General features: G+C 45.3%; 5 protein-coding genes and 1 long non-coding RNA gene across 6 annotated transcripts; 3 read left to right on the top strand and 3 right to left on the bottom strand.

The window, feature by feature from the left end:
• Positions 1 to 11,379: 11,379 nt before the first annotated feature.
• LOC149442417 (DENN domain-containing protein 1B-like) lies at positions 11,380 to 131,948 on the bottom strand. Its single transcript, XM_089656132.1, has 22 exons — positions 131,269 to 131,948; positions 112,533 to 112,597; positions 97,036 to 97,079; positions 95,820 to 95,869; positions 93,310 to 93,426; positions 89,303 to 89,372; positions 86,381 to 86,461; positions 83,317 to 83,370; positions 80,404 to 80,514; positions 79,939 to 80,039; positions 75,757 to 75,802; positions 73,440 to 73,541; positions 67,224 to 67,349; positions 64,095 to 64,196; positions 60,751 to 60,838; positions 54,213 to 54,253; positions 48,782 to 48,853; positions 43,331 to 43,387; positions 39,187 to 39,294; positions 21,559 to 21,617; positions 13,172 to 13,373; positions 11,380 to 12,506 (listed from the first exon to the last, which is right to left on the bottom strand). Exons 1-22 carry the CDS (start codon positions 131,283 to 131,285, stop codon positions 11,553 to 11,555), a joined length of 2,667 nt encoding a protein of 888 aa, XP_089512258.1. The 5' UTR covers positions 131,286 to 131,948; the 3' UTR covers positions 11,380 to 11,552.
• A 21,458-nt stretch (positions 131,949 to 153,406) lies between these two features.
• TUBB4A (tubulin beta 4A class IVa) lies at positions 153,407 to 180,380 on the bottom strand. Its single transcript, XM_089656131.1, has 4 exons — positions 180,228 to 180,380; positions 162,939 to 163,047; positions 157,407 to 157,517; positions 153,407 to 155,793 (listed from the first exon to the last, which is right to left on the bottom strand). Exons 1-4 carry the CDS (start codon positions 180,282 to 180,284, stop codon positions 154,736 to 154,738), a joined length of 1,335 nt encoding a protein of 444 aa, XP_089512257.1. The 5' UTR covers positions 180,285 to 180,380; the 3' UTR covers positions 153,407 to 154,735.
• A 113,061-nt stretch (positions 180,381 to 293,441) lies between these two features.
• LOC149442413 (A.superbus venom factor 1-like) lies at positions 293,442 to 770,430 on the top strand. Its single transcript, XM_089656130.1, has 44 exons — positions 293,442 to 293,580; positions 295,247 to 295,406; positions 315,535 to 315,745; positions 339,505 to 339,673; positions 342,421 to 342,491; positions 357,694 to 357,785; positions 369,735 to 369,817; positions 411,542 to 411,629; positions 436,685 to 436,787; positions 450,346 to 450,466; positions 483,171 to 483,286; positions 491,978 to 492,124; positions 510,849 to 511,046; positions 513,220 to 513,411; positions 516,483 to 516,644; positions 523,099 to 523,228; positions 532,496 to 532,576; positions 545,044 to 545,277; positions 564,699 to 564,932; positions 572,997 to 573,026; positions 586,358 to 586,535; positions 602,605 to 602,690; positions 607,071 to 607,210; positions 616,457 to 616,663; positions 622,917 to 622,983; positions 628,466 to 628,552; positions 630,160 to 630,363; positions 637,886 to 637,961; positions 641,676 to 641,835; positions 649,289 to 649,384; positions 649,663 to 649,813; positions 654,858 to 655,021; positions 671,642 to 671,800; positions 678,072 to 678,131; positions 680,568 to 680,652; positions 681,141 to 681,189; positions 682,952 to 683,039; positions 683,447 to 683,536; positions 719,458 to 719,563; positions 723,278 to 723,367; positions 725,592 to 725,675; positions 725,791 to 725,874; positions 728,006 to 728,141; positions 769,881 to 770,430. Exons 2-44 carry the CDS (start codon positions 295,342 to 295,344, stop codon positions 770,020 to 770,022), a joined length of 5,316 nt encoding a protein of 1,771 aa, XP_089512256.1. The 5' UTR covers positions 293,442 to 293,580; positions 295,247 to 295,341; the 3' UTR covers positions 770,023 to 770,430.
• LOC149442414 (uncharacterized) lies at positions 371,832 to 538,953 on the bottom strand. Its single transcript, XR_016307194.1, has 3 exons — positions 538,829 to 538,953; positions 516,356 to 516,528; positions 371,832 to 372,191 (listed from the first exon to the last, which is right to left on the bottom strand). It is a non-coding gene; the product is annotated as an uncharacterized LOC149442414 (long non-coding RNA).
• LOC149442415 (uncharacterized) lies at positions 429,126 to 431,770 on the top strand. The gene is made up of 2 exons (XM_089656125.1): positions 429,126 to 429,869; positions 431,651 to 431,770. Exons 1-2 carry the CDS (start codon positions 429,126 to 429,128, stop codon positions 431,768 to 431,770), a joined length of 864 nt encoding a protein of 287 aa, XP_089512251.1.
• Positions 770,431 to 862,846: 92,416 nt separating the features above from the next.
• Positions 862,847 to 1,072,392, top strand: LOC149442412 (A.superbus venom factor 1-like). Its single transcript, XM_089656128.1, has 42 exons — positions 862,847 to 862,887; positions 863,529 to 863,739; positions 875,160 to 875,322; positions 878,048 to 878,118; positions 880,860 to 880,951; positions 890,247 to 890,329; positions 903,677 to 903,764; positions 904,259 to 904,361; positions 916,399 to 916,519; positions 920,929 to 921,044; positions 927,646 to 927,792; positions 931,012 to 931,209; positions 932,917 to 933,108; positions 936,159 to 936,320; positions 937,558 to 937,687; positions 941,305 to 941,323; positions 943,059 to 943,114; positions 970,769 to 970,966; positions 981,862 to 981,991; positions 991,093 to 991,178; positions 995,666 to 995,805; positions 1,008,790 to 1,008,996; positions 1,011,222 to 1,011,282; positions 1,018,409 to 1,018,495; positions 1,020,351 to 1,020,554; positions 1,022,030 to 1,022,105; positions 1,027,826 to 1,027,985; positions 1,031,620 to 1,031,721; positions 1,032,001 to 1,032,151; positions 1,034,925 to 1,035,088; positions 1,036,495 to 1,036,653; positions 1,038,971 to 1,039,030; positions 1,042,219 to 1,042,309; positions 1,042,808 to 1,042,856; positions 1,054,328 to 1,054,415; positions 1,054,826 to 1,054,915; positions 1,058,214 to 1,058,319; positions 1,062,983 to 1,063,072; positions 1,066,726 to 1,066,809; positions 1,066,925 to 1,067,008; positions 1,069,167 to 1,069,302; positions 1,072,158 to 1,072,392. The coding sequence occupies exons 1-42, from the start codon at positions 862,847 to 862,849 to the stop codon at positions 1,072,297 to 1,072,299; spliced, it is 4,938 nt and encodes a 1,645-aa protein (XP_089512254.1). The 3' UTR covers positions 1,072,300 to 1,072,392.
• The last annotated feature ends 360 nt before the right edge of the window (positions 1,072,393 to 1,072,752 follow it).

Below are 1,072,752 nucleotides of genomic sequence, written 5' to 3'. Positions count from 1 at the left end.
TTTAAAATTGTGGACAATTTCAAGGCACCCTCTACAATTATGGACAGTCTTAAGGCACCCTCTACAATTATGGACAGTCTCAAGGCACCCCATTCTAAAATGTAAAAAAACTTCTAATAGTTTTACATAACTCGGCAACATCCACACGCATAGCACACCCAACGTTAGAGGTGATTTATTCTTCCAAAGAAAATTATTCTTTTGCAAACTGGTACTGACTAGTATTCCATTGTTTCTCTTCTCCCACAGTTTCTATCTCTTACTCAGCTAATGTGACCCTCCTGCTGATAAAGAAGGGGCAAACAAAAAAGACTGTGCAGGCAACCAACATCCTCCTTATCAACTAATGATGTAATCAGGGGCGGACTGACCATTTGGAAACTCAGGCACTGCCCGAGGGCCCAGGGTCAGTAAGGGGCCCCATGAGATGCCCCTGGTACCTTTCATAGGCTTTTTTGTTTGCGGTTTGAGTGTGGGCGAGGACACTGGGGCCCCATGATCCCCTATTGTCCAGGGGCCCCATGATCCCCTATTGCCTGGGGGCCCCATGAGTTGTCTGTCCGCCCCTGGATGTAATTGGTTGTTAGGATGCCAGCAGGTTGTAAAAGTGCGCAATGAAAACCTACGGCTTTGTGTAACTAAGGCAGGCTGGATCCATCTGCTGGCTTGTAAACTATTTTTGGGCAGTTTTTGAGCACTTTGCCAAGGCACCCCTGAAAAAGCCTGAAGGCACCCCAGGGTGCCTGGGCACCCTGGTTGAGAAAGGCTGTTCTATAGTACCGGGGTCAGTAGGGGGCCCCATGAGATGCCCCTGGTACCTTTTTCATAAGCTTTTTTGAATTTGGGCAAGGACACAGGGGCCCCATGATCCCCTATTGCCCGGGGGCCCCATGAGTTGTCAGTCCGCCCCTGAGTAACAGGTACATATTTGGGTAGATAAAGACATCTGTTCTTCAAGTTCTCAAAAAACAAACACTCCATTACACTTCTAACAAAAGGCAATAGCAATGTGGAGATCCTGTGCTGTGTCCATACAGGAAAGTGTAGCAAAAAAAACTGAACCTGCCATTAGAGCCTGTTCACACCACATGCAGCCCAGTGCGTTTTTTTTTTTTTCTTTCTGCATCAAAAACACAAACACAGTAGATTGCATGGATTCCAATGGCAAAGTTCTTACCATTGCAGCATGTTCCAGTACAGTAAAAAAAAAAAGTAGAACATGTTACATTTTTTCTGCAAGGAACTGTACCGGAATGTGGCAAAATGCATCATATCACACAAAAGAAAATCACTGAAACACATTACACATAAAAGAATAAAATGTGAAAAAAAAAGGAACAAAATGCACCAGTTTGCATAAAGAATGCACTTGCAGAAATGCATCCAAAACGCATCCGAACTGTGTTTCTATGGTGTGTACTGCACCTGAAAGTGACAGTCATTTGAGAGAAAAAAGAAAAGCAAGCACGCTTGTTTGACTAGATCAGCTCTTACCCCCGGTTCACATCTGTGCGGGTGGTGCCGCTGTGGATCCACACAAAAATCCATGCAGCCAGAGAATTGCAGACCCGCGGGCGGTGCCATTAGTTCTAATGGCACGCCGCCCGCACTGGGAAACGCAACCGTACTGGGAACCGAGGTACCCGTGCGGGCTGCGTTTTCCAAAGTAGTGCAGAGACTTCTTCCCTGTGTGTCATGGGCACGGCAGTCCATTCAAATGATTGGGCTCTCGTGCCCGAGCAAAATGCGGCCCGCATGGCCGCATAGGTGTGAACCGGGGGTTACACCCACTATGAACCAAAGCAATTTTGACATTTCTTCTATAGTACAGTAACACATATATCATCTTTTTTATTTTTTTTTTGCTGTCTTAAAAAAAATATTTTTATATGCAATCCATAGACAGACATGTAACATAACTAAAAAAAATATCTATTTTGATCAGTGTTCATTTAAAAAGTGTTACTGTAGATACAAAGTGTAACTTTATTCTATAATTTGTCCTGTTTAAACTGACGATTCTAGTACAACGCATTGCAAAGTCATCTACAGAATAAATAAAGCCTTTTTTGAATGTTGCTCTTTTTTAATGCAACATCTAAAAATATAAATTTGATGCAACATCTAAAAATATAAATTTGATGCAACATCTAAAAATTTAAATTTGATGCAACATCTAAAAATTTAAATTTGATGCAACATCTAAAAATTTAAATTTGATTGTATACTTTTTTTTTTTTGTGATTATTTTTATAACAAACATGTTTTACTTACTTGCTCTGTGTAATGGTTTTGTTCATGGCAGCCCTGATCCTCCTCTTCTGGGGTCCCCCACCAGTGCTCTTGGCTTTTCCACTCCCCCACCATAGCAAGCCGCTTTCTATGGGGGCACTCTTGCAATGTTCGCTCCCAAGCCGGCTCTGTGTGTCCATAGACTCTTCTGTACAAACGACAGGCTGGTTGTACAGAAATCGAGCTGCTGATCCAGCTGAATTTTGATCCATCTATGGCAAGCTTTAGAAAGGGTCATATAAATGTCTGGGCTCTTCCATAGAAGAAAATGGGAGAGCAACGTAATAGTCAGCCCAGGACCTGCCACCCTGAAATTGTATGGGTCTGCGTCTGACCCCTGCACTGCATGGAGCCTCTGCTTTTCTCTTCTACGGGCCCATGTTTCCTGTCATTCCTTTCAGTTTAAAGGATAAGTTCATCTTTCTGAACATTACACCCATATTATGGATGTAACATGTTCAGCAACCTCCCACTGAAGTTCTGATCCACCACCCCTTATTAATACAGTGGGTGGGGGATCCTCTCCTTGTCACAATAGAGGCCTCTAGAAGAAGCAAGCAGCTCTGAGTGCATAGTCTGATAGCCTGACACTGGTCCCAATCCTCTCCTCCGGTGACGTCACCTCCACCCGTGCGTTCCACGCTGGTTCCAGTGCACTTCCTGATGTACACAGGGCGCCCCCGCTCCATTCATCCATCTTCTAGCCTGGATAACAGCGGCGGACCCTGCTAAAGAAGTGAGCTAAGGACCTACTATCTGATAAGTCTGACATTTTAGCCATCTTCTGAGTGGTTTTACCTGCTTTTTAATAAACCATCTTATACACATACTGCACTTAGCTGGCGCCTCCTGTTCTTCCCTTACTGTACTTACAGCGGAGTTCCACCCAAAAGGGGAAGTTCTGCTTTAAAGATTGGTCTGACACTCCCCATTAAGGATTGGCACCTTTGGGGAGTGGGTACCCAAAATTGACAGGTACCCACTCTCACTTCTGCTGCAATCGCCTAGGTGATTGGAAGCGGAAGTTGTCCTTCCCTCCCTCCCCATAGTCTTCTGGGTCGCTTTAAAGATTGGTCCCCCGCTCCCCATTAAGGATTGGCACCTTTGGTACCCAAAATTGACAGGTACCAGCTCCCACTTCCGCTGCGCTCGCCTAGGCGATCAGAAGCGGAAGTTGTCCTCCTACCTTCCCTCCCCGTAGTCTTCTGGGACACGTGACAGGTCCCAGAAGACAACGGGGCCATTCACAAAGTGCAGCGCTTCTCGCACATGTGCAGTGGGTACCCGGCTGTGAAGCCACAAGCTGTCACAGCCGGATGCCCACACTGATGCCGGTGCCTGGAACACAGGACGGCCGGTGAAACGGGCTGCGGGGAGGACATCGTAGGACAGGTAAGTGGTTGTTTTTTTTAAAAGTCAGCAGCTACAGTTTTTGCAGCTGCTGACTTTTTTTTTTTTTTTACAGAGTGAGTGGAACTCCGCTTTAAGCTTAGGCTTGCAGGGGGATTCACGGGTGTTTTGTACAAGAAGTTCCATTTCAGTCAATTTAGACTCAGCTGTTGCATAAACAAAGCTGCTTCTCCTGATTTGGCAGCCACGTGTGTGCGTGGGCACATATGGCCATCATATTGGGAGCAGTGGCTTTGTCGGCCTCTCAATTGCCATGAATAGGACCGCCTGCATGGGGTTCCATGGAACACCTATACATCCCCGTGTGGGCAAATGCCAGCCTCACCTGGGCATACGCCTAAGTACACTTGTGTGAACGAGGCCTTAAAGATGATGGTCTTCTAAATCAGTGCTTCTCAACCTTTCTTCAGTCAAGGCACCCTTTAACCACTTCCAGACCGGACACTATTACCCCCTTCCTGACCAGGTCAATTTTCAGCTTTCAGCGCTATCACACTTTGAATGACAATTGCGCGGTCATGCAACACTGTACCCATATGAATTTTTTACCATTTTTTTGAGACAGATAAAGCTTTATTTTGGTGGTATTTATTCACCACTGGGATTTTTTTTTTTCCTATGTAAATGAAAATGTCCAAAAATTTTTTTAAAAGTGTTTTTTTTATAAAATTTTGCAAATAAATAATATTTCATCATAAATCTTGGCCAAAATGTATTCCGTTATCTTTTTATTAAAAAAAATCCAAATTAGCTTATAACCAAAAATTATCATTTTAAAATATTTTCTTTTACATTTTTATTTTTTTTGTATATTTTATTATTTTTTTTTTTTTACATACAGTCACCCTAGCAGTACAGTGTCACCATGGTGACACTGTACTACTTGTGGGGGGTGATGAAGATTTTTTTTTTTTTTTTTTTAACACTGATTGCTTTTACACCCATATAGGATGTAAAAGCAATCATTTCTTTCTCTCTGTCTGCATTCTTCCTGTCATTGAGAAGTACTGAGTGAGCTGTGATTGATCACAGCTTGTCACATGGTACAAGGCTGTTGTGAATAGCCTTGTACCATGTGACCTCTGTGATCATTCACAGATTTTACACGTAGTAAGCAATGATGTCACAAGTGACATCTTGCTTACTACTTTGCATGTGATCACTGATTGGCCAATCAGTGATCACATGATCGGGACCTCGTACAGAGGTCTCGCCCGACGATCGGTGTTTCACTGTGTCCAGGGGACACAGCGGGCACCGGATCGTGGTGCTGCGCGCTCCCAGGGAGCGCGCACAAGCAGGGTGTGGGGAGGCCGTTTATAAACGACCACCCGACCCTGCAGTGCCACCGTCCGGCCGTTTATATACAACGGCCGGTCGGGAAGTGGTTAAAATTATGGACAGTCCTGAGACACCCCATTCTAAAATGTGAAAAACCATTCCAAATGTTTTATATAACTCTGCAACATCCGCACATGTAGGACACCCAACATCAGAGGGGATTTATTCTTCCAAAGCAAATATACTCTTGCACATTGGTACTGACTAGTATTCCAATGTTTCTCTTCTCCCGTAGTTTTTCTCCATCACTGAGCTAATGTGACCCCAGCACTGATGGAGAGGGGTGGGGGAGGGTCAAACTAGGATGCTGTGCAGGCAGCTGACATCCTCATGAACTGACGTCATTGCTTGTCAAGACACCTGTGGCTGGAAGGTCATAATGGTGCAAGATGAAAACCTGTGGCTTTGTGTAACTAAAAGGCAGGCTTCTTCCACCCTCTGGCTTGTATACAAGTTTTGAGCAATTTTTAGACATTTTGCCAAGGCACCTCTGAAGAAACCTTAAGGCACCCCAGGGTGCCTGGGCACCCTGGTTGAGAAAGGCTGATCTAAATTGTAGTTTACTTCTTAGCTGTGTCCACACATGTCTACAATGATTTCTCAATTTGTCATTTGTTACAATTTACAGTCCGATCACTGGGCTAGAGGAGACTGAGGAAATGCTTTCTACTGCCTGCAGCAGACTGACAGCATCATCTCAGCATAGGCAATGTCGCATGGTTGGAGCTCTAGAAGTGGTTTTATGATATATGGTGAAGTAAAAAACAAGTTTACTGTTGTATACTGTAATTTGTCAAGAATTTCTTTTACAGTAAAGTCCCAGACATGGTCCTTTATAGTGCAGGCAGCTGTCCTCTATCCAGATCTAAGTGGGGAATTGTATAGGCTGAGCCAGTATTATGAGAATATAGCCCATTGACCCACTAGGAGCTGAAGACAGTTGAATGCCCTTCATACTATAGTTTCAAGTGGCCTAATGGGGTTCTCCTGTTGATACCAAAATATCTTCCTTACCGCCATTATTTGCAGCTTCCAGCGATGCCTCTCCCATACTGAAACTACTACCCATAACTACTACTGTCCATACCCTTTATTCTTGAGTGCCTTCGCTGATCCACGTTTTTTCCATTCTATGAATTTGACTCCTCCTAGACCTTTATCTTCTCTTTTTTTTTTACTTGCCAACTCTACTCTCTGATCAGATTGATGCCTAACTTGTTTTATACAGATTTTTAACTGTAAGGTCAATAAATTCAACCATTTGTAATATTGCTTCGTATGATTTTATTTTGTGTTGTTTATTCAGTAAAAACCTGAGTTCAAAATATTAATGCTGTTGGGACTGCTTAAAAGATTGGGCTTGAAGAGGACCAGCCGTGTTTGGACTTATGAAAGAATTTGAATGATCCGTCTTAAACTGTAATTGTGCATATTAACCTCTTGCTGCCCATGTAATGCATTTGTGAGGTAGCAGAGATGGTGGTCTTGGTCTTTAACCACTTCCAGTCCGGACACTTTTACCCCCCTTCCTGACCAGGGCAATTTTCAGCTTTCAGCGCTATCACACTTTGAATGACAATTGCGCGGTCATGCAACACTGTACCCAAATGAATTTTTTACCATTTTTTTGAGACAGATAAAGCTTTATTTTGGTGGTATTTATTCACCGCTGGGATTTTTATTTTTTTTGCTATATAAATGAAAGTCCAAAAATTTTGAAAAAGTGTTTTTTTTTTATAAAATTTTGCAAATAAATAATATTTCATCATAAATCTTTGCCAAAATTTATTCCGTTATCTTTTTAGTAAAAAAAAAAAAAATCCAAATTAGTTTATAACCAAAAATTATAATTTTTAAACATTTTTTTACATTTTTATTTAATTTTTATATATATATATATATATATATATATATATATATATATATTTTTTTACATACTGTCATCCTAGCAGTACAGTGTCACCATGGTGACACTGTACTACTTGTGGGGGGTGATGAAGATTTTTTTTTTTTTTTTTACACGGATTGCTATTACACCCATAGAGGCTGTAAAAGCAATCATTTCTCTTTCTCTCTGTGTGCATTCTTGCACTCATTGAGAAGTACTGAGTGAGCTGTGATTGGTCACAGCTTGTCACATGGTACAAGGCTGTTGTGAATAGCCTTGTACCAGGTGACCTCTGTGATCATTCACAGATTTCACACGTAGTAAGCAATGATGACACAAGTGACATCTTGCTTACTACTTTGCATGTGATCACTGATTGGCCAATCAGTGATCACATGATTGGGACCTCGTACAGAGGTCCCGTCCGACGATCGGTGTTTCACTGTGTCCGGAGGACACAGCGGGCACCGGATCGCGGTGCTGCCCGCTCCGAGGGAGCGCGCACAAGCAGGGTGCAGGGAGGCTGTTTATAAACGGCCACCCGACCCTGCACTGCCATCGTCCGGCCGTTTATATGCAACGGCCGGTCGGGAAGTGGTTAATGCCCACAAGCTGTACATATGTGTCTGTGGGCTGCAGAGATTTCTGTTCTCCAAGCGCAGAGATCGAGCTGTCACAGACAGCTCCTGGTCGCTAGTAATGATCGGGAGCTGATGGGTCCTGATCATGTGACCACTGTGACAGCCATCCACTGCGGTCATGTGATCAGGCAGACCTTCCCACCCCTTGGGTGTAATAGCCTAAGTAAAAGGACACCAGGGTTGGGCAGGAAGAGGTTAATATATGAAAGATTTACAGTATATTGGCAGATTTACAGTGAGAAAAGATGAGTAGGGAGAAAAATGAACTGGATGGACTTTTTTCTTTCTTCAGCCAGACTAACTATGTAACATATAAAGGAAAGAAAGAACCCCAAGTACTGTACACCATCAGGACCTGACAGTCACTATGGTAGAAGCAGCCTTAACCCGGTTCCTTCCTCTTAAGTCAATAGGCTAGCATAATAGTCAGGCAGATATTGGATTTCATTCACTCTTCTATTCTCAAATGGCTTTTTTAAATAAAGGAACCCTCGAAATAATTATTTTGGGGAACTTTTCTGACTCACTGTATATTAGTGTGGTCGGTGAGTTGTAAATATAAATACCTACGTGGCAGTCCTAGCATATATGACAACCAGAACAGATCATTTTTTAACCCTCCCCCACCCTTCCCTGCTCTATAAGAAAAGATTGATATTATATTTCATGTACACATTACCCTCCTTATGTGTAATATACACTGCTAAAAAAAAAATCAAAGGAACGCTTTGAAAACACACCAGATCTCAATGGGGAAAAATTTAATGCTGGATCTCTATACTGACATGGACGGGTAATTTGTTAGGAACGAAGGATGCCCCATCGTTTGATGGAAATGAAAATTATCAACCTACAGAGGACTGAATTCAAAGACACCCCGAAAATCAAAGTGAAAACATGATGCAGCAGGCTTGCTGAAATTTCATTGCAACAACTCAAAATGGTCCTCAGTAGTTTGTATGGCCCCCATGTGCTTGTATGCATGCCTGACAATGTTGGGGCATGCTCCTAATGAGACAATGGATGGTGTCCTGGGGTATTTCTGCCCAGATCTGGCTCAGGGCATCACTGAGCTGCTAGACAGTCTGAGGTGCAACCTGGTGGCGTTGGATGGACCGAAACATAATATCCCAGAGGTGTTCTATTGGATTTAGATCAGGCGAGTGTGGGGGCCATTCAATGGTATCAATTCCTTCATCCTCCAGGAACTGCCTGCATACTCTCACCACACGAGGCCGGGCATTGTCATGCACCAGGAGGAACCCAGGACCCACTGCACCAGAATAGGGTCTGACAATGGGTCCAAGGATTTCATCCCAATACCTAATGGTAGTCAGGGTGCCATTGTCTAGCCTGTAAAGATCTGTGCATCCCTCCATGGAGATACCTCCCCAGACCATCACTGACCCACCACCAAAACAGTCATGATGAACGATGTTACAGGCAGCATAACATTCTCCACGGCTTCTCCAGACCCTTTCACGTCTGTCACATGTGCTTTCGCAGGACGCCAATGGCAGATCTGGTGTTCAATGGCAAATGACAATTGAGCTCTATAGTGCCAAGCAGTGAGCACAGGGCCCACTAGAGGACATCGGGCCCTCAGGCCACCCTCATGAAGTCTGTTTCTGATTGTTTGGTCAGAGACATTCACACCAGTGGCCTGCTGGCGGTCATTTTGTAGGGCTCTGGCAGTGCTCATCCTGTTCCTCCTTGTACAAAGGAGCAGATACCGGTCCTGCTGATGGGTTAAGGACCTTCTACAGCCCTGTCCAGCTTTCCTAGAGTAACTGCCTGTCTCCTGGAATCTCCTCCATGCTCTTGAGACTGTGCTGGGAGACACAACAAACCTTCTGGGCAATGGCACGTATTGATGTGCCATCCTGGAGGAGTTGGACTGCCTGTGCAACCTCTGTAGGGTCCAGGTATCGCCTCATGCTACCATTTGTAACACTGACCCTAGCCAAATGCAAAACTAGTGCAAAACAGTCAGAAAAGATGAGTATGGAAAGAAATGTCAGTGGCCTCCACCTGTAAAACCATTCCTGTTTTTGGGGTTGACTCGTTGCCCATCTAGTGCACCAGTTGTTAATTTCATTAACACCAAAGCAACTGAAACTGATTAACAACCCCCTCTGCTACTTAACTGACCAGATCAATATCCCAGGAGTTTAATTGACTTGATGCTAGACTCTGATTACAAAGTGTTCCTATAATTTATTTGAGCAGTATATATCAAGAAGTTATAATATTAGAAGACCACTAGGGGGGGGTATAGCTGCCTGAGAGAATATGTAAATTAGGAATAGTAGATATTATTGGATATTGGTTGTCGGGATGTATTGTTTTTATATATCGAATATTATGAGATTAATGTAATGAGCACTCCGTGATTGTGGATGGATGAAAACATGAGATCGCATTGTAATAATGGATGTGAGAACGTCACTTCATTTATGTAAAAAAACCCAATAGTTAAGATGGCGGCAGATGTCCTGATGTAAGGGCAGAAGTTCATCTTTTTAAAGCCGGTCAGTTGCTTCTGAAGCCTACATCCTATTAGGAAGTCGAATGGTGATGAAACGTGTCAAAAGTGACATCAGACACAAGCCAGAAACACAGTGGTGGCCATTTTGGAAAAGGTTTTCATTGATCGTTGTTAATGTAAGCACAATCAAGAAGGTAATTAAAGTTTTATACATAATGCTGCACTATGGTCTTTACATTTTAATTTGATATACCGGATGTTGAGGAAAACGTGGAATAGTTACATAGTTAGCCTGGCTAAAAAAGACAAAAGACCATCCAGTTCAACCAGTAAAAAAAAAAAAAAAAAAAGTTATAATCCTACACCCACAGTTGATCCAGAGGAAGACAAAAAAACCCAGCAAAGTATGATCCAATTTGCTCCTGCAGGGGAACAAATTCCTTCCTGATCCCCAGAGAGGCAATCGGATATTCCCTGGATCAACTTCTAGACGAAGGGAGAACATCATGGAGGCATTGTCTGTGCGGATTTAAGATCTGTGTTTGGGAAGGCGCATGCTCTGAAGGGGAGGTGAATTCTGTACTCAAACCCACATTCCAATGGGAGATTTTGTATGCAATTTTGGTTCTTATAAGATGTTTATGCTCACCCCTTTGTCATCAAGAGCAGTTTCGCTCTGGACACATTGTTGTGGTGACTCTTTCTTTTTGTACTTTAAAACATCTGTATCACTATGTTCACCACAATTTTGCCTAATGTTTGGTAGCAAATATAGCATATATGGAAAGAACGTTTGCTAGAAAAAGCCATTTTTTAATTGACTATTGTTCTATTCATTGTATGCGTACCATTCAATTACAGAGCACATTCTCAGGCCTCTTTCCTTTTTCTTCTGTAATTTGCACCACTGATTAATTAATTTATTTATTTCAGGTACTTATATAGCGCCGTCAATTTACGCAGCGCTTTACATATATATTGTACATCCACATCAGTCCCTAACCCTCAAGGGGTGTACAATCTAAGGTCCCTAACTCACATTCATACATATACATACTAGGGCCAATTAACCTAACAACATGTCTTTGGAGTGTGGGAGGAAACCCATGCAGACACAGGGAGAACATGCAAACTCCAGGCAGGTGGTGCCGTGGTTGGGATTCAAACCAACGACCCTAGTGCTGCTAGGCGGAAGTGCTATCCATTTAGCCACTGTGCTGCCTGTATTTGACTTTCTTTGTGAAAAACTTTTAAATATTATTGCAAAGAAAATGTTGTCAAATGGGTGTGGGAACAGAAAATGACTCATTTTACCAGCATTGTTTTAAAATATCAGCATGGCCAATGCAGCACATACTAAACTTTTATTTACAGTTAACATGCATTAAATTAACAAAATTGCTTCTTATGTGTAATATAGTTAGGCTATATGTGGTGTGTAAGTCACTAGGGCAGTACATCATGTATGTCGTATTACCAAAGCATACAAGCTTTACTGTAAAGAGTCCCCCTCAAACTTTTTCTTTAGTTCAGAGACTTTGGGCAGAGGTGATGCCTTCAACTCTGAGGACACTGAAGAGAAGGTAATTTCTTGTTTCATATCACTCATATGACTTTTAGGAGATACTGGCGTTAAGCCATCATGTGCCCGAGCAAGGGGTATGGTGGTATCAGATATTGGGCTTTTGGGTATTTCTAATTTGGGTGTACTCTGGGTCCTAAGAAACACAGGACCAACACGATGGATTGAACTGTTTGGTTTTGGGCTGCTGTACATCTGAGATTTAGGTCTTGGTGTATTAAATGAGCGAAAGTTGGGTATGACTTTATCTACTTGTTCGGAGTCTTTCTTAGTCCCTGTCCAGACCATTCTGGGGTCCAGAGTTCCAACCTGAAAATGAGAGATCACCGATCTGACACAGGGCCCACTCGGGAGTCGTGGAGGGTCACTGGAAGCTTTTCTCACCAGTGTATCCTCCTGAGGCACCAATGGCAAAACAGTCTTCTGTTTTTCAATTTCTTCTTTCTGGTTAGGATAAGTTTCAAACTCTGGGGATGGCAGAATTATTTTGAGCTCCCTTGTGACTGAAGAAGTCTGAGAAATGACTTTGGGAGCAGCAGCTACCACCTCTGAAGATGACACAGATTTTTCTGTGATGGAAAAAGAGACATCAGGCTTCTGGGAAGTTACATCTCCAGATGATGATGAAGAGATGTCCTCTTTGGTCTCTAAAGAGCTGTCTGGAGTAGTTGATATAGTATCTGATATTGCTACATCCATAATCGGTGAAGCATAATCTGAGGCATTTGATATGTTGTCTGGAGTAGACAAATTGTCCTCTGGAAATTCCAAGTCGTCTCCAGTTCCTTCATCAACTTCTGGCAGGTACCAAAGGTCTGAATGTCTTGGCTGGCTCAAGCTGAGCCGCAGATCCTCTTCACTAGACTGGTAATAGAAAAGGGAGAAGTCAGCAATTATAAATCAGTATGTATGTGATTATGTATCAGTATGTTAGTAAACCGCTGGCTCAATGCATGGGTTGACTGCAAATTTTGTCCAGGGGCTACCAGCAAGTCTACTTACCCAATCCTCTGCTCCAGCGGCAAACTGTGCTCCCCATGAACCAGCAGTGGCATGTTCCTGATTTTAGGATATAGTTCTAGCATGATAGTCCCTTTGCTCCCTTCCTAAAAATTTCAGGACTGCAAAATGTTTTTCCATAATAGCTGAAAATCTTTTTTTTCTGGTCACTTGTTTCGGCTGACTTACAAAAGCAGAAAAGGAGCAAAAAATGTAAATTTTGTCATGCAAACTAATCAAGTTTCAGCTTTCACTTCCGTCCCCCTTTAAAAATGAAAGCATGTAATCTGATTGGTTGCTTGCTTTCAATCTTTGTGTATTTATATGTTTATAGGTTAGGTGGGAGGGTTAAATAGTTACATAATTACATAGTTAGTCTGGCTGAAAAAAGACAAAAGTCCATCCAGTTCAACCATAGAAAAAAAAAAGTTATCCTACACCCACAGTTGATCCAGAGGATGGAAAAAAAACCCCAGCAAAGCACGATCCAATTTGCTCCTGCTGGGAAAAAATCTCTTTGTGATACTCACCTGTCCAAAGTACTGACTGTCATCCAGGCTAAAGCAGTCCAGGCTGTGAGCCCCATACAATGCACGCTCCCCTCCAGGTGCTCTTGTGTTCAGGGTTTCAAATATTTCATTAAGAAGATCCATGCTGTCATCAAGAAGAGGAAAATCATTCTCTTCTGCAGGCCCCGAGTCCCCTTCTTCACTTGTACCATCTTCACCATATCTGACACAGCACAAAAAATTACGTCACTACAGGTGTAAAAAGACTCTGAACAGAACTAACATGCATTCAAATATTAAGAGGGCTGGGTTACCATAATAAGATATTACAGGGTAATAAGACACTCGGGAGCCGGGTTACCGTAATAAGATATTACAGAGGAATAAGACACTCGGGAGCCGGGTTACCATAATAAGATATTACAGGGTAATAAGACACTCGGGAGCCGGGTTACCGTAATAAGATATTACAGGGGGAATAAGACACTCGGGAGCCGGGTTACCGTAATAAGATATTACAGGGGAATAAGACACTCGGGAGCCGGGTTACTGTAATAAGATATTACAGGGGGAATAAGACACTCGGGAGCCGGGTTACTGTAATAAGATATTACAGGGGGAATAAGACACTCGGGAGCCGGGTTACTGTAATAAGATATTACAGGGGAATAAGACACTCGGGAGCCGGGTTACCGTAATAAGATATTACAGGGGAATAAGTCACTCGGGAGCCGGGTTACCGTAATAAGATATTACAGGGTAATAAGACACTCGGGAGCCGGGTTACCGTAATAAGATATTACAGGGGAATAAGACACTCAGGAGCCGGGTTACTGTAATAAGATATTACAGGGGGAATAAGACACTCGGGAGCCGGGTTACCATAATAAGATATTACAGGGGAATAAGACACTCGGGAGCCGGGTTACTGTAATAAGATATTACAGGGGGAATAAGACACTCGGGAGCCGGGTTACTGTAATAAGATATTACAGGGGAATAAGACACTCGGGAGCCGGGTTACCGTAATAAGATATTACAGGGTAATAAGACACTCGGGAGCCGGGTTACCGTAATAAGATATTACAGGGTAATAAGACACTCGGGAGGCGGGTTACCGTAATAAGATATTACAGGGGAATAAGACACTCGGGAGCCGGGTTACCGTAATAAGATATTACAGGGGAATAAGACACTCGGGAGCCGGGTTACCGTAATAAGATATTACAGGGGGAATAAGACACTCGGGAGCCGGGTTACCGTAATAAGATATTACAGGGGGAATAAGACACTCGGGAGCCGGGTTACCGTAATAAGATATTACAGGGGAATAAGACACTCGGGAGCCGGGTTATAGTAATAAGATATTACAGGGGTAATAAGACACTCGGGAGCCGGGTTACCGTAATAAGATATTACAGGGGTAATAAGACACTCGGGAGCCGGGTTACTGTAATAAGATATTACAGGGGAATAAGACACTCGGGAGCCGGGTTACCGTAATAAGATATTACAGGGGGATAAGACACTCGGGAGGCGGGTTACCGTAATAAGATATTACAGGGGAATAAGACACTCGGGAGCCGGGTTACCGTAATAAGATATTACAGGGGGAATAAGACACTCGGGAGCCGGGTTACCGTAATAAGATATTACAGGGTAATAAGACACTCGGGAGCCGGGTTACCGTAATAAGATATTACATGGTAATAAGACACTCGGAAGCCGGGTTACCGTAATAAGATATTACAGGGGGAATAAGACACTCGGGAGCCGGGTTACCGTAATAAGATATTACAGGGGGAATAAGACATTCGGGAGCCGGGTTACCGTAATAAGATATTACAGGGGAATAAGACACTCGGGAGCCGGGTTACCGTAATAAGATATTACAGGGGGATAAGACACTCGGGAGGCGGGTTACCGTAATAAGATATTACAGGGGAATAAGACACTCGGGAGCCGGGTTACCGTAATAAGATATTACAGGGGGAATAAGACACTCGGGAGCCGGGTTACCGTAATAAGATATTACAGGGTAATAAGACACTCGGGAGCCGGGTTACTGTAATAAGATATTACATGGTAATAAGACACTCGGAAGCCGGGTTACCGTAATAAGATATTACAGGGCAATAAGACACTCGGGAGCCGGGTTACCGTAATAAGATATTACAGGGGAATAAGACACTCGGGAGCCGGGTTACCGTAATAAGATATTACAGGGGTAATAAGACACTCGGGAGCCGGGTTAATGTAATAAGATATTACGGGGGAATAAGACACTTGGGAGCCGGGTTACCGTAATAAGATATTACGGGGGTAATAAGACACTCAGGAGCCGGGATACCGTAATAAGATATTACAGGGTAATAAGACACTCGGGAGCCGGGTTACCGTAATAAGATATTACAAGGGTAATAAGACACTCGGGAGCCGGGTTACCGTAATACGATATTGCAGGGGAATAAGACACTCGGGAGCCGGGTTACCGTAATAAGATATTACAGGGGCAATAAGACACTCGGGAGCCGGGTTACCGTAATAAGATATTACAGGGGGAATAAGACACTCGGGAGCCGGGTTACCGTAATAAGATATTACAGGGGATAAGACACTCGGGAGGCGGGTTACCGTAATAAGATATTACAGGGGAATAAGACACTCGGGAGGCGGGTTACCGTAATAAGATATTACAGGGGAATAAGACACTCGGGAGCCGGGTTACCGTAATAAGATATTACAGGGGGAATAAGACACTCGGGAGCCGGGTTACCGTAATAAGATATTACAGGGGAATAAGACACTCGGGAGCCGGGTTACCGTAATAAGATATTACAGGGGTAATAAGACACTCGGGAGCCGGGTTACCGTAATAAGATATTACGGGGTAATAAGACACTCGGGAGCCGGGTTACCGTAATAAGATATTACGGGGTAATAAGACACTCGGGAGCCGGGTTACCGTAATAAGATATTACGGGGGAATAAGACACTCGGGAGCCGGGTTACCGTAATAAGATATTACAGGGGTAATAAGACACTCAGGAGCCGGGATACCGTAATAAGATATTACAGGGGGAATAAGACACTCGGGAGCCGGGTTACCGTAATAAGATATTACAAGGGTAATAAGACACTCGGGAGCCGGGTTACCGTAATACGATATTGCAGGGGAATAAGACACTCGGGAGCCGGGTTACCGTAATAAGATATTACAGGGGGAATAAGACACTCGGGAGCCGGGTTACCGTAATAAGATATTACAGGGGGAATAAGACACTCGGGAGCCGGGTTACCGTAATAAGATATTACAGGGGGAATAAGACACTCGGGAGGCGGGTTACCGTAATAAGATATTACAGGGTAATAAGACACTCAGGAGCCGGGTTACCGTAATAAGATATTACAGGGTAATAAGACACTCGGGAGCCGGGTTACCGTAATAAGATATTACGGGGGGAATAAGACACTCGGGAGCCGGGATACCGTAATAAGATATTACAGGGGGAATAAGACACTCGGGAGCCGGGTTACCGTAATAAGATATTACAGGGTAATAAGACACTCGGGAGCCGGGTTACCGTAATAAGATATTACAAGGGTAATAAGACACTCGGGAGCCGGGTTACCGTAATACGATATTGCAGGGGAATAAGACACTCGGGAGCCGGGTTACCGTAATAAGATATTACAGGGGAATAAGACACTCGGGAGCCGGGTTACCGTAATAAGATATTACAGGGCAATAAGACACTCGGGAGCCGGGTTACCGTAATAAGATATTACAGGGGAATAAGACACTCGGGAGCCGGGTTACCGTAATAAGATATTACGGGGAATAAGACACTCGGGAGCCGGGTTACTGTAATAAGATATTACAGGGGTAATAAGACACTCGGGAGCCGGGTTACTGTAATAAGATATTACAGGGGTAATAAGACACTCGGGAGGCGGGTTACCGTAATAAGATATTACAGGGTAATAAGACACTCGGGAGCCGGGTTACCGTAATAAGATATTACAGGGGGAATAAGACACTCGGGAGCCGGGTTACCGTAATAAGATATTACAGGGGAATAAGACACTCGGGAGCCGGGTTACCGTAATAAGATATTACGGGGGGAATAAGACACTCGGGAGCCGGGTTACCGTAATAAGATATTACAGGGTAATAAGACACTCGGGAGCCGGGTTACCGTAATAAGATATTACAGGGTAATAAGACACTCGGGAGCCGGGTTACTGTAATAAGATATTACAGGGTAATAAGACACTCAGGAGCCGGGTTACCGTAATAAGATATTACAGGGGGAATAAGACACTCATGAGCCGGGTTACTGTAATAAGATATTACAGGGGTAATAAGACACTCGGGAGCCGGGTTACTGTAATAAGATATTACAGGGGAATAAGACACTCGGGAGCCGGGTTACTGTAATAAGATATTATGGGGTAATAAGACACTCGGGAGCCGGGTTACTGTAATAAGATATTACAGGGTAATAAGACACTCGGGAGCCGGGTTACTGTAATAAGATATTACGGGGGAATAAGACACTCGGGAGCCGGGTTACCGTAATAAGATATTACAGGGGGAATAAGACACTCGGGAGCCGGGTTACCGTAATAAGATATTACAGGGGAATAAGACACTCGGGAGCCGGGTTACCGTAATAAGATATTACAGGGGGAATAAGACACTCGGGAGCCGGGTTACCGTAATAAGATATTACAGGGGAATAAGACACTCGGGAGCCGGGTTACCGTAATAAGATATTACAGGGGTAATAAGACACTCGGGAGCCGGGTTACCGTAATAAGATATTACGGGGTAATAAGACACTCGGGAGCCGGGTTACCGTAATAAGATATTACGGGGTAATAAGACACTCGGGAGCCGGGTTACCGTAATAAGATATTACGGGGGAATAAGACACTCGGGAGCCGGGTTACCGTAATAAGATATTACAGGGGTAATAAGACACTCAGGAGCCGGGATACCGTAATAAGATATTACAGGGGGAATAAGACACTCGGGAGCCGGGTTACCGTAATAAGATATTACAAGGGTAATAAGACACTCGGGAGCCGGGTTACCGTAATACGATATTGCAGGGGAATAAGACACTCGGGAGCCGGGTTACCGTAATAAGATATTACAGGGGGAATAAGACACTCGGGAGCCGGGTTACCGTAATAAGATATTACAGGGGGAATAAGACACTCGGGAGCCGGGTTACCGTAATAAGATATTACAGGGGGAATAAGACACTCGGGAGGCGGGTTACTGTAATAAGATATTACAGGGTAATAAGACACTCAGGAGCCGGGTTACCGTAATAAGATATTACAGGGTAATAAGACACTCGGGAGCCGGGTTACCGTAATAAGATATTACGGGGGGAATAAGACACTCGGGAGCCGGGATACCGTAATAAGATATTACAGGGGGAATAAGACACTCGGGAGCCGGGTTACCGTAATAAGATATTACAGGGTAATAAGACACTCGGGAGCCGGGTTACCGTAATAAGATATTACAAGGGTAATAAGACACTCGGGAGCCGGGTTACCGTAATACGATATTGCAGGGGAATAAGACACTCGGGAGCCGGGTTACCGTAATACGATATTGCAGGGGAATAAGACACTCGGGAGCCGGGTTACCGTAATAAGATATTACAGGGCAATAAGACACTCGGGAGCCGGGTTACTGTAATAAGATATTACAGGGGAATAAGACACTCGGGAGCCGGGTTACCGTAATAAGATATTACAGGGTAATAAGACACTCGGGAGCCGGGTTACCGTAATAAGATATTACGGGGAATAAGACACTCGGGAGCCGGGTTACTGTAATAAGATATTACAGGGGTAATAAGACACTCGGGAGCCGGGTTACTGTAATAAGATATTACAGGGGTAATAAGACACTCGGGAGGCGGGTTACCGTAATAAGATATTACAGGGTAATAAGACACTCGGGAGCCGGGTTACCGTAATAAGATATTACAGGGGGAATAAGACACTCGGGAGCCGGGTTACCGTAATAAGATATTACAGGGGAATAAGACACTCGGGAGCCGGGTTACCGTAATAAGATATTACGGGGGGAATAAGACACTCGGGAGCCGGGTTACCGTAATAAGATATTACAGGGTAATAAGACACTCGGGAGCCGGGTTACCGTAATAAGATATTACAGGGTAATAAGACACTCGGGAGCCGGGTTACTGTAATAAGATATTACAGGGTAATAAGACACTCAGGAGCCGGGTTACCGTAATAAGATATTACAGGGGGAATAAGACACTCATGAGCCGGGTTACTGTAATAAGATATTACAGGGGTAATAAGACACTCGGGAGCCGGGTTACTGTAATAAGATATTACAGGGGAATAAGACACTCGGGAGCCGGGTTACTGTAATAAGATATTATGGGGTAATAAGACACTCGGGAGCCGGGTTACTGTAATAAGATATTACGGGGGGAATAAGACACTCGGGCTGGGTAGGGACACACCGATACTGGGTATTTTCACAAATACTCATACACGTGAAAATGCTCCTGATACCCAAACCGATATTTTGTGGTGCAATTTACATCAATACATAATGTATGGATACAAATTGCACTGTAAAGAATAGCATGCGACTTGAAGAGGAATGTGATTCCTGAATAGGAATGTAATTACTGTCCAAATCGCTTGCAGTTTCCCCACTGCTCTTGTGTGAACTGAGGCTTGTCATAGCCTGAGTTCACACAGGAGCAGTGCAGGAAACCTCCTTGCACCAATCCCATGGTGAGTGACTGAGGGTTGGAAAGAAGGGCATGTGGGGATGTATACACTGGTGTCAGCTATCAGGAGTCACGCTGCTGACCAGTCAGAAGCTGTCTAGCTCGTACTGTCTTTCCTGCATTGAGAGGAGAGAAAGCCGCGGGGTTCTGAAATCCAAGATGGAGCCCACAAGCAAACTAAACTGGAGCCTTTCCCCTGCAGTGCCTCTTAATGACAGAAAAGCAGTCTGAGAACTGCATTGAGAAGCACAGTGTTACTTGAATTGTATTCCAGGAGTTGCTTGTCTTCAGCTGAGAGAACTGTAAAGTCTTAATATTTTGTTAAGGTCTTTATGTTATATAGTTTGAATATCATGTCATAGATATATTATTTATCATTTTAAAAGAAATACATTCCACAATTCATTTTTTTCCTTTTTTCTTTTTGTTCAATTTTTCCAGAAAGATCCCCCAAAAAATGGCTTTGGAAAAAGAGCCTTCATTGGGTGTATTGCACAGATGTACTGACTTTATTCTTTATTTTGCCCTGACATACATTTTTTTTTAATGTATAGAAAGTTGAAGCATACATTTGCTTATGCTTGCATGAGGACTGGGGTGCTGTCATGGTAATCCTTGTCATCATGATGTTTAAGGCCCCATGTACACGGGACACTTCTGAAAAATGGAAACTGACTGCTGGAAAATATAGGTTAAAAAATGTCTGTTTAGCCGCGTTTGCATACCACGTTTATGCGCGTTTGCATTTAGAAGCAGTTTTAAAGATAAGCACAGGAGAACCTCCCAAATGCTCAGAATGCACTGTAAAGTGGTAAATTATTAACTATTTCAGACTGTTTCAGAGAAATACAGAGAGTAGAAGCAGAGACAGCAGTACCTGTTGAAATTAGCTTAGGTGTGAGTTGCTCATTAACATTTCTTTTGTTTCCAAGGGTGGGAAAGGTGTCTGGTGGAGGAGTCATTAAGGCCTCCTGGCAGGAGGTCTTCATTGGGAATTTGAGGTGTGAATGGTCATTAACATATCTTTTGTTTCCAAGGGTGGGAGAGGTGTCTGGTGGAGGGAGTCATTAAGGTCACCTAGCAGGGGGTCTTCATTGGGAATTTGAGGTGTGAATGGTAATTTACATATCTTTTGTTTCCAAGTGTGGGAGAGGTCTGAGGTGTGAATTGGTCATTACAATGTGTGACAAGCTTGGTAGGAACATCCTGTGTTCAGTGTTTTGTCCATTTGAGTACCTTGAAAACGCTTTGCATGCATTTTTCATGATAAAAAAAGGCTCTGGAAGAGTTAAAAAAAATTTCAACCGCAAATGCTTATAAATGCGATTTGCCATGTTTACAAGCATTTTGCGTTTGAAATGCTGATAAAATCGACTGCTGAACACAAATTTTCTGCGTTCAAAAAAACAACTGTAAACTCAAATGCCTGTAAACGACTGTAAATGAATATGTGTACATGGACACATAGGAAAACATTAGGGAGAGGTCAGGGGCTGCTGAAAAAAACGCTGAACAGATCCTAAACGTGCGTTTATCAGCTGCAGTGTACATGAGCCCTAAGTTGCATTCATTTCTGGTATTGGGCTGTTTGTTAATGTCACTCACCTCTGACACTCCCAAGGGTCACTCTCTGAATATTTCTTCCCCGGTCTCCTGGGACGGGACTGTAAAGACAATCAGGACGTTTTACATGTATGCACTTGTGTCATTATTTACAAAGCAATCACCTCTGAATTGTACTTGTTCCATGACATTATAGACTAGAGGGATACTCCGTCACCCTGTTGAGATTACAGAGATTGGACATGGAATCAACTGCACTTTTGCATGGTGACTGTGAACTCCAACTGAAACATTTAGAAGTTCGATGTGTCCTGCCCTACTCCCATGTATTTGGTATGTGTTGTACAGTATTGAACTGCAGCAGGTTGTTATTGTTCTTTAGTATGGTGGAACCTACTGGTGGTTTTGGGCCGCTACAATTTGTTTACTATGTGATTTCTGTCCTCCCCTCCTGTTTAGTGCTAGTAAGTTTAGTCCTAACCAAACCCTTCCCATTTCTTTCATGTTCCTTCAGTCAGTGTTAATTATTTATGGAGACAGAGCTCAGGAAAGCCATTGTCTGCTTGTGCTGCAAAAGGCTAGAAAAGCATCCTCAATTAGCTGAAGCTGAATTATTTGGACAGACTGGGTTTAAGTTGGTATGTCAATGCATAAAGCGCCATTTCAAAAAGAACATGATGTATGCATCCTAAAAGATTAAATAAATGATTTGATTTGCTTTGAATTGATTTGCATTTATTTTTGTAAAATTTTGTATTTTTCTATTTATTTTTAACATTATTTGTTCTATGTTATCGATTATATTCATAATTAGAGATGAGCGAAGAAATGAAAAATTCGATTCGACTGATTCGGCGAATTCGTGGACAATATTCGATTCGAGTCGAATAAATTCGCTGTGAATTTAACTTAAAAAAGGGTGTTTCTAGGCTTCAGAGAGACTTAATATTAGTGCAGAACACTGTACCTTTAATTTAAATGCCCTTGGAGTCTGCTGGGGAAGAGAAATAATACTGTCTGTCAGTATGACATGCAGATGAGTGCCGTCGATCTTAGAATCACTGCACACTTCACTCCTTTGGCCAGTCACGGGGCCAAAACCAGTGTTTGGAGCCACAGTGTGGCGGTGGAGGCAGCAGCAATGGGAGGCCATACAGCAACCTATGACAAAATGGAAACCAGCAGGAGCGTGAGGAGACCTGAAAGTGGCACATGGCAGAGTGGGAGCAATGGGAGGCGGTACAGGGACCCAGGTCACACTGTGGGCCCAGCAGCAGCGTGACCAGGCGGTACGGGGGCCCATGGCCGATATGGGGCTTGGTGGCACCTATGGAAGGCCTGTAATCTGCCAGCAACCTATGACAAAATGGACAACCGCAGGAGTGTGAGGAGATTTCAAAGTGGCACATGGCAGAGTGGAAGCAATGGGAGGCCGTACAGGGACCCAGGTCACACTGTGGGACCAGCATCAGCGTGAACAGGCGGTACGGGGGCCCATGGCCGATTTGACCTCATTCATCCCATAGTCCTGCCGACTCACGAATAGCGTGGCCTCCTCAAAGGGCCTGAGCAAGCGCAGGTGTCACACATGAGCTGACAATGGCTGACATCTAAGTTACACAGGGAGTACCTTTATCCGCTTTTAACATCAGGAAATCTGTGATGGCCTTTAGCTGTTCGTAAAGGCGGTCTAACATATGTAGGGTTGAATTACACCTTGTTGCAACGTCACAGCATGAGGAGTCGGTACGGGGGCCCATGGCAGATTACATGTCTGGCAGCAGCAATGGGAGGCCCGTAATCTGCCAGCACCCTATGTCAAAAAATTTAACACACCAGCAGTGTGAAGAGACCTGAAAGTGGCACATGGCAGCAGAGTGTGGCGATGGAGACAGCAGCAATGGGAGGCCGTACAGGGACCCATGAGAGACTCTAGACTTGGCAGCAGCATGAGGAGGCGGTATATAGGGGCCCATGGCAGATTAGGGGCCTGGCAGCAGCTATGTGAGGCCCGTAATCTGCCTGCACCCTATGTCAAAAAATTTAACACACCAGCAGTGTGAAGAGACCTGAAAGTGGCACATGGCAGCAGAGTGTGGCGATGGAGACAGCAGCAATGGGAGGCCGTACAGGGACCCATGAGAGACTCTGGACTTGGCAGCAGCATGAGGAGGCGGTATATAGGGGCCCATGGCAGATTAGGGGCCTGGCAGCAGCTATGTGAGGCCCGTAATCTGCCTGCACCCTATGTCAAAAAATTAAACACACCAGCAGTGTGAAGAGACCTGAAAGTGGCACATGGCAGCAGAGTGTGGCGATGGAGACAGCAGCAATGGGAGGCCGTACAGGGACCCATGAGAGACTCTAGACTTGGCAGCAGCATGAGGAGGCGGTATATAGGGGCCCATGGCAGATTAGGGGCCTGGCAGCAGCTATGTGAGGCCCGTAATCTGCCTGCACCCTATGTCAAAAAATTAAACACACCAGCAGTGTGAAGAGACCTGAAAGTGGCACATGGCAGCAGAGTGTGGCGATGGAGACAGCAGCAATGGGAGGCCGTACAGGGACCCATGAGAGACTCTAGACTTGGCAGCAGCATGAGGAGGCGGTATATAGGGGCCCATGGCAGATTAGGGGCCTGGCAGCAGCTATGTGAGGCCCGTAATCTGCCTGCACCCTATGTCAAAAAATTTAACACACCAGCAGTGTGAAGAGACCTGAAAGTGGCACATGGCAGCAGAGTGTGGCGATGGAGACAGCAGCAATGGGAGGCCGTACAGGGACCCATGAGAGACTCTAGACTTGGCAGCAGCATGAGGAGGCGGTATATAGGGGCCCATGGCAGATTAGGGGCCTGGCAGCAGCTATGTGAGGCCCGTAATCTGCCTGCACCCTATGTCAAAAAATTTAACACACCAGCAGTGTGAAGAGACCTGAAAGTGGCACATGGCAGCAGAGTGTGGCGATGGAGACAGCAGCAATGGGAGGCCGTACAGGGACCCATGAGAGACTCTGGACTTGGCAGCAGCATGAGGAGGCGGTATATAGGGGCCCATGGCAGATTAGGGGCCTGGCAGCAGCTATGTGAGGCCCGTAATCTGCCTGCACCCTATGTCAAAAAATTTAACACACCAGCAGTGTGAAGAGACCTGAAAGTGGCACATGGCAGCAGAGTGTGGCGATGGAGACAGCAGCAATGGGAGGCCGTACAGGGACCCATGAGAGACTCTAGACTTGGCAGCAGCATGAGGAGGCGGTATATAGGGGCCCATGGCAGATTAGGGGCCTGGCAGCAGCTATGTGAGGCCCGTAATCTGCCTGCACCCTATGTCAAAAAATTTAACACACCAGCAGTGTGAAGAGACCTGAAAGTGGCACATGGCAGCAGAGTGTGGCGATGGAGACAGCAGCAATGGGAGGCCGTACAGGGACCCATGAGAGACTCTAGACTTGGCAGCAGCATGAGGAGGCGGTATATAGGGGCCCATGGCAGATTAGGGGCCTGGCAGCAGCTATGTGAGGCCCGTAATCTGCCTGCACCCTATGTCAAAAAATTTAACACACCAGCAGTGTGAAGAGACCTGAAAGTGGCACATGGCAGCAGAGTGTGGCGATGGAGACAGCAGCAATGGGAGGCCGTACAGGGACCCATGAGAGACTCTGGACTTGGCAGCAGCATGAGGAGGCGGTATATAGGGGCCCATGGCAGATTAGGGGCCTGGCAGCAGCTATGTGAGGCCCGTAATCTGCCTGCACCCTATGTCAAAAAATTAAACACACCAGCAGTGTGAAGAGACCTGAAAGTGGCACATGGCAGCAGAGTGTGGCGATGGAGACAGCAGCAATGGGAGGCCGTACAGGGACCCATGAGAGACTCTAGACTTGGCAGCAGCATGAGGAGGCGGTATATAGGGGCCCATGGCAGATTAGGGGCCTGGCAGCAGCTATGTGAGGCCCGTAATCTGCCTGCACCCTATGTCAAAAAATTAAACACACCAGCAGTGTGAAGAGACCTGAAAGTGGCACATGGCAGCAGAGTGTGGCGATGGAGACAGCAGCAATGGGAGGCCGTACAGGGACCCATGAGAGACTCTAGACTTGGCAGCAGCATGAGGAGGCGGTATATAGGGGCCCATGGCAGATTAGGGGCCTGGCAGCAGCTATGTGAGGCCCGTAATCTGCCTGCACCCTATGTCAAAAAATTTAACACACCAGCAGTGTGAAGAGACCTGAAAGTGGCACATGGCAGCAGAGTGTGGCGATGGAGACAGCAGCAATGGGAGGCCGTACAGGGACCCATGAGAGACTCTAGACTTGGCAGCAGCATGAGGAGGCGGTATATAGGGGCCCATGGCAGATTAGGGGCCTGGCAGCAGCTATGTGAGGCCCGTAATCTGCCTGCACCCTATGTCAAAAAATTTAACACACCAGCAGTGTGAAGAGACCTGAAAGTGGCACATGGCAGCAGAGTGTGGCGATGGAGACAGCAGCAATGGGAGGCCGTACAGGGACCCATGAGAGACTCTGGACTTGGCAGCAGCATGAGGAGGCGGTATATAGGGGCCCATGGCAGATTAGGGGCCTGGCAGCAGCTATGTGAGGCCCGTAATCTGCCTGCACCCTATGTCAAAAAATTAAACACACCAGCAGTGTGAAGAGACCTGAAAGTGGCACATGGCAGCAGAGTGTGGCGATGGAGACAGCAGCAATGGGAGGCCGTACAGGGACCCATGAGAGACTCTAGACTTGGCAGCAGCATGAGGAGGCGGTATATAGGGGCCCATGGCAGATTAGGGGCCTGGCAGCAGCTATGTGAGGCCCGTAATCTGCCTGCACCCTATGTCAAAAAATTTAACACACCAGCAGTGTGAAGAGACCTGAAAGTGGCACATGGCAGCAGAGTGTGGCGATGGAGACAGCAGCAATGGGAGGCCGTACAGGGACCCATGAGAGACTCTGGACTTGGCAGCAGCATGAGGAGGCGGTATATAGGGGCCCATGGCAGATTAGGGGCCTGGCAGCAGCTATGTGAGGCCCGTAATCTGCCTGCACCCTATGTCAAAAAATTAAACACACCAGCAGTGTGAAGAGACCTGAAAGTGGCACATGGCAGAGTGTGGCGATGGAGACAGCAGCAATGGGAGGCCGTACAGGGACCCATGACAGACTCTAGACTTGGCAGCAGCATGAGGAGGCGGTATATAGGGGCCCATGGCAGATTAGGGGCCTGGCAGCAGCTATGTGAGGCCCGTAATCTGCCTGCACCCTATGTCAAAAAATTTAACACACCAGCAGTGTGAAGAGACCTGAAAGTGGCACATGGCAGCAGAGTGTGGCGATGGAGACAGCAGCAATGGGAGGCCGTACAGGGACCCATGAGAGACTCTGGACCTGGCAGCAGCATGAGGAAGCGGTATATAGGGGCCTATGGCAGATTAGGGGCCTGGCAGCAGCTATAGGAGGCCCATAATCTGCCAGCACCCTATGTCAAAAAATTCAACACACCAGCAGTGTGTGAGGAGACCTCAAAGTGGCACATGTTTGAGGCATGATTCATGGCGGATTTAGTCAGTTGTGTCAGGAACTGGTGGTTTGAAATCCAGACTAATCCACGCCTGATTCATTTTCACAAACGTGAGTCTCTCCACACTTTGGGTGGACAGTCGTGTCCTCCGCGGAGTTACAATACCTCCTGCCGCACTAAACACGCGCTCCGATGCCACGCTACTGGCCGGGCATGACAGCCTTTCAAGGGCAAATTCAGCTAGTTGGGGCCAAAGGTCAAGTTTCGTTGCCCAGTAGTCAAGGGGATTGTCTACCTCGGTTGGCAGGGTGCTGTCCAAGTAGGCCCAAGCCTGTTGTTTGAGCTCCTGCTCCAGGTCCACCTGATGCTGCTGCTGCTGCTGCGGCTGGTTAGTAGTTTCCTCACTGCGCTGGTGAAGAAAGCTACTCATCATCGACTGCAGACTGAGGCAGCCACTGCTGGTGGAGCTGCCACTGCTCCTACCACCCCACCCCTCCCCTGCTGCCATGCCAGCGGAACGCGAGCGCACAGGGCCCACAGTGTCTGAGGATGGACGTTGGCGCACAAAGGCAGAGACCAACTGACTACATAGGTGGTTTTTATAGTACGTAATTTTGGCCTCCCTCTCAGCAGGTGTGAAAAAGGCCACCATTTTGGACCGGTAGCGAGGGTCCAACAAGGTGGACAGCCAAAAGTCATCCCTCTGTCTGATGGTTATTATTCGGCTGTCGCTACGCAAGCAACCGAGCATGCTATGGGCCATTTGTGCCAAGGAATGCGAGGGACTCCCTGCCTCCATCTCCACAGCATACTGCCACGGTGCGTCTGGGTCCTCTGTCTCCTCCTCCTCCTCCTCTACCAGATGCTCCTGCTCCTCCACTCCTGTCCGCTGAGTGGAAAAACCACCCATTTCACTCAATAATTCCTGAGCACAAATGTCCTCCTCTACCTCCTCCTCTTCTTCCTGTCCTGCCCCCACAGGGGTCATGTGGCGTTGACATCTGTGCGCCACGTCTACCGCACCCTGACCAGCCATTGTTAACAGCATTTGTTCCAGGACGTGCAACAGAGGAATGACGTCGTTCATCCCATAGTCCTGCCGACTCACGAATAGCGTGGCCTCCTCAAAGGGCCTGAGCAAGCGGCAGGTGTCACGCATGAGCTGCCAATGGCTGACATCTAAGTTACACAGGGGAGTACCTTTATCCGCTTGTAACATCAGGAAATCGGTGATGGCCTTTCGCTGCTCGTAAAGGCGGTCTAACATGTGTAGGGTTGAATTCCACCTTGTTGCAACGTCGCAGATCAGGCGATGCTGTGGAATTCCGTTCTGCCGCTGCAGCTCAATGAGGGTGTTCTTTGCGGTGTAGGAATGGCTGAAATGCATGCACAGTTTACGTGACATTTTAAGGATGTCTTGCAGTGGGATGGTGGATTTTAGGAACCGCTTGACAACCAGATTGAACACGTGAGCCATGCATGGCGCATGGCACAACCTTCCTTGACGCAGAGCAGACACCATGTTCTTTCCGTTGTCAGTCAACATGGTTCCGATTTTTAGTTTGCGCGGAGACAGCCATCTGTCGATTTCTCTGTTCATTACACTCAGCAGTTCCTCCCCTGTGTGACTACGTTCGCCAAGGCATACCAGGTGCAGCACAGCGTGACACCGTTGCGCCCTGCACATGTGATATGCCGGTCGGGTAATGGGACTTGGCACGGGGGTGGCGGCTGAGGACACGGCGGAAAAAGAGGTGGTAGAGGCGGACATGCTTGCTGGACCAAGGACGTGCAAACGTGGAGGCAAAAGCGTCGTGACCTGTCCAAGTTGCTGGTGCGGCTGTGCCGGCACCACGTTCACCCAGTGGGCCGTAAATGACATGTACTGTCCCTGACCGTAGTTACAGCTCCACACGTCGGCGCTGCCGTGCACTTTGGCAGAGACCGACATGCTCAAAGACTGGCCCACCATCTCTTCTACATGTGAATGCAGGGCTGGCACTGCCTTTTGGGCAAAGAAATGACGGCTTGGCACTCTCCACCGCGGCGCGGCACAAGCCATCATTTCTCGGAAAGGTGCTGAGTCCACCAGTTGGAAAGGGAGGGACTGCAGCACCAGCAACTTGGACAGGAGGACGTTCAGCTTTTGCACCGTCGGGTGCGTGCTCGCAAACTGTTGTCTCTTGGATACGGATTCCAAGAAAGACTGTTGACGGAATCCGAGAAGAGGAGTAGCAGGAGAAGGAGCATCTGAACGAGCGGAAGATGCCAATGAGCGACAACTCCCCTCAGCAGAGGTGTTGGAGCCTTGACTGGCTGATAGAGGGCGATTGACGACGTCGGGTGACGGAGCAAGTAACGGAGCGGGTGATGGAGCGGGGGCTGGGGCAGGCAGAACCGCCGTATGTTTATCACGGTTTTCCCAGGCCACCGAATGGTGACGCTGCATATGCTGACGCAACGCTGTAGTCCCAACATGGGCCCCCTGGCCACGCTTGCATTTCTGGCCACATAGTCGACATACGGCTACGTTTACTTCCTCGGGCGGCTTGAGGAAAAATTGCCACACCACCGAGTAGGAAACTTTGCCCCCGCTACTCTTCACTGGCTGACTGCTACTTCCTCCGTGCGCACCGGCACCACTACTGGCCGTGGTGGTAGGCTGCAGTGGAGCTGGTGCTCTACTCCGTGGACGTTTGGCTCCACTGACACTGATGCGACCCTGCTGCTGTCTCCTGGGCAACCCACCGACTGTTTTGCTCGCTGCCAAGCTGCCACCCTCTTCTCCTGATGATGCGGAAGAAATTGCCTGATGACGACGAGGCTGCCAAGTGCGATCAACCTCCTCATCATCAAGTAGGGTCTCCGCCTCACTACTAGCCCCCTCGGCTGCGTCTGGGTCAGGAGACAGACCTGTCTCTAGACCGGCTACCGAGCCACTCTCCTCGCCAGTACTTGTTCGCTTGGCTGCTGAAAAGGCCGATGTCTCCCCCCGTTCCTGACCGCCCTCTGTTAGCTCTTCCTCACTGTACAGTGGGGCTGAGCCCACAGCATGCGATACTTCGCTTGGTGAGGGAACAGCAAAGGACAGGGGCAGGTAGAGGACACGTGATTTCAGTGGGCTTGGTCCCGGGCCATGCCAACTAACGGTTGTGTCTGACGTACCCACCGACCGTTGGCTGTAGGTGTCAGAGGTGACCTGGGAAGAGGAAGACGACCGAGCCAACCAATCAATGACGGCAGGGTTGTCGGTGGAGACACGACCGCTGGATGACACCGGGAGCACTGGCCTCTGGCTGCGAATACTGCTGCCTCGACCCCTTCCTCTGCTGCCACGTCTGCTCGCTCCTAAAACATTGCCTCCTCTGCCACTCCTCTGCATGTTGTCTGACATACTATTTAATTCAACGATTAGGTGTCCCTGAGTAACAATTCTCTGGCACTCAGTAACAATTCTGTCTGTCCCTGAGTAACAATTCTCTGGCACTCAGTAACAATTCTGTCTGTCCCTGAGTATGAATTCTGTGGCCCTGAGTAACAATTCTGTGTCTGTGCGAGTAACAATTCTGTGTCTGTGCAAGTAACAATTTTGTGTCTGTGCGAGTAACAATTCTCTGGCACTCAGTAACAATTCTGTCTGTCCCTGAGTAACAATTCTCTGGCACTCAGTAACAATTCTGTCTGTCCCTGAGTATGAATTCTGTGGCCCTGAGTAACAATTCTGTGTCTGTGCGAGTAACAATTCTGTGTCTGTGCAAGTAACAATTTTGTGTCTGTGCGAGTAACAATTCTCTGGCACTCAGTAACAATTCTGTCTGTCCCTGAGTAACAATTCTCTGGCACTCAGTAACAATTCTGTCTGTCCCTGAGTAACAATTCTCTGGCACTCAGTAACAATTCTGTCTGTCCCTGAGTAACAATTCTCTGGCACTCAGTAACAATTCTGTCTGTCCCTGAGTAACAATTCTCTGGCACTCAGTAACAATTCTGTCTGTCCCTGAGTAACAATTCTCTGGCACTCAGTAACAATTCTGTGTCTGTGCGAGTAACAATTCTGTGTCTGTGCAAGTAACAATTTTGTGTCTGTGCGAGTAACAATTCTCTGGCACTCAGTAACAATTCTGTCTGTCCCTGAGTAACAATTCTCTGGCACTCAGTAACAATTCTGTCTGTCCCTGAGTAACAATTCTCTGGCACTCAGTAACAATTCTGTCTGTCCCTGAGTAACAATTCTCTGGCACTCAGTAACAATTCTGTCTGTCCCTGAGTATGAATTCTGTGGCCCTGAGTAACAATTCTGTGTCTGTGCGAGTAACAATTCTGTGTCTGTGCAAGTAACAATTTTGTGTCTGTGCGAGTAACAATTCTCTGGCACTCAGTAACAATTCTGTCTGTCCCTGAGTAACAATTCTCTGGCACTCAGTAACAATTCTGTCTGTCCCTGAGTAACAATTCTCTGGCACTCAGTAACAATTCTGTCTGTCCCTGAGTATGAATTCTGTGGCCCTGAGTAACAATTCTGTGTCTGTGCGAGTAACAATTCTGTGTCTGTGCAAGTAACAATTTTGTGTCTGTGCGAGTAACAATTCTCTGGCACTCAGTAACAATTCTGTCTGTCCCTGAGTAACAATTCTCTGGCACTCAGTAACAATTCTGTCTGTCCCTGAGTATGAATTCTGTGGCCCTGAGTAACAATTCTGTGTCTGTGCGAGTAACAATTCTGTGTCTGTGCAAGTAACAATTTTGTGTCTGTGCGAGTAACAATTCTCTGGCACTCAGTAACAATTCTGTCTGTCCCTGAGTAACAATTCTCTGGCACTCAGTAACAATTCTGTCTGTCCCTGAGTAACAATTCTCTGGCACTCAGTAACAATTCTGTCTGTCCCTGAGTAACAATTCTCTGGCACTCAGTAACAATTCTGTCTGTCCCTGAGTAACAATTCTCTGGCACTCAGTAACAATTCTGTCTGTCCCTGAGTAACAATTCTCTGGCACTCAGTAACAATTCTGTGTCTGTGCGAGTAACAATTCTGTGTCTGTGCAAGTAACAATTTTGTGTCTGTGCGAGTAACAATTCTCTGGCACTCAGTAACAATTCTGTCTGTCCCTGAGTAACAATTCTCTGGCACTCAGTAACAATTCTGTCTGTCCCTGAGTAACAATTCTCTGGCACTCAGTAACAATTCTGTCTGTCCCTGAGTAACAATTCTCTGGCACTCAGTAACAATTCTGTCTGTCCCTGAGTATGAATTCTGTGGCCCTGAGTAACAATTCTGTGTCTGTGCGAGTAACAATTCTGTGTCTGTGCAAGTAACAATTTTGTGTCTGTGCGAGTAACAATTCTCTGGCACTCAGTAACAATTCTGTCTGTCCCTGAGTAACAATTCTCTGGCACTCAGTAACAATTCTGTCTGTCCCTAAGTAACAATTCTCTGGCACTCAGTAACAATTCTGTCTGTCCCTGAGTATGAATTCTGTGGCCCTGAGTAACAATTCTGTGTCTGTGCGAGTAACAATTCTGTGTCTGTGCAAGTAACAATTTTGTGTCTGTGCGAGTAACAATTCTCTGGCACTCAGTAACAATTCTGTCTGTCCCTGAGTAACAATTCTCTGGCACTCAGTAACAATTCTGTCTGTCCCTGAGTAACAATTCTCTGGCACTCAGTAACAATTCTGTCTATCCCTGAGTATGAATTCTGTGGCCCTGAGTAACAATTCTGTGTCTGTGCGAGTAACAATTCTGTGTCTGTGCAAGTAACAATTTTGTGTCTGTGCGAGTAACAATTCTCTGGCACTCAGTAACAATTCTGTCTGTCCCTGAGTAACAATTCTCTGGCACTCAGTAACAATTCTGTCTGTCCCTGAGTAACAATTCTCTGGCACTCAGTAACAATTCTGTCTGTCCCTGAGTAACAATTCTCTGGCACTCAGTAACAATTCTGTCTGTCCCTGAGTAACAATTCTCTGGCACTCAGTAACAATTCTGTCTGTCCCTGAGTATGAATTCTGTGGCCCTGAGTAACAATTCTGTGTCTGTGCGAGTAACAATTCTGTGTCTGTGCAAGTAACAATTTTGTGTCTGTGCGAGTAACAATTCTCTGGCACTCAGTAACAATTCTGTCTGTCCCTGAGTAACAATTCTCTGGCACTCAGTAACAATTCTGTCTGTCCCTGAGTAACAATTCTCTGGCACTCAGTAACAATTCTGTCTGTCCCTGAGTATGAATTCTGTGGCCCTGAGTAACAATTCTGTGTCTGTGCGAGTAACAATTCTGTGTCTGTGCAAGTAACAATTTTGTGTCTGTGCGAGTAACAATTCTCTGGCACTCAGTAACAATTCTGTCTGTCCCTGAGTAACAATTCTCTGGCACTCAGTAACAATTCTGTCTGTCCCTGAGTAACAATTCTCTGGCACTCAGTAACAATTCTGTCTGTCCCTGAGTAACAATTCTCTGGCACTCAGTAACAATTCTGTCTGTCCCTGAGTAACAATTCTCTGGCACTCAGTAACAATTCTGTCTGTCCCTGAGTAACAATTCTGTCTGTCCCTGAGAATGAATTCTGTGGCCCTGAGTAAGAATTCTCTGGCACTCAGTAACAATTCTGTCTGTCCCTGAGTAACAATTCTCTGGCACTCAGTAACAATTCTGTCTGTCCCTGAGTAAAAATTCTGTGGCCCTAATAACGTTTCTGTGGCCCTAAGTAACAATTCTCTGGCACTGAGTAACAATTCTGTCTGTCCCTGAGTATGAATTCTGTGGCCCTAACTAGCGTTTCTTTGTCCCTAAATAACGATTCTGTGGCCCTCATTAACAAGTCTGTGTCCCTGAGTAATGGTTCTCTGTCCCTAAGTAACTTCTCTCTGTCCCCAATTCTCGTTTCTGTGGCCCTAACTCTGTCCCTGTCCCTAGTACAGAGCGGTCTGCCTCTGTTCAATGACTGCAGGCAAATGAAGATTTCCAAAATGGCCGCTATATATACCTCGACCATTACACAGTGCTGGCTGGCTGGCTGCTGATTGGCTGATGCGATCACATGTCGTTGAGGAATGCATTATGGGGCAGCGCGCCTTGTCTGCGCGCCTTCCCCGACATCCCCGCTCCGTCGCCGCACATGTCAGCCGCCATTTTCGGAAAAATTTCGATTCGCGCGTCCGAATTAGGCTGTTTTTCGGATTCGGCACGAATCGAAATTTTTCCGATATTCGACTCGAATTCCACTTCGGATACTTCGATTCGCTCATCTCTATTCATAATATACAGTTGTGCTCAAAGGTTTGCACACCCTGGCAGAAATTGTGAAATTTTGGCATTGATATTGAAAATATGACTGATCATGCCACAAAATGCTCTTTTATTGAAGGATGATGATCATATGAAGCCATTTATTTTCAAATAGTTGTTTGGCTTTTTAAATGATAATGATAACAGAAATCACCCAAATGGCCTGGATCAGAAGTCTCCGCCCCCCGGATCAGAAGTTTCCCTCCCCTGGAATGTTTGGCCTTGGTACAGACACACAAGGTGACACACACGGGTTAAAATGCCAATTAGAGGTTAATGTCCCACATCTGTGGCTTTTTAAATTTCAATTAGTGTCAGTGTATAAATAGTCAATGAGTTTGTTAGCTCTTACATGGAAGCACTGACTAGGCTTGATACTGAGCCATGGGGAGCAGAAAAGAACTGTCAAAAGTCCTGCATAACAAGGTAATGGAACTTTATAAAGATGGACATAAAAAGATGTCCAAAGCCTTGAATATGCCAGTCATCACTTCCACTAAGAAGTAGAAAATTCAGGGACCTCTTGATACCAAGCCAAGTACTGGTACAGGTAGACCAAGAAAGATTGCAGCCACAACTGACAGAAGAATTGCTTGGGATACAAAGGAAAACACATAGGTAACTACAAGAAAAATACAGGCTGCTCTGGAAAAAGACAGTTTGCTTGTTTTGAAGGAGCACAATATGATGACACTTGAACAAAAATGAGCTGCCAGAAAGAAGCCTTTACTGCAGCAATGACACAAATTTCACAATTTCTGCCAGGGTATGCAAACTTTTGAGCACAACTGTATATATAAAAAAGTCTACACACCCCTGTTAAAATGTCAGGTTTCTGTGATGTAAAAAAATGAGACCAAGATAAATCATTTCAGAACTTTTTCCACCTATAAACTGTACAACTCAGTTGAACAACAAACTAAAATCTTTTAGGTTGAGGGAAGTAAAAATAAAAATCTAAAATAATATGGTTGCATAAGTGTGCACACCCTTAAACTAATACTTTGTTGAAGCGTCTTTTGATGTGATTCCAGCACTCAGTGTTTTTGGTTATGAGTCTATCAGCATGGCACATCTTGACTTGGCAATATTTTCCCGCTCTTCCTTGCAAAAAAAAAACTCCAAATCTGTCATATTGTGAGGGCATCTCCTGTGCACAGCCCTCTTCAGATCACCCCACAGATGTTCGATCGGATTCAGGTCTGGGCTCTGGCTGGGCCATTCCAAAACTTTCATCTTCTTCTGGTGAAGCCATTCCTTTGTTGATTTGGATGTATGCTTTGGGTCGTTGTCATGCTGAAAGATGAAGTTCCTCTTCATGTTCAGCTTTCTAGCAGAAACCTTAAGGTTTTGTTCCAATATTGACTGGTATTTGGAACTGTTCATAATTCCCTCTACCTTGACTAAGGCCCCAGTTCCAGCTGAAGAAAAACAGCCCCAATCATGATGCTGCCACCACCATGCTTCACGGTGGGTATGGTGTTCTTTTGGTGATGGGCAGTGTTGCTTTATTACCAAACATATCTTTTGGAATTATGGGCAAAAAGTTCAGCCTTGGTTTCATCAGACCATAACACATTTTCCCACATGCTTTTGGGAGACTTCAGATGTGTTTTTGCAAAATTTAGCCGGGCTTGGATGTTTTTCTTCTTAAGAAAAGGCTTCCGTCTTGCCACTCTACCCCATAGCCCAGACATATGAAGAATGTGGGAGATTGTTGTCACATGCACCACACAGCCAGTACTTGCCAGATATTCCTGCAGCTCCTTTAATGTTGCTGTAGGCCACTTGGCAGCCTCCCAGAGCAGTTTTCTTCTCATCTTTTCATCAATTTTGGAGGGACATCCAGTTCTTGGTAATGTCACTGTTATGCCATATTTTGTCCACTTGATGACGGTCTTCACTGTGTTCCATGGTATGTCTAATGCCTTGGAAATTGTTTTGTACCCTGACTTATAACTTTGAATAATGAGATCCCTCTGATGCTTTGGAAGCTCTCTGTGGACCATGGCTTTTGCTGTAGGATGTGACTAAGAAAATGTCAGGAAAGACCTACTGGAACAGATGAACTTTATTTGGGGTTAATCAGAGGCACTTTACATGATGGCAGGTGTGACTCCTATTTAACATGATTGTAAATGTGATTGCTTAATTCCCCAGTTATAAGAGGGTGTGCACACTTATGCAACCACATTATTTCAGTTTTTTATGTTTACTTCTCCCCCTAAAGATTTCAGTTTGTTTTTCAACTGAGTTGTACAGTTTATAGGTCACATTAAAGGTGGAAAAAGTTGTGAAATTATTTATCTTTGTCTCATTTTTTTACATCACAGAAACCTAACGTTTTAACAGGGGTGTGTAGACTTTTTATATCCACTGTATATATACACTGCTCAAAAAAATTTAAGGAACACATTGAAAACACATCAGATCTCAATGGGGAAAAATCTCCTGCTGGATCTCTATATTGACATGGATGGATAATGTGTTAGGAACGTAAGGATGCCCCATCGTTTGATGGAAATTAAAATGATCGACCTACAGAGGACTGAATTCAAAGACACCCCGAAAATCAAACTGAACAAATTATGCAGCAGGCGAGTCCATTTTGCTGAAATTTCATTGCAGCAACTCAGAATGGTCCTCAGTAGTTTGTATGGCCCCCACGTGCTTGTATGCATGTCTGCCAACGTCGGGACATGCTCCTAATGAGACGACGGATGGCGTCTTGGGGGATTTCCACCTCTCCCCTGTCAGTGTTCCTTGGCGATTGTCGGGTGCCAGCGGGGAAACCCCACGCATGCCCCCTACAAAATCACATGTATATATTGGTTATATAGTGGATCGGTCATGTCATCCAGCAATGCACATCCACTCTAATCACAATTAAAAACTCCTGCCGACACAATCCATTCCCCATGGCTAGATGCCTAGCGGCTAGATACGGCGAATGACAGCTGAGTATAAAAAAAGGCATGGGGTCTCCCTGGTGATGTCATTGACCAAATACATCATTGACCATTATTGGTCAATGATATCACAGGGATTCCCCTTGGCAAGCTACCACCCCCCCCCCCCTTCCATGTTGAGGGCACGTGGCTTCATATGGTTCAAAAGGGGAAGGGAAATGCTGTTTCCCCTCCCCCTCCCTTTTCTGGCCTGTCATGCTTGGATAGGGGTCTGCTGTGGAATTTTGGGGGTAACCCCACACTTTTTTTATTCTTGATTTTTGTGTGGTGTTCCCTTTTAAAAACCTTTACCGGACTCAAAGATTTTCCCCACGTTCCCCAGACCAGTGCCTCTCCATGCCATTTGATGATCCCTTGCCTATTAGCCTAGAAAATGGCCATTACTGTTTTTTTAACATTTGGCTCCGATTGACTTCAGTAGGGTTTGGATTCAGCATCTGAAGTCTAGTCTTGTTCTCTGAACCAGCCTCAGGCTGAACCAAGGTACGGCCCATCCCCAATCCTTATGTATACAATAGAAGACATTACTTTTCTCAATAAAACTGGAATTTCTTTGAGTGTTCAGTGGGAGGATCTGCTCCCATTATAACCACAAGGGCTGAGCTCATCACTTGGTCCGAACCAAACACTGTTCATACATTGATGCGAACGTGACAGCTTTTGGCTGCTAATGGTAGCTAAGGAAGCAGAGGATGCTTGGACCAGCCATGTCCTTACCAACCACTGACATCACCCAGCCCATTCACTTATATGGCTGGGAATCCTTGGCCATGTAAGCAAATGGGCGGAGAATGGAGCAGGTTACATCATTCCCCAGATTTCGCCACTTGATTGGTGGAAGTCAGTCTGGAAAAGTGGGAATTCCTAGTCAGACTACATTTGCATGCAGACCACCCTACGTAACACCCTTAAAGCGGAGCTCCACCCAAAAGGGGAAGTTCCGTTTTAAGGACTGCTTCCCCGCTCCCCATTAAGGATTGGCACCTTTGGGGGGCGGGGGGGCGCGGGTACCCGAATTTGACAGGTACCCGCTCCCACTTTCGGTCCAATTGCCTCGGCGATCGGAAGCGGAAGGTGTCCTCCCTCCCTCCCTGTAGTCTTTTGGGACACGTGACCGGTCCCAGAAGACTACAGGACCATTCAGAAAGCATGAAGCGCAGAGCTACTCGCGCATGTGCAGTGGGTACCTGGCTGTGAAGCCACAAGCTGTCACAGCCGGGTGCACACACTGAAGAATACAGGACGGCCGGTGAAACGGGCTGCGGGGGACACACCACGGGACCGAGGGACAGGTAAGTGGTTGTTTTTTAAAAGTCAGCAGCTACAGTTTTTGCAGCTGCTGACCAGGGGCGGACTGACCATTTGGAAACTCGGGCACTGCCCGAGGGCCCGGGGTCAGAAGGGGGCCCCATGAGATGCCCCTGGTACCTTTTTCATAGGCTTTTTTGAGTTTGGCCAAGGACACAGGGGCCCCATGATCCCCTATTGCCCGGGGGCCCCATGAGTTGTCAGTCGGACCCTGCTGCTGACTTTTATTTTTTGACAGCGTGAGTGGAACTCTGCTTTAATGCTGATACTCCATGATTGAATTAACTGAAATACAGTGAGCCAGGAACAGTCGGGCTGGTGAAGAAAGAGCTAAATGTTGTTGGATGTCCTCCAACCAGGAAATGAGGCGGGCTCTATCTGACTTGCTGCAGCTTCTAATGCACACTGTGAAAATCTCATAGTGTGCAGTGAATTCAGAGTAACCAATTTCAGCCTGTACAACTGTGCAAGGGTCAAGGTCAACTTTAAATATCTTTTCCTGAAATGTTCAATCAGTGAATAGAAAGAAATGCATTAAGAGGGCTATCAAATCTCAAACATATCAAGACTTTTTTTTTTTTTTAACCTGTCCAAAGTGCTGTGTGATTGGCAGCCGGTGTTGCAGTCTGTCATGGTTTTCAGTTGGAGATCCATCGGCTTTGAAGGAGCCCATACGTTGGATCTGGCGTTGGTCCTGTGGGATACAGATCATATAACTGTCAGACTAAACATGGCTGCAAGGTTGGGGCTCATGCACATGACCATGATAAATACTGATCATCTATGCGGGATCTTTCTGGCAGATAGTTACACAAAGATCCTGTGTACAGGTGCATGAATTGGTGCGTAAAGTGCTTCTGCATATGTCAGTGTATAGTTAAAGCCCAGCTCCACCCAAAAGAGGGAATTCGGCTTTAAGTCTTCGCTCCCCCATAAGGATTGGCACCCTTGGGGAGCAGCAAGGTTCCCGAATTTGACAGGTACCCGCTCCCACATTAACCTAGGCCAGGGGTGGGCAACTGTGGCCCTCCAACTGTTGTAGAACTACAAGTCCCATGAGGCATTGCAAAACTGACAGTTACAAGCATGACTCCCAAAGACAGAGGCGTGATAGGACTTGTAGTTCACCAACAGCAAGCTGTCACAGCCGGGTGCCCACACTGAAGATGGCGGTGTGAGGACACCGCAGGATCAGGGGACAGACAGTTTTTGTAGTTGCTGACTTTTATTTCTTTAGAATGTTGACTGGAGTCCAGTGGTGGACTGACCTTTTGGAAACTCGGGCACTGCCCAAGGGCCTGGGGTCAGTAGGGGGCCCCATGAGATGCCCCTGGTACATTTTTCATAGGCTTTTTTGAGTTTGGGCAAGGACACAGGGGCCCCACGATCCACTATTGCCCGGGGGGCCCCATGAGTTGTCAGTCCGCCCCTGGACTGGACCTCCGCTTTAAGTATACATCTGTACAGCATATAGGAGAGTAAAATTCCATTGCATTAAATGTATGCGGGTCACTTTTAATAAAGGTCCCGATTCCTTATCAAATGTGACAATTACAGTATTAAAAAGAGGCGCACTGTCAGCTTCAGGCAGCAGTGACATGCGGGTTAGAGAGGTTATTTGATGTGAATAAACCTCCACCCTGCTCCTGATCACTATGATTGGCAGTCATAGTGATCACATGACTGGAAACCACACTGATTGGTTCCCCAATGCTAAGGGAAACCCTTAGCTGTTGTTTTCCAATGCAGTCTGAGAACTACTGCTTGCTCCTAGTTCTTATCTGGAATGTCAATTCTCACCAGGTCCTGATTTATATTTCCTGCCCCCCCCCCCAGAAATCTGTTTTGTTGCTGCCCCCACCTAGCTCAGTTGATTGGCAAACTTTAGTATTTATTTATTTATTTTAGGTCCTTATCAGGGGCGGACTGACAACTCATGGGGCCCCCAGGCAATAGGGAATCATGGGGCCCCTGTGTCCTTGCCCAAACTCAAAAAAGCCTATGAAAAAGGTACCAGGGGCATCTCATGGGGCCCCCTACTGACCTCGGGCCCTCGGGCAGTGCCTGAGTTTCCAAATGGTCAGTCCGCCCCTGGTCCTTATATAGCGCCATCAGTTTATGCAGCACTTTACATATATATATATTGTACATTCAGTCCCTAACCCTCAAGGGGTGTACAATCTAAGGTCCCTAACTCACATCATACATACACATACTAGGGCCAATTTAGACAGGAGCCAATTAACCTACCAGCATGTCTTTGGAGTGTGGGAGGAAACTGGAGTACCCGCAGGAAACCCACGCAGACACAGGGAGAACATGCAAACTCCAGGCAGGTGGTGCTGTGGTTGGAATTAGAGCCAACAACCCTAGTACTGCCAGGCGGAAGTGCTAACCATTTAGCCACTGTGCTGCCCCACATAGTATTTCACTATCAAAGACAGACAATATACGCACAAGAGGCTTGCCATGATTGGTGGTGGAGAGGCTGAAAAAGCCTTCTTGCCAGCATGGCATCAATGCATCTAGGAATCAGCTACTAGGAAAATAGGCATTTGTTCACCTAATTTGCAGTCAGTTCAGTTGCACATATAACGACCCAGACACAGTGAACTGCAGGCATACAGTATAGCACAACTATGACCGTGCCGAACAACACACATACCATGCAGAACAAAACAAGGATGATGGTACTGGCAGGCAGGCTGGCATTCTTAAACAGAAGGAATGTATTACAGGCAATAACATGCTCTGTGGTTGTCTGAGTGCTTCTCTTGGCAGTCTTAGGCCACAGCCTGTGTTGGCTTTGCAGAAATCCAGTCCTGATTCTCAAGAATGTACGTAGCTGTATATACTATATTGCTGAAAGTATTGGTCGGCCGGCCTTTACACGCACATGAACTTGAATGGCTCCCCAGTCTTAGTCTTCAATATTGAGTTGGCCCAATCTTTGCAGCTATAACAGCTTCAACTCTTCTGGGAAGGCCGTCCACAAGGTTTAGGAGGGTGTCTATGGGAAGGTTTGACCATTCTTCCAGAAGAACATTTGTGAGGTCAGGCACTGATGTCGGGGGAGGAGGCCTGGCTCACAGTCTCCACTCTAATTCATCCCAAAGGTGTTCTATGGGGTTGAGGTCAGGTCTCTGTGCAGGCCAGTCAAGTTCCTCCACCCCAAACTCACTCATCCATGTCTTTATGGACTTTGCTTTGTACACTGGTGCGCAGTCATGTTGGAACAGGAAGGGGCCATCCCCAAACTCTTCCCACAAAGTTGGGAGCATGAAATTGTCCAAAATGTCTTGGAATGCTGACGCCGTAAGAGTTCCCTTCAATGGAACTAAGGGGCCAAGTCCAACCCCTGAAAAACAACCCCACACCATAATCCCCCCTCCACCAAACTTTACACTTGGCACAATGCAGTCAGGCAAGTACCGTTCTCCTGGCAACCGCCAAATCCAGACACGTCTATCGGATTGCCAGACAAAGAAGCGTGATTGGTCACTCCAGAGAACACGCCTCCAATGCTCTAGAGTTCAGTGACTACTCTCTTGCTTTCCACCTGCTAAGATCTTGGCCTGGATCTGACTATGCTTTTGCCTGATGAAATCAGCAATAAAGGTCTGCACACCACTAAAAAAGCGGAACTAAACTGCATCTGAACACCACAAGCCCACAACAAAAAAAAAATCATTTTTAACCTTCCTAGCGGTATGATTAGGTCAGTGTTTCTGTGCTCAAAGCGGTACATTTTTTTGCATGGAAATGTCATTTTTTTTATTGTAGGCCTGTAATCCTTAGCAATAACTCACTGAAATCTGTCCAAACAAGAGTCTAGTAAACATCCCGGGTATGATAAAATATGAAACATGAAATTATAATATAATAAATAATCATAAAAATAATAATATAATAATAATAAATTTAATTCAATAATGTCATCAAACCAAAAACACTGAAATTTGAAATAGAGCGCCAAGTTCGCACATCGCTGAGCAAAAGTCGCAGAATCGTTTTCAGTGTCTGATGATGAATTTCCCCCACGAATCTTTATCACTCAATTCTGCAGGGGGGACACCGTGGGAGCGAAGGACAAGGTAAGTGCTGGAGCAGGGGCGGACTGAAAACTCATGGGGCCCCCTGGGCAATAGATCATGGGGCCCCTGAGTCCTTGCCCAAACTCAAAGAAGCCTATGAAAAAGGTACCAGGGGCATCTCACGGGGCCCCCTACTGACCCCGGGCCCTCGGGCAGTGCCCAAGTTTCCAAACAGTCAGTCCGCCCCTGGTACCACCACGCTAGCATCCCTTTTATACCTGTAAAATGAAAAGTCCCGGTTTGACTTGAACGCCCCTCGTATTACAGTTTTTTACCAGAACAGTATTAAAGGGGAAATATTACACCTGTTTTACACCTGTTCTAGTAACAACTATTTAAAAGTACATTTCCTGTAAATTTGGAGGGATTTCCACTCACTTTCTGTTTTGTTACCAGGAGAGGAAACCTCCCCAAAAGGACATTGACAGCAAACAAAAAAAAACTGAGTCATTAAAAGGTTTAACAGGCTTCTGTATGCTTTTACTGCCAGAGGAGAGGGTTCTAATGACCTTGCTGTGAAAAGTAATAATCATAACGTGCAGAATTGTCCAAATCAAAAAAGGGGACACCCAAGAGTTGAAAGGCATAGGGACCTTCAAGGCCTGGTCACTGATTAACTGACCTCTGAATTCTTACCTTGTGTTTAATGCGTCTCTTCATTTCCTGCAGACTGGTCTTGGCTTGACCCTTTGCCTAGAATGAAATCATACCAAATATAACACCCATCCAAAAACACACCAAAACCAAGCAAAATAAAGAGAGGGAGTGTAGGTGCCCCCTCTAGGCCATCGAAATTCTGGCAAGAACATACAGTATTAGGACAAATGTGCACTCACTAACTCGCTTCTTGGAAACCAAGTCTGTCCAAAAAATAGTGTAGTTAGAAGGTTTGAAGTAAGCACCCACTTTTCCCCTTCTTCCCCACAACTACCCTGGTTATTTCCAGTTCCATTTCATACTAATATAAAGGAGTGCAGATACGACTTTCCACACATGTGGTGGAGAAAACCAATCTCACCAAGCCAGGGTCATTTGTTGAGTATCAGTAGTTTTCAGTATATTTAAAGTGTTACTAAACCCAGGACCCTGCATTCACTATATCTGGTCTCCCCGGACCCTGCATTCACTATATCTGGTCTCCCCGGACCCTGCATTCACTATATCTGGTCTCCCCGGACCCTGCATTCACTATATCTGGTCTCCCCGGACCCTGCATTCACTATATCCGGTCTTCCCAGACCCTGCATTCACTATATCTGGTCTCCCCGGACCCTGCATTCACTATATCTGATCTCCCCGGACCCTGCATTCACTATATCTGGTCTCCTAGGACCCTGCATTCACTATATCTAGTCTCCCACAGTACACAAAACATGGAAATGCAATTATTTTAGTAAATATAAACTGCTAAATACCTTTTTTTGTCAGCAGTATATAGCAGTATGGTGATTCATATCAGTGTTCAGCTGATCACTGGTTAAAGTTTGGGAGTTTTCATTCTGCCCTGACTGTCCTTTGAGGCTGCCTGACCCTGACCCTCTGTCTGGACAGTGCTGATTGTTTCTGTGCTGATCACATGCACCTTTCCAAAGAAACAAAACCTCTCTAGCCAGCCATACACACTAAACTGAGCATGTGCAGAGTGCCTCCTAGAGCTCTGTACTATCAGCAGATGGATTGGGGACAGTAGAAGAGGAGGCTCAGAGAAGACAGAATCAAACAGCCTTTTTACACAATGTGGAGTTTAGCCCCTTAGGTTCTACAGTGAGTATAACAAGCATGCTGTCCTGCATATACAGACTGATTTTACTGTTGTGGGTTTAGTAATACTTTAATTGTACAACATTTATGTCATACTGTCACTGGCTATGATTCACAGATTTTTGTTCCTGGGTTCCTAGATCCCCATCCCCAGCAGATTTCCCATTTATCATATTGGTTTTTGGAGGTGGAGCAGCAGAATGGAAACTGAAACACCCACAGCAATGGCAAGGCACCTCTTGCAGTGGTACAGTATACAGTAGGTTCTCACAAGCTGGAGTTGAAGGACTTTGTTATGTGGTTTGTATTGGTATTCAAAAATTACTTTATATATTATCTCTGAATTCATTCTCCTTTAAGAAAGACCAAGATGACCCTAAAGAAATGTTTCCATTACATAATGATGAAGCTGTTGTGTGTTCTGTAATATACTGTTGTAGCCAGGGCCGTCTTAATGGCATCATGGACCCCTAAGGCAAAGTAATGCACTGGGACCCCTACCAGCCTGCCCCAATGTTTGCACCTACTCTCAGGAATTAAAGTATAAATCGTTCATAGAATTAAACATACAGTATATTTATTAGTACTTTCAATAAAATCAAATTTAACAATAAGAAAACATGCCATAAATCAAAGACTAATCAACACAAAGGTCACAGTACAGGGGGTAGGCAGGAAGGCACAGTACAGCAGAGACAGGAGGGGGCCACAGTACAGGGGATAGGCAGGGGGGCCACAGTACAGCAGAGACAGGAGGGCACAGTACAGGGGATAGGCAGGGGGGCCACAGTACAGGGGATAGGCAGGAGGGCACAGTACAGGGGATAGGCAGGAAGGCACAGTACAGCAGAGACAGGAGGGGGGCCACAGTACAGGGGATAGGCAGGGGGGCCACAGTACAGCAGAGACAGGAGGGCACAGTACAGGGGGGTAGGCAGGAGGTCCTAGTACAGGGGAGAGGCAGGAGGGTACAGTACAGGGGCGAAGCAGGAGGGGGGCCACAGTACAGCAGAGACAGGAGAGCACAGTACAGGGGATAGGCAGGAGGTTACAGTACAGGGGCGAGGCAGGAGGGGGGCCACATTACAGCAGAGACAGGAGGGCACAGTACAGGGGATAGGCAGGGGGCCACAGTACAGCAGAGACAGAAGGGCACAGTACAGGGGGTAGGCAGGAGGTCACAGTACAGGGGAGAGGCAGGAGGAGGGCCACAGTACAGCAGAGACAGGAGGGCACAGTACAGGGGGTAGGCAGGAGGTCACAGTACAGGGGATAGGCAGGGGGGCCACAGTACAGCTGAGACAGGAGGGCACAGTACAGGGGGTAGGCAAGGGGGCACAGTACAGCAAAGACAGGAGAGCACAGTACAGGAGGTAGGCAGGAGGGCACAGTACAGGGGAGAGGCAGGAGGAGGGCCACAGTACAGCAGGGACAGGAGGGCACAGTACAGGGGGTAGGCAGGAGGTCACAGTACAGGGGATAGGCAGGGGGGCCACAGTACAGCTGAGACAGGAGGGCACAGTACAGGGGGTAGGCAGGAGGGCACAGTACAGGGGATAGGCAGGGGGGGCACTGTACAGGGGGTTGGCAGGAGGGCACAGTACAGGGGATAGGCAGGGGGGGCACAGTACAGGGGTAGGCAGGAGGGCACAGTACAGCAGAGACAGGAGGGAACAGTACAGGAGGTAGGCAGGAGGGCACAGTACAGCAGAGACAGGAGGGAACAGTACAGGAGGTAGGCAGGGGACAACAGGGCACAGTACAGGGGGGAGATGTCATTTCAATTGTAGATTTAGCCCAGTGACAGGCTGCGGCTGTCCCCATAGCCCAGGTTCCGGGACGCTGCCTGGGACTTGGCCATTGGGACAGCTTAGTAAAAACCATGACTGTCCTGGCAAATCCGGGACAGTTAGCAAGTATGATGAAATGCAAGGGTATCATTGGGCCACCATGCACCCGGGCCCATGCATTAAGATAGCCCTGGTTGTAGCATGAGCTGTGTGACGGCAGCAGTACGGACAACATCTACTGCTGGAATTATTAATGTCAGGCCGAGTAATTCTCAGACATTCAGGAGAAGCCTTGTAGTTTTATCGATGAGTACAAGGCTTTCTCTGATTGGTTGAAGTGGAAATAGTGATGTCATTCATCTGCCTCTCCTCCTCAACCAATCAGAGGGAGCCTTGTATTCATTGATAAAAATACAAGGGTTCACTTGAATGGCTGAGAAGCGCTCAACACAAGCCTTTTTTTTTTTTAATTCCGACAACAGATGGGAAGTCACTTTTACTCAGGGGCGGACTGACCATTTGGAAACTCGGGCACTGCCCGAGGGCCCGGGGTCAGTAGGGGGCCCCATGAGATGCCTCTGGTACCTTTTTCATAGGCTTTTTTTTAGTTTGGGCAAGGACACAGGGGCCCCATGATCCCCTACTGCCCGGGGGCCCCATGAGTTGTCAGTCCGCCCCTGCTTTTACTACTGCTGGGATACAGCGCTGCTTACTGTATCTAGCTGATGCTACTACAATATATTACAAGGCACACAATGGCCTCATTGTTATGTAATGGAAATAATTAATTTTGGCCAGCTTGGCCCAAATGAACTATTTAAAGTGATAGGAAAGCTTGATTTCTACTTTAGTTTCAAGATTATTATGACAAATGTTGTTGAACAGAGCAGGATGGTGTAAAATATGGTCAAATATGCTAGGTATGCTATAATATTTAAACATTCTACAATTTGCTGATGTCACTAGTGTTCCATGAACTGTAGGTATAATTATTTTTAGCCAGGGTTTCTCGAGATCTGAAAACATTTTAAGGGTTCCTTCATGTTAGAAAGGTTGTGAAAGAATGTATTAGATAGTATGTGATGTATTGCTGTTGAGTAGAGACTCTCTGTCTTCAGTAAGCATGCATGGCAAGGAAACCTCCGGCTGACAACATTTTACACAAATGCGTAATAAGATGACGCATCTGGTGAGTGCGTAATCTTAACATATTCCTGGCACTTCACCGAGTATCGTTTAAGTATTTGAAGCACTTGTTATAAGATCATTCTTGGATGGATCTTCACTATTAGCACTTTATGGACATTGATATACTATTGAACTTGATATTTTAGCACTTTATGTGCTCACGACCTTCACTATATTAGCACACTATTATGGATATGATCTTTCAGCACAATATTTGCACTTTGTCACCTTATATCTGAATATTATTTATTTTGCACGTAATTTATCTGATCATATTGCATTGGATTATTTGGTTTCTACATATCTGAAGCGCTGCACCCATTTGTATTTTATGTGCCTGGAGGTTGTTTTTGGTTACCTTTTTGGTGCATCAGCTGATTTTGGTTTTAGCGCTCACTTTTCTGCCTTGATTTTATGGCAAGGAAACCTGTTTACTGGCAGTCTGCAAAGTGTTATTGGTTCTATTAGAAAATCTTTAAAGTGAAATTACCACCCCTGCCTGAAAACAAATGCCATAGGACACCCATTATTATCTTTGGTACCCAGAAAAATCTCTTTAGAACTCCCCCCCCTGAAACTGGTGGCAAAGCATAGCTAGGTCTATCTACATACTTCTATCTGAGACCAAAGCCAATATTGTTGGGAATGCAACAGCATGTACCATAATGTACTGTATATAGTATTTCTGTGTTAATATCACTTGACCAGTAGATGGCACTGTACACTAAAGGTTACTAGTTGTGCATATGTGTAAGACTTGTTGGTTCTATGTCTTCTCTCATCTCTATCTTCAGGAAGTAATATGTCTGCTACCACTGTTATACATTGCTGAAATGTGCTCTGTGTGTTTGTAACTTAAGCCACACAAGTAAAGTCAGACGTCTGCCTCATCACTACCAGTGTCTTCTCTAACACATAACCAACAAATATTAGGATCAGGTTGCATTGAGGTAGAGGAAATAATAAACGTATTTCTGCTGCTTAGTGTGAATATCATTTCTGCATTCCCGACTGTAAGAGAGTCCTTGAAAACTCTGCCATCTCCCTAAGAGTTGTCACCCAGACTTGGAGAAGACCCAAACTCTACAACACTTGCAAACTGCTCTGTGACATGAGCCAGAGAGGCTTTTCTGACCAAGAGAGGTGATAGGAGGCATCATAGCATACTGTATCTGCTGTTAGCCAGGACTTTGAATTTAAACATTTCAAATGGATGACAGATTCACTTTTACACACTGTGAATTGTTTTGGAAAAGGTTATTGGTGTTCTCTATTCAGAAAAGGCCAACTGTTCCCGTACAACGTCCAGGACTGACATGAACCCCAAATAAATCGTGAAGGTCCTTACATATCGTAGCATGTTCCTGACAGTAGGATGTGTTCTGTTCTTCATATTAATGATCAACGTTCCTCCTCCTTTCTGGGTGACAGAAACAAAGATTTGAGACAGATACATTAATACATATATATTTTAGATGATTGTTTAGAGACTAATAAAAGGTTGCAGAATGTCTGATATCTGAATTTTGATTATACTGTATATTGACTATTGAAATAGCACATAGTAAGTCAAAATTTAGCCATTCTTTGGACAAATTATGAATGGATGGGCTGTGTTCTCATGAAGTGTCAGAGATGTCACTGGTCTGTAATGAATGAACAGATTGTGTTCTCATGAATATGAAGGTCTCAGAGATGTCACTGGTCTGTAGTGAATGGAAGGATTGTGTTCCCATGAATATGAAGATCTCAGTGATGTCACTGGTCTGTAATGAATGGACGGGCTGTGTTCTCATGAATATGAAGGTCTCAGTGATGTCACTGGTCTGTAATGAATGGACGGGCTGTGTTCTCATGAATATGAAGGTCTCGGTGATGTCACGGTCTCTAGTGAATGGATAGGCTGTGTTCTCATGAATATGAAGGGTCTCAGTGATGTCACTGGTCTCTAGTGAATGGACAGGCTGCGCTCTCATGAATACGAAGGGTCTCGGCGATATCACAGGTCTCTAGTAAATGGGCGGGCTGCGTTTTCATGAATATAAAGGTCGCAGTGATATCACTGGTCTCTAATAAATGGACAGGCTGTGTTCTCATGAATATGAAGGGTCTCGGCGATATCACTGGTCTCTAGTGAATGGGTGGCCTGTGTTCACATGAATATGAAGGGTCTCTGTGATATCAATGGTCTCTAGTGAATGGACGGGCTGTGTTCTCATGAATATGAAGGTCTCAGTGATGTCTCTTCTCTCTTGTAAATAGACAGGCTGTGTTCTTATGAATATGAAGGGTCTTGGTGAAATCCCTGGTCTCTAGTGAATGGACGGGCTGTGTTCTCATGAATATGAAGGTCTCAGTGATGTCACTGGTCTCTAGTGAATGGACGGGCTGCGTTCTCATGAATATGAAGGTCTCAGTGAAGTCACTGGTCTCTAGTGAATGGACGGGCTGTGTTCTCATGAATATGAAGGTCTCAGTGATGTCACTGGTCTCTAGTGAATGGACGGGCTGCGTTCTCATGAATATGAAGGGTCTCAGTGATGTCACTGGTCTCTAGTGAATGGGCAGGTTGTGTTCTCATAAATGTAAGTCTCCATGAGCTCACTAGTAAAACGAATGATGTACTGTGTTTATGTAAGTAAAGCATATGTTCAACAATTTGAAAGCTTAATTTAAGCAGTTTGCTAGACTGCGGGCTAAATACTGGGAAAACCTGCAGTATTAAAGTATAGAAACTAAGTGGAATTTGTTATGGGTCTATTTAATTACTGCCCTTCCAGTCAGGAATCTGGCAGCATCTGGTAGTATATGATCAGGGGCGGACTGACAACTCATGGGGCCCCCGGGCAATAGGGGATCATGGGGCCCCTGTGTCTTTGCCCAAACTCAAAAAAGCCTATGAAAAAGGTACCAGGGGCATCTCATGGGGCCCCCTACTGACCCCGGGCCCTCAGGCAGTGCCTGAGTTTCCAAATGGTCATTCTGCCCTTGTATATGATAATAAACCAAAGTAGCAGATAAGAGTAGAAATAATTGCTACCAATGTAGTAATTACTGTATTTTTCACTCCATAAGTCACACTTTTTTCCCCCCAAAAACGGGGGGAAAATGTCAGTGCGTCTTATGGAGCGAATATGGAGCGGCCGGTCCGGTATTTCCACCGCCGCCGTGTCAGAATACTGGGCCGGCCGCTCAGCTCTGCAGCAAGACCTTACCTGTTCCTCGGTCCATCGCTGCACAGTCTTCCCGCCTTCTTTAGTGTGGGCTCTCGGCTTGACAGCCGGGTGCCCAGTGCGCATGCGCGAGTAGCGCTGCACTTTGTGAATGGTATGGCGTTTTCTGGGACACATGACAGGTCACAAAGCGCAGCACTTCTCGTGCATGCGCACTGGGCACCGGGGCTGTCAGGCGGGTGCCCACACTAAAGGGAGGACAACTCCACGGAAGTGGGAGCGGGTACCTGTCAAATTCAGGTACCCGCTCCCCCTCCCTCCCCAAAGGTCAGCAGTCATCCCCTGCACTGTCCGCAGTCTCTGGTCATCCCCTGCACTGTCCGCAGTCTCTGGTCATCCCCTGCACTGTCCGCAGTCTCTGGTCATCTCCTGTACTGTCCGCAGTCTCTGCTCATCCCCTGCACTGTCCGCAGTCTCTGCTCATCCCCTGCACTGTCTGCAGTCTCTGCTCATCCCCTGCACTGTCCGCAGTCTCTGCTCATCCCCTGCACTGTCCGCAGTCTCTGGTCATCCCCTGCACTGTCCGCAGTCTCTGCTCATCCCCTGCACTGTCTGCAGTCGCTGCTCATCCCCTGCACTGTCCGCAGTCTCTGGTCATCCCCTGCACTGTCCGCAGTCTCTGGTCATCCCCTGTACTATGTCCGCAGTCTCTGGTCATCTCCTGTAGTATGTCCGCAGTCTCTGGTCATCTCCTGTACTGTGTCCGCAGTCTCTGGTCATCCCCTGTACTATGTCCGCAGTCTCTGGTCATCCCCTGCACTGTCCGCAGTCTCTTGGTCATCCCCTGTGCTATGTCTGCAGTCCATTGGTTCAGAATATTTTTTATCTTGTTTTCTGCCTCTAAAACCTAGGTGCGTCTTATGGAGTGAAAAATACGGTAGATATAAAATCCACCAAAGCTTTACAACAATTTGTCTGTATCCATCCTGCTTTGGATATCATACTTTAGGCACAATTCACAAAGCACTTTTCTTCTTGCTTGGCTGGTATTTTATTGATGCCATACTTTACATATTTTTTTAGGGCCCCTTCACAGCATTGTGCGACATCATGGTACATTACCGCACATTTGTTAGGTGGTATGCTTTACATTAATATGCGATACGTTAAAGCAGCCATCTCATTTTGGTAACATGCAGCAAAACACGCATTCTACTGTTCTTTACCACAACAAATAGGTGTGAAGTTGGCCCGAATGTTCATTTCACAAAGGTGCTTAATATACTGTATATCATGCTTTTTTGTTCAGTGTGAAAGTCAGCTCATGGACTAACATACACTAGCTTCAATCTCATGAGAACTGTGAGTTTCAATGTGCTGTCTATGGAAGAGAACAGGAAACTTAGCTGTTAAAGGTGGTGATTAACTAACACTTTGAGATAAAATAATTAATTTTGGATTTAGTGATACCCTGTGAGAGCCGCTGGTTTTGTGTCCTCCTATTTTCCTGCACAGCCAGTCAACACACATTTTCCAACTCCCGTTCAGGATCAGTAGCCAGTCCATGGGCTTGTTTTTGTTGTTTTATTTAGGGGTAAACAACTGGGATAGAGTCTAGGGGTATATGGGATGCCCAACTTGACTTGAAACCAATACTCTGAGGACAAAAATGTAGGATCCTGGACTTTCTGCTCCCTCCTGAGTGGCAACAGTCTCTTCACAGATCAGTAACACAGTCTTTGTAAGGAGCACATGGTCCCCCCCTAAATGAACCTCTTCAAATCCCCAGCTAGAACTACCCATCCAACTGGCTGTTTTTTGAAAAGTATCCCAAAGCAAGAGATCCCGAAACAGGCTTGAAGCACTGTTCCAGGGAGAACTGGTTAAATATAGCACCTAGCAGCCCTCTCTCCTGTAGGAGTGTAGAGGTACTCACACTGTCCTTGTGCCCTGCAGATTTGGATGAACTGCTTTCAGGCTTTTGCTGCGCTGCTTTCCTTCCAGGATACACAGGCTATCCTTCCTTGGTGAACAGTAAGGCAGTGGCGCTCCCTCTGTCTGCTTCCTTCCAACCTCCAGCCTGGAGCAGGAGCGGACTGACCATTTGGAAACTCGAGCACTGCCCGAGGGCCCGAGGCAGTAGGGGGCCCCATGAGATGCCCCTGGTACCTTTTTCATAGGCTTTTTTGAGCTTGGGTAAGGACACAGGGGCCCCATGATCCCCTATTGTCCCGGGGCCCCATGAGTTGTCAGTCCACCCCTGGCCTGGAGGCAGAGCCCCCCTCCTCCAGGGGCCCCCTTTTAGGCTAACAGCAAGACTCCACAGTACTCCATCTTCCACCCAACTTCCCTGCTGGCCAGGCTCGCTCATATTTATGGGCCAGTCTACCACACTGCCAGGCCTTCTTCCTGGGATTGGTCAAGCTCCCATGAATATGCAGATCAGCTCCTCCTGGCCTCCACCTACTGGTTTCTAGAAATTTCTGCAAGCTTCTAGAGCAGGGGGAGGTAAAATAGGACTGACCTGTGGAGCCTTCTAGCCAGACCTGAAGTAAACCCTCTGACTCACACCCAGGCTTCTAGCAAGCCTCTAACTACACTTACAAACTATGTACACTAGAGGGCTCTACATGGGTATAGAAGGCAAAGTTTAAATAAACCCTCTCACAAGGAAAATAATAAAAATTTCACACCTTAGCAAAATGGAGCACTTTACATTCTTAGGAGCAAGGTATCTACACATCTCATTTTCCATCACAAATCCAAAATCATAGAGTTCACTCCTCAGTTAAGGATATTAGGTTGAGCCAAACATCATTTCTTGGACCAACAGGACATCCAAAATCACTGATTTATATAGCATAGCACACATTAATATAATAAAGCCAGCTGTTTCAGGCTTGGTGACCATCATTAGTGCAGTGTATGGACATCATGGGGTGGATTTACTAAAGGCAAATAGACTGTATGCTTTGGAAGTGTGCACTCTGCAAGAGCATTTGCTCCAGAGCTTAGCAAATGAGATGAAGCTTCACTTTGCAAAGAATACCCAATCACGTGCAAGGAAATTTTAAAAAATGCATTTTTGCTTGTACATGACTGGATGGTGGAGGTCAGTAAAGTTTTCCCTCATTTACTAAGCATTGGAACAACTGCCCTTTTAGAGTGCAGCTTGCATGGTCTATCTGCTTTTAGTTGATCCACACTCATGATTTCTATGAAATGGGGAGCAGTGGAGCAAGAAAGTATAACCAGAGCTATTATGGTTGATGTAGGCTAAAGGAACAGCTGAGGGCAAATGTAATATTTTAGGAGAAAATGATCATAACATAAAAGAAGAGTTACATAAAGAAGAAGAAGCTGTGGGGTGACTTCCCAATCTGGTGGCCTCACTCTTGGAGCACTGTAGGAAGCCTTCAGTGAAGCGTATACAGGATGTCTAAGCACATGAGCTGGAGATGCTCTGGACACACAGCAATGTTGATGAACCTATGCTGAAGGTATTTTATTTGGAGTGCTTGTTGGAAATTCATAAGGACAAGCCCTTCTGGCATCGTACTAGACCCAAAATGCACTGTTATAATGGTCTCATGAATCTTACTTTACCTTGAGGTTTTCTAGCCACAGCTGGTAAGAACGGGAGGCCCCTGTGGAAAAACAGAAGATCTTTCACATAATCTAATAATCTACAGAGACTGATCAAAGGGAACTTTGGTATTTATGAAACTCAAGCAGCATAAAAAACAAAACCTACCAAACAAACCATACATGGCCAAAACATAAGGAGGAAATGTTTTATTTGCATATTTTGATTATTATAGTTCTGCGTCTTTTTGTTGTCAGACACATAAGAAGTACAAGGTTCAAACTCCAAGCGGTACTTATAACTCTGACAATTTGGGCCGCATGATGCTTCCTGGATTGTCCAAGTTATGTTGTCACAAGGACTTTTAGCCCGGGTTCACACTGATGCGGTGCGGAATTCTCACCGGTTTCTGTGCGAATTCTACACAGCATCACAATCGCACCCCGTTCATGCAAACCGCTGCGGGTGTGTATGTTAAGTTAACAACACCCCGAAATCGGTCCAAAAAACGCGATGCGATGTGCAGAATCAGATCGCATAGGTGTGAATACCCATGCGATCCAATTCTAGTGCGGACTAAAAAAAGGGTCCTGCACATTTTTGGTGCGGATGCGGTGTGATTTGAGCCACACAGAATTTGCATGTCATTTGCGCAGGAATATGGTGCCGTTTCTGTGTGAATCAAATGCGATAAGCTGACCACACAAGTGTGAACCCAGGCTGACACTCAGATCTTCTTCTACAAAGCACATCCATTGGTTCTTACCAGGGGCGGACTGACAACTCATGGGGCCCCCGGGCAATAGGGGATCATGGAGCCCATGTGTCCTTGCCCAAACTCAAAAAAGCCTATGAAAAAGGTACCAGGTAAAAGGAATCTCATGGGGCCCCCTACTGACCCCGGGCCCTTGGGCTGTGCCCGAGTTTCCAAATGGTCAGTCCGCCCCTGGTTCTTACCATTCCCTACAGCAAATGGCCGTGAATTTAATTGGGTAAAACCTTTGGACAAACTGTATGAGGGAACATCAGTCCTTTACTATATTATCAATTCATGTACATGTGATGGACTCCTGAGACCCCAACTGGGTGTCTCTGCCATGAAGCTGCTTCCCAAACTCTGGAGCACGAGGTAAGTGACTATAGCTCTAGCTATTCCAAATAACTAGACAACACCAGTTTTAGGAGCAAACAAGAAGAACTACTTTATTGTAGAAACACACTGATTTTTACAGAAAACCATCAGATAAGAGCTAATCACATTCTCATAGACAATTCCTTCTCCAGACAGTCTGGCTCCTGGATTACTTGAAAATACAAATAGGCCTACTTCACACTGGCATTGAAAGCAGGCATGTGAGGGACGTTTTTAACCCCTTCACGCTGGCGCCTCCCGCCCCTTTAAGAGTTTCAGAAGGCGGGAGGTTTAGGGTCATGTGACCGCCGTGATGTGCCATCACGGCGGTCACATGATCGGGAAAGGTCCCGATCGAAAGAGGAGATCAGGACCTTTCCGTGAGTACCAGACACATGTGCTGGGAGCGCGCAGGGCGCGCGCTCTCGGCACATACAGTTGCAAGAAAAAGTATGTGAACCCCTTGGGATTACGTGGAGTTTTGCATGGATTGGGCATAAAATGTGCTCTGAACGTCATCTAAGTCACAACAATAGAAGAACACAGTCTGCTGAACATAATACTACACAAACATTAGATGTTGCCATGGTTTAATTGCACATAACATGTAAACATTCACAGTGCAGGGAGGAAAAAGTATGTGAGGCCCTAGCTTAATGACTTCTCCCAGAGCTAATTGGAGCCAGGAGTGAGCCAACCTTGACTCCAATCAGTGTGATGATATTGGATGTGTTGCTGACAGCAGTCCTGCCCTTAAAAAACACACACCTGTTTTGGGTTTACTGGTTTCAAGAAGCACTGTCTGATGTGAACCATGCCTCGCAGAAAAGAGCTCTCAGAAGACCTACGATCCAGAATTGTTGACTTGCATGAAGCTGGAAAGGGTTACAAAAGTATCTCCAAAAGCCTTGATGTTCATGTGTCCACGGTAAGACAGACTGTCTATAAATGGAGAAAGTTTAGCACTGTTGCTACTCTCCCTAGGCGTGGTCGTCCTATAAAAATGACTGCAAGAGCACAGCGCAGAATGCTGCATGAGGTACGGAAGAATCCCAGAGTGTCAGCTAAAGACCTACAGAAATCTCTGGCACATGCTAACATTTTTGTTGACACGTCTACAATAAGGAAAACATTAAACAAGAATGGAGTACATGGAAGGACACCACGGAGGAAGCCATTGCTGTCCAAAAAGAATATTGCAGCACGTTTGAAGTTTGCAAAAGAGCAGCTGGATGTTCCACAGCACTACTGGCAAAATATACTGTGGACAGATGAAACCAAGATTGAGTTGTTTGGGAAGAACACACAACACTATGTGTGGAGAAAAAAAGGCACAGCACACCAACATCAAAACCTCATCCCCACTGTAAAACATGGCGGAGGGAGCATCATGGTTTGGGGCTGCTTTGCTGCCTCAGGGCCTGGACGGATTGTTGTCATTGATGGGAAAATGAATTCCAGAGTTTATCAAGACATTTTGCAGGAAAACGTACGACCATCTGTCCGCCAACTGAAGCTCCGCAGAGGATGGGTGATGCAACAGGACAATGACCCAAAGCATACAAGTAATTCAACAAAACAATGGCTGCAACAGCACAGAATACGCCTTCTGGAGTGGCCCAGTCAGAGTCCTGACCTCAACCCGATTGAAATGCTGTGGCATGACCATAAGAGAGCGATTCACACCAGACATCCCAAGAATATTGCTACACTGAAACAGTTTTGTGAAGAGGAGTGGTCCAAAATGACTCCAGATCGTTGTGCAGGTCTGATCTGCAACTACAGGAAACGTTTGGTTGAGGTTATTGCTGCCAAAGGAGGGTCAACCAGTTATAAAGTCCAAAGGTTCACATACCTTTTCCTCCCTGCACTGTGAATGTTTACATGTTATGTGCAATTAAACCATGGCAACATCTAATGTTTGTGTAGTATTATGTTCAGCAGACTGTGTTCTTCTATTGTTGTGACTTAGATGACGTTCAGAGCACATTTTATGCCCAATTCATGCAAAACTCCACGTAATCCCAAGGGGTTCACATACTTTTTCTTGCAACTGTATGTCCTTCTTTAATAGAACGCAAATGTGTGGCCGCTCGGCATCTAGGCCCAGATGCCGGGAGGCCACACATTTGTGTTCAGCCGGCGTGAAGAGGTTAATGCTCTTCAAATGCCTATGCACATGATACTATGGGCAGTGTTGTTCAGATTATCAAAACATGAAGCATTAGCATAGCATTGCTTCAAAATGTATGCCTCATGTTGAGTCTGGAGGAGTTTGAAGCCTTTCAACGCCTTTCATTCCAGTTTATGGTGATGTTCCCCAAACACACTGGCAGGCGTTTTCAGTGCAGTTGCAGCATGGTAATAACATTACAGTCAGGGGGCCCGAGGGCCCCAGGGTCAGTAGGGGGCCCCATGAGATGCCCCTGGTACCTTTTTCATAGGCTTTTTTGAGTTTGGGCAAGGACACAGGGGCCCCATGATCCCCTATTCCCCGGGGGCCCCATGAGTTGTCAGTCCACCCCTGATTACATTTTTTTATAGGCATTTGTGGTTAGGTTTAAACACTTAAAAATGCATCAAAACTGCACATAGGGAGCTTGGGGAGCACTTTTAACACTTGTAAAATGCCAGCCTAATGCCAATCTTAACCATTTGATGCCCGGCCTATGGCCAAATGGCGTCCGTAAAAATGTATTAGCTTTCCGGGAGGCCGCCATATGGCGTCCTCCCGCATATGCGCAGTTCGTGCACTTGCAGAGTCGCGCAGCGGCGCGATCTGTCACCGGCCGTGTACCTCGGACACGGCTGATGACAGATCTGAGTACCGGCCCCCGTTGCCGGTACCTTGTGACCTGCTGTGACCAATCACAGCAGGTCACATGACAGTTGTATACAATGGATGGCTTCATTCATGCCATCCATTGTATACTAGTGTCTAGCTGTGAATGGTCACAGCTAATCACATGCACATGTCATGTGATTAGCTGTGGCCAAATCACAGCTAAGCACAAAAAAAAAACAAAAAACCCTGAATGAATCGATGTCATTCAGCTAAATGCTTGCTTATAGCAAAGTAATACTTTGCTATAAGCAAATTGTGTAAAAAAAAAAACAACAAATACTGATCACTTCCCCAAAGTAGTACAATGTTACTATGGTAACATTGTACTACTTTGGACATAGTGAAATATGAAAAAAAAATCTTAAAAAAAAAACCAAACTGTAATAAAAAATTAAAAAAAAAATAAAAATATATATATATATTTTTTTTTCACACTGTCACCAGTCAGTGTCCCTGATCACCGCCATGCCAGTTATATGATGACGCTGTACTGCACTGGTGACAATATGTGAAAAGAAATTGTGAAAATAATTTTTTTTATTTTTTCATTTTCCAAAAAATTATGACAAAAAAAATCAAACTTCAAAAAACTCGCAATGCCTCTTGTGAAGTACGTCAGACTGTCTACTTTGCAAAAAGGGGTCATTTGGGGGATATCGGTACTGTTCTGACATTTGGGGGATATCTGTACTGTTCTGACATTTGGGGGATATCTGTACTATTCTGACATTTGGGGGATATCTGTACTGTTCTGACATTTGGGGGATATCTGTCCTGTCCTGACATTTGGAGGATATCTGTACTGTTCTGACATTCTTGGACCTCAAGAAATTAGATTGGCTGTCAGTACTTCAGGATTGATCAATATTCAGATCTATCCCATAGTTTGTGAACTCTATAACTTTCCTACAAAGTAAAAAATACATCCTAATTTGGGTTATTTTCACCAAAGACATGTAGCAGAATACATGGGCAGTGTGAGAGCGCTGAAACCTGAAAAATGGCCTGGGCAGGAAGGTGTAAAATTGCCCGGTATTGAATTGGTTAAAGCTCATTAACACCTGTCTAATGCCCATACTAATGCTATAGGAGTGTTTTTAAAAGTTAGAAATTTAGTCAAGTGTGAACAAATCCTAGAGTTCTCTTCTGGGCAATGGCTCTCCTGCAGCCCCAAGTCTGTGACAGTACATATTTCAAATTGGAGAAAGAGGTTTGTGTCTTCTGAGTACTCTTTCAAGCATTACTGAGTGTAGTCTGAAAGATAAGCAGGATTTTGTGCGATTCCTATATATTGGTTTTGTACATATTTCCTTTATTTAATACAGTCAGGCCTAAAAATAAAATGTTTCTTCTTTTGTTTAGCAGGTAGTGGCATGAAATATTGCATATAAGTAGACTGTCTTTTCAGTTAAACCAGCAGGTGGCGCACTAGGTCCCATTTCATGTTTACCTGTCTATTCATAGCTGTTCTGTTTGAAAAAAGCCTGTTGGTTTCAAACCTCGATAGGGCAAGCTGAAATTTGCACACACTGCTGATTTTCTCACTCTACCTATTACTCCCTATATAGGCAGCTGTAACAATGGAGTGGCCATCAGGCAGGCTGATTAGTGGAAGGGTCCCTCCAGTTACTACTTATAGACGTCGATCATGTCCGTTAAGCCACACCCCTGACATTGTCAATTGGATGACGAAACCCGTTTAAGAAAAAAGGGTGGAGCTTCAGCGTGTGACACATTCTTTTGGAGGGACGGCGGCCATTTTCTTAGTTGGAAACCTAATACAAATGCTGGTAACCAGGGCGGACTGACCATTAAAGCACTCGGGCACTGCCCGAGTGCCCAGGGTCAGTAGGGGGCCCCATGAGATGCCCCTGGTACCTTTCAGAGGCTTTTTTATGTGTGGTTTGAGTGTGGGCAACGACATAGGGGCCCCATGATCCCCTATTGCCCGGAGGCCCCATGAGTTGTCAGTCCTCCCCTGTTGGTAACCATCCATAACAATGCATGAGTAACTTGAAATTAAACAGGGTGAATTTATTTCTCAAATATTACACTATGAGTGTTTTTTTCTTCTATCCCTTACCTAAATGTTGGACAAGAGTACTCTTTTAGGACCTACTTATGATTCTTAAAGGGGAAGATTGATAATAACCTGGATGAGGACTGCTGATTCCAAGATTCATATTCTCATCTCCTATTGGAGTTGCCTATATTGACCGGTATTATTCGGTCAGAAGGTCTTTGTGTTGGGGCTGAACCATTTGGGTGTCCTGGTGATGGTGGACCGTTGGAATATTATTGGGACTTTATGAATTGGGACTTTTTATGTTTTATTGGCATTATGCGTTTCTGATTTATTAATGGAGTGACCATGACTGGATTTCCATTTTTATGCACAATACGCACTTTTGTACATATCAGTTGGTGCAGGGGATTTCGCAGGAATCAGAACCACCTGCCTACTATCCCCTTTTAGCAATGGAGTTAACAATATCTGATTGGTGGCTACAATTCTTCTGTACAGACACTCTAATTAGGGAAGACGTCACAGTACACAAATCATCACCAATGGGCTCAGTACCTGATAGTCCACATTTGGTGACTTCTTGCTCGAATACATCTGTGAATTCATCACCGGAATTCAGCTTCTCCAACCGACTGTCAATGAACTGGAAGGCAAAATGTACGTTAACTGATGTCTTTATAAATAATAAAGTCTGTTCTCCCGAAGCCAATCATTAATAGATTAAAATATAATAACACATTTTGCTCTGCCCCTGGCGGTTGTCTCTAATGAGCTCTCTGGAACTAGATAACAGCAAATTAGGCTGAATGTCTGGCAATGCTCGGTGCCCTGGGAGCGGTGTCTACTGTCAATATCTGTTAGGGGTTTCCATAGATCTCAGCCAAGCTTACAGCTAGGGAACTCTATTAGGTGATCACCGTATCTTTGTAAGAAGTTACTATATACTGTAAATCTCAGCCTCGTAATACCGATATATTTCATCTGCCATTAAAGGAAAATAACGCATTTCCATTGTAAATGCCAAAATAAGTCAGTAATTCTGCCAGAACTGATTTCCTAGTAGGGATTGAATTTGCAGAAATTGGTTTTGCCATGAAACCCCCAATTTCTCTTTTGGCCAAAAGTTTATGAAAAGTATTTAGTTTTAAATTTTGCCATATGGAGTGCTAAGATAAAATTTGCTTCATTTAAAAATGCCAAGTGGTCACCCTATCAGCATTGACACGGTGATTACATTTGATGATCACAATACTAGAGTTAGTATTAGGGCTAGTGTTAGCAATTAGGGTTAGTCTGGCCATAGATTTCTCCATCCGCACAAACAAGATGGATGGAGAAATCCCTACCGCCGGGACATTATATTCTGACAACGGGATCCATGCTGTCTACATAAAGTGATCAGCAGCTGTAGCTGATTTCCTGAAGCCATTGATCAGCTTCCAATTTATCAGTTTGACAGAAGTCGCTCTACAATCAACTTTTGTCAGTGAGGGACAACCACACATTGATCGAAATTCGGCCAGTCCCAGCTGAACCAGCTGAGTTTCGATCCGTCTATGGCCAGCTTTAGGCATCATCTATCCCTCAGTATCCAAAAACAAAGTGTATTCCAAGGGACTTTAAATAAGGCACAACACATAAAAGTGATAACATGAATATTATACATGATTGGAGGTTTAGTGTTCCATATATACAGATCTCATCAAATAAATTTCAATCAAGAGCAATGTTTGGCTGATTCATAAAAAACAAGACATAAAATGTATATTTATACACTCATTTTACTTAGTAATGATTACTCATATTTTTCACAGATAAAGTGATACCTGCTGTGGGTGTTACTATGGATTATTCTATGGACATATATTTCATCAGTTTTCAGTCTGTTCTTCACCTGCCACTCTTGGTTCATGCAGGTCACAATACCACAGCTCCTGGGCAGGGGCGGACTGACCATTTGGAAACTTGGGCACTGCCCGAGGGCCCGGGGTCAGTAGGGGGCCCCATGAGATGCCCCTGGTACCTTTTTCATAGGCTTTTTTGAGTTTGGGCAAGGACACAGGGACCCCATGATCCCCTGTTGCCCGGGGTCCCCATGAGTTGTCAGTCCACCCCTGCTCCTGGGACATACACCCCCGAGGACCCTATCTCTGTGGTGCTGTTATATTATCTTTCAGCTGTTCTATATGGGCTTTGTATCTGCTCCTGAGTAAGTGAACTGAGATCCATGAAACGCGTCGAGCTTTTAGATGCAATAAAATCATGTATTACTAGCTGGTCCATATATTTATATACAAGTAAAATATTATCATGGATTAATTTATTACATTTTATGGCTATGTCTTGTTTTATATCAATCAGCTCAATATTGCTCTTAATTGGATTTTATTTTATGAGATCTGTATATATAGAAACATAAATCTGAAATCATGTATACTGTAATAATCATGTGATCACTTTGATTGAGCCTCATTTAACGTTCCATGCATTATGCTTTGTTTTTGGATATATGGATTTATGGATGGAGGTGCACCACTTCTTACGGTGCCCCAGATCACAATCTTGTTTTTATATATATATATATATATATATATATATATATATATATATATAAAATCAGTGGCGGACTGACAACTCATGGGGCTCCCGGGCTATAGGGGATTATGGGGCCCCTGTGTCCTTGCTCAAACTCAAAAAAGCCTATGAAAAGGTACCAGGGGCATCTCATGGGGCCCCCTACTGACCCCAGGCCCTCGGGCAGTGCCCGAGTTTCCAAATGGTCAGTCCGCCCCTGTATATATATATATACATGGGCAGCACAGTGGCTAAATGGTTAGCACTTCCACCTGGCAGTACTGGGGTCATTGGTTGAAATCCCAACCACGGCATTACCTGCCTGGAGTTTGCATGTTCTTCCTGTGCCTGCGTGGGTTTTCTCTGGGCACTCCGGCTTCTTCCCACACTCCAAAGACATGCTGGTAGGTGAATTGGCTCCTGTCTAAATTGTCCCTAGTATGTGTATGTATGAATGTAAGTTAAGGACCTTAGATTGTACACCCCTTGAGGGTTAGGGACCTTAGATTGTACGCCCCTTGAGGGTTAGGGACTGATGTGAATGTACAATATATATGTAAAGTGCTGCGTACATTGATGGCGCTATATAAGTACCTGTTATAATAATTATATATATATATATCCCTCAGCATCTAATGCCTTGTTCACTCACAGCCAACAGGGGGCATTGTTTGGCACAGAACAGGTCCAAGATAGCTCAAAGGAGCTTCCTTAGTCTTCATGGGTATTTTAAGTAATTTGTACACTTAAAAACAGACAAAAAACACTTGACTTTTTTCTATTCCCCGATGACCCCAACACATCTTGAACAAAGGATGAGATTTGCCAAAATGTCCAGATTTTTCAACAAAATTCCCCAAGAGAAAAACTTTCAATATAGCTTCTCCCAACTGCTTGGTTGCCATCTACCGTTCACACCAACAGCAAACGTATACATGAATGAACTCACAGGGGTATGTGTGCAACACTGAACTATTTACCATGAAGAGCGGGACTTTTCTGAGGCCACAGAAACTTCTCCAAAAGCCCCATTTGCCTGAAATTTGCCTGAACTCTAAGGCTGCTCTAATCCCTCACAGTTACTCCTATTACATGAAATATATGGATGATTCATAAACCAGACCCCAGAATTAAAAATATTTTGGCAGGAAAACCAGATTCACATAAATGTACTCGTACATTGGTTGTATCAGCACAGGCAGGTATGCAATGGTATAGGAAAGTAAAATAAACTACGAGTAGATGATAAATAAAAATGGTGTATTTCTCAGCAAGATATAATGGAAAAAAACCGACCCTCCCTCCACCAAAGCCAGTGATCAGACCTGTGAGAAGAGCTGGAGGTGGACAGCATTCTGCAGGAAGGATCTCATGGAGCTGCCCTTGTGGTTGAGGAAAGTCTCCTGGCAGAAAGAGATTGGCTCCCCCTGTACAAATACAATAAACAGATTGCTGATTTAGCACTGGATATTTTTTCACACTGATTTAAGCCAGCCAAGCCTGCAGTCTAATGCTTGTGATAGCACGTGTAACAAATGCTCAAGCTCATTGTCTGTTTCTTCTGCTCTGCTGTTTGGATCCCCCTGTTTATGACCTCGGATTTGTGGATTTCCACAAAATTGGCAACTTGCAATAGTGGTCAAATGAGCGCTTGTTAACCACTTCACAACCATGCTATAGCCAAATGAACGTGTCCCCCCGTGTACCCCAGCGGCGTGCACCCAATGCTCTCCTTGATCGCTGTCCTACAGACACAGCTAATCACATGGATAGGTAAATGGCCAATCACAGCGGCCTTTTACGATGTGATCAGCTGTGTCCAATGACACAGCAGATCACCAAGTAAATACAGTTGCCGGTTACCGGCAGCACTTTCCTCACACTGTCACAGCGTGAGGAAAGTACTGCCAATAACTGGCAAATGTAACAGAGCAGATTGGCACTGATCATCAGGGTACTGATGATCAGTGCCCTGATGATCAGTGTCCAGCAATGCCAACCATCAGTGTCACACATCAGTGCTGCCCTGCAGTGCCACTCGGCAGTTGCACCCAGCAGTGCTGCCCATCAGTACCCAGCAGTGCCACCAGTCAGTGCTGTCAGTCAGTGCCACCCGTCAGTGTCTCCCATCAGAGCCACCTATCATTGCTGATCAGTGCCACCTATCAGTGCCCATCATTGCTTCATATTAGTGCAGCATCATCAGTGCCTCCTCATCAATGCCCACCAGTGCCACCTCATCAGTGCTGTCTATCCATGCCACCTCATAAGTGCCCATCAGTGCTGCCTATCAGTGCAGCCTCATCAATGCACATCAGTGAAGGAGAAAAATTACCTGTTTACAAAATTTTATAACAGAAACAAAGAAAAACTTTTTTTTTTTCAAATTTTGTGCTTTTTTTTGTTTATTGTGCAAAAAAACACATAATAGAAATTAAATACCACCAAAAAAAAGCACTATTTGTGTGAAGAAAATTATAAAAGTTTCATATATGTACAGTGTTGCATGACCGCGCAATTGTCATTCAACGTGTGAGAGCGCTGAAAGCTGAAAATTGGCCTGGGCACGAAGGGGGTAAAAGTGCCTGGTAGGCAAGTGGTTAAACTGGTGTCAACCGCTGTGCAACTCCGATCTGGCCCCGATACAGGCAGGTCCCCAATGCACTGTGATGGCCTGATAAAGAAGCATGCATGCTCCGTTTGCGTGCCAGGCCTACTGCTGCTGTACTTGGAGCTGACGTCACTCTTGCCTGCCCCCTGTTGATCCATGCTGGCCAGCAATTGCTGTGAGCCACCAGCACAGCCAAGGACAGTGCAATGGAGACCTGCCAGGGTGGTCATGAGTGACACCAGCTCCAGGTATAGCAGCAGGCATGGAACGCGTTCGGAGCATTGGAGACCTGCCTGCAGCGGGACCAGATCGGAGTTGCACAGTGGTTGACACCAGTTTAACAAACACTCATTTGACTACTATTGTGAGTTGCCAATTTTGTGGAAATAAATTATTTGTTTTATTGCTGCACTTAGATGGCGCTGCTTCTCTTCTTTTTATGGTTCCCACAGAGTCTGTCCTAGCTCTTTTTGACTCTGTTGCCACTGAATCAAGCTTTGTTGGATTATCCCTTAACCACCCTTGGACTAGAAGGCCTTTACTTGTGCGGGTTTATTTACTAGCCATCAAATAACACATCTGGTCTTTTTCCTCTTGGTGCACCAAACATCTCTCTTGTTCGAGGACCAGTAGACCTGCTTTCCTTATGATAAAGGGGGCTGCTAAAAGTGAAGAAGCACAGCTATAGTGCCTGAGCACCTGCATTAGGGGTAAGTGCTGGTTCACATATATGCAGATTGGATGCGGTTCGAACTGTGACATGTGAAAAAACATTGCTTCCTTTGGTGCCTCTTCACATATGTCCAGTGCACTGCCGGTGCGGATTCGGTGCAGTTTGAAAAAGAGTCTTGTACGATTTCTGAGCAGTGCCTTCAGGTTCAGGTGTGGATTACAGGCTATTGACTTCTATGGGAACCATTTCTAAACCACATGTGTGTGAACAGGATAAAGTTCTGACCAGGGGCGGACTGACAACTCATGGGGCCCCCGGGCAATAGGGGATCATGGGGCCCCTGTGTCCTTGCCCAAACTCAAAAAAGCCTATGAAAAAGGTACCAGGGGCATCTCATGGGGCCCCCTACTGACCCCAGGCCCTCGGGCATTGCCCAAGTTTCCAAATGGTCAGTCTGCCCCTGGTTCTGACCTTATCCTGTCCTGAACCTGATGTAAACCTGACATGAACCGCTAAACATCTATTTTATCAATTAGCTTCAATCCGCACCGCACATGTGTGAATTGGCTCTAAACATGACACTTCTAGAATATAACAAGAATCAAACCTGCACTGAATCCAGTGTCTAAACTTTATACCGTTTTTGTTATGCTTAAAAACAGACTAAAAGCTCCAGGATTTCTTGTTCATGCAATATTATGAGATTCACTGGGGAGCGCTGGATTTTACTATGCTTTTATTATGTTACCATATTTTGCACTATGCTTTGACTACACTAACCATAACCGGAAAGGTTTCTTCACAGTAAGAGCTGTGAAAATGTGGAATAGACTCCTCAAGAGTTGGTTCTGGCCAGCTCAGTGGATTGCTGTAGGAAAGTCCTGGATTCTTTCTTAGATACACAGAATATAACATTTATAGGTAAAGTTGATCCAGGGAATATCCGATTGTCTCTCGGGGGATCAGGAAGGATTTTTTTCCCCTGCAGGAGCAAATTAGATCATGCTTTGCTGGGTTTATTTTTTACTTTCCTCTGGATCAACTTTTGGTATAGGATTATAACGTTTTTTTTTAATGGTTGAACTAGATGGACTTTTTTCAGCCAGACTAACTCTGTAACTATGTACCCATGAAGATGAAAAAAGTGAAGGAAGCCTATGTCAAACATACCAGGTTGTAGAGGAGGGCTTCTCTATAGCTGCCAAACAGCAGAGCCTGGGCTCGGAGGAATGCCCGTGACACCCCATCACCCATAAAGGACGAGTGTTTAGTCAGTTGCAACTTCAGCAGAGAGACCTGAGGAGGAAAAGAGAGATTCTGGGGGATTAGGGTTAGAACATAGGAGGCCCCCCTTTATATAAAAATTGAAGGGGCACTTGTAGTTTTACAGCAAACAATATACAGCAGAGAAAAATGTGGATCAGGAACAGGGCTGTGGATAAGGGGGTGCCACCAGTCCTCCTGTACGGGGCCCAGGCCAGCAGAGGGGCCCAGGCTGGGTGAATCAGATATGGGAAGGGAGGGTGATTGGTACCGTGTGTGGGGGGCAATTACTGGAACCGATCCCCTATATGGCTGTCTCTACAGCAGCTGAAAGCTGTCTTTTTTTCCTCTCCCACCTGCTTTCAGCTGCTTCAGAGAGAGCCGCACAGGGGATCGGTTCCAGTAATTCCCCCCCCCTTTCCACCCGCTGCACCCATCACCTTCCATGTGCACCATACATTTCGCTCTGCTGCCTGTGCCCCCACCCCTGCAGTGCTGCTGGCTTCCCTCCTCTCTTACCCACCGGGAGCTGCAGCACACAATAGGATCCTTCAGGATGGAGAGTAGGCGAAGCATCCAGTGAAAATGTAACATTTAACAGCCCCTTCCTTTCCTGAATGGACACAATGAGTGATCGGTACCAAACACTCAGTGCGTTCATTCATATCTGAAGCATAGTAAACTGTGGTTTTTTTTTTAGGGGGGCCTGTCATATTGGCTGTGTGGGGCCCCATGGTTTTTAACTGCAACCCTGATCAGGAAGTGAGACAAACGCCTTGTTTTTTTGAGTCAAAAACATTTTAGGATGGTTGTGTACTTACTGGCAGTGGCGTCCCAAATCAGGTGCGGGGGGTGCGGCCCGCACCGGGTGACACCGGCAGCACGGGGTGACACCGGACCCGCTCCACGAAAAGGTAAGTTGTAAAGCAAGCCGACGATCCCCAGAGGATGGATCCGATCCAACTTACCTTTTCGTGGAGTGGGTCCGGTGTCACCCCATATAGGTTGCATACCGACGATCCCCGCAGGATGGATGGGATCTGCGGATTGGGGAGCATAATGGATCGGACTCTGATCCATTATGCTCCCCAATCTGCAAATCTGAACCATCCTGCGGGGATCGTCGGAGGGGGTGTTACCACACCGGGTGACACCAACCCTAGGGACGCCTCTGCTTACTGGGTATAAACATTCAAGCAATATACAATTTTGGGGTGAGCCAACGATGGAGAAGGGTTTGAGTGCTCTGTTTTTTTTAATTTTTGCTAGGAAATGGTGAACCCAGGTTTTTTTTTTCTGATCTGTGTCCCCTTCGAGAGATTTTCCTTCACTCCCTGTCTTATAAACACAGCAGCTAGAAGAAATCTCTCCAATGAGATGTGGTTCCTCTGTTAGACAGAAAGATTTTTACTCTACTCCAGTACTGGGGTAACTCTAAAATTGATGATTTTCCCCAACCTTTAGTCCTAGTGAGAGCCGACACAAATACACCAGTCAGGCTTATGTCATTATACAGTCATGGCCGAAATTGTTGGCACCCTTGATATTTTTCCTGAAAATCAAGTATTTCACACAAAAAAGGTATTGCATTAACACATGTTTTGCTATACACATGTTTATTCCCTTTGTATGTATTGGAACAAATATAAAACAGAGGCAGAAAAGCAAATATGACATAATGTCACACAAAACCCCAAAAATGGGCTGGACAAAAGTATTGGCACCCTTAACTTAATATTTGGTTGCACACCCTTTGGAAAACATAACTGAAATCAGTCGCTTCCTATAACCATCAATAAGCTTCTGACACCTCTCACCCGGAATTTTGGACCACTCTTCCTTTGCAAACAGCTCCAGGTCTCTCTTATTGGAAGGACACCTTTTCCCAACAGCAATTTTAAGATCTCTCCACAGGTGTTCAATGGGATTTAGATCTGGGCTCATTGCTGGCCACTTCAGAACTCTCCAGCGCTTCTTTGCCATCCATTTCTGAGTGCTTTTTGACGTATGTTTGGGGTCATTGTCCTGCTGGAAGACCCAGGATCTTGGACGCAAACCCAGCTTTCTGACACTGGGCCCTACAGTGCGACCCAAAATCCTTTGGTAATCCTCAGATTTCATGATGCCTTGCACACAGTCAAGGCACCCAGTGCCAGAGGCAGCAAAACAACCCCAAAACATCATTGAACCTCCACCATATTTTACCGTAGGTACTGTGTTTTGTTCTTTGTAGGCCTCATTCCGTTTTCGGTAAACAGTAGAATGATGTGCTTTACCGAAAAGCTCTATCTTGGTCTCATCTGTCCACAAGACGTTTTCCCAGAAGGCTTTTGGCTTACTCAAGTACATTTTGGCAAACTGTAGTCTTGCTTTTTTATGTCTCTGTGTCAGCAGTGGGGTCCTCCTGGGTCTCCTGCCATAGCGTTTCATTTCATTTAAATGTCGACGGATAGTTCGCGCTGACACTGATGCTCCCTGAGCCTGCAGGACAGCTTGAATGTCTTTGGAACATGTTTGGGGCTGCTTATCCACCATCCGGACTATTCTGCGTTGCAATCTTTCATCAATTTTCCTCATCCGTCCACGACCAGGGAGATTAGCTACAGTGCCATGGGTTGCAAACTTCTTGATAATGTTGCGCACTGTGGACAAAGGCAAATCTAGTTCTCTGGAGATGGACTTGTAACCTTGAGATTGTTGATATTTTGCCACAATTTTGGTTCTCAGGTCCTCAGACAGTTCTCGTCTCCTCTTTCTGTTGTCCATGCTTAGTGTGGCACAGACAGACACACAATGCAAAGGTTAAGTGAACGTCTCTCCTTTTTATCTGCTTTCAGGTGTGATTTCTATATTGCCCACACCTGTTACTTGCCCCAGGTGAGTTTACAGGAGCATCACATGCTTGTAACATTCTTATTTATCCGCAGTTGTGAAAGGGTGCCAATACTTTTGTCCAGCCCATTTTTGGAGGTTTGTGTGACATTATGTCGAATTTGCTTTCTTTCCTCCCTTTTTTTGTTTTGTCCCAATACACACAAAGGGAATAAACATGTGTATAGCAAAACATGTGTTAATGCAATACGTTTCGTGAGAAATACATGATTTCCTGGAGAAATATCAAGGGTGCCAACAATTTCGGCCATGACTGTAACTGTCCTGCTGTTGGTCAATTTTACACTGCTTTATGACCTGCAGTCTCCTAGTTCTTGTAGTAAAACACCTTGCTATGTGTCGTTAGTACATTTTGGCCTAGTCTTGTTCAATAACTGTGTTGTTGCTGTCCAGTTTTACATTACTGTACTGTAGGTTAGGGACCTTAGATTATACGCCCCTTTAGGGTTAGGGACTGATGTGAATGTACATTATATATATATATGTAAATCTCTGCGTAAATTGATGGCGCTATATAAGTACCTGAAATTAATAAAAATACAATAAATAAATGAGAGTTAGATAGAAACTGGCCAGTGGGAGAATAGTTTTGCATTAGCGAGAACAGGGGACAACCTCAGCGAATTGCCAACCAGATACTATCTACAAATCAAACCAGACTTCTTGCTGCTTGACAAAAAAAAAAAGCATGTGTTGCTTCCTGTAAAACTGAGATCTGATTCACTTAAAGTGGTTGTAAACCTCAGCCAATTAAATCTAAACAGTGCACGCTATCTGTAGTGTTTACCTGTGTCTCTCCAAAGCCCTAAGGCCCCTTGTACACAGGACACTTCTGAACGATGGAAACTGACTGTTGGAAGACGTATGTTAAAAAACGTCTGTTTAGCCGCGTTTGCATAATGCGTTTATGCGCGTTTGCGTTTAGAAGCGTTTTTTAAAGATAAGCACAGGAGAACCTCCCAAATGACCAGAATGCACTGAAAAGTGGTAAATTATTAACTATTTCAGACTGTTTCAGAGAAAAACAGAGAGTAGAAGCAGAGACAGAAGTATGTGTTGACATTAGCTAGGTGTGAGTTGCTCATAAACATTTCTTTTGTTTCCAAGGTTGGTAAAGGTGTCTGGTGGGGGGAGTCATTAAGGTCACCTGGCAGGGGGTCTTCATGAGGAATTTGAGGTGTGAATGGTCATTAACATATCTTTTGTTTCTAAGGGTGGGAGAGGTCTGAGGTGTGAATTGGTCATTACAATGTGTGACAAGCTTGGTAGGAACATCCTGTGTTCAGTGTTTTGTCCATCTGAGTACCTTAAAAACTCTTTGTATGTATTTTTCATGATGAAAAAAGGCTCTCGCATCGGAACTGGAAGAGTTATAAACATTTTTCAAACACAAACGCTTATAAATGCGATTTGCTGTGTTTATCCGTGTTTAAAAGCATTTTGCAGTTGAAACGCTGATAACATTGACTGCTGAACGCAAGTTTTCTGCATTAAATAAAACGACTGTAAACTCAAATGCCTGCAAACAACTGTAAACAAAGATGTGTACACAGACACATAGGAAAACGTTAGGGAGAGTTCAGGAGCTGCTGAAAAAAACGCAGAACAGCTCCTAAATGTGAGTTTATCAGCTGCAGTGTCAGGGGCGGACTGACAACTCATGGGGCCCCCGTGCAATAGGGAATCATGGGGCCCCTGTGTCCTTGCCCAAACTCAAAAAAGCCTATGAAAAAGGTACCAGGGGCATCTCATGGGGCCCTCTATTGACCCTGGGCCCTCGGGCAGTGCCCGAGTTTCCAAATGGTCAGTCCACCCCTGTGCAGTGTACATGAGCACTAAGTGTCGCTTCTGTCTGGTGGTTCTTCGTTCCTCTGTTATCAGCATGAGTCAATTCTGAGAAGTTTTCCTGACACATGGGATAAATTTGTGTCGGGGGGGAGGGGTGGGGGGAGAGAGAGCTCAGAAGAGAGCTTGTCTATTCAGAACACAGCTCATGTATGCTGTGTTGAGGGGGGGTGCATCCCTTTCCTCCTATCAGCTCTAACTGCAGCTCCCTGCCCCCTCCTCTGTGATACTGCAAAATGCAGAAGGATTTTACCTAAACTCAGCACTTTTAGCAGTTGCGTTTATTGAAATCGTACAAAAGTATAAACAATCCAACATACATAAGAACAATCAAGCTTATGGCATTCAGTAGAAATACAATACACGATATTCCAATGCTAACAATCATACAGATTCAACCGGTCATCCTGAATCAGGTCGGAAAAGACATACATATTACAATATAGATGGCCCATACCCGCCAAATAAGAGTTAGGAAAAAGATCGCAGGGCGTGAACTGGAGCGTAAAAAGAAAAGAACGGAGAAGAAAAGAAGGGGGAAAAAAAATCAGCACTTTTAAAGGGATGTACTTATAACTTATGTAGGAGGATTTGTTTCACCTCTGAGGCTATTCACTTTACTGGGTATATGAGAAGGTTTATAACCACTTTAACTGAGATTAATTAGATTGGGAGATTGCTGCTATATGTAAGCCAAGCAAATTGTTAATAAAAATAAAAAAAAACTACAGGCAAATATGCCCTGACAGAGTATGCTGTCGTTGAGGCTGTCCAGGAAATTGTACTGTTCTGTCCCACATGGAAGAAAAATATATTTGAAATATATTTTAAACATATTCTTCCCAAATATATTGACATATATTTGAAATGCTATAATTTTGGCCATATTCAATATATTTCAAAAAATCTCTCTCTCTGTATATATATGGTTTTTTTAAAATATATTGAATATTGCCAAAATTTTAGCATTTCAAATATATGTCAATATATACATATATATATATATATATATATATATATATATATATATACTGTATATTGAAATGTGTTCTTATTACAAAATATATAAAAAATATTTTTAAAAAGACATTTCAAATATACTGTATGTCTTGAAAAATACAAATCTACATTATTGGAATGCATTTACAAATATATGTAAAAATATGTTAAAATGACTTTTTATATGTTAAAAAAAATCTGAAGAATATATTTAAAAAAAATATTTTTTAAAAATGTATTCTTCAGATTTTTTTTAACATATAAAAACAGTTTGGCGGTGAGATCAGTGGGATAAGCGAGTCTTAACTGCTTTCTTTTTGGGGAGGACAGCGTTTTCAACTTTTAAACATATCACAATAATTGTTTTAAATGAATTTCTGTTCCTACCACATGTGGAGGCAGACTGTCCAGGTCTTGGAATGGCGTCTCTAGATAGTTTGTGTCCATATTAAATATGACTACATCTTCCAAAACTCCAACATTGACTTGCTGTAGAGGAAAGACAGATCAGGAAATATACAAATTGGAAGGCTAGTTCACCAAATTAAAAATATATCTGCTTGTTGTATCACCCACACACTGCCTAAAAGCTCTTGAACTGCCCAGCTGCCAGAAACAATAGGAACAACTCTGTCTCTACCTAATGGAGGGGCATTTTCTTGGTAGTGTATGAAAACTATATTTTCAATTGCACAGTTACCAAGGGTGTTGGGAAGGGGGTCTCACTTCATGAGTGAATCACAGGTGTAAGATGGCCTTACGCGATTTAACCCACCAGCTTCCACCTATACCTGAATTAACAGTGTGAAACAGGGGCGGACTAACAACTCATGGAGCCCCCGGGCAATAAGGGATCATGGAGCCCCTGTGTCCTTGCCCACACTCAAACCACACCCAAAAAAGCCTATGAAAGGTGCATGGAGCATTTCATATGGCCCCCTATTGACCCTGGGCCCTCGGGCAGTGCCCAAGTTCCGGAATGGTCAGTCTGCCCCTGGTGTGAAATGGTTCTTTCATCGGGGATGTCATATAACACACCCAAGTGTGTCACACTGAAGAGCAGACGTGCCAGATCTGATATTTCAATGTATGCTAGATAATGGAGAGTTAGCCCACTTGACACTTTCTTCTGTTCAGCAATGCCTCAAACCATATGGCACAGACCTTCAAACATGACTAAACGGTGGTGCCATAAAGTCCTTAGCAGAAAATAGCTACCACGACCAGAGCAAATCCAGATTATAGAATTTACTGAACTCCCATATCTGCAGAACAAATACACCACTGTGTGTGTCCTGCTGATATTGGACTTAGTAAATTCTATCATCTGCATTTGCTCTGGGCATGGTGGGTATTTTCTTCTATGGACTTTATAGCACCACCGTTTAGCCATGCACCTACCCTCAAAGAGGGGTTATAGGAAAGTCTGTGCCGTATGGTTTGAGGGATTTCTGAATAGAAGAAAGTGTCAAGTGGGCTAACTCTCCATTATCTAGCAAAAACTGAAATACCAGATTTTGCAGGACTGCTCTTCAGTGCGACACACTTGGGATAATAAACTCTCAGGTAGACAGGATAATAGTCGAGTATTATGGATGGGAGAGCTCACTGTTGGAAAACACAGCAAGTCAGAGGCTGATTAACTACTCAACCAGGCTCCACGTATGACTAAAATATCTCTTTTGGCTGAACTGGCCCCTTTATTTTTACATTTATTTAACAAATACCAATTCCCAGTTAACAGTTTTGACATGAAGGCAACTTAGACCCGCTATAAATACATGTGATCATAAATGAACAATATTCATAAATCATATAACACAAAGTCCCAAACGTATAACTGTGATAGACTAGAGCGTGGTGACGCAATTACGTATGGACGGCAGCCATCTTTGGACTCCTTATGCAAACACCCTGACTGTGGGTTATACAGTTCATGCCTGGTGGGTCTATGACTCAATTTTAATGTGTGAGTAGGTCTTTGGCATTTGTGTATGGTATAATAAATACTCTACTACACTATGGTGGATTTTTCTCTGATTCCCTGTTTATGAGCCATTGGGAGAGTGGAGGAGTTTTGTAAAGGTGCCTTACCTGTGTAATGGTTGATTAACCATGGGCTGTGTGGAAGCTGATCCTGTGTCCATCCAGAGAGTGAGATTCATCCCACCTGGGACTATATGGTGATTTGTTATGCCTTATGACTCCTTGAGGGTCAGAGATTGGAGGTAAACGTGCATGCTAGACGGTGACAGATGGTTTGATGCACTTGAGCACGTATTAATTTTCACGGTCGAAGATTGATTCATCACAGTTATACGTTTGGGACTTTGTGCTATATGATTTATGAATATTGTTCATTTATGATCACATGTATTTATATTTGGTTAATATTTGTTCCACTTAAATCACCTATCACTTATATTTAGTCACATTCTTGATGGCATGTTTTTGGGATACACATTAGGTGCACCACTGTACACCTATATATTCATTCATATAATTTATGTATTCACCTATTTAATATTGAATCCTGTATTGATTTTTTATGTCAAGTATCACATGGTATTAGCGCTACACCACCATATCTACTTATGTTTCATCTATTCTAGTCTAGTTAGGTGTCAGCAGCTTCTTCATTTTTATGTCTTTGGCAGCGCATGAGTCCACCCCCCTTTATTTATTCCAACTTAGACCCACTGACCTCCATCAGACTGCTGTGTACACCGATCAGATAAGGCATCGGTGCTCTAAGAAAGAACAAGAGACATGTGGTTAGTATATTATGAGACTTTGACGGACAAAACACGGGAACTCGTATTGTTAAAGAGGAACTTCAGTCCTTTAATTCTACTTTCAGCCAGACTTTGGGGGTCTCATGCTTACAGCACCCCTGCAGGTGATAAATGGTATTGCAGCTTAACTTAAAGTGGGGAAAAAAATCAAATAAAAATCATTTCACGCTTTACCCACCATTCTATCATTTTGGGTTAATATTAGAGACGTGTTCTCACGTCATCACTTTTAAAGCAGGCTAAATCTTATCAATTCTGCTGTAATGTCTGTTCCATAGGCTCCTTTAGAAAAGGCCACACACTCATAAGTTGCCAAACTTTCACTAAAGTGACTTTCAGGGAAAATCACATTTTTTGCTGTGCTGATCACCAAACAAGAGAAAAGAGAGATGATTCATGTTTCCTGAACTATAGTGAGTCTTTGGACTCCTCTCAATATCCTCCTGTTAGGGATCCGGGTGTGACCAGATATGTGTGGACTGACACCGGGAAGTAGCAGGCTTCAGGAACACAGGCGTAGTCAGGGCTGGATAGGTGTAATGGTCAGGCGGGCCGTAAGGTACTGTCAGGCACCGCCCGGCGGGATCTCTAGTGACCCACAGAACAGGATTCCCCAGGGCGCGGAGTCTAAGCCTCAGTCTGCCTTTTCACCAGAGCCCCTGATGGTGGGGATGGACTTGGCGCAGGACTGAGACCAGGTTGTGGCCCCTGAGTGCACCCAACTGTGGTAGAGGGGTCCGCCGAGGGTATGTACCGGGGGAAAGCCTGATGTGAAGGGGCTGGCAGGTTTGGACAGTAGTGACTGGATCCGTGCGGGATGGATGGATCGTCTGGGTAGCGTCAGGCGTAGTCAGGCAGGCCAGGTCAGAAACGTGCGGGCAGCAAAGTACCAGAGGAGCAGGCAGAGAATAGTCAGGGTCACAAGCCGGGTTCAGTAACTCACGGGCAGCGCGGTACAGAGGATCAGGCAGAAGGATGGTCAGGCAAGCCAGGGGTTCAACAGGAGACAGTCAGCAGAGGTCAGGATCAAAGCACGGTCAGCAACTAGGCAGATAGGCAGGAACACAGGGTACAGGGGCTCATGGGAAACATACACCAAGGCCCTGATCACAGGCCTGGTCCTGCTTAAATACACCTCCTGCAATCAGCTTCAGCTGATGGCTGACTGTAGGAGTGAGTTTCTGGTTGCTGAGAGCACCCGCTGGCCAGCCCTGGTACTACAGCCCACATGGCAGGTGAGTCCCACCACCAGTGGTGAATCCATTCCTGACACCTCCACACTTTCCTGTTACGATTCTCTTCTTGATTTGGCAACAGAGGTCCAGAGTTAGCTAGAAGAGGCAACCAAAATAATGAAAAATGTATCACAATCTGTACATTTTGAGGCTTGTTGCTGCCCCTACCAACCCAGCTGCCGTAGGCATCGACATAAAAACAGCCCTGGGTGTCATCACCACCACTGAATTATCATTCCCTGCCTGAGAAGATTTCCGATCCATTGGTCATATCAGAGGACATCAGAAGCCTCTACAAGTACAAGAATACCATATTTCTAATTGCTTATTGCTGACACTGCTTTTACTATAGCCTGGCCATGGTTAGCCTCAGCTGTAGACCCACTAATGTATAAAATTCAAAATACTAACCACAACTTACAAAGCCATCCACAACACTGCCCCAAGCTACACCAACCTCATCCACAGATACCACCCCAATTACCCGCTCCGCTCCTCCCATGATAGTCTCCTCTCTAGCTCCCTCATCACCTCCTCCCACGCTCGCCTCCAGGACTTCTCCAGAGCCTCTCCCATCCTCTGGAACTCCCTACCACAGCATGTCCGGTCAGCCCCCACCCTGTCTGCCTTTAGGCGATCTTTGAAAACTCAGTTCTTCAGGGAAGCCTACCCCACCTCCACCTAAGAACTGTACTTGAGCCACCTCCATCAGATTATCCCCCGCAGTTATCACCTTTTGTATTACCTCCCCCTTCCTTTAGATTGTAAGCTCCACGAGCGGGGCCCTCCGATTCCTTCTGTACAGAAATGTATTGTAATTGTACTGTCCCCCTTACATTGTAAAGCGCTGAGCAAACTGTTGGCGCTATATAAATCCTGTATAATAATAATATAATAATGCTACTGCATGGAGAGTTTTAAAATGAAACTGGTCATCTGTCAACACTGGCATATGTGAAGAGTCAGTAGGAGGATTTCTAGGTTGTTGGGAGGTGCTCCAGGCTGGCTTATGTGTGCTCCACAATACATAGGCATCGTCACTATTCTGGATTTAACAAAGTTAGTTTTATGTGTTAGGGTTGATCCTCAGTTTCTGTCCAGGTAGCAATTAGGAAATTCTATCCCAACACTTGCAGGTAACAGCTTTCAAAGCTGCTGCCTCCTGCTGTCTTAGTGCTGCTTTCCTGAACTTCCAGTCTTCACAGGAAAGTGTTAACAGTGGACAGTTCAGTCTCAAGCCAATCTGTTGGCTTGGAGAAGGAAGGAGCAGGGAAGTGCCTTGCCATCATAGGCTATAGAGGTGTGTGTTTCTATTGATGTACACAGTGTAGGGAGACATGCATGCAAGGGTGGCTCCATAGGATGCTGCACGTTAACCACTTCAAGTCCGGACACTTCCACCCCTTTCCTGTCCAGGCCAATTTTCAGCTTTCAGCGCTATTACACTTTGAATGACAATTGCGCGGTCATGCAACACTGTACCCATATCAATTTTTTTGCATTTTTTTGAGACAGATAAAACTTTATTTTGGTTTTTTATTATTGGGATTTTTATTTTTTTGCTATATAAATGAAAAAGTCCAAACATTTAAAAATAAAAAGGGTTTTTCTTATAAAATTTTGCAAATAAATAATCTTTCTTCATAAATCTTCGCCAAAATTTATTCAGCTATCTTTTTAGTAAAAAAAAATAACCCAAATTAGTTTATAACCAAAACTTTTAATTTTTCAAAATAATTTTTTACTTTTTTTAATATTATTATTTATGTTTTTTTTTTAACATACTGTCACCCTAGCAGTACAGTGTCACCATAGTGACAATGTACTACTTGTGGGGGGTGATGACGATTTTCTTTTCTTTTTTTACACTGATTGCTTTTGCACCCATAAAGGCTGTAAAATCAATCATTTCTCCTTCTCTTTGGCTGCATTCCTGCAGCCATTGAGAAATAATGTGAGAGCTGTGATTGGTCACAGCTTGTCATATGGTACAAGGCTGTTGTGAATAGCCTTGTACCATGTGACCTCTATGATCATTCACAGATTTCACTAGTAGTATGCAATGATGTCAGAAGTGACATCTTGCTTACTAATATTTATGTGACCACTGATTGGCCAATCAGTGATCGCATGATCGGGACCTCGCGCGTACAGGCAGAGAATGCGGGGGCCGTTTATAAATGGCGACCTGCTTCGGCACTGCTCCCGTCAAGCTGTTTATGCACATGGACCGGAAGTGGTTAAAGGAGCCATCCTGAAAAAGGTAACCTGGGGCAGAGGTCATGGCACCAGCTTAAAGTGGAGCTCCACCCAAAAGGGGAAGAGACTGCTCCCCCGTACCCGAAATTGACAGGTACCCGCTCCCACTTCCAATCCAATCGCCTAGGCGATCGGAAGTGGAAGCTGTCCTCCCTCCCTGTAGTCTTTTGGGACATGTGACAGGTCCTAGAAGACTACAGGACCATTCATGAAGTGTAGTGCTACTCACGCATGGGCAGTGGATACCTGGCTGTGAAGCTGCAAGCTGTTACAGCCGGGTGCCAACACTGAAGATGCCGGCCTCCTGGAATACAGGACAGCTGGTGAAAAGGGCGGCGGGGAGGACACCACGGGACCGAGGGACAGGTAAGTGGCTGTTTTTTAAAAGTCAACAGCTACAGTTTTTGTAGCTGCTGACTTTTATTTTTTGACAGCGCGAGCGGAACTCCGCTTTAAACTGGAACATAGGCATGGAATAAAATATAAAGAAGCTGTATACTCAGTAAGTGATTAAATCAGCTGCTGGAAGTGCTTAATATCACTTTAATCATAACCATAGACAGACGGATGGACAGTATGACAGACAGAATGACTGACCCGCAGTAGTCCAGTAGATGTGGAGGTAGTGTAGGAATATAGATGTGCTGCCAGTACATGGGATACAGGAGGGCTGCAGAGGCATGGACACAGGCAGTCAGCTGTCAGAGAGAGAGGAACACACAGATTAAAGTAGATCATTGGATGGATTTTTCATTTTACACACAATTTGGCCTTTTCAGGGTAAGTCTATTTGGCCATAAATCCAGAGAAGTCACCATAGGCAGGGGCGGACTGACCATTTTGGAACTCGGGCACTGCCCAAGGGCTTGGGGTCAGTAGGGGGCCCCATGAGATGCCCCTGGTACCTTTCATAGGCTTTTTGGGGTGTGGTTTGAGTGTGGGCGAGGACACAGGGGCCCCATGATCCCCTATTGCCCGGGGGCCCCATCAGTTGTCAGTCCGCCCCTGACCATAGATGTCAACAGTGTGAGGAATTAGGGGGAAGGAGCGTGCAATACTTACTGTACTAAGTTTACTAGATGTAATCAGGATCCTCCGCTCACATAAAAGGCTGGAGTATAACTGCAACATTGTGTCCACCTGGACTGCAACAAGGAATTCTGTGAGATTTCTCTGATAGATGACAATAAATCAAAGATGAAAGAAAAGTTTGTTAGTATTCCTTAAGAGACAAAAAGCAAAACATAAGTAAAATGACTTCATAAAATCGTTGAGATATTGCAAACATTTGTGTGCCATACAAGACTCCTGTCTTACACCTGGAGCTGGTGGGGGGGAAGGTGAGTCACAGTCAAGGGCGGACTGAGCATTTGAAAAATCGGGCACTGCCCGAGGGCCGGGGGTCAGTAGTGGGCCCCATGAGATGCCCCTGGTACCTTTTTAATAGGCTTTTTTGAGTTTGGGCAAGGACACAGGGGCCCCATGATCCCCTATTGCCCGGGGGCCCCATGAGTTGTCAGTCAGTCCCGGGTCACAGTTTTATTGCCTGTGACCCACCCACCTTAACCTAACATGACTGGTTGGCAGCGAGGTGCAAACAAAAATGGTAACACAGCAAAAATTAAACCCCATGTCACGACATTTGGTGGGCAGCAAACGCAATCCTATTCAAGTGAATGGGGCCTTACAAATGCCTTACAACTGTAGGTAAGTTCCGTGGTCCTTCAAGGGTTCTAAACAGATGGTAAGGAATTGACATGTTGCCTCCGAGCCGCTTGGCAACTGCCCTCTGAAAAGTTATAAACTGTAAATTGTTTTTTGGAGAGGTGGTGACCATCACTGCAAGTGTAAACGAGCCCTTAAAATGACCTTGTGCCCAGACTATGCACAGCTAAATATTTACATGTTCTGGGCAAGCAATAAAATCACCTTGAAACAAGCCCTTATTCATCTCTGTAGCTATAGGCATTGTGGAAAAATTCATCTTTAACAATTACACCACAAGCATTGAAACCTTAACTCTTCCCGTAATATTTTCTATTGCACCAAAATCTTGGCAGCCTGCCCGCCCTCTAATGTAAACACACAGCAGGTTTTGCTACACAGTTAGTAACGGACAGGCAGAAACCTGTCTTTGCCGTGATCTTTGAGGATCTTCAAGAATTAATTACTTCCTAGTACAGCTTTTTGCAACCTGTGTACCCCAGTGGAACCCATACAATAATTTCCAGGTTTTGAGGAACCCTTGCTAAAAATCAATTCATCAGGGGTCAATAGGAAAAGTGCCCCATATGTTGGTGGTCAGTAGAAAGAATGCCTGCCCTACAGTGGTGGTTAGAATGCTGTTAAAGACAGTAAAAAAATATATTTGATGTCCTGGCTTTGCCAAGTGGTGTTGGCCCTGGAACTATGTAGGCACCATCAAATGGTGATTTATCAGTCACAACTCAAGGAACCCCTAACAAACTCTTGAGGAACCACAAAATTCCACAGTACCCTGGTTGAGAATGGCTGTTCTAGTACAAGCAGTTAGAGAGGTCAGTAAGGTTTCCTTGAGCAACCAGTGACATGACCCCAGCCTCACAGATGCCCCCTAGAAAACCTATCCAAAGTGTGAAAGAACATGAAGAAGGACGCCGCTGAGAGCGAACCCAAGGATTCAACAATGAGTGACAGTGTTGGCCTCAGCCCCTGCTCTGGCCATGTCCTTTAATGCATTTTGCTCTGCCCACCAGGGCTTGTAAGGACTACCTTCTGACCACATGTTAGAGGACGTAGTCATAGTGGGGTCTGAGGTCATCGCTGACACTCATTGGTGAATCCATGGGGTCGGTCTGAGTGGCATCCTTCTTCGTATGCTTTCACGCTTTGGATTGGTGCCAGCACACCGACTCACGAGTAGTGGCGGGGTTACTCTGTTTGATCCGACCTTGAGCCATGCTGAAGGTTCTCACTCCCATGGAAAACCTATGTCACCAGCTCCAGGGAAATCTCGCCTGATCTCACACATGTACTGTACAAGATCTGGCATGACTTACCTTTCAATAACATGCCATCCAGCTCTCATGCAGAACATACGCCGAAAATGATGTGGCTGCTTTCGAAGAATAACAGGCCTCACTTTTGTATGGTACATGCACAAGATCCGGTGGCAAGGCCACCAATAACAAAAAAGTGATCCAGCCCTGAGAACTGGGAAGAATAAAAACTGTGTGTTTTTTTTTTTAAATGATGCAGGAATGGGGCACAGGCAGTTACGGATTAAGCTCTATAAAGGCCCCTAGGCAGTCGAAACCTTAGGGCCCCCCTGACAGCTTTCTGGAGGTTTCTCATGAGCATGCTCTAGTGGGAAAACATTGAACTAAGTAGCGTGCATGTTGGCAACTAGATGAAGACGACCATCGCTACTCTATATTACACGTACGTAGGTTGCACCAAACTTTTATATAAACTGATAGCTGAAAGAAGAGGAGCTTTTCAGTACTTTAACTTTGTATTGGATACATTACATAAATACAATATTTTCTCCATACAGTCTTTAATGTAAAATTTTCATTTCTTTGAGTTTATTTTTTTTCTATCTTCTGTAATAAATTTAAGAAGGCTTGATTGTAATTTTCTTTCAACATCAAATCAATATTATTTCAATCCAATTGTCGAGGGGCCTTAAACAACGTGGGGCCTACAGACCGGTGCCTACTCTGCCTATTTGGTAATCCGGCATTGGGCTTTGGGAGAACATAGCCACTGAGAAAGGCAAACTATGACAACAGAGGGGCAATAACATATGTAAGTTTACTCATTCGCCAAATTTCTTGAAGATAGCGTTGGCATCTTTAAAAGGAGGACAGGGTTCGCATTAAGAGTATGTAAATACTTTGTCTCCGTAGTCTGGGCACGGGTGAACTTGTCAATTGTGTGAAACTGAAAAGTCAGAATTTTTTCTGAATTAAGCTTTTTAGGCTGGTGACTCACATTTTCTGGAATAGATGGCAGTTTTGCAGGGTCCGGAACCACAAAATAGGAAAACTGTGAAAAAACAAGGTATCAAGGTTTCAATATCAATCACTAGTCATAGTCAACCTGAGAACTGAAAGCAACTATATTGGTAAATTATAGGGATTTAAAGTAGAAGTCCGGTCAAATCCTAACTATACTTAAACCTGCTCCCACCCCTATTCTAACTACCCTGTGAAAAGAAAAATGTCTACACTTCCCTTTTCTGAAGGCGCTCCAGTCCGGTCACATGATCTGTCCAGCGGCGACTTCAGTGGAAAGAGAGTTTACTGAAAATGGCTGCAATGCCTATGTGGTGAATTCACCCATAGGCTTACTATGGGGCATCCATTGTCGGCTGTTCCTCCTCTACATTGAAGGTGGTGCTGGAAGCAGATCAGGTGACTGGACCAGAGTGCTCTTAGCATAGGTAAGTATAGACATCTTTACCAGGGGCGGACTGACCATTTGGAAACTCAGGCACTGCCCAAGGGCCTGGGGTCAGTAGGGGGCCCCATGAGTTGCCCCTGGTACCTTTTTCATAGGCTTTTTTGAGTTTGGGCAAGGACACAGGGGCCCCATGATCCCCTATTGCCTGGGGGCCCCATGAGTTGTCAGTCCACCCCTGATCTTTACTTTATAGGGTAGTTAGTACAGGCTTAGAATGGGGGTGGGAGCAGGTTTAAGTATACTTAAGATTTGACTGAACTTCCACCTTAAAGTCAAGTTAGATCATTTGTTTATATATAGGAACCATGATAGTTCTCTCCTTCCAGATGCTCTGTCTCTGGTGGAAACTGCAGAGGGACTCTACAGAGGGATGTGAAAAAAAGGGGGGGGGAGGGTGTTCAATGCTCTAACTTATTCACTTGTAAGTGTAATATTTAGTCTGAGCTATTGAGCTCTGTTAACACCATCATTTTTTTCACATACATTAAAAATAGGGAGAGGGGGTGGCACAACCTACAAACAAAAGTAAGTGACGTGTACCAGTGATACACTTTTAGTGCATTTTAAAACAATACACATTTTAATATAATATAGTGTTTTCACATGCTTCCTGTTGCATATTTTTATGATGTACTCTATAGACAGATTTCTAGATGTACCTCTAGTTTTCAGTTCAATAAATAGTGATATGTTAGGTGCAAGCCACCTAAAGAGAGCACTGTTTTCAATGGACTGTTATGGGTCTATATAGACTTATAGATTAGGTTTATAAAACCTTAAAGTAGGACCATGAGAATATTAAGAAAATATGCTGCAGCACTTCATTATTATTATTATACAGTATTTATAAAGCGCTGATAGTTCGCTCAGCGCTGTACATTACAAAGGGGGACAGAACATGTGACAGAACAATACCAATACAATGCAAAACATGAGGGGATCGAGGGCCCTGCTCTTTCGAGCTTACAATCTAGGAGGGAGGGGATGGTGGCACAGGAGGAGATAGCTGTGGGGGATGGAGTGGTAGGAAGAGTGGAGGAGGTCGGCAAGTTAGCAGGGGGTGGGGTAGGCTTCCCTGAAGAGATGGGTTTTCAGGGTGCGCCTAAAGGAGAGGAGAGTAGGTGATAGTCTGATGGGTTGGGGCAGGGAGTTCCAGAGGATGGGTGACACCCTGGAGAAGTCCTGGAGGCAGGCATGAGAGGAGGAGACCAGGGAAGTAGAGAGAAGGAGGTCTTGTGAGGAGCGGAGTGTGTGTGCTGGGCGGTACTTGGATATTAGGTCAGTGATGTAGTTCGGGGCAGTATGGTGGACAGCTTTGTACGTCAGTGTTAGGATTTTGAATTTGATCCGTTGCGCAATCGGAAGCCAGTGGAGGGATTGGCAGAGGAGGGTGGAGGAAACGGAGCGGTTGGTAAGGTGAATGAGTCTGGCTGCCGTATTCAGGATTGACTGAAGCGGGGATAGCCAGCAGTGAGGCAGGCCAGTGAGGAGGGAGTTGTAGTAGTGGAGTCGTGATATGATGAGAGAGTGGATGAGCTGTTTAGTGGTTTCTGGGGTTAGGAACGTGCGTATTTTGGCGATGTTGCGGAGGTGGAGTCTGCACGAGCTTGTTAAAGATTGGACATGGGGCTGGAAGGATAGGTTGGAGTCCAGAATGACACCAAGTACTCTGGCCTGCGGGGCGGGTTTGATGGTGGCGTTGTTGGACATGATGGAGAAGTCAGTGGGGGGTGGTGTCCGGGCTGGGGGGAAGACAAGAAACTCGGTCTTGGAGAGGTTCAGTTTAAGGAAGTGGAGCGACATCCAGTCAGATATGTCGCTCAGTAGGTGTGTGATACGGGCAGAGACTGAGGGGGTGAGGTGGGGGGTTGGGAGATAGATTTGTGTGTCGTCGGCATATAGGTGGTAGTTGAAGCTGTGAGAGTGTATGAGTTGGCCAAGGGAGGAGGTGTAGATAGAGAAGAGAAGGGGCCCGAGGACGGAGCCATTATACGTACATCTGCCCCTACAGTTTTCTCATAGCCTTCCTGCAAAGTTCCACAAAGACATGTTGATCCTGCCAGTGAAGTGCACCTAATGGAGCTTTCCGTGATGGTGTGTCAATGATGCTCCACTGCTTCTGAATTCAGAGCACAGTTGTCACTCTCATGTAGGCTGAGCAGGGTGGGAATGAAAAATGTTGCAGAAGGTGTGGATTTACCAATTGCCAATTAGCACCTGACCACACCTAGCCCACTCACTGGTTTCTGAATTTGCAGCAATGTTTCTGTTGCTGAATCCGTCCCACTGTGAGCTGCAGTGTCTTGGAGGGGGAGCAGGTGAGACACAAATGTAGGAAGATTTGCCTCTGTCAGAAGAGGTAAAGGAAGATTTTTGTTTACTTTATGAAGGTTGTGCATTACATAGTAACTAGATTTGGTACTTTTTTGACTGTCAAACAAGAGTCTTTCAATGTATTCTAACACAAAAGTAAGATTAAAATATTATTAATATCGATTTGTTTGAAAGTTTTCAATATTAGTAGAGTTATGTATTTAAAATGGCTAGAACAGCCAAGCCCTGCCCTTTTTTTAAATAATTGTAAAAAGCTCACCATTTCTAGGTTCAGAGTCTTGTCCACGTCCGGCACTGGGTGATCATACAGAGTCTGCAGAATGTCAGTAATTTCGTTGAACTATCAGGGAGAAGATAAGAAATTGGTTAAATATAATAGTAAAAAAGACAGGGCTAGATGAAAGGAAAAGTATGGCCAAAGCTTTTTTGGCTCTTCTTCTCCGGATGGTCACAGCAGGAAATTAGTCACAGACCCGGTCCGGGCTCTGAAAAGTTTCCGGCCATATGGTCGGGATCCACCTAGAAGCCTGGACTGGCAGCTGGTCCAGCCTCTCAAAGAGTCACTAGGAGACAGTATACAGAGCAGCTGCAGGGACTGGTCACAACGCCGTAGGGAACCTGCTGGAGCAGAGGCGGACTGTCAACTCATGGGGCCCCCGGGCAATAGGGGATCATGGGGCCCCTGTGTCCTTGCCCAAACTCAAAAAAGCCTATGAAAAAGGTACCAGGGGCATCTCATGGGGCCCCCTACTGACCCCGGGCCCTCGGGCAGTGCCCGAGTTTCCAAATGGTCAGTCTGCCCCTGTGCTGGAGTGAGGATTAATGTAAGTATTATCTCTTTAAAGCGGTAGTAACCCGCATAAAAAAAAAATTTGAAAAAAACCCCTGCAAGGTAAAGGCATAATGTGCTAGTATGCATTGCATACTAGCACATTATGAAGGACTTACCTTAGAACAAAACCCTCCAGTGGAGTGCTGTCAAGGCTCCCCGGGGCTTACATCTTTACCCGATCTTTCTTCAGGGTTCACGACCTCTGGCTGGCTGACTGGCCGAGCCGCGATGACGTCACTCCTTTGCATGTGCGAGGGAGTCCCGAACCACGGCACAGTGCTCTGAAGGAACGGCACGGTTATGCCCTTCCTTCAGACCGCATGCGCTGAATATCAAAAAGGGCTAATATCTCCTAAATGGTTCACGTTTAGGAGATAATAGTTTTACCTACAGGTAAGCTTTATTATAAGACGAGTTTACTACGACTTTTCATCTTCTGCCCTTAGACTAAACTAGCATTTAACCCTTGCAGTGTGGTGGACCTACTGCTAGGTGGGGTTTTTTTTTTTATTTTCCTGGAGTTGGGCTTTCATATTAGCCATTCAAAATACCCTGTGAACGTCCAAATCCAACTTCAGATAAAGTAGGGAAGAGATGGAATTTATGCTAGGTTTTTTTCTGTATGTCTGTATGTGACTCCCACTTGGGAGATTTCCTCCTTTTTCCTCTGTGATATCAGGACAAGAAATGAGGATGAAATTAAACTAAGTCACAGATAGCTCTTTTTATTGTGTTGTACAGATTTTCATAGCTTCCTGTTCTACTCGTCTCCTGTCATTGGGGGAAATCTGCTTTTTTGGGGACACAGATAATGATAAACAACCACCCCCTTCCTCTCCCTTGAAGTAAAGATGTAAGGATGGTACTTTCCCTGCCTACGGGTGCTCTTTAATAGACCTGTGGGAGGCTGGCAAAAAAAAAGTGCCAGTTACGTAGGTTAGCTGCCATGGATCTGCTCGGCAGCACTCTGGGACTCCAAATCCCAGTGTATGTTTGGTAAATAACATCACAAACTTTTTCCTCCATATGTGCCTCACTACTGGCTCATTACTGTGATGGAAACCATTACTAGCCAATAATAACGTGCATCTGCCAAACTAAAAATGTGCAGCACCTTCCTAGTATAGGATTCTAGGTAAATTATTTTTTGGCTCCTTTTGTAGCCAGGAGAGCAGTAATTGTTTCCCTTGAGATTTGTGTCCAGAAAGCGGCTAGAAGGTTGATAGATAGTCTGAGGCACCGAAGAGCTAGGTTACTTCTCCTAAGGAGGGTTCCAGAACCTGAGGAGCTGTTGTCCTTAGACAACCCATAAACTGTGCAGCTTTTTTTAGAGTCTTTAGCGATGTCAGGGCTGAGGGCCTAGATGGATTTGCTTAGAAGCTGATTGCAGGACCCCACCACAGGGGATATAGTCTGGAGAAGGACTGTGTCACTCATTGGACTGTGTCCAGACGAAGATGGCAGCTGTCTTGGGGACTTGTGAGTACAGACCTTAAAGTGATCCTTGTGACTGTGCAGTGTTCTTTAGTTGTGCACAGGCACAAGGTTACCAGATGCCAATGAAATTGTGCCTCATGGTCATCAGCTGTAAGGTCTTAGCCTGTTCAGGAAGTTACTCCATGGTCTTCAGCTCTCGAGGTGTAGACTGTCCTACATTCATGTTTACTCAAGGAGAATATTGTCTTCTAATTGCTATGTGCTAATCATTTTGGAGTATCCCATGCCCTAACCCTTTGCCTGTTGATGTCTGTCAGCAATAAATTTTAAAAAAACATCCTCTAGACCAGCCTTTCTCAACCTTTTCAATGCAGAGGAACCCTTGACATAACTTTCCGGTCTCAGGGGTCCCCTGCTAAAAATGACTTTATCTACAATTCATGATACATTAGTGTGATAGAGGTAAGAATGCTCCTTATACTTGTGATCTTTGGGAAGAATTACCCCCTTACAGATAACTAAAAAGATCAATGGTGTCAGGCGGAACTTACCTGAGAGGCAAAAATTGCTCATAGCTCAAGGAACCCCTGGCAACCTCTGGAGGAACCCTAAGGTTCCATGGAACCCTGGTTGAGAAACTGCCCTAGACTGTGTTACTGGAGCTGGTGTGAATAGACTGGATCTTGAAGTGGTGGGCAGCCTCTGAACTTTTGGGGAAAAAACAGTTATTACTAGCGGCCCCGTTGTGGGTAGTGGTACACTATTGCATCACCAAGCTCTAATGAAGTTTAATGTTGTGAAATGGGATTTTAGGGAAAAGAAAACCCGTGATGTCATGGTTTGGGATTATTAAAGGAAAAGATAATAAAATGAAGGAAAGGACAAGAGGTGTAGAAAGGATGGATATATTACCTGGTCCTTTACTAGGTGCTCTGCGATATTGTTGAGTAGTTTGTAGAAAAGCTCAAACCATGGCAAACAGCTGAAAAGTAAGAGAAAAAGAAGAACTGAATATCCACACCACATGTATTAAATGCACTCAAACATGCTGTGGTTCTATATCTATCTGCGACCTGATAGCACTGTAGGATGATGTGAGTATCTCAAGCAAAGTGCTTAAAGCCCACTTAAAGCTAGGTTTACAGGTATGTGGATATGGGAATGCATGTAAATCGCACACGTTCTTGCACCTGTGGGCAAAACGCGTGGCTCTTTAGCAGACACATAGGGGTACCATTAATTCTTAGTGGCCCTGTGACGAACCATCCCTTTGTGTTCACATTTTGCCCTTTCTGTTCCTTGTTAGGTGGTCTTCCCATTCTCCCCTTTTTAAAACTGTATATGTTTAGCAGCTGTAATGTAGACAGGCATTCTACACTGTTTAGGGTAATGGGGACTTGTAGTCTTTCACTTCTCTAGAGTTCATACTGTATTGTTGTTTTATAGGGCTTTGTTGTGGGTGGGGAAAACCCAGTGCCAGACTGTCTGGTGGGGGTGAAGCTGTATATACTGAGCTGTGTTCAATAAAGATTGATTCATTTCACCCTACACGAAGTTCCGACTCATGGTGTGGGATATCAGGGAAGGATTGTCTTTGAGCTCTAATACCCGCCTTGGCAGAGCGCTGGAAGACTTGCCAGAAAAGGGGATCATTGGCTGAGATGCATCGCTCCGCACAAGGAAGCCCAGGCAGAACGGTTCCGCCACAAGTCCCACCATGCGTCTCAAAGTGTAGTGCATTTTTGGGTGCATAAATCCACATGGTGATTTTGAAAAGATGCTAGGACCTTTTTCCTGCATTTCCTGCAGGTACAGAAGTCCTTTCAAATGAATAGGCCGCTGTGCCTGTGCAAACATGGCATGCAGCAAATGCTTATATGTGAGTCTAGCCTAAAGCCCGACTCCGGGAACTCCGACTCCTTCTTAAAATGCAGGAAAAGCCAAAATATTCCCTTGCATAGGGATGCCCCCACACTCTAAAAGTACATGCTTGTTTAGGTCTAGGGTTCCCTTTTCTCCACTCTCCCTGCATACTACGTTCCCCTATGCTCCTGCGGTGAACTGTGTCTCTGAGTCCTCACAGCCAATGTAAGGCTATGTGCTCTGTATCAGTCTTGATGACATCAGAGGCATTGACAGCCAAAGGATAGGGGAAAACAGGTTGTGGAAACTGATCTTGCTGGACAGAATAGCTGACAGGAACGGAGGAATCAGGTAAGTAAAACTGCTTTTCCCAGAATATCTCTCTCACTGAAATCCTGTCTGAACAGCAAGGAGGCTGTGTGGGGGGAAAGGGAGGTAAGTGGATCTCTATATTTAATTAAAGTAGCTTCCACTTCCCTGTATCAGGGAATGGCTGCTGCAGGGGAGAGAAGGGAGTGCTGAGAACTGAAGGGTCATGGCAGCAATTCTAAGTATTGGTTGTAAGCCGGAAAAGGAACTAATGAGCACTGCCAAAAAGTGTTTTCAACAGAGCAGCTAACAATAGACAGGTAAACACATGAGAAGAAGAGTGTTCCATCTGTTGTTTGGGTAAGTGAATATCAAATACTGTATATGTAATTTTATTATTTCATATTATCTTTATCAAGATAAAACATGCACAATTTGAACTGTCTATGTTTTCAATACAATTACTTTGAACTTGCTGAGAGAAAGGAGTGTGGTTTGGGTATCGCCATAACCGTGCAAGTCTGAGGGTTTGAAGCAGATGATGGTGGCTGTGGTTCTTCCAGTATCCAAAAGTCTTCTCAACAGACAACTCTGCTTGTTAGTTGGCCACACCTGAATGCATGGATCCTGCAGGGATGAACTGAAAGGAATAGGCCCCAAAAAGTATGGTCTATTATCCCTCTTCTCAACTATCAACAATTGGTAAGGATTCACCAAAAGAAAGCGCTACTCTAAACTTGCTTTGTGGCCCTGGCCCAAGCAACCCTCCTCCACTCGACACACCACAGTACTACATCCAAAAAAGGCCACACACTGATCACAGCACTCAACATAAAAAAGGTATACCACCCAATTCGCTCATCGAGAGTTCCTGTCGGTAGCCAGGCTTCCTGACACATTTTGCCCTGATTGGGCTTAGTCATAGAGATCTCTGTCTTAGGCATGCACATGCGGTTCAGGCTTGAGGGTCTTTTTACAATGATTTTTAGCAAAGAGTGCCCATTTTTAATCAAGAAAACATGCAAAAAATGCACGGTATGTGCATTTTTGTTTGTTTTTCACACATTTTTTAAGCACTCCCATTGTTTATTTGGATCAAAGTGCTTCACTCTGCCCCAAGAGGAGTTCCTATACATTTTCAAATGATGAACTTCAAGTGACACTATGCTAAGGAATAAAGTTGTAGGAGGCCTTGCAAATGGCACCAAAGAGTACAAGTCTCTATCCAGCTTCTTCTTGTTAGAACAACAGCCCTCCTGCTTGAGGTTTTAACCCTCCACCAGGGGCGGACTGACCATTTGGAAACTCGGGCACTGCCCAGGGGTCCGGGGTCAGTAGGGGGCCCCATGAGATGCCCCTGGTACCTTTTTCATAGGCTTTTTTGAGTTGGGGAAGGACACAGGGGTCCCATAATCCCCTATTGCCCGGGGGCCCCATGAGTTGTCAGTCCTCCCCTGCCCTCTACCATCTTGTGCCCCTCCTCATGTCAGAAGCCTCCTTATGACATTCCCAGCCATTGACCTGTATATCCTAAGGAAGCAATGTCCACACAAAAAGTTAATATTGCTGCACTTTACGTGTAGTACTTTAACCACCTCAATACCGGGCACTTTTACTCCCTTCCTGCCCAGACCAATTTACAGCTTTCAGTGCTCTCACACTTTGAATGACAATTACTCAGACATGCTACATTGTACCCAAATTTTCATGGTGTTTAATCACCACTGGGTTTTTTATTTTTTGTCCAGTGGACACAGCCACACTGGGAGCATTCAGCTGCGCGGCCACCCTACCGAGTGCGTGCCCATGTTCTCAGGGACGTACAGGTACATCCACCCAGACCAGTGCTTGCCCCATCCAGTCATTTAAGTGCAGTGGCCGGGTGGGAAGCGGTTAAAAAGGCATTAGAGTCAATCACATATAGTGGAAAAACCGCAGCAATCACATGTGGATGCAGCACAAAATACATTTTAGTAAGCCATCTTCCCTACTCAGCCTCTCTCTTCCCGGGGTCATTAGTACTCACTCAGAAGGTCCTTGTTTGCCTTAGACTGTGTGTTTCTTGCTCTGTGCTCCTTACAGGTAGTCTTTCTAAGACAGGATCACTGCAGTCACCTCTGGTCTGGGTACATTTCTCCCAGGCTCTCCAGGGGAATAGTCTCACTCTAGTGAACACATGGCCTGGCCCAAAAGGCCTCCTCCACCAAAAGAGTCAGATCTACAGCTAGCCCTTCTAGGTGCAGGTCTAACTCTTCCTGCCCTCCAGCCCTATCCAGGGCCTTCCCTAGTGGACTATATCTGCCTGATGGTGGAGTCTCCGGCTTCCATGCCCCAACTGCACTAGGGCTTCCCAGCCTGGATTATGTAGGCCCTGACTCACTCATTACATCACTAGAGATGGGCTCTAGCTTAAAACGGACCTAGCACCTGATGACACAGGCACCTATGAATATGATGGAAATTCTAGTGCTGAGCACTGAGATGTTTCAAATGACACTTAAAATTGCTCATGTGTGAAAGACACGTAAATGAAAATACATGATTTTTAAGTGTCATATTTCCATTTTACTTGCTTAAAAAAAAATTAAACTCTTACCATAATAAACAAAGAAAGAAAAAACATATGTAACATCAGTATTCATTCCCTTTAATTGTAACCTATGTAGCAAGGTCCAACCTAAGTAAGGAAAATTGATACAAAGGGATTTAGACCATTTGGAATCTAAGTTTCCAGAGCAGCAACTCACCTGAGGATACATGTACAGCTCTTCGCCTCTACAGACATACGACAAAAACCAAACCGCTGGTAGCCCTGGAGGTCGGTCAGTGTAAAGCTGAAGTGCTGAACGGAAGAGTTCTGCCATCTAGATTATGGTGGCGTTGTGGTGAGGGAGACAAAAATGAAAAACAGTAAAGAAGAACAGGCAACAAGGGCAATAAATGGGAAAACAGAAACTGAGCGGGGTATTACAAACAGCTAACTGATTATGCCTTTTTCGATGCGTACATTGGTAAATTTAACACAAATTCCTTTTTAGAACCAATGTAAATAGTTAAACCAACCACATCATTCTTGTACTATTCCCTACTACACTGGGAGAATGAATTAAGCATCTTATTGGCTGACTTGAACAGAACAGACATTCCTGTTAACAACAGATCAATTGCCATGTATCTGAGGTTGCATTTGCAAATGCATTGGTTTTGGTAGGACTGTTTTACACCAACTCACTGTGAAAAATTCCCCTATGCTGCACTGAAAGCATGTTGAATATACTTTGTTTTTTTAACTCTATCGAATAAAATCCTCAACATAAAATGCATTGATGCATGTCAGTGCACTGCAACGCCCTGTGTTATGTTAGCAAATAAATCTTTCTTTCTAGCATAAATCCAGAATAACGGTGTTCATGAACATTAAATGGCAATTTCCCACTTTTGCCATTTTTAGCAAAAATACCTGGGTGAAAGCTGTAGACAGTCCCACCTCACTGTTCTCTGGGCAGTTTGTGATTAGTCATGTTAGAAAAAATTCTTCAATCTCCATTAATCCTCCTGACATAAACTGCTGCCCACACAGTCTATCTACAGCAACTTTTTTACCCCAAAGGAACCCTTGAAAGAATTTTCAGGTCACATGGAAATCCTGTAAAACCAAGTAATAGGTGGTGTGACAGTGTGGCGATATGTCACGATGTTGAAAGGTTATTTAACCCAGGATTCTCAACGCAGGTTGAGGGGCTCCAGGGTAAGTGTTTGATACAGAGGAAAGTGGCTTTTCACTTTCCTCGTTTGTTTGTAAGGTCCCTTTTGGGACCTGGAGCCTGGAGATTTCAAAGCGATTTGGGAGGGATGAAATCTCCAATCCTGGGACCAGGTTTTGGGAATGGCCAGGAGACTGATTGCACAGGTGTGTGCAGGCCTTTTCATTGAGGCCTAACCATGGTTCTGGGCTCCACCCCGGCAGACGGAGTCAGGAGGGCTCCACCCCGGAAGACAGGAGTCAGGAGGGCTCCACCCCGGAAGACAGGAGTCAGGAGGGCTCCACCCCGGCAGACAGGAGTCAGTAGGGCTCCACCCCGGCAGACAGGAGTCAGTAGGGCTCCACCCCAGAAGACAGGAGTCAGGAGGGCTCCACCAAGGAGAGGTGGAAGCCAGACTAGTTGTGTGCTAGTGGCCAGCTGTGTGCGAGAGCCATAATTTGGGAAGTGTCTGCAGGCGACAGACATCAAACTGAGTACAAGCCAGGAGGCTGAATCTTTGTTGTTTTTGCTTGATGGTGGATACCCCTGCGTGGGAAGCTTTATGTTACGGGACGTTCTTTTAAATAAAATTGGGCAAAAAGGCCCTTAAAAAGAAGCGAGTTGCTGTGTGCTTTTGAAAGGAAAAGCTCCACCACTGGAAGCGAGTTCCCACAGTGGTCAGTGGGAAGAAGGCCAGTTACACTGGAAGTATGTAAGAAGAATGCCTCCCTTGGAGTGGTGGTCAGAATGCCACCCTTGCAGACAGCCAAAAATATCTCTGATGTCATGACTCTGGCTGTGCCAGGTGATGTTGGTCCTGGAACTATGTAGGCATCATCAGATGGGAGATCAATCAGCCGCAGCTTAAGGAACTTTTAGCAACATCTGGAGGAACCCTGGATGAGAACGGGTGGTCTACATGGAGTGAAGCTGCACTTTCCCTTCCTTCTCCATAACATAAATAGCAATGTTAATGCAACTCAAATGGTTCTATCCAAGACTAAAGCTAGTACAGCAAACATCATGAGTTGGGTGGTTGCCTGTCTGAACGTTCTCTAATGCCAATGGCCAGCTTTGGACAGTTTGTTTCTCAGATATTTTATTAGACGGTGCTGACATTTCCACGATCAAGAGACCAAACAACTGCATAGACACCATCAGTTCATGTTCATAAGTTTCCAAAATGCCTCTTTCCTGTCAAATTTACAGGTCATTGACATAATAATGTTAAGATGGTTCTAGTTAGCCCCCCACCCCAAACTTCTCCCCAGGCCTTGTAAAATTTCATTCAGTATGTTTTGTCCAAAGTGAAAAGTTTTATTGTTGCTAGGAAGAAAGTATGACGACAAAATCTGAGCATTGAGCAACTGGAAGATGGAGCAGGCAAAAGAAAAGAACAATGAAAATATATACTATTTACACATTTTATTATGTCTGAGATTTACAAAAACTGGTTGTAAATATCAGAGGTTTGAGCTTTGAATGATATGAGAATCGGATGGTAGATTTTTTACCTTTTCACATCAAAAGGGAAGCAAAACTTTGTAAGCGTTGTTACTGAGTCCTAGAAAAAAATAAAATGTGGTAGATATATATGGAATGGGACAGTGGTGTATACAGTACATTATAACACAATATGCCCAAATAACTTTGCCTTGAATATCATAAAATTTCAGAGCCCTGGATGAAACTCTGATGATCATAGGACCACCATATGAACACCATCTAAATCCAACTCCCAAGAGTTTCAAGAAGTCTCACTTCACAGGGTCCTGTTTTTGATACCGTTCTGGTTACTTAGTAGATGGGAGACAGCATGAGTTTTCAGCATGAGTTCAGTCAGTTGACAGTGTACTAGTCCTAATGGAACCAGGGGCGGACTGACCATTTGGGGAGTCGAGCACTGCCCGAGGGCCTGTGGTCAGAAGGGGGCCCCATGAGATGCCCCTGGTACCTTTTTATTTTTTTCATAGGCTTTTTTGGGTGTGGTTTGAGTATGGGCAAGGACACGGGGGGCCCCATGATCCCCCTATTGCCCGGGGGCCCCATGAGTCGTCAGTCCGCCCCTGAATGGAACCCTTCATACTGGACTCTGTGACAGCCAGCATTGCAAAAATAGTGTCTACTCAAAACTGTGCAGAATGTATACATGTAATGATAGTACCCTTCTAGCACAGGATGCTAGATAAATTTAGTTTTTGGCTCCTCCTGCAATCAGGGGAGTAATGATTGTTTGTTCTGGTCTGTTCAGGGTTTCACAGGCTAGAAGTTTGATTGCTACCATCTGCCTCGGGAAGAAGCTTCAGAGCTTAGGGCAGGAAATTAACAGGAGCCTCTCACTGGTTTTCCTTCCTTGGACCACTCTTCTTCAGTCCTGACCACTTCAGACCAGGAACATCCCTCAAGAGCTGCAGTTTTGGAGTTGCTCTGACTCAGTCATTTAACTATCAATATGACCCTTGTCAGTATAGGATCCCCTCCTACACGTTGGTCTTCTTAGCCAAAAGTTATGACAATGAAAAGACAGTTATATAGCCAGGGGCGGACTGACAACTCATGGGGCCCCCGGGCAATAGGGGATCATGGGGCCCCTGTGTCCTTGCCCAAACTCAATAAAGCCTATGAAAAAGGTACCAGGGGCATCTCATGGGGCCCCCTACTGACCCCAGGCCCTCGGGCAGTGCCCTAGTTTCCAAATGGTCAGTCCGCCCCTGTATAGCATATTCTTACCTGGTCATCAAAAACATCAGGAAATTGTCTTTTAAGCTCTGGATCTGAAAGACAGAAAGAAATATTTGTAGACCAGAAACATTCCAAATACTTGCAGTTTAAATTAACACTTACTAAAAATATAATGCAAGGATTGTAGCATGCCTTTTTGCTAATTCCTGCCTGCTTCTGACCTGGAGAAAATAGATCCACACCTTTCTTATGAACTGCATAAATAAAGCCCAAATGGTGGTGTCTGCATAGAAGATGAGTGCAGAGCTTGTTAATTGGAGTAGCAAACCATCTCCATCTGGAAACCCTGAGGTTGAGATGAGGACCCCCAGCAGTGATAGGAGACCTTTACTGAGACTTCAGAGTATATTTTTAGTAGAAAAATTCTTACGCAGTCTTAAGAGCTTTTTAATGCCATTATACGTAATACACAAAATTACACTTTTAGAAGCTCAGAATAATCTGGAGACAGTAAATCATTTTGTTTGGATTTGAAATTTGTCAGAACTGAAAATGATTGATGGAAAAAAGAAAGTTTGAATGAACAAGAGAGTGATATGGAAAGCCTGGGGTGAGCTACTATAATTATCGTAATTATATGCATTCTTCATCAGGCATGTTGTTTCTCGCAGACCCCCTGGGATGCAACAGTAATGGATGACTTACTACAATGAATCATTGCTCTGACTCACAGACACGGATTTACACACACTAGATAGGGGTGGTGGGGACCAGTTGGGCTCAGGAGCTCTAGGGCTGAAGAGGGCTGTGGGGTGCTGGAGGAGGATGGAGGCACAGCAGGGAGTTTGTGAGATGTGGAGAGGGCAGTATAGGCGTTGGAGGCATTGAAGGATCCTTGTGGGCACTGGGAAACTCTAGTGCTGAGGTAGTGGAGGGGGTTCAAAAGCCCTGGAGAGGAGTTGTGGGCACTGGTGAGAGCTGGAGAATACCGCAAATGGTTAGCAGCTACTGCAGAGAACTGTGGAGGGTGCTAGGGGCACTGCAGGAGGTTTGGGAGATATGGACTGGGCAGTATATCAGGCTGTTAAAGGAGTTGGAGGCATTAAAGGATGCTTTGGGGCACTAAGAAACCCTATCACTGAGGTGGGATGGGGGGCAATAGAGGGGGTTTAAAGGCACTGGATGGGGCTTGTGGGCACTGGTAGGAGCTGGAGAGCACTGCAAAGGGTAGGCAGCTACTGCAGAGAACTGTGGCGGGTGCTAGGGGCACTGCAGGAGGTTTGGGAGATATGGAGTGGGCAGTGTAGCAGGCTGTTAAAGGAGATGGAGGAATTAAAAGATGCTTTGGGGCGCTAAGGAACCCTATCACTGAGGTGGGATGGGGGGGAATGGAGGGGGTTTAAAGGCACTGGATGGGACTTGTGGGCACTGGTAGGAGCTGGAAAGCACTGCAAAGGGTAGGCAGCTACTGCAGAGAGCTGTGAAGGGGGCTGTGGGCACTGAAGGGGGCTGTGTGCAAAGTTCTACAGAGATGTTTTCCCAGGCCCCCTTGAATTTACTTTTAAGACCTCCTCTCCAAACGGAAGGGCAGTTTTGTTTCCATACTCAGCAGGTGCTTGTTCTGATACTTGCATCAGGCAGGAATTTCCAGTGCCTTCACATAATGTCCTCTCAAGTGGTGCACAGCTTACCAGCACACGGCAACCAATAATAATCTGTGTACCGTCTTAAATCCCTGGCCCCCTTTGCTGCCCCCCAGAAACAATGGCATCCTAGGCTTTATATATAGCTTATTTGACCTAGGAGCATATGTGACCCTGCTAATGTATTTACTTGTCTGTGTAAATTTCATCTTGAGCTACTGGGCTGAGTAAACAACAGGCTGTTCTCAACATATGAAGCAAAGGAGATACTGGCAAATGGGAAAAGGGGTCCGATAGCTCCACCAGCTGCCACAAAAGGAGAACTCAAAATAACAACATGCAATGTTTCCTATTCACCTGACTGAATAAAGAAATAAATTATGTATAAATAACTATACATTCCCCTGAAAGACTATACGATTCATATCTATAATATAAAATATATCTATCCTGTTAATGCAATACATAGCGCCTGCTGATAGGCAGAGAGTGCTAACCTCTCTCTCTCGATATATATACATATGCACTCATACGGGGGCAGACTGACAACTCATGGGGCCCCCGGGTTATAGGGGATCATGGGGCCCCTGTGTCCTTGCCCAAACTCAAAAAGCCTATGAAAAAAGTACCAGGGGCATCTCATGGGGCCCCCTACTGACCCCAGGTCCTCGGGCAGTGCCTGAGTTTCCAAATGGTCAGTCCACCCCTGTATACATACATACATACATACAGTATACAAAATGAATAAAATAAACTAAGAGTGTGCTGCATCAAGTGAGTGGGGTACACTCTTGTAGCTGCAACCAATGGCCACATGTCTCTTTCTGTCATTCTAGGACAGGGGTCTCCAAACTTTGACCCTCCAGCTGTTGAAGTACTACTAGTCCCATCATACATCTGGGAATCTTGCCTGTGGCTGTCAGAGTCTTGCAAGGCCTCATGGGACTTGCAGTTCCTCAACACCTGGAGGGCCATAGTTTGGAGACCCCTGTTCTAGGGAGACATCTGAACATTTAGTCAGCCTAGACCCAGAGAAAATTCAATGAACACAAGACACTCCCTTGGTTGGAATACTGATTTTATCTAAGACGCTGTTCAGCAAAAACTCTGACGCCTGGTTCACATATCTGCATTTGTTTATGCGTTTTGCAGCAACACATTACATGCCATTAAACATTATTTCCCATGGATCACGTTCACATCTGTGCTGTTTTTGCAGGCGCGCTTTTTAGAAAGGGTCAGGGACTTCTTTTTGCTTTTTTTTGACACTAGACTGCAATGGAACCACATCTAAAATGCAAGTGCTGTGTTTTGCGTGCGTTTTGGTTGCATTTTAGACGCGTTTTTGATGTGTTTTACATTTTTAACATGTTTCACTACTAACACCTCCCCTTGTCAACTGAAAAACTTGACCAAAAAAACATCAAAGTCAAAACGCTGCAAAAACGCATTAAAAGCGCGTGTAAAAAAAACGCAAAAACACAGCAGAAACAGATCAAATGCAGCTGCATAGGTGTGAACCTAGGGCAGTGATGGCGAACCTTTTTGAGCCCGAGTGCCCAAACTGCAACCCAAAACCAACTTATTTCTTTCAAAGTGCCAACACTGCAATGAAACCTGAATATCAAGCTTTTGGTTTAGAAAAAACAACTCGTACAGTAGTGCAAACTAATTAACAGTACAGGGATGACCAGAGACTGCGGACACAGTACAGGGATGACCAGAGACTGCAGACACAGTACAGGGATGACCAGAGACTGCAGACACAGTACAGGGATGACCAGAGACTGCAGACACAGTACAGGGATGACCAGAGACTGCAGACACAGTACAGGGATGACCAGAGACTGCGGACACAGTACAGGGATGACCAGAGACTGCGGACACAGTACAGGGATGCCCAGAGACTGCGGACACAGTACAGGAGATGACCAGAGACTGCGGACACAGTACAGGGATGACCAGAGACTGCGGACACAGTACAGGAGATGACCAGAGACTGCAGACACAGTACAGGAGATGACCAGAGACTGCGGACAGTACAGGGATGACCAGAGACTGCGGACAGCACAGGGATGACCAGAGACTGCGGACACAGTACAGGGATGACCAGAGACTGCGGACAGTACAAGGATTACCAGAGACTGCGGACACAGTACAGGAGATGACCAGAGACTGCGGACAGTACAAGGATTACCAGAGACTGCGGACACAGTACAGGAGATGACCAGAGACTGCGGACAGTACAAGGATTACCAGAGACTGCGGACACAGTACAGGAGATGACCAGAGACTGCGGACACAGTACAGGAGATGACCAGAGACTGCGGACACAGTACAGGAGATGACCAGAGACTGCGGACACAGTACAGGGATGACCAGAGACTGCGGACACAGTACAGGAGATGACCAGAGACTGCGGACAGCACAGGGATGACCAGAGACTGCGGACAGCACAGGGATGACCAGAAACTGCGGACACAGTACAGGGATGACCAGAGACTGCGGACAGTACAGGGATGACCAGAGACTGCGGACAGTACAGGGATGACCAGAGACTGCGGACAGTACAGGGATGACCAGAGACTGCGGACAGTACAGGGATGACCAGAGACTGCGGACAGTACAGGGATGACCAGAGACTGCGGACACAGTACAGGGATGACCAGAGACTGCGGACACAGTACAGGGATGACCAGAGACTGCGGACAGTACAGGGATGACCAGAGACTGCGGACAGTACAGGAGATGACCAGAGACTGCGGACAGTACAGGGATGACCAGAGACTGCGGACACAGTACAGGGATGACCAGAGACTGCGGACACAGTACAGGGATGACCAGAGACTGCGGACAGTACAGGAGATGACCAGAGACTGCGGACAGTACAGGGGATGACCAGAGACTGCAGACACAGTACAGGGATGACCAGAGACTGCAGACACAGTACAGGGATGACCAGAGACTGCAGACACAGTACAGGGATGACCAGAGACTGCAGACACAGTACAGGGATGACCAGAGACTGCAGACACAGTACAGGGATGACCAGAGACTGCAGACACAGTACAGGGATGACCAGAGACTGCAGACACAGTACAGGGATGACCAGAGACTGCGGACAGTACAGGGATGACCAGAGACTGCGGACACAGTACAGGAGATGACCAGAGACTGCGGACACAGTACAGGGATGACCAGAGACTGCGGACAGTACAGGGATGACCAGAGACTGCGGACAGTACAGGGATGACCAGAGACTGCGGACACAGTACAGGAGATGACCAGAGACTGCGGACACAGTACAGGGATGACCAGAGACTACGGACACAGTACAGGAGATGACCAGAGACTGCGGACAGCACAGGGATGACCAGAGACTGCGGACAGCACAGGGATGACCAGAGACTGCGGACACAGTACAGGGATGACCAGAGACTGCGGACACAGTACAGGGATGACCAGAGACTGCGGACAGCACAGGGATGACCAGAGACTGCGGACAGCACAGGGATGACCAGAGACTGCGGACAGTACGAGATGACCAGAGACTGCGGACAGTACAGGAGATGACCAGAGACTGCGGACAGTACAGGGATGACCAGAGACTGCGGACAGCACAGGAGATGACCAGAGACTGCGGACACAGTACAGGGATGACCAGAGACTGCGGACAGCACAGGGATGACCAGAGACTGCGGACAGCACAGGGATGACCAGAGACTGCGGACAGTACAGGAGATGACCAGAGACTGCGGAAAGTACAGGGATGACCAGAGACTGCGGACAGCACAGGGATGACCAGAGACTGCGGACAGTACAGAGATGACTGCTGACCTTTGGGGAGGGAGGGGGAGCGGGTACCTGAATTTGACAGGTACCCGCTCTTACTTCCGCAGAGTTTTTTTTTTTATCTTACCTGTTCCTCTATCCAGCCGCGCGCTGTCTTCCCGGCTTCTGTAGTGTGGGCGCTCGTCGGACAGCCGGATGCCCAGTGCGCATGCGCGAGAAGCGCTGCGCTTTGTGATTGGTCCGGCGGCTTCTGGGATCTGTCATGTGTCCCAGGTACCGCCTTACCATTCACAAGGAGCACTGCTTCTTGTGCATGCGCACTTGGGACCTGGCTGTCACGCACACTACAGCCGGGAAGACAGCGCGCCGCTGGATTCTCCTGGCGTGCCCACAGATAAGGCTCGGCGTGCCGGCTGTGGCACGCGTGCCACGGGTTCGCCATCACTGACCTAGGGTGATTGCCTAGTCTGAAATACAGACAACCTCCAGCAGGGGGAGTCTGCAAATATATATGAAATAACATTATAAAAATATGACCTTTCAAGCAAGCGAAACATTTTCTTTACTAAAATATGTTATGATGTAGTTTCCCTACGGGGCAGGGAGAGCGTGCAGTATAATAAATGGAGTAAAGTACTTCCTCTTATCTAATCTGTCTCTAAATATTACAGTACACAATGACACACACAGTGCAGGAAGCCTATGTATGGCCCGGTGGAGGCTTATGTCAATATCAACATTGACTTTGCTCATCCATCTTTAAGATTCAGTTCCTGGAACAGGCGTGATTCGGCACAAGCGATATCGCCTTCGGCCTCCTTCAACACGTCATCAGACTTTCTGTTCTCTTTGGTCAGCAGGATTCGTGTCGGCATTTTTGCTTCCAGCAAACATGATTGGCCCCTCCCAATACAGTATGAGTGCTACTGGAACAGGGGATTATGACAGTGAAAGCAGGTATTTATTCTTGGCTTAAAGTATACAGTGGAAAAAAAATATATGTAAAAATAATCAAATAGCAATATAGGTGACATATAAATTGTGACATCAAAAAATGAACTTGACCAATAGGTGAATGCAAAAAATGTATACAAAAAAAACAAAGCAATTAATGGCGGAAAATGGACACAAAATAAGTCCTAAAAAATCACAACACAAGTCTAAAAAACACAGTCCCAAAACACAGTGTGTGAATCTTCAGCACAAAAAACGTGTAGAATTCAGTGACCAAACAAAGGGGCAATCCTTCACCACCTAGCATGCGCGCTCATCTTCAAACTGCGACCCTCAAGGGGTCAAAAAGAGCAAATGCAAGTAGATGATCCTCAGCCGGATGGATCTCAATGGTGAAACACACAAAGGCTCCTCTCCATGGCATCCAATATATTTAAAATATACAGTATTTAATGTTTTTTTCTAATATAAATGTAGCTCTGCCACCTCTGGAGCCAGGGGCGGACTGACAACTCATGGGGCCCCCAGGCAATAGGAGATCATGGGTCCCCTGTGTCCTTGCCCACACTCAAACCACACCCAAAAAAGCCTATGAAAGGTACCAGAGATATCTCATGGGGCCCCCTACTGAGCCCGGACCCTCAGGCAATGCCCGAGTGCCCAAATGGTCAGTCCGCCCCTGTTTGTTTCCCATCTTTTCCCTCTGTGTAGCAGCAGTCAGGCAACAGCAATTTTAGCTCCTTTGGCTCAAATAAACAGTCAAGAGATTTGTCTTTTTTTTCACATTTAGTGCTCATGTACACTGCAGCTGATAAACTCACGTTTCGGAGCTGTTCTGCGTTTTTTTCAGCAGCCCCTGAACTCTCCCTAATGTTTTCCTATGTGTTCATGTACACATCTTCGTTTACAGGCAGTTGAGTTTACAGTAATTTTTTTGAATGCAGAAAACTTGCGTTCAGGAGTAGATTTTATCAGCGTTTCAAACGCCAAACGCTTGTAAATGCGGCTAACCGCATTTCTAAGCGTTTGAATTTTTTTTTTTAACTCTTCCATTTCCAGATGCTGTCCAGAGCCTTTTTTCATCACAAAAAATGCATGCAAAGCGTTTTCCCGGTACTCAAATGGACCCGGTACACCAGACTTTGAGGTTTCACATGAAAGAAAATATGTTAGACGCTGCTGCAATAATTTCTGCACAGAAATGAGCCGGAACACATCCAAACACCACAAAAAAAAAAAAGACAGCTAAGCTCAACACATATTGCTCTCTCTGCTTCTGCTCTATTTCTTTAAAAATGTCTGAAATAGTTAATTTTTTACTGTTTTCAGTGCATTCTGGGCATTTTGGAAGGTCTCCTGAGGTTATCGTTAAAAAAACGCTTCTAAACACAAATGCTCATAAACGTGCGTAAATGCGGATAAACACGGTATGCAAACACGGCTAAAGAGACTTTTTTTAACCTACGGTTTCCAGCAGTCAGTTTCCATCGTTCAGAAGTGTCCCGTGTACATGGGGCCTTATTGCAGAGGAACTTGGATGGGGCTTAAGGAGGCTGTAGGATACTCCAGAACCCTTTGTACCCATGTCTCAGAACAGTCCCCTGACCAGTAGGACATACAGTGGACAGCACTGGGACACCATAAGCAATGCTCCAGGCCAGACAAGACTTAATACCAGGAGCGGACTGACAACTCATGGGGCCCCCGGGCAATAGGGGATCATGGGGCCCCTGTGTCCTTGCCCAAGCTCAAAAAAGCCTATGAAAAAGGTAGCAGGGGCATCTCATGGGGCCCCCTACTGACCCCGGGCCCTCGGGCAGCGCCCGAGTTTCCAAATGGTCAGTCCGCCCCTGCTTAATATTAATGCTCCAGGGGGGTTAACAGCAGCAACAGTCACTAGGACCCCCCTCTCAGACACATGTAAATCCCATCAAGAAGGGAGATAATCTTTTGGTCAAGCTGACGCGTTGCGAAGGGGGGTCCCTTCTTCCTCAGAGTGTTGGATTTGTGTCTACTGTACTCTATAGTATCCCTGGGACTTGGATGTCTCCCTCCAGACTAAGGTAGACAGTCTCCTCAGTGAGCCTCCTGACTGGATCCTCAGTGAAGCCCCTCTTTTAGTTCTGTAGGAATGTGCAGCAGAATAGGACACCCAGCTATGAATAGCTGTGACCTCGTTGAGGCTAGCAGAATCTTCAGCTTAACTGCCAGGAAAGGCAGCAGCTTTTCTGGCAGGGAACCTCTCCTCCTGGGGAAGAACATTGCTCTCCTAGGCTCCAGACTATTTATGCCCTCTCCTGCCACCATCTGGGAACCTTCCCCTAGGGATAAAATCTAGCAGATCGCCATTGACATAGCACAGCTCTGCCTTGTTTACATAGGCAGAGCTGTATTCTGTCAGTCTCCTCGGCGATCAACAGGTGCCGGCGCTCATCCATTGTCTGGCTTCGATTGATTGACTTCTGATGTGTCCAGTCACAGCAGAAGCAGCGCTCCAGTGGCAGGCGTGTTCCTCCCAATGGCAGAAGTGCAAAATCACATTTATATACGTGATTTTGCATAGAATGTTTGCCCTGTAACAGTAAATCTGCTATAAGGCGGACAGCAAGTGGTTAAATCCCCTTTTCCTCCCCATTCTGATGCTCGGTTTGAACTTAAGCAAGTCATCTTCACCACGTCTAGATGCCTAAATGCATTATGTTGCTGCCATTAACAATTTGTGTTACCAAGCAATTGAACAGGTGTACCTAATAAAGTAGCCGGTGAGAGTACATAAGTACTTCCATTAAGTTTTAATTTTCAAATCTCTGCCTGGAGCTTAGCTTTAAATTGAACCTGTCCTTGAAATGTAATCCAACAGTTTCTGATAGCATTATCACATCACATTCTCATTATTATCTTTCCTATCATGAATAAGTAACTATTACTCCCTTCCTCATGTCCTCACAAACATAAGTCTGTAGTCACTGGAAAAGGCAAACCAGGAATTGGGGGAGAGTAACTGGGCTGTGTGGAGACCAGGGGCGGACTGACCATTTGGAAACTCGGGCACTGCCTGAGGGCCCGGGGTCAGTAGGGGGCCCCATGAGATGCCCCTGTCACGGATTGCCACCCTCAACCTGCAACAATCGCACGACCACGACCAACAATACGTCATGCCCACAGCGTCAGACCCCAGACCTTCTCACCAAACTCGTGACCGAAGGACTGGCCAATCTAAAACCGCGATGTGACGTGCGTAACAAGGCCACACCCAGCTGCACCCTACACAGCGATTTTCCAGCTAATGGACTACAATCGTTGCCTGTAGCCTGAATGCGCTTGTTACTGGGTCGGGTTAATTACGCAACTAACCCTTTCACACTGCCACCACCTTCTTTTGTACAGACAAAAAGGAAACTCTCTTTATTCAATATACACTGTAATGGTTGAAAAGTCGCCTGTCCAATACGGTCACCGCAGGCCGATTGGGCAGAGGATTAAACAAACACAGTAGCGTCTCTTCAAAAGGCAGGAATTCGTAAATTGCAATTAAGCGCTTTAGAAACAGTTTAACACTTTCAGAAAGAAAGATTTATTACTAAAAGAGTCAAACAGGTGCAATAAAATATTTACAAAAAAAATGTAACTAAGATATATATTTATATATAAAAAGAAAACAGCACAGCACAGCAAAGAGATAACAGGAAGAAGTTAAAAAGGTTAAGTTACGTGCCATGTTAAGCCTTAAGGTAAGCAGATCCAAGTTGCAGAGCGAAGGGTCTTTGATCTCCTGCTGTTACGACGTTAAATTTGGGAGATGTCTTTTAGCTAACCTCAGGCCTACAGCCTGTGTTTTAAAAAGTCCCCCAGCAGGGGGGGTGGCTCTAAGTAACTGGCCAATCTCTGTTTAGGGAGGGATGTTGGGCGGACTCTGAATTAAAACCAACAGCTTCATAATCCATGATATGAAACATAAATGACAACTGGATCTTTTAAAAATGTTATCCGCTTTGTGCTTCTGGGGAATGCCTTGAACTCTTGAGAAGGCCCTGTTATCTTTTCCCGAGGTGCGAAGTTACACAGGTTTTGGGACAGAGAGTCTGCTGTCTCTATGGGGGGGCTTTGTAGTGCTGGGACCCCTGCTGCTCCAGCCTGCCAGCAACTTTTAACACTTACACATCTGTCCCTGTGCCTCTCAGGAAGGGAGGGGGTATAGAATGAAGGATTGAGGGAGAAATGTATGCACTTATCAAATTGGATGTGCCTTGACAAAATGGTGGCACTGCGTCCATATCTGAGTGCAAGATTGCTACAGCCCCTGGTACCTTTTTCATAGGCTTTTTTGAGTTTGGGCAAGGACACAGGAACCCCATGATCCCCTATTGCCCAGGGGCCTCATGAGTTGTCAGTCCGCCCCTGGTGGAGACACAAGCCTAAGAGGGGACATCGAGAAGTATCACTTCCCAGAAGGTCCCCAAGGGGAAAGTGGAAGCTAGGGTCATGGAGTAGCAGAAGACTGTGGACATATGGAGAGAGCGCAGAGGCAGAGGTGACTCCAGATACAGGGAAAGCCAAATATTCCAAGGATTTAGGAGGAACAAGACTCTAAATGCCTGCATTTTCAATGGAAGCGAGAACCCTAACATGGCCCGAGAGTCTAAGAAGTTTTTCCAGAGCACCCTGCATGGAATGATGGTTTGCTACAGGCCGGCTCCAAGGTTGTGGCCCTCTGACTCACCCAAGCAGGCATGGGTAGTCAGTAGAGAGTCTCTAGGATCACAGGTGTATTGGAGATACAGGAATACAAGGCAGAGTCTCTGAATGCACTGGGGTGCTTGGATCACAGTGATACAGCAGAGTCACTGGGAACACAGGGTTGCTGGAATCACAAGAACCCTAGTAGACTCTTTCAGAGAATTGGTGTCCTGCGATTGCAGAGTTGCAGGAAAGTCTCTAGGATCACTGGAACACAGGAATACTTAGAACACACTGGAGCACTGAAAGCACACATGGATTACACAGGATTCCCAAGCAGGTATTCAGGAATGCTAGAAGTCATGGAAGTGGTTAAGGGTCACAGAGGTTCACTGGACTACACAAAAACAGAGACTTAGTAAAGCATCAGGAAACACAGGGTGCTTGACAGCTTGTGTCGTGATGCTTTCTTTGCTCGAATGCTAAGCAACATGCATGCTAGCCCTTTAAGACATTGCCTGGCTGTGGATTGTCTTTGGCTCTGGTAGCCTCTGATTGGGTGCATGCAGGCGGCATGTGGTGTCTCCTCTTCCTCCACAGACCATTGGTGTCTCCTCTTCCTCCACAGACCATTGGTGTCTCCTCTTCCTCCACAGACCATTGGTGTCTCCTTTCCCTCCACAGAAAATATTGTAAGTGCACTTTTCTCCCTGCACAGAACTTGGTGTCTCCTCTCCCTGCACAAAAGTTGGTGTCTTCTCTATCTGCACAGAAAGTTGGTGTCTTCTCTATCTGCACAGAAAGTTGGTGTCTTCTCTATCTGCACAGAAAGTTGGTGTCTTCTCTATCTGCACAGAAAATTGGTGTCTGGTCTCCCTGCACAGAAAATTGGTGTCTGGCCTCCCTGCAAAGAAAGTTAGTGTCTCCACTACCTGCACAGAAAGTTGGTGTCTCCTCTCCCTGCACAGAAAGTTGGCGTCTCCTCTCCCTGCACAGAAAGTTGGCGTCTCCTCTCCCTGCACAGAAAGTTGGCGTCTCCTCTCCCTGCACAGAAAATTTTTGTCTCCTTTACCTGCACAGAAAATTGGTGTCTCCTTTTCCTGCACAGAAAGTTGGTGTCTCCTCTCCCTGCACAGAAAGTTGGTGTCTCCTCTACCTGCAAAGAAAACTGGTGTCTCCTCTCCCTGCACAGAAAGTTGGCGTCTCCTCTCCCTGCACCGACAATTGGTGTCTCCTCTCCCTGCACAGAAAGTTGGTGTCTCCTCTACCTGCACAGAAAACTGGTGTCTCCTCTACCTGCACAGAACATTGGTGTCTTCTCTCCCTACACAGAAAATTGGTGTCTCCTCTCCCTGCACAGAAAATTGGTGTCTCCTCTCCCTACACAGAAAATTGTTGTTTCCTCTCTCTACACAGAAAATTGGTGTCTCCTCTACCTGCACAGAAAATTGGTGTCTCCTCTACCTGCACAGAAAACTGGTGTCTCCTCTCCCTGCACAGATAATTGGTGTCTCCTCTCCCTGCTCAGATAATTGGTGTCTCCTCTCCCTGCACAGATAATTGGTGTCTCCTCTCTCTGCACAGAACATTGGTGTCCCCTCTCCCTGCACAGAACATTGGTGTCTCCTCTCCCTGCACAGAACATTGCTGTCTCCTCTCCCTGCACAGAACATTGCTGTCTCCTCTCCCTGCAAAGAACATTGGTGTCCCCTCTCCGTGCACAGAACATTGGTGTCTCCTCTCCCTGCACAGAACATTGGTGTCTCCTCTCCCTGCACAGAGCATTGGTGGTGTCTCCTCTCCCTGCACAGAACATTGGTGTCTCCTCTCCCTGCACAGAACATTGGTGTCTCCTCTCCCTGCACAGAACATTGGTGTCCCCTCTCCCTGCACAGAACATTGGTGTCTCCTCTCCCTGCACAGAACATTGGTGTCTCCTCTCCCTGCACAGAACATTGGTGTCTCCTCTCCCTGCACAGAACATTGGTGTCTCCTCTCCCTGCACAGAACATTGGTGGCTTCTCTCTCCTCTCTTCTTTAGGTGTGTCAAGGTGTTGTTGGGCATTTTGTAAAAAGGCTTTTTGTTTGCCATTGGTGTAGCAAAAGCTTCTTTCTGGCAACTCGACCGTGCACCTAATTTTTGTTCAAGTATTATTGTATTGTGCTCCTTGAAACAACCACACCTTATTTTTCCAGAGCAGGCTGTATTTCTCCTGAGGTTGGCTGTCCGTTTTCCTTGTATCCCAAACAATTCTTCTGGCAGTTGTGGCTGCAAACTTTTTTGGTCTACCTGACCTTGCCTTGGTATCAAGAGATCCCTGAATGATCCACTTCTTAATAAGTGATTGAACAGTACTGATTGGCATATTCAAGGCTGTGGATATCTTTTTATGTCCTTTTCCATCTTTATAAAATTCCAATACCTTGTTGCACAGGTCTTTTGACAGTTCTTATCTGCTCCCCACAGCTCAGTATCTAGCCTGCTCAGTGCATCCATGTGAGATGTAACAAACTCATTGACTAGTTGTGTGTCTGTACCAAGGCCAAACATTCCAGGGAATGTAAACTTTTGATCTGGCCCATTTGGGTGATTTATGTTATCATTATGTTTTAAAAGAAGCCAAACTACTATGTAATAATAAATGGCTTTATATGATCACTATCCTTAAATAAAAGACAGTTTTTTGGCATGATTGGTCATATATTCACTATTAATGTCAAAATGTGACGATTTCTGCCAGGGGGTGCAAACTTTTGAGCACAACTATAAGTGCATTATTCACATGCTCAAATTGAAGTCTTTAGGGACCAAAAACACAGTATTCAGCCCCAAAGAAGCTCATGTACTTTTTTGAGCTTTTGGATAGAAGCTTTAAGCCACATAGCCAGGGCTGTTGTTAGAAACCATGGGGCCCCATACAGCCAACTTTGCAGGGGCCCCACCAAACACCCCCCCCCCCAGTTTACTAGTTGCGAATGAACACAGTGAGTGATCAATACCGACATATTTACCGAACCCTTTCTCCACTCTCCATCATGAAGGATCCTATTGCATGCTTGCAGCTGCTGGTGTTGAGGAGAAGGAAGCTGGAAGCACTGCAGGGGTGGGGGCACACAGTGGGGCCTGGGCAGCAGGAAAAACATATAGTGCACTGGGATGGTGATGGGTGTGGCGGGGGGGGGGGGGGGCAATTACTGGAAACAATTCCCTGTATGGTTGTTTCAGCAGCAGATGGAGAGGAGAAGACAACTTTCAGCTGCTGCAGAGAGAGCCATACAGAGGATTGGTTCCAGTAATTGCCCCACCCTCCCGGGCCACATCTGATTCATCTGATTCACCCCTGCGGGCCTGGGCCTCATACAGAAGGACTGGTGGTACCACCCTATATACGGCCCTGGACATAGCACTTGGGTATTGAACAGGAACCAGAAGATACAATGGAAATCTTCATGTTGAGCTCTTCTAGAAAAGCGTTTCACTTTGATATACTGATATACACTTTGTTTCAGCTAAAGGAAGAATGATTCTGACTCTTTACTTATTTGTGAAATGTTGTTATGCTGGTGTTATTGCAGTGCAGGGCCCCCGGGGTACCCAGGGCCGTCTTTAATAATGATTGGACCTTGGGCAAATGTTTTTCTTGACACTCCCCCCCATGCAATTTTGCTCTTTACCTGCTCTGAGACAAACAATAAATAGGAACCAGTCTCAATCAGTTTACTGCAGCAGATCAGGCAGCAATTGCAACTGATTGCTGGAGATTACAGCATATCAGTACTGCTCACTGACTGGTGGCTAAAGGTTACAGCACACACTATGACTCACTGATTGGTTGATAGAGGTTACTGCACATCATTATCACTCACTGATTGGTTGCTAGAGGTTACTGCACATCATTATCACTCACTGATTGGTTGCTAGAGGTTACTGCACATCATTATCACTCACTGATTGGTTGCTAAAGGTTACTGTACATCCATACCACTCACTGATTGGTTGCTAGAGGTTACTGCACATCATTATCACTCACTGATTGGTTGCTAGAGGTTACTGCACATCATTATCACTCACTGATTGGTTGCTAGAGGTTACTGCACATCATTATCACTCACTGATTGGTTGCTAGAGGTTACTGCACATCATTATCACTCACTGGTTGCTAGAGGTTACTGTACATCCATACCACTCACTGATTGGTTGCTAGAGGTTACTGCACATCATTATCACTCACTGATTGGTTGCTAGAGGTTACTGCACATCATTATCACTCACTGATTGGTTGCTAGAGGTTCCTGCACATCATTATCACTCACTGATTGGTTGCTATAGGTTACTGTGCATCATTACCACTTACTTATCAGTTGCTAAAGGTTACAGCACATTATTTCAGCTCACTGATTGGTTGCTAGTGGTTACAGCACATCATTATCATCAATGATTGTATAGGAAGGTAATTAAAGAGAGGGGTAACAAATTACCTTTATCAGAATTTATGGGGCACAGAACCTCAAAAAATCCTTCAAAGATCCGTTCTGGGTTCTCCCTGCAATGAAGATACAAAGTGTGTGATAAACATTTCCTTAATTTGGTAGAACAGCAAAAAGAGTAGCAAAGAGTGATATTAGCCAAAATATTGATCTTTTATTAATGTTACTAGTCTGCATGAATAAAATTCTTGACATGTCACAATATACAGTATGTAATATATTTAGTACATCAAATATGTCTAAGTCAAGGACAGGTAGCAGTAGAACCAGTGAGTTAGACTTTAAAGGGCAAATCCACTGTTAGGGGAAAGAAAATAGGCAAAAAAAAATATTCTACATATATATAGTACAGGGTGAGCACAAATGCGGCCCTCGATTTCCAACAGATATAGAATTGAAATCAAGGAGTGTTTTTGTGCTCACCCTGTATATACAATTGCTATGCAAGTCATACTGTAATTGAATGTAAATATCAATCTGCAGCGCTGCCATTTTCTGTACAATTCATTGCAATATGGTTACCTGGAGGCGTTCTGTACATAGGTAGCGTATGGAGCGCATCCAGAAATGTCATTTCCTGCATGTATGATTGGCTTACTGATTTTCCCAGACATCTGGATTAAGATATATCTTACTTTTCGCTCCATAAGATGTACTTTTTTCCCCCCAAAATATGGGGGGAAATGTCTGTGCGTCTTATGGAGCGAATATAGAGCGGCTGGCCCGGTATTCCCCCCGTCACCACCGCCGTAATAAAATACCAGGCTGGCCGCTTCTACTGTGCAGAAGAACCTGTTCCTCGGTCCTACCTGTTCCTCGATCCAGGGGTGTCCTGCTTTCACCGGCCGTCTTCTCTCCCTGGCGCCGGCATCTTCAGTGTGTGCACCCGGCTGTGACAGCTTGCGAGAAGTGCTGCGCTTTGTGAATGGCCCCGTAGTCTTGTGGGACCTGTCACGTGTCCCAGAATACTACGGGGAGGGAGGGTAGGAAGACAACTCCGCGGAAGTGGGAGAGGGTACCTGTCAAATTTGGGTACCCGCCCGCCCCTCCCCAAAGGTCCACAGTCTCTGGTCATCTCCTGTACTATGTCCGCAGTCTCTGCTCATCCCCTGTACTATGTCCGCAGTCTCTGTTCATCTCCTGTACTGTCCGCAGTCTCTGGTCATCTCCTGTACTGTGTCCGCAGTCTCTGGTCATCTCCTGTACTATGTCCGCAGTCTCTGGTCATCTCCTGTACTGTGTCCGCAGTCTCTGGTCATCTCCTGTACTATGTCCACAGCCTCTAGTGTTCTCCTGTAGTATGTCCGCAGTCTCTGGTCATCTCCTGTACTGTGTCTGCAGTCTCTGGTCATCTCCTGTACTATGTTCGCAGTCTCTGGTCATCTCCTGTACTGTGTTTACAGTCTCTGGTCATCTCCTGTACTATGTTCGCAGTCTCTGGTCATCTCCTGTACTGTGTCTACAGTCTCTGGTCATCTCCTGTACTATGTTCGCAGTCTCTGGTCATCTCCTGTACTATGTCCGCAGTCTCTGGTCATCTCCTGCACTGTGTCTGCAGTCTCTGGTCATCTCCTGTACTATGTTCGCAGTCTCTGGTCATCTCCTGTACTGTGTCTGCAGTCTCTGGTCATCTCCTGTACTGTGTCCACAGTCTCTGGTCATCTCCTGTACTGTGTCCGCAGTCTCTGATCATCTCCTGTACTATGTCCCCAGTCTCTGGTCATCTCCTGTACTGTGTCTGCAGTCTCTGATCATCTCCTGTACTGTGTCTGCAGTCTCTGGTCATCTCCTGTACTATGTCCCCAGTCTCTGGTCATCCCCTGTACTGTGTCTGCAGTCTCTGGTCATCTCCTGTACTGTGTCCCCAGTCTCTGGTCATCCCCTGTACTGTGTCTGCAGTCTCTGATCATCTCCTGTACTATGTCCGCAGTCTCTGGTCATCTCCTGTACTGTGTCTGCAGTCTCTGGTCATCTCCTGTACTGTGTCCCCAGTCTCTGGTCATCCCCTGTACTGTGTCCACAGTCTCGGGTCATCCCCTGTACTGTTTTGGCAGTCTCTGGTCATCTCCTGTACTATGTCCGCAGTCTCTGGTCATCTCCTGTACTATGTCTGCAGTCTCTGGTCATTTCCTGTACTGTGTCTGCAGTCCATTGGGTCAGAATTTTTTTTTTCTTGTTTTCCTCCTCTAACATCTAGGTGCGTCTTATGGTCAGGTGTGTCTTATGGAACGAAAAATAAGGTAAGTCAGATTTTAGGCATCCCTGCAACAGGAATTTAATTGTTGGTGAGATACTCCTAAAGGGTTAATCTCTAAAGGGATGCAGACCCTGCCACTATTCTGATTAGAACACTACAGATGTATCAGCTAAGTAATAGTGATACATTCACCCCTAGTCTCCCCCATTCAGATTCACTCTGCACACAAACAGCTTTTTCTTCAAAGTAAATACAGGTAGGAAACTGCAACATAGTTTGTTTCAATCCCTGCAATGTACATATATGGTGGGAATGTCCCAAAATACAAGATGATAGTACAACAAATATCAGAAATAGTGGGAGATAGTGTAAGAATAGACCCATGTGTGTGTTTATTTCATGGTATTGATCTCACAGTGAAATAATATAAGAACAGGATTGTATTTGATTTAATTAATGCAGCAAAAGGATTGATCCCTACAATTTGTAAGGCCCAGGAATCACCTAAAGTCAAAGACTGGATAAAGAGGGTAGAATATATTTATAGGAAAGAAGAGCTATACCATAGTGGAGAAGATAAAGTGGAGAAATTAATGAAAAAGTGGAAAAGGCGGTGTGAATTTAGGACTACACGGAGATTCGCTGAATTGATGGAATAAGAGGGAAAAGGGAATGCGGAGAGGGTGGAATGGGGTGAATAGAGGGTGTTTTAAGTAGTGAAGAGTGAGCATTAGTGTAATAAGAAGAGAATGGGAAGGGGAGTATGGGGGATGGGGGGTGGGAGGGAGTGGGAGGGGAAAGTAAATGAAATTTGTTATGATTATTAATCTGTGTTAGTATTGTATTGTTTTTTGTATAATGTGTTTAACAACAATAAAAACATTCTAAAAAAAAAAACAAGAATCCCTGCAATGTACATAGATCTCCCAGAGGGGAATGTTTTTCTCAACATAAGTGAAGTTACTGTAAAGAATGTATAAAAATAGATACCGCTCAAAAACAAAGTTCATACAGTATTATATAAAAGGTGAAACTCAAAAAAATTAGAATATGGTGCAAAAGTTCATTTATTTCAGTAATGCAACTTAAAAGGTGTAACTAATATATGAGATAGACTCATTACATGCAAAGCAAGATAGTTCAAGTCGTGATTTGTCATCATTGTGATGATTATGGCTTACAGCTCATGAAAACCCCAAATCCACAATCTCAGAAAATGAGAATATTGTGAAAAGGTGCAATATTCTCGGCTCAAAGTGTCCCACTCTAATCAGCTAATTAAGCCATAACACCTGCAAAGGGGTCCTGAGCCTTTAAATGGTCTCTCAGGCTGGTTCAGTAGGAATCACAATCATTGGAAAGACTGCTGACCTGACAGTTGTGCTGAAAACCATCATTGACACCCTCCATAAGGAGGGAAAGCCTCAAAAGGTAATTGCAAAAGAAGTTGGATGTTCCCAAAGTGCTGTATCAAAGCACATTAATAGAAAGTTATGTGGAAGGGAAAAGTGTGGAAGAAAAAGGTGCACAAGCAGCAGGGATGACCGCAGCCTGGAGAAGATTGTCAGGAAAAGGCCATTCAAAAGTGTTGGGGACTTTCACAAGGAGTGGACTGAGGCTGGAGTCAGTGCATCAATAGCCACCACACACAGACGGATCCTGGACATGGGCTTCAAATGTCGTATTCCTCTTGTCAAGCTGCTCCTGAACAACAAACAACGTCAGAATCATCTTATCTGGGCTAAAGAAAAACAGACCTGGTCTGTTGCTCAGTGGTCCAAAGTCCTCTTTTCTGATGAGAGCAACTTTTGCATCTCATTTAGAAACCAAGGACCCAGAGTATGGAGGAAGAATGGAGAGGCACAAGGACCCCGAGTATGGAGGAAGAATGGAGAGGCCCAAGGACCCCGAGTATGGAGGAAGAATGGAGAGGCACACACTGCAAGATGCTTGAAGTCCAGTGTGAAGTTTCCACAGTCTGTGTTGATTTGGGGAGCCATGTCATCTGCTGGTGTTGGTCCACTGTGCTTCATTACGTCCAGGGTCAACGCAGCCATCTACCTGGAGATTGTGGAGCACTTCATTCTTCCTTCCACAGACGAGCTTTATGGGGATGCTGACTTCATTTTCCAGCAGGACTTGGCACCTGCCCACACTGCCAAAAGCACCAAAACCTGGTTCAATGACCGTGGAATTACTGTGCTTGATTGGCCAGCAAACTCGCCTGACCTGAACCCCAGAGAATCTATGGGGCATTGCCAAGAGAAAGATGAGAGACATGAGACCGAACAATGCAGAAGAGCTGAAGGCCGCTATTGAAGCATCCTGGTCTTCCATAACACCTCAGCAGTGCCACAGGATGATAGCCTCCATGCCACGCCGCATTGAGGCAGTAATTGCTGCAAAAGGGGCCCAAACCAAGTACTGAGTACATATGCATGCTTATACTTTTCAGAGGTCCGATATTGTTCTATGTACAATCCTTGTTTTATTGATTGCATGTAATATTCTAATTTTCTGAGATTGTGGATTTGGGGATTTCATGAGCTGTAAGCCATAATCATCACAATGATGACAAATCACGGCTTGAACTATCTTGCTTTGCCTGTAATAAATGAAAAAGTCCAAAAGTTTTGAAAAAAAGTGTTTTTCTTATAAAATTTTGCAAATAAATTTTCTTTCTTCATAAATCTTGGCCAAAATGCATTCAGTTATCTTTTTAGTAAAAAAAAAATAACCCAAATTAGTTTATAACCAAAAATTATAATTTTTCAAAAACTTTTTTTACATTTTTATTTTATTTTTTTATATTATTACTTATGTTTTGTTTTTTTTTAACATACTGTCACCCTAGCAGTACAGTGTCACCATAGTGACACTGTACTACTTGTGGGGGGTGATGAATTTTTTTTTTTTTTTTTACATTGATTGCTTTTATACCCATAAAGGCCAAAAAAGCAATCATTTCTCCTTCTCTCTGGCTGCATTCTTACAGCCATTGAGAAATACTGTGTGAGCTGTGATTGGTCACAGCTTGTCACATGGTACAAGGCTGTTGTGAATAGCCTTATATACGTGTGATCTCTGTGATCATTCACAGATTTCACTAGTAGTAAGCAATGATGTCAGTGACATCTTGCTTACTCCTATTCAAGTGATCACTGATTGGTCAATCAATGATCATATGATCGGGACCTCACACAGAGGTCCCGTACAGCAATCGGACTGCGACTGGAGGACAAAGCGGGCACCGGATCGTGGTGCCGCCGGCTTCCAGGGAGAGTGCACAGTCCAAAATAGCGGGAACGGCAACCTGCCCATGCACTGCCACCGTCCGGCCGTTTATATACATGGGCCGGACGGAAAGTGGTTAAACACCTCAAATGCACCCGCCCCTATTGCATTGTGGAATATATTCATCATAAGTACAACAAAGCTGGTGCCCAATGTGGGGATGGGGTTAATAGAATGCAGAAAAGTCACATAAGTGATCCCTGTAGGTGGAAACAGTGAGTGAAAGAGAACTGCTGCAATTCCTGTGAAAGAGTCCAGAGTGCAGACAGCTTGTTGGCAAAGGGGAACAGAAAAAGAAAATAATAAAGACAGTCTATGGTGTGGTGCTGTGAAGGAGATATGACAAACTAACCCTTATCAATCTAGGGATGTCACACCTACAAATGGAGATGGAGAGCGTACAAGATGTAATCAGACGATCTCTAACTCAGTCAGTGAGCTGATTGGGACCTGCCGGTTTAGCAAAGCCTCAGAAGAAAGGATGGTCGAAGGCAAAACCCATCGCCATTACATGAGGATAGTTAATGAGGTGCTGGATGAACTAGTGGAGACCAAGAATATAGGGACTGTCATAGAATTTCTACAGGAGACTAGGAAATTAATCTCTGAGTTACAGAAAAAGAAATAACGCTGAGGCACCAAGCGATAGTGACAAAGATTCCCAGAATGAACAATTAGAATCTTTAAAAAAGACAGTATTACATTATGGAGGAAAAATTCCAAGAAGCAGCTAAGATGATGGAGGAGCAGATTAACCATTTGCCCTCCAGCGGATTTACCCCCCTTCCTGACCAGGCCATTTTTTGCGTTACGGCGCTATGTTACTGTAACTGACAATTGCGCGGTTATGCAACACTGCACCCAAATTAAATAACGCTGAGGCACCAAGCGATAGTGACAAAGATTCCCAGAATGAACAATTAGAATCTTTAAAAAAGACAGTATTACATTATGGAGGAAAAATTCCAAGAAGCAGCTAAGATGATGGAGGAGCAGATTAACCATTTGCCCTCCAGCGGATTTACCCCCCTTCCTGACCAGGCCATTTTTTGCGTTACGGCGCTATGTTACTGTAACTGACAATTGCGCGGTTATGCAACACTGCACCCAAATTAAATTCACGTCCTTTTTTTCCCATGAATAGAGATTTCTTTTGATAGTATTTGATCGCCTGTGCCTTTTTTATTTTTTGCGCTATAAAAAAAAAGACCGACAATTTTGAGAAAAAAACAATATTTTTGGCTTTTTGCTATTAAACATGTTCAGTAAAAAAATTTAAAAAATCAATATTCGTTATAAATTTAGGCCAGAATATATTCTGCTCCATGTCTTTGCTAAAAAAAAACCTCAATATGTGTAAATTAATTGGTTTACGTGAAAGTTATAGCGTTTACAAATGGAGGTATATATACTGGGATTTTTTTTTACTAGTAATGTAGCAGGACTGCGGCGGGCATTCTGACACTGGGGGGGAACTGACTTGGTGTCGCTGACATCCCCAGTGACACCAATATAGTGATCAGTGCTAATAAAAAGCACTGACACTGTACTAATGGAACTGGGCAAGAAGGGGTTAACATGTGAGGTGATCAAAGGGTTAACAGTGTGCTGTGTGCTGTTTTACTAGGGGCTGTGTGTTTGTGCTTCACTGTAAGCATACTGCTTTGCAAAGCAGTGTGCATGAGCTAACAGGGAGGAGAACTGTTTAGTTTACATACAGTTCTCCCCACCATTTCATTCTTGATTGTAATCCAATTTCAAGGATTCAAGACATGCTTTACAGTTCAGGAGGAAGTTCATGGTTCTCTGTGCTGGACCAGGGAAAAGCATATCATCAAGGGTTTGTGGAAGAAGCCAGTCAACCATTAATGGCCTTTATCACACCTTGGGGTTTGTATGAATGGATCTGAATACCCTTTGGCCTTAGCTCTGCACCTGCTGAATTCCAATGCAATATGGAATTGTGTTTAGCTGGCTTGAGTAATGACATCTGCCTGCTTTACCCAGATGACAATTTGGTCCATAGCAAATCATTCCATGACCACGTAGAACACGTACGGTTAGTACTTCAATTCTATCAACAACATGGAGTCAAACTAACAGCCAGAAAATGTGAGCTTTTTTAGGACAGTCAGATTCTTGGACAAAATTGTGTCGAAAGACGGTCATTCTATGGATCCAGCTGAGATTACACCTGTACTTGCATTGAGAGATAAATGACCGGGGACGGTTGGAGAACCCAGGAGATTATTGGGGTTTCTCTCCCACTACCGCCCCTACATACAAAAATACAAAACTTCTCCAGAATTGCAAAGCCTCTCTACGACTTACTGTCAGTAGACTCAAAATCTACTCTGACTTTGGCACCTGCCAACCAAAACCAAAAGACAAAGAAACCCAGATCAAAATTGAAGGGTCAACTTCCCTCCCATCATCCCTTAGATTGGACTAACCACCATCAGGAAGTACTGAGTCAGCTTATTGAAGTATTAACTCATCCTCCAGTCATGGGTTATTCAGACTATTCTAAGTCATGTTTACTTCACTGTGATGCCTCGCAAGAAGGACTAAGTGCTGTATTAAATCAAGAACAGGAGGGGAGATGAAGGGTAATTGCTTATGGATCTAGAACACTTACTCCTGCTGAGAAGAATTACCACATGCACTCAGGAAAACTAGAGTTTCTAGCAATGAAATGGGCAATTTGTGACAGATTTTGAGATTACCTATATTACAGTCTGTCATTCGTGGTACACACTGACAATAACCCTCTAACTTACATCCTTACAACAGCCAAGTTGAATGCAACAGGTCATAGATGGGTTGAAGAACTGGCCGACTTTAACTTTACCATCAAGTACCGTCCTGGGAAAAGAAATGTTGATGTAGATCTACTCTCTCATATGCCCTTGAGCCCTGAACAGTACATGCAACAATGTTCACAAGAAGTAGACTTTAAGACCATCAGTAGCATAATCCAAGCCATTCAGTACACCAGGAGGAAAGAATACCTTGGTTGTGCCCGATGACATTTGCCAACGCAACCTCAAAAACAGATCATGGTGCATTAAAAAAGTAGCTCAGATTCCCAAAGAGACAAGAACAGCACAAAAGGAAGACCTGGAGATTGGAAAAGTATGGAAGTACAAAAGTCAAAACAGGTTTCCATCAAAGCATGAATGTCAAGGTGAACCCTCTGATATCTCCATACTCATGAGGCAGTGGACCAAACTTTACCTCGACAATGATGGAATTTTAAGACGAAAAACATCAACCGGCTTCCAGCTAGTGTTGCCCAAGATGTACCATCACTTAATATTTAAAGATTTACATGAAGAGATGGGACATCTGGGAGTTGAAAGGACTGTAAATCTAATCAGAGATAGATTCTTTTGGCCACGTATGCAAAGCAACACTGAGCATTACATCACTCAACAGTGTACTTGTTTGAAGGATAAATGCCCAAATAAGCCAGTTCGAGCTCCATTGAATAGTATTGTAACAACCTATCCTTTTGAAATGGCTTCCATGACTTTCTGCACCTTGAAGCATGTAAAGGTGGATATGAGTATATCTTAGTGGTAATAGACCATTTTACAAGATTTGCTTAGGCATATGCAACCAAGAACAAGTCAGCAAAAACGGTTGCAGATAAATTGTTCAATGATTTTGTCTTGAAATTTGAATTTCCTACCAGAATTCACCATGATATGGGTAAAGAGTTTGAAAATCAAGGATGCAAGGAGCAAGCATGCAAGGATGATTCAGCAGGAGGAGGAGACAGGAGTGCCAGTGGGGGACCCAAAAAGAGGAGGATCGGGGCTGCTCTGTGCAAAATCATTACACAGAGCAGGTATCACATGTTTGTTGTTTTAAAGAAAAATAAATGAATGTTCAGTATCACTTTAAGCATCGGTTTTAGTCACCTCATCTGCAGAGCACTGACATCAATGTGCTTTTATTGAGATGATTAATGACAAGTGGTCACATTTCACTGTAAAAGAGACTTTAATCACCCATGTAGTTGATTTTTAGTACCACAGTGGAACTAGTAAAATAGTTAGCGGTTATTATATAGCCATTAATTGCTACACAGATAGAATTAATGACTCCTTTTGGTGTCAGCTACATACTATATATAGCTTCATATGATGTCAACTACGTAAATGGCTCCATACAGTGGCAGCTACATAAAGTGCCTTGAAAAAGTATTCATATCCCTTTACATTTTCCACATTTTGTCATGTTACAACCAAAAACGTAAATGTATTTAATTGAGATTTTATGTGATAGACCAACACAAAGTGGCACATAAATGTGAAGTGGAAAGAAAATGATAAATGGTTTTCACAATTTTATTTAAAAATAAATATCTGAAAAGTGTAGGGTGCATTTGTATTCAGCCCCCTGTACTCTGATACCCCTAACTAAAATCTAGTGGAACCAATTGCCTTCAGAAGTCACCTAATTAGTAAATAGAGTCCACCTGTGTGTAATTTAATCTCAGTATAAATACAGCCGTTCTGTGAAGCCCTCAGAGGTTTGTTAGAGAACATTAGTGAGCAAACAGCATCATGAAGGCCAGGGAACACACCAGACAGGTAAGGGATAAAGTTGTGGAGAAGTTTAAAGCAGGGTTAGGCTATAAAAAAAATATCCCAAGCTTTGAACATCTCACGGAGCACTGTTCAATCCAACATCTGAAAATGGAAAGAGTATGGCACAATTGCAAACCTACCAAGACATGGCCGTCCACCTAAACTGACAGGCTGGGCAAGGAGAGCATTAATCAGAGAAGCAGCCAAGAGGAGCTGCAGAGATCCACATCTCAGGTGGGAGAATCTGTCCACAGGACAAATATTAGTCATGCACTCCACAAATCTGACCTTTATGGAAAAATTAGTTAAACCCATAAGTGTTTTTTTTTACAGCTACTATTCTTTTATACTGGCTTTTGAGATTTACAAATGCAGCAATTTAGAAATTGGATGGATGGTATAGCACTGTGAAACACTTTTTGAAATATAAAAAGTGTATTTTATATACAACTGTATAGACCAGACCAAAATGAGGGACAAATGAGGAGAAAAGAGGGGCAGAGGGACTTTGTTCCATATCAGGGACAGTCTCTTGAAATCAGGGACATTTGGGAGGTATTGGGATGGTGACAGTGTCAATACTTGGCCAACCAATAGGCAATTGTGACAATACATGAAGAGTACAAAAGTGCTGGAAACCACCAGAACCCAGTGTGTCTCTGCCTAACCCTTTATCAATTACATCTACTCCAGGCACTGCCAGTAGTTTTCATCTCCTCCTGGTCACACATGTCCTTTTAGTGTCTACAGGTAGGAGCTGGAGGAGGAGAGATCATAGACTATGCTTCCTTCTGATTCTCTCTTCCATCTTTTGTTTTGCCTCTTGTTTGATTGGAGTAAGCATGGTGATGTCACCACTCCAAAAATCTAATAATATTACATGGGCAATCATGGGAATGCATGGGCAATAATTATTCAATTGTGACAATGCATGAAGAGCAATAAAATTTTGGAAAAGCCATTATAACCAAGTGTGCTTCCACCTACTTTTTTCTAAATGACATCTACCCTAGGCATTGATAGCAGTTTTCATCTCCCTCTGGTCACACATGTCCTTTTAGTGGTTGGTAGGTAGGTAGAAATTGGAAAAGGAGAGAGCACAAGATATGCCTCCATACAGGTTCTCTCTTCCTCCTGCAGTGTTACTTCTTGCGTCACTGGAGTAGGAATAATGATGTCACATTATAGGTAGGTAGGTAGGTAGGTAGGTAGGAATTGGAGAAGGAGAGAGCACAGGATATGCCTCCATACAGGTTCTCTCTTCCTCCTGCAGTGTTACCTCTTGCGTCACTGGAGTAGGAATAATGATGTCACATTGTAGGTAGGTAGGTAGGTAGGTAGGTAGGAAATGGAGAAGGAGAGAGCACAGGATATGCCTCCATACAGGTTCTCTCTTCCTCCTGCAATGTTACCTCTTGCGTCACTGGTGTAGGAATAATGACGTCACATCACAATAATCTAATCCAGTCTTTTTCAACCTTTTCAACACAGAGGAACCCTTACAATAACTTTCCAATCTCAAGGAACCCCTGCTAAAAATTACTGCATCTATTATAACTCATGATAAGATGGTCATTGGGAAGAATGCTCCTTAGAATTTTGGTCATTGGGAAGAAATACCCCCTTACAGATAGCTAAAAAGATCAATGATGTCAGTAGGAACTTATCTGAGTGGTAAAAATTGCTCATTGCTCAAGGAACCCCGGCAACATCTGCAGGAACCGTAGGGTTCCATGGAACCCTGGTTGAGAAACCCTGATCAGTGGGCCAAATTGAGAGGACTCCCAGAGGCCCAGACACTTTGTAATCAAAGTCTCCAGGTCAGGTCTGGGTAGTTCCCAGCTATGAGTACACACCTAGATGATGCAGATAGGTCTTATTATGCTGTGGACACAGGTAGTCATTGCTAACAGCGGCCACCATCCACATACACTTTGATAACAAGTCAAACAAACTGAAAACTAATATGGATCAGGGCTTCTACTTTCATAGTTTGACCCAATATAGATTGTGAGCCTGTATACCATTTTCAAGACAGTCATCTGAGAATGAGCTGATGTTATTCCTTGTAGTAATTTCTTGTACTATTCTACCTGTTGTAAAACTCATCTTGGTCCTCTTAATTTCATGACCCAGCTAGTCACTGACTCTGAACAGGTCCCAAATACCTATCCTGTATTCTTTTAGCAGGTTAGGACTACTAATGGTAACTTGATACCAGAAACAAGTGTTTGCCTCCCAGTCCACCTTCTTCAGAGTATAAGGGTATCCATTGCACACATTCAAGTGTGCTGTATGTGAAACATTCCATCTGCAGCTGGACTACTCTTCTGAAAGGGGTCCCTGGACCCAGCATCAGGGCCAGATATAGTCTGTCTGATTTGGGGGTGCAGTGAAAAATATCAGAGGGGCAGAGGATGCGAGGTCAACAGAGTCAGTAGAGAAATGTACAGGGGATTAACAGGGCGGAGGATAGGGTCAGCAGTTTGTAGGGCAGTGTACAGAGCAGGGGCGGACTGACCATTTGGAACTCAGGCACTGCCCGAGGGCCCGGGGTCAGTAGGGGGCCCCATGAGATGCCCCTGGTACCTTTTTCATAGGCTTTTTTGAGTTTGGGCAAGGACACAGGGGCCCCATGATCCCCTATTGCCCGGGGGCCCCATGAGTAGTCAGTCTGCCCCTGGTACAGAGGCCATTAGTTTGTAGAGCAGTGTACGAGGGTTAGCATGGCAGAGGACAGGGATCAACAGGACAGAGGACAGGGGTTAGCAGGGCAGGGTACAGGGGTTAGCATGGCAGAAAACAGTGGTCAGCAAGGTTGAGGACAGGGTCACTGCTGGCAGGGCACTTAAGACATCTCCTCCTCCCCACGCAGCACATAGCTAAGATCGGTATCCCTCCACACAGTGTGTAGCTGGCTACTGCAGCTGCCAATCCAATCAGGAAATTCCACAGGTCAGAACTGCAACATAGCAGCCAGCTACACATTGTGCAGATCGATGCTGTGTCTGTTAGGGAATCTCAGCTATGTGTTATGTGGGGAGGAGATCTGTTGAGTCCCTTGTGTGCAGTGAGGGCAGTGCTGGGACAAGGTCCTCCAGCACTCAAAGTGCGCTTTCACCTTCCATCATCCCCCCAAAAAACAGCACTAATCAACACGCTCACCCCCTAAGCAAGCCAAACTCTACCCAACCAAAAATTCAAAAAATCTGCATCCTCACAGTCCAAATCATCCTCCCATCACAAATCTTTGCCCCCCAATCCCACCTTCCAGCTCAAATCCCCCTCCCCCAATACCCCACAAATCTTCCATGCCCCCCAAAAAAATCAAACTCCCCCCCCCCAAATTCCCTCTCCTAGTACAAATTCTCTCCCCAAAATCCCCTCAAGTACAAATCCCCTCCCCCCATTCCCCACTCCAAGTGTAAATCCTCTCTTCAAATCTCCCCTTCTAGCACAAATCCTCCCCCCAAATCCCCCCACTTAGTACAAATCCCCCCTCAATCCCCCCTCCTAGTACAATTCCCCCATCCTCCCAAATCCCCATTGCCAGCAAAATTGCATACAAATTACCCTTCCCAGTACAAATCCCCCCACTCGCACAAATGCCCGCTATTTCCCCCCTAGAACTAATCCTCCAGAATTCCCTCCTCCTAGCAGTAATCCTCCTCCCTAATTTCCACCTCTAACACAAATAGTCCCCAATCGTGCCTCCTAAAACATCCCCCCAATTACCCATCCCAGTACAAACAGCCTCCCACCACCCCTCCTCCACAAGCTCCCCCTCCCCCAATCTTACATGTGGGAACTAAAGAGCAGTGAAGAGATGTAGATTCTTTGTGATCTCCCTCCTCCCATCATAACAGCGCTCCTCCATACAGAAGGTTCAAGCCATGTACCATCGGATCTAAGAGCAATCTTGTGTAACCTTCTGTATGGAGGATCGCTGTTATGACAGGAGGAGGGAGATCACAGTCTGCACCTCCTCCCCGCTCTCTAATGGCAAAGAAACATCCGCTGGCCACACGTCAAGTAAAAATACCTTTATTAGAAAATAAAATTCTTCCACAAACACATAATGAGGAACACAGTACTTCGTCTAACACGTTTCATGCTCCATCAGCGCTTAGTCATAGCTCAAAGAACATTGTCAAATACGGGTATATATACATACATAGAGAATGAACAAAACACACCACTGATTGAGAAAACCTGAGATGTACCATCGAATCTAAGAACAATCCTGTGCAACCTTCTGTATGGAAAATTGCTGTTATGACAGGAGGAGGGACATCACAGAGAAGCCCAGATCTCCTCCCCGCTCTCTCCCTGTCAGAGATCCGGGTGTGACCAGAAATGTGTGGACTGACACAGGGAAGTAGCAGGCTTCAGGAACACAGGCGTAGTCAGGGCTGGAGAGGTGGAATGGTCAGGTGGGCCGTAAGGTACTGTCAGGCACCACCTGGCGGGATCTCTACTGACCCACAGAACAGGATTCCCCAGGGCGCGGAGTCTAAGCCCCAGTCTGCCTTTTCACCAGAGCCCCTGATGGTGGGGATGGACTTGGCGTAGGACTGAGACCAGGTCGCGGCCACTGAGTGCACCCAACTGTGGTAGAGGGGTCCGCCGGGAGAAAGCCTGATGTGAAGGGACTGGCAGGTTTGGACAGTAGTGACTGGATCCGTGCGGGATGGATGGATCGTCTGGGTAGCGTCAGGCGTAGTCAGGCAGGCCAGGTCAGCAACGTGCGGGCAGTGAGGTACCGGAGGAGCAGGCAGAGAATAGTCAGGGTCACAAGCCGGGTTCACTAACTCATGGGCAACGCGGTACAGAGGATCAGGCAGAAAGATGGTCAGGCAAGCCAGGGGTTCAACAGGAGATGGTCAGCAGAGGTCAGGATCAAAGCAGGGTCAGCAGCTAGGCAGGAACACAGGATACCAGGTACAGGGGCTCATGGGAAACATCACCAAGGCCCTGACTGCAGGTCTGGCCATTCCTTAAATACACCTCCTGCAATCAGCCCCAGGTGTTGGCTGACTGCAGGAGTGAGCTTCTGGCTGCTGAGAGCACCCACTGGTCAGCCCTGGTACTGCAGCCCACACGGCAGGTGAGTCCCACCACCAGTGCTGAGTCCATTCCTGACACTCCCTCTCTCTGCCGCTTTTCCTGTCTGACTGTTCACTTCACTGCAGTCGTCTCTGAGTGAAGAGATGGTGGGGGGGGGGGGGAGCTCAGTGGTCATAGTCACAATGTACATGGGGGAAGGGGCACCCAGCTTGGGGGGGAACAACTGAAATCTGGGGGTCACAGCCCACCCTACCACCATTCAGCATGCTTCCAGTAAAGTCTGAACACCCATTCTGCATACTTGTGGTAGGTTAGAGTTGCCAGGTGTTTAGCCAGGAGTAAAATTAGAGTCTGAAAATTGAAGCGCCACATCAAAGTAATGGAATCCAAAAGGAGGATTTATTTCCAATGTATAATAATTGCTATAGCCAATGCGTTTCTAGAACCACATATTGTCCTCTTCATCAGAGTGTATTGCGTGTACCTGGCAATGTTCAGAGGCTGTTTTTTTTCACCAGCTGCTGAATATTGTCAAGGACACGCAATACACCCAGATGTATCCATCTACACCTCCTCCCTTGGCAAACTAATACACTCCCACGGCTTCAATTATCACCTCTATGCCGACGACACACAAATTTACCTCTCCACCCCACACCTCACCCCTCACTCTCCGCCCGCATCGCCCACCTCCTGAACGACATATCAGACTGGATGTCGCTCCATTTCCTCAAATTAAACCTGTCCAAAACCGAGCTCCTGATCTTCCCCCCATCCCGCACCCTCCCCCCATCCTCTCCATCACTACTAACAACGCCACCATCAATCCCACCCCACATGCCAAAGTCCTGGGTGTCACCCTAGACTCAAACCTTCCCTTCCAACCTCAAGTCCAGTTACTATCAAGGTCATGCAGGCTCCACCTCCGCAACATCTCCAAGATACGTACATTCCTCACCCCAGACACTACTAAACAACTCGTACACTCCCTCATCATCTCACGCCTGGACTACTGCAACTCCCTTCTCACCGGCCTACCCAAACAAACGCTATCCCCACTCCAGTCTATCTCGAACTCAGCGGCTAGACTCATCCACCTCATCAACTGCTCCACATCCGCCACCCCCTCTGCCAATCCCTTCACTGGCTCCCGATTGCCCAGCGCATCAAATTCAAACTGCTAACTCTGACCTACAAAGCCATTCACAACGCCGCCCCAAACTACATAACCGACCTGACACCCAAATACTACCCTACCCATGCCCTCCGCTCCTCACAGGACCTCCCACTCTCTAGCTCCCTGGTCTCCTCCTCCCATGCCCGATTGCAGGACTTCTCCAGGACTTCCCCCATCCTCTGGAACTCCCTACCCCAATCCATCAGACTGTCACCTACCCTCCTCACCTTCAGGCGCACCCTGAAAACCCACCTCTTCAGGGAAGCCTACCCCACCCTCACCTAACAACCGATCTACTCCACTCCTCCCACCACTCCATCCCCTACAGCCATTTCCTCCTGTACCACTTTCCCCTCCCTCCTAGATTGTAAGCTCGAAAGACCAGGGCCCTCAGACCCCTCGTGTATTGTATTGTTACTGTCTTGTCTCATGTTCTGTCCCCCTCGCTATTGTACAGCGCTGAGCAAACCCTTTGGCGCTATATAAATACTGTATAATATTAATGTATGGGGTGATGTGTGGTCGCAGAAACACATTGGCTGTAGCACCTATTATATGTTTGGAAACAATCCTCTTTTTGAACCAAATACTTTGGTGCAGTGCTTCAATTTTCAGACATGAATATTATTCATGAGAGAAGCCCACTTATCATCAGGATGTCCTAATGGGACACCACCAGTAGATTTTTGCCAAATATATAATTGGAACTAAAATATACTGTATCTCTCTTGGGCTCTAGTGCTATCAATCTACCTGTAGGCAGGTTGCCTACTGTAAGCTAGTTAGTATGGCTACCCTAGTAATGGGGAAGAGGTTAATGTCTTTTACCGCTGTTCCTGGTCTAAATTTGTGGGCTTTTTGGGTCCGTCCAACCGATCCTATATTGATAATAAAAGGGATAGGGGTCTGGATCCGAGAGCTTGGTCGAGCCTTGAGTTCCATAGAGCTGCTGCTTGAGAAGAACACGCTGACTCATCGGGACACCAACATCTGGGATTTTACCACTATAGACTTTGCCCATATGGATTCTACCTGTGCAGGTATGCTGGGGCAGTTACACCTAGAGTCAGATTTAGTTAGGGAAATTACATTATGCTCCTGTTGAAATTGTCATGCCATGTTTACAGTAAAGCCTTGAACAATTGTCTTGCCTGGTCTGAAGTTATTCAAATGGCTTTATGAATATAATCGGCACCCTACACGTCATCTACAGCTTGAGGTATGAAGACAACTCTGCAAGAGTTGACGTGGTACAGAGTTAAAGCAAGTAGTTACCAAGGGTAACCAGCACAAGCAGCCTATTGTGAAGCATGGTACCTGTGTCAGGCAAGGCGTACTCCAGTAGCGAGGGGCATATACCCCAGTGGTCAGTCCGCAACAGGAGCAGATCAGCATCACGGAGGCCCTCAGAATGACTGTCAGGTATGGGAGAGAGTAAGAAGACAAAGTGTATGTATGAGGTCCTTGCTAGGTGCACAGTGGGACCTCATTCTCTCACTGGGAATGAGGTCACAGATACACTGGATGAGTGGAGTGAGCATAGGCTCAGCATGTCCCTCCTAAATGCAATAGTTACAGACAAGGTGTTCATTGACACAGGACCAGAGAGTTAACTGGTCTATTCACTCAGTGTACACAATGTACGGCTCATCTCTAAGTTGGAGGACTGCTTTAAGGTTGAATTTCCCTGACACTGGCCCCTGTCTTGTCCCGGGGCATTGATGAGCACGACACAGATAGGGTACCTCATGGTACAGGGCGAGTGACCCCGTGCACAGTGCCTAGTGTTGTCCAGAACCTGGTGGGTTTAGTCACTTGGAACAGTCAACATCCACCAGCCCACATACCATTTAAAGGTGTTTAGCCAGGAAGAAGATGAAAGCCCAGAAACCTGCCTATGGCAGTAATTGCAACTGTCATATCACTATCCTTGCATTTTAAAAAACAGCCCCAGACGATGTGTGAGGTCAGCCCGCGAGGAACCAATTCTGTCTAAGAAACACTGAAACTGTGTTGAGTCATACAGTTCTATCGGTATTATAATATTTATATTTTGCACAGTGCCTGCAGCCTCTTGTCACTTGATACGAATGTTGTGCAACCTTCCTCTGAAACTGCATGAGCAAGTGAGGCTACGCTGACCTCAAAGAGAGGAGGACATCCCATCAACCACACAGGCTTAACAAATAATAATGCCTGCAATGTGTCCAATTCAAATGCTGAGATTAAATATGCTGTGTTCACTGAGTGACTTTAAATGTAAAGTTTTCCTGACTTTCAAAACATATGAAGATGATGGAAGATATAATAGACAGGAAGAGGTAGGAGAAAGTAAAAAAGGAGACCTCAAAGAGTGAACAATTGCACAATAAAATAAAACTGCAATTTTCTTACTTGATACGGGACCCCATGTTGGCGGTGTAAGATTTCCTGAAGAGTGTGACCTCTGACTCTCAGAGCTGTCTTGCCATCGTCCTTGAGCCTGGTCTTGTCCTTGTGTTCCTGGTAGGCCTCCTGTCTTCTTCTGGACCTCTGTCATTGGAGAGACCCAAGGGTCCTGTCTGACAGTCCAGGTCTGCAGATCAGAGTGTCTGACAAGCAGTGATGGTGAGCTTAGCTACTAAGGTTTCCTGTGTGGTTTTTTGAGAGGAAGTTGACTTATGAAGCACAACATTAAAATTGTGAATACTTAAAAACTGTACCGACCTACGCAAAGCACTGACTGAAAAGTTGCATGTTATACCTTCTAAAATATATGCTTGAAATGCGATTGGCTTCCTGAAGATGGTCTTCCTGCAATATAATTCTATAGGGACTACATACATTATAACAGACAGTACATACTATATGTGGGACATAGGACTCCTCCCTTGATTTCTCAATAGGCATCAACTCAAGATCTTCTTAGCTTTCTTCTTCCTCTGTGAAAAGCCACAAATAATGATCTTCTCCTATAAGTCCTGTATATGTAAGCAAAAAGCTATATAGGCAGAGGTATAGGGCAGCCAAATATTAGCTTTTCACAGCCATAGTTGCAGACATTAGTATATAATTGAGAGTGATTACCCTCAGGCATCTACGCTTGCAGCCAGTCATTCCCTATACATGAATGGTGGTATTGTGTGACTGTTCGTGCCTCGTCCAGGGTGAGTGAGGGAAGTACCAACTTAGCAGGGGGAAAAAGCAATCAAATGTTTTCTAAGGCCTCATGTACACTGCCGCTCCTAAGCTCACGTTTAGAAGCTTTGGTGTTTTTTACCAAAGCCCCTGAACACAAATCAATAAAAGCTTATGTGTCCATGCATGCTAGGCCTTAACCAGAGTTTAGGAGTAGCAGAGTTCAGGGCAGCTAAATGTTCCTCTCCTGACTGAGAATCACATTCAGGAGAGGAGTGTTTTGACGGGAAAATTCCAAACATGGCAAAAATGTGCGTTAACGCTCAGTATGTTTAATATTTGGGCATTTTACATTTCAATGGCCAATTAAATGAATAAACGCCCAAACACTAATTGTTTCTTCTGGCCAATGAAATGAATAAACACCCAAACACTAATTATTTATTGTGGCCAGTGAAATTAATAAACGCCCACACACTAATTATTTATTCTGGCCAATGAAATGAATAAACGCCCAAACACTAATTGTTTCTTCTGGCCAATGAAATTAATAAATGCCCAAACAATAATTATTTATTGTGGCCAATGAAATGAATAAACGCCCAAACACTAATTATTTATTGTGGCCAATGAAATGAATAAACGCCCACACACTAATTATTTATTGTGGCCAATGAAATGAATAAACGCCCAAACACTAATTGTTTCTTCTGGCCAATTAAATGAATAAACGCCCAAACACTAATTGTTTCTTCTGGCCAATGAAATGAATAAACGCCCAAACACTAATTATTTATTGTGGCCAATGAAATGAATAAACGCCCAAACACTAATTGTTTCTTCTGGCCAATTAAATGAATAAACGCCCAAACACTAATTATTTCTTCTGGCCAATTAAATGAATAAACGCCCAAACACTAATTGTTTCTTCTGGCCAATGAAATGAATAAACGCCCAAACACTAATTATTTATTGTGGCCAATGAAATGAATAAACGCCGACACACTAATTATTTATTGTGGCCAATGAAATGAATAAACGCCCAAAAACTAATTATTTATTGTGGCCAATGAAATGAATAAACGCCCAAAGACTAATTATTTATCCTGGCCAATGAAATGAATAAACGCCAAAACACTAATTATTTATTGTGGCCAATGAAATGAATAAACGCCGACACACTAATTATTTATTGTGGCCAATGAAATGAATAAACGCCCAAACACTAATTATTTATTGTGGCCAATGAAATGAATAAACGCCCAAACACTAATTATTTATCGTGGCCAATGAAATGAATAAACGCCCAAACACTAATTATTTATCGTGGCCAATGAAATGAATAAACGCCCACACACTAATTATTTATCGTGGCCAATGAAATGAATAAACGCCCAAACACTAATTATTTATTGTGGCCAATGAAATGAATAAACGCCCAAACACTAATTATTTATTGTGGCCAATGAAATGAATAAACCCCCAAACACTAATTTATTGTGGCCAATGAAATGAATAAACGCCAAAACACTAATTATTTATTGTGGCCAATGAAATGAATAAACGCCCAAACACTAATTATTTATTGTGGCCATTGAAATGAATAGACGCCCAAATACTAATTATTTATTGTGGCCAATGAAATGAATAAACGCCCAAACACTAATTATTTATTCTGGCCAATGAAATGAATAAACACCCAAACACTAATTATTTATTCTGGCCAATGAAATGAATAAACACCCAAACACTAATTATTTATTGTGGCCAATGAAATGAATAAACGCCCAAACACTAATTATTTATTGTGGCCAATGAAATGAAAAAACGCCCAAACAGTAATTATTTATTGTGGCCAATGAAATGAATAAAAGCCGACACACTAATTATTTATTGTGGCCAATGAAATGAATAAACGCCCAAACACTAATTATTTATTGTGGCCAATGAAATGAATAAACGCCCAAACACTAATTATTTATCGTGGCCAATGAAATGAATAAACGCCCAAACACTAATTATTTATCGTGGCCAATGAAATGAATAAACGCCCACACACTAATTATTTATCTTGGCCAATGAAATGAATAAACGCCCAAACACTAATTATTTATTCTGGCCAATGAAATGAATAAACACCCAAACACTAATTATTTATTGTGGCCAATGAAATGAATAAACGCCCAAACACTAATTATTTATTGTGGCCAATGAAATGAATAAACACCCACACACTAATTATTTATTGTGGCCATTGAAATGAATAGACGCCCAAATACTAATTATTTATTCTGGCCAATGAAATGAATAAACGCCAAAACACTAATTATTTATCTTGGCCAATGAAATGAATAAACGCCCAAACACTAATTATTTATTCTGGCCAATGAAATGAATAAACACCCAAACACTAATTATTTATTCTGGCCAATGAAATGAATAAACACCCAAACACTAATTATTTATTGTGGCCAATGAAATGAATAAACGCCCAAACACTAATTATTTATTGTGGCCAATGAAATGAAAAAACGCCCAAACAGTAATTATTTATTGTGGCCAATGAAATGAATAAACGCCCAAACACTAATTATTTATTGTGGCCAATGAAATGAATAAACGCCCAAACACTAATTATTTATTGTGGCCAATGAAATGAAAAAAGGCCCAAACACTAATTATTTATTGTGGCCAGTGAAATGAAAAAACGCCCAAACACTAATTATTTCTTCTGGCCAATGAAATAAATAAACGCCAAACCGTTAAAAATTGTGATGCCAGTTAAATAGAACGTATAAAACAAAAAGCAGTGCTAAAAATCAATACATGATCGACATAAACTTATGTAAAATAAAGTGTAACCAATAATTCATATATATATATGTACAACAACAAAGAATAGTTCCAAAAAATTCTTCCAGTTGTGATCTCTTTTCCCCAAAGGAAATCCAGTCCACAACGTGAACGTTCCAGTTGTGGTTTCTGCCTCTTTAGTGCCAACTGATGTGCCAAATAGTATCAAAGACTTTGGCCCCTCCACCTCAATGCGAAAGGGCCTCTTACCAGACCAGATGGACCATAAAACTATAAATGGTCATAATACCCTAGGCATATACACGATATTGCCAGAAGCATTGGGCCCGCCCTCCATTGGATTAAGGTGTTCCAATCACCTCCATGGACACAGGTGTATAAAATCATCACCTAGGCATGCAGACTGCTTCTACAAACATTTGTGAAAGAATAGGTCGCTCTCAGGAGCTCAGTGACTCCCAGCGTGGTCCCATGATAGGTTGCCACCTGTGCAATAAATCCATCCGTGACATTTCCTGGCTACTAAATATTCCACGCTCAACTGTTAGTGGGATTATAACAAAGTGGAAGCAACTGGGAGCAACAGCAACCCAGCCACCAAGTGGTAGGCCACGTAAAATGACAGCGTGGGGTCAGCGCATGATGAAGCGCACAGAGCGCAGAAGTCACCAACTGTCTGCAGAGTCAATAGCTATTAGGCTGTAATAAAAATCTCTACTGACAGGTTCACAACTAGTGATGAGCCGAACACCCCCCCCTGTTCGGTTCGTGGCGGAACATTCAAACCTAATGAAAGTTCAGCCGTGAACTTTGAACTTAATGCAAGTCTATGGGACTCAAACTTGTAAATTCAAAAGTGCCCATTTAGTTCTGATAGGAAGTTTAGGAGGGCCCCCACAGTATAATAGTTTTTTTTAAAAAGTGCGTGGGGTTCCCCTTAAAAACCATACAAGGCCCTTTAGGCATGGTAGGACTTTAAAGGGAACCCCACCCCAAAACAATGGGGGAAAAAAAGCATGGGGTCCCCCCTAAAATTCCTACCAGATCTTTGATCGAAACAAGAAAGAGGGAGGACAAGCGAGCCCCCTCCCCAAACTGTACCAGGCCACATACCCTCAACTTGGGGGGTGCTTTGGGGTAGGGGGAGCCTCTTCCCCACAACCCTGGGCTGTGGCTATGGGGGTCTGCGGGGGGGGGGGTGACTTATCGGAAACTGGAAGGCCACTTTAACAAGAGAGCCCTCAGATCCCACCTGCCTGCTTCGTGAGTATGTGGTGCATAGTACCCCTACCCAGGGGCGGACTGATAACTCATGGGGCCCCCGGGCAATAGGGGATCATGGGGCCCCTGTGTCCTTGCCCAAACTCAAAAAAGCCTATGAAAAAGGTACCAGGGGCATCTCATGGGGCCCCCTACTGACCCGGGGCCCTAGGGCAGTGCCCGAGTTTCCAAATGGTCAGTCCGCCCCTGCCCCTGCCCCTACCCATTCACAAAAAAAGTGAAAAATGAAAATAAAATCACAACAGTGTTTGACAAGTCCTTTATTATAAAAAAAAAAGGCAAAAAAATGGTTCCAACATTGTAATCCTTCATCAATCACGACGTCCAGCGTTGTCACGAGGAAACCTACTCATCGAAATTTGAAAAAAAACCCTGATGCCCGTTGCCTCGTCCGCACCCGCCGAGCATTTGGCACTATCTGACATTTGTGAGTCTGATGTAAACAACTGGGCGGAGCTAGGGGTGACATCGCTAGTTCCGCCCAATTGTGCTGCGATTTGCCAAAGCATCGCACCTGACCTATGGTCAGGTGCATTGCTTTGGCCAACCACAATGTACTGTCAGAGCGCAGTGGATTGTGGAGCGGGGGGGTGCTCAGCCCACTGAACTCCATAACGGCTGATGTTCAAGTCGAGCTTACATTCAACTCGTACATCAAGGACATCACTATTCACAACCAGGGGTGGACTGACAACTCATGGGGCCCCCGGGCAATAGGGGATCATGGGGCCCCTGTGTCCATGCCCAAACTCAAAAAAGCCTATGAAAAAGGTACCAGGGGCATCTCATGGGGCCCCCTACTGACTCTGGACCCTCGGGCAGTGCCCGAGTTTCCAAATGGTCAGTCCGCCCCTGTTCACAACCAATCTCAACGTTGTATTTCACCATTAGTAGGTTTCCTGAGGATGGCGGGATCCTGTCATTCCCAGTTGCATCCTCCGAGTTGTGCTGTGATCACACATGGTCCTTCACTTGGGGTCCCGGCTTGCAGCTGTCTCGCTGGGAATGTTCACAGCCTGTCTGGCTGACTCAGGCTCTTCAGGAATGTCCTGTCACAGCAGCCCAGGAAAGGGCAAATGTTTCAGCAGCTTGGGCAACGGTCATAAATACACACTCTATCGTTATCATAGAATGAATAGTAAGTATTGAGAGCCATGGGAACACCAACCACCATTCTAAGATGACTCCCAACTGTCACTTTTTATCTGTCATTTTCCCATTTTATTCTAGGATTCATATATATGGATCTATATTAATAGATATGCTATTTAAAGAGACCCATTCTTTCCCTGCGGTAGCATGAGGCAGTAGCTGTAAAGCTATGAAGGCAGGTTCCTGCACATATCCTTTCCCACTGACTTTAGCACCTTGGGAACCCCTGAACCCAGGACACCCCGATACATTTATCTTTACCATTGCCAAGAATGCCAAGCACTGGCCCACTTCTTGCTGCTTCATTGCTGGGGGGAATTTTACTAAAACTGCAGCAGCCAGAATCTGGAACAGCTTTGCATAGTAAATATATCAGCCTCTAAACTCAGCTTGTTTAACCCCTTCACGCCTGAGGGTAAAACAAATCTAAATGCCTAAGCACAATTTTGCAACGTTGACATGCGTCAGTAAAACCGTCCATATCATCACAACTACTTTGCGCATCCGGGTGAATTATATTATATTTTCAGGATAAATTGGGCTTTCATTTGGTGGTAAATGGTAATGGATATCTCCTGATTTGTTTTTTATTATCAAAGGAAAACTGGCCCAAAATAGTAAAAAACTATTTTTTTTTTAAATTTAGCTGTGTGTTTCTTGTTACTACCATAACCTACCACCAAAGAACAACCCAAAATAAATTTTCCAGCTCTTGACGATCGCAGCGATACCATATATGTGTATGTTATTTGTTGTTTGTACCCGTAGTACAGCCCAGAAACAATAGTGCACATTTTGCTTTTTATTTGTTTTTTTTTTTACCTAAAACACACTGACACTGATACCAAATTTAAAAAAAAAAATCTTGACCATTGACCCTGACCTTTTGACCTTGACCTTTGACCCTGACCTTGACCCAAACACTTACCCTGGCACTATTACCCTGGTATTTTTCTTTATTTTTTATTTTATTTTTATTATATTTATCTATGTATCTTTTTTCCCCTCTATGCCAGGAGTTAGAGAGATACCATGTATCTCTCTTCTCCATTCATAGAGAGAAAAGAAAAAACAAGGGGGCCAGGCTGTACAGTGACTGATCACTGTGATAGCCAATCAGAGGCTATCACATCGATCATGTGACCCGCAATCAGGAGTCCCGGGTCCAAATCGTTAGAATGGGATCCAGGGCTCTCGGTGACACCCCGGTCTTTGTGCTGGCAGCGCGTCGTGTACTGTACTTGACTGTACTCAGCGGGAGCCATCAGCAAGTTCCGGCCAATGATTCACAGATGAGACTTGCTGGTCGGCTGTGTCCAATCACAGCCCAGAGCTCCGTGTTAACAATCAACACTAGGCTCTGTACAGAGCGAAGAATCTCTGTGTTTCTCATCCCTGCAAAGCAGAGATGAGAAACTTATAAATATCTTAGTAAAACTAGCACACTTTACGCACATTACCCATAGATAAGCACACATTTAACCCCTTGATTTCCTTAGATGTTATCCCCTTCCTAGCCAGTTTCATTAACCCCTTCCTAGCCAGTGTCAGTACAGTGACAGTGTATAGTATTATCACTGATTACTGTATTAATGTCACTGGTGATGTCAGTGGCAATTAGTCAGCTCCCCCCCAGCATCAGTTAGTGTCAGATTGCCCTCTGCACTATTGCAGTCCCACTGATCACTGCCATTAGTAGTATAAACAAAAAGAATAAAATAAAAATCCCAGTATATATACCATAGTTTGTAGGAGCTATAACTTTCACGCAAACCAATCAATATACACTTATTGGGATTTTTTTTTGTCAAAGACATGTAGCAGAATACATTTTGGCCAAAATGTATGAAGAAATTAGATTTTTTTATTTTATTTTATTGGATATGTTTTTTAGAGCATTTTCAGTCTTTTTTTGTTTATATCACAAAAACCCAGTGGTGATCAAATCCCACAAAAAGGAAGCTCTATGTGCGTGAAAAAAATTATTTGGTTTGGGTACAGCATTGCATGACCACGCAATTACCAGTTAAAGTAGTGTTATAGCAAAAAATGGTCTGGTCATGAAGGAGATAAAATCTTCTGGAGCTAGATGTTTATTGGATGCCATGCAGAACTGCTGCAGATTCGGGCTGCTCCAGTCTTAGTGAATTCCCCCCCAATGAGGTTGTCCATTATTTGTAAAATCGATAGGGAGTTGTGGAATGGGTTGAGCCAATGCTAGACTTGCTCTACAAAAGTTGACCTTGGCATGTCCTAACGAATTGTTCCCAGTAACCATTACACTAACATTGTGGGAGCTAGAGAGGATGATATGCAAATGTTTTATCAAAAGTCAGTAGCTTACTAGCTGGGAACATTAACAAAAATTCAAAACATTAACAATCACATATAAAGCCATTTATAACTCTGCCCCAAATTACATCACCAATCTTGTCTCCAATTATCACCCAAACCATCCTCTCCGCTCCTCCCACGACCTCCTGTTCTCTAGCTCCCTTGTCTCTTCCTCCCATGCTCATCTCCAAGACTTCTCCAGAGCTTCCCCTATCCTCTGGAACTCTTTACCCCAATTTATCAGACTATCGCCTACCCTGCTCACTTAGGCGATCTCTGAAACCCTATCTCTTCAGGGAAGCCTATCCTGCCCTCAGCTAATAACGGAATCTTCTATTCCTCCTACAGTTATTACCTTTTGTACCACTAGCCCCTCCCTCTTAGATTGTAAGCTCCAAGGAGCAGGGCCATCCTAACCCTCTTGTATTGAACTGTATTGTTGCTGTACTGTCTCCCGTTATATTGTAAAGTGCTGAGCAAGCTGTTGGCGCTATTTAGATCCTGTATAATAATAATAACAAAAGTAAAAATTTGCATATCACCATCTCCATCCCAAAGCCCTCCCTGAGTTTGACAACATATGGCTGCCACCCCGCATAGTTCCGAAACACATGACAGGAAGGACAGAGTAGTTTCACATTGCCTGTGCTATACTGCATGGGGTAAGATGATGGCGCCCAAAGGAATAACCTGGTCATGGGGAACAGACAACTATTTGTTGAGTGATTATGCACCAGTGGAATATCTTTAATTTCATTCATTCCTAGTTGGTAGCAGTTTTAGCATGCATTTTTAAAGAGAAAGGTTGCTTTAAAAGTGCTTAGAAATGGTTTTCTTGCTCCTTCACCAAGGCTAAATTATTGTTTTAGTTGTAATAATCAAATAGAGAACATTAATAATCTATATCAGGGGTGTCCAACCGGTGGCCCAAGATGGCTATGAATGCAGCCCAACACAAAACCGTAAATTGTAAAAATGTTTTTTGAAATTTTTTGTAAAAATGAGTTTACACTTTGTGAACACATGTGACTCGAGGAAAATCTGACAGTGTCTCTGTACTGGACTTTTATAAGTTTTATCTTCCCAAAGATAAATATCCCACTCTTCACATTCACACCTTAATTCATGTCTCCATTTTCAGCAGCACCTATATTTGCGAGCAACTACTTTCAAGAATGAAGCACACGAAGGGCAAATTTAGAACCAAAATATCTGATGAGCACCTTGAGAATTGAGAATTGCTACTACATCCATCGAACCAGATACTGATGCATTCGTTTATTATTTTTATTAATATTATACAGGATTTATGGCGCCAACAGTTTGCTCAGCGCTTTACAATATAACGGGAGACAATACAGCAACAATACAGTTCAATACAAGAGGGATAGGAGGGCCCTGATCCTGGGAGCTTACAATCTATCAAAAACAGTGTCAAATATCACACTAGTTTAATGTTGCCCTCTTTTACAAACAAAATGAAGTTTTATTACCCAGATAGGTACATTATCTATCTGATCGTTAACTTGTGATATGACCAACTATTTCTGCTCATCAGCTGTCCTTATTGTTAGTGTATTTTATGTGCGGCCCAAGAAAATTCTTTTTCCAATGTGGCCCAGGAAAGACAAAAGGTTGAACACCTCTGATCTATCATTCTAATTTATTGTTTCACCTACTGGGCAGAGGTATTAACTAGCCTTCTCTGCCCAAAGGTCAGTCATTCAGGAACCTCTAGCTGAGCCTCCAGAGAAAGCTCACACTCCAGTTACTAAAGCAATAGGTAATCAGCTTTCCTATAAATTCTATATGCAATGCAGTCATATGTTGGCAGCCTCAGGGAGGGCTTGAAGATGGAGATGATGATATGGAAATTACAGCTTTTTTTCAACAGTTCAAAGCAAGAATGCAACTGACTTTTGACAAAATGTTAAAATCTGCCCAACATTAACAGCACTGCTTAAACTACACATTTGGGGAAAGAAGGTAGGTAAGTAACACAGCTAATGAAGAAGATTATAAGGATGTCATGTAAGTGTAAACGGAAATAGCATTAAGAAAACCCACCACTACAATAACCACCTGCATAGTGTCTAGTTCCAGGAGCCACAACAGATCAATGATCTTGATATTCCTGGCCCTGATACAAGGATGCTGGTCTCGTTCTACCTCAATTCATCAGTGCAAGCTTCACGTATACAAATGTATTTCATGCTCACAGTATAGAATATCAGGTCAGGCATTTGGGCTTTCACCCAGATTAGCCCTAGTATGTACACTTTATGGCCAAACATAAGCTTTCTGGACATCCCATTACATAACCATGGTCCATGAATTGTCAACTCTCCCCGAGATCCAAAGCACACTGACAATGCGACTACTGCCACCACATTCTTTTATAAAAGGAGGGTAGAGTTGTCCATTCCTTTGAATTATTGGCTCTTTGACCCAGCTGACCAGAGTCAATGTACTGAATTATAGGTTGTTCCTTATTCAGGGCAGCAAACCTGCAAACCTTTTGGAAGGTAGTTCACTAGTCTCAAACCACTGAAGATTCAAACTGAACCTCATCCCTAGCATTTAATAGGTTTGAGGTCAAGGCTCTGGAAGCAATTTGAGATCTTCCACACCATGTATTTTGAATTTGTATCGGGTTAACCCTCATCCTTAGTATTCAGTAAATACACATTTATATAAACCAATGTAAAGGTGCTGTTAAAGTGCAAAAAGGTGACTATAAATAATGAGTATAGTCCATAACGTGGTCAAAACCCAAGAGAGTCTTCAAAGAACTCCAATGCCTGGATTCGTGGATGAGGTGATAAAGGTATAAAGATTGCGCACTCACCAGATACGCAATCCAAATGCGCATTCAAAACAGATAATCCTAGGGTCCTCATACGGATCTGGTCAGATCTGGTCACAAAAGCCCCTCGTCACTTGATAGTGTTGCCACACACAGAAGAAAAAAGGCCGCTCTGCAGACGTAAAAGGCTCCCACCGGAGCCCAAAGAACAAAAGGAGGCCAAATAGTGTGATACCTTATTGGCAAGGGGTATTTATTCCCAAAAAAACACAATACAAGCAGGGGCAGGAAAGATACTGACCATACAAAGATTTAGCAAATGGCCGCCGGGGCCCTCGTGGCGCCGGTCGGCGTGACGTCACACCGCTGTAGCCGCTCACTGACGCGTTTCGTGCGAAAGCACGTAGTCATAGGGGGTTAGCTTACCCCCTATGACTACATGCTTTCGCACGAAACGCGTCAGTGAGCGGCTACAGCGGTGTGACGTCACGCCGACCGGCGCCACGAGGGCCCCGGCGGCCATTTGCTAAATCTTTGTATGGTCAGTATCTTTCCTGCCCCTGCTTGTATTGTGTTTTTTTGGGAATAAATACCCCTTGCCAATAAGGTATCACACTATTTGGCCTCCTTTTGTTCTTTGGGCTCCGGTGGGAGCCTTTTACGTCTGCAGAGCGGCCTTTTTTCTTCTGTGTGTGGCAACACTATCAAGTGACGAGGGGCTTTTGTGACCAGATCTGACCAGATCCGTATGAGGACCCTAGGATTATCTGTTTTGAATGCGCATTTGGATTGCGTATCTGGTGAGTGCGCAATCTTTATACCTTTATCACCTCATCCACGAATCCAGGCATTGGAGTTCTTTGAAGACTCTCTTGGGTTTTGACCACGTTATGGACTATACTCATTATTTATAGTCACCTTTTTGCACTTTAACAGCACCTTTACATTGGTTTATATAAATGTGTATTTATTTAGTTAGCGCTGCATCTCCCCCTTTTTATGTATTCTGATTATTTTGAAGGTTCATACGGTACCTTTTTTGGTGTTCAGCTGCTATTGTCTCATTTTCATTTATTCATTTATTGATTTTATAATCTATTTTAAGCGCTCACTTGCCCTGAGATTTAGTATTCAGTAAGTTTGAGGTCAAGGCTCTTGAGACCACTCCAGTTCTTCTACACCAAACCATGTATTTTGGGTTTGTCTTGGGCTGAACCTCATCCTTAGTGTTCAGTAGGTTTGAGGTTAAGACCATTCCAGTTTTCCCACACCAAACCATGTATTTTGGGTTTGACTTGGGCTGAACCTCATCCTTAGTGTTCAGCATGTTTGAGGTCAAGGTTCTGAAGGTCACTCTAGTCTTCCACACCAAACCATGTATTTTGGGCTTGTCTTTGTGAATAGGGGTACAGTCATGTTAGAACAGACATTGGCCTTCCCCAAATTGTTGCCAGAAGGTTGAAAGTGAATTTTGATAATTGCCTTTTTATGCTGTATTATTAGCAAGACTTTTCACTCGATAATGTACTTTTGGCGATAGAGGTGTAATGGGCAGGTGTTAAACATTTGGACAGACATATACAATAGTGCATCTTTATGGTAGGGCCAATCGATTCTGAACTCATCCCAGGAATGTAAATAATACAATATTCAAGCATGATGGTGTTAAATTATATAAAAATCAGTAATTTAAATAATCTGCAAGTACACATTTCTCAACTTTAAAACCCGCCATAGATGGTTTGAATCTTGATGAATTCAGCAGGAACCGGACAAGATTTGAACCATCTATGGGCAGGCTGCACCCAGTCGATTGTTGTAGGATTTGGTGACCACCAGCAATTATTGCTAGCAGCTATAGCACACAATAGCCCTGCAGGATGGATTCCCCCATCAATACGGACTGTGTTGATGTTGAAATTAAACTATTTCCTTTCCTGCAATCTGTGGTTGTAGGAAAGAAAAATCACTTCGGTTTCATTCACACTTGAGCATTTTTGTAGCTTGAAGCTCAAAGCTACAAATACACTCAAACTTAAAGAATCAATTGTTCTCTATGGTGCCTGTCCACACACCATACAGAACAATTGTTTTTTGTCTTTTTTTGTAGTTAGAGTGTTTTTGTAGCTTTGAGCTACAAAACATTCAAGTGTAAATGCAGCCTAAATGCGGTTCAGTGCCACTACTTCGCAGAAGACTCAGTTACCACCAAAGTCTGTTGAGTGAAATTGGCACACATTTCCTAGCTCTCTATGACTCATTCACCACTGCAAGGCGGGCAACTGCTTTCAGCTGTCCTGACTACTTTTCAGGCTACATCACTCTTAACCCTTATGAGCTCATACAAGTTACTGGCGGTGGGGAGAACTGAAAATATTTGCTGAGACAATAGAACTTGGATGTGGGCCATAAGTCAGCTTCTATGAGGACCATTTCATGTAGGTATTATTTGTCATCATGCACACTGGGCTTAAAAAACACTTCTTCTACAAGAGTTTTGTGTTTTGCCTGTAGAAGTAGATCAATTGTATCCTATGTGTCCATGCACAGGATGTTTAGAGGCATATTTTAACCTCAGTGTTTAGAAGCAATTAAAAAACCTTTGGAGAAGCTTCTAGAAGTTTGTGGGCAGAGGTGGGGAGGGGCTGTTCTGCATATTTACTGGCATCTGACCAATCTCAGGCAGGAGGCCTGGCAGTGTGGAAGACCAGCCCATAAATATGACAGAGCCTGGCCAGCAGGGGAGTCAGGTTGAAGAAGGAATGCCGAGAGGTGCTGCTGTGTAGCCTGGGAGGGGGCCCTGGAGAAAGGGGGTCTTGCCTCCAGACTGGAGGAGGAAAGAGAACCGAAGAAGGGAGCTCCACTGCCCTGCAGTCCACTGGAGAAGGACAGTCTGCAAAGCTTGGAGAGGAACCAGTTCAGCTACAGAGGCCTGAAAGCAGTTCCATCCACAGGTGTAGGACACGGACAGTGTGAGTACCTCCACATGCCCAGGGAAAAGTCTGCTGGATACAAGTTTTGGCAAGTCTTCAGGAGACAGTGCATAAAACAAATAAAGGAGAGCCCCCAACACTGTGGAAATCAATAGTCACAAGCCCTGGAACAGTTAAAATTCACTTTAATGTTGGTTTAAAAAGCATGACATGAAAGAGTGTCCAGATTGATACATCACCAAGCCAGTGGAGAAGAGAAATATATAGTCCCAGAAGCTGGAGGATGACATGTGATCCTGGACCCAACAGTAGATTGCTCAGCCCAGGAGCCTCAGGATAGTGGGAAGGGTGTATGGATGGGAGCCGCTGGGATCGCTAAGATGGCTCACCCGCCAGAAGTCACGAGTCCCAGATCTGGTTATGCATCTGTTCCCACATCCGCAACCACCCACAGCCAAATTGCATTGCTCTTATAAGACGTGTGGGGCTGCCATTCATTCTGAATGGCACTCCCATGCATCTCAGCCTGTACCGCAATTGCTGGTGCTTAAACCAAATGGTCAAAAAGGCCATGCAGTTTCCTTACGGCTGTTTAAAATGGTACAGTTTCCTTATGGCTTCTTAAAAAAGTGAGCGGGAAACATGGGCACAGCAGCCCATTCAAATGAGTGGGATGCCATGCCTGAGCAAGTGTGAACCAAGCCTTAAAAAACTTAAGATCTTGTGTCTTACTCCAGCAGTACAGTACAGGACACACGATCTTTAGTCTTTAACCCTGGGTTGTCCAAAATCAGTCCAACTGAGTGGTGGAAAACACAGCACACAAATACCAGCAGGCCCACATAACAAAAGGGGCAAAGAAGGGCTCAGAAGATTTAGAGAGCAACCTTTAGCACCTTATGTCCAAAACTGGTGTCGGCTGAGGCTTGAGCATCCACTTGGTAAAACTTGTATGTGTGAATAGAAGATAACAGCCTTGCAAATGTGAGAAACAGATGCCTGAAGCTGAAAATCCCACTAAGCACTATCATATCTGGTAGAATGTGATGTAACAGGAAGTGGGGAACCCTTTCAGTCCAAATAATAGCCTGTCTAATCCACCTAGCAATGTAGGAGCAAGAAACAAGGGGTTCCCTATGAGAATCATTGGAAAGTACAAATAGGAAATTTGATTGCCTAAAAGAGGTTGTAGCCAAGATCCAGACTCTCACAACACATACCACATCAAGACTCAAGACAGTAGAGAGAAAGCTCCTTGGGATGTTTCAGAGCAAGGAGGAAAATACAAATATCCTGGTTGAGGTGGAAGGGAGAAACCTTCAAGAGAACATAGGCTTTTGAGCTCAAAACAATTTATGAAACGTATCCATATGTAAAAAGGTAAGGCCCTTTACAGGTTAAGGCTGCTAACTCTGAGCAGATGTGATTGCAAAGAAAAAGAAAACTTTACAAGCGAGGTTCGATAAGAACTTTTCAAGAGGTCAACGTTTTAGCCTTTCCAGGGGGTTCAGGATGACTAAGTCCAAAAGGGCCCTGCCCCCAAAGGACTGTGTTTCAGCAGCCATGCTGTTAAAGCCAGTGACTAAGAAGCAGAATGGAACATAGGCCTTTGGGACAAAAAAATCAGATGATCCAAAAAGTCCCATGGAGTGTCTACCAGGAAAAGTACCACATCTTCCTGGGCTAATTTAGTGCAATGAGGTTCACCAGAATATATTCCATCTCAATCTTGCTTAGCAGGCACGGGAACATTTGGAGGGGCAGAAAGGCATAGATCAGGTGGAAGTGAGCATCCACTGCAAAGGCTCAAAGAGAGCTCTTTCCCCACATATACACTGATGACTGAGAAAGTGCACTTGGCAAATTTCCAATGCCTGGGACATGGACTTCAGATAGAGCCAGAATATGAAGTTCTGCTCAAGAGTGGTGAAGTCTGATTATTTTGAGCAATGCAGCTTCATATACCTCCTTGAAAATTGGAGCAGGCCGCAGTCATTGTGTAGTCTGACTGGATGCTCCTTGGGTGTTCTTACAATATTGGAGTCTCACGTTGAAGAGAAAACAGAATCCCTCTTAACTGAATGTTGATGGGAAGTCTAGTCTCCTACAACAGTCAAGTCCCCTGCACTGAGATGGCATTTTGAATTTCTTCAACAGGCTGGCAACCATTGTGAGAACCTTCCACATCAGAGGAGGAAAGGGCTTCCCTGACTTCAGCACTGTTTTAGCATTCCACCATGCTAGGAAGAATCTGGTCTTGTGGATCAATTTGTGTGTCCAATGCTGCCAGAATGTTGCGTTGCAACAGTCGGGAGTGAACCTAGATCTCTGTGAAGTTGATTTACTAAAACTGGAGAGTGCAAAACCTGGTGCAGCTGTGCATGGTAGCCAATTATCTTCTAACGTCAGCTTGTTTAATTACAGTTTGGCAATAAAACCTGGAAGCTGGCTGGTTTCTATTCAGAGCTTCACCAGATTTTTACTATCAGTTTTACTAAAGAACTCTTTGTGTGACTTAATTAATAACCTGCCCTCTGCTCTAACTGTATTAATTACTCCTGACCACACCTCTGCTTTCTCTGTGACTTGTTTCTGAGATCTGCATTTCATACTCCTAACCTGACCTCAGGGGCGGACTGACAACTCATGGGACCCCTGGGCAATAGGGGATCATGGGGCCCCTTTGTCCTTGCGCAAACTCAAAAAAGCGCATCTCATGGGGCCCCCTACTGACCTCAGGTCCTCGGGCAGTGCCCGAGTTTCCAAATGGTCAGTCCGCCCCTGCTTGACCTCTATTTTCTCTGCTGACTACTTAAGCAAGCTATTGCCGATGCGAGTTTCTTTCCTGCAGCCATGGGTTGTAGGAAAGAAAGATCATTCTATTCCCCCATCAACACAGTCAGTGTTGATGGGAATCCCTCCTGCAGCACTATTGTGTTCTGCTGGCTGGGCAGAACACAAGGGTTACTGCTTGTGGCTGTAGCCGCTGACAGTGATCCCATGCAAAAAATTCAATAGGCTGGTTGTGCTAAAGTTGATTGACAGATCTACTTCAGTACAACCAGCCTGCCCATAGATGGATCAAATTTCAGCCAGTTCCTGAAGAACCCAAAATTCAATCCATCTACTGTATGTCCGACTGTACTGCTGACATAAGCTCTGTATTACTTACACCTGACCCTCCCACATTTAATTGCAGTTTGGCCACACCCACAATTCATATCTTGCCACATCAGCCTCTGCTTGTGGTGCCCATGACATTTTGTATTTATACCTTGAATGTCTGCTTTGTTCCAAAAGTCTGTGACCAATTGGTTTAGGTCATGTTAAAAATGTGGGCATAATTTTGTAGATGTGGCTACAATTGGGGGAGCAATTTTGTGGGCGTGGTTTAAAAATGGGTATAGTTTGAAGTGTGGACTTTTAATTTTTGGTAACCTTATAGTAGACATACTTGCTTTTCAACCTTTTTCTCTTCCATCCTGTGACACGGTTCTCTTCTCTCCAATGGTGGGCAGTATTTGCTCCTGTACTGAATGCTTCTCATGCAATTATGCGCAAACATCATTCATTGTGCAGAACTATTAACCGAGCGTAGCATAATTATTACTCTACATTAGTCACAGTAGCTTTAAAGGCTGAACTTCATGAAGGTCACCAAATACAAAAACGGGTTTTTCCAAGATACTTGTAAATCTTTGCAGCCAATTATGTGATCCAGACCCCCTTGCCAAATGGCACAATTAAATACTTTACCAGTACAGCTTGGTCAAGAATGCCCCCCAATCTGCCGACTGCCCACTGAAAGAGCCAGACATACACTGCTCCTCAGTACAGCTGGTCCCTAATGCTGGCCTTTCCTTTTCTTGGACGAGGACTAGAGGAGGCTGATATCAATACAAATTCAGGCACTTATTTGTTGCATTTAAAAGTGTGTAATGATTTATTAACTGATTTTTTTTTTTTTATTTAAATCTGCTCCAGCACCAGGAATTTTGATGGCAGCTAAGAATGGAAGCAATGCAGAGGTGGTCAGGGGAAGAGGCATTATCTTTTCAAAGGAAAGCCATACCAACATAATTACACAGACTTCTAATAATGGCCTCTTTGTCTGAAAAACGCTCCTCAAACAAATTAAAAAGAACACTTTTTAATCAGAGTAAAGAATCAACTAAATTAAACTCCTGGGATATTGATCTGGTCAGGTAAGTAGCAGAGGGGGTTGTTAATCAGTTTCAGCTGATTTGGTGTTAATGAAAATAACAACAGGTGCTCTAGGTGGGTAACAATGATATGACCCCCAAAACAGGAATGGTTTTACAGGTGGCGGCCCTGACAATTCTGTCCCTACTCATCTTTTCTGACTGTTTTTCACTAGTTTTGCATTTGGCTAGGATCAGTGTCACTACTGGTAGCATGAGGCGATTCCTGGACTCTACAGAGGTTGCACAGGCAGTCCAACTTTTCCAGGATGGCACATCAATACGTGCCATTGCCAAGTTTGCTGTGTCTTCCACTACAGTCTCAAGAGCATGGAGGAGATTCCAAGATACAGGCGGTTACTCTAGGAGAGCTGGACAGGGCCGTAGAAGGTCCTTAACCCAGCAGCAGGACCAGTCTCTGCTCCTTTGTGCAAGGAGGACCAGGATGAGCACTGCCAGAGCCCTACAAAATTACCTCCAGCAGGCAACTGGTGTGAAGGTCTCTGCCTAATCAGAAAGACTTCAAGAGGGTGGCCTGAGAGCCCAATGTCCTCTAATGGGGCCCATGCTTACTGCCCAGCACAACAAAGCTCAATTGCCATAACCATTTTGGTGGTGGGTGAGTGATGGTTTGGGGAGGCATATCCATGGAGGGACACACAGACCTCTACAGGCTACACAATGGCACCCTGACTGCCATTAGGTATTGGGATGAAATCCTTGGATCAGTTGTCAGATCCTACGCTGGTGCAGTGGGTCCTGGATTCCTCCTGGTGCATGACAATACCCAGCCTCATGTGGCAAGAGAATGCAGGCAGTTCCTGGAGGATGAAGAAATTGATACCATTGAATGGCCCCCACACTCATCTGACCTAAATCCAATAGAATACCTCTGGGAGCTCAGTGATGCCCCGGTCCAGATCTGGGCGGAAATAGCCCAGGACACCATCCGTTGTCTCATTGGGAGCATGCCCCGACGTGGTCAGGCATGCATACAAGCACGTGGGGGCCATACAAAACCATTGAGTACCATTTTCAGTTGCTGCAAGGAAATTTCAGCAAAAAGGACTCACCTGCTGCATGATTTGTTTTTTTAGGGTGTGTTTGACTTCAGTCCTCTGTAGGTTGATATTTTTCATTACAATCAAACGATGGGGCATCCTTACATTCCTAACACATCACCCCATCCATATCAGTATAGACATCCAGCATTATTTCCCCCATTGAGATCTGATGTGTTTTCAAAGTATGCCTTTAATTTGTTTAAGCAATGTACTTACTGCACTGCCATCTCAATAGTGTTAGGATATGGATGAAGACCAGCATTTTGGTCTTCATTTGCAGCACAGTTCAGGTCCCTGAATCAAACATCTTGAGTCAATTCAAGCCAACTAAGCAACTAGCAGTTGACAGTAGGTTAACTAGTTCTCCACCAGGCCAATTCTGCCATTTTTTTCCCCCCCTACACGTAAAAATCTATATTTTTTGCTAGAATATTACATAGAACCCTTATCTTTACCAACTACCCCAAATAGCTAAAGCAAAAGGGTTTCAGTATAACTTACCAGTTTATACATCCACCACAATGGCAGCTACTTGGAATGTGTTCCTTCATGTGTCAGTCCATACAACACTTGTATTTAAGTTTGTAGCAGGACTTGTACTGTATTTCTTTGGTTCTTGGCAGGAGGTTCTGACTCTGCACCTCTCCCTTATATGCTCTGCAAATTCTGTACAGAACCTCATCCCTCAAGTCACACTCAAGGGTTGGGTGGATGGCACTGGTCCAACTGCTATCTACAGCACTTAGATTACAGCTACTTATCTTTCCTGCAGTGGTACAGCCACGAAACAAAAAACTCTACACTGAGAATTATTCAGTGTATCATTTTAGTGTTAACTGCACATGCCATGGCTATTCCGTAACACAAATCAATCGGAACAATATGCTGACTTGTGCTTTCCATGTCTCCAACTCCAGGCAGGCACAAGGCATGTATGTATACCAAGTATTTCCCCATGTAAAAGGTCCATGTGTAAGGTCAGAGCAAAATATACATTTATCTCTTTTGTAAATTTTAGCTATGGCAAACTTCTCAAAAACTTTAGGACTGGTTCACACCAAATACAGTCCAGTATGTTTTTTTTCCGCATCAAAAATGCATGAACAGTATTTTCAATGTATTCCAATGGCACCAAATCACACCTGTGCAGTCAAGTAAAAACACATCTGGGGGGCATTTCTGTGGTGTGAACTAATCCGCAGAGGTCTAGTCGGCTTAAAGTGGTTCTAAAGGATATTTACCTTCATGCAGTCTATGCAATGAAGGTGAAATATTCAGTCTGCATCTCCCCACCTATCCAGATCTTGACCCTGTGATGTGTATGAGATCAGCAGCTCGCCCAGGTCCCTCACTCATTGGCTGAGACTCAGCAGCAGGAACTGTCAATCACAGCCAGTGAGTAGGAAGCAGGGGTGGGGGCCAAGCCAGTCTGTGGCTTAGGGCTCGTTTAAATTTGCTTCAAAACGCAGCATTGGGCACTTTTTCTTCTTTTTAAAAAGCACTCTGTCAATCAAAGCACCCATCACTTCATAAAATGTTATGTCTACAGTCCTATTTACACATTGCACTTGCTTTGATTCAAAATTATATCCCCATTTGCTTTTTTTCATGCTTCAAAAGCATCTCTAAAGCCTCAAACCGAAATCTATGCCAAAGCTCGCTAACAGCACCTGTCACTTTTGAGAGGCTTTTATTCAGCTTTAGCTTCTTTGTTTTGAGGTATTGCAGGTATGAGATAGCCCAGGATGCAATGGGAAACCAACATCAGAAAGATGTCATCAGCAGTCACTCGTGGTTCAGGTTTATATATTCTGGGAGTGTCTGGTGCAGACGTCACATCTGGTGTGCAGCAAAGATCAGTAGGAAGGTGAGCGGGTGGAAGACCGCGTTCAACATGGAACAAAAGCTGAGCAGGGACCAAGAAAGAGGACTGAGTAGCAGAGCTGGGGGACTGGATTAGGAGAAACTAGCAGATATCATAAGTGGTGTGCAGCATGGGAACAATATAGCAGGAGGTGAGCAGGGACCAGAGAGGAGGATCAGCTGAGTTGGAGGTTACTACTGAGCTGAGGATCAGCTGAATGATGGTACCAATGAGCTGGTGATCTGCTGAACAGGGGTACTACTGGGCCCCTTTAAAACAAATCAAAAAAAAAATCAACAGGATACTTGCCAAGCTTCATTAAAAGTTCAAAAAGCCATCACAAAGCATCAATAAACCATGTTGAAGTAGTAGGTACTTTAACCCCTTGGCGCTGGCGCCTCCTGGCCCTTTAAGGGTTTCAGAAGCTGGGAGGTGGGGCAGGGTTTTAGGGTCATGTGACCGCCATGATTCACCACCATATGATTGGGAAAGGTCCCGATTGAAAGAGGAGATCAGGACCTTTCTGTGAGTACTGCACATGTGTGCTGGGAGCATGCAGGGTGCACGCTCTCATTACATAGGTTTTTCTTAATTGCACGCAAATGTGCAGCTGCTCAGCGTCAAGGCCCAGATGCTGGGAGGCCACACATTTGCGTGCGGTCTGCACCAAGGTTAAAGTGTGTTGAAGTCAAAGCAAGTGTAAATGAGCCCTTATGGACACAGAGGTGGTTCAGGAGTAAGCATGCACAAGTGCCCCATAGCAAGCAGCTTGCTCTGGGGGCACACAACACGTGACAGGATTGGGCTTATCAGCAATCCCTACAAATCAACGGCTCTCACTAATTTTAAAGTATTTATGGCTGCTCTACCTAGCTCCCCTTTTCAAACTTCACACCACCCTCCCTGTTATTAAAAAAAAAAAAAAAAAAAAAAAAAGAAGAAGAAAGAAGAGGAAAGACACGGAATAGTTTTCGCACAGGGCCTTTATTCAGTAGTGTGTAGACATGACAGCTCTGCCAAGGGATAAGTGCTTTCATCCTGTGCAATAGGTCCAATGAACTGGGCAACGGATTCACAATATCACATTTATTTACTCACTTAAACCATATAGACAAAATAAAATGCAGCAGGAGACACGGTGTATATGCATTAAGGAGTCTGGAGGACTCTTGAACCTCTAGGAATGGATCCTACAAAAGAGCATGTTACCTTTCGCACCAGTTTACAGTGAGTGCACAAAATAGTAACAAGTACCCACCAATAGCGGTGGGAAAGTCGTTTAAGCGCCAGTGTTTCAAATAAAAAACCCAAAAAACAAAAAGTGGGAGGAGCTGAAGGAGACCAGATCTGAGGTTAAGGGAGGCTCGTCATGCACAAGATGGGGCAGTGACATACAATAATATAGTGTTGGCGCAGTAACATGACAAGGGGAGGCAGAAAGCACTGTAAATACTTACCGCCCTGAATCTACTGGTTGGGCCAGCACTTGGGAACTGAGAATATCAAAAGCTGTTGGCATTGAGAAGAGCAGGCAACTGAGCCTCGGGGTGGGACGTGATAAAAATTAACGCTTGGCAATTTAAGAGGCAATGAACTTACAATGGAAAGACCAAATTGCCCATTGGGGTACACAGCTTATTTTATTCCATTTCAGTAGGCCCCCCAATACTGAAAGTACAATCTAGGTTATCAATTAGAAGACTGGGAAGATGTTCTAGCCTGTTGTATTGACAAAACAGTCAATTCCATCCAAAATACCAAGGACAGTCTATGCAGAGGACGAGCCAATGACCATCAAGAACTCCGATGGAGTTAAGTGGCATTCCTAGCACTAAATACAATTTACTTTGACATCTAGAACACAAACCCTTTACAGAAGGCAGGCCTCCTCTGCTCAAGCAGAAAGAGACCTCTTGTAAACTTCACATGCTATGTCACAAAACAAGAGTCATAATGGCCTGGTCTATCCTTCAGAACCAGTGCAACCGCAACCACAAGAAAAACAGGACAATCACCAGAAACATTTTTAGAATCCTATGAAGAGTGTCTAGTGCCAAGGACTTCCAAATTAGCGCTCCTTCCTATTAGGTTTAGATGGGGAGTCAACCATGAGGGTTATAGATGGGGAGTCAACCATGAGGGTTATAAGTTCAGCTCCATGTTTTTCATGAGCAGTCACCGATTCAGAGGCTCTGCCGTTTCTCACAGTGGGGAAGGGGGCCTGCTGCTTGGTGAGGACTTTTATGGCAGGATGGTGGGGGGATAAATCTTTGTGTGTGGGTCAGTGAGTAAACCTATGCAGCTTCTTCCTCAGCCTCCTCTTCAAACTCTCCCTCTTCTGCTGTGGCATCCTGGTACTGCTGGTATTCTGAGACCAAATCATTCATGTTGCTCTCAGCTTCTGTGAACTCCATCTCATCCATGCCTTCTCCAGTGTACCAGTGCAAGAAGGCCTTGCGACGGAACATGGCAGTGAACTGCTCAGAGATGCGTTTGAATAGCTCTTGGATGGCTGTGCTGTTGCCAATGAAGGTGGCTGCCATTTTCAGACCACGTGGTGGGATGTCGCAGACTGCTGTCTTCACATTGTTGGGGATCCATTCTACAAAGTAGCTGCTGTTTTTGTTTTGAACATTCAGCATCTGCTCATCCACCTCCTTCATGGACATGCGTCCTCTGAAGACAGCTGCCACCGTTAAGTAACGTCCGTGTCTTGGGTCGCAGGCGGCCATCATGTTTTTGGAGTCGAACATTTGCTGGGTGAGCTCTGGTACTGTGAGGGAACGATACTGCTGGCTTCCACGGCTAGTTAAAGGAGCAAATCCTGGCATGAAGAAGTGAAGACGTGGGAAGGGGACCATGTTGACAGCTAGTTTTCGGAGATCAGCATTGAGCTGGCCTGGGAAGCGCAGACAGGTGGTGACACCGCTCATGGTAGCACTGACCAAGTGATTAAGATCACCATATGTAGGGGTGGTCAACTTGAGTGTACGGAAGCAGATATCATACAGAGCTTCATTGTCTATACAGTAGGTCTCATCTGTGTTTTCTACAAGTTGGTGGACAGAGAGTGTGGCATTGTAAGGTTCTACCACTGTGTCAGATACTTTGGGGGAGGGTACAACACTGAAGGTGTTCATGATTCGGTCTGGGTATTCTTCTCTGATCTTGCTGATAAGGAGGGTCCCCATGCCAGATCCAGTTCCACCACCTAGGGAATGAGTAAGCTGAAAACCTTGCAGACAGTCACAGCTTTCAGATTCCTTCCTCACTACGTCCATTACAGAGTCCACCAACTCTGCTCCCTCTGTGTAGTGTCCTTTGGCCCAGTTATTGCCAGCACCACTTTGTCCTGCAAGAGAAGACCCAAGCTATGGTTACATCCCAGACAAATATTGCAGATGGATTTGAAACAGATTAAGGGCTCTTTCAAAGAGACAGCTAGGAGGTAGTAAAAACAGGCGACTGAGCCATGGTTTTACAGCCCCCTGGCCACCCACCTGATTAGTAACATTAGTCAGACACAACTGCAGCCTTTTTAACTCCGGGTGCAGAGTTTGACAGGCAGCACCTCATTCAGCTCATCAGGAGTCTAATCACATCCACTGATGAAGTCAGTCCCACCTCCTTACTGCTAAACATGTTTAGCTGTTCATGTGTGTTTTGTTGTTTTTTTTTTTAATGATATTAGTCCAATTCAGCACCATTTTATTGAAATGGAGTTTCCTCAATAAATTAAACTGTATGGGTTAGGTTGGTCATCAAGTTCACCATTTTATTATTTGGAGTATTTCATCTAGGTTATTGACATGTAGTTATTTACATCATGTTCTGCTGTTCATTATTTTCTTGTATACTAGCCCTAAGGAAGATGGAGGCACTTCCCCTGAAACACCTTGGCTTCACCTGATGCTCTTAAACAGTAAACATTTTGAACAGGTCCAAAAGTGTCATGAACTTTTGTATTGGGCACTCAAGCCCCTGACAACTCATGGGCCCCCCGGGCAATAGGGGATCATGGGCCCCTGTGTCCTTGCCCAAACTGAAAAAAGCCTATGAAAAAGGTACTAGGGGCATCTCATGGGGCCCCCTACTGACCCCAGGCCCTTGGGCAGTGCCCAAGTTTCCAAATGGTCAGTCCGCCCCTGACTCAAGTAATCACCCCAGAGAGTTTAGGCGGCACCACCTACCAAACTCGCTTATGGAGTTCAATGCACCACAACCCCGATGCTCGGCTCATTCGGCGGCTCCGCAATGGAAAAACAGGAGATGTGGATATGCTACTAAAAAAGGCTTAGAATTGTTTTTGAAATATTTTTTTTTTTTTTTATTTAAATGACCTGGCATGGGCTTTAATGAACAATCTGTTCAGGTTTTTTTTTTTTTTTTTTTTTTAGGCCAGGTTCACACTAGAGCGTGGTGCAGGAAACGCGATCTGTGTGCGATTCTCACCCCACGTTCAAAAAACGCACTTCAGTGGGCATCAATAAGTTGACACCCCAAATGCAGGTCACAAGTACAGTTCATTGGGCTACATAGTAAAAAAGTAGTGCATGCACCACTTTTGGTGCGATGCAGTGTGATTTAAGCCCATTCAAAAGGAATGGGCTCAGATCGCAATGCGCTGCAGATGCTAGTGCGATTCATAGTGTGAACCGGGACTTCATAAAAGGGGCTGTTGAAAACTTCATACCATTCTTATTTTCAGCTTACCAGAAATATAAAAATCTGTTTAAATAAGCTCTAACAAGCAGGGCCCTCCGATTCCTCCTGTATTAAGCTGTATTGTATTTGTACTGTCTGCCCTTATGTAAAGCTCTGCGTAAACTGTTGCCACTTTATAAATCCTGACTGATGCGAATGTACAATATATATGTAGGGCGCTGAATAAATTGACGGATCTATACAAGTACCTATAATATAATTAATCCTGCATTATTATAATAAAAAAGAAAAACAAATTACCAAAAACAAAGTTGTCTGGCCTGAAGATCTGTCCAAATGGTCCGGAACGGACGGAGTCCATGGTGCCAGGCTCCAAGTCCACAAGGACAGCTCTGGGTACATACTTGCCACCTAAAAGAAAAAGTAATATAGAAAGTCTAAAATAAACATGTTTTAGATGGTGAGAAAATTACAAAAAAAAAAAAAAAAAAAAAAGTCAGATTTCTGTCTCCACTGGGGGGAAAAAACCCCCCAAAAAGACAAACAAAATTCCCTTCACGTCATAGCCATCATTAAGCTTTTAGCTGGCCACTCTGCCAATAATAGTAATAAATACTGGGTTTCTCAGTCACCTGGCAAGAGCAGTGAGGACAATACAGAAAGCACAGCATTTTGGGCTCATGTACACTGCAGCTGATAAACTGACGTTCAGGCAGGAGCTGTTCAGCGGTTTTTTCAGCAGCCCCTGAACTCTCCCTAATGTTTTCCTATGTGTCCATGTACACATCTTCGTTTACAGGCAGTTGAGTTTACAGTCGTTTTTTTGAACGCACCAAACTTCTAGGAGTAGATTTTACCGGCGCTTCAAAATGCCAAATGCTTGTAAACGTAGTTCACCGTGTTTAGAAGCCTTTTTTAACTGTTCCATATCCAGATGCTGTCCAGAGCCTTCTTTCATCATCAGAAATGCATGCAAAGCATTTTCCATGTATTCAAATGGACCCGGTACACCAGCGCAGTCAGTTCCAGGTTTGGCGAGAAGGAAAAACAATGGCAGAATGTGCCGCATTATGCTCATGATGGGATCCATAGTGAATACATCCAAAAAAAAAAAAAAAAAAAAAAAAAAAAAGACAGGTCATCCCAACACATACTGCTCTCCATTTCTCTCAAAATGTCTGAAATAGTTAATTTTTTTACTGTTTGAGTGCATTCTGGGCATTTGGGAAGGTCTCCTGAGGTTATCTTTAAAAACGATTCTAAAACGTAAATGCACATAAACGCAGTATGCAAACGCAGCTGAACTGACGTTTTTTAACCTACGTTTTCCAGCAGTCAGTTTCCATTGTTCAGAAGAGTTTCCCAAATGCCCCGTGTACATGAGCCCTTAGAGCAGTGCTTCTCAACCTTCCTAATGCCGTGACCCTTTAATACAGTTCCTCATGTTGTGGTGACCCCCAACCATAAAATTATTTACCCAGTAATTATAATTCATGAGTGTCGTTTTACCTCCAATACTGCTGCTTTCTACACAGCAGCTACTTTCTACACAGCAGCTACTTTCTACACAGCAGCTACTTTCTACACAGCAGCTACTTTCTACACAGCAGCTACTTTCTACACAGCAGCTACTTTCTACACAGCAGCTACTTTCTACACAGCAGCTACTTTCTACACAGCAGCTACTTTCTACACAGCAGCTACTTTCTACACAGCAGCTACTTTCTACACAGCAGCTACTTTCTACACAGCAGCTACTTTCTACACAGCAGCTACTTTCTACACAGCAGCTACTTTCTACACAGCAGCTACTTTCTACACAGCAGCTACTTTCTACACAGCAGCTACTTTCTACACAGCAGCTACTTTCTACACAGCAGCTACTTTCTACACAGCAGCTACTTTCTACACAGCAGCTACTTTCTACACAGCAGCTACTTTCTACACAGCAGCTACTTTCTACACAGCAGCTACTTTCTACACAGCAGCTACTTTCTACACATCGGAAATGTGTTTTCTGATGGTCTTAGGGGACCCCTGTGAAAGGGTCTTTCGACCCCCAAAGGGGGTCGCGACCCACAGGTTGAGAACCACTGCCTTAGAGTGTCACAATGGTACCACTGTTGCCTGACTCGTTTAGACATGTCCCATACAGACCGCCTACAAAGGGGGGAAATTACGCACTGAATTCAGGAGCAGTGCAGCATTGTCACCCCCACCATTCCAGAAAGTTGCCTTGGATGGACTTCACTGGCAAGATTCACAGATATTAGTTTCAGGAATTTAAGGGGACTCTGGGAAATCCAAATACAGATAGACTTCTAATCAACACTTGGTAAAAAGCGAGGCCATAGTTCATTCACACCTGCAAATGCACCCCCAGTGGGGGTTCCTGTGATCTGAGAGGCAGCCCCATTGATAGCAATAGGAGGATTCCAGCTCCCGCAGCTAACCACAGCAGCTTGCATGTGATCTCTTTCATGCAGCGACCATTTGCCAGTGATCAGTCCATAAATGTTTTGCCATGCAGAGTATGTAGTATGAGAGTCCATGACCGCAAGCCATCAAATATCTATCCAGAGACGCAGAACCTTGTACCGCTTTGCTGCTGGTATATCTAAATGCGTGTTTAAAAAGAAAGCCATGTGCCAACTACTACAGAATGTATATCATAACTGAACTCTTTATATAAATAAATCTATCCCAATCGAAACTTATATAAAATACAAACATGTCCAAAATTAAATGAATGTCCCAAAAAATTAATCAAAAAAAGTCCCAAAAAACAAATGTCCCATAAATAAAAAAACATTTTTTTTTTATATTTATGGGACATTTATGTTTTTTTGGGACATTCATTTAATTTTGGACATTTTCGTATTTTGTACAAGTTTAGATTGAGATTTATATAAAGAAGAGTTCAGCTATTATATACGTTTACTTTCAAGGGTGAAAGTTTTACTTTTCTTTTTGGGATAGGTAGTTTTGTGGCAGTTAGGAGCTTGCAAAGATATTCATTATTTACTACAGAATGTAGTCAAAGCCCACCTGACCTTTCAGTTTAACTGCTGTCCCGCCGCCCTACAGCAGATATACTGCTACAGGGAGGCAGGAGTGCGCAAAATCACACGCACACGCGCGATTTTGCATTTACAGGTAGGAGGTGCACATGCACCCTACCCGTGCTGCCATTCGCACCCGTCAATAACTGGGTCCCGGCCGGTGATTACCCACCGGCGACAGGTGATTACCGTGCATCTCCGACGGCAAGGCGGAGTGTTTTGTTTACAAACAGTCGTCCTCCCTGACAGCTTGGGCACACTGCTCTGGGTCAGGGCAGTGTGCTTACAGTGACGCACAGACACTGCCCTCCAGTAAAACACTCCCTGCACAGTTAACCCTTAGTTCGCCCCTCATGTTAACCCATTCCTGCCCAGTGCCATTAGTACATTGTGAGTGCTTTTTTATTTTAGCACTGATCACTATATTGGTGTCATTGGGGATGTCAGTGACACCAAGTCAGACCCCCCAGTATCAGAATGTCTGCTGCAGTCCTGCTATAAGTCGCTGATTGCCACCATTACCAGTAAAAAATAAAAAAAAAAATAATCCAGTATCAGGGGCGGACTGACAACTCATGGGGCCCCCAGACAATAGGGGATCATGGGGCCCCTGTGTCCTTGCCCAAACTCAAAAAAGCCTATGGGAAGAAAAAAAAAAAAAAAAAAGAAATGTACCAGAGGCATCTCATGGGGCCCCCTACTGACCCTGGGCCATTGGGCAGTGCCCGAGTTTCCAAATGGTCAGTCCGCCCCTGTCCAGTATCTATACTGCCATTTGTAATCGCTATACAACTTTCACATAAACCAATTTACACGTATTGGGATTTTTTTATTTTTTATTTGTTTTTAGCAAAGACATGTCGCAGAATACATTTTGGCCTAAATTTATTTTAAATCTTGTTACTGGACAGGTTTAATAGCAAAAAGCCACACATTGTTTTTTTTCCTCAAAACAGTCAGTATTTTTGCAAAAAAAAAAAACCCCAGACAAAACAAACACAGGTGATCAAATACCACTGAAAGAAAGCTCAATTCATGGGGAAAAGAAAAACAAAACAAAAAAAAACAAAACAAAAAATGTAAATTTAATTTGAGTGCAGTGTTGCATGACCGCACAATTGTCAAAGTAACGCAGTGCCGTAACGCAAAAAAATGGCCTGGTCAGGAGGGGGGGGGAATCCTCTGGAGGGAAAGTGGTTAAATCATTTAAATACATCCCAGGTGCATCAAAACAAAACAAAAAAAAAAAAAAAAAAAAAAAAAAAAAAAAAAAACACAAAAAGGTCTTCTTGTGGCCACAGCCCGATTAGAAAAGCCTGTCCCCACCAGCACGTTTTAGTAAAAAAGCCTTGTGCTTTGTATGGAAGCAGCAGTCTCTCTGCAGCAGTCTGATGTGCCCCCTGCTGAGTCAGACCTCTACCTCTGCAATTGAAAATGGGCTTTAATGTGTTGCAGTGTATGAGTATTGTGGTTATGAGAGTTTGAATGTCATTTAAAAATGAATGGCACCACAGTGCACCCATGCACATAACACGTATTACTCTTCACTACCATAATGTACTTGTGTGAATGACCCTTTATAAAGAAGCCACAGCCCTAGAAGAAAAGCCTTCCCCCTTGTATCATGTTTCGGAGAAGCAGTGGCCTCTCTGCAGAGGTCCTATGTACCCCCTTGCTGAGCCAGAGCTCTATAATCAGCAGGGAGCATGAGCTTTGCTGACTGCAGAGTTAGAGTTCTGATCTCTAACTCAGAAACTCAGCAGGGGGTGTTAGGGCTCATGTACACTGCAGCTGATGAACTCACGTTTAGGAGCTGTTCAGCGGTTTTTTTTCAGCAGCCCCTGAACTCACCCTAATGTTTTCCTATGCGTCCATGTACACATCTTCGTTTACAGTAGTTTGAGATTACAGTCATTTTTCGAACGCAGAAAACTTGCGTTCAGTCGATTTTATCAGCGTTTCAAACGCAAAATGCTTGTAAACGCGTTTATAAGCATTTTCGTTTGATTTTCTCTTTAACTCTTCCAGTTCCCGATGCTGTCCAGAGCCTTTTCCCATCATGAAAAATGCATGCAAAGAGTTTTCAAGGTACTCAGATGGACAAAACACTGAACACAGGATGTTCCTACCAAGCTTGTCACACATTGTAATGACCAATTCACACCTAAGACCTCTCCCACCCTTGGAAACAAAAGATACGTTAATGACCATTCACACCTCAAATTCCTCATGAAGACCCCCTGCTAGGTGACCTTAATGACTCCCTCCACCAGACACCTTTCCCACCCTTGGAAACAAAAGAAATGTTAATGAGAAACTCACACCTAAACTAATCTCAACGCATACTGCTGTCTCTGCTTCTACTCTCTGTATTTCTCTGAAACAGTCTGAAAGTTAATAATTTACCACTTTGCAGTGCATTTGGGAGGTTCTCCTGTGCTTATCTTTAAAAAAATGCTTCTAAAAACAGAAATGCACATAAACGTGGTATGCAAACACAGCTAAACAGAATTTTTTTAACCTACATTTTCCAGCAGTCAGTTTCCATCGTTCAGAAGTGTCCCGTGTACATGGGGCCTTAGACTGCTGCAAAGAGACCACCGCTTCTACTCAGAGCAAACGGGTTCCTCTCTACAGCATGCCGGCAGGGACAGGTTTTTCTGTGACTGCTTTCTAAAGAAAGCTGAACTTTAACATACCAGGCTTGGAAAACACCAAACAATCTCCTCTACCATAATTTCACCAAACTCCTCCAGACCACAAGGCATACCTGAGGCTTCATTGTAGTAGACATTAATTCTTTCCAGCTGCAAGTCACTATCCCCATGGTAGGTTCCTGTGGGGTCGATACCATGCTCATCACTGATCACTTCCCAAAACTGTAAAAGGGAAAGAAGAGAATTTAGAGGATAACTTTATTTCATAGCAGAAGACAGTGTACATTCTATGGTCATAAATCTTCAAGAACGGCACACAATCTGTTGGATCAGGATTCGCCTATATGCCTCGGATGTGGCCCAACATCAAGCTCGGCTACTATTATGTATTATGTGGACCAGCCAGGGCTGTAAGAGATTAAACTGTTCTGTCCAGGGGCGGACTGACCATTTGGAAACTCTGGCACTGCCTGAGGGCCCGGGGTCAGTAGGGGGCCCCTTGAGATGCCCCTGGTACCTTTTGAGTTTGGGCAAGGACACAGGGGCCCCATGATCCCCTATTGCCCAGGGGCCCCATGAGTGGTCAGTCCGCCCCTGATTCTGTCACAATAGCCATAGCAGCTGGGTATATGAAAAGAAATTTATACCATTTTCATCCATGCATTATGTTCAGGAATAAAAATCGAATGCATTTTAATCATGGATATGAAATACTGGGTACAATTATTTCCGATTTTGCTTAGGTAGCTAGGAGGCAAGTACAAGTCTGACATGCCATGGTTTCAGACAACTGGGTCACGGCTTTGGTATAAATTTAGACAAACAGAAGGATCTCAAAATTACACACGTTGGACCCCCCTTCTATATTCCAGGAATAAGCACTCTTGCATACTTACATTGGTCCAGCTTGGCACCACTGCAATGATAGTCGCTATCTTCTGGGTCCTACTTGGGTCTGTGTGATTGCCTTCCCTTCTGCACGCTGACTGGGGATGCACCACTGCCATTCACAGAATGTCTGGTATTATTTTTATTGAGGTTTCCTCCGGGTACTCCAGATTCCTCCCACACTCCAAAGACATGCTGGTAGGTGAATTGGCTCCTGTCTAAATTGGCCCTAGTATGTGTATGTATGAATGTGAGTTAGGGACCTTAGATTGTACGCCCCTTGAGGGTTAGGGACTGATGTGAATGTACTATATATATGTAAAGTGCTGTGTAAATTGACGCTATACAAGTACCTGAAATAAATAAAATAGTGAATACAAAGCATTCTCTGATTGAATGAGGGGTGGCGACGTCATGATTGCCACCTTGTCCAATCTGAGGCAGCCTTGTATTCATTGAAAAACAAATAAAAAATAAAATAAAAAAGGCATTCTATAACTACAAGGCATTCTCAGATTGGACAAGATGGTAATTATCACCCCCCCCCCCTCCTCTGCCTCATCCAATCAAAGAATGCCTTGTATTCACTGAAAATACTCCAAGACATTCTGTGAATGGCAGTGGTGCATCCCCAGTCAGTGTGCAGAAGGGGAGACACTCACACAGACCCAAGTAGGACCCAGAAGATTGTGGCCATCATTGCAGTGGTGCAAAGCTGGATCAATGTACCTATGCAAGAGCGATTATTCCTGGAGTTCAACTTTAATATGGGGAGCTCTCATGATAGAAAATTACAAAGCACTCTGAATGGCAGTGGTGCCCCCTGTGGTTAGCAGGCAGAGGGAAGATCACAGAGATCACTGTAGCAATGATTATTATAGTGATTGCCATCTTCACTAGTGGCCCCTCCAGTATGCAACAAGCATACATCGTAGGCCAAGCTGAACCAACGTAAGCATGGAGCAAAAATCATACCTGGAGTTTATCCTTGAAGGTTCGTTCACATTTCACGATTTGGAATCGTGGGCAGAATCTCCACGATTCCAAAGTGTGGAAAACTGTGCAAAATGAGTGTTCAGGTGCCATTTGGAATAAATGGTACCCAAACACGCATTTTGCACAGTTCACATTCAGTTTGCATATTCTGAACGTGGTGCGATTTTGCAGGGATTGTCATGCGACAGAATCGTGCCGTAATCGCGGCACAACACAGCCTCAAAACCATGTGAAGCTTGTTGCAAGAAAACAAAAAAACAAACACCCGGAGCAGGAGCTTGTTTTGGGTGACAAACGTGCATAGGGCAGCCCACTGAAGTGGATAGTGGACACGGATCTGCGTGTAAATCACCCACACAAAATCTTGAGTGGGAACGTGAAGTGTGAATGGGGCCTTCGTGATCACACCTTTATGTACACACTTTCTATCCCTACACCAGGGGCAGACTGACAACTCATGGGGCCCCCAGGCAATACGGGATCATGGGGCCCCAGTACCAGGGGCATCACATGGGGCCCTCTACTGACCCCGGGCCCCCGAGTTTCCAAATGGTCAGTCCGCCCCTGGTCCTTATATAGCGCCATCAGTTTATGCAGCACTTTACATATATATTGTACATTCACATCAGTCCCTAACCCTCAAGGGGTGTACAATCTAAGGTCCCCAACTCACATTCACATACTAGGGCCAATTTAGACAGGAGCCAGTTAACCTCCCAGCATGTCTTTGGAGTGTGGGAGGAAACTGGAGTACCCAGAGGAAACCCACGCAGGTACAGGGAGAACATGCAAACTCCAGGAAGGTGGTGCTGTGGTTGGGATTAGAGCCAACAACCCTAGTGCTGCCAGGCGGAAGTGCTAACCATTTAGGTACCAGGGGCATTTCATGGGGGCCCCTACTGACCCCAGGCCCTCGGGCAGTGCCCGAGTGCTCAACTGGTCAGTCTGCCCCTGCCCTACACCAACATCTTTGGGCTTCTGGGGCCAACAACACTATATACACAATCATGTCTTGTTGCCAAGACTGTTGCAGAGACAAAGCAGTGTTCTGTAAAAAGCATTGCTAGAAAAATTAATTGGGTGAAAAGAAAAACCAAAATGTGCATTTTAAATAACTCTTCCTCCACGGCTCCATCCCCTATCTGGGGTCTGGTCTACGCAGCCAAAGTGCATTCTTTTGTACAGTTCTTCCATTGCTGGTAAAGGCTTCATCCCCCATCAGGAGTCCAGTCCACACAGCCAACGTGCAGGAAGCCTCTGCAGGGCTCAATCCATTCAGCCATGTAATGGAAAGCGACGGGTGGGGGCCCAGTACAAGCTGCGCAAACATTCTTCAAGGCAGTCAGGCGCAGAGGGCTGCCATGTGAAGAAAAGGCATAAATAGTTCGTGAACCACCAACTGATCACAGAACATGCGGACCTCCATAAACAGGCTGAAGACACCAGGAACCGAGTGCTTGACCACAAACAGCCATGCATAATCCTCCCAGCATCCAATCAGAATGATTGTTGCAAAGTCCCTGGTTTTCTTTTTAGCAATATAACCATATACTGCAGGGAAATGGTTGATTATATCAGTAAAGTGATGAAACAAAACTGGCCAGACACAGCGGTGGTGTCACAAGATGTTGGCAGATGCCAGCTGCTTGTTAGAATTCCACTCCAGTATACTCTGACAACATCATAGCTGGGGGCAGATTCAGAATGGAAACGTTGACTTTGCTCAAAGCCAATTCTCAGGCGCATTCGTTAACCGCTTCCCTACTACAGGGTGGAAGGGGCGTGCACAAATCACATATATACACACGTGATTTTGCATTGCCAGGTGGGGGGGGGCGCACGCAAGCCACGCGCATGCCCTACCCGCGCCATTCGCAGCTGTCAATCGCCGGGTCCCAGCCGGTGATTACCCACTGGCGCCCAGTGATTACCGAGCATCTCCGACGGGGAGGAGGACTGCTTTGTTTACCAACAGTCCTCCCTGTAGGCTCGGGTACACTGCTCAGTGTGATTACAGTGAAGCACACTGACACCCCCTAGTAAAACACTCCCAGTACACAGTTAACCCTTTGATCACCCCTCATGTTAACCCCTTCCTGTCCAGTGCTCTTTCAGCACTGATCACTGTATTGGTGTCACTGAGGATGTCAGTGACAGCAAGTCAGCTCCCCCCCAGTGTTAGAATGCCCGCTGCAGTCCTGCAATAAGTTGCTGATTGCCAATATTATTAGTAAAAAAATTCCAGTATTTATACCGCCATTTGTAAACGTTATAAAAAAACTTTGCTAAAAAAAACCCAAAAAAATCCCAATGTGTAAATTAGTAAAGACATGTCGCCGGATACTTTTTGGCCTAAATTTGATTTTAATTTTTTTCTGGACATGGTTAATAGCAAAATGTCAAATGTTTTGTCAAAATTGTCGGTCTTTTTTGTTGGGGGGCGGGGGTGCGTTAAAACAAAAAAACCCACAGGCAATCAAATACTACCAAAAGAAAGCTCGATCGTGGGAAAAAAAAAACAAAAGGACGTAAAAATAATTTGGGTGCAGCGTTGCATGACAAACGCAGCGTCGCAGCGAAAAAAAAATGGCCTGGTCAGGAGGGGGACGGGGAGGATATCTTTGGAGGAAAAGTGGTTAATACATCCATCCCATGGTGCACTGCAGCTACCTGCATATATTGGGATGTGGAGGGTGTGTAAAGCCTAGATCTTGCTCAGATAGCATACTTGCCACCACTTTTAGGGGCTCCAAGAAGTATGGGAGTGGAACTAGGAACCAATATATGCGACTATTCAGTACTGCTGCCCACAACTGCCATTTGTAGAATATTACCTAATGGCAGGTATATTTTTAATAAGACAACCAGGTAATGTGAACTGAAGGAGAGAGCTGCATCAATGACCAAGTATGGTAGAGAAGTAGGCGCCTCTGATCAAGCACATCAACAGGCGTGGCTGGAGCAGCGGCTGAGGCCATCTTACATACACCAGACTCCAGGAATCGGTCAGAGCGGCGTCTATTTCTCTACTGTACTTGGTCATCGGAAGGACAGCCAGGTACCCACACTGCATATTGGGATGTGGAAGGTGTGTCCAAGTCTAGATCTGGTTTAAAGTTAAGATGGCATAGTGCTTGTCACCATGTTTAGAGACTCCAAGGAAGCATGGGAGTTGAACAACTAGGGGCCAATACATGCTTACATTTAGTACTGCTGCCCAATACGGCCAGTTATATGGTATTACCTGATAGCAGGTACCTTCCAACAGGACAACTTGGTTTCCTGCACTGCATATTGGGATGAAAGTGTACCTGAGCTTGGAACTGACTCAAAGCTAAGATTTAAGGGCTCCAAAGAAGGATGGGAATGGAACCACTAGGGGCCATAATATGCTATTATTTAGTACTGCTGCTCAATACTGCCATTTGTATGGTATTACCCTATAGAAGGTACTGCTTAACAGACAAGGCACACACGCTGCATATTGGGATGTGGAAGGTGCATCTAAACCTGGATTTGGCTCAACGTTAAGACGGCATAGTGCTTGCCAACATGTTTAGGGACTCCAAAGAAGCATGGGAGTTGAAAAACAACAAGGGGCCAATATAGGCTCACATTTAGTACTGCTGCCCAATACTTCAATTTGTATGGTATTACCCAACAGCAGGTACCTCAACTGGACAACTTGGTGTAGGATATTGTAATTTTATATATATATATATATATATATATATATATATATATATATATATATATACACACACACACACACACACACACACACACACACACACACACACACACACACACACACACACACACACATATATACTGTATGTGGTTTATTCTCAATGTTATTAAGTAGGCCAGCATAGGACTGAGCTAGATGTGGGCCGCCTGGAGAAAGGGCCGCCTGGAGAAAGGGCCGCCTGGAGAAAGGGCCGCCTGGAGAAAGGGCCGCCTGGAGAAAGGGCCGCCTGGAGAAAGGGCCGCCTGGAGAAAGGGCCGCCTGGAGAAAGGGCCGCCTGGAGAAAGGGCCGCCTGGAGAAAGGGCCGCCTGGAGAAAGGGCCGCCTGGAGAAAGGGCCGCCTGGAGAAAGGGCCGCCTGGAGAAAGGGCCGCCTGGAGAAAGGGCCGCCTGGAGAAAGGGCCGCCTGGAGAAAGGGCCGCCTGGAGAAAGGGCCGCCCTTTGAAGGTTTCTGATGATTGCCGGAACACTCTAGGTGTCCTGTCATCTACCTTGTCTGTACCTCTGTTGTATGAGCTGTCGCTGAGCTGATTAAATGCATCTCTCTGGAAAAGAACTATTGCACTAGTTGCTGCAGGAAAAGTACATTTATAAATATATAAATCGTCATCCTCCTCCAATAGAAGACAACACTTGGCTCCCACACTACATATTGGGAGGAAGGTGTGCCTGAGCTTGGAACTGGCTCAAAGTGAAGATTTAGGGGCTCCATGAAAGTGGAACAACTAGGGCCCAATATGTGCTACCATTTTGTACTGCTGTTTCTTTGGTATTACTCAAAGACCAGAAGGTTTGTACCTCAACCTCCCTCGGTCCACTTTGATGGACAATCAGATGTAGCCAGCATAATATTTTACACATTACTTCAACCTGATGGAGATTGAGCCAAAGTAAAAAAGCAACATTTTTTACTGAAGTGGTATTGTATGCTGAATGCCGAAATGAACAGCTACCATCTTTTATTCCACACATCAGCTCCTTGTACTAGAAACCACAGAACTTTACATAAGGAACTGGCATTTAAAGTGTAAGCAGACATTTTGTAGATGGATCTTTTGTAGTGCAACCAGCCAAGGAACCTCAGTTGCCTTTATCCAGTCATGTCCATTACTGGGGGGAGAAGACAGAGGACTCTTGTGCAATGGCATGAGAAGAAAACCCAGTGACAGAACACAGGAAATAAATCCCGATCCCCGAGGGAGGATGTTTAGATGTCTGAAAAACACATTCCTGAAATGACATCAAGCTGCCTCCCAGAAAGACACTCAAGCCACATTCTAATATAGAGCCCAAGTCGTGTTCATCGTAGTTGAATCTACGACACTCAGTCCTTTTTCCAGCATCAGCCATCCCATCCCCCAACCAGTGCTAAAGGAGCCATCAAGCACTGACTGGATGTGGGTGTAGACGCTGCTGTACACAGCCATTATCTCTGTATAATAAAGCTATGCAACAGACCTGAAAATATTTGCGTTGAGGCTTGAGCGTGACATCCTGGTCATTCAACGACAGAACAAGGAGGGCGGCGTTTTTGGAGAGCCAATTATACTGTCATTTGCAAACAGCTCACATCTGTTTTTAAAGGATGATAAACCCATAAACAGCTGAAGGGCTCTGTCAGTCAGACCTCACCCCGGATGACAGATTAAGGTCCACCAGCTGTGCTGGATTTTCACAGCTATTGTCCCCCGATACAGAGGATCATGAATGATCAATAGTGTTGGATTCCATACAGATGTCCAATGTCTACACTAAGCTTGAAGGCCATTTTATGAATAGCATTGTAAAATGGAGGTTCCCATGGCAACAATTTAAATCCCAGTGATCTTTTTTCCCTGTACATGTTAGATTAGTTGCTATAGAAACCGCCCCATTTTCACAATCTACCTTCAAATAGTCATTGCTCACTATAACCTCCTAGATCGTAAGCTCCAAGGATCAGGCCCTCTTAACCCTCTTGTATTGAACTGTATTGTAAAGTGCTGAGCAACCTGTTGGCCCTATATAAATCCTGTATAATAATAATAACCAACTGACCTAATCAAAGCCAAGAGCAGTGCGCAAAACTGCAGAAACCCAGCTTATAATTTTACAATGTCAGTGATTGCTACAGGTTAGGTTACACCATTACGCTTTACTAGGCTTTGCTAAACTACTAAGGGATCCATAAAGTCCTCCTCGCTACATGAAGGAAATGTTTCATGGGAGAAGCATGGATGTTGCCTTTGCCAACTAATACAAATATTGGCTGCCATGCTGACCCTCTTGCTTCAGCAAGTCAAGTCACTTTACCAAGATGGAGATAAGGACTTTGGACTTGACCCGGATTTTCGATAGTTGCTTCAGGCCAGTGGCTCACAGTACTGAAGGGGTTCAGATAACAGACATGTAGCATTTTGAAGGCAGCACTGGAAGCACACCATCATTTCTGAGGAAAGGTTTACCTCGAAGCAATTTCTGAACTGACTCCAATCTTGTGATCATACACAAAGTCAAGTTACCAGGAAAAAAAAAAACAAAAAACAAAAAAAAAAAAACACAATACTGAATTTGTCTGTAGGATATAAGCATGTCAAGTGACAGCCATTAAATATAATAAAGAGATTGTTTAGGAGTAGGTGTTGAATACTATGGACTGGTTCTAGTTTTGCCACCTGAGGCAGGAACTGTCATGAATGCTATAGGCTGTGCCGCAGTCTAAGCAGTCTCCAAACTGCGGCCCTTAGCTTGCTTTTATTTGGCCCTTGTTCCTCCCACTGACACCAAACGACGGGGCACCATTCCTCCCACTCACACCAAACGACGGGGCACCATTCCTCCCACTCACACCAAACGACGGGGCACCATTCCTCCCACTCACACCAAACGACGGGGCACCATTCCTCCCACTCACACCAAACGACGGGGCACCATTCCTCCCACTCACACCAAACGACGGGGCACTATTATTCCCACTGACACCAAACGACGGGGCACTATTATTCCCACTGACACCAATGATGGGGCACAATTATTCCCACTGACTACAGGCTTCATACAATTTTTTTTTACTCCCACTGACTACCAAGCCTGAGGCATTGTCTACTCCCACTGACATGAGGCATTTTCCATTCTCACCGACCATAATCTGGCCCCAAGGTCTGAAGGACAGTAAACCGGCCCTTTGATTAGAAAGTTGGAGACCCCTGGTCTACACCATTATTCATTTTGCCTTAGCCAACCACATCCTATTACAATCCTAGTGCAGAATGAAGGAATATCTGTAGGCATCAGGTCAGATACTTTCAGTTTTGAAGCACATTTGTAAAGTCTGGAGAACCTTGTAAAAAGGCACCTAAAAAGGCATATCCAGCAAATCTTTATCTTTGGATCTTGGGCAGGTCAATGAAACCTGAATTAGGTTCTCCTATTTGGGTGTGAGATGTGCCCTCATTTTCCGCCCACTGATGTGTCAACATGCACTGACGTATCCTCGGTCCTCCAGGGAGCTATTCATTAAAAGAGAAGAATGGGCTTCTACTAACATCTGATGTCCAATGACTGCTGTCAAAGTAAGCAAAGATTTCAGAATCATCAGAGAGCTACATGCCCATGTCATGGCAACCTGAAATCTCAGTATAGAGATGCGGCTACTCTGTGGCTCTGGTTGGTTATCACCAAAGCTCAAATAAACAGAGAAGGCCACATAATAAAGTACCTCAAGGATATTACACTATGTGGCCTTCTCTGTTTATTTGAGCTTTGGTGATAACCAACCAGAGCCACAGAGTAGCCGCATCTATCCGAGTGCCAGGCAGCAGGAGCCACATGACCAGATCTGATCAGACCTAATGTGATGACACCTAGAGGTCCAGTGATTTGATATACAAATGCGCACAAAGATTGCGTATCTGGTGAGTGCGCAATCTTTTACATCTTTATCACCTGGTTGTTCCAATCATTGGACGTCTGAGGATCATCCTGGATCTTAAGAGCACCCCTTCTTTGGACTATTATTTTTACACCTTTTTGTCACTTTATAGCCACCACCTAGTGGCTTTATTCTATTTGCACAAAGTCACTATTTACCATTTGTATTTTATTAGTGTCTGTCATTTTATATAGCGCTGCACCTCCCCCCCCTTATTTTGAAGACCTTCCTTTCTTGATCAGGGTTCCGTGGAACGCTAAGGTTCCTCAAGAGGTTGCTAGGGCAATGCAATGCTTCAGCAATGAGCAATTCCTGCCTCTCAGAAATTGTTACCATTGACACAAATGATACTATTAATTTTCTGTAAGGGAGGCAGTTTTTCCACAATATAAGGGGTAGTCAACCCTCTGACAATCATGCAATGAGCTGTGGACATAGCAAATATTGGCAGGGTTCCCCAAGACCTGAATGATGCGTCAAGAGTTCCTCTGTGTTTAAAATGTTAAAAAAGGCTGCTCTAGAGCTTCCATTCTTCTGCTTTTGATGCATTAGACCAGCCATTCTCAACCAGGGCTTCATGGAATCCTGGGGTTCCTCTGTAGGTTGACAGATTCCCTGAGTGGTGACTGAATGTTCACCTTTTTTGATGATGCCTTCATAGTTCCAGGGCCAACACCATTTGCTGGCAGTCAGAAACATGACACTATCTCTTTAGCTGTCTTTGAGGGAGGCATTATTTCTACTGACCACCAATATAAGGGGCATTTCTCCTTACTGATCCCAGATGACTTCGTTTTAGTAAAGATTCCATGAGACCTGAAAATTTTAGGGATTCCTCTTGGGTCAAAAGTTTGAGAAATGCTGCATTAGACCTTCCATTTTTCTATAAAACACAAGTCCCAGCTACCACTGCGTGTACAGCGTACGGACTAATAATGTCGATACCAGCCTTTTTCAACCTTTTCAACACAGAGGAACCCTTGAAATAACTTTCCGATCTGAGAGATCCCCTGCTAAAAATTATATCTATGACTCATGATACATTAGTGTGATGGCCAGTGAGAAGAATGCTCCTTAAACTTGTGGGAAGAATTAACACCTTACAGAGGTAAAAAGGTCAGTGGTGTAAGTGGGAACTTGCCTGAGGGGCAGAAATAGCTTATTGCTCAAGGAACCCCTAGCAACCTGTGAAGGAACCTTAAAGTTCCATGGAACCCTGGCCTATTCATTCTGAATGCCGGTTGTACATTGGTGGCCAGTGGGAAAGAATGCTCCCGACATATTGAAAAAGATCATTGGTGTCAGTTGTAACAATTTCCAAAAGGGAAGCCCCAATGCTACAAATGCAAGATAAATATATGCCAGTGTTGGCCTTGTGGTCATTGGGAAGAATTACCACCTTACAGATAGCCAGAAAGGTCAGTGGTGTAAGTGGGAACTTACCTGAGCAGCAGAAATAGCTTATTGCTCAAGGAACCCCTAGCAACCTGTGAAGGAACCTTAAAGTTCCATGGAACCCTGGCCTATTCATTCTAAATGCCAGTTGTACATTGGTTTCCAGTGGTAAAGAATGCTCTCCTGACATATCTAAAAAGACCATTGGTATCAGTGGTAACAATTTCCGAAAGGGAAGCCCCAATGCTACAGATGCAAGTTCCTTAAAGTTCCAATGAACCCTGGCCTATTCATTCTGAATGCTGGTTGTACATTGGTGGCCAGTAGGAAAGAATGCTCCCCTGACATCTCTAAAAAGATTATTGGTATCAGTAGTAATTTCCGAGAGGGAAGCCCCAATGCTACAAATGCAAGTTCCTTAAAGTTCCATGGAACCCTGGCCTATTCATTCTGAATGCTGGTTGTACATTGGTGGCCAGTGGGAAAGAACGCTTCCCTGACATCTAAAAAGACCATTGGTATCAGTAGTAACAATTTCCGAGAGGGAAGCCCCAATGCAAGATAAATATGTCAGTGTTGGCAGAGCATCCACCACTCATCAGCATCATTCCAGTTGGTATGCATGATTTGGAAGACCACACCACCATCTTGTAAGTTGCTTCTTTCACATACTGTATGTGCGTAGGAGTATATATATAGCTTTCACTCAGACAGAAGCAGTTTAGTAGCTCCACGCCTGCCTTGTCATTCTGCAGTGACACAGGTCCAACTCATTCCTGCTCCGTGTGCGTCACCTGACACCGGTGCGGCCAGATCCGGCTGTAGAGGGCGGGGGTGTGCCGGGTGAGGCCGTCCCGTGTGCAGAGATGTATGATTAAGCACACGTCTGCTGCATCATAAAACTTCCCTCTTCCTGTGCTATTAAAGAGCAAGGCCAGCCCAGATTTAAAGGGCATAAAAAAAAACAAAAGCCGCAGCCCTTCTTTCTGCCACGGCACCGCGCCAGGACCCCGTCGCCCTTCATCAACCCGACTACACGGCTCTGTATAAATAAAAGGCTTTTCTGTTTTTGATTCCTCGTTGATTCCACATCTGACATTTCAGTGAATGGACAATAGCAGTGTCTAGAGCGAGGCAGACGGCACCTACCACACCCAGCTGCATTGCTGAGAGAAGAGGCGTCATCGCATTGCTGTATGCGGCCAGGCACAGCCCCCCTCTTACTGGGAACAAGGACAGAGCCATGTCTGTGCTATGGGGAGGGGGGGGGGGGCACGACACACTGAATTCACACCGCAGTACAGGAGCCTGCCTTCGTCATCAACCATCATAGCTCCAGCTAGAGCAAAGATCACCCCCGTGTAATCCTAGGCTGCAGATCGAAGCTCAATCATGGCTGTGCAGAGCAGGCTATACATGGGGACAGCATTAATAGAACTCAGACCAATACCCAATACACGCCCAGACCTCGGTATAGAAGATCGATGAGACGAGTTATCGATTCCTTCAAATATTAACAACCACTACAGAGGGGAGGGGTAACCTACATTACGGGGAAGGAGACACCAACGCCTAGCCTGCTATTAATACAGATAAATGGCCGACTACTAGAGTCATAAATGAACAATAAATGGGCAGCAGAATGCTGGATTACAAATCCCTGCGGGGGGAGGGGGAGCATCATGGAAGACACGCAACACCGCACTACAGGCACGCAGGGAAATGAGAATATCATCCTCGGCTACATAGCGCCAACCTATTCCATGGTGCTGTACAGAGAATCCTAACAAACCTTGCTACAGCACCAACATATTCCGTGGTGTTGTACACAGAACCCTAACCGACCTTGCTACAGCACCAACATATTCCGTGGTGTTGTACACAGGACACTAACCCCCCCCCCCCCCTTGCTACAGCACCAACATATTCCGTGGTGTTGTACACAGAAAACTAACTCACCTCTATATTGCACAGCGCTATATAAAGAACACTAACCCATACTCCTATAGCACCAACATATTCCCTGGTGTGGTATAGAGAACACTAACCTATGCTCCTATAGCACCAACATATTCCATGGCGCTGTACAAAAAACTAACCCATATTCCTATACCATCAACATATTCCCTGGTGTAGTATAGAGAACACAAACCTATACTCCTATAGTACCAACATATTCTATGGCGCTGTATAAAGAACACTAACCTATGCTCCTATAGCACCAACATATTCCATGGCGCTGTATAAAGAACACTAACCTATGCTCCTATAGCACCAACATATTCCATGGCGCTGTACAAAAAACACTAACCCATACTCCTATAGCATCAACATATTCCCTGGTGTGGTATAGAGAACACTAACCTATGCTCCTATAGCACCAACATATTCCATGGCGCTGTATAAAGAACACTAACCTATGCTCCTATAGCACCAACATATTCCATGGCGCTGTATAAAGAACACTAACCTATGCTCCTATAGCACCAACATATTCCATAGCGCAGTATAACACCAACCTATACTCCCATAGCACCAACATACTCCATGGCACTGTATAAAGACCGCTAGACCACACTCCTATAGCACCATATTCCCTGGTGTGCTATAAAGCACACTAATCTACACTCCTATAGCACCAACATATTCCATGGTGCTGTACAGAGAACACTATCCCACACTCCTACTGGTTTATATGTGGGACGCAATTTTCCAAACCAAATGCCATGGCCCCAGCACGCTAGACTTACTGTATACGACACAAGATGTACATACAGCCATGTACACGATGCAAATCTAATGGTGGCCACACATGGAATGATTATATAGACCAGGGGTCTCCAAACTTTCCAAACAAAGGGCCAGTGTACGGTCCTGTAGACTTCAGGGGGGGCGAATTGTGGCCAGCGGGGGTAGAAAAAGTCTCAGGGCCAACATCAGTAAGAGTAAACGGTCGCAGGTGTGCTGTTCAGTTGCATAGTGCCTGCGGTCAGTAGGAGGAGGAGTGCCCCATCATTGCTATCACTGGAAGGAATATTGGCCCACCATTGATGTTAGTGGATGGAATAGGACCCCATCATTGCCATCACTGGAAGGAATATTGGCCCACCATTGAGGTTAGAGGATGGAATAGTGCCCCATCACTGCTATCCCTGGAAGGAATATTGGCCCACCATTGATGTTAGTGGATGGAATAATGCCCCATCATTGATATTAGTGGAAGGAATATTGGCCCACCATTGATGCTAGTGGATGGAATAGGGCCCCATCATTGATATTAGTGGAAGGAATATTGGCCCACCATTGATGTTAGTGGATGGAATAGGGCCCCATCATTGATGTTAGTGGAAGGAATATTGGCCCACCATTGATGTTAGTGGATGGAATAGGGCCCCATCATTGCGATCACTGGAAGGAATATTGGCCCACCATTGATGTTAGTGGATGGAATAGGGCCCCATCATTGCTATCACTGGAAGGAATCATGGCCCACCATTGAGGTTAGAGGATGGAATATTGGCCCACCATTGATGCTAGTGGATGGAATAGGGCCCCATCATTGCCATTACTGGAAGGAATATTGGCCCACCATTGAGGTTAGAGGATGGAATAGTGCCCCATCACTGCTATCCCTGGAAGGAATATTGGCCCACCATTGATGTTAGTGGATGGAATAATGCCCCATCATTGATATTAGTGGAAGGAATATTGGCCCACCATTGATGTTAGTGGATGGAATAGGGCCCCATCATTGATATTAGTGGAAGGAATATTGGCCCACCATTGATGTTAGTGGATGGAATAGGGCCCCATCATTGATATTAGTGGAAGGAATATTGGCCCACCATTGATGTTAGTGGATGGAATAGGGCCCCATCATTGATATTAGTGGAAGGAATATTGGCCCACCATTGATGTTAGTGGATGGAATAATGCCCCATCATTGATATTAGTGGAAGGAATATTGGCCCACCATTGATGTTAGTGGATGGAATAGGGCCCCATCATTGATATTAGTGGAAGGAATATTGGCCCACCATTGATATTAGTGGATGGAATAGGGCCCCATCATTGCTATCACTGGAAGGAATATTGGCCCACCATTGATGTTAGTGGATGGAATAGGGCCCCTTCATTGCTATCACTGGAAGGAATACTGGCCCACCATTGAGGTTAGAGGATGGAATATTGGCCCACCATTGATGCTAGTGGATGGAATAGGGCCCCATCATTGCCATCCCTGGAAGGAATATTGGCCCACCACTGAGGTTAGAGGGTGGAATAGGGCCCCATCATTGATATTCGTGGGAAGTGTCTCACTGCTGGTGTCGGGTGAGTTATGCCCCACTTTTGGTGTCAGGAACAGTGCCCCAAGGGCTGGATTTAGGCTAGCAAAGGGCCGCATCCGGCCCTCGGGCCACAGTTTGGAGACCACTGATATTGATGAACACATCGATCGATCTACTGCGTGGGAGAAAAATTCAACCGGAAGATACTTTGATGCACTATATACATCCATCAACTTTCCTATCATTGGATTGTCCATCCAGGCCGATAGGAATCCTTTTCAATTAAATCGATTGGCTTTGCTCAAAAATTCATTGACGACGCAGTATTTGTCTTTTTGATATTAAAAAGATTCGATCACATTCCGTATAGAAAATTTGATGGGATTGCTACTTGTATGGCCACCACAGGAATGTACATTACAGAAATCTAAGGGTGGCCATAAACCCAATGATCTGATCGAAGGATTCTTGACAGCATCAGACAATTTGATCAAATGAGTGAATTCTCGAAGAATCCGTGTTTCATTGATCAATTTAGACCAAAACTCACCAATTTCACTATTATATCATAGAAAAATAGACATGATTGGAAAATGTATGGCACAGCGAACGTTTTGAACCACTCAGCATTCCAATCATCTACAAACGCATTCCATGAATGGCCACCATCAGAATATGAAAGACAACCATGTACACAATAGAAAGCCGTCATTAAACACGACTATCTATATAAAGGTGGTAGATGTTATACGATTGATCGATTTACTGCCCGATCTGAAAGACGATCAAAAATCCCTCAATGTACCATACACTTCATGATCATATCATTCAATCATAAGACTGAATTTTCCATCCAGAAAGATCACAATAATTCCCGTTGAAATCAATTTGATGGAACAGTATGCCTGTTGGATAATTTAAAGGTCTGATCATATCGTCCAATTCTGTAAAGAATCAATCGATCAGATCGTTACGTGTGTGACCATTACAGTCAACCAGGTACATATTAATATCCGCTTATAAAACACAACCATGTCTTGATAAGAATCGAATATTTTTAAACTGCCATCTAATGATGGCCATTCACGGTACAATATAACCTGTACGATCGATCTCCAAGTGGATATTAACCACCTGAAACAAAAACGACATGGCCGAGCAATGAGCCTCCGAAAGCGACAGTTCCAATCGATCAGCATTAGCGGAAAAAAGAAAAAAATCGTACGAGATCGATCGATATTTTTCACACCCATACGTGTATATCGTGTTAAATTGGCCCTTTACGATCTTTTTTTTCTGCCACAACTGACAGGGAAGGTTTCCATCAACCTGTGTATTTACTGTAGCAGAAAAAAAAAAATAAAAAAAATTGTACATGGTTAATCAGTGGGGTTTTTTCATGCCATTAAATGCAGATAGTGGTCAATCGGTCCTATACAAATCGATTTTTTTTTTTATACTACAACTGGAGTGTCTACTGACCTGTTTATTGGCTGTTGCGAGAAGAAAAAAAAAAAATCCAGTTGTACCCGGTTGATCGATGACATCTTTCCACACCCTTATACGTGGATGGCGTACAATCGGCCCCTTAAAAATCAATAGCAGCCCCAAATCTATTTTTTTTTCTACCACAACTGATAGGGACGGTTTCCATCGACCCAAATCTATTGGCAGCGGCAGAAAAAAAAAACAAAAACCGCAACAATCATCTAGAGTCAATTGGTGGCACTTTATTCCCACCCTTGTGAATCATTTATGACTGATCTACATACAAGGTAGTGAATAAAACCAGATCCTCCCTAGACGATCATTTTCCTTCCTACCGCTGTCGATCGATTTGGGTTGATTGAAACCATTACTTGTCAATTTGTCTCGCCCCATCGATTGCTCACTTTTATTACACCATGTATGGTCACCATATTTTATTCTGATCATCCCCATATTACATCCACTGGGATCTATAGAATAATCAATACATTGCATCAGAAGATCCCTCTATCAGAATCGATCTATTGGTGATCATATAGAATTCTTTACAGAGCTGCAGTACTTGTGCCCAGCCGTAGGGGGCGCAGCCAGTGACAGCTGTAACCTCTATCGGCAATGAAGCGATACAATGTATCCAGGATTCCCCCCATTAGGAAGTACAGGACAGCCCATCCCCCTCCTCCGCTCACCTTGGCCCCGATCTGGTTGCCGCACTGGCCTGCCTGCAGGTGCACGATCTCCCTCATGATGCCGCTGTGCCTGGTTCCCAAATTATGAGCTTTCAACGCCGAGTCAGGAACCTTCTGAGCGCTCCGCCCTGCCGCCCTGGGCTTATATATGACATGACGTCACCGCAGCCCAAACACCGCCTCCGGGAGGCGGGGAGAAAGAAAGGTGTGGAGGGTGCCGTTTCCGCCATCTTTCAAAAGGGCTGGAGAAGCCGGGAAGTCCATCTTAGTTGAGGGTGGGAAGTAGGGCACGGCGGCCATTTTGCTTTGTGTCACTCCAAGGAAGAGTGGGGCTAACGTAGCTGACAGTTCATAGGAATCTGTTGCTTTCCTGTCAATATTAAAATAGAATTAACCCCTTGCCCTCCAGAGGATTCCCCCCCCCTTCCTGACCAGGCCACTTTTTGCATTACAGCACTGCGTTTTTTTAACTGACAATTGCACAGTCATGCAACGCTGCACCCAAATTAAATTGACCTTCCTTTTTCCCCACAAATTGAGCTTTCTTTGGTGGTATTTGGTTGCCTGTGCGGTTTTTATTTTTTGTGCTATAAAAAAAAGACAATTTTGAGACAAAATTTTTTTTTTTACTTTTTGCTATTAATCTGTTCACGCCTAAGGGTAAAACAAAGCCTTGTCCCTGACATCCTTGGACACCTCTTTGGTCTTTGCCATGGTGGAGAGTTTGGAATCTGATGGTTTGATTGCTCCTGTGGACAGGTGTCTGTTATACAGGTAACAAAATGAGATTAGCAGCACTCCCTTTAACCACCTCCCGCCCGCCATATAGTAATATGATGGGCGCAAGGTGGCTCTCTCGTTCTGGGAGGACGTCATATGACACCCTCCCATTCTAACTGCGCGTGTGTGGCTCAGGGAGTGCGCAGCGAACACAGCGGATCACCGATCATGGAAAGAGCCGAAGATGTCGGCTCGGTCATGTGATCAGCTGTGTCCAATCACAGCTGATCACATGTAAACAGGGAAATGCCAGTTATCGGCATTTCTCTCCTCACGAGCTGTCACACTGACAGAGGAGAGGAGAGCCGGTAATCGGCATTCCTTGGAGGGGACATGTACACTGATCATCAGGGCACTGATGATCAGTGTAGCCCCAGCAGTGCCACCTGTCAGCAGGGGCGGACTGACCATTTGGAAACTCGGGCACTGCCCGAGGGCCCGGGGTCAGTAGGGGGCCCCATCAGATGCCCCTGGTACCTTTTTCATAGGCTTTTTTGAGTTTGGGCAAGGACACAGGGGCCCCATGATCCCCTATTGCCCAGGGGACCCATGAGTTGTCAGTCCGCCCCTGCCTGTCAGTGCTCATCAGTGCCTTATGTCAGTGCTCATCAGTGCCTCGTGCCAGTGCCCATCAGTGCCACATCAATGCCACATATCAGTGCCTACCAGTGCACATCAATGCCACATATCAGTGCCCATCTGAGCTTCCCTTCAGTGCCACCTATCAATGCCAATCAGTGCCACCTATCAGTGCTGCCAATCAGTGCCACATATCAGTGCCAGTCAGTGCCGCCTATTAGTGCCAGTCAGTGCCGCCTATCAGTGCCGCCTATCAGTGCCATGTATCAGTGCTGCCTTTGTGTGCCCATCAGTGATGCCTGTCAATGCCCATCAGTGCCACCTACCAGTGCCTCCTCATCAGTGCCACCTATCAGTGTCTCCTCATCAGTGCCACCTATCAGTGTCCATCAGTGCAGCCTCATTAGTGCACATCAGTGAAGGAGAAAAATCACTTACGGTATTTAAAAAATTTTATAACAGAAACTAAGAAAAAACATTTTTGTTTCAAAATTTTCTGTGGTTTTTGGTTTGTTTAAGAAAAAATAAAAAACCCTGAGGTGATTAAATACCACCAAAATAAAGCCCTGTCACAAAAAAATGATAAAAATTTCATATGGGTACAGTGTTGCAAGACCGCACAATTGTCATTCAAAGTGCAACAGCACTGAAAGCTAGAAATTGGTCTGGACAGGAAGGGGGTAGAAGTGCCCTGTAGGCGAGGGGTTAACAGACGGCTTCTAATCTCAGCTTTTTACCTGTATGAAAGTCACCTGGTAGCCAGAAATCCTGCTGAATGATAGGGAATCAGATACTTATTTCCCTCATGAACATGCAAATCAGTCATCATTTGGTAGACATGCATTTCTGCTGAATTTTTTGTTGCTATCCTGTCTCTCAGTGTTACAATACACCGAACATTCGATTTTTAGACCGATCATTTCTTTGCGAGTGGGCAAACATTCAAAATCAGCCGGGGAGCAAATACACATTTCCATCACTGTAAATCCCTAAGCACAATTTTGCAACGTTGACATGTGTTAGTAATACCGTACATATCATCACAACTACTTTGTACATCCGGGTGGATTATACTGCGTTTTTTTCAGGACAAATTGGGCTTTCATTTGGTGGTAAATGGTAATGGATACTTCCTGATTTATTTTTTATCATCAATGGAAAACTGACCCAAAATAGTAAAAAAAAAAAAATCTTTTTTTATTTAGCTGTGTGTTTCTTGATCCTACCATAACCTACCACCAAAGAACAACCCAAAATAAATTCTCCAGCTCTTGACGATCACAGCAATATTCTATATGTGTATGTTATTTGTTGTTTGTACCCAGAGTACAGCCCAGAAACAATAGTGCGCATTTTGTTTTTTTTTGTTTTTTTTTACCTAAACACACTGACACCAATTTGTTTTTAAATCCTAACCTTTGACCTTGACCTTGACCCAAACACTTACCCTGGCACTGAACTAGATCAAACCTTGATCTAGGAATTTTTTCTTTATTTTTACAAACATTTTTTTTTCCTCTATCCCAGGAGTTAGAGAAAGGGGCTTATCTGCCACGAGGCAAGCAAGGCACCTGTCTTGGGCGGCATTTTTCAGGGGGGCGGCACCGCCCCCAGGCAGAAAGGACCAGTGCTGTCTTGTATGTGATCTGGCAGGGGGGGGGGCGGGCTCGGCTGTGGTCGGGAGGGGGGGAGGCTCAGCTGTGGTCGGGAGGGGGGGCAGGCTCGTGTGTGCTCGGGCGGGCATGGCTGTGTTCGGGAAGGGGGGGTGGACTCGTTTGTGCTCAGACAAGGCGGCATTCTCATGTGTGCTCGGACGGGGCGTGGCTCGGCTGTGTTCGGGCGGGGGGGGGGTGGTTTGCCACGCCACTGCCCTGTGTTGTCACTGTCAGCTCTAGTGGGGGCGGGGAAAGCACGTGATTGGTTGCTAGGACATCTGTGGTCCTAACAACCAATCAGTTGCTTGCCCCGCCCCCACTATTCGGAGGAGAAGGAGGGCGGCAAGGACAGGGGGGAGAAAAATGACCTGTTTTCAAAATTTTATAATAGAAACAAAGAAAACCTTTTTTTTTCAAATTTTTTGCATTTTTTTGTTTCTAGCGCAAAAATAAAAACACCCAGTGGCAAGTACATACCACCAAAAGAAAGCTCTATTTGTATGAAAAAAATGATAAAAATTTCATATGGGTACTATGTTGCATGACTGCGCAATTGTCATTCAAAGTGTGACAGCACTGAAAGCTGAAAATTGGCCTGGACAGGAAGGGGGTATCGGTGCCCGATAGCCAAGTGGTTAAAAAAAAAATCGTAAATGTATTGAAAACCAATTAATCTGTTCGTATTACGAAAAAAAATCGTAAACCGAGGCATTATTTTCAATGGATTTTCATTCGTAAACCAAAAATTACGTTAACCGAGGCATTCAGGAGAGACATAACAAATACGTTGTTGTGTTTGTTTTAGTGAATTGACTTTATTGATTGCTCTCCTTTTTTTTTTTTGCGGTATTTATCTCACATTTGATATTTTACTTTCATGAACTGACTCTTCTTATCTCATGCGATATTTCAAACAAATAAACAACAAAAAAAATACATATATCGCATGTGATATCAGTTAGTGAATCGAGTCCTTTGTCTGATCTCGCCTTACAGAAGTATTTCATTTATAAAATGGAGGGTTACTTAGCAACCAGCAACTGTGAGGACAATAAACACCTTGGTAAGGAGTATATAATGTACACCAAAGTGTATAGAGTGCAGCACTCAGGACTATGTAAGGCACAACATAATATATAAAGCTTTGCAGTCAGGTCCAAGTAACTTACAATGTAGGACAGAGTGTAGAGGTCCTGGCATACAGAATGTACATCACAGCATATAGACTGCAGGGATCAGAGCTATGTAATGAACATTGTAGCATATAGAGTGCAGGGGTCAGAACTATGTAATGTACATCACAGCATATAGAGTGCAGGGGTCAGAACTATGTAATGAACACCATAGCATATAGAGTGCAGGGGTCAGAACTATGTAATGAACATCGTAGCATATAGAGTGCAGGGGTCAGGACTATGTAATGAACATCGTAGCATATAGACTGCAGGGGTCAGGACTATGTAATGAACATCGTAGCATATAGACTGCAGGGGTCAGAACTATGTAATGAACATCGTAGCATATAGAGTGCAGGGGTCAGGACTATGTAATGAACACCGTAGCATATAGAGTGCAGGGGTCAGAACTATGTAATGAACATCGTAGCATATAGACTGCAGGGGTCAGAACTATGTAATGAACATCGTAGCATATAGAGTGCAGGGGTCAGAGCTATGTAATGAACATCGTAGCATATAGAGTGCAGGGGTCAGAACTATGTAATGTACATCACAGCATATAGAGTGCAGGGGTCAGAACTATGTAATGAACACCATAGCATATAGAGTGCAGGGGTCAGAACTATGTAATGAACATCGTAGCATATAGAGTGCAGGGGTCAGGACTATGTAATGAACATCGTAGCATATAGACTGCAGGGGTCAGAACTATGTAATGAACATCGTAGCATATAGAGTGCAGGGGTCAGGACTATGTAATGAACATCGTAGCATATAGACTGCAGGGGTCAGAACTATGTAATGAACATCGTAGCATATAGACTGCAGGGGTCAGAACTATGTAATGAACATCGTAGCATATAGAGTGCAGGGGTCAGGACTATGTAATGAACATCGTAGCATATAGACTGCAGGGGTCAGAGCTATGTAATGAACATCGCAGCATATAGAGTGCAGGGGTCAGAACTATGTAATGAACATCGTAGCATATAGAGTGCAGGGGTCAGAGCTATGTAATGAACATCGTAGCATATAGACTGCAGGGGTCAGAGCTATGTAATGAACATCGTAGCATATAGACTGCAGGGGTCAGAACTATGTAATGAACACCGTAGCATATAGAGTGCAGGGGTCAGAACTATGTAATGAACACCGTAGCATATAGAGTGCAGGGGTCAGAACTATGTAATGAACACCGTAGCATATAGAGTGCAGGGGTCAGGACTATGTAATGAACATCGTAGCATACAGACTGCAGGGGTCAGAACTATGTAATGAACATCGTAGCATATAGACTGCAGGGGTCAGAGCTATGTAATGAACATCGTAGCATATAGAGTGCAGGGGTCAGAGCTATGTAATGAACATCGTAGCATATAGAGTGCAGGGGTCAGGACTATGTAATGAACATCGTAGCATATAGACTGCAGGGGTCAGAACCATGTAATGAACATCGTAGCATATAGAGTGCAGGGGTCAGAACTATGTAATGAACATCATAGCATATAGAGTGCAGGGGTCAGAGCTATGTAATGAACATCATAGCATATAGAGTGCAGGGGTCAGAACTATGTAATGAACATCATAGCATATAGAGTGCATGGGTCAGAACTATGTAATGAACATCATAGCATATAGAGTGCAGGGGTCAGAACTATGTAATGAACATCATAGCATATAGAGTGCAGGGGTCAGAACTACAGTATGTAATGCACAACATAGCATATAGAGTGCAAAGGCTGGAACTATAATGTACATCATAGCATATAGAGTGCAGGGCTCAGGACTATTAAATGTACAACATAGCATATAGAGTGCAGGGGCAGGATTGTAATGTACAACATAGCACACAGAGTGCAGGGGTCAGGAGCATGTAATGTTCAACATAGTATATAGAGTGCAGGGATCAGAGCTATGTAATGGACAACATACTATAGCATATTGAGTGCAGGGGTCAGGACTATGTAATATACAACATAGCATATAGAGTATAGGGATCAGAGCTATGTAATGTACACAAAAAAAAATACAACATAGCTTATGGAGTGCAGAGGTTGAGACCATAATGTACAATATAGCATATAGAGTGCAGGGGTCAGAGCTATGTAATGTTCAGGGGCGGACTGACCATTTGGAAACTCGGGCACTGCCCGAGGGCCTGGGGTCAGTAGGGGGCCCCATAAGATGCCCCTGGTTCCTTTTTCATAGGCTTTTTTGAGTTTGGGCAAGGACACAGGGACCCCATGATTCCCTTTTGCCCGGGGGCCCCATGAGTTGTCAGTCCGCCCCTGGTAATGTTCAATGCAGCATATAGTGTACAAGGATCAGAGCTATATATTGTATGTACAGCATAGCATATACTGTAGAGTATAGAGGTCAGGACTATGTAATGTACACCATATAAAATATAAATTGCAGGGATCAGGGGGATTTAAAGTGCAGGGGTCAGAACTACGTAGAGTATAAGGTGCAGGGGTTAGGACTATACTGTGCAATGCAATTGCACAGCACAGCTTGTAGAGTAGACCACATCAGTGAGGAGCAAGTGTCCTCCTTTGTTGGTGGTCATTGTGATGGGTACTACTTCACACCAGCCATGCTTGCCTCCCTCATTAATTACCATCAGGATCCCCATGACCACTACTACTACAGTACAAGTGCATTTCCCCAAATTCATAGTCAACATAGCACAATGACAGCCCTATCCCTGCTTACTCACAACCTGCACCACCTATCAGCAGTGTGATGGCATTCAAAAATGTAGAGACAGGAGGAGCCTCCATGACACAATTCTTTGTTTTCATGCTTGTACGACTCCAAAGTCGCACAACTTTGGATGGGTGCAACCTGGATGTGACTTGTCCCTCTGCCAAGCAGACCTACTGTTGCATGTAAAACATTCAGATATGACTTTCATGTAACTTTTGAGGGTTAACATTGAAGTCTATGGTCCTCAAGTTGCATGAAATTCAGATCAAATTAGTGCATGAACTACTTGGATGTCGCAACTTTAACTGCACATACTGTATATGAATGGTTAATATTGGAAAACATGGGGTACAACCAGGGGCGGACTGACAACCCATGGGGCCCCCGGGCAATAGGGGATCATGGGGCCCCTGTGTCCTTGCCCAAACTCAAAAAAGCCTATGAAAAAGGTACCAGGGGCACTGGTACTACTGACCCCGGGCCCTTGGGCAGTGCCCGAATTTTCAAATGGTCAGTCCGCCCCTGGGTACAACATTTCATGCAACTTTGATGTGCAAATTTGTGTGAATGGGGTCTTGCCCTCTTTATGCAGATCCAGCACAGCAGTACCCCTGTAAGAAACAGACCCAGGGGCGGACTGACAACTCATGGGGCTCCCGGGCAATAAGGGATCATGGGGCCCCTGTGTCCTTGCCCACACTCAAAAAAGCCTATGAAAAAGGTACCAGGGGCATCTCATGGGGCCCCCTACTGTCCCTGGGCCCTCGGGCAGTGCCCGAGTTTCCAAATGGTCAGTCCGCCCCTGAACAGACCCCTTAAAACCTGACTGGTCAGTCTAGCTGCATTCCCAGATAAGGTCTGCTATGTATTTTGGGGGGAACCCTACAATGTTTATGCGGTTTCCCCTTAAAATCAATACTAGACTCCAAGAAGGTCTGGTGTGCTTTTTGGGGATCCCCACACTGTTTTTTTCTTGCCAAGATGTCACCCTATTGGTGTGTCACTTCACAAGCAGGTTTGTGGCTTTCTTCAAGCATGTTATGGGAAATTTGTATTTTTATTGTTTCACTTTTAGCTTTTCTTAATGAGCTTCTCCCTGCTAAATGGTATTTTTAAAAACATTATTTCATTGGTACATGTCCCCCTCGTGGTGCCCAGATCCCCATGCCTTTGGCAATCCCTTGCCTATTAGCTTTGGAAATGGAGAGAACAGATTTTCAAGATGTGACTTCAATAGGGTTTACTCTTGCCCTCCTGAGGATTTACCCCCCTTCCAGGCCATTTTTTGTGATACAGCGCTGCACTACTTTATCTAACAATTGCGCGGTCATGCAACACAGCACCCAAATGAAATTTATGTCCTTTTTTTCAACAAATAGAGCTTTCTTTTAGTGGTATTTGATTGCCTCTGCGGTTTTTATTTTTTTGTGCTACAAACAAAAAATTATCGACAATTTGAGAAAAAAAAAACAGTATTTGTGATTTTTTGCTATTAAACATATCCAGTAAAGAAAGATTAAAAAAACAAATTTCGTCATAAATTTAGGCCAAAATGTATTCTGCAACATGTCTTTGCTAAAAAAAAAAATCCCAACACATGTAAATTAATTGGTTTACGTGAAATTTATAGCGTCTACAAATGACGATATAGATATTGGAACTTTCATTTATTTATATTTTTATACTAGTAATGGCAGCGATCAGCGACTTATAGCGGGACTGTGGCGGGCATTCTGACACTGGGGAGGGGGAACTGACTTGGTGCCACTGACATCCTCAGTGACACCAATACAGTGATCAGTGCTAATAAAAAGCACTGACACTGTACTAATGACACTGGGCAGGAAGGGGTTAACATGTGGGGTGATCAAAGGGTTAACTGTGTGCGGTGCTGTGTGTGTGCTTTAGACCCCTTTCACACGGGCGTTCCATATGTCCGTTTTTCTTCTTTCTGTTTACGGATGAAAAACGGACCCCCATGTATTTCTATGGACTAGTGTATGTAAACGGATGAACATCTTTTTACATCCATTAATGTCCGCATCCGTTAACAGTGGGGTGCTAGTAGTGGGGGGAGGGGGGGTTGGTTGGGATTTGTGCTAAAGGGGGGGGGGGGGGAGGGAATTTGTGCTAGGAGAAGGATTGGGGTAAATGTGCTAGTAGTGTGTGTGGGGGGGTTTGGTTGGGATTTGTGCTAAAGGGGGGGGGGGAATTTGTGCTAGGAGAAGGATTGGGGTAAATGTGCTAGTAGTAGGAGGGGGGTTTGGTTTGGGGTTTGTGATAAATGGGGGAGGGGGGGATTTGGGTAAGATGGGAGGATTTTTAGGCTGGGAAGGGCAATTTGTAGGAGTTTTAGGGGAACTTGTCCTAGGTGTAGGGATTGAAGGAAGATGATTGTTGCTGGGAGGGAGGATTTGGGGGGATTTGTGCTAGGAGAGGAGATGGGGTGGGTGTTTGTGCTAGAAGAGGGGAGTGGGGTGAGGAATTACTGTTAGGAGATTGAAATGGGGGGGGGGAGATTGTGCTAGGAGAAGGAATGGGGGGAAAAGTTGCTTGGAATAGAAGGGGGATCGCACATGTCCCTATTTAAATTGAAGAAAAAGAGAGATGGAAAAAAAAGAACTCGAATGCATAAAAAACGCACTGGAACGTGCCAAAAACGCACATGCGAAAATGCATCCGAAACGCATCTGGACTAGATTTCTATAGTGTGAACTGACCCTGATGCAGGGGCGGACTGACCATTTGGAAACTCGGGCACTGCCCGAGGGCCCAGGGTCAGTAGGGGGCCCCATGAGATGCCCCTGGTACCTTTTTCATAGGCTTTTTTGAGTTTGGGCAAGGACACAGGGGCCCCATGATCCCCTATTGCCCAGGGGCCCCATGAGTTGTCAGTCTGCCCCTGCTTGAAATCAGTTTTGCGGGTTATAGTACAAGACAAAAGTGTCTGGACTCGTTGGAAAGCTTGGATTTTCTCGCCATCGTTCCCAGTACAGAGCAATTGACCGATTCTGATATCATTGTCCTTTTTCATCTACATTTTTGGATTGGAATGAGATTGGATATTGGGGATTTTACCATCTGTGTTGCATCGAACACCCATTTTAGAGCGATCGGTGAAAATGATCGAATGGTTAATGATCTGTGAAATGAATGCGTTCACACACAGCTGAGTCACCTCTGTAATCAGCATCCCATATACCGCTCTCTGGCGGTTTCATACATTAAAAATTCATCGCTTCTACTTACTGACAGACTGCTGCTTGCAGCCTTGCACCAGATCTTTCCAGTTCTTACCTACAGCTCATCATCAGACACAGCTTCCCCCGGGGAGATCCCTGGACCTGCTCCAGCCTGCAGACCTCCATAGGACAGCTGGGTCACTGCAGGTGCTGCTGCTTACCTGTCTGGCTAGGCTTCCCCCACATTCCCAAGGCCTGGTTCACGCCAATGCGTTTTTTTAGTGCTTTTTGCAGAAACGCACGGCAGTCCATTGAACATGGTTTCCTATGGGACACGTCCCCAATGTATGCTTTTTTGAGCCACTACGTTTTTGGAAAGGGTCAGGGCAGGGGCAGACTGACAATTCATGGGGCCCCTCGGGCAATAGGGGATCATGGGGCCCCTGTGTCCTTGCCCAAACTCAAAAAAGCCTATGAAAAAGGTACCAGGGGCATCTCATGGGGCCCCTACTGACCCCGGGTCCTCGGGCAGTGCCCGAGTTTCCAAATGGTCAGTCCGCCCCTGGGTCAGGGAGTTTTTTAAAACGCAAAAAGCTGCAGTTTTTGCTACAATAGAGTTCAATGGAGAAGCTGCAGAAATGCAAAGTAGTGCGTTATTGCCACATTTTGCATTTTTATTCTGCCCAGCAAAAAAAAAATTTCTATTTTAACCTGTCTAGCGGTCTGATTATGTCCATATTTCTGTGCTCAAAGCGGTACTTTTTTGCATGTAAATATTTCGTTTTTTTATTGCAGGCCTGTAATTCTTAGGAATAACTCACTGAAATCTGTCCGAACAAGAGTCTAGTAAACATCCCGGGTATGATAAAATTTGAAACATGAAATCGTAAATTATAATATAATAAATAATCATAAAAAATAATAATATATTAATAATAAATTTAATTCAATAATGTAATCAAACCAAAAACACTGAAATGTGAAATATAGCGCCAAGTTCGCACATCACTGAGCAAAGTCGCAAAATTGTTTTCAGTGTCGCAGGGAACGGAACCCGGAAGACAGATGGCAGCATCGGCCAGAGGAGATGGCCGGGGACGCTGCAGGGGGGACATCGTGGGAGCGAAGGACAAGGTAAGTGCTGGAGGGATCCCGGAGCAACGCTGCAAGGTATTCCCGAGTGTAGCTCGGGGTTACCGCATGTGATGCTGAAACTTTACCCCGAGCTACACTCGGGAATACCGCCGGGGGGTTAACAAAAAAAAAAAATCTGAGAAAACCCCTTGCTCTAGGGGGCCAGAGAAACTCTGAGCTTCCTTATCAGCTCTGCTGTCAGTAGGTGGGCCCCTCTCTCCATCTGGGCCCCCTCTCAGGCTCTTGCCTTCAGCCTCAAATCTTCTTCTATGTCTTCCACCTGATCTCTCCCCTGTAGCTGAGCAGGCTCACTTACTTTCAAGGGTTGTCCTGGCCCCTTACCAAGCCTCCTGTTAGGGAATGGCCAGGATCCCTCAAGAGTACAAGCCAGCCACTCCTCAGATCAACCCTCTGTCCTCTAGACCTTCTTCCAAAGCTTTAGAGCAGGGGGAAATTCCAGAGGGGCTGGCCTGCACAGCCTTTCAGCCTTGACCACAATTTGATCTCCTGACCATTGCTACTCAGCCCTCCTCTCTAACAATCAGAACTCCAGCTCACCCTAGCTAACTAGGAGCATGCTACATATACAAAATCTTGAAAATGCCATCAGTACTGTTTAATCAGTTATTAAAAAGTGGAGAATTCAGGGATCTCTTGATACCGAGTCAAGTACAGGTAGACCAAGAAAGATTGCTGCCACAACTGCCAGAAGAATTGTTCAAGGGACAAAGAAAAACCCACAGGTAACCTCAGGAGAAATAAAGGTTACTCTGGAAAAAGACAGTGTGGTTGTTTCAAGGAGCACAATACAACGATATTTGAACAAAAATGAGCTGCATGGTGGAGTTGCCAGAAAGAAGCTTTTACAGCACCAATGCCACAAAAGAGCCCGGTTACAATATGCCCAACGCCTTGACATGCCTCACAGCTTCTGGCACACTGTAATCTGGAGTGACAAGACCAAAATAGAGCTTTATGGTCACAACCAGAAGCACTATGTTTGGAGAAGAGTAAATGACCACTGTCACCACTGTGAAGCATGGTGGTAGATCACTGATGTTTTTGGGGGTGTGAGATCTAAAGGCACAGGGAATGTTTTGCAAATTTATGTCATCTGCCCGCCCTTCCACCCAATGGGAAAAGGGGTGGGCAGGAGAGGCGGCTGCCCTAGGCGCAATAGTTTACTGTAGGGATTGGGGCATCTTCCTTCTGTTACAAGGCTGACAGGAGTAGTGACAGAGACAGTGATTTTGACAAACAAGTCACTGCTGGGCATAAGATCCCCTAAGCTTGCACATAAAGAATGGGGTGGGGTATGTGCAGTTTGGCATCTCTGCCCTGGGCACTGGATGACCTTGTCCCAGCACTGCTTCTACCTCAGCCAATCAGAGGAAGCCTTGTGTTCATTCATTCACCACTTGCAATAGGATGTACCGGTTGTGACAAGCGTGGCGTCAGACCCCTGCCCTCCTCACCAAACTCGTGACCGAAGGACTAGCCAATCTAAAACCGCGATGTCACGTGCGAAACAATGCCACGCCGAGCTGCACCCTGTACACCGATTTTCCAGCTAATGGACCACAACCTGTGTACTTGCAGCCTGAGCGCGATTGTTACTGGGTCAGGTTAATTACGCAATTAACCCTTCACACTGCCACCACCTCCTTTTTGTACAGAGAAAGAGGAAACTCGGCAATATCAGCAATAACACTAGGATGGTTGAAATAATCATCTGTATACCACTGTCACCGCAGGCAGGTTATACAGAGGGTTAAACACACATAGTAGCGCTCTTCAGCGGCAGGAATTCGTAAGTTGCATTAAAGAACTTTAGAAACAGTTCAACACTTTCAGAAAGTAAGATTTATTACTAAAAGGTCAAAAGGGTGCAAAAAAAATATTTACAGAAAAAAGATGTAGCCAATAGATATATACATATACAGAGAGCAATAACACAGCAAAGAGATAACAGAAAGGAATGTAGAGGGCAAAAGTACTTGCCAGTCCACCTTGGTTTAAGCAGCTAGGAGGAGTTGTCATTCTGCTCTAGGAGGCTGTATAACCCCTGACCTCTGTCTGGGCAGTGGTGATTGGCCCTGTATTGATCACATGCACCCTCCCAAGAAAAAAAACTCTCTAGCAATACACACCAAACTAAGCATGTGCTGAGTGACACAAATATGCCATATCAGGAGATAAGGGGGGACACTAGAAGAAGGAGAGGATCAGAGAAGACAGGATCAAACAGCATTTTTACACAATGCAGAGGATTAACCCCTTAGGTTCCACAGTGAGTATAACAAGCATGCTTTACTGCATATACAGACTGATTTTACTGTTGTGGGGTTAGTAACACTTTAAGTGGTCATACCAGGATCATGGCTGCATTTTCTGTTGCCGATGCTCTTATTTGTTAGGCTACGTTCACACTAGCCTTGTGGGATTCACACTGGCTAAAATTTTAGTTATTAGAGTGCTACGGCTCTGTACAGCTATCATTTTATTCTGGGATTTGATAGACAAATCCATAGAGCCCATTCTGGAGGATGGCTGAGGTGCTGCAGATAACCCAGGGGAATGGGATCTCTCTGACCAGATCAGGCTGTACACATCCTTAAGGGGACCTCCGGCTGACAACATTATATACAAATGCGTATTATGATTACGCATCTGGTGAGTGCGTAATCTTAACATATCCCTCGCACTTCACCAAATAATCATTAGAGTATACAAAGCAGTTATTAAAAGATCATTCTTGGATGGATCTTCACAATTAGAACTTCACGGACATTGTTCTTGTTATTTTATTTATTTCAGGTGCTTATATAGCGCCGTCAATTTATGCAGCGCTTTACATACATATTGTACATTCACATCAGTCCCTAACCCTCAATAGGTGTACAATCTAAGGTCCCTAACTCACATTCATACATACACATACTAGGGCCAATTTAGACAGGAGCCAATTCACCTACCAGCATGTCTTTGGAGTGTGGGAGAAAACCGGAGTACCCGGAGGAAACCCACGCAGGCACAGGGAGAACATGCAAACTCCAGGCAGGTGGTGCCGTGGTTGGGATTCGAATCGACGACCTTAGTACTGCCAGTTGGAAGTGCTAACCATATTATAGCACTATCATGTGCTCATGATTATCACTTTATTAGCACTTTATAGTGGGTTTGATCTAAATAGCACAGTACTTGCACTTTGCCACTTTATGTTTGAATATTTATGATCATTTATTTTTTGCACAAACGTTTATTCATATATTTATTACGTATGATTATATTGCATTGGAATATTTTGTCTTCATATATTTTAGTGCTGCACCTATATATATCATAATCATTTACCTATCCACGTTTTTTTTTTTGGATGCGTTGGACGTTTTTGCACATGGACTTTATGTCGCATTTATGATTTTTTTTTAGTCACGTTATTTATTTCTTCATTGTGTTATTGTATTTTTTACGGTGAACAGTAATACATTCATTTGGTTTCACTGTGCGTTTGTATCACCATTTTCTGTTTTATATTAGTTGCACTCTATATATGTTTGCCACATTTATTTATGGTATTTATATGGTCACTTATTAGTCGGTTTATGTCACATGGCCTTTTGATGCACATTGTGTCATGACCTTTTAGTCGCATGGTCACATTTTTTGGCCTCACTGTACGTTGTTATTGTCATTCTTCTGTGATAAGTGGTTTGTCCACTTATTAAGCACTTCATTTTGTATTTTTCACATTTTCTCCACATTCTCATTTATGTTGTGACGGACTCATATGTCCCACTATTACCGTGATTTAGTTAATATTTTATTTCTCCCTGATCATTTCCGTGCGTTTTGCCCACGGTCACGATTTATTGTCTGTTACACCTTTTGGTCCTCATTTTGGACCTTTATTATTTCACTTTTCCCTTCACTCCCATATTCCTTCCATTTACTGATTATGTTATGGTGTATTATCTATTGTCTTCTCATCTCATTATTTGTTTTGGAATGTCTGTGGCATTATTGTGATTAGCGCAACATCAATTTTCTGTTAATCATTATTTCTCCAGAGCTCATGTTTAACTCAGAACTGGTAACCTGTAAAGGCTTTTAAAGTGTCTCCTATGTAGATTTTTTAGGAACCAGAGATTGTGGCCATTTCACAGACATGTGAAATGTTAAATCTTGACATTAGGTAGCCATTGCAGAGAGTGAACTGCTATACAGAACTGATACAATGTTGCAGAGAAGAAACTCCATTGTATTCCAGATTTAACAGAGAGAAACCCTTTGGGGCCCTATCACACAGCATTCTGATCAGGTCCATAAAAGGTAAAAGATCTCCTTATGCTCTCGCCAGATTCATCTGATAATCAGACGTTGTATACAAATAAATCCTCCTCTCCTCTTCTGTCTATTCTTCTGCTTGTGCTCCCAAAACCAAACCCCCCCCCCCCCCCGACAAATATAGTGTAGTACGTTCTTAGCTATTTAAATAAATCATATGCATAATGTGCTCACTTTATCAATTGTAGTGTTAGTGTAATTATAGTGTGCTCCAAAATGACTATATAATTCTCCAGGAATAATGTGTAATCATCACCATAGTTACATAGTTAGTCTGGCTGAAAAAAGACAAAAGTCCATCTAATTCAACCATAGAAAAAAAAGTTATAATCCTATACCCACAGTTGATCCAGAGGAAGGCAAAAAACCCAGCAAAGCACGATCCAATTTGCTCCTGCTGGGGAAAAAATTCCTTCCTGATCCCCCGAGAGGCAATCGGATATTCCCTGGATCAACTTTATCTATAAATGTTAGTATCCAGTTATATTCTGTGTATCTAAGAAAGAATGCAGGACTTTTTTGAAGTAATCCACTTAGCTGGCCAGAACCAACTCTTGAGGGAGTCTATTCCACATTTTCACAGCTCTTACTGTGAAGAAACCTTTCCATGTTTGGAGATTAAATATCTTTTCCTCCTAATGTAAAGAGTGCCCCTTGTCCTCTGTGATGACCTCAGGGTAAATAACTCTACACCGAGTTCACTATATGAACCACTGATGTATTTATACATGGAGACCATATCCCCCCTTATGTATTATACATTGAGATCATATCCCCCCTTATGTATTATACATGGAGATCATATCCCCCCTTATGTATTATACAAGGAGATCATATCCCCCCTTATGTATTATACATGGTGATCATATCCCCCTTATGTATTATACATGGAGATCATATCCTCCCTTATGTATTATACATTGAGATCATATCCCCCCTTATGTATTATACATGGTGATCATATCCCCCCTTATGTATTATACATGGAGATCATATCCCCCCTTATGTATTATACATGGAGATCATATCCTCCCTTATGTATTATACATTGAGATCATATCCCCCCTTATGTATTATACATGGTGATCATATCCCCCCTTATGTATTATACATGGAGATCATATCCCCCCTTATGTATTATACATGGAGATCATATCCCCCCCCTTATGTATTATACATGGAGATCATATCCCCCCTTATGTATTATACATGGAGATCATATCCCCCCCCTTATGTATTATACATGGAGATCAAATCCCCGCTTATGTATTATACATGGAGATCATATCCCCCCTTATGTATTATACATGGAGATCATATCCCCCTTATGTATTATACATGGAGATCATATCCCCCCCTTATGTATTATACATGGAGATCATATCCCCCTTATGTATTTATACATGGAGATCATATCCTCCTTATGTATTATACATGGTGATCATACCCCCCCTTATGTATTATACATGGAGATCATATCCCCCCTTATGTATTATACATGGTGATCACATCCCCCCTTATGTATTATACATGGTGATCATATCCCCCTTATGTATTATACATGGAGATCATATCCCCCCCTTATGTATTATACATGGAGATCATATCCCCCTTATGTATTATACATGATGATCATATCCCCCCTTATGTATTATACATGGAGATCATATCCCCCTTATGTATTATACATGGAGATCATATCCCCCCCTTATGTATTATACATGGAGATCATATCCCCCCCCTTATGTATAATACATGGAGATCATATCCTCCTTATGTATTATACATGGAGATCATATCCCCCCTTATGTATTATACATGGAGATCATATCCCCCCTTAGGTATTATACATGGAGATCATATCCCCCCTTATGTATTATACACGGAGATCATATCCCCCCTTATGTATTATACATGGTGATCACATCCCCCCTTATGTATTATACATGGTGATCATATCCCCCTTATGTATTATACATGGAGATCATATCCCCCCCTTATGTATTATACATGGAGATTATATCCCCCTTATGTATTATACATGATGATCATATCCCCCCTTATGTATTATACATGGAGATCATATCCCCCCTTATGTATTATACATGGAGATCATATCCCCCCCTTATGTATTATACATGGAGATCATATCCCCCCCCTTATGTATTATACATGGAGATCATATCCCCCCTTATATATTATACATGGAGATCATATCCCCCTTATGTATTATACATGGAGATCATATCCCCCTTATGTATTATACATGGAGATCATATCCCCCCTTGTGTATTATACATGGAGATTATATCCCCCTTATGTATTATACATGGTGATCATATCCCCCCTTGTGTATTATACATGGTGATCATATCCCCCCTTATGTATTATACATGGAGATCATATCCCCCCCTTATGTATTATACATGGAGATCATATCCCCCTTATGTATTATACATGGAGATCATATCCCCCCTTATGTATTATACATGGAGATCATATCCCCCCCTTATGTATTATACATGGAGATTATATCCCCCCTTATGTATTATACATAGAGATCATATCCCCCCTTATGTATTATACATGGTGATCATATCCCCCCTTATGTATTATACATGGTGATCATATCCCCCTTATGTATTTATACATGGTGATCATATCCCCCTTATGTATTATACATGGAGATCATATCCCCCCTTATGTATTATACATGGAGATCATATCCCCCCTTATGTATTATACATGGACATCATATCCCCCCTTATGTATTATACATGGAGATCATATCCCCCCTTATGTATTATACATGGTGATCATATCCCCCCTTATGTATTATACATGGAGATCATATCCCCCCCCCTTATGTATTATACATGGAGATCATATCCCCGCTTATGTATTATACATGGAGATCATATCCCCCCTTATGTATTATACATGGAGATCATATCCCCCCTTATGTATTATACATGGAGATCATATCCCCCCCTTATGTATTATACATGGAGATCATATCCCCCCCCCTTATGTATAATACATGGAGATCATATCCCCCTTATGTATTCTACATGGTGTTCATATCCCCCCTTATGTATTATACATGGAGATCATATCCCCCCTTATGTATTATACATGGAGATCATATCCCCCTTATGTATTATACATGGAGATCATATCCCCCCTTATGTATTATACATGGAGATCATATCCCCCTTATGTATTATACATGGCGATCATATCCCCCCTTAGGTATTATACATGGAGATCATATCCCCCCTTATGTATTATACATGGAGATCATATCCCCCCTTATGTATTATACATGGAGATCATATCCCCCCTTATGTATTATACATGGAGATCATATCCTCCTTAGGTATTATACATGGAGATCATATCCTCCTTAGGTATTATACATGGAGATCATATCCCCCCTTAGGTATTATACATGGAGATCATATCCCCCCTTAGGTATTATACATGGAGATCATATCCCCCTTATGTATTATACATGGAGATCATATCCCCCCTTAGGTATTATACATGGAGATCATATCCTCCTTAGGTATTATACCCTGCTCAGGATCGTCACAATGTATCAGTACACCATCCAATAAAAAAGCATGAGCAAATGAATGCTGCAACTCCTGCGCTGGACGATGAGCTCCACAATGTCAGTAACTCCACATGGAGTACTTTTTGGGAATGCAATCCTTGCTGCCCTCAACGGACCAGGGGAATCCAAAGGAACTGTGTGCAATGAAACAAACAGGAGGCACACGGGCCTAGTGCATTACCTTCTAAAAATGGGATTTATTGAACAAAAAGTATATACTAACAAAAGAATAAAATCAAAGGCACATCACAAAAAAGACAGCATGGTCCAATCTCCCTAGATGGTGGCTGTTGGGGAATGGCTGACGCATTTCAATGCAGAACCTCTTCCTCGGAGCCAAGTCTACACAGCCTGTGTCCTCTCTTACATGAGCTGTTAATGTGTGTGTGTGTGAGATGGGTGGGTTGGATGATACTGGAACCCACCCATGGGCGGGAACAGCAGACCACCTGATGACGGAGATGGTAAAACCTACAAATACTATAAAGCACAATATGGTAATATGCATATAAGTTAATTAAGGCATAGTGCAATGTAACAAACCATTAAAATAGAATAAATATAATAAAATAGAATAGAATAGGATACCATAAAGGATCACAAATCACATGGATTACCATAACTAACCTGCTCACATGATGCTCTGTGACATACTATATAATGCGATGTAGAGTATCAGTACACCATCCACCTTAGTGAACCACACCACCACTAGTGCTCCTCAAATCCCCTCCAGGTCATGCACCTTACCCTCTATGAACTAGATATATGCCTTCTTATAACTCCCTGTTGGATCTCCAGTATCACCTCTTGTCTATCTCTCGTGAGCCTCCTCCCGACATATGTGGTTAACCACTTGCCCTCTAGAGGGTTCCCCCCCCCCCCCCCTCCTGGCCAGGCCATTTTTTCACGATACGGCGCTACGTTACTTTAACTGACAATTGCACAGTCATTCAATGCTGCACCCAAATTAAATTCATGTCCTTTTTTCCCACAAATGAAGGTTTCTTTTGGTGGTATTTGATCGCCTGTGCGGTTTTTATTTTTCACGCTATAAAAAAAAAAACCCAACAATTTTAGGAAAAAAACAACATTTTTGACATTTTGCTAGTAAAAAATGGAAAAAAAATCAAATTTCTTCATAAATTTAGGCTAAAATGTATTCTGCTACTTGTCTTTGCTAAAAAAAAATCCCAATACGTGTAAATTAGTTGGTTTCGCGTGAAAGTTATAGCGTTTACAAATGGTGGTATAGATACTGGAATTTTTAAAGACATTTTTATACTAAAAATGGCAGTGATGAGCGAATTGTTGCGGGACTACGGGACTGCGGCAGCATTCTGACACTTGAGGGGGACTGACTAACTGCCACTGACATCCCCAGTGACACTAAAACAGTGATCAGTGCTAATAAAAAGCACTGACACTGTAAAAATGACACTGGGCAGGAAGGGGTTAATATCTGGGGTGACCAAAGGGTTAACTGTGTGCTGTTTTATTGTGTGTGTGTTTTACTGTGTAAGCACACTGCTTTGTATTGCTGGGCTATGCAGAGCCATACAAAGCAGTGTGCAGGAGCTGACAGGGGAGAGATCTGTATTGTTTACATACAGACCTCTCCCCCATCAGTGATGCTCGGCGATCGCCGGGTCCTGGTGATCGACAGCTGAGGCCACCAATGGCGGAAATACCAAATCATGTATATATATGTGATTTTGCACGGCCCTGCCACCCTGTAGCAGTATTTCTGCTATAGGGCGGCGGGAAAGCAGTTAAAAACAGAATTCCATAGTGCAGCCGTATAGATAAAATGCACTTTATTCAATGAACTATGCTTACATGGGTTCTGGTAATAGAACTCCTTCCCTTAACCTCCCTAGCGGTCTGATTACATTTTTTTGCATGGAAATATGTATTTTTTTTTTTTGTAGGCCTGTAATTTTTTGGAATAACTCACTGAAATCTGTCCGAACAAGAGTCTAGTAAACATCCCGGGTATAATAAAACTTGAAACACGAAATCATAAATTATAATTTACACTAAATACACTAAAATCTGATAGAATTACATTCCTGTATCAAACCATTTCACATACATTTTGTCCTGAGTGCTTTGTCCTGTCCCCTGCCAGCATTCTAAATGCTACTAAAACGCTATTAACAGTGTTTTTATCCAGCGTTTTTTGAGGTTAAAAAAAAGCGCTAGTGTTCATGGAGCCTCAACCACAACACTCAGGTCAGTGTGAAGGCAACCTTACAGATAGCCAACGCTGAACGATGGTGTTCTGTTGGTGCAGCAGGGGATCCATTCTGTATGGCAGTTCACTCTCTGCAATATTTGATTCATTACACTCATGCAGTCCTCCTGCACACGGGACATTTTTACAGCGGCTGTTTTTGGCTTTTGACGTTTTTTCTACAGCCAGTAAACCCCCCGGCATGTTATCCTACGTGTCTATCCCCGGCGTGTTATCCTACGTGTCCATCACCGACATGTTATCCTGTGTGTCCATCCCCGGCATGTTATCCTACGTGTCCATCACCGACATGTTATCCTGTGTGTCCATCCCCGGCATGTTATCCTACGTGTCCATCCCCGGCGTGTTATCCTACGTGTCCATCACCGACATGTTATCCTGTGTGTCCATCCCCGGCATGTTATCCTACGTATCCATCCCCGGCATGTTATCCTACGTATCCATCCCCGGCATGTTATCCTACGTGTCCATCCCCGGCGTGTTATCCTACGTGTCCATCCCCGGCGTGTTATCCTATGTGTCCATCCCCGGCGTGTTATCCTATGTGTCCATCCCCGGCGTGTTATCCTATGTGTCCATCCCCGGCGTGTTATCCTATGTGTCCATCCCCGGCATTTTATCCTACGTGTCCATCCCCGGCGTGTTATCCTATGTGTCCATCCCCGGCGTGTTATCCTATGTGTCCATCCCCGGCATTTTATCCTACGTGTCCATCCACGGCGTGTTATCCTACGTGTCCATCCCCGGCGTGTTATCCTATGTGTCCATCCCCGGCATTTTATCCTACGTGTCCATCCACGGCGTGTTATCCTACGTGTCCATCCCCGGCGTGTTATCCTACGTGTCCATCCCCGGCGTGTTATCCTACGCGTCCATCCCCGGCATGTTCTCCTACGTGTCCATCCCCGGCATTTTCTCCTGTGTATCCATCCCCGGCATGTTATCCTGTGTGTTCATCCCCGGCATGTTATCCTGTGTGTCCATCACCGACATGTTATCCTGTGTGTCCATCACCGACATGTTATCCTGTGTGTCCATCACCGACATGTTATCCTGTGTGTCCATCACCGACATGTTATCCTGTGTGTTCATCCCCGGCATGTTATCCTATGTGTCCATCCCCAGCATGTTATCCTACGTGTCCATCCCCGGCATGTTATCCTATGTGTCCATCCCCGGCATGTTATCCTATGTGTCCGTCCCCGGCATGTTATCCTATGTGTCCATCCCCGGCATGTTATCCTGTGTGTCCATCCCCGGCATGTTATCCTATGTGTCCGTCCCCGGCATGTTATCCTATGTGTCCGTCCCCGGCATGTTATCCTATGTGTCCATCCCCGGCATGTTATCCTATGTGTCCATCCCCGGCATGTTATCCTATGTGTCCATCACCGACATGTTATCCTGTGTGTTCATCCCCGGCATGTTATCCTATGTGTCCATCCCCGGCATGTTATCCTGTGTGTCCATCCCCGGCATGTTATCCTACGTGTCCATCTCCAGCATGTTATCCTATGTGTCCATCCCCAGCATGTTATCCTATGTGTCCATCCCCGGCATGTTATCCTACGTGTCCATCCCCGGCATGTTATCCTATGTGTCCATCCCCGGCATGTTATCCTATGTGTCCATCCCCGGCATGTTATCCTATGTGTCCATCCCCGGCATGTTATCCTATGTGTCCGTCCCCGGCATGTTATCCTATGTGTCCGTCCCCGGCATGTTATCCTATGTGTCCATCCCTGGCATGTTATCCTATGTGTCCATCCCCGGCATGTTATCCTATGTGTCCATCCCTGGCATGTTATCCTATGTGTCCGTCCCCGGCATGTTATCCTATGTGTCCATCCCCGGCATGTTATCCTGTGTGTCCATCCCCGGCATGTTATCCTATGTGTCCATCCCCGGCATGTTATCCTATGTGTCCATCCCCGGCATGTTATCCTATGTGTCCGTCCCCGGCATGTTATCCTATGTGTCCATCCCCGGCATGTTATCCTATGTGTCCATCCCTGGCATGTTATCCTATGTGTCCATCCCCGGCATGTTATCCTATGTGTCCATCCCCGGCATGTTATCCTATGTGTCCATCCCTGGCATGTTATCCTATGTGTCCGTCCCCGGCATGTTATCCTATGTGTCCATCCCCGGCATGTTATCCTGTGTCCATCCCCGGCATGTTATCCTGTGTCCATCCCCGGCATGTGATCCTATGTGTCCATACACACAGACTGTAATCAACGTTTTTTGGCTGGAAAAAACCCAGAACTAGTGGGCTTCTAGAGGAGTTTTTTAGCTGTAAAAACACTCTAACGCTAAAAAAATAGAAAAAACGCAGTAAAACGCAAATGCAAAAAAAGTCCTCATGCACACGGGACATTATGATATCGTTGGTAACATTAGCTGCGTAAAGTCACTTTAGAAATGTGAGTTTTCAACTTTTTTTAGCATTTTTGCATTAGCATTTAGTGGCGTTTTGCCACATTTAGCTGTGTAATACTGGGTAATAAAACCTTCCAAAAACACTGATTTGTGGCAGTTTACCGCGATTTACTGCGTTTTGCAGCATTTTTCAGCGTTAGAGTGTTTGTACAGCTAAAAAAATCCTCTAGAAACCCACTAGCCCTGTTTTTTTTTTCCAGCCAAAAATTGTCCCTGACAAAAAACGATTCCAGCCTATGTGTGTATGGACACATAGGATAACATGCTGGGGGGTTTACTGGCTGTAGAAAAAAACGTCAAAAGCCAAGCCACTGTAAAACCTTCCCTGTGCGGGAGGACTCACACTTGATACCATGTTCAACAGCTCCATCTAGTGATCATATTGCAGAATACTGTCAGTGGTGAGCACAGGAATCTCCATCCATTCAGCAAAATTCTATTATTTCCTCTTCTGACTGAATGCTCCTAGGCAACCCATAGATTATTATTATTATTCTTATTATACAGGATTTATATGGCGCCAACAGTTTGCGCAGCGCTTTACAAAATGAAGGTAGAAATTACAGTTAATTTATTTTATTTTTTTCTTTCAGCCAGCAAGTTTAACAAACAAACAAAAAAAAGACTTGATTCCCCCATTCACACACTCGATGTGTATCGAGGAATCCTCCCATTGTGCCTTTGTATTCTGACCGTGGCTGTAGCTGGTGGTGCTGATTGGCAAACATCCAGCAGGGCAGTTGTACAGAAGTCAGTCAATAGATCAACATGTGTACAACCAGGGTTCCCATACATGGAGTGAAATTCGGCCAGTCCCTACTGTACTGGCGAATTTTGATTCATGCATGGCCAACTTTAGCCTATAGTGTTAAAGTGTTACTAAACCCAGGACCCTGCATTCACTATATCTGGTCTCCTTGGACCCTGCATTCACTATATCTGGTCTCCTTGGACCCTGCATTCACTATATCTGGTCTCCTTGGACCCTGCATTCACTATATCTGGTCTCCTTGGACCCTGCATTCACTATATCCGGTCTCCTTGGACCCTGCATTCACTATATCCGGTCTCCCCGGACCCTGCATTCACTATATCCGGTCTCCCCGGACCCTGCATTCACTATATCCGGTCTCCTTGGACCCTGCATTCACTATATCTGGTCTCCTTGGACACTGCATTCACTATATCTGGTATCCTTGGACCCTGCATTCACTATATCTGGTATCCTTGGACCCTGCATTCACTATATCTGGTCTCCTTGGACCCTGCATTCACTATATCCGGTCTCCCCGGACCCTGCATTCACTATATCTGGTCTCCCCGGACCCTGCATTCCTAAATCTGGTCTCCCCGGACCCTGCATTTCCAAATCTGGTCTCCCTGGACCCTGTAGTCACTATATCTGGTCTCCCAGGACCCTGCAGTCACTATATCTGGTCTCCCCAGACCCTGCATTCACTATATCTGGTCTCCCCGGATCCTGCATTCACTATATCTGGTCTCCCTGGACCCTGCATTCACTATATCTGGTCTCCCAGGACCCTGCATTCACTATATCTGGTCTCCCCAGGGCCCTGCATTCACTATATCTGGTCTCCCCGGACCCTGCATTCACTATATCTGGTCTCCCAGGACCCTGCATTCACTATATCTGGTCTCCCAGGACCCTGCATTCACTATATCTGGTCTCCCCAGGACCCTGCATTCACTATATCTGGTCTCCCACAGTACACAGAACATGGAAATGCAATTATTTTAGTAAATACAAACTGCTAAATACCTTTTCTCATCAGCATATATAGCAGACATGTGACGTCTATCAGTGTCCAGCAGAGTACTAGTTAAAGCTTGTAGGAGGAGATTTCATTCTGTTCTGACTGTCCTATGAGACTGCATAACACATGGCCTGCTGTCTGCACAGTGCTGATTGGCATTGTGTTGATCACATGCACCCTCCCAAAGAAAAAAAAACTATCTAGCAATACACTCTAAACTGAGCATGTGCAGAGTGACTCCTAGAGCTCTGTACTATCAGCAGATGGATTGGTTACAGTAGAAGAAGGGGAGGATCAGAGAAGACAGGATCAAACAGCCTTTTTACACAATGCAGAGGATTAACCCCTTAGCTTCCACAGTGAGTGTAACAAGCATGCTGTACTGCATATACAGACTGATTTTACTGTTGTGGGTTTAGTAACACTTTAAGCTTTTTTATATATTGGTTGAATGTTCTTTGCCACTTCTAATCAAATGTTTTAAAGGCTTTTTCCTTTTAGGATTGACTGTTAGGGAATGCTACTTTTACTCCACCAAAGGCAAACGGAATCTGGCATTTGACATATCACAAACATGGATATTACTTGTGAATTTTCGCACAAATAAAACATTAGCACAGAATATTTTTTTCAAAGCAGACCCCTTACTATCGTGATCCACAGGTCAGCTGGGTTGCATGCCTGACTTTTACTAAGCAATGCAGGTGTTACTGACTATCTGGCTATGCTCAAGCTTTGGGGTGGTGGATGGATGAAATATCTGATACAAAGGAATGAGAAAACTATGGGCAGCAAACACCCCTTGATTTCTTCCCGTCCTGCAGATTCCAAATATCCAATAATTCTACCATTAGTTATCGCATAATTGCCAATAGGAATGAGCTCCCAGTTACATCTCAACACGTTTGGGACAAATGTTTGTTTGTTCAGATTAGTCCATTTGGCAGGAGCCAAACTTCACATATACAGTAGTAGTAGGCTTTTTTTTTGATAATCAATAATCAAAAAAATTAATTGTGAAACAGAGCAGCTGAACACAAAAACCCTGATACTAGGCAATCCAGAATAATACATAAAGTGCAGCGCCTAAAAGTGACAAATAATCATAAAGAAACAGTGAAAATTGTATCAAAAAATATAGTCCATCCAAAATTGAAAGAAAAGTCTCAGAGGTTGTGATGAAACAAAAGAAATCCAAGGACAGTTGTGTCACCAACCATTACTTCAGAACAGGGGCGGACTGACCATTTGGAAACTCGGGCGCTCCCCGAGGGCCCGGGGTCAGTAGGGGGTCCCATCAGATGCCCCTGGTACCTTTTTCATAGGCTTTTTTTAGTTTGGGCAAGGACACAGGGGCCCCATGATCCCCTATTACCCGGGGGCCCCATGAGTTGTCAGTCCACCCCTGCTTCAGAAGGCTTACCAGAAAGGCATGACCCCCTGGTATAGTTAATGGCCAACTGTGCTTTGTTTAAACAATCCAGAAAGCTGGACATTGGAATCCTCCTTCAGATCTCTAAATGAGCAGATAAAGATCTTCCAAACAATGGACCTAGAGAGACCCTTGAAAATTGATAGCCCCAGATAAAATGTGATAGGAGGGAGTGAAGATTTATGCAGGCCATGGACAGGTCGAAAATCGGCCGATTTGCGCACCGTTTGTGGGTTAATTGGTCAGCCATTTTTTGGGGTTTTTGCACATTTTTTTTATCGGGCATGTTGGAAAATTTGCGGCCGACTTTGAAGATCGGCCGAATTTCCCGGCAATGATGGGCAAATTGGCCGATCGTTTTACCGATAAAAAATCTGCGCATGAGTCGTGACTTGCAAGAAGAAGAAAAAGAATAAGAAGAATAAAAATTCCTGTCCGCTATTATATTTTATCTGAAAAAGTCTTGCGGTTGCAACAAATGTATTAATTTGTATCCAAATAAAAACATTGTAATCCAAATAATTTGTTGCAACCGCAAGACTCCTCCTCCTCTTCTTCATTTTCTTCTTCTCATTGCATGGCGTGCTCCCCTGTCTCTGCAAGGAACAGAATTTATGGGGTTAATGCCAGCCATAGACGAAAATCGGGCAATTTGTTTAAAGTTGGTGGTAACGTCGGCCGATCGAATGACCGATTTTTCATTTTTTTTTTTAAATGTTCAACCTGTCTATGGCCTGCTTAACTGTTCTGTATTCAGCTTGGTGTGGACTTATTCCAACTCACACTTTTTAAAGCAAAGCTGTTGAGCTGCAAAATCTTTCTGAATTGTCCCAAGCCTTGAACTCTTCTATCTCTGCCACTGTCTACAGCAAAGCGACCAGGAGAGCCAACAGCCAGCAGTAATCACAACTCATTTTTTTATTTTTGATTATTGATTATTATCTATTGTGGTTTTTAGTAAGCTCAGGCTTATATATACAATATATATATATATATATATATATATATATATATTTGTTTTTGTATTTGATACACAATTCCTGCAGTTGATTCGTTTCATTTCACATATTTACTTTTCACCATGGATGTTTTTGATTATCGGATTCAGAGCCAATTAGATATGGGAGGGGTTTTTGATGGCACAAATGAATCTAAGGATAATTTGGTCGGTTATTTTTTGAGGCCTAAAATCCTCATGATAACCGAAATACACAGAAGATGGGACATAGCTTATCTAGAAAAATATGTCCAGGACAAAATGGTCTCTAGGAGCTTGCGATGGGAGGTTAGCCCTCAGAAGGAGGATAATGAACTAGAGCAGGGGTGGGCAACTGTGGCCTTCCAGCTGTTGTAGAACTACAAGTCCCATAAGGCATTGCAAAACTGACAGTTACAAGCATGACTCCCAAAGGCAGAGGCATGATGGGACTTGTAGTTCACCAGCAGCTGGAGGGCCACAGTTGCCCACCCCTGAACTAGAGGAATGGTTTACATTTTTTAATGAAGCAGGTGTGAGTTTTCTTGGTTTTTTGATTACCGAGAAACAACACAAACTTTTAAAATTGGATGAGGAGATCAGCATTATTAAAACTAAGTTGATTCCCCTCAAAGATGACATATGAAACAATCTGAAAACTACTTTGATAAAGGAGGAATCTGACCAAAGGGCAAAAAAGAAAAAGAAATATAATAGTGACTATAAGGATAATGTTGTTTTTAAGTGACAGTTGGATAGACTTGATAACCCATGTGATGCTAATGGGGTTAGAGCCCCAATAACCAATAGGGGCCACAGTATAACCCCAATGGCTTCCACCCCCCAAGTTGGAGGCTGGCAGAATAGAGGGGGATTCCATCAACCCCTTCCTGGGAATTATAACCTTGACAGTGGTTATCAATATTCACCCCATAGGGAATATCGATCTGGAGGTAGGGGTGGTATTAATAAACACCAACCTGGAATTAATCATGGGAAAACCCATTTTCAACATAATTATACCCCAAGGAACGAGGGAAATTGGCCACACCCCCCTAAAAATAGAGGTTGGGGGAACACCAACTCACAAAGAAATATACCCACACAGAAGTATAATGTAGGGACATCCAATCGATTTACTCCTTTGGCAGATGATAGGAGGTGTATGGAGCAGAGGGTTATAAGAAATCATCCATTATCCTCACCGGGTAACTTTAGACAACAGAGGAATTCAGTTAGGGATGTTGGTAATCAAAATCAGGGTTTTCATTGGGCCACACCATCAGGACAAAAGAGAAGCATAGACACAAGAGAGGGACCAGAAGGAGGAGGCATTTACACCCCAAAAAGGAGGATGTAAACGGTAGTGGTATCGTTAACCTTAGTGGTAAAGCAATAACCAAAGAGGAGAATACCCTGGAAAGGGGCCTAAAATTTGCCCCACCTCGAAATTTAAATAAGTTTCAAACCTTTATTGATGTCCAGAAATACATACACAAACTTAATATTAAAAGATATCTAACTACTAATCCAGTTAGGAGTCTTGTGTCTCTTCACAGTTTGTTCAATCTAACTTGGCAAATCCTTCATTGTTCAACCCCCAGGTAACATACCCTCTAACATTTCGTTTTTTTCGAGACCTAGTCCTCAAAGATCTTGAGACAGTATGATTTAAGAATGTCAAACTGAGTAAAGACATTAGTTTGGGAATGGAAAAACTCTGCACAAGGAAAGATATAGACAGGGGCGGACTGACTGGGTCAGTAGGGGGCCCCATGAGATGCTCCTGGTACCTTTCAAGGGCTTTTTTGGGTGTGTTTTGAGTGTGGGCGAGGACACAGGGGCCCCATGATCCCCTATTGCCCAAAGGCCCCATGAGTTGTCAGTCTGCCCCTGGATATAGTTATTCGTCCCGCTGATAAAGGTGGTGCGATTGTTATCCTGGACAAAACTGCGTATGATAATGAGTAGGCCAGATTGTAATTGGATGAGGACACCTATATGGGTCTTAGGGGTAACCCTGTATTACAATATAAAAAAGAGCTTAGAGTCATAGTTGAGAGGGGATATAAGGATGGTATTTTGTATATATATATAAAAAAAAAGATTTAATTATACCTTCTGCTCCCAGGTTACCTGTAATATATTGTTTACCAAAAATACATAAAAGCATGGATAACCCTCCAGGTAGGCCTATGGCCATCAAAGAGGTATAGTCTTGACTCATGAGTTCAGTTCAGATTCAGTTCATTTCCTTGATTTAACTATATCTATAGTTAATGGTAGTCTTACCACTTCTACCTTTTTTAAAAAAACAGACAATCGATTTGGTACAGCTTTTTTCACCACTTTTTCAAGCCAACATTATGTTGTTAGGAACATCATTCGTAAACACTGGTCAGTTCTAAAGAATGACCGTATTTTGGGTCCCATCTTACCGGAACGTTCATCTATCATCTTTAATCTTTAGGGGTGCAGGGAATCTTAGGAATAAAGTGGCACCAAATGTGATGGATCCACCCTTCAGACCTATGTTTTTTGCCAATTTAGAGGACTATCACCTTTGTAGGTTAACTCGTTTAGGGGTAGGAAAGTAACTGAATTTACTGGTACATTGACAGGCACAACATATAAAATGTGATTGTTTATATCATGTACCACCAGACATGTGGTTTATATGTTGAAATGCCCATGTAGTTTAGAATATGTGGGGAGTATGACACGTGCTCTCCATGTTCGTTTAAGCGAACATATTGCCAACATAAAGAAGGGTTTCAAGGAGCACAGTGTATCCAAACCTTATGCCCTGAAACATAACAGCAACCCCGAAGGTACCACCTTTATTGCTCTAGAGAAATACATTCCAGATTGGCGAGGGAGTAATGCAAAAAGAACTCTCTCTAAAGCCGAGACCAGTTGGATTTATCGGCTTAAGAGCTACTTGCCGTGGGGTCTAAACATCGAGTGGGATATCACGCACAGGCCTAGTGCATTACAATAAAAAATGTTTAATAAGAAATAAAATAGGTGTTGTACTCACAAGCGACAATAAAGTCAAGGCACATCATAAAAGAACAGCTGGGTCAACACCGCGCTGAGTAACAGTCCGCAATGGGGAGTGTAGACATCCAATAGGCTGACGCATTTCAAGGACCTGAGTGGCTCTGAGGAAGAGGCAAGTCCTCGAAACGCGTGGTAATGCACTAGGCTTGTGCGTCCTCTGTTTGTTCTTTCCTCATTCAGTATATTTGGATTCCCCCGGTCCATTTGAGGGCAGCAAGGTGTGCATGTTCCAGGACATTCTTAATGTGGTTGTAGCCTGAAGCGAGTCCATCCCCAAGCGCAGGAGCATTTGTGTTTGCTGGTTCATTGAGTGGGATATCAACTGCTTTATTAATAACAGTTAACTATACATATATGGTAAAAAAAAAAATTCTGTGTATGTTTGATCCTTTAGTCACAGAGGATTATTTTCCAATATAAATAGGGGTCATTTTTATTGTTGATTTTTTGATCTTCCTCAATTTATATAATTTTTATTTTTTTTGTAAATTTTTTTAATTTCTATTTTGTTATATTTTAACTAGAGATGAGCGAATCGAAGCATCCGAAGTGGAATTCGAGTCGAATATCGGAAAAATTTCGATTCGTGCCGAATCCGAAAAACAGCCTAATTCGGACGCGCGAATCGAAATTTTTCCGAAAATGGCGGCTGACATGTGCGGCGACGGAGCGGGGATGTCGGGGAAGGCGCGCAGACAAGGCGCGCTGCCCCATAATGCATTCCTCAACGACATGTGATCGCATCAGCCAATCAGCAGCCAGCCAGCCAGCACTGTGTAATGGTCGAGGTATATATAGCGGCCATTTTGGAAATCTTCATTTGCCTGCAGTCATTGAACAGAGGCAGACCGCTCTGTACTAGGGACAGGGACAGAGTTAGGGCCACAGAAACGAGAATTGGGGACAGAGAGAAGTTACTTAGGGACAGAGAACCATTACTCAGGGACACAGACTTGTTAATGAGGGCCACAGAATCGTTATTTAGGGACAAAGAAACGCTAGTTAGGGCCACAGAATTCATACTCAGGGACAGACAGAATTGTTACTCAGTGCCAGAGAATTGTTACTTAGGGCCACAGAAACGTTATTAGGGCCACAGAATTTTTACTCAGGGACAGACAGAATTGTTACTGAGTGCCAGAGAATTGTTACTCAGGGACAGACAGAATTGTTACTGAGTGCCAGAGAATTCTTAGGGCCACAGAATTCATTCTCAGGGACAGACAGAATTGTTACTCAGGGACAGACAGAATTGTTACTGAGTGCCAGAGAATTGTTACTCAGGGACAGACAGAATTGTTACTGAGTGCCAGAGAATTGTTACTCAGGGACAGACAGAATTGTTACTGAGTGCCAGAGAATTGTTACTCAGGGACAGACAGAATTGTTACTGAGTGCCAGAGAATTGTTACTCAGGGACAGACAGAATTGTTACTGAGTGCCAGAGAATTGTTACTCGCACAGACACAAAATTGTTACTTGCACAGACACAGAATTGTTACTCGCACAGACACAGAATTGTTACTCAGGGCCACAGAATTCATACTCAGGGATAGACAGAATTGTTACTGAGTGCCAGAGAATTGTTACTCAGGGACAGACAGAATTGTTACTGAGTGCCAGAGAATTGTTACTCAGGGACAGACAGAATTGTTACTGAGTGCCAGAGAATTGTTACTCGCACAGACACAAAATTGTTACTTGCACAGACACAGAATTGTTACTCGCACAGACACAGAATTGTTACTCAGGGCCACAGAATTCATACTCAGGGACAGACAGAATTGTTACTGAGTGCCAGAGAATTGTTACTCAGGGACAGACAGAATTGTTACTGAGTGCCAGAGAATTGTTACTCAGGGACAGACAGAATTGTTACTGAGTGCCAGAGAATTGTTACTCGCACAGACACAAAATTGTTACTTGCACAGACACAGAATTGTTACTCGCACAGACACAGAATTGTTACTCAGGGCCACAGAATTCATACTCAGGGACAGACAGAATTGTTACTGAGTGCCAGAGAATTGTTACTCAGGGACAGACAGAATTGTTACTGAGTGCCAGAGAATTGTTACTCAGGGACAGACAGAATTGTTACTGAGTGCCAGAGAATTGTTACTCAGGGACAGACAGAATTGTTACTGAGTGCCAGAGAATTGTTACTCAGGGACAGACAGAATTGTTACTGAGTGCCAGAGAATTGTTACTCGCACAGACACAAAATTGTTACTTGCACAGACACAGAATTGTTACTCGCACAGACACAGAATTGTTACTCAGGGCCACAGAATTCATACTCAGGGATAGACAGAATTGTTACTGAGTGCCAGAGAATTGTTACTCAGGGACAGACAGAATTGTTACTGAGTGCCAGAGAATTGTTACTCAGGGACAGACAGAATTGTTACTGAGTGCCAGAGAATTGTTACTCGCACAGACACAAAATTGTTACTTGCACAGACACAGAATTGTTACTCGCACAGACACAGAATTGTTACTCAGGGCCACAGAATTCATACTCAGGGACAGACAGAATTGTTACTGAGTGCCAGAGAATTGTTACTCAGGGACAGACAGAATTGTTACTGAGTGCCAGAGAATTGTTACTCAGGGACAGACAGAATTGTTACTGAGTGCCAGAGATTTGTTACTCGCACAGACACAAAATTGTTACTTGCACAGACACAGAATTGTTACTCGCACAGACACAGAATTGTTACTCAGGGCCACAGAATTCATACTCAGGGACAGACAGAATTGTTACTGAGTGCCAGAGAATTGTTACTCAGGGACAGACAGAATTGTTACTGAGTGCCAGAGAATTGTTACTCAGGGACAGACAGAATTGTTACTGAGTGCCAGAGAATTGTTACTCAGGGACAGACAGAATTGTTACTGAGTGCCAGAGAATTGTTACTCAGGGACAGACAGAATTGTTACTGAGTGCCAGAGAATTGTTACTCGCACAGACACAAAATTGTTACTTGCACAGACACAGAATTGTTACTCGCACAGACACAGAATTGTTACTCAGGGCCACAGAATTCATACTCAGGGATAGACAGAATTGTTACTGAGTGCCAGAGAATTGTTACTCAGGGACAGACAGAATTGTTACTGAGTGCCAGAGAATTGTTACTCAGGGACAGACAGAATTGTTACTGAGTGCCAGAGAATTGTTACTCGCACAGACACAAAATTGTTACTTGCACAGACACAGAATTGTTACTCGCACAGACACAGAATTGTTACTCAGGGCCACAGAATTCATACTCAGGGATAGACAGAATTGTTACTGAGTGCCAGAGAATTGTTACTCAGGGACAGACAGAATTGTTACTGAGTGCCAGAGAATTGTTACTCAGGGACAGACAGAATTGTTACTGAGTGCCAGAGAATTGTTACTCGCACAGACACAAAATTGTTACTTGCACAGACACAGAATTGTTACTCGCACAGACACAGAATTGTTACTCAGGGCCACAGAATTCATACTCAGGGACAGACAGAATTGTTACTGAGTGCCAGAGAATTGTTACTCAGGGACAGACAGAATTGTTACTGAGTGCCAGAGAATTGTTACTCGCACAGACACAAAATTGTTACTTGCACAGACACAGAATTGTTACTCGCACAGACACAGAATTGTTACTCAGGGCCACAGAATTCATACTCAGGGACAGACAGAATTGTTACTGAGTGCCAGAGAATTGTTACTCAGGGACAGACAGAATTGTTACTGAGTGCCAGAGAATTGTTACTCAGGGACAGACAGAATTGTTACTGAGTGCCAGAGATTTGTTACTCGCACAGACACAAAATTGTTACTTGCACAGACACAGAATTGTTACTCGCACAGACACAGAATTGTTACTCAGGGCCACAGAATTCATACTCAGGGACAGACAGAATTGTTACTGAGTGCCAGAGAATTGTTACTCAGGGACAGACAGAATTGTTACTGAGTGCCAGAGAATTGTTACTCAGGGACAGACAGAATTGTTACTGAGTGCCAGAGATTTGTTACTCGCACAGACACAAAATTGTTACTTGCACAGACACAGAATTGTTACTCGCACAGACACAGAATTGTTACTCAGGGCCACAGAATTCATACTCAGGGACAGACAGAATTGTTACTGAGTGCCAGAGAATTGTTACTCAGGGACAGACAGAATTGTTACTGAGTGCCAGAGAATTGTTACTCGCACAGACACAAAATTGTTACTTGCACAGACACAGAATTGTTACTCGCACAGACACAGAATTGTTACTCAGGGCCACAGAATTCATACTCAGGGACAGACAGAATTGTTACTGAGTGCCAGAGAATTGTTACTCAGGGACAGACAGAATTGTTACTGAGTGCCAGAGAATTGTTACTCAGGGACAGACAGAATTGTTACTGAGTGCCAGAGATTTGTTACTCGCACAGACACAAAATTGTTACTTGCACAGACACAGAATTGTTACTCGCACAGACACAGAATTGTTACTCAGGGCCACAGAATTCATACTCAGGGACAGACAGAATTGTTACTGAGTGCCAGAGAATTGTTACTCAGGGACACCTAATCGTTGAATTAAATAGTATGTCAGACAACATGCAGAGGAGTGGCAGAGGAGGCAATGTTTTAGGAGCGAGCAGACGTGGCAGCAGAGGAAGGGGTCGAGGCAGCAGTATTCGCAGCCAGAGGCCAGTGCTCCCGGTGTCATCCAGCGGTCGTGTCTCCACCGACAACCCTGCCGTCATTGATTGGTTGGCTCGGTCGTCTTCCTCTTCCCAGGTCACCTCTGACACCTACAGCCAACGGTCGGTGGGTACGTCAGACACAACCGTTAGTTGGCATGGCCCGGGACCAAGCCCACTGAAATCACGTGTCCTCTACCTGCCCCTGTCCTTTGCTGTTCCCTCACCAAGCGAAGTATCGCATGCTGTGGGCTCAGCCCCACTGTACAGTGAGGAAGAGCTAACAGAGGGCGGTCAGGAACGGGGGGAGACATCGGCCTTTTCAGCAGCCAAGCGAACAAGTACTGGCGAGGAGAGTGGCTCGGTAGCCGGTCTAGAGACAGGTCTGTCTCCTGACCCAGACGCAGCCGAGGGGGCTAGTAGTGAGGCGGAGACCCTACTTGATGATGAGGAGGTTGATCGCACTTGGCAGCCTCGTCGTCATCAGGCAATTTCTTCCGCATCATCAGGAGAAGAGGGTGGCAGCTTGGCAGCGAGCAAAACAGTCGGTGGGTTGCCCAGGAGACAGCAGCAGGGTCGCATCAGTGTCAGTGGAGCCAAACGTCCACGGAGTAGAGCACCAGCTCCACTGCAGCCTACCACCACGGCCAGTAGTGGTGCCGTTGCGCACGGAGGAAGTAGCAGTCAGCCAGTGAAGAGTAGCGGGGGCAAAGTTTCCTACTCGGTGGTGTGGCAATTTTTCCTCAAGCCGCCCGAGGAAGTAAACGTAGCCGTATGTCGACTATGTGGCCAGAAATGCAAGCGTGGCCAGGGGGCCCATGTTGGGACTACAGCGTTGCGTCAGCATATGCAGCGTCACCATTCGGTGGCCTGGGAAAACCGTGATAAACATACGGCGGTTCTGCCTGCCCCAGCCCCCGCTCCATCACCCGCTCCGTTACTTGCTCCGTCACCCGACGTCGTCAATCGCCCTCTATCAGCCAGTCAAGGCTCCAACACCTCTGCTGAGGGGAGTTGTCGCTCATTGGCATCTTCCGCTCGTTCAGATGCTCCTTCTCCTGCTACTCCTCTTCTCGGATTCCGTCAACAGTCTTTCTTGGAATCCGTATCCAAGAGACAACAGTTTGCGAGCACGCACCCGACGGTGCAAAAGCTGAACGTCCTCCTGTCCAAGTTGCTGGTGCTGCAGTCCCTCCCTTTCCAACTGGTGGACTCAGCACCTTTCCGAGAAATGATGGCTTGTGCCGCGCCGCGGTGGAGAGTGCCAAGCCGTCATTTCTTTGCCCAAAAGGCAGTGCCAGCCCTGCATTCACATGTAGAAGAGATGGTGGGCCAGTCTTTGAGCATGTCGGTCTCTGCCAAAGTGCACGGCAGCGCCGACGTGTGGAGCTGTAACTACGGTCAGGGACAGTACATGTCATTTACGGCCCACTGGGTGAACGTGGTGCCGGCACAGCCGCACCAGCAACTTGGACAGGTCACGACGCTTTTGCCTCCACGTTTGCACGTCCTTGGTCCAGCAAGCATGTCCGCCTCTACCACCTCTTTTTCCGCCGTGTCCTCAGCCGCCACCCCCGTGCCAAGTCCCATTACCCGACCGGCATATCACATGTGCAGGGCGCAACGGTGTCACGCTGTGCTGCACCTGGTATGCCTTGGCGAACGTAGTCACACAGGGGAGGAACTGCTGAGTGTAATGAACAGAGAAATCGACAGATGGCTGTCTCCGCGCAAACTAAAAATCGGAACCATGTTGACTGACAACGGAAAGAACATGGTGTCTGCTCTGCGTCAAGGAAGGTTGTGCCATGCGCCATGCATGGCTCACGTGTTCAATCTGGTTGTCAAGCGGTTCCTAAAATCCACCATCCCACTGCAAGACATCCTTAAAATGTCACGTAAACTGTGCATGCATTTCAGCCATTCCTACACCGCAAAGAACACCCTCATTGAGCTGCAGCGGCAGAACGGAATTCCACAGCATCGCCTGATCTGCGACGTTGCAACAAGGTGGAATTCAACCCTACACATGTTAGACCGCCTTTACGAGCAGCGAAAGGCCATCACCGATTTCCTGATGTTACAAGCGGATAAAGGTACTCCCCTGTGTAACTTAGATGTCAGCCATTGGCAGCTCATGCGTGACACCTGCCGCTTGCTCAGGCCCTTTGAGGAGGCCACGCTATTCGTGAGTCGGCAGGACTATGGGATGAACGACGTCATTCCTCTGTTGCACGTCCTGGAACAAATGCTGTTAACAATGGCTGGTCAGGGTGCGGTAGACGTGGCGCACAGATCTCAACGCCACATGACCCCTGTGGGGGCAGGACAGGAAGAAGAGGAGGAGGTAGAGGAGGACATTTGTGCTCAGGAATTATTGAGTGAAATGGGTGGTTTTTCCACTCAGCGGACAGGAGTGGAGGAGCAGGAGCATCTGGTAGAGGAGGAGGAGGAGACAGAGGACCCAGACGCACCGTGGCAGTATGCTGTGGAGATGGAGGCAGGGAGTCCCTCGCATTCCTTGGCACAAATGGCCCATAGCATGCTCGGTTGCTTGCGTAGCGACAGCCGAATAATAACCATCAGACAGAGGGATGACTTTTGGCTGTCCACCTTGTTGGACCCTCGCTACCGGTCCAAAATGGTGGCCTTTTTCACACCTGCTGAGAGGGAGGCCAAAATTACGTACTATAAAAACCACCTATGTAGTCAGTTGGTCTCTGCCTTTGTGCGCCAACGTCCATCCTCAGACACTGTGGGCCCTGTGCGCTCGCGTTCCGCTGGCATGGCAGCAGGGGAGGGGTGGGGTGGTAGGAGCAGTGGCAGCTCCACCAGCAGCGGCTGCCTCAGTCTGCAGTCGATGATGAGTAGCTTTCTTCACCAGCGCAGTGAGGAAACTACTAACCAGCCGCAGCAGCAGCAGCAGCATCAGGTGGACCTGGAGCAGGAGCTCAAACAACAGGCTTGGGCCTACTTGGACAGCACCCTGCCAACCGAGGTAGACAATCCCCTTGACTACTGGGCAACGAAACTTGACCTTTGGCCCCAACTAGCTGAATTTGCCCTTGAAAGGCTGTCATGCCCGGCCAGTAGCGTGGCATCGGAGCGCGTGTTTAGTGCGGCAGGAGGTATTGTAACTCCGCGGAGGACACGACTGTCCACCCAAAGTGTGGAGAGACTCACGTTTGTGAAAATGAATCAGGCGTGGATTAGTCTGGATTTCAAACCACCAGTTCCTGACACAACTGACTAAATCCGCCATGAATCATGCCTCAAACATGTGCCACTTTCAGGTCTCCTCACACTGCTGGTGTGTTTAATTTTTTGACATAGGGTGCTGGCAGATTACGGGCCTCCTATAGCTGCTGCCAGGCCCCTAATCTGCCATAGGCCCCTATATACCGCCTCCTCATGCTGCTGCCAAGTCCAGAGTCTGTCATGGGTCCCTGTATGGCCTCCCATTGCTGCTGTCTCCATCGCCACACTCTGCTGCCATGTGCCACTTTCAGGTCTCTTCACACTGCTGGTGTGTTAAATTTTTTGACATAGGGTGCAGGCAGATTACGGGCCTCACATAGCTGCTGCCAGGCCCCTAATCTGCCATGGGCCCCTATATACCGCCTCCTCATGCTGCTGCCAAGTCTAGAGTCTGTCATGGGTCCCTGTACGGCCTCCCATTGCTGCTGTCTCCATCGCCACACTCTGCTGCCATGTGCCACTTTCAGGTCTCTTCACACTGCTGGTGTGTTAAATTTTTTGACATAGGGTGCAGGCAGATTACGGGCCTCACATAGCTGCTGCCAGGCCCCTAATCTGCCATGGGCCCCTATATACCGCCTCCTCATGCTGCTGCCAAGTCCAGAGTCTCTCATGGGTCCCTGTACGGCCTCCCATTGCTGCTGTCTCCATCGCCACACTCTGCTGCCATGTGCCACTTTCAGGTCTCTTCACACTGCTGGTGTGTTAAATTTTTTGACATAGGGTGCAGGCAGATTACGGGCCTCACATAGCTGCTGCCAGGCCCCTAATCTGCCATGGGCCCCTATATACCGCCTCCTCATGCTGCTGCCAAGTCCAGAGTCTGTCATGGGTCCCTGTATGGCCTCCCATTGCTGCTGTCTCCATCGCCACACTCTGCTGCCATGTGCCACTTTCAGGTCTCTTCACACTGCTGGTGTGTTAAATTTTTTGACATAGGGTGCAGGCAGATTACGGGCCTCACATAGCTGCTGCCAGGCCCCTAATCTGCCATGGGCCCCTATATACCGCCTCCTCATGCTGCTGCCAAGTCCAGAGTCTGTCATGGGTCCCTGTATGGCCTCCCATTGCTGCTGTCTCCATCGCCACACTCTGCTGCCATGTGCCACTTTCAGGTCTCTTCACACTGCTGGTGTGTTAAATTTTTTGACATAGGGTGCAGGCAGATTACGGGCCTCACATAGCTGCTGCCAGGCCCCTAATCTGCCATGGGCCCCTATATACCGCCTCCTCATGCTGCTGCCAAGTCCAGAGTCTCTCATGGGTCCCTGTACGGCCTCCCATTGCTGCTGTCTCCATCGCCACACTCTGCTGCCATGTGCCACTTTCAGGTCTCTTCACACTGCTGGTGTGTTAAATTTTTTGACATAGGGTGCAGGCAGATTACGGGCCTCACATAGCTGCTGCCAGGCCCCTAATCTGCCATGGGCCCCTATATACCGCCTCCTCATGCTGCTGCCAAGTCCAGAGTCTGTCATGGGTCCCTGTATGGCCTCCCATTGCTGCTGTCTCCATCGCCACACTCTGCTGCCATGTGCCACTTTCAGGTCTCTTCACACTGCTGGTGTGTTAAATTTTTTGACATAGGGTGCAGGCAGATTACGGGCCTCACATAGCTGCTGCCAGGCCCCTAATCTGCCATGGGCCCCTATATACCGCCTCCTCATGCTGCTGCCAAGTCCAGAGTCTCTCATGGGTCCCTGTACGGCCTCCCATTGCTGCTGTCTCCATCGCCACACTCTGCTGCCATGTGCCACTTTCAGGTCTCTTCACACTGCTGGTGTGTTAAATTTTTTGACATAGGGTGCAGGCAGATTACGGGCCTCACATAGCTGCTGCCAGGCCCCTAATCTGCCATGGGCCCCTATATACCGCCTCCTCATGCTGCTGCCAAGTCCAGAGTCTGTCATGGGTCCCTGTATGGCCTCCCATTGCTGCTGTCTCCATCGCCACACTCTGCTGCCATGTGCCACTTTCAGGTCTCTTCACACTGCTGGTGTGTTAAATTTTTTGACATAGGGTGCAGGCAGATTACGGGCCTCACATAGCTGCTGCCAGGCCCCTAATCTGCCATGGGCCCCTATATACCGCCTCCTCATGCTGCTGCCAAGTCTAGAGTCTGTCATGGGTCCCTGTACGGCCTCCCATTGCTGCTGTCTCCATCGCCACACTCTGCTGCCATGTGCCACTTTCAGGTCTCCTCACACTGCTGGTGTGTAGAATTTTTTGACATAGGGTGCTGGCAGATTATGGGCCTCCTATAGCTGCTGCCAGGCCCCTAATCTGCCATAGGCCCCTATATACCGCCTCCTCATGCTGCTGCCAGGTCCAGAGTCTCTCATGGGTCCCTGTACGGCCTCCCATTGCTGCTGTCTCCATCGCCACACTCTGCCATGTGCCACTTTCAGGTCTCCTCACACACTGCTGGTGTGTAGAATTTTTTGACATAGGGTGCTGGCAGATTATGGGCCTCCTATAGCTGCTGCCAGGCCCCTAATCTGCCATAGGCCCCTATATACCGCTTCCTCATGCTGCTGCCAGGTCCAGAGTCTCTCATGGGTCCCTGTACGGCCTCCCATTGCTGCTGTCTCCATCGCCACACTCTGCCATGTGCCACTTTCAGGTCTCCTCACACACTGCTGGTGTGTTACATTTTTTGACATAGGGTGCTGGCAGATTATGGGCCTCCTATAGCTGCTGCCAGGCCCCTAATCTGCCATAGGCCCCTATATACCGCCTCCTCATGCTGCTGCCAGGTCCAGAGTCTCTCATGGGTCCCTGTACGGCCTCCCATTGCTGCTGTCTCCATCGCCACACTCTGCCATGTGCCACTTTCAGGTCTCCTCACACACTGCTGGTGTGTAGAATTTTTTGACATAGGGTGCTGGCAGATTATGGGCCTCCTATAGCTGCTGCCAGGCCCCTAATCTGCCATAGGCCCCTATATACCGCTTCCTCATGCTGCTGCCAGGTCCAGAGTCTCTCATGGGTCCCTGTACGGCCTCCCATTGCTGCTGTCTCCATCGCCACACTCTGCCATGTGCCACTTTCAGGTCTCCTCACACACTGCTGGTGTGTTACATTTTTTGACATAGGGTGCAGGCAGATTACGGGCCTCACATAGCTGCTGCCAGGCCCCTAATCTGCCATGGGCCCCTATATACCGCCTCCTCATGCTGCTGCCAAGTCCAGAGTCTGTCATGGGTCCCTGTATGGCCTCCCATTGCTGCTGTCTCCATCGCCACACTCTGCTGCCATGTGCCACTTTCAGGTCTCTTCACACTGCTGGTGTGTTAAATTTTTTGACATAGGGTGCAGGCAGATTACGGGCCTCACATAGCTGCTGCCAGGCCCCTAATCTGCCATGGGCCCCTATATACCGCCTCCTCATGCTGCTGCCAAGTCTAGAGTCTGTCATGGGTCCCTGTACGGCCTCCCATTGCTGCTGTCTCCATCGCCACACTCTGCTGCCATGTGCCACTTTCAGGTCTCCTCACACTGCTGGTGTGTAGAATTTTTTGACATAGGGTGCAGGCAGATTACGGGCCTCACATAGCTGCTGCCAGGCCCCTAATCTGCCATGGGCCCCTATATACCGCCTCCTCATGCTGCTGCCAAGTCTAGAGTCTGTCATGGGTCCCTGTACGGCCTCCCATTGCTGCTGTCTCCATCGCCACACTCTGCTGCCATGTGCCACTTTCAGGTCTCCTCACACTGCTGGTGTGTAGAATTTTTTGACATAGGGTGCTGGCAGATTATGGGCCTCCTATAGCTGCTGCCAGGCCCCTAATCTGCCATAGGCCCCTATATACCGCCTCCTCATGCTGCTGCCAGGTCCAGAGTCTCTCATGGGTCCCTGTACGGCCTCCCATTGCTGCTGTCTCCATCGCCACACTCTGCCATGTGCCACTTTCAGGTCTCCTCACACACTGCTGGTGTGTAGAATTTTTTGACATAGGGTGCTGGCAGATTATGGGCCTCCTATAGCTGCTGCCAGGCCCCTAATCTGCCATAGGCCCCTATATACCGCTTCCTCATGCTGCTGCCAGGTCCAGAGTCTCTCATGGGTCCCTGTACGGCCTCCCATTGCTGCTGTCTCCATCGCCACACTCTGCCATGTGCCACTTTCAGGTCTCCTCACACACTGCTGGTGTGTTACATTTTTTGACATAGGGTGCAGGCAGATTACGGGCCTCACATAGCTGCTGCCAGGCCCCTAATCTGCCATGGGCCCCTATATACCGCCTCCTCATGCTGCTGCCAAGTCCAGAGTCTGTCATGGGTCCCTGTATGGCCTCCCATTGCTGCTGTCTCCATCGCCACACTCTGCTGCCATGTGCCACTTTCAGGTCTCTTCACACTGCTGGTGTGTTAAATTTTTTGACATAGGGTGCAGGCAGATTACGGGCCTCACATAGCTGCTGCCAGGCCCCTAATCTGCCATGGGCCCCTATATACCGCCTCCTCATGCTGCTGCCAAGTCCAGAGTCTCTCATGGGTCCCTGTACGGCCTCCCATTGCTGCTGTCTCCATCGCCACACTCTGCTGCCATGTGCCACTTTCAGGTCTCTTCACACTGCTGGTGTGTTAAATTTTTTGACATAGGGTGCAGGCAGATTACGGGCCTCACATAGCTGCTGCCAGGCCCCTAATCTGCCATGGGCCCCTATATACCGCCTCCTCATGCTGCTGCCAAGTCTAGAGTCTCTCATGGGTCCCTGTACGGCCTCCCATTGCTGCTGTCTCCATCGCCACACTCTGCTGCCATGTGCCACTTTCAGGTCTCTTCACACTGCTGGTGTGTTAAATTTTTTGACATAGGGTGCAGGCAGATTACGGGCCTCACATAGCTGCTGCCAGGCCCCTAATCTGCCATGGGCCCCTATATACCGCCTCCTCATGCTGCTGCCAAGTCCAGAGTCTGTCATGGGTCCCTGTATGGCCTCCCATTGCTGCTGTCTCCATCGCCACACTCTGCTGCCATGTGCCACTTTCAGGTCTCTTCACACTGCTGGTGTGTTAAATTTTTTGACATAGGGTGCAGGCAGATTACGGGCCTCACATAGCTGCTGCCAGGCCCCTAATCTGCCATGGGCCCCTATATACCGCCTCCTCATGCTGCTGCCAAGTCCAGAGTCTGTCATGGGTCCCTGTATGGCCTCCCATTGCTGCTGTCTCCATCGCCACACTCTGCTGCCATGTGCCACTTTCAGGTCTCTTCACACTGCTGGTGTGTTAAATTTTTTGACATAGGGTGCAGGCAGATTACGGGCCTCACATAGCTGCTGCCAGGCCCCTAATCTGCCATGGGCCCCTATATACCGCCTCCTCATGCTGCTGCCAAGTCCAGAGTCTCTCATGGGTCCCTGTATGGCCTCCCATTGCTGCTGTCTCCATCGCCACACTCTGCTGCCATGTGCCACTTTCAGGTCTCTTCACACTGCTGGTGTGTTAAATTTTTTGACATAGGGTGCAGGCAGATTACGGGCCTCACATAGCTGCTGCCAGGCCCCTAATCTGCCATGGGCCCCTATATACCGCCTCCTCATGCTGCTGCCAAGTCTAGAGTCTGTCATGGGTCCCTGTACGGCCTCCCATTGCTGCTGTCTCCATCGCCACACTCTGCTGCCATGTGCCACTTTCAGGTCTCCTCACACTGCTGGTGTGTAGAATTTTTTGACATAGGGTGCTGGCAGATTATGGGCCTCCTATAGCTGCTGCCAGGCCCCTAATCTGCCATAGGCCCCTATATACCGCTTCCTCATGCTGCTGCCAGGTCCAGAGTCTCTCATGGGTCCCTGTACGGCCTCCCATTGCTGCTGTCTCCATCGCCACACTCTGCCATGTGCCACTTTCAGGTCTCCTCACACACTGCTGGTGTGTTACATTTTTTGACATAGGGTGCAGGCAGATTACGGGCCTCACATAGCTGCTGCCAGGCCCCTAATCTGCCATGGGCCCCTATATACCGCCTCCTCATGCTGCTGCCAAGTCCAGAGTCTGTCATGGGTCCCTGTATGGCCTCCCATTGCTGCTGTCTCCATCGCCACACTCTGCTGCCATGTGCCACTTTCAGGTCTCTTCACACTGCTGGTGTGTTAAATTTTTTGACATAGGGTGCAGGCAGATTACGGGCCTCACATAGCTGCTGCCAGGCCCCTAATCTGCCATGGGCCCCTATATACCGCCTCCTCATGCTGCTGCCAAGTCCAGAGTCTCTCATGGGTCCCTGTACGGCCTCCCATTGCTGCTGTCTCCATCGCCACACTCTGCTGCCATGTGCCACTTTCAGGTCTCTTCACACTGCTGGTGTGTTAAATTTTTTGACATAGGGTGCAGGCAGATTACGGGCCTCACATAGCTGCTGCCAGACATGTAATCTGCCATGGGCCCCCGTACCGACTCCTCATGCTGTGACGTTGCAACAAGGTGGAATTCAACCCTACATATGTTAGACCGCCTTTACGAACAGCTAAAGGCCATCACAGATTTCCTGATGTTAAAAGCGGATAAAGGTACTCCCTGTGTAACTTAGATGTCAGCCATTGGCAGCTCATGTGTGACACCTGCGCTTGCTCAGGCCCTTTGAGGAGGCCACGCTATTCGTGAGTCGGCAGGACTATGGGATGAATGAGGTCAAATCGGCCATGGGCCCCCGTACCGCCTGTTCACGCTGATGCTGGTCCCACAGTGTGACCTGGGTCCCTGTACGGCCTTCCATTGCTTCCACTCTGCCATGTGCCACTTTGAAATCTCCTCACACTCCTGCGGTTGTCCATTTTGTCATAGGTTGCTGGCAGATTACAGGCCTTCCATAGGTGCCACCAAGCCCCATATCGGCCATGGGCCCCCGTACCGCCTGGTCACGCTGCTGCTGGGCCCATAGTGTGACCTGGGTCCCTGTACCGCCTCCCATTGCTCCCACTCTGCCATGTGCCACTTTCAGGTCTCCTCACGCTCCTGCTGGTTTCCATTTTGTCATAGGTTGCTGTATGGCCTCCCATTGCTGCTGCCTCCACCGCCACACTGTGGCTCCAAACACTGGTTTTGGCCCCGTGACTGGCCAAAGGAGTGAAGTGTGCAGTGATTCTAAGATCGACGGCACTCATCTGCATGTCATACTGACAGACAGTATTATTTCTCTTCCCCAGCAGACTCCAAGGGCATTTAAATTAAAGGTACAGTGTTCTGCACTAATATTAAGTCTCTCTGAAGCCTAGAAACACCCTTTTTTAAGTTAAATTCACAGCGAATTTATTCGACTCGAATCGAATATTGTCCACGAATTCGCCGAATCAGTCGAATCGAATTTTTCATTTCTTCGCTCATCTCTAATTTTAACATTGTAATTTCTATAAGAACATTAGATGGCGTTCTAGTAGTCAGCTTCAGTAGGCTGGTTTATTGATTGATATACTTTTCAATGGATTTTGATTGTTACCATAGGGTGGAGTGTTCCATTTTTGCACACCTTTGGTGGATTAATATAAAACTTTATAATTCTTGGACTGCCATCTGATCTTTTAGTACTAGATGGCGATGTTCCAGGTTGATCAGAGCCTGGTTACTTTGCAGGTGTATTTCCTGCTTCATTTGCCAAGTGTGGCCAATCAAATGTGATCCTCTGGGGCTTCAGGTCCTATATGAAGAGCCTGGTTAGGCGTGTGGGCATGTCCCTGATGATGTTACCTTTGTCGAAACGTGTAGGGAGGAGCCTTGCAAACACGCTACTGCACATGCGCAAACGGGCGGCGGCCATTTTGGAAACAGAAAATTTTGAAATTTTTTTGCCATTCAATGCCTAATGATGTTTGCTTACATGTGAGTGCAACCATGCTGTCAGCAAGCGCGACGGCACATGAATCTTCACATGCGCAGAACGCCAATGCGCCCTAATCCACTGGCGCTAGGACCTGGGCGGCGGCCGCGTATGACACCAATGATGGCGCAGGGTGCCCTATTTAAACCAGCCCTGCACAGACAGTAGTTGCCGTATGGTCTAATTATCCTGTGTTCCTGTTCTTGTGTATCTGCTGATTGACTTGTTGCCGACCCTGCTTGATCCTGACCTCTGCTGACTGTCTCCTGCTCTGACTTCTCTCCTGGATATTCCTATTGATCTGAACTCCTGTTACCGAACCCGGCGAGTGACCTGACTACTCTTTGCCTGCAGCCTTGTACTACGCTGACCCCACTGTTACCAAATGGCCCATCTGACCACGCTGACTTCTCTGCCATCCATCCATCCTGCACGGATTTGGTCATCACTGCTCAGGCCTTCCGCCTCTTCATGTCAGGCTCTCTACCTGTATATACCTCTGGCGGATCCCTCTACCACAGGCGGGTGTACTCAGGGGTCACGACCTGGTCACTGTCTGCTCCAAGTCCATCCCCACCATCAGGGGCCCTGGTGAACAAGCAGACTGTGACTTAGACCCTGTGCTCTGGGGAATCCTGTCCTGTGGACTGCTAGAGGTACCGCCAGGTGGTGCTTGACATATCCTTTAATAAATGTTGTAATTATGGTTAAAAAAAAAAAGAGGAGTGATTACTGCTGGCTGCTGGATCTCCTGGTCACAGTGGCAGAGATACAAGAGTTCAAGTCTTGGAACAATTCTGAAAGATTTTGCAGCTCAACAGCTTTGCTTTAAAAAGTGTGTTCTGGAATAAGTCCACACCAAGCTGAACACAACATAGTAAATCTTCACTCCATTGTTTGGAAGATCTGCTCTTTAGGAGATCTGAAGGATTCGAGTGTCCGGCTTTCTGGATTCTGGATTATTTAAACAAAGCACGATTAACCACTCTAAGCCTGAGCTAATAAAAACCACAATAGATAATCAATAATCAAAAATCCAAAAAATGAGTTGTGATTACTGCTGCCTGCTGGATCTCCTGGTCGCTTTGCTGTATACAGTGGCAGAGATACAATAGTTCAAGTTTTGGAAAATTCCGAAAAATTTTGCAGCTCAACAGCTTTGCTTTAAAAAGTGTGTTCTGGAATAATGCGGGCCGTTGATGGGATGAAAAACGACTGAAAATCGCCTGGAAAAAAAAAATTGGCCGATTTTCGGATCGTTAGTGCGGCAATTGGTCGGCCGTTTTTCGTGATTTTTGCCCTTTTGGATTATCGGTCCTGCTGGAAAATAATCGGGCAAATTTGTTGTTCTGCCGATTTTCGCGGAAATGATGTACAAATCTGCCGACCTTTTTCCGATATTTAAAAATGCGCATGAGCAGTGACATGAACGAAGAAGAAAAAGAAGAAAAGGAAAATAATAGAATATGAATGAGAAGAAGAAATAGAATATGAAGAAGAAAAAGAAGAAATAGAATATGAAGGAGAAGTAGAAAAGAAGAAATAGAATATGAAGCAGAACTATCAACTATCAATGACTGTTGAGGCAAAGTCATGAATGTTGGAAGACGAGTTGCTGCTAAGCACTATCATGTGTTCCAATACTGAACGAAGCCAAACATTTCAAGCAAAAGGGCTGGGATTCCTTACTCATCTCTAACTTTTCAATAATGGTGGAACCCTCTAATGTATGTCACTCATACAAAAGTGCCATATTTACTGACTAGCAGTCTCTACAATATTGAATCCCCTCCTGTGGCTATTTGCAAGCCAAATAAAATGCCAGTCATATATAAGCATATGGGCGGCACAGTGGCTAAGTGGTTAGCATGTCTGCCTTGCAGTAAATGGGTCATGGGTTTGATTCTTGACCATGGTGCCACCTGCAGGGAGTTTGCATGTTCTTACTGCACTTGCGCGTGTTTCCTCCAGGTACTCCAGTTTCCTCCCACATGCTGGTAGGTGAATTGGCTCCTGTCTAAATTGTCCCTAGTATGTGTATGTATGAATGTGAGTTAGGGACCTTAGATTGTACACCCCTTGAGGGTTAGGGACTGATGTGAATGTACAATATATAGGTAAAGCACTGCATAAAATTGATGGTGCTATATAAGTACCTGAAATAAATAAAAAAAAAATAAAGAATCCACTATAAGGCCAGTGACAATACAATTCTGATCTTCAGATCATTAAAGAAGATAGGGACACAATATCCTATTGTGCGATACAAATTATTAGTCACAAAATCTCAGAAAATGCCAAAGTGTTTAGGGTGTGCAGATTTATCCTACTTAACTTTTGTTTATGGAAACATGACTGAAATGTTTATTATTATAGTTACTTCTATAGCGCAGTCAATTTATACAGTGCTTTACATATGGCTTAGTGGTTAGCACATCTGCCTTGCATTAAATGGGTCATGGGTTTGATTCCTGACCATGGCGCCTCCTGCATGGAGTTTTCATGTTCTCCCTGTGCCTGTGTGGGTTTCCTCGGGTACTCCAGTTTCCTCCCACACTCCAAAGACATGCTGGTAGGTGAATTGGCTCCTGTCTAAATTGGCCCCAGTATGTGTTTGTATGAATGTGAGTTAGGGACCTTATTATTGCAGCACAGTGGCTAAATGGTTAGCACTTCCGCCTGGCAGTACTAGGGTTGTCAGTTTGAATCCCAACCATGGCACCTCCTGCCTTGAGTTTGCATGTTCTCCCTGTGCCTGCGTGGGTTTCCTCTGGGTGCTCCGGTTTCCTCCCACACTCCAAAGACATGCTGCTAGGTTAATTGGCTTCTGTCTAAATTGTCCCTAGTATGCATCTGGTGAGTGCGTAATCTTAACATATCCCTGAATGTAAGTTAGGGACCATAGATTGTACACCCCTTGAGGGTTAGGGACTGATGTGAATGTACAATATATATGTAAAGCGTGGCATAAATTGATGGCACTATATATGTACCTGTAATAAAGAAAAAAATAACTTGATATTATAGCACTATCATGTGCTCACAATTAGCACTTATAGTGGGTTTGATCTAAATAGCACAGTACTTGCACTTTGCCACTTTATGTTTGAATATTTATGATCATTTATTTTTTGCACAAACTTTTATTCATATATGTATTACGTATGATCATATTGCATTGGAATATTTTGTCTTCATATATTTTAGCGCTTCACCTTCAGTATATATATCATAATCATTTACCTATCCATGTTGTTTTTTTTTTTTTTGATGCGTTGGACATTTTTGCACATGGACTTTATGTCACATTTATGATTTTATTTTTAGTCACATGTTATTTATTTCTTCATTGTGTTATTGTATTTTACGGTGCACAGTAATACATTCATTTGGTTTCAGTGTGTGTGTCTCCACCTGCCTGGAGTTTGTATGTTCTCCCTGTGCGGGTTTCCTCCCAGTACTCCAGTTTCTTCCCACACTCCAAAGACATGCTGGTAGGTTAATTGGCTCCTGTCTAAATTGTCCCTAGTATGTGTATGTATGAATGTGAGTTAGGGACCTTAGATTGTACACCCCTTGAGGGTTAGGGACTGATGTGAATGTACAATATATATGTAAAATGCTGCATAAATGGATGGTGCTATATAAGTACCTGAAATAAATAAATAAAAATAATAAGCAAGTGATATGTGTTTCACCTGTAATAGCCCTCTGAAAAATGATAATATTACATTAAAAAATATAACTTATGAGGGACAATGGAAACCCCTCCTGTAGATATTGGTACTAACAATTATTCATATTGTAAGAGTACCCTAAAAAATACTTCAAAAAGTGCAACAATTTTACCGAAAGAAATACAACTAAAGTGCAATAGTGGTGGTAAGCTCCAAATTACTTGGGGATTTGGGGAGAAGAGTGAGTCAGACATGACAACCTGTCATTAATTTGTTCAATACACTAAAACTCCAAGCAAGAAATCTGATCCTACTTAGCCCAATTACTCCACCTCAACAAATCAAGCTAAGTCGGAAGAGATGACATTTCAGGTGTTGCTTGGATTCTTAACCCCTTGCCTACCGAGCACTTATACCCCCTTCGTGCCCAGGCCAATTTTCAGCTTTCAGCGCTGTCGCACTTTGAATGACAGTTGCGCGGTCATGCAACGCTGTACCCAAATTAAATTTTTATCATCTTTTTTCACACAAATAGAGCTTTCTTTTGGTGGTATGTACTCATCTCTTGGTGTTTTCATTTTTTGCCCTATAAACAAAAAAAGAGCGAAAATTTGGAAAAAAAAAAGTTTTTCTTTGTTTCTATTATAAAATTTTGCAAACAGGTAATTTTTCTCTTTCACTGATGTGTGTTGATGAGGCTGCACTGATAGGCAGCACTGACAGGCACTGATAGGCAGCACTGATGGGCACTAATGAAGTGGCACTGATATGCAACAATGATGGGCACTGATAGGCGGCACTGATGGGCACTGATAGACAGCACTGATAGGCAGCATTGATTGGCGGCACTGATGAGCTGGCACCGATATGCAACAATGATGGGCACTGATAGGTGGTAATGATGGGCACTGGTAGGCGGCATTGATGGGTGACACTCACTAACGGCACTGATTGGCGGCACTGCTGGGTACTGATGGGTGGAACTGCTGGGTAGCACTGGTGGGTGGCACTGTTGGGCACCGGTGGGTGGCACTGCTGGGCACAGGTGGGTGGCACTGCTGGGTAGCACTGGTGGGTGGCACTGCTATGCACTGGTGGGTGGCACTGCTGGGCACTCATGGGCGGCACTGGTGGGTGGCACTGCTGGGCACTGATCATCAGGACACTGATCATCAGTGCCCTGATGATCGGTGCCGATCCGTCCTCTGACAATTGCCGGATCTTGGTTATAAGTGAATTGGAGTAATGATGCCAGTTCTGACACCCATAGTGTTGGCCAAGCATGTTTGACCTTCCCTTTGTGTGGCTCAAACCTTGAGGTGAGCGGCATGATTGGGAGGTGATGGGTCACTGTAGTGGAGCACATCATTTCTTTTATATTGAGCATGCATGATATACTGTATGCATGTCACTAAACACCAAACACATTGGATATTCTGGGACTTTATCAGAGTTGAGCATTTTGCCGTTGGTCATATTAGTTTTATGTATACTGTATGTGTTTACATGCGTTGAATGTTTTTGTGTCTGGGAGAAGATATGAAGTTTCGATGGGGATTCTGATTTGGAACGCTCAGGAGATGTAAGCTAGTTTGTGATTTTGAGCACGTTATTCATCTCATCACCTAGTTCACCAATTCTGTTTGGTGTAGTTACATGCTTTTCTTTGTCTTCTGAAATTTTTTTAAAGAAAATGTGGCTTGGAAAATACACATTTATGTGTTGTGACAGTTTTTAACACTGATTTCTCTGGGGATTGAGCTTCTTCATATCACGCATATGCTTCTTGAGATTCTCAAGGATGCGGCACACCCTGCTTCCCACTGCATTTATGGCCATCGTGATCTCCTCCCACAGATGATCCTTTTCTGCCTTACCGCTGTGGGAGGACCTGGGCCCCAAGATTCACTCAGCTTGATCTATATAAGCGATCACCAGGACCCAGGTCTCAGCGTGAGAGAAGGGTGGAAACCTGGGCCCTGACCTTCTGCCTCCCCTTGATGTCCATTCTCCGGGGCTAGAAGGGGAGGCAGTGGGCTCAGGTGAGGTCCTCGCCTCAGCTTCCACCTCTTCTCTGGAGGAAACAGATTATCAGAACCACAAGCAGTACCACTCCCTCAACATCCAAGTTATATGTGATGCCAGACAGCGTATCATGAGTGTTCAGATGGGTTTTCCGGGGTCGTGCCACGATGCATTCATCCTCCAGCTGACGGGCCTTTATGACAAGTTTGAGAGTGGCCAAATGCCAGCTGGTTGGGTTATTGGTAAACTATTGTGTTTGTGGCCCAAAAATGAACTATAATGTGGCATGCATGTTACAGAATTTGAGATATGCCCAGGCCCTGGGGTTGCATGCCCACTGTGCTTGGCTGTCCCAGCAATCACATTATCATAAAGTTAACCTTTGCATGCATACATCCAGCACTTTCCATGCCCCACTGGGGACTGTGTTGGTAGCGCTGTCTCACCCCTGCAAAATGTTTACATAAGGCCACATACAGTGAGGAACAGAAGTATTTGAACACCTTGCGATTTTGCAAGTTCTCCCACTTAGAAATTGTCTTGCACTGCTGAACATTTGAACACCTGAGAAAATCAGTGTTAATATTTGGTACAGAAGCCTTTGTTTGCAATTACAGAGGTCAGACGTTTCCTGTAGTTCTTGACCAGGTTTGCACTGCAACAGGGATTTTGGCCCACTCCTCCACACAGATCTCCTCTAGATCTGTCAGGTTTCGGGGCTGTCGCTGAGCAACACAGAGTTTCAGCTCCCTCCAAAGATGTTCTATTGGATTTAGGTCTGGAGACTGGCTAGGCCACTCCAGAACCTTGATATGCTTCTTACGGAGCCACTGCTTGGTTATCCTGGCTGTGTGCTTCGGGTCGTTGTCATGTTGGAAGACCCAGCCACAACCCTTTTTCAATGCTCTGACTGAGGGAAGGAGGTTGTTGCTCAAAATCTCACAATAAATGGCCCCATTCATCCTCTCCTTAATACAGTGCAGTCGTCCTGTCCTCTTCGCAGAAAAGCACCCCCAAAGCATGATGTTACCACCCCCATGCTTCACAGTAGGGATGGTGTTCTTGGGATGCAACTCATCCTTCTTTTTCCTCCAAACATGATGAGTGAAGTTTAGACCAAAAAGTTCTACTTTGGTCTCATCTGACCACGTGACTTTCTTCCATGCCTCCTCTGGATCATCCAGATGGTCATTGGAAAACTTCGGACGGGCCTGGACATGTGATGACTTGAGCAGGGGAACCTTCCGTGCAATGCATGATTTGAAACCATGACGGCGTAGTGTTCTACCGACATTGACCTTTGAAACTGTGGTCCCAGCTCTCTTCATGTCATTGACCAGCTCCTCCCTTGTAGTTCTCGGCTGATTCCTCACCTTTCTTATCATCAGTGATACCCCACGAGGTGAGATCTTGCATGGAGCCCCAGTCCGAGGGAGACTGACAGTCGTCTTTAGCCTCTTCCATTTTCTAACAATTGCTCCAACAGTTGATCTATTTTCACCAAGCTGCTTGGCAATTGCCCCATAGCTCTTTCCTGCCTTGTGGAGGTCCACAATTTTGTCTCTGGTGTCTTTTGACAGCTCTTTCGTCTTGCCCATGGTAGTAGTTGGCGTCTGACTGACTGTGGGGTGGACAGGTGTCTTTAAAGAGCTCATACAGGTGCTACTAAGTTAGATTAATGAGTGGAGTAGAGGTGGACTTTTTAAGGCACAGTAACAGGTCTTTGAGAGCCAGAATTCTTGCTGTTTCTCAGGTGTTCAAATACTTTTCAGCAGTGCAAGACAAATAAATTCTTTAAAAATCATACAATGTGATTTCCTGAATTTTTTTTTAATTCTGTCTCTCAGAGTGGGAATGCACCTACAATGTGAATTTCAGACCCCTCCATGATTTCTAAGTGGGAGAACTTGCAAAATCGCAGGGTGTTCAAATACTTCTGTTCTTCACTGTAGATGTGGACTCTAGGCCCTAAAACAAATACAAGAGGACGCATATATGCCCCACATCAGCAGATAATGGTGAAAAGAGATAATTAAGGTCCATTTATTCCAACACTAACTTAATACCCTAAAGTGCTTTTACATTCACATCGGACAAAAGCTGGTCATTGTAACACACATGAAGACTAAGGAAATCAGTTGTGTCTAGGTAGAAAAAACCATTAGAAATAAATTTTGGGGCAAACTTCTAGACGTGATCACATTCCCTCTTTTGTCTGCTGCTTAAGAGGAAAGAGAAAATGTATTACAATGATCTTCCCAGCAACTGGCTTAGCGAGGAAAGAGATGTGGGAGGCTTAATTATTTCACTCAGCAGGAAACCAGTTTATGAAGCAATTTATGTGCACCCTGGTTAGCAACAGGACAAAATAGCAATCCGCTTCTGTGCCCCAGCCTGTCCACTTTTTCCACCCTAACTGTAGAGGCTGACTATAGCCAGCTACAAGCATGGTGTACAGCAAGCTGTCAAGGCTTGGCACCCTCCACACCAGCAGGACATAACAGTAATTAAGATGTTATTCCCCTGTCACCACTGAATTGCATGAATGAGTCAATTTCCATGTCTTGAATACCTGGTGTCAGAGATGAAGAATGTCTAACGCCTGGCCTGGTTTAGTGCCACAAACAGACATGCATATAACCAGACTAGTGCAATTACTTGACCACATTTTTTTGTTTTTTTTTCACAGGGGATGCCAATTATCTGCAGCTGATGTGGCTGATGGCTCCAATCAGGTACCCCCAGAGCCAGGCCGAATGGACTTATAATAAGGCATTGCAGAAAAGCAGATTTATTTTGGAGACCACCATTGGTCTTCTAAAGTCATGCTTGTTATGCTTGGCCAGGTCTGGGGGTGAGCTACTATACTCTATACTGGAATCTTCCAGTATCATCCTTGCCTGTTACCTACTCCATAACATATGTCTAGCGAGGGATGATTACTGGGAGATGACAGAGGAGAGGGGTTGCCACTAGAACTGACCTGATTGCCCGATACTTTACATGTACATATTCTAACATATATCCCAAATCAGTAGAAGAGCTCAGTGGATATCAGCATCAGCCACCAGGGGGTTTATCCCAATTATCAGACAGCAACGGGCAGGAAACGATGAGAACCTTCAAAGGGCCGGGGCTCCCATAATAAATTACACTTTTTTTTTTTTTATAACGTGTAATTTACACGAAACGTGTCAGGGAGGTGCCCCCAACTACTATACTATACCACACCGCATGGCTTGTGTAGGACGGCCGGCGGCCATCTTTGAATTTTAATGCTGTAAGTGTGTTTTTGTTTTTAACTGCTATATCCATCAATAAAAACTTACTACACTATCAAAGCTTCTTGACTGGGGCTCTTTTTATTATGGGAGCCCCAGCCCTTTGCAGGTTCTCATCGTTTCCTGCCCATTGCTGTCTGATGATTGGGATGATCCCCCTGGTGGCTGATGCTGATATCCACTGAGCTCTTCTACTGATTTGGGATACATGACATCTAGTGGCGAGATTTAAGATGACGACAACCGTCCAGTGTCTCATATCCAGAGTACCAGGAGTAGGTCTTAAATACTCCATGCATAATCACCTTATGTATCCGGTTAGTGCAATCTACAGTCAGTCTCACCACCACATGAGTCACGATTATTCTGCCTTATCATCTTTTGACGCATCACAGAAGTCACGTTTATCCTGCATAACTCTTTATGAACTTTTATTTATTCATTTGTCGTATTTCGAACTTTATATATGTCATATATTTGGATTTTCATTCTGGCAATAAGCGCTGCATTTTATTGACTGTTTCTCATTTCAAGAGGTTTTAGAGGTTTAAGTCTCATGCTAGCGGCTATCCTTCCCTTCTTATTGACATCTAGCGCTTGCTTTTATGGGTTTCTTATATTCTAACATACTGTAGGTATACATGAAATTTGTTGTGCTGGAAATAAATAGGGGCTTGTTTTTGGGTTTGCAAATTGTTATCTTAAAATAGGTACTATCTTGTCGGTCCCTATAATTAGCTAGTATATCCGAGCTCTGCCAATATTAATGGTAGTAACAGAATACAATATTAAAAAGAAGAATAAACACAAGGATCAACAAATCAAGGTCTTATTTATTTATAAAAAAAGTAAAACACTTCATTACTGAGCATATAAAACTAAGAGAAAGATTAGATGTTATGTACGTTCGTCCTTTGAGTTAAGTATCTGGTTGGTCTATGGATAGAAAAGGATAAGATGGTATGGCTGCCAATGACATTGATACCACTCACAAACAACACACATTCAATGCTCGGGAACTGACCCATATTGTTATCTGGCCAAGAAGTTATCATCCGAAAATTATAAGGGGCGTTATTTCCAAACCCCAATAAGCACTGTGCTACCCTGAACCCTCCAGAAAGCATGTAATTGACTCCACCAGGGGGCCCCTCTATATTGCCCTGATTCTTCTTGATCCAGAGTAGCATCACAGCCCACATCTGGACGCCTTTTGATGTTAGAAGTCAGGAAATCTGCCACTTTACACATTCACACAACTAGGAGGTCTGGGCTCCTGCTCCTTTACCTTCAAAAATCACAGGGGGGCCTATGTGAGAACATCCTTTGGGAGATGACTTCCCATTTGCGACCCCTTGTAGCAAATACCCTGCTGTGTCAACTGATTTTCTTGGTGCTTTGCAATATAGATAGAAACTTTGAGGGCTCTCCCTCAGATGGACACAGATGTAAGAAATATCTGACAGGTATGGTTGCCATTTTATCCAGTGTGTAGTCCACATGACAACAAGTTGGCCATTAAATGAATAACTGATGTGGCTTTTTGCAAGAGAGTGGAGAGGGAGTAGAACAGCTGGAAGTTTTTGCTGTTGTCTGTGCCACCCGTAGATTTATGAAGAAAAAAGAACGTCTGCTATGTATCTAACTGTTTTTATTTATTTCAGCCAATTAACATCTTGGGTGGAAAGGCATGGCACGTACACTGGGAAGACTGTTGTGATGAGCTGTCTCGCGTCACAGGTGGGTTTTGCAAAGTGATCTTTAAGATTTTTTTAATTAAAAATAACAGACATGTAAGACTTACCTGCTCTGCGCAGTATCCTTCATTTTGTTGCTCCCCCGCCAGCATTCCCTGGCCCCCTCTCCTGTCAAGTGCCCCCACAACAAGCACCTTGTTCTGGTGTGACCCCAAGAAGACTCACTCATGAGCAGGGGCGGACTGACCATTTGGAAACCTGGGCACTGCCTGTACCAAGAAGTAATTGTCATGATGAAATGAGAATTATTCTTTGTTCTGAGTTTACAGGAGTGGTCCTCCTTGCGTTTCAAGCTGGGAGAAAGCCACCTTCATGTCCTCCATTTGCCTTCATTTGTGGAAAATGGATATTTTGAGGCAACAGGCAAGAGCTGGCATCAAGGACCTACATAAACACCCTGGTATGCCAGAGGTGGTTTGGAAGTAGCACAGCAACATTTCCATCCCTCTCCTCTATGCTGCTGTTGGGGGTGTATAATTGTTTCTCGTTCCTGAACAAACTTGAAATGGATATTGGAGTCCCCATATTTTTCTGATGTGGTTGAGCCATGTGCTGGCAAAGATCAGAGCCTTGTTTGGGGTTTGTAAGTATTTGTGAGCTTGGAGACTCCCTCAAAATCGTGTCTTCAAATCAGGTCCTGTATCTGCCTGTGATTTGTTGAATAAAGACAATTTTTGCTGCTAAAAAGTGTCATGTCACCTCTTGATTTTAGTTCTGAGACTTAAGATGGCCATATACTATGAAATCTGGATGTTCAGAACTCAGTGCAATTTCCTTAACATGTACCTAAAGTCTGTAATAGAAGGACCTGCCTGAACAATGCATTAATTTAGAATGGGCCAGGCCCATACAGTACATAATTGAGGTTTGCTATGAAGGAACTTTCACCTTTGGATACCTGAGCTCATTTGCTTTGCGTAAACATACTTCTGGCCATTGCAACATATTGACTAATGCAGCTCAACATAGCTCATGCATAAATAAAAGTGTACCTTGTCCATAGAATAGCCACTGGGAGGTCCTATCTGGACACACAGATCTGGCCTATGCATAATTGGGTACATTGGGGAAAATGAGAACTAGGGATGCTTTATAATACTAAGGGGTTAGTTCATGCTTGCTTCAGGGTAAACCTTACTAATTAGTGTATTTGCAGTAGAAAATGTGTCTGATTACTATCAGGGGCGGACTGACAACTCATGGGGCCTCCGGGCAATAGGGGATCATGGGGCCCCTGTGTCCTTGCCCAAACTCAAAAAAACCTATGAAAAAGGTACCAGGGGCATCTCATGAGGCCCCCTACTGACCCTGGGCCCTTGGGCAGTGCCCGAGTTTCCAAATGGTCAGTCCACCCCTGATTACTATATACATTGAGGTACATAGGAGATGTTCACGTATCACAAATCTACTAAGCGACATATCAGCATGGATGTCACAACACTATCTTAAACTCAATCTTTCAAAAACTGAGCTTGTAATATTTCCTCCTCCCCGATCCCCCACTCATGACTTTACCATTAAGATCAACAGCACAGCCATTAGTCCTTCCCCTCATGCCAGGGTGCTAGGCGTAATCCTAGACTCTGACCTCTCCTTTGGGGCCCCACATCCACTCACTGGCTAAATCCTTCCGCCTCAGCCTCCAGAACATTTCCAAAATCTGCCCCTTCCTGACCAATGACACCACAAAACAACATATCCACGCCTTGGTTATATCCCGCCTCGATTACTGCAACTCCCTCCTCACTGGCCTACTGTTACACAGGCTATACCCCCCCTTCAGTCTATTATGAATGCTGCTGCTAGACTCATACACCTTACCAACTGACCAGCGACTGCTGCCCCTCTCTGCCAATCCCTTCACTGGCTTCCACTAACCCAGTGTTTCTCAACTCCAGTCCTCATGGACCCCCAACAGGTCATGTTTTCAGGATTTCCCTCAGATGAAACAGCTGTGGTAATTACTAAGGCAGTGAAACTGATCAAATCACCTGTGCAAAATAATGGAAATCCTGAAAACATGACCTGTTGGGGGTCCATGAGGACTGGAGTTGAGAAACACTGCACTAACCCAACGTATAAAATTCAAAATACCAACCACAGCTTACAAAGCCATCCACAACACTGCCCCTAGCTACATCACCAACCTCATCCACAGATACCACCCAAATCGCCCACTCCACTCCTCCCATGATATCCTCCTCTCTAGCTCCCTCATCACCTCCTCCCACGCTCTCCTCCAGGACTTCTGCAGACCCTCTCCCATCCTCTGGAACTCCCTACCACAGCATGTCCGGTCAGCCCCCACCCTGTCTGCCATTAGGTGATCTTTGAAAACTCACTTCTTCAGGGAAGCCTACCCCACCTCCACCTAAGAAATGTACTTGAATCACCTCCACCCGTTCATCCCTCCACAGCTATCACCTCCCCCTTCCGTTAGATTGTAAGCTCCACGAGCCGGCCCTCCTATTCCTTCTGTACTGAAATGTATTGTAATTGTACTGTCTCCCTTATATTGTAAAGTGCTGAGCAAACTGTTGGCACCATATAAATCCTGTATTATAATAATAATAATAATAATAATGTTCAAGGTATTCCATAGAAGAAGTTATTGTTATTCCTAACTGTACATGTGGCACAGACACAAGCATACACCAGTCAGCTCTTCTACTCCTTCTATACTTTTTTAGTCTGTAGCCAAAATGAGTTTACAATCTAAGGCCACAAATTTACTAGACCCAATTAACCTACCAGCATGTCATTGGAGTGTTGGCAGAAACACACATGCACAGAGAAAGCATGCAAACTCCAGGTGATGCCATCACTGGGGGTTAGAACCCATGACCCAAGTACTGTAAGCCACGAGTGCTAACCACTAAGGCACTGTAACGGACAAAGCTTGAGCTAGAATTACTACAATAGTAATATGGTTAAAGAATGAAGATATCAAATTATATTTTAATAATAGATTTAGACATTAAAATAATTTTATATATAATTTTGAAGATGTTTGACATTAGAAAATAATATGTATGACTTTGTAACATTCATTAGGAAATAGATTAGTGTGGCGAACAGTTTTTATTAAAAAAGGAATGAAAATTTATAGCGGCAACTGTGATAACTCACGCACACATACGCATAATTAAAAGGCATTAAAACAAGCACACCTGCAAAATTTCTGTTCCTGCATCCAGATAAACGTGAACGGGACAAAGCCCATGCTTGTGCTCCACCTAGGCACCATATCCAGCATTGCTCCTGCAAACGCAACTATTCTGATTTGACATTTACTAAGAGAAATCCATCTACCGATGATGCTTTTCCGTTTGCCACTGCAAGGTCTTACCTGATTTAATTGGATGCGGTTGAATATTTAGTGTCTGCTTCTGCACCTTATTCTTAGTAAATCAGGGCCTTTGTGTCTGATCAGAGCTCTCTTTTCTGGGGTCTCTCTGGGTCATGTGCTCAGCTGAGGGCCTTGGAGGAACTTGAACTTAAAGAAATTTGCTGGAAGACACTGCCTGTGAAGCTTAGCTAGAATATGGAACCCTTTCACTGAAGAATAGTGAAGGAAAGCAGTTTGGGAAGCTGTTTCTGGACATTGTATGTAGGTCCTTGCCTAGACCTCCAGGATTGCTTCTGCTTTGAGGGTTAAATGCCAGAGATTGCTACAAGGACTGTGACTGCTCTTACAGAGTCACAGATCATCTGGCTTTGCTTTCGGCAATACTTAAGGATGCTACTGAAGGACTTTGCTTGAGAATCTGTCCTCTAATACCTGTATGTGTTTTGGAGTCTTCTATACTCTCGGCCCTCTACCCACCTTTGTTCACGTACTTCAATAAATCTTCAAAAATACTCCCCTATAATAGGCCTGAATTTGTCTGTGTGCCCTGTAACTGGTACCAGGGAGACCTGGGTTATTTCCAGCTGCCATTTGCGTTAAGCGCTATACCAGCTTTGGCTGTCTGACTAATTTGTGGGAGGACAGTGGATGGCTTGTTAACAGCATGTGACATACACTATATTGCCAAAGGTATTGGGCCAGCCCCCCAAATCATTGTATTTAGGTGTTCCAATCACCTCCATGGCCACAGGTGCATACAATCATCCCCTAGGCATGCAGACTGCTTCTACAAACATTTGTGAAAGAATGGGTCACTCTCAGGAGCTCAGTGAATTCAAGAGTGGTACCATGATAGGTTGTCACCTGTGCAATAAGTCCATCCATGAAACTTCCTTGGTACTAAATATTCCACGGTCAACTATTTGTGGTATTATAAAAAAGTGGAAACAACTAGCAACAACAGCAACTCAGCCAAACAGTAGTAGGCCACGTAAAATGACAGAGCGGGGTCATTGCAAGCTAAAGCGCTCAGTGTGCAGAATTCACCAACTGTCTGCAGAGTCAATAGCTAAAGACCTTCAAACTTCATATGGCCCTCAGATTAGCACAACAGTGCATAGAGAGCTTTATGGAATGGGTTTCCATGGCCGAGCAGCAGCATCCAAGCCTTACATCACCAAGTGTAATGCAAAGCATCAGATGCAGTGGTGAAAAGCACGTCGCCACTGGACTCTAGAACAGTGGAGGCGTGTTCTCTGAAATGATGAATCACGCTTCTCTGTCTGGCAATCCGATGGACGTGTCTGGTGGCTGCCAGGAGAACAGTACTTGCCTGACTGCATTGTGCCAAGTATAAAGTTTGGTGGAGGGGGGATTATGGTGTGGAGTTGTTTTTCACTGGTTGGGCTTGGCCATTTAGTTCCAGTGAAGGGAACTCTTAAGGCGTCAGCATACCAAGACATTTTGGACAATTTCATGCTCCCAACTTTGTGGGAAGTTTAGGGATGGCCCCTTCCTGTTCCAACATGACTGCACACCAGCGCACAAAGCAAGGTCCATAAAGACGTGGATGAGCGAGTTTGGGGTGGAGGAACTTGAGTGGCTTGCAGAGTCCTGACCTCAAACCGACAGAACACCTTTGGGATGAATTAGAGCGGAGACTGTGAGCATCAGTGCCTGGCCGCACAAATGCACTTCTTGAAGAATGGTCAAAATTTCCCAGACACACTCCTAAACCTTGTGGATGGCCTTCCCAGAGGAGTTGAAGCTGTTATAGCTGCAAAGGGTGGGCCAACTCAATATTGAACCCTACGGACCAAGTCTGGGATGCCATTAAAGTTCATGTGCGTATAAAGGTAGGCACCGCAATACTTTTGGCAATATAGTGTATTTACTCTAAGGCAGCCTTTCTCAATCAGGGTTCTGTGGAATCCTAGGGTTCATCCAGAGGTTGCTAAGGAATCCTTGAGCTGTAGCTGATTGACTTCCCATTTAATGGTACCTGCATAGTTCCAGGGCAGGTGCCACTAGGCAGAGTCATCAACATGATAGGTATCTAAGGGTGGCAATCTCACCATTATTCTAAGGGCACATTCTTTCCACTGACCTCCAATATAAGAGGAAATTTTGCCATTGAAATCCAATGAGCTGGTATTAGTAAGGGTTCCATAGGAAATGAAAATTGCTTTAGGGGGTTCCTCTGGAATGAAAAGGTCGAAAAAGTCTGCATTAACGGATAACACAAATGCACATTACTATATTTATTCTCCATTCAGCTAGTAGAAACAGATCCTCCTCCTTTCATTGGAACTCTGTCACATAACACCAGAGACACTCACCAAGTCTCCATCAGGTTACTTCAGTAATAGAAGTATAGAAAAGTGAGGGCAGAAAAAGACTGAGTGGTCCATCGAGTCCGACTGTGTTTTTTTTTTTTGGGGGGGTTTTGTTTTTGTTTTTTTTGTTGCTTTTTGGGGGGGGGGTGTTAACTTTTTTGTCTGAGTGTAAATCTATGCTTGTGCCACGCATGTTTGAATCCATTTACTGTTGACTGTCCCACTACCTCTGCTGGAAGTTTATTCCAAGCATCAACTACTCTTTCAGTAACACAGTACTTTCTGAGATTAGTTTTGAACTTTCCTCCAGTAAGTTTAGGGTCATGTCCCCGAGTTCTTGAATTTGATTTCATGTTGAAAATACTGCCCTCCTGAACCTTATTCACCCCCTTGATGTATTTAAAGGTTTCAATGTCTCTCCTTTTCCTTCTTTCCTCCAGACTGTACATATTAAGTTCCTGAAGTCGCTCTTCATATGCTTTATGCCCCAGACCTTTCACCATTTTTGTTACCTGTCTCTGGACTCGTTATAGCTCATCAATATCTTTTTGTAAGTGAGGTCTCCAGAACTGGACAGAGAATTCTAAATGAGGTCTAACTAAAGATCTATATAGGGAAATAAGGATCTCCTTCCTCCTGCTGGTGACCCCTCTCATGATGCATCCTAGAATTCTATTTGTTTTCCCCACTGCCTGGCCAAACTGCTTCTTTTGCAATCATCTGAAATAAGTACCCCCAAATAATTTTCCCCTGAAGTGTTGGCCAAAAATGTACCCCCAATGTTGTACTCTCCCAAGGGATTCTTTTTCTCTAGGTGCATTATTTTACATTTAGAAATGTTGAACTGCAATTTCCACTTTTTTGACCAATCTCCCAGCAATGCCAAATCATGTTCCATGTTACAGACACTTCCAGGGATATCAATCCTATTACACACCTTTATGTCATCAACAAAAAGACATACCTTACCCAACAAACCTTTAGTTATATTACTTACATACAAATTAATGCATTGCTGGGAACAAAGAGTATGAGCAAATCAAAGAACCCCAAACCAATTAGATTTCCATTCACAGAAATCATTTTAATGTAAATCTTCCCCTACCTCTTGTAAGTGCTGTAGCTAATAGCAGGACTACCCACGACCAGTTCTTTAGTATGAAACTATTAACAAGCTTCCAGAAAAACACTGAATGCAATGCTGGGGCTTCTTTGGCATGGTAATGCAAAAACTATAATGGTAATCTGCAATATTTCATAGTAACTGTTTATATCTCTGGCCAGGTCTTCCCATAGGTGTTGCTTTTAAACTAGTGTGGAATTCGTGCTTGCAAAATATCCCTGTATGTCTAGGATCTTTGCCAAAAAACCTTTGGTACCATGCCTATCAGTATGTACAGAATACCTAGATGGAATACTGTACACACAAACTGAGATGAGAGTGTACTATTGCACTATTAGGAAAGACCAAATCAACCTTCTTGTCATCTTGTTTGACAAAAGTAAATAAGTGATGCTCGTTACTACTATTTGTTCCAATTTTCAGCTATGCAAGCATTTTTGTAACTTTGGAGGACCTTCCCATAATCTTTTGCACACTCTCTGCCCCTGGAAACAGCTTGCCTGTCTTATGCACTCGCCATTCAGCATGAGGTTCATAACAACACCTCACTATTGTTTTTTAAGACTTGTCCAAAAACTATTAGTAACATTACCTTGTTTGGCAGAGAAACTGTTTTGATACGGGGGCTGCTTAGCTCAGAGATGGTGAGCATTTTTTTTTAAAGTGAGTCCACGTCAGTTAGAACTGTATTTAAGGGCAGACCACTTTTATTCAAAAGGAAAAACAAAGTTCACAAGCTGGGTGCCCACACATGGGTTCTTCTCCAGCAGATACAAAAAAATCAAAAATGCTAGCCTACCTGGCTGCACAAAAGGAGCGCCTCTGCTATTCTCACTAGTTTCACAGACCACCATCCCAGATCTCGTCTCCTGAGCTATCCTCAGATCTGGCTGATAAAGATCCTGCATACTTGTGCAATCACACAGGTGGCAAGCATCTAGCAAAATCTGGAAATAGGTGCAGTACTACCTTCTTAGGAGTCACCGTATTTCGGGTCCCTTCTATAGTTCTGCACAGCCAGGCAACATACATTTTCTTCAGACCTTGCACACTGGAGACAGTACACAGTCATTAAGCTTGTTTTTTTAATTTTTTTTATTAAGGGGTATTGAACTTGGATAGGGTTAATGAGGGGTGTATGGGATACAGAAAAGGAACTGTGAACTTGAGGACAAACTCCTTAGCAACTATGTACCACACATGAAAAGTCTTTTCTTGGAGAGCTCTCCAGCCCTCCTGGTGTACCACCTCAGACCCCTGATGAAATCTTCTCTTCACCCAGCTGCCTGAGGGAATCCCTGAGATAGGGGACCCAGAAGCTGCCACTTTAATGAAGCAGTCCCAGATGAGGTGCTAGTTGGGTTCTCCACCTGACAATGCTCTCCCCTTATATGGCCCATGGGGTGTAGGATTACTCACTCAGTCCTCTCCTGTGGGCTTGATGGGTTGGTAGCTGCCTTCAGGTCTTAAGCTGGGCTGGCTCCTTCTCTGCCCCACAGGTGGTACTCTCTCAAAGGACGGTGCAGCTGAGAGATCCTCCTTTCCTGCTCCTGCCTGCAGGTAGGCCCCTCCCTGGGCCCCCTCCCAGGTTACACCCTCCAGCCTTCTTACTCCATTTTCCACCCGACACTGACCACTTCCTGGTCAGGCTCTCTCATACTTAAGGGCTGTCAAGACCCCATGCCAAGCCTCCTGCTTGGGCTTTGTGTCAAAGAATCCATTGAGTATGCAGATCAGTTCCTCCTCACCCTCACCCCCAGCCACTGCCTTCTAAAAACTTCTTAAGATATTAGAAGAAGGGGAGCTATCAGAGAACTGACTTGCAGAGCCCTCAGACCAGACCTCAAGTTACCTGGCTGACTTATCCCAGGTTGCTGTCCAGCCTCTAACTAAAAAAACCTAGATAGCTTCCCCTGGTGTACTAGAAGGGTGGACCAAGCAAGAAAATATCTACTAGGAATTTTATGGTTGAATATTGAATAACAAACAGGCTTGTACAGTGGGCTTCCCGGATAAGGAGCCGTGCTGGTAACATAAGGTGCAAGGATGCGCCAATGCAGAAGAACGGAGACAGGAAGGTCCTTCTCCAAACTAGGACGTTTCCAGATCCTACACAACCAATCCTAAACTGACCCTTCACCGGAACCTTGCTCCACACTAATCCTACCTCTGCCAACCCTATGGGTCTCTATCCCTATCTCACACTGCAGGGTCCACCATAATGGCACAACAGTGACTTTATATAACCATTCTGTTTGAAAGACGGCTGAAAAAATCTTGAGGGAACTCTTTACCATATCAGGCAAGAGCTCTCCCAAAATGGCACCTGGAGTCTATGGCCGATGAAACATGCCCCTGACAGAACAAAAGAAAATAACTTCCGCTGCAAAACATTAATAGAACTAAGGGCAGGTACAGGTATCTAATGGTGAAATGTGAGAACTACACCAAAATCTCACTAGAGAGAAACAATAGTAGACTAACACTTTACTATGTTTTGGAGCTGCAGTGCTGGAATTCCAGTTATCAGAGCCATTTTCCCCCTTCTGTGATTTCCTGGCTTTGGGAAATACTGCACCCACCTCCAGGACCGGTGTTAGACTATTTTGCGCCCTAGGCAAGACCAGCTACTTGTGCCCCCCCCCCAAAATAAAATATATAAATAAAAATTAATAAAATAAATTATATTAAATAAAAAAAACTAGTAGAAAGTATTAATCCACAAAACAGGAAACTGCTAAATTTCTTCTAATTTGCAAAAATAAGTGCCGTAAGATTCCACCAGCTCTAATATTAAAGACAAAATCAGTGTCACAGACGGACTGTATCTGTGGCTGGCAGTGGCAGGGTAACAGTTGCAGTGAGTGGAGGATGATGGATCCACACTTTGACAGATCCCAGGCTGGAATTTCCCAGCAATGGGGAGGGGGGGGGGCAAGATAAAACACTGTGACAGCAGGCAGCCCAGCCCAAATACACACACAGAAAACACCTGAACTGAGCGATCCTACACAGTGACAGATCCAATACAACACACCACCAACACTGACACAGCAGCAGGCACTAGAAGAGTAGGCTTTGGGATCATGATGATGTCATCACTCACTGACACATTGCACATGTGCTGGATGGCCGGCCGGATTACACTCACACTCACACAGACATGAGACATCAGAGTCAGACATAATCTTCCCCCACAGGTGCAGCTCCACCTCCATTGATGAATGGGAAGAGAAGGGCTGGAACTCCACAGTGATCATCAGCTGCCAGCCGGCTTGCAGTAAGGGACTGAATCTGAGAGGAACACTGGAGAGAGAGCAGCAGCTTAGCTGCTAAACTGGCCCCAGACACTCGGCATCTTCCTCTGTGTCATGTTTCACATGACTGTCATATTGACTGTCGTATGCCTTTAAATGTTTTGTCTCTGCTCCTCCCTTTCCTTTAGTTTAGCTACTGTTGCATAGATAGCCCTCCCCCTTCCCAGAGATGCATTGCAGTAAGCCTCATAGCATGGAGCAGGAAACAGCATGTTCTTTTGACCTATGAAATTTTATTGTAAGATTCTCTCAGTTTATGGAATAAACTTCACAAGATCTACCAGATGTCATTCTCATTGAGTCACTGACTGTGGACCCCAACTGAGGTTGAAGTTATCGCTATCTCATCACAACTGTAAGTTACAGAGATCACACTATCAATGCTTAGATTGGACACACAGAACAGTCAAAAGAACAGTTAAATGCTTCATCCTGGCTAATCAAAGGGTCAGTGAACTGTCTTCATAAGAATCCTTGCTAACTAGATGAGATATTACATGGACACTGGATATAACAGCTATAGAGAGTGCAGCCACCTCTACACAAGTCTGTACATGTCTCCAAGTATATCCCAGCATAACACTCATCATTGTCAGGACAAATTATTGATGTGAATGTTTTACAACTGCAAGTTTATACACTGCATGTTTACACATTACTACACAACTCTTGTCTGAACTTATAAGAAAGAAAAAGAAAACCTTTCCGCAATTATTGCATTAAAACCTGAACTCAGCCACAGAAGAAATTATACATTTCTCTGTAAGCTTTCTATCAACCCCTCTCCTTGCTAACATGATGTTTCAGGAAAGTATTATACAGTCTGGGGAAACTAATACACAACCACAATCAGAGCTTCATCCAGAGGACTTAAACCCTGAATTAGATAAAAGAGAGAAACGCTTAAGAAATGGAAAGTGCAAGAAAATCTTAATGCTAACAAGTCAGAATTGCTGTTTAATATTAATAACCTATGGTCTAATACTGTTAAATGCATGTCTGCTCTCTCCCAACAATCTCATGAGCCATTACAATTAGAGGGCGCTATCCAGCAATTGAATGTTGCTTATGAGAATTATCAAAAACTGTGTGTTAAATATATTATTCTGTTAAAGCGGTACCACACTCAAGGGTCATTGGAAGAATTAAGGAGTTTTGAGGAGCTCAATCTTGAAAGAGACAATTTAATGGTGCAAACAAAGACAAAGGCAGAGGTGAGAATAACACAGCTCCATGAATCCAGATCTTATCGCTGTGCATCTACTAGACACTCCTCAAGATCTTCCAAATCCATACAGTCAAGGTCTTCTACACTCAGTAAACAACTAATAAAAGCCCCTGCTGATGCTGAAGCTTCTAAAATTCAGGCAGCTTTCGCCCAAAAGAAAGCAGAAATGGAGGCTCAGGCTGCATAAATGGAGGCTCAGGCTGCATAAATGGAGGCTCAGGCTGCATAAATGGAGGCTCAGACTGCAGAAATGGAGGCTCAGGCCGCACAGAAAGAAGCTGAAGCCACACACCAAAAGACAGAAATCGAAGTTTTGGAAAAACAATGTGAGCATGCCACAGCCATGGCAAGGTTAAGGGTCTTAGAACAAGCCGCTAGTGAAAACGAAAGAGACAACAGTTCCAGTCACTCAGTTGTATCTTATGTCTCAGATTCTTTACACACCTCTCCAGAACATCAAGCCAAAGTACTCAAAGTCTCTTCTCTGCACATACTGTACCTCAAGACCATTTGCCGTTATATCTAGAGATGAGCGAATCGAACTCGGCGAAGTGGAATTCGTTTCGAATATTAGGAAAATTTCGATTCGCGCCGAATCCGAAAATTAGCAGACTTCAGGTGCGCGAATCGAAATTTTTCCTAAAATGGCGGCGACATGTGCGGCGACGGAGCGGGGATGTCTGGGAAGGCGCGCAGACAAGGCGCGCTGACCCATAATGCATTCATTCATGACATGTAATCGCATTAGCCAATCAGCAGCCAGCCAGCCAGCACTGTGTAATGGTCGAGCTATAAATGGCGGCCATTTTAGAATTCTCCATTTGCCTCCAGTCATTCAACAGAGGCAGACCTTGCTGTATGCAGGGAGAGAGTTAGGGACACAGAAACGTTACTTAGGGACAGAGAAACGTTAGTTAGGGACACAGAAACGTTACTTAGGGCCACAGAAACGTTAGTTAGGGACACAGAAATGTTACTTAGGGCCACAGAAACGTTACTTAGGGACACAGAAACGTTACTTAGGGACACAGAAACGTTACTTAGGGCCACAGAATCGTTACTTAGGGCCACAGAATCGTTACTTAGGGCCACAGAAACGTTACTTAGGGCCACAGAAACGTTACTTAGGGCCACAGAATCATTACTTAGGGCCACAGAAACGTTACTTAGGGCCACAGAATTGTTACTTAGGGACAGACACAGAATTGTTACTGAGGGACACAGAATTGTTACTGAGGGCCACAGAACCTTTACTTAGGGCCACAGAATCGTTACTTAGGGCCACAGAAACGTTACTTAGGGCCACAGAATTGTTACTTAGGGACAGACACAGAATTGTTACTTAGGGCCACAGAAACGTTACCTAGGGCCACAGAAACGTTACTTAGGGCCACAGAATCGTTACTTAGGGCCACAGAAACGTTACTTAGGGCCACAGAATTGTTACTTAGGGACAGACACAGAATTGTTACTGAGGGACACAGAATTGTTACTGAGGGCCACAGATCCGTTACTTAGGGCCACAGAATCGTTACTTAGGGCCACAGAAACGTTACTTAGGGTCACAGAATTGTTACTTAGGGACAGACACAGAATTGTTACTGAGGGACACAGAATTGTTACTGAGGGCCACAGAACCGTTACTTAGGGCCACAGAACCGTTACTTAGGGCCACAGAAACGTTACTTAGGGACACAGAATTGTTACTCAGGGACAGACACAGAATTGTTACTGAGGGACACAGAATTGTTACTGAGGGCCACAGAACCGTTACTTAGGGCCACAGAAACGTTACTTAGGGACACAGAATTGTTACTCAGGGACAGACACAGAATTGTTACTGAGGGATACAGAATTGTTACTGAGGGACACAGAACCGTTACTTAGGGCCACAGAAACGTTACTTAGGGCCACAAAAACGTTACTTAGGGCCACAGAAACGTTACTTAGGGCTACAGAAACGTTACTTAGGGCCACAGAATCGTTACTTAGGGCAACAGAAACGTTACTTAGGGCCACAGAAACGTTACTTAGGGACAGACACAGAATTGTTACTGAGGGACACAGATTTGTTACTGAGGGCCACAGAACCGTTACTTAGGGCCACAGAAACGTTACTTAGGGACACAGAATTGTTACTCAGGGACAGACACAGAATTGTTACTTAGGGACACAGAATTGTTACTCAGGGACAGACACAGAATTGTTACTGAGGGATACAGAATTGTTACTGAGGGACACAGAACCGTTACTTAGGGCCACAGAAACGTTACTTAGGGACACAGAATTGTTACTCAGGGACAGACACAGAATTGTTACTGAGGGACACAGAACCGTTACTTAGGGCCACAGAAACGTTACTTAGGGCCACAGAAACGTTACTTAGGGCTACAGAAACGTTACTTAGGGCCACAGAATCGTTACTTAGGGCCACAGAAACGTTACTTAGGGCCACAGAAACGTTACTTAGGGCCACAGAATTGTTACTTAGGGACAGACACAGAATTGTTACTGAGGGACACAGATTTGTTACTGAGGGCCAAAGAACCGTTACTTAGGGCCACAGAAACGTTACTTAGGGACACAGAATTGTTACTCAGGGACAGACACAGAATTGTTACTTAGGGACACAGAATTGTTACTCAGGGACAGACACAGAATTGTTACTGAGGGATACAGAATTGTTACTGAGGGACACAGAACCGTTACTTAGGGCCACAGAAACGTTACTTAGGGCCACAGAATCGTTACTTAGGGCCACAGAAACGTTACTTAGGGCCACAGAAACGTTACTTAGGGCCACAGAATTGTTACTTAGGGACAGACACAGAATTGTTACTGAGGGACACAGATTTGTTACTGAGGGCCACAGAACCGTTATTTAGGGCCACAGAAACGTTACTTAGGGACACAGAATTGTTACTCAGGGACAGACACAGAATTGTTACTTAGGGACACAGAATTGTTACTCAGGGACAGACACAGAATTGTTACTGAGGGATACAGAATTGTTACTGAGGGACACAGAACCGTTACTTAGGGCCACAGAAACGTTACTTAGGGACACAGAATTGTTACTCAGGGACAGACACAGAATTGTTATTGAGGGATACAGAATTGTTACTGAGGGACACAGAACCGTTACTTAGGGCCACAGAAACGTTACTTAGGGCCACAGAAACGTTACTTAGGGCCACAGAAACGTTACTTAGGGCTACAGAAACGTTACTTAGGGCCACAGAATCGTTACTTAGGGCCACAGAAACGTTACTTAGGGCCACAGAAACGTTACTTAGGGCCACAGAATTGTTACTTAGGGACAGACACAGAATTGTTACTGAGGGACACAGATTTGTTACTGAGGGCCACAGAACCGTTACTTAGGGCCACAGAAACGTTACTTAGGGACACAGAATTGTTACTCAGGGACAGACACAGAATTGTTACTTAGGGACACAGAATTGTTACTCAGGGACAGACACAGAATTGTTACTGAGGGATACAGAATTGTTACTGAGGGACACAGAACCGTTACTTAGGGCCACAGAAACGTTACTTAGGGCCACATAAACGTTACTTAGGGCTACAGAAACGTTACTTAGGGCCACAGAATCGTTACTTAGGGCCACAGAAACGTTACTTAGGGCCACAGAAACGTTACTTAGGGCCACAGAATTGTTACTTAGGGACAGACACAGAATTGTTACTCAGGGACAGACACAGAATTGTTACTGAGGGACACAGAATTGTTACTGAGGGACACAGAACCGTTACTTAGGGCCACAGAACCGTTACTTAGGGCCACAGAAACGTTACTTAGGGACACAGAATTGTTACTCAGGGACAGACACAGAATTGTTACTCAGGGACAGACACAGAATTGTTACTGAGGGACACAGAATTGTTACTGAGGGACACAGAATTGTTACTCAGGGACACAGAATTGTTACTCAGGGACAGACACAGAATTGTTACTCAGGGACACAGAATTGTTACTCAGGGACACAGAATCGTTGAATTAAAGAGTATGTCAGACAACATGCAGAGGAGTGGCAGAGGAGGCAATGTTTTAGGAGCGAGCAGACGTGGCAGCAGAGGAAGGGGTCGAGGCAGCACTAGTCGCAGCCAGAGGCCAGTGCTCCCGGTGTCATCCAGCGGTCGTGTCTCCACCGACAACCCTGCCGTCATCGATTGGTTGGCTCGGTCATCTTCCTCTTCCCAGGTCACCTCTGACACCTACAGCCAACGGTCGGTGGGTACGTCAGACACAACCGTTAGTTGGCATGGCCCGGGAGCAAGCCCACTGAAATCACGTGTCCTCTACCTGCCCCTGTCCTTTGGTGTTCCCTCACCAAGCGAAGTATCGCATGCTGTGGGCTCAGCCCCACTGTACAGTGAGGAAGAGCTAACAGAGGGCGGTCAGGAACGGGGGGAGACATCCGCCTCTTCAGCAGCCAGGCGAAGAAGTAGTGGCGAGGAGAGTGGCTCGGTAGCCGGTCTAGAGACAGGTCTGTCTCCTGACCCACACGCAGCCGAGGGGGCTAGTAGTGAGGCGGAGACCCTAATTGAAGATGATGAGGCTGATCGCACTTGGCAGCCTCGTCGTCATCAGGCTATTGCTTCCGCATCATCAGGAGAAGAGGGTGGCAGCTTGGCAGCGAGCAAAACAGTCGGTGGGTTGCCCAGGAGGCAGCAGGGTTGCAGCAGTGTCAGTGGAGGCAAACGGCCACGGAGTAGAGCACCAGCTCCACTGCAGCCTACCACCACGGCCAGTAGTGGTGCCGGTGTGCACGGAGGAAGTAGCAGTCAGCCAGTGAGGAGTATCGGGGGCAAAGTTTCCTACTCGGCGGTGTGGCAATTTTTCGTCAAGCCGCCCGAGGAAGTAAACGTAGCCGTATGTCGACTATGTGGCCAGAAAGTGAAGCGTGGCCAGGGGGCCCATGTTGGGACTACAGCGTTGCGTCAGCATATGCAGCGTCGCCATTTGGTGGCCTGGGAAAACCGTGATAAAGATACGGCGGTTCTGCCTGCCCCAGCCCCCGCTCCATCACCCGCTCCGTTACTTGCTCCGTCACCCGACGTCAATCGCCCTCTATCAGCCAGTCAAGGCTCCAACACCTCTGCTGAGGGGAGTTGTCTCTCTTTGCCATCTTCCGCTCGTTCAGATGCTCCTTCTCCTGCTACTCCTCTTCACGGATTCCGTCAGCAGTCTTTCTTGGAATCCGTTTCCAAGAGACAACAGTTTGCGAGCACGCACCCGACGGTGCAAAAGCTGAACGTCCTCCTGTCCAAGTTGCTGGTGCTGCAGTCCCTCCCTTTCCAAGTGGTGGACTCAGCACCTTTCCGAGAAATGATGGCTTGTGCCGCGCCGCGGTGGAGAGTGCCAAGCCGTCATTTCTTCGCCAAAAAGGCAGTGCCAGCCCTGCATTCACATGTAGAAGAGATGGTGGGCCAGTCTTTGAGCATGTCGGTCTCTGCCAAAGTGCACGGCAGCGCCGACGTGTGGAGCTGTAACTACGGTCAGGGACAGTACATGTCATTTACGGCCCACTGGGTGAACGTGGTGCCGGCACAGCCGCACCAGCAACTTGGACAGGTCACGCCGCTTTTGCCTCCACGTTTGCACGTCCTTGGTCCACAAAAGATGTCCGCCTCTACCACCTATTCTTCCTTCGTGTCCTCAGCCGCCACCCCCGTGCCAAGTCCCATTACCCGACTGGCATATCACATGTGCAGGGCGCAACGGTGTCACGCTGTGCTGCACCTGGTATGCCTTGGCGAACATAGTCACACAGGGGAGGAACTTCTGAGTGTAATGAACAGAGAAATCGACAGATGGCTGTCTCCGCGCAAACTGAAAATCGGAACCATGTTGACCGACAACGGAAAGAACATGGTGTCTGCTCTGCGTCAAGGAAGGTTGTGCCATGCGCCATGCATGGCTCACGTGTTCAATCTGGTTGTCAAGCGGTTCCTAAAATCCACCATCCCACTGCAAGACACCCTTAAAATGTCACGTAAACTTTGCATGCATTTCAGCCATTCCTACACCGCAAAGCACACCCTCCTTGAGCTGCAGCGGCAGAACGGAATTCCACAGCATCGCCTGATCTGCGACGTTGCAACAAGGTGGAATTCAACCCTACACATGTTAGACCGCCTTTACGAACAGCGAAAGGCCATCACTGATTTCCTGATGTTACAAGCGGATAAAGGTACTCCCCTGTGTAACTTCGATGTCAGCCATTGGCAGCTCATGCGTGACACCTGCCGCTTGCTCAGGCCCTTTGAGGAGGCCACGCTATTCGTGAGTCGGCAGGACTATGGGATGAACGACGTCATTCCTCTGTTGCACGTCCTGGAACAAATGCTGTTAACAATGGCTGGTCAGGGTGCGGTAGACGTGGCGCACAGATCTCAACGCCACATGACCCCTGTGGGGGCAGGACAGGAAGAAGAGGAGGAGGTAGAGGAGGACATTTGTGCTCAGGAATTATTGAGTGAAATGGGAGGTTTTTCCACTCAGCGGACAGGAGTGGAGGAGCAGGAGCATCTGGTAGAGGAGGAGGAGGAGGAGACAGAGGACCCAGACGCACCGTGGCAGTATGCTGTGGAGATGGAGGCAGGGAGTCCCTCGCATTCCTTGGCACAAATGGCCCATAGCATGCTCGGTTGCTTGCGTAGCGACAGCCGAATAATAACCATCAGACAGAGGGATGACTTTTGGCTGTCCACCTTGTTGGACCCTCGCTACCGTTCAAAAATGGTGGCCTTTTTCACACCTGCTGAGAGGGAGGCCAAAATAACGTACTATAAAAACCACCTATGTAGTCATTTGGTCTCTGCCTTTGTGCGCCAACGTCCATCCTCAGACACTGTGGGCCCTGTGCGCTCGCGTTCCGCTGCCATGGCAGCAGGGGAGGGGTGGGGTGGTAGGAGCAGTGGCAGCTCCACCAGCAGCGGCTGCCTCAGTCTGCAGTCGATGATGAGTAGCTTTCTTCACCAGCGCAGTGAGGAAACTACTAACCAGCCGCAGCAGCAGCAGCATCAGGTGGACCTGGAGCAGGACCTCAAACAACAGGCTTGGGCCTACTTGGACAGCACCCTGCCAACCGAGGTAGACAATCCCCTTGACTACTGGGCAACGAAACTTGACCTTTGGCCCCAACTAGCTGAATTTGCCCTTGAAAGGCTGTCATGCCCGGCCAGTAGCGTGGCATCTGAGCGCGTGTTTAGTGCGGCAGGAGGTACTGTAACTCCGCGGAGGACACGACTGTCCACCCAAAGTGTGGAGAGACTCACGTTTGTGAAAATGAATCAGGCGTGGATTAGTCTGGATTTCAAACCACCAGTTCCTGACACAACTGACTAAATCCGCCATGAATCATGCCCCAAACATGTGCCACTTTCAGGTCTCCTCACACTGCTGGTGTGTTCCATTTTTTGTCATAGGGTGCTGGCAGATTAGGGGCCTCCCATAGCTGCTGCCAGGCCCCTAATCTGCCATGGGCCCCTGTACCGCCTCCTCATGCTGCTGCCAGGTCCAGAGTCTCTCATGGGTCCCTGTACGGCCTCCCATTGCTGCTGTCTCCATCGCCACACTCTGCCATGTGCCACTTTCAGGTCTCCTCACACACTGCTGGTGTGTTCCATTTTTTGTCATAGGGTGCTGGCAGATTACGGGCCTCCCATAGCTGCTGCCAGGCCCCTAATCTGCCATGGGCCCCTGTACCGCCTCCTCATGCTGCTGCCAGGTCCAGAGTCTCTCATGGGTCCCTGTACGGCCTCCCATTGCTGCTGTCTCCATCGCCACACTCTGCCATGTGCCACTTTCAGGTCCCCTCACACACTGCTGGTGTGTTCCATTTTTTGTCATAGGGTGCTGGCAGATTACGGGCCTCCCATAGCTGCTGCCAGTCCCCTAATCTGCCATGGGCCCCTGTACTGCCTCCTCATGCTGCTGCCAGGTCCACAGTGTCTCATGCCATGGGCCACTTTCAGGTCTCCTCACACTGCTGGTGTGTTCCATTTTTTGTCATAGGGTGCTGGCAGATTACGGGCCTCCCATAGCTGCTGCCAGGCCCCTAATCTGCCATGGGCCCCTGTACCGCCTCCTCATGCTGCTGCCAGGTCCAGAGTCTCTCATGGGTCCCTGTACGGCCTCCCATTGCTGCTGTCTCCATCGCCACACTCTGCCATGTGCCACTTTCAGGTCTCCTCACACACTGCTGGTGTGTTCCATTTTTTGTCATAGGGTGCTGGCAGATTACGGGCCTCCCATAGCTGCTGCCAGGCCCCTAATCTGCCATGGGCCCCTGTACCGCCTCCTCATGCTGCTGCCAGGTCCAGAGTCTCTCATGGGTCCCTGTACGGCCTCCCATTGCTGCTGTCTCCATCGCCACACTCTGCCATGTGCCACTTTCAGGTCTCCTCACACACTGCTGGTGTGTTCCATTTTTTGTCATAGGGTGCTGGCAGATTACGGGCCTCCCATAGCTGCTGCCAGGCCCCTAATCTGCCATGGGCCCCTGTACCGCCTCCTCATGCTTCTGCCAGGTCCAGAGTCTCTCATGGGTCCCTGTACGGCCTCCCATTGCTGCTGTCTCCATCGCCACACTCTGCCATGTGCCACTTTCAGGTCCCCTCACACACTGCTGGTGTGTTCCATTTTTTGTCATAGGGTGCTGGCAGATTACGGGCCTCCCATAGCTGCTGCCAGTCCCCTAATCTGCCATGGGCCCCTGTACTGCCTCCTCATGCTGCTGCCAGGTCCACAGTGTCTCATGCCATGGGCCACTTTCAGGTCTCCTCACACTGCTGGTGTGTTCCATTTTTTGTCATAGGGTGCTGGCAGATTACGGGCCTCCCATAGCTGCTGCCAGGCCCCTAATCTGCCATGGGCCCCTGTACCGCCTCCTCATGCTGCTGCCAGGTCCAGAGTCTCTCATGGGTCCCTGTACGGCCTCCCATTGCTGCTGTCTCCATCGCCACACTCTGCCATGTGCCACTTTCAGGTCTCCTCACACACTGCTGGTGTGTTCCATTTTTTGTCATAGGGTGCTGGCAGATTACGGGCCTCCCATAGCTGCTGCCAGGCCCCTAATCTGCCATGGGCCCCTGTACCGCCTCCTCATGCTGCTGCCAGGTCCACAGTGTCTCATGGGTCCCTGTACGGCCTCCCATTGCTGCTGTCTCCATCGCCACACTCTGCCATGTTCCACTTTCAGGTCTCCTCACACTGCTGGTGTGTTCCATTTTTTGTCATACGGTGCTGGCAGATTACGGGCCTCCCATAGCTGCTGCCAGGCCCCTAATCTGCCATGGGCCCCTGTACCGCCTCCTCATGCTGCTGCCAGGTCCAGAGTCTCTCATGGGTCCCTGTACGGCCTCCCATTGCTGCTGTCTCCATCGCCACACTCTGCCATGTGCCACTTTCAGGTCTCCTCACACTGCTGGTGTGTTCCATTTTTTGTCATACGGTGCTGGCAGATTACGGGCCTCCCATAGCTGCTGCCAGGCCCCTAATCTGCCATGGGCCCCTGTACCGCCTCCTCATGCTGCTGCCAGGTCCAGAGTCTCTCATGGGTCCCTGTACGGCCTCCCATTGCTGCTGTCTCCATCGCCACACTCTGCCATGTGCCACTTTCAGGTCTCCTCACACACTGCTGGTGTGTTCCATTTTTTGTCATAGGGTGCTGGCAGATTACGGGCCTCCCATAGCTGCTGCCTGGCCCCTAATCTGCCATGGGCCCCTGTACCGCCTCCTCATGCTGCTGCCAGGTCCAGAGTCTCTCATGGGTCCCTGTACGGCCTCCCATTGCTGCTGTCTCCATCGCCACACTCTGCCATGTGCCACTTTCAGGTCTCCTCACACACTGCTGGTGTGTTCCATTTTTTGTCATAGGGTGCTGGCAGATTACGGGCCTCCCATAGCTGCTGCCTGGCCCCTAATCTGCCATGGGCCCCTGTACCGCCTTCTCATGCTGCTGCCAGGTCCAGAGTCTCTCATGGGTCCCTGTACGGCCTCCCATTGCTGCTGTCTCCATCGCCACACTCTGCCATGTGCCACTTTCAGGTCTCCTCACACACTGCTGGTGTGTTCCATTTTTTGTCATAGGGTGCTGGCAGATTACGGGCCTCCCATAGCTGCTGCCAGGCCCCTAATCTGCCATGGGCCCCTGTACCGCCTCCTCATGCTGCTGCCAGGTCCACAGTGTCTCATGGGTCCCTGTACGGCCTCCCATTGCTGCTGTCTCCATCGCCACACTCTGCCATGGGCCACTTTCAGGTCTCCTCACACTGCTGGTGTGTTCCATTTTTTGTCATAGGGTGCTGGCAGATTACGGGCCTCCCAAAGCTGCTGCCAGGCCCCTAATCTGCCATGGGCCCCTGTACCGCCTCCTCATGCTGCTGCCAGGTCCAGAGTCTCTCATGGGTCCCTGTACGGCCTCCCATTGCTGCTGTCTCCATCGCCACACTCTGCCATGTTCCACTTTCAGGTCTCCTCACACACTGCTGGTGTGTTCCATTTTTTGTCATAGGGTGCTGGCAGATTATGGGCCTCCCATAGCTGCTGCCAGGCCCCTAATCTGCCATGGGCCCCTGTACCGCCTCCTCATGCTGCTGCCAGGTCCAGAGTCTCTCATGGGTCCCTGTACGGCCTCCCATTGCTGCTGTCTCCATCGCCACACTCTGCCATGTGCCACTTTCAGGTCTCCTCACACACTGCTGGTGTGTTCCATTTTTTGTCATAGGGTGCTGGCAGATTACGGGCCTCCCATAGCTGCTGCCAGGCCCCTAATCTGGCATGGGCCCCTGTACCGCCTCCTCATGCTGCTGCCAGGTCCACAGTGTCTCATGCCATGTGCCACTTTCAGGTCTCCTCACACTGCTGGTGTGTTCCATTTTTTGTCATAGGGTGCTGGCAGATTACGGGCCTCCCATAGCTGCTGCCAGGCCCCTAATCTGCCATGGGCCCCTGTACCGCCTCCTCATGCTGCTGCCAGGTCCAGAGTCTCTCATGGGTCCCTGTACGGCCTCCCATTGCTGCTGTCTCCATCGCCACACTCTGCCATGTGCCACTTTCAGGTCTCCTCACACACTGCTGGTGTGTTCCATTTTTTGTCATAGGGTGCTGGCAGATTACGGGCCTCCCATAGCTGCTGCCAGGCCCCTAATCTGCCATGGGCCCCTGTACCGCCTCCTCATGCTGCTGCCAGGTCCAGAGTCTCTCATGGGTCCCTGTACGGCCTCCCATTGCTGCTGTCTCCATCGCCACACTCTGCCATGTGCCACTTTCAGGTCTCCTCACACACTGCTGGTGTGTTCCATTTTTTGTCATAGGGTGCTGGCAGATTACGGGCCTCCCATAGCTGCTGCCAGGCCCCTAATCTGCCATGGGCCCCTGTACCGCCTCCTCATGCTGCTGCCAGGTCCACAGTGTCTCATGGGTCCCTGTACGGCCTCCCATTGCTGCTGTCTACATCGCCACACTCTGCCATGTGCCACTTTCAGGTCTCCTCACACTGCTGGTGTGTTCCATTTTTTGTCATAGGGTGCTGGCAGATTACGGGCCTCCCATAGCTGCTGCCAGGCCCCTAATCTGCCATGGGCCCCTGTACCGCCTCCTCATGCTGCTGCCAGGTCCAGAGTCTCTCATGGGTCCCTGTACGGCCTCCCATTGCTGCTGTCTCCATCGCCACACTCTGCCATGTGCCACTTTCAGGTCTCCTCACACACTGCTGGTGTGTTCCATTTTTTGTCATAGGGTGCTGGCAGATTACGGGCCTCCCATAGCTGCTGCCAGGCCCCTAATCTGCCATGGGCCCCTGTACCGCCTCCTCATGCTGCTGCCAGGTCCAGAGTCTCTCATGGGTCCCTGTACGGCCTCCCATTGCTGCTGTCTCCATCGCCACACTCTGCCATGTGCCACTTTCAGGTCTCCTCACACACTGCTGGTGTGTTCCATTTTTTGTCATAGGGTGCTGGCAGATTACGGGCCTCCCATAGCTGCTGCCAGGCCCCTAATCTGCCATGGGCCCCTGTACCGCCTCCTCATGCTGCTGCCAGGTCCACAGTGTCTCATGGGTCCCTGTACGGCCTCCAATTGCTGCTGTCTCCATCGCCACACTCTGCCATGTGCCACTTTCAGGTCTCCTCACACACTGCTGGTGTGTTCCATTTTTTGTCATAGGGTGCTGGCAGATTACGGGCCTCCCATAGCTGCTGCCAGGCCCCTAATCTGCCATGGGCCCCTGTACCGCCTCCTCATGCTGCTGCCAGGTCCAGAGTCTCTCATGGGTCCCTGTACGGCCTCCCATTGCTGCTGTCTCCATCGCCACACTCTGCCATGTGCCACTTTCAGGTCTCCTCACACACTGCTGGTGTGTTCCATTTTTTGTCATAGGGTGCTGGCAGATTACGGGCCTCCCATAGCTGCTGCCAGGCCCCTAATCTGCCATGGGCCCCTGTACCGACTCCTCATGCTGCTGCCAGGTCCAGAGTCTCTCATGGGTCCCTGTACGGCCTCCCATTGCTGCTGTCTCCATCGCCAAACTCTGCCATGTGCCACTTTCAGGTCTCCTCACACACTGCTGGTGTGTTCCATTTTTTGTCATAGGGTGCTGGCAGATTACGGGCCTCCCAAAGCTGCTGCCAGGCCCCTAATCTGCCATGGTCCCCTGTACCGCCTCCTCATGCTGCTGCCAGGTCCAGAGTCTCTCATGGGTCCCTGTACGGCCTCCAATTGCTGCTGTCTCCATCGCCACACTCTGCCATGTGCCACTTTCAGGTCTCCTCACACACTGCTGGTGTGTTCCATTTTTTGTCATAGGGTGCTGGCAGATTACGGGCCTCCCATAGCTGCTGCCAGGCCCCTAATCTGCCATGGGCCCCTGTACCGCCTCCTCATGCTGCTGCCAGGTCCACAGTGTCTCATGGGTCCCTGCACGGCCTCCCATTGCTGCTGTCTCCATCGCCACACTCTGCCATGTGCCACTTTCAGGTCTCCTCACACTGCTGGTGTGTTCCATTTTTTGTCATAGGGTGCTGGCAGATTACGGGCCTCCCATAGCTGCTGCCAGGCCCCTAATCTGCCATGGGCCCCTGTACCGCCTCCTCATGCTGCTGCCAGGTCCAGAGTCTCTCATGGGTCCCTCTACGGCCTCCCATTGCTGCTGTCTCCATCGCCACACTCTGCCATGTTCCACTTTCAGGTCTCCTCACACACTGCTGGTGTGTTCCATTTTTTGTCATAGGGTGCTGGCAGATTACGGGCCTCCAATAGCTGCTGCCAGGCCCCTAATCTGCCATGGGCCCCTGTACCGCCTCCTCATGCTGCTGCCAGGTCCACAGTGTCTCATGCCATGTGCCACTTTCAGGTCTCCTCACACTGCTGGTGTGTTCCATTTTTTGTCATAGGGTGCTGGCAGATTACGGGCCTCCCATAGCTGCTGCCAGGCCCCTAATCTGCCATGGGCCCCTGTACCGCCTCCTCATGCTGCTGCCAGGTCCAGAGTCTCTCATGGGTCCCTGTACGGCCTCCCATTGCTGCTGTCTCCATCGCCACACTCTGCCATGTGCCACTTTAAGGTCTCCTCACACACTGCTGGTGTGTTCCATTTTTTGTCATAGGGTGCTGGCAGATTACGGGCCTCCCATAGCTGCTGCCAGGCCCCTAATCTGCCATGGGCCCCTGTACCGCCTCCTCATGCTGCTGCCAGGTCCACAGTGTCTCATGCCATGTGCCACTTTCAGGTCTACTCACACTGCTGGTGTGTTCCATTTTTTGTCATAGGGTGCTGGCAGATTACGGGCCTCCCATAGCTGCTGCCAGGCCCCTAATCTGCCATGGGCCCCTGTACCGCCTCCTCATGCTGCTGCCAGGTCCAGAGTCTCTCATGGGTCCCTGTACGGCCTCCCATTGCTGCTGCCAGGAGGCAGCAGGGTCGCAGCAGTGTCAGTGGAGGCAAACGGCCACGGAGTAGAGCACCAGCTCCACTGCAGCCTACCACCACGGCCAGTAGTGGTGCCGGTGTGCATGGAGGAAGTAGCAGTCAGCCAGTGAGGAGTAGCGGGGGCAAAGTTTCCTACTCGGCGGTGTGGCAATTTTTCGTCAAGCCGCCCGAGGAAGTAAACGTAGCCGTATGTCGACTATGTGGCCAGAAAGTCAAGTGTGGCCAGGGGGCCCATGTTGGGAGTACAGCATTGCGTCAGCATATGCAGCGTCGCCATTTGGTGGCCTGGGAAAACCGTGATAAAGATACGGCGGTTCTGCCTGCCCCAGCCCAGGGTTCCATTTTGTCATAGGGTGCTGGCAGATTACGGGCCTCCCATTGCTGCTGCCAGGCCTTAATCTGCCATGGGCCCCTGTACTGCCTCCTCATGCTGCTGCCAGGTCCACAGTGTCTCATGGGTCCCTGTACGGCCTCCCATTGCTGCTGTCTCCATCGCCACACTCTGCCATGTGCCACTTTCAGGTCTCCTCACACTGCTCGTGTGTTCCATTTTTTGTCATAGGGTGCTGGCAGATTACGGGCCTCCCATTGCTGCTGCCAGGCCCGTAATCTGCCATGGGCCCCAGTACCGCCTCCTCATGCTGCTGCCAGGTCCACAGTCTCTCATGGGTCCCTGTACGGCCTCCCATTGCTGCTGTCTCCATCGCCACACTCTGCCATGTGCCACTTTCAGGTCTCCTCACACTGCTGGTGTGTTCCATTTTTTGTCATAGGGTGCTGGCAGATTACGGGCCTCCCATAGCTGCTGCCAGGCCCCTAATCTGCCATGGGCCCCTGTACCGCCTCCTCATGCTGCTGCCAGGTCCAGAGTCTCTCATGGGTCCCTGTACGGCCTCCCATTGCTGCTGTCTCCATCGCCACACTCTGCCATGTGCCACTTTCAGGTCTCCTCACACACTGCTGGTGTGTTCCATTTTTTGTCATAGGGTGCTGGCAGATTACGGGCCTCCCATTGCTGCTGCCAGGCCCGTAATCTGCCATGGGCCCCCGTACCGACTCCTCATGCTGCTGCCAGGCCCGTAATCTGTCATGGGCCCCTGTTGTCGCTTGTTGGCATATTCCGCTCGTTCAGATGCTCCTTCTCCTGCTACTCCTCTTCACGGATTCCGTCAGCAGTCTTTCTTGGAATCCGTTTCCAAGAGACAACAGTTTGCGAGCACGCACCCGACGGTGCAGAAGCTGAACGTCCTCCTGTCCAAGTTGCTGCTGCCAGGCTCGTAATCTGTCATGCGTCCCTGTACCGCCTCCTCATGCTGCTGCCAGGTCAAGAGTGTGTCATGGGCCCCCGTACCGACTCCTCATGCTGCTGCCAGGCCTGTAATCTGTCATGGGCCCCTGTACCGCCTCGTCATGCTGCTGCCAGGTCCAGAGTGTGTCATGGGTCCCTGTATGGCCTCCCATTGCTGCTGCCAGGCCCGTAATCTGCCATGGGCCCCCGTACCGACTCCTCATGCTGCTGCCAGGCCCGTAATCTGTCATGGGCCCCTGTACCGCCTCCTCATGCTGCTGCCAGGTCCAGAGTGTGTCATGGGTCCCTGTACGGCCTCCCATTGCTGCTGTCTCCATCGCCACACTCTGCCATATGCCACTTTCAGGTCTCCTCACACTGCTGGTGGGTTCCATTTTGTCATAGGGTGCTGTATGGCCTCCCATTGCTGCTGCCTCCACCGCCACACTGTGGCTCCACACTCTGGTTTTGGCTCCGTGACTGCCCAAATGAGTGAAGTGTGCGGTGATTCTAAGATCGACGGCACTCATCTGCATGTCATACTGACTGACAGTATTATTTCTCTTCCCCAGCAGACTCCAAGGGCATTTAAATTAAAGGTACAGTGTTCTGCACTAATATAAAGGCTCTCTGAAGCCTAGAAACACCCTTTTATAAGTTAAATTCGCAGCGAATATATTCGACTCGAATCGAAATTTTTCCACAAATTCGCCGAATCAGTCGAATCGAATTTTTGAATACTTCGCTCATCTCTAGTTATATCCTCCAATACATCAGACTGCAGCATCTCAGCTAGCCGCAGACACTGGTGAGTATTTAACAGACCGTCCATCATACTTTGGCACCAACAGAGTACCTAGTAAACGCACTGCTCTACAAACCAACATGCCAATGGACTTTAAGCCAGGTCCGGCATTGAATGCCTTAGCAGCAACATATGTTCCCAAGTCACTCCACGTAAGTCCACCAACCGTCACAACAAACTCTGTTCCACTGTCAAGGTCCTACCTTTCCTCAGTTAGTGTCTCATTGCTCTCCTGGATACCGACTCGGTTTTGGCAAGACTCCTTCCTGGCTTCTGACTCCGGCTCTGGCGACCATCCTTCCTGGCTTCTGACCCCATTTCTGGCGATCATCCTTCCTGGCTTCTGACCCCGGCTCTGGCGATCATCCTTCCTGGCTTCTGACCCCGGCTCTGGCGATCATCCTTCCTGGCTTCTGAACCCAGCTCTGGCGATTATCCTTCCTGGCTTCTGAGCCCGGCTCTGGCGATCATCCTTCCTGGCTTCTGACCCCGGCTTTGGCGAAAATCCTTCCTGGCTACTGTCCTACTCAGTCATCCGCTGTTGCTGTTGTACTTGCATAGACTTTGTCTTGTTTTTGTACAATAAACCTACCTTTAATTGCATCTTCTTGTGTGTCTGGCTCCTCGCTCCCTGACACTACACGAATGCCATGAATCCTGACGGTGCAGATACACCCTTGCTCCCTATGTTGGTTGCCAGACTTGATCAGCAGGATCGCTTGTTGGATCAGTTCGCTCAGGCGTTGCAAACCCTACTTGCACGCACAGCGCACCTTGCTCCTGGTGCTATTAGGCCGGTTGTCACTCCTGTGGTCGCTTCCGCTGTTGCTTCGGTTGTTGCGCCTACCTCCGCATCTGCTGCCGCACCTGCGGTGCCCAGAGGCATGACTAGTTCAGCCCCCCTTCCACAGTGCTTTGGGGGTGAGCCAAGTCAGTGTCGGGGTTTCTTTAACCAAGTGGGCATATATTTTGAATTGATACCCCTCACTTTTCCTATGGAGAGGTCAAAGGTGGGCTTCCTAATCTCGCTGCTCTCGGACAAGGCCTTGGCCTTGGCAAATCCCTTATGGGAAAACGATAACCCTGTGATTCATGAGTTTGCTGGTTTTGTTGCCTCCTTCCGTACGGTATTCGATGTGCCTGCTCGCTCCGCCTCTGCTGCTAAGCTGCTCATGTCCATGCATCAGGGTTCACGAGCCGTTGCCAAGTACGCCATAGAATTTTGTACCCTGGCGGCAGAGGTGGGTTGGAACAATGAGGCTCTGGTGGCTGCTTTCTCTCATGGTCTCTCAGATGCGTTGAAGGACGAGATTGCAGCCAAACAACTGCCTGTGGAGCTCGAGGCACTAATTTCCTTCCTAATCCTGATTGACACCAGGCTCAGAGAGAGGCCTTCATTTAAGGAGCATCTGCGGAGGCCTCCTAACTGATTGGCGCCTATGTTTTCTGTCCCACCCGTTCCTCCCTCTCCTCCCACACCTCCTAGGATGGCTTGTCTAGCGGTGAGCCCATGCAGCTGGGGTTTGCTTGCCTTTCCGAGTGGGAGCCGGCCTCTCGGCTTCGGGAGGGTCGCTGCCTGTACTGTGGTCTCGGTGGGCATTTTCGGCAGTCCTGTCTGGGAAACGTTCGGACCTGAGATCCTGTCGGGGGCAGATCTTGGGTGGAGTTTCCTCGTCCCCGGTTTCCCGTAAAGATAAACCGCTAATCACCGTTGTCCTCTCTTGGGTGGAAGGCTCGGTGACAGCTGGCGGGTGACTCTGGGGCTGGCGGGTTGTTTATGGACAGTTCGTTTGCTGCCCACTACTCCATTCCTCTGCAGGCTCGAGTTACTCCATTGGTCCTTGAGGCGATAGATGGCAGGCCCCTGCAACTGTCGCAGGTTACCCACGAGACCCTGCCGGTTGAAGTAGCTATTGGGGCTGTTCACAGGGAGTTGGCCTGTTTCCAGGTAATTTCTTCCCTGCACTACTCCGTGGTTTTTGGGCTATCCCTGGTTTCAGAAGCACAATCTGACCTTTGATTGGCGGTCGGCCGAGATTCTCTCATGGTCTCCACAGTGTGGGGCCAGTTGCATCCGTGGACCTGTTAAGGTGTTGTATGCCTCCTCAGACTCTGTGTTGCCCACTGAATATGGGGAGTACCTGGACGTGTTTGACAAGGTGCACGCTGGTGCCCTGCCTCCTCATCATCCATACGATTGCGCCATAGCCTTACAACCCGGTGCCACTCCTCTGCGTGGCAGGGTGTATCCTCTTTCGGTTGCGGAGAATCAGGCCATGGAGGAGTACGTTGCAGATGCACTTTCCCGGGGGCACATTCGCAAGTCTACTTCTCCAGCAGGAGCTGTTTTTTTCTTCGAGAAAAAGAAGGGTGGTGAGTTGAGACCTTGCATTGATTTTAGGGGCCTCAATCGAATCACGATTAAGAATGCTTACCCAATTCCGTTGATTACAGAGTTGTTCAACCGCCTCAAGGGAGCAACGGTCTTTACTTAACTCAACCTTAGGGCTGCGTACAACCTCGTACGGATCAAGGAGGGCGACGAGTGGAAGACCGCATTCAACATCAGAACCGGCCACTATGAATCCCTGGTTATGCCCTTCGGGTTGTGTAATGCACCCGTGGTCTTTCAGGAGTTCATTAATGATGTCTTTCGTGATTTGTTGCAGCAGTGCGTGGTGGTTTACTTGGACAACATCCTGGTTTACTCTGTGTCTATGGAGTCTCATATCCAGGATGTTAAGCCTGTGCTGCAATGGTTACGTGAGAACGAGCTTTTCTGTAATCTCGAGAAGTGTGAATTTCACCGATCCCAGGTTGCCTTTTTGGGCTACATCATTTCTGCTGTGGATTTTTCCATGGACCCTCAGAAGGTTTTGGCGGTTCTGCAGTGGTTTTGTCCCAGTAGTCTTCGGTCCATTCAGCACTTTTTGGGATTCGCCAACTATTATCGGAAGTTTATCAGGAACGTCTCCACGCTGGCCAAGCCTCTCTCAGATCTGACCAAGAAGGGCAGTAATCCTCACGAGTGGTCACCCGAGGCCATCTTAGCTTTCAAAGCTCTGAAATCCACCTCTCTTCGGCTCTGATACTGTCTCATCCCAATCCTGGGTTGCCTTTTGTCCTTTGAGGTTGATGCATCTGAGACGGGAGTAGGCGCCCTCTTGTCTCAGCGTCGATCACCCGATGGACCCCTACTTCCCTGTGGGTTCTACTCCAGGAAGCTTTCCTCCGCAGAATGCAACTACCAGATTGGAGACAGGGAGTTGTTGGCCATTATTCAGGCTCTCAAGGAATGGAGGCACCTGCTCGAGGGTTCTGTGGTTCCGGTTCTCATTCTCACTGACCACAAGAACCTGACGTATCTCTCGGAGGCTAAGAAGTTGATGCCCCGTCAGGCCAGTTGGGCTCTGTTCTTGTCGCATTTTAACTATGTGGTCTCCTATTTGCCTGGCTCCAAGAATGTCAGCGCTGATGCCTTGTCGCAGCAATACTCTGAGCTGTCCAGGGAGGACTCTGTGCCGACCTCGGTCATACCTCCGGACCAGATCCTGGCTGCCATTCGTACCAACCTGACTTCTCCCCTTGGGGAGCTCAAACTGATGCTCCCCCTGAGAGACTGGCGGAAAGATGTTTCGTACCTGAGGGATTGTGTACCCGCTTGCTGCGTACCTACCATAATTCCAAGACTGACCGTCATCCAGGGAGGAACCAGTTGTCCTGGGTCGTTTCTCGGTTATTCTGGTAGCCATCTCTCCGTTCCGACATCGCCTCATATGTAGCGGCATGTTCGGTCTGTGCCCAGAATAAATCTCCATTGGGCCTTCTGCAACCCATTCCCAATGGGGAGCGTCCCTGGTCACACCTGGGCATGGATTTTATGGACCTCCCTGCGTCTCAAGGCCATACGGTCATTCTTATGGTCATTGATCGTTTTTCCAAGATGTGCCATTGTGTTCCGTTCAAGAAACTGCACAAGAACTGGCTACAGTTTTCGCCAGGGAGATCTTTCGCTTGCATGGGTTGCCCAAGGTGATTGTCTCGGACCGTGGGAGCCAGTTTGTGTCCAGGTTCTGGCGCGCCTTCTGCTCCCAGTTGGGTATCAAACTCTCCTTCTCTTCGGCCTACCACCTGCAGTCCAATGGGGCTGCGGAGCGTTCCAACCAGGCCATGGAACAATTCCTTTGCTGCTATATATCAGACCATCAAGACAATTGGGTCGATCTCCTGCCATGGGCAGAGTTTTTGAGGAACTCGGCTGTCAACTCCTCCTCCGGGATGTCTCCCTTCATGGCCAACTATAGGTTCCAACCCACTGTATTGCCTGAGTTGTTCTCGCCACAGGACATTCCGGCTGTGGATAACCATCTTGCTGCCCTGCGTTCCTCGTGGGGGCAGATCCAGAGGTCCTTGAAGGACTCAGCACAGTGCTAGAAGCTCCAAGCTGATTGTAGACAGTTGCCCGCTCCTTCATACCAGGTCGGAGATCGGGTGTGGTTGTCCACTCATAAGCTCAATCTTCGGGTGCCTGCACCGAAACTGGCTCCCCGTTTTGTTGGTCCTTTCCGCATCCTCCGCAGGGTGAACCCGGTTGCCTATGCCCTTGCTCTTCATCCTGGGATGCGTATCTCTAATGTCTTCCACATATCCCTGTTGAAGCCTCTGGTCTGTAATCGCTTTACTGCCTCTCTGCCTCGGCCTCGTCCTATCAGGGTTGACGGTCATGAGGAGTATGAGGTGAGCCGCATCCTGGACTCTCAGTTGGTCTGCAGTCGGGTGCAGTTCCTGGTCCATTGGCGTGGTTATGGTCCCGAGGAGCGTTCCTGGGTTCCTTCCGTGGATGTTCTTGCTCCTGCCCTCCTCCGCGCTTTTCACGCCCGCTTTCCCCAGAAGCCTTATGTTGAGCAGTGGAGGGGGAGGGGCCCTTGAGGAGGAGGTACTGTCAAGTCCCTACCTTTCCTCAGAGCTTGTGGTGCTCCATGTGCTGGCATCCATCTTAGGTTCTGCAAAGCATTGTGGGATCCTTTATGCCTTCAGGCCACTGCGGCTCCTCTTCCAGGAGGTGGTGGCTTATCACATTTAAGCCTGCTGTCTGCAGCTGCTCATTGCATTCGTGTCCTGTCTGTTGCATTGCAGCAAGCTCCTGTTAGTGTCTCATTGATCTCCTGGATACCGACTCGGTTTTGGCAAGACTCCTTCCTGGCTTCTGACCCCGGCTCTGGCGATCATCCTTCCTGGCTTCTGACTCCGGCTCTGGCAATCATCCTTCCTGGCCTCTGACCCCGGCTCTGGCGATCATCCTTCCTGGCTTCTGACCCCGGCTATGGCGACCATCCTTCCTGGCTACTGTCCTACTTAGCCATCCGCTGTTGCTATTGTACTTACATAGACTGTCTTGTTTTTGTACAATAAACCTACCTTTAATTGCACCTCCTCACTCCCTGACATCCACCTGCAGTCATGCACCCAAAATATGAAAAAACGGACATGTCACAGTTTGCTAAATACATGCTCCACAGAGAACTTGTTAAGACAGGCCTCACTAAGTTTGATGACAAGCCTGAAAATTACAGAGGCTGGAAATCCACTTTTAAGGCCACAATGAGTGACCTAGACATCAGTGCCACAGAGGAATTAGATCTACTCATCAGATGGCTAGGTCCCCAGTCTACTGAACACATCAAGAGACTCAAAGCAGTTCATATTAACAACCCTGCTGCAGGTCTTAATGCTGCTTGGGGCAGACTTAAACATACCTTTGGCAGCCCAGAGGCCATTGAAGATGCTTTGTTCAAAAGGTTGCAAAGCTTCCCAAGGATTTCTGCTAGCGACAATTTAAAGTTTCAAGAACTCAGTGATGTTCTATTAGAGCTTCAACTTGCTAAGGCTGACATCAACTTACCTAGTCTCAGTTACCTTGACACCTCTCATGGCATCAAATCTATTGTTCTTAAGCAACCATATGGAATTCAAGAAAGATGGGCAGCACTTGGATCAAAGTATAAGGAAGAACATAGAGTTGCCTTTCCTCCTTTTTCCTACTTCTGTGAGTTCATCAAAAGAATTGCAGATACTAAAAATGACCTCAGTCATCTTCTCAGTACACTCTCTTCAAAACCTGCGAACACATGTATGTCGCACAGAGACCGTAGAGATCCAGCTTTAGAGAAAAGGACTAATGTTCTACCTGCACCTGCTGCAGTTCTTGAAAAGACTTATCAAAACAAGAGAATTGAGGACCCAAATCGCCAATGTCCAATACATAACAAACCACATCCACTTGAAATGTAGAAATGTATCAGCATCAAAAAGAAAACCCTCCAAGAACGTAAGGAACTTTTGAAATTTGGGGTTTACTACAAATGCTACGTCTCCACAGAACACTTTGCAAAGGACTGTAAAGCAATCATCAAATGTATAGAGTGTGACAGTGATGACCATGTGCAAGCTCTTCATCAATATTTGCACAACTACTACGCTCACAAACAATCTTCCTGAGGCACAGCAAGGTGGGGAGCACCCAGATCAAGCAGCACCTACCACCCCAGTGTTCTCTACATGTACAGAGGACTGTGGAGAAGGATTCTGCGACAAATCTTGTGCAAAGATATGCTTGGTCTGTGTATACCCCAAAGGTCAACGTGAAAAGGCCATAAGACTGTATAATATTCTGGATGATCAGAGTAACAGATCTCTTACAAGAAAGCAGTTTTTTGAACTGTTGAACATAACTGGAGATGCTCTGCCAATACTCTAAGCACTTGTTCCGGTACTACAGAAGTCTTAGGTAGAAGAGCCAGCGGTCTTGTAGTTGCTCCTCTGAATGACAATGTGGAAATACCTTTGCCCACTATCACTGAGTGCAACCAGATTCCAAGCATCAAAGAGGAGATCCCTACTCCGGAAACTGCTTTTCACCATTCTCACTTAAAGCACATAGCCAATCAAATACCAGCCCTCGATGAAAGTGCCGATATCCTGCTGTTACTTGGTCAAGACAAGAAAAGGACATAAGCGCCTCTAAGTGCAATAAGTCTTTTTATTCAAGTCTAAATGTAGAAACACTCACATGTGTGAAGTAATCATAAGCTTAAAAACTGTGGCTAACAATAGTTAAGGGTGGGGTGGTAACCCGGGTGAAGAGCCGTCATCTTACTGCCATGTGGGGAGGTCAGCTCTCGGCTGGAACAGCGTGGTGGCTGGAGGGGAACAGCGGTGAGGCCGGCTGGCGTGTACGTCCTCCCTCAGAGCCGGATAGACCACACGCTGGAACGCAGCGGCGGCGTGGCCGTGATGACGTCAGATCCCAGGGTGCACTGCGACACGTTTCGGAGCATGCGCTGGCCGTGGAAGGCGGAAGTGCACTCCTTTTTCAAGCAGGGGGAGGTGGATGAACAGGGGTGAATATATGGGAATGTGAGTCTAATTGATCAATTAACCAATTAACCAGTGATTGACCATTGCTGCAAGGTGAATAGTGTAAAGTCATGGATGTTAAATGAGGGGGGGGGGGGGGTAAAGGAAACCAAATGGAAAAAAGAGAGGATGTAGTAAATAAGAAAAAAGAAAGAAAAATTATGGAAAAAAAAAAGTGAAAAAAATGAATAAAATGAAAATGACATTAATAAAAGATTTTTGAACAGTTGAAAATCGAAGAAGCTATGTGAAAAAAGTTGACGGGGGTAATAAGAATACAAAATAAAAAAGGAAGCAGAGCTAAAAAAAAAAAAAAAAAAGTCAAAAAATTACCGAATTAAGAAATTAAAAAATTAAAAAATGTATAGTGGTATATATATGTTATAAGATTAAAATTAAATGATTAAATTTACAAAATTTGTGAGATTAGTGGGGTAAAAGGTTCACCTTGCAGCACTGGGACATCAATTATGTAACAGTAGTGAGCAGATATTTAGTGGTAATACAGCATGATTGCAAGGTGGGATATGGTTATGGCTCTACAGGAGCTTCATAATAATTATAACATATATACATGTTGCTAGCGGGTATATTGATAATGGGTGTTAACATGGTAGGATGATAAACATATTGGTAATAGTACATGCAAATGACATTATAATGAGTAAATTACATTGTAAAAATAGTAAAAAATAGAATAAAATATAAATAATGAACAAAAATTTATTAATAATAAACTAAAAATTGGATTAAAAATTTGAATAAAAAAAAATAATTTGATTAAAAAAAAAAATCGATAAAAAAATTTGATTAAAAAAAAAAAGAAAAAAAAAAGGAAAGTATCATTGTGAGCGTTGAGTGGCTATGAATGGGAGATTGTAGTGTTTATAGTTTAGTGTTAATGTCTAATTCCTCGTTGAGTCCACCTGGGGACAATGTATCTAATGTAAATATCCAATAAGTTTCTTGTGAACAGAGTTTTTTGAAATGATCAGACTCAGAGAGATTGTTGTGTATGGATTCTAAGACCCATACTTGTAGGCCATCAGTGGATTTTTGGTGATATTCAAGGAAGTGGCGGGGTACGCTATGTTTGTCTTTACCATCTTCAATAAGACGTCTGTGCTCGCCAAACCTGGCGCGGAGGGGTCTGATGGTGCGTCCCACATATAGGAGGCCGCAAGGGCAGGATATACAATAGATCACATGATCAGTGGAGCAGTTGTAAAATTCTTTGAATGAATAGGTTTTACCTTTTGTGGTGAAGTTTTTTTGTCCGTGTTTAACGAATTGGCAAGTTTTGCATAGCGCTTTCTTGCATCTATACATACCGACAACAGGTATGAGGCAGATTGTGTTGGGTGTGTTGGTGGGTAGGTTATATTTGCTGGGGGCAATCTTGTTTTTAAGGTTGATGGCTTTGCGGTAGGTGTATTTTGTTTTTTTTATCTAAAATGTCTATTAAATGTGGATCCTGTAGTAGTATCGGCCAATGTCTATTGATGATAGACTCCATTTTGTGAAAGTTGTTGTGGAATTTGGTTACAAATCTGACCTGGTTGGGAGGCTCTGTGCTATTGTGTGTTTGGGGTCTACCCTTGCGCTAGAAGGAGTGGGCCTCATCTACTAGCTTGTGTGGGTAACCTTTGTCTAGGAATTTCTTTATTAGAATGTCGCTCTGGAGATTGTAATCTGAATCTGTGGTGCAGTTTTGTCTGAGACGACAGAATTGTCCTTTAGGTATATTTTGGATCCATTTGGGGTGGTGGCAGCTGTTGAAGTGGAGGTATGAGTTGCCAGATATGGGTTTGAAGTGTTTTTTTGTTAGTATTTGGAGATTGTCATGGTATAATTCGAGATCTAGGAATACAAGAGTATGTTTGTGGTGAGTAGAGGTGAAGGACAGTCCAAAAGGATTTGAATTGCAATGGGTTACAAACTGGTCTACGTGTAATATTGGTCCATCCCAGATGACGATAATGTCATCTATGTAGTGGCCGTAAAAGATGATGTGGGCGGCAAAGGGGTTATTGTGCCATAGAATGAGAGGGGGGATGGGTTGTCGTGGTATGGTGTGTTGTTGTGATGTTCTAGATGTGGGGGGGAGGACTAAATCTATGAGGGCGGGGATGCTGTGATTTTTCCAAGTGAAAACTCTATTGTGGTTGTAGTTATCTAGATCTCTTTTAAATTTGGCAATTCTGTTTGATACTATGAGGTTCTCTTGATGTTTGGTGTTCTTTTTTAGAGTTTTTAGCCACTGGGTGGGTAATTTGTGTCCGCTGTCTAGGAATTCTTGTAACATGATTTGGATATGATGTGTATGCTGTTGGAATTTGGTCTCTCTTTGGGAGATGATGACTTCTATCCACTTGGTGGTACAAAATTCAGAGAGATTTTGCCAATTTTTGTGGTTTGTAGGATCCAAGAAGGGGCAGGCCTTTAAGATTCTCAGGCCTCTAGCGGTAATCTTGTATGTAAGATATTGATTGAGGAAGAATTTGTCCCACCATTGGTGGTTGGCGATGGAAATGAGTCTAATTTTTTAAATTTTCCCCCAAAGAGATAACGTGTCTTCCTTGGTAATATGGCAAGATCAGAAAATAAATCAGATGGAAAGAGGGCAAAGAAATTGTCTAGGATATCATATCTGATTGCCTCAATATCGTGGAGTAGCTCCATGATGACGGTGAATGGATGGAAAAGTATTCAGTAGTGTATGAGAGAGAGGAAAAAAAAAAAAAAAAATGAAAAAAAGAGTGGTTAATTGATACGGGTGGACGCTGTAGGCAAAGTGATGTATGGGTACATCGCTGCCTACACCTGAGTTTCAGGCGCATGTGCCCACCCCCGCTGACACCCGTTGTACACAGCGGGAGCCTGTCAGCAAGTTCCTTGCCTATGAATCACAGCTGGGACCTGCTGATCGGCTGTGTGCAATTACAGCCTAGAGCTCTGTGTTGGTAAATAACACAGAGCTCTGTACAGAGGGCACAATCTGTCAGTTTATTATCCCTGGGAAGCATAGGTAAAAAACGTATAGATTGTTTAGGAAAAGCAGCACACTTTACATACATTACAGGCACACTTTAACCCTTTGGTTGCACTAGATGTTAACCCCTTCACAGCTAGTGCCATTAGTACAGTGACAGTGTAGAGTATTATCACTGACCAATGTATTAATGTCACTGGTGATGTCAGTGGCAGTTAGCTAGTGTTAGTCAGTGTCAGATTACCGGTCACACTCCCATTATAAATTGCTGATCACCGCCATTAGTAGTAAAAAAAAAATTCAGTATATATACCATAGTTTGTAGGCACTATAACTTTCATGCAAATCAATCAATATACACTTATTGGTATTTGTTATGTAGACATGTAGCAGAATACATTTTGGTCAAAAGAAATTAGATTTTTTTTGTATTTTTTATGTTTTATAACAGGAAGTAAAAAAAGTTTTTTTCAAAATTTTTTTATATCTTTTATATTGCAAAAATATAAAACCTCCAGTGGTGATCAAATACCACCAAAATAAATCTGTATTTGTGTAAAAAAAAATTATATAAGTTTTGTTTGGGTACAGCATTGCATGACCACACAATTACCAGTTAAATTAGTGCAGTGCTGTACAGCAAAAAATGGCCTGGTCATAAAGAGGGTAAAATCTTCTGGAGCTGAAGTGGTTACAGAGATTGTACATTCAGATTATATTGTGTAGAGTCAGCTTAAAATGGTTCTAAAGGATGAAGGTTTTGTTTACCTTGATGCATTCTCTGCAATAATGTAAAAAAACCTGAATGCAGCTCTCAAACCTCTAGCATTAACCCCTCGCCTACCGGTACTTTCACCCCCTTCCTGTCCAGGCCAATTTTCATCTTTCAGCACTGTCGCACTTTGACAATTGCGCGGTCATGCACCCATATGAAATTTTTTCATTTTTTTTCACACAAATAGAGCTTTCTTTTGGTGCTATTTAATCGCCACTGGGGTTTTTATTTTTTGCACTGTAAACGAAAAATGAGCAAAAATGTTGAAAAAAAAAGGTTTTCATTGTTTCTATTATAACATTTTGCAAACAGGTAGTTTTTCTTCTTCACTGATGTGCATTGATGAGGCTGCACTGATAGGCAGCACTGATGGGCACTGACAGGCAGTACTGATGAGGCGGCACTGATAGGTATCATTGATGGGCACTGATGGGGCGGCGCTGGTGAGGCTGCACTGGTGGGCATTGATAAGGAGGCACTGATGATACAATGATATGCGGCAATGATGGGCACTGGTGGCACCGATGGGCACTGATGGGCGGCACTGATGGGTACTGATAGGTGGCACTGACTGATAGCATTGACTGGAGGCACTGACAGATGCAGCTTCTGGGCAGCACTGATGTACGACACTGCTGGGCACTGATAGGTGGCACTGCTGGGCACTGATGGCTGACATTTCTGGGCACTGATGGGTGACACTGCTGGGCAGCACTGATAATCTGGGCCTATTAGTGCAGATCTCCCCTGTCACATTTGTGGTTATCTGCATTACTTTCCTCATGCTGTGACAGTGTGAGGAAAGTGCTTCCGATAACTGAATTTTCGTTGTAATCTGCTGTGTCATTAGAAACAGCTGATCACGTGGTAAAAGGTCGCTGTGATTGGTCTTTTACCTCATCACATGGTCAGCTGTGTCCGTAGAACACAGCGATCACTGGCAGCGCCGGGTGTGCGCTGCTGGGGGTGCGAAGAGGGCACGTTCTGGGAGGACGTCCATGGATGCCCTCCCAAAACTGGACAACCGCGCTGTAGCCGTATTTCAGCTATAGTGCGGTTGGGAAGCGGTTAAACACACAGACCAATACCACTGTTAGAAGTTTAACTAAACCACCTGCTCAGCCTTTCAGGACTCGAGCGCCAAGTGACTGTAACAACCACCAGGTACCACCATAAACAGTGTCCACCCACATCTGTGGGGCGACATTTCTCTAATAAAGTTAAAGCTGTGACAAGGGGAAGAAGGGGAGATGACAGCTTGATTGTAGATTCACTGTTGTACCAGACCACAGATGTTGGCACCTATAAAGCAACAAACATCAACCAAATTGGTTGCTTGAGTGACTTTCAAATTTAGTTTCTGTAGCACCTTCCTAGTTTAGCTAGGGAGAGCTAGAACCTGATGGTTAGTGAGGAGCTGATTAGCAGGCTAGCCCCTCTGGAATTTCCCCCTGCTCTGAGGCTTTCGGACGAGGGCCTTGAATCCCTCATGAGGAGTGGATCTGAGGAGTGGCTGGCTACACTCTTAAGGGACCACAGCCAATCCCCAACAGGAGGTTTGGCAAGGGGCTGGGATTTCAAAATATATACAGTCATGGCCGAAATTGTTGGCACCCTTGATATTTCTCCAGGAAATCATGTATTTCTCACGAAACGTATTGCATTAACACATGTTTTGCTATACACATGTTTATTCCCTTTGTGTGTATTGGGACAAAACAAAAAAAGGGAGGAAAGAAAGCAAATTCGACATAATGTCACACAAACCTCCAAAAATGGGCTGGACAAAAGTATTGGCACCCTTTCACAACTGCGGATAAATAAGAATGTTACAAGCATGTGATGCTCCTGTAAACTCACCTGGGGCAAGTAACAGGTGTGGGCAATATAGAAATCACACCTGAAAGCAGATAAAAAGGAGAGACGTTCACTTAACCTTTGCATTGTGTGTCTGTCTGTGCCACACTAAGCATGGACAACAGAAAGAGGAGACGAGAACTGTCTGAGGACCTGAGAACCAAAATTGTGGCAAAATATCAACAATCTCAAGGTTACAAGTCCATCTCCAGAGAACTAGATTTGCCTTTGTCCACAGTGCGCAACATTATCAAGAAGTTTGCAACCCATGGCACTGTAGCTAATCTCCCTGGTCGTGGACGGATGAGGAAAATTGATGAAAGATTGCAACGCAGAATAGTCCGGATGGTGGATAAGCAGCCCCAAACATGTTCCAAAGACATTCAAGCTGTCCTGCAGGCTCAGGGAGCATCAGTGTCAGCGCGAACTATCCGTCGACATTTAAATGAAATGAAACGCTATGGCAGGAGACCCAGGAGGACCCCACTGCTGACACAGAGACATAAAAAAGCAAGACTACAGTTTGCCAAAATGTACTTGAGTAAGCCAAAAGCCTTCTGGGAAAACGTCTTGTGGACAGATGAGACCAAGATAGAGCTTTTCGGTAAAGCACATCATTCTACTGTTTACCGAAAACGGAATGAGGCCTACAAAGAACAAAACACAGTACCTACGGTAAAATATGGTGGAGGTTCAATGATGTTTTGGGGTTGTTTTGCTGCCTCTGGCACTGGGTGCCTTGACTGTGTGCAAGGCATCATGAAATCTGAGGATTACCAAAGGATTTTGGGTCGCACTGTAGGGCCCAGTGTCAGAAAGCTGGGTTTGCGTCCAAGATCCTGGGTCTTCCAGCAGGACAATGACCCCAAACATACGTCAAAAAGCACTCAGAAATGGATGGCAAAGAAGCGCTGGAGAGTTCTGAAGTGGCCAGCAATGAGCCCAGATCTAAATCCCATTGAACACCTGTGGAGAGATCTTAAAATTGCTGTTGGGAAAAGGTGTCCTTCCAATAAGAGAGACCTGGAGCTGTTTGCAAAGGAAGAGTGGTCCAAAATTCCGGGTGAGAGGTGTCAGAAGCTTATTGATGGTTATAGGAAGCGACTGATTTCAGTTATGTTTTCCAAAGGGTGTGCAACCAAATATTAAGTTAAGGGTGCCAATACTTTTGTCCAGCCCATTTTTGGGGTTTTGTGTGACATTATGTCATATTTGCTTTTCTGCCTCTGTTTTATATTTGTTCCAATACATACAAAGGGAATAAACATGTGTATAGCAAAACATGTGTTAATGCAATACCTTTTTTGTGTGAAATACTTGATTTTCAGGAAAAATATCAAGGGTGCCAACAATTTCGGCCATGACTGTATATATATATATATATATATATATATATATACACATACACACAGTTGTGTTCAAAATAATAGCAGTCAGACATTACTAACCGGATCAATCACTGTTTTTGGTAGAAACGATATTTCTACATGGCAAATAATTTACTAGCAGGTGTAGTAGAGTAATAGAAATCCAACAGACCCAACAGTCATGACATGCATGCTGCTGATTCTGTGTATTTGAATCACTAATTGAAAGGGGCATGTTCAAAATAATAGCAGTGTGGAGTTCTATTAGTGAGGTCATTCATTCTTTGAAAAACAGGTGGCAATTATTGCCCTTATTTAAGGAAGGAAGGCAGCAAATGTTGTACATGCTGGTTACAATTGCATTTCTCTCTGAAATTCTGAGAAAAATGGGTTGTTCCAGACATTGTTCAGAAGAACAGCGTACCTTGATTAAAAAGTTGATTGGAGAGGAGAAAACATATAAAGAAGTGCAGAAAATGATAGGCTGCTTGGCTAAAATGATCGCAAATGCTTTAAAATGGCAACCAAAACCTGAAAAAAGTGGAAGAAAGCGAAAAACTACCATTCGAATGGATAGAAGAATAGCCAAAATGGCGCGGACTCAGCCAACAATCAGCTCCAGGAAGATGAAAGAAGGTGTAAAGTTCCCTGTGAGGACTGTTACAATTAGAAGACGCCTATGTGAAGCCAAGCTATCTGCAAGAAGCCCCCGCAAAGTCCCACTGTTGGAAAAAAGACGTGTGCTGAAGAGGTTACAATTTGCCAAAGAGCACATTGACTGGCCTAAAGAGAAATGACGCAACATTTTGTGGACTGATGAAAGTAAGATTGTTCTTTTTGGGTCTAGTGGGCGGAGACAGTTTGTCAGACGACCCCCAAACACTGAATTCAAGCCACAGTACACTGTGAAGACAGTGAAGCATGGTGGTGCAAGCATCATGATATGGGGATGTTTCTCATACTACGGTGTTGGGCCTATTTATCACATACCAGGGATCATGGATCAGTTTGAATACATCAGAATACTTGAAGAGGTCATGCTGCCTTATGCTGAAGAGGAAATGCCCTTGAAATGGGTGTTCCAACAAGACAACGACCCCAAACACACCAGTAAACGTGCAACATCTTGGTTCCAGACCAACAAGATTGACGTTATGGAGTGGCCAGCCCAATCCCCGGATCTTAATTCAATAGAAAACTTGTGGGGTGACATCAAAAATGCAGTTTCTGAGGCAAAACCAAGAAATAGAGAAGAACTGTGGAATGTGGTCCAATCATCCTGGGCTGGAATACCTGATCACAGGGGCAGAAGTTGGGTGACTCCATGCAACACAGATGTACAGCAGTTCTCAGAAACAGTGCGACTACAACCAAATATTCATGAAGTCATTCAAAGGAAAGCAAAATCTTCAAACATTTTTCACGTTATATAGTGAATGTTTGAGTTTGTAAAGAAGAATACAAACACTGCTAATTTTTTGAACCGTCTAATACTCACTTTTCTTCAACTTTTTTAGAGGAACAACACAAATTTGATCTATTTTTCTTCATGTTTTGATTTGGAATAGAATGTGTTGTGTTCCCAATGCATTTGTGTGGATGGAAATAAAAGCTATTAGAAGGATTTTGAGCTTTATTCACTTTTTTTCAACACACTGCTATTATTTTGAACATAACTGTATATATATATATATATATATATATATATATATATATACTTCATGTTGAAATGTGTTTTTGTTACAAAATATATGAAAAGTATTTTTAAAAATACATTTCCAATATACTGTATCTCTTTAAAAATACAACTCTACATTTTTGGAATGTGAAAATATATGTTAAAATGACTTTTTTATATGTTAAAATCTGAAGAATATATTAAAAATATATATATTTTTAAAAATAAATTTGTTTTAAATATATTCTTTAGATTTCTTCCATATCTCCTGCACATATTGCTCACTATCATATTTCCTGCACACCTCTTGTACACATTGTCATGCCCTCCATACTCCTCCCCTGTAAATATTGCCTGCTTTCTCCGAACTCCTCTCTGCACATACTGCCTACCGTCATGCCCTCCCCCATTCCACTCCTACACTCCTTACCATCATATGATCCTTACTTCTTTTCTCTTACACATACCTGTCATCATCATACTCACAGCACTCCTCTCCTGCACATATGCCCCTATGTTCTATCCTGTGCACTATTCTCCTGCACATCTTACCCAATAAAACAAAGATTAAATATTGCTGGTAATATACCTAACCTTGCCTGTTTTGGAATGGGCACAAATTTGCCAGTAATTGAGAAAGACAAACATTTTCAACATTTTAGAGCTAAGTTACATGTTATATAAATAGTATAAAGATGACGGAATTTGAAAGTTTTCATTTCCTTGAAATGTTGTCAAAAACTGAGATTTCTGTAAAATGTTGCAATTTTGTCAAAATTAATTAAAATCAATGGAGAAGGTGAAATAAAAGATGATATTGGTGTTTTTTTAAGGGAACAACAGGCTTTAAAATGCTTCTAACAGAGACAGCACTTATAACTATTCTGGACCTTTTCCTAAAGTGGTTGTAACGGCTGAAGGTTTTTTACATTCTGTGTGTAGCTCCCCCCCCACTCAGACCCCCCTAATACTTACACAAGCCCCATATCGATCCAGCGATGTGCACGAGAGCAGAGGCTCTCCCAGGTCTCTCCCTCCTCATTGGCTGGAACAGTCAGAGCCAATGAGGAGGGAGTGGGGGCAGGGCAGAGCCATGCTCTGTGTGTTATAGACACACAGAGGCGGCTCAGGAGCGAGTACACACGAGTCCTCTCAGAGTAAGCGACTTGCTAAGGGGGCATTCAGTAAGGAGGATGGGCCAGGAGCGCCGGCAGAAAAACTGAGAAGAGGAGGATCAAGGCTGTTCTGTGCAGAACCATTGCACAGAGCAGGTAAGTATAACATGTTTGTTATTTATTTATTTTTTTAAATGTGAGCCTTTAATATCGCTTAAAGTGGCTCTCCAGTTTCCCTGCAAAAAATTAAAAGTCAAATAATGTAGTTGCTGTCTTTTCTTGTTCAAATATTTTATTATTTTAACAGGAAAGGGTAGAATAGATGAGACAGAAAAGATATACATTTCTCATACAATGAGTTATTCCAGGGGTATAATATTGGACATCAAAAAACAGTAACAAGTAAAAACTAATATGTGGGGGGGGGGGGGAGAATAGGGAAAGGTATGCGACTCCACAGTTGAGAGAAGGAAAACGTAGGGTTTGTGGGGGATGGTACCAGTGTAGATTGATGTATTTGTTACGGAATGAGAAGAGAATTATCAAAGTTAGACAGAAGAAAGTGTTCTACCCAGAGGTCCCAAATCATCCTAAATTTAGGGATGGTATCTAAGATTGTGGCTTCTACTTTTGCGTGAATCATAGCCTGGGTTACCTTATTTTGAACTACTGTGACGTTTAGCGAAGGAGATTTCCATGATTTGGCGATTACCTGCTTGGCTGCTGTGGTAACTTGCAGGATAAGTTTAAATTGTAGCTTCGTGATATCGGGTGGTCGCAGGTTAAGCAACGCTGTTAGTGGGCTAGGGTGGAGAGTTTTCACGCTTAGTAGAGAAAGTATTTTAAAAACTTCCGTCCAGAAAACTCGAACGGTTGGACATTCCCACCATACATGGCAGAAAGTGCCCAGGTCTGAAGCATGCCGAAGGATAGTTGGGGGTGTACTTAGCTATTCTTGCTGGTACTAAGTACCAGTGGGTCAGGACCTTGTAATTGGTCTCCAATGCCACGATATTTTGTGACGACTCCTTGGTAGTAGACCAAATGCGGTCCCAGTCCGAGGGGTCAATTTGCCGGCCTAGGTCTGTTTCCCATTTCTGTGTGTAGGAAGGTAGTGGTGTTGTGGACAGGGTCGTGAAGAGAGAGTACAGGTATGATATGGGGCCACGTCTATGAGGATCGTTGTGGCAAGCTCGTTCAAAGGGGAACATGGCGGGTACTGGATTAGCGGCTGTGGTGTACGGGGCGTAGAAATGTTTCAATTGTAGGTATCGGAATATTTCAGAAGTGGGAAGTTTGTGAGTTTCACATAGCGAGGTAAAGGATCTAAATTTGTTCCTGAGCATGAAGTGATGGATTCGGTTAAGATCAGCTGAAAGCCAGCGGTTAAAGGAGTGTGGTGAGGGCCAGGCTGGGGGAAAGGATGGATTTTGGAGATATGAAAGGAGGGGATTATGTGGTGACTGGAGGAGATAAGGGGATTTTATCTTATCCCAAAGATGTAAAAAATGAGAAGTGATGGGGTTCGTGACCAAACGGCAATCGATAGGTCTCAACCAGAGTAGGTTATCTGTAGATAGGGGGTCGCACTCTATAGATTCTAGGATAACCCATTGCGGGGTTTCGTAGGTAGCATGGCATTTCGGCAACTGAGCTATGTGCGCCGCCTGGTAATATTTACTAATATCTGGGAGACCGAGTCCGCCATTAAGTTTGGGGAGATAAACGGTGGAGCGGGGGACACGTGGGCGGACCTTACCCCAGACATAGGAAAAAATGCGGTGTTGTAAGGTACGCAGATAATGAGCGGGTATTGGAATTGGGAGAACTCTGAAGAGATATAGAATTTTGGGGAGGATGGACAACTTCACGAATGCTATTCTGCCTAGCCATGCTAGTGGAAGGGAGGACCATTTGGACATGAGTGCTGTTAGTTGAGCTAGTATTGGGATGTAGTTAGCGGCATAAAGATCCACAATGTTTGGAGTAAGTTTTATACCCAAGAAGGGAATGGAGCCTTGTGACCACGAGAACAGGAGAATCTGCTTCAAATGGGTTAGATCGTTAGGGGGGGAGTGAAATATTAAGCGCTAGTGACTTCTGGGGGTTTATATGGAGGCCTGAAAGAGAGCCGAACCTATCGAGTAACCAGAGAAGAGTAGGAGATGAAGTCAAGGGAGAGGTGAGAAAAAGTAGGACGTCATCCGCAAATAAACATAGTTTATGACAAGTGCCTCCAATCTCAAGACCACAGATTTCCAGATTGGTCCTAATCAGAAGGGCTAGCGGCTCTATAACCAGGGCGAAAAGCAGAGGGGATAGGGGGCAACCCTGTCTAGTGCCACGTAAAATTGGAAACCGGGCAGACTGATGACCTAAGTATTTGATTCTGGCCGAAGGTTCTTGGTAGAGAGAGAAGATCCAGGTTAAAAATGAGGACCAAAGCCCCAACGGCGCAGAATGTATTGCAGGTATGGCCATGAGACTGTCAAAAGCCTTGCGTATGTCCAGAGACATGAAACAGGTGGGGATCTTGCGGGATTTAACTATGGGAGCCAGGAGGGTTGCCCGCCGGACATTATGTTCAGCCTGTCGTGTCGATATAAAGCCTACCTGGTCGTTATGGATTAGGGATCCAATACACGCGTTGAGATGTGTCGATAGGATTTTGGCTAATAGTTTGATATCTATGTTGAGAAGGGATATTGGCCTGTAATTGGACCACTGCGTGTCGTCTGAATTCGGTTTAGGAATCATCGAGATGTTAGCTTGTAGTGTATCGGAGTTGAAGGTATGGCCTGACAGTATGGCATTGAATGCATTTGTGAGAACTGGTGTAAGAAGGTGGGCTAACTTTTTGTAGTATGTGGCAGAGAAACTGTCTGGGACTGGACGCTTACGTGGTTTTAGGCGTTTAATAGCATTTAACGTGTCAACTGTGGTGATAGGTCATTCTAGTGTACTTAGATGGTTTTCGGAGAGCTTTGGGAACGGGAGAGAGGCAAAGAGGGTATCGGCCTGGGAGGAGTCAAAGGGTGTGGAAGTAGAATAAAGACGTGAGAGATGCTTGTGGAAGGCTTGTAAGATCCGTTCTGGATTACTGGTGAGGTGGTCGGACGAAGTACGTAGGCGAATGGGTTTAATAATCTGGTCTAGCCTACGGATTGAAAATGCTAGGAAGGTGCCAGGTTTGTTGGCTTTCGTATAATATTTGTGTCGAGACCTGCGGAGGGAAAGTTTGGCTTGGTCCGTGAGGAGGAGATCAAGGGCTAGCCTGGATTGTTCTAGGGTTTCTCAATTGGCAGCGGAAGGGGTGGCTTGAAAGGCTTGGTGAGATTTATCGTAAGTTTGTTCAAGAAGAAGGCGTTTTTTCCTCCTCTCCCTGTTTGGGAAGGAAGTTTTACTGATGCAAAATCCGCGGAGTGCAGGTTTGTGGGCTTCCCAAAGAAGGAGAGGGGAGATCTCCGAATTTTGTTTAAGAGATAGGTACTCTTTAAGCTCTGTTTCTATTTCTGCGCAATATGATGGGTTCGCTAAAAGGCTCTCATTGATGATCCAGGAGGGATCTGGGGGGGAAGGGGCCAAAGAGGCAATGGAAGTAATCACAGCGCAATGGTCCGACCAAGGAATTGGGAGGATGTCAGAGTTCAGCACTCGGGGGGGAAGAACTAGCAGTCATAAAGATATGGTCGATTCTTGAGAATGTCTTATGAGGGTGGGAATAGAAGGTATATTGGCGTTTTACCGGATTGAGTTCTCTCCATGTATCAAAGAATAATGTTGTAGAGTGGATTGGAATGTTTGTTCAGATGTGGGCGGAGGGGGGGGGTTGAGGGGATTTATCTAGGAAGGGGTATATTGTGCAATTTGAATCCCCGCAAACTAGTAGCGTGCCACGTTTGTGGAAATCAATAACTGATAGTAGATGGGAAAGAGATGGCAAGGGACCTTGGTTTGGGGCATAATATGTGGCAATCGTGACCTCAAAGTCCAGAAGTTGTCCAATAAGTATGAGATAGCGACCTTCAGGATCTTTAATCTCAGTGTGCAATTTGAAAGGCGTCGTTCGGTGAAAAACTAGAAGGACCCCTCTACATTTGATAGCTGCAGAGGCAGCGTAGACCTGTGGGTAGCGAGGGCCAAAGAATTTGGGAATGGAGGTGGGGGTGAAATGCGTCTCCTGGAGGCAGACTACATGGACTTTGTGTGAGGCAAATGAGCAGAATGCTTTGTTGTGCTTCTGCGGTATATTAAGACCCTGAACATTCAGGGTGAGAATGTTTAGGGAACCCATGGGGAGAACAAGTGTTGATTCAGATTGTAAAGTGGTACCAAAGGAGAGAAAATTAGGAAGTCAAGGTATAAGACCGGTGAATGTGAGAAGGTAGTAGGCAAAAACACGGAGTCGCATAGGGGGGAGGAGAGGAGGAACAGGCTAGGGGGAGATAACATGGGAGGGGTGTAGGAGGCCTGAGTCAGGCCCAAAAGTGGTCCCCAGGGGAACCCGGGAGTCAGGTGGTCCGGGGAGCAGTTATAGCCCAACTGGTGTCAAAAACGCAACACCAAGGGGGCTAGTGGCGAGTGCACAGATACGCAGGCCGCGGGGAAAACAGCATATGAACATAGGTGCAATGGTGCGATCCTGGAGAGGGTGGAAACATCAAGAATAAGACATAAAAAGGGTCAGGAGATATCGGGGACAAGCGGTCATGGTCGTCCGAAAAAAAAAAAAAAAAGACCGCAGAATTGCAGGAACGAAATGTTCCATGCCGCCGGACCCGAGAACCCCATACACAAAATATAGGTAGAACCATAACAAGGCATAGTCAATCAGGATTAAACCTGTAAGTGGGGTTTAAGGCACAGCAAACCCTTAACTACAAAGGAAAAAAGTCAAAATAACAGTATAACAGCATGAGCCCTGGGGCTAATATAAGGATACAAGTTTGTAGCGTCAGCAGTCAGGTGTGGAGGAAGAGGAGTAGACACGGCAGGTGTCAACTACGGAAGTGGCGGGGGTACACTGCATTGAGTGCAGGCTTGAGAGTGAAAGATGGCTGACGGGGCTCAGTCCATAGAGTCCTGTGGAGATGGAGCAGGCGAGGAGAAGCGCCCCCGTTTGTGGGTGTTGAGTTGACTGTTAGAGATATGTGGTGGATGCGACTTCTGGGGAGAGCACGATGCTGATCGTCGCCTGGAGGTTTCTGATGGTATCGTGTGAGGGTGCAACTGAAGGCTCTGCAATGTTTATTGGAGTTCATCTGTGGTCTTGCAGATGTGGTCTCGGGCTTGGTACCGGAAACGCACTGCGAAGGGGAAGCACCTTGTGTAGGGTATATCTTGTTGTTGAAGCACCAGTAGATGCGGTTTCATGGCCCTTCATTTGGCAATGGTGCTGGGACAGAGGTCTTGAAATAGCTGGTAAGCATGACATTGGAACATGAGGGAGTCTGCGTTGCGGGCTGCTTGCAGAAGTTGTTCTTTGGAGCGAAAAAAATGCAGTTTGAAAATGATATCTCATGGCGGGCCGTCCATACATTTTGGAGCCAGCACCCTGTGAGCCCTATGCATCTCTAGGCGTTCAATGGGTATAGCAGGAGCGAGCTCCTGGTATAATGCAGCGACGGTGGATTGGACATCTACAATCAACTCAGGGAGGCCACGAATTCGCACGTTTGAGCGCCGAGCCCGATTCTCAAAATCCTCTAAGTGTGACTGTAACATGGTATTTTCGTCGCGCTAAAGGTCAAGTTTGTCTCCTAGCGTTTGAAGTGAGGTGAAAAGGTCATCCACCCTTTGCTCCAGGTCAGCAGTGTGTTGCCCTAATTCGCGAATCTCCTTGGACAGCTTATCAGTAATGTGGTCAGAGGTCTGCTTCAGGGCCTTATGCAGCATTTTCTCAAAGCGAGCTAGCAGGTCAGGGGTCAAGAGGTCAGGTTTTGAGGCATGCATGGGGGTCCCTGTGTCAGCATCAGACTCACCCTCAGACGTGCAGGGATGGCTCGGCTGTTCTGTGTGCAGGGCTGCATACTGTGAAGATGGTGCTGGCTTGCTGCTGTGTTTGGGTGCGGAGGCCATCTTTGTGGAGGCCCGAGCCAGGGCCTCCTTGATCAGCTTACCCGGTGCTTGATGCCGAGATGCTCCTCTGACCATGCTGGTATATGGCAGGGGGGTTGACAGTGCTGCTGTGGCTGATTGCGCCGCGATATGGGCCAGGATCGCAAATCAGGACGGCTGTCTTCCCTGTGGTGCGGGGGAGCCTCAGGGAGACATGTCCGTCACCGCCGGCCGCGCATGCGCACTCTGTAGTTTCTGTCTTTTAATATAAGGACACTTATTTGTCCAGGGATCCAGCGCTGTTCTCACCCGAACTGATTCTTCAATCAAATATCTAAATAAAACGAGCGCTAGATCTGTACGGTAGAGCAGCTAGCATGAGAAGGTAAAACCTTGAAAAACCTCTTAGAATGACAAATATATGTAAAACATACCATGCAGCGCTCAGAAAGTGATATTAAGCATATATAAATGCAAGAATTTATTTTGGAATAGAATGTGAGAGAGATGAAGAAGTAGAGTGACTATCTTTATACTTCTAGTTACCTGCTATGTCCTCAATGAGAGGCTATGGTAAGCATTGAGCTTCAACAAAATGGATGTCGCGGGCGCGATCTGCGCATGCGCGAGCGGCCGGAGCGCCAATTAACACTAATTGAAGGGCAGGTGATACCGTCTATATATACAGTTGCAAGAAAAAGTATGTGAACCCCTTGGGATTACGTGGAGTTTTGCATGAATTGGGCATAAAATGTGCTCTGAACGTTATCTAAGTCACAATAGAAGAACACAGTCTGCTGAACATAATACTACACAAACATTAGATGTTGCCATGGTTTAATTGCACATAACATGTAAACATTCACAGTGCAGGGAGGAAAAAGTATGTGAGGCCCTAGCTTAATGACTTCTCCCAGAGCTAATTGGAGCCAGGAGTGAGCCAACCTTGACTCCAATCAGTGTGATGATATTGGATGTGTTGCTGACAGCTGTCCTGCCCTGGTTTCAAGAAGCACTGTCTGATGTGAACCATGCCTCATAGAAAAGAGCTCTCAGAAGACCTACGATCAAGAATTGTTGACTTGCATGAAGCTGGAAAGGGTTACAAAAGTATCTCCAAAAGCCTTGATGTTCATGTGTCCACGGTAAGACAGACTGTCTACAAATGGAGAAAGTTTAGCACTGTTGCTACTCTCCCTAGGCGTGGTTGTCCTGTAAAAATGACTGCAAGAGCACAGCGCAGAATGCTGCATGAGGTAAAGAAGAATCCCAGAGTGTCAGCTAAAGACCTACAGAAATCTCTGGCACATGCTAACATTTTTGTTGACACATCTACAATAAGGAAAACATTAAACAAGAATGGAGTACATGGGAGGACACCACGGAGGAAGCCATTGCTGTCCAAAAAGAATATTGCAGCACGTTTGAAGTTTGCAAAAGAGCACCTGGATGTTCCACAGCACTACTGGCAAAATATACTGTGGACAGATGAAACCCAGATTGAGTTGTTTGGGAAGAACACACAACACTATGTGTGGAGAAAAAAAGGCACAGCACACCAACATCAAAACCTCATCCCCACTGTAAAACATGGCGGAGGGAGCATCATGGTTTGGGGCTGCTTTGCTGCCTCAGGGCCTGGACGGATTGTTGTCATTGATGGGAAAATGAATTCCAGAGTTTATCAAGACATTTTGCAGGAAAACGTACAACCATCTGTCCGCCAACTGAAGCTCCGCAGAGGATGGGTGATGCAACAGGACAATGACCCAAAGCATACAAGTAATTCAACAAAACAATGGCTGCAACAGCACAGAATACGCCTTCTGGAGTGGCCCAGTCAGAGTCCTGACCTCAACCCGATAGAAATGCTGTGGCATGACCTTAAGAGAGCGATTCACACCAGACATCCCAAGAATATTGCTACACTGAAACAGTTTTGTGAAGAGGAGTGGTCCAAAATTACTCCAGATCCTTGTGCAGGTCTGATCTGCAACTACAGGAAACGTTTGGTTGAGGTTATTGCTGCCAAAGGAGGGTCAACCAGTTATTAAGTCCAAAGGTTCACATACTTTTTCCGCCCTGCACTGTGAATGTTTACATGTTATGTGCAATTAAACTATGGCAACATCTAATGTTTGTGTAGTATTATGTTCAGCAGACTGTGTTCAGAGCACATTTTATGCCCAATTCATGCAAAACTCCACGTAATCCCAAGGGGTTCACATACTTTTTCTTGCAACTGTATGAGCAGTCACTGAGGGGGCCAGTTTTCTTTGAGAAAGCTGCCCTCAGTGACCTTTCCATCCACGTGGACTTCTCCTTTTTGGCCATAAGGCTGTTTGTATTTCATATGAGTTTTATTTTTGTCATTTCTCTTCACCTTAATAAAGCAATGTTGCACTAAGATATTTTTTGTACTTGGGCTCTTTTTTCTTGAGCCCATTTTCCCCCAAGGGAATCGTTGGATGCTCTCCAGGGCTCTATCTCCCTCTGGTGGTCTCTGAATATATTACACACTTCGGGATACCTTTTCTACACACTTTTCTGATGACATCCTGGTTGCTGGCTCCCTCTGGTGGTCTCCAATCAGAACTCGGTCATTCAGAAGCCCTGCTGACATGCTGTGATTTATGTTGCTGCCCGTCAGAACACCCGGATCCAGATGTTCACACCCAGATGACCTCATCATATAGATGCACCTCATAGCGCTATCTGGTTAGTGCAACCTATTCTCATTTTCTACCACTGGTGTCACGAATATCGTCTGTCACATATAGACTGTCACTTTTCATCTCGATTGTACCTATGGAACTGAATTTATGAACCTATTTCTGCTCAGTGACTCATAATTGTGTGCAATATAAATTCTTGCATTTATATATGCGTAATATCACTTTCTGAGCGCTGTATGGTATGTTTTATATATATTTTATTCTTCAATCAGCTTCTGGTCCAGGAGCCGGTTTCCCACTGCACGTGCATGAGCTACGTGAATGGTCTTGCAGTCTGCTCGGACCTGTGATGTGTCCCAGAAGGGAGCGGGGGAAGGAGAGGGGGCCGAACTTTCACATGGATCGCTGAGGTGCTTTGACCAGAAGATGAAGCAGGTACCTGTCAAAATCAGTACTCTCTCCTCCACCTCCCAAAAAAGTTCCAAATGCTAAAGGGGGGGTGAATGCAAATAAGTGGAACTTTTTTTTTTTGGGTGAAGTTCCGCTTTAAGCCAAAACACCCTTCATTCGCCTATTTTTTTTTTTTGTACAGAAAAAATACTCAGACAGTCAAAAAAGTAAAGCTACAGTACACAACAATCAAATGCAAAAAAATGAATAAACCACAAATACGAAAAAATAAATAAATGAAATAAACTTAAATACTATCCCACCCAAAAAAAATTAATTAGAAAACAAATTAGAAAAAAATGATCAGACTTTTAGCAATCAATCAATCATTCATTCAATCATTAACAGCTCTATGATCAAAATTTAAAGTTTTGCCGATAACAAAATCTGTGATTTCTCCACTAAATAAAATTTGCTGACAAAATCACTGTACTCATCCTTTACAGCGGAAACAAACAAGAAGTATTTGCAGGGATGCCATATATGTTTGTGCTTTGTATTATCTGGGTAGATTAGGGGTGGACTGACAACTCATGGGTCCCCAGGCAATAGGAGATCATGGGGCCCCTGTGTCCTCGCTCACACTCAAACTACACCCAAAAAAGCCTATGAAAGGTACCAGGGGTATCTGATGGGGCCTCCTACTGATCCCAGGCCTTCAAGCAATGCCCAAGTGTCCGAATGATCAGTCAGCCCTTGGGGTAGATTAACCACTTCCCGTCCGGCCGTTGTATATAAACGGCTGGGCGGTGGCACTGCAGGGTCGGGTGGCCGTCTATAAACGGCCTCCCCGCACCCTGCTTGCGCGCGCTCCCTGGGAGCGCGCAGCACCGCGATCCGGTGCCCGCTGTGTCCTCCGGACACAGTGAAACACCGATCGTCGGACGGGACCTCTGTACGAGGTCCCGATCATGTGATCACTGATTGGCCAATCAGTGATCACATGCAAAGTAGTAAGCAAGATGTCACTTCTGACATCATTGCTTACTACGTGTGAAATCTGTGAATGATCACAGAGGTCACATGGTACAAGGCTATTCACAAAAGCCTTGTACCATGTGACAAGCTGTGACCAATCACAGCTCACTCAGTACTTCTCAATGAATGCAAGAATGCACACAGAGAGAAAGAGAAATGATTGCTTTTACATCCTATATGGGTGTAAAAGCAATCAGTGTTAAAAAAAAAATCTTCATCACCCCCCCACAAGTAGTACAGTGTCACCATGGTGACACTGTACTGCTAGGGTGACAGTATGTAAAAAAAAAAAAAAAATAATAATATAAAAAAATAAAATAAAAATGTAAAACAAAAATGTTTAAAAATTATAATTTTTGCTTATAAACTAATTTGGATTTTTTTTTTTACTAAAAAGATAACGGAATAAATTTTTGCCAAGATTTATGATGAAATATTATTTATTTGCAAAATTTTATAAAAAAAACACTTTTTTTCAAAATTTTTGGACATTTCATTTACATAGCAAAAAAAATACAAATCCCAGTGGTGAATAAATACCACCAAAATAAAGCTTTATCTGTCTCAAAAAAATGGTAAAAAATTAATTTGGGTACAGTGTTGCATGACCGCGCAATTGTCATTCAAAGTGTGATAGTGCTAAAAGCTGAAAATTGCCCTGGTCAGGAAGGGGGTAAAAGTGTTGGACTGGAAGTGGTTAATAATACATTTGTTATTTATTTTCTGTTAAAATTTTACTTTTTTTCAAGTACTTCTGTGATCTCTCCTTTTCTGGATATTTGCTTGCTACAGAAAGAGAGGAGTGGCTTCACCTGATAAATACAGCCCTTGCCTGATTTCCAATCTTGTTCATACCAAGCAGCCTGTTATTTCAGTTAGTTTGTGGTATAGGTGGAGTTGAAGCGTCAGCGTCAGGAGTTTGAAACTGCTTGTGTTGCACAGCCCCTAATTAAGGTAAGAAACATAATGCAATTAGCTATTTGATTGTTCAGTGGACTTTGGGGATGTTTTATTAACCTCCCTAGCGGTCTGATTATGTCAGTATGAACAAGAGTCTAGTAAACATCCCGGGTATGATAATATTTGAAACACGAAATCATAAATTATAATTTAATAAATAATCATAAAAAATAATAATATAATAATAAATGTAATTCAATAATGTAATCAAACCAAAAACACTGAAATTTGAAATATAGCGCCAAGTTCGCACATCGCTGAGCAAAGTCGCAGAATCGTTTTCAGTGTCTGATGAGGAATTTCCCCCACGAATCATTATCACTCAATTCTGCAAGTGGTTCTGATTTACTATCGCTGTTCTCTAGCCGGTCTAAAACCGCTTTTGACCTAAAGGGATGCTTTTTGGACACCATGGACGTTTCTCAGTTTCCAGGCAGAAAGAACAGTAAAAATGCAGGCAGGACGCCGGACAAAGCACTCGGGACAAAATGTATGTGAAATGGTTTGATACAGGAATGTTATACTATGTGATTTTAGTGTATTTAGTGAATGTCAAACTATATATAAGTATATATATACTAGGATTTTTTTATTTTCCTACTAGTAATGGCGGCGATCAGCGATTTATAGCGGGACTGCAGCGAACATTCTGACACTGGGGGGGAACTAACTTGGTGTCACTGACATCCCCTGTGACACCAATACAGTGATCAGTGCTAAAAAATAGCGCTGACACTGTACTAATGGCACTGGGCAGGAAGGGGTTAATGTGAGGGGCGATCAAAGGGTTAACTGTGTGTAGGGAGTGTTTTACTAGGGGGCTGGGGGGGGTGTGCTTCACTGTAAGCACACTGATTGGGATGGCTGTGCCATCCTGAGCAGTGTGTCCGAGCTGACAAGGAGGAAGACTTTGTAAACGTTGGTAATCACCGGGCGCCGGAAGGTAATCACCGGCCAGGACCCAGTGATTGACATCAATGGCAGCGAATGGCAGCGTGGGTAAGGCGCGTACATGGCTCGTGAGCGCCCCCTACCCGGATATGCAAAATCGTGTATATATACGTGATTTTGTGCACCCGTGATGCCGTGTATCTGCTATATGGCGGCAGGTAAGTGGTTAAGGGGACCCCCCACTTATGATATTTAAAGGAATTTTTATTTAATTTTTTATTTTAAACTTTAAGCAATGAAAAAAGCCGGCCCGGTACGTTCTGAAATTTTCCTCTCTGTTTGCTTTAACTCATAAAGCCCTCACAACCATGCAGCAACTGCATGCTTTGCAATTGCCGTGCAGCCCGATTCAATGGTACTGCCCACAACATGGGCTATCATTTTTGCCATAGTCATGAAGCAAAGCACTGCTACTGTGGCTTGTGTACAACCCCCTCTGTGTTAGATTAACTGGGTGTGGTCAGGGGGTGGTAAAGTCATGGCTCAGCAGCCTGTTTTACCCAACCACTTGCAAGGTGCTAGTAATAATTTAGAAATCGGAATCATTTTTAGCATTATGGACACACCACAGTGACATGTATATATATTTTATTTGTGTTATTTTTTAATTTGCATTTTTTTCTTTTGCACCTCATAGAGATGCCTCTGCTTCCTTTGTTGCTTCGACATTTTTCTTCTGTCTCTATTGACAATTTTCATTCTTTTTTAGGTCACATGGGCTATTCTATCTCATCGATGATTATCTGACCTTGTGTAATAGTATAGTCCAGCCTCACAGAAGCAGCTCGCTCTCCTTGTGGCATCATGTGGTTCAGAGTTTTGTGTCTCCTGGTGATATGCTTCCAGACTTGGACTTCCACCTTCTGGTTGTAAGTATCATCAGACCACCTTCTGGATGCCAGCCATTTTTAGCTTGAAAGAACTAAGAATGCAAAATCTAATTTTGTTTATCTTGGATAGTGAGATAGGGTAAAATCACCACCCGCATAGAGGAATGCGGACCTTAGTTCTAATGGCACGCCGCCCACAGTGGAAAACGCAGCCGTGCTGGGAACCAAGATTCCCGTGAGGGCTGCGTTTGCAAAAGTAGTGCAGGGACTTCTTCCCTGTGATTCACTGGGCACGGGAGTCCATTCAAATGAATGGGCTCTCGTACCCGTGCAAAATACAGCCCGCACAGCCGCATATATGGAGAGCCAGACTGCTGTTTTCACACTCAGCGCAGTGGTCTGGGTCTCCAGCAGTCTGACATACCACCTGTACATGCTTCAATCAACAATAATGCTTGGGTGCATGGCCATTGTTGAGTTCTGTGCAGGAGGCATATATAAAGCTAGCTTCATCATGTCGCTCTGCTGAGTTGTGTTCTATGAGGACTCTCAGTAATACTGCCACACCCACCCATAGCCATGGTAGCCTTTTTGTTCTTTATCAAATGCCACTTGATGCATTGACATACCTCCTTAGACCCAGTGGCCCTGATTTACTATTGTGCCTGGGCGCATATTCGTGGGCGAAAGTCCAATTTTTATGAGCGACCGTCTACTTTTACCCGCAACGAGATTTACTATTGAGCAGCGTCCATAAGTAGACGGCCAATCGAATTTACTAACGAGACACACGCCCGGAATCAGACTCACAAAGCAGACTTGCTAAGAAGCACGTCTAACACCATGAAAAATCACTGCAGAGACATGTTCACTTAGAAATTTGCTTTGCCCAATATCAGGACTTCACTTTAAACAATATCTGCTATTTCAAAAAAAATTAAGAATGTGTTAAAAATAGTTTTTTTAAAGCAAATCAACACAGTAAAAAACTAGACGCCCGTGCAGTGTCTTTGGCCGATATAAATGCGCATGTGCAGAACACATTTTAGACGTCCTCTATGGGCGCTTGCTTTTTAGCCACTGCCCAATAGTAAATCTCAGTGTGGATTCCTCTGTCAGCCGGCACTCGGTCGCGTCTATTGTGTTTAATAAACAGCACTCGGCATATCTTCATGTATTCTAATTAGATTTCTTTAGTTCTATTGATTCTATTTTTGTTTCTTATCCTTTATAATTATTTCTGTAATGATTTTACTTATTTCGAAGGTCTAGATAATATTTATTTTGACAGCTGAATGTAAAAATAAAGGTCTGCAATAAAAACAAAAAAAAAAAAACAGCGTGGGTCCCCCCTCTCATCCATACCAAGCCCTTCAGGTCTGGTATGGATATTAAGGGGGAACTCCACGCCAAAATTAAAAAAAAAAAACAGCGTGGGGACCCCCTCAATATCCATACCAGACCCTTATCCGAGCATGCAGCCCGGCAGGTCAGGAAAGGGGGGGGGACGAGCGAGCGCCCCCCCTCCTGAACTATATCAGGCCACATGCCCTCAACATGGGGACAAGGTGCTTTGGGGCAGGGGGGCTCCCCCCCCAAAGCACCTTGTCCCCATGTCGATGAGGACAAGGGCCTCTTCCCCACAACCCTGGCCGGTGGCTGTGGGGGTCTGCGGGCGGGGGGCTTATCAGAATCTGGAAGCCCCCTTTAACAAGGGGGCCCCCAGATCCCGCCCCCCCCACGTGAATGAGTCTGCGGTACATGGTCCCGCGACTCATTCACAAAATGTAAAAAAAAAAAAACACAGTACAGGGTCTTTGACAAGTCCTTTATTAAAACAATCTCCCCCGAAGTAGATCCAACGTCAATCACGGCGGCGGTGGTGGCGACCCGAAAAAAGAAAAAAAAAAAAGTTCCGCTCCCATCCGAGGCTTCCAGCCTTGTGAAAAGTGGCATGGAGTCCCCCCCCAAATCCATAACAGACCCTTATCTGAGCATGCAGATACCACATGCCTTCAAAGATTTATTTCCTTTGTTGAATTGCCTGCTTGGTTCACACTAGATGTGATTTAAAATTGTGCTTTTTGTTGGCAATTTCACCGTGTTTTCTGTAGATTTACCAATGAGTTATTGCGTTTTCAATTGTGTTTTGCATTGCGATTTCTATTGTAGTCTATATGTGAAATCGCTACAAAATGCTGAAAAAGTTAGACAAGAACTATTTTTGAAATTGTGCTGCAGCAAATCGCTTATGTTAAGACACTCACATCCACATTCATTAGATCTGATATCAGGTACAATTTCAATTCCCAAATTGCACCTAAAATCGTGCACCCTGGATGCGACTTGGAATGCGATTTGCATGGCATGCAACTTTGAAATTGTATGCCAAGTCGCACCCTATTGTCTGTTATTAGAGCAGTCACATGGGTGCGATTCCAACACTGATTTCTAAAGTAGTACATGTACTACTTTTGTGACGATTTGCATAGATATCTGTGTCAGATGTCTTGCAAATCATAAGGAAATCAGCATCTTCAATGTACGTCGCACAATTTCTAAATCGGCTTTGATGTGACCGCAGTGTAAGGCCTTTTTATGTTTGATTTCCTGAGTATTTTTCCGATTTATGGGAAATGCCGCATACTAGCAAAAGTGAATTGACATTTTCAGTATTGCATGTGAGATGTGGTCATGTGACTGCCTTAACTCATGCAATAATCTGGAGTGAATTGTGCCCATAGGGCCAAGAAATATTGCCAATAGGGTTCCCTTTCACATCCCTGTTCAATGTTCTGTTGTATGCTGCACAGGTACACGTCACTGTGGCTTTCTTTCTGACTCTGATTTGTGGGGCCTGTATACCAAGGGTTAACACAGGTGGGAAGATAATTGATCAGGTGCAAACACTTTCTCTGACCAAATGAATGACAGTGGTGGGTGTGACCTACCTTATATATGGAGATGCAGTTGTGGCTGATTTTTTCCTAGTACAGGCACATTATTTTTGCATGTCCTTGTCTGTGGTGGTTTGGGGAGGAAGAGATATTGTGGTGAATTGCCCCAGGCCACACTCACGCTGTGTTTTGATGTGGGCTGTAAATGTTTTGCATGTTCTTCCTTCTAAGGTGTGTTTGTGCGTTATTGTACAACGATTGTGTTTATGATCTTTCCATTGTAATCCTAACACATCTCCATTGCTCTGCTCTTCCAAGTTTGCTTTATTTAGAATGAAATGCAGTTTTCAGACAAACATGGTGAGAAATGTATGTGTGGGAGAGGTGTTTATATTTTGGCATGTATTTTTTTTTATATTGATATTTCGATCTGCAGCTTCTGTGACTAAGCCCAAGTGATTCATATTATCCATTTGTTTCCTGCTGTAACCTGTGAAAGCACAGTTCATTATAAGTATAATCTTTTAGATTGTAAGCTCTTGTGAGCAGGACCGTTCTATTTTAGCAACATCAATCCTGCTTTTTTTTTTTTACACCAAGATACTGAATGTAGCTGTTTGTTGCTGTCCAAATAAATGTGGAATGTGTATTTGATCAATAAACATTTGTACTATGTATTTTTGGGGGGGATTATTTCATGTTCTAGTTGTATGTTGCACAGTGGCTAAATGGTTAGCACTTCCACCTGACAGTACGAGGGTTGTTAATTTGAATCCCAGCCATGGCACCTCCTGCCTGGAGGTTGCATGTTCTCCCTGTGCCTGTTTCCTCCGGGTACTCCGGTTTCCTCCCACACTCTAAAGACATGCTGGTAGGTTAATTGGATCCTGTCAAAATTGGCCCTAATATGTGTATGAATGTAAGTTAGGGCTCTTCGTATGCCCCTTGAGGGTTAGGGACTGATGTGAATTGACCACATCTATATGTAAAGCGCTGCGTAAATTAACAGCGCTATATAAGTATCTGAAATGTACTAGCAGCCCTAACACTTATTTTTGCTAGCTATATAATATGCCCAAATCTTCCTTGTTAGAGCGCACATGTGCAAGTATGTCCATAATAACAAACCAAAAGCCCCCTATTGCACGACAAGACCATGTTATGTACCAATGAATAGGTTGTGTTCAATGTGCAGCTAGCTATTCTTTTTCTACAATCCTCTTAACAGTAATAAATTGGGCCCCCAATTTATGTTGACTTTGGGCCTTTACTGGCAAATATATATTCGCCAATGTCATATACACAGTATAGCTGCAAGCATACATTCATCAATGCAAAATCTACAATAGAACTACAAACATATTTGCGAATGTCATATACACAATGGAGCCGCATGTAAAATTGCTATGGTGCACAAATAAACACCAAGACGGCTGTTGGAGGAGGGGCTAGAGCAGCTGTCATACCGAAAATACGTCATGACGTTTGCGGAAGGACGTTTGCACACACCCGGAAGTGGGGAGTGTGAGTGGATGGGAGTGTAGTTAGGAGAGTTTAGTGGTAAGTTGCAAGTCTATTTTTTAGTTTTGTGAATTGTTCTTTTGTGGAATTCCAGACCACACCTGGACATGGCGAGATCGCTGTTCTCCACCGAGGAGCTGATCCTCATTTGCTGGGGAAACATTACTAATAATTGTTGTATTTTCAGTTGAAAACATGTCCAATTCCTAGATCCATTGAGGTGCATAGCAGAGGTTCAAGGTTCTTCCTAACTATACAGGTGGCACAGACACAAGCATACACCCAGGGCCACTGTTAGATATCATGGGGCCCCGTACAGCATACCTGACAGCCCCCCACCGCCAGAGAAAATATCCAAATTATATTTATGGTAAAAATACACTAAAAACATTATTAATGGACATAATCCCAACCATATTCCTGTGAAATCTAAATGATAAAACTGTACTGAGTTCAGAAATAAAGCTGTGTGTGTAATTGAGGTTTTGGGGCTCATGGGTGCTGTGGCCTGTAGAATGGGAATCAGTGGTTTGTTTTTGTGGCTATTGCCGTTTGCAGGCAACCTATGTTACACTATGGAATTGCTGCAGGTCATAATTTGACAAGCATATGGGTGCAGGTGTACAGACAGTGAGCATTCAGGGCCACTTCCCCACGCCTTCACACCTGTCAGATTAAAACCTGTGTTCATACAGCTGCTGTATCCCCATAGTGTAACAGGTGGCTCTAGCCACATAAACAACCCACTCATTCATGCTGTACAGGCCAGAGGACCTGTGTGAATGAGGCATTTTTTACTTTTTCTTTTCCTCAGCTCGTTAATTTCAATGGCCTGCCTAATGTGTGGGAACATGCAAAAATACTGCAGGCATATTATTTTAAAAGTGTGTTGCGCCTAACCGTGCACATTTGCAAAGGGCATTGCATTTCTTTGCTGTGCTGGAAAATGTGTGTTCTTGCATGCCTTTCTGCACCACCAATGGTGTGAACAAGTCCTAAGGGCCAGTTCACACTATAGAAACAGTCTAGATGTGTTCCTGATGCGTTTTTGCATGCCCTTTTGGCATTCATGTTTTAGTGTGTTCCAGTACATTTTGGATGTGTTTTGGACACGTTGCATTGCATTTTTGTATCCCTTCCAGTTACTTTTTTCTACTTTCTTTTTATTCAATTTAATTAGGGACGTGTACGTTTTAGTACATTCAAGGACATTTCAATGTGTTCCAGTACAGTTCTGTGCAGAAACAATGCAGCGTGGTCAACTTTGTTTACAGCACCTGCAATGCACTGAAAATGCAAGCGCTGATGTGAACTATGACATTGACAACCATATAACCTTCTTTCTGTGCGTATGTGATGCTGAAAAAGCAACTGAAACACATGTAGTGTGAACTGGTCCTAAAGATTATTAGAGGTAAGGGAACGGGACTGACCAGGGATTGTGAATTCAATCAGACTAGTGGTGATATACAATCAGCAATCGTATAATAATGTGAGATCTGAGCTGTAGCTGAAAGAAAATGAGACACATTCACTTGATCAGTAAATAGTTAAAAAGAGTGGGGCGGTGATCCATAGATTTGCATATGGGACAGGTGATGATGGGGTGGGGGAGGGGGTCAAGTTGTATAAGGAGACAGATTTAAAAGAAGAGAAAAAAGTTACAATGAAATATACACAGCATGAAACTTGCACATTTCCTAATTGGCAGAAGAACAGGACGCAGGTAACATTCATCCACTTTCTAGTCATTAGGCACAATCATAATTGATTGATCAATATTCCTGGCACTGACACAACCCAGAAAATTGATCTCCATTTTTTAACGTTCATAAATGTCAAGGAGGTTATAATTTAAGGGCAGATACTCAGCCATGTAACTAGGTCCAATGAACCTAACAGCATGTCTTTTAAGTGTTGGCAGAAACACATCCATACAGGGAAAGCATGGAAACTGGGATGTAGCCATGACTGAGATTAGAACCCATGACCCAAGTGCTGTAAGTTCTGAGCGTTAACCACTAAACCAGTGTAGACCAGTCCCAAGGGTGGTTTACCTTTCACGAGTTCATGCACTACTGTCTGTCACGGAGAGGCCATTCATAGGCACTCCCTGAGTTGGTACTCTGACATGAAGGACATTCCATTATTCAGGAATGATTATATGAACTTATTTTAGCACCATTTACCATTTTACATCATTATTGCAATTCTTTGCACTTTTTGGTTTTTACATGCGTTCATTATTGATCACATGCATTTATAGCGCTGCACTTGTCTTTAACATAGAATAGTTACGTGATTAAAGAGAATGAAGATATATAATTATATTGGGAAATTAGAAGTATCCAAATTATTTGAGACAGAAGTGTGAAAATGTTTAACATTTGAAAATAGAATGTATGACATTTATTAGTAAATGCATTAGTTTCCTGATCATTTTGGAGAAACAGCAAAAAAAAAAAAAAAAGAAAAAAAAAAACCAAACAATTTTAATATGGGTGTACTATTTGTTACATTCTAAATATTCTCTTTTGCAAACACAGAAACGCCAATGCTAATAAAGCCCGCACTTGTGCGCCATCTAGCGAACATATCCAGTATTGCACCTAAAAATGTGCCAGACACGATTCCACATTTACTAATAGCAAAGTAGACATTGGTTAATCTCGCTAGACGCCGCTCAGAAGACTGACAGGTCTTGATTGATTTAATTGAGTCTGCCTGAATGGTCAGAGTCTGCTAGTAGACTCACGTCTTAATAAATCAGGGCCAGTCTGTCCAGAGAGTATTGTTACTTGCTAACTTGGCACCATCCACAGGCAGCCTAACTCTTCAATAAGACACAGAAGTTTAATCCAATGCAATTTTACTTCAGCTTTTTTTTGCAGTACTGAGGATTTTTTTTTTTCAGTCTAAGGGCCTGCTGACCTCCCAGCCTGATGGAAAGGCCAAGGGGCTAATTTAATTTGTTTCTAATTAACAGCTATCTCCTCCTGCCAAATATCACTCAGGGACTTTTCTTGTGTGCAGACAAGACCAGGTGCTTTCTGAGGCACAGGTAAAACATCACAGCAGATGCAGTAGAGATTATAAAGATTTTAGAAAACTGTCTTCTTCCTGTTCTGTTTCAAATGCTGCCTTATGCATTGACTAACCTCCTTAGACCCAGTAGCCCTGATTTACTAAGACCTGAGTCTACTAGCAGACTCTGACCATTCAGGCAGACTCAATTAAATCAATCAAGACCTGTCAGTCTTCTGAGCGGCGTCTAGCAATCTCATTGACGAACGTCTATTTTGCTATTAGTAAATGTGGAATCGCGTCTGGCACATTTTTAGGTGCAATACCGGATATGTTTGCTAGATGGCGCACAATCGCGGGCATTGTAGCATTGGCGTTTTTGTGTTCGCAAAAGAGAATATTTAGAATGTAACAAATAGTACACCTATATTAGAATTGTTATTTTTTTTTTGCTGTTTCTCCAAAATCATCAGACAACTAATGCATTTACTAATTAATGTCATACATTCTATTTTCAAATGTTAAACATTTTCACACTTATATCTCAAATAATTTGGATACTTCTAATTTCCCAATATAATGATATATCTTCATTCTCTTTAATCACGTAACTATTCTATGTTAAAATCAAATGCAGCGCTATAAATGCATGTGATCAACAATGAACGCATGTAAAAACCAAAAAGTGCAAAGAATTGCAATAATGATGTAAAATGGTAAATGGTGCTAAAATAAGTTCATATAATTATTCCTGAATAATGGAATGTCCTTCGTGTGAGAGTACCAACTCAGGGAGTGCCTATGAATGGCATGTGTGGTTTCTCCGTGACGGACAGTAGTACATGAACTCGTGAAAGATAAACCACACTTGGGACTGGTCTACACTCACCAGAACAAAAGTATTAATGCTCATGGGTTATACACATCACACATCTGGGGGTGCAGCGGTATGCTGGCAGCTATGGGTTAGTTATCCAGCTCCATCCATCCATCAGGGTGGGTGCCCAAATGGTCCTGGGGAGGAATTAGCTCAGCCACAGGAGCCAGAAAGGTGCTTAATAGTGTAGTACACTGTCACGGGTGGATGACCTTTCACGAGTTCATGCACTACTGTTCGTGGTTATATTTATCTTGTGTAATACCATTTTAGTAGTCTATATAATTTGACCAGCGCTCGCTTTATTATTTTTAAACAATGTAACTATTCTACATTGTATCTCAAACTGTGTCTCCCACAGTGGTTTAGTATTTAGCGCTCAGAACTTACAGCACTTGGGTCATGGGTTCTAATCCCAGTCATGGCTACATCCCAGTTTCCATGCTTTCCCTGTATAGATGTGTTTCTGCCAACACTTAAAAGACATGCTGTTAGGTTCATTGGACCTAGTTACATGGCTGAGTATCTGCCCTTAAATTATAAGCTCCTTGACATTTATGAACGTTAAAAAAATGGAGATCAATTTTCTGGGTTGTGTCAGTGCCAGTAATATTGATCAATCAATTATGATTTTGCCTAATGACTAGAAAGTGGATGAATGTTACCTGCGTCCTGATCTTCTGCCAATTAGGAAATGTGCAAGTTTCATGCTGTGTATATTTCATTGTAACTTTTTTCTCGTCTTTTAAATCTGTCTCCTTATACAACTTGACTCCCTCCCCCACCCCCCTGCATCACCTGTCCCATATGCAAATCTATGGATCAGCGCCCCACTCTTTTTAACTATTTACTGATCAAGTGAATGTGTCTCATTTTCTATCAGCTACAGCTCAGATCTCACATTATTATACGATTGCTGATTGTATATCACCACTAGTCTGATTGAATTCACAATCCCTGGTCAGTCCCGTTCCCTTACCTCTAATAATCTTTAGGACCAGTTCACGCTACATGTGTTTCAGTTGCTTTTTCGGCATCACAAACACACAAAAAGAAGTTTATATGGTTGTCAATGTTATAGTTCACATCAGCGCTTGCATTTTCAGTGCATTGCAGGTGCTGTAAACAAAGTTGACCACGCTGCATTGTTTCTGCACAGAACTGTACTGGAACACATTGAAACGTCCTTGAATGTACTAAAACGCACACATCCCTAATTAAATTGAATAAAAAGAAAGTAGAAAAAAGTAACTGGAAGGGATACAAAAATGCAATGCAACGTGTCCAAAACGCATCCAAAATGTACTGGAACACACTAAAACATGAATGCCAAAAGGGCATGCAAAAACGCATCAGGAACACATCTAGACTGTTTCTATAGTGTGAACTGGCCCTTAGGACTTGTTCACACCATTGGTGGTGCAGAAAGGCATGCAAGAACACACATTTTCCAGCACAGCAAAGAAATGCAATGCCCTTTGCAGATGTGCACGGTTAGGCGCAACACACTATTAAAATAATATGCCTGCAGTATTTTTGCATGTTCCCACACATTAGGCAGGCCATTGAAATTAACGAGCTGAGGAAAAGAAAAGAGGAAAAAATGCCCCATTCACACAGGTCCTCTGGCCTGTACAGCATGAATGAGTGGGTTGTTTATGTGGCTAGAGCCACCTGTTACACTATGGGGACACAGCAGCTGTATGAACACAGGTTTTAATCTGACAGGTGTGAAGGCGTGGGGAAGTGGCCCTGAATGCTCACTGTCTGTACACCTGCACCCATATGCTTGTCAAATTATGACCTGCAGCAATTCCATAGTGTAACATAGGTTGCCTGCAAACGGCGATAGCCACAAAAACAAACCACTGATTCCCACTCTACAGGCCACAGCACCCATGAGCCCCAAAACCTCAATTACATCTCAATTACACACACAGCTTTATTTCTGAACTCAGTACAGTTTTATCATTTAGATTTCACAGGAATATGGTTGGGATTATGTCCATTAATAATGTTTTTAGTGTATTTTTACCATAAATATAATTTGGATATTTTCTCTGGTGGTGGGGGGCTGTCAGGTATGCTGTACGGGGCCCCATGATATCTAACAGTGGCCCTGGGTGTATGCTTGTGTCTGTGCCACCTGTATAGTTAGGAAGAACCTTGAACCTCTGCTATGTACCTCAATGTATCTAGGAATTGGACATGTTTTCAACTGAAAATACAACAATTATTAGTAATGTTTCCCCAGCAAATGAGGATCAGCTCCTCGGTGGAGAACAGCGATCTCGCCATGTCCAGGTGTGGTCTGGAATTCCACAAAAGAACAATTCACAAAACTAAAAAATAGGCTTGGAAATTACCACTAAACTCTCCTAACTACACTCCCATCCACTCACACTCCCCACTTCTGGGTGTGTGCAAACGTCCTTCCGCAAACGTCATGACGTATTTCCGGTATGACAGCTGCTCTAGCGCCTCCTCCAACAGCCGTCTTGGTGTTTATTTGTGCACCATAGCAATTTTACATGCGGCTCCATTGTGTATATGACATTCTCAAATACAGTGGGGATCGAAAGTTTGGGCACCCCAGCTAAAAATTTGTATTAATGTGCATAAAGAAGCCAAGGAAAGATGGAAAAATCTCCAAAAGGCATCAAATTACAGATTAGACATTCTTATAATATGTCAACAAAAGTTAGATTTTATTTCCATCATTTACACTTTCAAAATAACAGAAAACAAAAAAATGGCGTCTGCAAAAGTTTGGGCACCCTGCAGAATTTATAGCATGCACTGCCCCCTTTGCAAAGCTGAGACCTGCCAGTGTCATGGATTGTTCTCAATAATCGTCTGGGAAGACCAGGTTATGTCAATCTCAAAGGTTTTAAATGCCCAGAATCATCTGACCTTGCCCCAACAATCAGCACCATGGGTTCTTCTAAGCAGTTGTCTAGAAAACTGAAACTGAAAATAGTTGACGCTCACAAAGCTGGAGAAGGCTATAAGAAGATAGCAAAGCGTTTTCAGATGTCAATATCCTCTGTTCGGAATGTAATTAAGAAATGGCAGTCATCAGGAACAGTGGAAGTTAAAGCAAGAAAAATATCAGACAGAACAGCTCGCAGGATTGTGAGAAATACAATTCAAAACCCTTGTTTGACTGCACGATCCCTCCAGAAAGATCTGGCAGACACTGGAGTTGTGGTACACTATTCCACTATAAAGAGATACTTGTACAAATATGGTCTTCATGGAAGAGTCATCAGAAGAAAACATCTTCTACGTCCTCACCACAAAAATCATCGTTTGAACTTTGCAAATGAACATATAAACAAGCCTGATGCATTTTGGAAACAAGTTCTGTGGCTTGATGAGGTTAAAATTGAACTTTGTGGCCGGAATGAGCAAAGGTACGTTTGGAGAAGAAGGGGCACAGAGTTTAATGAAAAGAACCTCTGTCCAACTGTTAAGCATGGGGTTGGATCAATCATGCTTTGGGGTTGTGTTGCAGCCAGTGGCACAGGGAACATCTCACAAGTAGAAGGAAAAATGGATTCAATAAAATTTCAGCAAATTTTGGATGGTAACTTGATGCCATCTGTGAAAAAGCTGAAGTTAAAGAGAGGATGGCTTCTACAAATGGATAATGATCCTAAACACACCTCGAAATCCATGGGGGATTACATCAAGAGGCGTAAACTGAAGGTTTTGCCATGGCCTTCACAATCTCCTGACCTCAACATAATTGAAAATCTATGGATAGACCTTAAAAGAGCAGTGCGTGACAGACAGCCCAGAAATCTCAAAGAACTGGAAGACTTTTGTAAGGAAGAATGGGCAAAGATACCTCAAACAAGAATTGAAAGACTCTTGGCTGGCTACAAAAAGCGTTTACAAGCTGTGATACTTGCCAAAGGGGGCAGTACAAGTAATTAACTCTGCAGGGTGCCCAAACTTTTGCAGACACCATTTTTTTGTTTTCTGTTATTTTGAAAGTGTAAATGATGGAAATAAAATCTAACTTTTGTTGACATATTTTAAGAATGTCTAATCTGTAATTTGATGCCTTTTGGAGATTTTTCCATCTTTCCTTGGCTTCTTTATGCACATTAATACAAATTTTTAGCTGGGGTGCCCAAACTTTCGATCCCCACTGTATATGTTTGCAGTTCTATTGTAGATTTGGCATTGGTGAATGTATGCTTGCAGCTATACTGTGTATATGACATTGGCGAATATATATTTGCCAGTAAAGGCCCAAAGTCAACATAAATTGGGGGCCCAATTTATTACGGTTAAGAGGATTGTAGAAAAAGAATAGCTAGCTGCACATTAAACATGACCTATTCATTGGTACATAACATGGTCTTGTCGTGCAATAGGGGGCTTTTGGTTTGTTATTTTGGACATACTTGCACATGTGCGCTCTAACAAGGAAGATTTGGGCATATTATATAGCTAGCAAAAATAAGTGTTAGGGCTGCTAGTACATTTCAGATACTTATATAGCGCTGTTAATGTACACAGCGCTTTACATATAGATGTGGTCAATTCACATCAGTCCCTAACCCTCAAGGGGCATACTAAGAGCCCTAACGTACATTCATACACATACTAGGGCCAATTTGACAGGATCCAATTAACCTACCAGCATGTCTTTAGAGTGTGGGAGGAAACCGGAGTACCCGGAGGAAACAGGCACAGGGAGAACATGCAACCTCCAGGCAGGAGGTGCCATGGCTGGGATTTGAACTAACGACCCTCGTACTGTCAGGTGGAAGTGCTAACCATTTAGCCACTGTGCAACATACAACTAGAACATGAAATAATCCCCCCGGAAAATACATAGTACAAATGTTTATTGGTCAAATACACATTCCACATTTGGACAGCAACAAAAAGCTACATTCAATATCTTGGTGTGAAAAAAAAAAAAGCAGGATTGATGTTGCTAAAATAGAACGGTCCTGCTCATAAGAGCTTACAATCTAAAAGATTATACTTATAATGAACTGTGCTTTCACAGGTTACAGCAGGAAACAAATGGTTAATATGAATCACTTGGGCTTAGTCACAGAAGCTGTAGATCGAAATTTCAATATAAAAATACATACGTGCCAAAATATAAACACCTCCCCCCTCCCCAAATCCCCCACACATACATTTCTCACCATGTTTGTCTGAAAACTGCATTTCATTCTAAATAAAGCAAACTTGGAAGAGCAGAGCAATGGAGATGTGTTAGGATTACAATGCAAAGATCATAAACACAATCGTACAATAACGCACAAACACACCTTAGAAGGAAGAACATGCAAAACATTGACAGCCCACATCAAAACATAGCGTGAGTGTGGCCTGGGGCAATTCACCACAATCTCTCTTCCTCCCCAAACCACCACAGACAAGGACATGCAAAAATAATGTGCCTGTACCAGGAAAAAATCAGCCACAACTGCATCTCTATATATAAGGTAGGCCACACCCACCACTGTCATTCATTTGGTCAGAGAAAGTGTTTGCACCTGATCAATTATCTTCCTACCTGTGCAGCATACAACAGAACATTGAACAGGGATGTGAAAGTGAACCCTATTGGCAATATTTCTTGGCCCTATGGGCACAATTCACTCCAGATTATTGCATGAGTTAAGGCAGTCACATGACCACATCTCACATGCAATACTGAAAATGTCAATTCACTTTTGCTAGTATGCGGCATTTCCCATAAATCGGAAAAACACTCAGGAAATCAAACATAAAAAGGCCTTACACTGCGGTCACATCAAAGCCGATTTAGAAATTGTGCGACGTACATTGAAGATGCTGATTTCCTTACGATTTGCAAGACATCTGACACAGATATCTATGCAAATCGTCACAAAAGTAGTACATGTACTACTTTAGAAATCAGTGTCGGAAACGCACCCATGTGACTGCTCTAATAACAGACAATAGGGTGCGACTTGGCATACGATTTGCAAGTCGCATGCCATGCAAATTGCATGCCAAGTTGCATCCAGGGTGCACGATTTCAGGTGCAATTTGGGAATTGAAATTGTACCTGATATCCGATCTAATGAATGTGGATGTGAGTGTCTTAACGTAAGCAATTTGCTGCAGCACAATTTCAAAAGTAGTTCTTGTCTAACTTTTTCAGCATGTAGTGATTTCACATATAGACTACAATAGAAATCGCAATGCAAAACATAATTGAAAACGCAATAACTCATTGGTAAATCTACAGAAAACACGGTGAAATTGCCAACAAAAAGCACAATTTTAAATCACATCTAGTGTGAACCAAGCAGGCAATTCAACAAAGGAAATAAATCTTTGAAGGCATGAGATATCTGCATGCTCAGATAAGGGTCTGTTATGGATTTGGGGGGGGGGCTCCATGCCATTATTTAATTTTTTTTTTAAATCCATTTCTTTCGCTCACTCTTCTCATGGTTTAACAAACTTTCCCAAAAGGAGGTGGAGGGCAAACCAACATTATCCAATTAATCATTAGTCCAGGCCCTTATCTCATCCCATCATTTGACATTCACATAAGGTGCTACTTTAAAGGTGTTTGAACAGACAAGGCCTCATTCTAATTCACATTCTAGGGATCATTTAAACAGAGAGCAAAGATGCTGCCACCCACCAGCACATGTATGTTAGGGTAGTCACCCAGAGATCATGCAAATTCATTGCTGTGGTTGGGATTCAAACCAACATCCCTAGCATTGTGAGACAGTAGTGCTAACCATTAATCCACGGAGCTATTGAACACTAACCCTGCCTGTATTTGTGTTGTGAATCAATCCTAAATCCCTGGTCAAGGTCAGTGTAACTAGCCAGATATCTCAAATGGGACACAAATGTTATGCTATGTTGCCAATTCAGATGTATGTTGGTTCTATGTAGCCCAATACAAAGGATTGCAATACTAATACAGGTGTACCTCAGTTTACCATTGTCAGGCTCCGCCCAACGGGATCTCTAGTGGTCCACGGCACGGGGTTTCCCAGGACGCGGAGTCTAAGTCCCAGTCTGCCTTTTCACCAGGGCCCCTGATGGTGGGGATGGACTTGGTGCAAGACTGAAACCAGGTCGCGTCCCTGGGCACCCCCGGCGGTGGCAGAGGGGTCCCGCTGAGGGTATGTGCCCGGGTTAGAGCCTGCTGTGAAGGGGATGACAGATCCCGATCCGAGCGGGATGGATGGGATGACAGATCCTGATCCGAGCGGGATGGATGGGCAGCTATCAGGAGTAGGCGAGGTCAGACTAGCCGGGTCGGTATTGTGCGGGCAGCGTGGTACGGGGGGAGTAAGCGGAGAATGGTCGGGGTCACAAGCCAGGTTCAGCAGGTAGCGGGCAGCGCGGTGCAGGAGGTCAGGCAGAAGGATGGTCAGGGACGAGTCGGGGTCAGAGCAGGAGAAGGTCAGCATAAACAGGACAGGCAGAGTTTGGCAACAAGGAGCGTACTTACAGGAACAGGAACGAGACCTTGCGGCAACTTGGAGATGCACAGGCAGCTTTAAATAGAGCGCCCTGCTCTCCCATTGGTGCGGCCGCGATCGCTACTGCGCATGCGCGGCCGCCGCGATCGCCGAGGATTCTGCGCTCGCCGGCTGGGATGGATCGGCGGTCTGCGCATGCGCGCGCCGCCGAGGACCCGGCATCCCTGACAACCATCGCCTCGGTTAACATAATTTTCGGTTTACGAATGAAAATCCATTGAAAATAATGCCCGGTTTACACAATTGTTAATAATTTTTTTTGCAATACAAAGTGTATGCTGGCGCCGATTTTCAAATGCAAATGCCAGCCTTTTTTTTTTTCTTCACTATAGTTCACAAGCTTAGAAGTCACTTTCCCCAAAGTTACAGAAATCTTTGTATCTTTTAAACATTGTTTCCTTTAGGGATATAAATTCCAAGAAAACTTTCTCTTTTAGCTGGGGGAAGTGACAGGTGAATTTCTGAGCTATGGTGAAGAAAAAAAAGGGAAAATCACATTTAAAAACCAGCACCATAATAAATAAAAAATGGCATGGGGTTCCCCCTCCCATCCACACCAAGCCCTTCGGGTCTGGTATGGATATTAAGAGGTAACTCCACGCTGAAATAAATAAAAAACAGCTTGGGGATCCCCCCAAAATCCATACCAGACCCTTATCCGAGCATGCAGCCCGGCAGGTCAGGAAAGGGGGGGGGACGAGTGAGCGCCCCCCTCCTGAACCATACCAGGCCACATGCCCTCAACATGGGGGGGTGTTTTGGGGCAGGGGGGCCCATGTTAATGGGGACAAGGGCCTCTTCCGTTAGTGGGATAATTGGTTGGAAATTTTTTTTTTCAAAATTTACTGATAAACAAAATGTGCCAAAATCCCGAAAAATGGCCGACCAATTAACCCACTAACGGCCCAAAAATTGTTCGATTTTTTTTCGTCAGAAAAATCGGTCAATTTTAGACCCATGTATGGCCTGCTTTAGATGGGTCTAAAATCGGCCGGAAAAAAAATCTGCTAATTTTCGGGCTGTTAGTGGGTTAATTGGTCAGCCATTTTTGGGGATTTTGCCACTTTTTTTAATGGGTAAATTTGGATAAAAATCAGCCGATTTTAGCGGCAATGATCGGCAAATTGGTTGATCTTTATACAGATAAAAAATCTGCGCATGACCCATGACCTGCAAGAAAAAGAAGAAAAAGAAGAAAAAGAAGAAGAAGAAAATGAAAAAGAAGAATAAAAAAAGAAAAAGAAGAAAAAGAAAAATGCAGGCCATAGATGGGGTGAAAACTGAGCGTCTTTAAAAAAAAAAAGAAACTGAAAAATTGGTTGTTCAATGGGCCGACGTTTCCACCAACGGTAAAAAAAATTGTCCGATTTTTGCCCTGTCTATGGCTGGCAAATATAATAGCGAAGTAATTACTTCTGCCCCTGCAGAGAGCTGCGCTATTATATTTGACATTAAAAAGTATAAAGGTTGCAACATTGTATCTATATGTATCCGAATAAAAACATCTATATCCGGAATGGATACAAATAGATACAATGTTGCAGTCTCTATACTTTTTAATGTCAAATATAATAGCGGAGCTCTCTGCAGGGACAGAAGGAATGTTTCAGCTGTCATCGGGGTTTCCCACTGAGAGCTGAATTTAAAATTATTTCCGTGAATTAAATAAATAATAAAAAAAACTGTGTGGGGTCCCCCCTCCCATCCATACCAAGCCCTTCTGGTCTGGTATGGATGTTAAGCGGTAACTCCACACCGAAAATTTAAAAAAAAACAGCGTGGAGTACCCCCCAATATCCATACCAGACCCTTATCCGAGCATGCAGCCCGGCAAGTCAAGAAAGGGGGGGGGGCGAGCGAGCGCCCCCCCTCCTGAACCATACCAGGCCACATGCCCTCAACATGGGGGGGTGCTTTGGGGCAGGGGGGCTCCCCCCTCAAAGCACCTTGTCCCCATGTCGATGGTGACAAGGGCCTCTTCCCCACAACCCTTGTGGGGGTCTGCGGGCGGAGGGCTTATCAGAATCTGGAAGCCCCCTTTAACAAGGGGGCCCCCAGATCCCGGTCCCCCCCACGTGAATGAGTCTGCGGTACATGGTCCCGCGACTCATTCACAAAAAAACAAAGTGTGGTGTAAAAAAAACACGGTACAGGGTCTTTGACAAGTCCTTTATTAAAACAATGTCCCCCGAAGTAGATCCAACATCAATCACGGCGGCGGCTTACATGTTCTTAAGGAACTCCTTACATGTTCTTAAGGAACATGTAAGGAGTTGGGAGGGTCTAGCTGGGGCTGAACATAACACAAAAAAGGAAGAGAGGACAGAGGAAGATACAAAAAGCACAGTAATAAGCAAGTTGTTGTGGCCCAATACTGCCACTAGATTAGCATACTATAAAACAATAACCAATAACAGCCTAATTCAGTTCAATACAACATAGAAAAATGACATGAAGCTTGTGGCAGAACTCTTTCTGTGTGCTTCAGATACATAGAGGATTGAAGGACATTATGAGGATCCATTGGTGTGTATTTTTTTTAGTTTTACATATAGTTTAATGTGACACTGTCACTAGGTAAAATGATCTAATCGGTGTCACCCTGATAAAACAAAAATGGGAACACAACTACACTCCTCTCTGTACTGGCTCCACCCCCTCTCCACTCAGCTCAGTTTATAAAAGGGTACTGACTCCACCCACCAACCACCTGAAGCCTTCTGGCACATTTGCGCACACGCATTGGGGGCAAGGGACCCAAGCATCATTCTCACCTAGGCAAGAAATGTGGAAGTGCTGCACAAATAAGTGGCCATAAAAAAATACATCAATAAACAAATGTATCTACTGTTGAGTGAGAAGGAGGAGGGAGGAGGCAGGGCACTGTTACAAGTACACTGGGTTGAAAGTCCGCTTTAACTGTCTAGTGCAGGGGTGGGCAAACTTTTTGACTTGAGGGCCGCAATGGGTTCATATATTGGACCCGGGGGCCGGACCAAGAGTAGATGAATGATGTGTATGTGTCATCCATAGTAAGTATAGTAATATTCCCCCATAGTAAGCATAGTAATTAATCCTCCATATAGTAATTCATCCCCCATAGTAATTCATCCCCCATATAGTAATTCATCCCCCATATAGTAATTCATCGCCCATAGTAATTCATCCCCCATAGTAATTCATCCCCCATATAGTAATTCATCCCCCATAGTAATTCATCCCCCATAGTAATTCATCCCCCATATAGTAATTCATCCCCCATATAGTAATTCATCCCCCATAGTAATTCATCCCCCATAGTAATTCATCCCCCATATAGTAATTCATCCCCCCTATAGTAATTCATTCCCCATATTAATTCATCCCCCATATTAATTCATCCCTCACAGTACTATTCCCCCCAAGTAGTAAGCCAAGTCCCCCCTGTGTCAATTCACTTACATTTGCTTCGCGCGTTCCTCTCGCCGTGTTCCCGCGCCGTTCTGATCTTCAGGGCGGACTGTGAGAGGAGCCTAGCTCCCCTCCCCTCACGTTCGTCACGCCGCCCCACCTACACACATCCTGACAGCCACATCCGCGGGCCGGATTAAAAGGTCCGCCGGGCCGTATACGGCCAGCGGGCCGTAGTTTGCCCATTGCTGGTCTAGTGGGTGGCGAATCCATTCTTTGCTCTCTTGTAGAGCTGCAAGATCTGATGCTATCCGACATTTCTGGGTGTGTCGATATGTGTGTCCCCCATCGGATGCTGCGGTTTCTTCCACCAGCCACTACATAACTTTTGTGCTTTGGAACAACATTGTTCATTGGGGGATGAACACATCTGATAGACATTGGATAGCAGCAGTGCTCTGCAAGAGAGCAAAAAAATGGTCTTGCTGCTTGCCAAACATGTAAAAATACAAATTCTTCTTTTATGTGGTGACACTTTCTGGATTTTGTTAACCTAGCAACGTGTTTGAAAACATGGTGCACCCATAACACAGGAGCATCAGCTCTGAATATTTCACGTGTGTGTAAATTTCAGCTAGAGCTATTGAGTTCTGTAAACACTAGGCTTTGTTCAATCCCAACAATATATAATTAAGTAATAAAGAACTTACACAAAATCACTACACATCCGTTGTAATGAAAGGGCAGTCGTTATATCCAACTGGATTTCAGTTTATTGTAGTTGAATTAGTTAAGAATTAATTTCTGATTTGTTGCTTGGGGGGTTATTGTTCTTTGCACCTCTACAGTATGTTGAGTAAAACGTATTAACTGCTGTGATAAAACATTCTGCAATATTTTCTATATCCAGCTGGACACTAACACATCTATTCTGTGTTTAGCCGTTCCCCTCCTTCCAGTTGTTCCTTGATTACACCCAGCGTGCTGCATTTGGACAATGAGGAGATGTTTGTAGTAGCTGTCCATGGCTCTCCCTGGCAATCTGATGCAACCATCACAATCTGGGATTTTCCACAAAAAAAAATTCTTTTAACTGAGGAAAAGCTCTCATTTTCAAAATATCATGGCTTCCTGGGGACTGTAAACATGAAAGTGAGTATTGAAAAGTGACTGTTTGTTAAAAAAACAACTTGGTTTCCCATTAGCATTATGTTCTTGCCATTTGTGGTGTGGCTTTTGTTTTTCACACACAACATCTTAGAGTAGAAACTAAGCTGGTTTTGGAAGACTTCCTTTTTTCCAGACATTCTGAAAACGGGTCTGAACGAGGTAACAATATTACCCTGCATGTGTAACTGACTGCAGGTTCAGCTCTGATCAATGTCTGAATGGTGAAATATCTCGACTCAAGGCCACCAGCTTACCCATCTTGGCATATCTCAGGACCTTTAAACAAAATTAAAGTATCTTCATGTCTTATTTCCATTAAAAATCTAAAAATTAGAGCGTTTATTCCTCACTTTAGGATATTGAGTGGAGACACAAAATCACCATTATATATCCCTGGGACAACTGTCCATCTAGAACTGCTAGTCTATAGCTGATCTAGATACAGTATAACCCAATACTGGAGTGCATTTACAGTCCTGTGGTGAGACTATCTTATGGCAAAAGATTCAAGTAACGAGATCCTGGAACTGGAAACCCCTGGTTTACCTGTGTTGACAAAAATGTGAGGGCTACCACGTTAGACCCCTGCTTCTGAAAATACTGATTGCCTGGCTCTCATGCAGATGCTTTCACTTTAATACTTCTCGAACCACTGAACTGGAACAAATACAGAAATAAGGAATACTGGCTGTTTTCTTTTTCTGGAGGAGTGATTCAAAACGGCTGAAAGGATACCTTTCATGATCGAATTACAAGGGCTGCCATTGCTGGTTCCCTTCTGAAAATGTTAGGTGCTTAACAATATCTATTTTAAATGCGTTTGAGTCACAAATTACAAACATGCCTGCTGTAAATGAGTGTCAGAAAAGAACCTTATGTTTACTTTATGTTACTTCAGCTTCAGTGACTCTGTTCTGGAGGGGTCAGCAGGGCAGCCATCAGAAATTTTGGGGCCCCTTACAACACAGCTTTAGGCTTGGGCACCCCCAGGGCCCCCCCACTGGCTGTCACACCAAATCCACCCACTAGCCATCCTACCGAGTCCTTCATGCAGGAGGACCAGGATGACATGGAAGGTAATAAGGGATGATGCAGGGGGATCCTTTTTTCACACTATCCCCCTCCCTGTACACACTGCCCCCATGTCATAAATGCCTATACTAGCCATATATATATATCTTATTTATTTCAGGTACTTATATAGCGCCATCAATTTACGGAGCGCTTTACATATACAGTTGTGTTCAAAATAATAGCAGTGTGTTGAAAAAAGTGAATAAAGCTCAAAATCCTTCTAATAGCTTTTATTTCCATACACACAAATGCATTGGGAACACGACACATTCTATTCCAAATCAAAACATGAAGAAAAATATATACAATTTGTGTTGTTCCTCTAAAAAAGTTGAAGAAAAGTGAAAACTAGACTGTTCAAAAAAATAGCAGTGTTTGTATTCTTCTTTACAAACTCAAACATTCACTATATAAACTGAAAAATGTTTGAAGATTTTGCTTTCCTTTGAATGACTTCATGAATATTTGGTTGTAGTCGCACTGTTTCTGAGAACTGCTGTACATCTGTGTTGCATGGAGTCACCCAACTTCTGGCCCCTGTGATCAGGTATTCCAGCCCAGGATGATTAGACCACATTCCACAGTTCTTCTCTATTTCTTGGTTTTGCCTCAGAAACTGCATTTTTGATGTCCCTCCACAAGTTTTCTATTGGATTAAGATCCGGGGATTGGGCTGGCCACTCCATAACGTCAATCTTGTTGGTCTGGAACCAAGATGTTGCACGTTTACTGGTGTGTTTGGGGTCGTTGTCTTGTTGGAACACCCATTTCAAGGGCATTTCCTCTTCAGGATAAGGCAGCATAACCTCTTCAAGTATTCTGATGTATTCAAACTGATCCATGATCCCTGGTATGCGATAAATAGGCCCAACACCGTAGTATGAGAAACATCCCCATATCATGATGCTTGCACCACCATGCTTCACTGTCTTCACAGTGTACTGTGGCTTGAATTCAGTGTTTGGGGGTCGTCTGACAAACTGTCTCCGGCCACTAGACCCAAAAAGAACAATCTTACTTTCATCAGTCCACAAAATGTTGCACCATTTCTCTTTAGGCCAGTCAATGTGCTCTTTGGCAAATTGTAACCTCTTCAGCACACGTCTTTTTTTCAACAGTGGGACTTTGCGGGGGCTTCTTGCAGATAGCTTGGCTGCACATAGGCGTCTTCTAATTGTAACAGTCCTCACAGGGAACTTTACACCTTCTTTCATCTTCCTGGAGCTGATTGTTGGCTGAGTCCGTGCCATTTTGGCTATTCTTCTATCCATTTGAATGGTAGTTTTTCGCTTTCTTCCACGTCTTTCAGGTTTTGGTTGCCATTTTAAAGCATTTGCAATCATTTTAGCTGAGCAGCCTATTATTTTCTGCACTTCTTTATATGTTTTCCCCTCTCCAATCAACTTTTTAATCAAGGTACGCTGTTCTTCTGAACAATGTCTGGAACAACCCATTTTCCTCAGAATTTCAGAGAGAAATGCACTGTAACCAGCATGTACAACATTTGCTGCCTTCCTTCCTTAAATAAGGGCAATAATTGCCACCTGTTTTTCAAAGAATGAATGACCTCACTAATAGAACTCCACACTGCTATTATTTTGAACATGCCCCTTTCAATTAGTGATTCAATTACGCAGAATCAGCAGCCTGCATGTCATGACTGTTGGGTCTGTTGGATTTCTATTACTCTATTACACCTGCTAGTAAATTATTTGCCATGTAGAAATATAATTTCTAACAAAAACAGTGATTGATCCGGTTAGTGATGTCTGACTGATATTATTTTGAACACAACTGTATATTGTACATTCACATCGGTCCCTAACCCTCAAGGGGTGTACAATCTAAGGTACCTAACTCACATTCATACATACACATACTAGGGACAATTTAGACAGGAGCAAATTAACCTACCAGCATGTCTTTGGAGTGTGCGAAGAAACCGGAGTTCCCGGAGGAAACCCACGCAGGCACAAGGAGAACATGCAAACTCCAGGCAGGTGGTGCCGTGGTTGGGATTTGAACCGGCGACCCTAGTACTGCCAGGCAGACATGCTAACCACTTAGCCTCGGTTCCCAGTATATTTGCATTTTCCAGTGCGGGCGGCGTGCCATTAGAATTAATGGCACCCTCCCGCGGATCTGCATTTCTCTGTGCGGGTGGTGCGGCTGCATGGATTTTCGTGCGGATCCGCAACTGCACCACCTGCACAGATGTGAACCTAGGGTCAAAGTGAAAAAAACACTATAATCATTACTCTAAAAAAGAAAGAAGAAAGGGCTACTCATATCAACATTGAAGTGATCACTACCTACATTACTAATAAACACATATCATTCAATAATACCACAGTGTCAAATCAAGCTATAAAGTGTCCAAAAAAGAAAAGTCCATGTATTAATTCCACAAAGAATTAGCCTTCCACACCCAATGTCCAAAAAAAAACAAATGATCCACTTGTGCGAATATCCACCGATGGCAGTGAGAGTAATAATTTACCAGATATAGAATGTTAAAAGGCGAATCATGATCAGCTATATCAGAATGACCGACTCTCAACCGAAGTCTTCACAGTCTTACAGACAGTAGACTTTTACAGTCAGGATGAAACAGTACAAAAACGCAAAAAAAAAAAAAAAAGAGATGTTCTACTGTATAGTGTAGCAAGGTTATTAAAATACAGAAGAATATAAAAAATATATATTAATATGCACTTGCGTATTTCGGTGCCAAACGGCACCTCCAGAGGGCAGAAACAGAGGCACCTGAGATATAATATTCTGGGGACTGCCAATGGCTGTGAGCGTTGATTGGGTGCCGATTGGCTGCTGTTTTTCCAACATGCCCAATTGACAGAAACCAGACGTTCGACTGTCTTCTGTCGAACAGTCTGTTTTACACACAGGCAGAACGTTGGTTGGTTTCTGTTGAACCGGCTAATACCAGCCAATATTCAACCCCTGTGTACCAGGCTTTATGGTCTGCTAATTATAAAAAAAAAACAAATTCAGCTTTATAAGGGCATGGTGTCAGGGATCCTGTCGCCGTGCAGCGGTGCGACGGCCTCAGATCCCCTCGAGTTGCGGTGGTGTGAGTGCGCAGGAGCGTGTGGCCGTGCATGCGCAGTAGCGCAGAAAACTCGCGCATGCTCAGTAAGTGCACACGTCACGTCAGGCGGGCTATTTAACCCTGATTAGTAGTAAAATCACTGCCTTCTGGTCTACGTTTCTGCACATATTCCTGATCCTGATACCTGTATTCTGCATTACCTGACTAAGAAAGAACTCTGCCTGCACTGACCCTGGCTATCCCTGACCATTCGCTTGCCTGCTCCTTTTGTATTTTATCTGCCAGCTTGATACTGACCTGGCTTGTCTGACTCTACTCCAAAATCCTGCCTGCACGTGCACATGACCTGCATCTTGTCGGATATCCATACTCACCTGCCGCTGCACCCACAGTTCTGCATCTGGCCTGCATCCGAGTCACCACCACACCTGTCTGCTGCTGCATCCACGCACCGGTGCCCGGTCCCAAATCCACATCCACACTGCTGCCACACCTGCTTGCTGCTGCACCTACGTTCCTGCACCCGCACCTGGCTTGTGTCCGGATCTCCTGGGTCCCCAGCTACCTGCAGTCAGCTTCAGATCCACATGGCACTCCTGCCATTCCTGGCTCTGCGTCCTCTGTTCCCACTATCAGGGGCTCTGAGCGGGAGTTGTAAGAGGACGCCCTCTCTCCACATCAGGCTCCCCAATCAGGTACGTGACAGTACCAGAAGGACTGAGAGAGGGGCCTCTCCTCTGGAAGAGATCTGCCAACACATTGCGGCACTAACACAAGCCATCAAGGACCTGCAAGAGGGGTACAATGGCCTGGAGGACCGTTTCCAGGCCCTATCTCCACCGGCATCCACTGCTAGCATCTCAGCTCCTTCCCCTCCAACTGCTGCTCCAGGAGCCATGGCAAGTCCCACTGTGATGATGTTGCCTCCTGAGCCTAGGGTACCTACGCCCGAGAGATTTTCAGGCGACCGCCACAAATTCAGAGCCTTCCGAAACGCATGTGAGTTATATTTTGCGTTGCAACCTCGCACCTTCTCTCTAGAAGCAACCAAAGTGGGATTTGTGATCTCCCTTCTCCAGAGTGAACCACAAGCATGGGCCCACCATTTAATGGAGAAGGCAGATGCCAAACTGTCTTCTGTAGACAGTTTATTTGAAGCTATGGCACAACTTTATGATGACCCCCAGCGATCTGCGTCTGCGGAAGCTGCACTACACTTTCTTCAGCAAGGTCGCAGGGCAGCGGAGGACTATGTAACCGAGTTCAGGCACTGAAACGCTGACACCAGTTGGAAAGACGCTGCCTTACGTTATCAATTTTGCTTAGGTCTTGCCGAACCCCTGAAAGACGAGTTAGCTCGAGTTGGAGTACCTAACACCTTGGAGGAACTTATCAAGCTGACTATGCAGATTTACTGCCGACTCAGGGAACGAAGGCTTGAGAGATCCTCAGTCAAGTTGAGCCCACATGAATTCTGCCCAGGGTACCACCTCCAACAAGCATGGTATCAACCAACTCAGCCACATCCAGTTCTGATGGGTCCGAGCCCATGCAAATAGGGTTGCTTTGAACCACCCTCACTGCGGAAGAACGGCAACGCCGCCGACAGGACAACCTATGCCTTTACTGTGGAGAACCCGAGCACTATGTGCGAAACCGTCCTGCAAAATCAAGTAATTCTTTGACCACCCTGCCTGCTAAAATACCTGCTGTCAACCGTGCTCAGATCACCATCTCTGTTTCATTTCAGCTTTTGGGAAGAACTTTGCCAGTAACCGCTATAATTGACTCTGGAGCCTGCAGTTGCTTCATTGACACAGATTTTGTTCAGCAACATCAGATACCCTTAAGGGCCAAAACGCAGAGACTGACAGTATTTCTGGCTGATGGGTCCAACATTAAATCTGGGGCAGTCACACAGGAAACAATCCCACTCCCCGTGATAATATCTCCATCTGGTCACAAGGAACTATTACGCCTAGATGTCATTTCATCACCACTATTTCCTGTCATCCTGGGGATTCCATGGTTACAGACCCATAACCCCGGCATAAATTGGGTATCCGGTAAAGTGGACTTTAAATCAGCTTACTGCCATGAGCACTGCTTCCCTCAAGTTCCTGCTCCGTCCGGACCCCTGCTGTGCAAGGAAAACGATACCGAAGTAGGCCAGTTAGTTCCGGCTGCATATCATGACTTCCTAGACGTCTTCAGTAAACGTGGTTCAGACAGCCTTCCACCTCACAGGCCTTATGATTGCCCGATTGAACTGCTACCAGGAGCTGATATTCCTTTCGGTCGGATTTTCCCGCTATCAGAGCATGAGTTGGAAGCATTAAAGGATTACATTGATGATAATCTCAAAAAGGGGTTCATCCGCCCCTCTACTTCTCCAGCTGGGGCAGGAATCCTTGTCGAAAAGAAAGACCATGTCCATGTGTGGACTACCGGGAATTAAATAATATCACGTTAAAGAATAGATACCCTCTGCCACTAGTCCCAGAACTCTTCCAGAGGCTCAGAGCGGCGACCGTATTCACCAAACTAGACTTAAGAGGGGCCTACAATCTCGTAAGGATCAGAGAAGGGGAGGAGTGGAAAACAGCCTTCCGTACCAGATTTGGGCATTACGAATATTTAGTTATGCCCTTCGGGCTATGCAATGCTCCAGCAACCTTCCAGCATCTGGTGAATAACATCTTCAGGGATTTCTTAGACATTTTCATGATCGTATATCTCGATGATATTCTGATCTTTTCTGCTTCCATCGAGCTTCACCAGGGTCATGTGCAAAGGGTCCTTGGTCGCCTCCGACTACATGGACTTTATGTTAAAACAGAGAAATGGGAGTTTGAACGTCAGCGCATTCAGTTCCTGGGACTAGTTATATCCACGGAAGGCTACAAGATGGACCCCCAGAAAGTTTCTGCCATACTAGAATGGCCTGCACCAGCTGATAAGAAAGGAGTTCAGTGCTTCATAGGCTTTTCTAATTTTTACAGAAGATTCATCAGAGGATTCTCAGCCATTATCACACCAATTACGCAACTGACCAAAGAGGGAGTCCGATTCCATTGGACACCGGAAACTCAAGATGCTTTTGAAGGTTTAAAAGAGACTTTTTACATCAGCGCCCATACTAAGCCATCCAGACCCAGTACTACCCTTTGTGGTAAAAGTAGATGCCTCAGAAAGTGCTGTTGGCGCCATCCTCTCACAGCGACAAGGTCTAAAACTTCTGCTTCACCCTGTTGCTTTCTTTTCCAGGAAATTATCTCCGGCGGAGAGAAATTACGATGTAGGGGATCGGGAATTACTGGCCATCAAATCCGCCTTGGAGGAATGGAGATACCTGTTAGAAGGCGCAGCACATCCCATCCTAATCTACACCGATCACAAAAATCTGGAATACCTAAAGATGGCAAAACGTCTAAAACCCCAACAAGCCAGGTGGGCGCTTTTCTTTTCTACATTCAGCTTCTACATTACCTACAGACCAGGCTCCAAGAATGTCAAACCAGATGCCCTGTCTAGAATGTTTGACGATCTGAGGGATCCACCTAGCCCAAATACAGTGCTCTCAACAGGTAACTTCTGCCTCTTACAACCGGATCTTTTTTCACAGATCCAGCACGCATTTTTTGGGGCTCTTTCACCTCCAGGAGTAACCCTGTCCTCCAGAGAAGGATTACTATGGTCAGGAGACAGAATTTTTGCACCTGAAGCCACCCGACTGACAATTTTAGGGCTATGTCATGATCATCCGCTGGTGGGACATTTTGGGGTCCACAAGACCCTAGACTTAGTACAGCATCTGTTCTGGTAGCCTGAGTGGGAGAAGGATTGCAAGGCCTACGTGAACTCCTGTCCCACATGCATCTGGAACAAGGGTAATAAGAGCAAGGCCTGGGGATTATTGAGGCCTCTACCAGTTCCTGACCATCCTTGGAAGATGATATCGATGGATTTAATTGTGGAGCTACCTGCATCAGAAAGATGATCAGCTATCTTTGTTATAGTGGATCGGTTTTCCAAGATGGCCCACTTCATTGCCTTGAAAGGAGTACCATCTGCGGCAGAAACAGCCCAAGTCTTTATTAAGAAGGTGGTGAGGCTCCATGGTGTTCCAGGAAACATCATTTTGGTGCAAGGGGTGTAGTTCACCTCAAAATGTTGGAGAGCCCTTTGTGAGAAATTGGGAGTGGGACTCTCGCTCTCTTCTGCCTATGACCCCCAGACTAACGGCCAGACAGAGAGAACCAATCAGACCTTGGAACAATATATTTGATGTTTTACATCCTTCTCTCAAGATGACTGGGTATCACTTTTACCCTTGGCAGAATTTGCCAACAATAACTCAAGACACTTGGCCATAAGAGAATCCTTCTTCGAACTATGGATTTCACCTTGCATTTATTTCTAATTTAATACCTGAATCAGCGATCCCAGCAGTTCAGGATATCTCTGAATTGTTACAGCAGAATAACAAAATGCTACAGGAAACAATCTCAAAGGCTCAGCTTGGATAATAAGAGGTTCTTTGACAGAAAGAGGAAAGGAGAACTGGTCCTGGAACCGGGGCAAGAGGTATGGTTGTCATCAGCCAATCTAAGATTAACCTGTCCCTCAAAGAAGTTAGGCCCAAAATTTGTGGATCCTTTTCCCGTAAAGAGGAGAATCAATGATGTACCATATGAGCTTATATTACTAGATTCCCTAAAGATTCATCCTGTATTCCATATGTCACTGCTCAAGATTGCACTTTCTAACCCTTTCCCAGGTCGGGAATTGGAGCCACCTGAACCAGTAGTCATCGATGGCAAAGAAGAATATGAAGTTGAAACCATTGTTAACTGCAGGAAGAGGAGGAACCAACTCCAATATCTGATTAAATGGAAAGGTTATGGTCCTGAAGATAATTCTTGGGAGCCGGAGTCTAACATCTATACCAAAGAGTTATTCGAGGCATTTAAACGCAGGCATCCAGAGAAGATGTACTAAGATAATTATTTAAGAGGTTATTGGATAAATTAGCGTGTCACCCAATGTATGGTCTCCATTCAGTAGCCAAAAGAGGCATACAAAAAAAGAGGGTTGTGAAAAGAGATTCACAGAAAAGCGGCTACATAATGAACAGAACGTGACACTCAGGAAATAATTTCATCCTCCATTTTGGTATGCCCATGGCATAATTTTTGGATACACCTCCCTAGGGAAGTGTTCACCTATGTGTTTGTGCTACAGGGACACTAGACTCATGTAGCCATTTTCCCTGCTGCACACACACATTTAGACCGGTTCTGGTGTCATTTTAAATGGTTTTAGGTCTGTGTGTATTGTCTCATACTGAGGTGATGGTAAACCAGGGCAAATGCCCATATGTCATATCTATATATGTGTAATAAAGCATAATTTTTGGAAATTATTTCCTGAGTGTCACGTTCTGTTCATTATGTAGCCGTTTTTCTGTGAATCTCTTTTCACAACCCTCTTTTTTTTGTATCCAGAGAAGATGGCCCAGTTGGGCATCCGGAGGCTGCCCTTAGGGAGGGGGCACTGTCAGGGATCCTGTCGCCGTGCAGCGGTGCAACGGCGACAGATCCCCACAAGTCACGGCGGTGCGAGTGCGCAGTAGCGCGGAAAAGTCGCGCATGCGCAGTAAGCACACACGTCACGTCAGGTGGGCTATTTAAACCTGCTTAGTAGTAAAATCATTGCCTTCTGGTCTACAACGTTCCTGCACATATTCCTGATTCTGATACCTGTATTCTGCATTACCTGACTAAGAAAGAACTCTGCCTGCACAGACCCCGGCTATCCCTGACCATTCGCTTGCCTGCTCCTTTTGTATTTTATCTGCCAGCTTGATACTGACCTGGCTTGTCTGACTCTGCTACATTATCCTGCCTGCACCTGCACCTGACCTGCATCTTGTCAGCTACCATACTCACCTGCTGCTGCACCCACGGTTCTGCATCTGGCCTGTATCCGGGTCACAGCCATACCTGTCTGCTGCTACATCCACGCACTGGTGCCCGGTTCCAAATCTGCATCCTGACTGCCGCCACACCTGCTTGCTGCTGCACCTACGTTCCTGCACCCGCACCTGGCTTGTGTCCGGATCTCCTGGATCCCCAGCTACCTGCCGTCAGCTTCAAGATCTACACGGCACTCCTGCCACTCCTGGCTTTGCGCCCTCTGTTCCCACTATCAAGGGCTCCGAGCGGGAGTTGTAAGAGGACGCCCTCTCTCCACATCAGGCTCCCCAACCAGGTATGTGTAGCAAACATGCGCATCAGAGATGGACGCGGTTCAACCATTTTGTTAGGCATCTCCATTTTCTCCCCTCATCTTTCCACCCCTCCCTCTCACTGAGAGGAGACCTCTGGCCAATGTGTGTATGTGTACTGTTTATGGGTCACTGGCCGGGCAAGGCATTTCTAGCTCGGTGCCGAACGGTCTGCAAAAGTGTAGCCTTTCTCACCTAGGTCAGGATAAGGCCAGGGTTCCCAAGAGAATTGGAGCCTCACTTCTCACAAATCCAGGCCTTCATGGCCACATGGTCACCTCCACAAATCCAGGCCACAAGATCACCCTCTAAGGCAGTAAGCCTAAGAGATTTCAGCAGCCAAACACCCCCTTCCCCTAGACAGGAGGCCCAGGGGAGAACAGACTGACTTCCCAAGGTCACCCATAAATATATATATATATATATATATATATATATATATATATATAAATAAACACCGTATACCAGAATGCACTAGTGGCACGGAAATTCCTATTGTTTGGCCAGAAAGAGATACATATTCATAACTCGTTAGTGCAGCTCTCATACTACTACCAGAAGTATCAGCACACGTTCTGGTGCACAAAATGCATTTGCATGTGCACTGTAAAAATGTGCTGTAGTGCATTGTTACAATGCATTGCAGTGCTTGATTTTTTTTTTATTTTACTTTGTAAAAATTCCATTCACCACTTGTGAAGCAGCACGTTTCCACGAATTGCCGGACGTTGTGACATGCTGCATTGTGATAAAATATATACCTGGATCATTTTATCGCAACACACAGCAAAGCTGTGCAAACATGACATTGGGGATTGGGTGTTACTGCAAGTCATCAGTGTGAAGCCAACTTCCAAATATTTAGCCTAGGTTGCTTATTTACTGTTTTATTTAGTTCTGTTTTCACCATTTTGCAAAAAAGGCACAACTTCAGATCTACAAATATTTGTTATTTATTAACTCAATGAAGCTTGGGGGGTCTTTTACAAACTCCAAAGATACAAGTGAAAAAATAAAAGAAAGAAAAATTGCAAAAACAGTCTCACCACCTGCAGTCAAAAGTGGAGAGCAGGACTTGGCAGCCAGCAGGTTTAAGGGTCCATTCACACCAACAGCGACTATGTTGGATTGCTATTCCAGTGTAGCTCCACAGCAAGAGAAGGCAATATGCCTTGTCTGCTAAGTGCTTGGTTCACACCACTTACTTCAAGGCTTGTGTGGACAGTGTATGCTGAAAAAAGAATGGCCGGCTGCATTTTTTTCAGGGCAGCGCAAAGTGAGGCAATCCACCACTTACACAGTGTGGTGGGCAATAGAACTTGACCACTTAACCACTTGACCACTAGAAAGTTTTACCCCCTTCATGACTAGAGCATTTTTTTAGCTGGCGATTGTTCTATCATTCAACACTGTTATCAAATTACAGTTGCAAGAAAAAGTATGTGAACCCCTTGGGATTACGTGGAGTTTTGCATGAATTGGGCATAAAATGTGCTCTGAACGGCATCTAAGTCACAACAATAGAAGAACACAGTCTGCTGAACATAATACTACACAAATATTAGATGTTGCCATGGTTTAATTGCACATAACATGTAAACATTCACAGTGCACGGAGGAAAAAGTATGTGAAGCCCTAGCTTAATGACTTCTCCCAGAGATAATTGGAGCCAGGAGTGAGCCAACTTTGACTCCAATCAGTGTGATGATATTGGATGTGTTGCTGACACCTGTCCTGCCCTTAAAAAACACACACCTGTTTTGTGTTTACTGGTTTCAAGAAGCACTGTCTGATGTGAACCATGCCTCGCAGAAAAGAGCTATCAGAAGGCCTACGATCAAGAATTGCTGACTTGCATGAAGCTGGAAAGGGTTACAAAAGTATCTCCAAAAGCCTTGATGTTCATGTATCCACGGTAAGACAGACTGTCTACAAATGGAGAAAGTTTAGCACTGTTGCTACTCTCCCTAGGCGTGGTCGTCCTGTAAAAATGACTGCAAGAGCACAGCGCAGAATGCTGCATGAGGTAAAGAAGAATCCCAGAGTGTCAGCTAAAGACCTACAGAAATCTCTGGCACATGCTAACATTTTTGTTGACACATCTACAATAAGGAAAACATTAAACAAGAATGGAGTACATGGGAGGACACCACGGAGGAAGCCATTGCTGTCCAAAAAGAATATTGCAGTACGTTTGAAGTATGCAAAAGAGCACCTGGATGTTCCACAGCACTACTGGCAAAATATACTGTGGACAGATGAAACCAAGATTGAGTTGTTTGGGAAGAACACACAACACTATGTGTGGAGAAAAAAAGGCACAGCACACCAACATCAAAACCTCATCCCCATTGTAAAACATGGCGGAGGGAGCATCATGGTTTGGGGCTGCTTTGCTGCCTCAGGGCCTGGATGGATTGTTGTCATTGATGGGAAAATGAATTCCAGAGTTTATCAAGACATTTTGCAGGAAAACGTACGACCATCTGTCCGCCAACTGAAGCTCTGCAGAGGATGGGTGAGGCAACAGGACAATGACCCAAAGCATACAAGTAATTCAACAAACCAATGGCTGCAACAGCACAGAATACGCCTTCTGGAGTGGCCCAGTCAGAGTCCTGACCTCAACCCGATTGAAATGCTGTGGCATGACCTTAAGAGAGTGATTCACACCAGACATCCCAAGAATATTGCTACACTGAAACAGTTTTGTGAAGAGGAGTGGTCCAAAATTACTCCAGATCGTTGTGCAGGTCTGATCTGCAACTACAGGAAACGTTTGGTTGAGGTTATTGCTGCCAAAGGAGGGTCAACCAGTTATTAAGTCCAAAGGTTCACATACTTTTTCCTCCCTGCACTGTGAATGTTTACATGTTATGTGCAATTAAACCATGGCAACATGTAATGTTTGTGTAGTATTATGTTCAGCAGACAGTGTTCTTCTATTGTTGTGACTTAGATGACGTTCAGAGCACATTTTATGCCCAATTCATGCAAAACTCCACGTAATCCCAAGGGGTTCACATACTTTTTCTTGCAACTGTATATTTTCATAATTTTTTTCACGTAAATAGAACTTTGTGGTGGTATTTGATCACCATTGGGTTCTTTTATTTTTTGCAATATAACCAAAAAAATACTGAAAGTTTCAAAAAACAAAATTATATTTCCTTATTTTTTTTTATGTTATAAAACATATCCAATAAAAAAAATACAAAAGTGTACATCAACTGGTTTGTGTGAAAGTTGTGCGTCTACAAACTATGGTGTATATTGGGGGCATACCTACAGGAGTAGCAATTGCGACCCAGCCCCATGCAGCAGGGTTGTCAGGGCTCCAGGTATGACCAGAGGTGTGTGGACCGACACAGGGAAACACAGACTTCAGATATAGCAGGTAAAACAATATAATTTATTTAAGGAAACACAAACATAAACGCAGTGCAAACAAACCAAACTCAAAACTAACACAAATACGTACAACAAGGTGCAGCAAACCCAAACCTTAACTGATATATATATATATATATATATAAAAATATGGAGCACAATGTAGTCAGGCAGGCCGGGTCGGTAGCTAACGGGCAGACAAGGTACAAGGAGTAGGCAGAAGATTGGTCAGGAGTAGCCGAGGTCGGTACAGGCAGAGTTCAAGCAGAGTCAGGATCAAGCAGAGTCAGGATCAGGCAGGAAGCAGACAGGATGCAGGTACAGGGGCTCATGGGAACAATATACTAAGGCACTGACTGCAGGCCTAGCCATTCCTTAAATACACCTCCTGCAATCAGCCTCAGGTGATGGCTTGATTGCAGGAGTGAGCTTCTGGCTGCTGAGAGCACCCGCTGGCCAGTCCTGGTACTGCAGCCCACACGGCAGGTGAGTCCCACCACCAGTGGTGAGTCCATTATTGCCAGTACCCCCCCCTCAAGGAGCGGCCTCAAGACGCTCCAAACAGTCCTTAGTGGGCAAAATGTTCCACCGCCCTGGTCAGGTAACTGGCTGGATATCCTACTGCGGCTGGCTGGGTTTCCTGCTGGTAGACTTCTCTTTATGTAGGGGAACCCAGGAAGGCAGGTTGCTGGACACAGGATCTCCAGGATCAGGCTGGGAATCAGTTATTGGCCAGTTTAGCTGGACATCAGGGGCTGTCACATCAGGCTGGGCAGCGGACAGAGGCCCATCAGGCTGGGCAGCGGACAGAGGCCCATCAGGCTGGGCAGCGGACAGAGGCCCATCAGGCTGGGCAGCGGGCACCGGGCCATCTGGCAGGACAGCGGGCACCGAGTCATCTGGCAGGACAGCGGGCACCGTCTCATCAGGCTGGATCGGATCATCTGGCTGGATTGGGTCATCAGGCCGGATCGGGTCATCAGGCCGGATCGGGTCATCAGGCCGGGTAGGATCATCAGGCCGGGTAGGATCATCAGGCTGGGTAGGGTACACTGGGTCATCAGGCATTCGGGCATCAGGCTAAACAGCGGGCACCGGAGCACCAGGCTGGATAACAGAAGGCAGGTTCTCAGACCGCAGGCTGACCGGTTTGGATACTGGCAGGATGGTACTGGTTGGAAAGAATTTTCGCTTCTTCCTGGTTTTAGTTACTGGAGCACTGTAAGTAAACGCAGGTCTGTAAACGGAGGGAGCAGCTTCTACAGATGACTTCTTTACAGGGTTAAAGGCAGGATAGGTGAAGCGAGTGGGAACAGGGGACTGACATGTGGTTGATAGTAGGGAATACTGGGTTGTCACTGGGTGCAACAAATCTGTCCATGTCTGCAGTACTGGTTGAACAAAGCTCAGCTTACACATAGCCTGTTTGACCAAAGACTGCACTGCGTTTATACAATCCATTAGCACTTGTTGTGAACATGCAGAATAATGTTCCAAGAAGAAATCCACATCATCCTCCAATAACCATACCAGTGACTCTACTTGGTCTGCACTAAATGGCGGCAAAAAGTCAACCCTGCTTTCAGGGGTACTAGATGAAGCCAACTCCGCACAAGCCTGAATCAATGGTTGCACATCAGAGAACTCCATGCCCTGATCTACTAGGGAATAAGCGATCCGTATGCATTCTAGCAGCTGATCCCTGGCATACTCCTTCAGAATCTGATAGGCATAATCTCTGTCATCTAAGACTAGCAAAGACAAATACACAACCTCCTCAGGATGCATCCTTCACAACAATAAGCCAAGATGGCTTCCCTGTGCAGCCACTTCTGGTCAGGACTGGCCTTGGTGTAATGTCAGGGCTCCAGGTATGACCAGAGGTGTGTGGACCGACACAGATATAGCATGTAAAACAATATAATTTATTTAAGGCAACACAAACATAAATGCAGTGCAAACAAACCAAACTCAAAACTAACACAAATACATACAACAAGGTGCAACAAACCCAAACCTTAACTAATATATATATATATATATATATATATATATATATAAATATATAAAAATATGGAGCACAATGTAGTCAGGCGGGCCGGGTCGGTAGATAACGGGCAGACAAGGTACAAGGAGTAGGCAGAAGATTGGTCAGGAGTAGCCGAGGTCGGTGCAGGCAGAGTTCAAGCAGAGTCAGGATCAAGCAGAGTCAGGATCAGGCAGGAAGCAGACAGGGTACAGGGGCTCGAGGGAACAATACACCAAGGCACTGACTGCAGGCCTGGCCATTCCTTAAATACACCTCCTGCAATCAGCCTCAGGTGATGGCTTGATTGCAGGAGTGAGCTTCTGGCTGCTGAGAGCACCCGCTGGCCAGCCCTGGTACTGCAGCCCACACTGCAGGTGAGTCCCACCACCAATGGTGAGTCCATTCCTGACAAGGGGGCCCGTGCGCCCCCCCTTGTATGCCTGGATATGAGGAGGGGCCAGCTGCATGTAGAGAAATTGATCTTTCCATTTTCACACTATCCAGCTTTTCCTGCTGCCCCCTATGCTCTCTGCCCCCCCCTATGCTCTCAGGCCCCCCTGTGCTTTCTCCCACACCCCTCTCTAGATCTGCTGGTTTCTGCCTCCCTTAGCCTGTGGGGGATATGTCAGGATGGAAAGAGGGGAAGGGGCCTGTAAATATGTCATTTGTCATGTGTCATTTACCGGCCCTTTCCTTTTCTGAGTGGTCAGTCAGTGATCCATGCTGTTCATTCATAACTAAAAAATAGTAAACTGTGTTTACTATGCTTCAGTTTATGAATGGATAGGAATGTCTGTACAGAGCTCTTCCTTTCCATTTATCCTGTGTTGCTGAGGATGCAGAGAAGGAGATTGAGGGCTGTGACCTCAATCCCCTTTCTCTGTCCCAAAAGGTAAAACATCAGAGGTCTGTCTAGACCCCTGATATTTTACCAAAGCCCCTCAACAGGATTCTTAATTTTTTTAAAAAAATAATAAAAAAATTCAATTGTAAAAAAAATAAGTAAAAAATAAAAATAACATATAAAATAACAAAAAAAACCCAAAACTACTGACACCAGTGGTTGAAATACCAGGGTTACAAAGGTTGTACTTGTGACCAGGGCCCTGGCTTTCTGCCACCAGGCTCAGAGGAAAGGGTCCCAGCCAGGGTACCAGGGAGGCCCTTCATAGTTTATTACACTGGGTCCCTGAAGGTTCTAGGCACACCACAGGTATATATACTGGATTTTAGGCAGCTATGACACTATACTAGTAATGACGGTGATCAGCAATGTAAAGTGGGACAGTGATAGTGTGGTGAACAATCTGGCGGTAACTGATGCTATCTGGGAGGTACACTGACTGACACTGACATCAATAGTGACACTAATACAGTGATCAGTGCTAATACTGTACACTGTCACAGTACTAATGAAACTGTCTGGGGGGGTTAACATCTAGGGGCACTCAAAGTGTTAACTGTGCGCCTAACAATGTATAATGTGTGCTGATATTATTATGATTACCATATATTAATATTACAGATTATGCAGTGCTTTACAGCATAAGGGCAGACAGTACATTTAGAATAAAAATTGATACAGGAGGATTCAGAGGGCCCTGCTCATTAGAGCTTACAATCTAAGAGGGAGGGTTGAGAGATACAAAAGGTAATAACTGTGGGGGATTGGCTAATGGACAAAATACATGTACAGTCGTTAAGTTGGGGCAGTCAGTGGCGTCCCTAGGCAGTTGCGGGTGACACCTATCGCACGGGGTGACACCGGAACCTCTCCACGAGCTCCACGAAAAGGAAAGTGTGAACAGAGATGGAGATAGACACATTGGGGAAGGGAGTTCCAGAGGATGGGAGCTGCTCTGGAGAAATCCTGGAGGTGAGCATGGGAGGAGGTGACAAGGGAGCTAGAGAGCAGGAGGTCTTGGGAGGAATGAAGAGAACACTTTGGTTGGTATTTTGAGAACCGGATAGTGATGTAACTTGGGACTGAGTTGTGGATGGATTTATAAGTTGTTGTAAGTTAACTTTTATTTAACTATCTGGTTGTTTGGCTATCTGGAAAAGCAAGGAAAAGAAACAGCCAGATCGCTGTTCACAGTACACAGAGTTCTGTTTTAAACAAAGAACTCTTTGCATGATTGGCCACAGTCAATCAGCTGACTTCAGCCAATGTCATTGGCTGAAATCAGCTGTCAAACTTGTGCTATGTCCGATTAATGGGTGGCAGAGTGCACGAACTCCAGAAGCGCCCCAAAACCAGAAGAAAAGCTGCAACGTACAGATATGTCACACGGTCTGCAGCTGCCACCCTCCCATAGTACAACTTCTGTGGTTGGGTGGGAAGTAGTTCATGAAATGTCACTGTGTGACATTTCAATAAAGTTTGTTTAAAAAAAATATGAACAGCGTAATGTGCCGCAGTCAACACATTGGCATTGTAGTTATCCAACCTGATGGCACCGCACACCAGCCACTGTGTTGTAACACAGCGGCTGGTGTGCATTAGGCAATGTGCATGTATTATAGAGATGCCCTGAATATGTTTTTTATTTTATTTTTCCCAGGCGTACACTTTAAATTGGGAAAGAACATAAAAGAACAGCTGGATCAACACCGTGCTGAGTAACAGTCCGCAATAGGGAGTTTAGACATCCAAATCTGACGCGTTTCGAGGACTCTGAGGAAGAGGCAAGTCCTCGAAACGCGTCAGCCTTTTGGATGTCTAAACTCCCTATTGCGGACTGTTACTCAGCGCGGTGTTGATCCAGCTGTTCTTTTATGATGTGCCTTGACTATATTGTCGTTTGTGAGTACAACACCTACTTTATTTTTTATTAAACATTTTTTATGGTAATGCACTAGGCCTGTGCGCCCTCTTTTTGTTCTTTCCCTATTCAGTATATTTGGATTTCCCCGGTCCATTTGAGGGCAGCAAGGTGTGCATGTTCCAGGACATTCTTAATGTGGTTGTAGCATCGAGTCCATCCCCAAGCGCAGGAGCATTTGTGTTTGCTGGTTCTTTGTACACTTTAAATTAATTTTTAACAGCTCAAGGTTTTTTACCCTAATTCATTCTATGCATTAAGGTAAAAAACCATCTGGGTGCACCTCCCCCCTCAGCCCCAGCTTATACTTACCTAAGCCCGATCTCGATCCAGCAATGTACACGAGAGCAGCAGCTCTCCTGAATCTCTCTCTCCTCATTGGCTCACACAGCAGCGGGAGCCACTGGCTCCTGTTGCTGTCAATCACAGCCAATGACCCCATGAGGAGAGTGCGAATAGAAACACAGAGCGAGGCTCAAGAGCAAGACTGCTTGAGTACCCCCATAGCAAGAGGTTTGCTATTGGAGGCACTGGGCAGGGGGAGGAGCCAGGATCGCTGGAGGGGGACCCAAAAAGAAGAGGATCGAGGCTGCTCTGTGCAAAACCATTGCAAAGGGGGGGGGCACACTCTCTGATGGGGGTTCTGCTTATGATTGAGTGCGGCTTTGAACAAGTGCGATGCAGTTAAACACAGCAGTTTAATTATGCCTCCTCTACTTTCACAGGTAACTGCATCTATCTCCTACCTCCGCTCTTAACCAGAAAAACGCATTGTCTCCTATTAAATTATGAACAAATGGTGTATTTATATTTGTGTGTATGTTGACCAGTCCTCACCTCTAGGTGCACTAAGGTTTACGACTGTAGCCTGGTTCCTAAGAAACATCCCCCACTATTCATGTGAGCCTTATTAGCTTCTAATTGGGGCGGAGTTGAATGCTCATTTGAGCATCTCCCTATAAATTTAGATCAGCTCATGGGGGGAGATCTCTGATGGGGGGCACAGTCTCTGATGGGGGTGCTGCTTATGATTGAGTGCGGCTTTGAACGAGTGCGATGCAGTTAAACACAGCAGTTGAACTAAACCAGGAGAACTTAAGCAGCAGGAAGACACAACAACAGCAAGAAACTCTACTGCACGCTGGACAGACTGCAAGCAAACACCCTGGGAAACCTCTCTTACATGCCTGAGTCCCACTCTGTGTACCTTTATATACTACGCCCCCTCTTCTCCTTATCATATTACTATCCTCTGTTCCCAAATCTCATTTCTTTACCCCTCTGCTCCACCCGAAAACCTGTACATCTCCCCCTCATTGCTATCATCTCCCTACTATTACTCTCATCACCTCCCCAAAATGCCTCTTCCACTCCTCCTTCTCATTTTCCTCTCCTCCATTCCCAAAATCCATTCACTATATCCCTCTGCCCCTCCCAAACAATTGTATATTGTGTCCTCACTGCTTCCTTCGCCCCTCTATGGCACCCACCACCTCCTCCTATTACTCCACTCTCCCACTGACCCGAACACCTCGACTAGTAGTTTCTCACGCTCCTGCACATCCCGCTCCCATGCCACCTTTCTCACCCTTCTCCTCCTCATAACCGTGGGGGACATCTCCCTGAATCCTGGCCCTCCACCACCTCCCTCACCCACACAACACCCTCCCGCCTCTACATCCTGCCGCAACCCCCACTACTTAGTATCTGTCCCCCTGCTCCCTAAAATCTCCCCCCCGTTTTCATGTGCACTCCTGAACGCCCGATCGGTGTGCAACAAGCTTACCGCCATCCACGACCTCTTTGTTTCCCGTTCCCTCAACCTCCTAGCGATCACGGAAACCTGGATCCAGGCCACTGACTCTACCTCCCCTGCTGCACTCTCCTACGGAGGTCTCACCTGGACCCACTCACCCAGGCCCAACGGTCGTAAAGGTGGTAGGGTTGGTCTGCTCCTGTCACCGCAGAGCACCTTCCGAGTCCTCCCAAACCCCCCCTCCCTATCCTTCTCCTCCTTCGAGGCCCACTGCGTCCGACTATTCTCCCCAACCCCCCTGAAGATTGCTGTGATATACCGGCCTCCTGGATCCATACCCCGCTTCCTGGATGACTTCTCCTCCTGGATACCCTTCTTCCTCTCCTCTGAGCTACCCACCATCATCCTTGGGGATTTCAACATCCCTGTCAACCTCGACAACCCGGACACAGCCCGTCTCCTCCACTTAACCTCCTCCTTTGCACTTGCACAGTGCATACAATCCACCACCCACTCTGACTGTAATATCCTTGATCTTGTCTTCTCCAACCGCTGCGCACCCCACAACCTCACTAACACCCCCTTTCCTCTCTCTGACCACAACCTGATTACCTTCTCTATCTCCTCGTCCTCCAACGCCTACCCCTCCAAATGTCACACTACCACTAGCCGTAACCTCCGCAACCTTAACCCTGCCCCCCTCCACTCTGCAGCTGATCAACTCCACGACAGCATCCTCCCCCTGTTCTGCCCCGACTTGGCTATGACCGCCTACAACAACGCGCTCTGAACAGCCCTTGACTCACTAGCGCCTTTAACCACACGCAACATCAGACCCCGACCGCTCCAGCCCTGGCAGACTGATCACACCAAAACCCTCAAACGACACAGTCGTGCCCTGGAGCGACTATGGCGCAAAACCAAATCCCAACAAGCCTTCACCCGCTACAAATCTGCCTTCCACACCTACTCCTCCTCCCTCCATGCTGCCAAACAAGCCTACTAGCTGACCCTCATCAAGGCCCTCTCCTCCAATCCTCGCCGACTCTTCTCCACCTTCAACTCTCTACTCTCGCCACCCCCACCTCCACCCAGCACCTCACTCACCGCCCTTCAGATTGCCAATCACTTCAAAAACAAGATTGACACAATTCGCAAGCACATTGCCGCAACTCACACACCCTCTCAACCTGTCCCCTCTCACACAGCTACCCCCTCATCCCCCCTCCCCCTCGATATAACCCGCAGGTCTGCTCAAACTCCCTCCAACCCCCTTCCCCCTCACTCAGCTACCCCCTCATCACCCCTCTCCCATGGCCCCATCACTGCTCTGACCTCCTCTTCCACCCCACCCTACATTCCTCATACTGAAGCTCCCCCAACACTCCGCACCTTTAACCTTACTACCATCGAGGAAGTCTCCAAGATCCTCTCTGATGCCCGCCTCACAACCTGGCCCCTCGACCCTATCCCCTCACAATTCCTACGACCTCCCTCCCCCTCCATCCTATGCTCCCTCACCCACATCTTCAATCTCTCCCTCTCCTCCGGCACTTTCCCCTCCCCTCTGAAACATGCACACATCACCCCCATACTTAAAAAGCCCTCCCTGGACCCCAATGACCCGAACAACCTCAGACCCATCTCCCTGCTCCCATTTACATCTAAACTCGAGCGCCTAGTCTACACCTGCCTATGCTCTCACCTCAACGACAACAACCTCCTCGATCCCCTACAATCTGGCTTCCGTCCCCTACACTCCACCAAAACTGCCTTACTCAAACTCTCCAATGACCTGCTAACCGCCAAAGCTAATGGCCACTATTCAGTGCTCCTACTCCTTGACCTCTCTGCTGCCTTCAACACAGTCGACCACCCCCTCCTCCTCAAAAAACTACACTCCCTCGGCCTCAGAGATTCTGCTCTCTCCTGGCTCTCATCCTACCTGTCACAACGCTCTTTCAGCATTAGCTATAATGCTACCACCTCCCCCTCACTCCCTCTCTCTGTTGGGGTCCCTCAAGGCTCTGTCCTCGGGCCCCTTCTCTTCTCCATCTACACCTCCTCCCTTGGCCAACTCATACACTCTCATGGCTTCAACTACCACCTCTATGCTGACGACACACAAATCTATCTCTCAACCCCCCACCTCACCCCCTCAGTCTCCGCCCGAATCACACACCTGCTGAGCGACATATCAGACTGGATGTCGCTCCACTTCCTTAAACTGAACCTCTCCAAAACCGAGTTTCTTGTCTTCCCCCCAGCCCAGACACCACCCCCCATTGATTTCTCTATCACATCGAATAACGCTACCATCAAACCCGCCCCGCAGGCCAGAGTACTTGGTGTCATTCTGGACTCCAACCTATCCTTCCAGCCCCAAGTCCAATCTTTAACAAACTCGTGCAGACTCCACCTCCGCAACATCGCCAAAATCCGCACGTTCCTAACTCCAGAAACCACTAAACAGCTCATCCACTCCCTCATCATATCACGACTCGACTACTGCAACTCCCTCCTCACTGGCCTGCCTTGCCTCTGGCTATCCCCGCTTCAGTCGATCCTGAATACGGCTGCCATACTCATTCACCTTTCCAACCGCTCCATCTCCGCCACCCCCCTCTGCCAATCCCTCCACTGGCTTCCGATTGCGCAACGGATCAAATTCAAAATCCTAACACTGATGTACAAAGCTGTCCACCATACTGCCCCGAACTACATCACTGACCTAATATCCAAGTACCACCCAGCACGCACACTCCGCTCCTCACAAGACCTCCTTCTCTCTAGTTCCCTGGTCTCCTCCTCCCATGCCCACCTCCAGGACTTCTCCAGGGTGTCACCCATCCTCTGGAACTCCCTGCCCCAACCCATCAGATTATCACCTACTCTCCTCTTCTTTAGGCGCACCCTGAAAACCCATCTCTTCAGGGAAGCCTACCCCACCCCCTGCTAACTTGCCGACCTCCTTCACTCTTCCTACCACTACATCTCCCACAGCTATCTCCTCCTGTGCCACCATCCCCTCCCTCCTAGATTGTAAGCTCGAAAGAGCAGGGCCCTCAATCCCCTCATGTTTTGCATTGTATTGTTATTGTTCTGTCACATGTTCTGTCCCCCTTTGTAATGTACAGCGCTGAGCGAACTATTGGTGCTTTATAAATACTGTATAATAATAATAATAATAAAGTAAAAATTCTTTTAGAATCACTTTAATCAAAGTTGAGATCTCTTAAAATCAAAACTGAGCATAGGACAATATAAAAGCCTAATTTTTAATGAATGTTGTTTGAATTTGCTGTAGATTCCTTCAACTAAACTGGAAAAAGATAGAAATAAGGACTATAAACAGTATGTGTCTGTCACTGTGAAGTTCAGCGATTGTGATCTGGAGAAAGTTGTCCTGCTGTCATATGAAGTTGGTTATATATTTGTGCAGACTGACAAACCCATCTATACTCCAGGATCACAAGGTAAAAAGACCTTAAAAAAATCCTAAATCAGACCTGTACTCATATATTTATTTATAGCTGTGCTAATCCTTTGATGATCAGAGGTCATTGATGTCTAGGCAAAATTTAGTAACATCAGTATGTTTCTGTTAACTTAAATTGATACTAAACTCTTTTAATTTTTTTTTTTTAAATAAAAAGAGGTAATACTTACCTGCTCCGTGCAACAATATAGCACAGAAATGTCACTTACCGCCGCTTCTGGCAATCTCCGTCAATGCTGTCTGCTCCTCTCTCTTTGGAATGTCTCCTGTAGCAAGCCAGGTACTAAGGAGGCACCCATGCATGTGCACTCCTAAGCTGAGCTGTGTGCACCCATAGACACACACAGTGCTGGTAAGCCATGCCCCCGCTCCCTCTTCACAGAAGTTTGACTGACGGCAGAAGAAGTTTATGGCTCCTGATGCCCTCAGGTTCTACTCTAAGCAGGAAGTGAGGAGGGCAGTGTAGGCTGTTAGGTTTTTAGGGGAGAGAAGGTTTTTTTAAAGTATTGGGTTGGGGAAAATTAATAGATTGCAGAGAGGTAGGGTTTAACCCTCTTACAGGGATAGTGTAACGTTATCTGATGGTGGATGAGATAAGACTCATGACCGGCCCCAGGAGTTCAGTGTGCTGTATGTGTGGAGTGGCTTCAGCACCACACTAGCCATTCCCACTGGCGTGTTTCGCTCCGCCCATTGGGGCTTGGTCACAGATGTACCTGGTGGTGGAGTCTGAAGCATTGAGGAAGGCCTCTCTTACAGCCCTGGCTCTGGAGTCTCTGGTAAGGTGACAGGGAATGCTGGAGCACAGTAAGTCTTTCGCTGGCATGTCCTGGTGTGCGTCTGGAATGCAGGGATGGCAGGACCAGACATGTTGGCAGGAGGACTGGAGTCAGTGAAGAGTGCAAATCGACTGGTGCAGGTTAAGGATAGGCACAAGGCAGAGTCGGACAGTCCAGGCCAGCATTTAGCGAGAAGATCAGGTTCAGGAGGCAGGCAGGAGAGTAGTCAGGAATCAGGCCAAAGTAACAGCAGGATGGATTAGCAGAAGGAGCAGGCAGAAGCGTAATTCAGGAACAAGCCAGGGGCCGGGGGGGCCAGGGGCCGGTACAGGTGGTGTTGAGGGAGCGGCAGATCAGGTCAGTAACAGAATATTAACAGGAACTGGTAACTGGAGCATGGGAGCATAGTAGACCAAATGGCACAAACACACTGCACTAGTGCAGTTTAAATAGCCCTTTTTACACCAATGCATGCACGCATGCATGCACCCGCAATCCGACTGCTAGAGAAACCTTTGTTACCCTTGGCAACCATTTGTGTCTTCACGTTGTATGAACTCTTGTACCTCTATTTTCATACCTCAATGTGTTTAGTGACCCGAGCTGTAACTTATCTGTGCCAGTTACTTGCATTACACCCCTTGAGTAACATCAGACCAGTCAGAGGCACAACTTCAAAAGCTTTGCTTGAATAAATCAACATGATGACATATACAGATAACAGTCGAATGAAAGTGCAGTCATTTTCCTAACATCCCTAGTCCCTAACTCAGGCTTTTGGTTGCCCCAGCATACCTGTAGAGGAAAGAGTGCACCTCTGGCAAAGTCCATAATTGGCTTGTTCAAGAGGAACTATAAGCCCCAGCAATCCTCCTGAGCAGTGGGAACTCTGACTTCTGCACATCACTAGCTTTCCAGACTCCGGCAGAACAGCAAATATTTCCTAGGTCCCCCCCCTTGGCTCAAACACCCTTTTGATTGCACACAGAACCAGTGGGATGGACCCAGAGAAACCTGCCAAAAAAAAAACCCAGGAACAAAATAAACTCTCAACTTCCCAGCTGGGGCAGTGTTAAATATTACCCGCCTACAAGCTTCTCAAAAAGTTAACTCCCCAACACCACTGAGGCCTCAAGAACAACTACGCAGTCCACAGGCTGCCCAAAGGCAGCAGCCCCTCAGATTTTGGAACCCTCTCTGCCAAGGAAAGAACAATCTTCCCAGGACTATTTAACACATCTTCATCCACCTTCTGGACCCACCCCTTCCAGGGATTGGCTAGGGCAGGATAAATATTCAGACTGGTCATTTGCCTATCCCATCCCCATATTCTAAAAGCTTCTTTCAGAAACAGGAGGTAGCAATCAAACTCTCAGCCTGTGAAACCCTGAACAGACCATAGCAAACAATCACTCCTCCCTTGACTACAGAAGGAGCCAAAAACTGAATTTGCCTAGTATACTATGCTAAGAGGGTGCTACGTATGTGGCAGGGCAGCTGCTTGGCACAAAACCTGGAAGACCGTAGCTATCACTATAGTAGTGTCTCCGCTTCCTCAGCAGTCCTACATGTATGGCTTATGCATACTAACAAGCTAGACCAGTGTTTCTCAACTCCAGTCCTCATGGACCCCCAACAGGTCATGTTTTCAGGATTTCCATTATTTTGCACAGGTGATTTGATCAGTTTCACTGCCTTAGTAATTACCACAGCTGTTTCATCTGAGGGAAATCCTGAAAACATGACCTGTTGGGGGTCCATGAGGACTGGAGTTGAGAAACACTGAGCTAGACCCATGTGACTATTCAATGCAAACCATACCTGACGTTCAGCTTCAATGACAGTTTGGCTCTCACTAACTTTAAGAAGAGTTAAGACAAAGAATGAATAAAAAAAAAACTGTTCTGATGTGTGATTTTTAAACATGTTTTCTCTTTGCATTCAGTTCTGTACCGGATATTCACCATGTCATTGAGTCTAGATCCTGTGAACACACCAGTGGTAGTCAAGTTCCAGGTAAGACTTGTTGCTGCTCAGTATTGGCTTTAAATTTATAGATATAATATAAATGTCTAAAGATACACATTTCAAATCAGCATTATTACAATATTTTATATAAAAACCCTCTGATGTGATATGTGTACTATAACACAGGAAAGCCTTGTGTGTGGGGAGTGTTTAAATTTCCTTTTTACGACTCGAGCATCAAATCCCTGATTAGTACCTATATAGATTGACCCCTAAATGCTCTACAAGAGTCTTCCTTAAAAGTCCCAAATAGGTTTTCTCCAATTTGTAAATATACTTGATTTAAATATACAAATGTAATTTATTTTTTATCAGTTCATTGTTTACTGTGTTTTTCTGCTTCCTTGTAATGTCCTCCATGAGATCCAAAAACCTATTCTTTTTCTCAATTGTGCTTGTTTGGAATGAGCAGTGCACATTAGCTGCAGGCACACCTACACATGCTATAGTCCACTGTCCATCTCAAGTGTGAGCAAGAGAGGGTGGCTTCATTACTACATGTAGCGCTACCCCCCGATTGATATGATGGGTCATCTGTTCTTTACCACAACTCTGTAAACCATTCAGTCCCCAGTCCCCACTGACACATCTGGTTGTCGGTTGAAGGCTGCCCACACCTGTGTAACTTAAGCTTTAGTATCTGTCACAAGTTAGCCTGCAGCCTTTTGTGTGTTTTGTCTTACCTCCTTGCTGTTCTTGTTTCCGTCACATGTGTGTTTCTCTGTGCTCACCTATGGGCATTGTCTGCTATTCCCTGGGTTTTATGTGCTTCCCTTTTATCACTTTCTGGCCCGCCTCCTAGCTGGCTTGTCTATTTAAGACATGCTCAGTCTGTCTCACTTTGCCTGAGTAACGTTTGTTTTCGGAGCTCCCCTGTGTTCCTCTGAGAATCTGTTCAAGTATATCTGTATACTGACCCTGGCTTGTCCCTGACATTCCTCCTATATTATCTATCAATGTACCGACCCTGGCTTCGTACCTGACATCGCTTGTCTTCCTCCTGTCCTGACCTCGGCTTGCCTACTGGATCTCCTGAGTCTACTCCCATTGTACCCTGCTCCCGCTAGCGGTCTCTTCTACCTGGGGGCCACGACCTGGTTCCAACCTGCTCCAAATCCATCCCCACCATCAGGGGCTCTGGTGAACAAGCAGACTGGGGCTTAGACTCTGTGCCCTGGAGAACCCCAAGCTGTGGATTAAGAGCTCACTACCACAGGTGCTGACAGTATGTTACCACTATATAATAATACACAAAAAATAAACCACAAGCAACTTGATGGCAAATTAATAAATATGTTATGGCAAGGCATGTTAGACAATGCATGAACCAGTAGACAGGCAACTGAAGACGCTGGAACAGGCCAGACCAAATAGGATGTACACCAACCTATATAACAGCAACTAACTAAACTGCAGTAAAGTTTAATCTAATTTTAACTGGCATAAAACAGCAAGAAATGTAATGACATTAGCTGACCAAAAAATATCCTTGAGTGCACTAAGTGCATACACCCTTAATAGTTGGAGGGTGTACATGATACTGGCAGTGGGGCTCCCCTGGTAGTGGCTATAAAGTAGCTGGTACCTACTTAGTAGTACTAAGTCGGCTATTGTTGGGACCTGTTGTCAAGGTCCTACCTTTCCTCAGGGCTTGTGCTGCTCCATGTGCTGGCATCCATCTTAGATGTCTGCAAAGCATTGTTAGATCCTTTATGCTTTCAGCCCTCTGCGGCTCCTCCTCCAGGAGGTGGTGCCTTATCACATTTAAGCCTGCTGTCTGCAGCTGCACATTGCATTCGTGTCCTGTCTGTTGCATTGCAACAAGCTCCTCCTGTTAGTGTCTCATTGCTCTCCTGGATACCAACTCGGTTTTGGCAAGACTCCTTCCTGGCTTCTGACCCCGGCTCTGGCGACCATCCTTCCTGGCTACTGTCCTACCCAGTCATCCGCTGTTGCTGTTGAACTTGCATAGGCTCTGTCTTGTTTTTGTACAATAAACCTACCTTTAATTGCACCTCCTTGTGTGTCTGGCTCCTCGCTGCCTGACACTACACGAATGCCATGAATCCTGATGGTGCAGGTACGCCCTCACTTCCTATGTTGGTTGCCAGACTTGATCAGCAGGATCGCTTGTTGGATCAGTTCGCTCAGGCATTGCAAACCCTGCTTGCACGCACAACGCACCTTGCTCCTGGTGCTATTAGGCCAGTTGTCACTCCTGTGGTCGCTTCCGCGGTTGCTCCGGTTGTTGTGCCTACCTCCGCATCTGCTGCCGCACCTGCGGTGCCCAGAGGCATGACTGGTTCAGCCCCCCTTCCACAGCGCTTTGGGGGTGAGCCGAGTCAGTGTCGGGGTTTCCTTAACCAAGTGGGCATATATTTTGAATTGATACCCAACGCTTTTCCTACGGAGAGGTCAAAGGTGGGCTTCCTAATCTCGCTGCTCTCGGACAAGGCCTTGGCCTGGGCAAATCCCTTATGGGAGAACGATAACCCTGTGATTCACCAGTTTGCCGGTTTTGTTGCCTCCTTCCATACGGTATTCGTTGTGCCCCCTTGCTCTACCTCTGCTGCTAAGCTGCTCATGTCCATGCATCAGGGTTCATGAACCGTTGCCGAGTACGCCATAGAATTTCGTACCCTGGCGGCAGAGGTGGGTTGGAACAATGAGGCTCTGGTGGCTGCTTTCTCTCATGGTCTCTCAGATGCGTTGAAGGCTGAGATTGCAGCCAAATAACTGCCTGTGGAGCTCGAGGTACTCATTTCCTTCCTAATCCTGATTGACACCAGGCTCAGAGAGAGGCCTTCATTTAAGGAGCGTCTGCGGAGGCCTCCTAACTGATTGGCGCCTACGTTTTCTGTCCCACCTGTGCCTCCCTCTCCTCCCACACCTTCTGGGGATGGCTTGTCTGGCGGTGAGCCCATGCAGCTGGGGTTTGCTCGCCTTTCCGAGGGGGAGCGGGCCTCTCGGCGTCGGGAGGGTCGCTGCCTATACTGTGGTCTCAGTGGGCATTTTTGCCAGTTCTGTCCAGTCCGTCCGGGAAATGCTCACACCTGAGATCCTGTCGGGGGCAGATCTTGGGTGGAGTTTCCTCGTCCCCGGTTTCCCGTAAAGATAAACCGCTAATCACTGTTAACAATAAAGATGTGATAAATATACAAATCACAAATAATAGCGCAAACCAAATCTTACAACTAAATATAACCACCACCAAATAAGTGCATATTAATAGTGCAAACAAAATCAATAGGGAATCTCAAGATAGTCCATTCAGAAAAGTCCATATAAACATGATCCTCAGTAAATGAAGTAATGAGATCCTCCTTCACAAACAATGTGGTATTCAGTGCTCAGAAACACCCCATCAAAATGCACACTCACCATGTGCTAGTAATTTACCAGCATGTCAGTATATATCCAGCATTCACCAAACAGGCTTCAAAGGACGATCCTCATGTGTTGGTAATTACTCAGCATACTAATATGTATCCAGCATATCACCAAACAAACTCCAGAGAAGATCCTCTCATATCCAGATTAGCACATGTGGGTAAAGAAAATACACGCCATAGTGCAATATCATCCAACAATTTATTGCCAAACAAACCCCCCTTAAAATCACACTCACAATGAGCAAATAAAAACAAGGCATTTTGTTATATATTGGGGTTACCGTCCTTATGTGAACCCCCAATTGCGCCCACATCCACCTTATTACCATCAGCAAGGGGGAGTGAACTTCCCACAAGAGAGGAGACCTCTAGATATAAGAAGAGAAGAAGGAGATGCAGGGCAGGAAAACAAAGTCAGAAAAAGAAGGGAGACAGATTAAATGGTATTTATAATTTAAGTGGAGTCCAGTTGACCCATAAGGAGATAAATGTTTTAAATGCAGGCTTAAAATGTGCCATGAGGCGACCTATTAATAAGTTTGATGTCTATATAGATACACACAGGTATATGAGGAAATTAAATATGAAAAAATATTTTTTGGGGTTGAATCTGACTAATCAAATTAGTTATGAACCAAGATGTGAAGGTGTTAATAGTGGTTTGCGAAACAAGTCTCTCTTTAACCCAAACATTTTATCCAAGCAACATCTGGAAGTATTTAAAGGATTGGTTTTAAGAGATTTGGAACAGGTAGTCCCTAGGAAAAATGTAAATCCAAGATATGTACAGGAGGGTATTAAAATGTTGGAAGAACGTAAAGATATCATCATACGACCGGCTGATAAGGGTGGGGGGGTAGTGGTTATGAAGAAGTCGTTTTATCACAACCAGATTGTAGAGATGTTGTCTGATGTTAATACCTATGAAAAGTTGACTAAGGATCCTACTAATGGATATAGGGAAGAATTGAAATCCCTGGTTAATTGGGGATATAGGACAAGAGTTCTGACTAAAAAAGAAAAGCAATATTTAATCCCAAGTGTAAGTAGGATTCCTATTATTTATACCCTTCCCAAGGTCCACAAGAATAAAGAGAATCCACCAGCTTGACCTATTGTGAATGGTATTGGTTCAATATCCGCAAGATTGGGCCAATATTTGGATGTATTTTTACAATCAAGTGTGTCCTCTACTAAGGCCTACTTACGAAATACTAAACAACTGCTCAAATTTCTCTCTGAGGTCCAGATCATGGGTCGTTCAGGATTATATTTGGTGACGGCGGATGTATCATCCCTCTATACCATTATACAGCATGATGATGCTCTCTTAGCACTGAATTGGGCTTTGAGTAAGAGGGATGACTTACCATTTAATCAAAAGAAGTTTTTGAGGGATACTTTGGAGTTTTGCTTATCTCATAATTACTTCTGGTATAATCACAGTTTTTTTTTCCCAGAAGAGGGGCTGTCAGGGCTCCAGGTATATCCAGAGGTGTGTGGACTGACACAGGGAAACGCAGGCTTCAGATATGGTATAAACAATATAATTTTTTAAGACTAACAATACAAGATGCAGTGTAAAACTAAACATAAACACAGTGCAAACAAACCAAACCAAACCACCCACAGATAACAATACATACAATGCAAGAGTCGTCAGGCAGGCCGGGTCAGTAGCAAACGGGCAAAGGGAGTACCAGGAACAGGTGGGAGAGTGGTCGGGGTCACAAGCCAGGGATCAAGCAGGAGAAGTCAGCGGAGGTCAGGATCAGGCAGGGTCGGCAACAAGTCAGACAGGAACAGGAATACAGGATACAAGATACAGGGGCCCATGGAAAAACACACACCAAGGCCCTGACTGTGAGTCTGGCCATTCCTTAAATACAACCCCCGCAATCAGCTTCAGGTGTTTGGCTGATTGCAGGGGTGAGTCTCTGATTGCTGAGAGCACCCGCTGGCCGGCCCTGGTACTGTAGCCCACAAGGCAGGTGACTCCCACCATTATTGGCAAGTCCATTCCTGATAGTACCCCCCCTCAAGGAGCGGCCTCAGGACGCTCCAAACAGTCCTAACTGGGCAAAATGTTCCACCACCCGGGTCCGATAACTGGCGGGATATCAAAGACTGGCACATCGGGCTGGGCACCGGACAGAGGCACATCGGGCTAGGCACCGGACAGAGGCACATCAGGCTGGGCACCGGACAGAGGCACATCGGGCTGGACACTGGATCACCAGGCGGAGCAGCGGGCACCGGGCCACCAGGCGGAGCAGCGGGCACCGGGCCATCAGGCGGAGCAGCAGGCACCGGGCCATCAGGCAGAGCAGCAGGCACCGGGCTACCAGGCAGAGCAGCAGGCACCGGGCCACCAGGCAAAGCAGCAGGCACCTGGCCACCAGGCAGGGCAGCAGGCATTGGGCCACCAGGCAGAGCAGCAGTCACCGGGCCACCAGACAGGGCAGCGGGCACCAGGCCCCCAGGTGGAGCGGTGGGCACCGGGCCCCCAGGCGGAGCGGCAGGCACTGAGTCATCTGGCAAGACAGCGGGCACTGAGTCATCTGGCAAGACCGCAGGCACCGAGTCATCTGGCAAGACCGCGGGCACCGAGTCATCTGGCAAGACCGTGGGCACCGAGTCATCTGGCAAGACAGCGGGCCCCGAGTCACCAGGCACGACAGCGAGCTCTGAGTCAACCGGCACGACAGCGGGCTCCGCGTCAATTGGCACGACAGCGGGCACCGGGTCATCAGGTACCGGATCGTCTGGCTCGACAGTGGGCACCGGGTCATCTGGCTCGACAGTGGGCATCGGGTCACCAGGTACGACAGCGGGCACCGGGTCATCAGACAATGGATCGTCTTGCTCAACAGCGGGCACCGGGTCATCTGGCTCAACAGCGGGCATCGGGTCACCAGGCACGACAGCGGGCACTGGGTCATCAGGTATCGGGTCATCTGGCTCGACAGTGGGCACCGGGTCATCTGGCTCGACAGCGGGCATCGGGTCACCAGGCATGACAGCGGGCACTGGGTCATCAGGCATTGGATCGTCTGGCTCGACAGCGGGCATCGGGTCACCAGGCGTCAGGTCAACTGCCTCGACAGCAGGCACCGAGTCATCTGGCAAGACAGTGGGCACCGAGTCACCAGGCATGACAGCGGGCACTGGGTCATCAGGCATCGGGTCATCTGGCTCGACAGTGGGCACCAGGTCATCTGGCTCGACAGTGGGCTCTGAGTCAACTGGTAGAATGGTACTGGTTGGAAAGAATTTTTGCTTTTTTCTCGTTTTAGTTACTGGAGCACTGTAAGTAAACGCAGGTCTGTAAATGAATGGAGCAGCTGAAGACAGAGAAGAGCTGGAGGATGGAACAGAGGAGGGAGCAGTTGCTACAGAGGACTTCTTTACAGGGTTAAAGAAAGGATAGGTGCAGCGAGTGGGAGCAGGGGACTGGTATGTGGTAGTTAGAGTATACTGGGCCGTCACTGGGGGTGCTGTCGGGGATGCAGGAAGAGTGCCTTGAGCAGAAGGATGATGTTGCAAGCTGACTGAGGTTGGGTGCAAGAAATCTGTCCATGTCTGCAGTACTGGTTGAACAAAACTCAGCTTACACATAGCCTGTCTGACCAAAGACTGCACTGCGTTTATGCAATCCATAAGCACATGTGATGGACAAACTGCATAATGCTCATGGAAGCAATCTGGATCATCCTCCAACAACCATACCAGTGATTCCACTTGATCCACACTAAATGGGGGAAAAAAGTCATTCCTGCTTTCAGGGGTACAGGACCGAGCCAACTCAGCAGAAACCTGGATCAATGGCTGCACCTCAGAAAACTCTGTGCCCTGATCTACTAGGCAATGAGCGATCCTTATACACTCTAGTAGTTGATCCCTGGGATACTCCTTTAGAGTCTGATAAGCATAGTCTTTGTCATCAAACACTAGCAGAGATAAATACACCACCTCATCAGGATCCATCCTTCCCAGCAACAATAAGCCAAGATGGCTTCCCTGTGCAGCCACTTCTGGTCAGGATGGCCTTGGTGTAATGTCAGGGCTCCAGGTATGACCAGAGGTGTGTGGACTGACACAGGGAAACGCAGGCTTCAGATACGGTATAAACAATATAATTTATTAAGACTAACAATACAAAACGCAGTGCAAAACTAAACATAAACACAGTGCAAACAAACCAAACAACCCACAGATAAGAATACATACAATTCAAGAGTCGTCAGGCAGGCCGGGTCAGTAGCAAACGGAGTACCAGGAACAGGCGGGAGAGTGGTCGGGGTCACAAGCTGGGTTCAGTAACTCACGGGCAGCGCGGTACAGAGGGTAAGGCAGAGAATGGTCAGGGTCAAAAGCCAGGGATCAAGCAGAAGTCAGCAGAGGTCGGGATCAGGCAGGGTCGGCAACAAGTCAGACAGGAACAGGAACAGGAATACAGGATACAAGATACAGGGGCCCATGGAAAAACACACACCAAGGCCCTGACTGTGAGTCTGGCCATTCCCTAAATACAACTCCCGCAATCAGCTTCAGGTGTTTGGCTGATTGCAGGGGTGAGTCTCTGATTGCTGAGAGCACCCGCTGGCCAGCCCTGGTACTGCAGCCCACAAGGCAGGTGAGTCCCACCATTATTGGCAAGTCCATTCCTGACAGGGGCATAGCAATGGGAGCTCGCTTTGCGCCCAGTATTGCAAACCTGTTCATGGCAGAATGGGAGGACAGATTTGTCTTTAACCAACAACATGAGCAGGTATTGCTGTACAAGAGATTTATAGATGATATGTTTATGATCTGGGCTGGGGATGAAGGAGGATTAGTTGGTTTCTTGGAAGGCTTGAATAATAATTCAAACAATATTAAGCTGGATTACCAATACAGCACTGAAGCAGTACATTTCTTGGATCTTACTATTTTTAGGGTGAACGATAAGCTGCTTACCAAAACGTATTTTAAGCCCACTGATAGAAACAGTTATTTGCCAATAGTTAGTGGCCATCACCCCCATTGGTTAAGGAATATCCCTAAGGGTCAGATTATGAGAGTGAGGAGGAATTGCAGTTAGGTTAGTGCATTTCGTGCTCAAGCGGATATTCTGGTTGAAAGATTTGTGGATAAGGGTTATAAGGCTGATCAACTTGAGGGCATAGCGGATCAGGTTCAGCTTATTCCCAGGGACCAGTTGCTGGCTACTAAGCCAAAACGGGTCACAGATAATAGACATCAGTGGGGGTTTATTTCTAATTACCATATACAATATAAGGCGGTTGAGGATATTTTCCATAAACACTGGCATGTTTTGAAGCTTGATAAGATATTAGGGAGTGTTATCCCGGAGAACTCAGTGTTTATTTATAGGATTATTTATATCACTATTGGTGATAGAATTGTTCATAAAATTTTGGATCCACCAAGGGTTCTGAATATGTTTAGTAATAAAAAAGGCTTTTATTCATGTAGGTGCACTGCATGTAATGTGGTTAAACATAAATTTAGGGGATTGGTCAGATTCACCTCTAATTCTAATCGAAGGGAATTTGATATTTCCTCCTTTCTTACTTGCAATTCTACCCATGTAGTATATGGTCTAGAATGTCCTTGTGGCCATATTTACATTGGAAGGACTAAGCGACAGCTTAAGGTTAGGGTACTTGAACATATAAGGAATATTAGTAAGGGGTATAAGTACCATAGTGTATCTTTACACTTTAAGAAATATCATAATTGTGATCCAACTAATATTACATTTTTGGCCATTGAATCCGTTCCTAAAGCGTGGAGGGGTTCTAATAGAGTTAGGGAACTATCAAAATGTGAAACGAAATAAGATTTATTTGACTGAGGCTTTATCTCCTGGGGGTTTAAATGTCGAACTGGACTTAAATTGTTTTATAAGTGATTTATGATTAATTTGTTTATGTTATATGATTTATTATATAAGTTGTATGTTCTGTTTTTTTATTGATTTATATTAATAGTATTTTAATCTTTATTGTAATGATATTTATGTATTTTTGGAACGTATTTATATAATATTTTCTGATTATTTAGTTTAATTTTGAATACATTTGTTTAATTAGATTTATATTGGTGCTATAATTAATTTTGAACACAGGATGGTGTTATTGAGATCAGGTGATCCGAAGTTCATTTAGATTGAATTCTACCTAGTGATAATGATGCACCCTCAGGTGTTTTTTGTGATTGGGCCAATTAGGAGACATTTGGGTCTATATAAGTGCTCTTTATGGAGAGCTCACCATTCCCTCGGAAGAAGTCATTGGGCGAAACGTGTTAGTGGGTGGCCTTCCTGTGACGTCACTACTCATGCTAATGCACGTGTCCGGATCACGTGATCGCACTATTACCATCTTGAATGCGGGCTGGCTGGTGAGACACAGGATGCAGAGACTGGAGCTCTGATATAACAAAACGCCTTGTTTTTATTTGCTCATTGTGAGTGTGATTTTAAGGGGGGTTTGTTTGGCAATAAATTGTTGGATGATACTGCACTATGGCGAGTATTTTCTTTACCCACATGTGCTAATCTGGATATGAGAGGATCTTCTCTGGAGTTTGTTTGGTGATATGCTGGATACATATTAGTATGCTGAGTAATTACCAACACATGAGGATCGTCCTTTGAAGCCTGTTTGGTGAATGCTGGATATATACTGACATGCTGGTAAATTACTAGCACATGGTGAGTGTGCATTTTGATGGGGTGTTTCTGAGCACTGAATACCACATTGTTTGTGAAGGAGGATCTCATTACTTCATTTACTGAGGATCATGTTTATATGGACTTTTCTGAATGGACTATCTTGAGATTCCCTATTGATTTTGTTTGCACTATTAATATGCACTTATTTGGTGGTGGTTATATTTAGTTGTGTGATTTGGTTTGCGCTATTATTTGTGATTTGTATATTTATCACATCTTTATTGTTATTTTGAGTTTTTTAATAACAGCAGCATCCAGTGAGTATATTTCATTTTTTTTACATTGGCGCAATGATGTTGGTATAATAGAAGTGTTATATTTATTGGAACATTTCTTTGGTAACTAACTTTTTAGTGATCGCTAATCACTGTTGTCCTCTCTTGGGCGGAAGGCTCGGTGACGGCCCAGGCGTTGGTAGACTCTGGTGCTGGCGGGTTTATGGACAGTTCATTTGCAGCCCAGTACTCCATTCCTCTGCAGACTCGAGTTACTCCATTGGTCCTCGAGGCAATAGATGGCAGGCCCCTGCAACCATCGCAGGTTACCCACGAGACCCTGCCGGTTGAAGTAGCCATTGGGGCTGTTCACAGGGAGTTGGCCTGTTTCCAGGTAATTTATTCCCCGCACTACTCCGTGGTTTTGGGCTATCCCTGGCTTCAGAAGCACAATCCGACCTTTGATTGGCGGTTGGCCGAGATTCTATCATGGTCTCCACAGTGTGGGGCCGGTTGCATCCGTGGACCTGTTAATGTGTTGTGTGCCTCCTCGGACTCTGTGTTGCCCACTGACTATGGGGAGTATCTGGACGTGTTTGACAAGGTGCGCGCCGGTGCCCTGCCTTCTCATCGTCCATACGATTGTGCCATAGCCTTACAACCCGGTGCCACTCCTCTGCGTGGCAGGGTGTATCCTCTTTCGGTTGCAGAGAATCAGGCCATGGAGGAGTACGTTGCAGATGCGCTTTCCCGGAGCACATTCGCAAGTCTACTTCTCCAGCAGGAGCTGGCTTTTTCTTTGTGAAAAAGAAGGGCGGTGAGTTGAGGCCTTGCATTGATTTTAGGGGCCTCAATCGAATCACGATTAAGAATGCTTACCCAATTCCGTTGATTACCGAGTTGTTTGACCGCCTCAAGGGAGCAACGGTCTTTACTAAACTCGACCTTAGGGCTGCGTACAACCTCGCACGGATCAAGGAGGGCGACGAGTCGAAGACCGCGTTCAACACCAGAACCGGCCACTATGAATCCCTGGTTATGCCCTTCGGGTTATGTAACGCGCCCGCAGTCTTTCAGGAGTTCATTTATGATGTCTTTCGTGACTTGTTGCAGCAGTGCGTGATGGTTTACTTGGACGACATCCTGGTTTACTCTGCGTCTATGCAGTTTCATATCCAGGATGTTAAGCGGGTGCTGCAACGGTTACGTGAGAACGAGCTTTTCTGTAAGTTCGAGAAGTGTGAATTTCACCGATCCCAGGTTGCCTTTTTGGGCTACATCATTTCTGCTGTGGGTTTTTCCATGGACTCTCAGAAGGTTTTGGCGGTTCTGCAGTGGCCTCGTCCCAGTGGTCTTCAGTCCATTCAGCGCTTTTTGGGATTCGCCAACTATTATCGAAAGTTTATCAGGAACTTCTCCACGCTGGCCAAGCTTCTCCCAGATCTGACCAAGAAGGGCAGTAATCCTCACGAGTGGTCACCCGAGGCCATCTTAGCTTTCGAAGCTCTGAAATGCTTTGGCTCCGATACTATTTCATCCCAATCCTGGGTTGCCCTTTGTCCTCGAGGTTGATGCATCGGAGGCGGGAGTAGGCGCCCTCTTGTCTCAGCGTTGGTCACCTGATGGACCCCTACTTCCCTGCGGGTTCTACTCCAGGAAACTTTCCTCCATAGAATGTAACTACCAGATTGGAGACAGGGAGTTGTTGGCCATTATTCAGGCTCTCAAGGAATGGAGGCACCTGCTCGAGGGTTCTGTGGTTCCGGTTCTCATTCTCACTGACCACAAGAACCTGACGTATCTCTCGGAGGCTAAGAGGTTGACGCCCCGTCAGGCCAGATGGGCTCTGTTCTTGTCAGGGCTGATGCCTTGTCGCGGCAATACTCTGAGCTGTCCAGGGAGGACTCTGAGCCGACCTCGGTCATACCTCCGGACCAGATCCTGGCTGCCATTCATACCAACCTGACTTCTCCCCTTGGGGAGCAGATGTTGGCAGCTTAAACTGATGCTCCTCCTGAGAGACTGGCTGGCAGATGTTTCGTACCGGAGGGATTGCGTACCCGCTTGCTGCGTACCTACCATAATTCCAAGACTGCCGGTCATCCAGGGAGGAACCAGTTGTCCTGGGTCATTTCTCGGTTATTCTGGTGGCCATCTCTCCGTTCCGACATCGCCTCATATGTAGCGGCATGTTCGGTCTGTGCCCAGAATAAATCTCCTCGGCAACTTCCATTGGGCCTTCTGCAACCCATTTCCAATGGGGAGCATCCCTGGTCACACCTGGGCATAGATTTTATCGTGGACCTCCCTGCGTCTCAAGGTCATACGGTCATTCTTATGGTCATTGATCGTTTTTCCAAGGTGTGCCATTGTGTTCCGTTCAAGAAATTGCCGACTGCGCAAGAACTGGCTACAGTTTTCGCCAGGGAGATCTTTCGCTTGCATGGGTTGCCCAAGGTAATTGTCTCGGACCGTGGGAGCCAGTTTGTGTCCAGGTTCTGGCGCACTTCTGCTCCCAGTTGGGTATCAAGCTCTCCTTCTCTTCAGCCTACCACCCGCAGTCCAATGGGGCTGCGGAGCGTTCCAACCAGGCCCTGGAACAATTCCTTCACTGCTATATATCAGACCATCAAGACAATTGGGTCGATCTCCTGCCATGGGCAGAGTTTGCAAGGGACTCGACTGTCAACTCCTCCTTCGGGATGTCTCCCTTCATGGCCAACTATGGGTTCCAACCCGCTGTATTGCCTGAGTTGTTCTCGCCACAGGACATTCCGGCTGTGGATAACCATCTTGCTGCCCTGCGTTCCTCGTGGACTCAGCACAGCACCAGAAGCTCCAGGCTGATCGTAGACGGTTGCCCGCTCCTTCATACCAGGTCGGAGATTGGGTGTGGTTGTCCACTCATGACCTCAATCTTCGGGTGCCCGCACCGAAACTGGCTCCCCAATTTGTTGGTCCTTTCCGCATCCTCCGCAGGGTGAACCCTGTTGCCTATGCCCTTGCTCTTCCTCCTGGGATGCGTATTTCCAATGTCTTCCACGTATCCCTGTTGAAGCCTCTGGTCTGTAATCTCTTTACTGCCTCTCCGGCCTCGTCCTATCCGGGTTGATGGTCATGAGGAGTATGAGGTGAGCCGCATCCTAGACTCTCGGTTGGTCCGTGGTCAGGTGCAGTTCCTGGTCCATTGGCGTGGTTATGGTCCTGAGGAGCATTCCTGGATTCCTTCCGCAGATGTTCATGCTCCTGCCCTCCTCCGCGCTTTTCACGCCCACTTTCCCCAGAAGCCTTATGTTGAGCCGCGGAGGGGGAGGGGTCCTTGAGGAGGAGGTACTGTCAAGGTCTTACCTGTGCTGCTCCATGTGCTGGCATCCATCTTAGGTGTCTGCACAGCATTGTGGGATCCTTTATGCTTTCAGCCCTCTGTGGCTCCTCCTCCAGGAGGTGGTGGCTTATCACATTTAAGCCTGCTGTCTGCAGCTGCTCATTGCATTCGTGTCCTGTCTCATTGCTCTCCTGGATACCGACTCGGTTTTGGCAAGACTCCTTCCTGGCTTCTGACCCTGGCTCTGGCGACCATCCTTCCTGTCTACTGTCCTACCCAGTCATCCACTGTTGCTGTTGAACTTGCATAGACTCTGTCTTGTTTTTGTACAATAAACCTACCTTTAATTGCACCTCCTTGTGTGTCTGGCTCCACGCTCCCTGACACCTGTCTGTAAGGTGGTGCACGGGTAGTTGTCCCTTTAAGACTGTACACAATGGATGGCCGATTGCCTGCATTAACTGTGGGCAGTAAAGGGTTAAAAACTTGGTTCTGCTTACCACTCCAGGAACACAACAAATCTGGTTCACTGTTACAAATCTGGCTCAGTGTCTTACATCTCTAATCCTCAGTGGTTCAGTCTATCTCCTCTCTTGTAGGCTCACACAGCTCCAATGTCTGCATAGCTCCGACCCAGCACACAGACATTATAAAGGCTCAGTCCTTATGCTCTTTGGTGTGGGCATAGACACCACAGGCAGCAGGTCCACTAGCTCTGGTCCCAACACGCAGGATTTTGGTCTTCATACAATTCAGGTCTCCCTCTGTCTTAGTGGGAGCAGAGATCCCAACAGCAACTGGTCTGCACTCTCTTGTTCCTAGTCTTGCATTGCCCAGGTCTCCACAGAATTGCCTGGGAAAAGTCTTGTGCTCTCCTCCCCTCCCCTGTGTGCTAGGAATCCTGGTTAGTAAAGTCCACAGCTCCATCCACAGTACTGTGCCACTCTGAGGACTACATGCCCTAGAGTCCTCAGCAGCTGCATCATCACTTGTCACTGATTAGATCTGAGCTGCTGCTACCTGGAGAGAAAGGGGAGAAGCAGGTGTAAGTGGGGGATGACACAACCTACTCTGCTGAGTGCAGCAGGGAAAACGAGGGGAGAAACCTGGCTGAGGGCCTCAGCCCAGAATTCTACTTAGCCAATAACAAAGTGGTGGTGGTGGTGGGAGGGTGAGTGGGCAGAGACACAGCCAGGAAGGCAGCTGGCTACACACATTTAGTGAGACCATGGAGAACAAATGTAGCCTCCCTGACAGGAAGTCAGATCACAGCTGCAAAAAAGAAAAACAAAATATGTGAGATTTGGAGGAGGCTGTGGGCAATAGAAGGGACTTTTCTGAGTCAAAAATACATACTTGAATAGAATATTTTTTTTAAAAAAACTAGGGTTTAGTGTCACTTTAACTGAAGCTTAAGCGGAGTATAGGTTTTATTTTTTTCTTGTTTTCTGAACTGCTTAAAGAAAATAACTTTTGACATCCCATTACACCTTGCATTGTCTTTTTTTAATTTTAGACCCCAGATCATGTAACTGTACATCAAGAGCAGTTGCAGAGTAATAATTCTGGAATTATCTCAAAATCATTTGAGTTAACGGAGATTGCAAGGTAAGAGCGACACATCGGTAGAAATTCATATTTAGAACTATAAATATATCTAAATAACAGGCACAAATTGGAGATTCCTATAAAATCCTCCCTTGGGTTTGCAGAGAGCCTTCAGTCCTGAGAGCAATGTCCAAATAGTCAGTGAAAGACACGCTGCACTAATGTAATATATAGCAGATATGCGCAGTTCGTTTCATTCCAAATCGAAAATTTGGACGAAATATTAGTTATTCAGATGTATAAACAAATCCAAAATAATGAAATTAAATTTGTCTGAAATAACAAATTATTCTAATTTGAATCAAAGTCAAATTGAATTTGAAATCGAAAATGAAATCTAATTCAAAAATGAATTTGAAATGTAAACATATTGCTTGCTGACTATTGCTGATTCTCTTCAAAGACTGTGTGTATTAGTGTAAATAAAAGAATCAATGCTGTGTTAAAGCTAAAGGGTATTCAAATATTGATTTGATTTAGACTTAGACTTTTAGCTCATTTGGCATTTTGTAATTTGCTAATAAACAAGTAAATACAAATAAATAAATATATACATACTGTGTGTGTATATATATATATATATACACACACACAGTATGTGTATATACAGTATATATATAAGTATATACAGTATATACCGTATTTCGCACTCCATAAGACGCACCTGACCATAAGACGCACCTAGGTTTTAGAGGTGAAAAACAAGAAAAAAAAATTCTACTAATGGACTGCAGACACAGTACAGGGAATGACCAGAGACTGCGGACACAGTACAGGAGATGACCAGAGACTGCGGACACAGTACAGGAGATGACCAGAGACTGTGGACACAGTACAAGAGATGACCAGAGACTGCGGACACAGTACAGGAGATGACCAGAGACTGCGGACACAGTACAGGAGATGACCAGAGACTGCGGACACAGTACATGGGATGACTAGAGACTGCGGACATAGTACAGATGACCAGAGACTGCGGACATAGTACAGATGACCACAGACTGTGAACATAGTACAGGGAAAATGCCAGGGACTGTGGACATAGTACAGATGACCAGAGACAGTGAACATAGTACAGGGAAAATGCCAGGGACTGCGAGTACAGATGACCAGAGACTGTAAACAGTACAGTGGATGACCAAGAGACTGCGGACCTTTGGGGAGGGAGGGGGAGCAGGTACCTGAAGTTGTCCTTTCTGTGTGGGCACGCTGGCTTCTTGCTGCGCCGGCTTCTGTGACAGCCGGGTGCCCACTGCTCATGCGCGAGAAGTGCTGCACTTCGTGAATGGCCCGGCGCCATTCACTGACATTTTCCCGCCTTTTTTGGGGGAAAAAAGTACGTCTTATGGAGCGAAAAATACGGTATATATAAAATACTATATTGCCAAAAGTATTGGGAAAACCCTCCAAATCATTGGTGTATAAAATCTAGCTGCTAGGCATGCAGACTACCTCTACAAACATAAAGAATGGGTCGCTCTCAGGAGCTCAGTGACTCCAAGCGTGGTCCCGTGATAGGTTGCCACCTGTGCAATAAGTCCATCCGTGACATTTTCTGGCTACTAAATATTCCACGCTCAACTGTTAGTGGGATTATAACAAAGTGGAAGCAACTGGGAACAACAGCAACTCAGCCACCAAGTGGTAAATGACAGAGCGAGGTCAGCGCATGCTGAAGCGCACAGTGAGTAGAAGTTGCCAACTGTCTGCAGAGTCAATAGCTAAAGACCTCCAAACTTGGTGTGGCCTTCAGATTAGCACAACAGTGCATAGGGAGCTTTATGGGATGGGTTTCCATGGCTGAGCAGCTGCATCCAAACCTTACATCACCAAGTGCAATGGAAAGCGGCGGATGCAGTTGTGTAAAGCACGCCACCACCGGTCTCCAGAGCAGTGGAGAGATGTTCTTTGGAGTGAGGAATCACGCTTCTCTGGCAATCCGATGGACGTATCTGGGTTTGGCGGTTGATACTTGCCTGACTGCACTGTGCCAAGTGTAAAGTTTGGTAGAGGGCAGATTATGGTGTGGGGTTGTTTTTCAGGGGTTGGATTTGACCCCCTAGTTCCAGTGAAGGGAACTCATACAGCGTCAGCATACCAAGACATTTTGTACAATTTCATTATTTTAAATTATTTCTGCACACCTGCTTAAAATTTGTGCACAGTACTGTACACAGAGACAGCAAAATGTTGAAGTCAGATATTTCTTTTAAAAAATTAGAGATTAACAAGTCAAAAATCAAACTGTCAATTTTTCTGGTGAATGAATCATTTGTTTTAGGTCAACAAACAGTATATGCCTAATAACCTAGGACCCTTAAATTTTTTTGTTACTTTCAGTCCTTTTCCTAACCAATTCCTGTCCACCCATTGCCTATAGGGAAGCAGTACCGGTGCAGGCTACATACATCGGAAAATTTGTGCCTTCCTTAGGGGAGGCACAGCCAGGGGCAGCACAGCAAGAGGTAGCATTGGCAACTATCATCTTGGCTAAAGTGTTGATCTTGGATTAAGTGTTGCTCTTGGATTAAGTACTGAGCACTTCGGCTCTGCACTTCAGCGAATGCACAAAGCGAGAAGCCAACAACTTCAAATACTAAATAGACTACATGTGACATGTTTCCCCATCCAGCTCTTTCAGCTCTTGCCCAGTCTGCTTCTTCATCTCACCACTCTGTAACATGAACTCCCAACTCCTCCTTCTCACAGCTGTATCCTCTCTTTTCAAACTCTCTCTCCTTCACCCCTCTTCTCCACCCCACAGCTTATATATATCACCCTTACTCCTGTCTTCACCCACAATCATTCTTGGTGACTTCAACATCCCTGTTAATGTTAACACTCCTGCTACCTATAAACTTCTGAGCCTAACCACTTCTTTTGACCTAAAACAATGGACGCATGCTTCTACTCACTATAATGGTAATTGCCTCGACCTTGTATTCTCCTACCTATGTACTCCTTGCAACCTCACCAACTTTCCTTTTCCTCTGTGATAACTCCCTTATTAGCTTCACTCTTTCCTTGGCTTCCTCCTCCTTGTCTTCCAACTACCAAACAGTTACCCGTAGAAACCTTCGCTTTCTTAACTCTTATCTTCTTTTTTCAGCAACAGATTGTCTCTATGACAAAATCTCAGCCCTGTCCTGCCCCAACCTGGCCACTTCTATATACAATAGTTCACTGTCATCCACCATGGACACATTGGTCCCCCTCACTACACAGAATTAGGCCCCGACTGCTACAGCCCTGGCAAACAGACAATACCAGACGCCTCAAAAATGTAGCCCTGCTCTTGAGCGTTTTGATGTAAAATTAGGACCCAGCAAGACTTCGACCAATATAAATCTGCCCTTCAAAAATACAATTTTTGTCTCCACACTGTCAAACAGACCTATTTTATTACTCTAACACCCTCTCACGCAATCCTTGTCAACTCTTTTTTACCTTTAACTTTCTACTTCATCCTTCTTTATCTCCACCCACTAACTCACTCACTGCCCAGGAGATTGCTAATCACTTAAAAAATTAGATTGATACAATTCGTGACGAGATCGCCACTGTCCACCTACAAAATCTATGCTTCCCTTGTTTAAGCCAGCTACTATAGAGGAGGTTGGTAAACTTTTTTCTAAAGCCTACCTATCCACCTTTCCCCTGGACCCTGTTCCTTCGCAAGTACTATAGTCACCCTCTGGTTCTATCCTTCACTGCCAGACTCATCCATCTTACCAACTGTTCAGTGTCTGTTACCCCCCTCTCTGCCAATCCCTCCACTGGCTTCTGCTCACCCAATGAATAAAATTCAAAATACTAACAACAACTTACAAAGCTATCCACAACTCTGCCCCCATCTACATCACCAACCTGGTCTCAAAATATCAACCAAACCACTCTTTTCAATTCCCTTAAGACCTTCTGCTCTCTAGTTCACATGTCACCTCATCCCATGCTCACCTCCAGGACTTTTTCTGAGCTTCTCACATCCTATGGAACTCCCTACCCCAATCTGTCCGGCTATCTCCTAATCTATCCACCTTTAGACAATCTCTAAAAACCTTTCTCTTTAAAGAAGCCTATCCTGCTTCTAACTAGTAAACTGCCTTTTATTTCCTCCATCAGCTCATTCCCCACAGCTATTACCTTTTGTATCACTCAATTCTTCCTCCTAGATTGTAATCTCTGACGAACCAGGCCCTCTGTTTCCTCTTGTACCAAATTGTATTGTAACTGTAATGTCTACCTTCATTTTGTAAAGTGCTGCACAAACTGTTGGCGCTATATAAATCCTGTATTATGTAGCACACCCTTGGGTGTTACTTGGCTAGATATATAGGTTCAGCTCCCACCTGAATCTGATGACACCTCCGATTATACCCAGAACACTTCGACACTTTGAGAATATTTTTTATGGGCTTTATTGAAGAAGACAAACCCTGAAAAAGAACTAGCTGATTTAACACAGGTAATGTACATAAAACACAGATACCACTTTGCAATACACAGTTAGTAAGAAGTCACTATTCACTCCCCAGAGCCTCCAAGAAATTACACTGACTAGGATGGCATATGAGGGTGACATTGACACATGAAACAATAACTGTTAATGAGGTTTATCAGCTGATTGACATTTGCTGTAGCAGTACTATCTAAAGCAGAAATGTCCTACCTAAGCACTGGCCAGCGATATGAAGCCTAAAGTCTATCAACGTTGGGGCCTTTTAATCAATGGAAAAGCGCTCACTCTCTGAATGGGAGAGTATTTCTAATCCAGGGGTAGCAGGATAGCACAGTCTCCTTTAAGCAGAACCTTCCAGTGAACATTGCAATAGAAAAGAGAAAGAACAACACTTCAACAAAATCTTTACCATACAGGTGAATCTCCTGATGTATTGACACTTGATCAGTATATTTAGAGTAGCAAGCTTCTGTGGGGATTTCGAACTAAGGTGTCCGTTTATGAACCAGCGTTAAATGATCGCTGCTCAGTTCTCCTGCATTCTCGGAGAACACAGTTCTCCTGTGAATGCCGTATATGAAGCGGTGTAGATCAGTTCTCGAAACGAAGGGAGAACGGTCTACAAACACTGGAAAATGGCTGATTTTACTATAATCTCGCGAGATTACAGTAAAAGATCAGTTTACTAAGCAGAGGTAAATTATCTCTGCTTAGTTTGCGGTCCCTCCGATTCTCCAGCTCTGGGCTGGAGAATCTGGAGGGAGAACACAGATCTCCAGTGAAGGGCTGAACATGTTCCCCATTGATCTCCTGAGTGTCTTAAACTGTGAATGACCAGAGAATAGCTGCGATCCTCCACTGGTTCCTCTGAATCGCAGCTATTCTCTGTGTCATAAACGGACACCTAAAACACACTCTTCAGCCACAGCACACGTTTTGAGGAGACAATAACCAGTAATATACAAAGACAGAGTTCTCTCATCAATCAGCAGCAGGAATAGCTAATTCTGAGCAGCTTGGGCTTTCCAAGATCTGTGTTACTCTGAGAATTAGAGAGCAGGCTTTCTCATGACCATTCTCCAGAGATGAACAGCAAATGCAGCAATATCAAAATCCCCTTTCATCACAGAGTACTCACGGTTTCTGGACTGTCCTCTGGATAGCATTAATAGTAGTAGAAATCCTCTCTCTCTCTCACAGCAGCTCCAAACTTTGAGAGACACATGCACTTGAGTGGCTGTAATCCTGAGTGTCAGGTAGCACAATCCTTGGTTTGCACACTGACCTCCTGCAACAATTCCTCTGCTACACACTCCCAGCCCAGTTTATGGGTTCTAGCAGGACAGAGAGTGAGACTTTTGTGACTTTACACAAACGGTCCATGCGTTCCCCTGAAAATGTCTCCTTCCCCACATGTGCTTCTTCTTCCTTCCCCCCACTCTCCTTTCCTCCACAGCCAATCATAAGTTCAGCTACAACCGTGCTGCTATGGGTGGATCCTTCTCAGCTGTAGCAACAGCCAATCAGAGCACAATCCTGTTTTTCCTGTCTGTCACTCACAAAGAGGGAAAAAAAAAAGAAAAATGCTTTACAGCTGCTGTTTAAGATTTAAAGCAACTAACACATCTCTACAATTATAATAATATTAAAAATACCTGTACATCAGCTACATCAGCCTGCATTTGTGGCTTCCGCACAGTTCACGGGGTGCGCACTCAGTAGCTTGGTGATCCTGTTTCACCTGGACACAGCGGATCACATTACTGATGTTTCCAGGTGGTCACCTGGTGTGTTATGTGACTGCTGTGTCCAATCACAGCAATCACATAGTAAACAATAGAAACTGAAACTAATGATTGGTTCTCTCAGCTTTCACTGTGAGAACAGAGAGAACCAATGCAGCAGACTGTGAGTGTACAACAGACTGTCAGGCTGCATATACACTCACAGACTGCAGTGCCAGCCACCCCAGTGTCTCTGATCACTGCCTTAGTGTAGTCCTAATAAAAAATGCAGCCGTCACCTGTCCCAGTGTTCACAAAAACACCGTTATGCACAATACCAATGTCCTGATCACTTCCATACCAACATCCTAATCACTAACATACCCCATACAAGCACCATGATCACCGCTAGATGCCATACCAACGTGCTGATCACAGCCATACATCATACCAGCGTCCTGATCACCGCCATATGTTATACCAGCATCCTGATCACAGCCACATGCCATAGCGGTGCCCTACTCTTCACCATACACCATAAAAGTGCCCTAAACAATGCCATAGACGATACCAGCATCCTGATCACTGCCTTCCCCCATACCAGCATTCTGATCACCCCATATGCCATAAGTGTCCTGATCACCGCCATACCCCATACCAGCGTCCTGAACACCGTTATACCAGCGTTCTGATCACCGCCATACCTCATACCAGTGTCATGAACACCGCCATACCAGCATCCTGATCACCGCCATACCCCATACCAGCATCCTGATCACCCCATACCCCATACCAACATCCTGATCACCCCATACCAGTGATCTGATCACCCCATACCAACATCCTGATCACCCCATACCAGTGATCTGATCACCCCATACCGACATCCTGATCACCGCTATACCTCATACCAGCATCCTGATCACCGCTATACCTCATACCAACATCCTGATCACCCCATACCCCATACCAACATCCTGATCACTGTCTAATGAATTTTAGCATTTTAGGGTCTCAACTGATCAATTTTCAGATATATATATCCCATAATTTGTAGACTCTGTAACTTTCACACAGACTAAATAATATACACTGATTTGGGTTATTTTTACCCCCAAAATGTAACAGAATACATTTTGGTCTACATTTATGAAGAAGTATTATTTATTTGCAAAATTTTATAACAAAAACTAAGCAAAAAAATAATTTTTTCAAAATTTTCTGTATTTTTTTCATTTATATAGCAAAAAATAAAAAATCCAGTGGTGATTAAATACCACTAATAGATATCTCTATTAGTCTAAAAAAAATGATACAAATTTCACATGGGTACAGTGTTGCATGACCGTAATTGTTATTCAAAGTGTGACAGCGCTAAAAGCTGAAAATTGGCCTGGACAGGAAGGGGGTGAAAGTGTTCGGACTTGAAGTGGTTAAAGGTTTAAGTTGGCCATAGATGGTGCAATTTTGTTTTCTGTAACAATTCTTAGATTTAGATCTTACAATTCATAGACTTTGAAAAATTTGGGAACCACGGCTTAACGGCATTTAAATCAAATCAAATTTGACTCAATTTGATATTTTCAATTTGAATCAAATCTGAATATGGCTGAAAAATTTGAATCGCATTGAAAACGAAAAATGAAACAAAGGGCTTGTTCACACTTTACTAAATTTCTAACTCTTCAAAAACTCCCCTCTAGCATTAGTATGGGTGTTAGACAGGCGTTACGGAGCTTTAGTATGGGCATTTTACAAGTGTTAAAACATCCCAGGAGTCTTCAGGAGTGGTTTTCTCAGCTAAGCACACCCTCCGGCCTGAATGCCTGCGCTAAGGGCAGATGAATTCCAGGAAGTAATCACTCCATGAATAAATTGCCCTTACTCAAGATGGCCATGACCAGAAATGCTAGGGTTTTTTTTTCAAAGTGACTTTTCAGCAAAAAAAAGCATGGAGACATGGATGGATGGGGTTGCTTTGAATATTAAAAATGAATTAAACAGCATTTTTGCTTTGCGGTGCTGAGATGCGGTGTATTTCCGCTTTAAGCTCATCCCTACTTTTGGGTTCTTTGAAGTAATGATGCAGCTTTGTATTAAATGTGGCATTAGGGGATTATAGCCTAACTGTGCTAACAGTAGGCAGGGCATAAAAGGGATATGGTTAAAAAAAAACAGGATGTGGTGTATGTAGCAAGCTGCAGAAAATTGTGGGTGTGTCCTAATTGTGCTAATAGTGGGAGGGGTTTAAAGAGATATGGTTAAAAAAAAGCTGACCCCAACATTTACAGTATATGGATGGCTGTTTGCTGGATGACTCACTCATGTTCTTCTAAAATGTATTTGAAATGTCTTTCTCAGTACCTGACCACCAATGGTAAAGGCCAATTGCCATACAAAACACCCAATCCAATTCCAGCTGACATTTTTGTTTTGAATGTTAGAGAGCAAAAACGATAACCTGATTGGTTTCTATAAGCAACAGAGTTCTCCAGCACTCCCGGACAACACAACCCCCCATTGGCCTATCATGCTGCGCCCACCAGAGTGAAGGGAAATATTTTAAAGGTTCCCCTGAGCCGTGTCCTATGACATGTCAGAACTAAGAAGGAGATGAGGAGCATTTCCCTTTGCTATTTGTGACAGCTTTGACAGGAAGGTGGGCAGGACATTTCCCTGAAGAAGCCTCTAAATGTAAATGTAGCGCTACTCTTGAGAGGGCAACTGTGTTATGGGTGCCCCTAAGATCTGCACAGCCAGGCAACAGGCATTTTTCACACTTTCATGCACAGTCAGTGAACAGTCTGTAAGCATGGTTTGGTTATTTTAATAGGGGAAATAACTTGGATGGGGTAAAAGGGATAATGGTATTTCCAGTTTGGCTTGAATCAATGAAGGGGACACAACTTCCTTCCTATGTACAGAAACAGATCCTGGACTGTTCTTTTCTTAGAAAGTCCTCAGTCTTTGCAGATCAGTATTATAGATAGATTGCCACGCTCAAGTGTCACAACTCAGAATTTGTCACATCCATATAAGTGATAACATAAATAAGTCCAAAATATTGAAATGAATAGTCCCAGTGTTGTGAACCATATAATAGATCACCAAGTGTCTTCAATGTAATTAGTGCTCCACCCCCAGAAAATGGTAGGATTCTCACCAGAACATATGGATCCTTATATAAGGGGCACACACGCATGAGAAGATATCCACCGAATCCCTCGGAAATGGAAGATGTTATAGCATGGTACTGGATAGAGGTATCACCTTCAATTCCTCCTCATTCTTAATCTCACGATAATACCTCTCAGTATGGCCATGCAAAGAAAGACAAAGGGGTGACCATTGCATAAAACCATAAAACACGTTTATTATCATAAAGTATTGCACTCACATTCAGGTGGGCAAATCAGCGATGTGTGTAAAGTATCCTCCTGTCCCGGGAACAAGTACACTTCCTGGTGTTACAGGGCAGCGTGTAAATGTCAGATGCACAAGCTCCTACCCAACATGTTTCGTCACATATGATGTCGTCTGGGGCATTGAAACGTTCCCACCAGGAAGTATACCTGTTCCCGGGACAGGATGATACTTTGCACACAGTGTTGATTTGCCCACCTGAATGTGAGTGCAAAACTTTATGATAATAAACATGTTTTACATTTTTTCTTTATTATATATTGATTGATTGCATTATATATCCTACACAGTGCTGTAAGAACTTTTTTGACACTAGAATTATGTCTGCAGGAGCACTTTACAGCTACTTTTTGTGTATATGTGTATCCATCCTAGCACAGGTGTATAGTATTGTGCTAAGTAGGAGATTGTCCTCTCACAGCTATTTGCTAATTGTTCTTTGGAGTATCTCATGCCCTAACCCCTCTTCTGTTTAAAGTTTCTCAAGCAATAAATGTCAAGAAGACATCCCTTAGACTGAGTTATTGGTGCCAGTGTGAATGGACTGGTGCTTGCGGTGGTGGGCAGCCTTTGTACTATTAGAGAAGAACCAACTATTACCAGTGGCCCCTATGGAGATATCGCTACAATATCATGGAAAAGAGTCTATACATTGGTGATAAATACATGCATATGGTAAAATTAAAATTGGAAAGCAACGTTGTGAACATGTTCATTTGTTATAAGGAAAAATACCAATTGTCACCAGCTGTCATGCTTTTCAGAAAAGAAGGTGGCGCCCTCTAAGTGCAGCAATAAAACTCTTTAATGTGACTTAAAAATGTAATAGAGGCCACACACAAAGGCATGGTGGGAAAGCGCTTGTAATCTGAAATAGGCATCTGCTGTGTGAAGGAACATGAGCCTCTATACATGCAGGACGGTCTGGGGTTAGGTGGTGATGCTGGTGGCTCCCAACATTTTCTCCGAGTTCTGAAGGCCTGAAGAGGGAGCATGCATGCTCTGAATGCGCGCCACACCCTGCCATCCTGTGACAGGAAGCGATGTCTTCTCTGTCCAGAGGAAGTCCCGAAACTCGGAAGAAATGCTGGCAGCCACCAGCATCGCCGCCTAACACCGGACTGTCCTGCACGTGTAGAGGCTCACGTTCCTTCACACAGCGGATGCCTATTATTTCAGATTACAAGCACTTTCCCACAATGCCTTTGTGAGTGGCCTATAGGTATATTACATTTTAAAGTCATATTAAAGAGTTTTATTGCTGTACTTAGAGGGTGCCGCCGTCTACTTTTTTGATTTTCCACAGGGCTCTCTCTAGCTCTTCATTGGCGGGCTGCCTTCTAACTTAGCTGCTTACAAGGACTTTAAATAATGACTACCTATTCTAATGATATTATGTTTTACATATATATATTCCCATTACATCATGATCATTGTTTTCAGTCCTCGTTCCATTCCACATACACCATTTTTAACCCTTTTTGGAAATACCCATTCCACTTTTATCCTGTCATGCTTTACGCACATTGCACTGCGTTCACCTCAGCTCCTTATGCAAAGAATGGAGAGAAAACAGGTGGCGCACACACCTAGTGCATTATCCAAGGTTTATTGTAGGAGTGAAAGAATAATAAAAACATACTCACAGACGAAGCATGTATCTAAAAAGCATAGAAAAATGACAATGGCCAAAACGGCAGGCAAGGTGATGCATCAACAGCAAGGCTCCTACTCTTCATTCATCATACATCTGCATCAGAGGCTGGTCATCAGCTCTGAGGAAAGGGATTCGTCCCCGAAACGCGTCAGCCATTTGACCGCACTGACAGTGAGAACACCTTGCCTGCCGTTATGGCCATTGTCATTTTTCTATGCTTTTTAGATACATGCTTCGTCTGTGAATATGTTTTTATTATTCTTTCACTCCTACAATAAACCTTGGATAATGCACTAGGTGTGTGCGCCACCTGTTTTCTCTCCATCCAGTGGCTGATTTCCCCGTCTGAGGAGGGCTGCACCCCTGAAGCATTTCCTTTGGTTGTCGCTGTCCTGGTACCCTTGGCTTCCCTTTTGGCTGTGCATATCCTGAGGCGCTGGAGACTACATACGATATCCGGTTACCTTGTGCAAAGAATGACTGGTTTCTTTGAGATAGGGGGCATAATGGAAAGGGGCCAACCCCTACTGGTAAGTAGGTATGTTCCCACCATCATACCCCTGTAAACTGGTAGCCAGGTCCTTGATAACTTGCACGTGATTGAATGTGTGTGCTTATTTAACATCACTTATTATAGTGAACATCCTATGTGTTAAATTTACACCTTCTATTTCTTTATCTTACAGTTTGGGAGTTTGGAATATAACCGCAATGTTTAAGGACCACTCTTATCAGATTTACAAAACGCATTTTGAGGTGAAAGAATATGGTAAGACACATTTAAATGAAACTCCAGTTTTATGTTTTGTGTTTTTTATTTTTTATCCTAATCTTCTTTGCAGATCCCTTCCCATGTCTGTCCGGATGCACTGTTTTGCTTAATAGTTTTTATATGCATTTGTAGATTTTTTTTATGATTACAGACTTGGGTTTTGGCATTTACTATAAACAACTGCATAACTGCATAAATGTATAAAAACAGGGATATTTATTTCACATATACTGCAATACATGTTCAAGCTGGCCAACTGCATCAAAGTAATTTCACTATGTGTCAGGTTGTAGAGCAGTCTATCACCATCACCTGCAACTGCCACCCTGGCTGGTCTGCCACATTACCAGCAACTGTCATCTCTCCTGCCATCATTACCTACTCCTGACACCTCTCCTGCCCTGTGCCCTCACTTTGGCCTGTCACCATTATCAGCTCCTGCCACCACTGCTGGGCTTCCACCATCAGTGCCGAAATAAGGTCATCTAGTTCTCAGGGTAAAGATGCCAAACTGCACCCTCTCCTACCAAGATGTATGAGCATTATGTGTCAGCAAAATCCCCTCCCCCCAAAAAACATTGAGCACTAATCTGCACACTTACCCACTAGAAATAAATACCCTTTGAAAGTCAAAATTCTCCCCAAATAAAAATCCCTTCCTAGTACAAATCCCTTTCAGCTGAATTCCCCCCTCCCAACACAAATGTTTACCCCTCCCACCCAGCTCAAATTCCCTCTCCCCCCAAATCCCCCCTCCTAGCACAACCCCCCAAAATCACCCCTCCTAGCACAAATCCCCCTCTCCTAAATCACCTTTTCTAGCACAACCCCCCAACCCCCCCCCAACACAAACTCTCTTCCCTCCATCCCCTCCAGCACAATCCCCCCATCACCCCTCTTAGCACCCCTCTTCTCAAATTTCTCCTCCTAGAACAAATCTTGCTGCCCCCTCAAATTCCCATTCCTACCCCAAATCCCCTACTACCCAGTCTCCCCCAGCACAAATCCCCTCCAGATCACCCTACTGGCACGAATTCCCACACAATTTTGCTTCCGAATACAAATCTTACCTCCTGCCACTTCCCAAATCCTCCCCAGGGCAAATCCCCTATCCCTCCCAGCACAAAACCTCCCAAATCACCCCTCCTAGCATGCCCCCCCAGATTTCCCCTCCTAGAACAAATCTTACCCTTGCTGCTCCTCAAATTCCCCTCCTAGCACAAATCCCGTGCTACCCAATCTCTCTCAGCACAACTCCTCCCTTCCCCTCTTTCAGCACAAATCCCCCCCAAAATCCCCTCCTAGCACAACACTCCAAATTTTCCCTCCTAGAAGAAATCTTACCCCCCACCACACCCAAATCATCCCTCCCGGCACAAATCCCCTCTTTCCAATTTCCACCACAACCCCCCCCCCATCACCCCTCCTGGCACATTTCCCCCTAAATTCCCCTCTTAGAGCAAATCTTACCCCATTACCTTCACATTCCCCCTCCCAGCACAACTCCCCCATTTTCCTCTTTCAGCAAAAATCCCCCCCCCCCCATATTCTCACATCCAACACTAATTCTCTTCTCTTCTCCCTCCCCCTCCTAGCACAAATACTCTCATCCCCAGCACAAAATGTTTGTTGCTCTAACCGCCTCTCCGCCTTTGTGTCCCCTGTGGGATGTCCTTCTTCCCAGGCTCATCCTCATCTTAACATGTCAGAATTGAGGAGGAGTTCAGAGAAAGTTAACTTCTAACACATTTGACAAGCAGCTGACTTGTTAACTCCTAACAACGGGGGGTGTGTGCTTCACTGTAAGCACACTGATCGAGATGGCTGTGCTGTGCACAGCCATCCCGAGCAGTGTGCCTGAGCTGACAGGGAGGAAGACTGTAAACAAAACAGTCTTTGTCCCCGTCGGTGATTGTCGGTAATCACAGGGTGCCGGTGCGTAATCACCAACCGGGACCTGGTGATTGACATCCGCGGCAGTTGACTTGTGAACTAATTTGAAAAGCAGTTGGTGAGGAGAGATTCCACTGCTGCAGGGGTATGGGATCACCATTACATGCTCCTGTCGCCTCTCTTGGCCCTTTTGGTCTATTTTGGTGCTCACCTCTATTCAGCTGCCGCTATTACCACCTCTTGCCAGCTATCCTGGCCTGCCACCACTGCCAGCTTACTTAATGCATAGGAAACGCATTGAATTTTGACACCTCATTCAGCTTTCTAAAGTCACTACAGAAGCAGATTGAGCTGTTAGGTTTGGGAACAAGCTTTTTAGGACTCAACTACTTACACTTGAACCTCCATAATCCAGCTTTTTCCAAACTTCATCTGCTATTGTCTGTCTCTGAGCTTGTGGTATTTGATAAGGCTTTACCTGGACACAAAAAAAAAAAAAAACAATGTTGGTGAAGCGCTTCACATAAAGAACTAAATATACAGTATAAAGTACAATGATATAAAAATATAAAATGCATATAAAGTGACCACGCTGTATTGAAAGATACAAATGACTAGTGCTAAGTATTCCCCCCCAAAAAAATATATAAGTGCTGAGAGTGCAAGACAGGTCATGCGTTTGCTGACTAGATCGTGCCAAAATACAATACATGCAAAGTAAAAGTAATACACAATGACATTGCACGCTCTAACTGAAAGCGACAGGTGCTCAGTATGAATATTAATGTTGGTTAAAGATAAAAATCCACAAAGTGCAAAAACAAGTGATTGACATTTCATGTGCAAACAAACACCGTGATGTCAGTGCTTCAATTCTTCACTCCAAACATGATGCGTGTTAGCATGCCACACGTGTGTATCGTAATCCAAAAGTGGCTAAAGTGCCTCCTCACCTTAACCATGTGACCCCTAAGGGCCACAATGCTGTAAGTAATAATGCTCCACCAGACTGGGGATCTCTGTTATAATGCTCCTGTAGTACCACTCAATCTCCTCTGCCAGGTCAATTATGCCCTCAGATGGTAATACCCCCAGGATTATCACAAGGCCATAGAGAGGTAAACAAAGAGAGCCTCCATAGTGAAATACCATTTATTCCATATAGCAGATGAAAACAAGCCAAAAGAGAACACTCACAGTATTGCAGATCTCATACAGCTGGTCTCCCATGTGCTGTGGGTGTACTGCAAGGTGCTGGGTGTCCAAGAATGGCGTCTGCCGGATGTGCGTAACCGGAAGTACGTCACCGCGCTCTACGCGTTACTCCACAATGTCACGTGGCTTCGTCAGGATAGCGCGATAGGAGGATTCCTGTACTATTTATAGGGCCTTATGCGATGACTCTGCCCCATTAGGGCGGTCACTGATTCTCCATTTTCTTGTAGCCCTATGCTTCCTCCGGAGGCCATTTTCCCTAATATGTAAGAACTTACACTGGCTTCATATACAGGCTAGGTGTATATTCCCAGGACGATGATGAACAGAAACTTCCATCGGAGATATTAACTCCTAGCTAACTGGGAAATCATGCTAATGAATAAATACTGCTATTTTATCAACAGAAAAGAAAAACTCTTGCATATAATATCTAAATATTAAAAGATGAACTTTATTGAAAATAGATCAATAAAATGCCAACATGATAATGTGGCATAAATAATAGAAATAAAAACAAAATTAAAAAAAGAAAAAAAAAAAAATCGCTTAAAATAAAATGGTAATGGGGCATAAAAAAAAAATGTTGAAAACACTAAATTGGCCAATACTAGCCATAATATACAGCTCTAAAATGGCTAATTCATGTATTCTATATGTAATAAGCCCCATTATTGCAAAGACTCAGTTACTAAATAACCCATTAGTACACCCACACTACATAATACACCATTTTTAAACAATAAATGCCATAGAAATAAGTAAGATTATTAAATATGATAAAATACAATGAAAATTAATATAACCAGGTGGACATAAATAAGCTCGCGCCGTTGATGTCATGCCGTCGGAGCATCGTGGAGCTCCGGCGGCCATCTCCTTTCAGGGACGGTTAGTGTTATCACTGTTATCTGCCGTTCAAATTGACACACACTGGATGCATCCTTATTCTTGCAATAAACATTCGTTTTACCCAAACTATATTACACTATGGGCACTTTTTTGTTTTGACCCCGCATGGGGAGTATTTTCTTCCAGAAGCTGTGTTGCTCCGAGTCCATCCAGAGAGGGAGGTTCCTCCCTGACAATTTTGAGAAAAAAACAATATTTTGGACTTTTTGCTATTAACCCCCCTGGCGGTATTCCCGAGTGTAGCTCGGGGTAAAGTTTCAGTACCACAAACAGTAACCCCGAGCTACACTCGGGATTACCCTGCAGCGTTGCTCCAGGATCAATCCTGCACTTACCTTGTCCTACTCTCCCGCGATGTCCCCCCTGCAGCATCCCCGGCTATCTCATCCGGCCGATGTTGGCATCTGTCTTCCGGGTTCCATTCCCTGCGAGCGTCAGGACATACGGGGGATGGAACCGGCGGGAAATTAAAAATTTTTAAAAGTGACATTCACTAAAATCACATAGTATAACATTCCTGTATCAAACCATTTCACATACATTTTGTCCCGAGTGCTTTGTCCGGCGCCCTGCCTGCATTTTTACTGTTCTTTCTGCCTGGAAACTGAGAAAAGTCCATGGCGTCCAAAAAGAGTCCCTTTAGGTCAAAAGCGGTTTTGGACCGGCTAGAGAACAGCGATAGTAAATTAGAACCACTTGCAGAATTGAGTGATAATGATTCTTGGGGAAATTCCTCATCAGACACTGAAAACGATTCTGCAACTAAGCTCAGCAATGTGCGAACTTGGCGCTCTATTTCACATTTCAGTGTTTTTGGTTTGATTACATTATTGAATTACATTTATTATTTTTTATGATTATTATATTATAATTTATGATTTAGTGTTTGAAATTTTATCATACCCGGGATGTTTACTAGACTCTTGTTCGGACAGATTTCAATGAGTTATTCCTAAAAATTACAGGCCTACAATAAAAAGACATATTTCCATGCAAAAAGTTTACCGCTTTGAGCACAGAAATATGGACATAATCATATCGCTAGGGAGGTTAAACATGTTCAGTAAAAAAATTTTAAATATCTAATTTCGTCATAAATTTAGGCCAAAATATATTCTGCTTCATGTCTTTGCTAAAAACAATCCCAATGCATGTAAATTAGTTGGTTTACGTGAAAGTTATAGCATTTACAAATGGCGGTATAGATACTGGGATTTTTTTTTCCTACTAGTAATGGCGGCGATCATTTAGCGGGACTGCGGCGGGCATTCCGACACTGGGGAGGACTAACTTGGTGTCGCTGACATCCCCAGTGACACCAATACAGTGATCAGTGCTAAAAAACATCACTGACACTGTACTAATGACACTGGGCAGGAAGGGGTTAATGTGAGGGGCGATCAAAGGGTTAACTATGTGATGGTAGTGTTTTACTAGAAGGCAGGGGGTGTGCGCTTCACTGTAAGCACACTGATAGGTATCCCGAGCAGTGTGCCTGAGCTGACATGGAGGAAGACTGTTTGTAAGCAAAACAGTCTTCGTCCCCGTCTGTTATTGTCGGAAATCACCGGGTGCCGGTGAGTAATCACTGGCCGGGACCTGGTGATTGACATCAGCAGCCTCGAACAGCGACGCGGGTAGGGCGCACGTGCGGCTCATGCATGCCCCCTACCCAGAAATTAAAACCACGTGTATAAATAAGTGATTTTGCACACCCATGCCGTCGTGTTGCAGTATATCTGCTATACGGTGGCGGGGTAGTGGTTAAGGCAAGCAGACCTACTAGCACTAGGTTGCCCCCAGGACATTATACACAAAACTAAATACTCTTGTTGTAGAATGTCGCTAGTGTACTCAAGATAGAATACAGTAGACCTACCATACAGTGATTGAAGAAACAAAATGGAAATCAATCTGGATAAGTCATGACGACTTGTAATCCATGAACATAAAGGTCAGGAATGGCAGCAGATAGTACAGATATCCAAAAACATATGGATGGGCAGCAGACAGGAGACGTGCCTCCTAGTATAAGCAATAAGGGAAGGTCTCTGTGTAGCAGCTGTAAAGGGGCAATCTTCAGTCCTAACTCTTCAGCTGGGGCCCAGTTGTACCATTGGTGTACACGAGAATAGTCCCAGTCAACCTTGCAGGTAGCAAATGAGGCTACTTGATGGCTGTATGGTCAGTTCCTAAAGGGCTCAGTCTCTTTCTCTCTAGTAGCAGATAGTAAATCCCCACTACAGCAGCTCCCCAGTCACAGTGATATTGCAGCTCACCATCCAGTCACATACAATGATTAGTCCATCCTCTGCTGTGCACAGAGGTGATTCTGTTGGCAACCCCAAACTCAGCACTATAGATCCCACTCAATCCACCTGTATGCAGAAGTCATGGTGCACACTGAATATGCAGCAATTTGCACTACCAGGTCCCCCTCACAGCAAGAGGAAGCTGTGTCCTGTACAGCCCAGGTTAATGAAGATTTTTCCCCTCCCTTTTGGCAATTTCTCCCTGGGGAATGCAGTTCAAAAGCTTTTGATTGCACAGTAGAGTCTCTTCTCAGGACTACAGTTCCCACAGTGCAGTGCTGCCTGCTGTTACTAGTTCAGCACTGCAGGGCAGCAGCTACAGAGAGCAGCTGTAGTCCGTGTTTCTCTCACTCTCCATTCTTAGCCAAGCACCTGGCCACACAAGTATTTGGGTAGGTGGACTTGTAGACCAGGGATGCCAGGCCAATCTCTTTTGTAGCATGAAGTCCAAACCCAATAGAGGAATTTTCCAAGGGACATTAACTTATTTTCCTACCAGACTTTCCTGGTGCCCACAACCACCCTATTCAGGCAAAAAAACTACTACTGCTGTGTGCAATTTTATCCCAGACCCTGTAACACGCCACATTTAAAGTTTCTGAAGCTGGGGATCAGCTACAAAATTTGCAATGTTTCCTGAAGGGTATTTACCACAATTATCAACTTCTGTGGCCTCTACTGGATTGCCAACAAATGTTTATAAACAGACCCCATGTTTTCACAACTAAACCTCAGTTGCAACATTTGTAATGTATGCTGCAGGTTAAACTCTGCTCTGTCTTCTAGTTGGCAGCCTGCTCCAGAGCTCTGGCACTCAAAAATATTTGTATCTTCTGTCTCTGAAATAAAGCACTGATGGGTTTTTTTCAATTTAAAACCTGCATTACCTCTTCCTCTTAGTGTATAGTGCGGCCTAACCAAACTACTTACACACTGTCCAGTGAATGTACAACTTGGGTATAAGTTATGGTATACAGTATATACACTGCATTGCCAAAAGTATTGGTCGGCCGGCCTTTACACGCACATGAACTTTAATGGCATCCCAGTCTTAGTTCGTAGGGTTCAGTATTGAGTTGGCCCCGCCCTTTGCAGCTATAACAGCTTAAACTCTTCTGGGAAGGCCGTCCACAAGGTTTAGGAGGGTGTCTATGGGAAGGTTTGACCATTCTTCCAGAAGCACATTTGTGAGGTCAGGCACTGATGTTGGATGAGAAGGTCTGGCTCACAGTCTCCGCTCTAATTCATCGCAAAGGTGTTCTATGGGGTTGAGGTCAGGACTCTGTGCAGTCCAGTCAAGTTTCTCCACTCCAAACTCGCTCATCCATGTCTTTATGGACCTTGCTTTGTGCACTGGTGCGCAGTCATGTTGGAATAGGAAGGGGCCATCCCCAAACTGTTCTCACAAAGTTGGGAGCATGAAATTGTCCAAAATGTCTTGGTATGCTGATGCCTTAAGAGTTCCCTTCACTGGAACTAGGGGGCCAAGCCCAACCCCTCAAAAACAACCCCACACCATAGTTCCCCTCCACCAAACTTTACACTTGGCACAATGCAGTCAGGGAAGTACCGTTCTCCTGGCAACCACCAAACCCAGACACGTCCATCGGATTGCTAGACAGAGAAGCATGATTCATCACTCCAACGAACACCACGGCATCTGACTCTTTGCATTGCACTTGGTGATGTAAGGCTTGGATGCAGCTGCTCGGCCATGGAAACCCATTCCATGAAGCTCTCTACGCACTGTTGTTGTGCTAATCTGAAGGCCACACCAAGTTTGCAAATCTTTAGCTCTTGGCTCTGCAGACAGTTGGCGACTTCTGCGCACTGTGTGCTTCAGCATGCGCTGACCCCGCTCTGTCATTTTCCGTGTCCTACCACTTGGTAGCTGAGTTGTTGTTGTTCCCAGTTTCTTCCACTTTGTTATAATCCCACTAACAGTTGGCCGTGGAATATTTAGTAGTCAGGAAGTGTCACGGATGGACTTATTGCACAGGTGACAACTAGAGATGAGCGAATCGAAGTATCCGAAGTGGAATTCGAGTCGAATATCGGAAAAATTTCGATTCGTGCCGAATCCGAAAAACAGCCTAATTCGGACGCGCGAATCGAAATTTTTCCGAAAATGGCGGCTGACATGTGCGGCGACGGAGCGGGGATGTCGGGGAAGGCGCGCAGACAAGGCGCGCTGCCCCATAATGCATTCCTCAACGACATGTGATCGCATCAGCCAATCAGCAGCCAGCCAGCCAGCACTGTGTAATGGTCGAGGTATATATAGCGGCCATTTTGGAAATCTTCATTTGCCTGCAGTCATTGAACAGAGGCAGACCGCTCTGTACTAGGGACAGGGACAGAGTTAGGGCCACAGAAACGAGAATTGGGGACAGAGAGAAGTTACTTAGGGACAGAGAACCATTACTCAGGGACACAGACTTGTTAATGAGGGCCACAGAATCGTTATTTAGGGACAAAGAAACGCTAGTTAGGGCCACAGAATTCATACTCAGGGACAGACAGAATTGTTACTCAGTGCCAGAGAATTGTTACTTAGGGCCACAGAAACGTTATTAGGGCCACAGAATTTTTACTCAGGGACAGACAGAATTGTTACTGAGTGCCAGAGAATTGTTACTCAGGGACAGACAGAATTGTTACTGAGTGCCAGAGAATTCTTAGGGCCACAGAATTCATTCTCAGGGACAGACAGAATTGTTACTCAGGGACAGACAGAATTGTTACTGAGTGCCAGAGAATTGTTACTCAGGGACAGACAGAATTGTTACTGAGTGCCAGAGAATTGTTACTCAGGGACAGACAGAATTGTTACTGAGTGCCAGAGAATTGTTACTCAGGGACAGACAGAATTGTTACTGAGTGCCAGAGAATTGTTACTCAGGGACAGACAGAATTGTTACTGAGTGCCAGAGAATTGTTACTCAGGGACAGACAGAATTGTTACTGAGTGCCAGAGAATTGTTACTCAGGGACAGACAGAATTGTTACTGAGTGCCAGAGAATTGTTACTCAGGGACAGACAGAATTGTTACTGAGTGCCAGAGAATTGTTACTCGCACAGACACAAAATTGTTACTTGCACAGACACAGAATTGTTACTCGCACAGACACAGAATTGTTACTCAGGGCCACAGAATTCATACTCAGGGACAGACAGAATTGTTACTGAGTGCCAGAGAATTGTTACTCAGGGACAGACAGAATTGTTACTGAGTGCCAGAGAATTGTTACTCAGGGACAGACAGAATTGTTACTGAGTGCCAGAGAATTGTTACTCGCACAGACACAAAATTGTTACTTGCACAGACACAGAATTGTTACTCGCACAGACACAGAATTGTTACTCAGGGCCACAGAATTCATACTCAGGGACAGACAGAATTGTTACTGAGTGCCAGAGAATTGTTACTCAGGGACAGACAGAATTGTTACTGAGTGCCAGAGAATTGTTACTCAGGGACAGACAGAATTGTTACTGAGTGCCAGAGAATTGTTACTCGCACAGACACAAAATTGTTACTTGCACAGACACAGAATTGTTACTCGCACAGACACAGAATTGTTACTCAGGGCCACAGAATTCATACTCAGGGATAGACAGAATTGTTACTGAGTGCCAGAGAATTGTTACTCAGGGACAGACAGAATTGTTACTGAGTGCCAGAGAATTGTTACTCAGGGACAGACAGAATTGTTACTGAGTGCCAGAGAATTGTTACTCGCACAGACACAAAATTGTTACTCGCACAGACACAGAATTGTTACTCGCACAGACACAGAATTGTTACTCAGGGCCACAGAATTCATACTCAGGGACAGACAGAATTGTTACTGAGTGCCAGAGAATTGTTACTCAGGGACAGACAGAATTGTTACTGAGTGCCAGAGAATTGTTACTCAGGGACAGACAGAATTGTTACTGAGTGCCAGAGATTTGTTACTCGCACAGACACAAAATTGTTACTTGCACAGACACAGAATTGTTACTCGCACAGACACAGAATTGTTACTCAGGGCCACAGAATTCATACTCAGGGACAGACAGAATTGTTACTGAGTGCCAGAGAATTGTTACTCAGGGACAGACAGAATTGTTACTGAGTGCCAGAGAATTGTTACTCAGGGACAGACAGAATTGTTACTGAGTGCCAGAGAATTGTTACTCAGGGACAGACAGAATTGTTACTGAGTGCCAGAGAATTGTTACTCAGGGACAGACAGAATTGTTACTGAGTGCCAGAGAATTGTTACTCGCACAGACACAAAATTGTTACTTGCACAGACACAGAATTGTTACTCGCACAGACACAGAATTGTTACTCAGGGCCACAGAATTCATACTCAGGGATAGACAGAATTGTTACTGAGTGCCAGAGAATTGTTACTCAGGGACAGACAGAATTGTTACTGAGTGCCAGAGAATTGTTACTCAGGGACAGACAGAATTGTTACTGAGTGCCAGAGAATTGTTACTCGCACAGACACAAAATTGTTACTTGCACAGACACAGAATTGTTACTCGCACAGACACAGAATTGTTACTCAGGGCCACAGAATTCATACTCAGGGATAGACAGAATTGTTACTGAGTGCCAGAGAATTGTTACTCAGGGACAGACAGAATTGTTACTGAGTGCCAGAGAATTGTTACTCAGGGACAGACAGAATTGTTACTGAGTGCCAGAGAATTGTTACTCGCACAGACACAAAATTGTTACTTGCACAGACACAGAATTGTTACTCGCACAGACACAGAATTGTTACTCAGGGCCACAGAATTCATACTCAGGGACAGACAGAATTGTTACTGAGTGCCAGAGAATTGTTACTCAGGGACAGACAGAATTGTTACTGAGTGCCAGAGAATTGTTACTCAGGGACAGACAGAATTGTTACTGAGTGCCAGAGAATTGTTACTCGCACAGACACAAAATTGTTACTTGCACAGACACAGAATTGTTACTCGCACAGACACAGAATTGTTACTCAGGGCCACAGAATTCATACTCAGGGATAGACAGAATTGTTACTGAGTGCCAGAGAATTGTTACTCAGGGACAGACAGAATTGTTACTGAGTGCCAGAGAATTGTTACTCAGGGACAGACAGAATTGTTACTGAGTGCCAGAGAATTGTTACTCGCACAGACACAAAATTGTTACTTGCACAGACACAGAATTGTTACTCGCACAGACACAGAATTGTTACTCAGGGCCACAGAATTCATACTCAGGGACAGACAGAATTGTTACTGAGTGCCAGAGAATTGTTACTCAGGGACAGACAGAATTGTTACTGAGTGCCAGAGAATTGTTACTCGCACAGACACAAAATTGTTACTTGCACAGACACAGAATTGTTACTCGCACAGACACAGAATTGTTACTCAGGGCCACAGAATTCATACTCAGGGACAGACAGAATTGTTACTGAGTGCCAGAGAATTGTTACTCAGGGACAGACAGAATTGTTACTGAGTGCCAGAGAATTGTTACTCGCACAGACACAAAATTGTTACTTGCACAGACACAGAATTGTTACTCGCACAGACACAGAATTGTTACTCGCACAGACACATAATTGTTACTCAGGGCCACAGAATTCATACTCAGGGACAGACAGAATTGTTACTGAGTGCCAGAGAATTGTTACTCAGGGACACCTAATCGTTGAATTAAATAGTATGTCAGACAACATGCAGAGGAGTGGCAGAGGAGGCAATGTTTTAGGAGCGAGCAGACGTGGCAGCAGAGGAAGGGGTCGAGGCAGCAGTATTCGCAGCCAGAGGCCAGTGCTCCCGGTGTCATCCAGCGGTCGTGTCTCCACCGACAACCCTGCCGTCATTGATTGGTTGGCTCGGTCGTCTTCCTCTTCCCAGGTCACCTCTGACACCTACAGCCAACGGTCGGTGGGTACGTCAGACACAACCGTTAGTTGGCATGGCCCGGGACCAAGCCCACTGAAATCACGTGTCCTCTACCTGCCCCTGTCCTTTGCTGTTCCCTCACCAAGCGAAGTATCGCATGCTGTGGGCTCAGCCCCACTGTACAGTGAGGAAGAGCTAACAGAGGGCGGTCAGGAACGGGGGGAGACATCGGCCTTTTCAGCAGCCAAGCGAACAAGTACTGGCGAGGAGAGTGGCTCGGTAGCCGGTCTAGAGACAGGTCTGTCTCCTGACCCAGACGCAGCCGAGGGGGCTAGTAGTGAGGCGGAGACCCTACTTGATGATGAGGAGGTTGATCGCACTTGGCAGCCTCGTCGTCATCAGGCAATTTCTTCCGCATCATCAGGAGAAGAGGGTGGCAGCTTGGCAGCGAGCAAAACAGTCGGTGGGTTGCCCAGGAGACAGCAGCAGGGTCGCATCAGTGTCAGTGGAGCCAAACGTCCACGGAGTAGAGCACCAGCTCCACTGCAGCCTACCACCACGGCCAGTAGTGGTGCCGTTGCGCACGGAGGAAGTAGCAGTCAGCCAGTGAAGAGTAGCGGGGGCAAAGTTTCCTACTCGGTGGTGTGGCAATTTTTCCTCAAGCCGCCCGAGGAAGTAAACGTAGCCGTATGTCGACTATGTGGCCAGAAATGCAAGCGTGGCCAGGGGGCCCATGTTGGGACTACAGCGTTGCGTCAGCATATGCAGCGTCACCATTCGGTGGCCTGGGAAAACCGTGATAAACATACGGCGGTTCTGCCTGCCCCAGCCCCCGCTCCATCACCCGCTCCGTTACTTGCTCCGTCACCCGACGTCGTCAATCGCCCTCTATCAGCCAGTCAAGGCTCCAACACCTCTGCTGAGGGGAGTTGTCGCTCATTGGCATCTTCCGCTCGTTCAGATGCTCCTTCTCCTGCTACTCCTCTTCTCGGATTCCGTCAACAGTCTTTCTTGGAATCCGTATCCAAGAGACAACAGTTTGCGAGCACGCACCCGACGGTGCAAAAGCTGAACGTCCTCCTGTCCAAGTTGCTGGTGCTGCAGTCCCTCCCTTTCCAACTGGTGGACTCAGCACCTTTCCGAGAAATGATGGCTTGTGCCGCGCCGCGGTGGAGAGTGCCAAGCCGTCATTTCTTTGCCCAAAAGGCAGTGCCAGCCCTGCATTCACATGTAGAAGAGATGGTGGGCCAGTCTTTGAGCATGTCGGTCTCTGCCAAAGTGCACGGCAGCGCCGACGTGTGGAGCTGTAACTACGGTCAGGGACAGTACATGTCATTTACGGCCCACTGGGTGAACGTGGTGCCGGCACAGCCGCACCAGCAACTTGGACAGGTCACGACGCTTTTGCCTCCACGTTTGCACGTCCTTGGTCCAGCAAGCATGTCCGCCTCTACCACCTCTTTTTCCGCCGTGTCCTCAGCCGCCACCCCCGTGCCAAGTCCCATTACCCGACCGGCATATCACATGTGCAGGGCGCAACGGTGTCACGCTGTGCTGCACCTGGTATGCCTTGGCGAACGTAGTCACACAGGGGAGGAACTGCTGAGTGTAATGAACAGAGAAATCGACAGATGGCTGTCTCCGCGCAAACTAAAAATCGGAACCATGTTGACTGACAACGGAAAGAACATGGTGTCTGCTCTGCGTCAAGGAAGGTTGTGCCATGCGCCATGCATGGCTCACGTGTTCAATCTGGTTGTCAAGCGGTTCCTAAAATCCACCATCCCACTGCAAGACATCCTTAAAATGTCACGTAAACTGTGCATGCATTTCAGCCATTCCTACACCGCAAAGAACACCCTCATTGAGCTGCAGAGGCAGAACGGAATTCCACAGCATCGCCTGATCTGCGACGTTGCAACAAGGTGGAATTCAACCCTACACATGTTAGACCGCCTTTACGAGCAGCGAAAGGCCATCACCGATTTCCTGATGTTACAAGCGGATAAAGGTACTCCCCTGTGTAACTTAGATGTCAGCCATTGGCAGCTCATGCGTGACACCTGCCGCTTGCTCAGGCCCTTTGAGGAGGCCACGCTATTCGTGAGTCGGCAGGACTATGGGATGAACGACGTCATTCCTCTGTTGCACGTCCTGGAACAAATGCTGTTAACAATGGCTGGTCAGGGTGCGGTAGACGTGGCGCACAGATCTCAACGCCACATGACCCCTGTGGGGGCAGGACAGGAAGAAGAGGAGGAGGTAGAGGAGGACATTTGTGCTCAGGAATTATTGAGTGAAATGGGTGGTTTTTCCACTCAGCGGACAGGAGTGGAGGAGCAGGAGCATCTGGTAGAGGAGGAGGAGGAGGAGACAGAGGACCCAGACGCACCGTGGCAGTATGCTGTGGAGATGGAGGCAGGGAGTCCCTCGCATTCCTTGGCACAAATGGCCCATAGCATGCTCGGTTGCTTGCGTAGCGACAGCCGAATAATAACCATCAGACAGAGGGATGACTTTTGGCTGTCCACCTTGTTGGACCCTCGCTACCGGTCCAAAATGGTGGCCTTTTTCACACCTGCTGAGAGGGAGGCCAAAATTACGTACTATAAAAACCACCTATGTAGTCAGTTGGTCTCTGCCTTTGTGCGCCAACGTCCATCCTCAGACACTGTGGGCCCTGTGCGCTCGCGTTCCGCTGGCATGGCAGCAGGGGAGGGGTGGGGTGGTAGGAGCAGTGGCAGCTCCACCAGCAGTGGCTGCCTCAGTCTGCAGTCGATGATGAGTAGCTTTCTTCACCAGCGCAGTGAGGAAACTACTAACCAGCCGCAGCAGCAGCAGCAGCATCAGGTGGACCTGGAGCAGGAGCTCAAACAACAGGCTTGGGCCTACTTGGACAGCACCCTGCCAACCGAGGTAGACAATCCCCTTGACTACTGGGCAACGAAACTTGACCTTTGGCCCCAACTAGCTGAATTTGCCCTTGAAAGGCTGTCATGCCCGGCCAGTAGCGTGGCATCGGAGCGCGTGTTTAGTGCGGCAGGAGGTATTGTAACTCCGCGGAGGACACGACTGTCCACCCAAAGTGTGGAGAGACTCACGTTTGTGAAAATGAATCAGGCGTGGATTAGTCTGGATTTCAAACCACCAGTTCCTGACACAACTGACTAAATCCGCCATGAATCATGCCTCAAACATGTGCCACTTTCAGGTCTCCTCACACTGCTGGTGTGTTTAATTTTTTGACATAGGGTGCTGGCAGATTACGGGCCTCCTATAGCTGCTGCCAGGCCCCTAATCTGCCATGGGCCCCTATATACCGCCTCCTCATGCTGCTGCCAAGTCCAGAGTCTGTCATGGGTCCCTGTATGGCCTCCCATTGCTGCTGTCTCCATCGCCACACTCTGCTGCCATGTGCCACTTTCAGGTCTCTTCACACTGCTGGTGTGTTAAATTTTTTGACATAGGGTGCAGGCAGATTACGGGCCTCACATAGCTGCTGCCAGGCCCCTAATCTGCCATGGGCCCCTATATACCGCCTCCTCATGCTGCTGCCAAGTCCAGAGTCTGTCATGGGTCCCTGTATGGCCTCCCATTGCTGCTGTCTCCATCGCCACACTCTGCTGCCATGTGCCACTTTCAGGTCTCTTCACACTGCTGGTGTGTTAAATTTTTTGACATAGGGTGCAGGCAGATTACGGGCCTCACATAGCTGCTGCCAGGCCCCTAATCTGCCATGGGCCCCTATATACCGCCTCCTCATGCTGCTGCCAAGTCTAGAGTCTGTCATGGGTCCCTGTACGGCCTCCCATTGCTGCTGTCTCCATCGCCACACTCTGCTGCCATGTGCCACTTTCAGGTCTCCTCACACTGCTGGTGTGTAGAATTTTTTGACATAGGGTGCTGGCAGATTATGGGCCTCCTATAGCTGCTGCCAGGCCCCTAATCTGCCATAGGCCCCTATATACCGCCTCCTCATGCTGCTGCCAGGTCCAGAGTCTCTCATGGGTCCCTGTACGGCCTCCCATTGCTGCTGTCTCCATCGCCACACTCTGCCATGTGCCACTTTCAGGTCTCCTCACACACTGCTGGTGTGTAGAATTTTTTGACATAGGGTGCTGGCAGATTATGGGCCTCCTATAGCTGCTGCCAGGCCCCTAATCTGCCATAGGCCCCTATATACCGCTTCCTCATGCTGCTGCCAGGTCCAGAGTCTCTCATGGGTCCCTGTACGGCCTCCCATTGCTGCTGTCTCCATCGCCACACTCTGCCATGTGCCACTTTCAGGTCTCCTCACACACTGCTGGTGTGTTAAATTTTTTGACATAGGGTGCAGGCAGATTACGGGCCTCACATAGCTGCTGCCAGGCCCCTAATCTGCCATGGGCCCCTATATACCGCCTCCTCATGCTGCTGCCAAGTCTAGAGTCTCTCATGGGTCCCTGTACGGCCTCCCATTGCTGCTGTCTCCATCGCCACACTCTGCTGCCATGTGCCACTTTCAGGTCTCTTCACACTGCTGGTGTGTTAAATTTTTTGACATAGGGTGCAGGCAGATTACGGGCCTCACATAGCTGCTGCCAGGCCCCTAATCTGCCATGGGCCCCTATATACCGCCTCCTCATGCTGCTGCCAAGTCTAGAGTCTGTCATGGGTCCCTGTACGGCCTCCCATTGCTGCTGTCTCCATCGCCACACTCTGCTGCCATGTGCCACTTTCAGGTCTCTTCACACTGCTGGTGTGTTAAATTTTTTGACATAGGGTGCAGGCAGATTACGGGCCTCACATAGCTGCTGCCAGGCCCCTAATCTGCCATGGGCCCCTATATACCGCCTCCTCATGCTGCTGCCAAGTCTAGAGTCTCTCATGGGTCCCTGTACGGCCTCCCATTGCTGCTGTCTCCATCGCCACACTCTGCTGCCATGTGCCACTTTCAGGTCTCTTCACACTGCTGGTGTGTTAAATTTTTTGACATAGGGTGCAGGCAGATTACGGGCCTCACATAGCTGCTGCCAGGCCCCTAATCTGCCATGGGCCCCTATATACCGCCTCCTCATGCTGCTGCCAAGTCCAGAGTCTGTCATGGGTCCCTGTATGGCCTCCCATTGCTGCTGTCTCCATCGCCACACTCTGCTGCCATGTGCCACTTTCAGGTCTCTTCACACTGCTGGTGTGTTAAATTTTTTGACATAGGGTGCAGGCAGATTACGGGCCTCACATAGCTGCTGCCAGGCCCCTAATCTGCCATGGGCCCCTATATACCGCCTCCTCATGCTGCTGCCAAGTCCAGAGTCTGTCATGGGTCCCTGTATGGCCTCCCATTGCTGCTGTCTCCATCGCCACACTCTGCTGCCATGTGCCACTTTCAGGTCTCTTCACACTGCTGGTGTGTTAAATTTTTTGACATAGGGTGCAGGCAGATTACGGGCCTCACATAGCTGCTGCCAGGCCCCTAATCTGCCATGGGCCCCTATATACCGCCTCCTCATGCTGCTGCCAAGTCTAGAGTCTGTCATGGGTCCCTGTACGGCCTCCCATTGCTGCTGTCTCCATCGCCACACTCTGCTGCCATGTGCCACTTTCAGGTCTCCTCACACTGCTGGTGTGTAGAATTTTTTGACATAGGGTGCTGGCAGATTATGGGCCTCCTATAGCTGCTGCCAGGCCCCTAATCTGCCATGGGCCCCTATATACCGCCTCCTCATGCTGCTGCCAAGTCTAGAGTCTCTCATGGGTCCCTGTACGTCCTCCCATTGCTGCTGTCTCCATCGCCACACTCTGCTGCCATGTGCCACTTTCAGGTCTCTTCACACTGCTGGTGTGTTAAATTTTTTGACATAGGGTGCAGGCAGATTACGGGCCTCACATAGCTGCTGCCAGGCCCCTAATCTGCCATGGGCCCCTATATACCGCCTCCTCATGCTGCTGCCAAGTCTAGAGTCTGTCATGGGTCCCTGTACGGCCTCCCATTGCTGCTGTCTCCATCGCCACACTCTGCTGCCATGTGCCACTTTCAGGTCTCTTCACACTGCTGGTGTGTTAAATTTTTTGACATAGGGTGCAGGCAGATTACGGGCCTCACATAGCTGCTGCCAGGCCCCTAATCTGCCATGGGCCCCTATATACCGCCTCCTCATGCTGCTGCCAAGTCTAGAGTCTCTCATGGGTCCCTGTACGGCCTCCCATTGCTGCTGTCTCCATCGCCACACTCTGCTGCCATGTGCCACTTTCAGGTCTCTTCACACTGCTGGTGTGTTAAATTTTTTGACATAGGGTGCAGGCAGATTACGGGCCTCACATAGCTGCTGCCAGGCCCCTAATCTGCCATGGGCCCCTATATACCGCCTCCTCATGCTGCTGCCAAGTCCAGAGTCTGTCATGGGTCCCTGTATGGCCTCCCATTGCTGCTGTCTCCATCGCCACACTCTGCTGCCATGTGCCACTTTCAGGTCTCTTCACACTGCTGGTGTGTTAAATTTTTTGACATAGGGTGCAGGCAGATTACGGGCCTCACATAGCTGCTGCCAGGCCCCTAATCTGCCATGGGCCCCTATATACCGCCTCCTCATGCTGCTGCCAAGTCTAGAGTCTCTCATGGGTCCCTGTACGGCCTCCCATTGCTGCTGTCTCCATCGCCACACTCTGCTGCCATGTGCCACTTTCAGGTCTCTTCACACTGCTGGTGTGTTAAATTTTTTGACATAGGGTGCAGGCAGATTACGGGCCTCACATAGCTGCTGCCAGGCCCCTAATCTGCCATGGGCCCCTATATACCGCCTCCTCATGCTGCTGCCAAGTCCAGAGTCTGTCATGGATCCCTGTATGGCCTCCCATTGCTGCTGTCTCCATCGCCACACTCTGCTGCCATGTGCCACTTTCAGGTCTCTTCACACTGCTGGTGTGTTAAATTTTTTGACATAGGGTGCAGGCAGATTACGGGCCTCACATAGCTGCTGCCAGGCCCCTAATCTGCCATGGGCCCCTATATACCGCCTCCTCATGCTGCTGCCAAGTCTAGAGTCTCTCATGGGTCCCTGTACGGCCTCCCATTGCTGCTGTCTCCATCGCCACACTCTGCTGCCATGTGCCACTTTCAGGTCTCTTCACACTGCTGGTGTGTTAAATTTTTTGACATAGGGTGCAGGCAGATTACGGGCCTCACATAGCTGCTGCCAGGCCCCTAATCTGCCATGGGCCCCTATATACCGCCTCCTCATGCTGCTGCCAAGTCCAGAGTCTGTCATGGGTCCCTGTATGGCCTCCCATTGCTGCTGTCTCCATCGCCACACTCTGCTGCCATGTGCCACTTTCAGGTCTCTTCACACTGCTGGTGTGTTAAATTTTTTGACATAGGGTGCAGGCAGATTACGGGCCTCACATAGCTGCTGCCAGGCCCCTAATCTGCCATGGGCCCCTATATACCGCCTCCTCATGCTGCTGCCAAGTCCAGAGTCTGTCATGGGTCCCTGTATGGCCTCCCATTGCTGCTGTCTCCATCGCCACACTCTGCTGCCATGTGCCACTTTCAGGTCTCTTCACACTGCTGGTGTGTTAAATTTTTTGACATAGGGTGCAGGCAGATTACGGGCCTCACATAGCTGCTGCCAGGCCCCTAATCTGCCATGGGCCCCTATATACCGCCTCCTCATGCTGCTGCCAAGTCTAGAGTCTCTCATGGGTCCCTGTACGGCCTCCCATTGCTGCTGTCTCCATCGCCACACTCTGCTGCCATGTGCCACTTTCAGGTCTCCTCACACTGCTGGTGTGTAGAATTTTTTGACATAGGGTGCTGGCAGATTATGGGCCTCCTATAGCTGCTGCCAGGCCCCTAATCTGCCATGGGCCCCTATATACCGCCTCCTCATGCTGCTGCCAAGTCTAGAGTCTCTCATGGGTCCCTGTACGGCCTCCCATTGCTGCTGTCTCCATCGCCACACTCTGCTGCCATGTGCCACTTTCAGGTCTCTTCACACTGCTGGTGTGTTAAATTTTTTGACATAGGGTGCAGGCAGATTACGGGCCTCACATAGCTGCTGCCAGGCCCCTAATCTGCCATGGGCCCCTATATACCGCCTCCTCATGCTGCTGCCAAGTCTAGAGTCTGTCATGGGTCCCTGTACGGCCTCCCATTGCTGCTGTCTCCATCGCCACACTCTGCTGCCATGTGCCACTTTCAGGTCTCTTCACACTGCTGGTGTGTTAAATTTTTTGACATAGGGTGCAGGCAGATTACGGGCCTCACATAGCTGCTGCCAGGCCCCTAATCTGCCATGGGCCCCTATATACCGCCTCCTCATGCTGCTGCCAAGTCTAGAGTCTCTCATGGGTCCCTGTACGGCCTCCCATTGCTGCTGTCTCCATCGCCACACTCTGCTGCCATGTGCCACTTTCAGGTCTCTTCACACTGCTGGTGTGTTAAATTTTTTGACATAGGGTGCAGGCAGATTACGGGCCTCACATAGCTGCTGCCAGGCCCCTAATCTGCCATGGGCCCCTATATACCGCCTCCTCATGCTGCTGCCAAGTCCAGAGTCTGTCATGGGTCCCTGTATGGCCTCCCATTGCTGCTGTCTCCATCGCCACACTCTGCTGCCATGTGCCACTTTCAGGTCTCTTCACACTGCTGGTGTGTTAAATTTTTTGACATAGGGTGCAGGCAGATTACGGGCCTCACATAGCTGCTGCCAGGCCCCTAATCTGCCATGGGCCCCTATATACCGCCTCCTCATGCTGCTGCCAAGTCCAGAGTCTGTCATGGGTCCCTGTATGGCCTCCCATTGCTGCTGTCTCCATCGCCACACTCTGCTGCCATGTGCCACTTTCAGGTCTCTTCACACTGCTGGTGTGTTAAATTTTTTGACATAGGGTGCAGGCAGATTACGGGCCTCACATAGCTGCTGCCAGGCCCCTAATCTGCCATGGGCCCCTATATACCGCCTCCTCATGCTGCTGCCAAGTCTAGAGTCTGTCATGGGTCCCTGTACGGCCTCCCATTGCTGCTGTCTCCATCGCCACACTCTGCTGCCATGTGCCACTTTCAGGTCTCCTCACACTGCTGGTGTGTAGAATTTTTTGACATAGGGTGCTGGCAGATTATGGGCCTCCTATAGCTGCTGCCAGGCCCCTAATCTGCCATGGGCCCCTATATACCGCCTCCTCATGCTGCTGCCAAGTCTAGAGTCTCTCATGGGTCCCTGTACGGCCTCCCATTGCTGCTGTCTCCATCGCCACACTCTGCTGCCATGTGCCACTTTCAGGTCTCTTCACACTGCTGGTGTGTTAAATTTTTTGACATAGGGTGCAGGCAGATTACGGGCCTCACATAGCTGCTGCCAGGCCCCTAATCTGCCATGGGCCCCTATATACCGCCTCCTCATGCTGCTGCCAAGTCTAGAGTCTGTCATGGGTCCCTGTACGGCCTCCCATTGCTGCTGTCTCCATCGCCACACTCTGCTGCCATGTGCCACTTTCAGGTCTCTTCACACTGCTGGTGTGTTAAATTTTTTGACATAGGGTGCAGGCAGATTACGGGCCTCACATAGCTGCTGCCAGGCCCCTAATCTGCCATGGGCCCCTATATACCGCCTCCTCATGCTGCTGCCAAGTCTAGAGTCTCTCATGGGTCCCTGTACGGCCTCCCATTGCTGCTGTCTCCATCGCCACACTCTGCTGCCATGTGCCACTTTCAGGTCTCTTCACACTGCTGGTGTGTTAAATTTTTTGACATAGGGTGCAGGCAGATTACGGGCCTCACATAGCTGCTGCCAGGCCCCTAATCTGCCATGGGCCCCTATATACCGCCTCCTCATGCTGCTGCCAAGTCCAGAGTCTGTCATGGGTCCCTGTATGGCCTCCCATTGCTGCTGTCTCCATCGCCACACTCTGCTGCCATGTGCCACTTTCAGGTCTCTTCACACTGCTGGTGTGTTAAATTTTTTGACATAGGGTGCAGGCAGATTACGGGCCTCACATAGCTGCTGCCAGGCCCCTAATCTGCCATGGGCCCCTATATACCGCCTCCTCATGCTGCTGCCAAGTCCAGAGTCTGTCATGGGTCCCTGTATGGCCTCCCATTGCTGCTGTCTCCATCGCCACACTCTGCTGCCATGTGCCACTTTCAGGTCTCTTCACACTGCTGGTGTGTTAAATTTTTTGACATAGGGTGCAGGCAGATTACGGGCCTCACATAGCTGCTGCCAGGCCCCTAATCTGCCATGGGCCCCTATATACCGCCTCCTCATGCTGCTGCCAAGTCTAGAGTCTGTCATGGGTCCCTGTACGGCCTCCCATTGCTGCTGTCTCCATCGCCACACTCTGCTGCCATGTGCCACTTTCAGGTCTCCTCACACTGCTGGTGTGTAGAATTTTTTGACATAGGGTGCTGGCAGATTATGGGCCTCCTATAGCTGCTGCCAGGCCCCTAATCTGCCATAGGCCCCTATATACCGCCTCCTCATGCTGCTGCCAGGTCCAGAGTCTCTCATGGGTCCCTGTACGGCCTCCCATTGCTGCTGTCTCCATCGCCACACTCTGCCATGTGCCACTTTCAGGTCTCCTCACACACTGCTGGTGTGTAGAATTTTTTGACATAGGGTGCTGGCAGATTATGGGCCTCCTATAGCTGCTGCCAGGCCCCTAATCTGCCATAGGCCCTATATACCGCTTCCTCATGCTGCTGCCAGGTCCAGAGTCTCTCATGGGTCCCTGTACGGCCTCCCATTGCTGCTGTCTCCATCGCCACACTCTGCCATGTGCCACTTTCAGGTCTCCTCACACACTGCTGGTGTGTTAAATTTTTTGACATAGGGTGCAGGCAGATTACGGGCCTCACATAGCTGCTGCCAGGCCCCTAATCTGCCATGGGCCCCTATATACCGCCTCCTCATGCTGCTGCCAAGTCCAGAGTCTGTCATGGGTCCCTGTATGGCCTCCCATTGCTGCTGTCTCCATCGCCACACTCTGCTGCCATGTGCCACTTTCAGGTCTCTTCACACTGCTGGTGTGTTAAATTTTTTGACATAGGGTGCAGGCAGATTACGGGCCTCACATAGCTGCTGCCAGGCCCCTAATCTGCCATGGGCCCCTATATACCGCCTCCTCATGCTGCTGCCAAGTCCAGAGTCTGTCATGGGTCCCTGTATGGCCTCCCATTGCTGCTGTCTCCATCGCCACACTCTGCTGCCATGTGCCACTTTCAGGTCTCTTCACACTGCTGGTGTGTTAAATTTTTTGACATAGGGTGCAGGCAGATTACGGGCCTCACATAGCTGCTGCCAGGCCCCTAATCTGCCATGGGCCCCTATATACCGCCTCCTCATGCTGCTGCCAAGTCTAGAGTCTGTCATGGGTCCCTGTACGGCCTCCCATTGCTGCTGTCTCCATCGCCACACTCTGCTGCCATGTGCCACTTTCAGGTCTCCTCACACTGCTGGTGTGTAGAATTTTTTGACATAGGGTGCTGGCAGATTATGGGCCTCCTATAGCTGCTGCCAGGCCCCTAATCTGCCATAGGCCCCTATATACCGCCTCCTCATGCTGCTGCCAGGTCCAGAGTCTCTCATGGGTCCCTGTACGGCCTCCCATTGCTGCTGTCTCCATCGCCACACTCTGCCATGTGCCACTTTCAGGTCTCCTCACACACTGCTGGTGTGTAGAATTTTTTGACATAGGGTGCTGGCAGATTATGGGCCTCCTATAGCTGCTGCCAGGCCCCTAATCTGCCATAGGCCCCTATATACCGCTTCCTCATGCTGCTGCCAGGTCCAGAGTCTCTCATGGGTCCCTGTACGGCCTCCCATTGCTGCTGTCTCCATCGCCACACTCTGCCATGTGCCACTTTCAGGTCTCCTCACACACTGCTGGTGTGTTAAATTTTTTGACATAGGGTGCAGGCAGATTACGGGCCTCACATAGCTGCTGCCAGGCCCCTAATCTGCCATGGGCCCCTATATACCGCCTCCTCATGCTGCTGCCAAGTCTAGAGTCTCTCATGGGTCCCTGTACGGCCTCCCATTGCTGCTGTCTCCATCGCCACACTCTGCTGCCATGTGCCACTTTCAGGTCTCTTCACACTGCTGGTGTGTTAAATTTTTTGACATAGGGTGCAGGCAGATTACGGGCCTCACATAGCTGCTGCCAGGCCCCTAATCTGCCATGGGCCCCTATATACCGCCTCCTCATGCTGCTGCCAAGTCCAGAGTCTGTCATGGGTCCCTGTATGGCCTCCCATTGCTGCTGTCTCCATCGCCACACTCTGCTGCCATGTGCCACTTTCAGGTCTCTTCACACTGCTGGTGTGTTAAATTTTTTGACATAGGGTGCAGGCAGATTACGGGCCTCACATAGCTGCTGCCAGGCCCCTAATCTGCCATGGGCCCCTATATACCGCCTCCTCATGCTGCTGCCAAGTCTAGAGTCTCTCATGGGTCCCTGTACGGCCTCCCATTGCTGCTGTCTCCATCGCCACACTCTGCTGCCATGTGCCACTTTCAGGTCTCTTCACACTGCTGGTGTGTTAAATTTTTTGACATAGGGTGCAGGCAGATTACGGGCCTCACATAGCTGCTGCCAGGCCCCTAATCTGCCATGGGCCCCTATATACCGCCTCCTCATGCTGCTGCCAAGTCCAGAGTCTGTCATGGGTCCCTGTATGGCCTCCCATTGCTGCTGTCTCCATCGCCACACTCTGCTGCCATGTGCCACTTTCAGGTCTCTTCACACTGCTGGTGTGTTAAATTTTTTGACATAGGGTGCAGGCAGATTACGGGCCTCACATAGCTGCTGCCAGGCCCCTAATCTGCCATGGGCCCCTATATACCGCCTCCTCATGCTGCTGCCAAGTCTAGAGTCTCTCATGGGTCCCTGTACGGCCTCCCATTGCTGCTGTCTCCATCGCCACACTCTGCTGCCATGTGCCACTTTCAGGTCTCTTCACACTGCTGGTGTGTTAAATTTTTTGACATAGGGTGCAGGCAGATTACGGGCCTCACATAGCTGCTGCCAGGCCCCTAATCTGCCATGGGCCCCTATATACCGCCTCCTCATGCTGCTGCCAAGTCCAGAGTCTGTCATGGGTCCCTGTATGGCCTCCCATTGCTGCTGTCTCCATCGCCACACTCTGCTGCCATGTGCCACTTTCAGGTCTCTTCACACTGCTGGTGTGTTAAATTTTTTGACATAGGGTGCAGGCAGATTACGGGCCTCACATAGCTGCTGCCAGGCCCCTAATCTGCCATGGGCCCCTATATACCGCCTCCTCATGCTGCTGCCAGGTCCAGAGTCTCTCATGGGTCCCTGTACGGCCTCCCATTGCTGCTGTCTCCATCGCCACACTCTGCCATGTGCCACTTTCAGGTCTCCTCACACACTGCTGGTGTGTAGAATTTTTTGACATAGGGTGCTGGCAGATTATGGGCCTCCTATAGCTGCTGCCAGGCCCCTAATCTGCCATAGGCCCCTATATACCGCTTCCTCATGCTGCTGCCAGGTCCAGAGTCTCTCATGGGTCCCTGTACGGCCTCCCATTGCTGCTGTCTCCATCGCCACACTCTGCCATGTGCCACTTTCAGGTCTCCTCACACACTGCTGGTGTGTTAAATTTTTTGACATAGGGTGCAGGCAGATTACGGGCCTCACATAGCTGCTGCCAGGCCCCTAATCTGCCATGGGCCCCTATATACCGCCTCCTCATGCTGCTGCCAAGTCTAGAGTCTCTCATGGGTCCCTGTACGGCCTCCCATTGCTGCTGTCTCCATCGCCACACTCTGCTGCCATGTGCCACTTTCAGGTCTCTTCACACTGCTGGTGTGTTAAATTTTTTGACATAGGGTGCAGGCAGATTACGGGCCTCACATAGCTGCTGCCAGGCCCCTAATCTGCCATGGGCCCCTATATACCGCCTCCTCATGCTGCTGCCAAGTCCAGAGTCTGTCATGGGTCCCTGTATGGCCTCCCATTGCTGCTGTCTCCATCGCCACACTCTGCTGCCATGTGCCACTTTCAGGTCTCTTCACACTGCTGGTGTGTTAAATTTTTTGACATAGGGTGCAGGCAGATTACGGGCCTCACATAGCTGCTGCCAGGCCCCTAATCTGCCATGGGCCCCTATATACCGCCTCCTCATGCTGCTGCCAAGTCTAGAGTCTCTCATGGGTCCCTGTACGGCCTCCCATTGCTGCTGTCTCCATCGCCACACTCTGCTGCCATGTGCCACTTTCAGGTCTCTTCACACTGCTGGTGTGTTAAATTTTTTGACATAGGGTGCAGGCAGATTACGGGCCTCACATAGCTGCTGCCAGACATGTAATCTGCCATGGGCCCCCGTACCGACTCCTCATGCTGTGACGTTGCAACAAGGTGGAATTCAACCCTACATATGTTAGACCGCCTTTACGAACAGCTAAAGGCCATCACAGATTTCCTGATGTTAAAAGCGGATAAAGGTACTCCCTGTGTAACTTAGATGTCAGCCATTGGCAGCTCATGTGTGACACCTGCGCTTGCTCAGGCCCTTTGAGGAGGCCACGCTATTCGTGAGTCGGCAGGACTATGGGATGAATGAGGTCAAATCGGCCATGGGCCCCCGTACCGCCTGTTCACGCTGATGCTGGTCCCACAGTGTGACCTGGGTCCCTGTACGGCCTTCCATTGCTTCCACTCTGCCATGTGCCACTTTGAAATCTCCTCACACTCCTGCGGTTGTCCATTTTGTCATAGGTTGCTGGCAGATTACAGGCCTTCCATAGGTGCCACCAAGCCCCATATCGGCCATGGGCCCCCGTACCGCCTGGTCACGCTGCTGCTGGGCCCATAGTGTGACCTGGGTCCCTGTACCGCCTCCCATTGCTCCCACTCTGCCATGTGCCACTTTCAGGTCTCCTCACGCTCCTGCTGGTTTCCATTTTGTCATAGGTTGCTGTATGGCCTCCCATTGCTGCTGCCTCCACCGCCACACTGTGGCTCCAAACACTGGTTTTGGCCCCGTGACTGGCCAAAGGAGTGAAGTGTGCAGTGATTCTAAGATCGACGGCACTCATCTGCATGTCATACTGACAGACAGTATTATTTCTCTTCCCCAGCAGACTCCAAGGGCATTTAAATTAAAGGTACAGTGTTCTGCACTAATATTAAGTCTCTCTGAAGCCTAGAAACACCCTTTTTTAAGTTAAATTCACAGCGAATTTATTCGACTCGAATCGAATATTGTCCACGAATTCGCCGAATCAGTCGAATCGAATTTTTCATTTCTTCGCTCATCTCTAGTGACAACCTATCACGGGACCACGCTTGGAGTCACTGAGCTCCTGAGAGCGACCCATTCTTTCACAAATGTTTGTAGAAGCAGTCTGAATGCCTAGGGGCTTGATTTTATACACCTGTGGCCATGGAGGTAACACCTGAATCCAATGATTTGGAGGGGTGTACCAATATCCCAATACTTTTAGCAATATAGCGTGTATATATATGTGTGTGTGTATGTGTATATATATATATATTGTGTTTCCCCGCACAGTCACCAGTCAGTGTCTCTGATCGCAGTCATACCAGTTATATGATAATGCTGTAATGCATTGTGAAAGTATGTGAAAAAATTGTGGTTTTTTTTTGTTTGTTTTTTTCAATTTCTTTATTTTCCAAAAACGTTGTGACAAAAAAATTACAACTTCAAAAAACTCTCCATGCCTCTTACTAAATACTGCAGACTGTCTACTTTCAAAAAAGGGAACATTTGGGGGATATCTGTACTGTCCTGACAGTTTTGATCATGATGAGATCAGTGCCATCAGTACATCAGGACTGATCGATATCAGATATATATACCATAGTTTGTGGACTCTATAACTTTTGTACAGACTAAATAATATACACTAATTTGGGTTATTTTCATCAAATACATTTTGAACTAAATTTATGAAGAACAATTATTAGAAACTTGTTTTTTTTTTTTCAAACTTTTTTCATTTATTTAGCAAAAACTTAAAAACCCAATGAGGATTAAACACCACCAGAAAAAGCTCTATTTGTGTGAAAAAAAAGCTAAAAATGTAGTTTGGTTACAGTGTTGTATGACCACGCAATTGTCATTCAAACTGTGAGAGCACCGAAAGCTGAAAACTAGCCTGGGCATGAATGGGGGTAAAAGTGCAGATACTGAAATGGTTAAAGAAAAACCCTGCTGCTGATGAAATATGACATACAAAAGGAATAACTGTGCTTGTAATCAAAGTACAGATTCCCTTATTGTTTACCCTACATTGCTAAAGTCAATCAACGGCAAACAATATACAGTATATTGTATGAAAGCAGAAGCACTGGAGAAAAAAATGGTGGTAGTTCCAAATTAATAGTGATGTAATGGTCTATCAAGGGCAAATTTTTAATAAAATATACATTTAAATTAGTTTTAAGGCACTCAAACTCAATGTATTACCCAGTTTTTGGGTATAGCAACTAAATCTGTCAAGTCTTAAAATTGTGCATGCCCATGAAACAATGAATTTCCCCAAATTTTAATTAGTTTAGAATCAACTATGAATAATGCCCCTAGAACTATTGCTCTCATTCCAGCATGCTGTGATATATAACAGGTAGCACAATTGATGTTTTCATATGTAGGTCCTTCGACACATGTCTTGGGCTTGTGTGTGGGTGGGAGTGGAGTGGGCTCAATTTATTTTTTTATGTCAATATTTTTATTGAAGATTTTCAAGAACAAAATATAGTAAGAATAATCGGTTCAATGGCAAATGTATTTATACAACATCAAGATGATAATGAGTATTTACCCCACCAGTTGGCTGGGGTTAATAGCGGGATTTAGGAATTGACATCAGAGGTAGTCTTGGCTATGTGTAGAACCTTGGTAAGGTGTATGAGGTGATAATAGGGTATTGAATAAGGGGGGGGGGGGGTAGGGAGGAGGATAGGGAAGGGGGAGGTAAATGTAATGGGGTGAAGAAAAGGGGTACCAGTCTAAAGGTGGTGGGTAATGCAGTGGTATGCATAATACCAGAGTTGTACCAAGCAGTTAAGATTTTGAAACCAGCGATTCCATTGGAGTTTGAATTTGTGTTGGGTAGAGTTGTTAAAGGCGGATCTTTTTTCCATTTCACATTGGAAATTAAGGTCTGTGATTAGTGACTTGAGAGAAGGAGCAGTGGTAGTGTTCGATAAGTTAGGTATATTGATTTTGGCTGCGAAGAGTGTATGGACAGTGATAGTACGGGAACTATTATTATACAGGATTTATATAGCATCAACAGTTTGCTCAGCGCTTTACAATATAACGGGAGACAATACAGGAACAATACAGTTCAATACAAAAGGGATAAGAGGGCCTTGATCCTTGGAGCTTACAATCTAGGAGGGAGGGGCTAGTGGTACAAAAGTTAGTAATTGTGGGGGATGGACTGGTTGGAAGAGTAGAAGATTCCATTATTAGAGGGCAGGATAGGCTTCCCTGAAGAGATAGGTTTTCTGAGATCGCCTAAAAGTGAGCAGAGTAGGCGATAGTCTGATAAACTGGGGTAGAGAGTTCCAGGGATGGGGGAAGCACTGGTGAAGTCCTGGAGACGAGCATGGGAGGAGGAGACAAGGGAGCTAGAGAGTAGGAGGTCTTGCGAGGAGCGGAGAGGACGGTTTGGGTGATATTTAGAGACAAGATCGGTAATGTAATTTGGGGCAGAATTATAAATGGCTTTATACAGTCATGGCCGAAATTGTTGGCACCCTTGATATTTTTCCTGAAAATCAAGTATTTCACACAAAAAAGGTATTGCATTAACACATGTTTTGCTATACACATGTTTATTCCCTTTGTATGTATTGGAACAAATATAAAACAGAGGCAGAAAAGCAAATATGACATAACGTCACACAAAACCCCAAAAATGGGCTGGACAAAAGTATTGGCACCCTTAACTTAATATTTGGTTGCACACCCTTTGGAAAACATAACTGAAATCAGTCGCTTCCTATAACCATCAATAAGCTTCTGACACCTCTCACCCGGAATTTTGGACCACTCTTCCTTTGCAAACAGCTCCAGGTCTCTCTTATTGGAAGGACACCTTTTCCCAACAGCAATTTTAAGATCTCTCCACAGGTGTTCAATGGGATTTAGATCTGGGCTCATTGCTGGCCACTTCAGAACTCTCCAGCGCTTCTTTGCCATCCATTTCTGAGTGCTTTTTGACGTATGTTTGGGGTCATTGTCCTGCTGGAAGACCCAGGATCTTGGACGCAAACCCAGCTTTCTGACACTGGGCCCTACAGTGCGACCCAAAATCCTTTGGTAATCCTCAGATTTCATGATGCCTTGCACACAGTCAAGGCACCCAGTGCCAGAGGCAGCAAAACAACCCCAAAACATCATTGAACCTCCACCATATTTTACCGTAGGTACTGTGTTTTGTTCTTTGTAGGCCTCATTCCGTTTTCGGTAAACAGTAGAATGATGTGCTTTACCGAAAAGCTCTATCTTGGTCTCATCTGTCCACAAGACGTTTTCCCAGAAGGCTTTTGGCTTACTCAAGTACATTTTGGCAAACTGTAGTCTTGCTTTTTTATGTCTCTGTGTCAGCAGTGGGGTCCTCCTGGGTCTCCTGCCATAGCGTTTCATTTCATTTAAATGTCGACGGATAGTTCGCGCTGACACTGATGCTCCCTGAGCCTGCAGGACAGCTTGAATGTCTTTGGAACATGTTTGGGGCTGCTTATCCACCATCCGGACTATTCTGCGTTGCAATCTTTCATCAATTTTCCTCATCCGTCCACGACCAGGGAGATTAGCTACAGTGCCATGGGTTGCAAACTTCTTGATAATGTTGCGCACTGTGGACAAAGGCAAATCTAGTTCTCTGGAGATGGACTTGTAACCTTGAGATTGTTGATATTTTGCCACAATTTTGGTTCTCAGGTCCTCAGACAGTTCTCGTCTCCTCTTTCTGTTGTCCATGCTTAGTGTGGCACAGACAGACACACAATGCAAAGGTTAAGTGAACGTCTCTCCTTTTTATCTGCTTTCAGGTGTGATTTCTATATTGCCCACACCTGTTACTTGCCCCAGGTGAGTTTACAGGAGCATCACATGCTTGTAACATTCTTATTTATCCGCAGTTGTGAAAGGGTGCCAATACTTTTGTCCAGCCCATTTTTGGAGGTTTGTGTGACATTATGTCGAATTTGCTTTCTTTCCTCCCTTTTTTTGTTTTGTCCCAATACACACAAAGGGAATAAACATGTGTATAGCAAAACATGTGTTAATGCAATACGTTTCGTGAGAAATACATGATTTCCTGGAGAAATATCAAGGGTGCCAACAATTTCGGCCATGACTGTATGTTATTGTTAATGTTTTGAATTTTGTCCATTGGGCAAGTCAGCGGAGGGATTGGTAGAGAGGGTTGGCAGATACAGAACAGTTAGTATGGTGGATGAGTCTAGCCTCATCATTTATGATAGACTGAAGAGGGGATAGTCTGCGATGAGGTCGGCCTATGAGGGAGTTACAATAGTCAAGGCGAGATATAACGAGTGAATAAGTTGCTTAGTGGTTTCCGAGGTTAGGAACGGGCGTATCTTGGAGATGTTGCGGAGGTGAAGTCTACAAGATTTGGACAGTGAATGGATTTGGGACTGAAAAGACAGATGGGAGTCTAGGATTACACCTAGTACCCTGGCATTAGGGGAGGGACTAACGATTGTGTTATTGATCTTGATGGAGAAGTCAGGTGAGGGGGCACGGGCTGGGGGGAATACTAAGAGCTCAGTTTTGGAAAGATTTGAGGGAGTGGAGTGACATCCATGCCGATATGTCACTTAGCAGGTTAGTAATGCGAGAGAAGACTGAAGGGGTGAGGTGAGGGGTAGAAAGATAGATTTGTGTGTTATCAGCATAGAGATGGTACTTAAAGCCATTGGAGTTTATCAAGTGACCAAGGGAGGAGGTGTAGATGGAGAAGAGAAGGGGTCCAAGGACAGAACCTTGAGGGACCCCTACAAAAAGAGGGAGTGAAGAGGAGGAGGCAGCGTTACAGGTAACGGTGAAGGAGCGCTGCGATAGTTAGTAGGAGAAGCAGGAGAGAGCAGAGTCTCTGAGGCCAAGAGTGGAGTTTTTTGAGTAGGAGGGGATGGTCAACCCTATCAAAAGCTGCAGAGAGGTCAAATAGTAAGAGTATGGTGTAATGGCCATTGGTTTAAGGGAGTTTTTCAATCCCAATGTGTAGAAGTGCAAGTGAGGGGTTTGTGGTTATCAATGTTTTGGATATTTCGGAGATTAACTGGAAGACACTGTTCCAAAAGGATCTGATTGATTTACAGGACCATAGTATATGTAATGTTGATCCTACATCTCCGCATTGTCACCAACAAGAGGAAGAGTGTTTTGGGTAGTAAATGACTAGTTTGACAGGGGTTAGGTACCATTGGTGAAGAATGTTTAGGTATAATTCCCAGTGCGAACTACATCAGGAGGATTTGTAAGTGGTGTTAAATGTTTTTTTTCCCATGCTTGTGTCGTAATTGGTTCTGAAAGGGTTTTTTCCAAATTGGTTAGGGATGTAGATTTTAGCGTGAATTGTAGGTTTGTCGCGTATGTGTAGAAAGTGGAAATGCCTTTACCTGGGTATTGTGGTTTGGTAAAGAAGTGATATGCGGTGTAAGGAATTTTTGTGGTGTGAAGTATATTTTTTGTTTGTATACAGTGAATGATTCTTAGGTAAGTAAAGTATTCAGTGGTAGGGAGATTGAATTTGGTTTGGAGATTTTGAAATGAGTGCAGGGTGTGGTCTATATAAAGGTCCACTATATTATGTATATTTTGCTTTTCCCATTGGGAGAGGTCTAAAGAGGGCATAATAGAATGGATTATGTTAATTGGGGTAAGTATTTGTTTGGTATCTGTGTATTCGATAGTCAGAAGATCATACCAGGCTTGTAAAGCGGCTTGGATACATGGGTCTTTCAGATGGTAGTTTGTTCGTGTTGTTGATGGAATTAGGAGTAGGTTTTGGGGTTTAGGTGGAAGAAAAGGCAGGGTTTCCATTGTAGACCAGATTTTTTCTCTGGTTGGGTTCCACCAAAAATATATTTGGTCAAGAAGAATAACATTATAGTAGGATTTTAGATGTGGGAGGCTTGCGCCTGCTTTAGATGTTGGGCATATTAGGAGATTGGTGGTACATCTAGGTTTTTTAGAGTTCCATAAGAGTTTGGTGAGGATAGATTGTAATTTGGAGAAAAAGGTGTTGATTATTGGTATGGGAAGTGTGCGAAACATATACAGAATTTAGGGTAGGATGTACATTTTCAGTGTCGCAACTCGACCTAATTTGGAGAGTTCTAAGTTGTGGAAGGTAGCAATCTCCTAGGGGATAATTTCGAGTAGTATTTTGTGGTTAGAGGTGTATAATTGGTCTATTGATGCAGTGAGTCTGATTCCTAAAAAGGAATAATGTTTTTTTCCCAGGAAAAGGGAAATTGTTTGGCAAGTAGTACTTGGGTTCGGTGCGGCGTATGGAGATTTAGGATTGAGGATTTGGGTTTGTTAAGTTTATAATATGAGACCGTTGAATAATTTTGGAAGTGGGTACGTATTGTTTGGAGGGATCTGTTTGGGTTGGTTATCATTATTATGATGTTGTCTGCAAATAGACTAATTTTATGTTCTGTGTTAAGATGTTTGATGCCAGTAAATGTCGGGTCATCTCTAAGTTTAGAAGCTAAGGGTTCAATGAGCAATGCGAATATTATTGGAGAATGTTGGGCAGCCTTGTTTGGTACCATTGGTGATATTGAAGGTTTCTGATAGTGTTCCATCTGTTAGTACTCTGGCTGATGGGTGGGTGTATAATGAGAGAATGGCTGTTAACATCCATCCTGTGATACTAAATTTCTGTAGGGTCAGTTGCATGAATAGCCAATGTATTCGATCAAATGCTTTTTCTGCGTCTAAGGATAGGAGTAATGATGATTGTTTGGTATGCTCTAAGTGGTGAAGAAGAGATATAAGTCTTCTGGTGGCGCTGGGTGCTTGGCGGCCTGGTATGAATCCTACTTGGTCTGGATGTATTAAGGTAGGAGGATAAGGGAGGATTCTGCGTGCTATAATTTTTGCATAGAGCTTAATGTCTGTATTGAGTAAGGAAATTGGTCTGTAGTTTTGGACAAGTTGTGGGTCTTTGCCAGGTTTTGATATTGTTGTTATTATGGACTGTAGCATGTCTTTAGGGAATGTATCGGTGGCAGCGGCATGGTTGAAGAGTTTGGTCAGATAGGGTGACAAGTCAGGGGCCAGTTGTTTGTAAAATTCATTTGTGTATCCGTCATTTCCTGGAGATTTGTTTAGAGGGAGTGTTTTGATGGCCATTTCTATTTCTTCGGGAGAGATCGGAATAGATATGGTGTCAAGTTGGGATGGGGAGAGTTGGGGAAGTTTGCTTGTGTGTAGGAATTGTTGCAAGTGTTGGTTGTATAGTGTCAGAATCGTTTTTAAGATTGTATAAGTGTTGATAATAATTTGAGAAGGCATTAGCTATTTCTTGTGGATTTGTGGTTAGAGCATGTGTGGTTGGGTGTTGAACTGAGGATATTTTGGATTTTAGGCGTCGTTGTTTGATTCTTTTGGTTAGTAGAGAATTGGCTTTGTTACTCAGGGAATAGAATTTGACTTTCATTTTTTGAAGATTAAGGTCGTATTTATAAAGCAAAAGGGTTCTAAGTTTGTTTCTATCTGTGGTAAGGGAAGAAGAGATTGAGGGGTTTGGGGATTTTTTGTTTAGTTCTTCTATTGTTTTAATGGAAATGAGGAGTTCATCAATTTATTTGTTTCTTTGTTTGATAATGCGGGAGTTCAGTTGTATAAGAATACCTCTCATGTATGCCTTGTAAGTGGACCATAATAAGGGTATAGAGATGTCAGGTGTATCGTTTAATTCAAAGAACATATTGTGTGTCCAATATATGTTTCTTGTGGTCTGAATTCTTCAGTAGAGTCGAATTCAATCTCCATATTCGAGGGATCGAAGAATGTTGATTGCAGTCCAGAGTGATGGTAATTGAAGTGTGGTCTTACCATGTTATGGAGCCGATCTTGGAGGAGGTGATATGCTCTAACGTCCACTTGTCTGTGATGAAAAAGTCAATTCTGGAGTAGGATAAATGGGATGGAGAATAAGTGTAGTCTTTTTCTGTGCTGTGTTGGCATCGCCAGATATCGTAGAGATCGTTGGTGTGTAGAAAGTGGTTAAAGGTATGTTTGGAGGAGCGTTTGCTAGAGGAGGAGTCCAGGAGTGGATTGCCTATGATGTTGAATTCTCTGCCAATAAGTAGTCTGCCTTGTCTTTGGGAAGAGATGGTTGAATTGATTTTGTTGAAAAATTGGAGTTGGAATTGGAGTTGGATTCTGTTGAGTTTGCATATTAGGATATGGTACCAGCCTTGGGAGTCTGCTACTTCTGAGACATATTGGAATTGAAGGGAGTCTCTTATGGCTGTAATGACACCATTTTTTTTCTTGGGGTTGGTTGCCATATATATCGAAGAAAAGTGATGTATATTGAGTTTAGGGACTTTGGTGGAGGCAAAGTGGGTTTCTTGTATGAATAAGATGTCAGCTTGTAAGGATCAAGCTTTTTTTAGTAGTAGGGATCTTTTGTAAGGGGAGTTAAGACCACATACGTTCAGGGATGATATGTTAATCATTTTGTTGGATGTGGACGGGTTGAATGAAGTAGTAGAGATGGTTTTCGGTTGTGGAGAAAAGTAGATTTCTCTTTGTCGTTTGTGGAGAGCTTCTAGAGGGAAAGAGTAGTGAGGTTGGTTTAGTCGCTGGTTTGAGGAGGGCATTTCCTCTTGTGGTGTAGGTTTTTGAGGGGAGAGAAGTTGATTAGATCGACTAGTGGTATGAGGAGGGAAAAGGGGTAAGAAAAACTTGTGTAGCACATTTTGCTACTGTATTACGGGGAAATTTGAACACACATGACTCATGAACGAAGTCATGCTGAATGAAAACTTGGGGTCTGGAAATGTTTGGATTGGGGCTGTCTGCCAGCCTTTAGTGGTTTGTGAAGTGGTACCCAGTTTGTGGGTGTTGAGCGGTGTAAGGAATTGTTGGTTCATGACCATTCTGCGTCCATTCGTTGTGGACGAGTAGAGGTGGATTGGTGAGAGTCCACTGGTATGATGTTCCATGTTTTCAGGAGTTTGATGCCTGCTTCTAGTGTTTTGATCGTATAGGGCCTTCCTTGGTGTTTGACAGTGAGCTTTGTGGGGAAACCCCATTGGTAGCCAGTTCCATGATTCCGCAGCGCTTTTGTTATGGTGACAAGCTTCTTGCGGTTGAGGAGTGTGGCTTTGGATAAGTCGGCGAATAGTTTAATATTCGCTTAGAATGCTGGAATTGAGGTAGTGTTTCTAGAAGCTTTCATTATTTTCTCGTTCACGTGGTAGAAGTGTATATGCGCTAGGATGTCTCTGGGTATTGCGGCCGGTAGGAATGATGGTTTTGGAATTCTGTGTGCGCGGTCTATGGCGAGCTCCACATCTGTGAGAGAAGGGATGAGGTGCTTCATGTATTGTTTGATGTAAGGAACTATGGTGTCCATAGGGATGGATTCTGGTATACAGCAGAATTTAATGTTATTCCGCCTGGAGCGGTCTTCTAGGTCTGTCGGTTTGAGGTTAATTTGTTCTATGTCGGCTGCATGATCTGCGTGTGCGTCTATTAGGTCATTGTGTGCCGTGAACATTTCCCCCATTTTATTCTCAATGTGGCGAATACGGTAATCTTGTTTTTGTACCGCAGTTGAGATTTGAGATAAAGTTGCTGTCAGATTGTCATGTAGTATTTGTCGCAGAGAAAGAAGCATACTTTTCATTGAAATTTCAGTAATAGGTTGGTCAGAAGCAGGAAAGTTTTCAATTAAAGATGGAGTAGAAGTAGCAGTAAATGTAGATGGATAGGAAGGCTGTAGATCAGGTATAGATTCTATGTCCAGTCTAGGCCTGGACCTAGCAGGACATCTAGTGGAGGGAGACAGGGGCGGAGAGGACTCACCCGCTGGATTTCCCTCTGCCCGTGTGAGGAGATCTTCCTGCATGCAGCCGGCACCATCTTGGCTGCAGGGGCTGAGGGCTGGGAAGAAGCCTGGGTAATCTGCGGGGGCGAGGCATGGTCCAGAGGGTGCTGTATCCCTCTGTGTCCCCTTATGTGATCGGGGAGAGATTTTAAGTTTGTGCCGTGCCGGGTTTTAACTGGCGGCGGGAGAGGAGCTTTCCTCACTAAGCTGCCATCTCAGAGCCGGCCGCGCATGCACCCTCGGCTCAATTTATTTTATTTTCAAATCTTTTTTATTAAACTTTTACATACATACATATGTATCAACCACAATACAGGTTCAGAACAGAAAAGAATCCCAACGTTGTCTTCCTACTATAATATACATACATGACCAAGATATGCGTAAAATATCAAAGATAGCAAGCATAAAGAAGTTATACTTCCAATCAATATGATCTCCTACACAAAACATACTGTATGTACATAGCAGTTTGTTGAATCTATATACATAAGACCTGACAGAACGGGCCCACCTGAACCTGAAAGAAAAAAGGAGAGAAAACAGGATCCGGATGGAAAGAAAAGGATAGGATAAAAAGAATAAAGAGAGCAACCACAAGAACAAGAGGAGACCAGAGCTGTCATATTATCCTTTATGACTATCATGCAATAATTTTCTAAATAGTAACATGAAATGGCAAAGATAAGTCTTTCCAATAGGACCATTTCGCATCAAACTTATCCATAGAAGAATGACTAACCGTCAGAGCCCTCTCGTACACATAATGTGTCTGTACTCTTTGGATGACTTCTGAGATGAAAGGAGAATTCAACGATTTCCATCTACTGGTAATAGCCAATCTAGCAGCAATAAGAATGTGACCTATAATTGTTCTGTATTTATTAGGAAAGAGGTTAAGCTGAAGGTCAAGAAGGGCCAAATGGGGAGCCGGAGAGGAAACTGTACTTGACACTCTAGAAATAAGCACAAAGACCTCCTTCCAGAATGTTTGCAGACATGGGCACTTCCACAAAATGTGAAGTATATTCCCCTCTCCGTTTCAATTTCTCCAACATAATGGGGTAGTGTTAGGATACATTTTAGACAATTTATAAGGAGTAAAGTAGCTACAGTGCATTATTTTCAGGGAGCAATCCCAGTGGTTAGTACTAGAGATGAGCGAATCGAACCTGGCGAAGTGGAATTCGTTTTGAATATTGGGAAAAATTCGATTTGCACCGAATCCGAAGATTAGCAAACTTCGGATGCGCGAATCGAATTTTCCCCGATCGGCCGATTTTCATCCCTTCTACAGCCGGCAAAAAGTGTCCCTGCAGAGAGCTCCGCTATTTCTGACAGTTCTCTGACAGTTCCTTCACATTTACAGCGGTTGAAACATTGTATCTATTTGTTTCTATTTAGGATACAGATGTTTTTATTCGGAAACAAATAGATACAATGTTTCAACCGCTGTAAATGTGAAGGAACTGTCAGAGAACTGTCAGAAATAGCGGAGCTCTCTGCAGATACACTTTTTGCTGCACTGGAATTCTTCTTATTTTCATCCTACTTCTTCTTCTTCTTCTTCATCCTCATCTTCTTCTTCTTCTTCTTCTTCTTCATCCTCATCCTACTTCTTCTTCTTCATCCTCATCCTACTTCTTCATCCTCATCCTACTTCTTCTTCTTCTTCTTCTTCTTCTTCATCCTCATCCTACTTCTTCTTCTTCTTCATCCTCATCCTACTTCTTCTTCTTCTTCTTCATCCTCATCCTACTTCTTCTTCTTCTTCTTCTTCTTCTTCTTCTTCTTCATCCTCATCCTACTTCTTCTTCTTCTTCATCCTCATCCTACTTCTTCTTCTTCTTCTTCTTCTTCTTCTTCATCCTCATCCTTCTTCTTCTTCTTCATCCTCATCCTCATCCTACTTCTTCTTCTTCTTCATCCTCCTCATCCTACTTCTTCTTCTTCATCCTCATCCTACTTCTTCTTCTTCTTCTTCATCCTCATCCTACTTCTTCTTCTTCATCCTCATCCTACTTCTTCTTCTTCTTCTTCTTCATCCTCATCCTTCTTCTTCTTCTTCTTCTTCTTCATCCTCATCCTACTTCTTCTTCTTCTTCTTCTTCATCCTCATCCTACTTCTTCTTCTCTGACAGTTCCTTCACATTTACAGCGGTTGAAACATTGTATCTATTTGTTTCCATTTAGGATACAGATGTTTTTATTCGGAAACAAATAGATACAATGTTTCAACCGCTGTAAATGTGAAGGAACTGTCAGAGAACTGTCAGAAATAGCGGAGCTCTCTGCAGATACACTTTTTGCTGCACTGGAATTCTTCTTATTTTCATCCTACTTCTTCTTCTTCTTCTTCTTCATCCTCATCTTCTTCTTCTTCTTCTTCTTCATCCTACTTCTTCTTCTTCTTCTTCTTCTTCTTCATCCTCATCCTACTTCTTCTTCTTCTTCTTCATCCTCATCCTACTTCTTCTACTTCTTCTTCATCCTCATCCTACTTCTTCTTCTTCTTCATCCTCATCCTACTTCTTCTTCTTCTTCATCCTCATCCTACTTCTTCTTCTTCTTCTTCTTCTTAATCCTCATCCTACTTCTTCTTCTTCTTCTTCATCCTCCTACTTCTTCTTCTTCTTCTTCTTCTTCATCCTCATCCTACTTCTTCTTCCTCATCCTACTTCTTCTTCTTCATCCTCATCCTACTTCTTCTTCTTCTTCTTCATCCTCATCCTACTTCTTCTTCTTCTTCTTCATCCTCATCCTACTTCTTCTTCTTCTACTTCTCTTCTTCTTCCCAAATGAGTGAAGTGTGCGGTGATTCTAAGATCGACGGCACTCATCTGCATGTCATACTGACTGACAGTATTATTTCTCTTCCCCAGCAGACTCCAAGGGCATTTAAATTAAAGGTACAGTGTTCTGCACTAATATAAAGGCTCTCTGAAGCCTAGAAACCCTTTTTATAAGTTTAGAATTTATTCCACAAATTCGACGAATCAGCCAAATCGAATTTTTGAATAATTCGCTCATCTCTAGTTAGTACAGTTAGAAATTCTCAAACTACTTTTCAGGGCCTCCTCCCACTCGTCTCTTGTAAAGGACCTTTGAAGATCCTTTTCCCATCGGTCTATGCTAAGTACTGTGGACAGGTTGCGGTCATAATGTAAAAGTTTATAAAGCTTGGAAATTCCGTTATTCATTTTAATAGGGTTTTTTATGATGTGCAATAATTTGGAATCTAGTTCCAGCCATGTGTTTGAGCCCGTACCATGGAAGCCTCATATCTGCAAGTATGGGTGCATCCCTATGCTCGGAACGGGTTGTTTTATTTCTTCAAATGTATTGTACCCTAGGTCTCTTAGTGATTTAGTGTTGAGATTTGGGATAAGATGTTCATATGCAGGGACTGGAATGTTAATTCGAATTTTAGGAGAGGAGTCGGGCATTAAGGTCAAACCTATTTTCCAAGCTTCTAATGTGGCGGTTATAGATGATAAATATGTAGGTAATATTTTAGGAGAAGCCGCTCTGGCCAGGGTTAGGGCCTGTAGATCTTTACTAGAAATCACATTTCGCTCTATTTGCACCCATAGTTTATCCAAGGGAGCAAACCATGCCGGTAGTTGCTCTAAGAGTGTTGCATAATAATACATATGTAAAACGGGTAGGTCCATTCCTCCTTTTGATTTGTGTTTTGTAAGGGCCATAAATGGGATCTGCGTTTTTTTCCCCTTCCATATACATTTTTTTATAGCCACCTCCAATTTATGGAAATAGATCCGAGGGATGAGAATTGGGATCGTGCGGAAATAATACGGCTCAATTTATTTTGATGGGAAGGTTACATTAAACTTTATTTTGAACACTTTTTTCTTACCTAGCTTTCATCACATAGTGTGGCCAATTCCCTATGTGATAGAATTTTGTCTTTTCGGTCTCTGATGTTTCACCTGCCTTCCACGGAAACTAATGAAGCACAGATCATGCTCCATTAGTTTCTCCTGATCACAGAGGCTGAGGAAAGTGACAGCCAAAGCTGGAAGTGATGTAATGCTAGGGGAGATCATGGAATGGATGTTCACTAACCTCCCACCCCTCTACCCAATGTCACCCACAATGTTGCTAAAGTCAATCCACGCCACAGGTCTATAAACTTCTTTGAGACCATCAACTGTTCATCTCCATTGTTGGACCCATAGATTTCTAATGCCTGGCAGGCATGGAAGATTTTGAGTGCAGGGAGGTGAAAGTAGCAAAGGGTTTAAATGGTTATTAATAAGGTGTGTACCTGGGGCAGGGAAGTGTGGGTTTTGCCTTGAGAAAATGAATAACTGTACTTAAAAGAGTCATCCTTTAAGCCAATTTTGTTTGCAATGCATAATGAAGGTGGACTATGCTAATACATTACTTTTTTTTTTTTTTACAGTCCTGCCAAGCTTTGAAGTAAAAATTAAGCCAAATAAAAAGTATTTCTTCTTTAAAGATGAAGAATTCAAAGTGCAAATTTATGCTAAGTAAGTATATATGTTTTATTGAATTCCATCTACCTAGTACCTAGTGCAGGATTTATAGGAGGGCAAAATGGGCAATTGCCCTGGGTCCCCCTGCAGACTTCCTTTATAAAAAAAAGTGATAATTATAAAATTAGTTCTATTTATTACTAAAAAAATAACAATGTGTGTGTGAGTGCCAGGATATGCAACAGTTAAGCCTGACTTCAAAGGCAAACTAAAGCGATGGGGGCTTTTGGCATTTTACATTTCAACTTCTTGTGTTATTTTACTATTCAAGAGGTTTGTTTTAACATGACGTGGAATTTATTGCCTTGTGTACAAGAGATAAGGGGGTGGGACAAGGGTAACATTTGAAAAATGTTGAAAATTGCAAGGCAACAACCCTGACCCCATTGTGTGGGAGTGAAGTTAAGGAGTAGTTTTTATTTATCGCAGTGAGAAACATGAGAGAGAGGCTCACTCCCCCGCTTGACCCTTATTGGGTCAAGGGTCGAATCTGACACAATTCAATCACGAATAGGGTGAAAATTGTTAGCAAGTTTCACCCAAAATTTCTAGATTGGTCAAATTCAGGATAGGCGTGGCCCTGGAACGGAATTCGGCCAGAATGAGGTAGCAGGTGATATTGGTATAAGTAGAGGACCTTCCTTCATTACGTGTCTTCCAGAGTGTAGTAGTGAAGTCGACTCCTAACCAGTGGGTTTTTCCCAAATCCTCCAACCAGACTTGCCTACTGACTGTGGAGAGCAGTGTTCTGAAGATGATACGATTTGATGAGTTAGTTATAGATTTTTCAGATTCTAAGTGCAGGAAGAAAGACTTTGTGTAAATATTGTAGTATGATGCATGACTGTGAGGTATAGTATGAATTTCCAGTTCCAATTATGTCAGGGTCCTGTCCACAGCAGGAGTTCTGGCGTTTCTGCCAATTCTCTACATGGTCGCAGAAGGACACATCAGCCTCAGTCTGGTGCCAGACGACCTTTATAAGGAGACTCATCACTTCCTCTGGTTGCTGGATGATCTCTAGATCCCCGTGGTTTGTTCCTGTTTCCTGTGACCTGCGACTTCCTGATTCTGACTCAGCTTGTACTTGGACTTGTCTGCTCTACTACCCCCCCTGATCTGACCTCGGCTTGGCTAAAGGATACTCTCTCTCTCACTCCTCCATGTATGACCTTGGCTATCCCACCTGACCATGTCTGCTCTGACTCCCACCCGGTGCCTGACCTTGGCTCGAACTGACTTCCCAGTAAAACATTCAAATCCCAGAAGGCTTGCATACCACGCACAGGTGCCTCCATTCTGCAGACCTATCCCCGTGCACCAGCTCTGCTTCTGAGTGGACCACCAATCAGCACTCCTACAGGCGACCTGTGCAACTTTGGGCCTGACTCCCGCTGTCCCACGCTCAGGGGAGTCCAGAACTTAGCCGCAAGGGAAGCCCTCTCTATTGGCCTCCATCACCAGGTACATGATAGTATCATTCAGCCAGTATGTCCGAGGCCAAGAGGCGCTTCCGCGCTAGAGGCCCTGTGCCAACAGATGACGGCACTTACCCAAGCAGTGAAGGATTTACAGCAGGAATACTTCCAGCTGGAAGGACGTCTTCACTCCCTCTCCACTTCCGCGGACCAGGTTTCCTCCGCCAGCTTTAACCCAGTTGCTGCACCTGCCAGTCAGTCTCCTGCCACCACTCCTGCTATTGTGTTACCACCTCCGGAACCCAAAGTTCCTACTCCGGAACGTTTTCTCGGGGAGCGACGTAAGTTCAGAGCTTTCAAGAATGCTTGTGAATTATATTTTGCTCTGCAACCCAGGACCTTTTCTCTGGAATCGGTCAAGGTCGGGTTCATCATTTCCCTCTTGTCTGAAGAACCTCAGTCTTGGGCACATAGTCTCCTGGAACAAAAGAGCCCAGCACTCAAATCAGTGAGTGAATTCTTTGAAGCCATGGCTGACCTCTACGATGATCCCCAGAAAACCTCCACTGCTGAGTCCACCCTCCATGCTCTACTACAAGGTCGGCGGCCTGTGGAGGACTACATAGTGGAGTTCCGTAAATGGTCTGCAGACACCGGTTGGAACGATGCAGCATTGAAGTACCAGTTCCGCCTAGGCTGTCCGAGTCCCTCAAGGACGAGTTAGCTAGGGTGGAAGCTCCCTCCTCCTTGGAGAACCTTATCCTGCTCACTACCCAGTTGGATCGGCGTCTACGGGGGAGATGAGCTGAGCGTACTCAGACATTTTAGCCCACGTGGGTTCTGCCAAAAGTTCCAGGGCCAACGGCTCCAGCCCTTGCTCCGCAACCCATCAACAAGTCAGAGGTCGAACCCATGCAAATTGGCCTTCTCTGACCTGCCCTGACTCTGGAAGAAAGGCTACGCAGGCAGCAAGGCAACCTCTGTCTGTAATAAACCACCTGGCGGTACCTCTAGCAACCCACAGGATAGGATTCCCCAGAGCGCGGAGTCTAAGTCCCAGTCTGCTTGTTCACCGGGGCCCCTGATGGTGGGGATGGATTTGGAGCAGACCAAGACCAGGTCGCGGCCCCTGAGTACACCCACCCGTGGTAGAGGGATCCGCCAGAGGTACCTGCAAGATGAGAGCCTGATGTGAAGAGGCGGATGTGCCCGAGCATGACGGATGGATGGATGAGCAGAAGTGTGGTCAGACAGGCCGAGTTGGTAACAGTGGGAGCAGCGCGGCACAAGGCAGCGGGCAGAGAATGGTCAGGTCACACGCCGGGTCAGTAACAGAAGATCAGATCCAATGGGGGGCATCCAGGAGAGAGGTCAGGCAAGCCAGGGGTCAGAGCAGGAGAATACAGCACAGTCAGGGACAATCCGGGTCAGCAACGATCAAATAGCAAGGAATACAGGAGCAGGAACACAGGATAGACCAAACGGCAATCAGTGCCAGTGCAGAGCGGATTTAAATACCACAACCTGCACTGTCATTGGTGCCAGGTGCGCACCCGCAGCCCCGAGTGCGCATGCACGAGTTCCGTCTCTGCTGCGGCTGGCCAGGACCTAGTGCCCGCACACCAGCGCGAGCCGGCACACTGCGCCTGCGCTGAGCCACACGCCGCGGCGGCCCCTGACATTGCCCCCCCCCACAGGCAACCTCCGGGTGCCAAACTGATCTCTCCGCCACGGGTGGTTACTAGAGATGAGCGAATCGAACATGACGAAGTGGAATTCGTTCCGAAGATTTGGAAAAATTCTATTCGCGATGAATCCGAAGATTAGCAAACTTCGGATGCACGAATCGAATTTTCCCAAAAATGGCGGCGACATGTGTGGCGACGGAGCGGGGATCTCTGGGAAGGTGCGCAGACAAGGCGCGCTGACCCATAATGCATTCATTCATGACATGTGATCGCATTAGCCAATCAGCAGCCAGCCAGCACTGTGTAATGGTGGAGCTATAAATCGCGGCCATCTTAGAATTCTCCATTAGCCTCCGGTCATTCAAGAGAGACAGACCTGTGTGTATTAAGGGACAGAGTTAGGGCCACAGAGACTTTAGGGCCACAGAATCGTTACTCAGGGACACAGAATCGTTACTCAGGGACACAGAATCGTTACTCAGGGACACACAATCGTTACTCAGGGACACACAATCGTTACTCAGGGACACACAATCGTTACTCAGGGACACAGCTATCAAAGAATCGAAAATTTAAAGTGACATACACCCTTTTTTTTTTTGGTGGCTGTCGTGCACAGTTGGTGCTGCAGTTTGCCGATTGTGCAAAATAAACTGACTTTCTGCTTCACAACCACTATTGTACGTTCAAAGAGTTAAATCCATTTACACGCCGGCTGGCGGTAATATTTTTTGGGTGATTAGTGCATTCCAGTGACACAAACGTACAGTTTCCAGCCAACGGCAAGCTGCAATTGACCGATTGTGCTAAATAAACTGACTTTCTGCTTCACAACCACTATTGTACGTTCAAAGAGTTAAATCCATATACACGCCGGGTGGCGGTAATATTTTTTGGGTGATTAGTGCATTCCAGTGACATAAACGTACAGTTTCCAGCCAACGGCAAGCTGCAATTGACCGATTGTGCTAAATAAACTGACTTTCTGCTTCACAACCACTATTGTACGTTCAAAGAGTTAGATCCATTTACACGCCGGGTGGCGGTAATATTTTTTGGGTGATTAGTGCATTCCAGTGACATAAACGTACAGTTTCCAGCCAACGGCAAGCTGCAATTGACCGATTGTGCTAAATAAATGGACTTTCTGCTTCACAACCACTATTGTACGTTCAAAGAGTTAGATCCATTTACACGCCGGGTGGCGGTAATATTTTTTGGGTGATTAGTGCATTCCAGTGACATAAACGTACAGTTTCCAGCCAACGGCAAGCTGCAATTGACCGATTGTGCTAAATAAACTGACTTTCTGCTTCACAACCACTATTGTACGTTCAAAGAGTTAAATCCATTTACACGCCGGCTGGCGGTAATATTTTTTGGGTGATTAGTGCATTCCAGTGACATAAACGTACAGTTTCCAGCCAACGGCAAGCTGCAATTGACCGATTGTGCTAAATAAACTGACTTTCTGCTTCACAACCACTATTGTACGTTCAAAGAGTTAAATCCATTTACACGCCGGGTGGCGGTAATATTTTTTGGGTGATTAGTGCATTCCAGTGACATAAACGTACAGTTTCCAGCCAACGGCAAGCTGCAATTGACCGATTGTGCTAAATAAACTGACTTTCTGCTTCACAACCATTATTGTACGTTCAAAGAGTTAGATCCATTTACACGCCGGCTGGTGGTAATATTTTTTGGGTGATTAGTGCATTCCAGTGACATAAACGTACAGTTTCCAGCCAACGGCAAGCTGCAATTGACCGATTGTGCTAAATAAACTGACTTTCTGCTTCACAACCACTATTGTACGTTCAAAGAGTTAAATCCATTTACACGCCGGCTGGCGGTAATATTTTTTGGGTGATTAGTGCATTCCAGTGACATAAACGTACAGTTTACAGCCAACGGCAAGCTGCAATTGACCGATTGTGTACAATAAACTGACTTTCTGCTTCACAACCACTATTGTACGTTCAAAGAGTTAAATCCATATACACGCCGGGTGGCGGTAATATTTTTTGGGTGATTAGTGCATTCCAGTGACATAAACGTACAGTTTACAGCCAACGGCAAGCTGCAATTGACCGATTGTGCTAAATAAACTGACTTTCTGCTTCACAACCACTATTGTACGTTCAAAGAGTTAAATCCGGTTTTATTTTTGGGGTGCTTATTGAATTAAAGAGTATGTCAGACAACACGCAGAGGAGTGGCAGAGGAGGCAATGTTTCAGGAGCGAGCAGACGTGGCAGCAGAGGAAGGGGTCGAGGCAGCACTAGTCGCAGCCAGAGGCCAGTGCTCCCGGTGTCATCCAGCGGTCGTGTCTCCACCGACAACCCTGCCATCATCGATTGGTTGACTCGGTCGTCTTCCTCTTCCCAGGTCACCTCTGACACCTACAGCCAACGGTCGGTGGGTACGTCAGACACAACCGTTAGTTGGCATGGCCCGGGAGCAAGCCCACTGAAATCACGTGTCCTCGACCTGCCCCTGTCCTTTGGTGTTCCCTCACCAAGCGAAGTATCGCATGCTGTGGGCTCAGCCCCACTGTACAGTGAGGAAGAGCTAACAGAGGGCGGTCAGGAACGGGGGGAGACATCCGCCTCTTCAGCAGCCAGGCGAAGAAGTACTGGCGAGGAGAGTGGCTCGGTAGCCGGTCTAGAGACAGGTCTGTCTCCTGACCCACACGCAGCCGAGGGGGCTAGTAGTGACGCGGAGACCCTAATTGATGATGATGAGGCTGATCGCACTTGGCAGCCTCGTCGTTATCAGGCTATTGCTTCCGCATCATCAGGAGAAGAGGGTGCCAGCTTGCCAGCGGGAAAACAGTCGGTGGGTTGCCCAGGAGGCAGCAGGGTCGCAGCAGTGTCAGTGGAGCCAAACGGCCACCGAGTAGAGCACTAGCTCCACTGCAGCCTACCACCACGGCCAGTAGTGGTGCCGGTGTGCACGGAGGAAGTAGCAGTCAGCCAGTGAGGAGTAGCGGGGGCAAAGTTTCCTACTCGGCGGTGTGGCAATTTTTCGTCAAGCCGCCCGAGGAAGTAAACGTAGCCGTATGTCGACTATGTGGCCAGAAAGTCAAGCGTGGCCAGGGGGCCAATGTTGGGACTACAGCGTTGCGTCAGCATATGCAGCGTCGCCATTTGGTGGCCTGGGAAAACCGTGATAAAGATACGGCGGTTCTGCCTGCCCCAGCCCCCGCTCCATCACCCGCTCCGTTACTTGCTCCGTCACCCGACGTCAATCGCCCTCTATCAGCCAGTCAAGGCTCCAACACCTTTGCTGAGGGGAGTTGTCGCTCGTTGGCATCTTTCGCTCGTTCAGATGCTCCTTCTCCTGCTACTCCTCTTCACGGATTCCGTCAGCAGTCTTTCTTGGAATCCGTTTCCAAGAGACAACAGTTTGCGAGCACGCACCCGACGGTGCAGAAGCTGAACGTCCTCCTGTCCAAGTTGCTGGTGCTGCAGTCCCTCCCTTTCCAAGTGGTGGACTCAGCACCTTTCCGAGAAATGATGGCTTGTGCCGTTGGCTGGAAACTGTACGTTTCTGTCACTGGAATGCACTAATCACCCAAGAAATATTACCGCCACCCGGCATGTAAATGGATCTAACTCTTTGAACGTACAATAGTGGTTGTGAAGCAGAAAGTCAGTTTATTTAGCACAATCGGTCAATTGCAGCTTGCCGTTGGCTGGAAACTGTACGTTTATGTCACTGGAATGCACTAATCACCCAAAAAATATTACCGCCACCCGGCGTGTATATGGATTTAACTCTTTGAACGTACAATAGTGGTTGTGAAGCAGAAAGTCAGTTTATTTAGCACAATCGGTCAATTGCAGCTTGCCGTTGGCTGGAAACTGTACGTTTATGTCACTGGAATGCACTAATCACCCAAAAAATATTACCGCCACCCGGCGTGTATATGGATTTAACTCTTTGAACGTACAATAGTGGTTGTGAAGCAGAAAGTCAGTTTATTTAGCACAATCGGTCAATTGCAGCTTGCCGTTGGCTGGAAACTGTACGTTTATGTCACTTGGAATGCACTAATCACCCAAAAAATATTACCGCCACCCGGCGTGTAAATGGATCTAACTCTTTGAACGTACAATAGTGGTTGTGAAGCAGAAAGTTTCATATACGGCCCGTAGACGTTTCACGTCTGCCACATTCAGTCGATTTAAGACGCAAGCTCCACTTCCTGTGGTCTCTGCCCGTTGATATACCTTTAAGTGTCAGCTTTGAAGCTATATTCCCTCCGGAGCACTGACACTGGTGCCCTTCCGTCAACATGCCTTTAAGTTTCAGTTTTCAACCATATTCCCCACAGAAGCCAAACTCTTGGGTATCCCAGAAGCTGCTCAGCGGGTCAGGGCAATAAAGCTCCCCGTTCGCAGGTTGTTCCGTCTTATGGATGGAAGTACGACGGTATATGATCTTCTTCGCACCCACGGCATTACTTCGTAGAATTTCTGCATTGCATCTGCAATCACAACGCTGACTTCCCGGATCGCCACTCAGCCATTGGACTCTTGATAGTCGTCTCCCCACACTGCTGCTGGGGGGACTTTTTAACATAGGCCTCTGTATGGCCTTCAATTTAAGCTGCTTACGCTTCGCCACTCTGCCATGGGCCCCTGTACCGCCTCCTCTTGCTGCTGCCAGGTCCAGAGTGTGTCATGGGTCCCTGTACGGCCTCCCATTGCTGCTGACTTCATCGCCAGACTCTGCCATGTGCCACTTTCAGGTCTCCTTACACTGTTGGTGGGTTCCATTTTGTGATAGGGTGCTGTATGGCCTTCCATTGCTGCTGCCTCCACCGCCACCCTGCGCCATGTGCCTCTGTCGTCTGCTCACGCTGCTGACGGCTTCCGCTTTTTAACCGAGGCCTGTGTTTGGCTTCCGAATACTGCTGCATCCACCGCCACCCTGCGCCATGTGTCTCTGTCGTCTGCTCACGCTGCTGACGGCTTCCGCTTTTTAACCTAGGCCTGTGTATGGCTTCAGAATAATGCTGCCTACACCGCCACCCTGCGCCATGTGCCTCTGTCGTCTGCTCACGCTGCTGCCAGGTCCATACTGATTCATGGCCCCCTGTACCGGCTCCTCATGAACGTGGTTCAGCGGGTTTGCATCACTTAACGGCAAATCGTTGACAAACGCCTGGACGTTCAGTGTTGTGCGCATTAAGCCAGACACCAAAGGGCAGCACAGACCTGTTATTACTCGCTCAAGCATGGCTGAACAAAACCAGTCTCTACCACAAATTGGACCCAGACCTGCCCAGGGTCTCGTAAGTAGATTGCACGGAGGAGTAGAGTTCGTTATTGGAATTAACTGTGAGGGACTTTTAAACCTAGGCCTGTGTATGGCCTTCAATTGAAGCTGCTTCTGCTCCGCCACTCTGCCATTGGACTCTTGATAGTCGTCTCCCCACGCTGCTGCTGGGGGGACTTTTTAACATAGGCCTCTGTATGGCCTTCAATTTTAGCTGCTTACGCTCCGCCACTCTGCCATGGGCCCCTGTACCGCCTCCTCATGCTGCTGCCAGGCCCGTAATCTGCCATGGGCCCCCGTACCGACTCCTCATACTGCTGCCAGGCCCGTAATCTGTCATGGGCCCCTGTAACGCCTCCTCATGCTGCTGCCAGGTCCAGAGTGTGTCATGGGTCCCTGTACGGCCTCCCATTGCTGCTGTCTCCATCGCCACACTCTGCCATGTGCCACTTTCAGGTCTCCTCACACTGCTGGTGGGTTCCATTTTGTCATAGGGTGCTGTATGGCCTCCCATTGCTGCTGCCTCCACCGCCACACTGTGGCTCCACACTCTGGTTTTGGCCCCGTGACTGCCCAAATGAGTGAAGTTTGCGGTGATTCTAAGATCGACGGCACTCATCTGCATGTCATACTGACTGACAGTATTATTTCTCTTCCCCAGCAGACTCCAAGGGCATTTAAATTAAAGGTACAGTGTTCTGCACTAATATAAAGGCTCTCTGAAGCCTAGAAACACCCTTTTTATAAGTTAAATTCGCAGCGAATATATTCGGCTCGAAGCGAATTTATGCGGCGAATTCGGCGAATCAGCCGAACCGAATTTTTGAATAATTCGCTCATCTCTAGTGGCTACGATAAAATTCCCAGACAAGCCTGGGGGCATGAGCATTTTGGCCTGGTTACCATGAGTTCTCCTCAGGGCCATAACCCTCCCATTTGATCAGGAACTGTGTCTGGCCCCCCTTTTCTGGCAATTCAGAATTGCTTCCACCTCAAATTCTTCTTGTTCACCCATGGTTATTGCTTCTGGAGGTCTGGACTCCTGATCCGGGAAGGGGTCTGGCGTAGCTGGCTTCAGTAGTGACACATGGAAAACTGGGTGGATTTTAAAAGTTTCTGGAAGAATAAGTTCATATGCCACCTTGTTGATCATTCGCTTCACCCGGATTGGACCCACAAACTTCGGCCCCAGTTTCTTTGACAGGCAAGACATCTTCAAATTCGTTGTTGCCAGCGAGACCTGATCCCCAGGTTGCAACACTAGTTCTCCTCTTCTCTTCCTGTCAAAGGTCTTTTTGTTGTCCTCTTGAGCTTTTGCAATGGCTTCCTGAAGTACCGTGTTGTTGGCAGAAAAAAAATTTAGTGTGCTTTGAGTGGCAGGAACTGAGCTTTCGGCAATTAAATCAGGCAGAAATGTGGGATGGAACCCATAGTTCGCAAGAAATGGGGATTTCCCCGTAGCTGAATGATTCGTGCTGTTATAGGCAAATTCTGCCAGTGGCAAGAGTGCCAGCCAATCGTCCTGCAGGAAGGACGTGTAGCATCTCAAATATTGCTCCAACGTTTGGTTTGTTCTCTCTGTCTGCCCATTTGTCTGTGGGTGGTAAGCAGAAGAGAGGGACAATCTGATTCCTAATTCTTCACATAACGCCTTCCAGACCTTCGAGGTAAAGTGGACTCCTCGGTCTGAGACGATGTCTTCAGGAACTCCATGCAGTCTTACCACTTCTCTTATAAAGATTTGTGCGGTTTCCAGAGCCGATGGCGTATTCTTCAGAGGTAAGAAGTGGGCCATTTTCAACAGGCGATCCACAATTACAAAGATCGCGGTGTGGCCCTGAGACGGAGGAAGTTCGACTATAAAGTCTATTGCAATAATTTGCCACGGTCGATCAGGTATAGGCAGTGGGCGTAGCAAACCCCAGGCCTTGCTCCGCGATTAGGCCTTCCTTCCATAAGAGCCCTCCCTTGTTCTGGAGGGACACCCCAGGTGGGTTTGACATTCCCACGGATGCATCCTGCAGCACCATCTGGAGAGCAAGAAAGTTCCTTGAGGACAAGATAGTGTCAGGCTTAGGGACCTCCTCAGGGTCTTCAAACATGCGTGAAAGGATGTCGGGCTTTGTGTTCTTGGACCCTGGCCTGTACGTGAAGTGGAAGGAGAACGGGGAGAAAAAGAGTGCCCATCTCGCTTGGCGTGGTCTCAAATGTTTTGCCGTTCTCAAATACTCTAAGTGATCGGTGAAGATCAGAATTGGATGCGTGGCTCCTTCCAGCAGGTATCTCCACTCCTCTAGTGCGGTTTTTATTGCCAAAAGTTCCCGATCTCCAATATCATAGTTCCTTTCTGCCGGTGTAAGTTTCCTCAAGAAGAACGCCACTGGGTGCGGGAGCTCCTTGGTGCCCTTTCTCTGGGACAGGACGGCCTCCTACTGCGTTTTCTGAACCATCAACTTCCAAGACATAAGGCAGAGAGGAATCAGGATGACTGAGAATAGGAGTGGTGGTGAATAGCGTCTTCAGAGTTTCAAATGCTGCTTGAGCCTCGGGCGTCCATTTGAAAAGTACTCCCTGTTTGGTCAACTAGGTAATGGGGGAAACCAGACCAGAGAAGTTCCTGATAAACTTTCTATAAAAATTTGCAAAACCAATAAAGCGTTGTACGCTCTTATCCGTGGGTACTGGCCGATCCAAAATTGCCGAGACTTTCTGTGGATCCATTGCGAACCCCGTGGTGGAGATGATCAGCCCCAGGAACGCAATACTGTGCTGCTCGAAGCTGCACTTGTCAGCTTTGGCGTACAGTCCGTGTTGGTGTAATCGCTCTAATACACTTGTCACATGACCCCTATGAGCTTCGAGTGAAGAAGAGAAGATTAAAATGTCATCCAAATAGATGACCACGAAAACATCAAGATAATCTCGAAATACATAATTGATGAAGTGTTGTAACGTGGCCGGAGCATTGGAGAGTCCGAATGGCATGACCAAATACTCGAAATGGCCGAATCGAGTACGAAACGCCGTTTTCCACTCATCCCCCTCCCTTATGCGGACCAGATTGTATGCACCTCTTAAAACTATTTTTTTAAAGATCGCTGCTGATTTCAGTCTCTGAAAGAGTTTTGGGACCAGGGGCAGTGGGTAGCGATTTTGTTTCTCGTGATCTTGTTTAAATCATGATAATCAATGCAGGGCTGTAGGGACTTATCTTTTTTCTCAACAAAAAAGATTCCGGCCCTGGTGACGTGGAGGGGCGAATGAACCCCTTTTGGAGGTTCTCATCGATGTACTGTTTGAGGACCCCTAATTCTAGTTCAGACAGGGGGAAAATCCGACCGAACGGAATCTCAGAACCGGGTAGGAGGTCAATGGGACAGTCATATGTTCGGTGTGGAGGGAGGACGTCTGCCCCCCGTTTGCTGAAGACGTCCAGAAAATTGTGGTAGGCCGGAGGGATGGCCTGAATTAGGTTGGAATCTACGTCCGTGCATAGGAGGAATTGGGAAGCCGTGGGGCCCGAAGTGTGGCAGTGTTCCTGACAATACGGGGATTGGAACTGAATGGACCCGGTCTCCCAATCAATCCGGGGCTTATGGGCCCGCAACCAAGGAAGCACCAGAATGACTGGGAAAAGAGGGGAGGCTATAGCGTCCAGTCGGAGGAACTCCCGATGATGGCCAGCTACTGTAGCGCAGATAGGAGGAGTCTCCCGGTCCACTAACCCCGACTTGATACGTGACCTGTCGGCCAAAAATATGTTAAGACCTCGTTCCTTAGTCTGGAGGGGAATTTTCTGTTGATTGGCAAAGTCTAAATTCACAAAGCAACTGCATGCTCCGGAATCAAATATTGCCGTCACCGACACGGTTCTTCCTGGGAGCTGAAAGGAAACAGGTATGGCTAAATAACTGGACTGGTTGAGACTTTCAGCAGATACAGAAGAAAAAATAGAGGCAGACTTACTCATTTTCACCGGGCAGGAACGCACCATATGACCGGCTTCTCCACAGTACAGGCATAGATTCTTGGACCGCCTCCTCTGGCGTTCTTCGGCCGATAATGATGGCCGAGCCAGTCGCAGCTGCATGGGTTCAGGGGTATCCTCAGGCTCTGAGATCCGGTTTCCTCCGAGCAAAGGTTGGACTGAGCCCCGAGGGGGTACCCATGTTGCTCTCTGACCCTGGCTGGTCCTCTCTAATCTGCGTTGCCGCAGTCTGCGGACTATCTGAATGGCCAAAGTAATGAGGTTCTCCAAAGAATCGAGGAGGCCTACCTGAGCTAACTCGTCCTTAAGAGCCTCGGAAAGCCCTATGCGGAACTGGTGGTGTAAGGCAGTGTCGTTCCACCGGGTATCCCCCATTCACCGTCTAAATTCTGACGCATATTCCTCCGCTGCCCGGCAGCCTTGTCTGAGGGGGTACAGGGCCGTTTCTGCGGAGACTGCCTGCTGCGGGTCATCATACAACACGGCCATTGCATCGAAGAAATCTGTTACCCTCTCCAGGTGGGAATCGTGGTTCTCCATCAGTTGGTAAGCCCAGTCCTGGGGCTTATCCTGGAGCAGGGATATCCCACCTTAACTGAAATTGTGCGTGGCTGCAGATTAAAGTAAAGTAGAGACACATTCCGGAAGGCCCTGAATCGTGCTCGGTCCCCGCGGAAACGTTCCGGCAATGGAACATGGGGTTCTGGAGTAGGCAGCATGGCTACAGCTCCAGTGGATGGTCCTGGAGATTCCCCGGATGGAGCCAGGGTAGCCGGACTCTGGTAAGTGGTGGCAGGTGTGGCTAGCTTCTGAATGCGGTTCTCCCGATGTGTGTATCCATCTTGTAGTGTCTTGACTGCCTGGATCAGAGCTGGCATATGTCCTCTAGGGGGGGGATGGTCCTCTTCCAGGCTCTGTCATGGCCGTTTGTACCAATCCTGCTGGTGTACCAATCCTGCTGGTTTCAGGTAAGCCTTACAACTGATGTATCAACTGGTCTCTGAACCTGACCTTATATCATGACAGAATAATCTGGCCCAAAACATGGAGGCCACTATAGCAAATGCCATGGCTCCTGTCAGGCAGCAAATTTCAGAGCTGCAAGAGTTTGGTGTTACCTACGAAGAGAAATTTTCTGAACTGCAAGGTATAGTAGAAACGCAACAGGAAGAGATTCAGTCTCTACAGAGACAACTGCTGAACCGAGATGATACTAGTTCACATATGCCCCAGGCCCAACCATCTAAGTTTAATAGAGACCGCCACCACTACAGGGGTTTCCTTAATCAATGTTGTGTATATTTCCAAATGTACCCTGCTGCGTTTCCTTCAGAGAAAAAGAAGGTAATGTTTATTATTGTATATAATAAAGTGAGCGCTCATAAAAATTCATAAAAAATAAGCATCTAATAGCACTAGAGGAGATCACAACTGCCTCATGTCTAAATAAATATATAAAGTGCAGCGCTAAAAATCGATAAGCAGAAAGTTCGAGCTAAAAAGTTTGATCATGAAAATTCGATATCAAATGTTTATAAGATATTTTGATCGATATAATGATATAGTAGACACAACCATACAGAATCCGGAAGAAATGGCAGAAATGAGCACTCACGGACAGCGCATAGGCAATGCACATGTATGTATTAGACTCTGCAGATGTCGTTCTCTCTCCGGAACAGGTGTCATCAAGCTATGATCTGCTGGACTCATCAGGCCTCCTCAGGATTAATTAACCAGGTGAAGGCTCCCTCTAGGTGAAGGCTTCCCTCCTCAGGATAAGGCATGTGTTGAAAGCTGTGTCTGCTGCAGAGATCAGACAGCGAAAAGATGTTTATTATTGGGCTTCTGACTGGGGAAGCTCTAGCTTGGGCCTCCCCTTATATAGAGCAGAACCATAGCATTCTGAATAATTTTGATACCTTTTTGACCGCAATGAATCAGGTTTTTGATGATCCCAACCGTTGTGCTACTGCCGAAGCAAAATTGCATAGTCTGTGGCAGGGTAGACGCTCGGTCACTGAATATACAGCCGAATTCAGAAGTTGGATGGCAGATACCACTTGGAACCCTGTAGCACAAAAGAGCCAGTTCCGCCAAGGGCTTTCTGAACAGGTAAAGGATGAGCTTGCCAGAGTAGATATTCCTAATGATCTTGAGGAATGTATCCAATTGTGTATCCGAATTGATCAAAGGCTTACAGGAAGGAGAGGTTGGAAATGTTTGGCGGTAATAGGGGCATGCATCTCTCTGCTAGTCCATTTGTTCAGCAGGATTCAAGGGTCTCTCTGGGTTCTAACACTCCTGAGCCTATGCAGGTTGATGCGATCAAGAGATCCTATTCCATCCAGGAGAAAGAGAAGACGTTCAGAGAACTTATGTCTTTATTGTGGGGATTCTGGTCATTATGCAATTCTCCTAACAAGGTTAAAAGAACTATTGCTGTGACTGATGTGATTGAGCCTGAACACATAAACTCCATAAGCCAGTCTGTCTCCCCACTGATTCCTGAAGAGAAAGTGAACTCACTACTTTCTCACTTTGTTATCCCTATTAAACTTGTATTTGAGGGCCGTGAAATCTCCTGCTCAGCTATGCTGGACTCCGGGGCGGGGGGGAACTTTATGGATATAGAGTTTTCCAACAGCAATAATATTCAAGCAAGAGATACATTTACCCCTATTGATATGGAGACAGTTGATGGGTCACCCTTATCTTCAGGACCTGTTACCCATAAAACGGTTCCCCTGGTTCTGTTGTTTGAAGCTGACCATTGTGAGACCATCAGCTTTCAGCTGATTACGTCACCCAAGTTTCCCATCATCCTGGGCATTCCTTGGTTCTCCACTCACAATCCTGCCATTAACTGGGGAGCACGAACTATAGATTTTACGTCCTCCCACTGTAAAAAATATTGCAAAAAACCTTGCCAACCAAGTCCGTCACCAACCAAGGAGGCGCTAAGTGATATAGTGGCTATCCAGTCATATGACAATTTGCCCCCACATTACCATGAGTTCCGGGATGTCTGTGACAAGAAAAATGCAGATAAATTGCCCCCTCTTCGCCCATATGATTGCCCCATTGAGCTTCTCCCAGGGGCAGAAATACCTTTTGGCTGCCTGTTCAATTTGTCATAACCCGAACTAAAAGTACTCAGGGAGTGGATCGATGATAATTTGGGTAAAGGCTTTATTAGATACTCAACTTCTCCTGCGGGGGCAGCCCTGTTCTTCATTAAAAAAGACTCCACCTTGCGTCCATGCATTGACTACCGAGACATGAATAAAATCACTATTAAAAACCGCTATCCATTACCCTTAATCTTGGAAATGTTGGAAAGACTTCGTTCTGCTAAGATCTTTACCAAGCTTGATCTACGAGGGGCATATAACCTTGACCGCATTCGTCAAGGAGACGAATGGAAGACTGCCTTCAGAACCAGGTATAGGCATTTTGAATCCTTGGTGATGCCGTTTGGACTCTGCAACGCCCCTGCAACATTTCAACATTTTATCAATGATGTCTTTCGTGATCTGTTGGACCAATTTGTAATTGCCTATCTGGAAGATATCCTTATCTTTTCTGATAATTGGGAAGAGCACCGCAAACGTTTGCACAGTTTTCGAAAGATTAAGGAAAAATAGACTTTACATTAAATTGGAGAAATGTGAGTTTGAACAAACCCAGATCCACTTCTTAGGCTATATCATTTCTCCGGAGGGAGTGAGCATGGACCCCGAGAAGGTCAAAGCAGTGGTAGATTGGTCAGCACCCAGAAATGTTAAGGAAATTCAACGGTTTGTCGGGTTTGCCAACTTCTACAGAAAATTTATAAGAAACTTCTCTAGAGTGATAGCTCCAATCACACAACTTACAAAGAAAGGGGTACCCTTCGTGTGGACCTCTGAGGCACAAGCTGCATTTGAAAAGCTGAAAACTCTTTTCACTTCCGCACCAATCTTGGTACATCCCGATCCTGAACTACTCTTTATAGTGGAAGTAGATGCTTCCAATTCTGCCGTGGGAGTGATCCTGTCTCAACGAAGTGATGAAAAGATGCAGCTTCATCCTTGTGCCTATTTTTCCCGTTTGATGTCACCAGCCGAAAGAAATTATGACATTGGGAATAAAGAGCTACTGGCAATTAATGAAGCCTTTTTCGGAATGGAGGCATCTGCTAGGAGGGGCTAATCACCCTGTAACTGTTCTCACTGATTAATTCTAGATTCAATTTTATCATTTCATATCGACCTGGATCGAGGAATGGTAAGGCCGATGCCTTATCAAGGATGCTATCTGAGCCTCCCCAGGAGGGTAATTCCGAATGTTCAATCCTAACTCAAAAGAACTTTCTAGGGGACACAAGTGCAAAGACATTCTTGAGTCTTCTCAAAGAGGGGTATGAGAATGACCCACTTCTCAGTGATCCTTCTAGAGACATTAACCTTGAGTACAAGAATGGATTTTGGACTCTAGAGCATCGTCTCTATGTACCTGAGTCGGCTCGGGTGGAAGTCCTCAAATTAGTGCATGACTCCAAACTGGCGGGACACTTTGGGATGTCAAAAACAGAGGATCTTCTGGTTCCTTCTGGTGGCCTTGTTATAAGAAAGATATCAAAAGCTACGTGGCCTCTTGTTTGACATGCGCACGTCATAAGACACCCCGAGCTTCTCCTTTGGGGCTGCTCCAACCACTTCCTGTTCCATCAAGGCCTTGGGGGTCAATTTCTATGGACTTTATAGTTGAATTACCTCCTTCAAGAGAAATGACTACGATCTTGGTAGTTGTCGACCGCCTTACTAAAATGGCTCATTTTATACCGGTTAAGGGGGTACTGTCTGCTGAACAAACTGCGGAGTTGATGGTTCAAGATGTTTTTAAATTACATGGAATCCCTGATGATGTGGTATCTGATAGAGGAGTACACTTTACTTCAAAATTTTGGAAAAGCTTTTGTTCAGCTTTAGGGGTAACCGTTAACCTGTCCTCTGCTTTTCAGCCACAATCTAATGGTCAGACTGAGAGGATCAATCAAACTTTGGAACAGTACCTTCGGTGCTTTGTCAGTTATCTTTAGGATGACTGGGTGGATTATCTACCTATGGCAGAGTTTGTCTATAACAATGCTAAACATAGCTCCACTTCCCAAAGCCCCTTTTTCCTCAATATGGGGTATCATCCAGTTTTTATCCCGGATCTCCCTATCCCAACTCAAATTCCTGCTGTTGCCAACAGATTAACTACATTGCAGGAGATTCAGGCGAAGTTGATCGAGACCTTGGGGAAGGCTCAGGAAAATTATAAAAGGGCTGCCGACCGTCATCGCAGATCAGTTCCTACCTTTCATGTGGGCGACAAGGTTTGGCTATCTACCAAAAATCTGAAGGTTCATGTTCCAGCTGCAAAGTTGGGCCAAAAGTTTGTGGGACCTTTCCAGATTTCTGCTCAGATCAACCCAGTCACCTTTCGCTTAAAACTTCCTGATAGTATGAAGATTCACCCTGTGTTTCATGTATCACTTTTCAAACCATTTCATGAAAATCCTTTCTCTGGAAGAATTCTTCCTCCTCCTCCACCTGTTGAGGTACAGGGTGAAGAAGAATATGTGGTAGAGAAGATTCTTGATTCTAGGATGTTTAGAGGAAAATTGCAGTATCTTGTCCAATGGGAAGGATATGGGCAAGAGGAAAATTCTTGGGAGCCTGAGGAAAACGTCCATGCTCCTAGATTGACAAGAGAATTTCACCAGAGGTTTCCTCACAAGCCTGGTCCTAAGATGTCCAGGAGATGTCCTGTGGGGAGGGGAGTACTGTCAGAGCCTGGGATCAAACCTGGTCCTTCTGCAGTGGGAGGCAATGTCTCTTCTCACTGAGCTATCTGGAATGCTGGACAGCTCCCTTGACAATTCTTGGATAATCCTGCCTTGTGACTTGATTTCTCATGAACCTTGATCTCCTTGCTCCTCCCATGAACTTCCTTATAAAAGCCATGTCCATGCACTTCCTCCTTGCCAGATTATTGTGCCTTACCAGCCAATATCCCGCTTACTGTTCCTGCTGCTGTCTTCATCTATGTTACCGACCTTTGGCTTGCTACTGACTACGATTCTGCCTCATCCTATCTACTACCATTGGTGACTGACCCTTGGCTTGTGACTGACTCCGCTTCTGTTTGATCCCTGAACTGTTTGATCCGCTTTTGGTTTCCAGCCTACTTATTCCCTGGTGGGGTGATCCTGAGATCTGCGACCTGGCATTCACACGCAGCCAAATCCATCTCCACCATTAGGAGCTCTGGGGAAGACCGGTGGATGCTTAGACCCCGCACCTCAGGTGAGCCTGTGTCATTCCCAGGGTGGGCCGCTGGTGTACCAATCCTGCTGGTTTCAGGTAAGCCTTACAACTGCTGTAGCAACTGGTCTCTGAACCTGACCTTATATCGTGACACCGAGACCAGGTCACGGCCCCTGAGTACACCTACCCGTGGTAGAGGGATCCGCCAGAGGTATCTGCAAGATGAGAGCCTGATGTGAAGAGGCGGATGTGCCCGAGCAGGACGGATGGATGAGCAGAAGCGTGGTCAGACAGGCCGAGTCGGTAACCGTGGGAGCAGCGTGGCACAAGGCAGCGGGCAGAGAATGGTCGAGTCACACACTGGGTCAGTAACAGAAAATTAGATCCAATGGGGAGCATCCAAGAGAGAGGTCAGAGCAAGAGAATACAGCACAGTCAGGGACAATCCGGGTCAGCAACGATCAAATAGCAAGGAATACAGGAGCAGGAACACAGGATAGACCAAACTGCAATCAGTGTCAGCGCAGAGCGGATTTAAATACCACGACCTGTGCTGTCTTTGGTGCCAGGCGTGCACCCGCGGCCCCGAGTGCGCATGCGCAAGTTCCGTCTCTGCCGCGGCTGGCCAGGACCTAGTTAATAATACATGCAGCGCTAAATAAGAAACCTGCTAAAACATAAAGAAAAATGTGTGATGGACTACTAGTGCTTAGTCGTGATTTATAAGTGTCCTCATAGCATATATGCAGTAGTCCCAATAAACTTGTGCAAGACGTGATGAACTCCGTGCTGTGAAGTGTTTAATATTATGCACTCACCAGAAAGCGCATAAAATGCGCATTTGAGTTGTCAGACCACTCCTGGTCCCAGAAAGGTTGCACCTATATGGATCATCTGGCAAGCTGTCACTCTGTCACTCCTTAACCAGCAGGGGGACTCCCGACATCCAAAGAACCCCACAGAGATAATCCAGGCTTATACCCAGGGCACTTTCATGCAGTATCCACCTTGAGAGAGGGGGGGCTTGATCAAGAAGCCCACCCCAAAAAACACTGATAGTGTAGTATGTTCCAACCAATAGTTCTTTATTAAAGATGAAATGTACAAAGTAACTCACAGAGTATCCAGATATAAAGATGGCCGCCGGCCTCCACGAGGTACGGAACGGCGTGACGTCACCGGCTAGGCTCCACCCTGACGCGTTTCGTGCGGACGAGCACGTTATCAAAGGGGGATCCCGGTGCACCCAAGTAAGTCCAGCCAGCCGCATCCTTCGTACCTTCAGCTATCCGGGACATTAACCACCCGTGTCATTCTCCCCATGTCATTGCAGGTGGCTGGAAGGGACGTCAAGTTGCGGGCAGTCGCTGACTTGGGAGCCTGTAGCTGTTTCTTAGACATCCAATTGGCCAAGGACTTACACATCCCTCTTCTGCCTAAGAAAAAGACTTGACGTCTTACTTGCGGATGGCACTACTCCGAGTTCCGGACCTGTTACTTAGGAGACCACTCTTATTCTTGCAACCACCGACTCTGGCCATCAGGAGTTTATTCACTTCGACGTGATCAGATCCCCCATGCTCCCAGTCATCCTAGGAATACCCTGGTTGCAAGCCCACAATCCACAGATCGATTGGCCCAAGAAGAAAATCATCTTTTCTTCGGAATATTGTCTACAACAATGTGGTGCCCCTGCACCCACCAATTCTTCCATGTGCCTTTTCAGTCCAACCTTCCCCAGAGGCCAGTCAACTCGTTCCCTCTACCTACCATGACTTCCTCGATGTGTTCGATTAAAAAAAAGGCTGACGCATTGCCTTCTCATCAACCTTACGATTGCCCAATTGAGTTACTCCCAGGAGCAGAAATACCATTTGGGTGAATTTTCCCTTTACCCGAACTTGAACTGGAAGCCCTCCGGCACTATCTAGATGAGAATCTCGCTAAAGGATTCATCCTCCCCTCTTCCTTTCCTGCAGGGGCTGGTATCTTTTTTGTGGAAAAAAAAGATCGATCTCTTAGACCATGCATTGACTACAGGGAACTTAATAAAATTACCATCAAAAACCAGTATCCTCTTCCTCTGGTGCCCGAGTTATTCCAGAGATTACAAACGGTCCAAGTCTTCACTAAATTGGACTTACGGGGTCCTACAATTTAGTCCATATAAGAGAGGGCAATGAGTGGAAGACCGCCTTCAGGACACGCTTCGGACATTTTGAATATTTAGTGATGCCGTTTGGGCTATGTAATGCCCCTGCTACGTTCCAACATTTTGTGAACGACATCTTTAGAGAATACTTAGACCTTTTCGTGATCGTCTACCTGGATGATATCCTAATCTTCTCTACTTTACTGGAACTCCATCGGGATCACGTTAGGAAGGTGCTAAACACTCTAAGGATGCATGGCTTGTACGCCAAGGCAGAGAAGTGTGAGTTTGAGAAGCAGTCCATCCAGTTCCTAGGGCTCATAATTTTCACCGGGGGGGGGATCTCCATGGACCCTCAGAAAGTACCTTCTGTCCTGGATTGGCCTGCACCTGCAGACAGGAAAGGGGTCCAAAGATTCGTGGGTTTTGCTAACTTTTACCGGAAATTTATTAAGAGCATTTCCACCATCATTGCCCCAATCACTCAACTCACCCGCCAGCATACACGAGTTTGCTGGAGCCAGGAAGCTCAAAGAGCGTTCGAGCAATTAAAAGACCAATTCACCTCAGCTCCTGTGTTACAGCATCCAGATCCAACACTCCCCTTCATCCTCGAGGTAGACGCATCTGAAGTTGCTACAGGAGCCGTGCTCTCCCAGCGTCAGGGCCCAAAGGCTCTGCTTCACCCAATAGCCTTTTGTTCCAGAAAACTCAGCCAAGCCGAGAGGAACTACGATGTGGGAGATAGGGAACTGTTGGCAATTAAAATAGCCTTCGAGGAATGGAGGTGTCTCTTGGAAGGAGCTGGCCACCCAATTATGATTTTCACGGATCACAAAAATCTGGAGTATCTAAGGTTCGCCAAGCGCCTAAGACCTCGACAGGCTAGATGGGCTTTATACTTCCCCAGGTTTAACTTTCACATAACCTACCGCCCAGGATCCAAGAACGGGAAGGCAAATGCCCTTTCCTGCATGTTCCCGGACCCAGAGGAGCCCTCTCCCCCAACACCATTTTGTCGGCCCATAATTTCTTGCTGATCCAACCCAGCCTAAAGTCTTTGATCAAGCAGGCCTCTGCACTATGCCCTGAACCTGAACAAAATCCACGTAGAAGGCAGGATGGTCTTCTGTGGCACAAGGGAAAAACCTTTTACCCCAAGAAGTGAGGTCTCAAGTGTTAAGGGCTCTTCATGACCATCAACTGGCTGGACACTTTGGAGCCTGTAAGATAATGGAACTAATCCAGCGATCCCTCTGGTGGCCTAACCTGAATCATGACTGTAGAGCTTATGTGAAGTCATGCATAGTATGTCTACGGAACAAGAGAGACAAAGCCAAGGCCTGGGGGTTGCTGAGGCCCCTGCCCATTGCTGAGCGACCCTGGGAGATGGTCGCAATGGACTTTATTGTGGATTTACCACCCTCAGAGGAGTTTACTACCATTCTGGTAGTAGTGGATCGGCTATCCAAGATGGACCACTTTTTACCAATGGTGGGTATGCCATCCACACCAGAGACTGCACTAACCTTCATCAAAGAGATTGTCAGGTTACATGGTCTGCCCATCGTCTCAGACCGAGGGGTGCAGTTTACGTCCAGGTTCTGGAGAGCCCTCTGCAAAGCCCTGAAGGTAGAACTCTGCTTATCATCCGCCTACCATCCCCAGAGTAATGGACAAAAGGAGCGAACGAACCAGACTTTGGAGCAATATTTACGGTGCTTCTCTGCCTTTTCTCAGGATGATTGGGCATCTCTACTCCCATTTGCAAAATTTGCCTACAATAACTCAGTCCATTCTGCCACAAACCAGTCGCCATTTTGGGCTAATTATGGATTCCACCCTTCCTCCATACCTGACACCATTCCCGAAGCCTCGGTACCCACAGTACAGGACAGACTCTCCATGCTACAGAACAACTGTAAAGTCCTCAGAGTCTATACTGAAATTTCAAGGCTGATTATAAGAAACACTACGACAGGAAAAGGAGAGGAAACCCTCCTCTGAAGATTGGAGACAAGGTTTGGCTATCAACTGCCAATCTATATCTCCCGTGCCTGTCACGTAAGGTCCTAGGTACATTGGCCCTTTCCAGATCAAGAGGGAAATAAATGCAGTGGAATTTTAGCTGTCTCTTCCGGAATCATACAAGATCCACCCAGTTTTCCACGTCTCCCTACTCAAGCCAGCTGTTCCTGATCCTTTTCCAGGGAGAGTAGAACCACCTCCTCCACCAATAACAGTTGGGGAGGAGACAGAATAAGAGGTTGAAGCAATTCTGGACTGCAGAAGGCAGGGAAGACAGATCCAGTACCTGGTCAGATGGAAGGGGTACCCACTTGAAGAAATTTCCGGGATACCAAAAGGGAATATACATGCCCCCAGGCTTCTCCAAGAGTTTCATTCCAAGTATCCTGAAAAGATGGCCCAGGTGGGCATCCGGAGGCTGCCCTTTAGGGGGGGGCACTGTCAAGGTCCTGTCCACAGCAGGAGTTCTGGCGTTTCTGCCAATACTCTACATGGCTGCAGAAGGACACATCAGCCTCAGTCTGGTGCCAGGCGGCCTTTATAAGGAGACTCATCATTTCCTCTGGTTGCTGGATGATCTCTAGCTCCCCTTGGTTTGTTCCTGCTTCCTGTGACCTGCAACTTCCTGATTCCAACTCGGCTTGGACTTGTCTGCTCTACTACCCCCCCCCCCCCCCGATCTGACCTCGGCTTGGCTAAAGGATACTCTCTCTCTCACTCCTCCATGTATGAGCTCGGCTATCGCACCTGGCCACGTCTGCTCTGACTCCCACCCGGTACCTGACCTCGGCTCAAACTGACTTCCGGTAAAACATCCAAATCCTGGAAGGCTTGCATACCATGCACAGGCTCCTACATTCTGCAGACCTTTCCCCGTGCTTCTGAGTGGACCACCAACCAACACTCCTACAGGCGACCTGTGCAACTTTGGGTCTGACTCCCGCTGTCCCACTCTCAGAGGAGTCCGGAACTTAGCAACAAGGGAAGCCCTCTCTCCATTGGCCTCCATCACCAGGTACATGATAAATTACCTGCATAATGTGTATTCTTACAGTACGTAAAAATTTAGAAAAAAAAAATCAGACTATTGTCTTCTTAAGAACCTAACAATGTTTTTTAAATAAATGTGGTTTATCATTCATTTCAGTTCACTTTTCTTATTTGCCAAGTAATTTTAATTTCTATGTTGAGGGTCCCCCAAACCTGAAGTGTCCTGGGCTCCCCAAGGTCTAAATCCAGCACTGCATCTACCTTCAACCACTGCCCATGAATATGAGATAGCAGGCATACAAACTATTTTCAGATGAATTTGTTGATGATCTCAAGATCATTATGATGCAACTTCCCAACATCCCTCTTACGGAAAACAACTGGTCAAAAAGGTCTAAAAAACTTTCTCCATTGACCACTATTTTTATGGAGATATGCTGCACTGAGAATGTATGGCTGCTAACCTCTCCATTAACATAAAAAATTTCACAAATTGTAGGCGCCACTACAAAAACTTTTTTTCAATGGTTAAAACTTTATTGTCCAAGACCACCAAACATCCTGCTGGAAACAAACTCCTCTCCCGATATGTGTCATCCTAAAACAGGGCTTAAATGTATCAACTATAAAGTTCTGCTCAACAAAGTAAGTGGTGGTGCAGTCTGCAGTTTGTGATTTGTGTAGTATTCAAGGGGTTAGGACCCATTCACAACACAACATAGTGCACTGCAATGCACACATCTTGTCTAGTGTTCGCATGAATTGTGGTGCACCAAACAGCCCTTTCAAAATGTTACATTTTGCAGCACACATAAAGTTAAAGTTGCCTTGGAGTCTAATTGCTTTTTAATGTAATTTCCATGCAGCAGGACACATAACCTGTGTTACGGTATTACACGGAGCAACTTATGTATTACTGCAGCAAAATGGTGTGAATTAGACCAAATACAGTGCAGTAATCAGCCTGAGAGCAGTGATGTTCTTTGATGGCTTCATTATTAATAACATGGAGACATACCTAAACCAGACATTTGTGTTCTGGTGATCGGTGATATCTGTACAGGAGGTGTGCATGTTCTAGTGTTGAATCTGTGAAGGTTGTGTGTTTTGTAAAAATTGTGATATTTCTACATTTAGAGATTTTTTTTTTTCATGAATTGATGCGCTCTAGTGGTAAATATTTTCTCTCTCTTATAGTTATCTGCACGGGAGACCAGTGGAGGGAACAGCCTTTGTACTGTTTGGAGTGAAAAAAGATTTAACTGACAAGAGTCTAACAGATTCTTTTCAAAAGATTCAGGTATTTCTATATTAAATGCAAAGATATAAAAAAATCCTTATAAACGTTTTGATGTTTGATTCATTATTCAGAAAGAATGGTCACTAAAATTTCACCAGAACATTTTATTTCACATGGTATTTTGCTGACTGTTAGGTGAATGAGGAAATTAGTAAGATGAACTTTTTTTGTAGAAGATAAAGAATCCAATATACTGTAATGTCTTTTTGTTCCATCATGCAGGTCCTAATGAAAATACATGCTTAATACCTAAAGTTTGTAGGGTTGTAGTCCAGAGAGGTTAAGGATAATATCATGTTTTAACTGGACTAAAGAGTATATGTACAATGCTCCATGGTGTGAATACACAGTATGTAAAGTGCTGTATGAATTGTCTGCTATTTAATTACCTGTAATAAATAAATAGTATAGAAAGTTGCATTTTTCATGTGCTTTTTGAAAATCATTTGTAGTGCTAATCCCCACTAGAAACAGATAGGTTCTCCTTAAATGGTACACAGGCCATCAGTCACCCAAGCACTGACAAATTAAAGCTCAATCCAAGGGGGTGTCTTTTAGTATTTATTGCAATAGAACCTTAACAGGAGAGTGGTTTAGGGCATGGGATACTCCAAATAAAAAATCAGAAACAGCAACGAGAGCATAGATTTCTCTCTCAGAATGTCTAAGGCCCCATAGCTGTAAACCATTGGGCAATCTTTGGCAACTGGTTGCCTTATGCTTCTGCACAACTACTAGTCCCCAATCAGGTCCTTACTCAGTGTCCAAGGAGCAGTCTGTCACCCAGTCTCCACAGGTAGTCCTCCTTCAGACTCTGAAACAGTGTCCTTCAAAGTGTATTCCCTTTGTAGCTGACCTCGTAGGCGCATTTACAGCAGGTGCCCCCAGGAGTGCTGGAACCCTCCCTGAGGATGAAAGAACGGTCTACCCAGGGCTTTTATGACCTCCTCAGCCACCTTCCGGGTGCCTCCTTTCAGGGATTGACCAGGGTATAATAAATATGTATTTGGTCATTTGAATCTCCCTCTCTATGCTCTGGAAGAGTCTTCTAAAGGCAGGGAGAAGCAATCAAACTCCCAGCCCAGAGATTCTGAACAGACAAAACCAATAAACCACCACCCCTCACATTACAGTGGGACCAAAAACAAAATTTGCCTAACTGGAAGGGTGCTACACTTCCATACATTATAGTTATGCCAGGGGTGTCAAGCTCAGTTTCATTTCTGGCTGCATCAGCATTATGCTTGCTCTCAAAGGGCCAGTTGTATCTCTAAGACTATATAGTATAAATGTATCTACTCTTTATCATATTTGCATTGATTATTACTGTCAGGGCTCCGGGGTGTGACCAGAGGTATGTGACTGACGCAGGGAAACGCAGGCTTCAGATAAGTTATAAACAATATAATTTATTAAAGACTAACAATACAAACATAAAAGCAGTGCAATAAACATATAACACAGTGCAAACGAACCAAACCACCCACAGATAACAGTACATACAATGCAAGCGTCGTCAGGCAGGTCGGGTCAATAACAATCGGGCAGGTAGGTACAGGGGGTCAGGCAGAGAATGGTCGGGGTCACAAGCCAGGGATGAAACAGGAGAAGTCAGCAGAGGTCCGGATCAGGCAGGGTCAGCAACGAATCAGTCAGACAGGGACAGGAACAGGGATACAGGAACAAGATACAGGGCCCAGGAAAAACACACACCAAGGCAGAGACTGCAGGTCTGGCCATCCCTTAAATACACCTGCATGATCAACTTCAGGTGTTTGGCTGGCTGCAGGGTTGAGTCTCTGATTGCCGGGAGCACCCGCTGGCCAGCCCTGGTACTGCAGCCCACAAGGCAGGTGGGTCCCACCATTACTGGCAAGTCCATTCCTGACAATTACTTAATGACTTATGATACCAGCGGTGTGTGACCTCCTTTTCCACCAGCTTGGATTGTATTATTCTCATAATTATTAAGCAGATGTCCAGAGCATTCCCCCCCCTTCCCCTTCTTACATCAGATGTTATGAGCCTCGCCACCATCAGAAGTCAAGAGTCCCACACCCTCTCCTACATCACAGTGCACCCCCCTTACCTTATGCTGCTGTAAGAAGCTGGGGGTGGAGCTGGGAAGCAGACAGTGCAGAGTCTGAAGGAGGACCAGAAGAGGGCTGGAGTCAGCTGCCAGAGTCTGCTAGAAATCAGGGGAGACAAGGGGTGATGTGGCTGCGCAGAAAAGCACAGGAGCTATAGGAGGAGTTCTGTCCTCCTTTTTGGATGCCAACTGCTGAGACAAGATGGGGGCATAGACGAGAGGGGTACTGAAGCTGCAGAAGAGGTGTGATGGCCACATGAAGTGTGCCCCATTCGGCCCGGAGGCCTTGTGTTTGACATATGTGGTCTATGGTAATGCACTAATAAAGAACAAAAAGATTCAATACGTGTTTTGAGTGATTTTGGTAACATATTAAGGATTTCAATAATGATATTGAAAATATAGTGAGGAATGCACATGTAAAATGCACCTAAAAACACATCTTACCCTTTGTGGAATTTTTATACAATGCATTATGAATTTTTTAAAAAACACGTACGCATTTTCTAACACAATGGTGTGAATGGGCCCTCAGCATTTTTGCCATATGTGGGGAAGCACAATGGCTTAGTGGTTAGTACTGTTGCCTTGAAGCTTCGTTTGAACTTGGTCAGAACACTATCTGTTCTCCCTCTGCTTGCATGGGTTTCCTCCCACACTCCAAAGACATACTAGCAGGGTAATTGGATCTTGTTTAAAACTTACCCTAGTAGATGTGTTATATTGCCAAAAGTATTGGGATGCCTGCTTTTGCAATAACTTTAATGGCACCCCAGTCTTAGTCTGTAGGGTTCAATATTGAGTTGGCCCCGCCCTTTGCAGCTATAACAGCTTCAACCCTTTTGGGAAGGCTGTCCGCAAGGTTTAGGAGTGTGTCTATGGGAATGTTTGACCATTCTTCCAGAAGTGCATATGTAAGGTCAGGAACTGATGTCGGATGAGAATTCCTGGCTCAAAGTCTCCACTCTAATTCATCCCAAAGGTTTTCTATCAGATGGAGGTCAGGATTCTGTGCAGGCCAGTCAAGTTCCTCCACCCCAAACTCGTTCATCCATGTCTTCATGGACCTTGCTTTGTGCACTGGTGCGCAGTCATGCTGGAATAGGAAGGGTCCATCCCCAAACTGTTCCTACAAAGTTGGGAGCATGCAATTGTCCAAAATGTCTTGGTATGCTGACGCCTTAAGAATTCCCTTCACTGGAACTAAGAGGCCAAGTCCAACCCCTGAAAAACAACCCCACACCATAATCTTTCCTCCACCAAACTTTACACTTGGCACAATGCAGTCATGCAAGTACCCTTCTCCTGGCAACTGCCAAACCCAGACACATTCATCGGATTGCCAGACAGAGAAGTGTGATTCAGCACTCCAGAGAACACGCCTCCACTGCTCTAGAGTCCATTGGCAGTGTGCTTTACACCGCTGCATCCAACACTTTGCATTGCACTTGGTGATGTAAGGCTTGGATGCAGCTGTTTGGCCATGGAAACCCATTCCATGAAGCTCTTTACGCACTGTTGGTGTGCTAATCTGAAGCCCACACAAAGTTTGGAAGTATTTAGCTATTGACTCTTCAGAGAGTTGGTGACTTGTGCACTTCAGCATACGTTGACCCCGCTCTGTCATTTGATGTGGCCTACCACGTTTGTTACTGTTGTTCCCAGTTGCTTCCACTTTGTTATAATACCACTAACAGTTGAGCGTTGAATATTTAGTAGCAAGGAAATTTCACGGATGGACCTATTGCACAGGTGGCAACCTATCATGATACCATGCTTGAATTCACTGGGCTTCTGAGAGCGACCCATTCTTTCCCAAATGTTTGTAGAAGCAGTCTTCATACTTAGGTGCTTGATTTTATACACCTGTGGCCATGGAGGTGATTGGAATACCTGAATCCAATGATTTGGAGGGCTGGCCCAACACATTTGGCAATATAGTGTATGTACTGTATGCATGTGAGGTAGGGACCCAACGTTCTGGGAATGTTTTTAAACTTGCATGTGTAGTCAAATTGTCATGGTGTGATGGCAGGTTAAGAGACCAATTGCTACAGCAGTGTAAGGCTTACCTGAAACCAGCAGGGTTGGTACACCAGCGGATCCCCCTGGGAATGACGCAGGCTCACCTGAGATGCGGGGTCTAAGTATTAACCGGTTTTCCCCAGAGCTCCTAATGGTGGAGATGGAATTGGCTGCGTGTTAATACCAGGTTGCAGATCTCAGGCTCCCCCCATCAGAGAATGAACCAGCTGGAAACCGATAGTTTAGGGATCAGACAGTAGCGGAGTCAGTCACAAGCCAAGGGTCGGTCACAAATGGTAGCAGATGAGGATGAGACGAAATCGTATTCAATAACAAAGCCAAAGGTTGGTAGTGAAGATGTAGACGGCAGCAGGACAGAGAAGCGGGATATTGGCTGGAAGGCACAATAATCTGGCAAGGAGGAAGTGCAACGACATGGCCTTTATAGGAAGTTCATGGGAGGAGCAAGGAGTTCAAGGTTCAAGACAAACAGGGTCAAGGCAGGATCATCCAAAGAATTGTCAAGGGAGCTGTCCAGCATTCCAGGTGGCTCAGTGAGAAGAAACATTGCCTCTCACCGCAGAAGGCCCAGATTCAAGTCCAGGCCCTGACAGTACTCCCCTTCTCCCAGGACGTCCTCTGGATGTCTTAGGGCCAGGTTTGTGAGAAAACCTCTGGTGGAATTCTCTTGTCAATCTAGGGGCGTGAACATTCTCCTCAGGCTCCCAAGAATTTTCTTCTGGCACATATCCTTCCCATTGAATCAGATATTGTAATTTGTTCCTAAAGATCCTGAAATCAATAATTTTCTCAACCACATATTCTTCTTCACCCTGTACCTCAACAGGTGGACGAGGTGGAAGAATTCATCCAGGGAAAGGATTTTTCTGAAACGGTTTGAGTAGTGATATGTGAAAAAAAACGGGTGAATTTTCATAATGTTCGGAAGTTTTAAGTGAAAGTTGACTGCAGTTTAAAGACTTCTCGAATCATCAGTTCTGCAGTCTGTTCAGCAGTGGGTACCCCCTTAACTAGAACAAAACGGGCCATTTTTGTGAGACGGTCAACAACTACCAAAATGGTGGTCATTCCTTTTGAGGGAGGTAAATCCACCACAAAATCCATAGAAATAGACCCCCATGGTCTTGATGGAACAGGGAGTGGCTGAAGCAACCCCAAAGGAGAGGCTCGGGGAATTTTATTGCATGCACAGGTCAAGCATGTGGCCACATAACGTTTGACATCTTTCTTGTACCCAGGCCACCAAATGGTACGTGATAACAGTTCTTTAGTCTTAGAAACTCCAAAATGCCCAGCAAGTTTGTAATCATGAACCAACTTGAGAGCTTCCACCCGAACAGATTCAGGTACGTAAAGTTGATGTCCCTAAATCCAAAATCCATTCTTATAAGTCAGGTTAAGGTCCTCAGGTGGATGATTGAGAAGTGGGTCATTCTCATACCTCTCTTTAAGAAGATTCAAGAATTCCTTAGGACTTGTGGCCCCTAGAAAGTTCTTTTGAGGCAAGATTGTGCATTCAGAGTTGTTCTCCTGGAGAGGCCCAGACGATATCCGTGATAAGGCATCAGCCTTACCTTTTCTTGACCCAGGTCAATATGAGATAATAAAATTGAACCTGGAAAAGAACAATGACCAACGTGCTTGTCTAGAAGACAATCTCTTGGCAGAACGGATGAATTCTAGATTTTTATGATCAGTGAAAACAGTCACAGGATGCTTAGCCCCTTCCAACAGATGCCTCCATTCGGAAAAAGCTTTCTTAATAGCCAGCAACTCCTTATTCCCAATGTCATAGTTCTTTTCAGCTGATGACATCAAACGAGAAAAATATGCACAGGGATGAAGCTGCATTTTTTCTCCTCGTCGCTGAGAAATGATAGCTCCCACGGCGGAGTCTGAGGCATCCACTTCCACAATAAAAGATAGCTCAGGATCTGGATGTACCAATATTGGTGCAGAAGTGAAAAGAGTCTTTAGCTTACTAAAAGCAGTTTGCACCTCAGTTGACCATGGAAAGGGCACTCCTTTCTTTGTCAGCTGTGTAATTGGCGCTATCACTTTAGAGAAGTTTCTTATGAATTTCCTATAAAAGTTGGCAAATCCAATAAATCGTTGTATTTCCTTAACGTTTCCTGGGGCAGTCCAATCCACCACTGCCTTGATCTTTTCGGGATCCATGCTCACTCCTTCTGAAGAAATGATATATCCCAAGAACTGGATCTGGGTTCATTCAAACTCACACTTCTCCAGTTTGATGTAAAGTCGGTTTATCCTTAGCCTTTTGAATACAGTGCAGACATGCTTGCGATGCTCCTCCAGGTTGTCTGAAAAGGTGAGAATATCGTCCAGATAAGCAATAACAAACTGGTCCAACAGATCTCGAAAAACATTATTGATGAAGTGCTGAAAAGCATTGCATAGGCCAAAGGGCATAACTAGGGACTCGAAGTGTCCGTATCTGGTTCTAAAGGCAGTCTTCCATTTGTCTCCTTGACGCATGCGTACCAGGTTATATGCCCCCCGTAAGTCAAGTTTTGTGAAGACTTTGGCAGAGTGAAGTCTTTCCAACATTTCCGCGATTAAAGGGAGTGGGTAACGGTTCTTAACAGTGATTTTATTCAAGCCCTTAAAATAAATACATGGACGCAAAGTGGAGTCTTTTTTTCTCAACAAAGAACAGGGCTGCCCCTGCAAGAGATGTTGAGGGTCTGATAAAGCCCTTCTCCAAATTCTCATCAAGCCACTCCCTTAGCACCTTTAATTCAGGTTCTGATAAACTGAAAATGCAGCTGAATGGTATTTCAGCTCCTGGAATGTTTAATGGGACAATCGTATGGACGATGAGGAGGTAATTGATCCGCATTCTTTTTATCACAGACGTCTCGAAACTCATGATATTGTGGAGGCAGGTTGTCATATGACTGTGTAGTTACCATATCAGCCTGTGATTCCCTGATTGGTAGAGAACTTGTACCACATGGTTTCCTACAATGTTCCTCGCAATGGGGGGATGTAAAATTTATAATCCGTGCTCCCCAGTTGATGGAGGGATTATGAGTAGAAAACCAAGGGATGCCCAGGATGACAGGAAATTTAGGTGATGTAATCAGCTGAAAGCTGACGGTCTCAAAATGGTCAGCCTGAAATTGGAGTACCAGAGGAACGGTTTCATGAGTAACTGGTCCTGATGATAAAGGTGAACCATCAACTGTCTCCATATCAATAGGGGCAGATTTGTTTCTTCGCAGAATATTATTGCTGTGGGCAAACTCTATGTCCATAAAGTTTCCCCCCGCCCCAGAGTCCAGCATAGCAGAACAAGGAATTTCATGGCCCTCAGTGAAAAGTTTGATAGGGACAACAAAATGAGACTGTTTAAGACCAACTTTATTTTCTTCATCGATCAATGGGGAGATAGACTGGGTAATTGAATTTATGCGTTCAGGCAGGATAACATCAGTCGCAGAAATTGTTCTTTTGACTTTAATGGGACAATTAACTGCGTAATGCCCAGAGTCCCCACAATATAAACATAAATTCTCCAAACGTCTTCTCTCCTTCTCTTGAGTAGAAATGGATCTTTTAATAGCATCTACCTGCATAGGTTCAGGTGTGTTAGAATCTGAAGAAATGTTTAGATCCTTCTGACTGAACTGATTAGCAGAGAAACGCATGCCATCATTACTTCCAAGCATTCCCAATCTCTCCTTTCTGTAAGTCTTTGGTCAATCCGAATGCATAATTGGATGAACTCCTCAAGATCGTTAGGAGTCTCTACTATGGCGAGCTCATCCTTCACCTGTTCAGAGAGCCCTTGCCAGAACTGACTCTTTTGTGCTGCTGGGTTCCAGGTGGTATTTGAGATCTATCGTCGAAATTCAGTTGTATACTCAGCAACAGGGCGTCTACCCTGCCGCAAACTATGCAGCTTTGCTTCAGCGGTAGAGCAATGGTTTGGATCATCAAAAACCTGATTCATCGCGGTCAAAAAGGTATCAAAATCATTCAGAATGCCATGGCTTTGCTCTATATAAGGGGAGGCCCAAGCTAGAGCTTCCCCAGTCAGAAGCCCAATAAGAAACATTGCCTTCTTTTTTCCTGAAGGAAACGCAGCAGGGTACATTTGGAAATATATGCAACATTGATTAAGGAAACCCCTGTAGTGGCAGCGGTCTCCATTAAACTTTAGATGGTTGGGGTTGAGGCATATGTGAGCTAGGATCATCTCGGTTCAGCAGTTGTCTCTGCAGAGCCTGAATCTCTTCCTGTTGCCTATCCACAATGCTTTCCAGTTTGGCAACCTTTTCTTGATCGGTAACCCCGAATTCCTGCAGCTCAGCAATTTGCTGCCTAACGTTTGCCATAGCGGTCTCCATGTTTGGGCCAGATTATTCTGTCAAGGTGTGATGTCAGGTTCAGAGACCAATTGCTACAGCAGTGTAAGGCTTACCTGAAACCAGCAGGGTTGGTACACCTGCGGATCACCCTGGGAATGACGCAGGCTCACCTGAGGTGCGGGGTCTAAGTATTAACCGGTTTTCCCTAGAGCTCCTAATGGTGGAGGTGGAATTGGCTGCGTGTTAATACCAGGTAGCAGATCTCAGGCTCACCCCACCAGGGAATGAACGAGCTGGAAACCGATAGCGGATCAAACAGTTTAGGGATCAGACAGTATCGGAGTCGGTCACAAATGGTAGCAGATGAGGATGAGACGAAATCGTAGTCAATAACAAAGCCAAAGGTCGGTAGCGAAGATGTAGACGGCAGCAGGACAGAGAAGCGGGATATTGGCTGGAAGGCACAATAATCTGGCAAGGAGGAAGTGCAAGGATATGGCCTTTATAGGAAGTTCATGGGAGGAGCAAGGAGTTCAAGACAAACAGGGCCAAGGCAGGATCGTCAAAGAATTGTCAAGGGAGCTGTCCAGCACTCCAGGTGGCTCAGTGAGAAGAAACATTGCCTCTCACTGCAGAAGGCCCAGGTTCAAGTTCAGGCCCTGACACAAAAGAACAGAAACTGCAAACAAGCTTAACTGTTCTGGCAAGGCAGCTCCCACACAGGGAGCCTTGATAGGCACCCAACTGTAGAAGCAGGGAATGGAGCACCAGACCCAAACCGGCTGAAAGAGTCAAGATAATTTTAATTGTTGCTAAAAAAAGTCATATAAAAACAGCCAACATGTGTTGGAAGCAGCACCACTTGCTCTTCATCATGGCTCAACTTTGGATAACACTTGGATGGACTCAGAAAAAACTGTAAATTCACAAATTAATATTAGAACCAGTATTGAACGCTCTACATGAAGTAACAACTTGACAGCAATTGCTGAACAGCAATAATATAGCTTTGTGAAGTCATTGTTTTCCATCAAAGTTTTATCCTGTGAATATGCCCTGCTAAAGGGAGAGTTGTACTGCTGCCAAAATGTATTGACTGTTTTTTGGTATGACCTTTTTTTGCCTACAGTTAAATTTTATGTTTTTCATCCAATTTTGGTTTGGTGCTCCTTTTTGTATTTCTATGGAGTAAGCTCCTTGAAGGCAGGGTCTGATGTGAATGTACTTTGTGTAACTTGCTGTGTAAATTGTCACAAAGCAGGATCTCCTCTCCACTATACCAGATATGTAATATCAACCAAATGCAGTAATAGGAGATCTCAAAATCGATGCTAAAAATTTGCTGAATTTTTTTTTTTCAATGTCATGTGTTCTAAAAGTATGAAACCACATTTCGGACACACAGGATAGTCAAATCTTCACCATTCATTGGTATTTGAGAATTTGCTTTTGCCAAGTTCAGGCATCCATTTGTTAATATCCATAGTTTGCCTTGTTGATACTGAATTTGAATCTTGCGTAAAGTGACTAAAGCTTCGTATTTTTTTTTTTTAATAAATATGTCTATAATTACTTGTTCTGTGCAGTGATTTTGCCCAGATCCTCTTCTGTTTGGGTCACCACCAGCACTCATGGCTTCTCCCCCTCAAGCAGTGCTCCCAGGGAAAGCTGCTTACCCTGGGGCACTACTGCATGCTCGTCCTCAGCCACGCCCCCCTGCTCTCTCCTCATTAGCTCACTGGCTGTGATTGAGAACAGCGGGAGCCAATGGACTCCCGCTATTGTCTTGGCCATGGAGGAGGAAGAGTCGCCAGACAGCAGAGGCTGTCAAGAATGTCGCTGGATCGGAGGGGGCTCAGGTAAGGATTGGGGGGGGACTGGGGGGTCAGTTTTTTTTTACCTTCATACATAGAATGCATAAAGGTACATAACCTTCAGCCTTTACAGCCACTTTAATGCCTATTTTCAAATTCCTAAAGAGTTTTTGGAAAAAGGAAGCACCATTTGCTTTCTTTTCAGGTTTGAACAAGCAGCAAACTTACCCTTGAGCAAATTCCAATTGTTCAGAAATGTTTGAATCAAGCTGTGACCACAATAGAACGTTAGAACATAATTGCTTGTTGAATAAAACCTGCTGTTTCACATAACCCACTTTTGGATAAGGAGTATACCAATCACACTAAAAGGGCCACCAGTGAGTCATGGGAGCGGCCATAGACTGACTTTGATGATGTCAAGCTATGAGCCTACTGTAATCTCAAGTCAGTTTTTTAGGATTAACTTTCCCAGTGGGACACTTCAAAGTGTACTGTATACATGAAATCATACAATGAAGCACTGCTGAAAATACTATGGGGTTCACATTATCCTGTAAATATCTTCCAACTAAACATCGCAATACCGGAAATCAGCCAGCAAAACAATTAACCTGTATGCTTGAAGTTTTCTCTTGTTATATACAGTAGCATGCAAATCTTACACCAAACATTAATATTTTTGCTGGAAAATCACACAATTATCATATAACACCACCACCACATGTATTAGTGATATAAAAGTCCAAGCTTAAAACAGTCCACTTTATACAGTGTATCAGTGCTTGTGCTTTACACCATGAGTTGTGATCTCCCATGTGTCCTTCCACAATATGCGTTCACCTTTTTTTTCTTTTTTTTTTAACCCTGGTCTAAGTGCACCTGCCCCTTTATTTACTCTCAGTCTCATACATTCCACAATCTCCTGGTAGGATCATGTGTCCCCACTCCTCTTTCTCTTATTTCCAATACATTTTTGTTCACTTCTTCAAATGCCAATATTGAACTCTCTTTTTTATGTAATGCCATTTTATATTCCTTAGTAGATGCCCAAGAAAAAAATTCAAACCATCATAGTGTTTTACGGTTTAAAATGTTCCCAAATGAAAAAAACACCCACAATTTTTATCTGCACAAGACTAGTGCATCGCAGAAACAAACACGTGCACCATCCCCTTTAAGGCATATACAGTACATTGCTCAAAAAAATTAAAGGAACACTTTTTTATCAGAGTCTAGCATCAAGTCAATGAAACTCCTGGGATATTGATCTGGTCAGGTAAGTAGCAGAGGGGGTGGTTAATCAGTTTCAGCTGCTTTGGTGTTAATGAAATTAACAACAGGTGCACTAGAATGGGTTTTTACAGGTGGAAGCCACTAACATTTTTTTTCCCTAGTCATCTTTTCTGACTGTTTTTCACTAGTTATGCTTCTGGCTAGGGTCATTGTTACTGCTGGTAGCATGAGGCCATACCTAGACCCTACAGAGGTTGCACAGGCAGTCCAACTCCTCCAGGATGGCACATCAATATGTGCCATGGCCAGAAGGTTTGCTGTGTCTCCCAGCACAGTCTCAAGAGCATGGAGGAGATTCCAGGAGACAGGGAGAGCTGGACAGGGCCATAGAAGGCCCTTAACCCATCTCACTGCTAAAGCCCTGGCCTCCAGCAGGCCACTGGTGTGAATGTCTCTGAGCAAACTATCAGAAACAGACTTCATAAGGGTGGCTTGAGGGCCCAACATCCTCTAGTGGGCCCTATGCTCACTGCCCAGCACCATGGAGCTTGATTGACATTTGCCATTGAACACCAGATTTGGCCGGAAACGCCACTGCCGCTCTGTGCTTTTCACAGATGAGAGCAGGTTCACCCTGAGCACATGTGACAGACCTGAAAGGGTCTGGAGAAGCCGTGGAGAACGTTATGCTGCCTGTAACATCGTTCAGCATGACCGTTTTGGTGGTGGGTCAATGATGGTCTGGGGAGGCATATCCATGGAGGGATGCAAAGACCTCTACAGACTAGACAATGGCACCCTGACTACCATTGGGTATCAGGATGAAATCCTTGGACCCATTGTAAGACCCTACGCTAGTGCAGTGGGTCCTGGGTTTGTCCTGGTGCTGCCTGCATACTCTCGTCTCATGTGACGAGAGTATGCAGGCAGTTCCTAGAGGATGAAAGAATTGATACAATTGAATCGCCACCACACTCACCTGACCTAAATCCAATAGAACACCTCTGGGATGTCATGTTTTGGTCCATCCGATGTCACCAGGTTGTACTTCGGACTGTCCAGGAGCTCAGTGATGTCCTGGTCCAGATCTGGTAGGAAATCCCCCAGGACACCATCCGTGGTCTCATTAGGAGCATGTCTTGACGTTATCAGGCATGTATACAAGCACATGGGGGCCATACAAACTACTGAGTACCATTCTGAGTTTCTGCAATGAAATTTCAGCAAAATGGACCAGCTTGCTGCATCATTTTTTTACTTTGATTTTCGGGGTGTCTTTCAATTCAGTCCTCTGTAGGTAGATAATTTTCATTTCCATCAAACGATGGGGCATCCTTACGTTTCTAACACATTACCCATCCATATCAGTATAGAGATCCAGCAGGAGATTTTTTCCCCATTGAAATCTGATGTGTTTTCAAAGTGTTCCTTTCATTTTTTTGAGAAGTATAGTTGTGCGGCTGTGCTCTGAGCAAACACTCCTTACTTCCAGAACGTTCTGACTTCACTGGCTCCGCCTCTCATGTGTTGGGCCGCTGTCACGTGGCTTCCTCAGGGGGGTTAGTCTGGACTATGAACTAACTGTGACCAACAAGTGTTTTTTTTACACTGAAAGGGTTGCACGTCTGATATTTCATATGTTATGTGATGAAGTAGAGTTGTTGTTTGTTATTTCTAACCTAAACCTTTCCTAGTATTAAAGCCACCACTCACGATCCTCTATCCAGACTTTGGTGTCTATTTATAAAAAAACCTGACTGGGAACACCTCAGCATTCACACAGCTGTTGTGAATAATCTCCATATTGTGTCCAATATGTTTATTTTCTATGATCTTCAGCTTCATCTAGTGGCCACAATATGGTATTTTTCTGAAATTTCTCAATCTGGAATATACAGGAATTATTTGAAATAGCTGTTTGAATGCTGAGACATTAGCACAGCACATTTTTTTTAAAGAGACCCCCTTTATGCACTTACATTAAAAATTAGATGGTCTTTTTATACTGCTTTGTAAAAAAAATTTTTTTTTTCTAGATAAATAATGCTAAGGGCATTGCTGTTTTAAAAAGGCAGCATCTTGTTAAAGAGTTCCTACTGGAGAAAGATATGCTCGAATGGAAATTGTATGTGTCTGTCACGGTCATCACTGATTCAGGTAAGACTGGGAAACAAACAGTGGGGTGGTGGTGGTGGGGGGGGGGGGGGTTCAAAGTTTTTAGGCATGCAAGTTTGTAATAAAACTGCCAATAAATGAGTCAAGTTTCCCAGCTCCAAACAAATTCAGCCAGATCACGAATTATCACTATTTACCAGCTTATTTCAGCAGGGTGCAATTTAGATCACAATTGTAACCCCATTGTGACGAAGGGTAAAAAAAGGGGAAACCCGTTTGCAACTTTGACATGCATTATTACAACTGTACATATCATCACGACTACCTAGTATATCCACATGGAATATACCTTATTATATAGAAATCAGGTTGCAAACGTACCTCATCCGTCATGTATCGTATAAAGAACCACAGAAAAAAACAAATGGGACTTTACTGGTACAGAAAATGAACAACCTCATATTGTATAAAAACATGTTTATTGAAACATATCTTCCAAAAATTTACCATAAAGTATTTTGGCTAGTCAGCCTATCAGTATATAGCATTGTATGTCATGACAACAAGAGTCCTCCAGAGGTCAATGCGTTTTGCTCATTAGCTTCCTCGGGACCTCAAAAGAGTTGGAGGCAAAGAAGTCCAATGCCCTAGATGGAAGATACATACAGTGGGGCAAAAAAGTATTTAGTCAGCCACCAATTGTGCAAGTTCTCCCACTTAAAAAGATGAGAGAGGCCTGTAACTGGCATCATAGGTAGACCTCAACTATGAGAGACAAAATGAGAAAAAAAATCCAGACAATCACATTGGCCGATTTGCAAATTATGGTGGAAAATAAGTATTTGGTCAATATCAAAAGTTCATCTCAATACTTTGTTATATATCCTTTGTTGGTCAACATTTCCTGTAAGTCTTCACAAGGTTGGCACACACTGTTGCTGGTATGTTGGCCCATTCCTCCATGCAGATTTCCTCTAGGGCAGTGATGTTTTGGGGCTGTCGCTGGGCAACACGGACTTTCAACTCCCTCCAAAGGTTTTCTATGGGGTTGAGATCTGGAGACTGGCTAGGCCACTCCAAGACCTTGAAATGCTTCTTACGAAGCCACTCCTTCGTTGCCCGGGCGGTATGTTTGGGATCATTGTCATGTTGGAAGACCCAGCCACGTTTCATCTTCAATGCCCTTGCTGATGGAAGGAGGTTTGCACTCAAAATCTCACGATACATGGCCCCATTCATTCTGTCCTGTACATGGATCAGTCGTCTTGGTCCCTTTGTGGAGAAACAGCTCCAAAGCATGATGTTGCCACCCCCATGCTTCACAGTAGGTATGGTGTTCTTTGGATGCAACTCAGCATTCTCTCTCCTCCAAACACGACGAGTTGTGTTTCTACCAAACAGTTCTATTTTGGTTTCATCTGACCATATGACATTCTCCCAATCCTCTTCTGGATCATACAAATGCTCTCTAGCAGACTTCAGACGGGCCCGGACATGTACTGGCTTAAGCAGGGGGACACGTCTGGCACTGCAGGATCTGAGTCCCTGGCGGCGTAGTGTGTTACTGATGGTAGCCTTTGTTACGTTGGTCCCAGCTCTCTGTAGGTCATTCACTAGGTCCCCCCATGTGGTCCTGGGATTTTTGCTCACCGTTCTTGTGATCATTTTGACCCCACGGGGTGAGTTCTTGCGTGGAGCCCCAGATCGAGGGAGATTATCAGTGGTCTTGTATGTCTTCCATTTTCTAATTATTGCTCCCACAGTTGATTTGTTCACACCAAGCTGCTTGCCTATTGCAGATTCAGTCTTCCCAGCCTGGTGCAGGTCTACAATTTTGTTTCTGGTGTCCTTCGACTGCTCTATGGTCTTCACCATAGTGGAGTTTGGAGTGTGACTGTTTGAGTTGTGGACAGGTGTCTTTTATACTGATAACAAGTTCAAACAGGTGCCATTGATACAGGTAATGAGTGCAGGACAGAGGAGCCTCTTAAAGAAGAAGGTACAGGTCTGTGAGAGCCAGAAATCTTGCTTGTTTGTAGGTGACCAAATACTTATTTTCCACCATAATTTGCAAATAAATTCTTTCCAAATCAGCCAATGTGATTGTCTGGATTTTTTTTCTCATTTTGTCTCTCATAGTTGAGGTCTACCTATGATGCCAATTACAGGCCTCTCTCATCTTTTTAAGTGGGAGAACTTGCACAATTGGTGGCTGACTAAATACTTTTTTGCCCCACTGTACATGTATGTGTGTGTGTGTGTGTGTGTGTGTGTGTGTGTGTATATATATATATATATATATTATTATTAATGTAGTAATTACACAAAATTTACCCCCCCAAAATTATTACATTATTTAATGTTTTGTGTATATGTGTATGTGTATATATATATATATATCTTCCAGATACTCTAAACATAAATAAAGTAGTCTATTTCCTGATTTATTTCAAGACTGGTCTCGTCTAGTCTTGTATGGTCAGCGATGGTGTCCGTGGTTAGTGTTCGGAAGCGGTATTATAACGGAAATACCCAAGCGCAGACTGGGACGGTTCCATTACAACATCTATTGTTGTTGTCAAGTTAATGGAATCACTCCTAAAAATAAGGATCACTTTAAAACACAATTTACTTGACTTAAAGCAGCATGGCTTTACTGAGGGCATATCATGTCAGACAACTAGACTGAATTTTTTGACTATATCACAAATGTTTTGGACCAGGATGGTGCTGTGGACTTACCATATCTTGATTTCAGCAAGGCATTTGATACAGTTCCACATAATGATCTAATGCAAAAGTTGTACAAGCTAGGACTTAGCCCTTGGATGATTCAATGCATATGCAGCTGGCTAAAGGATAGATACCAGAGTGTGGCTGTAAATGGGGTTCATTCAGAAAAGAGACCAGTCACCAGTTGTGTACCACAAGGCTCTGTACTAGGCCCTATTCTTAATCTATTGATAAGTGATAACTGAAGGGTTGTTGGGTAACAACTGCAGTTCAATGTTTCTAAATGTACAATAATGCACCCAAGGAAAACAAATCCTTTGATAATGTATTGTATTGGGCGTACAGTTGGCCAGAACGACACAGAAAAAGATTTTGGGGTACTTATGCTAGATGATTGCAAAATAAACAGTGTGGCCAGGCAGTGAGAAATGCAAATAGAATTTTAAGGTGCATGACTAGAGGAGTCACCAGCAGGATTATTTTTATAGATCTATAGGTAGCACTTGAGGAATTACCAGATGGAGGAAGGAGGTCCTGATTTTATAGATCTTTAGTGAGACCTCATTTAGAATACTGTGCCCAGCTCTGGAGACCTCCCTTACAAAAAGATACTGATAAAACAGAACACGTTCAGAGACAGGCAACAAAAAATGTTGAAAGCTCTGAGGGAGAAAACATAAGGAGAGACTTCAGCAACTTCATATATACAGTCTGGAGGAAAGAAGGGAAAGGGGAGGCATGATTAAACCCCTTAAATACATCATGGGTATGAATAAGGTTTGGGAGGGCAGTATTTTCAATATGAAGCCAAGATCAAGAACATGGAGACATGACCTCAAAACTAATCTTCGTAATATTTTACCAACAGAGTAGTTAATTCATAGAATAAAATCCAACACAAAAGGTGCAGCACTAAATAAATGTATATGTAAACTTATGATAGCTGATAAAAGTGACCAAATAAAAGTGACAAAATGCAATACACACGTTAAAAGTGCCGTGCATGAGACATAAAAATATCACACAAAGCTTCTCTAAGTGGAGGGTATATAACAGTCCAAAATAGATGAATGTGATTGATGTGATCAGAGATAGTCTCTAGCGGGTGATCCTGTGCGTTTCCAGATGCTCAATCAGGTGATGTGTCAAAGGGATGTAAAAAATGCACACTCACCAGAAGACAGATCATAATATGCATGGTATATGAAATATGGCCGCAGGTCCCCCTTAAAAGGTAGTCAGCTTGGTCAGGTCCAAGAGATCTCCGTCCTCCCTGGTACTCTGCTACACAGCTGTCGTCCTCCAGGTATGGGCTCTATGGTGGTATTGCCTCATAAAGAGCCAGAAAGAAGAATGCCCATAGTGTAGTACTTTTCAGCCAAAAACGTTTATTATAAGTGAAGCAAATCAATATAAACAGCATAAGAACTGTCAATGACCATGTACAGCAATAAAGATGGCCGCCGGACCTCCTCGTGGTCTTGGCGGCGGCGTGATGTCACCGTGTATGGCTCCTCTACGCGTTTCGTGCACGAGCACGTATTCATGAGGGGTATGCACTTAGAGCAGGAGACGTCATTGCATTCCATTTATAGTCTGGGCGGTGCGTGCGCACAACGCAACCGCTGAGTAGGCGCGGTGGCGCACGCGTACATCCAATCCGCCATTTTGCCGGAGCACAGCACATACACGCGCCCGCTCAGGCGCCATTGTACCATAGGTTTTACCCATACAATAACAGACAGCAGACATGAAAAGAGAACTAGCAATAGCGAAAAGATAATGATATATAATGAATATGTAAAAAAATTATCGGATCAGGAAGGAGAATCATTAATACAAGAGCCAAAATAAAAATTTATACTAATAAAACTCAGATATTGATGAAATTGCATACAAAATTATAAAGGAAATTAAAAACTGTGCTCAAGACAACTGATGCTGTCACTGTAATAGGGAAAAACATGATGATAAAAGCGGTATGTAAAAACAGGTCATATTAAATAGATAAACCCTAATGTTCAATATCATGGATATGAATATGCATAAAAATACAAATAAAAAGCCATAAATATACATAGTCTGAAAAATTAAATAATATATAATAATATAGACTCAATAAACCTATAGGATAAAAACATTATATACTGTCAGGAATGGACTGGCCAGCAATGGTGGGACTCACCTGCCTTTTGATCTGCAGTACCAGGGCTGGCCAGCGGGTGCTCCGAGCAATCAGAGACTCAACCTTTCAGCCAGCTAACACCTGGAACTGATGATACTGGTGTATTTAAGGGATGGCCAGACTTGCAGACTCGGCCTTGGTGTTGTGTTTGTCCTGGGCCCTGTATCTGTCCTGCATCCTGTTTCTGTTCCTTTGCTACCTGTTCTGATCCCTGGCTTGTGACCCTGACCATCCCTCTGCCTGACCCTCTGTACTACGCTGCTTGCTACCTGTTCTGATCCCTGGCTTGTGACCCCGACCATTCTCCGCTTGCTCCCCCTGTACCTACCTGCCCAATTGATATTGACTCGGCCTGCCTGACGACGCTTGCTTGTATGTACTGTTATCTGTGGGTGGTTGGTTGGGTTTGTTTGCACTGTATTATGTTTAGTATTGCACTGCGTTTATGTTTGTATTGTTAGTGTTAATAAATTACATTGTTAATCACATAGCTGAAGTCTGCGTTTCCCTGCTTCAGTCACACACCTCTGGTCATACCCGGGAGCCCTGACATTACACCAAGGCCAATCCTGACCAGAAGTGGCTGCACAGGGAAGCCATCTTGGCTTGTTGCTGGGAAGGATGGATCTGGATGAGGTTGTGTATTTATATCTGCTAGTGTTTGATGACAGGGAGTATGCTTATCAAACTCTGAAGAAGTATCCCAGGGATCAACTACTAGAATGTATACGGCTCGCTCATGTTCTAGTAGATCAGGGCACAGAGTTCTCTGAGGTGCAGCCTTTGATTGAGGTTTGTGCTGAGTTGGTTTCATCTGGTTCCCCTGAATGCAGGGATGAATTTTTGCCACCATTTAGTGCAGACCAGGTAGAGTCCCTGGTATGGTTATTAGAGGATGATGTGGGTTACTTTCTGGAGCGTTATTCCACATGTTCACCACAGACACTAAGAGATTGTATAAACGCAGTGCAGTCATTGACCAGACAGGCTTTGTGTAAGCTCAGCTTTGTTCAACCCGTACTGCAGACATGGACAGACTTGTTGCACCCAGCCTCAGTCAGCTTACAAAAACCCAGTCCTGCTTCTAACTCTACTCCTGTATTCCCACCAGCTCCTCCAGTTACAGCCCAGTATACTTGGCTATCTACCGCATGTCAGTACCCTGTTCCCACTCGCTGCACCTATCCTGCCTTTAACCCTGTAAAAAAGCCCTCTGTAGCAACTGCTCCCTCTCCTGTTCCATCCTCCAGTTCTTCTGTCTCCAGCTGCTCCATTCGTTTGCAGACCTGCGTTTACTTGCAGTGCTCCAGTAGTTAAAACCAGAAAAAAGCGAAAATTCTTTCCAACCAATACCATCCTGCCAGTATCCAAACCGGTGAACCTGCCTTCCGTGACTCAGCCTGAAGCCTCTACTCGGCCTGAAGCCTCTACTCGGCCTGAAGCCTCTACTCGGCCTGAAGCCTGTACGCAGCCTGAAGCCTCTACTCGGCCTGATGCCTGTACGCAGCCTGATGCCTGTACGCAGCCTGATGCCTCTCTTCAGCCTGATGCCTCTCTTCAGCCTGAAGCCTCTCTTCAGCCTGAAGCCTCTACTCGGCCTGAAGCCTCTACTCGGCCTGAAGCCTCTACTCGGCCTGAAGCCTCTACTCGGCCTGATGCCTCTACTCGGCCTGATGCCTCTACTCGGCCTGATGCCTCTACTCGGCCTGAAGCCTCTACTCGGCCTGAAGCCTCTACTCGGCCTGAAGCCTCTACTCGGCCTGAAGCCTCTACTCAGCCGGACGCCGGCATTCAGCCTGATGCCTCTACCCAGCATGATGAACTGATCCAGCCTGACGATCCTATTAGGCCAGTTGACTCGATGCCCGCTGTTGATCCAGATGATCCGGTACCTGATCCGGTGCCCACTGTCGTGCCAATTGACTCAGAGCCCGCTGTCGTACCTGGTGACTCGGTGCCCACTGCCTTGCCAGATGACGCGGTGCCCGCTGGCGAGCCAAATGACCTGATGCCTGGTGACCCAGTGCCCGCTGTCATACCTGGTGACCCGATGCCCGCTGTCGAGCCAGACGATCCAATGCCTGGTAACCCGGTGCCCACTGCCTTGCCAGATGATGCTGTGCCCGCTGGCAAGCCAAATGACCTGATGCCTGGTGACCCAGTGCCCGCTGTCATACCTGATGACCCGGTGCCCACTGTCGTGCCTGTTGACTCGGAGCCCACTGCCTTGCCAGATGACGCGGTACCCGCTGTCGAGCCAAATGACCTGATGCCTGGTGACCCGATGCCCGCTGTCGAGCCAGACGATTCAATGTCTGCCCCAGTGCCCGCGGTCATGCCAGTTGACTCGGAACCCACTGCCTTGCCAGATGACGCGGTGCTCGCTGTCAAATCAAATGACTTGATGCCTGGTGACCCGATGCCCGCTGTCCAGTCAGACGATCCAATGTCTGACCCAGTGCCCGCGGTCATACCAGTTGACTCGGAGCCCACTGCCTTGCCAGATGACGCGGTGCCCGCGGTCGAGCCAAATGACCTGATGCCTGGTGACCCGATGCCCGCTGTCCGGTCAGACGATCCAATGTCTGACCCAGTGCCCGCGGTCATACCAGTTGACTCGGAGCCCACTGCCTTGCCAGATGACACGGTGCCCGCTGTCGAGCCAAATGACCTGATGCCTGGTGACCCGATGCCCGCTGTCCAGCCAGACGATCCAATGTCTGACCTAGTGCCAGCGGTCATGCCAGTTGACTCGGAGCCCACTGTCGTGCCTGGTGACTCGGTGCCCGCTGCTCCGTCTGGGGGCCCGAGACCTGTCGCTCCGCCTGGGGGTCCAGCGCCCGCCGCTCCACCTGGGGGTCCGGCGCCCGCCGCCCCGCCTGGGGGCCCGAGACCTGTCGCACCGCCTGGGGGTCCGGCGCCCGCCGCTCCGCCTGAGGGCCAGAGACCTGTCGCTCCGCCTGGGGGTCCGGCGCCCGCCGCTCCGCCTGAGGGCCCGAGACCTGTCGCTCCGCCTGGGGGTCCGGCGCCCGCCGCTCCGCCTGAGGGCCCGAGACCTGTCGCTCCGCCTGGGGGCCCGATGCCTGTCGCCCCGCCTGGGGGCCCGATGCCTGTCGCCCCGCCTGGGGGCCCGATGCCTGTCGCCCCGCCTGGGGGCACGATGCCTGTCGCTCCACCTGGGGGTCCGGCGCCCGCTGCTCCGCCTGAGGGCACGAGGCCTGTCGCTCCACCCGGGGGTCCGGCGCCCGCCGCTCCGCCTGAGGGCCCGAGGCCTGTAGTTCCGCCTGGGGGTCCGGCGCCCGCTGCCCCGTCTGGGGGCCCGATGCCTGTCGCTCCACCTGGGGGTCCGGCGCCCGCCGCTCCGCCTGAGGGCACGAGACCTGTCGCTCCATCTGGGGTCCGGCACCCGCCGCTCCGCCTGAGGGCCCGAGACCTGTCGCCCCGCCCGGGGGCCCGAGGCCTGTCGCCCCGCCCGGGGACCCGAGGCCTGTCGCCCCGCCCGGGGGCCCGAGGCCTGCCGCTCCGCCCGGGGGCCCGGTGCCTACCGCTCCGCCCGGTGGCCCGCCGCTTCGCCCGGTGGCCCGATGTGCCTCTGCCCGGGGTCCTGCCCGATGTGCCTCTGCCCGGAGTCCTGCCCGATGTGCCTCTGCCCGGAGTCCTGCCCGATGTGCCTCTGCCCGGAGTCCAGCCCGATGTGCCTCTGCCCGGAGTCCAGCCCGATGTGCCTCTGCCCGGAGTCCAGCCCGATGTGCCTCTGCCCGGTGTGCCTCTGCCCGGTGTGCCTCTGCCCGGAGTCCAGCCCGGTGTGCCTCTGCCCGGAGTCCAGCCCGGTGTGCCTCTGCCCGGAGTCCAGCCCGGTGTGCCTCTGCCCGGAGTCCAGCCCGGTGTGCCTCTGCCCGGAGTCCAGCCCGGTGTGCCTCTGCCCGGAGTCCAGCCCGGTGTGCCTCTGCCCGGAGTCCAGCCCGGTGTGCCTCTGCCCGGAGTCCAGCACGGTGTGCCTCTGCCCGGAGTCCAGCACGGTGTGCCTCTGCCCGGAGTCCAGCCCGGTGTGCCTCTGCCCGGAGTTTTATTATACTAATAAAACTCAGATATTGATGAAATTGCATACAAAATTATAAAGGAAATTAAAAACTGTGCTCAAGACAACTGATGCTGTCACTGTAATAGGGAAAAACATGATGATAAAAGCGGTATGTAAAAACAGGTCATATTAAATAGATAAACCCTAATGTTCAATATCATGGATATGAATATGCATAAAAATACAAATAAAAAGCCATAAATATACATAGTCTGAAAAATTAAATAATATATAATAATATAGACTCAATAAACCTATAGGATAAAAACATTATATACTGTCAGGAATGGACTGGCCAGCAATGGTGGGACTCACCTGCCTTTTGATCTGCAGTACCAGGGCTGGCCAGCGGGTGCTCCCAGCAATCAGCGACTCAACCTTTCAGCCAGCTAACACCTGGAACTGATGATACTGGTGTATTTAAGGGATGGCCAGACTTACAGACTCGGCCTTGGTGTTGTGTTTGTCCTGGGCCCTGTATCTGTCCTGCATCCTGTTTCTGTTCCTTTGCTACCTGTTCTGATCCCTGGCTTGTGACCCTGACCATCCCTCTGCCTGACCCTCTGTACTACGCTGCTTGCTACCTGTTCTGATCCCTGGCTTGTGACCCCGACCATTCTCCGCTTGCTCCCCCTGTACCTACCTGCCCAATTGATATTGACTCGGCCTGCCTGACGACGCTTGCTTGTATGTACTGTTATCTGTGGGTGGTTGGTTGGGTTTGTTTGCACTGTATTATGTTTAGTATTGCACTGCGTTTATGTTTGTATTGTTAATAAATTACATTGTTAATCACATAGCTGAAGTCTGCATTTCCCTGCTTCAGTCACACACCTCTGGTCATACCTGGGAGCCCTGACATATACAGTGGGGCAAAAAGGTATTTAGTCAGCCACCAATTGTGCAAGTTCTCCCACTTAAAAAGATGAGAGAGGCCTGTAATTGGCATCATAGACAGACCTCAACTATGAGAGACAAAATGAGAAAAAAAATCCAGACAATCACTTTGGCTGATTTGGAAAGAATTTGCAAATTATGGTGGAAAATAAGTATTTGGTCACCTACAAACAAGCAAGATTTCTGGCTCTCACAGACCTGTACCTTCTTCTTTAAGAGGCTCCTCTGTCCTGCACTCATTACCTGTATCAATGGCACCTGTTTGAGGTTGTGGACAGGTGTCTTTTATACTGATACGTTCAAACAGTCACACTCCAAACTCCACTATGGTGAAGACCAAATAGCTGACGAAGGACACCAGAAACAAAATTGTAGACCTGCACCAGGCTGGGAAGACTGAATCTGCAATAGGCAAGCAGCTTGGTGTGAACAAATCAACTGTGGGAGCAATAATTAGAAAATGGAAGACATACAAGACCACTGATAATCTCCCTCGATCTGGGGCTCCACGCAAGATCTCACCCCGTGGGGTCAAAATGATCACAAGAACAGTGAGCAAAAATCCCAGGACCACACCGATAGACCTAGCGAATGACCTGCAGAGAGCTGGGACCAACGTAGCAAAGGCTACCATCAGTAACACACTACGCCGCCAGGGACTCAGATCCTGCAGTGCCAGACGTGTCCCCCTGCTTTAGCCAGTACATGTCCGGGCCCGTCTGAAGTTTTCTAGAGAGCATTTGGATGATCCAGAAGAGGATTGGGAGAATGTCATATGGTCAGATAAAACCAAAATAGAACTGTTTAGTAAAAACACAACTCGTCGTGTTTGGAGGAGAGAGAATGCTGAGTTGCATCCAAAGAACACCATACCTACTGTGAGGCATGGGGGTGGCAACATCATACTTTGGGGCTGTTTCTCCGCAAAGGGACCAGGACGACTGATCCATGTACAGGACAGAATGAATGGGGCCATGTATCGTGAGATTTTGAGTGCAAACCTCCTTCCATCAGCAAGGGCATTGAAGATGAAACATGGCTGGGTCTTCCAACATGACAATGATCCCAAACATACCACCCGGGCAACGAAGGAGTGGCTTCGTAAGAAAATTTTCAAAGTCCTGGAGTGGCCTAGCCAGTCTCCAGATCTCAACCCCATAGAAAACCTATGGAGGGAGTTGAAAGTTCGTGTTGCCCAGTGACAGCCCCAAAACATCACTGCTCTAGAGTAGATCTGCATGGAGGAATGGGCCAACATACCAGCAACAATGTGTGCCAACCTTGTGAAGACTTACAGGAAACATTTGACCTCTATCATTGCCAACAAAGGTGTAACGGAACCGGTACCCGACCGCACTTGGGTATATTCTGTTATACCGCAGCTTCCCTGTCCGAACTCCATCCATGGACCACACCCTGAAATCCCTCAGGAAAAAGACAGCACCCAGCTCTTGTTAATACAGGAAGCCAACTCTTTATTTTAAAACAAAACACAGAATATATACAGAGGGCAGGGAAAGACAACCAGGAACAGGAAACACCTCATCAGCCCACCCTATCAGTGGGAAGGGCTACAGTATAGGCAGGAAACACCTCATCACCCCTCCCCATCCAACCAAGACACAGAACAATGGGATGCAGCCATGTGGCAAAGGACATTGACCAACCCCCACACCAATACACAAACAGTACATCCCATAATAGTTGGCTGGACAGGAAGACCAAGCACAATGGGGTAGCACATGGCAAACAAACAATGGCCAGCCATGTGACCGAGAACAAAGGAACACACACTATACACAAGACTCAGACATTCACATACACACCCTGTACCCCTTAACAGGCACAGGGTGGGTTAAACATAATGATTTGGGGAGATGATACAGGGGTCCCCCCACCCCCAAAAGTCACTCCCATCACAAAAGGATATATAACAAAGTATTGAGATGAACTTTTGATATTGACCAAATACTTGTTTTCCACCATAATTTGCAAATAAATTATTTCCAAATCAGCCAATGTGATTGTCTGGATTTGTTTTCTCATTTTGTCTCTCATAGTTGAGGTCTACCTATGATGCCAATTACAGGCCTCTCTCATCTTTTTAAGTGGGAGAACTTGCACAATTGGTGGCTGACTAAATATTTTTTTGCCCCACTGTATGTACGTATATGATCACGCTAAAATAAAAATTAAAAATATAAATCTCAAAAAGACAAAATGTGAATCACAATGAGGAATAAGAATAGAATAAAAATATAATAAAAATGTAATAAAAGTTTACCATGGCAAATGAAATAGAAATAGAATACCTAAACAGATGTAATAAGACACTCAAAAGGTCAAGCTAAAAAGCAGAAAGATATTAATGAAGAGTGGTCTCAACTTTGTCGATGAAACAGTTAAGATCCATGCCAACGTTGAGACCTCTAGGATAAAGGGTGCTCATCTCGAAAATCCATTTGGATTCGAGCTGTGAGACAGCCCTTTTTCTGTTGGTACCTCTCCGATTTTATTTAATCATATCAATGCCGACAAATGTAAGAGAGGAGGGATCTTTATTGTGATATCTTTTAAAGTGCTTTGAAAGTGAATGGTCCTTGAAGCCCTTTTTCATATTATACACATGTTCCCTTAATCTGTCACGCAGTCGCCTTGTGGTACGTCCTATGTACTGTTTACCACAGGGACAACCTAAAAGATAGACTACATATCGACTATGGCATGTGATAAACTTGTCAATCTTATAATTTTTTCCAGAATGTGTTGAGGCAAACGTAAGAACTTTCCTTTTACGGTGATTATTGCACTGACATAGAACGCATTTGTTACACGGAAAAAATCCGGTAACATCAGAAAAAAGGATATGATGGGAGGAGGATTTACAACATTAGGCGCTATTAGGTTTCTTAACGCCGTTGTACGCCTGAAAGTTCTCAGGTCTATCGGGTAAAATGTTGGTGAGTACTGGGTCCGCCTTCAATACACCCCAGTTCTTATTAAATATCTTAGTAATCATCTTATGTTGGATTGAAAATGTAGTCACAAATGGACAAGATTTGGTTGGTCTCTATACCATCATTATTTAACATGTTATTTCTATCGGCTTCAGCGACTGATATGTGTGTCTCATTTAGTTCAGATCCACTATATCCTTTTTCTACGAATCTTTCTTTTAGGATGGAGGCTTTAGAGTAGTATGTATCCAGGTCCGGATCCTGAGGAACTGTCCCTTCGGTATGTTTGACAGCCAGGCTGGGTGGTGACAGCTAACGGAATATAACTATTCCTATCTGACTTTTTAAAAAATGATCGGTAATAATCCTACCACCTCTCTTAATTAGTGTGAGGTCTAGAAAATTAATCTGACTAAGGCTGTAGTCAAATGTTAATAAGATGTTCAGGTCGTTATTATTCAGAGTACCGAAAAAATTATGCAAAGTCCGCTCGCTACCATTCCATAACAAGAAGATGTCATCTATGTAGCGCCTATAGAAAGATAATTTGGGCCACTCTCTGGAATAAATAATTTCCTCCTCCCACCTGGCTATGAGGAGGTTGGCCAGGCTGGGAGCAAACTTTGCTCCCATAGCTACTCCGCGTATCTGGAGGTAAAATTTGTTTTCAAACCAGAAGTAATTATTCGCCATAGCAAATCCTAAAAGTTGTAAAATAAAATCCTTCTGTATATGTGGGATATTAGTAAAACCATCAAGATAAAATGTCACTGCTTCCATCCCATCATTGTGACCTATATTACTATATAGAGAGGAGACATCTGCAGTAACCAGAAATGTATCAGAATTGGCAGATAAATCTTGGATGTCATTAAGCATCTGTTTTGTGTCCTTTAGATATGAAGGGGTACCCATTACTAGGGGCTGAAGATAATGGTCTATATATTGACCTATTTTAGAACATAGCGAACCGATTCCGCTAATTATAGGTCTCCCTGGGGGGTTTATGGGATCTTTGTGCACCTTCAGTAGGATGTACATAACTGTCAATTTAGGAGCTGAGGGGCATAGGAACTCTTTCTCCTTTTTATTAATAACATGATCTTGATATCCTATGCTAATGATAGTTTTAAGTGCCTTGTTATATTGTGTCATAGGGTCTTTTGGTAACAAACGATAAGTACTAGTATCGTTAAGAATTATACACACCTCAGTCATGTAATCAACCTGATTTAGGACAACTACCCCTCCTCCTTTGTCTGCTGGTCATATTACCAAGTCTTTTTTGTTCAAAACACTATCAATAGCATTGTTAATATGTTGTTTATCATGTGGATGTTTAACTTTAAGAACTTCCAAATCTTTCAAGACCATCTCTTTGAAAACATTAATGTATGAATGTGATTGTTGGGGTGGATTGAAGAGGGATGCATTTCTGAAATTAGAGCATAGGATGCCCCCAGGATCAGAAATGTCTTGTAAGGGAGGGTGACGTCCAGCTGGATTATTGGCAGGGTTAGCAAAATGTCGTTTAAGAGTTAGCTGTCTGACAAACTTATTGATGTCAATATCGGTATTAAATTTATTTAAACCTTTCTTAGGGGCGAATTTAAGGCCCTTATCCAGTAATGAAAGCTACTGTTTAGACAATTCAGTTTTGCTCAAATTATAAATACCCTTTCCAGTTATACTCGTCTTTTCTTTGGATTGATGGATCATTTTTCCTCCTTTCTTTCCTCTTGTATTGCGCTTCTTTTTCTGGGTTTGCCCTGGCCTAAAAAATGATGCTGAGATGGTATATATTGCTCATTGGATGATGTGTGTAGTTGTTCATCCATTCTCCAAGAGAGTGGGGGGAGGGGGTTTAGGGTTCCTATAATGTGGTGGAGAGGGCCTATATGGAGGTCCTCTCTGTCAGGGTCCTTGAGGTGTTCCATTATTCCACCTTGGGGAATTGTATTGTGATCTGTTATTATGAAACCTGGAGTTATTCCTCGAGGGTTGTCAGTTACGGCCATAATCAGTATTAGATGGCCTAGGTCTGCAATGATGTTGGGTAATGTAGCAAAATTGCTCATCAGAGATGGACGCGGAGTTCCCCTTTTTTATTAGAAGTATTCCTCAATCCTTTATTCCCTACCCCCTCCCTTCCTGAGAGGCACAGAGACAGATGTGTGTGTGTTAAAAGTTGCTGGCAGGCTGGAGCAGCATGGGGCCCAGCGCTACAAAGCCCCCCCATAGCGGCAGCAGACTCTGTCCCAAGGCCTGTGTAAACTCACACCTCCTAACCAAGATAAGGTAGTTTTTCCCCAGGACTTGAAAGAAGTTGGAACCTCATAAACCCTACCAGCCAGGTGACAGAAGTTAAATGAACATTCCTCAGGTCAGCTGTCACCTATGTTTCATATCATGGATTATGAAGCTGTCAGTTTTTAATGCAGAGTCCATACGACGATCCCGCCCAAAACAGGGTATTGGCCAGTACTCAGAGCCACCCCCCCTGCAGGGGGACTTTAAAAGACAGGCTGGCAAGCCTAAAAAGTTAAGCTAAACACATCTCCCAATTTTAACATCGTAACAACAGGAGATCAAAGACCCTTCGCTCTGCAACTTGGACCTGCTTACCTTAAGGCTGAACATGGCAAGTAACTTAACCTTTTAACTTCTCCCTGTTATCTCTTTGCTGTGCTGTTTTCTGTGTATATATAAATATATATCTTAGTTACATCTTCTTTGTAAATATTTTATTGCACCTGTTTGACTCTTTTAGTAATAAATCTTTCTTTCTGAAAGTGTTAAACTGTTTCTAAGCGCTTTACTTGCAACTCACGAATTCCTGCCTTTGAAGAGACGCTACTGTTTGTTTTAATCTCTGTATAACTGGCCTGTGGACCGTGTTATACCGACTATTATTTCAATCATTATAGTGTATTAATTGATAAGGAGAGTTTCCCCTTTCTCTGTACAAAAAGGGGTGGTGGCAGTAGAGGGTTAGTTGCGTAATTAACCCGACCCAGTAACAAGCGCATTCAGACTGCAGGCACAGACTGTAGACCATTAGCTGGATAATCGTTGTGCTGGGCGCAGCTGAGTGTGGCGTTGTTACGCATGTCACATCGCGATTTTAGATTGGCTGGTCCTTCGGTCACGAGTTTGGTGAGAAGGTCTGGGGTCTGACGCCGCGGTCGTGACGTATTGTTGGTCGTGGTCGTGCGATCGTCGCATGTTGAGGGTGGCGATAGTGCGTCCATGACAGGTAGGTGTTCTATATTGGTAGTCTCTATCTGGGTACCAGTTGTATCCACAAGAATCTATATTATCTGATAGGAGATTAAAGGAATCAAACCTATTACTGACTGGAACAGTATACTCATTGTGCTGTGGTTTCTCAGGTTGCTTAGAGAAACCTGCTTTTTTAGAAGGACGTTGCTGATTCTGGTGGAATTTCTGAAAATTACCAGATGATCTAGAAGGCCGTGGAGTATTATTATTTACTGAAATGGGAACAATGTTGGATTCCTCATTGTGGGTTTGCCATTTGAATATACAGTTATCTGATAATCTCTAGAATCACATATATATTTCTTACGTTTCTTAATTTTCTGTTCCTTTTCAACTCCTTCAAGGTAAGTTTTCAGTCTGATTCCAATTTGTATTCATTTGAATCTTTAAAAGGATTGAGTTTATCACGGACTTTATTAATTTCAGTATCCAAATGCAACAGTTTTTTCTTTTTACGTGAAATCAGGAATTTCAATAAATCGATTCCTGCTTTATTAAATAATTGTTGCCACTCTGTGACACTGTTAATATCATCCGTTTCATAATAACAGATCACAATACAATTCCCCAAGGTGGAATAATGGAACACCTTAAGGATCCCGAGGACCTCCATATAGGCACCCTCTACCACATTATAGGAACCCCAACTCTCTTGGAGAATGGATGAACAACAACACACATCATCCAATGAGCAATATATACCATCTCAGCATCATTTTTTAGGCCAGGGCAAACCCAGAAAAAGAAGCGCAATACAAGAGGAAAGAGAGGAGGAAAAAGGATCCATCGATCCAAAGAAAAGACGAGTATAACTGGAAAGGGTATTTATAATTTGAGCAAAACTGAATTGTCTAAACAGTAGCTTTCATTACTGGATAAGAGCCTTAAATTCGCCCCTAAGAAAGGTTTAAATAAATTTAATACCTATATTGACATCAATAAGTTTGTCAGACAGCTAACTCTTAAAAGACATTTTGCTAACCCTGCCAATAATCCAGCTGGACGTCACCCTCCCTTACAAGACATTTCTGATCCGGGGGGCATCCTATGCTCTAATTTCAGAAATGCATCTCTCTTCAATCCACCCCAACAATCACATTCATATATTAATGTTTTCAAAGAGATGGTCTTGAAAGATTTGGAAGTTCTTAAAGTTAAACGTCCACATGATAAACAACATATTAACAATGCTATTGATAGTCTTTTGAACAAAAAAGACTTGATAATATGACCAGCAGACAAAGGAGGAGGGGTAGTTGTCCTAAATCAGGTTGATTACATGACTGAGGTGTATATAATTCTTAACGATACTAGTACTTATCGTTTGTTACCAAAAAGACCCTATGACACAATATAAGAAGGCACTTAAAACTATCATTAGCAAAGGATATCAAGATCATGTTATTAATAAAAAGGAGAAAGAGTTCCTATGCCCCTCAGCTCCTAAATTGCCAGTTACAGTATGTACATCCTACTATATTTGAAATGTCTTGCGAGCCAGAAAGCAGAAAAAAACTCCTTATTGAACACTTTAAAGTTGGATCGCAACCTCTAGCACATAACTACCAATGTGGCAAAACGCAAAATAAAATAGTGTTGCGCTCCCAAACCTCCAATTATTATATTATTATTTAAATCACTTAATCTCTATCCTAAAAATCATATGATAGGAGAAATGTGTATAAAAAATACCAATAATTAAAAATGATGTCTGTGATTAATCATAAATTATAAATACTGATAATCTTATGCTTTATATCAATTCAAATTAACCTAGTGCATAAATGAATAAAAACAATAAAAAATGAAAAAAATGAAAAAAAATTTTTGAAAAAAAAACGTCCCATATAATAAAAGTGACTTTGTGCTGAAAAATCTTCAATCTATATTGATTATATATCCGTGACTGCTTGTGAATCCTCCCAAAAGTGAAGATGTACGCTCACCTCATTGGAAGCCTGCAATTAGGCTATATAAGCATTCGGTTCTCCTCCCTTGGAACCTACTTGTTAGGAACTCTTGCTTTGAGATAATAGATATCCGTAATAGACGATATGTGCTGTGGATCACTTCTCCAGAGGATGCAACTCCTCTATATTCACATCTCCATGCGGTTCTCCACATATAAAAAAGGTCTCGACATGGTGCTTTATCTTTTATAAAGATCGGCTTTATTTGCTCAGAATATGGCACTCACATATATTGTATTCAGACAGTGGTAACTCGAATACGATCCGAAACTTCCGCTGACTGTCGGAGCTGTACACCCGTGGTCCGGCAAACGAACTGACTCCCACCGAGTGACGTTACAGTCCCACCCCTACGCGTTACGCCACTGGTCACGTGGCTTCATCAGGGGGATTTGATTGGTCCGTCACTCGCACATTGCCGGCTTATAAAGCACGGCTCAGCCATTTTAATGACTATCTGCTGGAGGCAGCAATTTTCCTGGAGGTAAATCTAATTTGAAGACGCTGTCTTCTATTGCTACATGTGATAATAGTAACACTTTAATCATTCCGGAGGGGTACATAGTAGCACAATTCCGCAGTCAGCGTGGATATAGCCAATCTACCCAATAACATAAATATGCAATATATAGCAATGATGGTACATCCATGTATGGGGTAAGCAAACATTAACAAGAAACAAAACATATAAAATTACATCAATAAATATAATATTTTAATATAAAACAAATTGTTATTAGAAATAAAATAAAATAAAAGTAATAAATGCTAAAAATAAAATTTAAAAAAAATATGTAAAAAATATATAATTTATACACACCTATAACATAGTGTGTAAATAGATATGCCAATTAATGATACATGTATCTCTAATGACAACCTAGCTATAATAACACTAGGAAGTGCCCTATCAAAAACTGGCTTGATGAGGTGTATGAGGAGCCAATCAGAACAGAATACCGACCTGATCCTATTCCGATGTATCTCCACCACACCCCATCAAACCTCTAGATAATCATAAAAAGGACTATATTATAGGTGGTAAATCTAGCGTGTATTAACCTAATCTAAATATCACTGATAAAACATGATAAATCAAAATCCTTATTTAATCCTCCTGGCGCTAAACTACCCAACTCATAAATCCAAAAGGATTCCTTTTTACTTATTTCGCGTACTAGATTATCCCCCCTCCAGTGTGAATAGTGTTTGGTGATACCCCAAAATTCTATTTTATCTATATCTTGATTATGGTGAATTTTAAAATGTACTGATAAGTGATGGTATTTGAATCCAATATCTATATTGTGTACGTGTTCTTGCATACGTTCTTTAAGACTTCTCTTTGTACGACCTATGTATAGATAATTGCAAGGACATTTTAAGGCATACACTACACCTGTACTGTCACAAGAAATGAATTGATCTATTTTGTATTGTTTACCATTCCTCGGATTTGTAAATGACTCTCTACATCTTGGATTCGAGTGTGTTTTTCTGCAACTGTAGCACCGACCACATTTGTAAAACCCAGTTCCACTAAAGAAACTTAAGGTGTTTTTCAAAGTTTGGGGGGGTTCTAACACATTTTTAACTACTCGATCTCGAATGTTTGGTGCCCTTTTATAAATGAACCTAGGTCGTTCTTTAACGATATTTTTTAAGGTTTTATCAAGTTGGAGTATATTCCAATGTTTATTTATAATTTTTTGAACATCTCTATATTGTCTATTATACGGTAATACTATAGATAATTTTTGTTCTCTAACCTTTTGTTTCTTCTTCTCTTCTAACAATGTTGTTCTGTCTATGAGTTCTATTTTACTTCTTTCATCCAATATAGTTTCTTTCTTATAACCCTTATCTACAAACCTTTGAACAAGTATTTGGCTTTGTTCTCTATAATCTTCAATATTAGTGCAATTGCGTCTCAACCTGAAAAATTGTCCCCTTGGTACATTTTTGATCCATGGTCTATAATGGCAGCTATTAACGGGGATATATGAATTACGATCAGTTTTTTTGAAATAAATTTTCTAGATCTTACATTAGTGAATACAGATGAAGGTATAATAACTAAAAATTATTTCTTTATCATTGATATTCCAACTTAATACAATGTTTTTAGTATTTAAATTTAAATTTTGGTAGTAATCAATCAATGACAATGTATCGCCTTTCCACAATATTATGATATCATCAATAAATCTGCCATATATGGCTATATTGTTGTTTATATTGGTGAATACTACTTCCTCCTCCCATTTTGCCATGTACAAGTTAGCAATACTGGGTGCAAAACGGGCGCCCATGGCAACACCCCTTATCTGCAAGTAGTACTCACCCTTATACCAAAAATTGTTATGGCTGAGACAAAATCTAATGCATTTAATCAGAAATTTAATTTGTTTCTTAGAGAGAGAAGAATATTTATTTAAAGCCCAAGTTGCTGCTTCTATTGCTCCAATATGGTCAATTATAGTATACAGTGAAGAGACGTCTGCTGTACTTAAAATTAGATTATTCCTCTTCTCCACTGTTTGAACAATATTAATCACATGTGTAGTATCTTTGATATATGCTTTTGTTTTCTCTACTAAGGGTTGAAGAAATTGATCTATATACTGTCCAATCCTAGATATTAACCCATCTATACCATTAACTATAGGTCTCATAGGGGGATCCTCTAGACTTTTATGTATTTTTGGTATTGAGTAGAGAACCGGTATCTTACTTACTGAGGGCACCAAATATTTTGCTTCCTTTTCATCCAAAATGTTTCTTTGTTTTCCATATAGTATTAATTTGCTTAATTCTGTTTTGTATGTCTTTGTAGGGTTATTAGTCAATTTGCAATAAGTGTCAGTGTCTTCTAACATTTTACTCATAGAAATTTCATAGGAGTCCTTAGATAATAATACTATTCCCCCCCCCCCCTTGTCAGCTGGTCTCACTACTAAGTTGTTTCTATCTTGCAGAGACTTTATGCCTCTATTAATATCAAGTTCTCCTTTAAACGTTTTGATTTTAAGTTCTTCTATGTCTTCCATCACCATTTTCTTAAAATTTATATATAGATTATCTTGATTTTTGGGATTGAATAAAGATTTATTTTTCAACGTACTATGTTGTGTATTACCAGTACTCTGACTATTAATTACAATAGGATTTTGTAAAAAATATTTTTTTAAATTTAATTTTCTCACAAATTTTTGCACACTTACATACGTTTCAAACTTGTTCAATTTATTAGTTGGCGCAAACTTCAAACCTCTATCCAATGTTTTAATCTCATCACTAGTCAGTGGTATACCACTCAAGATAGAAACAACTTAGTAGTGAGACCAGCTGACAAGGGGGGGGGGGGGGAATAGTATTATTATCTAAGGACTCCTATGAAATTTCTATGAGTAAAATGTTAGAAGACACTGACACTTATTGCAAATTGACTAATAACCCTACAAAGACATACAAAACAGAATTAAGCAAATTAATACTATATGGAAAACAAAGAAACATTTTGGATGAAAAGGAAGCAAAATATTTGGTGCCCTCAGTAAGTAAGATACCGGTTCTCTACTCAATACCAAAAATACATAAAAGTCTAGAGGATCCCCCTATGAGACCTATAGTTAATGGTATAGATGGGTTAATATCTAGGATTGGACAGTATATAGATCAATTTCTTCAACCCTTAGTAGAGAAAACAAAAGCATATATCAAAGATACTACACATGTGATTAATATTGTTCAAACAGTGGAGAAGAGGAATAATCTAATTTTAAGTACAGCAGACGTCTCTTCACTGTATACTATAATTGACCATATTGGAGCAATAGAAGCAGCAACTTGGGCTTTAAATAAATATTCTTCTCTCTCTAAGAAACAAATTAAATTTCTGATTAAATGCATTAGATTTTGTCTCAGCCATAACTATTTTTGGTATAAGGGTGAGTACTACTTGCAGATAAGGGGTGTTGCCATGGGCGCCCGTTTTGCACCCAGTATTGCTAACTTGTACATGGCAAAATGGGAGGAGGAAGTAGTATTCACCAATATAAACAACAATATAGCCATATATGGCAGATTTATTGATGATATCATAATATTGTGGAAAGGCGATACATTGTCATTGATTGATTATTACCAAAATTTAAATTTAAATACTAAAAACATTGTATTAAGTTGGAATATCAATGATAAAGAAATACATTTTCTAGATCTTACATTAGTGAATACAGATGAAGGTATAATAACTAAAAATTATTTCAAAAAAACTGATCGTAATTCATATATCCCCGTTAATAGCTGCCATTATAGACCATGGATCAAAAATGTACCAAGGGGACAATTTTTCAGGTTGAGACGCAATTGCACTAATATTGAAGATTATAGAGAACAAAGCCAAATACTTGTTCAAAGGTTTGTAGATAAGGGTTATAAGAAAGAAACTATATTGGATGAAAGAAGTAAAATAGAACTCATAGACAGAACAACATTGTTAGAAGAGAAGAAGAAACAAAAGGTTAGAGAACAAGAATTATCTATAGTATTACCGTATAATAGACAATATAGAGATGTTCAAAAAATTATAAATAAACATTGGAATATACTCCAACTTGATAAAACCTTGAAAAATATCATTAAAGAACGACCTAGGTTCATTTATAAAAGGGCACCAAACATTCGAGATCGAGTAGTTAAAAATGTGTTAGAACCCCCCCAAACTTTGAAAAACACCTTAAGTTTCTTTAGTGGAACTGGGTTTTACAAATGTGGTCGGTGCTACAGTTGCAGAAAAACACACTCGAATCCAAGATGTAGAGAGTCATTTACAAATCCGAGGAATGGTAAACAATACAAAATAGATCAATTCATTTCTTGTGACAGTACAGGTGTAGTGTATGCCTTAAAATGTCCTTGCAATTATCTATACATAGGTCGTACAAAGAGAAGTCTTAAAGAACGTATGCAAGAACACGTACACAATATAGATATTGGATTCAAATACCATCACTTATCAGTACATTTTAAAATTCACCATAATCAAGATATAGATAAAATAGAATTTTGGGGTATCACCAAACACTATTCACACTGGAGGGGGGATAATCTAGTACGCGAAATAAGTAAAAAGGAATCCTTTTGGATTTATGAGTTGGGTAGTTTAGCGCCAGGAGGATTAAATAAGGATTTTGATTTATCATGTTTTATCAGTGATATTTAGATTAGGTTAATACACGCTAGATTTACCACCTATAATATAGTCCTTTTTATGATTATCTAGAGGTTTGATGGGGTGTGGTGGAGATACATCGGAATAGGATCAGGTCGGTATTCTGTTCTGATTGGCTCCTCATACACCTCATCAAGCCAGTTTTTGATAGGGCACTTCCTAGTGTTATTATAGCTAGGTTGTCATTAGAGATACATGTATCATTAATTGGCATATCTATTTACACACTATGTTATAGGTGTGTATAAATTATATATTTTTTATATATATTTTTTACATATTTTTTAAATTTTATTTTTAGCATTTATTACTTTTATTTTATTTTATTTCTAATAACAATTTGTTTTATATTAAAATATTATATTTATTGATGTAATTTTATATGTTTTGTTTCTTGTTAATGTTTGCTTACCCCATACATGGATGTACCATCATTGCTATATATTGCATATTTATGTTATTGGGTAGATTGGCTATATCCACGCTGACTGCGGAATTGTGCTACTATGTACCCCTCCGGAATGATTAAAGTGTTACTATTATCACATGTAGCAATAGAAGACAGCGTCTTCAAATTAGATTTACCTCCAGGAAAATTGCTGCCTCCAGCAGATAGTCATTAAAATGGCTGAGCCGTGCTTTATAAGCCGGCAATGTGCGAGTGACGGACCAATCAAATCCCCCTGATGAAGCCACGTGACCAGTGGCGTAACGCGTAGGGGTGGGACTGTAACGTCACTCGGAGGGAGTCAGTTCGTTTGCCGGACCACGGGTGTACAGCTCCGACAGTCAGCGGAAGTTTCGGATCGTATTCGAGTTACCACTGTCTGAATACAATATATGTGAGTGCCATATTCTGAGCAAATAAAGCCGATCTTTATAAAAGATAAAGCACCATGTCGAGACCTTTTTTATATGTGGAGAACCGCATGGAGATGTGAATATAGAGGAGTTGCATCCTCTGGAGAAGTGATCCACAGCACATATCGTCTATTACGGATATCTATTATCTCAAAGCAAGAGTTCCTAACAAGTAGGTTCCAAGGGAGGAGAACCGAATGCTTATATAGCCTAATTGCAGGCTTCCAATGAGGTGAGCGTACATCTTCACTTTTGGGAGGATTCACAAGCAGTCACGGATATATAATCAATATAGATTGAAGATTTTTCAGCACAAAGTCACTTTTATTATATGGGACGTTTTTTTCAAAAAATTTTTTTCATTTTTTATTGTTTTTATTCATTTATGCACTAGGTTAATTTGAATTGATATAAAGCATAAGATTATCAGTATTTATAATTTATGATTAATCACAGACATCATTTTTAATTATTGGTATTTTTTATACACATTTCTCCTATCATATGATTTTTAGGATAGAGATTAAGTGATTTAAATAATAATATAATAATTGGAGGTTTGGGAGCGCAACACTATTTTATTTTATTTACATCCTACTGAAGGTGCACAAAGATCCCATAAACCCCCCAGGGAGACCTATAATTAGCGGAATCGGTTTGCTATGTTCTAAAATAGGTCAATATATAGACCATTATTGTCAGCCCCTAGTAATGGGTACCCCTTCATATCTAAAGGACACAAAACAGATGCTTAATGACATCCAAGATTTATCTGCCAATTCTGATACATTTCTGGTTACTGCAGATGTGTCCTCTCTATATAGTAATATAGGTCACAATGATGGGATGGAAGCAGTGACATTTTATCTTGATGGTTTTACTAATATCCCACATATACAGAAGGATTTTATTTTACAACTTTTAGGATTTGCTATGGCGAATAATTACCGTATTTTCCGGCGTATAAGACAACTTTTTGACCCTTGAAAATCTTCTCAAAAGTCGGGGGTCGTCTTATACACCGGTACACGTCAGGGGGCACTGTTTAGGGGGGCGGCGCGGTGCTGCCGCCGTCCCCCCCTTCCGACGGAAGGGACACCAAGTACAGGGGTGGGCAGAGGGCTGCAGTCTCTTACCTGGCTCCCATGACGATCCATCCAGGAAGCGCTGCTCCTTCAGTCACTCCGGCCACTCCCTCACTCCTGCCGCTCGGCTCCGCCTCCTCACCGGTGATTGGCAACCAGAACTGTAGCTCAGGAAAGGCACACAGGCGGCCAATCACGGGCGAGGAGGCGGAGCCGAGCGGACCCGCGAAAATCGAGTCAGGGTAAGTGTGCAGTGCAGAGGTGCTGCTGCAACCACATATGCTGGCTGCAGCAGTACTATACTAGAACAGGAGTCAGCAAGTGTCATTGGTGTCAGTGGGAGGAATAGTGCCCCATCATTGGTGTCACTGATACTAATGATGGGGCATTATTCCTCCCACTGACACCAACGATGGGGCACTATTCCTCCCCCCACTGACACCAACAATGGGGCACTATTCCTCCCCCCACTGACACCAACGATGGGACACTATTCCTCGAACTGACACCAATGATGGGGCGCTATTCCTCGAACTGACACCAATGATGGGGCGCTATTCCTCGAACTGACACCAATGATGGGGCGCTATTCCTTCCACTGATACCAATGATGGGGGTGCTATTCCTTCCACTGACACCAATGATGGGGCACGATTCGTTGCTCTGACACCAATGATGGGGCACTATTCCTCCCACGGACACCAATGATGGGGCACTATTCCTCCCACGGACACCAATGATGGGGCACTATTCCTCCCACGGACACCAATGATGGGGCACTGTTCCTCCCACGGACACCAATGATGGGGCACTATTCCTCCCACTGACACCAATGATGGGGCACTATTCCTCCCACTGACACCAATGATGGGGCACTATTCCTCCCACTGACACCAATGATGGGACACTATTCCTCACACACTGACACTAATGATGGGGCACCATCATTAGTGTCAATGGGAGGAATAGTGCCCCATCATTGGTGTCAGTGGGAGGAATAGTGCCCCATCATTGGTGTCAGTGGGAGGAAGCGTGCCCCATCATTGGTGTCAGTGGGAGGAAGCGTGCCCCATCATTGGTGTCAGTGGGAGGAAGCGTGCCCCATCATTGGTGTCAGTGGGAGGAAGCGTGCCCCATCATTGGTGTCAGTGGGAGGAAGCGTGCCCCATCATTGGTGTCAGTGGGAGGAAGCGTGCCCCATCATTGGTGTCAGTGGGAGGAAGCGTGCCCCATCATTGGTGTCAGTGGGAGGAAGCGTGCCCCATCATTGGAATACCATACCATACCATATTGAAATCAAATCTGATGTTTTTTAATTTTTGGTGTGCGTTGGAAGAGGGGTAGTCTTATACGGCGAGTATAGCCCAAACCCTATATTTTAAACAGGAAAAGTAGGTGGTCGTCTTATACGCCCAGTCGTCTTATACGCCAGCAAATACGGTACTTCTGGTTTGAAAACAAATTTTACCTCCAGATACGCGGAGTAGCTATGGGAGCAAAGTTTGCTCCCAGCCTGGCCAACCTCCTCATGGCCAGGTGGGAGGAGGATAATATTTATTCCAGAAAGTGGCCCAAATTATCTTTCTATAGGTGCTACATAGATGACATCTTGTTATGGAATGGTAGCGAGCGGACTTTGCATAATTTTTTCGGTGAATAATAACGACCTGAACATCAAATTAACATTTGACTACAGTCTTAGTCAGATAAATTTTCTAGACCTCACACTAATTAAGAGAGGTTGTAGGATTATTACCGATCATTTTTTTAAAAAGTCAGATAGGAATAGTTATATTCCGTTAGCTGTCACCACCCAGCCTGGCTGTCAAACATACCGAAGGGACAGTTCCTCAGGATCCGGAGGAACTGTTCTGACCTGGATACATACTACTCTAAAGCCTCCATCCTAAAAGAAAGATTCGTAGAAAAAGGATATAGTGAATCTGAACTAAAAGAGACACTCATATCAGTCTTTGAAGCCGATAGAAATAACATGTTAAATAATGATGGTATAGAGACCAACCAAATCTTGTCCATTTGTGACTACATTTTCAATCCAACATAAGATGATTACTAAAATATTTAATAAGAACTGGGGTGTATTGAAGGCGGACCCAGTACTCACCAAGATTTTACCTGATAGACCTGAGAACTTTCAGGCGTACAACGGCGTTAAGAAACCTAATAGCGCCTAATGTTGTAAATCCTCCTCCCATCATATCCTTTTTTTCTGATGTTACCGGATTTTTTCTGTGTAACAAATGCGTTCTATGTCAGTGCAATAAATCACCGTAAAAGGAAAGTTCTTACGTTTGCCTCAACACATTCTGGAAAAAATTATAAGATTGACAAGTTTATCACATGCCATAGTCGATATGTAGTCTTTTAGGTTGTCCCTGTGGTAAACAGTACATAGGACGTACCACAAGGAGACTGCGTGACAGATTAAGGGAACATGTGTATAATGTGAAAAAGGGCTTCAAGGACCATTCACTTTCAAAGCACTTTAAAAGATATCACAATAAAGATCCCTCCTCTCTTACATTTGTCGGCATTGATATGATTAAATAAAATCGGAGAGGTACCAACAGAAAAAGGGCTGTCTCACAGCTCGAATCCAAATGGATTTTCGAGATGGGCACCCTTTATCCTAGAGGTCTCAACGTTGGCATGGATCTTAACTGTTTCATCGACAAAGTTGAGACCACTCTTCATTAATATCTTTCTGCTTTTTAGCTTGACCTTTTGAGTGTCTTATTACATCTGTTTAGGTATTCTATTTAATTCGCCATAGCAAACTTTTATTATATTTTTATTCTATTCTTATCCCTCATTGTGATTCACATTTTATCTTTTTTGAGACTTATATTTTAATTTTTATTTTAGAGTGATCATATACATATATAATGTTTTTATCCTATAGGTTTATTGAGTCTATATTATTATATATTATTTAATTTTTCAGACTATGTATATTTATGGCTTTTTATTTGTATTTTTATGCATATTCATATCCATGATATTGAACATTAGGGTTTATCTATTTAATATGACCTGTTTTTACATACCGCTTTTATCATCATGTTTTTCCCTATTACAGTGACAGCATCAGTTGTCTTGAGCACAGTTTTTAATTTCCTTTATAATTTCATATGCAATTTCATCAATATCTGAGTTTTATTAGCATAACTTTTTATTTTGGCTCTTGTATTAATGATTCTCCTTCCTGATCCGATAAATTTTTTACATATTCATTATATATCATTATCTTTTCGCTATTGCTAGTTCTCTTTTCATGTCTGCTGTCTGTTATTGTATGGGTAAAACCTATGGTACAATGGCGCCTGAGCAGGTGCGTGTATGTGCTGTGCTCCAGCAAAATGGCGGATTGGGTGTACGCGTGCGCCACCGCGCCTACTCAGCAGTTGCGTTGTGCGCATGCGCCGTCCAGACTACAAATGGAATGCAATAACGTCTCCTGCTCTATGTGCATACCCCTCATGAATACGTGCACGTGCATGAAACGCGTAGAGGAGCCATACACGGTGATGTCGCCGCCAAGACCACGAGGAGGTTTGGTGGCCATCTTTATTGCTGTACATGGTCAGTGACAGTTCTTATGCTGTTTATATTGATTTGCTTCACTTATAATAAACGTTTTTGGCTGAAAAGTACTACACTATGGGCATTCTTTCTGCCTCTTTATGCGCCAATACCACCATAGAGCCCATACCTGGAGGACGACAGCTGTGTGGCAAAGTACCAGGGAGGACGGAGATCTCTTGGACCTGACCAGGCTGACTACATTTTAAGGGGGACCTCCGGCCAAATTTTATATACCATACGTATTATGATCTGTCTTCTGGTGAGTGTGCATTTTTAACATCCCTTTGACACATCACCTGATTGATCATCTGGAAAGGCACAGGATCACCCGGTAGAGACTATCTCTGATCACATCAGTCACATTCATCTATTTTGGACTGTTATATACCCTCTACTCAGAGAAGCTTTGTGTGATACTTTTATGTCACATGCATGGCACTTTAAAATATGTGTCTATTGCATTTTGTCACTTTTATCAGCTATCATAAGTTTACATATACATTTATTTAGTGCTGCACCTTTTGTGTTGGATTTTATTGTATGAGGTTTTTTGGTTGCCTTTGGTGTATCAGCTGTTAGTTGGTTTTGGCGCTCGCTTCCTTCCTATTTATTATACATTAATTCATAGAATAGACTTCCAGCAGAGGTAGTGAGTCAGCAACAGCAAGTGGATTGAAACATATACAGCTGTGTTCAAAATAATAGCAGTGTGTTGAAAAAAGTGAATAAAGCTCAAAATCCTTCTAATAGCTTTTATTTCCATACACACAAATGCATTGGGAACACGACACATTCTATTCCAAATCAAAACATGAAGAAAAATAGATCAAATTTGTGTTCCTCTAAAAAATTTGAAGAAAAGTGAATATTAGACTGTTCAAAAAAATAGCAGTGTTTGTATTCTTTTTTACAAACTCAAACATTCACTATATAAACTGAAAAATGTTTGAAGATTTTGCTTTCCTTTGAATCACTTAATGAATATTTGGTTGTAGTCGCACTGTTTCTGAGAACTGCTGTACATCTGTGTTGCATGGAGTCACCCAACATCTGGCACCTGTGTACAGGTATTCCAGTCCAGGATGATTGGACTACATTCCACAGTTCTTCTATATTTCTTGGTTTTACCTCAGAAACTGCATTTTTGATGTCACCCCACAAGTTTTCTATTGGATTAAGATCCGGGGATTGGGCTGGCCACTCCATAACGTCAATCTTGTAGGTCTGGAACCAAGATGTTGCACATTTACTGGTGTGTTTGGGGTTGTTGTCTTGTTGGAACACCCATTTCAAGGGCATTTCCTCTTCAGCATAAGGCAGCATGACGTCGTCAAGTATTCTGATGTATTCAAACCGATCCATGATCCCTGGTATGCGATAAATAGGCCCAACACCGTAGTATGAGAAACATCTCCATATCATGATGCTTGCACCACCATGCTTCACTGTCTTCACAGTGTACTGTGGCTTGAATTCAGTGTTTGGGGGTCGTCTGACAAACTGTCTCCGGCCACTAGACCCAAAAAGAACAATCTTACTTTCATCAGTCCACAAAATGTTGCGCCATTTCTCTTTAGGCCAGTCAATGTGCTCTTTGGCAAATTGTAACCTCTTCAGCACATGTCTTTTTTCCAACAGTGGGACTTTGCGGGGGCTTCTTGCAGATTGCTTGGCTTCACATAGGCGTCTTCTAATTGTAACAGTCCTCACAGGGAACGTCACACCTTCTTTCATCTTCCTGGAGCTGATTGTTGGCTGAGTCTGCGCCATTTTGGCTATTCTTCTATCCATTCGAATGGTAGTTTTTTGCTTTCCTCCACATCTTTCAGGTTTTGGTTGCCATTTTAAAGCATTTGCGATCATTTTAGCTGAGCAGCCTATCATTTTCTGTACTTCTTTATATGTTTTCCCCTCTCCAGTCAACTTTTTAATCAAGGTACGCTGTTCTTCTGAACAATGTCTGGAACGACCCATTTTCCTCAGAATTTCAGAGAGAAATGCACTGTAACCAGCATGTACAACATTTGCTGCCTTCCTTCCTTAAATAAGGGCAATAATTGGCACCTGTTTTTCAAAGAATGAATGACCTCACTAATAGAACTCCACACTGCTATTATTTTGAACATGCCCCTTTCAATTAGTGATTGAATTACACAGAATCAGCAGCATGCATGTCATGACTGTTGGGTCTGTTGGATTTCTATTACTCTACTACACCTGCTAGTAAATTATTTGACATGTAGAAATATAATTTCTACCAAAAACAGTGATTGATCCGGTTAGTGATGTCTGACTGCTATTATTTTGAACACAACTGTATGAGACAAACATAGATCTACTTTATACTCAGACAAAATTTTATTTTTTTAAATGTAAAAAAGAATAATATACTGTATATATAAAAATAAAAACGACTTGTTGGACCACTTGGTCTTTTTTATGCCGTCACTCTTCTTTGTGTCTATGTTTCATTCAGTGTGCCTTGAATGAAAAGCACCACTGCGTGGCCATCAGTTGGAGCTGATGTGAACATCTCCTAAGTGGCTCAGGTTTGGGAGGCATTCATCATACATACAGGGAAGACTTACTATAGGCTTACCTGTAGATACAAATTATATATTTGGCTTCACTTCCACTTTAATGGACCAAATAACAGCAGTTCATTGTTAGGGTTTACCTACACTTCAAGGCTAGAGGGAGAGTAAGTATAAAGGCTTGCTATATGGGTTAGGTAGGGCATTTCTGTCTGAACTAAGAGCTCTGTGCTAGAAAATCTTCCAGCACCAAGCTCTCAAAAGCTGCCAAAATTTATTTTATTTACAGGTGCGTATATGGCGGTGTCAATTTGTGCATCGCTTTACATACAGTGAAGGAAATAAGTATTTGACCCCCTGCTGTTGGGACGGGGCAATGTACCGTCAAATCTTGGGTGAGACCCTTCTTCCTTCAGCCAGGGCATTGAAAATGGGTCGTGGATGGATGTTCCAGCATGACAATGACCCAAAACACATGGGCAAGGCAACAAAGGAGTGGCTCAAGAAGAAGCACATTAAGGTCCTGGAGTGGCCTAGCCAGTCTCCAGACCTTCATCCGATTGAAAATCTGTGGAGGGAGCTGAAAGTTCAAGTTGCCAAACGTCAGCCACCAAACCTTAATGACTTGGAAAGGATCTGCCAAGAGGAGTGTGCCAAAATCCCTCCTGAGATGTGTGCAAACCTGGTGGCCAGCTACAGGAAATGTCTGACCTCTGTGATTGCCAACAAGGGATTTGCCACCAAGTACTGTTTTGTGAAGGGTATCAAATACTTATTTCCCTCATGAACATGCAAATCAGTCATTTGTTAGATATGCATTTCTTTTGAATTATTTGTTGCTGTTCTGTCTCTCAGTGTTACAATACACCTACAGTTCGATTTTTAGACTGATCATTTCCTGTGAGTGGGCAAACATTCAAAATCAGCAGGGGATCAAATATTTATTTCCTTCACTGTATATATTGTATATTCACATCAGTCCCTAACCCTCAAGGGGAGTACAAGCTAAGGTCCCTAACTTACAGTCATACACATTCTAGGACCAATTTAGACAGGAGCCAATTAACCTACCAGCAAGTATTTGGAAAGTTGGAGGAAACCGAAGTACCCAGAGGAAACCCACGCAGGCACAGGGAGAACATGCAAACTCCAGGCAGATGGTGTCATGCTTGGGATTCAAACCAATGACCCTAGTCCTGCCAGGCGGAAGTGCTAACCATTGAACCACTGTGCTGCCCAAAGCCAATTTAACTCTGCTCAACCATTCCCTGATGTCTATAGACAACTTAAATGATATTTATTTTTTGCTTGTTCTGCAGGCAGTGATTTATTGGAAGCCCAACTGGATGATATTCATATTGTGGAATTTCCCTTTAAAATCCAATTCTTTAAGACTTCCAAATACTTTATACCTGGAATGCCTTTTCATCTCACGGTAAGACCAATCTGTATACTGTATATAAAACACATAGGCACACTTTTCTTTCTATTGAAAAAAATTTAAAGAATTGCAAATAATAATAATAATAATCAAATTATGACAAGCATAGGCAATGTAAAATAACACTTCAACATAAGGGAGAGCGCCTATACAGTCTATGGAGATGACAGTGTGAACAGTAGAACGAATGAGTGTTTGGCTGAGCCATAAGCAGTAGTGATACTGGTAACTCAATGAAGTTAAACAGGCTGTGGTACTACTCAAAGCAAAGATTTCCTTATACTGAGGTGTAAAGGTGTCTGCATGCAGTATCTCTAAACAGAAAGAGGTTGCGCATCTGCCCACTCACCAATCCCTTGGATAGCACGACCTCCTAGGAACAAAAGTTCTTGGCTTGGCTGTTTGCAGAGATGTGCAGAGTTGTGGCCTGACAGATGTCTGTGTGAAGACAGGACAATGACAGGCCCAAAGCAGAGAAGCTGATGTGATCCTGGTGTGGCGATCAGTGTCACTGCTGTGCTGAACTGATGTGCAGAGTCCGCAGCAATAGGCAAACAATCTGTCTCTGGAAGAGAACGGCAGTCCCCCTGTATTCAGCTCTGAACCCCACGTCAAGAGATAGAGACAGTTCCTTGCTGAGAATATATCTGCTCTCCCAGCAACCACCTGGTTCCCCAGCTCTCTGGCAGTTGTAGTTCAATCAGCGCTCTGCAATACAGAATGTATTGGCAATGCTGCTGCTGTCAGAAGAACTGGATCCACTCTGCTAATAGGAAGTGATGTAGCGGTCCCAGTACTGGGCACTAGGGGGAAAAGGATTAAAGCGGAGTTCCACTCAACCTATCAAAAAATAAAAGTCAGCAGCTACAAAAACTATAGCTGCTGACTTTTAAAAAACAGCCTGTACCGTGGTGTCCCCCCTCGCAGCCCGTTTCACCAGCTGTCCTGTATTCCAGGAGGCCGGCATCTTTGGTGTGGGCACCCGGCTGTGACAGCTTGCGGCTTCACAGCCGGGTACCCACTGCGCATACGCGAGAAGCGCTGCACTGTAAGGGATTTCTGGCAAAGAGAATCGGGAACGCGCATGCATGAAAGAGATTCTACAGAAGAGCTGCCGGTTGTGTGCAGGCACACAGGAATGCGCGATCACGCACGCACACGGCGAAGATTGGCGCCAGACAGGCTATTTAAAGAGGATCTCTGCTTTGGTTCAGTGCTGACTGGTCTTCAGCTCCCCTGTGTGCTGCTTGCTCCTGTACAATTCCTTTGTTGCTGACCCGGCTTGTTCCTGACCCGACTCGGATTACTCTCCTGCTCCTGGTTCCTGACTTCGGCTCTGCTCCTGACTTTGGCTTTTCCTACTGATTCTGTACCGCGCTGCCCAACTGTTGATGACCCTGGCTATCCTATGACCCTGCTTGTCACGGTGTAAGATCAGGTTCAGAGACCAATTGCTACAGCAGTTGTAAGGCTTACCTGAAACCAGCAGGTGTCAGAGCCTGGGATTGAACCTGGTCCTTCTGCAGTGAGAAGCAAATGTCTCTTCTCACTGAGCTATCTGGAATGCTGGACAGCTCCATTGACAATTCTTGTATAATCCTTGTGCCTTGATTGCTCTTGAACCTTGAACTCCTTGCTCTTCCCATGAACTTCCTTATAAAAGCCATGTCCATGCACTTCCTCCTTGCCAGATTATTGTGCCTTTCCAGCCAATATCCCACTACTGTTCCTGCTGCTGTCTTCATCTACGTTACCGACCTTTGGCTTGTTCCTGACCATGATTTCGTCTCATCCCATCTACTACAATTTGTGACCGACCCTTGGCTTGTGACTGACTCCGCTTCTGCTTGATCCCTGAACTGTTTGATCCGCTTTGGTTTCCAGCCTACTCATTCCCTGGTGGGGTTATCCTGAGATCTACAACCTGGCATTCACACGCAGCCAAATCCATCTCCACCATTAGGAGCTTTGGGGAAGACCGGTGGATGCTTAGACCCCGCACCTCAGGTGAGCCTGCGTCATTCCCAGGGTGGGCCGCTGGTGTACCAATCCTGCTGGTTTCAGGTAAGCCTTACAACTGCTGTAGCAACTGGTCTCTGAACCTGACCTTATATCGTGACAGCAGGATTGGAACACCAGCAGGTCGCTCTGGGAATGACGCAGGCTCACCTGAGGTGCGGGGTCCAAGTATACACCGGTCTTCCCCAGAGCTCCTAATGGTGGAGATGGATTTGGCTGCGTGTAAATACCAGGTCGCAGTCTCAGGATTACCCCACCAGGGGAAGGCAAGCAGGAAACCGATAGCGGATCAAACCATTCAGGGATAAGACAAAAGCAGAGTCAGTCACGAGCCAAAAGTCGGTCACCAATGGTAGTAGATAGGATGAGGCAGAATCGTAGTCAGTAGCAAGCCAACGGTCGGTAACGTGGATGAAGACAGCATCAGGAACAGTAAGCGGATATTGGCTGGAAGGCACAATAATCTGGCAAGGAGGAAGTCCAATGGACATGGCTTATATAGGAAGTTCATGGGAGGAGCAAGGAGTTCAAGGTTCAAGAGCAAACAGGGCAGGATTATCCAATAGATGAGGCAGAGTGTTGTCCAGCATCCTAGGTAGCTCAGTGAGAAGAGTTACTGCCTGACACAGTAGAAGTCCCAGGTTCAAGTCCAGGCCCTGACAGTACTCCCCTCCTCCCAGGACGTCCTCTGGACGTCTTAGGGCCAGGTTTGTGAGAAAACCTTTGGTGGAATTCTCTTGTTAATCTAGGGGCGTGAACATTCTCCTCAGGCTCCCAAGAATTTTCTTCTGGTCCATATCCTTCCCATTGAACCAGATACTGTAACTTATTCCTAAAGATCCTGGAATCAAGGATTTTCTCCACCACAAATTCTTCTTCACCCTGTACCTCATCAGGTGGAGGAGGTGGAGAAATTCTTCCAGGGAAAGGATTTTCCTGAAACGGTTTGAGTAGTGATATATGAAAAACAGGGTGAATCCTCATAATATCCGGAAGCTTTAAGCGAAAAGTGACTGGGTTGATTTGGGCAGAAATCTGAAAAGGACCCACAAACTTTTGATCCAACTTAGCAGATGGCACATGGACCTTCAAATTCTTTGTTGATAACCAAACTTTGTCACCCACACGAAACGTAGGAAGTGCTCTCCGGTGTCTGTCTGCAGCTTTCTTGTAATATTCCTGAGCTTCCCTCAAAGTCTCAATCAATTTCTCTTGCATCTCCTGCAATGTAGTTAGTCTGTTGGTAACAGCAGGAATTGGAGTTGTGATAGGGAGATCAGGAATAAAAACTGGATGGTAACTGGTGTTTAAGTAAAAAGGACTTTGAGAGGTGGAACTATGTTTAGAATTGTTGTATGCAAACTCTGCAGTGGGAAGACAGTCCACCCAGTCATCCTGAAGATAAGTGACAAAGCATCGAAGATACTGTTCCATTGTTTGATTAGTTCTCTCAGTCTGACCATTAGACTGGGGATGAAAGGCAGAGGACAGATTAATTGTAACACCTAAGGCTGAGCAAAAATGTCTCCAGAATTTCGAAGTAAACTGGACACCTCTGTCAGACACCACATCATCAGGGATTCCATGCAGTTTAAAGACTTCTCGAACCATCAGTTCAGCAGTCTGTTCAGCAGTGGACACCCCCTTAACTGGAACAAAATGGGCCATTTTAGTGAGACGGTCAACCACTACCAAAATAGTGGTCATTCCTTTTGAGGGAGGTAAATCCACCACAAAATCCACAGAAATAGACCCCCATGGTCTTGATGGAACAGGGAGTGGCTGAAGAAACCCCAAAGGGGAGGCTCGGGGAATCTTATTGCGTGCACAGGTCAAGCATGAGGTCACATAGCGTTTGACATCCTTCTTGTACCCCGGCCACCAAAAGGAACGTGGTACTAATTCTTCGGTCTTAGCAACTCCAAAATGCCCAGCAAGTTTGTAATCATGAACCAACTGGAGAGCTTCCACCCGAACAGATTCAGGTACATAAAGATGATGTCCTTGAATCCAAAATCCATTCTTATAAGTCAGGTTAATGTCCTTAGGTGGATGATTGAGAAGTGGGTCATTCTCATACCCCTCTTTAAGAAGATTCAAGAATGCCTTAGGACTTGTGGCCCCTAGAAAGTTCTTTTGGAGGCAGGATTGTGCATTCAGAAGTGTTCTCCTGGAGAGGCCCAGACGATATTCGTGATAAGGCATCAGCCTTTCCGTTTCTTGACCCAGGTTGATAAGAGATCATAAAATTGAACCTGGAAAAGAACAGTGACCAACGTGCTTGTCTAGAAGACAATCTCTTGGCAGAACGGATGAATTCTAGATTTTTATGATCCGTGAAGACAGTCACAGGATGCTTAGCCCCTTCCAACAGATGCCTCCATTCGGAAAAGGCTTCCTTAATTGCCAGCAACTTCTTATTCCCAATGTCATAATTCCTTACAGCAGATGACATCAAACGAGAAAAAATATGCACAGGGATGAAGCTGCATTTTTTTTCTCCTCGTCGCTGAGAAATGATAGCTCCCACGGCGGAGTCTGAGGCATCCACTTCCACAATAAAAGGTAGCTCAGGATCAGGATGTACCAATATTGGTGCAGATGTGAAGAGTTTTTAGCTTACTAAAAGCAGTTTGTGCCTCAGTTGACCAAGCAAAGGGCACTCCTTTCTTTGTCAGCTGTGTAATTGGTGCTATTACTTTAGAGAAATTTCTTATGAATTTCCTATAAAAGTTCGCAAATCCAATAAATTGTATTTCCTTAACGTTTCCAGGGGCAGTCCAATCCACCACTGCCTTGATCTTTTCGGGATCCATGCTCACTCCTTCTGAAGAAACGATATATCCCAAGAACTGGATCTGGCTTCGTTCAAACTCACACTTCTCCAGTTTGATGTAAAGTCGGTTCATCCTTAAAGTTTTGAATACAGTGCAGACATGCTTGCGATGCTCCGTCAGGTTGTCCGAAAAGATGAGAATATCATCCAGATAAGCAATAACAAACTGGTCCAACAAATCTCGAAAAACATTGTTGATGAAGTGCTGAAAAGTCGCAGGAGCATTACATAGGCCAAAAGGTATAACTAGGGACTCAAGGGGGTTTATTTACTAAAGCTGGAGAGTGCAAAATCAGACTCACTTCTGCATAGAAACCAATCAGCTTCCAGGTTTCATTGCCAAAGCTTCATTGAACAAGCTGAGGTTAGAAGCTGATTGGTTTCTATGCAGAAGGGAGTCTGATTTTGGACTCTCCAGCTTTAGTAAATAAACCCCAAAGTGTCCATATCTGGTTCTAAAGGCAGTCTTCCATTCGTCGCCTTGACGCATGCGTACCAGGTTATATGCCCCCCGTAAGTCAAGTTTTGTGAAGACTTTGGCAGAGCGGAGTCTTTCCAACATCTCTGCGATTAAAGGGAGTGGGTAACGGTTTTTAACAGTGATTTTATGCAAGCCCCTAAAATCAATGCATGGACGCAAAGTGGAGTCCTTTTTCTCAACAAAGAACAGGGCTTCCCCTGCAGAAGATGTTGAGGGTCTGATAAAGCCCTTCTCCAAATTCTCATCAAGCCACTCCCTTAGCACCTTTAACTCAGGTTCTGATAAATTGAAAATGCGGCTGAATGGTATTTCTGCTCCTGGAAGCAGTTCAATGGGACAATCGTAAGGACGATGAGGAGGTAGTTGATCCGCATTCTTTTTATCACAGACGTCTCAAAACTCATGGTATTGTGGTGGCAGGTTGTCATGACTGTGTAGTTACCATATCAGCCTGTGATTCCCTGATTGGTAGACAACTTGTAGCACATGGTTTTCTACAATGTTCCTCACAATGGGGGGATGTAAAATGTATGGTCCATGCTCCCTAGTTGATGGAGGGATTATGGGTAGAAAACCAAGGGATGCCCAGGATGACAGGAAATTTAGGAGATGTAATCAGCTGAAAGCTGATGGTCTCAAAATGGTTAGCCTGAAATTGGAGTACTAGAGGAACTGTTTCATGAGTAACTGGTCCTGATGATAAAGGTGAACCATCAACCGTCTCCATATCAATAGGGGCAGATTTGTTTCTTCTGAGAATATTATTATTGTGGGCAAACTATGTCCATAAAGTTTCCCCCAGCCCCAGAGTCCAGCATAGCAGAACAAGGAATTTCATGGCCCTCAGTGAAAAGTTTCATAGGGACAACAAAATGAGACTGTTTAGGACCAACTTTATTTTCTTCATCGATCAATGGGGAGATAGACTGGGTAATTAAATTTATGCGTTCAGGCAGGATAACATCAGTCGCAGCAATTGTTCTTTTGACTTTATTGGGACAATTAACTGCGTAATGCCCAGAGTCCCCACAATATAAACATAAATTCTCCAAACGTCTTCTCTCCTTCTCTTGAGTAGAAATGGATCTTTTAATAGCATCTACCTGCATAGGTTCAGGTGTGTTAGAATCTGAAGAAATGTTTAGTTCCTTCTGACTGAACTGATTAGCAGAGAAACGCATGCCATCATTACTTCCAAACATTCCCAATCTCTCCTTTCTTCTTTCTGTAAGTCTCTGGTCAATCCGAATGCATAATTGGATGAACTCCTCAAGATCGTTAGGAGTCTCTACTCTGGCGAGCTCATCCTTCACCTGTTCAGATAGCCCCTGCCGGAACTGACTCTTTTGCGCTGCTGGGTTCCAGGTGGTGTCTGAGATCCAGCATCGAAGTTCAGTTGTATACTCCGCAACAGGGCGTCTACCCTGCCGCAAACTATGCAGCTTTGCTTCAGCGGTAGCGCAGCGGTTGGGATCAAAGACCTGGTTCATTGCAGTCACAAAAGTCTCAAAACTGTTTAACATTGCATTGTCTTGCTCTCTATAGGGAGAGGCCCAAGCTAGGGCTTCCTCAGTCAGGAGGTTTATAACAAACAATACCTTCTGCCTCTCAGTATTAAATGCAGCAGGTTGCATCTGGAAATAAATGCGGCATTGGTTAAGGAAACCCAGGTAGTGGCGGCGGTCTCCATTGAACTTGAGTGGCAGAGGCATGCGTGTATTAGCAACATCGCGGGAACACAAGTCCAGCAATCGTGTCTGCAGAACATGGATCTTTTCCTGTTGCCCCTCTACTACACTTTGCAGTTCAAAAAATTTCTTTTGGTAGGTAACACCAAACTCTTGTAGCTCTGAAATTTGCTGCCTGACAGGAGCAATGGCATTTGCTATAGCAGGCGTCCATGTTTGGGCCAGATTATTCTGTCAAGGTGTAAGAACAGGTTCATAGGCCAATTGCTACAGCATTTGTAAGGCTTACCTGAAACCAGCAGGATTGGAACACCAGCGGGTCGCCCTGGGAATGACGCAGGCTCACCTGAGGTGCGGGGTCCAAGTATACACCGGTCTTCCCCAGAGCTCCTAATGGTGGAGATGGATTTGGCTGCGTGTGAATACCAGGTCGCAGTCTCAGGATTACCCCACCAGGGGAAGGCAAGCTGGAAACCGATAGCGGATCAAACCGTTCAGGAATAAGACAAAAGCAGAGTCAGTCACGAGCCAAATGTCGGTCACCAATGGTAGTAGATAGGATGAGGCAGAATCGTAGTCAGTAGCAAGCCAACGGTCGGTAACGTGGATGAAGACAGCAGCAGGAACAGTAAGCGGATATTGGCTGGAAGGCACAATAATCTGGCAAGGAGGAAGTCCAAGGACATGGCTTATATAGGAAGTTCATGGGAAGAGCAAGGAGTTCAAGGTTCAAGAGCAAACAAGGCACAAGGCAGGATTATCCAATAGATGAGGCAGAGTGTTGTCCAGCATCCTAGGTAGCTCAGTGAGAAGAGTTACTGCCTGACACAGTAGAAGTCCCAGGTTCAAGTCCAGGCCCTGACACCGCTCCTGTCCTGTGTTCTGGCTACCTACATTGCTCTGCTGCACATCAGGCATTACCCAGAACCTGCTCAGTCTGCTATTACGGTCCCCAAATCAGAGGATACTCTGCCTACCAAGGTCATCATCTGCAAAAGCCACAAGCAACAACTACTGGGGCTCTTGTCCCCCTGGTCCCTAGACTCCCTCTGTTCCAACCTAAGCGGGGTCAGGACTAGTGACACAAGTGAGGCTGACCTCGTCAATTCAGTCTCCTGTTTGGTACGTGACATGCACTTCATGAATGGTCCTGTAGTCTTCTAGTACCTGTCACGTGTCCCAAAAGACTATAGGGAGGGAGGACACCTTCCGCTTCTGATCGCCTAGGTGATCGGACTGGAAGTGGGAGTGGGTACCTGTCAAACTGGGGTACCTGCTCCCCCCTGTCCCCCAAAGGTGCCAATCCTTAATGGGGAGCAGTCCTTAAAGTGGAACTTCCCCTTCTGGGTGGAGCTCTGCTTTAATCATAGTTTCATCTGTAAATGTCCCTGAAAAGCATAATGATCTAGCCGGCATCTGCCTACGTTTGTATAAACTGCATAATAATGGTGTAGACAACACTTTACTAAGACTTATCTTTTTTGTTTCATTTCCCTTCTGGTAACATAACAAAAGTAAGATGAAGACACATACTGTAAATAAAAACAGAGGTTTAACCCCACAATTAGAAAAAAAAAATTTGTCTCTTCACTTAATATTTTTGGTGCCTTATGTGCAGATTTAAAAAAAAACAAAAAACATTCAAATGTTTTCCATTTTAGGTGCATGTCACAAGCCCAGATGGGTCTCCAGAATCTGGTGTTCCTGTGGTGGCAAATCCCGGAGATAAAAAAGGAAGAACGATGGAAGATGGTACGGCCAGGCTGTCTATTAATACTGAAACAGCTGTAACATCTCTTGAAGTAACTGTAAGTATTCTATTGCTGTGATAAAACACACTGCAGTGGTATGTAAGGGCAAGGTCTGAAAACGGGGTCAAGGAAGCAACTACCCACTGAACCACTGTTGTATCTATATCCAAGTAGGTCTACTTGACTGAAACAGATATGTATTTCTCATAATTCCCCTTCACTAGAAACATGGATCTGGTGCTCTTTAGACCCATCACTACCCTACAGGAGACTAAAGATGCTAAACCATGATAACAATACTTAAATTAAGCTAGTAATTAAACTAGCAAACACTCTGTCTCCCAGGTTAATATAATTTACAAAGTAATGTATACAATGCAGGGATCAGGAGTACAATGTGTACAGTACAACACAGCATATACAATGCAGGGATCAGGAGTATAATGTGCACAGTACAACACAGCATATACAATGCAGGGATCAGGAGTATAATGTGTACAGTACAACACAGCATATACAATGCGGGGATCAGGAGTATGTGTACAGTACAACACAGCATATACAATGCAGGGATCAAGAGTATAATGTGTTCGGTACAACACAGCATGTACAATGCAGGGATCAGGAGTATAATGTGTACAGTACAACACAGCATATACAATGCGGGGATCAGGAGTATGTTTACAGTACAACACAGCATATACAATGTGGGGATCAGGAGTATAAAGTGTACAGTACAACACAGCATATACAATGCAGGGATCAGGAGTATAATGTGTACAGTACAACACAGCATATACTATGCAGGGATCAGGAGTATAATGTGTACAGTACAACACAGCATATACAATGCAGGGATCAGGAGTATAATTGTACAGTACAACACAGCATATACAATGCAGGGATCAGGAGTATAATGTGTACAGTACAACACAGCATATACAATGCAGGGATCAGGAGTATAATTGTACAGTACAACACAGCATATACAATGCAGGGATCAGGAGTATAATGTGTACAGTACAACACAGCATATACAATGCAGGGATCAGGAGTATAATGTGCACAGTACAACACAGCATATACAATGCAGGGATCAGGAGTATAATGTGTACAGTACAACACACCATATACAATGCAGGGATCAGGAGTATAATGTGTACAGTACAACACAGCATATACAATGCGGGGATCAGGAGTATGTGTACAGTACAACACAGCATATACAATGCAGGGATCAAGAGTATAATGTGTTCGGTACAACACAGCATGTACAATGCAGGGATCAGGAGTATAATGTGTACAGTACAACACAGCATATACAATGCAGGGATCAGGAGTATGTTTACAGTACAACACAGCATATACAATGTGGGGATCAGGAGTATAAAGTGTACAGTACAACACAGCATATACAATGCAGGGATCAGGAGTATAATGTGTACAGTACAACACAGCATATACTATGCAGGGATCAGGAGTATAATGTGTACAGTACAACACAGCATATACAATGCAGGGATCAGGAGTATAATTGTACAGTACAACACAGCATATACAATGCAGGGATCAGGAGTATAATGTGTACAGTACAACACAGCATATACAATGCAGGGATCAGGAGTATAATTGTACAGTACAACACAGCATATACAATGCGGGGATCAGGCGTATAATGTGTACAGTACAACACAGCATATACAATGCAGGGATCAGGAGTATAATTGTATAGTACAACACAGCATATACAATGCAGGGATCAGGAGTATAATTGTACAGTACAACACAGCATATACAATGCAGGGATCAGGAGTATAATGTGTACAGTACAACACAGCATATACAATGCAGAGATCAGGAGTATAATTGTACAGTACAACACAGCATATACAATGCAGGGATCAGGAGTATAATGTGTACAGTACAACACAGCATATACAATGCAGGGATCAGGTGTACAATGTGTATAAATCAGGTATACAATGCAGGGATCAGGAGTATAATGTGTACAGTACAACACAGCATATACAATGCAGGGATCAGGAGTATAATTGTACAGTACAACACAGCATATACAATGCAGGGATCAGGAGTATAATTGTACAGTACAACACAGCATATACAATGCAGGGATCAGGAGTATAATACAGAACAGTACAATGCGGGGATCAGGAGTATAATGTGTACAGTACAACACAGCATATACAATGCAGGGATCAGGAGTATAATTGTATAGTACAACACAGCATATACAATGCAGGGATCAGGAGTATAATTGTACAGTACAACACAGCATATACAATGCAGGGATCAGGAGTATAATGTGTACAGTACAACACAGCATATACAATGCAGAGATCAGGAGTATAATTGTACAGTACAACACAGCATATACAATACAATGCAGTTTACAGTACAACACAGCATATACAATGCAGGGATCAGGAGTATAATTGTACAGTACAACACAGCATATACAATGCAGGGATCAGGAGTATAATTGTACAGTACAACACAGCATATACAATGCAGGGATCAGGAGTATAATGTGTACAGTACAACACAGCATATACAATGCAGGGATCAGGAGTATAATGTGTACAGTAAAACACAGCATATACAATGCAGGGATCAGGAGTACGTTTACAGTACAACACAGCATATACAATGCGGGGATCAGGAGTATAATGTGTACAGTACAACACAGCATATACAATGCAGGGATCAGGAGTATAATTGTATAGTACAACACAGCATATACAATGCAGGGATCAGGAGTATAATTGTACAGTACAACACAGCATATACAATGCAGGGATCAGGAGTATAATGTGTACAGTACAACACAGCATATACAATGCAGAGATCAGGAGTATAATTGTACAGTACAACACAGCATATACAATGCAGGGATCAGGAGTATAATGTGTACAGTACAACACAGCATATACAATGCAGGGATCAGGAGTATAATTGTACAGTACAACACAGCATATACAATGCAGGGATCAGGAGTATAATGTGTACAGTACAACACAGCATATACAATGCAGGGATCAGGAGTATAATTGTACAGTACAACACAGCATATACAATGCAGGGATCAGGAGTATAATTGTACAGTACAACACAGCATATACAATGCAGGGATCAGGAGTATAATGTGTACAGTACAACACAGCATATACAATGCAGGGATCAGGAGTATAATTGTATAGTACAACACAGCATATACAATGCGGGGATCAGGAGTATAATGTGTACAGTACAACACAGCATATACAATGCGGGGATCAGGAGTATAATGTGTACAGTACAACACAGCATATACAATGCAGGGATCAGGAGTATGTGTACAGTACAACACAGCATATACAATGCGGGGATCAGGAGTATAATGTGTACAGTACAACACAGCATATACAATGCAGGGATCAGGAGTATGTTTACAGTACAACACAGCATATACAATGCGGGGATCAGGAGTATAATGTGTACAGTACAACACAGCATATACAATGCGGGGATCAGGAGTATGTTTACAGTACAACACAGCATATACAATGTGGGGATCAGGAGTATAATGTGTACAGTACAACACAGCATATACAATGCGGGGATCAGGAGTATAATGTGTACAGTACAACACAGCATATACAATGCGGGGATCAGGAGTATGTTTACAGTACAACACAGCATATACAATGTGTGGATCAGGAGTATAATGTGTACAGCACAACACAGCATATACAATGCGGGGATCGGAGTATAATGTGTACAGCACAACACAGCATATACAATGCGGGGATCAGGAGTATAATTGTACAGTACAACACAGCATATACAATGCAGGGATCAGGAGTATAATTGTACAGTACAACACAGCATATACAATGCAGGGATCAGGAGTATAATGTTTACAGTGCAACACAGCATATACAATGCAGGAGAAAAGAGTATAAAGTATAACAAAGCATGTATAGTGTACAACATAGTGAATGCAATGCAGAGGTCAGAAGTTTAATGTACTGTACTGTAATGCAATATAGTGTATACAATCCAGGGGTGAGGAGTAGAGATGAGCGAATCGAAGTATCCGAAGTGGAATTCGAGTCGAATATCGGAAAAATTTCGATTCGTGCCGAATCCGAAAAACAGCCTAATTCGGACGCGCGAATCGAAATTTTTCCGAAAATGGCGGCTGACATGTGCGGCGACGGAGCGGGGATGTCGGGGAAGGCGCGCAGACAAGGCGCGCTGCCCCATAATGCATTCCTCAACGACATGTGATCGCATCAGCCAATCAGCAGCCAGCCAGCCAGCACTGTGTAATGGTCGAGGTATATATAGCGGCCATTTTGGAAATCTTCATTTGCCTGCAGTCATTGAACAGAGGCAGACCGCTCTGTACTAGGGACAGGGACAGAGTTAGGGCCACAGAAACGAGAATTGGGGACAGAGAGAAGTTACTTAGGGACAGAGAACCATTACTCAGGGACACAGACTTGTTAATGAGGGCCACAGAATCGTTATTTAGGGACAAAGAAACGCTAGTTAGGGCCACAGAATTCATACTCAGGGACAGACAGAATTTTCACTCAGTGCCAGAGAATTGTTACTTAGGGCCACAGAAACGTTATTAGGGCCACAGAATTTTTACTCAGGGACAGACAGAATTGTTACTGAGTGCCAGAGAATTGTTACTCAGGGACAGACAGAATTGTTACTGAGTGCCAGAGAATTCTTACTCAGGGCCACAGAATTCATTCTCAGGGACAGACAGAATTGTTACTCAGGGACAGACAGAATTGTTACTGAGTGCCAGAGAATTGTTACTCAGGGACAGACAGAATTGTTACTGAGTGCCAGAGAATTGTTACTCAGGGACAGACAGAATTGTTACTGAGTGCCAGAGAATTGTTACTCAGGGACAGACAGAATTGTTACTGAGTGCCAGAGAATTGTTACTCAGGGACAGACAGAATTGTTACTGAGTGCCAGAGAATTGTTACTCAGGGACAGACAGAATTGTTACTGAGTGCCAGAGAATTGTTACTCAGGGACAGACAGAATTGTTACTGAGTGCCAGAGAATTGTTACTCGCACAGACACAAAATTGTTACTTGCACAGACACAGAATTGTTACTCGCACAGACACAGAATTGTTACTCAGGGCCACAGAATTCATACTCAGGGACAGACAGAATTGTTACTGAGCGCCAGAGAATTGTTACTCAGGGACAGACAGAATTGTTACTGAGTGCCAGAGAATTGTTACTCAGGGACAGACAGAATTGTTACTGAGTGCCAGAGAATTGTTACTCAGGGACAGACAGAATTGTTACTGAGTGCCAGAGAATTGTTACTCAGGGACAGACAGAATTGTTACTGAGTGCCAGAGAATTGTTACTCGCACAGACACAAAATTGTTACTTGCACAGACACAGAATTGTTACTCGCACAGACACAGAATTGTTACTCAGGGCCACAGAATTCATACTCAGGGACAGACAGAATTGTTACTGAGTGCCAGAGAATTGTTACTCAGGGACAGACAGAATTGTTACTGAGTGCCAGAGAATTGTTACTCAGGGACAGACAGAATTGTTACTGAGTGCCAGAGAATTGTTACTCGCACAGACACAAAATTGTTACTTGCACAGACACAGAATTGTTACTCGCACAGACACAGAATTGTTACTCAGGGCCACAGAATTCATACTCAGGGACAGACAGAATTGTTACTGAGTGCCAGAGAATTGTTACTCAGGGACAGACAGAATTGTTACTGAGTGCCAGAGAATTGTTACTCAGGGACAGACAGAATTGTTACTGAGTGCCAGAGAATTGTTACTCGCACAGACACAAAATTGTTACTTGCACAGACACAGAATTGTTACTCGCACAGACACAGAATTGTTACTCAGGGCCACAGAATTCATACTCAGGGACAGACAGAATTGTTACTGAGCGCCAGAGAATTGTTACTCAGGGACAGACAGAATTGTTACTGAGTGCCAGAGAATTGTTACTCAGGGACAGACAGAATTGTTACTGAGTGCCAGAGAATTGTTACTCAGGGACAGACAGAATTGTTACTGAGTGCCAGAGAATTGTTACTCAGGGACAGACAGAATTGTTACTGAGTGCCAGAGAATTGTTACTCGCACAGACACAAAATTGTTACTTGCACAGACACAGAATTGTTACTCGCACAGACACAGAATTGTTACTCAGGGCCACAGAATTCATACTCAGGGACAGACAGAATTGTTACTGAGTGCCAGAGAATTGTTACTCAGGGACAGACAGAATTGTTACTGAGTGCCAGAGAATTGTTACTCAGGGACAGACAGAATTGTTACTGAGTGCCAGAGAATTGTTACTCGCACAGACACAAAATTGTTACTTGCACAGACACAGAATTGTTACTCGCACAGACACAGAATTGTTACTCAGGGCCACAGAATTCATACTCAGGGACAGACAGAATTGTTACTGAGTGCCAGAGAATTGTTACTCAGGGACAGACAGAATTGTTACTGAGTGCCAGAGAATTGTTACTCAGGGACAGACAGAATTGTTACTGAGTGCCAGAGAATTGTTACTCGCACAGACACAAAATTGTTACTTGCACAGACACAGAATTGTTACTCGCACAGACACAGAATTGTTACTGAGTGCCAGAGAATTGTTACTCAGGGACAGACAGAATTGTTACTGAGTGCCAGAGAATTGTTACTCAGGGACAGACAGAATTGTTACTGAGTGCCAGAGAATTGTTACTCAGGGACAGACAGAATTGTTACTGAGTGCCAGAGAATTGTTACTCAGGGACAGACAGAATTGTTACTGAGTGCCAGAGAATTGTTACTCGCACAGACACAAAATTGTTACTTGCACAGACACAGAATTGTTACTCGCACAGACACAGAATTGTTACTCAGGGCCACAGAATTCATACTCAGGGATAGACAGAATTGTTACTGAGTGCCAGAGAATTGTTACTCAGGGACAGACAGAATTGTTACTGAGTGCCAGAGAATTGTTACTCAGGGACAGACAGAATTGTTACTGAGTGCCAGAGAATTGTTACTCGCACAGACACAAAATTGTTACTTGCACAGACACAGAATTGTTACTCGCACAGACACAGAATTGTTACTCAGGGCCACAGAATTCATACTCAGGGACAGACAGAATTGTTACTGAGTGCCAGAGAATTGTTACTCAGGGACAGACAGAATTGTTACTGAGTGCCAGAGAATTGTTACTCAGGGACAGACAGAATTGTTACTGAGTGCCAGAGAATTGTTACTCGCACAGACACAAAATTGTTACTTGCACAGACACAGAATTGTTACTCGCACAGACACAGAATTGTTACTCGCACAGACACAGAATTGTTACTCAGGGCCACAGAATTCATACTCAGGGACAGACAGAATTGTTACTGAGTGCCAGAGAATTGTTACTCAGGGACACCTAATCGTTGAATTAAATAGTATGTCAGACAACATGCAGAGGAGTGGCAGAGGAGGCAATGTTTTAGGAGCGAGCAGACGTGGCAGCAGAGGAAGGGGTCGAGGCAGCAGTATTCGCAGCCAGAGGCCAGTGCTCCCGGTGTCATCCAGCGGTCGTGTCTCCACCGACAACCCTGCCGTCATTGATTGGTTGGCTCGGTCGTCTTCCTCTTCCCAGGTCACCTCTGACACCTACAGCCAACGGTCGGTGGGTACGTCAGACACAACCGTTAGTTGGCATGGCCCGGGACCAAGCCCACTGAAATCACGTGTCCTCTACCTGCCCCTGTCCTTTGCTGTTCCCTCACCAAGCGAAGTATCGCATGCTGTGGGCTCAGCCCCACTGTACAGTGAGGAAGAGCTAACAGAGGGCGGTCAGGAACGGGGGGAGACATCGGCCTTTTCAGCAGCCAAGCGAACAAGTACTGGCGAGGAGAGTGGCTCGGTAGCCGGTCTAGAGACAGGTCTGTCTCCTGACCCAGACGCAGCCGAGGGGGCTAGTAGTGAGGCGGAGACCCTACTTGATGATGAGGAGGTTGATCGCACTTGGCAGCCTCGTCGTCATCAGGCAATTTCTTCCGCATCATCAGGAGAAGAGGGTGGCAGCTTGGCAGCGAGCAAAACAGTCGGTGGGTTGCCCAGGAGACAGCAGCAGGGTCGCATCAGTGTCAGTGGAGCCAAACGTCCACGGAGTAGAGCACCAGCTCCACTGCAGCCTACCACCACGGCCAGTAGTGGTGCCGGTGCGCACGGAGGAAGTAGCAGTCAGCCAGTGAAGAGTAGCGGGGGCAAAGTTTCCTACTCGGTGGTGTGGCAATTTTTCCTCAAGCCGCCCGAGGAAGTAAACGTAGCCGTATGTCGACTATGTGGCCAGAAATGCAAGCGTGGCCAGGGGGCCCATGTTGGGACTACAGCGTTGCGTCAGCATATGCAGCGTCACCATTCGGTGGCCTGGGAAAACCGTGATAAACATACGGCGGTTCTGCCTGCCCCAGCCCCCGCTCCATCACCCGCTCCGTTACTTGCTCCGTCACCCGACGTCGTCAATCGCCCTCTATCAGCCAGTCAAGGCTCCAACACCTCTGCTGAGGGGAGTTGTCGCTCATTGGCATCTTCCGCTCGTTCAGATGCTCCTTCTCCTGCTACTCCTCTTCTCGGATTCCGTCAACAGTCTTTCTTGGAATCCGTATCCAAGAGACAACAGTTTGCGAGCACGCACCCGACGGTGCAAAAGCTGAACGTCCTCCTGTCCAAGTTGCTGGTGCTGCAGTCCCTCCCTTTCCAACTGGTGGACTCAGCACCTTTCCGAGAAATGATGGCTTGTGCCGCGCCGCGGTGGAGAGTGCCAAGCCGTCATTTCTTTGCCCAAAAGGCAGTGCCAGCCCTGCATTCACATGTAGAAGAGATGGTGGGCCAGTCTTTGAGCATGTCGGTCTCTGCCAAAGTGCACGGCAGCGCCGACGTGTGGAGCTGTAACTACGGTCAGGGACAGTACATGTCATTTACGGCCCACTGGGTGAACGTGGTGCCGGCACAGCCGCACCAGCAACTTGGACAGGTCACGACGCTTTTGCCTCCACGTTTGCACGTCCTTGGTCCAGCAAGCATGTCCGCCTCTACCACCTCTTTTTCCGCCGTGTCCTCAGCCGCCACCCCCGTGCCAAGTCCCATTACCCGACCGGCATATCACATGTGCAGGGCGCAACGGTGTCACGCTGTGCTGCACCTGGTATGCCTTGGCGAACGTAGTCACACAGGGGAGGAACTGCTGAGTGTAATGAACAGAGAAATCGACAGATGGCTGTCTCCGCGCAAACTAAAAATCGGAACCATGTTGACTGACAACGGAAAGAACATGGTGTCTGCTCTGCGTCAAGGAAGGTTGTGCCATGCGCCATGCATGGCTCACGTGTTCAATCTGGTTGTCAAGCGGTTCCTAAAATCCACCATCCCACTGCAAGACATCCTTAAAATGTCACGTAAACTGTGCATGCATTTCAGCCATTCCTACACCGCAAAGAACACCCTCATTGAGCTGCAGCGGCAGAACGGAATTCCACAGCATCGCCTGATCTGCGACGTTGCAACAAGGTGGAATTCAACCCTACACATGTTAGACCGCCTTTACGAGCAGCGAAAGGCCATCACCGATTTCCTGATGTTACAAGCGGATAAAGGTACTCCCCTGTGTAACTTAGATGTCAGCCATTGGCAGCTCATGCGTGACACCTGCCGCTTGCTCAGGCCCTTTGAGGAGGCCACGCTATTCGTGAGTCGGCAGGACTATGGGATGAACGACGTCATTCCTCTGTTGCACGTCCTGGAACAAATGCTGTTAACAATGGCTGGTCAGGGTGCGGTAGACGTGGCGCACAGATCTCAACGCCACATGACCCCTGTGGGGGCAGGACAGGAAGAAGAGGAGGAGGTAGAGGAGGACATTTGTGCTCAGGAATTATTGAGTGAAATGGGTGGTTTTTCCACTCAGCGGACAGGAGTGGAGGAGCAGGAGCATCTGGTAGAGGAGGAGGAGGAGGAGACAGAGGACCCAGACGCACCGTGGCAGTATGCTGTGGAGATGGAGGCAGGGAGTCCCTCGCATTCCTTGGCACAAATGGCCCATAGCATGCTCGGTTGCTTGCGTAGCGACAGCCGAATAATAACCATCAGACAGAGGGATGACTTTTGGCTGTCCACCTTGTTGGACCCTCGCTACCGGTCCAAAATGGTGGCCTTTTTCACACCTGCTGAGAGGGAGGCCAAAATTACGTACTATAAAAACCACCTATGTAGTCAGTTGGTCTCTGCCTTTGTGCGCCAACGTCCATCCTCAGACACTGTGGGCCCTGTGCGCTCGCGTTCCGCTGGCATGGCAGCAGGGGAGGGGTGGGGTGGTAGGAGCAGTGGCAGCTCCACCAGCAGCGGCTGCCTCAGTCTGCAGTCGATGATGAGTAGCTTTCTTCACCAGCGCAGTGAGGAAACTACTAACCAGCCGCAGCAGCAGCAGCAGCATCAGGTGGACCTGGAGCAGGAGCTCAAACAACAGGCTTGGGCCTACTTGGACAGCACCCTGCCAACCGAGGTAGACAATCCCCTTGACTACTGGGCAACGAAACTTGACCTTTGGCCCCAACTAGCTGAATTTGCCCTTGAAAGGCTGTCATGCCCGGCCAGTAGCGTGGCATCGGAGCGCGTGTTTAGTGCGGCAGGAGGTATTGTAACTCCGCGGAGGACACGACTGTCCACCCAAAGTGTGGAGAGACTCACGTTTGTGAAAATGAATCAGGCGTGGATTAGTCTGGATTTCAAACCACCAGTTCCTGACACAACTGACTAAATCCGCCATGAATCATGCCTCAAACATGTGCCACTTTCAGGTCTCCTCACACTGCTGGTGTGTTTAATTTTTTGACATAGGGTGCTGGCAGATTACGGGCCTCCTATAGCTGCTGCCAGGCCCCTAATCTGCCATAGGCCCCTATATACCGCCTCCTCATGCTGCTGCTAGGTCCAGAGTCTGTCATGGGTCCCTGTACGGCCTCCCATTGCTGCTGTCTCCATCGCCACACTCTGCTGCCATGTGCCACTTTCAGGTCTCTTCACACTGCTGGTGTGTTAAATTTTTTGACATAGGGTGCAGGCAGATTACGGGCCTCACATAGCTGCTGCCAGGCCCCTAATCTGCCATGGGCCCCTATATACCGCCTCCTCATGCTGCTGCCAAGTCTAGAGTCTGTCATGGGTCCCTGTACGGCCTCCCATTGCTGCTGTCTCCATCGCCACACTCTGCTGCCATGTGCCACTTTCAGGTCTCTTCACACTGCTGGTGTGTTAAATTTTTTGACATAGGGTGCAGGCAGATTACGGGCCTCACATAGCTGCTGCCAGGCCCCTAATCTGCCATGGGCCCCTATATACCGCCTCCTCATGCTGCTGCCAAGTCCAGAGTCTGTCATGGTCCCTGTACGGCCTCCCATTGCTGCTGTCTCCATCGCCACACTCTGCTGCCATGTGCCACTTTCAGGTCTCTTCACACTGCTGGTGTGTTAAATTTTTTGACATAGGGTGCAGGCAGATTACGGGCCTCACATAGCTGCTGCCAGGCCCCTAATCTGCCATGGGCCCCTATATACCGCCTCCTCATGCTGCTGCCAAGTCCAGAGTCTCTCATGGGTCCCTGTACGGCCTCCCATTGCTGCTGTCTCCATCGCCACACTCTGCTGCCATGTGCCACTTTCAGGTCTCTTCACACTGCTGGTGTGTTAAATTTTTTGACATAGGGTGCAGGCAGATTACGGGCCTCACATAGCTGCTGCCAGGCCCCTAATCTGCCATGGGCCCCTATATACCGCCTCCTCATGCTGCTGCCAAGTCCAGAGTCTCTCATGGGTCCCTGTACGGCCTCCCATTGCTGCTGTCTCCATCGCCACACTCTGCTGCCATGTGCCACTTTCAGGTCTCTTCACACTGCTGGTGTGTTAAATTTTTTGACATAGGGTGCAGGCAGATTACGGGCCTCACATAGCTGCTGCCAGGCCCCTAATCTGCCATGGGCCCCTATATACCGCCTCCTCATGCTGCTGCCAAGTCTAGAGTCTGTCATGGGTCCCTGTACGGCCTCCCATTGCTGCTGTCTCCATCGCCACACTCTGCTGCCATGTGCCACTTTCAGGTCTCTTCACACTGCTGGTGTGTTAAATTTTTTGACATAGGGTGCAGGCAGATTACGGGCCTCACATAGCTGCTGCCAGGCCCCTAATCTGCCATGGGCCCCTATATACCGCCTCCTCATGCTGCTGCCAAGTCTAGAGTCTCTCATGGGTCCCTGTACGGCCTCCCATTGCTGCTGTCTCCATCGCCACACTCTGCTGCCATGTGCCACTTTCAGGTCTCTTCACACTGCTGGTGTGTTAAATTTTTTGACATAGGGTGCAGGCAGATTACGGGCCTCACATAGCTGCTGCCAGGCCCCTAATCTGCCATGGGCCCCTATATACCGCCTCCTCATGCTGCTGCCAAGTCTAGAGTCTGTCATGGGTCCCTGTACGGCCTCCCATTGCTGCTGTCTCCATCGCCACACTCTGCTGCCATGTGCCACTTTCAGGTCTCTTCACACTGCTGGTGTGTTAAATTTTTTGACATAGGGTGCAGGCAGATTACGGGCCTCACATAGCTGCTGCCAGGCCCCTAATCTGCCATGGGCCCCTATATACCGCCTCCTCATGCTGCTGCCAAGTCCAGAGTCTGTCATGGTCCCTGTACGGCCTCCCATTGCTGCTGTCTCCATCGCCACACTCTGCTGCCATGTGCCACTTTCAGGTCTCTTCACACTGCTGGTGTGTTAAATTTTTTGACATAGGGTGCAGGCAGATTACGGGCCTCACATAGCTGCTGCCAGGCCCCTAATCTGCCATGGGCCCCTATATACCGCCTCCTCATGCTGCTGCCAAGTCCAGAGTCTCTCATGGGTCCCTGTACGGCCTCCCATTGCTGCTGTCTCCATCGCCACACTCTGCTGCCATGTGCCACTTTCAGGTCTCTTCACACTGCTGGTGTGTTAAATTTTTTGACATAGGGTGCAGGCAGATTACGGGCCTCACATAGCTGCTGCCAGGCCCCTAATCTGCCATGGGCCCCTATATACCGCCTCCTCATGCTGCTGCCAAGTCCAGAGTCTGTCATGGGTCCCTGTACGGCCTCCCATTGCTGCTGTCTCCATCGCCACACTCTGCTGCCATGTGCCACTTTCAGGTCTCTTCACACTGCTGGTGTGTTAAATTTTTTGACATAGGGTGCAGGCAGATTACGGGCCTCACATAGCTGCTGCCAGGCCCCTAATCTGCCATGGGCCCCTATATACCGCCTCCTCATGCTGCTGCCAAGTCTAGAGTCTGTCATGGGTCCCTGTACGGCCTCCCATTGCTGCTGTCTCCATCGCCACACTCTGCTGCCATGTGCCACTTTCAGGTCTCTTCACACTGCTGGTGTGTTAAATTTTTTGACATAGGGTGCAGGCAGATTACGGGCCTCACATAGCTGCTGCCAGGCCCCTAATCTGCCATGGGCCCCTATATACCGCCTCCTCATGCTGCTGCCAAGTCTAGAGTCTGTCATGGGTCCCTGTACGGCCTCCCATTGCTGCTGTCTCCATCGCCACACTCTGCTGCCATGTGCCACTTTCAGGTCTCTTCACACTGCTGGTGTGTTAAATTTTTTGACATAGGGTGCAGGCAGATTACGGGCCTCACATAGCTGCTGCCAGGCCCCTAATCTGCCATGGGCCCCTATATACCGCCTCCTCATGCTGCTGCCAAGTCTAGAGTCTGTCATGGGTCCCTGTACGGCCTCCCATTGCTGCTGTCTCCATCGCCACACTCTGCTGCCATGTGCCACTTTCAGGTCTCTTCACACTGCTGGTGTGTTAAATTTTTTGACATAGGGTGCAGGCAGATTACGGGCCTCACATAGCTGCTGCCAGGCCCCTAATCTGCCATAGGCCCCTATATACCGCCTCCTCATGCTGCTGCCAGGTCCAGAGTCTCTCATGGGTGCCTGTACGGCCTCCCATTGCTGCTGTCTCCATCGCCACACTCTGCCATGTGCCACTTTCAGGTCTCCTCACACTGCTGGTGTGTTGAATTTTTTGACATAGGGTGCTGGCAGATTACGGGCCTCCTATAGCTGCTGCCAGGCCCCTAATCTGCCATAGGCCCCTATATACCGCCTCCTCATGCTGCTGCCAGGTCCAGAGTCTCTCATGGGTCCCTGTACGGCCTCCCATTGCTGCTGTCTCCATCGCCACACTCTGCCATGTGCCACTTTCAGGTCTCCTCACACACTGCTGGTGTGTTCAATTTTTTGACATAGGGTGCTGGCAGATTACGGGCCTCCTATAGCTGCTGCCAGGCCCCTAATCTGCCATAGGCCCCTATATACCGCCTCCTCATGCTGCTGCCAGGTCCAGAGTCTCTCATGGGTCCCTGTACGGCCTCCCATTGCTGCTTTCTCCATCGCCACACTCTGCCATGTGCCACTTTCAGGTCTCCTCACACACTGCTGGTGTGTTGAATTTTTTGACATAGGGTGCTGGCAGATTACGGGCCTCCCATAGCTGCTGCCAGGCCCCTAATCTGCCATGGGCCCCTATATACCGCCTCCTCATGCTGCTGCCAAGTCCAGAGTCTGTCATGGGTCCCTGTACGGCCTCCCATTGCTGCTGTCTCCATCGCCACACTCTGCCATGTGCCACTTTCAGGTCTCCTCACACACTGCTGGTGTGTAGAATTTTTTGACATAGGGTGCTGGCAGATTACGGGCCTCCCATAGCTGCTGCCAGGCCCCTAATCTGCCATGGGCCCCTATATACCGCCTCCTCATGCTGCTGCCAAGTCCAGAGTCTGTCATGGGTCCCTGTACGGCCTCCCATTGCTGCTGTCTCCATCGCCACACTCTGCCATGTGCCACTTTCAGGTCTCCTCACACTGCTGGTGTGTTGAATTTTTTGACATAGGGTGCTGGCAGATTACGGGCCTCCTATAGCTGCTGCCAGGCCCCTAATCTGCCATGGGCCCCTATATACCGCCTCCTCATGCTGTGACGTTGCAACAAGGTGGAATTCAACCCTACATATGTTAGACCGCCTTTACGAACAGCAAAAGGCCATCACAGATTTCCTGAGGTTAAAAGCAGATAAAGGTACTCCCTGTGTAACTTAGATGTCAGCCATTGGCAGCTCATGCGTGACACCTGCGCTTGCTCAGGCCCTTTGAGGAGGCCACGCTATTCGTGAGTCGGCAGGACTATGGGATGAACGACGTCATTCCTCTGTTGCACGTCCTGGAACAAATGCTGTTAACAATGGCTGGTCAGGGTGCGGTAGACGTGGCGCACAGATCTCAACGCCACATGGCCCCTGTGGGGGCAGGACTGGAAGAAGAGGAGGAGGTAGAGGAGGACATTGGTGCTCAGGAATTATTGAGTGAAATGGGTGGTTTTTCCACTCAGCGGACAGGAGTGGAGGAGCAGGAGCATCTGGTAGAGGAGGAGGAAGAGGAGACAGAGGACCTAGACGCACCGTGGCAGTATGCTGTGGAGATGGAGGCAGGGAGTCCCTCGCATTCCTTGGCACAAATGGCCCATAGCATGCTCGGTTGCTTGCGTAGCGACAGCCGAATAATAACCATCAGACAGAGGGATGACTTTTGGCTGTCCACCTTGTTGGACCCTCGCTACCGTTCAAAAATGGTGGCCTTTTTCACACCTGCTGAGAGGGAGGCCAAAATAACGTACTATAAAAAACACCTATGTAGTCAGCTGGTCTCTGCCTGTCTGCGCCAACGTCCATCCTCAGACACTGTGGGCCCTGTGCGCTCGTGTTCCGCTGCCATGGCAGCAGGGGAGGGGTGGGGTGGTAGGAGCAGTGGCAGCTCCACCAGCAGCGGCTGCCTCAGTCTGCAGTCGATGATGAGTAGCTTTCTTCACCAGCGCAGTGAGGAAACTACTAACCAGCCGCAGCAGCAGCAGCAGCATCAGGTGGACCTGGAGCAGGACCTCAAACAACAGGCTTAGGCCTACTTGGACAGCACCCTGCCAACCGAGGTAGACAATCCCCTTGACTACTGGGCAACGAAACTTGACCTTTGGCCCCAACTAGCTGAATTTGCCCTTGAAAGGCTGTCATGCCCGGCCAGTAGCGTGGCATCGGAGCGCGTGTTTAGTGCGGCAGGAGGTATTGCAACTCCGCGGAGGACACGACTGTCCACCCAAAGTGTGGAGAGACTCACGTTTGTGAAAATGAATCAGGCGTGGATTAGTCTGGATTTCAAACCACCAGTTCCTGACACAACTGACTAAATCCGCCATGAATCATGCCCCAAACATGTGCCACTTTCAGGTCTCCTCACACTGCTGGTGTGTTCCATTTTTTGTCATAGGGTGCTGGCAGATTACGGGCCTCCCATAGCTGCTGCCAGGCCCCTAATCTGCCATGGGCCCCTATACCGCCTCCTCATGCTGCTGCCAAGTCCAGAGTCTCTCATGGGTCCCTGTACGGCCTCCCATTGCTGCTGCCTCCATCGCCACACTCTGCCATGTGCCACTTTCAGGTCTCCTCACACTGCTGGTGTGTTCCATTTTTTGTCATAGGGTGCTGGCAGATTACGGGCCTCCCATAGCTGCTGCCAGGCCCCTAATCTGCCATGGGCCCCTATACCGCCTCCTCATGCTGCTGCCAGGTCCAGAGTCTCTCATGGGTCCCTGTACGGCCTCCCATTGCTGCTGTCTCCATCGCCACACTCTGCCATGTGCCACTTTCAGGTCTCCTCACACTGCTGGTGGGTTCCATTTTTTGTCATAGGGTGCTGGCAGATTACGGGCCTCCCATAGCTGCTGCCAGGCCCGTAATCTGCCATGGGCCCCCGTACCGACTCCTCATGCTGCTGCCAGGCCCGTAATCTGTCATGGGCCCCTGTTGTCGCTTGTTGGCATATTCCGCTCGTTCAGATGCTCCTTCTCCTGCTACTCCTCTTCACGGATTCCGTCAGCAGTCTTTCTTGGAATCCGTTTCCAAGAGACAACAGTTTGCGAGCACGCACCCGACGGTGCAGAAGCTGAACGTCCTCCTGTCCAAGTTGCTGCTGCCAGGCTCGTAATCTGTCATGCGCCCCTGTACCGCCTCCTCATGCTGCTGCCAGGTCCAGAGTGTGTCATGGGCCCCCGTACCGACTCCTCATGCTGCTGCCAGGCCCGTAATCTGTCATGGGCCCCTGTACCGCCTCCCCATGCTGCTGCCAGGTCCAGAGTGTGTCATGGGTCCCTGTACGGCCTCCCATTGCTGCTGCCAGGCCCGTAATCTGCCATGGGCCCCTGTACCGACTCCTCATGCTGCTGCCAGGCCCGTAATCTGTCATGGGCCCCTGTACCGCCTCCTCATGCTGCTGCCAGGTCCAGAGTGTGTCATGGGTCCCTGTACGGCCTCCCATTGCTGCTGTCTCTATCGCCACACTCTGCCATGTGCCACTTTCAGGTCTCCTCACACTGCTGGTGGTTTCCATTTTTGTCATAGGGTGCTGTATGGCCTCCCATTGCTGCTGCCTCCACCGCCACACTGTGGCTCCACACTCTGGTTTTGGCCCCGTGACTGCCCAAATGAGTGAAGTGTGCGGTGATTCTAAGATCGACGGCACTCATCTGCATGTCATACTGACTGACAGTATTATTTCTCTTCCCCAGCAGACTCCAAGGGCATTTAAATTAAAGGTACAGTGTTCTGCACTAATATTAAGTCTCTCTGAAGCCTAGAAACACCCTTTTTTAAGTTAAATTCACAGCGAATTTATTCGACTCGAATCGAATATTGTCCACGAATTCGCCGAATCAGTCGAATCGAATTTTTCATTTCTTCGCTCATCTCTAGTGAGGAGTATAATTTATAACATAATGGTTGCAGTGAAGGGCCAGGAGTATAATGTACAAAAAAGCATGGGCAGCACAGTGGCTTAATGGTTAGCACTTCCGCCTGGCAGTACTAGGGCTGCTGGTTCAAATCCCAACCAATGCAATACCTGCCTGGAGTTTGCATGTTCTCCCTGTTCCTGTGTTTCCTCCCACACTCCAAAGTCATGCTAGTAGGTAAATTGGCCCTAGTATGTATGAATGTAAGTTAGAGACCTTAGATTGTACGCCCCTTGAGGGTTAGGGACTGAAGTAAATGTACAATATATATGTAAAGCTCTGCGTAAATTGACAGTACTATATAAGTACCTGAAATAAATGAATAATAAGTGAATGTAGTGCAGGGGTCAGGACTGCTATTAATATTTGCTCATAATGGCAAAAGCCAACCAGGTATTGGGTTTGTTGAAAAAACGCGACAAACCAAGTCTTTATGGAGCTGGCATTGTGCACAGGGGTGCAGTCATGCTGGAACAGAAAAGACTCTTCCCAGAACTGCTGCCGCAAGGTTTGAAACTCACAATAATCTAAAATGTTTTTGATTACTGTAGCATTAACACTACCATTCACAGGAAACACCAGAACTCCATCATTAGTGAACTCAATCATCAGTGTGTGATGGTGGCCATAGAAATACACATCTAGTCAGATTTTTTACCAGGGTACTTTTGCTTTTAGTTACGCCCTCCTCTGCCCTCCTCTGCAGAGTAAAGTTTGCTATAATTCAGCGGAACTATTACATTTGTAATTTTTGCTGGCTTCTTTAAGATTCTGTCATGTGTATAATACCTATTTTCTCTTTGTAGGTGTCTACAGAAGATGCAAATTTAGCTCAAAATGACCAAGCCACTGCATCTATGACAGCCCAGGCGTACAATTCCCCCAGTAGAAGCTACCTTTATCTCAGTGTCCCATCCGGGCAACTGAAATTACAAGATAATGTCCGTATTGAGTTTACTATCAAGAACAGCAGCCCATTATCACACAACAATGTTTTTTATCTGGTAAACTATTCTGTATTTTTCATGTATTTGTTATGTCATGTATTATACCGCATGTGGTTATCATTTCTCTGTAGCATACTAACATGTAGTGGAAGTTTTTTCTATTAATTTGATTTTGGTATCTTCTTCTATTCACCTCTTTAGTGTACATGTGTTGAGTCCTTTTTAGATCTTCCCCAGTTCTACCATGTCCCTACTACAGCTGATTTCTGTTACACTGATTGCAAGTTCCCAATTGCTGAGCTCCCCTGCCGGGCTGTTGTACTGTTTTCAAGTTCTTCAATACATCAATTACTGCACTACAGGTCTCCATGTGTTTACTGCTACCGCACCATGCTGTACCCACCCAACAAGCTGGATTTTCAGTCCTTGTTGGATAAGTGATGATTAGATAGAATATTGCATATTACTATTTTGTATATTCCAAACATGAAAGGGTAGGTCTTTTCATAGGTTTCCTGGTACCACTTTAAGGCAGTGGTTCTCAACCTTCCTAATGCTGCGCCCTTTTAATACAATTCCTCATGTTGTGGTGACCCCCAACCATAAAATTATTTTTGTTGCTACTTCATAATTGTAATTTTGCTACTATTATGAATCATAATATAAATATCTAATATGCAGGGTGTATTTTTAATAGTTCCTTCTGTGATTGTACGAGAACATTTTTGTGCCGGCCCCTTTGGATATTTTCGCATGAACTGTCATGACCAGCCCTCGACAGCAGAATACTAATGATCAGATTATCAGAAAGCGTTTTTTTCGTCCAATTTTCTCATCATGTGAACAAGGCACGAGAAACAATCTTCCAGCAATGCAAACGGTGGTCATACATGCTTCAATAACTAAATCACATCTCTGTTCTCACCATGCAATCTCATAAATTGATGGCAATATGGTACAATTGATGGAAAAAGCATCTCAGTGCGGCCAATCGATGCAAAACGGTCAATCATTTTGCGCCCTGGTCAATCGACTTAAGGAATTTGATGGGAACAGAAGTTAATCTGATTGCCAATTGGATCTGATAGTAAAGTTGAGGTGTGTATGGCCAGTATTCCCCCCTCCCCCCCAGGGATATCAGCCCTCTCCCACACCAAGTCGTCTGTCCTGAGGCTCCTTGTATGACCCTGGAAAGTTTGGGATTGCTGGTCGCTGTGTACCTCCCTCTAGCGGGCCGTGTGCCCCGGTGCCAGCCCTCGTACAAGTGCTGTGAGGAGAAGCCTCCGTGGGAGGTGAGCGGCTGTAGGGCACATGCTCTGCGGGTAACCAGATCCCCCTCCCCCTCCCCCTCCCAGGAGACAAAAGGGGGCTTGGCTCACATCTATCCAGCTGTTGTGAGCAGCTGCCTGCCCGGTGAAACATGCAGCAGGTGCAAGGGCATCCAATGGGTGGCAGCAGGGCACCTCCGACCCGCCTCTTGCAGGGGAGGAGCCTCCAGCCTGGCCGGCCACTCATAACGCACAGGGAAGAAGGAGCAGGCCAGTCAGTGTGCTGGTGTTAGTTCAGCGTGAGAGGTTCACAGTAAGCCGAGAGTGCGGGACACCCTGCCGAGCCCCTCCGGCCGTGGAGACGGATAGAGGAGTGGTGTCTCGGTTCCTAAGACCATCGGAAGTATGTGTTTTCCGATGGTCTTAGGCGACCCCTGTGAAAGGGTCATTCGACCCCCAAAGGGGTTGCGACCCACAGGTTGAGAACCGCTGCTTTAAGGGATATTCTTGTTCTGCCTTTGCTAACTTCCTTCTAAAAATGCAGACCCTCTGGCTTCATTAATTTGGGAGTCATTGATCTTGAGCAAGATTAAAAGTGAAATCAATGTAAATGTACAACAAAAATGTATATTGTGAGAATGTAGTTTTGGATAAATTAGGAATAGATTAGATCATCTGCCAAGTTTTTATTGTGGTCTGTGTCTCCAGTAAGGAGATTCCCCTCTACTATTTTGCACAAATACACCCACCCTCCCACCCACCCTTATTTTATGCTTAAAGTATATCCAAAGCCAAAACTTTTGTTTTTGGATAGGATATAGAGATGAAATTTTTCCAATGTAAGAGAAATTCCAACGTGAGAGCCTAAGGCGCAATGCTCACTGTACAACACATCAAATGTGTGTTACTTGGCATTCCATGTTTATGCAAAAGTCTCATATGAGAATTCTTTTCCTTTCTAGATACTGAATAAAGGTAGAATAATAAAAGCTGGAAGATTGGTAAGAGCAAGCCAGACTGTTATGACTGAGACACTATTAATTACAAAGGATCTCCTTCCATCCTTCCGCATTGTGGCATATTACGTGGTTCTTGGTTCAGAAGTCGTGGCTGATTCTGTGTGGGTTGATGTTGAAGATACATGTGTGGGAACGGTAAGATCTACCACTTGTTAAATACTAGAAAAAAAACCTTCCTTCTGCCTTTGTTAGATTCTACCCCGGATGGGTCACACAGTTTATCCTTAAATACATTCCCCAATACCCTATCCAGCTAGTCAGCTCAGAGGTTGTTATTGCAAATACATAATTGGAATACTGCCATGTCAAGGTCAGGGCCAGATTTATGCTTCCTACCTCCCTTAGCTAACGGTCATGTGTTGCCCCCCTCCTAACCCCAAATAAGTGGTTAGCCTTAGTGTCAGACTAGCAAGATCAGAACTCATCGGCAAACAAGGAACACCGTGGCTGGGGGAAAAAAGAACGAAAGAGCGGGGCAAACAACTGTCTCACTCAGTTCTAAGTGGTTGAACCTGGGGTAGTGAATTGTTAGTATGCTATACAAACTCTTCAGTCATTGGGTTCTGTCCAGTTGCAAAAGGCCAGAGGTCTGGTCCTGCAACTCACAAAACCTGAAGGCATGGTCAGAGAGCTTCTTCCTGTGGCTCAGCCTCTGCAGTCCATAGGCTGGCTTCCTCCGGTTCCCTCTACACTTCATGGATTCCTTATCCCAAATAACCCAGGCATAGTTATGAGTGGAACTTTCCCAATCTTTTCACCTCTTCCTAGGATAGAGCAGGCCAGGAATACCAACACATGCTGCAAGAACAAAGCCCACTCAGATGCTAAGCATCACTCCTCCTCTTTATATTCCCATCACACAACAGAAAAATGTCCAACCAGGTTAATGTAACACTGGGCACTTTCACCCCCTTCCTGCCCAGGCCAATTTTCGGCTTTGAGTGCTGTCACACTGTGACAATTGCACGGTCATGCAACACTGTACCCAAATAACATTTTTATCATTTTGTTCACAAAAAGAGATTTCTTTTGGTGGTATTTAATCACCACTAGGGTATTTATTTTTTGTTATTTAAACTAAAAAAGACAGAAAATTTTTCTTCATTTCTCTTATAAAATTTTGCAAATAAATGTTTTTCATAAATTTAGGCCAAAATGTATTCTGCTACAATCCTAATGTACTGAGGACCAATCTCATTTCTTGAGCACCTAAACCAGCAGGATAGTACAAATATCCCCCAAATGACCCCTTTTTGAAAGTAGACAGTCCAAGGTATTTAGTAAGAGGAATGGCAAGTTTTTTAAAGTTGTAATATTTTGTCATAGTTGTCAGCAGTCTGAAATCTTTTATTGACATAGAACTGTGTTATTAGAAATTACCAAATGACAGTCATGGTCCTGTTGGCTATGGTCAGTCATGGTCATGCTGGCTATGGTCAGTCATGGTCATGCTGGCTATGGTCAGTCATGGTCATGCCGGCTATGGTCAGTCATGGTCATGTTGGCTATGCAGAAATCTAGCCCTGATCAAAACACCTCTAATCTATCCTAACTCCAAACCTGGGACACAAATATAGCCATGAATAATATGAGCGCTTGCTTACCTTTTGGGAAAGCCCCATTATTCTTTTTTTGTAATTAACATTTTTTATTTTTTTCTGTTTGATTTAACAAACAAAGAATACTTCACAAAGCATTCAGCAGAGTTGACACAAAGTATAAATGACAAAAAAAACCCCAAACATGTAAAATTGGGACAGCATATGCACGATAAGAGCAGGAAAGTAGCAAATCACAGATTATTGCAGATGAAAAACCAACCATGTATACAATATCAAACATGTCAATCTACATATATCACTCAAAACAAGTAACTAAAATTCAGCGAATGCTCTGAACTTGTATCCATCTCCATTTGGCATGCTTTACAATGTAATACCAGAAAAAGGGGGAAAAGAGCAAGAAAAAAGGAAGAAGAAGTTATAGAAAATACCCCAGGATGAATGAAGTAAGAAAAGGAGAAGCCATAACTCTCCACTCTCATGGACATCCAGTGCTGAGCACTCAGAGGGCCAAAAAAAAAATCCTAACATGGGGGTCCTCCTGTAAGTCCCCCCCCCCATTATTCTTAAAGGTATGACAACACAGAAGCCAAGGCAGCAATAGACCCACAGTGTGTCTGCATCAAAATACAAAGCCTTGAATGAGTCTAGCTTCTGGTGTATTGTTGTGATGAAGGATGAAGGGACTACGGTAAAGGCAAGCATGCTTTCCACATATTCGTAGCTATACGTGTTCTAGGATGTGAGCTTAAATAGTTGAGTTATGGAACACACTTTGCAGAGATGCAATGGGGTTGATTCAATAAAGGCAAATAGGCTGTGCACTGCAAGTGTGCTCCAAGTACACTAAAAGTGCAGCTGCTCTACATCTGAAGGGAATATACAAGGAAAATAAAAAAAAACAGCATTTTTGTTTGCACATGATTGGATGAAAGAAATCAGCAGAGCTTTGCCCCTTTTCAGAATTTCCCGCCGGATCTAAAGCAACCTCACTTGAAGTACACAGTATATTTACCTTTAGTAAGTCATCCCCAGTATGTATTTATTATTTTTGGATGTTAATGTAATATTTTTGTATGATTTGGTGTTAGCTGTATGCTCATTTCCTACTACTTGTGCTGATTTTTTAAAATAGATTTTTAGTAGAAGAGCTGGTCTTTAAAATTAATCTTGGCCAAGTGATTTTAATATGTGTTGAATATGAGATATACAGTACATTTCCATAAATGATTGCACTTTTGATTTTTAGTTTTTGATTTTCAGTATCACAAGCAGTTGGTTTGTTCTATACTTAGTGGTTATTTGAGTCTTAACAGGTTTTTATGTTTTGTTTAATCTGGAGGAACTTCTACTGAAATTGAGTGAGTCTTCACCATTTCATGAGGATACTATATCAATAAAACATATATTTTTGATGCTTTAGTTCAAGGTTACGCTTTGCAAAGATGCCTTGATGTGGCAAACACATGCGCAGTATTTACAAAGCATGCAATACAAACCCTTTATTTTCAACCCACCTTGTGCTGACTGGATGGGTAGTGTGCTGGAGAAATGTTGTACTCTTTAGTTCACTGTCCATCCCAAGTATTCCTTTCCTGCAACAATTATGGAATGATCTGAGTGACTGCAATTTTCTTTAAACAGCTGCAATTGACGCCGTACAGTGAATCAGACTCAAGAGTTCAGGAACCTGGTGGAAACATGAATCTGAAGTTGATGGCAGATCACCAGGCCAATGTGGGATTGGTGGCAGTAGATAAAGGGGTCTATGCAATCAATAACAAGTTTAAGTTTTCCCAGAACAAGGTATGAGGACATACATTTTGTAATAATATAAAAAAATCTGAGCTTCACATTTTAATGAAATGTAACTGTGCTCCCAGTTGTTAGATGATAATTGGTAAATTCTGACAATGATGAGTGATTATAATCAATTATGACAAAGATTGATAGATTTGAATGATGAATGTGGCAATAATGATGATTGATGACAAGGATGATATAGATTAGGGCTGTCCAACTTGCGGCTTGTGTGTTGAACAGCCAGAATGCAGAAAGGCAGCAGGGTTCTGTTTGCTGGAACATTCCCTGCGGCACTGCACGCAAGAACACTAATGAATTTGGGGTGATTATTACTTCCATTGACACAATTTAAGGGAGTTTTTTTTATTGCTGCCTCTTCTCGGAAACCCTTGCAAATATAACAGAGGTATTAAGATAAGCCATTGAGGCTGGAGCTCCCTGAAAGGGGTTATCCCTGTTACATGCCTGTGTTTCCTGGTGTTATTATAATACATACGGCTGTTAAATAATATTTTTATATTTAAAAATGTGTGTGTTTGTGTGTATATATATATATATATGTGTGTATGTATGTATGTATATATATATTATTTAGTTGCAGTCCTCCTCTCAACCTGTGAAAACAATTGTTTGACACTGAAATAGTTCACAATTAGTAATGATAGTGATTAGAGATGAGCGAATTATTCAAAAATTCGATTCGGCTGATTCGCCGAATTCGCGGAATAAATTTGATTCGAGGCGAATATATTCGCTGCGAATTTAACTTATAAAAAGGGTGTTTCTAGGCTTCAGAGAGCCTTTATATTAGTGCAGAACACTGTACCTTTAATTTAAATGCCCTTGGAGTCTGCTGGGGAAGAGAAATAATACTGTCATTCAGTATGACATGCAGATGAGTGCCGTCGATCTTAGAATCACCGCACACTTCACTCATTTGGGCAGTCACGGGGCCAAAACCAGAGTGTGGAGCCACAGTGTGGCGGTGGAGGCAGCAGCAATGGGAGGCCATACAGCACCCTATGACAAAATGGAACCCACCAGCAGTGTGAGGAGACCTGAAAGTGGCACATGGCAGAGTGTGGCGATGGAGACAGCAGCAATAGGAGACCGTACAGGGACCCATGACACACTCTGGACCTGGCAGCAGCATGAGGAGTCAGTATGGGGGCCCATGGCAGATTACGGGCCTGGCAGCAGCATGAGGAGGCGGTACAGGGGCCCATGGCAGAGTGGCGAAGCGTAAGCAGCTTAAATTGAAGGCCATACAGAGGCCTATGTTAAAAAGTCCCCCCAGCAGCAGCGTGGGGAGATGACTATCAAGAGTCCAATGGCAGAGTGGCGGAGCAGAAGCAGCTTCAATTGAAGGCCATACACAGGCCTAGGTTAAAAAGCGGAAGCCGTCAGCAGCGTGAGCAGACGACAGAGACACATGGCGCAGGGTGGCGGTGGAGGCAGCAGCAATGGAAGGCCATACAGCACCCTATCACAAAATGGAACCCACCAACAGTGTAAGGAGACCTGAAAGTGGCACATGGCGCAGGGTGGCGGTGGAGGCAGCAGTATTCGGAAGACATACACAGGACTAGTTTAAAAAGCGGAAGCCGTCAGCAGCGTGAGCAGACGACAGAGGCACATGGCGCAGGGTGGCGGTGGAGGCAGCAGTATTCGGAAGCCATACACAGGCCTAGGTTAAAAAGCGGAAGCCGTCAGCAGCGTGAGCAGACGACAGAGGCACATGGCGCAGGGTGGCGGTGGAGGCAGCAGTATTCGGAAGCCATACACAGGCCTAGGTTTAAAACTGGAACCCAGCAGCGTGAGCAGACGAAAAAGACGCACATGGCAGAGGATGGATCTGGCAGCAGTATGAGAAGGCGGTACAGGGGCCCGTGGCACAGTGTGGTGATGGGGGCTACAGCAACTGGATGCCAGAAAGTGGCCGATAGGGCTATATACTGCATGACTACATAGGTGGTTTTTATAGTACTTTATTTTGGCCTCCCTCTCAGCAGGTGTGAAAAAGGCCACCATTTTTGAACGGTAGCGAGGGTCCAACAAGGTGGACAGCCAAAAGTCATCCCTCTGTCTGATGGTTATTATTCGGCTGTAGCTACGCAAGCAACCGAGCATGCTATGGGCCATTTGTGCCAAGGAATGCGAGGGACTCCCTGCCTCCATCTCCACAGCATACTGCCACGGTGCGTCTGGGTCCTCTGTCTCCTCCTCCTCCTCTACCAGATGCTCCTGCTCCTCCACTCCTGTCCGCTGAGTGGAAAAACCACCCATTTCACTCAATAATTCCTGAGCACCAATGTCCTCCTCTACCTCCTCCTCTTCTTCCTGTCCTGCCCCCACAGGGGTCATGTGGCGTTGAGATCTGTGCGCCACGTCTACCGCAGCCTGACCAGCCATTGTTAACAGCATTTGTTCCAGGACGTGCAACAGAGGAATGACGTCGTTCATCCCATAGTCCTGCCGACTCACGAATAGCATGGCCTCCTCAAAGGGCCTGAGCCTGAGCGGCAGGTGTCACGCATGAGCTGCCAATGGCTGACATCTAAGTTACACAGGGGAGTACCTTTATCCGCTTGTAACATCAGGAAATCGGTGATGGCCTTTCGCTGTTCGTAAAGGCGATCTAACATGTGTAGGGTTGAATTCCACCTTGTTGCAACGTCGCAGATCAGGCGATGCTGTGGAATTCCGTTCTGCCGCTGCAGCTCAAGGAGGGTGTGCTTTGCGGTGTAGGAATGGCTGAAATGCATGCAAAGTTTACGTGACATTTTAAGGATGTCTTGCAGTGGGATGGTGGATTTTAGGAACCGCTTGACAACCAGATTGAACACGTGAGCCATGCATGGCGCATGGCACAACCTTCCTTGACGCAGAGCAGACACCATGTTCTTTCCGTTGTCGGTCAACATGGTTCCGATTTTCAGTTTGCGCGGAGACAGCCATCTGTCGATTTCTCTGTTCATTATACTGAGAAGTTCCTCCCCTGTGTGACTACGTTCGCCAAGGCATACCAGGTGCAGCACAGCGTGACACCGTTGCTCCCTGCACATGTGATATGCCGGTCGGGTAATGGGACTTGGCACGGGGGTGGCGGCTGAGGACACGGCGGAAGAAGAGGTGGTAGAGGCGGACATCTTTGCTGGACCAAGGACGTGCAAACGTGGAGGCAAAAGCGGCGTGACCTGTCCAAGTTGCTGGTGCGGCTGTGACGGCACCACGTTCACCCAGTGGGCCGTAAATGACATGTACTGTCCCTGACCGTAGTTACAGCTCCACACGTCGGCGCTGCCGTGCACACTTTGGCAGAGACCGACATGCTCAAAGACTGGCCCACCATCTCTTCTACATGTGAATGCAGGGCTGGCACTGCCTTTTTGGCGAAGAAATGCCGGCTTGGCACTCTCCACCGCGGCGCGGCACAAGCCATCATTTCTCGGAAAGGTGCTGAGTCCACCACTTGGAAAGGGAGGGACTGCAGCACCAGCAACTTGGACAGGAGGACGTTCAGCTTTTGCACCGTCGGGTGCGTGCTCGCAAACTGTTGTCTCTTGGAAACGGATTCCAAGAAAGACTGCTGACGGAATCCGTGAAGAGGAGTAGCAGGAGAAGGAGCATCTGAACGAGCGGAAGATGCCAACGAGCGACAACTCCCTTCAGCACAGGTGTTGGAGCCTTGACTGGCTGATAGAGGGCGATTGACGTCGGGTGACGGAGCAAGTAACGGAGCGGGTGATGGAGCGGGGGCTGGGGCTGGGGCAGGCAGAACCGCCGTATCTTTATCACGGTTTTCCCAGGCCACTGAATGGCGACGCTGCATATGCTGACGCAACGCTGTAGTCCCAACATTGGCCCCCTGGCCACGCTTGACTTTCTGGCCACATAGTCGACATACGGCTACGTTTACTTCCTCGGGCGGCGTGACGAAAAATTGCCACACCGCCGAGTAGGAAACTTTGCCCCCGCTACTCCTCACTGGCTGACTGCTACTTCCTCCTTGCACACCGGCACCACTACTGGCCATGGTGGTAGGCTGCAGTGGAGCTGGTGCTCTACTCCGTGGCCGTTTGGCTCCACTGACACTGCTGCGACCCTGCTGCCTCCTGGGCAACCCACCGACTGTTTTGCTCGCTGGCAAGCTGGCACCCTCTTCTCCTGATGATGCGGAAGCAATAGCCTGATGACGACGAGGCTGCCAAGTGCGATCAGCCTCATCATCATCAATTAGGGTCTCCGCGTCACTACTAGCCCCCTCGGCTGCGTGTGGGTCAGGAGACAGACCTGTCTCTAGACCGGCTACCGAGCCACTCTCCTCGCCAGTACTTCTTCGCCTGGCTGCTGAAGAGGCGGATGTCTCCCCCCGTTCCTGACCGCCCTCTGTTAGCTCTTCCTCACTGTACAGTGGGGCTGAGCCCACAGCATGCGATACTTCGCTTGGTGAGGGAACACCAAAGGACAGGGGCAGGTCGAGGACACGAGATTTCAGTGGGCTTGCTCCCGGGCCATGCCAACTAACGGTTGTGTCTGACGTACCCACCGACCGTTGGCTGTAGGTGTCAGAGGTGACCTGGGAAGAGGAAGACGACCGAGTCAACCAATCGATGATGGCAGGGTTGTCGGTGGAGACACGACCGCTGGATGACACCGGGAGCACTGGCCTCTGGCTGCGACTAGTGCTGCCTCGACCCCTTCCTCTGCTGCCACGTCTGCTCGCTCCTGAAACATTGCCTCCTCTGCCACTCCTCTGCGTGTTGTCTGACATACTCTTTAATTCAATAAGCACCCCAAAAATAAAACCGGATTTAACTCTTTGAACGTACAATAGTGGTTGTGAAGCAGAAAGTCAGTTTATTTAGCACAATCGGTCAATTGCAGCTTGCCGTTGGCTGGAAACTGTACGTTTATGTCACTGGAATGCACTAATCACCCAAAAAATATTACCGCCACCCGGCGTGTATATGGATTTAACTCTTTGAACGTACAATAGTGGTTGTGAAGCAGAAAGTCAGTTTATTTAGCACAATCGGTCAATTGCAGCTTGCCGTTGGCTGGAAACTGTACGTTTATGTCACTGGAATGCACTAATCGCCCAAAAAATATTACCGCCACCCGGCGTGTATATGGATTTAACTCTTTGAACGTACAATAGTGGTTGTGAAGCAGAAAGTCAGTTTATTGTACACAATCGGTCAATTGCAGCTTGCCGTTGGCTGGAAACTGTACGTTTAGGTCACTGGAATGCACTAATCACCCAAAAAATATTACCGCCACCCGGCGTGTAAATGGATCTAACTCTTTGAACGTACAATAGTGGTTGTGAAGCAGAAAGTCAGTTTATTTAGCACAATCGGTCAATTGCAGCTTGCCGTTGGCTGGAAACTGTACGTTTACATCACTGGAATGCACTAATCACCCAAAAAATATTACCGCCAGCCGGCGTGTAAATGGATTTAACTCTTTGAACGTACAATAGTGGTTGTGAAGCAGAAAGTCAGTTTATTTAGCACAATCGGTCAGTTGCAGCACCAACTGTGCACGACAGCCACCAAAAAAAAAAAGGGTGTATGTCACTTTAAATTTTCGATTCTTTGATAGCTGTGGCCCTAAGTAACGATTCTGTGTCCCTGAGTAACGATTCTGTGTCCCTGAGTAACGATTCTGTGGCCCTAAAGTCTCTGTGGCCCTAACTCTGTCCCTTAATACACACAGGTCTGTCTCTCTTGAATGACCAGAGGCTAATGGAGAATTCTAAGATGGCCGCGATTTATAGCTCTACCATTACACAGTGCTGGCTGGCTGGCTGCTGATTGGCTAATGCGATCACATGTCATGAATGAATGCATTATGGGTCAGCGCGCCTTGTCTGCGCGCCTTCCCAGAGATCCCCGCTCCGTCGCCACACATGTCGCCGCCATTTTTGGGAAAATTCGATTCGTGCATCCGAAGTTTGTTAATCTTCGGATTCGTCGCGAATCGAATTTTTCCAAATCTTCGGAACGAATTCCACTTCGTCATGTTCGATTCGCTCATCTCTAATAGTGATAAATATACTCTAAGTGGTGGTGGATGACGACTGATAATGATGATTGACTGAAGCTGATGATGTTGACAATTAATGAATCTTATTAATGATAATAATTATGGCCATAAGGATTGTAAGAGATTACAATGAGTGATGCAGAATGGATTATTTTTATGAATAATGAAGTATGGATTATATCAAAAGATGGATACTGATCACTGATGGTGGCAGCAAGAAGGGATGTATCAGGATGATGATGATGATGATGATTATAAAGCTAATCTGGAAGGTCATTTATGATAATCATTTGATGATTACAGATGCTTGTTTTAGTTGTTGTCCATTTATATTCAAATAAGTGAAAATAGAGATAAATGTACTGTATGCTTGTCAATTAACTATTTTGCTGTATTTCTTTCCAAGGTTTGGAATTGGATTGAGAAATCTGACATTGGATGTACCACAGGAAGTGGAAACAGTTCTCTGGGAGTGTTTTATGATGCTGGACTTACATTACAAACAAATTTCCAAGGAACAACAAATCAGAGAATAGGTGATGATAACACACATCCATTCCTGAACTGGACACGCACATTTGACTTGTGCTTGGTGTACATCTAGACCTGAACTGAACACACAAATCTAGACACATTCTGGCCACACACATCTAGACCTGAGCTGGCCACATACATCTAGAACTGAGCTGGCCACACACATCTAGACCTGAGCTGGCCACACACATCTAGACCTGAGCTGGCCACACACATCTAGACCCATTCTAGCCATGCATATACAGTATACACCTGTGCTGGCCACACATATCTAGACCCCAATGCAAACAGAAATAACCCCTTTGGGACTTTAATACAGCTGACATATCATCACACATACAGTATATTCATACATTTTTTTTTCATATACTTTATTGTACTGAATTGTTATTAAAAAATACATTCCAATTTAAAAACACACTGGCTCTGATCGCTAATTTAGGAATATATTCTGTTTGTAAGATTACAATAATGCAACATTCCCAAGAAACTCCAACACGTTTCAATAATTTCAATTTTAGATCTTCTTCAGGGGGCATAAAAGCAAGAGGGATCTCCGAATGGACATATTTGAGGTTAGTAATAAGTTGTGTGTAAGGACATCATTGACAATTACACAATCTTCATTTTCATGCCTGCAAAACAATAGGTGAGCAGTTAATGTTTATCAGAGCAATCTTAAAAATACTTGCATTCAAGATGGGATTGTATGGTCCAAAGTTTGCTGGTGTAATCAATAAGCAGGACAAGAGTGGTCACATACCATATACAAGTGTCAAAAAATTATAAGCCAGTCTTTTTTTTTTTGTCACCTGTAAATGTTTTGTCTCTAATTTCTCTGTTTTATTATTTGATGATTATAGAAGGATATGGAGTGTGATCTGTTTTTTTCTTCTCTGCCACCAGTATTATGAGATGGGTATGTGACCAGTCTTGTCCTCCTGATTATTTACACTATCGAATGTTGGACCATGCAATCCCATCTTGAATGCCAGTATTTTTAAGATTGCTCTGATAAACATTAACCACTCAACTATGGTTTTGTAAGTATGAAAATGGAGATTGTAGAACTGTCATTGATGTCCTTACACACAACTTATTACTAACCTCAAATATACTAAATTACCAAGAGTTTTGGGACCTCTGCCTTTACACGCTCATGAACTTTAATCACAGTCTTAGTCTGTAGGGTTCAATATTGAGTTGGCCCCGCCCTTTGCAGCTATAACAGCTTCAACTCTTCTGGGAAGGCCGTCCACAAGGTTTAGGAGTGTATCTATGGGAAGGTTTGACCATTCTTCCAGAAGTGCATTTGTGAGGTCAGGCATTGATGTCGGACGAGAAGGCCTGGTCACAGCCTCCACTCTAATTAATTCCAAAGGTGTTCTATGGGGTTGAGGTCAGGACTCTGTGCAGGCCAGTCAAGTTTCTCCACCCCAAACTCACTCATCCATGTCTTTATGGACCTTGCTTTGTGCACTGGTGCACAGTCATGTTGGAACAGGAAGGGGCCATCCGCAAACTGTTCCCACAAAGGTGGGAGCATGAAATTGTCCAAAATGTCTTGGTATGGTGACGCCTTAAGAGTTCCCTTCACTGGAACTAGGGGGCCAAGCCCAACCCCTGAAGAACAACCCCACACCATAATCCCCCCTCCACCAAACTTTACACTTTGCACAATGCAGTCAGGCAAGTACCGTTCTTCTGGCAACTGCCAAACCCAGACACTTCCATCAGATTGCCAGACAGAGAAGCGTAATTTATCACTCCAGAGAACATGTCTCCACTGCTCTAGAGTCCAGTGGCGGTGTGCTTTACACCACTGCATTTGACACTTTGCATGTAAGGCTTGGATACAGCTGCTCGGCCATGGAAACCCGTTCCCTGAAGCTCTCTACGCACTGTTGTTGTGATAACCTGAAGGCCACATGAAGTTGGGAGGTCTTTAGCTATTGACTCTGCAGACAATTGGTGACTTCTAGCACTTTAAGCTTCAGCATGCACTGACCCCGCTCTGTCATTTTACGTGGACTACCACCTTGTGGCTGAGTTGCTGTTGTTCCCAGCTGCTTCAACTTTGTTATAATCCCACTAACAGTTGAGCGTGGAATATTTAGTAGCAAGGAAATTTCACGGATGGACTTATTGCATAGGTGGCAACCTATCATGATACCACACTTGGAGTCACTGAGATCCTGAGAGCAACCAATTCATTCACAAATGTTTGTAGAAGCAGTCTGCATGCCTAGGTGCTTAATTTTCTACACCTGTGGCTATGGAGGTGATTGTAACACCTGAATCCAATGATTTGGAGGGGTGTCCCAATACTTTTGGCAATATAGTGTATGTGCATTCAGAGATCCCTCTTGCACTTATGCCTCCCTGAAGAAGATCTAAAATTGAAATATTTGAAACGCGTTGGAGCTTCTTGGGAATTTTGTATTGTGGTAATCTTGCAAGGAGAATATATCCCTGGAATAGCTATCTGTCAGGGATCTCGGGTTTCTCCTCGACGCACGGGTCTGTGCATGCGCGGAAATCTAATACAAACCAACGTACAGGCGCTAGGACATAGGCGCCCGCGGCAACAATCGCGGCCGCGCATGCACACTTGCGCACACAGGCACGTGCCTGGAACCAATGACAGTGCAGGGCGCACTATTTAAACCGACTCTTGCATGCTCAAGTTGCCATATGGTCTAGTTCCTGCTCATTCCTGTTATCCTGTTTTCCTGTGAGAGTATGCCGTTGCCGACCCAGCCTGACCCTGATTGCTGTTGACCGTCTCCTGCCCTGACCTCTGGCTCATCCGACTATTCTTCTGCCTGTTCCTGATTATCTGACCTCCTGCTGCTGAACCTGGCCTGTGATCTGACCATTCTCTGCCTGCTGCTCTGTACTGTACCACCTCCACTGTTACCGACCCGGTCTGTCTGACTTCGCTACTGCTTCACGGTGTGTCCTGTCCATCCATCCTGCACCGATCCATCCATTGCTGTCTGGGCCTGCTCTGCCTCTTCACATCAGGCTCTCATCCTGCTACGTGCCCCTGGCGGTTCCTTCTACTACAGCTGGGCGTACCCAGGGGCTGCGACCGGGTCTCAGTCTGCTCCAAGTCCATCCCCACCATCAGGGGCTCTGGTGAACAAGCAGATTGGGGCTTAGACTCCGCGCCCTGGGGAAATCCGGTCTGTGGAGCTCTAGAGCTACCGTCAGTAGGTACCTGACAGTACCATACGGCCATGTCTGAGCCTGGAAGAGGACCATCTCCTCTGGATGAGATTTGCCAACACCTGGCAGCACTCACCCAAGCAGTCAAGACTCTACAGGAGGGATATACGCACCTGGAAGGACATATTCAGACCCTAGCCTCACCAGCGTCCATACCTCTGAATCCGGCTTCTCCGCCTCCAGCCAGGAACTCTACGGAACCCTCTGCCGGAGCGGTGGTCACACTACCTCCACCTGAACCCCGCGTCCCGACGCCGGAGCGTTTCAATTGGGAATCGAGGGAGGTTCAGGGCTTTCTGGAACTCATGCCAATTATACTTTGACCTGCAGCTGTGGATATTTTCCTCAGAATCCGTGAAAGTAGGGTTCATCATATCCCTACTGCAAGGTGAACCCCAGGGCTGGGCCCACCGTCTGCTGGAAGGCCGCCATCCGTATCTGAATTCGGTATCTGTATTTTTCAAGGCAATGGCACAGCTATATGATGATCCGCAGCAGGCAGCGTCTGCTGAGGCAGCCCTGCACACGCTCCAACAAGGTCGCCGAGCGGTGGAAGACTACGCCTCTGACTTCAGACGTTGGAGTGGCAACACCCGATTGAATGACGCAGCCCTGCGTCATCAGTTTCGCTTGGGCCTGTCTGAACCGCTTAAGGATGAGCTAGCCAGAGTGGGCATACCCGACTCTTTGGAAGATCTGATAACCCTGGCCATTCAGATCGACCGCAGGCTGCGGGAACGTAGGCAAGAAAGGTCCAGCCAGGGTCAGAGACCGACATGGGTGTTACCTCGGTTCCCAGTCCAGTCGAATCCTCTTGTTAATAACCAGAATCCTGAGACTACCAACATACCCGAGCCAATGCAACTGGGACTGATTCGACCTTCGCTGACATTTGAGGAACGCCAAAGACGTCAGCTAACAACCTCTGCCTTTACTGTGGGGAAGCAGGCCACTTTGTGTGCTCCTGTCTGGCAAAGCTGAGTAAGTGTGCCTCTATCTCTTCTGCTGTGTCTCAAGCTTGTCTCCACAACTCAAATCATATAGCAGTGCCTATCTCGTTCCAGCTCTCCGGAAGAACCGTGTTGGTGACGGCGGTTATTAATTCAGGGGCTTGCAGCTGTTTTATAGATCTGAACTTTGCAGCCCAGCAGCAGATCCCCCTACAGACAAAGGAGCACAGTCTAAACGTCTTCCTGGCCGATGGGTCCCATATCAAATCTGGGTTGGTAGACCACGAGACCCCACCGATCTGCACTACGGTTGCTGGCCACCATCAGGAACTCCTTCGATTGGATGCCATCGCATCCCCCCTATTTCCAGCTATTTTGGGGCTTCCCTGGTTACGAACACATGACCCCCAAATCAATTGGAAGATTGCCCGATCGACCTTCTCCGGGGGTCTGAGATTTCCTTCGGGCGAATCTTTCCTTTATCAGAACGGGAATTGGGGGGTTTTAAAGGAGTACATAGATGAGAATCTCCAAAAAAGGTTTATCCGTCCTTCTACGTCACCAGCTGGAGCTGGAATCTTCTTTGTGGAGAAGGACAAGTCCTTGTGTAGACTATCGAATAAATTAACTGTGAAAAACCGCTATCCCATTCCTTTAGTCCCTGAGCTGTTCCAGAGGCTGAAGACGGCTTCTGTCTTCACCAAGTTGGATCTGAGAGGTGCCTATAACTTGGTCCGCATACGAGAAGGGGATGAATGGAAGACTGCATTCCGCACCCGGTTTGGCCACTTTGAGTATCTAGTCATGCCGTTCAGGTTGTGCAACGCACCTGCCTCATTTCAGCACTTCATTATTGATGTATTCAAGGACTATTTAGATGTTTTTGTTGTCATTTACTTAGATTACATTTTGATTTTTTCCTCATCCCTGGAGGCGCATCGGGATCATGTCAGGAGCGTGTTAGAGCGACTTCGCCAGCACGGGCTCTATGCCAAGGCAGATAAGTGTAGCTTTGAGCGGCACAGCATTTCGTTCCTGGCATTAATCATCTCCACCACAGGAATTGCCATGGACCCTCAGAAGATTTCTGCAATCTTAGAATGGCTGGTGCCCTCTGATAAGAAGAGTATACAGTGGTTCATTGGCTTCGCCAATTTTTATCATAAGTTTATCAAGAACTTTTTGGGTCTCGTATCTCCCATCACCCAACTCACGAAAATAGGGGTTCATTTCCAGTGGACTCCCAAGGCACAGGTGGCTTTTGAAACCCTGAAAAAGTTGTTTACAGCAGCTTCCATCCTAAATCGCCCGGATTCTTCCTTACCCTACATACTGGAGGTAGATGCGTCTGAAAACGCAGTAGGGGCGGTCCTGTCACAAAGGAAGGGCCTTAAGGACCTCATGCACCCGTAGCCTTCTTTTCCAGAAAGCTCACACCAGCAGAGAGAAATTATGATATTGGAGACCGAGAGCTCTTGGCAATCAAGACGGTACTGGAAGAATGGAGGTACCTGCTGGAGGGGGCCATGCACCCGATCTTAATCTAAACAGACCATAAGAATTTGGAGTATTTGAGGACGGCTAAGCACTTGAGATCACGCCAGGCCAGATGGGTGCTGCTCTTTTCAAGATTTGTTTTTCACATAACCTCTAGACCGGGGTCTAAGAACACGAAACCCGACGCGCTCTCTTGCATGTTTGAAGATCCAGAGGAAATCTCTAAACCTGACACTATCCTGCCTGCAGGGAATTTTTTATTACTACAGTCCTGAACTCCTGTCCAGGTTGCAAGCAGCATCTGTAGGAATACCCAGTCCATCCGCAGTTTTGGTGCAGAACAGAGAAGGACTCTTGTGGAAGGGGGAGCAGATTGTGGTACCTGAGGAAGCATGAACCCTGGTCCTGGGCTACTGCCATGACCATCCATTGGCAGGCCATTTTGGAGTGTTGAAAACATTAGAGCAGGTGCAGCGCATGTTCTGGTGGCCAAGTATGGCTAAAGACTGCGAGACATATGTGAAGACTTGTACTATCTGCAACAGAAACAAGCCCACCAGAAGCAAGGCCTGGGGCTTGTTACGACCTTTGCCAGTACCGGATAGATCGTGGAAGATGATATCCATAGACTTCATTGTGGAACTTCCACCCTCCCAAGATCATCCTGCGATCTTCGTGGTAGTGGATCGTCTGTCAAAAAAGGCCCACTTTCTACCATTAAAGAATACACCTTCGGCGCCAGAAACTGCACGGATCTTCATTAAGGAAGTTGTAAGGCTCCATGGGGTGCCTAGGGATATTGTCTCGGACCGAGGGGTTCAGTTCACCTCGAAGTTCTGGAGAGCCCTGTGTGAAATCTTAGAAATCAAGCTATCCTTTTCTTCTGCATACCATCCGCAAACAAATGGACGGACCAACCAAACCCTAGAGCAATACCTCAGGTGTTACACTTCTTTCCTCCAGGATGACTGGCTGGCACTCCTGCCTTTAGCGGACTTCGCCTACAATAATGGGAGTCACTCCGTCACCAAGCAATCCCCGTTTTTCGCCAATTATGGGTTCCATCCTACATTCCTGCCTGATCTGATTCCGGAAATTTCGGTTCCTGCCGCTCAGGATACGCTGGATTTCTTTTCGTCCAATAACAAGGTGTTGCAGGAGGCAATCGCGAAGGCTCAGGAAGACAATAAGAAAGCCTTTGATAGAAGGAGAAGAGGCGAATTGATCTTGTACCCGGGAGATCAAGTCTGGTTGGCAACGACCTATGTGAAGTTGGCTTGTCCGTCAAGGAAATTGGCACCCAAGTTCGTGGGCCCATTCCAGGTAATACGGAAAATTAATGAGGTTGCTTATGAGCTAGCACTTCCTGAATCCTTCAAGATACATCCTGTCTTCCATGTGTCTCTGTTAAAACCTGCAGCACCGGAGCCTTTTCCAGACCGTAGGTCTAGACCCCCGGAGGCCATAGACATTGATGGAGAAGAAGAATTTGAGGTAGAAATGATCTTAGACTGCAAGAAGAGGAGAGGTCTAATGCAGTACCTCATTAAGTGGAAGGGCTATGGCCCAGAAGAAAATTTGTGGGAACCAGCCAAAAATGTTCATGCTACGAGGTTAATTCAAGAATTTTTTCATAACCAGCCCCTTAAGAGAAGTCAGTTGGGCATCCGGAGACTTAAGGGGGGGGCAATGTCAGGGATCTCGGGTTTCTCCGCAGCGCACGGGTCTGCGCATGCGTGGAAATCTAATACGAACCAACGTACAGGCGCTCGGACATAGGTGCCCGCAGCAACAATCGCGCCCGCGCATGCACACTCGCGCACAAGGGCGCACACCTGGCACCAATGACAGTGCAGGGCGCACTATTTAAACCGACTCTTGTATGCTCAAGTTGCCGTATGGTCTTGTTCCAGCTCATTCCTGTTATCCTGTTTTCCTTTGAGAGTATCCTGTTGCCGACCCAGCCTGACCCTGATTGCTGTTGACCGTCTCCTGCGCTGACCTCTGGCTCGTCCGACTATTGTTCTGCCTGTTCCTGATTATCTGACCTCCTGCTGTTGAACCTGGCCTGTGACCTGACCATTCTCTGCCAACTGTTCTGTACTGTTCCACCTCCACTGTTACCGCCCTGGCCTGTCTGACTTCGACTACTGCTTCACGATGTGTCCTGTCCATCCATCCTGCACCGATCCATCCGTTGCTGTCTGGGCCTGCTCTGCCTCTTCACATCAGGCTCTCATCCTGCTGCGTACCACTGGCGGTTCCTTCTACTACAGCTGGGCGTACCCAGGGGCCGCGACTGGGTCTCAGTCTGCTCCAAGTCCATCCCCACCATCAGGGGCTCTGGTGAACAAGCAGATTGGGGCTTAGACTCCGCCCTGGGGAAATCCGGTCTGTGGAGCTCTAGAGCTACCATCAGTAGGTACCTGACACTATCAGAGCCAGTGTGTTTTTAAATTGCAATGTATTTTTTAATAATAATTCTGTACAATAAAGTATATGAGAAACAAGTTTTTTATGAATATATGTGTGATGGTATGTCAGCTGCATTAAAGTCCCAAAGGGGGTTATTTCTGTTTGATTTTATGCTGTGGACGAGCAGCTAGATACTCGATCTTTCTTTTTTCACATATCTAGACCCATGCTGGCCACATACACCTAGACCTGTTCTAGCCATGCATATACAGTATACACCTGTGTTGGCCACACATATCTTGACCCATGCTTGGCCACACACATCTAGACCCATGCTGATCAGACACATCTAGACCCATGCTGATCAGACACATCTAGAACCATGCTGATCAGACACATCTAGACCCATGCTGGCCGCACACATCTAGACCCATGTCAACTTGACACATCTACACTCATGCTGGCCACACACATCTAGACCAGTGCTGACTACACACATCTAGACCCGTGCTGACCACACACATCTAGACCCGTGCTGGCCACACACATCTAGACCCGTGCTGGCCACACACATCTAGACCCGTGCTGGCTACACACATCTAGACCCGTGCTGGCCACACACATCTAGACCCGTGCTGGCCACACACATCTAGACCCGTGCTGGCCACACACATCTAGACCCGTGCTGGCCACACACACACATCTAGACCCGTGCTGGCCACACACATCTAGACCCGTGTTGGTAACACACATCTAGACCCATGCTGACCACACACATCTACACTCATGTGGTCCCCACACATCTAGACCCAGTGAACAGATGTTCGGTGATCTCCCTCTACTCTACCTATTTACACCTGCCTTGCCCACTCAATAAGTGTAGAAGCCGCTGCTGCCACAGACATATGCTTTACGTTGGTGGCAATAAAAAGATTAAACTTGCAGAAAAGTAATTTTATCTACATCATAAAAAAAGGTTCTTACTGTTAGGCTGGTCCAACTTTGGAATTCTTTCCTCTAGAATTGCCCCAGCTGACTCACTAGGGTATTGTTTATCTAACCACCATCCTAAAATCTTGGTCATCTGAAATCCTCTTGTTCTATTACTTTCTCATTTAAGTTATTATGAATTAATAATTTATTTAACTGTTAATATTTTTGGTAATTTTTTTGCAGAGCATTTTTGTAAGGGCAACAAAAGGGTGACCCGTGGAAAGCGTGAAACAGAGAAACTAATTGCTAGAAAAAATGCCAAAGGTAAAATTAGGACAAATCTCATTACAATGTCTGCAATGTATATATCTAACTAGGATTAAAGAACTCAAAGGAATGTATGTTCGCTTTTGACAGAAGATTTGGATCTGGTATATTTATGCATTCTGGGGCCTTATCCAAAGGATTGTCTCACATTAACCCTTCATTATACAAACCCCTTGTTTGCATACTCACTATTCTTTGCTGGGATCCTTTATTGTGATGACCTTTCTGTGCCCAAGTATACTGGTGCCATGAACCTGCTCTTTCAAGCCTAATACATCTATTGACATAAAAAATATACCACAACATAATTTACGATTATATTTGCATGTGTACTGCAAATATTGACAATTAATGTGCTTATAGAACTGGTTACTACAATATTAAAAATAATTATATAGAGGTTCATGCAATGAATAGCATACAGAAGGCAATAAAAACCTGATATCAGTTCTCTCCCTTACCCCTTATATATTGACTTAAACAATACATTTTGACTGGAGTTCTACATTAGATACTAATTACAGGTTTAGATATTTTTACATAGTTACACTGGTTCAGCTTGATCCAATGTAACTATGCATATACCATACTGGTGGGATCCCTCTAGAATCTGGAAATCACTGTAGTAGGAATCCACTAGCTTCTGGGTTTCACGTACGAAGCAGCTGCCCTGCTGCATTGTGAACACAGAAGGTCACCAGCTTGGCACGGGTGCCATTCAAAGATCCCTTTACATGTTCTCAGTAAATGCCAAGCTTTCTCTGATTGGACAAGGTGCAGAGGTAGGCCAGTGATATCCACCTTGTCCAACCAGGAAATACTTTGCATTCATTGAGAAAAGTGATCTCTTTACGGCACCCGTGCCCAGCGGGTGACCTCCTGTGTTCCCAATGCAGCAGGGCAGCCCTCAGCACAGGAGATAGTAGAGATCACGGAAGTAGGAGTATCTACCCCAACGATTTTTCATCGTCTAGAGAGATACCACAGGTATGGTATGTACTGTACACCCAAGTTCACCCAAGCTGGATCAATGTAATTATGTAAAAATATCTATACCTGGAATTCATCTTTATGGTAGCAAAACGACCAGCCCAATCTAGTACTCTAAATCCAGCACTCCAAAATAAACTTGCGTGAATTAATGCTGTTTTGTATTCATTAAAATAAAGAAATGTATTTCTAAATGCAGCTAGTACCTGGATTTTACTTTGAATGAACCTTTTGTAATTCCCTGTACAGCAATATGTATGCTAAAGGGAGGAGCAGTATCAGAAGCCAATCAGGTGTCTGCATTGTAACTTATTTAACAAAGAACATGCTGATTGGAGGATAGAACAGAAAGCTGACTTATATTCTGTTGCTACTCCTTCATTGTCCAATCAGAGGTGGGGCCTGGAAGATAATCATCCTTACAGGATGTTTCCAACTTACAAGCTGACCTCAATGCACTGTTTAATTGGGCAACTATGGGGCAAATAAGGCATATTTGATAGAGTAAGGGAGGTTTAAAACCCGTCAGGTTTTTTTTTTGCCATCTGTGTCCCATTGGGGGGATTTTCCTTTATATTCCTGTCCTATAGCCAAAACAGAAAGTGAGAAGAAATCCCTCCAAAGTGAAGGAATTCTGAGGTGTCACCAGGGTCACCAAAATCAGTGTACCCATTAGAAGATTGCCCTTCTATTATCATTCTGGTCTTGTCCCAAAGTTTGGGATTTTATTTCGACGATAACTGTAAGTCTAACAGAGAGGGTGAATCTCCCTGATGGGGGCACAGACAGCAATAAAAGCGAAGAGAAACAACCTACACACAGGCTACAGTTTAGTATGCTAAAAACAATATGTATTTATTTTGTAGAGAAAAAAAGATGCACTCACAAACACACCAAGAGGCAGAGCATAAAATGACCAAGGGAACGAGTGGCTAGTGTGAGAACTGTGATGGGCTGCACTACCGGGGCTTTTTAGCATGTGAGGCTGGGGGTAAAAGCTTGCGGTTGTCCATCAGTTTTACCACCTCTCAACAGCTATCCCCTTTAGCTGCAGAGGCAGCTGCTGGGGGTGTATACATGTTGCGGCTATGATGCTTTGCTTCACAGCTGTGGCAGGAATGATACTTTCTGTACTCCTGCTGATCGTGGCCCATTCAAGTGAATGGGGATGCTTGTGTGGGTTCCAAGGGGTTAAAGCAGGTGGTGAGGAGGCTATACAATGCCTCCTCACTGCCTGTCAAATGCTCACTGAAGAGGGATATGAACATAAATGGCTCTTCAGAGTATCACACATGTGAACAAGTCCTTATAGTGACACTGGGACTGCTGTGGCAGTGATCAGAGACAATATGACTGCTGAAGTGGTGATTGCGGATACTGTAACTGATGTAGCGGTGATCGTGGACACTGTAACTGGTGTGACGGTGATCACAATTGTTTTATTTTTTTACAATTTTTTTAATGTACTGTCACCAGAGTAATGCAGTGTCATTATACTACTTTGGGGGATCGGGATTTTTTTTACACTGTTATTGCTTGTTACATTGGTGATCATTGTAACAACAATCATTTTATCTGTCATGAGTCTTGTTTACTATTGTGATGCTGTGATTGGCCACAACTATCACATGGTACAAGGCTGCTGTGATTGGCCCTGTATGCCATGTGATCATTGTGACCATTCACAAGATCACAATAGTAAGCAAGCTGTCATGAAGGAAAGTCATTCATGACAGTTGCTTACTTGTGACAATGTGATCGCTGTGATTGGTCACAGTGATAACATGGTACCTGGGCCAGACACAGTGGCCTGGTACCGATCACTCTGTTCTACTGTGTCTGGAGAACACAGCGGAAGCAAATCGTGTTGCTGCTTGGATAAGGAAGCTCCCGCCTGGCCTTAATTTTACAATAGACTGGGTGGGGAGTTAAAAGAAGCTAGGTACATTCCTATATGCACAAAATATGACTGAATATTAACATTTATAGGTAATAACACCAGAGACTTGATCCAAGGAATATCCGATTGCTTCCTGTGGGGATCAGGAAGGAATTTTTTCCCTCGCTGGAGCAAAGTGGACCATGCTTTGGGGGGGGGGGGGGGGTTCACCTTCTCTTGTGGATCAACTGTGGGTATAAGGTTGTGTATATGGAGGTTTAATATTTTTTTTCTCTATTGGTTAAACAAGATGAACTTTAGTCTTTTTTCAAACTGACTTGCTAACCATGTAAGATAACCTAGTTGAGCTCACTCGTCCCCCCCCCCCCCTCCACACACACACACACACACACACACACACATTTTTCCCTACACCATCACCCTTTACACATACTGTATACATTCATTCAACAAATGTCTTAACAATACCAATGCCATGATACATCATCCTGGGAATGGTGAAACAGAAATAAATCTCAACACATTTCTCAGACACCTCGGTCCATTTCTTCAAGTGAAAGCAGTATCATTTATCAAAACTGTTGTGAAGAAAAATATAAAATAAACAAGAGCTGCTAAAAAAACTTCAATGGGCAGACACAGGGGCAACCAAAGACACCACTAACTGGCAATCCTCCTTTTCAGGATCATTGATACTTACAGGTGCATCTCAATAAATTAGAATGTCATCAAAAAGTAAATTTATTTCAGTAATTCAATTCAAAAAGTGAAACTCATATATTAAATAGATTCATTACACACAAAGTGATATATTTCAAGCATTTATTTCTTTTAATTTTGATGATTATAAATACAGCTAGGGAAAATCCAAAATTCAGTATCTCAAAAAATAGAATATTACATAAGACCAGTAAAAAAAGGTTTTTAATACAGAAATATTGGCTTACTGAAAAGTATGTCCAGTATAGTATGCACTCAGTACTTGGTCGGGGCTGCTTTTGCATGAATTACTTCATCATTGCGATATGGCACGGAGGCGATCAGCCTGTGGCATTGCTGAGGTGTCATGGTTGCTTTGATAGTGGCCTTCAGCTCATCTGCATTGTTGAATCTGGTGTCTCATCTTCCTCTTGACAATACCCTACAGATTCTCTGAAGTTTAGGTTAGGTGACTTTGCTGGCCAATCAAGCACAGTGATACAATGATCATTAAACCTGGTATTGGTACTTTTGGCAGAGTGGGCAGGTGCCAAGTCCTGTTGGAACATGAAATCAGGATCTCCATAAAGCTGGTCAGCAGAGGGAAACATGAAGTGCTCTAGAATTTCCTGGTAGAGCATTGCGCTGACTTTAGACTTGATAAAATACAGTGGACCAACACCAGCAGATGATATGGCTCCCCAAATCATCACTGACTGTTGAAACTTCACACTGGACCAAATGAAATGCAAGATTTACTTTGGACCACAGAGCAACAGTCCAGTTCTTTTTTTTTTTTCTTAGCCCAAGTAAGATGCTTCTGACGTTGTCTCTGGTTCAGGAGTGGCTTGACACAAGGAATGCAACAGTTGTAGCCCATATCCTGGATATGTCTGTGTGTGGTGGCTCTTGAAGCACTGACACCAGCCATAGTCCACTCCTTGTGAATCTCCCCCAAATTTTTTAATGGCTTTTGCTTCATAATTCTTTTCAAGGTGGTTATCCCTGTTGCTTGTGCACCTTTTTCTATTACACTTTTCCTTCCACTCAACTTTTCATTAATATGCTTGAATACAGCACTCTGTGAACAGCCAGTTTCTTTAGCAGTGTTATTTAGTGACTTACCCTCCTTGAGGAGGGTATCAATGACTTTCGTCTGGAAAACTGTCAAGTCAGCAGTCTTCCCCGTGATTGTGTAACTTACTGAACCAAACTGAGAGACCATTTAAGGGCCCAGAAAACCTTTACAGGTGTTTTGAGTGAATTAGCTGATTAGAGTTACAATATTGAACTTTTTCACAATATTCTAATTTTCTGTGATACTGAATTTTGGGTTTTGACTAGCTGTAAGCCACAATCATCAAAATTAAAAGAAAGAAATGCTTGAAATATATCACTGTGTGTGTAATGAATCTATATAGTATATGAGTTTCACTTTTTTAATTGAATTACTGACATAAATAAACTTTTTGCTGATATTCTAATTTATTGAGATACACCTGTATATCCCAAACCAGGGGTCTCCAAACTTTCTAAACAAAGGGCCAGTTCCTTCAGACTTTGAGGGAGTTGTATTATGGGCATTGGAAGTGGACAGTAGTCTTAGGCCTGGTGATCAGTGGTAGTAAGAAAATTATATAGCGAATGTGGCCTGTAGAAGGAGGAGGAATATTTGCCCCATCATTGGTATTAGCGGGAGGAATAGTGTCTCATCTTTTATAGAAGTGGTAGGAATGATGACCCACTGTTGGTGTCAGTGGAAGAAATAGTGCATCATTGTTGGCATCAGTGGGAGCAATAGTGTTTTGTATCAAGGACCAGATTAGAGGCAAGACCACTATCCCAAACCAATGTAGATCACTACACTGCTAAGGCTCAGCTATTCATTTCAAATAAATTCTTCAGGGGCTAGGGTAACCCCAATGTGGTGGTGAGTAAGGTGTATTACCTTTTTCTTCTTCTCTTCATGCCTGAGAAGGTGGTGGTGGTGGTGGTGGGGGGAGTCACTGTCAGGCAGGTCTATACCAGGCTACATATATTTTTTTTTTTTTTAGTAAAATTTTTTATTGCGTACTTCAGCAAGACAAGACATCTTACAGAAACAAAAAGAATCAAATAAGGGGAAAAGAAGGTGCAATATATCCAAATAAGGCAGAACAACTATTGTCACTAGTCAGACAAAAAAAATCTGACATATTACCAGATATAGGACTGCAAATAAGGAAAACCGTTATACAGCATGTAAGTAAAAGTGGTGGTGACTAAATCAGAATTTCCTATCTGTCTGGTTGAAACCCTCAAACTTAAATAACCATTAGCTATGTGTTATGTAAACATATTATTACCACACTTCTCCTGTTTAGTCTTGCTATCGTACATTTTCCTTTTTTTTTTGTACAAGAAAGATAAAGAATGAAAAGAAAAGAAAAGAGAGGAAGAGTGGTAAGGATCAGAGGGAGAGAAAAAAAAAGGGGGGGGGGGATGAGGCTGCAGGGAAACCCCTGCCAAAAATGTATTTGGAGAGGGGGGGAAGCACTGTATCAAAATAAATCCTCTTTTTTTGCTGCTTATAAACCATCTGCATTGAATTCTTCTAATGGACAGAGGAGGACATGTAGGTGTTGTAGTCATTGGAGTATTGGATGTTGTGCCAGTAATACCTTGTTTTGCGGTTTTGTTCCTCCTTCCTTCTCATGGCAGCTGTTAGACTTTCCACATCTGCAATCTCGTTCACCGCAGCAATCCACTGGCCCATCGTCCCGGGGTCTGTGTATTTCCATTTTTGCGGGATGCAGATTTTCTGCATGTAGTAAATGTCTCAAAAGCGATTTCTTGTATCTACATTGAGAGAGAGGGGTTAGATGGAGTAGACATGTTTCTGGCTTATCATCCAAGCGTATATCAGTCAACTTGTAGATCACTTCACGAGTTGAGTTCCAAAATAGGGGGATACTTGGGTAAGTCCAGAAAACATGTAGCATGGTACCTTACTCTTTTTGGCAACACCAACAAAGCGGTGTAAGTGCAGGATAGATCCTGTGCAAAATGGAAGGCACCCTATACCAACGCGTCAATACTTTATACCCGGATTCCTGAAGTCTACTGGTTAAGGAGGAGCAGTGGGCAAAGTATAGGATATGTTCTTGCTGCTTATCTGTAAATGTCAGGTCAAGGTCCCTTTCCCCTTTATTTAGAAATGGAGGCACATAGCCTTCAGGCGGAGTAGACAACATAGCATGGATTTTAGAGATCGCATGGAGTAGAAGGGTTCGGTCCAAGCAGTCCAATCCTCAAAGACCGTAGTATGGCCTGTTGTGGGTCCCCCTCATGAGGAGGACAACAGGTAATGTCGGATCTGCATAGCCCTCCATTAGTCTAAGGTGGTTGACACCATATTCCTGATGTCCTCTATGGAACTTCATTGCATTCCCTGAGTAAAATGGCAAGCCCTAATTTGGTTGGTCTGAAGAAAAATTTTGAATTTGGGATCATCCAGACCTGGTGGGAAGTTTAACACCCCAACAACTGAGGATAAGTATGTATTAATGGAGAAGGGAGTTCTAGGCAGGCATCCAGCCTTATTGAGGATCAGGAGTGTAGTTCTGATCAAAGGGTGAGATTTAACCCACGTCGGAAGCAGAGCCATTTGCCATGGAAGGGTTTGTAATGGCACTGGGGATGAGTTCTGTTCCAACTCTACCCACCCCTTCTCTCAGGAATGTTTGATCCAGTCAAGTGTCCTCGCCATATGTACCGCATAGTAGTATTTAGTGGAATCCGGGAAGCCAATGCCCCTGTTTTTCTTTGGTAGGTTTAAAAGACGGAGAGCTATCCATTTGGTTGTATTGCCCCAAAGAAAGTATAGGAATTCCCCCCTTACAGATCTGAGGAGGATGCATGACAGCTGGATTGGGAGTGTCTGAAGCAAGTAAAGTATTCTCTGGAGAACTGTCATCTAAGATACTATTTCTCCCAAACCAGGCAAATGATACCAATTGCCATCCTTGATGGTCAGCCTTGGTCTTGGTCAACCATGGAAGTAAGTTTTCTTTAAATAAATCAGGTAGTGACAGGGTCAGGAAGACACCAAGATATTTTAGTCAGTGGTGAGCCCATTTAAATTAAACGTTTTGCCTGATATTCAGGAACCTTGCAGGGGATAAATTCACATTAATCGCCTCTGACTTTTGTACATTTATCTTGTAGTTGGACAAGGCTACATATGTCTTTAGGGAGTTTAACAGATTAGGGATAGTAATTTCAGGGTTGGTTAAAAAAACAATAAATCATCTGCATAAGCTGCAACTTCATGGTGGGTGTTCCCACTTTGTATCCCCCGAATGTCTGGGTTGGCCCTGATGTGACAAAAGGGGTTTAAAAGCCAACACAAAGATCAGGGGCTAAAGTGGACAACCCTGACAGTTCCCATTGCTCATGTGAAACGTAGAGGAAATTGCTTTATTGGTCTTCACTGCTGCATTAGGCTGAGTGTAAATGGCGTCAATCCATGTACACATGTTGGGGCCCAACCTACACGTTGGAGAGTCCATTTCATAAAGAGCCAGTTAACTTGATTGAAAGCTTTTTCCACATCTGCCGAAATCAGCATCAAGGGAATGTCCTCCGACCGAGCTGTGTGGATCAGGTTTAGAGCGTGATATGTGTCGTCTCTGGCCTGTCTGTTAGGTATGAAGCTTGATCACAGTGAATCAATGCTGGGATAACTGAAATTAGACGTAAACTAGAATCTTTGTAAGTATCTTAAGGTTGACATTCAGTAATAAGATGGGGCAATAATTTGCACAGTCTGATCCACCCTTGTCCTCTTTCGTTATCAATGCAATGTGGGCATGTAAAGAGTCAACTAGCAAACTTGCTCCTTCCAAGAGGGCATTACAAGAAAGACGTTTGGGGCAAGCTGGTACGCAAACATTTGGTAATAGATCAACAGGAAACCATCAGGCTTCGGGTCCTTGCCCTTATCCATAGTTTGCATGGCTGCTAAAACCTCCTCTGTCGTAATTGGGTGTTCCATGACCGTCCTCTTCTGTCTAGAAAGCTGAGGCATCCTGGAGGCACGCAGATAGACATCTATGGAAGACATACAGTCTTGCAACTCGCGGGGGGTGCCCTCCTTGGAGAGATTATAAAGTTTTTCATAGTAGGTCTTGAAGCAGTTCGCAGTCTCCTGTGACCTAAAAAGTTTGTTAGCCTGAGGGATAGTTATGGAAGGAATTTAGGAATATACGAGCAAGACTACTCTTCTTTCAATGCTCTTCACCACACACTTACGAGCTTCCCATATAATACACAAGGAGGAATGTTTGGTCGTGTTAGTGGCAAAGTATTCCCTAATGGCCTTACAATGGAAGTGGCGTGTTGAGGTTGTTGGATTAGGCTTTCATTCAGGCTCCGTTTGCGAATTGGGCAAGACTTATCCCCTAAAAATAGGAAGAGCAAGATTGGGGTATGATCTGAGATTGTATGAGTGCCGATGCCACTAGAGAGCACCAGTGGTAAAGTGGATTGCTGTACCAGAAAATAATCCAGTCTAGAGTAGGAGTTATGAGGGGCCGAAAAGAATGTATAATCTCTGTCCTCACTGTGCATAATTCTCTACGCATCTACCGATCGTTCACCCGCCAAAGTTTTCTTGAGTCCGCATAGGAAAGGTGAGAGGCATCTTGGGAGATATCAAGTCTAGGGTCCAACGCCATGTTGAGATCCCCCCGGCTCCATAATTTTTAATGGCATCGCTGTTGAGTATTGCACCTACTGCATGTTACTGTTACAAGATAACATACAGGGATTGGAGAAAAATATGGAAACACTACATGATTTGCAGGTGTGAAAGTGACAACATATTTTGGGTTGAAAGTGGAAGTGATGTAACATTCTTTTGCTTCCTCTGTGTGATGAGACACCTAGCTAACAGGTGGGAAGCCTCACTTTCTTCATTCACTGCGTGCGCTGTTACTAGTATGGAGTCATGTCAGAGCTTACTGAGCTTCAAAGAGGGCAAATATCTAGTGTAATTTAGCTGGTGCCTCTGTGACTGAAATTGCCAATTTAATTGTTGTGTTGTGAGGTACAGGATCATCAAAGGTCATGACGGCATATACAGATTCCGGGAAAACATCAATAGATAACCATAAGCACAGTCTTCACAGGACTGAGGTGGAGCTCTGCAGTCACTTTTGCAGGTGTTGTTTTCTTATTCCAGGTCACAATCCTTCACAATGTCCTTTTGTCTCTTTCGATCAGTTGACCATGTAGACTGAGCTTATGCTTATCATACGATGCTTTCCTGGAAATTGTATATGCTATCATAACCTATGATACTATACCTCGCAACACGGCAAATAAATTGGCAACTTCAGTCACAGAGGCACCACCCTAATGCAAAAAGTCACAGGTGCACACAAACAGGATACCCATCGCTTCATAAAGCTAGCTCTGAAAAAAAGGCAACAGCAGCCTTCATGGATGCCCACTGCTAAAAGTTTCTGATGTCCTAGCCTCCACTTTGATATAGGCAGCAATAACCTCTACCTACACGTGCTTCTCCCTTCCAGCCACACTGAATAGTGAAGGTTGGTTCTATAGGGGCCACCAGAACCACCAAAAAATACATTTAACCAACCGGTTACTTATACCCACTTCCTTACCAGGCCAATTTTCAGATTTCAGTGCTGTCGCAATTTGAATGACAATTGCGCAGTCGTGTAATACTGTACCCATATGAAATTTTTATCTTTTTTTCTCACAAATAGAGCTTTCTTTTGGTGGTATTTACTTGCCGCTGGGGGGTTTATTTTTTGCGCTATAAACAAAAAAATGCAGAAAAATGTGGAAAAAAAGTTTCTTCGTTTCTATTAAAGTTTTGCAAACAGGTAATTTTTCTCCTTAACTGATGTGCGTTTGATGAGGCTGCACTGATAGGCAACACTGATGGGCACTGATAGGCAGCACTAATAAGGTGGCACGGATAGGTGGAACCGATAGGCGGCACTGATGATGGGCACTGATAGGCGGCACTGACTGGCGGCACTGCTGGGCACTGACTGGTGCAACTGCTGGGCACTGACTGGCAGCACTGCTGGGCTGCACTGATGGGCACTGGGCACAGGTGGGTGGCACTGATGGGTGGCAATGATGGGCACAGGTGAGTGGCACTGCTGGGCACCGATCATCAGTGCCCTGATGATCTGTGCCAATCCCTGCTCTAACAACTGCCGGTTCTTGGCAGTACTTTCCCCACATTCTGACAGCGTGAGGAAAGTGCAGCCGAGAACCGGCAATTGCATTTCCCTGTGATCAGCGTGTCATTGGACACAGCTGATCACGTGGTAAAAAACCGCTGTGATTGGCCTTTTACCACATTACATGATCAGCTGTGTCCGTAGGACACAGCGATCATAGAGATCACCGGGGGCGCGCAGTAGAACGCGTTCTGGGAGGACGTCATATCACGCCCTCCCAGAATTGGCCGGCCACAGTCTATCTGCGGTCAGCAACTGGTTAATTTAAAAAATAACTTTGGATTCACATCTGGCCATCCAAATCTGTGATAGTTTTTTTTTTTTTTTACTGAGTTTAGTTGTACTACCATACAATGTACTTGCAGTATTCATCATACAATTTACAGCTTCAAGCAGTTTGATAATATTTGATCCAAAGAATCTTGATGTTAAAGTAAGGCTACTCACACTGATCCTACCAAAAATGTGGCAAAAACCATACCAAAAATGCTCTGCAGGTGCATTTTTAATGCATTTTTGCTGCATTTTCCATTGATTTCAATGGGGAGCTGAGTTTTTGGTGCATTTTTTTTTTTTTTTACTGCACCAAGCCTGCACCAAAAATGCAGCAAGCAGGATTTTAAATAATGCACATGACCTGCAACGGATCAGTGTGAAGAGTTCCATAGGAATACATGGTCGCATGTTTTTCTTCCCCTTCCCGCAAAAACAAGTGGAGATGGATTAGAACACCTGTCAGTTTTTATTGCTGCCTTTGCCTCTATAAGGGAGATTCACCCTCTCTGTTTGTCCTATTAACCATTATCACTCAGACCTGGTTCACACTGTGCGGTGCAGGAAATGCAGTGAATCATTACATGTAATTTGCACAAGAATGCAGTGCGATTCTTATGTGAATTACATGCGGTATACCACACCTCACTAGTTTGAACCTAAACTGAAAGTAAAAGAAAATCACAAATTTTGAGATGTCCCCAGAAAAGTAATGAGAAATCTTCCTATGGGGGCACTAGATCTGATGTCCTGGGGGTCCCCAAGGAATTCCTTTAATTTATAGGGATTTACTCTCACTTCCTGTTTGGCTACAGGACAGGATAGGAAGTCAAAGGAAATCTCTGCAATGGGACACATATGGCAAAAAAAACCTGACATGGGTTATAACCCTTTCCTTACTTTATCCAAAATTTAAAAAACATATTGCCTATATTTCATCTTTAAAAAACAAAACAAATTACAGATACACTAAGTAAATCCAAGGAGGTATAACCTCAGTACTCACACTCTAACATCAACACTGCAGATGAAATGCATGCAATTGACAAGTTTTCAGGTTCCTAAAAGGCATATTGTCTATATATACACCAGGGTAAGTAGAGTATGGTGTGGGGAGTAAAGCACAGGGCAGAGAGTGGTAGGAATGTGATGTGAGGGAGAAACTGGGGGGGGGGGGGACCTCAGAGTCTTAGGACAGCCTAGAGTGATAGTTCAATTAGGAGATAAAAATACAAACAACTATCTACAGTCTGCAGAAATGTCCAAATTTAAAGCCAAATAATGGGATAAACCTTGTTTTATTAATATGACTTTACAGTACAGATTCCTCAATCTTACAGCATCAAGATTTTCAGGCCTTCAGAAGATCTGTTGTATGGACGGCATGAGAAAAAACCCAATGGGGCATTCCTGCGAGCGTCGTTCCAATCTTATACAGGAGGGAAAGGATTGCACTGATGCATTTCTGAACTGCTGCAGACATATTGAAAAAAAGCAAGAGGAGGGACAGGTGCAGAAGGAAGAGGAAAAGCAAGTGGAGGAGCAGGTGGAGAAGGAAGATCATCTTAAATATGGTACGTAGAGTAATATATTGTTTTGTTCTGGACCTACAGAGTTCACCAGAGTAGGGAAACAGATTTCATGGCCTCTAAATATGGCCCACTTCTTTCTTTGGTTTCTGTTGTTTAATGCTGCCTGTAACAGTGATGATCCAATAGTAACCAGTCAGGGGGAGAAAGCCAGAACCAGTAACCACAGCAGCTCAGCAGTGTTTCTATAAGCCATATTCATACTTGTGAATGGGGCCATTTGTGATGTGGGAGACCAAGGGTGGTTCCTTGCCATTAACTGTGGGTGGAAAGACAGTGGGGCAATCTGGCTCGCCGGATAATACTTACTTACATTAGGTACCCAAAGACCACGCTGGAGTCTATAAACAAAAAGCGTAGTTCTGGAGACTCTGGGGTGTTTATCGGCCCAGATAAAATGCATAATCTTCGCCTGAATCAACCAAAGAAAATGAGGAGGAACCCGCGCTGGAAGGGTGCGAAAATAGTATAACAATTTCGGCAAGATGGTCATTTTCACTGAATTAACCCGTCCTATCCAAGACAGGTGCGGAAATTGGCAAGAATGCATACGAGATGACACAGAGCGAAGCAATGGATAATAGTTTGCAGCAAACAGTGAGTCATAGGTGAGGGTCAAGCGAATGCCTAGGTATTCAGGAGAAGAAGAAACCCATTTGTAAGGGAAGTGGGACTGTAGGAGCGAAACCAAATCTGAGTCCAAAGTAATATTAAGCGTAACAGTCTTATCCAAATTAATGCAGAGACCTGAAATCAAAGAAAAGCACTCAAGAACTTGTTGCAAATTTGGTAGCGTCATCAGGGTATTGGTGAGTCAAGAGGGCATCGTCCGCAAAAAGGTTCAACTTGAACTCCTGTCCCGCGGAACCCCCGATACATTACAATCAGTCCAGAGCACCAAAGCCAGCGGCTCAAGCGCCAGGACAAAGAGTGCCGGGGACAGGGGGCAGCCCTGTCTCGTCCCTAGCCAAATAGGAAAGGGATCTGAGAAATACCCAGCATACTTAACAGAAGCCAAGGGGAAGAATACAAGGTTTGAATCCAGGAAATAATAGAATCCCCAAAACCCCAACGAGACAGCACAAACCACAGATATTCCCAAGATAGAGAATCAAAGGCTTTATATATGTCTAAGGACAGTAAGAATCCTGGGATTTTCCACTGTTGTAGAAAATATATAAGATGGACCACCTTACAAACAATATCAACCTCCTGCCTCCCAGGGACGAAACCTACTTGGTCCCTGTGAACCAGACTACAAAAATATTTATTGATACGAAAACTAGGAATCTTGCCTAATATCTTCAGGTCTTCATTAAGAAGAGAAATGGACCTGAAGGCTTGCGGTTCCTGCTCATCATCGGTCGTTTTAGGAATCATGGAGATATGAGCTCTAAGCGAGTCCGGAGAGGGCAAAGAGCCCTGTCGTAACTCATTAAAATAGTCAGCCAAGAAGAGCGCTAACAGGGTTGCAAATTTTCTTATGATAGAGACCGGAAAAGCCGTCGGGACCTGTGACCGCGATGGACCGTAGAGATTTGATAGCTTGGAGCACTTCCGATACGGTGACACCGGTGTTGAGGGCCATCTGCGCTGCCTCGGATAATCCAGGAAGTTGGAGATCTTGGAAGAATGCCTCTGCCTGAGCCACAGGGAAGGGATCTGGTTTAGCGTAAAGGGGCGAAAGGAAGTCTGCAAAATGGGAGACAGTCTGCTGGGGATTAGAAGTACAGCCACCCGCGGGAAGTCACAATCGGATCGATTTATGGGATTTTCCCACAGAATTGAGTTTCCTGGCAAGCATTGGACTCGGCTTATTTGCACAGGAATAAAATTTGTGTTTGGTCCAACGCAGGGCCTGCTCTGCCGCCAGAGCGTTTATGGGTCGCGGATGGTAATGACTTCCAACAAGCATCTGCAGAGGCCAGTAGAGAATGAAGCTCCAAAAGTCGGCGCCCCCGCTCCCGCTTCCGAATCGCTGCCAGCTGTATAACATGACCCCGTACCGTGGCTTTATGCGCCTCCCACAGGGGCACTGCCGAAGAGACAGATCCCGAGTTTTCCATGAAGTATGTGCGTAAGAAAGATTCTATTTGTTGGAAGGTAACCTGAGTGGTCAATAGAGAATCATTAATGCTCTAGTGAAAGGGGCGCCGTACCGAACCAGAGAGGGCAAGGAGGAGTACCAGGGGATCATGGTCCGACCAGGGCGAGGAGGGAATAGCTATCTGCCTGACCAAGGGAAGCTACTGAACATGCATGAATATATGGTCAATGCTACAAAAACTGTCATGAGAGTTGGGATAGAATGTAAAGTTGCGCTCAGTTGGGTGAAGTTCGCTCCAGACGTCCGCCAGCCCTGCTGTCCACAAGAGAAAGTGCATACGTTCCTCTAGCAGTAAGTCATGAGAAAGGGCCACCCCCCAGTCATAGCGCCTATCCAATGTGGAATCCAAGGTAATATTTTGGGTATTGCACCTACTGCATGTTACTGTTACAAGATAACTGTCAGAAACCTGGGTATGACCAGAAGTGTGTGGACTGATACAGGGAAACGCAGGCTTCAGGTACAGTATAACAATACAATTTATTAAGACTAGCAATACATAAACGCAGTGCAAAACATAACACAGTGCAACAAACCAAACCTCCAACAAACAACCATACATACAACACTAAACGTAGTCAGGCAGGCCGGGTCGTTAGCAAACGGGCAAACAAGGTACCAGGAGCAGGCGGGAGAGTGGTCAGGACTAGCCGAGGTCAGTACAGGCAGAGTTCGTGTTGAATCAGGACAGAAGCAAGCAGGAACAGGATACCAGGGCCAAGCGAAACAGTACAACAAGGCACTGACTGCAGGTCTGGCCATTCCTTAAATACACCTCCTGCAATCAGCCTCAGTTGGTGATGGCTGATTGCAGGAGTGAGCCTCTGGTTGCTGAGAGCACCCGCTGGCCAGCCCTGGTACTGCAGCCCACGAGGCAGGTGAGTCCCACCACCATTGGCGAGTCCATTCCTGACAATAACATTATTATACAGTATTTATATAGCGCCAAAAAGTTTGCTCAGCGCTGTACATTATAAAGGGAGACAATACATGAGACAGTACAATAGCAATACAATACATGAGGGGTTCGAGGGCCCTGCTCTTAGGCTTACAATCTAGGAGGGAGGGGATAATGGTACAGGAGGAAATGGCTGTGGGGGATGGAGTGGTAGGAGGAGTAGAGGAGATCGGCTGTTAGGTGAGGGCGGGGTAGGCTTCCCTGAATAGATGGGTTTTCAGGGTGCGCCTAAAGATGAGGAGGGTAGGTGATAGTCTGATGGATTGGGGTAGTGAGTTCCAGAGGATGGGGGAAGTCCTAGAGAAGTCCTGGAGTTGGGCATGGGAGGAGGAGACCAGGGAGCTAGAGAGTAGGAGGTCTTGTGAGGAGCAAAGAGTACATGTTGGGTGGTATTTGGATAACAGGTCGGTGAGGTAGTTTGGGGCAGTATTATGAATAGCTTTGTACGTCAACGTTAGTAGTTTGAATTTTACGTGTTGGGCAATTGGAAGCCAGTGGAGGAATTGGCAGAGGGGGGTGGCGGATACGGAGCGGTTGGTAAGGTGGATACGTCTGTCCACTGAGTTCAGGATAGACTGAAGCTGGGATAGTTTGTGATGAGGTAAGCCGGTGAGGAGGGAGTTGCAGTAGTCGAGTCGTGAGATAATAAGGGAGTGAATGAGTTGTTTAGTAGTGTCTGGGGTTAGGAACGAGCGTATTTTGGAGATATTGTGGAGGTGGAGCCTGCATGAATTTGCCAGCGATTGGACATGGGGTTAGAAGGACAGATTAGAGTCTAGAGTGATGCCTAGGACTTTGGATTGCGGGGTGGGACTGATGGTGGCGTTATTGGTCGTGATGGAGAGGATGGGGGGGGGGGGCGGGCTGGGGGGAAAACTAGGAGCTTGGTTTTGGAGAGGTTTAGTTTGAGGAAGTGGAGTGACATCCAGTCTGATATGTCGTTCAGTAGGCAGGTGATTCGGGCAGAGACTGAAGGGGTGAGGCGAGGGGTAGAGAGGTAGAATTGCGTGTCATTGGCGTAGAGGGGTAGTTGAAGCCGTGGGAGTGTATCAGTTGGCCAAGGGAGGAGGTGTAGATGGAGAAGAGAAGGGGCCCGAGGACAGAGCCTTGGGGACCCCAACAGAGAGGGGGAGGTGGCAGCGTTATAGGTAACACTGAAGGAGTGCTGGGATAGGTAGGAGGAGAGCCAGGAGAGAGCGGAGTCTCTGATGCCAAGGGAGTAAAGTTTTTTTAAGGAGGAGGGGGTGGTCAACTGTGTCGAAGGCCGAGGAGTAGGAGGACTGAGTAGTAGCCATTAGCTTTGGGGGTTAGCAGGTCGTTGGTGATCTTGAGTAGGGCGGTAGTGGAGTGTGGCTCACACTAAACAGGCTGAACTGCTGTAATACTGACACTCAGTGGCTGAATATTTCCTTGCCATGGGAAATCTGCCATACTGAAGTTTCTATCTGCCAAACCCAGCTCTGATGAAGAAGGGAGCACCCTTCGAAACGCGTTAGCCTTCACCCCCCCTTTTTGATTTACCTGTAACCCTGTTTGGATTGTGGTTACTTATGCCTGTTATACAATCATTTTGTGAGTATATTTCCTTATTAATAAAATTAGTCATTATTTATTGAGGTAATGCGCAAGGTTTGTGCGCTCTGTTAGGGCAGGGCTGTGGAACGGACAGGTAGGCCTAGTGGCAGGGTAACGCACTGGCTGACGACAACCACCACCAACAGACCGAAGTCCCTCAGGGCGCGGAGTCTAAGTCCCAGGCTGCCCTTCACCAGGGCCCCTGATGGTGGGGATGGACTTGACGCAGCCAGGAACCAGGTCACGGCCCCCGAGACACCCCGACTGCGGTAATGGCCGCCGCCAATGGCGTGTAGCTGGTGAGAATGACAATAGCGTAGTCAGGCAAGCCGGGTCGACAACAACGGGACAAAACGGTACAGAACAGTAGACAGAGAATCACAGGTCACGGGCCGGGTTCAGCAACGGAAGGTCAGATCGAAGGAAAACACAGAGAATGGTCTAAATCACAAGCCGAGTCAGATACCAGAAGAGTCACGAGTTTATACACAGAGCTGTAGGAAGACAAAGACACAAGACACAAGTGCAAAGAGCATGTGCGGGCCACAGGCTTATATGTCATCAGCCACACCCCTCTGGGGGATGGACCTCAGAGACCTGAAGGCATAAAAGGATTCCCACCATGCACAGCAGAATCCAAAATGGACGCCAGCACATGGAGTAACAAAACCTCAGGGAAAAGGTAGGACCTTGACACTTTCTTTCATCTTCCTCTGAGGTGATGGGGGACCAGGGTTCGGGGAGATGTCCCCGGCGGTTAGGAGAAGAAGGATAAGAGAGGTGGCATGGGAGCGAGATGTGCAGAAGCGTGTAAGTCTGCTAGTGGTGGCGTGTGGGTCGGTGGGAGAGTGGAGTATTAGGAGGAGGTGGTGAGAGCCATAGTGGGGAGATGGAAGCAGTGAGGGAGCGATGTACAGTTGTTTTGGGGGAATAGGGGGGTAGAGAGAGGAGATTTTGGGAATGGAGGAGAGGAGTGTAAGGATGAGGAGTACAGGTGTCATATTAGGAGGGTAAGCGGAGTGGTAATCAAGAGAGGGAGGTGAAAGGTTTCTCGGGGCACATTGTTGCAGAAAGTTCGTCATGCAGTGGCGAATCACATTGACGTGGCTTCTTGTAGCAGGAGTTCGAGAGATTAGAATCTGGGTGGATAGAGATCAGTTCAGCAAATTTGTAGGTTGTAAGTTCCAGTTTGCTTGAGTCCCAGGTTGGAAGGTTATGAGGAAGTCGCCAGGTGGGTTGCAGGTTAGGATGGGGTTGAATATCGAATGGGCACAGGAGGTCCGGGATGGTAGGCCTCACCGAGGCAGGGCGGTTCTGGGGGGGGGTAGGGTCGCTCGCCAAGTCTACTCCGGGGGTGGACAGAGGGGCCTCGGGTCAGGGTCGAGCCGTGTCTTGGTAGGCAGCGGTGTAGCTGGCCAGCTAAGACCAGTCCTAGGTTGCTAGTATATGTGTATACCAAACCTGCCAATAACCTCAGTATAGTATATATGTGTGTATGTTAAAGCCAAAAGCAAAATCATTGCTGTAATTTATGTCTTTGATTGTTATATGACATTTATATATTCATTGTGTTAGCAGAAGCAGAAAAGGAAAATATGCCTTTAAGAGTTAGTATAGAGCTGAGCCAATCACAGACAGCCTCACACTGTACAGAGCCTTAACCAATCCCAGCCAGTTTCACATTTATGCCTGTGTAAAACTCACTGCTAGGATTTTCTAGAGACACATGCTCACCAGACAGAAGAGGAAACAGACAGTTCCAATCAGAAAAGCTTTATGGAGCAGAGAAGGCCAAATAGGTATTTAATGCACTTGTATGTTCTTCTATTGTTTGACAGTGCAGGTGGATCTGTGTGTTGAAACTGTTGTGTGTGAACAAATTTACTGAATCTAACAAATTTATCAAGCTATCAAATCAAACCACTGTAATATACAGAAATAAGCTACTGTATGATAAATGAAACAAGCCATTGTAAGCAGTTATATGAAGAAGATTGAAGTTATTAAAGAAGTTAACTAAAGTATTCGGTGTGCTCTTTAAACCTACTGAATCCATAGAGCGGCATTGGAGGAATTACAGAGTAAAGTCAGTCCAATCAAACAAAAGAAACAGCAATTGCATAATTTTTCTAATGCCACAGCGCACTAGGCACCAAAGGGTGCTGCACCTGCCACAGTGGAACTATTACCCTCAGAGGTCAAGCAACAGTGCTCCTCAACTTGCACAGTAAAGAGTACACTAGAGAAACAAAGCGCCAACATATACCGCCACGCGGAGACACCTCAGCGGAACAACAGTACAGGCCATAGCACGTGCGCATTAGTCAGACTGCAACCGACTCTTAAAGTGGCATAACGGCAAAGGCAAGACAGTCAGAGAGAGAGCGCCAAACCTCCGGCACCCCTAGAGAGAGAAAGAGATGCATGAGGGGAGGGCCACAGTCCAGAGCTAGAGTGCCCGCACCGCTATCCATCAAGAGACCACGTGTTGCATCCAGAGAGTTCACGATACTAGTCGCAAGTCACCGCAGAGCATCGCAAGTCACCGCATCAAGAAAAGTCTCCTTTAAGACTGACATTTGTTTCTGCAACCTTCAGATCACGGTATCCTGTTCTTCAATTAAGGTCAGAGCTTTCCTTTATTACTCACTTATGCACATAGGTTTCTGCAAGAGACATTTTTGCGCTCAAGAGAATACAGACTTTTAATAAAAGAGAGACATTTATAGTATATGATTCTGAAGTATTTAAAGTGAAAGTCATTTATTGCCTGTGTTTTGATGCTGTTACATGTAAAGTGAAAGTCATTTATTCTTGCATTTGTTAGTATTGCATTTAAAGTGACAGGTCCTTATTATTCATATTAATTGTTATAGCATTCAGAAATGGCTGAGCCTAGCATTGCCACCCCACTGTTAGCAGATGCAATGATAGATATGGTAGAAGGTGAAGAGCAAGAGAACCCGTCTGAATCTGAAAGGTGCAATGTAACGGTAGTCTCGCCCCAAACAAATATAGCTGAAACAGGTGAACTAAGACGTTCATCACGGGACAGAAAACCGACCCAAAAGGTGCTAGAAAATTTGGAGCAAGAGGCAGCACTGAAAGGAAAAAAGTTCGCCCGAATGTATGAGAGGTGGAAAGTATACACCATAGACATTCGCAGAAAGCTAAAACAAGAAAGCATAAAGGAGAATTTGAGTGAAATGATAGAGATAGTAGAAGATTCTGAGTCAGAGCTTATGACAGCATATATCAACTTGCGGTCGTCCTTGACACCCTCCCAGGATATTGTAAGGAACATAGATACATGTACCGCAGTCACTAGGGATTTAGTGAAGCTTATGAGAGAACTATCATCTGCAGCAAATTATGATGAAGTCAAGGCCCGAAAGGGAATGAATGAGCTCTTCATGAAAGACTATGCTAGGTCCTTAGGAGGAACCACAATCTCAAGTATGACTTCCATCACTAACAGAAGTGCCAGCCACATAACAGAGTCCTCAAGTACATCAGCCAAAAGAAAGGAATTAGCTGAACAACTCGCTGCCAAAAGAGCAGAAGTTGAGATGGAATCTGCCATTGAGGCTCAGCGTCTACAGATAGCCGAAATAGAGGCTCAGCGCCATAAAATGGAAGCCGAACTGGAAGCTCAGCGCCATAAAATGGAAGCCGAACTGGAAGCTCATCGCCATAAAATGGAAAGTCTGGAAAGGCAGAAGGAAGTTAAGATTATAGAAGCCAGACTCAGAGTGCACGAAGAGGATACGAATCAGGGTAGTCATAGATCCAAATCAGTGCTAAGTGGAGAAGCTGACTCCTACGTTCTTCCTTACACCCAGGAAAATGGAAGGAAATCTCCAGCATGTAGTGAAGAAATAAGTCATAGTCCTTCCATCCCTGCTCAGAGAGAAATGAAGAGAGACTCACCTGATTCAGAACAAAGTGGAAAAAGAGAACCAGATAATTCAACTCCCTTATGTCATGGCAGTGGTCACGAGGATGTTACAACTGTTGACCCGGCGAAACCTCAGAGAATATTTCTCACTAGACTTCCTGTTCCAGAACCTACTATATTCTCTGGAGACGTACTGAAGTTTATAGAATGGAAGGCAAGTTTTGAAATGATCATTGAACATAATTGCTCTCGTCCAGTGGACAAGTTATTCTACCTCCAGCGGTATACTGGCGGAGAAGCAAAAAAGGTTCTTGAAGGTAACTTCTATAGGAAAGATGAAGAAGCCTACAAGCAAGCTTGGGAAAAATTAAATGCAAGATATGGTCATCCCTTCTTAGTACAAAGAGCTTTCAGAGAGAAGTTGATAAACTGGCCTAAAATAGGTCCTAGAGAACACTTCAAGCTCCAAGAGTATGGCGACTTCCTGCAAGCATGCAGCAATGCTATCCCACATGTTCAAGGACTAGAAGTATTGAACGACTATCTAGAAAACCACAGGATGCTAGCCAAGCTACCAGAACAAGTGGCTTCTGGATGGAATCGCTATGTGACTAAACAGTTAGATCAAGGCAAAAACTTCCCAAGTTTTAAAGAGTTCTCTGAATTTGTCAATGAGGAAGCACGAATAGCGTGTAATCCAGTAACAGCATCTTATGTCTTAAAACCCTTAGAAGAAAGGCCTACAAGAGAGATAAGACTCGCAAGAGCAACTAGCTTTGCAACCAACACAGCTACTAAAGGTCCAGATGCCCATGAGAGCAAGTTCAATGTCATTACTGGGATCAGTAAAGAGTCAGAACCGACAAGTCTTCAGACTACCTTCAAGTGTATGTTCTGTGAAGAGAATCACTCCATACATAAGTGCCAACAATTGAAGGAAAGGTCTCCAGATGAAAAGAAAAAGTTTGTGTTTGATAATCAGCTGTGTTTTGGATGTTTAAGAAAAGGCCATATTACTAAAGAATGCAAGAAAAAGGCCACTTGCAGTGTTTGTAAAGGACGTCATCCTACACCACTACATGAAGAACGTCCAAAGAAAGAGAAATCCTTAATGCCTAAGGACACTGAGGAAGAAAATAAAGCAACAGTATTCTCTTGCAGAGTGAAAGAAAGAGAAATCAATGGCACGTCAATGGTTGTACCAGTGTGTATTTCAAATCCTAAAAGGAAGAACAAGAAGGTATACGCCTTTGCGCTACTGGATGACCAGAGTGACGTCACCTTCATTGATCAAGAAATCTGCAAGAAATTACAAGTGGCCACAGAACCAGTGAAACTCAAACTCACCACAATGACAGGAAGAGACACATTGGTGAACAGTCAAAGAGTCAAAGGACTGAGAGTTAGAGGACTCCACTCAAACTGCATGTTAGATCTACCTCCAGCTTATACAAAAGACGACATACCTCTGGATCGAGATCGCATACCTACCTGTGAAACAGCCAACAAATGGGAACACCTCTCTGTCATATCTCATGAAATGTCCCCGCTGAAGGAATTTGGTGTTGGACTGTTGATAGGCTACGACTGTCCCGAGGCCTTGGTGCCACGAAAGATAATCGCAGGAGGAAAGGGTGAACCCTACGCAATCCAGACTGATCTAGGATGGGGTGTTGTTGGAGGAAAACGACAGATTGCAGATTCAGGACAGGTGACAGGATTGTGTCATAGAATATCTGTCCAAGAGTTACCAACTGTAAGTCCAGCGAAAGTACTCAAAATTCTAGAATCCGACTTTGCAGACGTAAGTTGTAATGAAAAGAGTGTCTCCCAAGAGGACATAAAGTTTGTACAAGTTCTAGAAGATAATATTCAGCAAAATCAACAAGGTTATCTTGAAATGCCCCTACCTTTTAGAGAACGACCTCATCTGCCAAATAACAGAGATCTTGCCCTGGCAAGATTGAAAAGCTTAAAGAAAAGGATGGGAAGAGATCCCAAACTGAAAGACGATTATTTGAAATTCATGAAAGAAATCCTCAAAGAAGGGCATGCAGAGAAAGTTGATGGTCAGCCTAAAAATGGAGAAGTGTGGTACATCCCACATCAAGGTGTCTATCACCCAAAGAAACCCAAAGAAACCAGATAAGATCAGAGTAGTTTTTGATTGCTCAGCAAGGTACAATGATGTTGCATTGAACGATCATCTACTAAAGGGACCAGATCTTACAAACACTGTACCTGAAGTACTCTGTAGATGTAGAAAGTATCCCATAGCAGTCATGTGCGACATTGAAAAGATGTTCCACCAATTTCATGTGAAGGAAGAAGATAGAGACTTCCTGAGGTTCCTATGGTGGGAAGACTGAGATACAGATACAGAGCCAGCAGAATACAGAATGAAAGTACACTTGTTTGGAGCAGCATCATCCCCAGGTTGTGCCAATTATGGTATGAAGTATCTGGCCAATCAGAATGAAAAGGATTGTCCATCAGCAGCAAATTTTTTGAAGAAAAACTTTTATGTAGATGATGGTCTTATAAGCCTAGAATCCTCAAAATCGGCAATTGAGTTGGTGAGAGAGAGCCAAGAGTTATGCGCAAAAGGAAACCTGCGTCTTCACAAATTCATCTCAAACGGCAGAGAGGTACTAGAATCCATCAGTGACTCCGAACGTGCATCAACAATAAAGAATGTGGATCTTAACTATGATCCTCTTCCAGTTCAGAATGTACTCGGATTGGGATGGAATGTAGAAAACGACAATTTTTTCTTTGAAATATCCATGGAAGAGAAAGTTCCAACTAGACGTACCATTCTTTCCACAGTAGCCTCAATATATGATCCGTTGGGATTCTTATCACCAGTAATCCTCAGAGCAAAAGAAATATTGCAAGAATTATGCAGACAGAAGTTGGGATGGGACGAACCCATACCTGCAGGCTTGAGGCCAAGGTGGGAGAGTTGGATAAGAGACTTGCAAAATTTGAAAGAAATTCGGATACCCAGATGTTTTGTACCTCCTGATTTCGGAAAGTGCAAGAAAATAGAACTTCATCAATTTTCAGATGCCAGTAGTCATGGTTATGGTCAGTGCTCCTACATCAGAGTAATAGGAGAAGAAAAGATACACTGTGCCCTAGTTATGGGAAAGGCCAGAGTAGCACCCAACAATAATCAGACAATACCAAGACTCGAACTAACGGCAGCAGTCGTTTCAGCATCAGTAAGTCAGTTTCTGAAATAAGAATTGGAATTGAAAATAGATGAAGAGCATTTTTGGACAGACTCACAAGTTGTCCTAGGTTACATAAACAATGAAGCTCGAAGATTCCACGCCTTTGTCGCTAACAGAGTAAAAAAAATTCTAAAAGCAACGAATCCAGAACATTGGCACTATGTTGACACAAAGCAAAACCCGGCAGATCATGCTTCAAGAGGCCTAAATGTAACAGAATTGAAGAATTCAAACTGGTTCACCGGTCCAGAGTTCCTTTGGGAAAGGGAAATCATACCCAGTGAAGGTTATACAGAACTGTCTATGGGTGATCCAGAAGTAAAGGTAGTTCAAACATTGAGCACTGCCGCCAAGTGTCAAGATGACATACTTGAACGACTAGCCAGATGTTCAAAGTGGAATACAGTCATAAACATAGTAGCTCGAATTCAACGCTTAGCAAAAGGAATCAGAAAGAAAGAATCGTTGAATGTAGAGGAAAGAGTGAAAGCTGAAGAAACGGTTGTAAGACTCATTCATCAAAGATTCTACAGTGATGAATTGAAGAGACTTAGTCAAGAACCTAAGAGACTTCCAAACAACCACCCATTGTACAAGCTTAATCTTATTCTGCAGGATGGTATACTGTAGGTGGGAGGGAGGCTGGAAAATGCATCGCTACCTAACAGAGTTAAGCATCCAGCAATTCTACCCAAAAATTCTACCTTCACAAGATTGATTATCAATCACTACCACAACAAATCCTTGCATCAAGGAAAAAGCTTTACTCAAAGCTGTTTGAGAGAAGGTGGTTACTGGATAGTGAAAGGAAGCAAAGTTATAGCGAAGTACATAAGCAAATGTGTAATCTGTAGAAAGGCACGTAGACCTACAGAAGAACAAAGAATGGCTGATCTACCAGCTGATCGTGTAAACCCATCACCACCATTTCTTTATAGCGGAATGGATTGCTTCGGCCCACTTATCACCAAACAAAACCGCAAGGAGTACAAGAGATACGGACTGATATTTACGTGTCTAAGCTCCAGAGCAATTCACCTGGAAATGTTGGAAGATATGTCAACCGACGCCTTTATCAACGCCTTAAGATGTTTCATAGCCATTAGAGGTACTGTCAGAGAACTTAGATCTGACCAAGGATCTAATTTTGTTGGAGCAAAGAACAAATTGAACAAGGCTCTAAAAGAGATTGATAAAGAAAAAGTAACTGAGTACTTGTTAGAGAAACAGTGTGATTTTCACATGAATGCTCCACATGCAAGCCATACAGGCGGAGTCTGGGAGAGGCAAATCAGAACTGTAAGAAACGTACTGAGTTCTGTGTTGAAAAAGAACACCGGAAGATTAGATGATGCTTCACTTAGGACACTATTCTATGAAGTAATGTCTATTGTTAACAGTCGTCCACTTACAGTCAACAACATCAACGACCCAGCAAATTTGGAACCTTTAACTCCCAACCATCTACTTCACCTTAAGTCTGATTACATACAGCCACCACCTGGCAACTTCACCAAAGAGGATTTATACGCAAGGAAAAGATGGCGAAGAGTTCAATATCTATCAGAGCAGTTTTGGAATAGATGGAGCAAGGAGTACTTAGCTCATCTCATACTAAGAAGTAAATGGCAAACGCCTAGAAGAAATGTTCATGTTGATGACATAGTGTTAGTAAAGGAAGACGACTTACCTAGAAGTCAATGGAAATTGGCCAAAGTCCTAGAAGCTCGAAAGGATGAAGAAGGACTAGTAAGAAGAGTTTTGTTACAAATGGGAGACTCAAAACTGGACAAAAAGGGAAAACGTCTCACAACTCCACTCAAGTTGGAACGTCCAATACAAAAGTTAGTTGTTCTGCTTGAGAGTAACAAAGACACTTGAGAGTTGAGAAACTGATGGAAAATTCCTCGAATTCATGTTCGAATCCTATTACTGAGAACATAGAATTATAGGTAATTTTGGTGGGAGTGTAGCTGGCCAGCTAAGACCAGTCCTAGGTTGCTAGTATATGTGTATACCAAACCTGCCAATAACCTCAGTATAGTATATATGTGTGTATGTTAAAGCCAAAAGCAAAATCATTGTTGTAATTTATGTCTTTGATTGTTATATGACATTTATATATTCATTGTGTTAGCAGAAGCAGAAAAGGAAAATATGCCTTTAAGAGTTAGTATAGAGCTGAGCCAATCACAGACAGCCTCACACTGTACAGAGCCTTAACCAATCCCAGCCAGTTTCACATCTATGCCTGTGTAAAACTCCCTGCTAGGATTTTCTAGAGACACATGCTCACCAGACAGAAGAGGAAACAGACAAAGTTCCAATCAGAGAAGCTTTATGGAAGCAGAGAAGGCCAAATAGGTATTTAATGCACTTGTATGTTCCTCTATTGTTTGACAGTGCAGGTGGATCTGTGTGTTGAAACTGTTGTGTGTGTTTTACTTGTAGTTCCACCAAACGAATTTACTGAATCTAACAAATTTATCAAGCTATCAAATCAAACCACTGTAATATGAAAGAAATAAGCTACTGTATGATAAATGAAACAAGCCATTGTAAGCAGTGTTATATGAAGAAGATTGAAGTTATTAAAGAAGTTAACTAAAGTATTCGGTGTGCTCTTTAAACCTACTGCATCCATAGAGCGGCATTGGAGGAATTACAGAGTAAAGTCAATCTAATCAAACAAAGAAACAGCAATTGCATAATTTTTCTAATGCCACAGCGCACTAGGCACCAAAGGGTGCTGCGCCTGCCACACGTGGCAAGTCTCGCTACTCAGGGGGGTGGGCAGGAGGGCTCATCTGTGGGTTCAGTAGGAGAAGGAGGTGGGGACTGCAGGCTCATGGTTGTGGGGAGTGTACCGTAGTTGGTCTAGATGATCTTTTAGACTGCAGGCTCACTGCTGGGTGGATTGCCAGAAGAGCATGCAGGGGTAGGACGCGGTAGGCCTTGCCAGGCCGGGTGCTGTAGTTGCCTAGGAGGGGGGTACTGGGTGACACTGCTCCACCCTTCAGATGCGTGTGAGGTTGGGGGGGTCTTCACTGCTCACCTTCAGTCGATTTTGGTGCGGTGGGAGAGTGGTGGGCGGCCGGATCTCTGCTGTAGGCCGCGTGCTTGGTCAGCGCAGGCCGCTCCCCTCCGCCAGGTGCGGGTAGGGTAGGGGGGGCCTTCAGAGCTTGCCCTGTTGCTGGGTGCTGGCTGTTGCAGGTACGTCTGTTTGCTGGGTGCAGGGTGGCCTGGGGTGGCCCCTAGGCCGATGGGTGCTGGTTGTTGTAGGGTGCTGGGTGGCCTGGAGTGGCCCCTGGGCCGAGGCTGGATGTTGGTTGCTGGCAGTTGCAGGGTGCTGGCTGGCCTGGAATCAGCCCCTGGGCTGAGGCTGGGTGCTGGGTGCCGGGTACTGGTTGCTGGGTGCTGGTTGCAGGGTGCCGGGTACTGGTTGCTGGGTGCCTGGTACTGGTTGCTGCAGGGTGCTGGGTGGCCTGGGATGGACACAGGGCTGATGGAGAGGGCCCCAAGGAGGCAGGCAGGCCAGCGGGGGCCAGGGGGCGGAGTGGCAGCCATCCGGGCCGATGACCAGTGTTCTGGGTCGGCCGCAGCAAAAATTGAGGCCGCGGTTTTGTAGGCCGCGGTAGACTACAAATCCCGGAGCTCCGGGATTTGGCTGAAAATGGCCCAGCACCGCTCCCTGGGTGCTTATCGGGGGCTGCAGGGTTGTGGGGGCCCCACCGGAGTCCGCTGCCGCCCGGATGGCAGCGGATTGGGACTTGGGCGGCAGAGCTCCTGCCTACAGGTCTGCTCCAGTCGCCATCTTGCCATCACTCAGGGATTGGACAAAAATATGGAAACACTACATGATTTGCAGGTGTGAAAGTGATGACATATTTTGGGTTGAAAGTGGAAGTGATGTAACATTCTTTTGCTTCCTCTGTGTGATGAGACACCTAGCTAACAGGTGGGAAGCCTCACTTTCTTCATTCACTACGTGCGCTGCTACTAATATGCAGTCATGTCAGAGCTTACTGAGCTTCAAAGAGGGCAAATATCTAGTGTAATTTAGCTGGTGCCTCTGTGACTGAAATTGCCAATTTAATTGTTGTGTTGTGAGGTACAGGATCATCAAAGGTTATGACGGCATATACAGATTCCGGGAAAACATCATCAGATAACCATAAGCACAGTCTTCACAGGACTGAGATGGAGCTCTGCAGTCACTTTTGCAGGTGTTCTTTTCTTATTCCAGGTCACAATCCTTCACAATGTCCTTTTGTCTCTTTCGGTCAGTTGACCATGTAGATTGCGCTTATGCTTATCACTCGCTGTTTTCCTGGAAATTGTACAGTTGCAAGAAAAAGTATGTGAACCCCTTGGGATTACGTGGAGTTTTGCATGAATTGGGCATAAAATGTGCTCTGAACGTCATCTAAGTCACAACAATAGAAGAACACAGTCTGCTGAACATAATACTACACAAACATTAGATGTTGCCATGGTTTCATTGCACATAACATGTAAACATTCACAGTGCAGGGAGGAAAAAGTATGTGAACCTTTGGACTTAATAACTGGTTGACCCTCCTTTGGCAGCAATAACCTCAACCAAACGTTTCTTGTAGTTGCAGATCAGACCTGCACAACGATCTGGAGTCATTTTGGACCACTCCTCTTCACAAAATTGTTTCAGTGTAGCAATATTCTTGGGATGTCTGGTGTGAATTGCTCTCTTAAGTCATGCCACAGCATTTCAATCGGGTTGAGGTCAGGACTCTGACTGGGCCACTCCAGAAGGCGTATTCTGTGCTGTTGCAGCCATTGTTTTGTTGAATGACTTGTATGCTTTGGGTCATTGTCCTGTTGCATCACCCATCCTCTGCGGAGCTTCAGTTGGCGGACAGATGGTCGTACGTTTTCCTGCAAAATGATTTGATAAACTCTGGAATTCATTTTCCCATCAATGACAACAATCCGTCCAGGTCCTGAGGCAGCAAAGCAGCCCAAACCTTGATGCTCCCTCCGCCATGTTTTACAGTGGGGATGAGGTTTTGATGTTGGTGTGCTGTGCCTTTTTTTCTCCACACATAGTGTTGTGTGTTCTTCCCAAACAACTCAATCTTGGTTTCATCTGTCCACAGTATATTTTGCCAGTAGTGCTGTGGAACATCCAGGTGCTCTTTTGCAAACTTCAAACGTGCTGCAATATTCTTTTTCAACAGCAATGGCTTCCTCCGTGGTGTCCTCCCATGTACTCCATTCTTGTTTAATGTTTTCCTTATTGTAGATGTGTCAACAAAAATGTTAGCATGTGCCAGAGATTTCTGTAGGTCTTTAGCTGACACTCTGGGATTCTTCTTTACCTCATGCAGCATTCTGCGCTGTGCTCTTGCAGTCATTTTTACAGGATGACCACGCCTAGGGAGAGTAGCAACAGTGCTAAACTTTCTCCATTTGTAGACAGTCTGTCTTACCGTGGACACATGAACATCAAGGCTCAAGGAGATACTTTTGTAACCCTTTCCAGCTTCATGCAAGTCAACAATTCTTGATCGTAGGTCTTCTGAGAGCACTTTTCTGTGAGGCATGGTTCACATCAGACAGTGCTTCTTGAAACCAGTAAACCCAAAACAGGTGTGTGTTTTTTAAGGGTAGGACAGCTGTCAGCAACACATCCAATATCATCACACTGATTGGAGTCAAGGTTGGCTTACTCCTGGCTCCAATTAGCTCTGGGAGAAGTCATTAAGCGAGGGCCGCACATACTTTTTCCTCCCTGCACTGTGAATGTTTACATGTTATGTGCAATTAAATCATGGCAACATCTAATGTTTGTGTAGTATTATGTTCAGCAGACTGTGTTCTTCTATTGTTGTGACTTAGATGACGTTCAGAGCACATTTTATGCCCAATTCATGCAAAACTCCACGTAATCCCAAGGGGTTCACATACTTTTTCTTGCAACTGTATATGCTATCATAACCTATGATACTATACCTCGCAACACGGCAAATAAATTGGCAACTTCAGTCACAGAGGCATCACCCTAATGCAAAAAGTCACAGGTGCACACAAACAGGATACCCATCGCTTCATAAAGCTAGCTCTGAAAAAAAGGCAACAGCAGCCTACATGGATGCCCACTGCTAAAAGTTTCTGATGTGCTAGCCTCCACTTTGATATAGGCAGCAATAACCTCTACCTGCACGTGCTTCTCCCTTCCAGCCACACTGAACAGTGAAGGTTGGTTCTATAGGGGCCACTAGAACCACCAAAAAATAAATGTAATTTAAGAAATAACTTTGGATTCAGATCTGGCCATCCAAATCTGTGATAGTTTTATTTTACTGAGTTTAGTTGTACTACCATACAATGTACTTGCAGTATTCATCATACAATTAACAGCTTCAAGCAGTTTGACAATATTGCATGATATTTGATCCAAAGAATCTTGATGTTAAAGTATAAGGCAACTTTCAAACTGATCCTAGCAAAAATGTGTCAAAAACCATACCAAAAATGCTCTGCAAGTGCCTTTTTAATGCATTTTTGCTGCATTCTCCATTGATTTCAATGGGGAGCTGAGTTTTGGTGCTTTTTTTTTACTGCACCAAAAATGCAGCAAGCAGGATTTTAATAATGCACCTGACCTGCAACGGATCAGTGTGAAGAGTTCCATAGGAATACATGGTCACATGTTTTTTTTTCCCCTTTTTTTTTAAAACGCAAAAACAAGTGGAGATGGATTAGAACACCTGTCAGTTTTTATTGCTGTCTTTGCCTCTATAAGGGAGATTCACCCTCTCTGTTTGTCCTATTAACCATTATCACTCAGACCTGGTTCACACTGTGCGGTGCAGGAGATGCAGTGAATCTTGTGCATTTCCCACACTGCATTGCAATCTCACAATGCAATGCGTTTCAGGTGAGAAAAAAAGGGTACTTCACCTTTTTGTTGCCGATGAGATACAATTTGAGCCATACAAAATGTACCGCACAGACATTACATGTAATTTGCACAAGAATGCAGTGCGATTCCTATGTGAATTACATGCGGTATACCACACCTCACTAGTTTGAACTTAGACTGAAAATGAAAGTAAAAGAAAATCGCAAATTTTGGGATGTCCCCAGAAAAGTAATAAGAGAAATTTTAAAAATGGGGGCGCTAGATCTGATGACCTGGGGGTCCCCAAGGAATTCCATTAATTTATAGGGATTTACTCTCACTTCCTGTTTGGCTACAGGATAGGAAGTGAAGGGAAATCCTTTCCTTACTTTATCCACAATTAAAAAAAAAATATTGCCTACAGTTCTACTTTTAAAAACAAAGAAAATTACAGATATACTAAGTAAATCCAAGGAGGTATAACCTCAGTACACCAGGGTAAGTAGAGTATGATGTGGGGAGTACAGCACAGGGCATAGAGTGGTAGGAATGTGATGGCTGAGGGAGAAACTGGGGGGGGGGACCTCAGAGTCTTAGGACAGCCTAGAGTGATAGTTCAGTTAGGAGATAAAAATACAAACAACTATCTATAACCTGCAGAAATGTTCAAATTTAAAGCCATTCAAAATATGGGACAAAACTTGTTTTATATATGACTTTACAATACAGATTCCTCAATCTTACAGCATCAAGCTTTTCAGGCCTCCAGAAGATCTGTTGTATGGACGGCATGAGAAAAAACCCAATGGGGCATTCCTGCGAGCATCGTTCCAATCTTATACAGGAGGGAAAGGATTGCACTGATGCCTTTCTGAACTGCTGCAGACATATTGAGAAAAAGCAAGAGGAGGGACAGGTGCAGAAGGAAGAGGAAAAGCAAGTGGAGGAGCAGGTGGAGAAGGAAGATCATCCTACACGTAGTACGTAGAGTAATATATTGTTTTTGTTCTGGACCTACAGAGTTCACCAGAGTAGGGAAACAGATTTCATGGCCTCTAAATATGGCCCACTTCTTTCTTTGGTTTCTGTTGTTTAATGCTGCCTGTAACAGTGATGATCCAATAGTAACCAGTCAGGGGGAGAAAGCCAGAACCAGTAACCACAGCAGCTCAGCAGTGTTTCTATAAGCCATATTCATACTAGTGAATGGGGCCATTTGTGATTAGATGTGGGAGACCTAGGGTGGTTCCTTGCCATTAACTGTGAGTGGGAAGCCCCTTTAAAAACAATAGGAGGTTGACAGCTACCACAGCTATTTGTGGCTGCTCACAAGTAATCCCTCATGGAGCAATTATCTGTGAATGATTAGCCCTGGATGCTGATAAATAGCGGTCAGTCTCCATTGTTTTCATTAATGCTTCCGTCCACAGGTAATTGAGGAAAAACTTTGCTGGGTCTCCCACATCTAATCACAAATTGCCCCATTCACAATTGTGAATGTGGTCTGTGACAGACTGCCTGGCAACCCACCCGGGTGCTTCCATCAGAGAACTACTTCCTCGCCTCGGTGACACAGGCACAGGGTATAATAGCTGGGCATTGCACCCAAGGACTAGACAACACTAATCAAAAGCCAAGCAGCCAGACAATGCTTTGATCAATCAGGGAGTCCACCACAGACAGTCCAGCAACAAGCCCACCCCTGAATACACAAAGTACCTTACACATGCTGTCTTTCAGGCACTTGTGTAATCTGTCCACTAAAAAAGTCAGCAGAAGAAGTGGAATTAATTTATCTTCATAGATTTGCTGTTGGTATATACAGTATTTTGGTCCCAAGCAGAGAAGCTTCTCCAACCCAGTCTGCAGGAGGGACCCATATTTCCTCTGACCATTAACCTGTACAAGATTAATTCACCTTTCCTTCCACTCCAGAAGAGAAGCTTTATTCGGAGAATTAGTCCAAACCTCACTCTCAGCGTTCATCATGGTATTGTTCATCATTAGAGAATGATCCGCTTTGTCCGTGGGATCAGAGGCTGAACTGAGCTCATTACAACTCTCTGACCAGGAGAAGCAGACAAAATCCTCGCATTATGGGCCATAATCAGTGGTTAGAATGCTAGCCCATAGTCCCCTCCAAAAGTCCTTGCTCCAGTTGGGTCTGTCACATGGTCTAACAGAGTGAGTTCCAATTCTACTTTCTGGCACCTGAAGGTAGTTGTCATTTGCAGTTAATGTCACATTGCAGTTTCGTGCTGCCAACAGGTTTACTTTGACGTGAGCCTGTAGAAAAGTTATGTATTACAAACTAAGTTTCAGCTCATAACATTATTGTATTAATGTCTCTTGTCCTTAAGCTGGATTTAGGTAGGTGATATTTTCTTTTTTAAATGCGAACAGATGTGAGGACGGTGGGATCTGGTTAAAGTTGGTATTACGTATGCTTAGAGATTGTAATTAAAGTATATTTAATGCCCAAACACTTTTTTTCTTGGATAGTAGGGATGATTTAAAAACCTTGTCTGAATTTTTCCACTGGGTCCCATGGGGGATTTTTCCTTAATGGGGTTGATTTACTAAAACGGGAGAGTGCCAAATCTGGTGCAGCTCTGCATAGAAACCAATCCGCTTCCACGTTTTTATTTTTCAAAGCTTAATTGAACACGTTAGAAGCTGATTGGCTACCATGCACAGCTGCACCAGATTGTGCACTCCAGTTATAGAAAAGCAACCATATTAAGTGAAGGAAAAATCCCCAATGGGATGCAGAGGAAAAAACTGATAACCCCAAAGTGTTGCTGAAGCGAATATCAAAGTAAGTATTTTATTTGAAAAACAACACCACTATTTATCATTCCTCCCTTCTAAACTATTGAGCCTTATATTTTTTTATTCTGAACATATATTCTCTATACCAGGAGAAAACTAAAAGTACACTTTAATGCTTGTGTCCTTTTTTTACAATAAAAAAGGATCTTGTTTGTGCTGAAGACTGCGCTGGATTGACTGGATCAGTCACTGGTCGTAGGTGGGTGGGTAGGGAAATGTCCCTCCAGTCAGTTGTACCCAATGGTGCATATTGGCGGTAAACCTTCTTAGGGTTTGGGCTGCTGCCTTTCTGGTATGTCTTTGAGGTCGTTTCTACATGTATACTTGGGATAACAGAAAAGATGGAGCACCTGATGTTCAAAAGTATGCACTTTTGATGGTAGATTGAGGCATTTATTGAGAGTACGAACAAGTACATCAAGCCAATGCACTTTGGGAGAAAAGATTCTCTTCTCTTCAGGGCTGGTGCTGCACACTATTAAATGGGAAAAATTCCCATTGCCGGTTATATATTTTCCAGGTTTCTGAGGAAATAAATTACAGCGTGACCTCTGTCATTCCAGAGGCAGCAATGAGCCTCTCAGCACTCTGCGTTAATGCACAGCTCCAAAGCTCTAAAGCAAGAAGCACATTAAAATACACATTCACCCGCTCCAAACCAGTTTGAAAAAAATTGCCTTTTAAAGAATGAGCAAAAATGGTTTAAAAATGAATCTACATTCATTAAGGGATAAATAGGATGAATAATTCAATAAAGCACTTTTACTATTAAGGAACAGGTGGGGGCGAATATTGTTTAATTCTCTTCTACATAAAATGAAAGTGCAAAATCAAATCTTGGGTGAAAAAGGGGTGAATGTCAGTCAAATGTTGATCAAATTGTCCATAAAATCAAAAGTAAATGAACCCCTTTGTATATTTTCAAGTGAAGACAATAAACTCTGTGAAACTTGCATATGACATACATAATGCTTTATTTAACCTTTTTACTACCAGTACCATTGTTTGTACATATAAAATCATTTTGGCCTAACAATTACAAACACCCCCCCCCCCCCCCAAAAAAAAAACCATTACATTTTTTCTGACAGCAGTGACCCAGAAGAATAAAATGCGGTAGTTCCAAGATTTATGTCAAACAATATTAGAGCGATGTTTGTCAAGCAGAAAATTTCAGTCAAAAATGCACTAAAGTTAATTTTATGATACACAAATATTATATATTATCCAATTTTTGGTAAAATATAAAAGATGAGATTGCATTAATTTAAAAGATACTCAGTATGTCATGCCTTAAAATTGCTTGCGCACGTAGAAAAACAGTGATAATAGGGGATTATAACTACCCGAATATTAACTTGAGTAATTGCACTGCAGGAACAGTTAAAGGGCATAAATGTATACACCTACTACAGGACAGTTCATACAGTTATGGTAGAGTTCATAGAGGCCCCATCTAGGAATGATGCTCTGCTGGACCTGGTAATCTCAAACCATGCAAAGGCTATTACTAATGTCCATATAAAAGAATATCTGAGTAGCAGTGACCACAACATGATTTCATTTATTGTTAGTTGTAAACAACAAGCACGTATGGAAAAAATAAAAACACTCACCTTTAAGGGAGCTAATTTCCCACGGCTGAGAGCTGTTCTCCAAAATTTAGACTGGGAGGGAACATTGGCATTGATGAGCACAACACAGAAATGGATGTTCTGTAAAAAGACTCATGGGCAACAAGTTTAAAAGGCTAAAAATTATACCTATGTTGCTTACAACCAAAGTTAAACAAGCTATATATAATAAGAAAAGCGCTTTTGTAAAATATAAAAAAGAAGGAACGCTATCATCGTTTAAACCAGCAATGGGCAAACTACGGCCCGCGGGCCGTATACAGCCCGGCGGACCTTTTAATCTGACCCGCGGAGCTAGGCTCCTCTCACAGTCCGCCCTGAAGACCGGTGTAGCATGAAAATCTGTCTCCTATGAGGATCTGTCCCCCTCGACGTATCTGCGCATGTGCCGGAGATCGCCGATCGGCTGCTAATGCCTGAAACTGGCACATGCGTAGATACGTCCAGGGGGACAGATCCTCATAGGAGACAGATTTTCATGCTACACCGGAACGGCGCGGGAACACGGCGAGAGGAACGCACGGAGCAAAGGTAAGTGAATTGACACAGGGGGGACTTGGGGACTTAATATGGGGGATGAATTAATATGGGGAATGAATTACTATAGGGGGGATGAATTACTATGGGGGATGAATTACTATATGGGGGATGAATTACTATGGGGGATGAATTACTATGGGGGATGAATTACTATATGGGGGATGAATTACTATGGGGGATGAATTACTATGGGGGATGAATTACTATGGGGGATGAATTACTATATGGGGGATGAATTACTATATGGGGGATGAATTACTATATGGGGGATGAATTACTATATGGGGGATTAATTACTATATGGGGGATTAATTACTATGCTTACTATGGGGGAATATTACTATACTTACTATGGATGACACATACACATCATTCATCTACTCTTGGTCCGGCCCCCGGGTCCAATATATGAACCCATTGTGGCCCTCAAGTCAAAAAGTTTGCCCACCCCTGGTTTAAACAGTACAAAGAATATAACAGAATATGTAAAAAGGGAATCAAGGCTGCAAAAATTGAAAACAAATGACAGATTGCAAAAGATAGCAGGACCAAAATTCTTCAAATATATTAATAGTAAAAAGGTCCAGTCCGAGCATGTAGGCCTTTTACAAAATAATCTAGAATGGGTGACTGGGGACAAAGAGAAGGCAAATGTATTAAATACCTTTTTCAGCTCTGTGTATACAAAGGAGTAAGTGGGAGCTCTTGTCCATAATGAGCATGGTACTGACACAGCTCCAGATGATCCACATTGACTCACAATTGATATGATCTAAAAAGGTCTTGCTGGAAATTTTTTTTTTAAAAAGACACCATGGATTCATGAAAGAAGTTGTCAAACAATTATGATTTCTTTTTATGAGGAGGTGAGCAAAACCGTGGACATGGTATACTTGGACAGAGGGGTGGCAGTGGACGTGGTATACTTGGACTGAGGGGTGGCGGTGGACGTGATATATTTGGACAGAGGGGTGGCGGTGGACGTGGTATACTTGGTCAAAGGGGTGGCAGTGGACGTGGTATATTTGGATTTTGCAAAACCGTTTGACACAGTTCCCCACACGTGGCTAATGTGTAAGGTAAAGTCTACAGGCTTGGAAAAATCTGTATGTAAATGGATAGAAATCTGGCTAAAAGACCATATTAAGGGAGTAGTGGTTAATGATTCGTACTCTGAATGGTCTAGGGTCATCAGTGGTGTACCCCAGGGTTCAGTGTTGGGACCCTTACTTTTTAATATATTTATAAACAATATCGGGTCTGAGATTATAAATCCCATTTCAGTCTTTGCAGATGACACCAAGCTGTGCCGTGGAATAACATCCTTACAGGATGTCTCCAACATACAAGCCAACCTCAATGCTCTGTGTAATTGGGCAGCTATTTGGCAAATGAGGTTTAATGTTGATAAATGTAAGGTTCTGCACTTGGGGGCTAAGAAAATGCATGCATCATACATACTAGGGGGGGGTACAACTGGGGGAATCAATGGTGGAGAAGGATCTGGGAGTTCTGGTAGATTACAAGCTTAATAATGGCATGCAATGCCAAGCTGGGGGTTCTAAAGCGAGCAAAATCCTCTCTTGTATTAAAAGAGGTATAGACTCCAGAAAGATATCATTTTCCCCCCAGTACAAATTATTAGTAAGACCTCATCTGGAATACGCAGTTCAGTTTTGGGCACCAATTCACAAAAAGAACATTGGGGAACTGGAGAAAGTACAGAGAAGGGCAACCAAACTGATAGGAGGCATGGAGGAGCTCAGCTATGAGGAAAGATTAGAGGAACTGAATTTATTCTTTCTTGAGTAGAGGAGAGTAAGGGGGATATGATCACCATGTATAATACATAAGGGGGGATATGATCTCCATGTATAATACATAAGGGGGGGATATGATCTCCATGTATAATACATAAGGGGGGATATGATCTCCATGTATAATACATAAGGGGGGATATGATCTCCATGTATAATACATAAGGGGGGATATGATCCCCATGTATAATACATAAGGGGGGATATGATCTCCATGTATAATACATAAGGGGGGATATGATCAACATGTATAATACATAAGGGGGATATGATCTCCATGTATAATACATAAGGGGGGATATGATCTCCATGTATAATACATACGGGGGATATGATCTCCATGTATAATACATACGGGGGATATGATCTCCATGTATAATACATAAGGGGGGATATGATCCCCATGTATAATACATAAGGGGGGATATGATCTCCATGTATAATACATAAGGGGGGATATGATCTCCATGTATAATACATAAGGGGGGGATATGATCTCCATGTATAATACATAAGGGGGGATATGATCACCATGTCTAATACATAAGGGGGGATATGATCTCCATGTATAATACATAAGGGGGGATATGATCCCCATGTATAATACATAAGGGGGGATATGATCTCCATGTATAATACATAAGGGGGGATATGATCAACATGTATAATACATAAGGGGGATATGATCTCCATGTATAATACATAGGGGGGATATGATCTACATGTATAATACATACGGGGGATATGATCTCCATGTATAATACATAAGGGGGGATATGATCTCCATGTATAATACATAAGGGGGGATATGATCTCCATGTATAATACATAAGGGGGATATGATCTCCATGTATAATACATAAGGGGGGATATGATCTCCATGTATAATACATAAGGGGGGATATGATCTCCATGTATAATACATAGGGGGGATATGATCTCCATGTATAATACATAAGGGGGGATATGATCTCCATGTATAATACATAAGGGGGGATATGATCTCCATGTATAATACATAAGGGGGGATATGATCTCCATGTATAATACATAAGGGGGGGATATGATCTCCATGTATAAATACATCGGTGGTTCATATAGTGAACTCGGTGTGGAGTTATTCACCCTGAGGTCATCACAGAGGACAAGGGGGCACTCTTTACGTCTGAAGGAAAAGAGATTTAATCTCCAAATACGGAAAGGTTTCTTCACAGTAACAGCTGTGAAAATGTGTAATATACTCCCTCAAGAGTTGGTTCTATCCAGCTCAGTGGATTGCTCTAAAAAAGTACTGAATTCTTTCCTAGATAAACATAATGTAACTGGATACTAACATTTACAGGTAATGTTGATCCAGGGAATATCCGCTTGCCTCTTGGAGGATTAGGAAGGGATTTTTTCCTCTGCAGGAGCAAATTGGATCATGCTTTGCTGTTTTTTTTTGCCTTCCTCTGGATCAACTGTAGGTATAGGATTATACATTTTTTTTTTTTGGTTGAACTATATGGATTTTTGTCTTTTTTGGCCAGACTAAATATGTATATAACTATGTATGTAACGACAAACTTTGAAAATATTTTGATGTGACAGGTCCTCTTTAATGATACATCAGAGATCTTTAATTGACCTGGAAGAGGGCATGCCCATAGTGTCCTCTTCCAGATCAATTTTTTATCGGCGCCTCTACTTCAGTGAGATCTATGTTTAAAGCCCATGAGTTGCATCAAGATAATGATCTAAAGGAGAGTGTGGAGAGCTGCACACTGATACTCAACATAGTTAAAGCCTGTGAAGAAACGTCTTCATCTTGTCTCCTTCTGGAGGCCATGCCCGGTGACGCATTTCACCCGCCAACAGGTGAAGCCACTAAGCCCATGGGAGGGGGAAATGCATAAGAGGCATGGCTTCCAGAAGAAGACAAGTTGAAGCCATTTCTTTATACACTTTAACTGGGCTGAGTATCAGTGTGTGGCTTGCCATACCCTCTGCTAGTTTTCTTCAGTGGGGCGGGCAAGCCTGCACCCGACAGCATTGGAGTCACCAAGTGGCTCTGTGTTAGTGTTTGGAGTAACAACAAGATATTGATTCTGTATTTTGTTACTTTCAACTAAAAAAAATTGATAGAGATATTAAATAAAAATCCTCTTACTGTAGTGCAGTACAGAAATGTAGGGTAATACAAGCTTTTGTAAATATTTAATAGGATTTTTTTTTTTTATAGGAACAATTCCGCCTGTTGAAACAGCAGCACGTAAGAATCCTCTACAAATCTGTTTGATAAATGTGCAGTATGTGCTATATTGGATGTTGGACATCTAGTTGTAAAAACCATGACTATTAATATGGAGTTGCTACCTTAGTGGTTATCTGAGAAGGCTTTCCACAAGATTTTGGAGTGTGCTAGTGGGAGTTTGGGCTCCTCCAGTCAAAGTATTTGTGAGATCGGATATTGATGCTGGACGAAAAGCACCTGCCTAACAATCAGCATTTCAGTTCATCCCAAAGGTTTTCAACTGGGTTAAATATGGGCTCTCTGATGACCTTGGTGTGGAGAAGGTTAGTGACCTGCAAACCATGTCTTTATGGAGCTGGCTTTGTGCACAGGGGCACAGTCATGTTGAAACAGAAAATGGCTTTCCCAAAGCTTTTTTGGGGAAAAAAAGGTTGATAGTGCACATATGTCTAAAATGTTGAAATGTTGTATGTTACATCAGTCATCCCCAGCCTCCCCAGGGACCAACCTTGCAGAAGACAACCCCTCCTCGCTCCACAGCCTGTCACCTGAAGTGTATGAAGGCCCCAAGACCCAAGACATGGTGTTCTCTCTCTCCGATAGACAGTGGAAGTGTACAGAGCTCACTCTATGATAATCCCCTCCCAGCCCAGGCTCTCTTTCCTCCACTTCTTCTCCCCCTTCACCTCATCTTAGTGGCTGAGTGACATGACCACAGAGAGGGTAGTGGGAGGATGGCAGTGCAGGGTGCGCTGGCTCTCTCGCCCATGCCCCCCCATTCCCCCACGCGCATGGCTCAGCCAACAGACTACAGGCCTGCATCGGAGGTTGGGGACCCCTGTGTTTCATCACCTTTACCTTGCACTGAAAACAGCCTGGCTCAATCATTTGAGAAAAATCCACATACTTTTGCCAATATAGTTGTAGGTGTTGGTCAGGTGTGCAAAAAATGTTGTCCATCTAGTATATTGCTTTCTCTCTATAGAAGATTATGACAACTTTGAAGATAGGAATCACATTCGATAATAATCATTTTAAATATTTTAGTTGGGTTCTGTACTGGTAGCGATGATCACATTTTGAAAACCTTAACTGGCTACAGTTTACCTGTGTTTTTTGTTTCTTAAATAAAGAATGCTAGTACAGCATACCAAGTTTAGAGGCTGGTATAAAAGTATGGCTTGCTTCAGGGTAAGCATGGGGAGTGTTGCAGACCTACTATATAGTCCCATATACTGTAGGTGGTCTATATGGGAAGATACTTGAAGATTTGAGCTCAGAACTAGCAAATAAGCACTGGGCTGTTTTGCACTTCCAGACCAGGCTCCGGAATTCAAGAGATGAGTTTGAATCCCCTGTCTCAATGACAAGAAAAGAAGAAAATGCTCTCTAACATTGATTGTTAGTGAAGAACCGTCCCCTTATGTTAGTGGTCAGTGGTGAAGGGTCTCCTTATGTTGGTTAATGAAGATGTTCCCCTTACATTAGTGATCAGTGTTGAAGTGTCCCTTTAAATTAGGGGGTCAAGTGAGAAATGTTTCCTTATATTGGCTGCTAGTGGAGAAGTGCTCTCTTACATGGGTGCACAGTGGAGAAACACCCCCTTATGTCAGTGGAGAAAGACCCACCTTACCTTGGTAGTCAGTGGGAAAGGTACCCCCTTACATTGGCTGTCAGTGGTGAAATGTTCTCTTATCTTGGTTTTCACTGGTGAAGTACCCCCTGGCATTGGTGGTCAATGGAAAAGTGCCTCTTTACTTTGGTGGCCAGTGGAAAAGTGTCCCCTACACCAGTGTTTCTCAGCCTTTTTAGGTTGATGCACCCTTTACAATTCTTTAAAATCTCAAGGCACCCCATTCTACAATGTAAACAATGAAACAAATGCAGTGCCTTGAAAAAGTATTCACACCCCTTGACAATTTCCATATTTTGGCATGTTACAACCAAAACCGTAAATTTATTTTATTGGGATTTTATGTGATAGACCAACACCAAATGGCACAAAATTGTGAAGTGGAAGGAAAATGATAAATGGTTTTCAACATTTTTTACAAATACATATCTGAAAAGTGTTATGTGCATTTGTATTCAGCCCCTTTTACTCTGATACCCCTAACTAAAATCTAATGGGACCCATTGCCTTCAAAACTCACCTAATTAGTAAATAAAGTCCACCTGTGTCTAATTTAATCTCAGTATAAATTAAATTGTTCTGTGAAGCCCTCAGAGGTTTGTTAGAGAACATTAGCGAAAAACAGCATCACAAAGGCCAAGGAACACACAAGACAGGTTGAGGATAAAGTTGTGGAGAAGTGTAAACCAGGTTTAGATTATAAAAAAATATCCCTACAAACAAAAATTACCCCCTACGAGACTTTAATGCAGCAAACATATCATCACACATGTACTCATAAGGAACTCTTTCTAGTCATGCACTTTATTATACAAAAATATTGATAAAAGATACATTTAATTTAAAAACACACTGGCTCTGATAACTATTCAAGGGATGTACTCCCTTTGAGAAGCAATAATACAACATTCCCAAAATAAATCCGATCATTCCACTTTTTGATCTTCTTCAGGGACATGAGTACAAAATGGATCTCTAAATAAACATATTTGAGATGAATACTAAATTATATATGGAATCACCAGTAACCGTTTCACAATCTCCATTTTCATATTTACAAAGGAATTAAAAGGTTAATGTTGATCAGAGAAGTCCTAAAAATACTAACATCCAAGATGAGACTGCATAGTCCAAAATCCAATGGTGTAAACCATCGGAGGGGCAAGAGTGGTCAAATATCCATCTCATGGTACTAACGGCAGAGGAAGAAAGCCAAATCACCCTCCATATCCTTCTATAATCATCATAAGAAATACTGTATGGTACAAATTAGAAACTGAGCTTTTGTAGAGAGCAAGAGAATGAATACCTTAATCAATGTATAAAAGAAATGCTGGCCGTATGTGGGGAAAGCCCAATAAACACAATAAATTAGTGTTCCTCATTCTGTAGTAAAAATATCAGGAATTCCAATGGGCTTATGGCTATGCCCAGCTGCCTTATCTATAATAAAAATCGGGCTGTAAGAATACTGTCACAACCACATACAGCAGTATACAAATCTCCCAATAAGGTGACTAACTATGATTTCTATAAATACATACCACCGTCTAAAAAAAAAAAAGGGGGGGGGAGGAAAAACCCGAACCCCTGCACGGTTGTTCTACATAAACTCTTACCACACTTTCACCTAATAGTACAAACTGTATACGCATAAAGAAATTAGCAACCAATCTGCTATTTACTAGCATCCAATAGCCATCAAAGGTGGAAAATGACAAGCCATCTATGCTTACCAAACTGTCCAATGTAGCATGAGAGACCACCTCCAACAAAGAAAGCCAACAACAAACAGCAATAATGTGTCCAAATATATATCTGTCTAGGTGTGATGCAATTATCTCCTTAGGAAGTGATCAGATCCACCTGTGCCATCAGTGAGAGATGATGTGGCCGTTGCTGCCAATGGGGATGGCGGCAGACACCGGGGGAGATCTTCTTCACGAATGCTGGGGTGGCCATGTACAGGCGCCATTTTTGGCGCCATTGGCGGCAACAGCTGCATCATTTCTCATTGACAGCACAGGTAGATCTGATCACTGCAAAAGCTCTTCTAATTTGTACCATATTTCTTATGATGATTATAGAAGTATTTGGAAGGTGATTTGGCTTTCTTCCTCTGCAGTTAGTACCACAAGATGGATATTTGAACACTCTTGCCCTTCCAATGGTTTACACCATTGAATTTTGGACTATTCAGTCTCATTTTTGGATGTCAGTATTTTTATGACCACTCTGATCAACATCCCTTTTGTAGTCATGCCCCCTGAAGAAGATCAAAAAGTGGAATGATCAAACCACGTCAGATTTATTTTGGGAATGTTATATTATTGCATCTCAAAGGGAGTACATCCCTGGAATAGTTATCCGAGCCAGTGTGTTTTTAAATGTAATGTATCTTTTATCAATGTTTTTGTACAATAAAATGTATGACTAGAAAGAGTTCCTTATGAGTACATGTGTGATGATATGTTTGCTGCAGTCCCATAGGGGGTCATTTTTGTTTGTATTAATGTTGGGGACGAGCAACCAGATACTCTATTTTTCCTTACGATATATAAATATCCCAAGCTTTGAACATCTCACAGAGCACTGTTCAATCCATCATCTGAAAATGTAAAGACTATGGCACAATTGCAAACCTACCAAGACATGGACGTCCACCTAAACTGACACGCTGGGCAAGGAGAACATTAATTAGAGAAGCAACCAAGTGGTCCATGGGAACTCTGAAGGAGCTGCAGAGATCCACAGATCAGGTGGGAGAATCAGTCTACAGGACAACTGTTAGTCATCTATGCCACAAATCTGGCCTATGTGGAAGAGTGGCAAGGAGAAAGCCATTGTTAAAAAGAAAGCCATAAGAAGTCCCGTTTGCAGTTTGCAAGAAGCCATGTGGGGGACACAGCAAACATGTGAAAGAAGGTGCTCTGTTCAGATGAGACCAAAATTTTACTTTTTGGCCTGAAAACAAAACACTGTGTGGCAGAAAATGAACATGCACATCACCCTGAACACACCATTCCCGCCGTAAAGCATGGTGGTGGCAGCATCATGTTGTGGGGATGCTTTTCTTCAACAGGAACAGGGAAGCTGGTCAAAGTTAATGAGAATATGGATGGAGCCAAATACAGGGCAATCTTAGAAGAAAACCTGTTAGAATCTGCAAAAGACTTGAGACCGGGGCTGAGGTTCACCTTCCAGCAGGACAATGACCCTAAAAGTACAGCCAGAGCTACAATGGAATGGTTTAGATCAAAGCATATACATGTGTTTGTAAGGAATGGACTTACCAATAGTGGTGGGACTCACCTGCCTTATGGGCTGCAGTACCAGGGCTGGCCAGCGGGTGCTCTCAACAACCAGAGGCTTACTCCGGCAATTAGCGATCACCTGGGGCTGATTGCAGGTGGTGTATTTAAGGGATGGCCAGACCTGCAGTCAGGGCCTTGTTGTACTGTTTGCTTGGCCCTGGTTTCCTGATCCCTGTTACTTCTGTCCTGACTCTGCTTGAACTCTGCCTGTACTGACCTCGGCTAGTCCTGACCACTCTCCCACCTGCTCCTGGTACTCCGTTTGCCCGTTTGCTACCGACCCGGCCTGCCTGACTACTCTTGTATTGTATGTTTGTTATCTGTTGGAGGTTTGGTTTAGTTTGTTTGCACTGTGTTTATGTTTAGTTTTGCACTGCGTTTGTATTGTTAGTCTTAATAAATTATATTATTTACTATACCTGAAGCCTGTGTTCCCTGTGTCAGTCCACACACTTCTGGTCATACCCGCATCCCTGACATTACAACAAGGCCTTCCCGACCAGAAGTGGCTGCACAGGGAAGCCATCTTGGCTTGTTGCTGGGAAGGATGCATCTTGATGAGGTTGTGTATTTGTCGCTGCTGGTCTTTGATGACAGAGATTATGCTTATCAGACTCTGAAGGAGTATACCCGGGATCAACTGCTAAAATGTATATGGGTCGCTCATGTTCTAGTAGATCAGGGCACAGAGTTCTCTGAAGTGCAACGTTTGATTCAGGTTTGTGCAGAGTTGGCTTCATCTGGTACCCCTGAAAGCAGGAATGACTTTTTGCCACCATTTAGTGCAGACCAGGCACAGTCCCTGGTATGGTTATTAGAGGATGATGTGGAGTGCTTCTTGGAGCATTATGCTGCATGCTCACAACAGGTATTAAGGGATTGTATAAACGCAGTGCAGTCCTTGACCAGACAGGCTTTGTGTAAGCTGAGCTTTGTTCAACCCATACTGCAGACATGGTCAGACTTGTTGCAGCCAGCCTCAGTCAGCTTACGTCATTCCTCTGCTCAAGGCACTCTTCCTGCATCCCCGACAGCACCCCCAGTGACGGCCCAGTATACTCAGCTAACTACCACATATCAGTCCTCTGCTCTCACTCACTGCACCTATCCTGCTTTTAACCCTGTAAAGAAGTCCTCTGTAGCAACTGCTCCCTCCTCCGTTCCATCCTCCAGATCTTCTCTGTCTTCAGCTGCTCCATCCATTTACAAACCTGCGCTTACTTAGAGTGCTCCGGTAATTAAAACCAGGAAAAGGCAAAAATTCTTTCCAACCAATACCATCCTGCCAGTATCCAAATGGGTCAGCCTGCCACCTGAGAACCCGCCTTCCATGGTGCAGCCTGGTGCCCACAATTCAGCCTGATGTCTCTACCCAGCCTGATGTCTCTACCCAGCCTGATGAACTGATCCAGCCTGATGATCCTATTATGCCAGGTGACTCTGTGCCCGCTGTCGAGCCAGATGACCTGATGCCTGGTGACCCCCATGCCCGCTGTCGAGCCAGACGATCCAATGCCTGATGACCCGGTGCCCACTGTCGAACCAGATGACCCGGTACCCGCTGTCGTGCCAGATGACTCGGTGCCCGCTGTCTTGCCAGATGACTCGGTGCCCGCTGTCTTGCCAGATGACTCGTTGCCCGCTGTCAAACTTGACGACCCGGTGCCTGCAGTCTTGCCAGATGACTCGGTGCCCGCAGTCTTGCCAGATGACTCGGTGCCCGCTGCCTTGCCAGATGACTCGGTGCCCGCTGCCTTGCCAGATGACTCGGTGCCCGCTGCCTTGCCAGATGACTCGGTGCCCGCTGCCTTGCCAGATGACTCGGTGCCCGCTGCCTTGCCAGATGACTCAGTGCCCGCTGCCTTGCCAGATGACTCGGAGCTCGCTGTCTTGCCAGATGACTCGGAGCTCGCTGTCTTGCCAGATGACTCGGAGCTCGCTGTCTTGCCAGATGACTCGGAGCCCACATCTGGTCATACCCGCATCCCTGACAGTGTTAGAATGGCCCAGTCAAAGTACAGACCTAAATCCAAATGAGAATCCGTGGCAAGACTTGAAAATTGCTCTCCATCCAATCTGACAGAGCTTGAGCTATTTCACAAAGAAGAACGGGCAAAAATTTCACACTCTGGGGGGCTGAATACAAATGCATGCCACACTTTGCAGCTATTTATTTGGAAAAAAAATTTGAAAACTGTTTATCATTTTCCTTCCACTTCACAATTATGTGCCACTTTGTGTTGGTCTATCACATAAAATCCCAATAAAATACATTTACGTTTTTGGTTGTGACGAAATGTGGAAAATTCAAAGGGGTATGAATACATTTTGAAGGTACTGTAGATTTACATAATGCAGCAACATCCACACATGTAGGACACCCAACATTAAAGGTGATTTATTCTTCCAAAGCAAATACACCTTTGCACTCCAAGACTGACTAGTTTTCCAATCTCCCTCAATTTCTCTCCCTCACTCTGCTAATGTGACTCGGTGCCAACGACGATGGGCAGGGAGGTTATATATGGATTCTGTGTTAGCCCCCGACATCCTCCATATCAAATGTGACTATGTAGTTGATTGATAGGACTCCAGCTAGAAGGTTGTAATGTTACACAATGAAAACCTGTAGCTTTGTGTAACTAAAAGTCAGGCTTGATCCACCCACTGGCTTGTATACAATTTTTGGGCACTTTGTCAAGTCACCCCTGAAGAAACCTGAAGGAACCCCATGGTGCCTGGGCACCCTGGTTGAAAAAGGCTGTCCTACACATCGCTAACATACAGGGAATTGTGCAGACAACAGCATTTAAATGATGTAATTATTGGTTTCCAAATCAAGAAGCAGATGCTAACCTTGAATGAGGTCTGAGCAAAGATAGTTAATATACTGTGTGCATCTGATGCTAGGTCATCTTGAGTTCCTACATGTAGTGGATGGTTCACTCTGAAGTTCGGTCCTTACTAGAAGTCATTAATGTTCACCGGGTCCCCAACATGATTTTGTGAAGCCTCTGTTCTTAGAATCAGGGTATATTACAGGTTTCAAAATATTCCCAAAGAGCAACTGCAGCATCAAGTAAATATTTGATATTGAACTGCTAAATTCATACCACAAGAACTGCTACTGATCAGATTAAACGGGCATCAAATCTCAGGCTCCATTCACACTCCATGCGCGACAAAGTGCACAGAAAATGCACGTTTTGCCACGCATTTTGGAAACTTGCTACAAAAGCACTGCAAATGCTCATTGGACTTGTGGTGACATTAATTGTTAATGGTACCGCAAGTGTGGTTAGCAGATGTGTGTTTAACCACACATTTTGCCATGCAGCAAATGTGCTACTAACTTGCCAAAACACGTGCTGAAAAAAAGGGCCACACCCCACGCCTGAAAAGGTTCTTTGAGCGTTTGTCATACATAGGGCAGCCCATTAAGGGAATGGGTTGCCCTATGCCTGATGCATGGAAATGCATGAAAAACACACAAAAAAAGCATGATGTGAATGTGGCCGTGGTATTTAGTATAGAGGATAGGTTAGTGTTAGGCACACTTTATGGGTTAGAGAAGCATTAGGCTCACTTTAAGGTTAGTGTTAGACACACTTTATGGGTTAGGGTAGCATTAGACACATTTTAGGGGGTTAGATTATTATTAGGCATACTTTATGGGTTAGGGTAGCATTAGACACATTTTAGGGGGTTAGATTATTATTAGGCATACTTTATGGGTTAGGGTAGCATTAGACACATTTTAGGGGGTTAGATTATTATTAGGCACACTTTATGGGTTAGGGTAGCATTAGACACATTTTAGGGGGTTAGATTATTATTAGGCATACTTTATGGGTTAGGGTAGCATTAGACACATTTTTGGGGGGTTAGGTTATTAGGCTCACTTTATGGGTTATGGTAGCATTAGACAACTTTTTAGGGGGTTAGGTTATTATTAGGCACACATTATGGGTTAGGGTAGCATTAGACACATTTTAGGGGGTTAGGCTATTATTAGGCACACTTTATGGGTTAGGGTAGCATTAGACACATTTTAGGGGGTTAGGTTATTATTATTAGGCACACTTTAGAGGTTAAGTTAAATATTAAGTCTGCCATACATGGCTCACGTTTTGGCCAATTCATGTTGAATCAACTGAAATTTGAGCTGTGGGTACCCCTATCAGCACCACCAGGCTCCACAAATGTTGATTAAACAAATCGACTTTTGTCAAAGAAGCCGGGTCAAAGATTCTTGGCTGAACACCAATCAAATGCTGTCACTGTTTAGGAATTCTGAGAGCCAGAGGCGCAGGTTTTCATGAATGTAATAGAGATTCATCTATTCTTGCTGTTAGCCTGGATGGAGGAATCCATCAGATTTTTTTTCTTTAATTCAGGCTGAACAAAAAAAAAAAATCTATAAGTCTATGGTCAGCTTTGAGAATAGGGAAGGAAGATTAAGTGCTAAAGGCTTATTTTAGGGGTCAGGTGGTAAATGATCCTTTTAGATGATGGCTAAAGCAGATCTCCAGTTCTTTTTTAAACATTTCCCCAGCCATTTTTAAAATAAAAAAAAGCTGCAATACTCACCTTCATGTCGGCCAGCTTCATTTAACCCTCTTCCTCTGACTCCCTGAGTGCATCACTATGTCGCCTTGGGCTCACAGCACAATATTTCAGAGGCGGTGACATCAAAAGGTTTTCTCAAGCATTCCTACTCCAGGGAGGTGAAGATAGACTAAACTTAAAGTAAAAAACAATACCCTTCTCCATGTGTGGGAGTTTACAATCAAAAATAATAACGCTTGCACTCCAACATATCGTAGCCTTATGTCTCTAGTTGAAGTCCCCATAGTGGCAGCACTGCCAGACTGCACTGTTTCCAAGGCCAAACCCACTTACACAGAGCCCAATGATGATGGCATAAACTGGGAGGTAACTTATAGGGGTCTAGTTATAAATCATTTGCAGCACGAATGCCAGAATCATTCCTGCAAGCTGAACGAAATGTCACTTGTCACAAAATGTAATTTTTGTAAGAACTTAACCACTTGACCTTTGGAAGGTTTTACCCCCTTCATGAGCAGAGCATCTTTTTACTATTTATCACTGTGCTACTTTACTTGGCAATTGCTCAGTCATACAACACTGCACCCAAATGAAATGTATATCATTTTTTCACACAAATGGAGCTTTATTTTGGTGGTATTTTATCACCACTGGTTTATTTTTGTTTTGTTTACTATATAAACAAAAAAAAATACTACAAATAAAAAAAAAGTGTTTTCTTATTTCTGTTCTAAAATTTTGCATAGAAATAATCTTTCTTCATAAATTTAGGCCAAAATGTATTCTGCCACATTTCTTTGGTCAAAACAACACAAATCATTGTTTATTATTTAGTCTGTGTGACGTTAAAGAGTCTACAATCTATGGTGTGTATATGTGTATATATGTGTGTGTATATATATATGTATATGTGTGTGTGTGTGTGTGTGTGTGTGTGTGTGTATATATATATATATATATATATATATATATGTGTATATATCTAATTGTGTGTATATATATGTATATATATGTATGTATTTGAAAATCAATCAATCCTGAAATAATGATGGCCAATCTAATTTCTAATTTCTTGAGGCCCTAAAATGCCAGGACAAATACCCCCAAAATAACCCTTTTTGGAAAGTAGACAACCCAAGGTATTTAGTAACAGGCACCGTGAGTTGTAAGTTTCACAACTATTTTTTTTATATGTATTGTCACCAGTGCAGTACAGCATTATCATAGGACTATATGACTGGTGTGGTGGTGATCAGGAATACTGACTGGTGACACTGTGTAAAAAAATAAGTTATAACAAAAAACACACACACACACAGATATATATATATTTTCCTTTTTCTTTCTTTTTTACAACCTGTCATTGGAGTAGTTCAGTGTCACCATAAAGACACTGTACTACTCTGAGGGGTGTTTTTTTTTAATTTTTTTACACTGTTAATGCTTATAACAGTGATGGTCACTGTTATAAGCAATAGTTTTAACTGTCATGAATGGCATTCATTCATGACAGCTTGCTTACTATTATGGTGGTCATCAGTGCGCATGTACCAGTACATTGCTTAGGCTGGAGCTGCAGCCTACCTGCAGTAAATGTGCTGTGGGCAGGTAACAAGTGGTTAATGTCTGTATAGTCAGTGGAGAATATGTGGTATAGTGTTCTGAAATAACAAAATAAGAAAACTATACTGCACTTTGGCCACCAGATGAAGCTGATAATACAGATGATGATCTTAGTTACATCAATTATGGTGACATTTTGTTCAGCTTGCATAAATGATTTATTTATTTTATTTATTTCAGGTACTTTTATAGCGCTATCAATTTACGCAGCACTTTACATATATATTGTACATTCACATTAGTCCCTAACCCTCAAGGGGTGTACAATCTACGGTCTCTAAATTACATTCATACATAAACATACTAGGGCCAATTTAGACAGGTGCCAGTCAACCTACCAGCATGTCTTTGGCGTGTGGGAGGAAACCGGAGGAAACCCACGCAGACACAGGGAGAACATGTAAACTCCAGGCAGGTGGTGCTGTGGTTGGGATCCGAACCAGCAACCCTAGTACTGCCAGGAGGAAGTGCTAACCATTTTTCCACTGTGCTGCCCATATGTTTCTGATATTCATGTAACAAATGTTTTATAAATAGACCCCTAAGACAGTTTTTTAAAAACAAAAACCTATATTAAGCACCACACAAGACATCAGCTTAATAACTTTCAGACACTGTGTCCTTCTTCAGACATATCCAAATTGAGGATTTTATTCTGTTAACTATGTAACACCCTCCTAGTTAGGTGCTAGCATGGACTGCTGTGATTGATTAGTCAGGTCTGCTCATGTTTGAGTATTGCCTGCCTTCAGAAAGCTATGAGAGCCTTCCAGAACATGGGTAGGGGCTAGGCCAATGAACAGCATTAATATGGATACAGCCCTGGCCAATTGCAGGGGAGGGTGACCCCATTGCATGCTGGGAGTAGTATTTATGTTCTGTGAGCACATGGGTGCAGCGTCTTTCTCAGGAGAGGATTGAGCCAAGCCAGGCTGGAGGCAGTCTAGCCTCGCCTGGCACTTGCTACCATGTGAGCCTCAGGTGGGTGACCTGAGGGCCTGAAATTAGGAAGAGTGACCCTGGTTCCACAGTACGCTGACTGAAAGGAGCTGTCTGCCAAAGATCTGTGTGGCATGACTGAAGAAAGTCGCTTGGAAAATTGGAGGACGGTTTCCATTCTGTCCTTGGACTTGTGAGTACAGACACTGAGAGATCTTTAGGACTCTGTGTGCTTTGCTACACCTCTGGTGCTTGACAGTCAGTTTGGGTCTGAGTTAAAAAAGGGAACACTGGCTAGTGTTCTGAAGAGCTTTACCAACTATTGCTACTGCAAAGGACTTTGCTCAGATCTATTACTTTTGGACTGCCGTAACAGGCCTGTACCTGAGGATCTCAACCCTGCAACTACTACTACTACTGCAAAAAGGGGCTTTGCTCACTCCTAAACTACTTGTTACTACAAGTTAAAGAGAAGCTGGCTATCTGCTTTCAGACAGAACTTCAAAATTGCTCAACTAAGACATCAGCTAGATGTCCTCAATGTGAATAGTTCTAATTTTGGAGCATCCTACTAAATTCCCCATCCCTATCCTCAGTTCTGCAATAGAACTCCAAAAACAAACATCCCCTAGACTGGTCGTTGAAGAGAATGAGCAAAAGAGTGTGTGTATCTGGTTGTGGAAAATACTTTGTGCCTGGCTACGGAGCAAGGGGAAACCTGGGCAAAAATACAAGTGGGTCCTCCCGTGGGGGGGTTGGGGAGTGTGTAGCGCTACAACTCTGCACTGATATTGTGTTAAGTTTTGTTTCTTTCAACCAGCTAGCTTACAAATTGTTTGTGCTATCTAAACCTAAGAATAAAATGTAATATATTGCAGCTTAGCAGTCCTTAGATGTATTCCCTAATAGTGACTACATTAATTTTTTAAGGCTTTATTTCTTTTATTATCTGACAATCCTGCTAGTAACATATTTCCTGTGCTAGGGCGACAACATGAACAGACTACTGTATCTATGGAGAACCAGAGTTGCCTCTATGACATGACTACAGAACATCTCCCCTCTACTCTTCTCCATAACATTTTGGGGGAGGTGTTCATTAGTCCACAGAGAGAACTATGTATTTTATAACAATGCAGCTCAGGAAGTCATCACCTTACTAGATTTCAGGATCAATTGCTATTTTAATTTTTTGCACCTGCCCCCTTTCCAATCCAAAACTAAAATACAAATTTATATCTGTAACATTTAATGTTCTCTATCAATTTTAGTGCATGAAGCTTACAATAAGGATGAGTACAAGGAATACATAACGTATGAGAACAATGAATTCGCAGAGGATGAGGACAATGCATTCATAGAGGATGAGGAAATTATTATCCGAAAGGCATTTCCAGAAAGCTGGCTCTGGGAAACAGAATTCATGGATGAGCAGCCAGATGAAAATGGGTAACAGATCCTCTTGTATCTACAAAAATCCATCATGGCTATGTTACATTCTTTAATATATTTCTATTTTTTTTATTATATTTGTCATCAAAATGTTTATATCTGATATAGCGTACTGATTTTGCCACTTATATTGATCCCACCACCAATGAAACTTACTATATTTTCTACCTTAAAATCTTATTGTCCACTTTAATTAGTTCTGGGTGGTACTTCGCAACAGAGGTGTCAAGGGGCAACACTACTGCTCCTTTAAGGTAGCTGTTATCCCAAAATGTGAAAAATATATTAGCACACTAAGATTCCACTTTTAAAACAGTAAGGTAAATATAACAGCAAACAGAAGTTGAGAATAAGAGATCACTTTTTTGCCTAAAGGAGACAGCTCAAAGCATTCTTTCCTTAGGCTCCAACCAGAGCCCTATTACTAAGGACAAATTAGTCCTGTGTTGGGCTCCCTCTAATACCAGCAGTAAATCATGTGATCACTTTGTTAACACGGAAAAAAGGGAAATATACTGCAACTGAGGCTATGACAAGGTAAACACCAATCTGGCAATTCCTCTTCACATTAGCAGAGGTCTCCACCCTTTTCTACATTTCCCCCAAGCTTAAGAAATGCAGCCCTTGGAATCCACATTACACGGACAGAATACTAGCAGGCTTAAAGGTATAGTCCACCTGTTGTAAAATGAACCCATAATAAAACAATGTGCATTTATAATTTTTTTTTGCATTGGAGTCTGCAAAGCACTACAACTGTGATCAATGCATTGGAGGCTCCTGCAGACTAATCCTCCAGTCCTAGGTCTGTGCTAAGGTACGTATCTTCGGTTATGGAACTGAAGGAAGTAACCAGTGGACCACAAGTGCAGTGACATCACCATGTTCCACTATGAGTCCCTCAGGCATGGTGGCAGATGGAACTTTTAGTTTTTCTTTGCACAGATTCTGTTAATGGATGCCAGCCATGCTAAAAAAAAAAAAAACAGGATTCTGTGGGACGATCCCCATTATTCAGTTAAGAGGGGGGTTATTTCGAGGGTGAGGGCTGATATGAAACATGGTTGGAAAGATGGAATTGACCTTAAAGAAATACAGTCTTCATACTATAATGACAGAACATGTTTACTGTACTTGATCAGAATACTTAGCAAGCGCTTATCCCATCATTGTGATCCCAGGACACTTGTGCTCCTAGAGGCTAAGTCCTATATTCCTGATGCTAGCATCTCATTGCTCTCAATGGCTCATGCACTGCTGTCCTTCCTGAGACTCCTGCACCCAGAGCACTACATTATCCAGTTGTATCCATAGTACCCATACTCAGTAACTGACTGTTTGAATGAGTCAGAAGGTCCAAACCTGGTAGCAGCCCACAGCAAAGCCCAATAACCTTGCAGAATGTTCTGCTGAAAACCAGATGGCTTCTTAGGCTCTGTACCTTGGCTCTTCTTAGGGTCCTGATCTCCACTGAACATTGAGGTTTGTTCTTCCTGAGACTCTAAAGTATCCTGTGTGCTTTGTATCCAATCACGCCTTGTATTAGCCTCTAATTACTTAGTTTCCCTATTGGTTTCTCGTGTCTCATCTGGTTCCAGATTGACACCTGCCCTCTGGCCATCCATGGCCCAAGGTTTCTATTTTCCTCAATGACCCTTGGTCAACCAATAATTCTCTGAGTCTCCTTTAAGTTTTCTGTTTCCTTGCAGCTATTTAGAACCCTGTTTTTTTTCTGTTCTGTTCCATACTCCACAAAATTGCCTTGATTCTCATCTTAAAGACAAAAATATTCCTCGTGGATACAGACTCTTATTTGAACCATGATTGAAGGGCCACAGCCATTTGTTGATCCCAATAGGTGACTCATCCAGAGACTTAACACCCAGAAGGTCAGCCAGATCAAGGCATGAGTTCAAGGTTCAGTCCAAATGCAAGTTTGGAATTATTTTGACTGTTTGGGCATTTGTTTGTCAGGAGTCGAACGTCATATATAATTTCAATATTTTTGCCACTGCAAGGGTTTCCCCTTCATAAGTCGTCACTTATGAAACGTGTTGGGGTGACGTCAAGTAGTGTCTAACAGATTGTGGTGCTTGAATCGTGAGTCAGCCAAGAGTGTGGAGCGGTACCTTTACTATATTGCCAAGCACATTTTGCCAAGAGTTTGTGCAGTCATTGTTTTTGCAAACCAGTCTATTTGGATATTGTAAATGCAATTTGTATTTTTAATAAAGTATTGCTCCCCCTGCTGCTATTATATCTGATGGGTCCAGAGATTCTGTCCAGGATCCAGAGATGTGAACACTGTAGCTGGAGATGTTGCAGGCATCTGATTATAAGGCAACTATTTGTGTTTCAAGTGCTGTATGCCGATCTTATATAAGAAAGGCATGTGGGACCAGTGAGTCAGTTTCCACTGTGCCTTAAAGGGACTGTATTTTTTGTGAAATTTTTTTTTCGCTTGTGTAAGAATTTTGGGGACATACAGTACTATGCAAAGTTTTAGGCAGTTGTGAAAAATGCTGTAAACTAAGAATGTTTTCAGAAATAGAAGTGTTAATAGTTTATTTTTATCAATTAACAAAATGAAAAGTAAATGAACAGTAGAGAAGTCCAAATCAAATCAATATTTGGCGTGACCACCCTTTTGCCTTCTAAACAGAATCAATTATTTAATTCTTCTAGGCACACTTGCACACAGTTTTTGAAGGAACTCAGCTGGTAGGTTGTTCTAAACATCTTGGATAACTAAGCACAGATCTTCTGCGGATGTAGGCTGCCTCAAATCCTTCTGTCTATTCATGTAATCCCAGACAGACCATCACTTCCAGGACTCTCTGTTCTTCATTACACTGAAGATAGTTCTGAATGACATTGACTGTATGTTTAGAGTTGTTATCCTGCTGCAGAATAAATTTGGGGCCAATCGCACACCTCCCTGCTGGTATGACATGATGGATAAGTACAGTGGGGCAAAAAAGTATTTAGTCAGCCACCAATTGTGCAAGTTCTCCCACTTAAAAAGATGAGAGAGGCCTGTAATTGGCATCATAGGTAGACCTCAACTATGAGAGACAAAATGAGAAAACAAATCCAGACAATCACATTGGCTGATTTGGAAAGAATTTATTTGCAAATTATGGTGGAAAATAAGTATTTGCTCAATATCAAAAGTTCATCTCAATACTTTGTTATATATCCTTTGTTGGCAATGACAGAGGTCAAACGTTTCCTGTAAGTCTTCACAAGGTTGGCACACACTGTTGCTGGTATGTTGGCCCATTCCTCCATGCAGATCTCCTCTAGAGCAGTGATGTTTTGGGGCTGTCGCTGGGCAACACGGACTTTCAACTCCCTCCAAAGGTTTTCTATGGGGTTGAGATCTGGAGACTGGCTAGGCCATTCCAGGACCTTGAAATGCTTCTTACGAAGCCACTCCTTCATTGCCCGGGCGGTATCTTTGGGATCATTGTCATGTTGGAAGACCCAGCCACATTTCATCTTCAATGCCCTTGCTGATGGAAGGAGGTTTGCACTCAAAATCTCACGATACATGGCCCCATTCATTCTGTCCTGTACATGGATCAGTCGTCTTGGTCCCTTTGCGGAGAAACAGCCCCAAAGCATGATGTTGCCACCCCCATGCTTCACAGTAGGTATGGTGTTCTTTAGATGCAACTCAGCATTCTCTCTCCTCCAAACACGACGAGTTGTGTTTCTACCAAACAGTTCTACTTTGGTTTCATCTGACCATATGACATTCTCCCAATCCTCTTCTGGATCATCCAAATGCTCTCTAGCAAACTTCAGACAGGCCCGGACATGTACTGGCTTAAGCAGGGGGACACGTCTGGCACTGCAGGATCTGAGTCCCTGGCGGCGTAGTGTGTTACTGATGGTAGCCTTTGTTACATTGGTCCCAGCTCTCTGCAGGTGTGGGGGTTCTGGGATTTTTGCTCACCGTTCTTGTGATCATTTTGACCCCACGGGTGAGATCTTGCGTGGAGCCCCAGATCGAGGGAGATTATCAGTGGTCTTGTTTCTGGTGTCCTTCGACAGCTCTTGGTCTTCACCATAGTGGAGTTTGGAGTGTGACTGTTTGAGGTTGTGGACAGGTGTCTTTTATACTGATAACAAGTTCAAACAGGTGCCATTGATACAGGTAATGAGTGCAGGACAGAGGAGCCTTTTAAAGAAGAAGGTACAGGTCTGTGAGAGCCAGAAATCTTGCTTGTTTGTAGGTGACCAAATACTTATTTTCCACCATAATTTGCAAATAAATTCTTTCCAGATCAGCCAATGTGATTGTCTGGATTTTTTTTCTCATTTTGTCTCTCATAGTTGAGGTCTACCTATGATGCCAATTAAAGGCCTCTCTCATCTTTTAAGTGGGAGAACTTGCACAATTGGTGGCTGACTAAATACTTTTTTGCCCCACTGTATATGTCTGTATTTCTCAGCATTGAGGACACAATTGATCCTGACCAAATATCCAACTCCATTTGCAGAAATGCAGCCCCAAACTTGCAAGGAACCTCTAAAATGTTTCACTGTTGTCGGCAGACACTCTATACCAGCTCTTTGTGAACAAATTGCCTCCTGCTACATCCAAATATTTCTTATTTTGACTCATCAGTCTAGAGCACCTGCTGCCATTTTTCTCCACCATTTCCTATGTTTTTGACATGGAAATAAGGGTAAGCGACTCTAACAGATGGGAAACCTCCCTCTATCAGAATACTAAAGCTGCATGGGAGGGATGCCCCCATCAACACAGCACTTAAATAGGCAACAGATAGAAAGTGCTCTTACTTGTGGGCCTTTTCATCAATTCTGCTGCCAGCACCATTGTGATCTGCAGCTTCTGCCTGCAGCGTAACAGATGTGGTAAAAGTATCAGCCATTTGGGTACCACATGAATTTTCACCATTTTTCACTATTTTTCTCCTAAAGGGTGCATAACAGCCACTTTTTTAAAGTGCTGCTAATGCACCTCTTTCCTCCTCCTTATGGGTGCATAACAGCCATTTTATTTTGAGGTCTGTTAATGTGCCATTTTCCTCCTCCTCCTCCTCAAGAGGGCATAGCAGTCATTTTTGGAGGGTCGCTACTGCAACCAATTTCCTCCTCCTTCTGCTTTGTTGCGAATCCTGCCATAGGAGGACAGTTGGAGTGCTGAGAGTGATGAGGATGGTTGGGGTTCATGGCTGGCCAAAAAATAAAAAAGGCTGCCCATCCTTTCTCATTGCAGAGGGAAGGTAAGGCATCAAAAAATAAAGGAAGAAATTATATGACAAGTGGGAGGGCAGAAAACAGCAAAAAATAAGAATCTTCAAATTGACCATCAGCTAGTAAAACAAATCAGAGGCAGTCTGCAGTAGGAAATTGGCTGTTATAGACTCTAGGTTAGGTATGTTATGTTTATGTCTGTTATATACAATTTTTTAATGTGAAAAACTCAGCACTAATGAATACCAATCTTCAATAAATCACAATAATTGTAAACATTAAAAAAGTAAAATATAATTACAATATAAGATATAAGTTGGGGAAATAAAAAAGGTATCTCCTGCGCCTCTAGATATACTACTAAAATACAGCAGCCAGCACTACGGGTGCCACAATCTAAGCACCCACAATATACAGGGAATGAAAGTAGAAAACAGTGCGGCGCTTCTATACCCTTACAGCCCTAGATGTTAGATATTACAAATACCTTATCACATGTATCTGATAAGTGATAGACTGGTGATAACACGCAATAAAGTGACTAAAACACAATAACATGAATAGTGTCCATGTGAAAATAAAATCATGCAGGTGTTCACTGCAAATGCCAATCCTCAGACAGGTGGAGTGCCCCCCTCCTCAGATAGATGGAGTGCCAATCTGCAGACACTACAAGTGCCAATCCTCAGACAGGTGGAGTGCCTCCTCACCTTCCTGCCCAGGCCCCCCAGGACCAATGAGCCTTTGGATATATAATCGATCTATTCCCCTGAGCGTGGATGGATCCCTCTGCTGGTGGGTCTCTCAGATGACAGTAATGGGCCTCTCCTCCTCTTAGCTCCTATGCAGATCGTTGGTGGTATCGATAGGTCTCCCTCCCTCACGATCACAAATGAGGAAAGAGAGCTTGCATAGTGTAAAACCACTTTATTTGAACAAGTAAAAGTCAAAAACCTACTCACATGCTTCTATAACAAATCAGGCCTTTACACCACTCAGAGGGTGTACTGTATTCGGGACCAGGTGCACCAAGATGGCGCCCGCGCCGGATGTGACGTCAGAACGTTCAGTCGTTTAAGCTCCTCCCCCTGGCGTATCTACGCGTTACGTCACTCACACACGTGACTTCATCAGGATTACGCCCATCCCGGGTGGAGCTTTATTTATCTCATTCACTGGCCAATCAGTAATTCGAGTGGGCTGAGCTTCACCACCATGATAGTGGAGCTCACCTAGTGTGTATAGCCATCGGGGACGTCTAGTAACTAAACGGGCCCGTCCCTCCTAGATATACAGATACCAATTATATCTATTGGGATAATAACTTGTATGACATGTAATTAAAATCATATGCAGGCAGAACCCTGGCATATATGAAGCAAACATATCGGTAAGAATAAAAATTATAAAAAAGATATTTTTAAAACTATAAAAATAAAAAAAATTTTAAAACTCATTCTATACCATCAGGTAAAGTCTAGGAAATAACACCTACCGCTATCATTAGGGTACTAGGATATGAAAAAAGTGTATTACTATAGAAAATACATATATAGAAGGTAAGGATATCTATACCAGTAGTGATTCCTCACTGTGATAATAAAACCATATATCTGCATAATTATATATATAAACTGAAAAACCCGAAAGGTCATGTGTGTACGGTACACCATCATCATTATAACTTGATTAAGCAACATCCTAGGACCATACCCGCCATATACCATAGTCATGTTACATACATAGGCTAATAATACCTAAACATACATCAATAAACCTAAAATGAGCCCAGGTGGAGAGTACACTGATCATTACTTCAAAAAATACTAATGAAGCAATTTAAGTCAAATTCTACGTTCAAACCTCTCGGGTGTTGGGACCTCATCAAGAAGATCCATTTCGACTCTGCCTGACTAATGGCTCTAATCTTGTTGCTTCCTCTCCAGTGATTGTTAAACTTCTCTATACCCCAAAACTTCAATTTCGTTGGATCGCTTTTATGATGTATAGCGAAATGTTTAGAGACACTATGTTTGTATAAGTTGCCACCATAAATATCCACATACAGATATTAAAGAAAAAATCTAAAGCAACATATATGTAGCGCTGCTCTCATCTATATCATTTATAATAAATATACACACCAAGTGTCAATTTATATGTGCATAAAACATCAATACACACAAGGCAAAATAGTACAAAATTAGAAGTCCATGATAGAGTGTTAAATAAAAAAGTCCTCATTGAGGTGCAAAATTTAGAAAGGACGGTCTGTTCTTTCCTTAGCAATTGTAATCAATATAAGGTAGTGTACATCTGTCAGACACCGTGCTACCATTCCCCCTGAAGACATTAGTTGTAATGAAATGCGTTGGGCAAGACATGTCTGACTTCATTACGTTCCTGCACATGCGCATTTGGTGCAGATCCCAATGTTGGAATTTTGACTGAGTGCAAGTATAATCTGTCTTTGCTAACTTTGTATATAGTCTTTGTTTAATAAAATGCACTTGCTAAGGAATAAATAAGAATACTTTAAATAGGTTTATGCTGGGTGCAGTGTGCTTCCTTCTAATTCATGGAGATCCCATGGAGCCATCCATTCAATTTGTGTCTACAGCCAGCCTATGGGAGTTCTGTGACATGTCTATAAGATCCCAGCAGGCAGCTTAAGGTGTACAGGAGCGGGAGAGACCATGGAATGATGTTTTAACCACCAGAGCTGGTTAGACCTCCTTTAATACAGGGGTCATAATATAGGGTAAGCAGTTCAGCTATCCTTTCTGGTGGTTGTGGCTGGATCTGATTCCCTGATATCCTGTCAAGGGCTGATTTTGGATTTCTTCAAAATTTTGCACACTGATGAGAATTTTCTTTGTGTGTATTGATGTTTTATGCACATATAAATTGACATTTGGTGTGTATATTTATTATAAAGGATAATGCTTATGATAAAGATGAGAGTAGTGCTACACAAATGTTGCTTTAGATGTTATATACAATTGTGTTACATGATTTTACATATGTACGTTTTTATATTTTTTTTTTTTTACGTGTAAACTTGTCGCTGGTAAAGCAAACATGGGCAGAGATATCAATGCAAACTAGTTACTTTTAAAAAAAAGAGTCCCAGGCCTTAACCCCACCTTTTTCTGTATGCCAATATAAAAAATGAATGTGAATGCCAAAGCAAAATGGCCTTCAATCTGGCTTACGTGTGGCAATTGCATGGAGACCTAGCAGATCAAAGCTCATGAATAGTTTCTATGTTACAACAGACATCTTTGTCTCTTTTTTGTAATGCCCTCCAGGTTAGCTAGATAAGTTTTTTTTAAACAGAGGCTGAGTAGCAGCCTAGGGATGAGTCAGCCTGGGGAGTGAGGTAGTGAGGTTACCTCAGGACAGGCTGGGAGACTCTATCAGGTCAGGAGCTTCTGCAGCCCAACCACCTCTCCACCTGAGAGCTTTCTGGAGGGTGGATGAGGGGAGGAGGCCCAGATCTGCATGTTTGAGGAACTTTGGCCAGGCCCTTAGCAGGATGCTGGGCATGATGTCCAAGGTAACCCTCAAATGTGGCAGAGACTGGTGGGAGAGGTGCAGTGTCGGGTGGAGGATGGACTGAGAGGATGGGTGGAGTGGGGAGCATGGGAGGGGGCTCCAGGGAGGGGAGCCCACTTGTAGGCATCTCTTCTGTCCCATGGTCTCCTTGAGAGGATGACCTGTGAAGCAGGGAAGGAGCCAGCCCAGAGTAAACCTGAAGGCAGCCACCAACCCACCAAGCAAACAGGGAAAGACAGAGTGAATACTTCAATACCCACTGGGCCAGATAAGGGGAGAGGGAGGTCAAGTGCAATACCCATCTAGTCTTCATCCATGACTGTTCTAAAACTAAAGCTCTTGGACCCCCTTGCCCAGGGAATACCCTCAGTGCAGCTGGGTGAAGAGGAGTAATCATCCAGGGTCTGATGAGGTACACTAGGAAGAGTCTTTTGGGAGTTCTTCAAGGAGAGAGACTGTTGCTTTTTTTACATAGTTGCTAAGGAGTTTTTCCTCAAGTTCTGCAGTTCTTCGGGCATCCCATATATCCCTAGATGCCATCCAAATTATTAACCTCTTAATAAAATCACAAAATCAAGCTCGAGGACTGTTCTTTGACCCCAGTGTGTAAAGTGTGGGCAATGGGTGTTGCCTGACTGTGCATAGCATAGGGAGACCCAAAACTCAGTGACCCCTAAGGAGGTAGTGCTACATATTTAACCAGGTTATTTTTATAGATTTTTTTTGTGTTTTTTTTTTTTTTTGTACAAAAAAATGACAAGTCTTGCAGAGAACAATGTTCTTCAAGAAGATTAGGCATCAAGTAAAAAACAATTGAACCTAAAATAAAATAGAGTATTATAGGACAGATAAGAAAAGACCTTTGACGCTAAGATTGTGTACAGTTCACACTTAAGGTTCAGTAAGCCAGGACAGTTATCTCACAGCAAGTAGCTTCTTTTCAACACTCTGTAATATTCTGTTCTATGGGATTTTGTAGTACAGCCATTACAAGTTTAGCAAAATAGCAATTAGCCTACACTTTTCACATAACAAGTGGCAACTGCCAAACCCAGACACATCCATCAGATTTCTAAACAGAGAAGCATGATTTCTCACTCCAGAGAACATGTCTCCACTGCTCTAGAGTCCAGTGGCGGCGTACTTTACACCACTGTATTTGATGCTTTGCATTGCACTTGGTGATGTAAGGCTTGAATGCAGCTGCTCAGCCATATAAACCCATTCCATGAAGCTCTCCATGCACTGTTGTTGTGCTAATCTGAAGGCCACACCAAGTGTGGAGGTCTTTAGCTATTCTCTTTGCAGACAGTTGGTGACTTCTGCGTACTGTGCGCTTCAGCATACGCTGACCCTGCTCTGTCATTGTACGTGGCCTACCACTTGGTGGCTGAGTTGCTGTTGTTCCCAGTTGCTTCCACTTTGTTATAATACCACTAACAGCTGACCGTGTAATATTTAGTAGCAAGGAAATTTCACGGATGGACTTACAGCTGGCAACCTATCACGGGACCACGCTTGATTTCACTGAGCTCCTGAGAGCGACCCATTCTTTCACAAATGTTTGTAGAAGCAGACTGTATGCCTAGGTGCTTGATTTTATACGCCTGTGGCCATGGAGTTGATTGGAACACCTGAATCCAATGATTTGGAGGGGTGTCCCAATACTTTTGGCAATATAGTGTATCTCCTCCTCGGGCATGCCCAGGGTCCCATCACTGGTCACGAGTGAATTGGAAGCCCCCATGTCTGTAGAAGAACTTCAAACAGCGGTGAATCTCCCTAAATCTGGCAATACTCTTAGGCAGCATTGCTTCAGCTTACAGTACTATTAAATTTTACTCCCTGTGCTATTTATTATATTATTATTATACAGTATTTATAAAGCGCCAATAGTTCGCTCAGCGCTGTACATTACAAAGGGGGACAGAACATGTGACAGAACAATACCAATACAATGCAAAACATGAGGGGATTGAGGGCCCTGCTCTTTCAAGCTTACAATCTAGGAGGGAGGGGATGGTGGCACAGGAGGAGATAGCTGTGGGGGATGGAGTGGTAGGAAGAGTGGAGGAGGTCGGCAAGTTAGCAGGGGGTGGGGTAGGCTTCCCTGAAGAGATGGGTTTTCAGGGTGCGCCTAAAGGAGAGGAGAGTAGGTGATAATCTGATGGGTTGGGGCAGGGAGTTCCAGAGGATGGGTGACACCCTGGAGAAGTCCTGGAGGCGGGCATGGGAGGAGGAGACCAGGGAACTAGAGAGAAGGAGGTCTTGTGAGGAGCGGAGTGTGCGTGCTGGGCGGTATTTGGATATTAGGTCAGTGATGTAGTTCGGGGCAGTATGGTGGACAGCTTTGTACGTCAGCGTTAGGATTTTGAATTTGATCCGTTGCGCAATCGGAAGCCAGTGGAGGGATTGGCAGAGGGGGGTGGCGGAAACGGAGCGGTTGGAAAGGTGAATGAGTCTGGCAGCCGTATTCAGGATGGACTGAAGAGGGGATAGCCAGCGGCGAGGCAGGCCAGTGAGGAGGGAGTTGCAGTAGTCGAGTCGCGATATGATGAGGGAGTGGATGAGCTGTTTAGTGGTTTCTGGAGTTAGGAACGTGCGGATTTTGGCGATGTTGCGGAGGTGGAGTCTGCACGAGTTTGTTAAAGAGTGGACTTGGGGCTGGAAGGATAGGTTGGAGTCCAAAATGACACCAAGTACTCTGGCCTGCGGGCGGGTTTGATGGTGGCGTTGTTGGACATGATGGAGAAGTCAATGGGGGGTGGTGTCCGGGCTGGAGGGAAGACAAGAAACTCGGTTTTGGAGAGGTTCAGTTTAAGGAAGTGGAGCGACATCCAGTCTGATATGTCGCTCAACAGGTGTGTGATTCGGGCGGAGACCGAGGGGGTGAGGTGGGGGGTTGAGAGATAGATTTGTGTGTCGTCGGCATAGAGGTGGTAGTTGAAGCCGTGAGAGTGTATGAGTCGGCCAAGGGAGGAGGTGTAGATGGAGAAGAGAAGGGGCCCGAGGACAGAGCCTTGAGGGACCCCAACAGAGAGGGGGAGTGAGAGGGAGGTGGTGGCATTATAGGTAACGCTGAAAGAGCGTTGTGACAGGTAGGATGAGAGCCAGGAGAGAGCAGAATCTCTGAGGCCGAGGGAGTGTAGTTTTTTGAGGAGGAGGGGGTGGTCGACTGTGTCAAAGGCCGCAGAGAGGTCAAGGAGTAGGAGCACTGAATAGTGGCCATTAGCTTTGGCGGTTAGCAGGTCGTTGGAGAGTTTGAGTAAGGCAGTTTCGGTGGAGTGTAGGGGACGGAAGCCGGACTGTAGGGGATCGAGGAGGTTGTTGTCGTTGAGGTGAGAGCATAGGCGGGCGTAGACTAGGCGCTCGAGGAGTTTAGATGTAAATGGGAGCAGGGAGATGGGTCTGAGGTTGTTCGGGTCATTGGGGTCCAGGGAGGGCTTTTTAAGTATGGGGGTGATGTGTGCATGTTTCAGAGGGGAAGGGAAAGTGCCGGAGGAGAGGGAGAGATTGAAGATGTGGGTGAGGGAGCGTAGGATGGAGGGGGAGGGAGGTTGTAGGAGTTGTGTGGGGATAGGGTCAAGGGGGCAGGTGGTGAGGCGGGCATCAGAGAGGATCTTGGAGACTTCTTCGATGGTAGTAAGGTCAAAGGTGCGGAGTGTTGGGGGAGCTTCAGTATGAGGAATGTAGGGTGGGGTGGGAGAGGAGGTCAGAGCAGTGGTGGGGCCGTGGGAGAGGGGTGTAGAGGGGGTAGCTGAGTGAGGGGGAAGGGGGTTGGAGGGAGTTTGAGCAGCGACGAAGTCCCTGTGGGTTATGTCGAGGGGGAGGGGGGATGAGGGGGTAGCTGTGTGAGAGGGGACGGGTTGAGAAGGCGTGTGAGTTGCGGCAATGTCCTTGCGAATTGTGTCAATCTTGTTTTTGAAGTGATTGGCAATCTCAAGGGCAGTGAGTGAGGTGCTGGGTGGAGGTGGGGGTGGCGAGAGTAGAGAGTTGAAGGTGGAGAAGAGTCGGCGAGGATTGGAGGAGAGGGCCTTGATGAGGGTCAGGAAGTAGGCTTGTTTGGCAGTATGGAGGGAGGAGGTGTAGGTGTGGAAGGCAGATTTGTATCGGGTGAAGGCTTGTTGGGATTTGGTTTTGCGCCATAGTCGCTCCAGGGCACGACTGTGTCGTTTGAGGGTTTTGGTGTGATCAGTCTGCCAGGGCTGGAGCGGTCGGGGTCTGATGTTGCGTGTGGTTAAAGGCGCTAGTGAGTCAAGGGCTGTTGACAGCGCATTGTTGTAGGCGGTCATAGCCAAGCCGGGGCAGGACAGGGGGAGGATGCGGTCATGGAGTTGATCAACTGCGGAGTGGAGGGAGGCAGGGTTAAGGTTGCGGAGGTTACGGCTGGTAGTAGTGTGACATTTGGAAGGGTAGGCATTGGAGGATGAGGAGATAGAGAAAGTAATCAGGTTGTGGTCAGAGAGAGGGAAGGGGGTGTTAGTGAGGTTGTGGGGAGCGCAGCGGTTGGAGAAGACAAGATCAAGGATATTACCGTCGGAGTGGGTGGTGGATTGTATGCACTGTGCAAGTGCAAAGGAGGAGGTTAAGTGGAGGAGACGGGCTGTGTCCGGGTTGTCGAGGTTGACAGGGATGTTGAAATCCCCAAGGATGATAGTGGGTAGCTCAGAGGAGAGGAAGAAGGGTAGCCAGGAGGAGAAGTCTTCCAGGAAGCGGGGTATGGATCCAGGAGGCCGGTATATCACAGCAATCTTCAGGGGGGTTGGGGAGAATAGTCGGACGCAGTGGGCCTCGAAGGAGGAGAAGGATAGGGAGGGGGGGTTTGGGAGGACTCGGAAGGTGCTCAGCGGTGACAGGAGCAGGCCAACCCCACCACCTTTACGACCGTTGGGCCTGGGTGAGTGGGTCCAGGTGAGACCGCCGTAGGAGAGTGCAGCAGGGGAGGTAGAGTCAGTGGGCTGGATCCAGGTTTCCGTAATCGCCAGGAGGTTGAGGGAGCGGGAAACAAAGAGGTCGTGGATGGCGGTAAGCTTGTTGCACACCGATCGGGCGTTCAGGAGTGCACATGAAAACGGGGGGGAGATTTTAGGGAGCAGGGGGACAGATACTAAGTTGCGGGGGTTGCGGCAGGACGTGGAGGCGGGAGGGTTTTGTGCGGGTGAGGGAGGTGGTGGAAGGCCAGGATTCGGGGAGAATGTGCTAGGGCCACATACAGTGTGCTTGCCATGTTCATTGCTCTAGGCAGTTCTGCAGCCTGTCATCCAAAGTCCTTAAAAGCTCATATTTCTGTTATACCTAAAGATGGCAAAGACCCTTCCTCCTGTGGAAGCTTTAGACTGATATCTTTATTGAATATCGATCTTAAGCTTTTTACCAAGATTTAGGCCACACGCTTTTAGTAAAACCTGTTGCTACTGGTCAGTTTAGACAAAGTAGGTTTTATACCAACCTACAATGCTCATGACAACACCATAAAATTCCTGAACCTTGTTCATGTTGCCAATTAGACTCACATCCCCTGTGTGTTTTCGGGCACAGAAAAAGCATTCTATCAGGTCAATTGGCAATTTATCTTTGTTGTCCTCTGACATATTGGATTAGGGGACACTATGATGCATTGGATTTCTAGCATAAACTCTCAGCTGTCAGCTCAGGTGAATGGAATTCTTTCTGACCCTTTTCCTATCACCAATGGGACTAGACATGGGTGTCCCCTATCACCGCTCCTCTTTGCTCTTATGCTCAAGGCTTTTCTATGTAAGGTCTGTCTTAATTTTCCTCCGCTTTTCAATACAGTTTGTACACTATTGGAAAAATGGCATCACCGTCTCCACTCCTGTTTCGGAAGATATACTTAACTTAGTTAAAATATCCATTTTGCTGAAATCTTTATATTTGTTTCAAGCATTACCCATCTCACTACCCTCCAGCTACCTCAAAAGGGTTCACATTCTTCTCACCAAATTTATCTGGGCTGGAAAAAAGCCTTGTCTCCATCCCTATCTCTTGACCTTTCCTAAACAAGTTGGGGGCTTAGCAGTCCCTGGCGTCCCACTATGTAGACTCCAGAGACTGGCCCTCTATTCCATGTTTAACTGATCCTAGGGGTTCCTTTCACTTGAACTTTTGGAGGGCTGTGCAGCTACATAATTATTTATGTTCCTTGCATTCTTCATCCCCCTTCAACTGCAACTTGACCTCCTTTGAAGAAATCTGCTCTGAGAAGGGCACTTTTCCTCATACTCTTTCTAAAATGTATGCTCTCCTGATAACACCCTTTGCAGATTGCTGCCCACCCTTTCTGGACGAATGGGAAGTAGACTTAGGTCGGACCTTCAGTGATTCTCCGAGGACGAACATAATTAGTTTTGCCCTGAAATCTTCAGTCTGCACAAAGTTTCCAGAAACTAACTTTAAGATTCTCATTAGATGGTATCATACTCCTACCCTCTTACATAAACTTTTCCCAACTACTGCTGATAAATGCTGGTGCTGATTATGTGGTGTCGGATGATCCGTCTTTGTTTCTTCTACATACTCCCGGCTTAGCCACCAAAGTATACAAAAAGTCAATCCTCCGCCGTCTTCTTAACACTTCTAAATCATGCATTCCTCTTACTTGGAAATGTACACAACCTCCGTCCATTCTACTATGGCACATAAAAGTGGAGGAATTGAACCAGATGGAGGACTTGGTCTTGACTTCACAACACAAAGAAGAAGTGTATTCCAAAACATGGGGTTTGGGGTCTGTGGAATATGTTTGTCTATTCCAAGGAGCCATCTTTGAGTTGGCCCTGCTGAGTAAAAAGGCCTTATTTAACCCCCCCCCCTCAGATGGAACCATTCCCCCCCCCCCTTTTTTTTTCTTTTCTTTTTCCTTCCTGCTTTTCCCTTCTGCTCCTGTTCTAGCTCTGTCTGCTTCATCTTGCCACTTGATTTTATCTTGTAATAACTGAGTGAGGTAGTACTCTCTCTACCCATAAGGGAGTTACAGATCAATGTTTCTTGGATACAGGGCTACATTATTTCAGGGTGCGTATACTGACCCTTGTCGGTGATGTCATTGCTCAATGCTCTTTATTGTCCCCTGTCTCTTCCAATATTTGGATTCTGGACTCGAATATTAGATCTGATTCTTACTCAAGGATGTTTCTTGTATCTAGTCATTGAACTGAATCCTGCCTTTGTATCCTGAAATGTATATATTGCCTGTCATGGAGACTGCCTTATTAATAATAAACTTACATTTGAAAAAAAAATACTGTTTGTCTTACAGAATCTCAACCAAGATACTCAATATTTCTTTAAAAGATTCCATAACTACATGGGAAGTATTGGCTGTGAGCTTATCCAAAGAAAAAGGTAAGAAATATATTAGGTTACATATGTCATAATCACCTTGTTCAGTATGTACTATGACAGTGCTAGGCCCTGCCATTGTTTGAGTATAGGGAAAACTAACACAGGGTTTGAGAAAATGCAGAGTGCAGGGCGCCAAAGCATTGTCTCTGAGTACAGAAAACTGGGTGTTTAGTTTTCTCTGGGTCTCATAATCCCGTGCTTTCATCCTGTGTCCAGGTCTTACTGGAAACTTGCAGGCTGTGTGAGTGTGTAGGTGTGCATGCTCATTATAAGCAAGTCTAAGGCCTCTTTCACGCAGGGTGGAATGGTCAGCAGATCCACTTGCTCAGGTCTGCTTGCTCTGCTTATGCTTAGCAGACACAGCCTGCTGTCCTCTATGGGCTCTCGGATGAAAACAGACCACCTGTCCATTCTATTCTATTTCCATTCTATTGTCATCCAATCTGATCCACTTGATGGATGGGGAATGGACCTCCATCTGTCTGATTTTGGTGGACAGGTTCAGATCAGATGCAGGTACCATATTTTTTGCCGTATAAGACGCACCTGACCATAAGACGCACCTAGGTTTTAGAGGCAGAAAACAGGAAAAAAAAATTCTGAACTAATGGACTGCAGACACAGTACAGGAGATGACCAGAGACTGCGGACAGCACAGGGATGACCAGAGACTGCGGACAGTACAGGAGATGACCAGAGACTGCGGACAGTACAGGAGATGACCAGAGACTGCGGACAGTACAGGAGATGACCAGAGACTGCGGACACAGTACAGGAGATGACCAGAGACTGCGGACACAGTACAGGAGATGACCAGAGACTGTGGACAGTACAAGGGATGACCAGAGACTGCGGACAGCACAGGGATGACCAGAGACTGTGGACATAGTACAGGAGATGACCAGAGACTGCGGACAGCACAGGGATGACCAGAGACTGCAGACAGCACAGGGATGACCAGAGACTGCGGACAGCACAGGGATGACCAGAGACTGTGGACAGCACAGGGATGACCAGAGACTGCGGACAGCACAGGGATGACCAGAGACTGCGGACAGTACAGATGACTGCTGACCTTTGGGGAAGTGGGGAGCGGGTACCTGAATTTGACAAGTACCCGCTCTTACTTCCGCAGAGTTTTTGTTTGATCTTATCTGTTCCTCGATCCAGCTGCGCGCTGTCTTCCCGGCTTCTGTAATGGCGCTCTGCATGACAGCCGGGTGCCCAGTGCGCATGAGCGAGAAGCACTTGCGCTTTGTGATTGGTCCGGCGGCTTCTGGGATCTGTCATGTGTCCCAGGTACCGCCTTACCATTCACAAAAAGCACCGCTTCTTGCGCATGCGCACTTGGCACCCGGCTGTCATGCCCAGTGCCCACACTACAGAAGACAGCACGCCGCTGGATAGAGGTACAGGTAAGGTCCCGCTGCAGAGCTGAGCGGCCGGCCCGGTATTCTGACACGGCTGTGGTGGAAATACCGGACCGGCCGCTCCATATTCGCCCCATAAGACGCACTGACATTTCCTCCCCAGTTTTGGGGAAGAAAAAGTGCATCTTATACGGCGAAAAATACGGTAGGTGCAAACGGGTGTGTGTAGAGAGCAATGGAGCACTTGGTCGGGTCCACTTGAAAAAAAAAAAAAACAAGCGGACACGATCGGTCTGCTCGTGTGAAAGGGGCCTTAGCGTAAAGGCTCAGGGCTCCAGCCAGGAGGGAGGTGTGCTCTTATTTGGAGACAGTGTGTTCCTCTTAGGAGACAGCTGTTCTACTCAAGAGACATCACTCCCTGCTGGAAGAGAGATTCCATGTCCATTGGGCTGAGATAGTTGAGACAGCTACACAAGGGAGACTGTCTTAGTCTGGGAGACTAAGAGAGCATATAGGAGGCTGAGAAACCTGGAAAAACTAGGCAAATCCAGGGAATCTGTAAGTCTCAGAAGAGTGAGAGAGCCTGGGGTGTCAGAAGAACCCCTATTGAGAGGCCAGAAGCGGCCCATACAGCTCTCAGCTGTGCCTACAGGCTAGGTGAGCCAGGAAAGCCCAGAGTGCCAGGGGAAGCTGAGTGATATGGTCTGAGAGACCAGGGAGAAGAGCCGCTGCTGAGGGGAGTCAGGTGGCTCAGTATTTTTTGTTACTAGTTTTTTTGGTGAAAATTCCCTGCGTGTGCAATTACAGATTGCACAATTTAACCAGTAGCCCCTGTTTAAGACAAGGGGGCTATACAAGGTATGTTTATAAATGGCATGGTAGACAAGAGGTTATATAAAGCTCACAGCTGTTGCTGTTTGCCTCTGAATGCTGGAATCACCAGATTTGGAATGAAGTTTTGTGAAGTCACTACTGGAATGATCACTGTTCTCCTTTGTCGAAGGCTCTGAAATGAAGAAGCCCTGCCAACGTAGTACCTCTGATGTTCTTAGCCTGGTCTTAGTCTGGTCTGCAGACATGGTGTCTCTAATGTTGTGCAGGAGCTTTATGCTTCCAGCGGTTGGTGATCTTTTTCTCTAGATACTACACAGGTGCAAAAATGTAAAATTCAATATTGCACCAAGTATGGATATAGGATCAAAAGTGTATGTGAGGCAGACAACTTCAAACTTAAAGTCTAAGTTTAGTTTACTTTTTTATTTAGAATTCAGAACCAGGGACAGTACTTATATTCAATGAGAAATATCCCATATGCTGCTACCTGTTCTCTTGATTGATATCCTGTGCCTCCCATACCCCCGCAGTGGCAATATTCTAGTGCTGCGGTGGCTAATACAATCAGCTGCAACTGTCACAGTCACTTGTCAAGAGTACAAACTATGCTTACCCTTCTCCTCCCTCCTCAAGTAATAGCAGCTGTCCTATAGTTTTCATCAATAAAAAACTATTGAGAGACGGCAGATGGATGAAAGGTCCTTCATTCATAGATTTCCTGTCATTGATGGGAGCTTTAATACAGCTTGTATGAATGGAGGAGGTTGACGGAAAGGACGGGAATTGTTGATGCTTTTGAAAAGGCCTGTGACAGGTCCATCCAATCATATTAACGCCCGGAGCATCACTGTTGGGGGGTATGGGGAGGGGGGGAAGGACTTTGGACTTCAACTAAGATAGCTGTCAGCAGCACAAGGGACACTTCTCATTGAATGTAAGTCCCTGACCCTTGTGCTGATTATTATTAAAAAAAATAAACTTGGGCTTTAACTCTTTCGCTGCCTGGTCCGTACAGTGTACGGAGAGTGGACACACATCATTCCCTTCTTGCTGTGACCCGAAAAGCGACATACATGACGTCACTTCTTGGTCACCGTTGTCACTTTCTCTGGCTAGAATAGAATAGAATTAAGGGTTGACATGTTCTGTGTCTATTTTCTCGGCGCAAGATCGTCTTTTTTATTTTGCCAAAATTTGGGTAATTTATTGCATTTGTTTGCCCTAAAATTCACTTTATTGTGTTTTTTACTGAAATGTTGTTTCCTAGACCTTTGCGGTAATATAAAAAATTGGAACTATGACTATTTTATTTTCTAGTGTCTGATTTCAGAAAATATATAATGTTTGGGGGTTTTGTTTAATCTTCAGGCCTAAAAATATTTTTTAAACATGTGAGCAAAAAAAAATGCAAAAACGGCTCTGGCCGCAAAAGGTTTAATGCTCATATTTTGTCTGCAAAAGTGCAGACTTAGACAAGCTGAAGGCTCAAAATGTAATTTATTCAAAGCCCAGGAAAATGGCAGAGTTACAAGATCAAGTTGGAAAACTTGCTTTGCATCCTTGAATTAGGCCCACCTTGCTAGTACTGGGTTTGACCCCCTTTTACCTTCAGAACTGCCTTAATACTTCGTGGCATAGATTCAACAAGGTGTTGGAAACATTTCTCAGAGGTTTTGGTCCACATTGACATGGGTTACTGCTGCCTTTCTATCATCCCAAACCAGCCTGCCCATTCTCCTCTGACCTCTGACTTCAGCTGCTCACTGGATATTTTATCTTTTTCAGACCATTCTCTGTAAACCCTAGAGATGGTTGTGCATTAAAATCCCAGTAGATCAGCAGTTTTTGAAATACTCAGACCAGCCCATCTGGCAATAACAACCATGCCATGTTCAAAGTCACTTAAATCCCCTCTCTTCTCCATTCTGATGCTCATTCTGAACTTCAGCAAGCCAACTTCACCACGTCTAGATGCCTAAATGCATTGAGTTGCTGCCATGTGATTGGCTGATTAGCAATTTGTGTTACCAAGCAATTGAACAGACGCCCCTAATAAAGTGGCCGGTGAGTGTATATGCTAATATATGTTGAATATATATGTTTTTATGTTTTAAAAGTACTGTTTTCTATTGATGTACCATATGCTGTCTGTATTTTATTTTTATTTTTTTTACAGGAATCTGTGTTTCTGATCCATACGATATTGTGGCTAGGAAAGATTTTTTCATTGACCTCAAGCTTCCCTATTCCATTGTCAGAAATGAACAAGCAGAGATCCGTGCTATCCTCTATAACTATGGCACTGCTAGCATTCGGGTAATTTGCCAATACTTGTCAAAGTAACAGATTTTATGAACAGTGGCACTCTAAAAAGTCTTTTCTTAAATTTCTCATGCTCCTACACTGCTCAGATCCGCTGCAGAAGCTCAAAGGAATGCCAGGTACTGTCTGGGAAACACAGGACACCCCCTGCCTTCCCCAGTGCAGTTCTTAACATTACAGTAGGAAATTGCAAAGTCCAAAAGATAGAGTTATGGCACTGTGCATAGCCCCGGGTCTTTGTTGTGTCCTTGGGGTAGTTTAATATTACGCAGATTAATATTTCTGAAGTCTCCAGTCTTGTTTAAAAGCCCCTATAAGGCAGAGTCTAGTTTCCCCTCTAAAGTCAGAGCATGCCTTGCTTGGCAGGTGTTAATTTGAACATCTATGTGAGATACACACAAAATAATATAGACGTCAGGAATATTACAGATGTTGGAAATGTAACAACCTATTAACATAGAAGTCTAAGTGGTCTGTTTAAAAATGTCCTCACCATAGATACTCTACCTTTATTCATCCTGGATCTAGATATCAGAGCATGGAAAACACTAGATAGAGACTCCATTAGGAACCTACTTATTCAACACATCATTATACCCTTTGATGTTTGGCAACAGGAACTTGGGATACTATCCACAAACACAACACTTCAGACTGAGCTAGATACTCAATTTACTAATTTTGTTAATCCTTTGTGCCCCAGAAAAGGGTTTTTATGATTTTATTTTTATTTTTTATTTTTGATTGGTAGGCATACTGTACCTTTTCAAAAGCTCCTACAATGGTCACATGGGAAACCGTACTAGCTAAGCAATTTATAGAGTGTGCATGGCAAAAAGTCTTACATTTTACATACAAACCATCCCATTTTACTAATCACCGGGAGTCATTGTTTGAAATATTGCACAAATGGTATATCACACCATGCAGGCTCTTTAACTTACACCCCTTCCCAGTGCTGAAGACTATGTGGAACCTTTGGGTCCCCCTGTCATGTCCTTTGGACCTTCAAATCTTTGTGTTCCTGTTGGTATTTCATCTTATTTCTGAAGTTATGATGCAAACTATGCCCCCCTCACCCAAACTGGCTTTTATATCTGGGAATCAATCCATTCCCTCCCTTCCTCTAGAACTATTATCGTTCATTTACTCCCCGCAGCTGACTAGTGCCAGATAGTGGAAATCACCGTACATGCCTAGCATAATGGATTTGCACACACATTGCTCCATGTAGTGTACAACACCTCTGAACAATAATTCACACAAGATATACTATTATAATATATATATATTATTATTATTATTATACAGGATTTATATAGCGCCGATGGTTTACTCAGCGCTTTACATTATAGTGGGAGACAATACAGTAACAATACAGTTCAATACAAGAGTTATTTGAGGGCCCTGATCCTGGGAGCTTACAATCTAGGAGGGAGGGGTGAATGGTACAATAGGTAATAACTGTGAGGGATGGAGTGGTTGCAAGAGTAGAGGATACCAGTAATAGCAGAGGGCGGGATAGGCTTCCCTGAAGAGAGAGGTTTTCAATGATCGCCTAAGGTAAGTAGAGTAGGTGATAATCTGATAGACTGGGTGTCAGGGCTCCGGGGTGTGACCAGAGGTATGTGACTGACGCAGGGAAACGCAGGCTTCAGATATGTTATAAACAATAAGACAATTTATTGAAGACTAACAATACAAACATAAACGCAGTGCAATACTAAAACATAACACAGTGCAAACAAATCAAACCAAACCACCCACAGATAACAATGCAAACAATGCAAGCGTCGTCAGGCAGGCCGGGTCACTAACAAACGGGCAGGTAGGTACAGGGGGTCAGGCAGAGAATGGTCGGGGTCACAAGCCAGGGATCAAACAGGAGAAGTCAGAAGAGGTCCGGATCAGGCAGGGTCAGCAAAGAATCAGACAGAGACAGGAACAGGTACAGGAACAGGAACAGGAATGCAGGAACAAGATACAGGGCCCAGGAAAAACACACACACCAAGGCAAAGACTGCAGGTCTGGCCATCACTTAAATACACCTGCAAAGCAGTTTCAGGTGTTTGGCTGGCTGCAGGGTTGAGTCTCTGATTGCTGGGAGCACCCGCTGGCCAGCCCTGGTACTGCAGCCCACAAGGCAGGTGAGTCCCACCATTACTGGCCAGTCCATTCCTGACAGTACCCCCTCCCCTCAAGGAGCGGCCTCAGGACGCTCCAAACAGTCCTAGCTGGGCAAAATGTTCCACCGCCCGGGTCTGGTAACTGGCGGGATATCAAAGACTGGCACACCGGGCAGGACTCCGGGCAGCGGCACACCGGGCAGAGGCACATCGGGCTGGACTCCGGGCAGAGGCACATCGGGCTGGACTCCGGGCAGAGGCACATCGGGCTGGACTCCGGGCAGAGGCACATCGGGCTGGACTCCGGGCAGCGGCACATCGGGCAGCGGCACATCGGGCAGAGGCACATCGGATCACCAGGCGGAGCAGCAGGCATCGAGCCACCAGGCGGAGCGGCAGGCATCGGGCCACCAGGGGAGCGGCAGGCGCCGGGCCACCAGGCGGAGCGGCAGGCGCCGGGCCACCAGGCGGAGCGGCAGGCGCTGGGCCACCAGGCGGAGCGGCAGGCGCCGGGCCACCAGGCGGGGCGACAGGCGCCGGGCCACCAGGCGGAGCGGCAGGCGCCGGGCCACCAGGAGGGGCGACAAGAGCCGGGCCACCAGGCGGGCAGGCGCCGGGCCCCCTGGCGGGGCGACAGGCATCGGGCCCCCTGGCGGGGCGACAGGCATCGGGCCCCCTGGCGTTGGATAGTCTGGCTCGACAGCGGGCATCGGGTCACCAGGCATGACAGCGGGCACTGGGTCACCAGGCATCAGGTCATTTGGCTCGCCAGCGGGCACCACGTCATCTGGCAAGGCAGTGGGCACCGAGACACCAGGCACGACAGTGGGCTCTGAGTCAACTGGCATGACCGCGGGCACTGGGTCAGACATTGGATTGTCTGGCCCGACAGCGGGCATCGGGTCACCAGGCATGACAGCGGGCACTGGGTCACCAGGCATCAGGTCATTTGGCTCGCCAGCGGGCACCGTGTCATCTGGCAAGGCAGTGGGCACCGAGTCACCAGGCACGACAGTGGGCACTGGGTCAGACATTGGATCGCCTGGCCCGACAGCGGGCATCGGGTCACCAGGCATGACAGCGGGCACTGGGTCATCAGGCATTGGATCGTCTGGCTCGACAGCAGGCATCGGGTCACCAGGTATGACAGTGGGCTCCGAGTCACCAGGCATGACCGCGGGCACTGGGTCAGACATTGGATCGTCTGGCTGGACAGCGGGCATCGGGTCACCAGGTATGACCGCGGGCACTGGGTCATCAGGCATGGGATTGTCTGTCTCGACAGCGGGCATCGGGTCACCCGGTATGACAGCGGGCACTGGGTCACCAGGCATCGGGTCATTTGGCTCGCCAGCGGGCACCACGTCATCTGGCAAGGCAGTGGGCACCGAGTCACCAGACACGACAGTGGGCTCCGAGTCAACAGGCATGACCGCGGGCACTGGGTCAGACATTGGATCGTCTGGCCCGACAGCGGGCATCGGGTCACCAGGCATGACAGCGGGCACTGGGTCATCAGGTACCGGATCGTCTGGATCGACAGCGGGCATCGAGTCAACTGGCCTAATGGAATCATCAGGCTGGATCAGTTCATCAGGCTGGGTAGAAACATCATGCTGGGTAGAGGCATCAGGCTGAATGGAGGCATCAGGCTGAATGGAAGCATCAGGCTGAATGGAAGCATCAGGCTGAATGGAAGCATCAGGCTGGGTAGAAACATCATGCTGGGTAGAGACATCAGGTTGAATGGAGGCATCAGGCTGAATGGAGGCATCAGGCTGGGTAGAGGCATCAGGCTGGGTAGAGGCATCAGGCTGAATTGTGGGCGCCGAGGAACCAGGCTGCACCACGGAAGGCAGGTTCTCAGATGGGAGGCTGACCGGTTTGGATACTGGCAGGATGGTATTGGTTGGAAAGAACGTTCGCCTTTTCCTGGTTTTAGCTACTGGGGTACTGCAAGTAAACGCAGGTTTGTAAATGGATGGAGCAGCTGGAGACAGAGAAGAGCTGGAGGATGGAACAGAGGAGGGAACAGTTGCTACAGAGGGCTTCTTTACAGGCTTAAAAGCAGGATAGGTGCAGCGAGTGGGAACAGGGTACTGACATGTGGTAGATAGCAGGGTATACTGGGCTGTAACTGGAGGTGCTGTTGGGAATGCAGGAATAGAGTTTTGAGGAAATAGATTAGAAGCAGGACTGGGTTTTTGTAAACTGACTGAGGCTGGGTGCAACAAATCTGTCCATGTCTGCAGTATGGGTTGAACAAAGCTGAGCATACACAAAGCCTGTCTGACCAAAGACTGCACTGCGTTTATACAATCCCTTAATACCTGTGGTGAACATGCAGCATAATGCTCCAAGAAGCAATCCACATCATCCTCTAATAACCATACCAGGGACTCTACCTGGTCTGCACTAAATGGCGGCAAAAAGTCATTCCTGCTTTCAGGGGCACCAGATGAAGCCAACTCTACACAAACCTGAATCAAAGGTTGCACCTCAGAGAACTCTGTCCCCTGATCTACTAGAACATGAGCGATCCGTATACATTCTAGCAGTTCATCCCGGGTATACTCCCTCAGACTCTGATAAGCATACTCTCTGTCATCAAAAACCAGCAGAGATAAATACACAACCTCATCAAGATCCATCCTTCCCAGCAACAAGCCAAGATGGCTTCCCTGTGCAGCCACTTCTGGTCAGGATTGGCCTTGGTGTAATGTCAGGGCTCCGGGGTGTGACCAGAGGTATGTGACTGACGCAGGGAAATACAGGGTTCAGATATGTTATAAACAATAAGACAATTTATTGAAGACTAACAATACAAACATAAACGCTGTGCAATACTAAAACATAACACAGTGCAAACAAACCAAACCAAACCACCCACAGATAACAATGCATACAATGCAAGCGTCGTCAGGCAGGCCGGGTCACTAACAAACGGGCAGGTAGGTACAGGGGGTCAGGCAGAGAATGGTCGGGGTCACAAGCCAGGGATCAAACAGGAGAAGTCAGAAGAGGTCCGGATCAGGCAGGGTCAGCAACAAATCAGACAGAGACAGGAACAGGAACAGGTACAGGAACAGGAACAGGAATGCAGGAACAAGATACAGGGCCCAGGAAAAACACACACACCAAAGCAAAGACTGCAGGTCTGGCCATCACTTAAATACACCTGCAAAGCAGTTTCAGGTGTTTGGCTGGCTGCAGGGTTGAGTCTCTGATTGCTGGGAGCACCCGCTGGCCATCCCTGGTACTGCAGCCCAGAAGGCAGGTGAGTCCCACCATTACTGGCCAGTCCATTCCTGACACTGGGGTAGGGAGTTCCAGAGGATGGGTGACGCCCCGTAGAAGTCTTGGTGATGAGCATGGGAGGAGGAGATAGGGGAGCTAGAGAGTAGGAGGTCTTGCGAGGAGCGGAGTGTACAGTTTGGGTGATATTTAGAGACAAGATCGGATATGTAAATTGGGGCAGTGTTGTGGATGGCTTTGTATGTCATAGTTAGTGTTTTGAATTTTATCCGTTCGGCAACTGGGAGCCAGTGGAGTGATTGGCAGAGAAGGGTGGCAGATACAGAGCGGTTAGTGAGGTGGATGAGTCTGGCAGCAGCGTTCATGATAGACTGAAGGGGGAAAACCCCTCGAAGAGGTTGGCCAATGAGAAGGGAGTTACAATAGTGGAGGCGTGATATGACAAGGGAGTGAATAAGTTGCTTAGTGGTTTCCGGGGTTAGGAATGGTCGTATCTTGGAGATGTTGCAGAGGTGAAATCTAGATGATTTTGTCAGCGATTGGATCTGGGGCTGAAAGGACAGATTAGAGCCTAGGATTACACCTAGTACCCTAGCATGAGGGGATGGACTGATGATTGTTTTTTCGATATTTATGGAGATGTCAGGGGAGGGGGCACGGGCTGGGGGGAAATACTAGGAGCTCAGTTTTGGAAAGGTTGAGCTTGAGGAAGTGGAGTGACATCCAAGCCGAAATGTCACTTAGTAGGCTAGGGATGCGGGTGGAGACTGAGGGGGTGAGGGGTAAACAGATAGATTTGCGTGTCATCAGCATAGAGATGTAATTGAAGCTGTGGGAGTTTATCAAGTGACCAAGGGAGGAGGTGTAGATGGAGAAGAGAAGGGGTCCAAGGACAGAACCTTGAGGGACCCCTACAGAGAGAGGGAGTGAAGAGGAGGTGGCAGCGTTATGGGTAACACTGAAGGAGCGCTGCAATAGATAGGAGGAGAACCAGGAGAGAACGGAGTCTCTGAGGCCAAGAGAGTGGAGTTTATTGAGGAGGAGGGGATGGTCAACCTTGTCAAAAGCCGTGGAGAGGTCGAGTAGTAGGAGTATTCAATAGTGGCCGTTGGTTTTTTCAGTTAGTAGGTCATTAGACAGTTTTAGTAGGACAGTTTCAGTGGAGTGTAGAGGGCAAAAGCCAAACTGTAAGGGGTCGAGAAGGTTGTTGTCCGTGAGGTGGGAGCTCAGATGATTGTAGACTAAGTGTTCTAGGAGTTTAGAGGTAAATGGCAGCAGGGAGATGGGTCTTAGGTTGTTCAGGTTGGTGGGATCCAGGGAGGGTTTTTTAAGTATGGGAGTGATGTGCACGTGCTTTAGAGGGGAGGGGAAGGCACCTGTAGAGAGGGAAAGATTGAAGATGTGAGTGAGGGAGCATAGGATGGAAGAGGAGGGTGACCGAAGGAATTGTGAGGGGCAGGTGGTGAGGAGGGCTTCCGAGAAGACCTTAAGGACTTAAGCACTTATATACTGTATATAGTTTTGTTTAAAATACATTATTAAAAGCAAACAAAGTTTTGAAGTACTCTTGAATGACATTCACCTAGTCATCAAATGTACTGAGAATTTTCATACAAATGTTGATGCTAATTTTCTTACAAACCTTCATTTGAAAATCTACTAGAGTGTGGCCAGCTTTGTTCTGCTGAATCCTGTATATTATTTTAAAGGTTACTACCTGATATTCTTCTCTGTTCATTTCCATCCCACTTTCACATTCACATATTTTCCTTCCCAATATCCATTTTCTCCATCCCCTCCTTATCCCTTACCATATCTTAAATTTTTTTTTCTCATACTCCTTCCCTAGTAGGAAATGTTACTGTGCAAGTTAAGTATTCAATTGATATGGTATTCACTTTAAAAGCCAAACTTTGGCTTTTCCAATCAAAAGCCTGTTATTGTTAATATGGTTGATTGCTTGCGACATATGTCACTCAAATGATATGAACTGCCATTTACATAGCTTATGCCTATGTTTATACTGAAAACGTATTCTTATTAAAGATTGAAAGATATAAATGTTTTCACACATGATTGACACAACTTTTATTTAGGATTCACACATTTTCCAATTAAACTAAAAAAATTGTGTGAATCATGGGTGAAAGCTTTTCGAATTTTGTGTGAAAACATGTATAAATAGACCCTTTTAGTTTTTCAGAAAAAGCAACTGTAGATAAAAAAAAACAGCAACAACTAGTTGCACATGAGCATTATAACAACACCAAAATATTATTTTGTATTTGGTATTTTCAATACGACAGTACAAACATAAAATATATTATTATATAATAATACTGCAATTTTAGATTTAGATGTATTTTAGTCTACATGGAAAACCTTGAACTATTCACATTAATCCCTGCCCCTGAGGACCTTTTTTGATTAACCCATGCCCCAAAGGAACTACAGTCTATTACAGTTAAAGACCAAACAATAGTTTCTTTTGGGATGGTTTGGGATTTTGGAAGGAAGCCAGAAAACCTACATGGAAAACACACAAACACAGACAAAACATTAAAACTCCCTCTAGACAACATCATGGATATAAATCAAACCTACACTGGTATGCCAGCACAGTAGAACAAGACTGCCAGACACTTATATGCATTAAATTTTCCATACTATCTTGCTGGTCATATCTACTAGTGTTGGGCATGATGTTCGAGTCGAACTTAAGTTCGACTAGAACATTGGCCATTCGTATGTTCGCTGACCACACGAATGGTAATGGCGTTTGGCGGGCTTTTGCCCACTACACCCAACAATGCAGTGCACCCTGACATTGCATTGTGATTGGCCAATCATAGCGCATGATGATATCACAAGGGGACGGGGGTTACCCCCACCCCCTTTTGACATCACAGTATTTAAGAACTGTCATCCTGGCGCAGCTGTCACAGCGGGAGCCAGAGTCGGGTCGGCGGTGGTCAGTGGGCATCGTGATTGACGTATCTACTTCAGGAGACATGTTTTTTATTTTTGTTTTTATTAAAGGACTTGTCAAAGACTAACTTCTGTCATTTTTTACACTACACTTTTTTTTTGAATGAGTAGCGGTACCATGTACTCCATACTTATTCACATGGGGGGGCATGGATCAGGGGGCTCCCTTTTTAAAGGGGGCTTCCAGATTCCAATAAGCCCCTGCCCACAGACCCCCACAACCACTGGCCACGGTTGTGGGGAAGAGGCCCTTGTCCCCAAGGTGTTTGAGGGGTAGCCTCACTGCTCCAATGCACCCCCCCATGTTGAGGGCATGTGGCTTGGTATGGTTCAGGAGGGGGTGGGCATTTGCCTGCCCCCCCCTTTTTTGACATACTGGGCTGCATGCTTGTATAAGGGTTTAGTAAGGATTTTGGGGGGACCCCCATGCATTTTTTTTAAATTTGATGTAGAGGTTCCCTTCAAAATCCATACCAGACCTAAAGGGCTTGGTATGGATGGGGGGTTACACCACATTTTTTTTTTTTTAGTTGTTTAATTGCCGGGCAATTCTTTTTACATTCAGCTGTCAGCAGGGAACCCCTCTGACAACTAAAACATTAAAGAATGTTTTTAGTAGCCGTGCGTTATCTTACCGCATGTTTTGATGTGGTAAGATACTGCTTAGTGAATTGTCCCCTCTGTTTGAAGTTCGCAGTCGAACTTTCATTAGGTTTGAATGTACAACCGTGAACTGAACAGGGGGGTGTTCGGCCCATCACTAATATCTACACATACTGTAGACCAGAAGGGGAGACCTTATGCAACCCAAGTATCTGACAAAGGCATTTATGCACAATTTTTAAAAATTTTCTTTCCTGCTTGGTTTAGGTACGTGTGCAGTGGACTTACAATGAAAAACTCTGCAGTCTTTCCACTGCTAAAAGGAATTACCAACGAATTGTGACTGTGAAACGTCTCTCATCTATGGTTATACCATTTATTATTGTTCCCCTGGAAGTTGGATCTCATGAAATAGAAGTGAAGGCAGCTGGACAGTTTGTTTCAGATGGTGTGCAGAAGAAGCTGAAAGTTGTGGTACGTAAGAGGCAATTTTTTTTTTATATAACTGACAGTTTATTATGTTTCCAAAAGATTCAAAGTAACAATCAAACAGTAAGATCAAACAATATAAAATAATGTATATGCAGCGCTAAAGTAGTAGGCACATAGCACAAAGTAGCACTATTGACGAGATAGAAATATCACAAAGTTAGTGAGTGCAAACAAGGCGCATACATGGTGGGGTGAACAAATACGTCCTAATATGACATTATAAAAGTAAAAGTAAGATCAAACATTTTGCGAAGTGACAAGAGTAGCGTGTCAAAGTTCTCACAAACATTTATCAGGTAGAAAAAATGTGAAATCTTCTAAGAGAAGACCAGTGTTGAAAATTTCAACGTGCACAGTGCATAACAGTGCAGTAGTGAAGCAATGACCCCCAACAAATATTTATTTGGAATTTTAAATGTCAATGCGTGACAAAATAGCGAGGTAGAAACCAAATGATCTAGGTATTGGAAGCTGAAAAAATTGTTTGACCAGTGGCCCTTCGGAAGATTTACCCCCCTTCATGACCAGGCCATTTTTTCTGTTGCACTATTTTAACTGACAATTGCACGATCATGCAACACTGTGCACAAATAAAATTTATATCATTTTTTCACATAATTAGAGCTCTCTTTTGGTGGTATTTGATCACTACTTTTTTTTTATTTTTTGCTCTGCAAACTAAAAAAGACTGAAAATTTTGAAAAAGAAACCAATATATTTTACTTTTTGCTATAAAAAGTATCCAATAAAAAAAAATCTTCATAAATTTAGGCCAAAATTTATTCTGCTACATCTTTGATAAAAAAAAAAATATATTAATTGGCTTGTGTCAAAATTATAGCATCTACAAATGACGGTATATATACTGGAATTTTGTTTTTTTACTAGTAATGGTGGTGATCAGTGACATAGTGGAACTGTGATAATATGGCTGGCATTCTGACACTGGCTAGCTGACATGACCAGTGACATTAATACACTAATTAATAGTGATCAGTGCTAATAAAATGCACTGACATTGTACTGGGGTAATCCGGAGCAATCAAAGAGTTAACTGTGTTCCTTACTATATTATTATTATTATTATACAGTATTTATATAGCACCAGAAAGGTTTGTTCAGTGCTGTACATTATAGTGGGGGACAGAACATGAGACAATACAGTAACAATACAATACACGAGGGGTTCGAGGGCCCTGGTCTTTCGAGCTTACAATATAGGAGGGAGGTGAAAGTGGTACAGGAGGAAGTGGCTGTGGGGGATGGAGTGGTAGGAGGAGTGGAGGAGATCAGCTGTTAGGTGAGACTGGGGTAGGCTTCCCTGAAGAGATGGGTTTTCAGGGTGCGCCGAAAGGTGAGGAGGGTAGGTGACAGTCTGATGGATTGGGGTACTGAGTTCCAGAGCATGGGGGAAGTCCTGGAGAAGTCCTGCAGTCGGGAATGGGAGGTGGAGACCAGGGAGCTAGAAAGTAGGAGGTCTTGTGAGGAGCGAAGATTACGGGTTGGGTGGTATTTGGGTATCAGGTCAGTGAGGTAGTTTGGGGCAGCATTGTGAATGGCTTTGTATGTCAGTGTTAATAGTTTGAATTTAATGCGATGGGCAATCGGGAGCCAGTGGAGGGAATGACAGAGGGGGGTGGCAGAAGAGGAGCGGTTGGTAAGGTGGATGAGTCTGGCCGCTGAGTTCAGGATAGACTGAAGCGGGGATAGTCTGTGATGAGGTAGGCCGGTGAAAAGGGAGTTGCAGTAGTCCAAACGTGAAATAATGAGGGAGTGAACAAGTTGTTTAGCAGTGTCTGGGGTTAGGAACGTACGTATTTTCGAGATGTTGCAGAGGTGGAGTCTGCATGAGTTTGCCAACGATTGGACATGGGGTTGGAAGGACAGGTTTGAGTCTAGAGTGACACCTAGGACTTTGGCTTGCGGGGTGGGACTGATGGTGGCGTTGTTGGTCATGATGGAGAAGGTGGGCAGGGGGGCGTGGGCTGGGGGGAAGATTAGGAGCTCGGTTTTGGAAAGTTTCAGTTTGAGGAAATGGAGCGACATCCAGTTTGGTACAGTCAGGTCCATAAATATTGGGACATCGACACAATTCTAACATTTTTGGCTCTATACACCACCACAATGGATTTGAAATGAAACAAACAAGATGTGCTTTAACTGCAGACTGTCAGCTTTAATTTGAGGGTATTTTCATCCAAATCAGGTGAACGGTGTAGGAATTACAACAGTTTGCATATGTGCCTCCCACTTGTTAAGGAACCAAAAGTAATGGGACAGAATAATAATCATAAGTCAAACTTTCACTTTTTAATACTTGGTTGCAAATCCTTTGCAGTCAATTACAGCCTGAAGTCTGGAACGCACAGACATCACCAGACGCTGGGTTTCATCCCTGGTTCCCATGCTGTATGGGTCTGATGTTGTGTGTGGTTAAAGGCGCTAGTGAGTCAAGGGCTGTTGACAGCACCTTGTTATAGGCAGTCATAGCCAAGTTGGGGCAGGACAGGGGGAGGATGCTGTCATGGAGTTGATCATCTGCAGAGTGGAGGGGAGGAAATAGAGAAGGTAATCAGGTTGTGGTCAGAGAGAGGCAAGGGGGTGTTAGTGAGGTTGTGGGGAGCACAGCGGTTGGAGAAGACGAGATCAAGGATATTACCGTCGGAGTGGGTGGTGGATTGTATGCACTGTGCAAGTGCAAAGGAGGAGGTTAAGTGGAGGAGATGGGATGTGGCCGGGTTGTTGAGGTTGACAGGGATGTTGAAATCCCCAAGGATGATGGCTAGCTCAGAGGAGAGGAAGAAGGGTAGCCAGGAGGAAAAGTCATCCAGAAAGCAGGATATGGATCCAGGAGGCCGGTATATCACAGCAATCTTCAGGGAGGTTGGGGAGAATAGTCGGACGCAGTGGGCCTCGAAGGAGGAGAAGGATAGAGAGGGGGGGTTTGGGAGGACTCGGAAGGTGCTCTGTGGTGACAGGAGCAAACCAACCCCACCACCTTTACGACCGTTGGGTCTGGGTGAGTGCGTCAAGGTGAGACCTCCGTAGGAGAGTGCAGAAGGGGAGGTAGAGTCAGTGGCCTGGATCCAGGTATCCGTGATCGCTAGGAGGTTGAGGGAGTGGGAAACAAAGAGGCCGTGGATGGCGGTAAACTTGTTGCACACCGATCGGGCGTTCAGGAGTGCACATGTTGAACACTTGTTGCACAGTTGAACACATGTTGAGTGTCATATCCTTCTGCCTTCATGAATTCAGCAAATTCTTTCTTGTAGGCTTCCGCAGCAGCCTTGTCATGGTGAGGAAGCCTCACCATGTCCTGCCGCACTGTGGATGCCACTTCTCTTGCCAAATTTTTCAAACTATCCTCTACTGGCTTTAAATTCTTCACTTGCTCCACTTGTAGAGCATTTTTTTTGCAGTAAATTACTGTGAAATTTCCTGGCTCACAGATCATAGCTTCACTAATGCTATCACATGTCAGCTGTTTCTCATTCAACCGCACTAACAAAAGTTTTTCCACGTCTTCCAGCACTTGCTTTCTCTGTTTGGTTAACATCGTTGCTCCCTTTGTGACATCAGCTCCTTTGATGGCAGCTTTCGTCTTCAAAATTATCAAGATTGTCGATTTGGCCATCTTGTACTCTGAGGCCAGATCAGTCACATGAATACCATGGTCATGCTTTTCTACAATTTCCTTCTTCAACTCAATGGTTATTTTCTTCATAACCTTATTCTTACCATTACAGCTCTGCACTTTCTTTTTACCACCATGCTTGCTCTGCACATTCTTGTCTCCTTCATTACCACTCTGCACGTTGTTGTCACCTTCAATACCGCTTTGCACTTTCTTGTCACCTTCATTACCACTCTGCATGTTCCTGTCACCTTCATTACCGCTCTGCACATTCTTGTCACCTTCATTACTGCTCTACACATTCTTGTGACCTTCATTACTGCTCTGCACATTCTTGTCACCTTCATTACCGCTTTGCACTTTCTTGTCACCTTCATTACCGCTCTGCATGTTCCTGTCACCTTCATTACCGCTCTGCACATTCTTGTCACCTTCATTACCGCTCTGCATGTTCCTGTTACCTTCATTACTGCTCTGCATGTTCCTGTTACCTTCATTACCGCTCTGCACGTTCTTGTCACCTTCACTACTGCTCTGCACTTTCTTGTCACCTTCATTACCACTCTGCATGTTCCTGTCACCTTCATTACTGCTTTGCACTTTCTTGTCACCTTCTTTACCGCTCTGCACGTTCTTGTCACCTTCATTACTGCTCTGCACTTTCTTGTCACCTTCATTACCACTCTGCATGTTCCCGTCACCTTCATTACTGCTTTGCACTTTCTTGTCACCTTCATTACCGCTCTGCACCTTCTTGTCACCTTCATTACAGCTCTGTGCTTTCTTGTCACTTTCATTACCACACTGCACGTTCTTGTCACCTTCATTACCTTCCTCTGTTTGGTTAACATCATTGCTCCTTTTACGACATCAGCTTCTTTGATGGCAGCTTTCGTCTTCAAAATTATCAAGATTGTCAATTTGGCCATCTTGTACTCTAAGGCCAGATCAGTCACATGAATACCATGGTCATGCTATTCTACAATTTTCTTCTTCAACTCAATGGTTATTTTCTTCACAACCTTATTCTTACCATTACAGCTCTGCACATTCTTGTCTCCTTCATTACCACTCTGCACGTTTTTGTCACCTTCATTACCGCTCTACACATTCTTGTCACCTTCATTACCGCTCTGCACATTCTTGTCACATTTATTACCGCTCTGCACATTCTTGTCACCTTCATTACCGCTCTGCACATTCTTGTCACCTTCATTACCGCTCTACACATTCTTGTCACCTTCATTACCCCTCTGCACGTTCTTGTCACCTTCATTACCACTCTGCATGTTCCTGTCACCTTCATTACCGCTCTGCACGCTCTTGTCACCTTCATTACCGCTCTGCACTTTCTTGTCACCTTCATTACAGCTCTGCACGCTCTTGTTACCTTCATTACCGCTCTGCATGTTCCTGTCACCTTCATTAATGTCTGCACTTTCTTGCCACCTTCATTACCACTCTGCACATTCTTGTCACCTTCATTACCTCTCTGCATGTTCCTGTCACCTTCATTACTGCTTTGCACTTTCTTGTCACCTTCATTACCACTCTGCACTTTCTTGTCACTTTCATTACAGCTCTGCACGTTCTTGTCACTTTCATTACAGCTCTGCACGTTCTTGTCACCTTCATTACTGCTCTGCACTTTCTTTTTATGACCATGCTTGCTCTGCGCATTCTTGTCGCCTTCATTACAGCTGTGCACATTCTGGTCACCTTCATTACCACTCTGCACTCTCTTTTTAAAAGACCATGCTTGCTCTGCATGTTCTTGTCACCTTTATTACCACTCCACACTTTCTTCTTACCACCCTGTTTGCTCTGAATTCTCTTTCAAGCCATACTTGATGTCTGGTACAGTATATGCTAAAAAGCACACAAAAAAAGCTTTACAGCAAGTGTGCACAGGGATGTACAGTCCAGTACTGTACAGTATGTGCTAAAAAGCTTCTCAGTATTGCAAGTATCTTCACAGTACACTTTCAGGGTCTGTCTGTGACCGCGATCTCACCTACAGGAAGTCACAACCATGTGTAAGAGCAGGGAAGATGGCCGCAGCTCATGTTCATCAACCGAAGTGGAGTTTTCGAACCAAAGCAAATTTTTGTGAACTCTTCTGTTTGTGAACCGAGTTGTTCATGAGCAGAAGCATTGGTGAACCGAGGTATTACTGTATTTCAAAAACTGCTGATCTACTGGGATTTTCATGCACAACCATCTCTAGGGTTTACAGAGAATAGTCTAAAAAAGAAAATATCCAGCGAGTGGCAGTTGTGAGGAGAAAAATGGCTTGTTGATGTCAGAGGTCAGGGGAGAATGAGCAGACTGGTTGCTATGACATTCAGATGGTAGGGTAAGAATTTGGCGTAAATAACATGAAAACATGGACCCATCCTGCCTTGTATCAACGGTTCAGACTGGTGGTGGTGTAATGATGTTGGGGATATTTTCTTGGCACTAGCAAGGTGGACCTTATGTATGTGTTGGAGAGATGTATTGTATATTTGTAACTGTTTTTATTTTGCTCAGACATGAACTTTAATGAGTGAAATATGCGATACATTCATACACGGATTCAATTTCTATTCTTTGTTACAGCCGGAAGGAGAACGCATTGTACAGACATTAATATCTGCAGTTTTGGATCCGGAAGTGATGGGTCAAGGTTTGTAATCTTCTACATTCACTTTCTACAGGCTGGTGTTCTATTCATAGTATCAGATTGATTTGCTCTTTGATATTGCATGTGAAGCCTTATTGCCGCTTCACATATATGCAGATTGGAGGTTTGAACCGTATACAATCCGCATGACATGTGAAATAATATTGCTTCCTATGGTGCTTGTTCACTAGTGATGGGCCGAACACCCCCCTGTACGGGTCGCGGCTGAACATCCAAACCTACAGAATGTTCGACCATGAACTTTGAACAGGAACCGAACAATATACTGAGTGGTATCTTACCGCATCAGAATATGCGGTAAGATACAGCTCAATTACTAAAATACTGCATGAGTTATATTATTAAGTCACGCAGGATTTTAGTAGTGAAACTTTCATTATTTTTTCAGCTGTCAGTGGGGTTCCCCTTTAAAAGCTGAATGTAAAAAAAAATGTTGGCATTGCCTGATAATTAAAATAATACATGGGGTCCCCCTCCCATTCATACCAAGTTTTTTGAGTCTGGTATGGATTTTGAGGGGAACCCCCACACCAAAAGTTTTTAAAAAAAATGGCATGGGGATCCCCCCCAAAATCCATATCAGACCTTTATCTGAGCACGCAGCCCAGCAGGTCAGGAAAGGGGAGGGACAAGCAAGCACCCCTTCGAACCATACCAGGCCACATGCCCTCAACATGGGGGGTGCCTCTTCCCCACAACTGTGGTCTGTGGTTGTGGGGGTCTGCGGGTGGGGGGCTTATTGAAATCTGGAAGCCCCCTATGTGAATGAGTATGGTACCCATTCACAAAAAAAAGTGTAGTGTAAAAAAAGACAGGAGACAGTCTTTGATAAGTCCTTTATTAAAAATAAAAAATGTCCCCTGAAGTAGATCCAATGTCAATCACGATGCCTGCCGCTGCTACCCGAAAAAAGAAAAAACCCTGTTCTCGCCATCTGACAGCTGAGCCCCCCATGACAGTTCTTAAATACTGTCATGACATCACAAGGTGTTCACCTCGCCACCTTGTGATGTTATCATGCGCTGTGATTGGTCAGAGATTGGTCAAAGCAATGCACCTGACCACAGGTGCACCGGAATCACAATGCACTGTCAGGGCGCAGTGCATGGTGGGGTGCAGGGGTGAACAGCCTGCCGAACACTCATACCATTCGTGTATTCGGCGAACACACAAACGGCCCATGTTCGAGTTGAACCTAAGTTCATGAAGTCCATCCCTATTGGTCACATATGTCTGATGCACTGTCTGTGTGGATTCAGTGCGGTTTGAAAAAGTCCTGTAGGATCTCTGAGCAGTGCTGTCAGGTTCAGGTGTGGATTACAGCCTATTGACTTCTATGGGAACCATTTCTAAACCACATATGTGTGAACAGGATAATCCTGACCTATTCGTGTCCTGAGCCTGATGTAAACCTGACATGACCTGCTGAACAACATCTGTGTCAATTAGCTGTGAAACCTGAGCTTCAATCCGCACCGCACATGTGTGAATCAGCTCTGTGGTTTATTTATAAACCATTCATACAAGTGGAACAAAATTTCACCATATGTTTTTGAATAGATTAACTCTTGTATCCTCAGCTCAATCTACTGGCCAAAATGCAATATATTTTCTCATTAAGATATTTCAGAAAATGATACCACATTTTGGTCACTAGATAGAGCTGATGATACAGGAATTAATCTACTTAAAATCACACAATGAAACTTCATTCAACTTGCACAAATATTTCTGACATTCATGCAGTAAATGTTTTATAAATAGTATTTCTTCTAGTATTTCTTTTATGTTCACCAGTCTTAAAAGATATCAGAATCATTACCAATTAAAGCGGAACTCCACCCTTAACCACTTGCCGCCCAGCCACTGTATATATAAACAGTGACAGAGAGCACAGCTACAGTAGCTGTGCTGTCTGTCACTTCCCTGTCAGCTCGAGGATGAGCTGATCGAGAAAGAACAGTTTCTCTTTCTCGATCAGCCTTGTCCTGCCCAGTACACCCCCCCGCCCCCTAGTAAAACACTCCCCTCACTCCTATAACCCTTCCCTGCAAAATAAAGTTAACCCCTTCCTCCCCATTGCCATTAGTGCAGTGTCAGTGTTTTTTTTTTTTTGCACTGATCACTGTATTAGTGTTTTTGGGGATGTCAGTGACCCCAAGTCAGTACCCCCCAATGTCAGAATGTCCGCCGCAGTCCTGCAGTCCCGCCATAAGTCGCTGATTGCCGCCATAAGTCGCTGATCGCCGCCATAAGTCCCTGATCGCCGCCATAAGTCCATGATCGCCGCCATAATTCACTGATCGCCGCCATAATTAGTATAAAAAAACCCTAAAAATCCCAGTATCTTTCCCGCCATTTGTAAACGCTATAACTTTCACGTAAACCAATTAATTTACACGTATTGGGGTTTTTTTTTTTTTTTTAGCAAAGACATGTCGCAGAATGCATTTTGGCAGAAATTTATGACTAAATTTGATTTTTGCATTTTTTTTTTTACTGGACATGTTTTATAGCAAAAAGTCCAAAATATTGTTTTTTTCCTCAAAATTGTCAGCCTTTTTTTTTATAGCACAAAAAATAAAAACCGCACAGGCGATCAAATACCACCAAAAGAAAGCTCAATTTGTGGGGAAAAAAAGGATGTAAATTTCATTTATGTACCGTATTGCATGACCGCGCAATTGTCCGTTAAACTAGCGCAGCGCTGTATAGCAGAAAAATGGCGTAAATTGCAGTATCTATACCATAGTTTGTAGACGCTATAACTTCCACATAAAGCAATCAATAAACACTTATTGGGATTTTTTTTACCAAAAACATGGCGCAGAATACATTTTGGCCTAAATTTATAACCAACTTTGAGTTTACTATATATTTTTTATAGCTGAAAGTAAAAAATATTGTTTTTCTTCAAAATTTTTGGCCTTTTTTTGTTTATAGCGTGAAAAATAAAAAGCGCACAGGTGATCAAATTACACTGAAAGAAAGCTCTATTTGTGTGAAAAAAAGAACGTAAATTTCGTTTGGGTGCAGCATTGCATGACCACGCAATTATCAGTTGAATTAGTGCAGCGCCGAGTAGCAAAAAGAGGCCTGGTCATTAAGGGGGGTAAATCCTCTGGAGCTCAAGTGGTTAAAGGGAAGCGCCACTTTTCTGTCCCCCATCAACTTTTGGACACTTTTTGGGGGGTATACTTGGTTTTGACAAGTACCTGCTCCCTTCTGCCCGGATTACCTAGACAATCCAAGTGGATATTTTCCCTTTGTCCCCTCTCTGCCTGTAGTCCCTTGGGACACATCATAGGTCCTGGGAGGCTGCAGGACCATTCACAGGGTGCACCATGACTTGTGTATGTGCAGCAGTGAGCTGGCTGTGAAGCCTGTTGCACTCATTGCAGGTGTCTAGCAAAGTCCAAAAACAGGATTGAAGGTTCCTTCCCTCCCAACACGCTGTGAAACCTTCATACTCCAGGCCCCAATCCAGGATTACAAAATCCTAAAAAAAAACAAGAAAGAACTTAACTTACAGGTTACCCCCCCCCCCCATTAGCAAACAACCTGAAGCTTTGCATTAAGCCTCAATGCAAATGTTGTGCCATAAATTCACGTAGTGGCAGGGCCTTGTGTCTCTCTATCCCTCTTTCCTCCTCATTTGTCCCTCATTTTGGTCTGCTCTATGTAGTTGTATATAAAATGCAGTGTTTATCTTTCAAAAAGCATTTCACAGTGCTAATCCTTTCATCCAATTTCTAAATGGTTGCAACCTTGTAACCGTTAAAAGCCAGTATAAAGGAATAGTAGTTGTAAAAGAAAAGCACTTGTGGGTTTAACTATTTGTATTTGTATAATTCTCCTTTAAGGGGGAGTGGCAGGGAGTGTGTCCTATGCCTGCATACATTTGCTAATAGGTGTCCCTCATTACCATCTAAGAACATTGGGAGGTATGTCTACATCAGAAGACTCCAATGAGAAGGAAGGAGGAAAAAAACATTAAAATGCAATTGCTTTGCTCCAAATGTGACTCAAAACCTTCCAGAGCTGTGCTAAAGGCATCCATGGGAATGGATTGAAGGCTGCTTCTAAAGAAGTGCCTTACAGGGAGGAGGGAGTCTTGAAAATCCATAGGGATGTCACAGAGCTCCTGGAACACCAGAGCATACCCCCTAGAGAGGGCGGAGTGAGTCCCAAGTCCCTCTCAGGAAACACTAGCCACCACACATCTAGGGTGAACAAAAGGCAAGTGCTCACAGGTACAGAGAAGCTGCCACAGATACACTGACCCAAGTAGGACTTACTGGACTACTAGGCTATGCAGATAATCACACAGGGAAGACAACATGAGAGGCCTCCCAGTGAAAACCTGCACTACAGAGCGCTGTCCCCTACTACAGCAGCAGTTCTGGCACATGTGCAGAAAAAAGCCACATGGAAATCAATGCATTCCTAGCTGGTACTACCCCTTCCAGCAGCACTGTTGAGTGCCAGCAAGTGATGTAATTGGCTGTCACCAAGACCTTTCCAAGGTGACCACCGGTGTTGCAATGGCAGACACAACAGCATAGACCACATGGTCACAGGCAGGCTTACAATCCTTTAGCCATAGCCCTAATGACATAGAACACACAGCAGAACCACAACAAAAGGTGGAGGCATCCAGAAGGAGGCATCAGCCAGCTCCTACATTCAAACAGCACAGGAGCTCAGGGAGACAGGGTACCTGACAGCTCCTCACTCACCCACATAGAAGGTGAAGTGGCTCTAGTTTCACTTCTATTCTTACATTCACAGACAAAGAGTGGCCACCTTCTTCCACAGCAGACTGCCTGTCACAAGGAGGGGAGCTGTTCGCCTAGGGGGCAAGTAACAAAACAGCTGGGGGTCGTTTGGTCAAATGTGTCCCCCCGCGAGGTATCTCGCCAATCCAGCACATAGCTAGGAATCTGCATGTGCTTGACGGTTGAGATGGATGGGACAATATATTATTCAGTCTGTCACCTAGCTCAGCTGTTGATTGAAGATCGCAAAGAAAAACAATAAAGAAAAAGGAAAAAGAAAGAATATCCCTGCTAAAGAAAAGAGAGACTAAGAATTTCAACTTAGGATCTTAAACGTAAACAATTTAAAAAAAACTGAGCTGTCTTTAGCAGATGGGGAATTTGGCCACCATCAGGGGCCATCTCTAGGTGGTACTTATGTTTCTGAGCCAGGTGTCTCACTCCTGGAAGTAGTGTTATAACCCTATGGTCAATACTGAAGTATCAGTGTCCATCAATGAGCGAGAAATTAAAATTTACTGGAAGCAAGTATAGCTTCCCTAACTACATAAAAAAAATGGTCTATTAATGTTTGATTGCCAGTAGCATGCTGGATTTAGAAGAAATTTGCTTGAGTATGTGGAAAATGGTATCATGTGTCTTCTAATATAATGCCCGTCGGTGACTGTTTTTTTTTTTTTTGGCAGATGGGGTACAGGAAGAATTTATCCCAGCAGTGGACACCAGAAGTGTTGTCCCTAATACAGAAGTAAAAACAATGGTTACTATTCAAGGTAAGTCCTGAGTATAGAAATACTAACCACCAATGTAAAGGGCATTTTTCCACAGAGCACCTATATAAAAGTCACTGTCCACTGATTATCATGTTAAGGGTGCATTTCTTCAGTGACCTCCGATGTAAGGGACCCTTCTTCACTCATCACCAATGTAGGGAGGCCCCGTTCCAAAAATTGCCAATTTAAGGAGTACCTTCTCCACCAACCAACTTGTGATTGAGCAGTTTTCCACTGACAGCCAAAGTAAGGAGGCACTTGTCTGCTGGTCACCAATGTAAGGAAGTCTTTTCCACTGATCAGCAAGGTCATTTCTCCATTGACCACCAATGTAAGGTGGCAGTTTTCCACTGATTACGAATGTAAGTAGGCATTTTCCACTGACTACTGTGACAATGGAACTATCAGTTTAATCATGCACAGAGATTTTACAGCATGTAGAACAACAGTCTAAGTGCCAACAGATTGAGAGTGATCATCACTGAGGTCAGTTAACTCATAGTAAACAATAGCTGCCACCACATGTTTTAACAGAAGCATGCACTGCTCACAGCATCTACTGTAACAATTCTGACCTTTGAGATAGGTCTGTTATACCCACTGCCACTCCAGACAGGGATGGATCAGAATTTAAAAATATGGTAACATTCTCCAAAGAGCAATCATTTTTAGTTCTTTTTTAAGGCTTTTAGAGATATGGCCTAATGGTTTTAAAATATTGAAAGAAAAAGGTAAAAAAAAGTGCAAACAAAATATGTGTCTACAGAAAAATATGTTACAAAATAAACAATAATATCAACAGTAAAATGGGAATAAAGATTAAATTTACTAAAAATTTTTTACTAAATTGCCCAACCTGTGGTTCTGATAGAGTCCAATTCAATGCAGCATAAGATTGGTTCTGACAGAGTCACTTACCCTCAGAATGACTCTCAGCATAGATGCCTCGCTTTGATGGAGAAAAAAGAGCACTTGAGCTGCAGATGCAGACATCTTTTATGATCCCAGAGGAAGGTGTTTACACAAATTACACAGCCAATCAAAGAATCCGAGGGGTAGGAGGTAATGAAACCATTAATATTTTTCAGTAAAAATTTGTTAATTACTATTTTATAATTTGCCTATTACCAGCCTCTGGGTTTTAGTGTGATTACCTAAGTGCTGGTAATGGCTATATACAGTAGATTACTCCTAAAATACTTATTGGCACTGCTATGAGGCTTAATACAAGTCCTTTGAAGCTTAATGGAAGTTCTCTGCTGAAAAGATTTTATGGTCACTTTGATTGTGTTGGAAACCCCAAAGCAATGAAGGTGATACCCCATGCAACCCATCTTTCCCCTTTAGTTTGAAGGTCCTCATTATCTTCTCAGTGTAAGGGGACCTTTCTTCCCCAACCACCTATGTAAAGGCAAACTTCACTAACTTCCAATTTAAGGAAGCAAATTACTTGACACTGGGGTACACCACTGAAGTACATAGCTTACCATATTTGAAAAACACTGGTGAAAACAAACAAATTCAGTAATCCATAATGTGCTTAGATTTTTAAAATCTACTGTATGTACATATCCTATATGTATACCTGACCCACTTATGTTATTCAGGAACTCCAATTAGTGAAATGGTGCAACAATCCATCGATGGCATCAATCTAAATCATCTGATAGATCTACCACATGGGTGTGGAGAGCAGAACATGATGAGGATGACATCCACTGTGATTGCCACTCACTTCCTTGATTTGACCAGGCAATGGGAAAGAGTTGGAGTAGATCGCAGAGCGCAGGCTATCCAGTACATAGATTCCGGTAAGAAAAAATTAGTATATACAAATCAGTGGCTTTATTAACTAAGTAGTGAAAAGTGCAATGATGATGCATCTTGCTGGTGAATACACGTCTACATCCTATATCCTTATACATAGGATGGAGGAGGAAAAGAATTTGGCTGCTGGCTTGTTATTCAGGGAGGAAGTGGGGGGAATGTACACAGCCATTTTCCTTGTCAGAACTGATTTTCTCACTATACAAGTGAATGGGAATGTAAAAGCAGCTTGAAACAACCTAAAAGGAGGTAAGAACCAGGTCATAAATTGTTATAAAAAAAAGGTGTTTTGTTTCGGATAAATTTGTCATGTTACTAATTTTATTTTGTGGATTCATTTCGGAATTCATTTCACTTTGTTTATTCATTATCTAATGAAATCCAAGTTTTCACAAATTCGAACCGGTTGAAAATGTATCCACCGATCTGCATTCTGTGTGAAGAATAGCTAGTTGTTAAGGAGAGGGCCGGGAAGCCAGCCCCATGTTCTTAGCAACCATTGACTTATCAGCTGTCAGTGGTTTCCCCACTGACCGCTGAATGTCAAAAAAAGAATTGCAGGCAATGAAAAAAATAACAAAACAAAAATCCATACCAGACGCTTATCTGAGCATGCAGGTCAGTAAAGGGGAGGGGGACAAACCAATACTCATTCACATAGTGGTGGTGGGGGGGTTGGGATCTGGGAGACCCCTTTCAGATTCCGATGAGCCCCCCACAACCACCACCCAGGATTGTGGGGAAGAGACTGCAGGAAAAAAATGGAACAAGAGCGCACTGGCCTAGCGCATTATCCCAGATAACAGTTTATTGAATGAAAGTAGAAATATACTCACAAACAAGAAGTGAGGGGACATTATGGGGAGAAGGTGCTTTGGGGCGGAGCCCCCTACCCCGAACCACATCCCCCCCATCCCCCCATATTGAGGGCATGTGACCTGGTATGGTTCAGATGGGGGCACTCACTTGCCCCCCCTTCCTGACCTGCCAGTCTGCATGCTCGGATAAGGGTCTGGTATGGATTTTGGGGGGGGGGGGGGCCCATGCTGTTTTTTTTTTTTTGTTTTTCTTTTTTTCATTGCTGGCAATTTTTTTTTTACATTCAGCTGTCAGTGGGATAGCCACTGACAGCTGATGATTCATAGCTTGTTAAGGATGCTGCGGCCAGCGTCCCAGGCCTCTCCTTAATCAGCTTCACACAGAATTCGGATCAGTCAATACTTTTTGACCAATTCAAGCTCAAATCATTCTGATCATTTGGAGTTCGTTAGAAAATGAATAAACAAAATGAAACAAATTATAATGAAATTCATTACCGTTGTTATTTGGAAATTTGGATACGTCTGAATCTCAGAATAACCAACAATTTGTCCGAATCTAGATTCAGACCAAAACTAATTGCACATGTTTAGTCATAAGTAAGCCAAGGCAGGTCATAAGTAGGTAGGAAGCAACTGAAAGGAACTTAAAAGGATCTATCAAACTCTCAGAAACTTTTCAAACTTTTCTCAGATTGCAAGTTGGATGTACAGTTGCAAGAAAAAGTATGTGAACCCCTTGGGATTACATGGAGTTTTGCATGAATTGGGCATAAAATGTGCTCTGAACGTCATCTAAGTCACAACAATAGAAGAACACAGTCTGCTGAACATAATACTACACAAACATTAGATGTTGCCATGGTTTAATTGCACATAACATGTAAACATTCACAGTGCAGGGAGGAAAAAGTATGTGAACCTTTGGACTTAATAACTGGTTGACCCTCCTTTGGCAGCAATAACCTCAACCAAACATTTCCTGTAGTTGCAGATCAGACCTGCACAATGATCTGGAGTCATTTTGGACCACTCCTCTTCACAAAACTGTTTCAGTGTAGCAATATTCTTGGGATGTCTGGTGTGAATCGCTCTCTTAAGGTCATGCCACAGCATTTCAATCGGGTTGAGGTCAGGACTCTGACTGGGCCACTCCAGAAGGCGTATTCTGAGCTGTTGCAGCCATTGTTTTGTGGAATTACTTGTATGCTTTGGGTCATTGTCCTGTTGCATCACCCATCCTCTGCGGAGCTTCAGTTGGCGGACAGATGGTTGTACGTTTTCCTGCAAAATGTCTTGATAAACTCTGGAATTCATTTTCCCATCAATGACAACAATCCGTCCAGGCCCTGAGGCAGCAAAGCAGCCCCAAACCATGATGCTCCCTCCGCCATATTTTACAGTGGGGATGAGGTTTTGATGTTGGTGTGCTGTGCCTTTTTTTCTCCACACATAGTGTTGTGTGTTCTTCCAAACAACTCAATCTTGGTTTCATCTGTCCACAGTATATTTTGCCAGTAGTGCTGTGGAACATCCAGGTGATCTTTTGCAAACTTCAAACGTGCTGCAATATTCTTTTTGGACAGCAATGGCTTCCTCCGTGGTGTCCTCCCATGTACTCCATTCTTGTTTAATGTTTTCCTTATTGTAGATGTGTCAACAAAAATGTTAGCATGTGCCAGAGATTTCTGTAGGTCTTTAGCTGACACTCTGGGATTCTTCTTTACCTCATGCAGCATTCTGCGCTGTGCTCTTGTAGTCATTTTTACAGGACAACCGCGCCTAGGGAGAGTAGCAACAGTGCTAAACTTTCTCCATTTGTAGACAGTCTGTCTTACCGTGGACACATGAACATCAAGGCTTTTGGAGATACTTTTGTAACCCTTTCCAGCTTCATGCAAGTCAACAATTCTTGATCGTAGGTCTTCTGAGAGCTCTTTTCTGCGAGGCATGGTTCACATCAGACAGTGCTTCTTGAAACCAGTAAACCCAAAACAGGTGTGTGTTTTTTAAGGGCAGGACAGCTGTCAGCAACACATCCAATATCATCACACTGATTGGAGTCAAGGTTGGCTCACTCCTGGCTCCAATTTGCTCTGGGAGAAGTCATTAAGCTAGGGCCTCACATACTTTTTCCTCCCTGCACTGTGAATGTTTACATGTTATGTGCAATTAAACCATGGCAACATCTAATGTTTGTGTAGTATTATGTTCAGCAGACTGTGTTCTTCTATTGTTGTGACTTAGATGACGTTCAGAGCACATTTTATGCCCAATTCATGCAAAACTCCACGTAATCCCAAGGGGTTCACATACTTTTTCTTGCAACTGTATCTAAAAGCATGCTGCATTGGCCATTTAAACAAGCACTAATCCAAAGAGAAATAAAAAACATACATCTAGTGTGCCAGCCCTATGTGAGAGTTTGTGCTTACCATTGTCAGTTTCTGTATTCAGATACATGTCTCTTGATACCGTTTTCGGTAATGTTTTTCACCTAACTACACAAATACAGGAATTGCGCCAGGCACTATAAGCTTAGTATGTATAATTAACTGTGTTAGAAAAGTACTGGTAGCTCGGAAACCTTCATTAAGGCTGTGTGCAATATGAAATTAGCTTAATTTAACCAACTTCTAAGGCAGTAATTGTACTACCGTATTGACCAAGTTTTCTGAAGAGTGTCCGTAAAGACTTTCCAATGACTCAGGAATTGCACTTCACTACTAGCCAGGAGGAGGATGTCACGGAGGTAATTGTGAACCTGAAAAGCTTGCACTCTGAGGGGAGCCAACTTTGCTATCAGTACTTTGGCAAAATGTAGTTGGAGATGTACAGAGGCTGAAAGACTCTGAAACTAGAAATGAGCTTGTCCTATTGCAAATCTCAGGCCTTTCTGAAAAGATGACTAGATGGGTATTTATAGGTACAGTGGGGATCGAAAGTTTGGGCACCCTAGCTAAAAATTTGTATTAATGTGCATAAAGAAGCCAAGGAAAGATGGAAAAATCTCCAAAAGGCATCAAATTACAGATTAGACATTCTTATAATATCTCAACAAAAGTTAAATTTTATTTCCATCATTTACACTTTCAAAATAACAGAAAACAAAAAAATGGCGTCTGCAAAAGTTTGGGCACCCTGCAGAATTTATAGCATGCACTGCCCCCTTTGCAAAGCTGAGACCTGCCAGTGTCATGGATTGTTCTCAATCATAGTTTGGGAAGACCAGGTGATGTCAATCTCAAAGGTTTTAAATACCCAGACTCATCTGACCTTGCCCCAACAATCAGCACCATGGATTCTTCTAAGCAGTTGTCTAGAAAACTGAAACTGAAAATAGTTGACGCTCACAAAGCTGGAGAAGGCTATAAGAAGATAGCAAAGCGTTTTCAGATGTCAATATCCTCTGTTCGGAATGTAATTAAGAAATGGCAGTCATCAGGAACAGTGGAAGTTAAAGCAAGATCTGGAAGACCAAGAAAAATATCAGACAGAACAGCTCGCAGGATTGTGAGAAAAACAATTCAAAACCCTTGTTTGACTGCACGATCCCTCCAGAAAGATCTGGCAGACACTGGAGTTGTGGTACACTATTCCACTATAAAGAGATACTTGTACAAATATGGTCTTCATGGAAGAGTCATCAGAAGAAAACATCTTCTACGTCCTCACTACAAAAATCATCGTTTGAACTTTGCAAATGAACATATAGACAAGCCTGATGCATTTTGGAAACAAGTTCTGTGGACCGATGAGGTTAAAATTGAACTTTTTGGCCGGAATGAGCAAAGGTACTTTTGGAGAAGAAGGGGCACAGAATTTAATGAAAAGAACCTCTGTCCAACTGTTAAGCATGGGGTTGGATCAATCATGCTTTGGGGTTGTGTTGCAGCCAGTGGCACAGGGAACATCTCACGAGTAGAAGAAAAAATGGATTCAATAAAATTTCAGCAAATTTTGGATGGTAACTTGATGCCATCTGTGAAAAAGCTGAAGTTAAAGAGAGGATGGCTTCTACAAATGGATAATGATCCTAAACACACCTCGAAATCCACGGGGGATTACATCAAGAGGCGTAAACTGAAGGTTTTGCCATGGCCTTCACAATCTCCTGACCTCAACATAATTGAAAATCTATGGATAGACCTTAAAAGAGCAGTGCGTGACAGACAGCCCAGAAATCTCAAAGAACTGGAAGACTTTTGTAAGGAAGAATGGGCAAAGATACCTCAAACAAGAATTGAAAGACTCTTGGCTGGCTACAAAAAGTGTTTACAAGCTGTGATACTTGCCAAAGGGGGCAGTACAAGATATTAACTCTGCAGGGTGCCCAAACTTTTGCAGACGCCATTTTTTTGTTTTCTGTTATTTTGAAAGTGTAAATGATGGAAATAAAATCTAACTTTTGTTGACATATTATAAGAATGTCTAATCTGTAATTTGATGCCTTTTGGAGATTTTTCCATCTTTCCTTGGCTTCTTTATGCACATTAAAACAAATTTTTAGCTGGGGTGCCCAAACTTTTGATCCCCACTGTAAACACACTGGAAGTGTATTGAAAGCATCCAGTCCTCTGGTTGTACTTCCTAAAGTATTGTTTGTAAGAACTCAATCCTGAATCTATCAAGAAAAATTTATTGATTCAGCTTTTTCAAATCTATGACTGGATACTAATCGCTGTTCCTCTAGTGGACCAGAAACAGTACAGAGTACAATCCTGTGAACCTTTTGGAAGAGGGAACATGAACAATTGCCCTTTTTTATTGGAAAGTAGTGATGTAACAGTTAAACATACCTGATTTTTGGGGTGGGTTTGGAATCTGCGTATTTGTGTAAAACCTGGCAGGTGGAGGAAGAACAATTGTCCAAAATGGCAAGGAGTGACTATCAAGACTACCAAAGGATCTTCACAATGATCCATCCAGACTTCTATAAAGTGACTCAATCCCACAGTGCCTGTGACAAGCAGTCAAAAAGACTTTGAAGTGTCCTGGGACTTTTGCTGCTGGGATTAAGGAGTTACTTGCATGGCTGGCCCAGTTAACCTTCACGCAGTTGAGAAAAACAGATATACAGTAGCTATTGTAGGAAAACTGCCTGCAAACTCAAACTGAATGTCATACTGGTTGTTCACCACCTGCAGACTTTTCTGGTCTTGATCTATTGATATATGCCCTAGGCAGTCTTCATTAACCAATTTATTTGGCATGGAGGGTTGCCCTGCAGATCCAGTAGAATTTCCCTTTGATTCTTTGTGCGTGTTCTGGAGAAGAAGAGTAATGTTTGGACCATGAAGAAGAAGTTTTGGAACTCTGGTTCATTAATGACACTTGGAGCAAGATATACATGCTCAGGACTAGGGGCAGTTATTGCCAGGCTTTTCCCAACACTTTGAAGAACTTTTAGACTTCTTAGAGTGTAATAGGGCAGGGCTTGAACAGAAAAGTAACCAGCATCAGAGGCATTCTTTTGTAGTGTAGTTCACTCACCAGAATCCTAGGCCCCTTTCTTATCTGGCATGTGAGGGTCTTGTAAGAGTGGTGGGTTGTTCATTGCAACAGCCGCAGGCTGAGCTGCTAACAAAGATTAACAGGTAAGAAAAAAGAACCAAAAGAGCAATCCCATAGGAAATGTTGGGCCAGAATTTGTGAAGATATACTTACTTGCAATGGCAAAAAATGGACAGTTAGTTCAGCTGATCAGGGTAGGAACTTGCTCCCAAAAGGGAATGAATCAGCAAGAAGGTCCATGACCTCCACACTGCTGGTGTGCCTGGTGCCCAGACTCCCATGTTCATGGTCCAAACAAGTCACAGAGGAAAGAAGGGTCAGTGAGAGAACAGAGGGAAGATTAAGGTAGGTAGCACGAAAGAGAACAAAAAACGGTAAAAAAGAGAGAAACAGACTACAGGGGGGAAAAAAACAAAGGGGGAAAAGTTAACTGCACTACCAGTGCCTAGCCCAGCAAAGACCATAGCCAGGCAAACATTTTCTCCTAGCTAGGAGGCACTGCATGCCCAAAAAGACCTACAGAAGGGACTCCTGGTCTATTTAGCGCCTTTTACAGCCTAAGAACTGAGACTGCGCCCAAAAGATGCTGAACTCAGTTGCACACTGCTCTGAGGCACAAGTAGTGACCTCACTTTACGTGCTTTAGCTAGCAGAGGACCTCTATTACTGCTATGCTGCCATGTTGGCGCCAAGAAAACATGTTTCATAGCAGCCTACCTCCTATGATGGTTCCATTCACTTTAAGGCTTGTTTTCTTTTATTATCCTCTGATGAACCTGCTAGTAACATACTTTCTTTCATAGGCTGACAATGTTCACTCTAACCTTTAACCACGTTAATACCTTATCCTATGCTCATGTGCAGGGAGCAATAGTTCTGAATTGCTTACTGTGCTGCTGTTACATCAAGACTGCTTCTTTTCTTGTGGGAAGTGTTGGCAAAGTATTTGACCTGTTTCCCCAATGGAACCCTTCAAAAAAGGAAATGGTGTAGAAAATAGTATTACTGTGACAACACACTCTCTTCCCCAAACACACTTGACGATCTTCTAGATGTAATGTTAGATAAATCAATAGGAACATGGTGAGAAGGAGCTCAATAGGGAATATTTTTTTTTCTTTGGTTTTCCATGAAATACCTTGAAAGTAATGTAACACTTTGCTTTTATTACCAGGTATATCAAAGCAAATGGGATACCGTAAAAAGGAAGCAGCCTATTCAAGCTTCCGTTTCATTGCAGCCAGCACATGGTAATACAAACTTCTTTTATTTTCATTTTTAGGTAGAATATATTTAAACCTAGTTCAGATACCATCATATCCCAAAAAAATAGCTTTTATTTCTCATCATAGGATTGTGGGCAATGCTATGCAAATTATACCTTTTATGCTTGTTCACTAACTTTGTCTTTAAGTTCTGGATGTATAGTCATGCCTTCTATATTTTAGTATATAACTAAATTAAATGTAATGTATTGCAGCTTGTCAGCCCTTTAATGTGATGACCGCATTCATTTTTATTTTTCAGTCTTTATTTTCTTTATTATCACCTGGCGATCCTACAAGGAACACAGTTTCTCTCCTAGGGTGACAACGCTCACTCACTATACTGATAGAGAATGAGGAGAAGGGAAGGTGTCCTGTAGTCCATACTAGTAACCTGAGCAGGGTTAATAAGACCTCAGGGCAGAAGAAGCAGACAGTACAGGAAGTCATAAGCTCATTAGATTTCTGGCAGGATCAACAGTTTTTTTGTTTGCACTTATTGAACAGATATAACAAAATGTTTTTAATAGTATACAGTATTTAACTGAACAATGAGATAAGCTCAATGATAGGGTTTACATACACTTTAACTACTTCCCTACCTGCCTAATTCTGACATTTCTCTCTTCCATGTAAATATCATAAGTTTTTGCTAGAAAAGTACTTAGAACCCCCCCAAGACTATATTTTTTTTAAGCAGAGGCTCTAAAGAATAAAATGGTGGGGTTTTCAATTTTTTTTATGTCACACAGTATTTGCGCAGGTTTTTTTTTTTAAAATATACTTTAGTTAATTTTAGTGAACAATATAATAACCCTTTTTTGGTAAAATACACTGCTCAAAAAAATGAAAGGAACACTTTGAAAACACATCAGATCTCAATGGGGAAAAATCTCATGCTGGATATCTATACTGATATGGACGGGGTAATGTGTTAGGAACGTAAGGATGCCCCATTGTTTGATGGAAATTAAAGTTACTAACCTACAGAGGAATGAATTCAAAGACCTTTAAAAGCAAAGTGAAAAAATGATGCAGCATCCTAGTCCATTTTGCTGAAATTTATTTGCAGCAACTCAGAATGGTGCTCAATAGTTTGTATGGCCCCCATGTATGTATGCCTGACAACATCGGGGCATGCTCCTAATGAGACAATGGATGGTGTCCTGGGGTATTTCCTCCCAGATCTGGACCAGGGCATCACTGAGCTCCTGGACAGTCTGAGGTGCTACCTGGCGGCATTGGATGGACCGAAACATGATATCCCAGAGGTGTGCTATTGGATTTAGGTCAGGCGACTGTGAAGGCCATTCAATGGTATCAATTCCTTCATCCTCTAGGAACTGCCTGCATATTCTCTGCACATGAGGCTGGGCATTGTTGTGCACCAGGAGGAATCCAGGACCCACTGCACAAGCGTAGGGTCTGACAATGGGTCCAATGATTTCATCCCAATACCTAATGGCAGTCATGGTGCCATTGTCTAGCCTATAAAGGTCTGTGCATCCCTCCATGGAGATGCCTCCCCAGACCATCACTGACCCACCACCAAAACGGTCATGCTGAACAATGTTACAGGCAGCATAACGTTCTCCACGGCTTCTCCAAACCCTTTCATGTCTCTCACATGTGCTCAGGGTGAACCTGCTCTCATCTGTGAAAAGCACAGGGTGCCAGTGGTGGACCTGCCAATTCTGGTGTTCAATGGCAAATGCCAATCGAGCTCTATGGTGCCAGGCAGTGAGCACAGAGCCCACTAGAGGACATTGGGCCCTCAGGTCACCCTCATGAAGTCTGTTTCTGATTGTTTGGTCAGAGATATTCACATCAGTGGCCTGCTGGAGGTCATTTTGTAGGGCTCTGTCAGTGCTCATCCTGTTCCTCCATGCACGAAGGAGCAGATACCAGTTGTGCTGATGGGTTAAGGACCTTCTAAGGCCCTGTCCATATCTCCTAAAACCTGTCTCCTGGAATCTCCTCCATGAGACTGTCCTGGAAGACACAGCAAACCTTCTGGCAGTATTGATGTGCGATCCTGGAGGAGTTGGACTGCCTGTGCAACCTCTGTAGGGTCCAGGTATCGCCTGAAGCTACCAGTAGTCACACTGACCATAGCCAAATGCAAAACTAGTGAAAAACAGTCAGAAAAGGTGAGTAGGGAAAACAACCCCCTCTGCTACTTAACTGACCAGATCAATATCCCAGGAGTTTCATTGACTTGATGCTATACTCTGATTAAAAAGTGTTTCTTTAATTTTTTTGAGCAGCTGAAACTGATTAACAGCCCTGTCTGCTACTTAACTGAGATTGCATTATTAGTCTAATTCTCTTGGACTCCTGGGATAGATGACTCTGATATCTCAGGAGTCCAAGGGAATTGCCTTATGACGACATTGTCTAGGTGCCCCTACCAGAAATGTCTTATACACAGATAAAGGTATTCAGACATGCTTTGAATATTTTAATTTTGTTATTTATTTTATTTAAACTTTTTTTTAACACTCAATATATAAACAAAAGTGGTAGAATCCTCCAACCCCTGTCAACTAACCAATTCCAAAATAGAAACCACTTTCCACCCTAGAAAGTTACACACATCAAAAAAATATTTATCTACAAGGAATCCTCCCCCCTCTAGTGATGTAAACCCTACTCACTCAGTAATGTGATAAATAATACAAATAATCAGTGAATTATCCCATACGTGCTCTATATAACAGTGTCCAATTGAACTCCAAGAATTATAAAAAAAATATGAAAAAGTGAAAAATGAATACAATGTCCCACTCAGAGTCACTCTTTGTATTGTTTGAAGATCCTCACAAGTCAGCTCTCACCCAGATCCTCAAAAAAATCAAAAAAAGCTCCACATAGTGCATTATCAATAAAGTATATAAGCACTCCACACGTGTTTCATATAAGTGCAAAACGTGAGAAAAACAACCACAGCAACTTGTGTCACAACAGTGATGTGATACACTCAGTGTATTCACTACAATGGTGTCTAAATTCTCATGCTTATAGATTATATACCCTTACCAAAAAACAGAATCTCAAGAGCGTTTATAAGATACAATTTAGTCTCCTTGTCTCCACTCTCCAATCTCATCCCCTCCTGGTATCATCAGCCAGTTCCCTGGTCACTCCGATCCATCCAGGAAACAAGGGACAATAATAGTGTAAATCCGCAAAATATCCTTAAAATATACTTTAATATATCAGTTTACATGTATACAATGACAATCGCGCATTTCCAAGAAAGACTCCCCTGCCTGGGGATAGCCACGCAGCTCCTGGGTGGATGTCCTCACGATTCCCCACTCCAGATCCCTTAAGATTAAGTCCCGGATGTGACGAAACGCGTCAGAGGTGTGACGATGGACGCACAATAGCAGGAACCGGAAGTAATACGGCGGCCATCTTGGAGTGGGGAATCGACATGGGTCAAGCATGCAGCCAGCAAAAAAAGCTTGTTCTGCATATTTGTTCCAGTTAACAGACCTAGCAGGGACCAGCAATAGTCTGAGAGACGTTCCCTTTAAAAAAGAGTGAGTATTTGCAGTATCCATTTGTCTATCTTCACAGGTTTCCTTTAATGTTGGATTGTACGGTTGTTGCATGCTCAGTTTTCTGTACGTCTTCTGCTCGTCGCTCACCATTTACCCAATTCTCTACTCACTGGTGGATTTCTCTCCTCAGGCTCACTGCTTATGTTGTCAGGGTTTTTTCCCTGGCTTTTAGCCTTACCAACATTGACAAAAGTCAAATATGTGATTCTGTCAGCTGGCTTATAGATAAGAAGCAGAACCCAGACGGTGTCTTTAGAGAAGATGCTCCTGTCTTTCAAACATATATAATGGTAGGTACAATTGGCATGAAGCTGAGATTCACTGTCACTCTTGGCACCACTGGATCCCTGGACTTCTTTTTCACCAGGTACAGTCTCTGCCTGGAACAATATTTTTCTTCCCCATCACTCTGCAGCTAGTCAACAGAAAAATCCTATTTACCCCTTCCTGCCCAGCATCCCTTTCATATGAAAGCAGGAAGAAATGACTGTCACAGTGGTCACATGGTCACGGAGCTGATCCCACCAGCTACCAATCATTAGCAGAGAGTAAGAGCTGTCTTTGACAGTTCGATCACTGCACTGAGAACACACAGTGAGCATGCTCTCAACACAGAAAGCTCTGTCGCCCATGGACACATAAATGCAGCATGTGGACAATAAAGCCCATCCTCTTTGCCACAGCACATATGCATTGTGTGTGCAAAAAGGGATTAAACAATTTGAGCTCCCAAGCTGAAACATACAGAGGGAATGAGAGTTTGGTTTACCAAGGGCTCAAAGAAGAACTTCAAAGGGTGTTCCACTTGTTTCCACTGTCCCCTCCTCCACTGCCACTGACTGCCTATCTCATTTCTTGAGGGGCTAAATGCAAGGACAGTACAAATACACCCAAATAACCCCCTTTTTTGTAAAGTATTCAAAATGTTTAATAAGAGGCAGGGTGAGTTTTTTGAAGTTGTACATTTTTGCCACAATCCTTTGGAATGTTGAATGTAAATAAATGTGTTTTTTTTCACAAAGTTGTCATTTTAACAAATGAAATCTCACTCACAGCATAGACATACTTACAATTACACCCCAAAACACATTCTGCTACTCTTCCAGAGTATGGTGATGCCACATTTTGGAGATTTTTTGACAGCCTAGCCACAAAGGGAGGTCCACAATCCAAGGAGTACCTTAAGGCTTTCTAGTGGAATACGTTATGCATCTAATTTCCTGACTACCTATCATACTTGTGGAGGACATGGAACACCAGGACAGTGGAAACACCCACAAAATGACCACATTTTGTAAAGCTGACACCCCAACATATTTTGTATATGCCGTATAGTGAATAAGTACTTTTTTGCCACAAGTTTTTGTAAAATGAGCAAAGAAAATGAAAATGTATATTCCGCACCAGCTCAGGAGGCAGGCAGTGACATAGTCAGTATGCATGCAAGTGGTCCGTTCAGGCAGCAGAAAGAAACATATTACAAAGACACACAAATGGTAAGTACACAAAACAACAGATGCAAGCAAAATGCAGATAATTGGAAATAGGAGAAATACCTTTACCACACCTTCAATAATATAGTCCTTTATGCAGAGGCCAGGATGTGAGGGACAACTGTATCATGCCTTATTCCATCTTTGGAGCATACACAGAATTTGTTTTTATTTTTGGGGGTGGGGGGTTTTGCCCTGTTCTGGTAGGAGAGAGAACATCAGGGAAGTATCTCTCCTGCAACCTACTGACTGCATCAGAATGAAGATTTTCAGGTGTGGATCCTTTCTGGTAAATACCAACCCTTTCTTGGTAACTTAGGAAGGAGCCAGGGCTTCCTGCGTACTTATGGATAACAAAAGAGTTGTAAATGGCCAATTGGAATAGGTAGATGGGCACATTTTTATATAAGTGAATGGATTTCAGTTTGTCAGGTAGGGTTTAATCATCTCCCTATCCTTCCATGTAAGGACCTCATTGTGCAAACTTGCTGACTACCCCCTTTTCAGCTTTTTGGTGACCAGTCTTTGTGGAAAGCCCTTATGATTTGGTGCCACTGTAACAAAGGCTACAGTTTGCTGAAGAAAAAGGTGTCAGAAAAGTGGCACTGTTAGAAAAATTGTCCACTGGTGGAACAGAAGTGACATAAGGTACCACACTATTTTTTTTTTTGCTGTTATCCATATAAATTGAACATCAAGGGGGCTCCAGGTGGCTATATTTCTCTTTGTAAATGCAAAAGTCATATGTGTACCCTGTGGTCTTCTCACAAAGTTTATATACAGGTGAAACTCAAAAAATTAGAATATCGTACAAAAGTTAATTTATTTCAGTAATGCAACTTAAATGGTTAAACTAATATATGAGATAGACTCATTACATGCAAAGCAAGATAGTTCAAGCTGTGATTTGTCATAATTGTGATGATTATGGCTTACAGCTCATTAAAACCCCAAATCCACAATCTCAGAAAATGAGAATATTGTGAAAAGGTGCAATATTCTCGGCTCAAAGTGTCCCACTCTAATCAGCTAATTAAGCCATAACACCTGCAAAGGGTTCCTGAGCCTTTAAATGGTCTCTCAGTCATCAGATTTCAATAGGGAAAAATATGCTGGATATTTATACTGACATGGACAGGGTAATGTGTTCGGAATCTAAGGATGCCCCATCATTTGATAGAAATGAACATTATCAACCTATAGAGGACTGAATTCAAAGACCATTTTGCTGAATTTTAATTGCAGCAACTCAAAATGGTACTCCGTAGTTTGTATGGCTCCCATGTGCTTGTATGCATGCCTGACATCATCGGGGCATGCTCCTAATAAGGTCCCAGATCTGAATCAGGGCATCACTGAGCTTCTGGACAGTCTAAGGTGCAACCTGCCGTCAGCAGATGGACCGAAACATGATATCCCAGAGGTGTTCTATAGGATATAGGACAGGCAAGTGTGGGGCCCATTCAATGGTATCAATTCCTTCATGCTACAGGAACTGCCTGCATGTTCTTTCCACATGAGGCCAGGCATTGCCGTGCACCAGGATCAAATCAGTCTCACAGTGGTCCAAGGATTTCATCCTGATACCTAATGACTGTCAGGGTACCATTGTCTAGCCTGTAAAGGTCTGTGCGTCCCTCCATGGATATTCCTCCCAAGACTATCACTGTTCCTCATGACCGTTTTGGTGGTGGGTCAATGTTACAGGCAGCATAATGTTCTCCACGGCTTCTCCAGATCCTTTCATGCCTGTCACATGTGCGCAGGGTGAACCTGCTCTCATCTGTGAAAAGCACAGGGTGCCAGTGGTGGACCTGCCAATTCTGGTGTTCAATGACAAATGCCAATCGAGCTCTATGGTGCCGGGCAGTGAGCACAGAGTCCACTAGAGAATGTTGGGCCTGCAGGCCACCCTTATAAAGTCTGTATCTGATTGTTTGGTCAGAGACATTCACATCAGTGGCCTGCTAGAGGTCATTTTGTAGGGATCCGGCAGAACTCATCCTGTTCCTCCTTGCACAAAAGAGCAGATACCAGTCCTGCTGATAGGTTAAGGATCTTCTACGGCCCTGTCCAGCTCTCCTAGAGTAACTTCCTGTCTCCTGGAATCTCCTCCATGCTCTTGAGACTGTGCTGGGAGACACAGCAAACCTTCTGGCAATGGCATGTATTGATGTGATATCATGGAGGAGTTAGACTGCCTGTGCAACCTTTGTAGGGTCCAGGTATGGCCTCATGCTACCAGTAGTGACACTGACCCTAACCAAATGCAAAACTGGTGAAAAACACTCAGAAATGATGAGCAGGGAAAAACATTCAGTGGCCTCCACCTGTAAAACCATTCCTGTTTTGGGGGTCGTCTCATTGTTTCCCATCTAGTGCACCTGTTGTTAATTTAATTAACACCAAAGCAGCTGAAACTGATTAACAACCCCCTCTGCTACTTAACTGACCAGATCAATATCCCAGGAGTTCATTCAACTTGATACTATAATTCAATTAAAAAGTGTTCCTTTAATTTGTTTGAGCAGTGTGTATATATAATAATTTGGTCAATTAACTACTTAATGATTATAGAGACCTATAACAATAAAAAAGAAATCCTTTGAATGGTAATGGGATATTGTATTGGAATAAAATATAGATATCTTGCAACATGTTGTTATGATTTAAATTCATACTTATAAATATGTCTGTGATACTTAAAATGGTTTTGTCCCTAACAACATTTTATAACCCACTGGCTTGCAAGCAGGCATCAATAGATATACAGTATATACACAATGCCATGAGAGTCTTGACCCTATTACTTATGTTATATGGATAGTCTGAACAGATAAATAGTTCCTTAATTCATCTGTATAACTTTCCATAGAGATCCCTTTAACCACTTGCCCTCCTGAGGATTTACCCCCCTTCCTGACCAGGTCATTTTTTGCGTTACAGCGCTGCGCTGCTTTAACTGACCTCCTACTCTCTAGCTCCCTTGTCTCCTCCTCCCATGCTCGTCTCCAGGATTTCTCCAGGGCTTCACCCATCCTCTGGAACTCCATACCCCAATCTATCAGGCTATCGCCTACTCTGCTCACTTTTAGGCGCACTCTGAAAACCCATGTCTTCACGGAAACCTACCCCAACCCCAGCTAATACTGGAATCCCCTACTCATCCTACCACTCCATCCCCCACAGCTAATTACCTCTTGTACCACTATCCCCTCCCTCCTAGATTGTAATCTCCAAGGAGCAGGGCCCTCTAATCCCTTTTGTATTGAACTGTATTGTTACTGTACTGTCTCCCTCCATAATGTAAAGTGCTGAGCAAACTGTCGGCGCTATATACAGTGGGGCAAAAAAGTATTTACTCAGCCACCAATTGTGCAAGTTCTCCCACTTAAAAAGATGAGAGAGGCCTGTAATTGGCATCATAGGTAGACCTCAACTATGAGAGACAAAATGAGAAAACAAATCCAGACAATCACATTGGCTGATTTGGAAAGAATTTATTTGCAAATTATGGTGGAAAATAAGTATTTGGTCACCTACAAACAAGCAAGATTTCTGGCTCTCACAGACCTGTACCTTCTTCTTTAAGAGGCTCCTCTGTCCTGCACTCATTACCTGTATCAATGGCACCTGTTTGAACTTGTTATCAGTATAAAAGACACCTGTCCACAACCTCAAACAGTCACACTCCAAACTCCACTATGGTGAAGACCAAAGAGCTGTCAAAGGACACCAGAAACAAAATTGTAGACCTGCACCAAGCTGGGAAGACTGAATCTGGAATAGGCAAGCAGCTTGGTGTGAACAAATCAACTGTGGGAGCAATAATTAGAAAATGGAAGACATACAAGACCACTGATAATCTCCCTCGATCTGGGGCTCCGCGCAAGATCTCACCCCGTGGGGTCACAATGATCACAAGAACGGTGAGCAAAAATCCCAAGACCACACGGGGGACCTAGTGAATGACCTGCAGAGAGCTGGGACCAACGTAACAAAGGCTACCATCAGTAACACACTACGCCGCCAGGGACTTAGATCCTGCAGTGCCAGACGTGTCCCCCTGCTTAAGCCAGTACATGTCCGGGCCCGTCTAAAGTTTGCTAGAAGGCATTTGGATGATCCAGAAGAGGATTGGGAGAATGTCATATGGTCAGATGAAACCAAAATAGAACTGTTTGGTAGAAACACAACTGGTCGTGTTTGGAGGAGAGAGAATGCTGAGTTGCATCCAAAGAACACCATACCTACTGTGAAGCATGGGGGTGACAACATCATGCTTTGGGGCTGTTTCTCCGCAAAAGGACCAGGACGACTCATCCATGTACAGGACAGAATGAATGGGGCCATGTATCATGAGATTTTGAGTGCAAACCTCCTTCCATCAGCAAGGGCATTGAAGATGAAACGTGGCTGGGTCTTCCAACATGACAATGATCCCAAACATTCCGCCCGGGCAACGCAGGAGTGGCGTCATAAGATGCATTTCAAGGTCCTGGAGTGGCCTAGCCAGTCTCCAGATCTCAACCCCATAGAAAACCTTTGGAGGGAGTTGAAAGTCAGTGTTGCCCAGCGACATCCCCAAAACATCACTGCTCTAGAGGAGATCTGCATGGAGGAATGGGCCAACATACCAGCAACAGTGTGTGCCAACCTTGTGAAGACTTACAGGAAACATTTGACCTCTGTCATTGCCAACAAAGGATATATAACAAAGTATTGAGATTAACTTTTGATATTGACCAAATACTTATTTTCCACCAAAATTTGCAAATAAATTCTTTCCAAATCAGCCAATGTGATTGTCTGGATTTTCTTTCTCATTTTGTCTCTCATAGTTGAGGTCTACCTATGATGCCAATTACAGGCCTCTCATCTTTTTAAGTGGGAGAACTTGCACAATTGGTGGCTGACTAAATACTTTTTTGCCCCACTGTAAGTCCTGTATAATAATAATAATAATAATAATAATAATAATAATTGCATGGTCATGCAACACTGCACCCAAATGAAATTTACATCCTTTTTCCCCACAAATTGAGCTTTCTTTCTGTGGTATTTGATCGCGTGTTTATTTTTTGTGCTATAAAAAAAAAAGACCGACAATTTGTGATAGGTAGTGGGGAAATGATATGAGGAAATATGCCCTTTGAAACTCTGGAAGTGGTCATTAGATTTGGGGGGGGCCTGTATCTAGCTAGGCTGTCAAGTCTCTCACATGTGGTAGTAGTAGAAGTAGTAGAAGTAGAAGAATGTGTTTTTGGGGTGTTACTCCACATATACCAATGGCATGCATGAACAATATATAATTAAGGTGACAACTTTGTGTAAAAACAAAAATAAAAATAAAAAAATTGTCATTTTTGAAAAATTTGTGGCAAAAAATAAAATGTTCCATGGACTCAATATGCCTCTCTGCAAAATCCTTGGGGTGTCTACTTTACAAAAAGGGGTCATTTGGGGGGATTTGTACTGCCATGGCATTTTAGCACCTCAAGAAATGTGATAGGCAGTTAGAATGTAAAAGCTGTGTAAATTCCAATATATCATAGTTTGTAGATGCTATAACCTTCACACAAACCAATTAATTTACAGGTATTGGGATTTTTTTTTACCAAAGACATGTAGCAGAATTCATTTTGGCCTAAATTTATGACAAACTTTGAGTTTATTGGATATTTTGTTATACCCAAAAGTGAAAAATATTGTTTGTTTTCAAAATGTTTGGTCTTTTTTGTTTATAGCGCAAAAAAAATACAAACCGCAGAGGGGATGAAATACCACCAAAAGAAAGTTCTATTTGTTTGAAAAAAAGAGCATAAATTTTGGTTGGATAGAGCATTGCAAATTGTGCAATGACCAGTTGAAATAGCACAGTGATAAACAGCAAAAAATGTCCTGGTTATGAAGGGGGGGGGTAAATCTTAGGGAGGGCAAGTAGTTAATCTCCACAGTGGGGACACAGACAGCAATACAACTTGACAAAGTATCTTAATCTTCCCTACTCTAGCAAAAAAAAATGTTTTTACATAGATGTTAATATGTTGAAACCTATGTAGGTTTTAGTGATTGAGTTTTCGAATTGCAGCATAACCAGCCTGTGTCATATGAGTGTCATACTGTATATTTCAGTAATCTGGTCCAATTAAAGTAATGTCATAACTATTAGTACATTAGTGAAGAATTGTGAACCTTGTGCAATGTTTTAGTCACCTGTGCTAACGTGTTTTCTCTTCATTATGCCCAGGGTGGTTTAGAGAAAAGTTCTGCTGAAAAGGATTCTGCACTCACATCTTTTGTCCTTATTGCTCTCTTGGATAGTGTGACCATTTGTACTGGATATGTAAGTGCCATCTCTTTGCAATTAAAGTGCACTAAAATCAGTGTAGACTATAGAGGCCATGGTCATGGAGGATAAAATCCTCTCTTTCATTTGCACTGCCCACTCTAGAGTGCCCCCAACCTGGGACCCATAGTACAAGATCTGCATTTGAATCTACATTCACCATTTAAGTAATGACTGTGGATATTCTTTAAATGACATGTACTGATTTACTATATAAACAACTCTCGTCAATGTGTGCAGTTTTTCTTAAAAAAAATGTTTTCTTTGGTCCCCAGACTCTACAAACCAGCATTGATAAAGCTTCTTCATATATAAGCCAGCAATATCAATCTCTCCAAAAACCATATTCCATTGCCATCACTTCTTATGCTCTGGCCAAAGCAGGAAATCTACAGGACATAAATAAACTGATGTCAGCCTCTACAGGTAAGGTACCCACACCGACAGGCTAGGGACTATGGGCAGCAGACGTATAGAGGCAGCTTCTCCACACCTTAAGGCCACATCCATCAATAGAAATTCAAAAATCTACAGCCCTGGTGCCCAACCTTCATTTAGTCCTTTGGAACTTATTGGGGTGGATTTACTAGACTGCATCTTGAAAGTGTAGTTTCTCCACAGCTTAGTAAACAAGATGAAGTTTTACTTTGCAAAGAATACCCAATTACATGCAAGGAAAAAAAAAAATCAGCATTTTTGCTTGCACAGGATTGGATGATGAAAGTCAGCAGAGCTTCCCCTCATTTTATTAAGCTCTGGAGCAACTTCCCTTTCAGAGTGCAACTGCACTTCCAAAGTGCATAGTGAATTTGCCTTTAGTAAATCCATCCCATTGGGGTGGATTTACTAAAGTCAAATAGACTGTGCACATTGCAATTGGTGAAGCTTCTCTTTGCAAAGAATACCCAATCAAATGCAAAGAAAATAAAAAAACTGTATTTTATGCTTGCACATGATGGAAGTCAGCAGTGCTTTACCAAATTTACTAACCTCTGGAGCAAATGCCCTTGCAGAGTGCCTTCAATAAATCAACTGCATTGATTTGTAAAGGAGATGTAGTAGCAGTGATCTATAGCATTCTTATGTAGTGTGTTTCCAGTCTATGAACCTAGTCTCCAACCACTCTTGTTGCACGGTTAATGTCTTTGACCATATTCTGTTGCATATTTATAGTCTTTGACCACATTTTGTAGCATGCCCATAGTCTCTGACCATCTCCTGTTGCATATCCATAATCTTTTGACCATATGCTGTTGTAAATCTACAGTCTTTGATAGTTTTATGTAGTATTACATTCACCTAATTATTATTATTATACAGTACTTGTATAGTGCCAAAGGGTTAGCTCAGCGCTGTACAATAACAAGGGGGACAGAACATGAGACAAGACAGAAACAATACAGTACACGAAGGGCTAGAGGGCTCTGCTCTTTCGAGCTTACAATCTAAGAGGGAGGGGAAAGTGGTACAGGAGGAAATGGCTGTGGGGAATGAAGTGGTGGGAGGAGTGGAGGAGGTCAGTTGTTAGGTGAGGGTGGGGTAGGCTTCCCTGAAGAGGTGGGTCTTCAGGGTGCACCTGAAGGTGATGAGGGTAGGTGACAGTCTGATGGATTGGGGTAGGGAATTCCAGAGGATGAGGGAGGTCCTGGAGAAATCCTGCAATCAGGTGTGGGAGGAGGAGACCAGGGAGCTAGAGAGTAGGAGGTCCTGTGAGGAGCGAAGGGCACGGGTGGGGTAGTATTTGGGTATCAGGTCAGTTATGTAGTTTGGGGCGGCGTTGTGAATGGCTTTGTAGGTCAGGGTAAGCAGTTTGAATTTGATGCGTTGGGCAATCAGGAGCCAGTGAAGGGATTGGCAGAGGGGGGTGGCGGATGTGGAGCAGTTAGTGAGGTGGATGAGTCTCGCCGCTGAGTTCAGGATCGACTGGAGAGGGGATAGCGTTAGTTTGGGTAAGCCAGTGAGAAGGGAGTTGCAGTAGTCCAGGCGTGAGATGATGAGGGAGTGTACGAGTTGTTTGATAGTGTCTGGGGTGAGGAATGTACGTATCTTGGAGATGTTGCGGAGGTGGAGCCTACAAGATCTTGATAGCAAGTGGACGTGGGGTAGGAAGGAGAGTTGGGAGTCCAGGGTGACACCCAGGACTTTGGCATGTGGAGTGGGAGTGATGGTGGCATTGTTATTTGTGATGGAGCGGATGGGGGGGGCGCGGGGGGGGGGGAGACCAGGAGCTTGGTTTTGGACAGGTTAAGTTTGAGGAAATGAAGCGACATTCAGTCTGATGTGTTGTTTAGGAGGTGGGCGATGCGGGCGGAGAGTGAGGGAGTGAGGTGGGGGGTAAAGAGGTAAATTTGTGTGTCATCGGCATAGAGGTGGTAATTGAAGCCGTGGGAGTGTAGTAGTTTGCCAAGGGAGGAGGTGTAGATGGAGAAGCGGAGGGGACCGAGGACAGAGCCTTGGGGGACTCCGACAGAGAGGGGGAGGGAGGGGGAGGTGGCAGTGTTGTAGGTGACGCTGAAGGAGCGTTGGGAAAGGTAGGACTAGAACCAGGAGAGAACAGCGTCCCTGATGCCAAGGGAGTGCAGTTTAGCAAAGAGGAGAGGGTGGTCAACAGTGTCGAAGGCCGCAGAGAGGTCAAGGAGCAGGAGGACAGAATAGTGGCCATTAGCTTTGGCGGTAAGAAGGTCGTTGGTGATTTTAAGTAGGGCGGTTTCGGTGGAGTGCAGGGGACAGAAGCCAGACTATAGAGGGTCAAGGAGGTTGTTATCAGTGAGGTGGGCGCTTAGGCGATTGTAGGCCAGGCGCTCAAGGAGCTTGGAAGTGAAAGGCAGCAGGGAGATGGGTCTAAGGTTGTTAAGTTTAGTGGGGTCAAGAGAGGGATTTTTGAGTATGGGGGGTGATGTGTGCATGCTTCAGAGGGGAGGGGAAAGTGCCGGAGGAGAGGGAGAGATTAAAGATGAGGGTGAGGGAGCATAGGATGGAGGTTGTAGGAGTTGAGGGGATAGGGTTGAGGGGGCAGGCGGTGAGGCGGGCATCAGAGAGGACCTTGGAGACTTCCTCGATGGTAGTAAGGTCAAAGGTGCGGAGTGTTGAGGAGGTGATAGTGTGCGGGGCGTTAGGCATAGTGGGGGGTAGTGCGGCTATGAGGTCAGGGGAGGGGAGGGTTGAGGGGTTGAAGGAGGGCGGGAGGCTGGGTGGAGAGGTGGATTGTGAGTTGACAATGTCCTTATGGATTGCGTCAATCTTGTTATGGAAATGGTTGGCAATCTTGTGGGCAGTGAGTGAGGTGCTGAGTAGAGGTGGGAGGGGAGAGAGCAGGGATTTGAAAGTGGAGAAGAGCTGATGGGGACAGGTGGAGAGGGTGTTGATAAGGGTTACGAAATAGGCTTGCTTGGCGGCGTGGAGGGAGGTGTGGTGTAGGCGAGGTAGGTGGCTTTATAGAGGGAGAACGTGCGAGGGGATCTGGTTTTGCGCCATAAGCGCTCCAGCGTCGTTTGAGACCTTTTGTATGGTCGTTTTGCCAGGGTTGAAGTGGTCAGGGTCTGGTGTTACGCATGGTTAGGGGTGCCAGGGAGTCAAGGGCAGCCGACAGTGAGTCGTTGTATGCAGTAGTGGCCAGGTCAGGGCATGACAGAGGGAGGATACTGTCATACAGACGGTCAGCTGCCAGGTGGAGATGGGTCGGGTTCAGATTGCAGAGGTTGCGGGTGATGGTTAGACGCTTCGGGGGGGGGAGTTAAGGGAGGGGGAGATGGGGAATGTGAGGAGGTGGTGGTCAGAGAGGGGGAAAGGGGTGGTAGTGAAGTCGTGGGCGGTGCAGAGGTGGGAGAAAAATGAGGTCCAGGGTGTTTCCATTGGTGCGGGTGGAGGACTGAGTGTGCTGTGTGAGTGCGAAGGAGGAGGTTAGGAGGAGAAGTTGGGAAGTAGCCGGGCTGTTGGCGTTGATGGGGATATTGAAGTCACCTAGGATGATGGTCGGTAGCTCGGAGGAGAGGAAGAAGGGAAGCCAGGCGGAAAAGTCGTCTAGGAAGGGGGAAGCGGAGCCAGGAGGCCGATAGATTACCGCAATCCTTAGAGGGGTGGGAGAGAAGAGCCGGATGCAGTGGGCCTCAAAGGAGGAGAAGGATAGGGAGGGGGAGTTAGGGAGGACCTGGAAGGTGCTCAGCTGTGGCAGGAGCATACCGACCCCACCGCCTCTGCGGCCGCTCGGTCTGGGTGAGTGGGTCCAGACGAGGCCTCCATAGGAGAGGGCTGCAGGGGAGGTGGAGTCAGTGGCTTGGATCCAGGTTTCAGTGACCGCTAGGAGGTTGAGGGAGTGGAAGATAAAGAGGTCATGGATGGCGGTGAGCTTGTTGCAAACCAAACGGGCGTTCAGGAGTGCAACCAAGAGGGAAAGGGTGGATGCGGGGAGGGGGGGGACAGATATGAGGTTGAGGGGGTTGCGGTGGCTGGCGGGAGTAGGGGGGTGCCAAGAGGGGGAGTGGGGAGATGGGGGGCCAGGGATTGGGAAGATGTCTCTGGCGGTTAGGAGGAGGAGGAGGGTGGCATGGGAACGGGATGTGCAGGAGCGTGTGGGTCTGTTGGTGGTGACGTGGGTCAGCGGGGGAGTGGAGTATCAGTAGGAGGTGGTGAGAGCCATAGAGGGGGGAAGGAAGGAGTGAGGGTGCAATGTAGAGTTGTTTTGGGGGAGTAGGGGGGTAGAGGGGGGCAAGTTTGGGAATGGAGAAGAGGAGAACGAGGAGGAGTGCAGGTGGCATGCTAGGGAGAGCAGAGTGCTGGTCGGGTCGGAGAGGAGGGAGGTTCCAGTCAGGACGTGAGGATGGGGAGAGTCCGTTATGCCATGTTGGAGTTCATCAGTGTCCAATCGTAGGAGGGGAGTGGGAGTGGTGGGCGGCTGGGGCCGCAGCTGGCTGGTTGCAGTCTGTGGGTGCTGTAAGCCGGCGTCCTTGGGTGTTGTGGCACAGCGTTGGTGGGCACAGTGGTGCTGCGGCTGGACGAGTCGTGGGACGCGGAGGTGGGAGGTGTTGTAGGCCCGGTGTCAGGGGTGATGGGGTAATGTAATGAGAGACCCCTTGTTGATGTCAGGGGCCATACTTTAGACCTGTATACCAAGAAAAATGCTCATTACTGATTTATAGGCTGGACATATAAGCTTTTTTCCACATTGTTGCAATACTCTAAGCCAGGTGTGGCTTATTCTTGCCCTTCATAATGGAGTTACCTATTCTGCTTATGCCACATGTACTTATTTGCTGACTTTCAAGCAAGCCACCGGCTTCAGGAAAGAAAATTGCTCAATTCCCCCATCAAAAAAGTTGGTGTTGATAAGGGAATCCTTCCTGCAGCACTATTGTGTTCTTCTGGCAGGAATCCTTCTCTGCACGGTAGAGCACAACGGTGCAGTGACCATTGCAGTGGAGTTCAAGGTTCTGATCATTATTTTAAGCAAAATTGTCATACGTTATCTTTTCAGATAGCAACCATTGGAATGAAGAAGGCTACAGAGAAATAACAATTGAGTCAACGTCCTATGCTCTCCTCACACTTTTGAAGAAGGGGGAGCATACGAAGGCCTCACCATTAGCCCAGTGGTTGACGGAACAAAGATTTTTTGGAAAATTTTATGGATCAACTCAAGTACGTAACTCACATCTACCTTAAGTACTAGGTATACAAAATATAAGGAAAAGGCTTATATAAACATATCTTTGAAGAGGGGGGGCACATGCATTTGACACTCCTGGAAGTCTTTATTACTGAAGAGTCTTAAGGGAGCTGCTGAGCTGAATGGGAAGTAGAAGACATAAGCCACCAGAGAGGTGAGTATATAGGATCTCTTCTTGTAGGGAACTTCAGGTAAGATCTTTTTAAGTATGTTTTGAGCTTAAAGGAAACCAGTGGTGATAAGTAATGGGAGCTGATACTGCTGACTAGAGATGAGCGAATCGAAGTATCCGAAGTGGAATTCGAGTCGAATATCGGAAAAATTTCGATTCGTGCCGAATCCGAAAAATAGCCTAATTCGGACGCGCGAATCGAAATTTTTCAGAAAATGGCGGCTGACATGTGCGGCGACGGAGCGGAGATGTCTGGGAAGGCGCGCAGACAAGGCGCGCTGACCCATAATGCATTCCTCAACTACATGTGATCGCATCAGCCTATCAGCAGCCAGCCAGCCAGCACTGTGTAATGGTCGAGCTATAAATAGCGGCCATTTTGGAATTCTTCATTTGCCTGCAGTTATTGAACAGAGGCAGACCGCTCTGTACTAGGGACAGGGACAGAGTTAGGGCCACAGAAACGATAATTGGGGACAGAGAAAAGTTACTTAGGGACAGAGACTTGTTAATGAGGGCCACAGAATCGTTATTTAGGGACAAAGAAACGCTAGTTAGGGCCACAGAATTCATAATCAGGGACAGACAGAATTGTTACTCAGTGCCAGAGAATTGTTACTTAGGGCCACAGAAACGTTATTAGGGCCACAGAATTGTTACTCAGGGACAGACAGAATTGTTACTGAGTGCCAGAGAATTGTTACTTAGGGCCACAGAAACTTTAATTAGGGCCACAGAATTTTTACTCAGGGACAGACAGAATTGTTACTCAGTGCCAGAGAATTGTTACTCAGGGACAGACAGAATTGTTACTGAGTGCCAGAGAATTGTTACTCAGGGCCACAGAAACTTTACTTAGGGCCACAGAATTTTTACTCAGGGACAGACAGAATTGTTACTGAGTGCCAGAGAATTGTTACTCAGGGACAGACAGAATTGTTACTGAGTGCCAGAGAATTGTTACTTAGGGCCACAGAAACTTTACTTAGGGCCACAGAATTGTTACTCGCACAGACACAGAATTGTTACTCGCACAGACACAGAATTGTTACTGAAGGCCACAGAACTGTTACTTAGGGCCACAGAATTGTTACTCGCACAGACACAGAATTGTTACTCGCACAGACACAGAACTGTTACTGAGGGCCACAGAACTGTTACTTAGGGCCACAGAATTGTTACTCGCACAGACACAGAATTGTTACTCAGGGCCACAGAACTGTTACTTAGGGACAAAGAAACGCTAGTTAGGGCCACAGAATTCATACTCAGGGACAGACAGAATTGTTACGGAGTGCCAGAGAATTGTTACTCTGGGCCACAGAAACTTTACTTAGGGCCACAGAATTTTTACTCAGGGACAGACAGAATTGTTACTGAGTGCCAGAGAATTGTTACTCAGGGACAGACAGAATTGTTACGGAGTGCCAGAGAATTGTTACTCAGGGCCACAGAAACTTTACTTAGGGCCACAGAATTTTTACTCAGGGACAGACAGAATTGTTACTGAGTGCCAGAGAATTGTTACTCAGGGACAGACAGAATTGTTACTGAGTGCCAGAGAATTGTTACTTAGGGCCACAGAAACTTTACTTAGGGCCACAGAATTGTTACTCGCACAGACACAGAATTGTTACTCGCACAGACACAGAATTGTTACTGAAGGCCACAGAACTGTTACTTAGGGCCACAGAATTGTTACTCGCACAGACACAAAATTGTTACTCGCACAGACACAGAACTGTTACTGAGGGCCACAGAACTGTTACTTAGGGCCACAGAATTGTTACTCGCACAGACACAGAATTGTTACTCAGGGCCACAGAACTGTTACTTAGGGACAAAGAAACGCTAGTTAGGGCCACAGAATTCATACTCAGGGACAGACAGAATTGTTACGGAGTGCCAGAGAATTGTTACTCTGGGCCACAGAAACTTTACTTAGGGCCACAGAATTTTTACTCAGGGACAGACAGAATTGTTACTGAGTGCCAGAGAATTGTTACTCAGGGACAGACAGAATTGTTACGGAGTGCCAGAGAATTGTTACTCAGGGCCACAGAAACTTTACTTAGGGCCACAGAATTTTTACTCAGGGACAGACAGAATTGTTACTGAGTGCCAGAGAATTGTTACTCAGGGACAGACAGAATTGTTACGGAGTGCCAGAGAATTGTTACTTAGGGCCACAGAAACTTTACTTAGGGCCACAGAATTGTTACTCGCACAGACACAGAATTGTTACTCGCACAGACACAGAACTGTTACTGAGGGCCCCAGAAACTTTACTTAGGGACAAAGAAACGCTAGTTAGGGCCACGGAATTCATACTCAGGGACAGACAGAATTGTTACGGACTGCCAGAGAATTGTTACTCAGGGCCACAGAAACTTTACTTAGGGCCACAGAATTTTTACTCAGGGACAGACAGAATTGTTACTGAGTGCCAGAGAATTGTTACTCAGGGACAGACAGAATTGTTACGGAGTGCCAGAGAATTGTTACTCAGGGACAGACAGAATTGTTACTGAGTGCCAGAGAATTGTTACTTAGGGCCACAGAAACTTTAATTAGGGCCACAGAATTTTTACTCAGGGACAGACAGAATTGTTACTGAGTGCCAGAGAATTGTTACTCAGGGACAGACAGAATTGTTACCGAGTGCCAGAGAATTGTTACTCAGGGACAGACAGAATTGTTACTGAGTGCCAGAGAATTGTTACTTAGGGCCACAGAAACTTTAATTAGGGCCACAGAATTTTTACTCAGGGACAGACAGAATTGTTACTGAGTGCCAGAGAATTGTTACTCAGGGACAGACAGAATTGTTACCGAGTGCCAGAGAATTGTTACTCAGGGACAGACAGAATTGTTACTGAGTGCCAGAGAATTGTTACTTAGGGCCACAGAAACTTTAATTAGGGCCACAGAATTTTTACTCAGGGACAGACAGAATTGTTACTGAGTGCCAGAGAATTGTTACTCAGGGACAGACAGAATTGTTACGGAGTGCCAGAGAATTGTTACTCAGGGCCACAGAAACTTTACTTAGGGCCACAGAATTTTTACTCAGGGACAGACAGAATTGTTACTGAGTGCCAGAGAATTGTTACTCAGGGACAGACAGAATTGTTACGGAGTGCCAGAGAATTGTTACTCAGGGACAGACAGAATTGTTACTGAGTGCCAGAGAATTGTTACTTAGGGCCACAGAAACTTTAATTAGGGCCACAGAATTTTTACTCAGGGACAGACAGAATTGTTACTGAGTGCCAGAGAATTGTTACTCAGGGACAGACAGAATTGTTACCGAGTGCCAGAGAATTGTTACTCAGGGACAGACAGAATTGTTACTGAGTGCCAGAGAATTGTTACTTAGGGCCACAGAAACTTTAATTAGGGCCACAGAATTTTTACTCAGGGACAGACAGAATTGTTACTGAGTGCCAGAGAATTGTTACTCAGGGACAGACAGAATTGTTACGGAGTGCCAGAGAATTGTTACTCAGGGCCACAGAAACTTTACTTAGGGCCACAGAATTTTTACTCAGGGACAGACAGAATTGTTACTGAGTGCCAGAGAATTGTTACTCAGGGACAGACAGAATTGTTACGGAGTGCCAGAGAATTGTTACTCAGGGACAGACAGAATTGTTACTGAGTGCCAGAGAATTGTTACTTAGGGCCACAGAAACTTTAATTAGGGCCACAGAATTTTTACTCAGGGACAGACAGAATTGTTACTGAGTGCCAGAGAATTGTTACTCAGGGACAGACAGAATTGTTACCGAGTGCCAGAGAATTGTTACTCAGGGACAGACAGAATTGTTACTGAGTGCCAGAGAATTGTTACTTAGGGCCACAGAAACTTTAATTAGGGCCACAGAATTTTTACTCAGGGACAGACAGAATTGTTACTGAGTGCCAGAGAATTGTTACTCAGGGACAGACAGAATTGTTACGGAGTGCCAGAGAATTGTTACTCAGGGCCACAGAAACTTTACTTAGGGCCAGAGAATTTTTACTCAGGGACAGACAGAATTGTTACTGAGTGCCAGAGAATTGTTACTCAGGGACAGACAGAATTGTTACTGAGTGCCAGATAATTGTTACTCAGGGCCCCAGAAACTTTACTTAGGGCCACAGAATTTTTACTCAGGGACAGACAGAATTGTTACTGAGTGCCAGAGAATTGTTACTCAGGGACAGACAGAATTGTTACTGAGTGCCAGAGAATTGTTACTTAGGGCCACAGAAACTTTACTTAGGGCCACAGAATTGTTACTCGCACAGACACAGAATTGTTACTCGCACAGACACAGAATTGTTACTGAGGGCCACAGAACTGTTACTTGGGGCCACAGAAACGTTAATCAGGGACACAGAATTGTTACTGAGGGCCACAGAACTGTTACTTAGGGCCACAGAATTGTTACTCGCACAGACACAGAATTGTTACTCAGGGACACAGAATTGTTACTCAGGGACACATAATCGTTTAATTAAAGAGTATGTCAGACAACATGCAGAGGAGTGGCAGAGGAGGCAATGTTTTAGGAGCGAGCAGACGTGGCAGCAGAGGAAGGGGTCGAGGCAGCACTATTCGCAGCCAGAGGCCAGTGCTCCCGGTGTCATCCAGCGGTCGTGTCTCCACCGACAACCCTGCCGTCGTCGATTGGTTGGCTCGGTCGTCTTCCTCTTCCCAGGTCACCTCTGACACCTACAGCCAACGGTCGGTGGGTACGTCAGACACAACCGTTAGTTGGCATGGCCCGGGACCAAGCCCACTGAAATCACGTGTCCTCTACCTGCCCCTGTCCTTTGGTGTTCCCTCACCAAGCGAAGTATCGCATGCTGTGGGCTCAGCCCCACTGTACAGTGAGGAAGAGCTAACAGAGGGCGGTCAGGAACGGGGGGAGACATCCGCCTTTTCAGCAGCCAGGCGAAGAAGTAGTGGCGAGGAGAGTGGCTCGGTAGCCGGTCTAGAGACAGGTCTGTCTCCTGACCCAGACGCAGCCGAGGGGGCTAGTAGTGAGGCGGAGACCCTACTTGATGATGAGGAGGTTGATCGCACTTGGCAGCCTCGTCGTCATCAGGCAATTTCTTCCGCATCATCAGGAGAAGAGGGTGGCAGCTTGGCAGCGAGCTAAACAGTCGGTGGGTTGCCCAGGAGACAGCAGCAGGGTCGCAGCAGTGTCAGTGGAGCCAAACGTCCACGGAGTAGAGCACCAGCTCCACTGCAGCCTACCACCACGGCCAGTAGTGGTGCCGGTGTGCACGGAGGAAGCAGCAGTCAGCCAGTGAGGAGTATCGGGGGCAAAGTTTCCTACTCGGCGGTGTGGCAATTTTTCGTCAAGCCGCCCGAGGAAGTAAACGTAGCCGTATGTCGACTATGTGACCAGAAAGTCAAGCGTGGCCAGGGGGCCCATGTTGGGACTACAGCGTTGCGGCAGCATATGCAGCGTCGCCATTTGGTGGCCTGGGAAAACCGTGATAAAGATACGGCGGTTCTGCCCGCCCCAGCCCCCGCTCCATCACCCGCTCCGTTACTTGCTCCGTCACCCGACGTCAATCGCCCTCCATCAGCCAGTCAAGGCTCCAACACCTCTGCTGAGGGGAGTTGTCGCTCGTTGGCATCTTCCGCTCATTCAGATGCTCCTTCTCCTGCTACTCCTCTTCACGGATTCCGTCAGCAGTCTTTCTTGGAATCCGTTTCCAAGAGACAACAGTTTGCGAGCACGCACCCGACGGTGCAAAAGCTGAACGTCCTCCTGTCCAAGTTGCTGGTGCTGCAGTCCCTCCCTTTCCAAGTGGTGGACTCAGCACCTTTCAGAGAAATGATGGCTTGTGCCGCGCCGCGGTGGAGAGTGCCAAGCCGTCATTTCTTCGCCAAAAAGGCAGTGCCAGCCCTGCATTCACATGTAGAAGACATGGTGGGCCAGTCTTTGAGCATGTCGGTCTCTGCCAAAGTGCACGGCAGCGCCGACGTGTGGAGCTGTAACTACGGTCAGGGACAGTACATGTCATTTACGGCCCACTGGGTGAACGTGGTGCCGTCACAGCCGCACCAGCAACTTGGACAGGTCACGCCGCTTTTGCCTCCACGTTTGCACGTCCTTGGTCCGGCAAAGATGTCCGCCTCTACCACCTCTTCTTCCGCCGTGTCCTCAGCCGCCACCCCCGTGCCAAGTCCCATTACCCGACCGGCATATCACATGTGCAGGGCGCAACGGTGTCACGCTGTTCTGCACCTGGTATGCCTTGGCGAACGTAGTCACACAGGGGAGGAACTTCTGAGTGTAATGAACAGAGAAATCGACAGATGGCTGTCTCCGCGCAAACTGAAAATCGGAACCATGTTGACCGACAACGGAAAGAACATGGTGTCTGCTCTGCGTCAAGGAAGGTTGTGCCATGCGCCATGCATGGCTCACGTGTTCAATCTGGTTGTCAAGCGGTTCTTAAAATCCACCATCCCACTGCAAGACATCCTTAAAATGTCACGTAAACTTTGCATGCATTTCAGCCATTCCTACACCGCAAAGCACACCCTCCTTGAGCTGCAGCGGCAGAACGGAATTCCACAGCATCGCCTGATCTGCGACGTTGCAACAAGGTGGAATTCAACCCTACACATGTTAGACCGCCTTTACGAACAGCGAAAGGCCATCACCGATTTCCTGATGTTACAAGCGGATAAAGGTACTCCCCTGTGTAACTTTGATGTCAGCCATTGGCAGCTCATGCGTGACACCTGCCGCTTGCTCAGGCCCTTTGAGGAGGCCACGCTATTCGTGAGTCGGCAGGACTATGGGATGAACGACGTCATTCCTCTGTTGCACGTCCTTGAACAAATGCTGTTAACAATGGCTGGTCAGGGTGCGGTAGACGTGGCGCACAGATCTCAACGCCACATGACCCCTGTGGGGGCAGGACAGGAAGAAGAGGAGGAGGTAGAGGAGGACATTTGTGCTCAGGAATTATTGAGTGAAATGGGTGGTTTTTCCACTCAGCGGACAGGAGTGGAGGAGCAGGAGCATCTGGTAGAGGAGGAGGAGGAGGAGACAGAGGACCCAGACGCACCGTGGCAGTATGCTGTGGAGATGGAGGCAGGGAGTCCCTCGCATTCCTTGGCACAAATGGCCCATAGCATGCTCGGTTGCTTGCGTAGCGACAGCCGAATAATAACCATCAGACAGAGGGATGACTTTTGGCTGTCCACCTTGTTGGACCCTCGCTACCGTTCCAAAATGGTGGCCTTTTTCACACCTGCTGAGAGGGAGGCCAAAATAACGTACTATAAAAACCACCTATGTAGTCAGTTGGTCTCTGCCTTTGTGCGCCAACGTCCATCCTCAGACACTGTGGGCCCTGTGCGCTCGCGTTCTGCTGCCATGGCAGCAGGGGAGGGGTGGGGTGGTAGGAGCAGTGGCAGCTCCACCAGCAGCAGCTGCCTCAGTCTGCAGTCGATGATGAGTAGCTTTCTTCACCAGCGCAGTGAGGAAACTACTAACCAGCCGCAGCAGCAGCAGCAGCATCAGGTGGACCTGGAGCAGGACCTCAAACAACAGGCTTGGGCCTACTTGGACAGCACCCTGCCAACCGAGGTAGACAATCCCCTTGACTACTGGGCAACGAAACTTGACCTTTGGCCCCAACTAGCTGAATTTGCCCTTGAAAGGCTGTCATGCCCGGCCAGTAGCGTGGCATCGGAGCGCGTGTTTAGTGCGGCAGGAGGTATTGTAACTCCGCGGAGGACACGACTGTCCACCCAAAGTGTGGAGAGACTCACGTTTGTGAAAATGAATCAGGCGTGGATTAGTCTGGATTTCAAACCACCAGTTCCTGACACAACTGACTAAATCCGCCATGAATCATGCCTCAAACATGTGCCACTTTGAGGTCTCCTCACACACTGCTGGTGTGTAGAATTTTTTGACATAGGGTGCTGGCAGATTATGGGCCTCCCATTGCTGCTGCCAGGCCCCTAATCTGCCATAGGCCCCTATATACCGCTTCCTCATGCTGCTGCCAGGTCCAGAGTCTCTCATGGGTCCCTGTACGGCCTCCCATTGCTGCTGTCTCCATCGCCACACTCTGCCATGTGCCACTTTCAGGTCTCCTCACACACTGCTGGTGTGTAGAATTTTTTGACATAGGGTGCTGGCAGATTATGGGCCTCCTATAGCTGCTGCCAGGCCCCTAATCTGCCATAGGCCCCTATATACCGCTTCCTCATGCTGCTGCCAGGTCCAGAGTCTCTCATGGGTCCCTGTACGGCCTCCCATTGCTGCTGTCTCCATCGCCACACTCTGCCATGTGCCACTTTCAGGTCTCCTCACACACTGCTGGTGTGTAGAATTTTTTGACATAGGGTGCTGGCAGATTATGGGCCTCCTATAGCTGCTGCCAGGCCCCTAATCTGCCATAGGCCCCTATATACCGCTTCCTCATGCTGCTGCCAGGTCCAGAGTCTCTCATGGGTCCCTGTACGGCCTCCCATTGCTGCTGTCTCCATCGCCACACTCTGCCATGTGCCACTTTCAGGTCTCCTCACACACTGCTGGTGTGTAGAATTTTTTGACATAGGGTGCTGGCAGATTACGGGCCTCCCATAGCTGCTGCCAGGCCCCTAATCTGCCATAGGCCCCTATATACCGCCTCCTCATGCTGCTGCCAGGTCCAGAGTCTCTCATGGGTCCCTGTACGGCCTCCCATTGCTGCTGTCTCCATCGCCACACTCTGCCATGTGCCACTTTCAGGTCTCCTCACACACTGCTGGTGTGTAGAATTTTTTGACATAGGGTGCTGGCAGATTATGGGCCTCCTATAGCTGCTGCCAGGCCCCTAATCTGCCATAGGCCCCTATATACCGCTTCCTCATGCTGCTGCCAGGTCCAGAGTCTCTCATGGGTCCCTGTACGGCCTCCCATTGCTGCTGTCTCCATCGCCACACTCTGCCATGTGCCACTTTCAGGTCTCCTCACACACTGCTGGTGTGTAGAATTTTTTGACATAGGGTGCTGGCAGATTATGGGCCTCCTATAGCTGCTGCCAGGCCCCTAATCTGCCATAGGCCCCTATATACCGCTTCCTCATGCTGCTGCCAGGTCCAGAGTCTCTCATGGGTCCCTGTACGGCCTCCCATTGCTGCTGTCTCCATCGCCACACTCTGCCATGTGCCACTTTCAGGTCTCCTCACACACTGCTGGTGTGTAGAATTTTTTGACATAGGGTGCTGGCAGATTACGGGCCTCCCATAGCTGCTGCCAGGCCCCTAATCTGCCATAGGCCCCTATATACCGCCTCCTCATGCTGCTGCCAGGTCCAGAGTCTCTCATGGGTCCCTGTACGGCCTCCCATTGCTGCTGTCTCCATCGCCACACTCTGCCATGTGCCACTTTCAGGTCTCCTCACACACTGCTGGTGTGTAGAATTTTTTGACATAGGGTGCTGGCAGATTATGGGCCTCCTATAGCTGCTGCCAGGCCCCTAATCTGCCATAGGCCCCTATATACCGCTTCCTCATGCTGCTGCCAGGTCCAGAGTCTCTCATGGGTCCCTGTACGGCCTCCCATTGCTGCTGTCTCCATCGCCACACTCTGCCATGTGCCACTTTCAGGTCTCCTCACACACTGCTGGTGTGTAGAATTTTTTGACATAGGGTGCTGGCAGATTATGGGCCTCCTATAGCTGCTGCCAGGCCCCTAATCTGCCATAGGCCCCTATATACCGCTTCCTCATGCTGCTGCCAGGTCCAGAGTCTCTCATGGGTCCCTGTACGGCCTCCCATTGCTGCTGTCTCCATCGCCACACTCTGCCATGTGCCACTTTCAGGTCTCCTCACACACTGCTGGTGTGTAGAATTTTTTGACATAGGGTGCTGGCAGATTACGGGCCTCCCATAGCTGCTGCCAGGCCCCTAATCTGCCATAGGCCCCTATATACCGCTTCCTCATGCTGCTGCCAGGTCCAGAGTCTCTCATGGGTCCCTGTACGGCCTCCCATTGCTGCTGTCTCCATCGCCACACTCTGCCATGTGCCACTTTCAGGTCTCCTCACACACTGCTGGTGTGTAGAATTTTTTGACATAGGGTGCTGGCAGATTATGGGCCTCCTATAGCTGCTGCCAGGCCCCTAATCTGCCATAGGCCCCTATATACCGCTTCCTCATGCTGCTGCCAGGTCCAGAGTCTCTCATGGGTCCCTGTACGGCCTCCCATTGCTGCTGTCTCCATCGCCACACTCTGCCATGTGCCACTTTCAGGTCTCCTCACACACTGCTGGTGTGTAGAATTTTTTGACATAGGGTGCTGGCAGATTATGGGCCTCCTATAGCTGCTGCCAGGCCCCTAATCTGCCATAGGCCCCTATATACCGCTTCCTCATGCTGCTGCCAGGTCCAGAGTCTCTCATGGGTCCCTGTACGGCCTCCCATTGCTGCTGTCTCCATCGCCACACTCTGCCATGTGCCACTTTCAGGTCTCCTCACACACTGCTGGTGTGTAGAATTTTTTGACATAGGGTGCTGGCAGATTATGGGCCTCCTATAGCTGCTGCCAGGCCCCTAATCTGCCATAGGCCCCTATATACCGCTTCCTCATGCTGCTGCCAGGTCCAGAGTCTCTCATGGGTCCCTGTACGGCCTCCCATTGCTGCTGTCTCCATCGCCACACTCTGCCATGTGCCACTTTCAGGTCTCCTCACACACTGCTGGTGTGTAGAATTTTTTGACATAGGGTGCTGGCAGATTATGGGCCTCCTATAGCTGCTGCCAGGCCCCTAATCTGCCATGGGCCCCTATATACCGCCTCCTCATGCTGCTGCCAGGTCCACAGTGTCTCATGCCATGTGCCACTTTCAGGTCTCCTCACACTGCTGGTGTGTTGAATTTTTTGACATAGGGTGCTGGCAGATTATGGGCCTCCTATAGCTGCTGCCAGGCCCCTAATCTGCCATAGGCCCCTATATACCGCTTCCTCATGCTGCTGCCAGGTCCAGAGTCTGTCATGGGTCCCTGTACGGCCTCCCATTGCTGCTGTCTCCATCGCCACACTCTGCCATGTGCCACTTTCAGGTCTCCTCACACACTGCTGGTGTGTAGAATTTTTTGACATAGGGTGCTGGCAGATTATGGGCCTCCTATAGCTGCTGCCAGGCCCCTAATCTGCCATAGGCCCCTATATACCGCTTCCTCATGCTGCTGCCAGGTCCAGAGTCTGTCATGGGTCCCTGTACGGCCTCCCATTGCTGCTGTCTCCATCGCCACACTCTGCCATGTGCCACTTTCAGGTCTCCTCACACACTGCTGGTGTGTAGAATTTTTTGACATAGGGTGCTGGCAGATTATGGGCCTCCTATAGCTGCTGCCAGGCCCCTAATCTGCCATAGGCCCCTATATACCGCTTCCTCATGCTGCTGCCAGGTCCAGAGTCTCTCATGGGTCCCTGTACGGCCTCCCATTGCTGCTGTCTCCATCGCCACACTCTGCCATGTGCCACTTTCAGGTCTCCTCACACACTGCTGGTGTGTAGAATTTTTTGACATAGGGTGCTGGCAGATTATGGGCCTCCTATAGCTGCTGCCAGGCCCCTAATCTGCCATAGGCCCCTATATACCGCTTCCTCATGCTGCTGCCAGGTCCAGAGTCTCTCATGGGTCCCTGTACGGCCTCCCATTGCTGCTGTCTCCATCGCCACACTCTGCCATGTGCCACTTTCAGGTCTCCTCACACACTGCTGGTGTGTAGAATTTTTTGACATAGGGTGCTGGCAGATTACGGGCCTCCCATAGCTGCTGCCAGGCCCCTAATCTGCCATAGGCCCCTATATACCGCCTCCTCATGCTGCTGCCAGGTCCAGAGTCTGTCATGGGTCCCTGTACGGCCTCCCATTGCTGCTGTCTCCATCGCCACACTCTGCCATGTGCCACTTTCAGGTCTCCTCACACACTGCTGGTGTGTAGAATTTTTTGACATAGGGTGCTGGCAGATTATGGGCCTCCTATAGCTGCTGCCAGGCCCCTAATCTGCCATAGGCCCCTATATACCGCTTCCTCATGCTGCTGCCAGGTCCAGAGTCTCTCATGGGTCCCTCTACGGCCTCCCATTGCTGCTGTCTCCATCGCCACACTCTGCCATGTGCCACTTTCAGGTCTCCTCACACACTGCTGGTGTGTAGAATTTTTTGACATAGGGTGCTGGCAGATTATGGGCCTCCTATAGCTGCTGCCAGGCCCCTAATCTGCCATAGGCCCCTATATACCGCTTCCTCATGCTGCTGCCAGGTCCAGAGTCTCTCATGGGTCCCTGTACAGCCTCCCATTGCTGCTGTCTCCATCGCCACACTCTGCCATGTGCCACTTTCAGGTCTCCTCACACACTGCTGGTGTGTAGAATTTTTTGACATAGGGTGCTGGCATATTACGGGCCTCCCATAGCTGCTGCCAGGCCCCTAATCTGCCATAGGCCCCTATATACCGCCTCCTCATGCTGCTGCCAGGTCCAGAGTCTGTCATGGGTCCCTGTACGGCCTCCCATTGCTGCTGTCTCCATCGCCACACTCTGCCATGTGCCACTTTCAGGTCTCCTCACACACTGCTGGTGTGTAGAATTTTTTGACATAGGGTGCTGGCAGATTATGGGCCTCCTATAGCTGCTGCCAGGCCCCTAATCTGCCATAGGCCCCTATATACCGCTTCCTCATGCTGCTGCCAGGTCCAGAGTCTCTCATGGGTCCCTGTACGGCCTCCCATTGCTGCTGTCTCCATCGCCACACTCTGCCATGTGCCACTTTCAGGTCTCCTCACACACTGCTGGTGTGTAGAATTTTTTGACATAGGGTGCTGGCAGATTATGGGCCTCCTATAGCTGCTGCCAGGCCCCTAATCTGCCATAGGCCCCTATATACCGCTTCCTCATGCTGCTGCCAGGTCCAGAGTCTCTCATGGGTCCCTGTACGGCCTCCCATTGCTGCTGTCTCCATCGCCACACTCTGCCATGTGCCACTTTCAGGTCTCCTCACACACTGCTGGTGTGTAGAATTTTTTGACATAGGGTGCTGGCAGATTACGGGCCTCCCATAGCTTCTGCCAGGCCCCTAATCTGCCATAGGCCCCTATATACCGCTTCCTCATGCTGCTGCCAGGTCCAGAGTCTCTCATGGGTCCCTGTACGGCCTCCCATTGCTGCTGTCTCCATCGCCACACTCTGCCATGTGCCACTTTCAGGTCTCCTCACACACTGCTGGTGTGTAGAATTTTTTGACATAGGGTGCTGGCAGATTATGGGCCTCCTATAGCTGCTGCCAGGCCCCTAATCTGCCATAGGCCCCTATATACCGCTTCCTCATGCTGCTGCCAGGTCCAGAGTCTCTCATGGGTCCCTGTACGGCCTCCCATTGCTGCTGTCTCCATCGCCACACTCTGCCATGTGCCACTTTCAGGTCTCCTCACACACTGCTGGTGTGTAGAATTTTTTGACATAGGGTGCTGGCAGATTATGGGCCTCCCATAGCTGCTGCCAGGCCCCTAATCTGCCATGGGCCCCTATATACCGCCTCCTCATGCTGCTGCCAGGTCCACAGTGTCTCATGCCATGTGCCACTTTCAGGTCTCCTCACACTGCTGGTGTGTAGAATTTTTTGACATAGGGTGCTGGCAGATTATGGGCCTCCTATAGCTGCTGCCAGGCCCCTAATCTGCCATAGGCCCCTATATACCGCTTCCTCATGCTGCTGCCAGGTCCAGAGTCTGTCATGGGTCCCTGTACGGCCTCCCATTGCTGCTGTCTCCATCGCCACACTCTGCCATGTGCCACTTTCAGGTCTCCTCACACACTGCTGGTGTGTAGAATTTTTTGACATAGGGTGCTGGCAGATTATGGGCCTCCTATAGCTGCTGCCAGGCCCCTAATCTGCCATAGGCCCCTATATACCGCTTCCTCATGCTGCTGCCAGGTCCAGAGTCTCTCATGGGTCCCTGTACGGCCTCCCATTGCTGCTGTCTCCATCGCCACACTCTGCCATGTGCCACTTTCAGGTCTCCTCACACACTGCTGGTGTGTAGAATTTTTTGACATAGGGTGCTGGCAGATTATGGGCCTCCTATAGCTGCTGCCAGGCCCCTAATCTGCCATAGGCCCCTATATACCGCTTCCTCATGCTGCTGCCAGGTCCAGAGTCTCTCATGGGTCCCTGTACGGCCTCCCATTGCTGCTGTCTCCATCGCCACACTCTGCCATGTGCCACTTTCAGGTCTCCTCACACACTGCTGGTGTGTAGAATTTTTTGACATAGGGTGCTGGCAGATTACGGGCCTCCCATAGCTGCTGCCAGGCCCCTAATCTGCCATAGGCCCCTGTTGTCGCTTGTTGGCATATTCCGCTCGTTCAGATGCTCCTTCTCCTGCTACTCCTCTTCACGGATTCCGTCAGCAGTCTTTCTTGGAATCCGTTTCCAAGAGACAACAGTTTGCGAGCACGCACCAGACGGTGCAGAAACTGAACGTCCTCCTGTCCAAGTTGCTGCTGCCAGGCTCGTAATCTGTCATGCGCCCCTGTACCGCCTCCTCATGCTGCTGCCAGGTCCAGAGTGTGTCATGGGCCCCCGTACCGACTCCAAATGCTGCTGCCAGGCCCGTAATCTGTCATGGGCCCCTGTACCGCCTCCCCATGCTGCTGCCACGTCCAGATTGTGTCATGGGTCCCTGTACGGCCTCCCATTGCTGCTGCCAGGCCTGTAATCTGCCATGGGCCCCCGTACCGACTCCTCATGCTGCTGCCAGGCCCGTAATCTGCCATGGGCCCCTGTACCGCCTCCTCATGCTGCTGCCAGGTCCAGAGTGTCTCATGGGTCCCTGTACGGCCTCCCATTGCTGCTGTCTCTATCGCCACACTCTGCCATGTGCCACTTTCAGGTCTCCTCACACTGCTGGTGGTTTCCATTTTTGTCATAGGGTGCTGTATGGCCTCCCATTGCTGCTGCCTCCACCGCCACACTGTGGCTCCACACTCTGGTTTTGGCCCCGTGACTGGCCAAATGAGTGAAGTGTGCGGTGATTCTAAGATCGACGGCACTCATCTGCATGTCATACTGCCTGACAGTATTATTTCTCTTCCCCAGCAGACTCCAAGGGCATTTAAATTAAAGGTACAGTGTTCAGCACTAATATTAAGTCTCTCTGAAGCCTAGAAACACCCTTTTTTAAGTTAAATTCACAGCGAATATATTCGACTCGAATCGAAATTTTTCTACGAATTCGCCGAATCAGTCGAATCAAATTTTTGAATACTTCGCTCATCTCTACTGCTGACCTCTCCTTTTTTATATGCCAGTTATCTGTCTTATGTGATGTCAGCTGTCAAATCTATTCGATTAGCACAGTTTTCCCATATAAATAGGATTTTTGACTTGTCAGTAAAATCCATTCTTTGGAGTACAGTACAGGACACAAGATCTTTAGTCTTTAATGAGTTAGTTCACTTTTTTTTTAAAAAATGCCTATTTAGATAAGGGATATTTACAGATAAAAACAAACTGTGCAATTTTGACCAAAGTTGAATAATGTCTTGACTATAGGTGTAGGCCATTTGCATACCTCATGAAACCTGACTGGTAAACTTCTAGGGTATTGCTAAGCATGTTGGTAAGAGACACCTAGCTGTTATTGTTCACCTTCAATATCACAAGAGTGAGCTCTCAAACGCTGAGCTCAGAGCTACTGCACCAGGGGAAAGAAAGCACAGATTACAAAAGTGTGATGTAGGGCAAAAGCAGAGGTAGGACAGGTGTAAGCATCTTGGTGAAGACCAGGGGTGCCATGGACAGGCCAAGGGAAGGGTTATAAATTATTAATGTTGGTCTCCCACAGAAAAACACAGATCGTATTGATGAGCAGAAAAAAATAGGACGATGAGTGGAAGCATTTGTGATGTCCACTCAGGCCAGAACATCCCCCAGGAGGAAGGGACAATGTCCAACCTGACAGATTCTATGCATACATTTTGAACTCATAGAAATAAGTTGAGAGCTTTCAGGTCCACAATGGGCCAAACTCCTCCATTTTGCTTGGGATCTGTGAACAGGTTTGAACAGAAACCCTGAAAGTGTTTCTCAATCAGACCTGGGGCAATGCATCAATGTGAAAGGAGCTGCTGAATAACAGCAAGAGGTTTCCAACCATTAATGCAGGGAGAAATTCAAATTTGAGAGCATGTAGTGAAGAGGAGGCAGAGTCTAAAACTTAATTTTTTAGCCACTGGAAATGACGCACTGAATTCAAGTATCAGGTAAGAAATGTATAAATACTTAAGTAAAGCGGGTATAAAACAACAGTCTGAAAATGTATAAAACTAAATAAATAAAAATGGACCTAAAACTATGATAATTTCTCTTTACTCTAGTGTCTAATGGCTTTGTTTCAGGCAACCATCATGATGTTCCAGGCCCTTGCCCAGTTTCATATAGATGTGCCAAATAAAGCGGATTTAAACATGGACGTCACATACGAGCTCCCTGGCAAAACAGACAGTGTAACTCAGAAAATCAATGTTCAGAATCTCATGGTGGCTCGCACAGATCAGGTGAGAATTAATTTGATGATCCAGTGACACCAATGGGGACTGAAAGGCCTCTCCCAAGGACATTAAATTCATTTGAAATCAGTATCCTGACCCTGGATTTGGAGCTTATAAATCATGAGGAACACTGGATAAGTTAAAAGTGAATTCCAAGCAAATTGCAAAACACAGAAGCTGGTATACATATACTGTATGTGGGTTGTGTTGCCACCTGAAAGAATACTTCATCTTTTTCATTGCCATTTATTCCATTGTTAATATGTTGCCTTTCCATCTACTTTACAGTGAAAACATTTTTTACGGATAGAGTGAAAAAGGGATAGAATTTCTGCCACAGAAAAATTCCTAAGACTAATGGAGACAAATTAGTAGTTCTAAATAGTCTCCTCTCTACTAAAAAATGCCATTATCGTAGTTTGTATCATCATTGGGAAAGAGCCTTCCTAACTCCCCATCTTGCATAACTGTATCTAAGGCCATTGATGTTTAAATGCCCAGACCAAAGTTTAACAGTAGTACTCATAGGGTAACCTAACCATAACTCTATGACTAATGTCAGGACCTGGTGGCACTGTGGTTCCCAGAGCTAAAGGGTGTAGTTTTGTTAGCCATCAGCAGGTATCTCCCAGTACCCAGCAGATCCCTGTAATCAGTTTCTGCCTGATACTGACTGTTGGGAAGGTATATAAGCCCCAGTGTTTTGCCCATGAGTATCAAGGTCCTACCTTTCCTCAGGGCTTGTGCTGCTCCATGTGCTGGCATCCATCTTAGGTGTCTGCAAAGCATTGTGGGATCCTTTATGCTTTCAGCCCTCTGCGGCTCCTCCCAGGAGGTGGCGGCTTATCACATTTAAGTCTGCCGTTTGTAGCTGTCCATTGCATTCGTGTCCTGTCTGTTGCACAGCAGCAAGCTCCTGTTCAGTTAACCCATTGCTCTCCTGGATACCGACTCGGCTTTGGCAAAGACCCCTCCTGGCTTCTGACCCCGGCTCTGGCAACCATTCCTCCTGGCTTCTGACCCCGGCTCTGGCTACCATTCTTCCTGGCTTCTGACCCCGGCTTTGGCTACAATTCCCGCTTGTTCTCGACTTGTTTATCCTGAAAGACAACCTCGGCAGGAGAACTTCTATCCTACCAAGTCATCCGCTGTTGCTATCGGATTTGCATAGACTTTTGCCTTGTTTCTGTGTAAATAAACCTACCTTTCATTGCACCTCCTTGTGTGTTTGGCTCCTCGCTCCCTGACACTACAAGAATGCCATGAATCCTGACGGTGCAGGTACGCCCTCACTCCCTATGTGGGTTGCCAGACTTGATCAGCAGGATCTCTTGTTGGATCAGTTCGCTCAGGCGTTGCAGGCACTGCTTGCACGCACAGCGCACCTTGCCCCTGGTGCAATTAGGCCGGTTTCACTCCTGTGGTCGCTCCCGCTGCTGCTCCGGTTGTTGCGCCTACCTCTGCATCTGCTGCTGCACCTGCGGTGCCCAGAGGTATGACTGGTTCAGCCCCCCTTCCACAGCGCTTTGGGGGTGAGCCGAGTCAGTGCCGGGGTTTCCTTAACCAAGTGGGCATATATTTTGAGTTAATACCCCACGCTTTCCCTACTGAGAGGTCAAAGGTGGGCTTCCTAATCTCGCTGCTCTTGGCCAAGGCCTTGGCAAATCCCTTATGGGAGAATGATAACTCTGTGATTCACGAGTTTGCCGGTTTTGTTGCCTCCTTCTGTAGGGTATTCGATGTGCCTGCTCGCTCCGCCTCTGCTGCCAAGCTGCTCATGTCAGTGCATCAGGGTTCACGGACCATTGCCGAGTACGCCATAGAATTTTGTACCCTGGCGGCAGAGGTCGGTTGGAACAATGAGGCTCTGGTGGCTGCTTTCTCTCATGGTCTCTCAGATGCGTTGAAGGACGAGATTGCCTGTGAGCTCAAAGCACTCATTTCCTTCCTAATCCTGATTGACACCAGGCTCAGGGAGAGGCCTTCACTTAAGGAGCGTCTGCGGAGGCCTCCTAACCGATTGGCGCCTACGTTTTCTGTCCCACCTGTTACTCCCTCTCCTCCCACGCCTCCTGGGGATGGCTTGTCTGGCGGTGATCCAATGCAGCTGGAGTTTGCTCGCCTTTCCGAGGGGGAGCGGGCCTCACGGCATCGGGAGGGTTGCTGCCTGTACTGTGGTCTCGGTGGGCATTTTCGGCAGTCCTGTCCGGTCTGTCCGGGAAACGCTCGCACCTGAGATCCTGTCGGAGGCAGATCTTGGGTGGAGTTTCCTCGTCCCCAGTGTCCCGCAAAGATAAACTGCTAATCACTGTTGTCCTCTCTTGGGTGGAAGGCTCGGTGACAGCCCAGGCGTTGGTAGACTCTGGTGCTGGCGGGTTGTTTATGGACAGTTTGTTTGCTGTTCAGTACTCCATTCCTCTGCAGGCTCGAGTTACTCCATTGGTTCTCGAGGCGATAGATGGCAGGCCCCTGCAACCGCCGCAGGTTACCCACGAGACCCTGCCGGTTGAAGTAGCTATTGGGGCTGTTCACAGGGAGTTGGCCTGTTTCCAGGTAATCTCTTCTCCGCACTACTTTGTGGTTTTGGGATATCCCTGGCTTCAGAAGCACAATCTGACCTTAAATTGGTGGTCGGCCGAGATTCTCTCGTAGTCTCCACAGTGTGGGGACGGTTGCATCCGTGGACCTGTTAAGGTGTTGTGTGCCTCCTTGGATTCTGTATTGCCCACTGACTATGGAGAGTACCTGGACGTGTTTGACAAGGTGCGCGCCAGTGCTCTGCCTCCTCATCGTCCATACGATTGTGCCATAGCCTTACAACCTGGTGCCACTCCTCCTCATGGTAGGGTGTATCCTCTTGCAGTTGTGGAGAATCAGACCATGGAGGAGTACGTTGCAGATGCGCTTTCCCGGGGGCACATTCGCAAGTCTACTTCTCCAGCAGGAGCTGGCTTTTTCTTTGTGAAAAAGAAGGGCGGTGAATTGAGGCCCTGCATTGATTTATAACGGTCTCAATCAAATCACGATTAAGAATGCTTACCCAATTCCGTTGATTACGGAGTTGTTCGACCACCTCAAGGGAGCAACGGTCTTTACTAAACTCGACCTTAGGGCTGCGTACAACGTCGTATGAATCAAGGAGGGTGATGAGTGGAAGACTGCGTTCAACGCCATAACTGGCCACTATGAATCCCTGGTTATGCCCTTCGGGTTGTGTAACGCTCCTGCGGTCTTTCAGGAGTTCATTAATGATGTCTTTCGTGACTTGTTGCAGCAGTGCGTGATGGTTTACTTGGACGACATCCTGGTTTACTCTGTGTCTATGGAGTCTCATATCCAGGATGTCAAGCAGGTGCTGCAATGGTTACGTTAGAACGAGCTTTTCTGTAAGCTCGAAAAGTGTGAATTTCACCGATCCCAGGTTGCCTTTTTGGGCTACATCATTTCTGCTGTGGGATTCTCCATGGACCCTCAGAAGGTTTTGGCGGTTCTGCAGTCGCCTCATCCCAGTGGTCTTCAGTCCATTCAGTGCTTTTTGGGATTCGCCAACTATTATCTGAAGTTTATCAGGAACTTCTCCACGCTGGCCAAGCCTCTCTCAGATCTGACCAAGAAGGGCAGTAATCCTCACGAGTGGTCATCCGAGGCCATCTTAGCTTTCGAAGCTCTGAAATCCGCTTTTGCTTTAGCTCCGATACTGTCTCATCCCAATCCTGGGTTGCCCTTTGTCCGCCAGGTTGATGCATCTGAGATGGGAGTAGGCGCCCTCCTGTCTCAGCGTCAGTCGCTTGATGGACCCCTACTTCCCTGTGGGTTCTACTCCAGGAAGCTTTCCTCCACAGAATGCAACTACCAAATTGGAGACGGAGTTGTTGGCCATTATTCAGGCTCTCAAGGAATGGAGGCACCTGCTCGAGGGTTCTGCGGTTCTGGTTCTCATTCTCACTGACCACAAGAACCTTACGTATCTCTCGGAGGCTAAGAGGTTGACGCCCCGTCAGGCCAGATGGGCTGTGTTCTTGTCGCGTTTTAACTATGTGGTCTCCTATTTGCCTGGCTCCAAGAATGTCAGGGCTGATGCCTTGTCGCGGCAATACTCTGAGCTGTCCAGGGAGGACTCTGAGCCAACCTCGGTCATACCTCCGGATCAGATCCTGGCTACCATTCGTACCAGCCTGACTTCTCCCCTTGGGGAGCAGATTTTGGCAGCTCAGACTGATGCTCCCTCTGAGAGACCGGCTGGCAGATGTTTCGTACCTGAGGGATTGCACACCCGTCTGCTGCGTACCTACCATAATTCCAAGGCATGTTCTGTCTGTGCCCAGAATAAATCTCCTAGGCATCTTCCATTGGGCCTTCTGCAACCCATTCCCAATGGGGAGCGTCCCTGGTCACACCTGGGCATGGATTTGATTGTGGACCTCCCTGCGTCTCAAGGCCATACGGTCATTCTTATGGTCGTTGATCATTTCTCCAAGATGTGCCATTGTGTTCTGTTAAAGAAATTGCCGACTGTGCAAGAACTGGCTACGGTTTTTGCCAGGGAGATCTTTCACTTGCATGAGTTGCCTAAGGTAATTGTCTCGGACCGTGGGAGCCAGTTTGTGTCCAGGTTCTGGCGCGCCTTCTGCTCCCAGTTGGGTATCAAGCTCTCCTTCTCTTTGGCCTACCACCCACAGTCCAATGGGGCTGCAGAGCATTCCAACCAGGCCCTGGAACAATTCCTTCGCTGCTATATCTCAGACCATCAAGACAATTGGGTCGATCTCCTGCCATGGGCAGAGTTTGCGAGGAACTCCGCTGTCAACTCCTCCTCCAGGATGTCTCCCTTCATGGCCAACTATGGGTTCCAACCCCGGCTCTGGCGACCATTCTTCCTGGCTTCTGACCCCAGCTTTGGCTACGATTCCTGCTGGTTCTCCACTTGTTTCTCCTGGAAGATGACCTCGGCATGAGAACTTCTGTCCTACCATGTCATCCGCTGTTTGAAGTCGGACTTGCATTGACTCTTGCCTTGTTTCTGTGTAAATAAACCTACCTTTAATTGCACCTGCTTGTGTGTCTGGCTTCTCGCTCCCTGACAGTGAGGTACAGTACATACCTGTTTATTAATGTTCCGGTCCTAATCCTACTTCTGCTTCTGCTCTTGACTGTGATTCCAACTTTGATCCTGTTCCAGTATCTTGTACCCTGCTACCCCATTTCTTCTCCCCTTGTTCCTGATCCCAGTTCTGGTCCCCTTCCTGATCCATCTTCATGGTTGCTCCCCTCATCTCCTGACTTACCCTGTTTATGCGTGTTCCCCTCCATTTGTGTATATACTGTATATTGTTTTATAGTTAGGTGGCTTGTTAAGCATTCAGTCAGTTCCTTCACTGTCACATATATTTTCACTTTTGCTTGCATAGTGTTTGCTGGTGTTGGATGGGTTTTTGCTTTATTCCTAATAAATCTTACTTTAATCATACTCGGTCAGGTCTCAGCTTCCTTATGTGCAGCATACCAATGTGGTTACCCTGGCTATTGCTGGATCTTTATTCTCAGTATCCTAAAAAACGAATTTGTCTTCAAGGAGACACTTTGACTCAGTACACATTACACAAGACCACCAACAAAAGACAACAAAAGGGCTGCACCAATGGAGATTTGGCTGGATTTTACTGGGAGGCAAGTTGCCAGTCTACAACCATCTATTATTCAAATAAATGCTTTACCGGCAGCCAAGAGCATGAAGAGGATGGCTGTGTGCCACCCTAAGCCACAGAAGATGTTGGCTCTACTGCAATCTGGCCCTACTTATAAAAGTTTGTTTCAAGTGTCTTTAAAGCCCAAACTTTTTTTATTTTTTCATTTTGGATTGAGTAGGAAAAGGTCAGAAACCCTGTCCTTTTTTTGGATTTTTTTGCCATCTGTGTTCCTTTCATTTTGTGAAACAAAGTAAGGCTCCTCCTAGATAATTGTCATTGCAGCTAATGTCCGATTGTACCCACTGGAATGTTTTCTCTTACCTCCTGTTCTGATAACAACTCAAAATTATGGATTTTCCCTCAATTTTGTTCTAAGTGAAAATGGTGATCAGAAAAATAAAGTGAGTCTCCCTAGCATAGTAAAACCTGAAATGGGTTCAAAACCCCTCTCCAGACCGTCTAAAAAATAGAATTTGTCCACATTTGTCAAGCAGATTTGGGGGAAAGCTCACCACAAAAAAATCCAAGTTGGATCTTGCTATAAGTGTTTGACCGTATTCATGAAAGGAAACTAATGTGTTTTATTACAGGCAACAACAAGTGGAGACTTTAAAGTCACTGCAAAAGGGAAAGGAAAAGGTACCTTGACGGTTAGTTTTAACACTCTTTTTTTCTATAAGTATCACAAGAAATGGAACTGTTCTAATTTTGTATAGTTGAATATTACATGCCATATTTCAGGACACATCCCCTACAGTGAATGAGAGGTATGGGGGCCGTACTCTAGCCAGTGCTGAAGTTGATCTTGTCAGTGCCGAAGTTAGCTAGGAACCCTGCACCCTCAAAAAAGGAGCTTTTTAAAAACTTACTCAGTAGAAGTAAACTGAGGAGAAGTCCAAGTGACCCCTTTATCAAGAGTAGAGTGGAATAGTATTTTATATATACCCCAGACACTCTTGGTACTGTGTTTAACCACTTCAATACTGGGCACTTTCACTTCCTTCCTTCCCAAGCCAATTTTCAGCTTTCAGTGCTGTCGCACTTTAAATGCACTATTGCGTGGTTATACAACACTGTACCCATATGACATTTTTTGAGACACTTAGAGCTTTCTTTTAGTGGTATTTTCATACCATTGTATTTTTTTTTATTTGCTAAACAAACGAAAAAAGGCCAAAAAGTTTAAAAAATACACTTCCTTTACTTAGTTTCTGTTATAAAATTTTGCAAACAGGTACATTTTCTCCTTCACTGATGTACACTGATGAGGCTGCACTGATAGGCTGCATTGATGGGCACTGACAAGGAGGCGCTGATGAGGCTGCACTGATTTGCGGCACTTATGGGCACTGATAGGTGGCACTGATGGGCACTGATAGACAGCACTGAAGGTCACTGATAGATATCACTGACTGGCAGCACTGATGGGCACTGATAGACACTGACTGGTGGCACTGATTGGCAATGACTGGTAGTAGTAATGGACAATGGACAATGACTGGCGGCACTGATAGACACTGTTGGGAGTGCACTGATGGACACTGACTGGCAGTACTGATGGATACTGACTGGCAGTACTGATCGACATTGTTGGGACTGCACTGATGGACAATGATTGGCGGCACTGATGGATACTGCTGGCAGTACTGATGGACATTGTTGGGACTGCACTTATGGACACCGTTGGGGCTGCACTGACGTAGCTTTGTGACTGCACTGATGTCCCGTGATGTGTAAATACACTTGCCGATTACCAGCTCTCTTCTCTCACGCTGTAAGGAAAGTGCATCCAATAACGGCAAGTGTATTTACATTGTGATCAGCTGTGTTATTAGACACAGCTGATCATGTGGTAAAAGGACTCTGTGATTGGTCCTTTACCATGCCATGTGATCAGCTGTGTCCAAAGGACACAGCGATCACAGAGCTCACCAGGTGTGCAACCCAGGGGGCGTGCGGGAGGCGCGGTTCTGGAGGATATCATATGACTGCACTGTACTGTCAATTGGCTATAGCCTGGTCATCAAGTGGTTAATATACATCGTTGCTAAGAAAAAATGCAGCACAGTGCTAGCTAAGCAGAATGTATACTGTGACTTGTTTGGGTTCATAAGAACTGGTCTGTAGAGATTGACCGGAGCAGGAAGAGGAGCTTTAGAACTTTGGCCAGATTATGCAAATTTACACATTTAAAATTGTTAACAAGCAATAAAAGACATGTAGTGTCCTCTAGTGTTAGAAAAAGTGAGGTACATTTATTGCTGACTCATAGTAGGTGTGTGAGTCTGAATTTACTGTGGGTTCAGTGTGAGGAAGACTCTGCACACCAGGCCTCTATCACCTCATTCTGATTCTGGAGGTTCATGGAAACGTCCAGAAACTAGTGGGTAGAGGTAAGGATCTGCATACTTAGGGAAATCTGGCCAAACCCCAGGCAGGAGGCCTGGCAAGATGGCTAGGTCAGCCCTTAAATATGAGAGAGCCTGGCCAGCAATAGGAATCTGGTGATCAGGTGGAAGATGGAGTGTTGAAGATCGTGAGGCTTGGGAGGGGATTTTGGGGAAGGGCAGCTCTGCCTCCAGGCTGGAGCTGAGGAGGAAGGAAAGGAGAGAAAGTTTAGACAGAGGTAACTGAACCACAAGTTCTATCTAGGAGGTACCTTGTTCAACATGGAAGACTAGCACAGCTAAAAGGCCTGAACAAGCAGTCTTCTACAAAGTGCAGGATACAAGGGACTGAGTGAGTACCTCTACACCCCCAGGGCCTATAAGGGAGAAGGCTGCCAGATGCAATATCCAGCATGCTTTCATGGGGAGAGTGTCACAGCTAACCTAATTGCTTGTTCTGGGACACCTGCAAAGCAGCAGGGATGGCTCATTTACTGTTCACTAAATCTATTGAAATATTTCAAGGAAAACAACTTGTCCATAGTGTACAAAATGTAAAAATAAAAATACATTCCACTGCCTTGCCTACCCACTCTGCTTTGCAACATACTCCTTTTGACAAAGAAATTACTTGTCTCTCTTAACAGCAATAGTTTGCACTGAATTGTAGAGTAATTTTGTTCTGGTTATTTTGTGCAGGTCAATGTTGTATATTATGCTATCAAGAAGCTGGAACAATGTAATAATTTTAAGCTAGATGTGACCGTTGCCAAGGAAGAACCTGGTAAGTATTAAGTCCTTTTAATTATACTTTGGTGTAGAGGTTTTGTATGAAGGGTTCAATCAGAAAAAAAAGGGTTCAGTTTGCAGAATCCACTGCAGCTTGCAGATGGCAGTGTGTCTCTGTTTAATACTGTGATTGTTTGATGCAATAATTGTATTAAAAACAATTATCTAAAAAAAAAAAAATGTTAAAAAAAATTAACCCAATATGCTACTCACATCTTCAGTCCTCACTAACAGTTGTGAGCCAGAGTGATTCCTGATCTTGTGATCACTTATTACAAAGGAAATACACGCAATCTGGAGAAAAAGGAATTCATGTATTGAATACTTTTGTATTAACTGTTTGCAGTTATTGAAATACATTTTCCCAATAGTTTCCCTCCTTACCATCAGATTAGTTTTTCCTATTGTAAAAACTATATCTATAATCATTATGAAAATATTTTTGTATTGTGTTGCTAATACTACTTTATTTTTTCTCTTCAGCTGTGAATCTGGAGGCTAAATCAACCATCTCAATGGAAATCTGCACCAGGTATTTACTGCTATATGCAGTTTTTGGTTAGTGGATTGCTCCTATGACATTAGGAAGAAAATCCATGTTCATTTTTATACTGAGTTGATATGGATCAGCAACAGGGTCATATTTAGTCATCTTGTTGTCCTAAAGTCACCTGAATGATGAAGACCTGAACTCTTCTAAAAAAGCAGAACTCCAGGAATTATCTTTGTTGCCAACTTACATTGTTCCAGGTTGACATGATGTGATTATCCATATTTTATATCTGGAGAGCCACTGGGGATGCTGAAAATCACTATAGTAGCCGACACTAGGTACAGTGATAGCCGTGGTCTTCTGGGTTCTGCTTGATCAGCTTGCCCTGAACAGCATAAGCAATTATGTTTTTTCTTTTAGGGAATATTTTTTGCCCCTTTTCTTCTTGTTTTGGACCTCACTCTTGATCTTGATTACCTGCAGCCTTTGTCATCCACTTCATGTCCACATTCAGTTGCTCCAATGCCAGCTGCACATCATTGTTCAGAGTGGATTTCCCAATATTGATAACTGTTGCTACAATTGTATCTGTAGATTCCATTCAAGCCTATGGGGCATTTCTGCACAGGCAGTGCTGTACTTGATTTTGCTGGGTAGGATGTAAATAATGTGGTGGGGGAGGAAGCTGCCATTGGAGGAGGTATGTAAGCACCTGGGTGGTGGGGGTTTAGTTTAAGGAATATGTAAACCCAATATTTCATTTTCCTGATATGTGCCAGCTGTAAAATCTACTTGTTCTCCTGTCTCCTGTTCTCTTTGTATGGCTTTCTTTGTGTGAAATCTCTGGTGTTCCTACCAGTCCTCCTACTTTCCTATTAAACACTGACAGCACTAAGCAGGAGAGCACAGCGTGGTCAGTTTTTTGCTGTGCTGGGGACTCAGCTTGCTTTCCTCCAATGTTTAGTCTATTGCGCACATGCACCCTCTGCCCAGCACACAACCATTCACTGGGAAGTTCAATGTAATGCTGTTTTTCCTCCCCCAGATGAGCTGCAAAGGGTATGTGCTCAGTTATATAAAGGGGACAAATGTGTTTATAATTTTTTTTATATGTACGCACAAATGATTTACCTTTCATTTCTATTTCAAACTGAATGGGTTGAGTGCTTTTGCTTTGGTTAGAGTTTACATATACTTTAAGCTAGGTAAAGGGAGCTAGGTTGGGACTTTTTTTTACTGAACATGTCCTCTCATGTTAAAGAAGTAAAAAAAGCATTATACTACACTAAACCTTTCATTGAACCTCACACTTGTGGGTTTACCGTTCATTTTTTGATATACTGTTATAGGTCTTCATGGTCCACATCATTTGGGATGTGGTAGGGGTGTATCCTTTGCCTATATTATTTCTAATGCAGTCAAGTTGATGCCAGCTCCTAGTGAATGATTCTCTGTGTGAGTCTTAGGATTGTTCATAATTGACTGTATCTATCCACCTTATCACTGGTTATACTCTTTCCCCTTTAACCTTCCCATGTGAAATTGCCCTCCCCAGTGCATTATTTCTTCTTGCTGAAATATCTTTCTCTCATCTCAGAAAGGTGGATGGTAAGGTATTGACCTTTTGTAAATATACAAGGTGAATCAGAACAGTTTTCCTGAAAAAAAAAAAAAATCAATATCCATCATCCACAAATCTGACCAATCTGGAACTTATTCCAGGAAAATTAACGATTCATTTATACTTTCATTTTAACAGCTGATCTACATACACAGTCATCAGTCTTGTTTTTCTTTGCAGGTTCCTACAGTCCTGGGATGCTGCTATGTCTGTCATGGAAATATCTATGATGACTGGATTTGTTCCAGATATCACCGATCTTAATGAGGCGAGAACCATAAAAAGACCTTTTATAAACTTCTATATTCACTTCTATACTGTTGAGAAATTGAGAGTCATGATATGTAGCATATAAAAACATTTCCTTTAGTATTTGCTTCAGGGGGGCTTACAATAAGCGTACTATTTCCCATTCCATGACTGGTGACATTGGATTCCTGGAGTAGAGTTTATTGAAACAGAGGTATTTTGGGTTTCTGCTATACTTTGTCTTAAAGGGTTTAGAATAGGCTACTGGTAGAGGGCTCTTTTTGACAGTGTTGGTATGCAAAAAACTCCATCCATCTCTTTTCACTGTTCCTTCCTGGTTTTATTTTTCAAATAAAAAACATGCTTAATTTGAAACCTTATAATTGAAATGTCTAATACTAATGTAACATTGACTATTTATTCCAGCTTAATAAGGGAGTGGACAAATATTTCTCCAAGTTCGAGATCAACAAAAATGCTGTTGACAAAGAAATTCTTATCCTGTACTTTGACAAGGTATGATTTTTTTAAAATGGAAATGTTAATTTCTTTTATCTCTTGAAATGGACATTTTTAGACACATTTAGATATTTCAATTCTCAATGAACCTCCAAACGACCTACCTAGGGTTCAAAATGTGCAGATAAACTTTAAACCATGAGCAATACAAGTTATTAATATATAGGAATAACATTAGGATTAACGGTAGGAAAATTCCTCATTTCAGTTCCAGCAAGACTTGGATAGGTATTATTAAATATGTCATTACCTGAGTTATGAACTACTAATAATAGTAATTCTAAATCAAAGTTGTGTCAAGGCTTGAGAATAGCCTCTCCTAAGATTCCATTTCTTATGATAGATGTGAGATCTCTTTCTCAAAAGACATTGCATATTAACTTTGGTTACAACTGACTCCGTTTTTGGTTGAGTTGATAACTTCCATTTCTTGGCAATAGTAATACAGGCAGCAAATAAAATATTATATATTATTATATAATAAAATTATATGAGCTTCTATCACCTTAATAATTTATCACTTTAAAGACACATGTATGCTCAATCGATGAATTTGTGTTTCAGCAGAGGTGCTGTTATTTAGTGTTCCAGGGATATGTGATTCATTTATTACAATATTCATCATATCACCTTATAGCGCTGCATACCCCACTAATTTATTTTGTTATCTGAGGTGTTGAGGATTGCCTTGTATGCTAGCTGCCGGTTTTGTGTTTTGCGCTCACTTACCCCACTCTTTTGTTTACGTTATCAATACCTCTGTATTAAGTTGAGCAGCAGATATCTTAAGAATTATGGATATTTTTGAGTTAAGATCCAAAAGATCAGCCATTACTGATTATGTCTTCATTCAGGATACCCCTGATGAGGACCTTCATGGCATCGTCCTCCACTTAGCTAATCATTCTACGTCTGAAGTTAGAACTATTTGGGACATTACTTTCCTTGAGAAGTACATCAAGGAAAAAATGGTACCAAGGTCCTTAAGGTGGGATATTCCCCCAGAGAATGGGGATATCAATTGTGAAACAGAATGGTTTACTTTCTTTATTAATATGGGTTTGGATCTATTGAAATTTTTAGTGATACGTAAAAAGAAAAAGTTGGCTTATCTTGATAACGAAATTAAGAAAACACGGGAAAAATTGGCACCCCATATGAAAAGGGAGGAATACAAAACTGAATCAGATAGAATAAAAAATCTTCTGGAGAAAACTGAGAGGGAACAGAGGAGTAAGAAAAAGAAAAAATATAACAGAGACATAGCAGATTATAAAAATAATAATGTTTTTAGGTGGCAAAATTCCAATAATATGGATAAGGATGGCCCCGCCAGCCTCAATCAGGGGAGCATGGGGACCACTAGGTCTGAGCACCCATCCTCTCATAATAGGACTCCTAAGGTTTCTAGACTCCCACCCTCATTTTCAAGACCAGCCAAATGGAGACAATCTAGAGATGAATATAATATCTCTACGTATATCAGATATGATAATCTTTATGACTATGAAGATGTAGAAACGTTAAATAGAGATATTAGATCACATCCTCTGGATCAATATCCTAATAATAGACCTCAATATCACCCCAACCCTAGAGGTAGACAGCGAAGGGTATCATGGAGGGACCCACAGGAGGAATATTATCACAATTAAATTCGTAGTAGGGATAATAATAGAGGTAATAATCAATCTCACTGGAACTCCCCGAAACATGGGAATCATAACATGTCCTATGGTCAGAATCCATATCCAAATAATAGAAGGTGGACTAATTATGAGAATCGGAATCCATATAATCCATCACGTGATCCAAGGAATAATCAAGAGCCACGTAAGTCTAATATGGCGCCAACTCCTCACAACCCCCAATCCAATCATTTTTTAGGGGGGGCTCGAATCGCAAAAGAAGTACCCGTACAGAGGAAAACGAGGAGGAAAGAGAGTCAATAGACCACAAAAAGAGAAAAATGTGAAAGCAGAGGGCATTTTTAATTTGAGCAAGGCAATCCTTACTGATGATGAGCTTTATTTATTGAATAAGGGATTGAAATTTGCTCCTAAGAAAAAATTGGATAAATTTGGCACTTATGTGGATATACATAAATTTGCCCATAGATTATCTAACTGTGCCCCCTGCACTTGATTCTTTTAATCATACCAGTAAAGATTTTAAATCTTCTAATTTAACAAACTCTTCTCTTTTTAATCCCCCAGCAGTAGTCGCATATTAACACTTTTAAGAGCATGGTTTTAAAGGATCTGGATAGGATTAAGGTTAAAAATTTACGTAATCAGCATGAGATTAATAATGGTATTAAGTCCTTGTTAGCAAATAAGGATCTCGTCATTAGGCCTGCGGATAAGGGAGGGGGAGTGGTTATTATGGACAAGGAGGACTACATGAACCAGGTCTTTCTTCTATTGGATGATAGAGAAACATATCAGCCTCTCCCCAAAAACCCACTGATTCCCTATAAGAAGGAATTGAAAAATATTAAGAGGGGTTGTGAAAATGGTATAATTACTAAAAAAGAAAAAGCGTACCTATGCCCAACAGCCCCTCGGCTTCCGGTACTGTATTGCCTCCCTAAAATTTCTAAGAATCCATTATGTCCCCCAGGAAGGCCCATTATAAGTGGCATAGGATCACTTAATTCCCGTATAGGGGAATATATAGATTTTTTTCCTGCAGCCTTTGTTCAAAACAATGCCAGTGTATTTGCGGGATACAAAGCAGGTGCTAATGGATCTAAAAGATTTTAGGGTTAATGAGAGAACATATTTGGTGACTGCCGACGTCTCATCTCTGTACAGTAATATAAAACATAGAGATGGAATGGAGGCGGGACAGTTTTATCTGAACACTGCGTCAGACATTCCTAGATTACAAAAGGAGTTCATTCTGGATCTTCTGGATTTTGCCATGTGTAGGAACTTCTTTTGGTTTAACCATGCTTTCTATTTGCAAGTTACCGGAGTTGCTGTGGGGGATAAGTTTGCCCCCAGCCTGGCCAATCTCTTTATGGGCAGGTGGGAGGAGGATTTGATTTATTCTCGAGAGTGGCCTCCCTTTGTATTTTACCGATGGTACATAGATGATGTGTTTCTTTTATGGCAGGGAGATGAGTTCTCTTTAAAGAATTTGTTTATTACTCTTAATAATAATGACCTTAATATTGAGTTATCTTATGAATATGATTTTAAAGAAATCAACTTTTTAAATTTGGTTTTTAATAAATGATGGTGGCAGCATTTTAACAAAAACACACTTCAAAAGTACAGACAGGAATGGATACATACCCACCGATAGCTGCCACCATCCAGCATGGTTAAGTAATATCCCGAGGGGTCAATTTCTCAGACTTAGGAGAAATTGTACCAACATATTAGATTATCAGAACCAATCCCTGTTGCTAAAAACCAGATTTACAGAGAAAGGATATGATCCAAACAATTTGAACCAAATTATCCAAGAGGTGGGTTCACTTGATAGAGCGGATTTACTTACCATGGAGAAAAGAATAAGACCTGAGAAGTTCTGCCCTTTTATTACGGACTTTTCCGTTCAATACAGGGAGATCACCAAAATAATTAGGAAGAACTGGGCTATCCTCAAGGATGATCCTGTATTGGGGGATATATTACCGGAATTCCCTGAAGTTACCTTTAGAAAGGCACCCCCACTCAAACTTTCAGTAGCCCCTAATGTAGTGGATCCACCAAGGAGCATGTCCTCATCCTTTGGTCTTAAAGGGTTTTATACCTGCAATAGGTGTATTGCCTGCAGGTACAATGGCATACACAAGACCAGAGTCAAGGGTTTTGAATCTAGCATCACAGGAAAGAGTTACACAATACACCTAGTGATTACATGCAACACCACGCATACGGTGTACCTTCTACACTGCCCTTGCAACCTTCAATATGTGGGTAGGACCACGAGACATCTGAGGGACTGCCTCAGGGAACATTATAATAATATTAAAAAAGGCTTTAAGGATCACTCATTGTCCAAATACTTTAGGGACCACCACGCCAGGGATCCCTCAGTACTAAAATTTACTGCTATCGATATGATTGCACAACACTGGAGGGGTGGGCATAACAGAAGAGCAGTGTCTCAACTCGAGACTAAGTGGATTGTTGAACTCAGATCTTTGCAACCCCAAGGCCTCAATGTGGATTTGGATATCAATTGTTTTATTGATAATAGTTTATTTCTTTTTTATCATTTTAGGTCAGTGATTTTATTTTTGATGTGCCATTTTGTCTATTCTATGTATGCTCATTTTATGTCTATTTTACTGTGCAGGATGGAGTTGATTTTTAATTTTTAGTGGGACATTGATTTATTATATGCACCCCATCTGATTAATATATGTTATGTAGGTGCAAGTTCATTTTTATTTTTAATTTTTCATATATTTTTTATATATATTTTATACTTTTGATATAATGCATTGTTTTATTGATTATGTGCTTGATTGTTTGTTTTATTATTTGATATCACTTCTTATTACATGACTGCCATGACTGGTGTTGTTGGCACAATTATGATGTGATATCCTAATGTGGGAACAATGATTAACATATATATATATATATATATATATATATATATATATATATATATATATATATATATTTTTTATTTTTTTTTTCCAATCAGCTGTTTTCATACTATTTTACTCCTTGTTGAGTTTATTAATCTTCATGTTTATGGACTCCTGGGCTATCTTTTTTGGACTACAACAAAATGGAGTCTCAGTCCCCTTTAACAGTATTATTGTATATCTGTGTTTCTGCAGTTACTTTCATGTTACCCTGGAGTTTTGTTTAACGCAGGCTTTATCCAGGTAATGCAGGGTGCACTCACTCCTATATGGAGATGTGCCCCCTGTTCATTTTGTATCTGGCTGTCCTCCGCCCCCTGACTTGCAGGCGGTGATATGACAGTCCCAATTGTATTGCAGCGGATGGCACGCGTGTGCAGCGGTTGCCATGATTGTCAGCGGGTGACATCATTGGCGCATGCGCGCTTGCCCGTGGCGACGTGCGGCGTTTGCTGCGCATGCGCGACCAAGATAATTTAAACTGGCGTCCTGGGGATTGGATTCACCCCTTTGACAATGAGCTTGGTACTCGAAACATGTTAGGGGATCCACCCAGCTGATGCCACTAGCCACCAGGGAGCCATTAACCAGCAGGGAACCTAGGATTAGGTCTGGAGATTGTTATGAGCTCAAATGTGAGTTGTTTGCTGTTTGCTTTGGATTTACCAGAATAAAGATGTGGATAACTATTAGTGCTATTTTGCCCCCTGGCTCGTTATTTGCGAGCCATGCAAGGTGGAGCATCTCATAAAAATACCACCAGGAGGCTGGACATTGTTGGACCTACCGGTGAGCCAGATGTGACCCCCGAGTGTGTTCTGTCATCCCCAAGTGTCTACTGTGGTGACCGATTGCTGCCCGCATTGCTGACCAGGCCCTGATGGTATACCTGATGACATACATACAACGCTCATTTCGTATGCTCTTGTGGTAAGCGCATAATTGCACTAGATTCTTCCGGATTTGGGATACATCGAACATCTAAAGTTTCTGTCATTTTTGTATACATTCATTATCCCATTTATATGAGCTTCTATCGCTTTATTTATTTATCACTTTAAAGACACATGTATGCTCATTCGATGAATGTGTGTTTCAGCAGAGGTGCTGTTATTTAGTGTTCCAGGGATATGTGATTCATTGATTACAATATTCATCATATCACTTTATAGCGCTGCATACCCCACTAATTTATTTTAAAATATGTGCTATCACAGTTCTACTGGGTGGGGGGAAAGGACTCCATCCCTATGCTCACAAGTCCTTAGGTGGGTGTGATGGGATCTTGCATTTCTCTGAGATAAGGAAGGAGACTTCTTTCCAGAACTCCTGTAGAATGTCACACCCCCATAATATATGCAATAAGATACAGTGGGGCAAAAAAGTATTTAGTCAGCCACCAATTGTTCAAGTTCTCCCACTTAAAAAGATGAGAGAGGCCTGTAATTGGCGTCATAGGTAGACCTCAACTATGAGAGACAAAATGAGAAAACAAATCCAGACAATCACATTGGCTGATTTGGAAAGAATCTATTTGCAAATTATGGTGGAAAATAAGTATTTGGTCAATATCAAAAGTTCATCTTAATACTTTGTTATATATCCTTTGTTGGCAATGACAGAGGTCAAACGTTTCCTGTAAGTCTTCACAAGGTTGGCACACACTGTTGCTGGTATGTTGGCCCATTCCTCCATGCAGATCTCCTCTAGAGCAGTGATGTTTTGGGGCTGTCGCTGGGCAACACGGACTTTCAACTCCCTCCAAAGGTTTTCTATGGGGTTGAGATCTGGAGACTGGCTAGGCCACTCCAGGACCTTGAAATGCTTCTTACGAAGCCACTCCTTTGTTGCCTGGGCGGTATGTTTGGGATCATTGTTATGTTGGAAGACCCAGCCACGTTTCATCTTCAATGCCCTTGCTGATGGAAGGAGGTTTGCACTCAAAATCTCACGATACATGGACCCATTCATTCTGTCCTGTACATGGATCAGTCGTCCTGGTCCCTGCGGAGAAACAGCCCCAAAGCATGATGTTGCCACCACCATGCTTCACAGTAGGTATGGTGTTCTTTGGATGCAACTCAGCATTCTCTCTCCTCCAAACATGACGAGTTGTGTTTCTACCAAACAGTTCTATTTTGGTTTCATTTGACCATATGACATTCTCCCAATCCTCTTCTGGATCATCCAAATGCTCTCTAGCAAACTTCAGATGGGCCCGGACATGTACTGGCTTAAGCAGGGGGACACGTCTGGCACTGCAGGATCTGAGTCCCTGGAGGCGTAGTGTGTTACTGATGGTAGCCTTTGTAACGTTGGTCCCAGCTCTCTGCAGGTCATTCATTAGGTCCCCCGTGTGGTCCTGGGATTTTTGCTCACCGTTCTTGTGATCATTTTGACCCACGGGGTGAGATCTTGCATGGAGCCCCAGATCGAGGGAGATTATCAGTGGTCTTGTATGTCTTCCATTTTCTAATTATTGCTCCCACAGTTGATTTGTTCACACCAAGCTGCTTGCCTATTGCAGATTCAGTCTTCCCAGCCTGGTGCAGGTCTACAATTTTGTTTCTGGTGTCCGTCGACAGCTCTTTGGTCTTCACCATAGTGGAGTTTGGAGTGTGACTGTTTGAGGTTGTGGACAGGTGTCTTTTATACTGATAACAAGTTCAAACAGGTGCCATTGATACAGGTAATGAGTGCAGGACAGAGGAGCCTCTTAAAGAAGAAGGTACAGGTCTGTGAGAGACAGAAATCTTGCTTGTTTGTAGGTGACCAAATACTTATTTTCCACCATAATTTGCAAATAAATTCTTTCCAAATCAGCCAATGTGATTGTCTGGATTTGTTTTCTCATTTTGTCTCTCATAGTTGAGGTCTACCTATGATGCCAATTACAGGCCTCTCTCATCTTTTTAAGTGGAGAACTTGCACAATTGGTGGCTGACTATATACTTTTTTGCCCCACTGTACCTACATGGTTACAATTTCTCCAACATAGAGGGGAAGACTCTGGTTCGAATTTATGAAGTCTCAAGAGAATCATGTACCACCTATGAAAGATTTTCTGTGAATTATCCCAATGCTCTGTGCATGCTGAAGATCTGCTATTAATCTTTATAGCCTGAAACAATTGTACTAGTGAAAATGTTTGGTCCAGTTCCTTTTTTCTTGTTCAAATATTTTTTGTTTTAACAGGAGAGAATGCATGGGACATCAGAAGTATACAGTATTTGTACAATGAAAATTTCCCAAAGAGACAATATTAGGTGTCAAGAATAGAGATGAGCGAATTATTCAAAAATTCGATTCGGTTGATTCGGCGAATTCGTGGAAAAAAATCGATTCGAGTCGAATATATTCGCTGCGAATTTAACGTATAAAAGGGTGTTTCTAGGCTTCAGAGAGCCTTTATATTAGTGCAGAACACTGTACCTTTAATTTAAATGCCCTTGGAGTCTGCTGGGGAAGAGAAATAATACTGTCAGTCAGTATGACTTGCAGATGAGTGCCGTCAATCTTAGAATCACCGCACACTTCACTCATTTGGGCAGTCACGGGGCCAAAACCAGAGTGTGGAGCCACAGTGTGGCGGTGGAGGCAGCAGCAATGGGAGGCCATACAGCACCCTATGACAAAATGGAACCCACCAGCAGTGTGAGGAGACCTGGAGGTGGCACATGGCAGAGTGTGGCGATGGAGACAGCAGCAATGGGAGGCCGTACAGGGACCCATGAGACACTGTGGACCTGGCAGCAGCATGAGGAGGCGGTACAGGGGCCCATGGCAGATTACGGGCCTGGCAGCAGCAATGGGAGGCCCATAATCTGCCAGCACCCTATGACATAATGGAACCCACCAGCAGTGTGAGGAGACCTGAAAGTGGCACATGGCAGAGTGTGGCGATGGAGACAGCAGCAATGGGAGGCCGTACAGGGACCCATGAGACACTGTGGACCTGGCAGCAGCATGAGGAGGCGGTACAGGGGCCCATGACAGATTACGGGCCTGGCAGCAGCATGAGGAGTCGGTACGGGGGCCCATGGCAGATTACGGGCCTGGCAGCAGCAATGGGAGGCCATACAGCACCCTATGACAAAATGGAACCCACCAGCAGTGTGAGGAGACCTGAAAGTTGCACATGGCAGAGTGTGGCGATGGAGACAGCAGCAATGGGAGGCCGTACAGGGACCCATGACACACTGTGGACCTGGCAGCAGCATGAGGAGGTGGTACAGGGGCCCATGGCAGATTACGGGCCTGGCAGCAGCAATGGGAGGCCCGTAATCTGCCAGCACCCTATGACAAAATGGAACCCACCAGCAGTGTGAGGAGACCTGAAAGTGGCACATGGCAGAGTGTGGCGATGGAGACAGCAGCAATGGGAGGCCGTACAGGGACCCATGAGACACTGTGGACCTGGCAGCAGCATGAGGAGGCGGTACAGGGGCCCATGGCAGATTACGGGCCTGGCAGCAGCAATGGGAGGCCCGTAATCTGCCAGCACCCTATGACAAAATGGAACCCACCAGCAGTGTGAGGAGACCTGAAAGTGGCACATGGCAGAGTGTGGCGATGGAGACAGCAGCAATGGGAGGCCGTACAGGGACCCATGAGACACTGTGGACCTGGCAGCAGCATGAGGAGGCGGTACAGGGGCCCATGGCAGATTACGGGCCTGGCAGCAGCATGAGGAGTCGGTACGGGGGCCCATGGCAGATTACGGGCCTGGCAGCAGCAATGGTAGGCCCGTAATCTGCCAGCACCCTATGACAAAATGGAACCCTGGGCTGGGGCAGGCAGAACCGCCGTATCTTTATCACGGTTTTCCCAGGCCACCGAATGGCGACGCTGCATATGCTGACGCAACGCTGTAGTCCCAACATGGGCCCCCTGGCCACGCTTGACTTTCTGGCCACATAGTCGACATACGGCTACGTTTACTTCCTCGGGCGGCTTGACGAAAAATTGCCACACCGCCGAGTAGGAAACTTTGCCCCCGCTACTCCTCACTGGCTGACTGCTACTTCCTCCGTGCACACCGGCACCACTACTGGCCGTGGTGGTAGGCTGCAGTGGAGCTGGTGCTCTACTCCGTGGCCGTTTGCCTCCCCTGACACTGCTGCGACCCTGCTGCCTCCTGGCAGCAGCAATGGGAGGCCGTACAGGGACCCATGACACACTCTGGACCTGGCAGCAGCATGAGGAGGCGGTACAGGGGCCCATGACAGATTACGGGCCTGGCAGCAGCATGAGGAGGCGGTAGGGGGGCCCATGGCAGATTAGGGGCCTGGCAGCAGCAATGGGAGGCCCGTAATCTGCCAGCACCCTATGACAAAATGGAACCCACCAGCAGTGTGAGGAGACCTGAAAGTAGCACATGGCAGAGTGTGGCGATGGAGACAGCAGCAATGGGAGGCCGTACAGGGACCCATGAGACACTCTGGACCTGGCAGCAGCATGAGGAGGCGGTACAGGGGCCCATGACAGATTACGGGCCTGGCAGCAGCATGAGGAGTCGGTACGGGGGCCCATGGCAGATTACGGGCCTGGCAGCAGCAATGGGAGGCCATACAGCACCCTATGACAAAATGGAACCCACCAGCAGTGTGAGGAGACCTGAAAGTTGCACATGGCAGAGTGTGGCGATGGAGACAGCTGCAATGGGAGGCCGTACAGGGACCCTTGAGACACTGTGGACCTGGCAGCAGCATGAGGAGGTGGTACAGGGGCCCATGGCAGATTACGGGCCTGGCAGCAGCAATGGGAGGCCCGTAATCTGCCAGCACCCTATGACAAAATGGAACCCACCAGCAGTGTGAAGAGACCTGAAAGTGGCACATGGCAGAGTGTGGCGATGGAGACAGCAGCAATGGGAGGCCGTACAGGGACCCATGAGACACTGTGGACCTGGCAGCAGCATGAGGAGGCGGTACAGGGGCCCATGGCAGATTACGGGCCTGGCAGAAGCAATGGGAGGCCCGTAATCTGCCAGCACCCTATGACAAAATGGAACCCACCAGCAGTGTGAGGAGACCTGAAAGTGGCACATGGCAGAGTGTGGCGATGGAGACAGCAGCAATGGGAGGCCGTACAGGGACCCATGAGACACTGTGGACCTGGCAGCAGCATGAGGAGGTGGTACAGGGGCCCATGACAGATTACGGGCCTGGCAGCAGCATGAGGAGTCGGTACGGGGGCCCATGGCAGATTACAGGCCTGGCAGCAGCAATGGGAGGCCATACAGCACCCTATGACAAAATGGAACCCACCAGCAGTGTGAGGAGACCTGAAAGTGGCACATGGCAGAGTGTGGCGATGGAGACAGCAGCAATGGGAGGCCGTACAGGGACCCATGAGACACTGTGGACCTGGCAGCAGCATGAGGAGGCGGTACAGGGGCCCATGGCAGATTACGGGCCTGGCAGCAGCAATGGGAGGCCCGTAATCTGCCAGCACCCTATGACAAAATGGAACCCACCAGCAGTGTGAGGAGACCTGAAAGTGGCACATGTTTGGGGCATGATTCATGGCGGATTTAGTCAGTTGTGTCAGGAACTGGTGGTTTGAAATCCAGACTAATCCACGCCTGATTCATTTTCACAAACGTGAGTCTCTCCACACTTTGGGTGGACAGTCGTGTCCTCCGCGGAGTTACAATACCTCCTGCCGCACTAAACACGCGCTCCGATGCCATGCTACTGGCCGGGCATGACAGCCTTTCAAGGGCAAATTCAGCTAGTTGGGGCCAAAGGTCAAGTTTCGTTGCCCAGTAGTCAAGGGGATTGTCTACCTCGGTTGGCAGGGTGCTGTCCAAGTAGGCCCAAGCCTGTTGTTTGAGGTCCTGCTCCAGGTCCACCTGATGCTGCTGCTGCTGCGGCTGGTTAGTAGTTTCCTCACTGCGCTGGTGAAGAAAGCTACTCATCATCGACTGCAGACTGAGGCAGCCGCTGCTGGTGGAGCTGCCACTGCTCCTACCACCCCACCCCTCCCCTGCTGCCATGGCAGCGGAACGCGAGCGCACAGGGCCCACAGTGTCTGAGGATGGACGTTGGCGCAGAAAGGCAGAGACCAACTGACTACATAGGTGGTTTTTATAGTACGTTATTTTGGCCTCCCTCTCAGCAGGTGTGAAAAAGGCCACCATTTTTGAACGGTAGCGAGGGTCCAACAAGGTGGACAGCCAAAAGTCATCCCTCTGTCTGATGGTTATTATTCGGCTGTCGCTACGCAAGCAACCAAGCATGCTATGGGCCATTTGTGCCAAGGAATGCGAGGGACTCCCTGCCTCCATCTCCACAGCATACTGCCACGGTGCGTCTGGGTCCTCTGTCTCCTCCTCCTCCTCCTCTACCAGATGCTCCTGCTCCTCCACTCCTGTCCGCTGAGTGGAAAAACCACCCATTTCACTCAATAATTCCTGAGCACAAATGTCCTCCTCTACCTCCTCCTCTTCTTCCTGTCCTGCCCCCACAGGGGTCATGTGGCGTTGAGATCTGTGCGCCACGTCTACCGCACCCTGACCAGCCATTGTTAACAGCATTTGTTCCAGGACGTGCAACAGAGGAATGACGTCGTTCATCCCATAGTCCTGCCGACTCACGAATAGCGTGGCTTCCTCAAAGGGCCTGAGCAAGCTGCAGGTGTCACGCATGAGCTGCCAATGGCTGACATCGAAGTTACACAGGGGAGTACCTTTATCCGCTTGTAACATCAGGAAATCGGTGATGGCCTTTCGCTGTTCGTAAAGGCGGTCTAACATGTGTAGGGTTGAATTCCACCTTGTTGCAACGTCGCAGATCAGGCGATGCTGTGGAATTCCGTTCTGCCGCTGCAGCTCAAGGAGGGTGTGCTTTGCGGTGTAGGAATGGCTGAAATGCATGCAAAGTTTACGTGACATTTTAAGGATGTCCTGCAGTGGGATGGTGGATTTTAGGAACCGCTTGACAACCAGATTGAACACGTGAGCCATGCATGGCGCATGGCACAACCTTCCTTGACGCAGAGCAGACACCATGTTCTTTCCGTTGTCGGTCAACATGGTTCCGATTTTCAGTTTGCGCGGAGACAGCCATCTGTCGATTTCTCTGTTCATTAAACTGAGAAGTTCCTCCCCTGTGTGACTACGTTCGCCAAGGCATACCAGGTGCAGCACAGCGTGACACCGTTGCGCCCTGCACATGTGATATGCCGGTCGGGTAATGGGACTTGGCACGGGGGTGGCGGCTGAGGACACGAAGGAAGAAGAGGTGGTAGAGGCGGACATCTTTGCTGGACCAAGGACGTGCAAACGTGGAGGCAAAAGCGGCGTGACCTGTCCAAGTTGCTGGTGCGGCTGTGCCGGCACCACGTTCACCCAGTGGGCCGTAAATGACATGTACTGTCCCTGACCATAGTTACAGCTCCACACGTCGGCGCTGCCGTGCACTTTGGCAGAGACCGACATGCTCAAAGACTGGCCCACCATCTCTTCTACATGTGAATGCAGGGCTGGCACTGCCTTTTTGGCGAAGAAATGCCAGCTTGGCACTCTCCACTGCGGCGCGGCACAAGCCATCATTTCTCGGAAAGGTGCTGAGTCCACCACTTGGAAAGGGAGGGACTGCAGCACCAGCAACTTGGACAGGAGGACGTTCAGCTTCTGCACCGTCGGGTGCGTGCTCGCAAACTGTTGTCTCTTGGAAACGGATTCCAAGAAAGACTGCTGACGGAATCCGTGAAGAGGAGTAGCAGGAGAAGGAGCATCTGAACGAGCGGAAGATGCCAACGAGCGACAACTCCCCTCAGCAGAGGTGTTGGAGCCTTGACTGGCTGATAGAGGGCGATTGACGTTGGGTGACGGAGCAAGTAACGGAGCGGGTGATGGAGCGGGGGCTGGGGCAGGCAGAACCGCCGTATCTTTATCACGGTTTTCCCAGGCCACCAAATGGCGACGCTGCATATGCTGACGCAACGCTGTAGTCCCAACATGGGCCCCCTGGCCACGCTTGACTTTCTGGCCACATAGTCGACATACGGCTGTGTTTACTTCCTCGGGCGGCTTGACGAAAAATTGCCACACCGCCGAGTAGGAAACTTTGCCCCCGCTACTCCTCACTGGCTGACTGCTACTTCCTCCGTGCACACCGGCACCACTACTGGCCGTGGTGGTAGGCTGCAGTGGAGCTGGTGCTCTACTCCGTGGCCGTTTGCCTCCACTGACACTGCTGCGACCCTGCTGCCTCCTGGGCAACCCACCGACTGTTTTGCTCGCTGCCAAGCTGGCACCCTCTTCTCCTGATGATGCGGAAGCAATAGCCTGATGACGACGAGGCTGCCAAGTGCGATCAGTCTCCTCATCATCAATTAGGGTCTCCGCCTCACTACTAGCCCCCTCGGCTGCGTGTGGGTCAGGAGACAGATCTGTCTCTAGACCGGCTACCGAGCCACTCTCCTCGCCAGTACTTCTTCGCCTGGCTGCTGAAGAGGCGGATGTCTCCCCCCGTTCCTGACCGCCCTCTGTTAGCTCTTCCTCACTGTACAGTGGGGCTGAGCCCACAGCATGCGATACTTCGCTTGGTGAGGGAACACCAAAGGACAGGGGCAGGTAGAGGACACGTGATTTCAGTGGGCTTGCTCCCGGGCCATGCCAACTAACGGTTGTGTCTGACGTACCCACCGACCGTTGGCTGTAGGTGTCAGAGGTGACCTGGGAAGAGGAAGACGACCGAGCCAACCAATCGATGACGGCAGGGTTGTCGGTGGAGACACGACCGCTGGATGACACCGGGAGCACTGGCCTCTGGCTGCGACTAGTGCTGCCTCGACCCCTTCCTCTGCTGCCACGTCTGCTCGCTCCTAAAACATTGCCTCCTCTGCCACTCCTCTGCGTGTTGTCTGACATACTCTTTAATTCAACGATTCTGTGTCCCTGAGTAACAATTCTGTGTCCCTGAGTAACAATTCTGTGTCTGTCCCTGAGTAACAATTCTGTGTCTGTCCCTGAGTAACAATTCTGTGTCCCTCAGTAACGATTCTGTGTCCCTCAGTAACGATTCTGTGTCCCTGAGTAGCGATTCTGTGTCCCTGAGTAACAATTCTGTGTCTGTCCCTGAGTAACAATTCTGTGTCTGTCCCTGAGTAACAATTCTGTGTCTGTCCCTGAGTAACAATTCTGTGTCCCTCAGTAACGATTCTGTGTCCCTCAGTAACAATTCTGTGTCCCTGAGTAACAATTCTGTGTCCCTGAGTAACAATTCTGTGTCTGTCCCTGAGTAACAATTCTGTGTCTGTCCCTGAGTAACGATTCTGTGTCCCTGAGTAACGATTCTGTGTCCCTGAGTAACGATTCTGTGTCCCTGAGTAACAATTCTGTGTGCCTGAGTAACAATTCTGTGTGCCTGAGTAACAATTCTGTGTGCCTGAGTAACAATTCTGTGTCTGTCCCTGAGTAACGATTCTGTGTCCCTGAGTAGCGATTCTGTGTCCCTGAGTAACAATTCTGTGTCCCTGAGTAACAATTCTGTGTCCCTGAGTAACAATTCTGTGTCCCTGAGTAACAATTCTGTGTCTGTCCCTGAGTAACAATTCTGTGTCCCTGAGTAACAATTCTGTGTCCCTCAGTAACGATTCTGTGTCCCTGAGTAACAATTCTGTGTCTGTCCCTGAGTAACAATTCTGTGTCTGTCCCTGAGTAACAATTCTGTGTCCCTGAGTAACGATTCTGTGTCCCTGAGTAACGATTCTGTGTCCCTGAGTAACGATTCTGTGTCCCTGAGTAACGATTCTGTGTCCCTGAGTAACAATTCTGTGTCCCTGAATAACGATTCTGTGTCCCTGAGCAACACTTCTGTGTCCCTGAGCAACAATTCTGTGTCCCTGAGTAAAACTTCTGTGTCCCTGTGTAACACTTCTGTGTCCCTGAGTAAAACTTCTGTGTCCCTGAGTAACACTTCTGTGTCCCTGAGTAACGATTCTGTGGCCCTAAAGTCTCTGTGGCCCTAACTCTGTCCCTGCATACACACAGGTCTGTCTCTCTTGAATGACCGGAGGCTAATGGAGAATTCTAAGATGGCCGCGATTTATAACTCCACCATTACACAGTGCTGGCTGGCTGGCTGCTGATTGACTAATGCGATCACATGTCATGAATGAATGCATTATGGGTCAGCGCGCCTTGTCTGCGCGCCTTCCCAGAGATCCCCGCTCCGTCGCCACACATGTCGCCCGCCATTTTAGGAAAAATTTGATTCGTGCATCCGAAGTTTGCTAAATTTCGGATTCGGCGCGAATCGAATTTTTCCTAATCTTCGAAACGAATTCCACTTTGCCATGTTCGATTCGCTCATCTCTAGTCAAGAACAATAACAACAACATCTGGCAACTGAGGTCCCATAGAAAAAAGGGGGATGGGAGAGGGAGAAGGGAATGTAAGGAAGGGGGGTGGGCGACTCCACGGTTAGGTGAGGAAGGGGGGAACAAAAAATTTGGGAGAGTAAGCCATGGGTCAAGAAGCGAGTTGTCAAAGTTGGGCGGGAGGAAACGTTCTACCCAGGGGTTCCAAATCGTGTTAAATTTGGAGATGGAATCTAAGATAGTGGCTTCTATTTTTGCGTGGATCATAGACTGAGTGACCTTATTTTTAACTACAGTAGTGCTTAGCGAGGGGGATTTCCAAGATTTAGCGATAACCTGTTTTGCTGCCGTGGTAACTTGTAGGATGAGCTTGAACGGTGCTTTTGTAATATCCGGCAGTCGCAGGCACTTGTTGAGTAGTGCAACCAAAGGGTTTGGTAGGAGGGTTATGGTACTAAGTGCAGATAGCATCCTAAAGATTTCGGCCCAGAAAGCTTGGACGATTGGGCAGTCCCACCACATATGAAAAAATGTGCCCAGGTCAGCGCAGCCTCTGAAACAAGCCGAAGGGTAATTAGGGGTATATTTAGCAATTCTAGCTGGGACTAGGTACCAGCGGGTCAGGACTTTGTAATTGGTCTCCAGGGCCACTATGTTTTGCGATGACTCCTTGGTATTGGACCAAATGAGGTCCCAATCTGAAGGGTCGATTTGTCGGCCTAGGTCCGCTTCTCATTTATACGTGTATGAGGGTAATGATGCTGTTGTCGAGGATGTGAAAAGGGAGTATAAGTATGATATGAGACCCCGTCTATGGGGGTCTTTGTGACACAGTCGCTTGAAAGGGGATAAAGTGGATATTGGGTTGGCAGCTATAGTATGTGGAGCGTAGAAATGCTTCAATTGCAAATACCGGAATAGTTCAGAGGATGGGAGGTCATGGGATTCGCATAATGAAGGAAAGGATCTAAATTTGTTCCTGAGCACGAAGTGGTGGGTCTGGGTAAGATCAGCTGTGGACCAGCGAATAAAAGCATGTGGTGAAGTCCAGGCTGGGGGAAAAGCTGGTTTTGGAGATGCGAGAGAAGGGGATTATGAGGTGATTGTAGGAGATAACGGGATTTCAATTTATCCCAGAGAAGCAAGAAGTGAGAGGTAATGGGATTTGTAATCGTACGGCGGTCAACGGGCTTTAACCAGAGAAGGTTCGCTGTGGATAGGGGGTCGCACTCAATGGATTCAAGAATAACCCACTGCGGGGTTTCATGGGTAGCGTGATATTTAGAAAGCTGTGCTATGTGTGCCGCTTGATAATGTTTGCTGAGCTCTGGAAGACCCAGTCCGCCACTGAGTTTGGAACGATAGAGAGTAGAGCGAGAAACTCATGGGTGAACTTTGCCCCAAACATAGGAGGAAATGTGGCTCTGTAAAGCGCGTAGGTAATGAGCGGGTACTGGTATAGGGAGAACTATGAAGAGATAAAGAATTTTGGGGAGGATCGACATCTTCACAACTGCCATTTAGTCATAAGTGCCGTTAGATGAGCTAGCATGGGGATGTAGTTGGCATAGAGGCCTGAGATATGTGGGGTGAGTTTTATGCCCAAGAAAGGGACGGAGCCTTGCGACCATGTGAACAGCAGTATCTGTTGTAGATGGGTTAAATGATTAGGGGGGAGCGAAATATTCAGCGCCAATGACTTGTCCAGTTCCTTTTTTCAATTTAGCATGGATATCAACTTTTTGTCTAATGGATGCTGATTGCAGTAGCTATAATATAAAGAGATGCCATTATGCATCTATGATAATTTGCTCATGAGGAAGTTCCAGATCTGCTGTGGCACCTCTATTTGGCGAAGAGGAAATGCCTAATTTAATTTAATCTGTATAAGTCAGCAGTGTCCGGCTGCCCAAGATCCTCCAAGTTAAAGTTCATTCCCCTGTCTGCCCATTTCTGAATTGAAAGGTGTGGGATTAAGTATTCATACACTCTAAGCAGAACTCCTAGCCTACAAGGGTTATTATTACTAAGTTAAAATCTGGTCAGCAAAAACCAGGCAGATATAGTTGCCTGAATAGTAGAATACTCTCGTGCATATGGTTTATGGTGAAGACAAGAGGCCATCATCAGGGCAAAAAGGTTACGCCCAGGTATTACTTCCCTTTCCACTTCTACCCAGAGTTTATCTTCTTTACTGGAAAGCCAATAGCGGAGCTGATCCAACAGCATGGCCTGGTGGTAGGCTTGTGCGTTAGGGAGCCCTAGACCCCCCAGATGCTTAGGTGTGTATAAGATAGATAGCTCATCCTAGTTTTTTTCCCTGCCCAAATATACTTCCGCAACAGAGTAGCCAGGCAGGAGAAAAAGTATGAAGGGACAGGTATAGGGAGCGACTTGAATTATTATCAGTTTGGGCAATATTTGCATTTTGTAGGCTGCAATCCACCCTATATATATGAGAGTTGTGTTTCACCTATCTGTGTAATCTCCTGGAAGTATGGGGAAATTAACTGTGTACAAATTAGATATAGAGGAAGTTACCTGTATACCAAGGTATGTGATATGAGAATTCCAGTTACATTGGAATAACTTACTTGGTAGGTTGCATTTAACAGGGGAAATACCTACAGAAAAAGCATAGCATTTAGACATACTCACCTTATAGTAGGAAATTCTCCTGAACCATGACAAACAATTTTGTGCTGCAGGGAGAGAGGTATCTGATTCGGATATTGTCAATATGATATAATTTGCAAATAATCCCAGTTTGTGTTCTCTTTTACCATTTTTAATTCCATGTATGGAAGTAATGGATCTAATAATCTAGAGGCTAGAGGCTCAATGGTCAAGGAAAAAATGACTGCGGAAAGGGAGCACCCCTGCCAGGTCCCATTTGTTAACTTAAAAATAGAGGACAGCATGCCTGAGGTAAGTTCTTGGGATGTATGGTACAGTATAGAGAGACATAATTGCTGGATGGATAAACCCTGAAAGCCCAAATTTCGACAGGGTCTGGGATAAATAATCCTAGTGCACCCTGTCAAAGTCCTTTTTGGCATCTAGAGCTAGGTAACACAAGGTTTTCTTTTTAGGTATTTCTGAAAATTTTATTAGATTGACCATTTTTCTAGTCCCATCAGGCATTTGGTGGCCTTTTACAAACCCTACCTTGTCTAATCCTAAGAGGAGTGGTGTGACTTCCATCATCCTGTTTGCTCATATTTTATCCTGGATTTTAAGACCCAAGATAATAGAGAGATAGGACAGACATTTTGAGAAATGGAAGGGTCTTTCCCTGGTCTTTGGAGAGTTACTATGATGGCTTATAGCATCTCATTTGGAAAGGAACCCAAAGTCTCTGCATTATTGAAAAGGTCTGTGAGATGAGGAGCAAGGACTTTGTCAAAAGCTTTATAGTACTCGGCTGAGAGTCCATCAGCTCTAGAAGATTTATGTAGTAGTAGCCAGTTTATTAAGTTGTTGGAGAGCTTCTGCATTCACCATAGGGAGATGCAGATGATTAAGAAGTTCCACTATATCTACTTCAGAAGGTTGATGGGTTTCTGGATCCCTTTGAGACTATACAGGGATTCAGGTATTTGCTAAACACATTTTTTATAGTGTCTAAGCGAGGATAGCTTGGTTTGTGTCTGACTCTGTTTTAGTTGCTGTGCTAGACGTTTGCCTGCTTTATTGCTCTGAGAATAGGATGACAGTTTTAAGTGTTTGAGATAATTCGACATTAAAGCCTGCAGGCAGTGAGTCTTGGTGGAAGGGCTGTAGAAGTAGAATGAACTTTTTATGTTCAGCCTTCAACTCAGCTATTTTCTGAGTAATTCTGAGACGTTCTGCAGCTTGCACTTCCTTTCCCGAGTTGCCAGTTGCATAATTGTACCTTTCATAAAAGCCTTATGAGCGCACCACACCATATTTGGATATTATGGAGTCACACAAATACCTAGAGTTATGGAAGTGTGATCAGACCACGTGATGTTGTGGATGCACACCTTAGCCACCCGCTGTAATGCTGTAAATATCTATTGATAAGAAAAAAAATCAATCCTGGAAAAACGTTATCTACATTAGAGTATTAACTGAAGTCCTTCTCTGTGGTATGTAGGCAGTGCTAGGGGTCATACAGGTCCTTCCTGTAACAGAGTTGGCCTAAATACTGCCTGTCACGGTGTGCCAGATGCTGTGCTCTTCCCCCCCTGGCTCACCTACCCCCCCCCCTTCTCATCCTGTCACGGCCCTTTGAAGCCAGGCTGCCCAGGATGAGAGGTGTGACTCTCGTCACCTCCCTGTCACTCATCTTCCCCCATTCAGAGCAGCCTGAGGGAGGAAGATGGTCCCCTGCAGTGAGAGGAGTGAGTCTCCCGCAGGGATGTTCTGGGCCGCGGAAGTCAGCCTGATGCCGCACGGCCCCGGCGACTGCAGCGCGGGCACGGGAGTTTCCCGAGCCTGCACTCACTGACAGACAAAGGCCGTGCTATTGAGAGTGGGGCGTGCCTCGTTACCCGGCAATGCGACGCTGGGCCAGCCATTGCCGGGGCAACCAGGAAGCGTCTTGCGCGGCTTAAAAGGCCGGCGCAGGACCCAACGCCCTGTCCGTGTGTGTGTGCTCATTCCTGCTCGGGACAGGGTGCTGTGCGGGGTCTGTGCTGAGGCCAGGCCCCACAGCCAAGACCCTGCCGAGCCCCTGAAAGCCTGCTGTGTCCCTACCTGCTGAAGTCTGCTGTGTCCCTACTGGCTGATCGCTGGGTCCCTGGGAAGCTGCCCCTGTCTACTGGTCGCTGGGTCCCTGGGAAGCTGCCCCTGTCTGCTGATTGCTGCTGTCACTGGAAAGCTGGCTGCTGTGAGGGCCCCTATCTACTGACCGCTGCTGTCCCTGGAAAGCTGGCCGCTGGGAGGGCCCCTGCCTGCTGATCGCTGCTGTCCCTGGAAAGCTGGCTGCTGTGAGGATCTTGGTCCGTTGACCGCTTCTGTCCCTGGAAGCTGACTGCTGGGAGTGTCCCTGGAAGCTGTCCATTGCTGAGTGTCCCTACAAGCCGCCTGCTGTGGAGTGTCTGCAAGCCGCCTACCGTGAGTGTCCCTACAAGCTGCATGTTGCGGAGTGCCCTGGACTGCCCCTATTGTGTGCCCAGACTACCCTTGTCATGAACTGTCCCTATTGTGTGCTCAGACTACCCTTGCCATGAACTGCCCCTATTGTGTGCTCAGACTACCCTTGTTTGCACTGCCCCATGGCGTGCCTGGAGTATAGATACTTGGACTGCTCCCTGAGGGCTTGAGCCATTGCTACCCGAACCAGATCCCATCCCCAAGGTCCCGCTGAGTCCCTGTGAGCCTGATGTTGTCCCTAGAAAGCTGTGTGGGAGCTGTGCTGAGGTCAGGCCCCACAGCCAAGGTCCCGCTGAGTCCCCGTGAGCCTGATGTTGTCGCTAGAAAGCTGTGTGGGAGCTGTGCTGAGGCCAGTCCCCACAGCCAAGGTCCCGCTAAGTCCCCATGAGCTTGATGTTGTCCCTAGAGAGCTGTGTGGGAGCTGTGCTAAGGTCAGGCACCACAGCCAAGGTCCCGCTGGGTCCCCGTGAGCCTGATGTCGCTAGAAAGCTGTGTGGGAGCTGTTCTGAGGCCAGCCCCCACAGCCAAGGTCCTGCTAAGTCCCTGGGAGCCTGATGTTGTCCCTAGAAAGCTGTGTGGGAGCTGTGCTGAGGTCAGGCCCCACAGCCAAGGTCCCGCTGAGTCCCCGTGAGCATGATGTTGTCCCTAGAGAGCTGTGTGGGGGTTGTGGTGGGGTCAGGCCCCACAGCCAGGATCCCGCTGAGTCCCCGTGAGCCCGCTTACCGTGAGTGTCCCTACAAACCGCCTTGTTGCGGATTGCCATGAACTGCCCCTGATTGAGTGCCTTCCATAGTTCAATAAAGCTTTGTGTGTTTACCATCTTCTTTGTGTGTTCTGTCCTGCCTACGCTTCCACCACACTGCCACCTCCTCATATAACTAGAAGAGGAATCCATAGATGCATTAATGACCACACTGAAGTCTCCACATAGGACAAGACTTCCCTTCTGCATTTGTTTAACTTGTTTCAAGACCTTACGAAAAAATTTCAAAGTACACTTGTTAGGGGCATATAAATTCGCCAAAGTATATATAGCATTATTAATCTCCACTACTAAAATAATTTATCTTCCCTGCTCATCGATACAATTGTCCAATAAAATAAGTCCTTTATGCCTATGAGTACACCATTACGCTTGGTAGGAGCATTGGCTGTATGTATGTAGGTGAATATTAAATGAGAACATTTAGGTACCTTGAGATGCACAAAGTATGTCTCCTGTACACATAAGATATCACAGTGTTGAGATATGACTTCCTTCCATAATGCTCTATGTTTAAAGGATAAGTACACCTTTCTTAACATTTTATATGTTGCCATATTCATGGTGTAACATGTAACATGTTATGAATGGACCAGCCCCCGCTCCTCCCTGCTCCCCATTGTTACAACAATCGGGGGATTGTCTCCCAAACCCCCAAACCCCCTGCTAGCTGTCACAAGTTAAGAAAAACGCCTGCCTGCCCCGCCGTGCCATTCATTCACAGTATTCTATGAATGATAACAATACAAGTTCCCACAGCCAACAGCACACAGATACAGTGACAAGTCTGCAGGAGACCTAAATGATCACTGGTAGCTTTAGTGGTTCAAGAAACAAAAAACAATAAATGCACATTTTTTTTACCTGCAAAAAAATGTGCAGTTATTATATTTTGCTAAAAGGTGAACTTATCCTTTAAAAGGACTTTTCAGTCCTTGAACACTGAAAGATAACAGTTTGAGTGGCATAGGAATCAAATGTGATATTGCTCTGCCTTCTAGCGGTGAAATCATCGAATGCTGGAACTAATGCCAATAAAGTTGCAAGGTGATTACAGGCTAACAGCCAGGTTAGATAAACATCCATAGGAACAAAAAAAAATAGTGAAAACAAAAACTTACTAAAATGAGGCCTAAGTTATTGAACTTCCATATATACATTAAATACAAGATCACCCTGTAAATAAACATGGGGGTTATAGCCATTTTGTTCAGCCACACAATAGGATGCTCACCATGTAGAGTGCGTTAGTGAGAAGGAGGCACAAAGCCCACTTTAAAGAAGATTCCTGAGGTATAGATCTATGAGTATGAGACTAACTCAGTAGCTTCAGCCACGGGTGTCATGCCACTGCAGTGGGTTCCTGGCTGGCAGGGGGGCATTAGGAATATCATCCTTGTTGCCTGGTAAAAGGCCCCACTTGCGGAGGAGCTCCAAACCCTTTTCTAGGGGCGTAACAGCATAAGATTTGTTGTTCCTCTCCACTAGTAGCTTGATGGAGAATCCCCATTTGAGGATTATCTTATGAATCTGAAAGATTTTAGTGCTAGGGATAAGGTTGTTCCGTGCCATCATAATAGCCTGTGACAGAACTGCATAGAGGGAAACACTGGCGTGAGGATCAAGCTGTGGAGGCATAGCTCCCAACTGTCCCTGATTTTGGAGGACTGTCCCTCATTCCGGTCAAAGTCGCTCTTTCCCTCTTTCTTCCTCATTTGGTATGATCTATAGCCACTTGAAAACCAAGGCTTTTCTGCCACATTTTACTGGCATGTAACAATCAGTATTTTGTTTGCTAGAAAATTTCTTAAAACCCCCAACACTCTAGAATGTCAGTCAGATTTGACTACTATGACGTCAATGGAGTACCTCTGTAAAAATATCGGGAAAGATACCAGGCCACATCTTGGAAATGTATGCTTTGCTCAACTTGAGATCTGACAAATTAATATATATGATTAAAAAGGGAACAAAAATTGGGCTAGGGTTTAGAACCTAGAGAATGGAATAAGCTGACCTTCAACACCTTCAAGTCCTACATACTCAAATTATAGAGGCAAACTATAAAGTATGAGAATGGCTTCCTATATCCCAGGTGGTTCCCTTAACTGTTATAGGTGATGTAGGGAAGAAGGATCAAAATATTCTATATGGGGACTTTACAACTTTATATATATTCTTGAACACAGACTAACCTTAAAAAAAATCACCCTGATGAGCCATTTTGAATCAACCCATAGAGGAAGCATCGAGACATACTAAAAAAACTCAATATAGGTGATTATTTAGGCGCTAATATAACCAAAAGAAATGATATTTAGTGTGAAGTTGCCCCTATTTAAGTGAAAATTTCAATATTACATGATAATAGAATAGAATAGGTAGGCGCTACACTTAAACATACCAAATATAGTGATATATTGTGCAGTAAATAGGAGATTAATATTGCTAAAAATTCCTATATTTAGTGCCTCAAATTCGGTACATCCCTGTGTTTGGACCAAATTTGATAATCTATGCAAGAAACAAAACGGTATTAGCAGTTGAATACATAAAAGTGCAAAAGTTTGAAAAAAAATGTCCATAAATATAGTGACAATCCTTGCAGCTTCCTATATCTGTATCCCAAACCAGAGCAGAGGTAAGATTGTGAGTGAAATCTTCACCACGTGTTCATAGGAATGAAGTGTAGACCAGATCTTTTGACCCCACTCACCAGATCTTTTGACCCCAGTTATGGTGGTCAGATACGCTTTTGGTCTTCTAGGAGATCACCCTCTCACAGTGATATCTCCATATCTCCCCATCAGCGATTCTTTGGTGATGGCCAAGTTGAAAGGATTCTCAGTTTGCCTCCAATATATGATACTAAAAAAACTGGTCTTGTTTATTTTTCTAGCAGTTAGAACAGCAATAGCCAGGTCCTTGTCTATCTCGTTTGCATTGATTTAAGCTGTCTTGAATAATCATGAATGAAAAACTTACAGCCATTTTGAATTAAAAAATGTATTTTATTATTATTATTATTATGCAGGATTTATTTTGCGCCAACAGTTTGCTCAGCGCTTTACAATATAACGGGAGACAATACAGCAACAATACAGTTCAATACAAAAGGGATAGGAGAGCCCTGCTCCTCGGAGCTTACAATCTAGCAGGGAGGGGCTAGTGGTACAAAAGGTAGTAACTGTGGGGGATGGACTGATAGGAAGAGCAGAAGATTCCATTATTAGCTGAGGGCAGGATAGAGGCAGGATAGGCTTCCCTGAAGAGATAGGTTTTCAGAGATCACCTAAAAGTGAGCAGAGTAGGCAATAGTCTGATAAATTGAGGTAGAGAGTTCCAGAGGATGAGGAAGCTCTGGAGAAGTCCTGGAGACGAGAATGGGAGGGGGAGACAAGGGAGCTAGAGAGCAGGAGGTCGTGCGAGGAGCGGAGAGTACGGTTTGGGTGATATTTGGAGACAAGATTGGTGATGTAATTTGGGGCAGAGTTATGAATGGCTTTATATGTTATTGTTAATGTTTTGAATTTTATCCGTTGGGCAATGGGAAGCCAGTGGAGGGATTGGCAGAGAGGGATGTAGGCCAGTGGAGGGATTGGGAGAGAGGGGTGGAGGACACTGAATGGAGGCCAGTGGAGGGATTGGGAGAAAGGGGTGGCTGATACAGAACGGTTAGTAATGTGGATGAGTCTAGCAGCAGCATTCATGATAGACTGAAGAGGGGATAGCCTGCGATTTTATTAGGCCAGTGAGGAGGGAGTTACAATAGTCAAGGCAAGAGATAACCAGGGAGTGAATAAGTTGCTTAGTGGTTTCCGTGGTTAAGAACGGCCATATCTTGGAGATGTTGTGGAGGTGAAGTCTACAAGATTTGGACAGTGATTGGATTTGGGACTGAAAGGACAGATGGGAGTCTAGGATTACACCTAGTACCCTGGCATGAGGGGAGGGACTGATGATTGTGTTATTGATCTTGATGGAGAAGTCGGGGGAGGGGGCACGGGCTGGAGGGAATACTAAGAGCTCAGTTTTGGAAAGACTGAGTTTGAGGAAGTGGAGTGACATCCATGCCGATATGTCGCTTAGTAAGTTAGTAATGCAAGAGGAGACTGAAGGGATGAGGTGAGGGGTAGAAAGATAGATTTGTGTATCATCAGCATAGAGATGGTACTTAAAGCCATGGGAGTTTATCAAGTGACCAAGGGAGGAGGTGTAGATGGAGAAGAGTAGGGGTCCAAGGATGGAACCTTGAGGAACCCCTACAGAAAGAGGAAGTGGAGAGGAGGAGGCAGAGTTATAGGTAACGCTGAAGGAGCGCTGCGATAGGTAGGAGGAGAACCAAGAAAGAGCAGAGTCTCAGAGGCCAAGAGAGTGGAGTTTTCCCCTTACGTCTTTCAGGCCAGCACCTTGAGACCTCGGCTCCTCCCCATCTGAGGAAACACCTCCACCCTAAAATAAAAGACCTCCACTCCCCTCCGACCTCAGTTCAAGTGTTTCCTCCGGTGGGGAGACACGAGGAAGCACGAGGTGCTGTCACCTAGACGGCAGGGGAGCCTAGGGCCGGATAGCCGGCTGTCAGGCTCGACGCAGCCGGGAGTGAAGGCCGGAGGGTCCGGCTGCACATCCTCCCTGGGCGGGCTGTGTGGCAGTGGGTGTGCACCCCGGGTGATGGGGCCAAGCACGTACCTGCACTTCGCCCTCCGACCCCCTCCGGCAAGTTGGGGTGTCGGGGTAGCTGTGGTACGATCTGGAGAGGATCGGGTGATGTCTCGCTCCTTCCCATGCTGGCGTGCTTGTTGTTGGGCCAGACGCCGGGAGACGGTGAGTTCCGACGGAAGGGGCGGGGCTTCACCCCGGGCCGCGACTTCCGCTTCCGGTCGCGGCCCTCAATCACAGCGGCGCAAAATTTAAAAGGCGGTGCATAGTAGCCTGAGGGACAGGCCTGCACCAAGCGACCACCCTCCTGGAGCACGATGTCGGAGGCACCGGGACCAGGAGACGCCAGCACCAGCCAGATACAGGTAAGGTGCCTCAGTGGAGGCCTCCCCTATCTGTTGTCCCCTAGCTCCAGGGCATTCCCAGAAGGGTAGGGCAGGGGGTCTGCCGTGGGTGCAGGTCCTTAGGCTCTGCCGGGGAAGAGTGATTAGTATAGTGACTTCCCTCCTGCCCCTTCTTTATGTTTTTCAGGGCAAGGCTCGGGCTAAAACTAAACACCAGGAGCCCAAACGGAGATGCCCATCCTGCAAGGAGGTGTTGAGAGAATCCTGGAGGAAGGTGCTGTGTGGCCCATGCATAGAGGGGTTAGTGAGGGAAGACAGGCCTGAACAGGGGGACTTAGCTAGGTCTGTAAAGGAGTTGACTAGCATGGTTGACTCCTTTAAATCGCTCATGGAGCGGTTTGCGCTTCCCCAGCCTACACATTCCCGCCCCCCGGTGGCTTTGAGTCGCAGCAAGGAACCTCTCGTGGCTAGGGACGAGGGGGAACCATTGGGGGATTCCCGGTCAGAGGAGGAATCCGCAGGGGAGGGTCCCTCGGAGGAAGGCAGGGGTCCCTCCTGGTATAAATTGACCCTAGAGGGGGTGGATGAGCTCCTGGGGGCAATTTATGAGACCCTGGACATAAAGGAGGAGGTTAAGACCCTATCTCTCCATGACCAGATGTTTCAGGGGTTGGAGGAGCATAGATACAGAATCTTCCCTGTGCATGACGTCTTAATCGAGACTATTAAGAAGGAATGGCAGGACCCAGAGAGGAAGCCGTTCTTCTCTAAATCGTTAAAAAGACAGTTTCCGTTTAGTGAGGACCCCACGGCAGTGTGGAACAAGAACCCCAAACTAGACGCGGCATTCTCCCAAACGACTAGGAGGACAGACCTGGCATTTAAGGACATGGGGGTTCTACCAGATTTGCTGGATAGGAGAACGGAATCCCTCCTTAGAAAAGCCTGGGACTCGACCCTGTACAATCTGAAACCGGCCATGGCCTCGACGGTGGCAGCCAGAAACTTGGAGTACTGGCTTACTCAGTTGCAGGCCCATATAGTGGCGGACTCCCCCAAGGAAAGGATCCTGGCCTCTTTTGAGACCCTTCTACAGGGGGTAGGATATATTGCGGATGCGTCTGCTGAGTCGGTGAGGTTGGGGGCTAGGTCAGCGGCTCTCACCAATTCGGCTAGGAGGGCACTATGGTTAAAAACGTGGCAAGGGGACATCACTTCCAAGGTCAGACTGTGCGGTATCCCTCTCACAGGAGATCGTCTGTTCGGCCCAGGGTTGGAGGAATTGCTGGACCGAATGGCGGACAAGAAAAAATCTTTTCCCCTCAAGAGGAAGTTGCCGGAGGGAGGGACACGTAGGGCCCGTCCATTAAAGAGACTGAGCCTGAGACCGGTGGGCCAGGGTAGGCCTACAGGACAGAGAGGTCGGGGCAGGGGAGGGGCGATTTTTCGCCCTCCTGAGCAGCCCCAGAAACCGCACTGACTCGGTGCCTCCTGTGGGAGGAAGATTGGCGGCCTTCCTCCCGCAGTGGGAAGCGGTGGTCACCAGCCCCTTCATTCTGGATATTGTCAGAAGGGGTTATCGGGTGGAGTTCGTAAAGACACCGTCCGAGAGATATATGGTGACGACATGTCCGAGAAACCCGGCGATGGCCGCTGCCCTGATCAATGCCTTAGAGCAGTGGTGGGCAACCTTTTTTTTCAACTGAGCCAAATCTCGCCAAAACCACGATTGAAATTTATTTTGAGAGCCACATTTTTAAAACTGAAAATACATAGGATGGTACACTGTTTTTAGTTTCAATAAGTTTTTATAGTAATTCATCCCCCATATAGTAATTCATCCCCCCTATAGTAATTCATCCCCCCTATAGTAATTCATCCCCCATAGTAATTCATTCCCCATATAGTAATTCATCCCCCATATAGTAATTCATCCCCTATAGTAATTCATCCCCCATATAGTAATTCATCCCCCATATAGTAATTCATCCCCCATATTAATTCATCCTTCATATAGTAGTAGTAAGTAGCAAGTAGTAAGCCAAGTCCCCCCTGTGTCAATTCACTTACCTTTGCTCCGCGCGTTCCTCTCGCCGTGTTCCCGCGCCGTTCCGGTCTTCAGGGCGGACTGTGAGAGGAGCCTAGCTCCTCTCACGTTCGTCACGCTGCCCCGCCTACACACATCCTGACAGCCAATCACTGGCTATCAGGATGTGAGTGGCAGCGAGACTGGCCAATCATTGCATTTGAGCGCGCTGCCCTGGCTGTTTTTTTTTTTGGATCACGCTCCGCGGGCCGGATTAAAAGGTTCGCCGGGCCGTAGTTTGCTCATTGCTGGGCTAGCTGCAGAGTCCTGACTTTTGGGGCGGCCGCCCGAGAGGAGGGAGGGGAGCGGGCACCCAGCACACAGAAGAGCCGCATTAAAGTGTGTAAAGAGCCGCATGTGGCTCGCGAGCCGCGGCTTGCCGACCACTGCCTTAGAGGATCTAGAAGACTGAAGGGTCATAGTCAGGGTCCCAGAAAGGGAACAAAGGAAGGGAGTGTACTCCCATGTATTTCTGGTTCAAAAGCCGTCTGGAGCATTCCGGCTGATTTTGAACCTAAAACCCCTCAACAGGTCTGTGCGTTACCGGAGGTCCCGCATGGAGTCTATATTTACAGTCAGGTCCCTGATCCCGCCAGGGTCTTTTATGGCATCCATAGACCTGCAGGACGCATACCTGCACGTGCCCATTGCGGAAACTTCTCAGCGGTTCCTCAGGTTGGCAGTGGAGGGAGAGGGAGGAGTGCAACACTGGCAGTTCAGGGCTCTTCCATTTGGTCTGTCCTCCTCTCCGAGAATTTTTACCAAGGTTCTGATGGAGGCACTGGTTCCTATTCGTTTGATGGGAATTCCAGTGATAGCCTATCTGGACGACTTGCTGCTCTTCGCAGATTCAGAGACTCACCTTCTGCGGAATCTGGGTATAGTGCGGGGCCATCTAGAAAACCTTGGGTGGATGGTAAATCTAGAGAAATCTTGTCTGGTGCCTTCTCAGAGGATGGTTTATCTGGGTTACACTCTGGATTTGGTGAGTCAGAGGGTCAGCCTGACTTCAGAGAAGGTGTCCAAATTAGAAGCAGGGATCAGACTGGTGCAGGGAAATGGGCCAATAGCGATAAGGCAGGTCATGTCAGTGCTGGGTCTACTGACGGCTTCCATCCCGGCAGTGCAATGGGCTGGTCTACATATGCGTCCCCTCCAGTTATGGGTCCTGAGAGTTTGGGACGGGAGTGCTCACTCCTTAGAGGACCGGGTACTGGTTCCCCCCAGTGTAAAGAGGTCGCTGTGGTGGTGGAGAAGGGCGTCCAGTGTAACCCAGGGGTTATTATGGTGCTTCCCAGTGTCCAGGGAGGTCACGACGGATGCCAGCTCCAAAGGATGGGGCGCCCACCTGGGAGGATTAGTGGCACAAGGGGAATGGTCCTGGGAGCAGAGGAACAGGTCCTCGAACTGGAGGGATCTGAGGGCAGTGGCAGAGGCTCTTCAGGCCTTCCAGGTGAGAATCAGGGGCCACCATGTGCGAGTCCTATCGGACAATGCCACGACAGTGGCGTATGTAAACAGGCAAGGGGGGACAAGGAGCAGGGCCCTTGGAGCCTTAGCAGCAACGCTCTTGTCCTGGGCAGAGGTGACCTTGGCATCCCTGTCTGCAGTACATTTGAGAGGAGAGCTAAGCCGGAAAGCGGATTTTCTGAGCAGAACACGGCTCAGGGAATCAGAATGGGCCCTGAACCCCGAGGTGTTTCAGGAAATTGTACTGAGGTGGGGTTCCCTGGACGTGGACCTTTTTGCCTCAGGAAGGAACAACAAGGTCCCGGCCTTCTTTTCCCTGTCCCGCGGGGACGGATCAAGGGCGGTGGACGCGCTGAGTCAAAAGTGGGACTACCGGCTGTGTTACGCCTTCCCCCCGGTTCCCTTGCTTCCCCTAGTTTTGAGGAAATTCAGAACAGAGGGAACCTCATTGATTCTGATAGCTCCCTTCTGCCCACAGAGGGCTTGGTTCGCGACACTGAGGAGTTTAGCCTCCCGTCCACCCTGGGAGCTGCCACCAAGGGAGGATTTGTTGTCACAGGGACCGGTCCTTTGCCCCAACGTGAGGAAGTTGAGGTTAACCGTCCAAGGGCCAGTCCGTTCCCGATGTGGGATTTGGCCAAGGTACTTGGTGTGATGACGAGGACGCCATTCGAGCCCCTGGAGTCCTGCTCGATTGGCGAACTCACCGTCAAGACTGCCTTCTTGGTAGCGGTCACCACGGCAAGGAGGGTGTGTGAGCTGGAAGCATTATCTATCAGGTCGCCCTATCTCCGTGTTTTTCTGGACAGGGTAGTTTTTCGAACGGACCCATCCTTCATCCCGAAGGTGGCACAGAGATTCCAGAGGGAACAGGACATAGTCCTTCCCTCATTTTTTCCTGACTCGGTTGGGGGTGATCAGGAAAAATTTCATTTATTAGATGTCAGAAGGTGCGTACTCCAATATCTAGAAAGGACTAGGGAGTTTAGGAGCACCGAATCCTTTTTGTTTTTTTCAAGGGAACTAGGAAAGGAAAAAAGGCGTCCAGAAGGACGCTGGCAGGTTGGTTGAAGTTGGCAATTTCTGGAGCATACCAGGCGGAAGGCCTGGAGGTTCCGGAAGGTATCAGGGCGCACTCCACCCGAGCGGTGGCAGCTACTCAGGCTGAATTTGAAGGGGCGTCTCCGGGGCAGATCTGCAGAGCGGCAACATGGTCCAGTTATGACACATTTGCCAAACATTACAGGTTGGACCTGGCCTCGGTGCAGGAGCAGGCCTTTGGTCGTAAGGTCTTGCAAGCAATTAGCCCGCCCGACGGGTGAGTACTCGCTTATCCTCTCAAGGTGCTGGCCTGAAAGACGTAAGGGGAAAAATCAAGTTACTTACGGTAACGTCTTTTCCGGGAGTCTTTCAGGCCAGCACCGGTTTCCCACCCAGTGTTGATATGGATTATGTGAGCATGATTTGTGATGATTACGTTGTCTCATGTTGTGTCTCCCCCAGGTGACTGGAGGATGTTTGGAGAACTGAGGTCGGAGGGGAGTGGAGGTCTTTTGTTTTAGGGTGGAGGTGTTTCCTCAGATGGGGAGGAGCCGAGGTCTCAAGGTGCTGGCCTGAAAGACTCCCGGAAAAGACGTTACCGTAAGTAACTTGATTTTTTTGAGGAGGAGGGTATGGTCAACCATATCAAAAGCCGCAGAGAGTAGGAAGAGTAGGAAGTAGTGGCCATTGGTTTTAGCAGTTAGTAGGTCATTCGTGAGTTTTAGTAGGGCAGTTTCAGTGGAGTGTAGTGAGCGAAAGCCAGACTGTAAAGGGTCAAGAAGGTTGTTGTCAGTGAGGTAGGAACTCATGCGATTGTAGACTAAGCGTTCTAGGAGTTTAGAGGTAAATGGCAGCAGGGAGATGGGTCTTTACTTGTTCATGTTGGTGGGATCCAGGGTGGGCTTTTTAAGTATAGGAGTGATGTGTGCATGCTTTAGAGGGGAGGGGAAGGCACCAGTAGAGAGGGAGAGATTGAAGATGTGAGTGAGGGAGCATAGGATGGAAGAAGAGGGTGACCGTAGTAGTTGTGAGGGGACACGATCCAGGGGGCAGGTAGTGAGACGGGCTTCTGAGAAAACCTTAGTGACCTCTTGGGTAGTAGCAAGGTCAAAAGAGGAAAGTGTTGAGGGAGGTTTAGTATAAGGTATGCTAAGTGGGATGGATGTCTGTGCAGTGGAGATGCCCCTACAAATTGCATCAGTCTTGTTTTTGAAATGATTTGCAATCATTTGTTTGATGTTTGATATTTATTTGATAAAACATGATAACCATATATGCACTACCTCTCAGGTGTCCATTGAATAATCCTAAACGCTGGGCATTGGTACAATTAATGTTTCTTTTTTCTTTCTTTTCTCTTTCTTTTCCTGCTCTTTTCTTCTCCACATTTTTTTCTGCCTTTTCCATTTTCTTTTCCCTTATCGTATTTGTCTAGGAATACATAACTTTGGCAATGTGACTATGTTAGCCTAAAAAACGAAAAAAAAAACAAAACAAAAAACTATTGGAAAATAAAATAAAATAGTATCATTAGTAGGAACTAACGTGGATTTACAAAAAAACGGTTGTGTCAGACCAATATTTTGACATTCTATGAGGAAGTGAGCTGTAATTTGAATAGGAGAAGGTCTGTGGACATAGTTTATATAGATTTCTCCAAGTCAATTAATACAATACCCTATAAATGCTTAATTTACAAAAATATGGTATTATGGCATTGATGATATCGTATGTAGCTGGATAGAAAACTGGTTGTGGTTGTTATTAAAGACACATTTTCTAAATGTTCTGGAGTTGTAAGCAGGGTGTCCCAAGGCTCTGTCCTGAACCAATTCTGTTTAACTTGTTCAGAAATAATATAGAGGTTGGAATAAACAGTTCAATTTTACTGCTTGATGATGATGACAAAACTAGACAGGGTAATAAAGTCACAACAGGATATAGAACCTTTACAAGAAGATCTAGATAAAAAAAAAGTGATAGACAACTACATTGTAAATGAAGTTTACTATTGAAAAATATAAAGTAATGCACTTGGGAGCTAAATATATGCAAGTTATGCACTAGGGAGAGGGAACCTCCAGGGAAATTGTGGATGGAAAAAGATCTGGATGTCCTAAATGAAAAACTGAGCAATAAAATGCAATTCCAAGTTGGAGAAAGCAAGGGAAGCAGACTAGTATGCATTAAAAGGGTATTTACTGAGGAGATAAAGCTATAATTCTTCCTACTTTACAAAACTTTGGTTCGGCCACATCTTTAGTATGCTGTCAAGTTCTGCTCACCGGTCCTCAGGAAGGATTTGCTGGAACTGGAGAGAGTCCAGAGAAGGGCAACTAAGCTCAGAGTGTTACTAAACCCACAACAGTAAAATCAGTCTGTAGATGCAGTAAAGCATGCTTGTTATATTCCCTGTGGAACCTAAGGTTTAACCCTCCCCTTCTTGCAGTGCCCCCTCTTATCTCCTGATAAGACATAACATGTGGAGACACTCTGCACATGCTCAGTTTGGTGTTTATTGCAAGAGAGGTTTTTTTTCTTGGGAGTGCATGTGATCAGCACAGGGTCAATCAGCATGATCCAGACAGAGGTCAGGGGTTCTGTATCCTCCTAGAGCAGAAAGAAAACTCCTCCTACAAGCTTTAACCAGTGCTGTGCTGGACGATGATAGTCACAAGACTGCTACATACTGCTGATGAGAAAAGGTATTTAGCAGTTTATATTTACTCTAAACATTGCATTTCCATGTTCTGTGTACTGTGGGAGACCAGATATAGTGAATGCAGGGTCCGGGGAGACCAGATATACTGAATGCAGGGTCCGGAAAGACCAGATATAGTGAATGCAGGGTCCTGGGAGACCAGATATAGTGAATGCAGGGTCCTGGGGGGACCAGATATAGTGAATGCAGGGTCCTGGGGAGACCAGATATAGTGAATGCAGGGTCCTGTGAGAGCAGATATAGTGAATGTAGGGTCCTGGGCAGACCAGATATAGTGAATGCAGGGTCCGGGGAGACCAGATATAGTGAATGTAAGGTCCGGGGGAGACCAGCTATAGTGAATGCAGGGTCCGGGGAGACCAGATATAGTGAATGCAGGGTCCTGTGAGAGCAGATATAGTGAATGCAGGGTCCTGTGAGAGCAGATATAGTGAATGCAGGGTCCTGTGAGAGCAGATATAGTGAATGCAGGGTCCGGGGGAGACCAGCTATAGTGAATGCAGGATCTGGGTTTAGTAACACTTTAATAAGGGGGCTGTAGGACTTCAGTTATGAAGAACGGCTACAAACATTAAACTTATTCTCTTTGAAGAGACACTTAGGAGCGGTATAATTACAATACACAATTCTTAAAATGATGACTCTAGGAGGAAACTATTTTACATAAGGTCTCTAAAAAAACACATGGCCACACAATGAAGTTGGATGAGAAGTAGTTCAATCTTGAGTTGCATAAAGCGTTCTTTACTGCTAGATTGGTAAGGATGTGGAACTCCCTTCCACGGTTGGTGGTGTCAACATTGGGTGTAGACCATTTCAAAGATTTGTTTCTTAGCGAACGCAGTATATAGGGTTATGGAAAGTGGTAGTGAAATGAACATGCATATACAGGTGTACCTCGGTTTACGGATTTAATGCGTTCTCCGGGACATTTTGTATTGCAAAAAATTTGTAAACCGAAACGCGGCTTCCCATAGGAATGCATTGAAAAATTAATCCATTCCGGAGGTCAGAAAAAAGTTTTAAAAAAGTCGCTGTTGCTATAGGTCAGTGTCGTTTTTTAAATGTAATTCCGTTTTTTTTTTCACTATAGCTCAGAGAGTCAGCTGTTACTTTCCCCCCAGCTAAAAGAAAGAAAGTTTCCTTTTAGTCTATTTCCCAAGACAAAAGAAACAAAGTATCCTTTAGCTCTGGGGAAAGTGACAGTTAATTCTGTGAGCTATAGTGAAGAAAAAAAAAAGCCGGCAATTACATTTAAAAATCGGCACCGACATACGAAGTGTATTGCGAAAAAAATTTGGGAAAAATTTGTAAACAGAGGCATCATTTTCAATGGATTTTCATTCTTAAATGGAAAATTACGTTAACCGAGGCATTTGTAAACCAAATTACACCTGTAACAAAGTTATGTGTGCTAGGCAGGGGCGGACTGACCATTTGGAAACTCGGGCACTGCCCGAGGGCCCGGGGTCAGTAGGGAGCCCTATGAGATGCCCCTGGTATCTTTTTCGTAGGCTTTTTTGGGTTTGGTCAAGGACACAGGGGCCCCATGATCCCATATTGCCCAGGGGCCCCATGAGTTGTCAGTTTGCCCCTGGTGCTGGGACAAGGTGATCCAGGGCCCGGAGAAAAGCTACCAAACTGCAGCCCCCCCCCCAGATTGGGTTAATAATGAAACACTGTGCCAAAACATATATAATGATTGTAGAATGTGCTATTTTGTGTGGCACGTACATCAATTAATTTGCCTTTTGTTCTATAAACAGATTGCACATGAAGGGGACATGTGTCTGAAGTTCAAACTTCACCAGCATTTTGAAGTAGGCTATATTCAGCCTGCATCAGTCACCGTGTATGAATATTATGCAAAAGGTAAGAATTTACCATCTCCTACTGATGTGACCTGTAAAGAACATGAAATTGCACTCTTAATCTTTTATTTGTACTAGAAGTGAATGAAGGAACACACAAAGTTTGAGATTAAACTCAAGCCCATTCATAACTAATCTCAAACTAAGCAGACCAGTTTGTACTTTTTGTTTTACCAGCCAACATGGCTGCCCAGCAGACTTGCAATAATGACCCAAATGAATTATTTAATGTAGGCATAGTTCTTTCAAATCTTTTATTATTTTATATTTTAATATTTGAACCATTAGTAGCACCATAACTATATATAATTGTGACAATCTAGAATACATTTGGTTGTGGTTTGGGATTTTTTTGAAGTTAAGGTGAAGTTTATGTTGCAGTTAAAGTGGTCGTAAACATCTGAAATGAAAAATGAACAAAACTTATCCCTCTATAGTGTGTATTACCTTGATCCAAAGCACCAAGTGTGATTTCTGTCTGCTCTCTCATTCCTCTTCTATCTGTATGAGTCATTTTTGACAGCTAATACCAACACCAGACAATCCTGGAAGATGGCCCTGCCCTCCCCCTCCAGCATACATCAGGTGATTGACAACCTGAGCTGTTCATATTTACCTATGAGACTGTGTAGAGTGTTGTCTGTCGATTCCCTCCACTCATGTCTCAGATTACATTCAGCTCTGTGCAGCATGTGACATTAGATCCCAGCTCCGTGCCTTTTGAAGCTCAGATATGCTGTCTAAATTATGTGTTTTGAACAGCTGTAGAGAATAGAGAGCTGTAGATAGACAGGTACAACTTATGTAGGAGGATTTGATTCTTTTCTGTGTATCGCTTCAGACCAGTCACTCCACTGGGTATATGTAAGGGTGTACAACCAGTTTAAAGGATAAATTCACCTTTTGGCACATGTATGTTACATGTTCCACCTGTATTTAGAGTAGAATGTGTAATACATTTCAACAGCTGCAGCTCTTCAACAAACCCCCCCCCCCCCCCCGAGTGACAGCAAACCGGGGATCTTATGCCTACACCCGCTGTCACTGTTTGAAAATATGAAAGTAATGCAGCCATGTGGGGCTCCGCCCGCGCAGTTGCGTCCTTCTTCACGGTTTCCTGTTTTTTCACTGCAAAAATACTGTATGCGCATTTATTATTTTTACCCAAAAAGTGAACTTATCCTTTAAAGCTGAAATCCAACTTTTGGTACACAGTACAAGCTGGCCCAAACAAACCATGTCCGTCACCAACATGTGAGGCCGCTGGATGTGCTGTACGGACTGTATGTGGCTGAGGCTAGATACGGCACTGTGTTTGAGTGCAAGCCGAAACTTTCCTGTCTTAGCCCCAGAACACAATAGAGACTGCCAGAGCAGCGCTCAGCCAGTCATAGAAAGTGGTGTATTCTTTTAATGAATACAAAGCTTCCTCTGGTTGGCTGAGTCCAAGGTTGTGACCAGGGGCGGACTGACCATTTGGAAACTCAGGCACTGCCCGAGGGCCCGGGGTCAGTAGGGGGCCCCATGAGATGCCCCTGGTACCTTTTTCATAGGCTTTTTTGAGTTTGGGGAAGGACACAGGGGCCCCATGATCCCCTATTGCCTGGGGGCCCCATGAGTTGACAGTCCGCCCCTGGTTGTGACAACATCAGCCAAACACTAGCCTCTCATTTTGGATACAGAAGATGAAGGGCTAAAGTTAAAGGGTTACATACACAAAGTGGTTTAGCCTAGTATGCATGTCTACAGGCAGCCTATAATCAGTAGTAAGCTCCACCACAGCATTTTATTTTTAGGGGCCCCCAGGTGGGTTATGCCATAATGTGCTAGTATGCACGGCATATAAGTACATTATGGCAGACTTACCTGTCAAACAGTGCCCTCCAGCGCTGCGATCAGGGGCGGACTGACAACTCATGGGGCCCCCGGGCAATAGGGGATCATGGGGCCCCTGTGTCCTCGCCCAAAATCAAATCACACCCAAAAAAGCCTATGAAAAGGTACCAGGGGCATCTCATGAGGCCCCCTACAGACCCAGGGCCCTCGGGCAGTGCCCGAGTTTCCAAATGTTCAGTCTGCTCCTGGGTGCGATTGATCCATTGGGCCTTGGGCAATTCCATCTTCGCGAGGTCTTTGTTCCTGGTTCCCTGCCTTCGGCCGGTTGATAGGCTGGGTTGCAACAACATCACTTCCCCGCATGCACATGGGAGTCACATCGTCACAGCACAGATTGGGTTTGTAAATGTTTTCTGAGATGCATATGCACGACTCCGTGAACATGACAGCTGACAGGCAGGAGCAGGGGTGTATTTACCACAAGGCAAACAAGGTATTTGCCAAGGGTGGCATTTTTCAGGGGGGCAGCACTGCCCCCTGGAAGAAAGGAGGGAAGAAGCCACACAAGCGGCATGGGGACCAGGTGGGATGGTGTATGCAGAGCCCGACTCTCATTTCCAGGGATGTCCGGAGCTGTGAAGGTGAGTGTCTTCCCTCTCTCGACGGGGGGCGGGGGTGACCAGTGTATGGGAAGGCACTGGTAGTGGAAAGCTCTCTTGGGTGGGGGGGGCAGGGGTCAATTTGGTCAGTGACAGGCTCTCTCTGCAGGGGGGGGTGGTGTTGATTGGTGTTAGGCTCTTTCTGCGGAAGGGGGGGTGTTGGGGGGCCAATTTTGGTGTTGCCTAGGGCAGCACAAAACTTAAATACACCACTGGGCAGGAGGATGCATTTATGGAAGGAGGGACCAGTAGGATCTCTTCTGACATAAATACCCTGCCTGTCAGCAAATTTTAAAAGAGTTAAGTTAACTTCCACTTTAAGTCGCAATTGCTGGTTTGAATGAGTAAATATGAAAAATAGTATTGATGATAATGTTTTCCATGCACTTGGAGGATAATCTAATATTCATCAGCATCCAGTATTTTACACAATGAATGTAAAGATCAGACAGTGATATCAGGAACTTGTGTTTATAAGTTGATTAAATTGCAGTCTAATGCTATTTTCATTTAGTAGGTTTTTAAGTGGACCTGAACCTAACAAGTGATGGTTTGCTATTCAGTAGGAACATCTAGAAATATTATTGTATAGAAGTGGTCACCTGAACAAGTTACTGTTTGCCTTTTCCTCCAGAAAAATAGAAGAGCATTTCTTGTGTCTAGGCTCTCCTGTGCCTATAGCATAATGGATGTATATCTGTATTTCTGCAGTGTGAGACCTTCTAAGACTCTGCTGCTTCTGGCTGCTAGCCTCAGAAAGTTTGAAGTGAGGTTTGATGCCGTCACTGCTGTGCATCTCACTGTTCTCCTTGCTGGAAAAGAACCTGTACCTGAGCACCTTCTGTGCAAGGATCTGCATGCTTCTGCTTCTATCTTTCTGTGGATCTTTGATTTATAAACCTCCTCCTGCTTCTTCATCATTACCCCAACAGCCATTAGAGCACCATGATCATAATGCAAGGCCCTCTTTGAATAAAACCATTGGATAAATACAATACCCAAGGAGCAGACACACCACAAGGCACATACAAGTATTCTTGTAAGCAGATCCTACAAAGGCATCCCAGCAGACCTCAAACCTGGGAGCCCTTTGCTGGCACCCCATCTGACATCTCACAATGCAATGTTGATGGCTTAGCGGCCAACAGAAAGGTGTTACTTGACTTATAACCAAATGTATTTAATGAAAGCTGACATAAGTTATGGATTTCTATTGATAGAGAACCGCTGCACTAAATTTTACCATGTGGAAGAAGACAGCAAACTTCTGGGTAGGATCTGTGTTGGAGATGTGTGCCGCTGCTCTGAAGGTAAAATATGGTGCAAATTATTATTTTTTATAAAAATAGTAATAGTTGAAGTTGTTTGTTATATGTTTGCTGTTAGCAGAGGCTTCCCATTATGCTACAATAGTTTATGGTGCACCAAAAATTGTGCAGCTCTCTTATGGCATCATTAACAAGGTGATCATACCCAAAACGTTGTTATGTTGTCCTTAATCTCCATCTAATCCATAATCCTAAAACCTTAAAATGCCTTTCCACCCAATATCAATGTTTTAGTTATAGCTAGAGTCTGACAGGCAGCTCCTAGTCTTAGGTATACTAACAGTGAGAAGTCCCTGATACGATAAATAAAGAATGTATCCTGCTATCCTTTAATTCATATTGTCCATGATTTAGGAAGAAACAAGTTATATTTAGTGCCTGGTATTAGAAAAAAAGACAATTGCATGGATCCATCTAGAGCAGTACAAATGTCTCATGTTGGATTTACCAAGTCTTGTTTATAACTTCCAAAAAATACCTGGTGATCCTTACAGTCTTCGTTCAGAAGGGTGACAAAGCTGTAGGAGTTGCAGTGAATTCATTGCAGCGTTGTCACCGTGAGCAGCTGCACAGGTCTGGATTGCTACATATGATGAGGAGGGTTATCGGCGTTGTCAGTATTGTTCTGTTTGCATTCAAGTTCTCTGCAGCTTGCATTTATGAATGATACAATGCAAAGTATAGAATATTTTAGTGCAGGAAACCATCAGAGATCCCTTTTAGTGTTTACCATGCTAACCATAAATGAATGGCTGGAAGCACAGAGTGTTAAAAGGCCTTGACAAAATTCATGCACAGGCTGCATTTTCTGAACTGTTTCTTTAAAGTAGCTTTAAGCCCAGTCACTAGTATCTCACATGATCTTTTATATGTTAATGTAACCTGAAAGCTGGGGAGATTTTCTCTTTCTTTCTATTTGGTCTCCGGACAGGAAGTGAAGAAAATCTCCTCATCAGGGGTACAGGCAGTAATAAGGACTTTAGTCAACAACTCACTCAAGCTCTACTGCTCATCAAAGGAATGTGAGTGGGGCGCTGGTGCTCAGGCTGGTTTTTAGATCCAAGATAAGTGACAGAATAGCCGGCAACCCATATCCTTATCATTTATGCTTTATTGGCACACAGTAGAGGACATATAATCCATAAAACTGACACATTTCGGCCACAGTCTTCATCAAAGCTTACATCAAAAAGAACTTAAATTCAAATTTATATAACATAAGAGCCCACAAAATTAGGGGCGGTACACAGGGGCATATTTACCACAAGACAAACAATGCATTTTTCAGGGGGGCAGTAGCATTTTTCAGGGGGCAGCGCCATCCCCCGAAAGAAGGGACACACGCAGCATGGGGACCAGGATGGATCTTAGAGATGCTGCGGGCTGCTTGATGGTGTATGCAGAGCCTGACTCTTGTTCCCGGGATATCCAGAGCTGTGAAGGGGAGTGTCTTCTCTCTCACCGGGTTGGGGGGAGATTGCCACTGTATGGGGGGTGGTGGTAGTGGAAGGCTCTCTTAGGTGGGGGGCTGGGGTGTTGTTGGTCAATGTCAGGCTCTCTTCATGGGGTAGGCGGGTGTTAGTTGGTGTCAGGTCTCTCCGTGGGGGGAAGCCAATTTTTGTGTTGCCTAGGGCAGCACAAAACCTAAATACACCCCTACCGGTACATACTTAATTAAAATCATTGTTCAGTCTAAATGATTGCAGGTGAAAGTGAAGCAATAGGATTTCAGAGAAAAGGAAGAAAAAGAGAAAACCTCATCAGGATGCTTGCAGTTATATTCATTAGACAAAGTTTTCTCTTTTTCTTCCTTTTCTCTGAAATCCTATTGCTTCACTTTCACCTACAATCAATTAAACTGAACAATGATTTTAATTTCGTATGTACCGACCCTAATTTTGTGGGCTTTTATGTTATATAAGTTTGAATTTTAGTTCTTTTTGATGTAAGTTTGGACAAAGGCTGTGGACGAAATGTGTCAGCTTTCATGGATTCCATGTCCTCTACTGTGTACCAATAAAGCATATATGATAAGGATTTGAGTTGCCAGCTATTCTGTCACATATCTTAGTAATAAGGACTTTACAGAGGTTCCCATTCTATTGAAAACTAGGTTGTTATTTTGGCTTTATCAAAAAATGAAAAAATAACTAGTACAGTATTTTCAATGTAATAAAATAATGCGCGGTGATCTTTCATTTTGCAGAAAATTGCTTCATGCAGCAGCAAATGGCTAACGTGGCTTCCACTGTACGATATAAAAAGGCATGTGACGCTGCTGTGGACTATGGTCAGTGTTCATTATATATCATTAAAGCATTCAAGACTTTCATTCAAGATTTTGGTTGTAAAATTGCCCACCGGTTATCCCTTTGTTTACAATTCTTGGTATTTTTGATACACAGTATACGAGACGACACTCAGTGCCATCAAGAAGATGGACAACTATGTCACCTATGTGATGACCATTAAAGTGGTCTTTAGGGAAGGTAAGCCAAGCCTAGTATTCTTCTACTTTATTTCATGCTTTCTCTTTTTATAATCAAAGCTGCTGGAATAGGTTCTGGTTTAGAGCCAATGCTGTCATAAATATATTTGAACTGAGGTGGAATGCCTCTTTCATCCCTTCATACTGTCCTCTGCAGATCAACCTTATAATATAATGGACATTCTTAAAATGGATGTTTACAAATGACACATATGCAATTCATTTCGGCAATGCAATATAAATCGGACACATTTTTAGAATTTTTCGGAAATTCAAATGTATCTGAATGAAATACTAACATATTTTGTTGAAATTATTTTAGTTTAATTTCGTATGTTCGTTTTCTAGTAAATCCAGCATGCCCTCGGTCGATGATGTAACGGGGGTAGGGTCATACGATGACATCATCGAGGCTCCCACTCCTTAATTATTTAAAAACTGTCAGATGGTGGAGCTGTCAGATGGCAGGAGCCTTCATCGGGTGCATAGCTCTTTTTCTTTTTTCTGGTTGGCGGCTGGCGATCCTCGTGATTGACGTTGAACCTACTTTGGGGAACATTTTGGTTTTTTTTTTTCAAATAAAGGACTTGTCAAAAATTGTTGTGTTTTTACTCACTTTTTACAGTTTTTTGGTGAATGTGTAGGTGTACATACTCACATGGGGCCCCCCTTGTTAAAGGGGGCTTCCAGACTCTGATAAGTCACCCCCGCACCCCCCACAACCACTGTGCCAGGGTTGTGGGGAAGAGGCCTTTGTTCTCATCAACATGGGGACAAGATGCTTTGGAAGGGATCCCCCTACCCCAAAGCATCCCCCCATGTTGAGGGCATGAAGCCTGGTATGGTTCAGGAGGGGGGATGGCGGTCTCTCATCCCCCCACTTTCTTGGCCTGCCGGGCTGCATGCTCAGTCATCGGTTAAGGACGCAGCGACCAGCTTGCCAGCCCACTCCTTAGCAACCAGCAATTCTTCAAGCAGAATTCAGATTGGTCGATCGATTTTCGACCGATTCAAATTCTAATTGTTTCCGAAAATTATTAAACGAAATGAAACAAATTACGAAAACAAATTATGAAACAAAATTAATAACATAACAAATGTACCTGAAACAAAACTAAACAATTTTTTCTGTTCTGCACATGACTAGCAGTAATTATATATTCTGTGATATGTGAGATGATGTTGCTGAACAGATTGGCTTTGGACATTACTGTATATTAGGGTTACACAGAGATACAGTATGACAGGGCAGTCAGCTAATCTGTTTTTTTTTTGCAGATTTACTATATTTTTGCTGCCTTCCTTCCAAATGCTGAGGGATATATTGCCTGGTATTACCTAGGGAACCCAAATGCCTCGTGCATCTGATTAATAATTTTAGAGCACATTTAATTTAATTTCAACCATGATAATCCAATCCATTTACATTGGCTTATGTGGATTTTGTGATGGTTTAACTCTCCAGTAAAAGGTATCACTTTTTGTCTTCTTTACATAGTTTACAAAAAATTTATGTGCACATGAGCTTATAGCAGAACAATTATTTTAGCCAAGAAGAGATGTAGGAGCCATCAATGATTAGAGATGAGACACACCAATACACATTTAGTCCTCCACATTTTGGGGGGAATTTAGGAAATTAAAAAAAAAAACCAACACATTTGTTCACTGAGTGACCTCAACTCTACTGAACATCTTTCAAATTAATTGGAATGCCATTTGTGAGCTCATCCAACACAGGACCTAATCTCCCAAATGGCTGAATGGGCACAAATTCCCACAAACACTCTCTAAGATGTTCTGTAATGCCTTTCTAGAAGAGTGGAGGTTATCATAGCTGTAAAGGAGGGACCATGTCCATATTAATGCCAATGGTTGTGGATTGGGGTGTCCAACAAACTTATATAGATGTGATGGTTAGGATTCCACAAACATAGCCTTAACCGATTAACCAAATTATTATGGTGACACAATATGCATCATGGCATAAGTTCTTGCACAATCAGCATCTGCTTTGATATCATGATTATAACAGTTAGCCAGATTGAATTTGATTAACTACCTCTGGCTCCCTACAGTTAAGTTTTATTGTACTGTATAAGGTAATATATACATGTGTTTATTTTCCTCAGGGATCGATACAGTTACTGTGAACGAGAAACGGGATTTTATCAGCCACAACAAATGTCAACAAGCTTTAAATTTACAGATAGATCGAGACTACATAGTCTGGGGAATAGCTAAAGATACATGGCTTCTGGCATCTAAGTAAGTGATATTAAAATATTTTTCCAGGTAGTCATTATTTGTGCTTTTTCTCCACCCAGTCCTTCTTATTAGGAGATACAGTTTTGTCAAATAATAGATTACACTTACTAGGGGTTCTTTAACCGCTTCCCAACCACCCTATAGCAGAACTACTGCTACAGGGCGGCAGAACTGCATAAAATCATATATATATATATATATATATATATATTGTGACAGTAGGCAGGTGAAATCACCTGGTTGCGTCCTGGATGGACGATATATTTGTCCGAGATTCAGGGTTTATGGGGATTTGTACCACTAGAGGGAAGTGCTGAGTCCTTCAGCACTGAGATAATGAGCCCAGCTGAAGGTAGTGGGCTCATTAACACTTGTATAAAGCTTCCCAGAGTGCTTAGGGAGTTGCTCCACCCTGGAACCAGATCTGTGCCTGAACTGTCTGGGGAGCTGACCTGTTATCTGTGTGCAGAGAGACCAAAGCCTGTGTGGCTAACCTCCCAGTACTAGCAACTAGGTATAGCTGTACCTAGTGGGTAGCTAGGGAAAAGCTGTTGTTGCAGTAAGTAGCCAAGTTGGCCAGGATTTATTTTGATGTCTCTTTTTGTTTATCATTTTTTCTGTAAATATTGTAAATAAATTGCACCTGTTTGTTTTCACCTCCACTATTGTTGTGCTGTGCCTATCTTTTTGTGTTGTGCACCCATCCAGGGGGTCACACACACCCGCTGCCGAGCTAACCTTGTTACATATGGTGGAGGATGCGGGCAGTTGTGGTAACTAAAGGCCAGCATGGAGGAGATAATCAGACAGTTGGCTCTGGCAAATGCCAATCAACAACAGGCAAATGCCAATCAACAGCAGGCAAATGCAAGTTTCCAGCAGAGCATTGCAGCCCAGCAGAAGGCCTTGGAACAAGCAGAGGTCCGCCATAGGGAATTGCTGGTGCAACAGGACCAGAAATACCAGAAACAAATTGAGGCTGTTTTGAAGCAGCTCCAGCAGAGGCAACAGACTGAGGCTGGTGATGATTCTGGTAAAACACCATCATTTTCTGTGGGCCGTTTATTGCCAAAAATGACTGGAGAGGATGATCCGGAGGTGTTTCTAACCACCTTTGAAAGGACTGCTGAAAGGGAAAAGTGGCCTAAAGAACAGTGGGCTGGATTGATGGCCCCATTATTAACTGGAGAATCGCAAAAAGCTTACTATGACCTGGAGCCGGACCAAGCCAAAAACTATGATGTGCTAAAAGTGGAAATTTTGGCCCGGTTGGGTGTTACCCTCGCTGTCCGTGCTCAGCGGGTACATAATTGGACTTTTCGGCTTGGGAAACCTCCCAGGTCACAGATGTATGATTTCATTCACCTGAGCAGGAAGTGGCTGCAGCCAGAGACTTTGACCGCCCCAAAAATTGTGGAACGTGTCGTCATGGATCGGTTCCTAAGGTCTCTGCCTAATACTATTCAAAAGTGGGTCAGCCATGGAGACCCAGAAACTGCAGACAAGCTGGTGGATCTAGTGGAGAGATACTTGGCTACTGAGAACCTGACCTCCTCTTCCAGAGACTCACGGACTTTCCACCCTAAGACCAGACCATCCCCAGCGGCGGGTAAGATGACTACAAGGGGTGAGGGTGGAGAGAGTGAGAGGGTGGGAGTATTACCCAATGTCTGGCAAGAGCGGCCAGGAAGGCCAAGGCCGCAAGAAGCGGTGAAAAAAATTATTTGTTACCGCTGCCGGCAAGAGGGACATATTGCAGCTAATTGCCCAGTGGTGGATGAGCCTATGCAGTGTGACTTTCTGAGCAATAGACGTCAGTCACTGTTTGCGACAGTGGTATGCACGGCCAGCCCGGGCACTGAGAAACATTTGTGCAAAATGACTGTTAATGGAAATAATATTGTGGGGTTGCTGGATTCAGGTAGCTTGGTAACCTTGATAAGAGAGGAGATGGTCACTACAAAGGTCTCTGGGCATAAAAAGGTGGCAGTGATTTGTGTGCATGGGGACACTAGGGAGTATCCCGTGGCTACTGTGTTTTTTGAGACCCCCAAAGGTAACCTGTCTCATCAGGTAGGATTGGTACCTCATTTACCACATGATGCCATTGTGGGGAGGGATTTTCCAAAATTCTGGGAACTCTGGGATTGTTCTGACCCCCCCACTGTCTCCCCTGCAGACCAGGAAGGTGAATCCCAGAAAGCGTCTGAGTGTGGTGAGGTCTCTCCCAAGTTCCCCTTGTCGGTACTAGCTGGGGAGACCCAAGGAACTGGGGAGGAGCCCACCTCCTCAGATGAAAATCTGCCGGTTTTGGATTTCTCGGACTTAGAGGTGCATAGGGAAAATTTTGCCACCGAACAGCTGAAAGACCCCACGCTGATAAAAGCCCGGGAAAATGTAGTAAAAGTAGATGGCCAACTAGTGAGTCCTGAGAAAACTGCTGCTTATCCATACTTCCTTGTGGAAAGGGACCTACTCTATCGAGTTGCTCAGGGGGCAGAAGAAACCATTGAGCAACTGGTGGTGCCCAGACCTTACAGGAAGTTGGTGTTGGAGTTGGCCCATGGACACATCCTTGGGGGTCATTTGGGGGCGGAGAAAACACGGGAAAGAGTACTGCAGCGGTTCTATTGGCCTGGGGTCATTAAGGAGGTGGAAAATTACTGTTCCTCTTGCCCTGTGTGTCAGAAGTCGGCCCCTATGCCCCATTTCCATAGTCCACTGGTACCTCTTCCCATCATTGAGGTCCCCTTTGAAAGGATTGCCATGGATTTGGTAGGTCCGCTGGTGAAATCCGCTAGGGGGCATCAGTACCTGTTGGTCATACTCGACTATGCCACCCGCTATCCAGAAGCAATTCCACTCCGAAATACCTCTGCCAAGACAATAGCTAAGGAGCTATTCCTCGTTTTCAGCCGAGTGGGTATTTCAAAGGAACTGCTGACGGACCAGGGAACCCCCTTTATGTCCCGGGTGATGAAAGAGCTCTGCAAACTGTTCAAGGTAAAACAGTTGCGCACCTCTGTGTATCATCCCCAAACTGACGGGTTGATGGAAAGGTTCAACAAAACCCTGAAACAAATGCTAAGGAAGGTGGTAGATAAGGATGGAAAGGGTTGGGATTATTTAGTACCCTATTTGATGTTTGCCATCCGGGAGGTACCCCAGTCCTCCACAGGGTTTTCACCATTTGAGTTGCTCTATGGGAGACACCCAAGGGGGCTGTTAGATATCGCCAAGGAAACTTGGGAAAGTGAGAGTTCTCCCCACCGGAGTGTGATTGAGCACGTCGCCCAAATGCAAGATAGAATTGCCCAGGTCATGCCTATCGTAAAGGAACATTTGTCCCAAGCACAGTTAGCGCAGCAGAGGGTGTACAATCGGGGGGCCCGGACCAGGTCGTTTGCTGAAGGAGATAGAGTGCTAGTGCTAATCCCTACGGTTGAAAGCAAATTCCTGGCCAAATGGCATGGCCCATACGAGGTGATTGAGAAAGTGAGTAAGGTGAATTACAGGGTCAGACAACCAGGAAGGCGGAAACCGGAGCAGATCTACCACATCAATCTGCTAAAGGCCTGGAGGGACAGGGAATCCCTAGTTGCTGAGGGTTTGTCACCAGCGCCATCTAACTGCTTGGTTCCGGAGGTTGGAATAGCAGTCACCTTGTCTACAATTCAAAAACAGGAGGCTAAAGAGTTTGTGCTCCGCAACACAGAGGTTTTTTCTGAGCTGCCGGGACAAACCTCGGGGGTGGAGCATGACATTATCACCCCACCAGGTGAAAGAGTAAAACTGAAACCCTATAGAATCCCAGAGGCTCGACGGGAGGCAATACGTGGGGAAGTACAGAGAATGCTAGATTTGGGGGTGATAGAGGAGTCCCAAAGTGACTGGTCCAGCCCCATAGTGTTGGTGCCCAAACCAGATGGGAGCTGGCGATTTTGTAACGACTTTCGACAGTTGAATAAAGTTACAAAATTTGACACCTACCCCATGCCAAGGATAGATGAACTAATCGACCGACTGGGAGCAGCCCGGTACATGACAACACTAGACTTGACGAAAGGTTATTGGCAAATTCCCCTAGCTAAGTCGGCAAAGGAGAAGACTGCATTTGTAACCCCAGAAGGGTCATTCCAGTATAAAAGAATGCCGTTCGGGTTACAGAATGCACCGGCCACCTTTCAGCGAAAAATGGATCAGATTCTTCGTCCCCATCAGAAGTATGCTGCAGCGTACTTGGACGATGTGATTATCCATAGCGCAGACTGGGCCTCACATTTGCCAAAAGTTCAGGCTGTGCTAGACTCAATATGGAAAGCTGGGTTTACGGCCAACCCAAAGAAGTGTACGATTGGACAGGAGGAGGCCAAGTACCTGGGGTACACTATTGGGAGAGGGGTAATAAAACCTCAGATAAACAAAGTGGAAGCAATACAGAATTGGCCACGCCCAAATAACAAAAAGCAGGTACGGGCTTTTCTAGGAATTGCTGGCTACTATCGGCGATTCATTCCCCATTTTGCTTCTATGGCAGTACCCCTAACCAACCTGACAAAAGGGAAGGAGTCTGTCATGGTTAAGTGGTCCCCTGAGGCTGAAGCAGCCTTCCTGTCTTTAAAAAGGGCCTTATGTAGCCAGCCAGTCCTATACTCACCAGACTTCTCAAAAGACTTTGTGGTCCAGACAGATGCATCCAATGTTGGCTTAGGAGCAGTGCTGTCCCAGGTTTGGCAGGGGGAGGAACACCCGGTAATCTATCTCAGCCGAAAGCTAAAGTCTCACGAGGAAAATTACGCCACGATTGAGAAGGAGTGTTTAGCGGTAAAGTGGGCCCTAGATTCCCTTCGGTACTATCTGCTGGGCAGACATTTTGACCTGATCACAGATCACGCTCCCTTGAAATGGATGGCTCAAAATAAGGAGACCAATAGAAGGGTAAATAGGTGGTTTCTGGCCCTACAGGAATTTACCTTCACGGTGAAGCATCGCCCCGGTGTTCAGATGGGAAATGTGGATGCTTTATCCCGGGTACATGCCTGCCTGGCTACTGCTGTTACAACCCCAAGGTTGAAACAAGAGGGGGGGGTATGTGACAGAAGGCAGGTGAAATCACCTGGTTGCGTCCTGGATGGACGATATATTTGTCCGAGATTCAGGGTTTATGGGGATTTGTACCACTAGAGGGAAGTGCTGAGTCCTTCAGCACTGAGATAATGAGCCCAGCTGAAGGTAGTGGGCTCATTAACACTTGTATAAAGCTTCCCAGAGTGCTTAGAGAGTTGCTCCACCCTGGAACCAGATCTGTGCCTGAACTGTCTGGGGAGCTGACCTGTTATCTGTGTGCAGAGAGACCAAAGCCTGTGTGGCTAACCTCCCAGTACTAGCAACTAGGTATAGCAGCAGGCTGTACCTAGTGGGTAGCTAGGTAAAAGCTGTTGTTGCAGTAAGTAGCCAAGTTGGCCAGGATTTATTTTGATGTCTCTTTTTGTTTATCATTTTTTCTGTAAATATTGTAAATAAATTGCACCTGTTTGTTTTCACCTCCACTATTGTTGTGCTGTGCCTATCTTTTTGTGTTGTGCACCCATCCAGGGGGTCACACACACCCGCTGCCGAGCTAACCTTGTTACAATATATATATATATATATATACACACACACACACACATACATACATACATACATACACACACACACACAGGTGAAACTCAAAAAATTAGAATATCATGCAAAAGTTCATGTACAGTGGGGCAAAAAAGTATTTAGTTAGCAACCAATTGTGCAAGTTCTCCCACTTAAAAAGATGAGAGAGGCCTGTAATTGGCATCATAGGTAGACCTCAACTATGAGAGACAAAATGAGAAAAAAAATCCAGACAATCACATTGGCTGATTTGGAAAGAATTTATTTGCAAATTATGGTGGAAAGTAAGTATTTGGTCACCTACAATCAAGCTAGATTTCTGTCTCTCACAGACCTGTACCTTCTTCTTTAAGAGGCTCCTCTGTCCTGCACTCATTACCTGTATCAATGGCACCTGTTTGAACTTGTTATCAGTATAAAAGACACCTGTCCACAACCTCAAACAGTCACACTCCAAACTCCACTATGGTGAAGACCAAAGAGCTGTCGAAGGACACCAGAAACAAAATTGTAGACCTGCACCAGGCTGGGAAGACTGAATCTGCAATAGGCAAGCAGCTTGGTGTGAACAAATCAACTGTGGGAGCAATAATTAGAAAATGGAAGACATAAAAGACCACTGATAATCTCCCTCGATCTGGTGCTCCACGCAAGATCTCACCCCGTGGGGTCAAAATGATCACAAGAACGGTGAGCAAAAATCCCAGGACCACACGGGGACCTAGTGAATGACCTGCAGAGAGCTGGGACCAACGTAGCAAAGGCTACCATCAGTAACACACTACGCCGCCAGGGACTCAGATCCTGCAGTGCCAGACGTGTCCCCCTGCTTAAGCCAGTACATGTCCGGGCCCGTCTGAAGTTTGCTAGAGAGCATTTGGATGATCCAGAAGAGGATTGGGAGAATGTCATCTGGTCAGATGAAACCAAAATAGAACTATTTGGTAGAAACACAACTCGTCGTGCTTGGAGGTGAGAGAATGCCGAGTTGCATCCAAAGAACACCATACCTACTGTGAAGCATGGGGGTGGCAACATCATGCTTTGGGGCTGTTTATCCGCAAAGGGACCAGGACGACTGATCCATGTACAGGACAGAATGAATGGGGCCATGTATCGTGAGATTTTGAGTGCAAACCTCCTTCCATCAGCAAGGGCATTGAAGATGAAACGTGGCTGGGTCTTCCAACATGACAATGATCCCAAACATACCCCCCGGGCAACGAAGGAGTGGCTTCATAAGAATCATTTCAAGGTCCTGGAGTGGCCTAGCCAGTCTCCAGATCTCAACCCCATAGAAAACCTTTGGAGGGAGTTGAAAGTCCGTGTTGCCCAGCGACAGCCCCAAAACATCACTGCTCTAGAGGAGATCTGCATGGAGGATGGGCCAACATACCAGCAACAGTGTGTGCCAACCTTGTGAAGACTTACAGGAAACGTCTGACCTCTGTCATTGCCAACAAAGGATATATAACAAAGTATTGAGATTAACTTTTGATATTGACCAAATACTTATTTTCCACCATAATTTGCAAATAAATTCTTTCCAAATCAGCCAATGTGATTGTCTGGATTTTTTTCCTCATTTTGTCTCTCATAGTTGAGGTCTACCTATGATGCCAATTACAGGCCTCTCTCATCTTTTTAAGTGGGAGAACTTGCACAATTGGTGGCTGACTAAATACTTTTTTGCCCCACTGTATTTCAGTAATGCAACTTAAAAGGTGAAATTAAAATATGAGATAGACTCATTACATGCAAAGCAAGATAGTTCAAGCCGTGATTTGTCATCATTGTGATGATTATGGCTTACAGCTCATGAAAACCTGAAATCCACAATCTCAGAAAATGAGAATATTGTGAAAAGGTGCAATATTCTCGGCTCAAAGTGTCCCACTCTAATCAGCTAATTAAGCCATAACACCTGCAAAGGGTTCCTGAGCCTTTAAATGGTCTCTCAGTCTGGTTCAGTAGGAATCACAATCATGGGAAAGACTGCTGACCTGACAGTTGTGCAGAAAACCATCATTGACACCCTCCATAAGGAGGGAAAGCCTCAAAAGGTAATTGCAAAAGAAGTTGGATGTTCCCAAGGTGCTGTATCAAAGCACATTAATAGAAAGTTATGTGGAAGGGAAAAGTGTGGAAGAAAGGTGCACAAGCAGCAGGGATGACAGCAGCCTGGAGAGGATTGTCAGAAAAAGGCCATTCAAAAGTGTTGGGGACTTTCACAAGGAGTGGACTGAGGCTGGAGTCAGTGCATCAAGAGCCACCACACACAGACGGATCCTGGACATGGGCTTCAAATGTCGTATTCCTCTTGTCAAGCCGCTCCTGAACAACAAACAACGTCAGAAGCGTCTTACCTGGGCTAAAGATAAACAGACCTGGTTTGTTGCTCAGTGGTCCAAAGTCCTCTTTTCTGAAGAGAGCAACTTTTGCATCTCATTTGGAAACCAAGGACCCCGAGTATGGAGGAAGAATGGAGAGAGAGGCCCAAGGACCCCGAATATGGAGGAAGAATGGAGAGGCACCCACTGCAAGATGCTTGAAGTCCAGTGTGAAGTTTCCACAGTCTGTGTTGATTTGGGGAGCCATGTCATCTGCTGGTGTTGGTCCACTGTGCTTCATTAAGTCCAGGGTCAATGCAGCAATCTACCAGGAGATTTTGGAGCACTTCATGCTTCCTTCTGCAGACGAGCTTTATGGGGATGCTGACTTCATTTTGCAGCAGGACTTGGCACCTGCCCACACTGCCAAAAGCACCAAAACCTGGTTCAATGACCGTGGGATTACTGTGCTTGATTGGCCAGCAAACTCGCCTGACCTGAACCCCATAGAGAATCTATGGGGCATTGCCAAGAGAAAGATGAGAGACATGAGACCGAACAATGCAGAAGAGCTAAAGGCCGCTATTGAAGCATCCTGGTCTTCCATAACACCTCAGCAATGCCACAGGGTGATAGCTTCCATGCCACGCCGCATTGAGGCAGTAATTGCTGCAAAAGGGGCCCAAACCAAGTACTGAGTACATATGCATGCTTCTACTTTTCAGAGGTCTGATATTGTTCTATGTACAATCCTTGTTTTATTGATTGCATGGAATATTCTCATTTTCTGAGATTGTGGATTTGGGGTTTTCATGAGCTGTAAGCCATAATCATCACAATGATGACAAATCACGGCTTGAACTATCTTGCTTTGCATGTAATGAGTCTATCTCATATATTAGTTTTACCTTTTAAGTTGCATTACTGAAATAAATTAACTTTTGCACAATATTCTAATTTTTCAAGTTTCATCTGTGTGTGTGTATGTGTATGTATATATATATATATATATATATATATATATATATATATATAGTGTGGTTAGCTCAGGTGGGGGGATCTCCTTCCCTGGGTAAAAGGTAGACCGCACAGCAGGCTTTCGTCAAAATCTGACTGGTTGTCAGTTTTATTAAAAGGTTTGCAAAAATATAAAAAAACAAAACGTCAAAATAAACCCTTGCCATCCAGGCACTAACTAAACAGGAGACGTTTCCTCTCTCAGAGGTGAAGGGCTTCTCCCTGTCACCCAAAACAAAACAAAACAAAAGCAAACCTTTTCTTGTAGGTATAGTACACACACACAGCTCTCTCAGAATACCTCTCTGAGTCCCAGGCCAGGAGCAACTCCTTGCTCCAGCCCTGCCTCCTTTATACCACCTGTTGGTGGTTATCAGTGGAGCACAAACTCCGGTCCGGAACCACCTCTCCATTGTGGCCCCGAAAACCCGGAGTGGACTCCACCTTACACCTCACAGTATGACCTCATGCGAGGTGACACATATCGTCCATCCATCACTTTGCCGTTCATAGTGTCACATATCCCCCCCCCCCTCTGCTCAAGCCCCTGAGCTGAGCAACTGTCCTAACCAGGCAATGGACCCGGGAGAGGGCATCTACATTGCTTTGCAGTTTCCCCGCTCTGTGTTCCACTGTAAATCTGAACGCTTGTAGCGCAAGAAACCACCTTGTCACTCGGTTATTTTTCTCCTTGTTATCGCACATCCATTTGAGCGGGGCATGATCAGTAACCAACTTGAACTGTCTTCCTAACAGGTAATATTTCAGGGCCTCCAAGGCCCATTTGATGGCCAAACCTTCCTTCTCCACAATGGCATAGTTTCTCTCATGTTTGTTGAGCTTTCTACTTAGGAAGACCACGGGGTGCTCCTCCCCCTCTCTAATTTGGGACAGCACAGCACCTAGTCCCACGTCAGAGGCATCAGTCTGTACCACAAACTCTGTTGCAAAATCTGGGGTCACAAGCACAGGTTGGGCACAGAGAGCTTGTTTCAGCGTTTGAAATGCGGTCTCCACCTCAGGATTCCACTTAATCATGACCGACCCCCTACCTTTTGTCAGATCTGTCAGTGGGGCTGCAATGGTGGCAAAATTGGGGATAAACCGCCTGTAGTATCCTGTGATCCCAAGAAATGCCCGGACTTGCTTTTTATTTACTGGTTGGGGCCACTTTTGAATTGCTTCGATTTTATTTATCTGAGGCCTAATGAGACCTCAACCAATAATGTAGCCAAGATATTTGGCCTCCTCCAAGCCTATGGCACACTTTTTGGGGTTGGCGGTAAGACCTGCTTCCCTCAGCGAATCTACTACTGCTTGCAAGCGGGACAAATGAGACTCCCAGTCTGGACTGTGGATGACGACATCGTCCAAATAGGCAGCTGCATATTGGCGATGTGGTCTTAGCGTTTTGTCCATCATTCGTTGGAATGATGCCGGAGCACCATGTAAACCAAACGGCATCCGCTTATACTGAAAGGACCCCTCGGGGGTAGAGAATGCCGTCTTTTCTTTTGCAGCTTCCGTTAAAGGAATCTGCCAATAGCCTTTGGTTAAATTTAAGGTGGTTATGTACCGAGCCGTTCCCAACCTGTCAATGAGCTCATCCACCCGAGGCATCGGGTACGCATCAAATTTAGACACACTGTTCAGTTTCCTGAAATCATTACAGAAACAAATTGTTCCATCTGGTTTTGGGACCAACACTATGGGACTCGACCACTCACTGTGAGATTCCTCAATCACTCCCAACTCTAACATGTCCTTTATTTCCTTTGCCACCGCTTCCCGCCTGGCCTCGGGTATTCTATAGGGCTCGACATTTACGCAGACCCCTGGCTGGGTAACTATGTCATGCTGTATGACCGTCGTCAGTCCAGGTAGGTGAGAGAAGAAATCTCCATTTTTTCCTCACAAACTCCTTAACATCATTTTGTTGGGCTACTGACAAGGTTTCAGTTATAGGTACCTGAGGGGCCACGTCCTTTTGGGGGCTTGGTACTGCCAACAAACTTTCCCTGTCTTTCCAAGGTTTTAAGAGATTAACATGATAGATTTGTTCGGGTTTCCTTTTTCCTGGCTGGTAAACTTTATAATTTACTTCCCCCACTTTCTCCCTAATTTCAAAGGGACCTTGCCATTTTGCGAGGTAGTCCACGGTGGGGACTAGCACCAGCACTCTATCCCCAGGGTTGAAGGTACGGATCCTGGCACCCCGGTTATAAACCCTTCTGTGGACCTCCTGGGCTTGCTCCATGTGTTCCCGAACAAGTGGCATGACAGCTGCGATTCTATCCTGCATCTGTGAGATATGCTCGATGACACTTCTATAGGGCGTGGACTCTGTCTCCCAGGTTTCTTTTGCAACATCTAGCAATGCCCTGGGATGTCTACCATACAGTAATTCAAAAGGTGAATACCCTGTAGATGCCTGAGGTACCTCTCGTATAGCAAACATGAGATATGGTAGCAAAAAATCCCAATTTCTCCCATCTTTGTCTACCACCTTTTTTAACATGTTCTTAAGGGTCTTGTTAAACCTCTCCACAAGCCCATCGGTTTGGGGGTGGTAGACCGAGGTACGGAGATGGGAGATTTTGAACAATTTGCACAGTTCTTTCATAACTCTAGACATAAATGGCATGCCCTGATCCGTTAATATCTCCTTTGGAATACCTACACGACTAAACACCTGGACAAGCTCTTTGGCGATAGTTTTAGCGGAGGTATTACGCAAGGGAATGGCTTCTGGATACCGGGTGGCATAGTCAAGTATCACCAGTATGTGCTGATGGCCCCGGGCAGACTTTACTACTGGACCCACTAGATCCATGCCCACTCTTTAAACGGTACTTCAATTATGAGTAGAGGTACTAGCGGACTGCGAAAATGGGGTGAGGGTGCAGAATATTGACATTCCGGGCATGACTCACAATATGCTTTGACATCTCCATGTAAGCCTGGCCAAAAGAATCTCTGGGTTATCCTCTCCTTTGTTTTCTCTACACCCAGGTGTCCACCCATTATATGCCCATGGGCTAAGTCTAGTACCATCCGGCGAAAGGGTTTGGGGACCACTAACTGTTCTACCACCTCCTCCCCTTGCTTTACCACTTGACACAGCAAGTTATTGTTAAGAGCCATGTAGGGAAAAGACACCCCTACCTCATTTTCAACTGGTTCCCCATCAATTATTTTAATTAGAGATGAGCGAAGTATTCAAAAATTCGATTCGACTGATTCGGCGAATTCGTAGAAAAATTTCGATTCGAGTCGAATATATTCGCTGTGAATTTAACTTAAAAAAGGGTGTTTCTAGGCTTCAGAGAGACTTAATATTAGTGCTGAACACTGTACCTTTAATTTAAATGCCCTTGGAGTCTGCTGGGGAAGAGAAATAATACTGTCAGGCAGTATGACATGCAGATGAGTGCCGTCGATCTTAGAATCACCGCACACTTCACTCATTTGGCCAGTCACGGGGCCAAAACCAGAGTGTGGAGCCACAGTGTGGCGGTGGAGGCAGCAGCAATGGGAGGCCATACAGCACCCTATGACAAAAATGGAAACCACCAGCAGTGTGAGGAGACCTGAAAGTGGCACATGGCAGAGTGTGGCGATAGAGACAGCAGCAATGGGAGGCCGTACAGGAACCCATGACACACTCTGGACCTGGCAGCAGCATGAGGAGGCGGTACAGGGGCCCATGGCAGATTACGGGCCTGGCAGCAGCATGAGGAGTCGGTACGGGGGCCCATGGCAGATTACAGGCCTGGCAGCAGCAATGGGAGGCCGTACAGGGACCCATGACACAATCTGGACCTGGCAGCAGCATGGGGAGGCGGTACAGGGGCCCATGACAGATTACGGGCCTGGCAGCAGCATTTGGAGTCGGTACGGGGGCCCATGACACACTCTGGACCTGGCAGCAGCATGAGGAGGCGGTACAGGGGCGCATGACAGATTACGAGCCTGGCAGCAGCAACTTGGACAGGAGGACGTTCAGTTTCTGCACCGTCTGGTGCGTGCTCGCAAACTGTTGTCTCTTGGAAACGGATTCCAAGAAAGACTGCTGACGGAATCCGTGAAGAGGAGTAGCAGGAGAAGGAGCATCTGAACGAGCGGAATATGCCAACAAGCGACAACAGGGGCCCATGACAGATTACGGGCCTGGCAGCAGCATGAGGAGTCGGTACGGGGGCCCATGGCAGATTAGGGACCTGGCAGCAGCTATGGGAGGCCCGTAATCTGCCAGCACCCTATGACAAAAAATGGAACCCACCAGCAGTGTGAGGAGACCTGAAAGTGGCACATGGCAGAGTGTGGCGATGGAGACAGCAGCAATGGGAGGCCGTACAGGGACCCATGAGAGACTCTGGACCTGGCAGCAGCATGAGGAGGCGGTATAGGGGCCCATGGCAGATTAGGGGCCTGGCAGCAGCTATGGGAGGCCCGTAATCTGCCAGCACCCTATGACAAAAAATGGAATACACCAGCAGTGTGAGGAGACCTGAAAGTGGCACATGGCAGAGTGTGGCGATGGAGACAGCAGCAATGGGAGGCCGTACAGGGACCCATGAGAGACTCTGGACTTGGCAGCAGCATGAGGAGGCGGTATAGGGGCCCATGGCAGATTAGGGGCCTGGCAGCAGCTATGGGAGGCCCGTAATCTGCCAGCACCCTATGACAAAAAATGGAACACACCAGCAGTGTGAGGAGACCTGAAAGTGGCACATGTTTGGGGCATGATTCATGGCGGATTTAGTCAGTTGTGTCAGAAACTGGTGGTTTGAAATCCAGACTAATCCACGCCTGATTCATTTTCACAAACGTCAGTCTCTCCACACTTTGGGTGGACAGTCGTGTCCTCCGCGGAGTTGCAATACCTCCTGCCGCACTAAACACGCGCTCCGATGCCACGCTACTGGCCGGGCATGACAGCCTTTCAAGGGCAAATTCAGCTAGTTGGGGCCAAAGGTCAAGTTTCGTTGCCCAGTAGTCAAGGGGATTGTCTACCTCGGTTGGCAGGGTGCTGTCCAAGTAGGCCTAAGCCTGTTGTTTGAGGTCCTGCTCCAGGTCCACCTGATGCTGCTGCTGCTGCTGCTGCGGCTGGTTAGTAGTTTCCTCACTGCGCTGGTGAAGAAAGCTACTCATCATCGACTGCAGACTGAGGCAGCCGCTGCTGGTGGAGCTGCCACTGCTCCTACCACCCCACCCCTCCCCTGCTGCCATGGCAGCGGAACGCGAGCGCACAGGGCCCACAGTGTCTGAGGATGGACGTTGGCGCAGACAGGCAGAGACCAGCTGACTACATAGGTGGTTTTTATAGTACGTTATTTTGGCCTCCCTCTCAGCAGGTGTGAAAAAGGCCACCATTTTTGAACGGTAGCGAGGGTCCAACAAGGTGGACAGCCAAAAGTCATCCTTCTGTCTGATGGTTATTATTCGGCTGTCGCTACGCAAGCAAGCGAGCATGCTATGGGCCATTTGTGCCAAGGAATGCGAGGGACTCCCTGCCTCCATCTCCACAGCATACTGCCACGGTGCGTCTGGGTCCTCTGTCTCCTCCTCCTCCTCCTCTACCAGATGCTCCTGCTCCTCCACTCCTGTCCGCTGAGTGGAAAAACCACCCATTTCACTCAATAATTCCTGAGCACCAATGTCCTCCTCTACCTCCTCCTCTTCTTCCTGTCCTGCCCCCACAGGGGTCATGTGGCGTTGAGATCTGTGCGCCACGTCTACCGCACCCTGACCAGCCATTGTTAACAGCATTTGTTCCAGGACGTGCAACAGAGGAATGACGTCGTTCATCCCATAGTCCTGCCGACTCACGAATAGCGTGGCCTCCTCAAAGGGCCTGAGCAAGCGCAGGTGTCACGCATGAGCTGCCAATGGCTGACATCTAAGTTACACAGGGAGTACCTTTATCCGCTTTTAACATCAGGAAATCGGTGATGGCCTTTCGCTGTTCGTAAAGGCGGTCTAACATATGTAGGGTTGAATTCCACCTTGTTGCAACGTCACAGCATGAGGAGTCGGTACGGGGGCCCATGGCAGATTACGTGCCTGGCAGCAGCAATGGGAGGCCCGTAATCTGCCAGCACCCTATGTCAAAAAATTCAACACACCAGCAGTGTGAGGAGACCTGAAAGTGGCACATGGCAGAGTGTGGCTATGGAGACAGCAGCAATGGGAGGCCGTACAGGGACCCATGACACACTCTGGACTTGGCAGCAGCATGAGGAGGCGGTATAGGGGCCCATGGCAGATTAGGGGCCTGGCAGCAGCAATGGGAGGCCCGTAATCTGCCAGCACCCTATGTCAAAAAATTCTACACACCAGCAGTGTGAGGAGACCTGAAAGTGGCACATGGCAGAGTGTGGCGATGGAGACAGCAGCAATGGGAGGCCGTACAGGGACCCATGACAGACTCTGGACCTGGCAGCAGCATGAGGAGGCGGTATATAGGGGCCTATGGCAGATTAGGGGCCTGGCAGCAGCTATGGGAGGCCCATAATCTGCCAGCACCCTATGTCAAAAAATTCTACACACCAGCAGTGTGTGAGGAGACCTGAAAGTGGCACATGGCAGAGTGTGGCGATGGAGACAGCAGCAATGGGAGGCCGTACAGGGACCCATGAGAGACTCTGGACCTGGCAGCAGCATGAGGAGGCGGTATATAGGGGCCTATGACAGATTAGGGGCCTGGCAGCAGCTATGGGAGGCCCGTAATCTGCCAGCACCCTATGTCAAAAAATTCTACACACCAGCAGTGTGTGAGGAGACCTGAAAGTGGCACATGGCAGAGTGTGGCGATGGAGACAGCAGCAATGGGAGGCCGTACAGGGACCCATGACAGACTCTGGACCTGGCAGCAGCATGAGGAGGCGGTATATAGGGGCCTATGGCAGATTAGGGGCCTGGCAGCAGCTATGGGAGGCCCATAATCTGCCAGCACCCTATGTCAAAAAATTCTACACACCAGCAGTGTGTGAGGAGACCTGAAAGTGGCACATGGCAGAGTGTGGCAATGGAGACAGCAGCAATGGGAGGCCGTACAGGGAGCCATGACAGACTCTGGACCTGGCAGCAGCATGAGGAGGCGGTATATAGGGGCCCATGGCAGATTAGGGGCCTGGCAGCAGCAATGGGAGGCCCGTAATCTGCCAACACCCTATGTCAAAAAATTCTACACACCAGCAGTGTGTGAGGAGACCTGAAAGTGGCACATGGCAGAGTGTGGCGATGGAGACAGCAGCAATGGGAGGCCGTACAGGGACCCATGAGAGACTCTGGACCTGGCAGCAGCATGAGGAGGCGGTATATAGGGGCCCATGGCAGATTAGGGGCCTGGCAGCAGCTATGGGAGGCCCGTAATCTGCCAGCACCCTATGTCAAAAAATTCAACACACCAGCAGTGTGTGAGGAGACCTGAAAGTGGCACATGGCAGAGTGTGGCGATGGAGACAGCAGCAATGGGAGGCCGTACAGGGACCCATGACAGACTCTGGACCTGGCAGCAGCATGAGGAGGCGGTATATAGGGGCCTATGGCAGATTAGGGGCCTGGCAGCAGCTATGGGAGGCCCATAATCTGCCAGCACCCTATGTCAAAAAATTCTACACACCAGCAGTGTGTGAGGAGACCTGAAAGTGGCACATGGCAGAGTGTGGCGATGGAGACAGCAGCAATGGGAGGCCGTACAGGGACCCATGACAGACTCTGGACCTGGCAGCAGCATGAGGAGGCGGTATATAGGGGCCCATGGCAGATTAGGGGCCTGGCAGCAGCTATGGGAGGCCCGTAATCTGCCAGCACCCTATGTCAAAAAATTCAACACACCAGCAGTGTGTGAGGAGACCTGAAAGTGGCACATGGCAGAGTGTGGCGATGGAGACAGCAGCAATGGGAGGCCGTACAGGGACCCATGACAGACTCTGGACCTGGCAGCAGCATGAGGAGGCGGTATATAGGGGCCTATGGCAGATTAGGGGCCTGGCAGCAGCTATGGGAGGCCCATAATCTGCCAGCACCCTATGTCAAAAAATTCTACACACCAGCAGTGTGTGAGGAGACCTGAAAGTGGCACATGGCAGAGTGTGGCGATGGAGACAGCAGCAATGGGAGGCCGTACAGGGACCCATGACAGACTCTGGACCTGGCAGCAGCATGAGGAGGCGGTATATAGGGGCCCATGGCAGATTAGGGGCCTGGCAGCAGCAATGGGAGGCCCGTAATCTGCCAACACCCTATGTCAAAAAATTCTACACACCAGCAGTGTGTGAGGAGACCTGAAAGTGGCACATGGCAGAGTGTGGCGATGGAGACAGCAGCAATGGGAGGCCGTACAGGGACCCATGAGAGACTCTGGACCTGGCAGCAGCATGAGGAGGTGGTATATAGGGGCCCATGGCAGATTAGGGGCCTGGCAGCAGCTATGGGAGGCCCGTAATCTGCCAGCACCCTATGTCAAAAAATTCAACACACCAGCAGTGTGTGAGGAGACCTGAAAGTGGCACATGGCAGAGTGTGGCGATGGAGACAGCAGCAATGGGAGGCCGTACAGGGACCCATGACAGACTCTGGACCTGGCAGCAGCATGAGGAGGCGGTATATAGGGGCCTATGGCAGATTAGGGGCCTGGCAGCAGCTATGGGAGGCCCATAATCTGCCAGCACCCTATGTCAAAAAAATTCTACACACCAGCAGTGTGTGAGGAGACCTGAAAGTGGCACATGGCAGAGTGTGGCGATGGAGACAGCAGCAATGGGAGGCCGTACAGGGACCCATGACAGACTCTGGACCTGGCAGCAGCATGAGGAGGCGGTATATAGGGGCCCATGGCAGATTAGGGGCCTGGCAGCAGCTATGGGAGGCCCGTAATCTGCCAGCACCCTATGTCAAAAAATTCAACACACCAGCAGTGTGTGAGGAGACCTGAAAGTGGCACATGGCAGAGTGTGGCGATGGAGACAGCAGCAATGGGAGGCCGTACAGGGACCCATGAGAGACTCTGGACCTGGCAGCAGCATGAGGAGGCGGTATATAGGGGCCTATGGCAGATTATGGGCCTGGCAGCAGCTATGGGAGGCCCGTAATCTGCCAGCACCCTATGTCAAAAAATTCTACACACCAGCAGTGTGTGAGACCTGAAAGTGGCACATGGCAGAGTGTGGCGATGGAGACAGCAGCAATGGGAGGCCGTACAGGGACCCATGACAGACTCTGGACCTGGCAGCAGCATGAGGAGGCGGTATATAGGGGCCCATGGCAGATTAGGGGCCTGGCAGCAGCTATGGGAGGCCCATAATCTGCCAGCACCCTATGTCAAAAAATTCTACACACCAGCAGTGTGTGAGGAGACCTGAAAGTGGCACATGGCAGAGTGTGGAGATGGAGACAGCAGCAATGGGAGGCCGTACAGGGACCCATGACAGACTCTGGACCTGGCAGCAGCATGAGGAGGCGGTATATAGGGGCCCATGGCAGATTAGGGGCCTGGCAGCAGCAATGGGAGGCCCGTAATCTGCCAACACCCTATGTCAAAAAATTCTACACACCAGCAGTGTGTGAGGAGACCTGAAAGTGGCACATGGCAGAGTGTGGCGATGGAGACAGCAGCAATGGGAGGCCGTACAGGGACCCATGAGAGACTCTGGACCTGGCAGCAGCATGAGGAGGCGGTATATAGGGGCCCATGGCAGATTAGGGGCCTGGCAGCAGCTATGGGAGGCCCGTAATCTGCCAGCACCCTATGTCAAAAAATTCTACACACCAGCAGTGTGTGAGGAGACCTGAAAGTGGCACATGGCAGAGTGTGGCGATGGAGACAGCAGCAATGGGAGGCTGTACAGGGACCCATGAGAGACTCTGGACCTGGCAGCAGCATGAGGAGGCGGTATATAGGGGCCTATGGCAGATTAGGGGCCTGGCAGCAGCTATGGGAGGCCCGTAATGTGCCAGCACCCTATGTCAAAAAATTCAACACACCAGCAGTGTGTGAGGAGACCTGAAAGTGGCACATGGCAGAGTGTGGCGATGGAGACAGCAGCAATGGGAGGCCGTACAGGGACCCATGACAGACTCTGGACCTGGCAGCAGCATGAGGAGGCGGTATATAGGGGCCTATGGCAGATTAGGGGCCTGGCAGCAGCTATGGGAGGCCCGTAATCTGCCAGCACCCTATGTCAAAAAATTCTACACACCAGCAGTGTGTGAGGAGACCTGAAAGTGGCACATGGCAGAGTGTGGCGATGGAGACAGCAGCAATGGGAGGCCGTACAGGGACCCATGACAGACTCTGGACCTGGCAGCAGCATGAGGAGGCGGTATATAGGGGCCTATGGCAGATTAGGGGCCTGGCAGCAGCTATGGGAGGCCCGTAATCTGCCAGCACCCTATGTCAAAAAATTCTACACACCAGCAGTGTGTGAGACCTGAAAGTGGCACATGGCAGAGTGTGGCGATGGAGACAGCAGCAATGGGAGGCCGTACAGGGACCCATGACAGACTCTGGACCTGGCAGCAGCATGAGGAGGCGGTATATAGGGGCCTATGGCAGATTAGGGGCCTGGCAGCAGCTATGGGAGGCCCGTAATCTGCCAGCACCCTATGTCAAAAAATTCAACACACCAGCAGTGTGTGAGGAGACCTGAAAGTGGCACATGGCAGAGTGTGGCGATGGAGACAGAAGCAATGGGAGGCCGTACAGGGACCCATGAGAGACTCTGGACCTGGCAGCAGCATGAGGAAGCGGTATATAGGGGCCTATGGCAGATTAGGGGCCTGGCAGCAGCTATAGGAGGCCCATAATCTGCCAGCACCCTATGTCAAAAAATTCAACACACCAGCAGTGTGAGGAGACCTGAAAGTGGCACATGGCATGAGACACTGTGGACCTGGCAGCAGCATGAGGAGGCGGTATATAGGGGCCCATGGCAGATTAGGGGCCTGGCAGCAGCTATGGGAGGCCCGTAATCTGCCAGCACCCTATGACAAAAAATGGAATACACCAGCAGTGTGAGGAGACCTGAAAGTGGCACATGGCAGAGTGTGGCGATGGAGACAGCAGCAATGGGAGGCCGTACAGGGACCCATGAGAGACTCTGGACTTGGCAGCAGCATGAGGAGGCGGTATAGGGGCCCATGGCAGATTAGGGGCCTGGCAGCAGCTATGGGAGGCCCGTAATCTGCCAGCACCCTATGACAAAAAATGGAACACACCAGCAGTGTGAGGAGACCTGAAAGTGGCACATGTTTGGGGCATGATTCATGGCGGATTTAGTCAGTTGTGTCAGAAACTGGTGGTTTGAAATCCAGACTAATCCACGCCTGATTCATTTTCACAAACGTCAGTCTCTCCACACTTTGGGTGGACAGTCGTGTCCTCCGCGGAGTTGCAATACCTCCTGCCGCACTAAACACGCGCTCCGATGCCACGCTACTGGCCGGGCATGACAGCCTTTCAAGGGCAAATTCAGCTAGTTGGGGCCAAAGGTCAAGTTTCGTTGCCCAGTAGTCAAGGGGATTGTCTACCTCGGTTGGCAGGGTGCTGTCCAAGTAGGCCTAAGCCTGTTGTTTGAGGTCCTGCTCCAGGTCCACCTGATGCTGCTGCTGCTGCTGCTGCGGCTGGTTAGTAGTTTCCTCACTGCGCTGGTGAAGAAAGCTACTCATCATCGACTGCAGACTGAGGCAGCCGCTGCTGGTGGAGCTGCCACTGCTCCTACCACCCCACCCCTCCCCTGCTGCCATGGCAGCGGAACGCGAGCGCACAGGGCCCACAGTGTCTGAGGATGGACGTTGGCGCAGACAGGCAGAGACCAGCTGACTACATAGGTGGTTTTTATAGTACGTTATTTTGGCCTCCCTCTCAGCAGGTGTGAAAAAGGCCACCATTTTTGAACGGTAGCGAGGGTCCAACAAGGTGGACAGCCAAAAGTCATCCTTCTGTCTGATGGTTATTATTCGGCTGTCGCTACGCAAGCAAGCGAGCATGCTATGGGCCATTTGTGCCAAGGAATGCGAGGGACTCCCTGCCTCCATCTCCACAGCATACTGCCACGGTGCGTCTGGGTCCTCTGTCTCCTCCTCCTCCTCCTCTACCAGATGCTCCTGCTCCTCCACTCCTGTCCGCTGAGTGGAAAAACCACCCATTTCACTCAATAATTCCTGAGCACCAATGTCCTCCTCTACCTCCTCCTCTTCTTCCTGTCCTGCCCCCACAGGGGTCATGTGGCGTTGAGATCTGTGCGCCACGTCTACCGCACCCTGACCAGCCATTGTTAACAGCATTTGTTCCAGGACGTGCAACAGAGGAATGACGTCGTTCATCCCATAGTCCTGCCGACTCACGAATAGCGTGGCCTCCTCAAAGGGCCTGAGCAAGCGCAGGTGTCACGCATGAGCTGCCAATGGCTGACATCTAAGTTACACAGGGAGTACCTTTATCCGCTTTTAACATCAGGAAATCGGTGATGGCCTTTCGCTGTTCGTAAAGGCGGTCTAACATATGTAGGGTTGAATTCCACCTTGTTGCAACGTCACAGCATGAGGAGTCGGTACGGGGGCCCATGGCAGATTACGTGCCTGGCAGCAGCAATGGGAGGCCCGTAATCTGCCAGCACCCTATGTCAAAAAATTCAACACACCAGCAGTGTGAGGAGACCTGAAAGTGGCACATGGCAGAGTGTGGCTATGGAGACAGCAGCAATGGGAGGCCGTACAGGGACCCATGACACACTCTGGACTTGGCAGCAGCATGAGGAGGCGGTATAGGGGCCCATGGCAGATTAGGGGCCTGGCAGCAGCAATGGGAGGCCCGTAATCTGCCAGCACCCTATGTCAAAAAATTCTACACACCAGCAGTGTGAGGAGACCTGAAAGTGGCACATGGCAGAGTGTGGCGATGGAGACAGCAGCAATGGGAGGCCGTACAGGGACCCATGACAGACTCTGGACCTGGCAGCAGCATGAGGAGGCGGTATATAGGGGCCTATGGCAGATTAGGGGCCTGGCAGCAGCTATGGGAGGCCCATAATCTGCCAGCACCCTATGTCAAAAAATTCTACACACCAGCAGTGTGTGAGGAGACCTGAAAGTGGCACATGGCAGAGTGTGGCGATGGAGACAGCAGCAATGGGAGGCCGTACAGGGACCCATGAGAGACTCTGGACCTGGCAGCAGCATGAGGAGGCGGTATATAGGGGCCTATGACAGATTAGGGGCCTGGCAGCAGCTATGGGAGGCCCGTAATCTGCCAGCACCCTATGTCAAAAAATTCTACACACCAGCAGTGTGTGAGGAGACCTGAAAGTGGCACATGGCAGAGTGTGGCGATGGAGACAGCAGCAATGGGAGGCCGTACAGGGACCCATGACAGACTCTGGACCTGGCAGCAGCATGAGGAGGCGGTATATAGGGGCCTATGGCAGATTAGGGGCCTGGCAGCAGCTATGGGAGGCCCATAATCTGCCAGCACCCTATGTCAAAAAATTCTACACACCAGCAGTGTGTGAGGAGACCTGAAAGTGGCACATGGCAGAGTGTGGCAATGGAGACAGCAGCAATGGGAGGCCGTACAGGGAGCCATGACAGACTCTGGACCTGGCAGCAGCATGAGGAGGCGGTATATAGGGGCCCATGGCAGATTAGGGGCCTGGCAGCAGCAATGGGAGGCCCGTAATCTGCCAACACCCTATGTCAAAAAATTCTACACACCAGCAGTGTGTGAGGAGACCTGAAAGTGGCACATGGCAGAGTGTGGCGATGGAGACAGCAGCAATGGGAGGCCGTACAGGGACCCATGAGAGACTCTGGACCTGGCAGCAGCATGAGGAGGCGGTATATAGGGGCCCATGGCAGATTAGGGGCCTGGCAGCAGCTATGGGAGGCCCGTAATCTGCCAGCACCCTATGTCAAAAAATTCAACACACCAGCAGTGTGTGAGGAGACCTGAAAGTGGCACATGGCAGAGTGTGGCGATGGAGACAGCAGCAATGGGAGGCCGTACAGGGACCCATGACAGACTCTGGACCTGGCAGCAGCATGAGGAGGCGGTATATAGGGGCCTATGGCAGATTAGGGGCCTGGCAGCAGCTATGGGAGGCCCATAATCTGCCAGCACCCTATGTCAAAAAATTCTACACACCAGCAGTGTGTGAGGAGACCTGAAAGTGGCACATGGCAGAGTGTGGCGATGGAGACAGCAGCAATGGGAGGCCGTACAGGGACCCATGACAGACTCTGGACCTGGCAGCAGCATGAGGAGGCGGTATATAGGGGCCCATGGCAGATTAGGGGCCTGGCAGCAGCTATGGGAGGCCCGTAATCTGCCAGCACCCTATGTCAAAAAATTCAACACACCAGCAGTGTGTGAGGAGACCTGAAAGTGGCACATGGCAGAGTGTGGCGATGGAGACAGCAGCAATGGGAGGCCGTACAGGGACCCATGACAGACTCTGGACCTGGCAGCAGCATGAGGAGGCGGTATATAGGGGCCTATGGCAGATTAGGGGCCTGGCAGCAGCTATGGGAGGCCCATAATCTGCCAGCACCCTATGTCAAAAAATTCTACACACCAGCAGTGTGTGAGGAGACCTGAAAGTGGCACATGGCAGAGTGTGGCGATGGAGACAGCAGCAATGGGAGGCCGTACAGGGACCCATGACAGACTCTGGACCTGGCAGCAGCATGAGGAGGCGGTATATAGGGGCCCATGGCAGATTAGGGGCCTGGCAGCAGCAATGGGAGGCCCGTAATCTGCCAACACCCTATGTCAAAAAATTCTACACACCAGCAGTGTGTGAGGAGACCTGAAAGTGGCACATGGCAGAGTGTGGCGATGGAGACAGCAGCAATGGGAGGCCGTACAGGGACCCATGAGAGACTCTGGACCTGGCAGCAGCATGAGGAGGTGGTATATAGGGGCCCATGGCAGATTAGGGGCCTGGCAGCAGCTATGGGAGGCCCGTAATCTGCCAGCACCCTATGTCAAAAAATTCAACACACCAGCAGTGTGTGAGGAGACCTGAAAGTGGCACATGGCAGAGTGTGGCGATGGAGACAGCAGCAATGGGAGGCCGTACAGGGACCCATGACAGACTCTGGACCTGGCAGCAGCATGAGGAGGCGGTATATAGGGGCCTATGGCAGATTAGGGGCCTGGCAGCAGCTATGGGAGGCCCATAATCTGCCAGCACCCTATGTCAAAAAAATTCTACACACCAGCAGTGTGTGAGGAGACCTGAAAGTGGCACATGGCAGAGTGTGGCGATGGAGACAGCAGCAATGGGAGGCCGTACAGGGACCCATGACAGACTCTGGACCTGGCAGCAGCATGAGGAGGCGGTATATAGGGGCCCATGGCAGATTAGGGGCCTGGCAGCAGCTATGGGAGGCCCGTAATCTGCCAGCACCCTATGTCAAAAAATTCAACACACCAGCAGTGTGTGAGGAGACCTGAAAGTGGCACATGGCAGAGTGTGGCGATGGAGACAGCAGCAATGGGAGGCCGTACAGGGACCCATGAGAGACTCTGGACCTGGCAGCAGCATGAGGAGGCGGTATATAGGGGCCTATGGCAGATTATGGGCCTGGCAGCAGCTATGGGAGGCCCGTAATCTGCCAGCACCCTATGTCAAAAAATTCTACACACCAGCAGTGTGTGAGACCTGAAAGTGGCACATGGCAGAGTGTGGCGATGGAGACAGCAGCAATGGGAGGCCGTACAGGGACCCATGACAGACTCTGGACCTGGCAGCAGCATGAGGAGGCGGTATATAGGGGCCCATGGCAGATTAGGGGCCTGGCAGCAGCTATGGGAGGCCCATAATCTGCCAGCACCCTATGTCAAAAAATTCTACACACCAGCAGTGTGTGAGGAGACCTGAAAGTGGCACATGGCAGAGTGTGGAGATGGAGACAGCAGCAATGGGAGGCCGTACAGGGACCCATGACAGACTCTGGACCTGGCAGCAGCATGAGGAGGCGGTATATAGGGGCCCATGGCAGATTAGGGGCCTGGCAGCAGCAATGGGAGGCCCGTAATCTGCCAACACCCTATGTCAAAAAATTCTACACACCAGCAGTGTGTGAGGAGACCTGAAAGTGGCACATGGCAGAGTGTGGCGATGGAGACAGCAGCAATGGGAGGCCGTACAGGGACCCATGAGAGACTCTGGACCTGGCAGCAGCATGAGGAGGCGGTATATAGGGGCCCATGGCAGATTAGGGGCCTGGCAGCAGCTATGGGAGGCCCGTAATCTGCCAGCACCCTATGTCAAAAAATTCTACACACCAGCAGTGTGTGAGGAGACCTGAAAGTGGCACATGGCAGAGTGTGGCGATGGAGACAGCAGCAATGGGAGGCTGTACAGGGACCCATGAGAGACTCTGGACCTGGCAGCAGCATGAGGAGGCGGTATATAGGGGCCTATGGCAGATTAGGGGCCTGGCAGCAGCTATGGGAGGCCCGTAATGTGCCAGCACCCTATGTCAAAAAATTCAACACACCAGCAGTGTGTGAGGAGACCTGAAAGTGGCACATGGCAGAGTGTGGCGATGGAGACAGCAGCAATGGGAGGCCGTACAGGGACCCATGACAGACTCTGGACCTGGCAGCAGCATGAGGAGGCGGTATATAGGGGCCTATGGCAGATTAGGGGCCTGGCAGCAGCTATGGGAGGCCCGTAATCTGCCAGCACCCTATGTCAAAAAATTCTACACACCAGCAGTGTGTGAGGAGACCTGAAAGTGGCACATGGCAGAGTGTGGCGATGGAGACAGCAGCAATGGGAGGCCGTACAGGGACCCATGACAGACTCTGGACCTGGCAGCAGCATGAGGAGGCGGTATATAGGGGCCTATGGCAGATTAGGGGCCTGGCAGCAGCTATGGGAGGCCCGTAATCTGCCAGCACCCTATGTCAAAAAATTCTACACACCAGCAGTGTGTGAGACCTGAAAGTGGCACATGGCAGAGTGTGGCGATGGAGACAGCAGCAATGGGAGGCCGTACAGGGACCCATGACAGACTCTGGACCTGGCAGCAGCATGAGGAGGCGGTATATAGGGGCCTATGGCAGATTAGGGGCCTGGCAGCAGCTATGGGAGGCCCGTAATCTGCCAGCACCCTATGTCAAAAAATTCAACACACCAGCAGTGTGTGAGGAGACCTGAAAGTGGCACATGGCAGAGTGTGGCGATGGAGACAGAAGCAATGGGAGGCCGTACAGGGACCCATGAGAGACTCTGGACCTGGCAGCAGCATGAGGAAGCGGTATATAGGGGCCTATGGCAGATTAGGGGCCTGGCAGCAGCTATAGGAGGCCCATAATCTGCCAGCACCCTATGTCAAAAAATTCAACACACCAGCAGTGTGAGGAGACCTGAAAGTGGCACATGGCATGAGACACTGTGGACCTGGCAGCAGCATGAGGAGGCGGTATATAGGGGCCCATGGCAGATTAGGGGCCTGGCAGCAGCTATGGGAGGCCCGTAATCTGCCAGCACCCTATGTCAAAAAATTCTACACACCAGCAGTGTGTGAGGAGACCTGAAAGTGGCACATGGCAGAGTGTGGCGATGGAGACAGCAGCAATGGGAGGCCGTACAGGGACCCATGAGAGACTCTGGACCTGGCAGCAGCATGAGGAGGCGGTATATAGGGGCCTATGGCAGATTAGGGGCCTGGCAGCAGCTATGGGAGGCCCGTAATCTGCCAGCACCCTATGTCAAAAAATTCTACACACCAGCAGTGTGTGAGACCTGAAAGTGGCACATGGCAGAGTGTGGCGATGGAGACAGCAGCAATGGGAGGCCGTACAGGGACCCATGACAGACTCTGGACCTGGCAGCAGCATGAGGAGGCAGTATATAGGGGCCTATGGCAGATTAGGGGCCTGGCAGCAGCTATGGGAGGCCCGTAATCTGCCAGCACCCTATGTCAAAAAATTCAACACACCAGCAGTGTGAGGAGACCTGAAAGTGGCACATGGCATGAGACACTGTGGACCTGGCAGCAGCATGAGGAGGCGGTATATAGGGGCCCATGGCAGATTAGGGGCCTGGCAGCAGCTATGGGAGGCCCGTAATCTGCCAGCACCCTATGTCAAAAAATTCTACACACCAGCAGTGTGTGAGGAGACCTGAAAGTGGCACATGGCAGAGTGTGGCGATGGAGACAGCAGCAATGGGAGGCCGTACAGGGACCCATGAGAGACTCTGGACCTGGCAGCAGCATGAGGAGGCGGTATATAGGGGCCTATGGCAGATTAGGGGCCTGGCAGCAGCTATGGGAGGCCCGTAATCTGCCAGCACCCTATGTCAAAAAATTCAACACACCAGCAGTGTGTGAGGAGACCTGAAAGTGGCACATGGCAGAGTGTGGCGATGGAGACAGCAGCAATGGTAGGCCGTACAGGGACCCATGACAGACTCTGGACCTGGCAGCAGCATGAGGAGGCGGTATATAGGGGCCCATGGCAGATTAGGGGCCTGGCAGCAGCTATGGGAGGCCCGTAATCTGCCAGCACCCTATGTCAAAAAATTCAACACACCAGCAGTGTGTGAGGAGACCTGAAAGTGGCACATGGCAGAGTGTGGCGATGGAGACAGCAGCAATGGGAGGCCGTACAGGGACCCATGAGAGACTCTGGACCTGGCAGCAGCATGAGGAGGCGGTATATAGGGGCCTATGGCAGATTAGGGGCCTGGCAGCAGCTATGGGAGGCCCGTAATCTGCCAGCACCCTATGTCAAAAAATTCAACACACCAGCAGTGTGTGAGGAGACCTGAAAGTGGCACATGGCAGAGTGTGGCGATGGAGACAGCAGCAATGGGAGGCCGTACAGGGACCCATGAGAGACTCTGGACCTGGCAGCAGCATGAGGAAGCGGTATATAGGGGCCTATGGCAGATTAGGGGCCTGGCAGCAGCTATAGGAGGCCCATAATCTGCCAACACCCTATGTCAAAAAATTCAACACACCAGCAGTGTGAGGAGACCTGAAAGTGGCACATGGCATGAGACACTGTGGACCTGGCAGCAGCATGAGGAGGCGGTATATAGGGGCCCATGGCAGATTAGGGGCCTGGCAGCAGCTATGGGAGGCCCGTAATCTGCCAGCACCCTATGTCAAAAAATTCTAAACACCAGCAGTGTGTGAGGAGACCTGAAAGTGGCACATGGCAGAGTGTGGCGATGGAGACAGCAGCAATGGGAGGCCGTACAGGGACCCATGAGAGACTCTGGACCTGGCAGCAGCATGAGGAGGCGGTATATAGGGGCCTATGGCAGATTAGGGGCCTGGCAGCAGCTATGGGAGGCCCGTAATCTGCCAGCACCCTATGTCAAAAAATTCAACACACCAGCAGTGTGTGAGGAGACCTGAAAGTGGCACATGGCAGAGTGTGGCGATGGAGACAGCAGCAATGGGAGGCCGTACAGGGACTCATGAGAGACTCTGGACCTGGCAGCAGCATGAGGAAGCGGTATATAGGGGCCTATGGCAGATTAGGGGCCTGGCAGCAGCTATGGGAGGCCCATAATCTGCCAGCACCCTATGTCAAAAAATTCAACACACCAGCAGTGTGTGAGGAGACCTGAAAGTGGCACATGGCAGAGTGTGGCGATGGAGACAGCAGCAATGGGAGGCCGTACAGGGACCCATGAGAGACTCTGGACCTGGCAGCAGCATGAGGAAGCGGTATATAGGGGCCTATGGCAGATTAGGGGCCTGGCAGCAGCTATAGGAGGCCCATAATCTGCCAGCACCCTATGTCAAAAAATTCAACACACCAGCAGTGTGTGAGGAGACCTCAAAGTGGCACATGTTTGAGGCATGATTCATGGCGGATTTAGTCAGTTGTGTCAACAACTGGTGGTTTGAAATCCAGACTAATCCACGCCTGATTCATTTTCACAAACGTGACTCTCTCCACACTTTGGGTGGACAGTCGTGTCCTCCGCGGAGTTACAATACCTCCTGCCGCACTAAACACGCGCTCCAATGCCACGCTACTGGCCGGGCATGACAGCCTTTCAAGGGCAAATTCAGCTAGTTGGGGCCAAAGGTCAAGTTTCGTTGCCCAGTAGTCAAGGGGATTGTCTACCTCGGTTGGCAGGGTGCTGTCCAAGTAGGCCCAAGCCTGTTGTTTGAGGTCCTGCTCCAGGTCCACCTGATGCTGCTGCTGCTGCTGCTGCTGCGGCTGGTTAGTAGTTTCCTCACTGCGCTGGTGAAGAAAGCTACTCATCATCGACTGCAGACTGAGGCAGCCGCTGCTGGTGGAGCTGCCACTGCTCCTACCACCCCACCCCTCCCCTGCTGCCATGGCAGCGGAACGCGAGCGCACAGGGCCCACAGTGTCTGAGGATGGACGTTGGCGCACAAAGGCAGAGACCAACTGACTACATAGGTGGTTTTTATAGTACGTTATTTTGGCCTCCCTCTCAGCAGGTGTGAAAAAGGCCACCATTTTGGAACGGTAGCGAGGGTCCAACAAGGTGGACAGCCAAAAGTCATCCCTCTGTCTGATGGTTATTATTCGGCTGTCGCTACGCAAGCAACCGACCATGCTATGGGCCATTTGTGCCAAGGAATGCGAGGGACTCCCTGCCTCCATCTCCACAGCATACTGCCACGGTGCGTCTGGGTCCTCTGTCTCCTCCTCCTCCTCCTCTACCAGATGCTCCTGCTCCTCCACTCCTGTCCGCTGAGTGGAAAAACCACCCATTTCACTCAATAATTCCTGAGCACCAATGTCCTCCTCTACCTCCTCCTCTTCTTCCTGTCCTGCCCCCACAGGGGTCATGTGGCGTTGAGATCTGTGCGCCACGTCTACCGCACCCTGACCAGCCATTGTTAACAGCATTTGTTCAAGGACGTGCAACAGAGGAATGACGTCGTTCATCCCATAGTCCTGCCGACTCACGAATAGCGTGGCCTCCTCAAAGGGCCTGAGCAAGCGGCAGGTGTCACGCATGAGCTGCCAATGGCTGACATCGAAGTTACACAGGGGAGTACCTTTATCCGCTTGTAACATCAGGAAATCGGTGATGGCCTTTCGCTGTTCGTAAAGGCGGTCTAACATGTGTAGGGTTGAATTCCACCTTGTTGCAACGTCGCAGATCAGGCGATGCTGTGGAATTCCGTTCTGCCGCTGCAGCTCAAGGAGGGTGTGCTTTGCGGTGTAGGAATGGCTGAAATGCATGCAAAGTTTACGTGACATTTTAAGGATGTCTTGCAGTGGGATGGTGGATTTTAAGAACCGCTTGACAACCAGATTGAACACGTGAGCCATGCATGGCGCATGGCACAACCTTCCTTGACGCAGAGCAGACACCATGTTCTTTCCGTTGTCGGTCAACATGGTTCCGATTTTCAGTTTGCGCGGAGACAGCCATCTGTCGATTTCTCTGTTCATTACACTCAGAAGTTCCTCCCCTGTGTGACTACGTTCGCCAAGGCATACCAGGTGCAGAACAGCGTGACACCGTTGCGCCCTGCACATGTGATATGCCGGTCGGGTAATGGGACTTGGCACGGGGGTGGCGGCTGAGGACACGGCGGAAGAAGAGGTGGTAGAGGCGGACATCTTTGCCGGACCAAGGATGTGCAAACGTGGAGGCAAAAGCGGCGTGACCTGTCCAAGTTGCTGGTGCGGCTGTGACGGCACCACGTTCACCCAGTGGGCCGTAAATGACATGTACTGTCCCTGACCATAGTTACAGCTCCACACGTCGGCGCTGCCGTGCACTTTGGCAGAGACCGACATGCTCAAAGACTGGCCCACCATGTCTTCTACATGTGAATGCAGGGCTGGCACTGCCTTTTTGGCGAAGAAATGACGGCTTGGCACTCTCCACCGCGGCGCGGCACAAGCCATCATTTCTCTGAAAGGTGCTGAGTCCACCACTTGGAAAGGGAGGGACTGCAGCACCAGCAACTTGGACAGGAGGACGTTCAGCTTTTGCACCGTCGGGTGCGTGCTCGCAAACTGTTGTCTCTTGGAAACGGATTCCAAGAAAGACTGCTGACGGAATCCGTGAAGAGGAGTAGCAGGAGAAGGAGCATCTGAACGAGCGGAAGATGCCAACGAGCGACAACTCCCCTCAGCAGAGGTGTTGGAGCCTTGACTGGCTGATGGAGGGCGATTGACGTCGGGTGACGGAGCAAGTAACGGAGCGGGTGATGGAGCGGGGGCTGGGGCGGGCAGAACCGCCGTATCTTTATCACGGTTTTCCCAGGCCACCAAATGGCGACGCTGCATATGCTGCCGCAACGCTGTAGTCCCAACATGGGCCCCCTGGCCACGCTTGACTTTCTGGCCACATAGTCGACATACGGCTACGTTTACTTCCTCGGGCGGCTTGACGAAAAATTGCCACACCGCCGAGTAGGAAACTTTGCCCCCGATACTCCTCACTGGCTGACTGCTGCTTCCTCCGTGCACACCGGCACCACTACTGGCCGTGGTGGTAGGCTGCAGTGGAGCTGGTGCTCTACTCCGTGGCCGTTTGGCTCCACTGACACTGCTGCGACCCTGCTGCTGTCTCCTGGGCAACCCACCGACTGTTTCGCTCGCTGCCAAGCTGCCACCCTCTTCTCCTGATGATGCGGAAGAAATTGCCTGATGACGACGAGGCTGCCAAGTGCGATCAACCTCCTCATCATCAAGTAGGGTCTCCGCCTCACTACTAGCCCCCTCGGCTGCGTCTGGGTCAGGAGACAGACCTGTCTCTAGACCGGCTACCGAGCCACTCTCCTCGCCACTACTTCTTCGCCTGGCTGCTGAAAAGGCGGATGTCTCCCCCCGTTCCTGACCGCCCTCTGTTAGCTCTTCCTCACTGTACAGTGGGGCTGAGCCCACAGCATGCGATACTTCGCTTGGTGAGGGAACACCAAAGGACAGGGGCAGGTAGAGGACACGTGATTTCAGTGGGCTTGGTCCCGGGCCATGCCAACTAACGGTTGTGTCTGACGTACCCACCGACCGTTGGCTGTAGGTGTCAGAGGTGACCTGGGAAGAGGAAGACGACCGAGCCAACCAATCGACGACGGCAGGGTTGTCGGTGGAGACACGACCGCTGGATGACACCGGGAGCACTGGCCTCTGGCTGCGAATAGTGCTGCCTCGACCCCTTCCTCTGCTGCCACGTCTGCTCGCTCCTAAAACATTGCCTCCTCTGCCACTCCTCTGCATGTTGTCTGACATACTCTTTAATTAAACGATTATGTGTCCCTGAGTAACAATTCTGTGTCCCTGAGTAACAATTCTGTGTCTGTGCGAGTAACAATTCTGTGGCCCTAAGTAACAGTTCTGTGGCCCTCAGTAACAATTCTGTGTCCCTGATTAACGTTTCTGTGGCCCCAAGTAACAGTTCTGTGGCCCTCAGTAACAATTCTGTGTCTGTGCGAGTAACAATTCTGTGTCTGTGCGAGAAACAATTCTGTGGCCCTAAGTAACAGTTCTGTGGCCCTCAGTAACAGTTCTGTTTCCCTGAGTAACAATTCTGTGTCTGTGCGAGTAAGAATTCTGTGTCTGTGCGAGTAACAATTCTGTGGCCCTAAGTAACAGTTCTTTGGCCCTCAGTAACAGTTCTGTGGCCCTGAGTAACAATTCTGTGTCTGTGCGAGTAACAATTCTGTGTCTGTGCGAGTAACAATTCTGTGGCCCTAAGTAACGGTTCTGTGGCCCTCAGTAACAGTTCTGTGTCCCTGTGTAACAATTCTGTGTCTGTGCGAGTAACAATTCTGTGGCCCTAAGTAACAGTTCTGTGGCCCTCAGTAACAATTCTGTGTCCCTGATTAACGTTTCTGTGGCCCCAAGTAACAGTTCTGTGGCCCTCAGTAACAATTCTGTGTCTGTGCGAGTAACAATTCTGTGTCTGTGCGAGTAACAATTCTGTGGCCCTAAGTAACGGTTCTGTGGCCCTCAGTAACAGTTCTGTGTCCCTGTGTAACAATTCTGTGTCTGTGCGAGTAACAATTCTGTGGCCCTAAGTAACAGTTCTGTGGCCCTCAGTAACAGTTCTGTGTCTGTGCGAGTAACAATTCTGTGTCTGTGCGAGTAACAATTCTGTGGCCCTAAGTAACAGTTCTGTGGCCTTCAGTAACAATTCTGTGTCTGTGCGAGTAACAATTCTGTGTCTGTGCGAGTAACAATTCTGTGGCCCTAAGTAAAGTTTCTGTGGCCCTAAGTAACAATTCTCTGGCACTCAGTAACAATTCTGTCTGTCCCTGAGTAACAATTCTCTGGCACTCAGTAACAATTCTGTCTGTCCCTGAGTAAAAATTCTGTGGCCCTAAGTAAAGTTTCTGGGGCCCTGAGTAACAATTCTCTGGCACTCCGTAACAATTCTGTCTGTCCCTGAGTAACAATTCTCTGGCACTCAGTAACAATTCTGTCTGTCCCTGAGTAAAAATTCTCTGGCCCTAAGTAAAGTTTCTGTGGCCCTGAGTAACAATTCTCTGGCACTCCGTAACAATTCTGTCTGTCCCTGAGTAACAATTCTCTGGCACTCAGTAACAATTCTGTCTGTCCCTGAGTAAAAATTCTGTGGCCCTAATTAAAGTTTCTGTGGCCCTAAGTAACAATTCTCTGGCACTCAGTAACAATTCTGTCTGTCCCTGAGTAACAATTCTCTGGCACTCGGTAACAATTCTGTCTGTCCCTGAGTAACAATTCTCTGGCACTCAGTAACAATTCTGTCTGTCCCTGAGTAAAAATTCTGTGGCCCTAATTAAAGTTTCTGTGGCCCTAAGTAACAATTCTCTGGCACTCAGTAACAATTCTGTCTGTCCCTGAGTAACAATTCTCTGGCACTCCGTAACAATTCTGTCTGTCCCTGAGTAACAATTCTCTGGCACTCAGTAACAATTCTGTCTGTCCCTGAGTAAAAATTCTGTGGCCCTAAGTAAAGTTTCTGTGGCCCTGAGTAACAATTCTCTGGCACTCCGTAACAATTCTGTCTGTCCCTGAGTATGAATTCTGTGGCCCTAACTAGCGTTTCTTTGTCCCTAAGTAACAGTTCTGTGGCCCTGAGTAACAATTCTGTGTCTGTGCGAGTAACAATTCTGTGGCCCTAAGTAACAGTTCTGTGGCCCTCAGTAACAGTTCTGTGTCTGTGCGAGTAACAATTCTGTGTCTGTGCGAGTAACAATTCTGTGGCCCTAAGTAAAGTTTCTGTGGCCCTCAGTAACAGTTCTGTGTCTGTGCGAGTAACAATTCTGTGTCTGTGCGAGTAACAATTCTGTGGCCCTAAGTAAAGTTTCTGTGGCCCTAAGTAACAATTCTCTGGCACTCAGTAACAATTCTGTCTGTCCCTGAGTAACAATTCTCTGGCACTCAGTAACAATTCTGTCTGTCCCTGAGTAAAAATTCTGTGGCCCTAATTAAAGTTTCTGTGGCCCTAAGTAACAATTCTCTGGCACTCCGTAACAATTCTGTCTGTCCCTGAGTAACAATTCTGTGGCCCTAATAACGTTTCTGTGGCCCTAAGTAACAATTCTCTGGCACTGAGTAACAATTCTGTCTGTCCCTGATTATGAATTCTGTGGCCCTAACTAGCGTTTCTTTGTCCCTAAATAACGATTCTGTGGCCCTCATTAACAAGTCTGTGTCCCTGAGTAATGGTTCTCTGTCCCTAAGTAACTTTTCTCTGTCCCCAATTATCGTTTCTGTGGCCCTAACTCTGTCCCTGTCCTTATACAGAGCGGTCTGCCTCTGTTCAATAACTGCAGGCAAATGAAGAATTCCAAAATGGCCGCTATTTATAGCTCGACCATTACACAGTGCTGGCTGGCTGGCTGCTGATTGGCTGATGCGATCACATGTAGTTGAGGAATGCATTATGGGTCAGCGCGCCTTGTCTGCGCGCCTTCCCAGACATCCCCGCTCCGTCGCCGCACATGTCAGCCGCCATTTTCTGAAAAATTTCGATTCGCGCGTCCGAATTAGGCTATTTTTCGGATTCGGCACGAATCGAAATTTTTCCGATATTCGACTCCAATTCCACTTCGGATACTTCGATTCGCTCATCTCTAATTTTAATGTTTTCACGGGCTCTATTAAGTGTGGAATCTTTCAGCTGTTCTGTACAAAAATCCTCTTTTCTGACCTCTAAGTCAGGCACCACATTCTGTCCACTCTCACTACAGCCAGCGATCATCTCTTGTTCCATATCCTCAGTGTCTGGGGTTGGATCCAACTCCTCCTGCTCCCCAGCCATTACAGAGAAAGGGAAAAGATCTATGCCTTCCTCGGACACACCCACAGTTTCCACTTCCACTCTGCAGTCAAAGGGGTCAGGAGTGCGTTCAGGCGTTTCAGGTGTTTCCCCAGCAGGGGGAGCTCTGTCCTCCTGACACCTCTCCTTGTCCCATAACCTCCAGAAATGGGGAAAATCTCTCCCCACTATGGCTTCATGAAGCAGAGAGGGCACCACTCCCACTGAATGGGTCACCGGGCCCCAGGGAGTATCAATCTCCACTATAGCAGTCTGGTAATTACATGTATCACTATGAATACAAATAACGCCAATCGTGCTAGGGTGTAAGCTTGCAGGGTTTACCAAATCACTTTTAACTAAGGTCACAACACTACCCGAGTCTAGCAGAGCAGTTACTGGCTTTTCATCAATTGCGATCACACACATTTGCTTTTCCATGCGTTTCTGACATGCTGCAGTACATACCACCTGTGCAAACAGAGACATGCGTTTTCCTAAATAAGCATTTTCACATTGCATAGGTTCATCATTTAAAGGACAGTTTGCAGCAATATGACCTAACGCATGACACCGATAACATTTTTTATGTTCAGTACCTAAACCTCTAAACGGCTTTGGGGACCTTCCTGACCTATTTGGCCAGTCTCTAGGTCCTAAGCCTACAGTCTCATTATCTGACACAATAGTCTTATCATTCTTCCCTGAGCCTTTGACCCATGGAACAGTCTTACCGGATCCTCCGGATAGTTTTCCACCCCTAGTGACCTTGGGGTACGGCCCAGGTGAGTGCCAAAAGTCCTCAGCGGCTGCATATCTCTCCACCAGGTCCACCAGCTCATTTGCAGATTTAGGGTCTCCATGGCCAACCCACTTCCTCAAAGTGGCAGGGAGCGCACGTAAATATTGGTCCATGACCACACGTTCCACAATCTGAGGGCCTGACAATACCTCTGGCTGGAGCCACTTCTTGGTGAGATGTATCAAATCAAACATCTGGGATCTGGGTGGTTTGTCAGCCCTGTAATGCCACTGATGCACCCGTTGAGCCCGGACTGCAATGGTGACGCCCAGGCGTGCAAGGACCTCAGCCTTCAGTTTCTCATAGTCCTGGGCATCCCCTGGTTCCAGGTCATAATAGGCTTTTTGGGATTCACCCGTCAGAAATGGTGCAAGCAGTCCTGCCCATTGCACTTTTTGCCATCCTTCCCGAACAGCAACCCTTTCAAAAGTTGTGAGATAGGCCTCCACATCATCCGCAGGTGTCAACTTTTGCAAAAAATGGCTGGCCCGCGCCATTTTCTGCTCCACTGGCAGCGGATCTGCAGATTCCTTCTTTAATTCCAATAGGTGTTGGGCTATCTGCTTAAGGAGCTCTCGGTCTGCTTGTTGGGCTTCATGTTGTGCTTGTTGGGCTTCATGTTGTGCTTGTTGGGCTTCCGACAACCGGCAATTCGCATCCCGTTGTGCTGCGTTGGCCTGCAGCAAGGCTCTTATAACTTCCTCCATCTTCCCACTTGCTCAGGAAGTTGCCCACCAAATCCACCATATGTGGGGTTAGCTCAGGTGGGGGATCTCCTTCCCTGGGAAAAAGGTAGACCGCACAGCAGGCTTTTGTCAAAATCTGACTGGTTGTCAGTTTTATTAAAAGGTTTGCAAAAATATCAAAATAAACAAAACATCAAAATAAACCCTTGCCATCCAGGCACTAACTAAACAGGAGACTTTTCCTCTCTCAGAAGTGAAGGGCTTCTCCCTGTCACCCAAACAAAACAAAAGCAAACCTTTTCTTGTAGGACACACACACACACACACACACACACACACACACACACACACACACACACACACACACACACACACACACACACACACACACACACACACACACACACACACACACACACACACACACACACACACACACACACACACACACACACACACACACACACACACACACACACACACACACACACACACACACACACACACACACACACACACACACACACACACACACACACACACACACACACACACACACACACACACACACACACCTCTCTCAGAATCCCAGGCCACGAGCAACTCCTTGCTCCAGCCCTGCCTCCTTTATACCACCTGTTGGTGGTTATCAGTGGAGCACAAACTCCGGTCCGGAACCACCTCTGCCATTGTGGGCCCGAAAACCCGGAGTGGACTCCACCTTACACCTCACAGTATGACCTCATGCGAGGTGACACATATCATCCATTCATCACTTTGCCGTTCATACTGTCACTATATATACTGTATATATGTGTGATTTTGTATTTCTGGGTAGGGGGGCGTTTGATCCGTGTGTGCGCCCTACCCACGCTGCCGTTGGCGGCTTTAGCTGCTGATCACTGCGTCCCAGCCGGTGATTCCCCGCTCCAGCACGTTGCTTTGTATAGCTCTACCAGCAGAGCAAAAAAAGCAGCATGCTCACATAGTAAAGCACACACCCAGCACACAGCAAAACACACACAGCACACAGTTAACCCTTTGATCACCCCAGATGTTAACCCCTTCCTGCCCAGTGCAATTAGTACAGTGTCAGTGCTTTTTATTAACACAGATCACTGTAGTAGTGTTAATGGGAATGTCAGTGACAGTTCCCCCCAGTGTCAGAATTCCCGCCACAGTCCCGCAGACCCGTTATGAGTTGCTGATCTCTGATATATATATATATATATATATATATATATATATATATATATATATTCCAGTATATACTGTATATCGCCATTCATAGATGCTATAACTTTCACGTAAACCAATTAATTTACACGCATTGAGATTTTTTTTAGCAAAGACATGTAGCAGAATACATTTTGGCCTACATTTATGATGAAATTAGATTTTTACTGTTTTTTTACTGGACATGTTTAATAGCAAAAAGTAAAAAAATATAGTTTTTTTTCTCAAAATTGTTGGTCTTATTTTGTTTACAGCACAAAAAATAAAACATGCATAGGCGATCAAAGAAAGCTCCATTTGTGGGAATAAAGGACATAAATTAAATTTAGGTGCAACATTGCATGACCACACAATTTTCCGTTAAAGTTACACAGCACAGTATCGCACAAAATGGCCTGGTCAGGAAGGGGGTAAATCTTCTGGAGGGCAGGTGGTTAAACAGTGAGTGGAGGTAGATTGAACTTCCACCTGATAGTACCTGCATAGTTACGATATGAATGTCGTTCAGCAGAGCCAACATAGGACAAATGGAGCCCCTCTGGTCCCTCAGGTAAATAACTACTGACAATGGTGACTGTTACAGCTGTGTTTGATGGTCAGTGGGAAAAACTCAACTGAACAATGTAACGGTACACTACACCCATTACCAATCCAAAGGGATTCTTCATCCACTGGGCACCAATGTAATGAGGTCCTCCTTCCCTGATCATCAGCATAAGAAGACCCTACTCCACTACCCACCAAAGTAAGGGGCCATTTCTTGGCTGATGATCAGTGTAAGTGGGCTTTCTCCATTAACCACTACATTCTTCAATCATTCTTTGTACTTCCTTTAATATTATAATATGTAAGTTATGCTTTCATTATTATTATTATTATACAGGATTTATATAGCGCCAACAATTTGCGCAGCACTTTACAAAATGAAGGTAGACATTACAGTTACAATACAATTTGGTACAAGAGTATACAGAGGGCCCGGCTCGTTAGAGCTTCCAATCTAGGAAGAAGGGTTGAGTGATACAAACGATAATAGCTGTGGGGGGGATGAGCTGATGGAGGAAATAAAAGGCAGTTTACTAGGTAGAAGCAGGATAGACTTCTTTAAAGAGAGAGGTTTTAAGGGATCGTCTAAAGGTGGACAGATTAGGAGACAGCTGGACAGATCGGGGTTTCATTATTTTATATGTCACTGGGAAATTCTTCCTCCAGTCTTAAGTTTACCTAAACAGAGCATGGTCCCCTAATCACACCCCAGTACACATATCGGTCTTTCCTTCATGAGAGACCATTCCCAGCACATCTGTAGATTAGCCTTTCCCAAGTGAGATTCCAGTATTACTTTAGTGGTACAGATTTACAAAAGATATTCTAGGGGAAAAGGAGCTAAGCTAGTAAAAAGGGTTGTTTCTGCCTTATATCCGTTTCTGTTGTTGCCTTGGTGCCCTTAGCTTGGCTGCCAATACCACCAGGCCCTGTCCTTTTTTCTTAGTATGCCTGGTAGAATTTCTAAAAAGTGACTCAGGCTCTTTTGACCCTCATAAAATCATCTGGAAGGGCTGCCAAGAGCTAAGCAAGCCATTCTGCACAATTTTGCTTCATGGGCTTCAAGTGCTGCTCTATAAAATCTTTGAGTTCAAAGTTCAACCATTTCAACTAGTTAATCATGATAATGTACTGTGTGCTGGTTATGCTTTAATTTTACCTGAGGCTCCCTGACACCAACATTTTTTTCAAGGGTACCTATTTTAAAAAAAAAGAACAATTTTTTTTCAAAATTCTATTCTACCCTCAGTAGCCTTCAATCTTTGAAAGTATCTGTGTCACTTTACTTAAATCTGGACAGTAGTGATGGGCCGAACACCCCCCTGTTCGGTTCGCAGTCAAACATTCGAACCTAATGAAAATCCATTCGACACAATACACTAAGCAGTATCTTACCACATCCAAGTATGCGGTAAGATGCTGCACAGCCACTAAAATACTGCATGACTTTTATTAGGTGACATTCTTTAATGTTTCAGCTGTCAGTGGCATTCCCCACTAACAGCTGAATGTAAAAAGAATTGCTGATAATTGAATTTTTTTTTTTTAAATGGCATGGGGTCCCCCCCATCCATACCAAGCCCTTTGGGTCTGGTATGGATTTTGAGGGGAACCCCCACACCAAATTTTTTTTTTAATGGCATGGGGTCCTCCCCAAAATCTATCCCTTATCTGAGCATGCAACCTGGCAGGTCAGGAAAGGGGAAGGAGAGCGAGCGCCCCCCCCCCACTCCTGAACCATATTAGGCCACAGGCCCGTAACATGTGGGGTGCTTTGAGGAAGGGGGGGCCTGGGATCTGGGGGCCTCCTTGCTGAAGGAGGCTTCCAGATTCTAATAAGCTCCCCGCCCGCAGACCCCCACAACCACTGGCCATGGTCGTGGGGGTCTGCAGGCGGGGGGCTTATTAGAATCTGGAAGCCTCCTTCAGCAAGGGGGCCCCCAGATCCCAGTCCCCCCATGTGAATGAGTATGGTGTACATGGTACTGCTACTCATTCACAAAAAAAAGGAAAGTGTAAAAAATGACAGAAGACAGTCTTTGACAAGTCCTTTATTACAAACAAAAATCAAAAAAAAAAGTCCCCCAAAGTAGATCCAATGTCAATCATGATGCCCGCTACCACCGCCAACCCGAAAAAGGAGAAAAAATTAACGCTCCGCTATTGACGCTGACTCCCGCCATTTAACAGCTGAGCGGTCTGATAGTTCTTAAATACTGTGATGACATCATAAGGGAACTGGGTCACACGGTTGACCTCACCGGGTGATCTAGCCCCTTGTGACATCATCATGATCTGTGATTGGCCAAAGCATTGCACCTGACCTGTGTCCAAGTGCAATACTTTGGCCAATCACAACGCACTGTTAGGGCACAGTGCAATGTGTGGCACGGCGGGCGAAGAGTCCGTCGAACGACCTTACCGTTCATGTGTTCGCCGAACACACGAACGGCCGATGTTCGAGCCCAACTTATGTTCGACTCGAACATCAAGCCCAACTCTACTGGACAGCTGTCACTGCCATGCTAGTGGTGTTCTATTCTGTCTAAGCAAGTCTGTTTATAAAATGCAAGATATAAGTAACAGGAGAAGTGGTGGATTCAAACTTAATACAAAACTCTAAAGATGTCAGCACTAGAACCAGGAATTATGGCAGAGAGCTCTGTTTCAAGAGATATAATATGCTAGTGGGTGACTTAGTCCACCAGAGTCAAGAATGTCATGGACATCAAGAGAGGCTGTATGGAGTCTGGGCTTGGATCAGATATTCATTATGATATTAGTATGGGAGCTCATAGAGGTCTATAGTGACACCTCCCATAACAACCAGTGTCTTCACACATACTGTACATACAGTAGCTCGGGTTGAGCTAACATTACTGCAGAGTTTACATACTTGTTTCTGGTAATAGGTAAACCCTACTAGGACTTTCACCAAGTTGACTGTTAAGTTTGAGGGACTGTCTTCGATATTAATAATTGATCATTCCCAGTGTTGCAGTAAGAAAAGAAAAAGTTCCAACACCCGATTATTCTGACTAAACTTTCAAGGCCTTAAAAGTATTTCAGTGAAAATGAAAATCCTCCAGTGTAGTGGCTGCATAACTTTAGAGAAAGGCAATGAGCCAATCAGAGGCAGGAAATGTTATATTTTTTTACAAGAGCTGAAAAAATAAAGTAATCACTACAGGCATAAAAGCAGCTTCCATACATGTAATGAGAATGTCATGACTAACACTGATGTATTTCTACAGGTACTCCTACTTGATCACTAAGGACACCTGGATCGAGATGTGGCCCACCGACAAAGAGTGTCAGGAGAAGCAGTATGAAAATCTCTGCAATGATCTCTCCAATATAAAAGAAAAACTACATTTACACGGCTGTTCTGCATAAGACACGCCAACATTAAACATATTGTTACTTACATAACATTATGTTGCAATTAACTAATATTAACTAAATATTACCTACAAAGACATGCTGGTAGGTTAATTGTCTTCTGTCTAAATTGTCCCTAATATGTGTATGTATGAATGTGAGTTAGGGACCTTAGATTGTACACCCCTTGAGGGTTAGGGACTGATGTGAATGTACACCGTATGTAAAGCGCTGCGTAAATTGATGGTGAAACTGTATATAATTACCTGTAATAAATAAATAAACCAAAGAATCTTTTCTTATAGAAGGGTGGCATATGTCATCAATTTCAGATAGATTTTCGATGGTACTTGCCTCTTTTATGCATCAATATGGATATCCAGCTTGTAACATGATTTCAACAATAAAAGCATGCTAAAACAATCTTTTTGCAATATACAATATTTGCCTTTATTGGATTTAAGTTGGGATGATCTTCATGATGAACTATGGATAAGGGAATAACAATAATAAAATGTTCAAACAGAAGTCCATTTATTAGTCAATTCTTACCCCTCTCGTTTTCAAAGGGTCTTGTGGCTGCTCCAGTAAAGTCAATTCCTCTGCTCCTCAGAGGTGGCGGTGGGCAGTACTTACTGCTGGACTAAATGGCACATATTTAATTATGAGTGAGCGCAGTTCTGAGTCCAGGCCAGTAAGATGATGTACCCCCAGGGGGCTAGGTCCATGACGGTCTACAGCTCAGAGGAAGTGGCTGTCATTCACCCTGGAAGGCCAGTGACACATAGCAGCAGCAAATAATTCACTGCGGATGACAGAGCCAGATTGAAGGTGGACATTGCACTAAAGCCTACTCTTTAATTGTTAATACTAATGGCATTTTGATTTTTACATGTATAAAAAAAAAATCAAAACACGAGTTCTAGTATTGCTGTAGCTCTTCCATTTATTCCACATCATATTGTGGAATGTGTGCCAATGTTCAAAAATAAAATGTGTGATTACTAGATTGTAAGCTCTAACAAGCAGGGCCCTCTGTTTCCTCTTGTACCAAATTGTATTGTAACTGTAATGTCTACCCTCATTTTGCGCAAACTGTTGGCGCTATATAAATCCTGTATTATAATAATAATAATTAATATGTCTGTATAATTTTTTGTTTTTGTGCTCGAGAAGAAGTAATTCCTTCACTTTTTTGTCTTCTTTTCTTTTAATATTAATTTTTATTTGCATTCTTTCTTTGAATTTGCATCAATTTTTATTTTCATTTTAGATCTTTTTATTTTCTTCATTTTTTTTTTCCATATTTGATCTTCATTTTTCTCTTTCTTTACCTTATTTTTTTTTATCCATGATATTAATAAATATTGACATTTTAATGATTTTCGGTGTGGGTAGCTCTTGCAAGTATCTTTTATTTTGATGACTTTATGAATCTTTTGTATTTGTATTTATCCTTTGGATCACTGCGGCTGTTCTGCTCTCTGTTTTTACATGACGACTAGTCTCTGTTGTGTGCCATAGATGTGTTGATTTGAAGGACCACCTTGGACCCACTGACATCCAATGCATAACTGATATCAACTTTTTTCATTAGGCATTAGCTGGACATGCTTTCCTTACTTGCTGTCTATTTGTTATACCACCATCTCATGATGCATACGTGCCAATTTTACTCCAGATCCCCACCTCCATGACTAAGCCCTGTGGGCATGGCAAAACATGTTGGGGTGTGGCCTGAATGGATCCAGGTTGAAGCCGAGTATTACTGACTTTATATCTGGGATGTTTTGGTGTGCGTCAGTTTAAACTTTTTTTTTTCCAGGAATGTCTGCATAGAGCTGGGATGAGCTCTTTTCTTTCTCTGCCAGCACCCAACAGTGAGAGTGGATGTTTATTTAGAGTGGTGCCCTAAGCGTAGGTATGGTCACATTAAAATGCCTGTGTTACAAACACTTCCAATGGAGACTATGGAGTGGCCAATGTTTATTGTGTAGGCATGTTCCTTCCTCTACACCATCAGGAAGCCTGCCCTAAACCATACTAAGCAGCAACCAGTGGAGTGAATGCATGTAGACAGTGTTGGGGATACAACAGCATGTACTATATAGTACTGTGTGTTAATATCACTTGACCAGTAGATGGCACTGTACACTAAGGTTACCAGTTGTGCATATCTGAAAACTTGTTGGTTCTCTCTCTTCTCTCTCTCTCATAACCAAGATGTCTGATGTTACAGTCTGCTGAAATGTTTTGTATGTTTGCAACTTAAGCCACACAAGTTCTGCCTCATCACAAGCTACTAGTGTCTTCTCTAACACATAACCAACAGGTTATGGGCCCAGCTCCAGACACTGGAAAAAGGAAAACTACAAGCAAGTAGGTGCTGCATTTACAATCCTACCAAATCCTGTGTGAGGAAACAAGAGCTGTATCCAATTCACTGAAAGATGGCAAGTGCTTCAGATATGAAGTTTACAGTAGCAAAGCTCAACAATACCAACTACCAGCTATGGAAGTTTAAGATTGAAATGCTGTTATCCAAAGATGACTTGTGGCAGGTACTAGATACACACAGACCCAATGACAACCCGGAAGAATGAAAAAGAAAAAACAGGCAAGCAAAAGCAGTCATAAGCCTGTTAGTGGAGGACGATCAACTCATTCATATAAGGAAAGAAAACACAGCTAAAGGTATGTGGACTGCATTACAAAAACTGCATGAACGTGCAAACCTAAACAGTAAACTATATCTGCTACGCAAACTGTATAAGATGAGGCTGGAAAAAGGGCAGGAAATGGGTGAACATGTGAATGCTATGCAGCCTTCCAGAATCATACAGTGCCCTTATAAATGCTCTAGAAACTAGACCGGAAACTGAACTGACGCTAGAATATGTTAAGGGAAAATTCATTGATGAATACAGCAGAAGAAAGGAAAATTTGCATAGTGAAGAGAACGAGAGACCAGAGGCAGCTCTGAAGGTGCATGAAGGCATAAGACAAAGCAAAGAAACCAGGGTATGTTTTCGCTGCAAAAAGGCCGGTCACCTGAAAAAGAACTATTCAATCTGGAAAGCTGAGCAGCGAAAGCGGGAGCTACCCACAAGAGAAAGAGCTAAAGCGGTCATGAAAGAAAATGAAAGTGCATCATGGAGTGGTAATTTTAAAGTGACTCAGAATAGTACCCCACACGGATGGTACATTGATTCAGGGGCAACAAGTCACATGACAAGCGACGAGACATTCTTCTCAGAAATTGATTTTAGTGTAAAAGATAAAGTCTTCCTAGCAAATGGGAAAAGTATTACAGCGGAAGGTAATGGTCAGGGATTTCTGAACTGCAAAACGCCATCAGGGGGCAAGCAGAGCATCCTTGTAAAGAATGTTCTATATGTTCCAAGCCTAGAAGGAAGCCTCCTATCAGTTAAAACCCTTGCAAGCAATGGACTCACTGTCCAGTTCAGAGGTAATGAATGCACAATTCAAAATGGAAAGAAAATTCTAGCAAGAGAAAGGTTAAATGAACATCTGTACAAACTCGTCACTGAAAGTGAGAAGGCTAATGCGGCAACTCATAACCCACATGACAAGTGCATCCACCTGTGGCATAGAAGACTGGGGCATCGAAACCTAGAAGCTATAAAGGACTTTACAAAGAGAGGTCTATCAGAAGACATGAAAATATTGCCTTGCCACACACTCAGCAAGTGCACGTGTTGCATCAAAGCAAAGGCCACCTGAACCTCTCTTCCACAGACCACTTGAAAACTTGTTGGTTCTCTCTCTCTCTCTCTCTCTCTGTTATAACCAAGATGTCTGCTGTTACAGTCTGCTGAAATGTTTTGTATGTTTGCAACTTAAGCCACACAAGTAAACCAAGTTCTGCCTCATCACAAGCTACTAGTGTCTTCTCTAACACATAACCAACAGACAGGAAGCAGTTGAGGAAGTGGCCATGCTCACACACCATGCCCCGGCCTTGTTTACCATTGTCACTATCAGAGCAATTATATCAAGCCAACAGCAGAAGGAGTGCATAGAGACAGAAAGTGCGTAAACAATGCTATATGAGATCAGTGGATCTGGGATGCAAGAGGATTAAAACTGTATTTTATGAAAACAAAAACATGACAATTGTTCATGACACACAATGCTTGCACAAGCTAAATGTGATCCAGTTAAGCATCAGATCTACTTTAAAATCCTAAATGACACCCATTTTCAAGTTTGCACCAGCCATTGGAGGACACTGGGTCCTCCTGCCTTATGATAGGTACATCCCTTCTTGTGTGTATAGAGGATGGTTAGCATTTGTTCTCATTTCCCAGGAACAGTCCCTGTATTGAGGGGTCTATACCCGAAAAACAAGTGTATTCCTGGCCACCTGGCTGTGCAGTGCAGGGGTTTCTCTAGGGTACCCACATCTCTTGCAGTTTGTCCCAGGCCCCCATTCCAGCATGAAAGTCCAAATATTTTTTTTATTTTGGTGCTGTGGTGCCATCTGCACTTGTCAGTCTCTTCAAACCTCAGATTAAGCAGTTTTTACAGAGCCTAGGAAGGTTCCTCCTAAGCTCCTTCTTGATGACGATGATCAGTGTTACATTACACTGCAAAGATGTCCCCTTCATTGTGCTCTGCTGCTGTATCTGAGGTATGGAATGTGGATTCCAGGACAGAGATAGGTTTGTACTGGAGAGGAAAGGTCATACTGGGGGGAGAGATCTGTACTGGGGGGAGGACTGTACTGGGAGGGAGAGGTCTGTACTGTGGAGGAAAGGTCTTTACTGGGAGGGGAGAGGTCTGTACTGGGAAGGGAGAGGTATGTAGTGGGAAGGGAGAGGTTGAGGTCTGTACTGGGGGAAATAGGTCTATGCTAAGGATTATTTAGGTGGGAGGGGGAGGAAGAGCTCTTTACTGGAGGGAATTTGGATAGGTCGAGGGGGGAATTTGTACTGAAAGGAAGGGGAAATTTTTGGTTCATTTGTGTACACTGGTTTGTACATTACATATTCCCTGTGTGATGCTCCACGTACTTCTAAACCCTTCATTCTATTCATTACACTATCCTGACCCCTGCATTGTGTGTTACTTACTCCTGCCCTCTTTGAATTACACATTTCTGACATTTGCAGTCTTTGCATTACATACTCCTGGCCCTTGCACTCTGTGCATTACATACTCTTGATCAATGCATACTGTGCCTAACAAGCCTCACTTCTCACAGCGATCAGCTGTAAGGGGAGGAAATGTGTAGTACAGTGCTGGACACTTTACTACACACTGAAAAGGTATAAAAAAAAAAAAAAAGATCTGTCACTGATCACTGTCACTAGAGCATGGTGACATTGTACTGTTCTGGTTAGTGACTATCTAAACCCACATGGGGATGCACAGGTGTTCTGTGCATCCCCATGCGGGCAGTCTAGTCGATATCTATTGGAATACTTCTGCTTTGATGCCTCCTCCCCTGTTCCTGATAATGAAAAGGGAGGGGGGGGGCAAGTGGGTACCTGATTTTGACAGGCACCCATTCCCATGTCTGCTCCAACCGCCTAGGCAATCAGAGCAGGGGTTCGTCTCCCCCTCCCCCCCCCCCATCCTCATGTGTCCCAGAAGACTGAAGGACCATTCACAATGACAGCATGGGTCACACATGTGCAATGCATGACAGGGACAGAAGATGGGAGGTGAAAACGACTGGGGTGAGGACATCGCTAGATCATGGGACAGGTAATTGGCTATTTATTAAAAGTCAGTAGCTACAGGTTTTGTAGCTGCTGACTTTTAATGTTTTCACAGGAGATTGGAGCTCCACTTTAAGACGCACCATGCCTCTTAATGCTTCAGGGCCTCAAAAAGGTAAAAGGTAGTCAGGAATTTAGATGCTCCTAGAAAGCCTGAAATTATATGCATTATGTTTGCTTCTAGAAAGGTGCTCCTTGGATTTGGGCTCTTTCTACAGTCTATGTGGTTAGGCTGTGAAAAAGTCACAAACATGTTGTATCGCCATTTTCATCGTAAATTTACAGACAGATGGTAAAAATCTGTCATTTTTGAAGCTATCTATAAAATGTCCTTAATAATAATATAATTCTGTATGCACAGTGTAGCAACCTGCTCGTCTGATAGAGAAGAAGGGACTGCTGATGAGTTGCTCTGCTTCCCACCCCTTCTTAGCCAATCAGCACAGCATTTTAAACCGCCCCTTCCCCAGCCTGCCACATTTGACTCAAACAGAAGATGCTGGAGGCTATAGAGAAGCCGGATGAGGGCAGGAGGGAGAGGACACAAAATAACTGAAGGCAATCATGCAGGGTTCACACAGGACACTAGCACAAATACTGTAGCTCAATATAACTGGCTGAAAATCATCAACAGCAATGTGTCACACACTCACATGTAATGCTGGCTTTATAGTCTTCTAGAAGTCCAGTCAATGTGATCATTGGTGTGCAGTGTGCAGCTAATCAGTGTCAAATATCTGCATCTAGGCCAAAACATTTTCTATTTCAAAATTTGTTGCAGAAACCATCTTCTTAGTTATATGGCTTTATTTCTCCCCAACTATACAGACAGATGGAAACCACCCCAACCTACTCTCACTGGCCACTTTATTAGGTACACCTGTTCAATTGCTTGATCAGCAGTTTTTGAAATGCTCAGACCAGCCCGTCTGGTACCAATATCCATGCCACGTTCAAAGCCACTTAAATCCCCTTTCTCCCTCATTCTGATGCCTGGTTTGAATCTCAGTAAGTCGTCTTCACCATGTTTAGATGCCTAAATGCATTGAGTTGCTGTCATGTGATTAGCTGATTAGCAATTTGTGTTACCAAGCAGTGGAACAGGTGTACCTAATAGAGTGGCCGGTGAGTGTAGTCTTTTTTCCATCTTTTCTTCTGACATTTCAGATTTCTCACAGGCTGAAGGAATGTGTGAAATTCTATGCCCATCAGATCTTCAGAGCGGGTCTCATCCAGCCAGCTTCTGTCACGGTGTATGACTATTATTTCTGTCACAGTATAGGGGCCCTGCCAATTATTAATTCCCTTATTAATGCCCTGTATCACATGCCCCTCAGCGTCCTGCTCTGTATCGTTCCAATTGTCCTCTGTGTCACTCGGCCAAATTACCTAATTCAATTACTGTGGGCCCCCTCTCTCCTGGCCAGCTTGCTGCCAGCTCGCCTCACACCTCCCAAATTGCCTTTCATCTAAGAGGACACCACCCCTCTTATGTCCCCAGGGGGGCAGGCATCATCCCTGCCCCTCAGGATGTTCCTGTCACCAGGATGATTCATTCCTGGGGTCTAGTGTTCCCCCCTCCACCTCTCATCCTGCCATCACAGGATGAGAGGTGCGACTTCCACCACCCCGTCCTGTCTCTCCCTCTCTGGCAGGGAGGAGGTGGTGAGGTTCACACCTCTCCTCTGAGAAGTGCAAACCTCCCCCAGGGATGGCCCTGGCTCCAGCGTCTAGCTGACGCCATCTCAGCCCTGACATCCGCTGCATGTGCACGCAGAGCTCTCGTGCTTGCAGATGTCCTGGAACAAAGGTCGCAGTCATGAGAGTGCGACCCCTGCCCAGGGGGCGTGCCTCATTGCCAGGCAACAAGGCATGCCAGCGCCGGCCCGGCCCCGGTTGCCAAGGTGACCAGGAAGCATCCCGCATCAGCTTAAGAGGCTGGTGCCAGGCGCTCCGGGCGCATTCCGTTGTGCAGTCATCAAAGGATCCCCAGCTGCGGCAGAACCTTTGCGACTAGACTCTGCAAGCCCACCCCCAGCCTCACAGCGACCCCACAGGAGGGGACTGACGGCCAGAGACAGCCTGCCATTGCCAGAGACCCCACAGAACGGGGAGAGACTATCACAGCCTGCCTGCCATTGGCAGAGACCCCACAGAAAGGGAGAGACTATCACAGCCTGCCTGCCATTGCCAGAGACCCCACAGCATAGGGGGGAGATTGCCCAAGACTGCCTGCCATTACCAGAGACCACCCGCCTGATCCGGACTCCACAGGTACCTGTGTTCCGCTTCTACCCCTGGGAGACCAGGCACCCTGTTGGATCCGTGAGTACCTGCTCCCCCCTGTGGTACCTGAACTGTTGCTGTGCTGACCCCTCGCATCCCCCTCCTTTGTGGGATTACCCTTGTTACAGAGACACCCCCTTGGCTCTCCGTGGTGGACTATAAGTGGGTGGGGCCCCTTCACTACCCTTTAGTGGCAAATTCACCTTCTCTGCCAACCCCCTTATTGAAGGACTGCCATCTGTTTGTCAATAAAGCTTTGTGTGTTTGCCATCTACTCTGTGTGTTCTGTCCTGCCTATCCTCCGTCACAATTCCCCAGGTAAAAGTGGGGGCGATTTACTAAAATTGGTGCACAGAGATCTGGTGCAGCTGTGCATAGTAACTAATCAGCTTCCAGGTTTTATTGCTAAAGCTTAATGGAATAAGTTGAAGTTAGAAGCTGTTTGGTTACTGTGCAGAGCTGCCCCAGATTCTCTGTGCACCAGTTTTAGTAAATCTTCCCCAATGTTTATATCGACTAATTAAGGAGCTGAATTAAAATTTTAGTTTGCCACTTTAGAAGTTTGCTAACAATCTTTAATTGCCTAAAGAAATATTTTTTGTAAACACTGTATGTAGGATTTAGAATATTGTGAGTCTGCAGCTATCTCGTGTTATTTAGGGGATTCACTATCACTACACTTGCATAGGATACGTAAGACTTTTCAATAAATCCTAACATTGCCTAACATAAAAGACACATCTTCATCAAAGGACAAAAATGTACTATTTTAGTAAAATACAGATCGTTCCCTCCAGTCCTCTGCAAACTGTTCCTAAACAAATTCCTCCCTCACCGCTGTTCTAACTCTCTCTCAAAATTTTCATCCTATCCAATTGGTGGCACCAATAGACTGTCTACAACTTCCCCATCCACCCACTTGGCACTAAGCTCCATATTCTCCAACATCATTGTTTCTAGCTGCTCCCTGTCTGATTTCTCTTCCCTCCATGGTCAAGGATTTTAATTTTTTAACCTCAATATCTGTGTAGCACCCTGCTAGATAGGCTGCCAGTTAGCTTAGGTGAATTTAGATCACTTGGCTCCCCTGTAACTGGTGGAGCTTTTTGTGATTAGTTTGGGATGTTCTGGGTTTCACTGGTTGCAGGTTTGACTACTTCCCCCTCCTTTCTGGAGGATTCTGGAATGTAGTGGGCTGTGAGCGAAATTTACAGCCCAAATATTTATGTGGTCCCAGTCAATCCAGGGGGGATGGTGCCCAGTAGGTGGCTGGGGAGTGAATAAATAGTGTGAAGCCTGGGGCAGTGGTGTGGCAGGCGCAGCAGTTGTAGTGCCTTGTGCGCTGTGGCATTAGAAAAATTATGCAATTGCTGATTCTTTTGTTTGACTAGATTGACTTTACTCTGTAATTCCTCCAATGCCGCTCTATGGATGCAGTAGGTTTAAAGAGCACACCGAATACTTTAGTTAACTTCTTTAATAACTTCAATCTTCTTTATATAACACTGCTCACAATGGCTTGTTTCATTTATCATACAGTAGCTTATTTCTTTCATATTACAGTGGTTTAATTCGGTGGATTATATCGATAACTTATTTCGTTCTGTATATTTCAATAGCTTATCTCGGTAGATTAGATTACTTATCTCGATAGATTATTTCGTTAGATTGATAAATTCGATAGCTTAGGTGGAACTACAAGTAAACACATATAACAAATTTTACATATAGATCTACTTGCACTGTTAAACAACAGAGGAACACACAAGTGCATTAAATACCTATTTGGCCTTCTCTGCTTCCATAAAGCTTCTCTGACTGGATCTTTGTCTGTTTCCTCTTCTGTCTGGTGAGCATGTGTCTCTAGAACAATCTAGCAGGGAGTTTTACACAGGCATAAATGTGAAACTGGCTGGGATTGGTTAAGGCTCTGTACAGTGTGAGGCTGTCTGTGATTGGCTCAGCTCTATACTAACTCTTAAAGGCGTATTTTCCTTTTCTGCTTCTGCTAACACAATGAATATATAAATGTCATATAACATTCAAAGACATAGATTACAGCAATGATTCTGCTTTTGGCTTTAACATGTGCACATATACACTGTACTGAGGTTATTGGCAGGTTTGGTATACACATATATGTGAACCATATTAGCAACCTAGGACTGGTCTTAGCTGGCCAGCTACAAGTGGGGTTCTTGTCCAAGATGAGAAGTTTCCAGCCTGAAGGACCGTTGACTCTCTGAGCTGTTCAACTGTACCTCCATATTTGCTCATTGAAGTCCCTGGTGTGCTAGAACTGGGGGGCCTGTGTGACGATCGCGGCATCAGACCCCAGCACTTCTCACCAAACTTGTGACCGACGGACTAGCCAATCTAAAACCGCGATGCCACACCCAGCTGCACCCTGCACAAACATTTTCCAGCTAATGGACTACAATCTGTGTACCTGTAGCCTGGGAGCGATTGTTACTGGGTCAGGTTAATTACGCAATTAACCCTTCACACTGCCACCACCTCCTTTTTGTACAGAGAAAGAGGAAACTTGGCAATATTAGCAATAACACTATGACGTTTGAATAATCGTCGGTATACCACTGTCACAGCAGGCAGATATATACCGAAGTTTAAAACACACACACAGTAGCGCTCTTTAGAGGCAGGAATTCGTAGTTTGCATTAAAGGCGTTAGAAACAGTTCAACACTTTCAGAAAGTAAGATTTAGTACTAAAAGGTCAAAAGGGTGTAATAAAAATATTTACAGAAAAAGATGTACTATGGTGAAGACCAAAGAGCTGTCGAAGGACACCAGAAACAAAATTGTAGACCTGCACCAGGCTGGGAAGACGGAATCTGCAATAGGCAAGCAGCTTGGTGTGAACAAATCAACTGTGGGAGAAATAATTAGAAAATGGAAGACATACAAGACCACTGATAATCTCCCTCGATCTGGGGCTCCACGCAAGATCTCACCCCGTGGGGTCAAAATGATCACAAGAACGGTGAGCAAAAATCCCAGGACCACACGGGGGGACCTAGTGAACGACCTGCAGAGAGCTGGGACCAACGTAACAAAGGCTACCATCAGTAACACACTACGCCGCCAGGGACTCAGATCCTGCAGTGCCAGACATGTCCCCCTGCTTAAGCCAGTACATGTCCAGGCCCGTCTGAAGTTTGCTAGAGAGCATTTGGATGATCCAGAAGAGGATTGGGAGAATGTCATATGATCAGATGAAACCAAAATAAAAATGTTTGGTAGAAACACAACTCTTCGTGTTTGGAGGAGAGAATGCTGAGTTGCATCCAAAGAACACCATACCTACTGTGAAGCATGGGGGTGGCAACATCATGCTTTGGGGCTGTTTCTCCGCAAAGGGACCAGGAAGACTGATCCATGTACAGAACAGAATGAATGGGACCATGTATCATGAGATTTTGAGTGCAAACCTCCTTCCATCAGCAAGGGCATTGAGGATGAAACGTGGCTGGGTCTTCCAACATAACAATGATCCCAAATATACCGCCCGGGCAATGAAGGAGTGGCTTCATAAGAAGCATTTCAAGGTCCTGGAGTGGCCTAGCCAGTCTCCAGATCTCAATGCCATAGAAAACCTTTGGAGGGAGTTGAAAGTCCGTGTTGCCCAGCGACAGCCCCAAAACATCACTGCTCTAGAGGAGATCTGCATGGAGGAATGGGCCAACATACCAGCAACAGTGTGTGCCAACCTTGTGAAGACTTACAGGAAACGTTTGACCTCTGTCATTGCCAACAAAGGATATATAACAAAGTATTGAGATGAACTTTTGATATTGACCAAATACTTATTTTCCACCATAATTTGCAAATAAATTCTTTCCAAATCAGCCAATGTGATTATCTGGATTTTTTTTCTCATTTTGTCTCTCATAGTTGAGGTCTACCTATGATGCCAATTACAGGCCTCTCTCATCTTTGTAAGTGGGAGAACTTGCACAATTGGTGGCTGACTAAATACTTTTTTACCCCACTGTACATACACAGAGAACAATAGCACAGCGAAGAGACAACAGAGGGAAGTTAGAGGGTTAAAGTACTTGCCAAACAGCCTTGGGTTAAGCAGCTTCAAGTTTTCATGAGCCAAAAGGATCTCTTATCTCTCACTGTTAGTTTCGAAGTTTAAACAGGAGAATCTTCAACCTTTTTTACTCAGCTTAGCTTAGCTTTTCTAGTATCTCCACAGGGTGTCTCCCTGGAGCAGTAAACCAATCATCTCATTTGGGGAGGGAGTTGTATTATTATTATTATTATACAGTATTTATATAGCGCCAAAAGGTTTGCTCAGCGCTGTACATTAAAGTGGGGGGACAGTACATGAGACAATACAGTAACAATACAATACACAAGGGGTTTGAGGGTCCTGCTCTTTCGAGCTTACAATCTAGGAAGGAAGGGGTAGAGTTACAGGAGGAAGTGGCTAGAGATGAGCGAATCGAACATGACGAAGTGGAATTCGTTCCGAAGATTTGGAAAAATTCTATTCGCGACGAATCCGAAGATTAGCAAACTTCGGATGCACGAATCGAATTTTCCCAAAAATGGCGGTGACATGTGTGGCGACGGAGAAAATGGACAGAGAAGATGGAGCGGGGATCTCTGGGAAGGCGCGCAGACGAGGCGCGCTGACCCATAATGCATTCATGACGTGATCGCATTAGCCAATCAGCAGCCAGCCAGCACTGTGTAATGGTGGAGCTATAAATCGCGGCCATCTTAGAATTCTCCATTAGCCTCCGGTCATTCAAGAGAGACAGACCTGTGTGTATTAAGGGACAGAGTTAGGGCCACAGAGACTTTAGGGCCACAGAATCGTTACTCAGGGACACAGAATCGTTACTCAGGGACACAGAATCGTTACTCAGGGACACAGAATCGTTACTTAGGGCCACAGCTATCAAAGAATCGAAAATTTAAAGTGACATACACCCTTTTTTTTTTTGGTGGCTGTCGTGCACAGTTGGTGCTGCAGATTGCCGATTGTGCAAAATAAACTGACTTTCTGCTTCACAACCACTATTGTACGTTCAAAGAGTTAAATCCATTTACACGCCGGGTGGCGGTAATATTTTTTGGGTGATTAGTGCATTCCAGTGACACAAACGTACAGTTTCCAGCCAACGGCAAGCTGCAATTGACCGATTGTGCTAAATAAACTGACTTTCTGCTTCACAACCACTATTGTACGTTCAAAGAGTTAAATCCATTTACACGCCGGCTGGCGGTAATATTTTTTGGGTGATTAGTGCATTCCAGTGACAGAAACGTACAGTTTCCAGCCAACGGCAAGCTGCAATTGACCGATTGTGTACAATAAACTGACTTTCTGCTTCACAACCACTATTGTACGTTCAAAGAGTTAGATCCATTTACACGCCGGGTGGCGGTAATATTTTTTGGGTGATTAGTGCATTCCAGTGACAAGAAACGTACAGTTTCCAGCCAACGGCAAGCTGCAATTGACCGATTGTGTACAATAAACTGACTTTCTGCTTCACAACCACTATTGTACGTTCAAAGAGTTAGATCCATTTACACGCCGGGTGGCGGTAATATTTTTTGGGTGATTAGTGCATTCCAGTGACATAAACGTACAGTTTCCAGCCAACGGCAAGCTGCAATTGACCGATTGTGCTAAATAAACTGACTTTCCGCTTCACAACCACTATTGTACGTTCAAAGAGTTAGATCCATTTACACGCCGGGTGGCGGTAATATTTTTTGGGTGATTAGTGCATTCCAGTGACATAAACGTACAGTTTCCAGCCAACGGCAAGCTGCAATTGACCGATTGTGCTAAATAAACTGACTTTCTGCTTCACAACCACTATTGTACGTTCAAAGAGTTAGATCCATTTACACGCCGGGTGGCGGTAATATTTTTTGGGTGATTAGTGCATTCCAGTGACATAAACGTACAGTTTCCAGCCAACGGCAAGCTGCAATTGACCGATTGTGCTAAATAAACTGACTTTCTGCTTCACAACCACTATTGTACGTTCAAAGAGTTAAATCCATTTACACGCCGGCTGGCGGTAATATTTTTTGGGTGATTAGTGCATTCCAGTGACATAAACGTACAGCTCCCGGTTCGCAGGTTGTTCCGTCTTATGGATGGAAGTACGACGGTATATGATCTTCTTCGCACCCACGGCATCACCTCATAGAATCTCTGCATTGCATCTGCAATCACAACGCTGACTTCCCGGATCGCCACTCAGCCATTGGACTCTTGATAGTCGTCTCCCCACACTGCTGCTGGGGGGACTTTTTAACCTAGGCCTGTGTATGGCCTTCAATTGAAGCTGCTTCCGCTCCGCCACTCTGCCATTGGACTCTTGATAGTCGTCTCCCCACGCTGCTGCTGGGGGGACTTTTTAACATAGGCCTCTGTATGGCCTTTAATTGAAGCTGCTTACGCTCCGCCACTCTGCCATGGGCCTCTTGGGTATCCCAGAAGCTGCTCAGCGGGTCAGGGCAATAAAGCTCCTGGTTCACAGGTTGTTCCGTCTTATGGATGAAAGTACGACGGTATATGATCTTCTTCGCACCCACGGCATCACCTCATAGAATCTCTGCATTGCATCTGCAATCACAACGCTGACTTCCCGGATCGCCACTCAGCCATTGGACTCTTGATAGTCGTCTCCCCACACTGCTGCTGGGGGGACTTTTTAACCTAGGCCTGTGTATGGCCTTCAATTGAAGCTGCTTCCGCTCCGCCACTCTGCCATTGGACTCTTGATAGTCGTCTCCCCACGCTGCTGCTGGGGGGACTTTTAAACCTAGGCCTGTGTATGGCCTTCAATTGAAGCTGCTTCTGCTCCGCCACTCTGCCATTGGACTCTTGATAGTCGTCTCCCCACACTGCTGCTGGGGGGACTTTTTAACATAGGCCTCTGTATGGCCTTCAATTTAAGCTGCTTACGCTCCGCCACTCTGCCATGGGCCCCTGTACCGCCTCCTCTTGCTGCTGCCAGGTCCAGAGTGTGTCATGGGTCCCTGTACGGCCTCCCATTGCTGCTGACTTCATCGCCAGACTCTGCCATGTGCCACTTTCAGGTCTCCTTACACTGTTGGTGGGTTCCATTTTGTGATAGGGTGCTGTATGGCCTTCCATTGCTGCTGCCTCCACCGCCACCCTGCGCCATGAGCCTCTGTCGTCTGCTCATGCTGCTGACGGCTTCCGCTTTTTAACCGAGGCCTGTGTTTGGCTTCCGAATACTGCTGCATCCACCACCACCCTGCGCCATGTGTCTCTGTCGTCTGCTCACGCTGCTGACGGCTTCCGCTTTTTAACCTAGGCCTGTGTATGGCTTCAGAATAATGCTGCCTACACCGCCACCCTGCGCCATGTGCCTCTGTCGTCTGCTCACGCTGCTGCCAGGTCCATACTGATTCATGGCCCCCTGTACCGGCTCCTCATGAACGTGGTTCAGCGGGTTTGCATCACTTAATGGCAAATCGTTGACAAACGCTGGGACGTTCAGTGTTGTGCGCATTAAGCCAGACACCAAAGGGCAGCACAGACCTGTTATTACTCGCTCAAGCATGGCTGAACAAAACCAGTCTCTACCACAAATTGGACCCAGACCTGCCCAGGGTCTCGTAAGTAGATTGCACGGAGGAGTAGAGTTCGTTATTGGAATTAACTGTGAGGGACTTTTAAACCTAGGCCTGTGTATGGCCTTCAATTGAAGCTGCTTCTGCTCCGCCACTCTGCCATTGGACTCTTGATAGTCGTCTCCCCACGCTGCTGCTGGGGGGACTTTTTAACATAGGCCTCTGTATGGCCTTCAATTTTAGCTGCTTACGCTCCGCCACTCTGCCATGGGCCCCTGTACCGCCTCCTCATGCTGCTGCCAGGCCCGTAATCTGCCATGGGCCCCCGTACCGACTCCTCATGCTGCTGCCAGGCCCGTAATCTGTCATGGGCCCCTGTACTGCCTCCTCATGCTGCTGCCAGGTCCAGAGTGTGTCATGGGTCCCTGTACGGCCTCCCATTGCTGCTGTCTCCATCGCCACACTCTGCCATGTGCCACTTTCAGGTCTCCTCACACTGCTGGTGGGTTCCATTTTGTCATAGGGTGCTGTATGGCCTCCCATTGCTGCTGCCTCCACCGCCACACTGTGGCTCCACACTCTGGTTTTGGCCCCGTGACTGCCCAAATGAGTGAAGTGTGCGGTGATTCTAAGATCGACGGCACTCATCTGCATGTCATACTGACTGACAGTATTATTTCTCTTCCCCAGCAGACTCCAAGGGCATTTAAATTAAAGGTACAGTGTTCTGCACTAATATAAAGGCTCTCTGAAGCCTAGAAACACCCTTTTTATAAGTTAAATTCGCAGCGAATATATTCGGCTCGAAGCGAATTTATTCGGCGAATTCGGCGAATCAGCCGAACCGAATTTTTGAATAATTCGCTCATCTCTAGAAGTGGCTATGGGGGATGGAGTGGGTAGGAGGAGTGGAGGAGAATGGCTGTTAAGTGAGGGTGGGGTAGGCTTCCCTGAAGAGATGGGTTTTCAGGGTGCGCTTTAAGGTAAGGAGGGTAGGTGACAGTCTGATGGATTGGGGTAGGGAGTTCCAGAGGATGGGGGAAGTCCTGGAAAAGTCCTGCAGTCGGGCGGCGTTATGAATGACTTTGTATGTCAAAGTTAGTAATTTGAATTTAATGCGTTGGGCAATCGGGAGCCAGTGATGGGATTGGCAGAAGTGGAGCGGTTGGTGAGGTGGATGAGTCTAGCCGCTGAGTTCAGGATAGACTGGAGCGGGGATAGCCTGTGTTGGGGTAGGCCAGTGAAGAGGGAGTTGCAGTAGTCTAGGAGTGAGATAATAAGGGAGTGTATGAGTTATTTAGTGGTATCTGGGGTGAGGAACATACGTATCTTGGAGATGTTGAGGAGGTGGAGCCTGCATGAATTTGATAGTGATTGGACATGAGGTTGGAAGGAAAGGTTTGAGTCCACGGTAACACCTAGGACTTTGGCTTGCGGGGTGGGATTGATGGTGGCGTTGTTAGTCGTGATGGAGAGGATGGGGGGGGCGCGGGCTGGGGGAAAAACTAGGAGCTCTGTTTTGGAAAGGTTTAACTTGAGGAAATGGAGCGACAATCAGTCTGATATGTCGTTTAGGAGATGGGCGATGCGGGCGGAGATAGTGGGGGTGGGGGGTGGAGAGGTAAATTTGTGTGTCATCGGCATAGAGGTGATAGTTGAAGCCGTGGGAGTGTATCAGTTTGCCAAGGGAGGAGGTGTAGATGGAGAAGAGAAGCGGTCCGAGGACAGAGCCTTGGGGGACTCCAACAGAGAGGGGGAGAGAGGGGGAGGTGGCAGCATTATAGGTGACGCTGAAGCAGCATTGGGATAGGTAAGAGGAGAACCAGGAGAGAGCAGAGTCCCTGATGCCAACGGAGTGTAGTTTATTAAGGAGGAGGGGGTGGTCGACTGTGTCGAAGGCCGCGGAGAGGTTGAGGAGTAAGAGGACTGAGTAGTGGCCATTAGCTTTGGTGGTTAGCAGGTCGTTGGTGATTTTGAGTAGGACGGTTTCGGTGGAGTGTAGGGGAGGAGGGCTGGCAGCAGTTTTTGCAAATGATGTACCAGGAATGCTGCTGGCTACAGCCTTTACCTGGAAGGAACCTTTTGTCCGGCTGACTCATCTTCATCCTAAGGAGACCCTGTAAGTCCAGCAGATCGGTTGATGACACCTCTCCCTGGGGGATAACGACATCTGTAGGATTTGATGTAAACATGCTCATTTCCTATGTGCGGTCGGTGAGTGCTTATTTCTGCCGTTTTCCCGGATCACTCAAAGTTGTGTCCACCACATTCAAGGACTAATTGCATTTATGAATTTATTGATCAAACTTTTTATATCGAACTTTATACTCTGTTTTTTTAGCGCTGCACTTTATTCTATTACTTATACCAGGGGTGGTTGTGATTACCTCTAGTGCTATTAGCTGCTTATTTATCTCCTCAATATTAGCGCTCACTTTGTTACACAATATTTGTAATTATGTCCTATTTGAAGATATCATGAAAAAGTGAGTTTTTAAAAGTAAGTCTGTTTTTACGACCCCTTGGAAGGTCTTTTGAAGTTCAGTGAGGGACTTGGTTTACACTTTTACGATATCTTTTACAAGCAAGAGTTTCTTAGACAGAGGGGCACCTAGCTAGTGAGGTTTTATAGCCAGGATGCTCTCCCACTGTGTTTGGTGCCTGTGATCTCTGCAAACACACACTGACCACATGTCACTCAACAGAGAGGGAGGGGGATGAGGAAAGAGGGCTAGAGATATACAAGGTGGAGGGTTGGAGCAAAGTGGATGACCGCATCCATCTCTGGGTGTACGATTGCTACAGGCTGTTCTAGTGCTCATTGAAGAAACCAAAAGAAAAAATCAGGTGGAAGAAATCCTTAAAACAGTGACTGCAGCCAGTCATCTGCAGATACTGTTTGGGTATTCTGGTGGCCGTGGGTACCGGCTGTCGGAATGCTATATCCAGGGAGACTTCTCCATCCACACTTAATGGTCTGAACAAGAGAAATCTGCTAGTCTGCGGCTAGCTTCAATCCTAGCTTGTGAATTGTGCACTCTGCTTACTGGGTTTGCCAAAAAAAAAAACTGGGTGAGATTGTTTTCTAATCTCCAAAATGAAAGTCATGTAACTATGCTATCATCAGGTACCTTCCAGCTGATCACCTGTATTTGTGATCATTTTTTGATCCTTTTGAGCTCCATCTGAGTTCCTTTAGGGTCGGTTCACACTGTAGAAACGCAGTCCAGATGCATTCCGGATGCGTTTTTGCATACGCATTTTTGACGCGTTTTGGAGAGTTCTGGGCAGTTTGTGATGCGTTTTTGACACATTCCAGTGCGTTTTTTATGCATTCCAGTTCATTTTTCCCCCCTCTCTTTTGCTTCAATTTAAATAGGGACATGTGCGTTCTAGTGCAATTTTGATGCATTTTGGTGCATTCCGGTGTAGTTCTGTGCAGAAAAAAATGCAGCATGTTCTACTTTTTGTTCTGCAACTGGAACGCACTGGAACTGCAAGCACTGGTGTAAACTATGACAACCTACTTTTTGTGCGTTTTGGATGCAGAAAAAAAGCACACTGAAATGCATGTATTGTAAACTGGCCCTCAAACAAATCTGTTGACAAAATACAACAACAGCAGGTAGCAGTTAACTGATAGCACAAATCTGCTCCTGCTGATTCTTCAACCTGAGAATCTCCGGAAAACCTGCTACAGTTTACTTAAAGTGTTACTAAACCCACAACAGTACAATCAGTCTGTATATGCAGGGAAGCATGCTTGTTATACTCACTGTGGAACCTAAGGGGTTAATCCTCTGCATTGTGTAAAAAAAGCCGCATGATCCTGTTTTCTCTGCCTCGCCTCTTGTTCAGATGTTCACCTGATAAGACAGATTGAACCCGTAGCCACATGCACATGCTCAGTTTAGTGTGTATTGCTAGAGAGGTTTTTTTTTTCTTCTTGGGAGAGTGCATGTGATCAGCACAGGGCCAATCAGCACTATCCAGACAGAGGTCAGGGGGTTTGCATTCTCCTGGAGCAGAAAGAAAACGCCTCCTACAAGTTTTAACCAGTGTGCTGCTGAAGTCACAAGACTGCTGATGAGAAACAGTATTTAGCAGTTTATATTTACTAAAATAATTGTGTTTCTGTGTACTGTGGGAGCCCAGATATTGTGAATGCGGGGTCCGGGGAGACCAGATATTGTGAATGCAGGGTCCGGGGAGACCGGATATAGTGAATGCAGGGTCCTGGGAGACCGGATATAGTGAATGCAGGGTCCGGGGAGAGCGGATATAGTGAATGCAGGGTTCGGGGAGACCGGATATAGTGAATGCAGGGTCTGGGGAGAGCGGATATAGTGACTGCAGGGTCCGGGGAGACCGGATATAGTGAATGCAGGGTTCGGGGAGACCGGATATAGTGAATGCAGGGTCCGGGGAGACCGGATATAGTGAATGCAGGGTCCGGGGAGACCGGATATAGTGAATGCAGGGTCCGGGGAGAGCGGATATAGTGAATGTAGGGTCCGGGGAGACTGGATATAGTGAATGCAGGGTCCGGGGAGAGCGGATATAGTGAATGTAGGGTCCGGGGAGAGCGGATATAGTGAATGCAGGGTCCGGGGAGACCGGAGATAGTGAATGCAGGGTCCTGGGAGACCGGATATAGTGAATGCAGGGTCCAGGGAGAGTGGATATAGTGAATGCAGGGTCCGGGGAGACCAGATATAGTGAATGCAGGGTCCTGGAAGACCCGATATAGTGAATGTGTAAGCCGTGTACTGGGGTGGGCTCCCCAGGATACAGTGAAGTCACGAACGAGGAAAGCAACCCCAACATCAGCTTTTGTCACAACAGAATTTTACTTAGATGTAGCAAATAAACACAACCCCAAATGCTGGGAACATACAATAAATTTACATACACCCAGCCCAAAGACTGAGACCCTTGTGCTGCACAGCACGGCGCCTCCTGATGGATGAAGGTAGAAGGTGTAGTAATTTACCTACTGGCGGGCACAACTAAGCGGCCACACCTTACCTGTTATTACCCTAAAAGAGCAGGAATCAGTGTATGGGTGTATGGTATGGGCTAGCCTGAGGTGCAGCACAACAGCTTACAACCTTACACAAATCTACAGTATTCCCCCTCCCATAACTGGTCCTGTAGCACATGCCTGAGTATTCCTTCTGAGCAAAACGCCAGTCTGGCTTGAGTTTGTAGGATTTTTAAGCTCTCTAATGTGAAATGTCACTTTAAGTTGTGGAGTCCTTCCAATGATCAGTAATAACACTTGTGGCCTGACACAGACAGAGACCCTAACTAACTATAGGCCTGTCTCAGTCCTATAGGCGCCAACACTGAAATGAGATGCGTGCACGATCTTACCGACCCGGGTCTGCTTTTTATCTGCTGGTGACTCTGAACAGAACATATGTCTCTCCAACAGGCATGCAATATTGTAGTGTATGCTGCGTTGTTCCTCGGCTCTCATCAGCTTCCTGGCAGCAATCTCATCAGCTTCACCCAACTGCAGCTCACAAGGCCCCTTCATTCAGCATTCTCCAGAACATGGCTCCTGCATTCATCATCGTCCAAAACATGGCTGCAGTCTCCTCTGCCTGTTCACTAAAAACCCCACCTCTTCATGAATATACAAATATCTATGCAGTCTGAGCCTGTGTTAGAACAACAGCGACATCTTGTGGCTAAACCACAGAATGTCAGTCAAAATATCAATTTATTCCACACCATAATTTACTGCACACAGTGTTCAAACAATGAGAGCTGTTTCCCCATCTCACAAATGCGGGGTCCAGGGAGCCCAGATATAGTGAATGCAGGGTCCGGGGAGACCAGATATAGTGAATGCAGGGTCCGGGGAGACCAGATATAGTGAATGCAGGGTTCGGGGAGACCAGATATAGTGAATGTAGGATCCTGGGGAGACCAGATATAGTGAATGCAGAGTCCGCGGAGACCAAGTAGAGTGAATGCAGAGTCCGCGGAGACCAGATATAGTGAATGCAGGGTCTGGGTAGAGCAGATAGAGTGAATGCAGGGTCCGGGGAGACCAGATATAGGGAATGCAGGGTCCTGGGAGACCAGATATAGTGAATGCAGGGTCCAGGGAGACCAGGTATAATAAATGCAGGGTCCGGGGAGACCAGATATAGTGAATGCAGGGTCTGCGGAGACCAGATATAGTGAATGCAGGGTCCTGGGAAGATCAGATATAGTGAATGCAGGGTTTGGGGAGACCAGATATAGTGGATGCAGGGTCCTGGGTGTTGTCTTCTCATAAATTGTGCAACAATTCTTTGCCGAAGATGGATTTAGACCAGATAAAGATATTTGGAGGAGATGGACATATCACACATCGAGATCCAGCCCTTCTCCGGATGACCAGGGTGTATTTATATATGTACTTTTCCCGCAGCAACCAATAGTCCTTTTCCAGAGAGATGCATTTATTCGGATAAAGATATTTGTTACAGATGACAGAAATCCAGCTGAATACTTGTAAGGATTACATGAACAACAGCCCTCAAAGTCCCATTTATTATTATTATTATACAGGATTTATATAGCACCAACAGTTTGCTGAGCGCTTTACAATAGAACGGGAGACAATAAAGCAACAATACAGTTCAATACAGGAGGGAAAGCAGGGCCCTGCTCCTTGGAGCTTACAATCTAGGAGGGAGGGGCTAGTGGTACAAAAGGTAGTAACTGTAGGGGATGGACTGGTTGGAAGAGTAAAAGATTTCATTATTAGCTGAGGGCAGGATAGGCTTCCCTGAAGAGAGAGGTTTTCAGAGATCGCCTAAAAGTGAGCAGAGTAGGCGATAGTCTGATAAATTGGGGTAGAGAGTTCCAGAGGATGGGGGAAGCTCTGGAAAAGACCTGGAGACGAGTATGGGAGGAGGAGACAAGGGAGCTAGAGAGCAGGGGGTCTTGTGAGAAGCAGAGAGTATGGTTTGGTGATATTTACAGACAAGATCGGTGATGTAATTTGGGGTAGAGTTATAAATGGCTTTATACGTTATTGTTAATGTTTTGAATTGTATCCATTGGGCAATGGGCTGCCAGTAGAGGGATTGGCAGAGAGGGATGGCAGATACAGAATGATTAGTAGGGTGGATGAGTCTGGCAGCAGCATTCATGATAGACCGAAGAGGGGATAGCCTGCAATTCGGTAAGCCAATGAGAAGGGAGTTACAATAGTCAAGGAGAGAGATAACAAGGGAGTGGATACGTTGCTTAGTGGTTTCCGTGGTTAGGAACGGGCGTATCTTGGAGATGTTGCGGAGGTGAAGTCTACAAGATTTGGACAGTGATTGGATTTGGGAGTGAAAGGACAGATGGGAGTCTAGAATTACACCTAGTACCCTGGCCCGAGGGGAGGGAATGATGATTGTGTTATTGATCTTTATGGAGAAGTCAGGGGAGGGGGCAGGGGCTGGGGGGAATGGGAGCTCAGTTTTGGAAAGATTGAGTTTCAGGAAGTGGAGTGACATCCATGCCGATATGTCACTTAGTAGGTTAGTAATGCGAGAGGAGACTGAAGGGGTGAGGTGAGGAGTAGAAAGATAGATTTGTGTGTCATCAGCATAGAGATGGTACTTAAAGCCATGGGAGTTTATCAAGTGACCAAGGGAGGAGGTGTAGATGGAGAAGAGAAGGGGTCCAAGGACAGAACCTTCAGGGACCCCTACAGAAAGAGTGAGTGAAGAGGAGGAGGCAGCGTTATAGGTAACACTGAAGGAGTGCTGCAATATGTAGAAGGAGAACCAGGAGAGAGCAGAGTCTCTGAGACCAAGAGAGTGGAGTTTTTTGAGGAGGAGGGGATAGTCAACCGTATCAAAAGCCGCAGAGAGGTCAAGTAGTAAGAGTACGGAATAGTGGCCATTGGTTTTAGTAGTCATCATTAGTGAGTTTTTCGTAGGGCAGTTTCAGTGGAGTGTAGTGAGTGAAAGCCAGACTGTAAATGGTCAAGAAGGTTGTCGTCGGTGAGGTGGGATTGTAGACTAAGCGTTCTAGGAGTTTAGAGGTAAATGGCAGCAGGGAGATGGGTCTTAAGTTGTTCAGGTTGGTGGGGTCCAGTGTGGGCTTTTTAAGTATGGGAGTGATGTGCGCGTGCTTTAGAGGGGAGGGGAAGGCACCGTTAGAGAGGGAAAGATTGAAGATGTGAGTGAGGGAGCATAGGATGGAAGAAGAGGGTGACCGTAGTAGTTGTGAGGAGACAGGAGCCAGGGGGCAGGTAGTGAGACGGGCTTCTGAGAAAACCTTAGTGACCTCTTCAGTAGTAGCAAGGTCAAAAGAGGAAAGTGTTGAGGGAGGTTTAGTATAAAATATGCTAAGTGGGATGGATGTCTGTGCAGTGGCGATGCCCTTACGAATTGCATCAATCTTGTTTTTTAAATGATTTGCAATCTCTTAAGCAGTGAGTGAGGAACTGGGTGGAGGTGGAGAAAGTAGAGAGTTAAAAGTAGAGAAGAGACGATGAGGACTGGGTGACAAGCTATTAATAAGAGTGACAAAGTAGGCTTGTTTGGCAGCATGAAGGGAGGACTTGTATGTTAAGAAAGCAGATTTATATCAGGTGAATGCTTGCTGGGATTTGCTTTTACGCCACAATTGCTCCAGAGCACGACTATGTAGTTTAAGATTTCTCGTGTCGTCAGTCTGCCAGGGTTGTAACGGTCAGGGCCTGATGCTTCGTGTTGTTAGAGGAGCAAGCAAGTCTAATGAAGATGAAAGCGAACTGTTGCAGACAGAAGTGGCCAAGTCAGGGCAGGACAGGGGAGAGATTCTGTCATAGAGTTGGTCAGTTGTAGAGCAGAAAGGAGCAGGGTTCAAGTTGTGAAGGTTTCTGCGGGTAATTGTTTGCTGCTTGGAGGGATAGGTGTTTGAAGATGAGGACACTCTGAAGGTGATGAGATTGTGATCAGAGAGAGGAAAGTGGGTGTTTGTAAGGTTGTAGGGAGTGCAAAGATGGGAGTAAACAAGGTCCAATGTATTCGCATCAGAGTGAGTGGAGGACTGTATACATTGTGTTAATGCAAAAGATGAGGTTATGTTGAAGAGTTGGGATGTAGCCGGGTTGTGGGCATTAATTGGGATGTTAAAATCTCCGAGAATGATAGCGGGTAGTTCAGAGGATAGAAAGTAGGGTAGCCAGGTGGAGAAATCATCAAGAAAGCGGGACACCGGTCCAGGAGACCGATAGATCACTGCAATCCCTAGAGAAATGGAAGAAAACAGCCAGATGCAGTGAGTCTCAAAAGAAGAGAAGGATAGAGAGGGAGGATTAGGGAGGACTTGAAAGGTGCTCAGTGGGGATAGAAGCAAACCAACCCCACCACCTTTGCGACCACTGGATCTGGGTGAGTGGGTCCAGAGAAGGCCTCAATAGGACAGTGCTGCGGGGAAAGCAGAATCTGCTGCTTGAAGCCAGGTTTTTGTAATTGCTAGAAGGTTAAGGGAGCGGGAGACAAAAAGGTCATGGACAGAGGTGAGCCTATTACAGACAGAGTGGGCATTCCAGAGCGCACATAAAAAAGGGAGGGTGGTTTTTGGGAGCACGGGGACCGATATTAAATTGAAGGGATTGCGGCTATTCCCGGAAGAAAGAGGATGCCTGGTGTGGGGGTGAAATACTGGAGGACCAGAGTTTGGGGAGATATCCCCAGAGGTTAGGAGAAGAAGAAGGGTAAGGAAAGTAACATGGGAGCGGGATGTACACGAGTGCACATGCCTTCCAGTCCTGGTGTTTGGGTCAGCAGGAGAGCAAAGTATCAGCAGGAGGTGATGAAAGCAGTAGAAGGGAGATGGTAGCAGTGAGGGTGAGATGTACAAGTTTTGGGGTGGAGCAGAGGGGTAAAGAAGTGAGATTTTTGGAATGCAGGAAAGTAATATGAAAAGGAGGAGTAGAGGGGACATATTAAAAGGTACACGGAGAGGGACTCAGACTTACAGTATAAGAGATGTTTCCCAGGGTGTTTGCTTGCAGTCTGTCCAGCATGCAATAGAGTTTCTTGCTCTTGTATCTTCCTGCTGTTTGAGTTATCCTGCTTTAGTTAGATTGCTGTGTTTAACTGCTTCTTAGCACTCCTGCAAAAGCAGCACCCCATCAGTGAACGAGCCCCCCATCAGTGATCTCCCCCATGAGCTGATCCAGTGCTTCTCAAATAGTGAGGCTCCGTCAAGGGGGGCGCGTCACTGCCCCCCCCTTCCGACAGAAGGGACACTAAGTACAGGGGTGGGCAGAGGGCTGCTGTCTCTTACCTGGCTCCCACGATGATCCATCCAGGAAGCGCTGCTCCTTCCGTCACTCCGGCCACTCTCTCACTCCTGCCGCTTGGATCCGCCTCCTCACCGGTGATTGGCCGCCAGAACTGTAGCTCAGGAAAGGTACACAGTCGGCCAATCATGGGCGAGGAGGCGGAGCCGAGCGGACCCGCGAAAATCGAGTGAGGGAAAAGCCGGTAAGTGTGCAGTGCAGAGGTGCTGCTGCAACTACATATGCTGGCTGCAGCAGCACCATACTGCAACAGGGGTCAGCAAGTGTCATTGGTGTCAGTGGGAGGAATAGTGCCGCATCATTGGTGTCACTGATACTAATGATGGGGCATTATTCGTCCCACTGACAGCAACGATGGGGCAGTATTCCTCCCACTGACACAAACGATGGGGCACTATTCCTCCCCCCCACTGACAGGGTACTATTCCTCCCACTGACACCAATGTTGGAACACTATTCCTCCCACTGACACCAATGATGGGGCGCTATTCCTCCCACTGACACCAATGATGGGGCGCTATTCCTCCCACTGACACCAATGTTGGGACACTATTCCTCCCACTGACACCAATGATGGGACGCTATTCCTCCAACTGACACCAATGTTGTACTTATAACAATTTTATAGACAAATGATACTATTTACAGTCGCGCGGGGGGGCGCAAAATGTTTTCTTCTTCCTAGGGGGGTATGACAGAAAATAATTGAGAAGCACTGAGCTGATCTAAATTTATTATTATCACATGAATGGGGGGATGTTTCTCAAACAGACCAGACACAGACTGCAGTCATAAAAGGGTGCAACTAGAAATGAAAGCTAGTCAACATATACAAAAATATATATATACTATCAAGTTTTTCAGCTTTAAACCTGTAGTGAACATTTTGAATTTTTTTTGTTTATCTCCTGCATCTTTAAAAAGAGACTTTAGTAACTAAAGTCTCTTTTAAAAGATGTAAGTTTAGTTTACAGAAGCATAGCATAAGAAAAAGTGCTTATTTTGATGCCAAAAAACATGGAATAATAGTTGCTGGAAACATGTTGTATTTTTTATCTCCATCAGAGAGCTTAGAGAAGTAGTGCATTAACCTCCTTAGCGGTATTCCCGAGTGTAGCTCGGGGTAACATTTCAGTACCAAGAGCAGTAACTCCGAGCTACACTCGGGAATACCATGCGGCGCTGCTCCGGCATTTGTTCTTCACTTACCTTACCCTGCGCTCCCACGATGTGTCCCCTGCAGCGTCCCCGGCCATCTCCTCCGGCCGATGCCGGCATCCGGCTTCTGTGTCCTGTCCCTGTGACGTCGGGACGTACGGGCGCCGCCGCCGCCGCCGGCGGGAAATTTCAAAATTTTAAAAAATGGCTTTTTTTTTTTTACATTTTACATAGTAAAACATTGCTGTCTCAACCAATTTCACATACATTTTGTCCCGAGTGCTTTGTCCTGTGTCCTGCCTGCATTTTGTCTGTTCTTTCTGCCTGGAAACTGAGAAATGTCCATGGCGTCCAAAAAGTGTCCCTTTAGGTCAAAAGTGGTTTAGATTAGCTAGAGAACAGCGATAGTAAATCAGGACCACTTGCAGAATTGAGTGATAATGATTCGTGGGGGAAATTCGTCATCAGACACTGAAAACGATTTTGCGACTGAGCTCAGCAACGTGCGAACTTGGCGCTATATTTCAAATTTCAGTGTTTTTGGTTTGATTATATTATTGAATTAAATTTTTTATTATTTTTATATTATTTTTATGATTATTTATTAAATTATAATGTATGATTTTGTGTTTCAAATTTTATCATACCCAGAATGTTTACTAGACTCTTGTTCGGACAGATTTCAGTGAGTTTTTCCTAAAAATTACAGGCCTACAATTAAAAAAATACATATTTCCATGCAAAAAAATGGTACCGCTTTCAGCACCAAAAATCTGAAATAATCATACCGCCAGGGAGGTTAAGAAAAAAACAAAAAAGTGCTTATTTAGATGCCAAAAAACATGGCATAACATTAGTAAACATTTTACAAAAGATGTGGTAATAGAGAAGCCGTGGTTTGTGTTGTACAGCAGGACCAAGACTTGTGTAATACCCTTTTTCTGATGCAAATTACCACTTCAATGGCTGTGTGTGGATTGCATTCTATTCAATTAAGAAAAAAAATCACCAAAAAATACTTTTTTGGATGACAAAAAGCAGTAGGAAGCCAGTTTCACATCAAGATTTGCAATGGTTTTCGTTGTACAGCAGGAAAAAGACTTGTGTCATACCCTTTTTCTGATGTAAAATACCACTTTAACCTCCCTGGCGGTATTCCCGAGTGTAGCTCGGGGTAACATTTCAGTACCAAAAGCGGTAACCCTGAGCTACACTCGGGAATACCATGCGGCGCTGCTCCGGCATGTGTTCTTCACTTACCTTACCCTGCGCTCCCACGATGTGTCCCCTGCAGCGTCCCCGGCCATCTCCTCTGGCCGATGCCGGCATCCGGCTTCTGTGTCCTGTCCCTGTGACGTCGGGACGTACGGGCGCCGCCGCCGCCGCCAGCGGCGGGAAATTTAAAAATTTTAAAAAATGTCATTTTTTTTTTTTTACATTTTACACAGTAAAACATTGCTGTTTCAACATATTTCACAAACATATTGTCCCTAGTGCTTTGTCCTGCGCCCTGCCTGCATTTTGTCTGTTCTTTCTGCCTGGAAACTGAGAAATGTCCATGGCGTCCAAAAAGTGTCCCTTTAGGTCAAAAGTGGTTTAGATCAGCTAGAGAACAGCGATAGTAAATTAGAACCACTTGCAGAATTGAGTGATAATGATTCGTGGGGGAAATTCGTCATCAGAAACTGAAAACGATTTTGCGACTGAGCTCAGCAATGTGCGAACTTGGCGCTCTATTTCACATTTCAGTGTTTTTGGTTTGATTATATTATTGAATTAAATTTTTTATTATTTTTCTATTATTTTTATGATTATTTATTAAATTATAATTTATGATTTTGTGTTTCAAATTTTATCATACCCGGGATGTTTACTAGACTCTTGTTCGGACAGATTTCAGTGAGTTTTTCCTAAAAATTACAGCCTACAATAAAAAAAAATACATATTTCCATGCAAAAAAATGGTACCGCTTTCAGCACCAAAAATCTGAAATAATCATACCGCCAGGGAGGTTAATGGCTGTGTGTGGATTGCAATCTATTTCATGAAGAAAAAAACACACCAAAAAAATTTTTTGGATGCCAAAAAGCAGTAGGAAGCCAGTTTCACATCAGGATTTGCAATAGTTTGTGTTGTACAGCAGGACCAAGACTTGTGTAATACCCTTTTTCTGATTCAAAATACCACTTCAATGGCTGTGTGTGAATTGCATTCTATTTAATTAAGAAAAAAAAACACTCAAAAATCATTTTTTTGGATGACAAAAAGCAGTAGGAAGTCAGTTTCACATCAAGATTTGCAATGGTTTTCATTGTACAGCAGGACCAAGACTTGTGTAATACCATTTTTCTGATGCAAAATACCACTTCAATGGCTGTGTGTGAATTGCATTCTATTTAATTAAGAAAAAAAAACACTCAAAAATCATTTTTTTGGATGACAAAAAGCAGTAGGAAGTCAGTTTCACATCAAGATTTGCAATGGTTTTCATTGTACAGCAGGACCAAGACTTGTGTAATACCATTTTTCTGATGCAAAATATCACTTCAATGGCTGTGTGTGGATTGCATTCTATTCAATTAAGAAAAAAACACCAAAAAATAATTTTTTGGATGACAAAAAGCAGTAGGAAGCCAGTTTCACATCAAGATTTGCAATAGTTTTCGTTGTACAGCAGGATCGAGCCTTGTGTAATGTCCCCTTTCTGGTGAAAAATACCACTTATCAATGGTTGGGTTTGGATTGTAATCTTTTAGTGGTGGTCCATTAATGGCAATCATCAAAAGATCATACAAAGTCTCCAGTGTCAGTGATGAACGATAGACCGTCTTTATTCTGTTTTGGTAGCTAAAGCCACGTTCACGAGGCGGTTGTTGGTGGAAGTATGGCACAGAAATTGACCAAAAGGAGTATGTTGCTGAGTCTTTCTTTCTGCTGATTCAATCTTTTCACAGTCTCATTAAAAGAGAGTCCATTTTGAATGGAGAGTTTTAGGTCAGCCCACTCTGTTTCTAACAGGTCAATTTTGTCTTCAAACTGATTATCAAAAACATGTTTTGCAAATCTGTGCAGCTCAGTCAATTCAAAGTTGAGGATGTGTGCTTTGTCTGGCCAAGACACTCTGTTTAATATATTGAAAGACTGTACAATACCTGAGGAGAATGAGAAACAATTGAGTAATGTCCGTGATACTTTTTTTATTTGCAATAACATACAATTTTGAGGACAAGCTTTCGGGGAGTGTCCCCTTCTTCAACTTCCTAGACACCACAGTATACATCAGGGATGATATGCTTCACACCTCAATATACAAGGAAACCATCAGGCCATTAGATACCACCGAATATGTTCTGACCCAAGAGACAGAGATACACATCTCGGGACACTAGCAGACTCCTTCCATAAGAAGGGTTACAAGGACAACACTATCAATACCAGCATAAACACAGCCTTGAGAACCCGAAGAGAAAATCTGCTTCAGTACAAAGAGAAAAAAACAAACAACTGTGTACCTCTAGTAACCACATACAACCCGGCACTAGAAGGGATAAGAAAAATAATCAAAGATTTACAACCCATCATAACAGAGGATGGAACTCTGAAAGAAATATTCCAGCAACCCCCAATACTGGCCTTCAGACAACCCCCAATACTGGCCTTCAGACAACCCCCAATACCGGCCTTCAGACAACCCCCCAAACCTCAGAAATAAACTAATCAGTAGGAAACTTCCTTCTGATTATGATGTCACAAATAATGGAAGCAAACCCTGCAATAAGAAACGCTGCAAACTGTGCAACCAAATCAATCCATGAAAAAGTATCAGACACTCAAAAGGGATCTCCAGTATCTCCGGTTCATACAGCTGCACCTCCAGTAATGTTGTGTACCTTATTCAGTGCAGAAAATGTAACTAAGGATCTTATGTTGGCGAAACAGGACAGAAGTTGCAAACAAGGATGAATTTGCACAGACATACCATCAAGGAACATAAAGAAGATGACCTCTGCACACCTGTGGGACATCATTTCGCACAACCAGACCACACAATGGGAGACCTCAATATTTTAGTTCTTAAAGGAAATTTCAAATCCATTCAGGAAAGAAAAACTTTTGAACTAAAAATGATAATTCTATTTGACACGAGAGATAACGGCCTTAATTTGGACATGGGATTCCTCACTCATTATCCAACAGTTTTATGACTATCAGCTCAAGCTTGACTCTCTCTGTGATGTGAGTGTTGTCTTTCACCCCCCCCCCCTTTGCTTTTGCTGTGTCTTATCTGTAGCCTTTTTTTTTTTTTTCATCTCTTCTAACATTCTGCTAAAACTTTGTGATTTGTATAGTACTGCTTGGACCTTGAAGAAGGGGACATTCCCCGAAAGCTTGTCCTCAAAATTGTATGTTAGTGCAAATAAAAAAAGTATCACAGACAGTAATCAATTGTTTCTCTCGCAAATGCACTAATACGGCTACAATCACCTCGAGGAAAATGAGGAAAGCCTCAAAATTAAATATCTTTCTGCTTTGGCGAATACAGATTGGCGTATAGACTGAAATTCTCTGTCACCAGCTTGAAGGTTGGTCAGCTGCAGCCCATGTAGTTTTCCATCTTCTGTAAACTTACTAAGAAATTCAAGTTCGTTTTTTCCTTTCCCATCAGAAGGATCCTGAAGAGGTTTAACTGCATTTTCTAGTTTGGTTTTTACCTGACAGATCATAAGTTCCTTGTTCTGAAGACCCTCTGACAAAGGTTTCAGCTTGCTATAAAAATCGAATAGGAAATGCAAAAGTTTCACGAACTTCAGCTGTTCTAGGTCTTTCAGGATGCGTTTAAATTTAGCATATTCAAATGATCCCCCAATTGATAGCTGCTCAAAATGGCTCACTACTGTCTTCCAGTTTTGCAGAAAAGCACGCAAGGCCTCAACTTTGCTGCATAACCAGCGCACTGTGTGTACATCTTTAGTTTTCAAGATTTCCTCGCTTAAAGTGTTTGCGAGATTTTTAACCTCCCTAGCGGTCTGATTATGTTTAAATTTCTGTGCTCAAAGTGGTCCACTTTTTTGCATGGAAATATGTATTTTTTTTTTATTGTAGGCCTGTAATTTTTAGGAATAACTCACTGAAATCTGTCCAAACAAGAGTCTAGTAAACATTCTGGGTATGATAAAATTTGAAACACAAAATCATAAATTATAATTTAATAAATAATCATATAAAATAATAATATAATAATACATTTAATTCAATAATATAATCAAACTAAAAACACTGAAATTTGAAATATAGCGCCAAGTTCGCACATCGCTGAGCAAAGTCGCAAAATCGTTTTCAGTGTCTGATGAGGAATTTCCCCCACGAATCATCACTCAATTCTGCAAGTGGTTCTGATTTACTATCACTGTTCTCTAGCCGGTCTAAAACCGCTTTTGACCTAAAGGGACGCTTTTTGGTCGCCATGGACGTTTCTCAGTTTCCAGGCAGAAAGAACAGCCAAAATGCAGGCAGGGCGCCGGACAAAGCACTCGGGACAAAATGTATGTGAAATGGTTTGATACAGGAATGTAATACTATGGGATTTTAGTGTATTTAGTGAATGTCACTTTTAAAATTTTCAAATTTCCCGCCATTCCGTCCCCCGTACGTCCCGACGTCGCAGGGAACGGAACCCGGAAGACAGATGCCGGCATCGGCCGGAGGAGATGGCCGGGGACTCTGCAGGGGGCACATCGCGGGAGCGCAGGACAAGGTAAGTGCAGAAGAGATCCCGGAGCAACGCTGCAAGGTATTCCCGAGTGTAGCTCGGGGTTAGCGCTTGTGGTGCTGAAACTTTACCCCGAGCTACACTCGGGAATACCTCCAGGGGGGTTAAGTTGCATAAGGCGTTTTGCTGAGCAATGATAATATTTGAAGACATGCCGCACCACCTCATAGAATGTTTGTAGGTATGGCATTTCCTTGCAAACATCCAAGATCGCAAGCTGCAAGCGATGAGCCACACAATGTATGCTGATCATCTGTGGGCACACTTCTTTCATCCGGACTGCTAAACCTGACTTCTGGCCAAGCATGCTTGCAGCTTCATCCGTTCCCAAGCCTGCAACCCATGAAGAGCCTCTGTAATTAACCAATTCAATACCGGGCAATTTTACACCTTCCTGCCCAGGCCAGTTTTCAGGTTTCAGCGCTCTCACACTTTGAATGACAATTGCGCGGTCATACAACATTGTACCATTTTGTGATAGGGTGCTGTATGGCCTTCCATTGCTGCTGCCTCCACCGCCACCCTGCGCCATGTGCCTCTGTCGTCTGCTCACGCTGCTGACGGCTTCCGCTTTTTAACCTAGGCCTGTGTATGGCTTCAGAATAATGCTGCCTCCACCGCCACCCTGCGCCATGTGCCTCTGTCGTCTGCTCACGCTGCTGCCAGGTCCATACTGATTCATGGCCCCCTGTACCGGCTCCTCATGAACGTGGTTCAGCGGGTTTGCATCACTTAACGGCAAATCGTTGACAAACGCTGGGACGTTCAGTGTTGTGCGCATTAAGCCAGACACCAAAGGGCAGCACAGACCTGTTATTACTCGCTCAAGCATGGCTGAACAAAACTAGTCTCTACCACAAATTGGACCCAGACCTGCCCAGGGTCTCGTAAGTAGATTGCACGGAGGAGTAGAGTTCGTTATTGGAATTAACTGTGAGGGACTTTTAAACCTAGGCCTGTGTATGGCCTTCAATTGAAGCTGCTTCTGCTCCGCCACTCTGCCATTGGACTCTTGATAGTCGTCTCCCCACGCTGCTGCTGGGGGGACTTTTTAACATAGGCCTCTGTATGGCCTTCAATTTTAGCTGCTTACGCTCCGCCACTCTGCCATGGGCCCCTGTACCGCCTCCTCATGCTGCTGCCAGGCCCGTAATCTGCCATGGGCCCCCGTACCGACTCCTCATGCTGCTGCCAGGCCCGTAACCTGTCATGGGCCCCTGTACCGCCTCCTCATGCTGCTGCCAGGTCCAGAGTGTGTCATGGGTCCCTGTACGGCCTCCCATTGCTGCTGTCTCCATCGCCACACTCTGCCATGTGCCACTTTCAGGTCTCCTCACACTGCTGGTGGGTTCCATTTTGTCATAGGGTGCTGTATGGCCTCCCATTGCTGCTGCCTCCACCACCACACTGTGGCTCCACACTCTGGTTTTGGCCCTGTGACTGCCCAAATGAGTGAAGTGTGCGGTGATTCTAAGATCGACGGCACTCATCTGCATGTCATACTGACTGACAGTATTATTTCTCTTCCCCAGCAGACTCCAAGGGCATTTAAATTAAAGGTACAGTGTTCTGCACTAATATAAAGGCTCTCTGAAGCCTAGAAACACCCTTTTTATAAGTTAAATTCGCAGCGAATATATTCGGCTCGAAGCGAATTTATTCGGCGAATTCGGCGAATCAGTCGAACCAAATTTTATATATTATAATAATTATAATTATATAATTTATAAAAATAATTCGCTCATCTCTAGTGACAATATGAAAAAAAAATATACATTTTTTTTCTTTTTTTTATTATTTTTTATTAAATTTTTTTTCTTTTTTTTTAAGATTTTTTTTTCATATTTCACTATGACCAAAGTAGTACAATGTTACCATTAGAATTACTTTGCTATAAGCAAGCATTTACCTGAATGAAATTGATTCATTCAGGGTTTTTTTTCTTTTTTTGTGCTTAGCTGTGATTTGGCCGCAGCTAATCACATGACATGTGCATGTGATTAGCTGTGACCATTCACAGATAGACACTAGTATACGATGGATGGCATGAATGAAGCCATCCATTGTATACAACTGTCATGTGACCTGCTGTGATTGGTCACAGCAGGTCACATGGTACTGGCACCGGGATCCGATACTCAGATCTATCATCGGCCGTGTCCGAGGTACATGGCCGGTGACAGATCAAGCCACTCTGCAGGAGCACAATCTGCGCATGTGCGGGAGGACGCCATATGGCGTCCACCTGGAACGCTGATGACATTTGCAGGCCGCCATTCGGCCATAGGGCAGGTGGCAAATGGTTAAGATGCAAATTATCCATAAAGACAGTCAATCCTTTGAAATAACCTTTGGCTGTAGCATTTTCTAGCGCAAATGTACCCAAAAATATCTTCTTTGACATCTCCTTCTAAAACATAACGGACCTAAATGTTTGCATGTTCAATGTAGGTTCGATCTGCAGATCCGTCAATCATGATGCCAACAAAAGGTGACTTTTTAATGTTTGCCACAAGACTTTCTCTGATTATTCTTGCAATGAAATGAATGAATTGTTTGCATTGAACATTACTTCCATATTTCTGCAGAACTGGCACATCTAGTTTGGCACTCAATGTTAATAAATCAGGGAAATCTAGAAATGGCTTTTCACATTTAGCTACGTAATAAGCAACGTTAAACATGTGTGTCGTGCTGAAACATTGCTGCGTCCATTTTTCTGATACATATAGCTAAAGGTCTTTCTTCAGGGTTGTCTCTAGCCTTTACCTTATCAATATTCTTTTTGTGTTTATTATATTTGTTATGCCATACAAAAGTTTCCCTTTTAAATGGAGCTTTCACGCCATTTGCCCATTTTTCATCTGAAATTTGGGGGAACCAATGGCAAAATTTACACATAACTGTATCATTTTCCTTGGAGTAAGCAAGCCATGAAAACTGATCCAGCCAATGTGTACTAAAACAGCGTTTTTTCATGGTCTTTCCAGCATCACCATCATTTGTCTTTTAAGTTATTACAGCAGTGGAAGTTTGTGGCAAACTACAACTAGCAACTGAATTAGCTATTGGTTCATTCTCTTTTTCTATAGGACTTGACCGGGACTCCACAGTAGTAGGATGATCTTTTTTTGTAAAAAAAAATCTTAATTTGCTCTGTTTCATGTTGCAGTGTAAACAAGGAGACCAAAAAAAAAAATAAGGAAAAACTCACAGGCATGAGATATGGGTTGAATACTGGAAATTAGGACCACTTTTTTGTATTATATCAGATGACTCAGGCTGAGGAAGATCCTCCATGACATGTGATCATGCTAGTTGCAATGTCAAGGCCGGTCTTGGCTGCCTATAGGCCTTTCTGCTGGCTGAGCCTATTAAGCGCTGGTCTGCTGGCTGGCTTGATTGATAGCTGGCTGGCTTGATTGATGGCCGGTCTGATCGATGGCTGCCCTGATTAATGTCCTGATTAAAGTCTGGTCTGCTGGCTGGTCTGATTGATGGCCTGCTTAAAAGGTTGGTCTGCTTGAAGGCAGATTAACGGCAGGGCATCTGAGCAGCAGTTCAAATTAACGGCAGTTCAGTTTAACGGCAGTTCAGATTAAACAAGGCAGTTCAGATTAAACAGGGCAGTTCAGCTCAATGGCGGTTCAGATTAAACAAGGTAGTTCAGCTCAATGGCAGGTCAGCTCAACGGCAAGTCAGCTCAACGGCAGGTCAGTTTAAACAAGGCAGTTCAGCTCAATGGCAGTTCAGATTAATCAAGGCAGTTCAACTCAATGGCAGTTTAGATTAAACAAGGCAGTTCAGCTCATCGGCAGTTCAGATTAAAGTCAGTTCAGATCAACGGCAGTTCAGCTCAACGGCAGGTCAGATTAAACAAGGCAGGTCAGCTCAACGGCAGGTCAGCTCAACGGCAGTTCAGATTAAACACGACAGTTCAGCTTAATGCCAGTTCAGCTTAATGGCAGTTCAGCTCAATGGCAGGTCAGATTAAACAAGGCAGTTCAGCTCAACAGCAGTTCAGATTAAACAAGGCAGTTCAGCTCATCGGCAGTTCAGATCAAACACAGTTCAGATCAAAAGCAGTTCAGCTGAACGGCAGTTCAGCTCAACGGCAGGTCAGATTAAACAAGGCAGTTCAGCTCAACGGCAGTTCAGAATAAACAAGGCAGTTCAGCTCATCAGCAGTTCAGATCAAAGGCAGTTCAGATCAACAGCAGTTCAGCTCAACGGCAGTTCAGCTCAACGGTAGGTCAGCTCAACAGCAGGTCAGATTAAACAAGGCAGGTCAGCTCAACAGCAGGACAGCTCAATGGCAGTTCAGATTAAACAAGGCAGTTCAGCTCATCGGCAGTTCAGATCAACGGCAGTTCAGCTCAATGGCAGGTTAGATTAAACAAGGTAGGTCAGCTCAACGGCAGTTCAGATTAAACACAACAGTCCAGTTTAGCGCCAGTTCAGCTTAACGGGTAGTTCAGCTCAACGGCAGTTCAGATTAAACAAGGCAGTTCAGCACATCGGCAGGTCAGATCAAAAGCAGTTCAGCTGAACGACAGTTCAGCTCAACAGCATGTCAGATTAAATAAGGCAGTTCAGCTCAACGGCAGGTCAGCTCAATGACAGGTCAGATTAAACAACGCAGTTCAGCTCAACGGCAGTTCAGATTAAACAAGGCAGTTCAGCTCATTGGCAGTTCAGATCAACGGCAGTTCAGCTCAATGGCAGGTCAGCTCAACAGCAGGTCAGCTCAACGGCAGTTCAGATTAAACAAGGCAGTTCAGCTCATCGGCAGTTCATCTCAACAACAGTTCAGCTCAATGGCAGGTCAGATTAAGCAAGGCAGTTCAGCTCATCGGCAGTTCAGCTCAATGGCAGGTCAGATTAAACAAGGCAGTTCAGCTCAACGACAGTTCACATTAACGGCAGTTCAGCTCAATGGCAGTTGTTCAGCTCAACGGCAGTTGTTCAGCTCAACGCCACTTCAGATTAATGCCACTTCAGATTAATGGCAGTTCAGATTAAAGGCAGTTCAGATTAAAGGCTGGTCTGATTGAAGGCTGGTCTGCTTGAAGGCTCCTCTGGTGGCTTGGTGTGTCTGCTGACTGGGCTGCCTTTCAGGAGCAGGGCAGAGCACAGCTGCTTGCTTGGTGGGTCTGTCCACGCATTACAATTGTGAGGGACCAATGGCGATCCTAGGAATATAAACAGGGTGCATATAAGATACCACAGTCAAAAATGGCGTGGTTGTTTTTTTTTAACGTTGTTGTTAGTTTTTTTTACTCTTCTCGAAATCATTTTGCCCCCAGAGCGCAGCCCAAAAAATGTTATTTACTTTAAGCGGGCAGGTGTAGTGATGTGAATCATTGGTGGGTCTCTCCTTCTCGTGTCCCCCACGCCGGTGTAGAGCGAGCCTCTCATCGTGTCCCCCGAGGTGGTGTAGAGCGGGCCTCTCCTCGTGCCACCATGGCAGTGTAGAGCAGGTCTCGTGCCCCCCAAGGTAGTGTAGAGCGGGCTTCATGTTCTCCAAGGTGGTGGAGAGCGAGCCTCGTGTCCCCCAAAGTGGTGTAGAGCGGGTCTCTTCTTGTGTCCCCCAAGGCGGTGTAGAGCGGGCCTCTCCTCGTTTCCCCCAAGGTGGTGTAGAGCGAGCCTCTCCTCACGCCCCCAAGGCGGTGTAGAGTGGGTCTCGTGTCCCCCAAGGCAGTGTAGAGTGGGCCTCGTGTCCCCCAAGGTGGTGTAGAGCTGGCCTCATGTCCCCCAAGGTGGTGGAGAGCCTCTCCTCATGTCTCCTAAGGCGGTGTAGAGCGGGCCTCTCCTCGTTTCCCCGAAGGCAGTGTAGAGGGGGCCTCTGCTCGTGTCCCCCAAGGAGTTGTAGAGCGGGCCTCTGCTTGTGTCCCCCAAGGCGATGTGGAGCGGGCCTCGTGTCCCCCAAGGCGATGTGGAGCGAGCCTCGTGTCCCCCAAGGCAATGTAGAGCGGGCCTCATGTACCCCAAGGCGATGTGGAGCGGGCCTCTGGTCCCCCAAGATGATGTAGAGCGGGTCTCGTGTACCCCAAGGCGGTGTAGAGTGGGCCTTGTGTCCCCCAAGGCGGTGGAGAGCGGGCCTTGTGTCCCGCAAGGCAATGGAGAGCGGGCCTCTCCTCGTGTCCCCCGCAGCGGGGGAGAACAGACCTCTTCTCGAGTCCCCCACAGCGGTGGAGAGCAGGTGTCTCCTTTCAGCAGAGGAGAGCGGACCTCTCCTGCACCTGCCCCCTCAGCAGCGCTGACAGTGTAATGGCGGTGCTGAAGAAGAAGCCAGAAGTCGGAAACCGGAAGTTGGAAACCGGAACTCGGCTTCACAATGAGGCTTGGAGCGCAGGTGGAGCTGCTCCATCTGTGCTCGCCACACAAGGATTTCCTCTTGCATTTGGCGAGTGGGCAAGTGGCTTTTTCAAGTCCTGTAGTAAGGAATATTGATTAGAAGCCGAATTATCTGTTAGTAACCTCAGATGTGGCTTCTTTGTACACATCAATATCCCATCATTTAGGACTTGAAGCAGTAGAATCATTTTTGAGTAAGGATGAATCTATCCTGGAACTACAGAGAGATTTTGTTATGGATCTTTTTCAGTTCTGTATGACCCATAACTACTTTTGTTATGGCAGCTCATATTATTTGCAGAGGAAGGGTGTGGCCATGGGGGATAAATATGCACCCAGCACGGCCAACCTCTTCATGGCCGAGTGGGAGGAGGATGTTGTTTTACAGGATCGTAGACCAGAATTAATATTTTGGAAACATTTTATCGATGATATCCTCTTTATTTGGGAGGGGGATGTTGACTCTCTTAACCTCCCTGGCGGTATTCCTGAGTGTAGCTCGGGGTTAACTTTCAGTACCAGAAGTGGTAACCCCGAGCAAACACTTGAGAATACTCTGCAGCACTTCTCCAGCGATCCCTGTATCACTTACCCTGTCCTGCGCTCCCGCAATGTCCCCCCTGCAGCATCCCCGGCCATCTCCTCCGGCCAATGCCGGCATCCGCCTTCTGGGTTCCATTCCTTTTGAGCGTCAAGACATTCAGAATGCACGGGGGATGGAACCGGCGGGAAATGCAAAAATGTCAAAATGTGACATTCACTCACTATACTAAAATCTGATAGTATGACATTACTGTATCAAACCATTTCACATACATTTTGTCCTGAGTGCTTTGTCCGGCGCCTTCCTGCATTTTTACTGTACTTTCTGCCTGGAAACTGAGAAACGTCCATGGCGTCCAAAAAGCGTCCCTTTAGGTCAAAAGCGGTTTTAGACCGGCTAGAGAACAGCGATAGTAAATCAGAACCACTTGCAGAATTGAGTGATAATGATTTGTGGGGAAATTCGTCATCAGACACTGAAAACGATTTTGCAACTGAACTCAGTGATGTGCGAACTTGGCGCTCTATTTCAAATTTCAGTGTTTTTGGTTTGATTATATTATTGAATTAAATTTATTATTATATTATTATTTTTTATGATTATTTATTTTATCATACCCGGGATGTTTACTAAACTCTTGTTTGGACAGATTTCAGTGAGTTATTCCTAAAAATTACAGGCCTACAATAAAAAAAACAACAAATTTCCATTGAAAATAATGTACCGCTTTGAGAACAGAAATACTGACATAATCAGACCGCTAGGGAGGTTAACTCATTTCCAACTTTCCTCAATGGCCATCAAAGAGGTATAGTCTTGACTCATGAATTCAGTTCAGACTCAGTTCATTTCCTTGATTTGACTATATCTATAGTTAATGGTAGTCTTACCGCTTCCACCTTTTTTTAAAAAAAAAAAACAGACAGGAATGGATATATTCCTCTGGATTCCTGCCTCCACCCTTCTTAGTTGTCAGCAGTACCTAAGGGACAATTTTTGTGCCTGAGACGTAATTGTACCTTTAAAGAGGAATATGAATGAGAAGCCTTGATATTGAAATCAAGATTTCTTAATAAGGTTACAAAGCGGATGTTTTGGATAAATTAACCTGTGAAGTTGGTCAACATAATCGTGAGGATTTGATCAAAGACTGAGAGGCTGCTCAGGGTGGCGATGAACGATTTGGTACAGCTTTTTTCACCACTTTTTCAAGCCAACATTATGTTGTTAGGAACATCATTAGTAAACACTGGTCAGTTATAAAGAATGACCGTATTTTGGGTCCTATCTTACCGGAACATCCATCTATCATCTTTAGGGGTGCAGGGAATCTTAGAAATAAAGTGGCACCAAATATGATGGATCCACCCATTACTGTAGACCTGTGTTTTTTGCCAATTTAGAGGGCTATCACTTTTGTAGGAAATGTAAAGCCTTCCAGGTTAACTCATTTAGGGGTAGGAAAGTAACTGAATTTACTGGTACATTGACAGGCACAACATATAAAATTTGATCGTTTATATCATGTACCACCAGACATGTGGTTTATATGTTCAAATGCCCATGTGGTTTACAATATGTGGGGCGTATGACACGCACCCTCCATGTTTGTTTAAGCGAATATATTGCCAACATAAAGAAGGGTTTCAAGGAGCACAGTGTATCCAAACATTATGCCCTGAAACATAACAGCAACCCCCGAAGGTACCACCTTTATTGCTCTAGAGAAAAACATTCCAGATTGGCGAGGGAGTAATGCAAAAAGAACTATCTCTAAAGCCAAGACCAGTTGGATTTATTGGATTAAGAGCTACTCGCCGTGGGGTCTTAACATCAAGTGGGATATCAACTGCTTCATTAATAACAGTTAACTATACATATATGTAAAAAGAAAAAAAAAATCTGTGTATGTTTGATCCTTTAGTCACAGAGGACTATCTTCCGATATATATACAGTCAGGTCCATAAATATTGGGACATCGACACAATTCTAAATTTTTTGGCTGTATATACCACCACAATGGATTTGAAATGAAATGAACAAGATATGCTTTAACTGCAGACTGTCAGCTTTAATTTGAGGGTATTTACATCCAAATCAGGTGAACGGTGTAGGAATTACAACAGTTTGCATATGTGCCTCCCACTTGTTAAGGGACCAAAAGTAATGAGACAGAATAATAATCATAAATCAAACTTTCACTTTTTAATACTTGGTTGCAAATCCTTTGCAGTCAATTACAGCCTGAAGTCTGGAACGCATAGACATCGCCAGACGCTGGGTTTCATCCCTGGTGATGCTCTGCCAGGCCTCTACTGCAACTGTCTTCAGTTCCTGCTTGTTCTTGGGGCATTTTCTCTTCAGTTTTGTCTTCAGCAAGTGAAATGCATGCTCAATTAGATTCAGGTCAGGTGATTGACTTGGCCATTGCATGACATTCCACTTGTTTCCCTTAAAAAACTCTTTGGTTGCTTTTTCAGTATGCTTTGGGTCATTGTCCATCTGCACTGTGAAGCGGCGTCCAATGAGTTCTGAAGCATTTGGCTGAATATGAGCAGAAAATATTGCCCGAAACACTTCAGAATTCATCCTGCTGCCTTTGTCAGCAGTCACATCATCAATAAATACAAGAGAACCAGTTCCATTGGCAGCCATACATGCCCACGCCATGACACTACCACCACCATGTTTCACTGATGAGGTGGTATGCTTAGGATCATGAGCAGTTCCATTCCTTCTCCATACTCTTCTCTTCCCATCACTCTGGTACAAGTTGATCTCGGTCTCATCTGTCCATAGGATGTTGTTCCAGAACTGTGAAGGCTTTTTTTCAATGTCGTTTGGCAAACTCTAATCTGGCCTTCCTGTTTTTGAGGCTCACCAATGGTTTACATCTTGTGGTGAACCCTCTGTATTCACTCTGGTGAAGTCTTCTCTTGATTGTTGACTTTGACACACATACACCTACCTCCTGGAGAGTGTTCTTGATCTGGCCAACTGTTGTGAAGGGTGTTTTCTTCACCAGGGAAAGAATTCTTCGGTCATTCACCACAGTTGTTTTCCGTGGTCTTCCTGGTCTTTTGGTGTTGCTGAGCTCACCGGTGCATTCCTTCTTTTTAAGAATGTTCCAAACAGTTGTTTTGGCCACGCCTAATGTTTTTGCTATATCTTTGATGGGGTTGTTTTGTTTTTTCAGCCTAATGATGGCTTGCTTCACTGATAGTGACAGCTCTTTGGATCTCATCTTGAGAGTTGACAGCAACAGATTCCAAATGCAAATCGCACACTTGAAATGAACTCTGGACCTTTTATCTGCTCATTGTAATTGGGATAATGAGGGAATAACACACACCTGGCCATGGAACAGCTGAGAAACCAATTGTCCCATTACTTTTGGTCCCTTAACAAGTGGGAGACACATATGCAAACGGTTGTAATTCCTACACCGTTCACCTGATTTGGATGTAAATACCCTCAAATTAAAGCTGACAGTCTGCAGTTAAAGCACATCTTGTTCCTTTCATTTCAAATCCATTGTGGTGGTGTATAGAGCCAAAAACGTTAGAATTGTGTCGATGTCCCAATATTTATGGACATGACTGTATGCCCTTGGACATATCTGAAAGGAGGGGTCACTTGTAATGTTGATCTTTTGATCTTCCTCAATTTATATAATTTTTATTTTTTTTATACATTTTTTAATTTCTATTTTGTAATATTTTAACATTGTAATTTCTATAAGAACATTAGATGGCGTTCTAGTAGTCAGCTTCAGTAGGCTGGTTTATTGATTGATATAATTTTCAGTGGATTTTGATTGCTACCACAGGGTGGAGTGTTCCATTTTTGCACACCTTTGGTGGACTTTTAATCTAAAAGTTTATAATTCTTGGACTCCCATCTGATCTTTTAGTACTAGATGGTGATGTTCCGGGTTGATCAGTGCCTGGTTACTTTGCAGGTGTATTTCCTGCTTCATTTGCCAAGTGTGTCATTTGCCAAGGGTGGAGCCATGCACACATGTGTGAACGGCCAGTGGCCATTTTGGAAATGAAAAATTTAGATTTTTTTTTTGCCAATCAATGCCTAATGATGTTCGCTTACATGTGAGTGCAGCCATACCTTAAATAAATGTTGTGATTATGGTTCCTACATTATACTTCTGTGTGGGTATATTTCTTTGGACGTTGGCGTTCCCCCAACCTCTATTTTTAGGGGGGTGTCGCCAATTTCCCTCATTCCTTGGGGTATAATTATGTTGCAAATGGGTTTTCCCATGATTAATTCCAGGTTGGTGTTTATTAATACCACTCCTACCTCCAGATCGACATTCCCTATGGGGTGAATGTTTTTAACCACTGTCAAGGTTATAATTCCCAGGAAGGGGTTGATGGAATCCCCCTCTGTTCCCCTGATCTCCAACTTGGGGGTTGGAGTCATTGGGGTTATACTGTGGCCCCCATTGGTTTTTGGGGCTCTAACCCCATTAGTATCACATGGGTTATCAATTCTATCCACTTAAAAACATTATCCTTATAGTCACTAAAGTCCATATTATATTTCTTTTTCTTGTTTGCCCTTTGGTCAGATTCCTCCTTTTATCAAAGTGGTTTTCAGATTGTTTCATATGTCATCTTTGAGGGGAATCAACTTAGTTTTAATATTGTTGATCTCCTCATCCAATTTTAAAAGTTTGTGTTGTTTCTTGGTAATCACAAAAAACAAGAAAACCCACACCTGCTTCAGTAAAAAATGTAAATCATTCCTCTAATTCATTATCCTCCTTCTGAGGGTTAACCTCCCATCGCAAGCTCCTAGAGACCATTTTGTCCTGGACATATTTTTCTAGATAAGCTATGTCCCATTTTGTGTGTATTTTGGATATCATGAGGATTTTAAGCCTCAAAAAATAACCGACCAAATTATCCTTAGACTCATTTGTGCCATCAAAAACCCCTCCCACATCTAATTGGCTCTGAATCCGATAATCAAAAACATCCATGGTGAAAAGTAAATATGTGAAATGAAATTACTCAACTGAAGGATTTGTGTATCAAATACAAAAAAATTGTATATATATATATATATATATATATATATATATATATATATATATATAAAAGCCCGAGCTAATAAAAACCACAATAGATAATCAAAACTCAAAAAAATTAGTAAATGAGTTGTGATTACTGCTGGCTCTCCTGGTCGCTGTGCTGTGGATGGTGGCAGAGATACAAGAGTTCAAGGCTTGGAACAATTCTGAAAGATTTTGCAGCTCAACAGCTTTGCTTTAAAAAGTGTGTTCTGGAATAAGTCCACACCAAGCTGAATACAGAGCAGTAAATCTTCACTCCTATCCAGGGGTGGACTGACAACTCATGGGGCCCCCGGGCAATAAGGGATCATGGGGCCCCTGTGTCCTTGCCCAAACTCAAAAAAGCCTATGAAAAAGGTACCAGGGGCATCTCATGGGGCCCCCTACTGACCCCAGGCCCTCGGGCAGTGACGAGTTTCCAAATGGTCAGTCCGCCCCTGCTCCTATCACCTATTTACCTGGGACTATCAATTTTCAAGGGTCTCTCTAGGTCCATTGTTTGGAAGATCTTTATCTGCTCATTTGGAGATCTGAAGGAGGATTCCAGTGTCTGGCTTTCTGGATTGTTTAAACAAAGGACAATTGACCATTAACCATTGACCATACCAGGGGGTCATGCCTTTCTGGTAAGCCTTCTGAAGTAATGGTTGGTGACACAACAACTGTCCTTGGATTTCGTTTGTTTCATCACAACCTCTGGGACTTCTCTTTCAATTTTGGATGGACTATATTTTTTGATACAATTTTCACTGTTTCTTTATGATTATTTGTCACTTTTAGGCGCTGCACTTTATGTAGTATTGTGGATTGCCTAGTATCAGGGTGTTTGTGTTTAGCTGCTCTGTTTCACAACTCATTTTTTTGATTATTGATTATTGTGGTTTTTATTAGTGCAGGTTTATATATATATATATATATATATATATATATATATATAATGTTTGTTTTTTAAACATGTACATATGTCATGGTGTAACATGTAAGTGCCCCACTAATATTTACTATCAATGACTGTTGAGGCAAAGTCATCAATGTTGGAAGACGAGTTGCTGCTAAGCACTATCATGTGTTCCAATACTGAACGAAGCAAAACATTTCAAGCAAAAGGGCTGGGATTCCTTACTCATCTCTAACTTTTCAATAATGGTGGAACCCTCTAATGTATGTCACTCATACAAAAGTGCCATATTTACTGACTAGCAGTCTCTACAATATTGAATCCTCTCCTTTGGCTATTTGCAAGCCAAATAAAATGCCAGTCATGTATAAGCATATGGGCGGCACAGTGGCTAAGTGGTTAGCATGTCTGCCTTGCAGTAAATGGGTCATGGGTTCGATTCCTGACCATGGTGCCTCCTGCATGAAGTTTGCATGTTCTTACTGCACTTGTACATGTTTCCTCCAGGTACTCCAGTTTCCTCCTACATACTGGTAGGTTAATTGGATCCTGTCTAAATTGTCCCTAGTATGTGTGTGTATGAATGTGAGTTAGGGACCTTAGATTGTACACCCCTTGAGGGTTAGGGACTGATGCGAATGTACAATATATATGTAAAGTGCTGCATAAATGGATGGTGCTATATAAGTCGACAAAAAAGGGGTTTGTGAAAAGAAAATCACAGGAAAGCGGCTACATTATGAACAGAATGCGATACTCAGAAAAATTTCCAAAAATTAAGCTTTATTTCACATTAATGATTGACATACGGGCAATCGCCCTGGTTTACCATCACCTCAGTATGAGACAATACACACAGACCTAAAACCATTAAAATCACACCAAGACCGGTCTAGGTATATGTGCTGCAAAGGCTATGACCACAATAGTCTAAAGCACTTGCAGCACTGGCACATAGGTAACACTCCCTTAAGGAGGTATATTCAAAAAATTATACCATAGGTATACAATGTCACATGCTATATATGTAAGCATATATCATTACCATATAGGTAACACCCCATAAAAGGAGATTTTCCAAAAAGTATACCATAGGTATGTCATATCACATGCATGCAAAAAGGACAGACATAGCTACCATCTGGAGAGAGGCATGACCCTAAGCCTATATGAGGCAATATGGGTAAAACATTACATGAAAAGAGGGGGAGGGGAATGACCCCAATGATGTAATACTGGATCTATGCAGTACAACCCTATACAGGCACACGTGGTTGGGGCCCATTAATCTGTGATATACGTGAATAGTAACGAGGATTCTTATAACTGAAAGAGTCCCTGTTGTTGTCTTGATGGCGATATAGCCACCACCTTGTACAACGACTCACTGTCAGCTGCCCTAGACTCTCTTGCACCCCTAACCACACGCATCATCAAACCCAGGCCGCTTCAACCATGGCAGAATGACAGCACTAAACGCCTCAAACGTCGCAGTCGCGCACTGGAGAGACTGTGGCGCAAAACCTGGTCCCCTCACGCATTCTCCCTCTACAAATTGGCCTTCCTCACTTACACGTCCTCCCTCCACGCTGCCAAGCAGGCCTACTTTGTTAACCTAATCAACACCCTCTCCTCCTGCCCTCGCCGACTCTTCTCCTCCTTCAACTCCCTGCTCTCTCCCCCCCCTCCTCCACTCAGTACCTCACTCACCGCCCACGAGATTGCCACCCATTTCCGTAACAAGATTGACACTATCCATAAGGATATTGTCAATTCGCAATCTACCTCCCCACCTAGCCTCCCCACCCCCGTCACCCCTTCTTCTCCCCCCTCCTCTGCCCTCACAACCGCACTGCCCTCCACCTCTCCCAAGGCCCCGCCCACCATAACCCCCTCTGCACTGCACTCCCTCAGCCCTGTCACTACTGAGGAAATCGTCAAGGTCCTCTCAGAAGCCCGCCTCACTACCTGCCCCCTGGACCCTATCCCCTCTCAACTCCTCCGGTCACCCCCCTCTTCCCTCATCCGCTCCGTCACCCACATCTTCAATCTCTCCCTCTCTACTGGCGCATTCCCCTCCCCCCTAAAGCACGCACATATCACCCCCATCCTCAAAAAGCCCTCCCTGGATCCCGCAGACCCCAACAACCTCAGACCCATCTCCCTGCTGCCACTCACCTCCAAGCTCCTTGAGCGCATAGTCTACGATTGCCTAAGCGCCCACCTTATTGACAATAACCTCCTTGACCCATTACAGTCCGGCTTCCGTCCCCTACACTCCACTGAAACTGCCCTCCTCAAAATCACTAACGACCTACTAAACGCCAAAGCCAAGGGCGACTACTCTGTCCTCCTTCTCCTGGACCTCTCTGCGGCCTTCGACACAGTCGACCACCCCCTCCTCCTTAATAAACTACTCTCCCTTGGCATCAGAGATACCGCTCTCTCCTGGTTCTCATCCTACCTATCCCGACGCTCCTTCAGCGTCACCTACAATGGTACTACCTCCCCCTCCCTCCCCCTCTCTGTTGGGGTCCCCAAAGGCTCTGTCCTTGGACCCCTTCTCTTCTCCATCTACACCTCCTCCCTGGGCACACTCATACACTCCCATGGCTTCAATTATCACCTCTATGCTGATGACACCCAAATCTACCTCTCCACCCCTCTCCTCACCTCCACTATCACTCACCTCCTAAACGACATCTCAGACTGGATGTCGCTCCATTTCCTCAAGTTTAACCTCTCCAAAACCGAACTCCTCGTCTTTCCCCCTGCCCACCCCCCCCCCCAGCGTATCCATCACCACCACCAACACCACTATCAATCTCGCCCCGCAAGCCAAAGTCCTTGGCGTCATTCTTGACTCTAACCTCTCCTTCCTCCCTCATGTCAAATCACTTGCAAACACCTGCAGGCTCCATCTCCGCGATATTGCCAAGATACGTGCCTTCCTCACCCCAGACACCACCAAACTTCTTGTACACTCCCTCATCATCTCACGCCTTGACTACTGCAACTCTCTTCTCATTGGCCTACCCAAGTGCAGGCTCTCCCCGCTCCAGACCATCCTGAACTCAGCGGCCAGACTCATCCACCTCACCACCCGCTCCACCTCTGCCACCCCCCTCTGCTTCTCCCTCCACTGGCTCCCGATTGCCCAACGCATCAAATTTAAACTTCTAATCCTGACCTACAAAGCCATTCATAACACTGCCCCTGACTACCTCACCAACCTGATCCCCAAGTACCACCCTACCCGTACCCTTCGCTCCTCACAGGACCTCCTTCTATCCTGCTCCCTGGTCTCCTCCTCCCATGCACGACTGCAGGACTTCTCCAGGTCCTCCCCTATCCTCTGGAACTCACTGCCCCAATCCATCCGACTGTCGCCTTCCCTCCCCACATTCAGGCGCTCCCTCAAAACCCATCTCTTCAGGGAAGCCTACCCCACCCTCACCTAACGGCCATCCTCCCTCATTCCTCCCACCACTTCATCCCCCTCAGCCACTTCATTCCCCTCAGCCACTTCCTATTGTTCCACTACCCCCTCCCTCCTAGATTGTAAGCTTGAAAGAGTAGGGCCCTCTTACCCCTCGTACGCTGTCTGTTTTTGTTGTACTGTGCCATGTACTGTCCCCCCTATTGTACAGCGCTGAGCAAACCCTTTGGCGCTATATAAACTCAATGTAATAAATAAATAAATAATAAAAAACTCTTTGGTTGCTTTTGCAGTATGCTTTGGGTCATTGTCCATCTGCACTGTGAAGCGTCCAATGAGTTCTGAAGCATTTGGCTGAATATGAGCAGATAATATTCCCGAAACACTTCAGAATTCATCCTGCTGCTTTTGTCAGCAGTCACATCATCAATAAATACAAGAGAACCAGTTCCATTGGCAGCCATACATGCCCACGCCATGACACTACCACCACCATGCTTCACTGATGAGGTGGCATGCTTAGGATTAGAGATGAGCGAATCGAAGTAGGCGAAGTGGAATTCGTTTCGAATATTAGGAAAATTTCGATTCCGAAAATAAGCAGACTTCGGATGCGCGAATCGAAATTTTTCCTAAAATGGCGGCGACATGTGCGGCGACGGAGCGGGGATGTCTGGGAAGGCGCGCAGACAAGGCGCGCTGACCCATAATGCATTCATTCATGACATGTGATCGCATTAGCCAATCAGCAGCCAGCCAGCCAGCACTGTGTAATGGTCGAGCTATAAATGGCGGCCATTTTTGAATTCTCCATTTGCCTCCAGTCATTCAACAGAGGCAGACCTGGCTGTATTCAGGGAGAGAGTTAGGGACAAAGAAACGTTACTTAGGGACACAGAAATGTTAGTTAGGGACACAGAAACGTTACTTAGGGCCACAGAAACGTTACTTAGGGCCACAGAAACTTTACTTAGGGACACAGAAACTTTACTTAGGGCCACAGAAATGTTACTTAGGGACACAGAAACGTTACTTAGGGACACAGAAACGTTACTTAGGGACACAGAATCGTTACTTAGGGCCACAGAAACGTTACTTAGAGCCACAGAAACGTTACTTAGGGCCACAGAAACGTTACTTAGGGCCACAGATATTGTTATTTAGGGCCACAGAAACGTTACTTAGGGCCACAGAAACGTTACTTAGGGCCACAGAATTGTTACTTAGGGACAGACACAGAATTGTTACTGAGGGACACAGAATTGTTACTGAGGGCCACAGAACCGTTACTTAGGGCCACAGAAACATTACTTAGGGACACAGAATTGTTACTCAGGGACAGACACAGAATTGTTACTGAGGGATACAGAATTGTTACTGAGGGACACAGAACCGTTACTTAGGGCCACAGAATCGTTACTTAGGGCCACAGAATTGTTACTTAGGGCCACAGAATTGTTACTTAGGGACAGACACAGAATTGTTACTGAGGGACACAGATTTGTTACTGAGGGCCACAGAAACGTTACTTAGGGCCACAGAAACGTTACTTAGGGCCACAGATATTGTTACTTAGGGCCACAGAAACGTTACTTAGGGCCACAGAAACGTTACTTAGGGCCACAGAATTGTTACTTAGGGACAGACACAGAATTGTTACTGAGGGACACAGAATTGTTACTGAGGGCCACAGAACCGTTACTTAGGGCCACAGAAACATTACTTAGGGACACAGAATTGTTACTCAGGGACAGACACAGAATTGTTACTGAGGGATACAGAATTGTTACTGAGGGACACAGAACCGTTACTTAGGGCCACAGAATCGTTACTTAGGGCCACAGAAACGTTACTTAGGGCCACAGAATTGTCACTTAGGGACAGACACAGAATTGTTACTGGGGGACACAGATTTGAACTGAGGGCCACAGAAACGTTACTTAGGGCCACAGAAACGTTACTTAGGGCCACAGAATCGTTACTTAGGGCCACAGAAACGTTACTTAGGGCCACAGAAACGTTACTTAGGGCCACAGAATTGTTACTTAGGGACAGACACAGAATTGTTACTGAGGGACACAGAATTGTTACTGAGGGCCACAGAACCGTTACTTAGGGCCACAGAATTGTTACTTAGGGACAGACACAGAATTGTTACTGAGGGACACAGATTTGTTACTGAGGGCCACAGAAACGTTACTTAGGGCCACAGAAACGTTACTTAGGGCCACAGAATCGTTACTTAGGGCCACAGAAACGTTACTTAGGGCCACAGAATTGTTACTTAGGGACAGACACAGAATTGTTACTGAGGGCCACAGAATTGTTACTGAGGGCCACAGAACCGTTACTTAGGGCCACAGAAACGTTACTTAGGGCCACAGAAACGTTACTTAGGGCCACAGAAACGTTACTTAGGGCCACAGAATTGTTACTTAGGGACAGACACAGAATTGTTACTGAGGGACACAGAATTGTTACTGAGGGCCACAGAACCGTTACTTAGGGCCACAGAAACGTTACTTAGGGCCACAGAATTGTTACTTAGGGACAGACACAGAATTGTTACTGAGGGACACAGATTTGTTACTGAGGGCCACAGAATCGTTACTTAGGGCCACAGAAACGTTACTTAGGGCCACAGAATCGTTACTTAGGGCCACAGAAACATTACTTAGGGCCACAGAATTGTTACTTAGGGACAGACACAGAATTGTTACTGAGGGCCACAGAATTGTTACTGAGGGCCAGAGAACCATTACTTAGGGCCACAGAAACGTTACTTAGGGCCACAGAAACGTTACTTAGGGCTACAGAAACGTTACTTAGGGCCACAGAATTGTTACTTAGGGACAGACACAGAATTGTTACTGAGGGATACAGAATTGTTACTCAGGGATAGACAGAATTGTTACTGAGGGCCACAGAACCGTTACTTAGGGACACAGAATTGTTACTCAGGGACAGACACAGAACTGTTACTCAGGGATACAGAATTGTTACTCAGGGATAGACAGAATTGTTACTGAGGGCCACAGAACCGTTACTTAGGGCCACAGAAACGTTACTTAGGGCCACAGAATTGTTACTTAGGGACAGACACAGAATTGTTACTGAGGGACACAGATTTGTTACTGAGGGCCACAGAAACGTTACTTAGGGCCACAGAAACGTTACTTAGGGCCACAGAATCGTTACTTAGGGCCACAGAAATGTTACTTAGGGCCACAGAAACGTTACTTAGGGCCACAGAATTGTTACTTAGGGACAGACACAGAATTGTTACTGAGGGACACAGAATTGTTACTGAGGGCCACAGAACCGTTACTTAGGGCCACAGAAACGTTACTTAGGGCCACAGAAACGTTACTTAGGGCTACAGAAACGTTACTTAGGGCCAAAGAATTGTTACTTAGGGACAGACACAGAATTGTTACTGAGGGACACAGAATTGTTACTGAGGGCCACAGAACCGTTACTTAGGGCCACAGAAACGTTACTTAGGGACACAGAATTGTTACTTAGGGACAGACACAGAATTGTTACTGAGGGACACAGATTTGTTACTGAGGGCCACAGAAACGTTACTTAGGGCCACAGAAACGTTACTTAGGGCCACATAATCGTTACTTAGGGCCACAGAAACGTTACTTAGGGCCACAGAAACGTTACTTAGGGCCACAGAAACGTTACTTAGGGCCACAGAATTGTTACTTAGGCACAGACACAGAATTGTTACTGAGGGACACAGAATTGTTACTGAGGGCCACAGAACCGTTACTTAGGGCCACAGAAACGTTACTTAGGGCCACAGAATTGTTACTTAGGGACAGACACAGAATTGTTACTGAGGGACACAGATTTGTTACTGAGAGCCACAGAAACGTTACTTAGGGCCACAGAAACGTTACTTAGGGCCACAGAATTGTTACTTAGGGCCACAGAAACGTTACTTAGGGCCACAGAAACGTTACTTAGGGCCACAGAATTGTTACTTAGGGACAGACACAGAATTGTTACTGAGGGACACAGAATTGTTACTGAGGGCCACAGAACCGTTACTTAGGGCCACAGAAACATTACTTAGGGACACAGAATTGTTACTCAGGGACAGACACAGAATTGTTACTGAGGGATACAGAATTGTTACTGAGGGACACAGAATCGTTACTTAGGGCCACAGAAACATTACTTAGGGCCACAGAAACGTTACTTAGGGCTACAGAAACATTACTTAGGGCCACAGAATCGTTACTTAGGGCCACAGAAACGTTACTTAGGGACACAGAATTGTTACTCAGGGACAGACACAGAACTGTTACTCAGGGATACAGAATTGTTACTCAGGGATAGACAGAATTGTTACTGAGGGCCACAGAACCGTTACTTAGGGCCACAGAAACGTTACTTAGGGCCACAGAATTGTTACTTAGGGACAGACACAGAATTGTTACTGAGGGACACAGATTTGTTACTGAGGGCCACAGAAACGTTACTTAGGGCCACAGAAACGTTACTTAGGGCCACAGAATCGTTACTTAGGGCCACAGAAATGTTACTTAGGGCCACAGAAACGTTACTTAGGGCCACAGAATTGTTACTTAGGGACAGACACAGAATTGTTACTGAGGGACACAGAATTGTTACTGAGGGCCACAGAACCGTTACTTAGGGCCACAGAAACGTTACTTAGGGCCACAGAAACGTTACTTAGGGCTACAGAAACGTTACTTAGGGCCAAAGAATTGTTACTTAGGGACAGACACAGAATTGTTACTGAGGGACACAGAATTGTTACTGAGGGCCACAGAACCGTTACTTAGGGCCACAGAAACGTTACTTAGGGACACAGAATTGTTACTTAGGGACAGACACAGAATTGTTACTGAGGGACACAGATTTGTTACTGAGGGCCACAGAAACGTTACTTAGGGCCACAGAAACGTTACTTAGGGCCACATAATCGTTACTTAGGGCCACAGAAACGTTACTTAGGGCCACAGAAACGTTACTTAGGGCCACAGAAACGTTACTTAGGGCCACAGAATTGTTACTTAGGCACAGACACAGAATTGTTACTGAGGGACACAGAATTGTTACTGAGGGCCACAGAACCGTTACTTAGGGCCACAGAAACGTTACTTAGGGCCACAGAATTGTTACTTAGGGACAGACACAGAATTGTTACTGAGGGACACAGATTTGTTACTGAGAGCCACAGAAACGTTACTTAGGGCCACAGAAACGTTACTTAGGGCCACAGAATTGTTACTTAGGGCCACAGAAACGTTACTTAGGGCCACAGAAACGTTACTTAGGGCCACAGAATTGTTACTTAGGGACAGACACAGAATTGTTACTGAGGGACACAGAATTGTTACTGAGGGCCACAGAACCGTTACTTAGGGCCACAGAAACATTACTTAGGGACACAGAATTGTTACTCAGGGACAGACACAGAATTGTTACTGAGGGATACAGAATTGTTACTGAGGGACACAGAATCGTTACTTAGGGCCACAGAAACATTACTTAGGGCCACAGAAACGTTACTTAGGGCTACAGAAACATTACTTAGGGCCACAGAATCGTTACTTAGGGCCACAGAAACGTTACTTAGGGCCACAGAAACGTTACTTAGGGCCACAGAATTGTTACTTAGGGACAGACACAGAATTGTTACTGAGGGACACAGATTTGTTACTGAGGGCCACAGAACCGTTACTTAGGGCAACAGAAACGTTACTTAGGGACACAGAATTGTTACTCAGGGACAGACACAGAATTGTTACTGAGGGACACAGAATTGTTACTGAGGGCCACAGAACTGTTACTTAGGGCCACAGAAACGTTACTTAGGGCCACAGAAACGTTACTTAGGGCCACAGAATCGTTACTTAGGGCCACAGAAACGTTACTTAGGGCCACAGAATTGTTACTTAGGGACAGACACAGAATTGTTACTGAGGGACACAGATTTGTTACTGAGGGCCACAGAACCGTTACTTAGGGCCACAGAAATGTTACTTAGGGACACAGAATTGTTACTCAGGGACAGACACAGAATTGTTACTGAGGGCCACATAACTGTTACTGAGAGCCACAGAACTGTTACTTAGGGCCACAGAAACGTTACTTAGGGCCACAGAAACGTTACTTAGGGCTACAGAAACGTTACTTAGGGCCACAGAATCGTTACTGAGGGCCACAGAATCGTTACTTAGGGCCATAGAAACGTTACTTAGGGCCACAGAAACGTTACTTAGGGACACAGAATTGTTACTCAGGGACAGACACAGAATTGTTACTGAGGGACACAGATTTGTTACTGATGGCCACAGAACTGTTACTGAGGGCCACAGAACTGTTACTTAGGGCCACAGAAACGTTATTTAGGGCCACAGAAACGTTACTTAGGGCCACAGAAACGTTACTTAGGGCTACAGAAACGTTACTTAGGGCCACAGAATCGTTACTTAGGGCCACAGAAACGTTACTTAGGGCCACAGAAACGTTACTTAGGGCCACAGAATTGTTACTTAGGGACAGACACAGAATTGTTACTGAGGGACACAGAATTGTTACTGAGGGCCACAGAACCGTTACTTAGGGCCACAGAAACGTTACTTAGGGCCACAGAATTGTTACTTAGGGACAGACACAGAATTGTTACTGAGGGACACAGATTTGTTACTGAGGGCCACAGAAACGTTACTTAGGGCCACAGAAACGTTACTTAGGGCCACAGAATCGTTACTTAGGGCCACAGAAACGTTACTTAGGGCCACAGAAACGTTACTTAGGGCTACAGAATTGTTACTTAGGGACAGACACAGAATTGTTACTGAGGGACACAGAATTGTTACTGAGGGCCACAGAACCGTTACTTAGGGCCACAGAAACGTTACTTAGGGACACAGAATTGTTACTCAGGGACAGACACAGAATTGTTACTTAGGGACACAGAATTGTTACTCAGGGACAGACACAGAATTGTTACTGAGGGATACAGAATTGTTACTGAGGGACACAGAACAGTTACTTAGGGCCACAGAAACGTTACTTAGGGCCACAGAAACGTTACTTAGGGCTACAGAAACGTTACTTAGGGCCACAGAATCGTTACTTAGGGCCACAGAAACGTTACTTAGGACCACAGAAACATTACTTAGTGCCACAGAATTGTTACTTAGGGACAGACACAGAATTGTTACTGAGGGACACAGATTTGTTACTGAGGGCCACAGAACCGTTACTTAGGGCCACAGAAACGTTACTTAGGGACACAGAATTGTTACTCAGGGACAGACACAGAATTGTTACTCAAGGACAGACACAGAATTGTTACTGAGGGACACAGAATTGTTACTGAGGGACACAGAATTGTTACTGAGGGACACAGAATTGTTACTCAGGGACACAGAATTGTTACTCAGGGACAGACACAGAATTGTTACTCAGGGACACAGAATTGTTACTGAGGGACACAGAACTGTTACTTAGGGCCACAGAAACGTTACTCAGGGACACAGAATTGTTACTCAGGGACAGACACAGAATTGTTACTCAGGGACACAGAATCGTTTAATTAAAGAGTATGTCAGACAACATGCAGAGGAGTGGCAGAGGAGGCAATGTTTTAGGAGCGAGCAGACGTGGCAGCAGAGGAAGGGGTCGAGGCAGCACTAGTCGCAGCCAGAGGCCAGTGCTCCCGGTGTCATCCAGCGGTCGTGTCTCCACCGACAACCCTGCCGTCATCGATTGGTTGGCTCAGTCGTCTTCCTCTTCCCAGGTCACCTCTGACACCTACAGCCAACGGTCGGTGGGTACGTCAGACACAACCGTTAGTTGGCATGGCCCGGGAGCAAGCCCACTGAAATCACGTGTCCTCTACCTGCCCCTGTCCTTTGGTGTTCCCTCACCAAGCGAAGTATCGCATGCTGTGGGCTCAGCCCCACTGTACAGTGAGGAAGAGCTAACAGAGGGCGGTCAGGAACGGGGGGAGACATCCGCCTCTTCAGCAGCCAGGCGAAGAAGTAGTGGCGAGGAGAGTGGCTCGGTAGCCGGTCTAGAGACAGGTCTGTCTCTTGACCCACACGCAGCCGAGGGGGCTAGTAGTGAGGCGGAGACCCTAATTGATGATGATGAGTCTGATCGCACTTGGCAGCCTCGTCGTCATCAGGCTATTGCTTCCGCATCATCAGGAGAAGAGGGTGGCAGCTTGGCAGCGAGCAAAACAGTCGGTGGGTTGCCCAGGAGGCAGCAGGGTCGCAGCAGTGTCAGTGGAGGCAAACGGCCACGGAGTAGAGCACCAGCTCCACTGCAGCCTACCACCACGGCCAGTAGTGGTGCCGGTGTGCACGGAGGAAGCAGCAGTCAGCCAGTGAGGAGTATCGGGGGCAAAGTTTCCTACTCGGCGGTGTGGCAATTTTATGTCAAGCCGCCCGAGGAAGTAAACGTAGCCGTATGTCGACTATGTGGCCAGAAAGTCAAGCGTGGCCAGGAGGCCCATGTTGGGACTACAGCGTTGCGGCAGCATATGCAGCGTCGCCATTTGGTGGCCTGGGAAAACCGTGATAAAGATACGGCGGTTCTGCCTGCCCCAGCCCCCGCTCCATCACCCGCTCCGTTACTTGCTCCGTCACCCGACGTCAATCGCCCTCTATCAGCCAGTCAAGGCTCCAACACCTCTGCTGAGGGGAGTTGTCGCTCGTTGGCATCTTCCGCTCGTTCAGATGCTCCTTCTCCTGCTACTCCTCTTCACGGATTCCGTCAGCAGTCTTTCTTGGAATCCGTTTCCAAGAGACAACAGTTTGCGAGCACGCACCCGACGGTGCAAAAGCTGAACGTCCTCCTGTCCAAGTTGCTGGTGCTGCAGTCCCTCCCTTTCCAAGTGGTGGACTCAGCACCTTTCCGAGAAATGATGGCTTGTGCCGCGCCGCGGTGGAGAGTGCCAAGCCGTCATTTCTTCGCCAAAAAGGCAGTGCCAGCCCTGCATTCACATGTAGAAGAGATGGTGGGCCAGTCTTTGAGCATGTCGGTCTCTGCCAAAGTGCACGGCAGCGCCGACGTGTGGAGCTGTAACTACGGTCAGGGACAGTACATGTCATTTACGGCCCACTGGGTGAACGTGGTGCCGGCACAGCCGCACCAGCAACTTGGACAGGTCACGCCGCTTTTGCCTCCACGTTTGCACGTCCTTGGTCCACAAAAGATGTCCGCCTCTACCACCTCTTCTTCCGCCGTGTCCTCAGCCGCCACCCCCGTGCCAAGTCCCATTACCCAACCGGCATATCACATGTGCAGGGCGCAACGGTGTCACGCTGTGCTGCACCTGGTATGCCTTGGTGAACGTAGTCACACAGGGGAGGAACTTCTCAGTGTAATGAACAGAGAAATCGACAGATGGCTGTCTCCGCGCAAACTGAAAATCGGAACCATGTTGACCGACAACGGAAAGAACATGGTGTCTGCTCTGCGTCAAGGAAGGTTGTGCCATGCGCCATGCATGGCTCACGTGTTCAATCTGGTTGTCAAGCGGTTCCTAAAATCCACCATCCCACTGCAAGACATCCTTAAAATGTCACGTAAACTTTGCATGCATTTCAGCCATTCCTACACCGCAAAGCACACCCTCCTTGAGCTGCAGCGGCAGAACGGAATTCCACAGCATCGCCTGATCTGCGACGTTGCAACAAGGTGGAATTCAACCCTACACATGTTAGACCGCCTTTACGAACAGCGAAAGGCCATCACCGATATCCTGATGTTACAAGCGGATAAAGGTACTCCCCTGTGTAACTTCGATGTCAGCCATTGGCAGCTCATGCGTGACACCTGCCGCTTGCTCAGGCCCTTTGAGGAGGCCACGCTATTCGTGAGTCGGCAGGACTATGGGATGAACGACGTCATTCCTCTGTTGCACGTCCTGGAACAAATGCTGTTAACAATGGCTGGTCAGGGTGCGGTAGACGTGGCGCACAGATCTCAACGCCACATGACCCCTGTGGGGGCAGGACAGGAAGAAGAGGAGGAGGTAGAGGAGGACATTTGTGCTCAGGAATTATTGAGTGAAATGGGTGGTTTTTCCACTCAGCGGACAGGAGTGGAGGAGCAGGAGCATCTGGTAGAGGAGGAGGAGGAGGAGACAGAGGACCCAGACGCACCGTGGCAGTATGCTGTGGAGTTGGAGGCAGGGAGTCCCTCGCATTCCTTGGCACAAATGGCCCATAGCATGCTCAGTTGCTTGCGTAGCGACAGCCGAATAATAACCATCAGACAGAGGGATGACTTTTGGCTGTCCACCTTGTTGGACCCTCGCTACCGTTCAAAAATGGTGGCCTTTTTCACACCTGCTGAGAGGGAGGCCAAAATAACGTACTATAAAAACCACCTATGTAGTCAGTTGGTCTCTGCCTTTCTGCGCCAACGTCCATCCTTAGACACTGTGGGCCCTGTGCGCTCGCGTTCCGCTGCCATGGCAGCAGGGGAGGGGTGGGGTGGTAGGAGCAGTGGCAGCTCCACCAGCAGCAGCTGCCTCAGTCTGCAGTCGATGATGAGTAGCTTTCTTCACCAGCGCAGTGAGGAAACTACTAACCAGCTGCAGCAGCAGCAGCATCAGGTGGACCTGGAGCAGGACCTCAAACAACAGGCTTAGGCCTACTTGGACAGCACCCTGCCAACCAAGGTAGACAATCCCCTTGACTACTGGGCAACGAAACTTGACCTTTGGCCCCAACTAGCTGAATTTGCCCTTGAAAGGCTGTCATGCCCGGCCAGTAGCGTTGCATCGGAGCGCGTGTTTAGTGCGGCAGGAGGTATTGTAACTCCGCGGAGGACACGACTGTCCACCCAAAGTGTGGAGAGACTCACGTTTGTGAAAATGAATCAGGTGTGGATTAGTCTGGATTTCAAACCACCAGTTCCTGACACAACTGACTAAATCCGCCATGAATCATGCCCCAAACATGTTATTATTTTTAACATAGGCCTCTGTATGGCCTTCAATTTAAGCTGCTTACGCTTCGCCACTCTGCCATGGGCCCCTGTACCGCCTCCTCTTGCTGCTGCCAGGTCCAGAGTGTGTCATGGGTCCCTGTACGGCCTCCCATTGCTGCTGTCTCCATCGCCACACTCTGCCATGTGCCACTTTCAGGTCTCCTCACACTGCTGGTGTGTTCAATTTTTTGTCATAGGGTGCTGGCAGATTACGGGCCTCCCATAGCTGCTGCCAGGCCCCTAATCTGCCATGGGCCCCTGTACCGCCTCCTCATGCTGCTGCCAGGTCCAGAGTCTCTCATGGGTCCCTGTACGGCCTCCCATTGCTGCTGTCTCCATCGCCACACTCTGCCATGTGCCACTTTCAGGTCTCCTCACACACTGCTGGTGTGTTCCATTTTTTGTCATAGGGTGCTGGCAGATTACGGGCCTCCCATAGCTGCTGCCAGGCCCCTAATCTGCCATGGGCCCCTGTACCGCCTCCTCATGCTGCTGCCAGGTCCACAGTGTCTCATGCCATGTGCCACTTTCAGGTCTCCTCACACTGCTGGTGTGTTCCATTTTTTGTCATAGGGTGCTGGCAGATTACGGGCCTCCCATAGCTGCTGCCAGGCCCCTAATCTGCCATGGGCCCCTATACCGCCTCCTCATGCTGCTGCCAGGTCCAGAGTCTCTCATGGGTCCCTGTACGGCCTCCCATTGCTGCTGTCTCCATCGCCACACTCTGCCATGTGCCACTTTCAGGTCTCCTCACACTGCTGGTGTGTTCCATTTTTTGTCATAGGGTGCTGGCAGATTACGGGCCTCCCATTGCTGCTGCCAGGCCCCTAATCTGCCATGGGCCCCTGTACCGCCTCCTCATGCTGCTGCTAGGTCCACAGTGTCTCATGCCATGTGCCACTTTCAGGTCTCCTCACACTGCTGGTGTGTTACATTTTTTGTCATAGGGTGCTGGCAGATTACGGGCCTCCCATAGCTGCTGCCAGGCCCCTAATCTGCCATGGGCCCCTATACCACCTCCTCATGCTGCTGACAGGTCCACAGTCTCTCATGGGTCCCTGTACGGCCTCCCATTGCTGCTGTCTCCATCGCCACTCTCTGCCATGTGCCACTTTCAGATCTCCTCACACTGCTGGTGTGTTCCATTTTTTGTCATAGGGTGCTGGCAGATTACGGGCCTCCCATTGCTGCTGCCAGGCCCCTAATCTGCCATGGGCCCCCGTACCGACTCCTCATGCTGTGACGTTGCAACAAGGTGGAATTCAACCCTACATATGTTAGACCGCCTTTACGAACAGCAAAAGGCCATCACAGATTTCCTGATGTTAAAAGTGGATAAAGGTACTCCCTGTGTAACTTAGATGTCAGCCATTGGCAGCTCATGCGTGACACCTGCGCTTGCTCAGGCCCTTTGAGGAGGCCATGCTATTCGTGAGTCGGCAGGACTATGGGATGAACGACGTCATTCCTCTGTTGCACGTCCTGGAACAAATGCTGTTAACAATGGCTGGTCAGGGTGCGGTAGACGTGGCGCACAGATCTCAACGCCACATGACCCCTGTGGGGGCAGGACAGGAAGAAGAGGAGGAGGTAGAGGAGGACATTGGTGCTCAGGAATTATTGAGTGAAATGGGTGGTTTTTCCACTCAGCGGACAGGAGTGGAGGAGCAGGAGCATCTGGTAGAGGAGGAGGAAGAGGAGACAGAGGACCCAGACGCACCGTGGCAGTATGCTGTGGAGATGGAGGCAGGGAGTTTCTCGCATTCCTTGGCACAAATGGCCCATAGCATGCTCGCTTGCTTGCGTACCGACAGCCGAATAATAACCATCAGACAGAGGGATGACTTTTGGCTGTCCACCTTGTTGGACCCTCGCTACTGTTCAAAAATGGTGGCCTTTTTCACACCTGCTGAGAGGGAGGCCAAAATAACGTACTATAAAAACCACCTATGTAGTCAGTTGGTCTCTGCCTTTCTGCGCCAACGTCCATCCTCAGACACTGTGGGCCCTGTGCGCTCGCGTTCCGCTGCCATGGCAGCAGGGGAGGGGTGGGGTGGTAGGAGCAGTGGCAGCTCCACCAGCAGCAGCTGCCTCAGTCTGCAGTCGATGATGAGTAGCTTTCTTCACCAGCGCAGTGAGGAAACTACTAACCAGCCGCAGCAGCAGCAGCAGCAGCATCAGGTAGACCTGGAGCAGGACCTCAAACAACAGGCTTAGGCCTACTTGGACAGCACCCTGCCAACCGAGGTAGACAATCCCCTTGACTACTGGGCAACGAAACTTGACCTTTGGCCACAACTAGCTGAATTTGCCCTTGAAAGGCTGTCATGTCCGGCCAGTAGCGTGGCATCGGAGCGCGTGTTTAGTGCGGCAGGAGGTATTGTAACTCCGCGGAGGACACGACTGTCCACCCAAAGTGTGGAGAGACTCATGTTTGTGAAAATGAATCAGGCGTGGATTAGTCTGGATTTCAAACCACCAGTTCCTGACACAACTGACTAAATCCGCCATGAATCATGCCCCAAACATGTGCCACTTTCAGGTCTCCTCACACTGCTGGTGTGTTCCATTTTTTGTCATAGGGTGCTGGCAGATTACGGTCCTCCCATAGCTGCTGCCAGGCCCCTAATCTGCCATGGGCCCCTATGCCGCCTCCTCATGCTGCTGCCAAGTCCAGAGTCTCTCATGGGTCCCTGTACGGCCTCCCATTGCTGCTGTCTCCATCGCCACACTCTGCCATGTGCCACTTTCAGGTCTCCTCACACTGCTGGTGTGTTCCATTTTTTGTCATAGGGTGCTGGCAGATTACGCGCCTCCCATAGCTGCTGCCAGGCCCCTAATCTGCCATGAGCCCCTATACCGCCTCCTCATGCTGCTGTTAGGTCCAGAGTCTCTCATGGGTCCCTGTACGGCCTCCCATTGCTGCTGTCTCCATCGCCACACTCTGCCATGTGCCACTTTCAGGTCTCCTCACACTGCTGGTGGTTTCCATTTTTGTCATAGGGTGCTGTATGGCCTCCCATTGCTGCTGCCTCCACCGCCACACTGTGGCTCCACACTCTGGATTTGGCCCCGTGACTGCCCAAATGAGTGAAGTGTGCGGTGATTCTAAGATCGACGGCACTCATCTGCATGTCATACTGACTGTCAGTATTATTTCTCTTCCCCAGCAGACTCCAAGGGCATTTAAATTAAAGGTACAGTGTTCTGCACTAATATAAAGGCTCTCTGAAGCCTAGAAACACCCTTTTATAAGTTAAATTTCGCAGCGAATATATTCGACTCGAATCAAAATTTTTCCACGAATTCGCCGAATCAGTCGAATCGAATTTTTGAATACTTCGCTCATCTCTATCACTTACATACAAATTAATGCATTACTGATAACAAAGAGTATGAGCAAATCAAAGAACCCCAAACCAATTAGATTTCCATTCACAGAAATCATTTTAATGGAAATTTCCTTCCCCTACCTCTTGTAGCTAATACCAGGACTACCCACGACCAGTTCTTTAGTATGAAACTATTAACAAGCTTCCAGAAAACCACTGAATGCAATGCTGGGGCTTCTTTGGCATGGTAATGCAAAAACTAAACTGGTAATCTGCAATATTTCATAGTAAAATGCTTTGACAGCAGGCAGCCCAGCCCACACACACACACACAGAGAAAGCACCTGAACTGAGTGATCCTACACAGTGACAGATACGACACAACACACCACCACCAACACTGACACAGATCAGCAGGCACTAGAAGAGCAGGCTGTGGGATTGTGATGATGTCATCACTCACTGACACATTGCGCATGTGATGGATGGCCGGCCAGGTCACACTCACACAGACACGAGACATCAGAGTCAGATATTACCTTCCTCCGCAGGCACAACTCCGCCTCCACTAATGAATGGGAAGAGAAGGGCTGGAAGAGTGATCATCAGCCACCAGCTGGCTTGAAGTAAGGGACTGAATCTGAGAGGAACACTGGAGGGAGCAGCAGCTTAGCTGCTAAACTGCTGCCAGACACTTGGCATCTTCCTCTGTTCTTTCTTTCTCCCCTCTGCCGCCCTTCTCCTCAGCTGAAGGATTATTCATGATGTGGCGGCGTCCCACACAGAGGGAGTGCTGGTCTGTGCTGCCCTCAGGCACCCCTAGGTTGCACTGTGCCCTAGGCAGCCTCCTAGTTTGCCTAGTGGAAGCGCCGGCCCTGCCCACCTAAAAGCACATTAGCAGGAGAGCCTAAGGCTGCAGGAGAGTGGAGTTTTTTGACAAGAGTTTACCCTCTCCCCTTTGTCACAGCACCCTAACAGCACACCTCTGTCCCCATTAGCCCCCCTCCAACAGAAGTTCAGTGGCACAACTTCCTCTACCAGCAACCCCAGGGCCATCTTTAATATTGATTGGACCCTGGGCAAACATTTTCTTGCCCCCCCCCAATGGTAAGTAGTTCCTAATGGCTCAGTCTAATGTGGTAGTAGCAAGTAGCAGTGTAATGGACCGCCTGACAGCACCTCTATCAATCTCCTGGCAGAGCCTCCCCAGAGTGCGGAGTCTAAGCACTGGAGCACTTGTTCACCAGGGCCCTTGATGGTGGGGATGGACTTGGAGCGCTCCGGTACCAGGTCGCAGCTGCTAGGTATCTCCAACAGGGGTAGAGGAGTCTGACAGGAGCTCCAGGGGGCTAAGAGTCTGATGTGAGGGAGCCTAGTGATCCCTGCGGGATGGATGGATGAGCTAAATCAGAGTCATACAGGCCGGGTCGGTAACTAGCGGGTCGGTGAGGTACAAAACGGTAGGCAAAGGATAGTCGGGTCACACGCAGGGTTAATACCAAAAGATCAGATTTAAAGGGGAACATCCAGGAGCAGAGTCAGGCAGGCCAAGGGTCAGGACAGGAGAAGGCAGCAAGGTCAAACAATCCAGATCAAGATACTCACAACACAGGTAACAGCATACAAAGACCATTCGGCAACAAGTGTTTGTGCAGGGCTGTTTTAAATAGCCCGCCCTACACCTGACAGATGCAGCCTAGGTCCTAGTGCCTGCCTAGTACTGTCAAGATGATGGGTGCGCCTGGGTCCTAGTGTCCTGCCACCTACACATCTTGGCAGACACCTACGCCTGTGTAGACCCATGCGTCGTGATGGTCCCTGACAAGCAGCCACAAGGCTCTCTCACTATACCCAGCAACACAGCAGCAGTGAAGGGGGTAAAGCATGGCTCACTCATAGGATCTTAGTGCCTCTCAATTGCATGGATAAAGGAGGTCTAACTGCTGTCTCACTGGAATACAGGGGCGTGTATTTCTGCGAGTTTAGTTCCACCTTAAAGTGGAACTTTACTCAGAAAATGAAGTACTGCTAGATTACTTCAGGCTGGCCTGTTTTGCAGGTATAGCTATGTAAATAATTAAAAATAAGTGCCTATACACTAATGCACCATCTCACCCTGCCCTGCACATGCTCAGTTGCTCTCTGTTCTTGGTACTGTGCCAAAAGTCAGAGCCACAAGAGGCCAATCTTTTATTATTATTATTTCAGGTACTTATATACTACTGTCAGTTTACGCTGCGCTTTACATTCATATTGTACATTCACATCAGTCCCTAACCCTCAAGGGGCATACAATGTAAGTTCCCTAACTCGCATTCATACATACACATACTAGGGCCATACTACCACCAATACAGCTACCCCCTCATCCCCCCCTCCCCCTCGACATAACCCGCAGGGACTTCGTCGCTGCTCAAACTCCCTCCAACCCCGTTCCCCCTCACCCAGCTACCCTCTCATCACCCCTCTTCCACGGCCCCACCACTGCTCTGACCTCCACTTCCACCCCACCCTACATTCCTCACACTGAAGCTCCCCCAACACTCCGCACCTTTGACCTTACTACCATCGAGGAAGTCTCCAAGATCCTCTCTGATGCCCGCCTCACCACCTGCCCCCTCGACCCTATCCCCTTACAACTCCTACGACCTCCCTCCCTCTTAATCCTACGCTCCCTCACCCACATCTTCAATCTCTCCCTCTCCTCCGGCACTTTCCCCTCCCCTCTGAAACATGCACACATCACCCCCATACTTAAAAAGCCCTCCCTGGACCCCAATGACCCGAACAACCTCAGACCCATCTCCCTGCTCCCATTTACATCTAAACTCCTCGAGCGCCTAGTCTATACCCGACTATGCTCTCACCTCAACGACAGCAACCTCCTCGATCCCCTACATTCCGGCTTCCGTTCCCTACACTCCACCGAAACTGCCTTACTCAAACTCTCCAACGACCTGCTAACCGCCAAAGCTAATGGCCACTATTCAGTGCTCCTACTCCTTGACCTCTCTGCTGCCTTCGACACAGTCGACCACCCCCTCCTCCTCAAAAAACTACACTCCCTCGGCCTCAGAGATTCTGCTCTTTCCTGGCTCTCATCCTACTTGTCACAACGCTCTTTCAGCGTTACCTATAATGCTACCACCTCCCCCTCTCTGTTGTGGTCCCTCAAGGCTCTGTCCTTGGGCCCCTTCTCTTCTCCATCTACACCTCCTCCCTTGGCCAACTCATACACTCTCACGGCTTCAACTACCACCTCTATGCTGACGACACACAAATCTATCTCTCAACCCCCCACCTCACCCCCTTGGTCTCCGCCCGAATCACACACCTACTGAGCGACATATCAGACTGGATGTCGCTCCACTTCCTTAAACTGAACCTCTCAAAAACCGAGTTTCTTGTCTTCCCCCCAGCCCGGACCCCACCCTTCATTGACTTCTCTGTCACATCCAACAACGCCACCATCAAACCTGCCCCGCAGACCAGAGTACTTGGTGTCATTCTGGACTCCAACCTATCCTTCCAGCCCCAAGTCCAATCTTTACCAAACTCGTGCAGACTCCACCTCCGCAACATCGCCAAAATCCGCACGTTCCTAACCCAGAAACCACTAAACAGCTCATCCACTCCCTCATCATATCACGACTCGATTACTGCAACTCCCTCCTCACTGGCCTGCCTCGCCGCTGGCTATCCCCGCTTCAGTCCATCCTGAATACGGCTGCCAGACTCATTCACCTTACTAACCGCTCCGTTTCCGCCACCCCCCTCTGCCAATCCCTCCACTGGCTTCCGATTGCACAACGGATCAAATTCAAAATCCTAACACTGACGTACAAAGCCGTCCACCATACTGCCCTGTACTACATCACTGACCTAATATCCAAGTACCGCCCAGCACGCACACTCCGCTCCTCACAAGACCTCCTTCTCTCTAGTTCCCTGGTCTCCTCCTCCCATGCCCGCCTCCAGGACTTCTCCAGGGTGTCACCCATCCTCTGGAACTCCCTGCCCCAACCCATCAGATTATCACCTACTCTCCTCTCCTTTAGGCGCACCCTGAAAACCCATCTCTTCAGGGAAGCCTACCCCACCCCCTGCTAACTTGCCGACCTCCTCCACTCTTCCTACCACTCCATCCCCCACAGCTATCTCCTCCTGTGCCCCTATCCCCTCCCTCCTAGATTGTAAGCTCAAAAGAGCAGGGCCCTCGATCCCCTCATGTTTTGCATTGTATTGGTATTGTTCTGTCCCCCTTTGTAATGTACAGCGCTGAGCGAACTATTGGCACTTCATAAATACTGTATAATAATAATAATTTGGACAGGTTCCAATTAATCTACCAGCATGTCTTTGAAGTGTGGGAGGAAACCAGATTACCTGAAGGAAACCCATGCAATGCAGGCACAGGGAGAACATGCAAACTCCAGGCAGGTGGTGCTGTGGTTGGGATTCGAACCAGTGACCCTAATACGGCCAGGTGGAAGTGCTAACCATTTATCCACTGTGCTGCCAAGATCTGCTGACAGAACAAAATATTTACTGTTGCTTAGGGGCAGTTAGCCAGTGTTAGTGTCAGATTGCCTGCCGCACTCCCATAGTCCAATTATAAATCACTGATCACTGCCATTAGTAGTATAAAAAAAAATTCCAGTATATATACCATAGTTTGTAGATGCTATAACTTTCTTGCAAACCAATCAATAATCACTTATTGGTATTTTTTTTATGTAGACAAGTAGCAGAATATATTTTGGCCAAAAGAAATTTGATTTGTTGTATTTTTTTATTGGATATGTTTTATAACAAGAAGTAGAAGTAAAAAAAAATGTTTGTTTTTTTTTTAATTTTGGGTCTTCAAAAAAATGTCAGCCTCTGGCATGAAGAAACAGGAGCCATGCTGGAGGCAATTTACAGAACACACTAATTTTGGTAGCATAATTATTCATGTAGAATGTATGTTCCTTGCTAAAGAACATTATTTTTTATCAAGTTGTTAAGGGTAAAGTTCCACTTTTTTTTTTTTTTAAAGAAATATTTATTGGACTTTGTCAATACATTAACAAAGGTCAACAATGCGAAGAGAAAATACATATCATTGCAGCAATAAATAGCAGTAACAGTACAAAATATACCCTTGTTGATATCACTAAGGCTACGTTCACACTAGCGTTGTGTGCAGGCGTCAGAGAGGCGTTTGGGAAGTGTTTTTACCGCTTCCCAAACACCTTGGACAATTCTGCACATTGCAACACATGGTGCTGTTCTAACGGGAGCGTTAGCGTCGCGGCAAAACGGACGCCTCTGGTCGAGTTAGGAGGCGTTGAAGCCTCCTATTCTAGTCTATGGTGCTGCTACGCAAATGCCTTGGCCGGCGTTTGTGGTTGCGACGCGGTTGCGGGGCGTTTGCGGAGCGGTAACATCATTCAAACTTCATTATAGTCGTTTGTGGGGCGTTTGTAATGCTAGGCAAACGTCAAGCAACTGCCGCTGAACCGCGTTTGCCGAGCATTAAAAAATGCTCCGCAAACGCCGGACCATTGCTTGCCAAGCGCTATAGGGGCGTTTGGCAAGAGTTGGTAAAACAGTCAAGTGTGAACGAGCCCTAAGAGTTTGGTTCTCGCTGGATGGTAAATAGACATTGAGAGAATTTGTTTTAAGAACCTTGAATACAATTCGAGCTGATTTGAGCATGGATAAGATAAGATGTTTTGTGGCCTGAATAGAGGTTATTTGCTATGTAAAGGTGTGTGTACTATATCTGCTCTTCAAAGGTATAAGGACATGTATGCTTTGATCTAAGAAGATAAGGAGAGTTGAATGTGATGTATGAAAGAAAACTAAAGGGGGGAGAGGGAAGAGAAAAAAAGGAGAAGAGTGGGGTTGAGATATATGTGGAGGAAAGGGATCCTATCAGCAACCCGAAGAACCAAGGAATTCGTCTTGTAGTGGTACCATAGAATGGGACAAGAGGCAGCCTAGGAGGAGGGTGTCTCATGTCATGTGTTATGCATATATGGTTTGGGTAACTGAGCATGGTGTGACAGGAGAACAGTTTACAGTTAAGCATAGTACCGTATTTTCCGGCGTATAAGGCGACGGGGTGTATAAGACGACCCCCTAATTCTCCAGTTAAAACATAGGTTTTGGGCTATACTCACCATATAAGACTACCCCCTTCCGAGGAAACACCATTTAAAAACATCAGATTTTTTAATTGAAATGGTTATGACTTAGCAGTACTTAAAATCCTTCAAAATCCTCATGTTCATCCTCTGACATCATAAGTTCATGAATGACATCTTGTGATACATTTGTAAGACATTCATCATGTGGATCAAATTCCAAATCAGATGGTTACCACTGGATGTGCGGTAATACGGTAGCTTCGGCTACATACAGTATACAGTATATATACATCCCGCTGGATGTGCAGTAATGTACATACAGTATACCACGCTGAGCCAAGCTGGCTCAAAACAAATGTCCCTATGACAGATGTGTGGTATATACAGTATACTGAGCCAAGCTATTTCAAAACGTACCGGTAATTAGACCGCTGGATGTGTGTATGTACAGTAGCTGAGGCTACATACAGTATACGCTGGGCCAATCACGCCGAGCGATTTATTCTAATGAATACAAAGCCTGCTCGGATTGGCTGAGGTTGTGACATCATTAGCCCACCTCTCTGACTCAGCCAATCCGAGCAGGCTTTGTATTCATTAGAATAAATCGCTCGGCGTGATTGGCCCAGTGTATACTGTATGTAGCCGCAGCTACCGTACATACACGCATCCAGCGGGCTGCTTACAGTAGGGACGTACCGGTACGTTTTGAAACCGCTTGGCTCAGCGCAGTATACTGTATATACCGCACATCCAGCGGGCTGACAGATTAATCTGTCATAGAGACATTTGTTTTGAGCCAGCTTGACTCAGCACAGTATACTGTATGTACAGTATTACCACATATCCAGCCAGCTTGACCCAAACAAACTCAAGGGTCACATTTTATACCCCACGTATAAGACAACCCCCAATTTCTGGGGTATATTTTTAAGTATAAAAAGTAGTCTTATACGCCAGAAAATACTGTGTGTGTATATGTATATATATATATATATGGCTTTATATATTTAGGCAGGGAGAAATCAAGAAGTAGAGAATTTCAATCACACATAGTGTAGAGGTTATGCCATACATTTGAGATCATTAATTAACTAAGCCATGACCAGGGGCGGACTGACCATTCAAGCACTCGGGCACTGCCCGAGGGCCCGGGGGTCAGTAGGGGGCCCCATGAAATGCCCCTGGAACTTTTTTTATAGGCTTTTTTGAGTGTGGACAAGGACACAGGGGCCCCATGATCCCCTATTGCCCGGGGGCCCCATGAGTTGTCCGTCCACCCCTGGCCATGAGTAAAACTTGTAGCTCATGCATCGAGCTTATGATCCTGTAAAAGTTCTCGTTGTTCCGATGTGGAGAAGGTTCTGGTGATGTATCGGTCAAAGGAGTCAGCTTTCCAAGTGCAAGATGATAGCAGTTCGAGTTTGTCCGCACAAAGAAGGTAGTTGAGATCTTGTTTAATATCTGATATGGTTGGGGGTGTAGTTGAGACCCATTTTTTTAAGATAGCTCTTCTTGCAACTAGAAAACAGGTTGTTAACCAAGGTTTGTTTTTCCTGAGAAGTGTGAGTTGCGAGTGGGAGGGGTTTTACATTTTGGCTCTTTTTTTTATATCTTTTATATTGCAAAAATGTAAAACCTCCAGTGGTGATCAAATACCACCAAAATAAATCTGTATTTGTGTGAAAAAAAATTATATAAGTTTCGTTTGGGTACAGCATTGCATGGCCACACAATTACCAGTTAAATTAGTGCAGTGCTGTACAGCAAATATTGGCCTGGTCATAAAGAGGGTAAAATCTTCTGGAGCTGAAGTGGTTACAGAGATTGTACATTCAGATTATATTGTGTAGAGTCAGTTTAAAGTGGTTCTAAAGGATGAAGGTTTTGTTTACCTTGATGCATTCTCTGCAATAATGTAAAAAAAAACCTGAATGCAGCTCTCAAACCTCTAACATTAACCCCTTGCCTAACGGGCATTTTCACCCCCTTCCTGCCCAGGCCAATTTTCAGTTTTCAGAGCTGTCACACTTTGAATGACAATTGCGCGGTCAGGCAACACTGTACCCATATGAGATTTTTGTCATTTTTTTCACACAAATAGAGCTTTCTTTTGGTGGTATTTAATTGCCACTGGGATTTTTATTTTTTGCACTGTAAACGAAAAAAGAGCCAAAATTCAAAAAAAGAAAAAAAAGGGTTTCATTGTTTCTATTATAACATTTTGCAAACAGGTAGTTTTTCTTCTTCACTGATGTGCATTGATGAGCCTGCACTGATGAGGCGACACTGATAGGTAGCACTGATGGGCACTGATGGGGCGGCATTGGTGGGCATTTATGAGAAGGCGCTGATCATGTAATGATATGCAGCAATGATGGGCACTGGTGGCACTGATGGGCATTGATAGGTGGCACTGACTGGTGGCACTGCTGGGCAGCACTGATGGGCGACACTGCTGGGCACTGATGGGTGACACTGCTGGGCACTGATGGCTGACATTTCTGGGCTCTGATGGGTGACACTGTTGGGCAACACAGCTGGGCAGCACTGATAATCTGGGCCCTGACTATTAGTGCAGATCTCCCCTGTCACATTTGCCGGTTATCAGCATTACTTTCCTCATGCTGTGACAGCGTGAGGAAAGTGCTTCCGATAACCGGCATCTGAATTTACTTTGTAATCTGCTGTGTCATTGGAAACAGCTGATCACGTGGTAAAAGGCTGCTGTGATTGGCCTTTTACCTCATCACATGATCAGCTGTGTCCGTAGAACACGCCAGGTGCGCGCCGCTAGGGTGCGCAGGGGGCACGTTCTGGGACGACATCCATGGACTCCCTCCCAGAACTGGACAACGGTGCTGTAGCCATCTTTCTGCTATAGCGTGGTTAGGAAGTGGTTAACTACACAGACCAATACCACTGTTAGACGTTTAACCAAACCACCTGCTCAGTCTTTCAGGACTCGAGCGCCAAGTGACTGTACCAACCACCAGATACCACCATAAACAGTGTCCACCCACATCTGTGGGGCGACATTTCTCCAATAAAGTTAAAGCTGTGACAAGGGGAAGAAGGGGAGATGACAGCTTGATTGTAGATTCACTGTTGTACCAGACCACAGATGTTGGCACCTATAAAGCAACAAACATCAACCAAATTGCTTGATTCACTTTCAAATTTCGTTTCTATAGCACCCACCTAATTTAGCTAGGGAGAGCTAGACCCTGATGGTTAGTGAGGAGTTGATTAGCAGCTCAGGTGAGATAGTCAGAGGGTCAAATTTTGGTCAGGACTGACAGAATCTGCAGGTCAGCCCCTCTGGAATTTTCCCCTACTCTGAGGCTTTTGGATGAGGGCCTTTGAGGCAGTGGGTGGATCTGAGGAGTGGCTGGCTACACTCTTATGGGACCACAGCCAATCCCCAACAGGAGGTTTGGCAATGGGCTGGGGCTCCCTTAAAAGTGGAAGAGCCTGCTCAGTAGCAGGACTGTGGTGGTGGGAAAGGAGTTTGGAGCAGGAAGATGTGAGGCTGGAGGACCCATATGGAAGAAAAATATAATCGAAATATATTTAAAAAAATATTCTTCCCAAATATATTGCCATATATTTGAAATGCTACAATTTTGCCATATTTATATATATTTTTATATATATATATATTTTTTATATATATATATATATATATATATATATATATACTGCATGTTGAAACGTGTTTTTATTACAAAATGTATGAAAATTATTTTCAAAAATACATTTCAAATATACTGTATGTCTTTAAAAGTACAAATCTACATTTTTGGAATGCATGTACAAATATATGTAAAAATATATGTTAAAATGACTTTTTTATATGTTCAAAGAAATCTGAATAATATATTAAAAATATACATATTTTTAAATATATTCATCAGATTTTCTCCATATCTCCTCCACATATTGCTCACCATCATATTTCATATATCATATTTCCTGCACACCTCTTGTACACATTGACCATTGTCATGCCCTCCATACTCCTCCCCTGTACATATTACCTGCTGTCTCTGAACTCCTCTCTGCAAATACTGCCCTCCCCCATTCCACTCCTGCACTCCTTACCATCATATGATCCTTACTTTTCTCTTACACATACCTGTCATCATCATACTCACAGCACTCCTCTCCTGCACATATGCCCCTATGTTCTATCCTGTGCACTGTTCTCCTGCACATCTTACCCAATAAAACAAAGATTAAATATTGCTGGTAATATATCTAACCTTGCCTGTTTTGGAATGGGCACACATTTGCCAGTAATTGAGAAAGACAAACATTTTCAACATTTTAGAGCTAAGTTACATGTGATATAAATGGTATAAAGATGAGTGAATTTGAAAGTTTTCATTTCCCTGAAATTTTGTAAAAAACTGGAGATTTCTGTAAAATGTTGCCATTTTGTCAAAAGGAGAAGGTGAAATAAAAGATGATATTGGTGTTTTTTAAGGGAACAACAGGCTTTAAAATGCTTCTAAAAGAGACAGCACTTAGAACTATTTTGGACCTTTTCTTAAAGTGGTTGTAACGGCTGAAGGTTTTTTTACATTCTGTGTGTAGCTCCCCCCCAACTCAGACCCCCCTAATACTTACACAAGCCCCATATTGATATATTGATCCAGCGATGTGCACGAGAGCAGAGGCTCTCCCAGGTCTCTTCCTCCTCATTGGCTGGGACAATCACAGCCAATGAGGAGGGAGTGGGGGCGGGGCAGAGCCATGCTCTGTGTGTTATAGACACACAGAGGCGGCTCAGGAGCGAGTACACACGAGTCCTCCCAGAGCAAGTGGCTTGCTAAGGGGGAACTCAGTAAGGAGGATAGGCCAGGAGAGCCGGCGGGAGAACCGAGAAGAGGAGGATCAGGGCTGCTCTGTGCAGGATCATTGCACAGAGCAGGAAAGTATGACATGTTTGTAATTTATTTATTTTTTAAATGTGAGCCTTTAATATCACTTAAAGCGGTTCTCCAGTCTCTCTGCAAAAAATTAAAAGTCAACCGGTACAAATAATGTAGTTGCTGACTTTTAATATAAGGACACTTCTTTGTCCAGGGGTCCAGCGCTGTTCTCACCCAAACTGATTCTTCAATCAGCTTCTGGTCCAGGAGCCGGTTTCCTACTACACATGCATGAGCTACGTGAATGGTCTTGCGGTCTGCTGGGACCTGTGATGTGTCCCAGAAGGCTGCGGGGGAAGGAGAGGGGGCCGAACTTTCACATGGATCGCTGAGGTGCTCTGACCAGAAGTGGAAGCAGGTACCTGTCAAAATCAGTACTCTCTCCTCCACCTCTCAAAAAGTTACAAATGCTAAAGGGGGGGGTGAATGCAAATAAGTGGAACTTCTCTTTTTGGGTGAAGTTACGTTTTAAGCCAAAAACACCCTTCATTTGCCTATTTATTTTTTGTACAGAAAAAATACTCAGTCAAAAAAGTAAAGCTACAGTACACAACAATCAAATGCAAAAAATGAATAAACCACAAATACAAAAAATAAATAAATGAAATAAACTTAAATACTATCCCCTCCAAAAAAATTAATTCTAAAACTAATTAGAAAAAAAGGATCGGACTTTTAGCAATCAATCATTCAATCAATCAATCAATGATTAACAGCTCAATGACCAAATTTAAAGTTTTGCCGATACCATAATCTGTGACAAAATCACTGTAATACTTTAAAGCGGAAACAAACAAGAATTATTTGAAGGGCTTTGCATTATCTGGGTAGATTAAAAATACATTTAGTTAGGGTTCATTCACACTTGACTGTTTTACCAACGCTTGCCAAACGCCCCTATAGCGCTTGGCAAGCGTTGGTCCAGCGTTTGCGTAGCGGTTTTTTTTTTTAATGCTCGGCAAACACTCTGCAAACGCCGCATGCGCGGTTGCTAGGTGTTTGCCAAGTGTTAAAAACACCCCACAAACGCCTATAATGAAGTTTGAATGTTGTTACCGCTCAGCAAACGCCCCGCAACTGCGTTGCAACCGCCGGCCGGGGGCGTTTGCGGAGCGGCACCATAGACTAGAGTAGGAGGCTTCAACGCCTCCTGACTCGACCAGAGACATCCGTTTTGCCGCGATGCTACCGCTCCCGTTAGAACAGCACCATGTGCTGCAATGGGCAGAATTGTCCGAGGTGTTTGGGAAGCGGTAAAAACGCCTTTCTGCCGCTAGCAAACAAGTGAACGTAGCCTTATTTATTGTGAAAATTTTACTTTTTTCAAGTACTTCTGTGGTCCCTCCTTTTCTAGGTATTTGCTTTGTACAGAAAGAGAGGAGTGGCTTCACCTGACAAATACAGCCCTTGACTGATTACCAATCTTGTTCATACCAAGCAGCCTTTTGTTTCAGTTAGTTTGTGGTATAGGTGGAGTTGAAGCGTCAGGAGTTTGAAACTGCTTGTGTTGCACAGCCCCTAATTAAGGTAAGAAACATAATGCAATTAGTTATTTCAGATTGTTCAGTGGCCTTTGGGGATGTTTTATTAAGCATTGCCTTCGTAATGTTCAAAATGTGTCTTAAATGCAACCCCATAACTAACATGACTTATATTGTAATAAGATTCCACTATATTTCAATCTGAAGTTGAATCCGTTTGCCATGTATCCTACTTCAGTTGACAAATGTGAGTGGTTTTAACGTGTTTTGAAGAAAAGCCTGAATGGTTTTACAATGTGTGGATTCCTTTCTTCTTCCTTAACCCCCCGGTTCACACCTATGCGGCCGTGTGGGTTGCGTTTTGCACGGGCACGACAGCCCATTCATTTGAATGGACTCCTGTGCCCGTGACACGCAGGGAAGAAGTCACTGCACTTTGGAAAACGCAGCCCACACAGGAACCTCGGTTCCCAGTACGGTTGCGTTTTCCAATTCGGGTGGCGTGCCATTAGAACTAATGGCACCCGCCCACAGGTCTGCAATTCTCTGTGCGGGTGGTGCGGCTGCACAGATTTTCATGCGGATCTGCAGCGGCACCACCGGTGTGAACCTAGGGTTATGTCCCATTCTGAATATATGAGGAGCCAATTGGTATTTGAAGAGGTTTCAGTCAGCTGGGGTATGCTTCTGCAGATTGTTGCTCCCAGAGATTGAGTGGTTTAGCTGGTTTTTGCCAGCATCTAGCTCTGGTGAGTGGATTCAACTCATTTGGTGGTGGATTCTCATGGAGGTTTTTGGTCACATTATTTATACAATGATCAAAGAAGAGTTTTTGTTTCACTAATAATATTTTATGAACACTATTATTCATACGGACTATTATTTATATGGACTTTTGTGTTGAACTCGATTTTATTTGTTTATTCACAGAGTTATTTTTCACATTGATTTGATCACTTGGTGTTATATTATTATTTATTTATATACTTCACTCAGAGATATATTAATCTGAAGAGCTCAGCCTTCAGTTTTTTTGGTTTATTTACATACCTCCTGGACACCTAGGGGTTTATTTACTAAAGCTGGAGAGTCCAAAATCAGACTCCCTTCTGCATAGAAACCAATCAGCTTCCAGGTTTCATTGCCAAAGCTTCATTGAACAAGCTGAGGTTAGAAGCTGATTGGATTCTATGCAGAAGGGAGTCTGATTTTGGACTCTCCAGCTTTAGTAAATAAACCCCCTAATGTCTCCAGATCAAATGATAGGAACTAGTAATGTCCTACAGTAGGAATAGCTTTTCAATATTCATATTGTAAAAACTAACAGTTATAGGATACAGCAAAGGAGTACTTACAGGGGTCACAGGGATTGCAATTTCAACCCGGCCCCATGCTGCAGAGGGCCTATGTGGCTCCCCTGTACACCTGGTTTGGAGGGGCAGCTGCATATAGAGGGACATGGAGAAACTGGTTCACCTATATGCAGCCAATCCCACTGCCCTTCCTATCCAGGTGTACAGGGGAGCTGTACGGACCCCCTGCAGCATGAGGGAGAGGAGGAGAAGCTGGCATTCAGCGGCTGCAGGAGGAACATGGAGAGATTGGTTCCTCTATATGCAGCCCCCGCCACTCCTATCCAGCATTTTCTGTTCCCCCCCCCCCATGTGCTCTCCAGCCCTCCTGAGCTACCAATCCCTTGTGATTTTTACCTGTCTCTTTCTTTTCCGGATGGAGAGTCAGTGATCCGTACTGATGAACGACTCTGTCCATTCATAACTGAAACATTGCGAACTGTACAGAGCTATCCCTATCCATTTATTCAGTGCAGCTGTTGCTGCAGAGATGGGGATTGAGGGCTGTGATCTTCAATCTCCTTTCTCTGTCTCAAAGTTGGAAAATTAAAGGTCTGTTTGGACCCCTGATATCTTATCAAAGCCCCCCCCCCAACGGGGCTCCTATAAAATTGTTAAAAATAATTAAAAAAATATTGGAAAAAAATAAAAAAAACTACTGACACCAGTGGTGGAACTACCAGAGTCTCAAAGGTTGCACTTGCGACTGGGCACTGGTGTTTAGCCACAGGGTTCAGATAGAAGGGCCCCAGTCATGGGTCAGGGGGGGCCCTTCTTGGTTGCTTGCACCGTGGCCCTAAAGGTTCTAGTTACGCCACTGGGGTATGTCAAAGTATCTGCTACAGCACATGACTATTGCACCAGAGATAGGCTCGTCCACTTCCCCATTACCACCATTACCTTTCCACACCAACCCCCTTCCCCTTAACCAATTATACTAACAAAAGACATGACACCAATTTTGGAGTAAATGGCCAACATGGCCTTTTATTAACAACTCAAGTTACAATACACCAACCATTCCTTGTAACAGAAACCCAAAGAATTGTTGTTGGTCTTCGAAGGCACCCCAAACGATCCGAAATGCACCTGCGGACAACCATATACACTAGGCCTCCAGCCGCAACCAACCAGCTCGGAGACAACCATACCGTCCGCAGTGCAGCACCACCACCTTCCAGTTAAACCTTGGTTAACTGGGAATGTCCCCGGGCATCCCATACCACGGATGGGTCCCACACCATTGTTGTTTACCTTCCAAATAAGAACCGCCTCCAAAGACCAACAACCGCCACAGCAGGCTGGGTAAGCCCTTACCCATGCGTGCCACGCCACAAACGAACAGCCCGCTGTATGCCATCCTGCAGATCCAGGGACCAAAAATCCGTCCCAACCGCATTCAAATGCACCCCATCACACCTGAGATACCGCCAAGTATCCACCTCCAACTCCAAGTGCCGGACCACCAACCCCCCATGGTGACTAAAGAAACGCCCCACCTCTCTGTTAACCTTGATCCGAGCCTTGTTGAGCCTCTCCACCGACCGCGCCCAACGCCAAGAGGTTCGGGCGACAATGTCGGACCACACCACCACCATCCCCGGATAATCCCTTCACAACTGAAGAAAGTCCAGCTTGACATCTCGTACCAGCTCCCTCATGGACCTAACCCCCAAATCATTGCCACCAGCATGAAGCACAAGAACATCTGGTGGTCTATCAAGCTGAGCAAAGCGCTGCACCTCGGGCACTACACGACCCCACAACATGCCCGGCACACCTATCCAACGGACACAGGCCTCCGGTCTAGCTAACCCCAGCTGCCTGCCATTGGGCCTCACATCAGCCCGCCTGGCCCCCCAAAACACATAAGAGTGACCCAGGATCCAAACCAGGCACAACGCTCCATCTGAAAGAAAGAAAAGCAAAACAACCAAAACAATAGATCACAGAGACAAGACCCAACACTACCCCCCATCGCCCAGGGACAAACAGACACCGGCCTCCCACTAGTCCCTCAACAGATGCGGACGAACGTACAAGAGAAATCTCTGGGAATCCCACCTACCAATGCGTTTCACCACATCATCCGACAACCCCCACCGGGCAGCCTCCGTAGCAGCCCCTATCCGAAATGAATGCGAAGCATACAAAGACGCATACAAACCTGCAGCTGTCAAACACTGTTGAAAAACTGACACAAATTGAAAACGCGTCAACGGCGACCCATCAGCATGCCTGAAAAAACACCCCTGCCCCACTGGACGACGGGACAAAAATTCCCGAACCGCCCTCACTGGGCACACCAATGAAGCCGGAAGAGCGAAAAAACGCACCCGAGCACCACGTCCCAATTGGTCCGTCTTAGACCGACGAACCATCACCTCCACCCATTCACCGGAGCACCTGACCTCATCCACCAATAACCCCCCAAGAACCGATTTGGACGGACTAACGAGCTCCCCAATACGCAATGCCCCAAAAAAGGCCACCGCAAAAGCCGCCGGAAATAAGCACACCTCAAAGTCTGAAGAACACACAGACCACAGATGCACAAACAAAGACCCCAACAACGCAAAGGACACCGGACGACGAGAATCCTTACATCGATGAGCCCTCCGGTAACCCCGAAGAGCCTGTCGAACCCAAAAATCTTTAGTGAAATCCCGACACCCTTGCAACTTAAAGAAGAATGCCAAACCCGCCAGTCGGCGATCCACCGCAGCAGCTGACACCCCCCGCTCAAAATTCCGCGCCACAAAGTACAATACCGCCAAAACCACCTCCGGCCCCCAGGGATCAATCCCAACCTGCTGTAGCAGATCCAGCCACTCCCGCCAGACCCTAGAGTATGCAGACCAAGTCGCCTCACTTACCGAACGCCGGATCCAGCCCGCAAGGACTCCAAGGCAATCTCCCACAGCCAGTCGGGACAAGGAACCCCGTGTTGCTCCGCCGCCGGCGCCAACTCTCGGAATTTGTCCCACTGAAAGTGAGGCAAAGCGTCAGCCAAGGTGTTATCAACCCCAGGGAGATGCACCGCATGGAGAAAAACGTTCAGATGCAGGCAACACAACACTAAATGGCGAAGCAAGGCCACCACCGGTCGTGAAGAAGCTGAGACCCGATTGATGACCTGAACCACCCCCAAATTGTCACAGTGAAAACGCACTTTTTGATTTTGAAAATTCTCTCGACAAACCTCAACCGCCAACCCCACCGGAAAAAGTTCCAACAACACCAAGAAAACCCGCCTCCCGCCAGGAAGCAGGCCACGAGGCCGCACTCCATCGACCCTGGAAAAAAGCCCCATAACCCGCCGCCGCCGCCGCGTCCGTGAACAATTCCAAATCAAAATTGCTAACCAGGCCAGACATCCAGAGAGCCCGCCCATTAAACGAATCCAAAAAGGTGTGCCACAAATGCAAATCCTCCCGATGATCCCGAGTCAACTGAATAAAATGTAAAGGGGAGGTAATCCCTGCCGTCGCCGCCGCCAACCGGCGGCAGAACACCTGACCCATGGGCAGAATCCGACAAGCGAAGTTAAGTTTGCCCAACAACGACTGCAAGGCCCGCAGCTGAATTTTTCGCTTGCCCAGCACCCCACGGTGTTCCCCTTGTAGAGCCAACAGCTTAACCTCAGGCAAGCGGCACTCCATCGCGCCGGAATCTAAAACGATGCCCAAGAAAGTCATCACTGTAGCCGGGCCCTCAGTCTTCCACCGTCTTCCATCCACCGCCAGAGGAATCCCGAAACGTTCCGCAACGTGTTGCAAAGTGGCCAGCAAAACTGCACATACTCTGGAATCTGGCGGACCCACGCAAAGAAAATCATCCAAATAGTGGATGACCGAATTCACCCCTGAGACATCCCGCACCACCCACTCCGCAAATGAACTGAACTTCTCGAACAAAGCGCAAGATATAGAACACCCCATAGGAAGGCACTTATCAACGTAAAAATAGCCCTGCCAATGACAACCCAAAAAATGAAAACTGTCCGGATGGACTGGCAACAGCCGAAACGCCGACTCAATGTCCGATTTCGCCATGAGCGCACCGCGCCCATACCGACGAACCCAGAAAACTGCCGCATCAAAAGACGTGTAAGACACCGAACACGATTCCGGATCAATAGCATCATTCACCGACCCCCCCTTAGGGAAGGACAGGTGGTGAATTAACCTAAACGCATTAGGCTCCTTCTTGGGCACAACCCCCAAGGGAGAAACAACCAAATCTGAAAACGGAGCGCAAGCAAACGGACCCCCCATGCGTCCTAACCCCACTTCCTTACGCAACTTAGCCGAAACCACCTCCTCATGCCGCAAGGCCGACCGCAAATTTCGAGCTAAGGGAGGAATCAAAGTCAAAGCACACGGGATGCGAAAACCCTCCGAAAAACCCGCCGTCAGCAGCACTGCAGCTGCCCGATCAGGATACCTTTTTAAGAAAGGCCCCATCCTCTCCACTCGCACCGGAGTCGTCCCTCTTACCAACATGCTCTCTGGGAAGGCCTCGACCCCGCTGGAAACAGCGCGACAAGGGATGGGAGCCACCGCACCCGGAACATTCGTGCCTAAAACGGCAAGACCCACCAAATCGACACGTCCCCTCTTGGAACTGCCAGCAGAACCCCTTACGCCTGGAAGCCGATTGTCCCGGGGAGAACGAACCGCCGGCCCCACCCTGAAAAAATGAACCAGGGGCCCTCGCCGGTGTCATGAGTCGCATCCAGAGGCCAATGTCCTTATGATCCCAACGCAACGACTGGCGAACCACCCTCCGCTGCCTAAACTGCTCATCGTACCGAAGCCACGCAGTACCCCCATAAACCCTGTGAGCCTCACCAATGGCATCTAGGTAACAGAACAGTGCCGAGCAATGTTCAGGAGCCTTCTCCCCAATCACACTGGCCATGATCGCGAACTCTTGCAACCAATTTGCAAAGGTACGCGGGATAAAACGAAAATGCCGCTGTTCCGCTTCCACCCACCTACTCTCGTCAACCCGGGACCCATCAAAAGGAAAACGCTCCAAAGGCAAGAGTGAGAATATATCAACATACTCCCCACTCCAAATCTTCTCCCGTACCTCCGACTGTAAGTGCGCACCCAAAGGGCCCTCAAAACACACGTACACTTTGCCCCTGGCCGAGTCCGCCAAGCCGACAGGCCCGGACACCCTCGAATCCTCACCCAACACCGCCGAGGGGGCCGCAGAACCCCGATCACCTGTCTCAGCCGGAACAACCCCTAGCCCAGACCCCGGAGGAGAAGAGACCCCCGGACGCCGCACGGCCCCGCTGTCCTGTACAAGAACCCCGAAACCTTCCCCACCATCCGGCGGGACCCACGCAGAAGCGGGCCCAGGCGCCCCACCACTGCCCCACTTAAGACGCTGCAACAGGTCCCGCAGACCGGAAATCACATCACCGAGACCCCCACCCATACCCGACAGGGGAACGCCAACAGTGCACGCCGCAGAGGCCCGCCCACCGTAGCGGCCCTACCACCCCCCAGCAGATCCCGTAACGCAGAAGAAAAAGAGATAGACCCCAGAACAGGTAACTCTCCAGGCTGCCCAGGAGATGCCCCATCAGCCGCGCGCTCACGATCCACCGTTGTAGAGCGGCCAGCCGTCGCCCCCGCATCGGGTTCCGACAGCTCGCCCTCCGACATCTCGTCCTCCGCACGACGTTCAGATGGCCTCCCGGTCCCAGGAGCCACGGGTCCTGCTGGTCTGTGTCGCTCACGACTCCGCCTCCCGGCACCAGCCACGCTCACCGCCGACCCTGGGCTCCGACCTGCAGCACTTCCAGCTGCCCTCCGCCCAGCTCCAGTCCTCCGCTGATGCCTCTGTGGAGCCAGAGCACCAGACTGTCCAGGGGGCCCGCCGGCCGCAGCAGGAGACAGCCCAGCAGCCGCAGATCTCCCTGCTGCACTCCGTCCAGTGCCGATCCCACGCTGCTGCCTCACTGGAGCCGGAGCCCCAGACTTCTCAGGGGGCCCGCCGGCCGCAGCAGGAGACAGCCCAGCAGCCGCAGCTGTGCGCCTCCCGCGCAGGGCTCCCTCCCTGACTGGCACCTTGTCAGTGGAGGAGCCGCAGCTTCTCCTCCCTCCACGCCGTGCAGGCGGGGGGGAGGGGCTTCCCCCGCACGAGGCCCCGCCCACCAAGCTCCGCCGATGGCGGGGATTCCTCCCGGCTTCCCCGCTAGCAGAGGCAAGGGAGCGCCCTGCCAGCGGAGCCGGAGGGGCCCGAGCGGGGCTTCCATGGTGGCACTGAGCTCTGGGAGGGGGGAGGAGCCCGGGCTAAAGCGCTCCGGAGGCCTAGACCTCTGAGCACGTGGGCGCTCCCGCCCCCCTGCTGCAGGTGATGAGCCCGGATCCTGTAAGAGATCCGAGACCCGGCTCTGCAGCCAGTCCATCCCCCTGTCCTCCGCTGCCTCCCGCAGTTGAGCCAGAAGGCCGTCCATGGCAGATCTAAAAAAAAGGGGGGGTCCTGAAGCAAGGTGTGCTAAACAGACACCAAGCTCACACTCCTGCTGTCCAGCTAAACTAACGCCCCCTCACAGAACCTCCCACCCTAAGGTGCAGCAAAAACCCCACCTACACCAACCTGTACCAATCATCTACCCCCACTATCAAAACAAATCCCCCTGGAGCTAACCTTAACCCTTTCTGCTCCTCCTTCCCCCACTCTGGGCCTAGTCATGTATGCCCTGCGCTATTTCTTCTTTATTTTCGCTACGGGCATTTCTCAAAGACATTTTAGACAACTGTGAACTTCCAACCTTGTGGCAATAGTCTGGAGAAGGCCTATTTCTGTTCTAGCATGATTGTGCTCCTGTGTACAAAGCCAGATCTATAAGGACATAAGGGGAGATTTACTAAAACTGGAATATGGTGTAGTTGTGCATAGTAACCAATCAGCTTCTGACTTCAGCTTGTTCAGTTAAGCATTGACAATAAAACCAAGAAGCTGATTGGTTTCTGCAAAAAAAAGGTGTTGACTTCTACTATTCTTTCCAAATTTAATTACATTTGGTTTTTAAAAGCACCATCAAATGCTTCTCAGTATCCACATTTGTGGCTATGGCAAAGTGCCTGGAAAACAAAAACTTTTTACCAAAATACATGTTGAGAATTCCATTTCCTAGCACATCAACATTTTGGCATATTAGTGTTCCACTAGGGCATTCTCCAGTCTTTCCTCCCATCCAGACAGAGAAATGTTAAACTTGGGCACTAATGCCAAAGCTGCTCCTAATGAAACCATATACAGTAAGTCCCTGATCCTCCTTCAGCACCCGCTGCAAATAGGGACATATCCTGCCGACTGCCACCAAGAGTGGGGTAGGTGCAGCATGGTGCAGTGGCAGTAAGGACACTGAGGCCAGGGATGCAACAGAAACTATATGTATTGAGGAACTTGCAGAGCAAGAGGGAGCTTGGGGGGGCATCAAAATCTGGGGGCAGAGACTTAAAAAGATTCTGCCAGGGTCAGCTGGATGCAGCATAGCCAACCAGGAGGCTGCTCCAAGGGGACCAAGAAAACCATAGAGAAACCAGGTTTCTCTTCACTTTTTCTCCAGCTGCAGTACCACTCTGGTCGAGCTCCATCTACAGTGGAGGAAACAGACTATACCTGCCTGCAAGCTAATCTAAAGACTGTCCTGGGATTCCCAGGACATGCTGAGACAACAGGAAGCTATAGTTGGCCAGAAAAGGTGGTCATTTACCGGACTGGGAGTTGTGGAAAGTAGGTGGAGCTGCTGGGGGGGGGGGGGGGTACACGAGGAAGAGACCCAAAGAGTGGCAACATTTTTGGGAGCAGCGGACATGTAGGAATCTTCCTGCCCTGTTGTTATTTTTTTTGTTTGGGGCCTAGGGCCTTTGGAGGTGTTAACATTTTTGGAACAGTTTATAGCAGTGACCCATCTAAGGTATGGCAACCTCTGTTGGATCCCAGTTAATGGGGTATTATCTAGGAAGTGGTAACAAGATGGTATCTGCAGAAAAGTGGGTTTGTCCCCAAGCCGGTGTTTTGCGGCTGGGTATCGTGAAGTAGTAACACAGATATACAACCTGATGTTGATTCTCAAGTGCCTTCCAAGACCAGCAGCCTGTCAATTGGTTTACGTTTTCTGTCTTAAGGAATGTTATTTTGGTTTATTTAATAAAGTTAAGTCGGCCAATTTTCTCCGGATCGGGTCTTTGGTAATTTCTTAATTAGTATAAGTTGGGAAGGGTAGCTATGGTGAGATGTAGAAGGACTTGGAGACATATGGGTTACCCTAGTCAAGGAAAATTCAGGGAAGTATTTACCGTATATACTCGAGTATAAGCCGAGTTTTTCAGCACATTTTTTGTGCTGAAAAACGGCCCCCTCGGCATATACTCGAGTAAACGTCTGCAGGGGGCTGCTGTCTCTTACCTGGCTCCGGTCCCACGACGATCCGGTCCAGGAAGCGCGGCTGCTCGTTCATTCGGTTCGTCCACTGGATGTTCGCGCAGCTGCTCGGCTCCGCCTTCTCACCGGTGATTGGCTGCCAGAACTGTAGCTCAGGAAAGGCACACAGGCGGCCAATCAACGGCGAGGAGGCGGAGCTGAGCGGCCCCGCAAAAATCGAGTGAAGGAGATGCAGGTAAGTGTGCCGTGCTTAGGTGCTGCTGCAACCACATATGCTGGCTGCAGCAGCACCATACTGGAACAGGGGTCAGCAAGTGTCAGTGGGAGGAATAGTGCCCCATCATTTGTGTCACTGATACCAATGATGGGGCATTATTCCTCCCACTGACACCAACGATGGGGCACTTTTCCTCCCCCCCACTGACACCAACGATTGGGCACTATTCCTCCCCCCCCACTGACACCAATGATGGGGCACTATGCCACCCCCCACTGACACCAATCATGGAGCACTATTCCACCCCCCACTGACACCAATCATGGGATACTATTCCTCCCCCCCACTGACACCAACGATGGGGCACTTTTCCTCCCCCCCACTGACACCAACGATGGGGCACTATTCTTCCACCCCCCCACTGACACCAATGATGGGATACTATTCCTCCCACTGACACCAATGTTGGGACACTATTCCTCCCACTGACACCAATGTTGGGACACTATTCCTCCCACTGATACCAAAGATGGGGCACTATTCCACTGACACCAATAATGGGGTGCTATTCCCCCCACTGATACTAATGATGGGGCACTATTCCTCCCACTGATACCAATGATGGGGCACTATTCCTCCCACTGACACCAATGATAGGGCGCTATTCCTCCCACTGACACCAATGATGGGGCACTATTCCTCCCACTGATACCAATGATGGGGCACTATTCCTCCCACTGACACCAATGATGGGGCACTATTCCTCCCACTGATACCAATGATGGGGCACTATTCCTCCCACTGATACCAATGATGGGGCACTATTCCTCCCACTGACACCAATGATGGGGCACTATTCCTCCCACTGACACCAATGATGAGGTACGATTCTTCCCACTGGTGTTCCCACCCTCGGCTTATACTCGAGTCAATAGTTTTTCCCAGTTTTTGTGGTAAAATTAGGTACCTCGGCTTATATTCGGGTCGGCTTATACTCAAGTATATACGGTAGATCATTTTCTGTTATTTCCTTATATGGAAATATTCCAAAAGCTGTTTGAGTGTGGGGCTTCCACAGTGTGTCACTGCATCCCATGTTTCCAAGACCAAAACTTTACTAAATGCATTATTATAAAACACCCAGCCAACATAACTTATTGTATGACACCTACAGTTAACGTGTAACTATAACTAAAAACAAAATGACATGTATGATGCAGACTGTCACTAGAATTAACCTCCGGTACCGGCGGCAAATTTGAAATTTTTAAAAAATGTCATTTTTTAAAAAATTATTATTACATAGTAAAACATTGCTGTTTCAACCCATTTCACATACATTTTGTCCCGAGTGCTTTGTCCGGCGCCCTGCCTGCATTTTGACTGTTCTTTCTGCCTGGAAACTGAGAAAAGTCCATGGCGTCCAAAAAGCGTCCCTTTACGTCAAAAGCGGTTTTAGACCGGCTAGAGAACAGCGATAGTAAATTAGAACCACTTGCAGAATTGAGTGATAATGATTCGTGGGGGAAATTCGTCATCAGACACTGAAAACGATTTTGTGACTTTGCTCAGTGATGTGCGAACTTGGCGCTATATTTCACATTTCAGTGTTTTTGGTTTGATTAAATTAAATGTATTATTATTATAATGTTATTGTTTATAATTATTTATTATATTATAATTTATGATTTCGTGTTTCAAGTTTTATCATACCCGGGATGTTTACTAGACTCTTGTTCGGACAGATTTCAGTGAGTTATTCTTAAATTACAGGCCTACAATAAAAAAACTACATATTTCCATGCAAACAAATGTACCGCTTTCAGCACCAAAAATCTGAAATAATCATACCGCCGAGGAGGTTAAAGTGATATTAAAGGCTTAACAAAAAAAATAACAAACATGTTATACTTACCTGCTCTGTGCAATGGTTTTGCACAGAGCAGCCCCAATCCTCTTCTTTCCGGGTCCCCCACCAGTGCTCCTGGCTCCTCCCCTTTAACCAATGCCCCCAATAGCAAACTGCTTGCTATGGGGGCACTGGTGCATCCTTGCTCCCGAGCCCTGCTATATGCGTCCATAAGACACATAGAGTCGCGGCTCATCCCCGCCCCCTGCTTTCTCCTCATTGGCTCACTGGCTGTGATTGAGGAGAGAGGCTCCCGTGCACATTGCTGGATCGAGAGGAGGCTCAGGTGAGTATTGGGGGTGGGGAGAGCAGCACACAGAAGGTTTTTTACCTTCATGCATAGAATTAGAATTATTACAACCACTTTAACACAGCAGTTTTTGTTTTTCTTTGTTCTGAACCCCCTTTAACCACTTTAGCTCTCATATCTGTTTATTCCCCTTTGGACCAGAACGCATTTTCACATTTCAGCAATGTGTCTAATCATTAGGCTATTTCTTTGTAATTATGATACAGATGTTCTCAGAGATGAGCTTGATGTTCGAGTCGAATGCGAGTTCAACTCGAGCATCAGCCGTTCATGTGTTCGCTGAACACATGAACAGTAAGGGCATTCGGTGGGCTGTTCGCCCCCTGCGCCCCACAATGCACTGCGCTCCTACAGTGCATTGTGATTGCCCATAGGTCAGGTGCAATGCTTTGGCCAATCACAGCACAATTGGGTGGCACTAGCTGCGACGTCACTGCTAGCTCCGCCCAGTTGTTTACCTTTGACTGGTAAATGTCAGTTTGTGGCAGATGCGGATGGGTTCAGGCTTTTTTATATTTCGGCAAGTCAGCGGCGGCGTGACAATGTTAGACGATGGATTGACGATGGATTACAATGTTGGAACCATTTTTTTTTAAAAGGACTTGTTGTTTTGTTTTTTTGTTCAACATAGGAATTTTTCAAAAGTTTGACGTCTTTATTTTTTACTGAATTTAAACCTTTAGTGAACAGGTAGGGGTACAAGCACCCCCTTATTTAAAGGAGTACCCTGATGCTAATGAGCTCCCCTGCCCACAGACCCCCCCCCCCACAACCACCGGGCCAGGGTTGAGGGGAAGAGGCCCTTGTCCCTATTAGTATGGGAACACCATCCCAATGCCGAGGGCACAAGGCCTGGTAAGCCAGAGGGAAGGGAGGGGGGAGCCAGTTCGTTCCCCCCTTTTCTGGCCCACCAGGCCTGTGCTCAGATCGTGGATCTGGTAGAAATTTAGGGGGGACTCCACACTTTCCCCCCACCCCATTTTTGAGGAGTGGGGTTCCCATTAAAAGTCCTACCAGACCTAAAGGGCCTGGTAGGGCTTTTAGGGGGAACCCCATGCACTTTTGTTTCTTTAACTGACAATTGTGCGGTTATGCAATGCCGTACCCAGATGAAATTTACATTCTTTTTTTTCCCACAAATAGAGCTTTCTTTTGGTGGTATTTGATTGCCTGTGCGTTTTTTATTTTTTGCGCTATAAGCAAAAAAAGTCTGACAATTTTGAGAAAAAAACAATATTTTGGAATTTTTGCTATTAAACATGTCCAGTGAAAAAATAAAAAAAATCAAATGTCATCATAAATTTAGGCCAAAATTATTCTGCTCCATGTCTTTGCTAAAAAAAATCCCAATACGTGTAAATTAATTGGTTTACGTGAAAGTTATAGCGTTTACAAATGGCGGTATAGATACTTGAATTTTTTTTTCCTACTAGTAATTGCGGCGATTACCGACTTTTAGCGGGATTGCGGTGGACATTCTGACACTCGGGGGGGGGGGGGAATAACTTGGTGTCACTGACATCCCCAGTGACACCAATACAGTGATCAGTGCTATAAAACAGTGCTGACACTGTACTAATGGCACTGGGCAGGAAGAGGTTATTGTGAGGGGCGATCAAAGGGTTAACTGTGTGTAGGGAGTGTTTTACGGGGGGGCGGGGGGGGGGGTCTGTGCTTCACTGTAAGCACACTGATTGGGATGGCTGTGCTGTGTACAGCCATCCAGAGCAGTGTGTCCAAGCTGACAGGTAGGAAGACTGTTTGTAAACATTGTTGGTAATCACCGGCGCTGGCAGGTAATCACTGGATGGGACCCGGTGATTGACATCCGTGGCCGCGAATGGCGGAGCGGGTAGAGCGTGTGCATGGCTCGTGAGTGCCCCCTACCCGGCTATGCAAAATCGTGTATATATACGTGATTTTGTGCACCCGTGATGCCGTGTAGCAGTATCTGCTATACGGCGGCAGGTAAGCGGTTAAGGGGACCCCCCCAGGTATGATATTTAAAGGAATTTTTATTTAATTTTTTTTTTTAAACTTTAAGCAATGAAAAATGCCGGCCCAGTACGGTACTTTCTGAAATTTTCCTCTCTGCCTGTTTTAACTCATAAAGCCCTCACAACCATGCAGCAACTACATGCATTGCAATTGCCGTGCAGCCCCATTCAATGGTACTGCCCACAACATGGGCTATAAATTTTTGTCATGGTCATGAAGCAAAGCATTGCTACTTTGGCATGTGTACAACACAGGGGCGGACTGACAACTCATGGGGCCCCCGGGCAATAGGGGATCATGGGGCCCCTGTGTCCTTGCCCAAACTCAAAAAAGCCTATGAAAAAGGTACCAGGGGCATCTCATGGGGCCCCCTACTGACCTCGGGCCCTCAGGCAGTGCCCGAGTTTCCAAATGGTCAGTCCGCCCCTGGTACAACCCCCTCTTTGTTAGATTAAGTGGGTGTGGTCAGGGGGTGGTAAAATCATGGCTCAGCAGCTTGTTCTACCCAACCACTTGCAAGGTGCTAGTAATAATTTAGAAATCTGAATCATTTTTAGCATTATGGACACACCACAACGACATGTATATATATTTTATTTGTGTTATATTTTTAATTTGCATTTTTTTCTTTTGCACCTCATAGAGATGCCTCTGCTTCCTTTGTTGCTTCAACATTTTTCTTCTGTCTCTATTGACAATATTCATTCTTTTTTAGGTCACATGGGCTATTCTATCTCATCGATGATTATCTGACCTTGTGTAATAGTAAAGTCCAGCCTCACAGAAGCAGCTCGCTCTCCTTGTGGCATCATGTGGTTCAGAGTTTTGTGTATCCTGGTGATATGCTTCCAGACTTTGACTTCCACATTCAGGTTGTAAGTATCATCAGACCACCTTCTGGATGCCAGACATTTTTAGCTTGAAAGAACTAAGAATTCAAAATCAAATTTTGTTTATCTTGGATAGTGAGATAGGGTTTCAAATGCACATCAAAGGCATTAAAGCAACACTGTGGCTCCGTTCACACCAATGCATCTTTTAATGCTTTTTGCAGAAACGCACTACAGTCCATTTACCATGGTTTCCTATGGAACATGTTCACATCTTTGGTTTTATGAGCTGCAGTGTTTTCGGAAAGGGTCAGGGACTTCTTTTAAAAGCAAAAAGTAGCGTTTTTGCTACAATAGAGTTCAACGGAGAAGCTGCTGAAATGCATGGTCATGCGTTTTTTCTGTGTTTTGCATTTTTATTCTGCCCAGCAACATAAAAAAATCCACTTCAAAAGAAAAAAACTGAACAAAACATGGCAAAAACGTATTAAAAAAATGCATCAAAAACACATGTAGAAAAAATGCAAAATGAACTTCGAAAAGCACTGCAATAAAAAGCAAACTAAAGCTTAGGTGTGAACGGAGCCTTAGCAACATGAGTCTTAAATGTGGGCAGCACAGTGGCTAAATGGTTAGCACTTCCGCCTGGCAGTACTAGGGACGTTGGTTCAAATCCCAACCATGGCACCACCTGCATGGAGTTTGCATGTTCTCCCTGTGCCTGAATGGGTTTCCTCCCACACTCCAAAGACATGCTGGTAGGTGAGTTGATTCCTGTCTAAATTGTCCCTAGTATGTGTATGTATGAATGTAAGTTAGGGACCTTAGATTGTACACCCCTTGAGGGTTAGGGACTGATGTGAATGTACAATATATATGTAAAGTGCTGTGTAAATTGATGGTGCTATACAAGTACCTGAAATAAATAAATAAAATGTTTTACTGATGCTATCCAACATTTCTGGGTGTGTCCCTGTCAGGGAGCGAGGAGCCAGACACACAAGGAGGTGCAATTAAAGGTAGGTTTATTTACACAGAAACAAGGCAAGAGTCTATGCAAGTCCAACAGCAACAGCGGATGAGTTGGTAGGACAGAAGTTCTCCTGCTGAGGTTGTCTTCCAGGATAATCAAGTCGAGAACCAGCGGGAATCGTAGCCAAAGCCGGGGTCAGAAGCCAGGAAGAATGGTCGCCAGAGCCGGGTCAGAAGCCAGGAAGAATGGTCGCTAGAGCCGGGGTCAGAAGCCAGGAAGAACGGTCGCCAGAGCCGGGGTCAGAAGCCAGGAAGAACGGTCGCCAGAGCCGGGGTCAGAAGCCAGGAAGAATGGTCGCCAGAGCCGGGGTCAGAAGCCAGGAAGAACGGTCGCCAGAGCCGGGGTCAGAAGCCAGGAAGAACGGTCGCCAGAGCCGGGGTCAGAAGCCAGGAAGAACGGTCGCCAGAGCCGGGGTCAGAAGCCAGGAAGAACGGTCGCCAGAGCCGGGGTCAGAAGCCAGGAAGAATGGTCGCCAGAGCCAGGGTCAGAAGCCAGGAGGAGTCTTTGCCAAAGCCGAGTCGGTATCCAGGAGAGCAATGAGTTAACTGAACAGGAGCTTGCTGCTGTGCAACAGACAGGACACAAATGCAATGGACAGCTACAAACAGCAGACTTAAATGTGATAAGCCACCACCTCCTGGGGGAGGAGCCGCAGAGGGCTGAAAGCATAAAGGATCCCACAATGCTTTGCAGACACCTAAGATGGATGCCAGCACACGAAGCAGCACAAGCCCTAAGGAGAGGTAGGACCTTGATAGTCCCCCATCGGATGCTGCAGTTTCTTCCACCAGCCACTACATAACTTTTGTGCTTTGGAACAACAGTGTTCATTGGGGGATGAAGACATCTGATAGACATTGGATAGCAGCAGTGCTCTGCAAGAGACTAAAAAATGGCCTTGCTGCTTGTCAAACATGTAAAAATACAAATTATTTTATGTAGTGACACTTTCTGGATTTTGTTAACCTAGCAACATGTTTGAAAACATGGTGCACCCATAGCACAGAAGCCTCTGCTCTGAATAATTCAATTGTGTGTAAATTTCAGCTAGAGCTATTGAGTTCTGTAAACATTAGGCTTTGTTTAATCCCATCAATAAATAAATAAGTAATAAATAACTTACACAAAATCACTACACATCCGTTGTAATGAAAGGGCAGTCGTTATATCCAATTGGATTTCAGTTTATTGTAGTTGAATTAGTTAAGAATTGATTTCTGATTTGTTGCTTGGTGGGTTATTGTTCTTCGCACTTTGGCGCTATATAAATCCTGTATAATAATAATAATAATATGTTGAATAAAACGTACTAAGTGCTGTGATAAAGCATTCTGCAATATTTTCTATATCCAGCTGGACACTAACACATCTATTCTGTGTTTAGCTATTCCCTTTCTTCCAGTTGTTCCTTGATTACACCCAGCGTGCTGCATATGGACAATGAGGAGATGTTTGTAGTAACTGTCCATGGCTCTCCCTGGCAATCTGAGGCAACCATCACAATCTGGGATTTTCCACAAAAAAAAATTATTTTAGCAGAGCAAATGCTCTCATTTTCAAAATACGATGGCTTCCTGGGGACTGTAAACATGAAAGTGAGTATTGAAAAGTGAATGTTTGTTAAAAAAAACAACTTGGGTTTCCATTAGCATTGTATTCTTGCCATTTGTGCTGTGGCTTTTGTTTTTCACACAACATCTTAGAGTAGAAACTAAGCTGGTGTTGGAAGACTTCCTTTTTTCCAGATATTCTGAAAACGGATCTGAACGAGGTAACAATATTACCCTGCATGTGTAACTGACTGCAGGTTCAGCTCTGATCAATGTCTGAATAGTGAAGTATCTTGACTCAAGGCCACCAGCTTAACCCATCTTGGCATATCTCAGGGCCTTCTTTAAACAAAATTAAAGTATCTTCATGTCTTTTTTCCATTATGTGACATAAATGTACAGATTTGAGTAGCTGAAATGTGACCTGTAGCAATATGTAATCGTAAATTTAGTTCAGTCCTTATCATGAAAGAAATATTCAGTCATAGGCAGAGGCATATGGTCCTCAATTAGCATCTAAAAAGAGACAGAGCTTCCTCAGGCTGGAAGTGACACCTGGGTGCTAATAAGATTTTGTCACCTATATGTAATGAGACTCTGCCTTCTTCCTGAAGTTTAAAAGAGAAACGCAGATGTTTCGGCTTCATGACACCAGGGGGGCACTGATCTGTCTGGGGAGCCCTGACAAATATACACAAATCAAAGGAGTAGATTTCATCTCTCATAAAAGCTAAAATATTAGTTGCAGAGAGATGAAAATACTTCCTTCTGATGGGGCACTCTGTAGGCTACATCGGCATATAAAAACTATATTTGTGGCCTATGTGGAATGCCAGAAAAATGCAGGAAATGGTTATGTGGCGCTGGAGTGCGATAGCGAAACAATGATTGGTACTGTCGCGATCGGACTGAAGCGCTGGTGTCGGAAATTCAATCCCCGACTTGGTGATTCAAGCACCCAGAACATCCTGTGGGCAGGTACAGGAACACCCCCCAGAGTCAATTGGCCGAGGACTAATGTCCCGACTACGTCCATATCCCCATAAATTGAGGACCCTGATATTGGAACATGGTAATTTGTATGGAGCTGGTTCGATTGACTAACAGATTACGAACTCTCTGACTTGCTCTAGTCACAGGGTAAATCTTGGTAAAAGTTTTATTCTGTTTTATTACCTTTTATTTTATAGTGAATAGTCTGTGTGTCTTCTTGTATTTTTTATAATTTTTTATACTTTGTACATATTTTATGCACTGCCCACTTTCTGGATATTAAATCTTAAAATTAATAAGTGACTTCTGTGTATTTAAGCACGGGCTCATATCTTCGGAGAGATTAGATTGTATTGTATTTTAGTGTCTTTATACACTCGGTCAAGCTGATTGCCAATCTGTATGCAATTGCACTGCGTGTTGGCAGATTGCATGCAAATTGTAAATTGTAACAGGTCTGCCAGACGGAGATCTGTGTGTGTGTGGTGTCCCAACAGACCGTTATGCAGATAAACTGTTGGGTGGTAGCCAGCTACCGTTTGTGGTGTGTCTGGTGTGGGGGTGTGTGAACAGTGGAAGAGTGAATAACACCGGGGTTCTGGCTTGTAGGATAGCTGGAGGGATCCTAGAAGGGTGTGTGATTGCTAGGCTGCTCCTCAACCCTAATAGTGCACCAGATGGTATGTAAGATTTGTGTCTGCTTGTGTGTGTCTGTGGTTAGCCATCTGGATTGGAGTGGAGTCTCCCTCCGGTGGTGGCCAAGAGGTAGTGCGGTCTGTGAAAGTGTATCACGGCCGGTCTTATATACTGTTTTATATATTCAAAGTTAAGTCCATCTTATTCCCTCTTACCCCAAGTCACGGCAGCACGTGCGCACCTCGGTTAGCTAGTCGCTGTGGCGTGGCGTGTGGGTGAATCCGTGACACATTACAAATCTAAAAATTTAAAGCGTTTATTCCTCACTTTAGGATATTGAGTGGAGACACCAAATCACCATTATATATCCCTGGGATAACTGTCCATCTAGAACTGCTAGTCTATAGCTGGTCTAGATATAACCCAATACTGGAGTGCATTTGCAGTCCTGTGGTGAGGCTATCTTATGGCAAAAGATTCAAGTAACGGGATCCTGGAACGGGAAACCCCTGGCTTGCCTGTGTTGACAAAAATGTGAGGGTTACCATGTTTGACCCCTGCTTCTGAAAATAACGCTTGCCTGGCTGTCATGCTGATGCTTGCACTTTAATACTTCTTGAACCACTGAACTGGAACAAATACAGAAATAAGGAATACTGAATGTTTTCTTTTTCTGGAGCAGTGATTCAAAAGGGCTGAAAAGATACCTTTCATGATCGAATTACAAGGGCTGCCATTGCTAATTCCCTTCTGAAAATGTTAGGTGCTTAACAATATCTATTTTAAATGCGTTTGAGTCACCGATTACAAACATGCCTGCTGTAAATGAGCGTCAGGAAAGAACCAGAATACATTATGTTTACTTTATGTTAGTTCAGCTTCAGTGACTCTGTCCTGGAGGGGTCAGCAGGGCAGCCATCAGAAATTTTGGGGCCCCTTACACAGCTTTAGGCTTGGGCACCCCCAGGGCCCCCCCACTGGCTGTCACACCAAATCCACCCACTAGCCATCCTACCGAGTCCTTCATGCAGGAGAACCAGGATGACATTATTATTATTATTATTATTACATCGAGTTTATATAGTGCCAAAGGGTTTGCTCAGCGTTGTACAATGGGGGGGGGGACAATACATGAAACAGTACAGCAAAAACAAACACACGAGGGGTTAGAGGGCCCTACTCTTTCGAGCTTACAATCTAGGAGGGAGGGGGTAGTGGTACAGGAAGAAGTGGCTGTGGGGGATGGAGTGGTAGGAGGAATGAAGGAGGATGGCTGTTAGGTAAGGGTGGGGTAGGCTTCCCTGAAGAGGTGGGTTTTCAGGGAGTGCCTGAAGGTGAGGAGGGAAGGCGACAATCTGATGGATTGGGGTAGCGAGTTCCAGAGGATGGGGGAGGACCTGGAGAAGTATTGCAGTCGTGCGTGGGAGGAGGAGACCAGGGAGCAAGACAGAAGGACGTCCTGTGAGGAGCGAAGGGCACGGGTAGGGTGGTACTTCGGAATCAGGTTGGTGAGGTAGTCAGGGGCAGTGTTGTGAATGGCTTTGTAGGTCAGGGTTAGCAGTTTGAATTTGATGCGTTGGGCAACCGGGAGCCGGTGGAGGGATAGGCAGAGGGAGGTGGCAGAGGTGGAGCGGTTGGTGAGGTGGATGAGTCTAGCCCAGCAATGGGCAAACTACGGCCCGCGGGCCGTATACGGCCCGGCGGACCTTTTAATCCGGCCCGCGGAGCTAGGCTCCCGCAAGGCCAGTGGTCGGCAAGCCGCGGCTCTTTACAATAGATGCGGCTCTCCTGTGTGCCGGGCGCCCGCTCCCCTCCCTCCTCTCGGGCGGGCGGGCGACCTCCTCTCCTCCTCTCCCCTCCCCTCCTCTCGGATGGCCGCCCCCCCTCTCGGATGGCCGCCCCCTCCCTCCTCTCGGGCGTCAGGACTCTGCAGCTGTCAGGATGTAGGCGGGGCAGCCAGGATGTAGGCGGGGCAGCGTGACGAACTCTTCTCTCACAGTCCTCCCTGAAGACCAGAACGGCGCGGGAATACGAGAGGAACGCGCGGAGGAGCAAAGGTAAGTGAATTGACACAGGGGGGACTTACTATATGGGGGACTTACTATATGGGGAATGAATTACTATATGGGGGACTTACTATATGGGGGATGAATTACTATATGGGGGTCTTACTATATGGGGAATGAATTACTATATGGGGGACTTACTATATGGGGAATGAATTACTATATGGGGGACTTACTATATGGGGAATGAATTACTATAGGGGGGACTTGCTATATGGGGAATGAATTACTATATGGGGGACTTACTATATGGGGAATGAATTACTATATGGGGGACTTACTATATGGGGAATGAATTACTATATGGGGGACTTACTATATGGGGAATGAATTACTATATGGGGGACTTACTTTATGGGGAATGAATTACTATATGGGGGACTTACTATATGGGGAATGAATTACTATATGGGGGACTTACTTTATGGGGAATGAATTACTATATGGGGGACTTACTATATGGGGAATGAATTACTATATGGGGGACTTACTATATGGGGAATGAATTACTATATGGGGGACTTACTATATGGGGAATGAATTACTATATGGGGGACTTACTATATGGGGAATGAATTACTATATGGGGGACTTACTATATGGGGGACTTACTATATGGGGGACTTACTATATGGGGGATGAATTAATGTGGGGGATGAATTACTATGTGGGGGATGAATTACTATGTGGGGGATGAATTACTATGGGGGATGAATTACTATATGGGGGATGAATTACTATATGGGGGATGAATTACTATGTGGGGGATGAATTACTATGTGGGGGATGAATTACTATGTGGGGGATGAATTACTATGTGGGGGATGAATTGCTATATGGGGGACGAATTGCTATATGGGGGACGAATTGCTATATGGGGGACGAATTGCTATGGGGGATGAATTACTATATGGGGGATTAATTACTATGCTTACTATGGGGGAATATTACTATACTTACTATGGATGACACATACACATCATTCATCTACTCTTGGTCCGGCCCCCGGGTCCAATATATGAACCCATTGCGGCCCTCAAGTCAAAAAGTTTGCCCACCCCTGGTCTAGCCGCTGAGTTCAGGATGGTCTGAAGCGGGGAGAGCTTGCACTGGGGTAGGCCGGTGAGGAGGGAGTTGCAGTAGTCGAGGTGTGAGATAATCAGGGAGTGTACGAGTAGTTTAGTGGTGTCTAGGGTAAGGAAGGAGCGTATCTTGGCGATGTTGCGGAGGTGGAGCCTGCATGTGTTTGTAAGTGATTTGACATGAGGTTGGAAGGAAAGGTTTGAGTCCAAAGTGACGCCAAGAACTTTGGCTTGCGGGGCGGGATTGATAGTGGTGTTGTTGGTAGTGATGGATAGGATGGGGGGGGGGGCGTAGGCAGCTGGAAAGATGAGGAGCTCGGTTTTGGAGAGGTTAAGCTTGAGGAAATGGAGCTGATATGTCGTTTAGGAGGTGAGTGATGCAGGCGGAGACTGTGGGGGTGAGGTGAGGGGTGGAGAGGTAAATTTGAGTGTCATCAGCGTAGAAGTGATAGTTGAAGCCGTGGGAATGTATGAGTTTGCCAAGGGGGGAGGTGTAGATGGAGAAGAGAAGGGGTCCGAGGACAGGGCCTTGGGGGACCCCAACAGAGAGGGGGAGGGGAGGTGGCACCGTTGTAGGAAACGCTGAAGGAGCATTGGGATAGATAGGAGGAGAACCAGGAGAGAGAAATGTCTCTGATGCCAAGGGAGAGTAGTTTATTAAGGAGGAGGGGGTGGTCAACTGTGTCGAAGGCCGCGGACAGGTCCAGGAGAAGGAGGACAGAGTAGTCGCCTTTGGCTTTGGCGATTAGTAGGTCATTAGTGATTTTGAGGAGGGGGGTTTCGGTGGAGTGTTGGGGACGGAAGCCGGACTGTATTGGGTCAAAGAGGTTGTTGTCAATTAGGTGGGCGCTCAGGCAATCGTAAACTAAGCGCTCAAGGAGCTTGGAAGTGAGTGGCAGCAGGGAGATGGGTCTGGGACATGGAAGGTAATAAGGGATGATGCAGGGGGATCCTTTTATCACACTATCCCCCTCCCTGTACACACTGCCCCCAAGTCATAAATGCTTATACTAGCCATATATATATATATATATATATATACACACACAGCGTGTTTATAAAATTTAAACAAAAGAGTGGGGGCGCCACCTCCAATTCAATCCCATAAATAAGGAGAAGCTGCCTTTAACCCCCAGTTCACATCTATGCAGCCATGCAGGCCGCGTTTTACACGGGCACGAGAGCCCATTCATGCCATGCAGGCTGCAGTCCTGGGATCCTTAGGAAAATTACTGTCAAAAAAAGCTTGTATAGGTTTGATGGGCAGTATCCAGAAACTTGTATTATGTACCCCTAGAGGCAGGGTGGGCTGACATTTAACCTCGTAGTGTAGATTACTTACACAATAGTGGGACATGAACAGATGGGCACCAGTCCCTGTAAGATGCAACAAAAAGGAGATTATTGCTCCCACTCAAACTTCAGGGAGAGAAGGTAAGGGCACAGGACACCCATAAACTAAGAGACTCCAAAAAGAGGACAAAAGTACTTAGTCTTCACAGAGACTTGAAGCTGACTTTGCAATCTTTGATTGTAGCTGTAAAGCCCTTGGTAAATCAGCTGCCAGCACCCTGTGGAGTAGACTCTATACTTCAATGAGGTCCAAGCTTCACATCCAAGCTTCTCCAGCCTTTGTCACTTCTAGAGATCATCCATTTCTTCTCAATCCCCAGGCTCCACAAATCCAGGCCTTCACTCAGCCACATGGTCACTCTCTAAGGCAGTAGGCCTAAGAGATTTCAACAACCATATATATATATATATATATATATATATATATATATATAAAACACCTTCTCAGTCCTCTTCCCTCCTGATGAAACAAATCAGCCATTTGATGTGGTTGAGGAGCGCGGGATAGACTGACCATACTCTGTCCAATGTTATCATTTTCTCTTAACCTCTGGGATAGACTGGCAACCCAACACAATTTTAAATCCCCCCACACACCCCTGGCACCAATACTAGGTAACCCCACTTTCGTCCTGGGTCTTATTCCACGTACTTTTGACTGGTGGACAAATAAAGGACTTCTTCGTATTGCAGATCTATGTGACCATAAGGGTGCTCTGACAAAACGATACTTAATGAATCAATACCAGCTCCCATCCATGGAAATGTACCGATATATTCAAATAGCTCATTACTTAGCGACACTAAGGCGCACAGGAGACCTGACCGCTTTCACACCAATGGAACGTTTATGTAAGAACTATGATAAGCAGAAACGATTTATATCTAAAATCTATGTTCTATTAACTTCCAACTCCTCTAAATTGCCTTACATGGACAGATGGGAGAGGGATCTGGGTGAGCAGATGGATGAGGTTGAGTGGGGTAGACTAGCTGAATATGCTTCTCAGTCTCTCATCAACACATCATTGATAGAAGCAAATTATAAGGTCCTCCTGAGATGGTACATGGTACCTGTGCGGGTGGCGTCCTGTGTTCCAGATGCCTCACCCCTTTGCTTTTGTGGCTGTGGCCAAGCAGGGACAGTGCTCCATGTTTAGTGGTTGTGCCTGAAAGTCAGGCAGTTCTGTATACACACATACAATTTTGTCTATTCTCTCTCAGGAAAAGCCCTCAGCAGGCTTTATTGGGCAACCCAGTCTAGGGGGCGCCAAGACCTGTGCGATGGTTGATAACATTTATTTTTATGGCAGCTAACATTTCCATTGCACAGTCTTGGAAGTCTCCTGTGATTCCGTTCTACCTTTTGATGGCCATGACGAATGAACGTATGTCAGGATGGAAAAAGGGGAAGGGGCCAGTAAATGTGTCATTTGTCATGTGTCATTTACCGGCCCCTTCCTTTTCTGAGTGGACAGTTAGTGATCCATGCTGACTCTGTTCATTCATAACTAAAAAATAGTAAACTGTGTTCACTATGCTTCAGTTTATGAATGGATAGGAATCTCTGTACAGAGCTCTTCCTTTCCATTTATCCTGTGCTGCTGAGGATGCAGAGAAGGAGATTGAGGGCAGTGACCTCAATCTACTTTCTCTGTCCCATAGGTGGAACATCAGAGGTCTGTCTAGACCAGCAATGGGCAAACTATGGCCCGCGGGCCGTATACGGCCCGGCGGACCTTTTAATCCGGCCCACGGAGCGTGATACATTGGCTGTCAGGATGAGTGTAGGCGGGGCAGCGTGATGAACGTGAGGGGAGCTAGGCTCCTCTCACAGTCCGCCCTGAAGACCGGAACGGCGCGGGAACACGGTGAGAGGAAAGCGCGGAGCAAAGGTAAGTAAATTGACACAGGGGGGACTTGGCTTACTACTTGGGGGGGAATAATACTATGGGGGATGAAATACTATATGAGGGATGAATTAATATGGGGGATGAATTACTATATGGGGGATGAATTACTATATGGGGGACGAATTACTATGGGGGATGAATTACTATTGGGGATGAATTCCTATAGGGGGGATGAATTACTATGGGGGATGAATTACTATGGGGGATGAATTACTATATGGGGGATGAATTACTATGGGGGATGAATTACTATATGGGGGATGAATTACTATATGGGGGATGAATTACTATGGGGGATGAATTACTATATGGGGGATTAATTACTATGCTTACTATGGGGGAATATTACTATACTTACTATGGATGACACATACACATCATTCATCTACTCTTGGTCCGGCCCCCGGGTCCAATATATGAACCCATTGCGGCCCTCAAGTCAAAAAGTTTGCCCACCCCTGGTCTAGACCCCTAATATTTCACCAAAGCCCCCCAACAGGGCTCTTAAAAAAAAAGTAAAGATATTAAAAAAATAATATTGTAAAAAAAAAATGATAAAAAATAAAAATAACAAAAAAAAACAAAACTACTGACACCAGTGGCTGAACTACTAGAGTTACAAAGGTTGTACTTGTGACCGGGGCCCTGGCATTCCGCCAGCAGGCTCGGAGGAAAGGGTCCCAGGCCAGGGTACCAGGGAGGCCCTTCATTGTTTCTTGCACTGTGGCCCTGAAGGTTCTAGTTACACCACAGGTATATATGCTGGATTTTAGGCAGCTATGACACTATACTAGTAATGGCAGTGATCAGCATGTAAAGTGGGACAGTGATAGTGCGGTGAACAATCTGGCGGTAGCTGATGCTGTCTGGGAGGTACACTGACTGACACTGACATCAATAGTGACACTAATACAGTGATCAGTGCTAATACTGTACACTGTCACAGTGCTAATGAAACTCTCGGGGGGGGGGTTAACATCTAGGGGCAATCAAAGTGTTAGCTATGTGCCTGACAATGTATAATGTGTGCTGATATTATTATGATTACCATATATTAATATTATTATTATACAGGGTTTATATAGTGCCAACAGTTTATGCAGTGCTTTAAAGTACAGTACAATTAGAATAAAAATTGATAGAGGAGGATTCAGAGGGCCCTGCTCATTAGAGCTTACAATCTAAGTGGGAGGGACGAGAGATACAAAAGGTAATAACTGTGGGGGATTGGCTAATGGACAAAATACATGTATGGTCGTTAGGTGGGGGCAGGCAGTGGCGTCCCTAGGCAGGTGCAGGGGATGCGCGCCGCATCGGGTGACACCTATCACACGGGGTGACAATGGACCCTCTCCACAAGCTCCACAAAAAGTAAAGTTTTAAAGCAAGCCGTCAATCCCCGCAAAATGGATCGGATCTGCGGATTGAGCATAAAGGATCAGAGTCCGATCCATTATGCTCCCCAATCTGCAGATCTGATCCATCTTGCGGGGATCGACGGCTTGCTTTAAAACTTTCCTTTTTGTGGAGCTTGTGGAGAGGTCAGTTAACCCCATATAGGTTGCAAGCTGACGATCCCCGCAGGATGGATTGGATCTGCGGATTGGAGAGCATAATGGATCGGACTCCGATCCATTTTGCTCAATCTGCAGATCTGATCCATCCTGCAGGAATCGTCGGAAGGGAGACACCATGTGTTAGTGCACTGGGTGACACCAACCCTAGGGACGTCCTGGGAGCAGGATAGCTTCTCTGAAGAAATGAGTTTTCAGGGATCATATAAAAGTGAACAGTGGAGATAGTCGGACACATTGAGGAAGGGAGTTCCAGAGGATGGGAGCTGCTTTGGAGAAATCCTGGAGGCGAGCATGGGAGGAGATGACAAGGGAGATAGAGAGCAGGAGGTCTTGGGAGGAAGGGAAGAACACTTTGGTTGGTATTTTGAGATCAGGTTAGTGATGTAACTCGGGGCAGAGTTGTTGATGGCATTATAAGTTGTTGTAAGTTAACTTTTACTTAACTATCTGGTTGTTTGGCTATCTAGCAAAGCAAGGAAAAGAAACCGCCAGATCGCTGTTCACAGTACACAGAGTGCTGTGTTGCTGAAATCACAGAACTCTTTGCATGATTGGCCACAGTCGATCAGCTGACTTCAGCCAACATCATTGGCTGAAAACAGCTGCCAAACTTGTGCTGTGTCCGATTAATGGGCGGCAGAGTGCGCGAGCATGAGCGCCCCAAAACCACACGGCCTGCAGCTGCCACCCGCCCACAGTACAACTTCTGTGGTTGTGGGGAAGTAGTTCATGAAATGTCACTGTGTGACATTTCAATAAAGTTTGTTTAAAAAAATATGAACAGCGTAATGTGCCGCAGTCAACACATCAGCACTGTAGTTATTTATTTATTTCAGGTACTTATATAGCGCCGTCAATTTACGCAGCGCTTTACATATATGTTGTACATTCACATCAGTCCCTAACCCTCAAGGGGTGTACAATCTAAGGTCCCTAATTTACATTCATACCTACTAGGGACAATTTAGACAGGATCCAATTAACCTACCTGCATGTCTTTGGAGTGTGGGAGGAAACCGGTGTACCTAGAGGAAACCCACACCGGCACAGGGAGAGCATGCAAACTCCAGGCAGGTGGTGCCGTGGCTGGGATTTGAACCAAGACTGTAGTACTGCCAGGCGGAAGTGCTAACCACTAAGCCACTGTGCCGCCCCCCAAAAAAAATAGTAGTTATCCAACCTGTTGGCACCGGACACCAGCCGCTATGTTGTAACACAGCAGCTGGTGTGAATTAGGCAATGTGCATGTATTATAGAGATGCCCTGTATATGTTTTTTATTTTATTTTTCCCAGGCGTACACTTTAAATTACTTTTTAAAGGCTCAAGGTTTTTTACCCCAATGCATTCTATGCATTAAGGTAAGAAACCTTCTGGGTGCAGATCCCCCCTCAGCCCTGGCTTATACTTACCTAAGCTCGATCTCGATCCAGCAATGTACACGAGAGCAGCAGCTCTCCTGGATCTCTCTGTCCTCATTGGCTCACACAGCAGCGGGAGCCATTGTTAGTGTCCTGCTGCTGCTGTCCATCACAGCCAGTGACCCCATGAGGAGAGAGCGAATAGAAACACAGAGCAAGGCTCAAGAGCAAGACTACTCGAGTACCCCCACAGCAAGAGGCTTGCTACTGGAGGCACTCGGCAGTGGGAGGAGCTGGGTTCACTGGAGGGGGACTCAAAAAGAAGAGGATCGAGGTTGCTCTGTGCAAAACCATTGCACAGGGCACGTAAGTAAAAATTCTCTTAGAATCACTTTATTCAAAGTTGAGATCTCTTAAAATCAAAACTGAGCATAGGACAGTATAAAAGCATAATTTTTAATGAATTTTGTTTGAATTTTCTGTAGATTCCTTCAGCTAAACTGGAAAAAGATAGAAATAATAAACAGTATGTGTCTGTCACTGTGAAGTTCAGCGATTGTGATCTGGAGAAAGTTGTTCTGGTGTCATATGAAGTTGGATATATATTTGTGCAGACTGACAAACCCATCTATACTCCAGGATCACAAGGTAAAAAGACCTAAAAAAAATCCTAAATCAGACCTGTACTCATATATTTATTTATAGCTGTGCTAATCCTTTGATGACCAGAGGTCATTGATGTCTAGGCAAAATTTAGTAACATCAGTATGTTTCTGTTAACTTAAATTGATACTAAACTCTGAATCATTTTTTTTTATAAAAAGAGGTAATACTTACCTGCTCCGTGCAACAATATAGCACAGAAATGTCACTTACCACCTCTTCTGGCAGTCTCCGTCAATGCTATCTGCTCCGCTCTCCTTGGAATGTCTCCTGTAGCAAGCCAGGTACTAAGGAGGCACCCATGCACGTGCACTCCTAAGCTGAGCTGTGTGCACCCATAGACACACACAGTGCTGGTAAGCCATGCCCCCGCTCCCTCTTCACAGAAGTTTGACTGACGGCGGAAGAAGTCTATGGCCCCTGCTGCCCTCAGCTTCTACTCTAAGCAGGAAGTGAGGCGGGCAGTGTAGGCTGTTAGGTTTTTAGGGGAAAGAAGTTTTTTTTAAAGTATTGGGTTGGGGAAAATTAATAGATTGCAGAGAGGTAGGGTTTAACCTTCTTACAGGGATAGTGTAACGTTATCTGATGGTGGATGAGATAAGACTCATGACCAGCCCCAGGAGTCCAGTGTGCTGTATGTGTGGAGTGGCCTCAGCACCACACTAGCCACGCCCACTGGTGTGTTTCGCTCCGCCCATCGGGGCTTGGTCACAGAGGTACATGGTGGTGGAGTCTGAAGCATTAAGGCTTCTTACAGCCCTGGCTCTGGAGTGTCTGGTAAGGTGACAGGGAATGCTGGAGCACAGTAAGTATCTCGCTGGCAGATCCTGGTGTGTGTCTGGAATGCAGGGATGGCAGGACCAGAAACGTTGGCAGGAGGACTAGAGTCAGTGAAGAGCGCAGATCGCCTGGTGCAGGGGCGGACTGACAACTCATGGGGCCCCCGGGCAATAGGGGATCATGGGGCCCCTGTGTCCTTGCCCAAACTCAAAAAAGCCTATGAACAAGGTACCAGGGGCATCTCATGGGGCCCCCTACTGACCCTGGGCCCTTGGGCAGTGCCCGAGTTTCCAAATGGTCAGTCCGCCCTTGGACTGGTGCAGGTTAAGGATAGGCACAAGACAGAGTCGGACAGTCCAGGCCAGCATTTAGCGAGAAGATCAGGTTCAGGAGGCAGGCAGGAGAGTAGTCAGGAATCAGGCCAAAGTAACAGCAGGATGGATTAGCAGAAGGAGCAGGCAAAAGCGCAATGCAGGAACAAGCCAGGGGCCGGTACAGGCGGTGTTGAGGCAGATCAGGTCAGCAACAGAATATTAACAGGAACTGGTAACAGGAGCATGGGAGCATAGTAGACCAAATGGCACAGGCACACTGCACTAGTGCAGTTTAAATAGCTCTTTTTACACCAATGAATGCACGCATGCATGCACCCGCAATCTGGCTGCTAGAGAAACCTTCGTTACCCCTGGTAACTATTTGTGTCTTCATGCTGTTTGAAATCTTGTACCTCTATCTTCATACCTCAATGTGTTTAGTGAACCGAGCTGTAACCTATATGTGCCGGTTACTTGCATTACACCCCTTGAGTAACATCAGACCAGTCAGAGGCAAAGGTTCAAAAGCTTTACTTGAATAAATCAACATGATGACATATACAGATAACAGTCGAATGAAAGTGCAGTCATTTTCCTAACATCCCTAGTGCCTAACTCAGGCTTTTGGTTGCCCCAGCATACCTGTAGAGGAAAGAGTGCACCTCTGGCAAAGTCCATAATTGGCTTGTTCAAGAGGAACTGCAAGCCCCAGCGATCCTCCTGAGCAGTGGGAGCTCTGACTTCTGCACTTCACTAGCTTTCCAGACTCCGGCAGAACAGCAAATATTTCCTAGGTCCCCCCCCCCCCCCTTGGCTCAAACACTCTTTTGATTGCACACAGAACCAGTAGGATGGACCCAGAGAAGCCTGCCAAAAGAAAACCCAGGAACAAAATAAACTCTCAACTCCCCAGCTGGGGCAGTGTTAACTATTACCCGCTTACAAGTGCCTCAAAAACTTCACTCCCCAACACCACTAAGGCCTCAAGAACAACTACACAGTCCACAGGCTGCCCAAAGGCATCAGCCCCTCAGACTTTGGAACTCTCTCTGCCAAGGAAAGAACAATCTTCCCAGGACTTCAAACTATTTAACACATCTTCATCCACCTTCTGGGCCCTTCCCTTCCAGGGATTGGCTAGGGCATGATAAATCTTCAGACTGGTAATTTGCCTATCTCAGCCCCATATTCTGAAAGCTTCTTCCAGAAACAGGAGGTAGCACTCAAACTCTCAGCCTGTGAAATCCTGAACAGACCATAGCAAACAATCACTCCTCCCTTGACTACAGAAGGAGCCAAAAACTGAATTTGCCTAGTATACTATGCTAAGAGGGTGCTACGTATGTGGCAGGGCAGCTGCTTGGCACAAGACCTGGAAGACCGTAGCTATCACTATAGTAGTGTCTCCGCTTCCTCAGCAGTCCTACATGTATGGCTTATGCATACTAACTTCGGTCCAAGCTAGACCCATGTGACTATTCAATACAAACCATACCTGACGTTCAGCTTTAATGACAGCTTGGCTCTCACTAACTTTAAGAAGAGTTAAGACAAAGAATGAATAAAAAAAATATTCTGATGTGTGATTTTTAAACATGTTTTCTCTTTGCATTCAGTTCTGTACCGGATATTCACCATGTCATTGAGTCTAGATCCTGTGAACACACCAGTGGTAGTTGAGTTCCAGGTAAGACTTGTTGCTGCTCAGTATTAGCGTTAAAGCCATAGATATAATATAAATGTCTAAAGATACACAACATTTCAAATCAGCATTATCATAATCTTTTATATAAAAACCCTCTGATGTGATGTGTCTAGTATACTGTAACACAGGAAAGCCTTGTGTGTGGGGAATGTTTAAATTTCCTTTTTACGACTCGAGCATCAAATCCCTGATTAGTACCTATATAGATTGACCCCTAAACAGGGGTGGACTGACCATTTGGAAACTCGGGCACTGCCCGAGGGCCCCGGGTCAGTAGGGGGCCCCATGAGATGCCCCTGGTACCTTTTTCATAGGCGTTTTTGAGTTTGGGCAAGGACATGGGGGCCCCATGATCCCCTATTGCCCGGGGGCCCCATGAGTTGTCAGTCCACCCCTGCCCCTAAATGCTCTACAAGAGTCTTCTTTAAAAGTTCCAAATAGGTTTTCTCCAATTTGTACATATACTTCAAATGTAATTTATTTTTTATCAGTTCATTGTGTACTGTATTTTTCTGCTTCCTTGTAATGTCCTCCATGAGATCTGAAAACCTATTCTTTTTCTCAATTATGCTTGTTTGGAATGGGCAGTGCACATTAGCTGCAGGCATGTACACTGCTCCATGCACACTTCAAATGCTATAGTCCATCTCAAGTGTGAGCAAGAGAGGGTGGCTTCATTACTACATGTAGCGCTACCCCCCCCCCCTTGATATGATGGGTTATCTGTTCTTTACCACATCTCTGTAAATCACTCAGTCCCCAGTCCCCACTGACACAACTTGTTGTAGATAGAAGGCTGCTCACACCTGTGTAACCTAAACTTTCGTATGTTACCACTCTATAGTAATACACAAAAAATAGACCACAAGCAACGTGATGGCAAATTAATATATATGTTATGGCAAGGCATGTTAGACAATGCATGAACCAGTGGACAGGCAACTGAAGACGCTGGAACAGGCCAAACCAAATAGGATGTACACCAACCTATATAACAGCAACTAACTAAACTGCAGTAAAGCTTAACCTCTTCACGCTGGCCGAACGCAAATGTGCAGCCTCCCAGCATCTGGGTCTAGACGCCGAGCGGCCGCACATTTGTGTTCTATTAAAAAAAAACACATGTGCTGAGATCGCGTGCCCTGCGCGCTCCCAGAACACATGACCCTAAACCCAGCCCTGCCTCCCGGCTTCTGAAGCCCTTAAAGCCCTGCACGCTCCCAGCACACATGTCTGGTACTCACGGAAAAGTCCCGATCTCCTCTTTCGATCGGGACCTTTCCCGATCAAGTGTCCGCCGTGACATGCCGTGACATGACCCTGAACCCCGCCAGCTTCTGAAACCCTTAAAGGGTCGGGAGGTGCCGGTGCCAAGGGGTTAATCTAATTTTATCTGGCATAAACAGTAAGACATGTAATGTCAATAGCTGATCAAAAAACATCCTTGAGTGCACTAAGTGCATACACTCATAATAGTGGGAGGATGTACATGTTACTGGCAGTGGGGTTCCCCTGGTAGTGGCTATAAAGTAGCTGGTACCTATTTAGTAGTACTAAGTCAGCTATTGTTGGGGCCTGTCTGTAAGGTGGTGCACGGGTAGCTGTCCCTTTAAGACTGTACACAATGGATGGCCGATTGCCTGCTAATTGAGGAGCAGTCTCTACTGGCATTCACTGTGGGCAGTAAAGGGTTAAAAACCGTTGGTTCTGCTTACCACTCCAGGAACACAACAAATCTGACCCACTGTTACAAATTTGGCTCAGTGTCTTACATCTCTAATCCTCAGTGGCTCAGTCTCTCTCCTCTGTTGTAGGCTCACACAGCTCCAATGTCTGCATAGCTCCGACCCAGCACACAGACATTATAAAGGCTCAGTTCTTATGCTCTTTGGTGTTGGCACAGGCAGCAGGTCCACTAGCTCTGGTCCCAACACCCAGGATTATGATCTTCATACAATTCAGGTCTCCCTCTCTCTTAGTGGGAGCACAGATCCCAACAGCAACTGGTCTGCACTCTCTTGTTCCTCGTCCTGCACTGCCCAGATCTCCTCAGAATTGCCTGGGCAAAGTCCTGTGCACTCCTTCCCTCCCCTGTGTGCCAGGAATCCTGGATAGTAAAGTCAACAGCTTCATCCACAGTACTGTGCCATTCTGTTTGAGGACTGCATGCCCTAGAGTCCTCAGCAGCTTCATCATCACTTGTCACTGATTAGATCTTAGCTGCTGCTGCCTGGAGGGAAAGGGGAGAAGCAGGTGTAAGTGGGGGATGACACAACCTACTCTGCTGAGTCCAGCAGGGAAAACGAGGGGAGAAACCTGGCTGAGGGCCTCAGCCCAGAATTCTACTCAGCCAATAACAAAGTGGTGGTGGGAGGGTGAGTGGGCAGAGACACAGCCAGGAAGGCAGCTGGCTACACACATTTAGTGAGACCATGGAGAACAAATGTAGCCTCCCTGATGGGAAGTCAGATCACAGCTGCAAAAAAAAAAAAAAAAATTGAGATTTGGAGGAGGCTGTGAGCAATAGAAGCGACTTTTAGTTAGTTTAGGGAGTTAAAATATATACTTGAATAGAATAATTTTTTTTTTAAACTAGGGTTTGGTGTCACTTTAGCTGAAGCTTAAGCTGAATATAGGTTATATTTTTTCTTGTTTATGAACTGTTTAATGAAAATAACTTTTGACATCCCTTTACACCTTGCATTGTCTTTTTTTAATTTCAGACCCCAGATCATGTAACTGTACATCAAGAGCAGTTCCAGAGTGAAAATTCTGGCATTATCTCAAAATCATTTGAGTTAACGGAGCCTGCAAGGTAAGAGCGACACATCGGTAGAAATTCATATTTAGAACTATAAATATATTTAAATAACCGTCACAAACTGCCATAAAATTCCATAAAAACCTCCCTTGGGTTTGCAGAGAGCCTCCTGTCCTGAGAGCAATGTCCAAATAGTGAGTGAAAGACACGTTGCACTAATGTAATATACAGATATGTGCAGTTCGTTTCATTCCAAATCGAAAATTCAGACAAAATTTTAGTTATTCAGAGATTCGGATGTAGAAACAAATCCAAAATAATGAAATTAAATTTGTCTGAAATAACAAATTATTCTAATTTGAATCATAGCCGAATTGAATTTGAAATCGAAAATGAAATCTAATTCGAAAATGAATTTGAAATGTAAACATATTGCTTGCTGACTATTGCTGATTCCCTTCAAAGACTGTGTGTATTAGTGTAAATAAAAGAATCAATGCTGTTTTAAAGCTAAAGGGTATTCAAATATTGATTTGATTTAGATTTGTCATCTTTTCGCTCACTTGGCATTTTTTAATTTGCCAATAAACAAATAAATACATATACAAATAAATACTATATACATACTGTGTATGTGTGTATATACTGTGTATATATATATATATATATATATATATATATACAGTATATATATATATATATATATATATATATATATGTATGATACTATATTGCCAAAAGTATTGGGACAACCCTCCAAATCACTGGTGTATAAAATCAAGCCCCTAGGCATGCAGACTGCTTCTACAAACATTTGTGAAAGAATGGGTCGCTCTCAGGAGCTCAGTGACTCCAAGCGTGGTCCCATGATAGGTTGTCACCTGTGTAATAAGTCCATCTGTGACATTTCCTGGCTGCTAAATATTCCACAGTCAACTGTTATTGGGATTATAACAAAGTGGAAGCAACTGGGAACAACAGCAAATCAGCCACCAAGTGGTAGCCCACGTAACATGACAGAGCGGGGTCAGCGCATGCTGAAGCGCACAGTGCTCAGAAGTTGCCAACTGTCTGCAGAGTCAATAGCTAAAGACCTCCAAACTTGGTGTGGCCTTCAGATTAGCTCAACAACAGTGCATAGGGAGCTTTATGGGATGGGTTTCCGTGGCTGAGCAGCTGCATCCAAACCTTACATCACCAAGTGCAATGCAAAGCGGCGGATACAGTGGTGTAAAGCACGCCACCACTGGTCTCCAGAGCAGTGGAGACGTGTTCTCTGAAGTGAGGAATCAAGCTTCTCTGGCAATCCGATGGATGTGTCTGGGTTTGGCGGTTGCCAGGAGTTTGATACTTGCCTGACTGCACTGTGCCAAGTGTAAAGTTTGGTGGAGGACGGATTATGGTGTGGGTTTGTTTTTCAGGGGTTGTGTTTGGCCCCCTAGTTCCAGTGAAGGGAACTCATACAGCGTCAGCATACCAAGACATTTTGGACAATTTCGTGCTCCTAACTTTTTGGGAACAGTTTGAGGATGGCCCTTCCTGTTCCAACATGACTGTGCACCAGTGCACAAAGCAAGATCTATAAAGACATGGAGGAGCTAGTTTGGGGTGTTGGAACTTTTGGCAACATAGTGTATGTATGTATGTATATATATATATATATATATATATATATAGACTGTGTTGTGACTTAGATGACGTTCGGAGCACATTTTATGCCCAATTCATGCTAAACTCCACGTAATCCCAAGGGGTTCACATACTTTTTCTTGCAACTGTATATATATACACAATATATATATATATATATATATATATATATATATATATATATGAAAGCATATCATACTTTAAATTATTTCTTCACACCTGCTTAAAATTTGTGCACAGTACTGTACACAGAGACAGCAAAATGTTGAAGTCAGATATTTCTTTTATAAAATTACAGAGATTAACAAGTCAAAAATCAAATGGTCAATTTTCCTGCTGAATGAATCATTTGTTTCCAGATCAGCAAACAGTATATGCCTTATAACCTAGGACCCTTTTGTTTGTTACTTTCAGTCCTTTTCTTAACTGATTTCTGTCCACCCATTGCCTATAGACGGTGGACGGGAAGCAGTAACAGTGCGGGTTACATACATCGGAAAATTTGGGCCTTCCTTAGGGGAGGCACAGCCAGGGGCAGCACAGTAAGAGGCAGCATTGGCAACTATCATCTTGGCTAAAGTATTGATCTTGGATTAAGTATTGAGCACTTTGGCTCTGCACTTCAGTGAATGCACAAAGCGAGAAGCCGACAACTTCAAATACTAGAGTACATGTGACATGTTTCCCCATCCAGCTCTTTCAGCTCTTGCCCAGTCTGCTTCTTCATCTCACCACTCTGTAACGTGCACTCCCGACTCCTCCTTCTCACAGTTGTATCCTCTCTTTTCAAACGCTCTCTCCTTCACCCCTCTTCTCCACCCCACAGCTTATATATACAGTTGCAAGAAAAAGTATGTGAACCCCTTGGGATTACATGGAGTTTTGCATGAATTGGGCATAAAATGTGCTCTGAACATCATCTAAGTCACAACAATAGAAGAACACAGTCTGCTGAACATAATACTACACAAACATTAGATGTTGCCATGGTTTAAATGCACATAACATGTAAACATTCACAGTGCAGGGAGGAAAAAGTATGTGAACCTTTGGACTTAATAACTGGTTGACCCTCCTTTGGCAGCAATAACCTCAACCAAACCTTTCCTGTAGTTGCAGATCAGATCTGCACAACGATCTGGAGTCATTTTGGACCACTCCTCTTCACAAAACTGTTTCAGTGTAGCAATATTCTTGGGATGTCTGGTGTGAATCGCTCTCTTAAGGTCATGCCACAGCATTTCAATGGGGTTGAGGTCAGGACTCTGACTGGGCCACTCCAGAAGGCGTATTCTGTGCTGTTGCAGCCATTGTTTTGTTGAATTACTTGTATGCTTTGGGTCATTGTCCTGTTGCATCACCCATCCTCTGCAGAGCTTCAGTTGGCGGACAGATGGTCGTACGTTTTCCTGCAAAATGTCTTGATAAACTCTGGAATTCATTTTCCCATCAATGACAACAATCCGTCCAGGCCCTGAGGCAGCAAAGCAGTCCCAAACCATGATGCTCCCTCCGCCATGTTTTACAGTGGGGATGAGGTTTTGATGTTGGTGTGCTGGGCCTTTTTTTCTCCACACATAGTGTTGTGTGTTCTTCCCAAACAACTCAATCTTGGTTTCATCTGTCCACAGTATATTTTGCCAGTAGTGCTGTGGAACATCCAGGTGCTCTTTTGCAAACTTCAAATGTGCTGCAATATTCTTTTTGGAGAGCAATGGCTTCCTCCGTGGTGTCCTCCCATGTACTCCATTCTTGTTTAATGTTTTCCTTATTGTAGATGTGTCAACAAAAATGTTAGCATGTGCCAGAGATTTCTGTAGGTCTTTAGCTGACACTCTGGGATTCTTCTTTACCTCATGCAGCATTCTGCACTGTGCTCTAGCAGTAATTTTTACAGGACGACCACGCCTAGGGAGAGTAGCAACAGTGCTAAACTTTCTCCATTTGTAGACAGACTGTGGACACATGAACATCAAGGCTTTTGGAGATACTTTTGTAACCCTTTCCAGCTTCATGCAAGTCAACAATTCTTGATCATAGGTCTTCTGAGAGCTCTTTTCTGCGAGGCTTGGTTTAAATCAGACAGTGCTTCTTGAAACCAGTAAACCCAAAACAGGTGTGTGTTTTTTAAGGGCAGGACAGCTGTCAGCAACACCTCCAATATCATCACACTGATTGGAGTGAAGGTTGGCTCACTCCTGGCTCCAATTAGCTCTGGGAGAAGTCATTAAGCTAGGGCCTCACATACTTTTTCCTCCCTGCACTGTGAATGTTTACATGTTATGTGCAATTAAACCATGGCAACATCTAATGTTTGTGTAGTATTATGTTCCGCAGACTGTGTTCTTCTATTGTTGGGACTTAGATGACGTTCAGAGCACATTTTATGCCCAATTCCTGCAAAACTCCATGTAATCCCAAGGGGTTCACATACTTTTTCTTGCAACTGTATCACCCTCACTCCTGTCTTCGCCTTATTACTTTACTCATCAACTCCTGCTAATTCTGAATCCACATACTAATAAAATCTCCAGGACACTGGGACCTGTCTCTCCATATAAGTCATACTCTCATATTACCTCTCTCACCCTTCTGCTTCTCCTAACATTTGGAGATATTTCCCCAAATCCTGAGCCATCATCTTTTTCCTTTGACCAACACACCTGACACCCCCTATCCTCTAACTGTGGCCGCAATCCACACAATCTAGTTACTATTCCTCTTCTTTCTAGACCAGGGGTGGGCAAACTTTTTGACTTGAGGGCCGCAATGGGTTCATATATTGGACCCGGGGGCCGGACCAAGAGTAGATGAATGATGTGTATGTGTCATCCATAGTAAGTATAGTAATATTCCCCCATAGTAAGCATAGTAATTAATCCCCCATATAGTAATTCATCCCCCATATAGTAATTCATCCCCCATAGTAATTCATCCCCCATAGTAATTCATCCCCCATATAGTAATTCATCCCCCATATAGTAATTCATCCCCCATAGTAATTAATCCCCCATATAGTAATTCATCCCCCATATAGTAATTCATCCCCCATAGTAATTCATCCCCCATAGTAATTCATCCCCCATAGTAATTCATCCCCCATATAGTAATTCATCCCCCATATAGTAATTCATCCCCCATAGTAATTCATCCCCCCTAGTAATTCATCCCCCATATAGTAATTCATCCCCCATATAGTAATTCATCCCCCCTATAGTAATTCATCCCCCCTATAGTAATTCATCCCCCATATAGTAATTCATCCCCCATATAGTAATTCATCCCCCATAGTAATTCATCCCCCATAGTAATTCATCCCCCATATAGTAATTCATCCCCCATATTAATTCATCCCCCATATAGTAATTCATCCCCCATATAGTAATTCATTCCCCATATTAATTCATCCCCCATATTAAGTCCCCAAGTCCCCCCTGTGTCAATTCACTTACCTTTTCTCCGCGCGTTCCTCTCGCCGTATTCCCGCGCCGTTCCGGTGTAGCATGAAAATCTGTCTCCTATGAGGATCTGTCCCCCTCGACGTATCTGCGCATGTGCCTGTTTTAGGCATTAGCAGCCGATCGGCGATCTCCGGCACATGCGCAGATACGTCGAGGGGGACAGATTTTCATGCTACACCGGTCTTCACGGCGGACTGTGAGAGGAGCCTAGCTCCGCGGGCCGGATTAAAAGGTCCGCCGGGCCGTATATGGCCCGCGGGCCGTAGTTTGCCCATTGCTGTTCTAGACCCAGCCTCCCCTTTTCCTGTGCCCTCTGGAATGCCCACTCTGTCTGTAACAAACTCACCTCTGTCCATGACCTTTTTACCACAAACGCCTTTAACTTGCTTGCAATTACGGAAACCTGGCTTCATGAATTTGACTTTCCCTTTCCTGCTGCCTTCTCCCATGGTGGTCTCCTTTGAACTCATTCTCCCAGGCCTAGTGGATGAAAAGGAGGTGAAGTTGGAATCCTCCTATCCCCTCAAAGCACTTTTCAGGTCCTTCATTCACCTCCCTCTGTTTCCCTTTCCTCATTTGAAGTTTACTGTATTTGTCTATTCTCTCCAGTTTCTTTAAGAACTGCTGTGATATATCGGCCTCCTGGACCAGTATCAAGCTTCGTTGATGACTTCTCTGCCTGGCTGCCTTACTTTCTCTCTTCTGAAATTCCCACAATCAGTCTTGGTGACTTCAACATCCCTGTTAATCTTAACACTCCTGCTACCTCTAAACTTTTGAGCCTAACCACTTCTTTTGACCTAAAACAATGGACGCATGCTTCTACTCACTCTAATGGTAATTGCCTCGACCTTGTGTTCTCCTACCTATGCACTCCTTGCAACCTCACCAACTTTCCTTTTCCTCTCTGTGATAACTCCCTGATTAGGTTCACTCCTTGTCTTCCTCCTCCTTGTCTTCCAACTATGTCGTACAGTGATGTAGATCCACATCGCTCATAGTACCCGATGCTTGCCAAATCGCCATATTTGTTTATATCAACCAACATCTGCCAGATCTGTCATTAAGTGGGAATGAAGCAACAGGATCAGACATGATGCGTTGGCAGTCAGCATATGTAGGCAGCTGCCTACAACCTGCCTACAACCTGAAGGCCAGTGTTGTGAGAGAGAAGACGTTTCCCTCATCAACATAGAGGCTGGTAACCCCCTCCCCACGTCGATGTCATGTAGCCTGGTATGGCTCTGGAGAGGAAGACCAAATGCTCATCATCCCCCTATTCCTGGCCTGCCAGATTGCATGCTCCAGTATGGATTTTTGGATCGGGGGGGCCGTATATGTTTTTTTTTTTTTTTGTGGGGTTCTCTCTTAAAATCTATACTAAACCAAAAGGGTCTTGTATAGAATTTGGACAGGAGGATACTTTGCACATAGCGCTGATTTGCCCACCAAAATGTGAGTGCAATACTTTATGATAATAAACATGTTTTACATTTTTTTTTCTTTATTATATATTGATTGATTGCATTATATATTCCACACAGTGCTGTAAGGACATTTTTGACACTAGAATTATGTCTGCAGGAGCACTTTGTATACAGCTATTTTTTGTGTATATGTGTATCCATCCTAGCACAGGTGTATAGTATAGTAAGTAGGAGATTGTCCTCTCACAGCTATTTGCTAATTGTTCTTTGGAGTATCTCATGCCCTAACCCCTCTCCTGTTTACAGTTTTTCAAGCAATTAATGTCAAAAAGACATCCCTTATGCAGGCCATAGAAGGGGAGAAAACCGGCCGATTTTTCTTTAAAAAAATGAAAAAAATCGGTCGTTCAAGCGGCCGACGTTACCAGGAATGGTAAAAAAAAAAAAAAAAATCGGCCGATTTTCATCCCGTCTACAGCCGGCAAAAAGTGTCCCTGCAGAGAGCTCCGCTATTTCTTTGACAGTGCTTTGACATTTATAGCAGCTGCAACAATGTATCTATTTGTATCCATTTCAGATACAGATATTTTTATTCGGAAACAAATAGATACATTGTTGCAACAACTATAAATGTCAAAGCACTGTCAAAGAAATAGCGGAGCTCTCTGCAGGGACACTTTTTGCCGGACTGGAATTCTTCTTCTTCATCCTCTGATTCTTCTTCTTCTTCCTCTTCTTCTTCTTCGTCCTCTTCTTCTTCTTCTTCTTCTTCTTCCTCTTCTTCTTCTTCTTCCTCTTCTTCTTCATCCTCTTCTTCATCTTCTTCATCCTCTTCTTCTTCTTCCTCTTCCTCTTCTTCTTCATCCTCTTCCTCTTCTTCCTCTTGTTCTTCTTCTTCCTCTTGTTCTTCTTCTTCTTCCTCTTCTTCTTCTTCATCCTCTTCTTCTTCTTCTTCTTATTCATCCTCTTCCTCTTCTCTTCTTCATCCTCTTCTTCTTCTTCTTCTTCTTCTTCATCCTCTTCCTCTTCTCTTCTTTATCCTCTTCTTCTTCTTCTTCTTCATCCTCTTCTTCATCCTCTTCTTCTTCTTCTTCATCCTCTTCTTCATCCTCTTCTTCTTCTTCTTCTTCATCCTCTTCTTCTTCATCCTCTTCTTCTTCTTCATCCTCTTCTTCTTCTTCATCCTCTTCTTCTTCTTCATACTCTTCTTCTTCTTCATCCTCTTCTTCTTCTACATCCTCTTCATCCTCTTCTTCTATATCCTCTTCTTCATCCTCTTCTTCTTCTTCATCCTCTTCTTCTTCTTCATCCTCTTCTTCATCCTCTTCTTCTTCTTCTTCTTTTTGTCTTCCTCTTGCAGGTCACTGCTCATGCACAGATTTTTTTATCGGTAAAAAGATCGGCCGATTTGCCCATAAGTGCCGCGAAAATCGGCTGATCGGCAAAATCGGACGATCTTTTTCCAACTTTACCGATAAAAAAAATCTGCCAAAATGCCGAACAATTAACCCACTAACGATCCGAAAATCGGCCGATTTTCGACACATCTATGGCCTGAGTTAGACTGAGTTATTGGTGCCAGTGTGAATGGACTGGTGCTTGCGGTGGTGGGCAGCCTTTGTGCTATTAAAGAAGAACCAACTATTACCAATGGCCTGTATGGGGATAGCAGTACAATATCATGGAAAAGAGCCTATACATTGGTGATAAAAATATACAGATAGTAAGATTAAAATTGGAAATCAACGTTGTGAACATGTTCATTTTTTATAAGGAAAAATACCAATTATCACCAGCTGTCATGCTTTACAAAAAAGCACCCTCTAAGTGCAGCAACAAAACTCTTTAATGTGACTTAAAAATGTAATAGAGGCCACACACAAAGGCATGGTGGAAAATCGCTTGTTATCTGAAATAATAGGCATCCGCTGTGTGAAGGAACATGAGCCTCTATACGTGCAGGACGGTCCGGAGTTAGGCGGCGATGCTGGTGGCTCCCAACATTTCTTCCGAGTTCCGAAGGCCTGAAGAGGGAGCATGCATGCTCCGAACGCATGCCACCCCACACCATCCAGTGACAGGAAGCGATGTCTTCTCTGTCCAGAGGAAGTCCCGGAACTCGGAGGAAATGGTGACAGCCACCAGCATCGCCGCCTAACACCAGACTGTCCTGCACGTGTAGAGGCTCACGTGCCTTCACACAGCAGATGACTAGTATTTCAGATGACAAGCGTTTTCCCACCATGCCTTTTGTGAGTGGCCTATATTACATTTTTAAGTCACATTAAAGAATTTTATTGCTGCACTTAGAGGGTGCCGCCTTCTTCTTTTTTGATTTTCCACAGGGCTCTCTCTAGCTCCTCATTGGCTGGCGGCCTTCTAGCTCAGCTGCTTACAAGGACTTTAAATGAGGACTACCTATTCTAATGATATTGTGATTTACACATATATATTCCCATTACATCATGATCATTGTTTTCAGTCCTCGTCCATTCCACATACACCATTTTTAACCCTTTTTGGAAATACCGTTCCACTTTTATCCTGTCAAGCTTTACACACATTGCACTGCGTTCACCTCAGCTCCTTGTGCAAAGAATGACTGGGTTCTTGGAGATAGGTTGCATAATGGAAAGGGGCCAACCCCTACTGGTAAGTAGGTATGTTCCCACCATCATACCCCTGTAAACTGGTAGCCAGGTCCTTGATAACTTGCACGTGATTGAATGTGTGTGCTTATTTAACATCACTTATTATAGTGAACATGATCCTATGTGTTAAATTTACACCTTCTATTTCTTTATCTTACAGTTTGGGAGTTTGGACTATAACAGCAATGTTCAAGGACCACTCTGATCAGATTTACAAAATGCCTTTTGAGGTGAAAGAATATGGTAAGACGCATTTAAATGAAACGCCAGTTTTGTCTGAAAACAGGCTGAAATGTTTATTTTTTATCCTAATCTTCTTTGCAGATCCCTTCCCATGTCTGTCCTGATGCAGTTTTGCTTAATAGTTTTTATATGCATTTGTAGATTTTTTTTACAGACTTGGGTTTTGGCGTTTACTATAAACACATACTTATTCAGTGCCAGAGTTGTATGAACTTTTGTATCCACAATATTCCCACAGAAGTCAGCTTACCATTCAAATATTTCAGATCTCAGTGCCAAAAACAGCCTCCTTAGCACACATAGAAATGGCTGAATATAGGGAGGCTTGGTTAATCATGCTTTACTGTATAACCCAGTCTTTCTCAACCTTTCAACCCCGAGGAACCCTTGAACTAACTCTGTGCTCTCAGGGAACCCCTGCTAAAAATTACTATATCTACAACCAGGGGTGGACTGACAAATCATGGGGCCCCCGGGCAATAGGGGATCATGGGGCCCCTGTGTCCTTGCCCAAACTCAAAAAAGCCTATGGAAAAGGTACAAGGGGCATCTCATGGGGCCCCCTACTGACCCCGGGCAGTGCCCAAGTTTCCAAATGGTCAGTCCACCCCTGTCTACAACTCATGATACGTTAGTGTGATGAGCAGTGGGAAGAACGCTCTTTACATTGGTGGTCATCGGGAGGAATTACCCCCTTACAGATAGCGAAAAAGATCAATGGTGTCAGTGGAAACTTATCTGAGAGGCAGAAAATACTCATTGCTCAAGGAACCCATAGCAACCTCTGAAAGGAACCCTAGAGTTCCCTTGCTGGCCGCCACGTCATTAAAAATGGATGACTTATCAGCTGTCAGCGGCAAAACATGCTGGCAAATAAAAATGAAAAAGTACGAAAAAAACACCCATCCATACCAGACCCTTTGAGTATGGTGTGAATTTAATGGAAAACCCCTGCAAAACGTTTTAAAAAATGGCCCTTAGATCTGTTATGGATTTTGTTGGAACCCCACACCAAAATAAAAAAAAAATGGCGTAGGAGTCCCCCCAAAATCCATAACAGACCAAAGGGTTTTGGGGACCCCAGGCTGTTTTTTCTTTTTTTAATTTTGGCTAGGGGTTACCCCTTTAAAATCCATACCAGACCTGAAGAGCCTGGATACACATTGCATCTTTTTTTTAACTTTCTGTTCTGTTTGTGAATTTCATTCAACAACTTACCACATGTTTTTTTACCATTATTTACCGGCACATTTTTCAGTCTGTATTAAATACCGCATAATCTTTATTATTTTTTTTTGTAAATTGGACATTTTTTTTACTGCATGTGATAATTTATGCAAATGAATCACATGACAATGCTATAGCATGCAGTAATCTTTAGTGAATTGATCCCATTGCTACAAAAATCTTGGTTGTTTACAATCAAAAAGTTAATGTTGGTTAGCTGGGGTGGGCAAAATGTATACAAAATAAAAAAAATATATAATGGCCTGTTTCAGTTACTCACTCCTGCTACCCTTACCAGTTCCTGCCACTTCTGCTGGCCTACCACCAATACCATCTATTGTGGCTTCTACAGGCCTTCCATCATTACCAGTGTCTTCCATCATTACCTGTGCCAGACACCTGTTTTCCTGCCCCTGCTGCCTCTGCTGGTCTACCTCCATCACCAGTCCTTGCCACAATTACCAGCTCCTGATACCTATGCTGACTTAACACCATAAACAGCTTCTGCAGCCTCTGCTGTCCTGCCTCCATTATCAGCACCTGCAAGTTACCAGCTTTTACAGCTACTGCCAGCTCCTGTGGTCTTTGCTAGCTTGCCGCCATTACAAGCTTCTGAAAATTCTGAATTAACCTTTTGCACACTGCTATACACTTGCACATATTTCTAGCAAAACACGTATAAAAACAGGGATATTTATTTCACATATACTGCAATACATGTTCAAGCTGACCAACTGTATCAAGGTAATTTCACTATGTGTCAGGTTGTAGAGCAGTCTATTACCATCACCTGCAACTGCCACCCTGGCTGGTCTGCCACATTACCAGCAACTGTCATCTCTCCTGCCATCATTACCTACTCCTGACACCTCTCCTGCCCTGTGCCCTCACTTTGGCCTGTCACCATTATCAGCTCCTGCCACCACTGCTGGGCTTCCACCATCAGTGCCGAAATAAGGTCATCTAGTTCTCAGGGTAAAGATGCCAAACTGCACCCTCTCCTACCAAGATGTATGAGCATTATGTGTCGGCCAAATCCCCTCCCCCCAAAAAACATTGAGCACTAATCTGCACACTTACCCACTAGAAATAAATACCCCTTGAAAGCCAAAATTCTCCCCAAACAAAAATTCCTTCCTAGTACAAATCCCTTTCAGCTGAATTCCCCCCTCCCAGCACAAATGTTTACCCCCCTCCTAGCACAACCCCCCAAAATCACCCCTCCTCGCACAAACCCCCCTCTCCTAAATCACCCCTTCTAGCACAACCCCCTGTCCTAACACAAACTCTCTTCCCCCCATCCCCTCCAGCACAACCCCCACATCACCCCTCTTAGCACCCCTCTCCCCAAATTTCTCCTCCTAGAACAAATCTTGCTGCCCCCTAAAATTCCCATTCCTACCACAAATCCCCAACTACCCAGTCTCCCCCTGCACAAATCCCGTCCAGATCACTCTACTGGCACGAATCCCCACAAAATTCCCCTTCCTAAAACAAATCTTACCTCCTGCCACCCCCCAAATCCTCCCCAGGGCAAATCCCCCATCCCCCAGCACAAAATCCCCCAAATCACCCCTCCTAGCACCCCCTCAGATTTGCCCTCCTAGAACAAATCTTACCCTTCCCCTCTTTCAGGACAAATCTTCTCCTTTCCTCTTTCAGCACAAATCTCCCCCAAAATCCCCTCCTAGCACAACACCCCACATTTTCCCTCCTAGATGAAATCTTACCTCCCGCCACCCCCAAATCACCCCTCCCAGCACAAATCCCCCCTTTTCCACCACAACCCCCCCCCCAATCACCCCTCCTAGCACATTTCCCCCTAAATTCCCCTCATAGAACAAATCTTACCCCATTACCCCCACATTCCCCCTCCACGCACAACTCCCCCATTCCCCTCTTCCAGAAAAAATCCCCCCCCCCCCTATTCTCACATCTAACGCTAATTCTCTTCTCCCTCCCCCTCCTAGCACAAATACTCTCATCCCCAGCACAAAATGTTTGTTGCTCTAACCGCCTCTCCGCCTTTGTGTTCCCAGTGGGATGTCCTTCTTCCCAGGCTCATCCTCATCTTAACATGTCAGAGTTGAGGAGGAGTTCAGAGAAAGTTAACTTCTAACACATTTGACAAGCAGCTGACTTGTTAACTCCTAACAATGGGGGGTGTGTGCTTCACTGTAAGCAGACTGATCGGGATGGCTGTGCTGTGCACAGCCATCCCGAGCAGTGTGCCTGAGCTGACAGGGAGGAAGACTGTTTGTAAACAAAACAGTCTTCGTCCCCGTCGGTGATTGTCGGTAATCACCGGGTGCTGGTGGGTAATCACCCGCGGCTACGAACAGTGCCGCAGGTAGGGCACATGCGTGGCTTGTGTACGCCCCCTACCCGGAAATGAAAATCATGTATATATACAGGACTTTGCACACCCATGCCGTCGTGTTGCAGTATATCTGTCAGGAATCAAGGAGTGACCAGAAAGGTGTGGACTGACACAGGGAAACGCAGGTCTCAGGTACAATATAATACAGTTTATTATTAGCCACCCAGATATATATATATATATATATATATATATATATATATATATATATATATAAACGCACAGTGAACAAACTAACCTTCTACTAATCTAGTAGGTGCAAGAACACAGGCGTAGTCAGGGCTGGAGAGGTGGAATGGTCAGGCCGGCCGTAGGGTTCTGTAACGACTACCTGGTGGTACCTCTAGCGGTCCTCAGGGCAGGATTCCCCAGGGCGCGGAGTCTAAGCCCCAGTCTGCCTTTTCACCAGAGCCCCTGATGGTGGGGATGGACTTGGCGCATTACTGAGACCAGGTCGCGGCCCCTGAGTACACCTGCTAGTGGTAGAGGGATCCGCCAGAGGTATGTGCAGGTACGGCTGGATCCGTGCAGGATGGATGGATGGCAGAGTAGTTAGCGTGGTCAGACAAGCCGGGTCGGTAACGGTGGAGGCAGATCAGTACAGAGCAGCAGGCAAAGAGTAAACGGGTCACAAGCCAAGGTACAGCAACAGGAGGTCAAACAGCATAGGAGTAGGCAGAAGAATAGTCAGGGATGAGCCAGTAGTCAGAACAGGAGACGGTCAACAGAGATCAGGATCAAGCCGGGTCAGCAACGAAGCAGGAACACAGAATACAGGTACAGAGGCTCATGGGAAAACATACACCAAGGCCCCGATCACAGGCCTGGTCATGCCTTAAATACACCTTTCTGCAATCAGCCCCAGGTTTGGCTGATTGCACGTGTGAGCTTCTGGCTGCTGAGAGCACCCGCTGGTCAGCTCTGGTGCTGCAGCCCACACGGCAGATGAGTCCCACCACCAGTGCTGAGTCCATTCCTGACAATATCTGCTATACAGCGGCGGGGTAGTGGTTAAGGCAAGCAGACCTACTAGCACTAGGTTGCCCCCAGGACATTATACACAAAACTAAATACTCTTGTTGTAGAATGTCGCTATTGTACTCAAGGTAGAAGACAGTAGACATACCATACAGTGATTGAAGAAACAAAATGGAAGTCTATCTGGATAAGTCATGACGACTTGTAATCCATGAACATATTAAAGGTCAGGGTTGGCAGCAGATAATACAGATATCCAAAAACATAGCAATAATCAGGATGGGCAGCAGACAGGAGACGTGCCTCCTAGTATAAGCAATAAGGGAAGGTCTCTGTGTAGCAGCTGTAAAGGGGCAATCTTCAGTCCTAACTCTTCAGCTGGGGCCCAGTTGTACCATTGGTGTACACGAGAATAGTCCCAGTCAACCTTGCAGGTAGCAAATGAGGCTACTTGATGGCTGTATGGTCAGTTCCTAAAGGGCTCAGTCTCTTTCTCTCTAGTAGCAGATAGTAAATCCCCACTACAGAAGCTCCCCAGTCACAGTGATATTGCAGCTCACCATCCAGTCACATACAATGATTAGTCTATCCTCTGCTGTGCACAGAGGTGATTCTGTTGGCAACCCCAAACTCAGCACTATAGATCCCACTCAATCCACCTGTATGCAGAAGTCATGGTGCACACTGGATTTGCAGCGATTTCCACTCTCAGGTCCCCCCTCACAGCAAGAGGAAGCTGTGTCCTGTACAGCCCAGGTTAATGCAGCTCTTTCCCCTCCTTTTGGCAATTTCTCCCTGGGGAATGCAGTTCAAAAGCTTTTGATTGCACAGTAGAGTCTCTTCTCAGGACTACAGTTCCCACAGTGCAGTGCTGCCTGCTCTTCCTAGTTCAGCACTGCAGGGCAACAGCTACAGAGAGCAGCTGCAGTCCATGTTTCTCTTACTCTCCATTCTTAGCCAAGCACCTGGCCACACAAGTATTTGGGTAGGTGGTCTTGTAGACCAGGGATGCCAGGCCAATCTCTTTTGTATCATGAAGTCCAAGCCCACCAGAGGAATTTTCCAAGAGACATTAACTTATTTTCCTACCAGAATTTCCTGGAGCCCACAACCACCCTATTCTAGATTCTAGGCAAAAAAACTACTTCTACTTTGTGTGCAATTTTATCCCAGACCCTGTAACACGCCACATTTAAAGTTTCTGAAGCTGCGGATCAGCTACAAAATTTGCAATGTTTCTTGAAGGGTATTTACCACAATTATCAACTTCTGTGGCCTCTACTGGATTGCCAACAAATGTTTATAAACAGACCCCATGTTTTCACAACTAAACCTCAGTTGCAACATTTGCAATGTATTCTGCAGGTTATTATTATTATTTCAGGTGCTTATATAGTGCCGTCAATTTCTGCAGCACTTTTACACATATATATATATATATATATATATAGTCAGGTCCATAAATATTGGGACATCGACACAATTCTAACATTTTTGGCTCTATACACCACCACAATGGATTTGAAATGAAACAAACAAGATGTGCTTTAACTGCAGACTGTCAGCTTTAATTTGAGGGTATTTACATCCAAATCAGGTGAACGGTGTAGGAATTACAACAGTTTGCATATGTGCCTCCCACTTCACAAGGGACCAAAAGTAATGGGACAGAATAATAATCATAAATCAAACTTTCACTTTTTAATACTTGGTTGCAAATCCTTTGCAGTCAATTACAGCCTGAAGTGTGGAACGCATAGACATCACCAGACGCTGGGTTTCATCCCTGGTGATGCTCTGCCAGGCTTCTACTGCAACTGTCTTCAGTTCTTGCTTGTTCTTGGGGCATTTTCCCTTCAGTTTTGTCTTCAGCAAGTGAAATGCATGCTCAATCGGATTCAGGTCAGGTGACTGACTTGGCCATTGCATAACATTCCACTTCTTTCCCTTAAAAAACTCTTTGGTTGCTTTTGCAGTCTGCTTTGGGTCATTGTCCATCTGCACTGTGAAGCGGCGTCCAATGAGTTGTGAAGCATTTGGCTGAATATGAGTAGATAATATTGCCCGAAACACTTCAGAATTCATCCGGCTGCTTTTGTCAGCAGTCACATCATCAATAAATACAAGAGAACCAGTCCCATTGGCAGCCATACATGCCCACGCCATGACACTACCACCACCATGCTTCACTGATGAGGTGGTATGCTTAGGATCATGAGCAGTTCCTTTCCTTCTCCATACTCTTCTCTTCCCATCACTCTGGTACAAGTTGATCTTGGTCTCATCTGTCCATAGGATGTTGTTCCAGAACTGTGAAGGCTTTTTTACATGTCGTTTGGCAAACTCTAATCTGGCCTTCCTGTTTTTGAGGCTCACCAATGGTTTCCATCTTGTGGTGAACCCTCTGTATTCACTCTGGTGAAGTCTTCTCTTGATTGTTGACTTTGACACATATACACCTAGCTCCTGGAGAGTGTTCTTGATCTGGCCAACTGTTGTGAAGGGTGTTTTCTTCACCAGGGAAAGAATTCTTTGGTCATCCACCACAGTTGTTTTCCGTGGTCTTCCAGGTTTTTTGGTGTTGCTGAGCTCACCGGTGCGTTCCTTCTTTTTAAGAATGTTCCAAACAGTTGTTTTGGCCACGCCTAATGTTTTTGCTATCTCTCTGATGGGTTTGTTTTGTTTTTTCAGCCTAATGATGGCTTGCTTCACTGATAGTGACAGCTCTTTGGATCTCATCTTGAGAGTTGACAGCAACAGATTCCAAATGCAAATAGCACACTTGAAATGAACTCTGGACCTTTTATCTGCTCATTGTAATTGGGATAATGAGGGAATAACACACACCTGGCCATGGAACAGCTGATAAGCCAATTGTCCCATTACTTTTGGTCCCTTAAAAAGTGAGAGGCACATATGCAAACTGTTGTAATTCCTACACCGTTCACCTAATTTGGATGTAAATACCCTCAAATTAAAGCTGACAGTCTGCAGTTAAATCACATCTTGTTTGTTTCATTTCAAATCCATTGTGGTGGTGTATAAAGCCAAAAATGTTAGAATTGTGTTGATGTCCCAATATTTATGGACCTGACTGTATATATATATATATATATATAGTACATTCACATCAGTCCCTAACCCTCAAGGGGTGTACAATCTAAGGTCCCTAACTCACATTCATACATACACATACTAGGGACAATTTAGACAGGATCCAATTAACCTACCAGCATGTCTTTGGAGTATGGGAGGAAACCGGAGTACCCGGAGGAAACCCAAGCAGGCACAAAGAGAACATGCAAACTCCAGGCAGGTGGTGCCATGGCTGGGATTCAAACCAACGACCCTAGTACTGCCAGGCGGAAGAGCTAACCATTTAGCCACTGTGCTGCCCATATATATAGATATATATAGATAGATATACAGTGAGGAACAGAAGTATTTGAACACCCTGTGATTTTGCAAGTTCTCCCACTTAGAAATCATGGAGGGGTCTGAAATTCACATTGTAGGTGCATTCCCACTCTGAGAGACAGAATTTTTAAAAAGAATTCAGAAAATCACATTGTATGATTTTTAAAGAATTTATTTGTCTTGCACTGCTGAACATAAGTATTTGAACACCTAAGAAACAGCAAGAATTCTGGCTCTCAAAGACCTGTTACTGTGCCTTTAAAAAGTCCACCTCTACTCCACTCATTAATCTAACTTAGTAGCACCTGTCTGAGCTCTTTAAAGACATCTGTCCACCCCACAGTCAGTCAGACACCAACTACTACCATGGGCAAGACCAAAGAGCTGTCAAAAGACATCAGAGACATAATTGTGGACCTCCACAAGGCTGGAAAGGTCTACGGGGCAATTGCCAAGCAGCTTGGTGAAAATAGATCAACTGTTGGAGCAATTGTTAGAAAATGGAAGAGGCTAAAGACGACTGTCAGTCTCCCTTGGACTGGGGCTCCATGCAAGATCTCATCTCGTGGGGTATCACTGATGATAAGACAGGTGAGGAATCAGCCCAGAACTACAGGGAGGAGCTCGTCAGTGACATGAAGAGAGCTGGGACCACAATTTCAAAGGTCACTGTCGGTAGAACACTACGCCGTCATGGTTTCAAATCATGCATTGCACGGAAGGTTCCTTTGCTCAAGTCATCACATGTCCAGGCCCGTCTGAAGTTTGCCATTGACCATCTGGATGATCCAGAGGAGGCATGGGAGAAAGTCATGTGGTCAGATGAGACCAAAGTAGAACTTTTTGGTCTAAACTTCACTCGTCGTGTTTGGAGGAAAAAGAAGGATGAGTTGCATCCCAAGAACACCATCCCCACTGTGAAGCATGGGGGTGGTAACATCATGCTTAGGGGGTGCTTTTCTGCGAAGGGGACAGGATGAATGTACTGTATTAAGGAGAGGATGAATGGGGCCATTTATTGTGAGATTTTGAGCAACAACCTCCTTCCCTCAGTCAGAGCATTGAAGATGGGTCGTGGCTGGGTCTTCCAACATGACAACGACCAGAAGCACACAGCCAGGATAACCAAGGAGTGGCTCCGTAAGAAGCATATCAAGGTTCTGGAGTGGCCTAGCCAGTCTCCAGACCTAAATCCAATAGAACATCTTTGGAGGGAGCTGAAACTCCGTGTTGCTCAGCGACAGCCCCGAAACCTGACAGATCTAGAGGAGATCTGTGTGGAGGAGTGGGCCAAAATCCCTGTTGCAGTGCAAACCTGGTCAAGAACTACAGGAAACGTTTGACCTCTGTAATTGCAAACAAAGGCTTCTGTACCAAATATTAACACTGATTTTCTCAGGTGTTCAAATACAGCAGTTCAGCAGTTCAGCAGTTCAGTTCAGCAGCGCAAGACAAATACATTCTTTAAGAATCATACAATGTGATTTCTTGAATTTTTTTTTAAATTCTGTCTCTCAGAGTGGGAATGCACCTACAATGTGAATTTCAGACCCCTCCATGATTTCTAAGTGGGAGAACTTGCAAAATCGCAGGGGGTTCAAATACTTCTGTTCCTAACTGTATATATAGATATATATATAGACAGATATATACACACACACATACATTACAGGTTAAACTCTGCTCTGTGTCTTATAGTTGGCTGCCTGCTCAAGAGCTCTGGCATTCAAAAATATTTGTATCTTCTGTCTCTCTGAAATAAAGCACTGATGTTTTTTTTTTTCAATTTAAAACCTGCATTACCTCTTCCTCTTAGTGTATAGTGTGGCCTAACCAAACTACTTACACACTGTTCAGCAAATGTACAACTTGGGTATAAGTTATGGTATACAGTATATACACTGCATTGCCAAAAGTATTGGTCAGCCTGCCTTTACATGCACATTAACTTTAATGGCATCCCAGTCTTAGTCCGTAGGGTTCAATATTGAGTTGGCCCCGCCCTGTGCAGCTATAACAGCTTCAACTCTTCTGGGAAGGCCGTCCACAAGGTTTAGGAGGGTATCTATGGGAAGGTTTGACCATTCTTCCAGAAGCACATTTGTGAGGTCAGGCACCGATGTCGGGGGAGGAGGCCTGGCTCGCAGTCTCCGTTCTAATTCATCCCAAAGGTGTTCTATGGGGCAGGGGTGGACTGACAACTCATGGGGCCCCCGGGCAATAGGGGATCATGGGGCCCCTGTGTCCTTGCCCAAACTCAAAAAAGCCTATGAAAAAGGTACCAGGGGCATCTCATGAGGCCCCCTACTGACCCCAGGCCCTCGGGCAGTGCCTGAGTTTCCAAATGGTCAGTCCGCCCCTGCTATGGGGTTGAGGTCAGGACTCTGTGCAGGCCAGTCAAGTTCCTCCACCCCAAACTCACTCATCCATGTCTTTATGGACCTTGCTTTGTGCACTGGTGTGCAGTCATGTTGAATCAGAAAGGGGCCATCCTCAAACAGTTCCCACAAAGTTGGGAGCATGAAATTGTCCAAAATGTCTTGGTATGCTGACACCTTAAGAGTTCCCTTCACTGGAACTAAGAGGCCAAGCCCAACACATTAGGAACAACTCCACACCGTAATCCCCCCTTCATCAAACTTTACACTTGGCACAATGCAGTCAGGCAAGTACTGTTCTCTTGGCAACCGCCAAACCCAGACGCGTCCATCAGATTGCCAAACAGAGATGCCTGATTGGTCACTCCAGAGAACACATCTCCACTGGTCTAGAGTATAGTGGCAGCGTGCTTTACACCACTGCATCCGATGCTTTGCATTGCACTTGGTGATGTAAGGCTTGGATGCAGCTGCTCGGCCATGGAAACCCATTCCATGAAGCTCTCTACGCACTGTTGTGCTAATCTGAAGGCCACACCAAGTTTGGAGGTGTTTAGCTATTGACTCTGCAGACAGTTGGCGACTTCTGCGCACTGTGTGCTTCAGCATGCACTGACCCCGCTCTGTCCTTTTATGTGGCCTACCACTTGGTGGCTGAGTTGCTGTTGTTCCCAGTTGCTTCCACTTTGTTATAATCCCTCTAACAGTTGACCATGGAATGTTTAGTAGCTAGGAAATTTCATGGATGGACTTATTGCACTGGTGGCAACCTATCACGGGACCACGCTTGGAGTCACTGAGCTCCTGAGAGCGACCCATTCTTTCCCAAATGTGTGTAGAATCAGTCTGCATGCCTAGGGGCTTGATTTTATACACCTGTGGCCATGGAGGTAATTGGAACACCTGAATCCAATTATTTGGAGGGGTGTACCAATATCCCAATACTTTTAGCAATACAGTGTATATATATATATATATATATTTTTTTTTTTTTTGTTTCCCCGCACAGTCACCAGTCAGTGTCCCTGATTGTAGCCGCACCATTTATATGATAATGCCGTAATGCATTGTGAAAGTATGTGAAAAAAATAGTTAATTTTTTTTCACTTTCTTCATTTTCCAAAAACATTGTGACAAAAAAATTACAACTTCAAAAAACTCTCCATGCCTCTTACTGTCTACTTTCCAAAAAGGGGTCATTTTGGGGGATATCTGTACTGTCCTGACAGTTTTGGGCCTCAAGAAATGAGATCGGTGCTGTCAGTACATCAGGATTGATCAATTTTCAGATATATATATACCATAGTTTGTGGACTCTATAACTTTCCTACAGACTAAATAATATACACTAATTTTGGTTATTTTCATCAAAAACATGTACAGTAGCACAATACATTTTGACCTACATTTATGAAGAACAATTATTAGAAACGTTTTTTTTTTTTTAAACTTTTTTCATTAATTTAGCAAGAAATTAAAAACCCAGATTTAACACCACCAAAAAAAAGCTCTATTTGTGTAAAAAAATGCTAAAAATTTAGTTTGGTTACAGTGTTGCATGACCACGCAATTGTCATTCAAACTGTGAGAGCGCCGAAAGCTGAAAATTGGCCTGGGCATGAATGGGGGTAAAAGTGCTCGGTATTGAAATGGTTAAAAAAACCCTGCTGCTGATAAAATATGACACACAAGAAGAATAACTGTGCTTTTAATCAAAGTACAGATTCCCTTATTGTTTACCCTACATTGCTAAAGTCAATCAACGCCAAACAATATACAGTATATTTTATCAAAGCAGAAGCCCTGGAAAAAAAATGGTGATAGTTCCAAATTAATAGTTATGCAATGGTCTAGAAAGGGCAAATTTTTAATAAAATCTACATTTAAATTAGTTTTAATGCACTCAAACTCAATATATTATCCAGTTTTTTGGTAAAATAAAAAGATGTTCTGCTGAATAAATAGAAACTAATTATGTCAAGTCTTAAAATTGTGCATGCCCGTGAAACAATGAATTTCCCAAAATTTTAATTCGTTTAGAATCAACCATGAATAATGCCCCTAGAACTATTGCTCTCATTCCAGCATGCCGTGATATATAACAGGTAGCACAATTGATGTTTTCATACGTAGGTCCCCCGACACGTCTTGGGCTTGTGTGTGGGTGGGGGTGGAGTGGGCTCAATTTATTTTGATAGGAAGGTTAAATTAAACTTTATTTTGAACACTTTTTTCTTACCTAGCTTTTATCACATAGTGTGGCACATTCCCTATGTGATAGAATTTTGTCTTTTCGGTCCCTGATGTTTCACCTGCCTACCACAGAAACTAATGAAGCACAGATCATGCTCCATTAGTTTCTCCTGATCACAGAGGCTGAGGAAAGTGACAGCCAAACCTGGAAGTGATGTAATGCTAGGGGAGATCATGGAATGGATGTTCACTAACCTCCCACCCCTCTACCCAATGTCACCCACAATGGGGTCCTGGGCCCCCAGGTAGGATAGAAAAGCCCAGGATATTTGTCAGGGACCCACATGACCATGGATCTGTGGAAGTCGCCAGTTGGCTTGTCAATTTTACAGTGTGTTTAAAAAAAAACCCTGCTGCTGCAAAAAGAATAACTGTTCTTTTAATTAAAGTACAGATACCATTATTGTCTAGCCCTCATTGCTAAAGTCAACCCACGCCACAGGTCTTTTTTGAGCCCATCAACTGTCCATCTCCATTGTTGGGCCCATAGATTTCCAATGCCTGGCAGGCATGGAGGATTTTGAGTGCATGGAGGTGAAAGTAGCAAAGGGTTTCAATGGTGATAAGAAGGGAAGTGTGTACCTAGGGCAGGGAAGTGTGGGTTTTGCCTTGAGAAAATGAATAAATGTACTTAAAAGAGTCATCCTTTAAGCCATTTTTGTTTTCAATGCATAATGAAGGTGGACTATGCTAATACATTACTTTTTTTTACAGTCCTGCCAAGCTTTGAAATAAAAATTAAGCCAAATAAAAAGTATTTCTTCTTTAAAGATGAAGAATTCAAAGTGCAAATTTATGCTAAGTAAGTATATATGTTTTATTGAATTCCATCTACCTAGTGCTGGATTTATAGGGGGGCAAAATGGGAATTGTGATGCATCAAACAGCCCTTTCAAAATGTTAAATTTTGCCGCACACATATCCTTAAAAGTTGCCTTGGAGTCTAATTGCATTTAAATGTAATTTCCGTGCAGCAGGGCACATAACCTGTGTTAGGGTATTACACGGAGCAACTTATGTATTACTGCAGCAAAATGGTGTGAATGAGACCAAATACAGTGCAGTAATCAGCCTGAAAGCAGTGACGATCTTTGATGACTTCATTAATAATAACGTGGAGGCATACCTAAACCAGACATTTGTGTTTTGGTGATATCTGTACAGGAGGTGTGCATGTTCTAGTGTTGAATCTGTGGAGGTTGTGTGTTTTGTAAAAATTGTGTTATTTCTACATTTAAAGATTTTTTTTTCATGAATTGATGCACTCTAGTGGTAAATATTTTCTCTCTCTTATAGTTATCTGTACGGGAAACCAGTGGAGGGAACAGCCTTTGTACTGTTTGGAGTGAAAAAAGATTTAACTGACAAGAGTCTAACAGATTCTTTTCAAAAGATTCAGGTATCTCTTTCTATATTAAATGCAAAGATATAAAAAAATATATCGCTATAAACGTTTTGATGTTTGATTCATTATTCAGAAAGAATGGTCAGTAAAATTTCACCAGAACATTTTATTTCACATGGTATTTTGCTGACTGTTAGGTGAATGAGGAAATTAGTAAGATGAACTTTTTTTTGTAGAAGATAAAGAATACAATATACTGTAATGTCTTTTTGTTCCATCATGCAGGTCCTAATGAAAATACATGCTTAATACCTAAAGTTTGTAGGGTTGTAGTCCAGAGAGGTTAAGGATAATATCATGTTTTAACTGAACTAAAGAGCATATGTACAATGCTCCATGGTGTGAATACACAGTATGTAAAGTGCTGTATAAATTGTCAGTGCTATTTAATTACCTGTAATAAATAAAATTAAAATTACCCCCGTCACGACCCGCGGTCACCGCCACCAACAGGCGACAATCGCACAGCCGTGACTAACAGTAATACGTCACGCCCACGGCGTCAGACCCCAGACCTTCTCACCAAACTCGTGACTGAAGGACCGGCCGATCCAAAACCGCGGTGTGACGCGCGTAACAAGGCCCCACCCAGCTGCACCCTACACAGAGATTGCCCAGCTAATGGACTACAATCGGTGCCTGCAGCCTGAATGCGCTTGTTACTGGGTCGGGTTAATTACGCCACTAACCCTCTACTGCCACCACCACTTTTGTCGGAGACTGGGAAACTCCCATTATCAAATATACACTATAATGATTGAAATATTGATCTATATAGCACAGCCCGCGGACCTACCATACAGAGATATAACAAACCGTAGCGTCTCTTCAAAGGCAGGGATTCGTGAATTGCAAGTAAGCGCTTAGAAACAGTTTAACGCTTTCAGAAAGAAATATTTATTTCTAACAGGGTCAAAACAGGTGCAATAAAATATTTACAAGGAGATGTCACAAAAATATATATATATGTATATAAAGATACAGCAAAGAGATAATTAGGAAGAAGATTACAGGGTTGAGTTACTTGCCCATATGCCTGGGTTTGCAGTCCAAGTTGAGAGCAGGGTGATTTCTTGAGTCTCCTTTTGTTACAATGTTACCTCGGAGATCTCTCTGTGTGAGTCTTGTGTGTGTGTGTGTGAGACTTGTGTCAAGCTCTAACTCTCTTGAAAGTCCCTCTCAAAGGGAGGGGGGCTCTGACTACACCTTTTGGGAGTGGTCATTGGGAGATTTTAAACTGAAACTGCCAGCTCATGTCCCATGATATGAAACATACGGTTGCCCTGAGGAATGTTCAGTTCTCGGGTCAGGTTGATAAGGTGTGGGGCTTACATAGCTTTGGGTGACCAAAGTGACACGTCCGCAGACAGGCTGGCTCCACTTCTCATGTCTTAGCCTGGTTGTTCCACTTCATCTGCCAGGAGATAAAGTCTGCCTCACAGGAATGCAAGGGGGGGGGGGATGTGAGGAATGATTCAAGGAATACCTCAGATACAACAAGGTAAAGGAGAACTCTGCTTCCAGCTGGATTAGCTAGTTTGCTACAACCCCCTTCACGCCGGTGCCTCCCGGCCCTTTAAAAGTTTCAGAAGGCGGGGCGGGGTTTAGGGTCATGCGTCACGGCGGTCACATAATCGGGAAAGGTCCCGATCGAAAGAGGAGACCGGGACCTTTCCATGAGTACCGGACATGTGTGCTGGGAGTGTGTCTCGACACATATGACCTTTTTTAATAGAACGCAAATGTGCGGCCGCTCGGCGTCTAGGCCCAGATACCGGGAGACCGCACATTTGTGTTTCGACCGGCGTGAAGAGGTTAAAAATAAATATAAACAGTATAGTAAGTTTGTTGCATTTTTCATGTGCTTTTTGAAAATAATTTGTAGTGCTCATCCCCACTAAAAACAGACAGGTTCTCCTTAAATGGTACACAGGCCATCAGTCACCCAAGCACTGACAAATTAAAGCTAAATCCAAGGAGGTGTCTTTTTAGGATGTATTGCAATAGAACAGGAGAGTGGTTTAGGGCATGGGATACTCCAAATAAACAATCAGCAACAGCAACGAGAGGATAGATTTCTCTCTCAGAATGTCTAAGGCCCCACAGCTGTAAACCATTGGGCAATCTTTAGCAACTGCTTGCCTTTTGCTTCTGCACAACTACTAGTCCCCAATCAGATCCTTACTCACAGTGTCCAAGGAGCAGTCTGCCACCCAGTCTTTACAGGTAGATCAAGGATGGGGTAAATGAAGAATTCCTCCTTCAGACTCTGAAACAGTGTCCTTCAAAGTATATTCCCTTTGTAGCTGACCTCATAGGCCCATAACACAACAGGTGCCCCCAGGAGTGCTGGAACCCTCCCTGAGGAGGAAAGAATGGTCTGCCCAGGGCTTTTATGACCTCCTCAGCCACCTTCTGGGCGCCTCCCTTCAGGGATTGACCAGGGTATAATAAATATTTATTTGGTCATTTTAATCTCCCTCGCTATACTCTGGAAGTGCCTTCCAAAGGCAAGGAGAAGCAATCAAACTCTCAGCCCAGCGATTCTGAGCAGACCAAACCAATAAACTTCCACCCCTCACATCACAGTGGGACCAAAAACCAAATTTGCCTAGCTGGAAGGGTGCTACATTTCCATATATTATAGTTATGCCAGGGGTGTCAAGCTCAGTTTCATTTCAGGCTACATCAGAATTATACTTGCTCTTAAAGGGCCAGTTGTATCTCTAAGACTATATAGTGTAAAAACGTATGATACCAGCGGTGCGCGACCTTCCTTTTCCACTGGCATAGAATTGTATTATCCTCATAATTATTAAGCAGTTGTCCAGAGCATCCCCCCCCCCAATTTCCCTCCTTACATCAGATGTTAAGAGCCTCGCCACCATCAGAAGTCAAGAGTCCCCCACCCTCCCCTACATCACAGTGCACCCCCTTACCTTGTGCTGCTGTAAGAAGCTGGGGGTGGAGCTGGGAAGCAGAAAGTGCAGGGTCTGGAGGAGAACCAGAAGAGGGCTGGAGTCAGCTGCCAGAGTCTGCTGCTAAATGCTGAGATCAGGGGAGACGGAGATGAGCAGTGATGAGGAGTCGTGTCCTCCTTTTTTGATTCCAACTGCTGAGACAAGTAAGGATTTCAAGAATGACATTGAGAGTATAGCGAGGCAAGCACATGTAAAATGCACACAAAATGCACCTAAAACACATCTTACCCTTAGTGGAATTTTATGCACAACATTAAAAATGCATTATGAATTTTTAACAAAACATGTACACATTTTCAAACACAATGGTGTGAATGGGCCCTAAGCATATTTGCCATATGTGGGGAAGCACAATGGCTTAGTGGTTAGTACTGCTGCCTTGACGCTTGGTTGGAACTTGGTCAGAACACTATCTGTTCTCCCTGTGTTTACATGGGTTTCCTCCCACACTCCAAAGACATGTTAGCAGGGTAATTGGATCCTGTCTAAAACTTACCCTAGTAGATATGCTATATTGCCAAAAGTATTGGGATGCCTGCTTTTGCACACACTCAATATTGAGTTGGCCCACCCTTTGCAGCCATAACAGCTTCAACTCTTCTTGGAAGGCCGTCCACAAGGTTTAGCAGTGTGTCTATGGGAAGGTTTGACCATTCTTCCAGAAGTGCATTTGTGAGGTCAGGCACTGATGTCGGACAAGAAGGCCTGGCTCACAGTCTCCACTCTAATTCATCCCAAAGGTGTGCTATCAGGTGGAGGTCAGGACTCTGTGCAGGCCAGTCAAGTTCCTCCACCCCAAACTCACTCCTCCATGTCTTTATGGACCTTGCTTTGTGCACTGGTGCGCAGTCATGTTGGAACAGGAAGTGCCATCCCCAAACTGTTCCCACAAAGTTGGGAGCATGAAATTGTCCAAAATATCTTGGTATGCTGACGCCTTAAGAGTTCCCTTCCCTGGAACTAGGGGGCCAAGCCCAACCCCTGAAAAACAACCCCACACTATAATCCTCCCTCCACCAAACTTATACTTGGCACAATGCAGTCAGGCAAGTACCGTTCTCCTGACAACGGCCAAACCCAGACACGCCCATCGGATTGCCAGACAGAGAAGCGTGATTGGTCACTCCAGAAACACGTCTCCACTACTCTAGAGCCCAGTGGTGGTGTGCTTTACACCACTGCATTCGGCGCTTTGCATTGCACTTGGTGATGTACGGCTTGGATGCAGCTGCTCGGCCATGGAAACTCACTCCATGAAGCTCTGTACGCACTGTTGTTGTGCTAATCTGAAGGCCACACAAAGTTTGGAGATCTTTAGCTATTGACTCTGCAGACAGTTGGCGACTTTTGTGCTTCAGCATGCGCTAACCCCGCTCTGTCATTTTACGTGGCCTACCACTTTGTGGCTAAGATGCTGTTGTTCCCAGTTGCTTCCACTTTGTTGTAATACCACTAACAGTTGACCGTGGAATATTTAGTAGCCAGGAAATTTCACAGATGGACCTATTGCACAGGTGGCAAGCTATCACGGTACCACGTTTGAATTAACCGAGCTTCTGAGAGCGACCCATTCTTTCCCAAATGTTTGTAGAAGCAGTCTTCATACTTAGGTGCTTGATTTTATACACCTGTGGCCATGGAGGTGATTGGAATACCTGAATCCAATGATTTGGAGGGCTGGCTCAATACATTTGGCAATATAGTGTATGTTCTGTATGCATGTGAGGTAGGGACCCAACGTTCTGGGAATGTTTAGACTTGCATGAGTAGTCAAATGAAGGGAAACTTCAAACAAGCTCAATTGTTCTGGCAAGGCAGCTCCCACACAGGGAGCCTTGATAGGCACCCAACTGTAGAAGCAGGGAATGGAGCGCCAGACCCAAACGGGTTGAAAGAGTCAAGATAACTTTAATTGTTGCTAAAAAAAAAGTCATATAAAAACAGCCAACATGTTTTGGCAGCAGCACCACTTGCTCTTCTTCATGGCTCAACATGGGATAACACTTGGATGGACTCAGAAAAAACAGTAAATTCACAAATTAATATTAGAACCAGTATTGAATGCTCTACATGAAGTAACAACTTGACAGCAATTGCTGAACAGCAATAATATAGCTTTGTGAAGTCACTGTTTTCTCTGAGTCCATCAAAGTTTTATCCTGTGTATATGCCCTGATAAAGGGAGAGTTGTACTGCTGCCAAAATGTGTTGGCTGTTTTGGTATGACTTTTTTACCAACAGTTAAAATTATGTTTTTCATCCAATTTTGGTTTGGTGCTCCTTTCTGTATTTCTATGGAGTAAGCTCCTTGAAGGCAGGGCCTGATGTGAATGTACTTTGTGTAACTCGCTGTGTAAATTGTCACAAAGCAGGATCTCCTCTCCACTGTCCCAGCTAGTATGTAATATTAACCAAATGCAGTAATAGGAGATCTCAATATCGTTGCTGACAATTTGCTGAAGTTTTTTTTTCAGTGTCTTGTGTTTTGGACAAGAGTCACAGGATAGTCAAATCTTCATCATTCATTGGTATTTGAGAATTTGCTTTTGCCAAGTTCAGGCATCCATTTGTTAATATCCATAGTTTGCCTTGTTGATACTGAATTTGAATCTTGCTTAAAGTGACTCTAAAGCTTCATATTTTTTTTAAATAAATATGTCTATAATCACCTGTTCTGTGCAGTGATTTTTCCCAGATCCTCTTCTGTTTGTATCACCACCATCACTCCTGGCTCCTCCTCCTCAAGCAATACTCCCAGGGAAAGCTGTTTACCCTGGGGCACCACTGCATGCTCGTCCCCAAGCCGCTGCTCTATGCGTCCATAAGACAAATAGAGCCACAGCTCGGCCACGCCCCCCGCTCTCTCCTCATTAGCTCACTGGCTGTGAGTGAGAGTAGCGGGATCCAATGGACTCCCGCTGCTGTCTCTGCCAAGGAGGAGGAAGAGTCCCTAGACAGAGGCTGCCAAGAATGTCGCTGGATCGGAGGGGGCTCAGGTAAGGATTGGGGGGGCAGTTTTTTTGCCTTCATACATAGAATGCATAAAGGTACAAAACCTTGAGCCTTTACAGCCACTTTAATGCCTATTTTCAAAGTCCTAAAAAGTTATTGGAATAAGGAAGCACCATTTGCTTTCTTTTCAGGTTTGAACAAGCAGCAAACTTACCCTTGAGCAAATTCCAATTGCTCAGAAATGTTTGAATCAAGCTGTGACCACATTAGAACGTTAGAACATAATTGCTTGTTGAATAAAACCTGCTGTTTCACATAACCCACTTTTGGATAAGGAGTATACCTATCATACTAAAGGGCCACCAGTGAGTCATGGGAGGGGCCAAACACTGACTTTGATGAAGTCAAACTATGAGTTTACTGTAATCTCAAGTCATTTTTTTAGGATTAACTTTCCCAATGGGACACTTCAAAGTGTACTGTATACATGAAATCATACAATGAAGCACTGCTGAAAATACTATGGTGTCCACATTATCCTGTAAATAATATCTTCCAACTAAACATTGCAATACCAGAATCAGCCAGCAAAACAATTAACCTGTATGCTGGAAATTCTTTCTTGTTATATACAGTGAAGGAAATGTGTATTTGCTCCCCTGCTGATGTTGAATGTTTGCCCATTCACAAAGAAATGATCAGTCTAAAAATCGAATGTTCGGTGTATTGTAACACTTAGAGACAGAATAACAACAAAAAATTCAAAAGAAATGCATGTCTAACAAATGATGACTGATTTGCATGTTCATGAGGGAAATAAATATTAGATCCCCTATCATTAAGCAGGATTTCTAGCTTCCAGGTATCTTTCATAAAAGTAAAAAGCTGAGATTAGAAGCAGTCTCTTAAAGGGAGTGCCGCTAATCTAATTTTGTTACCTGTATAAAAGACACCTGTCCACAGAAGCAATCACACAATCAGATTCCAAACTCTCCACCATGGCAAAGACCAAAGAGCTGTCCAAGGATGTCAGGGACAAGATTGTAGACCTACACAAGGTTGGACTGGGCTACCAAACTATCACCAAGCAGCTTGGTGAGAAGGTGACAACAGTTGGTGCAATCATTCACAAATGGAAGAAACACAAGACAACTGTCAGTCTCCCTAGGTCTGGTGCACCATGCAAGATCTCACCTCGTGGAGTGTCAATGATCATGAGAACAGTGAAGAATCATCCCAGAACTACATGTGAGGATCTTGTCAGTGATCTCCAGGCAGCTGGGACCACAGTCACTAAGAAAACAATTGGTAACACACTACGCCGACAAGGACTGAAATCCTGCAGTGCCCGCAAGGTCCCTCTGCTCAAGAAAGCACATGCCCAGGCCCATCTGAAGTTTGCCACTAAACATCTGAATGATGCAGAGGGGGACTGGTTGAAAGTGTTGTGGTCAGATGAGACCAAAATCGAGCTCTTTAGCATCAACTCAACTCGCCGTGTTTGGAGGAGGAGGAATGCTGCCTATGACCCCAATAACACCATCCCAACTGTGAAACGTGGTGGTGGAAACATTCTGCTTTGGGGGTGTTTTTCTGCTAAGGGGACAGGACAACTGCACCCCATCAAAGGGACGATGGATGAGGCAATGTACCATCATATCTTGGGTGAGAACCTTCTTCCCTCAGCCAAGGCATTGAAAATGGGTCGTGGATGGGTGTTCCAGCATGGCAGTGACCCAAAACACACGGTCAAGGCAACAAAGAAGTGGCTCAAGAAGAAGCACATTAAGGTCCTGGAGTGGCCTAGCCAGTCTCCAGACCTTAATCTGGTTGAAAATCTGTGGAGGGAGCTGAAAGTTTGAGTTACCAAACGTCAGCCACCAAACCTTAATGACAGAGAGGATCTGCCAAGAGGAGTGGGCGAAAATCCCTCCTGAGATGTGTGAGAACATGGTGGCCAACTACAGGAAATATCTGACCTCTGTGATTGCCAACAAGGGATTTGCCAGCAAGTACTAAGTCATGTTTTGTGAAGGGGATCAAATACTTATTTCCCTCATGAACATGCAAATCAGTGCATAATTTTTTAGTCATGCATTTCTTTTGAATTTGTTGTTGCTATTCTGTCACAATACACCTACCATTCGATTTTTAGACTGATCATTTCTCTGTGAGTGGCCAAACATTCAAAATCAGCAAGGGATCAAATACCTATTTCCTTCGCTGTACAGTAGCATGCAAATCTTACACCAAACATTAATATTTTTGCTGGAAAATCATACACAATTATCATATAACACCACCACCACATGTATTAGGGATATAAAATTCCAAGCTTAACCATTAGCCGCCCGGCCTATAGCCGTTTGGCGGCTGCAAAAATGCATCAGCTTTCCGGGTGCACGCAATTTGGCGTGCTTCCGCACATGCGCAGTTCGCGCGGTTGCAGAGCCGCGCAGCGGCGCGATCTGTCACCGGCCGTGTACCTCGGACACGGCCGATGACAGATCTGAGTAACGGCCCCTGTTGCCGGTACCATGTGACCTGCTGTGACCAATCACAGCAGGTCACATGACAGTTGTATACAATGGATGGCTTCATTCATGCCATCCATTGTATACTAGTGCCTTGCTGTGAATGGTCACAGCAGGTCACATGCACATGTCATGTGATTAGCTGTGGCCAAATCACAGCTAAGCACAAAAAAAAAAAAAACCTGAATGAATCGATTTCATTCAGGTAAATGCTTGCTTATAGCAAAGTAATTCTTTGCTATAAGCAAATTGTGTAAAAAAAAAAAAAAAAACTGATCACTTCCCCAAAGTAGTACAATGTTACTATGGTAACATTGTACTACTTTGGTAATAGTAAAATATGAAAAAAAAATCTTAAAAAAAATTTAAAAAATGTAATAAAAAATTTAAAATAATAAAAAAATTAAAAAAAAAATGTATTTTTTTTTTCATACTGTCACCAGTCAGTGTCCCTGTTCACCGCCATGCCAGTTATATGATGGCGCTGTACTGCACTGGTGACAGTATGTAAAAAAAAAATTAGTGAAAATAATTTTTTAATTTTCCGAAAAATTATGACTAAAAAAATACAACTTCAAAAAACTCGCCATTCCTCTTATAAAGTACGTTGGACTGTCTACTCTGCAAAAAGGGGTCATTTGGGGGATATCTGTACTGTTCTGACATTTGGGGGATATCTGTACTATTCTGACATTCTTGGACCTCAAGAAATTAGATTGGCCGTCAGTACTTCAGGATTGATCAATTTTCAGATCTATACCATAGTTTGTGAACTCTATAACTTTCCTAGAAACTAAATAATACATCCTAATTTGGGTTATTTTCACCAAAGACATGTAGCAGAATACATCTCGGCCTAAATTTATGAAGAACAATTATTTATTTGTAAACTTTTATAACAGAAACAAAGAAAAACGTGTTTTTTTTTCAAACTTTTTTGGTGTTTTTTTGTTAATTTAGCAAAAAATAAAAACCTCAGCGGTGATTAAATACCACCAAAAGAAAGCTCTAGTTGTGTGAAGAAAATGATAAAATTTTAGTTTGGGTACAGTGTTGTATGACCGCGCAATTGTTATTCAAAGTGTTAGAGCGCTGAAACCTGAAAAATGGTCTGGGCAGGAAGGTGTAAAATTGCCCGGTATTGAAATGGTTAAAACAGTCCACTTTATACAGTGTATCAGTGCCCATGAGTTGTGATCTCCCATGTGTCCTTCCACCTTCCACAATATGCACTCACCTTTTTTTTTTTAACCCTGGTCTAAGTGCACCTGCCCCTTTATTTACTCTCAGTCTCATACATTCCACAATCTCCTGATAGGATCATGTGTCCCCACTCCTCTTTCTCTTATTTCCAATACATTTTTGTTCACTTCTTCAAATGCCAATATTGAACTTTCTCTTTTTTATGTAATGCCATTTTATATTCAACAGTAGGTGCCCAAGAAAAAAATTCAAACCATCATAGTGTTTTACTGTTTAAAATGTTTCCAAATGAAAAAAAACACAGACAATTTTTATGTGCACAAGACTAGTGCCTCGCAGAAACAAACACGTGCACCATCCCCTTTAAGGCATATACACTGCTCAAAAAAATTAAAAGAACACTTTTTAATCAGAGTCTAGCATCAAGTTAATGAAACTCCTGGGATTATTGATCTGGTCAGTTACATAGCAGAGGGGGTTGTTAATCATTTCAGCTGCTTTAGTGTTAATGAAATTAACAACAGGTGCACTAGATGGGCAACAGTCAGACAATACCCAAAACAGGAATGGGTTTTACAGGTGGAAACCACTAACTTTTTTTTGCCTACTCATCTTTTCTGACTGTTTTTCACTAGTTATGCATTTGGCTAGCGTCAATGTCACTACTGGTAGCATGAGGCCATACCTGGACTCTACAGAGGTTACACAGGCAATCCAACTCCTCCAGGATGGCACATCAATACGTACCATGGCCAGAAGGTTTTTTTGTGTCTCCCAGCACAGTCTCAAGAGCATGAAGGAGATTCCAGGAGACAGGCAGCTACTTTAGGAGAGCTAGACAGGGCCATAGAAGGCCCTTAACCCATCACACTGCCAGAGCCCTGGCCTCCAGCAGGCCACTGGTGTGAATGTCTCTGAGCAAACTATCAGAAACAGACTTCATGAGGGTGGCTTGAGGGCCCAACATCCTCTAGTGGGCCCTATACTCACTGCCCGGCACCATAGAGCTCGATTGGCATTTGCCATCGAACACCAGATTTGGCCGGATTCGCCACTGGCGCCCTGTGCTTTTCACAGATGAGAGCAGGTTCACCCTGAGCACATGTGACAGACATGAATGGGTCTGGAGAAGCCGTAGAGAACGTTATGTTGCCTGTAACATCGTTCAGCATGACCGTTTTGGTGGTGCAGTGGATTCTGGGTTCCTCCTGGTGCTGCCTGCATACTCTTGTCTCATGTGGCGAGAGTATGCAGGCAGTTCCTAGAGGATGAAGGAATTGATACCATTGAATGGCCCCCACACTCACCTGACCTAAATCCAATAGAACACCTCTGGGATGTCATGTTTCGGTCCATCCGATGTCACCAGGTTGTACTGAACTGTCCAGGAGCTCAGTGATGCCCTGGTCCAGATCTGGGAGGAAATCCCCTAGGACATCATCTGTGGTCTCATTAGGAGCATGTCCCGATGTTGTCAGACATGCATACAAGCACATGGGGGCCATACAAACTACTGAGGACCATTCTGCGTTTCTGCAATGATATTTCAGCAAAATGGACTCGCCTGCTGCATCATTTTTTTAACTTGGATTTTCGGGGTGTCTTTAATTTCAGTCCTCTGTAGGTTGATAATTTTTATTTCCATCAAATGATGGGGCGTCCCTATGTTCCTAACACATTATCCATCCATATCAGTATAGATATCCAGCAGGAGACTTGTCCCCATTGAGATCTGATGGGTTTTCAAAGTATTCCTTTCATTTTTTTGAGCACTATAGATGTGTGGCTGTGCTCTGAGCAAACTCCCCTTACTTCCGGAACGTCCTGACTTCACTGGCTCTGCCTCTTATGTGTTGGGCCGCTGTCACGTGGCTTTCTCAGAGGGTTAGTCTGGATCATGAACTAACTGTGACCAACAAGTGTTTTTTTACAATGAAAGGGTTGCACGTCTGAAATTTCATGTTATATGATGAAGTAGAGTTGTTCTTTATTATTTATAACCTAAACCTTTCCTAGTATTAAAGCCACCACTCACGATCCTCTATCCAGACTTTGGTGTCTATTTATTAAAAAAACCTGACTGTGGGAACACCTCAGCATTCACACAGCTGTTGCGAATAATCTCCATATTGTGTCCAATATGTTTATTTTCAATGATCTTCGGCTCCATCTAGTAATCACAATGCGGTATTTTCCTGAAATTCCTCAATCTGGAATATACAGGATTTATTTGAAACAGCTGTTTGAATGCTGAGACATTAGCACAGCACATTTTTTATAAAGAGATCCCCTCTATGCACTTACATTAAAAATTAGATGGTCTTTTTATACTGCTTTGTAAAAAAAACTTTTTTTTTGTAGATAAATAACGGTGAGGGCATTGCTGTTTTAAAAAGGCAGCATCTTGTTAAAGAGTTCCTACTGGAGAAAGATATGCTCGAATGGAAATTGTATGTGTCTGTCACGGTCATCACTGATTCAGGTAAGTCTGGGAAACAAATAGTGGGGTGGTGGGGGGGGTCAAAATTTTTAGGCATGCAAGTTTGTAATAAAGGGGCCAATAAATGAGTCAATTTTCCTAACTCCAAGCAAATTCAGCCAGATCAACAATTATTACTATTTACTAGCTTACTTCAGCAGGGTGCAAGTTAGATCACAATTTTAACCCCATTTATTTCAGTAATGCAACTTAAAAGGTGAAACTAATATATAAGATAGACTCATTACATGCAAAGCAAGATAGTTCAAGCCGTGATTTGTCATCATTGTGATGATTATGGTTTACAGCTCATGAAAACCCCAAATCCACAATCTCAGAAAATGAGAATATTACAGGCAATCAATAAAACAAGGATTGTACATAGAACAATATCGGACATCTGAAAAGTAGAAGCATGCATATGTACTCAGTACTTGGTTTGGGCCCCTTTTGCAGCAATTACTGCCTCAATGGCATGGCATGGAAGCTATCAGCCTGTGGCACTGCTGAGGTGTTATGGAAGACCAGGATGCTTCAATAGCGGCCTTCAGCTCTTCTGTATTGTTCGGTCTTATGTCTCTCATCTTTCTCTTGGCAATGCTCCATAGATTCTCTATGGGGTTTAGGTCAGGCAAGTTTGCTGGCCAATCAAGCACAGTAATCCCACGGTCATTGAACCAGGTTTTGGTGCTTTTGGCAGTGTGGGCAGGTGCCAAGTCCTGCTGGAAAATGAAGTCAGCATCCCCATAAAGCTCATCTGCGGAAGGGAGCATGAATTGCTCCAAACTCTCCTAGTAGACGGCTGCGTTGATGTGAGATGGGGAAACAGCTCTCATTGTTTGAACATTGTTTGTGTGGAGTAAATTAAATGTTCTGGACTGACATTCTGCGGTTTAGCCACAAGATGCCACTGTTTTCCTAACACAGCCTCAGACTGCATAGATATTTCTATATTCATGAAGAGGTGGGGTTTTCAGACAGACTTTAGAGAACAGGAAGAAGAGAGACAGCAGCCGTGTTTGGAGGATGGTGAATGAAGGAGCCGTGTGAGCAGAGAATCTGATGACATCCAGGTGTGAGAGCATCCCTCAGTAACCAGAGCTGCAGCTAAGTGAAGCTGATCGTGTCCAAGACCCTGATCCTGTTTAGAGAAAGGAAGATTGCTGCCAGGAATGCTGATGAGAGCAGAGGAACGAAGCAACATACACTGCGATACCGCATGCTTGTTGGAGAGACATTTGTTTTGTTCAGAGTCACCAGCGGATGCAAAGCAGACCCTGGTCGGTAAGATCGTGCACTCACCTCATTTCAGTGTTGGCGCCTAGAGACTGAGACCAGGCCTATAGTTAGTTAGGGTCTCTGTTTGTGTGAGGCCACAAGTGTTATTACTGATCATTGGAAGGATTCCATAACTTAAAGCAACATTTCACATTGGAGAGCTGATAAACTCCCTCAAACTCAAGCCAGACTGGCGTTTTGCTCAGAAGGAATACTCAGGCATGTGCTACAGGACCAGTTATGGGAGAGGGAATACTGTAGATTTGTGTAAGATTGTAAGCTGTTGTGCTGCACCGCAGGCTAGCCCATACCGTACACCCATACACTGATTCCTGCTCTTTTAGGGTAATAACAGGTAAGGTGTGGCAGCTTAGTTGTGCCCACCAGTAGGTAAATTACTACACCTTCTACCTTCATCTATCAGGAGGCGCCGTGCTGTGCAGCACAAGGGCCTCAGCCTTTGGGCTGGGTGTATGTAAATTTATTGTATGTTCTCAGCATTTGTGGTTGTGTTTATTTGCCACATCTAAGTAAAATTATGTTGTGGCAAAAGCTGGTGTTGGGGTTGCTTTCCTCGTTCGTGACTTCACTGTATCCTGGGGAGCCCACCCCGTTACACGGCTTACATTGACCCGGGACTTAATGAAGCACAGTGGACCAACACCAGCAGATGGCATGGCTCCCCATATCAACACAGACTGTGGAAACTTCACACTGGATTTCAAGCATCTTGCAGTGTGTGCCTCTCCATTCTTCCTCCATACTCTGGGTCCTTGTGCCTCTCCATTCTTCCTCCATACTCGGGGTCCTTGGGCCTCTCCATTCTTCCTCCATTCTCGGGGTCGTTGGTTTCCAAATGAGATGCAAAAGTTGCTCTCATCGGACAAGAGGACTTTGGATCACTGAGCAACAGACCAGGTCTGTTTTTCTTTAGCCCAGGTAAGACGCTTCTGACGTTGTTTGTTGTTCTGGAGCGGCTCGACAAGAGGAATACGACATTTGAAGCCCATGTCCAGGATCCGTCTGTGTGTGATGGCTCTTGATGCACTGACTCCAGCCTCAGTCCACTCCTTGTGAAAGTCCCCAACACTTTTGAATGGCCTTTTCCTGACAATCCTCTCCAGGCTGCGGTCATCCCTGCTGCTTGTGCACCTTTTTCCTCCACACTTTTCCCTTCCACATAACTTTCTATTAATGTGCTTTGATACAGCACTTTGGGAACATCCAACTTCTTTTGCAATTACCTTTTTGAGGCTTTCCCTCCTTATGGAGGGTGTCAATGATGGTTTTCTGCACAACTGTCAGGTCAGCAGTCTTTCCCATGATTGTGATTCCTACTGAACCAGACTGAGAGACCATTTAAAGGCTCAGGAACCCTTTGCAGGTGTTATGGCTTAATTAGCTGATTAGAGTGGGACACTTTGAGCCGAGAATATTGCACCTTTTCACAATAATCTCATTTTCTGAGATTGTGGATTTGGGGTTTTCTTGAGCTGTAAGCCATAATCATCATAATGATGACAAATCACGGCTTGAACTATCTTGCTTTGCATGTAATGAGTCTATCTCATATATTAGTTTCAACTTTTAAGTTGTATTACTGAAATAAATGAACTTTTGCATGATATTCTAATTTTTCGAGTTTCACCTGTATATATAAAAATAAAAACGACTTGTTGGACCACTTGGTCTGTTTTATGCCGTCACTCTTCTATGTGTCTGTTTCATTCAGTGTGCCTTGAATGAAGAGCACCACTGCGTAGGCACAGTGATGCCATCAGTTGGAGCTGATGTGAACATCTCCTAAGTGGCTCAGGTTTGGGAGGCATTCATCATACATACAGGCAAGACTTACTATAGGCTTACCTGTAGATACAAATTTATATATTTGGCTTCACTTCCACTTTAATAGACCAAATAACAGCAGTTCATTGTTAGGGTTCACGTACACTTTAAGGCTAGAGGTAAGGTAAGTATAAAGGCTTGCTTTATGGGTTAGGTTAGGTAGGGCATTTCTGTCTGAACCAAGAGCTCTGTGCTAGAAAATCTTCCAGCACCAAGCTCTCAAAGCTGCCAAAATTATTTATTTTATTTACAGGTACGTATATGGCGGTGTCAATTTACGCATCGCTTTATTTACAGTGAAGGAAATAAGTATTTGATCCCCTGCGGTAGGGACAGGGCAATGTACCATCAAATCTTGGGAGAGAACCTTCTTCCCTCAGCCAGGACATTGAAAATGGGTCGTGGATGGGTGTTCCAGCATGACAATGACCTAAAACACATGGCCAAGGCAACAAAGTGGCTCAAGAAGAAGCACATTAAGGTCCTGGAGTGGCCTAGCAAGTCTCCAGACCTTAATTCGATTGAAAATCTGTGGAGGGAGCTGAAAGTTCTAGTTTCCAAACATCAGCCGCCAAACCTTAATGACTTGGAGAGGATCTGCCAAGAGGAGTGGGCCAAAATCCCTCCTGAGATGTGTGCAAACATGGTGGCCAACTACAGGAAACATCTGACCTCTGTGATTGCCAACAAGGGATTTGCCACCAAGTACTAAGTCATGTTTTGTGAAGGGGATCAAATATTTATTTCCCTCATGAACATGCAAATCAGACATCATTGGTTAGACATGCATTTCTGCTGAATTTTTTGTTGCTATTCTGTCTCTCAGTGTTACAATACACGGAACATTCGATTTTTAGACTGATCATTTCCTGTGAGTGGGCAAACATTCAACATCAGCAGGGGAGCAAATACTTATTTCCATCACTGTATATATTGTATATTCACATCAGTCCCAAACCCTCAAGGGGAGTACAAGCTAAGGTCCCTAACTTACTTATACAGATACTAGGACCAATTTAGACAGGAGCGAATTAACCTACCAGCAAGTAATTGAAAGGTTGGAGGAAACCGAAGTACCCAGAGGAAACCTACGTAGGCACAGGGAGAACATGCAAACTCCAGGCAGATGGTGTCCTGGTTGGGATTCAAACCAATGGCCCTACTACTGCCAGGCGGAAGTGTTAACCATTGAACCACTGTGCTGCCCAAAGCCAATTTAACTCTGCTCAACCATTCCCTAAAGTCTATGGACAACTTTCATGATATTTATTTTTTTGCTTGTTTTGCAGGTAGTGATTTATTGGAAGCCCAACTGGATGATATTCATATTGTGCAATTTCCCTTTAAAATCCAATTCTTTAAGACTTCCAAATACTTTACACCTGGAATGCCTTTTTATCTCACGGTAAGACCAATCTGTATACTGTATATAAACACATAGGCACACTTTTCTTTCTACTGAAAAAAATTTAAAGAATTGCAAATAATAATAATAATATCCAAATTATTACAAGCATAGGCAATGTAAAATAACACTGCAACATAAGGGAGACCGCCTATACAGTCTATGGAGATGACAGTGTGAACAGTAGAACGAATGAGTGTTTGGCTGAGTGAACCTTCAGCTGCAGTGTGAAGTGAAACATTTAGCAGTGGTCAGGGGTGTCCCTAGGGTTGGTGTCACCCGGTGCGGTAACACTTGGTGACACCCCCTCCGACGATCCCCGCAGGATGGATCAGATCTGCGGATTGAGCATAATGGATCGGAGTCCGATCCATTATGCTCCCCAATGCGCAGGGATCGTCGGCATGCAACCTATACGGGGTGACACCGGGCCCGCTCCACGAAAAGGTAAGTTGTAAAGCAAGCTGACGATCCCCGCAGGATGGATCGGATCTGCGGATTGGGGAGCATAATGGATCGGACTCTGATCCATTATGCTCAATCCGCAGATCCAATCCACCTTGTGGGGATCGTTGGCTTGCTTTACAACTTACCTTTTCATGGAGCTGGTCTGCACCCTCTGCACCTGTCTAGGGACGCCCCTGGCAGTGGTGGTATCAATACCCGTGCTAAATATGACATGTTCCTTCTGGTTACTCCTGGCACAACCAATGGCTCATCCAAGCCTGCCACATTCAGCTGTCACCCGGGGAATCCTGACTAATAGGTGAATGTCAACAAACAGCAGGGAGAATTGAAAAATAGAAATTGTCGTACCAGACCCTTCAGCTTCACTTTTCCTCCTGGACCAGGCCATATGCCTTCAACTTGTTGATGAGGACAAGAGCCTCTTCCCGATAACCCTGGTCCGGTGGTTGTGGGGGGCTGTTGGTTTATTTTTTTTTTAGAAATAGACCCTTTAGGGTCCCAACATAATCTTCAGTTTTTTTTGTGGTTTTAAATGTGTTGGAGTTTGTAATTTTTTATAGATGGAATGTATTTTACTTACTGATTTAATTACATGTTGGAATATTTTATGAATTGCTATTAAGAAAGTATATTTATGTAGCACTATCCCCGCAGGGGCTGCTTGATAATGCTTGTCCCCAGTGGATGCCCTGACCTTGCAAGCCTCCTGACATCCCTGACACTCTGGGTTCAGACATATGTAACCACCTCCCGCCTGCCATATAGTAATATGATGGACGCAAGGTGGTTCTCTCGTTCTGGGAGGACATCATATGACGTCTTCCCATTCTAACCGCGCATGCGCGCCTCCCGGAGTGCGCAGCGCAGTGATCGGTGGTGCGCTGTGTCCCTCGGACACAGCGGATCACCGATCCATGGAAAGAGCCGAAGATGTCGACTCGGTCATGTGATCAGCTGTGTCCAATCACAGCTGATCACATGTAAACAGGGAAATGCCGATTATCGGCATTTCTCTCCTCTCCAGCTGTCACGCTGACAGAGAGGAGAGCTGGTAATCGGCATTCCTCGGAGGGGACATGTACACTGATCATCAGGGCACTGATGATCAGTGTGCCCTGATGATCAGTGTAGCCCCAGCAGTGTCACCTGTCAGTGTCCATCAGTGCCAGCTCTCAGTGCTCATCCATGCCACCTGCCAGTGCCCATCAGTGCCACATTTCAGTGCCCATCAGTGCCACATCAATGCCACATATCAGTGCCCATTGGAGCTGCCTTTCAGTGTCACCCATCAGTGCCACCTATCAATGCCAGTCAGTGCCAACTATCAGTGCCAGTCAGTGCCACCTATCAGTGCTGCCAATCAGTGACACCTATCAGTGCCAGTCAGTGCCGCCTATCAGTGGCAGTCAGTGCCGCCTATCAGTGCCATATATGAGTGTTGCCTTTTAGTGCCCATCAGTGATGCCTGTCAATACCCATCAGTGCCACTTACCAGTGCCTCCTCATCAGTGCCACCTATCAGTGTCCATCAGTGCAGCCTATCAGTGCCCATCACTGCAGCCTCATTAGCACACATCAGTGAAGGCGAAAAATCACTTATTTACAACATTTTATAACAAAAACTAAGAAAAAATTTTTTTTTTCAAAATTTAGTTTTGGTTTGGTGGTTTTTGGTTTGTTTAAGAAAAAATAAAAAAAACCCAGAGGTGATTACATACCACCAAAATAAAGCTCTATCTGTCAAAAAAAAATGATAAAAATGTCATATGGGTACAGTGTTGTATGACCGTGCAATTGTCATTCAAAGTGCAACAGCGCTAAAAGCTGGAAATTGGCCTGGGCAGGAAGGGGGTATAAGTGCCCGGTAGGTGAGTGGTTAAACAGCATAGAATCATAATGCAGGAAACACAATTCCTAGTAAAAACTCTATATTAGTCTTGTTCAAAAGAGGAGATCACATGACTAATGGGTTCAGGATGTACAACCACACCCATATGGAAGAAAAATATATTTGAAATACATTTAAAAAATATTCTTCCCAAATATATTGACATATATTTGCAATGCTACAATTCTGGCCATATTCAATGTATTTCAAAATATATTTAAATAAATATATATATATACTGTATGTTGAAATGCGGTTTTATTATAATATATGAAAAATATTTTTAAAAATACATTTCAAATATACTGTATGTCTTTAAAAATACAAATCAACAATTTTGGAATGCATTTACAAATATATGTAAAAATATATGTTAAAATAACTTTTTTATATGTTAAAAAAATCTGAAGAATATATTTAAAAAAATATAAACTTTTAAAAATACAAATCTACATTTTTGGAATGCATTTACAAATATATGTAAAAATATATGTTAAAATGACTTTTTTATATGTTAAAAAAAATCTGAAGAAAATATTTAAAAAAATATATATATTTAAAAATATATATATTTTAAATATATTCTTCAGACTTTTTTTAATATATAAAAAAGTAATTTTAACATATATTTTTACATATATTTGTAAATGCATTCCAAAAATGTAGATTTGTATTTTTAAAAGTTTATATTTTTTTAAATATATTCTTCAGATTTTTTTAACATATAAAAAAGTTATTTTAACATATATTTTTACATATATTTGTAATTGCATTCCGAAAATGCAGATTTGTATTTTTAAAGACATACAGTATATCAGTATATTTGAAATGTATTTTAAAAAATATTTTTCATATATTTTGTAATAAAAAACGCATTTCAACATACAGTATGTATGTACAGTGGGGCAAAAATGTATTTAGTCAGCCACCAATTGTGCAAGTTCTCCCACTTAAAAAGATGAGAGAGGCCTGTAATTGGCATCATAGGTAGACCTCAACTATGAGAGACAAAATGAGAAAAAAAATCCAGACAATCACATTGGCTGATTTGGAAAGAATTTATTTGCAAATTATGGTGGAAAATAAGTATTTGGTCAGTATGAAAAGTTCATCTCAATACTTTGTTATATATCCTTTGTTGGCAATGACAGAGGTCAAACGTTTCCTGTAAGTCTTCACAAGGTTGGCACACACTGTTGCTGGTATGTTGGCCCATCCTCCATGCAGATCTCCTCTAGAGCAGTGATGTTTTGGGGCTGTCGCTGGGCAACACGGACTTTCAACTCCCTCCAAGGGTTTTCTATGGGGTTGAGATCTGGAGACTGGCTAGGCCACTCCAGGACCTTGAAATGCTTCTTACGAAGCAACTCCTTCGTTGCCCGGGCGGTATGTTTGGGATCATTGTGATGTTGGAAGACCCAGCCACGTTTCATCTTCAATGCCCTTGCTGATGGAAGGAGGTTTGCATGGCCCCATTCTGTCCTGTACATGGATCAGTCGTCCTGGTCCCTTTGTGGAGAAACAGCCCCAAAGCATGATGTTGCCACCCCCATGCTTCACAGTAGGTATGGTGCTCTTTGGATGCAACTCAGCATTCTCTCTCCTCCAAAACACGACGAGTTGTGTTTCTACCAAACAGTTCTATTTTGGTTTCATCTGACCATATGACATTCTCCCAATCCTCTTCTGGATCATCCAAATGCTCTCTAGCAAACTTCAGATGGGCCCGGACATGTACTGGCTTAAGCAGGGTGACACGTCTGGCATTGCAGGATCTGAGTCCCTGGCGGCGTAGTGTGTTACTGATGGTAGCCTTTGTTACGTTGGTCCCAGCTCTCTGCAGGTCATTCACTAGGTCCCCCCGTGTGGTCCTGGGATTTTTGCTCACTGTTCTTGTGATCATTTTGACCCCACTGGGTGAGATCTTGTGTGGAGCCCCTGATTGAGGGAGATTATCAGTGGTCTTGTATGTCTTCCATTTTCTAATTATTGCTCCCACAGTTGATTTGTTCACACCAAGCTGCTTGCCTATTGCAGATTCAGTCTTTCCAGCCTGGTGCAGGTCTACAATTTTGTTTCTGGTGTCCTTTCGACAGCTCTTTGGTCTTCACCGTAGTGGAGTTTGGAGTGTGACTGTGTGAGGTTGTGGACAGGTGTCTTTTATACTGATAACAAGTTCAAACAGGTGCCATTGATACAGGTAATGAGTGCAGGACAGAGGAGCCTCTTAAAGAAGAAGGTACAGGTCTGTGAGAGCCAGAAATCTTGCTTGTTTGTAGGTGACCAAAAACGTATTTTCCACCATAATTTGCAAATAAATTCTTTCCAAATCAGCCAATGTGATTGTCTGGATTTTTTTTCTCATTTTGTCTCTCATAGTTGAGGTCTACCTATGATGCTAATTACAGGCCTCTCTCATCTTTTTAAGTGGGAGAACTTGCACAATTGGTGGCTGACTAAATACTTTTTTGACCCACTGTATGTGTATATATATATAAATATATTTTTACTGTAAATATATTGAATATGGCCAAAATTGTAGCATTTCAAATATATGTCAATATATTTAGGAAAAATATTTTTAAAATATATTTCAAATTTATTTTTCTTCCATGTTGGCAATTAACACATAGAAATAGAACACTGGTAAAATACGAACATTCGGTTAGCAACATTTAACAAATGATACAGTCATGCGTAATAAGCTTCAACTATTAAACTGCAACACCAGTTGTAAGAGGAGGAAGAAAAAAAGCTTGCTGACTCATCAGCTTCCTCTAGGCCACCGGTGAATCAATGTTATAATAGATGTAAGTATCCTAATTTGAAGAATGGGTCTATAAGAGAAGAGGTTCCTTTAACTAGAGTCTTGTGATGTTTAACGTTCCTGATCTGGTGGTGTCTGTTGTCTTCTGCTAGCAATGGTGGGGCCCATAAGCAGTAGTGATACTGGTAACTCAATTAAGTTAAACAGGCTGTGGTACTACTCAAAGCAAAGATTTCCTTATACTGAGGTGTAAAGGTGTCTGTATGCAGTATCTCTAAACAGAAAGAGGTTGGGCATCTGCCCACTCACCAATCCCTTGGATAGCATGACCTCCTAGGAACAAAAGTTCTTGGCTTGGCTGTTTGCAGAGATGTGCAGAGTTGTGGCCTGACAGATGTCTGTGTGAAGACCAGACAGTGACAGGCCCAAAGCAGAGAAGCTGATGTGATCCTGGTGTGGCGATCAGTGTCACTGCTGTGCTGAACTGATGTGCAGAGTCCCACAGCCATAGGCAAACAATCTGTCTCTGGAAGAGAACGGCAGTCCCCCTGTATTCAGCTCTGAACCCCACGTCAAGAGATAGAGACAGTTCCTTGCTGAGAATATATCTGTTCTCCCAGCAACCTTCTGGCTCCCCAGCTCTCTGGCAGTTGTAGTTCAATCAGCGCTCAGAAATAAGGAATTTACTTGCAATGGAACTACAGGTTCCTCTGCTGTCAGAAGAACTGGATCCACTCTGCTAATAGGAAGTGATGTAGCGGTCCCAGTACTGGGCACTAGGGGGAAACGGATTAAAGCGGAGTTCTACTCAACCTATCAAAAAATAAAAGTCAGCAGCTACAAAAACTGTAGCTGCTGACTTTTAAAAAACAGCCACTTACCTGTCCCTCAGTACTGCAGTGTGTCCTTCGCAGCCCGTTTCACCGGCCGTCCTGTATTCCAGGAGGCCGGTATCTTCATTGTGGACACCCGGCTGTGATAGCTTGTGGCTTCACAGCCAGGCACCCACTGCGCATGCGCGAGAAGCGCTGTGCTTCATAAATGGTCTTCTGGGACCGATCACATGTCTCAAAAGACTACATGGAGGGAGGGAGCACAACTCCCGCTTCCGACCGCCTAGGTGATCGGACCGGAAGTGGGAGCTGATACCTGTCAAATGTGCCAATCCTTAATGGGGAGCGGGGGAGCAGTCCTTAAAGTGGAACTTCCCCTTCTGGGTGGAGCTCCGCTTTAATCATAGTCTCATCTGTAAACGTCCCTGAAAAGCATAATTATCTAGCCGGCATCTGCCTACGTTTGTATAAACTGCATAATAATGGTGTAGACAACACTTTACTAAGGCTTATCTTTTTTGTATCATTTCCCTTCTGGTAACATGACAAAAGTAAGATGAGATTTGTCTGAGGTTTCACTTGATATTTTTGGTGCCTTATGTGCAGATTTAAAAAAAAAAAAAATTCAAATGTTTTCCATTTTAGGTGCATGTCACAAGCCCAGATGGGTCTCCAGAATCTGGTGTTCCTGTGGTGGCAAATCCCGGAGATAAAAAAGGAAGAACGATGGAAGATGGTACGGCCAGGCTGTCTATTAATACTGAAACAGCTGTAACATCTCTTGAAGTAACTGTAAGTATTCTATTGCTGTGATAAAACACACTGCAGTGGTATGTAAGGGCAGGGTCTGAAAACGGGGTCAAGGAAGCAACTACCCACTGAACCACTGTTGTATCTATATCCAAGTAGGTCTACTTGACTGAAACAGATATGTATTTCTCATAATTCCCCTTCACTAGAAACATGGATCTGGTGCTCTTTACACCCATCACTACCCTACAGGAGACTAAAGATGCTAAACCATGATAACAATACTTAAATTAAGCTAGTAATTAAACTAGCAAACACTCTGTCTCCCAGGTTAATATAATTTACAAAGTAATGTATACAATGCAGGGATCAGGAGTATAATGTGTACAGTACAACACAGCATATACAATGCAGGGATCAGGAGTATAATTGTATAGTACAACACAGCATATACAATGCAGGGATCAAGAGTATAATGTGTACAGTACAACACAGCATATACAATGCAGGGATCAGGAGTATAATGTGTACAGTACAACACAGCATATACAATGCAGGGATCAGGAGTATAATGTGTACAGTACAATACAGCATATACAATGCAGGGATCAGGAGTATAATGTGTACAGTACAACACAGCATATACAATGCAGGGATCAGGAGTATAATGTGTACAGTACAACACAGCATATACAATGCAGGGATCAGGAGTATAATGTGTACAGTACAACACAGCATATACAACGCAGGGATCATTAGTATAATTGTACAGTACAACACAGCATATACAACACAGGGATCAGAAGTATAATGTGTACGGTACAACACAGCATGCACAATGCAGGGATCAGGAGTATAATGTGTACGGTACAACACAGCATATACAATGTGGGGATCAGGAGTATAATTGTACAGTACAACACAGCATATACAATGCAGGGATCAGGAGTATAATGTGTACAGTACAACACAGCATATACAATGCAGGGATCAGGAGTATAATGTGTACAGTACAACACAGCATATACAATGCGGGGATCAGGAGTATGTATACAGTACAACACAGCATATACAATTCAGGGATCAAGAGTATAATGTGTACAGTACAACACAGCATGTACAATGCAGGGATCAGGAGTATAATGTGTACAGTACAACACAGCATATACAATGCAGGGATCAAGAGTATAATGTGTATGGTACAACACAGCATGTACAATGCAGGGATCAGGAGTATAATGTGTATGGTACAACACAGCATGTACAATGCAGGGATCAGGAGTATAATGTGTACAGTACAACACAGCATGTACAATGCAGGGATCAGGAGTACAATTGTACAGTACAACACAGCATATACAATGTGGGGATCAGGAGTATAATTGTACAGTACAACACAGCATATACAATGCAGGGATCAGGAGTATAAAGTGTACAGTACAACACAGCATATACAATGCAGGGATCAGGAGTATAATTGTACAGTACAACACAGCATATACAATGCAGGGATAATTAGTATATGCAATGCAGGGATCAGGAGTATAATGTGTACAATGCAGGGATCAGGAGTATAATGTGTACAGTACAACACAGCATGTACAATGCAGGGATCAGGAGTATAATGTGTACAGTACAACACAGCATGCACAATGCAGGGATCAGGAGTATAATGTGTACAGTACAACACAGCATGTACAATGCAGGGATCAGGAGTATAATGTGTACAGTACAACACAGCATATACAATGCAGGGTCGGGAGTATAATGTGTACAGTACAACACAGCATGTACAATGCAGGGATCAGGAGTATAATGTGTACAGTACAACACAGCATATACAATGTAGGGATCAGGAGTATAATGTGTACAATGCAGGGATCAGGAGTATAATGTGTACAGTACAACACAGCATGCACAATGCAGGGATCAGGAGTATAGTGTGTACAGTACAACACAGCATATACAATGCAGGGATCAGGAGTATAATTGTACAGTACAACACAGCATATGCAATGCAGGGATCAGGAGTATAATTGTACAGTACAACACAGCATATACAATGCAGGGATCAGGAGTATAATGTGTACAGTACAACACAGCATATACAATGCAGGGATCAGGAGTATAATTGTACAGTACAACACAGCATATACAATGCAGGGATCAGGAATATAATGTGTACAGTACAACACAGCATATACAATGCAGGGATCATTAGTATAATTGTACAGTACAACACAGCATATACAATGCAGGGATCAGGAGTATAATGTGTACAGTACAACACAGCATATACAATGCAGGGATCAGGAGTATAATGTGTACAGTACAACACAGCATATACAATGCAGGGATCAGGAGTATAATTGTACAGTACAACACAGCATATGCAATGCAGGGATCAGGAGTATAATTGTACAGTACAACACAGCATATACAATGCAGGGATCAGGAGTATAATGTGTACAGTACAACACAGCATATACAATGCAGGGATCAGGAGTATAATTGTACAGTACAACACAGCATATACAATGCAGGGATCAGGAATATAATGTGTACAGTACAACACAGCATATACAATGCAGGGATCAGGAGTATAAACACCAGAACTCCATCATTTAGTGAACTCAATCATCAGTGTGTGATGGTGGCCATAGAAATACACATCTAGTCATATTTTTTAGCAGGGTACTTTTGCTTTTAGTTATGCCCTCCTCTGCAAAGTAATGTTTGCTATGATTCAGCAGACCTATAAGGCTACGTTCACACTAGCCTTGTTTGCAGACAGGCGTTTGGTAAGCGTTTTTACCGCTTCCCAAACACCTGTGAAAATTCTGCACATTACAGCACAAGGTGCTGTTCACATGGGAGCGTTAGCGTAGCAGCAAAACGGACGCCTCTGGTCGAGTCAGGAGGAGTTGAAGCCTCCTATTCAAGTCTATGGTGCTGCTCCGCAAACGCCTCTCCGGTTGTGGGGCATTTGCGGAGCGTTAACACCATTCAATCTTCATTATAGGCGTTTGTAGGGCATTTTTACGCTTTGCAAATGCCTAGCAACCTCCACTAAACTGCACATGCGCCGTTTGCGGAGCGTTAAAAACCGTTCCGCAAACGCCGGACCAACGCTTCTCAAACGCTATAGGGGCGTTTCACAAGAGTTGGAAAAACAGTCAAGTGTGAACGAGCCCTTACATTTGGAATTTTTGCTGGCTTTAAGATTCTGTGATGTGTATAATACCTATTTTCTCTTTGTAGGTGTCTACAGAAGATGCAAAATTAGCTCAAAATGAGCAAGCCACTGCATCTATGACAGCCCAGGCGTACTATTCCCCCAGTAGAAGCTACCTTTATCTCAGTGTCCCATCCGGGCAACTGAAATTACAAGATAATGTCCACATTGAGTTTATTATCAAGAACAGCAGCCCATTATCACACAACAATGTATTTTATTTGGTAAGCTATTCTGTATTTTTCATGTATTTGTTATGTCATGTATTATACCGCATGTGCTTATCATTTCTCCGTAGCATACTAACATGTAGTGGAAGTTTTGTCTACTAATTTGATTTTGGTATGTTCTTCTATTCTTCTCTTTAGTGCAAATGTGTTGAGTCCTTGCTAGATCCTCCCCAGTTCTACCATGTTCTCTTCTATTGCTGATTTCTGTTACACTGATTGCAAGTTCCCAGTTGGCGAGCTCCCCTGCTGGGCTGTTGTACTGTTTTCAAGTTCTTCATTACATCAGTTACTGCACTTTGGGTCTCCATATGTTTACTGCCACAGCTCCATGCTGTACCCACCCAACAAGCTGGATTTTCAGTGCTTGTTGGATAAGTGATGATTATATAGAATATTGCATATGACTATTGTCATGTACCTGATTGGAGACTGAAATGATGAGGTCGGCCTCACTTATGTCACTAGCCCTGACCCCACTAGAAGTGGAACAGAGGGTGTCTAGGGACCAGGGGGACAAGAGTGCCAGCAGATGTTGTTTGCAGCTCTTGCAGTTGGAGACTTTGGAAGACTGATGAACCTCCGATTCAGAATCAGTAGCAGGGGCGGACTGACCATTTGGAAACTCGGGCTCTGTCCGAGGGCCCGAGGTCAGTAGGGGTCCCCATGAGATGCCCCTGGTACCCTTTTTCATAGGCTTTTTTGAGTTTGGGCAAGGGCACAGGGGCCCCATGATCCCCTATTGCCCGGGTGCCCCATGAGTTGTCAGTCCGCCCCTGATCAGTAGTAATATGCAGAGCTGGTATTATAGATCGCCCAGAGCAAGGCAGGAAGCAGGGATGGGAGACCAGAGCAATGTCATAGGAATAGCCAGGGTCATCAACGGGCGGACAGCGAGGTACCAAATCGTAAGCAAGCCAAAGTCAAGAGCAGAGCCGAAGTCATGAACAAGTATCAAGCAGGAGAGGAATCCGAGTCAGGACAGGAACAAGCCAGGTCAGCAACAAGAAAATCACACAGGAATGAGCAGGGAACAGCTGAAGACCAGTCAGCACTCAGGACAGGCAGAGGCACCTCTTTAATAGTCTGTTTGGCGCCAATCTTCACCGTGCATGATCGTGCATTTCTGTACACATTCGCACGTCTATTCACCAGCTGTCTCACGAGAATTCCCTTACAACTATTTTGTATATTCCATACATGAAAGGGTAGTTCTTTTCATAGGTTTCCTAATAATACTTTAAGGGATATTCTTGTTCTGTCTTTGCTAACTTGCTTCTAAAAATGCAGACCCTCTGGCTTCATTAATTTCGAAGTCATTGACCTTGAGCAAGATTAAAAATGAAATCAATGTAAATGTACAACAAAAATGTATATTGTGAGAATGTAGTTTTGGATAAATTGGGAATAGATTAGATCATCTGTCAAGTTTTTATTGTGGTCTGTGTCTCCAGTAAGGAGATTCTCCTCTGTATTTGATATTTTGCACAAGTACATACACACCCTTATTTTATGCTTAAAGTACATCCAAAGCCCAAACTTTTGTTTTTGGATAAGATATAGAGATGAAATTTTTCCAATGTAAGAGAAATTCCAACGTGAGAGCCTAAGGCGCAATGCTCACTGTACAACACATCAAATGTGTGTTACTTGGCATTCCATGTTTATGCAAAAGTCTCATATGAGAATTATTTTACTTTCCAGGTACTGAATAAAGGTAGAATAATAAAAGCTGGAAGATTGGTAAGAGAAAGCCAGACTGTTATGACTGAGACACTTTTAATTACAAAGGATCTCCTTCCATCCTTCCGCATTGTGGCATATTACGTGGTTCTTGGTTCAGAAGTCGTGGCTGATTCTGTGTGGGTTGATGTTGAAGATACATGTGCGGGAACGGTAAGATCTACCACTTGTTAAATACTAGAAAAAAAAACCTTCCTTCTGCCTTTCTTATATTCTACACCGGATGGGTCACACAGTTTATCATTAAATAAATTCCCCAGTACCCTATCCAGCTAGTCAGCTCAGAGGTTTTTATTGCATACATTTGCAAATACATAATTGGAATACTGCCACGTCAAGTTCAGGGCCAGATTTATGCTTCCTACCTCCCTTAGCTAACGGTCATGTGTTGCCCCCCTCCTAATCCCAAATAAGTGGTTAGCCTTAGTGTTAAACTAACAAGATCAGAACTCATCGCCAAACAAGGAACACCGTGGCTGGGGGAAAAAAGAACGAAAGAGACAACTTGCTCACTGAAAGAGCGGGGCAAACAACTGCCTCATTCAGTTCTAAGTGGTTGAACCTGGGGTAGTGAATTGTTAGTATGCTATACAAACTCTTCAGTCATTGGGTTCTGTCCAGTTGCAAAAAGCCAGAGGTCTGGTCCTGCAACTCACAAAACCTGCAGGCATGGTCAGAGAGCTTCTTCCTCCGGCACAGCCTCTGCAGTCTATAGGCTGGCTTCCTCCAGTTCCCTCTACTCTTCATGGATTCCTTATCCCAAATAACCCAGGCATAGTTATGAGTGGAACTTTCCCAATCTTTTCACCTCTTCCTAGGATAGAGCAGGCCAGGAATACCAACCCTTGCTGCAAGAACAAAGCCCACTCAGATGCTAAGCATCACTCCTCCTCTTTATATTCCCATCACACAACAGAAAAATGTCCAACCAGGTTAATGTAACACTGGGCACTTTCACCCCCTTCCTGCCCAGGCCAATTTTCAGCTTTCAGTGCTGTCACACTTTTGCGCGGTCATGCAACACTGTACCCAAATAACATTTTTATAATTTTTTTCCCAGAAATAGAGATTTCTTTTGGTGGTATTTAATCACCACTGGGATTTTTATTTTAAGTTATTTAAACAAAAAAAGAAATTTTTTTCTTCATTTCTCTTATAAAATTTTGCAAATAAATAATTATTTTTCATAAATTTAGGAAAATCTAGAATCATAATGTACTGATGACCAATCTAATTTCTTGAGACCCTACAGCACCAGGACAGTACAAATATCACCCAAATTACCCCTTTTTGGAAAGTAGACAGTCCAAGGTATTTAGTAAGAGACATGGCATGTTTTTTGAAGCTGTAATATTTTGTCATAGTTGTCAGCAGTCTGGAACCTTTTACTGACATAGAACTGTGTTATTAGCAATCACATAATGACAGTCATGGTCCTTTTGGCTATGGTCAGTCATGGTCATGCTGGCTATGGTCAGTCATGGTCATGCTGGCTATGGTCAGTCATGGTCCTGTTGGCTATGGTCAGTCATGGTCATGTTGGCTTTGCAGAAATCTAGCCCTGATCAAGACACCTCTAATTTATCCTAACTCCAAACCTGGGACACAAATACAGCCATGAGTAATATGAGCATTTGCTTACCTTTTGGGAAAGCCCCATTATTCTTTTTTTGTAATTAACATTTTTTATTTTTTTTTATTTTTGATTTAACAAACAAAGAATACTTCACAAAGCATTCAGCAGAGTTGACACAAAGTATAAATGAAAAAAACCCCCCCAAAACATGTAAAATTGGGACAGCATATGCACGATAAGAGCAGGAAAGTAGCAAATCACAGATTATTGCAGATGAAAAACCAACCATGTATACAATATCAAACACGTCAATCTACATATATCACTCAGAACATGTAACTACAAGTCAGCAAAAGCTCTGAACTTGTATCCATCTCCATTCAGCATGCTTTACAATGCAATACCAGAAAAAAAGGGGGAAAAGAGCAAGAAAAAAGGAAGATTAAAAAGAAGTTAGAGAAAAAAACCCCAGGATGAATGAAGTAAGAAAAGGAGAAGCCATAACTCTCCACTCTCATGGACATCCAGTGCTGAGCACTCAGAGGGCCAAAAAAGGGCGTAGAGATCCTAACATGGAGGGTCCTCCTGTAAGTCGTCCCCCCCCATTATTCTTAAAGGTATGACAACACAGAAGCCAAGGCAGCTATAGACCCACAGTGTGTGTCTGCATCAAGATACAAAGCCTTGAATGAGTCTAGCTTCTGGTGTATTGTTGTGATGAAAGATGAAGGGACTACGGTAAAGGCAAGCATGCTTTCAACATATTCATAGCTATACGTGTTCTAGGTTGTGAGCTTAAATAGTTGAGTTATGGAACACACTTTGCAGAGATGCAATGGGGTTGATTCAGTAAAAGCAAATAGGCTGTGCACTGCAAGTGTGCTCCAAGTGCACTAAAAGTGCAGCTGCTCTACATCTGAAGGGAATATACAAGGAAAATAAAAAAACAGCATTTTTGATTGCACATGATTGGATGAAAGAAATCAGCAGAGCTTCGCCCCTTTTCAGAGCTTCCCGTCGGATCTAAAGCAACCTCACTTAAAGTACACAGTATATTTACCTTTAGTTAGTCATCCCCAGAATGTATTTATTTTTTTTGGATGTTAATGTAATATTTTTGTATGATTTGGTGTTAGCTGTATGCTCATTTCCTACTACTTGTGCTGATTTTTAAAAATATATTTTTAGTAGAAGAGCTGGTCTTTATTTAAAATTAATCTTAGCGAAGTGATTTTAATATGTGTTGAATATAAGATATACAGAACGTTTCAATAAATGTTTGCACTTTTGATTTTTAGTATCATAAGCAGGTGGTTTGTTCTATACTTGGTGCTTATTTGAGTCTTAACAGGTTTTTACGTTTTGAGGATACTATATCAATCAAACATATATTTTTTATGCTTTAGTTCAAGGTTACGCTTTGCAAAGATGCCTTGATGTGGCAAACACATGTGCAGTATTTACAAAGCATACAATACAAACCCTTTATTTTCAATGCACCTTGTGCCGACTGGATGGGTAGTGTGAAGGAGAAATTTTGTACTCTTTAGTTCACTCTCCATCCCAAGTATTCCTTTCCTGCAACATTTATGAAATGATCTGAGTGACTGCAATTTTTTTTACACAGCTGCAATTGACGCCGTACAGGGAATCAGATTCAAGAGTTCAGGAACCTGGTGGAAACATGAATCTGAAGCTGAAGGCAGATCACCAGGCTAATGTGGGATTGGTGGCAGTAGATAAAGGGGTCTATGCAATGAATAACAAGTTAAAGATTTCCCAGAGCAAGGTATGAGGACTTATGTTCGAGAAACATTTTGTAATAATATAAAAGAATCTGAGCTTCACATTTTAATGAAATGTAACTGTGCTCCCAGTTGTTAGATGATAATTGGTAAATTCTGACAATGATGGGTGATTATAATCAATTATGACAAAGAGATTGATGGATTTGAATGATGAATGTGGCAATAATGATGATTGATGACAAGGATAATATAGATTAGGGCTGTCCAACTTGCGGCTTGTGTGTTGGACATCCAGAATGCAGAAAGGCATCAGGGTTCTGTTTGCTGGAATACTCCCTGCGGCACTGCATACAAGAACACTAATGAATTTGGGGTGATTATTACTTCCATTGACACAATTTAAGGGAGTTTTTTTTATTGTTGCCTCTTCTCGGAAACCCTTGCAAAATACAACAGAGCTATTAAGATAAGCCATTGAGGATGGAGCTCCCTGAAAGGGGTTATCCCTGTTACATGCCTGTGTTTCCTGGTGTTATTATAATACATACGGCTGTTAAATAATATTTTTATATTTGAAAATGTATATATGTATATATATATATATATATATATATAGTTAGTTAGTTAGTTGCAGCCCTCCTCTCAACCTGTGAAAACAATTGTTTGACACTGAAATAGTTCACAATTAGTAATGATAGTGATAAATATACTCTAAGTGGTGGTGGATGACGACTGATAATGATGATTGACTGAAGCTGATGATGTTGACAATTAATGAACCTTATTAATGATGATAATTATGACCATAAGGATTATAAGAGATTACAATGAGTGATGCAGAATGGATTATTTTTATGAATAACGAAGTATGGATTATATCAAAAGATGGATACTGATCACTGATGGTGGAAGCAAGAAGGGATGTATCAGGATGATGATGATTATAAAGCTAATCATGAAGGTCATTGATGATAATCATTTGATGATTACTGATGCTTGTTTTAGTTGTTGTCCATTTATATTCAAATAACCACTCCATCCCCCACAGCTATCTCCTCCTGTGCCACCATCCCCTCCCTCCTAGATTGTAAGCTCCAAAGAGCAGGGTCCTCAATCCCCTCATGTTTTGCATTGTATTGGTATTGTTCTGTCACATGTTCTGTCCCCCTCTGTAATGTACAGCGCTGAGCGAACTATTGGCGCTTTATAAATACTGTATAATAATAATAATGTACTGTATGCTTGTCAATTAAATATTTTGCTGTATTTTTTTCCAAGGTTTGGAATTGGATTGAGAAATATGACATTGGATGTACCACAGGAAGTGGAGTCAATGCTCTGGGAGTGTTTTATGATGCTGGACTTGTATTACAAACAAATTTCCAGGCAACAACAGAACAGAGAATAGGTGATGATAACACACATCCATTCCTGAACTAGACACACACATTTGACTTCTGTTTGGTGTACATCTAGACCTGAACTGAACACACAAATCTAGATTCATTCTGGCCACACACATCTGAGCTGGCCACACACATCTAGACCTGAGCTGGCCACACACATCTAGACCTGAGCTGGCCACACACATCTAGACCTGAACTGGCCACACACATCTAGACCTGAGCTGGCTTCACACATCTAGACCTGAGCTGGCCACACACATCTAGACCTGAGCTGGCCACACACATCTAGACCTGAGCTGGCCACACACATCTAGACCTGAGCTGGCCACACACATCTAAACCTGAGCTGGCCACACACATCTAAACCTGAGCTGGCCACACACGTCTAGACCCATTCTAGCCATGCATATACAGTATACACCTGTGCTGGCCACACATATCTAGACCCCAATGCAAACAGAAATAACCCCCTTTGGGACTTTAATACAGCTGACATATCATCACACATACAGTATATTCATTAAAAAAAAAAAATTTCATACTTTATTGTACTGAATAGTTATTAAAAATAAATTCCAATTTAAAAACACACTGGCTCTGATAGCTAATTCAGGGATATATTCCCTTTGTAAGATTACAATAATGCAACATTCCCAAGAAACTCCAACACGTTTCAATTTTAGATCTTCTTCAGGGGTCATAAGAGCAAGAGGGATCTCCGAATGGACATATTTGAGGTTAGTAATAAGTTGTGTGTAAGGACATCACTGACGATTACACAATCTTCATTTTCATACTTACAAAACAATAGTTGAGCGGTTAATGTTTATAAGAGCAATCTTAAAAATACTTGCATTCAAGATGGGATTGTTTGGTCCAAAATTTGATGTGTAAGCAATAAGGAGCACAAGAGTGGTCACATACCATTTACAAGTGTCAAAAAATTATAAGCCAGTCTTTCTTTTTTGTCACCTGTAAATGTTTTGTCTCTAATTTCTCTGTTTTATTATTTGATGATTACACTGTTCAACAAATGTTTATTTTTTGCCAGTTTTGGAAACAAAAGGATCCATTTCTTAATGAATTTCACATTCTGAGTTCAAATATAACAATGAAATTTGTCAATTGGCTCTAGTTTTTCTGTAAACGGAAAGTTTTCTACTATAGGTGTAATGACTACATAATGCACAATAATTATATAGATAGATGTCTTTCCACAAATATAAAGCAAGTGATATTGACTACATAACAAAGCCTAAATGGCATAATATATTGCATAGGATTACCAAGAAAAATTATAGCCATAAGCTAAGTTGAATCATTTTAATACTTAGGATTCTCACTAGTTTTGTCTTCAGTTTGTGTCGGTTTTGCTTCTCTTGGCTTTTCTCTTGTATTCGAGGAAAGGGCTATCTCTTACAACTGCACATGACTACATGCTTCAGGTTCTTCCTCACATGACAACCACGAAGGATTCTGGTGCTTTAGGAATTGGTAGCCCCTCTCCATGAGGAACTGGACGTATTGCCGATGGAATATTTGGATAGTGCACAGATAACTTTTTCTTCTTATTTAGCCCTTTTACAATTGGAGGCACCATACAAAAGTAACAATTACTAACATGATCTGTTGGCTCTCTCCAAATCATTGGCACAGCGAAAGGCATAGATGCCTTTTTTCCATTCAACCATTGCTCCAGTGCCGTCCCACAAGAATTGCAGCATATATGTGGTGCCCAGCTCTTGTCCTGGTCTCCTATCTTGCAGCCAAAATACAAATTGTAGGCTTTCTTAATCATTCCTGTTATCCTCCTTTTTTGTGAGATAAAAGTTATTTCACTGCAGATATAGCAGAAATTATCTGCTTTATTCACACAAGTTCGAGGCATTACTGAGTAGCCTATATAAGCATAAAACGAAATGTAAAGACTCTGTCGAACTACAATCAGCTACAGATACTGCAGCTTTTATGCAGTGAAGTGATGCAATTAAAGGCTAATATTGCATTATCTCAGTATACATGCAATTTTCTATTGGTCACCAGTATCAATTGCGCAATATGCAGCTGAAGTTGCATCATAATTTTGAATGGCTTACGTCATTAGATGGGTGAATATATCATGGAAACTAGAGCCAATCAACATTTTTTAGGGTAATTTTTGTTTTCAGCACCCCAAAATTATGTAAGATTAGCTAATTTTATGCCCAAAACTTTTTACCTGTTGAACAGTGTTATAGAAGGGTATGGAATGTGATCTGGTTTTTCCCTCTCTGCCGCCAGTATTATGAGATGGGTATGTGACCAGTCTTGTCCTCCTGATTATTTACACTATCGAATGTTGAACCATGCAATCCCATCTTGAACGCCAGTATTTTTAAGATTACTCTGATAAACATTAACCACTCAACTATGGTTTTGTAAGTATGAAAATGGAGATTGTATAATTGTCATTGATGTCCTTACACACAACTTATTACTAATCTCAAATATACTAAATTACCAAAAGTGTTGGGACCCCTGCCTTTACATGCACATGAACTTTAATCCCAGTCTTAGTCCGTAGGGTTCAATATTGAGTTGGCCCCGCCCTTTGCAGCTATAACAGCTTCAACTCTTCTGGGAAGGCCGTCCACAAGGTTTAGGAGTGTGTCTATGGGAATGTTGGACCATTCTTCCAGAAGTGCATTTGTGAGGTCAGGCACTGATGTCGGGGGAGGAGGCCTGGTCACAGCCTCCACTCTAATTAATTTCAAAGGTGTCCTATTGGGTTGAGGTCAGGACTCTGTGCAGGCCAGTCAAGTTCCTCCACCCCAAACTGGCTCCTCCATGTCTTTATGGACCTTGCTTTGTGCTCTGATGTGCAGTCATGTTGTAACAGGCAGGAGCCATCCTCCAAACTGTTCCCACAAAGTTGGGAGCATGAAATTGTTCAAAATGTCTTGGTATGGTAACGCCTTAACAGTTCTCTTCACTGTAACTAGGGGACCAAGCTCAACCCCTGAAGGACAACCCCACACCATAATCCCCCCTCCACCAAACTTTACACTTGGCACAATGCAGTCAGGCAAATACCGTTCTCCTGGCAACCGCCACACCAAGACACATCCATAAGATTGACAGACAGAGAAGTGTAATTTATCACTCCAGAGAACATGTCTCTACTGCTCTAGAGTCCAATGGCGGCGTGGTTTACACCACTGCATTTGACACTTTGCATCGCACTTGGTGATGTAAGGCTTGGATACAGCTGCTCGGCATTGGAAACCAATTCCATGAAGCTCTCTACGCACTGTTGTTGTGATAACCTAAAGGTCACATGAAGTTTGGAGGTCTTTAGCTATTGACTCTGCAGATAGTTGGCGACTTCTGCGCACTGTGCGCTTCAGCATGCGCTGACCCCGCTCTGTCATGTGACGTGGCCTACCACTTGGTGGCTGAGTTGCTGTTGTTCCCAGTTGCTTCCACTTTGTTATAATCCCACTAACAGTTGAGCGTGGAATATTTAGTAGTCAGGAAATGTCACGGATGGACTTATTGTACAGGTGGCAACCTATCACGGGACCACGCTTGGAGTCACTGAGCTCCTGAGAGCGACCCATTCTTTCACAAATGTTTGTAGAAGCAGTCTGCATGCCTAGGTGCTTAATTTTCTACACCTGTGGCTATGGAGGTGATTGGAGCACCTGAATCCAATGATTTGGAGGGCGGGCCCAATACTTTTGGCAATATAGTGTATGTCCATTCAGAGATCCCTCTTGCACTTATTCTTCCTGAAGAAGATCTAAAATTGAAATGATTGAAACACGTTTGAGTTTCTTGGAAATTTTGTATGTTTTAATCTTACAAGGGGAATATATTCCTGGAAAAGCTATCAGAGCCAGTGTGTTTTTAAATTGCAATGTATTTTTTAATAATAATTCCGTACAATAAAGTATGAGAAACAACTTTTTTTTATGAATATATGTGTGATGGTATGTCAGCTGCATTAAAGTCCCAAAGGGGGTTATTTCTGTTTGCATTTATGCTGTGGACGAGCAGCTAGATACTCGATCTTTCTTTTTTCACATATCTAGACCCATGCTGGCCACACACATCTAGACCTGTTCTAGCCATGCATATACAGTATACACCTGTGTTGGTCACACATATCTTGACCCATGCTTGGCCACACACATCTAGACCCATGCTGGCCACACACATCTAGACCCATGCTGGCCGCACACATCTAGACCCATGCTGGCCACACACATCTAGACCCATGCTGGCCACACACATCTAGACCCATGTCAACCCGACACACCTACACTCATGCTGGCCACACACATCTAGACCCATGCTGGCCACACACATCTAGACCCATGCTGGCCACACACATCTAGACCCATGCTTGCTGCACACATCTAGACCCATGCTGACCACACACATCTAGACCCATGCTGACCACACACTTCTAGACCCATGTTGGTAACACACATCTAGAGCCATGCTGACCACACACATCTAGACCCATGCTGGCCACACACATCTAGACCCATGCTGGCCACACACATCTAGACCCATGCTGGCCGCACACATCTAGACCCATGCTGGCCGCACACATCTAGATCCATGCTGGCCGCACACATCTAGACCCATGCTGGCCACACACATCTAGACCCATGCTGGCCACACACATCTAGACCCATGTCAACCCGACACATCTACACTCATGCTGGCCACACACATCTAGACCAGTGCTGACTACACACATCTAGACCCATGCTGGCCACACACATCTAGCCCCATGCTGACCACACACATCTAGACCCATGCTGGCCACACACATGTAGACCCATGCTGGCCACACACATCTAGACCCATGCTTGCTGCACACATCTAGACTCATGCTGACCACACACATCTAGACCCATGCTGACCACACACATCTAGACCCATGTTGGCAACACACATCTACACTCATGCTGTCCCCACACATCTAGACCCAGTGAACAGGTGTTCGGTGATCTCCCTCTACTCTACCTATTGACACCTGCCTTGCCCACTCAATAAGTGTAGAAGTCGCTGCTGCCACAGACATATGCTTTACGTTGGTGGCAATAAAAGGGTTAAACTTGCAGAAAAGTATATTTATCTACATCATAGAAAGAGATTCTTACTGTTAGGCTGGTCCAACTTTGGAATTCTTTCCTCTAGAAATGCCCCAGCTGACTCACTAGGGTATTGTTTATCTAACCACCATCCTAAAATCTTGGTCATTTGAAATCCTCTTGTTCTATTACTTTCTCATTTAAGTTATTAGGAATTAATCATTTATTTAACTGTTAATATTTTTGGTCATTTTTTTGCAGACCATTTTTGTAACGGCAACAAAAGGGTGACCCGTGGAAAGCGTGAAACAGAGAAACTAATTGCTATAAAAAATGCCAAAGGTAAAATTAGGACAAATATCATTACAATGTCTGCAATGTATATATCTAACTAGGATTAAAGAACTCAAAGGAATGTATGTTCGCTTTTGACAGAAGATTTGGATCTGGTATATTTATGCGTTCTGGGGCCTTATCCAAAGGATTGTCTCACATTAACCCTTCATTATACAAACCCCTTGTTTGCATACTCACTATTCTTTGCTGGGATCCTTTATTGTGATGACCTTTCTGTGCCCAAGTATACTGGTGCCATGAACCTGCTCTTTCAAGCCTAATACATCTGTTGACATAAAAAATATACCACAACATAATTTATGATTATATTTGCATGTGTACTGCAAATATTGACAATTAATGTGCTTATAGCACTGGTTACTACAATATTACAAATAATTATATAGAGCAGTGGTTCTCAACCTTCCTAATGCTGCGACCCTTTAATACAGTTCCTCATGTTGTGGTGACCCCCAACCATAAAATTATTTTCGTTGCTACTTCATAACTGTAATTTTGCAGTGAGAGGAGTAGTGCCACATCACTGATGTCAGTGGGAGGAATAGTGCCACATTGTTGGTGTCAGTGTGGGAGGAATAGTGCCCCATCATTGGTGTCAGTGGGGGGGGGGGGAATAGTGCCCCATCATTGATACTAGTGTGGGGGGGATTTGTGCCCCATCATTGGTGTCAGTGGGGGGAGGAATAGTGCCCCATCGATGGTGTCAGTGGGGGGAGGAATAGTGCCCCATCATTGGTGTCAGTGGGGGGAGGAATAGTTCCCCATCATTGGTGTCAGTGGGGGGAGGAAATAGTGCCCCATCATTGGTATTAGTGACACCAATGATGGGGCACTATTTCTCCCACTGACACCAATGATACTTACCTTGCTGACCCCTGCTCCAGCCTGGGCTCGCTCCCTCCCTCCCTCCCTCTCCCATCTACAGCCAGCATACCTGGCTGCAGCAGCACCATCTGCACGCTACAGACACTTACCTGTCATCTGTCTTCCTTCTCCGGCCGCTCCCTCACTCGATCTTCTTTGATCTTCGCGCTGCTGCTCGGCTCCACCTCTCCAAGCTCAACCTCCTCGCCATTGATTGGCCGCCTGTGTGCCTCTCCTGAGCTACAGTTCCGGCGGCCAATCACTGGCGAGGAGGCGGAGCTGTTGAGTGATCCCGGGGATGTGGCCAGATGACAGGGGTGGCATGTCATCCCGCGCACACATCGCGGTCCAGGGAAATGTGGACGTATCTGCATGTGGGCAGACCCGCCTGGAGACTGATAGAGGAGCGGTGTCTCGGTTCCTAAGACCATTGGAAATATGTGTTTTCTGATGGTCTTAGGGGACCCCTGCGAAAGGGTTGTTCGACCCCCAAAGGGGTTGTGACCCCCAGGTTGAGAACCGCTGATATAGAGGTTCATGCAATGAATAGCATACAGAAGGCAATAAAAACCTGATATCAGTTCTCTCCTTTACCCATTATATATTGACTTAAACAATACATTTTGGCTGGAGTTCTACATTAGATACTTTAAAAAATTACAGGTTTAGATATTTTTACATAATTACATTGGTTCGGCTTGATCCAATGTAACTATGCATATACCATACTAGATCCCTCTAGAATCTGGAAATCACTGTAGTAGGAATCCACTAGCTTCTAGGTTCTACATTCGAAGCAGCTGCCCTGCTGCATTGTGAAAACAGAAGGTCACCAGCTTGGCACGGGTGCCATTCAAAGATCCCTTTACATGTTCTCAGTAAATGCCAAGCTTTCTCTGACTGGACAAGGTGCAGAGGTAGGCCAGTGACATCCACCTTGTCCAACCAGAAAATACTTTGCATTCATTGAGAAAAGTGATCTCTGAACGGCACCCGTGCCCAGCGGGTGACCTCCTGTGTTCCCAATGCAGCAGGGCAACCCCTCAGCACAGGAGCTAGTAGAGATCATGGAAGTAGAAGTATCTACCACAGAGATTTTTCGCAGGTATGGTATGTACACCCAAGTTCACCCAAACTGGACCAATGTAACTACCGTATGTAAAAATATCTATACCTGGAATTCATCTTTATGGTAGCAAAAGGACCAGCCCATTCTAGTACTCTAAAATAAACGCGTGAATTAATGCTGTTTTGTATTCATTAAAATAAAGAAATGTATTTCTAAATGCAGCTAGTACCTGGATTTTACTTTGAATGAACCTTTTGTAATTCCCTGTACAGCAACATGTATGCTAAAGGGAGGAGCAGCATCAGAAGCCAATCAGGTGTCTGCATTGTAACTTATTTAACCACTTGCCCTCCAGAGGATTTACCCCCCTTAATGACCAGGCCTCTTTTTGCTACTCGGCGCTGCACTAATTCAACTGATAATTGCACGGTGATGCAATGCTGCACCTAAACGAAATTTACGTCCTTTTTTTCACACAAATAGAGCTTTCTTTTGGTGTAATTTGATCACCTGTGCGCTTTTTATTTTTCACGCTATAAACAAATAAAGGCCAAGAATTTTGAAGAAAAACAATATTTTTTACTTTCAGCTATAAAAAATATATAGTAAACTCAAAGTTGGTTATAAATTTAGGCCAAAATGTATTCTGCTCCATGTTTTTGGTAAAAAAAATCCCAATAAGTGTATATTGATTGCTTTGTGTGGAAGTTATAGCGTCTACAAACTATGGTATAGATACTGCAATTTACGCCATTTTTCTGCTATACAGCGCTGCGCTAGTTTAACGGACAATTGCCCGGTCATGCAATACGGTACATAAATGAAATTTACATCCTTTTTTTTTCCCCACAAATTGAGCTTTCTTTCGGTGGTATTTGATTGCCTGTGCGGTTTTTATTTTTTGCGCTATAAAAAAAAAGGCTGACAATTTTGAGGAAAAAAAACAATATTTTGGACTTTTTGCTATAAAACATGTCCAGTAAAAAAAAAATTAAAAATCAAATTTAGTCATAAATTTCTGCCAAAATGCATTCTGCGACATGTCTTTGCTAAAAAAAAAAACCCCAATATGTGTAAATTCATTGGTTTACGTGAAAGTTATAGCGTTTACAAATAGTAGGAAAGATACTGGGATTTTTTTTTATACTAATAATGGCGGCGATCAGTGACTTATGGCGGCGATCAGCGACTTATGGCGGGACTGCGGGACTGCGGCGGACATTCTGACATTGGGGTGTACTGACTTGGGGTCACTGACATCCCCTGTGACACCAATACAGTGATCAGTGCAAAAAAAAAAAACACTGACACTGTTAAATGGCACTGGGGAGGAAGGGGTTAAGTTTATTATTCAGGGAAAGGGTTATCTGTGTGAGGGGAGTGTTTTAGTAGGGGGCGGGGTGTGTACTGGATGGGGACAGGTTGATCGGGAGAGAGAAACTCTTCTGTCCCGATCAGTGTGTCCTCGAGCTGTCAGGGAAGTGACAGAAAGCACAGCTACTGCAGCTGTGCTCTCTGTCACTGAATGCCGCCAATCGCCGGGAGATAGCCGGTAAGGACCGGCTGTGACCCGGCCACTGACATCCGTGGCTGTGATCAGCGGGACAGGTAGGGCGGCAGACGCGCCTCGCGCGTGCCCCCTACCTGTTTATAAAACACACGTTTTAAAACGTGGTTTTGCCTGCCCATGCCGCCCTGCCGCCGTATTTATACAGTAGCTGGGCAGCATGTGGTTAACAAAGAACATGCTGATTGGAGGATAGAACAGAAAGCTGACTTTTATATTCTGTTGTATTTTTAATGTATTGGATGTATTTTTTAGTTTTTAGGAAAGTTATAGAGTTCACAATCTATGGTATAGATCTGAATATTGATCAATCCTGAAGTACTGACAGCCAATCTAATTTCTTGAGGTCAAAGAATGTCAGGAAAGTACAGGTATCCCCCAAATGTCAGAACAGTACAGATATCCCCCAAATGTCAGAACAGTACAGATATCCCCCAAATGACCCCTTTTTGTAAAGTAGACAGTCCAACGTATTTCAAATGAAAAAATTTTAAAAATAATTTTCACTATTTTTTTTACATACTGTCACCAGTGCAGTACAGCGTCATCATATAACTGGCATGGCGGTGATCGGGGACTCTGGTGACAGTATGAAAAAAAAAAATATAATTTTTTAAATTTTTTTTTATTATTGTTAATTTTTTATTAAATTTTTTTCTTTTTTTTTAAAGATTTTTTTTCATATTTCACTATGACCAAAGTAGTACAATGTTACCATAGTAACATTGCACTACTTTGGGGAAGTGATCAGTATTTTTTTTTAATACAATTTGCATATAGCAAAGAATTACTTTGCTATAAGCAAGCATTTACCTGAATGACATCGATTCATTCAGGGTTTTTTTTTTGTGCTTAGCTGTGATTTGGCCACGGCTAATCACATGACATGTGCATGGGATTAGCTGTGACCATTCATAGCTAGACACTAGTATACAATGGATGGCATGAATGAAGCCATCCATTGTATACAACTGTCATGTGACCTGCTGTGATTGGTCACAGCAGGTCACATGGTACCACCAACGGGGCCGGTACTCAGATCTGTCATCGGCCGTATCCGTGGTACACGGCCTGCTCTGCAGGAGTGCAATCTGCGCATGCCCAGGAGAATGCCATATGGCGTCCACCCGGAACGCTGAAGGATTTTGCCGGACGCCAAATGGCCATTGGCCGGGCGGCTAATGGTTAATTGGGCAACTATGGGGCAGATAAGGCAAACCCTTTTTTTCCATTTTGGATCGAGTAAGGGAGGTTTAAAACCCCTGTCAGGTTTTTTTTTTACCATCTGTTTCCCATTGGGGGGATTTTCCTTTATATTCCTGTCCTATAGCCAAAACAGGAAGTGAGAGGAAATCCCTCCAAAGTGAAGGAAATCTGAGGTGTCACCAGGGTCACCAAAATCAGTGTACCCATTAGAAGATTCTGGAATCATCCCAAAGTTTGGGATTTTATTTCGATGATAACTATAAAAGTCTGACAGATAGAGAGGGTGAATCTCCCTGATGGGGGCACAGACAGCAATAAAAGTGAAGAGAAACAACCTACACACAGGCTATAGTGTAGTATGCTAAAAACAATATGTATTTATTTTGTAGAGAAAAAAAGATGCACTCACAAACACACCAATAAGCAGAGCATAAAATGACCAAGGGAACAGGTAGCTAGTGTGGTTATGATCAGAGAACTGTGATGGGCTGCACTACCGGGGCTTTTTCACATGTGAGGTTGAGGGTGGTAAAAGCTTTCGGTTGTCTGTCAATTTTACCACCTCTCAACAGCTATCCCCTTTAGCTGCAGAGGCAGCTGCCGGGGGTGTATACATGTTGCGGCTATGATGCTTTGCATCACAGCTGTGGCAGGAATGGTACTTTCTGTACTCCTGCTGATCGTGACCCATTCAAGTGAATGCGGATATTGGTGTGGGTTCCAAGGGGTTAAAGCAGGTGGTGAGGAGGCTATGCAATGCCTCCTCACTGTCTGTCAAAGGCTCACTGAAGAGCGATATGAACATGAATGGCGCTTCTGAGAGTATCACACATGTGAACAAGTCCTTATAGTGACACTGGGACTGCTGTGGCAGTGATCAGAGACAATATGACTGCTGCAGTGGTGATTGCGGATACTGTAACTGATGTAGCGGTGATCACAGATACTGTAACTGGTGTGACAGTGATCACAATTTTTTATTTTTTTACAATTAATTTTATGTACTTTCCAGGGGCGGACTGACCATTTGGGAACTCGGGCAGTGCCCGAGGGCCCGGGGTCAGTAGGGGACCCCATGAGATGCCCCTGATACCTTTAATAGGCTTTTTTGGGTGTGGTTTGAGTGTGAGTGAGGACACAGGGGCCCCTTGATCCCCTATTGCCCGGGGACCAAAGTAGTACAATGTTACCATATTAACATTGTACTACTTTGGGGAAGTGATCAGTATTTTTTTTTTTATACAATTTGCATATAGCAAAGAATTACTTTGCTATAAGCAAGCATTTAACTGAATGACATCGATTCATTCAGGGTTTTTTTTTTTGTGCTTAGCTGTGATTGCGGATACTGTAACTGATGTAGCGGTGATCACAGATACTGTAACTGGTGTGACAGTGATCACAATTTTTATTTTTTTACAATTATTTTTATGTAATTTCCAGGGGCGGACTGACCATTTGGGAACTCGGGCACTGCCCGAGGGCCCGGGGTCAGTAGGGGGCCCCGTGAGATGCCCCTGATACCTTTAATAGGCTTTTTTGGGTGTGGTTTGAGTGTGGGTGAGGACACAGGGGCCCCATGATCCCCTATTGCCCGGGGGCCCCATGAATTGTCAGTCCGCCCCTGGTACTGTCACCAGAGTACTGCAGTGTCATCGTAGTGACACTACTACTTTGGGGGGTGATCAGGATTTTTCTTACACTGTTATTGCTTGTTACAGTGGTGATCACTGTAACAATAATCATTTTATCTATCATGAATCTTGTTTACTATTGTGATGCTGTGATTGGCCACAACTATCACATGGTACAAGGCTGCTGTGATTGGCCCTGTACACCATGTGATCATTGTGACCATTCACAAGATCACAATAGTAAGCTGTAACGGAACCGATCCAGACTGCTCTTGAGTACTTCCATTAGAATACCGTTTCCCCGTCTGAACACTGACAACAGACACCACAGCTGACCATACAAGACTAGATGACACCAGTCTTGAGGTAAACCAGGAGGTAGACTAGTTTATTTGAACACAGATACAAGATATATACACTTAGGGAACAATCCCCGCTCCCTGCATAATGACACAGGGCGGGGCAATCTACATTTAGTAACAAGAGACACTCAGGTATTAAAACTTCACACCAGCAGACAGTCCCATCAGGAGGGTGGGCTGCTGGAGACACCCCCCCCCCCCAAGCTAATACACATAAACACAAACATCCCATAATAGTTTGCTCCCAAGCCAGACAAACAATAGGACAATGGGATACAACCACATGACATTAAACAATCAACAACCCCCACACAATATTAGGACAGATCACCCTGTACCCCTAACAGGCACAGGGTGATTTACACATAGGAAGGATATGGGGAGCTGAGACAGGGGTCTCCCCACCTCTCCAAAGTGAGCTGGGTTCCATGGGCCCCCCACCCAAAGTAACTCCCGTCACATAAGCAAGCTGTCATGAATGAAAGCCATTCATGACTGTTGCTTACGTGTGATAATGTGATTGCTGTGATTGGTCACAGTGATAACATGGTACCTGGGCCAGACACAGTGGCCTGGTACCGATCACTCTGTTCTGCTGTGTCTGGTGAACACAGTGGAAACAAATCATGTCATTGCTTGGATAAGGAAGCTCCTGCCTGGCCTTCATTTTACAATAGACTGGGTGGGGAGTTAAAAGAAGCTAGGTCGTTCCTATATGCACAAAATATAACTGAATATTAACATTTATAGGTAATAACACCAGAGACTTTACCCAGGGAATATCCTATTGCTTCCTGCAGGGATCAGAAAGGAATTTTCTCCCTCGCTGGAGCAAAGCGGACCATGCTTCAGAGAGGAGGGGGGGGGGGGGTTCACCTTCTCTTATGGATCAACTGTGGGTATAAGGTTGTGTATATGGAGGTTTAATATTTTTTATTTTTTTTTCTCTATTGGATAAACAAGATGGACTTTTCTCTTTTTTCAACCTGACTTGCTAACCATGCAAGCTAATCTAATTGTGCTCACTCCCCCCCCCCCCCACACACACACCTTTCCCTAAACCATCACCCTTTACACATATACATTCATTCAACTAATGTCTTCACAATACCAATGCCATGTTACATCATCCTGGGAATGGTGAAACATAAATAAATCTAAACATATTTCTCAGACACCTCGGTCCATTTCTTCAAGTGAAAGCAATATTATTTATCAAAACTGTTGTGAAGAAATTATATAATAAACGGGAGCTGCTAAAAAACTTCAATGAGCAAACACAGGGGCAACCAAAGACACCACTAACTAGTAATCCTCCTTTTCAGGATCACTGATTCTTACAGGTGCATCTCAATAAATTAGAATATCAAAAAGTAATTCAATTCAAAAAGTGAAACTCATATACAGTTGCAAGAAAAAGTATGTGAACCCCTTGGGATTACGTGGAGTTTTGCATGAATTGGGTATAAAATGTGCTCTGAACGTCATCTAAGTCACAACAATAGAAGAACACAGTCTGCTGAACATAATACTACACAAACATAAGATGTTGCCATGGTTTAATTGCACATAACATGTAAACATTCACAGTGCAGGGAGGAAAAAGTATGTGAGGCCCTAGCTTAATGACTTCTCCCAGAGCTAATTGGAGCCAGGAGTGAAGCAATCTTGACTCCAATCAGTGTGATGATATTTGAAAAAATAAATATGCAGCGCTTTTGAAATTAAATATGAACAAGCATAAAAAACAGAACATGAACAGCATAACTGCATGACAAATTCAGTCCATATTGCATGGTGCGATAAAGTGATAGGTGCAATTGTCCCAATAATTCATGTTCAGAGAAATTCGTGACTCTTGTGATCTCGTGATTTGTACAAATAATGCACTAACCAGATAGCGCAACCAATGCGCATGGAGCAATTAAGACCCGCTCCTGGTGCTCTGGACTTGTAGTATTAGGAGGATGTCATCTGCAGGTTTGGCCACCAGATGTCATCAATCCAGGTATATGGGTAAGTCATCCACCCTCTTCATCCACTTCCCTCTGAGGAAGTGTTTTGCACACGAAACGCGTTAGGGAGGTGCCCTTGACCTGTGTATGCATACCACTAAGCCATCCTGATTGACACCCTGGTGGCCTGACCTTGCTTTGATGTAAGTTTTTCCTCCAATTGTATCTGGTGTAAGTTTTTACTTAATAAACATACTACACTATCAGAGGCTTCTCTGGGTCTCATCTATGTTATGGGAGCCCGCTTTTGAAGGTTACGTCCATTTGGGAATGATGCATGATCACCCCCTCCCCCGCTGATGATCTCTCTGGTGGATGACTTACCCATATACCTGGATTGATGACATCTGGTGGCCAAACCTGCAGATGACATCCTCCTAATACTACAAGTCCAGAGCACCAGGAGCGGGTCTTAATTGCTCCATGCGCATTGGTTGCGCTATCTGGTTAGTGCATTATTTGTACAAATCACGAGATCACAAGAGTCACGAATTTCTCTTGTCTTGGAAATTCGCTTTAACGAATTTCTCCTTACCGTGAGTACTCGCAGTTGGATGTGCAGAAATCCCCCATAAAGCTGTGCGAATCCCGCTTACCACGACTGCAGCTAAACTACACGATTCCTGCCCATCCAAATACTTTGGTTCTGTTGAATTGTGGGAGAATTGGAGCTCCGTTACCCTAGAATGATCACACGACACTCTCAGGATGGTTGCAATCCACATAAGGGCCGGCTTTAGGCTCAGCTCTCTGTTTTATTAAGAATACACACATGCCCCCCACATGAATAAAGTCAATCCCTCCCACCGAACAATACAATGGGGATTGCCTATACAGAGGATGTACATTCCAATTGGAGCATAGCCTTTGCTATTATCTATCACTGGTCCTCCCCCATGAGTCTTCTGAGGTCAGCAGACTTCCTCCCCTTCCCCCCTATGAGCCATCTGAGGTCATATTTCCTGTCCTACTAGCTTCTATTGGTATGCAAAATTCTCTGCACAAGCACTCCCTAAAAATATCAGTCTGTACCTGGATGGGCCCGATACGATCTTTATTAAAACACATCCATCCCAGATACAGTTCAGATTAGTAATGGGTTGTAAGATATGCATAAGCCTACACACGGAGTTCACACCGCTTGCGCATTGCGTTATGAAGCCCACGTGGTACCATGCTGCTGATATGTGGATACAGGCCCACGGTCTACTGACAGCAGCATTCGCATGGAATGCCGTGGTGGTATACACGCCGGTCTATAAGCGCAGATCTGCCATCTCATCCATTACCAAGCTGAGTACTGTAATACATACATTGTACATGCGCATGGCCCAATTGCAGCCTTCAGAGCTTTAATTAAGCCACACGAGAGACATATGAATAACACGAATATATGACACATTTAAAGTTCGACCAACAATACAAAATTTCCATGACATTCCCTCCTGTTTTATCATATTCTCCTCGTGTCCCTTCTTGATCTTCTTCAGCTTGATGGGTGTAGTCTCAAACTTCAAAGAGTTCCTGTAGTTGTCCCTGAGAATAAAGCTCCACGGGGTACCTGAAACAACAAGACCCGACGCAGACTCGACGCAAACAGGCTTGATTGAAGCGATGATCCTCAAGAGCGTTGGAACCTTCACTACAGGAAGGCTCTTGCAAAAACCACAAACAGACTTGTGGTATGAATAAAGCTTGTGATCCCACGGTGGTCTGGGGAGATCCAGCAATAGATTCTCAAATTGCCCCTGCAGACGGGGCCACACAAGGCTGGTCTCGACCCAGACAGTTTTCCAAATCGCAGACACAAACAATGATGAGGCTTGAAGCTTGCTTGAAGGTCTTGGAGAATGTGGTCTTCAGAGAGATAAATTAGAGGGAAGCCAGGACGTAATCTGTAGAGAAGGTGGTTGGTTGGTGAGGTCTTCCCCCGATCAGTGGTTGGAGTGGGATCCCCGGAGCGGGCATGGAGATGTGGTCGTCTGCCCGAGCTTGGCTTACACGGTCGATGAGGCAACAGGAACATCTCACCGCGGCATATAAAAGGCAGATGAAAAAGAGAAGCATCAGGATATACACTCCCACTTCCTTCAACCAAGATCCGATGGAGAACAGGAAATCTCCCAATCCTCCCAAACCCTTGAACGGATTCCAACCCTCACTAGCTATAGCTCTAGCTTTTCCCTGTAGTTCACTAACTTTGTCCATATGGGCCTGGACCTTGTCATCGGTGTCTTCTATCCAAGTACAACAATCCTCTCCGATGAACTCACAGAACCCCCCTTTGGCGGCTAAAAGATAATCAAGGGCCATCTTCTCCTGAAGCACTAAAATTCCCATCTGCCGTTGTTCTTGGGCAATTTCTCTGACAGCCTCTACGGTCTCGTTAAACATACTATCCACGATGACAGAAAAATTGTTCAGGCGCTTCATAAGTTCTATTCCCCATCCTGTCCATGAGGGGAACCAAGCCCATGCCTGGTCGCCCTCAGAGAACAGCTCTCTGCGAACTCTCCCTGCCATCCTTACCTTCTTGTGGACCATCAACTCTTCATGGTCCATCACTACATAGGATGCGGGGACTAGCTTTATGAGGGCACACGAACCTTTCGCGTTCTGGGGGAATGTTCTATAGGCTGCCGAACCACACAGAAAATAGTATGGACCTGTCAGAGCAGAGCAGGAGGAGTTCCTCGTTCGGCCTCTGGCACTGAGCAACAGTTGCACAGACTGGGGGATTGCTCCCTCAGTCTGCACATCACATCCGTCCTTCCAACACACGTGGTCTGGTCGGTCAGTGTGGTTACTCAGAAAGGAAGTCCGGTTAGTCAGATTGACAGTTATACCTCCCTCGCAGGTGGTAGTCCCAACAAACTTGTTACCTGTGCCAAAGCTGATGTTAAAGCACACCTGAGGGCTGCCTAGCTGCCCAGTTACCCATAATGGACTGACGAGGGCCCTACAGGAGCTAGAGCTAATATTGGTGCTGAAACTGATGTTACCTGCTAAAAATGTGTCATTAAGTTCTACCGATAAATGTCTACGTGGGGGCTGACCAGGGGTCCCTTGCTTTTTCATGCCGACGCGGATGTCATATAGGGCATGAACAGCGGCCATTGCGGACATGTGATGACTGGGTGGGGGCTTAGAGCATACCCAACAGTTGGTTTTGTTGGCGGTTCTGGCTAAACGTAGGTGCATTTTAAATAAAAGGTTGGGGTATCTGCCATCTTTTCCTCCGTTCACACACATGTAAGACATACAAACAAAAAGAAAAAGGAAAATGACACCCCTCATTCTCTGGTGTAGCTGAGAAGCTTCTTGCAGTGGCTTGCGTGCACCCAGTTGTCTCGTCCCTCGAGTTTGAGTGAGGTAGGTGTCGTCAGCTGGACTTGGTATGGTCCGGTGAACCGTGGCTCGAGTCCGGTTCTTTGATGTTTCTTTAGGACGACCCAATCACCTGGCTCAATAGAAAGAACACCTGTTATTGCATTTGGATCGGGGAGCGATTCGCGAACCCGATGGTGTATCTTCTGCAGCTCCCGTTGCAGAGATTGCACATAACCTGTAAGCTGTGAATGCAAAGACGACAACTGTTGAGGAAAGTACAACCCTGTTTTGGGAAGTCCCCCAAACAACACCTCGTAGGGTGACAGCCCATGTGGTTGCCGAGGGGCATTCCGGATGGAATAGGGGGCAATGGGGAGACACTCAGGCCAAGGTTTTTGGGTATCGGAAGACGTTCAACCTTACCGCTACTCTCGGGGTGATATGGGGTGTGTCGCCGCTGACTCCAGTTCCACCAAAGAAATGCAGTCGTGTCCTTTGGAAGAGAGATTAGTAGTGGACAAAGAAGACATGTTAGCAGAAGAGGTGTTAGTATTGTTAGTCGTGTTGCAAAATTCAGCACTGTCATTGCTGTCCTCCCCCCCCTTCTCATCTTCCGACACAGGAAGAAGAGAAGCTGGGTTAAGAATAGTGCATCGTTTGATAGTGAGGTTAGTAGGGGTTAGGAGGGCTTTCCCCTGAGAGGGGTACCTTGCCTTGGATGTCCTGTTTTCGCAGGACCGTTCTTGCTGCACCGGTGTCAGTGAGGCAAGGGAGGGGATATTTGAATTCCTCTAGAAAAAGATGGATCTGGGGCGACACCGATTTGTCAACTTCCTATGAGAATTCATAGGAGTTACTTACCATGGTGGTCATAGGGGCGGAGGACTCATCAGGAATGAACTGCCACCGACCTTTAGGTAATTGGGGACAGCTCCTCCTCATGTGCCCCGTTTGGTGGCACTGGAAGCACCTGGGTGGGGGCCTATCCTTCCTGTGACCCAGATCCCTTGGTTTTTCGTGTGGGGTCTGGGACATAAGAACTTTGGCCTTGTCTTGTTTTCTTCTATCCATTTCCCTCTCTATTGCCGCAAGAGTGGAAAGGATAGCAGGGATAGACATCTCATTATATTCGGGTCGGGCCAGAACCAGCCTTTCCCGAATTTTAGTATCGATGCCTTCCAAAAATTTGGCCCGCAACAGAATGTGCGTCGCGGTCACCTTTACCCCTTCAGTTGGAGCATCAGGTCCAACTTCCAGATCCGCATCCAGTGCCGTCTGCTTGAGACGGCGCCAGAAGCAGGCGCTTTCCTCATTAGGACCCTGGGTGAGCTTCATCATGTCCGTAGTAGAGGTAGCACCATACATTTCTGGAAGCTTTGCCTTTAGCTGTGTACAGAACTCTTTGCCCCCTGAAGTCATCTCCTCATGCGTGGTTATAGAGCACCCTGCAATCACTGTACTGGCCACTTCCATGCCCACCTTTGCCCGTAGGATCTGTGCACAATCTGACCCGCTCATACCATAGCTGAACTGGTTTTGTCCAAACATTCGAGCAAATCCTCTCGGATTGACTCGATAGTCCGGGAGCTCAGCCAGAATAGTGCGGATCTCTGCCGGGGTGAAGGGGACATGCCAAACTACCCGTTCCCCTAAAGTCCGTTCCCCCCGTGCATTGGGAGGACCTTCAAATTGCTGCACTCTGACTGGATAGGCCTCGGTCCGGGAAGAGTGCAAGGGCTGGCCCAGCTTCATCGGTGGGCTTAGATTAACCACCTCGCTTACTGCACCTTCAGGTTTGAGGTCCCTCAGATCAGGGTATAGCTGGGGGGCAGGGGTCTGATCAGTGGTTCGTAGCGCTTTGATGCAATCCGCCCTGTTTTTTAACCGGGTGTCTATTCCCCTTGATTCACAGATAGTCTGCAAATCGGTTGTTGAGTAGGCTTCATAGTTGGAAACAGAAGGAGCTGGGGTGAAGCAGGGAGAAGGGAGAGGTAGAGGCAGAGGCTGAGGCATAGAGACAGAAGACACAGAAGGTACGTCAAGAGTGACGTCACTAACAGAAGAGACAGGTGCAGTTATACTTATCTCAGCCACTGTTGGTTGTTGGGGGACCCCAGCAGACCCTGATCCTGCCTGCCTTAGAAGAGTCAGCCCTGAAAGAGCTTCCTCCACCTCTGACACCGGATCCTCCTGTTTTATTCCCTCTGGAGGCCAGGTATACATCACCTGGTTCTTCCGGACAGACACCAGTTTATGTATGCCCTGCTTCCCTAATCGGATTGACCTGTGAAGCCATAGCTGTGCGATCTCTAGTTCTGACGCCTGCATCCGTGGTTCAAATTCAGAGATGAATTTTTCCCACCTCCATGCGTCAAATGTACCTTCCCGGGGAATTTCCCATCTGGTACCCTTCGACCATTTATTCCACCTTTTGAGGGGTTCTGTAGACTTCCCCCCCAAACTCACCTTCATCAGTTGTGCAGCTGTCCTTACCCTGAAGAGGGCTGGTTCCCCCTCTCTCTTCATGGACTGACTACTGCCCATCGTGACTAGTCACTGGTATATATCCCGCGTCCGGGTACCTGTTTACCCCCTGGAGCACTCGGTGGGATCCTACCGAGAGGCCTGATTCCACCACTTTCCCAGCACAGCGTAATTTATGTGATACTTATCGATCACCCGAAGCGCATCAAGTGGCGGTCAGACTGAGAGCACACCTCCCACTCCCACAGCGCAATTTGTGTGATCCTGACCACCCGAAGTGTTTGTGGTAACCAGGCTAAGTGTTACTTCCCTGGACCGCCCACTCACACAGCGTAATTTATGTGGTTCTCATCACCCACTGTGTTTGGCAGGCCACACCGCACAATGATGAAAGTGGCTTTTCTCTCCCTGCACACAGTAGCTAACACAAGTCAAAACAAAAAGAGGGGTTCTTGGATGTTACTTAGGGGTCACTGGTTGGGCAGAAACCTGCTAACTGACCTTTAGGAAATTTGTGTAAAGAAAAAAAACTTTCCTAATACACACAGAAAAACCCTTTTCAACCTGAAAAACTGTTAAAAAGGACAAAGTGGATCCTTATGAAAAACACGGGACGTTTCACAGTAAAACAATTACACAGAGGTAAACCGAAAAACTGCGCCAAAAGTAACCTTGTTGCTGACGCAAAAATCACTCCTATCAGCACCGCTAAACGATCCACGTTATACACGCAATCTTTACTGCAACCACCTAGAACCGTTTACACAAAAAGTCTGCTGGACGTGAAACACGCGACACAGCAGCTTAAAACAAACCCGCTTTACAATAAGGAACTACTTTTAACAGGAAAAACACAAGAAAAACATAATCACTATACAAGAAATCTATGTGCAAAAACCCCGCGCTCATTAAATGTGGAACACGTGAAGGGAAAACTCGCTTAATACACTTTAAATTGGCTGGCAATACGCAAATTTAAAGCTAAAAGCAAACAAATGAAACTGTAAAAAATTTGGATTAAAAACACAATATGGGTCAAATGCATATAGGAAACTTCATGCACATTGCATAGAGATTACTGCACATTTGGTAGCCAACAAAATGGCCACCAAACAAAAGGAGTCCATGTGGTTTAGTCAAGAAAATGACCCCCCACAGGGAAGCACATGGTAACACTAGAATGACCCCCCACAGGGAAGCACATGGTAACACTAGAATGACCCCCCACAGGGAAACACACGGCAGACTCTAGCCTCAAAATTGCCTCTTACATAAAACAGACTTTTAGACAGAACATACACTGGACAATTACACAACAATATGAAGTACACATACAACACAATTTGGGCACAATCACAGAACGGACATAAAACACCAACATATCACACTAACATGCACATGTAACAGAAAGGACCCCCTGCTGCATGCTTGCTGGGAGCAGTAGTACCACAAAACATTGTACAGACCACATAACACAGATCTTACAACAGTTAACAATTAACCTAAGCCTTTCAGCACTGTAATAATTACCTCACGTGGAGGGGGGTAGAGCAATCACCACAGTACCTACAACCCACAAATACTTACCTAACACTATGCAACAACTTTTACCCACTAAAACATATACCCGTTTAATTTTTGGTTGGAAGATTTTTAAACTTGACCAAATCCAGCCAACCAAACCCACCCCCCCTGCTGCTCTCAGCAGAGACAAACCCTCGTCTTTTCACCCACAAATCAAGAGTTTAGGACAAAAAATGAGGTCCTTGCCAAGCGGTATTTCTTGTTAGCTAACAGAGAGCGAAATCAGCCACACGAACACGCAAAAAGCGATCCTCTTAATGGCAGAGAGACCTGAAATGTGCCGGCATACTTTTTGCTAGTTCATGATGGCCATTCCCCCCTCGTTCTAGGTTAGCTACGCAAGAATACGCGTTAGTATCCACCAGGCTCGCCAAACTGTCTTGGAAATTCGCTTTAACGAATTTCTCCTTACCGTGAGTACTCGCAGTTGGATGTGCAGAAATCCCCCATAAAGCTGTGCGAATCCCGCTTACCACGACTGCAGCTAAACTACACGATTCCTGCCCATCCAAATACTTTGGTTCTGTTGAATTGTGGGAGAATTGGAGCTCCGTTACCCTAGAATGATCACACGACACTCTCAGGATGGTTGCAATCCACATAAGGGCCGGCTTTAGGCTCAGCTCTCTGTTTTATTAAGAATACACACATGCCCCCCACATGAATAAAGTCAATCCCTCCCACCGAACAATACAATGGGGATTGCCTATACAGAGGATGTACATTCCAATTGGAGCATAGCCTTTGCTATTATCTATCACTGGTCCTCCCCCATGAGTCTTCTGAGGTCAGCAGACTTCCTCCCCTTCCCCCCTATGAGCCATCTGAGGTCATATTTCCTGTCCTACTAGCTTCTATTGGTATGCAAAATTCTCTGCACAAGCACTCCCTAAAAATATCAGTCTGTACCTGGATGGGCCCGATACGATCTTTATTAAAACACATCCATCCCAGATACAGTTCAGATTAGTAATGGGTTGTAAGATATGCATAAGCCTACACACGGAGTTCACACCGCTTGCGCATTGCGTTATGAAGCCCACGTGGTACCATGCTGCTGATATGTGGATACAGGCCCACGGTCTACTGACAGCAGCATTCGCATGGAATGCCGTGGTGGTATACACGCCGGTCTATAAGCGCAGATCTGCCATCTCATCCATTACCAAGCTGAGTACTGTAATACATACATTGTACATGCGCATGGCCCAATTGCAGCCTTCAGAGCTTTAATTAAGCCACACGAGAGACATATGAATAACACGAATATATGACACATTTAAAGTTCGACCAACAATACAAAATTTCCATGACACTCTGAACATGAATTATTGGGACAATTGCACCTATCACTTTATCGCACCATGCAATATGGACTGAATTTGTCATGCAGTTATGCTGTTCATGTTCTGTTTTTTATGCTTGTTCATATTTAATTTCAAAAGCGCTGCATATTTATTTTTTCATGTTTCTATCTGGGTCCCAAGGTTACCTTTTATGCTAGCTGCTTCACTTATGTACTCCCAGCGCTCTATTACCTACTTATACACAGTGTGATGATATTGGATGTGTTGCTGACAGCTGTCCTGCCCTTAAAAAACACACACCTGTTTTGGGTTTACTGGTTTCAAGAAGCACTGTCTGATGTGAACCATGCCTCGCAGAAAAGAGCTCTCAGAAGACCTACGATCAAGAATTGTTGACTTGCATGAAGCTGGAAAGGGTTACAAAAGTATCTCCAAAAGCCTTGATGTTCATGTATCCACGGTAAGACAGACTGTCTACAAATGGAGAAAGTTTAGCACTGTTGCTACTCTCCCTAGGCGCGATCGTCCTGTAAAAATGACTGACTGCAAGAGCACAGCGCAGAATGCTGCATGAGGTAAAGAAGAATCCCAGAGTGTCAGCTAAAGACCTACAGAAATCTCTGGCACATGCTAACATTTTTGTTGACACATCTACAATAAGGAAAAAATTAAACAAGAATGGAGTACATGGGAGGACACCACGGAGGAAGCCATTGCTGTCCAAAAAGAATATTGCAGCACGTTTGAAGTTTGCAAAAGAGCACCTGGATGTTCCACAGCACTACTGGCAAAATATACTGTGGACAGATGAAACCAAGATTGAGTTGTTTGGAAAGAACACACAACACTATGTGTGGAGAAAAAAAGGCACAGCACACCAACATCAAAACCTCATCCCCACTGTAAAACATGGCGGAGGGAGCATCATGGTTTGGGGCTGCTTTGCTGCCTCAGGGCCTGGACGGATTGTTGTCATTGATGGGAAAATGAATTCCAGAGTTTATCAAGACATTTTGCAGGAAAACGTACGACCATCTGTCCGCCAACTGAAGCTCCGCAGAGGATGGGTGATGCAACAGGACAATGACCCAAAGCATACAAGTAGTTCAACAAAACAATGGCTGCAACAGCACAGAATACGCCTTCTGGAGTGGCCCAGTCAGAGTCCTGACCTCAACCCGATTGAAATGCTTTGGCATGACCTTAAGAGAGCGATTCACACCAGACATCCCAAGAATATTGCTACACTGAAACAGTTTTGTGAAGAGGAGTGGTCCAAAATGACTCCAGATCGTTGTGCAGGTCTGATCTGCAACTACAGGAAACGTTTGGTTGAGGTTATTGCTGCCAAAGGAGGGTCAACCAGTTAAGTCCAAAGGTTCACATACTTTTTCCTCCCTGCACTGTGAATGTTTACATGTTATGTGCAATTAAACTATAGCAACATCTAATGTTTGTGTAGTATTATGTTCAGCAGATTGTGTTTTTCTATTGTGACTTAGATGACGTTCAGAGCACATTTTATGCCCAATTCATGCAAAACTCCACGTAATCCCAAGGGGTTCACATACTTTTTCTTGCAACTGTATCTGCCCCATCATTGGTATTAGCAGGAGGAATAGTGTCTCATCTTTTATAGAAGTGGTAGGAATGATGACCCACTGTTGGTGTCAGTGGAAGAAATAGTGCATCATTGTTGGCATCAGTGGGAGCAATAGTGTTTTGTATCAAGGGCCAGATTAGAGGCAAGACCACTATCCCAAACCAATGTAGATCACTACACTGCTAAGGCTCAGCTATTCATTTCAAATAAATTCTTCAGGGGCTAGGGCAGTGATGGCGAACCCGTGGCACGCGTGCCACAGCCGGCACGCCGAGCCTTATCTGTGGGCACGCCAGGAGAATCCAGCGGCGCGCTGTCTTCCCGGCTGTAGTGTGCGTGACAGCCGGGTCCCAAGTGCGCATGCACAAGAAGCAGTGCTCTTTGTGAATGGTAAGGCGGTACCTGGGACACATGACAGATCCCAGAAGCCGCCGGACCAATCACAAAGCGCAGCGCTTCTCGCGCATGCGCACTGGGCATCCGGCTGTCCGACGAGCGCCCACACTACAGAAGCCGGGAAGACAGCGCGCGGCTGGATAAAGGAACAGGTAAGATAAAAAAAAACTCTGCGGAAGTAAGAGCGGGTACCTGTCAAATTCAGGTACCCGCTCCCCCTCCCTCCCCAAAGGTCAGCAGTCATCTCTGTACTGTCCGCAGTCTCTGGTCATCCCTGTGCTGTCCGCAATCTCTGGTCATCCCTGTGCTGTCCGCAGTCTCTGGTCATCCCTGTGCTGTCCGCAGTCTCTGGTCATCCCTGTGCTGTCCGCAGTCTCTGGTCATCCCCTGTACTGTCCGCAGTCTCTGGTCATCCCCTGTACTGTCCGCAGTCTCTGGTCATCCCCTGTACTGTCCGCAGTCTCTGGTCATCCCCTGTACTGTCCGCAGTCTCTGGTCATCCCCTGTACTGTCCGCAGTCTCTGGTCATCTCCTGTACTGTCCGCAGTCTCTGGTCATCCCCTGTACTGTCCGCAGTCTCTGGTCATCCCTGTACTGTGTCCGCAGTCTCTGGTCATCCCTGTGCTGTCCGCAGTCTCTGGTCATCCCTGTGCTGTCCGCAGTCTCTGGTCATCCCTGTACTGTGTCCGCAGTCTCTGGTCATCCCTGTACTGTTAATTAGTTTGCACTACTGTACGAGTTGTTTTTTCTAAACCAAAAGCTCGATATTCAGGTTTCATTGCAGTGTTGGCACTTTGAAAGAAATAAGTTGGTTTTGGGTTGCAGTTTGGGCACTCGGGCTCAAAAAGGTTCGCCATCACTGGGCTAGGGTAACCCCAATGTGGTGGTGAGTAAGGTCTATCACCTTTTTCTTCTTCTCTTGATGCCTGAGAAGGTGGTGGTGGTGGTGGGGGGGTTTGGGGTTGGGGGGGTTGGGAGGCGCTGTCAGGCAGGTCTATACCAGGCTACATTTTTTTTTTTTAGTAAAAATTTTTATTGTGTACTTCAGCAAGACAAGACATCTTACAGAAACAAAAAGAGTCAAATAAGGGGAAAGGAAGGTGCAATATATTCAGACAAGGCAGAACAACCATTGTCACTAGTCAGACACAAAAAAATCCGACATATTACCAGTTATAGGACTGCAAATAAGGAAAACCATTATACAGCATGTAAGTAAAAGTGGTGGTGACTAGATCAGAATTTGCTATCCGTCTGGTTGAAACACTCAAACTTAAATAACCATTAGCTATGTGTTATGTAAACATATTACCACTCTTCTCCCGTTTAGTCTTGCTATCGTACATTTTCCTTTTTTTTAAAGCTAAAGAATGAAGAGAAAAGAAAAGAGAGGAAGAGTGGGAAGAAGAAGAGGGAGAGAAAACAAAAGGGGGGGGGACAGGTGGGAATGGGGCTTCAGGGAAACCCTTGCCAAAAATGTATGTGGAGGGGGGGGGGGGAGGACTGTATCAAAATAAATCCTCTTTTTTTGCTACTTATAAACCGTCTGCATTGGATTCTTCTAATGGACAGAGGAGGACATGTAGGTGTTGTAGTCATTGGAGTATTGGACGTTGTGCCAGTAATACCATGTTTTGCGGTTTTGTTCCTCCTACCTTCTCATGGCAGCTTTTAGACCTTCCATATCGGCAATCTCGTTCACCACAGCAATCCACTGGCCCACCGTCCAGGGGTCTGTGTATTTCCATTTTTGCGGGATGCAGATTTTTTCTGCATTTAGTAAATGTCTCAAAAGTGATTTCTTGTATCTAAGTTGAGAGAGAGAGGGGTTAGAAGGAGTAGACATGTTTCTGGCTTATCATCTAAGCGTATATCAGTCAACTTGTAGATCACTTCACGAATCGAGTTCCAAATTAGGCGGATACTTGGGTAAGTCCAGAAAACATGTAGCATGGTACCTTACTCTTTTTGGCAACGCTAACAAAGCGGTGTAAGTGCAGGATAGATCCTGTGCAAAATGGAAGGTACCCTATACCAACACGTCAATACTTTATACCCGGATTCCAGAAGTCTACTGGTTAAGGAGGAGCGGTGGGCAAAGTATAGGATATGTTCTTGCTGCTTATCAGTAAATGTCAGGTCAAGGTCCCTTTCCCATTTATTTAGAAATGGAGGCACATAGCCTTCAGGCGGAGTAGACAAGACAGCATGGATTTTAGAGATTGCATGGAGTAGAAGGGTTGGGTCCAGGCAGTCCAGTCCTCAAAGACCCCCTCGTGAAGAGGACAACAGGTAATGTCGGATCTGCATAGCCCAACATTAGTCGAAGGCAGGTGACACCATATTCCTGATTGTCCTCTATGGAACTCCATTGCATTCCCTGAGTAAAATGGCAAGCCCTAATTTGGTTGGTCTGAAGAAAAATTTTGAATTTAGGATCATCCAAACCTGAGAAAGTTTAATGCCCCAACAACTGAGGATAAGAATGTAAAATCGGAGAAGGGAGTTCTAGACAGGCATCCAGCCTTATTGAGGATCAGGAGCGTAGATCTGATCAAAGGGTGAGTTTTAACCCACGTCGGAAGCGGAGCCTTTTGCCCTGGAAGGGTTTGTAATGGCACTGGAGATGATTCCTGTTCCAACCCTACCCACCCCTTCTCTCAGAAATGTTTGATCCAGTCAAGTGTCCTCGCCATATGTACCGCATAGTAGTATTTAGTGGATTCCGGGAAGCCAATGCCCCTGTTTTTCTTTGGTCGGTTTAAAAGATTGTGAGCTATCCATTTGGTTGTATTGCCCTAAAGAAAGTATAGGAATTCCCCCTTTACAGCTCTGAGGAAGGTGCATGACAGCTGGATTGGAAGTGTCTGAAGCAAGTAAAGTATTCTCAGGAGAACCGTCATCTTTAAGATACTATTTCTCCCAAACCAGGCAAATATTAGCAATTTTCATCGTTGAAGGTCACCCTTTGTCTTGGTCAACTATGGAAGAAAGTTTTCTTTAAATAAGTCAGGTAGTGACAGGGTCAGGAAGACACCAAGATATTTTAGTCAGTGGTGATCCCATTTAGATGAAAAGTTTTGCCTGATATTCAGGAACCTTGCAGGGAATAAATTTACATTCATCGCCTCTGACTTTTTCACATTTATCTTGTAGTTGGACAAGGCTACATATGTCTTTAGGGAGTTTAACAGATTAGGGATAGTAATTTCAGGGTTGGTTACAAAAACAATAAATCATCGGCATAAGCCGCAACTTCGTGGTGGGTGTTCCCACTTTGTATGCCCCGAATGTCTGGGTTGGCCCTGATGTGACAGAGAAGGGGTTTGAAAACCAATACAAAGATCAGGGGCTAAAGTGGACAACCCTGACGGTTCCCATTGCTCATGTGAAACGTAGAGGAAATTGCTTTGTTGATCTTCACTGCTGCATTAGGCAAAGAGTGTAAATGGCGTCAATCCATGTATACATGTTGGGGCCCAACCTAAATGTCAGAGAGTCCATTTCATAAAGAGCCAGTTAACTCGATTGAAAGCTTTTTCCACGTCTGCCGAAATCAGCATCAAGGGAATGTCCTCCGACCGGGCTCTGTGGATCAGGTTTAGAGCATGATATGTGTTGTCTCTGCCCTGTCTGTTTAGTATGAAGCTTGATTACAGTAAATCAATGCTGGGATAACTGAAATTAGACGTAGAGCTATGATCTTTGTAATTATCTTAAGGTCGACATTCAGTAAAGAGATCGGGCGATAATTCACACAGTCTGATCCATCCTTGCCCTGTTTCAGTATCAATGCAATATGGGCATGTAAGGAGTCAACAAGCAAACTTGCTGCCTCCAAGAGGGCATTACAAGAGAGAAGTTTGGGGCAAGCTGGTCTGCAAACGTTTGGTAATAGGTCAACAGGAAACCATCAGGCTTTGGGGCCTTGCTCTTATCCATAGTCTGCATGGCTGCTAAAACCTTCTGTCGTAATTGGGTGTTCCATGACCTCCCTCTTCTGCCTAGAAAGCTGAGGCATACTGGAGGCACGCAGATAGTCATCTATGGAAGATGTACAGTCTTGCAACTCGCGGGGTGGGGGTGCCCTGCTTGGAGAGATTATAAAGTTTTTCATAGTAGGTCTTGAAGCAGTTCGCAATCTCCTGTGACCTAAAAAGTTTGTTACCCTGAGGGATAGTTATGGAAGGAATATAGGAATATAAGAGCAAGACTACTCTTCTTTCAATGCTCTGGACAGTGGCTGACTTGGTTTACCCCCAAATCCATAGACGTGTCGTCTGGAGTGGAGTTAAGGGAGTCACAAATATTCTTTAGTTCTATAGCTACTTCCTTTGCAAGTTACTGTTTGTGGGCTATTTCTAGGGCACAAATACTGTCAAGTAAAGATGACGTTTCCTTCAGCTTTTCCTTTTTAACCTGAGCACCCAACCTGATAAGAATGCCTCACAGGCATTTGCAATGGAAGTGGTGTGTTGAGGTTGTTGGATTAGGCTTTCATTCAGGCTCCGTTTTCCAATTGGGTGAGACTTATCCCCTAAAAATAGGAAGAGCAAGATTGGGCCGTGATCTGAGATTGTGTGAGTGCCGATGCCACTAGAGAGCACCAGTGGTAGAATGGATTGGTGTACCAGAAAATAATCCAGTCTAGAGTAGGAGTTATGAGGGGCTGAAAAGAATGTATAATCTCTGTCCTCACTGTGCATAATTCTCCATACATCTACCAATTGTTCACCCGCCAAAGTGAGTCTGTGTAAGGCAGCATGGGAAAGGTGAGAGGCACCTTGGGAGATATCAAGTCTAGGGTCCAACGCCTCGTTGAGATCCCCCCGGCTCCATAATTTTTAATGGCGGCCCTGTTGTGTATTTCACCTACTGCATGTTACTGTTACAAGATAACATACAGGGATTGGAGAAAAATATGGAAACACTACATGATTTGCAGGTGTGAAAGTGACATATTTTGGGTTGAAAGTGGAAGTGATGTAACATTCTTTTGCTTCCTCTGTGTGATGAGACACCTAGCTAACAGGTGGGAAGCCTCACTTTCTTCATTCACTGCATGCGCTGCTACTACTATGGAGTCATGTCAGAGCTTACTGAGCTTTAAAGAGGGCAAATATCTAGTGTCGCTTAGCTGGTGCCTCTGTGACTGAACTTGCCAGTTTAATTGTTGTGTTGTGAGGTACAGGATCATCAAAGGTTATGACGGCATATACAGATTCCGGGAAAACATCATCAGATAAGCATGAGCACAGTCTTCACAGGACTGCGATTGAGCTCTGCAATCACTTTTGCAGGTGTTCTTTTCTTATTCCAGGTCACAATCCTTCACAATGTCCTTTTGTCTCTTTCGATCAGTTGACCATGTAGACTGAGCTTATGCTTATCACTCGCTGTTTTCCCGGAAATTGTATATGCTATCATAACCTATGATACTATACCTCGCAACACGGCAAATAAATTGGCAACTTCAGTCACAGAAGCATCACCCTAATGCAAAAAGTCACAGGTGCAGACAAACAGGATACTCGTCCCTTCATAAAGCTAGCTCTGAAAAAAAGGCAACAGCAGCCTTCATGCATGCCCACTGCTAAAGGTTTCTGATGTCCTAGCCTCCACTTTGATATAGGCAGCAATAACCTCTACCTGCACGTGCTTCTCCCTTCCAGCCACACTGAACAGTGAAGGTTGGTTCTATAGGGGCCACCAGAACCACCAAAAAATAAATGTAATTTAAGAAATAACTTTGGATTCAGATCTGGCCATCCAAATCTGTGATAGTTTTATTTTACTGAGTGTAGTTGTACTACCATACAATGTACTTGCAGTATTCATCATACAATTAACAGCTTCAAGCAGTTTGACAATATTGCATGATATTTGATCCAAAGAATCTTGATGTTAAAGTATAAGGCTACTTTCACACTGATCCTAGCAAAAATTTGGCAAAAACCATACCAAAAATGCTCTGCAGGTGCATTTTTAATGCATTTTACATTGATTTCAATGGGGAGGTGAGTTTTTGGTGCATTTTTTTTACTGTACCAAAAATGCAGCAAGCAGGATTTTAAATAATGCATCTGACCCGCAACAGATCAGTGTGAAGAGTTCCATAGGAATACATGGTCACATGTTTTTCTTCCCCTTTTTTAAAACTCAAAAACAAGTGGAGATGGATTAGAACACCTGTCAGTTTTAATTGCTGTATGTGCCTCTATAAGGGACATTCACCATCTCTGTTTGTCCTATTAACCATTATCATTGAGACCTGGTTCACACTTGTTGCCGATGCGATACTAGTTTGAACCTACTAGTTTGAACCTAGACTGAAAGTGAAAGTAAAAGAAAATCCCACATTTTGGGATGTCTCCAGAAAAGTAATTCGGGAAATCTTCCAATGGGTGCTCTAGATCTGATGACCTGGGGGTCCACAAGGAATTCCTTTAATTTGCAGGAATTTACTCTCACTTCCTGATTGGCGACAGGACAGGAAGTGAAGGGAAATCTCCGTAATGGGACACATATGGCAAAAAAAACCCTGACATGGATTATAACCCTTTCCTTACTTTATCCAAAATTAGAAAAAAAAATATTGCCTATAGTTCTACTTTAAAATCAAAGAATATTACAGATATACTAAGTAAATCCAAGGAGGTATAACCTCATTACTTACACTCTAACATCAACACTGCAGATGAAATGCATGCAATTGACAAGTTTTCAGGTTCCTAAAAGGCACATTCTCTATATATACACCAGGGTAAGTAGAGTATGGTGTGGGGAGTAAAGCACAGGGCAGAGAGTGGTAGGAATGTGATGGCTGAGGGAGAAACTGGGGGGGGGACCTCAGAGTCTTAGGACAGCCTAGAGCAGCAATGGGCAAACTACGGCCCAGCGGACCTTTTAATCCGGCCCGCGGAGCGTGGCAAACATTGGCTGTCAGGATGTAGACGGGGCAGCGTGACGAACTCCTCTCCTCTCACAGTCCGCCCTGAAGACCGGAACGGCGCGGGAACACGACGAGAGGAACGCGCGGAGCAAAGGTAAGTGAATTGACACAATATGGGGAATGAATTACTATAGGGGGGATGAATTACTATATGGGGGATGAATTACTATGGGGGATGAATTACTATATGGGGGATGAATTACTATGGGGGATGAATTACTATAGGGGGGATGAATTACTATGGGGGATGAATTACTATGGGGGATGAATTACTATATGGGGGATGAATTACTATGGGGGATGTATTACTATGGGGGATGTATTACTATGGGGGGATGAATTACTATATGGGGGGTGAATTACTATGGGGGATGAATTACTATAGGGGGGATGAATTACTATATGGGGGATGAATTACTATAGGGGGGATGAATTACTATATGGGGGATGAATTACTATAGGGGGGAATGAATTACTATAGAGGGGATGAATTACTATGGGGGATGAATTACTATGGGGGATGAATTACTATATGGGGGATTAATTACTATGGGGGATGAATTACTATATGGGGGATGAATTACTATGGGGGATGAATTACTATATGGGGGATTAATTACTATAGGGGGGATGAATTACTATATGGGGGATGAATTACTATGGGGGATGAATTACTATATGGGGGATGAATTACTATATGGGTGATGAATTACTATGGGGGATGAATTACTATGGGGGATGAATTACTATATGGGGGATGAATTACTATGGGGGATGAATTACTATATGGGGGATGAATTACTATGGGGGATGTATTACTATGGGGGATGAATTACTATATGGGGGATTAATTACTATAGGGGGGATGAATTACTATATGGGGGATGAATTACTATATGGGGGATGAATTACTATGGGGGATGAATTACTATATGGGGGATAAATTACTATGGGGGATGAATTACTATATGGGGGATTAATTACTATAGGGGGGATGAATTACTATGCTTACTATGGGGGAATATTACTATACTTACTATGGATGGCATGGTAGTGGCTGGGCCGGCCAGCAGCTAGTCCGGCCCCCGGGCCCAATATATGAACCCATTGCGGCCCGCAAGTCAAAAAGTTTGCCCACCCCTGGCCTGATAGTTCAATTAGGAGATAACAACTATCTATAACCTGAAAATGTAAAGCCATTCAAAATATGGGATAAATCTTGTTTTATTAATATGACTTTACAGTACAGATTCCTCAATCTTACAGCATCAAGATTTTCAGGCCTTCGGAAGATCTGTTGTATGGACGGCATGAGAAAAAACCCAATGGGGCATTCCTGCGAGCGTCGTTCCAATCTTATACAGGAGGGAAAGGATTGCATTGATGCCTTTCTGAGCTGCTGCAGACATATTGTGAAAAAGCAAGAGGAGGAGCAGGTAAAGAAGGAAGATCATCTTACACCTGGTACGTAGTGTAATATATTTTGTTCTGGACCTGCAGAGTTCACCAGAGTAGGGACAGAGATTTCATCACAAAAATAATTTGCGCTAGTAAATAAATATTACAATTATACCTGTGAACAAAGAAAATATAAAAATATTATCCATGTGAGTAATAATTATAAATATATAATTTAAAAAATATTTTATATAAAAAAGTGTCCAAAAACAGTCCAAATTAAGATGTGTAGTACAAATCTGAAGAAAAGTGCACAAAAAATGTGACAATCCACCACCAAAAGCACTAAATAAACTCACCAGAGCTATAAAAAACTGAAGCATATATTGCTCTGGGGGCGATGGTATTAGCAGAGTAATGAACCACTCCTGGATGTGTCTTCAGGGAGTAATATTCTGCAGAACCCAGCTCCAAGCAGACCAATTTAAAAGAAGCAATGCTCTGTAATTAAATACCACTGAGGAAATCCACTTCTCCAAGAGGTCACTTTAATCGTATCCAAAAGGGGTAATACCAGACACTCGGAAGAAATAACAAAAACTTCATGGTGCAGTATTATTAAAAACAGCTTCATTTATTATGCACTCATTGCACTTATCTCAAAGGGTGTCCCAGCCGACACCAGCGTTAACAGCATATAGGAAATGATATCAAGCCCCGCCCTACGCATTTCGTCATCGATGTCCTCAGCGGATAGAGGACTCCGTGAGGACGTCGATGATGAAACGCTTAGGGCGGGGCTTGATTGATGTGACATCATTACGTTTCCCAGCGATCGACTGCGCATATGCCAAGTGGCTGGGTTAGTTTCATTGTGTTTCCTATATGCTGTTTAACGCTGGTGTCGGCTGGGACACCCTTTGAGATAAGTGCAATGAGTGCATAATAAATGAAGCTGTTTTATCACATTGCACAGCAGCAGGGTAGATTCTTTTCGTAGTTTTCTTTGGCGCAAGAAGAATTTTTTAGTTTAAGGTTGGTATTATGTATGCTTGGAGATCGTAATTAAAGTATATTTAAAAACCCTTTTTTTCTTGTATAGTAGGGGTGATTTAAAACCCTTCTCAGTTTTTTCCACTGGGTCCCATGGGGGATTTTTCCTTCACTTAATGAGGTTGATTTACTAAAACTGGAGAGTGCCAAATCTGGTGCAGCTCTGCCCAGAAACCAATCAGCTTCCAGGTTTTTTTTTTTCAAAGCTTATTTGAACACGTTAGAAGCTGATTGGCTACCATGCACAGCTGCACCAGATTGTGCACTCCAGTTATAGAAAAGCAACCATATTAAGTGAAGAAAAAATCCCCAATGGGATGCAGAGGAAAAAACTGATAACCCCAAAGTGTTGCTGAAGCGAATATCAAGGTAAGTGTTTTATTTGAAAAACAACACCACTATTTATCATTCCTCCCTTCTAAACTATTGAGCCTTATATATTTTTATTCTGAACATATAATCTCTATACCAGGAGAAAACTAAATGTACACTTTAATGCTTGTGTCCTTCCTTTACAATAAATAAAGGATCTTGTTTGTGCTGAAGACTGCGCTGGATTGACTGGATCAGTCACTGGTCGTAGGTGGGTGGGTAAGGAAATGTCCCTCCAGTCAGTTGTACCCAATGGTGCATATTGGCGGTAAACCTTCTTAGGGTTTGGGCTGCTGCCTTTCTGGTATGTCTTTGAGGTCATTTCCACATGTATACTTGGAGTAATAGAAAAGATGGAGCGCCTGATGTTCAAAAGAATGCACTTTTGATAGTAGATTCATTTATTTATTGAGAGTAACAACAAGTACATCAAGCCAATGCATTTTGGGAGAAAAGATTCTCTTTTCTTCAGGGCTGGTGCTGCACACTATTAAATGGGAAAAATTCCCATTGCCGGTTATATATTTTCCAGGTTTATGAGGAAAAAAATTACAGCGTGACCTCTCATTCCAGAGGCAGCAATGAGCCTCTCAGCACTTTCCGTTAATGCACAGCTCCAAAGCTCTAAAGCAAGGAGCACATTAAAATACACATTCAGCCGCTCCAAACCAGTTTGAAAAAAAATGCCTTTTAAAGAATGAGCAAAAATGGTTTCAAAATGAATCTACGTTCATTAAGGGATAAATAGGATGAATAATACAATAAAGCACTTTTCCCTTTAATGTACAGGTGGGGGCAAATATTGTTTAATTCTCTTCTACATAGAGTGAAAGTGCAAAATCAAATCTTGGGTGAAAAAGGGGTGAATGTCAGTCAAATGTTGAGCAAATTGCTAATGGAATCAAAAGTAAATGAACCCCTTTGTCTATTTTCAAGTGCAGACAATAAACTCTGTGAAACTTGCGTATGACACACATAATGCTTAACCCTTTTACTACCATGTATAATACATAAGGGGGGGATATGATCTCCATGTATAATACATAAGGGGGGATATGATCTCCATGTATAATACATAAGGGGGGATATGATCTCCATGTATAATACATAAGGGGGGATATGATCTCCATGTATAATACATAAGGGGGGGATATGATCTCCGTGTATAATACATAAGGTGGGGATATGATCACCATGTATAATACATAAGGGGGATATGATCTCCATGTATAATACATAAGGGGGATATGATCTCCATGTATAATACATAAGGGGGGATATGATCTCCATGTATAATACATAAGGTGGGGATATGATCACCATGTATAATACATAAGGTGGGGATATGATCACCATGTATAATACATAAGGGGGGATATGATCTCCATGTATAATACATAAGGTGGGGATATGATCTCCATGTATAATACATAAGGGGGGATATGATCTCCATGTATAATACATAAGGGGGATATGATCTCCATGTATAATACATAAGGGGGGATATGATCTCCATGTATAATACATAAGGGGGGATATGATCTCCATGTATAATACATAAGGGGGGATATGATCACCATGTATAATACATAAGGGGGGATATGATCACCATGTATAAATACATAAGGGGGGGATATGATCTCCATGTATAATACATAAGGGGAGATATGATCTCCATGTATAATACATAAGGGGGATATGATCTCCATGTATAATACATAAGGGGGATATGATGTCCATGTATAATACATAAGGGGGGATATGATCTCCATGTATAATACATAAGGGGGGATATGATCACCATGTATAATACATAAGGGGGATATGATCACCATGTATAATACATAAGGGGGGATATGATCTCCATGTATAATATATAAGGGGGGATATGATCTCCATGTATAATACATAAGGGGGATATGATCTCCATGTATAATACATAAGGGGGGATATGATCTCCATGTATAATACATAAGGGGGGATATGATCTCCATGTATAATATATAAGGGGGGATATGATCTCCATGTATAATACATAAGGGGGGATATGATCTCCATGTATAATACATAAGGGGGGATATGATCTCCATGTATAATACATAAGGGGGGATATGATCTCCATGTATAATACATAAGGGGGGATATGATCACCATGTATAATACATAAGGGGGATATGATCACCATGTATAATATATAAGGGGGGATATGATCTCCATGTATAATACATAAGGGGGGATATGATCTCCATGTATAATACATAAGGGGGGATATGATCTCCATGTATAAATACATAAGGGGGGATATTATCTCCATGTATAATACATAAGGGGGGATATGATCACCATGTATAATATATAAGGGGGATATGATCTCCATGTATAATACATACGGGGGGATATGATCACCATGTATAATACATAAGGGGGGATATGATCTCCATGTGTAATACATAAGGGGGATATGATCTCCATGTATAATACATAAGGGGGGATATGATCTCCATGTATAATACATAAGGGGGGATATGATCACCATGTATAATACATAAGGGGGGATATGATCTCCATGTATAAATACATCAGTGGTTCATATAGTGAACTCGGTGTAGAGCTATTCACCCTGAGGTTATCACAGAGGACAAGGGGGCACTCTTTACATCTGGAGGAAAAGAGATTTAATCTCCAAATACGGAAAGGTTTCTTCACAGTAAGAGCTGTGAAAATGTGGAATAGACTCCCTCAAGAGTTGGTTCTGTCCAGCTCAGTGGATTGCTCTAAAAAAAGTCCTGGATTCTTTCTTAGATAAACATAATGTCACTGGATACTAACATTTATAGGTAAAGTTGATCCAGGGAATATCCGCTTGCCTTTTGGAGGATAAGGAAGGAATTTTTTTTTGTCTTTTTTCGGCCAGACTAAATATGTATATAACTATTTATGTAACGACAAACTGTGAAAGTATTTTGATGTGATAGGTCCTCTTTAATGAGACATCAGAGATCTTTAATTGATCTGGAAGAGGGCATGCCCATAGTGTCCTCTTCCAGATCAATTTTTATCGGCACCTCTACTTCAGTGAGATCTATGTTTAAAGCCCATGAGTGGCATCAAGATAATGATCTAATGGAGAGTGTGGAGAGCTGCACACTGATACTCAACATAGTTAAAGGCTGTGAAGAAACGTCTTCATCTTGTCTTCTGGAAGTCACGCCCACTGATGCATTTCACCCGCCAACAGGTGAAGCCACTAAACCCATGGGAGGGGGAAATTCATAAGAGGCATGGCTTCCAGAAAAAGACAAGTTGAAGCCATTTCTTTATACACTTTAACTGGGCCGAGTATCAGTGTGTGGCTTGCCATACCCTCTGCTAGTTTTCTTCAGTGGGGCGGGTAAGCCTGCACCCGACTGCATTGGAGTCTCCAAGTGGTTCTGTGTTAGTGTTTGGAGCAACAACAAGATATTGATTTTGTATTTTGTTACTTTCAACTAAAAAAATTGAGAGAGCGATTTAATAAAAATCCTCTATTACTGTAGAGCAGTACAGAAATGTAGGGTAATATTTAATGGGATTTTTTTTATAGGAATACTTGTCGAAGGTCATTTTATTTTCACAACAGACTCCATAGCAGCATCAGGTAAGAATCCTCTACAAATCTGCTTGATAAATGTACAGTATACGCTATATTGGATGTTGGACATCCAATTCGAAAAACCATGGCTATTAATATGGAGTTGCTCCCTTTCATTTCCCCAATTAGTGGCTATCTGAGAAGACTTTCCACAAGATTTTGGAGTGTGCTGGTGGGAGTTTGGGCTCCTCCAGCCAAAAAAGTATTTGTGAGATCAGGTATTGATGCTGGACAAAGAGCACCTGCCCAACAATTAGCATTTCAATTCATCCCAAACGTTTTCAACTGGGTTGAATTTGGGCACTCTGCAGGTCACTTAACCTTCTTCACACCAGGCTCATCAAACCATGTCTTTATGAAGCTGGCTTTGTGCACAAGGGCACAGTCATGTTGAAACAGAAAATGGTTGATAGTGCACAAATGTCTAAAATGTTGTTGTATGTTACATCAGTCATCTCCAGCCTCCCCAGGGACCAACCTCGCAGAAGACAACCCCTCCACGGCCTGTCACCTGAAGTCAGCGCAGTATGAAGGCCCCAAGACATGGTGGTCTCTCTCTCCAATAGATAGTGGAAGTGTACAGAGCTCACTCTATAATGATCCCCTCCCTGGCCTAGGCTCTCTTTCCTCTACTTCTTCTCCCCCTTCACTTCATCTCATTGGCTGAGTGACATGACCACAGAGAGGGTAGTGGGAGGGTGGCAGTGCAGGGTTCGTTGGCTCTCTCCCCCATGGCCCCCCATTCCCCCCACGTGCATGGCTCAGCCAACAACAGACTACAGGCCTGCATCGGAGGTTGGGGACCCCGTGTTTCATCACCTGTACCTTGCACTGAAAACAGCCTGGCTCAATCATTTGAGAAAAATCCACATACTTTTGCCTACATAGTTGTAGGTGTTGGTCAGGTGTGCACAAAATGTTGTCCATTTAGTATATTTCTTTCTCTCTATAAAAGTTTATGACAACTTTGAAGATAGGAATCACATGTGATAATAATAATTTTAAATATTTTAGTTGGGTCCTGTACTGGTAGCGATGATCACATTTTGAAAACCTTAACTGGCTACAGTTTACCTGTGTTTTTTGTTTCTTAAATAAAGAATGCTAGTACAGCATACCAAGTTTACAGGCTGGTATAAAAGTATGGCTTGCTTCAGGGTAGGCATAGCGAGTGTTGCAGACCTACTATATAGTCCCATATCGTGTAGGTGGTCTATATGGGAAAATACTTGAAGATTTGAGCGCAGAACTTGCAAATAAGCACTGGGCTGTTTTGCACTTCCAGACCAGGCTTCGGAATTCAAGAGATGAGTTTGAATCCCCTGTCTCAATGACAAGAAAAGAAGAAAATGCTCTCTTTCATTGATTGTTAGTGAAGAACCGTCCCCTTACGGGTGAAAGTCAAAAAATTAGAATATCGTGCAAAAGTTCATTTATTTCAGTAATGCAACTTAAAAGGTGAAACTAATATATGAGATAGACTCATTACATGCAAAGCAAGATAGTTCAAGCCGTGATTTGTCATCATTGTGATGATTATGGCTTACATCTCATGAAAACCCCAAATCCACAATCTCAGAAAATGAGAATATTGTGAAAAGGTGCAATATTCTCGGCTCAAAGTGTCCCACTCTAATCAGCTAATTAAGCCATAACACCTGCAAAGGGTTCCTGAGCCTTTAAATGGTCTCTCAGTCTGGTTCAGTAGGAATCACAATCATGGGAAAGACTGCTGACCTGACAGTTGTGCAGAAAACCATCATTGACACCCTCCATAAGGAGGGAAAGCCTCAAAAGGTAATTACAAAAGAAGTTGGATGTTCCCAAAGTGCTGTATCAAAGCACATTAATAGAAAGTTATGTGGAAGGGAAAAGTGTGGAAGAAAAAGGTGCACAAGCAGCAGGAATGACTGCAGCCTGGAGAGGATTGTCAGGAAAAGGCCATTCAAAAGTGTTGGGGACTTTCACAAGGAGTGGACTGAGGCTGGAGTCAGTGCACCAAGAGCCACCACACACAGACGGATCCTGGACATGGGCTTCAAATGTCGTATTCCTCTTGTCAAGCCACTCCTGAACAACAAACAACGTCAGAAGCGTCTTACCTGGGCTAAAGAAAAACAGACCTGGTCTGTTGCTCAGTGGTCCAAAGTCCTCTTTTCTGATGAGAGCAACTTTTGCATCTCATTTGGAAACCAAAGACCCCGAGTATGGAGGAAACATGGAGAGGCACAAGGACCCCGAGTATGGAGGAAGAATGGAGAGGCACAAGGACCCCGAGTATGGAGGAAGAATGGAGAGGCACACACTGCAAGATGCTTGAAGTCCAGTGTGAAGTTTCCACAGTCTGTGTTGATTTGGGGAGCCATGTGAAGCATGGAGGTGGAAACATCATGCTTTGGGGCTGTTTCTCCGCAAAGGGACCAGGATGACTGATCCATTTACAGGACAAAATGAATGGGGCCATGTATCGTGAGATTTTGAGTGCAAACCTCCTTCCATCAGCAAGGGCATTGTCAGGAATGGACTGGCCAGCAATGGTGGGACTCACCTGCCTTATGGGCTGCAGTACCAGGGCTGGCCAGCGGGTGCTCCCAGCAATCAGAGACTCAACCTCGCAGTCAGCCAAACACCTGAAACTGCTTATACTGGTGTATTTAAGGGATGGCCAGATCTGCAGACTCTGCCTTGGTGTGTGTTTTTCCTGGGCCCTGTATCCTGTTCCTGCTTCCTGTTTCTGTTCCTATTCCTGTTCCTGTCTTGTTGCTGACCCGGCCTGATCTGTACCTCTGCTGACTTCTCCTGCTCTGACCCCGGCTCGTTCCTGACCATCCCTCTGCCTGACCCTCTGTACCATGCTGCCCGCTACCTGTTGACCCTGGCTTGTGACCCCGACCATTCTCCGCTTGCTCCCCCTGTACCTACCTGCCCGATTGATATTGACCCGGCCTGCCTGACGACGCTTGCATTGTATGTACTGTTATCTGTGGGTGGTTGGTTTGGTTTGTTTGCACTGTGTTATGTTTTAGTATTGCACTGCGTTTATGTTTGTATTGTTAGTGTTAATAAATTATATTGTTTATAACATATCTGAAGTCTGCATTTCCCTGCGTCAGTCACACACCTCTGGTCATACCCGAGAGCCCTGACAGGCATTGAAGATGAAACGTGGCTGGGTCTTCCAACATGACAATGATCCCAAACATACCGCCCGGGCAACGAAGGAGTGACTTCGTAAGAAGCATTTCAAGGTCCTAGAGTGGCCTAGCCAGTCTCCAGATCTCAACCCCATAGAAAACATTTGGAGGGAGTTGAAAGTCCGTGTTGCCCAGCGACAGCCCCAAAACATCACTGCTCTAGAGGAGATCTGCATGGAGGAATGGGCCAACATACCAGCAACAGTGTGTGCCAACCTTGTGAAGACTTACAGGAAACGTTTGACCTCTGTCATTGCCAACAAAGGATATATAACAAAGTATTGAGATGAACTTTTCATATTGACCAAATACTTATTTTCCACCATAATTTTCAAATAAATTGTTTCCAAATCAGCCAATGTGATCATCTGGATTTTTTTTCTCATTTCATCTCTCATAGTTGAGGTCTACCTATGATGCCAATTACAGGCCTCTCTCATCTTTTTAAGTGGGAGAACTTGCACAATTGGTGGCTGACTAAATACTTTTTTGCCCCACTGTATATTGTACATTCACATCAGTCCCTAACCCTCAAGGCGTGTGCAATCTAAGGTCACTAAATTACATTCATACATAAACATACTAGGGACAATTTAGACAGGAGCCAATCAACCTACCAGCATGTCTTTGGCATGTGGATGGAAACTGGAGTACCCAGAGGAAACCCACGCAGGCACAGGGAGAACATGCAAACTCCAGGCAGGTGGTGCCGTGGTTAGGATCCAACCCAGCAACCCTAGTACTGCCAGGCAGAAGTGCAAACCATTTAGCCACTGTGCTGCCCATATGTTTCTGATATTCATGCAATACATGTTTTATAAATAGACCACTACGACAGTTTCTTAAAAACAAAAACCTATATTAAGCACCACACAAGACATCAGCTTAATAACTTTCAGACACTGTGTCCTTCTTCAGACATATCCAAATTGAGGATTTTATTCTATTAACTATGTAACACCCTCCTAGTTAGGTGCTAGCATGGACTGCTGTGATTGATTAGTCAGGTCTGCTCATGTTTGAGTTGTGCCTGCCTTCAGAAAGCTATGAGAGCCTTCCAGAACATGGGTAGGGGCTAGGCCAATGAACAGCATTAATATGGATACAGCCCTGGCAAACTGCAGGGGAGGGTGACCCCATTGCATGCTGAGAGTAGTATTTATGTTCTGTGAGCACATGGGTTCAGCATCTTTCTCAGGAGAGGATTGAACCAAGCCAGGCTGGAGGCAGTCTTGCCTCGCTTGGCACTTGCTACCATGTGAGCCTCAGGTGGGTGACCTGAAGGCCTGAAATTAGGAAGAGTGACCCTGGTTCCACAGTACGCTGACTGAGGGGAGCTATCTGCCAAAGATCTGTGTGGCATGACTGAAGAAAGTTGCTTGGAAAATTGGAGGAAGGCTACCATTCTGTCCTTGGACTTGTGAGTACAGACACTGAGAGATCTTGGGGACTCTGTGTGCTTTGCAACCCTTCTGGTGCTTGACAGTCAGTTTGGGTCTGAGTTAAAAAAAGGGAACACTGGCTAGTGTTCTGAAGAGCTTTTCCAACTGTTGCTACTGCAAAGGACTTTGCTCAGATCTATTACTTTTTGGACTGCCGCAACAGGCCTGTACCTGAGGATCTCAACCCTGCAACTACTACTACTGCAAAAAGGGTCTTTGCTCACTCCTAAACTACTTGTTACTACAATTTAAAGAGAAGCCGGCTATCTGCTTTCGGACAGAACTTCAAAATTGCTCAACTAATATCAGCTAGATGTCCTCAATGTGAATAGTTCTCATTTTGGAGCATCCTACTAAATTCCCCATCCCTATCCCCAGTTCTGCAATAGAACTCCAAAAACAAATATCCCCTAGACTGGTCGTTGAAGACAACAAGTGAAAGTGTGTGTACCTGGCTGTGGAAAATACTTTGTGCCTGGCTACAGAGCAAGGGGAAACCTGGGCAAAAATACAAGTGGGTCCTCCCGTGGGGAGTGGGTTGGGGAGTGTGTAGCGCAACAACTCTATTGTTCTAGGACTAATGTATGCACTGATATTGTGCTAGTTTCTTTTGTTTCTTCCAACCAGCTAGCTTGTTTGTTCCATCTAAACCTAAGAATAAAATGTAATGTATTGCAGCTTAGCAGTCCTTAGCAGGGGAGGACTGACAACTCATGGGGCCTCCGGACATAAGGGGATCATGGGGCCCCTATGTCCTTGCCAAAACTCAAAAAAGCCTATGAAAAATGTACCAGGGGCATCTCATGGGGCCCCCTACTGACCCCAGGCCCTCACTCACTGCCTGAGTTTCCAAATGGTCAGTCCGCCCCTGGTCCTTAGATGTATTCCCTAATAGTGACTGCATTCATTTTTTAAGGCTTTATGTCTCTTATTTTCATCTGGCAATCCTGCTAGTAACACACTTCCTGTCCTAGGGTGACAACATGCACAGACTGTACTGTATCTATGGAGAACCAGAGTTGCCTCTGGGACATGACTACAGAACATCTCCCCTCTACTCTTCTCCATAACATTTTGGGGGAGGTGTTCATTAGTCCACAGATAGAACTATGTATTTGATAACAGTGCAGCTCAGGAAGTAATCACCTTACTAGATTTCAGGATCAACTGCTAATTTCTTTTTTTGCACCTTCACCCCTGCCCCCTTTCCTACCAAAACTAAAAAACAAATGTATATCTGTAACATTTAATGTTATCTATCAATTGCAGATAACATCGATTTAATTGAGGATGAGGACAATGAATTCATAGAGGATGAGGAAATTGTTATCAGAAAGGCATTTCCAGAAAGCTGGCTCTGGGAAACAAAATTCATGGATGAGCAGCCAGATGAAAATGGGTAACAGATCCTCTTGTATCTACAAAAATCCATCTTGACTATGTGACATTTTTTATTATATTTCTATTTTTTATTATATTTGTCATCAAAATGTTTATATCTGATATAGCGTACTGATTTTGCCACTTACATTGATCCCACCACCAATTGAACTTACCGTACTATATTTTCTACCTTAAAACCTTATTGTCCACTTTAATTAGTTCTGGGTGGTACTTAGCAACAGATGTGTCAAGGGGCAACACTACTGCTCCTTTAAGGTAGTATCCCAAAATGTGAAAAATATATTAGCACACTAAGATTCCACTTTTAAAACAGTAAAGTAAATTTAATAGCAAACAGAAGTTCAGAATAAGAGATCATTTTTACCTAAAGGAGACAGCTCAAAGCATTGTTTCCTTAGGCTCCAACCAGAGCCCTATTACTAAGGACAAATTAGTCCTATGTTGGGCTCCCTCTAATACCAGCAGTAAATCATGTGATCACTTTGTTAACATGGAAGAAAGGGAAAGATATTGTAACTGGGGCTATGACAAGGTAAACACCAATCTGGCAATTCCTTTTCACATTAGCAGAGGTCTCCACCCTTTCTTACATTTCCCCTGAGCTTATAGAATGCAGCCCTTGGCATCTACATTACACAGCCAGAATATTAGCAGGCTTAAAGGTATAATCCACCTTTTGTAAAATAAACCCATATTAAAAAAATAAAACAATGTGCATTTATTAATTTTTTTGCACTGGAGCCTGCAAAGCACTACAACTGTGATCAATGCATTGGAGGCTCCTGCAGACTAATCCTCCAGTCCTAGGTCTGTGCTAAGGTACGTATCTTCAGTTATGGAGCTGAAGGAAGTAACCAGTGGACCACAAGTGCAGTGACATCACCATGTTCCACTATGAGTCCCTCAGGCATGGTGGCAGATGGGACTTTTAGTTTTCCTTTTCACAGATTCTGTTAATGGATGTCAGCCATGATAAAAAATAAAAGCAGGATTCTGTGGGACGATCCCCATTATTCAGTTAAGAGGGGGGTTATTTTGAGGGTGGGGGGCTGACATGGTTGGAAAGATGGAATTAACCTTAAAGAAATACAGTCTTCACGCTATAATGACAGAACATGTTTACTGTACTTGATCAGAATACTTAGCAAGCATTTATCCCATCACTGTGATCCCAGGACACTTGTGCTCCTAGAGACTAAGTCCTATATTCCTGATACTAGCATCTCATTACTCTCAGTGGGTCATGCACTGCTGTCCTTCCTGAGACTCCTGCACCCAGAGCACTACATTATCCAGTTGTATCCAGTTGTATCCATAGTACCCATGCTCAGTAGCTGACTGTTTGAGTTAGAGGGTCCCAACCTGGTAGCAGCCCACAGCAAAGCTCATTAAACTTTGTAGAATGTTCTGCTGAAAACCAGATGGCTTCTTAGGCTCTGCACCTTGACTCTTCTGATCTCCACTGAACATTGAGACACCTTGAGGTTTGTTCCTCCTGAGACTCTAAAGTATCCTGTCTGCTTTGTATCCAATCACGTCTTGGATTAGCCTCTCATTACTTAGTTTCTCTATGAGTTTCTCGTGTCTCATCTGGTTCCAGATTGACACCTGCCCTCTGGCCATCCATGGCCCAAGGTTTCTATGTTCCTGGATGACCCTCGGTCAACCAATATTAATCTGAGTCTCCTTTAGATTTTCAGTTTCTGTGCAGCTATTTAGAACCCTGTTTTTTTCTGTTCCAAGGGGATACATACAGTACTCCTCTCTGAGACAAAAAAAGGTAGCTGCTGCACACAAAATTACCTTGATTCTCATCTTAAAGACAAAAGTATTCCTAGTGGATACAGACTCTCATTTGAACCATGATTGAAGGGCCCCAGCCATTTGTTGATCCCAATAGGTGACTCATCCAGAGACTTAACGCCCAGAAGGTCAGCCAGGTCAAGCCATGAGTTCAAGGTTCAGTCCAAACACAAGTTTGGAATTATTTTGGCTGTTTAGACATTTGTTTGTCAGGAGCCAAACGTTATATATAATTTCAATATTTTTATTACTGCAAGGGTTCCCCTTGAGAAAGTCATCACTGATGAAACTTGTTGGGGCGACATCAAGTAGTGTCTAACAGATTGTAGAGCTTGAATCATTAGTCAGCCAAAAGTGTGGAGTGGTACCTTTACTATATTGCCACACACCTCCCTGATGGTATGACATGATAGATAAGTATCTGCCTCTATTTCTCAGCATTGAAGACACCATTGATCCTGACCAAATCTCCAACTCCATTTGCAGAAATGCAGCCCCAAACTTGCAAATAACCTCTAAAATGTTTCACTGTTGCCGGCAGACACTCTGTACCAGCCCTTTGCGAACAAACTGCCTCCGGCTACAACCAAATATTTCCTATTTTGACTCTTCAGTCTAGAGCACCTGCTGCCATTTTTCTGCACCAGTTCCTGTGTTGTTGACATGGAAATAAGGCTAAGCGACTCTAACAGATGGGAAACCTCCCTTTATCAGAATACAAAAGCTGCATGGGAGGGATTCCCCCATCAACACAGCACTTAAATAGGCAACAAATAGAAAGTGCTCTTACGTGTGGGCCTTTTCAACAATTCGGCTGCCAGCATTGTGATCTGCAGCCTCTGCCTGCAGCGTAACAGCTGTGGTAAAATTATCAGCCATTTGGGTACCACATTCATTTTCACCATTTTTTCACTATTTTTCTCCTCCTAAAGAGTGTATAACAGCCAGTTTTTTAAAGTGCTAGTAATGCAGCTCTTTCCTCCTCCTCCTCATGGGTGCATAACAGCCATTTTATTTTGAGGTCTGATAATGTGCCCCTGTCCTCCTCCTCCTCAAGAGGGCATACCAGTCATTTTTGGAGGGTCGCTACTGCAACCAATTTCCTCCTCCTTCTGCTTTGTTGCTAATCCTGCCATAGAAGGAGGACTGTTGGAGTGCTGAGAGTCAGGAGGATGGTTGGGGTTCATGGCTGGCCAAACAATAATGGCTGCCCATCCTTTCTCATTGCAGAGGGAAGGTACGGCATAAAAATTAAAGGAGGAAATTATATGACAAGCGGGAGGGCAGAAAACAGAAAAAAATAAGAATCTTCAAATTGACCATCAGCTAGTAAACAAATCAGAGGCAGTCTGCAGTAGGAAATTGACTGTTATAGGCTCTAGATTAGGTATGTTGTGTTTATGGCTGTTATATACAATTTTTTAAATGTGAAAAACTCAGCACTAATGAATACCAAACTTCAATAAATCACAATAAATTTAAACATTAAAAAAAAGTAAAACATAATTACAATACAAGATATACATTGCCACCATAAATATCCACATACAGATATTAAAAAAAAAATCTAAAGCAACATACATGTAGCGCTGCTCTCATCTATATCATTTATAATAAATATACACACCAAGTGTCAATTTATATGTGCATAAAACATCAATAGACACAAGGAAAAATAGTACAAAATTAGAAGTCCATGATAGAGTGTTAAATAAAAAAAGTCCTCATTGAGGTGCAAAATTTAGAAAGGGCGGTCTGTTCTTTCCTTAGCAATTGTAATCAATATAAGGTAGTGTACATCTGTCAGACACCGTGTTACCATTCCCCCTGAAGACATTAGTTGTTATGAAATGCGTTGGGCAAGACATGTCTGACTTCATTACGTTTTTGCACATGTGCATTTGGTGCAGATCCCAATACCGGAATTTTAACTGAGCGCAAGTATAATCTGTCTTTGCTAACTTTGTATATAGACTTTGTTTATTAAAATGCACTTGCTAAGGAATAAATAAGAATACTTTAAATAGGTTTATGCTGGGTGCAGTGTGCTTCCTTCTAATTCATGGAGATCCCATGGAGCCATCCATTCAATTTGTGTCTACAGTCAGCCTATGGGAGTTCTGTGACATGTCTATAAGATCCCAGCAGGCAGCGTAAGGTGTACAGGAGCGGGAGAGACCATGGAATGATGCTTTAACCACCAGAGCTGGTTAGACCTCCTTTAATACAGGGGTCATAATATAGGGTAAGCAGTTCAGCTATCCTTTCTGGTGGTTGTGGCTGGATCTGATTCCCTGATATCCTATCATTGGTTGATTTTGGATTTCTTCTAAATTTTGTACCCTGATGAGAACTTTTTTATTGAACACTTTATCATGGACTTCTAATTTGGCACTATTTTTCACCAATTTGCTTTGTGTGTACTGATGTTTTATGCACATATAAATTGATATTTGGTGTGTATATTTATTATAAAGGATAATGCTTATGATAAAGATGAGAGTAGTGCTACACAAATGTTGCTTTAGATGTTATATACAATTGTGTTTCATGTTTTTACATATGTACAATTTTATATATATTTTTTACGTGTAAATTTGTCACTGGTAAAGCAAACATTATTATTATTATTATTATTATTATTAATATTATATAGTATTTATATAGCGCTAAAAGGTTTGCTCAGCACTGTAATGGCTGGGCAAACATGGGCAGAGATATCAATGCAAACTAGTTACTTTAAAAAAAAGAGTCCCAGACCTTAACCCCACCTTTTCCATATGCAAATATGAATGTGAATGCCAAAGCAAAAGGGCCTTCAATCCAGCTTATGTGTGGCAATTGCATGGAGACCTAGCAGATCAAAGCTCATGAATAGTTTCTGTCTCATCTTTGTCTCTTTTTTGTAATGCCCTCCAGGTTAGCTAAATAAGTTTTCTTTTAAACAGAGGCTGAGTCAGCCTGGGGAGTGAGGTAGTGAGGTTACCTCAGGACAGGCTGGGAGACTCTATCAGGTCAGGAGCTTCTGGAACCCTCCCACCTCTCCACCTGAGAGCTTTCTGGAGGAGGGGTGAAGGAGGGGAGGAGGCCCAGATCTGCATGTTTGAGGAACTTTGGCCAGGCCCTTGGCAGGAGGCTGGGCATGGTGTCCAGGACAACCCTCAAATGTGGCAGAGCCTGGTGGGAGAGGTGCAGTGTCGGGTGGAAGATGGACTGAGAGGAAGGCTGGAGTGGGGAGCATGGGAGGGGGCTCCAGGGAGGGGAGCCTACCTGCAGGCAACTCTTCTGTCCCATCATCTCCTTGAAAGATGACCTGTGAAGCAGGGAAGGACCCAGCCTAGCATAATACCGGAAGGCAGCCACCAAACCATCAACCCACCAAGCAAACAGGGAAAGACGGAGTGAATACTTCAACACCCCCCGGGCCAGATAAGGGGAGAGGGCGGTCAGGTGCAATACCAATCTAGTTTTCATCCGTGACTGTTCTAAAACTAAAGCTCTTGACCCCCCTTGCCCAGGGAATACCCTCAGTGCAGCTGGGTGAAGAGGAGTAATCATCCAGGGTCTGATGAGGTACACTAGGAAGAGTCTTTGGGAGCTCTTCAAGGAGAGAGAGACTGTTGCTTTTTTTACATAGTTGTTAAGGAGTTTGTCCTCAGGTTCTGCAGTTCCTCGGGCATCCCATATATCCCTAGATGCCATCCAAATTATTAACCCCTTAATAAAATCAAAAAACCAAGCTCGAGGACTGTTCTTTGACCCCAGTGTGCAAAGTGTGGACAATGCTTGTTGCCTGACTGTGCATAGCATAGGGGGACCCAAAACTCAGTGACCCCTAAGGAGGTAGTGCTTAATATTTAATCAGTTAATTTTTATTAATTTTTTTTGTTTTTTTTTTTGTACAAAAAAGCAATAATAAGTCTTAAAGAGAAAAATGTTCTTCAAGAAGATTAGGCATCAAGTAAAAAAACAATTGAACCTAAATTAAAATAGAGTATTATAGAACAGACAAGAAAAGACCTTTGACTCTAAGATTGTGCACAGTTCAGACATAAGGTTCAGTAAGCCAGGACAGTTATCTCACAGCAAGTAGCTTCTTTTCAACACTCTGTAATATTCTGTTTTATGGAATTTTGTAGTACAGCCATTACAGGTTTAGCAAAATAGCAATTAGCCTACACTTTTCACATAACAAGTGGCAACTGCCAAACCCGGGCACATCCATCCGATTGCTAGACAGAGAAGCATGATTCATCACTCCAGAGAACACATCTCCACTGCTCTAGAGTCCAGTGGTGGCGTACTTTACACCACTGTATTTGACGCTTTGCATTGAACTTGGTGATGTAAGGCTTGAATGCAGCTGCTCAACCATGGAAACCCATTCCATGAAGCTCTCTATGCACTGTTGTGCTAATCTGAAGGTCACACCAAGTTTGGAGGTCTTTAGCTATTGACTCTGCAGACAGTTGGTGACTGCTGAGCACTGTGCGCTTCAGCATACGCTGACCCTGTTCTGTCATTTTACGTGGGCTACCACTTGGTGGCTGAGTTGCTGTTGTTCCCAGTTGCTTCCACTTTGTTATAATACCACTAACAGCTGACCGTGTAATATTTAGTAGCAAGGAAATTTCACGGATGGACTTATTGCACAGGTGGCAACTTATCGCGGTGCCACACTTGATTTCACTGAGCTCCTGAGAGCGACCCTGAGCTTTTTACCAAGATTTTGGCCACACTCTTTCAGCAACACCTGTTACTACTGGTCAATTTAGACAAAGTAGGTTTTGTTTTATACCAACCTAAGATGCTCATGACAACACCATAAAAGTCCTGAACCTTGTTCATGTTGGCAAGTAGACTCACATCCCCTGTGTGTTTTTGGGCATGGATGTGGAAAAAGCATTCTATCGGGTGAATTGGCAGCTTATCTTTGTTGTCCTCCAACATATTGGATTAGGGGACACTATGATGCATTGGATTTTTAGCATACACTCTCAGCTGTCAGCTCAGGTGAATGGAATTCTTTCTGACCCTTTTCCTATCCCCAATGGGACTAGACATGGGTGTCCCCTATCACCGCTCCTCTTTGCTCTTATGCTCAAGGCTTTTCTATGTAAGGTCCGTCTTAATTTTCCTCTGCTTTTCAATACAGTTCCTACACTATTGGAAAAATGGCTCCACGGTCTCTTCTCCTGGTTTAGAAGATGTACTTAACTTAGTTAAAATATCCATTTTGCCAAAATCTTTATATTTGTTTCAAGCATTACCCATCTCTCTACCCTCAAGCTACCGCAAAAGGGTTCACACTCTTCTCACCAAATTTATCTGCCTTGTCTCTGTCGCTATCTCCTGACTTTTCCTAAACAAGTTGGGGGCTTAGCAGTCCCTGGCCTCCCACTAGACTCCAGAGACTGGCCCTCTATTCCATGTTTAACTGATCCTAGGGGTTCCTTTTGCTTGTACTTTTGGAGGGCTGTGCAGCTACATAATTATTTATGTTCCTTGCATTCTTCATCCCCTTCAACTGCAGCTTAACCTCCTTTGAAGAAATCTACTCTGAGAAGGGCACTTTTCCTCATACTCTTTGTAAAATGTATGCTCTCCTGATAACACCCTCTAGAGATTGCCACCCACCCTTTCTGGACAAATGGAAAGTAGACTTAGGTCGGGCCTTCAGTGATTCTCCATGGATGAACATAATTAGTTTGCCCTGAAATCTTCAGTCTGCACAAAGTTTCCAGAAACTAACTTTAAGATTCTCATTAGATGGTATTATACCCCTACCCTCTTACATAAACTTTTCCCAACTACTAATGATAAATGCTGGTGCTGATCATGTGGTGTTGGATGATCCATCCTTGTTTCTTCTACATACTCATGAATAGTTTCTGTCTCATCTTTGTCTCTTTGCTTACCAGCAGAAGTATACAAAAAGTCAATCCTCTGCTGTCTTCTTAAAGCTTCTAAATCATGCATTCCTCTTACTTGGAAATGTACACAACCTCCGTCCATCCTACTATGGCACATGAAAGCGGAGGTATTGAACCAGATGGAGGACTTGGTCCTGACTTCACAACACAAACAAGAAGTGTATTCCAAAACATGGGGTTTAGGGTCTGTGGAATGTTTTTCTATTCTGAGGAGCCATCTTTGAGTTGGGCCCTACTGAGTAAAAAGGCCTTATTTATCCCCCCTCAGATAAAACCACTTTTCCCCTCCCCCCCTTTTTTATTTTCTCTTTCCTTCCTGCTTTTCCCTTCTGCTCCTGTTCTAGCTCTGTCTGCTTCATCTTGTAACTTGATTTTATCTTGTAATAACTGAGTGGGGCTGTCAGGGAATGAGAAGATCGAATCTGCACATGCGTAGAATCCTGACAAAACATACAGGCACTAGGACCCAGGCGCGCCTGTCACCAATAACAGCGCCGGGCAAGCACTAGGACCCAGGAGCGCCTGTCAGGAGTCGGGCAGGCTATTTAAACCCGGCTCTTGCAATGCTCAATTGCCATATGGTCTTATCTGTGTTCCTGAGTTCCTGAGAGTAGATTGTTTGTTGCCGACCCTCCCTGACCCTGATTTGCTGTCCGTCTCCTGTTCTGATCCCTGGCTTTGTCTGACCATTCTCCTGTTTAACCCCACACGTTCTGACCTCCTGTTGACGAACCCGGCTTGTGACCTGTTTATCCCTCTGCCTGCTGATTCTGTACTACACTGCCACCACTGTTACTGACCCGGCCTGCCCGACGCTGCTCTAGTTACCTCCTCACGTCAGACTCTTACCCGCTATACACCTTCTACAGTGCCTCTACCACAGCTGGGTGAACCCAGGGGCTGCGACCTGGTCTCGGCCTGCTCCAACTCCATCACCACCATCAGGGGCCCTGGTGAACAAGCAGGTAAGAGCTTAGATTCCGTGCCTTGGGGGATTCCGGTCTGTGGAGTGCTAGAGGCTATCGCGGTTGGATTCCTGACAGGGGCAGTACTCTCTCTACCAATAAGGGAGTTACAGATCAATGTTTCTTGGATACAGGGCTACATTATTTCAGGGTGCGTATACTGACCCTTGTCGGTGATGTCATTGTTCAGTGCTCTTTATTGTTCCCTGCCTCTTCCAATATTTGGATTCTGGACTCGAATATTAGATCTGATTCTTACTCAAGGATGTTTCTTGTATCCAGTCATTGAACTGAATCCTGCCTTTGTATCCTGAAATGTATATATTGTCTGTCATGGAGACTGCTTTATTAATAATAAACTTACATTTGAAAAAAAAATACTGTTTGTCTTACAGAATCTCAACCAAGACACTCAATATTTCTTTAAAAGATTCCATAACTACATGGGAAGTATTGGCTGTGAGCTTATCCAAAGAAAAAGGTAAGAAATATATTAGGTTACATATGTCATAATCACCTTGTTCAGTATGTACTATGACAGTGCAGGGCACCAAAGCATTGTCTCTGAGTGCAGAAAACTGGGTGTTCAGTTTTCTCTGGGTCTCATTCCCTGCTTTCAATTCTTTGTCCAGGTCTTACTGGAAACTTGCAGGTTGTGTGAGTGTGTAGGTGTGCATACTCATTATAAGCAAATCTAAGGCCTCTTTCACACAGGGTGGAACGGTCAGCAGATCCGCTTGCTCAGGTCCGCTTGTTCTGCTTGTGCTGATCAGACACAGACACAGCCTGCTGTCCTCTATGGGCTGTCGAATGAAAACAGACCGCCTGTCCATTTCTATTCTATTGTCATCCAATCTGGTCCATCTGATGGATGGGGAATGGATCTCCATCCGTCTGTTTTTAGTGGACAGGTTCAGATCAGATGCAGGTGGGTGTAAACGGGCATGTGTAGAGAGCAATGGAGCGCTTGATCAGGTCCACTTGAAAAACAAACAAGCAGACCGCTCTGTCCGCTCGTGTTAAAGGGGCCTTAGCGTAAAGGCACAGGGCTCCAGCCAGGAGGGAGGTGTGCTCTCGTTTGGAGACAGTGTGTTCCTCTTAGGAGACAGAGCTGTTTTACTCAAGAGACATCACTCCCTGCTGGAAGAGAGATTATGTGTCCTTCTGGCAGAGAGAGTTGAGGCAGCTACACAAGGGAGACTGTCTTAGTTTGGGAGACTAAGAGAGAGCCTAGGAGATTGAGAAACCTGGAAAAACTAGGCAAATCCTGGGAACTGAGGGAATCTGTAAGTCTCAGAAGAGTGAGAGAGCCTGGGATGTCAGAAGAACCCATATTAAGAGGCCAGAAGTGGCCCATACAGCTGACAGCTGTGACTACAGGCTAGGTGAGCCAGGAAAGCCCAGAGTGCCAGGGGAAGCTGAGTGATATGGTCTGAGAGACCAGTGAGAAGAACCGCTGCTGAGGCAGGAGTCAGGTGGCTCAGTATTTTTCGTTACTAGTTTTTCTGGTGAAAATCCCCTGCGTGTGCAATTACAGATTGCACAATTTAACCAGTAGCCCCTTTTTAAGACAAGGGGGCTATACAAGGTATGTTTATAAATGGCATGGTAGACAAGAGGTTATATAATGCTCACAGCCAGGGGCGGACTGACCATTTGGAAACTCGGGCACTGCCCGAGGGCCCGGGGTCGGTAGGGGGCCCCATGAGATGCCCCTGGTACCTTTTTCATAGGCTTTTTTGAGTTTTGTCAAGGACACAGGGGCCCCATGATCCCCTATTGCCCGGGGGCCCCATGAGTTGTCAGTCCGCCCCTGCTCACAGCTGTTGCTGTTTGCCTCTGAATACTGGAATCACCAGATTTGGAATGAAGTTTTGTGAAGTCACTACTGGAATGATCAATGTTCTCGAAGGCCTGCCAAGGTAGTACCTCTGATGTCTTCCTTGTTCTTAGTCTGGTCTGCAGACATGGTGTCTCTAATGTTGTGCAGGAGCTTTATGTTTTCAGCGGTTAGTGATCTTTTTCTCTAGATACTACACAGGTGCAAAAATGTAAAATTCAATAATTGCACCAAGTATGGATATAGGATCAAAAGTGTATGTGAGGCAGACAACTTCAAACTTAAAGTCTAAGTTTAGTTTACTTTTTTATTTAGAATTCAGAACCAGGGACAGTACTTATATTCAAAGAGAAATATCCCATATGCTGCTACCTGTTCTCTTGATTGATATCCTGTGCCTCCCATACCCCCGCAGTGGCAATATTCTAGTGCTGCGGTGGCTAATACAATCAGCTGGAACTGTCACAGTCACTTGTCAAGAGTACAAACTATGCCTACCCTTTTCCTCCCTCCTCAAGTAATAGAAGCTGTCCTATAGTTTTCATCAATAAAAAGCTATTGAGAGACGGCAGATGAATGAGAGGTCCTCCATTCATAGAGTTCCTGTCATTGATGGGAGCTTTAATACAGCTTGTATGAATGGAGGAGGTTGACTTAAAGGATGGGAATTGTTGATGCTTTTGAAAAGGCCTGTGACAGGTCCATCCAATCATATTAATGCCCGGAGCATCACTGCTGGGGGGGTATGGGGAGGGCTTTGGATTTCAACTAAGATAGCTGTCAGCAACACAAGGGACACTTCTCATTGAATGTAAGTCCCTGACCCTTGTGCTGCTGATTATTATTATTAAAAAAAATAAATAAATAAACTTAGGCTTTAACTCTTTCGCTGCCAGGTCCGTACAGTGTATGGAGAGCGGACACACACCATCCCCTTCTTGCTGTGACCCAAAAAGCGACGTACATGATGTCACTTCATGGTCACCGCTGTCACTTTCTCCGGCCAGAAATGAATAGAATTAAGGGTTGACATGTTGGGTATTATATTTACTCGGTGCCAGATCATCTTTTGTATTTTACCAAAATGCTGGGTAATTTATTGCATTTGTTTGCCCTAAAATTCACTTTATTGTGTTTTTTACAGAAATTTTGTGTTTCCTAGACCTTTGCGGTAATATCATAAAAAATTGGAACAACGACTATTTTATTTTCTAGTGTGTGCTTTCAGAAAATATATAATGTTTGGGGGTTTTGTGTAATCTTCAGGCCTAAAATTATTTTTTAAACATGTGCAAAAAAAATTCAAAAACGGACGCAAAAGGTTTAATGCTCATATTTTATCAATGCAGGCCATAGATGGGTCGACAATCGGCAGATTTTTCTTTAAAAAAACGAAAAATCGGTCGTTCAAGCGGCCGACGTTACCAGCAACGGTAAAAAAAAAATCGGCCGATTTTCATCCCGTCTACAGCCGGCAAAAAGCGTCCCTGCAGAGAGCTCCGCTATTTCTTTGACAGTTCTTTGACATTTATAGCGGTTGCAACAATGTATCTATTTGTATCCATTTAGGATACAGATGTTTTTATTCGGAAACAGATACATTGTTGCAACCGCTATAAATGTCAAGGAACTGTCAAAGAAATAGCGGAGCTCTCTGCAGGGACACTTTTTGCCGGACTGGAATTCCTCTTCTTCTTTATCCTCTTCTTCTTCTCCCTCTTCTTCATCCTCTTCTTCTTCTTCATCCTCTTCTTCTTCTTCATCCTCTTCTTCATCTTCTTCATCCTCTTCTTCATCCTCTTCTTCTTCATCTTCATCCTCTTCTTCTTCTTCTGCTTCTTCATCCTCTTCATCTTCTTCTTCTTCATCCTCTTCTTCTTCATCCTCTTCTTCTTCTTCATCCTCTTCTTCATCTTCATCTTCTTCTTCATCTTCATCTTCCTCTTCTTCTACATCCTCTTCTTCATCTTCTTCTTCTTCTTCTTCTTCCTCTTCTTCATCCTCTTCTTCATCCTCTTCTTCATCCTCTTCTTCATCCTCTTCTTCTTCCTCTTCTTCTTCCTGTTCCTTTTCTTCTTCTTCATCCTCTTCTTCTTTTTTCTTCTTCTTTTTGTCTTCCTCTTGCAGGTCACTGCTCATGCACAGATTTTTTTATCGGTAAAAAGATCGGCCGATTTGCCCATCATTGCCGTGAAAATCGGCCGATCGGCAAAATTTTATCAGTAAAGTCGATTTTTTCCAACTTTACCGATATAAAAAAATCTGCCAAAATACCGAAAAACGGCCAAACAATTAGCCCACTGACGATCCGAAAATCGGCCGATTTTATTTTCGGCTGAAAAATCGGCCTATTTTCGACCCATCTATGGCCTGCATTAGACAAGCTGAAGGGCTCGAAATGTCATTTATTCAAAGCCCAGGAAAATGGCAGAGTTACAAGATCAAGTTGGAGAACTTGCTTTGCATCCTTGAATATAAAGTATTTACACTCACCAGCCACTTTATTAGATACACCTTGCTAGTACCGGGTTGGACCCCCTTTTGCCTTCAGAACTGCCTTAATTCTTCATGGCATAGATTCAACAAGGTGTTGGAAACATTCCTCAGAGATTTTGGTCTACAATGACATGGGTTACTGTTGCCTTTCTATCATCCCAAACCAGTCTGCCCATTCTCCTCTGACCTCTGACACCAACAAGGCATTTTCGTCCACACATCTGCCACTCACTGGATATTTTATCTTTTTCAGACCATTCTCTGTAAACCCTAGAGATGGTTAAGCATTAAAATCCCAGTAGATCAGCAGTTTTTGAAATACTCAGACCAGCCCATCTGGCACCAAAAAACCATGCCATGTTCAAAGTCACTTAAATCCCCTCTCTTCTCCATTCTGATGCTCATTTTGAAATTCAGCAATCTGTCTTCACCACGTCTACATGCCTAAATTCATTGAGTTGCTGCCATGTGATTTGTGTTAGAAAGCAATTGAACAGGCGCCCCTAATAAAGTGGCCGCTGAGTGTATATGCTAATATATGTTGAATATATATGTGTTCATGTTTTAAAAGTACTCTTTTCCATTGATGTACCATATGATGTTTGTAATTTATCTATTTATTTTTTTCACAGGAATCTGTGTTTCTGATCCATACGATATTGTGGCTAGGAAAGATTTTTTCATTGACCTCAAACTTCCCTATTCCATTGTCAGAAATGAACAAGCAGAGATCCGTGCTATCCTCTATAACTATGGCACTGCTAGCATTAGGGTAATTTGCTAATACTTGTCAAAGTAACAGATTTTCTGAACGGTGGCACTCTAAAAAGTCTTTTATTAAATTTCTCATGCTCCTACATGGCTCAGATTCACTGCAGAAGCTCACAGACATGCCAGGTACTGTCTGGTATAAGGCAACACATGACACCCCTTGCCTCCCCCAGTGCAGTTCTTTGCCATTTCCTACTGTAATGTTAAGCCCAAAAGATGGAGTTATGGCACTGTGCATAGCCCCGTGTCTTTGTTGTGTCCTTGGGGTAGTTTAATATTACGCAGATTAATATTTCTGAAGTCTCCCGTGTTGTTTAAAAGCCCCTATAAGGCAGAGTGTAGCTTCTCCTCTGAAGTCAGAGCATGCCTTGCTTGACAGGTGTTAATTTGAACATCTATGTGAGATACACACAAAATAATATAGACATCAGGAATATTACAGATGTTGGAAATGTAACAACCTATTAACATAGAAGTCTAAGTGGTCTGTTTAAAAATGTCCTCACCATAGATACTCTACCTTTATTCATCCTGGATCTAGATATCAGAGCATGGAAAGCACAAGATAGAGACTCCATTAGGAACCTACTTACTCAACACATCATTATACCCTTTGATGTTCAGCAGCAGGAACTTGGGATACCATCCACAAACACAACTTTAAAATTTAGACTGAGCTAGATACTCAGTTTACTAATTTTTTTAATCCTTTGTGCCCCAGGAAAGGGGTTTTTATCATTTTATTTTTTTAGAATTTTTTGATTGGTAGGCATACTGTACCTTTTCAAAAACTCCTACAATGGGCACATGGGAAACAGTACTAGCAAAGCAATTTATAGAGTCTGCATGGCAAAAAGTCTTACGTTTTACATACAAAGCATCCCATTTTACTAATCACCGGGAGTCATTGTGTGAAATATTGCACAAATGGTATATCACACCATGCAGGCTCTCTAACTTACACCCCTTCCCAGTGCTGAAGACTATGTGGAACCTTTGGGTCCCCCTGTCATGTCCTTTGGGCCTGCAGATCTTTGTGTTCCTGTTGGTATTTCATCTTATTTCTGAAGTTATGATGCAAACTATGCCCCCCTCACCCAAACTGGCTTTTATATCTGGGAATCAATTCATTCCCTCCCTTCCTCTAGAACTATTATCGTTCATTTACTCCCTACAGCTGACTAGTGCCAGATAGTGGAAATCACCGTACATGCCTGGCATAATAGATTTGCACAAACATTGCTCCATGTAGTGTACAACACATCTGAACAATAATTCATACAAGATATGATACGTTTATTATATATATATATATATATATATACACAGTTGCAAAAAAAACTATGTGAACCCCTCAGGATTACGTGGAGTTTTTCATGAATTGGGCATAAAATGTGCTCTGAATGTCATCTAAGTCACAACAATAGAAGAACACAGTCTGCTGAACATAATACTGCACAGACATTAGATGTTGCCATGGTTTAATTGCACATAACATGTAAACATTCACAGTGCAGGGAGGAAAAAGTATGTGAACCTTTGGACTTAATAACTGGTTGACCCTCCTTTGGCAGCAATAACCTCAACCAAACGTTTCCTGTAGTTGTAGATCAGACCTGCACAACGATCTGGAGTCATTTTGGACCACTCCTCTTCACAAAACTGTTTCAGTGTAGCAATATTCTTGGGATGTCTGGCGTGAATCGCTCTCTTAAGGTCATGCCACAGCATTTCAATCGGGTTGAGGTCAGGACTCTGACTTGGCCACTCCAACCGCTACTCCGCGTATTCTGTGCTGTTGCAGCCATTGTTTTGTGGAATTACTTGTATGCTTTGGGTCATTGTCCTGTTGCATCACCCATCCTCTGCGGAGCTTCAGTTGGCGGACAGATGGTCGTACGTTTTCCTGCAAAATGTCTTGATAAACTCTGGAATTCATTTCCCATCAATGAAAACAATCCGTCCAGGCCCTGAGGCAGCAAAGCAGCCCCAAACCATGATGCTCCCTCCGCCATGTTTTACAGTGGGGATGAGGTTTTGATGTTGGTGTGCTGTGCCTTTTTTTCTCCACACATAGTGTTGTGTGTTCTTCCCAAACAACTCAATTTTGGTTTCATCTGTCCACAGTATATTTTGCCAGTAGTGCTGTGGAACATCCAGGTGCTCTTTTGCAAACTTCAAACGTGCTGCAGTCTTCTTTTTGGACAGCAATGGCTTCCTCCGTGGTGTCCTCCCATGTACTCCATTCTTGTTTAATGTTTTCCTTATTGTAGATGTGTCAACAAAAATGTTAGCATGTGCCAAAGATTTCTGTAGGTCTTTAGCTGACACTCTGGGATTCTTCTTTACCTCATGCAGCATTCTGCGCTGTGCTCTTGCAGTCATTTTTACAGGACGACCACGCCTAGGGAGAGTAGCAACAGTGCTAAACTTTCTCCATTTGTAGACAGTCTGTCTTACCGTGGACACATGAACATCAAGGCTTTTGGAGATACTTTTGTAACCCTTTCCAGCTTCATGCAAGTCAACAATTCTTGATGGTAGGTCTTCTGAGAGCTCTTTTCTGCGAGGCATGGTTCACATCAGACAGTGCTTCTTGAAACCAATAAACCCAAAACAGGTGTGTGTTTTTTAAGGGCAGGACAGCTGTCAGCAACACATCCAATATCATCACACTGATTGGAGTCAAGGTTGGCTCACTCCTGGCTCCAATTAGCTCTGGGAGCAGTCATTAAGCTAAGGCCTCACATACTTTTTCCTTCCTGCACTGTGAATGTTTACATGTTATGTGCAATTAAACCATGGCAACATCTAATGTTTGTGTAGTATTATGTTCTGCAGACTGTGTTCTTCTATTGTTGTGACGTAGATGACGTTCAGAGCACATTTTATCCCCAATTCATGCAAAACTCCACGTAATCCCAAGGGGTTCACAAACTTTTTTCTTGCAACTGTATATATATATATATATTTTTTTTAAATACATTCCTAAAAGCAAACAAAGTTTTGAAGTACTCTTGAATGACATTCACCTAGTCATCAAATGTACTGAGAATTTTCATACAAATGTTGGTACTAATTTTCTTACGAACCTTCATTTGAAAATCTACCAGAGTGTGGCCAGCTTTGTTCTGCTGCATCCTGTATATTAGTTTGAAAGTTACTACCTGATATTATTCTCTGTTCATTTTCATCCCACTTTCACATTAACATATTTTCCTTCTCATCATCCATTTTCTCCATCCCCTCCTTATCCCTTACCATATCTTACATTTCTTTTTCTCATAATCCTTCCCTAGTAGGAAATGTTACTGTGCAAGTTAAGTATTCAATTGATCTATTGATATGTTATTCACTTTAAAAGCCAAACTTTGGCTTGTCCAATCAAAAGCCTGTTATTGTTAATATGGTTGATTGCTTGCGACTAGAGATGAGCGAATTATTCAAAAATTCGATTCGGCTGATTCGCCGAATTTAAGGAAGAAATTCGATTCGATGCGAATTTATTCGCTACGAATTTAACTTATAAAAAGGGTTTCTAGGCTTCAGAGAGCCTTTAAATTAGTGCAGAACACTGTACCTTTAATTTAAATGCCCTTGGAGATGAGGAAGGAGAAGGAGAAGGATGAGAAGAAGGAGAAGGAGAAGGATGAGAAGAAGGAGAAGGAGAAGGATGAGAAGAAGGAGAAGGATGAGAAGAAGGAGAAGGATGAGAAGAAGGAGAAGGATGAGAAGAAGAAGAAGGATGAGAAGAAGAAGAAGGATGAGAAGAAGGAGAAGGATGAGAAGAAGAAGGATGAGAAGAAGGAGAATTCCAAGCCGGCAAAAATTGTATCTGCAGAGCTCCGCTATTTCTTAGCGGAGCTCTGCAGATACACTTAGCGGAGCTCTGCAGATACACTTAGCGGAGCTCTGCAGATACACTTAACGGAGCTCTGCAGATACACTTTTTGCCGGCTTGGAATTCTTCTTATTTTCATCCTACTTCTTCTTCTTCTTCGCTGTATGGAGTGAATGTCAGAGAACTGTCAGAAATAGCGGAGCTCCGCTATTTCTGACAGTTCTCTGACATTCACTCCATACAGCGGTTGAAACATTGTATCTATTTGTTTCCATAAATGGAAACAAATAGATACAATGTTTCAACCGCTGAGCTCTGCAGATACACTTAGCGGAGCTCTGCAGATACACTTAGCGGAGCTCTGCAGATACACTTTTTGCCGGCTTGGAATTCTTCTTATTTTCATCCTACTCCTTCTTCTTCTTCTTCTTCATCCTCATCCTCAGAAGAAGAAGAAGAGGATGAGGATGAAGAGGAAGAAGAAGAAGAAGAAGAAGAAGTAGGATGAAAATAAGAAGAATTCCAAGCCGGCAAAAAGTGTATCTGCAGAGCTCCTCTATTCTGCAGATACACTTAGAGGAGCTCTGCAGATACACTTTTTGCCGGCTTGGAATTCTTCTTATTTTCATCCTACTTCTTCTTCTTCTTCTTCTTCTTCTTCATCCTCATCCTCATCCTCAGAAGAAGAAGAAGAGGATGAGGATGAGGATGAAGAAGAAGAAGAAGAAGAAGTAGGATGAAAATAAGAATTCCAAGCCGGCAAAAAGTGTATCTGCAGAGCTCCGCTAAGTGTATCTGCAGAGCTCCGCTATTTCTGACAGTTCTCTGACATTCACTCCATACAGCGGTTGAAACATTGTATCTATTTGTTTCCATTTATGGAAACAAATAGATACAATGTTTCAACCGCTGTATGGAGTGAATGTCAGAGAACTGTCAGAAATAGGCTATTTCTGACAGTTCTCTGACATTCAATACTCCATACAGCGGTTGAGGAGTGAATGTCAGAGAACTGTCAGAAATAGCCTATTTCTGACAGTTCTGTGACATTCACTCCATACAGTGGTTGAAACATTGTATCTATTTGTTTCCATTTATGGAAACAAATAGATACAATGTTTCAACCGCTGTATGGAGTGAATGTCAGAGAACTGTCAGAAATAGCGGAGCTCTGCAGATACACTTTTTGCCGGCTTGGAATTCTTCTTATTTTCATCCTACTTCTTCTTCTTCTTCATCCTCATCCTCTTCTTCTTCTTCTGAGGATGAGGATGAAGAAGAAGAAGAAGTAGGATGAAAATAAGAAGAATTCCAAACCGGCAAAAAGTGTATCTGCAGAGCTCCGCTAAGTGTATCTGCAGAGCTCCTCTATTTCTGACAGTTCTCTGACATTCACATTTACAGCGGTTGAAACATTGTATCTATTTGTTTCCATAAATGGAAACAAATAGATACAATGTTTCAACCGCTGAGCTCTGCAGATACACTTAGCGGAGCTCTGCAGATACACTTAGCGAAGCTCTGCAGATACACTTTTTGCCGGCTTGGAATTCTTCTTATTTTCATCCTACTTCTTCTTCTTCTTCATCCTCATCCTCAGAAGAAGAGAAGAGGATGAGGATGAAGAGGAAGAGAAGAAGAAGAAGAAGAAGAAGTAGGATGAAAATAAGAAGAATTCCAAGCCGGCAAAAAGTGTATCTGCAGAGCTCCTGTATTCTGCAGATACACTTAGAGGAGCTCTGCAGATACACTTTTTGCCGGCTTGGAATTCTTCTTATTTTCATCCTACTTCTTCTTCTTCTTCATCCTCATCCTCATCCTCAGAAGAAGAAGAAGAGGATGAGGATGAAGAAGAAGAAGAAGAAGAAGAAGTAGGATGAAAATAAGAAGAATTCCAAGCCGGCAAAAAGTGTATCTGCAGAGCTCCTCTATTCTGCAGATACACTTAGAGGAGCTCTGCAGATACACTTTTTGCCGGCTTGGAATTCTTCTTATTTTCATCCTATTTCTTCTTCTTCTTCTTCTTCTTCATCCTCATCCTCATCCTCAGAAGAAGAAGAGGAGGAGGATGAAGAAGTAGAAGAAGTAGGATGAAAATAAGAAGAATTCCAAGCCGGCAAAAAGTGTATCTGCAGAGCTCCGCTATTTCTGACAGTTCTCTGACATTCACTCCATACAGCGGTTGAAACATTGTATCTATTTGTTTCCATAAATGGAAACAAATAGATACAATGTTTCAACCACTGTATGGAGTGAATGTCACAGAACTGTCAGAAATAGGCTATTTCTGACAGTTCTCTGACATTCACTCCTCAACCGCTGTATGGAGTATTGAATGTCAGAGAACTGTCAGAAATAGCCTATTTCTGACAGTTCTCTGACATTCACTCCATACAGCGGTTGAAACATTGTATCTATTTGTTTCCATAAATGGAAACAAATAGATACAATGTTTCAACCGCTGTATGGAGTGAATGTCAGAGAACTGTCAGAAATAGCGGAGCTCTGCAGATACACTTAGCGGAGCTCTGCAGATACACTTTTTGCCGGCTTGGAATTCTTATTTTCATCCTACTTCTTCTTCTTCTTCATCCTCATCCTCATCCTCTTCTTCTGAGGATGAGGATGAAGAAGAAGAAGTAGGATGAAAATAAGAAGAATTCCAAGCCGGCAAAAAGTGTATCTGCAGAGCTCCTCTATTCTGCAGATACACTTAGAGGAGCTCTGCAGATACACTTTTTGCCGGCTTGGAATTCTTCTTATTTTCATCCTACTTCTTCTTCTTCTTCTTCTTCATCCTCATCCTCAGAAGAAGAAGAAGAGGATGAAGAAGAAGAAGTAGGATGAAAATAAGAAGAATTCCAAGCCGGCAAAAAGTGTATCTGCAGAGCTCCTCTATTTCTGACAGTTCTATGTCAGAGAACTGTCAGAAATAGAGGAGCTCTGCAGATACACTTTTTGCCGGCTTGGAATTCTTCTTATTTTCATCCTACTTCTTCTTCTTCTTCATCCTCATCCTCTTCTTCTTCTTCCGAGGATGAGGATGAAGAAGAAGAAGAAGAAGAAGTAGATGAAAATAAGAAGAATTCCAAACCGGCAAAAAGTGTATCTGCAGAGCTCCTCTAAGTGTATCTGCAGAATAGAGGAGCTCTGCAGATACACTTTTTGCCGGCTTGGAATTCTTCTTATTTTCATCCTACTTCTTCTTCTTCTTCTTCTTCATCCTCATCCTCAGAAGAGAAGAAGAGGATGAGGATGAGGATGAAGAAGAAGAAGAAGAAGAAGTAGGATGAAAAGAATAATGAAAAGAAGAAGAAGAATGAAAAGAAGAAGAAGAATGAAAAGAAGAATGAGAAGAATGAAAAGATTCTTCTTCTTCTTTTCATTCTTCTTTTCATTCTTCTTCTTCTTTTCATTCTTCTTCTTCTTCTTTTCATTCTTCTTTTCATTCTTCTCATTCTTCTTTTCATTCTTCTCATTCTTCTTCTCATTCTTCTTTTCATTCTTCTTCTCATTCTTCTTTTCATTCTTCTTCTTCTTTTCATTCTTCTTTTCATTCTTCTCATTCTTCTTTTCATTCTTCTTTTCATTCTTCTTCTCATTCTTCTTTTCATTCTTCTTCTTTTCATTCTTCTTTTCATTCATTCTTCTTCTTCTTTTCATTCTTCTTCTTCTTCTTCTTTTCATTCTTCTTTTCATTCTTCTCATTCTTCTTTTCATTCTTCTCATTCTTCTTCTCATTCTTCTTTTCATTCTTCTTCTCATTCTTCTTTTCATTCTTCTTCTTTTCATTCTTCTCATTCTTCTTTTCATTCTTCTTCTCATTCTTCTTCTTCTTTTCATTCTTCATTTCATTCTTCTTCTCATTCTTCTTTTCATGAAGAAGAAAAGAAGAATGAGAAGAATGAAAAGAAGAATGAGAAGAAGAATGAAAAGAAGAATGAGAAGAATGAAAAGAAGAATGAGAAGAATGAAAAGAAGAATGAAAAGAAGAAGAAGAATGAAAAGAAGAAGAAGAAGAAGAATGAAAAGAAGAATGAAAAGAAGAAGAAGAATGAAAAGAAGAAGAAGAAGAATGAAAAGAAGAATGAAAAGAAGAAGAAGAATGAAAAGAAGAAGAAGAAGAATGAAAAGAAGAATGAAAAGAAGAATGAGAAGAATGAAAAGATTCTTCTTCTTCTTCTTTTCATTCTTCTTTTCATTCTTCTTCTTCTTTTCATTCTTCTTCTTCTTCTTTTCATTCTTCTTTTAATTCTTCTCATTCTTCTTTTCATTCTTCTCATTCTTCTTCTCATTCTTCTTTTCATTCTTCTTCTCATTCTTCTTTTCATTCTTCTTCTTCTTTTCATTCTTCTTTTCATTCTTCTCATTCTTCTTTTCATTCTTCTTTTCATTCTTCTTCTCATTCTTATTTTCATTCTTCTTCTTCTTTTCATTCTTCTTTTCATTCTTCTTCTCATTCTTCTTTTCATGAAGAAGAAAAGAAGAATGAGAAGAATGAAAAGAAGAATGAAAAGAAGAAGAATGAAAAGAAGAATGAGAAGAAGAATGAAAAGAAGAATGAGAAGAATGAAAAGAAGAATGAAAAGAAGAAGAAGAAGAATGAAAAGAAGAATGAAAAGAAGAAGAAGAAGAATGAAAAGAAGAATGAGAAGAATGAAAGGAAGAAGAAGAATGAAAAGAAGAATGAAAAGAAGAAGAAGAATGAAAAGAAGAATGAAAAGAAGAAGAAAAATGAAAAGAAGAAGAAGAAGAATGAAAAGAAGAATGAAAAGATTCTTCTTCTTCTTTTCATTCTTCTTTTCATTCTTCTTCTTCTTTTCATTCTTCTTCTTCTTCTTTTCATTCTTATTTTCATTCTTCTCAATCTTCTTTTCATTCTTCTCATTCTTCATCTCATTCTTCTTTTCATTCTTCTTCTCATTCTTCTTTTCATTCTTCTTCTTCTTTTCATTCTTCTTTTCATTCTTGTTTTCATTCTTGTTTTCATTCTTCTTCTCATTCTTCTTTTCATGAAGAAGAAAAGAAGAATGAGAAGAATGAAAAGAAGAATGAAAAGAAGAAGAATGAAAAGAAGAATGAGAAGAAGAATGAAAAGAAGAATGAAAAGAAGAATGAGAAGAATGAAAAGAAGAATGAAAAGAAGAAGTATTCCAGTACAGCAAAAAGTGTATCTGCAGAGAGCTCCGCTATTTCTGACAGTTCTCTGACAGTTCCAGCGGTTGACAGCGGTTGAAACATTGTATCTATCTATTTCCGAATAAAAACATCTGTATCCTAAATGGAAACAAATAGATACAATGTTTCAACCGCTGTAAATGAACTCTCAGAACTGTCAGAGAACTGTCAGAAATAGCGGAGCTCTCTGCAGGGACACTTTTGCCGGCTGATCGGGAAAAATCCGATTCGCGCACCCGAATTATGCAAATATTCGGATTCGACGCGAATCTAATTTTTCCTGAAATTCGAAACGAATTCCACTTCGCCTGGTTCGATTCGCTCATCTCTACTAATGACATATGTCATTCTTCTCATTCTTCTTCTCATTCTTCTTTTCATTCTTCTTCTCATTCTTCTTTTCATTCTTCTTCTTCTTTTCATTCTTCTCATTCTTCTTTTCATTCTTCTTCTCATTCTTCTTCTTCTTTTCATTCTTCTTTTCATTCTTCTTCTCATTCTTCTTTTCATGAAGAAGAAAAGAAGAATGAGAAGAATGAAAAGAAGAATGAAAAGAAGAATGAGAAGAAGAATGAAAGAAGAATGAAAAGAAGAATGAAAAGAAGAATGAGAAGAATGAAAAGAAGAATGAGAAGAATGAAAAGAAGAATGAAAAGAAGAAGAAGAATGAAAAGAAGAAGAAGAAGAATGAAAAAAAGAATGAAAAGAAGAAGAAGAATGAAAAGAAGAATGAGAAGAATGAAAAGAAGAATGAAAAGAAGAAGAATGAAAAGAAGAAGAAGAATGAAAAAAAGAATGAAAAGAAGAATGAGAAGAATGAAAAGATTCTTCTTCTTCTTCTTCTTTTCATTCTTCTTTTCATTCTTCTTCTTCTTTTCATTCTTCTTCTTTTCATTCTTCTTTTCATTCTTCTCATTCTTCTTTTCATTCTTCTCATTCTTCTTTTCATTCTTCTCATTCTTCTTTTCATTCTTCTTTTCATTCTTCTTCTCATTCTTCTTTTCATTCTTCTTCTTCTTTTCATTCTTCTCATTCTTCTTTTCATTCTTCTTTTCATTCTTCTTCTCATTCTTCTTTTCATTCTTCTTCTTATTTTCATTCTTCTTTTCATTCTTCTTCTCATTCTTCTTTTCATGAAGAAGAAAAGAAGAATGAGAAGAATGAAAAGAAGAATGAAAAGAAGAAGAATGAAAAGAAGAATGAGAAGAAGAATGAAAAGAAGAATGAGAAGAATGAAAAGAAGAATGATAAGAAGAATGAAAAGAAGAAGAAGAATGAAAAGAAGAATGAAAAGAAGAAGAAGAATGAAAAGAAGAAGAAGAAGAATGAAAAGAAGAAGAAGAATGAAAAGAAGAAGAAGAATGAAAAGAAGAAGAAGAAGAATGAAAAGAAGAAGAAGAAGAAGAAGAATGAAAAGAAGAATGAAAAGAAGAATGAAAAGAAGAAGAAGAAGAATGAAAAGAAGATTGAAAAGAAGAATGAGAAGAATGAAAAGAAGAATGAAAAGAAGAAGTATTCCAGTACAGCAAAAAGTGTATCTGCAGAGAGCTCCGCTATTTCTGACAGTTCTCTGACAGTTCTGACAGTTCATTTACAGCGGTTGAAACATTGTATCTATTTATTTCCGAATAAAAACATCTGTATCCTAAATGGAAACAAATAGATACAATGTTTCAACCGCTGTAAATGAACTGTCAGAACTGTCAGAGAACTGTCAGAAATAGCGGAGCTCTCTGCAGGGACACTTTTGCCGGCTGATCGGGAAAAATCCGATTCGCGCACCCGAATTATGCAAATATTCGGATTCGACGCGAATCTAATTTTTCCTGAAATTCGAAACGAATTCCACTTCGCCTGGTTCGATTCGCTCATCTCTACTTGCGACATATGTCACTCAAATGATATGAACTTACATTTTACATAGCCTATGCCTATATGTATACTGAAAACATATTCTTTTTAAAGAGCTATTGAAAGATATAAATGTTTTCACACATGATTGACACAACCTTTATATAGGATTCACACATTTTCTAATTAAATCAAACTAAAAAATTGTGTGAATCATGGGTGAAAGCTGTTTGAATTTTGTGTGAAAACCCTTTAGACCCTTTCGTAAAACAGCAACAACTAGCTGCACATGAGCACTATAACAACACTGAAATATAATTTTGTATTTGGTATTTTCAATATGACAGTACAAACATAAAATATATTATAATATAATAATACTGCAATTTTAGAATTAGATATATTTTAGTCTACATGGAAAACGTTGAACTATTCACATTAATCCCTGCCCCTGAGGACGTTTTTTGATTAACCCATGCCCCAAAGGAACTACAGTCTATCATAGTTAAAGACAACATAATAGTTTCTTTTGGAATGGTTTGGGATTTTGGAATGAAGCCAGAAAACCTACATGGAAAATACACAAACATGGACAAAACATTAAAACTTCTTGTAGACAACATCAAGTGTATAAATCAAACCTATACTGGTACACCAGCACAGCAGGACAAGACTGTCAGACACTTATATGTATTACATTTTCCCTACTACCTTGCTGTTCATATCTACTAGTGTTAGGCATGATGTTTGAGTTGAACATAAGTTCGACTAGAACATCGGCCATTCGTATGTTTGCTGAACACACAAATGGTAATGGTGTTCGGCAGGCTTTTCCCTACCGCACCCCACAATGCAGTGCGCCCTGACAATGCATTGTGATTGGCCAAAGCAATGCACCAGTCAATGCAATGCTTTAGCCAATCACAGAGCATGATGATGTCACAAGGGGATGGGGGTGACCCCCGCCCCCTTTTGCCATCACAATATTTAAGAACTGTCATCCTGGCTCAGCTGTCAGACAGCAGGAGCCAACGTCGAGAGAGGAGCTGTTTTTCTTTTTTTCGGGTCGGCGGTGGTCGTTGGGCATTGTGATCGACATCGTATCTACTTCAGGGGACATTTTTTAAATTTTTGATTGTAATAAAGGACTTGTCAAAGACTACTGTGATTTTTTTACACTACACTTTTTTTTGTGAATGAGTAGTGGTACCATGTACCCAGGGGCGGACTGACAACTCATGAGGCCCCCAGGAAATAGAGGATCATGGGGCCCCTGTGTCCTTGCCCACACCCAAAAAAGCCTATGCAAAAGGTACCAGGGGCATCTCATGCGGCCCCCTACTGACCCTGGGCCCTCGGGCAGTGCCCGAGTGCTCGAATGGTCAATCTGCCCCTGCATGTACCCCATACTCATTCACATGGGTGGGCTTGGATCTGGGGGCTCCCTTGTTAAAGGGGGCTTCCAGATTCCAATAAGCCCCCGCCTGCAGTCCCCCGCAACCACGGTTGCGGGAAAGAGGCCCTTGTCCCCAAGGTGCTTTGAGTGGTAGCCCCACTGCTCCAATGCACCCCTCGCCCATGTTGAGGGCATGTGACCTGGTATGGTTCAGGAGGGGGGGGGCACTCACCTGTCTCCCCTTTTCTGATGTGCTGGGCTGCATGCTCGTGTAAGGGTCTGGCATGGATTTTGGGGGGACCCCCATGCATTTTTAAAAACAATTTGGTGTAGAGGTTCCCTTCAAAAACCATACCAGACCCGAAGGGCTTGGTATGGATGGAGGAGGGGGGGTTACCCCACATTCTTGCCGGCAATTCTTTTTACATTCAGCTGTCAGCAGGGAAACCCGCTGATAGCTAAAACATTAAAGAATGTTTTTAGTAGCCATGCATTATCTCACTGCATGTTTAGATGTGGTAAGATACCACTTGGTGAATTGTTTGAAGTTCGCGGTCAAACTTTCATTAGGTTTGAATGTACAACCGTGAACTGAACAGGGGGGTGTTCGGCCTATTACTAATATCTAACCATACTGTAGACCAGAAGGGGCAAGCCAAGTATCTGACAAAGGCATTTATGCACAATTTAAAAAAAAAATTATTTCCTGCTTGGTTTAGGTACGTGTGCAGTGGACTTACAATGAAAAACTCTGCAGTCTTTCCACTGCTAAAAAAAATTACCAACGAATTGTGACTGTGAAAGGTCTCTCATCTATGGTTATACCATTTATTATTGTTCCCCTGGAAGTTGGATCTCATGAAATAGAAGTGAAGGCAGCTGGACAGTTTGTTTCAGATGGTGTGCAGAAGAAGCTGAAAGTTGTGGTAAGTATGTAAGAGGTAATTTTTTTTTTATTAATATAACTGACAGTTTATTATGTTTCCAAAAGATTCGAAGTAACAATCAAACATTAAGATCAGTAAGATCAAACATTTTGCGAAGTGACAAGAGTAGCATGTCAAAGTTCTCACAAATATTTATCAGAAAAAATGTGAAACCTTCTAAGAGAAGACCAGTGTTGCAAATTTCAAAGTGCGCGGTGCATTACAGTGCAGTAGCGAAGCAATGACCCCCAGCAAATATTTATTTGGAATTTTAAATGTCAATGCGCGATAAAATAGCGAGGTGGAAACCCAATTATCTAGGTATTAGAAGCTGAAAAAATAGTTTAACCAATTGCCCTTTGGAAGATTTACCCCCCTTCATGACCAGGCCATTTTTTCTATTGCACCATTTTAACTGACAATTGCACGATCATGCAACACTGTGCACAAATAAAATTTATATCATTTTTTCACATAATTAGAGCTTTCTTTTGGTGGTATTTGATCGCCACTTTTTTTTATTTTTTGCTCTACAAACTAAAAAAGACTGAAAATTTTGAAAAATAAACCAATATATTTGACTTTTTGCTATAAAAGGTATCCAATAAAAAAATCTTCATGTATTCTGAAGAAATGTATTCTGCTACATCTTTGATAAAAAAAAATATATACAGTGAGGAACAGAAGTATTTGAACCCCCTGCGATTTTGCAAGTTCTCCCACTTAGAAATCATGGAAGGGTCTGAAATTCACATTGTAGGTGCGTTCCCACTCTGAGAGACAGAATTTAAAAAAAATTCAGGAAATCACTTTGTATGATTTTTAAAGAATTTATTTGTCTTGCACTGCTGAACATAAGTATTTGAACACCTGAGAAACAGCAAGAATTCTGGCTCTCAAAGACCTGTTACTGTGCCTTTAAAAAGTCCACCTCTACTCCACTCATTAATCTAACTTAGTAGCACCTGTCTGAGCTCTTTAAAGACACCTGTCCACCCCACAGTCAGTCAGACGCCAACTACTACCATGGGCAAGACCAAAGAGCTGTCAAAAGACACCAGAGACAAAATTGTGGACCTCCAAAAGGCTGGAAAGGGCTACGGGGCAATTGCCAAGCAGCTTGGTAAAAATAGATCAACTGTTAGAGCAATTGTTAGAAAATGGAAGAGGCATGATTTCTAAGTGGGAGAACTTGCAAAATCGCAGGGTGTTCAAATACTTCTGTTCCTCACTGTATATATTAATTGGCTAGTGTGAAAATTATAGCATCTACAAATGACGATTTTTATATACTGGAATTTTTTTTTTTTTCTAGTAATGGTGGTGATCAGTGACATAGCGGAACTGTGATAATATGGCTGGCATTCTGACACTGGCTACCTGACATGACCAGTGACATTAATACACTAATTAATACAGTGATCAGTGCTAATAAAATGCACTAAAATTGTACTGGGGTAATCTGGAGCAATCAAAGAGTTAACTGTGTTCCATACTATATGCAATGTGTACTATGTGGTGTGTTACTAGGGGATTTGATAGCTTTTGTCTCCCTGCTTTGCAGGGAGACAAAAACCGCCACATTCCCACTGCTAGAAAAGAGATCATTGTTGCTTACTAACACAGATCTCTCTCCTGTCACTAGCTCCGATGATTGGCATGTCCCGGCCGTGAATCATTGGTCGGGACCCACTCATCGGCATGTCAGGGAGCCAATGACAGCATGAGTAAGTGGGTGCATGTGTACCCCCTGTACCAGGAAAAGCAAAATCATGTATATAAGTGATTTTGTGCAGCCAGTCCTCACTGTAACAGTGTGCGGTCGGCAAGAGGTTAACATATCAACAATACTACAGGAGAAAAAAAATAACGATTGCCAAGAAATTAGAAGAGAGCAGAATCCCCTTAAAGTGTTACTAAACCCACAACAGTACAATCAGTCTGTATATGCAGTAAAGCATGCTTGTTATAATCACTGTGGAACCTAAGGGGTTAATCCTCTGCATTGTGTAAAAAGCATCCTGCCTTGTATCAACCGTTCAGGCTGATGGTGGTGTAATGATGTGGGGGATATTTTCTTGGCACTAGCAAGGTGGACCTTATGTATGTGTTGGAGAGATGTATTGTATATTTGTAACTGTTTTTATTTTGCTCAGAGATGCACTTTAATGAGTTAAGTATGCAATGCATTTATACACGGATTCAATTTCTATTCTCTGTTACAGCCGGAAGGAGAACGCATTGTACGGACATTAAAATCTGCAGTTTTGGATCCGGAAGTGATGGGTCAAGGTTTGTAATCGTCTACATTCACTTTCTACAGGCTGGTGTTCTATTCATAGTATCAGATTGATTTGCTCTTTGAGATTGCATGTGAAGCCTTATTGCCGCTTCACATATATGCAGATTGGAGGTTTGAACCGTATCCAATCCGCAATAATATAATATTGCTACCTATGGTGCCTGTTCACTAGTGATGGGCCAAACACCCTCCTGTATGGGTCACAGCTGAACATCCGAACCTACAGAATGTTCGACCGCAAACTTCAAACAGGAACCAAACAATATACTGAGTGGTATCTTACCGCATCAGAATATGCGGTAAAATACCACTCAGTTTCTAAAATACTGCATGAGTTATATTATTAAGTCACGCAGGATTTTAGTAGTGAAACATTCATTATTTTTTCAGCTGTCAGTGGGGTTCCCCTTTAAAAGCTGAATGTAAAAAAAATGTTGGCATTGCCTGATAAGTAAAATAATGCATGGGGTCCCCCCTCCCATTTATACCAAGTTCTTCGAGTCTGGTATGGATTTTGAGGGGAACCCCCACACCAACATTTTTTTAAAAAATGGTGTGGGGATCCCCCCCAAAATCCATATCGGACCCTTATCTGAGCATGCAGGTCAAGAAAGGGGAGGGACAAGCGAGCGCCCCTTCCCCCCCCCGAACCATACCAGGCCATGTGCCCCTTACATGGGGGGTGCCTCTTCCCCACAACTGTGGTCTGTGGTTGTGAGGTCTGCGGGCGGGGGGCTTATTGAAATCTGGAAGCCCCCTATGTGTCTGAGTATGCGGTACATGGTACCCATTCACAAAAAAAAGTGTAGTGTAAAAAAAGACAGGAGACAGTCTTTGATAAGTCCTTTATTAAAAATAAGAAATGTCCCCTGAAGTAGATCCAATGTCAGTCACGATGCCTGCCGCCGCTACCTGAAAAAAGAAAAAACCCTGCTCTCGCCATCTGACAGCTGAGCCCCCGATGACAGTTCTTAAATACTGTCATGACATCACAAGGCGGTGGGTTCACCCTGCCACCTTGTGATGTTATCATGCGCTGTGATTGGTCAGAGATTGGTCAAAGCAATGCACCTGACCACAGGTGCACCTGAATCACAATGCACTGTCAGGGCGCAGTGCATTGTGGGATTAAGGGGTGAACAGCCCGCCGAACACCCGTACCATTTGTGTATTCGGCGAACACACAAACGGCCCATGTTCAAGTCGAACCTAAGTTCATGAAGTCCATCCCTACTGGTCACATATGTCTGTTGCACTGGCTGTGTGGATTCAGTGCGGTTTGAAAAAGAGTCCTGTAGGATCTCTGAGCAGTGCTGTTAGGTTCAGGTGTGGATTACAGGCTATTGACTTCTATGGGAACCATTTCTAAACCACATATGTGTGAACAGGATAATCCTGACCTATTCGCATCCTGAACCTGATGTAAGCCTGACATGACCTGCTGAACAACTTCTGTGTCAATTAGCTGTGAAACCTGAGCTTCAATCCGCACCGCACATGTGTGAATCAGCTCTGTGGTTTATTTATAAACCATTCATACAAGTGGAACAAAATGTCACCATATGTTTTTGAATAGATTAACTCTTGTATCCTCAGCTCAATCTACTGGCCAAAATGCAATATATTTTCTCATTAAGGTATTTCCGAAATTGATACCACATTTTGGTCACTAGATAGAGCTGATGATACAGGAATTAATCTTACAGAACTTCATTCAGCTTGCACAAATATTTCTGACATTCATGCAGTAAATGTTTTATAAATAGTATTTCTTCTAGTATTTCTTTTATGTTCACCAGTCTTAAAAGATATCAGAATCATTACCAATTAAAGCGGAACTCCACCCTTAAAGGGAAGCTCCACTTTTCTGTCCTGCTCCCCCATCAACTTTTGGACACTTTCTGGGGGGGTATTCTTGGTTTTGACAAGTACCTGTTCTCACTTCTGCCTGCATTACCAAACAATCCAAGTGGATATTTTCCCTTTGTCCCCTCTCTGCCTGTAGTCCCTTGGGACACATCATAGGTCCTGGGAGGCTGCAGGACCATTCACAGGGTGCACCATGACTTGTGTATGTGCAGCAGTGAGCTGGCTGTGAAGCCTGTTGCACTCTTTGCTGGTGTCTAGCAAAGTCCAGAAACAGGATTGAAGGTTCCTTCCCTCCTAACACGCTTTGAAACCTTCATACTCCAGGCCCCAATCTAGGATTACAAAATCCTAAAAAAAACAAGAGACAACTTAACGTACAGCTTTCTCCCCCCTTCCCCCATTAACAAACAACCTGAAGCTTTGCATTAAGTCCCAATGCGAATTTTGTGCCATTGCTACATAAATTCACGTAGTGGCAGGGCCTTGTGTCTCTCTGTACCTTTTTCCTCCTCATTTGTCCCTCATTTTGGTCTACTCTATGTAGTTGTATATAAAATGCAGTGTTTATCTTTCAAAAAGCATTTCACAGTGCTAATCCTTTCATCCAATTTCTGAATGGTTGCAAACTTGTAACCTTCAAAAGCCAGTATAAAGGAATAGTAGTTGTAAAAAAAAGGGGGTTTAACTATTTTTATTTGTATAATTCTCCTTTAAGGGGGAGTGGCAGGGAGTGTGTCCTATGCCTGCATACATTTGCCAATAGGTGTCCCTCATTCCCATCTAAGAACGTTGGGAGGTATGTCTACATCAGAAGACTCCAATGAGAAGGAAGGAGGAAAAAAACATTAAAATGTAATTGCTTTGCTCCACTCAAAACCTTCCAGGGCTGTGCTAAAGGCATGCATGGGAATGGATTGAAGGCTGCTTCAAAAGAGGTACCTTACAGGGAGGAGGGAGTCTTGAAAATCCATAGGGATGTCACAGAGCTCCTGGAACACCAGAGCATACCCTCTAGAGAGGACAGGGTGAGTCCCAAGTCCCTCTCAGGAAACATTAGCCACCACACATCTAGTGTGAACAAAAGGCAAGTGCCCACAGGTACAGAGAAGCTGCCACAGATACACTGACCCAAGTAGGACTTACTGGACCACTAGGCTATGCAGATAATCACACAGGGAAGACAACATGAGAGGCCTCCCAGTGAAACCTGCACTACAGAGCACTGTCCCCTACTACAGAAGCAGTTCTGGCACATGTGCAGAAAAAAAGCCATGTGGAAATCAATGCATTCCTAGCTGGCACTACCCCTTCCAGCAGCACTGTTGAGTGCCAGCGAGTGATGTAATTGGCTGTCACCAAGACCTTTCCAAGGTGACCACCAGTGTTGCAATGGCAGGCACAACAGCATAGACCACATGATCACAGGCAGGCTTACAATCCTTTAGCCATAGAACTAATGACATAGAACACACAGCAGAACCACAACAAAAGGTGGAGGCATCCAGAAGGAGGCATCAGCCAGCTCCTACATACAAACAGCACAGGAGCTCAGGGAGACAGGGTACTTGACAGCTCCTCACTCACCCACATAGAAGGTGAAGTGGCTCTAGTTTCACTTCTATTACATTCACAGACAAAGAGTGGCCACCTTCTTCCACAGCAGACTGCCTGTCACAAGGAGGGGAGCTGTTGGCCTAGCGGGCAAGTAACAAAATTGCTGGGGGTCATTTGGTCAAATGTGTCCCCCGTGAGGTACCTCGCCAATCCAGCACATAGCTAGGAATCTGCATGTGCTTGACGGTCGAGATGGATGGGACAACTAGGAAATATATTATTCAGTCTGTCACCCAGCTCAGCTGTTGATTGAAGATCGCAAAGAAAAAGAATAAAGAAAAAGGAAAAAGAAAGAATATCCCTGCTAAAGAAAAGAGGGACTAAGATTTCCAAGTTAGGATCTTAATCGTAAACAATTTCCAAAAAACTGAGCTGTCTTTAGCAGATGGGGAATTTGGCCACCGTCAGGGGCCATCTCTAGGTGGTAATTATGTTTCTGAGCCAGGTGTCTCACTCCTGGAAGTAGTGTTATAACCCTATGATCAATATTGAAGTATCTATATGTAAAGGGAAGGAGGTGCAGCGCTATATATGCAGACAAATGATGAATAAACACAGATAATGCACAATAATAAACGGTGACTGTAAGTTAATAACGCCACTAAATGGTGGCTAAGGTGAGAAAAGTAAACAGTCCAATGAAGGAGTGCTCTTAAGATCCAGGGTGATCTTCAGACGTCCAGTAAAAGGACCATCGGGTGATAAAATATAAAGACTGCGCACTCACCAGATACGCAATCTTTATGCGCATTTGTGTAAATATCACTGGACCTCCTGTGTCATCATCCTGGTCTGGTCAGATCTGATCAGCATATCCCTCATGGCCTGGTACCCAGATGAATGCAGCTTTTCTGTAGATTTGGCCGGCTCCCACCAGAACTCAAATAAATAGAAAGGGCCACATAGTGTAATATCCTTAGGTATCTTTATTAGGGGCACAGGATAGCAGGAAATCCAACACACAACAAAATGGTACTGACCCAGGAGTAAATCAAAGATGGCCGCCGGGGCCCCTCGTGGCGCCGGCGGTGATGCGTCCAACCTGCTGTAGCCTTCTCTGACGCGTTTCGAGCGAAGGCTCGTAGTCATAGGGGTGCAAGCTGCACCCCTATGACTACGAGCCTTCGCTCGAAACGCGTCAGAGAAGGCTACAGCAGGTTGGACGCATCACCGCCGGCGCCACGAGGGGCCCCGGCGGCCATCTTCGATTTACTCCTGGGTCAGTACCATTTTGTTGTGTGTTGGATTTCCTGCTATCCTGTGCCCCTAATAAAGATACCTAAGGATATTACACTATGTGGCCCTTTCTATTTATTTGAGTTCTGGTGGGAGCCGGCCAAATCTACAGAAAAGCTGCATTCATCTGGGTACCAGGCCATGAGGGATATGCTGATCAGATCTGACCAGACCAGGATGATGACACAGGAGGTCCAGTGATATTTACACAAATGCGCATAAAGATTGCGTATCTGGTGAGTGCGCAGTCTTTATATTTTATCACCCGATGGTCCTTTTACTGGACGTCTGAAGATCACCCTGGATCTTAAGAGCACTCCTTCATTGGACTGTTTACTTTTCTCACCTTAGCCACCATTTAGTGGCGTTATTAACTTACAGTCACCGTTTATTATTGTGCATTATCGGTGTTTATTCATCATTTGTCTGCATATATAGCGCTGCACCTCCCTCCCTTTACATACAGTTGTGGCCAAAATTATTCAACCCCCAATGCTGTAAAGGGGTTTAGGGACTATAGTGTACATTTGGAATTGTATTCAGAATCAAATCCTACAAGGACGTTGTAACTACCCAAATGCAACTAAAATGACATCAATTGTTTATGTAATACAGTAGTAAATGGTTCTTATGTGGTTTCTTCATTGCCACAATTATTCAACCCCTTAAAGACTACCACTCTGAAGAACAGAGGTTCATACAGGTGCTTTCCATCAGGTATTGAAAACACCTGTGGATGTCACCGAGCAGCAATCAAGCATAATAAGCACCAATTAGGCAGCTTTAAAATGACTGTGATACTCAGCTCCTTCTAGACATTTACTGGTGTGGTTACAAACATGGTGAAGGCAAGAGAATGGTCCAGGAAGACAAGAGAAGAGGTGATTTCTCTTCACAGGAAGGGCAATGGCTATAAGAAGATTGCAAAGATGTTAAACATACCAAGAGACACCTTAGGAAGCATCATTCGCAAATTCAAGGCAAAGGGCACTGTTGAAACGCTACCTGGTCGTGGCAGAAAGAAGATGCTGACTTCGACTGCTGTGCGCTACCTGAAGCGTAGAGTGGAGAGAAGTCCCCGTGTGACTGCTGAGGAACTGAGAAAAGATTTGTCAGATGTGGGTACAGAAGTTTCAGCCCAGACAATAAGACGCACACTGCGTAATGAAGGCCTCCGTGCCAGAACTCCCAGGCGTACCCCCTTGCTGTCTCCAAAGAATAAGAAGAGTCGACTGCAGTATGCCAAAAGCCATGTGGACAAACCACAAAAGTTGTGGGATAGTGTTCTGTGGACTGATGAAACAAAATTAGAACTGTTTGGGCCCATGGATCAACGCTATGTTTGGAGGAGGAAGAACAAGGCCTATGATGAAAAGAACACCTTGCCTACTGTGAAGCATGGTGGAGGGTCAATCATGCTTTGGGGCTGTTTTGCTTCTGCAGGTACAGGGAAGCTTCAGCGTGTGCAAGGTACCATGAATTCTCTTCAGTACCAGGAGATATTGGATGGAAACGTGATGCAGTCCGTCACACACCTGAGGCTTGGGAGACGTTGGACCTTTCAACAGGACAATGATCCCAAGCATACCTCCAAGTCCACTAGAGCATGGTTGCAGAGGAAAGGCTGGAACATTTTGGAGTGGCCATCGCAGTCACCAGACTTAAATCCGATTGAGAACCTCTGGTGGGACTTAAAGAAAGCAGTTGCAGTGCGCAAGCCTAAGAATGTGACTGAACTGGAGGCCTTTGCCCATGAAGAATGGGCGAAGATACCCGTAGATCGCTGCAAGACACTTGTGTCAAGCTATGCTTCACGTTTAAAAGCTGTTATAACTGTAAAAGGATGCTGTACTAAGTACTAAGATTGAATGTCACTTGGGGGTTGAATAAAACTGATAATGCTGTGAGCACAGAAAAGACATTTGTGGTTATTTCATTATAACTGTTATGTTATATTTGTCTGACCTACAAGTGCCTCTTTAATGTAAATGTAAGCAAGATGACTGAATGATCAAAAGCAATGTCAAACTGGCCAAAACACTCAATTTCAGTGGGGGTTGAATAATTTTGGCCACAACTGTATATATGCTATTGAAGGTTTGATACGGTGCCTTTTCTGGTGTACAGCTGCTGCTTAGTATATATTGTCACATAAGCGCTCACTTATCTTCTGTTTCTCCTGAATATTGAAGTATCAGTGTCCTTCAATGAGCGAGAAATTAAAATTTACTGGAAGCAAGTATAGCTTCCCTAACTACATAAATAAAGTGGTCTATTAACGTTTGGTTGCCACTAGCATGCTGGATTTAGAAGAAATTTTCTTGAGTATGTGGAAAATGGTGTCATGCCTTCTAATATAATGCCTGTCGGTGAATGTTTTTTTTTTGGCAGATGGGGTACAGGAAGAATTTATCCCAGCAGTGAACACCATCAATGTTGTCCCTAATACAGAAGTAAAAACATTGGTTACTATTCAAGGTAAGTCCTGAGTATAGAAATACTAACCACCAATGTAAGGGGCATTTTTCCACAGAGCACCTATATAAAAGTCACTGTCCACTGATTATCATGTTAAGGGTGCATTTCTTCACTGACCTCCGATGTAAGGGACCCTTCTCCACTTATCACCAATTTACGGAGGCCCCTTTCCAAAAATTGCCAATTTAAGGAGTCCCTTCTCCACCAACCACCATGTGATTGAACAGTTTTCCACTGACAGCCAAAGTAGGGAGGCATTTGTCTGCTTGTCACCAATGTAAGGAAGTCTTTTCCACTGATCAGCAAGGTAAGGGGCCATTTCTCCATTGACCACCAATGTAAGGTGGCACTTTTCCACTGATTACGAATGTAAGGGGGTATTTCTCCACTGACCACTAGTGTAAGGAGGCATTTTCCCCTGACCACTGTGACAATGGCACTATCAGTTTAATCAAGCCCAGAGATTTTACAGCATGTAGAACAACAGTCTAAGTGCCAACAGATTGAGAGTGATCATCACTGAGGTCAGTTAACTCATAGTAAACAATAGCTGCCACCACATGTTTTAACAGAAGCATGCACTGCTCACAGCATCTACTGCAGTGTTTCTCAATTCCAGTCCTCATGGACCCCCAACAGGTCATGTTTTCAGGATTTCCATTATTTTGCACAGGTGATTTGATCAGTTTCACTGCCTTAGTAATTACCACAGCTGTTTCATCTGAGGGAAATCCTGAAAACATGACCTGTTGGGGGTCCATGAGGACTGGAGTTGAGAAACACTGATCTACTGTAACAATTCTGACCTTTGAGATAGGTCTGTTATACCCACTGCCACTCCAGACAGGGATGGAACAGAATTTAAAAATATGGTAACATTCTCCAAAGAGCAATCATTTTTTAGTTCTTTTTTAGGGCTTTTAGAGATATGGCCTAATGGTTTTAAAATATACTTTATTGAAAGAAAAAGGTAAAAAAATGCAAACAAAATACAACGTATTTACAGAAAAATATGTTACAAAATAAACAATAATATCAAAAGTAAAATGGGAATAAAGATTAAATTTACTAAAAGATGTTTACTAAATTGCCCAACCTGTGGTTCCGATAGAGTCCAATTCAATGCAGCATAAGATTGGTTCTGACAGAGTCACTTACCCTCAGAATGACTCTCAGCATAGATGCCTCGCTTTGATGGAGAAAAAAGAGCACTTGAGCTGCAGATGCAGACATCTTTTATGATCCCAGAGGAAGGTGTTTATACAAATTACACAGCCAATCAAAGAATCCGAGGGGTAGGAGGTAATGAAACCATTAATGTGTTTCAGCAAAAATGTGTTAATTACTGTTTTATAATTTGCCAATCACCAGACTCTGGGTTTTAGTGTGATTACCTAAGTGCTGGTAATGGCTATATACAGTAGATTACTCCTAAAATATTTATTGACACTGCTATGAGGCTTAATACAAGTCCTTTGAAGCTTAATGGAAGTTCTCTGCTGAAAAGATTTTATGGTCACTTTGATTGTGTTCTGGCATTGGAAACCCCAAAGCAATGAAGGTGATACCCCATGCAACCCATCTTTCCACTTCAGTTTGGAGGTCCTCATTATCTTCTCAGTGTAAGGGGACCTTTCTCCCCCAACCACCTATGTAAAGGCAAACTTCACTAACTTCCAATTTAAGGAAGCAAATTACTTGACACTGGGGTACACCAATGAAGTACATAGCGTAGTTAGCATATTTGAAAAGGGTAAGAACAAACAAATTCAGTAATCCATAATGTGCTTGGTTTTTTAAAATCTACTGTATGTACATATACTATATGTATACCTGACCCACTTATGTTATTCAGGAACTCCAATTAGTGAAATGGTGCAACAATCCATCGATGGCATCAATCTAAATCATCTGATAGATCTACCACATGGGTGTGGAGAGCAGAACATGATGAGGATGACATCCACTGTGATTGCCACTCACTTCCTTGATTTGACCAGGCAATGGGAAAGAGTTGGAGTAGATCGCAGAGCGCAGGCTATCCAGTACATAGATTCCGGTAAGAAAAAATTAGCATATACAAATCAGTGGCTTTATTAACTAAGTAGTGAAAAGTGCAATGATGATGTGTAACCTGCAGGCGTTGCAAGCATCTTGCTGGTGAATACACGTCTACATCCTATATCCTTATATATAGGATGGAGGAGGAAAAGAATTTGGCTGCTGGCTTGTTGTTCAGGGAGGAAGTGGGGGGAATGTACATAGCCATTTTCCTTGTCATGACTGATTTTCTCACTATACAAGTGAATGGGAATGTAAAAGCAGCTTGAAGCAACCTAAAAGGAGGTAAGAACCAGGTCATAAATTGCTATAAAAAAATTTGTTTTGTTTCGGATAAATTTTGTTATGTTACTAATTTTATTTTGTGGATTCATTTCGGAATTCATTTCATTTTTTTTATTCATTTTATAATGAAATCCAAGTTTCCAGAAAGATTCAAATTCAAACCGGTCGAAAATGTATCCACCGATCTGCATTCTGTGTGAAGAATAGCTAGTTGTTAAGGAGAGGGCCGGGAAGCCAGCCCCATGTTCTTAGCAACCATTGACTTATCAGCTGTCAGTGATTTCCCCACACAGAGGAAAGAAGGATCAGTGAGAGAACAGAGGGAAGATTAAGGTAGTTAGCATGAAAGAGAACAAAAAAACGGTAAAAAAGAGAGCAACAGACTACAGGGGGAAAAAAAACAAAGGGGGAAAGTTAGCTGCACTACCAGTGCCTAGCCCAGCAAAGACCATAGCCAGGCAAACATTTTCTCCTAGCTAGGAGGCACTGCATGCCCGAAAAGACCTACAGAAGGGACTCCTGGTCTTTTTAGCGCCTTTTACTGCCTAAGAACTGAGACTGCGCCCAAAAGATGCTGAACTCAGTTGCACACTGCTCTGAGGCACAAGTAGTGACCTCACTTTACGTGCTTTAGCTAGCAGAGGAGCTCTATTACTGCAATGCTGCCATGTTGGCGCCAAGAAAACATGTTTCATAGCATCCTACCTCCTATGATGGCTCCATTCACTCTGAGGCTTGTTTTCTTTTATTATCCTCTGATGAACCTGCTAGTAACATACATTCTTTCCTAGGCTGACAATGTTCACTCTAACCTTTAACCACGTTAGTACCTTATCATATTCTCATGTGCAGGGAGCAATAGTTCTGAATTGCTTACTGTGCTGCTGTTACACCAAAACTGCTTCCTTTTTTTTGGGAAGTGTTAGCAAAGTATTTGACCTGTTTCCCCAATGGAACCCTTCAAAAAAGGAAATGGTGTAGAAAATAGTATTACTGTGACAACACACTCTCTTCCCCAAACACACTTGACGATCTTCTAGATGTAATGTTAGATCAATCAATAGGAACATGGTGAGAAGGAGCTCAATAGGGAATATTTTTTTTCTTTGGTTTTCCATGAAATACCTGTTCTTTAAAAAAAAAAATGTTGTCCTTGAAAGTAATGTAACACTTTGTTTTTATTACCAGGTATATTAAAGCAAATGGCATACCGTAACAAGGAAGCAGCCTATTCAAGCTTCCGTTACATTGCAGCCAGCACATGGTAATACAAACTTCTTTTATTTCCATTTTTAGGTAGAATATATTTAAACCTAGTTCAGATCAGGGGCGGACTGACCATTTGGAAACTCCGGCACTGCCCGAGGGCCCGGGGTCAGTAGGGGGCCCCATGAGATGCCCCTGGTACCTTTTTCATAGTTTGGGCAAGGACACAGGGGCCCCATGATCCACTATTGCCCGGGGGCCCCATGAGTTGTCAGTCCGCCCCTGGTTTAGATACCATCACATCCCAAAAAAATAGCTTTTATTTCTCATCATAGGATTGTGGGCAATGCTATGCAAATTATGCCTTTATGCTTGTTCACTAACTTTGTCTCTAAGTTCTGGATGTATAGTCATGCCGTCTATATTTTAGTATATAACTAAATTAAATGTAATGTATTGCAGCTTGTCAGCCCTTTAATGTGATGACCGCATTCCTTTTTATTTTTCAGTCTTTATTTTCTTTATTATCACCTGGCGATCCTACAAGTAACACAGTTTCTGTCCTAGGGTGACAACGCTCACTCACTATACTGATAGAGAATGAGGAGAAGGGAAGGTGTCCTGTAGTCAGGGGCGGACTGACCATTTGGAAACTCAGGCACTGCCCAAAGGCCTGGGGTCAGTAGGGGGCCCCATGAGATGCCCCTGGTACCTTTTTCATAGGCTTTTTTGAGTTTTGGGCAAGGACACAGGGGCCCCATGATCCCCTATTGTCACACAGTATTTGTGCAGGGTTTTTGTTTAAAAATATACTTTAGTTAATTTTAGTGAACACAAACACAATATAATAATAACCCTTTTTTGGTACAATACATCGCAAAAAAAAAATTAAAGGAACACTTTGAAAACACATCAGATCTCAATGGGGAAAATTATCATGCTGGGTATCTACACTGATATGGACGGGGTAATGTGTTAGGAACGTAAGGATGCCCCATTGTTTGATCGAAATTAAAGTTATTACTCTACAGAGGACTGAATTCAAAGACCTCTAAAATCAAAGTGAAAAAGTTATGAAGCAGGGTAGTCCATTTTGCTGAAATTTCATTGCAGCAACTCAAAATGGTCCTTAGTAGTTTGTATGGCCCCCACGTGCTTGTATGCATGCCTGACAACGTCGGGGCATGCTCCTAATGAGACAATGGATGGTGTCCTGGGGTATTTCCTCCCAGATCTGGACCAGGACATCACTGAGCTCCTGGACAGTCTGAGGAGCAACCTGGCTGTGTCGGATGGACCGAAACATGATATCCCAGAGGTGTTATACTGGATTTAGGCCAGGTGAGTGTGGGGGCCATTCAATGGTATCAGTTTCTTCATCTTCCGGGAACTGCCTGCATATTCTCTGCAAATGAGGCCAGGCATTGTCATGTACCAGGAAGAACCCAGGACCCAGTGCACCAGTGTAGGGTCTTACAATGGGTCCAAGGATTTCATCCCGATACCTAATGGCAGTCAGGGTGCCATTGTCTAGCCTGTAGAGGTCTGTGCGTCCCTCCATGGATATGCCTCCCCAGACCATCACTGACCCACCACCAAACGGTCATGCTGAACAATGTTACAGGCAGCATAACGTTCTCCACGGCTTCTCAAACCCTTTCATGTCTGTCACATGTGCTCAGGGTGAATCTGCTCTCATCTGTGAAAAGCACAGGGCGCCAGTGGTGGACCTGCCAATTCTGGTGTTCAATGGCAAATGCCAATCGAGCTCTATAGTGCCGGGCAGTGAGCACAGGGCCCACTAGAGGAGGTCGGGCCCTCAGGCCACCCTCATGAAGTCTGTTTCTGATTGTTTGGTCAGAGACATTCACACCAGTGGCCTGCTGGAGGTCATTTTGTAGGGCTCTGGCAGTGCTCATCCTGTTCCTCCTTGCACAAAGGAGCAGATACTGGTCCTGCTGATGGGTTAAGGACCTTCTACGGCCCTGTCCAGCTCTCCTAGAGTAACTGCCTGTCTCCTGGAATCTCCTCCATGCTCTTGAGACTGTGCTGGGAGACACAGCAAACCTTCTGGCAATGGCACATATTGATGTGCCATCCTGGAGTAGTTGGACTGCCTGTGCAACCTCTGTAGGGTCCAGGTATCGTCTCAAGCTACCAGTAGTGACACTGACCCTAGCCAAATGTAAAACTAGTGAAAAACAGTCAGAAAAGATGAGTAGGGAAAAAATGTCAGTGGCCTCCACCTGTAAAACAATTCCTGTTTTGGGGATTGTCTCATTGTTGCCCATCTAGTGCACCTGTTAATTTCATTAACACCAAAGCAGTGAAACTGATTAACAACCCCCTCTGCTACTTAACTGACCAGATCAATATCCCAGGAGTTTAAATACCTTGATGCTATACTCTGATTAAAAAGTGTTTCTTTAATTTTTTTGAGCAGCTGAAACTGATTAACAGCCCCGTCTGCTACTTAACTGAGATTTCATTATTAGTCGATTCTCTTGGACTCCTGGGATAAATGACTCTGATATCTCAGGAGTCCAAGGGAATCGCCTTAATACGACATCGCCTAAGTGGCCGGACCAGAAATGTTGCATACACAGATAAAAATAAGGTATTCAGACATAAAAAAATATTATAAATTTAGGAATACATGGTGGGCATGTAGATGAAAGCAACTTTTAAAAATGAGTGGAATTCCACTTTAAGGATGCGTTCGCCTTATTGTGCAAGCATGGGGGTGCTTTCAATGTTTTAATTTTGTTATTTATTTTGTTTAAACTTGTTTTTACACTGTCTAAATGTTTTACACTGTCTACTATTATATGCAGTAAAGCATGCTTGTGGAACCTAAGGGGTTAATCCTCCACATTGTGTAAAAAGGCTGTTTGATCCTGTCTTCTATGATCCTCCCCTTCTACCACAGTCCCCAATCCATCTTCTGATAGTACAGAGCTCTAGGAATCTAGGAATAACTCTGCACATACTCAGTTTGATGTGTGTTGCTAGAGAGTTTGATTTTTTTTTTTCGGGGGGGGGGGGGGGGTGGCGCATGTAATCATAACAGGGCCAATCAGCACTTTCCAGACAGAGGGTCAGGAGTCATGCAGTCTCACAGGACAGTCATAGGAGAATGAAAATTACGCTTACAAGCTTTAGCCAGTGCTTAGCCAGATACTGATAGCAGGCACAAGACTGCTATATACTGCTGATGAGAAATGGTATTTAGCAGTTTATATTTACTAAAATCATTGCATTTCCATGTTGTGTGTACTGTGGGAGGCCAGATATAGTGAATGCAAGGTCCTGGGGAGACCAGATATAGTGAATGCAGGGTCCGGGGAGACCAGATATAGTGAATGCAGGGTCCGGGGAGACCAGATATAGTGAATGCAGGGTCCGGGGAGACCAGATATAGTGAATGCAGGGTCCGGGGAGACCAGATATAGTGAATGCAGGGTCCGGGGAGACCAGATATAGTGAATGCAGGGTCCTGGGGAGACCAGATATAGTGAATGCAAGGTCCTGGGGAGACCAGATATAGTGAATGCAAGGTCCTGGGGAGACCAGATATAGTGAATGCAGGGTCCTGGGGAGACCAGATATAGTGAATGCAAGGTCCTGGGGAGACCAGATATAGTGAATGCAGGGTCGTGGGGAGACCTGATATAGTGAATGCAGGGTCCAGGGAGACCAGATATAGTGAATGCAGGGTCCTGGGAGACCAGATATAGTGAATGCAGGGTCCTGGGAGACCAGATATAGTGAATGCAGGGTCCAGGGAGACCAGATATAGTGAATGCAAGGTCCTGGGTTTAGTAACACTTTAAGCACATTGAAAAAGACTATAGGGTTGTTTTATAAATAATTTGCATAACCATTCTCCCAGTTAAAATGCATGTACATGTTATGTGTGAATCAGGTATGAAAGAAAATTAAATAGGCTACATGCTGTGCTGTTCAAATGTAAATCCTTGATTTAAAGTGGAAAATTTGGCCATTAGATGGAGCTAAATATCATAGACTTTTCCTCTAATACTTAGCTCCATCTAGTGGCCAAATGCAGTATTTCCATATAAAACTATTGATTTACAGCAGGGGTCCCCAAACTTTCCAAACAAAGGGTCAGTTTACTGTGCTTCTGGCTTTAGGGGGGCTGGACTGTGGCCAGCAAGATTAGAAAATACATCAAACATCAGTGATAGTAAACAATGCCCCATCATTGATTTAATTGAGAGGAATGGTGCCCCATTGTTGGTATCAGTGGAAGGAATAGTGCCCCATCATTGGTATCAGTGAGAGGAATGGTGCCCCATCATTTGTATCAGTGGGAGGAATAGTGCCCCATCATTGGTATCAGTGGGAGGAATAGTGCCCCATCATTGGTGTCAGTGAGAATAGTGCCCCATCATTGGTATCAGTGGGTGGAATAGTGCCCCATCATTGGTATCAGTGGGAGGAATAGTGCCCCATTGTTTGTATCAGTGGAAGGAATAGTGCCTCATCATTGGTATTAGTGGGAGGAATAGTGCCCCATCATTTGTATCAGTGGGAGGAATGGTGCCCCATTGTTGGTATCAGTGAGAGGAATAGTGCCCCATTGTTGCTATCAGTGGGAGGAATAGTGCCCCATTGTTGGTTTCAGTGGGGTGGAATAGTGCCCTAGTGTTGGTGTCAGTGGGAGGAATGGTGCCCCATCATTGGTATCAGTGGGAGAAATGGTGCCGCATTGTTAGTATCAGTGAGAGGAATAGTGCCCCATCATTGGTATCAGTGGGGTGGAATAGTGCCCTATTGTTGGTGTCAGTGGGAGGAATGGTGCCCAATCATTGGTATCAGTGGGAGAAATGGTGCCCCATTGTTGGTATCAGTGAGAGGAATAGTGCCCCATCATTGGTATTAGTGGGAGGAATAGTGCCCCATCATTGGTATCAGTGGGAGAAATGGTGCCCCATTGTTGGTATCAGTGAGAGGAATAGTGCCCCATCATTGGTATCAGTGGGGTGGAATAGTGCCCTATTGTTGGTGTCAGTGGGAGGAATGGTGCCCCATCATTGGTATCAGTGGGAGGAATGGTGCCCCATTGTTGATATTATTGGGGGAAATAGTGCTCCATTGCTGGTATCAGTGGGGGAAATAGTGCCCAATTCTTAGAATCAGTGGGGGGAATTGTGCCCCCTCATTGGCGTCCTTGGGAAAAATGGTGCTGCATCATTCATGTCAGTGGAAGAAAAATAGCTCCAAAGGGCTAGATAAAGACAGGCAAAGGGCCCCCAGGTTGCAGTTTGGAGACCATTGATCGATAGCATGGGATATACCCTATTTACATTTTTTTTCCATTCACACAGAATGGATGTATGTGCACTTTCACTGGGCAAATGGCTATGCAAATTCTTTGCAAACCAACCCCTTAGAATCAACTTTAAGTGCATGGAACTGAGACAATGAGGGATGTGGATAATGTGGAACAGGTGAACTTGTGTTGTAAAGTGAACCTGTGAGGATAGAAGTAAAGAAACTGCTACTGCAGTCTTGTTTTTAAATATGCAAGTCTCAAGACTATCATATTTGCCTCACTAATTTTTGAGTCAAGGACATGGGTCAAGCATGCAGCCAGCAAAAAAAGGCTTGTTCTGCGTATCCATTTGTCTGTCTTCACAGGTTTCCTTAAATGTTGGATTGTACGGTTGTTGCATGCTCAGTTTTTTGTACATCTTCTGCTCGTCGCTCACCATTTTCCCAATTCTCTACTCACTGGTGGATTTCTCTCCTCAGGCTCACTGCTTATGTTGTCAGGGTTTTTTCCCTGGCTAGTAGCCTTACCGACCTTGACAAAAGTAAACTATGTGAGTCTGTCAGATGGCTTACAGATAACAAGCAGAACCCAGACGGTGTCTTTAGAGAAGATGCTCCTGTCTTTCAAACATATATAATGGTAGGTACAATTGGCATGAAGCTGAGATTCATTGTCACTCTTGGCACCACTGGATCCCTGGACTTCTTTTTCACTAGGTACATTCTCTGCCTGGAACAATACTAATCTTCCCCCATCACTCTGCAGCTAGTCAACATAAAAATACTTAAAGTAAAAATTGCGCACTCACCAGAAGTGTAATAAAATTATATATATCAACAAAGGTTCCCTTCACAGGTCTGGGTCCGGGCTGGAAATTGAGATGATTCCCCCTCCAGAAATATGGATATGAGCCCTCAGGAGATGTGAATGGATCCAGCAAGCCAGAGGTCCCTTTAAGGGATAGGTGGGTATGGATCCACTTCTTCAGAGGAAGGATACTAAGTGACTAAGTACTTAGTCTCCTTCCTCTGAAGAAGTGCGTGCACACGAAACGCATCAGAAGGAGCCTAGGACGTCGTGACGTTACGCCGCCAGTGCCACGTAGAGGCCCGGGGGCCATCTTTATTTCTGGAGGTTCAGTCTTTCATTACACCTGACGCTGCCGTGTTTTATTCATCTTCTGCCTATGTCACTTTGATCTAATAAATTATTTATATGAATTACTACACTATGGGCACTCTCCTTGCTCTCCTGTGAGGAGCTTTATCATTTTTAGAGCCTTGCCACGATCCAGTCTCCAGTCCATCCATCCAGAGAGGGAAGCACCTGTAAACAGGCATCCATACCCACCTATCCCTTAAAGGGACCTCTGGCTTGCTGGATCCATTCACATCTCCTGAGGGCTCATATATATATATTTCTGGAGGGGGAATCATCTCATGTTCCAGCCCGGACCCAGACCTGTGAAGGGGACCTTTGTTGATATATACACCGCATAATTTTATTACGCTTCTGGTGAGTGCGCAATTTTTACTTTACCACTGGGAGCACCACCACTGGATTGAAGATTCTATGTTATTCACACTACATAGACTGTCAAGTTTGTATGATTTATTTAACATTTAGGACATTTTAGTTGGATTTATTTTGTATTTATCATAGCACTGCACTATTTTACATATTTGAAGAGGTTTTATTTGGTTTCCTTGTGTGTTCAGCTGCTTATTTTAGGAGCGCTCACTTCTATTATTTTTTGTTGTAACAGAAAAATACTATTTAACCCCTTCCTGTCCAGCATCCCTTTCATATGCGAGCAGGAAGAAATGACTGTCACAGGGGTCACATGGTCATGAAGCCGATCCCACCAGCTACCAATCATTAGCAGAGAATGAGAGCTGTCTTTGACAGTTCGATCACTGCACTGAGAACACACAGTGAGCATGCTCTCAACACAGAAAGCTCTGCTGCCCGTGGACACATATGTGCAGCATGTGGACAATAAAGCCCATCCTCTTTGCCACAGCACATATGCATTATGTGTGCAAAAAGGGGTTAAACAATCTGAGCTCCCAAGCTGAAACATACAGAGGCAATGAGAGTTCTGTTACCAACAGCTCAAAGAAGAACTTCCGCTTGTTTACACCATCCCCTCCTCCACTGCCACTGACTGCCTATCTCATTTCTTGAGGGGCTAAATGTAAGGACAGTACAAATACCCCCAAATATCCCCCTTTTTTGTAAAGTATTCAAAATTTTTAGTAAGAGGAAGGGTGAGTTTATTGAAGTTTAAAATTTTTGCCACAATCCTTTGGAATGTTGAATGTAAATAAATGTGTTTTTTTCACAAAGTTGTCATTTTAGCAAATTAAATCTCACTCACAGCATAGACATACTTACAATTACACCCCAAAACACATTCTGCTACTCTTCCCGAGTATGGTGATGCCACATATGGGAGATTTTTTGACAGCCTAGCCATAAAGAGAGGTCCCCAATCCAAGGAGTACGTTAAGGCTTTCTAGTGGAATAAGTTATGCATCTAATTTCCTGACTACCTATCACACTTTTGGAGGCCCTGGAACACCAGGACAGTGGAAACACCCACAAAATTACCACATCTTTGAAAGCAAACACCCCAACATATTTCGTATATGACGTATAGGTAAAAAGTACTTTTTTGCCACAAGATTTTGTAAAATGAGCAAAGAAATTGTATTTTCACACCAGCTCAGGAGACAGGCAGTGACATAATCAGTATGCATGCAAATAGTCAGTCCAGGCAGCAGGAAGAAACGTATTACAAAGACACACAAATGGTAAGTACATGGAACATCAGATGCAAGCAAAATGCAGATAATCGGACATAGGAGAAACCAAGGGCAGACTGACAACTCATGGGGCCCCCGGACAATAAGAAATCATGGGGTCCCCGTGTCCTTGCCCACACTTAAAGCACACCCAAAAACCAGGGGGATTACATGGGGCCCCCTATTGACCTCGGGCTCTCGGGCAGTGCCCGAGTTCTTGAATGGTCAGTCCACCCCTGGGAGAAACACCTTCACCACACCTTCAATAATACAGTCCTTTATGCTGAGGCCAGGTTGTGAGGTACAGTCTGGACAATAGTAACATGTGCCATGCCTTATTCCATCTTTGGAGCATACACAGATTTTTTTTTTATTTTTGGGGGTGGGGGGTTTCATCCTGTTCCGGTAGGTGGGAGACCATCAGGGAAGTGTCTCTCCTGGAACCTACTGACTGCATCAGAATTAAGGTTTTCAGGTGTGGGGCCTTTCTGGTAAATACCAATCCTTTCTTGCTAGTTTAGGAAGGAGCCAGGACTTCCTGCATACTTATGGATAACAAAAGAGTTGTAAATGGCCAATTGGAATAGGTAGATGGGCACATTTTTATACCAGTGAATGGATCTTTAGTTTGCCAGGTAGAGTTTCATCATCTCCCTATCCTTCCATGTAAGGATCTCATTGTGCAAACTTGCTGACTACCCCCTTTTCAGCTTTTTGGTGACCAGTCTTTGTGGAAAGCCCTTATGATTTGGTGCCACTGTACCAAAGGCTACAGTTTGCTGAAGAAAAAGGTGTCAGAAAAGTGGCACTGTTAAAAAAAATTGGAACAGAAGTGACATAAGGTAACACACTATATTTTTTTTTTCGTTGTCAATGAATTGAACATCCAGGGGGCTGCAGGTGGCTATCTTTGTCTTCGTAAATGCAAAAGTCATATGTGTACCCTGTGGCCCTCTCACAAAGTTTATATAAATTATCCCGTATTTGGCACGTTTACTGGTGATATACAGTTTTATATTTGTTTGAAAAAAGGACATACATTTTGGTTGGATACAGCATTGCACAACTGCTCAATTACCAGTTGAAATAGCGCAGTGCTGAACAGCAAAAACGGCGTGGTTATGAAAGGGGGGGGGGTAAATCTTCCGGAGGGCAAGTTGTTAATCTCCACAGTGGGGACACAGACAGCAATACAACTTGACATAGGATCTTAATCTTCCCTACTCTAGCAAAAAAAAAATGTTTTTACATAGATGTTAATATGTTGAAACCTATGTAGGTTTTAGTGATTGAGTTTTCGAATTGCAGCATAACCAGCCTGTGTCATATGAGTGTCATACTGTATATTTCAGTAATCTGGTCCAATTAAAGTAATGTCATAACTATTAGTACATTAGTGAAGAATTGTGAACCTTGTGCAATGTTTAGTCATCTGTGCTAACGTGTTTTCTCTTCATTATGCCCAGGGTGGTTTAGAGAAAAGTTCTGCCGAAAAGGATTCTGCACTCACATCCTTTGTCCTTATTGCTCTCTTGGATAGTGTGACCATTTGTACTGGATATGTCAATGTAAGTACCATCACTTTGCAATTAAAGTGCACTAAAATCAGTGTAGACTATAGAGGCCATGGTCATGGAGGATAAAATCCTCTCTTCCATTTGCACTGCCCACCCTAGAGTGCCCCCAACTTGGGACCCATAGTACAAGATCTGCATTTGAATCTACATTCACCATTTAAGTAATGACTGTGGATATTCTTTAAATGACATGTACTGATTTACTATATAAACAACTCTCATCAATGTATGCAATTTTTCTTAAAAAAAAATGTTTTCTTTGGTCCCCAGAATCTACAAACCAGCATTGATAAAGCTTCTTCATATATAAGCCAGCAATATCAATCTCTCCAAAAACCATATTCCATTGCCATCACTTCTTATGCTCTGGCCAAAGCAGGAAATCTACAGGACATAAATAAACTGATGTCAGCCTCTACAGGTAAGGTACCCACACCGACAGGCTAGGGACTATGGGCAGCAGACGTATAGAGGCAGCTTCTCCACACCTTAAGGCCACATCCATCAATAGAAATTCAAAAATCTACAGCCCTGGTGCCCAACCTTCATTTAGTCCTTTGGAACTTATTGGGGTGGATTTACTAGACCAGGGGTCTGCAACCTTTAAGACATAAAGAGCCACTTGGACCCGTTTTCGAGAGGGAAAAAAAGACTGGGAGCCGCAAAACCATTGCAACATTTAAAACAAATCCGGCACTGCATATATTGCAAAAAGCGCTCTGGTCATGAAGGGGGTTTAAGGGCCCAGTAAGCAAAGGGTTAATCAGGGCCACAGTGTATCGTCATAATCACAATCATAGCCATAGGTCAGTGGTGGGCAACCTTTTTTTTCAACTGAGCCAAATCTCGCCAAAACCACGATTGAAATTTATTTTGAGAGCCACATTTTTAAAACTGAAAATACATCCCCCATATAGTAATTCATCCCCCATAGTAATTCATCCCCCATATAGTAATTCATCCCCCATATAGTAATTCATCCCCCATAGTAATTCATCCCCCATAGTAATTCATCCCCCATAGTAATTCATCCCCCATATAGTAATTCATCCCCCATAGTAATTCACCCCCCATATAGTAATTCATCCCCCATAGTAATTCATCCCCCATATAGTAATTCATCCCCCATAGTAATTCATCCCCATATAGTAATTCATCCCCCCTAGTAATTCATCCCCCATATAGTAATTCATCCCCCATATAGTAATTCATCCCCCATATAGTAATTCATCCCCCCTATAGTAATTCATCCCCCCTATAGTAATTCATCCCCCCTATAGTAATTCATTCCCCATATAGTAATTCATCCCCCATAGTAATTCATCCCCCATAGTAATACATCCCCCATATAGTAATTCATCCCCCATAGTAATTCATCCCCCATATAGTAATTCATCCCCCATATAGTAATTCATCCCCCATATAGTAATTCATCCCCCATAGCAATTCATCCCCCATAGTAATTCATCCCCCATATAGTAATTCATCCCCCATAGTAATTCATCCCCCATAGTAGTTCATCCCCCATAGTAATTCATCCCCCATATAGTAATTCATCCCCCTATAGTAATTCATCCCCCCTATAGTAATTCATTCCCCATATTGTGTCAATTCACTTACCTTTGCTCCGCGCGTTCCTCTCGCCGTGTTCCCGCGCCGTTCCGGTCTTCAGGGCGGACTGTGAGAGGAGAGGAGTTCGTCACGCTGCCCCGCCTACATCCTGACAGCCAATGTTTGCCACGCTCCGCGGGCCGGATTAAAAGGTCCGCCGGGCCGTAGTTTGCCCATTGCTGGGCTAGCTGCAGAGTCCTGACTTTTGGGGCGGCCGCCCGAGAGGAGGGAGGGGAGCGGGCGCTCGGCACACAGCAGAGCCGCATTAAAATGTGTAAAGAGCCGCGGCTTGCCGACCACTGAGCTACAGCAACCCTATTGCCTGTCACCTGGTGGGCAGTGTGCTCCGGAGCCGCAGCAAAGGTGAAAAAGAGCCGCATGCGGCTCTGGAGCCGCGGGTTGCCGACACCTGTACAAGACTGTGCATCTTGCAAGTGTAGTTTCTCCACAGCTTAGTAAACAAGATGAAGTTTTACTTTTCAAAGAATACCCAATTACATGCAAGGAAAAAAAAAAAAAAAGCATTTTTGCTTGCACAGGATTGGATGATGAAAGTCAGCAGAGCTTCCCCTCATTTATTAAGCTCTGGAGCAACTTCCCTTGCAGAGTTCAACTGCACTTCCAAAGTGCATAGTCTATTTGCCTTTAGTAAATCCATCCCATTGGCGTGGATTTACTAAAGTCAAATAGACTCTGCACATTGCAATCGGTGAAGCTTCTCTTTGCAAAGAATACCCAATCAAATGAAAATAAAATAAAAAAACCCTGTATTTTAGGTTTGCACATGATTGGATGATGGAAGTCGGCAGAGCTTTACCAACTTTACTAAGCTCTGGAGAAAATGCCATTCCAGAACGCAACTGCAATTGCAAAGTGCACAGTCTATTTGCCTTTATTTAATCAACTGCATTGATTTGTAAAGGAGATGTAGTAGCAGTGATCTATAGCATTCTTATGTAGTGTGTTTCCAGTCTATGAACCCAGTCTCCAACCACTCTTGTTGCATGGTCAATGTCTTTGACCATCTTCTGTTGCATATTTATAGTCTTTGACCACATCTTGTAGCATGCCCATAGTCTCTGACCATCTCCTGTTGCATGTCCATAGTCTTTTGACCATATGCTGTTGTAAATCTAGTCTTTGGTAGTTTTATGTAGTATTACATTCACCTAATGTAATGAGAGACCCCTTGTTGATGTCAGGGGCCACACTTTAGGCCTGTATACCAAGAAAGATGCTCATTACTGATTTATAGGCTGGACATATAAGCTTTTTTGCACATTGTTGCAATACTCTAAGCTAGGTATGGCTCATTCTTGCCCTTCATAATGGAGTTGCCTATTCTGCTTATGCCACATGTACTTATTTGCTGACTTTCAAGCAAGCCACCGGCTTCAGGAAAGAAAATTGCTCAATTCCCCCATCAAAAAAGTTGGTGTTGATAAGGGAAACCCTCCTGCAGCACTATTGTGTTTCTTCCTTCCCTGCTGGCAGAGCACAATGGTCACTGCAGTGACCATTGCAGTGGAGTTCAAGGTACTGATCATTATTTTAAGCAAAATTGTCAAACATTATCTTTTCAGATAGCAACCATTGGAATGAAGAAGGCTACAGAGAAATAACAATTGAGTCAACATCCTATGCTCTCCTCACACTTTTGAAGAAGGGGGAGCATAAGAAGGCCTCACCATTAGCCCAGTGGTTGACGGAACAAAGATTTTTTGGAGATTTTTATGGATCAACTCAAGTACGTAACTCGCATCTACCTTAAGTGCTAGGTATACAAAATATAAGGAAAAGTATTATATAAACATATCTTTAAAAAGGGGGGGGCACATGCATTTGACAATCCTGGAAGTCTTTATTACTGAAGAGCCTTAAGGGAGCTGCTGAGCTGAATGGGAAGTAGAAGACTTGAGCCACCAGAATGGTGAGTATAAAGGCTCTTTTCTTGCAGGGAACTTCAGGTAAGATCTTTTTAAATATGTTTTCAGCTTAAAGGAAACCAGTGGTGATAAGTAATGGGAGCTGATACTGCTGACCTCTCCTTTTTTATATGCCAGTTATCTGTCTTATGTGATGTCAGCTGTCAAATCTATTCGATTAGCACAGATTTCCCATATAAATAGGATTTTTGACTTGTCAGTAAAATCCATTCTTTGGAGTACAGTACAGGACACAAGATCTTTAGTCTTCTATGGGTTAGTTCAGCTTTACAAAAAAAATGCCTATGTAGATAAGGGATATTTACAGATAAAAACAAACTGTGCAATTTTGACCAAAGTTGAATAATGTCCTGGCTATAGGTGTAGGCCATTTGCGTACCTCATGAAACCTGACTGGTAAACTTTTAGGATATTGAAAAGGATGTTGGTAAGAGACACCTAGCTGTTATTGTTCACCTTCTATATCAAAGGAGTGAGCTCTCAAACACTGAGCTCAGAGCTAATACACCAGGGGAAAGAAAGCACAGATTACAAAAGTTTGATGTAGGGCAAAAGCAGAGGTAGGACAGGTGTAAGCATCTTGGTGAAGACCAGGGGTGCCATGGACAGGCCAAAGGGAAGGGTGATAAATTATTAATGTTGGTCTCCCACAGAAAAACACAGATAGTATTGATGAGCAGAAAAAAATAGGACCATGAGTGGAAGCATTTGTGATGTCCACTCAGGCCAGAACATCCCCGAGGAGGAAGGGACAATGACCAACCTGACAGATTCTATGCATAAATTTTGAACTCATAGAAATAAGTTGAGAGCTTTCAGGTCCACAATGGGCCAAACTCCTCCATTTTGCTTGGGATCTGTGAACAGGTTTGAATAGAAACCCTGAAAGTGTTTCTCATTCAGAACTGGGGCAATTCACCAATGTGAAAGGAGCTGCTGAATAACAGCAAGAGGTTTCCAACCATCAATGCAGGGAGAAATTCAAATTTGAGAGCATTTAGTGAAGAGGAGGCAGAGTCTAAAACTAAATTTTTTAGCCACTGGAAATGATGCACTGAATTCAAGTATCAGGTAAGAAATGTATAAATACGTAAAGTAAAGCGGGTATAAAACAACAGTCTGAAAATGTATAAAACTAAATAAATATAAATGGACCTAAAACTATGATAATTTCTCTATACTCTAGTGTCTAATGGCTTTTTTTCAGGCAACCATCATGATGTTCCAGGCCCTTGCCCAGTTTCATATAGATGTGCCAAATAAAGGAGATATAAACATGGATGTCACATACAAGCTCCCTGGCAAAACAGACAGTGTAACTCAGAAAATCAATGTTCAGAATCTCTTGGTGGCTCGCACAGATCAGGTGAGAATTAATTTGATGATCCAGTGACATCAATGGGGACTGAATGGCCTCTTCCAAGGACATTAAATTCATTTGAAATCAGTATCCTGACCCTGGATTTGGAGATTATAAATCATGAGGAACACTGGATAAGTTAAAACTGAATTCCAAGCAAACAGCAAAACACAGAAGCTGGTATACATATACTGTATGTGGGTTGTGTTACCATCTAAAAGAATACTTAAACTTTTTCATTGCCATTTATTCCATTGTTAACATGTTGTCTTTCCATCTACTTTACAGGGAAAGCATTTATTTGTGGATAGAGTGAAAAGGGATAGAATTTCTGCCACAGAAAAATTCCCCAAATTAATAGTTCTAAACAGTCTCCTCTCTACTAAAAAATGACATTATCACAGTTTGTATTGTCATTGGCAAAGAGCCTTCCTAACTCCCCATGTCGGTAACTGTACCTGAGGCCATTGATGTCTAGATGCCCAGACCAAAGTTTAACAGTAGTACTCGTAGGGTAACCTGACCATAACTCTATGACTAATGTCAGGAACTGGTGGCACTGTGGTTCCCAGAGCTAAAGGGTGTAGTTTTGGTGACCATCAGCAGGAATCTCCTAGTACCCAGCAGATCCCTGTAATCAGTTTCTGCCTGATACTGGCTGCTGGGAAGGTATATAAGCCCCAGTGTTTTGCCTGTGAGCTACAGTACATGCCTGTTTATTAATGTTTTGGTCCTAATCCTGCTTCTGCTCCTGCTCTTGACTGTGATTCCAACCTTGATCCTGTTCCAGTATCTTGTACCCTGGTACCCTATTTCTTCTCCCCTTGTTCCTGATCCCAGTTCTGGTCCCCTTCCTGATCCATCTTCATGGTTGCTCCCCTCATCTCCTGACTTACCCTGTTTATGCGTGTTCCCCTCCATTTGTACATATATTGTTTTATAGTTAGGTGGCTTGTAAGGTATTCAGTCAGTTCCTTCACTGTCACATTTATTTTCACTTTTGCTTGCATAGTGTTTGCTGGTGTTGGATGGGTTTCTGCTTTATTCCTAATAAATCTTACTTTAATCATACTCGGTCAGGTCTCAGCTTCCTTAAGGCTACGTTCACACTTGTGTGCAGGCATCAGACAGGCGTTTGGGAAGTGTTTTTACAGCTTCCCAAATGCCTCGGACAATTCTGCCCATTGCAGGACATGGTGCTGTTCTAACGGGAGCGGTAGCATCGCGGCGCGGCAAAACGGACGCTTCTGGTGGAGTCAGGAGGCGTTGAAGCCTCCTATTCTTGTCTATGGTGCCACTCAGCAAACGCCCGGCCGGTGTTTGCGGCGCGGTTGTTGGGCGTTTGCAGAGCGGTAATACTATTTAAACTTCATTATAGGCGTTTGTGGGGCATTTTTAACGCTCTGCAAACGTCTAGCAACCACCGCTAAACCGCGCATGCGGCGTTTGCGGAACGTTAAAAACCGCTCCTCAAACGCCGGACCAACGCTTGCCAAATGCTATAGGGGCATATGGCAAGCGTTGGTAAAACAGTCAACTGTGAACGAGCCCTAAGTGCAGCATACCAATGTGGTTACCCTGGCTATTGCTGGATATCTATGCTCAGTATCCTAAAAACTAATTTGTCTTCAAGGAGACACTTTGACTCAGTACACATTACACAAGACCACCAACAAAAGGGCTGCACCATTGGAGATTTGGCTGGATTTTACTGGAAGGCAAGTTGCCAGTCTACAACCACCTACTATACAAATAAATGCTTTACCGGCAGCCAACAGCGTGAAGAGGATGGCTATCTGCCACCCTAAGCCACATAAGATGTTGGCTCTACTGCAATCTGGCCCTAATGATAAAAGTTTGTTTAAAGTGTCTTTAAAGCCAGCCCAAACTTTTTTTTTTTTCATTTTGGATTGAGTAAAAAGGTCAGAAACCCTGTCCATTTTTTGGATTTTTTGCCATCTGTGTTCCTTTCATTTTCTGAAGCGAAGTAAGGCTCCTCCTAGATAATTGTCATTGCAGTTAATGTCCGATTGTACCTACTGGAAGGTTTTCTCTTACCTCCTGTTCTGATGACAACTCAGAATTCTGGATTTTCCCTCAATTTTGTTCTTAGTGAAAATGATGATCAGAAAAATAAGTCTCCCTAGTGTAGTAAAACCTGAAATGGGTTCAAAACCCCTCTCCAGACCGCCTAGAAAAATAGATTTCATCCACATTTGTCAAGCAGATTTGGGGGAGAGCTCATCACAAAACAATTCAAGTTGGATCTTGCTATAAGTGTTTCACCGTATTCTTGAAAGGAAACTAATGTGTTTTATTACAGGCGACAACAAGTGGAGACTTTAAAGTCACTGCAAAAGGGAAAGGAAAAGGTACCTTGACGGTTAGTTTCAACATTCTTTTTTTTTTTCTATAAGTATCACAAGAAATGGAACTGTTCTAATTATGTATAGTTGAATATTACATGCCATTTTTCAGGACACATCCCCTACAGTGAATGAGAGGTATGGGGGTCGTACTCTAGCCTCTCAAAAAGTTTGATCTTGCCAGTGCTGAAGTTACCTAGGAACCCTGCACCCTCAAAAAAGGGGCTTTTTAAAAACTTAAACTGAGAAGTCCAAGTGACCCCTTTATCAAGAGTAGAGTGCAATAATATTTTGCATATAGCCCAGACACTCTGGTACTGTGTTTAACCACTTGCCTACAGGGCACTTTCACCTCCTTCCTGCCCAGGCCAATTTTGAGCTTTCGGTGCTGTTGCACTCTAAATGAATATTGTGCGGTCATGCAATACTGTACCTATATGACATTTTTTGAGACATATAGAGCTTTCTTTTGGTGGTATTTACTCACCACTGAGTTTTTTTATTTTTTTTGCTTTTTCTTAGTTTCTGTTATAAAATTTTGCAAACAGGTACATTTTCTCCTTCACTGATGTGCACTGATGAGGCTGCACTGATGGGCGGTGATATGTAGCACTGATAGGCACTGATAGGCTGTATTGATGGGCACTGACAAGGAGGCACTGATGAGGCTGCACTGATTTGCGGCACTTATGGGCACTGATAGATATCACTAACTGGCAGCACTGATGGGCACTGATAGACACTGACTGGTGGCACTGATGGAAAATGACTGGTTTTACTAATGGACAATTACTGGTGGCACTGATGGACAATGACTGGTGGCACTGATGGACAATGACTGGTGGCACTGATGGACATTGTTGGGACTGCACTTATGGACACCATTGGGGCTGCACTGACATAGCTTTGTAACTGCACTGATGTCCTCTGATGTGTAAATACACCTTCCGATTACCGTCTCTCTTCTCTCCTCACACTGTAAGGAAAGTGCATCCAATAACCGGCAAGTGTATTTACATTGTGATCAGCTGTGTTATTGGACACAGCTGATCATGTGGTAAAAGGACTCTGTGATTGTTCCTTTACCATGCCATGTGATCAGCTGTGTCCAAAGGACACGACAATCACAGAGCTCGCCCAGGTGTGCACCCCAGGGGGCGAGCGGGAGGCGCGGTTCTGGAGGATATCATATGACTGTGCTGTACTGTCAATTGGCTATAGCCTGGTTGTTAAATGGTTAATATACACAGTTGCTAAGAAAAAGTAGCTAGTACTGCTCTGAGTAGAATGTATACTGTGACTTGTTAGGGTTCAAAAGAACTGGTATTCAGAGATTGACCGGAGCAGGAAGAGGAGCTTTAGAACTTTGACCAGATGATGCACATTTACATATTTAAAATTGTTAACAAGCAATAAATACATGTAGTGTCCTCTAGTGTTAGACAAAGTGAGGTAAATGTATTGTTGACTCATAGTAGGTGTGTGAGTCTGAATTTACTGTGGGTTCAGTGTGAGGTCAGGCTGAAAGACTCTGCACACCAGGCCTCTATCACCTCCTTCTGGTTCTGGAGGTTCATGGAAACGTCTATAAACTAGTGGGTAGAGGTAAGGAGGCATGATCTGCAAACTTAGGGGAATCTGGCCAATCCCCAGGCAGGAGGTCTGGCAAGGTGGCTAGGTCAGCCCTTAAATATGAGAGAGCCTGGCTAGCAATAGGAATCTGGTGATCAGGTGGAAGATGGAGTGTTGAGGATCGTGAGGCTTGGGAGGGGACCCTGGGGAAGGGCAGCTCTGCCTCCAGGCTGGAGCTGAGGAAGAAGGACAGGAGAGAAAGTTTAGACAGAGGTAACTGAACCACAAGTCCTATCTAGGAGGCAACCTGTTCAACATGGAAGACTAGCACAGCTAAAAGGCCTGAACAAGCAGTCTTCTACAAAGTGCAGGATACAAGGGACTGAGTGAGTACCTCTACACCCCCAGGGCCTATAAGGGAGGAGGCTGCCAGTTGCAATATCAAGCATGCTTTCATGGGGAGAGTGTCACAGCTAACCTAATTGCTTGCTCTGGGACACCTGCAAAGCAGCAGGGATGGCTCATTTACTTATACATATAAAAGGTGCAGCTCTAGATATGCATAAAAAACTAAACATATTAAAACAACATGTTAAATGAACATAAAATATAGTAGCAATCAGGGGCGGACTGACAACTCATGGGGCCCCCGGGCAATAGGGGATCATGGGGCCCCTGTGTCCTTGCTCAAACTCAAAAAAGCGTATGAAAAAGGTACCAGGGGCATCTCATGGGGCCCCCTACTGACCCCGGGCCCTCGGGCAGTGCCCAAGTTTCCAAATGGTCAGTCCGCCCCTGGTAGCAATATAGTCAGGTGCAAAATAGTAATAATGTTAATAGAAAAATAGTATAATGAGTAAATGTCCCAAATAACTGAAACGCCCACGTGGGGATCCAATAGAACCTAATAGAGTGCGTGGGGGCGGGAATCCGGTGTGTCACACAGTGGATATAGGGTATAAAGAGTGCGCACTCACCAGAAGTGCGTCAAACATGTGCATATGAGATTATCCTCTCTCATCAGGTAGTGGTCATCTACTGCCAAAACAGGGTCAGGGTCATACACCATCCAATCTCATCTAGGGTAGGTACTCCGAGAGCCTTATTGCATGTCACCGTCTGGGGTCCCTTTAAACAGATTCTGCAAGTGGGAACTCTCAATGAAGAGAGCCCAATAAGGGACACCACATAACGTAATACCGTAGACACTGTGTTTATTGCATTAAGGAGTAACAGATCAATATATGAGAAAATGGTGAAAATAAAACTGACTGTCCAATTCAGGATGGCCACCAGCGGTGGTCAGACGTCCAGAAACTGTAGCCCCCCCTGACGCATTTTGTGCGATGCACATCATCATAGGGAGCTGGGCTAATTTTTTGTAGTCTCAGATAGCGCTCGCTTGCTATTTTTCTACATGGCTCATTTACTGTTCATTAAATCTATTGAAATATTTCAAGGCAAACAACTTGTCCATAGAGTAAAAAATGTAAAAATAAAAATACATTCCACTGCCTTGCCTACCCACTCTGCTTTGCAACATACCCCTTTGACAAAGCAATTACTTGTCTCTCTTGACAGCAATAGTTTGCACTGAATTGTAGAGTAATTTTGTTTTGGTTATTTTGCGCAGGTCAATGTTGTATATTATGCTAAAGCTATCGAGAAGCTGGAAAAATGTAATAATTTTAAACTAGATGTGACCGTTGCCAAGGAAGAACCTGGTAAGTATTAAGTCCTTTTAATTATACTTTGGTGTAGAGGTTTTGTATGAAGGGTTCAATCAGAAAAAATGGGTTCAGTTTGCAGAATCCACTGCAGCTTGCAGATGGCAGTGTGTCTCTGTTTTATACTGTGATTGTCTGATGCAATAATTGTATTAAAAAAATAAATTATCTAAAAAAAAATGTTAACAAAAAAAATCAACCCAATATGCCACCGACATCTTCAGTCCTCACTAACAGTCGTGAGCCAGAGTGATTCCTGGTCTTGTGATCGCTATATCACTTATTACAAAGGGAATACATGCAATCTGAAGGAAGAGGAATTCATGTATTGAATACTTTTGTATTAACTGTTTGCAGTTATTGAAATACATTTTTCCCAATATTTTCCCTCCTTACCATTAGATTTGTTTTTGCTAATGTAAAAACTATATCTATAATCATTCTGAAAATATTTTTGTATTGCGTTGCTAGTACTACTTTATTTTTTCTCTTCAGCTGTGAATCTGGAGGCTAAATCAACCATCTCAATGGAAATCTGCACCAGGTATTTACTGCTATATGCAGTTTTTGGTTAGTGGATTGCTCCTCTTGCAGGCTCCTATGATATTAGGAAGAAAATCCATGTTCATTTTTATACTGCATTGATATTGTTTAGCAACAGGGTCATATTTAGCCATCTTGTTGTCTTAAAGTCACCTGAATGATGAAGACTTAAACTCTTCTAAAAAAGCAGAACTCCAGGAATTATCTTTGTTGCCAACTTACATTGTTCCAGGTTGACATGATGTGATTATCCATATTTTATATCTGGAGAGCCACTGGGGATGCTGAAAATCACTATAGTAGCCAACACTAGGTACAGTGATAGCCGTGGTCTTCTGGGTTCTGCTTGAGCAGCTTGCCCTGAACAGCATAAGCAATTATATTTTTTTCTTTTAGGGAATATTTTGTGTCCCTTTTCTTCTTTTTTTGGACCTCACTCTTGATCTTGATCACCTGCAGCCTTATTCATCCACTTCATGTCCACATGACTAGTAAACCCGAGATAGGTTCATCCAGACCCCACTACACCACCGTTACCCTTTACCCTTCCATACCAATCCCCTTTACTTACTATACTTACAGAAAACACAACACCAATTTTGGAGTAAAATGGCCAACACGGCCTTTTATTAACAAATCAAGTTTAAACACATCAACCATTCCTTATAACAGAAAACATAAAGAGTTGCCGTTGGTCTTTGAAGGCACCCCCAAAACGATCCGAAATGCACCTGCGGACAACCATATTCCACTAGGCCTCCAGCCGCAACCAACCAGCTCGGAGACAACCATACCATCCGCAGTGCAGCACCACCACCTTCCAGTTAAACCTCGGTTAACTGGGAATGTTCCCAGGCACACCATACCAACGATGGGTCCCACACCATTTTGTACCTCCAAGATAAGAACCGCCTCCAAAGACCAACCACCGCCACAGCACGCTGGGTGAGCCCTTACCCATGCGTGCCACACCACAAACAAACCCCTCCGAACTCCATCCTGTAGACCCAGAGACCATAAATCCGATCCATCCGCATTCAGATGTACCCCAGCACTCCAAAGATACCTCCAAGTATCCACCTCCAGATGCCGGACCACCAGCCCCCCATTACGGATAAAGAAGCGCCCCACCTCCTTGTCGACCTTCAGATCGTTGCCACCCGCAGGAAGCACCAGGACATCCAGTGGGCCATCCCGTCGATTCAAACGCTGCCCCTCCTGCAGCACACGACCCCACAACATACCCGGCACACCCATCCAGCCCCCAGGACAATACATTACCCAGACAGGACCGACACTCCCCCCAGGCCATGACAACAGAACACGAGACCCCACCAGTCCCCCAACAGATGCGGACGAACGCACAGTCGAAATCTCCGTGAATCCCACCTACCAATACGTGTGAACCATATCCAACAAACCCCACCCGGCAGCTTCCGTACCAGCCCCCATCCAAAGCGAATGCGAAGCACACAAGGACACATCCAACCAGCCGCCTTTAAACACCGTCTGAAAACTGACACAAAGTGAAAGTGAAATAAGAGGACCCCTCAGCGCGCTGGAAAAAAGGACCCCTGCCCCACCGGACGATAGGATAGAAAATCCGGCACCGCACCCACCGGGCACACATGAGATGCTGGAAGAGCAAAAAAACACACCCATGCACCACGCCCCAATCGGTCCGTCCCAGACCGATGGACGAGCACCTCCACCCCAGTAAACCCAGCACACAACCTCATCCCCCAATAACCCCCCCAATAACTGATTGAGACGGACTACCGATCTCACCAAAACGCAATGCCCCAAAAAGGCCACCGCAAAGGCCGCCCGAAACAAACACCTCGAAGCCCGAAAGACACACAGACCGCAGGTGCACAAACCAAGACCCTAACAACTCAACGGACACCGTGAATCCCTTCAGCGATGAGCCCTACGGGAACCCCGAAGGGCCTGTCGAACCCAAAAAGACTTTCGTGAAAACCCCGACACCCCCGCAACTTAAGAAGAAGGCCAAACCAGCCAACCGGCAATCCAACGCACCAACCGACACCCCCCGCTCTAATTTCCATGCCAAAATTACAACACAGCGAAACCCAACTCAGGCCCCCATGGATCAATATTGACCCTCTGCAGCAGGTCCACCACTCCCACCAGTCAAAATGCACCTGCGGACAACCATATTCCACTAGGCCTCCAGCCGCAACCAACCAGCTCGGAGACAACCATACTGTCCGCAGTGCAGCACCACCACCTTCCAGTTAAACATCGGTTAACTGGGATGTTCCCGGGCACACCATACCAACGATGGGTCCCACACCATTTAAGTCGAGTATGCAGACCATGTCGCCTCACTCACCGACTACCGGATCCAGCCTGCAACGACCCCAAGGCAAAATCCCACAGCCAGTCGGAACAAGGAACCCCGCGGTGCTCCTCCCCCAGCGCCAACCCTCGGAATGTGTCCCACTGAAAATGAGACAAAGCGACAGCCAGAGTGTGCTCAACCTCAGGGAGCCGCACAGCACGAAGAAAAATGGTCAGCTGCAGGCAACGCCACACGAAATGGCGAAGCAGGCCAACCACCGGCCGCGAAGAAGCTGAGACCCGATTGACGACCTGAACCACCCCCAAAATGTTACACCGAAAATGAACCATTACTTCCGAAAATCCTCCCCCCACACTGCAACCGCCAGCACCACCGGAAAAAATACCAACAGCATCAAGATACGAAGAAAAAAAACCCCGCCTCCCGCCAGGAAGCAGGCCACGGAGCCACACTCCACCGACCCTGGCAAAAGGCCCCATATCCCACGGAAGCCGCCGCATCCGGGAACAAATCCAGGTCAAAATGTCTCCCAGGGCCAGACATCCACAGAGCTCGCCTGTTGAAGGAATCCAAAAAGGTGAGCCAAATCTGCAAGTCCGCCCGATGCTCCCAAGTCAAGCGAATAAAATGTAAAAGGGGAGGTACCGCCACCGTCGCCAATCGCGGCAGAACACCCAACCCATCGGCAGTATACGGTAAGTGAAGGTAAGCTATGCCCAACAACGACTGCCAGGCCCGCAGCTGAAACTTACGCTTGCCCAGCACCCCACGAATCTCAACTTGTAAGGCCAACAGCTTGTCCTCAGGCAGCTGGCACTCCACAGCTCCTGAATCCAAACAATACCCAGGAAAGTAATCACCGAAGCCAGGCCCTCTGTCTTGTCCAACACCAGCGGAATAACGAAACGTTGTGCAATGTGTTGCAAAGTGGCCAGCAAAAACTGCACATACCCCGGAAGCTGGCGGACCCACACAAAGAAAATCATCTAAATAACGGATGACCGCATTCACCCCCGAGACATCCCGCACCATCCACTCCATGCACGAACTGAACTTCTCGAACAAAGCGCAGGATATAAAACACCCCATGGGAAGGCACTTCACAACGGAAAACGAGCCCTCCCAACGACAACCCAAGACACGAAGACCGTCCGGATGTACCCACCACAGCCGAAACGCTGACTCAACATCCCATTACGCCAGGAGCGCACCGCGCCCATACTGACGAACCCAGAAAACTGCCTCCTCGAACGACGTATAATACACCGCACCTGACTCTGTATCGATGGCGTCGGTCACCGACCCCACTGTCAGGAAGGACAGGTGAGGAATTAACCAAAACGCATGAGGCTCCTTTTTGGGCAAAACCCCCCAATGGAGAAAAAGAAAACGGGCTGCCCATGTGGTCTAACCCCACTTCCTTACGCAACTTAGCCGAAACCACCTCTGCATACTGCAAAGCCAACCGTGAGTTCCGCGCTAAGAGGAGGAATCGAAGTCAAAGTACACGGGATGCGGAAACCCTCCGAACAAACCTTGCCGCCAGCAGCACGGCGGGTGCCTGATCAGGGTATCTATTTAGGAACGGCCGCATCCTTTTCACCCTCCCTGGCGTTGTCCTTTATACCCGCATGCTCTTCGGAAAGGCCTCTACCCCGCTTGAAACAGCGCCACAAAGAATGGGTGTCACCGCACCCGGAACATTCGTGCTTAAAACGGCCGGACCCTCCGAAACGACAAGCACCCCAATGGAACCGCCAGCAGAACCCCTACGCTTTGAGGCCGATTGTCCCGGGGAGAACGAACCACCGGCCCACCCCGAAAACAGACCAGAGGGCCTCGCGGAGTCATAAGCCGCATCCAAAGGCCACGGACCTTACGGTCCCAGCGCCACGACAGGTGATCCGCCCTACGCTGCCGAAACTGTTCATCGCACCGTAGCCCTGCGATCCCCCCTAAACCCAGTGAGCCTTGCTAATAGCGTCAAGGGAACAGAAAAGCGCCGAGCAATGCTCAGGGGCCGTTTCCCCAATGACACTGGCCACAATTGCGAAAGCCTGCAACCAACTAGCAAAAGCACGCGGGATAAAACGAAAAGAACGCCACTTCTCCGCGTCCTCCCACCTGCCCTCGTCAACCCTCGACCCATCGACAGGCACGCTCCAAGATCAAGAGCGTGAAGATCTCAACATACACACCTCACCCAAGCTACTCTCGTACATCCGAATGTCAATGCGCACCAACGGGCCCTCGAACCACACGCACACTGTGAAACCGCCTGGCCCTGGCACCCCCCCACCCTGACCCAAAACCGTGGATGGGGCCGCCAAGCCCAGAGCACCGGACACCGCCGTAACCACCCCTGACCCTAACCCGGAGAAGCAGAAAACACCAGGCCCCGTGCATCCCCATTATCCTGCCCTAGGCCCCCGCGAACATCCCCACCTGCAGGCGGGAATCACACAGAAGCCGGTCCAGCGCCCCCACTACCGCCCAGTGCAAAGCGCCTCAAGTCCCCAGCCGGACCATAAATCGCAGACCCCCGCACCCAACGAGATGACGCCGCCCCCCGACACCGCAGAAGCCCGCCCCCCCAACAGGTCCCGGAGAGCAGCTGAAAAGAAGAGAGCAGACCCCAAAAAAAAAACGGTAACTCACCAGGCTGCCCAGGAGACGTCCCAGCAGCCGCGCGTCCAAAATCCACCGGCGCTGAGCGGCCAGCTGTCGCCCCCGGATCGGGTTCCGACAGCTCGCCCTCCGATCGGTCCTCCTCCTCTCGATGACTGTATGGCCTCCCAGTCCCAGGAGCCACGGGTCCCGCAGGTCTGTGCCGCTCCTGCCGCCCGGTACCAGCCACGCTCCCTGACGACCCTGGGCACTTGCCAGCCCTCTGCCTAGTGCTGCACCTGATGAAAATGTTTTGTTTTTTTTTGTTAATGGAGCCGCTGCTCCATGCTGCCAGGGGGCCCGCCGGCCGCAGCACCAGACAGCCCGGCAGCCGCAGCAGGACATCTCCCCCCACCGGGCACCCTCCCTGACAGGTGCCTTGTCAGCGGAGGTGCCGCTGTCATCCCGTCCTCACTGCCGTGCGGGCGGGGCTTCGTCCACGAGTGACCCCGCCCTCCGAACTCCGAACTCCGCTGAAGACAAGGATTCCTCCCGGCCTCCCCGGGAGCAGAGGCAGGAGAGCGCCCTGCCAGCGGGGGCCGGAGGGTCCCGAGTGGGGCTCCCATTGTGGAGCCGAGCCCTGGGGCTTGTGGGGAGACCGGGGGGAAAGCTCTCCGGAGGCGCAGACCTCCCAGCACATGTCCTGCAGAAAAGCAGAGACCCGGCTCTGCAGCCAGGCCCTCCCCCTGGAGGCAGCAGGCCCACCCGTCCCTCGCATGGCCCTGCCATGCAAAGCCATGCATAGCAGTGTGCAGGAGGCAGGGGCGGACCGACAACCCATGGGGCCCCCGGGCAATAAGGGATCATGGGTCCCCTGTGTCCCTGCCCAAAATCAAAAATCCTACAAAAAAGGGTACCCGGGGGATCCCATGGGGCCCCCTGCTGACCTCGGGCAGTGCCTGACTCTCCTAAGCTCTCTCTCCCACGTCCAGCTCCCGACTGACACCCCTCCCCAGAACACCCCACCCTAAAGTGCAGGAGACCCCACCTACACTCTCCTCTACCAACCAGATCCCCCAGCTATCCTTTACCAACTCTAAACAATCATTAACCCTCACACGTCTTCCTTCCCACTCTGGGCCTAGTCATGCCTGCCGTTCGCTAATTCTTTTCTTCTTTTATCGCTGCGGGCATTTCTTTCAGTTGCTCCAATCCCAGCTGCACATCATTGTTCAGAGTGGATTTCCCAATAGTGATAACTGTTTCTACAACTGTATGGGTAGATTCCATTCAAGCCTATGGGGCACTTCTGCACAGGCAGTGCTGCACTTGATTTTACTGGGTAGGATATAAATAATGTGGTGGGGGAGGAAGCTGCCATTGGAGGAGGTAAGTAAGCACCTGGGTGGTGGGGGTTTAGTTTAAGGAATATGTAAACCCAACATTTAATTTTCCTGATATGTGCCAGCTGTAAAATCTACTTGTTCTCCTGTCTCCTGTTCTCTTTGTATGGCTTTCTTTGTGTGAAATCTCTGGTGTTCCTGCCAGTCCTCCTACTTTCCTATTAAACACTGACCGCACTGAGCAGGAGAGCACAGCATGGTCAGTTTTCTAGCTGTGCTGGGGACTCAGCTTGCTCTCCTCAAAAGTTTAGTCTATTGCGCACATGCACCCTCCGCCCAGCGCACAACCATTTACTGGGAAGTTCAATGTAATGCTTTTTTTTCCTCCCCCAGCTGAGCTGCAAAGGGTATGTGCTTAATTATAAAAAGGGGAAAAAAGGTGTTTAGAATTTTATTTTATATGTACGCACAAATGGTTTACCTTTCATTTCTATTTTAAACTGAATGGGTTGAGTGCTTTTGCTTTGGTTAGGGTTTGCATATACTTTAAGATAGGTAAAGGGAGCCAGGCTGGGACTTTTTTTTACTGAACATGTCCTCTCAGTGTTTCTGCTCAGACCTTTGAGAATGATATACTCCACGGTGCCTGCAGCTACAGAGGTTAAAGTAGGCTTGTTTTAAAGTGTATTTACAGTTTGTTAAGAAAATATAAACATCTGAATGCCCATAGCTGGATGACAGGTTCAGTTGCCTTCTTTTTTGGTGGTAGTTAAAGACGCAAAAAAAGTGGTATACTACAATAAATCTTTCATTGAACCTCACACTTGTGGTTTTACCGTTCATTTTTTTGATATACTGTTTTAGGTCTTCATGGTCCACATCATTTGGGATGTGGTAGGGGTGTATCCTTTACTATGACACAGAACCCCAGTGCACAAAGAGACTCTTTCAGTATAAAATATTTGCTGCTGTGCACCAGTGTAATACACCAACATACAAAAATTAAATAAATACACAGCGCAAATCAAACAACTCATTCAATAATGTTACAAGTAAAAATTATAGTGAAAATAACCAATTTAAATAAAATGCCAAACAATATTATATTAGTGTCCACAAAAAATATGCATAAAGTCCTTTTATCCCAGAAAAAACATAGGTACCGTATATACTCGAGTATAAGCCGACCCGAATATAAGCCGAGGTACCTAATTTTACCACAAAAAACTGGGAAAAACTATTGACTCGAGTATAAGCCGAGGGTGGGAACACCAGTGGGAAGAATCGTGCCTCATCATTGGTGTCAGTGGGAGGAATAGTGCCCCATCATTGGTGTCAGTGGGAGGAATAGTGCCCCATCATTGGTGTCAGTGGGAGGAATAGTGCCCCATCATTGGTATCAGTGGGAGGAATAGTGCCCCATCATTGGTATCAGTGGGAGGAATAGTGCCCCATCATTGGTGTCAGTGGGAGGAATAGTGCCCCATCATTGGTGTCAGTGGGAGGAATAGTGCCCCATCATTGGTATCAGTGGCAGGAATAGTGCCCCATCATTAGTATCAGTGGGGGGAATAGTGCCCCATCATTGGTATCAGTGGGAGGAATAGTGCCCCATTATTGGTGTCAGTGGGAGGAATAGTGCCCCATCATTGGTATCAGTGGGAGGAATAGTGCCCCATCATTGGTGTCAGTGAGAGGAATAGTGCCCCATCATTGGTGTCAATGGGGGGAATAGTGCCCCATCATTGGTGTCAGTGGGAGGAATAGTGCCCCATCATTGGTATCAGTGGGAGGAATAGTGCCCCATTATTGGTGTCAGTGGAATAGTGCCCCATCTTTGGTGTCAGTGGGAGGAATAGTGTCCCATCATTGGTGTCAGTGGGAGGAATAGTGTCCCAACATTGGTGTCAGTGGGAGGAATAGCATCCCATCATTGGTGTCAGTGGGGGGGTGGAGGAATAGTGCCCCATCGTTGGTGTCAGTGGGGGGGAGGAAAAGTGCCCCATCGTTGGTGTCAGTGGGGGGTTAAATAGTGCTCCATGATTGGTGTCAGTGGGGGGTGGAATAGTGCCCCATCATTGGTGTCAGTGGGGGGGGGGAGGAATAGTGCCCAATCGTTGGTGTCAGTGGGGGGGAGGAAAAGTGCCCCATCGTTGGTGTCAGTGGGAGGAATAATGCCCCATCATTGGTATCAGTGACACCAATGATGGGGCACTATTCCTCCCACTGACACTTGCTGACCCCTGTTCCAGTACGGTGCTGCTGCAGCCAGCATATGTGGTTGCAGCAGCACCTAAGCACGGCACACTTACCTGCATCTCCTTCACTCGATTTTCGCGGGGCCGCTCAGCTCCGCCTCCTCGCCGGTGATTGGCCGCCTGTGTGCCTTTCCTGAGCTACAGTTCTGGCGGCCAATCACCGGTGAGAAGGCGGAGCCGAGCAGCCGTGCGAACATCCAGTGGACGAACCGAATGAAGGAGAAGCCGCGCTTCCTGGACCGGATCGTCGTGGGACCGGAGCCAGGTAAGAGACAGCAGCCCCCTGCCCACCCCTGTACTTACCGTAGTTTCCCTTCTGTTGGAAGGGGGGGGGAGTCATCTGCAGACGTTGACTCGAGTATAAGCCGAGGGGGCCGTTTTTCAGCACAAAAAATGTGCTGAAAAACTCGGCTTATACTCGAGTATATACGGTATAATCTATTTGGTACTTTTTGTGATACACTTCCAAATACACCCAAATTATCTCCAAAAATTCACATAATCAAATAAAACCCGGGAATCTTCTGTATCCACCTTCCTATGATCTGCAGGATGGAGCCAAGGTTCTAGGATACAATCGTTTCCTCCTGGACTCGGATGATTCCTCTGACAGTGGGATCATTGTTTTCTCTTCCTCAACTGCTTCCGTCTAATCATCATCGTCTCCGGGGACATTTATCTGTAGCAGCATTTCTGGGAGTCAGATTCCTCCTCTTGGAACACCCCGGGATAAGAAGGATGGAGAAATACCTTTCCTTTATATCAGTTTATGCCTGAATATAGTGAAAGAGGGTAATGGTATTTAGCATCAATTTTTGGCTGGAGTATTAAGGGTACTGGTACCTAGTATCACTTTTCACTTGTGGTTGGAGTGATCACGATTTCTCACGTTTATTTATTTTTTATCTTATTGGTTTTTCACTGTTTTTTGATGTGATTTGAGTTTTGCACAGAGTGAAGTGTATATATACTCATATTTTAGGGTATTACACTATGAATTTCTCTTTTCTTTGAGGATATCAAGGAGTTTTGGAATCGTTTTGCTTCACTGGACGTATAAAGGATTTTTTTTTTGGGACTTGGACATTTTATTTTATTTTTATTTTGATTATTTTTGTATATTTTATTTTAATTATATATATATATTTTTTGCTGGCTTTATATTATTCAGTATTTAGATATGATCATCACTTTATTTGATTATGCGGGTTTTATTTGATTATGTGAATTTTTGGAGATAATTTGGGTGTATTTGGAAGTGTATCACAAAAAGTACCAAATAGATTATATACTTTCTAGGGAGGAAGTAGTGTTTTGTGGTTAGGTGGTAATTTAGGAGCTTTTGATTGACTGAATATACGGTATAATGATTTCTCCCAAAAAAACTGTGCTTCCACCATCCACCAGTGTGAAATCAAAATCAACCGCACTCACCAGATGTTGGTGAGTTATGCGCCTTTTAGAATTTAAGGGATCCTAAATCCCCTCTATATCCTCCAGAACTCCTAAATCGCTTGCATGGCTAGATGATTCCACTCACTCCTCATATGAACTCCACCGCGGTCCAAAAAAAGAAAAAACATATACCATAGCGTGATACTGCTATACCTAATATAGTATTATAAATAATACCAGGCCACTCACATGTTAAAGATAAATAGAAAGCATTGATTTATTGCCTCCATAGGCTACCAAAATATCCAAGGGATCACACTCCAATCCAGAGAAACCCAGATCCAACAATCAAAAAGGCCGCTTCGAACGCACCCCTCAGCGTGCGTTCCACTCACCGGAAGTGACGTAGGACGTAAGGACGGCAGACCGGAAAATGCATCACCAAGGTCTTGAGAACCTCCTGTGGAGGGGCGAAACGCGTCAACGCATTTTCCGGTCTGCCGTCCTTACGTCCTACGTCACTTCCGGTGAGTGGAACGCACGCTGAGGGGTGCGTTCCAAGCGGCCATCTTGATTGTTGGATCTGGGTTTCTATCCTCTGGCTGTGAGGTCACTGGATTGGAGTGTGATCCCTTGGGTATTTTGGTAGCCTATGGAGGCAATAAATCAATACTTTCTATTTATCTTTAACATGTGAGTGGCCTGGTATTATTTATAATACTATATTAGGTATAGCAGTATCACGCTATGGTATATGTTTTTTCTTTTTTTGGACCGCGGTGGAGTTCATATGAGGAGTGAGTGCAATCATCTAGCCCTGCAAGCGATTTAGGAGTTCTGGAGTATATAGAGGGAGTTTAGGATCCCTTAAATTCTAAAAGGCGCATAACTCGCCAACATCTGGTGAGTGCGGTTGATTTTGATTTCACACTGGTGGATGGTGGAAGCACTGTTTTTTTGGGAGAAATCATTATACCTATGTTATTTCTGTGATAAAAGGACTTTATGCATATTTTTTGTGAAAACTAATATAATATTGTTTGGCACTTTATTTAAATTGGTTATTTTCACTATAGTTTTTACTTGTAACATAATTGAATGAGTTGTTTGATTTGCGCTGTTTTTTTTTTTTTTTTAAGGGGTATATCCTTTGCCTACATCATTTTTAATGCAGTCAAGTTGATGCCAGCCCCTAGTGAATGCTTCTTTGTGTCAGTCTTAGGATTGTTCATAATTGACTGTATCCATTCACCTTATCACTGGTTATACTCTTTCCCCTTTAACCTTTCCATGTGAAATTGCCCTCCCCAGTGCATTATTTCTTCTTGCTGAAATATCTTTCTCTCATCTCAGAAAGGTGGATGGTAAGGTATTGACCTTTTGTAAATATACAAGGTGAATCAGTTTTCCTGGAAAATCAATATCCATCATCCACAAATCTGACCAATCTGGAACTTATTCTAGGAAAATTAACGATTCATTTATACTTTCATTTTAACAGCTGATATACATACACAGTCATCATTCTTGTTTTTCTTTGCAGGTTCCTACAGTCCTGGGATGCTGCTATGTCTGTCATGGAAATATCTATGATGACTGGATTTGTTCCAGATATCGCCAATCTTAATGAGGCAAGATCCATAAAAAAGACCTTTTATAAACTTCTATATTCAGTTCTATACTGTTGAGAAAGTGAGAGTCATGATATGTAGCATATAAAAACATTTCCATCAGTATATGCTTCAGGGGGGCTTACAATAAGCGTGCTATTTCCCATTCCATGACTGGTGACATTGGATTCCTGGAGTAGAGTTTATTGAAACAGAGATATTTTGGGTTTCTGCTATACTTTATGTCTTAAAGGGTTTAGAATAGGCAACTGGTAGAGGGCTCTTTTTGACAGTGTTGGTATGCAAAAAACCCCATCCATCTCTTTTCACTGTTCCTTCTTGGTTTTATTTTTTAAATAAAGAACAAGATCAATTTGAAACCTTAAAATTGAAATGTCTAATACTAATGTAACATTGACTATTTATTCCAGCTTAATAAGGGAGTGGACAAATATTTCTCCAAGTTCGAGATCAACAAAAATGCTGTTGACAAAGAAATTCTTATCCTCTACTTTGACAAGGTATGATTTTTTTTTAAATGGAAATGTTAATTTCTTTTATTTCTTGAAATGGACAATTTTAGACACATTTAGACACTTTAATTTTCAATGAACCTCCAAACGGCCTACCTAGGGTTCAAAATGTGCAGATAAACCTTAAACCATGAGCAATACAAGTTATTAACATATAGGAATAACTTTAGGATTAATGGTAGGAAAATTCCTCATTTCAGTTCCAGCAAGACTTGGATAGGCATTAATAAATAGGTCATTACCTGAGTTATGAACTACTAATAATAGTATAAAAAATAGTGCAGCGCTGAGGATAGTAATCATAAAACAGAAATGAGTCCACTGCAAGTCCAGTTCATAAAAACGTGTCAAGTGACAAGTGGGAATTCAATGTTGGTGATCCGTGAGGAAGTGGCTGAAAAATGCACTCACCAGAAAGAAGATATATAAACGCAGTATATATCCAAAGCCCATGGATCCTCAATCCAGAAGGAAACAAAACTGGTCCGGTCACAGAAAGTGGGTCCCTCCTTTATGGATGCAGCAACAGATCTTCCTCCTCCCAGTTAGGTGTAGGATTCCAAAATCAGGGTTCTGCAAGCAAAGTGTACTGGCGTCCAACTGGCGTCAAACCCAAGATGGACGCCAGTACATGAAGCCGCACAATCTCTGGGAAAAGGAGCACTTTGCTTGCAGAACCCTGATATAGTGAATGCAGGGTCCGGGGGAGACCAGATATAGTGAATGCAGGGTTCTGGGAGACCAGATATAGTGAATGCAGGGTCCAGGGAGACCAGATATACTGAGTGCAGGGTCCGGGGGAGACCAGATATAATGAATGCAGGGTTTGGGGAGACCAGCTATAGTGAATGCAGAGTCCTGGGAGATCAGATATACTGAATGCAGGGTCCTGGGAGACCAGATATAGTAAATGCAGGGTCCGGGGAGACCAGATATAGTGAATGCAGGGTCCGGGGAGAGCAGATATAGTGAATGCAGGGTCCTGGGAGACCAGATATAGTGAATGCAGGGTCCTGGGGAGACCGGATATAGTGAATGCAGGGTCCGGGGAGACCAGATATAGTGAATGCAGGGTCCGGGGAGAGCAGATATAGTGAATGCAGGGTCCTGGGAGACCAGATATAGTGAATGCAGGGTCCTGGGGAGACCGGATATAGTGAATACAGGGTCCGGGAAGAACAGATATAGTGAATGCAGGGTCCGGGGAGAGCAGATATAGTGAATGCAGGGTCCGGGGAGACCAGATATAGTGAATGCAGGATCTGGGTTTAGTAACACTTTAATAAGGGGGCTGTAGGACTTCAGTTATGAAGAACGGCTACAAACATTAAACATTATTCTCTTTGAAGAGACACTTAGGAGGGGTATAATCACAATACACAAGTCTTAAAATGATGACTCTAGGAGGAAACTATTTTACATAAGGTCTCTAAAAAAACACATGGTAACACAATGAAGTTGGACGAGAGGTAGTTCAATCTTGAGTTGCATAAAGGGTTCTTTACTGTTAGATTGGTAAGGATGTGGAACTCCCTTCCACGGTTGGTGGTGTCAACATTGAGTGTAGACCATTTCAAAGATTTGTTTCTTAGCGAACGCAGTGTTTAAGGTTATGGAAAGTGGTAGTGAAATAAACTTGGATATACAGCTGTACCTCGGTTTACGAATTTAATGCATTCTCCGGAACATTTTGTATTGCAAAAAATTTGTAAACCTATAGGAATGCATTGAAAAATGTATCCGTTCCGGAGGTCAGAAAAAAGTTTTAAAAAGTCGCTGTTGCTATAGGTCAGTGTCATTTTTTAAATGTAATTGCCGGATTTTTTTTTCACTATAGCTCAGAGAGTCAGCTTTTACTTTCCCCCCAGCTAAAAGAAAGAAAGTTTCCTTTTAGTCTATTTCCCGAGACAAAAGAAACAAAGTATCCTTTAGCTCTGGGGAAAATGACAGCTAATTCTGTGAGCTATAGTGAAGAAAAAAAAAAAGCCGGCAATTGCATTTAAAAATCGGCACCAACATACACTTCGTATTGCGTAAAAAAACTTGTAAGAAATTTGTAAACAGAGGCATCATTTTCAATGGATTTTCATTTGTAAATGGAAAATTACATTAACCTCTTGCCGTCCGCCTGCTGTTTATAAACGGCAAGGCGGTGGCAGTTCTAGCTGTGCGTGCTCCCTGGGAGCGTGCAGCACCGCGATCCGGTGCCCGCTGTGTCCTCCGGACACAGTGAAACACCAATCGTCGGACGGGACCTCTGTACGAGGTCCCGATCATGTGATCACTGATTGGCGAATCAGTGATCACATGCAAAGTAGTAAGCAAGATGTCACTTGTGCCATCATTGCTTACTACGTGTGAAATCTGTGAATGATCACAGAGGTCACATGGTACAAGGCTATTCACAACAGCCTTGTACCATGTGACAAGCTGTGACCAATCACAGCTCACTCAGTACTTCTCAATGACTGCAAGAATGCAGACAGAGAGAAAGAGAAATGATTGCTTTTACATCCTATATGGGTGTAAAAGCAATCAGTGTAAAAAAAAAAAAAAAAAAAATCTTCATCACCCCCCACAAGTAGTACAGTGTCACCATGGTGACACTGTACTGCTAGGGTGACAGTATGTAAAAAAAAATAAATAAATACAAAATAATAATATAAAAAAATAAAATAAAAATGTAAAAATAAATGTTTAAAAATTATAAATTTTGGTTATAAACTAATTTGGATTTTTTTTTTTTCCAAAAACAATAACGGAATAAATTTTGGCCAAGATTTATGATGAAATATTATTTATTTGCAAAATTTTATTTAAAAAAACCACTTTTTTTCAAAATTTTTGGACTTTTTCATTTACATAGTAAAAAAAATAAAAATCCCAGCGGTGAATAAATACCGCCAAAATAAAGCTTTATCTGTCTCAAAAAATGGTAAAAAATTCATATGGGTACAGTATTGCATGACCGCGCAATTGTCATTCAAAGTGTGATAGCGCTGAGGTACACCTGTAGACACACACACACATTCAGACTGAACTGGTGGACTGATGTCTTTATCTAACCTTACCAACTATGTAACAAAGTTATGTGTGCTGGGACAAGGTGATCCAGGGCCCAGAGAGAAGCTACCAAACTGCACGCCCCCCCCCCCCCCCCCAGATTGGGCTAATAATGACACCATGTGCCAAAACATACTGTATATAATGATTGTGGAATGTGCTAAAATAGTGCCATTTTTTGTGGCACGTACATCAGTTAATTTGCCTTTTGTTCTATAAACAGATTGCACATGAAGGGGACATGTGTCTGAAGTTCAAACTTCACCAGCATTTTGAAGTAGGCTATATTCAGCCTGCATCGGTCACCGTGTATGAATATTATGCAAAAGGTAAGAATTTACCATCTCCTACTGATGTGACCTGTAAAGAACATGAAATTGTACTCTTGATTTTTTTTTTGTTCTAGAAGTGAATGCAGGAACACACAAAGTTTGAGATTAAACTCAAGATAAACCCATTCATAGCCAATCTCAAACTAATCAGACTAGTTTGTACTTTTTGTTTTACCAGCCAACATGGCTGCCCAACAGACTTGCAATAATGACCCAAATGAATTATTTAATTTAGGCAAAGTTTTTTCAAAGCTTTCATCATTTTATATTTTAATATTTGAACCATTAGCAGCATCATAACCAGGGGCGGACTGACTACTCATGGGGCCCCCGGGCAATAGGGGATCATGGGGCCCCTGTGTCCTTGCCCAAACTCAAAAGAGCCTATGAAAAAGGTACCAGGGGCATCTAATGGGCCCCCTACTAACCCCAGGCCCTCGGGCAGTGCCCGAGTTTCCAAGTGGTCAGTCCGCCCCTGATCATAACTATGTATACAGTAATTGTGATAATCTAGTATACATTTGGTTGTGGTTTGAGGTTAAGGCAGGGGCGGACTGACCATTCAAGCACTCAGGCACTGCCCGAGGGCCCGTGGTCAGTAGGGGAGCCCATGAGATGCCCCTGGTACCTTTTCATAGGCTTTTTTGGGTGTGGTTTGAGTGTGGGCGAGGACACAGGGGCCCCATGATCCCCTATTGCCCGGGGGCCCCATGAGTTGTCAGTCCACCCCTGAGTTAAGGTGAAGTTTAGGTTGCAGTTAAAGTGGTCATAAACATCTGAAATGAAAAATGAACAAAGCTTATCCTTCTATAGTGTGTACTTACCTTGATCCAAAGCACCAAGTGTGATTTCTGTCTGCTCTCTCATTCCTCCTCTATCTGTATGAATCATTTCTGACAGGTAATACCAACACCAGACAATCCTGGAAGATGGCCCTGCCCTCACCCTCCAGCATACAGCAGGCGATTGACAACCTCAGCTGTTCATGTTTCCCTATGAGCATGTGTAGAAGGGGCTGTGTCGATTCCCTCCACTCATATCTCAGATTACATTCAGCTCTGTGCAGCATGTGACATTAAATCCCAGCTCCATGCCTTTTGAAGCTCAGATATGCTGTCTAAATTATGTGTTTTGAACAGCTGTAGAGAATAGGGAGCTGCAGATAAATAGGTACAACGTGTGTAGGGGGATTTGTTTCTTTTCTTTATATCACTTCAGGCCAGTCACTTCACTGGGTATATGTAAGGATTTGCAACCAGTTTAAAGGATAAATTCACCTTTTGGAACATGTATGTTACATGTTCCACCCGTATTTAGGGTAGAATGTGTAACACATTTCAGCAGCTGCAGCTTTCCACCTCCCCACCCCCTCTTGAGTGATAGCAAACCAGGGATCTTATCCCTACACTCGCTGTCACTGTTTGAAAATATGAAAATAATGCAGCCATGTGGGGCTCCGCCCACACGGTTGCGTCCTTCTTCAGTTTCCTACTTTTTCACTGCAAAAATACTGTATGCGCCAGGGGCGGACTGACAACCCATGGGGCCCCCGGGCAATAGGAGATCATGGGGCCCCTGTGTCCTTGCCCAAACTCAAAAAAGCCTAAGAAAAAGGTACCAGGGACATCTCATGGGGCCCCCTACTGACCCCGGGCCCTCGGGCAGTGCCTGAGTTTCCAAATGGTCAGTCCGCCCCTGGTATGCGCATTTATTATTTTTACCCAAAAAGTGAACTTATCCTTTAAAGCTAAAATCCAGCTTTTGGTACACATTACAAGCTGGCCCAAACAAACCATGTCCGTCACCAACATGTGAGGCCCCTGGATGTGCTGTATGAACTGAATGTGGCTGAGGCTAGATACAGCGTACGGCACTGTGTTTGAGTGCAAGCCAAAACTTTCCCGTCTTAGCCCTCGAACACAATAGAGACTGCCAGAATGGCGCTCAGCCACTCATAGAAAGTGGTGTATTCTTTTAATGAATGCAAAACTTCCTCTGGTTGGCTGAGTCCAAGGTTGTGACAACATCAGCCAACCTCTACCCTCTCATTTTGGATACAGAAGATGAAGGGCTGAAGTTAAAGGTTTACATACACAAAGTGGTTTTGTATGCATGTCTACAAGCACCCTATAATCAGTAGTAAGCTCCACAACATCAATTTATTTTTAGGGGCCCCCAGGTGGGTTATGCCATAATGTGCTAGTATGCACAGCATATAATTACATTATGGCAGACTTACCTGTCAAACAGTGCCCTCCAGCGCTGCGGAGCGATTGATCCAGTGGGCCTTGGGCAATTCCATCTTCACTCGGTCTTTGTTCCTGGTTCCCTGCCTTTGGCTGGTTGATAGGTTGGGTTGCGATGACATCACTTTCGCGCATGCACACGGGAGTCACATCGCCACAGCACACATTGGGGTTGTAAATGTTTTCTGAGATGACAGCTGACAGGCAGGAGCAGGGGTGTATTTACCACAAGGCAAACAAGGCATTTGCCTAGGGTGGCATTTTTCAGGGGGGCAGCATTGCCCCCCCGGAAGAAGGGAGGAAAGAAGGCACACAAGCGGCATGGGGACCAGGTGGGATGGTGTATGCAGAGCATGACTCTCATTCCCAGGAATGTCCGGAGCTGTGAAGGTGAGTGTCTTCGCTCTCTTGGCGGGGGTGTGTGACCAGTGTATGGGAGGGCGGTGGTAGTGGAAAGCTCTCTTGGGTGGGGGGGGGGGGCAGGGGTCAATTAGGTCAGTGACAGGCTCTCTCTGCAGGGGGGGTGGTGTTGATTGGTGTTAGGCTCTTTCTGCGGAAGGGGGGGTGTTGGTGGGCCAATTTCGGTGTTGCCTAGGGTAGCACAAAACATAAATACACCACTGGGCAGGAGGATGCATTTATGGCAGGAGGGACCAGTAGGATCTCTTCTGACATAAATACCCTGCCTGTCAGCAAATTTTAAAAGAGTTAAGTTTACTTCCACTTTAAGTCGCACTTGCTGGTTTGAATGAGTAAATATGAAAAATAGTATTGATGATCATGTTTTCCATGCACTTGGAGGATAATTAATATACATCAGCATCCAGTATTTTACACAATGAATGTAAAGATCAGACAGTGACATCAGAAACGTGTGTTTATAATTTGATTAAATTGCAGTCTAATGCTATTTTCAATTAGTAGGTTTTTAAGCGGACCTGAACCTAACAAGTGATGGTTTGCTATGCAGTAGGAACATCTAGAAATATTATTGTATATAGTTGGTCACCTGAACAAGTTACTGTTTGCCTTTTCCTCCAGAAAATAGTGGAACATTTCTTGTGTCTAGGCTCTCCTGTGCCTATAGCATAATGGATGTATGTAACGGAACCGGTACCCGACCGCACTTGGGTATATTCCGTTATACTGCAGCTTCCCCTGTCCGAACACCATCCACGGACCACACCCTTGTTATCCCTCAGGAAATAGACAGCACCCAGCTCTTCTTAAAACAGGAAGCCAACTTCATTTATTTTACACAAACAATATGTTTTATACAGAGGGTGGGGAAAGACAACCAGGGACAGGAAACACATCATCAGCCCTCCCCATCAGTGGGAAGGGCTACAGTATAGGCAGGAAACACCTCATCACCCCTCCCCATCCAACCAAGACACAGAACAATGGGATAGCACATGGCAAGGACAAAGGGCAGCCAGGTGGCCAAGACAAAGGGATGACCACATGGCAGTACAATACAGGAACACATGCATTCCATAATAGTTTGCTGGCCAGCATGACACAGAACAATGGGCTGAAGCACATGGTATAGAACAATAGGCAACCATGTGGCAGGGACAAAGGAACACACACTATATACAATATCAAGACATTCACATTTACACACCCTGTACCCTAACAGGCACAGGGTCATTTAAACATAATGATTTGGGAAGATAATACAGCGGTCCCCCCACACCCAAAAGTCACTCCCGTCACAATGTACATCTGTATTTCTGTAGTGTGAGACCTTCTAAGACACTGCTGCTTCTGGCTGCTAGCCTCAGAAAGTTTAAAGTGAGGTTCGATGCCGTCACTGCTGTGCATCTCACTGTTCTCCTTGCTGGAAAAGAACCTGTACCTGAGCACCTTCTGTGCAAGGATCTGCATGCTTCTGCTTCTTTCTTTCTGTAGATCTTTGATTTATAAACCTCCTCCTGCTTCTTCATCATTACCCCAACAGCCGTTAGAGCACCATAATCATAATGCAAGGTCCTCTTTGAATAAAACCATTAGATAAATACCATACCCAAGGAGCAGACACACCACAAGGCACATACAAGTATTCTTGTAAGCAGATCCTATAAAGGCATCCCAGCAGACCTCAAACCTGGGAGCCCTTTGCTGGCACCCCATCTGACATCTCACAATGCAATGTTGATGGCTTAGCGGCCAACAGAAAGGTGTTACTTGACTTATAACCAAATGTATTTAATGAAAGCTGACATAAGTTATGGATTTCTGTTCTCCTAGATCATAAGCTCCAAGGAGCAGGGCCCTCAATTTCCTCTTGTCCATTGAACTGTATTGTTACTGTGTTGTCTCCCACTATAATGTAAAGCGCTGAGAAAACTGTTGGTGCTATATAAATCCTGTATAATAATAATATTAATAATAATAATTTCTATTGATAGAGAACCGCTGCACTAAATTTTACCATGTGGAAGAAGACAGCAAACTTCTGGGTAGGATCTGTGTTGGAGATGTGTGCCGCTGCTCTGAAGGTAAAATATGGTGCAAATTATTATTTTTTATAAAAAATAGTAATAGTTGAAGTTGTTAGTTATATGTTTGCTGTTAGCAGTGGCTTCTCATTATGGTACAATAGTTTATGGTGCACCAAAAATTGTGCAGCTCTCTTATGGCATCATTAAGGTGATCATACCCAAAACGTTGTTATGTTGTCCTTAATCTCCATCTAATCCATAACCCTAAAACCTTAAAATGCCATTCCACCCAATATCAATGTTTTAGTTATAGCTAGAGTCTGACAGGCAGCTCCTAGTCTTAGGTATACTAACAGTGAGAAGTCCCTGATATGATAAATAAAGAATTTATCCTGCTATCCTTTAATTCATATTGTCCATGATTTAGGAAGAAACAAGTTGGATTTATTGCCTGGTATTAGAAAAGAAGGCAATTGCATGGATCCATCTAGAGCAGTACAAATGTCTCATGTTGGATTTACCAAGTCTTGTTTATAACTTTCAAAAAATACCTGGTGATCCTAACAGTCTTCCTTCAGGAGGGTGACAAAGCTGTAGGGGTTGCAGTGAATTCACTGCAGCGTTGTCACCCTGAGCAGCTGCACAGGTCTGGATTGCTCCATATGATGAGGAGGGTTATCGGTGTTGTCAGTATTGTTCTGTTTGCATTCAAGCTCTCTGCAGCTTGCACTTATGAATGATACAAAGCAAAGTATGGAATATTTGAATGCAGGGAACCATCAGAGATCCCTTTTAGTGTTTACCATGCTAACCATAAATGAATGGCTGGAAGCACAGAGTGATAAAAGGCCTTGGCAAAATTCATGCACAGGCTGCATTTTCTGAACTGTTTCTTTAAAGGAGGTTTAAACCCAGTCCAGGGGCGGACTGACCATTTGAAAACTCAGACACTGCCCGAGGGCCCGGGGTCAGTAGGGGGCCCCTGGTACCTTTTTCATAGGCTTTTTTGAGTATGGGCAAGGACACAGGGGCCCCATGATCCCCTATTCCCCGGGGGGCCCCATGAGTTGTCAGTACACCCCAGGCCCAGTCACTAGTATCTCACATGATCTTTTATATGTTAATGTAACCTGAAAGCTGGGGAGATTTCCTCTTGCTTTCTATTTGGTCCCCAGACAGGAATAGAAGAAAATCTCCTCAGGGGTACAGGCAGTAATAAGGACTTTAGTCAACAACTCACTCAAGCTCTACTGCTCATCAAAGGAATGTGAGTTGGGCGCTGGTGCTCAGGCTGGTTTTTAGATCCAAGATAAGTGACAGAATAGCCGGCAACTCATATCTTTATCATTTATGCTTTATTGGCACACAGTAGAGGGCATATAATCCATAAAACTGATGTGTTTCGGTCATAGTCTTCATCAAAGCTTTCATCAAAAAGAACTATTATTTTTATTATACAGGATTTATATTATTATCATTATTATTATTATTATACAGGAGTTATATAGCGCCAACAGTTTGCTCAGCGCTTTACAATATAACGGGAGACAATACAGCAACAATACAGTTCAATACAAGAGGGATAGGAGGGCCCTGATCCTGGGAGCTTACAATCTAGGAGGGAGTAGTAGTACAAAAGGTAGTAACTGTGGGGGATGGACTGGTTGGAAGAGTAGAAGAACTAAAATTCAAACTTATATAACATAACAGCCCACAAAATTAGGGGCGGTACACTGGGGTGTATTTATCACAAGGCATTTGCTTAGGGCGGCATTTTTCAGGGGGGCAGCAACATTTTTCAGGGGGCAGCACCATCCCCCATAAGAAGTCACACACGCAGCATGGGGACCAGATGGGATCTTAGAGATGCTGCGGGCTGCTTGATGGTGTATGCAGAGCCTGACTCTTGTTCCCAGGGATATCCAGAGCTGTGAAGGGGAGTGTCTTCTCTCTTAATGGGTTGGGGGGAGATTGCCACTGTATGGGGGGTGGTGGTGGTGGAAGGCTCTCTCGGGTGGGGGGGGCTGGGGTATTATTGGTCAATGTCAAGCTCTCTTCGTGGGGCAGGCGGGTGTTAGTCGGTGTCAGGGTCTCCCTATGGGGGGAAGCCAATGTTTGTGTTGCCTAGGGCAGCACGAAACCTAAATACACCCCTACCGGTATATACGTAATTAAAATCATTGTTCAGTCTAAATGATTGCAGGTGAAAGTTAAGCAATAGGATTTCAGAGAAAAGGAAGAAAAAGAGAAAACTTCATCAGGATGCTTGCAGTTATATGCATTAGCGAAGTTTTCTCTTTTTCCTCCTTTTCTCTGAAATCCTATTGCTTAACTTTCACCTGCAATCAATTAGACTGAACAATGATTGTAATTAAGTACGCCCCCTATTTTTGTGGGCTTTTATGTTGTATAAGTTTGAATTTTAGTTCTTTTTGATGTAAGCTTTGACAAAGGCTGTGGCCAAAACGCGTCAGCTTTTATGGGTTCCTTGTCCTCTACTGTGTACCAATAAAGCATACACCTACTGAGCGACATATCAGACTGGATGTCACTCCACTTCCTTAAACTGAACCTCTCCAAAACCGAGTTTCTTGTCTTCCCCCCAGCCCGGACACCCCCCCCCCCCCATTGACTTCTCTATCACATCCAACAATGCTACCATCAAACCCGCCCCGCAGGCCAGAGTACTGGGTGTCATTCTGGACTCCAACCTATCCTTCCAGCCCCAAGTCCAATCTTTAACTAACTCATGCAGACTCCACCTCTGCAACATCGCCAAAATCCGCACGTTCCTAACCCCAGAAACCACTAAACAGCTCATCCACTCCCTCATCATATCACGACTCGACTACTGCAACTCCCTCCTCACTGGCCTGCCTCGCCGCTGGCTATCCCCGCTTCAGTCCATCCTGAATACGGCTGCCAGACTCATTCACCTTTCCAACCACTCCATCTCCGCCACCCCCCTCTGCCAATCCCTTCACCGGCTTCCGATTGCGCAACGGATCAAATTCAAAATCCTAACGCTGACGTACAAAGCTGTCCACCATACTGCCCCGAACTACATCACTGACCTAATATCCAAGTACCGCCGAACACGCACACTCCGCTCCTCACAAGACCTCCTTCTCTCTAGTTCCCTGGTCTCCTCCTCCCATGCCCGCCTCCAGGACTTCTCCAGGGTGTCACCCATCCTCTGGAACTCCCTGCCCCATCCCATCAGATTATCACCTACTCTCCTCTCCTTTAGGCGCACCCTGAAAACCCATCTCTTCAGGGAAGCCTACCCCACCCCCTGCTAACTTGCCGACCTCCTCCACTCTTCCTACCACTCCATCCCCCACAGCTATCTCCTCCTGTACCACCATCCCCTCCCTCCTAGATTGTAAGCTCGAAAGAGCAGGGCCCTCGATCCCCTCATGTTTTGCATTGTATTGGTATTGTTCTGTCACATGTTCTGTCCCCCTTTGTAATGTACAGTGCTGAGCGAACTATTGGTGCTTTATAAATACTGTATAATAATAATAATATATGTTAAAGATTTGAGTTGCCGGCTATTCTTTCACATATCTTAGTAATAAGGACTTTACAGAGGTTCCCATTCTATTGAAAACTAGGTTGTTATTTTGGCTTTACCAAAATATGAAAATATAACTAGTACAGTATTTTCAATGTAATAAAATAATGCGCGGTGGTCTTTCATTTTGCAGAAAATTGCTTCATGCAGCAGCAAATGGCTAACGTGGATTCCACAATACGATATACAAAGGCATGTGACGCTGCTGTGGACTATGGTCAGTGTTCATTATATATCATTAAAGCATTCAAGACTTTCATTCAAGATTTTGGATGTAAAATTGCCCACCGGTTATCCCTTTGTTTACAATTCTTGGTATTTTTGATCCACAGTATACAAGACGACACTCAGTGCCATCAAGAAGATGGACAACTATGTCACCTATGTGATGACCATTAAAGTGGTCTATAGGGAAGGTAAGCCAAGCCTAGTATTCTACTTTATTTCATGCTCTCTGTTTTTATAATCAAAGCTGCTGGAATAAGTTCTGGTTTAGGGCCAATGCTGAAATAAATATATTTGAACTGAGGTGGAATGCCTCTTTCATCTCTTCATACTGTCCTCTGCAGATCAACCTTCTAATATAATGGACATTCTTTAAATGGATGTTTACAAATTACACATATGCAATTCATTTCGGCAATGCAATATAAATCGGACACATTTTTAGAATTTTTTGCCATTTCAGAAATTCAAATGTATCTGAATGAAATACTAACATATTTTTTTGAAATTCTTTTAGTTTAGTTTCGTATTTTCATTTTCTAGTAAATCCAGCATGCCCCGGGTCAATGATGTAACATGGGGGGTAGGGTCACTCAGTGACATCATCGGGGCCCCCACCCCTAGTTATTTAAAAACTGTCAGACGGCGGAGCTGTCAGATGGCAGGAGCCGTCATCGGGTGCATAGCTAATTTTTTGCCGCACTTTGATTGACAATTGCGCGGTCATGCAACATTGTACCCATATGAAATTTTGATCATTTTTTTCTCACAAATAGAGCTTTCTTTTGGTGGTATTTAATCGCCACTGGGTGCTTTACTTTTTGCGCTATAAATTAAAAAAAGTGCAAAAAATTTGAAAAAAAAAAAAAAGTTTCTTTGTTTCTATTATAAAATTTTTCAAGCAGGTAATTTTTCTCCTTCACTGATGTGCGTTGATGAGGCAGCACTGATGGGCACTGATAGGCGGCACTGATGGGCACTGATAGGCAGCACTAAAGGGCACTGATAGGCAGTACTAATGAGGTGGCACGGATAGGCGGCACTGATAGACAGCACTAATGAGGTGTCATGGATAGGCGGCACTAATATGCAGCACTGATAGGCGGCACTGATAGGGGACACTGATGATGATGGGTACTGATAGACGGCACTGACTGGCATCACTGCTGGGCACTGACTGGCAGCACTGACTGGCACAACCCCTGGGCACTGACTGGCGGCACTGACTGGCACAACCCCTGGGCACTGACTGGTGACACTGACTGGCAGCACTGCTGGGCTGCACTGGTGGGCAGCACTGGTGGGTGGGCACAGGTGGGTGGCACTGGTGGGCACAGGTGGGTGGGCACAGGTGGGTGGCACTGCTGGGCACAGGTAGGTGGCACTTCTGGGCACAGGTAGGTGGCACTGCAGAGTGGCACAGGTGGGTGCACTGCTGGGCACAGGTGGGTGCACTGCTGGACACAGGTGGGTGATCTGCTGGGCACAGGTGGGCGGAGCTAGTGGGCGCACTGCTGGGTACAGGTGGGCGGAACTTGCGGGTGGCACTGCTGGGCACCGATCATCAGGGCACTGATCATCAGTGCCCTGATGATCGGTGCCGATCCCCGCTCTGACAACTGCCGGTTCTCGGCAGTACTTTCCTCACGATATGACAGCGTGAGGAAAGTGCAGCCGAGAACCGGCACTTGCATTTCCCTCTGATCAACGTGTCATTGGACACCGCTGATCACGTGGTAAAAGGACGCTGTGATTGGCCTTTTACCACATCACGTGATCAGCTGTGTCCGTAGGACACAGCGATCACGGAGATCGCAGGGTGCAGGAGAGCGCGTTCTGGGAGGACGTCATATGACGTCCACCCAGAACTGGCCGGCCGCAGTGCAGCCGTCATTCGGCTATCTGCGGTCGGCAGCTAGTTAATTGGAATACCATTTGTGAGCTCATCCAACATCAGGACCTAATCTCCCAAATGGCTGAATGGGCACAAATTCCCACAAACACTCTCTAAGATGTTCTGTAATACCTTTCTAGAAGAGTGGAGGTTATCATAGCTGTATAGGAGGGACCATGTCCATATTAATGCCAATGGTTGTGGATTGGGGTGTCCAACAAACTTATATAGATGTGATGGTTAGGATTCCACAAACATAGCCTTAACCGATTAACCAAATTATTATGGTGACACAATATGCATCAAGGCATAAGTTCTTGCACAATCAGCATCTGCTTTGATATCATGATTATAACAGTTAGCCAGATTGAATTTGATTAACTACCTCTGGCTCCCTACAGTTAAGTTTTATTGTACTGTATAAGGTAATATATACATGTGTTTATTTTCCTTAGGGATCGATACAGTTACTGTGAACGAGAAACGGGATTTTATCAGCCACAACAAATGTCAACAAGCTTTAAATTTACAGATAGATCGAGACTACATAGTCTGGGGAATAGCTAAAGATACATGGCTTCTGGCATCTAAGTAAGTGACATTAAAATATTTTTCCAGGTAGTCATTATTTGTGCTCTTTCTCCACCCAGTCCTTCTTATTAGGAGATACAGTTTTGTCAAATAATAGATTACACTTACTAGGGGTTCTTTAACCGCTTCCCAACCACCCTATAGCAGAACTACTGCTACAAGCAGGGCGGCAGGACTGTACAAAATCACATATATATATAGATATATATCTATATATATGTGTGATTTTGTATTTCCGGGTAGGGGGTGCGTGATCCATGTGCCAAAGCATTGCACCTGATCTGTGTCCAAGTGCAATACTTTGGCCAATCACAATGCACTGTTAGGGCACAGTGCAATGTGGGGCACGGTGGATGAAGAGCCCATCGAACGACCTTACCGTTCATGTATTCACGGAACACACGAACGGCCGATGTTCGAGCCCAACTTATGTTCGACACGAACATCAAGCCCAACTCTACTGGGCAGCTGTCACTGCCATGCTAGTGGTGTTCTATTCTGTCTAAGCAAGTCTGTTTATATAATGCAAGATATATGTAACAGGAGAAGTGGTGGATTAAAACTTAATACAAAACTCTAAAGATGTCAGCACTAGAACTAGGAATTATGGTAGAGAGCTCTGTTTCAGAAAATATAATACACTAGTGGGTGACTTAGTCCACCAGAGTCAAGAATGTCATCGACATCAAGAGAGGCTGTATGGAGTCTGGGCCTGGATCAGATATTCACTATGATGTTAGAAGGGGAGCTCATAGAGGTCTATAGTGACACCTCCCATAACAACCAGTGTCTTCACACATACAGGTAAAACTCAAAAAATTAGAATATGGTGCAAAAGTTCTTTTATTTCAGTAATGCAACTTTAAAAAATTAAACTAATATATGAGATAGACTCATTACATGCAAAGCAAGATAGTTCAAGCCGTGATTTGTCATCATTGTGATGATTATGGCTTATAGCTCATGAAAACCCCAAATCCACAATCTCAGAAATTGAGAATATTGTGAAAAGGTGCAATATTCTGGGCTCAAAGTGTTCCACTCTAATCAGCTAATTAAGCCATAACACCTGCAAAGTGTTCCTGAGCCTTTAAATAGTCTCTCAGTATGGTTCAGTAGGAATCACAATCATGGGAAAGACTGCTGACCTGACAGTTGTGCAGAAAACCATCATTGACACCCTCCATGAGGAGGGAAAGCCTCAAAAGGTAATTGCAAAAGAAGTTGGATGTTCCCAAAGTGCTGTATCAAAGCACATTAATAGAAAGTTATGTGGAAGGGAAAAGTGTGGAAGAAAAAGGTGCACAACAGCAGGGATGACCGCAGCCTGGAGAGGATTGTCAGGAAAAGGCCATTCAGAAGTGTTGGGGACTTTCACAAGGAGTGGACTGAGGCTGGAGTCAGTGCATCAAGAGCCACCACACACAGAAGGATCCTGGATATGGGCTTCAAATGTCATATTCCTCTTGTCAAGCCGCTCCTGAACAACAAACAACGTCAGAAGCGTCTTACCTGGGCTAAAGAAAAACAGACCTGGTCTGTTGCCCAGTGGTCCAAAGTCCTCTTTTCTGATGAGAGCAACTTTTGCATCTCATTTGGAAACCAAGGACCCAGAGTATGGAGGAAGAATGGAGAGGCCCAAGGACCCCAAGAATAGAGGAAGAATGGAGAGGCACACACTGCAAGATGCTTGAAGTCCAGTGTGAAGTTTCTACAGTCTGTGTTGATTTGGGGAGCCATGTCATCTGCTGGTGTTGGTCCACTGTGCTTCATTAAGTCCAGGGTCAATGCAGCCATCTACCAGGAGATTTTGGAGCACTTCATGCTTCCTTCCACAGACAAGCTTTATGGGGATGCTGACTTCATTTTCCAGCAGGACTTGGCACCTGCCCACACTGCCAAAAGCACCAAAACCTGGTTCAATGACCGTGGGATTACTGTGCTTGATTGGCCAGCAAACTCGCCTGACCTGAACCCCATAGAGAATCTATGGGGCATTGCCAAGAGAAAGATGAGAGACATGAGACCTAACAATGCAGATGAGTTGAAGGCCGCTATTGAAGCATCCTGGTCTTCCATAACACCTCAGCAGTGCCACAGGCTGATAGCTTCCATGCCACGGTGCATTGAGGCAATAATTGCTGCAAAAGGAGCCCAAACCAAGTACTGAGTACATATGCATGCTTCTACTTTTCAGAGGTCCGATATTGTTCTATGTACAATCCTTGTTTTATTGATTGCATGTAATATTATAATTTTCTGAGATTGTGGATTTGGGGTTTTCATGAGCTGTAAGCCATAATCATCACAATGACGACAAATCACGGCTTGAACTATCTTGCTTTGCATGCAATGAGTCTATCTCATATATTAGTTTCACCTTTTGAGTTGCATTACTGAAATAAATGAACTTTTCTAATTTTTCAAGTTTCACCTGTATATACAGTAGCTCAGGTTGAGCTAACATTATTGCAGAGTTTACCTACTTTTTTCTGGTCATAGGTAAGCCCTACTAGGACTTTCACCAAGTTGACAGTTAAGTTTGCGGGTCTGTCTTTGATATCAATACTTGATCGGTCCCTGTGTTGCAGTGAGAAAAGAAAAAGTTTCAAAATCCGATTATTCTGACTAAACTTTCAAGGCCTTGAAAGTATTTCAGTGAAAATGAAAATCCTCCAGTGCAGTGGCTGCATGACTTTAGAGAAAGGCAATGAGTCAGTCAGAGGCAGGAAATTTTATTGCATTTATTTATTTTTTTACAAGAGCTGGAAAAATAAAGTATTCACTACAGGCATAAAAGCAGCTTCCATACACGTAATGAGAATGTCATGACTAACACTGATGTCTTTCTACAGGTACTCCTACTTGATCACTAAGGACACCTGGATCGAGATGTGGCCCACCGACAGAGAGTGCCAGGAGAAGCAGTATGAAAATCTCTGCAATGATCTCTCCAGTATGACAGAAGAACTACATTTACACGGCTGTTCTGCATAAGACACGCCAACATTAAACGTATTGTTAATGACATATAATTATGTTGCAATTAACTAATATTAACTAAATATTAAATTCAAAGACATGCTGGTAGGTTAATAGTCTCCTTTCTAAATTGTCCCTAGTATGTGTATGGATGAATGTAAGTTAGGGACCTTAGATTGTGTGCTCCAGAAGAGTTAGGAACTGATGTGAATGTACAACATATGTAAAGCGCTGCGTAAATTGATGGTGATACTATATATAAGTACCTGTAATAAATAAATAAACCAAAGAATCTTTTCTTATAGAAGGGTGGCATACAGTTGCAAGAAAAAGTATGTGAACCCCTTGGGATTACGTGGAGTTTTGCATGAATTGGGCATAAAATGTGCTCTGAACGTCATCTAAGTCACAACAATAGAAGAACACAGTCTGCTGAACATAATACTACACAAACATTAGATGTTGCCA

This window comes from Staurois parvus, unplaced genomic scaffold (genome assembly GCF_062004578.1).
Source record: "Staurois parvus isolate SC_StPar_1 unplaced genomic scaffold, SC_StPar_1.0 ptg000887l, whole genome shotgun sequence".
Lineage (NCBI taxonomy): Eukaryota > Metazoa > Chordata > Amphibia > Anura > Ranidae > Staurois > Staurois parvus.
Note: the sequence above shows the minus strand (reverse complement) of the source record. Positions and strands in the feature narration are given on the sequence as shown.

What these genes read in the sequence shown, in the direction of transcription:
- LOC149442415 (XM_089656125.1), top strand. Translation starts at nt 429,126, where the DNA reads ATGGCAGAGTTTGTCTATAACAATGCTAAACATAGCTCCACTTCCCAA. An exon ending in TCAAACCTGGTCCTTCTGCA is followed by an intron (nt 429,870 to 431,650) that starts GTGGGAGGCAAT and finishes ATGTCATTGCAG; the next exon opens with GTGGCTGGAAGGGACGTCAA.
- TUBB4A (XM_089656131.1), bottom strand. Translation starts at nt 180,284, where the DNA reads ATGAGGGAGATCGTGCACCTGCAGGCAGGCCAGTGCGGCAACCAGATC. An exon ending in CTACTACAATGAAGCCTCAG is followed by an intron (nt 157,518 to 162,938) that starts GTATGCCTTGTG and finishes TTTTTCTTTTAG; the next exon opens with GTGGCAAGTATGTACCCAGA. An exon ending in GCCAGACAACTTTGTTTTTG is followed by an intron (nt 155,794 to 157,406) that starts GTAATTTGTTTT and finishes CTTCTCTTGCAG; the next exon opens with GACAAAGTGGTGCTGGCAAT.
- LOC149442413 (XM_089656130.1), top strand. Translation starts at nt 295,342, where the DNA reads ATGTGGTTCAGAGTTTTGTGTCTCCTGGTGATATGCTTCCAGACTTGG. An exon ending in CGTTGCCAAGGAAGAACCTG is followed by an intron (nt 680,653 to 681,140) that starts GTAAGTATTAAG and finishes TTTTCTCTTCAG; the next exon opens with CTGTGAATCTGGAGGCTAAA. An exon ending in TAAAGTGGTCTTTAGGGAAG is followed by an intron (nt 725,875 to 728,005) that starts GTAAGCCAAGCC and finishes TATTTTCCTCAG; the next exon opens with GGATCGATACAGTTACTGTG.
- LOC149442417 (XM_089656132.1), bottom strand. An exon ending in CTGATGTTTTTGATGACCAG is followed by an intron (nt 95,870 to 97,035) that starts GTAAGAATATGC and finishes ATTTTTTTCTAG; the next exon opens with GACTCAGTAACAACGCTTAC. An exon ending in CACCAAATGTGGACTATCAG is followed by an intron (nt 54,254 to 60,750) that starts GTACTGAGCCCA and finishes GTTTTTCCACAG; the next exon opens with GGGCCTCCCGTTCTTACCAG.
- LOC149442412 (XM_089656128.1), top strand. Translation starts at nt 862,847, where the DNA reads ATGGATGCCAGCACACGAAGCAGCACAAGCCCTAAGGAGAG. An exon ending in ATATCGCCAATCTTAATGAG is followed by an intron (nt 1,054,416 to 1,054,825) that starts GCAAGATCCATA and finishes TATTTATTCCAG; the next exon opens with CTTAATAAGGGAGTGGACAA. An exon ending in ACATGGCTTCTGGCATCTAA is followed by an intron (nt 1,069,303 to 1,072,157) that starts GTAAGTGACATT and finishes GTCTTTCTACAG; the next exon opens with GTACTCCTACTTGATCACTA.